At 30.2% G+C, this 1,061,628-nt stretch overlaps 39 protein-coding genes and 10 long non-coding RNA genes across 117 annotated transcripts; 26 read left to right on the forward strand and 23 right to left on the reverse strand.

Annotated features, from left to right (window-relative positions):
* Positions 1 to 869: 869 nt before the first annotated feature.
* LOC130899036 (uncharacterized) lies at positions 870 to 8,926 on the reverse strand. The gene is made up of 2 exons (XR_009059957.1): positions 8,550 to 8,926; positions 870 to 1,955 (listed from the first exon to the last, which is right to left on the reverse strand). It is a non-coding gene; the product is annotated as an uncharacterized LOC130899036 (long non-coding RNA).
* LOC130899029 (uncharacterized) lies at positions 2,855 to 3,601 on the forward strand. The gene is made up of 2 exons (XR_009059956.1): positions 2,855 to 3,075; positions 3,451 to 3,601. It is a non-coding gene; the product is annotated as an uncharacterized LOC130899029 (long non-coding RNA).
* LOC130899022 (uncharacterized) lies at positions 6,129 to 6,751 on the forward strand. Its single transcript, XR_009059955.1, has 2 exons — positions 6,129 to 6,236; positions 6,616 to 6,751. It is a non-coding gene; the product is annotated as an uncharacterized LOC130899022 (long non-coding RNA).
* A 666-nt stretch (positions 8,927 to 9,592) lies between the features above and the next one.
* On the forward strand, positions 9,593 to 12,006 carry LOC130899051 (uncharacterized). Its single transcript, XR_009059960.1, has 3 exons — positions 9,593 to 9,680; positions 11,210 to 11,367; positions 11,427 to 12,006. It is a non-coding gene; the product is annotated as an uncharacterized LOC130899051 (long non-coding RNA).
* On the forward strand, positions 10,441 to 10,951 carry LOC130899041 (cyclin-dependent kinases regulatory subunit-like). Its single transcript, XM_057808714.1, has one exon. The coding sequence runs from the start codon at positions 10,573 to 10,575 to the stop codon at positions 10,846 to 10,848; it is 276 nt and encodes a 91-aa protein (XP_057664697.1). The 5' UTR covers positions 10,441 to 10,572; the 3' UTR covers positions 10,849 to 10,951.
* On the reverse strand, positions 11,997 to 12,688 carry LOC130899045 (uncharacterized). The gene is made up of 2 exons (XR_009059959.1): positions 12,513 to 12,688; positions 11,997 to 12,142 (listed from the first exon to the last, which is right to left on the reverse strand). It is a non-coding gene; the product is annotated as an uncharacterized LOC130899045 (long non-coding RNA).
* Positions 12,689 to 14,485: 1,797 nt separating this feature from the next.
* LOC130899052 (cyclin-dependent kinases regulatory subunit-like) lies at positions 14,486 to 15,000 on the reverse strand. Its single transcript, XM_057808747.1, has one exon. It carries the CDS (start codon positions 14,855 to 14,857, stop codon positions 14,612 to 14,614), a length of 246 nt encoding a protein of 81 aa, XP_057664730.1. The 5' UTR covers positions 14,858 to 15,000; the 3' UTR covers positions 14,486 to 14,611.
* Positions 15,001 to 16,638: 1,638 nt separating this feature from the next.
* On the forward strand, positions 16,639 to 27,958 carry LOC130899063 (uncharacterized). Of its 5 annotated transcripts, none has more exons than XR_009059966.1 (5): positions 16,639 to 18,086; positions 18,153 to 18,511; positions 18,585 to 18,711; positions 18,775 to 18,941; positions 27,739 to 27,958. It is a non-coding gene; the product is annotated as an uncharacterized LOC130899063 (long non-coding RNA). The 5 variants fall into 5 exon arrangements; XR_009059962.1 differs by having other exon boundaries at positions 16,647 to 17,382; positions 17,969 to 18,086; positions 18,775 to 27,958; XR_009059964.1 differs by having other exon boundaries at positions 16,639 to 17,903; positions 17,969 to 18,511; positions 18,775 to 27,958.
* On the reverse strand, positions 23,942 to 277,392 carry LOC130899053 (suppressor of lurcher protein 1). 2 transcript variants are annotated; one of them, XM_057808763.1, is made up of 14 exons: positions 277,166 to 277,392; positions 147,968 to 148,057; positions 114,859 to 114,922; positions 96,984 to 97,164; positions 84,828 to 85,042; positions 81,609 to 81,765; positions 72,073 to 72,132; positions 65,089 to 65,294; positions 56,795 to 56,866; positions 31,186 to 31,372; positions 29,617 to 29,807; positions 26,542 to 26,749; positions 25,987 to 26,240; positions 23,942 to 24,170 (listed from the first exon to the last, which is right to left on the reverse strand). In XM_057808763.1, exons 2-14 carry the CDS (start codon positions 147,989 to 147,991, stop codon positions 24,115 to 24,117), a joined length of 1,875 nt encoding a protein of 624 aa, XP_057664746.1. In that variant the 5' UTR covers positions 147,992 to 148,057; positions 277,166 to 277,392; the 3' UTR covers positions 23,942 to 24,114. The 2 variants fall into 2 exon arrangements, with proteins under 2 accessions (XP_057664746.1, XP_057664757.1); XM_057808774.1 differs by lacking the exon at positions 72,073 to 72,132 and having other exon boundaries at positions 277,166 to 277,380.
* LOC130899056 (uncharacterized) lies at positions 58,760 to 60,296 on the forward strand. The gene is made up of 2 exons (XM_057808788.1): positions 58,760 to 59,254; positions 60,142 to 60,296. The coding sequence occupies exons 1-2, from the start codon at positions 58,871 to 58,873 to the stop codon at positions 60,166 to 60,168; spliced, it is 411 nt and encodes a 136-aa protein (XP_057664771.1). The 5' UTR covers positions 58,760 to 58,870; the 3' UTR covers positions 60,169 to 60,296.
* On the forward strand, positions 179,458 to 216,932 carry LOC130894961 (uncharacterized). The gene is made up of 3 exons (XM_057802033.1): positions 179,458 to 179,587; positions 208,976 to 209,085; positions 216,530 to 216,932. Exons 1-3 carry the CDS (start codon positions 179,458 to 179,460, stop codon positions 216,917 to 216,919), a joined length of 630 nt encoding a protein of 209 aa, XP_057658016.1. The 3' UTR covers positions 216,920 to 216,932.
* A 33,350-nt stretch (positions 277,393 to 310,742) lies between the features above and the next one.
* LOC130899077 (PI-PLC X domain-containing protein 3-like) lies at positions 310,743 to 321,863 on the forward strand. The gene is made up of 5 exons (XM_057808823.1): positions 310,743 to 311,069; positions 317,475 to 317,776; positions 319,353 to 319,511; positions 320,296 to 320,494; positions 321,660 to 321,863. Exons 1-5 carry the CDS (start codon positions 310,967 to 310,969, stop codon positions 321,842 to 321,844), a joined length of 948 nt encoding a protein of 315 aa, XP_057664806.1. The 5' UTR covers positions 310,743 to 310,966; the 3' UTR covers positions 321,845 to 321,863.
* A 6,617-nt stretch (positions 321,864 to 328,480) lies between these two features.
* Positions 328,481 to 331,757, reverse strand: LOC130899087 (uncharacterized). Its single transcript, XR_009059967.1, has 3 exons — positions 331,586 to 331,757; positions 331,293 to 331,530; positions 328,481 to 331,237 (listed from the first exon to the last, which is right to left on the reverse strand). It is a non-coding gene; the product is annotated as an uncharacterized LOC130899087 (long non-coding RNA).
* A 241-nt stretch (positions 331,758 to 331,998) lies between these two features.
* Positions 331,999 to 338,397, forward strand: LOC130899091 (uncharacterized). Of its 2 annotated transcripts, XR_009059969.1 has the most exons (3): positions 331,999 to 332,344; positions 332,404 to 335,962; positions 337,923 to 338,397. It is a non-coding gene; the product is annotated as an uncharacterized LOC130899091 (long non-coding RNA). The 2 variants fall into 2 exon arrangements; XR_009059968.1 differs by having other exon boundaries at positions 332,404 to 338,397.
* Positions 338,398 to 358,991: 20,594 nt separating this feature from the next.
* Positions 358,992 to 408,446, forward strand: LOC130899101 (scavenger receptor class B member 1). 3 transcript variants are annotated; one of them, XM_057808863.1, is made up of 11 exons: positions 358,992 to 359,343; positions 371,813 to 371,987; positions 391,805 to 391,896; positions 392,802 to 392,962; positions 395,414 to 395,555; positions 400,085 to 400,291; positions 402,287 to 402,513; positions 403,011 to 403,180; positions 403,335 to 403,456; positions 404,028 to 404,153; positions 404,906 to 408,446. In XM_057808863.1, exons 2-11 carry the CDS (start codon positions 371,930 to 371,932, stop codon positions 405,146 to 405,148), a joined length of 1,548 nt encoding a protein of 515 aa, XP_057664846.1. In that variant the 5' UTR covers positions 358,992 to 359,343; positions 371,813 to 371,929; the 3' UTR covers positions 405,149 to 408,446. The 3 variants fall into 3 exon arrangements, with proteins under 3 accessions (XP_057664846.1, XP_057664836.1, XP_057664857.1); XM_057808853.1 differs by having other exon boundaries at positions 358,992 to 359,229; XM_057808874.1 differs by lacking the exons at positions 358,992 to 359,343; positions 371,813 to 371,987 and adding an exon at positions 376,714 to 376,865.
* A 2,166-nt stretch (positions 408,447 to 410,612) lies between these two features.
* Positions 410,613 to 450,663, reverse strand: LOC130899111 (uncharacterized). The gene is made up of 8 exons (XM_057808886.1): positions 450,501 to 450,663; positions 450,225 to 450,352; positions 420,021 to 420,243; positions 418,792 to 419,001; positions 418,343 to 418,578; positions 418,013 to 418,260; positions 416,979 to 417,092; positions 410,613 to 415,475 (listed from the first exon to the last, which is right to left on the reverse strand). The coding sequence occupies exons 1-8, from the start codon at positions 450,580 to 450,582 to the stop codon at positions 414,338 to 414,340; spliced, it is 2,379 nt and encodes a 792-aa protein (XP_057664869.1). The 5' UTR covers positions 450,583 to 450,663; the 3' UTR covers positions 410,613 to 414,337.
* LOC130899118 (uncharacterized protein MAL13P1.304-like) lies at positions 431,638 to 449,262 on the forward strand. Its single transcript, XM_057808897.1, has 8 exons — positions 431,638 to 431,968; positions 435,665 to 435,988; positions 440,642 to 440,815; positions 441,399 to 441,605; positions 444,696 to 444,843; positions 447,191 to 447,359; positions 447,622 to 447,868; positions 448,418 to 449,262. The coding sequence occupies exons 1-8, from the start codon at positions 431,828 to 431,830 to the stop codon at positions 449,015 to 449,017; spliced, it is 2,010 nt and encodes a 669-aa protein (XP_057664880.1). The 5' UTR covers positions 431,638 to 431,827; the 3' UTR covers positions 449,018 to 449,262.
* Positions 450,664 to 450,889: 226 nt separating the features above from the next.
* LOC130899128 (geranylgeranyl transferase type-2 subunit beta) lies at positions 450,890 to 455,746 on the forward strand. The gene is made up of 3 exons (XM_057808909.1): positions 450,890 to 451,200; positions 451,273 to 451,682; positions 452,592 to 455,746. Exons 1-3 carry the CDS (start codon positions 450,991 to 450,993, stop codon positions 452,965 to 452,967), a joined length of 996 nt encoding a protein of 331 aa, XP_057664892.1. The 5' UTR covers positions 450,890 to 450,990; the 3' UTR covers positions 452,968 to 455,746.
* A 3,367-nt stretch (positions 455,747 to 459,113) lies between these two features.
* On the forward strand, positions 459,114 to 472,286 carry LOC130899409 (cysteine protease ATG4A-like). The gene is made up of 8 exons (XM_057809337.1): positions 459,114 to 459,468; positions 466,685 to 466,774; positions 467,005 to 467,350; positions 468,251 to 468,330; positions 468,679 to 468,812; positions 469,348 to 469,581; positions 469,772 to 469,940; positions 471,998 to 472,286. Exons 1-8 carry the CDS (start codon positions 459,300 to 459,302, stop codon positions 472,054 to 472,056), a joined length of 1,281 nt encoding a protein of 426 aa, XP_057665320.1. The 5' UTR covers positions 459,114 to 459,299; the 3' UTR covers positions 472,057 to 472,286.
* Positions 472,283 to 477,568, reverse strand: LOC130899403 (protein phosphatase 1L). The gene is made up of 2 exons (XM_057809326.1): positions 477,286 to 477,568; positions 472,283 to 477,029 (listed from the first exon to the last, which is right to left on the reverse strand). Exon 2 carries the CDS (start codon positions 476,960 to 476,962, stop codon positions 475,538 to 475,540), a length of 1,425 nt encoding a protein of 474 aa, XP_057665309.1. The 5' UTR covers positions 476,963 to 477,029; positions 477,286 to 477,568; the 3' UTR covers positions 472,283 to 475,537.
* A 2-nt stretch (positions 477,569 to 477,570) lies between these two features.
* LOC130899135 (dedicator of cytokinesis protein 9) lies at positions 477,571 to 509,573 on the forward strand. 2 transcript variants are annotated; one of them, XM_057808922.1, is made up of 20 exons: positions 477,571 to 477,995; positions 479,458 to 479,574; positions 480,565 to 481,035; positions 481,328 to 481,499; positions 482,443 to 482,710; positions 482,894 to 483,349; positions 483,762 to 483,952; positions 484,720 to 484,973; positions 485,135 to 485,464; positions 486,642 to 487,208; positions 488,279 to 488,425; positions 489,031 to 489,673; positions 492,205 to 492,702; positions 492,915 to 493,184; positions 494,596 to 494,877; positions 495,308 to 495,516; positions 495,655 to 496,206; positions 498,403 to 498,613; positions 499,255 to 499,546; positions 500,125 to 509,573. In XM_057808922.1, the coding sequence occupies exons 1-20, from the start codon at positions 477,897 to 477,899 to the stop codon at positions 500,357 to 500,359; spliced, it is 6,264 nt and encodes a 2,087-aa protein (XP_057664905.1). In that variant the 5' UTR covers positions 477,571 to 477,896; the 3' UTR covers positions 500,360 to 509,573. The 2 variants fall into 2 exon arrangements, with proteins under 2 accessions (XP_057664905.1, XP_057664915.1); XM_057808932.1 differs by lacking the exons at positions 498,403 to 498,613; positions 499,255 to 499,546; positions 500,125 to 509,573 and adding an exon at positions 496,399 to 496,527.
* A 652-nt stretch (positions 509,574 to 510,225) lies between these two features.
* LOC130899357 (H/ACA ribonucleoprotein complex subunit 4) lies at positions 510,226 to 514,374 on the reverse strand. Its single transcript, XM_057809266.1, has 3 exons — positions 513,377 to 514,374; positions 512,953 to 513,323; positions 510,226 to 511,402 (listed from the first exon to the last, which is right to left on the reverse strand). Exons 1-3 carry the CDS (start codon positions 513,732 to 513,734, stop codon positions 510,674 to 510,676), a joined length of 1,458 nt encoding a protein of 485 aa, XP_057665249.1. The 5' UTR covers positions 513,735 to 514,374; the 3' UTR covers positions 510,226 to 510,673.
* Positions 514,333 to 517,024, forward strand: LOC130899435 (protein CWC15 homolog). The gene is made up of 2 exons (XM_057809371.1): positions 514,333 to 514,833; positions 514,900 to 517,024. The coding sequence occupies exons 1-2, from the start codon at positions 514,703 to 514,705 to the stop codon at positions 515,423 to 515,425; spliced, it is 657 nt and encodes a 218-aa protein (XP_057665354.1). The 5' UTR covers positions 514,333 to 514,702; the 3' UTR covers positions 515,426 to 517,024.
* Positions 517,025 to 520,372: 3,348 nt separating this feature from the next.
* Positions 520,373 to 535,493, forward strand: LOC130899418 (protein 60A). The gene is made up of 6 exons (XM_057809349.1): positions 520,373 to 520,830; positions 527,750 to 527,936; positions 528,654 to 528,808; positions 531,048 to 531,221; positions 532,490 to 532,572; positions 534,856 to 535,493. The coding sequence occupies exons 1-6, from the start codon at positions 520,461 to 520,463 to the stop codon at positions 535,114 to 535,116; spliced, it is 1,230 nt and encodes a 409-aa protein (XP_057665332.1). The 5' UTR covers positions 520,373 to 520,460; the 3' UTR covers positions 535,117 to 535,493.
* A 2,472-nt stretch (positions 535,494 to 537,965) lies between these two features.
* Positions 537,966 to 628,731, forward strand: LOC130899146 (patronin). 38 transcript variants are annotated; one of them, XM_057808946.1, is made up of 27 exons: positions 537,975 to 538,374; positions 582,202 to 582,297; positions 584,754 to 584,963; positions 585,587 to 585,814; positions 585,874 to 586,124; positions 587,845 to 587,951; positions 598,021 to 598,146; positions 605,603 to 605,790; positions 606,290 to 606,505; positions 606,986 to 607,379; positions 607,517 to 607,776; positions 610,218 to 610,346; positions 612,567 to 612,691; positions 612,867 to 613,084; positions 613,292 to 613,565; positions 615,091 to 615,482; positions 615,562 to 615,857; positions 615,928 to 616,134; positions 616,479 to 616,715; positions 617,053 to 617,091; positions 620,204 to 620,375; positions 620,800 to 620,892; positions 621,271 to 621,357; positions 622,644 to 622,736; positions 625,240 to 625,470; positions 625,916 to 626,198; positions 626,952 to 628,731. In XM_057808946.1, the coding sequence occupies exons 1-27, from the start codon at positions 538,237 to 538,239 to the stop codon at positions 627,094 to 627,096; spliced, it is 5,235 nt and encodes a 1,744-aa protein (XP_057664929.1). In that variant the 5' UTR covers positions 537,975 to 538,236; the 3' UTR covers positions 627,097 to 628,731. The 38 variants fall into 38 exon arrangements, with proteins under 38 accessions (XP_057664987.1, XP_057664929.1, XP_057664928.1 ...); XM_057808945.1 differs by having other exon boundaries at positions 587,845 to 587,950; positions 598,008 to 598,146; XM_057808950.1 differs by lacking the exon at positions 537,975 to 538,374 and adding an exon at positions 544,193 to 544,488.
* Positions 628,732 to 632,005: 3,274 nt separating this feature from the next.
* On the reverse strand, positions 632,006 to 639,444 carry LOC130899443 (uncharacterized). The gene is made up of 4 exons (XM_057809382.1): positions 636,661 to 639,444; positions 635,196 to 635,383; positions 632,749 to 632,930; positions 632,006 to 632,368 (listed from the first exon to the last, which is right to left on the reverse strand). The coding sequence occupies exons 1-4, from the start codon at positions 636,820 to 636,822 to the stop codon at positions 632,271 to 632,273; spliced, it is 630 nt and encodes a 209-aa protein (XP_057665365.1). The 5' UTR covers positions 636,823 to 639,444; the 3' UTR covers positions 632,006 to 632,270.
* A 69-nt stretch (positions 639,445 to 639,513) lies between these two features.
* On the reverse strand, positions 639,514 to 641,884 carry LOC130899427 (protein pelota). The gene is made up of 7 exons (XM_057809360.1): positions 641,686 to 641,884; positions 641,160 to 641,403; positions 640,825 to 641,079; positions 640,448 to 640,670; positions 640,197 to 640,389; positions 640,037 to 640,143; positions 639,514 to 639,900 (listed from the first exon to the last, which is right to left on the reverse strand). Exons 1-7 carry the CDS (start codon positions 641,724 to 641,726, stop codon positions 639,815 to 639,817), a joined length of 1,149 nt encoding a protein of 382 aa, XP_057665343.1. The 5' UTR covers positions 641,727 to 641,884; the 3' UTR covers positions 639,514 to 639,814.
* Positions 641,885 to 645,230: 3,346 nt separating this feature from the next.
* LOC130899367 (uncharacterized) lies at positions 645,231 to 654,904 on the forward strand. 4 transcript variants are annotated; one of them, XM_057809277.1, is made up of 8 exons: positions 645,231 to 645,362; positions 648,703 to 648,879; positions 649,233 to 649,376; positions 649,628 to 649,951; positions 650,478 to 650,897; positions 652,188 to 652,337; positions 652,391 to 652,563; positions 654,805 to 654,904. In XM_057809277.1, exons 1-7 carry the CDS (start codon positions 645,308 to 645,310, stop codon positions 652,552 to 652,554), a joined length of 1,434 nt encoding a protein of 477 aa, XP_057665260.1. In that variant the 5' UTR covers positions 645,231 to 645,307; the 3' UTR covers positions 652,555 to 652,563; positions 654,805 to 654,904. The 4 variants fall into 4 exon arrangements, with proteins under 4 accessions (XP_057665260.1, XP_057665276.1, XP_057665268.1 ...); XM_057809293.1 differs by having other exon boundaries at positions 652,391 to 652,495; XM_057809285.1 differs by having other exon boundaries at positions 652,394 to 652,563.
* A 2,968-nt stretch (positions 654,905 to 657,872) lies between these two features.
* Positions 657,873 to 849,582, reverse strand: LOC130899344 (5-hydroxytryptamine receptor-like). Of its 3 annotated transcripts, XM_057809246.1 has the most exons (7): positions 849,215 to 849,582; positions 841,999 to 842,203; positions 823,001 to 823,599; positions 688,823 to 689,066; positions 669,848 to 670,224; positions 660,796 to 661,357; positions 657,873 to 660,114 (listed from the first exon to the last, which is right to left on the reverse strand). In XM_057809246.1, the coding sequence occupies exons 3-6, from the start codon at positions 823,368 to 823,370 to the stop codon at positions 660,849 to 660,851; spliced, it is 1,500 nt and encodes a 499-aa protein (XP_057665229.1). In that variant the 5' UTR covers positions 823,371 to 823,599; positions 841,999 to 842,203; positions 849,215 to 849,582; the 3' UTR covers positions 657,873 to 660,114; positions 660,796 to 660,848. The 3 variants fall into 3 exon arrangements, with proteins under 3 accessions (XP_057665229.1, XP_057665236.1, XP_057665218.1); XM_057809253.1 differs by lacking the exon at positions 841,999 to 842,203 and having other exon boundaries at positions 669,854 to 670,224; XM_057809235.1 differs by lacking the exon at positions 841,999 to 842,203.
* LOC130899456 (uncharacterized) lies at positions 828,366 to 833,522 on the forward strand. The gene is made up of 3 exons (XR_009060032.1): positions 828,366 to 828,541; positions 829,826 to 829,944; positions 833,291 to 833,522. It is a non-coding gene; the product is annotated as an uncharacterized LOC130899456 (long non-coding RNA).
* A 4,978-nt stretch (positions 849,583 to 854,560) lies between the features above and the next one.
* On the reverse strand, positions 854,561 to 861,478 carry LOC130899392 (facilitated trehalose transporter Tret1-like). The gene is made up of 2 exons (XM_057809314.1): positions 861,289 to 861,478; positions 854,561 to 857,773 (listed from the first exon to the last, which is right to left on the reverse strand). Exons 1-2 carry the CDS (start codon positions 861,356 to 861,358, stop codon positions 856,413 to 856,415), a joined length of 1,431 nt encoding a protein of 476 aa, XP_057665297.1. The 5' UTR covers positions 861,359 to 861,478; the 3' UTR covers positions 854,561 to 856,412.
* A 5,637-nt stretch (positions 861,479 to 867,115) lies between these two features.
* Positions 867,116 to 884,448, reverse strand: LOC130892527 (facilitated trehalose transporter Tret1-like). Of its 6 annotated transcripts, none has more exons than XM_057797993.1 (5): positions 880,186 to 884,120; positions 878,986 to 879,169; positions 878,464 to 878,545; positions 870,431 to 870,710; positions 867,295 to 868,916 (listed from the first exon to the last, which is right to left on the reverse strand). In XM_057797993.1, the coding sequence occupies exons 3-5, from the start codon at positions 878,510 to 878,512 to the stop codon at positions 867,842 to 867,844; spliced, it is 1,404 nt and encodes a 467-aa protein (XP_057653976.1). In that variant the 5' UTR covers positions 878,513 to 878,545; positions 878,986 to 879,169; positions 880,186 to 884,120; the 3' UTR covers positions 867,295 to 867,841. The 6 variants fall into 6 exon arrangements, with proteins under 6 accessions (XP_057653968.1, XP_057654000.1, XP_057653976.1 ...); XM_057798001.1 differs by lacking the exon at positions 880,186 to 884,120 and adding an exon at positions 879,679 to 879,904; XM_057798008.1 differs by lacking the exon at positions 880,186 to 884,120 and adding an exon at positions 879,344 to 879,904.
* An 8,873-nt stretch (positions 884,449 to 893,321) lies between these two features.
* On the forward strand, positions 893,322 to 905,907 carry LOC130895533 (facilitated trehalose transporter Tret1-like). 2 transcript variants are annotated; one of them, XM_057802888.1, is made up of 2 exons: positions 893,322 to 893,719; positions 904,452 to 905,907. In XM_057802888.1, the coding sequence occupies exons 1-2, from the start codon at positions 893,653 to 893,655 to the stop codon at positions 905,807 to 905,809; spliced, it is 1,425 nt and encodes a 474-aa protein (XP_057658871.1). In that variant the 5' UTR covers positions 893,322 to 893,652; the 3' UTR covers positions 905,810 to 905,907. The 2 variants fall into 2 exon arrangements, with proteins under 2 accessions (XP_057658871.1, XP_057658878.1); XM_057802895.1 differs by having other exon boundaries at positions 893,693 to 893,796.
* A 2,595-nt stretch (positions 905,908 to 908,502) lies between these two features.
* Positions 908,503 to 912,273, reverse strand: LOC130895550 (uncharacterized). 2 transcript variants are annotated; one of them, XM_057802916.1, is made up of 3 exons: positions 912,067 to 912,098; positions 909,697 to 910,504; positions 908,503 to 909,588 (listed from the first exon to the last, which is right to left on the reverse strand). In XM_057802916.1, the coding sequence occupies exons 2-3, from the start codon at positions 910,005 to 910,007 to the stop codon at positions 908,844 to 908,846; spliced, it is 1,056 nt and encodes a 351-aa protein (XP_057658899.1). In that variant the 5' UTR covers positions 910,008 to 910,504; positions 912,067 to 912,098; the 3' UTR covers positions 908,503 to 908,843. The 2 variants fall into 2 exon arrangements, with proteins under 2 accessions (XP_057658899.1, XP_057658890.1); XM_057802907.1 differs by having other exon boundaries at positions 909,697 to 912,273.
* A 1,374-nt stretch (positions 912,274 to 913,647) lies between these two features.
* Positions 913,648 to 918,308, reverse strand: LOC130895561 (uncharacterized). Of its 2 annotated transcripts, XM_057802929.1 has the most exons (3): positions 917,853 to 918,308; positions 914,618 to 917,734; positions 913,648 to 914,509 (listed from the first exon to the last, which is right to left on the reverse strand). In XM_057802929.1, exons 2-3 carry the CDS (start codon positions 914,926 to 914,928, stop codon positions 913,765 to 913,767), a joined length of 1,056 nt encoding a protein of 351 aa, XP_057658912.1. In that variant the 5' UTR covers positions 914,929 to 917,734; positions 917,853 to 918,308; the 3' UTR covers positions 913,648 to 913,764. The 2 variants fall into 2 exon arrangements, with proteins under 2 accessions (XP_057658912.1, XP_057658922.1); XM_057802939.1 differs by lacking the exon at positions 913,648 to 914,509 and having other exon boundaries at positions 916,934 to 917,734.
* Positions 918,309 to 920,000: 1,692 nt separating this feature from the next.
* Positions 920,001 to 926,927, reverse strand: LOC130895165 (facilitated trehalose transporter Tret1-like). Of its 7 annotated transcripts, XM_057802367.1 has the most exons (5): positions 926,900 to 926,927; positions 926,711 to 926,840; positions 925,877 to 926,078; positions 925,703 to 925,801; positions 920,001 to 922,935 (listed from the first exon to the last, which is right to left on the reverse strand). In XM_057802367.1, exons 4-5 carry the CDS (start codon positions 925,764 to 925,766, stop codon positions 921,560 to 921,562), a joined length of 1,440 nt encoding a protein of 479 aa, XP_057658350.1. In that variant the 5' UTR covers positions 925,767 to 925,801; positions 925,877 to 926,078; positions 926,711 to 926,840; positions 926,900 to 926,927; the 3' UTR covers positions 920,001 to 921,559. The 7 variants fall into 7 exon arrangements, with proteins under 7 accessions (XP_057658350.1, XP_057658356.1, XP_057658333.1 ...); XM_057802373.1 differs by lacking the exon at positions 926,900 to 926,927 and having other exon boundaries at positions 926,660 to 926,731; XM_057802350.1 differs by having other exon boundaries at positions 925,703 to 926,078; positions 926,711 to 926,918.
* A 2,387-nt stretch (positions 926,928 to 929,314) lies between these two features.
* LOC130904068 (uncharacterized) lies at positions 929,315 to 932,141 on the reverse strand. The gene is made up of 3 exons (XM_057816612.1): positions 932,046 to 932,141; positions 931,034 to 931,090; positions 929,315 to 929,915 (listed from the first exon to the last, which is right to left on the reverse strand). The coding sequence occupies exons 1-3, from the start codon at positions 932,074 to 932,076 to the stop codon at positions 929,371 to 929,373; spliced, it is 633 nt and encodes a 210-aa protein (XP_057672595.1). The 5' UTR covers positions 932,077 to 932,141; the 3' UTR covers positions 929,315 to 929,370.
* A 2,031-nt stretch (positions 932,142 to 934,172) lies between these two features.
* On the forward strand, positions 934,173 to 935,996 carry LOC130904070 (uncharacterized). The gene is made up of 3 exons (XM_057816627.1): positions 934,173 to 934,231; positions 935,300 to 935,335; positions 935,696 to 935,996. Exons 1-3 carry the CDS (start codon positions 934,201 to 934,203, stop codon positions 935,935 to 935,937), a joined length of 309 nt encoding a protein of 102 aa, XP_057672610.1. The 5' UTR covers positions 934,173 to 934,200; the 3' UTR covers positions 935,938 to 935,996.
* A 1,348-nt stretch (positions 935,997 to 937,344) lies between these two features.
* Positions 937,345 to 947,110, reverse strand: LOC130899766 (facilitated trehalose transporter Tret1-like). The gene is made up of 3 exons (XM_057809957.1): positions 946,681 to 947,110; positions 940,522 to 940,616; positions 937,345 to 939,862 (listed from the first exon to the last, which is right to left on the reverse strand). The coding sequence occupies exons 2-3, from the start codon at positions 940,586 to 940,588 to the stop codon at positions 938,520 to 938,522; spliced, it is 1,410 nt and encodes a 469-aa protein (XP_057665940.1). The 5' UTR covers positions 940,589 to 940,616; positions 946,681 to 947,110; the 3' UTR covers positions 937,345 to 938,519.
* A 5,375-nt stretch (positions 947,111 to 952,485) lies between these two features.
* On the reverse strand, positions 952,486 to 973,339 carry LOC130899782 (uncharacterized). The gene is made up of 6 exons (XM_057809958.1): positions 973,110 to 973,339; positions 970,268 to 971,648; positions 962,724 to 962,827; positions 961,128 to 961,232; positions 954,281 to 954,682; positions 952,486 to 953,593 (listed from the first exon to the last, which is right to left on the reverse strand). Exons 1-6 carry the CDS (start codon positions 973,177 to 973,179, stop codon positions 952,593 to 952,595), a joined length of 3,063 nt encoding a protein of 1,020 aa, XP_057665941.1. The 5' UTR covers positions 973,180 to 973,339; the 3' UTR covers positions 952,486 to 952,592.
* Positions 973,340 to 973,889: 550 nt separating this feature from the next.
* LOC130899799 (endoplasmin) lies at positions 973,890 to 980,201 on the reverse strand. Its single transcript, XM_057809959.1, has 11 exons — positions 979,985 to 980,201; positions 979,842 to 979,928; positions 978,900 to 979,060; positions 977,311 to 977,743; positions 976,894 to 977,210; positions 976,680 to 976,831; positions 976,423 to 976,594; positions 976,039 to 976,342; positions 975,136 to 975,367; positions 974,752 to 975,006; positions 973,890 to 974,208 (listed from the first exon to the last, which is right to left on the reverse strand). Exons 1-11 carry the CDS (start codon positions 980,028 to 980,030, stop codon positions 974,019 to 974,021), a joined length of 2,349 nt encoding a protein of 782 aa, XP_057665942.1. The 5' UTR covers positions 980,031 to 980,201; the 3' UTR covers positions 973,890 to 974,018.
* Positions 980,202 to 980,647: 446 nt separating this feature from the next.
* On the forward strand, positions 980,648 to 985,122 carry LOC130899815 (ruvB-like helicase 1). The gene is made up of 6 exons (XM_057809960.1): positions 980,648 to 980,899; positions 981,159 to 981,462; positions 981,572 to 981,834; positions 982,596 to 982,887; positions 984,491 to 984,637; positions 984,718 to 985,122. Exons 1-6 carry the CDS (start codon positions 980,759 to 980,761, stop codon positions 984,939 to 984,941), a joined length of 1,371 nt encoding a protein of 456 aa, XP_057665943.1. The 5' UTR covers positions 980,648 to 980,758; the 3' UTR covers positions 984,942 to 985,122.
* Positions 985,123 to 989,521: 4,399 nt separating this feature from the next.
* LOC130899827 (calreticulin) lies at positions 989,522 to 992,445 on the reverse strand. The gene is made up of 7 exons (XM_057809972.1): positions 992,087 to 992,445; positions 991,480 to 991,584; positions 990,996 to 991,294; positions 990,731 to 990,903; positions 990,252 to 990,445; positions 989,855 to 990,183; positions 989,522 to 989,681 (listed from the first exon to the last, which is right to left on the reverse strand). The coding sequence occupies exons 1-7, from the start codon at positions 992,169 to 992,171 to the stop codon at positions 989,658 to 989,660; spliced, it is 1,209 nt and encodes a 402-aa protein (XP_057665955.1). The 5' UTR covers positions 992,172 to 992,445; the 3' UTR covers positions 989,522 to 989,657.
* A 1,208-nt stretch (positions 992,446 to 993,653) lies between these two features.
* On the forward strand, positions 993,654 to 1,001,929 carry LOC130899832 (uncharacterized). Of its 4 annotated transcripts, none has more exons than XM_057809993.1 (2): positions 993,654 to 993,665; positions 1,001,371 to 1,001,929. In XM_057809993.1, the coding sequence occupies exon 2, from the start codon at positions 1,001,386 to 1,001,388 to the stop codon at positions 1,001,722 to 1,001,724; it is 339 nt and encodes a 112-aa protein (XP_057665976.1). In that variant the 5' UTR covers positions 993,654 to 993,665; positions 1,001,371 to 1,001,385; the 3' UTR covers positions 1,001,725 to 1,001,929. The 4 variants fall into 4 exon arrangements, 3 of the variants coding, with proteins under 3 accessions (XP_057665976.1, XP_057665969.1, XP_057665981.1); XM_057809986.1 differs by lacking the exon at positions 993,654 to 993,665 and adding an exon at positions 993,756 to 993,899; XM_057809998.1 differs by lacking the exon at positions 993,654 to 993,665 and adding an exon at positions 993,916 to 993,936.
* Positions 1,001,930 to 1,008,961: 7,032 nt separating this feature from the next.
* Positions 1,008,962 to 1,018,754, reverse strand: LOC130899852 (ATP-binding cassette sub-family D member 3). The gene is made up of 6 exons (XM_057810005.1): positions 1,018,343 to 1,018,754; positions 1,016,315 to 1,016,554; positions 1,014,178 to 1,014,600; positions 1,012,992 to 1,013,288; positions 1,012,198 to 1,012,860; positions 1,008,962 to 1,011,590 (listed from the first exon to the last, which is right to left on the reverse strand). Exons 1-6 carry the CDS (start codon positions 1,018,459 to 1,018,461, stop codon positions 1,011,359 to 1,011,361), a joined length of 1,974 nt encoding a protein of 657 aa, XP_057665988.1. The 5' UTR covers positions 1,018,462 to 1,018,754; the 3' UTR covers positions 1,008,962 to 1,011,358.
* Positions 1,018,755 to 1,018,872: 118 nt separating this feature from the next.
* On the forward strand, positions 1,018,873 to 1,020,605 carry LOC130899860 (uncharacterized). Its single transcript, XR_009060112.1, has 4 exons — positions 1,018,873 to 1,019,102; positions 1,019,279 to 1,019,463; positions 1,019,844 to 1,019,969; positions 1,020,097 to 1,020,605. It is a non-coding gene; the product is annotated as an uncharacterized LOC130899860 (long non-coding RNA).
* Positions 1,020,606 to 1,020,978: 373 nt separating this feature from the next.
* On the forward strand, positions 1,020,979 to 1,028,452 carry LOC130899866 (vesicle-fusing ATPase 1-like). The gene is made up of 15 exons (XM_057810026.1): positions 1,020,979 to 1,021,303; positions 1,021,390 to 1,021,478; positions 1,022,173 to 1,022,382; positions 1,023,023 to 1,023,168; positions 1,023,588 to 1,023,726; positions 1,023,934 to 1,024,094; positions 1,024,212 to 1,024,393; positions 1,024,455 to 1,024,620; positions 1,024,690 to 1,024,859; positions 1,025,012 to 1,025,200; positions 1,025,259 to 1,025,391; positions 1,026,010 to 1,026,167; positions 1,026,227 to 1,026,411; positions 1,026,668 to 1,026,826; positions 1,026,881 to 1,028,452. The coding sequence occupies exons 1-15, from the start codon at positions 1,021,301 to 1,021,303 to the stop codon at positions 1,027,011 to 1,027,013; spliced, it is 2,223 nt and encodes a 740-aa protein (XP_057666009.1). The 5' UTR covers positions 1,020,979 to 1,021,300; the 3' UTR covers positions 1,027,014 to 1,028,452.
* Positions 1,028,453 to 1,031,057: 2,605 nt separating this feature from the next.
* Positions 1,031,058 to 1,040,978, forward strand: LOC130899872 (uncharacterized). The gene is made up of 7 exons (XM_057810039.1): positions 1,031,058 to 1,031,251; positions 1,031,615 to 1,032,413; positions 1,032,824 to 1,033,079; positions 1,035,850 to 1,035,962; positions 1,038,986 to 1,039,169; positions 1,039,246 to 1,039,517; positions 1,040,144 to 1,040,978. Exons 2-7 carry the CDS (start codon positions 1,031,616 to 1,031,618, stop codon positions 1,040,288 to 1,040,290), a joined length of 1,770 nt encoding a protein of 589 aa, XP_057666022.1. The 5' UTR covers positions 1,031,058 to 1,031,251; position 1,031,615; the 3' UTR covers positions 1,040,291 to 1,040,978.
* A 6,397-nt stretch (positions 1,040,979 to 1,047,375) lies between these two features.
* Positions 1,047,376 to 1,049,636, reverse strand: LOC130899877 (cytokine-like nuclear factor N-PAC). Its single transcript, XM_057810048.1, has 3 exons — positions 1,049,500 to 1,049,636; positions 1,048,752 to 1,048,977; positions 1,047,376 to 1,048,222 (listed from the first exon to the last, which is right to left on the reverse strand). Exons 1-3 carry the CDS (start codon positions 1,049,630 to 1,049,632, stop codon positions 1,047,847 to 1,047,849), a joined length of 735 nt encoding a protein of 244 aa, XP_057666031.1. The 5' UTR covers positions 1,049,633 to 1,049,636; the 3' UTR covers positions 1,047,376 to 1,047,846.
* Between the last annotated feature and the right edge of the window lie 11,992 nt (positions 1,049,637 to 1,061,628).

Genomic DNA, 1,061,628 nt, shown 5'->3' on the forward strand with positions numbered 1-1,061,628 from the left:
GTAAATGATAGTGAGTCGAAATAAATAAATGTAATTATATTTTTTTGAGATTGTAGTGTGTGCATAAAAGTTTAACGGGTATAACTTGAAGCAATACCCATAATAGAAGCTTAGATACAGATACAGATATGGATACTTTTTTATAGATTATCTGAAGCATATGCAATGAAAAAAATGCTATTTCTCCATTAGTACCAGAAGAACTCAAAACAATTGACTTATTGTTCATAATTCACTTGTTACACAGAAAACTTTCAAAATTTTGTTTGAATGATCCTTACTAACTATATGTTATAACCTATTGACCTTAGTCTTTGAATACTCACTACAAAGCATATTTAGAGGCACATGTCTGAATTTTTCCACTTTTTTGTGATTATTTTGCATTATTGTCTGTTATATAGCATGTGTGATGGCTAATCAGAAATGTTTTATATTTTATTTCACTTAAATATCAACCTCTTGCAAATGTACATTATAACTGAAGATTCGCATTGATATTTATATTAGTTTGTTAATTTCGCATGGCATATATGTATTTTTATTTAACATTCACAACTGTTTTTTCCATAAAACTTGCTATTAGGTATAATAATTACATTTTATTTGTGCTATTAAGGTTGGGACAATGTTAAAAAGTACATTTTACCTTCTTTCAAATCTTGTACTTTTATTTATTTTCTTTCAATCTTTAAAAATTTCAAAATAAAAAATAAGAGAAACCTACTTCTTGTTTTATTTCCTAATAATTTTTCTACTGACATCTATGTACTCAGTAGTTATGAATATACCAGTACATTAGACATCAGATCACCACATTAATGAGGTTGCCTTGGGTGGTTTACATGGGTTCTCCATAAAATGTAGTGTGAGAAAGAAAATGCTTTATTGCCATAAAAAAATTACAATTTTATAGACTAAGCAAGTAACAATGAAGTATATAAATAAATATACAAGTCAAGTACATAAAAAGATGTACAATATAAAATATGATAAAATAAAATAAAAATTTATATGTCATTACATAAAATCTTTTAATTTGAACCTAAAACTATTTTTTTATTGCTGCTTGTGAAACTCAAAACTACTATCTTGGAACAGTATAGAAATGTACTACTACATAATACAGTGTGTATATTGGGGTACCATATATACTGTGACCCAAAGGATCTATTGTGTCCCTCTTTCTTGCTGGGTTACTATACTGGGGATACCAATGTTTACAGCTGATCTATTAATTTCACTCCTCTTGAAAAAGTCCAAAATGTGGGATGGCTGTACCTGCCAGTGATCATCGTCTTCTATTTCATATGCTCCCAGGTATATTGCTCTGGATTTTCGTAGTGTCTCACGCTTTAAGAGAATGTGGATAGAGGTTTCATCCTCTGCACAACAGAATATGCATGTTGTATTCTCTGCTAAGCCTAGCGTTTTCAGGTGTCCATTGATAGGACTCTTGTTATTATGAAGCCTTAGAAAAGAACTATTGAAAGATATCTAAAATAACAATTTCTCTATTCATATTATTAAATATTACACTCTTGTAGCTTAAAATGATGCAGATCAATTTCTTCCCAATTAATCCTGTGGCCCATATGTAGCATAAAAAATCTTTGAGAAGTGCCTTTAGTCAAGTAGGGACTATCTTTTGTTCCTCTTGCTTGAAATCCTAACCAAATACCAGCAGTGTGGTATTTGGCTTCAGAATCAGAATTTCCTGATAGATAAATATATTAATTCCTGACATTTTCACTTAAAGTCCTTTTCTTTTCAAATTAGTATATTGTTAATATGTGCTTTTCCAAGATAGAGCTCTGGATATATTCGATACACATGGTTTTTAAAGTATAACTCAATTTTCATTATTGTAAATTTATTTTTTCAATCCATTGATAAAAGATAATGGTGTCATATGCAGAATTATCTTAATTTTCAGTTTCGTCAAGCGTTTCTTCCTGAAAATAAAACAAGATTTTTAACATTTATGCCCAAATATTTAACAAAAAGATAATTGCTATAGAAAATATTATATATAGCAACAGTGTTAGTCTTTGTTTAGAAAAGATATTTAACGTTTCATCTTTACAAAAGCATCAGAAACATTAAATAAGGTATTATTATTATTTCCAGCTTTTGTCAATTCCATAAAAATGGTAAAGATACTACTTTAAAACTTTGTACTAGTTGTTCTTATCAAAAAGGCTGTAAACATATTATTTCAATTATGAAGAAACAGTTATGATTTGTTGTAAATGCAAATTACGAGTTTATATTATTTCATAAGAAGGAGGTTGAAACAGAATTATATAATGAACATTCTTAGAGAAGTAACAAGCAATGTTAATGGTATTCTAACTTGCTGCATTATAACTGGTCAAATTTTGTTACCAATACTAGGAAAAATTAAAAATCATATGACTATGCTTGTCTGGAACATTAGGATGGGTTAGTTTGATGAAAGTAAACAATTTTTGGATCTAAATAAAATCCTTCAGCGTCAGAATTAGCAAAAAGAAAATATTGTATACCACTAATAGACTCTCTTATTAACAAAACACCAGATCTTAGATGTGGATATTCTGTATAATATAAAATTAATGATTATATGCAAAAAATAGATTTACACTATAAAACAGAAAAAATCTAACTATTCTCATTTTTTTGTGAATTCTGGGCATACATTGTGACAATAAAGAAATACTATTATTAATTGTATTTTGAAATAATAACATTTTTGGAATATATATTACTTAACTATAACAAAAACTATTTGTTCAAGATTCATAATAGAAATCAAGGAGTCTAAGATAAAGAAGAAGAAAATAATTTCATTTGTCATATTATTATTGTCATATCAGAAGTAGAAAAAAAATTAATTTGTCACATTACTATTGTCATATTATTACAGTAATAAATTTCATTCAACCAGAACACTTAAGGCGTTCATGATGAAAGGTGATACCAAAGAAGGTTCTGAACAAGGTTCTGAAGCTAAAAACAACAATAAAGGGGAAAAAAATCCAGTATTAATGAAGTTTATTCTATTCGGATCAATTGTGGCAGTTCTAAGAGCAAGTGAGTGAATTTTAAAAAGTTTAAAACGTTGTTTCTCAATTCATTTTGCACCATTTCAGTTATATTATCTTTTGAAATTACAATTTTTGTATAACAATTATTACTTACTGTACTTTATTTTCTATTGAAATTAAAATCTCACCATCTAAACAGATCTAGATCTATGCTATAAAGCATATTACTTTTCAGCATTATACATTTGTATAATTAAGAATGATTGAATTAGCTTGCTATTACTTGAACATTAATTTTTGAGGCATAAAAAATACTGTGTAAATTTAGAGTGCTTTTCAAGTTTATTTCTCTTAATTCTTCTTAACATTGAAGGAGTACTTTTGCATTATTATGAAATTGTATAATTTATTTCTTTTTTAGTGCCACTGGTAATCCAACTTTGCAAGGATATGAATCAGTAGTGTTGCTGATTACATTGTGTGTTTTGTATTGTGAACATTTTTATATAATATACACAACTTTATCATGTAATATCACAGTGAATAAAGTTTGAATAAAAAATCACTAAATATGAATTTTTTTATTTATCAAACATATAAAAGCAGGAGTGGATCATGTGGAAACAGTGGGTCAATTATATATTTAACATAAAGAGTAGGGCCCTAACTACCCCTCTTGTACAGCAGATTATATTTGTGCTCCCTCTTTGCCAGGGCATAGCTTGAGAGTGCAATGAAATTAATTAAAAAAAAATAAGTTTTAGTTTTTTCCCCATGATATTGAATTATTATATTTACATAATAAGATAATATATGAGTTGAAATGGGTGGTTTCAGTGAGTCATTCACACTTGTGTCTGGTTTAGAAGATCTATTGGTGCTAATAAGAAAGTCTCTGAATATCATCTAAAGTCGATATTTTCCATAGTTATTTTGCTCAGAATGACAATAAAGTTAGTTATGTAGGAAAATAGACAATCTAACTGAAGAGAGTACAAAAGAAGCTAAGAAATTTTAATTGGTGGATAAGAACAAGTATTTACAAAATATTATAAAAATTGCTCTCTTATATTTTACAGTTCAACGACAGTGTCATAATGACCATTCATTACATTTTGATTAGAAAAATGTGTTCAACAAGGAAACTATGTAAATATGTATTTCAATAATCTGGAAGATTATCAAAGGGAGTTTACACTTGTTGATGACATTAGAGAATACAGAATGTAATTGAAAATATAACAGTTCAAAAAAATAAAAAAAGAATTGATATCTCTGTAGTAATTTGCTGTATTATCACTATCATAAAATGGTGAAACTTTATAGTTGATACTGATTGTTCACTGAAAATCATCACAGTATCATCAACTGGTTGCATTAATATTTATGTACTTGAAACAATTCATTAAATAAACAAACACATTCGAGCTACAAAGAAAACTGTTTATAATAAATTGATTATGGGCAACAATGAGTCATATTCACCAACCAAAGCCTTGGATTTAGCAAATACCAATACTATTCCTAGATAATGTCAGTAAAGCATTCATTGTTAAAAAATTCAGACAAATTTGTAACCCTCTATTAAAGGAACAAATATTTACTTAAGGCCATGATTCAACATAGCTATTAATTTTTTTAATTATATCTTCATGATACAAATGCTTAAATATATTGTCTCAATTCTAAAACATCCAAAATCCACTTGATGTATTATTGCGAGATATCAGTGAGGAGGAGCAAAATAATCTCTAAATTGTCGCAGTAGAATATGATACACTTAATGTACTTGTCAATAGAAAATTGTTCATATGCTGCTATAAAAATTGTTCTAATTCTGATCAGAATTATGGTTCTATGGAATAAGGGGATAGATAAATCTACACATTGAATTTTTTGTAGGAAAACTGGATTTGCTGAGCACTAACTCACCATATACTTAAATAGTTACTGTTTCATGCATTTACTTGTGCTTAGTGAAAATTATTAGTGGTTCACGTCTGTAAATTTGTTTTAAAATAAAATCTCACGATTATTCAAATTAACCAATTATAGGTCTATCATACATCACCCAGATTTATAACGCCAATCTTTTAACTAGTTATTTTTCTATACTGTGGGAGGCGGTTGTAACTATTTCAATGACTTGGCAGGTCTTTCAACATAACTGTTGATGAGCCTGTAAGTAATAATTTATCATTATTATCCCATAGGATTCTCGCTTAATTAGTAATTTCATCATTTATAAGGTATATTTCGTTTCACAATACTGAATGATAGTTGTTGATCATGAAATAAACTATTATAGCTACTACTGCTTAAATTAGGAACCACTAAAGTAATTTGAAAAATACTCTTATCCAAATATTTAACTTTAAGGTTTAGTTTATATTCACCCGAAGGAAATTTTTTTATATGATCTCTCAGGTTGCGAGAGGCAATGATTAATAATTTTAATTTAATATTTTGGCAATGGAACCTAAATAATTGATTTTTATAAGAGAGTCGTTAGAAACATATGAAATAGATGCATTTTTATAAATTCACCGAATCTTGATCTAAATTGAATTAACAAAAAATTTAACTTTTCAACAAATAAAACAGATTCAAAAATTAGTATTAGATAATTAGATCACACAACTATTTATATCTACTCGTCTTTCTTTCATACAGCCACTACAAGTAGAATATAACTATAAATTTATAATATAGTGATGTTAGATATATAACTGTATTTTTTCTTCATTATATAACTAAGGATCAATCGTAATAACCATTACAGAAAGATCAAATTAATTCAATAATGGAATGTTTGTGACCTATTAATGGAAACTGACTAAATTGAATGAAAATGTAATATTCTATAAGCCAACAAATAATAATATACTATAGAATTTCCATTAAATAATAGTCATCCAATATAACGAGATGATATCAAATACAAATAATTTGAGATAAAAAAAAACCAATTGGTGGGCCAATTTATAATAAATGAAATAAAATTAAAATCAATCCGTGGTAAAAAAGAAGAAAATAATTCAATCTGTCACATTATTACAGTAATAAAGTTAATTAAATATTATAATTTCATAATGAAAGGTGACATCAAAGATGATTCGGAAGCTGAAAACAGCAAAAAAGGTGGCAGCAATCCTGTATTAATGAAATTTATTCTATTTGGGTCGATTGTGGCAGTCCTAAGAGCAAGTGGGTAACTTTTAGTATGACCAAATCCTTGTCTTTTCAATGTATTTCACCTCATTTTAGTTATGTTATGTGTCTACTTTTTAAAATAGGAGTATATGTAAATATGTTGCTACATACTATATTTTATTATCTGTATCTGAATAGATATAGGTACTTATATTATATTATACATTTTATTTATATGATGGTGAATTCTGAATGTTAATAACATTAATTATTTTTGTAGTTTCTTTGTTGCTTCATTACAATATTATTTTCTCTTTGAGTATATTTATAACATTTAGCATGGCATTACACAAACATTCTATTTAGAGGAATATAAAAAAGTGTGATAGTTTAGCTTATTTCTTACATTAGTATAATTTGATTTTTTTTTCAGTGCCACTTGTAATCCAACTTTGCAAGGATGTGAATCTGTAGTGTTACTTATGACATTGTTCTTTTTATTTTATGAAAATTCTTATAAACTACACCCCTTGATCATGGATTAAATCAATAAAAACATTCTAACTACACTTTGGTTTTTATTATTATTACCAATATTTTTATGATCTGGGATCATTATACTATTTGGGCTATGTCAGTGCCACTTTGCAGACAAGATTAGATTTGTACTCGGCTCCCTTATAATCCTCATCAACATATACAATGTATCATTAGAAAGTGTAATATCAATAAGCATTAAAGTTAATTTGTCCTAAAGTAAATTTTTTTCCAAGTTTCATTCTTTTCAACCATATTAATTTTATTTATAAAGATATAATATATATATATGAATTAGTAGTTTTAAATATTTCGAACTGTTTGTACTGGTAAGTGAATGTGTTTTAATACATTTTTATTACTGCATTTGTCTGTAGCTGAAACGTAGATTTCCAAAACTGGTAAATGTGATAAAATTTCTCATTTTTGTTCTAAAGCTTAACAGAACAGAAAGTTGCCTATGATGTGCCACAGTAATGAACTATAACCAAATGGCAGATGCTGCCTGATTAAAATATTAAGAAAATGCCATTATGACCTTTAATTATGCCTAGTCAAGGGTTTGCAATATAGTGATAGAAATTGTGTTCAACAAAGAAAAATATTCCGATGGTGATTGTACCAAACAATGCTAAAGGAACATCAAGAAAAGTATAAAATATCAAAGAAGAATTGGTCCCAAGTGTAAAATTATTGGAAAACTAACATGGAATAAGAAGGTAATTACAAGCAGTCAAAAAGGTACTTCAGTAACAACTTGCTGCATTATCAATGAGGATGAATGAAATACTTTAGAAAATGAATGGGATTTATTACATTATAAGATTGTTTACACATATAAAGAATTTTTATTAAAAATAGTGATATATTGTCCCAATACTAATGTCCACCAAAATTCACTTCTATTATGTATTATTGAAAGACATTAGCAAGGAAGAGAGAAATAATCCCTCAGTTTCAGAAAACGAAATACCCTTAAAGAAATAGTGCATTATTTAAATGAGTTGAAATACATTGAAGCTCTATGTAAAAAAGTACATAGAAGGTTTCAGTTGCATTGGCACTATTTATTGTAAGCCCCAATAAAGCATGTATAATGAGAAGAAAACCTGCCATTAGACAGTCTCGGGACAGCTCTTCCATAATTTGATATAACAACAATACAAAATTCTTTCACAATAAAACCAGCAAATGAAATTAAATGTTTGGGAATAATGTTCCTATGGAAAACTCATGTGGAATACTAAGTATTAAATATCTGTCAAATATATTATTTACAGATCAATTTAAGACAATAGTTAAACAGAGATAAATTAACCCTTTATGAGCAGGATCATGGGACAGAGAAGTTATTTGTGCTTATGGATTGTACTATATAACAACCTATCAGATGATATGCAGAAAGAAAATACACTAAAAAGATTCAGGACTGCACTAAAGTTATTTAAGGAATAGACTAAGAAAAGATATATGAATTAATCGATAGTTCTTGACCTAAAAGAAACTGAAAATGTACATTGATTGTTATGCCATATTTATACAATATTAATTTTATGTTATATGAAAAAACTTTTTTACTTCACATTATTATTTTGTTTCGTTTCTTATATGAAACAGTTAGCTTAGATAAGTTTATGAATAAGAAGATTGCCTTTTAATATTTATTTAGTTTTTATTTAATGAAATGTCCCACCATGTACAAATTATAATTCAAAGTTTCTGTGGTTATTTATGTGTTCATTATTTATTTTAATGTCAATAAACAGTATATATTTATATATTATGCAAGTGAGTCTCTTACTACATAGATTTAAATCACCACATAATTACCATTGACACACTGGAATTTCCAAATATTGGTCTGCACCATCAAAATTTCATTGCCATTTTACCAACTGCTTATACTAGTGGGCGGTGGCTTTCATTATTTTAATACAGAAAAATGTAAGTCCTCTGTATTCTTTAGAGTTGTTATGTTGATTCTCTCGATTCTCTTCATCATCAGTCTTGAATCATCTACTTGTATACAACAATAGCTCTCTCACAGTCACAATAAAACAAAATTTATTAAAATGTTGAATATTGGTATTACATACCAATATTCTATACTTCTAAAGAATTACTAATTGAGTCTTTATTCTACGAATTAAAAATGAACGAATACATTTAAGCACACAGCAACTATCTACACAATATACTATTAAATCGATTCTGAAATCCAAATAAACGTTCATGGATCGAAATATGTAGGGGGAAGTGAAGCAAATAAATTGAGAAAATTTGTTTTTTTTACTCAAACAAGCAATGAAATGGCAGTATATTGATATATGATGCAATGAATTTAGCATTAAATAAGAGGATTATTCAATTCGAATAACCAGAATGCATCGAACGGGATAATTACACATAATGAATCATTGGCTATTAATTTAGTATTTATTTCCCAGACTGATGGACATTTTTAGACAATAATGTTTACTGGAAGTGTAACACATCTTATTCTACTGTTCTACTCTAGTAACATATCAATTTAATTGAACATGCGAATATATTCAATAGTATTGTGGTTCTAGAGAGAAAGACTTTTCTTTAGACTTTAGCATTTTTTGAAACACGTCCCAATTTTTTCTATTCTATTTCTTACATCAAAACAAAATATTGTTAGTTGCTTTCCAACTAATATATCGGTCTTTTCCTCCCTATAAGAAATATTGCGATTTGTTTTATACCTAAATTTATATTTTCAACCAACAATATTCCAATCACAATAAATTTTTTGTCCCACGTCTCCCCATATTGTCTCATAATTCGGAATTGATCCACTGTCTTTAGTCTACTAACAATTCGACAACATTTCTGTTGCATCGATTATAATCGTAATGGTAATGAAGTAACTGTTTCAAAGTAGAAATATAATCTTAATATGGTATTGATATAAATATATCAATGTTTTATACCACAGTAAGTAGAACGAATATTGGAACTAGGTTTCACAAAATTGAGATGGCTGAAAAAGTCCCAAAACTGCTATCACTACTAAAAATGACAAGTAATAGAAATATTTGAGAATGTTTACACATATTTGGTTGTAGATGGATTTAATTTGAAAGGCAGTTCATTTTTTCTTGTTAGGTTAGTGGGCGGTCGGAGAAACTTCCCATCATAGGCCTTTGTCTCCACCTTTTTAACGCCATGAGGCTAATCTGTAAGGATTTACCAATAGTTCGAATATCGCACATGTGAGTGCTGGGCACTCTCCGATGACGTGGTTTTCAATTTCTTCCTCCTCCATGTACTAGCTGCATTACGATATAGAGAGGGCGTCTTAGACATAGTCTTACATGTAGGACCGTGGTCCTAGATGAACGCGTTCAGTGACCAGTCGAATTTTGCTCCTGCTTTATGGTGCAGTTGGTTGGTATAAGAGGCAGAAGGACCATTTTGCTTCTCTCATTCCCACCAAGAATTTGCTCTGGCCCCTTGGAGGTTTTGCTGACTCTAGTCTGGCGTGCGAATCAGTCTCTTTGTTGCCTCTGGTGCCTGGGTACAGAACTGAGCATTTAATAGGCGAACTTTACAATTTTTTGGGCTGTAAAACGTATTACTTCATGTTCTATTTTGTGAGATAACTTCGAACTTATGATCAGTCCGTTAACGGTTTACTTGCTATCATGCTGATCTTAAATATATGGCTGTTTAATGAAAGTGACAGTTGTACTATCCACAACTGACAAACTGTCACGTATCGTAAGTTCTCATAAGGTTATGTTGATGATGTGAAAACAAATTTCATAATTATAATACACAGATAATCAATATCAATATACTTCTAAATTCCGCGAAAAATATTAAAATGTTCAAAATATGTGATAATGAGAGAAAATTGCCCTCAAAATCCATTAAATACTCTCAAAGATATACCGACGAAAAGTATGAGTATAGGCATGTAATTCTGCCTCCACATTTAGCAAAATTAGTGCCTCGACCACAAATGATGACTGAAACTGAATGGAGAAATTTAGGGGTTCAGCAAAGTTCAAATTGGGTTCATTATATGAAGCATACTCCAGAACCACACATCTTACTGTTTCGACGACCATTGAAAACCAATAATTCAAATGAGTTTTGAAAAATACGGTTGCGGGTTATATTTATTGACTAAATGTGAACATTGACTTCTCCAGTTATTACAAATTTGTGGATAAATATGTAGAAATATATAATCCATATTTTTGGTTACATTTTATTGGCAAAGGCATAGAAAATTACATAATAATTTTGAGGTAGTTTAAACATAATTTACAGAGTGGTCTGATGAATAATATTTTTGAATGTCACACTTTAAAGTACTATTCATCTTCAAATTTCCATGTTGTAAGATGGCTTTTAGTATAGGTAAAAGAGAAAAAAAATATCTAAATAAAAAAGTGGGAAACAACTTTCATATTGAACAATACAACAAAATTCTCCAGAATTTTTGTAATTTTTAGAAATTAGTCATTAAGTGGTGTCATCCAAGTTCTATCCTGTGAAAAGAATAAAAAGAACCAACAAATCTATTGTTCAAAATTAATTCATTACAAACATTTCAAATAATGTAGAAAACAGTAGGAGTAACATCTCTATTTTACATATGCTAAAAAAGCAGGTAATTCAATAATTAGATGCATTGAAGTTAGGAATTGTAATTTATGAATGTTTTTTCAGCATTTACAACAGGTCTGAAACTCAAATTATCATTATTAAGACTTGGTGGTAACCTCAGGAGAGCATGAAAAAATTCTCATTTAAAACCTAATTTTTTGATATATTTTTTGGCTTCAAAATTAAGTTGATGAATACTTGCAAAAACTGTTATAACAAGATGATATAATGTCCATACTGGATATGATAAATCTGAGGCTTTACCAGGTTTCCATAAATTCATGTTAAACTTCACCTAGAGAATAGTTTGGTGTTATAAGAATTCGAAAAGACTTATTGGAAGTTCGAAATGAGGTATTAATCACTTGCATCATAAAGGATCTTTTTAGGAATAGAGGAGTTGGTTTTTAACAGGATACTCGGATGTATAAAAGAGTTGAGTGACTAACATTCACAAGTTAATAAAGACCTGCAATAAAGTAGACCACCGATACTTTTTTACTTGTTCAAGAACTGGTGAATAAATGTGAAAATTAATTTTATTTCTAGTCTCATGAAAAAAAAATTAATTACTCCACTGCATAGTTTGTAGAATCTAAACATATCTTACTGTTTGATTAAATAAAAAAAATGTATTTTGTGACTTTTTATTGAAATTTAAATAATTCTAATATATGACCAAAATTGTGTAAATTATATGAAAGTATCACAATAGAGTCCATAATGCTACATATTGAACTATTGATACACATTCTTATACAGTTGGATCACCAGTGGCACTAGAAAAGAAAAATATGATAAACGGTAACACAAAAATAATAAATTTTAAACATTGAATTGAAAGAATAACAGAACTAATTATTTGAAAAATGAAATAAATTAATCCAGCTTGTAATTTCAATGTAACAAAGAAAGTACAAACATATCATTTTCAATTAATACAAAGATTTTTTAATTAGATGTGAATAAAATATAGAATGTGTCAATAACACTGCACTTGAAAGTTGAATTTTAAAAGTACATTATAAAATATAGCCAGTAAGAAGCATTTATACATAAAGAGTCAAAGTTTTATAGAACACCATATGTAGTGAAATCTTATAAAATGAATTGAAAACACAAGGCTTCAGTCAACTAAAATTTACTTACTTGTTCTTATCACCGCTACAAATGACCCAAATATAAGAAAATTTATGAATACCGACTCGCGACTTTTCCTTTTTTCGTTTTCAGTATCGGAGCCTCCTTGGTTAATTCTTCTCATTGTAAATTTCTAATTCTTGTTGATAAAAAAAAATCCTGTCATAAGGTAAATTATTACTGTAATAATATGACATACAAAATCATCTTCTTTACTTTCAATGGCTTGCGTACGAGTATGTTTGCCAGCACATTTTTTGTTTTACATATTGCAATGCTGTAACACGAAGATGTAATGGAATTTTGGCCTACATAATGAAAGTAAATATTTTTTTACTGATCCTATATTAATTTTGCAGAAAATATAAAAGATACTATTATGATTTAGATTTTTTTTTCAAATGTGAGTTATTTTATTCCTACACATTTTCATTTAGTTATAATTACAAACTATCCGGCGAAAACAAACAAAATGAATAATAAAAAAGTAAGTTGGATGGAAGTCTCTGAAGAGACAAGAATAAAGTTGCAGAAGAAGAAGTTTTCTATATTCTGTCATTATTTTTAATTTTCAACCGCATTAATGTCATGAAGTACTATTATTGCGTTAACATTAATTTGTATTATAATGATAGTTGTTTTTTTTTTTGGGTACCTCAATGTAATTTCTGAATATTTTCGATGCTACGAACTAACAAGATTTAAACTTTTCCTCCTCATTTATTCCATCAGATAAGTTGCCTTTGTGGTTTATTGAAGTTTTATTGCTTGATATTAGATATCAATTATTATTTTAACTTAGTTTATTCCTTTGAATACGTAGAGAGATATAGTAAACATCAAATTATAGGAGATTTCAATTACTTCTTCAACATAATAGAATGAATGCAAAAATTGAAGATAGAAGAAAATACTCTAGTAGTTTTGAATGAAAATCCCATTTCAATCACTAGTTGATGTTTTGAGCATTGAAATAGTTCTTGAAGAATGTATATTTTAATTTCATTATCAACTTACTCTGAGGTATAAGCCTTTTTCCTTATCTAAGACTAATTTTGCATATATATGTTTGTCCTCAAAGTATAAAGAACTATTTTTAGAAAATTAGGATTTAACTGTTAATATTATGTTTAATCATATATTTGAGTTACAATATCATTATCAAGAATATTGTGTTTTTAAATTTAGAACTTAAACTATTGAGAAAAGCTGGTAAAGATGAAATAAATTGGAGTGCAATAATATTTATTTAAAATTTTTGAATATTTTGAAAAAATTAAATTAAAAATTTCATCTCCTGTTAAATTGTGAAACCAATGATATTGGTGTCTTCAAAACTTAATTAAAATAATCATTCGAAAATGGTTTTCATAATATTTGGTATTTTCAATTAATTTGAGTACAGATATTTATTGTGCAAAGTTTCATACAAAATTATTTTTTCTATTCTGGCTTTGATATCACTTCAAAAATCTTGAATTTACCCCCGCTCTTCAATATTTTTTGATATACGTAATCAAACTGCTTCTAATTGTTTCAAATTTCTCTTAGTTCCAGAAATGTTGATTTTTTTTATTCATGTATTTTTTAATATTATAACAACAATGAGCAACAAATTTCTCAATGTTTCAGTTTCAAAGTTAGTACTATTTAGTCAAACAGTTATGCATTGTAATGTCCATTTTCCCAGATGGAAAATTGATTACTTTGAGTATTTGCAATGCTGGAACTTCAAAGAAAATGGCTAAGTTCGAATCAAAAAGGTTTTGTATTATTATGGAAACCAAGTTAACAGTATATTATATTTTATATAACTAAAATATCCTTAAAATGATACACACACAATAAGAAACATTTTTAAATCACATTTAAATTAGTATATAGTTAGTTCTTACTTAACATTCATATTATCAAAAGAAATATGAACTTTTAATTATCACCATAATTGAAACTGTAATTAGTCACTTAGAGAAATACACCACTTTAACTGGACTAGGAAATATATTTAAAGAGAATAGTCAAATGAGGTATACATTGAGTATACATTTAAAGTATCAATCAATTATTTCAATTACATAATAATTTAATTATTAATAAATAGCAATTTTTCAAAATTCACGATAAGTATTGGTAATTAGTGGTCGTCGAAACAATAAGACATGTGGCTCTGGAGTATGTAACATATAATGAACCCAATTAGGACTTTGTTGAACTCCTAAATTTCTCCATTCGGTTTCAGTCATTAAATGTGGTCGAGGCACTAATTTTGCTAAATCTGGAGGCAGAATTACATGCCTATATTCATACTTTTCGTCAGCATACTTTTCAGAATATTGAATGTTCTCTGCGGGCATTTTTCTTTCATTTGTCACATATGTTGAGCAGAAAACTCTTGTATTCTACATAGATATATATATATATATATTACCAAGATTTTGATTTAATACTTATTCAATAACGTAACCTTTTGACCATGATAAGTGACACTTAAAAGTTTTTCGGACCTTGAATCAAATAGATCACTTATCAGCTGATTGCTGATTTTAACTCATAACGAAGTTTAAATCTCCGAACATCGTTTTCAGTTTTGAGCGGAAATATCACATTTAAAATTGAATAATAGTTACTAAAACATCTAAAATCTATTTATTACTTAACTGAATTAAGGTCTATAAAAACAACCAACGTTCTTAAAGTCTGATAAAATCTTGTTTGCATACACAATCAGCTGATAGGTGATCTAATTGATCATAGTTTCCGAAAAGTCTTATAAATAAGGGTCAACGACAAAGAGGTGTCGTCGGTGCTGCTGGTTTTCAGCGGTTTTCCTGTAACCTGATGAACCGGTTCACCAGCCAAATTGCCGACGATAGGGAATAATGTAGCCGCAGCTATACCGTTCCGCCTCCTATTTAAATTTTCAAAAAACAAAATATATCCCTAAACCGAGAAGAACCCATATTACTTTGATTAAAGCCCTCTTTTCGTCTTCTTCTGGCCATTGGTCGTCCGTTTTTCCTCCTTTCCAGCTAGAAGCACAACCTGAATGCAATCACCACAACTCCAGCCTTGCAGAGGAGCAGCTCCTATATCAGGGCCAACTCCAACAAACCTTCCTCCTATAAAAAAATTTCCCTTATTCTACCTAAAAATCATTAATAGAATCTTTCTTTTTTTTTAAAGAAGGGGTTTGAAATATAACCGATGGTCACGGTCATACATACAGATCTGGAAACGAGGGTAGCGGGGTGGGTTCATTTCACGGGCGCTAAATTATCCCACTCTATGGTCGCTAGGTCGGACTTCTAATCGAGAGATGGTGCCAAAATTTGTTAACATAGTGTTAATCTAATAATAATTGTTATTACTTCTATATGTAATGAATTGTTATGAATAATAATGGTGTTTTATCAAATGGAATGAGGAAAAATTCATAGCTCAATTTCTTTTAACTTAAGAAACAGCCTAATTTATTATTGTAGAAATAGGGAAAGTTATAAAAATAAATGAAAGATGAGTAAGTGTATTGAGAACATTTCGCCTTTCTAGAAAAGTTCCCGTAGAATAGAAATTGCCAATACCATAGCTCTATTGAAAAGTATATATTATGAAATGTATTTATTACCATTGATTTCTGCATTGTGTTTTTAATTGACAGGCATAGTTAATTCGAAATACAGATGTTTATTGGTAGTTATTACTGAGACTGATATTATTGACAATCTCGGTGCCGCTTCATCATTATTTTAGGTCTAATATAAATTGTATTATCATTTAATAAAAAAAAAATAATGAAATTTAAAGTTTGATGGACTAATTAGAGTGGTAATTGAACAAACACTATTGGCAATTTTGTAGATTCCTGATTGGTAAAATCGTAGTGGCTTTACACAGCACTATGGAGGGTAAACCTCTACCCTCCATACACAGCTCTTTTGACATACTCAAATGATGTATTAGAGACGAAGGTGAACGCCATTATGTTTCAAATTGTCGAAAATAGCACTAGAAATTACCTAATTACTTTGATTAAACCTGGCTAATTGAAGGTCACACTCTTAAGGAATAATGTTTAATGACCAAAGTAGTTAGCTTAATGTGTTAGATGCTAGTTAAAAAAGAAGAAGAAAATGACATAATAATTTGAGAATAATGAAGGGATCCACTGTGTACTACTCTTTATTAATAAAAGAATAAATACAAAGCATAAAAAACTAAAACAAAAAAATTCCAAAACATGGATAGATACATCTATTTGAGATAAAAGAGTTGCTTTTTTTAAAGAATTGTGTACAGGTTTGAAAAATCCATCTGGATAAGACAAACATTTAATAATCCTTCATGCCGGATCTGAATATGGATTTGTTATGCATTGCTAATAATTGAAAGTAAAAAACACTCGGTGCTGTAATTGTAATGAATAATGCATCTTACCACAGCCATAGGGTAGAAATATTTCAACATCTTCATTGAAAATATATAAGCAATAATGGTTATAATTCAAGAATATACATTTTTATATGAATATGGTTCGATCTGAACTTATATTATAAAACAGCATAAAAATAAGTTTAATTCATGTGTTACTGATGAAATGACACAGAAAATGACAAAATTGTACTTAGGCTGCCACCATATCATTGTGAATTGAACACTATAGAATTGACTTGGACTCAAGTCCAAAACAAAGTGGCAGCCAAAAATACTACTTTTAAACAGAAAGATGTAAAAGATCTTCTAATGCAAGCTTTATTAAATGTGACATTTACTGGCAAAATTGTATTACACATGTCATAAAAGAAGATGATGAAGTTCAAGTTAGATAGGATTGTGGATGATCTTATAAGACTGATAATCATTTCTTTTTCTAGTGATGACAGTGAGGCAGTTTCTCAGTTAATTATTATTTGTATAAATTTATTTAGTGTTTCTTGAGTTAACAAATAATAGGCAATGTCATTAATAGTTCTGATATACTGTAAGTTGTCTATGTTCTAAGCTCCTAATAATCTTCATAATACCGAATTTTTGGTCCTCAATTTGAAAATTAAAAAATCATTCATTCACGGAATCAAGTTATCCAGTATAAATAACCCTATATTTCATATATTATTGAAGGTGACGACATATTTGAGTATTTTCTCTTTATTTCCATTGAACATAGATTGAGCTTTAAAACAAGTACAGAGTAAAAATCCACCCCAATCTATTATTTAAAACCTACAATAAAAGTAGTTACCAACAATACCTAACTAAACAAAGGTAAAAATGAATCCTGATATGCATTCGAAATCACAAAACAATAGTGTAGAACAAACTAAATAGAGAAGTAGATTATGCATGTCAAAGGAAAACAAATTACCCAATGGAAATGAAAATCTATTAAAACATATAATCGAAGTAATTATGAAAGTATTTGTCATCATTATTTTTGCACATGATTGATTTTGTTTTCATTCTTTTAGGATATTTATACCAGTACTCCTCAAAAATGAAATGCAAAAGTTGCAGACAGTATTCATATATGAACGACAATGGGGAATGCCTTTCTCGGTTCATTGTTAAACTTAGTTCAAATGGCAAGTAGGAATTAGTAAAATGTTAAAGAAATATTTTTTATTTATTATTTTATACCTAATTATTAATTAGGGTCAGTTAAGGTGACAATTAATGGAACACATGTGGAACATAAAAATAAATTGAGGAGAAGGGTTTTCCAAATTAGACTAGGAAATCAATCAATGCTGAAAATTTTATGATAGATACTACTACAATGCATGAACCAAGATTATGTGTGAGAAAGAAGAGCCCAGAAGATTACTTTGTACGTGGCATATTATTAAGAATTGTAATATACAGAGAAGGTACGTGAACACAAAAAATAATATAAGATTTGAATGAGATGAGAAGCATATTAAAGGAGACGAATATTAACAAATTTATGGAACTGAAGAATGATTATTTTAAATGGGTGTTTAGGAGAGCAAGATGAGCTCATATTTACAAAAGTAAGTATATATGTATTGAAGTTTTTATCTACCTCTTTTAGGGATACATTTTTTTAGTATTTATTATTTTCAGAGTGAAGGAAGAAATAAAATGTGGGCCCATTGATACAGAAATCATATAGGAATGAATACCAATATCACAATAGAAAGATTGAATAAGTTTTTAATGTATTATACATTAAGTGGAAACTTAATTTTAGGTATTTAGCTTATTATAACATACACCAAAAAATAATATATTTTAATTTCTTCTGTTTTTATAGGGTTGTTATATGTATTAGAAGAAATTATAGATGAAAAAATGTGGAATATTATTGATATCGAAAGACCACATACCAATAATTACCACAGAAAAGTTACTATGGAAATACAGAACAAAGCAGAAGATATTTAGGACTGCATAGAAATGATTGAGATGATGAAATTTGAGGTAGAATCTAATTTGGCTAGTGGTAAATTTTATAAGGTTTCTTGCAACTAATTTGGTAACTTGTGTTTAACAGGGTATTTAACAGAGTGTTTAACAGAGTATTGTAATGTATCGACAAAGAAGATTTAATAGATAATATTAGATATTTCGAGAAGAACGACTTTTATAAATGAAAAGAAATGGGAAGTAATCATGAACAAAATTGTTTTATGAAGCATATTAAAAATTCTGACTGATGCTCTTGGGACTGACCATAAATTACGTAACGCGGAAATTTCAAAATTTCATGGCCTGTCTGCAGGGCCGTATTAAGCTAGGGGCTTGGGGGGGCTATAGCCCCGGGCCCCAGGTCCAAGAGGGCCCCATCATTTGGAAATCATTCTGTATTTTTTGATGTGTTGATACCACAAATCTAACGTATTGATATTATTTTGTGAATTTTTCCGGGTTTTCAAATTCCCTAAGGGAGCCCCGTCATTATTTTAGCCCCGGGCCTTATAAATCTTAATCCGGCCCTGCCTGTCTGTCTGTCTGTAATGCTACCGTAACCGTGCTCTACCCTGTCTGTCTGTCTAGGATAACGTAACAACCTGTCGAAAAAGAAAAACGAGTTACATAGACCATAAAAAAGCTATTGAAAAACGATGTTTTGCTTATGTATGTTTATTCAACTTAAATATTGCAAGCTAACTAATCTAATGTCATATTATATGACTGCTAAGATTATATTTGCTCTGATACATTTTTTGTCTTAAAAATAAATAAATTTTGGAATTTGGGTTTTTAAACATGTCTTGGGCGTATCTTAAGTTATACACTCATTTTAGATTAATCAGTACAATTATAAAAATAATTTCGTGTCCTCGGTAAAAGGATTTTCCAACCACTCTTCAAGATTATGAATTTCTGGAACAGAATTTTTCCCAAGTTCATAATAATTGATTATATTCAGATTCTCTATATCAACGTTCTCTTCGTCCACCCACTCGACGTGTTCTGATTCTGCATTTTTCTTTATTAAGATTTCTTTGCCTCGTCTTGCAATAACTTTAAATGGCTTGACTCTTTCTGATAACGACACAGATGAACCATATATGCTTTGCTTATGAATTTTGAGATTTTTTTTTGTAGTGAAATACAAGCCACACGAGTTGCAAGCTCTTCCCAACAAGTCTTTTTGCACGCTTGGGCAAAAATAGTCATACGCCATGCTAGTGAATCTTTGTATCTACATCAGGCTGAGGAACTTCGACTTTTGTCGAAGTTTGTTTTAGTGAGTACGGCGGGGGCAAAAACCCATCTTCCAAAACTTGTTTCAGTCCACTTCTAGCAGATTTACAGCAATTTTCCTCAGAGCATTTTGAGATCTAAAATGATTATAAAGTGATTATTTGCACATGAATTCATATTACAATTTTGTAAATCTTGTGGTATTTCAACGTTTACCTGAAGAAAATATTGACTTTCTCTCACATGCTTTGAATACCGCACTTGATGTGATGGTAAATTAGGGATCGGTATATCTTCCTGTGGTTCTACATATTCTGCCATCACTTTATAACCATTAACTACGCATTTACTTAAAATGTCCCCACAAACTTTTGCAGCAAAAGCAAAATTTTTTAGCTTCAAGTCATTGTCGATGGTGGATGATTTAGCATCTAAATTATTTTCAAAGTGGTCATGTTCGAGTACAACGCCTGCCAGTTCTCTGCTGAGGGGTACCATTTTTCTTTCTACTGGATTGAAAGCACTTCTTCCCGGTGCATTGGTAAAAATTAATATTGCATCCAAATCGTACTTTTCATCTGGCCCGCCATCAACAGAGAAAAAAACAACTGGTTTCACAAAACCATTTTCATGTAGCATATTTTGCTTGAAAGACTCAATTTCTAATAATTTTTCAAAATCAACAGCGTGAGTAGAAGCAGTTGATTTTGAGTGCTTTCCGCTTCTAATCGCAACGTAAGTCGGTCCCGAGTACGTTACAGCTTTTGCAGAGCCCATCATATCAGGCAAAACAACTAATAAAGCGTAGACAGACGGTATAAGTTTGTGCCTTTCAGCTACCACCCAATCGTGGTCTGGAAGTTTGACCTAGAAAAATTCGTTAATGAACTGATTGCATACAATATCTTTCTTTGCTATCAATATTTATTTAATTGGGAAATTGATACCAGTTTGAAATTTTACCGAAGAAACGTATTACCTGATAATGCAAGTGCATAAAAATAGGCGCTTGTTTATTTGCTGCTGTGATTCTCAATGGCACTCTTGCGTTATCATCCTGAGGTAGAAAAATGACTTGTCCAAGAATTGATGCCAAAACTTGAGTTTGCCTAATACTAGCAGTACAGAAATATTGATCGGGGTTACTCTTGTGCAAGTTTGTTTGAGCTTTCTTGTGCTTTACAGGAACAATGTTTATGTGTCGCCTGCCTTCAATCGTATTCGATTTTCGTGGAATCAGACATAAGTAAAGTGCACTTCGCGAGATAGAATAATCCATATTTTGTAATTCCCTATGCAGATCATCTAGTGTTTTACAGCTGCTCAAAATTTCAGTTCGCCTTCTTGCATCAGTGGAAGCACCATGACTCACTAATTTCACAATTGCCTTGAGTATTTTTGACTGATTTGTCTCTATTCTACCCCGCCCAGGTTTATCACATACGTTCAACTCATTTGAAATCTCTGGGTGCTTTTCGCATAAATTTTTCAAAGCAGAAGCTCCTTTGTCTCTATGTTTTTTATGTCTACTTGCATTACCTTGTAATCTCTTTAAGTCCTGTTTCTTTTCTTTCAATTTTTTCTGCACGTTTGGTACACTTTTGCAGCCTCACCATTATCTAAACCATTATCTTTCGTAATAATAGCACTTTGTAACTGAGCTTTTAAGATTTCTTGAGTGCATAAATCTTGTGCTGGCGTGTTGTAGACTTTATCCAAAACATTTTCAAACGATGAATTTTCGACGTTCAAAGACGTACTTCAAGAAGGTTGTACTGGTTTATTGTAGGTTTTATTTGAAGCATTCTTTGTTGACCAGTGTTCCACGTTTGAAGACGTTTTTGGAACGTCTAAATTTAAATCGAATTAATATTTTTATTTTTGATTATTTAAACCAGTACTAAAATAACACAAACTAGTTCATTTTGCAAAAAAGTCATTACTGCCGATAAAGAAAAAATTAAAAACGTGCAAAAATGAATATTTTATTTTAAAAAATATCTCAGTTCCCACCTGCTAGGAAACTATTCGATGACAGGCCATCATCATTTGTTTTGTGAGAACTATCGGGCGCGACTGTGGATCGAGTATCTGATATTTTTACCGAGGATAATTTCTAAATAACATTAAACAAAGTTACGATGAGCCATTGAACATGCGAATATTTATAATCTAATAAAACTATTAAAAAAGTAGTTTCAAAAATGATCGGGATTTGACGTAAATATTTTAATTACCGTAGTATATATTAGTATACTTTGAGCTTTCTTTTGTGTCAATTTTTCGTTACACTCCTTTGCAGCTTTTATTTTTTCCTCTCTATCCACTATCTTGCCAACTCTATCTTTCCAAGCATCCAAAAATTTAGCGTCAACCTTGGCTTTTGGTTGATACTGATAACACAGCTTGTACTTTTGTTTTGCACTATTGAATAAATCGGTTATGTCTGACCTCATTTTATCGAATAACTCTTTTTCTTAATCAAAAACGGAATCACTGAATTTTCAAGACTGAGAACTTCACATTTTTGAGAACAGATGCAGGCTGGATTCACTATATTTTCATTTCACTATAATAATAGGCAGAACTTTTTCGAACATGTTGAGAAATTATCAATATATATTAAAAAGCTGATTGGACCTAATTTATTTTGTATTTTATTTGAGACAATTCATAAGCCTCTTGATTTTGTATTTCAATTTGTCATAATTAGGATTTACTAAATTGTTAGGTTTCACAATGAATGAAATGAAATGAAATGAAATAAAAAGTGGAGAAATTTATGAAAAAGGATTCCATTTAAGAGTAATGCAATTTATTTCTTTTATAATACATGGATGTAAGTGAAAATTATGCATTTCGTTCAACATTCATTTTGAATGATTATTTTCAGGTCCTGTGTCACTACAACTATTTTTAAATTGGTGCAAATTATCTACTTACATAAGAATTTTGTTGAATTATATTGGCCTATAATAGAGTTTTTTATTATTTGTAGAATGTAGTATGAGTAATGAGCTATAAGAGTCATTTCATGTCTAATTCGTTCCATCAGGTCTTCAAAATTGTATGGTCGGTTAACTTGGTATTTTTTAATGTTACAACAAAAAAAATCATCCAGGAGAGTGAGATCAAATAACCTAGGTTCCTCCATTGATCCACGTCTTGTAATCTACATTCTTTCAAACTGGTTATCCAGAAACCTTCGAATACAATAACCATAATATGATGGACAACTTTCTTGTTGGAACCATATAGTGGGCCAAGTTTTCCTATTATTTAGATTAAAAAATCCGCAATTAGGTCTAGCAGCACTGCCATACAAAGAAGGTCCAAATATTGGTAAGCTGTTAATTCACGTGAAAGAAATAAGGACCAATAAATCTTCCACTTGCGAATTCCTACCAAAACGAAAACTTATTGATTTACTGTGTCAATTAAACAGAACGTAGCCTCGTTTGAAAATACTACAAAATAAAGAAAATTTGGATTCTCATCACTGTACTTCATAAAGATTTCACAAAATTCCAAATATCTGCTGAGAGAGAGAGAGAGAGAGAGAGAGAGAGAGAGAGAGAGAGAGTTCATGAACAAGGTAAACTTTGTAAATATGGGTACAGATTTTCTTTACTCAAAAAATTACTACAAACGACTGACTAATATTTTGATGTGAGGCAATTTCTGTTGTTGTTGTTGTTTTAGCACGATTTAGGCCTCTATCAATCTTTTGATTACAATAAAATTTATTGAAAAAATACTCATTAAAAAAGTTTTATATGAAATACTATATTACGGTATTTACAAATTTGAACAGACAAACATAACATAAAATATTCATATTTACAGTCTTATATATTTCGCAGGTGAATTCAATGGAAATTTAATTGTTCAATTTACGAAAAAAATATTGCTTGAATGTTCCCTGTTTTACTATATTAGATGATTATGTTGTGATCTTAGTCGATAAAAACATGCTTGATAGAATCCAGAACCAAACACCTAAAAAAACAACTAGGTATAGAACATTTTGGAATAAGTGAAATATCAAAATTATAATATAAATATTTTTATTCTAATCCGAATAATTCTATAGCAGATAGTAAAAAGTACTATTTGTTCTAAATAAAATATTAAGCAAATTTTCAATCTGTTATTATTATGATTATTATAAAGAATAGGAAGGGCTATCGGTTCGAACTGCTTGGGTAATCCCATTGTAGTCCTCTTGTTTTCTTCGCGTTAGCTTACGGAGACTCTCCAGAATTGGGTTTCGCTGACTTTGTAGGAATATTCTTCCATTAGGTCAAATCTCAGAATTTTTCTTCTTTTATTAATAAGAGCTTGACAATTGCATAAGCTGTATTCCATAGTTTCTTCCTCTGATTCTCTACTGTCTGGATGCCAAACTGGGATTTTTGGCTTAACCTGGAAGTGAAGTACGGCGAAAGTTTTTTGACGGTTTTTAGTTCGTCTACTTTCAATAATAACGAGTCGTACATCGATTTATATGTTTTTATGAATAAGAATCTCGAATTTCAGATCAAAATAGGTACTAAATCAGAACATTGCTTTCTAAATAAAATTAGACTGGCAATACCAGGCGATGACAAAATAAGTATCTGTTCTCCATAATATTCTTCGAGCTTATTCAGAAGGGATTTTCTGCTTAACTCTCCTCCGTACAAAACATACAAATTATGTAAATTAGTACTATTCCAAGATTGAAAAATGTTCTGAGACATAGTCTCAGTTAGCTTTTGAAAAGGAAAATCTTCATTATCTTGAAAAGTGGTGCTTGAACGATCCTAGAACTCACTTCTTCTGCCCATTTGTCTTGGCGTTTTTCACAGGCATTTTTGGGCGCCATCTTGAATTTATCAAAATGCTCAAGGGTGACAGAGTGGCATCAATCGGATTCTTAAAATAGACCTACTAAGTGACCTAAAACCGCAAAAAAATTTTCAATGTATTTTACTTCCAGCTTTTTCGTTTGGCGTCCTGACTATCAGCTTACAACAACAATATTTCCGCTGTCCAGTCTTAGTGGTTCATCCCACCTATGAAGGTTTCTGTCTGTTACCATATGATTGAAGCCACGATTCTTGATTTTTTCTTTCTCATAACTCGAGATGTTTCTTAATCAGTGAGTATGGGATTTCCACTGGAGGTTTGAATCCTGTCAGCATTTGCTTGACTCCAAGCTTGACCAAGTCCCATGAATCCTGCGTTTCAGAACAGCTTTACCTTTCAAAAGCGAGCTCATTGAGTTCCTTATAGTTCCTTATATATATCCTTATATATATACTCATAGAGATAATGTGTGCTCTTAAAATTCTCCATATCTTTTTTTATACATGTATCTCATTTTTTTGATTGCTTCTAAGTGTATGGTAGTAATTGAATAATATAAAAATTAAGAAAGAAAACAGCTTGATTTTTGAAAATGTAGAATGATTTTTAAGGGATGGTCATCAATTTATTCATGTTCAATAAACAATTCAATGAACTATTTACTGAGTCAGGTCATGAAACTCAGTTCTTCTTGTATCAATTTTGCTTTTAAATGCAGAGAAGCAGATCGTTAGTAAATATTGTCTGGATATTGTAATTTGTAAAGCCGAGTAAGTTCCACGACTATCCTAACATTTTCTTATTATCACAAACCAAATGACGAAGCGGTAGCAAAACTAGATGAAATCAGTTGTTAAATTTGATTTGGTTTAGTAATATTCATACTAAGGGATAAATTGGCAGCATATTTGGGATCTATGTATTATGTCAGCTAACCCTTTAATTCATTCATAAATATACAAACCTTTATTCCAAGTACTTGAATTCGTGTTGGCATTTGTTTTCTTCTCGGGATTTTTTTTTCCGACAACAAAACGATAAGTGGCGTTGAATCCCGTTCCGTCCAACCTATCATTTGATCGAAAAGTTACTCTGAAGAATTTTTTGTCTGATTCTACATCAAATTCTTTTAGTTGGCCACAGTACCTAGAAAATTTCCTATCTCTCGTCAAGAAATTTGAAAATTCTACGTAGTCGCTGGCGGATACTGCTTCACAACTATAAAAAATAAATTGATATGAATATGTTGACAAAAAACAGCAACTTTTTTTTTAATTGTCAATACTATTTTGTTCCACCATGTCTTCGACTACTACTTTCATAGAGGTTAAAATGAAGCAAAAATGTGGATTTTGCCAAAAGAAATCATCTAATGAAGGGAAAAACCTTATAAACTTGTAAAAATATATGTTCAGATCAGCATGGGAATAATTATAATAGGTAGATGTGAAAAATATTTGGCATTTGGAAAATAAGAAAAAACATTGTAATTTCTTATATATTTTACAAATGTACTTACGGTAAAACTCCCTCAACATCAAAGTAGCTAAAATGTAATTGCACACGTTCAGACATATTACCATTAAAAAAGTAATGACATTCGGTATCCCTTGGATATAAGCCAGGATAGTTTGGGCTATGAAAATATCCTTCTTTCGATTCGTTACTATTAAATTCAAAGGCACATGGGTAAGTAGACAATTGGGTACCAGTTTTAACACCAAAGTCTGTGAAAAAAAAATTAAATGTAAAATGATGATTGAACATTGGGCCAAATTCTTATTGAGTATCTGGACTTCAATGTTCCTGATGTCAATAAGTATGGTAAATACAATTTCAATTATTTAACAACGAAATTTGGTTGAAACGTTACTTTGAATTCGAATTTACCAGGATCGTAAAGAAAAGAAAGACTACTGCTGTAATGATCATGGTGGCTAAGATACCAGGGGACGAGGGTTATAAGAGCAACGAAGAGGTAAATGAAATGGCTAAATAAGTTGTATTAGCACCATTTGATGAACCACAACCCTTCGGCGGCATTGTTAAAACAAGAAATCTCCCACTAAAAAATGTACAAAAGTACAACCGAAATTCATAGCAGAATTGATAAGTAGACGGGAAAACGATCAAGACTGAATAGACATCTTGACAGAGGAAATAATGTGGATATTGTAAGCTAGAGTCCACACTATGTTGCTCGGATAGTTTAATTAAAATGAGATTTGCGTTGCTAAGTTCAGGAAAGATAACTATGAGAGGTATTCAAATGCCCTTGAGCTTATAAAAATCATTGACAGTCACGTGTATCGAGAAATAATGTATAGCCTAAGCAAACAGCCTTGACTGCTTACAGAAGGATGGAAGTGCTGTTATTCTTGAATAACTGAAGGCCATAGTGAAGGACTGGCTTATGTCACAGCAGTTCTGGGGAAAATAGGATCCTTTGGCTAGATAAACAGTTAGTTAGTTATGATCAGACCTCTGGTGATTATCGTACTTTTCCATCCCTTTCTATTTCTCATAAATGAAGGATGCAAGTTGATAAGCTGTATAAGAAGAAAGAAGTTGGAGAAATTAATTTGTTGAAGATGACCTCAATAGATTTGACGTTAGAGACCTGGTAAAGTGGATACTATCGAGACAGTCACGAATTAGATTTTTCAGATACAACAGGGTTTCTGTTAATATTAATATTCTGTTATTTAAATTTCAGAAGTACTGGCCTTACTCTTGAATTTCTCTCCATAAACATGGTTTATTTTTATTTGATGCTCTGATGATATTTTATACTGGGAGTTTGGGATCGTCTAGTAGAGATATAAAGTTAAAACCACATTCCTCAAGCTCACAAACTTCAAGATATATTCAGTCGTCTTTTAGTTAGTTTAGTAACTATTTATTTCAGTAGCTTTTAAATAAAGTTTTTAAAATAAGCATTGAACTTATAATTTCAAGAACAGCACGAAACACTTCCATTTCAAAGCTATAGGATAATTATCATTATTACAAACATGTTTATTGTATATCCTAAAAGATCAACTAAAAATTCGGCAACGTAAGACATAGCGAATAAATCTCTTCAGCGGTGAAATTTAATTAACGATATCTCGGTGAAAAAAAGAACGTTTCATAAACTTTGGAAAATTGTAAATAGCAAAAAATTGTGCTTTTGAGCTTTCATGTTTTTTTGTATAAATATTTGACGTTGTAAATAAATTCGGGGACCAGCTTTCAGTTTTTCAAGAACAAGTACTTTGAGAGTTTTGTCATTATTTTTATGTACATAATATAAACTGTGTTTTTCCTGAAAGAGATCTATTTTGTGTTAACCTTATTGAATAGTTATTTCTTTTCATAATATGTTGACATTTATATCTCAGCCTCTAAATTATTTGTATATCACTATTTGTATGAAATAAGACATGATTAATAAACAAATAAAAATATGCGTATATTGGTAATTGATATAAGGCAGGTCATTTTATCTGCTTGAAATTAACAGTAACATTTGTAAAAAACAGCTAAATTGTTTTGTTTACTTCCTCATGTAGGAGATATGTTTATTCAGCATCAAACCAAATTATTTGTTCCGTAAGTATCTATAAGTAGTTTTAATTCTTCACCATATTAGTGGAAAGTTTGCTAAACGCACATATCTAGGCTGATCCCTTTGCTTCACCCCTGACCCATTTATAAACTAAAACAATTATTGATCATCACGTTATATTGCAACCTATCACATATAGACTTACTTAGAAATATAAACTTGTTGAAGCCTACCTACAGTAGAAGCCCGAGCCACTATCATGCAGTTGAACCACCAATAACCGTTACCACACACGAAAATTCCATGTTATTGTGTTGAGAGATAGACTTGTGACTAGTAGACGAATAGTTGAATATACCATTCTACATGGTACATAATACTGCCGAAATGAACATTAAAATTGTTTGCACGATTGGTACCACAAACGTTAACAGATGCACACAAACAAATTCGAAAAGTCGTCTTTTAATGCACTATAGACAAGAAAAAAAATTTCTTGCATCTTGAAAACAATCGATGAGACAAGAATTCATTACTATTATGTAGAGACCAAAAAACAAAGTAAGGAGTGAAAATATCGAGTTTAACACCACCGAAAAAAATAAGATAAGTTTTACCAAGGAAGGTCGTATGCTAACCGTATTTTGGGATACTAAGAGCATAATTTAGTAGATTACCTGTAATAACGAACTAAAATTAAAGCTGCTTAGTATGCAATTTAGTTCCAAAATTAGTGGATCCTTCGCTGTATTCTCCAGATTTGTCCCCAGCTCTTTCTAAATCTTAAAACGCACTTGCGTGGTAAACGTAAAATTCAGTCGTTTGCCAAGTTTCGTTTCGAGACACATTAGACAAGCCAAAACATTGAAAGAATAAATGTGTTAACATTAATAAAAACTATATTTAAAAATGAAAATGATATAGTATTTGCCAATATTTTTCGTAAGTAGGTCAAAGGCGGAGCAAACAGATCAGCCCTTGTATTTATTATTGGTATCTCGAGACTTAATGTATAAAGTTCTTAGGAACTAACATTTAACTTACTTTCTATAAAGGCATACGTAGATTTGAATCCTCTGGAGTACCTAGATGTGTAGAAACTTTGAAATTCCAGTTTCAGTCGGGGTCCGTTCGACATCACTGGTTTTGGTAAAGTTGTACCACAGAATTTGTCAATTTTTTCTATTCGTCCGTCAATATGTATAAAGACGGTAAGTGAGTCTGAATTATCACAACTATAACAAAATGAACATAGTTAAAACTGAAATGATTTTTAAAATTCTGGAAAAATTCAAAGATAAAAATTCATACGTCATCTTAATTTGGAATTTATGGATTTTCTCTTAAAATTCAGGTTTATATCAGGAAATTCGATATAAACTTGAGTATGTTTTTTCGAATGCCAACGCTACTTGTAGTGGGTTATTTTAATATAATTCTGTTCATTTTACAATCTTATCATTCCCATGAATTGGAGCTTTATAATGAAATAAATATCAGTCACTATTAGCGTTTACATGCGATTGAAATTGAATTATTATATATTAATATTTATCGAAATATCGACAAATAATGGGGGTTATTGAGTTGCAGCAAAATTTCGTCTCTTGCATTTAAACGCTCAATTGTAAGATTGATACTGTACTGAGTTTTTACTACTACCATAAACTTCAATCGCAGTAGCGTAGTTTTAGATCATCATGATTTGAGTCTTCTAGTTGTTGGGATGTTTCACGGAAATGGTTCTCAACAGTTTTGTTGAGTATTTTTATCACTTTTCACTTGATGAAAGATTGAACAAAATGCGACAAAGAATTCAAAGGATATTCAATTGCAAACATGTAGTTGGTTACAACGTATCTCTTTAGAATATTCTGCTTGCAATATAAGTAACATATATGGCAGTATCATCTTCTATCATCAAACTTAAATATAGACAAAACAATCTTTATATGTTCCAAGTGGTTTTTGGTAGATATATGGTGTTGGAGCATTTCTTATTCCAATTAGTGACCCGGGCCTTGTTCGAACTTTTCCTAATCAGCGGTTTTGACGTAAAATTCATATCTGTTACTGAAACAATAGACGTTTTAATGGGTTCAATTCTATTCAATTTTCACTGTCGATTTTTTACTCTCAGTTAAATTTTATAGTCTTTTCTCAAAGTTATTGTGCAATAATTTCAATATGTTTAATATGAAAGTTTAAATTCCAAATATTCAAATCAAACAAAACTCAATAATCTAATAACATTTGATTTTATGAAAGCAGTTTAGAAATTATATATTTTTCATTTTGACCAAGATAGAAGAAACGGGGGGTGGTATGATGGAGCAAATGATAGTTATTCGTATTCAAGTTCATCTGCCAAGCTACACAATTCTAATGGTTAATTGTTTCTATCATTGCAGTGGCGATTGAATGTTTTTTGTTTACTCTGTTAATCGGCTTTACTGATATTTTAACAAACGATGTCTGTCTACTGTCTTTTTGTATAAAATGTCGTTTGTAGAAATCTATTGTTTAGTTTTGGTATACATATTATGTATTTTTTCACATATTTAGTATCCCGTAATTTTAATAGTTTTGATAGAATAATATTTGTAAACTTACTTTTTTGCGTTGCCATTAGGAAGATATAGACTAAAATCGTGGAAGACGATTTGCACTCTTTCTTTACCTCGTCCTTGAAATTCGTACGAGCAAGTTGTTTTAGCGGGATATGGTGAAGGATAAGACGGACTAATAATTGTTCCATTTCTACTTGTATCACTACTTATATTTACATCACAATTTGATCCTGGAACAAAACATGATTGTATTGATTATGATATAATTTATTGAGAATGTAGTCCTTGTGGAACAGCGGAATGGTGCTTTGTCTGCCAACTATCAACCAGGATTATCATATCCCTACGAAGATAACGGTCTGAAAAGGAATATTATTATGAATACTATAGGCGATAAAGTATCAGACACATTTTTAGAAGCACTACAAGTATTATTAATCTAACAAATAGATGAATAGGTTCAATTATAATCAAGCAATGTTATTACATTGTTGACGGTAGGGTTCTATAGGATTCTGTTGCCAAATGTACCTCTTTGAAGCTGGTTAATTTGGAGTTCAAAGCTACACATTAGTATTTGGTACTTCAATAGTATTCGACGTGATATTCCTAGCAGACGATTATAATTAGCCAATAGTCATTTGAAATCCGCTTTTATTGATTATAATTAACTTTAAATTCGTCCTATGGAAATTATTCCCATTTCTCTGTTTTACAAACTGATACGTGAAAAATTGGTTCATACCTATGTGGTTGTACTAAGGGGTTCTCCAGAAAGTTTGAAAAAGTAAATTGGGTATACTATTCAAAAAATGACAAGTTTTCATCAATATGTAAGTTTTATAGTAAAAATACTTTACAAATTTAAAATCGTTTGATATAAGTCAAGTAATAATTTACTTGAAGCAGTTAGGAAATCTAATGCTTTAGAAATCGAAGAAAGTTAATGATATCAACTCATTTGTATATAGATCTTGAGTCTAAGTTGATAATTATAATCTATTAATAAACATAATGTTTTCTACAATTATTCACATTTTTTAGGGTATTCTGCTCTAAGACTCTTGGAATTGTTTCTTATTCCCTTTATTTACACAGAAATATAAAAAGTTCACTGTGTAATACGTTTATTTTGTCTGGGTACTACTAAGTTGATAATTATAATCTATTAATAAACATAATGCTTACTGCAATTACTATTCTGAATTTGAGTTATCAACAATTGTTAACTAGCCATTAAATATTGTGATTACTACAATATACTTACCTGGTAAACATTGGCAGGTGTTTGAAAAAATAAGGGAGTGCGAAGTGAAGTAACCTATAAACGTTTGTATGTTTGTAGGTAGTTTTTTTCGTTTTGTTTGATACATCGTGATTTATTCACATTTTTTTAGGGTATTCTGCTCTAAGACTCTTGGAATTGTTTCTTATTCCATTTATTTACACAGGTATATAAAAAAAGTCCCCGTCTGTTACGTTTATTTAGTCTGGGTACTCCGATTTTAAGTTTTTCTATAGTTTTCAATATATCTTAAATCTATGGTCATCTCTCCATTAATATCACGATGTCCACTGTACCCATTGTAATCGTATATATAATCGGTAATAGAGTCGATTCATTGTCAAATGCTGCTTCAAACTGGACCGACCCTTGCCTCTGGCCATACTTTCATCTATTTACTGGTAAAGTGGATCTGTTCTAGTTCTTTGTATGCTTGGAACAATCCACAAACTTAATATAATATATCTGATTACTGCCTTTATTAGATTATATTAGATTTGATAGGATAGGGTATAAATGTTGTGAATTGACCTCGATAACAGTTTGACCTATTAATCTATTTTGTACCCTGGACTGTTTACCAGACAGGTAGCAATGACTTTGTAAAAGTAGATCATTGACCGCCTTGATTATGTTACATAGTAAAAAAAATCTGCCTTTGGTCGTATCGTTTCGTTAGTGTTGCAATTATTAAAGCTTTTTAGTTATTTTTTAAAAAAGTACGTGTTTCAATTTTCCATAATTATGAGAGGTTATTCGCTATCAAAATGCTGGCTATTTCGAGAAGTGACTGTGAAATAATATATCCGAAAACATGTCATAATGACTATAATTTCGTTTTTACCGTATTGCGACGATTGAGTTCACGGAACTGTTTCATCAGTTTTTGTAGTTTTATGCCTACTATAAAATTGTAAACTCAACATTTTTCTAATATGTAGTTAAGTGTTCGTGATGTTCAACAATTCTGTTGGTCAAATTCATTTCTGTAGAATACTGGAGGCGATAGAACAGAACACAAATCTATTTCTTTTAATATTAGATATTTCTGTTGGAAAGTATCAGAAATTTGTTGTCTACTTTTATTACCGGTTATTGCTTTGTCGCCTTATATAAAATGGGCGTAATTTATTTAAAAGTGTTACTGTTAAACTTGGCCTATATAGATATTACATCAAGTTTAAAAACAAAACTTCTTAATAAACAGTCCACCTATTTGCGAAACGGAAGTATTATATGTATCTGACGTTCAACTGAATATGAAGTTGTCTCTTAATAAATGATTAGGACTAGTTCGAATGGAAAATAATGATACCGCCTAAATGCTTACGTTCCTGTTATAGCTATACTGTTGCCACAAGCAAAACAATAGACTTTAAAAAAGAGTTCGTCGCAGTACGAAGACTAAGTGTATTGATCCAATTTAGTTAACTAGAGAAAATAAAAATAATTGAATTTGAAATTTTACGCTTTATATTAGGAAAAAATGTGTTTTTAAATCTTGCTTTTTAGTGTAAGAGGATTATAACACATGTTCGATTTTGTCAAAAGGAATGTTAAACTGATGATTACGTTAAATAGTCACGTGTACGAGATTATTTGGTGATTAATATCATGATAACTGCTGTCATAATTAAAATATAATTTTTTCCCCTTTCAAGACCTTTTTTGTATATCAAAGAAATATCATAATGTTGTAAATAATTTCTTACAAAAACTATTAAAAAATATTGTACAAATTCTCTTATTATTAAGACTATTCTCGACCAAGACGTGCGAAGAAGCAGTTTAAAATTTCAAAATGTATGAAATAAAAACCAATTTAAACTTAGAAAGGCAGCTAATCTGAACAAATTGAGTTGATCACTGAAATAGTTTAGAGAAGAAGGATTTTGATTTTTGTAAAGGTTTGTTTATTTAGTTTTTCAAAAGATTATCATTAAAAATTGACCTTCTCAAGAGATTTGGAAAAATTATTCTCATGAAAGTACATTTCCAACAATCACGGAAATAATGAAGGATTAAGTAACTACGATGGAACTTAAAAAATTGTGAAGAATGGAGTAATTGGTCATTCTAGAGGTTTTCAGGGCGCAGAAAATTAAATTTTGCTTAATCGGAATCAAGAGAAGTTTTTGGCGACGAAATATGACAATAGATTGAATATGGATTTATTAGCCTTTAATCAAAGACATCATCAGCACAGTGAACTATAGTTTGTGAAACCCACCCAAAGCAACAAAAAACTCAAACATCAGCTGGTAAGCGTATGTTTTCGTTATTTTGAGATGCGCATGGTGTTTTGTTCATTGACTATTTTGACAAACTATCAACAGTGTATAGGGTCCAGAAATAAAAAATTATGTATATGAAAAAGTATTAAAAAGTGTCTATTATTTGAAACATGTCTCTATGCATGGTATTTTGAAATCAAAATAATAATTATTCTCTAATGTCTAATTCTCCAGGTTGCTCAGTTAATGGTATCCTTGATGCATTTTTTTATTTCAAACATATAACTGTTTAGTCAGTGTTTGGCCAACAGATACAATCACATTCACGGTGAACAAAGCCGTGGATATCCAATAAAAAACGATCATGATTGTCTTAAGTTGCGACTTGGAGATATTCGCTTTTGTTGGACGTTCCCTACCTCTTTTTACCAATCTAGCCTCCGACTTTGTTTACGGATGTCAAAGTAATACTCGAATACCTCGGTCTCATCTCCAGTGACTACTTGACTCATCCAGATTCTGTCGCTGCTCTGAATGCAGCACAACAAATTCTTGCTAAGTGAATTTGTTTTAGTTCATAGGTGAGAACTTTTGATACCATCTTTACGCAAATCTTTTGCATATTTAAATCCTTGTCTAGGATTGCCGGGTGTTTCCTTTGTTAGTATTAAATTCATCAGACAACAAACGAATGGATGGGTGCAAGTCGGATGAAAATCAATGTACACAGATGGTCGAAATTCACGGCAGTATGGCTAGTAGAGCTCTTTCAGGTGGATCGTTTTTTACTGGTTCACGTCCCATTTGAACTTCTTCACCCATCAAAAAGGCGTATTTTTGACTTGTTCCCATGCACTGAGAGCAGTTTGAGAAGGACCGAGTATGACACCACTAAAAACAGTTTCTTCAGAATAATACGCACAAAATACAAACCACACATGCAATCGACTTCAAGTTTGAAATAAAACTGGAAGGAAGAGCCCCTTTGCTAAACAGATGTAAATGAAATGACGTAGAACTGCTACTTTCGACTAATACCCTCCGAAACTTAATTGCTACACCTTGTTACCAATTGTTATTGATATTGATCAGTTAATATGATTCGTGTTGATACTTTCCGATACATAAATTGTGTAATTTCGCTATGCCTGTTCCTATATACCCGTATTGGACCCAATAAACATTATTTTCAATGATCATTTACAGTTTTCAGTTATTTGGTCATTATACTGTCTATTATACCCTAAGCGTCGATAAATATAATTTCTGTGGGACATTATTTGTTTTAAAATTCCAGCAAAAAAGACAAAAAATATAATAATACATATCCGCTATTGTACTCGTAGTTGTTAGATAAATAACTTTGTTTAAGCATACTATAAATTTTTAAAGTAATGGGAAACAGGAGATATGAACTTGTTGCCATAGTTTTATTTTACACAAAAAATTTTATATAAATCGATAGAATAGTGAGAAAATTGGTTTTACAGGAAAGGTGGTATTAACAAAAATATGCAAAAAACTATAATATATGTATATTTCGAATCGAATGAGATTACGATTTATACACTGACACATAAATTACAAATGGTATTCTTATCTTCTGAAACGAATTCTTTGTGTGTGATACTTTTGGAGAATAGTTACATATTAAAATTTTCGTGATTCTTCACTTTATAGTTTTTCAATTCTTCTAATTGTCAGTTTCAGAATTATTTTCAAAGAATTAATAACAATGATCGAATGAATGAAATATCGGAACCTTTTTCAGTTGTTGAAATGTTTTTGCAATACTCTTCATGTAATTGAATTCGAACGAAGGTACCTATAATTGTATGGGAATAGGCTAGCCGAAATTATTGAATTACTTAGTGCTAGTAATAATTACTACCAAATGCTAAGAATTATTTAATGGGAAATTGAAATATAAGGAAATTGTTACATTCAGTACAGATAAGTTTTATGAAATTCTGGAGAATCTATTCTGGATGATTTGTAAAATGTGATGGAAGTTTGGAAGAGTTCCAATTTTTTTTTTTGAAAATTTGACTTTTAATACGATTCAGATCATTATCATTATTAATAATAATCTCAATCTTAGAAAAATAACAGGTATGCATTTTTAACACCAACTTAAATATTAGACCTTTATAAAATCTCGTTATAAATAAGATTACGATGTCATTTAAATTCGCTAGATCTCATCTCTCCAGACATAGAAATTTCTGCCGTTCGGCAGGACAAATTTGAAGCTTTGTAATGAACTTAGATTCAAATAATAAATTCCAAATTATGTTGATATACAAAGTGTTCCAGGACTTAATACAAAAAATTCGGGAGTGAGTAGATGACGTGAAAATAATGCTGTGACATAAAAAATTTTTCTGTGAAACCAGCTTCAGGACTGTTCCAGCAAATGTATTATTAACTCAGTTGTTTATCTGTTAACCAACGAGCGTAGGCCAGTCTTGTTGGATAATCTTCTACTTCCATGGCATGCACTTTCTGGATGTGAGAGAGGTAAAGAAGCTGCTCCTGGAGAATCCTTTGAATAGTTGTCAATGTAACGTTAAATTTTAGTGAAATTTTGCGTACGCTAGTTATGGGATCATCAACTGAATCTAATGCATTTTGCTCTAAAGCTGGTGTTCGTATAGTTCGTTATTCATTTTCGCCACCTTTTTTTGGTAGGAAAATTCCTAAAATATCATTTTATAAAAAAAAAATGAAAACTAGTTTATTTAATTTATGTAGAAAAACCTGTTTCCAGTAAGCTGCTATTAACCCTAACAAAATACAAAATTCTGGCTTCTGCCGAGTTACCAGAAGTCAAACCATACATCAAATGCATGCCGGCATATTCACTAAAGGTAAATTCTACCATATTGAAACTGTAAATACGATGTGATAATTATTGATGAGAGATTTTGAAAAGATGCCAATAATATGATCATGGATAGTATATAGTACAAATGTACAATAAATAATTTTTACAATTTATGATAAGTTTCTTCAGAATATCTCCTTATGACGAACGGCTTCCTTGGCATGTACAACAATATAAAAAAGTTTTTTCTATGTAACGCCATTATTTTCACGTCATCTAGTCATTCCCGAATTTTTTTTATCGAGTCCCGGAACACTCCGTATAAGACGTTAATTATTTTGTTATTGCTACAGCTTTTAAACTGAAGGATCTAAATACATATATCAAAGTACATAAATTATAAATGCGTAGGATTTTATTAAGATCACAACTTCGAGAAACAATGCAATCATTTATCCCATATGAATAATCATCAAAGTTTGTTCATCTTCCATATGCTTCACAATTAACAACAAACCTACCTTTTAGTGATAAATGTTTTGCGGTGTATTCCAAACTATTAATCTTAATATATTCCTGTCTTGAAAGTTATCATTAAGCATTCAATTTTCATATTAGAATTCCACATACCTCGAAGTGAAATGATGTCATAGTTTCTTGGAATTCGGCATAGTTATTTTAAACTTGCATTTAATACCAGGCAATCATTTCATTTATTATCTAGGCTGCAAGAATAAAACTAATAATCGTAATAACGTCAAATCTCATGTTATTGAACAGTACGGTGCAGAGTAGGTTCCATATTGTCCTTCGTAAGTTTATCTGTCGCACTGATTAAGGTAAGGTAAAATTGTACTGTTTCAATCTACCAAATTAAAAAATGTGTCCGCTATATATGGCAATCAAATTGGGCATCTAATCGGAGCTATATTAACTGAGCCACTAATTCCTAATTTGAGAATAATAATCTGCCTGGTTGTATAGTAAAAAAACATGATTTCAATGACATGAAAGAGATATTATTTAATATACTCTTATTGAACACGTTTGTTCAAGTTCAAGTTCTAATTTATGGAATCCTTCTCACCTAAGTAAAGTCTGGGGAATAGGGCAGATGTTCTCTTCGTACTTAAGTTTACTGATGTTCTTTTGAACTGTGTGAGAGTGTATTTTTGAATAAAATTGGAGGTAATTTACTGGCAAAATTTGCCTTTTTCTCTTACATCCCAAAAGATTGATGCTAACACCTTGTTGCCAGATTTTTGAACTCTTATCTACTTTATATTCGTAGTGTTGAGTTCTTCGTAGCCTCTTGTTTTGTTTTGATTTTCAAAAGTTTTCCAAATGTATTCTGGTTTGTTCTAGAAATGCGACACCCTTTTTACACACATCTTTCTGTAGCACAAGATGTCATCCACCGCAAAGAAAACTATATTAAAAAATCCCTTGTAGTTAAAATATTCAGTACCACTATTAATTGATGATGACAAAACGACTAAGATCAAGAAGTTAGGAAAATGCATCTGGAAGCGGATAAAATCAGAATCAAAGGTGTTCATAATCCCTCTGCTACTCTCCCAAAAGAAAGAAAAGATACAGAAAAAGTTCTTTCCACTATGAAAGATTCAATGGTGTAATACATCAGTGACATGCCAATACAAATCTTGTGGATATCAAGCTGGATTGCCTATTAAAGAACTTCTATCGTCAAATGTCACTACTTCTCAGACGAAAAAAATTTATTAAACCACATCCAGATCTGTACTTGAGATTCAATTTGTCTAATTCATCCAATAAAATCTTTACTTAAATTATTAGTTTCGTATTGTGCTCTACTTTGGAGGTTTAGACGTACCCAAAACTTCATTTACGCTGTTCGCATATTTTTTCATATTTTTAATGATTATGATAACAACCGAAGCGACAAGTGAACACAAAATAAATTAATCTGTTATTCTAGGAGGCTCTAAAAGCTACCACATAAACATAACTAATTAACGGATTACATTCCTCTGTATTTTCGATTCAGCACATTTCATAAGATTGGTGGTACTTTGTTATTAGGCGATTATCGTCGGTTCTTGTTAAATTTAATCCCTTACTGACTTACGTATTAGAGTTTGAAGTTACATTATGAAATTTTATAGGTTTATGTATGTATACTGTATACAGTATAAATATGGTGAATTTAAACTACTATATAGCTCCTACGTGTATACCAACATTATTAAAGCAAACAGAAAGAAAATGCGCAAGCTGTTATTAATAATTTCATTTATAGTTTGTAGGCATATGCATAGAAAATTAACGTTGTATTATATTATAAAATCTTATTATACAATATTTACGTGATGCTTGAAATTTTTTTAGAGTTTGATGTCGTTTTTATATGTGGGCACTAGGCATTGGTATTATATCGTGAAAGATTTTTCGGTGGAGTTATGTAAAATTTGTTGGTGATGTGAATTTTATAAAAATTTATCAACGAAACGATTTGTGTGATTAGACTTTGAGTACGGTAATATGTATTAAAGGTGAAATTCGAAAAAAATAAATATGGAAGCGATTAGGCAACTTTCTATATTTTATGTTACGCTCAGCTATTTGGGCTTTGTATTTCGTACATTACTCGTATATTTTTAATCTTAAATGTAAATTTTTTTTGACCATTTCGATAGTGTTCATCAATTACCTTTTCCAACCTAATATTTAATCTTTGTAGAGTACTGCAGATTCTGTGAGTTCCATATACTTGCTGAATGCAAGACACTACAGAATTTTAGGCTTGACAGTTGCGGAGAATAAGGAAACTTGCCTAATCTGAATCCAGCAAATGATTCAACAATTATTGAAGGATCAGGAATAAAAGAACTACTAGTTAGGAGATAGGGCTCTGAAAGTGAGTCGAAGTAATTATTCAGGATTTAGTGAATCATCCCCCTATCAAGCATTAGGCTAAATGTGTCTCTGAAAATTCTTCAGTACAAAAAAACTAGTGCTCGAGATCTGAAAAATTGAGCAGTTGCATGGAGGGGTTTTCTTTATTTAAAATACATTTTTTATTTTCAAAATACTACATTAAAATTTTAATTTTGTACAGAATCGATATCTTATGTTTTTCCCAAATTCAATAGAAGTGAAAGTAAAAAAAAATATTTTTTAACACGTTTATATTAGCTTAATTTGTATGTGGGTTTGTTTGTTTGTAACTATCCTTTGGACTAAGAGCAACTAGCTTATTAGATAAAAAATCACTTCGACAACCTTACCAATTACAGCGTTATGTTTAGCTACAAGTTTCGACGAGATGTAACAGCGGAGCCATTATACGAGGGTGAAAAAAAATGTGCGACACTTTGCTCCATATTTCTAATACCGCCCGACGCTTTTTCCATAATAATACTAGTTTATTATTTTCAAGTTTTTATTCTCATGTGCTTTAAAAGCGCGTCTTTTCGTTTTTTTCAAATATATTTATTTTATAATAATACTAGTATTTTTCATTTATTATTTTTTATGCTTATTTTAAAAATTATTCACAGAAATAATTTTATTTTGACTTCAATTTAACCTAATCAAAACAGAGTTCAAGTAGTTTTATCAAAAATACTGACTTTTTCTTATATTGACACACAAAATTTTGATAGTTTGATATACATACTATCTGTAACTACTATATGGGAACTGTTTTTTATTATTTCCTACAATACTGATTAAAAAGTACAGGGCATCGAAAATCGCTCTATCTAAGACCTCGTTTGATCACAAATTCTTTGGATATTTGAATTTTCCTGTTTGTAGCTTTTTCGAATTTTATAAGTTTGATATTCCTAGGTTACCCATGACTTGATTCGTATTCCCGCTGTGTAATATCTGGTTTGAGTTTTTTTTAAACAAAAATTGACCAGTGTATCACGTAATAATATATATTGTTAAACCAAAAAAAGAACCTTCCTTGTATGGTATGACCGGTCGAACACGTAGGTGCATATACATCGTAATAAATGAGATATGATATCGATTGATCGACAAAGTAAATGGAATTCTCAGAAGATCAAGAGCGACAATGATTTAATTTACAAGACTTTGAGATTGAATTGTTTACATTTTTTGCTATCAATTGAAGGTTTTTATCAAACTCCATTGCTATAGTTTCTTTACACATTAAGGATCCTTGGAAGCGGGAATAATTTTATTTTGGGATGGCAACACGATCGATGTAAATTGGTTTTTCGAAATTCAAGATATTGAACGAAATGCCCTCTCCAATTAAAGAAAGTTAGTAACATATTTTTCATTGTCTTCGAACAATACCTGCCCAATAGTAAAGAAATGTTTGGCTAACTATGCTGAAATTTCAGTTGGTGTATTACTTTACTATTCTCATATTATAATAAATTAGTTCTTCTCTCTTAATTCGTTTGTAGTGTTTTTCTTCTCTTCAGTGTTTGTTACAGTGAAACCTTTTTTTGTGTATATGTTACAGACCGTTTATGAAAAATAGACAAGTATATATTGACAAATTCTTAGCTTACTATAGAACCAAATAAAATTTAAATGTAAAAATATTTTATTATTCAACATATTCTCCTCTTAATTGGATACATTTATTACAGCGAACCTGCAACATCTCTAGACCTTTCAAAAAAAATGTTTCTTCTTGTTCTGCAAACCAGACCTCCACAGCTTCTATTACCTCCTCGTTGGAAGAAAATTTACGACTTTTTAAACTTTTTTTCAGTTAAGGAAAGAGATGATAGTCGAACGGAGCCAAATCTGGTGAATAAGGAGTGTGTTCTGGTCATTCAAACCTTAAATCACAAATTTTTTGCACGGCAACATGAGATTTGTGTGCAGGGACGTTGTCCTGCAAAAACACCTTTGGATAGCTTACGACCTAGGCCATATACATACGGTCTGATTTTATATATGGTCTGCAACATATAATAATATCAAGTAAAGCTTCGACCTTTTATATGTCAATTTCATAACTCTTCGAATCCATACGCTTGAATTCATCTGCTTGTGAGTACAGGTCGCTTTTAAATCCATGCAACATAATTCATAAAAAATTATGATGAGTATTTCCTATAATAAAATTTCTTCATCGGAAATATAAACTTACCACTATACAAGGTGACGCATAAAATATTTTTTATTTTTTTTGTATCAAATTTAAGTGAACGTAGGAACATAATTATTATGATTTTCAGTCTTTATTGAACGATAAACTATATATTGAGATAAGAAAACAGTAAAGATAATGTATTTTATTTTTTTTTGTTATAGGAAAGATCCACCATAATTTTAAACGGGAAATGACCTTCTGCATTTTGTCGTATAAAATTAGAAACATTTTGGATATACATTTCTGAATCTTTTTTATTTCCACTTTAATGTCGAAGCGTGAAAAATTGATCTGATATTGTGACTTATATTTCAGTCGTCGTTATTTTTTAAATTACACTCTCTGAAAATGTATCTTAGAAGAATCTTCTCTCTTGCAGGACATTCAATCTGTTTGAGAGTATTCTTGGTATATTTTCATTAATTTTTAAATCAGTGTGCGTATCCTTCTTCTGTAAATAATCCAATTGAATTGTAAATCGATGGATTGTCTCCAGATGAAAAACATTAGGGTGGATGTATAGTTTTTTGGTAGCTCATAACCCGCTACTTTATCCATTATAAATGAACAATATTATTAAAAATTTTTGGTTGTGGTAGATTTCTAATAGATAAAATCAAATCGGATTCTCTTAAATTGAGCAGATTGCTTACATTTATGTCATAAGTTGATTTGGAGAAGTAGTCAGAAATTGCTAGTGTTTTGAAGGATAACGGTGTTCCTTTATGATAGCATGAATCGTATTCATGATAAAAAGCTAAATAAAAAATGTCTGCAAATTATATCATTATTATTGTTTGAATTTAGCGACTATCATTGGAAAGAATAATGAATAATGCAGTTCAAAGAAAAACCCACAAAAATACTATTTTTTCGTCCATTATCTCAAAGAATTACTTCAAAGTAACTTTCCACTTTCCAAGAACTGTTATGATTCCTCTTTCTGCAGACCAGTGTAATAGTAGAAGCATATTTTATTTTTTTACTAACATGTTTTGAATTCATACATTTGTAACCTAAACTCCTAACCTTTTAAATTTTAAGCACCATAACTTATAGATTTATAATTAACCATCAATTAATGGTTAGATGGAATCAAAATCGATTTTTAATATCGTCATCCGGTTTTAACGTGGAAAGGCGACTAATACGTGAAATATTAAGAACGCGAACGTCTCCTCAGTCATTTAGAACTTCTAAACTACCTAAACACGTGCATGCATTTTTAAAACATTTAAATTTATACAGAGGTTTTTCCACAGTTCCATAAAAAATTTTGAAACAACTAGTTTTTCTACTAATACACTTCCGAATAGGGGCAAAGGTTGAACTGACTTTAATACAGAAGCAATATTTAGGTCAGTTACGTTATATAGGTATGTTACGTGGTATAGATCGACTGTCATTGTTTTGGTCTTCAACTGTTTCAAATAATATTACCTCACATTCAAATGCGTAAATCGATATACTACAATTGCTTAAAGTAGTGTTTTATTTTATTATTCTTAACACCTTATATCTCGTTAAACCACAACCATATTTAAAACTACCAACAGATACGTTGTTACTTACGTGCTTACGAGGACGGTTTGACGGAGAGTGAATTTTCAGAGGTTGATAGCTTTCAATTCATGTAAAATTTTTAAAAATTGCATTAGTAACATGTGGTAAATTGATAGTATAATCACCATATAGAAGGGCTCACTGTTCCGACAAACTGCCCTCGCATATTACCTGCTCTATAGAATGTTGTTTTTGATAACTAAGTTTGCTCCGATATAGAAGTTATTATATTTGTTTCCAATTTATTTTTCGCTTTGAAATAACCTTTTAGATAGAATCAGATAATGAACATTTGCGTTTTGAAGGTTTTCCGATGAAACCTCATTTCAGTAGAAATTGCCGTTTAAAGGCAATTAAGAGCCAAACCGAAAGATTATTGAATACTAAGAGTACAATGAAATTACGTTAGGAAATTGAGAGTGTTCTGAAAATATTATAGATAAGTCTGATTTATTCGTGAATAAATTTTTTTTTAATTTTCAATAGTTTTCTGACTCTAATATAATATAAAAAACAAAATGGTGTTAAAAATAAACTATATCATCATAATCAGCCATACTCTTTACTACCACTATGCAAACACACTATCAGTCGCGCATTTCGATAACATGTTATCGTCCTCAGACACCGAAGGTAAACTATTTTCTATAACCTTTTAACAGCGGTTATATTTCACAAATTTACTCATTCAACAAATATTTACTTAATAAAATTTTCTAATCCGACAAAATTTCTTAATAGAAGTACTTCGGAATTCTTGCCTGAAGTTAACGCTTAGATGTATTTTTTTGTATGGAGAAATTTGTATTGTTGTATTTGAAAAACTGACTTCCAATAGTTATATCACTTTATTTTTAATCTATTCGATGAAAACTGAGTTGAAGTTGAAAACATGAGCATTATAAGAGTTCTTGATAGCTTGCAGAAAATCCTATAATTCTATCTATCTATGTTGATTGGATTACTAGGTATTTTTTTATTTGAAATTGATTTAATTGGTTCAATAGCTTTGGACTTTAGTGAAAATTCACCATAAGGCTCAATGTTTTTTAATTGTTTTATTATATTTTTTTTTTATTTCAAACCAAATCTGACAAAGCTGTTATGTATCCAAAATAAAATATTTTCATGTTTTTTTTCAACTATGAATAGTGTTCATAGATTAATCATGAAACATATGTAAAAACATAACAAAATACATGAAGCAGTTTACATCAAACTTTTTTGACTCTTTTTTAAAGTATAGTAAAATACATTATTCCAGGTTTTTTTCAGAACATTTCAAATACGCTAGACTGAAAAACTGCGCTTCAAAATAATAGAATAGAAAATGAGTTTACAAAATAGTTCAAAAATAAATTTTCGATTTCAAAATACCGTCTCCATCAGTTTTTAATTATTCGAAAACGTATAAAAAATATCTTACTACTTACTAAAAAGTTTGGAAAGTGTGTTTTTTTTTAAATAAAATATCTATATCTTGTTGCTGCTGTTCAATTTTGTGAATAATTTATATTCTGAGGTATAACTTTAATCCTGTTTGGAAGATCTTCGCATTTCTTATTATTACATTTTTTAACGAGCAATATCTATCTTCGACTAATGATTACAGCAATCGATTTCGTCTTGCAGTTTGATAATTTCATACTGTAATAACTGAAGCATATTTGTGAATTTACATATTTTCTTTAAATATTATAATGACCGAAGAGCTAATAGTTTTGAATCTAGATTGAGATTGTTTGAGCAGTTGAAGTTTTCCGCCCTTGTTATAAAGTGCTAGGATATAAAGAATAATAAACAAATAATATAAGACAATAAAAACACCATTCCAATCAGAAATAAACGGAGAAAAGTCACACTACCATACAATATATGTAGATTGTTTGGGGAGTGGCATTCCAGCCACCATTCACCTAAGCCTAGAAGATATTTAGTACAGGAATCTAAATCTAATTCTTCTGCTTTCAGAAGGAGGCTATTTATTTGTTTTTTGTTCTATTTCCCAAGGTATTAGTACAACTCCTCGGTGTTCTTAAGCCTTTTGATAAAATGGGTAGAACATTCGCAGAGTAGATGCTCTGCTAGTTCCATAGCTTGCTCGCAGAATGTCCATGCCCATCCTCTTAAGGTGGTATTTGATGTGGCTGTGACTCGCCAGAAGACCGACAACCAGTTTATTGTTATTTCTGATCATCCGGAGCTTGGAGCGTTTCTCCAGCGACACTCCATCTGATTCTTTATTCATCCATTTAGTTCGTTATTGACGTGGCATTTCATGAGGTCACAGCAAGACTCTGGTTCCAAAAATGGAGTCGTTACCTCCTTTTTGGCAATTCTGTCTGTTTCCTCATTACCTGGTATACCTTTGTGGCCTGGTAGCTGCATTAGGGTTACTTTGTTTCTGTTAGCTCATGATTTTATAGTTTGTTTGCACTCCCATATTAGCTTGGACGTGAACTCAATAGTTTTCAGGACCTTCAAGGCCATTTGGCAATCGGATATAATGTGAATAGTAAATGATTTTCCTTGTGGTATGGAGAGCTTGCATTTTGTCGCAAAAGTACCCAATCCGGCTCCTAGCGTTAGTCTAAAACCATCTGAATACCGGAGCTTGTAGAAGATCTCATTGACCCATAATTGGCGGCCATTCTACAATTCGTTAGTTACCTGATATATTACCTGACTTATGTACAAAATCCACAGTTGAAGATATATGCAATAAACTGGAGTGAAAGCAGCATATAAGAAAAAACAAGAAAAACGTAGACAATAATGTTCGATAACTACTGAGGTTGATGGAAAGAATATCACCAGTGTACTTTGGACAGATATTGGAAAATGGAAATAACTAAAAATTATGAAGTGTATCAAGCTTCCTATCATTACTACAAGTAATTAATCACCTTCTAGGTTATTGTGGACAGTATGTTTCACTAATTATACTTAATACAATGTTTACTACAAATACACCAACATTCACATTTGTACAATTGTATTTTCGCTTTCAGAAACCGAAGTAGTTCAGTATGAAAATCACTAACGGTTCCAGAAATTCCACCTTAGTTATTTCATTGATTTTTGATTGAAATTATAATAACAAAAAATTTTATCTTAATTACAAATATTCTATGAGGTTAAAATTCGTTGCATTTTTATTTTGTAATTATGACAGTGATTGGGTAAGATGATCCAAATTTGGGGCGATAGAACAATATTCTTTTGGTATGTTTTTGGATACACTTATGTCAATTATAAATACTCTATTAAAAGTTGAAAAACATTATTTGAGATCAAAATTCGTTGCATTTTGTTTTGTAATTATAACAGTGATTGGCTAGGATGATCACAATTTGGAATGATAAAACAATATTGTTTTAGTCTGCTCTTGGATAGACAACTTCATATTTTTGAGATAGATTAACTCATATTCTTTAACCACATCTGTGATCATTATAATATTCTTTTTAAACTGACTTGTTTAATTGAGTTTTCTTGGTTTTTATTTTGAAATTTTGTTCAAACTTCAAATTCATCAAATGCAAATAATCCATGAAATATTTCAATTTTTAAGAATTTTATATTTTGAATGAATGGTTATTATTCGTTATAAATATTATGTTTGAAACTCTCGTACATCCATGACAATAATAAAAAATTATGTGAGACAACAAGTAACTTTTATTCGACATATTTTAAACATTATCATAACCGCGTTCAACGTTTCAAACACGTTATAAGCTTATCGAAATATTACTTTATGAATACTAATCAAGAAAATCAACAAACCGTTAAACACTATATTTAACGTCCGAGTGAACCATCGTTAAAAAGTTTCAATTAAAATGTGAACGAATACTATTTAAAGTCGATACTAATTACAAACTAATTAAACAAGTTACCTTTTCCTCTCCTCAAATCGTTTGCCAAAGTTTTGTCAAGCATAATAATTGTAATTAGCACCAATTTTCGCATCATCATTTGATTTTTGATTCTGCTCCGAATAAGTTAGTTCAAACCCGGAAAACTTCGGGATAGAGTCAAACCCGCATAAATGACATTAAAATGTGATAGTAACAGGTTACGTATTCCTGAACTCACTAGGAACGTGTACGGCGACCTGGTTGTGGTAAATCTGGATGTGGATGGGAGAAATGGAAAGAGAGATGAAAATGCAAGAGCCTGAAGAGCATAGAAGCATGCGCTATCATGAATGAGATTTATGGAATATACATCAAAACTACCATTATGTTTTATACCCATTAACAAGCATGTAACAGAAACTCTCTTTAAACTTGTAAAGGGTATCGAATATAAATAATATTTTTTTTTAATTTATTATTTCTTAGACCTTTTATATATGTTTATGTTTCTAGTTCGTCTCGACCGAAAGTTTTTAAAAATATTAAAAAAAATCTAATTTGAAAACAGAAGAGACCTAAAATCAAGACGATTTAAAAACATAAACATATAAACAATATGTATACATTTTGAAAATACTACATATTGGTATGTTAATGATTACATTCCAAGTACAACTTCCATATTAGTATAGAAGGTGCAAGACGTTCTTTTTTGATTTTTTAAGAAGGGACAAAAATTTGGGAATAATTCAACAATAAGGAGGGGTGTTGAAATATAAAGAGGATGAAATCAAGAGATAAACCTCAGATTTTGTGGCCTTGATTATGTTGATAGAATTAAATTAACACGCGAAAATTTATATTATTTCAATGCTACAAAATCGAAATTGATTCCTTTAAATTTTCTGTGTATAAACTATTATAAAGAAAATTTGGAGAGACCTATCAAGATAGATAGATTTTACTGAGGTGGTTTGTCCTTTTTCACTGATATCTTTCAGATCGATTGGGGTCCTCTAAATCTTAATTACGTTCTCCAGTATCATTCTTCTAATGAAATTTATTAGCTTGAAGACTAAATCATTCATGTGGTTTTTTGCCAGTGGCTTTCCTAAGCCTAATACCGTGAACCGCATGCTTATTTAACTATCACAGTGAAATAGTGTGCACTCTATAGCTTTTTCATTTGTCGACACCATCAATTTTAGATGTCTATTCAGCTTACAACAGACTCAGAACAGTTTTGACCGTTTTTAATCAATTCTGCCCTGATTATAGGCGATTATTATAATATGAACTGTTTCGCTTGTCTTTACCATAGTGAGTCTTGCCACCATAGCCTAGAGATGTATTTCAACCGTTTCAACGAAGTGTATTGGCACAGCTTTATTGTCCAATTCATCTACCTTTTCGTTGCCTCAGAACCCGGTCCATACTGACTTTACTATGGTTACTCAGCATGAACCGTCTTACCTGCAAAATTCGACAGATCCTACCTATGAAGGAATAAATAGGATATATTTCTAGTTTAGGAAAAACTTCATTTTATACTACATTCGGTTTGTAATCACTGCATTGAAATTTTGATTATACTATTTTGTTATATTATATATTTTTGAGGTAAATAGGTATGTGAAAGATTTGTAATAAATGTCTTGTCAGTTTTCTCGAATGATTCCAGCTCTTTTCATATATTTCTCAAGTTAAAAACTAGCAGAGTCGTTTTGTCTTCATTAAAATACCCTTCCGCTGAGAATATAATTAGCTATCTACTCTGAAAAACGTGAACCGTTTTAGTCTTTACTTTCCTTCTATCATGATAATTTATAAACTCGCATCCGTTAACCATGAGAAAATGTATTTAATGAATTTAGATGTTTGGAATTAATTGAGAGGCAGAAAGGGATGAGATTTAGTCTAGACAAAAAACCGGAACATGGGAAAAATGTTTGTATTCACTTCAATTTAGTGCCTGATGAGACAAACAAAATAAGAAATTTATATGGAAGACGTTAAAAATTCAGAAGCCACACCAATAATTCGATTTAATATCCACCATGAATGATTTAGTATGTGAACCGAAGCACATTAGTTTTAAAATAAAATGAATATTGAGTTATAAACTAAAGAGAACGTAAGAAAATATACTAGACTAGGGACATTTACAATTTCAAGAAATACGATTTTTTTTGCACTTTGCAAATTCCTTGGTAAGATTATTCGTCTAATCCGTATACAAATGTTTCAATTAGAGATATCCACTGTCGATTCATAATACTTCCTGAAACTATCTTTAGGAAGTATTCATATCGTGAAACTGATACCTAAAAGAGAATTCTTGCACACACTACGAATAATATGACAGCTAACAACTCAGACACCAAAGTCTTTTTCTTTGATCAGTTTACATATAAAAATACAATAAAAACTCTATATTGCTGTTTTTATTACTTTGAATTTCATATATGGACCAAATAAACGACCAAATGAAATATCTTTTAAATGATAAATCACTAATATTGCTTTTAATTTTAAAAATGCTATTCTTTTGTAATACGATATATGAGTCAACAACAAAAATGCTGCTTATCATAAATGGCGATCCAATCCTAGTATTGAAAATAATATATATATATATATATATATATATATATATATATACATATATATATATATATATATATATATATATATATATATATATATATATATATATATATATATATATATGTGTGTGTGTGTTCGAGATATATACCTTAAAAAACCCAATATTTAAAATTGATATTGATTGATTTAAGTATACTACAATGTTTTTTGCCAATTACTTGGAGCAAACAGCGACGTTTCAGAGGTTGATAACACTTTCCTTATGGTGATTATATTGTTATTTCCGCCATGTTTCTGATGTTATTTGTCAGAATTTTGAATTTAACTGATAAATTAGTACTCATATGAAGGAAACTGTTTTTGTGATTGAGTAAATATGGAGAAACAACTTCATGAGTGTTAATAACATTACATTATTTCTAACGTGGAAAGACAATTGAAGAAACCGAGAAAAAGTTACGTAAATATTATCCTGAAAGTGTTCCATCTCATGGAATGATTTGTGAGAGGTTTTCTGATGTTAAAAGTGGCCGTATGAACACGGATAATGATGAACGTGTCCAAACATCATTTTAATGTAACTACTCCGTAAATGATTGATAAAATAGATGTCTTTGTACTTAGTGATGGTTGAAGAAAGTAAGTAAAATATTTAAGAAATTTTAGCCGAAAGAGTATACAATGTTCTGCATAAAAAGATTAAATTCAATAAACATCCCAAATTTTATTTGCATTTAGCCGAAAGGGTATACAATGTTCTGCATAAAAAGATTAAATTCAATAAACATCCAAAATATCATTTGAATATCTTCAACCAAAAATGCAGTCAAAACAAAGGACTTTTTTTGGCCAGCAATCACGGAGTAATATTTACTGAAATAGGGAAAACGATAATTGGCCAATATCTGCTGACACATTTTCATGCCAAATTTGAAAAAAAATGAAAACGACAAGGTCAAATCATCCGTTATTATTGTGGAAGAATTAGCCGAACTTGGTTACGATTTATTGCCACAAGTGTTGGTTTTGTTTTGTGGATGGTTTGAAAAATGTGGAAACCGGTTGGAAGATTACAATTCAGATGTTTTATCTTTTTTCATTAAATATTTGTTTGACTACATCACCTTTTTTTCTTTTGTATTGTATCCTCACGACACAGTACTATAAATGATGTTACAGATACACCCTATATAATATATTTTATTTACTGCATTTGCGATTTTTTGCGAGTTTTTCAAATGCAGATTATTCAAAATATCATTTCTAAGGAACCAACTGGAAGAATTTAGAAATTTATAAACGCGCTTTATTCGAATTGAACATATACCGAGTTTCAATAGTGTTGTTGATAAGATTTTGAAAAGCAATTTTCTTTTTTCTCTTTCCATTGTTCTGACGCTATTGTGTCTGAAAATGGATATTTTTAATCTCAGCTCTGCGTAACTGCTAGCTGTAGAGAATATAATTTTTATGTTTTCTTTAATGAGTTTATAATTGAATAGAACTGATGCTAATATGTTTATTGGTCATTTATGGAAATACATGCGGAAATTTAATCACAATAAGCTTCAACATCTATGATAAATCAATCCCTCTCCTGGCCACCATAGCCGTAGTCACATTTAAGAACAATTTATTATTTTATTTTATCAAACCTTAGCAAATCTTAGCAGACAGGTTAATTTGAAAACGATTTGTAAAATGTTTTCTGGGAAAAATTATAATTATATACATTTTGCAAGAGGGTATTAAAAGATTAAAATTTTCAGCGCAGTGTTTGTCACAGAAACGTTTACAAAACTTTAGTGAATATTCAATATGTCGACCTTTAAAAACTATACTCCAATACATAAAGTGAAGACGCATGCAGTCTCTGTTAACGAGAAAGCCATGGCTTTAAATGTATATGGTGTATTAAAATATCAGTACCCTTCAGTGAGTGTGGATGATTTAACAAGTATATTTTATGAATGCAGATATGTTCGAGGAATACTTTATACAAATGCTAAATCTTATTCCATCCGGATCTGTAATTGTTCTTGACAACGCCAGTTACCACTCGAGACAAGTTGAAAGTCTACCTACGACGTCATGGAGAAAACAAGACATTATTAACTGGTTAATACAAAAAAATATTACATTCAACAATGACTTGAAAAACGAACTTATGTCAATTGTCAAAATAAATAAAAATCCCCACAAGAATTATAATATTGATGAAGTGACAAGAAATCGCCAAATTTCTATTATTCGTCTTCCTCCCTATCACTGCGAACTCAATCCTATCGAATTGATATGGGCCCAAGTTAAAGGCTTAAATATGTTACGAGAAATATTTGTAGACTATTGTATATAATATAGTAATGTGTAGTATATAAGTATGTATATAGTGTATATATAATAGTAATGTAAAGTTTAGTATATTTTGTATTTTTATTTTTCATATTTACATGTATATACTCGTATTTGTAAATAATTGAACAAAAATAACTGTATATATTGAAAAGCAATAATAATATTTTACTTATTACGAAAAACCCATTGCAACGGCTCTGATGGTAAGGGTCTTCTTTCTTTTTGAGAGATTCAGAAGTTGGTGTGAAAGTATTAAAATAGAGAGAGAAATTAAGATATCCTTCAATTTTGGAAAAAAAAACGATGGCAATTCGGATTATATGTGACCGCTTACATTTTAGTACAGTTAATTATGAGGAAATTATATCTCTATCCAGTTATTTATTTATCATTGGGATATTTAAATATTCCAAATTTTGGACGTAAAGTACCGTACTAAAATTTTCAGGATTTTGCATTTATAATAAGCATTTATTACTCTTCGCGCTTTCCAAATAGAGTATAATGATATTTTCTTTTGGTAGAGACCTTAACTCCACTTAAGCCTCATTTTAAACCAGTCGTAACTTGTTTGGACTAGTATCTAATTATATTAGGAAAACAATTGATTTACTTTGTTTTAATCATCCTCTCTTAATGATGACACACTACGTTTTTATAATAAATAGTATGTAGTGCGATAAATATGAAATTCGTGTATTGTAAAGACATGTTTTGGAAGCAAAAGTAGCCGTGGCAGCAGCTAAACCCTAGAAGGTAATTGGAACGACCTAGATCAGGTGAATGAGGCGGTCGTTTTTTCTGAACCAACATAGCGAGTTAGCAAATCAGGACAATATTGACCAGTTATCGGTTTTGCCTGTTTTTCAATAATCAATAAAAATCACTATATTAGAATGCTAAAACACTGCCCATGATCATATTGGCCGAATAAAATGGTTTTTGCTTTTTGGGAGCACATTCCTCGGTTAAAGTCCATTGTTTCAACTATGTTTTTGTTTGTGTGATATGATGAGCTCAAATTTGATATCTTTGACACATCGACAATAAATTCAATTAGATTAGTCTCAAAGATATTCAAACAATCGTTTGAATGTTTAAAGTAAGTTAACTTTTGGTCTATATAAAACAATTGCCGCACCCACTGTGCAGATATACTTATTTTTGGAGTAGTTACAGTAAATGACCTGCTTATATGACCACTTTTAAAAACAGAGCATCACTTACAAATTATTCAGTTGGACGTAACACTTTCGGGATAATATGTACGTAACTTTTTCTTGCTTTTTTTCACGCAAAGAATAATGTTCAATGAATACTCAAAATTCTTTATTCCCCATATTCACCCAACAAAGAAAACAGTTTTTTTTTATATAGGTATCTGTTGGTTTTATGTAAAATTTTAATAGATGACATGATGGAAACTAACAATAATGTTGTCACCCTCTCAATAGTACCTGCTCTATCAAATTGTCTTAGTACTTCACATCTCATTATCATTATGCGCTTGGTATTCTTAATAAATATATTATAGAAACTATTCAACTCTACCATAGTTAATTAAAACCAATATTAAAAATGTTACATGGTACAACTAGCCATTGATGAAAGAAAATTTTGCACTTGTATTGAAACTTTTTCGAATTTATTCATTCTCTAGATGAATATTTTTAATATCTGAAAAGTATATCTCTTAATATATTGTGTGTTTTTTATTTTTATTATATCTCTCCATTGCTTCTTGCACTACTTTCCATACGTCCATTCATGTAATTGCATACTTATCACCTGATATTTAGTTTGGAATGGAGATTAGTACCTTGAATAGTAATACAGAATCATCAATTTTAAATGTAAAAAGCGAATTCAATTTATCTAAGTAAAGTATTAGAAGAAAAAAATGCTTAAAAATTATTTTTTATATTTATTATTATTATTAATAGACAAAGTTCTGAGCAATTTTCGCCCCAAACTCTAAACTAAATTGGAGATTTAGTTATTTATAATTTCTTTTTTTCCTTCTTCTATCATAGATAAAACGTAATTCCTTTGTAAACTTTGTTACTACTGTATTTGTGTCAGTGGCCCGATATGCCCAAAACATATTAATTCCAAAGAAGAGTCCTTTCCTCATAATTTTCGGAACACTTTGTATAAGCAATTATTTGAAAAAATTTTGGGTTGAATGATAGTTGGTTTAAGTATTGACAAATATAACTACTTCACAATCATACATTTAAAATAATAAAATGAGGCTCACGTTTGCTTAGGAAGCCGAGTATACAAAACAAAAAGTACAGCCTGGTAGTTTTACGTGTGATCTGTATTGGTCCAACATTTTGAATAATGTAAAGAACGAGTTTCATGAAATATGCAAACTTGATTTACACAAGCATACTACACTGTTGCAATTTACACCATTGTTGGGCCTTGTTGTAATGTCCTCCAGATCCGGGGTTTGAGAGATATTATGAAAAATTCACGCGTTAATTAATGCACAAACTTACTAATTTGAGTGATACGGGCTACATGATGTGATAGCACTAGGCATAGCTTTTCCGTGTACGAAATGTGGAATAAACGCAACGATGGTAAGAGTATAATTAAGTCGGCTTTGGAGTAATGATATTATAATTAAAACATTGCGAGTTAAACTCAAATTCAGTTTAACATATAAGGTTTCCAAATATTTTATTTTCAAGAATGTCGTGAAACAACTTATTAAGTTAATAATACATTTCAATATATTTGTAATTATTCCGAACAGTCGAAAATATGTTTTGAGCCTTGACTACGTAGTTGTCTTCAAAATGTTTAAACATGGAAAATTTATCCAAATAATGTGATTCACAAACTTATTTCATATATTGCAACAATCTGACAGGCGTGTTTAACAACAGTATCCAATTTGTCAAGTTTCCCGTTATTTTAGCATAATGGATAGCAATTATTTATTTTTATAGTGTTGTATACACTGACTAAAACCAATCTAAACTTACAGAGGTGGCTAAATTGTTGGACTTAAAGTAAAGTATCAAAAATATTTGGTGATGATTCCATGGGGCGTGCACAAGTGTTTCGTTATTATGAGGGAGAATATAGTATTAATTCTGCATTTTTTACTTAAAAACTCAAATTGATGGGTAGTAAGTATTTTATCTTTAAACAGAAATGATAAAAGCCTCTTTCTGGATAAGATCTTAGATAACTGGGAAGGAGTGCAATTGGGCGATTATTCGATGCTTGATTTTTACCTCCTCCTTTAGGCAGAGGTATAATTATAACCGTCTTAAGACAATTGGGATAAGTGGCATTTTGAAATGAAACGTTAATTAAAGTGGTAAGGTGATTCAATGTGCAATCGGGAAGACTAGAAATCATTTTTAATGTAAGTCCATCAGTTCCGGCTGTGGATGGGTCCATATGTAGTTCGTTCCCCCCGGGCAGACAATGAATGAATGAATACAAGTTTTTAGAAAGATTCTAGTGCTACAATAGCCTCTCCATTTGCCGAATTTATCGCCTTGTGACTTTCTTCTCTTCCTCAAAACAATTCTCACCTTCAACTTTGATCCTATATCATTTAATTTCCGCAGATATAAAATAAAAAGTAATAAATAAGGTCAGCCAAGAGCTGGAAATGGTGAAAATATAGGTACAATCTATTTGAAGTAACTGACAGAAATATAGCAAAAATCAACAATTTTAGATTATTCCCCTATCTTCTGCCAGAAACTTAGATATAAAGTAAACCTATTAATAGGCCAAAAATACGTAAAATGCTACTTACTTGTCTCCCTAACGTTAGGTTCAGTCTCTATTGATTGTGAATGCGCTCCTTGCTGACTAGTACTCCGATTATCTGAAATAATAGCTAATGTTAATGTTATTCAACTATTCAGAATTAAGAATCATTCTCTTTATTATAGTAAATTTGTCAATGCTCGCACTTGATTAAATATCATAAACACTTAGTCAGCAATTATTTTATTATAAATACGAATGATTGTAAACAACTTTAGAATGAATATATGTATCGTTCTTGGATATATAATTCATTCAATAAATTATAGTTAATTCGCCTGTGAAGTTAATAGTAATTTTGAGTTAAATAAATTTTTAAAAAACAAATTTTCGGCCATTGAAAATATAATTAGCAATGTAGGTTATCATTACCATATTATTATGGTAATTTTTTACGTGACAGTATAAAAAATGGTACTGGATTTTAATATCTGTACCGATTCGAATAAGCAGAACAAAGAAATGAGATAGGAAGAGAAAATAAAAAAAAGAGTTAGGATTTCAATTGATATAACGGAGCATTCAATGGAAAATAATATAGATTAACTTGAGAATGTTCGGTAGAGAACAATCGGTGACAGTTAAGTGAGTATATCCAAAAATCAAAGAACGGAACTGAAGTAACCAATAAACATTAGAAAATACATTGATTTAAATGGGAGAACGGGAATAAAGGGAAATGGTTGTGATGGCTCCATCAATTTGGTTAGGTTAGCACTAGGTAACAAGAGGTTTTAGTGGTACAATGCTCATTCACCCGCTTACTCCGTAAATTATAAACCACGTTTTTTCAATTTTAACCCTTCTGCCAGGGGATAGGGAAGATGTGAAAATTGAAAAGGAGGACAAGGGAAGCCAAATAGAGAGAATGAAGGAAAAAGGCAGGTTGAAGAGACCAGTGAAACGTTGGGGATATTCTACAAAGAGATCCCGCTCACCCACACGGAGTTAGGTTATTATTATTATTGTTATTATCACAACCTGATGAGCCCATATTCATGTCAATAAGAACTTAATATAATAGCTTGGAATTATTATAGTTATGTCAAAAATATGTACAATCCCATTATATCTGAATTAAAATTTAATCGATATCATCTTTTCCCACCTTCCGCAATAATTTGAGGGCATATTTACTGGAAAGTGCCTTCTACTCTGTAAATGACTTCTATTCTAATAAAAATATTTAATTCTGGACATGCTGCATACTGCTTTAATTTTTGCTATGGACTTATTTACTAATTATTACCTATTACTATTACCTATAATTTAGTTACTCATTATGGTTTTATTCTGTAGATTGAAATTTTAATTTATTTGTTTTATCTTTATTCACACCACACTTGTATTATTAGTGTGGTTATAAACATGAAATGTGAACTGTCTCAATTCATTACATACAGCTCTAGGATACACAAAGATTTAAAGAAGATAATCGGTATTTTCCATCACACACATTGATTTTAACGAAACAGTCAGCTAAATTGTTCTCTATATTGAGAAGTCATGTGTAATCGCATAACATGCATGTCTGGAATCAATGAAGATTGAAAATAATTTAATGGGTACTATCCGACAGAGCGTAGAACGTTTTCATTATTATTAAGAATCCTTATTACTGAATGAAAAAAAGAAGGAACTATAACTAATCTTAGGGCACATAACCTCATTTCTGATATAATTAAAAATACTCTTAATGATGGCTCAATATAATTATATTTACGTTTTTAATCACGATTCTCTCCACCTATTGATAGTGGTTCTGACGAACCCAGGTATCTAATAGATAATATACATTTCTAATATTCTTTTTCATGTTAGAAGAAGATAGCATTCTGCATTCCACGATAACATTCAATCTGAATATGTCAAAATGTCAGATATCAATATTTGTTGTTTTTTTTTGAAATTGACAGTTAATTATTTACACTTCTTAATCAAATATATTCAATTTCAATTTCATTCATTTGAACGTTCAGCATGGCATTTCAAAATTAGATGTGTTAGATTGTTTCAAAGGTGAATCATTAGATTCAAGACATACATAAATATTCAGTACTATATGATGAAAAAGAGAACAAATTGCCGTGCAAGTTGCTCCTCTAATTGTGAAAAAAATCATATTTGTAGCAAAAGCAAAAACGGAAATCCTCTTAATCATGGACCTGGTCCTTCAACTACCAAATATAAAAAATCGGAATCTAAGTGCGAAGCCTTCAAACCAAAAATATCCACTCCTAACAAGTGCAAGCATTCACACGTTGGCAAGTCTGAAAATGATGGAGTCCCTTCACTCGAAGTTCTATTGAAAATGACACCTGAAGAATTGATGCGATTATGTAAATGTACTCCTACTTGTGATTGCAGGGTATGCACTTGTAAATTGATCAAACACTCCGATTTACTTCCAACAAAAATGAAGAAAAGCAAGCAAAGAAAGAAAAAAGTAAGTTTCGTATATTTCTAAAATCTATGAGTTGTTAGTATGGTTGGTATGGTTGAGAAAAAATAGAGTAATAATGACCAATGTAGGATAAGTAAAAACAAAACCCTGAAATATTGTGATTTTCTTTTTATTATACAGGTAATTTAGTATGTGCGTTTAGTATCCAGCTGACTGAAATACAAGACGTGGAAATGCTGGAATATCAGTTTAAAATATATTTTTAGTAAGGAGCGTTAGGAAGCAGCTCACCACAACAGCATCTGAATTGGCTAGAGACAAGGCGCGAACGGTGTAGCATAGACAGATAGTATATGAAACGTTTACAGAAAGCCAATCTTCATAGTCAAAGACCACAATATGTTCACCGCTTTACAATTTTATTTACGGGTACAGTTTGGAGACGGACATACAGATATGGTGCGGTAATTGTGTGGGGTGAAATAATAATTGACCTTGTCTTTCCACACAGCTCCTTAATGCTCCTTAATGGCTCAGCAATACACTGACAACATTCTTTGACGTATAGTGTATCTATTTTCTTACGTTGTCGGCAAAAGTCCCATGCTATTACATGATAAAACTTGTCCATATATTGCGTTTATTATTAAAAATTGTATGATCTATTAAGAAATTGATGTGTGGGATATGCTTCTATGTAGAATTACATAATGCCAACATTCACACTGAATAATAAAGACCTCAAATGGAAATTAATATTGATTTTTACGTGTACATACCAACGCGAGAATGCTTTGCCTTTAATTGTTGAAATTTGAGTTATGTAACTAGAACAGGTGTTATTTTGATATTCCTATATTTATATATTAGAGTTGTCGATGTTAAATAATATTTTGATATATATCTAAATTGAATTATTCTTATTACAGGCACTTGAAAACAGAAAGACTATTTAAAAGGTTCTAGAAGCTACAATTCACAGATCCGTGCATGGAGTCTAGCTATATTATCAAAACATTTATATGTAATCAATATAATATCTAAATCTGATGTATAGAAATTCAAATAAATCCTCTTTCTTCGATTATTGCAACTCAGTTAAAATAACGATTTTTCAAATGAAGTTTGGAATAAACAACAGAAGTAATCGCAAGCACATTCCAACAAATGGGAATGAAAATTTTTATGTACGATGTGCATTAAATAAATAATTAAAGAAAAACGTGGTAAACGATGAGATATGGGAAAGCTTATGCGAAGCATTGGAAAAACTGTAGAGCTCTAGACAGAAGACTGCTAAACGGGGAAGAAGGAGAAGAGAGACATATAGTGGCCTCTTTGTAGATAGCAAAGAAGTGAGAGAAATAAAAAAATAAGAGGAATGGAATGGGAAAGAAACGTAAAAAATGAGCGGCATAGGAAAAATATTGAACTAAACAAGGATTTTGATCATTTCAATGGATAAACAAACTTTAGAGGAAGTATGGATCTACAGAAAATATGCAACCAAAACATGAAATTTTACTGTACATAACCATATTACATAGAAAAATTGATTAAAAAAACAAAGACAAAAGAATATTAGAAAATAAAACAAATATAGATAAACTGAAAAATAATTTAGTGTAGAGGCGAGGGCACAGGGGAATGAATTAAAGAAGAAGAATCAAATATTCAATTAAAGATTCCACGAAGATAAGAGATAAATAGAAGTCAAAGGAATACCCTCAAATTTAAGAATTTCTCATAGTTTATGGTAGAATAGTTCAGGATTCAAGATACATGGAGGTATAGAATGAGGTATACATCAAAATAACTCTATAATTCTTATTCAGTGCTATTATCTTTAGGCGAGAAAAGTCATTCCTGGCTGCCGTTAGATATTTGATTTGTCGTCGATAACACTGAATACGTTGGTATTCGATCTGTTTGATAGATGCCTACTTATAGTGAGATAAAATCCATTTGTTCAAATGGGTAACCTTCATAAGTTGTATGGTATATTTTGAATATTTTTCTTTTCTTATAACTTTTTCTAAAATTATTCATAAAATTTGATATTGTGTCTAATTTGGAATTATAATAATCCAGAAGGTGAAAGGCAGAAGACAATACATGGATAAAGATTAGATTTACGAAGAGTGGAGATGATCGAATGTAAAATTATATGAACCTTTCATAAGAAAAGAAATATTTGAAAACCATAAGCAATATTGTCTGTTTCACATTCTAACTGTGTTGTTTACTTCAAGACAATCTAATAGATAGTACCAAAAAACCCAATCAAATTGGTAACATACCTGTGAAGTCTAAATTAATGAATATATTATCATTCAAAATAAGGCTGGCATATTTAAGAGTTTTTTTTTAACAAATTTGGGCGTCTATATCTCAAATGAAATAAATAAAGGATACCCCCAGATAATTTCCTCATAAAAATAGAAAAGTTTATGGTAAAGTGATAATTTACTAACCTTAATAGTATTAAAAATAAATTGTATCATTTCTAGTTCAACTAGTGTTATAATCTAGCAACTGATTGGAATTGAATTGCATACCAATGTCTGTCAAAAAGATAATTGTAATTACCAATTAGTACTTAAAGACCATTATCTTATTCCAAAATAATTTATAACTCCATAGTACATTCTGATGAGATAATGTATAGGCAAGGAAGCTAATGCTTGATATTCCAAAAAAATCTGCAGGAGCTTAAATATTGTAGGAGCAACGATGTTACCTTCTTGTAGTTAGTCGACGTACAAGAGTTCATTAGGACTATAGACCTGAAAAGCTAACTACATGGTCTACTATGCAAAATATTGTTTGAGCTATTTGGTTAGTCAGAGATTATATCATTCTTTGCTCCAATTTTTTCAAAGAACTAAATTTAAACAAGTTGAGTATTTGATAAATTATGAAAAGTAATTATGACCCAATGTCACCTAATAGAAGAACCGCAATACTCTCTGTTTTTGTCTACTATTTCCAAGTAATGTTTGTTTACTGTTTATTCATGATTTTTATTGATTGTTCACGTTTTTTCGATTCAGAAGATTGTACTTTATTAAATTATAATACTAGTTGATTATTGTATTTACAGCATTACATAAAATGTAAATACAAAAAAATACAACTGATTGGGAAAAATCCTCAATTATATTTCTTTAAATATTTATATTTTAATCATCATATAACAATTTACACATTAATATTGGAAAAAATCGATTGATGTTTTATTAAACCTAACATATTTTCGAAATTTTGTATTACACAGCTTTTATATCAAGTATGTACATGAAGTTATAATCTATTAAAATATGTTTTCAAATATATAATTATAAGTTATCGAAAAATATAATCTATGGAAACATTTTTCTTACATAGATAAGAAAAGGATCAGTACAAATCTCAATTATTAATTCTATTTGATCAGGAATTCAAATTGTCTTCCTAATTCCATTTACGTTGTGCCGTCCAAGAGTTCTCACCTAATATAAAAAAAAGTCATAAATAAAAAAAGATGTAATTATTTTTCCATGCATTCTTCCTATATTCCCATGTAGCGATCACTTTTTTCGAGCTTTTTGTGACCTTTGTTCTCTTTTAGATACCTTTCCATGGGATCTCTTCTGGATATTGGATTATAGTAAAAGGCCATATTTTCATCAAACGATATAATTGATCGGATTATACTTTCTTGGTACTTGCGACAAACATTCTACTCGACCCACCCACCGTGCACTAATTTTTGTCACATTCAAATGCTCATGTCATAATGTAGGATCCTCAAAACCGTCACAGGGCATCCCGCAATCCAGCGAAACAACTTAGACTAATTTTTAATTGTTGAAAATGATGAACACCCTACTCCGTAACAGCCTGCATTCTATTTCTATTTTTGTTAGTGTTAATCCTTTTTTGGTCAAGAATTTTATACACAACAGAGCTACACTTAATATGAAACATTTTTCAAAATAACCTGATTGAGTGGTCGTTCGAGCTCTACTATAATAAACTGGATCAGAACAGTAATTTGAAACTTTGTGTAAAGCTTGATGAGACTTTTCACTGACGTGTGCATAAAGATTTTTGTGAACGTACATTTACTATATGAGGCCAAGAACTCGTGGATCGCACCAAGTATAAGACTATTATGAAAAGTTGATATGTAATTGATAAATTGGTATTTGACGGAATTCTATAAGAATGTACTCGGTAGTTCATGACGATTGTCTGGTTTTGTCTTGTATAATAGATTTTTCTTTGAGATCCCCGGAGAAATTAGTTCAAAGGCTATAAATCGGGAGATTTAGCTTGCTGCTATTGTGATCCTCCATCCATTTGTCTTGGAATACTCATGAAATTTCGAACAGCAGAAGTTTAGTGATGAATCATTCTGCTGAAATTAAATGTCATTAAAATTTTCTTTTTGTAGGAATTAGTTTAAAATACTTTGGTGTGTTAGATTGTCGTCTATACAAAATGGTGTATTTAGAGTGACGCCAATAATATCTTTACCTACATTAACTTCCAAAGGTCTTTTAGTTCTAAGCTTCCGCTAGTATCCAACATTATTATCACTCCAATATCTGCAATTGTGATAATACATACATTTAACATAGTAAAATGAGGGTTTGCATTTACCTTTAGCATTATGGTTTCACAAAATTACATTCTGCTGTCATGATGTCTAGCGTTACTTCATAAAGATAAAACTTATTCTTTTTGATGATTTTACAGGTTTTTCATAACATGTTATAGTTTTAGAGACTTTCACAAAATGTTTCATAATCCTTCCAACTGCAGTTTTGGTAATTTTGTTACGATTTATATACATTATATTTGTAACTGACCTTTTAACGGCCACCAACCTGAACACAAAAAAGGGTTTCTTGCATTGGTCGTTTCTCTAACAATTGTATCATCACCCAGTAATAACAATAATTATATTTGTCTAAATGTTTGTCAGCATAAACTTACATTTGAAAAATATATAATGGGTGTTTCTTTTTTCCTACGTGAATTGCATGAGATTTTCGACAACTTTAGTTGATTGAAATTTATTTGTTCAATTTAGATATATTGTGAAAATTTGGATAAAACATTAAAATACAATTGATTAAGTTGTTTTTGCAAATTAAATTCTCAATTGTATAGCTGTTAATCTGTATATAATACATATCACAGTTTGAAACGAATGGAAAACACTTTCATAGACTAGACTTTTCTAGACATGCTTCTAGAGTTACTTATACCAAGGAGTAAAAAAACCTAACTTTGAGTTTTGTAACCAATAGGAGTCTGATTCCCAGTCCGGGGACTGTCCGATGTTCTCATGCCCAGAATTATTTTCTAGTAAGATTATTGCTAAAAGCTCATTTTTACGGTTTATAATATAATTTATTAACACGAATCATTGACTAATAATTTGAATTTAAAACGACTGTAACTTTGGCACCATTGAGTGTGAAATTATGGGGTCTTGATGGTTGTATCTGTAATTTAATAGTTATTTCCTCCCTCCCGATTAACGGTGAACCCTGCATACTTACTACTACCTGCTAATCAACTTATGAATACATAACTGTAAGATTGGCTCTTATAACTTATACCGTGTTACCCATATAATATTTTTGTCTGAAATGAGCACACTCCCTTTGTAAAACTTCTACGGTATGTGATCTTTATTAAATTGTGAGAATGGAATTATTCATGAATCCAATTAAGTTGTGAAGTGAAAAGTGATAATTAGCTGAAATCGACTCCAAGAGCTGAGTTCACATTAATTTGATTTACGGTAATTGGACAAATAGAAAATTTTCTAATCTTTTTTTGTGAAAAGAGAAGTGTTTCTTCGATCTCCGGATATTTACCTAAAGAATTATCACTGGTTTGAAATTGAAATTTCCCTTTAAACCCCCTTCCTGGATTATCTGAATTCGCAACAAACTCTATAAATAAATTTGGACCAGTGGAAAAAATTTCTATTTGTGTTTCTTCATTGCACAGAAGAATAATGGATGGATCCGAAGACGTGCTGCCATCGAAGACTCTAATTATGTCTGCTCGATTTAAGCAACTGAAAAAAAGTATTGATAATTAGTTTTGTGAATTCAGTTTTATGTTTGGCAAATAAATGCCTAGTAAATCATAACTATCATTATTTTAAGATTATATAAATGTATAGGTCGAGTACATATATAAAAATAACGTTCAACAATTTGTTGTCGGAGTCCATTATATTTTTGATTCTGGGTATAAAGGTGTACAAAAAATTTATCTGAAATTCTGAAATCGGTGGAAAACTTAACTTGAATTACGTTTGTAGATATCCTAACATTCGTTTGAATTTTTTATGCGAGAGAACTTTTGCATTAAGCAACTGTGGCAATCACGCTGCAGCTTTTCCATATGTAACTTTCCGTGCAAAATATTGCATACCCGTTCAGATATAATATTCATTTCATTAGCGATTTCAGGGAATATGACAGTTCTGGATTGGTTCACATCATCCGTGTTCAAATGAAAGCTAAGAACAACTTAAAAATCATTTTTCGTGTTGGAACACATTCAAGATAATATTTACGTGACTTTTACTCGGTTTTCTCAATTTTTTGTTTATGTAAAATATAATGTTTGACTTTTTTCCCTATATATATATATATATATATATATATATATATATATTCAAAAAAAATTACAGTTTTCTTTATATGCGTTTTAAAAATAATGTTTCAGAGAGATTTATGCAAGAATTTGACAGATGACATTAGAAATATGCAGTATTGTTAACATCTGAAAAATCTCACTTTAGTTGAGCCGCTCTTGTATAAGTTGAAAACATTCAATATTATATATCATGAAAGAATAAAATATGACCAATTTAAAAAAAATTCGAAAAAATCCTTTCGTTTATAGCAGAAATGCACTTTACTACGTTCTCTGATTCTATGTGAAGTAATAAATTTTCTATAGTAGTCCTGGAAAACAAAACTGTCACGTAGACAGACATAATATTTGCTGAGTTGGATTGTTTTTTCGTGATTCAATTTGCTGTCAAATGTTCTATTTTTTCACAAATCTATTGGAACATTGAACATTTAGCTTTGGAACGTGATTATAAATCATTTAGTATTGGATGATATACATTTTTTTTATTAATTTTCTTATCATTCTATTTTAACTACGCATAATTAAAATGAAAATACCAACGGTTCTCTTAAGTGAGTAGTTTAACGCTTGGTTAACACAGGATTGTTCTGCACAAATATACGTCTCAGCGACATAATCACTGGCACACACATTGCATTCCGTTTATAGAGGTAAAAGAATAATCACTGGCAAATCGAATGATGATGAATGAATCGATTACGAAATTCGGTTTCCAGTGTTGTCTGTAGTCAGTAGAAGGTTTTCGCGGTCAGGATTATGAACAAAAGAACTATGTTCACGGGTTGAGCTGCGTTGGATATTTAGTTAAATATACTGAATATCTGGAAATGCATTGGCAAAATCAGGTGTAAAGCAGATTTTTCAAAACGGAAAACTGGGAATATAATATTGAAAAGTTGGGTTCTTCGACTATCTAAGAGTGTTGATAATAAGTACGGATGATGGGAGACATTTGAGATAGTAAATCGGATAGCAATAGGTTGTAGATGTAGATGTAATTAAAAATAATAGACAAGGATTATTTGATATTGAGAGATCTTGATGAACATTGAGATGTCTGTTGTATATAAATATCGTCACAATCATTACAAGGTACTGGATACACAATATTACTTCTTTTGTTTTTGGATGTTTTAGATTTTAGTTTAGTGAAATATTTCGATACGGTATTATATTCTTTATGACTCACTATAATATTTATTATAATAATTTGCTAATTGTTGTGAAAGTTGTCAATACGATAAAGAATGATCCTGCATTAACAAACAATTCAATATCAGGAAAGCACATTCAATTATCTAAATTAGAAAATTAGATCAGGTCTCTTTAGATTAAAAATTAGTTTCTATAAGGCATTTAGAAATTTGACGTTTCGACTACTTTCAGTCTTTATCAATAATTTGATATCATATATATGTCATGTCAAATTATATATATATATATATATATATATATATATATATATATATATATATATATATATATATATATATAGCACTATTTACTCTATGAAAGCAGCGACTCAACTACAGTCACATTTTACTAGATAATAATGTTTCCAGTGAGTTCACAAATTTTTAAGGAAATTATTGTATACGATTCTAATACGAGTAATATGTAGAGTAAATGTACTTCTGCTTGAAAAAATATGACTCTTCTTGTATCTATTTACACAAATAACTTCGTTTGAGATGAGTAGTTATTTATCCATGAATATCAGACAAGCAAGCATCCATCGTAATTCATTTAGTAATTTTATTTCCGGTGAATCGACTTAAAGCTTTATTTTGGTTTGATGAATAAGAAAATTCAATTTGATTAATCCATATTTTTGTATTTCGTTGGCGTAAAGTAATTATCAGTTCAAAACCAAATTTATGGACAAATCATATTAAGCAATTTTCAGAAGCGAATATTGGACGTTCAAAAATAAATAGAATTTTTTCTGACGATATTTTTATGAGAAAACTCGATGGTAGCTTTCAAAAAATGTAAATTACATTTTGAAAAGAAATTTCGTCAATGAACTCAATATACATAGAATTTAAGTTGAAAATACTGATATTGGTGTAATATTGAATTGGCCTATTTTATAAAACAGCATGTAACAAAGTTCTCAAAAGAGAGTCTAATACAGTGGAAAGGAACTTTTAAGATGATGGAAGAAGATAGCCGCAATTAAAGTATTTTTTTTAAATTGTATGCTGTGTATAAAATTATCGGAAATTACTTGCCCATACCTTAAGCTTACGAATGGTACTTATGTTGGAATTCGATAAAATAAGCCATCATTGAAACCTTTTGTACCATTTCTAGAAGGGTAGCTTACTTAATGAGTTAAATGTAATTTATTGATACCATATCTAATATCTATCCTACTTTAAAAAATCAATAACTGAGCAATAGTGAATGATAAAAATATTAACAAACTTTTAATGAGACATTTTTTCAGGAACCAAAAAATGGTTTGTAAAGTACTTGTATGTATTTCAACTGACAATAAGATTAGTTATTGAGGGTTTTTTTGTTACGTTAACTGTCAGCATTTAACAATAATTAATATTCAAGTATTCTAAAACCTACAATGAAATGTTTAACTGAGTTTTCCAAACAGTGCACTGTCATACAAATAAATGTTTGAGCACATTGATGTGAGGGTAGTACAGGTATGGACGTAAAATATTAATTTACATAAAAGACTCTCACCAAGAACAAGTAGGGAAGATCGAGTTCCATCAAGAGTAAGCTTGACCTTTTCTTTATGCATACATTAGTAATATATTGAAAATTTCGCAAAGATCGAATAAATAGCAAGAGCATTGAAAATAAAAAACAAATTTGACATTACTTTTTAGAGTCATATAATTTGAAAACGAGGGCCTGTATTGCCAAATAATGTGTTGACATTCTTTTGGCTCATAAGTTCCATTTTTCCATTAGTCTCGAGACACTCTATTTATGCAAATATGTGTCATATATATTCCATTAATTCCCGTGAATGATTATCTGAATTTTATGTCAGAAAAATATCAGAAAATATTTTTGTTTCGACTTAATTTCGGTCTATGTCAACTCCGATAATTATATCAATCCATAGATCAATAGAATATCAGAACAAAATCTGTTTTAGAAGCTAAAAAATTTTTCATTGTTAGTTATTACATTACGATATACAAAACAGGAGCAATCCTCACTCCAAAAAACGAACTTGGTTGTCAAGATATTTTAAATTTCAGTTCATATCATTTTATCTCAACAAAAAGATTTTTGATTATTAGTTTGAATGATCTTGAAAAAATTATAAATACTATATTCAAAGGAAGGAATAACTAATTGATGATCAATTGAATAACAAAACAAATAATAATAGATCCTTGAACCGTGGTGTACATACTACTTGATATATACATACACATCTAGGACTGACATATCAAGAGTATAGATTACGAAGTCATCAATTCGATAAAAGTAATAAAACTGCATTAACAAGCCGAAAATTTACATTTGATTATAAATATTTCGAAACATTGAATTACATCATCTTCAAAGATCTTGACAAATAACAGAGCTGGCGAGAGGGCGTTACAATGCTCTGATAGGAAAAAAATCGAAACCGGTAAAAGTACATTACGCTTGCAATCGTGAGCGACCAGCAAAAATATAGATGGACGTCACAAGTTTTTCGAAACAGATGTAGTACAATATATGTCGTGATATTAGCCAGGAAAGTTATTGTTTTCTCCTTCCATGAACCGCAGAACACATTTTTGATTTATTAAAATTCGAAATACGTTATGATGTAACGATAAAACTGCATCCGATCCAAAAAGACGACCTTCGGAACAACCATGAATACCGTCATATTATAGGCCCATTGTTGGTTTTATGATACTATGATACTATGTCGTGCACATATCGTTTGACTTTTGAAAAGGACAATAGAATGATACCCTTTATGCATCGACTTTATTTTTCACGATTATATTTGTGTTGTTCAATTTCAATTTTTTAATATCTCATTATACGATTTCTCTAGTGGAAATGTGATATAGTCATGTAGTGTTAGTAAAATTTGAAATTTGAACTAATAATATGTTTAAGCATTTTGTTATACAAATTGTTATTTAAGATATTAATTTCAATATTTTCTACATTGTTACAGGTTGGAAAGAAATTGTTGGATTATTTAAAAGTAAAACATTTTCCGAATACTTACTACAAAATGTATATGAGTCCGGTATTCATAAAGTTCACACACTTTCTTATTATGAGAAATAAATCTTTTTGAACAACGAGAACAACGCGTTCGACGTTGAAAAAAATGGAGTTTCCTATTATTAAACTGCGTTCTTTTCGATATTTTTTTTAACAGTATCTAATAACAGTCTTTATGACAGGTTAATTATGATTGTTCCAAAAATTAATTATCTGAGTAGATACTTGTATAATGGAGTTTCTTAAGAATGACTATAAACGTCTATAACCGAAACTAACACCATAAAGTTTTTATCGCGTATCGTAAATTTAACGATTTTGTTTGATTAACTGATATTGTTAACACTTCAGCTCAGGCTATTGATCATTGGTTTAATACATTAATAATAAGAAGATTGAAGTACATTAATTCGAAAATTTTATAGGTTTATCGTGATAATTAATTTTTGAAGAATCATGAATCGATACAAAGTTAAAATACGTTGTTTATTGAAAGTGGGCAGTTGAACTAAATTAACTAAAGAAAATTATCTGTTTAATTTCGTCGAATAAGTATCGATATATCACTTCTATCAACAATAAAATCGAATCCTGATTGCTTACTAATCCTCGAGCTTATCGGAAACGGTATTTCCTTTATAAAATGTTTATGAAATTAGTTTTAGGTAGTTTTCAATTAATTGTGGTGTACGATGTATGATCGACAATATGATATAATATATTACTACTTTTTATACGGAACAACAATAACTATGAATAATACTGATATAGTAGACAGGTAAATCATATAGAAAACACGTTCCATCTTAATTATGAAGAGGTTATACCAAGAGTTAAGCACTATCAGTATAATTGAGACATAAGGCCGGTCAGATGAAACGCTCTTGGATTGAAATTTATTAAAGAAGACATTTTAAAACAATTATAACGAAAAGTATCGATAAAATTACTTCTGTTTTCTAAATTAGATATTAAATATGTCGGTATGACCTTCGACCCAACTCTGACCTGGAGTTGTGCGACGTATAATAAGTATGCAGCTTTTTTACGGTGGCCAAGAACATAAATTAAAATCGATGTTCTATAGGAGTACTACACGTTAGCCAATACTCGTTTACTTTGAAGGTGTTAAGAGGAAAAAAGTATTTTTCATAATTTCGTACAAAGAAAAAGTGGAAACAGAAGAGTGTGTTAGATTTAGTCTTACAGTTATTATTTGCGTGCAAGGTATACCAGTAAAATACATCAACACATGTTAATCAGACTACATAATCCTCAGATATCTGTTAGATAGATAATCACTAAGGTTGCCAAGAGTCATTAATCTTATATCGTTACATCTTGTTAATTATGATGCCATCCAGCTCCTTCATAGAAGTAATCAAGCTAACAGTCTCAAGAGAATGCAGTAATTTGAGTTAGCTGATTGAATGTTAGTGTACATAAAAGTATAGAGCTGTATCAAGATCTCAGAACCTACTGTTAAGTTAATAAAGACAGGCCTGTTTGTTATGCTTCACAGTGTTTACCAGAAAATGGAATTTAATGGAAAAATTTCAACTGACAAGGGAGCGTTTCAATCATTAATAATATTGCGAAAATTAGATTCTTTTGTGAATCTCAATTCACTAATAAGTATAATAAGAAAAGAGAAAAACATTCATTATCCAGATGTTTTGGAATAATGGAATGTAGTAGAAGAGAGAGAGAGAAGGAAATATGTATTCAGAAATATTATAAATTCTGGTTTATCAGTATATATTAAATACATGCTAGTGATTTTAATGAATTGTCTAAAACATAAGATAAATAGGATGGATAAGTCAACAGCTATGATTCAAACTCTTACCATCGGTAATTGTAGAAATTTGAATATTTCAAAGAAGCTTACCCTAACGTTCAGAAGTTATTGAATTTATTATTGAAAAATCATCATATTTATGAGTTTGATTTGTTCCGGCATATCTCACCTGATATCTCCTTTCTGCAATGCAACTTCCTCAAATATTATTCGTACTCGTTCTTTGTGCCTAGAAAAAGAATGTATCAATTAAACAGTATATTTCATAATTTGAAATATTTTCTTAAGACCCAAGTCGGATGTGTATGAGGTAGGTTTAATATGTTGAAATTTAGTTACTACTTTTGACCGTTAATATCTTTGAATTTCATGTAATTTAATATTCGTCGCAGTATTAACCAAAACTAGTTGAATTATTTTCAGAGAAATGGCAGAGCACGTTTTCCAATTGAAAATTTTGTACCTACTCATCATTTTGATGAGACACAACAACATCGAAACCGGTCAGTGCATTACACCTCTCTATTTGCAATGGTGAGGTATTAGTGTTGTCAGGCATCGGAGATATAATTCACGCGGAATTATCCGAGAAAGAAGTTGTTTTCTCCTTAAGGGAGTGGCAGATTCCATTTTTAGAATAGTGAAAACGCGAATCAACAGAGGTGAATGTAGGATATATTTTTCAATATCTCTTACACACCTCGTATAAATGAAATATCAATAATTTTGTATTCTAAGCTATTATATTCAATTATTAAGTGTGCTGAAAATAATTTTAATTTTGATATTCATGTTGTAGGTGATCTATTGATTGATATAAATGTCAATATCAAATTATATTTCCATAAAGACCGCAATAGGTCGGAACGTCAAGATTTTATCTGTTTTTAGACGAGGTTTCAATTAAAACGTGGCAATGAAACACCAAAGTGGACTAACTTTAATATATTTTCCGAGTTTTCGAATACTTATGTATTCATCGTCTGGGAAATAATAAAATAAGATTTTTGGTGGTTTTAAATTGTATTAATTCTTTGAAAACATTTTCAAATTCATAAGATTCAAAATTCAATATTCAAATTGACGTTGACAGAAATATTGATTAAATGAAATATGCATGTCAAATTCCATAAAATCAGATATGTACCTTAATAACCCACTTTATAATCGGAATTGAAATTATTTTCTCTTTGAAAACAGAGAAATTGTTCCAAAGTATTTTCCTGTAATTATTCCATCAACTTCCTCTAGACTGTGAAACAATAACCACCTTTATATTTGTGAATAGTGGGTACCAAGACTATTAGTATAAAGTCTTTCTTTCAAATTTCCAGGTAAATGATATTAATCGAATTTGATTTGAATTTAATTCAGTTGTAGTGGTTGACCAGACTATTAAAATATGAATTCTTGGTTTAACTGATAGGGTCTTAATTGAGATAACTTTTGTTAGAATGTTGATTTTCAATTGTTATATTCAGTTTTGTGAAATTTTTCTGTTCAATCATTCTTCTTCTAATTATCAATTTACCATTTTGTTGAAAAGATCTGAATTAATTTAGGCATGGATTGAAAATTTAATTAAAAAATAGCATTCAATTAATTATCAGTTCAAAAGTTTTCTGTCCATTTTCGTTGTGGCTTAAAATGTAATGAAAATAAAATCGATAGGACTTCCAAAAAAAGCACTAGTTTGCAACTATAATTTCATAGCCACCATCAGATTTGTATATAAAATTTCGCAATGACATTCAAAATTTCCAAAATACTATAAAATATTATAAATACTGCACTAACAGGAATATGTATTCCATATTGATGGAAATTCTTAGACTATTAATGTATGTAAAATTAGGATAAGGTTGATGGTGCTCACGTAAGATGAATACTAGGTACTCCCAAAACCATTTTAAATATATGCCTTTTGTACAGTGTAATTTAGTACCAATTGTTAATAATTTAACAGTCTATTCAATATAATCATCAGAAAATATCAGAATTCATTATTTCTATGCGATTTTTCATTGATTTTCATAACCCAAGCATCCATAATATGAAATGAGCCACACAATAACACCAATTGTAAATGACACTTCATAATATGAGTATTATTTATATAAACCAACTTATATAGATTTTTCACGTAAGGATAATTTATAGCTTTTCTCACAGTTATCCATCATCAGTATAACTTGAAAGAGCGAGTGAAAAAGATATTTTCCGACTGTTCGACCCTTATGAAATAATAGATCTACAAGAAAATAAAAGCTACATTATTCTTAATTTTTGAGTAAAAAAGCCAACAAAATTTATTTACTCTATGTCAGGAAAATAAATTATTTCCCTCTGATATCTATTAAACTTTGTACCAAAAAGCAACTAAAAATATGATTATTTTAGAAAATTTGGTCTTTTCAATTAGCAGACTACTGGTTGGAGCATCTAAAAGCAGTGTCGAGACATTCCATCATCGGGAACAGTATCGGTTTTAGCGACAAAGGCGCGAGAAATACGACATTCTTTATTTATTATCAGTATTTTACGTTAAGACATGAATGCAGGTTTTTATATATAAAAGTTTGAGCTGGAAACTGTTATGGAAGTCTGTGTTGAGTTTTTGCGTTTTCATGTTCTGATTAAATCTGAGATTAGTTCATTCAATTTCAAAATACTTGAAAAAAGTTGTTTTCCCTTTATAAATGAAATTTAAAAATCAAAATCTAGAAGTCTATATAGGAATTGTGTGATGACATTCCCCTTCAACCGATTATTTCAAGTATTCAAACTCCTCTCACCCCATTATCTAATTATTTGAAAAATATTTTGAAAAAAATTTTATATCAAAACAAATACTATATCAAAAACATATGGGATTTCAAAGAAAAAATTGAAAATATAAAAATTCCTAAGGAATATGTATTTATTTCATTAGATGTGGTTCCTTCATATACAAATATGATGATGAAAATATATAATGAAAAAAGGGGACAAAATTAAAGAATATACAGAAATATCTCAAAATGAATTTATAAAAGCTATAGAACTTTGTTCTAATAAGAAAAATTAATTTTCTTCTAGTCCTTACATATCAAATATATAGCAGTAGTCAATTGAATTATTTCCAGTTTTATTGGAATTTACTTAATTTTACTTAAATTATTTAGGTCTTTTTTATCATTTATAACTTTTTCGTTCTTGTGAATGTAAACCATTTCTAAAAATTCTTTTTTTCGTGTATTAGATTTCGTTTCCAGATTTTTGAATGTTATATATATATATATATATATATATATATATATATATATATATATATATATATATATACATACATATATATTTTCGGAAACGTCAAATATTCATAGCGTTGGAATTACAGCTGGGACAAAACTCGAAAAGAGGCTTGCACGTGGCGACCCCGGAATTAATCCTTTGGATGCCGCATGTAAACAGCACGATATAGCTTATTCTTCGAATAAATCACTTGATAAACGGCACATAGCAGATCGGATACTGGTAGAGGAAGTGTGGAAAATGGAATGAAGGAAAAAGAAAACTGGGAATGGGTTGTCGTCGTCGTCGTCACTCAAAGAATCGCGGAATGGGATCGATTGCTTTAAGAGCAGCTAAAGCACTTATTAAAGAATTTGGAGGATCCAAGAAAGTTGATGTTCCTCGAGTAATACCTGTAGCAAAATCTGGAGGTTTCTTACCCCCCATACCCCCGTTTGCAGGATTTTCGGCACTTGGAGCACTGTCAGGTGGAGCTGCTGGGATAGCGAAGACTGTAATTGACGCTAAACACGCTCAAAAAAAGTTGGAGGAAGATGTACGGCATAATAAAGCAATGGAGAGTGTTGGTAAAGGATTGTACCTGAAAATGTTACCAAACGTGGATTTGAATTATATTTGAAAAAATAAAAACATCCAATGAAGCTACTCAATCGACCAGTGTACGATACTGATATCAGGAATTATGCAAAATTACTTAAAATACGATACTTTCGAGGAATTTTTATGCGGGACACTTCACCTAAAGACGGTCCTCGAAAACAAGAATGCGCAGTGGTTAATTTAGATACCTCTAAAAATAGCGGAACGCATTGGGTACCATACAGAAAGATTAAAAACAACGTAGAGTACTTTGATTCATTGGGTAACCTGAAACCGCCGAAAGAACTTGTTAAATACTTTGGAAAAACTGTTCGAATTTCCTACAATAACGGACAATATCAGATCAACTGTCCTACAAAAAAAAATGACGACAAGTATTGCTTATTTATAATCAAAATGTTTTACAGCTGTAGAGTTCCAGCACTTTCCCACCGATTCAAATCTATTTGATAATATTGATATTCCAAGAATCAGGCTTACGCTTAAAGGTGAATATTGGCCCAACGAACGAACGCAGTTGGATTTCAATAAAACTGCCTACAATGAAGCATATTCCAACTACCCCGAATTTCAGCCTAGTTATGTGAATTCATCACAAAAACGCATTCTGTTAGATTATACAGCATTCAAGAAACATGCTCTTCTTGTTATCGTTTGTTCGAAACAGGAAGAACACATGAGGGCTTCAACAGACGTCAAACTCGACATTGAAGCAAACGCTGGATTAGCACCAGAGGTTATTGCATCATCATTCATCATCCTCTCACAGAAATTATCAAAAATTTAAATTAAACCACACACACATTTTACATGTTTCGCGTCAGTGTGTGATCAGACGTCATCATGAGAGTAGCATAGATAAGCAAGGATTTGTAGTAGATGATCAATTGTTTCCTAAATAAGTAACCATCGAAATTGGGTTTTAATCATGCCACTTTATGTTTAGCCCTCCGCAGCCTTTTGCTACATTAAGTAATAAAGAGAAGTAGACAGTGGCATACTTGGAAAAGAATGTACATGGCATTCGATACTCTTTAGGAGAAGTTGAATATTTTAGACTAAATTAAATATTAGAAACTAAGCTCATATATGCTGCTGATTACATTTACGTTCGTGGACAACAGAAAGCTGATTTTTTGACAATAAAATGCCATGTTATTATGATTAATGAATTAATGGAGAAAAATTAAAAATTTTGTAAATTTCAAGCATGAATCAATATATTAATTTGGATAGTGGTAAAAAATGTTATTAATAATAATCAAATTTTTATTTTTAACATAATTTTTTTTCTTTTTATTCATTCATTTCGTACGAAATGTGAATGAGCACAGTAAAATCTGAACCTTTTTCAATTACATAGTTAGTATCGTTTTTACATTAAGATACGCTTTTAATAGGTTCAGTAAGAATTTCTCTTGGGATCGTCCTTAAACAAACCTACAATAAAAATAATCTTACCATTTTAAATTGCTCAGAATTTATATTTTCAGATAGTGCAGAACGGCAAAGAAAAAGGTAATTTTTGGATCTTTCCTTTTTTTTCAATTTATGATGAATTTATAATTTTATTCTTATTGGTAGTAGAGTATTGTGAGAAATTATTGAGTTATATTCACCAGATATGATATCACAGTTTTTCGCTTTATTTTGACATTTTTGTTATCTGAAAATATGGAATAAAAAACTTCATTACACCAACTAGTACGTTTAGTAGTAGAGTGCCAATTTGGAGGGATATATAGAAAAGAGACAATGTCAGTGGTTAAAGATCACGGGAAAAGCTTTTGAAACAATATAGTTTTCCCGTTAAGTAAGTGTTCTATTCTTATAACTGTTTAAGATTGATAATCGCTTAAAAAATTCAAGTGAGTTACTATCGTTTTAAATCTAAAGTCTAAAATATCTTGCCAGTAAACCATTAGCCATAGGAAATTACACAAAATATTGGCCGAACAATATATTTATTTTTTTCATTTTAAGAAGTATATTCATCAGATATATTCGTAATCTTTAATAATTATATACTAATTACCTTATAATTTCGTGGTTTATTATCCTTCTATTGTACAGAAAGTAATTAGAGTAATACATTCCAATTCTCATATGAAAATGATTTACCAGTTTTAAAGACTAAGTATATGACAATTCACTCTACTTATCTTTTCCGTATTCTGTTCAACATTTTTTAAAGCTTAGAAATGTAAGAAACTCGAAGTAATCTCGTTTTTAAAGATATTGTAAGTTCATGACGGGTATCAACAGATAAGTATTGAAGATTGAGAGACTTAGTGGAAAGTTATTTGAAATGATTACGTATGTGCATAGCGCATGACGATTTATTTTATTTTTTATGATATAATAGGACTGGAATAACGAAATTATTGTATATTTATTCTAGAGATTATACAGAATGAGTTGCATTTTACAACTCAATTTATTGATAATCTTTTCTTTATTCGTTATAGAGAGTAAATAATGTCAATTAAGCTTAAGAGAGATAGAAACTGAAATTTTGTGCCCCAGAATTGAATCATATTAATTCCAATAAAAGCTCACTATTTTACAGGGCTGTTATAGTGGTGGTTCATAGATTGTCTACAGCGGAGACTGGAATTTAGCGTACAGCCTACAAGATTTGACAAAGGTGAGACAAGGCCTGACCTTGGAGGCTTGGAGGCAGCAGAATAAATAAATCAGTTCTCATTGATTGCATAAAACTTACTAACTATATCAAGTAGTGTAACGGACTAACAACTAATACTTACAGCAGTTATAATATTTGAATATTATATAGCCCACATCTGTTAAATAAAAATATGTTAGATAAGGGTTAGGTTTTCTTAGCTTGTCACATTTTGTTGTCTCTTGGGTCAGGCCTTTTCTCACTCTCGTCAAACATCAGTCTGGCGGGTTGTCGAATCGAATATTTAACGTCATTATGACTTTCAATTTATAATAAAACTAATCGATATAAAATATTGGCAATTTTGTTCGAATTTTTTGTTGTTGTAGAGTATTATAGTGACTATTTTTTGATATAATAATATTGAGTAAGTAAATATTTTTTGTGTTATCCCTCACCTATATCTCACACCAAAATCTTGAATCTAGGTTGTTGCTTAGAATTTAGTATATGATCGTTCAATGGATTCGTCAGTGTCGAGAAAAATTTTTGCTGCTAGAAGTCAGTAACGCGACACGACGACTACACAATTAGAGAGTTTGAAGAGTTAGCTTGCTAAACAATTTGTGATTTAGGGTCTCCAGTGCTGCGAATAAAATAATTGAATAAGGATGCCACTAGTGTTAGTTATCACTTTTAATGAACATGATTTCTGTAAATATGTAATCAAGGATTTATATCTATACGCGTTTGATTGAAATACATATGATTGATATGAGTCCGTAGAAATAAGTTACTGATCAAACAGGCAATCAAAAATTTCACTCCAGTGTTTCCAATGCTGAACATTACTCATGATAGTGTACTCCTTTAATAGAACAAAAATTGATAAAAAGAATAATTGTATCAAAATAGTGATCTTTTTTTTATATATGATTGCCATGACGGATAAAAAATAGATTTGATTTATTTTGAAATCAATTAAGTAACCACGATTCTTATGTAAATTATACTGCCATATACATATTTAAAGATCTAATATCCGCCATTAAATATTCACTAAATAGGTTATTATCCAATAGTAAGCATAAAATTATGACTATGATTAAAAACCTAGAATAACGGACTATTACGGTTGCCTCCAGTTGTATTCCATGTCAACTTTTTGTGTTCCCTTATCATTCAAACATTCCCAAAATTAACACCACTGTGATATTCCCTTCATTACCTACAGATTGTGGTCGCCTGGATTAATAATAGTTTGGTTATCCGAAATTATTCAAAACATGTCAGTTTTAGTAGGAGGGTACACAAGCTAGTTTCAACCGTAGTAATCAGTATGAAGTGTTTTTTAACAGTTTGACGACTGATTAAATTCCTGTAGTGCACGTAAACTTTCTTGATTCTCATTACGAAAATTGTGCTTTGCTTTTTGGTTCTGATCCTAATATTGCGATTAATTACAGTTAACTTGTCAAAACTATGTTGGTAACGGGTTCCAAGTTAGAATAATCAATAGGTGAGTGAGAAGCAATAATAAATTTTTTATCATTTGCTCAAAGATATTTCAAATATAAAATACTAACATATTTTACATTTTACATTTTTAATAATCGATTGATTTAGGAAGTGAAAGTTGGGAACAATGAGTATAGAGGACTTATGAACTATGAAATTAAGAATATATTAGAAAATGAAGATAGAGTAAATACAATTAAAGTAAAAAGATTATGATGGTACGAGCATATTAATACAATGAAAAACGACTGTAAATAAGTAGTGATAAAATGTTCTTAGACCTCTTTTATGAGGTTTTCTTGATAAATAATCTATAATATAATGTGCTTAGATATGATAGGTTACGGAGAAAGTTCTGCTGCAGTTATTCTATTCTGTGGTTTGGTTGTTTCATTTTGGCTTTTTTCGACAGACAGTATCCCCTTTTTTCGATGTAATTAGCTACTTGATAATTCAAGGTTTGTGGTTCGGGAAACTATTTGAGTATTTGATTAATCCTGTTAATTATGCGAAATATTGTTTGGTACTTCCTTGAGTTGAATTTTCTGGTGACATTAAGGTTTTTGGGTTGGAGTGCGTTGAAGTAATTAATATTTTGGAAATTTTTTGTAGTATGAGTTGATAGTTTGTACTGTAAGCATTTTTGATTATTAATGGGAAAAATATTCTATAAGAGTTTTTTTCGTTTGTGATTAAGAATGAATCAGAAAGAGATTGGTTGTTAAAGCGAGATATAAATATTTGTCTTCTAAAACTAACAATATGCTGAAAGGGTAACAGGGTATTAATTAGTTTTTTTTAGTTCAGATTCAAAAACTGAGGAGGGGAGGTAGATGGGCGAACATTGGATAAGATTAATCTTTGACTTAAAGTGACTAGTCGACGTGTAGTAGTTGCTGGTCAATTTTGATTTTACCGGAATCTTAGATGGATGAATTCAATTTTATTTGCCAAATATATACATAATTTGTTACTGAATAGCTTTGAGCAAAAAATAATATTTTTTAGTTGTATTGTTTGGCTTAGAGTCAAGGTAATTTTTCAGCCTACTGTTTTTGATGACATTAAATAGGATAGCTTGATTCCTAAATAGAAAGTAGCTTGTTTTAGTTAATTGGTTTGCTACTGAAGAGTATGTTTTTGGTTGTTAAGTTTTATTTTGTACTGGGAGTGTACTCATTTTGTGGCGTATTGTCATCCATTTTTAGTTTTAGTTGATTTCCCAATCATCTATTTATTGATATTTAATAAAACAGAAAAATGGAATTCCTACTGTTAGTTTTAGTACACTTCGAAATTTTTATTAATTGGTTTCAACTACTTATCTCATTTATCCTATCGGCAAACAGGACTATACACTACATTGGTTCGATACGGAATTCTTAGTGGAATGTCACTAATTTAGGCTATCTTCGATATAAAACTCACGCATTGAAGATTGGACAAGACAGTTGTCTTTAGAATAGATAATTCTATTCGATTGGAAATAATATCTACCGTAAATTAGAATATAGAAATGTTTTGCTTTAAAAATATAATTATAGAATTATAATTATTATTATATATAAAAATAATAAAGTTATAATTTGAGCAATCACATACAATAAGTGCAATAAGTATAAAAAATTCTAGATTCCATTTTTCTAAATAAAGCTGATGGAATAACATACCTTCCTTGAAATTTGTAAGTACATCTAATATTCTTGGGATAACTAGATGGAAATCTGGGAGAGTAGAATTTTCCATAAAGTTGTGGGTGATCCGAAGTGTAAAACTCGTAGTCACAGGCGGTACTCGGTAATTTCCAGCCATCTGTTCTAAATAATCCTGCAAATGGAATTTATACTTACAATTTTGCTACACACATTTCGCTTCGACAGATTACAGAGAAAGCTCTAGAATATAATCGACCGGCGTTCATTTGCTTAATTGACTTGACAAAAGCTTTTGACAGAGTTAAAAGACGTGGTTCACCTTTTATACAATAGACAAATACCATTAGACATCATCAAAACAATCGAAGACAAATATAAGGACAACAAAATACAGGCCAGAATAGACGGATAACTTACAGAGGAAATAAACATAGGCACGGGTATAAGACAGGGAGATTCCTTAAGTCCCCCACTTTTTAATCTCATATTGGATGAAATAATAAAGGCAGTGAAAAGGAGTAAAGGTTATAAGATGGGAAATAGAGAAATAAAAATTCTCTGCTATGCATATGATGCTATCCTCATAGCAGAAAATGAAGACGACCTACAAAGATTGGTCCACAAGTTTAACATATTAGCAAAGAAGCTGAACATGGTAATTTCATCTCAAAAAACTAAAGCACTGGTCATTAGCAAAGAACCAATTAGATGTACCAGCATTGAACAGATTATGGAAACTAACTACTTAGTCATCACACCATCAAGCTATGGAGATGCAGAATCGGAAGTAAAAAAAAAACAAATACAGAAAGCCAATAGAGCAGCAGGATGCCTCAATAATATAATATGGAGAAACAAACATATAAGAAGGAAAACTAAGACATACACAGCAGAAACGCGGCCGGACACGTCCAAAACACAAAGAATGCTGGAAACAGTTGAGATGAGAATACTGAGGAGAATCACGACGAACACACTGAGAGATCGAGTAGGTAGCGACTACATTAGAACAACATGTAATGTGGAGAAGATTAACGAATGGTTATTGAACAGGAAAAAAGAATGGAACAACCATATAAGTAGAATGACAGATGATAGGGTAGTAAAGATCGCAAGAGACAAATCGCCGGCCGGGAGAAGTGTCGGTCAACTCCGGAAAAGATGGAGGGATAATATAACTTTAACGCACAACAAAAGAAAGAAATAGGCAGAATTGCCTATAGAAAAGATAGAAGAAGAAGAAGAAATTTCGCTTCGCCGCCAATTAGTAGAACGCATTCACCAAATAATCGACAATATCAATAACAGTATTTGTGTAATTTTCTTTGTTAGTAAGGCTTCAGATTTTGATGGAAAAAACCAAAAACGCTCAAGATTATCATTTCATAATAGATTTCATGCAGACAAGAAAATTACATAGATGGTTTTTCGATATACTTTGGGATTTCTATTTTAATTATGCTTTTGGTTTGAATTTTGGGAACACAACTTCATATAACTCTGCTTCTCATGATAACCGAATTATAATCTGTTATGCTGTTCTCAGAGAAAAAGTGTATTTGGAATTTATTCACCCTTATAGCCAGAATGTGTAATCCCTCAACAAAGTATTGGATATGTAACCACATACCTCCGAAAATAATAATTTCACTTTTTAGCGTTCCCTGTATGCAGATGTTTTTCGATGATTTCTGTTACAATAGGTTTTAAAACTTTAGTACCTATATTCATCAACATCCTGTACAAAATAAATAATTATTGACTTCCTAGTAATTCATATACAGAAAATTGGCCATATATTTTAATACCTTACATAATTAAATAAAATTGCATATTTCCAAAGAAACACAGTCACTGTTATAATATCAGAATCGATTGTTTACTAGAACATAGCGAAATGTGGAAAATATTTTAAAAATTGTATATCATACTTCCTCAAATGAGAAGTTCGATCTGATAAACTTTTTCAAATCGTAGTTCGACACTCTGCTGAAAATGGCAACAAAATTTTGATTCTCATATAGCTCTAAAATTAATAAATATTCACTACACAAACGTTCAAAGTTATAGGCTACTAATATGAAACCTATGATACGTATTTTGAAATTATTCAGATATCAGGTAACGTCACATAATATCCTAGTAATAACCAAAGACATTTGCAAATTTTTGTGAATTTTCGCGAAATAAGGGTAATTATAGTCTTAATTTTATATCAGTCATTGAAAAACATATTCTGAGGTCAAAAATAACTCGATGGAATATAACTTACCTCAATACAAAGGTACAAATAAAAAAATTATATTCCTTGAAAAGTAAATAATTAAAATCTATTTAATATTTTGTAACAAAAATGTATACATGGCTACCTTATACCTAAAGCATTTTTTATATGAAACCACTAAGCAAACAATAGACTGAAAATATGGATATCCTTTTTAAAACGGTGGATGTTAATGAAAAAGAAGCCGCTTCTCTATGAAAATCGTTTTTGTGAATGTGGTAGCAGGCGAAAGAAGTTCAAGAATGATATATTGAACTAATGGATTTAATTTCAATGCATCGAAAAGCATGTACTAATTCTTATTAAAAAATATTAAACAGTTTTAAATGTGGATTTTGTACTTAACAAAAGTCGTAAGTTAGTAAGAAGTAGCTGTATGAAGTTGTCCAAATATTTCTTTTTCACATTACTAAATTTTGTATTAACGTAGACTTTGAAGTCAGAACCTAAATATTAATTTACAAACATTATCAGTTTTCATAGCTTATTGAAAGCAATAGAATTTATTTATAACATAATTTTTGTACTTAAGTATTTTTGAAGTAGGATAAAATATCTGAAAAGATATATAAAAGTATCTAGATAAAATCCAGTATTAAGCAAAAAGTTAGAAAAGTTCCCAAACCCTATTTGGTAATCTAAGAGTTAATCACTTCTTGATAGTGATAGTCAATGTAATAAAATGTTTTCATAGACAATATTAAACTTTATATACACTTTTTGTGATATATCTATGAAATTATTCTACTCATTCATAAATTTGTTCATAATTCACTGCTACTGTTGCAGAAATGTGACTGGATATTATTCCATACATAAACATAAACTTCATTCGGACACTGAGGGAGTCTCCACGATCCAATATAGATCGTTAGATAACCATGAATTTCATTTTTATATTTAATCAAGATAAAATCAAACAACTGTAGCGTACAAAAGTATATACTCACGTTTATCCAAAAATTTAAACGTTCCCAAAAATCCCGTAGAATTCGATGTATATGAGCTGGAATGGAACTCCAGAACTAACACAGATCCCGAAGAATATAGTGTATTCGGTATATCTGCAAATCCTCCACACATTAGAATTTCCCATGGCGTGTACTCATTCACGCTAACTTCTTCCAAGTGCATGAATACTTTCAAGTAGTCACCAAGAATGCAACTAAAAAATTTGTGTTGATTTAAGCAATTAATTTAAAATAGAGCTTATCTAGTGCTACGAATTGATTTAGTATTTAAAATCCACTTTTTAAAATTGGAAGCAAACATATAGTTGTAGAACAAAGGATTATTTTGAATAAAGAAATTGAGATTACGTAATGATATTCTTTGGCTTATATAGTTAATCAATTGCAATAGCATGGATTAATGAATTTTTTGTCACATTAAAACTCAAATTTTGAATAAACCAGGACGACCAAACAATAATATATGAATGAAAAATAAATTGTCAAGTCAGATTTCCTTGTGACATTAAAACATATTTTCGTAAGAAGTACGAATTTAGCTACAATTAGAGATATTATTTCTTAATAAGTTGATAACAATTATCTGCTATCAATCCTGTACTCCATTCTCCTTGATACCGCTTCTCCACTAACGAAATAACCTGATGGAACCTCTCGCATTGTTCGTTATCCAGAGCACTAATTAGTAGAAATACTCAAATAGGCACTGGTAAGTGACGGATTTGATCCAGACACTTATCTTTTCCAAGATGAATCTTCCACCGTGATCTCGTCACTTTCTCCTAAGATGGACATTGGGAAACGATATTTCGATTAATATGGATGCCAAGATTTTGACTATGAAGAACGATATTTCGGCTAATATAGACGAGAGCATCTTGACCTTGAAGTGTGGTATGTCGAATCAGAGGAACGATATTTCTGTGGATATTTTGTCATTGAAAACTGACAAAGCCGAAAATATTGAAAATAAAATTTCCTCCCTTAAATCAGATATCGAGAATAAGATGACAAAGATGAATGAGAAGATGTAATCGGATATCGATAAAAAGATGAAAACGATGAATGAGAAGATATAATCGGAAATGAAAATAAAATTAAAACGATAGATTTTAGAATCAAGAAGTTAGAAAGAAAAATTTCAAATTCGAGAACAGAACATATTTTAATAGAAGAAAAGAAGATCGAACAAATGAAATTCTGTAATCCACAAGCACTACTCAAACCGAAAACAATGGCAGTTTTTTTCGAGTAAAGGCCCCAACGTTTAACAATAAGACGTCTTGGACGAACTACGTTAAACAATTTGAGGCAGCCGCTAGAGTGAATAAATGGTCTGATGAAGAAAAGGCAGTGTACTTAACCCTTGCACTTCGAGGAGACACTTTAGATGTACTCCAGACGATACCTATTGAAGAAACTGACGACATCGAACAGCGGAAGAAAAGGCTGTACACGCGAAAGGAAAGATAGAGGAAGCTGAAAAAAATATTCGAGATGGAAGAGGAGGAAGTATTGAATCATCTACTAGTCCATGGGTGTCTCCAGTGGGGCTATTCAAGATAAAAGATGAGATTATGCGCCAGTTAAAAAGACAGCTATGCTCTACCCCGAATTGACGATACACTGGACACTTTAGCCGACAGCAAGCTGTTTTGTACCTACTCAGAAGATAAGAAGGAGACTGCTTTTACTACCGATTCTGGACTAAGGCAGAACGTCCTGTTATTTGAAAGACTTGTGGAAAACGTCTTGAGAGGGTTATCTTGAAAAACATGCCTGGTTTATTTGGAGGACATCGTGGTATTTGGAAGGAAATTTCAAGAATTCAGAAGACGTATTCAAGCGACTGCAAGATGCCCGGCTCATGCTAAATCCAAGGAAGTGCCAGTTATTCCAAAACCGTATCAACTATCTAGGTCATATAATGAGCAATTGAGGGGTGGCAGTGTATCCAGAGAACATTGCCAAGAGTATAATTTTGATATCCAGCATTGAGGCGGTGTTAGCCATCCAAAATCCGACCGTGCCCAGCAGACTGCACCCACTGTAACAAAGCCGAATTGAAGGAAGTCGTAGTTTTTTATGAGAATTCCTATTTTGTGATATGTAATAAGAATTAGAAATCTCTGCTCTATTTAACAATCCTTTCAAATGAAGTTGCTCCTATAAAATGGTACTGAATACAGTTACAGGAACAAATTACTTCTTGTTGAAATGTTGTTTTTGACTTTTTGGAAGGTTTCAGGAGCCTCTTCTCAAACACATAGCCAGGCACACTATTCAAAGTACCCACTTTCAATATTAAAAACTGTATTTGGATTGTCCTTCGCAAACAACCTAGAGGCGAGATATACTGTTGTGAAATATTGATAACATCCAAGCTTATATAGTCAAGTATAGGCTCCTTTATCTACAGATTACTCTACATTCCAAAACATTAGGTAATAATGTGCAGTATCGACGACATCCAGGCTACCTTAGTAAAGTTTTTTTATCTGATAATGAATAACGTGGTAATTGTGATAGTTTCCATAGTCAAGAACGAGTCGTAGCATTGGAATTCAAAAAGCCTCTTGCTTTTAAAGAGTATCCAAATTATGATGATTTATATTTAACAGTTGCTTCTGAATTTCTATCAGTATATATGTATGATTTGACTAGAAGTCCTAATAAGATGTTTCATTTTACTAGTGAAAGTGAGTTAATTTGCTCTAACATTAAAAATATGAGCACTAGCTCTAATTTGGATTGCCTTTTTAGCAATTAATGCCATTTAATTTTTTGAAATATCAAATTAGATATAATCTTCCTAAATATTCGACCCCTGAAAATATATGGAAAGAAGGGAAAAAGAAGAAGGAGAAAGAGGACAAGATTAAGATATTGCTCATATTTCAGTTGAAATTTTGTTGATATTATTCAAATGTTTAAATATCGATAGATAGGCTTTATTTAAATGTTTAAAGGCTACTGTATTTCTTGAGTTCTATTATTTTCAAATGCGCCTGTATAGGATAACCACATTGCAATTTTAAATGCAAATCAATAAACTTAAAATGCTTTTTCAAAGTTTTCCACCTTAGTTAAAGATTGGGAAATTTTCGAATACAATGTATCCAATTTCGGAAAGGTAATGCTATCCAAATGCAGACCATCAGGCGATATTCTTCTAATCTGGAACGAAGTTTGAATTTTTGATTATCGGGATCAATTTTTTATTATTATTGTTAACTGTTCCGTTGCATGTACGATACAAAAGTTGAGCACTCACTACTGAACCACCGCACCGTTACGATAATACATTCGTAGACAAATAGCGCGATGCGCCTCCGGGTACTGCTCATTTTCGCATAAAGCTTCGCAAAATTGCAGACTGTACTATTTCTGGCTATATTCCACCACTTAGAATCAATTTCACCGTTTAAACCAATACTCAATAATCTTTTAGACTAATTGTATTTTAATTATTATTATTTATTATATTATATTATTTCGATTAACAATTCAAAAATGTTTCTATTGGTACCGAAGCTGCTATCCCTAAAAAATTAACTATTTTATAGTTTTTTCAAGAAAAAAATTATTTTTGTTGGTGATTAGAGGTTTAGATGTGTTTATAATTAACATAATCGTGAGAGATATAAATGAGATATCTTTGATTCCAGTTTGGTTTGAAAATATCATATTATTCCTATAGGAATACATTGATGAAATATTTTGTTTGTGGGATACTAGATTTCTTTGTAGATAATTTTGCAATGGACTTATCATTTCGGATAATTCATTTAGTATAAACAAACTTAAAAATCATATGTGGGAGGCAACATTCAAGTGGTTGTTGTTAATTGTTTCTATTAACGAAGTTTGAAGTGCTTTTTAAACTGCATATTAATAATCTCAGCGCCCATTTTCAAGATAAGTACCTAAAATGTCATATTAAATGAAATTGTTATTGTTATATCATGGGTTGAAAAAATTTTATGAGACATATTGAATCCTATTATAAAATCGGAGAGTTGTTTTATTTATATTGAGAAGATTCGAAAAATTTTTATGAAACTAAGGAATACCCTGATTTTGAGGAAACCTAGAATCATGTAGCCTGCTTATTCGAGTTATATTAAGATATAGTGTTTTAGTGTCACTGAAGTTTTTTAGTGAGAGTTTATCAAAAACAGTGTTGAAGGTTATATAATTTAGCCTTCAACTATCCTACTGAAAATGCTGTTCATAAAATAACTTTATTATTCTGAACTACAAATTTTTAATTCATTCACATGAGCCATCTTCTTTCAATATTAGCTTTTATGGAGTCTCATATTTTGTTTAGATTTTTTCCAAGTAATTTAATGAATTGACGTGATGATAGTTATTTTCATTGATTTATTCATCCACACTTTTGTTTCACCTCCAAGCAGATTAATATTGGAAAATATAACTAATGGCACCTTTTATGATCCAAATGTAACCGTATTGCTTCAGAAAATGTTTGCTTAATAAATGACAATTGTTAATCTTTTACAGGTATGAGAAGCACAAAAACCAAATTAGAAATCGATAATAAATATATCTACCTTCAGTGAAATGTGTGTATACGCCAACCATATGGTTCGCTAAAATATTAGACACCCTCGTGTTTCCTGAGAGGTTCAATAAATAAACGTCACGAATGCTTTTCTCACATCTTAGATAAAAGAATTCATTACGTGGATTGAATGTGCGTCGGAGAAATATTTTTCTAACGATAATGGCCAGGAAAATTTTACCAAGAAGAACGATACTATCGATCAATTAACAGAAATATATGTAAGGAGTTCGGAATTTAAGTTTTCTAATGAGTAGATAAAATATTATAGTGAGCAATATATGTATGTATTTGTTTTGTTTATTTTTTTATTTTTATAGAGATGCGAAAATACGTTTCACGTATCTTCAGGACAAGATGTTATGCCTGGTTAAGATTGTTCTGACCATCGCTTTATCGCTTAATTGTTTTTTGAAATTAAACCGAGCGCCAATCATTACACCTAGATAGCGAATATAAAGCTTAGATATTTTTCATGCGCCCCGACTTGCAGTGTGATCGTTTCCAGCTGCTTTGTATTAGTAATGAGCACTTCCTCAGTATTGAGTTCTTCCAATTTTAAGCCAATCTTTTTCCTGAGGTACGTCCCATGTTGCCGTTTTTTAGTACGGTTGTTCCTTCATTTTGTTGCTCATTTTTTCCAAGGCTTATATCAACCAGGAATCGTTCACATTTTCGTTGCGCTGATTGAATAATTAAATTAACATATTTTCGATAACAAATGAATAGGATAAGAGGTAGCAGGATATATGAATCAAATCAGTTTATGTGTGAAACTACTTTGAACTGAAATTTCTGAGCAAAAATTTCAATACAATATGTCATTTGCTGCATCATTGTAGCACCTTACCATCTTCCACACAAATTAAGCTTTCGATAATTATAGCCGACATACTTTTAAATCAAGAAAATTATTAAGCAGTTCAATATTCTGAATTTTTGTTTTAAAAGAAAGAAGCTTGATATCCCAAGAATTGGGATAGAATATTCTACATAGCAGGTATCCCAAGTTATCGTATACAGGCATTATCCTGCTCAATTAACAAGATAATTTGAAACTACTTAGAATGGCACTTACGTATGAGAAAATTTCTTGTGTTCCATAAATTTTTATTTTAAAAAACGCCTCCCTGCTTATATATACTGTGCTTTTCAGATAAAAGTATCCACCTTTAATAACTTTTGTAATACTGGTATTTAGAAAAAATCCAAAAACACGTCAATTTATGTTGGAAGGGGCAAGCATTATGGCTTATTTAAACTTACTGGAAAAGCCACCCCCTCACCCGTAGCAGCATCCCCTTTATTTTTTTAAATTACTTTTCATATTTTTTATGTAAAATTTGGATACTCCTCTTTGAGCTGATTTCAAAAATGTATAATACTTGTAGGTTAAAGTGGTTAGTTTATGAGATAAACAATTTTTCTTTTAAGAGCACAAATTTTACTTATTATTTACTTTCACCTTATTTGCCTGTACTAAAATGGGTTGTACAACAGTTCAAACTCTTTAATCTTTTTAACTGTGCTATTTATTATGAAGTTACAATAAGTGTTCAAAATGAGTACCATTCACTTCCATACAATGGTATAATCTATTTTGAAATGCCTCTCTGACATTGCTTAATACGGCTGGATTTAATTGTCGACATTCATTTTCTATCCTCTCTCGTAAATCATCCAGAGATTCTGGTTGGGTAGCATAAACTTTTGTTTTTAAATACCCCCATAAAAAGAAGTCTAGGGGTGTTAAATCCGGTGACCTAGGTGGCCACTCCATCATCTGCCCCCTTCTACCTATCCAACGAGCGGGGAATGTTTCGTTTAAAAATTGTCGGACAGGCATAGCATAGTGTGGGGGAGCTCCGTCTTGTTGAAATACCAGTAAATCTTCGGAAAGGTTATCATCATTTTCTATTATTGTTGTAATACGTGGGTCAACCCCTTCCCTGAGTAACTCAAGATATGATTCACCATTTAAATTTCCGTTGATGAAGAAAGGTCCGACAATGTGGTCACCTAGGATACCACACCAAACGTTTAACTTTTGGGGATGTTGTGTATGGAATTCACGCATAATATGTGGATCACTTTCAGCCCAATATCTATAATTATGCCTACTTACTAAACCATTTAATGACCATGAGCATTCATCAGAAAAGCAAATATTGTTTAACAATTGTGGATTGTTATTGATAGTTTGCGTCATTGATTCGCAAAACTCTAGACGACGATCAAAATCATCTTCATTCAACTCGTGCACCAACTTAACTTTGTATGGGTGGTACTTGAATTTATGTAGAACTCGGAAAACTGTAGAAGATGAAACACCGATCGCTCTACTTATTGTTGACAACGATTGGGGTTGTTGAGCCTCTAAGCTGATAAGGTGAAAGTAAATAATAAGTAAAATTTGTGCTCTTAAAAGAAAAATTGTTTATCTCATAAACTAACCACTTTAACCTACAAGTATTATACATTTTTGAAATCAGCTCAAAGAGGAGTATCCAAATTTTACATAAAAAATATGAAAAGTAATTTAAAAAAATAAAGGGGATGCTGCTACGGGTGAGGGGGTGGCTTTTCCAGTAAGTTTAAATAAGCCATAATGCTTGCCCCTTCCAACATAAATTGACGTGTTTTTGGATTTTTTCTAAATACCAGTATTACAAAAGTTATTAAAAGTGGATACTTTTATCTGAAAAGCACTGTATATATATATATATATATATATATATATATATATATATATATATATATATATATATATATATATATATATATATATATATATGGGTATATATTGCCAAAAATATCATGGTATTCCATTAAAAATGCAAAGCTAGTGCATGCTAGGTATTTTTCAATCAATAACGACAAAAACATTCTCATTTCCTCAAGTATAAATTTCAATTATAGTTTGAAAACCGAACATAAAGTTACTACAGAATTCATAAAAGCTGCAAAATCGGTTGACGATACAAAATATAGGTAAATTTAAATTATGAAATAATAATTAATTAAAACAAAACAGAAAGCTATGTTAATAGTACGATATAAAATAAATTTTCTGTTAAAAACAAATGAGTTATGACTTTCACACATATGTCAAAAATTATAGTTAGTTATTGACTCTGTTTGAAAAAAAAAATATGATTTTTACAAACGAAGAAGCGTTTAATATGTTTATTTGAATGTATGAAACGCAACTGTTTCGTTGCTAACACAAGAATAATATGTGACTTGACAATTTTCAAGAACAGTAACCTACCTAACCTAATCTCATATTTTCGAAGTCTTATTCGTTTGATAACAAGGAAAGACTGTCTTCTGCCGTTACTTTTATACTATACTAATTCTACTATTTTAAATTGCACTCATATCAAATAGTCCTACACCAGAGTCTGTTCGATATTTTGATATCAGGATCAATGTTGATTATACAGTTCGTAATGAAAAGTATAAAGTGTCAATATTTTTTTTGATGAATTGACTTGTTATTTTACTTACGAAAGCAATCAAAATCCCTTAATATTTCAAATCAATCACAAATATTTTTTACTGGATGTCTCCCATTCAGTTCACAATTTCCAAAAGTTTAGTAGTTTCTAATATTTCCTTCCATACCCTTTTATTTTGTGTAGCCCGGAGTGTTCAGATATTAGTTTTCGTTCTGGGATACGTGATTGAAATACTAATGCAAATATTTTTTTTCGTCTTTACGATGGAAGTTAAAATTGTCTTTTATCAAATTATGTGGAAATTTTCGTGTACAATGTAACGTGTTCGGATAAACAACTAGTTCGCCCAGACATTACGTATAATTTCCCGAAGGTGAAATAGTGTTGTTTCCAATATGACTTCAAGTGAGGATTCTAAACAGAACTGCTATTTATTTTACAATATTTTTTTACAATATTTAACAATATTATAATGACTGTGATCTTAGTCTTGCAAATGCAGAAGTAACAATAACATTTGCAATGTTGCTGCATTATACATAACATTGACCAATATATTTTTATATTTCTTGTAATGTTGTTTTTGTTAATATTTCATATTTGGATTATTAATAATAATCGTGATATGATACAGTAGTCTCGGACAGAAATTTGAGCTTAGTGTATTAGATATGAATCGAAAATTAATATCAGCTTAAACCAAATCGGTACGATGAATATGAATAATCGATGAACAATTTCTGAGCTCAAGGAGTTGATATAACAATTTAAACCAAAATAATTGAAAAATAAAGCACATGAAAATGTGATAGAGTGATACAAGTATACATCAAAAAGAAATAGGAACAAATTACAAACTAATATAGTGATTTAGATAGCAATTAACCGCAACTCAAAAAGAAGTGGAAAAGGCGGAAAGCATATTTAAAAAAAATATTGGTTGTGAGATAGTAGTTTGATAAGTACGAAAAATTGAAGGTGAGTTAAGAATACCATGACATCTACTAGCAAAAATTATTCATCACTACATACTTCAGTAGTTCTATAGAGAAAGCAAAATACAAGACAAGAACAAATCATCAACTAACGAGTTTAAATAAGTATAACAATAGAAAAATAATTATCAATAGAAGACAGAAGTGAGATATAGTTCTTCCAATATCAATTGCAGAAGAAAGTTATGCGAGGATCAATGAATATTTCATAAATACGCACGGCACTGATACCAAATTAAGAAATGAAAACTAATGTTTACTCCCCGTATAAAATTTACTAATGAAAACATCGAATCTTAAACATAAATGTATTTCTATTGGCCGAAGCTGTATGTACACAATTTCTTCGAAATATTCTTGCTAGACATTTGCGTCATAAATTTCTTTAAATAAATAGAAATATGGCGTTCTTTGGACCATGCGCGAATGTTTGCACAGTGTATTGAGAATAAAGACATATATGAATTCAATGATAAGGATTCAGATATACAGCAAGTTAATTTAAATATATTCGAATGTTTAAAAAAGGAGAATATTCAGCAATCTGATAAAACAATCATAATAAGAATTGCTGAATTAACTGGAGTAAATAAATTTTATATTTATCGAGAAGTCACGAAAGGGGTTGCTGAGGATCATTCACAGAACAGAAAAACATGTAAAGAAAAACTGACAAAGCTACTCAAGATTTTAGTAGGACAATTTATAGTTTATATAAGGAGAAAATGTGGTTTTAAATACAACAAACTGAATAAACGGATGGCAATAATTGAATTGTCAAGGATGGTTCGATGGCGACAAGAATATTTGCGTCAGATAAAAGACTATCGAAGTTCTAATAGATAATTTATCTAAATGAAACATTGTTCGACAGTCACGATGTAGTAAATTTCGGTTGGGTTGATAATAGTAAAAATTGCTGTTTGAATAGGCCATGTTGTAAAGGGAATCGCAATATAATCATTAATATCTGTTAAAAAAATTTAAAACTGTGCAGCTGATGAAGATATCATGAAGATATGACAGTAGAATTATTTGGAAAGGTCTAAAGTTAGAGGCAATTTATTATATTTAAAAACTGAAAAAAAAACGAATGGGGTACAAAAAGGGCTCAGTTCACTTCTGGTACCTTGTTTAACCCAAACTCCCTTTCAGGCAGGTACATTTTACTTGTCCATTTACATTTTATAATTTAATAGTTGTAGCAAGTTAACAGGGTATAATAATGATTTTTTCCAAGTTCCAAGTAGGACTAAATTTAAGTGCTTCTCTCTAAATAATGGCGTATAATGCCGTCCAATTAATAATGATTTGATTGCCTTCTAACGAAATCTTTCTCGCATAAGATATACATACATATTTTTAAAAGTATTTATAAAAATAATAAATTTATAAAATTAGGTATCTCCGCCCATGGTAGGTCAAACAAAATAAATTGTCGGTAAGGGTTATTATGAAAGTTTTTATAATCTACAACTGATATTGGAAGAACTATAAAGTGAAATTGATAACAATAGTAGATGTGAGTTCAATAGCATATATTTTGGAAAGGTTTAAAAATAACTAAACAGATATTTTATGATGTTTAGGTAAAGAACAATAAGTTTCGATTTTATTGGAAGCAGCTAACTTTGCTTAATTACTATTCTCATTTTTTATCAAAATTGACTGATTAACAATACCCTTATTAAGCATTCAGTGTAACTAAAAACTTATGATAATTTAAAACTACAAACTTTTTCTCTTGTTTTGTATTCAATAATATTGTACTTCTGTAGAATAAATGCATGTTGTTTGTGACAACTAAATATTGACCTAAAGGAATATGGATACATAGAAGCATGCTAAAATTAACTTGAACTGCATGCATAACGAATCAACAGGTGATAAGTAGAAACAATTGGGATAGGGATAGGGGACTACGAAATACTCTTGAAGACAGGATATTATCTGTTGAGAGGCAAAATTGGAGGTGATCGTCAATGTTAGATAATAACAAGGCACATGAAGAAACAGGAATAAAAAATCATAGATTATTTTACAGTGAACCTTTTTGATAAATATAGAGCTCAACTATGTATAAAACGAGAGAAATGCACTTAAGAAATATACAGTGTATAGATGTAGGAATTGAGTTCTAGAGAACTGGAAAAACTGCGTCACTTCGTCTACATCTGCCTACCAAAGGAGCTCCAGTAGTGGATGGTAAAGTGAAGATAATCAAATCGAGCCTGAAGACAATGTTGATAATTTTTGATGATATCTTTGGCATCATTTATTGAGAATATGTTATGTCGGTCAAACAGTGACAGTGTGCGACGCGAATTCGCAAGGTGGACTAGTCACCCTGATAACGCATTGGGGCTCATTCTTTATTCATTGTATTCCTCAATATGAAGTGAAGACTCAAGGGAACTCATCATGGTTGTGGTTTTAAGCGGTTCAACTTCAGATGAGTACCAATCTTGCTTTAAGCAATAGCGCAAAAGGTATGGTGTTGGGGCTTACACCGTGCTTATGAGCTTTTCTTTATTGTTTGGGATAATGATTGCATGCTTCTTAACTTAATTGCCATGTATCGTATAGCCGAATTTGAAAGAAACAGTTTTTGTAGGCGACAAAAATGGCGTACAATGTAACATGCTATTCGGCTTGTTACGTTTTTCTTCAAAAACTCGAATGTTAGAAGCAAAATAGTGACTATTGAACAAAGGAATAATCAAAATGTTTGAAGGAAAACGTTACAAGCTGAATGGCATGTTACAGTAAAGATGATCTAGCTATTCAGTCAATAAAGAAAATTCTTAAAAACACTTTCCGTTCATCATCCCATCAAAAGAGTGTATGGTTGTTAGAACAGTAAGTTAAATGTCCTACGGATAGAGTTAAAGAAGTTTTCATGTAACTTCAAGTAAATTTATCAACTTCATTTTTATGTAAAGTTTTTAAGTTTTAATTATATTTATTTATTCTACACTCTCTCGTGGGATTTCGATCTCTCCATCTATTTTACAATGAAAAGTTCTCCCTATAATCTTTCATGACAGAAAGTGTATATGCAGGATAAAATAAATTAGAAGCGATTACTCACTCGGCTTGCGTCTTGTGTAAATCGAAATCCGAAAAACTGAGTTCGACAATCTCATCAGTACTTCCGATGAAGGTGTAAAGGAGGCAATCGATATTAGGCGAATAAGGTTTCGGAAAATCAGGACTTTTGAAAAAACCGTTTTCCTTGCCGTACATTTTAGAGAAGATGATGCATTCACAACCTGAAACAAAATATTAGAGTATATCTAAGAAATGTGGAATATTCATTAATGTCTTGAAAAAGTAACAAAAAGTTTATTCATGCATATTCCAGTACCTAGCTTCTAGAATTTATTCATTCAGTTTAAAATATGACGGTTTTTTGTTTCTGTTGAATGGAACATTCATTATCTTTTTATTATACATTTTTTATCTATTTATTAATGATAAACTCATAATTAGGTTGATAAAGAATATTATTTGCGATATCATATAAGACCATCCAGTTCTACTGAGAGTTATTGAAAATTCTCTATAGTGTATGTTCATTTGTTGGAAATTCTCATATTAACATCGTTAGAAAGTCAAATAATATACTACAAAAGATTTTACTTACTGTATTTAGAATAACTGTGTTGTAGTGCTCTTAAGGGGGTCCTCTAGTTTCTCGGGTCGAACAAATCGAATTTTTTCCAACAATCACATCTACAACATGTGTAGAAAATGTGTGCTAAAGAATTTTTCGATATTCGTATTGGTGTACAAGTTACGGCCCTTATATTTAGCGCGCGCTAAATATAAATGCTACCTGAACCTTATGTGAATTAGGCCTAAGTAAAGAGGAGCAAGACCATTGGCAGACGCTTTCGAATATTGACTAAGACATCGTGAAGAGTCGGTTAGCTCAGTTTTGCTGTGGCACTTACGAAGCGTAATATATGATGAAAGTTTTAGAACAGTATAGTTTTTCTCGAAACACCATTTTTTAAAACGGTGACCACGATATGTTATAAACCATATGTTATAAACCAGTGATTGAACTAGGATCATTATGATTGTTTCTATAGTTCTACAAGCGAAAAACTTTGAAAATAAATGAGCAATAAATACAATACTATTCTCAAAAATGCATATGAAGATTAAAATGCCGTTTGGTTTTTTGATTTCGGATAAGCAGAACAGCCGTAATCTTGGTCATTGAAAAGAACCTCTTTTACTTGATGTCTTCCTGTCGGCCACTATAACTGTAATTCTATTATATATTTTGACAAAAAAATTTGTAAAGCTTATTTGAATGTTAACATAGATTATACAGAAACAATAAGATTGATTATTTTAATAGTTTGTCCGTAAAAAATTATCGAAAAAGCCGTAAAAAATAGCCGAGAAACTAGAGGACCTCCTTAAAATAAATGTTGTTTTTCAGTGTAGTAAGAATATATATACATTTATTGAGAAGGGTATAACGACAAATTGTCACTCTGAAGAGTTGGATAGTAAACTATGACAAGATTATTAGAAATTATTCTATATTTAATTGTTCCAAATTCTTTCAAATTAAAATTATCAAAACAGTTTATGTAATAGAAGAAGTAGGTTTTTACTGTTATTAATTGTGTTCAAATGAAATATGTCTCATTGTCATAAGTGAAAAGTGTGTGAACTTTGGACTCGCCGTCTTCGTCTTCGCTTCCTATACAGACCTCCTAGCGCTATCTGCTACAGGCAGTTATTCTCAAACCTTGCCCATTAAATCGATTACCTGCAATCAAACCATCCAAACGCATCACTGGTAACTTTAATGTTCAACACGTCAGCTGGATGAATTTTTTCGACAGAACTGATGATCAAGGGCGGTAAGGTGAAGATTTTGCCAACAGTCATGGGCTGACCCAAATTATCAATTAACTAACCAGAGTCCCTGATCGAGATGGTGACTTTGCTAGCCTCTTAGACCTACCTGTTTCTCACACATGAACTAGTCTGTACAACGCGAATGTACATGCACCACCACTTGGAGCATCAGATCACAAACTAATTATAGCAAAATGTGAACTAGAACTCCAAAGTCAGTATTCGCCTAGACGACGTAAAATTTAGCATTACAGATTGGTCAAACGGAGACATCAAAAGGATTTTCATTTTATGTTTCCTTAAAATAATGTTCAATTCAGGGCGTGCAAACGAGATTTTGGAAGTAATGTTGACAGGTATGAAAGCCTATATTCCTTATTTCTTTAAGGGCTTTGCAGACATCCATAGTTCGATAAAAACCGCTCTAGAGCATTCAACAACAGGAACGGTGCCTAAATTCTAGTGCTGAAAATCGTATATACTTTGTTGTTTCGAGAAATACCTGCAAGCGGATCATAGATGCTTGCAAGGAACTATATAATGAGAGAGTGGAAAACAAACTTCTAAATTGCCCAAATACATCAATGTCTTTCTGGTCTATAACAAAAGCGGTCAGCCAAGGTTTTGTCAAAAATTCTACCGTTGACTGGAAAAGATGAGTCAAGCGCAGTAACCTTAGGGTACGGTGGTCTTGTTGGGTCGCTTGTTTGCATAAAATTAAACTCTTGACTCGCGAGAAAAATTATCATAGAGCCTGCCTAGGGTTGGTTGAGCGATGCCAGAAATAGACTTTCGGCACCGGGAAGTGCCAGCTTTTTATAGGCTGGGATATGAATAATGTCACTGGCACGGATGAAATACCACTAACCGTATTAAAAAGATGCGCAGCTGAACTAACAATCATATAAAAGAGGTCTCTTACCTGCAGATTGGAAACTTGCTTAGCCCATAACAAAAAAAAAAAGAAAAAAGACCATCTTTACGGTTTTCATACACATAGATCAATTGTGGATCTCCTGACCTATGACATCAATATATAGACTGAAGCTATAGAGAAATATGGGGAATCCAGAAAAATCGCACTGGATGTACCTATCGAAGGCTTTTGTCAGAGTTTGGCATGCCTAGCTTTGAGTCCACTCGAACTACTCGAGCGTAATAGGTTTTACATTCTTCAATGAATAACACAGCTCTGCTAATGATACAATGGTTTGATAATTGCTTTAAAATATATCCAATTTTAATCAGATAAAACAATAATGCTGAGAAAATGGCGGCTTCATACCAAACCTAATTCATCTGACGCAACATTCAATTATAGTCTCTAACAATTAATTAATGCCACATTTCACAATACGATGTTGTTGGGTATTTTAGTGTGACTGACAAGACTAATACTTATTTTTGGATAACGCAAACAACTTGGTATGTGTCTAATATGAATGTATTCGATAATAGGTAGACATATTAGCTATCCTCATAAAATTAGATCACTTTCAATATTAAGCCCACGTATAACTTTGGGAAACTGCAAGTCACTCCAATATTAGCATTATGTATGTGTTCCGAAACAAAGTTCACAGTATTACGAAACAAATTGAGAAATTCGTCAAACACCCCCGATGTTTTTTATCTATCGTTACGTACATCTCTATTTTTTATGAATGCTCATTTAATCGGCACACATTATACTAAATAACCAATTCAAGTTCATAAGTAGGGTAGGCTAAGGGAATTAGTTTATTTGGGTAAGCTCAGGAAAGTTTCAGTATCCAATGAGAGAAGCGAGATGTTAACTTACGTATGGGATTTCAAAGGAATACATTGTACATTATACATTTAAACAAGAATTAGTAAGTTAAACCTGAGCTGCTTTACCTCAAAAACTTTGTGAGAATATGTTGAATATAATAGAATAGTATATCATAGGTTGAGAGCTTCCAATACAGTCTTTACATGTAAATTATTAATAACCAACCATAATATTGTCAATAAGATAATAATTTGCAAATAAGGTGATTGCCCCCTAAGAAGAGATTATTCATTTAATTTCTAAATTGAATCAATTGATTAACCCAATTTTTGTTTTTTCTTAATAATCTTCAGTTTGAGTTGAAACTTTTAACGCCACAGTATAGTAATTTTAGTTCCGATTTAACATTTACATTAGGGCTTATTTTTATCCCACATTATCTCACACTGCTTCTATCATTTATTATTTATACAAAACGACACAAATCGGATGGCATGGATCCTGTATCGAGATATTTTAGGGCACGACTAATTTGATCTTTGAATATCATATTATTTAGCACGCCGGGTTAAACTTTCTCAAATAGTTTAACGACGTTTTGATGTGTTCTGTTTGCTCTACTCTCAATACCAATAGTCCAATTTTTATTTTAAATTTCATAATTCGAAGTTGTTGAATAATGTATTACTTACATTTTCGCTTCTCGCTAAATCATTTGTTAAACTTCAAACTCAAAGTGACAAGAGAAGCCTCATTTAGCTTGGAAATGTAATAACGTTACATATTATCACGCAAATGACATATTCATAGGAATATTTCATCCACTATGCTGAAAAAAACGTCATTTTACGGCATGGGAAATGTGGAATTTATTCATTTCAAATCTTTTAGAACGCAAACAAAAATATGTCATACTCAGTGCAAGAACAGCTGGAATGTTTCGAAGTTTAAATCACATCAATTTGTTATACTTCGAAGTTCTCTTAATCTGAATAGCTTCTAATGTCAAGTAACTTTACAAATAACATAATTTGTTATTTTTTCGTCAATTCGAGTTTTCTATCAATCATGATTTACATTCAGTGCTGTAGATATTTTTCAAATATATGAATATATGTGAAATATTAAGAAAAACTATATTTAAACTTGAAATTATAATCGGTTATATCTTCATCTTAGTGCACATTAGTGCAGTTTTATCATCACAGAAGAACAATCAGTCTTAATCTTAATCTGGGTTATTCTGAGTGTACCAATAAAATGACTTTCGATCGTGTATAGAATGTGATTACATTGTACACTCTGGAAAGAATTTTCATCATAAATATCTGCTCTTGAGGTACTCTGTTTTGAGTTAGTATCCTCATTATCATCAAGAAATCTTTGATTATCCATTAAGGTATATCAAGCTATGCAAAATGATGGAAGATCGATTAAGAAGTTGAGAATAGATTGTTGGATACCTTAAAAATGTCATAAACTTTATTCACTCAAAAAAATTTCTGTACGCATATATCATGAATAAATATTAATGATATATTGTTAAAAAATTGATTAAAGAATTTTGCAAAATGTTAACATTGTAGCTAATTTGATTTCATCTACGCTAATGGAAAAAATATTTGAGAATTCTATAAACAACTTCAAACAAAACGCCAAATTATGGCAAATCAATAGAAGCCAATTTTCATATTTTTCAGAGTTTGCTTTGAATTACAAATTCATCCTTAGTTTGTTCTATTAAATTTGTAATAAGGACACAATTTTTTCTTCTGATGAAATAGGATGAGATAATTTTAAATTTGTTTCAAACTGTCTCATTAAAAAGGAATAGAAAATCAAGTTTTTTACGAAGTTTTTTAGGGTGGAATCATTTGCGTATTTACAGTTCACGGTTAATTTAATGGGACCGAACATTGTGTAGAATTTTACCAATATCTCTTTTTCTACTTGTGCTAGATCTTTAATCGCACTTCTGTTTTTCTTGTGAAGATTCCATTGAAGAAGAACTACAATTGAACGTCGATTCTGAACGTCTATTTTGTGAGGCACTATACTATTGGTAATTCACTATTTTTTCCAACAGGTGACACGCTGAATTTTCAATTTTAGTTGTTGTGAGGATTCGATTTGGAACTCAGTTGGCAGGCAGAGCACCATCTCTCTTCGTCAACTCAACTACAATATGTGAATTTGGTAGGATCCATAATATCTATGAAAATATACCGAAATGTATTAAAAACTCTTTAATAACTACGATCCTTTGAATATATTTCAAAGACATTAAGTTAATAATTCAATCATACATGATAAACATTAGCAAAAGAAGGAGGGTCAATATACTCACGTCGCAGGCGCATTTAATCATAGTACCGTTGAGTATTCAAGGAACAACATGACGGAAAGAACCATGGTACGAGCTCCTGCGAAGAACCATTGAAGGATATTCCAGACTCATGTTCTTGTCATACTCAAGGTAAGAATGTAACACTGCGTAATTTGTGTTTTGTCCATCACAAAATATTGCTAAATTTTTTACATATGTGGCTAAATAATTACTTACTTAATCCCATAACACAGAACAAATTTAATGAGCATCCTTTTTTCCTAATGTTTCTGGATACGTGGGAAATATTCTTAATCCGCTTGTTGATGAATATTAAACATGAGTAATGAAAGTTTTCTATTGTATCATGGTATATATGTTTGAAACATTTACATTCTTTTGATAATCCATTGCAATAGCAACCTTGGTGTTGTATTTCTGAAATTCCAATTTATCTAATCATTTTCGATTGTAAAGAATTTCACTTTTACCTAAATGATACCCTTTTTCGATGTTTATTTTCACCAAATCTGAATTTAAGTGAAGTTTCGTTCCCTCGTCGTTGCTGGGATTTGACAATTGAATGCAGAGGAGTGGAGAGAAGAGTATCAGATCTCGGATACACCAACCCTTTATTAAATTTTGTGTTGAACTTTCCTTCTAGGAAACCTTCACTCTTGGAAATTTTTTTTTCAAACATTTCCTTAATGCAAAGTTTCTTTTTTTCAGCTTACATTCACTAACACTCACATCCTCCTTCCTCTGCGTAGATATATTTTAAATGCTGATAACTCTCTCTCTTTTATATATATATATATATATATATATATATATATATATATATATATATATATATATATATATGTATATGTATGTATGTATATATCTTATCTGTGAAATACAATGTTCCTGATCACAGTACATGACGTACGTGATGTCGATAATATCGTCAGTGATCTATCAATAGAAAATAAAAGTTTTGTCAATAAATTGTATTTTGATAGTTGATCTAATTGAACCAAATGATTTATGATGATGAATATTAATAGTAGATAAAGTAGAAAATAGAGAGGTATGTGTCTATTTTCGCAGTAAAATAAAGAAATCTCTTTTGTTAGCGAGCAAGCGAGTATCCTAGTTATCTTAGAAAGCCGTAATATTCAAATTATAGCCCATCATAATCTATTGTTTCAACCCAATGTCCAGCATATCATAGAGCCCTTGGTAAACCATTCTTCAGGGTTGAATGCGAAAAATTGTCGCACTGCATTTTCAGCAATTGCTTCGGATTAAAATTTATCTCCTAGGAAAAAATTTTGCCGTGGATCTGGATCATATGTTGAGAGAGCCTTATGTTTATTTGATTGTACTTTGCTTCAGTTCTCAAAAGATTTGAGTTGAGCTTTAAAAAATTTAATGGAATATTATTTCACTTCTTCCGCAGAAAATATAGGAAATGATCAAAAAACAATTACAAGCCGTAGCAATTTGAAACTGCATATTGCAAATAAATCTTCTACCCAGAGTGAAGACTAATGCCACTTTGTTATAAAGCAGATATGCGGATAGGTACTGGAAAGTCCCAGAGATTTTAGGGCAGTTGAAATTGGAGATTGTTAAAAAAATTGGTTTTGTAACTCGTTATTTTATTTTTATAGAGAAAGATTATTTCCACAGCTGATATAGCTGACATTCACAGAAGAATCTTAGTAAGTTATGAGCAGGTAACACGTTGTGCAATGATATCACTCACTATTTTTAAACACAGGAATCAACTTCTGTTGAAGAAAATATTGACAATAATGGATGGGTAATTCTGCGCACAATAATTTCTGTTCTGATTTACTGCGATATTCCAAAGTATGCGTGAGTGGTCCTCATGTGCATCATATAAAGCAATCCGAATGATTTGCTGTCTCACAGCACTTCAACAAAGGCAAAAATGCAGAAACAGATCATATACGATAGAGAAATTTGAGGTAACATCCTATGCTAATAAAGTTATGACAACTATATTTTAGTATTCAAGTGGTGTTACCCTGATCGGTTCTCTCAAGATAGTAATGTGTAAACTCAGTGTAAACTTAGCTCAATGGATTTCTACTAAGACAATTTGAACAAGTTGTTTGTGACTTCTAATGAATGCGTAAAATAGATGATTATGTCACAAAGTGATGATAGTATGTTTCTTGATTGAATGTTGTTCTTTTTGTCTATAGATGTTACTGTAGAATAATGCTGTGGACATTCCTTATGAACGAATTGGATCACAGTTATCGAAGTGAATATAGTTACATCGTGCAAGTTCTACAAGGATGATGAACGTATGATATATCGCTAGATTGGAGAGATATAAAACTCTTAATACATGTACATTATCGTTTGTCTTTTTCAATGACACGGTATTTATACCCTAACAGCAACCATTTCCAGTATTGATAAATTATTTATTTCACTATCATATGGTCCCAATATTGGTCTTAGCTATTTCCTCACGTTTTAGAAAATAGGGACGATTGTATCACGTCACAACTCTAGTCTCATTATTATCCTAAGGCCTTCGGAGAATAGAACATTAACATATTCTTTATTTTTTTCTCTTTCATACTTAGAAACTCTTTTGTTCTAATAAGGCTCCCTTTTCCGTAAGTACTGTATCTATTGAGAACAAATTGATTCATAATAAAATATGAGAGTTATTATTCTATGCAATGCAATTTTTGAAAATTTTTAACCAAAATAAAATCGTTCTCAATGAAATCACTTAAAAGTTTACTTCCATTTATTTTCAACCAGCTATTGCAATATTTTTAATGATTGTAAAAGAATTTCCCTAAAGCATAAAAGGTGAAAGCTGCCCGTAGTTTATTCTTTATGAATAAAATCCGACTATCAGAAGAATTTTATTTAAGAGCTCTCACATTTTTTACATATCATAAAAGGTTCACAAAGCTTCACAATAGAACCAAACGAAAGTCCGTATTTAAATTATACAGAAAAAAGTTCACTGTTGGTGATTTCCATGATCTATACTTGTTATAAATATATATTTTTGGTTTTCCTATCCATATTTCATTCAACAGTATTATGTGGAATCAGCAAAGTATTCTGTACCTTAGATTATAAATATTCAGCATAACTATAAAAATGTAAACTGTTTCACCTTCAATTTCTGAAGACGATAACTTGGTCATCTAAACGCGCATCAGACAGTGTAATTGTGAGTGTTGGTATAGTGGTAGTGTAAACAGTGCGTTCAGTATGAATAACGCCAACGGTTCCAGAAATTCCAACTTAGACACCAACTTGACGTAAAGTAAGTGGCGCGTTTTTCTATCGTGGTATCCCCTATGTAAAATAGAGTTTTTTTCTTAACACCAAACATAGATTTAGGTGTTGTGAAATTTATTTATGGTTTATGATTTGGAGAAACGTAACAATCGGTATCATCACTTTTTACATAAAACTTATGGACTTATGGATTTATACTGTAGTAAGCACTAACCTGCCTCATCCTGAACTGTATACTCATAGGCTCATTGTTGAATCCTAAACTTGCATCACCCTGATCTTGCCTCAACAAAGAAGAGTGCTTCAGCCATATAGATATCTCTATGAGTAATGAGAAAAACGCGTGTTGGAAAACACTTTATGGCGTTCGTATGTCAAAACTATTTATTGACATTATGAAATGAAAAGGTTGATATATAAATTGTACGTAATCGTCTCTAGCTTAATTCTGTATATAACTGTTTCATCGTAAAATGAGTCATAAAGGAGATAATGCCAAAAACTGCTTTTTTCCTAATATGGCGGCGAGAGCGGCAAAAATATGTGGTGGAAAAGATGATGTTCAATAACTACCAAATGATTGTATTAATATAACAATTGACGGTTTAACAATAATACAATCTAAGTCCATACCATCCATTATATTTGTTATATATTGTGGCGTGAATTCATTGTGATTTATTTCATTTATCTCCATTTTTCATCTTTTATTATAAACCAAATAGACCAAAATTGGTGTCTTATTTTGGAGTTATATTTATCACAATACCAACATTCCAATAAATTTATTCGGTAAGTAACTAAAAAGAGGGAAATATATTGTGTTCGTACTACATGAACTTGTTTGTCTCCACACAATTGGTTCATGAATAGAATGAAAAAGTGCTTGAAACGTAAACATCTTTATATATAGGGAAATACATTCTGCTACATAATAATTGATAATTAGTATTTATTATATAATATAGATAATTGTCAGATGAAATTGGATCATATTGATATCTTTCATCAGTGGAAAATGGTTTGGAAATGAACGCTTTACATCAACAGATTTGACTGAAACATTTTTAGGACCGAAGAATGAAGCTGACTCTATTTGTGGAGAACTATCCCCATGTCACTATTTTCCTGGCTAATACCGCCATGAATATTGAATTACATCTTTTTTTAAGTGTGTGATAAGACCGTTGACTTTTTGGATATGGAAATCCCAATAGTTCGTATAGGAACTTAATAACAATATTTGTAGATGTCAACTGTCAAGTTAACAAATAAAAAATTTGTAAACCAGGAATACTGAATGAAAAATTAGCAATAAATATTACAAACATATTGAGCAATAACATAGAATATTTGAAATTGTAATTTTTTGAGAATAAGGTACATGAAAATAGGTTATAAACATGGTTTGTAATCTAATAGTTTGTTTACAATAATTAAGAAAAGTGAAGAGAAAAGATTTAAACAATTGAAAAGTGGAAAGTATTATGAAAATGAATAAAAAGAATATAAAAAAGGCCTCATCTCTGATTTAGTTCAATGGTGTATAGTATAGTATAGTATAGTATCTACTGTTCTATATATAAATTAATCATGTAAAACTGTCAATGTATTCCAGATAATCAATAATTCATTTTATAATTGAATTTATGCATTTTCTTTAGATAATTAGAACTCCATATATAATTATTCATTAGTACTTGTTCTTCATAATCAAGTAAAATTACTCCTTAGATACACACAGTTGATGGGGATTTGGTCAACATGTTGACTAATGATAAAATGAATTCACACATGTGATGAAAATATTATATCAAGTATCAAAATCTTGACAAAATCAAACCAGTAATTTTATACCTTTATATTTTTCGCTCCAACTTGACAACTTCACAATTTATGGGAAAGGAAAGATAGGGCTAGATGCAGAATTTTACGCTAAATTTATATATTTATATATATAAAACATATTATTATTCTTCAATTATCAGGACTTATACAGAAGCTACAAATTTTTAAGTTCATGATATCCACAAACTATCTATCTATCAGGGAATTTATTTCATTATAATGTAATGTCTCAAGCTTGTAACTGAGAAACTTTTATAGTTAGGGATGGACGCAGGGGTCAATTTTCTGAAAAGGAGGGGAACAAATTTGAATAAACCTTCGTATCTTCCCACTACTTAAAAAAAGTATAAGAAAAAATAGATCAAAATTCGAAAAACACAAAAATTGTGGCTTTTTAAATACTAAACAAAATGTAGTAAAAGGCTCTAGTCAACATATCTACTATTTGTAATGCTTAAAAATTCCTCACATTTTATACAGAGAAGAAAATATGTAAAAAACGTATGAAAAACATGGAAAATCTTCGAAACTAGGCAACTTGCGGTATTTTTTGTTTTCTCCCACCTTGACATATCGAGTTCATATCTATACGTTAAAATAAAATATTTGACCTCTACTACTCGAATATCGTATTGCAAATTTGATCCTGAAAAATGTATTCGTTTTATTGAAGAAAAACCGCAATTTTGACGTATTTTGGGGAAATTTTCAATTTGAAATTTGTGGCACTTCTCGAGGTCAGATCTTGAAACTAATGACATATTGATGTTCAGAAGGGTTAAAATATGTAAAATCGTCAAAATTGCTCACCCCACTTTTTCCCAAAAATAGACGCCCTGCCCCTCCTATGGCGAATTTCGAGGAGCTCCCGATCTTTAAAATTTTCTTTCGGCATCACTGCCCTACATACCAATTTTCATGCTTCTATCATTAATTGCCACTTCTTTGCAGTTTGCCACTACACTATATGGATTATGCTGTCGTTGGGGTTATATAATGGATACCACTCAACTGTTTATTGCCCACCTCAACTTTTATTAATATCTGTGCTGACAACAACCTATTAGAGTACGTGATATCAATTAGTTGAATATGGCGCATTGGCAAAATCAATCAATAAAATTTCTCTTACTATTTTTTTGAAAGGAAAATTATATTTCATGGCTGGAGAGAGGAAATATTGATTAATATTTCATTTTTCAATTCAATATATAATGGTATTTTCAATTAAATTCCATTTTAAGTTGTTAAAATAATAAACAGACATACTAATATTCCGTTACTGGTAATGCTGAGTAATCAATAGTTATAAAAAAAGTACACAATAATAGAAAATCTCAATTCTCAACTAGCTTGCGGCTTGCAGTTATACTTGATAAGCTGTAGCAGGAAAATGGATTTTACTCATTCGCTCAATTCTATTAAACATTATAACTTTTATTTACAATGTGTATACATGGGTAACCAAAACGTATTTTGTTTTCGTGCTCGATTGATATTCGACCTGGAAATGTGGTTAAATGAGTCGATGGTGGTGCTTATATACAAATTAAATACGCCTCTAAGTTTTTTCACCATTCAGTGAATTTGTTATCTTTTTATAAATGTAGATTTTTTTATTTTATTGAAAAAACATCCATTTTTTTGGCTATCTGTCATATTTAGAAGCTATTTTATAATTAGATTAATTTTTTCTTCTTATAAAATATTTATTTTTTGGACATATTCGAAACGGCTGTCCAATTTGTACCTGTGATAACAAATCATTAAAGCAGTAGCTCCCTTTACTAGTAACTTTTAGTGAACACATAGTTAACTGTTCTAAAAAAACAACGTTCGAATTTTTCAGTAGGTACTGTATTGTAATAACTTCAGTATGGTGTCAATAGAATCCTGAGAATTATTGAAGAAAATGATGAAGGTAGAAATAATGATGTACAGCTTGAAACATTTTACTCATTTTGCTATTGGACACTTTAGCATATTTTTTATTCCATGTCCAATATTTAAGGGAATTGCTTCTGGAACAATGATTCGCTACCATAAACACCATGTTACATTACTGCCATTGAAGCTAACAGTAGATTTATGAAAATAACTAGCAAGTGCTTTTACCGCAAGAGAAGAAATCATCTATTGGAGAAGACATTATTTAGAAAATGTAAAATAGTATCAAATGGTGAGTGAAGTATAGGGTGTTTCATTAAAAATAATTCCTGTGTATGAAATGAAATTTATCGAATATTTTATGTTATGGACAACATTTCTATGTGTACTTATTATTTTAGTGGTGAGATATTTCTCTTACTGTATGACGGAAAGCCTGTGATATTTGTCTGTGGATTTTCTTCTCTAAATTTCGAATTTTAGAGTTATTTTTTCATTAATAGATTCAGTTCATAAGCATATATATAAATTTTCAAAATATTTTGATAAACGATAGCTCAAAGGTTAGACAACTATTTGGCTACGTCTAAATAAAGTTTATCAAACATCGGCTGAATAAATGTACTTCAAATGATACAAGTGAAAAATCAGATAATTATTCAATCTGAACAAATCGTTTGAGCCTAGAGATTTTGTTGCATCAGTTGTATGCGTAGATCTGGAATTAATAGTGGTCGAGCATGAAAAACATCCTCCGCAATCCATGATTTCATGTGAATATTTGAGTTATGGAAATTATGGAAAAGCAGAATTTTTAAACTCCGACTCTAAAAAATTATTGAGTGTGTAGGAAACGCTTAAATTTATTTTATAAATAAATAATTCGTAATTTGAGAGGCATTCAGCGATTTATATCGAGCTTGGTAAATAGGCATTGGAACTTCATAATTTTTGTTTCAAAAGCAATTTTCTCTCTCTAATGGTATTTGTGATGACCAATTTCTTTCAATAAGTTTTTCAAGTTTCGATATTTTTTCTAATATATCACTGTTGCAATTGTCTAGAACATATAATGCTATAATTAAATAACTCAATTCACCAACTTGCTTTTTTAAAAACAATTTATTTAGCAGACTGAGGATTTAATGATTTAAAGTTACAAATAGTTACACTAATCTGACTAACGAACTAGACTAATATCAGTTGAATGAACCAAATATTAGTTTCACAGGTTTCTTTATATATTAGTTCTTATCTTATACCATAATAATTATAAAGTTAGATTAATATATGTATGGTTCATTATTGTCACATTAATAATAATTAACTGAAGATGATACTTCAATGGGGTTGAAGTGGAATCTATAAAACTCACAGACAGACTAAACATATTCAAAATTTATAGCAAGATAAGTTAAAGAGGTTAGAGTTCATAATAATAAATAAGTAATTGATGATGATGCACCGCTGTGAAGAGGGTTGTTTTTGATAACTTAACTCTATCGTTTTATCAGTGACAGTGAACAAGATACTGTACAGGGTGGCTAGAAAATAATTGTGCTTTATAATTATTCGTCGTAGAAACTTGGGAATTTGAATGATACATTGGATATATTGGAAAATATATCCAGATTACCAAAATGGTCTATTGCCAGAATTACATATTACTTTACATATTTGCTAACTTTATCTTGTTTCAGTCAATTCATTTTGTTTATCAATAATTTCTGTGAATAAATCTTCCCTTCTACTTTAAACCATATTGGTATGAATTATTCTTGTGTCTCATTTTGTTATAGCAGTGCTGAATACACTGTTTACACCAATACTCACAATTACACTGTCTGACGCGCTTTTAGATAACCAAATTATCGTCTTCAGAGACTGAAGGCAAACTAACATCTAATAACTTGACTTACGTGTTTTATACTAAATTTTCCCACCAATAAACCCTCTCACGCGAAAATGAATTCCAGTGGGAAAAAACTCCTTCGCGGAAATATTCATGTTCATTTTTTGACTACTAAACTATAGAGTGGGATGTACGGAATTGGCCCTTCGCCCCTATTTAAGCTACTCTTACATCTAGCAATTTCAATACTATAGGGTTGGAAGGAATATTTAGCAGAGTGGATTTCAAATTGGTTTATAAATCAACAATACATTAAAACAATTGTTGGGCAATCCTAAGGATAAAATACCAAATTTGGTATGGTAAGTCAAGTTATTAGATTACCTTCAGTCTCTGAAGGTAATCTAATAACGCGCGTCAGACAGTGTAATTGTGAGTGTTGGTGTAGTGGTGGTGTAAACAGTGTATTCAATATGAATATCGCCAACGGTTCCAGAAATTCCAACTTAGATATAGCAGTGAGTTGCGTTTCTGTTTCATTTGAAGTGGATTAGTTCTATTTGGTTTCTTAGAAGTAGAACTGGATCAGTCTTTCACAAATCTTTTATAATCAAAAATGGAAAATATGCGAGAAAAGAAAAATATTTATTTGAAAATTGGTCAATGGCCTCTTTGCTCTTAATACTTTTAACTGATGGACAATAAAGATTCAATTGGTATTTTGCTCATATGATGATTGTTTCAATGATACGATATTTTCAGTGAATGAGTAAATCGTTGAGAAAATAATGTTACAAAAAAGTCCATGTCATAGCTTGTGAAGCAGGTCCTGTCCGGCTATGATAGAATTTGGCGAAATCGCGGCCCGTTTGATATACGGAGGAAATCGTTTGATGTTTTTTTTGTATATGTTTTTATCATAGAAGTTGGTTCGTTTACATGGTTTCTTGTTAACTTATTTGTAGGAAGGTCTTGTTATTTATTTGTTTTCGTATGTTTACTTTTTAGAATTCTAGAAATGTCGTTTCTGCTATATATATCGAGTATGTTTAGCGGAGTAGAAAAGTAACCGAAGAATTCAGATTAGTTAAGTATTAGAGATAAGTTAATTATTATATAAGTTAGTTAAGTGATAGTGCTTGAATAAATTGAGTTATTAAATGACAGTGTTTATAAATTAACCCCATCAGTATAAATAAATAAGAAAAACATTACAATAACATATATTAGGTATGATACCAATATCTCACTTACAAATACAACCAGAACTAACTAAATCCACGCAGAATTAGCGAACTTCATTTACATGCAAATATTTAATACCTTCGGACAACTTCTTGGAACTTAGCTGAGGTATATATTTCAAATCTAACTAAACTAAATCTGAAACTTAAATGAACAAACGCATAGTTTGTCTCCATACTTGGCCGGCGGTGCTAATTATTATCTTTGTTTGAGATAAGGTATGTTGAACGTTGTGAATAAAAAAGGATAAACCTGTATTTTTGGAGAAATGAAGAATTGTAATGAATGAGTTTAATTTGGAATTTCCCAAACCGAACAAAGATCAGTGTAAAAATATTGGGTATACCGAAGCTTGTTGGATGATGAAAAAATATGCAGGATGCCAGTTCCAATATGCACATTGAATAGAAAACTGCTGCACGACTAACTCGAGATGAATATAAATAAGTAGCTCAATAGGATCCCACAACTATGTCATTCAATTTTAATTTTAGAGCGGTTTTAAATATCGCTAAGGGCTACTACTTTAGAGGTTATTTTCCTACCTTGGCACATTAGCAGTTTACAATTTGACAATTTAGGTAATTAAGATGTGAAGTGCTACGTATTGAATGGAACGCATGTCAAAAGAGGACGACATAGCGGTGAGGAAACTATTGTAGCTACAAAACGCTTATAATCAGGAATTGTCTATTACAGAAATATCAAAATTTAAAAGTAATGTGTATTTCTTAGCAATACCAAAGGAGTACCACGCATTCTATAACTTCACAAAATCAACCCAAAATGTCAGAGACATGCTGCCTGAGTCGAAGGCCGGAGATGTTTCAGAATGTGAATAAATGAAGTAATATATGCGCCTTATTTTTATTCTCAATTTTTTTGGCAAATTATTGTTTTTTTTTCTCAATTATTTTTATTTTATAAAAAATACCTACATTGTAAAAATTTGCTGCTGTAAATGAGTAGATAAACATGGAAATTCATTCAAGGATATCTAGTTAATAATGTGTGTGTTCTCAACAAGTATATATTATCGAGAAAATTCTCAATGCCAAGTTGCGAGTGTCAAATATCTCTGGAGCACATTTATAATTGAAATTTCTACAACACAATCCTAACAAGCATTAAAAAAGTAGAATGTATTGACCTAACACAAAAATAAGAAATATTAATTACCATTTTTAATTGATCATGAAACTTTCAAATGCCTTTTTCTCTAAATAATGTACATAGCTACAGTTTGTTCAAATAATTGTTAAAATCACGGATGCTTATCAAATCAATCTAAATATCCTACCGATAACAACTTTCGAAGGACGTGGATCATGTGACTTTGGATATTATGAGCTTCCAAAAATAGCTCCGATTTAATCTTAGAAGCGATAAGTTAAATGAGCTAGTCAAAAACAATGAAATTAGAGAATTCCACACTTGGGAATAGATGGAGTGGAAAATGATTCAGAGATATGTTCCTACATGCTTTACTGACGGTTGTAATGAGTTGCGTTTCTTGTATAAGTGATGATGACTCTTTTTATATTGAAATAGGTTGATTTCTACAACCCTCTCTCAAAATTCGCAATATCTAAATGATCGCATTTTGCTGTTGAGGATTTCCAATTTTTAGTGATTGTTTGGCTTTAAATGCAATTTTTGAAAGTTTCCTTAAGCAAATTTTCTTTTTTTTCACGATATAGGACCGAATTTAATTTTTATCAGTCTTCAAGTTCAATCGGTCCAGAATCCTAATACTCCCTTACTATTATTTTTTCACCCTTCTCAAAATTATTTTTCATTACATGTAACTAAATTTAGAAGCAACTTCCAAACTTTTAACTTCATAAAATGGTGCTAAAACTTTATTAGTTCATTCCTACCTGGATGAACTGCGACACCTGCTGCAATTAGAGTTGATTCTATTAACAGCACATACAGGGGCACCTGAAACAATCAAGAAAGTGATTATTTTATCCAGAAAATACCGTTTTTTTACAATTTATATCCATTCAATGCATGCTACAATATTGGATAATATAGAATTACCAAGAGATAAAAAATTTCGTACGAATAGTTATAACTTGAATAAAATTGATTCATTTGTAACGCTTTTATTCTATTGTACATTTTTGCAATTTTTTAGCTGTGTAAGTTTACTCGACCTTTGTTGCCATGTTTACTAATAACAAGTTTAACTATTAACCCTTTGAGTCCCGCCATCTTCCACTTCGGCAATAATAGCAGCCTTCTGAATTGTCCGTTACTGACAAAACTGAAGTGTATATACTATGAAAAGTCTTGGACACCCTGTGTTTAGTTAAAAAATTGGTCTCATAAAATTTAAAAAAAAAAAGATAAAAGTATTTCATTAGTTTATTATTTATAAACAATAGTTTTCTACTAAGTAGAAAACATGAATCTTTGGCTGAGAGTCGATTTAACCTCCTCCACGTTACAATAATATGCTGGAACCCCAACCACACTACTATTCAAATTAGGTTGTCCAACTCAATATCATGATATTTTCTGCTTACCGTATATGCTGAACCTCTCTTGCGCAATGTTGTCGGGCACAAGAATTTTCACATGAATCAATTGGTTAGAAGATAAATGTAAAAATTTGTTAGCTGTAATTTTGACTTGTCATATTGTATGGAAGAAAAACATTATTTCCTTAGAAAATTACGGTACCCCCTTGATAGGGAGTAGTATAGTGGGATATATGTGTATATGTCGGTTGTCGATTCTCATCACTAATCAGCCCATTTCTTGTATCATCTGGAAGTAACACTTATCTCAGTTGGGAAAAAAGTCTACCGCATCCTCTATGTCTAGGGCGTCTAACGAAACTTTCTGTCTTCAGACATTCCAGGACGTACACTACATGATCTGTTTTTCATTATCACTTCCACTATCGCTGGTGCTAGTCATTTTATTAATATTTTGATTACAATGTTAAAATAGATAAAATCGGGTGTGGATATCAAATAACTGAATAATTATATACTTATAGAAAGAAATTAAAATGGAGAAGAAACTTTTGTAATTAACGTTAGTCTCAGTCAAAATTGTATCAAGATCTGCATTGATCTTTGCTTCCGCAATTATTTATAAAAAATATATAAAATAGGGAGAACCAATTAACAAAAAACTTCTAATTGATGATAAATAGTATTTGCATTACTTATGTCGTTCGTGGTATCAACAATCTTCTTCGTAAATTACTATTCTAATTCTAATGGAAATTATCTCTTGGAGTGCCATTCAGTTCTATTGACTTTAATAACAATATGCATAAGATTACACAGATGCATTATTCTCTGATTTACACATAACTAGACTGAACTAACTCCCAAGGAATTAATCATTTTCAGCCATTTGTGTATCTGTATAGTTCGTTCCAGAATTTGTAATTTTCTTAGATTCGGTTACATTTTATTCTTTTGAGATATATTATTATAATGATTCCCAAATATGATAATTATGAATAGTAAAGAGTTAAATAATATTTAATTTGAGTAACAATAAATAAATGAATATTGATATCCTCTATAAATAAAGGAGTAAAGAAATCGAAACTGAAAAGGTGACATTTCGAATGGATAATTTGCTTATACGTATTGAATTAACCGAATACAATACATTTCTTGTTTTCAGTTTAGATATAAAAAACATCGTATTTGTTTGTCAGTCATTGTCATTAAAGCATTTTCTGTCCTAATTCTCCAGTTATCATTATGTTAATTAAATTGTTGCGACACAATATGATAGTAGAGATTAACATAGGGCTGCAGCTGGCCTCCATAGTAGATATACTGGCTCTTTTTTTAGCGTGTAAGGCTCCAAAACTAATGAGCAAGCCAATATCTTCCCAGTGATTTATTATACAAAATAAGAGACATCCTTTTTATAATATAAATCGAAATCTTGAACAACACAAGATGTGCAATATGAGTAGTTCGCTGGCAGTCGAGCTGATTGCAGCTTCTGAAGATATCAACCTCTCGTGTTGGCGAAACGTAATGACTCGAGAGCTTTTGTTTGAATATGAAGTAGTTGCAATATAAAATAAATAATCAGTATCGCTTGTGACTCATAATGAGTCTGTTCACAACTATTAATAGAATATAAAATCAAAGAAGAATGAATTCGTGCCTGCAGCCTCTTCTTTAGCAAAAATAAGATTATCTGTATCCACACATTTTTTAACGAGATAAAAATAAAAACCACTAACGCAGTTATTATAGTCTACAAATGAAATCATATTACGGGGCGGTTGAACAGCGTTTAGAAATGTGGTATGGAGCTATTTACGAGAACATCAAATTGAGAATGCTTCAAGCAAATATATAAATATAGATTTGTAAAAAGAGTAATTCATCATTATTGAATATTTGTTTCTACAGACCGTGAAATTCCCTGGATCGTATCTTTCTTAAATATATTTATGTTACCGTCACATTTCCGCTTAAAGTAAGATGTAATCGATAGGTTATCAAAATATAAATTTTCGCAGATGATATTAGTAAAAATTAGTTGCTCGAAGCATTTAATAATAATTTTCATACCTGTGAACTGGATAAGTTATGGAAAACATTATTCGAAATTAAACTTTTTTTGGCATATATAAAGTGTTAACAATATCAGTTCTAAAATCTTGATTTTCCTAGATCTCTCTTTTTCTTCGTTATTCTCTTCTTAAAGCCACCATCCATTTGCTTGGGATATGGTTATAAAATGGAAATAATTGATTTCTCGATTGAATCACAAGACTAAATAATTATCATTATATGAGAATGGAAACATATTTATAATTATCACTTAAAAATATAAAATAATTCTGAATATGCAAAAGTAATATTATATGGTATTTTAATTACTTGTAAGTTTCTCTCTTGACTTAATTCTCTTAAATTTATCATGAAATTAAAGATTGGTAAATATCAACACAGTGAATTAATTATGTTCAAATATCCTTACACAAAAATAATAATTTAAAGTTGTACTTACCTAGTAAACATACGTGAGAAAATCGGTATCAATGCAATGTTCTTCGAATAGTAGGAAAATAAAGTCATATTGTACAATATGAACATTATAAACCATGCACGTTCTATTCCACATTAGCAGAATAGAAATAAAAAAATTGGTTGTGTGAGTTATAAAAGAAACCACTGAAACGATCTAGATATTCTGGATCCGACAATAGCTGGGGATAAAATATGATGTTCAACAATTCACAAAGTTCAAATCGGTTTCTAATGCATTATATAATGTACGACTTCACAGCACCAAAAAAGTATAAACCCTGGAGAAAATATATTTATGTCATCGACTATCCTGTATATTTGTTACGATCCCCATTCCTTTCTTCCAAAAATCAAAAATTAACTGAATGTTAACATCCTTGATACAGATTTTGAACAGAACTTTCAGTCTATTGTACAGATGGTAAATGTGAAGTAAAAGTATACAAGAGATTAATATTGATAACAATAATGTTCTATTTCTTCTATATTTTACATTTTTTCTATCCATCCAATATTCTTTATACAATATTACCAACCAAGAAATACTTTAACTTTGTGAATATTCAATTGAACAAATGCCAGGAACGATTAGAAAACATTGTAGGCAATATTAAACAAGTTTTATCTCAATTATAAGGGTTAATAATCTAATGAAATTTAGTAAGGAAATTTAGGGTTACTTTGGGGTATGGTGATTCCCCATAGGTTCTTTGAATCTATCCTATATGTCATCTAGCACGTGAATATTTCAAAAAATAAGATAATGTAATGTTTTTCTTATTTATTTATACTATTTACTATCGGTGTGGTGTATTTATAAACACTGTCTTTCACTTACTTTGATTTAAACACTTACACTAGACTTAACTATCTTATACAATAATTAATCATTCACTAATACTTAACTACCCAATATAACTCAAGTTTAAATAAATAGAATAAATAACTTATTTGAATTATTCGGTTACTTTTCTATTTCGTTCCGTTCATTATGGATATTACTTATATCCCAAAAAAGTTCTAGAAAATAAACAAATAAAACAAATAAATAAAATGACCTTCCTAGAAATTAGTTCTAAAAAATATAGACAACTCGCCGCTTAGAAAAAGGCTTTTCAAAGGAACCGCGAATTCCCCAAATATTAGAATTCAATTATAACCGGATAGGCCGGCCGCACGGCTCATGTCATGGACTTGTTTGTAACAATAACAATATATTGAATTATTACTTTAGTATTATTTAGTTTTCACCAAGATGTGATTGGATTTTTGGTTAAAAAGGATTGTAAAAATTTTAATAATATAATAAATGATTTCTCTTTCAGAGAATCTATACTGTGCACGGAATATTCTTTAATTTGTAGGATATTGTGGACTGCAATGTTAGTAGAATGCTCTTCACAGTTTCAATGTCATTAATCATGGAATTGAGAATTGAAATACGACTGCTTGAAATATCTGCTTTCGTTTTAGCGTGATCAAAAATAGTACCCCATGACGATTCAAATTGAATTCCATTGACGCTCTCAATTTTTTCTAGTTTTCCTATTTTTGATGTTTAATTTTTTCCATTATTTCCTGTATCCTTTACAGAATAAGAATAAGGTTATATTAATGTGCAATTTAAGTCAAATTCTCAATGAAATATTCTTATTTCTATTTGCTTTTTCAATGATCTAATATTAAACAAGCAATAAACAACATAATTTAGAGAATTATTCGTGGATAAAATGCTATTACGAGTAGTTTTGATAAATTAAAAATAATTTCGTTTATTATTGACGAACTTATAGCATAGATGTTACGTTTTATTGCCGAAAGCTATAACTGGCAAGATTCATTTGGAAGGGACTTTTGAATTCACTCAACCCTTTACAAACAAACTTATATAATATACAATGCTGATTTGTGGCTTTCTCTAATTTGGGTTAATTAACGCATTCCGCTAATATTGATCTACTTTCAGTATCTCTTGATTCCACTGTTATTTTCCAAACAATGATTTTTGAGAATCAACAAGTTTTCTCTTCAGTTTTGTGTTGAAAAATTTAGCTGCTAGTACGACATTTAAATTTGGAAATGAAGAAATATAGATAAGATTTATAATATTTCGAATAGGTAGAAAGTACTAGCTTTGTTTCATTAGATAATAATTGAAACTACCAGGAAAAGTTTATATAATTTGAATATATATATATATATATATATATATATATATATATATATATATATATATATATATATATGTATCTATAACGTAGATGGTACGTGAGAGGGGAAGATGATACTTCTTATGAGGTTTCTACTAAAAATTTTCAGTTTGAAAATTTCATTACTCAATGTTTTTTAAAAAAAAACAGGAGACTCTTAAATAAATCCGGTCTCAGTCTAATTATACAGCTGATAAACAGAAAACAATTCCTGCTCAATTCCTACAAAATACATTTACTGCAAAATCTCACTCCTGCAGATTGAGAAACGAGATACGCCGATATTAGTAAAATATCAATAAATATTGTTTTCAAATAAAATATTGTAAAGTGGCGTTTTGACAATAACAGTATAGTTAATAGACTACTAATATTTGGGAATAAATGTTTGGTGTTATTTGATCAATGACCGTTTGATTGAGTCTTGAGTATTTTTATGACGGGAATTTGATAAGCAAAAGGTACTTCGATTTGATAAAGAATATTATTCACATCAACTTGATGATATTCTACTAAATTTTAAAACGACTATGTTGTATCACCATCACATCTGAATGTGTATTTCCAAGACTGATGGAATAGCTAACTCGTTCTCCAAATATAACAATGATTTGTTTTTTGGTGATGTTTGAAAGTATTAGTATGTGATACAGCTTCTACGGAGGTAGATGATTGAGAAAATCAAAGGAGCTTGCCAATCTGTTACTCGTCCATAATGATTGAACGAAGCAGTGAAGATTGACATCAATTTGTGCGTAAACTGTAGTGATAATGTTACTGTAGTACAAATCTCTCAGCTCTCTTTGTTTTCCATATAAAAACCCTTGTTTATAATTTCCAAGTACCTATCGCAATAATATAGGTATCTATCAATAAAATTATATTACGTAACCAAAACTGTGACGTTGTAAAAAACAGCTGCTTACATAAAATGTGTAATAATACTCATGGTTTATAACTTCAATATCGCACTTCGAATAGTTTTGAAGACATATTAGATATATACTAGCCACAACTTTGTAGGACGACACTATGTATATATACCCTACAACAAAAAATTTTGAGAAATGAGTAAAAATAATCAATCATGGAAGGCATAAGAGTGAAAAACGTCTGCTATCGGCCTTTCAATTTTTTCAGTGAACGATGTTTTCGTTTTTGCTATTTCAAGTCGCATCTAGGGGAGCAAGTTACCCTAACATACATGGCAATGTGTGTCGAGCCGGATCTCAATACTCTTTCCAATCAGTTTTGGATTATGTGAACATTTTCAGACATTGCTGTTTTTTGTGGGGCGCTACTACTCAAGATTTGATTGTACAAGTCTCTCGAACTATCCAAATCTTTCACTCATAGTCGATCAGCACTTTTGAACAGTATATGTGTTCGAGAAGTATTTTAATTTTATCTTTTCTTTGTTCAATTTCCGTTTCAAATATTTTCAGAATAGTTTTTTTGGTGTGACTTCTATACAGAGTTGAGCGAAAAAATTTAGTTGCAAGCCTAGTCAACGTTTTTTATAAAAGGTATGTCATTTAGGATCATTGAAAAAATCGATTATGGATCTTTCTGCAGAGATAATGCCAATCTTCTATTTCCGTCTAATATATGTGATTTCGCTAAAAGCACCCTGTGAAATTTGATTTTCGGGATATCTTGTATTAATTCGCATTCTAACCCTATACTATCAAATTTTAACGAATGTTAATGTTAAACTGGTATTCTGACTGCCTAGCTCTTTTTTTTTCTAATACAAATTCATTCAAAATAAACGATAGCCTCCATGACAGTCTTAAAGAAGGAGAGAGAGAGAGAGAGAGAGAGAGAGAGAGAGAGAGAGAGAGCACATACATTTGCCAAGAGAAGGTTTCGGTTGTTACAAATTCGTGATATTCGTGATACTCGTTTCAATTTCCGTATCTCCAATATTATTAGTATTACATTTAAGTTTAAGTAACTCTATTTTCAGATCCCTTATTACACCTAAAAGGCGAATATCTATCTAGCACACGCGTGGTTGCCTTAAATTATCAATATATAATATGGATTTGATATTTCATCATATACAAAAAGATTTTAAGTCCACTGACTAAATCGTAATCAGAATTTGTCGGAGTAATTTAGAAAAGTTGGTAGCCGAAAGCCAAATGTTGCGAATATTGAAAATTTATTTTTTTTAATTTGAAAGGAGAGACGTCGATAATATTCTATAAGTGTATAAGTGTACTACTCTTGAGGTTTATTTTATGGATTCAAGTTCATTAAATTTTATATTGTAGGCGAATAATCTCTAGCATCTAATATAAACGCAACACAAAGCTTCTAAGCTTGATACATTATTAAAGTCCTAGCGATAACGTGTGATGAATATATACAGAGATCTTGTAATATAAGTATAATATGACAAAGAAGGATAAAACACTACAAATGAAAAAGTTTTTAGTGAACTCATTTCATTATCACTTCAAAATATATAACATATAAAATGTTGTATTCAGAAAAAAACAGGAATAAAGGAGAAACCTGAATAAGAAAGTTATAACATTATAAATGTAGTTGCATTTATTGTCGCTATCGTTCAATGGAATTGAATATACTATGGAATATAAGTATTCGAAGTATGCAGTTGCATTGAAGTGTACATTTCCCTTTACCTGTCGTTTCATGATCCACCATACGTGACATATACTTTATCTTATACATATTTGCAACAAAAGGGAAAACATTGCAATGTCCATGCATTTGTTTCTTATATATTCGATTGAAATAATTATCTTATTAGTCTGAAATCAAATGCTCTTGATTTAAGTAATTACACAGCCTCGTAACATATTAAAATGAAGTTCTTGGAAGTTTTATCCAGTTAATCACTTTGAAACAGATTCCCAAGTTTCAGTTATTACCATAATATTCTATATTTCCATGAAATCCCTACACAGTCCTTTAATGTAATTTTATCATTAGTAGAACAGACCCTTCCGACTTCAAAATTAAATTACTGCGAAACCCTTGATTTTATCTAGATTATATAATCAGGCTACCTATTTCATAGAGGCAATCATCCCAGGAAATGAAAGCTATAGGTGCCCGTATATAGTAAGCTATACATTCAATTCCGATTAAGAGCAATTCTGATAATACAATATTTTTTTACAAATAATATTATCTCCCTAAACGACGCCGTTTAAGCATAGAGGTGTATCGGAAAGAAGAGCAAAGCTCAAACAAAAATTTCATAGCATGATTCATTTCTTTACTCATTACAGTACGTTTTAATCATAATTAGTCCACAAAAATGATAACAATTATGATGGCACTAACAATAATTATCATTTAGTTCTTGATTATCACTTTGAATTGTGTACAATTGCAAAGCGCTCAAAAAATAATCTGGAAGACATTCCAAGCATAATTCACACAATGATGATGAATAAAAGATATGGAGTTCTAGGATTCTCTTGCCAATAAAGAGAATGGCAGGTACCAATTTAGTTGATCTACAAAGCAAATAAGTTTCACTTAATTTGAACGTAGATAATGATAATCTTTTTATGTTCTATATCATAATTTCTTATTCAAACCAACAAATTATGGAAAAGCATTGAATGATGGACAGTTCTTTGAGAGTTTATTTTTAGTTGTAAATATGGGTAATGAGTACGATTATTGTATTCGCAATGTCAGGTTTTATTTGTTTCTTTTGACGCGAAGTTTGCGATGAACATTTTTTCCGTCAAGATCTACAATAAAATACAGTTATTGACATGGAAAATAATCGGGTATTTTGATAATAAATTCAATATATATATATATATATATATATATATATATATATATATATATATATATATATATATATATATTGAAAGTTCATAAATTTCATAAATTTTGTAGCTGTAGAAAAGCAGAATCGTTCAAAATATTCCTATCAAAATGTTTCAAAACTAAGTTGGGAAAGTTTATATTAGTAGGATTTGTTCGCAAAGCTATATTAAATCAAGTGCAAGAGTTAATAAAGACAATTTATTCAGTTAGAAATCCGATTGGTTACTCCAAAGTTACTGAATTAATTAATAGTCTTCTGAAAGCCTCGCTTTATAATAGCAAATTTGTGAGGATATATGAATGTTTTCTCAAGCTTACAATTCGAGAGTATATCTATTCATGAAATTGTATTATAAGTGACTCATATAGTAAAGTTATATTACTCCAACTTCAAATAAAAAAAATGAAAAAAAATAAGTGAAACGTATTATCTTCAAACGTCCTTAACATAAATATACTAGGTTTTGCTCCAAAAAGTTCTAATTTTCACACTACCTATGTATATAAACAGGTATTATGTAACCGAAAACTGAGATTCTCCAGCAGAAATTTGAAATCAGAAGAATTCATTTCCTAGAATAATATGTAATCTTGGTCCACTATAAATAAAAGCGATTCAAATAATTCACATGGCTGCATATGAAAAGATGTTTAATATATGGAGATCAACAGAATAGTACATTCATAGGAAGCAGAGAGCAGCGCAGTTGGAAAAAAACTTTCATTTTTAGCTTGTTATGAGAAGGCAAGTAGTGTTACGATACGAATAGAGTAACGAGAAAACGAGACAGGGAGAAATGAAATTGAACTGGAACAGATGTGGATATTAGATATACAAGTGTTTCAATTGGTACTCCTTCCAAAATGGAAATCCTAATGATAAATATATTAATTTATGTAATTCACAATCAGACATTTTGCCAACAACTAGTATTTATTTAACGGAACTTCACCATAACGTCCTATCGCTTTTTGCTTTGAACATAGCATGAATTCTCGAGAACGTTGTATTTTCAAATTCTTGAAAATTTTATGCCCTCGCTCATATCACTTTTGTACAATCACTGATCTTGCAGTTGTTTTCATGCCCTATTTATATGCAATAGCGCAGGGCTGTTGGATACCCATTCTAATAAATGCATTTTATTGACCTTGAACTCAATACTTTTTTTGAGTTGACAGTCTCGCTGGACGTCTAGGTTCTAAGTTTCTTTTATTTGTGTAAGAAATACTCTTTGATAATGATTGAATATTCATCGATATTGACAATACCCACACCATAATGGATACCTGAAATTTTACTTTTTGTTTCGGACAATTTGGATATAATTTTCACAAAATACGGCAGTAACAGTTGGTTTGTTATAAACTCAAACATAAATTATAATCATTTGGCAAAAGCGGATCTTATGTGTGATATTGTGCTATCTAGAGAATTAGCACTACCGAATTGCAACTACAAAGGGCCCAACACATATACATGCTGCATCAGTTTTTAAAAGCAGTTTATGTTTATCCGTTTACTTTTTTCATGCGATTCACTTTCTGTGGTAAAATTATTTTCTAACGCAAAGAAAATGGGAAAACAATCACAAGCCATGCTGCTAGTTTTATATTTTTAATATTCGAACTAAAAATCTGTACTTTATATTTTTTTGAGATAAATTATAACGCTTTTTTAAGATCGGAAATTGATAGCTATGTCTAGTCAAACCTCTTATCTTTGAAGTATGGGCGGATCTAGGTCAAAATTTTTGAGGGTGCCAGCTATCCTGAAGAATCCTATTTAAATGGTCCGTTTTAATGCCTATCCCAAGTAGGCCTTAGTTATTCCATTTATTATAACAAAAATAAAGCCCCCAACATTTTATTAATATAGCTCATTTCAGTTGAAAAAACTGTTTATCTACTTCGGAATTTTATTATGAAAACCGCCCTAGAATATTGCTTTTATTCGTTGCTAGAAAAGCTTTATGAGAATATTCAAAAAGGATTTATTTTTTTTGAAGAAAATAGTTTGTTTACCGGTATTTAGCGTCAATTTTTAGTCTTTTTATTCTTCATAGTTATTAATGTCTCTTTACGAATTAGGCTTTCTTTATATTTGTCGACCTTTCGAAAGATACAAGTCTGCAAGTTTATCATAGTGCATGTCCTTTACTATGTCACTTTCTGAGCACAGGTCATTAGGTCCGCCAGACGTTCTTCGCTCATTGTCAAACGCAGCCAATTGTTTATTCTCCGCATTGCTGAGAATGTCCTTTCGTATGTCGCACTGTTGAAAGGCAAGGTAAAAGCAACGCACATCATTTGGTGTGTTAGGGTACGTTGAAGCACTGATGGTTTCGATTAAAGCAGGAACAACCTTTTTCAATTGTGATGTTTTCAAATTTATCAAAATATTGTCAGCATCCTTCTTTTCTTGCACAACAGGATTAGCTAGTTTCATTTCTGCTTTTAAACTTCTTATATTGACATTTGCCATATCGTAAGTGTCTATGAAGAACATACTTTTTTCTATGTTCAATCGCACAAACTGTTGACATTGCCAGTTTCAAGCACTCTTCTGAAAATCTTCTTTTCATCTCATTCAATAGCAAGTCCATAACAGGATAGTAGAAATTTGTCCTGAAGCTTGATGCTTTAGCTGATGCCGCCGACCCTTTTCCATTGGAGTTTGTGCTTTCAATGTTGTCAGCGATTATGTGCCCAACAGGTGTGATAAAGACATAGCTGCCAAGCCTGCTAGACAGTACCCTACGCCGCTTACTGCCTTCGGGCAGCCTAACATCAGTGGCTGTGGATGTACTACCACCACTGCCTCAGATGAGGCTGGTACGTCGTTTGCTTTTGCAAACTGAATTACCTTCTTCCAAATCTGGGTCCATTTCTCCTCGGTTCTCCAGCATTCTATAATCTTTATTGCTCCTTTAATGGTTGACGAGCAAGAAGCGATGCTGCTGCTCTCTTTCTGTAAGGCCTTGCTCAGCACATTCACATGGGTCAAAATTTCGGCGAAAACCAAAAGGCAGACAATAAAATCTAAACTTAAGATTGAAGCAATTATGCCTTTTGCTTCAGGCGCCCTCGCATGCCGCAAATCAGAGGCAAAATTTTTCAAAACCTCTACTATAGGCTTGAAAAAGTCTTCAACAACAGAAGCAGCTGTTGCCCTACATGATCACCTCGTATCACATTGTTTGACAACAGTTCGAATATATTTTTTATGTCATTGGTTTCAACTTTCAATTTCTTTTGTAAATATATAAACGTTGCATTTGAATCAGGACTAGAAAAAAATTTTAATAGAGCTTGCATTGTACAAAAAAAGCTACAAGACAGATCGTTACTGTTGCATGCAGCTACTAAAACTAAGTTTAGTTTGTGCGCCATACAGGGTACATAATTGGCGTATGGATGAGACCTTTTAACGATTTCTTGGACATCATTGTTGACCCTTGACATTACTGATGCTCCATCATAGGACTTATTGTTTCGATTACGCGACTTGCCTACTTACGTCTTACTTGTTAAAAAAGTTTATTGCACTAAAAAATTTTTGATCCAAAACAAACACTTATATTGCCTAATGCCTGTTACGTTATTGAGCTGTTAGTGCTAAGATATGAATAATATCCTTCTTTGGGTTTTTAAGTAACAAATGCACAAATGATGCTATATTCTTCCTCCTAAATAATGTCTACACTAGCTTAAGCAGCCATTACTCCATTGCAACAACATTTTGTGATTTTTGTAAGGCTTTCGATTGTGTTAATCATAATATTTTAATCAACAAATTGCAGTACTACGGTTTCGGGGGAGCACCTCTCGCATGGTCCAAATCTACCTCACCAACAGAAGTTAGGTTCTAAGGGTTGATACAACGATGTCTTCTTGCAAGCCAATAGAATGTGTAGTGTCCCAAAGAACAGTATTAGGCCCTATTTTGGTTCTTCTGTTTATAAACAACATCGCCTATGTAGAAATCATTGGTAAAATATGTCTATTTGTAGACGACCCTAGTTTTTCCTGGAGCCTTAAATCATGGTGCGCTTCTAATTTATGTCTCAACGTTTCTAAAACCAAAGTTATCATATAAAATTATATTGCAGCCTTTTTCATTAAATAACACCACCATTGACGTCGTTGAATCTGTAAAATTCTTAAGGCTTGTTGTGAACAATTCCTTGAAATGGGAATTACATATTGCCGATCAGTTTCCAAAGAACTGAATTTATCCATTTTCTTAACAGTCTATTATGCCCTTATTGATCGCATCTCCGATATGCCCTTCCCTTCTGGGGTACGTGTGGTGCGTCTCAATTTGGGCGAATCTTCAAACTACAAAAGAGCTGTTAGATATTTAGTCGGACTAAACAGCAGGGCTCACGACCTTTACCTACCCACTCTACGTTCAGCTAAGGGCTCATTGTAATTTTGCATTGTAAAATGCATTGTAAAATAAAGAGCATACAATGTGGTTTTCTTCTGTATATTGAAATTTTATTTTGTTTGTTTTTTCTTCATTTAGTTATTTTTATTTCTGTATCTTAGTTTTTACAAGCGTTTTTCTATAAATTGTATGAATTTTTGATAATAAAGTATTTCTCTGTCTTTCTCTCTCTCTCTGATAATAGACAGTTATTTTCTCACGTTTGAAAAAATTTAGCACTACTTTCCTAACAAGCTGAAAGTACCTATACCCAATTAAAATAAAAATTCGCCTGAACGAGACAAATTCATGATAACTTCTATGTATTGCAATTGTTCATGAAAGTTAATGTATAATTACTGCCTCAAATACTATATCAAAATCAAATGACGCATGTAGTATAGTCTTGTTGTTTATATAAGTCCCATTCTATGTCTGAATGTTTTTGGTGTGGTTTCATGGGGCAATTAACCTGAAGTAATGATATGTTATCTTGAATAGTCCTGGTAATATTATTGTTCATATAGTAGTTTTGGAGTGATGACAACAGAGTCCTGTGAGACTTCATTGTATGAACTTGAGAAATACGTCATAAGTGCATTTATTCTGAAGAAGAAAAAGACAAATATACATTTATCGGAGTTCATAAATGTAGACAAGTTCCTAAGTTGTATGATTGAAATACTTCGAAATCCATTTGTTGGTTTTTAAGGGTCTCTCTTCAAACATATAATATTCAATAAACATAGAACAAACGGAACATCTGTCACAAAAATATGACTAACTGTTGCAAGACCCTTTATATGGATGGTTAGGGATACAGGCCGGTTAGTAAAACAAATTTATTCAACCGCTGCTGTTTAATGAAATTTCAGCCCAAGCGTGGAAGTTATACAGTAAACAATTGAAACATTCAAATCTACGTCAATTTGTTCATTCGTGGTCAGTCATAACGAGAGAAGGACGAAAACACAATGGACAAACTCAATAGTTTGTCCCAAATTGGGTGAATTACAACTCTCATTCATGAATTTCCCTTTGCTATCGCAGGCGTTTGATTAAAAGCTATAAATATTCTAGACACGATAAATTTACTATGCACAGATCATATATTTTGCAGCCAATATAAAAATTACTAAGGATGAATAGAAAAAAGCTCTTATGAATTTTATTGAGAGACATTGTAGTAAATGGAAAACAAATGTTAATAAAGAGTTCAGTGGTGTGTGAAAAATATTTTAAATGCATTTTTATATCAATCAATTAATTGAATGCAAACCTGTCTGAATAGCCAACGAGTGAACATCGTTAATTGCTACACTAACAACTTTTTACGTTTTTAACGTATTTACATTGATAAAATCAATAGTTCCTTGTGATAATACAGTGTAAATAATAATCAACATGTGATCATTAACAATCAATTAGTGTTATGGTTTTATAAACTGCAAACTCTCACTATTAGTCAGTTGGACAATCAAATTCTCTAGTAGAGTAGCATTACAATCATCAGGTAACTGTTATATTCCTTTTATATTATCCACAGAGTCTTTCCGGGACGTCTGTCGCATCAATAAAATTATTGTGAAGTGGTTTTGGCAACCAAGACCATTCACATAAATGAACTCCAATAACAACCAAAATCAAATGTCTTCATCACAACTAACCTATGTTGCTGCAATCCTAACTAAACCTCCTCCTCCTACTTTTCCAAATAGGGATCAAGCCATTATCTTTCATGTTATTCCCAACACCGTTCTCATTGAGTATGTTAAAGCTGTAGGAGATATTGTTACCCCCAAAAATATTACCTTTGCGTCACGAATCTCAAATAACCGTAAATACGGTAAATATGTCCCCCGAGAGTGCTCCTAGACAACTCACATTACCAAATGCTCCGAAAGAAACTGAGATAACACAATTACCAACCCCTCTAACTTATGGACAAAAAAGAGCCATATCAACTGATAGCAATGTTGATACCCTTCTCCTTCTCACACCGGAAATCACACCTGAATCAATAATAAATCAAATGCTTCCCCCTCCACTTATTAATCCTAATACTTCTTCTAAACATTTGAAAAAAAAAGTCCAAAACAATCTCTGATCTTTATAAATTAACACCCAGCACTCAAAAGGCAATACACGCTATTTACGAAAAAAATCCCTCAGATCTCACTCTTACAGAAACCCAGTTCACAGCATTCTTAGAAAATACACATGGAAATATAGACCCTCTCAAGGAAGCTCTAGTGTTCACCTAAAACACCCAAGGGTTACTAAATGACTTATCGCTTCTTTATTCCGCAACGAAGGAAAGGTCCCTCAAAAACCGCCTTACAAGAATTAGGATAAAAATTCAACTACAAATAAATCCTGAAGACTCTGATAATATAAGCGTTTCCTCCAAATACCAAACTGACGAAGAATACAATATGCCACAATCCGAATACCTGCAAAAATCCTCACAGCCATCCTTATCACCTCTTAGTCAAGAGCCACCTTCGAATTAATTCAATGGAACTGCGATGGATTCTTTCCTCGATTAGAAAGAATCCAGCAATTATTTGTTGATGAAAAGCCTGAAATAATATGCCTTCAAGAAACCAACACCAAAATATCCAAGCTCCCCAAATTAAACTTTGAAGGGTACCACTTTATCCACACCAACTGTATTCGTGCCAATGGCGGCACATCAATCTTTATTTGAAGCGAACTATTTTCGTCGCACCTCCTACTCACAACAGATCTTGAAGCTATTGCCATAACCATTTGGTGCCCTAATAAACTCACTATTTGCAGCATATATATTCCACCTAACCACCCACTTAAAGATACAGAGCTATTAAACCTTATCTACCAACTTTTCACCCCATATATTCTAGTAAGTGATTTCAATGCCCACAACACCATGTGGGGATCCAACTATACATTTGGTAAAAGTAAAACTATGGAAAGAGTAATTAATTGCATAGGTTCCTGTCTATTGAATACAGGCTTCAGTACACATTTCAATTTCTCATCCGGTACTCTCTCCTTAATAGATTTGAGGTTCAGTGACCCTAAATCGGCTACTCTACTAACTTGGCAAATTGCCGATGACGTTTACGACAGTAACCACTATCCTATCTTCTTATCACCCAATAAATATTCAAATACTCAAATATTCAAATAAATATTCAAATGAACAAAGTTCAGCCAGGACCTACAGGCGCCAAAACAATGCTGACTGCACCAGTCATACAACTGAAACAGATATCACTTTATCCACCCTCTCACTCTTCGACAATACAAATAATAACTTGTCGTTAATTACAAACGCCTTACTTTCAGCTGCTAATACGCACATTGGCAAAGTGCAAACAGTTCTCTGGTGGAATATCTCATGTCAAATTACTGTAGATGAACAAAACTTGGCACTTAAAAATTACCGAATAAACAAGAGCCAAGACAATCTTTTAAAACTTAAAAAAGCCAGAGCCAAGACTCGATATACCATAAAACAAAGTGAAAAATCTTATTAGAGAAACTATGTGTCCTCAATCAACGAAATTCAGAAGCAAAATCAACCCCAACCTACACGAACCATTGATTACCATACCTCCTATATCCTCTACTATAACAACTCAAGATATCACTTATCTAAACACTCCTTTCTCTCACACAGAATCACAAATCAACAAAAGTTGTTTGATTGAAAATAACTAATACTAATAGTATAAAAGCTGTTTTTATATACAAGTCTTTTGGAGGTTAGTGCTAACTAATATGGATTTAATGCTAGAAGCTCTATCTATGTGTCAGCATAAGAAGTTTCAGGCCTACCTAATATTTCACTATGGAATAGTGATAGTGATAATCCACGTGAGAGAAATGATATTTCAGTAGAATCGTGAAAAATATTACAATATTAACTACCTTATAGTAGACGGTTTGAATACATCGTGTGAATAATTACGGCTCATTACGCACTATTACTTATCATTGATGTTATCCTGAAAATGATAATTGAGATCTAATAAAATATTTCAAATACATACGTATTAGCTTATTTGATACACAAGAAGTTCGGTTTTGAAATATTGTTTCGGTAAGATTATGTGTCATGTTTTTTAAGAAGCTCGGTCATATCTCAGGAATCTTTATAGTGCAACTTTAAAAGGAAGATCTAGAACGGAAGCTTCCTTCAAAAAATCTTGGAAGACATTGGAATGGAATTTTCTAAGCTATGTTATGGCACATTTCACATTGAATTTTTGTGATTAAATCAAAACTTACGAGTAACTTCTATTACTACGAAATAACATCTTTATAAAGCCTTAAATTCAGGTAAATCTGAAGTTTAACTAAAGATAAACAAAAAATGGTAAATAATATTTTATCATAGTTTTTTTCCATTACTCAATAAAATATGAAGATTAACCGTAATAATTCAGAATTACTAAATAAAAACAGTTTCCGACTTCCTGCTGCGAGGGCAAATAACTCAAAATGAATCACTCTCTGACCACACATTATAATATAACTTCCTGTGAGGAAATATATAATGATATATTATGATTGAAGCATTGTTTGTGTGGCTTCATGGAATAAAACTTGTTGTTTGTTTTACTGTAGTTTTAACAAGTTGTTTATGCAAACTTTCTTGAAATGTTTCTCTGCCTAGAAGTGAAAGATGGTATTGAAATTTCTTAATGATGTTCATATATGCAAAATAATTTTTGCAAAACATCCATATCAAAAGTCAAGTTTGCCGGAGTGATGCAACAGGTAATTTGTAGAGATTTCATCAGTCAGGAAGTCATTGAAAATGTATTAATAAAAGATTTTTTTATTCAAGTCATAGTTTCTGGAGGACAGTCTCGAATAGCAGAATGAGTACTCGACCGACGTTTTATGTTGTCTCTATAAGTAATTTCTTCCTGGAAATCAGATTGGTTCTAGTCCGGTGAAATGGCAAGTCTATAGACTTGCGTCACCATCAGAGAAGTCTGCTTAGGGCAGACTTCTCAGTATTCAGAAAATACACTGAAAGGTCATCAAAAAAAAAAATAAAACTGCGTTAGCGAACCACTAAAAATCGAAAAAATATACATCCAATTATAAAGATTCATAAACTCTTGAAATTGAATCAAATATATGGAAAAGAAAATTTTTAGGAATGGTTTACATACATAAAAACGAGAAAGCTATCAATGATAGAAAAGAACAAAAAAATTTTTTAAATTTTAATACAACTACAAATAATATAATTGATAGCTGCTACATACTTTTGAGATGTAAAAACTAAGGAAAAATTAATTTTTCTGGTTTAAACTGATTTCTATTTTGATTTTAATATGTAGCAGCCTTTGATAATTAATTCATGGTTTATTAATGCAATTTTATTTTTTTATTGTATTAGTGACTTTTTAATATATTTTATAAATAGTGAGGGTGTCTGTCCTATGTGAGTAACGTCACAACCATTACAAGGTACTCCTTTTGTATGGGAGTCTTAGATTTTACTTTAGGGAAATATTGTATTATCTCTTTTATGAATTATACTAATTCGATAGTTCTTGTACATATGGTAACTGAAGATGTTTAATTATTTATAAAATTCTAAATTTCAAAAAACCATTATTTTCATGTATTTCACTTTCACACTGTTTGACCAGATATATTCACTAGATCAATATCTTGAAATTAGTTAAATAAAATGGAGTGACGTTTCATCAAAAATATTGATTTTATTCTTATTAATCGATGATCACCTGACCAGAATGATCACAAAAATCTCCAATCCACAGAGAACATTAAACCCACGAGACACAATACTCTTCAACTGCAATGTTGCAAACCTTGAATTTGATAATTCGGCCTATTACGGGAATTATTATTCTTTCACTTTTCTCAAGCTTGATTTATCCAAACTTTCAATTGGTACTTGCTTAACAGATATTGGTTAAAGAGCATTTAACTAGGTTGTTTACCTTTTTTCTAAAAAGAATATCTATTAAAATAGAATGAAAATTAAAAAGAAGTCAAGAATGTAGTAATGAAATTTCAAACTGCGAAAAATACTTTTAAGGCCAATGTCCGAACAATTATTAGAATACATACGTCTCCACTTAAGAATGAGACAGCGATAGAACCTTGTCAACATTAACATTTCTGGTGGCTCGCAATTACAAGAAGACAGGTATTATCCAAGTTCGCTTTTTCTGAATATCTTGTGATCTAATGCTTTTTCGTTCAGAGGCTCTACCAAAGACAATATCAGCCATCGCTGCTTGAAACATTTTTATATGAAATTTTTACATCGAGAGTCAACATGCAGCCTCGATCTTGGGAGACTGGTCTGATAAGAAGTTGAAATTTGCATACTCTCTAAATGTTGAAGGGATTGATAGTAGGTGGTACCGTGTACTCTGTTTAGTATGTCTTTCGGATATTGGTTACTTTCGACGAGATGGATTCGTTATGGTATTTAGAACTGTTTCATTATGAGTGACAATAGGCAGAAGCGGTTTCCAGTTTTAATTTTCAGCTGTCATCTCTAAAATGTGTAATTTTTTTCTGATTTACTTGTGAGCCTGGAGTTTTGTGAACATAGTTTTCACTCAAGAAAAATTTGAGATTCGAGAACGATTGAGATAACCGGATGAAGCAAGATATCAGTACATATACTACGAATCGTGTTGGGAAGGGTGATTATGTGATTTTTCGTTGAGGTACCGTTTTGTATGAGTGGGTTTTCTATGTACAGTAACGAACATACCTAGTTGGAAGAAACTAAATCTTCTTTCATCGACTTATGTTTTCCAGCAAAATTTTCACAAAATATTAATAATTCTATCATTCTAACAAAACATAGTGCCGACATTTTTACAATGATCAAATCTATAAAGTATTTCTTATAATCCGTTCATTAACGAGAGATTAAATTTTTTATCAAACTCAGAATTTTCCTACAATTTTCGTATATTCAAAGAATTTGTATCATTATCTTCTCTCATTTTGTTCTAGTCATGTAATTGAAATTTCATATGACACATTAAAAAAAATTTGGAGAGAAATGATGTTTCAGCAAACAACGCCGTTAGAAAATATGTGGGATTGTACTGCTACATATTATACGATGAGGGAGACATTTTCTGATTACTCAGAGATTTAAAACTATTTCAGCTTTGTAAACTGAATTTCTTTGTAATAACGCTCCAAGAGAGATTTATAGCATACAATCTCATGTGTATGTACCCTACGAATTTTACATAAAAGTATTGATTTATAAAAATATTCAGGACATAATAATTATTGATATAGATTCACGAATAACTGGTGTTGTTGATATTTTTATCATGTTTCTATTTTATAAAGCTGACAATTAAATAAATGGAAATTTATATTAATATATCAAAGTTTTTGTTTCAACATATGACGAACAAGTGGAATAACAAGTCAAGACCACTGTTTAAGGAATCAGAGAACAAATCCCCTACATTTCCTTAAGGCTTATGACAAAAAAAATGTCACATCACATCCACCACGTAAGGGGCACCTTACCATCTTACATCTTACCTCTTTTCGATTTTAAAAAATAGTTTTTATATTTCTGCAATTTTGTATGCATATTACACTAAAAAACAGTTTGTTATACCCATACGTGTCTGTGTTTTATTTTAATTAGCAAAATGTGGGGTATATCTACCATCTATAAACTTTGCCCTATAAAATACGAACTATGCAAGGTTTAATTTTCAATTCAAATATTTCTCATACTATTTGGATCAGAGGAACAAAAATATTAAGTTGCACATTCGTGATATGGATTTAAATAAAAAAGAAACAGCATTGTATTACCGTCATATATAGCAATCGGTTGGAAAAACGGTGTGATATTTTTGAAAGAATTATTGTTCACATAAAATTGAATCCACATTTTCCATTAAAATATTTGCTTACCTCATAATATATGTATGTAAACAAAAAATGCTGAGGTAGTGATCAAACTTGGAACTAAAATATTTACACATAAAAATACGAGGTGTTGCTGTTGGGTTCACGATTCAAAATTGTTCTCTCGATTCAAAGCATCCTTGGTAATTGTTTTGAAGTTAAGCCGTTTGGAATTACAGTTACAGCTACTTTGACCTCCTCTGCGCTATCATGATGAGTTTTATTTAGGTTTGATGTTTGATGATTTAGGTCGATGTTTTTCACCTATTTTTACTAACTGCTAACTTTGTTGACAGGTTTCGGAGTCATACTCTTAAATCCATATCTCATTTCCAGCAATTACCTGACTTCTCCGGCGACGCTCTGAATGCGGCACTACTTGCAGATCGCTTAGACAACGCACGAATGGTTACGCGCTTATCAGATATGTTCAGCGTTCGCAAACGGTTGACGTATTCATCGGTTTGAGTGGTAACTGGAGCTTCTTACTGGATGGTTTTCTTTTGATTCATACCTTTCTTCAAACCGCATCGGATATCCATATACGCGTGGTTTGCATAAACACTTCTTTTAGTTCTATTGCAATTTACGGAATGTTTTTGAGGATTTTTAACCCGATTTGACTAAAAATCACATTACGACAAATTACTTTTAATGTGAGTCACTCATTTTCAACAGTTTCTTTTGAAAAATATACACAAAATACAAACCGATCGTAAATATAGCAGTATTGCCAGCTCCCAAGTTATGACTATATACCTGGAACTTAATTGTCACATCTCGTGAAACTTGCTATCGTTCACATAATTCCACAACGAATACACACTGAGCATGTCTTATGCTCCTTTATATGGATTATTAGACTTTATGAGAGCATTGCGTGTATAAATCTCTCCGTGGACCGGCTAAATTTTAAAGAAAAAGTAATTGTAAAAAAATTATGGAGGATCTTTTCGAATCCAAATTTTTTTCAGCCCGCCCTTACAAACTTGGTTTTTATTTTTTATTTTTCAAATAAATAAAAGTTACTTGTATTACTGTTCATTTTAAAATCGGAGAAAAATCCATCTCCACGGTTTGCAACTTTCAATACGTAGTTTATTATTTGATAAAGAATAAAAATCATGATGTTGTAGGTATTTCATTTTCAGAAATATCATTATTTTATATACTTAAATCTGTAAGAAATTGATAAATGAATGAGGTATGGATTGCTAATTTCCATTCCTTATGACGTAACGGGAATATTACTGCTAGTTAAGCACGGAATTTACAAAAGCACGTTTATAATTTTTACTTAAAATTGAGAAAAAAAATTAATACTCAGTTTTACTGATCAATTTGTATGGATTATATCTCCGAGGATGGTAAGCTGAGGATTGTGCAATTAAGTTTTATGTGATTGCATGCTTATTACCTGATATTTCAGTTTGGATAGACTATTAATTCGTTAAACAGTAATTTTGTTTGCACTATGATCAGAAAGGTGAATTCAATTTATTTAACTTACGTACTGAAAGGAAAAAATGTCTAAAAACTTTATTTTTATATGTTGTAATGATCGTTAGTTATTCCATTGTTGATAATTCGTTCATAATTCATATAAATAGGTGATTTAAATATGTCTCTTTATAATTGTCTTTTGTATATGATTTGGAAAGTCACATGAAGTACCTTCTAGTAGTATATATTTCTTAGTTCAATAACCACTGAGTACGGCTACCTATATACATGACCTAATACTGGATTACGTCTCTCTTGAATAACGGTAGGGTGATGTGCTTATCAGTCTCGCCTCGCCAACATAGAGCCATTCTCTACAGTAGTGAGGATTCAATGTGAATCAATTATCATTCTTCATCATATATTATAGAGCTTTCAACCTAAAACCAGGTTTTCAGTGTTGATAAAAACGAATTTGTCATCATTATTATAATTTATAAAATGGGAAGAGATAGAGCGGATTGAAGAATGTAAATAAATTATTGCGGTAATAACTTTCGTCGTTCCGAAAGGTCAAAGTAATTAAGATTTTATATCCAGTTTATAACTCACGTCACTTGATAATCGGTAAAAGGAAGTGATATTTAGGAGTTCTAGAAGCATAACAAAAATTTATTAAAAAAGGAAAATGTTTCTACAGAAAATATCTGCAAATATTAATAACTACAACGCTGCTTTCAAAAATATAAGCAGCAGTGGTAATTCAATAATATAAAAATATAAAAGGTAGTCCCTTTTCGATTAATTAATGAGATATATTTTTATCACTATCAATTTAAAACCATAGAGTAAAAATAGAGAGACCGAGATATGGGAGCTTGCACAAATGGGCTAGAACTGCTGATAGAGACATAAAGACTATCGGTATACTACTACCCTATATATCTCTCTACTCTATTCTTATTGGATATTCAATATTAATTCTATTCATAAAACACTAATCATGTGAAGCGACTAAAGAGATAGTAGAAAAGAGTGCTTTCTTATTGGGTTCAGAATAAGAAATTAATTTCTATATACAAATATGTAGATTCAATTTTTCAATGTTGATTTTGGAAACAGAACAAATATTTTTAATATTTCCCAAACATTGGAAGATGTGTAGAATTTTAAAGAATCGTAAAAAATCATTATGTCGTCTGTAATATAACATAACAAAAAAAACGAAGCGTATTCAGGAGTTTTTCAAAGTACGCCTTTCATTCTGTATTAAATATCAAGTTTTTTTATAGTGAAAGTTAATAGTCATGTATTACGTAAGACAACTTTCGGGCGATCAACCGGTAAGTATTACAAGTTGTCCTAAGACGATTTAAAACTATCTGTATATGGCAAAATACTTATAGTAAAATCATGAAAACTTTTAAGTTTGGGTTTTCGGATACGATCTTTTTAACTAAAATTTTTTCAAAGATGGCCGACTAGAGTGAACAATCAATATTAAATTGAACACCACAAGCTTTACACTTACAATTATACAATTGCTGTAAATATTAAAAAAGTCTTAGCAATAATATATTTATCGGAAAAGTAATAAATTATGCATTAGTTGCATATTCATGATAGTGCAAAGAATACAAACCATTTAAAAAATTAGAAACTTACACTTATACGTGCCAGAGATAATAACTGGAACTTGTCTGAGAAAAGCTGGGATGGTAGCGGTACTGAAATCGGGTCCAAGTTGTGGAGATGATAGTGTAGCTGCTTTTTTCTTCTTCAACCTGACAGCTGCAGATCAGCGAGCAAAAACAATAATAATACCACCAATGTTAGTCGAAGAGGACCTTTTCAAATAATGCCTCATCAATTTTGACAGAATTTCAATAAATTTTGAAAAACACTCTAATATGATTAATTTTTTCGGGCATCAAAGACTAGCCTGGTTTTCTGGAAATCTTTCTTACCGGTACATCCATACATCTTTGTTCAGAAATGGCAGTTATATAATACCTATTCTCTTTTATCTCCTGCAACACAGTGACCTAGTCCCCAGTTTCTGAGGATAAAGTGCTTCACACAGGTTTAGGATGATACGTACTCTCATCCCGAACTATCATCCCGAAGGTGGATTCTGACAATCAAATAACCTGAATCAATTGAGAAAGATATATGATCAGGATAAAATACACTCAAATAAAAATAAATATAATAAATATATCAATTCATAGAATTATAGTCGTTACCTTCAATGTTGCCCGGACACAATCAACCTGTGAAGTGTGATTTATCAATCATGTAGCCTGATGCTATTTTTAACCATGTGCTGTGTATGTAATACAAATAGTTCCAGTGAACATAGCATCTTAACACTTTCTCTCTCTGTTGATTGAAATCCCAGTCTCCGATACTAAACCATCAATTTCCAGGCCATGATTTTGTGTTTCTGATTCAACGCATAATGTTTTTTTCAATTTGTTTGGTTCACAGTTGATTCCGTCTCCAAATTGAGTGATAATGTTGATGGGTACTGATTCTGTTTATAATAGTTGTATTAACTTTGTGCATAAAACAGACAGAATACCCATTTTATATCAATGCCCAATAATCTACTGGCAGATAAAATAAACAAAAAAAATATATAAAAGCCATGAGTACAATAAGAAACAAGATAATATGAGATGGGGGGATAGAAAAAGTATTGAAGATAAACCAAAGAAAAGATATGAATGTTTGAAAATTGTCGATTAGCATGAAATTGGAAAATAAAAGCTGATTTTTTTATTCTCTTTGCACTCAACACAATTTGAGATTGAGTTTTGACCTGAGCTCACATGCTAAGCAATATCTCAATTAAAGAGTTTTATTCGAAACATTATTCATTATAGGCAAAATGTCCAACAATACATCGAGTTTGAAACCTCAATTTGAAACCATGGCAGAAACTTCCACTTCTGATTAGGTTCATCAAACTGTTTCACTCGGAAAACTAAGGTAAAATATGACAAGTTGGTAAAATTAATTTCTTTTGATAAATTAATCATGATAAACATCAGAAGCTTGGGGTTAAAACTATAATCCTTTCCTGCTGACGTAAATTAATAGTTATATCAATTAGACTAATGGGATGTTTAATTGGACGTTCGAAGCGAACTGAATTTACACACTTTCCTACTATTCTATATTGTTCGGAACGATGTATATATTAAGTATGGATACTGATTCATCTGTATAATGATTCCATAATCGAAATAGTATATTCTAGTAATACACCACATAATAACATTAAAAGCTATGCCTAATTAATTTAGTGGTATGTATAGAATTTCTTTCCTTCCTGCAAAAAATATCATGAACACTATTTTTAACTGTTTCTTGTATTATGTATTAGAAACTTGTAGAAACAAGGAGTGTTATACATTTCCCCTTACAGGAATAAACATAAACATAATTATGGAATTTTTTTAATTAATTCTACTTTTTCCTTCTAGGAATTCTTATTTTTTTTCAATCCCCCAATCAGTGCAAATACAAAGTATGAATTGAAGCAATTATACGTATTTATTAATTCTTGTTATTTTATTTACAGTTTTAACAAATAAAAATTATTATGACTAGATAGGTAATTCCAGAACAAGCAGCTCAGCAAATTTACAGATGTTCTGGAAGAACAATAAACAGATTTGAAAAGTGCTCTAGAATCTGCGGACAAAATAACAGAAAAGTCATAACTTTGATAAAATCCGTGTCTTTCATCAATTCCCGTATTTAGGAACCATCAAATATTCCAAGTTTTCTGCAAATGTAATTGAAACAATCCGTCCTTGTTCAACGCTTTTACAAATTGCTTTATCAAATACCTAACTCAATATGTAATGGTGGAAATATGATTTTGTCTGTGCTCACCAGCGGCTAATTTTTTACAGGCTAAACATCTTGTTTCCAAGATGATACCGTAAAGACTCAATACAGAACTTACAAACTTTATTAGGAACCCATGTTTCACCTACTTTGTCTTTTTATATATTTTCAAAAATGAAGCATGATCATACCACATTAATCGAAATATTGTGCCAAATTCGTTTTCTCAATTCAAGTCAGAAAATTTTCACAACCAGAATGTATTCCCTGATTTGTTCAAGCTTCTGTAACTGTTTTTGACTATTCATGTGTCCACTGCAAAGGCAGAAAGATCTTTTAGAGTATTGAAATGCATCAAAAACTATTTGAGGAGTTCTATGTTTCAACAACGTTTATCGCATTTAGCTTTACTAACCTAAAACTAAAACATGTAAAACTAGATTACTATGTACTATCTATTATTTTTATTTATATTTTCTTCGTTAGTTTTGTTTATACTTATTTCTTTGTATGTTATTGTATTTTTCTTAATGATTTAATGAAACAACCACTGACAATAAGAATTTTTTCAGTTTCCCTCGCAAATTCTAGTAAAGGCTTCAAGTTCAAAAATTAGGCTCAACATCAACAGAAATCCAATGAAGATAATTCTGGAAACTTATTTGAATAAATGAACACTAGAATTTGTTTGAAAAATCATTCTAAGAGAATCGGTGTTATAAAAAATTCAGTTTTCGAAGTAAGCTATACAAAAACTTCATAAAATGAACAATACTTTCTGTAATTCCATTTCTAACTCAGCAAATCAGTCGACTCCGTTCGATAGTCAAACAAAGTTCGGAATTCAATTAGATTCTTTTAAATTCGCTAGAAGATTCTTTGTGAAGAATTATTGTATACAGGCATATAACCGTGAAACTGTATTTCTTAGCTGAAAAAGTTTGTTTGTTCAGTATCCGAAAAATTCTCACTATGATCAATTTAGCTTGTTTTGAACCAACTGACTATACTAAAGTTTTTGTGCACATAAGAGCTTTTTGATTTCAGATTCTTGATTGTGTCTTTTTATATAAAGAATTAAGCTTATTTAAATTGACTTAGTATGGTAGTGAAAAGAATATCGATTTCAAATAATGAGTGAAAAAATTTGGAATACCAACATTTTCCAACAAAGCAAGAAAATAAAATAAAATATACAGAAAACCTTTATTTATTTGGAGATAACAGTTCAGAAGCTGAAATTGAATACATAATATACAAAGATAATGAAAAAACTAACTAACTAAAGAAGGCATTTCATAAATTTAGCACGATAAACTTCAGTTGAATTTTGTTTATTATATTATCAACTATATTGTGTGTTGGGCAAGTGCTTATCATGAAAGATGAACATGGGCACCTGAAATAAAAATGTAGGATTTCATTGATAAATAGTAGAATGTCCACAGACAGACAACTCTTGAATCCTATGTACATTTTTAAACGTTCAATGCTATTCAATGCTAAGTTATTAACTAAATTATTTTCCTTTATGCATCTTATTTTATAGTCATATGTTGAACAACGAATTCTAAGTTATCCTGAAAAATATATATATTCATGATATGGATTTTTCAGTACAACCAGTTACTAGCTTTGAAAGCAACCGAATTCAATTATTTCACTTACAGTCTTCCGAATTTGTTAAAAATGGAGGCTTGAATCACAATCTACAATACGCCCCCTTACATTATTTAATATTATGTTAATACACTTAATTCCAAATCACTGAAAGTTAGGAACTAACAGAATAACAAACTTTTGACAAGATGAACTAGAACTACTTAATTTTATTCCTTATCTTTCAATTCTCTCGCACCCTCATCCTCAATATAGAGTCAAAAACTCTAATTTATAATTCACAAGGACAAGAAACAAAAAAATAATATGAACGTGCCGAGGTTTCGGCGTGGAGTCATGAATAATGTACAGGACCGGCTTTGGGTCAAGGACTTTTGTGAATGTTGAGAGGGTGTGTTTTCATTTAATTTTACATTACACATTAATAAATTTATTATCATAATAATCATAACGGATATACACGCTCATAAAATATTCTGAATACTAAGGTATTTTGCAACCAAGTTGTGCAGAGATATTTTCATTGAAGCATGATTATGGAAATTTTAAAAAAACACTCCGATTCATAGAGTTTGAGAATTGGAATTAACGTACATCGCCTATAATTCGTGCTGCTTGCTATTGGCAATTACATTTCAAGCTGAACAATAGTAGGTTGGTATGACGTCTTTATGTTCTAACAAATTTAAGAGGCTCATATTAAATTGTGTTATTGATCGTTGCCAATCCAAGTATGTTCATTTCATTGAATTCTCATGCTCAAATTTTTAATACATATCATAAATTCATAGTAGGGCCTTGAAAATTGGGCTTTTCATAATAAATCAATCACGACGTGGAAAGTTTATTTATAAAGATGTCGCCAATTCATCTGTTCCTTTTATCTATAAGAAAGAATTGATTTGGAAGGAATTACCTAAATTATGGCTACAGTATCAGAGAAATATGGTGAATATTGTCTCTAGGACTTCCAAGTTCAGTTATTATCTCATGGGGCAAAATGAATAAACATTAATTATGTTTCGATGGAAAAAATTCATTCTGAGACTAAACTAACATGTACATCGATGGATAGCAATACATACTGACGGCAGGTTCGATGATTAATTGACAAAAGGTTCTTCATTTTACTATAGTTATTATAAAAAAAGCTGCGACGGACATTCCAACATATGTTTTGTTCACGAGACATTTATGGCTGGCTAGAGCAAGGCAAATATTCCACCTCATTTTGATATCTTTTTATTGCAGAGGATCACTTGTGTGTACTTAGTTTTGATGGAATTGATTCACTGTAGAGCTTTTAATTGATTACTGTTCTCCAATAATATTTAAAAAGTGTATTAAATGCTGCAGATTATGCAAATAGAGTTATTATATTATAAGGAATAGAGAATTGGTGAAAGTGATGGATTGTATGATAGTAGTTTAAGATCACCTTCTTTTTGGTCGAGTTATGTTCAAATGACTTACTACGTGAATGCCTACTTGACTATCCACTGTATATATTGTCACTTTAAATTTATTCTCATTACTTCACAGTCACAGTAAAAGTAATAATGTTTTTGACAAAAATATATTGAGGTAAGCCTCAAGATTCTTAACGTTATAGCACATACTAATTTGAAATGTTTCTTACTTTGTATAAAGCGTTATTTGTCATTATAGCAAATTAGAAGTATTCTTTTAATTTTTGCTTATTTTGGTAAAGATTTGCCTTAATTCTCAACTGTTATACTAATGTCAGTAAAAATCCATCAGGTTGGTTTGTGAAGTTGAACAAATATTTTCAACAAATTCAATATGGGCGGAACAAAATGTTTATATTGAAAAATTGCTATAATTGAGGTGAGTAAAATACACTTATTGTAAAAATTAATTTTATCACTTCATGGTGTCCAAATACCACAAAGTACATTTTTCAAATATTCGTCGACAGATAATCTTCTTCAGAGGTGAACTAATTGCAGCAGTGTGTGGTTAATAACTTTTATGACTTAGAATATAGAAGAAATGAGAGTTGAAATTTACGATGACACGGGTAAGTTAACTTTAATATGCTGTGTATTCTATTGAATTATAGGGCATAGATTGTTTGGAGTCGTTATGTCTTCTCAGTCACTCTGCACTTATATGTAGATGTTCTGTTCAAATTGAGCCTCACTTGTCACGCACTTTGGATTCTGTAGTGAAATGTAGTAAAATGTTTAAGCTCATTTCGTCGATAATATTAACGTTTGGCTGTCTGGGCTACGTTGTTACTAAAAATTTATCGTCGTTATTATATATAAAAACGACGATACATTTTTAATTCATGGGTAAAAAGTATGCAGAAACAAATAAGAATACAGAGCAAGTGAATAGCGTATGATTAGTTTAGATATGAGAAACTGAGTGAAATTTGTTTTGATTCTGTAAACATCATAAAAGAGGAGCGAAGTGACATATGTGCATTTATTATGCATGAAGTTGTCGCTATCTTCTTTTCCAAATCAGCTTTGCACACCAACATATCTTAGGCTAACATGTGTGTGTGTGTGTGTGTGTGTGTATACACTGTGAATCACCTTTATTTATAAGGTGTCTATAAAGAAATTGGTGATATTTTTCAAATTTCTACTATTTAAAATTATTTCTTGGATGTATTAAAAGTGGTAAATCAAATCAAACTTACGATTATTCAAATGCTTTATATAATTTATACATTCTTAAATTCTACTTTGATAATTGAGTCAACTCTCATTTACTTAGGATTCACAAAAATGAAGAGTTAGCATAGAAGTTTTATCACGATAACTCCATTTAATTTAGACAAGTAAAGCTCACGACAGTAATTTTAGGTACCTTCATCTATCCATCGTTATATTTGTTACTCTCTCATTTTATAATAGGTTGCTCAAATATTGAATGCTGTTCTAACGAAATTCGAACACCAATTGCTTTATACTTTAAACAAACAAGTATATTTTCAATGCATTTAATAGCACTGAAATAAAAATTATTAAAACAGTTAAACGAATAACGAATAAGAGGCGCGAGATGAGGGGAAAATAGTGGGAATGGGTTCGGGAAATGGCAAGGCAAATGCCTTTGCTCTAACAGGAGAACAAGCGACAGGAATAGCTAAGAATGAGACTACGTCCATGAATAAGGACATTGTATTAGTAGTAGGGCGAAAAACATAATAAATCAAAAAAAAAACTTTAAATAGAAGGATAAATATATTTTGGTGTAGTAATAGTACTCAATTTGAATATCGCCAACGGTTCTAAAAATTACAGTTCGATCGACGGTCCATAAGCAGAAGCATATTTTGTGGTAAAAGTCATCGCCGATACATACTGATGCATTTGGATCTAATACTGATTTCATTTATTCTTTCCAAGAATCCAAAAACACTGGATTAACTTATACTTATGTATGTCTGGCAATTTTTGTGGTGCCTATGCTCGTATCCGCAGCTACCGATCCTAAAACGAAGAATTCATCGCCTTCGTCGGTGGTAACTGCCATCTTCTTTTGCTTCGTGTAAGCAACACTACCACTTAACTCTTACGGATGGTCTCGTTTATTTATTGGAAACACTTACAGGAAGTATTGAAACACAATCAAACATTTCTTTATCCATGCAAATCTGTTTTGGTCTCTATGAAGGTTTAAATTATACTTGTCGTATTTAAAAGAGACTCAATTTAAAAACAATTCACCATTATATTTTATTCGAGAAATGAGTGAACTCTGAATAATTTCATTAAAAGATGACATAACTAATATTTCTCAACATCTATTTACGTTTATAATTGTATGAATTGGACTGGAAAACATATTAATGCATAATAGATATAAATGTTTCTGCTACCGTGCACACTTGACATACATAGAGGGAATATTTCCCAAGTCACTTCCATCAAAGTTTCTACTTTTGAGATAGTGAAACATATTTCTATTGGAAAATTTGTACTTACAACCTATGTACATTCGAAGATATAAATATACAATGAGCTTATGAAAAGTAAAAGAATACTGGAGTATGGCGCATGCAAATTCAATCCCATGACCATTTTTATTGATATATTTTCTCTCCATATTCTAGAAAACAAACTAAGTAATTGGTATCTACGTGAGTTTGTTTAGTAAACCAAGCTTTGGTTCTTCTCTGATAAAATTGAGATGCGAGTTATAGGGCTATTTTACGATTCATACAGAACTCATTCATTCTAATAATTAATTGTGGTTTTATGTACATAAAAACCACAATCAAATATATGAGAGAGTAATAATAAATTTCTATATCAAATTCACTTCCACTATTTAATATATTTCCTTGCTTCCGTTTTAAATACCCGTCATTACATGTCATGTAGCAGCATTCGTATATGTCCACTTCAAATACTACATAAAATATTCACACTCATTTGTTAAATATATGAAAATTTGGTTCCTTTATAGAGTACTTTCTTTATCTATTGTTAGAATGGCAAATTTGTGAAGTGAAAAACAACTATTAATTTTGATTAAATTCTTTATTATGTTATCTTTATTTGATTCAAGTTTTACTGTTAAGGCGAGAAAAATGGTCAATGCTTGTACGTAAATTGTTTTAAAATGGCGTGGAATATGAACTCACCTTCATAGCATTACTGTTATTCATCACAAAGCTTCATCATGAGCTGTGCCGTTCCTTCAAATTTTGTTTGCGATGAAATGTTAAGGTCACCTGTAACAAATTAGTTTTTGTTGAATAATAGAAGCTCAGTAATGAATCAGTGTGAACTATCTGTAAACTATCTCAGTGGTTTTAACCTAAGTAATAATCAATAAAAAATATATAAGGAATAATAAAAATCGACAGCAACACTCTTCCAGGAAAGTTTCCTCGAAAAACAGTCGAAATTTGGTTTGAAAATCTGTTATTTGCAAAACTAGTATAAGATATTGAGGAAATTCTCATACCTTCATCTATACCTAAGTATAGATGAAACAATAGAAATAATTTATCTGCTTATGTCTATTTCTCAGATTTATACTACGTGCTTTATTTTGTTGACAAAAGCATAACACTAATTGAGATTAGATACCATTTCCAACTTTATTAAAAAAAATAGATGTTAAAATAAAGAATGATTGCTGGAGGTATGTTTTTGCATTAAAAAATACATTTTATCACAGACTAAATATGTAAGATTAACATTAATGTATGAATGATATTGTTGACTTGTGTTTCACGTATTACATGTATAGAAATTTAATATTTCAAGTTTTTCCAGATTCCAAAGTGGCTAGAAGCACTATACATCCATTTGTGACGGAGTAGCAATATCGTCTTTTTTGGAGAGACTGTCAGTGTTCCTAATGTAAAGTGAAAATACTTCTTGTTAAACAACTGATCAGGAGATTAATTATACAGCCTTTGAAATGACCTTACTGGAAGTCCAAGGAGAATAATTTATTTTTTCAGTTAACTCAAATCATATTAGCATAAAACTAGAAAGCATAGAGAGAGAGAGAGTTTCTATTCAAATTTTTTCGATGGTTTTCAATCTACATAAAGTGAAGCACCTGTCTGTAATATGATTGGATATTCATTAATTTCTAACATTATGTATTTATTAATAATATAGCATTAATAGGAAATAAGTCATAACAATATATACGGAGATGCAAGTCCACAATAAAATTACTTCTACTTTGAACGTATTTGTTGCTTATAGGATATTGATATATATATTTTTTTAAACCTTTTAAATGAACCCTACACAACTTTTATATCAAATGGAAAGGTATTTCATGTGAAGAGTCATTGAAAAGCTCGTGAAATATAGAGTTTCGATACCTTTTTTTATTTGTGTGGCCTTTGAGAAATGAGAAAAAATTATTTCGAAAACATAAAATATCTTTTTAGTACTAACAACAAATGAATTTTTACAGTAGATATTGAAAATGTCTTCCACTCTCCGATTGATAGACTTCCAGGAAAAGTTAAAACCCAACATTCTGAATGAGGTTTTATTAAAAACAGGCAAGTCTGGGAGTCTTGAATACCAAAATTCATTGATTTATCTTAAAATTTTTCCTTAAAAAAACATAAAATGATCCTAACCAGTTGTTGAGTACTGTACATGTATGTTATTTGGCTTAATAAATATTCCTAGTGTTTTGGTAATTGACACATTAAGTCTATTAATCTGCATATTGGAAGTGTTCCCTTTCAATTTATAATCGGAAAATAGTACTATCAGAGTCATAGCATATCGAAATCTTGATATTGTTGGGGTAAGGGCATAGCATCAAAGTCATAGTGTTGTGGGTACTTAATGAAACAAGTGTAAAAAATCACATTTGCAGCTCACTGTTAGTAAGATAATACCATCAATATAAGTTCGGCGTTTCTGGAGTCAAGAGAAGCTACAATATTTGGAGAAAATCATTAAGCTTTACTTATCATTATTATTAGTACACTGTTTTCTACTACTACATTAACACTCCCAATTACACCGGCTGACGCGCGTTTCAATAACCTAATCATCGTTTTGATTAAAGAAACGCGCGTCGAATAGTGCGTGCGAGTGGTGTGTAGTGGTAGCTTAATACCTAATCTAGCATTATCTGTCTCAATGAAGTAGATATAGATATACTAAGTTTGTATAGTTTAAACAGAATGGCGATTCTCAAAATTTTGGAATTATTATTAAAAAATATTTTGACAAAATACTAACAAGATACTCATTTGGACGAAATGGCACAATATAATGAGTTCCAATATAGGCATACTTAATGCAGTTTACTTTCTTTGGTAATATCTGGAAGACAAGGTTCGTCATAGACCAGTTGATATTTTCTATCCAATGACCGTATAGGTAAAATGTATTCATATCGATAAGCGTGTTTTTTAATTTCAATAGTAATAATTTAATTATAAATTAATAAAGAACAAACCATGGAACTCTCAATTATTTATTTGTCCATAGCTCTTAATATATTCCTAAAATATCAAATATTCAGTTTTGGTTTTGTGAATCTACATGAATATCAATAATCATCTTAATAATGCGTATTAACTGTTTTTGTTGACATAACACATTTTCCAATTGAAGTGAAAATATCAAAAAAATTAATCTAAACTTGGTTAAAGCAACAAAAAATGTATTTTTGATTAAAATTTATTTAATTGTTATAAAATGAGTCCTTTTGATTAAAACGTCAACTACGTCAACAAATGATCTATTGATCAATTCATTCATCAATCATCTTCTAAACGTATTTTAGTAATCGAATTTAGTGCTTGATAGTCTTCTCTCCAACTTTTCACTAGAAAGTGCCCGAAGTAGAGAAAGAGAAGAATGTCACACGGAGGACAAGAAAATCAGACTTCTCACTGCGATATTCATCAAAATTCGATTCATTCCGTACTTTTTTTAATGGAAAGTAATGTGAAGTAACCATTAATTTATAAACGCGATTAATAAAAACTTCTTACGTTAAAACAAAGTGATTCATTTAGAGCCATAGTAGAATATTTTCATTTAATTTTTATCCTCATTCTAATAAGACCGGACAAGTATCCTGAAAATGTAGAGCAGGATAAATTTAAGCAGAAGGATTTAACTTAAATTAACTCCTTTATTAATATACTAATAAATAAGCAGTAGTTAGAGACTTTTCTCCTTAAAACTATTTGTCTTCATTTACCTTTTCACTTACACACAACTGCATTCATTGAGTATCTTATGAAACGATTGATAACATGGAATCGATGTAAGGCAAACACATTTTTGGTCCTTATTGAGCAGATAGGTCAGTCAAAAAAGAATTATTTCATACATGAACAACATCCACAAAGCATTGCAATGCGATTCTTTGAAATACCATTTCTTGTACCCCAGCCTCTTGTCTCATATAATTCATTTTGTTGTGACATGAATGTCGGTCGTTCAGTGAAAATTTAAACCCACGATTGATCAAGGCATAATTTTTCATTCTTTTCAATTCTTCACTATTCACCCATACTTCACTTTGTGATGTTTAATTATCAATTCTTATTTCCAGTATAAGTAGTCGTCTAATATCACCATACTTACCATCACCATATTTATTAGATGATGAAAAATATGCTTGTGTATACTACAAATCAAAAAGATTTTTTCTAGACTATTTTATTTAGTTATATACAGCTTCATCGATCACTTATTTTGAATCGGAAAATTAGGGTAGCTGAAATATTGAAATCAAGGGTGGATTTAGACAAGACAATTATAGTAGATGATGAATCGAAAGTTGAGATAGCCTCGTTTATTTTGTCAAGTTGTCTAAAATAAGGAATGTTTTTAGAAAGTTGTTTCTGAACAATTGAACTGTCAACAATCGACTGAAATATATAAATTAAACGTCAGAAATTTTTCGAGTAGATCTCTAAAATATATAATTTGTGGTCTGCCATAGTCTACTTACAGACCCCTAATTTTCATTTGGTAATTTTTTCATAACTGCACAAGAATCTAATCTTCATCACATTTGAACTGTTTAAAGGGAACACTGGAAACTGCAGTTTGGCTTATATTTTAATGAGAAATATTTTAGCGAAAAATATTTTTCAAGTGGCTCTTCCTGTTTTAAAACTTTTTCTCGATTATAACTACGAATTCTGGCCGAGGAATGAGGGATTGGTGTATTTAGTAGCTCACTTACATCTGCCGGCCCCAATCCGTTATTTGCTCACTGACTTAGCAGAAAAGTCTCGCAAACCAGAAAGTTTCCGCAAAGAAGAATTCGTCAACAAACTATGGATTACGATTAGGTTGTTAGAATATAACCATAACATAATGAGGATCAAAAAGTTTCTTTAGACAAGAATAAACAAAAAAGTAACAAATATAAAAAAATAAAGTAGAAAGAATTAAATGTTTTGGAAGCATATCAGATATACCAGGTGAGGCAATAAATTTTCACACCAATTTTTTTATCGAGTTACACAATAGTTTCCAGTCAACTTTACATAAATTCAACGTTACTTCTACGATCCCAATCATTCCTGGTAAACATCTAGAGTTGGCCCGTTTAAAAAAACGATTATAGCTTCTTTAAACTCCTCCACGCCACAATAATGAGTTTCTCTGAGGTGTGACTTTGTCTTGAGAAATAGAAAAAATTGTAATTGGCATTATATGATAAGCTGGAAAACCTATTATAGCCAATTATTTTCTCAGGATCGATCAAAAATAGACCTCTGCAAGATTTAACCTGTATTGACGTGTTCTAATATGACCGCTAATATGGAACTGCCCAGTCACTTTCTGGCTAGAAATATTATTTTCACACTGATAAAACGATCAATTTTGCTTAGCCGCCAATTGGGCACATTCACTTATGTTAGACGTTCTTCGCCCATTTCTACCTACTGCTGACTGAATGGATTTCAGGGTCATTCTCAAATATTCAGGACTCATGTCCAGTGATTACTTGACTCATTCAGCTTCTATCGTTGTTTTGAATACGACACAACAAATTCTTTCGCTTTACGTAATTTATTCATAGGTGAGAACTCTCGATACTATCTTTGCATGAATCTTTCTTAGGTTAAATCCTCATGTCATACATGCCGAAAAGTTTATTTGAACATATTTATTTCACCTTACAACGCATGAATGATTAGATACCAATCACATGATCAGAGTACATAGATGTTCGAAGAAGGAGTCGGCATCAGTGGTAACAGGAGTTTCTTCATGTCGATAGTCTTCTACCTGATTGCCACACATCAGTGAACAATTTTGCTCATTCCATACGCTTTTTCTTGACACTGATCTTCGTGCAACGGCCGCTTGTTTGTGAGATGTAACGCCACTAAAAGGGTTTTTAAAAAATACATAACACAAACATAACGTGTTATCGATTTCAAATTTAATTGAAGTTAAACTGATAAAGACAACCCCTTTGTTAGCCAGATGTGGAGGAAATGACGCAATATTGCTAGCTCCCGAGTTATGACTAAATCCTCGGAAATCAATTGCCTCATCTCGTAACCTAGAAAAACATGTTTTCGAAAATAAAAAATGAGTCTTATATGTGTAATTATCTTAATGCGAAGGATCAATATATATCTCTTCATTTTTATCTATCTTCAATAACAACATTAAGTATTCCTCAATCAGAGACAATCATTTAAAATTTAACGTCACCCACAAAACCTCAGCAAAAGCAAGGAATACGGAACAAAGTTTATTGTATGTAGTATTTGCAGATTTGTTGAGATGAAAATTATTCTAACATCCAATAGTACACATATAGATGCGTAAATATTCAATGTTAACTAGCATTCAGTGCCTTTGTCACGCGTTACAAAAGCGGCTGTTCAAACAATTTACCAGACACCTTGAATATTGCAAAACCAGTTTTCCTTTAGTAAAACAGAGAAATGAGAATAGTATAGCACTGATTGTTGAACTCCATCGGGATTTGCGAGAGTAGGTGGTTTCTGATTTTAGCGGGCACAGAAGGCGAATATGTATTCATATTAATACCAGTTATTTTGATATTCATTTATAAATGTTCATAATTCTTGAATAAATTATTAAATATCTAAATTAGGAATTTGTATAGTAATTCATTAGAAATACCAAACTTTTCAGATTTTCCTACTACCTAATTCAGTTTTTTGGCACTTGCTTCTAGATTATTTCCCTTCTATTTCAATAATGATTTTCTTAGGATAATAAATTCTTAGTGCAATTTTGGTCTCTTAACTAGCGGTGTATTTAAGTATAGGATCTAGAAGTTAGTTTTATCAGTCAAGCTAGCAATAACCAAGTTTTTTGAAAAAGACGACACATTTTGAAGATTTGGTATAATGTTAAATTTTGATTGTGAAATGAGTTTAAATGATTGAAAATGAATATTTGGTCAATTTTTCTAATTAAGTCTTTCAGTGCAGTAGTAATGAAATTATCTACATAACAAAAAAATATATTATACAATAATACTTGATATAGATATTGTCATAGTACAAATATCCACTTGTTTAAGTAGATAATACTCGAAGGCATTACAATTATATAGTATTAGTCGTCTTATGAGTGATATTGTACTTAGTTCTTTTCTTTATGAAATTTCTCTCTCTGTTTACTACCACTACTATACCAACAATTACAATTGCACTGTTTGTAACGCGTTATGATTCCTAAGTTATAGATATATACGGCACTATTGTTCATAGTATAGCATTACTTATGGAATATATTGTACTTCCCTCCATTCTCGAAATGAATTATCCTCGTTAATATTTTGACAATAAATATGTGAATTACCAACACGCTACCCAAATCATAATACCATGGAAACTAAAATTTGGTATCTCGTTTCCTTCATAAAATATTGTTAACCGTATATTGTCCATAACTAAAATGCCACGATATTCCCAATAAATGTTAACAAAGCTACGTCTTATGAATCAGTAATTAGAGAGAATCGCATATAAATTTTAATCTCATGGAATTGAATACGTTTCGCCAATGTAACGGTGACTCAGAAAAACAGACATTAGTACAATTATTTTGTCCACATACTTTGTTATCTCATTCCTAGAACTACTATATATATATATATATATATATATATATATATATATATATATATATATATATATATATATATATATATATATATATATATATATATAGTGTAGATTGGTTACAATATTGACATTTCTCTATTTCATGTTCACATATTTCGGGATGTGTTGCATATTTGATATCCAAGCTTGTACTATCATGGTGATGGTGCATGGCTATTTGGTTTTAGGTCATTAACAGCGCTGGTCCCATATGTTTTCGGCTTATGTCGGGATAATTAAATTGTATGGAAAAAGTTAGTCGTGTCTATGTGATCAATAACGGCCGGAGTACGCTAAAATGGAATCCTCATGAGACTCAAATATCAAAGGGTGAAAAAACAATTTCATAATAAAGGAAATAATAAACAGTTTGTGTTTCAGTCCAAATGACGCTGTTAACGGAGAAATTGGAAAAATTAATTAAATTAGGCCACTGGTACACATTTATGTTATACTGTGTGTCCATTCAGTATATTTTTTCTTTAGTTTATTTTTCAGTTAGTGTTCTTACAAGTATAGTATATGGAAATTTATAGAAAGCATAGGAAATTTTAGTACAGCATATAATGGGATGATATCACATTACAAGCTGTAAAACTAGACATCATTGTACGCGAGCTTTATAAAAGAAAAGTATTTATTAATGTACGTTAAGAAATAGTAATAATTCATGGAAATAAATGTACAAATGACTATTTTGTGTTTGTAGTAGGATCGTATGATATTTGAATATTTTTTTAAATGATTACAATTTACAATAAATTTAGTTATGAAACATACACTGTTAACGTGAAATGTCTTGCATTAAAAAATGTGTGAAGTGAAATAATTAATTAAAATAAATTATTAAAATAAATAAAAATCACATGGGTTTTCATCTTTTTCCTCATTATTGCTTTCTATACATTTCGTGAGAATTAATTACGTTACAATTTATTACCAGATCTAACATATTCACCTGATCTGCCTCCCTCTTATTACTATCAGATCCAAAACTTAAAAAATGGCTAGCTGGAACGCTATTTTTATGAAGAGGTGATGGTAGAGGTGAGCGCGTATCTGGTGAAGGTTTCTGAAGAATATATTAAAAAAAATGGAAAGATTATGCAGAAAAATAATATATTATTTTTTAATGATAAAGTTTTTACATTGAAAAGTTACTCTCCCATAAAACTTTTTTCGTAATTCTTTATTTCTTGAATTTAAAACCTTTTCTTATAAGCAATTCTGGGGAGAAATATTTCACTAATTTATATTAGTTGTTCAGTATAAGATGGCATTCATATAATATCTTTGCTTTTCGATCACATATTGTTTTTTGTATCATTATTTAGAAATAACAGTTTGCTTAGGTTATTTGATGTGACTACTAGTCACACATAACTACTTTTTAACATATTAAATTCAGTACATCCAATTCTGTTACCAGCTAATTAAAAGGAAATATACATTGAATATTCCCACAACAAATATGTTATTTTCAGTTCCAGCTCAACGTAATTGTCGTGCTACAATTAAAATATAATTCCAAATTAGCATCGCAAGAACGAACAATTATCTCATTTGCACACGTCTTCAATTCAAGGAGCATGTTCAATAGAGTTCTAAACTCCGAAAACTCACAATGGAAATTTGATCAAAGTTTATGAGTTAGCTTCAAATCAATTCAACTCTGTACTTCTTCGGTATGGACAACAAAGTTCAACTCTATTTAATTCCGTACGTTAAACATTTGTTGCTTTGGAAACATGCTGGAAACAAAACTGATATACAGGTATAGTTTGAAATGTAAAATTATATTATAAGCAGTTTATATGAATAGGTTAGTGTAACGTCACGGAAATATATTATTCTCAGCCGAAGTAATTTCAATTCACATATCATTGAATAGATAATATGAACTAATAAATTTAAGAAGAATACATTCAATAATGATTGTACCCAAATTGGTTCTTTACCGGATCATCCTGATGCCATTAACACAGTTCTATTCTTCACAGGTTGCAAGTTGAATCAAAGGAGTGAATACCAATTATTCTCCAGCAATATTTTATTGTGAATTTCAATATTTGTAGCTCAGTTTCGGTATTATGAAGTTCCGTTGGAGAAAGTCATTCAAAATTTCTCACATTCCTGGTGCATTCTCCATTCTTTCATTTAATTAAATTTTTATCTGACTGTTGTAAGGAAAATTTCTCGGTAAAATATATCATTGACTTGGAAGAACGTAGTAAAGAAGTCCTTTGAGAAAATATGAAGTTTTAATATATTCAGCACATTGCACCGCACTGTGCCCTCAGCATTGTATGATTATTGAAAGATATTAAAATAGAGCGTCTTTTGTGGGATTCCATATTTTTGGGAGTGATATCTTTCTTTCTAATCTGAGTTAAACAATTGGATAATGAATTTAGAGTATGTAATCAGTATGAATAATTTCATTAGTTCATTAGCCAAATTTTCATGGTTCCCTTAGAAATTTATAATTGTAGCACATATAATTTCATTCGTCTAGTTTGAATATGACTGAATGATATAATGAATGGTGGAAAAATTATGTTTCTCTATAAACTATTTTCAATAACAATAATGCACTTTTTTGAGGGTCGGAGTAGACTCTTCTAGTGATCTTAATCTTTACAGACATTTTTTCACATGGTAGAAATGAGTTTTTCATGTTGATTAGAAATTCAATTCTCTTCACATATATATATGTATGTTTTTGTTTGATTTCCCAGAGAATCTAATGGAATCGCCTGCTTTTGTACATTTACAGTAAAAAACTAAAACAGCAACATTTATTTCTATCATCAATACAAAGGGATTAGGAATGAATGTTAATGATATAATAATGGCGATATTTTTGGGTTTACTTTTTGTGTTGCCATTTATTGATCACTCATTATTTTGATAAATTTTCACCCTATTTAGACAATTATAATTGCAGAGTGATTTTCTAAATACAATCTATTCTGGTTTTTAATACTGTATACTTTTGAGTTAAAGAAGCGGCAAATGTTATTAAACAATCAATGCTGCGGTTATAGTGGATGTACGTTCTAACGAAAACGTTCCATAATTAAAAAAATACGAAGGTAATTATTCCGTTCATTACGAATGCGATTCGATCGTCAGGTTACACATCGGTATATCCATGTTAAAATTTCAAATTACTCGAAAATTTGTTTGGTTTCTCTAATAGATTTTGAAAAAGGTATATCAACGCGTTACATTTTGCACATCAAAACTAGTATTTTGGAAAACATTTCTCTCTAAAAACTGCAATGCAAAATTCGACTATGATCATCGTCACATATCAACTACCCCCGTGAACTCGTGACAGCCAAGATTAGCAATAACACAATAGCAGATGCATCCCCCTTCTATAGATTCGCTTGATTAAGTTTTTGGCGAGGTATTTTTACCAAACACAAAACGAAACGTACCCCCATACAAGCACACATGGAAAAACCCCATTTAAAATATTCAAATCTTATAGGCTTCTACATTAGGACCCTTCAACCATGTCACATGTCAATAATTAAAAACATCCTTACTTAATTGAAACAAAACAAGCATTTCTCTCACCCCTTATTCATACTAATGGTTTTGGAATTTGTTTTAAGAAACATATTGGTCAATATATAATATTCATATCAGTCAGTTTATCACTATTGTCAAACTAATTCATAATAGTTAATTTTATCAATACACCAAAAAATATGCATGAAATACTGAACTATCAGCAAATTCCAAGATTAATAAAACTTATTATTTGGATAAAATATGTGGACAATTTATGTTTGCTCAACAATTAGAATTGTAGTGGAAAAATGAGGCTGACGACATTCCAAGATGGTGCTTATATCCACAGGATTAGTCGTAATACTTCAGATCAGTTAGTAGCATCTCACCAAATTTCCGTATTCTCATTTGACTCATAATTTCGTGTATTATACAGGGTTTGGATACAGGATTACTTGAATTTCATTTTAATATCTGACCGAGTATCAGTTAACTATAACAATTATTTGCTGTTAATAATTTTATAAGGCTTAGTTTAGCGATAAATATCGATATCGCATATCAATACAAATTTTACGAGGCAACAATATCCCTCAGACTTCCATTGTAATAACTGTGAAGTCAGAAAAATGAAACCTTATAAGATTTATTACTATCAAGAACTCACAGAAGATGACCAGACCACAAATTGCAGTGAATAAAAGTGATTAAAAAGAAAGGAAAAAATCTAGTTTTTTATAGAGAGAGAGAGAGAGAGAGAGAGAGAGAGAGAGAGAAATGCTTTATTGTCAAAAAATTGTTACAATTTGTAGACAAACGCTTGTAAAAACTAAGAAACAAAAATAAAAATAACTAAATAAAGATACAAATAAAATAAAATTTTAATATACAGAATAAAACCACAATGAGTAACAAAATTATAGGCAATAGTGATAGGTAATAATTAGTATATAAGTAGCAAAAACTAAACCACTATGCAGCATGTCTGGAATTGAATAGAGTAGAAGTCACTTTCCAGTAAAATGTCCTCAAATTATTGCGGAATGCGGGAAAGTGGATAGCCCTGCAACGACCTTTCTGAAATTGGAGAAGCATGCTTACGAATTAGGCAAACAGATCCAAAGATAAATAAAGAAGGAAGAGTCAGAATTTTTAATCTTTTAAAGAAGTCCTTGCAGTGATCCTTGCTCTTTAGTCCGACTAAATATCTAACAGCTCTCTTTTGTAGTTAGAAGATTCGCTCGAATTGAGTCGCACCACACGTACCCCCGAAGTGAAGGGTATATCAGAGTTGCGACTCAATAAGGGTATAATAATATGTTAGGGAGGTGGATAAGTTCAATTCTTTGGAAACTGAAACTGTAGCACTGCAATTTTTTGATTAAAATATTAAAATTAACACAATCGAAAGCCTTAGAAACATCACCAAAAGTTGTTGTAGTGGAGTGATGGCTGTTTAGGCAAGAGTAGACATTATTAAGAAGGAAGAATATAGCATCACTTGTGCATTTGTTACTCAAAAACCCAAATTGATAAAAGCCTGTTTTTGACAAATCTTTCTATGATCTTAGATAACGTGGGAATGAGTGGATTTGGGCCATAATTCGATGTTTTATTTTTATCTCCTCCTTTATACAAAAGTATAATTATAGCCGTCTTAAGGCAATTGGGGGAAGTGCCATTCTGAAATGAATTGTTAATTGAAGGGGTAAGTTGATTTAATGTGCAATCGGGCAGACTCGAAAAATATTTTTATGTAAGTTCCAAATGAGTATTTATTTTTGATGTCATAAATTGTACTACGAAGCTCTGCTAAAAATACGTACATAAAGAAGAAACTGTGTAAGTTAGCATTAGCGTCAGGGAGATATGAAAACGGATCATGAGAAGGAATTATAGAATTCGATAAATTTTTGGCTACATTCACAAAGTATTTATTGATGAGGTTATCATGTGAAGTAGAGCTCGATGAAGAAGGCTTATTTCTTAGATCATTCACAATAAACCATGGTTTTTTAGAAACATTACGGGAATGGGGCGAGTCTCCTATTATAATAAATAATTTTTGGCAGCTTTTATTGTCTTATGATAAATATTTCTGTATAGTTTCACGTAATTTTTGAGGAAGACACTATACGAGAATTTCCTCAGTATATTGTTAAACACAGTTTCATGATGTTAATATGTATGATACCTACAATCTTCAAGAATCCTAAGTTGAATTATAATAATCTAAAGTAGGTATTCAAAAATGAGGGCTGATAATTATTCATGTTGAATATCTGATTACATATTTGTATTTTTTGACTCATTGAAATAGTTAATGGAAAACGTTGAGACAAATTTGTCTTCAACTATGTGGAAATAAACCAAATGTGAACAATGTCATCCCGTTTAATTAATAATTATAATGGATGAGGAAACCTTGCGCAAATTATATTCATGCGACAAAATATAGGAAGATTAATTTGTTCGCAAACACCTATGAAATTGTCCAATTTTGTCCTCTATATTTCTATTAGAAGAGAATATTAATTTCGAAACAATATAATTTCTCTTTAGCTATTCATCTCCCCAATAAATGACAATTACCTCTGAAGCTTACGGGATAGCAAATTGGACAACTTAACCAAGATAAGTACTCTCATTAAACACTATTTGAATGAGGTCATAGTTATCAACTAAATTACAAAACCTCAAGGATCCTCGTCATGCTTGACGTATTAAATAGTTGGGCGTGCTAGAATAATTGGAAGCTTTTAATAAGGGGTATATGAATATTCATTAAAATGATAAAAAATAACAGTTATATATTGGAAAATTGAAAAGGCTCTTGACAAAAGATGGGTTTCAGAATTAATATTCGGAAAATATCAGTTTAACCTTATTACTGAACATAGTTTAACTTCACTGTATTTTTGATCTATTCATTCAAAAATTATGTTGACTACTTAGAGGGTTATTGAAGATGGATGTAGAGAGCTCAATAAATATTCGTAAGCTATGAAATTATTTGAAACATATTTTAGTCGTGATATTTTAATCTATATATTTCAGTTTTGTCTCTGTGAAACATCTGATATTTTCAATCTCATTACCACATTTATCAGTTGTTTAATTATTTCTCCAAAATTTACACATATCGCACATTTTGTGCATCCTAACTTGAAGAAACTAATGAGGTGTTATTGTCGGCTTGGAGAACGAATATACATGTGATTCGGTGTCGTAATTTTGAACAAGTATAGCATGTATATTCGAGTTGCATATGTTCTCTAATAATTGTTGTGTACTATCGAGATAGATCACTCTCATGTTGTACAAAAAATTTTAATTTAAGATGAAATAATTATTTGTTTTTTGGATTAAATATATCACTCCTGGTTTGGTGTTTTCTATACGTATGAAAATTTTCATCATTCTGTATGGGCTGATGCATTTGAAGCTAGTCTCTCTGTAAAAAAATATATAAAGGTACTCTGATTTATCAATATCATTAATATGATTGTTCACACCATGAGATTCGCTGAAATCAGTGAATAGATTTCATACTAGAGCTCTAAATTAAACAATAATCAATATAATGTTCAAAATAATGCATAACCTTATTATTTGAACACCACCATCAATTTAAAAATGGGAGAATATGGCTAAGAAATTCATCTCTCAAATAAGCTTCAACAGGCATTGAATTGATTCAATTTGCAACATTAATTATTACCTGCTGCCTCAGATACTATTGTTTAAATTTGATTCTCATGCTTTCATACAATCAAAAACAAAAATTATTTAGTTGGATGATCGTATCTATCCACCATTAATCTTTTCGTCAGTAAAATCGTATTTAATGAAGCACTGCCAAGATCAGAATCCGTTTTATATATTTGCTTAGAAAAGAGCTCCAAGAAGAAGAAATTTAAGTATTTCAAAATTTTCCATCATAATTAAACGTATGAATAAAAACTATGATTTAAGTCCTCTTTTATAAATGTTTTATTCACGTCCTTTTTTCGATAATACTTAATACATTTATTTACATAAAAAATTAGAAATTTCGAAGCTACAAGAAAAATCCAATTAAGGGATCATTTAGATTAATAATTTGACATACATCCAATTTACATTATAGTTTTTTGTTTTAGTCAAGTTATAGTGGGGACAACTGAATTTATCACAGTGCTCGATGTGATCAAACTTTTACGTGTCAAAAGTTTAAATACCTACGTACAAAGTAGCCTAAATTTTATTAAAAAATAAAAATTGAAAGCTGTAAGTAACTAGGTAACTCAGTTACGAATAATAATCTAAGTATTATTAATCTTTATATTTCATTTTAGATAACTATCTTAGTAATCAACTTTTATAGCAATTTATATCATTAGAGTTGTCATATACTACATTTCTTCACATTTCACAAGTTTACCTCGCAGAATTCTGAAAACATTCATTTAGATATTTATGAAAATTTTTTATGTTCACTGCTTTAGTTACTTTTTCAACTCAAAAAACACGATCGCGGTGTTTTGTAATGTATATCAATTTTTGAATTATTTTTCCAAAATATTTATTATTTTTTTACGATTTTATAAAACCATCAGATGTCGTTTATTTTTGCCAATATCAGATGTGTTTATATCTGTATAAAGTGCTGACTTTTAATGTTCAATTCAAAAGAGTGTATATTATTCCATGTCCTCTTTAGAGATAATTAACATTGCCGCGAAGTTTTAACGCTAAGTATTAACCTCTCAATGAGTGTACGTAAATGGTTGTATAATAGTACAAGGAAAATAATTAGGAAAGATAATGAAGTCTGTTTTCGACAGGAAAGGGGAAAATCTCAGTAGCAGCTTTAAAGAGTTTGTTACTAGCAACTAAGATATCAGAAACACCATAGACTGGAATCTCTTTGTGGATAATTGTGCAATATAGTTGGTTTTATTAATTGCATCCATGGATCTAAATTTAATCAACATATTAATAAAAATTAATATTTAGACATCTTTAGACACTAAAGAATTCCGTAAAATGGAATATTTGCAAAATTTCTGGTAAAATTTTCATATTCAACATGCTATTCAAAATCATAAATTTCACCTCAGACCCTGTGAAGGTGGAGAATTTTGTTGATGATTTTCAAATTGATTTTGAGGCAACATTTGTGATATAAATTTTTATAGTGACATCTGGTAGATACAAAACTCATCTTTATTGTTTAAACTAGCAATATATATTTGTTTGGAACATTCACAGTTTACCACTAAAATGATGTTTTTGTCATTTCAAAAACATTTTTGTTATAGAAATGGTTGATAATTTATTGCGAAACACAACTTATCTATATCAATAAAAGAGGATGTCCTGATTGACTGACTGACTGACTGACAGACTGATTCATTCACTCATCAATGCCCAGCCAAGGCTATTAAAGATAGAGACATGAAATTTTGAGGATATATTTGTATCGGTGCGCTAAGAAAGGATTTTACAAAATTTCGATTTTAAAGGGGTAAAACTGGGTATGTTTGCAAATTCGATTTGTTGGATTTTCTCGGCCGCTAATTGAGATATCGACTTCGTTTTTGCACTAAAACATTCTCCGTACAAATACCTAAAAATAAATTTCTGCGATTTTCAAAATTCGACTTGGAAAAGGTTCAAAGAGTTGAGCAAAAATTTTTATTACGGAACCATATATTTAACAATTCTTCAAGACGAAATGAGATATCAAAGCGATTCTTTTTTAGAAATGGGTCCTGGGAAATTTCTTTTTGATTTGGTTTGTTGTCAAATCAAATCTGAAAGGCCGCTTAACATGATGCAATACAACGTGCAAGAAATTGCATAAAATTACTTGAAAGATCAAAATATTGCATAAACGAATATTGCACGTCACTTGACATACAAAAAATAGTTTATATTTACATAATTTTTGCAGAATATTTCATCCATCCTGAATCACAATAATAAAGAACGAATAAAGATCTTAGAAACAAATAACAGCAATAACAAAATCGAAATAAGATTAGATGTTTCTAAATCGTCTTGATGTTAGGTCTCTTCTGTTTTAAAATTAGTTTTTTTTTCTCATAATTTTTAAAAGACAGATAAAAGTTTGACTTTTCGACTACTTTCAGTCTTTATCAAAATATATTTCAAAAATTATAAAAAAAATTTTTAAAACAGAATAGACCTAAAATCCAGACGATTCAGAAGCATACAACAAATATAAAAGATCTAAGAAATAAGAAATTGAAGAAATAAGGTTAAATTTACCAGGAGTTTTACGAATGTCAACTGATCTGAAAATGACATTTGGTTGGTCATTAGGCAAAAAGTAACTAGATTTCTTCTTAGAATTGCAACTTGCACGTCATATACAAAATTTTAATATAGAAGGTCTGAAATTTGCACCATTTTTAGAACCAAATATTAAACTAAACCTGAACATATAAGACATTGAATATTTCTGATATTTTATAGTTAGCCAACTTTTTTCTAACACAATTTGGGAATATTTTGTAGAGCTAAAAGATACACTGAACATTGAAAGCAGCAATACAATTCTCTTCATTTTTTGTTTTTGTTTCAAATAAACGTTTTTGAGTTTATCGAAATTATAATGGAAACCCTATTACTAGACGTTTTAGATTTATATTTTTTACCGAGATATCGTCTTTTTTGATAAACTCCTTACTCCTCTCTCGACAAGTCCTTTCAATCTCGGATCTCGAAAAGAACACTTCAGTTGATGACTAGAAAATTCTGACAGTTAATTGAATCACATATTTACTGAATATCCATTTTCTAAATTCGAGGTTGTCACAGTGGCCTCTTTACAACTAAGATAGTTTACTAAAATAGATATGCTAAGTGATCCTTCACGAGATGATAATCTATCTAACCATTTCTATGGAGAAAACTGACATAAATGGAATAATATGGAACCAGTAAGGAACGTGAAAGCACCTGCCCGTGTTCTGATATGAGATAAAGCTAACCCTATGAAATAAATCAATAAGAAAAGAAAATATACGAGTTGATTGTTCATTCATATCATTGAACTGCAGGCTTGGATGAGATATTTGTAAGGTTAAAAAGCAGATGCTGATTTAAAATTTATTTTCCATTCAAGCCAGAAAAATACGGCATAAAAATTGTGGCTCTTACAGATGCCATGCCGCAATATTTGTACGGTGCGTATATTTTCACAGGAAGAGATACCGATGGTGTAGGTCTAACCCAGGATGAAAGAAAATTCGTTAAGCCAACGCAATCAGTTAACAGACTAGCCAAAACTTTATACAATTCCGATGAGAACATAATAGCAGGTTTTCATCAAACGAGTTAACAGACGATCTGTTGAAATGAAATTGTAAAGTAAAGTAAAAAAAGAGCAATAATGATAACTGAAAAAATGGTATATTTCATGTAGTGCACGATTTGTGATTTGTGATCTGTAATCCAATTTTTCATTTTGTTATCTATGTTTATATTTTACAGATTTTGTGAAAAAATACTAACCTAACTAACCTAACCTAACCTAATCAAAAAAAACATATCTTTCTTTTAAAAATTATCAAAACAGTTTAAAACAGAAGAGACCTAAAGTCAAGAACATTTAGATGCATTATATATATATATATATATATATATATATATATATATATATATATATATATATATTTTTTTTCTTGGGTATTCACTAACTGAGTTAACCCCAATGACGCCTCTTTATCTTTGAATTTATTTGAATGTTACCTGTTCGGATATCCACTATCTGATAATAATGAGTAATCATTAATTCCAATAGAATTTTTTTACTCATTCAAAACCCATGTATTTTATTTATTAATTTTTTTTTATCTCAGTTTAACGTGCCTCGACAGCGCAGGTCATTGGCACACAAAAACCATCACATGATACATAATAACTGATATAAATACTATTACAACACAAATTAATTATATTTTCTCATACAGCTTGGTGGCTTTAAGGAACTGCACGATTTTCCTTATTTTCGTCGGGCAGTTAAGTATTTCCTTGAGGTTGGTTTTCATATCAAACTGTTGATATGTGGTGAGGAAGTGCTTAACAGTCACAGGAACTTGACAAGTTTGGCAGACAGGACGACTTTCTGACGACATCAAATAGCCGTGAGTAAGTTTCGTGTGGTTGATGTGAAGTCTTCTTATTGTCACAGCTTTTCTCCTATTCAAAAAGTTTAGGATAATGTGAGAAGTAGTTGGGTGGATTTGATGTAGTGCTGTAGTACTCTTGCTCCATGTATCGTGCCAAGATTTTTAGTGAGGTGTTTGAAGTTAATCTTCAGATCATTGGCCAGCTGTACTGCGATTTCAGCACATTCGTTTCCATCAATTCCAGTGTGCGATGGAAGCCAGATGAGAGAGACTGTTATATCAAGAGCAATGAGAGTTTGGTAGGTGTCATGAATGTTTTGGACTATTGGATGGTCGGTGAATATGGTTATTTATTAATTATCTAGGTAAATAAGGTATTATTTGAGCTGTATATGATACTAACATGTGCGATTCAACCTATAAATGTGTAAGCAGCTTGTAATGGAATACCAACAAAAAATTCTTCCATTTTTATAATTATTTTATACCCCAATTAGAGTTTCATTAAATGAGAAATATGATGGGATTAATTCCAAATGTTGATTAAAGTTCTTATGTATGAGTAATTAAAATATCGATTAAAACTTGTTCCTTGTAATAGAATGTAGTGTCAGTTTTTTAGCATTATTCCAAACGGTCAAAAAATCAATTACATCAAAACTTAAGTATCTTATCTCTAGAGAGTATATTAGATAACATCAACTGATAAAGGCACTACTGCCAATAAAAATTAATTAACAAGGGCTTTAGCGCGAAACAGAGTTCTGGAGCGTCGAGATAATTAGCACCCTCGCTATAATAAAACAAGTGTTAGAATAAATTCAAACGTGTGCCTCGACACTTTTGTACCAAAAATGACGTTTGTAGTAGACGTAATTTTTTTATTCAAATTTCCGTATAAAATTTTGTAGAAAGCAATTATGATGTATTGGAATTTTAGATTTATATAACACGCGAATTGAAGTAGTGGTGATAATTTTTCAAAATTATTATTGGGAAATCAAATTTCCTGGAAAATTATAATTTACAAAAACTCATGTTATCTGTTCAGTTATACCAGAGCCTGTGTGTGTGATTATCTTGAACTATTGACTCAATTAAATTCTGTTAGAAACGTCCAATTTTTGACCAAATTAAATAATTAACAAATTATGCAAGCACAGACTACTACCACTAGGGAATTACTATAATTCCTAATACAAGTGAGCATTTTGAATATTCTTCTTATGAGTTGTCCAAACGACCTCTCATAAACAAATTTTTAATATTTTGATTTATTTCGTTTCATTTCATTTTATTTTCCTCTCCTCTTCCAATATGAGCTACAAATTGAACGTTTTGGATGAAATTCCACGGAGAATAGATAATAGGAAAGGAAATCCTCTCACACACAAACATCACTAGTTATAATGCGATTTAGAAACAAATCGTATTTAAAATAAGTTCTGAATAAGTAATAAACTTTATTCATGATTATGACTTTTTTTTTGGATTTTTTAACAATTATATTCATCTTTGTATTTCAGCTGTACGACTGAATAAAGCTTACACTTACTATGATTGTGTAATTATGGGTATTGGTGTAGTGGTAGTAGTGCATAGTGTATTCAGAAGAAACACTCAAATAGGAACAGACTATTTATTAAACTGTGGAGATATCACAAAATGAGGTATTTCAAAAAAAAGCTTCTAATATTTTAACAATTTCATCCAACATAATGTGCAAAAGAATGTGGTAAATAAATTAGAATGATATCCAATTTAAACTAAAACGTATACTTTCCAGAATTGGCTAGAAATATACGCGTAGAAATCAGTTTTGGATGTTTTAAATTATGAGAGTAAGGACTAAAGTAAATTTAAGTAACAGAAAACACCATTCAATATGAAGGCGCTAAAAAGTAAAACAGTTGAAGATACAAAAATGTTTGAGAAAAAGAATATTTTCGTCCACTGTAACAGCCTTTCACTTTTTTGACAAATTACATTCTTTTAGTGATATTTCTTGTTCTTCACAAATCAAATTGGAACTGAAAAAAATAAATATCTCATGGTTATATATATATATATATATATATATATATATATATATATATATATATATATATATATATATATATAAATTATTTTCGTTGCTGTTCGATAAATATGGAGAAAAAAGAATTTCTGATACTGATTGAAGATTATATTTTACGTAGTAACTCAACTGTAGAAACCCTGGAAAAGTTATATGAATATTATCCTGAGAGTGTCTGTCCCGTGGTTCTCTCTTTTAAATGTACCGTATGAACACGTTCGGGACCGTTATTCACTGTAACTACTCAAGAATTGGTGTCCTCTTAATCAGCTATCGTAGAATACAAGTACATGAGATAATTGATTAAGTGAATATTTCAACCCAATACAATATTCTGCGAAGATGATGTGAAAAAGCTATCTGCAAGGTGGGTGCTGCGATACCTAAATAGTGAACAAAACATTGCTCGAAATTTAAAATTCGAATCAATGAGTTAAGTTTCTATATTTTCAAATTAAATCATTCGTTTTTCCATGGATATTCTACAGTAGCTTGCGAACAGCAATATACCCCGGACGCAAAAATATAGTTAAAGAACTTTATCCTAGAAAAGCGACGCTATCAAAAAAACTTTTTTTTCCATAAAATCACGGTGTTTTGTAATTCCCAAAGTGTTATCTTTATTGATCATATATATACATATATATTGAGGAAAAATGGTCAATATTGTAATGATTCAGATCAGTTGAACAAGCAAAAAATGTTCAATTTATGACAAAATTAGCTTAGTATAATCCATATAACACTAGTCTAGTGTGTTCTCATTTCTTACTATCTGTATATCAATTGCGAATTTAAGATAATTACACAGATTACACAGAAGGAATTATCTTTCAAAAATTTCCTCACTCCAATATAGCTTAAATTGAACTATTACGACAGTTTCATAATTTTCATCAATAAATATGACTCATTAAGAGCTTAGAGTCACTTTCCACTATTCATTGGATTAAGTACTGGCGAACTTCCATGACTTGATTCATTCGCAAAGACTAGAATAGGAAAACGGTAGATGTCGAATCCAACAAAAATTGACGGGCTGAAATCTATCACTTGAAAGGATACGGGTATAATGTTGAAATAAGATAGGTGGTCTAACGTTGCAAAAACATACACCGAATAATAACATTATGTCTGCTTTATATATGGGCACGTCCAACGAGATAATTTAAGTTTAATCTGATTACTTTGAATTTAACGGAAATATAACCTTCCAAATGTATTTTCATTTATTACAATGAGCTTTCAAATGATTGAAGTTGAACCATGTTGCAATGAACAAAAGATGTAAACTGAATTCTATAGTCGATAAAGCACCTGATGTTTCATTATTCTTGCTCCAAGAGACGCTTATTAGAAATAATGAGTAAGAAGGGTCAAGCAGTCTGCCCTTTAATAAACAGCCTCAAATAATGTGAATAGTGAGCGTGATATCTTTCATGTTTATAATATATTATCAACATTTTACGTTATATCACTCCTTCTAGACATTATAGATTATTTCGAAAACCGCTTTCGACACAATGGAGGACTTGAAAATATGCTTTTCATATCTTTTGCGATAAAGCTCTCTAGGTCTGTATAAAAAACCTTTTAAAGTAAAATACGTTCTTCTTAATAGAGCCATTTGTTTCATATGACAATATCAGAGTTCACGAAAACGTACGCTTTAGATTATTAACTTTTTAATATACATTTTTTGCTTCTTTTGATATTTATTTTTTGAATAAATATCTCTGATTTTTGGTCAGTTTTAATGAATAGCCCACTTTATTTTAGAAATAGGATGTTTCTCCCAGCTTTTATTTTAAAATATCATGTCACGTATCTGGGAATCAACCCGAATGGCACATGTATGAATGACTACATCAATGATATTGGAAAAAGAATAGACGTAAAGTTTAGGGATGTAGACCTCGCATTCAGCGATGGCTTAGTATACAAAAAACAAAAAATTTCGAAAAGAGCTACCCTGTATTGCGAGGTCAATGAATACCAAGACATGGAATACCGATGTTTGTAAAACAAATACTTTGAATCAATAAGAACCCAGCCTAGCACCAATTAGGTCCTAAATATAGAACTTTACTCTCTATAATTGGATTTCAATTCCAGTTAAATTTTAACTTTTCTATAAATTTCTAATGTATTCTATTTGTAACTATTTAAAAGTTTTTTGTTTCAGTATTAGGTTTTAAGTCCTTTCATATATTTTTCTTTGAATCTTAGTGAAATATTGCTTGAAATTCGATAATTCAATTTTTTTTCTATAATCCAGGTAGGATAATCGTTTTCAACGTGTTGCGTTTTTTTGTAAAATATTCTCGAACATAATATATAATAAGCTTGTATAAAACAAGGATAGAAATATCAGAAATAGAAATTTAGCTTAGTCTGAAAACAATGATGAAATCTGATGACAGGTATTCATCCTCTATATTGTTCGAAGTGTTTTTAACCGACAATCACTATCAGATGTATTTTGTATGTATTTGTATTTAAGGTAATCATCAGCTCTGTTTGTAATTTCTCATAGTAATAGACACAAAGACATATATTACAGAGCCAAGTTTACAATTGCATCTCAAACACCATTACAAAACTTCATAATTTTGAAGAAGGCTGAGGAAATTCTTTGACTAGTTGAAAAGAGATATGTGAAAAAACGATATATATGCAAAAACGTAAAGGGGGAATCATAAATCTTATAGAGAAATAAGAAATGAGATTTCAGAAAATACTTTGAATTCTTTAAAACTATTGTGTTCCTCTTGCTCAAGTATTAACTAACTTATTAATAAGTATTTTCTACAAATTTTGTATCTGAAATTTTGCACAATAACTCAAATGAAACTAAACTTGTATAGCAGGTATAGCTATTTCCCTATGTTATCTATTTGTTATATCTGGTGAATGAAACTGTGTATGATACCACTCTATTAAAAAAAATATGAATAATTTAATAAATTACATACAGTTATGAATATTCAATTGTCGCATTTTAGCCAAATTTGTCACTGTATTGGTTGATGATATAGTTGATAATGATAGAGTAATGTTTATAGCATTATTAATTTGAGTGTACTCAATGGAATTCAAAATTTGATTGGATACGTTGATTTTATTTTGGAATGATTCGTTAATGTAGCTTTCGGTTACTATCGTGGATTTTCATCTGCCGTGATGCTTTAGTGAAGTTATGTCAGAATCTGCATCAATTATGATTGTGGCAGAACAAATTTTCATTCCTATATTTCCAAATTTGTTTATTCCTACGTTTTGTTTGGTGCATTTGCTGTTCACGTGATTTATAAAAAAAAGAGTTCTACAGTTTTTACTTCTCGCAGATTTCATAATATTTTTCCATGACTGTGGATTTATAGAGCTGCTTTTATTTTTGTATATTTTATTGTTACTAGAGGGTCGTTTCAAAATAATTTTTATCGCCAAGTTCTAACTTGTCCAGCTCTTGCCTCCCTACAAGTTTCCATAATACCAAAAATATAAGCTACCTACAAAAAAAATTCTTTATTACATTTACATCACATTTAAACCCAAGATTCACTTACTTTGGAATATAAATATTCAACATCTAAAGCTTCTCCAATAAATTGCTTTGTTTAATTAGTAGAAAACGCTTAAGCTTTTTTTAGGCTGACATCCTTCAGATTTTTTTTCAAACCAAGGATGTAATTTTGGATATTCGGATATTTCCACTTTATGGTTTATATATATATATATATATATATATATATATATTGAAGATTTTTAATCGAATGTTGCATTTCAATTGGATATTATATCTGAATGATTATCGTTAAAGTGGTTGTAGTACATATTTAAAAAAATAATATAAGTATAGGACTTAAAAAAATTTGTTAATACAATCAGTACATTGAAGATCATCTTATTCTATTCCAATTTTTTATTCATTTCAGTAACTGGTCTACGATAAGCAACAATAAATCTTTTTTATCAGCGGTCACTTATAAGAAGTGAAAGGATGGCATTTTTAAATTGCTTCGACCTTATCGAGACACATATCAATTTCCTTTAGGAGCTACAAATATCCGTCTCTGAAAACAAGAATCTCGCTTCTCGTGGCTACGTAAGTCACTTATTCTGTTCCCTTGACTCAATTTATCAAGGCAAGGACTAATCAAAAATATTGTCTCTCTCATTACTTTTTCCAGTGATATAATTCTTTGAAGTTTTATTATAGTTGTTCTAGATGTTAAGTTATTATGAATAAATACATTCATTAGAAGAAATAATATTAACTATACGATAAATGTCAATGAATAAATTTTTAATTTATATTATTGCCATGACAAGATCACAATTACAGAAAAATATAATTGTTAATGGAAGGATTAAATTAAACAATTGTTTTGCAAAACACCATTGAAAATTTTGAAACAGATCTTGGATTCTAGTTGGTAAGAATGCAAGTAATATCTTCTAGATTAGTAAATGGGTAGATATGGGATGACTAAAACTTTCAAAATTGATGAGTTGTGAATAGGGTCGATTGTGGATTCATTTCCATTCTGTTCAATATTTTAAGTAAAATCTAGTAAAATGATGTTGTATGTGGTGAAATTATGTATTTAATGATTATATAATATTCCTTTGAATATTTTAAATTGAGATTGCTATGAAGGAGATTATGTATTCTTTCATAGAGAAAAAGCGGAGCGAAGGGCTCAATACTTCGCTTACCCGTGAAATACATTGAAATATCTCATCACTTTATCACTTGGGAGTCTGTTTGTTCTTCGTGCTTTAGTTTTGTGATCAAATATAATAGCATATTATTGTTAAATATGATTTTTTCCAGTATTTCCCACGAAGACACGAAGATAGATAAAATTTTCTTTTTATGAAATAATATATAATCAATTTCCACACAAAGAAGTAAGGAAGAAAATATTGGAATAGGTGGATAGATCTGAATATGAGAATATTTGGAAAGTCGTACAATTTTCAACGTAACATTCATATATTCTATTTCTGGTAGATAAGAACATTACTTTTATCTCTCTGATACGGACAGTTATTTGTTCCTGATAGTTAATTCTGGTTTTAGGATTAACTATGATTTTCGTGTCAGTAATTAATGAGGTTTCTTTGCATTGCGTATTTTTTTGATTATATTCGATTAAAATGCTTCTGTACACTAATAAAAAGAGGTTAATTTTATCAGAATCTTAATATTGCCTAATATTGTTTTTCGATTTCAAGAAAATAACTTGAAATAAGCTTTCTATAAGTTACATTGTAATAATTTAAGTATGTTTATGTCATATCGAATTTATATATATTTATATATGTTTTTTTTAGAACGCATACGAATATGAACATGTATGAGAAAGTTCAAGTAATTTTACACTTCACATAAGTTTGTTTTTTAAAAAATAAACTTCCAAAAACCAAAAATATAATTATAGGAGAAAATAACTTTATGTGTTACATTTCGAAAAGATTCACCATGAAGTGAGTGAATTTTGACTTGTTTTCAACGTGATAGAGCTACGTATATTTTTCGATTCAATACATAAAAATAAATTTTATATTTCATTTAGTAAAAGTCAGAAGTTTAAATTTACCTTCCACTGTGCTCCTCAATGTGAATTTTCTTTGAATATTCTATACAATTCAAAAAAACTTTATATTGCTGAACAGAGAACAAGAATCCCTTTCCAACAAGGTGCCACACGACCCCTTTTCTTATATTATAATTCAGGAAGGGGGCTGAAGGGAAATAATATTGTCTGTGAATACTATGAATTGTCAATTTAAGAATAAAAATCGGCCTGTTTCAGGTTTTTTTCACATAGTACGTAATAACGGTAAAATTTAATTTATTCCATACGATTGGACCACATTGTATAACTAAATTTAAGAACAATAATGTAGATCAAGTCAAAGGAGGGTTGAAAGAGAAATTTATTATCAATATATCAATAAATTTTTTCTTGTGTTACCAATAATTGAACCTAATAAATCGATTATACTGGAATTTCTTGGAATTGTTGTCATGCTGAAATATAAGCAATATTGATAATCAAACTTTTTGTCGTACGTTTAAATAACTGATAATTATAACATTAGTTGATTTTCCTATTGTGACTAGTTTCTTTCAAATTTCATTTGGTTGTAGCTTTTTTTAGTTTTTTTTTCTACTTTCCTCTGGGCAGTTGTCGTTTTAGTATCATTCAGTTTGTTCGAAGAGCTAATTGTTCTTCTTTTTTCCTAATTCTTTTCGTCATTCCTTTCTCTTTTTTCCTTTTTTCTATATGTCCTATATGAACTTTTGATCGCCTCATTGAGATACATCTTATTTTCTATTCTGTTTTTTCTCTCTCAAAGTTTTCAGTAGTTCGAAAACCCTAAGTGCAATATTAGTGGGCAATTTTATAATAATTATCGAAATAAACAAACTGACTCGACATTATACATAATGTCGCATCACCTTTTGGGTGCAATTATAAAATCAGATTAAATTACTATTTTTCTATTATTGTTATTTGACTTAGAATAAGCTGAATAATTTGTAGAAAACGTAACCCTTCCGACCATTTATTCTTAGTGTTGTTATCTTCCAACCACGCACACATTATATTCTCTATATCCTGGTTTGCTCTCTCTACTGACCCTTGACTTTGAGAGTGTCTGGATTTAGCATGTACAATTTTCAATTCGGACCACATTTTACAAGTTTTCTGAACAGCTTTATTAGCAAACTCTCTGCCATTATCGCTTTGAAAAATATTTTGTGGTAGGTTTCGAGACTATTTTACGATTTATGTACATCATCTTAATTTAATATGGAAAAAATCTAGCTTATATATATAATATGAATGATAACCACTAATCTCATGAAAGTACTTATAACGGTCGCAGTTGACATTTAAAAAAGTGAGGATGGAAGTTTTTCTATATTAGTATGGAAATCGAGGACTCTTATGGTTTCTTTCTTTAAGAAGATTTGAGAATGTCGAATAATTTAGAGTTTGTTAGCCATTTATCTGATAAGTACTGAGCATTAACGTGCAAAAGAAAAAAATTTGATATTAGTCCAATATTTCAAAAGATATTTCAGTTTCTTTCTCTCTCTTTCTTTCGGTAGTTATATAAAGTCAAAAAATATTTGATTTTTAGTTTTTCCCACAATTCAAAATATTTGGATCACAGTATTGTCTATGTCTATGTCTACCCGTCTATACGTACATGATGTAATAGTGGAATATAGTCTCCACCACTTGTAATAGCTACATTTGAAAATAATGTTCAAATGTTTTCCATAAATAATGGAGAGGTTATCAACTGTAAAATTGTATAACCAGCATTGATGAAGAAATTCATGGATTTCTTTCAATTAACTCACTCATACTAAGCTTATCTTACAAAAGTACAATGCGTTCGATGTAAACAAAATTATCGCCTTTAAATCAAGCAGCGAAGGTTTGTTAACAACAAAATTCTTATATTTAGATAACGGGTATACCCTCGGCAAGTTCAAGTATTTTCGCAGTTGTGTCAAAGCAATTCTTTCTTTTCTTTCCAACTTATAAATTGAATTCACTGAATATTTCCTCAATGATTGATCGTTGTGTTCCAAAAATATATACTATAATAAAATACAATATATATTGTTATATTTTTACTTGAAATTTAGAGCTCAATAACAATACTACTGAAATTTAAACAGCAAATAAGTATATAAAACCATATCAAATTTTTTTAGGATTGTTCATCGATAATGTTTTGTAATGATAAAATCACCTCCTCGAAATGTTCCTTTTTGTGTACTTCCACTCTCTCCTTTTCATCATTTCCATTTACTTCCGATTTCTCCTTTTCCTCATTTTGTTGCTTGCCAGAAATTACAACTTCTACATGAAAATCTCCGTTTTCGACTACATGCGCTTCCTCCCTTTTTTTATTTGGTTGTAAGATGGATCTTGCGAATTCTGCGTATAAATCGCCCTTTTCATCAATTTCTATCTTCTCCTTTTTCTGGTTCCGCTGCAGGCAAGAGCTTAAAAATTCTGCATGCGAATCGTCCTTTTCCCCTGCTTCCGTTCTGTTCTCCTCTTTGTGCTGAACGTTAGAAGTAGCAAGCTCTGCTATTGCTTTTAATGATTTATGTTCATAAAAATCTGCAAAGTTCGCTATACGGTCAACTACTATTGGATTTCCGAATTTTTCCTTGATGTTGCTGATACTTTTCCTGAGAGTTTCTCTGTGCATCTCATTCATGTCTCTGCTATGCAGAGCCCTGTTAAGTGAATATGTCAACGAATCAACGAAAGGCTTCAGTGCAGCTTCTTTTCTTTTTCGTTCTTTGTATTTACTTGTATACTGGCTGGGTGTAATAGACAAGAGATAGTCCACTGTATCATTGTAAGTAGGACAAAATGACGAATATCTCTTTCCAGGTATCACATACTCAATGTTCAATTCGGTTTTTGCAGTTGATTTCTCACATGATGGAATGAAACAGCATTTTTTCGTAGATGCTTCAATTCTCTGAGGATTTAACTGAATTCTTGATAGAGTATGATATGAGCTGCAGTTAGTTTCATTTGAATGGTGTTGCTTAAGTGTGAGTTGATTATGTGGATCAGCATTTCTTCTTCGAAATACTCTTTTCATTCCAAATATAAGGAAAATTTGGCTTACAAATAACAGCAAGGCCAGAAATATTTCCATGGAGGACGGCTGATATATGTAATTCATGATTGTCTTCGAGATTAACTTTCCAAAATAACTTAATATGTCACCCATATTAGACAAAAATAGTTCTCATAACAGAATAATAATGTGAAGTTTTTGACAACAAACATAAATATCACTTAATTTTGTCAACTGTGATAACCATAGAATACTTTATGACATAGCTGTCACTTTTTCTTCGTTGATAATTGATTAACAAAAAGGTTTAACTTTATTTTATCATATAATTTAAATCCTTTTTCAATTTCTAATAAGAAAATTTGAGAAGAGTAAACGAGCAAAAAAGGATATGCATATGAGCTATATATTGATGATCAATTTCAGTAACTGTCACCTGTCATTAAACCGCTTACATTTCTGGTCCTTCACCTAAGAAAATAGTGGATTTTTTAGTCAGCATGTGTAAGAAATTCATTAACTATGATTAATTCTTTGATCTTCAATCAGGAAATGCAATGTTTTAAAGAATTCCACACTCATTGTTAAACTTCAGAGGAAAAACGTATGGATAAATGCTCCTTTCTGTTTCATTAACTAATATTCAGTATTTCTTTGACACAATTATACGTAGATTAAACTAGTCTAAATCTAGAAAAGGAGAATAGTGCTCATTCAAATTTAGTAAATCTAGGCTGAAAATTATCCATGTTTTGAGGATTCTGACGATGTGACAAGCCGACAGAAATTGATAGAAAACCAGAACATTATAAATACAGTTCGCAAATACGTACGTTTTTTGTCAACATCATCCTGACTAAAAAGTTTACTATAGATACTATAGACCATAGATGTGAGCTGATAAATGACAGGTGACCGATCCTGGAATTCATCATCAATATATATCCAACATGCACATCCTTTTTTGCTTTCGACTCTTTCTCAAGTTTCACTAGCAATATTAAGAACGTTAAAAAGCATTCAAATTACGTAATAAGATGGATCAACTTTTTAAAGTTACTAAGTGAAAAAGTGACAGCTACATCGTATAAGTATTTTATGGTTATTGTTGCCAAAATGACATATTTTTTTGTTGTCAAGAAGTTTATATATTATTATTTTGTTATGAGATTTTTTTCTAATATGGGTAATGTATTAAGCTACTTTGAAAAGTTAATATCGAAGTCAATAATGAATTACATATATTCATATCAAACGTTCTCTATGGAAATTTTTCTGGTTTTCATGTTATGTGTAAGTCAAGTTCTCCTTATATTTGGAATTAGAACTATATTTCGAAGAAAAAATGATCAACTCAAACTAAAACAACACCATTCAAATGAAACTGATTACAGCTCGTATCATTGTATATCAAGAGTTCATGTAATTCCCCAGAGAATTGAAGCGACCACGAGAAAATGCTGTTTGGTCGCATCATGTGGAAAATCAATTGGAAAAGACGAATTGAACATTGAACATGTGATACCTAGAAAGAGATTTTCCTCGCTTCACCCCACTTACAATGATAAAGTGGACTATCTGTTGTCTATTACACCAAGCCAGTATATAAGCCAATACAAAGAAAGAAAAAGAAAAGAAGCTGCACTCAATCCCTATGTTGATTCGTTGACTTCTTCCCTTGAAAGTGCTCTGAATGGTAAAAACATAAACGAGACGTACAAGGAAACTCTTAGAAGAAGTATTAATAGCATCAAAAAAAAATTAGAATATCCAATTATCGTTGATCCTGTAACGAAATTTGTAGATTTACATGAACCTGGATCGTTAAAAACAATAGCAGACTTCACTAATTCAAGCGTCCAACTTAACAAAGAGAAGAATGTGGCAGTAAACGAAAAGGGAGGTTTACATATGGGTTATGCAAATTCCGGCACGCAAAAAAATGAGAAAAGGGAGAGAGCGGAAGTAAACGAAGAAGGAGATTTACCTGTAGGAGATGCAAGTTCTTGGGAGGAACAAAAAGTGGAAAATAAGAAAGCGTTGAAAGTGGGAAATGGAGGCTTACATACAGATTATTGCGTGCAATAAGCGGAATAAGAAAGCAGAATTAGACGAAAAGGAAAATAAACATGCAGCCTTTACAAGTTCCAGCTTACAAAAAAAATGAGGAAAAAGAGAGTACGAAAGTAGACGAAAAGGGAGATTTACGTGCAGAATTTACAAGCTACAGCTCGCAACAAACTAAAGAAAAGAAGAAAGGTGAAAGGAAGATTTATATGAGGCGATTTTATCATTTCAAGATATTAGCGATGAACAATTTCAAAGCTTATTTGAGGGTACCTTTACTTTCTAAATTTTATTAGTACTATGAATAAATTGTGCCTTTTGTGTATTTGTGCAATCGAAAATTCAAAGTAACAGAATAAAAATGTATACTGTATATTAATTAATTGTTTATGATATTTGTCAAAGCTAGCGATCAATCCGTATAAGCGGCGAAAATGATGATAAGAGAGTCAGTCAAACTGCGAAGATAACTAGGCGATATGGAGGATATTGGAAACGTGGACTAAGACACAATCATGTTTGATCAGTATCTTACTAATATCAGTTGATTGATCACTAATGAAGACACTAACAAAACAAATTATTAAGAAATATGAACGAAAGAGTAATATACAAAAACTTGTGGTTTTACTCGAATACTGCTTGGCAGAGATAAATGAAAAATGAATTAATATGAAAGAAAAAACAGCGCGGATGCTTCACTTAGACATTTTAGAAGAATATAAACCTAGCATTAAATAGAGATAAATGGAAGGCGCTGAGAAGTCTTATGTTCATGGTTTAATCCATGAAGCCAAATAAGTGAAAGATGTCATCTTGAGAATACAAAGTGAAGTTTTCCATTTCTAAGACAGATTAGTATATCATACAAATTTTGTATAAAGTATCAAGCACGAAGCAATCACCAAAATGAGGCCGTTTTATTTTTGTCAAAAAATAGCATATCATTTTTTTACATGTTGCATAACTCTTATTTCTTTCAAAATGTCACCAACATTTTTTTGCGTAATATAAAAAGTGCGGAGAATGCATATTATGTCCGGATCTAAACTACCTTTGAGGAAACTACCTTCTTGTTTGGCTTGCTATCGCTACGAGGTCAAGCGCACTCTTGTTCCTGCAGTATTTGTAAATATAATTATTTTTTAAAGTTAATTTTTCATATTCAATTCAGAAGACGTTTTGTTCACAACATTTAGATATCATTGGATTTGATATATACTTTCCTCATCTTTATTGTTACTAACGATCTAAGAAGGAGGAATACAGGAATTGATTCATTTGAGATCCGTAACTACCGAAACAAGTTATATATCCTGTAGCTAAGCTACACACAATAAGCTGAAACTAAAACGATAAATTAATTTTTAAAGCAGAACTTTCTGAAAGTTTTTGTAAAGCTGCAGGGCGTAACAACTTAAAATTTCTTTTCTCTTACGAAAACCCATCAAAACTAAAAATATTTCTGACTAGCGCGTAATAAAATGAATTCTACCAAACTTTGAACAGCTGAAAAATCGTACTAATGGAAGCTGTAATTGAAAACCTCTAAAACAGTTTGTACGATGATAAGGCATCTTTCCGTTATTTTTTATACCGTGAAAAGAACTATTATTCTCCAATAATATCTTCTATAAAGTTTAAAGTGAATTCCAAATAATTCACTCTAACAACTGAGAACGACTTTTAGGTGAAAAAACTTCCTTGCATACTGGGGTTACTTTTACAAATCTAGTTTGATAATTGAGTTCATTGCCTAATTTATGAATAATAAAGAAGCAAGTTTTTCCACGTCACTGACAGACAATGAGTCACGTGAAAGTTAATGTTGCTGGATTATATTGGATGAGTCGATGAAGATGTAGTGTTTCTGAACACTTATTATACTTAGACGTAAGTAATAACATCACTGTCATACAAAAATCAAAAAAGTACCTACATATGTAATTCCCAATAGGAAGTACCAACCAAATTTTTCGCACAACTCTTCTGAGGTCTTCTCTTTATGTCGTCCCTATTTTTCAGTGATTTCTATCACAAATTGGTTTTCAATTTCAAGTTTTTTAACCTTATTGGGCTATTTGATCTGAGTTTGAATACGATATTACTTATCTAATGGTTATTTTCTTAGCTATGATTGTCAATACATTCCATTTTTTTATTATGTCGATGTGATTATGGATGTTTTTAGAGACAAATGAAGGTAAGCAATCACTGAAGCGAGACAATAATATTCAAACACAAATATAATAAAGGTGTGATCGTAGCACTTCTCGACTCGGATTAGTAAGATTTGCGTTGAGAAGAGCCATATCAATATTTTTATGTGAAACATAAGTTTTAACCATTACCTATGTCATATAAACATTTTTTCAATTATTTGCATTCTTACATTGAACTTGATATGTCTTTTTTTTCTCAATTCTGTTTGGACAATTTGATCTAAATTTATTCCGAAATACTTTGAAGAAAATACTTATTTTCTAGTGGTAGTTTTCTGTATTTTCATTCTTGACACATTTCATATTGCATTTTACACTTACATTTGATATTTGAAAACCAGAATGAATTGATAATGTGATATTGTTAGTCGCTTTTCACTTTTACAGAATGGTATTTATTTATAATTTATTATTCCACTAATCACTTTTATGTACTTTATTGATTACAATTGCAATTTTTCTAACTATATATTTGATAAATTACATAACTAATAAAATTTTACATATTTCAATGAACAAAGCAATATTGTCTTCAGTTTTCACATATGAAATACATTGTTTCCAAATTAAATTTATTAAATTATCTCTGGACCATTTACCATTCCGGTTGTATATCTATTATCTAAACGCTAGTTCGATAAAATGAATATATGAATAAGTGTTGATAGGTTAATTTAGGCTAATTGTGTTTGACAAAATCACATAATTCTAGAGAATTCTATCGTTTGACTTATTGTTCAATTACTCGAAAAAATATTTGTGAAATTAAAAAGGGGAACGACAAATTTTATCCTAGAAGTTTAACTTTGTTTTGTATTTCTCACTCTTCTGCTTTTAGAATATGATTGAAGAAAATATAATATATATATATATATATATATATATATATATATATATATATATATTTCTTTAATTTCTTAGACCTTTTGATATATTAATGCGTCTAAATGTTCTTAATTTTCTTCTGTTTTAAAATTAGTTTTTTTTGCTAGTTCTTAAAAAGAGAAGAAACCTAAAATCAAGAACATTTAGATTATTATATGTAATATATATTATATTATATATATATATATATATATATATATATATATATTCCATTGTCATAGGATTTTTTAACGGAATTCATACAGGTTTAAGAGGAAGTATTGTCATAAAATTATCAAGAAGGAGGCAAAACCTTTGGAAATAATAAAATCCTTTATTGAAAGAAAGATTTTTGAATGAAATGTAGGCAAAGCGCTTTTAGAAAGTTAGCTACTACAGCAAGAATAGGGTTATTTCATTGAATTTTATTGCCTCCACCTTTTAATCGAATTTGTATGAATAAAATTTGATTTTACTTATGTTTAATATCAAAGAAATAATATTTCAAATAGGTAAATAAACAGTTTACATTTATTTTACCTGCATAACTTACACATTTTTTAAAACTACTGTCGTTTCTATAATTATCTTTATTGCATGAATACAAGTATGAATTCAAAGCAAGACTGCAGATAAGTATAATACAACCTATACAATTAAAATAAACTGGAACAAAAAACACTGGTATTGCGGCATCTGAAGTTCCAGAGAAAATCTCAGCGCAGCGATATGTTTTAAGATATAACGAGGAATGTTATGTCTTTGAACAGTGACGGTGTTACAAATCTTCTATGCTAGAGAGAAAAAAAGTTCACTTTTTCCTATTTCAAAACAAGGAAACGTTATAATTAAGCTTGTCGAGTTGATGATAAGGTAACACACACATCCGAAAACGCATAACTATTTTAGGTTAGTTTTAGTAATGCCATGTATTGAATGAAAATTGAATGTAATTCCTGGAACCGTTGGTTATGTTCATATTGAACACACTTTTTACACCACTACTAAATCAATAGCCATAATTACACTGGCGATAACTTATCGTCTTCGGATATTGAAGGTAAAAATCATACAGTGCGATTGTTAGTGTTGGTGCGCTATATATATATTTGTTATTATTTGTATTGAATGTTGGTAGATAGTTATAGATTTTTTAAGACTATAACCCTCTACCGTTTCTATTGGTACAACAAATTTTACCCACGATAAGTTTGAAAATAAGTTACTATTATTATTACAGAAAAATATAACAATAACACCTTTAACCCTTGAAATATATATGCTAAATATGTACATTGTATGAGATATATTTTATGATTTTCTTCTTAATACATGAAAATAGATTAAAATCGGTGGTTCTGGAAAATATGCTTAAAATCCCAAATTTTTTGTTAGTCCATATTGAATATTATTATCATTAAACAACATAAGCCGGTGGACAGATTCACATGTCACAGAGAAGCTAAGAAACTTGAACCATAGAACCGTGATGTTTTTGAAATACTAATGTAAATATCACTTTTTCCAGGCTGAAGAAAAACATTAATTAATATCAAGACACAAAAATGAATTGCTATGGGCAAGTGTTCATAGAAATTGAGTATTGGAAGAGTGAAATAAATTATATAGGATGACTATTGTCGGTTTGAAGCGTGTATAGGTAACAGTCCTTTGTCTGAAGCGAAAAATTAAATTTCTGGAATCCTTTAAATTATGGAGGTCAATGTTAGGCAAATATGTCGAGTGGTTATACTTTGTAGATGGAATTGTCAATACCGGTAAATAGTTAACCATTCTAGAGGAATGTTTGTCACCCACGATGGGAGAAAGTGTGATTTCGGGGAAGGAGTCTACGAGTATATAGGGCTGCGTGTCATACGTCAAAAATAACATTAAAATGGATCATACAACAATATTCTATTGTTAAAATCATTATTAAGTAGCCCCGATCCATTACTTACGGAGACAAATTGAAAGACAGGTTTCGATAATATTTATGGCCTAGACTCACGGTGCAATATTGCGAAACATTTGTGAATACAGTACCGAATGTTGTTTTTTTGGAGTTTTTTGATATAATACTATCGTTATTGATTTTGATTTCGAAATAAGTTGTAAACTAGTATTTAATTGCTGGAAAAATGCTTGAGGCATGATAATAAAACGATTTGATTTCACCTTTAATCTAATAGATTGAGATTGAGACGCTTACGACTTATGACTTACTTCAAGTAGTGATTCAATATAAAAAAATTTCCAGTTATATAAATGTATGAATGTACATATGTGTACAAGTGATCTCCAGAGATACATCCTAAGTACATTTTCTTCATTCAATTTATTTTTCTTATCGTGTTTAATCAACTAAACCAAAATTTCACCTTACTTTATCCATTATATGAAATATATCATTAAATTTAAGACGAAAAACAAATATAATTTCTTCATATATTACTTTAGACAGTCGCCTTTCACAATCAAAACCACACTCGCTATTGTTGTCATTTCACTTAAAGTAATTATTTTCTCATTTCCGTGAACGTCTCGAAGTTTTTGAAAAAGTTAGAATCTTGACAAGCTTTCGTTCCTCTCAAACTTCATTATATGGAAATATACACAATTTTGATACCATCAACTGAATATTGTCTTCACAGGAATTTAATGTATCGAATCACATCAATCATCAACTAAAAAATATTCACATAAGTGAATCTATGAATGATGGAAATTTTATTACCTTATTATTATTATTGTTCTTATTATCTTTTCTGTTTCGAATTAATGTCTAAATAAGTAAGTAGAAAAAAAAGGTGTAAACTTAAATGAATTTTAATTACTTGCCGATCCCAGTTGCTTTGGTAATACTTTTGAAGTTCCTCTTGTTGTCTTCATCCTAGCCCATGGAATCCAAAACTGTAGAATACTCCGAGTGTCGCTGACTTTAGAACCTTGGCTCTACCACTTCAATGATTTTCCTCTTTTCATGAGAACATGTCAATTGCTGAGGATGTGTATGGTGATTTCTTCCACACAACCAGTAGTTCGAATCAACAGTCATGTCTCTATTGTTTCAAGCTTAACTACATCGTTTAGAAAGGTTACATGTTTTTAATGGTCGCTGGAATGTACGTATAGCAGTAAATATCGGTAAATGCTAAAATCTCACGATATAATACCCTAGAGTATTTATGCAAGTAGACCCTGTTCCTTGGGTTACAAATATACTTGATTTTAATACTTGCGTCTCCATTTGTGAGCAATTGTAAAGCGAAATTCTTCTTCAATGACAATAATCTGACAACTAAAAGTTACCTAGATAACGATAAGTAATATTTTATGCAATATTAGAAAGTAATTTTGACTGTGAAAATTAGTTGTTTCTATATCTAGTGAAAGATACGTGACGATGTCACATTTTATAAAACCTAGGTTGCCTTAAAGCTGTGTGATTGTGTCGATTTTCGAAAACAAAATTACGTTGGTAGAAGGTTTTGGGGTAGGATATTTGATTACATACATGCATGTGAACATATAGCTTATTAGTAATAACTCTTATTGTTTACTAATTAAAATTTTTCTTTTATTGTTACTCAAATGTTTATTCTCAATTGCTGATTCCGTATATGCCTTAACATTGAAGTCATGATATTTATCGTATCTGACTTCAACTGCAAAATTCTTATTCACCTATCTTCTTCTCAGTAAGCTCCATAATCTCTTAACGCCTTTCTGAACGTCTAAAAATTTGTTCGCCGACAAGGAATATTCTGGTAATATTTCAGCATAACTACATTAACATTTCGTGCTGCCACAAGATTTCTTCGGCACTTAACATATATGGAGATGATAAATATTTTTATTTAAATAATTTGAAAACCATAGATATGCTTTGAAGTAGGTACACATAATGATGAAAAATTTAGTCATTATATCTTTATTGAAAATCTATTGATGGTTAAACTAAAATGCCAAAATATGATTCATGTCAGTATAAATTTAGATTAAAAACATTGAAAAAATTCATTAGTTTTTCCAAATGAATGGAAAAGTTGGTGAAATCTAGGTAGAACTTTTGTACTGGTGTTTAGCTCTTCATTTATCTCCAGAGAGTACATTTAATTTATCAATAATTTGAAGAGTATTGTGGTTATATTTACATATAAAGTCAATTTAACTACTAGCCAGGAAATTTTCTAAATGTTTCAGATTGTTTCAAAGCTTACTCGCTAGAATCTATTCATCACACACACTAACATTTTTTAGATATTTCTATTCCTAGTGGTATATCTAGAGTATATCTAGAGAAATATTATTTTTCCTTCACCTCAAATATAAACTCTGAAAATTGCTAGTTCGAATACGTTTTCGATTTCGCAATAACAATATTTGAGAACGATTTTATTTTATATCTAATACATTCCATTTTCACAACCATCCATTTTCCTGCTTCCAAGCTAAAATGCTTCTCGCTGACACTTTCGCCCTCCCTCAAGTTAAACCGCTGCTAGAGCAATAAAAAAATTTTGGTTTTCTGTAGTTACATTGAACTATCATATATAATCATAAATATAAAATTCATTTAAATGTTTCAAAAATGTAGCATTTCTTCTTATAATAAATGTACAAAAGGGTGACAATGTTTTAAATATGTCGAAGTTAAAAATTATGCAGAAATGTGGAGCATTTAATTTTAATTTGTACTATTAACTGCACATAAATCTATAAAGTCTATTAGCACACAAGTAAGCCAATTCTGGTAGAAATAATTACCTTCGTTGAAGCAGTATGGTTTGAACATACTCGTGTTCTATCTGACTTGACTATAATCTACGATCACGTACCCAACTATTGGAAAACAATATTAAACACAGGTAGGAAAAACAAGAAAAATCATTTTTGTCTTTATACAGTTCTTACACTGAACCATCCACTTTCATATCCACTACGGAATAAATATTATATCTCTATCTAAAGACTATTCATATTTAAAAGCTTCAATTTTATTTCATTATTCAAAATAAAATTGAAACTATGAATTTGATATTACACCTATTCACTTTTTTCACACTATTTGTGTAAGATCAGCATAGATTTTTTTATAAAACTTCTGCACAGCTACCTATATATGTTACAGGTGTCTACCGATTTTGTGTGTTCTGCAGGAATGAAACAAAATGTATTCAATGACACATTTTTTAATCTCTCAAGTTTATTTATACGTTTTTAAGAGATATAATAAATATGAATACGTCGAGCTGAAATTTAAAAATGACACAGCTTTCAACAAATGCTTGCTAATTGAGGGTCATAACATCGTTGGAAAAGAAATAGCTGGTGTTTTAAATTGAAAAACTCGACGGACCTGTATGCTCCCAATGAGTAACAAGAAGAAAAACCAAAAAAAATTATGCAGAGACTCAGGAAAGTATAATAAGGTTATATATAGGAGTATTATATAGATTGTTCAAAAGATGTTAATTTAATCATGGAACGTGAATATGGATCAACCGTAATATATAGTATGGAATCATCGAACTTTCATAAAAAATTAACAAATAAAAACAGGCAAAATAGAAACAACAATTGAAAACAAGGAAAATCTCTTATTCAATAACCTCATATATTCTATAAAATTGACGTTATTAATATTTCATTTTTTCAGATATCGGTTTGTATTATTAAAATCAGCAATAATCTGTGTTTGTATGTATTTGTACATTCTCTCATAAAGAGAACTCGTATTTGCTATTGTATAAATCGACAATTATCATTCTTGAATAAACAAAATTTGTTTGATAAATTTAAAAATGTATAAGGTGAGTAGGAAACACATTGTGTGGCCGAAAGTTATGTAAAATGCTCCACATAAATTGCAAACTTTATAAATAATGTGCTTGTGACTAACCACATACATCACTTGATTTATGAGAGACTTTTTAAAATTCGAGTAACAATAAATTTTTGGAGTTTAAAAAGTTATTGCGTCTATTGATTATTTCATTATAGCGAAATACGAAACGGAACTCAAATTCCAAATAGTTTTGTAGACACTTTTAGAACTATTTCTATCCAAAAAACATATTTTTTCTCGGTCTAGAATTGCATAGATATTATACCTAAACACGTACATAAGAGTTAGCAAGAATAAAATCTGTCAATGCGTTTTTACACAACATTTTTCAGGGTTGTTAAGAGAACTTGAAATAACAAAATTAAAAATGAAATTTCAAGTTAAAACAACATATTGTCATCAAGAACGCAATGAATATTTCTTAATATGCATAATATGTTTAAAAAATAATTAAGGTCGATGGATGGTCCCTTCTTCCTTCAATATTGATAAAGAGTTGAATTTATCCGATTTGGAAAACACAGAGATATCTTTCTTGAAAGGCATAAATTTTGATCTGTTAATTTTTACGATAGAGCTGAATCCTTGAACCACTATTTCATCTTCAATATTCAAATTGACGTTAATAGAAATTTTATTTAATCGAAATATTTATTCTGGTTACTATTGTACTATACATAAGTTTTCGAAAGCTCGGAAAATTTATTGAAGTTAGTCCACTTTGGTGTTTCCTTGCCACGTTTCCTTTAAAAAACCGGATATATTCCTTCTTTTAACAATCCATCTTCTTTCAATAATACCGTTGCGGTTTCCTAATTTTTTCATCAGAATAGACCTATTGTACTTCTTGCTGAACGTTCTCGTCATGTGGACCGGGCATTTCTTTCTGGGCGTCGTTCTCTTCTGCATCTCTCATTTCGAAAGATGACTGTTCCATACAACTTTGCGCAGTAATACCCTCTTCTAGTTTTACTTGCAACCTCTGTTTTTCTAGGTGAGGTCATTGGCAGCCCAGCTTCTCATTTTGATCGGAAGAGGTTAGTTTATGTGTCGCAGAAAATTGTTCTACTTTTTCAGGATTGTCATTGGGAAATTATCGCAAAACCTTATGGGTATTTAGAGGATAAGCTAAGTTGAAATTTTTGGAACCATTAGTGATATTCATACTTAACACTTTATTTACACTACCACTACACAAACATTCACAATTACACTGTCTAACGCACGTTTCGATAACCAAGTTATCGTCTTCAGAGACAGAAGGTAAATTGAAACCTATTGATATACCTGTTTTACACTAAGTTTTCCCACCAAACTGCTCCTAATTCCATATATTTCATACAAATTTGGTATTTTATCCTTATGATTACCCACCAATTGTTTTAATATATAGTTGGATTTCTAAGCCAAGTTAAAACCAATTTTTTAGAAGACGCGGAAAGCTATCCAAAGGTGTTTTATTTTTTTAGGACAACGCCCCTGAACACATCTCATGTTGCTATGCAAAAAATTCGTGATTTAAGGTTTGAAGTACTGGAACACCCCTCTTATTCACCAGATTTGGCTCCGTTCGACTATCATCTCTTTTTTCAAATGGAAAAAAGTTTAAAGGGTCGTAAATTTTCTTCCAACGAGGAGGTAATAAAAGCTGTGGAGGTCTGGTTATTATATATTTTGTTTAGGCGTCTTTACGCTTCCATCAGTTCCATGCAAATACAAACGATAATGTCTCCTATTTCACTTAATCCAATAACTCTGTGCTAAATCTAAATAGTTGAATAGATATATTCACTTTCAGTGTCTATGAAATGCTGAAAAATTTACAAATATTCTATGTTGAGAACGTAAATCTATGTTGCTAGTTACGGCAATAAATGTTTGTATCGCGGATCTCTGAATAATCATGTTTGTCTAGGATGCAGATTCTGGTAATTCGCATATTCATTGTTTTGATTGAATTGTTAATTGAATACATTGAATTATATTTTGATTCTTGTATAATTATCAATATTAAAGTTTTTGATATCCACATTTTGCGTTTAGAAATATAGCTTGTTAAAAAATTTTTGCGAATGCGTAAGTCGCGTTAGCAGCAAAGTTGTAAAAACAAATAGTTTTTGAATATCTATCCTATTTCGTAATAGTTACTCAATCGTATTAAAATTAGAATTTTCTCTATTTACGTGAAAACATTCATTCTCAAAATTATTGCTATTCAAATACTAATATCTAAAATTATTCTAATATTTGTAGAAATTCAGAATGAATAATATATTTCCAGTCTATCGTTGTGAACCAATTTTTTCTTTTGTATTGAAATTTGATTTTTAGCGAATAAACTAAAATAAAATAAAAGTGGTGAAACCCACTTAATATATTCAAAAGGGACAATACTTCTTCATACATTTTTTCTTTACCTTCCTTTGTGCTATTATAAATTTCCATAAACTTTCGACTTTTTGATAAGAAAGTTCTATATGAGGCAAGTTGTAATGTAAAACTAAGGCCAGAACATCACATTTTTGCTCCGATTAGTCGGATTACACAATTACGTTGGGTTTATTGTAAGTTATTGTACTAGGTTGTCTTTTTACGTTCACATTGGGGATATGGGAGCAATATTAATCAATTAAACTTCCATATCAGTTTACCTAATTGAACTACAACAGGATATAGTTTTAAAAGTTTTAAAAATACTTTTTGAACATGAATTTTATACAAGTTCATTTATTTGTTAGCCACATAAGTCAAGGAATTATTGTTGTACAATTTCATCAATCTCATCAACGAAGACAGTTAAGTTTGAATTACCTTAAACTTCATCGTCAGCTATGGTAATTTGAACAAACTCTTGTGATTACAATATACCTATCAACAGCGAAGAACAATTTTGAAAAGGAAAACATATCGAGAAATCGGTTTTGGATTTGTTGTTATTCAAATCAGAGAACCAAGATCAAAATCACTGATAAATGTATGTCATGTATATTTTTAATTTTTCGGTAATTATTCTATCGTAACATTATACAGACATACCTATACTCATATATATAAAAAAAATACTGATTTCGCGTTTCGATAATCAAATTATCATCTTCAGACACTGAAGGTAAACTTTACATATTATTCGGTATTGTTAGGTATTTTTTTCTCAATTTTCATTAAAAAATCCTAATATGCTCTTCCATGCATAAAACAAGTCAATATATCACTCTTACGATTATGTAATTATCCGAAGACCATATGATAAGAAGTTTGCTAATGTGTCACAGTATAAACATAAAACCAATGTCCTCTCAGAGGGGTTCATTTATTTGAATTATGGGACAAATTTGGATTTATTTCGAGTAACATATACATTGTTTGAAGTGATTTTTCTCATTTTAAAAAATATTGTTTGAATTTAATTGTCAGTTTGTGAGTTATATTCCCAGACTAACAATATTTTCCTATTATTGTCTCTAACTGCTGCATGGTTGGTGAATATATCATATAGCTTAATAACTCACGTTGATAATCACTATATTTTTTCATGATTCTATTTTCAAATAAAAAGGTTAAAAAACAGACCACAATAAATAACAAGTGACCGACAGGAGACTCACAGATCAGCATGCAGTACATTAGGCCATTGATCATCATTGATTTACACATAACTATTTTAAGAATAACAATAATATGAATTTCCTAGTAGTAATTTCATTTTAATAGCATTCATTGTTCATAGTTTCCACTGAAAAGGAACTGATTTCTATGAGAAGCATAGGTGCATCTGTTGACAACAGAGTGTTAAGAGCTACCGTGCCAACTGTGTTTTCATTACATAGTACTATTAGCCCCTTCAAGCCCATGTTGCCACATTTGGCAGCAAGCTCAAATTGATCTATATCCCAGATTGCCACTTGTGGCAACAAATGATTTATTTAAAATAAACATTGGAATACTATCGTAGTTGAATAGTATACCCTGGAATGGAATACTTATGTAGGGGGGATTAAATTTGATTGGCTGATTCAAGGTCAAACGCATGTATAGTCCGCATCCATATTTTTGCCGGTCTGCAGTGTAAAATGTTATTTGCAATGGTGCACTGCTGCAGTATTAGATAGTTTTTTTTGCGTTTTACGTGAAAGGATGTCCGACGTTAATGATGATCAATCATTTGAGGATTCGGGATCCGAATATTTACCTAGTGGTCCTGATAAAGATAGCGAAAGCGGCGACAGTTTATAGAGTATTTCAGAAGACGAAGATCATGTAGCTACAATCATGGGAAATTTTACTGTTGTACAAGATCGATTTTTGCTATATTGATCTTTTCTATGTATATTTTTCAATTTTATCTTTTATCTAATATTATTTTAGGATAAAAGAGCTACAGCAACAGTGCCTTTTTCTTTCATGATGAAGTCTTTCCCCCTGCAATCGGAGTAGAGAACATGAAAGACCCTGTAAATTATTTGGGGGCATTTCTGTCTAGAAATATAATTCAGCATATATGTAAATGAAGGAATGAACGTGCAGGAAGGTACCTCATAGAGATTGGTACTCAAAAAGTCTACGGTATAATTTGGAAGGATGTCACAGTTCCGGAGATGTATACTTTTCTTCCGTTGAATTTATATATGGGTCTAGTACGATATCCGAGTATACGAGACTATTGGAACAAAACCTTTTTGTTTTCTAGTCCAAATATATTTGATTCACAAATAATGAGTAGAAACAGGTTTTCCGCTATTTTTAAGATTTAGCAATCCTCAAGCTTTTATACCAGGGAAACCCATGACCCGTTTGGTTATGTTTTTTGCTTGGGTCAAAGAAAATTGTATGAATCTTGTTGATCCTGGGGAAACTGTAGCACTAGACGAGTGTTTGGTATTATACAAAGGGCGGCTACATTTTAAACAATTTCTTAAATCAAAACGAGCACGCTTGGGAATTAAAATGTTTTGACTTTGTCCTAGCCATCCTGATATGCGGGGATACACATATAATTTTGCCATGTATTTTGGAAAGTACGTATATAATATTGAGGATATTCACGGTCAATCGGGGAGTTCCTAAAAAACTAATCGAAATAAGTCTCAACAAATTCCAAACTTGTTTTTTACGAAAACATGATGTTTTGATTATTAGATATAGAGATAAAAGAGATGTTTACCTGTTGTCCACCAAGCTCGCTGCAGGATTTGTTGAAAAATATCGTTACCAGGCATCAGTGTCTACTAATATACCACTTCAAAAACCATCTGCCATTGAACACTATAATACCAATATGGGAGGGGTAGATGCAGTGGACCAAGGTATCCAACCGTATAACAACGCCAGGAAAAATTACAACTGGTTTAAGAAAATTGGCTTACATGTTGTACAGCGTATGGTTTTAAATGCCAAGGTTAAATGCCAAGGTGTTATATATACATGCTAACGGCAAGGATATAAGTGTTTTGGAGTTTCATAAGTGTTTGATTGACGGCTTACTTGCAAAATATTCTCCAGCATATACAACTAACTCATGAAGCAGGAGTTCCAAGAAAAAAAAGGGACAAAGACATGTTTTTGCTTCTTCTGTAAAGAACATGGATCTCGCCGCAAACGAGGAGCTTCTAGAGTTTGTACACAGCTAGTATGTGTGGTATTTGCCCTAACGCACCAATTTATTTATGTTCAGAGGCACATTTTGAAGAATATCTTGGCTAAAATTAAGTTCGATAGACTCCGTTTTTTGTTTTGCACGCCACTGTGTTTTTGTTTGCACATTTTTTCCATAGTGTTCAGAGAAATCTATTTAGTGTTCAAATTACTTCCATGCTGGTACCCTTTATCTATCATTTATTTATTACACACAAGATATGTCAAAAGAATAAATCATATTTTAATTTCACTTGCCACGCCACTTTTTTTATAAATCTTTACACTGTATAGTAGAAAAAAATGTTTAATTTTCTATTTCAACATCATTTCATTCAGAAGAATATACCTAGGATCAAAAGAATGTAATATCATATTTTATATTCACCTACGCCACTGCTTGTTTTGTATGATTTATTTTTCTGTTCAGTAGAAAAAAATGTGTGCTTTTTTTATTTCGATTGCATATCATTTATAAGAATAAACTATTTTTTTACATAGTCTGTTTTTTTTTCACTAATTTAGGTCCCAATAGTAACACCACTGGATAAAATCACTAAATGCACTTTTAAGATAACTAGAAATTCTTTCCTAATATACCATCAGTGGATTACAAAAAAAAATTGAAAAAAGCCATTTTTCACGTTATCTGGTATATAGGGAGCGACTTAAAAAATTAACCTGGGTTTGAAGGGGTTAGTGATGAAAAACTAATGGTAACTGACATGTAGAACAAAGAGCAATAGAATTTCATCTAATAGTTGATAAAAGATTAAAAGAACAAATAACAAGTTCTACGTTTGTCGTTAGGGGGTTGATAGAACAGATTTCTCTACTCTGTCATTTGAATGCTTGTCATGATTATCCAAATTAATATTTTTTGCTAAGAACAATATAAAAAAGTATCAGTAACAAATAAATTTATTGAAAAAATAATAAAATCGCATTAACTGTGTATCCAAAAGAGTAAAACGAACAAAAGCAGTTATCCGGGATGGTTGCAGCTCTCAACTGGATTCCCAGATGTTAGAGTTGAGGTTGAGTTTGTAGTCTGGTGGTTATTTTGGAAACTCCCAACCTGGCAGCTATAAAACAGTGAATATAAAGAATATAATCACCGAAGATTTATTAAAATTTACTTTTGCTTGAAGTGTAGATAGGTAGAGGAAAAATTCAAATCAATTTCGAGGTTTTATTGAATTTTTCGAATGGAGTGAGAGGACGATAACAAATAAATTTCTTCAAAAACTCGAAAGTTAGAATAAATAAATCGGAAGTGACTACTGTGGCACAATACGTGAACAAAGGAATATTCAAAATGTTTGAAGAAAAACGTAACAAGCCGAATGGCACACAGTCTATAATCTTGTGTGATGTTAATGAGTTGTGATTTAAATGAATGAGTTTTGATTGATGATGAAATTCTTTGCTAAAACTTAGAATAGGTATATTTCTTCTCTGGGATATTCAATCCCAGGATTCAATACACCAAGTACACGACACACTGTATGAAATCCTGAATGGAAATAGTTTTGTAGATTATATTAGATAAGACTATATTTTCACAAAAAACTATAAATGTTCCTAGTAAATAAATATTTGAAATCCTCTCGTCGCTTTCAAAATTAGATTAATTCCGTTTTAACAAATAACAGAGAGCTTGTTAATGAAAACTAAACATTGCCGTGAAAACAAGAACATCGACAGTTGAACTTCTCATGGCAACGTCGCCAAGAGTTCTGCAAGTACGTCCAACCTGAGTATAAAATAACACTGAAATGAATACCACAGTTAAAAGTAAATTGACGCGTTCGCATTCAATACCATAGAATTTGTTTAGATAATGTAAGTTACTTAATATTGTTTGCTTGAACGAAGTTCTTGTAATTTTTTTGTGAGTGATCGTGGATTATTGAATTTTAAAATGAAGTGCAGTATTAAGGTAGCTGTATTCGATTAAGTCATTTCAAATGTATATGAAGTTTCTGGAAAAGTTGTAGCTGTTTTTCCACAAACCGATCAAAATATTATTGACAGCTTTAGTTACAAATAATTGTAACAGAATTAAGAGACAATCAACAATCCTATTATCAATTGTTCCAATTTAATTTTTGCATTTAAGGTCTTATTCAGAATTACTTAACGCTAAAGACTCGACGGTCAATTCGTCAACATATCCAAACTTCATTAAAACTTCATTAAAATTCTAAATTTTCTGAAGTGTATTGAAAACAATTTAATTCTACTTTTGAATTTCTCAAAAAATAATGCTGGACGATAGCGTATTCCACAAGAGGTAAATTTAATTGTCTGAATTTGCAAATCGATGTTTGTTAGATTTTGTGTCTAAAGGGTTTGTAAATCAAGCTTCAATTCAATTATAACAGTCCTCATGAATACTCGAGACTGGCGCCGCTTTTTGTTAGGATTTTGATATCTGGTTACAACAAAACTGCAACATATATTGTCAATTTTGGAAAATATAAAGGTGCTTCAGGGAAATTGTTTGTCATAGCTGATGTCCATAAACATACGTGTTTTAAAACAATTTCTATTTATAATATCTATATTTAGTGTTTCTTTATATAATGTTTCAAAATTGAAATACCCAGTTTGGTAAAAGGAACTAGAGAATATTACAATTTATTTGATTGGAAGGAACAAATATATTTTCCAATTAACGTTTCTCATTTGATGATTATCGTTGATAAAATTTGTTTTAAGCATGTTTAAAATATGCCCATGAAGGCATAATGACATCAAAGCTTCTCTTCAATGTAACATAACTTTTTGGTAGTTTATGTGAAATAAATTTTTCTGGCCATTAAATAAATTGTAACTCAACATCCAGTGGTAATTAATTCTCCCAACTTCCGATTAATACAAGTATATATAATGAATGGATGTTTCCAACAAATAATTTTAAAAAGTTGTTTAAAATACTGACAGAAATAAAATTCATGAAATTGACTTGATCCAATAAAGTTCGTTTATTGGGATATAATCTAAAATCACTAGACTAGTGAAAATGATATATTTATGTAAGATATTTACCAAAGAATACAACATTAGGAAAATAGCATAATTTATATAATATTTTGTCAACAGACTTGAAAAATACATTTTCAAAATAGACTTAGAATCAAGATTATTCATTCAAGAATATATGTATAAAAAGGTTGAGTTGAGAAATTTATAATATATACACACCGAATATTCAAGACATTGCTCATTTTTTATGCAATATGAAGAGAAAACAAACATATCTAAGACGTGATTTACTAACAGTTACACCATCTTCACTTAAATTATTACGTCTTTGTTTTTAATACGAAATTAGGAATCTGTTGCTGAAATTTGAATGAATAACCAATAAGGAATAAACAAGAACAAAATAAGAGAAAGAAAATGTTATATACGAGGAAAAAAAAAATTGGAAGAAATCCAGGTTTATTTTGACGGCAAAATTATATGCTTAGAAAAATATTTTGACTTCTATTCATAAGAAAATAATTTCCAAATAGAGATCTCGCTATAAGCAATATATTATGGACCAAATGAGAGAAATCCTCAAAAATTATAGAAAAAAGAGTGTACTCTGACATATATTTGGTTATAAAACAAATAGTCAATGCTTGAAAGTGCTTCAACTAACATAGACCTTTTTGTGGTGTAGCAAACACACTACTATAAACTTGCAGTAGTGTACTAAGGTACTTAAAAAAAATATTTTGATGAATTAATTGAGAAGTTGAAAATGATACAAACCAAAAATATTATCTCAACCCTATCACCAAAGTAGTGGAAGAGCTTATCTAACCAAAACTATGAATGATATCTTAAAGAAGCAATGTATATCGGAGTAGTAATCAAATTGTGGAATTCGCCAAAAGGACGGGGAAATCTGCACAAGGACTCCTTCTAACTTCTTAGTTATTGCTCACGAAATCTTGTACAAAACAAGTATAAGTAATACAACAAACAATATGAACATAAATATGTCAACAGCTAAATAGCAGAAGCTTCTAATCTCCATAAATTATATGATTGGAGAGAATCTGCAGAACAATATCTGATACTCATTACGCAATAAACCTAAAACATGTTCTTCTGATGAATTTTTGAAGTTGAATGTTTTGAGAATTGCATCGTATGCCTCCAAAATTAGTCCAAATAACCAATCCCAGTATTTAAATATTTATTCTAACAAAACTGTGTAAACTATATGATGTTTTTCCAAATATATCAATAAATAGTAAAAATGTAAATAATGACTTCAATTAATTCTGATCTAAACAAATCAGAAATGCTTTCTACAATTAGTAATAAAATGTACTAATCTCAAACTATTATTGATAATCAATCTATTTAATTTATTTTCTTAAAGTTACAACATAACCAGGATTCTAATTCTTCACTTTTAATAACATTTCTCACTCCTAAGCACTTTTCATTGAGATTTTCGACAATATAGTAACTGTCTAAACCCACATAGGTAGATAATGCATATTGAAGCAAAAACAGGATATGTTCCGCAGGCATATGCATGTAATTTGAATGAGATTCAAGGATTTTGGGCACTAGGGCTGATATATTCATTCTATCATTGATTCTATCATTGACTGTCATCTCTAGTATATCCAATCACACACACATATTTCTGGAATAAAAAGATTATTGAAATTTCGTGATTGTATTACCATTATCACCATTCTCTGTATAAACTGAAAACACATAACATGGGACAATTCTTCATATTCAATGTTGATATAGCGTTGTTATTTTTGTTTGTTCTCATTTTTAATAATATACCTCCTCAATTTTCTAGCTGTTCCAAGCTCCCGAAAATGTACCTTTTATTATACACACAAATTACTAGCTCGTCTATTGAACAACTGATTTCTGTGCTGTATAGTTCGAAATTATTAAGGATCCTTTTCATATCTTTTCCTCTATATGGATATTTGGATCCTGTTAAGTTATCGTCAATGCATAGGAATGTATGTAATTGCATAATTATTAAATATTTCTCGTAACTTGTACAAATATTTGTTTTTATTTTATCATGAAATTAGTTTCCGATTTTCATCTTTTGACGGTCATATATCTGACGCTAGTACGGATCTCGAATCTCATTAGTAGATGTTCGTGAACTCATTCTCAAATACCATACCGCATTGTATCAAAAATATCTAGTTAACCTTGTTTCTACTGCAATATACCGTACAAGGTCGGCGAATAATGAATACTATCCTTTTGGTAAATGACAGTTGTTTTAGCATTTCCTGGGCCACACCCTCATTGTAACCCATAGAAGTTTTATTATTTCAACTACTATTTTTAAAAGTACTTACCAGGTATATCTCGATCACAATGCATAATCTGTGTATTAATCTATTCGATAGTTACCTAACTTTGTTAGCAGAAGTGAAAAATTATATTTCAACATAATATTAAGACACCAATTCTACTTCTCTTCCTATTGATCACGAAATTTTTTATTCCAATTACAGTGGCACCGAACTTATATCATGCTGCCGTTATCAAAAACGCTTTTCTTTCAGTGGTTAATCACTAATTTGGATTTTTTTCAATTTTGGTTACTATGATTTGTTTTGAAGATTATTGATGAATTTTGGCTTTGATATTATAGTTTTTATAATATTAAATTATGTGACTTTTATACCACAACTTTATTCATTTAAATAAAAATCAAATAAAACTAACTGGGACTTTGTTGATTTTTTCTTATAAATTACTAAGCTCGCAAACATCTGGACAATTTACTTCTCTCAGCATTTTTTAATTATTCACAAGTTGTAAAAAAATGCTGTCTTGATATATTTAGACACATATACTGGTTCATTTTTCCTATAAAATGTATATCCCTTATTCCAGCATGATTCAGCAACTCTAGTTCTTAGTTGAATTTTCTTCAGATTAGGAATAGGCCAGATAGGTCTGTTCTATGTTCATATATTGATAACGTTCAATGATCTATTCAATGATCTCATTATTGTAGTAATTGAATTTATTTCAGTAATTATTGTTCGACATTTTTGTTTTACTGATCTACAGATCTTTTTTTTTTAACAATTTAATAAGATTATGATATATATTTTTACTCTAGTAACAATATTTTCACGTGTTAAGAGGACCAGCTGTACAACTATCTAGAATGTAGTCAAATTGGAGATCAGCTACTTTCACAACTATCAGAACTTTATTAAAATTAGAATCAAGATTGATATGTACAGGAAGACATGTTACAAGCTTTTTTTCTTTTCATGATGCAACGGAATTAATTTTCATTGTTTCATTTCTTGACAGTATTGAATGTCTATGTCTTTAAAAGAACTTTATTTAAATTCGAATCAAGATTAATAGCTACCAAGAACAATTTTACAATCTTGTTTATATTCTGAAGCAATACATTGAATTTTTCATTTTTGTTCTTGGAGGGTACTCCATTTTGTCTTTGTCATGTCATGTTAAATTTTTTTATAGCTTTACCTATTATAATCTATGCAATTTAACTGCATAATATGTCTTTTACAAGATAGTTTAGTACTCTACTATTCGACTGTTCATCTCAAAGTATTTTAATAAGCCGCATATTTGCAAGTTTCAAAAATGATAAGACTATGTTACAAACAAATAGCCCAACTTCATTAGTTGATCATTATTCACCCGAACCATAGTGTCTGTCGGTCATAAAGTTGTAAATAAAATTCGTACTACAATTTTTTTCACACAACCCACTATTTCTATTGTAATATTAACAAATCTAGAGTATTATGTTTATATTTACATGTTTATACTTTATGTTTACTATGTTTCTAATTTCTTGATTAAATTGTGAAACTGTAAGTCATTACTACTGACATTCAAGCGGTTCTTCTTCTGGCACGTTTAGATACAATCAAGTGTTTACAAAATGTTAATGATTTCCTGTGAAATCGAAACTGTTATGACAGTTACTTAATCGATATTCTTATTTAGTAATCAAGAGATATAACCAAGCGTATCTTAGAATGGATTCTACTTTATTAACAAATAATGATATTTTCATTGATGATATTATTTGTTGAATATACTTTCCAAAATGAAAACATTAAATTTAGTACATTAAATTCGTTTCAAATAGCTACGAGTAATTCAAATTTCAAACCATTAGATTGGGTAGTTTGTGCGTACTATACTACAAATATTCCATGTGATTAATTGATACCATAAAGTATTAAAGTAAAGTATTAAAGAGATAGTAGAAATCATATAATAGGGTATTCCATGACGCAATGCAAGTATAAAGTTTTTTTATTCTCACTCTATGTTTTCAAATTTATAATACGTTTCAGTGAATTTTATCAGGACATTTTTATATGAAAATTCAATTAGCTCAACTATCTGGATATGAGAGGGCCACAAAACCATGCAAACGTATTCTCATAATACACCAGGGTCGATAATTTTTTAAACAAAAAAAAAATAAAAAATAGGATTACACCCATTGGAAAAAAAGAATATAACAACAATTGAAGAATATATAAATTACTAATAACGATGTACCTGGATTTGCCATAAAACTACAAGTCCTATAGAAAAAATTGAATAGATTTAGGTTATGAAAAATTCCACAACTTTTGCTGTCACACTTTTTCACTTTACCTTAAAATTAAAGTAAAAAATCAAATAACCAAGCTCCTGCTCTTTATTTTATTTTTTTTTTTTTCATTTTATTCCAAGAAATTTTTATAAAAACTTAGCCATACCAACCAAACATATTGTAATTTTTTTCGGAATATTTCTTTTTTTACCTTATCTTTTGACATGCCATCAAAAAAGTACCCTAATTTTCAATCGAAAATTCAATTCAATAAAAATATCGGCGTTTCTGAAAAAATTGCTGCAGATCGGTAATCACATTCATCAGCTGCGCCCGCTCCACCAGAATAAAGAACGTGAATAAGCAATAACGTAACAGTAGTATGTAACACACTATTTATTCTATCACATTTTCTCATGCAAAACATATGTTTACAGTAAGAAGGTGAATATCTCATTGTTATTGAGGAATACTAAGTTAAAAATCGAAAATAGTATTACTTGGTTATTTCTCTGACGGTAAATAATAATAAATAAACATACCTAGTATTCGGTACTGAAATTATTTATGATGAAAAGGTAATATTTTGCATTACTTAAAATAAAATATATAATCATACTTTCATGACACCAATATTATTTTAACAGCAGTGTGCAAATCACCTGAAATTTGATAAACTCTGTTTGTATGCTTCATAAATATTTATAATTAATAAATTATATTTAGAAAATGCAACTAATCACAACGCAAGCTTTGATTAATAATGCTATTTGCGATTATTTCATTGAATGTGAATGATAATAAATAATTAAAGGTATTTAATCGTGATTATATTAAATGAGTATGGAGTGATTTGTTGACAAATAATGTCTAATATGTTTATTATTATTGTTCAAATCCGTATATTGCCCATATTTACCCATTATAAATGAAACAAAGTTCTCATATAACATCAATATATTTTGACGTTATTAAAAAAATTCCATTTGTCCCAATAGGAATATTAGTCACATCAATGAATATGTAAATGTCGCAAGTCCTCAAAAACAACTTTGTATTAGACTATTTTTCTGTCAGTATAAATTTTCTGTATGTTTTTGTTTTTGTTATCAATTTCCTGTAGTTGATTTTTATCATTAAACTATGGCAAAAAGTTCTTTATTTGGCATCCAAAACATAATTTATATTGAAACTTTTTCGTTGTTCAGTGTAATGTAATTAGATAATTCAGAAAAAATTTTACAGTACTTACTTTTATACAATTCGACATATCGCATACCATATATTCTGAAAAAGATTGATAGCTCCTTGTTATCAAGTGGTGGAATGTTATCACTCATTATTGAAAAAACAAGCTTAGTAAATATGTTTTGATTTTGATATGTATAAAGGATGTACTTCTATGATTGAATATTTTGCATATAGTCTATTTTGTCAGGAAAATTGACAAAATTGAATTTCTTTCATTAAAAAATACGCGTAGTTTAGACGGAATCTGAATTCAATGATAACATAAAAACATCATAAATATCTCTCTTTATTGTTATCCATGGATGAGGTAGAAAAAATAATTTCTACCTACATATAGAAAAATAATTTAAAAGAGTCATTATTATCAACTTTTGAAAAAAACTACATTTGTTATTTGTCTCAATATTATTAGAAGTTTAAATCACACCATGAAAAATATACAATGATTTCTAGTTTCCCTTCTAGATTCCCTTCTATTTTCTATTTTATCTTCTCCTACAAAGATATTGAAATCTTTCAGTCCGAAGGTAATATAAATTGCCCAATCGTCATATTTACAGCACTCTCTAATTACAGTAATCAGTTTCTGAGGACATTTTTATCGATGATATATTTACTTATGAACTTCAACAAATAGTATTGAAATTTGAAATTTATTTACGGCAATTAATGACAAAACAGCAAAAGAAAAATATTATTCACTTATTATAAATTTCTTGGCTTCTCATTGAATAAACAAATATTGTTTTCATTTGTTATTTATGTAATTTGAAAATCACTTTGTATTTAAAAAATTTGTATATATATATATATATATATATATATATATATGTTGATTGGAGAAATAACCCTCCGATAGAGCGAAGGAAAGTAGTATGTAATAGTACATGTACTATGACAAGTTGAGTAATAAAATGCAAAGATCTGAGCTTATTGGCCTAGAAGCCTTATTTAAATATATCAAATATCTTTGGAAAGAGTAAATTTGAAAAGAAATAAGAGGAGATACCATGATTACATTTTAATTGAATGAATATTTTTCCACGCAGTATATTTCAACTACAAATTCTTCAGAGACTGCTCTGAAGGCAGAATAGCAACTTAGTGTGTAAAATCACACTATATTTAGCTTCATAAGCGAAGATTATCGGACTATTATTCTGGTGTATAAGTTAATATATCTTGATATATTTATTGGAAATCTCTTTCAATATCAACACTCTAGATTACCACTACACTGTTACCAATACTTATATAATAATTATAGAATGTCGCAAACGAGTATCCAAGAACTTAATGTTACCAAGAGAAAATAATCAAATGGAACCAAATGAAAAATTGATGGGATTAAATTGAATATACCAAAATCCAACTTTTCATAAGTTTGGTTTCAGAACATGATAATCTGTAACTGTTCACGATCAATCTTGATTGTTAGATGTATCCAATTTTAAGTTATATGTTTTTATGAAATATTGTAAAGCAACCGTTTCAAAATTATTTTCTTATTAATTTTGAGTCAACCTCGTACGTCATTTTGTCATTATTTCTATTGTAAATCGTGGAATGTTTGACCTTTTGTATTAAAAATTTAGCACAGGTAATATTACGAAATTATGTCCACAGTGAAAGGTACCTCATTACAAGAGATGAAGTTACAAATAATAAACGTAGAAATAAAATAACATCACTTAGAAACAGCCTTGAATTGAAAACAGTGGTGTGTAAATATGATAATGGTGGTACTAAATAGGCTATCATCCATTGTATGTACAAAAAGGTCATTGTTTTCAAATTTTATTTCTAGTGGTGTATTGACATACAAACTTTTTTCTGACTAGATTTTCAGAAGGTAATATTTTGGCATTTGATCCATTAATAATGGTATTGGATTAGAAACAAGATGTTTTATAGATAATCGAATATGTATCCCATCACAATGGAGACTTGCGTTGGCGTTGTTAACAGACTATCCTGATATGAAAATATACCATGTCCGATCGATTTTCTTATTCAGAATATCAGTATCTTTAGTAGTGCTAATAATTAGGGTCTTGTTAGAATTTCATTGATACAAGTTGACATTTGATAATTCTCCTAATGAAATTCTTCCTTAGTGGGAGCTTTAGTTGAACAAACGAGATGAAGCGCAGATATGAATTGTAGAGGGGCATTCTCTCGGGTTAAGCGAAACGCTTACTGCGTTTATAATACAAAACAAACACAAACAACATTTTTGGTTAGTGTTTGGAAACGTTTATCTTATAAACCAATTTTAATAAATTTTGTGTACCGTTGTCGTAACAGAGTGAATTGGTGTTACTTTTATATATCTAATATCTTCTTCCGTCTTATGAAAACAGCCAGAACTTGCTTAAATTATAATACATTATAACCTCTATGAAGTTGGATTATCAATCTATCTGTACCAATTGCTGGAGTGTTATTGGAATATGTTCATTTTGTATTGCCATTTTCTTTTCTTTTCTTTTAATATTGTCATTGTGAAACTTTTACTTGAATCACTTTCAGAACATCCTTCTATTATTGTTTTATCACTTCGTTTTTGTTGTTTAGCAAATATTGCAGTCACTATTCAAAATCCTGAATTTACTGTTTAAAAATGCCAATAATAATATCCAACTAACAAATTCTTTGAATGTTACTGTCAACTTTTATGGACAATTTGGAGTATTGATATTTTTAAGAATGCGAATATTTTATTCCATTATCAATAAGTTTTTTTCACTTTTCCCTCATTCTAACAGAAGTATTTCATTGCTCCGCTCCTTCTAGTTTTGCTTGAACTCTTTGCCTCTGCTATTTTTATGACAATTATAGAGATGGATTGATCAATTTTTTCCTTTTCCTCTTATCGTAATGGATGGATTCTATGGAATCGCTTGATTTTCATCTTATCTTTCTTTTTGAACTAAATTTTATGGCTTCTAGTCGAATCTCTAGCAACTGGTTTGTGATCATTAAAAACAAATGACATAGTAATCTACAAATCTACAAATATAAATTCTGCTACACCTTTTTCATTGTGAAATTGTTTTTGGTGTAGTTAATGTATGAATGCTTTTTTTTTGGATACTCTACAAATTTTGTTCTAGTTTTCACTCAAATTAATTGAACGATTTCGTTTGTTGTTAAGTGGACAGTTTCTAGAATAATAAATGATCAACCTAAACGTGTCATAATTCCACAATCTGTTCATTTATCACGTCAAACCTTATTTTCCCCACTTGTCTTTGAAAACGCAAATTTATGAAGGAAAAATGTGAGATAAATTTAAAACTCAACTTCCGTTTTTACCGGGTAATCACGTTAAATTTCATGAACTACCAGATATTATGAGATTTTTTTATTTTTTTAGAAATTTTTGTGGCTGCGAAAAGATATTTAAAAAACTTCGTGCTTTTGAAATGATTTTCGGTTGAGAGCATATCATCATACATAGTGCAGAGGGTGGTCAGTAATAAAGCAGCTGCTTCTAAAATTTATAATTTACGTCACATTTTCACATGATACCTGAACACTACGTATAATGAAAACCTGTAAAATGAGTTACTATGTAACTTTTAGTTACATAAAAACAGTGAGAAATTCTTAATACCAATTGTTATTTATTGACAACAGAACAAATTAAATCAGCATTAAAATCGTTCCTGATAATTTATTGATGTTTTTGCATCTTAATCTTGATTCGATATTTTCTTCCACTTTGAATAAGGACAATACGAATAAATTTTCTGGTTTAGGACTCGGTAGTATAGTGATTCATTCCAGAAAACTATGGAAAAGATACAGCAAAATATGGTGAATAATAGGCTTCTTAAATATCAGAAATGTGAATAATTAGAGTAGGAATCAATTTATCTTAGATGAACTAGGTACAATTTTCATATCAACTTTTCAGTAACAATATGAAATGGATTCCACAGGAATAGGTTGTTTCGAAATTATATTTTTACATTGATAGAAAAACAGCAATTTGTTGTTTACATTATTTCTGATTCTGAAATTTGGATACTTTGTGCTGTTCGAATATAAATCATTTTTAGAGGTGCGTCTTTCATACATATAATCTGGTACAGTTTAGCAAAGTCATGATAATGTAAACGGTATAACTATGAATTCACTGTTGTACAAGTTGATTTTGATTCAGACCTAGGTCTTGTTTGACTCGAGTAAATTATGTAAATTATACTTTTTCTGGTATTTCTCCAATCACATCTTCAATAAATAGGTTTCTATTATTTTCTAAGACTTCTATAACTCGATACATATATTATAAGACCAAGGTGATAACATAATTGTAGAAAAAGGAACAAAATTTACTAGTTCATTAACATGAGTAATAAGATATGTTTATTTCATTTTCTCGTGTATATACGTGATTCATATACGGTCAAGAGTATTGACGGCTACATTTCTAAAAAAAAAAAGACAAGACAGATATTAAAATAAGCTAATGGAATAAATTTATTATAATCTTCAGAAAATCAATGAATTTACTAAAAAATAAATACGTTGCACGATGAAGAATGAATCTCCTGTAGTGCTAAGAAAAGCCTGGAGAAACTGCCCCTCTCTCCACCTCCTAAACTCGCAAGCCCTATTGTCCTTTACACAAGACTCTACACTTGTTTTAGTGGCAAGGAGCAGGACCGTTAAATTATTATCCTTTTCGCTGTCAGAAATGGCCCGTAGTTGGACTGAATGGACTGACGTTTTTCTGGCAACAAAAGCAATTGCTGTTTTGTTTCACCTTAATCATCCTGGTTAAATCCTATGATTGCGGCTTAAGTTGCCTGAACCTTTTTTTGCGTTTATATTTATCCGTTGTTTTTGTTACGGTAGTTGGTCCAATGTTGTATGTTTGTTAGGCCCCGATCTTTTTTTCTTAGTAATAAATAAAAACAAACTACAACGGAATTTGGCAATTGGGTACTTAACCACATCCAAAGGTCTGTGATGAGAAAGAGAATATTTTTTGATATAAACGAAATCATTTGAAAATTGAGTTAGTAGTATTAATATTTTCATTGACACGATATACCTAGTATGACCCACATAGTAATACAGTTTTTATGATGTTAATTCGTAAATATGTACCTAATATTAACGCAACTCAAATATGATTGTAGTTATAAATTTTTCTAATACATTCTAATACATTTCTAATACATTTTTGACGCAATCTCTCACTACTTGAATTTTAGAAATTAAAGGATCAGTCAGTCATTGATATCCTTTTCTTAGCATACCGAGTATACCGAACCAATTTTTGTTGAAAAATTAGAAACTTATACTGCTACCTCAACGGCAAATATTGAACCAATAACAGTATAGTTTTTCAAATATCAATTGCAATTGCCGACAATTTTGTTTTATCTACCATTGGTGTAGATATCTCATTTAATAAATTCATTATTTTTATAAATACTTTTAAATATATATATATATATATATATATATATATATATATATATATATATATATATATATATATATATATATTGTAACCTAAAAGGTCAAATTTTGGGCTCCGACTAAGCTCATCATGTTAATGTGTGAATGTGTGTTGTCAGGGTTCGTTGCAAGATTTTGCTGTGTTTAATATGCACAGAAATTTTCTATGCTTTCAATTTCCAAATGGGGCGCCACTCAGTTTTTTAACCTAAACTGAGAAAACTATAGAAATAGGTTGAGGTATCTTTAGGAATAAAGCTACGTATCGAAAATAAGATACAATGATTTATATCTGAAATTATAAAAAAACAGGTTAAAAAAAGTTATCCGCAAAAATAATGAGTTTCAGTTTACAGGAAATAATGAAATAAATTTTACAAAAAACTAATAAGAGTTGATCTGACTTTTAACAATACATGAGACTCCCTACTTTTCAGGAAAATACAAACAGGACCACATCCGTGGAATGCGGTCAGGAACCAAAGAAGTTCATTCAGGCAATCGTCCCGGACAAGGTAGTTCCACAAGTCAAAGTTTGACGTTAAATCCAAATTAAGATCGTCTAATTTTTAAACCCCAATAAAGGCTCTATGTCCAAAACTAGGTCCCTTCCTTTTTAACGAGGGGAACTTATATTTACTTCTTCTTGGAAGTTAATTAACAATTTAATATTCCAGAATTTTTGAAATCGGTGGAAGGCTCCTTTAGGCCGGATAAATCCCGCTTTTCAAAAATCTCTGGAGAAATTGATCTTAACGCTACCACGGACGCTGACCAAAAGAACAAGGTAACTACCTCTCCAATCGTCAAATTCTCAGTTGGAAATATCACGACGAAATATAAAATTTGGAGCCAAATTTAAAAATTTACAATCAAATCCATAATGAAAAATTCCACATCGGTTGACATTCAAAAAGAAAATATGAATGAAATTAGCAGCAGATTTCTTGAGCAAAATCGGGTCACACGTCATGACGACAATCTAGCCAGGTGAAACAATAGCTCAATATCGAAAACACCAGCTAACAAATCACTCCTCAAAACAACCTTTCAACGGCCTGAACAACCAAAAATCAATATCCGTAAAATTTACAAAATACTGCACGAATAACTTAATTCGTGAACAGCTAATTAGATGTGTCACTAACCTTCTAAGGGAAAGCAGCTTGGCTTTTACAAGCAACATAATTCTGCAACCACGTCTGGCAAATTTCGAATAATGCTTGTCTCCTTTAGACCAAGACTTAACCTCAAAAGAAAATAAAGCAAACATTCAATTTGTTTATATAAAAATAGTTCAACGAAAGGACAAATTAAACTGTGCTAAATAACTTAAATTCCAGGAACCCAGTATGTCACCAACAAGTACATACAAAACTAGAAAAATGGTATGAAATATTATATGTAAATATTTCTACTCAAAGATAATATGACAAAATATCTTATAAAGAAAATTATTTAAAAAAGATGTTGGTAGATTTGTATATATATCATGCGAGAAAGTATTCGTTAAAAGGCAATCGAATTAATTAATTGTAATCCTACTTGGAACATAGAAAAACATAGAAAAAAATCATTATTATACTTTTTTAACTTGCTACAACTGATTGTACTAATTCAGTAATTCTTATATTGATTGTATTATTGGATTGCTGAATATTTTCCTTTTTTAAACATTTGAATATTTTTAAAATAACTAACTGTGTTTGTAAATCTGAATCTTTATTATTAAATTCATACCTATCTTTATTCTCATTTCACGCCCATGCTTATCGCAAGCTGTCTGGTAGAAATATTTTTGAAGAAATTGTGTACATACAGCTCTGACCTATAGAAATGCATTTATGTTTACGTTTCCATGTTTTCATTGGTAAATAGTGGAGATGATGAGTCCACGTGGACTCACGGTTTTTACATGCTTACCGAATTTTATACGGGGAGTAAATATTAGTTATCATTTCTTAATTTGGTATGAATACCGTGCGTATTTATAAAATATTGATTCATCTTCTGCTATTGATATCAGAAGAACTATTCTCTCGAAGTTCTACCAATCTTAACTTTCTGGAATAAAAAACTCGTAGAAACAGCAGAGGTGTTCCATGTTTATTTTTGCTCTGCAAACCAGACCTCCACAGTTTTTATTACCTCTTCGTTGGAAGAAAATTTACGACCTAAACTTTTTTTCATTTGAGAAAAGAGATGATAGTTGAAAGGAGCCAAATCTGGTGAATAAGAGGGGTGTTCTAGTACTTCAAACCCTGAATCACGAATTTTTTGCATAGCAACATGAGAGGGCGTTGTCCTGCAAAAACAAAACACCTTTGGATAGCTTTCCGCGTCTTTTCTCTTCAATTTTTTCCCATAGACTGGTCAGTAATGTCGAATAGTAATCTTCAGCTATTGTTCTATCCTTATCCAAAAAATCATTCATAATTACCCCATGTAAATCCCAAAAAACTGAAGCAAGATCTTTTCCAGCAGATTTTTGGAAACGAAACTTCTTAGGTCTTGGAAAACCAGAGTGTCGCCATTCCATCGATTGTTGCTTTGTTTCTGGATCGTAGAAATGTACTCATCCATAGTAACAATTCGGTTTAAGAAGGCTACATCATTTTAAAATCGAGCATAGATCGAACGCGATGATTCTACCCTTGCACGCTTTGGTCAACATTCAAACATTTGGGGATCCATTTTGCAGCAATTTTTCTCATGTCCAAATTGACGTGAATTATATGATGGAAGCGTTCGTATGAAATATTCAGTGCTTCAGATATCCGTTTTAGCCCAATTCGACGGTCTGATAAAATTATGTCATGAACTGCATCGATATTTTCGGGGACTGACACAGAAACTGACTTTCCCGATCGGTCATCAAAGGTCAACAATAAGTTATTGTTCGTTCTTATGGTAACGCAATATTTTGTCCATGCATGGAACTGGTCTAGGCTAACTTGATATCAACTCATCATCGTATATGGTTAACATTAATATATTTAGCAAAACTCGTAGAAATATCGATATACTTTATGCATTAGTTACAAAAAAAAGGATTTTATGTAAGTAGGTATATATTTATATAGTTCACAAAAGAAACTGGTGTCCTCTTAACTGAATTGAAATTACACTTTATAAACTGATTTATATTAGGAAGGTTAATGTTACTTTGATAACAAAATATTTGACGAAGATAGTGGAGTTTCAGCAGAAAATCTTGTTTTCGAATTCATTTGAATCGGAATATGAGCTGTTTTCACCAGTATTAATTATTACTGGTTCAATATCTGTATTAACAAAATGTCGGGGTATCAAATAAATTAGTTTAAGTGTCTAACTCAATTATCCAAAACTTTTAAACTCTATTTTTCCAATGCTTCTTTCCACATACTGAAGACCCTTTCATCGCCGTTTCTTCCAATATATTTAAAATATGTCTTGAAGTTGTCCCAAATAAGTTCAATAACATTAAATTCACAATAGGATGGTAGCCTTAAAACTTCATGACCATGCAGTCAGAACAATTTATCAATTACATTACATTTTCTTTTCTGTTCATTTTAGCAATTTGTAATAGTTCAGGTCTTGCGAGGTTTTCATTAAACTCAACAACAACACACAAAAGTTATAATTTCATATTTTTTGACGAAGTAGAAGGTTGCTATTGTCGCGCATTGTCCATTACTTTTAACGACGGCTCTTCTAAATTAGAGATTAACTGTTTTACAATCCACTCTGTAATTATTTCGCCGTTCATTTCACCATGTAATCTGACGACGATAATTCAGATGAACTAAACTGGCATTTTCTACGAATCCTTTTGATGCACCAACGTGAACAATAATAAAACGTTTTTCGTCGAAACCTCTTGGTTTACGTACGCTTTTAACCTTAATGTTCCACCAGGAACTTATTTGTTTCTTTTGGTATAAAAATACAACTTTACTTCAGAATACACTATCGCGATTTTCTCTATTTTTTCGAAAAAACATGCTGTTTGGCTAGCAATATTTATTTCCCTAAATAGTAAAAATTTCAAAACTATCCAATCTATATACTTACACTTACATTAAATTACCAGTTTTCTAAGAATTTCAGGTCGCAACTGGTGAAAAATCACACTGTATAGATAATACTACACGCACTATGATGTCTTATTCTAATTTTCCACAAGATTATTTAAAGTGTAAGCTGTCTTTGATCTTATGGTTGAGAGCGTGGGACACTATTGTATTCCTTTATATCTACTATATATAATTATAAACACTATTTACCACTAACATAAGCATTGTAATGTTTCCGTCGTACCGCATTTTAAGTATCATAAAATGTCAAAAGTTGATGTATTATATTTGTAATTACCGATGTGAAATTACATAAAAGAATTAGTTCTTTGAAGAACTGATTTTAACGATAAATACACATTAAATCTAAAAACTCGCTAAAAACAAGACAGGAAACAAAAGACCCGTTAATTTCAATACGACCAGTTATTCATGTTACATCTATTATATCGTTGTCTGTTTTCGATATTACTACTGTCAATTTAAATAAACTATTATATATGTCTTGTATCTGGTCTTGTGTCAATCGATCTTAAATTATTATTTTTTTTCTATTGATAGTAGAATATATGTAAAAAATATTTGTTTGATAAATCCTAGATTGAGTCACGTGATGAAAGACTTCGTATATTCATAGTACATACCAATATCACTTCATATTAGTTTAAATGACCTCCATCGTTATAAATCAATATAAGTAATGCCTAAAAACATTGAAGTATCATATGTTCTCACATTCCTCCATCTAAGCTCCTACTAATTGGAAGGTATTATCCATTCAGACGATGTTCTATTACTCTACTTTACTTCGTCTTTCGCTATTTTAGATTAGTGATAGATTCAAAAAGCATTTAAGAAGGCGTGTTACGTTAATCACGAGAACATTCTATAATTTCTAGAAATACTAAGTATTTGTACTTGTTTGAAGTGAAAATTCACATATTTATATACTCATTCTTAAAATACTTATATGTACATATTATTTATTGTATTAATATATTGCTGCAGCAATAACTGATGAAATCACAAATAAATCAATGGTGAGATTTGGGAAGAAATTTGTTCCTTTTTTAGTATATACATTTATATTGTCTGACGAATAAATTCGTAATGTAAGAGCTCCTCAAAATGCCACTTTCTAACTTCAACCGGTCACAACAAATAAAGAATAATGATCAACTTCCTTCGGCACTTAACACAGATCATACACTAATATGTACGGACCTATTTCAATGTTGTGTTGAATATTCAATAACTTAAGTGGTATTCACATTCTATGAATATTTAATTACAAATAAAAGAGCTTTTCTCTTAACATCTTTAGTATCTACGTAATCATTAACGAGTTTGTGCGACACGAAAGTATTGATTGTTTTGCAACAATAATTTTATTCGACTCCTAATATGTAATTTTTTTGTTCTTTTATCAAATTTTTTATGGATATATACTTATACATGTACAGAACAGTACATGGATGGATGAGTTTAAATGCCACGATTAGCTGGATAACAAATGTCTACGTTATAAAAAAATTCATTGAAACTAAGTTAACACTGTAAAGTAGAATTTTATATTTAAGGAAACAATGATCCCTGAATATAATCTAATGTTTGTGGATTATCTTCGAAAAAATAACTGAAATCATAGAAGTTTAATTTCTAGAGATTTTTTCAGAATGACTTGAGAGAAACTCCTATTCATAGTGCATAGTTGCATATATGCAACTGAACTAAGAATCTGAGAAATCATAAATGAAATTGTAAATCAGATGAAAATTTGAAATTATTTTATAGATTGAGTTGCCTTAGTATGAAGAAATTATCTAAAAATGTTCATTACTCCAGTGTTGTTGTCAAAAGCTTCAACGTCAAAGTCAACTCAAAAAACAAATGATTCGAAATTATATAATAACATTTGTTTAGTTCTAAAAGTGTCGTAGTCAATATCATTTTTTGATTTCTTTTTTTTGCTTGTAAGTCTATAATTTGTTTCCAGTGACCAAGTTAGTGGAATTCCACTTCTTTTGATAACTAATCTTGAAAAGCTGAAGTTATAATGATAATAATCTCATCAATTTATATTATGCTAAGAGCTTAGATCATAGTATACTTATTACTTGATCAATCTATGGATATGGAAGTGATCAGTTTGAATCTGTATAATTATTGAAAATGAAGAGGTGCCATATATTCTAAAAGCCAAAAATACCGCATTTAAAATTTTTTCTCTTGAAACTAACTCGTCCTAAATCGTGTAATTTGGTTTTTTATCACCGTACCCGACATGTACCTAAGGTAGATAATATGAAGCGTATCCATTTATAACCTGGAAACTCTTTTTATGTGTGTTATTTTGCATGATTTATATTTGGTTCATTCCATTTTCCTACATTTGAGAATTAGTGAATTACATCGAGCAATCAGAAACGACAACATTATTCGTTCTGTACACCTTGTTAACTGCTACTACTTTACCAATTCCCATAATTAAACTCTCAGACGCGCGTTGCGATAATCAAATATTTAAGACAATGTAGTTGCGTTGCGAGTGTAGCAGAAAACAGTATGCTTAGTATGGATATTAACGAGAGTTCCAGTAATTCAAGCTCAGTAACATTATTCTTTGCAAGTCAAGTTCGATAAAAATTTGTTTTTTAATAGCTTCATTCTAAAATAATTTTATTTTAGAATATTTCTCATGGATAATTTTGACATCCTATATCGTTGTAATGCAATTGCAAATCTCAAAATATTATCATTATAATCGTAAAGATCATCTATGTTTCAGTTCTTTAGTGGATCATTTCCAGTATATTTTAATTGATATGAGTGTTTCTGCAGAAAATACCTTTGTTAACTTCCTAATGTAATTCTTATTTTCTCGGGATAAAAATGATAAAAATTCACATTTTGTCCTTAACTCAAACTTATAACGAGATTATATCCTATGAGTATGATAAAAATTAATAGTATACGTCTATTTTTGTAGTGTTGAAAGATCACAAGAAGTATCCATTTACGCGAAAAATATTGCTACTGATTCTGACTTTTAACTCCACGCGTGTTTCTCTAAGGGGATTCATATTTATATCAATTGATTACCGTACAGACGAAAAAGCAAATGAATGACATTGAAGAATAACCAGCAGCAGTGAGTCTAGTAGCTGTCAAATTAGATCATTCTTATATGAAATTTTTGATATTAGATGCAGCTTTTTCCCTTCCATTTTACATATAAGATACCGTTTGGAAATTAATTTCATCAATCACAATTTATTTGTAGATTGTAGATAATGCCAAATTTCCTGTTTTCTCTCAACTAGTGGCTTCTTGCGTTCTCCGGTCTCTATTACTCAATGATTTGGAATACTGAAGTTGATTCATTTTATTCGCCCCTAATCTATTGATAAATAAAAGAATTTTTCATCATCATGTCATATTGTAATGTTCGAAACTGAAGTATGGATATGTTGAAGCATGCCTACCGTAGAAGCCCGAGTTCAAGCCACTCGTGACAAGTTGGCTCTATAAAATAAAGGGCAATGTAGTGTGGTTTACCTTCGCTCTGTCTCTAACTCATTCATAAATTGAAATAATTCGAGAGTCATAGAGGGGTTAAAAAACGCAAATTGATAAAGATTTGGTAGATACATAAGGGGAAAAAGCAGTATCGTATAATATAGTGACAAGGTTGTATTGCGAGTTTAAATGTGGTAAACAGTTGCTTATGGACGGTCATGCAAGTGGAACATTTTTTTATTGAAATAGGTCAGAACACCACACAATCGTGACCTACATAATTCCTACAAAGAATTTCACTAGTTTCTGTATGAACATGTGAAAATCCTAGTCCTATACTCCAAAGAATATATCAAGCAAGAATGTGATGACGACATATTATGCGACTTTGGGAAAAGTGAATTCTGAAATCGTGTATGCCATCCAGAAGTAATGTACATACACTTATAATTTAGTGACATCCATGAGGCATTTCAAATATTTTTTATACACAAATTAAACAATAGACTTTTATCTATTTCATTTCAAAGTATTGTATAGTTATCATTCACTTCGTTTATAGCTAAATTACGTTTATATTAATTTCATACACTCTTATCCTCCAAATTTGTATAAAATATCAATTCTAATGTATTTAATTTCTTTTTCCAGAAAACAATGAAAAAACAAGTGTACCTTGTACTCGCCGCATTCGCTTATTTAACACCATTTGTTAAATGCGCTCAACTTCTTGGCAACTTTAACCTTGTTTCGCCACCCTTTGTCCCACAAACATACAGTACTCATACGAATTTTCCAGGAGTAGTTCCAGCCTTAACCCAACATCAAGACATCGCCCATCCTGCAGTGGTGGAAAACTCCAAGGCAGAGTCACAGCTTCCTCCAGGGCTACTTAATCCTTTTTACAAAAACCCTGTTATTGCGTCTGCATTAGCGAGTGAATCCTGGTTCGCGAATAAGGAATTTCCAGTACATCACAGAGAGGCTGACAATATATCCAGAGAAGAGATTTATAAAATTATTTCTAGATTAAGAAATTAAATAATTGATCCGATTCGGCGTATTTTCTTTTATCACTTCATCCAATTGATGTTTTAATTTTTTAATAATTTCAAAATTGAGAATTTCAATTAGAAACTGCGATATTTTGTATAAACTTAGCAGCGTTTGATAATTTGATATGAATGAAACTATCATTTCTTCAATGTTTTCCAAATAATATTTGTTATCCATCTAAATTGTATTTATAACTAAAATCGTCCGAATATTTGAGTTAGAAACTGAATATTATTATCAAGCCATTTCATTATTTCTATGAGAAATTATTTCGGTATTTCATGAAACATTATTACAAATGATAAATATCAAGAAAAAAGTCTATAAAATAATACAAACAATATAAAAATTATTCAGTGACACACAGAACCAGATTAATATTATTGAGGTGATCACTTTTAAAATGATGTACATTTTAAACGAGTTCAACAAATCAAGTACAACTTCGAAATGAATTTTTTTTTTCCGCTTTTAACTCCACTTTGCCAAGAGCCTAGTCAAATGAAATATTCTAAGAAACGATCAAAATAGAATATATTCCTTTGGAAAATGACTCTTTAGTTTTCTAATCACTTATGAAATCCCACACTGCTTTTTTAAAAACACAATCACATTTGTCTTTTACATCTCACATCTCTTATAGCAATCCACTATATCTGTTTCGATGTTCATAAAAAATTTGGAAAATTTCTGATGTAGAATTTACCTAGTGAATTACTGTCAAGTAAATATAGCTAAGAATTTTGGAATCTCCCTAAAAGTACGTAAGTTCTGCAATAAAGTGTCCAAGAAGTACAGTTTCTTTCAATACGCTCGCTACAGGAAATGGCCATAATATATAGAGGATGTTTTCAAAATCTCTGCAACTGTGGTGTAAAATATCTGGTTAAAAAACGATTTTGTGGCGATTTGTTGAGGTAGACACCGAAAATAGAACGCAATTTGTGTCTGTTGAAATAAATAATGGAAAATTTTTGTGGGCTATGACCATGATCAGATATACAGAATTCGACAAGTGGTATTTCTGGGTGCAGCAGTTGCATTTTTGAAGCATAAAAGATACAGGGCTGGAGTTTGAAAAATCGAATTTATATTCAAAATATTAGTATTCCAATTATTGAGGTCAAATGTTTTATATGGCGATTATTCACCAAATTTTAGTAGATGGAAAGTTGAGATTGGATAATGTGAGAATAGTGAGAATATTCACATTCCTACAGCAAAGGAGGAATTTAAGAATTTGACGATATTAAATTTCGAAGGGATATTTGAAGCTTCGTATAATCAAAATCCATTCTGAGTATGTGCTTATTTTCTGATATCTATGATAGAATATGATAGAGGGTATAAATTCTATACTGCCTAGGATACAACATTTCTGAAACTCAGATATTCAATTGAAGCTATAAATAGTTCGATAAACTAATTGATCTTCAAAACTTTCCGGAACTTTTAACAAATAATGGAAACGAAGCAAAGAAAGTAACCCAAAGACGTTAGAAAAGGGTCATTTGGGACTAAAGATCCTGTAATTATACAACGATTGATGTTTATATACGTTGTGTGCCTCATTGACTCTTATTTATTGTGAGTTTTGGTAATTTAGAGATAAAAAGCACACGAACCAATTGAAAATTCCTCAGCTGGGGAACAGAAAAATAGCATGACCGGTCCATTACTTTGCTGAAAAATAGAATAGGTGATTCAATTTATATTGTGTGTCGTTCACATATTGAAAATATAGATATTAGGTGAAAAATAGACTCTTATATTGATATACTTTGATTGCCATGAGAATAATTGAGCTAAGGGGCATAACGTTGGTTTAATCGTTTGGATTGTTCAGATTTGTTGGGTTTCTGGTGGAACAATGAAGTTTTAGTGTACCAAGGTATAATGCTGGACATCTGATGCGTATGTATCACGTTTTATCGAAGAAATATCTAACCGGAAGCGGGTTCTCTTATAACAAGACAATACTAAACTATATACTGCGAATATTACGCGAAATAAGATCGAAGAACTTGATGGCATCTTACCATATCTAGTATTTAGTTAGGAATTTGCACCTGCAGATCACTATTTATTCAGTCCAAGTCGAAATTCGTTTGGTTGAAACTATGGAATACGATATGTTATACTTCGAATATGGAGACTTTGATTAAATAAAAACAACAATAGTCTAACAAATCTGCTAGCCGGTTCAACAGTGTATATGATTCAAAAAACACATGTATTGAAAAAAAAATGTGATAATCATATATAATTAAACTGTCACATTCTTGGATAAATTTTTCTTTGCGCACAATAAAATTGAAAATGTGTGATCATAATTCATTGTCCTATGATTGTTGCCGATTTAGGTTACTTATGTGAAAAATATTGTTCTTATTCTGAATATATTGAATCAGTGATTTATGTTAATAGAATAGTTTGAAACTCTCTTTAAAAACTGATCGAAACCGTGGTATTTAAAGTAATGAGATGCCTTGATTGATTTCCCCTGCTCAATATCACATTGAATGAAATGCAAATACTGCTGATATTTTCTTTCATAGATGGATGGTTTTCAGTATTAGTATTAGTTTGATTTAACAGACTATATAGAAGTATACCATATACCAAGCCAAATTTGGTTCCTGACTCATTATTTCATCTATATATGCGAATTTTCCAGTAAACAAAGATGACATTCAAAATTGTAAAAACACAAATGAAATTTTAGAAAGTCATCCATCAAAACAACCCAAGCAACCTAGAATAATAATAGAGTTAATTTCCTTTCGAAAAGGTCAAAAGCGGACATTAATATATTAACGACAAAAATAAACTCCCTACAAAAATAAATGTTCAACAATTGAGAACAAAAGACTGCAATATATATATATATATATATATATATATATATATATATATATATATATATATATATGCTCAGTCTGCTGAGCAAAACTGGAATAACTGGGATTTTTCATAACAAAGTTCCCACTTCCTCCTCTCCTCTTATTTAAAGACATAGATTTAATCTTGTGAAACGAAAAATGCACAGAATTAGCTGGAGAATTCGATTATCGTATATAAAGTGCCACTTAATCGGGTAAATTTTAAATTTTTATTCATGTTACAGGAAAAGTAGATTGTTAGGGAGAGTTGACTCTGCCTAGGAAGAGTTAACACTTACTAAAAGTTTCAGTAAAAGTTGGATGAGAATAAACAGATCAACTTTACCTAGGAAGAGTTAACTATACCTACTGTGGTTTAGTAAAAGTTTATTTCGAGATGTTGCTCTTCTCATATAACTGCACGCGCATATCTTTGTTTTGTTTATGTTTATTCCAGCTCTAGTTGTTTACTGTCTTTACCGTTGTCTTCCCGTTCACGTGTCTATTTGATGCTATTAACAACAGCGACCAAGGATTCAGTAAGTGTTTAAATTTCAATAATTAGTTGCAGTTTGTTATAAAACTTCATTAATAGCCCAGTAAACGAAGTAGTTTACTGTTGTAAAGTTATCTACCTAATGTGTGTCGTGATTCTCCGAATTTGAGGTTAGGTTAGGTTAGTTTAGGTTAAGCTGGGTTAGGTTAGCTTAGGTTAGTTTAGGTTAGGAGTTTCTGCTTTTTTATTTGTTTTTTATTTATTTATTTTTTATTTTATTTTTTTATTTATTTGTTTATTAGGAAGACTGTTTTTCCTTAAGGAAAGTCAACCTTCACTAATTCAAGGTAGTAAGAGTATAATTTCATTAGATATAGTCAACTCTGACTTTCTTGTTGATTCAAATATCACTGTTTCCATTTAATCAACTTTTCCTGAAAATATCAGTAAGAGTCGACTTTACCAAAGCCAAATCGGTTTTCCCCTTGCAAAAAGTCAACTTCTACTAACTCAAGGCAGTAAGAGTATACTTTCCCTAGGTCTAGTTAACCCTGTCTAGTAAAGTTGTTCAAAATTTATCACTTTTCTCTTTTAATCAACTTTTACTAAAAAGTCCAGTAAGAGTCGACTTTACCTAGGAAGAGTCAACTCTTACTGGAGAATCCAGTTTTCCTATAACATTTATATTTTCAAATACCCTCTCTAGTGTTGGATCACACATTCTGAGAAAAATTTCCACGTATATTTCTGGGCACACTAATATTTTCTTCTCTCTGAAGCAGTAATATAATCAGTTCCTCGCATTATATGACTATTACCAATGAATTCTTCCTGATATTTTTATAATGAATATTAGTAAAAGTTGGATAAAATATCTAAATGTTATAGTTTGAGATGAATTTTTTGTCAAATTTATATATATATATATATATATATATATATATATATATATATATATATATATGATATACTGAGTGAATAAATATATTTGAATTTAGAAACATATAAAAAATATTAAAAATGGTTAACAACGTATTTTCATTCCGCTGTGTTTTATATATTTGTTTTCAATTGAAAACTTTTCTAAAAATGTTTTATTTATGGGGAAAAGTTAGATTGCTTCTGAAAAATTATTTCCTTATGTGGTGCACACAAAAGCCTACAAATGCAGAAAGTACGTGAACCGAATTCCCTGTTCCAGAAGAGACGGAAATACATTTTTCGATGACTTTCAAATTGCAAATATTAAAGTTATGAATCAAGGATTTTGACAAATGAAAGAAATTAATATACATTATAACGATGAAAAACAAATGATGGTTAAAAATAATTATTACTGGAATTCAGACATGTCCATAATAATAATTATTATTATTATATTACTTCTCGAATGTATTTGTGAATATATTTATGCTAAAAGAATTTAGTCTCTATTATAAAATTTTTTCTTGGGCAGAAATCCAGCATTCTTGTCACATTATTATTCCTTTCTCTGTAATTTCGAACTGTTCTTCTTCATATTTTATGTCTACTTTGCTATTAATTTGCTATTAAATACAATCTCCCTCCTGATTTTTCTATTGCATCTGTTAGTTTATTCCAAAATAAGTTTTTGTTGTCTGCTTTAGTATCTTATTTCTTCTTCTTCCAATCATAAGAATTTCTGCAATTGAGATATGCTTTATCCTTCTCGAAGAAAAATATGGAACTACGTTCAGTGCAGTAAATGAATTTGGAATGCAAATATAGATTCTTCTTCATTTCACTCTCTCAAACTATCATCCAAAAACTTTTAGGGCTTAATAAAATTCTGGTTACAGATTTTTCACCCTTTTAGTTGTAATTAATGCTCGAGATATCAGCTATTGCCTTTGTTATTTGTTCTGCTTCATATTAAACGAAAATTTGATTGGGAGTTGTTTTAAACTGATAATTATGATATCCAATTTGCACTCTAAAAATGTTTGTTTTTTCAGAACCGAAAACACCGTGGAATCACATGTTTAGAAATATACCAATCCTAGAATGAAATCTGCAGTTTTATAGATACTCTTCTCATGAATAATTATATCTCTTTTCATGTGTTTTTTTCATAATCCTGACCAATTTGAAATTGCATCATAGACATCTTTAGTAGCTTGAGCTGATTTTTCTTAACTGTACTTGTAGTTCAGTATATTTTAAGAGAAATATGATAAATTGATCAATGAAACAGTTATTTACGCAAAAAAAGTTAGAAGTATATAACGTAACAAGCAATTAGATTTTAAAATTTAATCGATATTTCGATTAATTTATACTAATCAATCATTGCTTAGAATGAGATATCAGTTTCTTGTTTTATACTTTTAATGTATTCTTTCACTTTTCCAGTAATTTTTGTGTGACTGCTTACAAAAATAAGTGACCTAAGGAGTTTGAAAATAAAAAACATTGGGAGATACTGAAACTATATATAAAACAATCAACAACGTTTGTACATTTGTGTGAATATTAGATTCACTTCTTCCAATATATTGATTCTCACAAATCATAATCTTAAATTATCTTCCATCTATTTGTCAGTATTATTACAAAACATTGGAAAAAAGATTTTTGTTAAAAATATATGCATTTGTATCTTATTTGTATTTATTACATTTTTAAAAAGGCATTTATGTGATGTGTTCTAGAAAATGAGCAAAGCCTCAATAATGAGATTTGATTTCCATCGATATCATAAAAAAAGAAGTAGTTAATATTGTTCTCAACGGGGACTTAATCTTAGAGAAAAAGTGAATTCTCTAGTCTCATTATTTCACTTCTTTATATTCAGGTGCATTGGGGACGGCAGTAAACCGATAAAAAAGAGTTCTTAATGGTGACCCAAAATAACTTTTTTTTAAAAGAATTCAGGCGATGTGCGGAATACAGGTTGTTTAGAATGTTGAAGTAATGATTGGTAATTAAATTTGATAAGAATTGAAAAATACTCTACCTTGAATGTTTAAACTACTTATCATACTATTTACTGCTACAACTACACACTCACAATTAGCCTGTCTGATGCCCGTTTCGATAATCAAGTTTCCGTCTTCAGTGAATATCCATGAATCCAACTTAGCTGCAAATAGATCTATAGAGTAGAAATTGGAAATTCTAGACTAAATCCCAAAGTCGAGAATAATTCGGGAACACTTTTTCTGTCGGAACCATTTATTCCAAATTTAGAGAACCGCTACCACTGATTAAGATAAAGTACTTCATAAAATAACAGCTCATTCAAACAATATTTTTGTAAATAAGTACAGGAACAGATAGATGATCCTAAATATTTAGCATAAGGAAAAGACTGAACCCATTATTATGCCACCAACTGAAATTAAAAATATATTAAACAACCCACTCACCTATTGTAGGTATATTATTCTTCTCCCAGCTAGCAATTGCAGGGTGAATTTTTCTTGAAAGATTTAGATACCCAACCAGAATATTTATAATTATTATAAAATCTAAAAGACGCTGTATTTATGGGATGTGACTGATGATAACATGAAATTAATCAAATCAATGTCTTATAACTGCTCTAAAAATTTGAATTCCGTGATGGAAATCATTTGGCATATATTTAGATAAATAAGGTACTGACCTCAGCTCAACAAGAAAGTACCCTGAAAATAAATGTACATAAATTTGAACCACCTTATTTATTATATACATATTCTATTATTCTGTTTATAGAGATAGAGCTGATCATTGGTAATCAGTATATGCATACATTTCAGTTTTTAAAAATCCTTTCCCACACATTCGAATACTATGGACTCAAAATATACTCATGTTTACGCATTAATCTGTGTTTTCAATACAAGTAGAAAACTTCAATAAACGAACTAAAAATGAATATAAAAAAATACTTCTAAGTCTCCTGTCAAGAAGTGAGACCAACTTAAGATGTCTAGATTACCTACAAAATTATAATTATTTTCATGGCTTTGTCAGGGATCCATTTGTAATATTATGGTCTCACCATACCACCAAAGGAACACTGTAATTGGTATTCTATGTAGTCCGTGTTAATCAAATTTATTTAATCATTATGGTTAAATACATATATACCTTCATGAAATATAATAGAGAGATGTGTGGATATTTGGAATCGTAGTAGTTGCTCCCAGAAAACTGAAACTTGTTTTTGCAGTTGTTCCTTTCGTAAACTTTAAATGATGCAAATTTCTATTGGAAATGTTATTTTGACTCGCATCTTCTCCATTCCTTCAAAGCAAGGGCACATTTACAAGATTTCTAGAAAATATTACTTAGTAGGTTCGCTGAGTAAATTCAACAATACTTTAAAGCAAATAAACCATATCACTTGTATCAAAGTATGATGATTTATAGTTTTGTATGTGATATTTCTATTGTGCCCCACTTGAAACTACCAAAGACTTTTGAAAATACCCTAGCGTGCACCTTTCAATGTCACTAGACAAACTGTAATGCTGTCCAAGTGTTTGAACCTCATAAGTGTTTTGTATTTGTTGGTTGCAACAGTGATATTTCTTAGACTGCTGCATTCTCGTTCAATATTGGTGGATTCTGCGGGATCTGTAATCATTCAGTAGCTCTCCAGGGAAACAAAATACTTCATCAACTAGTTTTTTTACCTATGAATAGTCTTTATCTCACATATATCTCGCATACATATTTTTCCTGGTTTGTTGCATAGTTTTGTTATTGATTTTTGAGGTCAATTCAAAAGCTTATCCATTCAGTCTTTGATTAACTAATCTTCCCATCTCATCACCTTATAGTATTTGTAGGAGTTATCTTATGATAAAGATTATAACACAATAGTAATCCTGTAAATGTATTGTGAATGACTTTTGTGTACACAGTGCGTATATAGTTTAAAGCCTATTCAATTTGAAGTAAGGTTGTTACTAAGCAAAACAATGCGTTTGGATGAGACTATTAATTATGTATATCAAAATGAGTTTTCCGTAATGACAGAACGTAAATTCGTAGACGAATTACATTATCCATAATACAAAGTTGTTTATTTACTAAAGGGAACTTGTAATTATTCGTATCCTTCGTGAGTAGTTCGTGCATGTGCATATGACAAATTAATAATCGGTGCTCATTAACCTGTGCACAAATTGCAGCCTAAATGATGTAGGGGTAAGCTTGTTATTTTCTAGTTAGTTAAATTTCTGAATTTTTGAAATTAATAACACGAACAAAGATTAATTTACTCCTCCAAAACTAATTAAGTTTCTTCAGCTCAAGAGAACTGAGTTTGATTGAAAATATTCAAAAAAGTTTTAGCACTTAGGTTTTAATATATGCAACTAAAAAACCCTATAATTCATATTATATGATCTAGCAATGCTTCTTAACTTTTTCTCAATTTTTTAACAGCAATAATGGATGAAGAGTTAATTCAACACAACATGAAATGAATTATAACTTAGAAGGATGGCATTTCCGTACTATTATTGCTATTTTTTAGCAGAAACCGATTCCACAAATTCCTTGATCCTATTATCTGAATAATCGTCAAATGTCAGGCAATCCACCAGTTGCTCACATATTACAGCTCACGGACTTATGTGTTTGGTTTGTGATTGTAATTATTTTGTGTACATTACATTTATTTATAGGATCCCGGAAGATAATGTGCTCGTATAAAAACAAAATTTAACTTTAACTCTATTGTTAAGCATGAATTATATATTTTCAACCGGAATAACTATTTTTAAAAAAACCTTTATTCACATAAACATTAGAATTTCACAACTATTGAATGAATTAAATTAATTACAATGATTGGATTATTAAAATTCATTGAATTCATTTTGAAATTGTGTGAAAAAAGTTTTTAAGTTAGTATTGGCGACTCGGTATTTTAATACCTAGTGCGAACTCCTAGACCTACCAAACAAGAAGAAATAAGGACTCAACCTTCAAATTGCTGTAAGTACCAAGATCCTTATATTTTTCTATTTTTGTACTTTTCCTTTTATGTTACTAGAGTAAGGACGACGTAATTTATTAATTTTATATGAAGGTAATGGAAAAGATTAAATAAATTCAATAAATTGAATACTGAAGAACAGTAAGAATTCAAATTTATTTGACAAAATGACAACGGCAAACAAAAAAGCAGTTAATTAGAATTTATTCAAATTAAAATTAGGAAATATCAAACCTTACGATAATAATAGCAATATTGATCGGTCAAAAAGCTGTAGAAAATGCGACGAAACAGGACATTACGCAATGATTGTAAAAACGAGGCAACCTGCTCTTTGTGCGCTGAGGCCGAGCATGGCGACGCGGCGCATATCGCAGGTTCTGGAAGGTGTGCGTTTTTTCGAGCTGCGCTGGATGAGCGCAAGAGACAGGCGGGACAATGATACACATAATTCAAGGAAACTTGAACCGAACTAGGACAGCAGCCATGCTACTACCACAGATAGCTGACGAACATGACGCATATATTCTGATCTTATGTGAACCAAACAAAAAAAAAATAACATGAACGTAGTTACGAATGAGACAGAAACAACAGCTATCTGGATAAGGGGCGCCGCCAAATCTGACCGCTAGCGGTGTCGGTGACGATCATGTCTGGGCTACGGTGGGCACTGTCACTTACGTTAGTGTCTACCTGACACCCAACTGCTCCGCAGCTGACTTCGAAAAGAAGGTGGAGCTTCTCGAGAACAGAATTAGAGATATACCGGGAGATGTCGTAATCACGGGAGACTGCAAGAGCAATAGAATGGGAAATAACGCAAACTAACAGACGTGGTCGGCTGATTCTGGAAATAGCCACAAGACTTGACCTTGTAGTCGCATATACGGGAAATACTCCAACGTACAGGAGACCGGGGCTAGGATTATCAATTACTGATTTCGCATGAAATACTACCGTAAATAGAGGGATGGCGAGTTTCCGATGAATATACTGCCATTGACCACCAGTACATCAATTTCGCTGTCACAGAGCACAGTACAATGACAAAGAGACCCTCGTTCATCTCTTGTACCAACTGCCTGTACCAACAGGCACCGCGATGGAACCTAAAAAAATTAGACCTACAGAAATTCTCTGATTAGCTATCGGCCATTATCCCGGCTAAGATGACTAGTCGGCGAATGGCAGAAAAACTAGCAAATGACACAGCTAGACTAACAGAGTGGTTGTGCGAAAACACAATGCCAAAAACCCGAAAGACAAGTAAAAGACGACCACATTACTGGAGGACATTATCTACTAGCCATACTGAGACTACAACTGCCCCCACCTTACTCATGAGGGTGTCAAACGCAATAAAGACTGATAAGGCACCGGGCCCACACGAGATACCGGCGAAAATTCTTCGACTAATGGTCGAACTGAGAGATCTTTCTCGCCTTGTACAACACGTTTTTGCCAACAGACCGAGACTTACAAACGGGATACAAACAGGAGGCGGGGTTTAGACCTGCGATTCGGCTTCACAAAGGGCAGATCAATAACCGGAATAATCCAGAAGGTTGTCGACACCATTTTGGAACTAGATAAACACTGCCACGCAGCGCGTTCATCAAATAGCAACACTAGACATAAGAAATGCCTTCAACTCGACCAGGTGAGTAGACATCCGCTTCGGGATCTCAGACTATTTAACCCAAGTTGTGCAGGATTATCTGAGAAACACCAAGAGACCACAGAATTACAGACCTATCACATGCCTCAACTCAATATATTAAAATCTGACAAGTATACTGAAAATTCTACTAATACGTAGAAGGGTTGCTAGAGGATCAAGAGGATGCAAAGATCACGTTATCCTATCAAAATTAATTATTGTGGACGCCAAAAAATAAAAGAAATATCTTACAGACACTGCAGACAAAACAATCACTAAAAAGGAAATTAAGATCAATAAAGGAATTTACCAAATAGATTCTCTGTCCCCATTAATTTTTTGCATTGCCACTATTCCCTTGACAAAACTCCTTAAAGAAACAAATACTGGCTACAAAATTAGAAGAGCCTCCGATCCCATCAACCATTTCCTAAATATGGATACCAGCCAACCATATCATAAAGAAAGAGGTAGAAAAAAACATATACACATAGCAACAGTCATCGCATCCACGGGGTATGTTTTCAAAGAATTTCGCGACTTTGTTGAGAGATTACTTGGCAAACATCGAGTTGAGAAGATCCAACAGGTAGCAGTCTTCGGTACAGCGCATATACTACGGAAGGTGTCGTAAAAATGTAAAAGTACCTTAAAACCTTAATTGAGAATTTAAATTCCCGAACATAAACATAATACCAGTGCTTAGATATGTGGTTCACATTCGTGTAGTGTATTATCATTTACCATTTCTGTCTCACTTTAACGTCCAAAGTTGAGGTTCCTAGCAACTGCTGATGAAGTGTGATAAGTCGAAATAATAATAACGATCTCCCCCAAGTCAAGATTTATATAAAACCTTCACCACCACAACGTAACTATCCTTCTGACTGCGCCAATTATATATTCCGAATCGGAAAAACTATTAATAAAAACATTACAATTTTACAACTATTGAATGAGTTTTGTCAATTCAATCATTGAAATGAATTTATTTCATTTAATAGTTGTAAACTTGTGATGTTTTTGTGATTAAAGTTTCTAAAAATAGCTTTTCGATACCGATGTATATAATTCATGTAATCTTCTATATTATGATTGAAGTCCTTCTAATTTATTATTCAACGGAAGCAGGCTCGAACTGTAAAATCCTGTAGCATAAAAAGCGGAAGATTATATGAGATAAAATACTACAAAATGCAGTTTAAACCAAAGTTAGTTTGAAACTTTTCCCTTTATTAGAATTTTATCATATTGTGAACAACAAGATTATTGATGTGTTAAGTATTCACGTTCTCCCTGAATATACATTAATTTCAATTCCGTATGAGTGCGTTTTGACGGAAGAATCACTTTTCGTTGACAACACTTTCAATACGGTGAAAAAATTGTTGTTTCTGCCCTATTTCTGATTTTATCTGATACAATTCACATAAATCTGATATATTGATAATTTTTAATATTCATATGATGAGAACTGTTTTCATTGTTAGGTAAACATGGAAGAAAACATAATTTCCAGTGTTGATCAAACATTATATCTTATGGTAAAAAAACGAAAAAAGAAACTGAGGAAAACTTACTTAAATATTGCTCCATCCCATGAAATATTTTATAAGTAGTTCAAAGTAAAAATGAGATTTGTTGAAAAATAATATATTTTTTGTAGAGTCAAACTACTTTTTATTGAAAAATCGATGAATTTACATTTCACAAACTTTTAATATCCATAAATCTTCAAAACTCGTGAGAAGACTGTTATGAGTTTTCTTGTTTGTGAATTTTATTAGAGTTATAAAATAGAAAAAATAAGAAAATGAAATGATTTACTTCATTAACTATAACTCTTGAATTCAGTAGTCGAAATATTTATATATATGTATATATATTAGAAAAAAAAATGACATTTATTTAAAACTTATAAAAAGTGTTATCCGGATAAAAAATCAATGATCGTTCAAGAAAATGTTAACAAGATTTGGAATGAAGTGAAACAAGAATACAAAAGTGATGGCAAGCAATTTGAAGTGAATATTCAAAATATCATTGAATCTTTGAATCAAAAGATAACTCAAAACAAAGCAAGAAATTTAACGTTTTTCACAAGTTTTAATGTGAGTCAAAAACTTTTTTATTGTACCTAGTTTATATATTTACTATTATCGGAGTTATATCAATATTATTCGCGGTATATATTATTTCATTATCCTGAATAATTTCTATATATGTAGATTTATAGTGTAAAATAGCCTGTATAAGCCTCTATTTTATTGAATCAATTTTATTAATCCATATTTATAATAAATTTTTTTGATTATTTAGCCACAAACTCAAAGATGGGCCTCAAGCGTCAACGAGTAAAGAAGATCTTCCATAAAAAAAAACAGTCTCTACTGAAAATATCTTGCCTTGTCAAGAACAAATGTGCAGTTCAAAAACAGCTACACCCGCCCAAGATGAGAGCAAAAAAATTTCAGTTATGGAATCAAGTTTAAATTCATTACTTTTGCAAAGAGATTCTGGATTGTCTACAGCTGCACTTGATAAAGAAATAAAAAACTAAAAGACAAAATAGAAACTAAAAAAAAATCTCTCAAGCGTAAACAATTAGCTCAACAAAGATCATCGAAATCCTGTGCAATAAAAAAAGGAAGCTTGAGGATGTTTGTCTTGAGCATCCGGATGTAGCAGAAAAATTAAAAATAAGAAGCAATCCAGTTCGGCCGAGCTTAGAAGAGGATCAACCAGCTTTATTGCAAACGATCATGAAAATTGCCATCTTTGGTAGCTCTGCTAACGAAAGACGTAGAGCTGAGGCAGTAAGAAGCTGTAAAAATTTAGATCAGTTACACGAGCAATTTAGGTTTTCAATTGAGTAGAAGTGCTACGTACTTACGACTTTTACCACGAAATTCAATTTCTCGTGAAGGAAAGAGACATGTCTCTACGGTTCCAGTGAAATTAATTCGTGCTCAAAATGACTTGAAGAAAAAACATATTGACACCGAGTTTGCCACAGCTTCAATTAGATATTTAGAGAGTCTTGCTTCTTTTCTTGGACCTAATGAAGTATTTTTTTGTTCAGGATGATAAAGCCCGAGTTCCGATCGGACTTACAGCAGCTTCAAAACAAGCGCCATTATTGATGCATATGCAATATAGGGTTTCTCTTCCAGATCATGACTGGGTAGTGGCTGCTGGACATAAATTGATACCATCTGTATACCCGGGTATTGTTATTGAACCGAATGGTTTTGGAAATCCTTCAAAAGTAACTTATTCAGGACCAACTTCAAAATTTCAAAAAAAATTTTGAACTGGAGTCATTTAAAAGTTTGGCCTACAACATTGGATCGCCAAAACCTGTAGTGATCATTTCTGCTGATGGGGGTCCTGACGAAAATCCTCGCTATGAAAAAGTAATATTCTATGCTATCCAGCATTTTCATGATTTTAATTCAGATGCTTTATTTGTTGTTACAAATGCACCAGGCAGGAGTGCTTACAATCGTGTGGAAAGGAGAATGGCTCCATTAAGCCATGAGTTTGCTGGCTTGATATTGCCTTACGAGCATTATGGGTCGCATTTATATTCTTACGGTAAAATTGTAGATGAAGATTTGGAGAAAAAAAACTTTGAATACGCAGGGACAACTTTAGCTAGTGTTTGGAAGTCATTAAAAGTCGATGGTTATGATGTAGATGCAGAGTATATTGCACCAAATATTAATTAATGATTGTTACTGTAAACATGTTAGTAAATCACAATACTTATTACAAATTTTTAAATGCTCAGACAAAGACTGCTGTGGCCAAACTAGAAGAAGTTTGAGAAGTTTACTTCCAAACGAATTTTTGCCTCCACCAATTAAATTACAACAAACTCATAACGGATTAAAGGTATCTCAAGTGAAATCTGAAGATGGTAAATAACTTAATCTATTTGCTCGTCTTGCATTGAAACTTCAGCGTGAAGCTGAAGATTTTCAACAAATTCCTTACGATTGGTTTTGTCCGTCAATTCACGATAAATTAGCAAGCAAAACATGAAAGAATGTAGTCTATATCACACATCTAATAAAACTCTACTACATCATTTAAAAAATTTACATCCAAAACGAAAAAGAAAAGATGAAGTAGTTCGACGCATATTAGGAGATGAAAAAGATGACACAGAAAATGCAGAATGGATAGATGACGATAATGTGGAGGGTAGTTTTGAAATAAATGAAGAAGAAGAAGAAGATGCTGCAATACCGATTATAGATATTTCGGTGCATTTACAGAATCCTTGGACTTCTGATTAATAAAAATATTATTTATTTATTTGTTATGAAAGATATTTATTATATTTTATTATAAAAACTAAATATATATTTAAATTTTCAAAATTTGTGTACTATCAATTGAAATTTACCAGGGGGGGGGTTAGTTAGTTTGTGACGATATTTATAGGTTCTAAAGAAGTTCTACATTAATATTCTCATATTAAAATAAGTTTTTGAAAAAGGGGTACTTAAAAAAAAATTCAAAATTTTTCAATTTTGTAAATGATTCTTTGATGTCGAAATAAGTGTTGTTCAATTTCCAAATTTCCCTAGTTCTTCTACTTTCTTATTCCATTGTACATGACTGTTTGATTTTTTATTAATTTGATCCTATTTTTCGAGAGTTTTTTCAATACATAAAGATTCCCTGTAACATTATTTAATTCCAGAATCCATATAGACGTTTGAGAACAATATAATCACAACCAAACCCGTCGACACTTCTAGTAACTCTCAATTTCCTACTAATTTAAATTATGTTTGTACTATAAACAGAACTTGAATAATTCTATAATATTTGAGAAGGTATACTGTAAATATTTATTATAATCTGAACATAATTTCATCTGCTTACTTTCCGATTATAAATGAATACAAAATGTATCCTTCGCTTCGACAAAGTAACCGAACATCCTACATAAACATGTAATCAGATTACCTCATAATGGCATTGCTCGTGATAAATAGAACGTAACTGATATTCATATATACACTGTATATGTTAATATGTACGCTGACCTTCTAAAATATTCCTTAGTAGTATAAAATTATGAAACTGATAGTTATAGACATTATGTTGTTATGACAAAAAAAATATACTCGTGTTTCTGAAATCAAGTTTCTCAACATCAAAAAGTTAGAATAAATAATATAATACATAGAGTAGTTCCTTTCGATCAATAATTCAAAATTTAGAACCGTGATTCCGAAAGTGGTCCAGACCACCAGGGGTCCACGGGAGGTCTACGTTGGGTGTGACAAAAAATGGGGGTCCATATTCGTAAGCGGGGGTCAATGAACATTTATTTGGTTTCTATTGTGAAGAGCTCAAATGTTGGCTCGACTTCTATCAATATAGGCAGATAATATTTTAAGAAGCTCAGCGATTGTTACTTGTAAGAACTTGCATATTCCATGTTTAGTACAACGCGTCAAGACTTGCCGTTGCCGCGCCAGCTGTCGTCTCGTCAGCAACGCTTGTTCAGACGTGCAAATTAATACGACTTGTGGTGCAATCTTTGATGAACTTGTTCTTCACCAATATAAATACGAAAATCAAGGATAAATTTTACTCATTTATTTCCGGAATGTAATAAGTATGCATATAATATTGAACTCACTTACATACTTCAATAAAAGAACGGAGAGTCGAGAAAGGTTGAATTTATTGTCCCTACTTTCCCTGACTATCTAATTTATTTAATTATTGTTTTGACATCAAAATATTGTTTGAAAGTTTTCATAGAATTCATGGACATATATTAAAATATAATTGATGAAATAATAATTTTATATCACAAAAGTTCACCCGTATAAAACTCTATTATGGATTTTAGTGATTCATTGCTTGTAATAATTTGAAACAGTTTTCCATCGGAACCTTGTTTCATAATATATATATATATATATATATATATATATATATATATATATATATATATATATATATATATATATGATGATTCTATTACTTTCTCCTCTCCTATTTCCTGGATTATTCTTATAGCCTCCTCTCTCTTGGCTCTTTGTAGTCTGGGAGCTGATTGTCTTATTGGTTTGGCATCACCAGTCTTTCCTTCTCTTAGTACGAATTCTCCTTTTCTCTACTCGATTTAACGATTGACCAGCCACTGATAAGATCTGTTCGAATCGGTCATGTGAATTGTCAGTTGACGTCGATTGGTGGACTATAGACGTTGCTGGTAAGCAGGATGCAATCCTGGCTTCCTTTTTGATGGTAATAGGGTAATCTTTCACGTTTATTAGTGCAGCGATCTCCTTCGCCGACGTAACTAAACCTCTAATCAGTTCTACTTTGACAACCTCTCCGTCGTGGCTCCATGACTCCATCATAACCGTACTACCTTGGCCTCTTAGCTATTTTTATTACACTATTCGTTCAACGGAGAGGAAAATTTATACACACAAATTTTTTTACTTACTTAATTTATTCATACAATGAAACTAAGTATACTAAACCATTCACTATTCACTAAACCATGCCCTAAGACTTATTACTGAACACTTATCTAATTCTTAACATATTAATTCATTTTAGCACACTGTTTACGTGACTATCCCGATGTGTTCGGGATGATATCAAATTATTTACTGATTTAATCGCTGATCAACAAGCGCCTATGTATATAAAACGTATTCTTGATCACTCGGTTGTGGAGAGTAAATAAACAAGAAGGCCTTCCTAGAAATTGCTTCTATAAAAATGGACATAACTTACTGTAAATAAGTTTGCCGCTTTATTTCTTGGAATTTTGTACCCGGCGTATTCAATCAAATTTTTGATTCTATTAACATAATCAAACAGGACCTGCTTCACGGTCCATTTCGTGGACGAGTTCGTAACAATTTTGATGCTTCTATAAGCTTTTGTTTTATTAAGATTTAAAAAGAAGTGGTTTAGATTCAGAAGATGTAGACTTCAAAATAATCAACCTACACAGTCCAATAATCAGAAATATTGAAAAAACTAAAAAGGTCGGTTCTTTTTGCAGAATTTTTGAAATTGTTAAAATATAAAAGGTGTACTTCTCAAAAGGGCATTGATAAAACTGATACGATATCTTATGTATAATGATATGGCCATATGAATATATAAAATATATTATTTGGTGAAATATACGAGTAATAATGTACTCAATTGATTCCTATTTTAACATCGAATCTAAGATGACACCACCATTTCATCCATATACTCGGTAACTCAAAAACCGTTGCAAAAAAAACTACAAAATTTCAGAAATCGACAACCAGCAAAATTTACAGTGGAGAAGATCCATAAAACATATAATACTAGGTGTTTCAATAAGCACGGTTCTCGGCCATATATCAGAAATATTTATAGTACATCTCCGGAAGATATTATTTTTAGTTTGTGAAACTACAGATGACGTAATTGAATATGACAAATTTAAAAGATGAGTTTCAGAAAATCCACCCAATTTATCAATCATCGCAATCTTCAGAACATTCTGCGTTTAATCAATATAACAAGTTTTATAGTCTGTATTTAATGCCTCAATACGGTTAACTGTGGTTCTGGTTGTTCCCAAATTTCTAGCTACTGTTCTGATCCTTAAATTGTACATATATTAAAACATTTATTATGCATTCCTTTTAGTCACCTCTGTCGCTTTTTCCATTAACAAGAAGGTTTATATTTCCCGTCCTTCTTAATTAGTGTATAAATCCACGAAAAACCTGCTATCGGCTAACATATTATATTCATGTTTGTTGGGTTCAAAATTGTACGTGGTTCGTGCTTCGTAGAAATAATTGTAAATATAATTTACAAGCAACATTAATAGATCTCATATCTGGTTTCTAAATTAATGTTAAATGAAAACCTAAAAAATATACTCGAAGTTTAGCTTTTGAACATTACTTCTTTTTCAATATTGCTCCTAATGCCAAAAATATATAGGATGTTTCTAAAATAATCTGAAGAATTGGTATGGAAATTTCACTATTCAAGTTCAGGATAACACATCATTATAACTATTTATTTCTCAATATTCTTCTCAATATTATTAACCAAAATCTTTTGGAACAATAATCTCTACAACATTTTTGCTAAAGTGACCTGTAGACAGTTTAGTGATATTTAGAAGATCTTACTCTAATAACCATAATAGCCAACCAACAATTAGAAAGTAGAAATCAGCCGAAAAAAGGTTCAAGAAAATATATAATATATGCTGATCACAAGATCTCAACATCTTCTTATTTCACAATGTTTCATGATGAGTGAAAAAGCAAAGAATAACAACTAAAATTCAATTTTTGATCAAATGGGTTTGGTTTTTCCTACATTGTGTAATCTGTATTCATAATGTAAATTCATAGAGGTTTTAGTGCAAACCATGTACTAATATATATTTTATAAAACTAATTCCGTAATTCTTGCATTTCTATTATATTCAATCAAGAAAAGATTGAGTTAATTGTTTAAAATCTTTCTTTGAGCAAGTTTGTCACGTTGTAAGCCCACAATATATATCGAGTAGGTAATTAGTACATAATGAAGTTCGCTATAATAAATACCATAAATCAACTGGAATATAACATGAAGCTCTAATTTGTATAATAAATTATCTTATTCTTATCAATTTCAGAAAGTATAATATATGCTCAAAAGCGTGTTAGGAGAATGGATTCGGAATAAAATATGGTACAAATTATATAGCACATAAGTAGAAATATTACGTTAAAATAAAACGCGTAGATGCATGTCGTATCAAAGAAATATTTGGTTGCCATGTCACTAGTACGTGTAATTCTTTTGTTATACAACAAGCACGTGGATATAAATAAGATTGTACAATACATAATTTCCCGTGGCATAAATGTGTACAATATAAAATGTTCACCGGAAATCCGCATTGACGGAACTGTTTCAAATCCCTATCAGTTAAGATACGCCGATTTTTAGGAAAAAGAGAATAATTTTAAAATGAATATCCAAAAAACTAAATTTTCTAATTTTCCCATTTTTTTTTCATTCAGCATATTCCCCGAATAAAAATATAGATCATCTCTAGGTATAACAAAATCAGTAAAAGCGTATTTCTGATCACTTCAAAATATGAAAATCATACTAAATCAGTCGTTATAATTAAACCATCTAATTTTCAGAATATGTTTTTCCTAGGATATATTAAAAAATTCTTAGCCTACTATAGAACCAAACAAAATTTCATTGTCAAAATATTTTATTACTCAACATATTCTCCTCTTAATTGGATACATTTATTACAGCGAACCTGCAGTGTCTCTAGATCTTTAAAAAAAATGTTTCTTCTTGCTCTGCAAACCAGACCTCCACAGCTTTTATGACCTCGTTGGAAGAAAAGTTACGACTATTTAAACTTTTTCATTTGAGGAAAGAGATGATAGTCGGACGGAGCCTAATCTGGTGAATAAGGGGGTTGTTCTAGTAATTCAAACCCTAAATCACGAATTTTTTGCATGGCAACATGAGATTTATGTACAGGGGCGTTGTCCTGCGTCTTCTCTGTTTAATTTTTTCCCGTAGAATGGTCAGTAATTTATTGCGTAACTCTGGTTTACTTTTTTGACGTCAAATTTTACACTGATACTTCTAATTGTTTATTGCTATGGTAACGCAATATTTTGTTTATGGATGGAACTGGTCTAGGCTAACTAGATATCAATACATCCTCGTACATGTTTTTCTTTAAAAGGAGCCAACTGTGTTTTACCTGGTGAGCCTTGGGTCCACAATTTAAAATGACATTGTCGTGATTCAAAAATTCCCCTTGGAAATTGATTCTGACCATGTTCAGGGCTTCTCTTTTGTAGTAACATCAAAATGGATTTCTTTTCTACGCCCATGGCTTAAGGATTTAGGCACGTTGTACCTTCCCTTGTTAAGCTACTAAGAAGACAGCTACTTTAGATTCAAATTCAAATTTTTTCGCATTCGTTATGAAAATCTAGGACTAACGCTAGGAAGTAAACATATTTTTACTCACTTCGCCTACATATAAATTAGAAATGTAATGTAGTGGAAGAGAGAAGGTATTTCGGTAGTAAAACTTGCTAAAGATAGGATAATCTAAATTATACGGACAGTTTTGGAATTTATCTGGTTGTAAGTGGATTTAAGAATAATGGGTGGTAGCGAACAATTTTATTCGCTGTAACATCCTCCTAATAATCCAACGATAGAATCTGCTAATGACGAAATAGAACTGAAGTAGAAGTTAGGGGATATATTTCAAAGTATGAAAATTATATTTTCTCATATTAATTTGATAAATCAACTTTTATACAAAATGTTTCGTTCATTTATGACATTTCACTCATTTTTACATTGGTGATGGCAAACCAGCAATTTCAATTAGTTGTTTATAAAACCGAACGAATATATTTGTTCTGTAATTACGTTATTTCTAACATTATAATAATCTTCAATACAAATAGTATTTGATATGATTATTGGAATAATTGATGAATACGAAAGAATGTACAAAAGAAACAGTTAACATGGGAACATTGGAGTTATTTTTCGACATATTCGACATATCATGAAAAGTGGAATTTTTTGTTTCAGGAAATTTGAGAAAATCCCAAACATAATGCAATATGGACATATATACGTAACCAGGGATTGATTATGATTGCAAATAGAGTTTTCGGTACGGAAATGTTGAAAAAGTGACGAGAGTAGAATCCACTTTATTCAGAACAAATGCAAAATTAAATTACGTTCCTCAACAATCAAATTGTACAATTTTAAACGATTGTTTGGTTCCTCGATAACTCCCAGTAAAAACTCAACGAACCCCATAAAATAACCCTGACTATAGTTCCGAATGACATTCTCCTGTTTCTCACTAAAACGATTTTTTGTTTGATTGAAAAATTCTCAATAAATTCTATTATCAACTAACTGTTATAATTAGTAAGTTGTAGAAAAGAAAATTATATATATATATATATATATATATATATATATATATATATATATATATATATAACAAATAAAGGAACTAAGACTGAAGTCAGACTGAGTTGTATAATTTCGGTTTGGTTAACCCTTAAACTGGCATGGTATCATATGTGATACCATATGTTCAATAATTATATTATAGAAGAGAATTACTCCTCTATAACTTCTTTCTACGCCTCTTTTCTGTGTCGGTTTTTATGCGGGACATATTATAATATTTTGATAGAGAAAGGTTACTTTTTCTTCTACAAATTGTAAAAACTACCATGTAGTCACTGCAGATTCATGTTCATATCAATATAAAAATGATGAATATGATGAATAATTGTAAGCGGAATCTAGTAGTATAATTTGGCATCTACTCAAGGACCCATAGGATCCTAGGACCCATAGGTTTATCCTATGGGTCCTTCTACTCTTCCGTCAGTGAGTGTGTGAAGAAATAAGTGTCAAAATTTTTCAGCGCTACTTTTTCTACTGTTTCAACAACACTGTAAGTAATTGATAACCAGAGCTTCTTACAACGATTTTGATATTTCGTGAAAACTTCTGTCCAGCCCAGTATTTACATAATCAAATAAATTGAATGGGGCTCTGTTAAAGTTAAATAACGAAAAAACTAATTATACTTCACATTCATTCGAGAAAAATACGAACCCCTTGTCTTGCATGTCGCGGTCCACATCGTAAAAACTCTCTTTAATTTAAATTCAACGAAACGCTTACAACCCCGTTTTATATTTCACATTGCAGTATTTCTGTGTTCGCGAGTTTTGCTTTTTTCTCACATTTTATTATAAAGGAACTTGAACCGATTAAAGGACACACGCAGTGTAAAACGTATAGCGTGAAGTTTTCTAGGAGGTTAAATCACCCTATTTTATGCAATATCTTCAATACCCTACCACTTCATGGAATTTGATTTGAAATAATTATTGTGAATAATCTATCTTGAATCCTGTGAATAGGTTGTCTGAAATTTGTAAGTATTCATTAGAATTTTTCTCTTTTTAACTACAAAATGATTGATAGGTAAATAACAGTGAGCTGCTCAGTTAATTCGAAGGTGCCATTAAAATGATCAAGTAATATCAGAGAACAAGAACTTCTTACTTATTTTTTACATAAAAAGCAAGCACAACAGGTTAAACTCTCTTACACTCGAGTAATTTCCTGTGCCAGCCTTGATCTTACTTTCACAAATAATGGATGATTTATGTTTATTCGGTTCTCTATCTATGCCCATCTAAAGTGACGGATACATTATCTCAATTTAAAATTTCATTTCTGTGCTTTCCTATTTTTCCATCGTTCAGAAAGTTTTTAAAGGGTTGCTTATAATATTCACTTCCTTAATACTTGATATCCTTGGGGATTTCCGATAAAAAGCACCAAAACTTCCAACGAATTCGCAATTTTGCAGCATAGTAAAGTGTTCCTCAAAGGTCAAGAAGAAACGTTAACAAGCAAAACTGAAACTATATTAAAAGTTGATTGTGGAGTTTCGGAAAGTTTTCTAACAAAAACAATGAACAAGTTTAGGAAGGTGTATTTTTGTGTCTGGACTGACCAATTGAGATTAATCAGAAATCTGAAGTGCTACCAAAAAAATAGAAATTGTTTTCAGATATAGCACTTCAATACAGACCTCGAGATAATTCTAACAAGAAAAAATTTATTTATTTGTTACATAAATTCCAATTATTTCCGAGTTATTAATAAAATAAAACATTTATTTCCATCCACATGATGAAACTGAAAAAAATGCTATTCAATCTGTGGTATACAAAAGCCTGAAGACACTCTCCTGATACTCTCTGTTATCATCCTATGTTTTAATTCAGATCATAAATACTAAAAAGAAAATGATATTTTGTATTAGAATACAACAAAAACGCCGAAATCAGTCTTATCCCCTTCGTGTAAGGAAATAAGGGCGCGGAGAGGAAAAAATATCATCCAATATCTGTCGAGGGCTAAAACCAGAACCAGAAAAGAACCAGAAGTAATCGTTTTCTTTCACACATAATGAATTTCTTATTTGAAGAAATATTTTATTAAAATGGAAAAAACTGTAAGGAAAACATCATTTTTGAAATGTCGTTTGAAATTGGAGCAGTGTTTTTAAAGAAGGAATTTAGTGAATGAGCTAGCTAGACGATATTTTTATATTCGATGAAAGCAACCTTTCAATTTTGATAGCTTCTTTCAAATTAGTTCAGCTTTAATTAAATATCCCACATCTTTCAAAGTTCTATCAACTTCAAAGCTGTATACTGCCAACTTTCACTCTAAAAAGTGATTCAATTTACATTTTCATTACAACTAAGTTTTCATTGTCCCCTTATAGGGACTAACTTTTTTCACTTTGCTGCTACGTAGTTAACTATTGAATAAGATGATGTAATGATGTAAAGAAAAAATTAGAGAATTGAAAATAAAATTCACCTTCTCCGAAGATACTTTTGAATAGGGAGTTCTAATTAGTAGTAAAAAGTTTACCATTGTTACGCATTAGTTGTTTCTTATGTGAAAAGTTAAACTTTAATGTAAATTGAATATTGTTCACTAATTATTGCTTTGTCCAGTTATATACCTCTTGTGTTGGATTAGTAATCTTTTTTTTTTGAAATTTCTCTCATTCATCATTTTTACAAATTTAACAAAAACGTTTTCAGAATTACAATAAATAATAAAGCTATTGTTATTGGTTCTTTTGTTGAAAAAATTAGATATCTCCAATATCTGAGTTTATTTATCCACTAACAGATCAGCAAATAATCTTTGATTTATTTGATTGTGGTCATTTTAGATAATATGATATTACAGAAAATAATTATAATCAAATGATTTTTCTTGCTTGTTTTACCACAATACTAGTGTAAAGTAAATTTTGTATTTGGATATACATTTTGCCAGAAATTACTAATTTTTCATAATAGCTTGTGTATCAATAATATATATATATATATATATATATATATATATATATATATATATATATATATACAATATTTATATCAAAATATTATAAACTACAAGTTCTAAAATAGATAAGTGATATCCAATAATAATTATTTATCTAATCCTGCTATCAAATGTGACACTTTGAGTCACTTCTTGATTATTATTATTATTATTATTATTATTATTATTATTATTATTAACTCATTATTTTAATTCAATAGTATTTTAATATTCACAAACATTGAAAACAGCATTATTAAAGAAACAGTTATTTAAAGTAAGTCCATTTTCTGGGTGAATATGACCTCCATGTCTAAGTTAATTTCATTTGAAGCTGTGATATTTTCATGTATGTCAGGAGCTTGGCTCAGAATTTTTTCCTAAATTCTTCTCTTATTTTCTTATGAACTCTCCTGAGTCTGCTAGGAGAGACGCTGACGAGCGTCTGAAACAATGTCCAGCAGTGACCATAAATTCGCGTATAACGTATGTTTTACTTTCCTGAATTGTGAAATGAAAAAGTTGTCAGCTTTCCTGTAGGCTCTCGTAATCACTATTATCATTGCGACCTAAGGAACAGATTTCTTCAATAATAAATTATAAACATATAGTAAATTGAGTTGTACTTTTGCAAATAGAAATATTTCGTATTCTGCCTCTTTTGTAAATCTTTCTACATTCTCCTTCGTCAAAATTTGTTGCATGGTATCCTGCTGACCATGTTTTCAGTCAAGCTAAAAGAATTCTTGATACTGACATTTTTGCGCACGGTGAGTTCAGCTCTCAACATTGAATATGTAGTCCACAAAGTCGATGTTTTTAAACTCTCAAAATAAGTAGGTAGTACCTTTTCGTTGATGTTCTTTATATTTTCCAGATCGCACCATTTTTCAAATTTCTGGGAAGCCTAAACTACTCCATGATTTTTCAGGTATTAAACTACCCACTGCAGCATTTGCAGATACTGTTACTTCAATTGGAATGTCTGATTCTATTAAATATTATAAAATTTCCGTGTGTATGACTGTTCTGCATTATTCCGTAGTCTGTGTTCATCACGCATTCTTCCTAAGCCCTGTTTGTGACTATCTGGACCTATTTTGTTTATTAGCTTATTATAATCTACAGCCGTATAACGATATATTTTGATGGTACACGAACCACACACTAATGCGCGGAACCTACTATGGCACTACTTGTTTCATGTAGAAATGACTACCCGCTTGCCTGATTTTGACCGCATTTGAAGTCATGATACTTCGCTTGATTAATATTTTTTATTCAATGGTACATAGAACCTGTCTCAACAATTATCTCATTTTATGGAAAATTGTCACTTAGATTTAGTTACTCCTGCTCCTCAATTGTCAGTATTGGTTTAGTAGTAGTGTAAACAGTGTGTTCAGTAACTATGAAATAATAAATTTTTGTAATATGTAGGTATAGAACTTTTTGTTCTTTTTTCAAAATTAATCTGATAGTTCATAGAGTTTTCAAGAAAGTATATAGCAGTATTCTGGAATTTTAAAAATATTTTGACGATGAATTTTTTCCATAAAAACACTATATTTTCTTATTACTATTGGATAATAGAGCAATTTTATTTCTAGCAAATAAGGAAAATTACATCAGGTGTTTCATTTTCTTCAGCTTTATTGGATAGTTTTATTGAATCAATGTTTCAAATGACGTGAATATCTGTTATTTAACGGAACGTTTATGTTCGCAATAGAAACGTTCCTCCAATGTATTCATGGATTATAATGAATCATAGAACGAAATGATTTATTATCAGAACAGAATCGCATCTGCCAAAATCGAATTCTTCGAGGGACTGTGAATTTTTTGATAAATTGGATATAGCTAGGAAATTATCATTCCCACTACAATGCAGAATATAATTCATGAACGACCAAATTTATATATCCTATTGTGAGAATAGTATAAAAGTATTTAATAATTGTTTCACTATGTACTATTTCCACAAATTGAGGGGAAGAAGTTTTTCGACTAGTTCAATGACATATGTTAATGAATGAACTCGAAAAAAATTAGTCCAATATTTTGAAAACTACAAGTATATTGCTCTTCGCTGATATGGTATAATGTAGATTGATTGATGTAGGCATTATAATCATCCGTATAGTCTGTCAATAAGTCTCACATGATTAGGTTGTAGATTCTCTGCTAAAGCATGAAATAAATAATCTATAATTATGAAATCAAATCCACAAACTCTGCACAACTAAGATCATTGGTTTTTCCTGGTAATTCTGAGTATACTTTATTCTAGAATCTACTTTATCTTTGGGGATAAATGAAAACCATTGTGAAAATTATGAGTTTGTAGCAACTTCGTAAGCAAAGCTAAGTCACGCATCTGATCACTAGTTGCCTTTAAAAGATATTGGATTAAAATTATAAAGCATAAATGTCAAAAGTGGATTATTGTTATTCTATTCTCATCAAATAATGTTTTAAGCCATTATCAACTATTGCATTGGTCCTGAAGCCAATAATTTGAAGGAAGTAGAGATTTATTGGCTTCAAAATTGGTATAATTGTTTCTTTCAGAAAAAAATTCTGTTCTCACAAATCATGTTAGACTTGTGAGTCTATATATGGAATATCAAATTATTCATTTATTTTTAACTAGTTTTAACTATAACTTTAATTCCAGAAACTTTGGAAGAGTAGGTACTATTAGTTTAGGAAACCTCACTGTTAGTATGAAATATTTCAATTCTGTAAAAAACGAGCTCGTCTAAATCCTTAAAATACTTTTTCATAAAACATGCTAACACTACTTTCCTATCTCGGTTTTGTCGTAACTTTTTGTTCTCTTATGAATGAGACCATGTCCGCTTAAAAAATTCACTTCCGAGAAACATTTTCCTCGTCACTAAAAAATTTAATAAATCTATCATAAAAAGCTGCGAACTATTTTTGCTATATATCTGTTTTTCTCAATTTAAGAACAAAAATTTTATAGACCCTTATAAGCGTTTGCAGTCGGAAACATTAGCACCAAACTGAAACATCAGTACAACTTATTTGAAAATTGCCGATTGGAAATATCTCAAAATAATCACAAATATTTTGATATATTGATTTCGAATTTGAAGTTCAAGAAATTGTTGTCAAGTATTATTAAAGGCAAAAACAAAAGTGAAGAAAAGTTGTTAAAAATTGTTTTATTTATGTCCATATAAATAAGAAAACATAGTAATTATAGAGATCGATGTGAAGATATTTAATTGTTATATAATATTTATTACTAAGAAAATAATTTGAAAGAAAAGAGTTCCGATTGCAAAAAAAAATAACCAGAAGAAGTGAATTATTATTATCATTATGCGAAACACTTATGTATTACATCACATAATAAACTTGAGCACTCTGTGACAAGTATTCTGGATGTCTACGAAGGTAATCCCAGTTTGGTAATTATTATGCAAGATCTTAGGCACCTCGCTAATTGCTGACATAATAACTGACATATTTTCACCTGCCTTCAGTAATAATGCACGTATTGTAATAGTGTAGTAGTCTACAATTGTTATTTTCGAGCACCTTCAGTGGCTTCTCTGGTACTTCTAGTATTAGCTAACCCACTACAAGCATATGTGGAATGGTGTCTGATGTTTCTACATTTGTCTGCTTAAAAATTTAGGTTTCTTCACCATCGTGGTTGAAAGAAAGCTGACAACAGTTGGGTGGACTTTGTAAATCTGCAAAACTTCCACAAGGCGAGAATTCTATTTTTTATCAATAACCCTATTAGCAATAATACAAGTGTCCAATAACACTGATTTTCCAATCGAATTGTATAAGTATCTTTCAATATCAATTTTTCTTTGAGATTACCTTAAATTTTTTGGGTATTCCACCTAAGGTTCCTATTGCAATAATTGGTACGATTGGTACGGGGTCCATGTGCCGCTTCTCTGTTATTTCATCCTGGACTAAGTGTTTGTTCATTTTTCCGTGTGTTTTCTTCATATTTGTCATATTTTTCTCCTACTTAAACGTCAGTGCTAAGTTAGGTTAAAAATTTTGTCATTCATTTGTATTTTCCTCTACCAATAGATCGTATGTCATTGTTTTCGGAGACGGCTTGAGGTTCCTATTTGAGGATTATTTTGCCTATTCTATCATGACGATTCAGATAAGTTTAAGGGAAAAGTAGTGTGTATCCAGCATTAATATGACTCAGGTTTGCTTCCATGACTCCAATGGAATTATTTTCACTTCATTTGACTAGATTTTCAGATTCATTCGTATAATCACTATAATTATTATTGAATGGAATAAAAGTGTTTTGTTTAAGTTGATTATAATAGAGAAAAATGGAATGTCTCAAACGTATAACAATGGCACCGCAATACGTTCAAATATAAACCGTCAAAGTTCAAACCATAATGTTCGAATTCAACGTGAGAAACTCAATAATCTCCTCCCGTAACATCTAGAAAACAACTATGTTTTTTTTGCGTCTGAAATAGAGTCTGGGAATTTTAGTAATAGTTGATGCACGGAAATGAAATTTCCTTAAAATGAAGTCCTGTTTAGATAAAATTGAGAAATTTACCTGGAAAGTCTAAAATCCCGTAAAACCAAAGCGATTTAGGAGTCGTCTGGACCCTCTTTTAATGCAAATTTCCAGTACTGCCAAAATGACAGCTTAATCGAACGGTTTGTATTGCTGTCACTACTTACTTTATATTTAAGTTGCATCCCACAACCTCACTCAATGCGGTCGTGGTTCGTTAAATGAATCTCTTCGTTGACGATTAAATAGAATTGGATGGGACATTCATCAAATCTATTTGTGGAATGAACTAAATTATTTTCATTAACAAATAATAGATTCAAGTCAGTTGCATTGATTGTTAATAAAGCTTGATTCAATAGTAAAATCTCAAAACAATACTGATAACTGTAAAGTCAAATCCGAATTCACTGTATTACATTCGATCAGGCCTCTTTCAACATAATTCACTCAAATAAAAAGAAATAATTCATTTATAGAAACATTGTTGTATCATTAATAGTGTATCCCTGTTACCCTTAATTTTATGAAACTACATGGGTGTATAGGAAGTATATTGAATACCCAATAACAAGGTCATGACTTAGAAATTCCATATACTTTTACAACACCGTGTATCAAATGATCTACAGCAAACACTCAAATTGCGGAGAAGACTTACATGATAGTGAGTTCTCTCCATATCAGTATGACATCAAGATGGTTCATATAGTATATCATTTGGTACTCGTGACTTGCCAAGCAACGTGAATTATATTGAACCTGTTCCACTCTAAAACCGTACCTTACAGCTGTTGTTCAGTGGGAACAGTCAAAAGTTCTCGAGAGCAACTAAATTTAAAGGACAAGCTGTTGTAAACCATCAACAGAATAGATATTTTGGCGACAATTAGCTACAATTATTGATTTAGCTCCCCATATTATACATTAATGGAAAATGTATTTTGGATCTTTGGATTAGAAATACTAGTCTGAAGGCGTATCAGTGAGATAGGATCTTTTACCCTCAAAGTTCTTCAAATCTGTATTAAGCTTTTTTCAACATATTTTTAAGAAATTATATATATATATATATATATATATATATATATATATATATATATATATTATATATATATATATATATATATATATATATATATATATATATATATATATATATATATATGGTTTCGAAATATGTCTTATAGAATGTTCATGAATGAACATGTATTATGTTCAAATTTTGGCGAATGTGAAGAGTAGAGACGGAAACCTCACCTGAAATTTTTCGATGATTAGAGAGTTGAAAGTTGTATAATCATGGAATTACAATCATCATGAGCATAGGGAGCTCGAGTCGAGGCGGTGTAAATGAATTATTTAAATATAAACACGGTAAATAGTACGTGAGATATCCATTTGGTGATTTTGTTGGTTAAGTGGTTTGTATAAATAAATTACGTAGTGACCGTGTATTTTGAATTCATCCTGTACTTTAGGATAGATAAGTAAGAACATATATTTTATATAGCTTAGAAACAAAAAAAACAACATTATTCATAACAGAAGAGGGAGAGAGCAAAGGATAGATGTATTTGAATATAACAGAAAAAATAAAATTATTTAGGAATTATATCAAGAAATGAGAAAGGGAATATATAGTTAATCTTATTGAAGCAGAGTTTCAACTGAGTAGCACATATAAACATAAAAAGAACAACAGATATTCCAAAAATAACACAGTGAATTTTGTCATTGCCAAGTGTTGTTCGGAAAAGACCCCGAGACTCAACCAAATAGCCTAATACACTCGATATGGTGTACAAGAAACAAGAATACTGGAACTAAAACAAAATATACAGAAGCAGCTACAGAAGGAGTATCAGTCCGTCCCAAATAAATTATTTGGGCGACGAAAAACTTTGGTTTTTAATTGGATTCCAAGATTCATTTATGATAATATTGTTAACTTTCAAGTATTCTGAATGACATGTTACGCATCTTACCTATGTATTTATGTGAATCGTTACTTTATTCCAGCTAGTTACATATAATAATTTGGTAATCAAGAATTTGTTTCATAAACTCATTATCAAAAACTACAGTATAAGTATTTTCAAAACTTGATTGAGCAAGCGATTAGAGTGCCCACAAAAAATGCAAACAATAAAGCTTGTTTTTCTGTAGAAAATCACAATTATTCTTCACACCCATCTTTTTGTGAAAGCAGAATTAATTTATGGAATATATTACCCACGTTTTATAGCCAATCCTGGATTTTCCACCTAATTTCCGCAACTTTTATTTAGACAGATTGGCTAGGGAACTGTATTTTTGTTCTTAAAGTGAGAGGTAACTTCTGAAGTTTAGCAATCGATCGCAAAAAACATTCCCTGACGCTATTAAAACGAATAACAAAAATTGCGGTTCGAAATTCAGAGCTGCAATTAGATGAGCTTTGAAGCTTTGGGAATTGCATTGAACAATTTTATTAATAATCGATTATTTCCTGAATTTTTCATATAACACCATTTGTTGTAAACGTAACCCATCACTCAATAAGTCATGTGACTAACTAAGAAAAACACATTTTTTGCGAAAAATCAATTTTATGCATTAATGTAATCTCCTTCAAAAGCAACAAAATCATTCTAACGCTTCTCTAATTTCTCGATGCCGTGCTTATAGGAAGATTTGTCTTCTGCCTCAAAATAGGCTTCAGTTTCAGCAATAACTTCTTCATTTAAGCTGAATTTCTTACCGGCGAGCATTTTTTGAGATCAGCGAATATCCTGGAATTATAGGGTTATAGGATTATAGGGTGGATGAGGAAGCAATTTGACATGTGATTCGTACAATTTAACTGATTTGTGAATTGTCTTAGAGAAACAGTGGTTTTTTCTTCAACATATGAGGCCGTTGGATGCATGTTTAATCCAATATCATATATCGACTAGAAAAATCTGATTTATTACGTGTAAATATGGTCGAACACTGCTCTGAAACATCAAAACGTTGTTGTTTTTGATCGACTGTGAGCTAACGCGATACTCACATTGAAAAAAGCTTTCTTTCAGTCAAATGTTGATGCATATTTGTGAACACATTGCCTACAGATATTTTTACGGCCTCATATATCTCACGCAATTTCAATTTACAATTTGTGGAATGTTTGAATGTTTTTCAGAGTAACCACCTCAAATGAACGACCAGAATGTTCACAATCATCGGAGTCTTTATGACCACACCTAAATTGAGCATACCAATAACAAATGGTTCTTTTCGATGGAGCAGAGTCCGTATAACACTTTTCAAACTTTTCCTGAACTTCTACAATATCCTTTTTCATCAAGAAGCAATTATAAATTAACACACGAAATTATTTTGAATCCATTGTTTTAAAAATATCAGGAATAGCTTCAATTAAATGGCTGTCACTTTTTTATGATAGATCGAAATGTCATGAAATTTTACACATAGTCAGTCAATTTTATTTGCATCAATTATCTCTTCAATTTGATTCGTTTAACTTCTACTGAAGAATATGAATATTTCTCAGATCATATTAGTTGCTTTTGTGATGTTGAGAGTAGATTTCTGTCAATATGAGTGGAATGTTCAAGCTAAAAGAACTTATTATGGTTCCTATATTATTAGGCAAGAAACTCCGATTTAGACAACGATAATAATGTGTCTGATGATGAATTGTCTAAAATAGAATTCTAAATAGCCTATGAAACTGAAATATCGATCCAGCGTACCAACGTGTATATCTGTCTTAAAGTGAGGTAAATAATAACTAATTGATGACGCCATCATTTATAGTTAAGATAGAGAGTTCAATGTCACTTGAATGGAATATGAACTAATAACTGGAGAAAGGAAAGATAATTGTCTTACTCCATTTCCAGAATTTGATGGATGTTTTGTTGATAGTTGGAATGCAAGATATATTCACATACCTTCTTCGGACTTTTATTCTCTAGTTTACAGAGTTATTGTTCATAGAATAATAATTTATCTTATTGCAAATGGATATGAAGGTATGCTTTGCTATTATGAACAGAGAAATTCTCTTCAAAGAGATAATTTATTAATAGTGTGTATATATAGATATTTGTATACACATTATATACTATTGGGAGACCTATTATAAGAGATTATTTCGTTTAACATTCAAGTTTGTCCTGTCGAGTGTAAGATGAAATTGAAATCAGGAATATCTCTTCAATAAATCGTTATGAAAACAGACTTAAAAATTAAGTTTTTTGGTAACAAACGAAGGAATTTAATTTTTTTCTTCATGCATCTAGGAACAGTTATTAAAGTGAATTAATCTTTTTCTGTTCATCACAGACTGGACTTCTCAGCTTCACTATTCAAATGCATGAATCAACTTGACTTATTACATTTATTCATTATTTCCTGCTCTTTTATTCTAAATCTAATTTTCTCTCTATTTCCACTTTAAATGTTAAAAGGTTTGAGTACACATATGTGACACGAAAATCAAGTATCGGGATTTCATAAACAAAATATGAACAAATAGTTTCGCAAAAATATTTTTTTACCAACTTACATGATGCAAGCTTCACACATTTCGATTGTGGTTCCCAAGATTGAAAGAATCATTTGATCATTTGAAACTAAGCCGTGTAGTACTATAGCTATAGCTTTTTCGACTACTTTGGGGCCACAAATATAATTTTCGTAGAGATGTGATTTGGGAAATAAAAACAGAAGGCAATGTAGGGACTATAAGGTGAATGCAGCATCGTAAGAATGCCTCTTGGTTGAAAACTCTTGCACCATTAATGGTGAACGGGCCATTGCGTTGTCATGGTGCAAGATCCAATACGTCTTGGCGAGCTCGGCTCACATACCTCCAGTAACTATTGGTCAGAATCATGAATAACGCAGTCCATATGGATACAAATTAATCAACATTGCCTTCAGTCTCAAATTAAGCACCTTCGCTTTTGCTGAATGTTCCTTGCCGAATTCTACTGATTTTGTTCACGGGCTGCCATGTCATTATCAAATAACCAGGTTTTATCTGCAAATATTACCTGACTCATCCAGCTTCTGCTGTCGTTCTGAATGTGGTCCAACAAAATCTTGTAGATCATTCCCCACATTTGTTTTTGTTCATGGGCTAGAACATTTAGCAGCGTCTTTATACTTCTTATGTTTTAATCCTTTTGTAACATTTTCGGACGGTTTCTTTCTCGATATTCAACTCATCAGGCCACCCACGAATGATTACGTGCTGGTCAATTTCATAAAAAAAAAGATAGCACAAGATACGGAATGGTGTGCGGGTAAATCTCGAATGTTTGGTAAGTAATGTGATGTTTTTATGCTTCAATACCAAGAAATAAAAAAAAAAGTATTGAATTATATTATTATTTTTAAAATTATATAGTCCTTTGTTTTTGAATATGTTCATTTCAATACCTAGATCACAGTCATATTTTGATCAAATGTTGAGTTAGACGGTTGAAGTAAGGAACCCGAAACTTTCACACTTGAAGATGTCGGTTCTAATATTTGTTAATTGTGTAACTGTACTATCTTCACAGTATTTCTTTGGAAATTTGTGAGAAATAATTGTTATTACTCTCTACACTTCATTGGAACTATTTGCTGGTATTGACAATTTTTTACTATATATATTTTTTCTGTAACTATCAGACACAAAAAGAAAAATTTTACATTATATAGTAACGTTTCTTTTTAACGGTTGTAATATCAGAGACGTTCTAACATTTCGGAAAATTTAATTTGAGTATGTTGAAATTTGTGGAAAAAAATATATAATTTGGTCGACGAATTTCTGTCAAGGTTTAAATCTGTTTCATGTCTAACTATTTGTGATGCACTCTCAATTGGCTAAAAATGTCTATTAATTCTATTATTGCCAACAGTATCAGATAATATATTACACATATATATTTGTAGAAATGTACAATCAATTGATTGATAAAATTGAGTATTTTATAGGTTCTAATATATAAACATAGCTAGCAGAAAATTTAATTTCAATCGTTAGTTCACAAACTCGAGAAATGAATGTTTATTTTTGAAATTTTATACAATAAAATGAATTTAATGGATTTCGCTTTTTATTCAATTCAAAAACAACAAAAGGATTATTTAACTCTATTATTTCATTCAACCAATGATTTCGTTGGTTTTATAATTCATAATGAAGTTGGCGAAAATGGATTTATTATGTCCTATGCAATGACTAAATATAATTTGAAGTTAATTCGTTTACTCGCGAATGCTGAAAGGAACCAGGATGTTTTCAAATAAAATGGACCAACAAGAGAAAATTAAGTGGAATAAATTTTAGTACTTAAAGCTCTCCACTCAATGAAAATCCCAATACGGTAAAGTGTATTTTCATTATGGAAAATGGATATTTTTATATAGATGCAAAAGCATCTATATAAATGGATCACCAAGGGATCGTTTTTGTAATTATTACCAAGTATCGACTGTATGCTTAAATAATAAGATTAAGAGTATTATTAGAATTTTATTCCTCACAATTCAATTTTCACACTTTGATTATATACATCTGCATGTTAGGAGGTAGTACAAAACTCACTTGAGAGGGGTATACTGTAACTGTATATTCTAACCTAATAAGAAAACGAAAATATAGTCCTATATATTTAGTTCAAGAAACTCATCCATTATAAATTATTCAAGATAACTATTCACTTCTTTTTCTCTAGATCTAAATATACTTGGTCGACCTTTGCAAATAACTTTTCTCAAACTGCCTTTAAATCTCCATATCCATTTCAGATTGGTAGAATTTTAGCTTATTCATAAAAATCAGAGGTAGGTATCAGAAATAACGTTGTTCTTTTCTATATTAACTTGTTTGTTTGGTTTTATGTAATAAACTGACTTTCTAGAGATACCCAATCAGCAACAATGAGATAAATACTAGATTTAGGCAGCACTTAGCATCTCTGTGTTTGCAAATCAAAAGGAGTTTTTAACTTCATATTTTATTTTTTGAGCCTATAGTTTCTGTTCAGATACAAATTCACTACAGATATAATTTATGCGTTATTTAATCCCTAATTAATTGTCTTTAACCGTCTCTGTAAATATAATAGTTCACTAAAAAGAAATATTGGAGACTATTAGGTATACTATCTCTTGTGTACCTAGATTACATATCCCACTCCTCATCGCCCTTTTTGAGTATTTTTTGACTTATGGACTTTAGCATCAATCAAACTGGTTTTATCCAATGTACTAAAACAGTAATTTTGTTCTTGATAATTGCCTATTCCATCTGTATTTTGGTCAAAACCCAATAAAACCTTGACGGAAAATTAATTTTTATCATGCAAACCAGTTGATTTTCCTTTAATGTTCCGATAAACAGAAATTGTCGACGTTTAGTATACTTATAGATTCGTTTTTGTTCAAGGTTTTTCTTGCTGAATACTACACAATTTTTTTCACTTCAACGTAACAGCCTTTTTGGATTCTGTGGACAATTTTATTCGAGTAGGTCCATTTTTCCAGTAGTCAAGTGTTCACATCCAAGCAATAAATTTCATTGAAATATCTACGCATTCATCTAAAAGAGCTCGTAAAATGGCTAATTTTTACTTTTTTCGGTAACTATTGAACTACAACGAAAAATTGGTTAACATTCAGTTTTAATGCAGCCGAATGCAGATGACAATGTGGCACATCAGGTATTTCGGTGTACAGCGAGGAGATTCCACGGTTATATGAAATATTATTTTGGGCTATTCATCACTCAAATCCGAAAAATTCTCAAGAGCATGTTTTACAAAGATATAGGGTGATGGAATATTTTATTTCAAAATGTAGAGTTCTAGCCTAAAATTGATTTATTATGTTTGATTTGTTATCTCTAAAATAAACACAATACGATGCGTTAAATATCAATTTCACACTCCTATGCATGTCTAATAAATTGACAAATACGTTTAGAAAAGCTAACAATGTTGAGAAAACCAATACAGCTCTAAGTATTTGATTTTTAATGTCCTGTAACAAATCCAGAGTATTGTGTTCAGATGATCTTGATAGCCATGGATACGCAAACTCTCGCTCTATTCAATGATGTTGCAAAACATATTTACAGTACAATTACTGTGAAAGGACTTCATAAATACCACCACATACTATTTTTTCGGAATATAGAATCTCCTGAATAAATTGATCAAAAACAAAATATTTTAATCATGTTACATTTATCGGTAGGTGGTTATGTTAATATAACGTAAATAAATGACATGAAATAAATTGATATGTTTTTAACTATTTATGGTATCAAGAAATTGATTTCTAGTGTCAAGTTCAAATTAAGCGTTCATTATTCTTTTGTTAGTTATACAAAATTCTATATTGTATAACTAATATAAAATTTAAAATATCTTGAACATTTTGGGCTCATTTCTTATAAATGTTTATCTATATCTGGTTAATGTATGAGTGAACTAAACTCAATATGTTCGATATGATACCGAGGTTAAAAATGGCCTGGAAACTATTAAGGTTTTTGGTAAATACTTGGCGAGGATCGACAATATTTGTTGCAAAATAAACTAGTGGTGGGCAATGTCTCCTCAAAATTAATTGAATCGAATAAAAAGGAAGGTTGAAAAGAAGAAGAAGTATAGTGAAATTTAGGTAGTAACGAACAATATTTGTTGATTGGAAAATTTATGTGATTTCATGCTAGATTTTTTATACACATACATTATAAAATTCCATTTTGATAAGCTATTCGTTCGTATTTTAGTTTCAGTAATCAAAAGTGATCTAACAAAACGTGTTAGAAATGTGAACGATTTTGTTTATCGCCTATAAAAGCTTACCGAATTTTTTTCACTTTTCAATAGAAAATATTCATAATGCTGGTATTTGTTTATAACTACCTAAAATATGATAAATTTATATGAAAATTAGCAAGACGTTGCAGGATATGATGATTATTGCTAAATTCAACCTGAATCATCAAAATATTTCAATCCACTTCGGATTAATAAACGTTAGAATTCGCGGACTATGTTACTAAACTTCTAGGTCTGAAGTTATTTATTTTCTCAAGTGGTATTTTATTCATATATACGAATTGTGATTGTCAAATATTTTTCATAGGTCAGTCACCCTTTTGTGAGATAATATGGAGTTTACAGATTTTTGTTCTATTCTTTTAACGAATATTTTTACGTGGTGGTCGATAGATTTCATTCATTTTTTATGGAATGTTACAGTTTAATAACTTCATTTCATTCAATTTTTTACATGATTAAGAGTAGAAAAGAAAAGGAAATTGTCTCAATAAACGTCTTCCGTGGCATAATGTGAACTTTTCTGATCACCTTGTTTTATATATGTATATTATTCCACTGGATAATTTTCTATGGGGCTGGAAATAAATATCAGAGGTTAATTTGGCGGAAAACCATCTATCTAATGAAAAAGTTACTTTGCTGTAAACAATATTCTATTATTCTTTTCTATTTTATTGTCTATTATTATCTATATTAATATATATATATATATATATATATATATATATATATATATATATATATATATATATGTATATATATATATATATATATATATATATATATATATATATATATATGTATATATATATATATATATATATATATATATATATATATGTATATATATATATATATATATATATATATATATATATATTGGTTCTAAAGAAATCTAGAAAAAATCTAGAATCTAGAGAAACTCTATAGCGAGGAGCTACTATTTAATTTGTTGTACACTAGCTTGTCATAGAATTGCCAAACCACCGGGTTAGGATACAAGCTAAAAATATATTTTTTCAAAATTTATATAATTCAACTACAGAACTTGATAAGTCTAGTGAAAAAATTGCGACCAAAGTTATTTTGATTTAAATTAATTTTACGAGTATTCGCAAATTTCTGTTGACTTAACTGTTGAAAACTTGTTGCGGAATATACATTCTCTCTACACTTGACACGCACTTTGTTATAAACTATTACTAACAGCAAGTTCACTTATTCGTTATCCTTGATACCAATATGTGAAACAATTTTCACAAATCATGTTGGAACACACACAAAATAGTAGTTATAGAGGAATAAAAAAAAAGTATACCCAGTTTCTCCATACATAGGAATTAATCTGTTTGAGAATTTTGTTAGTTGCAGGATTACGTCTAAAATGAGTTGATACGAATGTTTGTCCAGTATCTGGATGTATTTGGAAAATTTGTTTTTTCATCATCAAATGACATAGCAATGACTTTTCTTACAATGTTAGTACAGTAAAATATTATTATCAATCATGTATGGAATGAAAAAGTTTATGTGCGCAGTATTCCTATTTTTACAGAAGTTATGGGTAATTACGGAGGTTTCAATATATAAACGAACACTTATAGTACACAAAAAGTTACTTCAGAAACTTCCATTATATGGGATACTAAAGGTTTGCAATAAAGTTACCGTACATATTGAATTATTATATGAAAAAGTTTATGGAAAGTCATAAAACTGAAGTTATGGTACGTAAAAACATCACACATAAAATCTTATAACTTTTTGGACACATTAAATGTTTATTTTTTCTGGGATTTTGGAGGTTTAAATATTGTGTCTGCAAATCTGGATTAAAACATTCTTGCAGTAGTTTGAATAAAATAACAAATAAGAGCCTTAGGTTATTAATCGAGTTTTCTACATCCATTGAAGCTTTGATATAGTTACATATTCTCATCGTTAGAGGGTAGACATTTGACTTTAAATACACTGGAACCTAAGATTACTAACCAAAGAGATATTTACAAACTACTATATTTTGACAGGAGTTATTTTACTTACCGAGGTGGGTGTAGGATTGTACAGAATGAACTTTTGAAAAGAGGTTTAAAATTGGAGGGAAATTGAACATAAGAAGAAATAAAAATTCTAAGTTTATTATGAGAGCACCATATTAAATAGCAAAAAGTACGAATAAAACATAAGAGTAGAATAGTGGTACAACGCAATACGATTTTATATAAGCAAGTGAACCTTCTAAAAATTGCTTATCCAATATACACTTAACGCTCATTCCGTCAAAATTAGACTATAATGTTGTATTCATAAAGTAATGTATAGTGCAATTATACTAATCCTAGATGGATGCGGAACAAAAGGGCCTTTAAAAGTAAAATTCCGATATCACTGTTATCGGACCATTCATTGTAAATGGCTATTTGAACGGACAAAAGTTCTGCAATAAGAAATGCAGTTGGTAACAAATTCAATAAAACTTGCTTTAAGTGGGATGTTGTATCAACACACTTTAATGTTACCATTCGAAATTACTTAAATAAAGTTTTCCAAGATTAATTATTAGAAGGAACACAAGAGAGCTAAGGGTCAGATATCTGAAAAAATTGTGTACAAGACAAAACCTGAAAATCGGTATAAATTACAAAATAGAATAATAATAGGAATTGACGAATCAGCTACACGTTCCTTTAATTTCCGTTTACAATCATTGCTAACAGATAGCTGGGTCATATTATCAATTTCATCCACCATATGCACTCCACTGTAACCTATAACGAGCATCAACCTAACAAAATTGAGCGAGTCACACTATAAAAACGGTAAAACATCGAAAATTCCAGCATCAACAAATACTGGGGCGTACATAAATTAGGGATGTTCATCTAAAAAATATCAATACTTTTCTCTGTATAATATATCGTATTGTTCTATTTTACGATTTATCGTAGAAACGTGTCGATATATTCGATATATCGTGAAAAATGTATTTCTCATATTTGGCTAAACTATAATATTAAATATTTGACAGGGGTCATGTTGATATAAGTGAAAACAACAAGGGCGAAGTAAACAAATCAAATTTAATTATTCATAATACCAAATGTTCCATATAACTCTTGAAAAAACAAAATTTGATTCATCTTTTACCTTGCAGTCTGCTTCTCTGCTGAGTTTGAATGCTACATTGCAGAATAATTTTCAAATATCAATATTGAAAGTGCAATATGTGTGCAGTAGTTCATAATCGGTTACCACTGTCAAATTATATAGAGAGTTAATTCGAGAGAGAATAATAGCGTTGAATTTTTAAAGAATTTATAGATTTTTTCAAAATCTAAAATATATGCATAAATTATTTAAATCGGTTTTCTTATTAATACATTGATCCTTTTGGGCAATATATGTTGTTTCTAAAAATAAACGTTTTTGGTAGTTTTTTTCAGTTGTCAAAACTTTGGCAGATTCATAATTCATATTGTGTCCTCACATGAGCCGCTAATGAACATCTATCAGAATATAATCTGCTATCATTCTTGTGAGAAGTTATCCGACTGATCAGCGACCTTTTCGACTGACCAATGTACTTTTTGTCACAATTTAAACAAGGTATTTCATATACTTTGTTAGGTCTATGTTAGGACATAACATTCACTAGTACGTGGGAGTAAATTCATGTGTAATTAATGTGAGAGACGAAACGATTGAAAGCTCTTTAATCATCAGAATAATAAAATTACAAATCAAAATTTTTAAAACAAAAAATCTACATCTATGAGTATGGACGGCAAATTTTAACGATTGAATTACTCAGGAGATAAGGAATAACATAATTATAAAGAGTACTGTGAATCTATGGAATTTTCGCATATCATTTTTTGATGTTTAACAATTACTTCTTAAGCTTAACTATTCTTAAGTTCCCGAATAGTCTAATTTTGTTCATCAATATTTATTACTCATTCTATAATATAATTATATGAATATAGGTACTCGACAGATAAATTTTCTAGCGGAAATAAGCTACAGAAGAAAAAGCTCTCAACAAAATAAAAGAGCATAAAGAAATGAGGACGACAAAAGCAACAATGTAACATTCATAAAAGGGTGAATTATTTTTTGACCTTATTTTCAATAGTACAACTAACAGCGCACTCGCTTTAAAAACCAACGGTATGAAAGCAAATTTTTTTTTCCATAAAAAGGAAGTTTTTCATGCATTGACGAATCCAGTGTTTATTCTGTTGAAAGCATTCGCAAGATTAAAAACAGTTTCAAAAATGTTTTGAAAGGAATAGTTTGCGTTAAATGTGCGAATCGTGAAATAAATGAAGGTTCAGCAAGAGTGAAGATTTTTATAATAATTATTTTGAATGAGAAAAATTCATTCGATTACTGATAAATTTTGATTCTGATTTGATAGATATTGTCAGGTCATTGTTATAGGAAAATGGAACATTTAATAGATTAGTTATGTATAATTTTTATTTACTTGCAATATATATTTAAATTTTCTATTGAAAATTTCTCGATTAGGAGCTCTTTGACGACTGTGATAGATATGAAACTCTTCTGATTGTAGCAGGCATCCGATTTATAGCTAAGCTTCATCCCATCTGGATGGTCTGTTTTTAGAATTGATAATAGTGACATTAGTCAGGAAGATTGTTGATTTGTGTTCAGGTATGATAATAACCTCTAAAACTCCATACATTTTCAATTGATACTTCAATTAGAAGGCAATATCTATCAGATGTATTAGTTAAGGATTCTACAGGCTCCTTCTATATTTCAGGGGTTATTCAGAAGCTGAGATATATATATATATATATATATATATATATATATATATATATATATATATATACTATTATCAAGAATCGTGATGTGTATGTATGATAATTATTTATGCCCCAGATTAATAATTATACGCCCTCGTTCTCACCCTCATTTGATGCAATTTATTATCTAGTGTTAACAAGTCAACTTTTTGTTCAGTTGTTCAATGATTTTCATCGGAACCCTCTAGATTATTTGGAAATAAACTGCTATAACGCTTATCCCATGAAGCTTTATAGGTTGCTGCATCGCTTTCATTCATTGATAGCATCATGTACCCTATCTATACTACCCACTTTATGCAGAAAATTTTTCATCCACTACAGTTTCCTTGTTTATAATTGAACTAATAATATTGGAGTGAATTTCATCATTGAATCTGTTCCTTTATTCTTGTCATTCGATCATTATTTTCATTCCTTAACTCTTTATTATTTTCATTCCATAACATCTGTTATATTGAACAATGCAAACGGATAAACTAGTCCCCCATCAATTATTATTATGAATTTTCATCCCTAATACAGGAATAGCTCAAATGTCCTCAAAAGTGAACATTCGGCCTAAGTGATTATAAAAACTAATGTTGGGGCAATATGTAAATAAATAATAGTTGATCATTTTATAACTTTCTGTTACAGAAAATATAAAAAAAATTTACAAAATTATATTCCACTTCAAAACAAAAAATAAATCTTCTAAAACAATGAAAACCGTAATAAATCTTCTAAAGAAAATAAATAATAAACTGTAGGAACTATTTGTTCATCGACACACGGTTCTTCTCTAACGGTAGTTTTAAGCAACGGCTTCGAGTTGAATCGTAGATTGGTCGTATTTTATAAAATACATCTTAGCAATTTGGAGGTTTTTTCAAATTATCTACTAAATGTATATTGTTACGGAGCTCGAAAAATCTATCTCTTGACATATTGTTTATAAAAAGAGGAATATTTATGTTATTTTCCCTGTACATTTTCAGAATTGGATAATTGAATTCTCCGGTTGCCATGAGTAAGCCAAATAATATCTCTATTTCATTGCTGGATGTGGGCTTTTACTTGGCTTTTCCTGACTTCACCGTATATAAATTTGTCATTACAGCCATCTGTATAAAAAATTGCTTAAGAACATATTTATAATAATAATCAAGATGGTCTTGAACAAATGCTATTGATGGCAGGAAATTCGTCGGTATAGTGTTATTTATTTTTCTGTGCCTCCATTTGATATTTGATTTTGGTGTAAAATAATCGAAATTCTCACCATTCAATGCAGCTAGCTCTTGCCAGCCCTCTTCAATAGCTAGTTCCTCTGACTTATCGATATATATTTATTTCAGTACATACCTTACTAAATAACTTGAAAATTATAAAGGAAATAAATCACTTACCTACACATTTCAATCCTTCGCCGGCGACTGATCGAAACAGACTAATTATTTCATACACGTAATAATAGATGGCATTAGGGATATGTTTTTTAGAGATTTATAATGTTCGCAAACAATAACAACAGTTTTTTGTTAGGTAAATTTTATTTCATTAGAACAGTTTTACAAAAATGTTATATCCTCAATTGCGCACGGTAAGTCTGAAAGGGTTAAGAATATAAAAATTCCGCCAACCTAGATACAATTCTGTTATACAAGTGCTAGAGCAATCTCTCAAATTGTTGAGTTGATAGCGATACAGCCAAATAAAATCATTTATACGAAGATGTTGCTCGCCTACAATGGTAATAAATTTTACTCATTTCTAATTTTAGGGCTTTACATTTCAATAAAATATAGTAGTGCAAATGAAAACTTATTTTTTACTACTATGAAAAAGAGAAGTGATCGGAGTAATTTATCATTTTTTTATTAAAAAATCGTTCTCTATTCCACCCTTCAATCTTCTGTCGAGTGATTCATTCCTAAATATTTGAGCAGATGAAGATCGAGCATAATTTTATTATGAAGTTGTGATGAGAGAAAGTTGAAACACAAATTAATCAAACCCAAAGGGGGCTGGAAATTCGTCTCAGTTACAGTTTTGTAGATAATATATAGGTATAAGCTTGAATGTATAGTTTTTATATTATAGAAAATTTACTGTTTAATGAAGTATGATATCTCACTCCAAATAACCCTTTCAAGCTAAGACATAAACATTTAAAAATTGATTAACTACCATGCATCATTAACTGTCAGTCCTTTAATAAAGTTTGATTTGGAGTATTCACTATTTTTTATCGCTGTCCTGTTAATCGATGACGATTCATTCAAATATCATCCATTCAAACTCTCGGTTATCATTTTCGACTCAAATGTTCAATCTTTGATAAGTAGATTAGCATTTAGTATTAATTTTCAGAACCATATTGTTTTGTAACTAAGTATATATTATTTATAGGTATGTCTGCATAACCCATTGTATCTTACAATATAACCTTACGCACAAATATTATTCATTGCAAAGCAATATTCTATTTATCATGCAGAATGAGTACCTACTTCCACCTTTACAATAGATAATATAACGCCTTCTCTCAAAATGCGTTTTAAAGAGCCTTTGCCATAGAACGTAATTAATCATTTACAGTGATAAGAAGTTATCAAAACATGCTCAAACTGAGATTAATACTTTTCTAAAACAAGAACACAATTTTTTGTTCTTATTCGATATGTTTCATGTTTCATCTAGAATTCTGAGTTATACGATAGATTTTTAATAATCACAGCGTAAATATTCTATTAGTATATTGTATAATGTTTTTATTCCAAATTCTAATCAATAATTACGATAATAATCATTTAGTTTCCTTAAAAATCGAATTTCATGGGTGATATTCCTCAAAAGATATTGCATTGTTATTATCAATAGTAATAACACAAAAATTTCTTCCGAAATACAACATATAAATGAGATGGCAAAATACTTCTAATATTTTGTATGCATTAGTGTTTTCACAACCACTCTGAATCATGATATCTAGGAATTAAAATAAATGTACTCAAATGTCAAATCTTCATCACTTTTCTATCAACTATCAATAAATCAAAAAGTTCTGGATGGGTGAATGGAAAATGTATAACTAGTCTAAGTGCGGGATTATTATTATTATTTATGAAAACGGCCATAACAGACTGTAAATATAATATAAAAAACAATATCAAGATATTGCAGCAGTATAAAAAAACCGCATCCGCCAAACCTTAGAATCTATTAACAAAATAAAACATAAATAGCATAAAACAACAGGACCGGCTTCATAATCTACGTCAGTAGACGAGTTCGTAACAATATGGGAACATATATCAGGATTTCTGTTTTGTTTTCATGATGAAGTACGCGTAGAAAATTGCTTATTCCAAAATCTTATTAGCAATTTATGGACTTGATCATTGCTTAGTGAAATTTGATTATTAGTTACGTTATTCAGGGTCAGTTTACTAGAAAGATTGAATTTCTGAATTATACATCATCTAAATTTGTGAATTTATTGCTTGATGCCCTAATGATAAGACGATTTTGTAATTTTATTGTGGAAACTTTCATCGATATAACTCTCCTTTTTGTAGTCATTTGTTGATGTTTTGCAGCCTATACCTAGCGGGTTGGTTATTTGAATATTTTCGTGCTTATCTGGAAGTGAGACGATCACATTCAGTTTTACTTTCATATTTACAAATTTATCGATACAACCTCTCATTTCAAATTTGACTCCAACTACACCTCTTGCTCCTTCGAAAGAGCTGTATTGTAGAAATACCCTCGTGTTAAGACAGCGGAATAATAGACAAAGAACGCAGTACAGTACATAAACTAATTCTACGGGTTGTTTCAAAATAAAACGGGAAAAAAATGTATAAACACTATATGAATTGCTTCTTTATACATAGATATTTTTGCCAAATATGAATCCTGGACCTCAATTGTTATTGATACTTCCACCATCAGGTATTTCCAAATTAATAACTCATTTTGACTCATAATTTCATGTTAAACGCTATATCACGCTTGATAACTTATCGAGATATATTTTATAACTAATAGAAAATTGAAAACAAGGAACTTCATTCGAGCATTATTTTCATATAATGGCTCAAAATAGAATCTCATACTTTATGTCAAAGATTTAGAAAAAATAAAGTGACTCTACGACGAATAGATAAGAACTTTTTGTTTATAACATTTAGTTGTATGCTATTAAAAAAAATAATTTTTCTGCTCAATCTAGACTTTATTTTCAATGGAAACTTTTGCAAACGGTGCAAATTTTTTTGAACAAATTCAAAAAATCATGACTAATTTCTATTGTTCCATTTGCATTCGCCTGAACTCTGTATAGATGCATTTTTGCATAGGTTAAATTACCAGAAGTTACTAATCCAAATATTCATATTCATCTTTTGTTATTTCATGGAGACGGTTTTTACTGGACCTAGCAAATATAAATAAATAGAAGGAATGTAATGGTATTTTAAGAAATAACCCTAACAACTAATGGTAAAAAATGAGTAAAATGGACGTGAAATCGATTAGCGAAGTACAAAGTAAAACACTAATACTAAAATTCTAGAGTTGCTTTGGGAAATACAACAGAAATTGAAGGGAATTCTATATATTCAGAACAAATGTTTTCTATGAAGAAACAACTTGCGTCAAGTGAAAGATTTATATTTCCTTATTTTGTAACGATATATTTGGCAAACCTTTATGCTACGTCCATTGGACTATATGCATTTTTTCCCACAATTCTTTCAATTGTTGTTTATACGTATAGAATATAACGGACATTATCTCATCTACGTTCTCATATGATAGATATGGTCAGCTTTATATTTTTCGAATGAAACACGCTCTGTGTTGAAATTTTTTTTATCGTGACTACTAATCCTACAAACAATTGATGTTGATTGATTAAATACAAAAGCCGATGGAGGAATAGAACGAAAAAGACATTTTTAAGAATCGAAAGGAAAATAACCGATTAATATAACATTATCCTCTTTCGATTCGGCCATTTCTGAGAATAATTTCATGGAATTCACAATCTACAACATTTGCAAACAAGTTAATAGTAGATTTCACAAATTGTGACATGTAGGAGATATGTTCATTATAATATATCGTTTCTAAAATTATTTTTTATAATGTTTTTCTTATTTATTTTAACTGGTTTTATAATTACTCACTTAATTTATTTATACAGTTACTACTACTAATATTTACAACTACAATACACTAGGAATTATTATTAAACAATTATATAATTCTTAACATATTAATTCATTTGAACACACTGTTTACTTATATATCCCGATGTGTTCCAGATGACATCATTTAATTTACTGAGTCGCTCTTAATCCAGCGCGTATATATAGAAATTAAATAGAATTTAAAATGGATTCTTTGAAAACGGCTATAGCATCTTGTAAATAAGTTATAAAAAAAATTAGGATCGGCTCCACAATCTACGTCAGTAGACGAGTTACATTATTATTCTGTTTTGACTACATGGAAAAATACTTGGTTGAACCTTGTCGAAAGGTCTGTCCGATTGAATCATTTTAGACTGTGCACTACACACCTGTCGTCTCAAGTAACGTATTTGCAACCACATTTAACTGTGATTCTATCCTGCCTCTAAAGATCTCACAGCAGCGTTGTACTACAATTTTAATGCTTGGTAGCCGTAGGTCCCTTTCTTTGATGGAATTAAGTACGTACCTTGAAGCACCAACTAATATTATTAGAACCTTATTTTCGAATCTTTGTAAGATGATGTAAGATTTCTAGATTAGTATGGGTGGTTAATCCCATAACTGTATGCCATATGTCCAAATAGACTTTATAATAGTTTCATGTACTAGAATATTATTTGATAATGGTGCTTTGATTGTCTACAAAATTTCCAGTGAATCTCTTGGAGACTAGGTTTGTCTTTTGTCAAGATATATACCCAGTTATTTCAATTCCTCTACTCTTGTGAGCTGCCATCGGCTTTCATTTTCCAACAACAGGTACACTACCGGTCCCAATACGCTTTCTTGAGGTAATTCGGACTATAATATCCCATAAAAGCGATATGGTAATACTGTTTCTATTTCATACAAAAAACTCTTTCTAAAGCTTGACTAATATTTATAAAGGCTGCAAGTCAGTATCTGAAGACTAAAACTTGATTATCGAAACGCGCGTTAGACAGTGTACTTGCGAGTGTTGATTTACTGGCAGTGTAAACAATGATTCCAGTAATTCCAGTTAAGTTTATCCTAGGAATGTAAAATCAAGAAAGCAAAAATGATTATGTCCTATTACGCTGAATTCCGGACTTTTGCGCCAAACTAGAGAAAAATTAACCGAATTACGATTCATTTCCTCATCCGCTATATTATAACTTTCTTTCTGTTCACAAACTTAAAAATGTCTTGGTGGATAGCGATTACCGAAAATTAAAGAGTTGATGTCAATGACAAACGCGTATTTTGAGGAGCTTTCCGAAGTTTATTTTTTGGAGGGTTTGAATACATTGAAAATTGGCTGTACTAAGTGTGAAGAAAAAAAAGGAGAGCATAGAAGAATGTGTGGCAGCAATGTAACTTTCTGATTGAAAAGTTACTCTTTCGTGAAACCGCCGTTGTTTCTATACAAATTCAACCATGAATGCGAATTGAAGTTTTGACCTATCACATAGAACTGATTTTGACAATAACAATCAATTAATTTGTCATAAAAAATATCACAAATATCGTCATTGTCTGAATTTTGTGTGTAGTTGTTAGATACTATTGGCCCATATGGTGGAAAATAATTTTTATCATTGTCGAAACTGTAGCATATTTAATATTCGGTGAATCATTTCTCAAATCTCATAGTCATAATCAACCTTAACCTCTACCATGTTTTGATTCAGATTATCTTATTAGCACCTTGTAAACCAAGAATTTCTAGTAAAAAAAAAACCAACAAAATAAACTGACCTGATTTCTAAGTATTTTGATTTGTTTCTCAAAGCATATGCCACACTTGTTTTAATACAAAGCTCATTATTAGAACAGCAAGTGGGTGTAAAAATCAATATGCTCGTAAAACTTGGATTCGGTTTAGTAAGATAGAACACGCAACTTCTGAGTATATTCCAGAACCCTGCTTTGAAATCGTATTAAAATAAAAATAATCTCTGGAAAACAATGCAATAATAATCTTTAGTTTCCCTCAAATTATGAAGGTAAAGCAATTATTAATAGTAAAGAAGATTGTTCTTCATTATATCTATTATATTTCCTCAATTTGCTGGTTAAAACTGTTACATTATTATTACAATTAACGAATAAGAATAACTATACCTTTTCTATACGGTATTCAATACTAATATGTTCTTTGACTATGCAATGTTGGGCTTTCTAACAATCGTGCTATTTACAATATATATACGGAAGTGATCATTCTCCTATTATGAGCAAAAATTGTACCTTTCTAGGTACATATTCAATAAGATATCAGTTAAGTAAAAATACCATTAAATATATAAACAGAGGAAACTCTCCAAAAGCTTGCGAAGCTGAAACAATATAAAGCAAAACAAAAATATACTAGAGAAGTAGTAGGAAAATGCTTTCAGCCAAAAAGAAGATTAGATTTAGCTCAAAAAGCATTTTTAGCTAAAGCCAAGATTTTATGACGAACTATGAAAAACATTCACAAACACTATCTTCACCAAATGGCATTAATTTGAAATTTTTAATAAAAAATCCAAAGAAAAATTTTAATTTACAGTTCCATCTACTATAAATAATACATTCTGTGCTTCACGATGCTGCTCTGTCATTATCGCTCTTGGATGTGATATAAATTATTCTATAAGTATCACAAAAATTAAAAAGAGCCCTGTATATAAATTAAAATGATTTTACATAGAGCTTTTAATCCACCAGCTGGAGTTGATGCCACGGTCTTGACGACCCAACTTACACAGTTTCCCTCTGCAAGCTCTATTTTATGCTTCCAAATTAATTAATTCCTCTTTCATTCTCAAAACCAGAATTTTAACTTATTTTGAAGTGGTATTATTACTTCAAACAATTTTATCTTATAATACCAATAAAAACAAATATCGCCATAGCCATAACAATGGCAATGAAGAAGCGAATAATCATGTGAGTATTATCGTTGTGATCACTTATTCAGAAAGCAGCAGCAATCACAACGCGCAAAGTGCAAATGATTCAGACTAGACTTGAGTCTAGTCATAGTCTTTTACGGTTAACAATTAACCATGTTATAGGTTAAAAATTTGATATTCTATACCTTACAGGTAAAGAATTTCATTAATTAACTGAAAAAAATAAATTATTGTAGCACTATTACGCCTACCATAATCATATTTTATAAAAGAGTTTTAGTTTCTATAAATAAGAGCTCAAGTATTCTTAAATTATCGTCAAAAGTATTTCGTAATTTTCCGCGAATTGTCAACTCAAAGTTCCTGAAAAACTTTTTAAACTTTGAAGTTCTAAAGCCCAATATTAATTATTTAGTCTCCCACTATTCATGTTATGTGAACTGAAAAATCTCCCTGCTAAACTCTTATGAGTGTACTTGGCGATAGGTAAAATTTATGTCCAAAGAATATTAAAAAACAACCTAGTATTGATATGTTTTCGGAATAATTTGAGAATATCTATGAATTCTTTTATTATCGATGATATGAACAACCAGTTTGTTGAAAGATATTTTATCACATCGGCTTTTAAAGCAAATCTCACACATGCTTATAACGGCTTTTGATATTCAATTAAGCTAAAATAATGGATTAATATGATAAAAAGTATTGTTTTATATATCTAATGATGAATTGTTTATCAAATCTGTGATCAAAATGCTGCTATAAATTAAACTTTTCTATTAAAATTTAAATGTTGTTTTCGATCAAAACCAAGAACAAAATATCTTTCAACAAAAGAAATTCCATAATTCTAACTAACATAATGTGTAACTCTCGCATTTTACTTTTAATATTTTTTCTATAGATTGAATTGAATAAATGGAATGAATTGTCGATAATGCTGATAAGATTGGGTATATCAATGTATCGGATATGGAGACATCCTTTAATTAGTAACAGATACACTTGTTATATTTAACTAAAATTTTTTTGCCACGTTGAGGGAAATTTTCTAAGGAGAAAAACCAAATGTGGTGTGGAATGTGAGAAATAATTAGAGCTTAAGGAAACTTTCATATAGAATCTGTGATAAGGTGTAACAGGAATGCAGAGAAAAATAGGGAGAAAGAGGAAGAAATGACCAAAGGATGTTATGTTTGTATTGTGATGCTCTTCTTATTTATCTAAACAGTTTTAAATCACATAACGGTGAGGTAAATTTATACACACTTACATAATTTACCTATATCATAATTATTCACTAACAGTTATACTGAACAATTCACTAACACTTATCACTGAACTATTCACTAATACTTATCACTAAACTATTTACTAAGACCTATCATCTCATTTATTTCAATATACCATATGGTTTACTTTTCACCATTCCAATGTATTCACCATGACATCAATTTGTTCTGCTGTTAGAGACTCGTTTTTATATACTATCAACACATAATAGAATCTTCGATTTTCTGGAAAAGTCAATTTTACTGAAATGAAAACAAATAAAAAGACCTTCACAAACAGTCACAAAAACAATGTGAATAGAACACGCAAAATCATAATGTAAATACAAATAGCCAAAACAGTCCACTAAACTTTACTAAAGCAACGTATTGAACGGTTCATATCAGTGATCCAATTTATAACTTCACCTCCTCCTTAGAAAGAAGTTCCTTCTGAATAACTCCTGTTGACCTAGACTGGATAATTCAATAGACAACTAGACCCATTTCTGCACTTTCCCGTATTATGAAATTAACAAGGCTAGTATAAAGCTACAAATTAATATGCAGTATGTTTGATTATCTCTTCCACCATGCTCCTGACGACTCGTCAATCGAACTGGTTACTCGCTATCTTAGCCATAGCCATGTTCTTCACCTTGAATTCTAACACATGGTCTTGGAGGCTTTGAACGGCTTTCCATACATTGCAGTAGATTGATAGATCTTGAAATTCGTTTTTGGTTACGAAGTAGAAGATGTACGCAAATTGTGTTTGAGTCTTAGTGTCTTGTCTTGTCTTGTAAACAAATCTTGTCGTTGTTCTACGGTGACTACATATCTAGATTTACGAGTACCCTCCATACAAAACCATAAAATCTACGTAGGAAAGGTCCAGCTCTGTCCTGGTCTTCTCATTCCCAGCTTGTCATGGCTCTCTAAAGTTCTTCATTGATCGCTATGGACTACCATGGGTACATCATATCGGCTGATGACTTCTTTCGCTAATACCTCCGCGACTGTTGTGTCCTTTTGATGTGGGATCCCGTGAATTTTCACTCACTTTGTAAAATAATGCATTACGATCATACTTTTAGCTCATGCTTTCGTTTTTATAAGCTTATGAACTTTTGAAGTTCTACTTTGTTGGTTAGATTTTGCTACAGAATTTGATTAATAGGTCACGATATACTCAACATTTAGAACAATTATGAGAGTAAAGAAGTGTATCAAAGATAACAGTAAGCGCCATTAAATTTTAATTTCAATGAAAATGAATAATGTTTGATAAGCTCCAGAACTAAAACTCATTTCCGTTAAAGCATGAAGATAGAACTTGTTAATGCACAAGTTGCGTGATAGAAGGCTATTGGTATAGAATAAGTAGGAAATAATTGATCAAAAGAAACAAATTAGAGGAATAAAATACTCTGGGGAAGTTAAAACCTTAATGTGTAAAGTTAGCCTACTAGGTATTATTTATGAACTCCACTAGTGTCTATTGTCGAATAGTATCCTTGTAAGTTTATTAATTAGATTGTATTTCTTGGCAAATGAAATATAGGCCCAACTGAAAATTATTTATATCAGTGAAAATACAGAATTATTAATTATGAATGCCATATAATTCAACCCAATTCAACTGTAAAATTTATGTATGAAAAAAGTTGAACAATGACCACATATTAGCCAAACCTATAAAAATATTTACGTAACTAGTTGTGCAGAGAGCGATATTGTTTAACAAGCGTCATATTTACCAAAACGAGCGCCAGAAGTATTGTTACTAAGGAAGCAAACAATGAACAAGTCAAAACTAGTCAGAAGTAATTACTTAAAATGTCTTCAAATAGCAAATCTGACATTCCATTTGAAGTAAAAGAATTTGCAAATACTGCAGTGGGTAGTCAAATACCTAAAAAATCAAGAAGTAGATACGCCCTGGCCTACCAGAAATTTGATTTGGAAAATATAAAATCAACGAAAAAGTACTTGCTTATTTTGAGAATTAAAAAAACAATAAAGGCGTCGAATTTGTGGACTTATATTTATTATTAAATAAATCAGTTCCTTAGGTCGCAATGATAATAGGGATTGCGGCTGAACTAACATTCCTACGAGAAAGAGACGTATTTGATGGAGGCACCTTTATTAAAATTACAATACCAGGAACCGAAACAAACGTTATTCAAGAATTTGTGGTCACTGCTAGAAATATTTTTGATGTCAATTTTGTTGTCCTCAAAATATATAGAGCATTAGACCTCCAGCTGTAAAGCATGACACATTTTTAAGCAATATTTTAATGGAAAATTTAGCATACAACTCGTGGGCATAAATACAACTGGAAAATTACCAGCAAAGATTGCTCAGTACCTGGTTCTACCTAATGCTAAATGATACACATGACGTTGTTTCAGACGTTCGTCAGGGTCTCTCCTGACAGACTCACGAGCGGACATTATGAAAATAAGGCAACACGGAGAATGGAAATCCAACAGTGTAGCCAAAGGCTATGTTAAGAGAAGAATTTCTGAAAAAAACTGAGGCACAGCTTCAAATGAAATTAACATTAGACAAGAAGTTCATGAAAATATTCACCCAGGAAATTGACTTACTTCAAATAACTGTCTTTAATAATGTTGTTTTCAACATGTATAGATCTTAAATTACTATTGAAATAAAATAATAAGTTAATTGTCAGTCAAGGAGTGACTTAGAGTGTCACATTTGATTGCGGAATTAGATAAATGTATTTTTGGTTCTGGTTTCTGGTACCTTCAGACGACTCATCATAAAAAATGGTTAGATTGCCATGTTTAGAGATAAATGTCTTCAGTGTCGGATTCTTTTGCCCGTATGGTATACAAGGTGCATTTCCTGTACAAACTCTAAAAACTGTATTATTTTATGCAGGTAACATGTAAATGCAAATATTACAGACTCGACGTTGCTTGACATATATCATGGACTTAACGCTATCAAAGAATGTTAGCACTTACATAAAAAGTTTGTCATCGAGCACATTAATAGCATACCCTGAGAGCAATTCCATTCTCACGCCAAAATTACAACGGAGTATATGAGCCCAGATTTGGATGTAAACCGTGAAGCATTTATACAGAAATATCCTCACAGTTCGGTCACTTGAGTTTTACAGAAAATTATTCAGAGAAAATTTTTCAAATGTTTCATTTAGAGCACCTAGAAGTTACACCTGTCGTAAAAGTTACTCGTTAAATTGCGATAAATGCAAAGACTTAAAAAAGTCAGACAGCGAACACTTAAATCAATTATATCTTACCTACAAGATCGATAACACCAAGCATTTTATGCTAAATGAACCCAATGATGTTTTGGCACTTAGCTCGTTTCCTTTTTTTGTTTATTATTTTTATTCTTGTGTTATTTCTGTTTCTTCATAGTAGCATATTTAGGCGTAAGACAAATAATGTATTTTATATCTAGTTGCGAATAAAGAGTCTATTAATATGCTACGTGGAGGTTATCTTCAAATTCCTCTGTTCAATAATGTTTCAGCTTAGCCCTTTTCTTACTTCTGATCCTCACATATACTGACTGGTGCGCTTTTCGAAACCAAGTTATCGTCTGTGATGTGAAGGTAAACATTTTTTGCATTTTATACAACAGACTTCATTAAAAGTAGACATTATTATTGTGAATGTTGGTATACTGGTAGTGTGAACAGTCTGTTAAGTATAAATATCATCATCGGTTACAGAAATTGCAGCTTAGTTATATCATAACTGGTCGTACTTCGAACTATATAATAAGCATGAAAAGCACAATCAATTGAAATCGCATAGATGGTTGCATGGTATCGTACTTGTATCCATATAAGACAAACTGAAAATTATCATTTGTTAATGATAGTTTTGTTATATGGAATAGTCAAATTCAATAAAATATAACTGTAGCTTTTCGAAAAACGTTGTATAATTCAGGGGGATATTCACATATCTTGCGATAATACTACTTTTCTATTATTTCGGGGCAGGAATGAAACAGAAAAATGATTTTGTGCTGATGTATTCTATTAATAAGAGTGAACTATGAAACCAAATATCATTTAATAATTTAGGATATTATTATTCTGCATAATTCATTCATATTAAACAGTAAATTGTAAGCTTGATTAATGACCAGCAATTTCTTGTCCTCTATAAATACAGATATGTAATCTTGGGGATTAGTTTTCCAAGAATAATTGCATAATACCTCGTCTTGATTAAGTTACTACGGTATAATAGAGCCCTATTGGAGAACAAGACCTAATTTCTCATACAACACTTTTTCGGAAAAAAATACAGACTATGGAAGCAGTTAAAGCTATAATTTAATATCTGATCTGATCCTGAATTTAGATGCTTAGCTATTCAATAAGAATAAACTGCATTGAAAGAAAATATTAAAAAAATTATAAACAACATATTCAAGAAAAGAATGAATAGATACTTTAATCGAATACAAAACCAAACAAAAACAAACTGAACATCCATACGCTATCCACTATACAAACTAAAAGATCATCAATACAAAAAAACTGCATTAGCGAACCACGAAATATCAAAGGGCATACATTCAATTCTAAAGATTCAAGAATTCTTGAAAGGGAATCTTATATACGAAAAAGAGAATTTTTAGAAATGGTTAACATACGAGGTCTGACTATTAAATAACAAGACTGGTTACGAAAATGGGTTTTATTATAAAAATTATTCTCAATACGAATGCTCCCCTCTCCTCGCCACACATCTTTCCATACGTTTTTTCCATTGATCAAAGCAGTTCTGGAAGTCTTCTTTGGTGAGTGCCTTTAGGAGCTCTGCCGTTTTTTGCTTTACCGCTTCCAGCTACTCAAATCGAGTCCCTTTTAAAGCAGATCTTTTTCTAACCCGTTGACGCAAGAGCTTTTGGTCAGGAGTCAGATTTTTTGGCTTCAACTTCGAACAGACTTTTGTAATGTGTAATTCCTCGTGTAAAATTTTTCTAACCGTTTCTTTATCGGCGCTTACAGCCTCGCCAATCATCCGGATACTCATTTGACGATCTGCACGCACAATTTGATTGGTTTTGGTCACTGTTTCCGGAGTTGAAACAGTCATAGGGCGACTTGGGCGCTGGTCATCTTCAGTACTCTCTCTGCCCTCACTAAAACGCTTACACCACTCAAAAACACACGCACGAGATAGAGAATTTTCCCCATAGGCCTCTTTCAACAATTTATAGCACTCAGTCGAAGTTTTTCTCAATTTAACGAGAAATTTGAGATTGATACGTTGCTCCTGTTATTCGTCACACATGGTTTTCGGCACGAGAAAAAAACACGTTCATTTTAAATCGCTACTGCACAAATACTATATTAGTGACGGAAATGTGGGATATACATAGACATAGATACTAAACGCACTACTCGTTTTTTTAGCCCACCCGTCTAGTGCGCCCTCTAGTCGCGCAGTTTCGTTATTTAATATCCAGACCTCATATATAGGAACAAGAAAGCTATCAATATTAAAAAATACCTAAATAATTTAAGTAAATTTTGATATTCATGATGTAGTGATCTATTGAATAAAATAATTAGGCAAATTGTCAGTGTCAAGTCATATTTTGATAAAGACTGAAGTAGGTGGAAACGTCAAATTTTTACACTCTTTTCTCTTTTCTTAAGACTTGGTCTTATTTTTTTGACTGTTCTGCTTCTTGAGAAGTAGATGTCCGGCTTTCGTGCTATCTCTTGAGAGGTCAGCCGGGAGGTCTCCTTAAAGTCCATTTAGCCTATTATCATATTGTCGACGTGGTCTCTCCAATATTGTCTTCTTGATCTCGTGAATCGTACTATATCCTGAATTTTCAGGTCTCCTATAGCTTTGCTTGCTTATTTGATCTCTGAGGCTCCACTCCTTTAATAGGTCTCGATGTTTTCATCTCTGCTACTCTCATCATGTTCTTCGTTTTTGTTGTGTCCGCTCGAATTTGCCCTGCATATGTAAGTATAGGTCTCACGATTGTTTTGTATATGCGGATCTCACTATCGGTGGACATATGTTTTCCATATGAGGTCCCGCAGATAGCCAGAGATTCTTGGGGCTACTTTACTTGGGTTCTGTTGATTTCTACAGATATCGGCATATTAAGATTTTCGGCTGTTGTTTGGAACCGATATAGCAAGCGAACGCTGTAGGTCAGTCATCCTCGTTATCAGCTATCAATATTGCTTCATCGACATAGCATAATAACTTTATCTTGTATCCTTCAGGAACTTCTTTTACTCTATTAATTATTTTATCCATGATTAAATTAGACAAGAATGGGTACAGACTGTCACCTTCATCAAAAACAAATCAGAAATTATTTTTTCCCAGAAAAATCTGACCAAGTATGTTAAAAAAAAGCAACTGTTCTGCATTAATGCATATAACCAAGACTTAGGGTATATTGTTTTTGTATTTCGAATATAGCTAAATAGAATAATCACAGCCCGCAAAAAACTTTCGCAAGGCTTGCAAAATTGAGAATTATACCAAAGTCTAAGAATCAAAATAAATAGTAGGACAGGTAGATACAGACAATATTTTCTAGGATCCAAAAACGACTTTCCGTGAACTGAAAATTATTGTGTGAGCTTAGTGTTTCCTCAACTTTATGCTGATAGGTACGTTAACATAATTTACAAACGAAGATTATTGTTCGGTTAAACATGAAGATAAAAGGGACTGCTACTGTTTCACAAAATTTTAACCTGAAACTGGGCGATTCTTATCATTCAATTACTAAACTTGGAACAATAATTTTTAGACTTAGCGAGTATAATTTTTCACCAGATCTAACTTTTTGAACAAAAATTTAAGAAATATGACTGCTCAATCGAATTAATAACGACTAACTAGATATTAATACAGGTATTTGCACCATCATGAATTTATCTTGCTTAGGACTCTTATAATGCAAGCTATACTCCTGCACCTGGCTATTGACTTTTTTCCGGTTTGGTTATAGCTTTTCTATATTCAATATACTTTTTATTCTAAATTTGTTCATTGGGCTATTTGCTACTTCTGTGTTATTTTTAATTTGCTCTAAACTTACTAGTACAGTTAAAGAGAGATATAAATATATATCCACTTCTTGAGATTGAGTTAATAAGAGTAAAGCTCACCTGTTATTACACACGTACTAATACGGATTCATGTTATTATCAATTTTTGTATGTATCCATATATTAATTCAAGGTAATATTTGAATGCAATAGAGAAACTATTCTAATCATTGTTACCAGTGTATTTTTCTCACAATTTCATATTCTCAAACCAAAGATTAAAAATTGATATAAGGTTTTTTTTCACAAATACCTAAACATGTTCCCTAAATCACCGAAGCCAATTTTATTTCTAATAAAAAAAATAGTACTGCTTCATATCGTAACCACATTGACCTCACAGGTGCAAATTAGTTTATTAAAATTCGGTGCATTATATTCATTACCACGTTTCTATTATTGACAGCATATCTAAAGTGACTTCTTTAGAACTAATAACATGTCTTTCTACCGATGAAAACATGAAAAAAACTGGATAAAAACTCACCTTGAAATTCTGTTTAACACAACGTATATATCAAATTTCACAAAATTTCTTCACATGGAAAAAACAACAAAAAATGTTCTGCAAACTTTCTAAAACTTACGACACGTGTTATTTTTTTCAACCGGAGTAAAATCAGACACTTATACTCTTGCCGGTACTGGAAAACTGACCCTCAGCGAGATTTTCCTTGTGGTTGAAACTCACTTCTACCGAATTCCGCGCACAACAATGTTGCCAATGCTTTCTATAGGAGTTGAAACTTTTCAAAAATAGATGTGAATATGGGAACTTAACGGTTGATATTCGCCTTCTTATTTAAAAACATACTTTGGGGAATACTTTGAAACAAAATATGTTTACTGAAACTGTATTGTAATGTTTTAAATTGGAGCATTTGCAATAATAAACAGCTAACAAAAATGTTTTAACCTTTTTGATTTTTTAATAGAAGTTTGAATTATGCTTGTGTTTCGAATGGTAGCTTGATTGATTTTAAAACAATCAACTAACTTTGTTAGGAGATTGGTTTTACAAAATACTGCAACGTCACTATACTCATCAAACAAGAGCAATTAGACCCATTAAAAACTACATACGAAATAACAAGAGATGTATCCTGGATTCGGAATTTCTTGGAAAAAAGTCTTGGAAAAAATCTGGAGAATGGAGAAAAAGCGCCAGAAAAACTTAATAGGTATATACAGAGAAGAAACAAAAACCATGATAATAAGATAGAAACTAAAAGAGCATATAATACATAGAAAATAAAAAGCTAATATGGGACGATATCAAGAGAATTAAAAAAGGGGGCATTGGGCAATTGTTGATTTACAGTGTGAATCAACAACAATAAAATCATTAAGAAATGGAACAGAAGCTACATGTTTAACATGTGTATTCATATTAGTTTCATAATCTCTTGTTCAGAAATACGTTCATCAATATATTTTAATCCAACTTTCCTATTATTAGCATTGGTTAATTCTTACAGTAACTCTCACAATAGATATCTTGCGTCCCCGGTAATAGTGGATTACTTAATAATTCCAAGCCATCTGAGGTCTTTGATGACTCAAGAGAATTATCCGCCTAAGCTTTTTAAGTATTATTTTATCAGTTGAGCACATACTATAATTTACTAATTGTGTAGATGGAATACCCAAGAAAGAAAGCAATATAATTTTATCACAACTCACCTCATGTAATAATAAATTGTAAATTAGAGGAATTTTTTCAATACATTTTAAAAAGGTATGATATTTCAAGTGACATTACTATGTAATGGAATAACAACCCACCTTTGATAAATGTTTTTCAATTTGTTCCTTTTTTCAGTAAGGGGATGTTTCGAATAATTCAACAAACCAATCTTGAATGACAAATATTGAGAAATGTCTGCGAGGTGCACTTCAATATTCAATGAAATAATTTAATTAGTTAGGACCTGATTACAACACGCATGAATAAAAATGAGCATTAGGGCCTAAAATTAGGATTTTACTTTCAGTAGCAGAAAAGTTAAAGTGGAGCTTAAGAAAAGAAATTAGTGGCGCCTTGACTTTAGCAGTAACTAAATATTTCAAATATTCAGACATAACTGAAATCATACATTTAAACGAAGAATTCACAGCTTATACCTCTCTACCTTATGATTGAAAGTTCAATTTTATGTAGTAACTGGAGGAAAACTTTAGAATGACAGGATGTCACACTGAAATATTATTGTCTGATGGAGGTAATATACGTTTACAACTAATGGAATCATTATACAGTACAATAAAAGTATATGTTTATTTGCTGCACAATTCTCTATCCAAATTGGATTATCTTCATTTTCAGCCTGATCACCTGATTTAACTGATCTATTGTCATTTCAACATCATCAAAACTTATTTTACTTTTAAGGCAGAAAAGAGTATGATAGACTTTCAAGATTACGTTAAGGGAAAACTTATTTAACTAGCTAAACACCCTCCTACCTTGTTACTATTTATAGTTGATTTTTTAGCTTTAAATCCTAGAATCAAGTTTTTCACTTTTTCTATTTCTACAAGACAGGGCACAGGCAAAGCAGATACTCTTTGTCTCCGTTACACTATTTGCGATAGTTGTCCGTTATCACTCTTCATTTTCTGGAGTCTTCTGCCAACAGTACAATATCCCTTGAATCTTAATATCTTTTTTGTATTCTCGTCATTCATCTGTGGCCAAATCACAATGAATATTGTACAATTACTATATTGTATAATTACTTCTGTTTGACCATATATCCTGATGTTTTAGTCTGATTCCATCGTCTGTTGCACTGTTATCGTCTCTTTGGTATTCTCTCCCCCTCCATCCAATACTGATATAAAAATTCTAAATAATAAGTTTAAAAAAGTAGCATATATACATAATAATAATACTATCTAATAATAATATAACGGGCCCTTGATGTGCCTCAATTGCAGTAGCTATTACCGTTCTTGTCCATACCTAATAATATATTTGGATGTGATAAAAACTTTTTTTTGAAGATACGTAGCATACACGTAAGTAGATTGTTATAAAATTACACGAAATTAGCTAAGCATTGTTTCTTCAATGAACTTTTTATTTTATTTACCAAATTTTGATTTCATACTTTTTTGGTAAATAAATATGCTCTCTAGTGGTGAACATAAAAATTGAGACATATGAGCCATAAGAAATAATCTAGGTATGAAAGTAGTGATAACTACTATAACTATAATAACTATAATTAGACGAAAGTATTTAACAACTGCGAATCACACATAAAACCGAGAATAAAAGAATTATGGAGATAAAAATATATGGAGGCAAAACTAGAATATTAAGTCTAGTTAGTAGGATGAACTAATACATAAATGAGGGAAGCATATGCTTATTCGAACATGCCTCATCAAATAAAAGCACAAAGAAAAAAATGGAAGTATTAGCAGTAGAAAGACATGGTGGTCAAATTCTTTATCAATAGAGTCGGGGTAGAAGGTAGGAAAATAGTGCGAAAAAGAAATGGCTAGATAGGAGCAAAACGGATTTGGAAAAGAATAGAGTGAAGAAATGGAGTTAGATAGCTCGTTATAGACAAAGATAAAAGACACTAGTGAAACGTATAGAGAAAAAAATAAATTGAAATTCTATATCTCAGTTGGGTATGAGTCTTCAAAGCATATTTAAACATATAAAATCAATTCTAAAAACTGTAGTTTATAGAAAGGAGATTGAATTCATGTGTGATTGGACCATGTCCAAACAAATTGAAGATGACTTATCGGAAGTGATTATGATAGCGGAAAACAGTGCTTAATTTAATACTACGAACTTAAGTGGGGCTCTGGGAAAGGATGTACTACGATTATTTATTTCATTTATATTTCGTCAATGCATATGCCCAACAACGGAAATTTATCCCATACTCTTTACCTACTGGTCATACAAATACTAAAATTGTCTATAGTTTTTACGAAGGAAATAATAATCGTTGGTTAACAAACTAGTGGTTAAGTTGTATCTAATGGGAACTATATTTTCAATCCGAACTGATATGAACATGCCGTGATTATGAAAAATTCAGTTTTTTGGGTCACAGTCATAAATACTCCGCTGTAGAAAAGATGAGAAAAATCCGTGACGTTATCAGAAATCAAAAGTAATCCCGCATATAAAGTCAGGGATATGAATAGGGAAGGGAGCAGATACAAAAAAGTATACCGTCGACTCGAACTCTCTCATGATTTTGTAAACAATTTTATTACTAAAAATGAAATTGAATTAATTTGAAAGTGATTGAATATAACAGTTTTCATTCACAGATTCAAAGAAACCTGTATGTATACGTTAAGATTTATCGTGATTATAATTACTGTTTATTTTTTAGGCTTTTAAAACGAGTGTTGTTCAACCAGGAAATTCATAATACGACACAATATTGAAAGTTTTTTTATAACATAGACAAATATGTCTGGTTCATTTAACAATTTTTCTAGCGGAGAGCTTTTCAAGTATATTAATTGGTAACTCTCCAATTTTGAAAAATTATCGTTTATTTCAGAAAGGTATAGAGTAATAAAATCCCATTAGGTATGCAAAGGGATCATAGAGTGACCCAACGAATATTTGAGCCACTTTCATAGTTTGGCATTGATTTCATTGTAAAGTTCTTTCTTTTTATCAAGTGCAGTTATCACCACCCGGGTTGGGGTCAATATATGGGTTTAGCTTATTGTTATCCACTCACAAACACTGAAAATAGTGTGCCGGTAAGATACTAGTAAAAAAGAAAGAATTTTATTTTAACAGAATAAAAATTAGGCATTATTTACATAGTATTAGGTACACTTATTTTTTATTGAACATTATACAAAAAATATATTATACAGAAATTAAATTATCAAAAATTATAATATTCTTCTTTGTCATCTGAGGAACTAGTCAAGATCCCACATTTTCTCCTCTTCTTTAATGACATGATGGACTGCTTTTCGCCAGTTCTCTGGTGTCACCTCCTTAATGGCTTGATCAAACAGTAGCTTAACGTCTTTCATTTTGAATGTTGTGTTGTGTCTTGCTACAAACCATTTCACTTGCGCCCATATAAGTTTTTCTGCTATATCTTCCACGGTGTATTTCATAAAACGATGTTTGTGTAAATTCGCCATAGCTAATAGTTCTTTTTTTATCAAACTATCTTCAAATTCAATACTTTTTGTGGTTAACCAGTCAATAATTTCTTGTTTTCTCCAAGATAAAGTTGGAGTCTTTTCTATGCGTGGAGAATGATAACTTGCGTTTTCCATAACTACTACTGAATCAGCCGGAAGATATTTTATTATTTTACCAAAAAAGTCTTCAAAAACATCCGAATCCATGTCCTCGTGGTATTCTCCCTTATGACACGACTGAAAGGTTAGCAAACCCTGTTTTAAAAATCTCTCTTCGCTTCCAATATGGACGATTATTAGTCTTTTCCCTTTACCTGAAGGCACCTTAATACCCATTGACAGGCTTTCTATGAAAGCTTGGCGAGCACTGGTTATATTTTTGTCGTGCCACATTTTTGGTACTGTATAACCTTCATTAATTCACGTCTCATCAAGATAAAAGATTTTCTTTTACTCTGTTCTTCACTGCTTTATACTTCTTAAGTATTTTCGTCGCCATCAAGCAATTTCATCGCTTTCCAGTAAAACTGCTTTACGCTTATGCTTTTCCTAGGCAAAATCCATAAAGTGGTCCATGAAAGTATTTTAGTTGTCCAGTCATTCGGGAACATCGGTCGACAGTTTCTTATACAGTAAATTATGGGTAATCATATTTTATACAATAGTGTACATTTCAAATAATAAGTTTTTCATTCACTGATAGTGGAGAATTATTGGATCATCTTTTTGTTGGTGCAAATGTCGCCATTTTATTACTAATCTTATAATACTGTGAACACTATTTACGGCTTAACAGCAAATACTGATGCGTTAAACTAAACAAATATACTTATAAAAGTCCAAAAATTTTGGGTAAGGTCTCATTGCCCTTATGGCGCATGGTTAAGTCGAATCTGAAATAGGGTTGGAATTAGACAGAGGTACTAATAGAAGGTTAAACGGTACCTGTTAAACGCAAAACGTAACTGTATGATTTACTACCTAAGTAATCCCTACACAATATTTCGATATTGACACTTCAGGCCAGAAAATATACCTTTCCTAATTATCTTGCGCAATTACTTGAAATTTTAATAATACAAACCATACTATTTCAAGACCTACACGTATGGCCGACACCGAAATTAAGCCGAACTGAACGGAATTCTCTATTTTATTACTCTACACCTCTCTGAAATAGACTATAACAGAATACTTAAGTTTCTCATATATCATTGAAAACAATTGTTATTCTATTTACATGTATTTCTAAGATGTTTTATCTTTTTATAAGAATGCATCAACTAGATTGAAGATTTAAGTAGCTGAAAAATCTACCTATCGATGCTGCAAATCCGGCAACCGTGTGTTAAGTCTGCACCTCAACGTCCAAAACTTCTACTGTTGCAAGCTGCCATTCAATTACGACTTGAGATAGTTTTTCTACAGTTACTTGATTACTATCTCGGTGGATTTAGAAGGAAAAACGGTGAGATGTCGGGATTGTAGTAATGGTACACTCTGAAATAAGGTTTGGTGTAATCAGGTATAAGTTTGGAATTTTCTCGGCATTGAAAGACTTCGTATTAAATAAATATAATTTGAAACAGCGAACGAACTACGTTTTTGGTTTATTCAAATAAGAAACAGTCGACTTTCATCAAAAGATTCTCAGGTACAGAATATTATTCAAGCAAATTGTACTATTAGATCGCAACGCATCTCCTTAACAAAATTTCCAGGTATTGTTTTATTCTTAAAATCGGTAATATCAATATTATTTTTTCATTAACTTGTTTCCAATAATTCTTATATTATATTATAATATCTTTCAAACAGTTTTAATGAGAGCTTTGTTTCCTCTTCCACATCTATTATAAGGAATTTTGGTATTAAACATATTCGAATTTTTTGAATTGGAAGCTCTAATGAAGCAATTATTCATTTAGAACACGTACCTGTCACCTGATTCCATTCCATGTATTTTTCCATTCCATTTATCACTTTTCAGTATCATTATTCTTGAAATGAATCTAAATTAATCTATCTCCATCTTACATTAAAAATGTCTGACTGATCCTTGATACTTAATGAGTAATACTTCGACTGTATATTTCGCCATAATGAAATGATGTGATATTCGGTAGATATATACATGATATGAAAAGTATTTAGATAACAATAATTTAGAACTTACGATAACTCAGTTATAAAGTCTATATTTCATTAGTTAATTAGCAGCCTTTTCGATTTTTTATGAGTTTCACTCTCCCTCTCCCTCTATATCTCTTTCTCTGTCGGTCTGTTGGTCTCCTTGTAGTGATTGTAGGACGTTGATTAAGGTTCGTCTTTTTGAGTCATTTAGGTTATTGGAACAATTATCCAGGCATATTATATTAGTTTGGGTGTCTTATTTCAATCAAGTATACGGTATATAGACAATTATCGTGGGTTTATGGAGATAAAATACTAACGTTTCTTCTTGAAATATTATAATTATATAAACATAGCTCTAAACTTTTTGATCCTCAAATGATAGTTGCCGAAATAGGCGTTTACGTTTTCGAAAACCTCCTCATTTTATGAAAATCGCTGTCCCACAAGCAAAGCTTTAAGGTTATGAAACAGGACAAGTCGCTATGGACAATATTACGGTGAGTAGTCAACCAATCGGGAATTTGAACAATGGCGATCACCGAAGTGTGAGAATGTGCTTTGCCCTGAAAAAATACCATTTTATTTTTCTTCAAATGTGTGTCGCGTTTTGCAATTTATCTCTTTAAGTTTCTAAGCAATGCTTTGTAAAACTCTCCTGTTATCGTTCTACCTATTTGAAGATATTCGATAAACACAATTCTATAACTATTCCAAAAAATGGTCAGCAATACTTTTCCGCCCAATGAAATAAGTTTTGCAGCAGATTCGCAATCCACTGTCTTGGTTGTTTTTTCCTTTCAGGATTGTCCTACTACGTGCTGGTTTTTTCTACAGATATGAATCAATGCAAAAAATCTAATTAATTTTGCTTAAGCCGCAAAGCAATCGCGGCAACCGCGGATAGCTTAAGTTTACATTATTTCTTAGTTAGAATATGGTAGATTCGTTCTTTTGATATGCCAATAGCCTTTTGTCTCTCAAACCGTAATCATCATTATTTGTTACAGGTTTTGGCCGTCACTAAACACGTGGCGTCATTTAAGCTGATACAGCAACATTTGATTTTAGATGCTAAAAAATTTACGGTTGTAAATGATAGTGCAAGGTCTCTGTACACAACTCTTGCTCCTCTTTTATTTGCATCGACGTATTGCCTTTCAAAAACAAATATTTGATGACAGCTCGATACTCAATTATTTCCATTTTCAGAAAAATCTTGACAATGACTCACCTAGGTATACGATTGCTGTTTTACAAACATCATATATTACCTAAGATGATAGTGTATTCATAAAACAATAAATTAAAATCACCTTATGTGCATATGCTATTTCATTGATGAGAATATTTAATAAAACAATTTTCATATTTCCAAAGCAAAAGAAATAAACAAAATATATGAAAATCTATAACTATGGTTGGGGTTAGGGTAAGAGTAGGGTAGGGCCCTTTTTATAATATTACAGGGTTTCTTAGAATATAACGGTTGCTATACCTTTTAGATTGCACATTGAGTTAATCTAATTTTGAATTCATTTATTCACATTAATTTGAAGAAAAACCAAAGAAACTCAATGTTACTCACTACATTGTAGAGGTAATTTATGGCCGATTTGGGTAGGCCAATTAATTTTGTTATGGGAAAACCCACCATAATTTCATATAGGGAATCACTTACTGAATTTGGTTGAACGATTTTAAAAACACCCTATATGATTGAACATTATCTTATAGGTACAACTAGTGTCACATTTTGTCATTTTCTATCTTAACTATTCACTATGTACCTTAAAATACAAATAATAAATTTTTCCTCTGATATTTACCATAATCAATAAAATTATCTGGTTACTTATTTCATGTATAAATAACAGTCCTTGACAAATGTGCAATAGTGCTTGAATAGCTATTTGGAATAAAATATCACTGGAAATTCATGAAATATTTTATATTTCCATGAAAATGACTTGCAAATATTGAATATAAACGTAGCCACTATCCACTAACATAAACTAATTATTAGATTGACAAACAATCCGATATTTTCAGAACTGTGTCCAACTTTTGATTAGGGAAATGTCACTCGTATAAAAAAATCAATCATGAGAATTTTACGCAATAAAACTAACTCAAATAACCTTTTTAAGTAGTACACAAACGAAATGATACAAATTCAAAATAGATAAAGGAATACATTTCTTTTCTTAAATTTTCTTAAATTTTTATGGAACATCTGCTTTGATATTTGGTTTGTATTTTTTTGTTCTCTCAGATCAAGAATGTTTCTTGGTTTCTTAATATAAACTTTGAATTCGAAATATTCCCTTAAGCATAAGTTTTTTTTGGAAAATATCGGTTTTTCTCCTCCTCCCATATATAATTCTTTCCTTTCGTTTATCTGGAAATTGTTCATTGGTTGGATCGATTATTTTGTTTCTAGCAAATTGCTAAATTGTTTCATGTCATTATCACTAATTTGTCTATTTCATTTAAAAAGTAATTCAAATTACTTTCGAGTGCATCTATAAGCAATTGAATTACATAAATATTGCTCATGGATACAATAATGAAATTCCGATTTGGTAATCTACTTTTTGTCTAAGTTCATTTCATTTCATTATGTTGAAACCAGCATTGTTTCCATCAAAACTAAGTTGTTTCTAATTTATTCCCAAATTTCCTCAAAGACGAGCAAAGTAAACGTTCCAATATAGTATCAAATGAACTCATCCAAGATGATTAAGAGACCTGTCAATGAGGCTTTCACAAAAGTTAAGTGCTTCGAAATTTTCTTTTACAGATGTATGGGAATGATTTACATCTTCTAGTTATGGCCTGTTACTTTATCGGTTTTACGGTACCAGTAATTATTACAAATCGTGAGCTCGCTCTGGAACACGTCGACATTTACAAATGAATTTTGCTCATTTATACTGGAACATCAATCTCCATGATCATTAATAACGTTTAACAGATGTAACGTACAAAGACGTGAAGGTGTTTTGTTTGAGAAAGGGTTTTACACTAATGTGTAATATGAACAATAATAATGGCAATGACATGAGCACTTAAGCGCTTTATCGGTTTTTTCACATAAATACAATTTTTGTTCTAATAACGATAATAATAACCATTCTTCTCGTGTAAATAGACAATTATTTACGAACTACTAGAATTTCGAAATATTTTTTGAAAAAGAAGAAAAATTCTAAGAGTGATGAACAGAATCTCAACATGAAAAGTATTTTCTAACCAAAATATAACAACGTTGTACTCAATATATTTTTGTTTTATCCAGATAACAATATAAATACGCCAAAGACTAATTCAACTGAACAATTTTTGATTGCCTTTCCAGGAATCGGTTCTACGACTTTAATATCCAGTGAATTTCAAAAATAACTTCAAAGAGCCTTTCATCTTCGAATTAACTCAATAATAATATGATTATCTCTTTTCTATACAGTAATTTTTTGGCCAAGATTGATTCATGATTGAATTGCGATTTTTGCTACATTTATAAAAAAAGTTCGTTGGTATTTTTCCCTTTTCTACGTCATTGCTTATAGTATAGAGGTATCGTTCAAAAGATATATGCATCTGTTTCAACCCATTGTTTCGAAATGTAGCAGAAAATTGAAAAATTCAATTTCGGTTTTCCTTGGTTACTAATGATGTTTGTGGCCAGTGTTTTCAAATAATGATGAATTTCTAATGGTTTTGTATTGCAATAAATTAAGCTTTGTTAGAAGTTGAAAATCAAATTAATGGTGAGCTTGAGTTAATGTCAATACATTAATTAACTTTTGTTTGTATAAGATATAAGATTGATTGCAAATAATATAATTATCTTAATTCATTCTTCCACCGTTATTTTTTAAGAAGAATATTATCTCAAAGTAGGGCAATAATGCAGAAATTTTAATGTGAAAGAGGTTGGGGATTTGAAAAATATTTCTAGTACGCTGGTGAGCCCAAAACTCATACAATTTTATTTCTATGTCTACATCTACACACTTAGCGAGTCCAAAATATTGAACCAGTAAGCTAAGTTTCGTGTGAGCTATGTTCGAACTACCTGCTTGATTACAACTGATCTTTTTTTGATTTTACCTGAATTTGTTTCATACTCTTGTCATCATCATCATCAGAACTAACTGACTTTCCGTGTCTACGTATTAAGTAGTGGAAAGCTTTTGCTGAATTATTGACATAAAGGTGTTATTGATGAAAACTATTGGATGAAGTCGTAAACGCGCGTACTTGAGATAATACAGTTCAGTATATGATGACAGATGTTCTTATTTTGTAGAATTCGAGAGAAGAAATTTAATTTTGTAAAGCGTCTTCTTGTAAAGTATGGAATGTGTCAATACGCGCGGAGGTCCTTTGTTGATGTATTAAAAGTTATTTATTAACTTTTTTGTTTTCATAGATCTGTGAATGATGTATCTCATATTCATTAAAGTATAACCTATTAAAAATATAAAAGAGACCTGCAAGTAAATATTCCTAATACAACTTAATCACATTACTGATTAATATAGACACGATGTTGCATCATACCTAATAGGGAAACTTACTTGACGCACCGCCGTCAGTCCTCAGAATCAAAATTTTAATAAATAATAGTAAATATCGGTGGTTGTATTTTATTTTTGTGTTTTGATAAACAATAGGTCAAATTTCACCGGAATAAGATTAATGAAAAGGATATAATGGAGTCTTGTGATAATAAGAAAAATGAAAAAGTTTTCATAGAATATTTCTCAAATCTCTTCAGTTTGTGTATGCCACTGTTCTTTCACATTGAAGATAATAATTTATTAATACATTTACTCTCTCCCTTTTGAACATACCTTAGAGAATATACAAGTATAACCCTTAACGGATGGATGTGTTTTCGTGCTTCCCTCGTCTCATTAACTTTATCATTAAGATGATAGTAAGTCCAGTTCGGCAAGATGTATACAAGATTTCCCGAGAAGACCTTAAACTCAGTTAAGTATCAGGAAATAAATGTAGACTGATTCAAATAGATCGTTATATAAAGAATGAAGGATTTTAACATTGATTTAGGTAATAGAACTTCATTTTCATTAAATAAAGAACATTTATTTCAAATTTTGATAATAATATTTACTTGACAATATAACGAATGAAAATCTTACGCACCCTAACTTTGGTTACAATCGGAGAAAGAATTCGTTAAACCCCAATCACAATCACAATTTCTTTAATATTTATTCCAAAATGATTTGTTGTCAGCAATACGCTTCTCACAAGATCAAATTCTCGGACAATTAGATAAGGCAAGATTCGTTAGATCCAAGTTTTGAGGAGTCGTCTGTTTTCTTTTTTTTTCTTCTTCCCAATTGTCCTAACGAGTTCATTGCTCTTATCCTCCAAACCTCCCTTACTCCACTCAGGTCTCTATCCATCATCGTATATCCAATATATGTTTCCCATGTTTATTTGTCCTCTACGTGACATCTCTGGAGGCTCCCATCCCAGGATTCGTTTGGCCATATATGTTCTGACTTTTTTGATGTGACCATTCCATTGCAAAGTTCCTTGTTAATGAGTATCCTACTCCCATTCGTTGCTTTATTTTTGCAGCTTATTTTGTTGGTTCTAATTTTCTCATATAACTTTAATCGTTCTTATTTGTTTCTTATTGTTGTTGCCATTGTCCATACCAAATTATATTTTTGAAAATTATTATTTTATTTTCTTAAGTCAGAGTATTGATCCATAGTAGTTCATTGAGTGCTTTTGTGATTTTTTCCCTCGTGTTCTTTCTATCTTATACACATATCATCTGGATATAATATCAATTCTAAATACTTTAATGTTAGACAGAGATTGGTAGTTTCCTTCTCCAGAACTGGATCTGCACTAGTTGCCGTAGTGAACCAATTCTTTTTTAAATTAAACTAATCATTCACTCAGTGTGTTGATGGATGTTCTACCCGAGCAGGAACATATCACTATTTCATTATCCGAAAGATGAAATGAGGTAAGTAATTGGATTAATTTTTTGTTAAATGCGAATATTAAATAATTAACTATGATTATAAAGATTTATGTTATCTGTTGATTTTCGTGTAATATTCTTGTTTTTATAACCATCTAAAGGTAAAGTAGCTAATATTTTTAGATGTCAACTTTGGAAGCAGGCCTTGAAATTAAAAGCGATTAAAGATGATTTGATGTCGACAGCAAGTTGCTCAATAAAGCTTGGAACAGGCGTATATTATCAAAAAGTCAATTAAATCTACTTAATAAATCATCTAAGGGATCAAGGTACATAGACAAATTAAAGCAATTAGCATTGACCATATATTTTCTGAAACCTAATGCATACAATTCCCACCATATACAGGTTACCATCAAAGCGCACTTTGAACCGTTTTACCAGAAAATCTATTTGGTATTTGCAACATTCTTATTGTTAATTTTTATAACTATGAATCTCACAGTCTCACACATTATGACTTTTTCATTGAACTTTTTGTTAAGGTCCACGAAATAAACAACTTAATCACAGTAAGTGAATATGTATTCGTTTCAATCGTCAACGCTCAGCAACAACCTCGTACAAACACTAATAATTGCAAAACTAGGTCGTGTCGGCATGCTTTTGTAAGCCTGATTTCCGACGAGAGTGGATCTTCTTGTCTTGTTAATATTCAGTGGTTCAAATCAAGTATGTTTTTAAGCAAGTGGTCATTTGATTTTGTTGATTTGTATATAAATTGTGATGAAATGCTTAATATTTTAGGGAGAAATGAATTTTATCAACTTTTATGAAAAGCATATTGAAGTAAAAACATCCAAACCCCACTCTTATGTGAAGATAACATCCACCACCTTCTAGTACGTCTTTAACGCTTCCATTTTTAGGTTATAACTTAGTACAAGGCAGCAGCATCAAACTAAGTTGATAAATTGATATTCATCACAAAGTAGGTAGTAATCTATCACAATACTATTCACGTTTTCCCTACTACCTCATTAACACTCATAATTATCCTTGAGCAATATAATAATTGTGTATTTAGGTTAAAGTATTTTCATATAAGGAGATTATTTCTGCAAAAGCTGTAAAAACTAACCCTGTTGTCTCTTAGTAGCAAAGCAAACAGAAAAGTTAATTAAAAATCCCAATGGAGATTTAACTAGCGGACGTAATATCAAGATATTACGAAAAAACTGTAGAGCTTTCAAAAGGTTTTTATATGAGTTTTGATAAAACGTATATGAATCATATTTTTATTTTCAGAAAATACGAGAGAAATAACTTGATTCGAAGAAAATATGAGTTGAATTATTCCTAAGTGTTTTGAAATTTTTAGATGATTCAATCAATATCACATCACCCACTTCGAACGCGTAATCAATAATTTTTCAATATAAAAATTAGTAACTACTTTTACGCGAAAAAATAACATAAGTCTGAAATCACTTTTTCATTTTTTTAAGTTTGGGAATAGAAAGTGATTGGAGTCAGCAACTAACGTAAAAAAACCATCGTTCCTTGGATGAAGGCCATCACTGACTGTATTTTTTTCTTGTTCAAGTTCCATCTACCATGATATATCGACTGATAACGTACTTTAAAGACATTTGAAGATATCCAACCATTATTTTTAATGCGAATGAGCTTTTGATCAGCTTCTTGTACCCGCGGCACACACCTTGAAGATAGCTTTTTCATATATAACCCTGTCCCCCGGCCTGTCCGGTTATATCGAAATTCTAGTTCGGCGAAGGCACGGCACGTTTGATATACATTTAATATATCGCGGAATTCATGTGATGCTTGTTTTTATATATGTTTTATGTATATATATACGGAACAAAATAAAAAAGTATCCGAAGAATTTAAATAAATCAAATAAGAAAAAGACAGTGTTCATAAAAACCCTAGTATAAATAAATAGGAAAACCATTATACTGGTGTCAGGTGTGGGGTATTTTAAATAAATAGTGACATAAACATGGCTAAAAAACTTAGTAATCTGAAAGTGGCAGAGCTGAAAGCCGAACTGGAGTTGGAAACGTCCGGAATTGTAGTAAGCCAGGGCATCCACGCAGATCGTAAAAGCGTCCCGTGACTTCTACAAACAACAAAGTCCACTCAGAGGGAAAACAGGAACGGGTTGCTGGACGGAAGAGAATCGTCGACTACTTGGCAAGAAGTGTCAAGATTTCACGGGCACTAAAAGCGTATTGGGCTCAGTGGGACTCCTTTGTGTTAGAAGAGATCCTTTTAAAAAGAATCCTTGAAAACGATTATGGTTCCGAGAAGAGAAGACAGCTAGTGGTTCCGAGAACGAGAGTAGCCGAGGTACTGAAAAAATTTCCCGACAGTCCATCGGGAGCTCGTTTGAGAGTGAAGAAAGCACTTCAGCGAGTCCCTGAAAGGTTATATTGGATTAACAGCTTCGAGAATATGAAGGACTGGTGTAAGAAATATATGACTCGTGTTACGTACCACATCGTAAGAGAAAGGCACCCATGAAACCGTATAATTTGGAAATTTATGCGATCCCGAATCAAGAGGCTACAACTGTCGCGGAAGTATTGGTGAAAGAATTCATCTGCCGATATGGTTAGGTGCCCTTGGAAGTCCGCAGCGATCGAGGAAGAAATTTCAAGAGCCATGTGCTCTAAGAAATTTGTGACCAGGATGACCGCATCACATCCACAATCAGATGGAATGATCGATAGAATGAACAGAACCGTTAACAGATATCTATCCAAAGTAGTTTCCAGCCACTAGAGCAATTGGGATCAGTATCTATCTCTATTTGCAATGGCTTATCGATCCGTTATTAATGAGTTCACCGGTGAAACACGAAAATTCTGTTTGGACGTGAAATGAGGCTTCCTTGTGACTTAGATTTTCTCCAAAATCACAATCGTAGAAAAGTCCATATTTAATCAAAAAAAAAATCAATAATGTCATCTATCGCATAAGCAATATCCCAAATGGAAAAACGAAAGTAATCCACTAAAATCGACTAGCGTCGTTCGAAGAATACCATGACATACAGGAAGGAGTGAACCATTTGCGAAAAGAGCTTGATTCTGCCTTCGTAGAATTCATGGGTGCATACGGAGATACCGGAGAAGCTAGATATGGAGTCACTACAGAACAACAACGAGATTTGTTCACTTTGTCGGAAAATAATTCGCTAGTCTGCAACATCCCTGTCCGTATCAAGAACGCACGAGGATTAGCAACCGTCTTCCAGTAGAAGTTTGGTCAGTTAGATAAACTTGAAGAGCAGATCCCAACCCCTGGTAAGACGCTAAGAATCTAAAGTTTGTTTATCGCTGTTAAGCTTAATTTATAAATAGTCAAAATGAATGGAACGACATAGAAAAGTAACGGAAGAATTTAGATAAATTATATAAGTAATTTAAGTATTAGTGATAAGTTAATTATCATATAAGTTGGTTAAGTGTAGTGTAAAGTGTTTAAATAAATTAAGTGACTAAATGACAGTGCTTATAAATTCACCCCACCTGTATAATAAATAAAAAAACATTACTTTCAGAATAAAATTTACATAACTTTTAGTTGATTTTTTCAATTGTTTTTTCCATGTAAAAAATATTGTTTGATTATCAATCGAAATTCTTTTTTCTCTATATTTACTTAACGACGAAAACAGTTTCCTTTATATGAGTATTGAAATTAATCAATATATTACGTTTATATATAATTTTGAAAGGATGACATCAGAAACATGGCGGAAACTCACTTGTGTAATCACTGTATTGTCAACCTCTATGTTTATGTTTCCAAAAATATATTGTATTTATCTGACATATTTGGATATATGGATATATTGTTATAGACTACTAGACCCCGGTTCCTTTTGCTTATACTCTATAATTTTAAAACACAATGGCGAGCTCACATAGTTATGTGAATTGCACTAGAAAATGTATATTTTGAACAAAATCATGGACTACGATTATGTGGGGTTCTTTACATTTTGTTTTTATTTGTAATATCGTATGAACAAGATAATACGTGCGAAATGATTCCTTTTTAACTCTCTGTTACCAAAACAAGGTTTCCATTAGAAAATGTACTACTCTCTATATTCTCGACCCACTAGAAAATTCAAAAATATGCATGGTGATGAAACTCTCACTTTTGAGGACAGTTAGTAAGCTGGTTCTTAGATTACATTATATCATCCCTCTAGCGAGAGCAGACAATACCCCTAAAATCTTTAGAGAGATTTACTGATGCTACAGTTTAAAAGTTGCTTAACTATCTATTGAAAAGAATGCACTTTCATTAAACATTTCAAGATAAATTTTGGGTACCAGAAACTATTGATATTGAAGGATTAAAATGAAGAAAAGGACGAAACTGAAGTCGAATTACATGAAGGTAAATTTTAAAAGTGTTATAATTCTTAAACCTAACGAAGCGATCAATAATTGCAATGTTGATAACTTGCATTTAAAGGTTATGTTCGTGACATCACTAGTTATACTCTACCTACATTTTGTTTGAAGACAGTTTATCAATATAAGAGAGAAGCTTTTATAGGTATATTTCAGATTTTTCGTAATAAATTTAAGATATCTGTTAAATAAAGTATCACTCATACCCTACTACTGTATAAGAATTTTAGAGCAACCGGCTTTAGAGCTAGTGTAATTTATTTGAAAGCCAGCCTATAATACTAAAAAATAAATGTGACGTATTTCCAAATATAGGAGCCAAAATTTATATGCTATATATTATGTTAGATAAAACCAAAAATAGTTATAGAATATTATAGTGTTATAATTTGATATAATTTGTTAAAATTTTCAATGATAGCGTAATTGTTTATTCATATGGTTATTTTTTTATGCGTCACTTTAGATCCTTAGGATTAAATAGCAATCATTTTTTTGTTACGATAATTCTACATGTTTCGTATTATGAAACTGATTTCAAAAATTTAATAGACTGTTCGTTTGGTAATTGAACTGTATTTGTTACAACTATGGGTTTTACTCAATGTTAATTATAGATATTTAAGTATTTATTGAAGAGTAAAGTAGAAGACAAAAAGGATGGATAATGGAGAACGATAAAACATTCATTGGGCTTCTTCACTGCGTAGCTTTCCCAGTCGTAACGGTTGTTATTATTTGAGAAAAGTACAACTTCTGGTTAATCCAGTATTACAAATTATCAACTATCTCACTATCTCAGAATGCGCAAAGAAAAATATCAAAACAGGCTATTTGTTCACCTCAAAGATCTGGTATCCAATACACCGTTAAACTATTTTAATGCCAGTTTAAGGCAAAAGACCAAAAGTTTTATTTTTCGCTAGATTTCTTAAATTTGATAACAAACGTATTAAATACAATTATTAACACTATTGACATGAGTTGATTACAATAAAATTATTCTTGATTCTTTTATAGAATTGGAAGAATACTGACTGTTGCTTTTACGAATAAATTGGAGTTTATGGAACCGATATTCATATTGAACACACTATTCACACTTCCAATACACCAACACTTACTGTGAACAGAAGGTTCCGTATGTTTTTTTTACTTTTACGGGTGATCACGGAAAATGGTAAAAAATATACCATGCGATCAATTATTTCTTGCCAATCCTTGTCGTCGTAAGGTGTTGGTACTATTAGATGTCCATTCCTATAATTTATTGATAATTTAAAGGTACTGAATCAAAGTTTGAGATTTATTTTCAGCGAAAAATATGTGAAATGTGAATATCAATGATCATATTATGCTTATTAATAAAGAGTTCTTCAATAGCAATTGCATCACGATTAGAAAGATTGGATAAACGTCGGTTAAACCTTTGATAATATGAAATTAATCTGAAGATTTAATTCTCATCATTTTTTAACACCAAATATTTGAAAAGGTAACAAATTGAATTTGAGATTATATCTTAAGTAAACGGTAGTTCAATTTAGATAATTTACAGCCAATACTGTGTGACATGAAAATTTTGTTAAGGTAAGTAATCAATGTAATGACTAACATTTATACGTGACTGGGCGAGAATGCCTAAAGAACGTAAACCCCTGAACTGTGTGCAGTCGTATATTCATTTTTCACATAAAAGACTGACATGACATAAATTATTCACGTTTTGAGGCGCTAGTTTTCGGCATTTAAAACACACAATTTTTGCAAGCCGATATACAGAACACTGAATTTAGAGGTGGGAATGAAGGGAAAACATTCGTTTACCCAACTACGATTTCATTTCAGAGCAACGCTGGCAGGTAGAGATTTACGGACTTCTAAATTAACGTCAAAATAGTCAGTTCGGCATTGAATTCCCATTTAATTGAATTTTGTTACCCAATAACAATAACAATACATCAGAAAACGAGAGAATACCTTATGTAATGGAAGGATATAAATAAAAGAAAATAATTAATTGATTGGTCCTAGAACTGATCAATACAAAAAATGATAATTTATATTGAGAATATATTTATGAAATCTTCGAGTCAACAATTTATATCAAACAATTTATGTTATTATTTATTGTTATTACCCATATATTTTCACAGGTGTCAACATAGTGTTATTATATTTAGTGACCCTTGTTAATAGTTTGCTTTTCAGTAGATTTTTACTGACATGGAACACTGCTGCTATTATATCAGACATTCGTTCTCCATTACTGCTAATCGTTAGTCAACACATAATAATGAGAATATATCACGTAATTTAACGAATTGCATAGACACAAATTTACAAAAAATAACTTACGACTTTTGAGGGCCAACTTGCCCACCTTTATTTCAAGACTCGTCTCTAGCTGTCTGCTACGACAGGAAATGAATTTACACCCGTGAAGTCCGAGCTCCAATCAATTTCGAATGAAATGGCAAAATGGAGCCCTAGGCGCTTCACTTAAATATCAGAGAAGGCCTTGTGAAGTTCGTTTTATTCAATTTGCAAAAGCATCCTATTTCTGTTCTGCTACTCACTAGATAAATTAGAAAGAAATTTTCTCTTGATCTTTTTGTGCCATTTCCATGGACGGAAATGGGGGATTTCAGAGAAAACAACTTCAAGAATAATAATTCATATTGTAGGTTTTCGACACATCATTGACATATACTTATTCCTAACCTCAATAAGTAGAAATTAATGAAAATTTAATTCCAAGAAGCAAATTCCACACTGCACAGCTATGAATTTTGTACTCACGTATTTATTGAAATATCCTATAATACCATTATTCGATACAATTGTATTAAGAACGATAACTGAGAAATTGAATGGTTTTAAGAGAAAATTTGATGCGTTTATGAGTTTCTCTTGGATGTTTAAGGAAATAGAAAAACGATTGATCCATATTCTTAACGTGAGTAGTAGTTCAATATATAATAGAGCGGACATCCTACATAATTGTTATTTTGCTGGCAACATTGTTTTTACCCTGCCATTATTATTGCAATCAGTCTCAATTTTTTATCTTCATATTTTTATAAAGAGTCAATTTAATCAATCTGACTTTATTTTTGTCCTGAACTGATGAATCTCACTAATTAGCTGTTTTTAGTGTCTCTTCCACTCCCTTTCAATATGTGATTTCATTTTCGACACGTTTTAGAAATAAAAAAAAGTAATATTTGAAGGAAATTCATCCTGCAATGAATGTACTGTATTTTATAGTACAATTTTTGACCTACATATAGCATTTATATATCTCAATTTATGGATGCTCAAGGCACCGTTCAATATCTTGTTTTCATTTGTATTTTGCTTTGCCTTTTCTTGGATGGTCAACGATAGGGTGAAACTTATTATATTTGTATTGAATAATGCATCCAACATCTCCAACGGTGATATTATGACCATTTTTGAAAATCATAGACCTATGATGCAATGAATCTCAAGGGACTCTTGTTCACAAAATAATTTGGAGCATCGTGTGAGTTTATGCCTAACAAAATACTAACTTGGCAATTAGCTGTGCGCGTTGTTATTACACTCCTTTATCGGGCCTCCAGTTATAGAAACGAAAGTAGATCATACTCAAAATTAAATCGAACATATTTCTGAAAACCACTTCAAATAAAACAATGCAATAGTATCAACAACCGCAACTTAATCATGTTTATTAAGAATATCCTCAATTAACCCCGTTTATTATAATAAACACAATTATTAGAATAAACACAACGTGATCGAGGTCGAGTTTAATTCAGAACAATCAACGTAATTCGAATACCATTTCATTGAAAAGGATATTGAACTAAAAAGTGTTGTAAATCATTGATTAAAATTTTTAGGGAGTGCTTTACACGTTTGTAGTTATTGATTCAGTTTTATGAAGAAAATTTTTTTTTCACTTTTCAAGTTCTATCAAAATTTATTCAATCAACAAAATAGCACCAATCAATATCATATGAGCTCATCTAATCCAATGTTTGATATCACCTAATACTTAATTCAAAAGTCCACTACAACTGAAAAATAAATTCACCTTTGGGTCCTATAATTATTATCGCAATCGCAATTTCGTGACAAACTTTTTGTGATGTAATCCGAAGCCTTCATCTCAGTAATTTTTATTGTGGTTGAACTAATCAAAGTATTTCAGCTGTGCAATGATACATTTATAAAATGGAGTGGCCAGAAAAATTTACTATTTTCAGAATATTTCCACAAGAATTGTAAACCACATTCTCAGCGACAAGATTGTGAAAAATTCTTATTGCATGTAAATTTCTTCACACACCATCCTTATTTTACAACCAAAATAACTATTCACCTTTCTGGAAATTCAATTCTCAACAATGAGCAAGTTCAAAATTTTAAATTCGTGGAACATAATTACACTGATCAGCACAAAGTTAAATTTATCACAATGTAAATAATCTTATTACGAACAATTCAATAAGTCGGAGGAAAAATCGCCGTTAATTTGAGAGGAATGTATTTATAAAAGAAAAGTTTTATTCGGTCTTTTTTTGACTTTTTTAGCGGAGATTACGACAGTGGAATTCTTATGTACAATGTAAAAGTTGTAGCTTATTAAGCTCTTAAAACAAGAGGATATAAAATTGTTCATGCAGTTGTTTCAATGATACGGCAAGAACCAATCAAGAAATGTTGAGATTGGAATTGTACAAGTGAGACTGAAAGTTACGCTTCTTCTGCAGTTCGAAAGCTATTTGATAACGTGATGGAAATTTAAAGCGTCTATATATGTTGACTAACTGGAACGGAAAGAAACATTTGACAATGTAGACTTAAAATATTTGAGACAAGAGATGCGAGAGCTCTAAATTTCTTCGACTATCGAGTAATTTATCACCCAACGACAAAAAGAACTGGTTTATATATGAAGAGTTCAAAGTGAATTTAGTGGGTATTTGAGAAAGAACATTCATAACGTTCCTATAATGAAGAATATATCTACACGCACGCATTTAAACTCACGTTCCATGTTTTATATATTTATAATTTAAACTTACACCCACTCATTTATAATACCTCGTCTAGTAAATTAATATATTCGGATCGGATAAAATTGGAAGTTTTAGCTAAGAAACATGTATTATAGTTCTTCCAATATCAATTGCAAATTATAAAAACCGACAATTTTGTTTAATAGATAGCGTAGATACCTCATTTTATAAATTTATTTTTTTTATACTTTTAAAAATATGTATATCTTATGTGAGAAAGTATTCGTTAAAAGACAATCGATTCATTATAAATTGGATAGCATTATACGCCGTTATTTAGACAGATACACTTAATTGTAGTCCTACTTGGAAAATGTTATACCTCGTTAACTTGCTACAACTGAATATTAAATTACAAATCGTAAATAGGCGAGTAAAATGTACCTGCTTGTAAGGGAGTTTGGTTTAAACAGGGTACCAGACGTGAACTGAGCCCTTTTTGTACCCTATTGGTCTATAGAACTTCGGTAGTCTTTTATATGACGCAAATAATCTTGTCGCCATCGAAGTATCTTTGGTGATTCGGTTATTGCCATCCGCTTATTAAAATTTTTGTATTTGAAACAACATGCTGACAAAACAAAAAACGCAATGTTTCTGGTATAATTGTATTCTGGATAATTTACTACATTTTGCTGTATTACTTCTAATGTCGCTACCTTGATCTCCTTATATGAACTATAAATTCTTATTATTATTTCATTATCAGATTGCTGAATATTTTTCTTTTTTAAACATTCTCGAATATATTTGAAATAACTTGCTGGGTTTGTATATCTAAATGATTAAGTTCATACCTATCTTTGTTCTCACTACACTGTGCAATTTCATTATATTTATTCGCCCATGGTCTAAAGAATGCCATATTTCTATTTATTTAAAGAAAGTTAAGAATTAAATAAATCTCACCAAGCCACGCCACTGCTAATCGCCGACTGTTTAGCAGGAATATTTCTAAGAAATTCTGTACACGCCTTCCGACAGCTTTGACCAATAGAAATGCATTTATGTTTACGATTCGATGTTTTCATTAGTAAACAGTCGACGTGGACTGACGGTTTGTTATATGTTTTCCGAATTTTATACGGGGAGTAAACATTATTTTTCATTCTTTTTTATTATGAAATATTTATTGTTCCTCGTATAACTTTGTGCAATTGATATTGGAAGAAATATACGAGTAGATCAGTTTATAATGTTCCAAATTGTATTTTATTGCTGTTCCTTCAGTACTTTTTTTCAATAAATTCCAAATAAAAGTATAAAGAATTCATTAAAAAATTAGGTATAGTGGAAAGCAAAATTGATCCGTCTCAGATGAATTTGTAACATGTACGTACTTCAATATCTGATAAAATATATTCAATTGGCACTATTCGTATTATACTTGATGCGTCAATATTACTATCAAATGTTTTTGATGATTTTTTCAAGAACCACGAGTTTTCTATTTATATTTTTCAAGAACCCTTTCAGTTTGAAATCTGTGCAAATTAAAAAAAAAAGTGTTGATAGCAATATATAATTAACTTGCCCAGTGAATTATATCAGTTAGTTCCCTTTAGTTTCTTTGTTTACAAGTGAATTTATTGATTAATATATAGAAATAAATGTTAAAACACTAATTAATGAATTTATAACACTCAATGGAGCCTATGAAACCAAGGTACGTCTCTGCCTTTCTCAGTTTACGTAAATAATACATCTTGTAAAAACAATAAATTGTTGTGAACATTTTTCTCTTTCAAGTTTTTTACATAATTTCCGATTTGGGTATTAGTCAACTGATATAACTTTGATGAATTGATGATATGTGATTGTCTGGAGTGTCGCAAATCTAAAACTTATGGCTTAGTTGGTTACGATTATCCTTGTAACAGACGGTTTCATATGACCTGTTTAGGATTTGCTGAGTTGAAAACACTGGATAAGCATAAAAAATTACTATATGTATGTGGTTATTGTCACAAAAAATATAAAGTGACACAAGCAGCCTCCTTCAGAAGAACTATCCAGCATTGATAGTCCTAAAGAGTAGTTTTAATAGAGATATTTTGGTGAATACAGTCAAGAATCAAAAGGAGGAATTTTACCAAAAAAAAGAAAAAGAAAAAACTGTAATTGAACTTCTTACTTAGCGGTCTTAAAGAATTCTTGTTCGAATGTTATGATTAAATTATGATCAAACCCGAAGATTAAGTGTAGACCAACTCCAAAACTCGATGGGATATGTTGCTACAAATGAATGCTTTTTATCAAGTCCCCACTTCGCAAAAATTAAGAACTTAGGAGATGCTGGCGTGGTCGTTGGGTGCACGACTAATAAAGAAATTAAAAAGCAGCTTGCAAATGAGAAATTATCTTGCCAGTATGATATTAAGGAGCTTGGCTCACTGAATCCTCGAATAAGGATCACTGGACTGACAGAGAAGCTTAATTAGTTTTCTAATGAAGCAAGAAAACGGTTCATCATCTACTATCAAAATGTTCGAGGCATGAATACTAAACTTCCTGATATTCGAAACGCTTCTATAGACTGCTACTTTGATTTCGTAATATTCAGGTCAAATCGTAAATTTGAATTAACCAATACCAAATGTGGTGGTGGAGTTTTGTTTTTATTAAGAAAGCACTACAATACCAATTCTTTCGACTTTTCGGATATAACTAACGTACTTCTTATGGTTGATGTTATTGAAATCAGGACTGTTTGTTTTATTGGGAAAGGTTTGATATTTTGTGTTAATTTATTGTCCCCCAAATTTGTGATATATATGATACATTCTATAATACTCTCACAAACTGTGTTCACTTATTGAATGATGATGATTTTGTTATTATTGGGCTTTAGGGTGGTGTAAATAAATAAATGAATAATTAACTTGTCCAGGGAAAATTCCCTGGACAAGTTAATTTAAAAATAATTGATTGGGATTACTACACAACACATACATTGTGAAAATTTATCAGTCAGCTCACACGAAAGATGTCTAAGCCTTTGTTGAGTGGTAGGTCTCATTAGCATAATCTAGAAGAAGTGGGATATTTCTTCTTTAACTAACTTCGTTTAAGGATCACAAATAATAACGTTATTGGGTACATACCATGGAGCGTTTATAATATTTCTCACTACTTTTGACAAAACCTTTTCTAGAATTGGTATATTTGAAATGGATGCAATGCTCTATAGTTGAATACAATAATTCAGATGCAGAAGCAAGGCATTACATGTGAACTGGTTACCATAAGTACAAAGATATGCTCTTTTGTTCACATTGTTTCACCACGTGATCTCCACGCAAACTGTATGATATGAAAATATTCTCACTATTATTCGTATTTTCCTAATAAAATACTTATAAAAAACTTACTTTACAGGTCTGCTCATCTAAAATTCCAGTAGATACTTTATTTATTATGAATTAAAACTTTATGAATCTTGAGGATATTTCACTTTTATGCAGTAAAGAGATCATTCAGAACAATTTTAAATCTGTAAATGCAATCATCGAAACTTCATTGTCTACGAATTTTTTCAATCAAGAACTCACTGATCACATCTATTTGAAAGTTCTCTTAATATCTTTTCAATCACTAGTCTTGCATTAAATCCTTAGTGATACAGAGAGGTTGTGACGTTATCTATGACCAATAAATCACCTGTTATTAATGTTATTAATAATGGACATGTTTAAAAATGTTATTACTTTAACAATTTGACTTTAAACATCGCGATTTTTCGATGAGAAGAATATGTATGAATACTCTTTGTATGACATGACGAACCGATAAAAATTAATGGGCTTTTTAATAAAATGTGCCGAGAAGCTTTTTGGACATAATACAAATGTTTTACCACTAAGAAAATGTTGTCCAAGGTTCGTCTCACACCTGCTCTGGTTATTTTTTCAATTTGCTGCAAATATTCTTAGTTGTTTAAAGGTATTTGAGACCTTGATTGTCTGATTTAGATCTGTTCCTATTTGTGCCCTTCATATTATGGATATATATTGTTGTTGATCTTCCTTACCCAGAGTAACTAAAAAGTCAGAGAAATCAAAATTACTAAACTTAAAAGAACCATATTTGGTATTTACAAATATCTAATGCACTTGGATAAATGTCACAAATGTTTTTGGTCGCAACTGATGCGTTACTACTCCTGCGAAACTCAAAAAGCATATAATGCCTTATGGTATTTGGCTGGCCATTTTACCCGCAAAAAAGTCTAATATTCAATGATTTAGAAGTGAATAAGTTGCAATGTCAATAAAATATCGACATGCGCGACTACATTACTTTCCGGTCCTCCAATTATAATGAGAAAAAATTTAATAACTTTTCATAAAGTATAAATGCATAAATTTTTTTCTAATGAAGTTGAAAATTACCTACTGGGTTGCTCTAGATATATAAATCTAGACTAATCAATAGTTCTATAAACTTTTGAGTAAGCTGGGTTACACAAAGAAGAAAACTATTTTTTGATTATCTTGGAACTAGTTTCTGAATAAAGTTCGTAATGATTACTTTCCGGTTGTTATCAGAACATTTTAAGGTCTTTATGTGAAAGCAATTAGATAACAAAGTACATGCAAATAAGAGGAGATTCTCACGAAACATTTTGTAGAAGTATACATTGAAAAACTGTTTTTTTATTTAGTAAAATTTCATTCGATTTGTGTCAGTATAATACGATATTCTATATTTCATAATTTAATAATAAATCATCAGAGTCTTTCTGGCACCATATTAACCTAATCATCATATTTTAAACCCTTTTCAATAGGAAAATGTTCATCTACCTATAATTTAAGGAAAGAGCTTGGAATTGTCAGCTTGAATTTATTTTTTTCTGGAGGAGGAAATGCATTTTCGCACAGAGTGTTTGTCTCAGTATTGCATAACTTTCCCTGTCAAATGAAACCTCCACCTCTTTTCTCGAACACTAACTGGAACTGTTTGACACATTACTTCGGTTTGGGTTCCCTCTTTTCTCCTTTCTTTTTATCGCTTGAATCAGTGTCCAGTTTGGGTCAGCTTTTTTGGCGTGCAAAACTCCTTGAATGTATTGAAAAAACAAATTTAAGTGATTCTCTTCTCTTATCATCTCCACCAACTTCCTGTCTGCTGAAATTTCGCCTATGTGCGATTCCAATTCTGCTCTGTTGACCGTTCATCGTTCACAGTAGAAAAGCGAGAGCAGATCATCATCCTGCACTTATGTCCGGATAGAAATTGTGTGAGGTAATACCAAACTTTGCCGTGGTTTTCGCTATCGAAGGTTACACGTATGATACTAATCGCTTCGTCCACCTTCCTCTTTGATCCTCCCTGAAGCATTTTGCCATTCTTCTATCATGCGAGTCCTTTCCTCCTATGCTATTCTCACTCCGTATATCTCTACTTTTTTCAGGTATATTTCCCTTTTTCCCGAAGCAAGAAGTTTCACCGGAACAACTGCGCAATTACTATTATGGCTAGCTCCGATAAGCTGAAGCGACTCTCAATGCCGCAATAGATCGTCATTTGCGATGTTCCAATGGTCCTGTCCAAGCATCGAACCCTGAGCCGCTCATGCTGATACTTTTAATCTGTGCTGTCCGTCCGTGGTATCATACACTAGAGTTTGGCTGTGTCCAAAATCCTCAGAAAATACATTGCCGTGTGGAATTTGTACTCAATACATGGAGCATGTCGCATTATATTGCCGAATTGAACGCGTTCGCACATGCTTCAATGATAATAAATCAACACACAAATCATTGAAAGGTAAATAGTGCAATGGCAATTCGGCTTAGATATAGGAAGGGCTCAAACAAAGCAGTTTAAGTCTTCTCCAAATGTCCGTTTAATGGAATAGTTATTAACGAACACTATTTTATAACAAAAGTAGTCATATCTCGAACAAACATGACACAATATGTAAAATTAGAACCTTCTATTGATTAGTTCAAATTAGGATATATGAGTGTGAGAAAGTGAATTTGTAAATAAATCCACTTATTTATGCTGAAAGGTTGTTGAAGTAAATTCGGAGCAAAAAACCGAAGCACGCTCTTTCACACAGAACACATTCTAATATTTGTTATTACGTTTTTAAAAATGATCAAGCCGAAGGTAAATTTCAATACAGAAGTGGAGCTTAAAATTGCAAATACAAAGAAATCATACGAGAAAACAAAGATGGTTTACAAATTGTTAGGTTTTAATGATATTATTTAATTAGTTTCATAGAATTATATGAAGCAGTTTCAATGAGACGCTTATTGACTTGAACTTCATTACCAAAAACAGAAAATTACATCTCCTTAAAGTTACATAATCAAAATGTATGCAAATATCTCCCGAATAGTCGTACAACAATTCCATTACTCATATTTTGATGACTGATACAGCTACGTTCATTGGAAATGGCATAGCTAACCTAAATAACGAATTTATCTGGGCATGTTTCACACAAAAAATTATCGAATTATTCATGATAAAGAAAAAACTCACTTCCATAGTAGGAATTATTGATAATAAATGAATTTTTCCAATCAATTCGAAAGGTAAACATTTTTACGATGTTCAAGTATCTTAAGAATACGTAAATCTTTCAAATAAAAAACATATGTAATTTCTACATGAGATGAAAAGCTGGAAATAGCACTGACGGAACTACATTGTCAATTGGAAATGCAATGTCCATTGTTTTTTGAACTTATCCCCCTACTATTACCATTTTGATAGACAAATTTGGGTGAATATGTATCAAAAAGACTTTTTTATCCGAACGGTCTTGTCCTCTTTGATACAATGCGAAACCTACAGTTACATTCTATTAGACTGACTCGCCATGATCTTACTCTATACGATTTCTATAAGTTTGATTAAAAACATTACTGGAGAACGGTTTTCCAACTTAATATGTGTGCAATTAAGTTCAAAAACTGCTTGGTCTAAAAGAAAAATGCATTGATTGATATAAAGTGTGTTGTGTGCAAATTTTGGTTATTTTTTCGCAAAAAATCATTTATACTTTAGAAGTATACATTACGTAAAGAAATAAGCTTGTCATAATGATGTTTATAATATCATTAGTGCTCTAGTGATTATTATAACAATTTCATCCAGAAAGGGGACACAAGTTCCTCTCTATCTCTCTTTCTTATGTCAAACTTGAACTTGTAACATGAAAACTTGTACTTGATTCTAACAAAATCAACAACGGAGATTTTGATCATGGATTGTATATACAATTAGAAAATTCCTAAAGGGCAATTTATTATTTCGTTCATAAAAGCTTGACCTCGTTCGACTCAGATCGTTAAGTTAATTTCTACCATAAAATCTTCGTTTTTTGTCATAATTGAAATGTGATACCAAAAATTTTTGAAGAAGTTTTTTTACCACAAAATTTGGTAAATATACTTGGAACTTATTAACTTATTTGGAAATAAATAGGCCAATCACTAAGACACAGATTGTTTTCTTCAGCTGATATTTACTCATATATGCTACCTCAGCAAATTCTCCGCTACACCTTGTACCCTCACGAGATAAGGTTATGATTATGCCTTCTATCCCCAACACTGTACTATTTGACTACATTAAAGCAATAGGTAGCATAGCCTCCCCTAAAAATGTAATTTTCGCATCCAGTATTTCACACGATCGCATATGTATTTATTTATCATCAACGACCCTCTAAAAACCAACCAAAAGATCCTAGTTCATTCCAATAAAATTCATATACGTCGGCTTATCTCAAAAAATACATATTTCCAATATTTGTCTATTCATTCCCCATTCAGTCATAGAGAAAGCACCTCTCCTATACCATACATTAAATATGGCTCTCCTGATGATGAATCGTATATGATCTCAGCTTTCGCCGTGTAACTTACATTTTACCAGCCAACAATGATTTTTCTCTTCAAACTTCGACTGTCATTAGTCATGAAAATACAACAGAGAGAATGTTCATTTCTACTGATAAACTCAAATGTTTTCTATGCGAACAGACTATGATCCCCAAATAAAATGATTCGGTCAATCTCAACCCCTCCTCTTTTGCTGAACATAACACTAATAATACTTCAGTTATTCCCGTAGTATCCTCGGAGGACACCCCTTTTTTCTCTTCCCTATAATTCCCTTATCAAAATCTAGTGAAAAACGTCCACACGTTCGAATGACTTACCACAGTGTATATCTCCTACTGATACTCCTCCAAATTCAATGCCTCCCCAGAATTTTCAACATCCATTTCCAGAAATCTAGAAAAAAAATTCTATTACCTAATTTATTTATAAGGTAGTCACCACATAAGAATGATTTCAAAGATTAATTATTTTTGTGTCTATTCTAATACTTTCGAGAAATGCACATGTAGATTCACTTAATCGGTGTACTACTACAAAATAATTTTTATAGCATTTTTCTTTAATTTGTCAATCAGGTGTTAAAAAGAGACAATTAATACTAATATTTGATAAGCTTTTGCTCATTATTTCTACTAAGAGACGTGCTGAGCACTGATGTACAGACTATTATTTAATCATTTCTTAGGAAAGACCACTTGCAGGTAATTTCTCTTAGGTTTCTTCAATTGTTTGTCTTTGTAAGAAATAATGTTTTATTAACACTCAAAATTATTTCTCCTACATACACACCCAAAAGCATAAGCTGTTTTCTTTGTATGATATTACAACTAATCAATTTATCACTTTTGAAAGATTTCAGCAGGTGTCCAGAGAAAGATTTTGCGTCCAATGCCTAGATGTTTTTCGCATTTTCATAGGTGCGAGGGTCGATGAGAGATAAACCATGCCAAGAAAGGCATTCGAATATAAGAATCGTGAAAATGTCGATAGAATCCGAGAACTTGTCTACCAGATCGTTGGATGACGATCAAAATAATTGGGGAATAGTTGAGATCTTGAGTAACGCAATTTCAATAAACAAGTTTTTTGCCAATAAAAATATTTATGAGACTCATTAACCTCCTTACTCACAGAGTTCCAGTTCCAGTAGCTGACTATTCTCTCATATTAAACAACTTGAATTTTTCCAAATTATTATTGATATTTATTAAGTGGAAAGTTGAAAATATATTGAGCTTTCATTATCAACTGCATAATCTCAATCCTTCATATTTTATATACAATCAATTTAACATCTAGTTACTCAATCAACACGACCTAAAGAGATGACTGACAAGAACGAAATCTTCAAAGCCTGCTGTAAATACTAAATGAAAGTGTGAAAGCAGAGCACAGATAAGTGAAACTGCACAGATAAGAACTGGGTGACACTAATGTGTGATAACTTTGTGCCATTATCTTATCTGTATGCTGAAAGGGTACTGCTCTGGATAAAAGCATATTTTTTGGTTACTACTGTTCAATTTAAAACTGACATGTACTGACTGGAATATTTTTTTTATATACATGCCTATGAAAGCCAACTTTTGTGTAGTAGTTTTCAACCTTTTATGTGTCTTTTTTCCATTTTGCTAGTTTTGATTCATTATAGAAGGAAAATGAGCACTTTTAGGTTCGCAGATGTTATTATGCATTTTCTGCAAATATCAGAATCAGCCTAGGTGCTAAAGCATTGGCTGGTGGGGTGTTGGGATTATTTATAATTTTTTATCCTTGTTATACATAGCCATATAGATTTGTAGTACTTTGGAATTATGTCGGTTCTCTAGAATGTAGTACGTCTTATGATTGTTGAAGTGTTTAAACTTGTGATTATATACATCATAAAAATGACTATCATTTCTATTGTTGCTTATTAAATATTTCAAACTCATCTATTATTGTTAACAATGTCGCGTTACCTAAGATGCTGTGAAACTATAACGTCGTTTCATAGGTACATCTTGTTGGTCAAAAATAACTTTCCATGAATTAATAATTTATTCCCTGAATATTTTTTATAACTTTATAAAATCCTTGTTTATATATAACACTTCGGTTAGTTATATATAAACAAGGTTTGATAAGAATAAATCAACCGACTTTAATCAGCAACGCTATGTTGCCACTTTATCATAATTTCGAGATGTAGTAATTATTCTTATTATAACTTCACAGTTTCCCTAAAAGAATTTTGATTTTTTATTTATTGATAAGATATGAGAAAATATACAGGTAAATGGATTGCTAGATTCATAAATACAACTCTATATTACACACATAGGTTGATTACATTCACCCGTAATATGAACAATTTCGATTTCTTAAAAGACTTTTTTTAATTTCGTCTAAAAAACGAAAATCTATTAGAAAACGTCTATGACGATATGGCAACATAGCAAAGAACGTATATAATATAATATTAATAAATTATATTCTCATAGTTAACAAACTAAACGATGCCGATGATAACAAAATTAGAGAGGTAAGGCCGTCTCCCTTTAAAACTCCAACTGACTTGGTAAATTGTTTTATTTAGAACAGGGGTGGTGAACGTAAATGACCTTACGGGCCATTTTGGAAATACGTATTCTTTAGTAAATACGATAGTTTCTTATTGTTTTGTTAACTAAATAAATTAACAAATAAATCATAGCCAACAATTAATTGTTCAATGATTAGATATAGGTCATAATCACTGTTTGCACAGAAAAATCAAAATAGCTCAAGAACTTATAATTTCAGGTATAGGTAATGCTTGATAAAAAATAAGTATGTTGGTAGTACTTTTTGATACCTACATAAAATACAGGTTGATTCATTTGAGAAATGTATTAGTATTTTAATTCACCCTGTATGAATAATATTCAAATGTTCACTACTTTTGTAATGCTTTAGCCGCAACAGATGTCCATTCTTGAATTTCTCTTAGATTGTATAGAGTATCGAACATTGCTGATAACTTTTAAATACACATCACAGCCGTATATTATTGTAACGGAGAAGTCAAGCTGATACCAGATACGCAATAAATTATAGAGTGTTTCATTTAAATAAAGTAATTTTGATATAGCACAGCCTGTAAAATTGTAAATAATCATGGTGGAAACTAATTATAGCTATAATCCCTCAAATTTTCAAATTGATATCTCAAAGAACAGAAAAGGTACTGAACTTTATCACACTAATCAATCACCCTTTATATTAATTGAGCTAGATCAACAACTTTTCGTGATACCCTATTTATAATCGTACTGCACTCAACTACTTTTATTATTCACTATACGATCTGTTGAATTTCACTGACAAAGCATAACGTTACTGGTAATTAGTTAATGAATAACTTGTTCATCTCTATAGAATGTAAATTTGTTTAAACGTTAAACATTCGATCATAACGCAGTGTGTTTCGTGGCGTGACAACTCAAATTACACATTATCTTTTTTCATGTTTCCGATAAACATTTATCATTAGATGTATCAATTTGAATAATAGTATATTAGACAATGCGAGAAATACATTATACTCTTTGTTTCCGTTACTAAGTGCCATGTAGCCATAACCTATAAATTCCAGCCATGAATAACAGTGTTAAAGACTTAGCGACCGATTTGGAGAATTGGATGTCGCTGATACCACAAGAGCTCAGAAGAATGCCGATTATAAATATAGCGATACCAGGTAAGAAAAAATGTTTGGAATGTTTTATGAATTTTAATTTGAGAATAGTTCTTTTATACTGTGTAAATAAAGGATATTACTAGATATATTTTCCTCTCTTCATTTATGAAAGGTAATTATTATCATTATTATTTTAAAACAAACAGTTTTGTATCCCGTGTTACTTGAATGACAATGATGAAGAATAATTACCTGAACACTGCAATAAAAATTTCAAAATTGAAACGATCGTTTTAGTGCAGTGGCAAATAGTGAATTTTAAAGAAAAAGTGGCAATTAATGATAGAAGCATGAAAATTGGTATGTAGGGCAGTGAGGCCGAAAGAAAATTTTAGAGATCGGGAACCCCTCGAAATTCGCCATAGGAGAGGCAGGGCGTCGATTTTTTAGGTTCCACCCCCCGTGAAAAAGTGAAGTGAGCAATTTTGACGTTCTTAGGGTCGATTTCACATATTTTTATCCTTCTGAACATGAATATGTCATTACTTTCAAGATCCGACCTCGAGGAGTGCCCCAAATTTCAAATTGAAAATTTCCCTATTTTTGTGAAAAGTTTTTCTTCAACAGATTTTCTTCTCTGTACAAAATGTGATGAATTTTGAAGCATTACAAATAGTAGATATGGCCATGCCATGCAAATTGCAGCAATTCTGGTTGTATATAAAAAATAAAGTATGTTTCAAAATTATATTCTTATACTTAAAAGGATTTTCATTTGAAGAAGGAATAATGGGGAAAGGGGGGGCAACTCCTAAACCTCATGATAAGCATTGTTTCTTCGGTATTTACACGAAAAATATTACCTACATATATCTTATTTATATTCAGAGAATTTATTTTATTCCAATGCAATGTCTCAAGCTTGTAAGTGTGAAGCTTTTAAAATTGGGGATGGACGCAGGGGTCAATTTTTCTGAAATGGGGAGAGAATACATTTGATTAAACGTTCGTATTTCTCAACAACCCAAAAAAAGTATAAGAAAAAATAGATCAAATTTCGAAAGAAAGAAGTTAAGTTCTTTTCTACTAGAAAAAATTCAAATTTTATTCCCAAATACTGAAGATTCTTCCAGTATGCTCTGAAAAAAAAAACAAAAATTGTGGCTCCTTAGGTGCTAAACAAAATGTAGTAAAAGGCTCAATAACGAATAGGCTTATTGTTCGAGGTGTCACCGTATCTATTATTTGTAATGCTTCAAAATTTCTCACATTTTGTACAGAGTAAAATATTCAAAAAACGTATAAAACAACATGAAAAATCTTTAAAAATAGGCAACTTGCGGTACATCCTGTTTCCCCCCACCTCGACATATCGAGCTCATATATACGTTAATACTTCATATTTGACCTCTACTACTCGAATATCGTATTGAAGATTTGATCCTGAAAAATGTGTACGGTCTATTGAAGAAAAACTTTTCACAAAAATCGGAAAATGGGGAAATTTTCAATTTGAAATTTGGGGCATTTCTCGAGGTCGGTTCAGGGGGGTCAAAATATGTGAAATCGACCCTAAGAACGTCAAAATTGCTCACTTCACTTTTTCACGGTGGGTGGAACCTCAAAAATCGACGCCCTGCCCCTCCTATGGCGAATTTCGAGGGGCTCCCGATCTCTAAAATTTTCTTTTGGCATCATTGCCCAACATACTAATTTTCATGCTTCTATCATTAATTGCCACTTTTTTGCAGTTTGCCACTGCACTATTTATGTGAAAGCCGAGCAAACAGCTAATACATTTTATTTATTTTCGAAAGATTCTAGGTATAAATAAAAATTGAAATTAAACATTGATTCAATATTACTTTCAATAAACATAATAGTATTCAGGAAAAGGTGAAGGACAGTAGAAATATCGAATAGTTCAAGGTCCAAAATCCAAATCAATAAATTTACGTTTGTGAATTAAAACAGTTCTTTCAAAATTGAAATATGTTAATTACTTATTGAAAATTAAACAAAAACATTTTTAGCATCCAATTATAAAAAAAATTGGAAATAAAAAAATCATAACGTATACTGGTATAATTATACAATATTATAATATACTAGAACGGTTTTTCGGAAGCGTAAAAGTTTAAAAGTTTACGACACTTTCACTACTGTGATTAAATTGTTAGTTTCTGAAGTCATAATATGTCAAAATTTTACATAAATCTTATATACAGATTATTTTAATACTTATATGAAGAAATTTGTTTTCGTTGTTGAATAAATATAGAGCATACTATTTTATTACGTTAAACATACAATTGAAAAAAACGAGAAAAGTTATGTAGATATTATTCTGAAAGTGCTTCATCGCATAGAATGATACTATGTAAGTGATTCTCTTCTTTTAAAAGTTACCTTATGAACATGGATATTGTTGAACATCCAGTACCATCATTTACTGTGACTCCTCCCGAAATGGTCGATACAATCCATGCATCTGTACGCATATTTCAAGCGCATGCAATGTTTTGGGATTCCAAACAAGAATATTATATTTATTTGCTAATATGTTTTAATAAAAAACAAAAAAAAAACGAATTTGTTGCATAAAAGAGTTTTCTTCCATTACAACAATGCTTCAGATCGTTTTCGATATTTCTGCGGAAAATTAGCCGAAAGGCGTTACGATTTATTGCCTCAGACGCCATATTCACCTAATCTGGCTTCCCAAGTTTTAGAGAGGTGATGATTAAAACAAACAAACATTTGGCAAAGTGTTATTACTGCTTAATCAGTCGAATGAATAATACGGAACGTCCATACTTCAATATTGACTAAATGAATATTTACCAACATATAAATTTTATTTTGCAAGAGACACAATCATTCGTTGTTGTGCTTCATGTTGGTCATCTTGTATTTATAAATAGAGAAAAAGTGGCAATATCCTAGTTTCGACGGCTTAAGCTCTCAAACTTTCCTTGCTTATTTACATAATCATTAATCTTCCGAATAACAGATGCTGATGATCCCAGTCTCATTCACAACTTGCGAAGGCATCTCATTTCAGAGAGTCTGAAGTTAAATCATAAATGCATAGAATTCTGCTTACTAAATAAAATACTTGCCCAAAAGACTATCCAGTTATTTATCGAGTCTAACTGCTGGCCAAACTTTGAACTGTTTTGCTAAAAGGTCACTCTTTCCACAGAGGCTGCTTCAGTGAAGTAATGACAGGACTTCACTACATCACGTTGGTTATTCAACATAACATAAGGTACAATATTTTGAGACCTTCAGATCTTTTGAAAAAATCCACTACACGCATTGTTGCAACTGCTTGTTAAGAGTACATTCCTAACAACCATCTAATAACACAAAATTCTTCCGACAACACAAATCCACATATATATGGAACAATCAAAGTGTTTTTGAAAAATTATGTCAATTCCAAAGGGAATTCTCATATTCAAGGCTATTCTGTGTGAGATACCGGACTAATTGTTCTTTTCTTCATCAAAATCATGTGTTCTAAGTTGAAGTAGCTCGATTATTCAATATAATACAATATGTTCAATATAATGCAATCAATAATCGAATTATACACAGAATTCCCAAAAAGTTCTGTTTAGCGATTATCCAGAATGTTTCTTCAAGATTATTATCAAGTTAAATCTCGAAATTTTGTACCAGGCATTGGAAGAGGGTGTATTACTGCAGTATCCATCTCTTCATTCTTTTGGATTATCTACTATGCCCTATCTAGATTCAGTATCTACTTCTGTTAAAATGCATCACCTTTTTAATTTTCATTTGGACTTAAAATTTCCAAAATATAATTCTGAATACAAATATGAAGGGTTAGTATAGGAAAATCCCAGAAATAAGAAAAATAGAATTTAGGGTATTGTTGCCGTGTGAACATATTTTAGATTTGAAACAAAACATCTAGGGCGGTCTTAAAAAGCATAGAAACTATTACATACCCTACTCATTATATCAGTTTATTAATTGTACAGACTTTGTGATAAGGTATCCCGTGCCCAAATTCTACTCTACGCATGTATCGGCACTTTAATTATTATTGCAAACCGAAGAACGTATAAAAGAGTTACACACATATTTAATGAATTTAATCATCAACACGTCAATATAATAGATAGAGCGTTTTTCAAACTGTCAAGAGATATATAAATATTACAAAATATTTTCAATCTAGCGTGCTACAAATGTTGCCACAAAACTACTTTAAGTTGAAGAAATCCTTAAATATCTGGAAATCAGTTAGCGCTAGACAACTATATATCTCAGACGCCTGTGGTGAGATTCATAAATTCACAAAAATAGAAATCATAGAAAATTCCCTACTATCAAAAATTACAATAGATAACAAAGATAATCCACAAATCTAGAGAATTTATATAATATTTTTCGGTACCACTCTGTATATTAGGTTTAACGCGAAACGATGCTTCTCTTACAATCTGCAACATCTGTTAAAATCTTTTTCCTATACTTTTTTGTTTGTGAGCTATTCAGATGTTTCCATCTTTGAAATTATCCAATAAGTGACCATTTCCACCTGGTTTATCATATTTTTCGCTAGTCAATTTTCTCATTTCCTCCAGGAAAAGCCGGTAAATTGATATTTTCTCATGGTTTGTCATAATTGTTAGGTTCTTACTCTTACTGTCATCAGTATTCTACAATTCTAGAAACTCATTAATATTATTCTGTCCCTTATGTATGCTAAAACCATATTGTTATTTCTCAACCCCTTTCTCTTTGATTCTGAGATTTCAGATTTCATTTCACCTGGATGGATTCTTTTTTGGAATGTTTCCAGTTAAATGGCCAATTTGGTTTGCGACTGCGTTGGATTACCATCTAGAAAATAATGCATCTTCTGTAATTCAGGATATGTTCACTTGTAAACAATCATGACAAGTGAAAGTTGCTGATAGTACTTCGCCTGGTTAACCACTAACGATTATTACACTTTGTATACGAATAATAGATTTGTAATGAGGGCTTGCTTGAATATTATTCGTCAAAAATGATGAATAATTCAACAATTGAATAACGTAAAATTTGATTATTTGTAATCATGATTAGGCGAAATAACTGCAGTAATGTCAATACATTTTACTAATAAAACCAAATATTGACTGACAGTAATAAAAAAGGTAGTTTAATCTACGGCGCATGAATTCGTTTTGATGAACGCATACAAAATTAATGAATTATGAATAAATGAATATTATTCATGTTATTTAATCATTAAAAAATATTAATAGGATGGTATATAACAAAGAAAAGAATTTACTTTTCCATTATTTCCTTGGAAATATAACGGATATGAGATTGTGATTTAAATTTTAAAAAGTTGATACATCTAGAACTGTTGCTGGAGGCTTTCAAGAACCAGCTAAAAATGATTAAGAGCAATTTTAGCGCTCTTGCCAGTTGGGTCATCACAATCTTGTGAAATTGGTAGACAGTTTGCGATGTCAGGGCCGGAGTTTCATGATGCGTCGTTTTTTTCAAACCTTTGATTATATCGCGTAAAATTGATCCATTTGCGTTAGACATTATCTATTTCAATCATTTTATTAAGAAACAATACCCATTAAAATATATTTGTTCAATTAACATTATGTTAATATTATATGATCTTAATATCAATAAACAACTTACAGTCTTCTCTTGCTTTGTCAGAGTTGCATTGGTATGATGATGAATGAAGTTTTAGTTCTTGACTACAGTTTTGTCAAAGTATCCATCTGAAGATCCTTTCATTTGTGCCACGATGTTCCTCGACACTTTCCTTTGAAATTTTTGAATGCTTTGTAGACTACTTTGATTAGCAGAGACCTATAGTTGAAATTTTTCTTTTCCATATGAGCTGTAAATGGAAGCTCACGTCTATTAATTTGAATTTATTTAATGGCTTTATTTGTTAAAAAAGCATTGATAAAAATATACATAAAATATTTACCTGTATACTCAATAAGAATATAATAACTGATAAGTAAGGTGAATAAAATTATTTATTTGATAATCTTGAAATAATAAAAATAATTTTCAAAGTCAAATGTCAATAAATATAACCTAAAAACAGGAATTGATATTTTCCTATCTTTAACCATCTATCAGGAATTTGACAGGATTGAATTATCTGTAATGTTTTGAAAAACACTACTTATAACAATTTAAAACCCATACTTAAGAATGATTATAGCAAATATAAGATAGGGACGCCATTCTTAGGTTGATCCCAGCGTTATTAGCAAATGAGATTGAGCTCATTTAGAAATGAGAGAGACGATCATTTAGTATTGTTAAGAAATTTAAATATCATTCTAAAATTGTATTATAATGGTTTTATATGAACGTTAATTCTTTAATATTATTGAATATTTATTTTTTTGCATAATTTTATGACATAATTTCTATTGTCGTTTGTTCCAGGGTCTCATGATAGTTTCACTGCAAACATAACTAGTAACTCCGATATTTCACCTGATGCTGAGGAAATTGTTAAGGAATTGTCCGTTTTGGGACCTATATTCAAAGAAGTTATTGCCAGATGGTCAAAAACACAGTGTTATTTAGCTAATGATCAACTTATTCGAGGAATAAGATACTTCGACTTACGGACTTCTACTAAAGAGGGAACAGATGATCTTTACATAGTACACACTTTATACTCAGTGCCTATCCAAACTTGTCTAGATGAAATTAACAGTTTTTTGGATTTGCATCCGAAAGAGGTGAAGATGTATTAAATTTATAAGTGTGTTTCATGCCGTAACTTGTTGAGATTATTCTCTAGTTCTATGAAGAGCACTATTGTTTCACTTTATTTTAATCATTCTCCCTTTGCGAACGGCACAGCGTTGATTTAATCGATTAGTGGAGAATATTGGAGATTTGACGATTGAAGATCGTTCGCGCTTAGGTCGTCCACCTGCAAGGAATATTGAAGTTACAAGGGAAGCATTAGAAAACTAACCTAATACCAACACTGATCGATTATCGAACTTGGACTTTCTAAAGATACAATACATCATTTGAAAACATTTAGTGTGATATATGGAAGTTGTCGAATAGTGCCACATGAACTAACCAAAATTCAAGCGAGCCTTCAATACAGAGGTATATAGTAGTCAGCTGATACGAATGTATGAGGTTTTATTGAAGAAATATCCAGGTATAATCAACCGAAAGCGGATTCTCTTACAACAGGACAATGCTGTTAATTTTAATACATAAGATTTCAAATGGAAAGAAACTATAAAAATATAAACTTCGATCATTTTAGCAGGAATGCTTTATTGTGTTTAACTTCGGATTCTGGGGTTACTTTGATTTCTTACTGGGCAGTGTGAACGAAGCGTATCCGACATGAGTTGAAACCTCATAAAAAATAATGAATGTTTGAAGTAATATGTTAATTTCTCAAATTCATAAAATGGCAAAAATATATACAAATTTCTACATTCAAACATTACTCGAAAAAGAAAGAAATTCATTATATTGTGTATAACAGACTAACAGGAGAAAAAGTTTTCTGTTATGCTTCTCTGTCATTGAGTGAACTTTTAATCAATATCAATCATTAAACGATAGATTTTCTGAGTATTATTTGCATGGCAGCAATGTATTCTCCTCAATAATCTCTGCAAAATCTAATACTATGGAAAAAATGTAGAGGACATTCTCGAAGTATCATTTGAAGCTATAGTACGATAGTAAACGTTGATATGATAATTTTACTTTTATAATTCGACCATATATTTGAAAGCTGGAGACTTGGAACTTCCAACTTATGGTGACACTTGCCGAGGACGAAACAAAAAAATATAGGATGGCAATTGTAATAAAAGTTGTATGAAATTTATTTCATTTTGAACACAGCGTTGAGAGTCAATTTAAACTAGTCTTGTGACTGGATGAAATAGTTACGTACAACCTGATATGAAAAATAGTATAATATTCCATTTCTATGCAATATCAATTAACAATATTAATATTATATATTGTAATTATATACAAAATCTGAATTATTTACAAACTGAGGAAAAATCAGGCCTACACTATGTGTGACTCTAACCAGTAAATGTCATTTGTTAGTATAAGCATCATCCTTCCATTTATTTATAAAATAGTATTTCACAATTTATTATTTTTATAATCAATTTTCATACTCTCTCCTCAATGAACTCAATAAAATTCCAATATGATTTAATTTTATCAAAAAATATTATTGGTGTATCAAGTCTGACCGAGAATTCACTAAATATGATATAATATATATATATCTAAATATATAATTTATGTTTTCAGGTAGTTATTATGGACTTCCAGCATTTTTTTGGTTTCGATGAAACTCTTCATAAAAAATTCATGCAAGATATATCTACTACATTTGGTTCTAAAATATTGCCGTACGATGGTAAAATGAATAATATAACTTTGGATTCTATGGCACAAAATAAATATCAGGTAATTCGTTCTTTTATCATTGGCTTTAAATATGCGGGTAGACCCGAAAAATCAGAAACCAATCGGTACGAGTGAAGTTATTTAGTTCAAGCTTGTGATTCATTCGAATACGGATAATATTGAACAATAGAAACCGATATTTTCATCCAGAAAACTTATTACAGTTTACTAATAATTAAGATTTTGATATTATAGCCTTCTTTCAACTTTATTAAAAATCATTCAGAAACAGGCATACTCATACGAAACCTTATAAGTGTAGATATGTATTGGCTGCTATAACAAATTAAATCAAATAAGCTGACTGAATATCGGTTGTAAACTCTGGGGAAAGAAGCCATTTCTAGTGAGGATACATACAATAGAACCGAAATCTTCTGCACAAAAAAGTTGGGAATAAATACCCTACTGAACTGAATAAGTTAAGTTATGAAGTAATACTCATTAGCTAAAAACTGATATGGAGTAACATAAACTAACCCTAAAATTATTCAGAGAAGTATTCGGAAATAAATACACATTTTTTGTTGCAGTTTTATAGGAACTCGTATACGTCCAATAGAAAAGATTGTTAATACAGAGGTGACAAATTCATTTTCAGGATATCTCATGACTTACATTAATCATGAATAAACTCCTACCTATACTTACAATAGAACCTTAGTCATACATTTAAATATGTATGCATCAATACTTTATACAAACATATTTTTGCAGAAAGTTATCTAAATAATTATTATTTATTTTGTTTTTTAATTATAGAACACTTATTATTACTTTTTAGGTGATCATTATTTATAGAATTGATGGAACTACCTTCTGGCCTTCGGCATGCTTTCCTAATCCTTGGCCTAATACTGTATCCATACCAACACTCATACAATCTTTGAATGATAATCTCAAAAAAAGACAAAAAGATATTGCATTCATCTCTCAATGCGTTTTAACGCCAGATGCTAAATTTATTTTAGAACACGTTTTGAGTAAGTTGATTACTAAGTTAATCGTTTAGAAGAATACCAATTCTAGTAGCTTAATTTGACAAACACGGTATGGTGAATGTTTTTCCAGTTGTTGAAATTCTCGTTTTTCCCAATACTAACCCTTTCCTTATCGCCTCCACGCTGCAAATCCTCTATATATTATTTTATATTATAAATATTTTTCAATATCCCATCATCCAGCTTTTGTATTTGGATAGTGCCATTCCAAGACCTCATTTATTTCATATCTATGTATTTATTGTACTCTTCTCAATGTAGTTCCTTACTTCTTATATATATTAATTTGTTCCTTTTCATCTATACTCCGAAGTATATTCAAATTTCATTTGTTTACTCAACATTCTGCAGTTGAATGAAAATAGGCAGTTCTCAAGCGTGTTTAAGGACATTAGGAAATAAGTTTTTTCTTATGCTTTTATGTGAATCCAGTAGCTACTCGTCTTCACTTTTATTAGAGAAACTTTTCTACATCTTGACTGACACATTTTTGCATTTTCATTATTGTTTTTACATTTTGAATGTAGAATATAGAAAGTGTTTATTGCACGTATCAATTTTGTATTGACTTTGATCCCAAACTTCACAAAGATCGTAATTGTTAGTTAAAAATATGATTGTTGGGGAAAAATAATTCTGTTTCTTCCTTATAGATGTATATTTTTGTTAATTCTTATTCAGTGAAGTCATGCTGTAGAACGTTTAGTAGTTTTTATAGTCTATTCTATAGTACAGTATGATAATGATTATTTCGCTCGCTCACTGTTGAGACGAAAGAAACTCGGATCATATTCCAAACAAATTACTACGAGATGAGAAGTGAATCATATAAGGTAAGTGGAAGAGATCGGGGTTACCAGTTGCGAAGCCCGTATTAACGCGGAGGAAGGTGATACTTGATTGGAAGGTTATTGTATATTTACTGCTGCTCAAACCTCCAAACTATTTATTTAACTATATACTGTCAACAATTGATACGATTGAAATGTGTATTAAAAAATTTACGTTGAAAAACTTGACAAATATGAAATTACTTTTCCCCAACTCAATGTATTAATAAAATAAAATCAGTTAAAAAATACCCCAATTATTAGAAAACACTACGGATTCTTCAAGAATTTTTATTGCTGTGTGTTTTTCATTTTAGGCAGCTTAGAAGAAGAATGTGCAAAGAAATTAGAAAATTATCGATCAAAATGGATAGAAGCACAAGTTGCAGGAGAATGTGGACTAAACATAATTATTGCTGATTTTATTGATTTGTCTGATTGTAAATATGTTAGAGATGTTATTAATGTAAATCAAAGTTTGTTGAAGGTATTGAACAAATAAATTGGATTTTATACAAAAATGTTTTCGGTGCATTACCCCGGTATTTCCTGTTGGTATTTCGTCAAGAATTTTGCTTTTTGTAAACTGAGTTTATTGATATTGATAGCGCTGATTGAAAACAAACAAAAAATGGAAATAGAAATATATGGAATGGATGAATATCTGTTCCTAGTCGTTGAACAGTTATAAAAGTATAAATAAAGAATACAAATAAGAAAATCATTGAGCGAAATAACTACTGTTGTGAGTTATTTCAATTAATGTTAGTTGTAGTTCTTATGAGGAGCATATTTTCTGTAACAACTAACCAGTAGATATTATCAAGTGAAACCCAATTTACACCTTTTACTGAGAGCCTGTTATTCTTCAAAATTTAATTAGCTAATTAATTTTTTTAATCTATGGTATCTAACTAAAGCAATAAATAACATATATGATGTATACATTATGTAAAGGTTATTTGAAAAACAACCTTCAAAGATAACACATGAATAATATTCATCTGCAAAGACCAATTCATTATTCTCATCTGATTCATATTATTATTAAAAGGACCTCTTTTTCAGTACATACTCGAGCCAATTCTAAATCATATATCTTTTACCAGAATAATAGAAGTTTGTCAATATTTTTACGGTAATGTATGGTCTCTTTCAGAGATTAATCTCTTGTGCTATTATTTAGAGAAAGTCCTTTTGTTTTGTGTCCATAAAAAGTAATATAATTATCTATCTAATCATGCAAACTTAACTGACTTTTGAAATGTACTATTTAACTTTACATCCATTCTTCCTCAAATATCTTTTTGGTTTCACGGTTGTCAAACTGTACTTTCCTTGTTTGAGTATTAGTTATGAGTCATCCACTTTTGTTGAATTGCTTGATAAGGGTAACCATACACGTCGATTATCAGATACATAAATCACACTAAATACACGAAATATGTTGTGCGCTCCGTAAGTTCTTAGCCCAACATACAAAAAAAGGTCATAAATAAAAAAGTGTGATTATTATTCAATATATTCTCCCTTTATTTCCATACACTTCAGAACGTCTGACTAAAGCTTCTATGCCACTGTAAAAATATGATGCATATTTTTATTCAAAATACTCGTACAACGCCTGTTAAATTTCATCGCCACTGTTGAATCTTTCACCGCTTAACTCAGTCTTAAGCTTTCCCAACAAAAAATAGTCAGACGAGACCAGATCAGGGGTATATGGTGGTTATTCCATCTCTGTGAACCCACATTCATGTACAGAAGCATTGGAAAACGAAGCAATGTGGACTGGAGCAATGCCATGAAACAAGCACACACCCCATAAACTCATTCATCAATTCATAATGGTAGGGTGGTATTCGTAAAATGGTTTTATTTTTTGGCCATTTTTGATCAAAATCGATATTTTTAGAATTACGCCATCCTTGAATACCTGTTTTCCTTGTTGACATTTTGTGAAATTTGCCCTTTTAATGTTTGGTAGTCCATTACGATCTCTGGTAAAGGATGTCAAAATTTAAGTATTTATTAAAAATTTCCAAGCTTTTATCAAAGCAATAAATTGTTTCCGAAGCTGTTCTAAGGGTGGATTGTATGAAATAACCATGAGCTATTCGTTATGGGACACCTAGTACACAATAACTAGCATACACAGAGGACTTAGTAGTGGCCATACAACAATTTCAAATATCTAAGCGTTTTCAATAGTCAAAACTCAAACTTTTTAAAGTTTATCATTATTGGTACTCGAAGTTTGTTTAGCAAATAGAACTCGAATACCATTTATTTTTTTGGTATCTTGAATGTATTGAATTTCCGCAGTATCAATTTCAAAGTGATACAATTTATGGGATCTTTTGTTCCATTTTATTGTGAAATAAAAACATTACTATTTCTCACATTTTATTGGAATTGGAAACATACTTGCCTCAAAAATTGTCATTTAGTTTCGAAGGAATTAGAAGTTTGTTTCAAGAGAAAATAGATAGAGTAATTGGCTACTATATATTGCTCAAACAAAACAGAGCTGATTACAGGACAGCTTTATCTTTAGGAAATAACAGGTTTTCGTGGATAGAAAAAAAACAGCACTTTAACTAAATTGGTAGCTAGTTTCAATTGTTGTTTTGTGCGCTGTTGGGGATTTTATTGGGATAATCGAGGTGTTACTTTGGAAATTCTTTGTTAGCTATTATAAGAGTTTGAAATGAAATGGTATTTCCACATTAAAATCAGTTAAGCATGAACCAACAAAGGTTATATATAGAGTGCGTAGAAATAAATTCTTTAGAAGTAATATATAAGCAAATAGTAGATAAGTGATAAATAGCGATACGAGGACAACCGAAAAATTAGTCTAGCTACTGACTTATAAATTTCAAGAGAAAATTGAAACTATCGCGGAGAACAAAAATTTATTCATAGAATAATGTTTGAACAAAACACACCTATAGATTTGAAACTAGCACTTTTAATAACCAAGAGGAAACCAAAACTACAACAAATAAGGAACAAATCAATAAGTAACACATAGAGAGAAACTTGAATATAGAGCTAACTCTGGAATAGGATAAAAATAAAATAATTTGGAGCAATACAGTAACAAAGTATTTGAAGAAGAAAAGAAATACAAAGAATAAAGCAGAATATATGGAATTAAATATGATTATTGACTATAAATTCACTTACAATCACTTGCTGTAGTTGTATATATATATATATATATATATATATATATATATATATATATATATATATATATATATATATATATATATATATATATATATACTATAGTCTATTTCAGAAAGATATAGAGCAATAAAATGGGGAATTCCGTCCAGTTCGGGTCAATTTCGTTGTCGGCCATAGGTGTAGGTCTTGAAATATTATGTAGGGATTACTTAGGTAGTAAATTATACAGTTACGTTTTGCGTTTAACCTTCTATTAGTGCCTCTGCCTAATTCCAACCCTATTTTAGATTCGGCTGAACCATGCGCAGTAAGTGCAATGGTGCCTTAACCAAAATTTTCAGTCGTGTCATACGGGAGAATACCACGAGGACATGGATTCGGATGTTTTTGAAGACTTTTTTGGTGAAATAATAAAATATCTTCCGGCTGATTCAGTAGTAATTATGGATAACGCAAGTTATCATTCTCGACGCATAGAGAAGACTCCAACTTCATCTTGGAGGAAACAAGAAATTATTGACTGGTTAACCGATAAAAGTATTGAATTTGAAGATAATTTGATAGTGAAAGGATTTGTAGCAAGACACAACACGACACTCAAAATGAAAGACGTTAATAAGCTACTGTTTGATCAAGCCATTAAGGAGGTGAGACCAGAGAACTGGCGAAAAGCAGTCCATCATGTCATTAAAGAAGAAGAGAAAATGTGGGATCTTGATTACTTGATCAATCGGAACGTCGACCCGTTAATTATAACGTCAAGAGGAGATGACAGTTCTTCAGATGACGAAGAATATGATTTTTTATAATTTAATTTCTGTATAATGTTCAATAAAAAATAAGTGTACCTAATACTATTTACATAATGCCTAATTTTTATTCTGTTACAATAAAATTCTTTCCTTTAACGAGTATCCTACCGACACGCCTTTGGCACCTATTTACAGTGTTTGTGAATGGATAACAATAGGCTTAACCCATATATTGACCCCAACCAAACTATGAAAGTGGCTTAAATATTCGTTGGGTCACTCTGTGGTCCCTTTACATACCTGATGATGTTTTATTACTCTATACCTTTCTGAAATAAACTATAGATGACATAAAAACAGAACAGTTACTATCAATGATTTTGCAAGAAAAAATTTATAGTAATTTATAATAAGTCAGAATAAGAAATTATCAGTTTTTCAACCATATCTACAGAATGATATTTGTGTTATTGTAAATGAATAAATACACAATAATTGTACTTTTTAGCTTTAGTTTGCATTTGGTTTTTAAAAACAGCACAATGGTATTGATTTTTACTCAATATGAAATCAAGAAGGTCGTAAACGAATAGCTAGATCGAGACCACGCTGCATTAGGCGTTTGACTCCACGGGACCGCTTCATGCCTACAAGGTTAATCGTGGATCAAAGATTTATCGAGCACGGCACAATTACAATGCGATATATATTTATCGCCAAACTAGAGTATTGGACTTACTTTAACATCATAAGTCTATCCTACCTCCATTCCTAGGTAAGTAAGTAATCTACCAGTTTAGTCCACAGAACGGCTTAAGTGGGACATTAATGTGATCTTTAGTGATTAATTAGACTTATGTTTATTCATGCAGGGTGAGAAGGCTGCATGATGAATGACCAAATATTCATTTTTTTGTGTTGAGAGCCCTGAACACCGCAATGTTAAAATCACGGTATGGAAGGCTGTTGTCACCTTTGAGATAAATTCATTTATATTGAGTGTTTCATTTTATATGTTACTTAGTACAGTCGAACTCCAATAATTCGAACTGCAAGGGACCGTAGCAAAAGTTCGAATTATCGAGGTGTTCGAATTATCGGAGTTGTGCACATTTACATACATATATGTATGCATTTCGATGCATCTTTCCATTTTATAAATAAATAAATATGTTATGGGTATATAACATGTTTATTTATTTATTTATTTATTTAAAATAATAATTTGTATACGTTTGAAGAATTTTTGGTCCTAAAAAGGACCGATTATTTATCTTAAAATAAAAAAAAATACATATATTTATTTTTTTGTAAAGAAATCAGCTATGCTAGATTGCTTCATGCTGACGATTTTTTCCTTTGAAGCAAATCGAGTGATTCGACAAAATATCGTCGTCTTACCTAGAATCTGAAGATTCGAATTTTTCAATTTTTTTCAACACTAACAGTTCGAATTTTTTAATACCTTTGTACATACATAATTTATACAAGAAAAATTCGAATTTTTCAATTATTCGAACATCAAAAATTCGAACTTTTCAATTATTTAAACGCCAAAAATTCGAATTTTTCGGTAATTAACACAGAAATTACGAATTTTTTTGATAATTCGAACTTCAAAAGTTCGAATTATCGAGGTTTTTTTACATGTGTTAGTAATAGGAATGTCAAGGGACTGACGCAAAAGTTCGAATTAACGAGGAATTCGAATTATCGGTGTTCGAATTATCGGAGTTCGACTGTATACAATTGTATAAGTTACTCAATGTAATTTCATCAGTACTTTCTAAGACCTGATTATTATTATTATTATTATTCATGAATCTCAAACAAATGATCTGGTTAATGTTGCTAAAAATCTGTCTTTTACTAAGGTCAGAACAGCATTTTTATTAGATTATTCGAAAAATATATTATATCTCGAATTATAATGATGAAATACATAATGCAAGAGCGTAGACAGGGGGATTGCTAGAGTTGTTTCACCATGATCCAAAATTCTCATGAAATTATGGTTTTTAACAATTACTAAAAAATGCTCCACCAAACTTCTTGACAAACCTCGGTATTACTGCATTTTTAGTTAGTTTATCGAACGAGTGAGCGAGGTTAGTTAGCGCAGACAACTTTTCTGTTGCTATTATTTTCTTTTCTGTTTGTTTCCGATAAATTTTATTTCAGTTACTATCTTTTACATCCTTATAAATCTTTCACTCTAGTTCGTTACCCCCAAAATAAAATTTTCACATGTCCTTGCCTCGTGCAGAAGAATTTAGGATATATCTAGAAAAATTGTCATAGACAAAGTGTAAACTACTTAATCTACAGTATTATGGTGTAATAATAATAATTAACTATTTTTCTATATATGAACAGAAAATGACCTAGATACATTTTGTTATTAGTTACTACTGATACAAAGGAGTTGGATGTCCAACAACCAACGTAGTTCGATATTCGTTTTACTATAGACCATACATTATCGTATAAAAAATTATTTCCTTAATGATAAGATTAGTACAATTCCATTTTCATAATTTAGGAAAGTGTTTCACATTACCCTTCCATCTGATACCTAACCTTTTCAGGCCTTAAAACGTTAAGAGAGAGGTACGTTTTTAAACTTCGTAACTACTTGAAGGAATCCATGCATATCACGGCTCAAATTACCCTTTACAAAGGGTAAGTTTGTTTTATGTAACAGCCATAAAATGTTTTCTTTCTATATGCATATAAATTAGTCTATTTTCTTTCTTATACGTCTTTTAGAGACATAAAATATCTACCTATCAGAGAATTCTCCTCTTTCCAAATCCAATTGAAAACGTCTATTTATAATAATACCTACATTTTTAAAGAAAATGTCTTCAAGAATGCAAACGAAACTGTGAAACTAGTTTTCCATCTTGAATCTGAGAAATCTGTAGAAAAAAAAACTCCGGGAACTATATCTTTGATATGCCTTAAGTGAGTGAAGCCAAGATCGTAGACTAATCAAACAAAACTAACCATCTTGGTTCAGAGGATGATATAGAATGAAAACTTAAACAAAAATACGAATGCTAGAAATGGCACCAAAAATAATATAAGATGGAATTGCATTAATATAAATAATATTGATTGTCGATTCAAAATAGCAAGTATTTTAATTACTCGAGAGTACGATTTAGCATAGTCAAACTATATTATTTTTTTATTCTATTCTTGTTCGCTCTGTATTTAGTTGTATAATCGAGTTTGTCTCTTATTCTCATTCGGTAAATATAAGAGCCATAATTTGTATCGAAATCTCAGATTTCTATTCAAGCTTTAATATATCGAGTATTGCTTATGATTATCAATGTGTGCATTTTCCATATATTACTGAACTTCCTTTTTGAGTGCATTCCACTAAGCACTCACGACAATCACGTTCACAACCACGATATTTCCCGTTCCATTTAGTCGAGACTGTTATAATCGTAAACCCAAGTGAAATGGGTTGCGAGGCGTTTTGACTATTGAGATAAATATTAACGAATGTCAAAACAGAAAAAATAAAGAAAAAGCTTTAAGGAGTTATGAATTTTTTAACTGTGATAAACTAATTTACATTGAAGTAAAATCAAAATATCTTCTGCGGCGATAGTAAAATATTTGCTCCTGCGACACAACAATGCTTCAAAAGTACATAACGGCATCAAATAATAAGATAGATTCTCATCGTTGCAATCTGTGTTGTTTGAGCTTAGAACATTATTTTAATGCTCATTTCGACCCACCTCATTACAAGGGTCGTCGTGAACGTTAGTCAAGACGTCATGAGTAACGTTCTCGCCGCGACCACAACGATCGTAGTCACTATGTGGAACGCCCAAAAGAGTATTTTTGGCGCCGTGAACGCTTCGTGGAATGCACCATTTGTCATATTTTAGCAACTGTGATAACTATCTGATAATGTTGATAATTACCTAAAAAAAACATAATTTTAAACATTTATAAAATAATAGAATTCATTAGAATCCATCATGCTTCTATTTCTCAATCTCAGAACACAGAAATAGAAAGGAAGTAGCCAAAGCATAGAATGTGGGTCCGATTCTATATTTATGTTTTCAGCTTCTAAGATATAATTCCATACTGCTAACGTCAGACACAACGACCTCGTTCAGAAACTAGCACATTGTCATTGTACTTTGTAATTGTGCACTTCTCATGATATAGAGTATACATTCTTTATTGTCATTGTGCACTATGTACCTATGACACAGAATTAATACTAATACAGAAGCGACAGCTTTTGTCTGAACCTTTGATCTATGAGTAACAGAGTTGCAGATTATTACACAGAAAAAAAAGTTGTTTATTTTACACCGAGAAAAGTAGAGATTCATGTTAAAAATTAAGATAATTATAATATTTATATAAAAAACATTTATTTGAAATTGAAGGGTAATTTAATATTAATTCAGTTCAAATTCATATACTTATTAGATATAAAAATGTAGGTTTTGACATGTGGTGTATTGATTGTTTTCTTAATCGATAAAACAACTACGTTGAAGTCTTATCATGTATCTAAATAATTATATTATTGTTTTGAACTGAACCCATAATCTAATACCAATATTAGTTTCTAACATATATAAATTTTAAAGGTAATTGTGGTTACCATCATTTTTATAATATATAAATTGTTATCAATAAAACTATTTAATATGTAATGTAATGTTTAATATAAGTTTATGATAATTATGAATGATTAAATTTTTTCTCCTAATGTCAGCGTTTCGTATTTATATGTTTTTATGGATGTAACTCGTGTCTTGGAATTTCAGTTATATAAGAACAAATAATAATGGTTATCAAAATATAAACCAACAAGAATTTCAACTGTTTTCCAAGGGTTCACGAAAATCATTTTTTAAATGGAATGAGGATGAATTCATAGCTCCATTTCGATGGAGAAATAGGGAAAGGTATAAAGAACATGAGAGATGAGTAAGTGCACTAAGAACATTTTACCTTTCTAGAAAATTTAAATCTTTTTATCTTTGCAGTATTCATGCAATTACTAATGAGGAAAAGGTATTAATAACTTTTAAGATATGTAGCTACAGGATCAACACTACAGACAATAGGAGATTTCACCCTACATACTTATGTTGTTATAGGTATTGATAAGTTCATTTCAAAATGAATAATCGAGAAAAAGTTAACTTGTATAGTAAGACTTCGTCCTGAAATGATTAAAAAAAATTAGCCGTTTTCTTAGGTGTGTAGGTGCGATAGATTGAGCTCATCGACAAAATATTATCTCTTGGAGGAAATGATGATGAAATTTTTGATATGATCCTGATATATCTATAGATAAAACTATAGCAATAATTATTAAAGAAGTTAACAACCATATTGTTTTAGTAATACCAGATATACCTTGATTTCATAGGCTTGATCTAGTTAGATATAATTCAATATTACAAAATTTTAAAAGCTTATTGTAAACATTTCTGTGTTGTATTCCACATATGGAATAATTTGTTGGAATTATTAGTAATATATGAAAAATTCGCCCTTTAATTATTATATTTATAACATTTTCTTTACTTCATCTCACCAAAGTTAATAAATTAATACAATATTGTCAAAATAAATCATTTATTTACTAAAGGAATATTTGGATATAAACTGTGGGATATTTAATTTTTTGTTCTTTCATACGCTACAGTAGTTGAAATAATAACTTTTTTCAATAAAATATTCTTCTTAAAATCTAATTTAGTGAATACAATTAATGGACCAAGTTATTAGAATGTAGCAAATACTCATAATATAGGTAAATTACTTTATGAAAAGGATAAATCTTGAGAAAATTCAATGAAAGTGTTTGATTAATTTTTTCACCTCTTTCCCTTACTGTTCAGAGTTCTCAAGTTTTCAACACATTGTTTTCCAATCTCTTCGTCCTAAAAACTATAAATTTTAGCAATTTAAATTATTATGCAACTTTCCTATGACTACCTGGGTTGCATTTGCAGTTTGATTGACTCAAATGTTCCTCTTTTTCAACTATGAATGTTAACTCATTATCGCATACATCTAAAAATGTACATTTTTACACTAACTTACTACTATTGGTTTACATGAAACAACTTTATAATCCTTGTTTTTACAGACGTCGTTTCCTTGGAAATTGCAATCAAATTTTGATATCATCTTTCATAAATACCTCGTCCTCCTCGCTTTTATAAAACAAAAACTGAAAATTCAGTTATTTTAGATTATCTTAATAAAATATTATTTAATATTCTTACCTTTCATGTGTAAAAAAATTAACTGGTGTATTTATTGATTTCTCAAGCACAAATACCTTTCACTCTCACTAAGATTACATAGAATGAAACAAATAATAATTATTAATAAGTACAATATGCCAAACAAAAACATTTGTTTACAATCGATTTAGTTGACGGACTTACCGGTTATAAAATGAGTGCCTGGAACATTCACAATTTCGGTTACTGAAAAACTCATCTGTTTCTTTTCTGTAATAGTATCATAGACCAACCATATGATTGGTATTATTTCTGTGCCTATAGTGTATATTTTGGTATTCCTCAATGAGTAAAAAAATTATTCAGATTTTCTCATATTTCACACTACATACATAAATGTATTTCACTGTATAGATGTTCTGTGATTCCATATAAATTTATTCTTGACTTTCGAGTTCTATGATTTAGACAAATGTCATAAACTAGCACAACAAAGTTACTAATTTAAATAATAAATAATGGTTGAAAAAATATTGCTATTGTTATTAATGAATGAATAATAATTATTCTTTGGAAAAGCTTACTTCTTAAAGATGTTGAAAGAAGGTAACTTATTTATCATGTTTTTTTTCATAATTTCTAGTCACTACAGGCCCTAAGAACGAATTTCTTAGAAAGTAGTCCTTATTTGAAAAACATGCTAAAATATGGAAGAAATATGAAGCGAAGTTAAATATCGAAAAAAACTTCATTTATCATATTACATTACTGATCAGTTGTGACCAATAACATTAGAAGGTATTGTATCATACTAAGTAAAATTGAGTTAATATATCACCTAACAAATATATTTTCAGTTAAGTGACGCGGACTTTTAAGATTAAATTCCTACATAAAGATTTTCCTCCAACCAAACGTTATATTAAGCAATTTGGACATTGCCGAAGAAGATAAGATCTTGAAATATCTTTTCACAAGCAATATGGAGATTGAAGATGAGTATTTGAAACTCTAGTATCGTTCAAGAACTTTACCATTATTTTTATTCTACACATTGTTAAAAGTTAACTTGTAATCAAATATCAGCTGAAAATATTTTGAAAGAATAGGAAAAATAGAGTGAGGAAATTCATATAAATGCAGATAATTATATTCAGAATCTAAGATACTTACAAAATAGACTACTTGAAAAGGGCAATAAAAAATCTACAATTTATACTAGCTACTATAGAAGTTACTCGAAACTGTTTCATAAGTAGAAAGTACAAAAGCACCACAAAACAAGAACAGGGCACATAATGAGATCTAATGAGAAGAATCACTAATTGTTTTGCTTCATGGCCAAGGAATGTTCAGAAATACCAGTAGAATAACAATTTACATTTAGGAAACAATAACCAGAAGTTACAATACAATCTTATAAAAAATTAAATTCATTTCAAGAAATTCCATTGCATTTAACGAAATTCTCAATCCATATCAATTGAATGGAAACTTATAGGGAAGTATGGTTTCTTGTTCAAATAATGAAAATTCAATAGACTGGGAATTTTTAAGGAAATTATTTATTCAGTTAAAAATAAATTTTACATTTTACATAATAAATAGATAGGTATATTTTTGTAAAGTTAACTTTATGGAAACTACAGTAAACAAATCTATGAGGCTGAGAATTTAGTACTACCTAACAAGCTGAGACATTGAGTATATGGTTAATAGAAATAAAGAAAATGATTAATTGGATATAGAAATAACACATCTTATTGAAAATATTTGGTAAAATTTCAAATATGATGTTGAATTATTTGTAGAATATTAAGTGGATAAACAAGCAATAGTAATGACAACTTTTTATTCTCAACTAAGTTACTCACTAGAACAAATATAAGTATTCATTCTAATTTATCATCACTATTAAGTTGAATAATATGAAGATATACATTTAACATCCAGAGATCTTTGGATACCTATTATACTACCAAGAGTACATTTACATAGAGAAATTTAGGGATTACAAGCTGATATCAAAGCATTCAATTAGTAACTTTTGTTTACAGAAATATGTATGCTATTATTGTTAATTGTTTTCAATTTTTGTATAATTTCATTATCATATACATATAGATTTGTTCTTGGATTTTCTATAGGTTTGTTTTTTTCGACAGTAAATTCTTGTTTTCCCAAATATACTGCAAGTGGAAGGTCTTTCCATCTAATATTTAGTTGGTAAAAAATATGTACATGATCCTGATATTTGTAATTATTGTAGGCTCTAGTATTTTGATTTTAAATTGTTTCCCATGTAAATAATCTGGTTAATTTTAGTAGTGGATCAACAATTTCACTCAAAATAACTTCTACTGGATTGGATCTCTTTTATTTTCAATTACCTTTGAATCTAGGTTGCATGAAGAGTACCTTTATAATCAATTATAAATTTGGCTTATTGGGTAATAAGCAAGAATAAGTTCAATCAAAACCTTCGAGTTAATTGTAAGGAATCAATAGAAGTTCCTTGCTTAGTATAATAACACAACTAACAACTAATGTTTTGTATGGATATACGATATTGTCTAAAATTATATTCTCTACATAAATGCAATGATAAATACGTTGTCGATATTCCTGAAGTGAATTGTAACATCAATGTTCCCGGGTATCTGAGTAAATTTTATGAGAGTTATACACAACAAAGTCATCTGCATATAAGATTAAATTACAGTTAATATCCTCATATAGTTATGAATAAAGCACAGTTCGCAGAAATAATTTTGTAATGATATCCTGATGTGTTGCAAGTGATTAGTTTATAAGAAAATTTACTATGAATGGATTACAAATCCATGATAGCATCAAAGACTTCCTGTGATAATATATCTGCAAGTTATATGCCTAAGTAATATCAAATAAGTATGCTCGCAGATAATTTAAAAAAAATATTTGTTTTACATAATTTTAAGACTTCGTTTGTTCAAATGTTTTAATATGAACAATAATTGCAATGTTACAGGAAGGTATAAATGGATTCTCATTAAACTTTTTATTATTATTAATATCGATCTTCCTAAACATCAATCATCATATAATTCTTGTAAATGTTAGGTACCGTTTTTGCATGTATAATTTGTTTGCAACTAATGATTCATCAAATTGTTTATTAAATAAACCGTCTTTATATTGGGACACACTAGAAATAATGAAGTTTAATTGGGATCATAAAATATCCCAGTATAGTGTCAACTACAAATCATCTTAGGTTCATGAAAATATTATTTGTTTTAAATAAATTAACGCTCTCTTGGCGAGATGGATCTTAAATACTAAATTGACATGATTCATAAAATAATAATGGCAAGTTTACATTTTACACAGGTACTTGATAAGGTTTGAATATTATCTTTTTTGATGAAAATAGTATAAATGTTTAAGGTATAAGGCCACAAAAACGTGGTGTTTTGAAAAGAATATAAATTTGTAATATGATAGTGGAACTTAGATAAATGGTTTTTAGAAAAGAAGAAAATAAAATATTCAATTTCAAAAATAAACATATTGAGACATAATTCCGAATTGTTTATTGCCAGCATATATAAGGATATGAAAGGCACCCGATATAGGTGGTTTGTCGGTACCGGACACTATTTGATTTTTAAGTGTTTTATTTGAAATGTAACTTTTTCATATTAAAATTAGTAGGAAGAAGTTGGAACACTAAGAATTTGTTTTGAAAGTTCATAAAATCAAAATTGATTCGCGAAAAATACGATTCGTTTTCTTAACCGCTGACACTGTTTTCATCATTTGAATAAATTTTATCACACAAGTGTTGTTTTTTGAAAACAGTTTGTAATTGCTGGGGGCAAAATCTAGAGAATGTAGCGGATACTAAACTAATTTTAAAGTCTGTCTGAGCTTTTCTGAATTGTGGTCTCTAAAATATAGTTATGGAACCATGACTCATCTATTGTTACTAAGCATCTGAGAAAAATATGACCGCAAATATATGTTGGAATTTGCTTTTGTGCATCTGATAATATTAGTGATACCCAGCTTAAAGGCAATTTTATCTTTTTCAGTTCGGCAGTATTTGTATTATTTGCCACATTAAAAGAGAAGCCTACAGTCTCCAATAATCTCTTGATCTTGCAACACAAATTCATACTCTTTTTTTAACACTTTCATGTGCGAGTGCTCCACTTACATGTTCGTCGATCTACTAGATTTAAAATAATGCCGTCATCTTCTCATTATGCAGATCTCTTTGTATCCAACAAATCTTTGTAAATTTGCAGTGGGGTCAACTCTTATGGTTACAATCGATTTCGATACCAAGATGTGACTCTCAAATTTTAACTTCTACGAGGCATGTTTCAACTATCAAGTTCTAGAGTTTAGACAAAAGAGGTTACATACGAGGTATGATCAAAATAAATTTGACCCATATCTTGTTTATTATTCGTTGAAAATATTGTTGGTGTTTAGGATTAATTTGAGCTTATTAACAAATTATTAATTGACGTTGATATTTCCTGATATACAAATAGCTCATAGTCAAAATACAGTCTGCTTTAGCTATAAGAAGACTGTTTTTAATTTTTAATACATAAAAAAACAAACAAGTAAAAATTCAAATTATTCATAGTTTAATAGTTTCCAATAATTGTAAATCAAAACATTTATTGTCATATAAACTATTTTTCAACTAATTTGAAAAACTTTAAGTGACAAAGAAATTTAAAGTGCCAAATTAAAAAATTATCGTTAATTTGTTTTTGCCTTCGTCAAAAAATAAAATAACAGCCATTCATTATTGTTAATTATATTATAATTGTTATGAATAATAAATATTGACAAAAACCTGTTCATTCAACAACAGAAGGTCATTTAGTAATATTTGCACTTTACATGTTCAAAACTGGAAATTAACCCGTACAATGTTATTTTTGACGTAGATGAATAATTTATATACTATTCTACTAATTAGAATAACTCATTGTCAATATAGCAGCTACAGTCTAGGCCACTAAAAATGTTAGAAACAATCATTCAAATTATTTTCAACAAAAATAAATCTGCAGACAAAATTAGTAAGTATATCAAGAAATAACTTTCAACGAACGTTTTTGACGTCAAATTCAATACATATTACTGTGGTGAATTTTTACAGACACTTTAGCACGCGCTTATAATATTTAGATGTAAGTTTTTTCAGTTTTGGTATAAAGTGGCCATAACTTCGCCCCCAAGAATCAAAAATATTTTAGTTTATAAATTGTTTCTTCTAGGATTGTTTAACAATGGTGAGAAACTATAAGCGCAATATGCTTGGTCGGAAGAAAGCATGACAGCGGCCATACAGGATGTCAGAAATAATATTTTGAGTAGAAAAAAAGCTACAACTCAATATGGAGTTCCTTTGACAACACTTCGGAGAAGAATCAATTCAAATAAGGATCCCCACGAAGCTTCAAAAAAGATATTTGGCCGATTTAAGCCAGTTTTCTCTAATGCATAAGAGAAGGAACTTGTCGATTTTATCTTACTCAACTTGCATTCCAGTTTGCCAAAAAAAAATAAAATCCCTCATAATTTTAACCAGGAAAAAGGTCTTGCTGGGCGTGACTGGATCCACAGCTTTTTAAAAAGAAATCAAAATATTTCTGTGAGGTTGCCAGAATACACTTCAATAGCAAAAGCCTCGTCTTTTAATAAATATATCAACATTCGTTTTTTAACCTATAGGGGAAATTACTTATGAAACATAAATTTCCACACAGTAAGAAAATTTAACTGCGACGAAATAGAGGTTTCAAAGGTTCCCAATAGGTCCTTCCGAATTTTTTCATGTAAAGGGAAAAAACAAGCTTATCTTCGGCTGAAAGAGGAACATTAACCACTGCAGAAATTTGCTTTAATGATTCCGGATATTATATTACCCCTCTATTAATATTTCCACGAGTAAGGAAATGTCAAGCTCTTGAGCAGAATCTATTGTTAAATATCATCCATCAGGATGAATGCAAAGTAGCATATTTATTGATATTTGGTTTGATCATTTCATAGAGTATGTTAAGCCAACGAAGGAAGATTCTGTACTACTGATATTTGACAGGCATGCAACCCAAACTAAAAATTTAACATTGGTTGAAAAAGCATGGGAGAATAATGTCCATCTACTCGTAATACTACAACATATATCTCACCGAATACAACCTTTGGATGTAGCCTTTATGTTTCCACTCAATTACGAACAAGAATTTTTCAAGGTTATGACGTCATACATATATTATTGAAATTAATAAAAACCGAAATAAACTTTATTAATAACTTTTAAATTACAGTAAATAGTCTATTAAACCAAATCTATTTCTTACAGGAATTTTTCAAACTGTGACCCATTCACTGCCAGACAAAGGTCAAGACGATGGTACACCTGGTTTACTTAGCATTAGATCGTCTTCGGAGTTGTATGAGTCATTTGATGTCTAAATTTTCTGGTTTGTAAACGTAGTCAATTCTATTCAAATGTCCTCATAGAAAAAAATCAAAAGGGGTGAGGTCAGGTTATCTAGGAGGTATCTCGAGAAACTTTCGAACATTAAGAGCATAATGTGGGGGTTCTCCATCTTGCTGGAACCAAATACTGAAGTACAAGTTTTCCCTATTATTTGGATATGGACATGCCGCAATTAGATCCAGAAGTACTGCTATACTGTTTTAGTTGCGTGAAAGGTGTCTTCTAATACAGCAAAATATCCAACTTCTCATCGTCTCCTTATTTCTGGTCCTTCAGATTTTGAAGCATCCGTCATTCAAAATTTGTTACGTTAAATAAAGCACATGTTTCTTCATGATGTTGAAATCTATCGCCTTAACCTACCATCATTAAAATTTCCGTCCTTCATCTTTCAGTTAAAGGAGCCATAATGATAAAATTGGTATGATGCTAATTTTGAGACTGATACTAGTGAACAAGTAACATGTATTTGCATGTTTTTTTTTTCAAAAATCAACGTTGTACGTTTTATGAATTTTGTGCATTATTTTATCATGTATTAATCACTACAGATAATTGTTATATGCTTATAAAAATTATTTCCGAAACATGATTTAGATCAAACTTTTATCGTGTGAAGTTATTGTTCCATTTTTTAAAAACGCACTTTTCAATCTCTTCTTAGAAAAAACACTCCATGTGCATTGACATATTGATATCGACTCATTCATTCCAGTTTACAATGAAAACGAGTAATGAAGAGGACAGAATAATTAAAAACATTTTTGAACAGATAAAAAAGATGGTAACCTATCGAAAAATGTGACTTATATATTATATATGTATACTTTGCATTATAATTTATGTACTAAGTCTCCACGGCCTATTTAACCAGAAAGAACTGGGTTGCACAGAAAAAAATATTTTTATGAAAAGGTAAATGCAGTAGCTGTGTGTAGAGCTTTCCATTTAAAATTCAAGCGACAAGATATGAATCTGCACTGCTCCGTATGGATCAATTAATAAAATTAAGTAATATATATATATATATATATATATATATATATATATATATATATATATATATAAATATAAACATTATTACGTCCGTACAAAAGTCATACACTGTTGCGTCCTCAAGAAAACCAAGAGTTAACCATGATCTTATTGTGTATACTGGTTTACCAATGAAGTAGATGGATAGGACTATATGTAGATAATTGATATTCACAATTTTCAAATATACAAATTTTCATTCATTCTACAACAATGCTGCTTCCTTATAACAAGTAACTTTGTCAGCTCCATATAATGACTACACCATACATTGCTGCATCCGTGCGGTGTTGTCAAACCGCCAGGACGCAATAATATACTATCATTAAATATCACATGAAATGTATATAATCTTAAAAGAGTTTCCTTGTAGAAATATATCTCTGATTTTAAGAATATGGAAAAGACAATGTAAAATACGCAATAACTCTAATAATTAGCTACTGGTATACACTTTTTCCGACTCAAAAAAATGGAAAGCATGTGGGGATTGATCAGGTATGCCTCTAAAATATACCTCCAGAGGAAAGTGATAACTATACTTGTGAAACATCGCAATCCAACAATAACCATAAATCGTGCAAAGTCAATTGTTACTAACTTTTTAATCGTATTTTAAAGAGAATAGCCAGGAGGAAATGGATTGACCAAATCGAAAATATGGATATTGATAAAGAGAAAACAGAAATTGAGACAATAGCTAGGGACAGAAAGGGAACAGTACAAATAAATCATGAAGCTAAATTTATACCAGTTTTATTGATTTTTTAAAATATAATAGAAATCCTTTATATGCACTATCAACTCTATTTTCTACTTTTAGTATAATAATTTTGAACAAATACTTTGATTTTTAGCCAATCTTTGTTTAGAATTTTTTCATATTTTGTTTTCAGATCTTCACATTCGAATCTTTTAGGGGGCTTCTTAGTTTTAATATGATCTTTAAAATAGTTTAGTGTGACTTTTTTTTGGTCATCTGTCCAAGGAACCAGTTTACGAGTTTTTTTCTTTTTAGTCCCTGCAACAGGTTTCCCATCAACGTTGTTTGTTGGAACAAAATCTTGAGCAGATGGCTTTGACGTATCTAACAGTTCCCTTATTATTGGATTTTCATCCTCGTCACTATCATTATCAGAGTCTCGGTCACTTAGAAGATTTTTTTCCATATCAATGTTTATTTCATCAATAGATTTTCCTTTATATTGATCTGCTCCGCCTTTTTCCATTACCATCAACAGTTTAGATATCTTCGCCGTTTGATAAACATCATCGGGTAGTCGATAGGAATTTCTGTGAACACCACTTGTGTGTCCCATAAATGTCGCCAACTGTTCTATTTCCCCATCTGATAAGTTGAATAATTGCGATAAAGTTGCAAGATGTTTGCGCAGTCGGGTTGACGTAATTGATGATGGGTTTTGTGCTCCACATAATTTAGCATGTTTGGCTAACACTTTATAACCTATCAAATGTGAATTTGAATTCGCCATTGCGAAAAGATATGGGTTATTTATGGTCACAAAATGGTGTCTAACTTCTAACATTTTTTTGATATTGTCTTGTATGTCAGATTATTAAATGCTTGAATTGTATCAGACTTTTTTTGATATTGCTGATGGTCGATATCATCTTCTATGATATATTTCATATCCTCAGCTCCTTTAATTAGGACTCTTAAAGATTCTCCAGATAAGTCGATGAGATGATTCCTTAATAAACGCAAATCACTGGCAAGAGGTACAATGGTTACTTTGTTCCATTTGTTAAGATTAAGGTTGTAACTGGCATGTGAAGAAATCTCACAACTCCAATTAGTTTCAAAAAGACGAATCAACGTTTTCAAGTCCGCCTCTATTTCCGCAGTAGATAAAGTGGTACCTTTATTTTTAGTGTAAATATCGCAACACTGTTTCAAAGACGTAACAATATTCATGGCGAAAGTTGGAGACAGATAAACATCTCGTTCCGAATCATATTTAGCAATTCGTTTTGTGGCTTCCACGAAAATGTCGAAATACTTTGGCTTCAAAGCTGAAATGAATGTGGTTATGGATGGATCCAACTTTCTTATTTCCAAAAGGATTTTAGAAAGTTCTCTCATTTTGCGTGATGTTACGTAAATAAAATGTTTTTCACGGTGCGTTTTTAAGTACTTAGCTCCGAACTCGCAAATAAGTGGATCTTTTTGAGCTTCCAAAGACAACTTGTCCGCTCTCATATGCGGGAATTCCTCTTTCAGTCGTTGATCTACTTTGGCATTATGGAATAGTTTTAACTGTTTGCTATTTTGAGAGCTACCAGAATCTCTCTTTACACATTTTTTCTTATGTCTGTATAAAAGTTTCGAGGAAAAATACCCTAAACAGTTGTTACAAGGTACTTTATCTCTCTCTGGTACATAACCCTCCCTAACAGGCTTAAAACAAGTGCCACCGTCGGCCAAATAATTTCCCTTTCTTCTAAGGTCATTGAATAGCTCTTTTCTTTCTTTACTTTTAACGGGCTTTGCTAAAATTCTTGCTACATCTCTTTCGTTTGAATTGTTTCCGTATCACATGGCGGCCGAAATTTAGAACCTTAGTTTCGCAATAATAACAATGATCCGGTTTTCTCTTATATGGTGTTTTAATTGGTTTTGTACAACTTAAAGTACTCGGTTACCTTGAATTGTTACATAAATCTTGGTCTTTATCCATCGTTTTAATAGTAATCAACTGTCTACTGCTTGAAGTATTCGGTACATTTAAATCGTATTCGTTATCTTTAGCTGTATCATACACTCCAATAGAGGGCGAATTAACATAATCAGTAGTAATCTTCATCTGGGTTGAGCTTTTGTTTATATTAGGTTTCTTAGTCTTCTTCGGTGCTGGATTCTCATCAACATCTGAGCAGCTATCCTGCGAAAAAAATGTAACGTGAATTATCTCGTGAACCAATTAGGTGATAAATGTATAAGAATTTCTAAAACTAGAAAGAATTTAGTGAATAGCTATTTAAGTTCTTAGTGACTATTTCTGCAATTTTTTATAATCACTAAGAACAAAAGTAATACTAGTTTTTCTAAAACCCCTTAACAAAGTAGAATTCGACGCTTTCAAATCCCAACACAAAGTAAACGTTTTCCGGGAAATCAGTATGGGCCTGGATATTTATCTACTCACAGGCAAGGTCCAAAACCTATATTCACAATTTAATGAAAATGGAAAAAAAATTTTACTTACTTCGTCACTACTAGGACAATATAGAGAATCTTCACTTGACGAAGCATTAAAAGGATCTTCCGGTGTACATGGAGATGACTCTGTATTCATTTGAATTTTATCATATTCAAATATTTTGTTTGAGGTAATATTCAGTTCTGACTAAAATATAAAAAGCAAAAAAACGTTTGGATAATGGAGAAATTATTAGTTTTGTTTGGGAATACAAAATACAAAATGAAGGAGAAGGCGTTTTACCTATTTTGAATTTGAAAAATATTTGTAGAAAAATTAACACATGACAACATGTTTTTCAGTAGCTACAAAATTAAATTAAATTGCAAAATTTCAAAACTATCACTTTTACTCACTAAAAGACAATGAGTGACAATACCAATAATTATTAGTAATTGGAGGTAACTGAAAATTTTTATAAAGACAAAAGTCATAAGAAAATCACGAATGTAATAATTTCATATATATTATAAAAATACTTACCTTCTTCAGTATCAAAACTCAAGTTACTGAATATTTTATCAATGCGCCTTGTCATATTAGCACACTGGAAGCAACAATGTCTTAGAATAACACGATCTCACAAGCACAAGAAACGTTAAAACACAATATTTTGGGTCTAAAAATAGAGAGCAGTGTTGCCATATCTCGGACGCAACAACATATTACGTTTCTAAAATATATACTTAAGTGTGTATACAATATTTGGTACTCTGCCGGAAAATCAATGAACTAACAATATACATTTTCATCCATATTAGTAATATTATTGCGTCCAATTCCAAATAGAAAATCCAATAAAATCATAGAGAGATCACTAGATGACGTTGAGTTTTATAAAGAAATAGAAATGTAGGAACCTTTGTTGACTGTTCTTGTTAATATTTTTCACAAACGTTGGCAAAAATCCACAAAAACATGGATTGACATTGTTGCGTCCGATATTCGGACGCAATAATTCGAAGGAAGCAATAGTGTATGTGTTTGGGATGTTTATGGACGCAACAATGATAGAAGTTTATATATATATATATATATATATATATATATATATATATATATGATATCAAATGGTTTTGAAACATATACAGGGTCATATATTACAATACATATTTTGTTTCACTATTTTAATTCCTATGACCTATGACTATTAATTATGAAAGTCTTTGCTTATTTATATCATGGTCTTCTGGTCGAACAGCTTCTAAGATATCAGTGAATTCAGATCGTTAATTTTGTTGATTTATTTTGGGAAGTTGACTTTTGCATTAATTTTATGATAGAGTCTCTTTTATAATGATCCTAGATGACAATAAAAATTTATCATACGATGAAAATGAGCCAGTCACTTTGTTCTTAGATTCTGATTTGATCCTGGTTACAATAAACTATATAAGATATTTGATACGCCAAAGTTGCTGCAAGATCCAAAGAAAAAAAGAATACCTAACTGTGGATGAACAGATAATTTCAACAACAGCCCCTTCGAAAATTAAACAATATGACCTTAACAAATTAGTGGATATTTGTTTGTTGTCTCTGCTCCCAATATAATAAGTATATGGAAGGGATTTAAACTACTCGAAAGACGATTGTTTACATGGAAAAGACCGGGAGATAACCCACCTCAAATAATTGGATACCAGATTGACTATATACTAGTAAACAAGAGATTAGAAAATAGTGTCAGGAAACTAACAACATATCCTGACGCACAATCCTCTGATAACTGATATTAAAATCAAGTTCAAAAAAGTCAAAAAGAGTCCAATAAAATTAAAACTGGATATCACAGAGAACAATAAAACACAAATTGAAAAAGATAATAACAGCCCATTGAAACAAATAAAACATGACGTTGACAGTACAGGAATCTGGAACACTTTTAAAGATTACATTTCCAAAATAATAGAAAAACACATTAAAACGAGTCCAAGACATAAGAAACAACAATGACGAAATCATGACAACTGCCGAAATCCTAGATTTGAGGGAGCAAAAAAAACGACAGAAAAATATTGGGGAAAAATATAAAAAGATACAATAAATAATTAAACAAAAAATAAGAGTGGCCAAAGAAAATTTGGATGAAAGATAATTGCATTGAAATTGAAGAGTTACAAGACAAACATCACACGTTCAATTGTTTAAAAAAGTCAGAGAAATAGCTGGCCTATACAAAAAGAAGAAATTCGAACAACTTGGTATGTGTATTTCAAAAAACTGTATAATGACTCTAAATCCAAAGAAAAAATGGCATTTGATGAAGACCAGAAATACTAAAATCAAAAGTGATGCATGCTACAAAGTTGGCGAAAAACAAGTAAGCTATTGGACCTGACAACATTCCAACAGAGTTACTAAAGCTTATAAATGAAGAAAACAGGAATATTAGTCAAACGCTTCAATCATGTTTATTCAACCACCGAAATTCCTGAAGACTGATCAAAATCCGAATTCATAACTTTGCCAAAAAACGTCCAAAGCACTGTAGATAACTCATGAGTCACACTATAAAAATATTCTTAAGAATCAGAATCAGAAATAAGTGCGAAGAAGATTAAGACGAAACTCAATTCGGGTTCAGAAATGGGCTGGGAACAGGAGAAGCACTTTTGCACTGAATATATTATTAAAAAAATACCGGGACCAACGGAAAGATGTATTTGCAGTCTTTATCGATTACGAATAGGCTTTCGATCGGGTACAACACGACAAGTTAATAAATATATTAAGGGAAAAAGAAGTTGATAGCTCCGACGTAAGAATCATCGAAAACTTATATTGGCGCTAAAGAGGGGGCGTTCGAATCAACGGAAAATCGACAGAAGAAAGCAAAATCTTAAGAGGAGTCAGACAAGGTTGCATACTCCCACCACTTCTGTTTAATTTGTATTGAGATAAGATCTTTAAGCAAGCTAGACACAACTTATCATATGGAGTAAAGATTAACGGTAGACTCATAAATACAATCAGATTCGCAGATGATACAGTTGTACTGTGTGACGACTTGAATGGACTGCAATGCCTTTTAATAACCATTGACAGAGTGGGAAGAGAGATGGGTCTAAACATTAACTGTTCTAAAACGAAATATATGGTATTCACTCGCTGGCCGTACCACGACACATGGCTACAGGTAAACGAACTAACGATTCAAGAAGTATCCAGTTTCAAATATCTAGAATAAAATGTAGAATTGAGTTAGCTCCAACAAAATTTTTTAAAATGAGATTACTCTTCTCTAATGATAATTTAAAATTTCAACCCCGGAAACGGATGATGAAATGTTACATTTGGTCAATTCTCTTATATGGTGTCGAAGCATGGACTTTAAAAATATCTACCATTAATCGCTTAGAGTCTTTTGAAATGTGGTTATATAGACGCATGCTCAATATACCGTAGACAGCTATGCAAACAATTATACTATAATATAAATAGAAAATAATCTCATTGCTTTGGTAGTATATTATGAGGGTCTCATATACACTTTGTTTTCTGAAGAATTTAAAAGAATCGTTGACAAATAGACCATTAAATCAGAAATTTGCCAATACATGCTATTCTGTGGATCTTGTTCCGTTATCTCCAAAATAATAGAAAGAAGACTCCATAGAAATACACTATCATCAATATCGATACCATTATCTTTGGTTTGGAGATTGATGGTAGCATTTTAGTCCAAACTCAACACAGTATCAATATCAGGAAATGGTACTGAAACATAAATTACAGGTTCTCTTTTCATCGAAGGCTTTTGCTAAGGACTCTTTACAACTATTTTTTTCTTGAATTTTGTTATGGATATAACAGTGTTTAAACGAAGGCAATCTCTTGAAAATCATTGATGTGGTATCGAAGGACCACTTCGTACCAGCCCAGGTGGCTAGAGAATGCTTGGTTAGCGGAAAAAACCATTTAGCTTTCCGGTAATTACGAAAATGTAAGTAAGTGTTTTTATTCTGTGTGTGTTAGTGCTGGTGAATATTTGCTGTCGATGTGGTCGACTTTTCAGAAATCAATGTGACAAGGGTATGATTGTTCTAATTTGTCTTAAATAGAGATAAGAAGGCATTATTTTTGCAAGTATTCTATTGAAAGGCTTTGTATTGGTAATACCAATTTCGAGAATTTTGAAGCTCTCTTATGAAGAGATATTAGGAAAATTCGATATTAAGTTGTTCGGATAAAATATAATGGTGACTATAGTTCTATACCACATAAGCCATCAAGGTTTTGACCATTACCACTAAAGTAGAAGTTCCTGACTAATGAAATGTGGAATGGCAAGACAATCTACCGTATGTTATTTCAAGAAATTAGTGAAATAATTTCTTCGATACTAATCATAAAATATTTAAAATGTAACTTATCTGGAACTAAAAGCTATTAAAAGTTAACGAAATAAATTTATCTTTGTAAAAATTATAATAAACGTCATTCTTTTTAATCCATTCCGTGATCAAAATCAATTATTTCCCGCAGTTTAGCAAACCTCATGATACCTATTTTACATAAAAAAAAATTGATGAATTTTAAATAATTAGGTTCAATTATAAATAGAAAAACAAGAAATTGTGTAGCAAACTTCATGGTTATAATAGTAGAGATCATTATATACATACGTTTCCACTTAACTCGTTTAATAAACAGACATCAAAAAACTGATGTTTTAGTCATTGTAAATTGTTATCTTTGCGTGTATTCAACGTTTAATTTTTGATTGACTTACTGGTTTAGAAAAAAGATTTGGAAACTATTTTAACGCTGGAATATTTCTATTTTAAACGTTATAGGAAAATATTTACTTTCAATTAGTTACTGTTCAATTCAGGGCCGGATTAAGATTTATAAGGCCCGGGGCTAAAATAATGACGGGACCCCCTTAAGGAATTCGAAAACCCGGAAAAATTCACAAAATAATATCAATACGTTAGATTTGTGGTATCAACACATCAAAAAATACAGAATGATTTCCAAATGATGGGACCCTCTTGGACCTTGGGCCCCCCAAGCCTCCAGCTTAATCCGGCCCTGGTTCAATTGAATAGTGCACCTCTATACTCTACAAAGTAATACATGATGTTCTCTCTTACTATCCATATATGCGTTACACAATAATTATACACCTTCTCAGTTTTGTTTTATTTCTAAGATTCTGAATTATTTTCGTCTCTCCACTCGCTATAATAATCGTCTTCACTTTTATTTCCGTTGTCTACAGTTATTTCTAATATACCTTTTAATAACTTCTCCATTGCTTACTCTAATGTAGGGTCTCCCAGTTTTACTATTTTTGCTATCGTGTTACGCTAATTCTTTTTTACTCAGAGCACACATAGTTCATTCATGCCATTCTCGCATATTTTTCCGATTTTTAATGATTGTTGAATGCTATTTCAGTGAACACTAAATCACACATCATGTAATTTTTATATACGAGGGCTGATATCTTTACCCTAACAGTGACGTATTTCTATCATCAAGTCACATTGTAACCTATTATGTCTAGAGACACGCTACAAACTGAAAAATCTGACCATGTTGAAGATGCCTACAGTAGAAGCCCTAATTCAGAAGACTCACATCTCAAATCAAAATTTATCTTCTCGAGCAGTATGCAGTGATTAAATTGTTGCGTTTAAGAGTCGATCCCAAATTCACAAATATGTGGTGGATACATTAGGAGATTCAGAAGAATTATATAATGTATAGTGCGTTCACAGCGCCTGAAATATTTTTTTGGGCGTTGTAAATGTAAATGTAAATTAGTTGAACACTCCATCAAAAAATGTAACACTACAAATTGTAACATAACGTCTTGAAGGACCGTGGTAGTGATCGTGATTATCGTGAGTGCTTAGGGTGCATACCACTAAACACTCACGACCACGATCTTTCCCGTTCCACTTAGTTATAATTGTAAACTCAAGTGGAATGGGTTACGAGGCGTTTTGAGTGCTGAAATAAATATTAAGGAATGGCAAAACAGAAAAAAATGCGAAAGCTATAAGTGATTATGTCATATTTGCTTAACTGATTTACATTAAAGTGAAATCATCTTCGGCGATAGTAAAATATTTGGTGGTGCGTCATAAGAAAACTTCAAAAGTACTTATAATATCCCATTCCGCATCAAATAAAGAGATAGATATTCATTATTGCAATCTGCGTTGCTTGAGTTTTGAAAATTCCGCTAATTCTTTCAACGCTCACTTCGAGTCATGATGTCATGAGTGACTTTCACGCCGCGACCACAATGATCGAATCGCTATGTGGAACGCCTAAAAGAGTATTTCAGGCGCCGTAACGTTTAGTGGAATGCACCAATAGTGCACAGGTAGTGTAGCGTACAGACGAACATACGGGTAGAGCACACAACTGCTATTCCACACGAAAATGTTGAAAAAACTCATGACCTCGTGTTGCATATCGACTTGTCACTATTATATAAATAGTTGAAGATACATAATATACTTACTACCCAGCTGAATATGAAAAATTGTCTGCCGATAGGTACCACGAAGTTTAACAAATGCCAGATGCAACTTTTAGCAGATCATGCTAACCGTATTATGGGAGATACAATTACAGTTGCTTATTTTGCTAATTTAGTTCCAAAATTACTTGTGGCAATAAAAGAAAAAAGCAAGGGGAAGTTACGCAGTAGAAGAATTGATGAGAATAATGTGTTAACTATATTAGGAAGGAAACTATATTGAAGAATAAAAATGATATATCAACTAATTTTTATTGTATGCTCAATCGATCTAAAAATTTTATTTTATTACATATTATAATACGTGATCTCATAATGTCACTTTCATAAAATATTCTGATTAAACGTTGTTATTATTGTCATAAAATATTTCTTAGAATCATCGATAAAAAAAATCAAAATTCCCCATGGTGTTTATTCAAAATATTTGTTTGCCATATTACCAATTTTATGATATCTATTCAATATATAGTTTTAAGATTTTATTTTGTGAATACTAAATTATGAGCTCTATTGCAATTTTAGTCTATGCTAAAAAGATATAAAAAGTAAATTAATAAAATTTATTACTCATCCATTGGTAAAATAATCATACATTATGTAACTCACAGGTCTGTATTTGAAATAGGAATGATTATATAACTTGAGAGCACTGCTCCGAGGGATTGACTAAATTACTAAATGTTATTGGTCGTACAATATCAAGACAAGTGTATTAGGGGCAATTTAAAATATAAATTCACAAAAGCATATTCTTAGAATATGTCTTTATTTCTTATGGAAAGATACTAATTTGTTGAAATAGAAACATCCTAAATCAGTTTTTCAAGTAAGTCATCATGTGTGTTCAAAATACCTAATGCTTATACATAACTTCTCATTCACGTCAACAGTATGAATTATCATATCAAAGTTTTCGAATCAGTAAATAAACTTGTGGTTATAATAATTTATAAAGTCACGTACTGCTTTGTAAATAATTGTTGTTATTTTTATTTTGAAGTTGAGGTCACAAATAATGTGAGACTTGATTCACCAATATATTTTCAGTACATCAGTAATTATACAGATTGTTACGCGATTGATCTAATTCATAATATGTTATAGTAATATCTCCCCGATCTAGTTTCTTTAAAACATCTTGTTTTTCCACGAGTGAAAAGTGAGTCTTTGCGCTTCGACATATTGCTTCACAAACTGAATATCAAACACACAAAAAACAGCAATAAAACAACACTACTGTAACAAATAATACCGATTATAATGCTTCGAGGAACGGAGAAATAAGCATAAACTAAGAAAGGGGATTGCTTACGTCTATCGGCGTATCATGCAAGACCCATCCTTTCAAAAAATAGTTGGATTACTGGCTCCTGAGTAGCGCAGGGCCGGAGCGAAAAATCTGAAATACAAATAGTCATACTTCAAACAACTGAAAAAAAGTCATAATTCTGGAACCCAAATTTCCCCATAGCTGAACTTTTTTTTGTAAAAAACAAGCACAAGGGGGTCTACCCTATTACACTTGAGTAGTTCGAATGGAATGGTACCAGCCGTCTGGAGGTGCTTGTCATATTGATCTTAAACTTCTGTAGGCTGTAGTATTTTAAAAATACGTGTCTTGGTAGCAGATTTGACAGGCCTGCGCTTCTCCAAAGGAAGGAGTCCCGATTTATTGACGTTCTGGGCGTCTGCAGGCGAACTCTGTTTTCATGAGCTACGTCGGCGTGCCTTCTAACAAATACTGCTCTAGGTAGAATTATGTTGGATAGCTCGGAAGAGCATCTGCCGTGATAGTATTTGTAAAAGAGAGTCTGGTTAGCGACCTTTCTTCTATGCTCTAAGCTGTGCAATTTATGGTCAACTCACTTTTGTATTTAGTCCAGCATCGTAAGGGTATGTTTGGGAGCCGAGTTCCAAATGTGTGAGCAATACTGTGAATATGGACGAATCTAGGCCTTATAGAGGATTAGAAGCTATTGCGTAGTATATAGCTTTTTGGTCTTAAAGAGTTGCCATATTGATGGTCGCTAATGTTAATTCAAGATCTGTTGGTTAACGACTTTCTCAATTACCTAGACGGTAGTTGTTGGGAACTGTCTTTTATTCTTTTGTTTGGAATGGGTTGAACCTAACAACTTCCCAATCTGCAAGAAATGGACCTCTTTTATATGATAAAGAGAAGAGTTTGCATAGAGGACTTGATGGTATTCCATCGGGGCCAGTGGCTTTATTTATGTCCCAGCCTTTGAGAAGTTTTGCCATATCTCTGTGTCGAAATTCTATTTCGTGCATCGATTAACCAACTCTAGGCAGGTTCGGTGGTAGTTTTAACCTCAAACCAAGAGTTGAATCCGAAATAAACATGTAACCCAATAAGTCCGCCCTCTCTTTTGCGGTCATTGCGATTGACCCATATTATCCAGTCAACGGTGGAATTTTTGACTGACCGCTTTTGTTACAAACCAGAAAAACCTTGGTTCATTTACAGGTATTTCTCGAGTCAACAAATTTTATACGAGTTTCGGCACATTAGAATTTGAACTCCATTAGCGATAAGCAGCGTTTCTGTAGTTGACTGCTCTAGTGTAGTTTTTATCAAACCATGAATTGTTGTCTGCAAAACCCATGAAGGAGTAAGGAATATAGGCTTTCATACGTGCCAAAACTACTTCCTAAATCATGTTTGCACACCTTGAGGGATCACTGAAATTGAATCAAAATAATTCCAAGGAAACAAAAAGTCCTTTAGATGCCGACCTAGAATACCAAACATTACGTGATCTAGATTGACGCTGAGTTAGGATTTCTAGTTCACATCTTAGTAATTAATTTGTGATGATGTTCCAAGTGGTGCATGTGAAATAGCGTTGTACAGATCAGGGTCTGTTATTAGCAATAGAGGTCTAAGAGGCTAGCAAAGTCACCATCTGGACTGTAGGCAAAATCTTCAACTTCTCGCCTTTTATCAGTCAGTTATGTTGTAAAAATTCAACCAGCTGACGTGATGAACATTTAAATCACCAGCTATAACAATAACTGCGTTAGGATGGTTTGATTGAAGGCAATCAATTTTATTGGAAAGGTATGAGAATAACTACTTGTAACGGGTATCGCTAGGAGGTCTGTATAGGAAGAAAAGAATTTTGTTAGTCTTTAAGGTGTTGTTTTAAACCACCTAACATCGATTTCTCAATGCTCAAGATTCTCTTCCAGCGTGTAAGATATATCGTTCCTAACGAAGACGGAGAGTTCAAAGCTATACCTGAATCGTGTGTATAAGTCGTACCCAGACTATAGAAGGTGAACCTTGGATGTTATTGAGTTACGAACGGAAAACTATTATAAATCCGAAATATTTTGGTCTAGAAGGTGCCATCAAGCTATCATGGATTTTTTATTTGTTTCTCACCCTGGAATGCTTAGGGCCAATTCACGTCGCCTAGATCTGATGCGGTGGTATATCAGCGGGCCATGCGAGTGGGCCACATTTACTGTTTATCAGGTTTGGATGTACTCTGAAGCTTTTCAACTGGGTCTTGTTTCGATTTTAATCAGGTTCGGTGTGCTAAAAATTATTCAGTTTCTGTGTAAAATGTGATTTTTTGTTTTCTTCTGAAATCTTGATATTCTAAATTTGGTACTCTCAGTTTTTTTCGCCCATTGCGATGGCCTTGGGCAAGTCAATAAGCCAGACTTATTTGAATGTATAATTAATAGTAGTTCATAATATAAACGGATTTATCATGATTTTTTTATTCTATTTTTTTAAATTTTTTTGAAACTTAATACCCATTATAATTGCTTAAAATTGAATATTCGCCGATAGGGATATTACGTACAATGATTAATTATCTATTTATAATTTATTCATATTCACTATTTATGGTGCGTAGATAAATAAATTCTAATGTATTAACATTTTTATTTGTTTAGTTGAAATTCGTATGCTTACATTATGGTTATTCTATTTCACTGAAATGAGTGTTATTTCTTGTCTTGAGTTGCTTCCAATTGATTATCAAATTTGTTCGATGATAGCATCAAAGTCTGCCGTAGATATTTATGCTCGTTGATATCGTTTCAACTTTATTCTATTTCAAAATTTCGTTCAATCCAACAGATGAACAGTTTTATCCATACGCCCAATGCTTTTCTACTATCAGAAAAGTATATTTTGTTCAAAATTGTCATTATTTCTAGTATTTCTATTCAATATAATTAACACTACCAAAAAGAACACTAACATTTTTGCTGAGCTTATTTTTTCGTCAAGATTTAGCTATTGAATGTTGTGTACACATATTGTCATAGTTATGCAAAGAATTTAGTACAATATTTTTCATTAATGTTAATTCAAATTATCGAGTTTTTCTAATAGTTAATTTTTCAATTATAATCCTAATTATGGCATATTGGGGATCTTTTGGAAAAATGGAATTTTAAATGAGGAGACCTAAAATCAAGGAGATTTAGAAACATAAACATATCAACTAAGAATTAAGAAAATAAAGAATTAAAGAGCTATTATGTAGCCACGTTCTCAATAAAAAACCGCTCATTATATATATATATATATATATATATATATATATATATATATATATATATATATATATGTGTGTTCTTATTGGTGCCGGATGTTGCTGAATTTGCCATCCTAGATGGTCCCAGACATGCTTTATTGAGTTAAGGTCCGCGTTACGTGCAAGCCAATTCAAGCTTTTAGTTTGACAAAAAACTAGCGCCCTTTGATAATAACCATGTTTAGTCGGTATTTAAAATATATTGTAAAAAAGCCTCTATCTATAAACTTGGTACGTTTTGTTAACACTTGATAAATTGTTTATCATATGTTCGTCCTGTTTATTGCTGTCACAAGGGATGGTCGTGGCATGAACAACGAATTAATTCAATAATAATATCAATATAAAGATGAAATAATTATATTGAATGACAAAAACACAAATAATTAATATGGATTTCTCCTGAAACTAAGAGCACAATTCTGGAAAGTACCACCTAATACTTAATTTACTGTACCATTTTCACTCGTCATCTCTCCCACACGCTTATGGTGGTAATAGAAAACGAGGGTTTGATGGTAGTTTGATTTCCGCAACAGTATATTGTTAGTTTCCGCCATATTTCTTATGTCCTCTGTTTAATGATAATAATAATTTGATTCATACCTCTGAAAGTATTATGAAAATATTACTTAAATTTATGTGGAGGAGGAAGTGGTTTTTCTCGTATTAGAAACTAAATAATTTTAAGTAATGGTAAATAATAAATTTATCCTAATATATCTATATATGCTGTTAATTTGTTTAACACATTAGCATTAAATTGCTCACTAGTTGAGTAAATAATATCGGATTTTAATATACAAACTTTTTTCGTTACTTTCTTGTGATTTTTATTTATGACTCACACATCAATGGAATCCTTCAATGATTGTGAAATGGGATGTATTACACACATTCTAGTTCACCTTCTTAAGCTTTCAAAGTTTTTATGTACCTATTGCCCAGACTCGCCAAACGTTCCGATGACTCGACCGGAATTGTTTAGAATTGCATAGAAACCCCCATTGTTGAGTATGCCTTATGCTTACCTGGGACATCAGAATCAATTGTGTGAACTAAATATTAACCAGTAATAATAGTTCAAATTTATATGCTTATGCTCATTACCCTGGGTTGGATTCATCATCAGTAACCATTTACGCAAAAATTCACAAAGGATGTGTACTTATGATTATTCGGAGGGAATCTGACAAGCCTGATATTATTGTTAATAGTCATGATATTCGTAAATGATTCGATGTTACATGTCTTAAAATTTCCTTCAATAATGAAAGGTTTTGGTATATTTTCGAAAAATGGATCCACTTCTGTAATCTGACCTTAATTTCAAGTTTTATACATAGATATATTATGTTAATTGATTTTGAATTGTTATAATTGGGTTTTAATGAACTTATGAGTAAGTGGTAATGTTCCATTAAAAATAAATTCACTGATATTAGCTCCAATAAGCGTGGCAATAACCGAACTTTTTAGATCTTATCTATTAGAAACCACTTAGAAAATGCTTATGACACTTATATTCCTTGATTGTTCCACGAATTTCATGACACATCAAATTATTTACCGAATAATGCTAGACTTTGATATATCAAAGTTTTTGTGTTTGTGTTTGTGTTTTGCGTCCACAATAATGAGAGAACTCTAAATTCAAATTAATTGAATTCGAAAGTGGGTCTCTAAATTGAAAATATTTGTTGATTTGAAATAATAAGAGTTATTCAATATTTTTTTATAAATTTATTTTGTGTGGCTTGTAAAGATCGCTTAGAATTTGTCCTAGAACATTGTGACCAATTAATTTGAGAAAGATTGGTATTATCAGAAGCTACTCCTCTTTAAACTTTTCACACGGGTGTTTTTGGAACCTCGTTTCTCAACTTTCAAATGATTTTTATCTTGGGAATTAGGAATACAAAGAATTTTTGGTAAAATGATTGCCTTAACAATTAGGATATTGTGGGATAAGGTTTATATCCTATAATAATACTTTTATTCTCAATAAATGTTTCGGAAAAAACTTTTAAGTTGTCTCTTATAATACTTGTTTTTGATGGAGAAATGGTGGATATAATGTTATACCTTCTTCAGTGTTTGTACATTCGTCAATTTGTCCCTATTCATGAAAAAATTGCGCTTTCTTGATCATTGAAAACCGTAGGAATTCTATTTAAATCAATGGAAATATCTCTCAATTTTCAAATATGGAAAATTGGATAAAATATATTTGTCCTGTTCAATTTAACATTGAATCCTATAAAATTATTTTAAATAAAAGTATGATCCGGTACTCAATCGGAATAGGAGCTCTTTAATTTTAATGCTACTTCTACAACTGCGCTATTAAGTTAGGCACGGAATTATACTTGAACGTTTCCAATTTCCATTGATATACTGAAATGTCTATAAATAAAAATGTGATAATTAAATTTCAATAACGATTCATGTAGGCGATAGGATGAGGAGTCAATAAGAGGTAAACAGAATATTCCATGAAACGAAACGATATTGTGAACGTATTTTCTTCAATCGATTTAAAGCAAAGAAGGCAGAAGTTCCTTTTTAGAAGATGATTGAAGAAGTTGAGATTGTGGGTGCTGTGAGTCACCCTCTAACTTCGTCAACAATTCAAGAATTGCGTTAGGAGATTTTGGGATAGGATATTGAGTAAGGGAATGTCGGAGGCGGAGTGATGAGTGCTGTCACATCCACTTATAATGGATTTGAAAACGATGTCGGGCTCATATTTTAAATGATTGGGCATACCTTAACATAAATTTTGCAATTTATCTCACGTCTCTAGCACTCATAATAGCGATGATATGAATTTTTAAATGTAAAGTATTTTTACTCCGCCCTCATTTCTTCTTCCAACACCAACGCGCCAATCGCACGCCACGTTGTTTTCTTTTACCATACTATCGCGTCGTATTAGTTGTATTTTTTGTTAGAATGTCAAAGCCTGGAGCGACAAAAGTTCGTTATAAATATTGTACCAAAATGTACAAACAACACAGTTACCGCACCAAATAAAGTATTTTCAGGTAAGTTTTGAGAAAAATTATCGAAAAAATGGTGTGATGCGAAGAAAAGTGGCAGTGAAAGGAATACCGTTTTATCAAGTACAAGTAATCAGTTTTGTTGTGAAGATCAATTCTAGGTCAGTAGGTACTTAAATAGCATATTCAAAACTTAGAACTTAGGTGTTACTTTGATTCCTTTGTTTTTTGCATTAGCGTGGCTTCTTACTGGATCTTACTTGAATATTGTTAAAGACTGGTTGTTCCGAACTAAGAATTTTGAAAATTCACATTGACACTTTGACAAAATAAAAACGGTTAATTTTCATGATAACATCGTCAAAATGGGGTATAGACATATTTTTTATACAAAGTGTTGTAAAACATTTTGTATGTAAGTCGGTCAATACCTTTCACTACTTATCAAGCATTGACTAAATTAAATAAATTAAATCTAGAGGTGCTATAACTTTTTTAAAACTTTGGTATTTCCCTATAGCATTTTAACTATTTTTTGATGAAAATCATACACTTTTTTACTTTAACACCATAAACAGAAATCGAATTTCCTCCAAATTGAACGTAACATAATTGTTTAAACTTTAACACTTAGCATCTCAAAATTAAGAGGTTTCATGCACATAGAATCTTCTTGTTTTACCCCATGAATATGTCATTCTATCGATCTGTCTGTTCATCTGGTTCATGCCGCGGATTTTAACAGTCATAAAATCGTTATTGGTGGCAATGGCAATGCAATTCCATTGCAATGGAACCTTTTTGGAGCATTTTTATCAACAAATAAAATTTTTGTCGTCAAAATAGATACAAGTCACTCTAGCCAGTAGCACTTTGTGAACATTGTAAACATTTTGAGAACATACACAAACGGCGCTGATCTATATCCAAACTTTGTAAGTTTGTTGATACTAATCCTATCGACTTGAAATAAACACCATTTTTCTTGTAAAATTGAATGGTATTTATTTTCGTTAAAAAAGAATATACTTTTTTCAAATTTTCCAAGCCCATTGGACTGTTTCTATGAGGTGTCGCGGCGCTGACGTATCATACGAATAAATGAGAAAGGAGGGTAATGTAGAGCCTTATATAACGCCAGTCAAGGAAACTATATTTTTCATATAGAAATGGTTCATTCAATTAATACGTTCTGTATTTATATAAATAGTTATTTTCGTAGTGTGATATTTTTGAATACGACTAAATCACTAAATCATTTTCCGGAGTGTTACAAAACAACATTTTGATTCTCTCTTGGAACTATATCGTTGTTTTCAATAATATTTTCTCCAAAATAACTACTTTATGTTTATCCTAAATATTGCTTGTTCATATATAGTCAGGCTCTAGTGTGTGAATTAAGTCAGCAATTCCAGGGCGAGAATCAGTTAACATATCTGATCACAACACATAGTTTATCCGTCTGTGAAAAAACGAGGAAGGTTAAATTATTTGGAAACTTGTTCCCATAAAAATATCACTTATTGTAATTATGGTGGGCCGCTAAAAATTCTTTTTATTCAAAAATATTATATAGTGAAAAATGACTGGATCTAGCTGTTGAAACCTTTAAATATTATTTTGTTCTGCAATGTTAACCTGGTTTAAAATGATCTTGATATAAAATTTCCAGCTCTTGTTCAGTATAATCTACTTTTTAGAGAGTGACAGATTGGACAAATGCTCTCGAAATTGGAGAATCTGTGTTAAAATATTATTTATTAGTATATTTCTTTATTTTGAAAATACACTTACTTCAACATTGAATTCAAACGATAATTTCCTACCACAAAACCACCCAAAAATATTTTTTTGTATTAGATCATGACATTTTTGACAATCTCTCAACACTACAAAAAAAATATGTATTAATTGAAAATATTTAATGATAAAAACGTGAAATACCTACAACTTCAAATTTAACCTATAATCAACAACGTATATGTGAAGTTTTAACTTCCGCCTCTCTGGTGCTGGACTTCTGATCTAGAATTGCCAAAAGAAAATTACCCAATATTGAGAAGAAATAATAAATATGTTTGGTAAAAGATTTGCTAGCCTGCCAAAGGAAGAGGTTTTTGTGTTACAAGATAATCAGTAGAGAGTACATATGATGGAATGACATATATCTTGGAAACTTAACATTTAAACAATGTAATTACCTTTTTAAGTAAAAATGGGACTTTGTCAAGAATGGAGCTTTCTCTTTGACCGCCAAAGATTGTTCGATAATTTCAAAATGATTTCTGTCAAAAAAATGTCAGTTTAAATCAAAACTTTTCCATTATCATGGATAGTAGCGAAAGTGTGAATTTTTGTTTGCACGAAATATGTACACTATTAAAAGATTGTAAAATAAAGAAACAGAATTTCCTCTAACAAAATTGGCGAAATCCGCAATAGCGGCATTAATTTGTAACTGTAAATTTACAATACTGATGAATAAGTGGTAAAGAAGAAGAATTGCAATATATAATTTGTCAACTTTCTTTTTTGTATCTGCTCTACAATATAGGAAATATACCAGCCCTATATTAATTATCTAGTAACTAAACTTTAAAGTAATTACTCTACGTGAGTAAAATAGATAGAGTGGGGCGTCGTACTTCGATCAGGTGTAACATTCGTTCTCCAATCCTTCAGAAACATAGTTAGCGTTGTACCGGAAGGGGACGGTAGTAGTGTGCGATTTTAGTCGTAAGCTCTGAAGGTACTATCTTGGAAAAAGTGGCTCGCCATTTGCGAGAGTGAAGTGCAAAGACATTTATTAACATCGAAGTAAGTTTTGGCGACGGGGAGTGGAATTACATTTGTTAAAGTAGTTATATCACGTTTATATGAAAAGGAAATTTAATTGAATAAGTTATCACTAGTGGACATATATCGGTGAAGGTAAAATAAAAATAGAAAGTTTTGGAATTTCATACTGTTCGTTTCTTGTAACCTAATATTTTATTTAATATTGAAAACAAGGATGAGTTCATTATTCTATTACCAATTCAAAAAACAAATTCCTGGTATAATAAAAATAAAAGAGTAGTACTTTCATTGTAATTAAAAAGTAAACAGTGACAGCCTTAACTTATATAATAACAATAAAAACCCATTTACCCCATACCTCCTATCTTAGGACTACATTTTAAGGTTTAAAGTATTGTGAACGTATATAACAAATGTCCTTATTATTGGCCAATAATGTTAACATCATCTGGTTAATGAAAAAATTGATGTCCTATTTTAATTTTTTTAAACTCCGTGCATTAATCAGTATTTAATTTAAGCGAAAATCGAGATCCCACAAATAGCACGCTCCAAGTCATTATTTAAGGTTTTTTGAATTCTCTTGACAGTAGAAAAAAATTAAGAGCTAGAGTATTTTTTAAAAGGGCAAAAAGATAAGGGAAAAAAGGTTCAAGCTTCAAAAGGGGGGGCGTATAATTGTATTGTGAGTTGAGAATAAATAATGGTCGCGGACGTAATGCTTAGCGCTACTGCTACCTACCACTAGCGGTAATGATAGGGAACGTGTTAAACTTTCGCTGAAAAGCCGTTTTTAGTTTCTGTAAATAGTTAGTTTTGACATAAAGGGTATTTTTGTTGTTTTTTTGTTTATTTTATCCAAACGAAATTATTTTTATTAAATTTAATGAGTGTATATGATGGTACTTTGTCTAGTTTTTTTTAAGAATAATGATGTGTGTGGAGCTCCAATTCTTTTTCCTCATCCTCATGACCAAATTCAATCATTTTTCGTCTAAGAAGGCTACAACCTCACGTTTCATCACAGAACATAATTGATTTAACAAATTTTTGGTCTGATTCTCTCTTAGTATTTGTTCACTTTTCTCACGATTCAGTTCCTAACGATTCCGCTAGGATTTCACAACAGCTTCATCCGCTGAATGCGACCAATTTAAAAGTCCTATATTCTAAAAATGTTACGCCGCTGTAAACTAAGTTTTATGAGATTTTCCCAATAAATAATGTCTACCTGTTGAGTTATTGTGAGATGAATTTGTCTTGGGATATCTGAAATCAAAGATAGAAAGGTTATGTACTTTTTCTCTTTTCAAAAGCTGAACAAAATTATTTACTTTTACTAATTTTTAATGTGTTCACCATTAACTTGAATAAATTATTTGCTCAGTTTCTGGAATAATATCAAAATATGGAATGGAATTGTAATAGATAGTTTTAATGCTTTTGAGGGGTAAGTATTTATGTGTCCGACAAAATATATTTAACTAATATAAATCCATATAAACTCAAGAGAACTCCAATCTGCTTAAAGAGATTGTGACATAATTCTGTCATACTAAGTATGGCATTAGAATGGTTTGCAGAATTATCAGAATTACTTGTTCACAATATAAAATTCATTCAATTTTCATTTTCTAGTTACTAAAATTTTCTACACACCCATACAGATTTAGAATAAAAAATAATTAAGAATATAAGATACTGATATTAAATAATAAATAACTTGATTATATAAATAATAAAATAAGAGCTTATATTGTTAAGCATATGCTACGAAATGAATAAAATATGTAGTAATAATAAAGTTACTACATCACCATTCATAATTTCACATCAAAAATTACACTGCAACTCTTGATTAAAATCATGAAAAACTCAGTATCTTATACACTTCAACAAATTAAAAATAAAATAAACCTGAATGCTTACAACAAATTACGTAAATTGGTGAGCGAACGCAAGTAAATGTGGACGCAACATCTATGTAGTGACTCATTTTGGTTTCTTTTATTAGTATTGACATGAAATTAAAAAAAAAACAATAATAGAACGGTTATATCCATCACAACAAATGCCAATTATTAAAGTATCAAGGATATAAGTCCATTCATCAATTAGAAAATAATTATTTTCTTTTAACTAATATATCGGTGAGATCGTTCGTAGACAAAGTTGAAGAAACCACACAATTTATCTTATAGAATTTAGAAATTGTCCTATGCCATTGAGGCTATTATTAACTCAAAATCACTGAGAGTTGTTGTAAATATAAAAAATCACAATTCCGTTTTATATACAATATAATCACCTTTCTCTGTACACGTTAAAACTATGTTCAATACAAATTCATTTGCAGAAACAATGTTAATATCAATGAATTTCAATTTTTATTATTATTTTCTTGACAATATAGTTGTCGTAGAAAAATATTGGTATCGGAGAAAACAAAATACAAATACATTTCAATGAAAAACTTCTATTCTTTGGAATATATATATATATATATATATATATATATATATATATATATATATTTTGAAGTAATAGACTTCACGTTAATTAAGAAATATATATGGACGATTTTTCAAAAGGATACGACTCATTGTATATGTACTAGTTTTATATGAAATATCGTGGAATTTTATTATTGAATTATTACATAAATTAAACATTTGCGTTCTCGTACTTCGAGGCAGCCAGTTCAACTTTCTAGACTGTTACGCAAATTCAATGATACCAACAACAGATTATTATTCAACATCAGACTGAAAAACAAATTGTTTCATACGAGGGTCCGTGAAAATATTTGATTATACATTTCACTTAACGCACTGTTTAAAGTATTCTTTATTACAACAAATTTTGTGGAAAAAATACATGGAGTGTATGAGTACATAAATTTTTCATTCTCATTTATAAGTGAGGCAAAAAAATAGGTTTTTTTAATCTTACAGCAGACAACAATTCTACTAATTTCCAAAGAGCAACAGAATAAATTATTACAATAATTACAGAAAGAACTCCTAGACAGAAAATTTTATTGACAATGGTTGTAAACAATAAGTTCATACATCTGCTCTTTCGTATTCGTTCAATGAAAAGAGATTGGGTGTTAATAAAAAGTTAGTTGAAAAAATCAAATTCCAAATTCAAGTAGAGAACTTATTGACAACATATTGGGTCCATTCTATAAAACATGTTGCTATTCTAGGGAGGATGGTTATGTTGTTTAGAACCTGCAATCAATAATATGGGCAAATTTTCCTCTGATTAGGCCTGATGACATGTAACCAGATTGTTAAAAAATGGTGCTCTAAATACACCCACTTTGTGTACTTTTAATATTTTCAGGCAGTTTTAAAGAGTTTTCGATAAATTCATTAAATGAGTACTTGATATATATTAAAAAAATACTAATTGTAACAAATAAATGATAATAGCTTTTCATGTGTTTAAAAAGAAAGATGAAATAAAACTATTACCGATTGAATATAGTGTGTACAATATACGTGCTATTTCAAATATTTGATCAGAATACATTATTCCATCAATTTTATTCATAATAATATGTAATTTTAATGTTGTTACAAAATATAGGTAATATTTCTTAGAATGATGGAAATTAGAAATATTGCGTTTTATTTAAAACAAAAGTTATGGCTGTGTAACATAACAAGGATAAAAGCATCATTACTTTTAAAAACAAAATTGAATAGAAATTTGGCCCATTCAACGATTTTTTGATAAATATGTCCATTTACCTACTACTTAACGCATGTTACTTTATGAACGTTATTTGGCGTTTACGATTTATTCAACGTAATTAATTGATCTAGAAGATGAACTTTGACAAATATTCTTTCACATACTTACAATCTCTTAGTTTCACTTAAAAAAACTATTCCATACACGTAATTCTTCAACGTCAATAAATTATACGATCTACTGTCTCCTTTTACCTGCTTGAACATCTTAACAGTTTTCCTGACCTTTTTGCAGATATAATATATAGGTCGTTAACTCAGGGTAATACACACACGGTATAAATACAAGAATTTCTTCCTCAGTCCCCAGAATATTTCAAATTTATAAAGCCTTTCCATAATTGAAAAGTCATGTTAAAACGTTGTTTAAATATCATTATAATTCCCAAACAATTGCTCAAATAGTTATAGTTATAGCTCCTTTAGAATTATTTCACTTCAAGATGTATTCGACACTAGTAGTGGTGCTCTGGTTAGCAATCTCATTTCCATTACCACTTTCTTTGGCTCTTTTACGCAGTCCCAATTTATTTCAGAACTTACTGAATTAGAACACTTCATACGTCTCTTTACAGATATTTATATCTGTATTTACAGTAAATAATATATCAATTGTTTCTCTTGTCTTCTTATTTGCAGAATAATAACAGAACTTTTATGTTATGTCTTATTTTTCTATGTGAAATTTCTATCCGTCGAGATACTCCTATTGATTGATGAGCATCATTTTTGTACTTCAAATTTGATATAATTTTCAACTGAAATTATCGTTTATAAATACTAAAAATATAGCAATGTTGCTATTTAATAGATATTTGCTAGCTGATATATTACAAAAAATAATGATTAAATTTAATTATATTTGTATAGGTCTTTCTTGTGACTATCATTTCTGACTAACTAGTATCTGAGTTAATAGTGACCACTCTGTGACTCAGGAGAGGCTTGTTATCTGCTGTTAGAGCTTGATTGGCAGATGTCCAAGCTACAGAATCTTACAGAGACATATTAATTTTCTTATTATCACAATGATATAATATTATAATAACATGTTAAATAATATTAGTCAATTATTATAGTGAACGAAATGGTTTCATTATTCAAAAATGGCTGGGAAACAATCTGGAATTTCATTGTAGTTTTTAGCGAAAGTGGTAGAGAAAAATGTAATAAGTACGAATATATGAAATTCATCAGTGTGATAATTTCAACCTAAACTTGGAAATGGTATTTATGTCATAATTAACAATATGAAATAAAACTTTAATCGCCAATTAAGTACGTAATAAACATCGCTATTAAATATGTAATAAACACCTCAAGCATTCAAAAAATACAAAAAAAATTAAAGCAGTAGTACACCATATCATTCCATCAATACATTTTTAATTTTAATATCAACTAACAACTTTTTAGACACACTTTAATGTTGAGAAACATAATAACGCTTTCTACTTTCAATTTCTTGCAATTTAGATCTCTGTAACCAAAAATGGTACACTTTAGTAAGTTACGAGTATGTTGGTTACTTTAACTTGGTACCAACTACCTAACTGAATGATTTTTTAAATCATATTATGTCGTTATATCATCATATATTGAATCCGCCTATACTAAAACTACACTTTGAGAAAAACTCTCAGAGTTGAATTATAAAGATTCTTAAGAATAGTACACATCAATACAAAATGAAATTTATAATTGTGAAGTCATCCTAAAAAAATTTTAAAGAAAAACATTACAATTAAAAATTAATAAAAGTTCAAAAAACCAACTAAATCATATCAGAAGTGAATTAATAGTGTTTTCCCTCTACATCTAATTAATGTGATGACTCACAAGTTATTGATAATTTCTTGAGAGATGCTCCTCCAATGTCCAATAGCTACATTCGAAAGATCTGGTTGGGCTGGTGGATTGTTTCGCCTTAAAAATTACCCTAATCATATAATTTGGTACATGTTCAATTTCAATTTTGTGACTTCTGGGCTCATAGGTTAGTTAGTTTTTGCTCAATTTTTATTTTCTCTGCACTATTTTATGGTATGTTGGTTATATTTGGAATTTAGCCCATGTATCCTTTTGATTATGCTTCCAGTGAGGAGATACCAACCTATCCACAATATATAAAACTGGGCCAATATCTCAATAGCAACATGAGCTACGTATATGTACTCTTTGTTCAACTCGATCAAATTTATGGTTTAGGAGTTATATAGATTTTTAGATTGTTTTAAAAGCCAAGTAAACCGTTTGCCATAAAGTTGGCGAAGGTCAATAACAAAATATAGGAAAACCAGCTTCAGAGAAAAATGCATTCATCTCATCCAGAAAGTGTATGCCATGGAAGTACAGGATTATCCAGCAAGACGAGTTGATAATACTTTTGTTAGAAAAGTACTGTTTACGAGACGGTTTTATTAATTCCCATAATTTACACTTATAAGCAGATGAAAATCCTCATCGTACAATTCTAACAAAGAATCAACACCGATTTTGTAATAATGTGTGGACAGGAATAGTGGGTGATAATTTAGTGGGTCAATATTTTTTTGATAATAATCTGAATGGTCGGCGAAACCTAGAATCTCTCCAAAATGATTTCCCACCCATGTTATGGGAAATTTCTCTAAACATTCGCATAGACATGTAGTTTATGCACGATAGAGCCTCTCCTTAATTCCTAAATGAATATATGTTGAAAGCTTGGTATATGCAATACCGGTAAACATAGGGAAGGAAAGTTCAACGAAATATCCTCCCGTAGACTCCGGAAGTGTGTAGAAGTGTAAGGTGCCCACCTCGACCACTTATTATAGTTTTTTTTTTGTTTTTATTTGATTTGTAGTGTAACCAACTGAATTTTCCTACATTTAAATTTTTTCCTTAATATAAGCAACACAATGTTCGACAGTATGCGGCTCGATTAGAAATATTTGCTTGTCTTTTAATACCTCGTGTAAGTATTTTCTATCTTTAGATTGTATATGTTGTCTCTGTAAAAGTTACGAAATATAAGTTCTAATTTTTCAATTTTAAAGGCCTATATCTATGAGAATTTATTTTTATCTCCATGCATTATTTTCACTTCATCTAACCATTTTCGAATTTTTTGCATCAAGTGACGGAGCACCTTGTATGCAGCATAAATTTCAAACGATCACATGACAATAATAGAATTCACTTGTGAACCCAGGTTTTTTCTACTAATGATAAACAATAAATACATCAACTGACTAGTTGTAAATAACAGTACCGTCCGATAAAAAGAACCAAATATAAATTTTTGAAAACCTGGAGATTGTAGAATAGACATAAATGTCTGAAAGTTATTTATTAATATACTGGGGGTCTTTTAACGATTTATGGTGATGAGAATTTGGGAAAAAGCCTACCTTGTCAAAGAGCAAGAGAAAACTCACTGAGTAAATTGAATAATTATGCAGCAATATACTGAGTGTCCAATCAAGTATAGTTTTTGAAGAAAGCATCATTTCATTCAAATGACAATTGTAAATACATGAATAAGTCATGGAAAAGTAGGAGTCAATATGTTATATTGAAAAAAAAAATTAAATTTGTTAAGATATAATTAAAACCATTTTTTATTTGAAATTACTTATAGCGTAGTTCTAGATTATTAGATTTGGAAGTCGATGGCATGCATTTTTGTTGTGTATTTTTAAATTACATGCATTTTTTCAATGACGCATCAAACTTGTGACCTATAATTAGTAATCGACAGTCATTGTTGTTGCTTGTTTGTATACAACATAATAATCCAATATGGATGAATGAAAATGGCATATAAATTTGGAATGAGAAAATTGATTAAAGGCTGGAGTTCCGAAAACAGAAACCCACCGATTGGCTTCAAATTTTTACCTCTATCACACATTAGATGATCTAAAAGAATTTTTGCGTCTCGCAAGGAAAAGTGAAATTATTAGAAAGTATTTTCTGAAATTCTGAGTTAATCTTCTCTCTCACTTTCTATTTCCTCCAAGACAATTCCAGTCATTAGTTAATAGTTAGTTTTGTTTTTCACAAACCATAAGCATGGAATAATAATTACACTTTTTAACTTTTTATCTAAAGTATTCTCAACTCACCGTAAAAACCACCCATCAGTATTACTTATAACGAATTCGTTGTTTTGAATGTAGAATGCACACTATTTTAAACTCGGATCTTTTGAATATTATTATTTAGAAAATATTACCAAATAGTAAATTATCGTCGAATACGAAAAAATATAATCACAATAGACTCATGATAAATGAAAGATATATTAAATATATAAATATATTAAATCAAGAAATCTGTCCACATTTTAATTTCTATTTTCCTAATAATTACATTTGGTCATAATTTGTATATAATCTGATTAATATAACTGAAATATCCGCATTCCAAACAAAGTCCCAAAACTGGTACACCTGTGACTACTCATTTTCCCATGTAAATTCAGTTTGAATCATTTAACCGCAACAACAATTATTATACCATTGCAAGATGCATATTTTTTATATTGTTCAGTTCTTATTGAGAAATACGTACTTAAATAGAATTTCAATTTCTCAATATATGATGAAAGAATTAAAAACAATGGTTAAGCTCATACGTAACATAATATAACTACCAAACTCTTTTTGTGTTATTTAGGGCTCAAATGCATTAAATAAATAGAAAAAGCTTCTATATAAAACAAAGAGAAGTTGTCACCTATCACAAATTCCATGGAAAATAATCGTGTGTCTATAGTTTTTTAATTAGAAGTTTCAAATACTACAAGCAGCTAAAGTATAGTCAGAGGTTTTATCGTATATAAATACTAAATTATATTGAATGAAACTATTGATGCATGCGTGATCCATGTTACTGGTAAATATATAAAATCATGCCTAAACGCTTTAAAATCGATTGGAATCTGATGTTTTCTATCAAACGCTTAATCTATGAAACACTCCATTCATCCATCAGACGAAATCAACAGTAAGCGCAGTCTCATGAACAGTAGCATCTATCCAACATTCACTAGCAGAATCACCGCTGGCTGAAGAAATATTCTTAGAAAATATATTTGAAAGAAGATCAGTTTTAAAATTTATAATAAATATAATAAATAAAAATAAAATAATTTTTTAGAACATTTTTTCTTCCAATACTTTAATTAAATAAATTAAATTCGCCGCAAAATAAATTTAGTCCTAATATTATTAAGTGTCAAATGTTGGAGGATCAATATCAAGCCTTAAAGATATGTATTTGTTCAAAAGACATTCATATTTTTTCAAGTTTGAAGAGTTTAGATACTTCAAAATTCAAATCAAAATTGTGTGACAAGATTCACACACAAATAAACAAGCAATGAAGCAAAATGAATAAAATAATGTAAAACAGCCCAGTGCCAGAAACAGAAAATGAGTTGTCAGAAGTAGTCAGAATTTAGAAGAATAATATTTCAAAAAAAGTTATAGATCTTTATTTCTGTGAAATACGAAACCGTCAGTTAAGTTAAATTATTTTGTCTAAAAGATGCTTCCTTCCTATTATATTTTCAATAGTGGTAAGAAAGCTGATGGATCAAAATTTAAGAAATCGATATATATTTATTGAATTATGTATTGATTATACTGGACAACGAATATTTCGCTTTAGTTATTAATTAATATTATGATAATATATCCAAAACATGTCAGTCTGTGTGTGCCGAAATAATCAGTTTCAAAATGTCTACCATAAATAGTTGAAATAGGCAAATTTTTATATTCATAGAAACGTTAAATGGTAATTTATATCTAATATAAGCATAAAGAACGCTTATTCTTGAATATTACGTGACTGTTACGTTTATGGAAGGAGGTCAATAACGGTTATAAACTTACTTAACTACACCCATGAATTTTCAGATTTTTTTATTTACGATTGATTTTGGTGGAATGAAATGTAAATGAAAATTTTTATATTTGTCATTATTTTCTATTGAATTTATGATGAGAATTTAGTTTTATAAAAAAACTCAATTTAATTCAATATACTTTGAAAATGATAGTTTTTTGTACTAAAAATTATCTGATTCTCTGGTTTAGTTTTTAAGTGTTATCTTCAATATAAAGTGAACTTCTATTGAAATACCTTTATTCCTTTGGAACGTTGTTAAATGAGGCACCGAATATTAACAAAACCAGAAGACTCATTCTCGTCGAAAGGATAAAAGTCGGGCTACAAATGCGTAGCGACACGATCCCACGTTCTCAGTTATCAGTGCTTATACGAGATTGTTCACACACATGTTCTCTTTCCGGGGTTATCTAAAATTTTTAGTGCATTAAAAGATCGAAAGGGAAAAAGTTAAGTTGTTCATTTATGGGATATCGGAACAAAAAGTCATTAAAAAAGTAACCTTTTTTTCGTGATAATTTGTCTTGATTTTAAGTCTCTTTCCTATGGAAATCAGCTTACAATAGCAAGTAAAAATTGACGTTTCGACCTACTTTGTTCTCCTTCAAAGTAATAATATGTAATATGTGAGATTTATAGAAATAACAAAGTTGTAAATACCAACTTAAGAAGGATTCTAATTATCGAATCATTAAATACATAATATATACCTTTACAAAATTTATATAGGTTGTTCCAAATTATAAGTCTATAAAGAGTTCTCACAATAGTGAAATACAGATTACGTAAACAAATAAATTCAATACCGTATTAAAAATTTCTCTCATCAAAACTAACAGATTTTGGAAGATGTTGCAAATTATTTAATTTGAAGTTGGGTGTTATCAATTTTTGAAAGAATAACTATGTGTTGTATTTCAGTTCGCAAATTTAAGTGTTAAATTAATGAGCACCCAGGTATTACAAAGGGAGGAGCCTAGAATGACTCTTCTGATTTAAAATTAGTTTTTGTATTTTTCTGAAGACAAACATTTCGTGCTGTTGCTATCTTTATCAGAATTTGCCTTGACACCAACAATATGCATATTTATATAGATCAATAGATCACCTACATCATGTTATCCTTTCTTGATTACCTTTATTATTGAAATTCAAATCTGTTAAATTGAATGTTTTTTTTTATTTTATAAATATAAATATACGCGTTGATTATGTTAAGGTTATTTAGATCCGATTCATTTATTGGAATAATCATCATCTTAATGTTCCTGAAAACACACGTTTTTAGTTTCATATCCTCACAAAAATCACCTTTATTACCAAATTAGCAAAGAAAAGTGTTTTGACCTCTTCGTCGATATCGACATTTACAAGGAGACTGATGTAATCAGCTAACCGGTTTCTATGCATCTCATCAAAGCGTCCCAATTTCTAATCCAAAATAGCTGCTTTTTGATTCGTGCAAATAAACACTTCTCAACAGATGCTCTAAGGTACTAACGTCCCTTCCAACCAGTCAGCGGATTACGCGTCTTTCTTTGCAAGCTATTAAAAATGTCGAATTTGATGTCTTGTTCTTCGGTGGTGCTATATAATTCATTATTCGACTAAAAATTAGCCAGGAAAGTTGTCGTTCTTTCCTACGAAAAACGACAAACTCCGTTTTTGATTCATGATAACTTGACATTCCGTACAATTCTGGAAATTGTATATGTTCACAATGTACATGGACATGATAAATGCAGAGTATGTAAAAATTTAAACATGGTACATTCTGTGCATGCCACATTGTCCATCCACATCCACATCCACAAGTGAATATGTAATATATATTATTACTTTATCCTACTAAGGAAGAATTGTGATGTGTATAGTATATTTATAATTATCTGTTAAATAACTATTCACTTAATAAGTTCTGAATATATTTTCAAATCCCTGCTAATTCCTGCGAGATCCCGTACCGTTAAGTATTAACCTGGAGAGAACTAACGCAAATTGACATTTCGAATTATAAATTGAAGAGTGAGATATCTCAAGAGAAAGCGAAGTTTCTCCTGTACCTAACCTAAAAAGTAGTCAAAGCTCTATTGTATGAGTATATTAATTACTGGATTACTTCCAAGAAGATCTGTAACTTTCCCAGAATAAAATAATGTTTTCAATGGTTTACACAATAATGCTTATGCGCTAAATAACTAACGCTAACACACGAGAAAATAATTTGTGAAATTACTAAATATAGAATAAATAGCTTTATAAATGACTGAAACACAAGTACATGATAAGATTTCTGAATTTGTAGACATTCAAATTTTTGTTGTAGGTATATGCCGCTGTATATAACATTTAAATAACTAATAATTTTAATAGTTTAAAGATATTATATATAGTATAGGTAGAAAAGTGAAAACCAATAAGAACTATTAATGAGTCAAGGTTAACTTCTTGAAACACGTGACAAAAAATTATACACACATACATGAATGCTACAAGCTGCAAGTACGCAGTCTCAAAGGTTGCTAATAAAATAACTTAGGAAACCTATTGTGAGTAAGGGACGAATGTAGAAATTCGCTAATCGCTAAACCTTTTGAGTCTCAATAATTTCAAATTATTCCTTATGGTTCACGATAACGAACAAATTTCTAAATATATCATAATATTGATCGGATATTGTTCCTCCAGTCACCTACTCTTCTCAAAACTCGAATTACTACATCGTAGCGCACGTTTTATTTAAATAGAAGAGACTTTGCGAACCGAATTCTGAAAATACCATTAAAAGATGTTTGCTGAATAGAATATTTGTTGTACAATAAATTTTGATGAATAAAACATATTGCGTATTTCATTGACTGATTCCTGGTAATTTTCTGACACGCTTATTTCTTCATAATTCCATTAATTTTTGATAAGTATCATTGTTGCAGGACAGAACAACTCGAGACCACTTCGGACATCGTTTAAGTTAGATTAGAAACCAATTTTGCAGCAAGTGTTAGTGTAATAGTTCCGTTTATCACATAAACATTTTAAAGAATAGCAAAATGAAAGGAAGAGAGAAATTATGTGCGAAGTTATCAAGTGCCTTCTTAAGAAAGTGGTGTAAGTATGAATTATCGATATACGTTTCTTCGAAAAAAAATCAATGCTAGAACAATTATTATTTGGAATATCATGTTTTTAGTTTAGAAATTTTTGTGTATTATGATCGATAATATATCAATACATATTTTTCTATTAAATCTGTATCTATTTTTTGACAAATTCTAGTTCTGGAAATGGTAATTAGGCAACTTGTACAAATAAGAATGTGGATCTGAAAATTAAGCTATCAAGCTATATCGTTAAGCTCTAAAAAATAAATCCAACAAATTTACCGCTAGCACCATAATGTTATAATATAAATTATACAATTTTTTTTTGTTAATATTTGATAGTTGAATTATTCATCTTGATCAAAAAATGAAACTAAATCGCAAACGTTTTCGTGCCATGATTTTCTATGAATTTCGACGTGAATGAAACCAACAGCCAGCCGTATGCCGATCACCTCGCTTCAACTTTTGGTGATGAAGCACCCTCTCGAGTTACAGTTTTGCTGGTTTTCCGAATTATCAATCGTGATCGCACTTCGCTACAGGATGAATTAAGTGAAGGTCGTCCAAAAGCAGCTGTTATGAGAACATTGATGCATGAGCATTTGGCTGTCAAAAAGATTTGTTTGCGTTGGATACCGCATTATTTGATAATGGCTCAATAAGCTCTTGTCGATTTATGCAAAAAATTGCTGAGAAAATTCAATCGCATTACTTCAAAAGACGTCTATAAGATCGTGATAGGCGACGAATCATGGATCTATGCATATGAACCTGAAACTTAACAACAATGGGCTGTATGGGTTTTTCAAGATGAGCCAAATCCAACAAAAGTTGTTAGCTCACGAAGTTTTCGAAATAACTGGACATGTCGCCACCATTCTATTAGAACAACGTAATATGGCCTATTCTGAATGGTACACTAATTTATTTGCCAGAAGTTTTCGAAAAAATCAGGAAAACCAATCGCAGAAGACGAATCATTCTCCACCACGACAAATACAAGTAAAATGTGAGCTTCCACAAAACGTATGAAAATTATAATTAAAACTATTGACGTATTTGATTCTTATTCAACCGTAGAAGATGCTCAATTTAAAATCCTTTCGTGTCAATATCACATACACAATAGCTCTTCTGAGTTTACGCTCAGACCATTTTTATTTTTTCATTTTGCATTCATTTCATAATAAAAATCACATTCTTCTGTCCAAACTTTTACTAGAGACATGTATTTTTTGAACAATTATTTTATATATATAATCTAAATATGAATGCAGATTGTAGAATAGTGTCCCTTTTTATCACAGTTATAACACGTCAAAAATATTAAGAATTTTTAATAATCCACAGTGATAGTCCGTCCAAATTTAATTGTTTGGATATTCTAGATTGTACAACGAATTCAACAGAAATTTTAATTTAAATAGTAAAGAAAAGGGAGAGCAATAAAGACAAATATTGTAAAGACACGTCCATAGTTGAGGTCTTCTTTGTCCAAAACTCTTCATAAACTGGATGTGAAAAAAATGATTTTTTTTCACATTCATGATATTTATTGGGAATATATTTCATAAAAGGCATTTAATATTCTCTTTAAAAGAATCGCAACTTATTGATCAAGAGCGAAAGGATCAAGGATATTTAACATATGATATTAAGTTCAATCCATCTTTTAACATGAGTAGAATCTGTGAAGCCACGAATAAATCAAATAGCTCTCTCTCTTTCTTTTCAAAGGGGTTTATTGAAACAATAAATAAATAGGTTTCTGGCTAAATTTCAATTATCTGATTAAAAATTATTCTTACAAAGCAGTGATTAATCCTACAGAGAGCATACAGTAGGAACTGAACTTCTCTATTTCTATGAATAACTCCCATCTTCAGCTTTTAGATTGTTTCTACTATCATTCAGCATTTTCTATATTAGAAATATTTGTTTGGACATTTGTGCAGATTATTTATTGGAGATTTAGACATTCAAGCTTTTATATTTACCTTTAATTAAAAATCAACATACATTTTGTTTGGGAATTTTCTGTTTTATCTTATTCATGATTGATGGATATTTACAATGGGTATTGTTTATTCATTGTAACTTTTTAGACAAAAATATGAAAATCATTACAAGGCCAAAATAAGAATACTTGTGCATGTTATTTTACAGAATGACTGGAAAGTGTCAGACACTATTTTCTTCTTCAATTCGATATCTGATAACGACAATGCCGTAATTTATTATTGACACAAATTAAAGGTTGTTTTAAACCAGGGCAAATGACTGAAATTGAATGAATATATTTTTACGAAAATCATTAGCGTAACCGTCAATACCGAAACACAAAATTGATTATCACACTGGACTGAATTTAAAATTATGTCAATAAGATGAATTTCTATTTTACTTTCTACTTATTTGGAATGCCAGATGTTGTTTTTACCTTGTTCTTCTTACAGTTAGTCTGTGACGAGAAATAATAACAATCAGAATTTTGAATATTTTCTGCTTTAATGCATTTATTATTATTTATGGAAGGATAAAGTATATGGTAATCGGACTATATTTATATTATAATGAATTAATATATATATATATATATATATATATATATATATATATATATATATATATATATTAGTTTGTTTTTTATTGGGAACGTGACAAGGAAACACCAAAGTGGACTAACTTCAATATACTTTCGGAGCTTTTGAATACTTATGTATTTATCGCCTGAAAAAATATATTGAAGTTAGTCCACTTTGGTGTTTCCTTTCCACGTTCCCAATAAAAAACCGCTCATAATATAGCTGGCAAAAACTTAAATTCTTTACAATTCATATATATATATATATATATATATATATATATATATATATGTTCTTGATTTTAAGTCTCTTCTGTTCTAAAATTAGTTATTTTTTTTGATAATTTTTAAAAAAAAGATAAATTTTGTCGTTTCGACTTTCAAAATATGACACTGACAATTTCTTTATTTATATTGATTTATAGATCATTTATTTCGCAGACGCAAAAAAATTGAAAATTCACAATGCCTTACCCCCCAAAATATATGGTTTACCAAAAAGAGCAATAAAATGAATCCCTATTTTGTTGTGCTGCTTCATGAAATATTTTAAGCTATAAAGGACAGTTTTCATGGTATCTATTTCTCATAGCGGTATTCCTTATTTTGATTTTATCTGAAATTGGTCCTTACAATGTCTAATCTATTTACACCACTTTCTGTATCTATAAATGATGTATTTGATCAACATCAATTCAATTTTCTTTGATAACATTTATAGCATCAAAATTTTTTGCGTAAAACACTATCATTTTTTGACCTCCAAATATGGAAATATAATTTATAACTAAAACAAGTGATGATTAAATATAAGCAGAATTTCGATTATAAGAATATTAATTTAAATATAACAAATATGAAGTACATAATTTATTTAATTATGCTGCATTCAACTTGTATCCTAGTTGATTTCAATTCTGAGAACAAACTTTTTTTTTGTAATTTTAAGCTGCTATACAGGTTCTCGTGTACCTTGATAATTGATGTATTATTAATTGTGGTCGTAGCCTTTGTCAAGAACGTTCAAATATTTTTTATGAATATCATTTTGAAAGGTCATAATTGATTTGGTTAAAGTCCAAGTAAATCAAGATCAAATACCCATTCCTACTTAAATCAGAAATATTTATTCATATCACTCACAGCATATATACTGAGTGAAATATTTAAACCGTTTTATCGCAATATTTGGCTGAGATTCGGACATTTCAAACGTTGGAGTATGGCAGTTTTTTAGTTAAGAATAACTTGAATAGCTGACAAATTAAGTTTGACATTGCTATAGCAACATTACTGCAAATTGAATGCACTGAACTAGCTCCTATTATTTTACAATAATATTTGGAACAAATACAATAAAAAAAATATATAGCTTTCTATAAGAAATGTAGGATACAACAACTCAATCAATTAGATATAATATCAAGTTAATCTCAAATCTATGATAAAATTTTATACTTTAGTAGTGAAACTTTTGCAAATCATCATTAAAAAATTTCATACATAAAGAGAAGTGATACAACTAATTGACTTTGTCTAACCTTTCGTCTTAAAGTGGATTTTGTGATTATCTTGTCACGGCAGTTAAGATGCTACACTGAATGTTGTTATGCCGACCAGTCAAACTGCGTCTCATAATCTATTGTTTTTACTTGTGGATATTCTTGTTTCTCTCATAATTTTTTTATTCATATCTTTGGAAGTATTTTGCTATAACCCAAACCTTTTAGGAAATAATTTAAATTATCCTTTTAGTTAAATAGGATTTAATACTTTTATCTTTTTAAAAACCTAGTTTTTTTGAAATATCACACATTTTTGGAGTACGTACTAATTATTACGTTATTGTGTTTTGATATTAGTTAGTATATTTTTATTATTTGTAATACATACATACATACATACATACACACACACACACACACACACACACATAAATATATATATATATATATATATATATATATATATATATATATATATATATATATATATATATGTAGTATATATAAATTCTCCAAGTTGAAATGGTCATATTCATAACATTACCATGCCATAACATTTACGTCATACGGTTTATGAGAACCAGAAACAGGTTAACCTCAATGAATCTTTTAATTAGAAAATATAGTGGCCAACCTAATTTATTACCAACTGTACGTTTTCAGTTGATCAACAAATTGTCATTTCTATAATTATTATTATTATTTGAATGTGACGTTTAATGACAATAAGGTGCGGTTGTTTGCTTTGTTAGTTTTGAAATGGCCCTCCCTAAGAAGATGAAATTAATTTGGGGTAAGTGACACCCTTAAGTAATTGATAGATTTTTTCTGTAAAAAAAGGGAAATACTGATACCTATGCTTTTATGCGTATTTATTTATTTTGATACTTAACCTTGAATTATTTTATTGAAGTTGTCAATTTGTCAATGTCGTTGTAATTAGCTCGAAAGAAAACATTTTGGCATCTACATTAAATTTCGGGTATCCAAAAGCGTAGTTTACAATAATATATATTTTACTAAATTACTAGTTTTTCATAGAAATAATTTTTCACCTACCCGCGATCCTCATTCAAAATATTTTTGCAATTATCTAATTTAGTTAAATTTCTATAAAAAAAACGTTCTACCAATCATTGGGTACATTTGCAGAAGAATATAACTAATAATAATAATAATAATAATAATAAATCATTATTATTATTATTATATATAAAAAGTTTTTCATACGTCAATAAATAATATTGAAATCAGTAGAATTTCAAACAATATTCACGAGGTATGATAGAAATTAATCAACTTGAATCAACATTTAATGAGAACGTAATTTTTATATAAATCATTTATTTTATCTTTGGATAATGCGTATCTTGAGTACAGAGTTTTGTGTTTTTTGAGTAAAATTGATAATCTTCTTGTTTTTATGTTCTTGTAATACTGCTGATTTTTTTTGGCTATATTTCTGGTTATTTTATTCTGTTTTTAAATATTAGTTTCAGATAATTTAACTAAAGTATGAAGTATAAAACAGTATTTAGTATTTGCAGCCATGTTTTTTAACTTATAATAATGGTGATAACATGTTTATTGATTTATAGCAGACACTAATATGTTTAAATAGAATGTATTTCAGTTTTTTCGATAATTGAATTGAATAAGGTATGTATTTTTGAAGTTCGTTTAAATTGTTACTACAAAAATGAAACACACTTCCAATTAACTCTAGTAATTTGCTGTGACGCTGAAAAAATACACACTAATTCAGTTTTACTTATAGTTTCAATGAAGATAGTAAGCATTACATCTAGAATTGCAGCTAAGCACTAGAAAGATAATATATATATCAAATTTTATATTTTATGATACTTTTTCTTCCATATACTCAATGCAGAAATTGTGCTCGACAGAAAGTTATTAGAGATTCCATTATTCAACCATTAATTGTTGAAAGAAATCATCAATGTAATGGAATTAACTAGTAGTTCGAAGGAGCATAATACCTTCCAGAAATTCAGTATGGAAATGTGGCTTGTATAATTGAACACATTTTACTTAGTAATTTTGAAATATTTGTATATATTGAGATTCTATAATTATTAGGTTTATGTATGGTATCTAAAAATTGTGAGGCATAAATTTTTTATATAAAAATAATATTTATTTACTTAGATCATATGTTTGTTAGATATCTCGATATTATTTGCATATTTTGTTTGAGCAATATTGGTAGTCCATTAGTTTAGGTGGAATTAACTTCGACGTTTAATATGAACGTATTATTTTTATTCTGAAATATTTTCGCTGCATCTTACTTAATTTTTTTATAAACCGTCAGTAACTCATCACAATATAACAATGTCCAAACATTCTTCTTCCTAGTTAACCAGAAATTTTATATGAATTCAATTTTTCTAATTTGAATATTTTATTTTATTTCCCAAACATTCATATATCACTCAAAATATTTATACAAAATTATATGTATAATCAATTATCAAATTAGCTGTTAATCACATGTGTATTGGTTGGAATATGATATGAACAAAATCAGTTTATTTCTTAATATTCAATTTCGCTTATGTATAATTATGGTCACGCCATTAAAACCAAATAATATATCGTCAAAAGATATATAAGGTTATCTAAAAAGTGTTTCATGCTTTGTTCTTTTTTGAATAAAACCTAATTGAAAATTGAATAATCGAAGATGTGTCTATACTTGAGTGGTTCTGGTTCTGGTACACAACGCTTCTTCTATCGACCAACTTCTTTTGATTTCACTCAAATAATCTGGTCCTTATAGATCGTTCAACCAGGCTTCAAAATTTCATAGTAGATCATCCCCGTCTAGTCAAACCTTAAGGATCGTTAATCCAGCCATTGCAGTCAATTATGTTACTTCACCACGCTCCAACTATGATCTTTTGCGTATAAAGTTAACATATTTTATTCTTTTTCAATATATACCAGTTATCAATGCCTTTTGACACAGTTAATTAAATTTTGTGCAGTCATGCGGCACCCGAACATTCAAATAATTATGAACTGTTTGATGGGAAACTGAACATCAGAGATGATTTGATATGCCGATATATCTTGATCAGTATCAAAATTTCATTCCCTATTTTAGTTTAGTTTAGTTAGACGTCGATCGGATTGAGTCAACTCTCTAATAACTAAATTTTCACAACGGAAATCAATAACGCAATTTTTTCTGTATATTTGTAGTCGTTTGTAAAGTAAAAATATATCACATAGATTTTCTCTATTTTAAAATTTTTAACATTGACTAACAAAACTCCCTTTGTATTCATATTTAAATAGCACTTATGAAATGTGCATAAAGTTCGCTCAATCGGACTAATGTTTCACGATATACCTACTTTGAGCTTACAGAAAACTTTTCTAAATGTTGTACGCTTTAATTGCCACTAAATTTGTCTATTCTACCTATTTCCCATTGTTTCACTCATCTTTATTCTATACTTCATCCAAAGAGTAGTCGATAATACATGATAAATAGATAATACATGATAAATAGAAATCACACGCAAAAATAGTGATATGACGATTTTGGATAACATAAAGTATCAGAAACAGAAGAAACGCACTAATAGAGGATATTAGATCATTCTCAAGTATCATCTTTTTAACTATCAACTAATAACGCATGATAAAGTGGTCCTAATTTGACTTGAATTATTAATTAATTGTACTTTTACTTTATATTCATATTATATATATATATATATATATATATATATATATATATATATATATATATATATATATATATAATCATACCAGCAAAACAGTTTTTACATAACATAATATACATCGTTAAAACAAATTCTTTCCATTAATTCATACTAACAATGCCTAACAAAATATTTTTCAATGATAAGCCAGCTCATTAAAAACATTAATTGCCTATGACTAAAATACGAGGGTTACAGTGGAAATAATTATTCTTTCTTTTTTGGTAGAAAACGAAAAACACACACTATACCAAATCCATTTCACAAAGTCGCTTCATGTAAACAAAAGCGTTGATGACTTATGGAGAGCTTATCAACCCACTTAAATTCACTCAATCGTAAACAAAGCCATGATCATTTTTTCTTTAATTAATTTTGTTTCTATTTTTCCATTTATGAAGAGAATAAAATGTAAAAGTTTTTTGTAGACTTTTGGGTATCACTCAAATTTACTAATAAATAATAATGCACACAGAGAAAAGTGTTTAACCAAAATACTTGGATAAAATATCGTTTTGTCCTGATATCAGTGTGAAAATATAGAAAGTTGTTTCGCTTTTTTCTTAAAGACTATTAGACATTTTATTTATAATACTTGACCATATGAAAATACATCGTCACGACGTTGTATCCACCCCATACCTAAGGTGTATAAAAGAATCAAAGGGTTTTTTTCTTTTCTACATTCTATTTTCTACATTTTTTTTATCCTATTTATATGATTAACATATTCTCGCATCGTCCTGATTTAGATAAAATTTTGCGAGATATTTACAATTAAATATAGGACTACAATTCTTTGTTCCATTCTCAAAGTTCCATTCTCTTTCATAGTAGGATTCATTTGTCATCATGATATTGCATTTAATGAATGCATAAACATTGCAGCTTATTATTTAAGGTTAAATATCAATAAATACACTTTTGAACCTAACAATTTTAACAATAAAATCAATGTAATATACCCCATGCTGCATAACATCTATACGTATATATAACAAATCGTTTTGGCACACTAATATTGGCTATGGTCTGGTTTCCTCGTCACTCCTCAAATACGAGGTATCTCAAAATATACCAAGAAATGTTCATAAAAAATATTCAATGTAGTTAGCTTTTGACTCGATTACTTGATTTTTGAAAAATATTTAACTAATCAGAGATATCTCATATGTCCTCAAAAATAAAAATCTAAAAAATTAGACTCTGTGGAAATTAATCTTTTAGGTATTTACCTACCCATCAAAAACGGTATTGTTAATATTTTCTTAATCGACCAAAACGGTTTTTAATTTGTATGCTATGCGATGTATGTCACACTACATTGATTATATTATTTTAAATTGTATTTATTGATATTAAAGTTTTAACATCAAGGTACAATTTTCTATTTATTTATTAAATGCAGTCTTATATTAACAAGTATATCCTACTGTGAAACCCACTTTCAAATTTGAGCACACGCCAAGAGAACAATCCATCTTAGTCCTTTCGTATGGATAGGGAGCAAATATTAAATCTTCACAAATTTTTGATGTATTTTCATATGCTTATAACCAAGTATAATAGAAAAATATTCAATTGTCTCAGGAAAACGATCAAAACAATTTTTGAATTTTGACTTTGATCTCTGAACAGAGCGATATTTCATTGTAGTGTTTTAGATTGATTTCAGACTCAAGATGTTCTATGTATAACGATGAAGCTTGAGAAAAGATCTAATATATCATTTCAGAGGTGTATGGATGTTGAAAATTCAGTTCGACTGCGTGGTGATTGCCCATGAACACCGATCAGTAGGTGCGGAAAATGCTTGTGATTACACTTTAATAATCGTTAGGACTTCATCATATAAATTCCAATATCTATAACTAAATAGTTATATAAAATTATATGAATATTTCTAGTAGATACTAGTAATAGAGTTAAGCTAGCAGTCGATCCATGGTAACGCACCTAATCAAAGTGAATTGATTGATGCGAAGCTAGAATAAAAATATGAATTTATTTGCATCGTTCTGCGTAGGAATTAAAGGGTGCATATTTAGGATTTTTCTGTCGATAGTTCTATTCATATAAGTGAATTTTACGCAAAAGTTTTGTTTTCCCACTTATTTCAACGAACTGTATATGTAGTGGAGGCTTGTACATCCTTGAATGGTTTTCCTTCTATTAATACATCAATATTCAGAAGGAATTCACATTCTAAGTTAATAAAAACGTGAAAGAAATTAAAAGAAACCCGTTTCAATGTCCCGCAGCCAGTACATTACGTTACTTGCTTCGTTTTCATGCATATGATGACATCATTTTAAAACTTGCATTTTCAATCGTGTCAAATGTAACATTGGAAACAAGACCTTAAGTACTGAGTCATTGAATATGTGAATTAATTCTGTCTTCTAAGTATCTTTATTTATAAAAATTAAACTTCAAATAAGGTCATTTGACGTTGAGCAATGATACGCTAAACTTAGGTGAAAAAAATATCTGTTCTAAATTATTATCCAATCCCAAATTTTCACAACAACCTGTATCATTTTTGAACAGCAACCCTTTTCGAAAATTAAGTAGGATATGAAAGTATCAGATTCCGATACAAATATTATACTTGAAGTGAAAGAATAAGTAATCATTTCAAAGTGACAAAATATCAAGTTCTTCGGAAAAATGCATTATTGACTTGCGTTGAATGAAGTACTGTTTGAAAACGAGCGACGAGCTACGGACTGGAAAATATTATGAAGGTATTTCTAAGGAATACTTCCAATAGTTCTAGTCGCAAAAAATGATGATGATCTCCAAAGGCTGTGTTTAACTGCACAGCTAAATCTTTCAATATGATAATATATGCGTCCAAAACAAAGTGTATGACCACATCCAAAACTCCGATAAGATGTGAGTTAGTCGTAGACGACTAGATAATTCACCAAGTGACAAAATTTAAATACCTAGGAATCGAGATTTCAGGATTTGGAGACGTAGAAAACGAAGTAAGAGATCAAACAACTAAAGCCTTAAGAATCGCAGCATGTTTGAACGAAATAATATGGCGAATTAAACATATCGGAATAGAAGTCAAATCGAGAATATACAAGGCCACGGTAAGACCCATAATGACCTACACCGCAGAGACACGGCCAGAAAAGGCGAAAACCAAAAGAATGATAGAAATAGCAGAGATGAAAGTGCTACGCAGGATAGCCGGAAAAACCCTACTGGACAGGGAAAGAAATGAGAACATCAGAAGATTGTGCAAAATAGATGACGTCAACGAATGGGTATTATCAAGAAAAAAAAGATGGATAAGTCGATCGATAAGTCGTATGGATAACAATAGACTGGTCAAGATAGCGCGCGATAAATCCCCATTGGGCCGAAGGAGTACTAGCCGACCCAGAAAAAGGTGGAGCGACAACCTTGAAACAGGATAGGAGACAAGGATGCCGAAGATAAAACAGGCGACTACGCCTAATACACGGATGAAGAAGAAGAAGACTTCCAATAATTGATAGAACTTCTTCCTTGATTCTGTCATAGCCATTATTCATTGTTTTACGTTGGATGAAAAAGCATTTTACAAAAGTTCAGTTTGAAAAAGACTGCAAGAAGATTTGCATGAAACTGTTATAGTTCTGCCAATATCAATTGCAGAAGCCAGTTATGCGAGGATCAATCAATATTTCATAAATACGCACAGCACTCATACCAAATTAAGAAATGAATTGTTTACTCCCCTTATAAAATTCAGTAAATATTTATAAAACCGTCAGTCCACGTGGAGTCTGTCAACCAATGAAACATCGAATCGTAAACATAAATGCATTTCTATTGGCCCAAGCTGTATGTACACAATTTCTTCGAAATATTTCTGCTAGACATTTATGTCGCTTGGTAAAATTTATTTAATTCATAAATTTCTTTAAATAAATAGAAATATGGCGTTCTTTACACCATGGGCGAATGAAGACAATGAAGTTGCACAGTGTAGTGAGAATAACGACAGGTATGAATTTAATAATAAAGATTTGGATATACAAACACAGCAAGTTATTTTAGATATATTCGAATGTTTAAGAAAGGAAAATATTCAGCAATCCGATAATGTAATCATAATAAGAATTACTGAATTAACTAGAGTGAATAAATTTTCCTTTTATCGTGTAGTCACGAAAAGGGTTTCTGTGGATCATTTACAGAATTGGAAAACATGTAAATAAAAACTGAAATCATTTAACAAAGCTACATAAGATTTCATACGTAGGACAATTTATAGTTTATATAAGGAAAGCAGAGTTGCGACATTAGAAGTAATACAACAAAATGTAGCAGATTATCCAGAATATACCAGTTTATAAACATTGCGTCAAGTTTTGTCAGCATGTGGTTTTAAACACAAAAAACTGAATAAACGTATGGCAATAACCGAACCGTCAAGGATTGTTCGATGGCGAAGATTATTTGCGTCGGATAAAAGACTACCGAATTTCTAATAGACACATGATTTATCTAGGTGGAACATAGTTTGACAGTCGCAATGTTCGGTTGGGTTGGCAATAGTGAAAATTGCTGTTTGAATGGGCCATGTTCTAAAGGGTAACGCATTATAATTATTAATATCTGCTAAAAGAATTTAAAACTGTGCAGCAATATGGACAAACGTAAAATCAGAATTACGAAAATGTAATCAGCCTCCAAAACTGAGTAAAGAGGTTGTAGAACTCGCAAAGAAAGTTCTAGCAGCAGATCGCCAAGAGCTTTGGAAAAACTGTGTTGAACAAAGAAGAAGATGAGTATGTTGTAATGTGGTATCACCCTCTTTACAACCCATCATAATTCAATCAAATGATTACTCTAGTTCAGACGATTCTGACTACCATTATTATTTATGAAGCTACTTTGGAATTGAAATGTTTTTTTTTCTTTTGTTTTATTTGCAAAGAATTAATTTTCCTTTATTGTTTTTGCTTTGAACTTTCGTTTTCCAGGAAATAAAACGAATGGGGTACAAAAAGGGCTCTGTTCACGTCTGGTACCCTGTTTAAACGAAATTCCCTTACAGGCAGGTACATTTTACTCGTCTATTTACGTTTTATAATTTAATATTCAGCTGTAGCAAGTTGACGAGGTATAATAATGATTTTTTTCAAAGTTCCAAGTAGAACTAAATTTAAGTGCATCTGTCTAAATAACGGCTTATAATGCCGTCCAATTAATAATGATTCGATTGCTATTTAACGAATACTTTCTCGCATAAGATATACATATTTTTTAAAGTATTTATAAAAATGATAAATTTATAAAATGAGGTATCTACGCCCATGGTAGGTCAAAAAAATTGTCGGCAATGGGTTTTTCTATAAGTTTTTATAACCTGCAACTGATATTGGAAGAACTATAGCTCTTCATATACTGTCATATAATTGAATTGACCACCATAATATGAATTCAAATAAACGACAAATTGGTTGATTTGAAACGAAAGACGTGTGAAAAATATTGCGGGTAAAATAAGAAGCGAATAGAAGAAAGTATAGGTTCACACAATGCTTCATAACATGAGATTTTCTTTTGATAACGCTACATTTATTTTATAAATATCGATTATATATTCTTTTTTATCTACTCAATAACTAGTCTCTCTCTATAATTTTAATCATGTATAATTATTATAGTATATATTAATCTACTCAACTACCTATAAGAACGTTGCTATTACCTTACTTTCATTTACCAAATTTGTCTTTACGTTTTGTTATTAACGCAGATATTTTAAAAAACTACTATCGCAAGTTTGCAATACATACAACCTTCGAGTTGTTTATCCTATTTAATGGATAGTGATATTGCAAATTAAAATTTCATAATTTTCTAACATAATAAAGAATGCTATTTCATTAATTATAAATAAAAACAATATCTCTAGTTGGCAGCATGATTGGATGGTCATTTGTAGAGAATAATTTCATGCAAAATGAATTGACCTCATCGAAATAATAATAACGTACACGTCAAATTCATACATTACTAAGATTTGCGGACGTTGACTAAAAAAAGTGATGACGGCTGCTCTAGATATATCTGAAAATCAGTGTTGGCAAATGATTTTTGTTCCTAATTATGTGAATCAATAAAAATATTACCGGTAAAATTCATTATTACGAAGAAACAAAATAAAGTCTGGTGCAACGAAATATTTATAAAAATGTATAAATTACCAACAGAACTGTATTTCAGAGAACCAGTTTTGTCATTAAACACCTTTGTAAGAGGCTCTTTAAGGCACGACCTTCATATAAATTTCCTCAACCCACCCTCTTCATATGTATCACCCTAACAAGGTGGAGAATAAATTTGTGTTTTAATTTTTTTTTCCAATTTGGAACAGAACTTGAATTTTGTAAATTCCATGGAATCACTCAAATCGCCCAACCACTGGTATTTTTGCAACATTCATGTTACATTATAAGAGGCTGAACTTATCGACCCTTAACTTACTTATTATCAAATCTTTTTTCCAAGGTTTATTCTCACAAAATGAAAATATTAATTGTAATGCATTTTTATTTAATTTTTATTTATTTATTTAAAAAAACATAATGGAATGTCCAATTACAACCCAATAGTAGGTTGGTGTAACTTTGTTTTCATTCAAATTTTGGAAGCAAATTGTTGTAAATTGTTAATTTGTAGTTTGCTATTTTTCTACTTTTACTACTAGATTTCTTTATTTCTGTTTATATACAAACGCTGAAATTCGGTAACACTCCAGTAAGCTGAACGCGTTACTGGAGCAAGTATACGACGTCTGCACATCTTTTGACCTGTTTTTAAAAATGGTTAGTAAGATTTATACCTGAGCGGACCAGTCCATTTTGTAAAATCAATATTTTCAAGGTACTCTGTTATCTTGCATTAGCAGAAAACCGTTTCCAATAAACACGGCATATGATAGCACATAATCTTCTAGAATGTAATATATCGCCGTGTTGTTAGCGCGATTGTGTTACGACGACATCTGTGTACGCCAAACATCCCACCTCTGAACAACTCGTAGTAATGTAGCACAGGCAGCATACACAACTAATTCCTTCAATATTTACAATGAAGGCAGATTCTAGAATCATCCATGAACAATATCTTTTTCCAATATAAAATAAGTACAAGTTGATAATTTCACGTATAAATATACATAAATATAGGCAGATAGAAAAATTAACTACAGAATTCACCAAATATGTTTCAATATTTTGTTTTACACATAATGACTTACGTGAGTGTTGCAGAAAATTATTAATTTTTTGTGATGCATACGATAGCAATGTACTGAAAGATTCATTTTCCATCTAACACTCGAACAAACACAATCAGGTCGTTCACCTACCTTGTATAACTTAATAAAATGTGTATAAGGTATGAAGAGGAATTAGATCTGTCCCACCAATGGTCAGTTTTAAGATGATTCTTATGATATATTTCTATTCATAGTGAACAGTTTGTTTATTCTAAGAATTTTCCCATAACAAACAGTGGTATAGTATATAATTTATTCTCAATATATCATTAATTTGTCATTTATACGAAATCATAATTTCTATACATAGGAACAAAACACATAAAAAGTAATAAATATGCAAAAAGGAATGTTCTAAATAATGAAAATTCGAATCCTCTATATCAATGTTATATTTAACATTGATAGTATTCATTTGATTTCATTAAGAATTCATTATGAAAAAAATCAAATATTCAATGAGTGTAGACCATTGAGAAAAAAATAAAGCATATTGAATCCATATAATATGACTTTCGACTATCAAATAACGGTTGAAGTATGATTTTTTTAAAACCGAGTGTTTCCCGTAAGCAAACACGTATTCAGTAGTCATTTTATTATTTGATTGGAATCAATTGCATTGGATTACGGAATAACATATGATTTGATTTGCATATTTTTTTTCTTCACAATATCCAATTGAAAAAAGTCACAAAACCGGAATATCAAAAATGTGCCTGATCCAAGTAACCACTGGCGGAAAACTACATCGTATTTATACACAATGGAGGTCTACCGATTATTCTGTTGTGGAGAAATCTTCGACCTAGATTAATATGGATAATGACTGTATTGTGTTTCATTTCTTTTTTTTTTGACGTGTCTTGTTTTTTTTCGTAATCCATAGGTTTAGAATCCTTTTTTGTAATATAAACGTTATATATAATATATATTATATATATGTATATATATGTATATATATATATATATATACATATATATCTTGCAAATCGTTTTGATTGTAGTCTTTAGAAACAGTTGTTAGACCTTTTTATAATTTTTATTGAAGAATCTTGATTTTGATTTTAGTTCTACTCTGATTGAAAATTGGTTTTCAAAAGAGGTAAAAGTATTGACGTTTCCATCTATTTCAGTCTTTATCACAATACGACTTGACATTGACAACTCGCACACTTATATCAATAAGTAGATCACCTACAACATGGATATCTAATGAAATTCCGGTTTTAACCATAATAAATAATTTTTCCTTAATAATCATAATTTAAATTATTCATAGATGCATTGTAATTTATAAAAAATATTAATTAATTTTACTCAAGTTTTTTAGGTCTTTTCTATTATTGACAGCTTTCTTGTTCCTATGTATGTCAACCATTTCTAAAAATAGAGTTTTTCATTTATTTGATTCCGCTTTTTATCATACTTATGACATTTTTTATTTTCCAAACAATCGTTACAAGGATTTGATACTGACAATTTACGAGGATATATTGAAAAATTCTTAGCCTACTATAGTATTAAACAAAATTTCAATGTCAAAATATTTTATTACTCAACAATTTATTTATACTTGCCTTCCCGATCGGTCATCCTCTTCAATGGAAAATTTACCTCTTTTGAAGCTTGCAGTCCAATTTTTCACGGTCGCATACGAAGGACATGGATCATCAAGGATATTAAGCATATCTTCCTAAATCCTTTTCTTTTAATTTATTATGTAACTCTGGTTTACTTTTTTGACATCAAACTTAACACTGATACTTCTAATAAGTTATTGTTCGGTGCTACATAACGCAATATTTTGTTTAAGTATGGAACTGGTCTAGGCTAACTAGATATCAATACATCCTCGTACGTGTTTATATTAATTAATAGATCAAATACATCATGAATATCAAAATAAAAATATAAATCTATTTTGACATAAAAAATACTTTTCCCTTAGTTCCTACATATCAAAAATATATAGCGGTCTATCTATCAAATAGTAGTAATTGTATTGTAATCTACAAAACGGAGCTGTAAATTTTACTTAAATTATTTAGATCTTTTTTATCATATATATCATTCCTACGTGTGTTTCCATTTCAAGAATTTTTTGTCATTATAATTGTTTTTATATGTTTTTATCTTTTGTGGTTCGTTGATGCATTTTTTTATCATATTGACAATACGATAAAAAAATAAAACTGCCTTAACGAAACATGAAATATCAAAAAAACATAAATTCAATTACGATTTGAAAATTCTTGGACTGGAATCTAATATACGAAAAAGAGACTTTTTAGAAATGGTCCATATTCATGAAAACGAAAAAGCTATAAATGATAAAAAAGACCTAAATAATTTAAGTAAAGTAAATTCTAATAAAACTACAAATAATTTGACTGATTACTGCTATATATTTGAGATGTAGGAACCAAGGAAAAATTGATTTTTCTTATTAGAACAAAGTTCTAAGTTGATTTTATCCTTATTTTGATATTCATGATGAAGGTGATCTATTGATTAATATAAATATGCAAATTGTCAGTGTCAATATCATATTTTGATAAAGACTGAAGTTAAGTCGAAACGTCAATTTATTTCTACCTTCAAAAAATTATTAGAAAAAACTGATTTTAAAACAGAAAAGACCTAAAATCAATAACATTTAGAAGCTTATATACATTCTCTTTGTTTCCTTCTTGAATTGCTTGCCATATCTCATTTATTCTTTTCATTTCTAACCCCACTTCTTCTTCATATGTCGTCAATTTCATTAATATAGTTTCCATTATGTTACTCATCTTTTTAATTGGGATTAATATTAACCTTGCATGAAACTATTTTGATTTTCCCCTTCTATAGTCGACATTATTTTATGCTACATTTAAAACATTAATACTTTTGTTAATTTTAACCAGGGCATATTTTCTTCCCTTCATATCAATTTTTGAGGGTTGCCACTTAACGTTGGAGATATGGCAAGATTGATGTGGATATGCAAATCTGACATTGCTATCATAAAGTTTGGCATTTTTTAATGTTGATCGTATTCAGAACGTGTTGTTATACAAGTGCTATTGAGTTGTTTACATATTCTTGAAACATTCATCTTGTTCAAAAAATGGAATTAAATCGCGAACAAACTGATATTGGAAGATCATCATATGACATACCGTGAGATTCAGGTATACTTGGGTATTAGTTTCACTCGCATACATTCAATATTGTATGAACATTTGGCTGTCAAACAATTTGTTCACGTTGGATACCGTATAACTTGACAATCGCTCAAAAAAAAGCTCGTGTCTATTGGTGTAACGAAATGATGAAAAGACTCAATCGCGGTATTCCAAAGACGTCTGTAAGGTCGTGACAGGCGACGAATCATGGATTTATACATATGAACCCAAAACTAAACAACAACCGACTATGTGAGTCTTTCAAAACAAGCCATATCCAACTTAACTTGTTCACGCACGAAACACTTCGAAGCAAATGGAATAACTGGACATGTCGCCACCGTTTCATTAGAGCACCGTAGAACGGTCAATTCAGAATAGTACACTAATTTTTTTGCCAATGTCAGGGTAACAAATCGCAGAAGACGAATCATTCTTCACCATCACAATGCGAGCTCTCACACATCAGTTTACACAAAAACGTTTTTGAACAGTCAAAACATGGAATGGAGGGGTCATACAGTACTTGTTTGGCTTCTTATTCCCGCAGATTAAAAATAAATTGCGACAACGTTTTTCCACACAAGCAATTGATGCCTTCAAATCATCTCAATGGAGAGTATTTTAAAAAACAATAATGCCATATCCAATTTAAATATTTGTTTTCATTTGTTTATACCGAAAGTTTAGAAGCAGACCTCTTGTATTGTCATTCAAATAGCAGTTTCTCATTTTCATATTTATTCCATTTTTTCCCTTATTATTTTCCTCCGTTTATTCTACTCTGATTTATCTATACATTCTATATTTTCAGTTAAAAATGGTTCATATTGCTTCTATCAGATCTCTTTGAACTGGCTTTCACCTTCTACCACTTCTCCAATTTTATATGTCTTGTTTTACTCATTTATTTCGTACAAAATACTTCCATTATTTAGTCTTCTCCTATTTTTATCTTTAATGCTGTTTGTTTTTATCTTTAACTTGCATTGCATTTCCCTTCTTCTTTACTTATTGCTGGCACTTCTCATTATACCACTCCTCTCTTGGCTCCATATTTTCTTTTCTCAATTTTTTCTTCGCTGCTTCCAGTAGATATTTTTTAATATTCTAGCAGTTTTTCTCATTGTTATCTTTGTCATATTAATTGAAGAGAACTTCTACTCGTTACACGTATTTTTCCCTCTTACTTTCATTTGATTACTTTCCCAAATTAGTTTATATTTGATTTGTTCCCTTTTTTTCAATTTTTGTTTAATTCAACTCTACTAAAGTGATATATATGGTCTACTGACAATTGTTCGAATTTATGGAGCGAATCAAGAAGAATAATCTGTAGATCAAGTTTACGCTACACAATAAAAACATTTTCATTATGGTATAAATCAAATCCTGCAAAGCGTGAAAAAATCATCATTGGCGAAAGAGAAAGTAGTATAACTTAATCAATAAAAAATAAAACATAGGTTTATTAGAGAAATCATCTATAAATTTTCTTTTGTTTCAGGGTTCGTCATAGCAATATCTCTAGGATGTCTACTTTTTGGCATAATTGTAGCTGTTTTCTTCAATAGTTGGGTTAATCTAGTTATAAATTCAGTAAGTGCATTCAATTAGATTTTTATTATTGCTACTATTGCTCACATTACTTTATGTAAGGCATAAATGTAAGTAGTGTATTAAAAATGGCTCAACATAATGAATTTTACTAATAACAAAATACCCATCACTCTAAATTACTTAATAAGTACTTATAAGTAACTGAGTTTTCGAAAATAATTTTTTATTTTTTGAGGAGTGGATAATCGGAAGAAGTACACCTTTTTCCAATATCAATGAACGTGAACATACAGAGAGATGTAGAGATGTAAAAAAAGTTTAATTAGATCTAGCTTATCTAGGCCCTCCCTGTCATAGTTCACAAAATCCAACCTCTTTATAAAGGTATCTCAAAGCTAATATGTAGATGTTCAATAGGAGAATTTAACAGAAGCTCTGAGAATTAGAATAATATACATATATAATTGAATGAAAACCATGAAAAGTGAATCAGAATACGCAATATTTATTTAATGTTTTCTACTCCGTAAATTTTATTATCCTTGCCGTTCTTCACCTTCTCTCCCCTCATCTTTCTTCTTTTTTATACTTTTTTCTTTCCAAATTCTCATTTTCATAATTTGATATATCTATTTTAGAACAGATCTACATCATTTTCTCTCATTCATACGTACTACTCCGAATTGTTTGTAGTTTTTGCCCCAATTATCTGCCTAGATTTATTATTCGCCCCCTATTTTGTTATTTTTAGTATCTTTTATTTTCTGCACCGAATTTATTTTGTATTCTTGAATATAATTAGCTTATGATACCAGAATCTGAATCTAGAAGAGTCAAATTATGCAAACTTAATTTTTAAATCATTATCTTTCCAAATTCTTAATTTTCAACTACTTATTTCTATAAGATAATTAGAAATCACTTTTATATAATATTTGTTACAGCAAATAAAATTAAAAGAAGGATCTCAGACATTCAAATGGTGGTCGAAACCCCCAGTAGAACCCAAGATCAAGGTATATATTTATAACGTTACCAATGCTGACGAGTTCCTTAATAATGGATCGAAACCAATTGTTGACGAATTGGGACCATATGTATACATGTAAGTACAATTTAAATAAATATATCAAATGAATAAGAATTAAAGTCGAAATATTGTCAATAGATATAAATTTGTGGTGGTATTATGGTAATGGTAGGTAGATGTGTCCTATGAGTAATACAAAAATAAAATACAACCCAGGCAAAAAAACTTTCGCTCCTAATTACCTCACAATTTAATCTAATTCACCTGATAAGTCGCCGTCAAATTCAGATAATGCTACTTATTTAGGCAAACTGCATATTAATTGTTGAGTCGAATTGAAACTAACCGTGTCAAGTTTTAATGTACCAGTAACGGTACTGGTTCTTCTCTCGATTATATAAGAGCGGAATGTCGCGAATAACACACTTACGAGCATTATACTATAGAATGGGTTGAATGATTCAATTTCAGTTTACCTCCATAAAACTTGTGCTACATTTTTTGTACATGTATTATAAAGAATACTTTCTAAATCTGATTATAAGTATAGCTTATATTATATCGGTTGCAAAATGTCAATTTTGTTTATACGCAACTTATGGTATGTATGTTTTAGTGAAAACATTTAACTAATTTTATCCAATGAAACTAAAGATATACATACATAGGTAAGATTATTATAGGACATGTATTCAAATATAATTTTAAATGTTAGATGTAGTTATATAGTAAGATTGTTATGCTATTTAGGTCTTAATTTCCTTCGATTGCACATTTTTTTAAACTTGATTGATTTAATAATTATTATTAGAAAGACAGTAAGGCTATTAGAAATGAGAGTTGAAGTGAGAAGCCGCGACTCTGTCAACACTTCATAAAAATCACCTACCTTACTCAACGTTAATGATATTCCACTGATTCTACAGCTGGTTTCCTATCCTTTGTTTGGTAGGATTCCAATGTCAATTATTTTTCCCTCATTTTAATATGTGACGTTATGTGTTAAAATAATTTATCGCGACTATAAAATTAAATCCCTAATCTGTAAGAATATCCATCGATGTAACAATTCGAGTTGTGTATCAATATGATGATTGTGCATTAATTTTACTGTAAAAGAAATTAATAAGCTCACATAATTTCATTACCTTTACAAAAATAGGTAAGTTTTATTGGCGTCTTATAGAGCAAAAGTTGGTGAGTGATTTTTGATTGAGGAAGTTTATCATTAAGTACCTACATTATTCTTATAGAGAATTCGGATATAGTCGTATCTGTATATAGGTTTAGAAAATTACTACCATATGCGATAGAACGATTACTGCTAATAACGTTTTTTGTGATTTGTGTTTCGTTTATTGCCGACTTCGTTGTTAGTTTAAACATTGCACTACTTATTTATGAGAGAATACATTCATTTAGTGTCTGATCTATGATTGCGTTGTGTCTATTTTATCTTTATCATTATCTTTATAACCATGATCTACAATTACCTCGAAAATTGAATGTTGTTTAATTGCATGGTTGTTTGACGAAGTTTCGTACGTTTCGCAAAATGTTGGCAGTCCCATATCTTGATAATTTGGTTGTAAATTTCTGGCGTTTCAGTTTGGAAAACTTAACATGCTTTTGCGTTTCTAAGCACACTGCCAGAATGGTACCGTATAAAACGAAAAAGGCAGTATTCAAGGACGTTCCCAAAAGTGATTCGTGACCAACTTATTAAAAGCTAACTCTATAAAACCAATGATTATAGGATAGTTTTAAATATCTTTATTAGAATTTTCTATAAAATTCCTTGAATAATCACTTTCTTGTGAATATATTGAGAAACAAAGTAAAATCTATGCCATGAAATTGCCAATTAGTAATATTAAATAAGAAGAAATACGTTGAGTCAACAACACACCATCTGAGATCTTTTTAATAAGTCGTAGAATTCAAAGTATTGTTTTTCAAGGAATTAGTCGTGTTTCTAGTTAATATATATATATATATATATATATATATATATATAACGCAAAGTGGCAGCAGCTAAATTCTTTTATGGCTCTCTCGACCGCTCGATAGGGAGGAACTTAAACGTTCCACAAGCTTTGATTGGCTAAACCTTATTGTTAATTTACGATTAATCTAAGCGTTATAGACATGTGATTGTTTGGTGATTTTTAATCGATTTTTTTCACTTAATGCAGTGATATAACTTGCATGTGAATGTTTTGAAAGACCCTGTATATATATATATATATATATATATATATATATATATATATATATATATGTATTGCTTTTAATAATTTTCAAATAATAAGAACTTCTTTATTATAAGCACTGACATATATTTAGCAATGGAAATCTTACATAAATAATTAAGATAAAACTCACTTTTAATTGGTGAATATTGAAACTAGAGTCAGTATACAACAAAATTGAATGCGGTCTTTTTTTAATATTTGAAGTTTATGAACAATCATATGATATTATCAAATTTGATTTTGATAAAAGAGTAGCTTTTTTCGGTTTCAGAGAAAAATGGGAGAGAAAAAATGTTACTTTCCACGACAATGGAACCCTCACTTTTAACTTACAAAAAATGTATCGGTTTGACGCGACCACATCAAATGGTAGTCAAGAAGATTTAGTGGTTGTGCCAAATATACCTATGCTGGTGAGTAAATATACATAAATGTTATATACATATATACACATATACAAAATAAGATTTTTTCAAATTCTAGTAATCTGTATAAATAGCTTTTTTTCAAATTACATTCAATTATACAAAAAAATCGATTAAATATTCAGTACAAAATTATTTCGAATTCAATGATATACAAATATTGATAAAACTGGTAATTTGTTCAAAAAATAATGTTGTTGTTCAAAAAACTTCTGCAAATAATCAAATTAATTAGGTATAGTATAGAAGAGAGTTATTCAACACATTAGGAATTTTACTGAAATCTACAAAAAAAAACATTAGGGTGTGACTAAACAGAAACAAGATATACAACTTTTTCAAAGATAAATTATCAATATTCCTGTTTTGTTACTACCTATTATCAATTTAATGATCAGTTTTTCTAACGCTTTCACCTTTAACCTGTTATAATTGGATCTAGTAGTAATAATTAAAGCCCAAAGTTTAATTATTGTGCTCTTTACAATATTTCTATACTACTATTACTGTAAAGAGTTTCTGTTATCAAACAAATTCCACAATTTGACAGTATGGTATAAGTATATTTATTCATTATTGGATACCTTATTGACTGAAACATAATTATTAACATATTATTAACATATTATTAAAAAAACATTTTTGAAACAGAAGAGGTCTAAAATAAGAACATTTAGAAGCATTAATGTATCAAAAGGTTGAACCGCGTTGGAATTTGAAAAATTCTCGACCTTTTGGCTCCCACTTTGGAGCCATTATCAAGAGAAGAATGTGGATAGGGTGGTTATTCGTTCATTGGTAAGAAGCGATCCTATTCAACCCTTTTTCTTAGTTGATTCCAAGGCCTCAATCCGCCTACTCCTTGGAATTTTACTGAGGAAATGAAAAGCTGAAACAAAAAAATGTAAAATGATTGAAATAGAAAATAAAAATAATATGCTTACCATAAAGAACACTGTTTACACTAACACACTCACTGCTGGTCTTGAACTAACTAGTTAGCGGTCATTTTAATAATTGGATCGTCAAGAACACTAAATTTTTGTTATATAAAATTTGATTGGCTTGTATCTAAATACTGATTCTATGAATATGTGGCTAATCAGTAGCAACAAATACCAAAATAATTTCGTGGGTCTTTGTAAAACACTTCTTCGAAAATACGAACTTGTCTACAAGCATATAATTTTAAATGAATCATGAGATTTATCTACAGTAATAACAATACATATTGTCCTCAATGTTCACCGGAAGCTTTTAGCCCTATCAGTAGAAATGATAGTTCATTCGGAATATTTGAATGGAATTATACTTGACAATTAAAATGAATGCGATTAATCATAATTTGCAGAATGCAGCCCTTATCAATTTATTGTTAGTAGTTATCTATTTATAGAGAACGATAATTGAAGAATTGCAAGCTTAATGACGTAGATACACATTTGTTTTTATTATTATGTATTCTTATCGTGAATCATATACCTTTAAAGAATTTCACAAATCAATTCACGTCACACCTTTATCGCTAAAAAGAGTTTTGGTCGCAGTTATATTTCAAGAGTGTAAAGCTAAATGTTAATTCTCGTCGTTTGTTTTTTTCTAACAAAAACAAAAAAAGTATCTCAAATTTCATTTTTCTCATATAAGATTTATTCAATAAACGTGTATATTTACAATTTCCGAGTGTATTGCCTTTCTATGCGATTTTGAACAGTACCTTTTACTGCCTCTTGCAACCAAAAGAGAGGATTAAACTCTAAATATAAAATAATTAGCTCACCAATTCCCATCATGATATAATTACGAATAATTTGCTTTGTTTTTTAATTAATACATTACATTTAATAATATTCTCATTTATCTAATTTATGAGATTTGGCAATAAATTCGCGACTGAAAGCAATGATGATCGTTCATGTCGATATCTTCGGCATCGTGAATATGTTCGTATCAATCAAACAATACCTGGGAAATTTTTTGTTAGCATCCTGAAGTTGCAGACGTCACTCATTTTCCAAGTCGAATTTGTGTCGCGAAGCCTCATTCCTCGTTGATTGTACAAGAGTTTCAGGCGAAAAAAAAACGCCTCCCTATAGTAACAATATTGCCCCATTATGTGCCTTTTTTAGTCACATCTCAAAAACACTCATTATTGTGGCGTATAGGAGATTAGTTGAATTTAACTAAGAAAGTTTGCATCGTAAAAGATTTCCTTAAGATAATGAAGAAAATCAGTGGTTTGTAAATGTTGAACAATCTCTCTTTCGAGACGAATTAGAAACGCTAAAACATTGATGGGAGAAATTGTTAACGTTAATGGGGACTATATTCATAAAAAATTATATATTTGCAAATTTTTCAATGTAAGCGGGTCAAGATGTAACACTCGCATAGACGGTATTAAAAAAATTGATAATATCATTAAATACAATTTAACGATGGATAAACAATTCAAATTATTGTTGTTGAATATGTTATTATACCTTCGTGGAAAAGAATTAAATGAAATGAATTTATCCACTGATTCCTTAATATTAGAAAAAAATTGCAAATATATTTTATTTATAATGGTATTTTCCCAAAACGTGTATAATAATTATTCAACACATGCTTGAGAAAAATATTTTGTTATTCAAATAATAAAAAAACTTGTATAAACCTTGGTACTTAATGGACAAAGAAGGTTTTAAAAAAATATCTCAGCAAAAGAAGGTCAATATAATTTGTTCATACATTAGTTTGCGGTGTAGACAGTAATAAACAATCCCGTAAGTTTGGATGTGAGTCACTTATATCAACTTTTTGATATGTATGTTTAAATATCATACTTTAGAGATACTTTATTAAGGACTATTGAAATAAAAGTAGAAAAAAAGGATCAGTTAGCGCTTTACTACGAGTACCACTTGCAAAAAGTTTTGAAAAGTGCCTTTTTCAGACTGATATAAAAATACAGTTAGTTCGATTGAGTAAGGACACATGTAATATGTGAAAAAGGTGGAGGTAATATGGATAGTATCATCTAAACATGTTCAAAATTTGGATAAAGGACGATGTCTTGTTATTTACTGGAGAAATCATAAATCATTGAAAAATGGTAAGAAGTCTTAGCAAAGGAACGTTATACGTTAAGGTTTTTATACAAGTTGAACGTAACTATCAATATTTATACTTCATATAACACAATGCAATAAAGTAAATTTTTTTGACTATATTTGGCACCATAGAACTATTTGAAATATCTAAATAAAATTATTATATCACGTCAAGTTAAGTAGTGAAACACATTTATTGATTTCATTCGCAATTTTTCAAAATTCGACATGAACAAACAATAATTTTTTTGGAACGATTAGCTTTGGAGGCTCCAACAGTAATATGCAAGCATGACTGGCTCCCAACTACCCTGATAACGCTTCTCATACTTTGGAATGTCTTGATAAAATCTTTCTCCGTGTTCATTACTTAGTTACAGAACCAATCTTATTTGCAAAAAACTTAAATAAGAGTGTAAGAAATGAATCTTCTTCTACATGTTGGACTATAATTTGTAATATACATTTTTCATGGTAATTTGGTGATTTTTAATTGCTGAGGAATTTTTTTGTGGTGTCGACAAAGCTCAACCGTGAATTTTTTCGGTAGGACTTGGGCTCCATAAAAAAGCAGGATCTTTGGCTAATGTTCTCATATTAGGACTGATGAAAATGCCTTCATTCATTCTTGCTGAGCATAGAAAATATTTTTTTAAAAAACAAATATCCAGGTCTCTTTTCGGAAAGTGCTTTTACAAAGTTCTTTATCAAACCAAAGTTTCATGTGTAATGACGGTAAAATGATTTTCTTAGATAGTACTAATTGTTCATTTCTTCCATTTTTCTGGCCCACTAGAAAACCAGATTTGAAAGCCAAGGTGTGCTACATGATACAGAGGTTGGCATAAGTCAGGCAATGCTCTCGAAAAATCCGCAGGTAACCATGCGGGAGGTATCGTGGGTCCGTACTTTTTGAGGGTCACGTGACGAGTCAAAGTTATCTGGAAATGCTCGAAGATTTACGTGGGCAAACGGACAACTATCCAACGCTCGCGAACATCCGTCATTTCATGCTGCACTACCCGTTATGTGTGCGGTACTACCTTAATGTTCATTTTGGAGAATGAATAGGATTCGTTGAGCGGGCCGCACGGTCATGTGAGCGTTATTATGAATACAAGAGACGTGCGGTAAATTCCAAAATTCATATTACGGTGTACCGAATCATTTAAAAATATAAACCTGACATCGTTTTCAGACCCATTGGGAACTTTTGCAAGCAGTGTCATAGTGGTAACTACTCACTTCAGTTACGAGCGGTTTCCTATTAAACGAATCAACCCGTCAACAATCTATCGAACATTCAGATCATGGATAGGAATTACTCGCTCAAGCTTTTCTGGCTCGAATTTGAAGATCTTGTTAATTAATAATAATGTCATTTTACTGTTCCATCACTTAATCAAGAATTTTTTGTTACAGAGTGCAACCTCACAATCGAAACATGCAGCAAGATTTTTGAGGTTGGCAATGGCAAGTATAATGGATATTTTGAAGATAAAACCTTTTGTAGAAGTATCAGTTGGTCAATTGCTATGGGGTTACGAAGATCCTTTATTAAAACTAGCCAAAGATGTTGTTCCTAAAGAACAAAAATTGCCATATGAAGAATTCGGTCTGTTATACAAGGTACAATTATATGAATATTTGTATTCAATAGTATGATTATGTAGACTGATTATGTTTCACGATTGATATATAAAATTTCATCATTTAATATACATGCTAATTTTGCAGCTTCAAAGGTTTGCTCTTTTAAATGGAGATTTCACCTTGGAAAATAGATAGAAATCGCCCGAAGCAAGATCTGGCGAATAAGACAGATGTTCTAACAATAGGACGAAATATTGCGCATTGTCTTGATGGACAACTTATTCTTGTTCTTCCCTTCTTATCCTTTCACAAAGTTTAACAAAAACGTGGAGGTTATTATGTTGATTAATAGTTTGACCTTCAGGAATCCAGTGAATGTACACAATCCCAAAAAAATAATCATCATTGCTTTGAACTTTGATCTAGTCATTCAAGCTTTTTTTCCTCTCGATAAAGATGGGATCTTCCATTGCTTCGTTTCAAGATCATAAATAATAAACCAGGATAGATCATATCTTATTATCCATTCTTATAAGTTTGTGTTATTTCCAATGAAATTCAAAGAATCGGTACAAAAATTATTGCGAGCTTCTTATTATATTATATACTCAATCAGATTACCGATTTTTCCAAGTTTCATATGAAATATCACAACAATTTGTCGCTCTACTATTACATTTAACATTCTTCCGGTTAAACAACAAAAAAATTGACTACGGCTATACTGATTCGTCTATACTGATACGAATGCATTCGTAATCGAAGTTTCCTTGGTAACAACTGTCCATTACTGACAATTGGCGCATATGCACTTGTATTGCACCGTCAGTCTCGTTAATTGATAGTAATAGCTTGTAGTATCAGGACCCTAAGAAATACATGTTGTGACAAACGTCTGATTACACATCACAGGAAGAAGATCAGTATATTACTTTAATTTGCAATCAGAACACAGTAGGTAAAGTATCCCTTCTCCAAATTCGGAATACTTGGGTACCTCAACGTCATTCAGAATATTCATAGTAAGATCAACTCAAAAAATAGTCAAATCTGGGATATGCCTCAGGATGAAATACTCAAAAAGTTTGCCATAAAATGTTATAAGGATGGCTTTAAAACAGCAGACACAATTGGAAAAGGAGTGTGCGGGCTTAGAACCAAACAGTCTGTAAGCCAAGGCAATACTCCAAATAATCAAGCAGAAATATATGCATTTGGGAAAAAACAGGAGAGCATCATCTTGTCCGATTGCAAAGCAGTGATTAGAGCTCTCCAATATTATAGAATCAAAACTGGATTGGGAATGCCTGGACAAGCTATGAGCTAGGTAAGAAGAATTAAGTTACTCTCAAATTGATTCTGTCATACAACGGAGTGAATGGAAACCAAATAGTTGACAGACTCGCTAAAATAGGGGCGGACAAACCCTTCACAACACCCAACTCTTTTGTGGTATCAGCTGCAGAATCATGGAACAAACACTGGAAAAGTAGCTAGCTAGGTGTTAAACAGGTTACAGAGACAATATATATGGATTGAGATAGGCAAAGAAACTTCTGGGAAACTATAACCAGGGAAAATCTGTTGAAGAACCTATGAATACTAACAAGACTCGGATCATTGTCGCGTCAATGGATACCTGAAGACGATAGTTTTAGCAGAGAGTGTAACGTGTAGACTCTGTGACGTAGAGGACGAGGCCTCTAACAACATCTCACGAAAGGTTTGAGACTACGGAACACCACAGCAGTATACCGTATACCTGGCAGCGTATGAAATAGAAGACGAAGATCTTTGCATCTAGAGCTATCCCACATTTTGAGGTCAGTTTTTGGTCACTGTTGAGTGTTGAAGTATATAAAACTCATAGTAATAAATCCCTGAAATAGCACATATAATTCCCTCGATACATTGATAAAACTGATTTTGCGTTAAAATTCTTCTAATAAGAAATGCTAATTTGAACGTATAGTTGATTAGCTATCATACATCTTATTATGATATTATTTCAAATATTTGTCATTATTTCAGAAAAATGGTACTTCGGAAGATAATATAACGGTGAATACTGGAGTAGAAGATATTACAAAATATGGTTTAATTGACAATGTAAATGGAATCAAAAAACTTCCGCATTACGCTACAGATCAATGTAACAGTTTAGAAGCTTCAGATGGTTCAATATTCCCACCACACATGACCAAAAATACGACAGTGTACATTTTTGATAAAGATTTATGCCGCAGATTGCCATTAGTGTAAGTAATATCAAATCTAACAATTTTTCGTAAACCTATATTAATTAGTGCTCTGCTCTCTTAAACAAACATACATGCCCTGAAGATGAAGATCAATGTAACAATAAGATACACATCACGATTCTTTTTTTATATATCACAACTGATATAAGTTAGTTTCTTATTTATCTTACTAATGCCTTGATAACATGCGTATAGGCAAAGATATTGCAATAATTATGCGTTCATAAAGTAACTAGCAGTATGGAATTGTCTCTAGCTTTTACAAACTAAAATTAAAAATAGAATAACATAAAACAATTCGATTTTAGATGTTTCCATTTTATTACTTGGGTCTTGGTTAATATAAACCAAAGGCTTTGAATCAAGCATATAATACAATTACCTTAATCACATTAACAAGTTTCCAATGTATTGACAAAGTATTCAGCTGTCATTATCAACCTGTTCTCATATACACGACATTGTAGATATGAGTGATTATATTCATTTTACAGATTTCAAAAAGAAGTTCTTTCAAGCAGTAACGAAGTACCAGCATTCAGATTTAGTCCACCCAAAAATGTTTTCGCAAGCGTAGAGGAAAATCCAGACAATGCCTGCTTCTGTCCCCAAGGACCTCCTTGCACACCATCTGGATTCTTCAATGTTTCTTTATGTCAATACGGTTCGTATTTATCTGCCTTTAATATGCACAATATTTCCTTAAAATATTATACGAAGTATTTATATTTCGATTCATGTCATACTATTTCAATAATCAAATTATTGCAGTTGGAAAGTCGTTTTATGTAAGAACATATTTTTGTTTTTGTTTCTAGATTCTCCTATATTACTATCATTCCCACATTTCTACCTCGCTGATGATAAATACAGAACTGCAGTAGAAGGAATTTCCCCACCTGATCCAGAAAAACATACATTCTATATGGATATTCAACCGGTAAGTTTATAACGGAGCAAAAAAAATTTAATCTATTCATTTTCAGTTATAACCACATTCCATATATCTTCATATTCATATATCTACATATCTTCCCTCTATCCTTATAACTCTCCATAAAGATTTTCCATTTTTCAAGTTATCTTATACGTTGTCTATGAGAAGGTACGTAGGCCTTTGCTTCTCTAAAAATTTATTATTATTTAATGCAGATTCGAGAAACTGTGAAAAGTCAGATTAAGAACAAGGCAAAGGGCTCAAACCAGAAATATTTTCATTCAGAACTTTTCTTTCATAATTCTTATCCTTTGAACCATTATCAGATCTGAGTTTCTTACTTTGCTCATTAGAACATTTCACGTGTATTTCAATGTTCCAATAATATTCCTTTCATCAACTTCCATTGTTGAATAAACCATTTTTACATTTGATAAGCCCCACAAGTAAATTTGCAAACTATCCGGTATCCGGTAGACAAATAAATATTTTATTTTTGCTTGTATATAATTTGAATAGACTTTTCATGTTCGTAGTGATACGTATTTGTAATATATTTTCCATGTAATTACAGGAAATGGGCTCTGCTATGTCAGCAAGGGCACGTATACAAATCAATTTGGCTGTTTCTCAAGTAGTGGATATTAAACAAGTAGCCACTTTTCCAGACATTGTTTTTCCTATAATGTGGTTCGAAGAAGTAAGTATTAAACAATTTATATGATAGTGCCTATTTTAATTTGCTGAATCTGAAGGAGCAGAGACATACAGTTCAGAATTAAAAATATCTATCTGAACATTAAACTTAAGACTAGAGATGTTGTCTTCGGTGGAATTTCGAGCATTACGAGTACACCATCCTGAAAGGGTATAAATAGATCGAAATCGGTTGTCATTTTTCTCATACTTCATGTAATTCATCAGTTTTCGTGGAATTAGCTAGGAAAGTGGATTTTTTACCTTCGAAGAACGTTGAGACCTTTCGATGCTATTATTTCTAACAAAACCGAGATGACATGAGAAACTTTCTCCAAAAATGAATTGTCTTCATGATATTTGAATATATGAACTATCTTCACGGATTGAACTGCGTTAGTTTGAAACTTCTAAACGTTTTTGCTTCCATTGAAGCCATTAACAAAAGAGGAGAGATTAGAGAGATTATACGTTCATTGGTTTAAGAGGTGATCCGTAGTCTCAGTCTATATTTTCCACACATGAGTTCCCTCACTATTTACAAATAAATATAATGTAGAAAAGTGACTAAAAAAATATTGATAGATGAAAATAATAGTTATAATAACCCTCGGCTAGGGTATATCTAAATAACGCAATATTTCATCTATAAACTATACAACCTATAAACTTAAAAGTAGTTTAGATCGAGGTTTTATTATCTGTTTTACCAGTCACGCTATATGTACTTTTAACACTATTTGGTTATTCTTTCAGGGTTTGGAATCGTTACCTCCAGAGATGACAGGCTTAATGAAATTAGCAACTACAGTTCCACCAATCGCAAGAATAGTCATAACAATTGTGTTGTTTTTCATAGGAGCTATTCTCCTCATAATCGCCATTTGGAGGTTGGTAAGAGGAGCTAACAGACTTAGTTCACTCCACTTGGCACCTGGACACGTTGGACCTCCCAATAAAACAAAGGACTTGCCAATGGCTAATGTTCCAAAATATTAGACTAGTAAAAGACAAATTCAGGTGGTTGAAAATGATCCGGTAAAATTATTGAGTAATTTTTCCTGAGAATATCTTTATATGAAAATAAATTGCTTTGAATAAAATAAGAATTGATTAAAAAATTGTTATTCAAACCTACTAGTGAAAATTAAATACATTGATTCCATTTTTGAGAAATTAATTTCTTAGTTTTCAGTAATATACACATGTTTTGAACCACTCGTAAATATTTTTTATATTTTATGGGGGCATAAATTATGTCTGTTATTTTAACGGGTTACGATCCGCTACAAAACAGTGATTGGCGAATATGATTTAGTTCCAAAGCCCCGGAAATTCTGCTCAAAATAAATTGTCAAAAATAGATTGAATACTAAATTTACAATCATGTTACTACCAATTTCTGTACTCTAAAACAGTTGTAATTGTTAGCAATATAGATTTTTCAACCCTAGAGTATAAAAATGAGAAAAACTACCAATTACAATAGATTTGATCACTAAGAAATACATATTCACGTATCATTGATACAAGTCTACAATAATTTTATGGTTAAAATCTTGATCAAATTGTGTTAGTGTATGTTAAAAGTGAAAAAATCATATGTTGGCCGATAACTTACCTCGAGCATTATTCCACCATTTTAATAATACAACTACAATATACAATGTAATGAAAAAATATTTTTCCAAATCCGTGGAAACAGTCGATTGATAAGAATAATGTAAAAATAGAGTACGCATGATTAACGTCGTTATAGGATAATTTATAAAATAAAATACATATATGTCTATCTGAAGAAATATTTCAAACAAATAAGAAATACTACCAATAATTATCTACGTATCTTCATTAAGTCTTACTAATACAAAATAATTTTAGGCGATCATTATTTAAAGCTGACTTCGATTTCAGATAAGCTCTAATGTTTATCAATAGCTACATATAAAACAATTGACGTGGATTGACATTTCCTTTTTCATAACTATCGACCCTTTGTGAGACTACTACTCAGAATAAGATGGATGCAACAATAAATCACAACTTCAGATATTGTTTTCATAATCTGTATTTATAGTTTTGGTCCATCCTAATTTTCGACTGTAAATTGAAATACTTAAGATAAATTATTGCCTTACAGTTAGCGACTTACTTTATGATTTCTGGAAAAACATTTTTGCTAGTAAAAATAGATAAGATATGTAGTGTTTATATTTCCTGTGATTATTTCGGCCTCTTATAAATAGTTGTAAATTAATTTATTTATAAATTTAATAATCTATAATCCATCTTTAATCATAAATTTGTTCAGCAACGAAGAGATAATAATTCCATACGGGCAGACCTTTGATTTGAACTAGGTACGTATTTCTCAGGAAAAATTACTTTTATTTCTTGAAAGAGAAATTCAAGTGTCGATACTATTAATATAGAATTTTTGCAACTTTTACATATATAATTTCTCGAAAATTATAATGAATAATTCTGGGTATATTATCAGATCGATTCTTGTACAAAATGACCAATACTTCTTAGACTCGAAACAAACTGTGTCTCAAGTTTTCGCAAATTTAGGCGTTGAGATCATTTCCTAATGGATATTCTTGGAATACTTTTTGAATTCAACACAAACAGTTTTTCCGGTATCTTTAAATTCTTAGGTAAGTATTATTAATAGGAATCTGGGGTTAAAATACTTAGAATTTCTTTGTCTCCATATCCTTGTAATTAAATTATTAGTCAATTTGTACAAAGTAACTTGTTTGCATAAACAGGAATGGTATATCATTTTATGATCCTATGAATAGGATCTACACTATTTTTGACCACTTGGCAATTTTTAAACAACGAATAAAAGAATTTGTTTACAAGTGTGATAATTATTTTTGTTAATTAGAAACTAAAATTGCCTTCTTTCCGTGTGAACTTTTATGTAGATATGAAAATATTGAACAAGATATTTGCTCAAAAAAGAAAATAAATTTTATTTTAAGTAGTTTTTTTATATCGATAGGTTAAGATGATGGTTTGTAAGTAATTAGAAAATATATTATTAAAAGATTCAAGACCAACTTAGTTGGAATATTCCATTTTTTGGTTATTATTGGTTTAATGTCCACAACAAGATTTATATTTATTTTACCGCTTCATTTCTATTTTAAAACTTCAAGGCAATATCTGTAAAGAACATAATTAATGGGCATAATCTATAACAACCATTAATTTTATTGGAGAAAATATAGGGTATATCACGATATTGGTTCTATTTATTTAATAGGGTGAGTACCTTGAATCAATGAAATTATCTTAGTTTAGATTTACCGTAGAAATGAAGTTTCCACTTGTTTATACCAAAAATTGAAATATGTATATGTTAAATGTAAACTACCAATGTCAATTTATATCTAACGATCTGAAACTTTTAATAAATGGAAGAAATAAATCTTATATTTTCTCAAATGATTACCGGTCGTTATGGATTATACCTATAATTCTGTTATTCATAGATATTATTTTGAATTTTGAAATTGTCTAAGAAAGGAAGACAAAACATTGATACTAAATATTTCTTACATTTAATCATAAGCCCATAAATAGGAAAATCCAAAAATGTGTTACTGTATTCAGTTACGATAGTTTAAGAGAAATGAATCGGTTCACTTCAAAAATTTCATTTGAAAACGGAGTTTCTATTTCTACAAGAGTAACAAGCTTAGAACAAATAATGGTGAAGATTCCCTGGCTAAGATTACTGATAATAAACTTAATGAATATGAATATTGAAATTTGTCTTGTATATAAGTTTCCTTCATATTTATGTTTATTTTTAATAATGGAAACAAATACGATTAGAAAACGGGAACTTACTCTCTCTAGTTGGACTGATTTGAAACTACTTACACGAGAAAATATTTGTAAAAATGTAAACTAAAGTTCTTCCTATATCCTTATATATTGTCAAAATTTATAAATGATTCATTAAATATAAAAATCGGGTAGGAACAATCTATAAACACCAATATAATTTATGATAGACCGGGTAATGCATGAAACGTTCTTCAACTTATATTCTTTCTAAGTTTTATGATATATTTTATGATATAAAATTGGGTACTGTGGTGTTATTATTGAATAATTAGTACAAAAATATGTTTTTATTTTCTTTTTATTATATAATATACCATATTTGACAAAATCTATGTGTTTTCCAAATTGCAAAATTTCATATAGATTTTTATTTTCAGTTTGCAATAAAATTTTATGTATTCAATTAGAAAATAAAATTTTCCAATTTTTACTTTTCCATTTTATTTAAAATCCATGCCAATATCGTAACAACTACTGAAAAATTTCACTGGAATTTCAAGTTACCTCAGAGGTCACTACAAATGGAGAATAATAATAAAAAACATGCATTATAATAACAAGACGAAAATGTCATCAAAAAGCATTCATTCTTAAGACCACATTGTTAAAAAAAGATAGACAGTGGTCCTTAAATTTGTAGAACAAAGAACTAGTAATCTATCGAAACAGGACACATTAGAACAATTGCTAAAATTCAGTGTAGACCTGATAAGTAAAGGTATCAGTTAATGGAACATTTTAAGCTCAATAAACATTTGAAATTGATTGGGTTGTAAAAGAAGCCCTGATATAATTCAACAGTGGTATGGTTCGCGGCACTTGGTAAAGAGCTACAGGAAGAATTCAGTTTTCAAGCTGATTGATAAGTATAAAGCAGCAGAAATGCAGACCATAATATAACTGAAAAGATCTCAATAGAATAAGCCACAAGCCCCCTCATTATAATATATCTATCTACCAAACAAGCAGACACGCTGAAGTTTTCTCTAGTTAATATATAACATTTAATTAATAGGATTCTGGAAAACATGATTTACTAATAATGTTTTGTGCGTTGTTCTTTCGTCATATTTATTTAGTTGGACAATAGATTATAGATATTTAATAATTGTTATGGAGCAGTTATCAACGATTCACCCACTCATAAGGATTTTACACAAAAGTTTAATACTAAGCTGTTTTTATGCTAAAATGCCGAAAACCGCAAACCTCAGTAACTTATCAATGACGCTGCTGGTGAAAATTAAAAATAGGCAGCAATTTAAGAGGATTAAGGGTGCATTCCACTAAGCGTTCACGGCGCCTGAAATACTTTTTTGGGCGTTTCACATAGCGACTACTATCGTTGTGGTCACGGCAAGAACATCACTCATAACGACATCGACATGACTAACGTTCACGACAACCCTTGTCATGAGGTGGGTGAGTGAGCGTTGAAATAATTAGTGGAATTTTCAAAACTCAAGCAATGATTAATAATGAGATTGCAACCATGAGAATCCTTCTCATTATAAGTACTTTTGATGCATTCTTGTGATGCACCACCGAATATTTTACTATCGCCTCAGAAGATATTTTGATTTCACTTGTAATGTAATGTAAATCAGTTAAGCAAATATGACATAATCTCTTAAAGCTTTTGCATTATTTTTTCTGTTTTGCCATTCCTTAATATTTATTCCAACGCTCGAAATGCCTCGTAATCCATTCCACTGGACCCTGGCAGAACAGTGATTTATACTATAGAAAAATCGCATAGGGTTATCTTGGTTTTTATTTGAACTAACAGAAAATTGCTATTAAATAATTTGCACCCCTCATAAAAGTGAAGAAAATAAAAAAATACCGTGCTCTTAGAAAACGTTCCCTCTTTGCCAACAACTTATTCGCAAATACAGACTGAAACCTGAGCTCCAATAACCTTCTGCATTTACTTATTTTTATAAAAAGGTTCTCATTTCCCTATATTCTTATTTGCAAATATAGACTAAATCCTAACCTCTTATTTTAACTTTTTTCATAAAAAAGTTTCCACTATCCTAAACTCTTGCTGGTGAATATTTACAAAACTTATGTAATCAAATATCATCAAAAATTTTTGACCGTATTTAGGGACAACTTTTCTGAATAAATTTGGAAAACTGTGGTCTTTGAAGAAGATAACTTGGCAGTGTAAATATTTTATAGTGTAGTGGTAGTAAAAATATGTTTAGGATCAATTTTATCAAAGATTCTGGAAATTCCAACTTACTCATATCACTTCAATATTTACTTTCTTAAACCCAAGTTAATCGATTGATTTGATGAAGAATTGATAATTTCTGTAATTGGTATTCCTTATTGATACCTGATCCTTTTATTTTTATTTTTCCGACCATCTTCAAACTTCTAATACAAGCAGCATAGGTTTTGTTTGATTGAACCTTTTCTCATTTTTCTAACCACTTTTAAATTACAGCACAAAAGGTTAGCATTTACATTTGGATGTACTGCCACTAACTCACTAGAACTAGCACTAGATGACTGCTTACTATTTCAGAACAAAAACGTCATTTTTAGCTGAAAAGTAGAAAATTGGTTAAAAAAACTAGAAAACAAAAATGCATAATCTTTTATTTAGACAGATATGTTTTAAAAGATTTCACAAATTCATTTTTCTGGCATTTAACGAAACTAACAATATGGTTTATTAATAGACCTTAGCAGGATATATAATATGTAAAAAGCTTGAGGTTAAGATTAGCATAAGGGAGCGCCTATTTAAAAAAAGCGTAAATAAAATACATACACCAAATATAATTTAAACTGTCAATCATGGATATTTAATACTATCAAACAAGAAAACAGATGCAACAAGCTACAAATAGAAATCAAGAAGTAGTAAACAAATTGATCATAACATTTTTGTCAATAAAATGGTAAAATGTATAGTCTATACGAAGGCGGTTCGATGGAAGAGTAGATTGACTTTCACAACGCTGATCATATTATTACTTTACGCCATGTTTCTGATGTCATCTATTAAAATGTTCATAAATTTTATTTTTAACTTCATATGAAGAAAACAGCTTTCGTTGTTCGGTAAATGTGGAGAAAAAGAAATTTCGAGCGGTGATTAAACATTATTTTTTACGTGGAAAAACAATTAAAGAAACCGAGAAAAAAATAAATAAATATTATACTAAAAGAGCTCGGTCCCACAAAATTATTTATACTGGTTCTCTACTTTTAAAAAGTGGTCATATGGTTACTGAACATTCGAGACCGTCATTTAGTAAAACTATTGCAGAAAATCTCAATAAAATCAATCCCCTGGTACTAAGAAATCGTCAAATAAAATAACATAAAATAGTTAATGGAGTATGTTTCAACTAAACGAGTATGTAATATTTTGTATGAGAGGTTACATGTGAAAAAGCTATCTGCGAGAGATGAGTGCCACGATTGCTTAATGGTGATCAAAAGCTCGCCCGCAATAAAAATGTAAACAAATGTTTGGATATTTTTAACCGCAATTCAAGTGAATTATTCCGTCGATATGACATTAGTTGAAAATTGGGTATATCTTAGAAACAATAATACAACCAAAGCTATGCACATCATTCGAAGAACGTGTCCCAAAGAAAGTAACTAACCCGTACAATAACTTTCTAACTGAAAAGTTACTCTTTTGTTAAACCACCCTCGCACAAAACATTGATAAGGCTGAGAGAACCATTTGTCCATACGCATAACTATATTTTGGTTTATACAAATTGCCAAATTTCTACATAGGCAGTAAAATTCTTATTGTACAGTTTGGTGGATGGTATTATTTACGCTAGATGAAAATAATGTAGGGATAAATGATATGGTGATGCAGATAGCGCAAGCCAGGAAACCAACGAAGTATGTGTTTTCCATAAAAACTCTCACATTTATAAAAAACTGGAATAATTGAAACACAATAATAAATTTTTGGGGTTATGACTTTTAATACTTCATTTATTTTTGAGCAATTAATTGATAAATTCCAACCATATTTTCGAATTTACAAAATTTCAGCAATCAGTGTAAAACATATGTTGAAATGAACTTCATAGAAATTTATTAGTATAAGTGTAAAAATTTTGACATTTACGTTTGACAACTATTAAATTTCGAATTATTTATAATACACTTTTAGATCGGTGGTTGGTCGATTGAAGAAGTATACCCTCCTAATGTTCTATGCTACTTTTTACTATTACCTAACGATTTTAATATAAATTATTATGGCTTAGGAGGGTAACGACCAGTGAATATAAACTGATTTCAAAACGCAACTATATACTAAACTCCGAATCCTCAAAAAAAACCTTTAATGAATGTTTTATGTAAGTACCATTTCTAATGCATCAAAATACCATGATTGATAACTGAGTTTATAGGATTCTAGCTTATTTATAGTATAAGAGAAAGTTTATTTGGTTTCTTAGTTCTGTTGATGTGTAGAAAATAGTTTATGTTTATAATGGCTTACGACAACCACTGGATACAAATTTAGCAGACACTAAGTATAATAATATATGAAATGCTAATTTTTCAGTACCAACTATAGTACCGATTCAGTTGAAATCTATATTGATAATCATTAGGAGAATACCCAAAATATGAACGCGTAAAAGTCTAGAAATATTACTATACATATTTAGTTAGTTAGAACAGTAGTTTAGTTATACAATATAGGCACCAAATATTGAAAAAAGTACAATTTCTTTATTCTATTGAATTTTCTGATAATTTTTATACTGCAATGCAACAAATTTAATGTATCTTTTCTATGCAAAAAATATTCAATAAATATCACTATTTTTGATTTAAGAAATATTTTACAATAAATGAAAATGTAACCCTCACTTAATGATAATAATATGAAATCAAAGATCCTAATGCCTTCTAATCACTCCCAAAATATGACTAACTAGAATTTTGACACAAAATAAGGTTATCTACTCACTCTTTAAAGAGTTTAATATTTTTTAAAAATCCGTTAAAGAAAGTGTACCTAAAAAATACCCGTGTTTATTTATATTGTAGAATACCTCGTATAATTATAGATAAGTTTTTCCATCAATATACCTCAGCTGGTAAGAAACTAATGACTGATTATTCTTCATCGGATGTCACATATATTGTTACTGATTTGTCAGCCAGCAATAAACCAAAATATTGAAAACATAATCTTGTTTATTTTGCAAGAATAGTATCAGTTGACTTATCCACAGAAACTCTTACTGAATTACAATGTATTGACTATGTACAGATAAATGTGATAAGAGTTACATGAGTTATTAATACTTTTTGAAACATTCTATCTGAGATAGAGTATGTTTTTGACTGTTGTTGAATGACAGTAAACAGAAAAGGCAAACAAAAATAAAAAATGTGATTTTTAAAAAACTACAATACCTTTACTGAAGTAATACCAGCTGATAAACCAAAAAGACACTATTTTTTACAATACACTTACAAGTTATCAAACCTAAATATTTTGGGGCAGATTCAAAAAATTTTAAATCCTAAACTTCCATTAAAAATTAGTTTAAAATCCTTACCATTGTTTATAAGGTTCCTCATCGTCACAAATATATGCAATCGATATGTTGTGGTAAGTATACTGTATTATGTAAGATATTTTGTGTATGTCTACTTGTCAGAATGCTAATTTTGATTATTATTTTCTACTCCCATTAACGTATTGAAGGTTTCAATTGGTCCTATTCTGCATTTAGGTTTCAAGATTCTAAATTTTAAAAGAATATATAATGGCAAGATGTAAACTTCAACATTTGAGAATTAACTTCAATGATATAAAATAAATCATCATCACATGTCGATTTCAGCATTCATCATTTCATCTGACATGTATCAATAGGTTTTATTAGAAGTATCCAGCAATATTAAAAATTCAGCTCTGATCTAGTAGATTTTTTGTTTGATTTTGTCATTCATACATTAGATATTATTGACCTTTTAAATTCAGTAAAAGACGAGAATCTAATCACAAAACAAAAAAGTTGATTGATCATAACTATTAAATAAAAGTGAAAGTGTAAATATTACATATCTGGTAAATATTCACATCGAAACTGATTTTGACACATTAATTTCTCTATCTAGGAATGCATAAAATCAATCTATTTCATAAGTATGAATAGAAATAATTTTCGGAGTAATCATCATTAGAAAAAGTAACTGTCAGATGTACAGTAGTATGTTAATAAATGTTCAAGAAGCCATGAAGATATTGTTGTTTATATATGATATTATCAAGAAATCGAATACCTAAGATATCCTATTTCAAACGGGTGTCCCAAAGTCTGGATCACCAATACCTTCAGCACTTAAAGAATTTGCATTATAAACATATCTAGCCAAAAGTTTCTCCTTTTTTTGATCACTGTCATTATCTGTAAATTCATCATTAGGACACAATTTTAGCGCTTTACCTACTCTCAAGTTCTGGCCGTGTAAAGAAAAATATTTTTTTGTACCGACAGTTCTATTCAAATTTATACTTGCATTCTGTTCTGAACTTACTACCGGAAAATGTTTTACAAAAATATCAGATAACAAACTATGAATATTCTCCTCAAATTGGGGACTGATATCTGCATACTTATTGGAGTCAGTTTCGACAATTTCCATTTCTTTTATTACATTTCTTGGTGGATCGTCTCCAAACTCGGAAGCAGTTGTGTCAATATCAGAATATCCGTCATATTTACTAAATATGCTCTGCAAAGTTTTAACTCCAAAGTATTTCTTTTTGTACTTCTTTTGTTTTTTATATTCTCTAGTAAGTTTGTATACAGGAGAGCTTCGGTAGCTGTCCTCTGAATTTAGCAGACTTTGATCACTTTTTGGATTGGAAAGTGATTCATTAGAAGTATAAAGTTTCAATTCACTTTCTGGTTTGACATTCCCAGTGCCGTAATTAAACTTTACTTTAAAGGGTTCTTGTAAATTTTTAGGAGATTGAGAATCATTAGATGCAACATCAGTTGAAATAATTTCAGAATCTAAATAAATGTCTGTACTTGTTTGCATAGGCGAGGATAAATTTTCAGAATTAAGAGAGTTTGTTGATGTGTTACAGTTATTTTCTATTGTTGACATAACGTCTACTTTTTTGAAGTTCTCTAATTTGATAATATTGTTTGTTACATTATCGAGCAGAATTAAATCATTTGTATCTACATTATAATCATTGTCGGTAGTAATATTTTTAGTAATGTTCTCAGGGGAATCATTATTATTTGATTTACTTTTCGATACGTCTTCATTAGTTGATTGTCTTAAATCATTGTATTCCTGCAAATTTCCGTTATCACCAGTTATGTTGTCGAAAATATTTTGAAAATGTTCTATTTGTTTCTTATCAATACCTATACTTGAAAATATTTCATCGGCACTGCTAATATTTTGTTTGGGGGACCTAAAATATTAAATTTTATGAATATTAATGAACTTTAGTCATTAAAGTGATTCAAGGCATGCAATTTTGTGTTTGATAAAACATGCGGCAATTGTAAACTAAATCAAAATTGAAATAAAAACCAAACAGTCATACTGCTATGGCATTCCTTCAAGAGAAACCTTGAATATATTTTTGTTTCAAAACCATATTGGTGGCAAAAATTATCAAGCTTATCACTTTAACTGCTTAATTTTTTACTGTTTCCATAGCAAAGTTGAAAATTCTATCCAAAATTTGTTATTGTGTTATAATTGTTGTATCCATATGCTAACCATTCATTGCCGATTTAACAAAACGCTGTTAGAATTTTACTCTAGCACTCAATTTCGGCTATATCTGTTACCTCATTTTCTTTATTCTACAGCAGCTTGCTTTTAACTTGTTTGTCTCTTTATTTTAAGGAAGAAATAAAATGAAAATCTAGTCAAATCATAAAATAAAATATATTAGAAAAACATATAACAGCAAATTTACAAAATAAAAGGCTAAATAGAAAATAAAAGATTTATCATATTATTATACACATAAAGAGATGGCAGTTATACTGCCTTAAAAATACTATATAAATATATAACATTAATAGTGAAAAAAATAATGCTAAGTATGTGAATTATAAGGCAAGAGGTTTATTTACTCAATGTCAAACTGAGGTAATCACTAAGAATTAATGTGTATACATTTTGTAAATCAATTTTATAATTTATACTAGGAAATATTTATAATAAATACCTTCGACAAATTAAATATGGCTATTATCAATAAATACGGCTCGTATTAAATTTTGTATGGTTAAAAAATATCTATGAAGTTAAATAAATGAAAAAATAATTTAAGTCATTATAGTAACCCTAGTACAAAATTTAAATAGTTTTTTACGTAAATATGACTATTGTACCACAATTTTATGTGGAGAAACTTAATAGAGATATTTAAATAAAAACAATAATATCTCCAAGACACAATAAACGAAACACAGCATTATGAAAATAAGAGATTTGTGTAAAAGTACTATTAGCCAAGAACTGAGGGTCACTTAATATATTTAAGAAAGTTTATAGTACATCAATGTGACGAAAGTTAATAATCATTATTTCTTTAATATAATAAACATTTATGTAGAGATCATTTAATTACCTAAATTAAAAGCTATATTAATTCATATCAAACATCTCTTGAACTGTTAAAAGTACTATTAGCCAAGAACTGAGGGTCAATTTATTTTATTTAAGAAAGTTTATAGTACATCAATGTGACGAAAGTTAATAATCACTATTTCTTTAATATAATAAACATTTATGTAGAGATTATTTAGTTACCTAAATTAAAAGCTATATTAATTGTCAGAAAAAATTAAATTTCAACTAATTCTCTCAGTTTGACATCAAGGATATCTTTATGTAGAATGGAATACCAATAATACTATATACAAACATTTATTTGATAGTTGCAATTTACACTCACCTACTCCCGGAACTAGAATCTGGCGTTCGAGGAGCTGTAGGTGTATTTATTATATCTTCAGTCGATTTATAATTAGTTGCACTGTTAGTATCACAAACACTTTCATCAAAAAATCTAAAACAAGCATACAGAAAAGTTGAAGATTAGAATGGTGGTAATATTTAGACCATGAGAAATTCTTATGAAAATAAGTAAGAAACATGTGAACTGCTAATATAAGAAGAAATTTATCAAGACACTCTATTTTTTAATCATATAATTTCTCTCCAATTATGTTTAGAGATTATCATTTTCACTAGAAATGCTCGACATATATTATGGTCGGAAAATCGATCATTCTCATTCTTTGGAAAAACACCAAGTCTTCTTTGTATTTTTTCAGTTCCACTTACAAGTTTATGACGAATGTTTATTTTATTTCTATACAGTAAAAGTGTATTTTAACCAATTGGATACACCAATGTGCTTGTTTCACAGTTTATTTAAACTCAGGTTAACTTGATTTATACTTTCTATCATAGCATTTCTACAATTTCATTGTGAATACAATAATCTAAATGACTTACTGGCTTCATTGGAACTAAGTTTTTTTTAGTATTTTTAAATAATATAATATCAGACATATCAAAGGCATCAAACCAGAAACAAACAATTCAATTTCTAATAAATCAAAACTATTTGTCATTTTTGACACAAAACCAAAGTTTGTGCAGCAGTTTATATTAACATGTACTTGAACAAAAATAATTTTCTAATGTTTTAGAAATAGTAAGTTTGTAGACACAAGCTTGTAAAAAGTAAAAAAGAAACATAAAAATAACTAAATAAAGATACAAATAAAATAAAATTTCAATATACAGAAGAAAACCACAGTGAGTAACAAAATTAAACGTAATAGTAATAGGTAATAATTAGTATATTAGTCCCTAGCAAAATTAAACTAGGCCAATATGCTTTAATTTGTTTTTTAAATAAAAATTTTGAATTGTATGTTTTAGAGTTCTAAATAATTCAATTCAAGAAGTATTTCCTACCTAAAATTGAATCCATCTTCTTCTAAAGAATTATCACTATCATCTGCCGCTACATATTGAACCTGTAAAGTAGAGTCCCCTTGCTGCTGCTGAAGAATACTAACTGCTTCTCTGTGACAAGTATTCCTCAAATCTATGTCATTTACAAACAGAATTGCATCGCCAATGTAGAGTTGTTCAGATAAGGCAGCTGGCCCATTAGGTTCCAATTCTGATATTAAAATAGGAACTCCATGTTCTCTACCACCCTAAAAAAACATTGATTTTCATGTAGTGTGAAAACAAGAGTATTGTTAGTTTTTGAGTTTCTCCAATAAAATAAATGCTTACTGTGATACTAATACCCAATCCTTGATCAGGTTTTCTTCTAACTAATACTGTGCGGATATCCCCAAAGTGCTCTGTCGTATCGGCATTTGAATCAGCATCGGGCTTCAATTTTGAAGTTCCATTTAATGCACTATTTCTTCTGCAGGCACGAACCACGGTTTTGTGTCTTTGTAAAAGAATTTCTGACTCTAATTGTCTCCATAATTTGTCCCTTATATCACCTCTCATTTCTCTACCTACAAAAATGTTTTTGATTAATAACAATTGGATAATTTCTGTTTATCATCAAATTTATCAAATTATCTTTGATTCATTTTTAGGAATCAACTTCTATCTTGTTTCAAAGTTTCAGTTTTTGGAAATGAAAAATGTATGCAAGGGTCATATAAAAAGTATATAAATATATATAAAATAGTGTAGATCCGTTCATGATATATTATGATTTTTACCTAATAACTGTAGCTGTTGAATTCTTCCCGCTAATTCTTTGTCCAAATATTTCGCAGCTAACTTAGCACCATAAACTTCACTAGTAAGTGATAAAACTTCATTCCTCAAAGACGCATTCTCTGATTCTAACTGCATAATATTGGCTTTGTACTGAGCAGGTTCTAACAGCATTGGGTTAATTTTTAATTCATCTTGATCCTTAGTTGAAACTGAAAAATATGACAGGGCACCAATATTAAAGAAATTTGATAGCATGAGTAATAATGCAAAATATATAATATGGAAAGTACGGATGTTTTTGCACCAACAAAAATCAACAAAAGTATGTTTTATAATGATTTATTTAACAGGAATTTTAGATTCAATATGCTATTTTTGGCTAGTTATCAGGAATTTTAGATTCAATATGCTATTTTTAACTAGTTATCATCGCTTTTCTCTATTTTAGGGGCATTCTCCATTGTGAAGGTCTCGAACTTAAAACATGTATTGAAAATAAGATACAGCAACATAAGATATCACAAAAAAATAGAAATAGACTTATACTCGTACGTAATGTTAGTGGTTCAAAGTAAGCATTAACAAAACTGTCGTTGGAATATTGAAACTTTCCTCTTCAAATTCATTCGTTAATAATTTTAATTAAATTAATTTGTATAAAGAATTCATTTTGGTATTTTAGATGATAATCAAGATATTCCTCTAGGCCTTTTCAATAACTCTGATGGATAATTATATTAGTGATAACTGCCCACCATAAAATACTATCTGCATTGTGTACATTGTTAGTCGTTTTATGTGCATAAAATAAATCACTGTAATCTACACCTGTGCTAGGCCTAAACTATGACCCTTGCATGGTTTTTTAAGATTCCAAGCAAATTGATTATTAAATTTCTCTGAAGGTATTACGTATCATTTCATAATAAAATAATGTTTGTATCTACACAATATAAAAAACTTCTTTTGTTATCCTTATGCCATTCATAAGTCCGATCATAATATAAAAACATAATTTGTTAATGGTAAAGTTGTTGCAGTAATTATTATAACTCGTACGTAAATTATAAATTATTATGGACAATCTTTACATTCATAAGTTTCAAACTTTACCATTTGCGCACCACAGTTTTTGGTTAAAGGAAAGTAACAGTAGTTTGAGGCGGGCTATAACTACCACAACTGCAGTCATTCACGAAGACATTGAAAAGACCTATAGGTATTATACCTGTATGAATTGGACTTTGCCTAATTTCGGCCTCAAATTTTTGTTTTATCATGTTGACATCCGGTTTAATGTATTGGTCTTGTTTTTTGTTGCCTAAACTATCTGGAAGTCTAGAAAGTTGCGAGGAATGTAACTGGAGTAACAAATGATGCAATTCATTTTCCAGAACCTCTCGTTTTGATTTGGATTCTATTAATTCCGCTCGCATGTGTATTAACTCAGCCTGAAACAAAATGTAATATGAAAAAATTAACAATTAACTATATTCATTAGCTAAAAACCTATATATTTTTCATAAATGAAAGTTAGTAGAAAATGGTGTTTGGAAAGTTGAAAATATATACGGAAAAGGATAAGTATCAAATGCCTAAACCAAACCTAACCTTCACGGATATAACAGAAAAAAAAAGAAAAAGAAAAAAGGAAATGTATGGTTCCAAGAAAAGTCTGTTGTATTTATTTGTCAGGAGTAGATCAAAAGAATATTGCAAAAACAGGAGTTGACGTGGAGATGGAAGAACATAAAATAAAAATAATAACACCACTTAACAGAGGACTAATACATAATAGTAAGCTAAATTAGAATGCAACAAGATTAAAATAACTAAGTAAGATTGAATAGTAACAAGCTAAATAAATAAAAAAGAAACGAAAAGAATATTGTAAAACTTAGTGGAAAAACGTTTGAATGGCTGTAGAAAACGTTTGGTGAGAAAACAGAGCCGTGAGAATGACAAAAAGAACAATAGAGGTCAGAAAAGTTATGTCATTCTAATAAAGAGTATTTCCTCTTTGCTTCGGCTCCAATCCTGTCAGGCATCGAAGAAATTAAATTTTGGACATGCTTCACCGGCATAGCATCCCATGAAAGAATTGGTCGCCATTAAATGGAGTAAATGGGATCACAACCTCTAGGAGCACTTCGAAGCAGTCAGACCTCGTTATCAATGAAAATCAGTTCAGTCCAAGCGTGGAAAATAATTCCACCCTAAACCATAACTGATTTCCTTTCCAAAGGTCGTGATTCGCGAAGAGTACATTAAGCAAATCGCTCTCCTGATCGTCTCCACACTCTATCTCGATAGTCTGTGTGGAAAAGCAAAATCGAGACTTATCCATGAATAAAACAGTTTCCCATTGCTCTACAGTTCAATGAGAATGCTGGTCGGTAAATAATCGCCTTTCTCTACGATACCTTTCCAAGAATTTGAACCCCGTCACGGTTCGCCTTAATATAATTCCATGCAGACGTGTGTTTCGCGTCACTTCAAATCTATCCCGAACCTCAAGAGTTGTTAATTGTCGGTCCCTTAATACCAACAGCGTGATAAATCTATCGTCGAGTGCCGTTGTTGTCCTTGGTCGCCCACTGCCAGCCCTCCGATCGTAGCTACTAGTTTCTCGCAAACGCCGGAGTGCATCGTGAATGGTAGACTTCGCTACCCCAAGCGTTTCTGCAATAAACCGTAAGCTCCGGCATTCTTTTGCCAAGGCATCAGCTCGGGCTATGTCTACATTCGAAAGAACCATTATTCTGGATCAAAATTGAAAAACACGTCTATTAATGACAGAAAAGGCTTATTTAATAAATTGAAGATGTTTACATGTGCGAATATATTCTTACGGTTTAGAATAGTTCCAAGACAAATAAATGAAATCTGCGCCTTATCTAATAGTTCACAGATATTGAAGGACTTAGTTCAATCGACTTAGACCCTACATTTTTTGTAGGTAATAACCAGATTACCCACAAAAATACATTACTGACAATTAGCCTTTAATACCAAATATAAAAGGTGTCGTTTTTTTGTGCTGTTAAGTTTATAATCAAAGAGGTAAAGTAGAAATTGAGATGAAACTCCGAGAGAAAAAAAAAACAAATAACTTCAAGTTCAATATATAAGAAAGTCTATAAGCAGTTATACTTATTATACAAAACAATTAGTCGCCTTAACAATTAAATTCGAAATATACACACATCCTGGAAATAAAAATGACACAGAAATTCAAAGAAACTCTTGAGGATACGCAATTATTAGGTTTGGAGAACCTGAAGAAACTGAAACAGTTGATATAGAGAATGTTATTTTATGACGACGTACATACAGTGAACTAAAAATAATTTCTTATACAGGAGTATAATAGTGCCATGAGAACTAAACAAATAATCAAATTGAATTCTGATGATGGTGATAAAATTATATTCTAGACAAAAATAGGAAAACTAGAAATATCGGAATGTCTCACAAGAGCAGAAAATAGTTAAGCTTCAAGCATTATTTTAAATATTTTTAGTCATATATTAAAGTCGATTTCAATGCTCCTTAAAAAAGACTGGGTTGTGAGAAACTTGAAGCAAGAAATAATTATTGGATATTTATTGTCAAAACAACACTGGTTTTGTATTTTGTACTATCACACAATTTTGAACAAGATGTAAATAATTTTGTGAAATAGGTCATATTTATGTTGAACATCCCACATGGAAAAAATTAGTACTGTTCTACTCAAGAATTCAAAGGGTATGCTGCGTTAGGGTGACGTAAAATGTGTTTGGGTTCTAAACAAATGAATTTTAATAATAATAAGTGTATAATTATTATAGAATGATACATTTACTAAGCTGAAAACATCCAAATTCAAAACAACTTAATTTCAAAATATTTTTATGGAATCGATTTACATTTAAAGCAGGGTCCACACCATGCCGGGGTAGGCCGAGCGGGATGACCCGGGCGGCCTAAGCCGCGTTGATGTAGACGCCCCGGGCGGCTTTGCCGGGTTAGAAAATGCCGACTTGGGCCGTGCCGATCCCAACCCGCATAAAGTAGGTACAGATCAAAGGAAGCCGAATCGAGCCGAACAAAAATATAGAGTGGGGACGTGCCGAGCGGCCCCGAGCGGCTTCAGTTACAATTAAACCTCCGATCGAACTAGACGAATTATTTTATTTTCGACTCAGTTTGTTTAAGTAGGGTTTTTTATTGTTCATTTTAAGTGATGGAGTGGAATGACGAACAAGTTTTAGTGTTAATAGACTTATATAGAGAACGTCGTCTTCTATGGGATAGTTCAGATTCCCAACTTCTAAAAAGTACTCTTCAACGAAGTCACCAGTCTTGGTGTTGAAACTATAATGTAGGTAGAAATAATCCGGTCGGCTTCGTTTTCGGTGTGGACGTCGTGCCGGCCCGAACGTACCCGCCCTGGTACCCTGCTTAATAATCGTCTACAGGACCATCTATTTAGAAAGATAATTTGATACACTCACGTTTTTCTCAAAACGATGTAACAACAAGAGATACTTTTGTCTAACAAAAAATCTTATATACCAAATAATAAAATATCATCGAATTTCCATTCATAATTATTGAGTATGCTAACAATCAAAGGCTATACCAAATTATCAAAAATTATCATTAGTAATATTCAAATTAAAAATTAGATCATCTTCATGAAAAATAATGAATGCAGTAATTTTTTTCATTGGATCCTCCTTTACGTATTTAAATGGCAGCACAAGTTGTAATTAATTGAGCGTATTGATAAAATAATACTTGCATTTCTCTACAAATCTTATTGATATTCATTGGATCATAAAGTATTTTTATAAGAACAACAGATGAAAATCTTAATCAATTCGAAAGTTTTTAAAAAAGGACATAATCACAAATCCAGAATTTTGTTGCAACAAATACATGTTTATATATGAGTTTATATATGATTTTTTTGCATTGCAGCGCAAGCTTAGAGAACACTATTTCGGCAGGTAAGGCTTTTGTAGCAGCTCTGCCGTCTAAGCAGATTGAGATTACTGTTTCTATGGCCAAGCGAGAAAATTTCGCCTATTTTGAGGTGTCCTCCGTAGAAGCCTGCTCCGGCCAAGCCATTGACCCTAGAGATATCCTTATACCAATTGGCCGAATTATTTTGTATTGTTCTTTGTGAGTAATATGTGCCTTAATGTCCAATTTAATCCTTATTGCCTAGTTATTTAAGTTTCCAAAAAAATATTCATCATAATATAGATATTGCAATAGTTTCTTGTAGACTTCGGAGTTTACACAAACGTTGGATTACACTGGTGGAAAAAATTAATGTTCTTGCTGTAACATAAGCTGAATAGCATATTATAGTAGAATGAGTCTATCTAAATACAAAAATGGTCAGAAAAAAGCTGTAGCACGTAAGGTTCTTTTGTTGTATTGAAAAAACCAAATACAGAATAGTTACAGGTTTGTAATGTTGTGTATCGACTATATCTGTATAATTGATATTAAGCATTTAACAAAACAAAAATATTTGTTTTCAACACTATTTATTTTTTCCTTCTATACTTTGTTACAAAATTCCAATGCTCTGATATCTTTGTGCAGCCTTTCACTCTGCTCGTCGCTTACAGCTCCCAAGAAAAAATGATAATGGAAATGAAGAAAATGAATTTTTAATGCTATTCTGAGATTTATAGGAATCTAAAAGTTCATTAACTACGAACCTATGAACTCAAGATACTTTTACGAATGAGTTCCTATAAGTTCTTCTATGGTAACCGGGGCTGCAAGAGACATATACTTAACATTTTGAGATCCCGCTTGAAATTCGGACCTTTCTAGCCCTACAGAGTATTTGTTCACTACTGTCCTACAAAGAATACAGCAATATTTCGTAAACTTTCCCTTGTAGTGGTTGTTGATTTTTTTTTAAAGAATGCGCATCTTTTCGTATGTTCCTTTCATTGTCACTATATGGAGTATAGTGGTATAGATGTTTTTAAATTTTCGTTATGTAATATCACAACTATATTTTGATGAACAAACACCATTTTAAAAAAGAATGCATGATTTTGAGTTCCTGCATTAAACAATCAATATCAGTACAGGCACATAACGAATTTTCTTCATTGTAAAATGTCGAAAACGTGGTATTTCCTTTTCCAAAAATTGTAATTTTCGTTTCTTTGGTTCCACTCTTACGTTTTTATATTAGAATAACTTTCATTTTTATAAGAATAGCAATTATCAAAATGGTTGGTGGGTTCTCACTAGACAACTGGAGCTGCAATACACATACTTCTTTTCTCTTCTTAAATCACATCTTTGTTAAATAGTCTTGCTTGTGACTTAATCATTAATTCTCCACAAATATAACAAGTATTGTCAATATAAATTTTGCAACTGCGAAGCGTATGTATGATTATTGTCGTTTAAAAATAATCTTAACTACACACAACCACTTTAAACTTAAATGAAAACTAAATAAGAGAATACATAAGCCATTCATAAAATCGTTTTGCTCATAGATCCAGGCAAATTTAACAAACCCTCATTAAATTTACTACCTGTGAACTAAAAAGTATCTAAAGAACATAATGATAAGAGACATGTATTACGGCTTTGTAGATATATTTTAAAAACAGTACGAACAACTTATTGCATAAGTTAAATATTTCACAAAGTGGTTATTTTTCTCAGTGTAAATCCCGTTTGCCGTATACGTCTCTATAATCGCCTGAATTAATTACGGCGAATTGAAAAAAAACAAATTTAAATGTATTGTGGACCTTGAATATGGACCAGATCTCTCATTTTAAAGTGGTTTTTAAATCAATTTATCTGTGCAACATCATGTTTTATTGAACGGCTGTTTTTTTAATGTGCGAATTTCAAAAGTACCGCTTTCGTGTTTGTGAGAACTTCTCTTATTTAAGCCAGTTACGTCAAATCAGTATTAAACTTTTTTCTTATAAACATAACAAACAAAAAACAAATGTTCATCGGAAAACCTTTTAATTAAACTTAATAGATTTTTAATTAGATATAAAAAATAAAAATATGAACTGTTAAAAATGACCAATAGTTAGAAAACTGAAATTCTTGTAGGGATCTAGCACTTTGATGGAAAAGAAAACAGAAAACTCAATAACACCGTGCAGATCCGTTTCGGCATTATACCGTCGTCCTTACTGGAAAAAACATTACATATGTATACAGAATTGAAAAAAACTTCCATGTAAAAACTCCAAAAAAACTTCCAATCTTCTAGTTTCAATTTCAATAGAACATGGGTTACTATTAATTACAATGAACTTGACTGTTCCACCAAACTCGCCCTCCATTTTTTGATTACTCTATTTATTAAAATCGAAATTGATCAATATCAAAACAGAAACAGAAAGGTGTACGTCGAAAACTGCTCTGAATATTTAGAAAACGGGATTGTTGCCGGTGATTTAAAGTACAAAAAAATGGGGAGATAATTTAAAGACAATATCATATTTATTGAATTTCGTGAAAACTCAAAACAGAATTGATTCTATATTTTCGATACATTTTTAAAATAATTATAAAATAAATAATAATAAATGATAATAAAGTCTCATTCTAGGGAAGGAAATTTAGAAGCAAATAATTCCTACAGGTTCATACCTTCTAATTTTATTTTGGTTTCGAAGAAATAGTACACAATTAAATAATATTCAAAATTATTTGGAAAATAGTTCTATCAATAATGGTAATTTTCACAAAATTCTTTTGCTTCATGTAAATTCAAAACAAATTTTTCATCAACATAACTAAAATGCTACAAAGATTAAAGAATTAAAAAAATAGCTCTACAGTAAAATTACAGCTAAGCAGCTAAGAGATATGAGTATAATAATAGATTTCGATATTGTCCAGCTGAAAGAAATTGATTATTTCGATCCTTCATTATCACATGAATTTGTTTAATATTGTTTTCCAAGTTTATTTTACTTTTTTCAAATTATCAATAAATCTATTTTTTTTTTCGATTTACATTTTTTAGAATCTACTTTATTTCTCTATTACGGTAAATAATCTTTTAACTTCAATAAATTGTTTACAAAATTTCATTTATGTGGATAGATGTTTCCTGCCCGATGTAATTATAATAATGATCGAATTCCATTACGATTTATTGCCTCATCGACCATATTCACCTGGTCTGGCTTCTTTCAAGTACTTTCTGTTGCCAAACTTAAGAAAGTGGCTTGGTGGAAAGCGATTTCAGAGAAGTAGGGAGGTGATATTAGAGACAAACTTGTATTTGGAAATTCCGGAAGATGAATTTTGTTATTATGTTAAGAGATCACTAAAATTTCAGCCATTTCGGACACTTAGTTCCTGTTTGATAATCATATAATTGATTCGTTATGAAGATTTTTCAGAAAATAGAAGAAATTGAGTATAGAGCTGCCATTAAATAATAAAGGCAGTATGCCTACGCAAATAAAAAAGGAGTTAAACACTATCTACAGAAACTCTGCACCACCATTTACGATCGTGAAATTTTGAGTAGCTGAATTCAAACGGGGCCGTAACAGGTTGACTAACGTCGGAATGGACAAAAACTGCGAGAACCAGGGACATTATCGAAAAAGTATCCCAAATGGTATTGGACGATCGTCGGATCAAGGTTGGAGAGATAGAGGAGGCTACTGTCACATCGAAAGATTGTATTTGCAATATGCTGATTGAACAATTATGCATGCGTAAGCTTTATCCACCTTGGTACCGCACCGCGTTTGCTCGGTTTGGACCAAAAGCGTATTCAAATAAACTTTGTAAACGATATAAGTGCAAACGAATTTCGTTTTGTTTGGAACTGGACATTTACAAATAACGATACAATGTAACCACTAATGCGGTATATTACAAAAAAGATGGTTTTCATATTAATCATTGCCGAATAATGTTATAAATTTGCGCCTTTATCAATTATTAACATCCTATTTTTCGAGAGACTTCTATAAATTCATTTCTTAACTTTGTCAACAATATAATATTAGATATTATAATATCAATTATCAAAGAGCAATTGCCGCAAAGACAAAATTAGATTCGACGCTCAGATTTTTCGCAAACTAGCGATTCATATCATTCACTTAGGTGATGAGTGAAGTGTTTATTCGAATGCGGGATGACAAAGGAATTGCAAAGGGATTACCCAAGCAATTAGGACCGACAAGGTATCCCCATTCTTAGGAGTAAAATACTTCTACAGTATTTTCGACTTCCATAGCACAACTTTCATAGAATAACTAAATTAACCTTGACGAGTAGTTACACTCGCGAAAAACAAGATCAAATCGATATATAACCACAAATTATATTCAAATCGAAACAAATTCACTCATTCATTTTAAGGAATTTTATTAAAAAACCGATCTTGAAAAAGTTGCTATAAAAATTTAAATACAGTCATATCATCAAAATGGAATAGAACAAAATGACATATTGATATATGTTACATTGTTTACAAATGTAGAGAAGGTAATCCATTACTATACCCATTTATCTTAGCATTCCTTTTTTAATTATTGAGGGTCATTTTTGTCTTACTCATAATTTATACTTAATAAAAAGAAACTTACTACCTTAACTAGAAATAAAATCTATTTATGTAGTTCTGAATATCAAAAAATACGTTAAGTGAAGGTGAAGTATTCAATTAATAAAATGAAAATTTTATGAAAATTGTCTTTGTACTCCGGTCCTTCTTTAGCATTTTCTCCTGTCGACGCTGCATGGAGAATATTAGAGAGGTCTTTCGACTTTAGCGTTAGCAATTCAAATTACATATATCATTATCGGTATACGTGTTTTTAAAGGCATTTTACCAAGGGAAGCATTTTAAAATGATTCATTTAAGTTTGCCTCTATTGTTGATTTTTTTGGCCAAATTCCGAAATTTAAACTTACCACTTTCCTGTTATCAAATTGATCTAAAAGTTGGTACACAACTTTTATTCCCACAACAATCCAACTCCATATGAAGGGGTTAGATTCAAAAGGGTACAACAATAAAAAGAAACGAAGAAAATCGAGATCAAAGTTTTTACGTTTTTAGAAAATCTGGGAATGCTACTTGGATCGTATCTTACAGTGATGTTAGAGAATCTGTTTTTATTTTCCAAGTTGGGGATTACTCAATTAAATAAATGTATGATTTTCATTTTAAAATCACTTTTTTTGCTCACAAATGTTTGTGAATAAAATTTTGTAAGCTTAAAATAACTATTAGAAAACACAAAAAATGCTACAAAAAGACCAAATAAACATTAGTAAAAGCAAAAAATATTCCATATTCTAATCATCATTTGAATTTGAATCTTGTATTTCTTCAACCTTCAAAATGTAACTGGGGTGTGTTATTTTTTTCTTCGTGTGGCAAGTTCTTAAAGAAATCATGATTTGACGGCTAAATGAACTCAAATAATGAGAATAAATTTTCCCATTTTAAATAATTTTTGTTTCGTTAAGGACTTTGTATGTAATTTTGTCTATGTTGTTAAACATTGGCAATTTTCAGAGGTTATAAATTGATAATTCTCCCTTTCAGTACGTTTAAAAGAAAAAGTCAATAATTGCTCTTTTTTGTAAGCCATACAATTTCCTGTCATTTTGAAGTGATTTTAGCAGTATCTCTTTTTGGATCCTTCATCTTTCATACTACGTATTTTTCTTAATCAGACCGAATAAACTTTAGCATTCCACGTAGGACTGGCCAGATTCAAAAAATTTATGGTCAATTTTATTGACGTGTGTGGCATGGACAGTAAACGTAAAATTTGGCAATATTTTTGTTTTTATTATTTTATTAAATGATTTAGGCAAATTTTGAACATACTGAAAAATAAAAAAACAAACAGTCATACGTTATCATTGTTTAAAAAAACACCATCAATAAGCAAGATCAGAAAAGCTGTTGTTTCACTCAAAATATACATAAACGACTATGCATAAGTTGTGAATACTTTAAACAGCATACCTTTGTGATAAACAACAGAATTGCAAGTAGAAAAAACGATACGTACAATAACAATATTTAATTTGCAATATTCTATGTCGGCTTTTTTAGAAGCAATCACATTTTCATAACTGCTGTGATGTCTCTCCAGTTCTACTTTACTTGTTTTAATTATATTGTCACTTTTTCAAACGATTTATTCAGTAGTATTGGAAATACAAGATGGTCGACGCTACAAAAATGAAGTACATATTTTTTGATAATCCTAATCAAATAATAGCTTTGGAAATACAACATACACACAATATTGCATAACGTCGGAATGTTTCTTCAGCGTGAACTCAAACATAATAAGTTCTTAACCATGTTAATAAATTAAATTTGGAATCAGCCAAAAAACCTACATACCGTATTATGCGTACGTACCAGACAATTGAAACTACTAGATTAGAGCATTTTTAAAATGCTATTATTTGAGAATCCAGTAAGATGGGCTGGGACAGAAAAGCTGACACTTAGATGTTACAATGTTATGAATAAGTGCTAGTGAAAGATCGACAAGAGACTTTTGGAATTTACGAAGAACGAAAATGGCAACGTGTATTGCATGATTCATCGATCTTATTACTAAAAAGCTGCAGTAGAGTCATAAAAATATTTACGAAAAAGAAGATACTTGCCGTACCGTACGGAAACTATATGTATGAATGTCTGGAGTACGTACTTTGACAAATGTAACTCAGAGGGGGCAAACGCCTAGGGAGAAACCAACTTAAACGATTATGGCGCCCCATACCGATTTGTAAGTTAACAGTTGATGTTATAAATAATTGAAATTCTGTTAGTTCATAATAATAAAATTGAAACGGTTGCTATCCTCATCCCACGGAATACCGGTGTCTTAACCTCTATAATACGAACTCCGCATGTTAAGATAATCGTTTCTCCAATTTCAAGCGGTGAATAGGGAATCTGGGCGATTCCTGTTTGTTAACGCTGTGCTGTGGTATAGTTATAGGCAATTACTTATTAAAAGTTTTATGAACACTCACTTTGCACTCTTAGGCTCAAGACATCATTCTGTGAACGTACACCTGCTTGTTTTCACTCAGTATACGTGAAAAAACTATACTATGAAAAAAGTAATATTTGAATATTTCAATAAAAAGAATAGATCGCATTGAAGCACGAAATTATCATACTTAAACTTACGTGCTTTGTAGTTTGACCTATTATATATTGAATAAATAATAAATAAAAATAGAATCCGATAGACATAGACACAAAGAAATATGAGATAAGGCCCTAATCTTATCAAATTTGTTGAATCTCTTATTTAGAAATACCGAAGTGATAGCAACGGTCGTTATTTCTTTTTATTAAAACATTCTTATTTTATTCTTATTATTCAGAAATAGATACTAACTAAATATAAAATTTATAGAAGCACAATTAAATAATACACGACAAGTTATTCTGTTATATTAAATTTCCGTATTCACAATCCAGGGAGATATTTACCATATTTACAAACCCATGAGAAATGGAAATTGGTATAATATAAAATTGACAATAATGTCATTATTATCAATTTGGGTACAAAATCAATGGAATTAAAGTTGGTAAAAAATTTTTGAAATCAGTTCAACATATTAAAGCGGTTATAGCATTATAATTTTTGGTATAATTGAATTTCGAAGGATCTATCTGAAACCTACATCCTATAATCGGCGGTGCATGACGGCTAGACGACCTGAAGACGGACACCGAAATGGTGTCGTGTGTGTCATATCTTAAAAACGACACTGTATCTGACTTCTGAACCTACCACAATCAAGAATCTACAATCAAATCGCGTTGCGTTCTACTCGCGTGCGGTACATACAATTTATTCTCTCCAGCTTAAGTTGTTCGGAAATTGGACCTTCAAGAAAAATTCTTGCCTCTAGGCATAGGTCTTCCAATAAAAAATTCAAAACTGAAATTTATTATTTGTATAGTTGTTTTTATTGCGGGTAATTTTTAATATTGTTAATAATATGAAGCGTAAGAAAATTCTGAATTGGTTCTTGTGGTTTTTGTGTTTTAATGAAATAGCAATTTACTGTTCGTGTTGGGCCTCTGATAATTCTGAAAGTTCCACACATATTAATAAATTTCAGAGTGCGCTGCAGCAACAGGTAAGTGGTCGACGATTCCAAGACCATTTTCAATACCCCAAATCTTTAGAATTGTTTTAATTTACTATCATCTAAAATAATTTGTTTTCCGTTTATAGAAAATTGCTTCACTTACAAATAGTTATAATAATTATAAATATGTTCCAATGAAGGAATACAGTTTCCGAATATTAAATTTAAATTTGATTATCAAATTCAACGATAAATTCCAAAGTTTTGGCTATTTTAGATTCAAAATTGGGAATTATTTGCACGAGGTTTCCGAATTTATAGGTATTCTAATTTATCATTACTAGTGGAGGGCATATGCATATTTTTCTTGACTCTTATTAAAATGATAATAAAATGTGTATGATTCTGCATAAAAAGTCCGAGTAACTCAATTCATTTGAATATTTAATATGAAAAAATTTTCTGTTATACATATTGTAGAATGCCAAATTTGATTATTATCACTACATCTTTATCAGTTAGTATTCCTTTTAAAAGAGTTCTATTACTAATAATGCGAATATATATTCAAAATAACTCGTCCGATCAAGAATATGTTAAATTTAATAACGTACCGAGCTATCCTTATCGAAAATATATAAAGAAAACTCAATTCTGCTCTAATAGTCCAATAAAATGAAGCGGTAAGCCTGTTAAAATTCAGTTTAGAGTAGAATGATACGTTATATAAGCAGAGCAGAATGTACTCACGTTTACTGCCGAGGCATTGTAATCTGAGCGAAACACATAATGAAGTCTTTACTCCTATTTTTTTCTCAAGGTGTAAACATAATTCATTATCAAAATTAAAATCATTGTATATGGTTTAACTATTCAATAATTTATTTTAAAAACATCGTATAATTTGTGAGACTTTGTAGTATAAGTGTTTTCATACTGGAAGTAACTAGTTCGACTAATATGTAAGTGTGGAGGCATATATTGGAATTCTCTATACATTTTTGCAATTAAATATTCAAAACTGACAAACATCGAATTGAATATGTATCAAAATGGCAGTTCCTACCTACTCGATAACGGCGCTCATGATAAAGCGTTTATAACGTTGTAGTTATGAATAAATATAATATTATATTTATAATATAATATTTTTAGAAAGTATAATTATGAAGATTTGGAAAAAAGTTTCCTCTAAAATGTAGGTATTAAAATTTCCTATAAAATTGTCTTTAATTACTCTTGACGTTTTTTAAATAGAAGCCGAGATATTTGCAATAAACAATTCTTTATGGCTAACAGCTTGGAATTTTAAACTATTGGAATATTTCAACGTTTTTGTTTTGAATCATATCTATCTATCTAACAAGTAATATCAGAGAATTAGTTTTATTATATTATGTTGTTTATAATTTACTATAGATTAATTTTGCAATATTTCAGGCGGATAAGCTATAAAATTGAATTGTTTATTGCAAATATCTTGGTTTCTATTGGAAAAACGTTAAAAGTGATATGGGGCAATTTTTGTAGGAAACATTTTAAATATTTTTTGTCTTTTATATTTTACATCAAAAAAATTCAACATTTTACAACAATAAACCTTTTAAACATTTCTTAAAATGAACCATTCGTATGATAATTTGAGAAATAATTTATTTATAAACTTCTCAAAATAATCTTCAGTTTCATTCATTTTCTAATATAAGGATAGTTTGAGATTAACATTTTCGCTACGGTGATTAAATTGTTACTTTTCGCCATATCTATGTTGTTAACTGTCAATATTTTACCCAAATCTGTTAGATAGAGTAGTTTTTTTTACTCATAAAAAAACTGTTTTCGGTATTGGGTAAAAATGGAGAATAAATAATTTTTACGTGGAAAAACAATTAAAGAAACAGGAAAAGTAACTATATGAGAGTGCTCCGTTCCATGGAATGATTTATAAGTAGTCCTCTGTTATTAAAGTGACCATATGAACAAGGATGATGCTACTGATCCCAGACTGTCAGTTACTCTAAGGAGTTCATAAATAGTAAATAAAAGGCGTACCCTTATACGTAGCTATTGTCGAATAAATGTCCGCGAGATAGCTAATGAAGTTAATATTACAAGGGAATACAAGGGAACAGATATTTTGCATTACTTATGAAAAAGTTATCTGCAAGGATGCTGACGCGATTGCTTGATGCTGAACAAAAGCTCGCTCGCATTAAAAGTTACTTTAGATGAATCACACCATTATACCCCAGAAACAAAAATACAGTCGAAGCAATGGATTTTATCCGAGGGAGATGCTTCCAAGAAAAAAACAGTTTTTTTGACCAATAAGGTCGTGTCCACAGTGTATTGAGATTCCAAAGATACAATCTTTATTAATTATTTAGCAAAAAACATTTGTTGGAAATAAGAGTTTTATTCAATCACTACAATGTGTTGTACTTACGTTACGAAAATTCAGCCGCACTGCATTTACTTTCTGTTTTGAACCTTGAAAAAGCGATTTCAGACAAATAAAGAATTTATGGCAGAGACAAACAAGGAACTTGTATAATAATAAATAAAATATTTTTTAAAGTAAACTATTATTTCCATTGAAAAATCATTCTTTCTAGATAACTTGTTACAAAGATGTTCAACAGGAGGAAGATCAGGTTATCCTCAAAAGATTTTCGGGATTCCTGCTAAAACTCCAGTAGGCTTTTTTGGACCGACAAATAATCATATAAGAATAGGATGGGCCATTTCGACATGAGATTTTTATTTATTCTCATATGCGGCATTGGAAATTTAACGGTTTGAATTGAATATAGAAAAATCCAATCACACGAATATTAATGCAAATAATATATGTATTTCCTATTACTCAAAATAAAAATCTAAAAAGAATTTGTTCATTCAGGTTAAAGAATAAAAACATTACAACGATAAAAATCTGTAAAAACTGGATTTTATAAAATTCCCAACAAAGCCTTAAGCCTAATTTACACAGATATTACAGAATGACATTAAATAACGGAAATAACGTATTTATTCAGCACCAAATAATGAAATATAGGCGATAGAGGGGTGTTGTTTTTGTTGCAGGAACAGCTTTTTAGAGGGAGGATAAACCATATCTGTTAGACGGCCGATTAAAGAGTCTAAAAAGCGAGATTTCCTGTGAAGCTATGGGATACCTTGTGGGTATATGAAGAGTTTGGATTAGGTATTTACTTTTCGGTCCACTAACCAGATACAACACAGAGAAAAAAGAGAAAAGTGAATACGTTCGGCTTTGGAAAATAATTTAATTGAGTGCAATGAATGCCGTAATCAGGGACTCTTGGGAGAGTTCATTCGGTGAGGAAGTTCATTCGAAAGGACACATTTGTAATGACTTCAGGATTCATCCATTTAGGAAGGTTGTTTATGATGGAAGAATAAGTACATTTGCGAGCTTAAAGGGCGAGTGAAATAGGAGAAGGGCTCAATGAGTCCAGAGATTTTTTGTCGCCGGTTATTTACTAAATTTATAAGGCGGCGTTGAATTTCTTTCATGCTTTATCTTTAAGTTCATTGCTGTTTTTTATAACTTGAATGGTATTATGAGTTGCAGTTCCCAGTTCAAAAGATGATATAGACATTCCTTTGGGATCTAGTACCACGGAGATGAGTGTCTAGATTTGAATAAAATAATTCTTATTTCTTATTTTTAAAAGGGTTATCGCGCTAAATTATATTTAAACATAACTTTTTTTTCAGAACATTGTCACAATTTTGGGTTCCATAGAAGAAAGATTGCGAAATCTAGATAATGTATACTCCATGCAACTATCACAAAATCTAGAAACTAAACTAGATCAATATAACAGAAAACTGGAAAGTTTAGATACGAAAATTATTAGATTGGAGGCATTGATGATGCTTAACTTGGGAAAAATATCTGAGAATATTAGTACTAAAAATTTCAAAGACGATTTGACCAAGACTGATGTTTTCAGAAAATTAGACTCGATATATGAAGGAATAAATCATAGGTTGAACTATATTGAGAGGAAGATTGATACCAGTTCTGTAAAACTTCAGGTATTTTATGTGTAATTAGTTTATACAAAGTCCTTTCGACTATAGGAGATTCATACATTTTTTTTTCACATTGTACCGGGTGTCCCAATAAGAATGGCTCTCGGCCATATCTCGGGAACCGTTTATAGTGTACAGCTTCGGGAAAAAAATTATAACAAAAATGACCTTGAGAAAAACCTGGAAATTATTTACAGAGTTGTAAGTCCACCGCTAGAGGGCGTAATTAAATACCAAAAATTATAAAATGAATAATTTACGAATTTTGCCTTATTAAGATGCATTTAAACCATGATTATCGTATTATAATTCCGTGATAAATTAATCATTTTATAGTTCCATATTCAAGAATTTTTACTGTTATAATAATAAATATAAAATAATGAAAATTTTATTAATACTCAGAACTTTTACAATCTTCTCCTTTAAGTCTCTAAAGTAACTCAGGAACCATCTATTGACGGTACTCTGAGAGTAGTTATTGTCCCCCAATAAGTAGAATGTTCAGATCGTTATGAATTATGTAATTAGAAACACACCAAGGGGATGTACTTAACATACGGAGTGTTTTAGATTGAAATGTTTGGAGTATGTTCGTACTTGAAGGTTTACTGTAGCCCTACCTCTATTCCATACGACCAAATTGGTATGAATATAATTTTGTAGATTAGCAATTTATCTTCGAGACTTAGTTGAGACCTGTTGTTAAGAAGTCAGTGCATATTTTTTAATTTCAGATCGAAATGTTTTCTCTTGTTTTTGATATGTATTTTCCATGTGAATTTTCCATCTAGATGCAACCTTAAGTACTTAACAACTGGATTTATTAGAATAGGAATATTATACGAGGATATATTGAAAAATATTTTATTACTCAACATATTCTCTTAATTGGATACATTTATTACAGCGAATCTGCAACGTTTTTAGACCTTCCAAATAAAATGTTTCTTGCTCTACAAACCAGACTTCCACAGCTTTTATTACCTCCTCGTTGAAAAAAATTTATGACCTTTTAAACTTTTTTTCAGTAGAGGAAAGAGATGATAGTCAGGCGGTGCCAAAGCTGGTGAATAAGGAGGGTGTTCTGGTCATTCAAATCTTAAATCACAAATTTTTTGCATGGCCACATGAGATTTGTGTGCAGGGGCGTTGTCAATAAACACCTTTGGATAGCTTCCCGCGTCAGTTCTTCAGTTATTGTTCTACCCTATTCCAGATTTTTGGACAAGAAACTTCTTAGGTCTTAGAGAACCATAGTGGCGCCATTCCATCGATTGTTGCTTTGTTTCTAGATCGTAGAAATATACCCAAGTCTCACCCATAGTAACAATTCGATTTAAGAAGTCTACATCGTTTTCAAATCGAGCACAGATCGAACGCGATGCTTCTACCCTCGCAAGCTTTTGGTCAACATTCAAACTTTTGGGGATCCGTTTTGCAGCAATTTTTCTCATGTCCAAATTGACGTGAACTATATGATGAACGCGTTCGTATGAAATATTCAGTGCTTCAGATATCCGGTTTAGTCCAATTCGACGGTCTGATAAAATCATGTCATGAACTGCATCGATATTTTCGGGGAGTGACACAGAAACTGGCTTTCCCGATCGGTTATCATCTTCAATGAAAAATTTACTTCTTTTGAAGCTTGCAGTCCAATTTTTCACGGCCGCATACGAAGGACATTGATCACCAAGGGTATTAAGCATATCTTCGTAAATCTTAAAACACCTTACCTCTTAACACTTTTAAATACAGGTACTTGATGATGGCTCGACACTCCGATTTCCACAATTTTGGTGGACATCTTTTTTCTTTTAATTTATTGCGTAACTCTGGTTTACTTTTTTGACGTTAAACTTAACACTGAAACTTCTAATAAGTTATTGTTCGTTGCTATGGTAACGCAATACATCCTAGTAGATGAAAATTTGCGGACAAGCAGATTCTCTTGTTGTAAGTGATATTTGTAGTGATTTATGGCATTGGCGTTAATTTTCCACTGATGGAACCAGTTTTGTAACAAATATAAATGATTTTGTACTTTTTCTGCAGCTATAGATGGGTCTATATCTGTTGCCATGATTGCCGTGTCGTCTGCAAAGGTTGCTATGTATCGTCTGTGGTTGGAATGTCTACTGTAAATTTCTGATACAGAAATGTGCCGAGAGCGCTACCCTGAGCTACTCCAGATTCTATGGTATGGTCATTTCAGTAGGTACCTTCAATTTTAACTTAAAACTAGCAGTCGATATAAGATTTTAAAATAAAGTATAGTTGTTTTTTTATTATGGTTCATTATGCTGTGGCATTGTTGAATTGTGGAATTGTCCGCCTCTGAACCCCAATTGGTACTGTGGTATGACTTTATGAGAACAACTGGATAGTATCGGAGAGGTAATATAGTCGGAGGCGTATTGAAGATTACTATTAATAGAACCACTGTTTTACTTGGTAGCTTCTGTAGTAGTTCTTCGATTATAAGATCATACCCAGGAGCTTTCTTGGGAAAATTTTATTTGTTGTCAAACTTCTGACGGAGTAAATGTCAACAAAGGTAGAGATAATTTCATTGTTGTTATTATTATCCGGGACAGAGAATACATTTGCAAGGTGTTCTGCAAAAACTGTCGTTTATAGCAACCAAGGTCAAATGTGATTATCAGAAAGTTGAGTTAGTTACTGTCGATCGTTTATGTTTTTTTGTAGCTTTCTTCACGAGAAAGATTCGAAACATGAGTCTGGAGGGACTCATTATTTGCTTCAGGTAGTCTGTTTGGTCTGTGGCTTATTCTGTTTAAGTATGTTTTGTTTAAAGGATTTCTGGTGTGTTGCCATATACGTCGCACTCGACTACAAGTTCTCTTTGGTGGGGGAATGTTATGGTTTTCTTGTGCACTTTTTTGTCGCAGTGGTGATGCTTCATACCCTGCTTTTTGTATGACTGTTGTTATATAGTCTACAGCTTGGTCAATATCTTGATTTTCTTTTATCTTGATATCTAGTCTAATGTTAGTTTTTATTAGATTTTGAAAACGATACGAGTTTGTTACATGCGTACTTATAGTTATTATTATTGAGCTATGGTCTGATGATTGATCAAAATTTGACTCTATTAAACTCTGGTGGGCACCTATTCCTTTTATTACCACAAAGAATACCAGATCTGGTATCTTGTTGACGTCCGTAAGAGAATCCGTAAGAGAGTCCGTAAGTTGACTCACACGTTGATAGATAGTTCATGTTATTTTATTGCATAATAGTCATTAGTCTCATCCTTTAGATAAGATTAGTCTGGGACCCCATGTTGTGTGTTTGGCGTTTCAATCTCCTTCAAATAGTCCTCCTAGAAATGTTGGACCAAAAGTCTGTAGGAAATCACGATACTCTTCATTGGATAAAGAATGTCTTGGATTGCTGTAAATTATTGCTAAGGTGAGAGAAGTATTTGTTTCTAGTTTAATGGTTGCTGCTTGAATTTTATTTGTGATATAAGGTTTCATTGTATAATGTTCGTATTAATAACAGCAGATTGAGCATTCAAAATCGATCGAGATGGTGTTTAAATTTTAACTCGCTTCAACTTCTTCAACTGAATTTACAACTGAAAAAATGTTATCGACTTACCACCGCATTTCTGTCAGTGGAAAATATACTCGTAAAAGATCATATGCAATGATGATTTCTGATACTACAACGATAAAATGTTTTGATGGATAGAGTATCAGTTGGTATTAGCTAACGAGCCTCTTTCAATAGTGATACATTGCATTTCGATTATAAGTACTTATTTTGTATTTCATTCCGTTATTGATGATAACATGATTATATACGCCAAAGATGCGCAGGAAACGGTCAATTATTAATAGTATCCAATGTATTCAAACATTTGAAGACAAATTTACATCTTTTAGAAATTTTAAATGTCTTCTCATAGAATAGATTTGAACTACCTTTGCATGAATCCACTTTCTATTATTTTTCTACAGTTTAATAAACTTTTCAGGTACCGATTCCAACATTTAAATTCATTTGTTCCGTGAGATCCTGAGAATAATGTCCCCTTTTGCGCTTTCCCGCTTTCAAAATCATTTTGACGGATGAATTATAGGACATTGAGATCACTTATATATGACCTTTCTTACACTTTTTGTGTCTGTAATATTTATTGTTCTTGTTTTTGAACGTATCAAATATTAACTTGAGTTCTAAATTAAAAAAGAAAAGGGAGGAACTAGAGAATATTATATATACGAATAGATAATGATGAAGATAATACATTGATAAGTCGGATAAGCCAGTTTATTAACGTTAAAAATGTTTTTTTTTTGCATTTTGCTTGTATAAAAATGAATAATTTTCAAATTATTTGGAAAGAATGCAAAATGTTCAAATGGACAATACAATAATTTTCAAGTGTTGTGTGGGAAACTCGGGCCACCAATAAAATTTATTCATTTTATAAAATTACTGGCGACGCTGATCAGGATAATGGCACGAATTTTATTGTCATCAGCTCATAATAAGTGTGCGAAATTTCAAATAAATCCGATGTTTTGAAGTGTTCAAAAATCGACATTCATTAACCATAAACGTTTGTTCGTCAAGCAATGAAACGTCTTTTATTTTAAAAATAATAACGTTTTGTTCTAGGAAACGGTAGAAACTACTGGCATACGTTTGGAAAAAATGGAAAGAGAAGCGATGAAACGCGATTCTAACTTTGAAAATGAGTTATCCATCACCATTTCTGGTATAAAGAATCTAACAACAAATTATAATAATTTAGAAAAAAAAATAGCAAATGTAACAGAAGACAATATGAATGTAAGTTATGAATATTAATACTAGTTTACAGTACATCTGTTGCCAAAGAAGTTTTAGCTGATGCTGACTGCATATGATATGCTTTTTTTTCACAAGTATAATTAGAATATTTCAATGTATTTACTAAAAACAACTTTAATAAAAAAATCAATCATTTTTAATGAATCGGGTCTTTCTGGAAAAAATCTGTGTATCCAGTAATCGAGGAGTTCCTATAACAATCTGGCGCTGCAAAACATTTTGTTTTGAATTTATGTACATTTTTACTTATTATCACTTAACGCTCCATTGTATGAAATACTGCTCGAAGCATTATTCTGTCAGCTCGAATCAGATTACTGATTTTTTCGAAATTTCACAATAATTATTTGCCCAACTGTTATACTTTTTTGGTGAAACAACTTTGATACGGATTAAGACTACAGCTATACTGATTTGTCTACAGTAGCGATAATCACTGCATTCTTAACATAATGTTTCTTGGTAATAGCTGTCGGTTGCTTGTTTGCTCAAGCCCAATCAGTCCATTACTTAATAGCGATACTTCGTACGGTTTCCATTATCAAGTTTATTGATTTTTCAGGTATGTAAACACACTTACACTTTATTAACGAAATATAATATTGAAAACAGAAAATCTATGAATAAATTACACGACAATATTATTGGAAATCTTCAATATGTCGATAACAAAACTAGTCAACATGTCAAAATATCTGAAGATACGAACACGTTACTCAAGCAAATAAGGGTGGATTTAAAAGAAGATTTTAACAATTATGCAAATAAAGTAAGTAATGAGTGTAAAATATTTATAACCAAAACAGCTAAAAATTAATCTACTCAATAATAAACGGAAATTTCTTCCTCAAAATAGGCGTTGACGTATATAATAACGTCATCATCTAATCAAAATATCTCTTCTGAAGTGACACTTTAAAGATTAGAAAATAGGAAAAAGTCACTTGGGTCAAGATCTGGTTAATACGGTGGATAGTCAAACAATTTGAAGTACAATTTTTCAATTTTAGCCATGGCGGTTACAGAAGTGTGATGCGTTATCCTGATGAAAGAGCACTTTCTTTTTCACAAAATACGGTCACTTTTTTGCAATTATTTTTTTTTGGCTTTCTAAACAAGGATGCGTTATACTCTCTTGTTATTCTTCCACCTGTATGAAGATAGTTGATGAGCACAATCCCATGAGTAAAAAAGGTCTGTCAAGCTGATACGGTCACTTCACAATCGTAAATGATGGTGCAGAATCTCCGTACAAACTTTTATTTGCGTAGGCGTAGGCTGTCTTTCAAAAACAAATATTTCATATCTTCATATCTTCACTCACACAACGAGTTATTCATACGACTGTCAACCACAAACGAAGCGTCCAAAGTGACTAAATTTTAATGATAATCTCACAACTCTAACGCTAACATATTTCTCTAATTATATTGTTAAGTGTTGAAATATTGTGGTTGAGGTCGGAAACTTTTCAGAAAACCTTCGTATGTAATTGTCTGTGAGGATTATACAAAACTGAGCGAGCAATAGCTATTTTTGTATAAATCCTTCAAGTTTTGTGAAATACCCATTTGAATTCAACAGGTCTAAAAATCCCCTTTCTTGCTCTACCATTTACAAATAATTATTTATTCTTAGACTAAAATACGTCGTTAAAAAAAATTTAACTACTCTCTTCAATCATGATCAAAGGTTCATTTAAGTTAAAATTATAATAACTTTGGGAAAAGAAATTCAATCAAATTTGTTGTGTTTCAAGCCGACACAAAACTCGTTGGTTTCTTAGGTTTATAAACGAATATCACGTGGAAAAGTTGAATTGAAAATATCTGGCTATTTGTTGGAAAATTGTATCGAAAGAAAAGTCGAGAAATAATTAGCTTCGCTCGCGGTCTGTTACATTTCCATCACTATCTGTACATTTATGGATACCTGTCAGGGTCTGAAAGTGACAGTAATAATTAAATGGCTTAATGAGATTTTTTGTTGTTTCCAAGTGCAACGAAATTGTCTCAACTCGTGTTAGCGAGGTCGATAGCGAGTAGCGGCATGACAACTAAAATTACTCGAGAATCCGCCTGCTTGAAAAAAAGTCACGGACGTGCTACCTACAAACATCTTATCCGTTGTTTAGTTATCGAATTGATAAATATGTACTATTTATTAAGTGGTGTACAAGGCATTACTTTATTGTAATGACGATAATTTGTTTTATCGAACTTATTTACTCAAAGATCAAATATTTACTTGTTATATACAAAATATGAAAAGTAAAAATTCTACAAAATATCAAAATTCCTAAGATAGATGATAACATCTTATAAAGTCCAAGAGGACTGATCGAAAAAAACGATGAATTATTTCATTAACAACATATGAAGAGGTCAAATAAAATTGGAATTATTCTCCTACGAAATACAGCCCTGGGCCAGTAATGCACTTATCCAATGTTAAATCAACGATTAGAGTAATTTCAGGAAGGCCTCTTTCGGTATGGCTTTCATCTGCGCTGTCGTCGTCTCTGTAGCACGGCGCGTGAAATAAGAAAGCCTTTGGTTGAGTTTTATCCGCATATTATTTCACAAATGTTCCAGTACTTCCTATAAAATTCGGAATTTTAAATTGTTCTCCTCGGAACAAACTCTGATCGCTCTATGTCTACACATCGAAGAAAATAGTGACCATGATGTTAGACTTTGATTGACGGGTCTTTTTATAACATCACAGGTTCTCTACTGATAAGGGATGTCAATTTCTCCATAAAGCTATCAAATACTTAAAAGTTTGCTTGAACGAATAAGTTTGACCATTTTTTGCAGAGTTCCATCTTTTTTGAGGTCGAAAGACATACTTACCTTCCACTTTTAAATTGTTCATACCACTCGAAAACAATCTTGAAAGTTACTGTATTATCACCATAGATAGATTTCAACATTTCGTGAACTTCTTCGGCACATTTAATATTGATGCGTCCTTCAAGATCCATGTTTCATGACATACAAACACTATTTCACTAAAGCGGCTATAGTTACAGACTCACAAGCTAGAAAGGCTCCAAACTTGTCATTGCTTACATCTATACATGGGGGTATGAGACATACCTAGTTGAAATGGATGCAGCGTGCGTAATTGCTATTACAGAAATTCATTCAACTTATTTGACCCGTACAAGGTTCAACAGAGTCATGGTGTTTGCTAACACATAAATCAAATCAAGTGTACATGATTAAGGGTTATACTTCAAGTAAATAACATATTCTATAGAAAGAAAAGTATTTTCCGGAAACTAAAATTTATATAATTTGGATTTTGGATGAATAATGTAACGTGGCAATAGTTAAACTATTAAATGGCCACCTATCCAGACCAGGATTTGTAGCTTTACTTCAAAATGGATATCAGTTTTGTCTAATATATTTTAGCTATATTATTGTACTAATATTATGGGAAGAGATGATGTGGAATTCACCATGATGACAGCCAAATTGCAAAAATTATGTCTAATAGTTGTCGATATAGTTAATCATTTTAGTGTAGTGAAGTTGATCATCTTAAGAAAATGAATCGATATTATATTGTCAAAACTGTTCGGATATCAACTTTTATACATTTTATAGGCTGGGCTTGTCTAGGACGTAAAATATAGATACTCCAAGTAACTAAATATAACAATTTCGTTAGGCAAGTCATAAAGAAGAATTGTTTTCGTCATTTTTAATCATTGTAAACCATTGCAAAATGAGTATGTGGTATGTTCAATTCCAAATTTACGAAACGATGTTTTTTAATAATTAGTGTCCAACTTTTTAGATCGACATATTCAGAGGTTATTTAAACAATGTATAATTCCAATTTTTAGGTTGCTGATATGAATTACGATACTGAAGATGGTATAAAAGGCATAACATCAGTGGTCAACGCTACAAAAATAGAATTACAAAACGGTTTGCGATCTTTAATGATACAAGTTGGAAAAATAACTCCTAAAATCAATGAATTCAATACAGGTGAGTATCATAAATATCAAAATTACGAAAGCTTTCCGAACCTTTGAGATGGGATTTTTTTTACACGCAATCGGAATATTGGTCCTATTATCGTCATAGACCTAGTGTCATTTGTTGAATATTTTTACAATTCTATCATAGTAGAACTTCTGTGGTTCACGAAAATTAGGGCGAAAATTAGGCAACATTATTTTCGACGTCTTATTTGTCCAAATGATAGTCAGATGATGCAATATCCAGGCTATTCAGTGGGTGTATTGAAACTTCTCAAACAAGTTGTGGTCTTTAATCTGGTTAAGTACTGTCAGTATTTTACTGAATCAACCGTTTGACAAAGTTCCAGAATTTCATAGTGTATAATTCCTTCCTTACGGCCCATCAAACCGAATTTTTTCGTGTGTCCAACTTTATCCAACTGATTGCAAACTGCTTGTTTGAGGTTCAGTTCACCAAGTGCACCAACGATATTTTGACAGATTACCAATCTATCTCGATCAGTTGCAAAATTTTATCGGCTTTTTCAGTTTAGAAGCCGATCAGTACAAGACAAATCGCAAATCACAACCAAATTTATACCACGGAAACATTCAAACCAATCACACATCTTCACCGTATCAGCACGAATTTATGACGTGTATAACTTTTTCTATAGCGTATTTCCTCAGAAATTTCACTCATCTTCAAACATTTATGATTTTTAACAGAAACGATGGCTAATAAAAGTTTCCTCACATAAATATCAACTTATGCTACCTGTGAATCGGAGAATACGCAAAATATTCATAGAAATAAATTAACAACTGAGGCTCATGGATGCCAAACTAGAACTTTTGTTGATGGATAACAAATAGAAAATAAAAAAAGTAAATAAAACCAAGAAGTACAAGTTTATTAAATAGAAATAGAAAAGAGAAATAACATGACAAATATTGTAAGTAGAGGATCAGCAAACATCACAAAATGAAAGTAGAAAAGAAACAATGCACATTATAGTTATTATGATATATAAACTTAAGTAACCAAGTTGTAACTAGGACGAAATCAATGAAGTTAGAAGAATTGGAAATCAAGCGATTAAAAGGAAACTAACACAAGAAAACGGAAAAAAAAATGGAAATATCCAGAAGAACCAAGAGATTAAAAGAAACAAGTACCAGATAGACAAGAATAACACCAAGATAAATACCAAAGATAATGAGATCCTATTAACAAAAATTAAAGAAGCAAAAAAGTACAGGACAGACAAACATAATAAGTTTATAGTGGACAATGAAGTACTCGGAGTTGAAGATAGATACGCTAACAACAAGATAAAGGGAGGAAAACCAGAAATAAAAAATTAGCTAGCTACATGGTTACATGGTACAAGGGCAATTAACATAAATAAATAGAAAACAAAAAACTAAAACAGACTGAAGGTATTGACACAACACATGAAAATCCTCAACAACGCAATTGACTCAATAATTCAGAAGAAATAAACATATATATATATATATATATATATATATATATATATATATATATATATATATATATATATATATATTTCCATCTTGAGCTTAAGATTCGACAGTTGAAGTCTCGAATTATTAATAAAATACCCTGTTTAAACTGAAATATGTAAATTACCTCATAACTTTCTAGTAAAAATGCGTAGGTATATATTGTAAAATGAAAAGGTTATATATTTACTGTTCCTCATAAGTTAAATAATTACTAAAGGGAAAGCATCATGCATCTTAAAATTTTTTGCATGTTTGGCTGTTTAGCATAATTCCTTTTTAATCATATTTCAATAACTAGTAGATATGTTTTATTCAAGTGTGTATAGGGTCCTTCACAAAGAGCTGAATCGATATGCATATGGGAAAGTACTGGGACTAGTGTTCTGAAAATTTGCTTGCATGGGTTTTCCGAAATGCTCGTTTTAGGTAAAATAATTTCAGTTTTCTGAAACTTCCGGTTATACCGGAAGAGCACCCAAAATTCATTATTTTAAACGGAATGCTATGATTTTTATTAAATTTTTAGAATCTACGCGAAATTTCAATGTAACTTTATATTAGACATCGTATCCCTTAAGTATATCATTTTTTAATGATTTCACATTTTCGAAATTTTTGGGCACATGCAGCCCTTCACTATAAAAATTATATTTCTAAGTTTAAGTGAGTCAGGTCTAATATTTTTGGTCGCAGTACTTTCCCATATACATATCGAATCAGCTCGTCGTGAAGGACCCTGTATATATATAAATATTAAAACATACAAACAGTATTTAAAATAAAAGCACTCCTTCTTTATTATTATTTTGAGACGTAATCAACTAAAATTTTATGTTAAGGTACTGATTATCAAGAATTGGAAAAAAAACTATCAGCAAACTTTGAAAAGATTCTAACAAATCAAGATGTATTTTTGGAAAGCTGTCACAGGCTACAAATGGACGAGTCTCAAATAGAATCAGAAATCAGCGTCATGTTGAATAAACTCATTGACATGTTAGAAAAGAAGTAAGAGATTTCTATGAACCCATACCTACCAAAAAATCCTTTGATCAATTCATCAATTCAGCTAATAAACACAATAAATATATCGAGAAAAATTTTATACATGAGTCCTGTAAGTTTGATATTGAATTCACCAACAATAATATTTTTCTATGTATACTTTTTTTGGCACCAATGACATAGTTGTTTGTTTGCTTACATACATATATATATATATATATATATATATATATATATATATATATATATCATATATTTTTTTTAGGTTAGCTACTGAAACGAAGGATATTAAAAATTTTGAAAAGAATCTGAAAAACCATGATAGCAGAATAAACAGGAACTTATTGCAAGCAAATGAGAATATAATATCTCTTTTTGAGAAATCCACAGCCAACAGTCAAATGCTGCTGAAAGATATAAGAAAAATTGGGAATGATTTAAATATATTATCTACTTTAGTTCAAAGTACTGTTAATGATGGCTCAGCAACTGTATCTGCAACAACAACTAAGGTATGAACTATAACAATAAAAATATGACAAAGTACTTTTAAATTAAATAAGATTAAGCATATATTTTGATGTTAATGAAATATTTAACATATGCCACTATAGAAAAGTGTGATTATAGCAGAGCCAACCTCTAAACTTAATACCAATTCCTCCTCTTGTGACAAAAAAAAATATTTGGTTGTTTCTAAATTATAATCTGTCCAACCTATCAATATGCTTCCAATTTAAGATGTACAATGTGACTCAATAAAAGCATATTTAAAGATGTAACTATCACAAAAAACCTGCAAACTTTACCCTCTTACGTGGAGTTGGTACCTTTCTTAATGGGAATAGAGGGTTCAAGTGATACTTATTGAGAAAATCTTCTGATTCCATGCACATTACTTCTTTATATTTGTCAAAAAAAAATTTGAAATTATCAAACTCATTAATAATTGAGATTGTTACATATGCATACATTTATATATACATTACATATAACCTGTTGATTTCATCAATTTAGAATTGAAATACATTACTATTTGAAATTAAAATTTTGTGTTTCAGATAATACTAGATAAACTAATATTTTTGGAAAAATCAACAAAAGAGATACAGTACAGTGTTTCTAATAAAAGGGCAGAAAATGTATCCAATCACCAAATATATAAAGAGTTACAGAAATCATTCAAATCAATAATAACTACTATTCAAAAACTTGAAAATTATACAATAGGGTCATGTGTACATCAAAATAATTTACATGATATGTTTGGAAACAATTCACAAAAAAATGTTGAACCATTAAACTCTTTTGTGCCTGAACATCCAACTGATCTTCAAAATAATGAAACAGTACGTGAGCTAATTGCAAGTATATTTGGTGAAAATCCAAATAGAACCAATCAAAAACAGAAAAAGAACTGTAATCAAAATATCAAAAATTTAATAGATATTAGAGCACATATAGAAGACTGTTCCGAAAACTCACAAGATTCTACAAAAGAGAAGAAAAAGAAATATGACATTGATATAAGAGGAGATATAACTGACAATGGCAAAGATGCAACTACAACTGAAGAAGGAATAATTTCCACGACCGAGAAAAGTATTACTGCAACTATAGAAGAAACAACACAACTGAATAATATTGAAACAACTACCTAAGATTAAGAAGGTGATAGGATTAGTTATATAGCTTAGTTTATAACAAATCTGAAATTGTTTTAAGCATTATATTACTTATTAATTTACAGCAAAAATTGAATACTTTAATATATAGTGAAATTATAGCTTCTCCTAAAAAGTTAATTCATCTTACCTGCAAGTGTATATAACTATTATTATATTCTCTTACTATTATTTTTGTTAAGTTTACACTAACAGATATTTATAATAAACAGTATTATGGAGATGATTTATTCAATTACATACAATATAAAAATAATATAAATCTAACAAAATAAAATAACTTCAATTATCAGTTTTATCAGTTCAATTTCAAACTATTTGTGAAAATATTAAAAAAACTACAGCGATTTTGTTGCCAAATTACATTCAAGCACTTTTCGTTTGGTCAAACAGAATTTACAATAATTTACTGATGTAAATTAGTCAGAATGGTTGACACCCTAAAATAAAAAAATTGCATAGGGTGAATAGTGACACAAAAAGCATCAATATAGTTTGGAATAAACATGAATGAATCATGGAAGTTTTAGCAATTGCTTTTAATATTTCCAATATAAAATTTCATAATGAAATTCCTAACTGACCATTTTTCTGTCTGGAACTTTTACCTATTTCATTTTACTGTGAAAAAATATACATCCTATGGTATCAAAACAAGTGCCACAGTTCATCAGTCTCGATAAGAATTTTTAGGTATTGACTTAACACACATGATAATTTTAATAAAGATTAAAAATTACATGTTTAATTTACATTTACAACAATTAATCCATTAAGTGAGTTTATTATTTTAAAACAGTTTTACATTGTCTGTGACTGAAAAAACATATGAAGTTTTTTCAATATTACTTAGTATAGTTATATTCTTCTTTTATTTCGATTTTTATAACTTCAAATTTATAACATAGTTGGCAAATATTTGAATTTTTCCAAAAAAGAAAAATTACGTTTGCCTTATTTGATACCAAAGCATTTGGAGTATTTTAAGTGTAATTCGTAAAAATTATTCCTTGGTAATTAAAAGAAAAATATTAATTTTGTAGTTTCTCGATTTGAATAAGATAATATGGATTTACTAAAAATTATATATGGTTCATGATGCATATGAAGTATGTTGTTCATACATTTTTTTTTAATTCTTGGATTGTTACCAAATAGTATAAAAGTTATAGAATTTACTTACTTCTAACTTGGCGCTGTTTTGAAAAATTGTTTGTGCTTTGTGTGTAAGTTGTGCAAAGCAAGAACTTAAAGTGCATAGCTTTTGACGAACGTTGAATACCAAACTAGCTTCTTCAGATTCCAACTCACCTTAAAAAAAATAATATTTAATACATAACAAACGTTGTTTTTTTCAGTAATGTGTAAAAACATTCAATATTTTTACATCGATAATTACAACGTCGAATAAATTAAGAAAAAAAACACGTAAAGCATTTTTCAAAGGCAGAAAACTTACTAATGTTCAAATCTAAGTCTACGAAGGCCTTATCAAATTCTTTTTCTAAAATATCTAACCACCTAAATCCGACACTAGCCATTTTACACAATATACAGTATCCAAGAAAATTGCCACCATTTATAAATTATCAGAAACGTCAATTGTAGACGTTGACAACGTTAATAACTCTTCTCTATAATGTCAGTTGATTCTAGTAATGATAAGTAAGCAGTTTATCTCAACTTTTATCACATGAAAATCATCAATTATTTCCTATAATAAGAAACTTAGTGGACACTATGTTATTAGAAGATGATGAAAATAAATAACATAAAATTAATGGTAACATACTGGTAGCTTTACACAAACAGTGTAAAAGGTTATAGTTCAAATACACAGTAGACGATAATGACATTTCCTAAAACGTCACAACTTACAAATGTCATATTAATCAATAAATTTTAAAATATATTTTGAGTAGTATATACACACTTTTTATCTAAATAAAATGTCGGATTTCTTTGTCAAAGATGTAACCCTCCAAGAAAATATTCCAACTACAATACTTTTTGATAAACATATAGATTTTATTAAAGAATATGGTCAAAAAGAAAGTAGCTATGACTATGGTATGACCGATTATTTAAGAGTTTCGGGTATGTATTGGGGTCTAACAGCTTTGGAATTTATGCATGCTCGACCCCCTAATAAAAAAGAGGTAAGGAATATCATTTGTCATGCCTGGTACAGATATATTTTGATTTATATTGAAATGTGTTTTGTTTTATAGATTTCGGAATATATAAAAAAATGTCAAGACCCAGAAAGTGGTGGAATAAGCGCTTGTATTAATCATGATCCCCACATACTACACACTCTTAGTGCAGTGCAGATACTTTGCATTTATAATAATCTTAAAGCTATTGATGTAGATGGTGTAGTAAAATATATAGCAAGTCTCCAATTACGGGATGGTAGTTTTTCAGGAGACAAGTGGGGGGAAGTAGATACTCGGTTCTCATTTTGTGCAGTTGCTACTTTATCACTACTAAATAGAATGGATGCAATTGATATTGACAAAGCAGTTGAGTTTGTGTTATCTTGTAAAAATTTTGATGGTGGTTTTGGATCTAGACCACTCTCAGAAAGTCATGCAGGTCTTATTTACTGTTGTATTGGATTTTTATCAATAACTAACAGGTAATTCTTTTAAAATTTGTAACTTGTTTTGGATACATTATGTGTTAAAAAACAATAAGACCAGTTTGAATTATGTAGTTGACACACATTTTGATTTTTTTCTGTTTTTATAGTGGTTCACTTAAACCTGACATATGTTCACAGGTTCAGCCATTTTTCATTGTTCATTTGTTATTAAAAAAAATTAAGATGGATCAAATAATCTCTGTTACATTTTATATGAAAAAAATCAGAAGTATCATTAATTGAAGGAATTTGCAATGAGATACTGCACTAAGTGAAATAATCGCTTGTTTGTAATTCTACTAAAAACAATGCTGTAATCATACCTAAACTACAGTTTAATTGAACTAGACCCACAGTGGACATTTTCTATTCACAAAATTAACATATGAAAGAACATTGGAAGAAAGTACTCAAGACTCAAAAGCACCTACCAAAAGTACTTGAGAATAAAAAAAGTACTTGTACAAACATATTTGAAGGGAGAAAGTAGCTATTGATAAATTAATAAATATTTTTAGAGACAAACAAAATTCACCTTTTGATCTTTATTTACTTTTGTGTAATGGCTGTGAGTTTTAACCTAATTGTAGGAATGTTTGTAAGTTGTAAAATAAATATTAGATAACAATTAGATAGAAAAGCAATATTTTTTATAATTGTATTCACATCTACTCATTTTTCATATCCTTATCTATTTATTCCATTTAAAACCTCTTCTCTTCTTCAATAAACACCAAAAAATATTTAGTTTTAAATGAGAAAAAGCTTTCACCATGTCAATTCACTTTACACATTATGTAACATGGAATTAAATGATACTGGACTATAAAATAAATGATTACTATACATTTATTTTGAATCATCACATTGAAAAAAAATGTTGATATGGGTATTTTTATTCAGGTTGGATGCTGTAGATAGAGATACCCTGGCATGGTGGTTGTGTGAAAGGCAATTACCATCTGGTGGTTTGAATGGAAGACCTGAGAAATTACCAGATGTTTGTTATTCATGGTGGGTATTATCATCACTAACTATTCTAGGAAGGCTTTGTTGGATAAATGCATCTTCATTGAAAAATTTTATTCTGGCTTGTCAAGATACTGAAACTGGAGGATTTGCAGATAGACCTGGGGATGTTCCAGATCCTTTCCATACAATATTTGGATTAGCTGCATTATCACTTTTAGGACATGATTCTGTGAAACAAGTTAATCCTACTTATTGTATGCCACAAGAAGTTATTGATAGATTACAGTTGAAACCTCAAAAATTATGAGTTTCACAGCACACAGTATTGTTTAAAAGTAAATTTCAAGCATTGCTTATGTTATGATAAGATCAAAATCGTATTTTTATTAATTTTTAAAGGACATACCAAAAATAAGTTTAATACTACAAAATTACATGGAACTGAATGTTTTCTGACATTTTAACTACTAAACCATATATGTATATATTTTTGAAAATGCCTATTATAGATTTCAATTACAATAATAAAGTTAAAAAAAAAATAGAAGAAAAAATATTTTGAATAAATTCTGTATAAAATATCTAAACATTAGAAAATTGTTGGATGAAACCTTCCCAGATTGCTCGTGTTGAAGAAGTGAGGATAGAGGAAAGTGAATTGCTTCATGTTCAGAAAGATAATCAAGAATGATTGATGCCTCGATATATTATGTGTGTTGAAAATTGATAGTGAATAGCTTGTAGAGATTCTGTGATTTTGGTTGCAAAATCAACGTTTAATTCAATTCCGATAACGTTAATAAAAATACAATGTGATTTTGGTTAACTACAAAAATAGCTCAGTCATAGATTAGAGACCTCCTAGATACACAACTTCAATGAGTATTTGATTAACACTATATGATGAAAAAAGAAATTGATTTATGATAATAGAGTAATTTCCACCACGAGTACAACGTGATGAGAACATTAAAATTTCAAACCAGTTTATTAATTGGATAACTATAGTCTGTGTTCAGTTTCGCCTTACAGTGTTGCCTATAAAGGTCACCTATATCTGTGTTGTTTCAAAACCAATACAATATTTTTTTTAATATAATTTTCTTAATCTATTGATCGTCGTCTTATTCAAATTGAATTGGCAATTGTGAGACCAATCATCACATATGAGACGGAATCATTAAAGAAAACCCCCTCCTTAATAATGACCAACATTGAGACATACCTCAGGACGATGCATCGAAAAAGTTAAACTTTTACAAAAACTTCATCTCAATAATAAGTGGGATCAAAACATCATATAAGAAATGCAATTAAATGGTATATGGATGGATCAAAAACAGCAGACGGACCTTGAATAGGAGAACCAAGCACTTTGAAAGCCTGGGCAGCACACCAAGCATTTTTCAAGCAAAAATTTATGCAATCGAAGAATGTGTTCAGTTCAATTTAGAGACGCAAATAGGAGATCATCATCCTTTCCGATAGTCAAGCAGCCATTAGAGCTTTAAGCTCATAAAATCCAAACTCGTTTGGGATTGCCTAGCAATACTGAACAAGCTAGGCATGAAAATTAAAATTACTCTACAATGGACTCTGGAACACACTGATGTGAAGGGAATTGAATTAGCTGAGAATCTCGCTAAAGCAGGGGCTAATAAGTCCTTCTTGGGACCCGAACCCTTCTGTGGTATCAGCTACAGAACAATGGAAAAAGCACTCGAAAAGAAAGTAGGAGGATAGGAGCAAAACCAATGACACTAACCAACCCCAGAGCACTACACCTAGATGCGTATGAAATAGGAGACGAAGATCTCTGACAACTAAAGCCATCCCACATTCTAGACGTTTTAAAAGGAGTGGGATTGATGGATAAGTTGTAAACACTGGGTTCTCCAGTATCGCAGCATGAAAGGGGAACACAATAGATCCTTTGAGTCGCAGTGTATACGAATTCCAAATCCATACATACAAGCTCTATTGAAATTCATATTGGTCTAACCATTTCAACTCTCTAGAGTAGCACAGCTTATTTTTGGGTACTGGCTATTTAGGTACCTTTTTTCCTAGAGGTAAAAGCAACCTTTTCCAGGGGTTCAAAAATTTTATGACCAATGTTACCTCAGAAATCGATGTATTGACTAAGCAGCTTGTTTTAAAGATTTGTTATAATTGATATTTTCTAAGTAATTAAACGATTGAAACTTTGCATTGTTCAGTTAAAAAATGCATTTTAATCTTTTTTCAAGAATAACTATAATATTTCAACTATCGAATAAAAACATATAGAACACAAATATAGCTATTAAAAAACGAAGAGATTTATTGTTCAATGACATCAATAGCACTGTTTCATTGGCCGATGAATGATTGTTATTTTTTACGATCACCGAAAATGAAAACCTTCAAGGTTAATAACTCCAAAAAGAATGAAATTTTTGGAAAAAATTTGAGATACTGAAAATGGAAAGCTCTTAAATATGAGCACTGGTATGATATCTCTATAAAAATTTTGATTGACATACAAAAAAATTGAAATTAATCATATCAAATGTGCATTTAACTTGAACAGTTCTAATTCAACTGTTTGGAATGCTTATTTTATAAAAAATTATTAATTAAATTAAAAATTTCATTTTCGTAATTCTGAAGGAAATGCATTTTTCTTATATAAACAAAAAAATAAATTTCTTATTTCTTAGACCTTTTTATATGTTTATGTTTCTAAATGTTTTCGATTTTAGGTCTCTTCTGTTTCAAAATTAGTTTTTTCAATAATTTTTGGAGTCTTTATCAAAATATTATATTGACACTGACAACTTGCTTATTTATATTCTTCATCATGAATATCAAAAAAAGAATAAAATCAAACTAGACCTTTTGTTCTAATAAGAAAAATCCTTGGTCCTTACATCTTAAATATATAGCAGTAATCAATTAAATTACTTGTAGTTTTATTGGAATTTACAAAATAGAACTATAAATATAAATTGATAGTTATATATATATATATATGTATATATGTAATTTGATCCAACTTTATTATTCAAATAATTAATGGTCTCAATAAACTGATCATCAACGTTGATTGTTGTTATTAATCGTAGTTTCCATTAGTCTGGAACAAATGGCGCCTTAAGCGAATTTCTTTACAGAGAACTGTAAAATTTTGTCATTTGCACCTCAAATAATTCTTCATTGTGTCTTCCTTGCGTGAATTACTTCGAATATTGATTTTTACTTCTAACACAGTTATTCAGAGAACAGTGAAATTCAATCACTATTTTTAGTAAAATGCCGCCCAAAAATCCAACCTTAATGCCCGTAGCCAGAAGACTCGATGTGCACGTGTTGAAAGAGCTCATGAATCAGTCGAACAGAGAGCAGAAAGAAATGCATCTCAAAGAATTCGCACACGAGAACAGCGTGATAATCGCTGACAAGAAAATACGATGGACAAAAGATGCAATTATTGTCAGGCGTTAAAATTTCGCAATGAAACACCCGGCATGTGTTGCGTATCAGGAAAAGTTGTATTGTCACCACTCCCTACTCCACCTGAACCTTTGAAATCCCTTCATTCTGGCGTTTCAAATGAATAAAAATTCTTTTTGCGTAAGACACGAAAATTTAATTCTTGCTTCCAAATGACGTCGTTTGGAGCATCCAAAGTTGTGATTTGTCATCTAATGGTCGAATTTTGAGACAACATTCAAAATTCAAGGTCAGGTATATCATATAATTGGATCATTGATGCCAATGCCAAATGAAGATCCAAAATTTCTTCAAATCTATTTTATGGGCAATTGTGAAGAACGTGTAACAACTCGATGCCATTATAATTTCATTGAACAAGCAGTAGAGGGAGCAATTGTATTGTCATTAGAATTATTTCAAATCAAATCACTCAACCACAGCAACGCGTGGCCGGGTCTGCTAATATATATATATATATATATATATATATATATATATATATATATATATATATATATATATATATATATATATATATATATATATTCCCCAGAATTCCTCTTTTTAAAGTCAACTTCAGGTAAAAGAACATCATTATCATTAGAATATTGTATAATAATGTATTCTTTCATTTTTGACTATATTGGAAATTATTATAAATAAAATTGTGTAAAATTGAAAATAACTACTCAATATGAAATATGCTTCTTGCAGTTCGATATGTATAAACATTATTAAAATACCTAGCAAAGTGTTTATATATCGTGCCACATTTTAAAATATGATTCCGGATATTTTACTGGATTTGCAATGTTATCAAAGCTTAATTCGAATAAGTATCACTATATAAAAAAACGCCATCGAATTCTATATTAATTATGAATTAATATGAGAACTTAAATTTAAAAATTTTTCACAGAAGAAAATATTTGTTTAATGGAATTAAACTATGTGAAATATTTTAAAGTTATTTTCAACTTTAAACATTTTACTCTTGACCAAAAATCACTTTTTTTGATAAACCTCGTATATGATTGCTAAATTTTGATATGTGATGTTTGCATTTTGGATTTTGGACCAATGCAAACTTTTTGTAAAGAATAACTTAGTGTCCCATATGTAGCCAACTTACGTACACATTGTGTGTGAAAATGGTATGCATAAATCAATCAATTTGATAGTTTTAATGAACAAAATCTAACATATTTTCTACAAATAATTATGATCTCTTTCTTTCCTTCAATAATGCTAACAATGACTATTGATCATAATATTATTCGTGTTAGTATAATCAATGTGTGTGTTTATAGCTATCAAACTCAAACTTTATTGTTCCACACAAGCATTACAAAAATCACAATAATATCTTCAGGAGCTAAAAGGTAAAATATTTATTGGATATTTAATACGTAAACTTTTGTTGAATTAGGATTTCTGTAAATTGATATTGAAAGAATTTATTAAACACAATCGAGCGTATACCTATAACTCTTTATGTACATACTATAAAAACATCTATAGATAGCTGATTCCATCAGATATTTCATTAATACCTGATAAACTAAATAAATAGAAATAATCAGAAATGGGTTAGGATACTTTAATTTTTATTTGATTTTTTATAGAATAAAAAATATCAAATGAAATAGACCCGTTGGATGAAAGAATTTTTTTATTCATAATTGAACGATTTATTATTGCGGGTGCTATTATTGGTATTTTATTATTTGACTGATGACCTGAAGGTTCACGTAGGTTATAAGAGAGCTTTTCGAAAACTGTCATCCTGGATCGGGTAGATAACGAAATTTTGATCAGTTTCCGAGCATCGCGTTCCGTTTTTAGTAAAAATTTACAGCCCAACCTACAAAAACGTTTTCGCGCGTTATAACTTAATACGTTTATTATGTGTATACACACTAATTCAGTTTGTGTAATGGGTTTCAGGTATTTTAATAATTTTATTACTGAGCAGTTATTAGCAGCTTACCAACACGTAAAAAAATCGCAACCTTCTGTAATCTGTCGATTACGCTGCAAATAAGAATTTATGATAGATAACCATATTCGAAGGTTTAATAACTTTTTAATATTCACGAAAACAAAAACAAACAACCTACTACAGTAGAATTGTAGGAAGGATCCTAGCATGTCTGTAACCCGATTAATTTCCTTACAACAGTGAACGGAATACGGGTTAATTTGTATGAATGGATAAAACTCAGAGAGCTCAGAGAAGCCCTTGCGTGTTCATATTGATACTTAGCTTCTTCTAAAATGTAAACGTTTGGACAAGATTTCTTCAATTCTTCGATGGAATACGGTGGGCAGTGCAACCTCCGCTAGGAAATTGATTTCAGAAATTACAATCTCGTTAGTCAGTGGTGTTAGTTTTTAATAGAATGAAGAATCATAAATTACAGACGACTCACTGGCAAAAGGAGTTACCTACCTGCTTGAAAGATATCAGACAAACGAAAGTCATTGCTCTGGCTTGGCTTCCCTGCTGGTGAATCGTGCTATATCCATTTCAAAATGGAAAGTAGGATGGTTTTTGTACCCGATATGAATGAAGTAAAGAGACATTTATTAATAAGATAGTATCTAATGTTTCAATTAAAATTCGCCTACCACAACTATCTAAGATAATTCTTAGAAAATATTATGCCTTATAAACGCAACGAGGGAAGCAACAGACAGTTCAGTAAAGCTCAAAAAAGTAGAGGAAAAAATGCTTGTCAAAAATGATAAGTAGGTATTATTGCCTATCTAGTTTTTACGATATATGATATCCAATTTTATTTATGTATCGCTTCTCCTTCGAAGATTCGTTTCTCATTATTATTCAATTAATATTACAGATTCAATGATAAAATTCAATTACATTTATTCCTTACAACCATTTGCCAGTCCGGCTCTGGCAAATGAGTATAACATTCTTTCGCGTACGTATATTTGCTGGTCATATAAACCAATATTTTTTATAATATACAATAGTGACAGTGTAGACATAGGTACTGAGTGTAAATTGATTAAATTCATTAGCATTCATTCGCTTTTGTTTAGTAAACAATTATGAAAACATTACCGCATAACTCGTGATATTTTTTCGGACGCTTCAGTACTAGTGTCGAGTTCAAACCATTATCAATCCTTGTCTGTATGATAATTTTGCAATGTTTTAATTTTCAAATAACATTTTATTCTTACTGGATTTATTCTAAACTACAAAAAATGAGTCCTGATGATAGTAAAACATATAGAACATTGGGACGGAAACTTAGTAATTTTTTTACAAAGAAACAATCATTTAAGAAAAAATTCAAAGCAGGTAGGTTCATTTATATTATTATCGGCTATGTACTTACCTAGTGAAAACGCGTTAAGGGGTTTACGATTGCATTCAACTCTATAATCGGGTTATTTTATATTATTAAGATACACTAGAATGTACAATTTTAGCACGTTTATATTATCTTTATATGTACAGTTTGTCCCACATAAGAATCGACACAGAGCAAAGGCTTATAAGGGAGCCCAAAATTCACCTTAATACCAAATGTGGTACACTGTATGAGACTGTTAAGGACATTAAGTAATGGTAAGTAGAATGCGATCGAACCATTCTGGAGGGTTATTTAGGGGTGACCTAACCTTAAAATTTCACAGAAGTTTCTTATTTTTATACATACCATATTTATTTGATTCTGAAACTTTTTTGCTCTTGGAATTCCTCATTAAACTTTTCAAAGTAAGGTCACCTCCAATTGATACTCCAGGATGGTGCGATTGCCTTCTACTTACTATTACTTCATGCCCTCAGCAGTCTCATACAGTGTACCAAATTTTATATTTTTATGTTGAAATTATTTTTTTTTTTTCGAAATTTTAATGCCTATTTTAAATCCTTATAACTCCTCAGGGATGCAACTAGATATAGAGGTAAACTGCCTGCTCTATGTCGATTCTTATGCGGAATTTACTGGTCAGGAAGATCACCTATTAGCTGATTGCAAGTTCTAACCTAGAATAAGATTTTGATCAGATTATCCAAACATCGCATTCCGTTTGTGGTAAAAATTTTACATTTAAATCTCAACCTATAAAAAATTACTTTAGTTTCATGCGTTAATTTTTCATATTTTCTTCTTTATAGTCTTTCTATGATATTACAGTGATACATTTTACAAGTTTGATAATTATTATTGAGCAACAAACGAATCGACCCGTTAATCCTCTATCATATACAAGGATTTTAATACTAAAAAACTATTATTTCTATTGGAAATCCAAAAACTACAAAGAACGCAAACCACAACGGCCAAAGTACCTAATCGTAAAAAACCATATACTCAGAATTAATAATTTTTTTAAAAGAAACAAACGAAAGAACCGTTCAGCTGATCAATTTTACCCATTGGTATATTAGAAGGGATCCTATCATATGGCTATGACCCGTTACCTTCTTTCAGTTTCCGAACATTATTCGGATTAATTTTCTACATTCAGGTCGTAATGTTTACTTGTTCTTAGTTTCCGAAAAGGCATTATGTCACCTCATACGATGACGGAAGACCGTGATTACGGTCTCATCGCTATCTTTAAAACGTCTGCGTTCCAAATAAAACAAATATCTTAGATTAACTTCACGAATAGTCTAGGGATAGATCTGTTTACAGATAATTGGAACCATATACGAGTTCTGTCTATTAAATAACGAGACTGGTTACGAAAAAGGGTTTTATTATATTCTACATTCGAATGCTTCCCTTCAATATATTCTCATACCCTCCTCTCGCCACGCACCTTTTCATACGTTTTTTCTATTGATCGAAGCAGTGCTAGAAGTCATCTTTGGCGAGGGCCTTTAGGAGCTCTGCTGTTTTTTGCTTTACCGGTTCCATCGACTTGAATCGGGTCCCTTTCAAAGCAGATCTTTTTCTAACCTTTCAAAGAAATCTGAGCAGAGCTGTTGACGTAAGAGCATCAGGAGTCAGATTTTTTAGCACCAACTAGGCACAGACTTTTTTCATGTGTAATTCCTCGTGTGAAATTTCTCTAACCGTTTCTTTATCGGCGCTCACAGCCTCAGCAATCATCCGGATGCTCATTCGACGATCTTCACGCACAATTTGGTTGATTTTGGTCACTGTTTCCGGAGTTGAAACAGTCGCAAGGCTACCTGGACGCTGGTCATCTTCAGTGCTCTCTCGGCCTTCACTAAAGCGGCTACACCATTCAAAAACACGCGCACGAGAGTGAGAATTGTCCCCATAGGCCTCTTGCAACAATTTATAGTACTCAGTAGGAGTACATGGTTTTTGGTAAGAGAAAAAAACATTCGCTTCAAACCGCTACTGCCCAAATACTATAATAGGGACGGAAACGTGCTTTGGGACGTGCATAGACAAGATATCTAGATACCCACCGCACTACTCGTTTTTTACCCCACCCATCTAGGGCGTCCTCTAATAGCCAGACCTCGTATTTATATTGGCTTATCTTCGTTATTTGCACATTATAGCATACATGAATAAAAAATGTATCTAATAGTTATAGGTACGCCCTACCTCAACCAGTAAGATTAATATATTTTAGGAAGACCTGATAAAAATCTTTTTTAAAAATGTATAAAAATCAGCCTCTTACCAAACATGGTTATTAATCACTAATAATTTCATTGTGTGTACAAGGTAGTCAATAATATCGTTGCAATAAATTGTAAATAATTCTGAATAGATACATTACAATAATGCTTATATGATTTTTGAATGGTTCTTATCATTATTACCACTATTGCTACCAGGACCGATAAAATGACCGTTTTTAAATTTTAAATTGGAATTTCCTACTTTTAACATAAGTGATTCGTATTTAAACTTTACGACTTTTCCTCATATATAATATGTACTCGTATGTTAAATTTTTCAATATTCACTTATTTTTTTATTGTTGTTTCTGAGAAAAATTTGTAGTGTCTTACTTACCAAACCCTGTCATTTGACCGGTAGTACGAATTATACATTTTTTAATAGTTTGTTTGATAAGTGCCTTCCAGAAAATGGTTTACGGCACTTGCAAGTGTTCACAGTTTTCGCTCGACTATCCGTTTAGTGTTGTTTATTCATATTTTTATAGTTAGGACGGCATCTGTGATAATTGATAAGAATATAATCGAACTCATAAGAAAATGCACAGGAGAGGCATTTAGAGTGTTGGGATATGAATGGGAACTGTATAGATACTGCAGTTATATACATTTTTTGCAATTCTGTATGCACGCGGCCCATATGAGGCTAAGAATATAGATAAATTTCTTTAATATCTTATTTCTTAGACCTTTTCATATATTAATGCTATAAATGTCTCTTCTGTTTTAAAATTAGTTTTTTTAATAATTTTTGAAGAAAGATATAATTTGACGTTTCGAAGTCTTTATCAAAATCAAGAACATTTAGATGCATTAGAATATAGATATAGCACTTCTTTGTAATAAAAATTAAGATTATGATATTCATTCTATTTGACGACAGAAATCAACTAAGACAACGGTTACAAACCGATAAATTCGCAATAATTTCCGAAGTTTGGTACAAGTTTAATGAAAACAGTCAAATTGTTATAAACCAGGACTAAATATTACTATTGACGAACAATTGTTTCCTACGAAAGCAAGGTGTAGATTCACTCAATACATGCCCAATAAACTGAACAAATTTAGTATAAAATTTTGGTTAGCATCCGATGTATGACTTTCCATATTTAAAAGAAGATGAAAGTAGAGAAACCTCAGTTCATCTTGGAGAGTTTGTTACTATGAAATTAGTAGAACTGTTTGTAGGATATGGAACAAATATAACCACGGATAACTTTTTTACAAGCCTAACTTTAGCAAAAAAACTAAGATGAGAGTAAATTGAAAAGACTGGCCAAACTGAAAAACGACGACAAGGCACTTTTCTCAACCAAACTCTATCGCTCAAATAATTGTATGTTGACAGTTTACAAAGCCAAACCAAGAAAGTTATAATTCTCAGTTGAATAAATTGACACCCGAACACCGGAGACAATTCATTTGTAATGACAACAAATTTGGCGTAGACGTGACCGATCAAATGGTCAGAAATTAATCGGTAAAATTTAACTCTCGGAGTTGCCTTTGCAAGTATTTTTCAATATCTTGGATTGAGCCGGGATAAATACATGGGTGTTATATAAAGAAACTACGGAAGGTATTTCTATTCCAATTGGCAGAAGAACTTGCCATCGAATACCAACAAAAGCTCGACAAAGAAAATCAACCAATTCCCAGCGCAAATACAAGTACAGGCTTCCGTGAACGGAAGCATTCAATATTGAAAAATATAATTGTTAAAGACCGGTCATTTGACAACAAAAATTATACATACGGACCCTAAGTGGCTAATCTTACATCATCATCCAGATGCAGAAGGTAGTTGTAAAAATTATGTGTGATTCACAAACTAAAAATTGTATTTGTTTTTCATATATTACATATAAAATAATAACATAAAAGGTTAATATGCAATATCTCCACAGTCACAGTTGTACGACAATGTAAGTATATTTAAAATGAAAAATCTCGTATACCACACTCATAAATCTAAGACCACTTAAGCCACAGATCAACCATATACCTAAACCACATACTCCCTCTACATGTGCAACTTAAAGGTATTGCAGATTAAAGCAAAACATCGCATCCCACAGTGACAGGTGTAGTTTACGAGATTTTGACATTTGTCATAACCAAAAGTAACACACACTGTGTTTGTTTTGTGTTGTTAATGTTTTAAAATTTTTTGAAATTAGTAACAAAATCAAATATAATGTACGTAAACGAAGTAGATTACTTGATGAAATGTGTTTACCGTCTGCAAGTGAGTGCCCAATTAGTTTTAGTATATTAACTAGTAATTTGAAAAGTGACAGGTGTGATTCTTGAAATGTACCTAGGAGACTAAGAAAATAGTGTATGCTCCGTTTACAACTCATAAAACCTTTGGGAGTGATTGATAGAAGTCTGCTGTAATGATATGGAGCTAATGGCTAAAGCCGTATATGAACTGTTTGAAGTTATGTTGCTTTTGTATGTATTTTGGTTTGTGTAGGAGAAAAATGTCTAGTAGTTCAAAAGAAAATCAACCGATTGTGCTAGAAACTGTGCCTCCAGATGAACTCGTTGGCCAACCCTGAGCCTCAAATCTTTCACAATTATTTGCAAAGTTTTGAAGACATTTTGGAAAATATTAATAATAATGAGATAATAGCTACTCTACTTACTGTCGATTCCGTCGAAGAATTCTTTTTAGACGCAATCAGTACGAGAAAAATTATGCACCACAGAAAGTGAAACGTACAATATTTCTCAAGCTTTGGCTCATAGTGTAACCAACATGCAATTTAATGAAGTACCAAATAATACAAATTTGGAGATTATGGAGGACGAAACAGATGATAATAAAAGAATAAACATCCCCAGGTTAGGAGACACGCGGACTAAGGAAAAAGCCTCAGCCATGATATCATGTAGGAACAGTGAATTAGATTTGGAAATCGATTCAAGAAAATGAACAACATGAAGACGGTGGATCATATAGCAGCAATGAAGAAAATGTGACTTATAAACGTAAAATGAAATCTTGTAAACAACTGTGAAAGGGAAAAAATAAAATTCTTCGCTAGAGAGAACATAAATATACCCGATTTAAAAAAGACGGCAAGGCAAGAAGATACAAACAAATTGCCCCTAAACCCGAAAGAAAAATGGACCCACCTTGTAATAACAATCTTTGTAAAAATAGTAAACAACGTTCCTGTTCAAATATTTCCGAAAAAAGGCAGCTTTCCGAAAGTTTATGTAGCCAAAGAAGATACACAAAAAATGAAAATTTATCAAAAAACTTTTCGATATTTTATAGTTTAACAATAGATAACTAGAAAACGAATGTCTTCTCTTCGTCTAGGAGAATTTCAAGTCAGCTCACGGATTAAGACGGCTGAACATGCTATAGGGCGGCTCACTTACGCGAAAAGAAAAATAGCTGTGAGGAATTTTTAAATCAGTTTTTTGATGAATTGTCTTTGTTGCCATCCCATTATTGTCGCCAAACATCGTCAAGTTGTACTTGTATCAAAATGTGTCCTCAAAAACGGCTTTGTTTAGGGAGTATCTTTCCAGATGTGAAACTGAAAATAAAAAATCTATGAGTCGAAAAACCTTCGATGGCCCGTTTCAAGAAAAAATCTTGCCATTCATTAACCGAAAAAAGATAGGTGCAATCTTTGTTGTCAGTATGAAGTAGGAAATTTGGAAGAAGGATTTTGCTATACAAATTGCTAAAAAAGATAGAGCAAGGCAAGAAAAGGCGAGTGATATGAAATTGGCCTATGATGAAGAGGCAGTAGTGTTGATGATGGAATTGCAAGTTGTGAAAGTTTCAAGTTTCAAGCTCTTTGTACTTTAAAACCAAATTATGCTGCCACAATTTTACAATTATGAACATAAAAACTAATCATGTATTGTGTTATTGGCTTAGTGAAGTTGAAAGTCTTTCTGTTTCCATGTTTGCGTCTTTGGTCGTTGATTACATTTCGAGATTCACTGAAAATGGTAAGTAAATTATAATTTACGCTAATGGGTGTGCCTACCAAAATAGGGACAAGATCATGACCAATGTTCTTTTTTTATCGGAGTGGGCATGCGCAAATGTGATTTTTTCAAATTAGAATTGAGACTAAAATCAAAGAAACTAAAAAAATTTACCTGCCTTCGACTTATTTGTCAATTACACGAGATACTCGCAGGAATTCATTTCCTTATTGTGCAAAAAGGGTCAATTATGGCTTATACCGTGACTTTTCTGTAAAAAACTATCAAATATATAGTAGTATAAGACCAGGAAGCAAAAATGTTACGGATATCCGAACGATAAAATACACCTCCGAATGAATAATTTTGTATAAACTTAATTTTGATTATCCATGGACTGAGGTTCCCCAAATTATATTATTGTAATTTAATAGGTTATGTTAACCCACATATGGACGATATTTGATTCCAGCAATAGCTCATAACCCAATCATAAACATCAAAATCTTAATTAAATCATATTTTTTCTTTTGAGAATCATATAGTTATTTTTTTAGTTAAATATCCAGGATTTATAGGTTTAAGGTACACCCAAGTGTAGTTGTTTTTTCCTTTCCCTTTAAAAAAAGCTTCATGGGAGTTGCGAGCTATCGAATTGTAACCGATAATAAATATTTTAAAAACAATTCTATCTAAATAACCGGTTTAGAAATGATGTATCTTTAAAAATCCTGCTCTCCCAACTCATCAGCTGATTTTTGACAGTGTCAAATACGTCAATTTATAAATATGGCGTATATTATTTAACTGTGAAAAAATAACAATGAAATTAAAGTGATGTTTCCAAAATAAATGTATTCTATAGAATTTAAAAAAATATATATCATTTAAATGTGTGTGGCAACTAGAGATATAATGGACTGTATGTTTGAAGCTTGTTTGGAAGCAACTTTGGAACCAAATGATATTCCTAAAACTACAGAGCCAGTTTGGATCTTAGGAAAGAGATATAGCGCAGTCCAAGGTATTTAACAATTCTTTCATACCTACACCAAATAAATAAAGTTCCACCTTCTCATTTCTCAAGAATACAATTGATATTAATTAACATAAATATATTTTTATTTCCTCCAGTTTTTATTTATAGAAAAATTTTAATTCAATTGTTAACAAGAAATGGCTATAGCTTAATATTTTATATTCCACAAATATTTTTTAATACAATAGATATGTGTACAATGTTCTTGATTTCAGATATAAATAAAATAAGACAAGACATAGTTTCAAAAATATGGATAACATACAGGAAAAATTTTATACCAATAGGTGGAAATGAAGGTCTTACATCAGATAAAGGATGGGGTTGTATGTTAAGATGTGGTCAGATGGTTCTGGCACAAGCTCTGGTATCTCTACATTTGGGAAGAGACTGGTTGTGGGATCCACAATGCAAAGATAATACCTATTTGAGAATATTAAAAAAATTCCAAGAAAGAAGACAAGCCCCCTATTCTATTCACCAAATAGCCTTAATGGGAGCCTCCCTTGGAAAACAAGTTGGACAGTGGTTTGGGCCCAATACTGTTGCACAAGTTCTCAAGTAATTTACTGCTTTTTATGTACCTTAGTATTGGTAGTATTCGGTTGGAATTAACTTACTCTTGTTTAAGTATAGAAAATTCCACCTGAAAATAATATGAAAACAAAAGAGTATGCTATTCTTTGATAGCAACAATCATCTACTTTTCTGGCTATGTGCTGTAGTGAACATCTTTCATATGATTCTTCTTTTGAGCATTTATTGAGTGAGTGTGTGCAACAACTGAAAAAGTAATGGAAGTTACAATATTTTTAATCAGAAATTTAACAAGAGCAAATTTTTTTTATTGACATACATTGATACTTATCATATTAATGTGTAAATTTGCTTCAGTATCATGATTTATCTTGCAAGGATTTTTTATTTTCACTTAATGCACAAAAATCTTTTCTGCTATAAAAACCAACTTTGGATGACCTTCACAGAATTGAACCTGGAGTAATGTTCTACATGGTGTTTACAAAGTTATTACAGATTTCTTGTAACCAGTTCAGAACAAAGGGCTACCAGATCAATGGTATTTTCATTCTTGTTAATATTCATTAAATTTATTAGAGACTGGAACTGAGAATATGGCAATGATAGAAACCATGGTCTTTCTCCTTGTAATTGTGAGAGATGGTATGTATTAGCAATAAAGCTGACCATTATCACATCCTCAATGTTCTTTGTGGCATTAGCCAGGAAATTATCTGTTCCTTCTCCATAAAAAATGTTGCTTCATTTGGTGTTTTTAAAAATATAGATGTGTTGGTAGTATTCTTCCATCTACAATTACTCCATTCTACTCACCATATAGTCTATTTACTTTTGTAGGTGTGAGGGTAGAAATCATTAACCAACTAGGAATAACTACTCGCAAGAAATGTCAACTCATATTTAAACCGATATATGTTGTAGGAAATTGGTGAAGTATGATGATTGGAGTAGATTAGCAATCCATGTAGCTCTAGACAATACTGTAGTGATATCAGATATAAGTAAGTCAATTTATTGAGTATAATAACAGTAATAAAATATAAAGTATGTTCAATAATCAAGAACTAACTACAAAATTTGTTCTGTTATTGAGGAAACAATAAGTAGTAACAAAAATGTATTCATTTTAGTTTGCTCATTCTAATTTATTTTGTCACTCTCATTAGTAACAAATGTGATCTTAGAGAAATAGACATATAAGGTGACACCTAGTAAGTAGGCAAAAAGCCAAACCGATTTACAAGTAATACTTTTCTGTACTTACTGTGACTTTGTCCTGTCGCTAAGCAATAATGTTAAGACATTTCATTGATTGAGTATGAAGTTTTAAATGTTGCTTTTTATTTCAGAGGAATTATGCTTATCAAAAACAAAACTTGATGGTACAAATTTAACAAATTCTGAGTGGAAACCTTTATTACTTATAGTGCCTTTACGGTTAGGACTTACTGAAATCAATCCTTTATACATTAGTGGAATACAGGTAAGATATTTCCTATTTAACAGTACAAACTGTCAGGCATAAAAGTAAGGTCACCAATAATTTGAAGTTATTTCCAAAATGTGTTATTTGGCTATTGCCAACAGTCATATATATATATATATATATATATATATATATATATATATATATATATATATATATATATATATATATGATGATTCTGCTCAACATGCCTTATGCAAATATTGCTAGTTTCCGAGATACGGGGTGTTCAAAGTTTAAATTTAAATTTTGGTTTTTGCAATAATTTTTTATGTTTTCACAATTTCTCTTTGAAAATTGGCAATTTTACGTTTTTTGGCATGAGGAATCATAATTTGCACTCCACTCTAATTTAACATTACTAATAGAGGGCGCTAGTTACACTTGTTTGTGTTAATTAAATCAGAGTAAACTTTTTTTGGGCTAAACTTGCAACTAAAATAATATACTATATATATATATATATATATAGTTATTCATTCATTGGTAAGAAGTGAGAATTTCAGTAAAAAATTCTCTATTTATTTTTTAGAAATGTTTCCAGTTTAAACAAAGTCTGGGCGTGATTGGCGGTAAGCCAAACGTTGCTCTATATTTCATAGGTTGTGTGGGCAAAGAAGTAATATATTTAGATCCTCATCATACCCAAAAAACTTGCTTTGTAGAAAACAAGGAAACAGAGGAACAAATAGAAGCAGACACAACTTATCATTGTAAATATGCATCTAGAATAAATATAGTCAAAATGGATCCATCAATAGCTATGGTAATTATATCATTTATTTTTTATCGTTACTTCTGTATATTATAATAGCACATTGAATTTTACAATCTTCATAGGCACAAAACTTTTAATTAGCGTTTGAAAGTGAGTGAGAGAACACTGAAAAATGTAGTGCATGTAAAAGATAAAGTTTACTTCTTTTTATGAGGTTGTGAATGTTATAATTTTTTAGTGCTTCTTTTGTAAAACGGAATCGGATTTCAACGATTTTTGTCTAAAAGTAGAAACAGATTTATTAAATCCACAAACAGAACCAATGTTTGAAATTAGTTACAATAAGCCAACAGAATGGTCTCCTGTATTAGAAAACGCCGTGGACGCTGGAGCTGCCTCTTTTGCAGGTAATACCTTCAGTTAGTGACATTAATAGAATTATCCCACCATGAAAGAAACGTTTATTGAATATTTCACAATTATAAGATTAATTTGACTATTACTGATATTACATGGAAATTCTCCTCCCATAGGGTTAAAAGTGATCATTTACCAATCAATTTGTCATAGAAATCTGACTCATTGAATATATAGTATGCATAAAGCATATTTCAAAATTCTGTTCTAACGGTACCAACGAGAATATAAATTGAAGTAACTCAATTCTTACTGAACTAAATGTAGAAAGTTTGTTCCTATCCCGAGATATAGTTTAATTTGGCCACAGATTAAAGACTACCTAGATGCACCCATTTAATGAGAATTTGGTCAACACATCATCTAGTAAAAATCCATAGATATTTAGACTAACACTCATGATAAAAATATTTGAGTTTCAAACTAGTTTGTTGTTTATTTGTGGTGTTTTGCGATCTACCATTTGATTTCACTTTCCAGTGTTGTTCCTCTATATAGCTAAAACCTCTCTATCAAAATTATTTAAAAAATAGTAATAATAAACTGAAAAATTTCGAATTCAATATTAAAAAAAAAGTCGATATAAATAGATGTTTTACTAGGAGCACGTGATAATTCACATGCAAGCCCTGTCGACACTTTAAAAGCTTTACAAATACATAAGTCCCTTACAATTTTTTTCGTAAAAGCTATAGTTTCTTTGAAAAAAAAATTCGTAAATCTATCAAGTCGTTTTTCCAAGGCAATCAAGCTTATAAAAACCTCATATAGACGCCAAAATTATCAATTTTCATTGAATCATTCATAAAATTACTTTCAAAGAAATGAATATTTTGGAAAAATTTTCAAATATTTTTTTTTAATTATTTGAAAAAAATCAGTTCTTATTGAAATTTTTTATTATATAATATTTTATTGAAAATATAGAAAAATCATCCAGAATCTACATCTTCATTAATGTCGATATCGGAATCTGATTTTTCGCTCGCAGATTCATCGTCATCAGTCTCAAGCCCGAACGAGGGTTGTTAAACCACTCTGATGAGACGTAATAACGTCGAAACTAGTCAGTGGTTTGAAACCCCTCCTTACAACATAAAAGAATTGAATTTACGAACATCGGTAGCAGATGGCCAAAATTCATGGTCCCAAACAGTCGTTGCAAAAAATACGTATCTAGGAAGTCTTAATCATTACATTGGCTCACATATCTGATAATAACTTTCTACCTATATCAATAAGATACTATTACATTACAATGTATGGACGTTAGATGACAGCTGTTAAATTATTAATAATTGTAATGAGTTTATAAATTAATTACTAATTTAGGTTGTCAAGCATACTAGAAAAAAGTTGAAATGTCGGAGGTTTTATATTTCTGGATAATACAAAATTCTCCACCCAAAGTTAATTAAAACTGTAGTTGCATAAAGATTAATTGAAAAACACCAGTGACAGAATCTTCGATCCATTATTAAAGTCGCAAAACACTCTTGAGATGAACTGACAAATTGAAGCTCTGTAAACAAACCATATGATAGATGATTCTCCCTTCCCCCAATCTTCGCGTAAGTATAGATGATAGTTGTACCAAATTTCGAATCTTAGTTTTCTGCATAAATGGCATTTAGAAATTTCAATTTCTCGATTTTTCAACGTCTCCATTGGGGTCAATTCACAGAAATAGGTTAGGAAGAATAGGGTTTTTGTAAGATATCAATCTTGCTATTCCACTATTCGTTGCGCATCGGAAGTTGTCACTAGTCAATTTTCTTATTTCCTGATAATGGATGAGAGGGAGATATTGTTAGGAAATTTAAAGGCAGTGAAAACATTTGTGGGAATGATAATACTGGCAGTCATTTTTTATGACAGTTTTTAAATTTACTTCTTTATTTAGATTTTGTTAGTTATTACGACAGGGTAAACATTTCAACTTGAGGCCATATTAATGACCAAACACCAAAGATATTTTTCACACCAAGTTCCTTAAAACCAGTCTGCAATTTCATCAAGTAAAGATTATAAATTTTATTTTTTTCAGATTTTCAAGAACCCACCGACAGATTTTTTGATTCCGACCACGAGTTTGAGATTCTTTAATGATTCCCACGTTTGAAGCTCGCCATTGTAAATGATTTTAATATATTTATTAATTATACTTACCACATAAAAGTGCTTATTGAATGAAAATGATCTGCATTTATTTGTTGTACATACATTCACTATCCTTTATTAATAATTTTTGTATGTATATGATTATTGGTTTTTTTTATTTATACCAAAAATTATATTCATTTGTTACCATTTCTGAATGAATAAAACAATAAAAATAACCACAACATTTATTTCACAGCGATTTACAAAGAAATAACTATTTAAAATCACAATAATCTTTGGCACAGCACAAATATGTGAAAATCAAAATTAACACGATCTTGAAAAGAAAAATAGAAATGTGTATATATACTCTCTGGCTTACCTTAAAAGGATAACACAGTTCCAGCGACAATTAACGAGAGAATTGTCACAACTACAATACATATAAAGGGTGTTTCGGGATTTGATGCAAAAAATTCGGAAATGAGTAGATGATGTAAAAATAATGCTGTGACATTAAAAAAATTTTTTAACACGACCCTTCGTGTCTGAGTTATGGGCCTTTAAAGTTCGAAATAAGAACTCATTCAAATGTACTTTCTAAACTATACATTCGAACGTTATGAATTTTTAATGGATATCCGTGTTTGACGGAATAAATAGTTCTACACTACTATCTGAAGGCCTAATGATTAACAATCCGTAACTTTTACAGGGACAACCTGTACAATCTAAAGATAGCAAAAATTAATTGTTCAATCGATTTTTCAAAAAAGATACTCTTTGTTTGACTCGATAAAATTTATGGTTTCGGAGTTATATAGATTTATAGGTCGTTATACATGCCAAGGAAATCGATCGCTATAAAGACATTCCGAAGAAATTATCATAAATAGTGATTATTTATTGAAAATACTTGCCATTAGAACACAATCAAACATTTCTAATTGCATACTATCGAGTATCGTGTTACTTACATAAGGAAAAAATTGAAATATAGAAAAATTTAGTTGGATAGCCTAAAACTTATTAAATAAAAAAAAACTATAATGAATGTTAGAAGTGGACAACTTGCACTTCTACACATTTCCGGAGTCCACGGAGGATAATTCTTTAAAATTGGAAGAACATTCCAAGATTCTGCCTTATATCATCACAGTGGAAGTTTATTCTATCGTTCCTTGTGTTTACCGGTGTTGCATATACCCAGCTTTCTAGATATCCCAAAAACTAAATTGTATTTAATTGAAGGAAACGTGGTGACCATGCAAATTGACCTCCCTGACCAATCCACCTATTAAATGATGATGAAGATGAATTTTGACAATTTTAGAAGTGGGGAGGGGCTCCATTGTGAATGTTTAGAGGAATATCATGTAACATGGAAGGAAAATCATTTTGGAGAAACTTTTAAGTAGCGCTGACCATTCAGGTTATTATCAAACACATATGGACCTGATAAATTATTACCCATTACACACATTAACGCAAAATCGATGTTGATTTTTGATTATGTTTTGATACCTCCTGTAGGTATTTTTAATTACAATTACATAATTACAATTTATGATAATTTTCTTCAAAATGTCTCTAGTGCGAACAGTTTCCTTGGCATGTATAATGGTCTACATATCTCCTAAGCCATAAATTTTATCCAATTAAACAAAGAGTACCTTTTTGTTAAAAAATAGATTCATTTTTCCTATTTTTAGATTTTACAGGTTGTCCCTGTAAAAGTTGCAAATTGTTAACCATTGGGCATGAACCGCCCCTGGCCCTCAGATAGTAGTGTAGAATTATTTATTTCATCAAACACACTACATGGACATTTGTAATCATCCATTAAACATTCATAATGTTCTGATATATAAATTAGAAAATATAAGTTCTGATTTCGCAACTTTAAATGTCTATAACTCAGAAACGAGGGGCCATATGAGAAAAATTTTTTGGATGTCACAGCATTATTTTCACGTCATCTACTCAATCCCCCAATTTTTTGCATCAAGTCCCAAAACACTGTATATTTCGAATCCGGAAGATTTTTAACTCGACATAAACTATCATCATATATCGAGTAAGCTTCCAGATTTCTAAGGTAAGTGAAATCTTAAATTGCCCAAAGCATTTAGCTTCTATAAAGAATGTATAACTATATTAAAAAAAAACAATTGCAAGAAAAAATACACTCCATCAAAACTTAATGCTTAGTTTCCTATCACACTTGGCTTTTTATATTGTTTTTTTTGTAATTATCACAAAAATGCATTAGATCTATATACAAGGTGATCCGGAATTATAAAAATTCATTTCTAGAGCTGAGTGTATGTCCAAAAATAATGGTAGTTTTATGTACACTTTTAGATAAAACTGAAGACTAAGATAGATAGAACTCTGTAAATGGTTGAATTGGAAAGTTTATTTTTCAAAATATTTTTGGAATTGAACATTTAATTTAAGATATTAATGTAATGTCACCACTTAGTGCATCCCATATAAATAGGTTTTGGAAGGTATCATTAATTCTTGTTAGTTTTAAGAAATTATTTTCTTTTCTAAGAGTAATTTGATAAATATAACTGTTTTCAATTTATTTAAAATAGGAGGTATACATGCATTTTATTGTTAATCGAATCTAACCTTCCAAAATTACCTTATATTTACATGGGATTAGGTAGGTGATAACATAAAATTAATCAACTCAATATCCCATAATTTAAACTCAGTAATCAAAACTTTGATATTTATTAGAAAAATTATGTTTCAATTCAACCTTTTTAAGGTTTTTACTTCCCTTATCATCAATTTTCAGAAAAAGTATACCTGAAATAGTACTCTTGTTTTTGAACATATTATCAACTCTAGAAATTAAAGTACATAATTCTGAACCATTTGTATATATAAAAGGCTCATTGACATCACAAAAATTTTAATAATCGCCACTGAAAATATCTGTAAGCAGTTCAGTCGAAATTTGGTAAAGATACAATATACATATATAGCAAGATTTTATCTTGCTGCTCAAGTGAGCACAATCTCGTAAGAATATTTAGTCACAGATCATAATTTGTAAATGTGAAAACATTTTTTGTACTATAAATAATTCGATTATGTTTTATATATAAAAGTTAATCCAACTGTATGTCATATCTTCAAACTGAGTTGAAAATTTAGAAATAAATTATTAATACAACAAAGTTATCAAGTAGTGTTAGATGATCTAACAATCATTTATCAAGTTGACAGATTAACTTTCAAATAAATTTTGTAATGACACATAATGGCAGATTCATAAAGTTACCAAAAAAATAGATTTTTCTAACATTCATAATAATTTCAAAATAAAACTTATGCTTATTCAAAAATGTATATAAATGAAACAAACCAGAAACATTTTCAAAACTATATTCAAGAGTATTGAAGTATTATTATTTAGGTGTTAATTTATTCATTCTCCAATAAAATGGTTTCTTCAGTTTTATGATCATGCTGTAGCTGTATACTTGCTAAAAATATTATCTTTGAAATTGATGATTACGACAGTTATGTTATCTAATGAGCCCCTATAGTATGATTGTAAAGTTAAACTTTTAGCACCATAATCAGGTTCATTTAATCTTTCTTTAACAAAATTGATCGCTTCTTCATTTGTAAATGTGTCCCATAATCCATCAGATGCCAATACTATAAAAGAGGGCTTGTGATCTTTCAAATCAAAAGTTAGAATATCTGGATCGGCAATAACCAATTTTTTATCTTTTAGTGGATAATCTCCTAGAGCTCTACTGGTAGCTAATATTCCAGCTACTCGCCAAACTCCATTGAAGGTAACAAAACCCCCAGCAGCTTTGATTCTTTTACGTTCTCTCATCTGCTGAGGTTTGTGATCAAATGATAATGGAATAGCATTGCCTTTTGCATCACACATTACTCCTCTCGAGTCCCCAACATTTGCTACAATTAGTCTAGTCCCTTCAAGAATAGCTATTAAAGCTGTGGTTCCTGCAACATCAAAACTTTTTTTTGCAATTTCTACTAAAGTTTCATCTGCTGCTAAAACTTCATCAGTTAATAACTTTTCATAATTCACAGTACCAAATTTATCAAAATAATTGGTAACAGGAACTTTTTTGAAGCTGGGGGTTGTTTTCAACGGTTTTGAGCTTTTACTAATTGGCTGAATACTATCTATTTTTGATAGTAGCTGAACATCAGTTATTTCCTTGACTCCTTTACATTCATCAGTAGTTGAACTGATTCTGCGAAAACTTTTTCTACGTTGGATAGGAGTGATAGGTTTTTCAGGATCCATTTTCTCTTCTTCCTCAATTTCTTTTGATTCCTTTTTTATTGGCTGACCTGATATTATATCTTTTATTTCAATAACTTTGTCAAGTAAATTTTGAGTAAGTTTTTCTTTGGCATAGTTAGCAGCAAATTCTCCCCCATGACCATCAAATACAGCAAATAAAGCAACCCCTGTATTATTTATATTATCATTTATAACAAACCTATCTTCCATTTTTGGTCTCCTTCCCTGTACAGCATAAGCAGCAACTGCACCTACTTTCATTTGCCAGCTGGACTTTTCCACATCTGTGTTGCTGAAGAAATTGAGCCGTTCAATTTTGGATCTGGTTGCTGATCTTCCAATATTAGACTGGAATCTACCTAATAAATTACGACTCCATTCATCTACAGCTTGGATATAAATTAACACAAATAACACCAAAGCTCCAAAAATGATGAATTCCGGTTTCATTACATATATTTTCAACAATTTCCAAATGTGGGATGTGAATGTGATATGAGATAATTTTAAAGGGATACTCCATGCTATTCGAGACATTATTTTCATGTGGGAAACATATGTTTGGTAAAATATTTTGTCATCTATTTCGTCTTCCATCTTACAAACCTGGGAGATTTTGTAATATAGGTCGTTATTTAGAACATCATTTCGTTCGCCAGTTACTCTAAAATCATCCACAATAAATTACAATTAGATTGGATTATATGAATTAATTTTTGTAAACAAGCAAAGAGAAGAGAAAAAAAGCATAATCGTGAACTTTTATCATAAATATGTTTTAAAAACTGATAAGAAATAAAAAATTTAACCTTGACTTAGATATTACAGATAAAACCTCAAATATTAGTCATTCGCATATTTTAATTAGTTGAAAAGTTACACTTTAAATATAAATAATAATAAATCTAGTTAAATAATACCTTATTTGACAAATACTCCAAATTTGATTGAATCGTTTATATTGTAAAAATATCTTTGAGGTTAGGAATATCTATTTCTATTTATAATGGAAGTGCACTGTTTAATTTGAATTTTGATCACAGGATAGCCAACGACGACCAATCAATAGAAACTGGTTTCAATATTGGTTTACTGTTTCATTTGATATTTTATAAGATTTAGGTGGAATTAATAATTTATTTAACTATTTTCATATAAATACTGCTACTAGAAATCGGCTATCTGAAATTTATGAGGTTTGACATATTTTGACAATTGACGTTAGTGAAACGGTCCGATATAGGAAGGATATGTATATAATTTATTTAAATAAACCTTGAAATACATTTAAATTTTATTTTGTTGGCTGTACATCATCATCTTATAACGCATAAAGTATTGATGCAAACATTATAAAGTTGTGTGTATTTTTAATGACCGATGTAAACGACGTGGTGTTCCCATCTTTTGATTTTTGAGTACTGCAATGATTTTTACATGTTTGGTCGATTGGGTGGAAATTAAACGAAATGGGTTTAAATAACGTCAAATATATATTATTTGTTTACAACACGATTGGTTAGTCTCAAAAATGAGTGAAAGGAAGTTTGCCCGTGGTTTAACAAAACCTGGGACTGCAGCTCAACTAAGGGAAACTGTCTCACAAGTTGTTAGAGAAAGCGCTGTGCAAGTAAGTAGTCTGAAAAGTTTACATACATTTGTGATTGACGAAAACCATCCAACTGCGGTTGAAGTTTTAACCAATCTATTTTAAAGTAATTTTTTATTTTTAAATGTTACACCCACCTACAGTGGTTCACTAGTTTGTTATTAAACTATAGTGCTCATATATAAAAACTGGTCACAATTTAGGTTGTGTATATAAGAACTATATTTTTACATCAAAACAATGTTTTGGCCAATTCATAATCATTGTGCTTGACCAATATTATATAAAATGAATATACAATGCATACAAAATTTTGTGTTTATCTTCATATTTCAATAATTTCCAATTATAGTTATATAGGTTTTTAATAATTTTTATATTTGGCTTATAATTAAATTCATCACAAATTTTTTGGACGCCCCAAATTTTGAAACAAGTGACTACATATATCATGCTATATTTATATAGAAACTAATTGAACATAATAAATATATATATATATATATATATATATATATATATATATATATATATATATATATATATTGCAGTATTTTTGTAATAACATTTTTTTTTATTTTTCACTGTTAATAATTAATAATTATGTAAATATTTTATTTAAGTTTTGAATTATCTTTTCATCTAGCAATTCAAATATTTCATCACTAGTTATTGTCTCTCTATGAAAGTATTTAGTTGATGAACAATACACTGAGGTTTTACAAAATATGCTAACTATTTATATATATTTTTTAGTGGAAATTTAAATTTGTGGGTCTTATGTCTAAGTATGTGTAATTAGATGGCACACTCTATATAACACAAAAGTTTTTATTAGTATACAGCAATGGTTGGTGTATAATTAATTCCTAGCCAAGTAAAAGTTGGTGTCAAGTTCATTAATATCTCTCATATATTCATTGAATATTGAGCATTTTTTATCACAACAGGAATAATGTTGATATTTTAACACTAATGATTCACATTTTATCACAGTGTTATTGATAAGAAGAACCATGCACTTTTACATTAATAAATTTAAATGTATACTAGAAATTAGTTCCATACAATTTTAAAAAATATTTTTAATTAATTATTAATTTAATATATATTTCACTATTTACTTATTCCTAGGTATATTTTGGTAGTTATCTATGTTTCTATAAACTTATTTTAACTGTAATTTAGCATAAATTATAGTACAAAACTTATGATGCTTCATCATAAAACATAATACTAGTAATTTTTGTGAACATAATAAAAATAGAGTGACTACATTGTTCAAATAAAAAGGTTCTACAAATTGTAACTTATGATATGAGTACTAGAGGTTGTGAATTTAGAAATGAGTAAAAATTAGTGGACTAAAATATTTTCTTGTTTAAATTAATTCTGTGTGAAGTTGAAATTTTTGTTAAACATAATTGGGAATACACTTTTTATGTATTTTATTATTTTTTTTATTAGATTCATCCTTTTTCAGAACAAACCACTCAGAGTAGAGCCACTAGATTTTGAAAAATTTGTCATCAAAAATAAAACAGTTCTCCAAAATGATCCTGAGAGAGAATTGTTATTGTATCCACCAGATGACATATCTGTGAGTAAAAAAATAAAAATTCTGAAATTTTTTTCCAAATTACATCTAATTTATCATTTCTTAATATAGCTTTAACCAATATTATCAGAAACTTCTATTTTAAACAATTATAACAAATATATTATGTGATTTCTTATATAAATCATTATAACCAGCTTTATTTACACTCTAAATTGATCAGTTGGCTAGTTATTTCATTAAATTTGTCAATAATGGGATTGTTTTGGACAGTAAATGAGCTAAACTACCAATTAGATCTCCTTAGATAAAGTGGCATCATGATGTCTTCATGAAACTAAGATTTTAGATGTTGACACACTGTGGACTGCCAAAATGTTCTATAACTAACTCAAAATGATGCAGCCTGAATGTAAAAGCTTCTGTACTCATACACATAGTTGATATTTCTGCTTGACTACACCTATAGTATGTATTTTCAATGATAAAAAGGGAAACGGTACAACCTTTCTACTATTTGATATATTTATCTTGCATATCAACACTACTCCACTCAGTAGAAATCATGAACTTGAAGATGGTGACTAAGAGCATACAAAAAACATCTGCTTCTTTGTTTAATTTGGAGATAAATTTTGTCAAAGGTATAAACTAACCTTCAGATATTAAAAAATGAGTCTTGTTACTATTAACTTGAATGTCACATCACCCCAACATCTTTCTAGAGCTTCCTTACTAGTTACGGAGTAGCCAATAATGAATAATGAGAAAAATTCAGTTGGAATGAATATCTAATAGAACTACAAATGAAGCTGTACTTAAAAATTACGATAGTCCTGTATATCAGATTCAACCTTTCTATCAGATTCAACCCAGAGTTTAACTGCCATTTAAAAAATGCAAATGAAATTCTTTATTTTCTGATTTCAACGTTATAGCTTTTCAATGATTTTTTAATATTAAAACTTTGCTCGTTTGCCATACTAAAGACATGAGATGTTTGAATCTAACAAAGTGTTTGTATATTTTTAGCAAGTCGTGTTATCTAGAAGATTTCGCACTTTATCACCAACCTTTCCTCCATCGGAAGAAATTGAAAATTGTAATTTACTTACAAAACAATGCATTAAAAATTATTCTTGTAATTGGAACTTAATTCATTACAAATATAGTGCCTATTCTGGTAGTTACGCCGATCTTCCAATAAAACCTCAAGAAAAAAAATTTCAAGAAGAAATTTATGAGATTGATATTGACACAGATGCTGTAGATGATCTAAAACCTAGATTAGATAATATTACAAAAGAGGGATTCTTATTGAAGGGACCAGAAATTGGATCTGAAAGATCTTTTGTTAACATTGGCTCAAAAAGTTTCAAAAGGAGGTACTGTTATCTGCGACAAGAAGTAGATGGCACATACATTTTAGAAATGTATAAAGATGAAAAGAAAGGTGAAGCAAAAGTTACTATAGTAATGGATTTTTGTACAGACGTAGTTAAGGTAATATTTTATATATGATATAAATAAGGTGATACCAATCTTGGCCATTTGCTATTTTTACTTTAGTATACAGCTTACTTTCTGTTAGTTGCAATTGTAATTTACAAGATGCATCTCTATTCTTAACATGAAATACATTTTTTGAGAAAACAATGGCATATGTGGATAATTTCACTCAAAGTAAATCAATATCTTGTACTTAATAATTCTTTTTTATAAATAAAAATTATAATTGTAATCTGGTATTAAATGAAAATAGTAATTATTGAACATTTGTATAACCTCATTTTAGAATTCAAAACGTGGCCGATTTTGCTTTGAATTAAGAATGACTTCTGGTCACAAATCATATTTATTAGCATCGGAAAATGAAGCAGATTTCAAAGATTGGTTGACAAAATTAAGTTCAGTCTTACACCAAAACAAAATTCAAGAAGAAAAACGTGCGGCTAGTTTGGAGCGAGGTAAGAACATTAACTATTCGAGGTATACATCAACAACTAACTTATACTGTAACTAAGTGATTTTGAAGAATCAACTTGTTTTGTTGTGAGCAAAATGGGATTTTATATTTTCCAAAACCTTCAATTGCTATTAAAAACTACAAATATGATACTAGGTGTTATTTCTCTGTCCTTTCGCCTTATTGCTGTGCTTTCATTGTTTCCTATCCTTTGCAAGGTTTTTCCAGTTTCTGATCCTCTACTTATCTAGATCTTTCTTCACTGTTTCCTACCAACTTTCACAAAACCTGGTTTTCTTTTTTCACATAGGTGTTTTCTTTCAATATATTGAATTTCTTGTTGATAATTATAATTGATCTTTATATTATATTGAGAGATATTATCTTGAAATTATGGGTTTCATGTGGATTTCATATTTCAATGTTCTTATCTTATAAGGATTGGTCTTTTTGGTACTTCTTCATACTTTCAATTACACTGATGTGTGTTTCTTATTCATTATTTACTCATATGCATTACAGCACCTGCTTCATTTGTAGTTTTCTGTTTCTTTTGTTTTCAGTCTATTTTCTTCATGGTTATGTTTTCTTCTAATTTTTTGCTCTAGAAGCTATACCCTTCTGCTTTCTTATGTAATTGTATGTGTTCATCTATTAACAATTTAATCTTGTCATGATTTGGTTCAAGTTGCCTCCTTCATTCGATTCAGCCTCTCACAGGATCAACCCTTCAATGTATCTGAAGTATCACCATCGCCTATAAGCTTGCTAATTACTGTATACTTTTGCAGTTGTCCTCCCTATTTTGATGCAGGCACTGAAGATTTTCGCATAACTATCACTGTAAATAATTTTTCATTATTAGACATGATATTCAAGTTATTTATATATAATTATCTACATTATTGCTCCTTATTCCTCCTTCTTTTAATGATTTTTTTCAGAACGCAGTACTCCTCCGCCTTCACCTCAAATTCAGTCCTTTGGTACACTTAAAGGACTTGAACAGAGTATGAATCCTCAATTAATGAAATATGCCAGAGAGACTGACCATAGTATAGCAAATTTAAGGAAAGAAAATCGTCATAAAATATTTGAACTTCATCCGAATTTAGCTATGAATATAAAATCTCAAAATTCTAGTCAAGAACAAATAGAACCATACAAAGAGATATTCGGGCATAGAGTATTTCTGAAGTTTGAAAATATTAGGTTAGTATTTGGTTCATTTCATTAGCATTAATTTAAATATACTAAATGTTAGTACTTAGCACAGTAATGATCATATTGAATGGTGTGGAAAATTTACGTATAATATGATTTAAATTTTAAACAAATCTCAAAATTAAAAAAACTTTTTTTTTTATTTAATTCAATTTGAATTTTGTATTTTAGGTTAAAATTACAAGTTGTTGATGATAAAGAAAATCTTTGCCAAGTAGAACCATACCATACAACATTGTGCCTCTTTGATGCCAAAAATGGTAGAAAATTAACTGAAAATTTCCACTTTGACGTCAACAGCAGTAACATTAGAAGTACTTTTAATAATGGTATCACCCATGACTCCAGTAATGTAAAATTGGGGCTTCCTGCTAACTTGCATTCCGAATGGCTGTTGTACCCTCAGCAGGCATTACTTAGCATTACAAATCCTCATCCAGATATTTTTCTAGTCATTAGGATAGAAAAAGTTTTGCAAGGTGGAATAGGACAAACATCAGAACCATATGTCAAAGCTAATAAAGATTCTAGAGTTAGTCAAAAAGTTTATAAAAATATCGCTATGTGTTGTCAACGACTAGGAAAATACAGAATGCCTTTTGCTTGGGCCACTAGACCTGTTTTTAGGTAAGGACTAAGCTCTAATTTTTTGGGTAAACCTCAAATCTTCTGAATTCTGGAAATACTATTGATAATAACAATTACTTCATACAGTGTGTTATCAGCTTTACTAATTTGTTTTTGAATATGACCATTGTTAGTTATCCTTGCTGGGGTGTAGATAAATTCAGTAAGTACTATAGAATCACATGTTACACAATAAAAATACAATGAATATCTCTAGTCAACCACTCTAGCAATGCTCAATCAGTCAACAACAGACTAAATTTAAAATTTTTTCATTATTATTACTTGATTTGGACTACACTGTGACAATCTTAATTCTAAATCATTTTTCTCAATTGGGAATCCATAACTTTATACCATACATTCTAAAATTATAGCATGTTTCAATGTATCATTATTATATTATTTTTAGGTTATATAGTAATGAACTAGATACTACTTCAGATTTTCATGCCATCTATAGACAAGAGCCAAATAAAATGACTGATGAAGAATTGTTGAAGTTACTTTCAGATTATAGAAAACCTGACAAATTCAATAAGTTTACTGTGATTCCTGGTTCTTTGGAAATTAAGATGTCTGCCATAAACGATCTTCCACCAAGTAAGCTTTTCTGTTATTTGATTTAACCAATACCATCATAAATGGAAAAAAAGGTTAATATAAATGTGGTTGAAGGTGAATTTAGTTCTTATGCTATTAAAAGTAGAAGCTATAAGTCTCTTCAATTACCAGAACTGATAAATGCGATAGTGTAATGAGAGCCTGTTATAAACTACCGTCTGAGTATGCATTTTTATCATATTTTAGTTTAACTAACAGCTACGGCACTCAAATGGTTTGTTTGTTTGGGTAAATAACTGCCACAATTTAGCTCGACACAGGTCTAGACTGAAATGATGACTACATATCTTAAAACAAAGTCCTCCACTATGACTGTCTATTATTACCACTTCTAAATGGATCAAATGCTTTTTACAGATAGATAAAATGATTCAGGGGAGAGGTTTATGTATATAATTTGTCAATGTTTTTTTGAAATATGACCATAATTATTAGTCAGCAAAAGTCAAGTCGCTTGAGACCTTTCATGGAAAATGCTTCCTAATTCCTTTCAAATATAACAAAATAATATATGATACTTCTAAAGGTAACTTACTATATCCATTATATCTTAAATAATGCCGTAATTAATTGGTTGTATTATTTATCAACATATTTTAACAGAACTCGGGATAAATAACACAAAATTTTTGTTTTTTGTGGGCAATAGTAATAAGAGACAGACATGTGATCTATAATGAATAACACAGTGTACCAATTAGTTTCTTATATATGAAATATGGACTATGATTTTTTTTATATTTTAGATACATTATCTACTTCCTTAGCACCATTAAAACCGTTTCCACTACCTCCAACTAATGAACCAACCATAGAAGTCGCTGAATTAGAAGGATTATCTGATAAGGATATTAATCCATATACAACTGTTATCAATCATCTTTATGTATACCCCTTAAGTCTCAATTTTGATATGCAAAAAACGTTTGCTAGAGCTCGAAATATTGCCTGTGTTATAGAACTTAGAGATTCTGATCATGAAGAAGCTAAAGCTTTACAGGTAAATACTTTTTCCACCAGTTAAACAATAATTATATCTGTAAAAGTCTCGCTGCTATTTATAGTGTTGTAGTATATTTCATATATTCTTTATTGTTACATAAAATAATTCAACTTCTCATTATATACAGAACATTAAATCTGCCTGTCTTTTAATTTTAGTGTATTTATGGTCGACCTGGACAACCTTTATTGGTATCACAAACATCTTGTGCCGTTCTGCACCATAACACTTATCCTACATGGTACGAAGAAATTAAAATCAGACTTCCAACAAATATACTTTTCTCTCATCATTTATTATTTACTTTTTACCATATTTCCTGTGATATTACAAAGAAAAGAGAAAATGGAATAGAAACTTGTGTGGGTTATGCATGGATACCATTATTACAAAAAGGAAGACTTTCGGTGGAAACACAAATCATACCTGTAGCAGCCAATTTGTTGCCAGGATATTTAACAATACATCCTTTTGGATTAGGTAAAGGTGTAAGTATATTTGAGTAATAATTAAATACACATTTATAGTGAGAATTTTATCCACATTTCATTTATTAAAAAAAAATCCTCAGACATATGTAACCTCCATAATGGAAATATTTAATTGAAGCCTCAAACCAGTTTGTAGTTTATTGGTATTAATTTTCAGTTTCCAGTTCGCTTTAGAAAAAATCTATCTACTCTATATTAAAATAGCTCAGGAGCATTTGTTTTCTGTTGTAAGCAGAAATCAGTATTAATAATTTCAATTATTTGGTTACAGAAATTAGGCGAAACCACTATTTCATACGTATTTTTCATTCAGTGTGAAATTTAAAAAAAATTGTTGCTTTTCCATGAAATCTCATTACATTTTTACAATTGTTATTAGTGTTATGGCTCATTGAGTTTACTCGATTTAATGTTGTCAAATGTAAAGTGTAGTAAATTTTATAGTAAATTATAGACAAGAAATACAGTTGCTTCTTCTTTATATTCATCTACCGTTTTAAACAAATTATGACTGTCCAGTTCACCTTCTTGCCTACAAAATTCTTTCAAGACTTTTTGTAAGGCAACTAGTTTATAGTTTGTGGTAAGATATACAATCCGGTATGTCAGAACAATGTGTAATTTCTTTCATTTCTTGTATAATATGAATCGCTGTCTTTCAACGACTTCTTGTCTAGATCCATTTGTTCTACTGAAGAACATTATACTCTGATAAAATTAGTTTTATTTAACCCTGTATACTATTTCAGAATTATTTTTTACTATTATAAAATTTAAAAAATACGATTCTCTTAGTTCTGATTGAAACCTCAGATCTCTCAGCATTATACTATTTATGAGTTATTTGAAATTTATTACCTGCATCTCATAAGAACGGTTTGTTTGACAGAAATACATCGACACAAAAGAAATTGCTGGTTTCTTTCATTTACAATTTCCAATTTTGCAGTCTATATCACAGTTATTGGAAGAATTTATATTATTGTATTTCAATTAGACGATTGAAGTGGATAAAAATGTTTTGACAAATTTGTCATGGTTTCTATAGCAATGAGGTTAGAAAAAAATATTCTTATTTTAGCTTCTTTTTTCTTATTGCAACGTGAAGACTTATGCCTATATTTCATAATTAACTGAGAATAAAAAATAATGAATAAAATTTCTTTAATTTTAGAATGCTGGACCAGAAATCAATTGGATCGATGGACAAAAACCAATCTTTACTGTAGCTTTTAACTTAGTGTCAACTATAAATACAAAAGATCAACACCTATTCAATCTTTTTAATCTCGCTGAACGGTTGTTGGATTCTAAACCAACATCTATACCATCCGAAGGGGAGACATGCAAGATTTTAAAAGCTTTACATGCTATTCATTTAACAACGCTCATAACTTTTTTGCCAACACTTTTTAACCAACTTTTTACACTTTTAGTTGTAACAAATAGTGAAGAAATAGGTATAAATATTATTAGAGTTTTGATAAATCTAGTGACAATGATATATGATGTCAAACGTAAAGAAATATTACAAGCTTATGTAAAATATGTATTCGTTTCTCCTGAAAGCAGGAAGAATACCACTGTACACGAAGAAATGTGCCGTCATCTTCCAGTAATTCTACATCCAAATAATACTGACTTTTTAGTGGTTAATAAGTTCATGCATCATTCTGATTTTTTTTTTGAAATCATCAACAAGAGTTTAGCCCAGCATTTGCTTACTTCTGGAAGAATAAAGGTATTTATATATTTGTAAAAACATGTTTTAGTTTAAATTTTGTGGAGGTTATTTGCATTCAATTATTTTTGTATCATTATGTCCGAGGGTTGCTACTTTTTTGAGATACGGTAACACTGATGTGAATATATCAAATCTGACATTGCCATCATAAAGTTTGACATTTTTAATGGTAAAGTATTCAAGTGTCATACGAGTGATATTTGAGTTGTTTACAAATACTCGAAACATTAATCTTGGTCAGGATGGGATTAAATCGCGAACATTTTCATGTCATGATTTTCTATGACTTTCGACGTGTATTATACCAACTGCAGTGTCAATCAACTCGTTTCGACTTTTGGGCATGAAGCACCATCTCGAGCCACCTTATTGCTTCCTCGTTCCTTGTAATACGTCTAGATAATAACTAATCACTCTGACTTGAACTATGAAAATGTCAAATTCACAGGTTACTTGATAAAACTAAGGATATTTTCATTTCATTTGTTGCTTAGGTGATGTTTGCTTAATTCAGTTTTGTAGATACCCTATTTAGTTTATTAAAGTTTTTAAAGGTATAAAATTGCTGGTTTGATCTTATATATATATATATATATATATATATATATATATATATATATATATATATATATATATATAGATTCTTTAATTTCTTATTTCTTAGACCTTTTGATATATTAATGCATCTAAATGTTCTTGATTTTAGGTCTCTTCTGTTTTAAAATTTTTTTGATAATTTTTAAAAGAAAGATAAATTTTGACGTTTTGACTTTTCTTTAAGCCTTTATCAAATTATGATATTGACACTGACAATTTGCTTATTTATATTGATTTATAGATCACCTTCATCATGAATATCAAAATAAGGATGAAATCAACTTAGAACTTTGTTCTAATAAGAAAAATTAATTTTTTTCTTGCTCCCTAAAAAAAGACTTAAAGAAAAGTCGAAGAACAGCTATGACATATTGCATTTTTTTAAAGCTGATCATAGCCAGAATTTTAGTTTTGATACAATGTGATTTGAATAGTAAAATTTGAGCAAAACAGTCAATTTTTATTTGCAGATGCATCGACATGAGAGATTTTCTGCAGATTTTTTGGAAAGAATAGAACATTTAATGCAAGTACTCATTCCTTATGTTCACAATAAGTATAAAGAGATGCCGTTAGAAACAAAAGAACTAAACAAAAATATGGCATTTTTTCTGAAGGTAAGTTGTCGTGATTTATCTTTTAGCAAATCCAAATTTTTAATTTACTTTTTTTTGAAACTTGATTGAAAATAATTGATGAAATATATAGTTGATTATTTTTTATATTTGAGGAAATACTTTTGATAATTGATTCTGTTGCTGAGGTAGTTTTTTTAAGGCAACTATATTTTTTATTATAAGATGTACAATCGACATTGGCAGAAATATGTGCCATTTATTTCATATCATGGATAATGTGCTTTACTTTTGATCCATGAATTCTTCTCTAAATCCACTATACTTACAATTCTAGCAGTGAAAAACCTCATCCAATATTGTGGTTCATTATTTTGAAAATTATATTTTTGGGCATATTTTAGCACAAAATAAAAAAATTACTCGAGGATTAAAATTTAGAAAGCATATAGTAACATATTGAAAACAATTGAAATCTTCATTTCAAACTTCAGTGAAATATACCTCTAAAATATGCTACCCTGCTTATTCACAAACATTCACACTATGTCTCGGAAATAACGTTGTTTGAATATTTATTCCTAAAATCAATATGCATTGTTATAAATTTCCCTAAACTATGTATTTAATGTTATATTAAATTTCAGAAATGCCTTTCGCTTGTTGACAGAGGGTTTATCTTCAAACTAATCAAGTCTTACATCGATAAATTCAATCCTGGCGATTCAAGAATACTTCAAGAGTACAAATTCAACTTCTTGGAGATAATATGTAACCACGAACATTACATATCATTCAATTTACCAATACAGTATAGCAAATTAAGCCCAAGGAATAGATCTCCAGACAATATTCAAGATTTTACATTATCAGAAGAATTCTGTAAGCACCATTTCCTAGTTGGATTACTCTTACAAGAAGTAAAAGCTTCTTTAAACGAAGTAACGCACATAAGAAAAATTGCTCTTACTACACTTAAAAATCTCATAGCTAAACACGAATTAGATGAAAGATATAAAAATAAAAGACAAATGAGTAGGATAGCATTGATTTACTTGCCATGGTTAGCTGCAGTTTTGGAAAATCTGAATAGGTTAGATGTAAAAGGTGAATCAGATGAAGAAGGAGATTATAGTGTAGTGAATAGGATGTCATCAAGTAGCTCTTTTCTATTTGGAAAGAGTGGTAGTGAATGTACACCAAGAAGTCACAGATTTACTCTACATATAGATAAAGATAGCCCTTTACACATAAGAAATTCTGTGTTTTTTGATGCTATTGCTGGACAATGTAAGTGCTTTCTATGTATAAGAATGTTTATCTAAATTTTTTTTATCATTATAATTCATATATGAGCCGCTCAGTGCACACATCGATTAACTCCATAAAACGAAAAGTTGAGAAACGTGATGATGTAATGTATGTGTAATGTGATGTATTGTTTTCAAAAATTTCTCTGATAATATGAATTCAAATATATAATGTAGAATGCATAATTGCATTCATCTAACCGTATATAAAATTAATAAGAAAGAATAGCCAACAAACAATCATCAGTAATGTTACAGTTTTTATGTGACTGGTGGAGTTAATCGATTTGGCAACTGAAAAAAGTAATAAAGTTAAATTTAGTCTTTACATGTTCAAGTTTTTTATTACAGAATAAGTTAGTTATTATACATTTTTATCACAGCTTTTCCATAAAAATGAATGTTGGCAGTTCGGTTATAATATAATTTTTGTAATTAATTCATAGCAGCTTATGTTTGCGGCATTATTCTTTGAGATGATTCAGCAACATTATAAATAATGTCTTCTTCATCAACTGTATCCGAGGATTCGTCATTTCCATTTGTTGACACGTTCTTATAGTATTCGTGTTTAACAGGAGGAATGAATTTTAGCAGGTCCATCATGTCTCTCCATTTTTCCTTTGTCACAGCTCTACCTTCTACCTGCTATAATAAAAGCTGATCTATATTTTTCAAACTTTGAGGTCTACCCACTAAAGATTTTCTTATATTAATGGCTTGAAATTCTGTATCTTCATTCTAGTCATATTTGAATTGTATTAAATAGGGTTTGGACCTTTCTAACTTTATCCAGCATATTTTAAGCCAATTTACTGGAAGTCCTGTGACGGTTAACTTTGATATAATCTCTTAAGAAAATATTTTGGTCAAGTTGACTATGTAAACTATAAAATTCTTTCTTAGCAGCCTCTCTCTCATCCAAAATAATTTTTTGATTGCAATTTTCACGGCATCTGCATTGTATATCGACAAATGTTTTTGCAGGTATTAATTTTCCTCCCCTATTCCTGTATGCAAAACCTTTTATTCTATTATGCTTTTGTAAATTTCGTATCCATTTAACAGGATTATGACTTCTTTTCCTCCCAATTAATGTGTTTGTTGGGTTTGTCCTGTTGCAATCCGATGAATCCGAGGAAAACGATTAACGTCTTCTTGGACCAGACATTCTGTTGATAAATCGTATCAAAGAATCATCACTGCTTTCCGCACTCAAATTATTAGTTACACTTATCTTGATTATAACGGTATAATATTTATTTCTTTAAAAACAATCTGGGACTAATGTTGAAAACACTAAGAAGTACACAGTAACATTCAGCGTACGAGATCACTGCTATACTAACTACCGTTTGCATTGTGCTTCTTTTTATCTGTTTACCGATGCGATTTTGTTACCAATATTATTGAGAGGGAGAGAACATCTTCGTCTGTTTAAAAACAAATAAGCGTCGATGCACGGCCAGAACAGATACAACGTTACTGAAACGATTTACATTAGAGTATGGAGTTAATCGAAATGGCTTCTAAAATAAATTACTTATTATTCAATTATTCTTTATTATTCAGGAAAGTTATTATAAATATAAAAAGTTATGACTACACCTAGGGCTTTGACACTTAAATTTAAGATTTAAGTGGAGTTAATCGATGTGTGCATTGAGCGGCTCATATAACTTCAGAACCATTTCTAATGTCTAGGTGGCTGTGCTTTTGAAATTCACTTCACTTTATTTCTTTTCATTCAACTTCATAATTTATAAATTTCATCACCATTCTATCAGTGATTGAAGTGTATAATAGACTTCGGTTCGGGAGGTGGAGCCGGAGCGATCCAAACCAGCTGGGCTCCTAATACACACTTGTATTCTATAGTAGTTCTAACAATATACTAAATTGAAATATTATTACCTTGCATTTATCATTCGATGTTTGTAAGTAATAGTTTACCATATATTGATATATATTCTATTCACCAGAACAACTTGATGAATAACCTAAAAAACTGAAATTTTATTTAAACTCAAATATTAAGGACTGAGAGTGGTGATCTCCAATGGCTCACAATTTAGTTATTGAGGTTACTCTTTGCCAGGAGGAGCGGTTCCTTTGGAGTCAATTGGTTTTGTAAACTTTGTATCACAATAATTTCAAACTTCCATTTGTCTATGTTCAAGGTACTTTAGTTTTTCACTTGAGCCATACTGAAATTTGTCATCTAAAATATTTTATTAGAAGACATCAAAAGGCAAGACAGTTAGCTTCAGCATTTTTTGATGATTTGCACTTTAATATACTCTCACATGTTAAGAAGTTAAAGTCGTCTAACAAGTTTCTCATTGTTAGAAATTTGTTTTTTGGGAATTCAAAAAATATATTTTTTGTACAAATCCAGTTACAGTAAATAGATATTATTTTTTGTAATACCAAGCTCTTAAATAAAATACATCTATTTTTATAAAGTATTTTTTTTATTAAATACCTATTTAAATTATTTATTATTTTTAGCTTTGGTTAATGGAAACTCTCTGAGTGTTGATTCTGATATATCTGCAATATCAGGTGATGCCCAATCGACACTTTCTCAAGAAACCACCATAGTTAAAGATGAGAGTCTCAAAAACGGAGAAATAAAAAGTCACACTCGAACTACATCTCATATACTAAGATATGATAAATTACAACCACATGAAGTAAAGGATATTTTGTTGATATTTGTATTTATCGTTAAGTATCTTAATGAAGATCAACTTACATTTTGGTGGGAAAATTATTCTGATCACGATGTAGTGAACTTTTTTACTGTAATGGAACTGAGTTTATATTGCTTCAGATATGTAGGAAAGAGAAATATTAATGTTATAAAAGTTAGTGAATCTGAAGTTATAAAGCCTAAAACAAAAAAGGCTCATACTTTACCTGCAAGAATGAATCCATCAGAATTGAATCACGAGAATACTGGAACGTTGGTTATTCACACACCTAGAGAAAATTTGGTGGATTCAGGTAATACTGTGTTTGGTATATAGAAGTCACAAATCCTAAAAATATGTCCTTCTTTCATAGCAAATCAAATTGCTAAATACATAGTGCATGGTCCCATATTTTTTTAGTCGCATTGAATATCTTATTTGTTTGTTTCTTAGACTCTACCACTGAGTTAAGTCACAAAAATATACGAGTCTAAGGTCAATGACTGTATCTATTTTATTTTTTAGAAAATGAAATTCTAAGACGACAACAACAAGCAATCCTTGAACAGTATTTAGCCACGGAAATTGGACTAATAACTTTAGATTGTATGGGCTTGTATTGTATGCATTTCAAAAAAAAATTGTTGAAGTCTGACGTTGATAATGAAGTACTGAAGAAAATTATCGATATATATCTAAGTTTCATTCAAATTGGACAAAGTGAAAATCTGTTGAAGCACGTTTTTGCTGCATTACGAGCGTTCATTAATAATTACTCAGTAATTCTGTTCCAAGGCAAGTATTTACTTTTTATAGGTGTTTCAAATCTTTAGAAGTTGGTACTATGTTTCATTTCTAATTGTAAAATCTAAATCTGTGTTGAAACTTTACGGTTCAATTAATTCTATGTCATTGGACATTCTACAAATATAGAGCAGTATATTCTGCATAGAATAACTTGGATAAAAAGGGCCATATTGTTCAAATTATACTGAGTTTAATAGATGTAAGTGATGCCATCTCAATATCACATGTTCAATTCTAGCAAGTCGAAATACATAGACCTTTCCAAATATCAGTACTTGTACAAACCTCTCAGATTTTTTAAATATTGATTTCGATATAACTCGATAATCACTGAAATTACTTCAGAAGAATTCCCAAATTTTTTAATATCAAGTCTTTGATATATACTTTTATTGCAGAAAGACTGAATTAGTGCACAGCAAATCACTGTCAAAATATTCAAAAAATGAGGTAATAAAGGTTTTTATGTTTTGTTAATTTCAGTTGAGTGAAATAACTGTTTCAATGTTCCTTTACCCATATTAAAAAACAATTTCTTCTAAAACCTACAGTGTGTAAATTCTAGCCAAAATAGGAACAAAAATGGCAGTATCTTTGGAATTGTTGGAGATCTATTTTCAAATAAATAAATTGGGCTTTACTTTTAACCTGGTTACAATTATTGCTATGCATTTGAAATTGCTCTATCTACCTACATGATGTCCTTTAGCTCCACTTGAGAGATTTAATGTGTTGTTAAATTAAACTATAGCTCTGGTATATGAAAGCTGCAATCGGTTTTGTGTTAGCTAATATATATTTTCCTCGTCTTTTGATAATATTATGTAATAAATTATTTAATTACTCTTTTCATTAAAAATCAATGGCACATCAACACACACGCAATAAAAGTAAAATCAGTAAATTTAGAATAACAGATACATTAACAACTAACTTTTGAAAACATTCTGTAGCTATAGCAATTTATGTCTTACTAGAAAATCTATTAAATTTAATTACATGGTTCATAATTGGGTATCACATTCAAATTAGTTATATTTAATGTCATGTTATTTGTTTATCTTAGTGATTTTTTCAACCATTAATAAGTTGACTTTCTGAAAATGTTTGTGATATTCATACTGAACACACTGTTTGCCACTATCACACTAACACTTGCAGTTACAATGTTTTACACACATTTCGTTAACCAAATTATTGTTTTTTGAGACTGAAGCTCGTTCTAAATAGTTATCTTTCACTTGAAAACGATAACTTAGTTATCAAAAAGTGTGTTATACAGTGTAGTCGTGAGAGCTGTTGTAGTGGTAATAAAGTGTCTTCAGTATGTTACTACCATTGTTTTATGTTTCATTCATGACATATCACACAATATGTGAATAGATTTTTTTTTTTTCAGGAAATGCTATTCTTTGTGGCAAATTATGTTATGAGCTTCTCAAGTGTTGTAATAGTCGCTTATCATCTGTAAGACAAGAGTCTTGTGCCATATTATATTTGTTAATGAGAAGCAACTTTGAATTCACGGGTCGTAAAGGTCTTACAAGAGTCCATTTGCAAGTAATCATATCAGTTTCACAGATGTTGGGTAATATCGTGGGGTTGAACAATGCTCGTTTTCAAGAAAGTTTGTCTTTGATTAACAGTTATGCTACAAGTGACAAGGCGATGAAAGGAACAGGTAAGTTTTCAATAAAGTATGTGATACATTTATACATTTGGTTCACACTAAGTCGCGCAATCCTTATAGGTTCTAGGATACGTAATTTCTAATTTTTGAGTGTACACTTTCCAATAAAAAAATCTCATCTCCATCATATCTGAAAAAAAATCGAGCAAATGTTTTTAGAGCCTATTATATAGAATAAAACTTTTAGATACATTTCCAGTTTTATTCTGTAAGGTTAAACTTTTTTTTACGTCTGAAATTTCTAAAAACATATTTGCTTAATTTAAATTAGTAAGTAAGTGTGTACATTGACACAAGTACTGTAACTTTGTGGGAATCATAATAAATTATGTTGATGTATAAAACATTTTTTCAAATATAGTATAACGTATAAAAAGTGATTATAATTTAATAATGGGCTAAAATAATTTAATTTTTCAAGGCTTTCCTGTTGAAGTGAAGGATTTAACTAAAAGAGTAAGAACAGTGTTAATGGCAACAGTTCAAATGAGAGAACATCACCATGATCCTGAAATGCTTGTCGATTTGCAACACAGCCTAGCCAGCTCTTATGCATCCACTCCAGAATTAAGACATACATGGCTAGAGACTATGACAAGACACCATATCAGAGATGGAAATTATTCGGAGGTAGTTGATCAAATTTCACATTAATAGTAATACTCATTTAAAAATTTTTTTCTTAAAATCAAGTTTAATTTATATACCATGTTCGTTACAGATAGGTACGGATGTGTTGAGTAATACAAATAATCTAACAATTTTCAGGCTGCCTCTTGTCAACTACACATTGCTGCTTTAATGGCTGAATATTTAAAACTGAAAAATATTCAAAACTGGGGTGCCGAAAAATTCGAATTAATATCATCCAATATATCAAAAGATGAAAAAGGTTTAAAATTAGATTCCGGCGTTCAAGATATTCAGTATACAGAATTCATCTTACAAGAGCAACTTGAACGGTGTGCTGAATATATTGACAAAGCAGAGCGTTACGAAATATTAGGTGAATTATACAAATTGATAATACCCATCCATGAGAAAAAGAGAGACTATGACATGTTGAGAAAATGTTATAGTGCTCTAGCAGATAACTATGAAAAAATTATTGAAACAAATAGAAGTGGTAGAAGACTTTTAGGTAGATATTATAGAGTTGGGTTTTATGGTCAAGCATATTTTGAAGAAGATAGTGGAACAGAATACATATACAAAGAACCTAAAGTTACCTCCTTGAGTGAGATTTCTGAAAGGTTGTATAAGCAATATTGTGATAAATTTGGATCTGATGTTGTTAAAATGATCCAGGATTCAACACCGGTAAGTTATTCTATAATAAAAATATACATATTCAATATACATAATATATCGATATTAAAAATATACATTTAATACTAAATGAGTAATTTTTCATTGAATACCATATATATATACATATCCAAATATGCGTCAGATAGTAGTGCAATTGTGAGTGGTGTGTGTGTTCAGAATTAATATCACCAACCATTACAGGGACTCCAACTTAACAAAGAAAATACTAATGAGTAGTTACAACAATGACTGGATATGGTTGTGAACAACTAAGCAAGTTTGATTACTTAAGCATAACAAGAAAGAATAATAGTTGTTGAAATACAAGAGGTAATAGCATTTGCTTATATAGGAGAAATATCACGAAGTTTTTATAGAACAATATTTAAGCTTTTGACAATCAAAAACTGGTGATGTAGAACAACTCTCGATAAACCCCAGTAAAACAACACTAGTCCCATTTACAAGAAGGAAGACTAATATATTCTTTAATGGAACTAAATTGATAATTTCCAAAGAAGCCACTGCCGCTATATGGACTTGACACAAGCTAATTTGCAAGAGATAAAAGCTTAAGCCTAAGATGGTATAACAAACAATAGCTTAGAAAAAACTGAACAAGATTCGAAGGCTAATCTGTCTAGGTATTACAGGGGCAATGTCAACTGTCTTTGCCTTATAAATGAGGAAAAAGGCATTAGGCGACGCCCACTGGCTAATCTAGACAGTAAAAATGAAGCTAGGAAATTTGACAGCTCACCTAAGAATTCTAGAACTAATAAAGCTAGAAAACAGTGACCAATAAATGTACAGCATGATAGACAAAAATATCCCATTCAAAGTGGTAATTAACGAGTGCCAATCATGGGTCAATAAAAATCTTCCGCGAGCTCGATATGCATCTCTTTGGTCCATAGACGGTTTGAAGCTAGCGCTAGGAACATGACTCACGATTTTCCAGGTAGAGTTGTTAGAAATAAACAAATGTACTCAGGAGTGTTCGGATGGAAATCTCTATAAAAAGCATATTCAAATTCTCTCAGATAAAGAAGCGGAATTTAGGGTCCTGAAAGCTATTGAATGAACGTCCACACTAATGTGGGAGTGTAAACAAACTCTAAAAGCACTAGCTAACAAAAACAATACCTAGAACCAGAGCCCTACTGTAGCCTTATGAGATGCCACATCAATAACGAATTGAAAGGATGGCTAAAGAATCAGATGGAGTCTTACTGGAGAATCACTCCAGGCCTAAGATAATCCAAAAGATTCATAACTCTATGGGCTTAGTAGTCTGAAGAACTTCTCCTGATAACCAAAAACGATATCAAACTGGTGTTCGGAGGTGACTGCTTGGTCAAACATCTCCCTAAGATAATAAGTCTGTCAAAGGACGACAACTGCAGATTCTGCGAGTAAGCCATAGTAACAGCAGAGTATCTACTCTGTGAATGTTCTGCTTATTTCGCTAATAGGCTTAAGTACCTCGAAGGAGTAGTATTAACACCTTGGGAAGAGGGACACAAAAACCCTCCAAAAATAGCCTCCTTTGGGAGGAATATTTTGGAAGCAGACCAATGAGATGTAGAGTCTTGTACAAAATATTTTCTAGGTATAGGTGCAGAGTGGCTGTAAAGCCAAACCGACTCCCCAAACAATCTACAATCTAGGTCTTTAATTATCTATAGTTCAGAATCATGACAATGAAAAATGAAAATATCAGTATCTCAAATAATGATGAAAAATATATAGAGAAGCTAAATAGTGTTTTTTGCTTGCCTCCCTGATTTTATTTATAATTTAACATACAGCATGCCTAAAATAATATTTTAACGAAATTTCAAATTTTATTATGTATTTGTAAAGCTTACGTAGTAATGACTGAATTTATTTTTGCTCTGTTTTACTATAAACGTTTTTACCAAAAGTTACCCTTTATATGTTATCAAATAATTAGGAGTTAACTGACCCGTCTTTGTTACACATTTTAGGCTCTTACTAAAAATATAGGGTATGGGAACAATTTTCTGTACCTATTGTTTTGGTTACCTTACCTTTCATAATCTGTGTAACCATTATATTTTTGCTCCACATTAAGACGCCATATTCTCAACGCCTTTATTACAAATATGTACTGAATGAAGTAGATTTTTATTTGATCTATTTTATATTTATAAATGAACAAATAATTTCCTTGTGTTAAAGGTGAATAAATCCGAGTTGGATCCGAAGTTAGCATATATACAAGTTACCCACGTTACACCGTATTTCGAAAAGCATGAACTCGAAAATAGACTTACAGAATTTGAGCATAACCATGATATTAACTGTTTTATGTTTGAAACTCCTTTTACAAAAGAGGGCAAGGCTAGAGGAAATCCTGAAGATCAGTGGAAACGAAGAACAATATTAACTAGTAAGTAAATCTATGAATAAAATTGGTTAAACACTTTCAAAATTGCTTCTTAATTACAATTTATAATTAATTTGCTTCCAATATCACTATAACAAATCGTTTTGATGTTTTGGAGGTTTGGATTTAAGACACACTTTACCAATAATAAATCAACTAATAGCAGTATGATTTCACATTTAATGATGAGAAGCAACAACTGAAAGGTGATTTTAAAGAAGGATCCTTTGTAATTTCATTTTATTTTAAAAAAAGCATTCACGGATAATTTCTTTTGGTCCACACAGTGTTTATCGTGAAATTAGGATAGCTTGTAATAAACAAATATATTGATTACTTGTTTTGTGGGCCATCGTCTTTAATATATTTGATGTGTATCAATGGCTAGATGATGTGGCCCTTGGTTGTTAAAGAATTATCTAAGTTGAAAAATCTATAATGAAATGATCCCAGCTACGGTACCCTGGAAATTTCAACTTTACTATTCACGAGAAGCTGCTGAAAATAGAGTTTAAAAAACTGATTATAGTAAATTCAGTTAAATTACCCTCAAAGCTTTAATTTTCTCTGAAAGATACTACCTATTGTTTCACGTTGTTTTAAATAATAATTTACTAGTGGTTTTGATAACATTTTATTTTCAGCTTTGTATTCATTCCCTTATGTTAAAAAGAGAATTGTGGTAAAGGGGGTGAGACAAACGGAGTTAACTCCCATCGAAGTGGCTATAGATGAAATGCAAAGTCGAGTTGCGGAATTAGAAGATGTAGTTTTTACACAACCAACTGATGCCAAGAAATTACAGTTAAGACTTCAAGGTAGTGTTTGTGTCCAAGTAAACGCTGGTCCCTTGGCATATGCTAGTGTTTTTTTGGATCCAGCTCTTAGTAACATGTATCAAGATGAAAAAGTTGAAGAATTGAAAGATATCTTTAGGTAACGTATTTATTTTTTATTGAATTCAGATCACTGGAAGATCGGCAATCACTTTTGCATAATTTTATTATAGTCTATTTTGAATTATGCATTTTTTGATAATCGTGAAAACTAAAATTCAGGATTTTATAGAAATGGAAAATTGGATAAAACTTTAATAACAATTGTGATTCATTCAATAATAATAATTGTGATTTATTCAATACCTGGCCTTGTTCAAAACGTTTCCAATAATTGCTGGTAATTTTTTTTAAGGTCATACGATATATATATATATATACAATGTGAGAGAAGAATATGCTTTAATTTATGCTTTTTAATCCTAACTTTAAAATTAAGTGAATATATTTCATTTATTTCCTACTTATAAATTTGTAGAAAATTAAGGAGTGACTACTTTCAATTTTGAAATCCTTTTAATGAATTCAAAACATTTTTTGATTTCATTATATATATATATATATATATATATATATATATATATATATATATATATATATATATATATATATATATATATATATATATATATATATATATATATATATATATATATATATGTATAATAATATTTGCAGAGAGTTCCTGAAAATATGCTATTCAGCGCTTCAAATAAACAGCAAACTTATAAACTCGGAACAGGTGGAATATCAAGAGGTTCTACGTCAAAATTATAAAAAGTTATGTTCTTCTTTATCAATTTTATTTGGAGAGACGCTTTGGCCTCACGACGATATGGGCAGTTTTAAAAGAAACAGTATGGCGCTATTTAGCGCCGTGACTGGTGCCTCACAAAATTCTAGTACAGCCTGAAAGTATTAAAAGTATATTAAGTGAATCAAATTCGCCTTCAGTATGTTATTTAGTTGATAAAGATCATTGATACTTGAACGATTTTATCCAACAATCAACAAATAGTTTTAGTTTAAATATAATCCTAGCTATTCCAGTTTTTTTCTGGCATATTACATATATTCCGTTAACATAAATAGGTATTCTCTTTATAATTTCAAATGTGTGGTTATCTTGTTTTTCTGTATTATGCATATATTTTATAAAAGAATTTTTATTTAATAATTTAATAAAGCACTTGAATTTAATAATCTCTGGTTATATCAATATTTAAATTCTTTTTATAATACATGTTCCATGTATTAATGATCTTTATTATAGAAAAAATTAGTTATTTGACAAGTTTTACTTGTTTTCAAACTTTGACTAGATAATTTAACCTATTTTTGTTTTGATATTTTAGAAATATGTTATTAACTGAATATTATTATTAAAATTATTATTTCCCTTTTAATATTTTATATTTCCAAAACTAATATTTTATCTTTGGTTGTAAATTAAGTAGTTAACAGTAGAGAACAGTTTAGCTTTTTGGATTATATTGTCTTATTGTGGTCATTTAGTAAGAACTCTGCAGTAAAATATAAATTCTAAATCAATAATTAATGGAAAGCCTTAAATATATGGTACGTGACACTTTTATACTTTTATAAAAAACTCCAAGACTGGCAGAGCTAGATTTGTAATTTTATCAGTAGAATTGCATCTAGCAGTTTAATGCCCTTTGTTTCTTCGAAATTATAGAAAATAGTAAAGTAATACGTAGTAAACAATTACTCAATTTATGCTACCTAACACTAGGTAGAACTAAATATTCAATTATCTAACCTAACTTAAAAAATACGATATCCGTAATAATTGTGATTACCTAATTAATATATTTTGTTCGTGTCAATGCAAAATCATTCTTTCAGTAGACAGTATGTAGCTGTCAGCTCTTCAAAATTATCTTGAGTAAGTAATGTACGCAAATTTGTTTTCATTTTTCTAGCATTATTGCTAACATAATATATTTATAAAGTATTTCTTTAAATATTTATAAACTAGTACGTCTCGAATTAATAGTGAAAAGGAAAACTATTGTATAGTGAGCTTTGGAATGACAACCTTTTTATGTCTTCAAAATGTATTTAGAAATACTATATATAGCTTATATATATATATGGTCCATTACTCGCCAACATAAATTAGTAATTTATTATTTCTTCATAGTTTCACATTATTAAACACAGTTTAATTACTAACAAAATAGCATTTATGTATAATATCCAAACAAAACTTATTTATATATTCTACATTTCTGAAAATTTCGGAACTACAAAGGGCATCGACTTAGTAGTTAGACTTTCTGGATATTCCTAGCATATTTAATATATTGAATGAGACAAAATATTGGAAAAAATATATGTCAATATTGTCCATTGCTTGATTTCAGTAGAAAGAGTATATCTTCGTAATTATTGAATACATACAATGTGTATATCTAATCGTATCTATTGAAACGTTTGATTTCTTTCCCTTCGAAATTATGTTCTCGTGAATTCTTTTGAACACCATTCTACACATTGACCTATGAATCCCAGATATTCCTAATATGTGCTTGTCATTATAAATAGAAAAATTTAATGAGTTAATTTTATTAAATGTATTAAACACCAATAATTTTTATCTTTTATTAACAAAGTTGAGGAAATCTAGAAAGTCCGTTAACCAATTCCATAGACATAAAAAATACAGTAATTCAACACGTTATATCTAAATTTTAGTATAAGATTAGTCCTTGATGTTAATTTTTATTTCATAAATAAATGTGACCTTTAATAGTTCACACAACAGTTAGGAATTCACAAAATATTTAGCATTGTATTTCTCATTTCTAACCAGTATTCCAGTTGGAATGAATTTTATATACCAACTATTAAGTTTATCATTCTATGAACATATGAAAGTTTTAAATTATATACTAGGATCACTTGATAATGATTACAAGATAAATCAAAATCTCATTAGAACTACTCTTTTTCTTAATCCTTAAAGGTACTCATTCGAATACGCACATATTTGACTGAAGAAAAACCGTTCTAGTTAACATATATAAATTGCTTGGTCAGTTTTTGATTCCATCAATACCTACTCAGTGTCTATATAGTTATAAAGTTCAAGTCATAGTAGATTTAACAGTGAATATGTTGGGAGAATCCCTCTACATCGTTTATTTGAGAGCCTTTAAATTCAATAGAAATTATTCTGCATGTAGCTAACTAAAGGCTTAATGATCCTTTGCTTATGATTATGTACAGAATTCTAAACATATTCTACAGAAATCATTTTTTTTTAATTATTCTTAACCAATACTTACAATTTTGAACAACACACACGTTATTGTATGTTTCCACTGGAGAAATATGGAACAACTTAAACTATTTATTTTGATTTTCCATAAAGTTGCAAAATGTTACTTTGATTTTGGAAACTAATTACAGTTGTAGATTCGTATTGCTATGTCTAGTTTGGATGATAAACTTAACAAAAACATTAACATGAAACAAATACAATTTACTACCTGTAACTGTTGTGATGGAAACAGATAAGTAACTAGAAACAGCATTTTGTTGCAAAGTCTGTAGTGGTGCTTCTAATATGTGAAAAATTTGATTTTCGAATTCCCAGTTTCCAACTGGTCCAGTGAAAATAATGAGTTTCACTTAAATTGAGAACGGGAACCACAAATGACAACTACCAATTCTGGTTGATTCAGTGGACAAAATTTTCTTACATAATCAGAAAAGATTCAATTTCACGGTTGTGCATAAATATTTGAGTACTTTGCACTTGTATTGAAAGAGAAGAGAAATTACAGAATAAATAAAACAAACAGTATTGATACGGAGTACGTATTCATATATCAATTTCAAGCTAAATTTCATACAACTGGGTGTTGATTTTTGTATGTAGTCATTATACTTTTCCACATATATTTTGTAAGATACTTTTTGGTTCCTAATTTCAACTAATTTTGTGCAAAATTAATTACAAATATTTAGAAAATAAGCGTAATTCATCAGACTTCGTAGAAAAAATAGCGTACATAGCTTGATAGGAAATAAATTTCTTACATTGGAGTGTTGTCTCACTTGTACGTTCATACTCGTGAAATTTATCCCTCATAATCTAAAAATACTATTACGTGTTTATATTTAGAGTGATAGGAAGAAATGTAAAAGTTATTATATATTCATCCAGTGGAAACGAAGGTTTACCATATACCTGACGAAGTAATTATCAAGTCCTTAAAGTACCTAGTATATTATAGATTGAAATTGAACATTATATTTATTTGTGAATATTATGACATTTTGAACAGAAAATAGTGAAATATTTTTAGTTAGTGTAAGTTATATACTCCATATAAACGCCTAAATATGCACAAGATATTAATATGTAAATAATTAAACATTTAGATATTTACCCAACATACGTTTAAAAAATTCGGCTACTTAGAAAATTTTTTTATATATTCATATTAACGCCCAAAGACATTACAATTAATATTGAAATGTCTTTATTATACTCTTGTTTTGAAAAATAATTATATTATAAATACGTGAATGTCTTTAATATTGTGTGGGCTGTGAGCTATCATTAAATTAATTCATAATGGTCAGCCTAGTGTTAAGTTGATTTGTCAGTTACAGAGACGCGTGACTTTGAATTAGGAAATTCTATTTCAATTTTAATTTATTACAGATATATTTCCGAAATATTATTTGTCAACCTCAATGTATTTCACCATTGGATTTTGTTTATCCCTACATCTCTACAAAAAGAATAAAAAGTAGATTTGACAACTTCTCTTTAGAAGTGGAAATGCAGTGTAATTCCTATAGTACTTTCCTTAATAGCATCATCATTTTATTGCGTCGACATTATATCTGAACGTAGGTAATGAAAAATTTGCTATTCTATAACTTGTCTCAATACAAATGCACTAGAAGCACTTTAAATATTGCTTAATTCTAGAATATAGATTATATTTGTCGGAGCACTATTATTGGAAGAAAAAGAGTCTTTCTGATTTCTGCAGTTTGATATATTTATATTAGTTTATTTTTTGAAAATTATTCACTAGTAAATTATGCATGCTGATGTTTCTGTAACTGACTATATTTACTCTAATTTGATTTAGCCAAAAAAAAATTACTGTTATTAATTTTTGTTTATACCATGACATGTTACATAATTTGTTCCATTATTTTTGTAAATTCAATTTGTAATTTATGTAAATTTTTGTAATTAATTGTTTTTTCGTTAATTAACATATTGATGATAAGTGTCAAATTCATAGTATTCAATTTATATGAAATTCTCCATCACATTATGTCATTAAGCACAGTCATAATAGATAATGAGAAAGTTAATTACTTAGTATACGAATTGTGGACTTTTTACAAAAGGAAAGATTCTGAAATCAGGTATCTAGCAAATTTTTTGACACATTTTTAATATTTGATTTCTAAATATGGTATTTTATTTAGCTCACTTTATTAAATATTATTATATGCAATATTTGTTTTTAATGATAAATATTTAAATTTAGTTAATTACATTGAAAAATAAAATTATTAGATCTAGGCAACAGGCTGAAACCTGATTCATAAAATATTTATTATATCGTCAATTCATGGAATACTCATATCTATTGTTTTAATTTCTATATCCTATGTATTTATCAGCAAATGAATAACCTCAAATACTATTATAATTAGTAATGTTTTTATTGGACTAATTATGCAGTAGTAGCAAAAAATGTTTCCATTAGTATCAGTCAATTTCTTGGTTAATGTTTTATGAGAATATCATTAGTCTTAATTTTTTAAGGTGATACACTAAAGTAATTGAAAGGTTTTGAAGTAGGCTAAGGAGCATTCATTAATTACGTGAGCTCATTGAACATAGGGAAGCATGTCCAGTACAAAAAATATGAATGACTGTCTTTCTTTACCACCGAAAATCATGACCGACATGTATTAAATGTCGCTAAAGAAATGGACCTAGTGTGTTGAAATCTGACTTTTTACTTACAGTTTTGAATAATTTGAACTGTGTAGAATAACGAGAAAATAATGAAATTTGTCGTTTATTCATACCGTAAAAATGTGCTTGAAAATGTTTGAAAAATCTAGAAAAAAGTGTAATAAAATAATTACAAGCCGATGATTCAAATTTAAGATTTTTTGTACTAATTAACTCTTCCTACAAAATTTCCATATTTTTGTTTTTTTAGTATTCAGATGTTCAAAAATGTTTTCTCGCATTGGAGAAAATTTGTCCAGCTGGATACGATAAATAAGAGTTTAAAAACCTTCCAGAATGGCGCTGGTGTGAACGTATCAATTGTAATTGAACTGAAGCATACCTTGTACAAAAGTGTGAAAAGTTGTCCAGGACGTAAATAATATTTGGAGTTTGCTCTAAAATTCACCATGATGTTGCTATTGTGGCGTCACCTTTATGTAACTTATTTCGACGGACACTTTTTCATGTACACAGATTGTTCTCCTCCTCTCTACCCTAACCTAATCGTTTTCTCTATTTTGGCCAACGCTGGTTTTCGCTTTGATTTATTATAAACTAAAGATTCTATTTTTTCTGTTTCTTCATTTTTGATGACTTTGGTTTTTTTTCCTTCTTTTTTTCACCAATTCTTCTGTTCTTGTGAGCTTGACATGTTAAAAAAAGGACGATCACAACAAAGGTTAAAACTCTTCTCGCTCAGGGGCAACGGCCAAGCATTTCACACATTTGTGTTGTTGCCTCGGTTAGGAAAATTAGGACCAGGGTCTTGATAGAAAGGATTCTTTTTTGACTTATTTTCATATTTAGTTTTAAATGTATATGTGTATTATAATTATTATTTTTGTTTATATCTCAATTTTGTATATTTTGATAAATTTTATGATTAGCTTTATAATGTTGTAGTTTTCTCTGTTTAAAATGTTGAATAATGTAATTGGTATAGGTATTTTTAGTTCAATCAGCTTGTTATATAAATCATAATTGGAGGTTCGATTAATGGGGCATCCGAAAAAAATGTGGTTTAGGTCTTCCGTTTGTCCACAGATACAGTATGGATCAGTAGCACATCCTATTCTAAATAAATGTTTTTTGTTGCGGCAATGGCCCGTTCTGAGTCTGCTTATTATTGTTAGATGCCTTTTATCTATAATTGGAATTTTGTAGAAGAAAGGTGTTTTCGGGAATTCGTGTTGGATCGAATTGTACCATTTTCCTTTGTTTGCAAATGAGCTTTTCCGTTCGTTGTGTTCTGTTTTAATTTGTTCTTTAAAATGTATATAAATGTCTTCTTTATCTATTTTAAAATTTTCGGCTGGTACATTAAGGTTTCTTGCGATTTGTGCAAGTTGGTCAGCAATTTCGTTCCATATGACTCCAGCGTGTTCCGGAATCCATGCTAGAACAATATTGTGATTTTCCTTTATCAAGTCCACTATTAACTTTTTCCCCATTAACGCGGTGTATTTAAATTTGCCTGTTATTTGATTACTAAGACTTTTGATGGCGCTTTGCGAGTCGGAAAAAATTATGATTTTATTAATTTTTTTATTTTTCGCTATTTCGATCGCTTTAATTATTCTAATTATTCCCACTGTGCATATTTGAATGAGATTATGTAGTCTTAAAAAAAATTGGTAATTTAGGGAAGGAATATAGACGCTGCATCCCACCTTGTTGTCTTCCGGATTCAAGGATCCATCTGTGAAAATCCATGTATATTCACTGTATTTCGGTGCAAATTAGTTGATGAATTTTTGTTGTGAATATATTTCGTCTTTTTTTGTTTCAGCAAATACCGTATTAATTCTTTATGTTTGATATTTTATTTCTTCTTTGAAACACGGGTCTATTTCGTTTAGGTGAATATTTTGATTTGTTTCTTCGATTTGATTTTTTGCTTCTTTGTTTTTCCAGAACCCTGCTTTTTCTCTAAACTTTTTACCCTTTTTTTTCAAAACGCGCGTCAGTCTAATCATATTACATGCTAAGCCAGAATAACAGTTTTGATCAAGTGTTAAATTATGGAATGGAACAATCCAAAATTATTTATTAAGTGTTTCATATAATCTTCAAACTATTCCTTAAACATAAACTTATCAACAAGCTCTAATCCACTGCTATATATACGCCAAATGTAATATAATTTTTTTTTGACCTTAATGGTTCATTTTTTTTAAATTTTGTATAAAGAGGTCCATCTACAGGGTGTCAAACATAAGGTGACCTATGTACTTTTCTCAAAACCTGTAAGAGTTATCGAAAAACTTTCTTTGTATTCTAAGGAATTTTTAGATTATTGACTTTTGGATTATACCAATTCTTCAGTACCGACATCAACTTTAGAATTTCAAATGAAACACCTTATTATTATGCATTACATTATAACTGTAGAAATGTGACATGTGCGTGTCCTCCTAGGAGTCCTGATTTAACGCCGATGGACTTTTTTTGAGGAGCACTTTAAAAAATATCGTATACAAAAATAGAAATAATTATACAGTGGTAGAACCGAAAGAAAAAAATCGAGAGGAAATGAATTATCTCAATCAAACTGGTGCAGTACGAGAGACAATCCAAAGCATGAAGGCAAGTATACTACATGCATTGCAGGAATTGTTGGATACATAAAAAATAAATTGTAAAATCCCGGTCTTTAAATATGATTCGGATATTTTAAATGAGTATATTTCATTAATTTGTTGCATATTCATACTTTAAATCTCTTCAGATGTAAATAAAATGTTTCTTTGAATTATTCCTAATAAAAATATTTGTTTAAGGGTACGATATTATTATAGCTTTTTGTTTTTGATAAACATTTTCTATTTACTTTCTTTAAAAACTGCAATACTCATTGTTACATTAGTCAAATACTCCCACAACCATTATATATAGGTATAGGACAAGTATGTATGAAATGATTGATATTTTATGCGCGTTCTATTATAGGTATAATATACAGGGTGTGTCATTAAAAAAATGAGATTTTGTTATTCACAAAATTTGGAACTCGTACAGTAAAAAAAGACACCCAGTATGAATCTCAACTCGAAAACTCAATAAACCTAAGTTTTGTGTTTAAAAATTAATTTTGCAAATGTTGCCAGTTAGCCTCATTTTTATTTTGCAGAATTGTCAAAATATGATGATTTTTCAGTAAAAATTCAAATAACCTTAAATATTTCCTAAACCGTGCGGAAATCAAATCGGTGGGTAATATGAAAGTTCCATTCAAAATTCCAAAGTTGATGTCGATACTGAAGAATTGGGACACCCTGTATAATCCAAAAGCCAATAATCTAAAAATTCTTTTAGATACAAACAACTTATGTAATTAAAGTTTTTTGATAACTCTTACAGGTTTGGAGAAAAGTATATGGGTCACCTTATGTTTGACACCCTGTACATTAATTTCTATATAGTACATCCAAGCAAGAAGTCTTCTTCATATACACTTTTAAATGTGTGATATGTCAAAAGGTTGCGGAGTTCATATTTTGGGGTAATTGACTATTAATTAAGTACATCTGTATCTGCAGTAAAACATATTTTAGCTTGTCAGTTTGTATAATTTATGCAACCTGTATGTATAACATACCATAGCTACTACGTTCAGAGAAAGTATATTCGTTTAGCTGATTAAAAGTATAAAATATCTTTTCATTATATATTGTCTTTAGAATTGTAACGCTTCATTTCCATAACCTTATCACGGATAAATCTGTGCACTGGATTTGCCTATTACAATATATGAATTTAACTTTGTGAGCTTTGAATCACCCAAATATTTGATGATTATATCAGATAATCCGAGAAATAATTGTTTATACTAACACTTCCTATTAAATGTAACGATTCTTTGGGGCGAGTGGTACACTTGTACATGAAAAAATATTAATTAAAAATGTGTCTTTGTATAACAATAAAGAAAATATATTCAAGCTTATTCTATAGTGCCATAATTTCCCCTATTGTAAAATTTACACTTGTGACAGTGTGTTATGGTATTACATATATCTATTTTTATTTGTTAATATGTGAACTTTGTCAATGTGTTAATAATTTTCGTTATTTAAGAAATAAATATTGTTTAGGAATAGTAGTTTTATTTTTTAAAATAATAAATTGATAATAAGTCTACAGGTGTTAATCTCATCCGAAAAACGATTAGTCTGAGAGTTTACATCTTAAAAACAAAGTTATAACTGTGCCTCAAGGTAAGGTGGTAGCTGGAAAAAATTCCAAGGATTTAGTGTAAGAATATAAAAACGTAGCTGTTTTAATTTAAAAAAAAATAGTGTTTCTTATCGTCATAGTATAGTCTCATTAAAAACTACTGAAATAAAAATCCTTTTATATTTGGATAAGATATCAATCTCTCTAAATTCGATTTTGCGTCAAGATGGGCCATTTCCCATAACAGGTTAATTGATACTAAAATTTTGATGTTAAAGTTACCATTCAATTAATTTTAGAAATAAGTGCCACCAAATGAATGTAGTATCAGTGGGTAATAAGTTTTTTCTATCTGCACAAGCTAGTAGCTTAACAATACTATAGAGAATTGAATTTAAATCCTAGTCCAAAAAAGGGGAAAAAGTAATTATTTAAAATATAGTATTGTCGACTAGGTATCAGATGAAAATTTAATACCGCGGTTTCATATTTTTTTTGGAAGTTATGATCTTAAAGAACTTTTAAAACTAATATCTAAAAACCTAGAAAGGAAAGATGTGAATAAATAGACAACATTTGGGAAACAACAGTTTATTATCTAAAATTATACATAAACAAGTTATATAAGTTCTTACAGTATCTTTAAAAAATATTTACAGATTTCCACTAGTCCAAATTGTGTTGAACCCTACCTGATTAAAAATAAAGATTTAGTGTTAACTTATTAATTAAAAAAAATGTTTCTTTTCATCAAAACCAAAACTTTTAGTATTAAGACATGAAGTAATCTAAATATTAAGTAGGGGAGAAGAATATTCTAAAATGTTCAAGGAATGTATTGATGAAAATTCATCTTAACTGAAATTTAAAAAATTAAGACACTGAAAATAAAAACTTTTGGAAAGAAAAATATTTTTATATCTTGTCACTTCTCCATGTTCTTCAGCTTTAGTAGTAGTTGGCTTGACAAATATTGAAAAAAAAATGCAAGTTGATATTGAGTTTATTAGAAATCACTTGTATTTATTGGGATGCAATACTTTCATCTCCTTTCTTTTTCTTCTTTTTTAGTGCGTCTTCTGACTCAGGTTCAGCCACTGGTTCTGATGTCTCTTCTTTATCTTTTTTCTTCTTCTTTTTCTTTTTTTCGGTTTTTTCTTCAACATTCTCCAACGATGTATTGATTGATGAAATACTTAATTTGCGTTTTTTCTGCTCTTCAGTATTTGCTTCATCATGGACTTCTTTAGGTACAGAATAATCTACAAAACTATTCAACCACTCTTTTGGTGTATTTTCATTAGGCTTTCCATGTTTATCCAATTGACCTTTTGCAATAAGAATTTTCTTTTGGCTAGCTCTTGGTCCTAAACCCCATTTTCTTGGATATAAGTCTCTTTCCATAATTACCCTTTTTATTTTGGCAGCCACACCATGAGAACAACTGGCTATTGTTGATGTGGTCATTAAAGCTATAGCTAATGCTACAGCTTCACCTTTAGTTGTCACTATAACTATTTCTTCATTCAATTCAATCCCATCTTCAAATCGAAGTATACCAGGAATTAAAATTTTAGCACCATAACACACTGCATTTACAGAACTATCTTTCATGATTATTCTTTTGTGTTGCACTAATAAACCTTCTAATGGTTTAATAACTCTTCTAAGGTAAGATTCATCTTTGTGATTATCTAATAACCACTGTGCATCTAAGATATCATGTAATGTAGCTGTGTCATCCATTTCTCCCTGTAAATAACATTACAGTTTAATTCAAAAACAATGTAACAAAAAACATGGATTACTGATTTTTATATTAATGCCTATGTATAGTCAAGAAAACATGGGGAATTAAAAATGAAAAATCTATTCATTTGAGTGATCATGTTGTGTGATATACTGCCATACTATTCAAAGAGAAGAAGAGCTAGACAGTAATGGAAGAACAGAGCAGGGAAGTATCTAAATTATGATATATATGGCCAGTTTGAACCCAGGATTTGAAATGCAGCTGTGTATTTTGTAGTGTGTCTGAAAGTTTATAAAATATTAACACTAGTATTCAACATTGGGTGCATTCCAATCAATGCCACAATTGTAACAGTAACATTACATCGCCCCCATTTCGCACATGAAATATGAATATGTTGGAGAGGGCTTTGACAAAACAAGCTTTTTCATACAATTTAGAAACATATATAAGCAAAAATGAAGACGATTTTGACAAAAATTAATGGGATGTTAAATCTCAAACCATGCTTCATTTATTATAAACTACAGGCGCCCAATAAGCTGTCATATCATAAAACTACATTGCTTAAGATGTGTGTTCCATCTATAATTGTCGCCTACTAAGCCCACAGCTTTGTACAGAAGTGGAATGGGAATTTAGACGATCATGGACGTTAGCGTTGTCAGCTTCCATTAGAATGTAGCCATTGTCAGCGCAAAGACAACTGGAACTAATACAATGCTCTTGAAAAACATTTTCCTTAAATTTAACCAAAAGGAATGAAAAAGTGATGGAAGAGTAAATCTTCTGATTGAAACAAAACCCAAGGAATAGTATGTGTTAGTAGCGTTTAATACAATATCTTATGAGCTGTTTTGTCATGAATGATTAAGGAAATGTTGTACGATATACATCTACAAACTTTTTCAAGGACCACTGTGAAAAATTCAATCTTCAACTACATTATGATTTGGTTCCTTTTTATTAGAATACTCAGATATAGGCTACAAACTAGTAAATTTGGTAGAATAAGAGATTCTGTGGTGAGGAAGTTCTTAATATGTTCTAGCTCCAACAATTCAATAGGAATAGGATGTTTGTTGGCCACAATATCTAATTGGTGACATAACATATGTCAATATAATTGTTTTCTAATATTCATGAATTTCATTTAAACATTTGAATATTACTAAAATTCGATTGATAAAGGCAAACAAGAAAAAAAATAACAAGCTATAAAGAATTTCTGATTGAAAAAAAACTAAACTTTTCCACTGGACTTGTACAAAAATTTATAATTATTTTTCTCAATTTAAATATTTTGGGGTGAAAATGTGAGATTTTTTGAAACTTTCTAGTAGATTATCACTGCTTACAATTAAAAAAAAAAATTGTTGAAACCTAAGATCTGAAAAATATTGAAACTTTAGATACTGTAGAAATAACTACTGGGTAATCTTTCTATAAATTGAAATCCTGATGTAAAATTTTTACAAGATTTACATTATAGAATGTATTCATTTTTTGCTTCTATTGAATATATTTTCAAATAATAATGACATATTACCTGTATTCCTGATCTTACTCGTCTTAATTCCAACATTTGTCCTCCTGCACCAGATAATAATCCTAAATGAACACACATAGTACGGATATAAGAGCCTGCTTCACATTTTACCCAGAAAACGCCCATATTTCTAGTTTCATCATAATCCAGTAATTTACTATCATACACAGTTCTAACTCTTAACTGTCTTTTAACAGCAGATATTAAAGGTGGCCTTTGAAACAATGCACCTTTGAGCTTTTCAAGAGATTGAACCACTTTCTTGAACTCTACTGCTGAATGAAGCTTGAAAACTGATACATACTCTTTACCTGCGGCTTGTTGGGATTTAACCAAACGGGTTGCTCTTTCAATACAAACAATAAGACAACCTGTTGAAAAATACAATAGTCAGTGAATTTCTAATATTAGGCAATCAACTTACCCGTGGTTTTTGGATCAAGGGTTCCAGAGTGTCCAGTTTTTTCTACTCGTAAAATTCTTTTGATCCAAGCAACTACTTCATGACTGCTGGGATTACTTGGTTTATCAAGATTAATAAATCCAGATTTTACATATTCTGAAATGTCTCTCTTCAATGGAGATGATCCAGATGTTATTGGAACGTAATGATTAGTCCTTACATTTAAACGATCAAAATGCTTCAATAAAAGAGGCCAATTTGAAGCATCAAGCTTAGGTAATTTATCCGATGACTTGAGTGAGAAATGGTTTTCTGTTTGTACTTTGCTTACATCCAATTCTTTAGATTTTTTCTTTTTAGTTTTAAGAGTATCTTCCATGCTTTCTCAAGCTTATTGCCGGAACACGTGTTGTTATTTAAGGTTAACCAAAATCAGACAAATATTATGCTGTTGATTTTCAACTATTTGAAATTTAGTATCCAAAGTAGAAAGCTGTTAATTCAACTTCACTCAGATTAATAACAATGAACTATATTTATCAATACATTAACAAATCTTAATAAACGATGTTTGATAAATTAACTGCACAATACTAGAGCATATAACAAACCGCACATACAAAGTTGTTCCAGCTTGGCGCTAGTGTCGCCTTTTTTGTGTTCTGTGTAACGACATTAAAAACGGTAATTACTTAATCTTGACTAAATTTTCCAATTTTCACAGATTATCTCTTTAATTGTAGTATAGTTAACAGGCTTGATGCATGTAACAATTATCAAAATTCAAGTATTGCCGGGCTCTATAGGTTCTGATTTGTGCAAAGTACCACAATATAAATTGCATATAGGCCATAGATTTCTTGGCATTCCAGCACAGAACATAACCTAAGGGTATGGATATGTTCTGTGTGAAGCGACTGCGTTCGAAATTAGAGTTAAAAATACACTGTATTAGTTCTTTAGAGGAAAAAAGATTTATAAAAAAACATCATACTAATTAGGTGAAAATTGTAAACTTACTAAAAATAAAAAAAAACAGAACATTTAATAAAATATAATATATAAACAGTTTTGTGTATAGTTATTTGATAAACCATATCCAGGGACATCATGAAATGCCGCTGAAAAACGCCACTAATGACATGACAATCTATCTGCTGAAAATCACTATAGTCTATAGTGTGAATGTAAATAATACGTACATCCATTTAAAGTTATTCAATCTAGTGTAGTTTTTAATTTAATTAACAGTAACAAGGGTACATTCACTTACCATTAATTTATTATACTTCGAACATTTCAGTTCCAAAATTAAGTAAGAAACGGTAGTTAATCCATTATAGCCAAATGACTACAGCAGCACGTCCAACTTTTGAACCAGCAAGAGGTGGTCAAGGAAGAAATGAAAAAGATCTTAGTGCTATTTCTAGACAATATTCAAGTAGAGATTTACCAGGACATACTAAATTAAAATATAGGTATGTATGCCTACATATAAGTTAATTACTCCTTTGGTAACACAAATAGTAACTATGAAATTTTAGGGAACATGGACAAGGAACAATTGATGAAACCAGGGCTAGAGATTTTAGAAAAGAACTTGAGGAACGTGAGAGAGAAAAAAGACCAGGAGTTAGGGTAGTTGAGCACAGCAAAAGATTAAAATTGGACCAAGTCCCAGCTGCTAGCTTAGATGCAGATGACCCCCTTGATGAAGGAGATTCAGATTCAAGTGATGGTGATGATGCTGATGATGATACTGAAGCTTTACTTGCAGAATTGAGTAAAATTAAAAAGGAAAGAGCTCTAGATACTGCAAAAAAAGAAATAGAAAGAAGACAAGAGGAAGAAAGAATAAGAATGGAAAATATTTTAAGTGGAAATCCTCTATTGACACATTATTCAGCAGGATCAAATAAAACAGATCACAAAGTGAAGAGGAGATGGGATGATGATGTGGTATTTAAAAACTGTGCCAAGTCTGAACCAGAAAAAAAGACAAATGTATTTATAAATGACTCTTTAAGATCAGAATTTCATAAAAAATTTATGGAAAAATATGTTAAATAATTTAATTTTATTAATATTCTGTCATATTCATGAATTTAAACATTTTACATATCACAGTTAAATGATATGTTTACAAGAAATAACATGTTTGAAATCTGGAGCAAAATAATATACTTCATTGTGTAAGTTATTTGAGTTTGAATTATAAATTTATATTGGTGATTTCGAGAATTAGTTTGCGCACTTAAAAGATGTGACATCAAATAATTGTGGTGTTTGGGCTTAATAATAATTCAAACCTCTCATACTATTTTCACGTAAGGTATTTAGATCCTATTTGTACTTTCAACTTCTCATTACTCTTTCCAATTTATTTTATTGCTATAGTAAATTTTTCTTTCCTTTTGATTTTCCATTTGGCAGACCTTATCGTCAACTTCTTTAGTATGTTTTATTGAAATGTGCCATGTATTTGTCGGATTAAACTTTAGATTCACTCCTTTTCTTTCTATCCAAACAAAATTGTGTTAGATAGTTAGACTGGAGGGTTTTCAGTGGAGAGCATTAATTATCTTTCATTTTATATGTTTGAACTTCTTGAATTTTTCAAATTTGATAGATAAACAATGTCATCCAAAGTGAAAAAATTAGTAATTGTGGATATGAATAGTAGAGAAATATCCACAGAATAGAAGAATTTAAGTATATAGTAAGAATGAATAATTTGCTACATATATTTTTTCTTCCATATATCAGTAATTGGTTTCTTACCCCCCATTCGTCAAAATGCATGTCCTAATCCAAATTCGCAAATGAAATCCTTTCAATATTTGTAGAGAAGACTTCATTATAATTGATATCACTGTACAAGCTTTTGTAAATCAAAACTCATATTACTATTGTAGTTTTAAGGGAAGAGCTGTTCAATAGAATTTAAACTACTACGACGTTTTGCTTGTAGTTTTAAATGTAAACTATAGCCAATCTCTTAGTACTGTGCAAATATATATGATATTAAGAGTAATAAAGCTGGGAAGTTTCAAACAGATTTGATGTTTCTCTTTAATAATTGGCTGCTATTCTTTTGTTATTTCCAAAAATTGACTTTTTATTTCCATTGATAAGTTATGGGCATACTATATATTGCTTAGAAGATATATTTTTGGCTGAATTCTTACAATGAAGGTGTTCAAAAAAATAGGTATTTTCAAGTTAAAGTATGAAGACTGACGTTTATTCAAATTACAATTTTATTACAGCATTTGAAAAACAAAGTCAAAGTGAAGATTTAATATCATTTATCTCAAAATTTTTCACCAGCCAGTAAATCATAGTCTGTTCAAAAAAATAATCACTCTTTAACTTGTTCAAAATATCAAATAAAACGAAAAATGATTTGTTATTTTATTTATCTTACATTATATTTTATTTTTGTTGTAAGTATTATTTACCATTGAAAGGTTTTTGGGAGATGTTTCGGGTAATTCCTATGACAGATATTTAATTTAAGCTATGTAAAGATTTAATAGAGGTATAATTAATTTCATTATAAATTAATTCGCAAAAAATTATTGGAATATTATACTTTTTAATTTTGATCATGATAAATAAACAAAAGGTTTTGCTACGATACATAATTCAAATAAATTTTTAAAAATATATAATCATTGTTTTATTTTTCAAATGAAACTTCTTTTGTTTTGGTGAAGTGGAAGAATAGTAAGTTGTTCTAGCTCATAATCATCAAGTTATAAGTTTTTCATTTCACCTTTTTTGTCTTCTGATGAGGGCAAGGATGTAAGGTTGTATCATATTTATTAACTTCCGAAATTACCAAATCACACTTCAATTAAGCACTTGAAACAATTGTTGAATGGTTGTCTACCCAATAGGTTCAGTTCTTAAGAAAGATTGTAATTCTGTACTAAGTATGTATTGGTAAAAACTGAAAAAATATATACCTTCATTAAAAAATTTACCTAACCAAATCCTCATATTCTTCATCATTAGTTACGATTTGCCATTGATATCATGAAAAAAGCTGCAATATCTGAAATGAAAGTAGTAATTATTTTTTATCATATCGCGCTTCATAGCAATAATCTGTGAATAATAAATTGAATTATTTTCAAACCACACGAATGAAACTAATGGTTCCCAGGGATTTTTTGTATGAATGAGAGTACTATTCTTTTTCTACGTGGCACGTATATATGTATATACATTTCTTTAATTTCTTAGACCTTTTGATATATGAATTCATCTAAATGTTGATTTTAGTTCTCTTCTGTTTTAAAATTAGTTTTTTCAATAATTTTTGGAAGAAACATGAAATTTGACGTTTCCACTTTTCTTTAAGTCTTTATCAAAATCTGATAATGACACTGGAAAATTGCAGATTTATATTAATCAATACATCATGAACATCAAAATAAGAATAAAATCAAAATAGAAAATGTTCTTACAAGAAAAATTAATTTTTCCTTAATCCTTACATTTCAAATATGTAGCAGTACTTAATCAATCAAATTATTTGTAGTTTTATTAGAATTTACAAAATAGAGCTAAAAATTGTATTTAAATTTTTTAGGTCTTTTTTATCATTTATAGCTTTTGCGTTCTTATGAATTTGAACCATTTCTAAAAATTCCTTTTTTCGTATATTAGATTCAGTTTCAAGAATTTTTGAATCTTTATCATTTAATTTTTGTTTTTTTTTATATTTCATGGTTCGTTAACGCAGTTTTATTTTTTTTATTGTATTGATGACCTTTTAGTCTATTTTCCAAATACTGAGATGTTTGCCCTATGTACACAGCGTCACCATTAGTACAAGACACTTGATATATAATATTACTTTTTTTGTTTTTTGTTGTTTTAGATTTCAATTTAGTGAAATATTTGGATAACGTATTATGTCCTTTATGACTGATACTAATATAATATTTATTAAAATAATTTGATAGTTGTTGGGAAAGTCCTTGTACATATGATAATGGAAAAGGTTTTATGTTTTGATGTTTCGTTTCTGTTCTATTTTTTAATTGGTTGCAGTGTCTGTTTATTCTTTTCTTGAATATGTTGTTCATCGTTTTTTCTGAATAATTATTTTCTTTCAATGCAGTTTTTGCTTTTTGAATAGCTAAGCATCTAAATTCAGGATCTGATAGTTGGATAAATCTATCAGCTAAACTTATTATGACTGATCTTTTTTGTGACATAGGATGACATGAATTGAAGTTCAAATATCTTGATGACCAAGTTGGTTTCGTATACCATTCTGTTTTTATGTTATTGTTAATTTTATATAATGTGACATCAAGAAAATTGATTTTATTTTTTTATTCGATTTCGATTGTGAATTGGAGTTTTTTGTTATAAGAATTGAATTTTTTATTTATGTTTTTAATTTGATTCTTTAGTACGGAAGTAATGCAATCATCTACATATCGGAAAAGAATGGAATATTTATATCAAGTTTTCTTAGGACAGTTTCCCCAAGATCTTCCATTACCAATTGTGCTATAATACTTGAAAAGGAAGCTCCAATAGCACAACCATCAATTTGTTTGTATATTTCATTTTCATATTTGTACGTTGTTGTTAGTGCGAGTTCTATAGCTTTTATAAATTCGTTTCGAGGCATTTCTGTATATTCTTCAATTTTTTATCAATATATTTTTCATAATGGTAATATTTGATTGTAAGGACTAAGGAAAAATTAATTTTTCTCATTAGAACATTTCTCTTAGACCTTTTGATATGTTTATAATTAATTAAGTCTTTCAAAAATTATTGAAAGAAAGTTATTAAAAAAACTAATTTTATAACAGAAGAGACCTAAAATCGAGACGATTTAAAAACATGAACATATATAAAAGGTCTAAGAAATTAAAGAAATTTATATTTAATACCTGATACATGGTCAATTATCCGGATTATTAGAGTAATCGAAATACAAACAACGTGTTTTTCGACACTATTTATTTTTATTATGATCAATAAAGTGATAATTGATGATAAACAAAGGTTTTCTCGTCCAAAAACTGTTCTCCATAGCGAAGATCTAATCACTAGGGGTGTATGCGATGAAATAAATTACTTTTCTTTAAAATATTAATCTGATTACATTAAATTACATTTTCAATGGATATGTGAGGAGAGATAAGGAGAGATAAGGATGCTAGAATTAAATAACTCGATTCACCAACTTGCTTTTTTAAAAACAATTTATTTAGCAAACTGAGAATTTAATAATTTAAAGACACTAATCTTACACCAATCTGACTAGCGGACTAGACGAATATCAGTTGAATGAACAAAATATTAGTTTCATAGGCTTCTTTATATATTAGTTTTTATCTTATATCATAATAATTATAAAATTAAATAAATATAGGTATTTATGGTTCATTATTGTCACATTAATAATAATTAACTGAAGATGATACTTCAATGGGGTTTAAGTGGAATCTATAAAACTTACAGACAGACTAAACATATTCAAAATTTATAGCAAGATAACTTAAAGAGGTTAGAGTTCATAATAATAAATAAGTAATTGATGATGATGCGCTGCTGTGAAAAGGGTTGTTTTTGATAACTTAACTCTAGGAGGCAAAGTGGTTTATAGAACTGTTACGGGTCACTATGCGAAATAGAAGCTTATAAGATTAAAAACCGATACACATTCTATATAAAGCCGATTTGTGAGAAAGTAACACTAAAATAAAAATTACTTATCTAAAATATCGAAATTGAAACTCTAAATATTTAATTGCTATAACGGAGTAATATCGGTAGTCATAAAAAGTTTCCCTATAAAACAATTTTATTATTGATGATGTGATTTGTTTCTAACATATAAAAATAATTGTTTTCAGATTGTTCAGTTAAACCTTTATTTAATATTTTAATATTAAACAAGTCCGCTCCTGTACGAACAACGTCGTTTTCAACAACCTGTTTAATATCTACCTGCCCACACTACTTTGCTTAAGCATGCTTTAGTTCAATCTTGCGAGACTTAATTTACAGACGCTCACTCTTACGTCTAAACAATCGCGTAGGAAGGCGTGTTAAGTTGGTAAATAACATGCAGCCTGTGTTGGTTTTTTGTTTATTTGTTACATTCTGGAATTTATCTTCGTGTTCACGTTCAGGAATTTATATCGATAATGGGCTCGATCAAACTGCAATGGAACGAGCTATGACTAGAGATGAAAAGAAAGAAATGGAATTAGAAATTTTAAGTCTCTTAGGATTGCCTAAGAGACCTAGAAAGATCAGTAAAAGTCCTTTAAAAAGGTCAGCGCCGAGGTTCCTTCTTGATATTTATAAAACTTTGATGGAACAAGATAATGATGAAAATAATAGGGCAAAAAGAAATACCGAAGTTTATCTTAGTGGTGAGGAACAGCATCAGATCCACGAAAGTGATGTTATTATGACTTTTGAAAGTTCTAGTAAGTATAATGTTATGTAGAAAATATAAAACACGAAAGTAAAAATACGCACTATCTTATATTAATTCAAGTTAGGTATTAGTTACTTAATTCGTTGCACTTTAGATTTATTATGAAAAATTCAAGTTTGAAAATTTTTATAACTGCCTACAATAACAAATAGAAAATCTACTAATAACATAATATACTTTAATAAACAAATGTAGTATCAATAAACCAATACGTATGAGCGAGCTGTATAATTTTAGCTAAACTACTTTTTGCGAGGTTTGTTTATACTATTTTGCGCATTTTTCAAGTACTTATATGGAAGTATCCGTTTTTTATAATAAAAATACAAAATTAGTACACATACGATAGTTCAGATAATTTTCAACATTATGTAGGAGCATTAATTTCTAAATAAATGTATATGTAATTCAGGGTGTAATACACTGCGACCCAAAGAATTTATTGTGTCCTAACCCGTAGCATTTACACTATTGGTTATTCTTGCTCTTTTTTCAATAAAAACTGATTCGTATTTTAAATACATAATTATACATTTGATTAAAGCATAAAGCATTTGATAATTATAACTTAAAAACTTTTGTTAAATATTGTTTTTTGTTTAATATCAGTTTTAAAATAAGTGCTGGAAGTCCATCAAATTCATTTGAAAAAAGAAATAGGGTTATGTACTTGCCGCCTTTCTGCCAAGTCTTTTATAAACGATTGAAAGCGGTGGTAATTCGAATGTTCCAAACATAACACTAATGGAGTCATATAGGGTGTTTGAGCCAGGAACTTGATAGCCTTGTACCCTAACGTTGGTACGTGATACAAAATCCACGAGTTTGTTTTTCATAAATCTAATCTTTTCCGATTAATTTATCATCTCATATGCAGCTTAACGGTAAATAATCTCACTCTTTACTGCCACTGGAAGTCGTCATTCCTAAGTTTGTCGTCTGCTATCCATGTCAAATTAGAATTAGTAGAAGTAGAAATTTCTGATAACTAACTTTCCGTATATATATATATATATATATATATATATATATATATATATATATATATATATATATATATATATATATATATATATATATATATATATATATATATATATATAACCTCTTCTATAGATTATTACCCCTCCTTCTATTGGGTGGCTTCCTAGCATTCTTTTTCTGGCAAAGATAATTTGTGAAGTAACTGTAAACAATTTTTTAACAATAAAGAATTTTTCTCTCTCTTCCTCAACTTTTTTCCTATTGACTAATTTGTATTCTGTATATTTCGTTTAATCGTGATTGTTGAACTGGATTGGTCGACCCTCTTTTTCAGTTTTTTGCCCATATCGTCATTTGTCTGTGGAAAATCGTCAAACGTTGAAGTTTACGCAAAAGTATGTGGTTATAATTGCCCACTTATAAGCTTGACTGTTCCGGTCTCTCTCACACAGACTCCTGCGATAGGCACGGAAGAGAAAAATATCGTATCTTCGAATTGATGGATTGCTAATGAATTGGAATTAACTCTTAGAAAATCAACTTTTTTTGTTAAAGTACACACTGTAATGTAATAAAATAAAAGTGAAATTTGTTATCCTTAATCGTGCACTGAAGATAGTTACTTAATAGCCTAGACATATGTCATTGGTTAATGGTTTTTTAAATATCTACTGTGCGCTGTACCAATGTAAGTGACTTCCCTAATTGAACATTTTGATAGGCTGGATGCACATCATGTTCTAAGGATTCGTCATCATGTTCGGCACTGCACCGTGTACGTGCGAACTTCTTTAAGGTCGATTAATAAACTTTTGTTCCGCTCGCCGTTGCCGATTGCGTTCATCGTTCTTCTCAAATTAAATGATTGAAATGCGTAAGAGCTTTCAAAAATAACGTTGCCACAACGTCTCCTGTTGAAGGTATTGGTCGCATTTATCGAATGTAGCGCATGTAGCTACTGCTACCTATCGCGATCAGAATCGTGTAGAACGTTCGATGTCAAGCCGTTTTTGTTTTCTGTTAGTTGTTCATATTTGATAGGTGTATTTTTTACAAGTGCTCTGGCTCTATATCAGTTTTTGTTCACATTTCAGCTGCGCTATCGCTACCTAACACTAATTAATAGCGTACGGAAACATGGAGTCCGCTCCAAAACGTCTTGATTTTGTATCGTATGAGCTAAAAAACAATACCGCTAGGGTTTTACGACAATTGCTCAACGTTTTCGTTCGCTAGTTCTACTTGAATCAATTTTGTTTTGTGTCGTAAGTAGTTCATAGACACTTCGTAGCAAATAAAAAAAAAACACATTTGTTTTCACTAATCATAATATGTTAATTTTCTTTACCTCCTATGGATATATAGAGTTGAGATAGACTAAAATATTATTTATCCTCATTAAAATTTAAATAGACAATTCTCATAAAAATCTATAAATAAATATCAATTTGATAAGAAATTTTTGGGTTAAGGTGATTGCAATACCCAGTTACAGCGCACGACGCGGCATTAAGTTTATTAAAAGTAGAGTAGTAACCTATCTACGAACAGCGAACGAAAGTCCGCGAGCCCAAAAATGGGCAGACGGCGTTTAGAAATCGACCTTAATGCTTTGAACGGAATAGCAGTTATCAGTATAGATTCACCAAATCATGAAATGCTAATGTATACCGATGTGCGTAGATCGCAATCGGTTCATTTAAAAGATCATCACGACATATACATACTATTTTTTTAAAATTATTATTACCGAACTTACACAGATATTAGTACTGGTGCATTCCACTTAGCGTTCCGGCGTCAAAAATAATCTTTTGGGCGTTCCACATAGCGACTACGATCATTGAGGTCGCGGGGAAAACGTCACTCATAACGTCATGACTAACATTCACGACGACCCTTGTCATGAGGTGGATCGAAGTGAGCGTTGAAAAAATTAGCGGAATTAACAACGCAGATTGCATCCATGGGAATCAATCTCATTATTTGATACATTCTTGTGACGTACCACTAAATATTTTACTTTCGTCGTAGAAGATGTGAATTAGTTATACATTTCACTAAAAAAATCAATGACTTACAGATTGTAGAATAACTTCTTAAAGCTTTTGCTTTATTGTTTCTGCTTTGCCATTCTAAACATCAAAACGCCTCGTAAGCCATTCCACTTGAGTTTACGATTATAACGCTCTGGACTAAGTGGAACGGGAAAGATCGTGGTTGTGAGTGCTTAGTGGAATGCACCCTACATATTTAAAAAATGTGAATCAAACATAACAGTTTGTATCGGAACAGTATCAGTTATTACTGTAAATTAAATTTGGTATCTAGATATTCACCGTCATCATGGCCATTTTTCTTTCGAGTTCTCACTTTAAAACTATCTAAGTAACCCATAATTCTGATTTACCATGATGGTTTCATTAAAAATATTGTATGTATGTTTGGCAGGAAGGATAAAATCCGCTTTAAATTATTTATTCTATATGTACCAAAACCAACTGTATACATATATATCATTCAACATAGTTAAAAATTTAGAATCACGGTACTATTTTAAGCAATGTTTGCTTACACTATAAAGAAAATTGATTATACATTTTGATTACCTTAAATTCTGTTTTCAATTAGTAACACAGCGCATGCTGATGGCTTATTTTTTCTATACACTTTTGAAAAATATTATTTGACACAAGTAAATTAGTAGTAATGACTCCGACGCATGACTTTATTAGTGATAATTGTCCTCCATAAAGCAGTGTTCGCATTGTTAGATTCCAAATTAATTTTCTGTTACATTTATCTTCTACCTATATGTAAGATTAAAATGTTTTAACAGGCCAACGACTTAAATTGCAGCTTTTCTCCATTAAAAAGTTGTCATTTTGTGATTAGTTTTTGAATTTGTTTTGTGAAAACATAAGAAGTCGGTCAAATATAGTCTTAACATAATCTTGGTTTATCGCATCGGATCCAAGCAAATTCCTTCTTAGGAAGAAGATTTCAGAGTCAGTAACAAAAGAAAACTAGGTATTGCAATTTTCAAATTTTCCCCTTACTTTCGCTAGAACACTTATGTTCGTATACATCTTTCAAAGAACAGAACGTTTACCAATCATTAATAGTCCAGTTCTGACATATTCTGACAAAATTCAATCATTGAATTTTATGTTCGCTGGTAAGTGAAGTAAGTAAGAAAGTGAAGGCCGGTCTGATGCTGAATCCTTCTTTATTTAAACTTATTTGATATTCTGCTAATTCATTTTATAGCAGATTGCTGATGAATTCGATATTATTACGTTCCTCCTCTTGCCTTAGATGCAGATTGTATAATCTCGTTTCATCAATGACGCTGGAATGAAGTCTCCATAACCTAAGAACAACATGTCGCATTTAATATCCTTCATTTGATGACAAAGATTTTTGACGATTTATTTTTTCACTTCCAAATGAACTTTCAAACACACATTACAATTTACTATTACTATGAATTATTGTTAAACATTTTTTAAGGCGGTGAAATAACAATTGCTACTGTTATATAAGATTTAAGTCTTTAGTAATATAAATTATCGTTATATGAAGATTATAGACACATATATGCATAGTGCGTTTATTTTGTGCAGATTTTATTTGCGGTTGATTTCACTGAAACTGCCTGCATATATTATTAATATTATGGACTAATCGCTCATATTTACATACACTTTTCTTTAACTACACTCTGTGTTGGTCGTAGAAATAAACTTATCCATTCTTTAAAAAACAAAGTAGACATACTTAGAAATGGGAATTATGAGACTCAAGATAATGGTATATGTTTATATAGATTTGGACGGTTAGTATTGATGGGACAATAAGCAATGGATGTCAGGAAAAAAAAATAGTAATCGAAACTGATCTTTAATTGGCTTTTGTGACCAATTACCCATCTAGATAGAATAGAAAAAAAATCTCGTTTGCAAACAGATATTATGTATATAAGTGATTACAGGAATTCCAATTAAGGAAGAAAAGCTGTACAACGTTTTGAGGAATTTTCCAAAGATTGACAACCAAAATTTAATTGAAGGTTTTCAATAAAAGCATATATTGTATTCGCGTTTTTTTCTACGACATATTAATAGATTGTCCTTCAAACTTTTTCTTTGGATCCGCTACTGCTTTGTATGTCGTTTCATATTTTTAGGGATTGTACGTAGAATCGGTTAGAAAAAAATAATATCAACATATAAGAAGTTCAATAAAAACATTTGTTGTGAAATTTTATTTTTATTAACCACATATCGATTGTGTTTAAATAGTTGATATATTGGTTATAACTCTATAACTATACTTTGAAATCTCAATATACGTCAACTTTTAGACTAAACATATTGTGTTACAATCTTTGAATTAGTAATTCCTATTTATAAATTTCATTATGATTACTATAATTTATATATATTTTCAATAAAATATTGTTTTGTTTGTTTCTATCATAAAACTTTTATAATGCCGTTTACGAATAAACTTGAAAAATTATTTATTGAAAGACATGATTTCAGTACGTGATTATAATTATTCATGTATATTATACTCATGAAATGATAATTTCTGACCATAAGTTGGAGATATTCTATTAATCTTTATATAATGATGATACGAGGCGCACGGGAGAAATCATTATGTATTATCTTTTATAATTTAAATTTACATATAAATTTTTCTGTCCAAAATCAATTTATAATTATGGGAATTTGGGAGATAGAATATTGACTAAATAATAATGTTTGCTATTTAAAAAGAAGATTTTTATATAGAAGATATATGATGTCCATTGCCTCCTTTCAAATTACATATTTTTTTAATGTCAATAATAATAAATAATTTATGAGTTGAATCGTGTTTAAGAATTTGTTGAATAGTAATGGATTTTCATAAACGACCATTGGTGATAAATAATACTTGAAAAAGAAATGAAAAATATATTTGCACAATAATCGCTGGGCATTATAAGCAGATATTACCACAATGACTGTTCATAATTGCTCATGTATAATGCAATTGTGACTTACCAGACAATAATTAAAGCATGTATAAGGAATAGCAGTGAAAACAAGTAGAGCAGGGTAAGGAAGGTAGAAATCATTATTGAAATAGAGAAAAATACAGAAAACTGGTATAGACATTTCACAATGATAAATACGTAAAGCCTAGCCGAAAGTACGTACCAAGTATTAAAAACAAAATTAAATCAGTAGAAGAATTTAAAATTCTAGCATCTAGGGAGATAATAATATATTTTGTGGAAATACATATTCGATTTCCCTTGGAAAAAAGATATTGTCATTTGATATAAATACAACCCTCAAAGCAGAATCTATGCTCAAACTGAGAAACTCACAATTTTTTTAAAAATTTATTAAAGAAACACAAAGTTGCATCTTTTCAGCCTAAAATGACACGGAGTAAGTAACAAAATTTGAAATTATAATTGAACAGTTTCCTAATTTCTTAGAAACCAGGTACCTACACAAACAAAGAATATTTGTACACCTCAAAGAACACGAATTTAAGTACAAAATAGAACCAACCTGAATTGCTCTGCCGTGTATTCATCATCTGAAATGAGATGCAAGAATGATAAGAACAATAGGTATTTCTGGAAAGTATTAGATCCAGAATTATCTTTATCATTTTTGAATTATTCTGTTTATACCATTTTATATATTGTTACTTGTTTCGGTACAATTTCGAATCAACCAACAGCTCTCAAATTTTCTAATACACAATTGATTTAAACTTTTATTGATTAGTTCTTCTATTTTTCAAAAGCCGCAGTTTCACAGAGCCTATAATTTATTATTAAGTTACTCTACAGATTATCACAATTTATTTGGAGAGAGCATTAAAGCATATAATCAGTATTCGTCTTCTTTCAGATGATCACGTACCAAGTGTGAGACACGAAAGAGGGAAAAGGCTGTGGTTTAATGTAAGTGATGTGCCCGTAGCAGAGGATGTAGTTGGAGCTGAATTACGAATATTTAAAAGTTCTGGCAAAGGCAATAAAAATCCTGGTATAATATACACTGTAACTGCTTATCAACTTATTAGAACAGTGAATGGGTGAGTTCTATCATATTGATATACAATACAGATTTATAGTAATACATTCAGTAACTAGTATCCGAGAAAAGAACATGAAATCAATATAACGACTAAACACCATCGCATCGAAAATTGAAGATTGAATAATTATTTATTGCTTCACTTAAAAAAGAACTGGAACCATGAAAGCGACAGAAGTTTCAAATTTGATCTGTCTTCTTTCAGTCAGTGTCGTGCGATCATTGATTTGTATGGGTACTTTTGTATTTTCTGGATTTTTTCGGTATTCAACTGTTTTCCACATAAGGTATTATCGTTTGTTGCAGTTCTGGTTTTATGTAAACACACATTCCGCCTACAATAAATATTTTCTTCAATTGGTAATTAGCTATTGAAATTTTGTTGAGCAGATTAGAAAACCGAGATCTTTTGAGGAGTAGTATATTTTAATCTTATATTTACTTTCTCCTGATGGTATATTATTTTGTACGTCCAAACAATTTTAGATGTATTTACTTTTTCATACATAGGACAAGCCACGACTATATATTTGCATGAATAATGATACGCAATTTATTTCGCTTTCAAAATTAATTTGACTTTTTTGAAATTAATATTTAAATAATTAAAGATGTAGAAATTTGTATGGAATTGTTATGTGCATGTGAGGACGAGTACGATATAATTTATTTCTTATCTATGGGCGCCAGTGCTAATAGTAATCTAATATTTTAGCGAGAAAGAATTAGAGTATATATCCGCAGCTAATATAACAGCAGGTTTCGTTGGTTGGATGAGTTTAAACCTGACACAATGTTTAGCTACATGGGTGGCATTTCCGAATTCCAATAAAGGAATCTACCTGTCAGTACATCCTTTAGATAAACCAGGTAACGAAATATTTTGTTTTATAATAGATATTCTGTGATTGCAGTTACTCAGTATGAATACATTTCCTTTTAAACAATTTATTTTAAACAGGGCTGGACGAGGCCATAATTTCAAGCCCAGATATTTCGGTATGAAAAGAAATATTTTAATAAGAATGCTACAGAAATATAATAGATAAGTTATGTTATTAAAATCTCAATATTATATAATGCTTTTTTGAATATTTTTCTTAGACTACCTTGACATGAGCCACGTTAGTTCATTATTAACATGAAAATATTAGAAAAACATATATACTAATATATATATATATATATATATATATATATATATATGTATATATATATATATATATATATATATATATATATATATATATATATATATATATATATATATATAACTTGACCTAGCCAGGAACCTTTTCAGCTAATTTCACACTTGTCGGTTCGACGTGAATAATGGTGAATAATTATTCGAAGACAATATTATGAAATCAACCAAATATTGACCGTAAAGGTTTGTTGGAGTGTTACTTATGTGGCAAGCAGAATTTATATTATCAAATGTTGACATATTCAAATATAGACACAACTTATTTTCATTTAAAACTGTTCCACATAGTAGCAGTAACATAGAGAGTGCATTAAACTGTCTTCCTCGCCCAATCAAACTCAACGCCTTATGAGATTATCATATGAAAAAAAAAATGATCTCTTTCATTAGAATAATTCTGATTCGACATTTTAAGGTTACATCTATCGGAAAAATGTCCAATACTCTCATACAAGAAAATGGTCTACCTCAGGCATCGATTCATAATTCAACCTCCTATACTTTTGCTCTTTACACTGGTGACATAATGTATTTATTTTATGCATCGGTGGAATATTTCCACTTCTGAGCTAAGAAGTCTAAAGCATACTTAATGATACTCAACACAATACAAAATGCTAATATACATATTAGGCTTCTCTTCGGTTAAGAACATAGCACTTACTCTTGCTACACTGCAAACCTGCTTAATCCAACTTATATATTTATACATAAGAGAAACCTTGACTTTAATAGACCCAAGAAAATCCAGCCAGTTACCCATACCCTCCAATCCACTCTTTTTCTCGTCAAAAACCAACCTATCGTTAACTAAATATATAAATACCTTAAACTCCATACCCAAAAATTATAAAAAAGATAAGCTTATAAAATCCATCCAAAACATTTTCAGCCCTCACCCTTTAATACATGCTGTTTGCAACTCCCTTATGTAGGAGTAACTGTAACTTTGCTCTGGGTCCCCATACATATTGGTATTACTGACGATAAAATTGCAGATTCATTAGCAAAATGAGAATCAACGTCAAACCTCTGGACAGATATCGAATGATATGAGAAAATTCTTCAAATTATATACTGGACCAGAATTTTTATACCCACTTATTATGTGCAACAGCGCTTTATCCGTCAAACATCTGCTTATCGATTGTCAGCAGTACTATCTAAAAGGAAAGTTCTGGACTTTCATCCCTCGTGGCAAAAATACTAGTCGTTGGAACAAATAGACAAATCTATTATATTTTAGACGTTATAAAATTTGAATTTAAGATTTGCTTTTACATTCTTCCGTTAACTTATAACATTTGTAATCCAAAATACTTTTGACATCTGTGTCGATGGCCTTTGATATTATAAGACGCATTAATTCCAATAAAAAATAGTTTTGTTCATAATATATGATTATTGAGCAATTCTTATCTATTCTTTCTGGATGTTCGTTAAATTTCTTGTTTTTTGCATTAGTTTTTAGTTCGAAAAAATATAAAAGATTTAGATATGGATAATAAAAATTCTACCACAATTATTCTCATATTAAATTCAATTTTTGGGCCCATTCTTAGAAGATTTATTTATAAATTATAAGAAAAAAATGGTAAATTTTTATTCAGTTCGATTGAGAATATTTGAAAAATATTTCCTATTTTAATACATTTTATTTATCTAAATTTTTATGTTAAAATATGCTCAGTTTTTCTCTTCATTTTATCAAGAATATGACCATTAGGCACTATTTTTTCTCCTTGATTTTAACATATAAAACATAAATAACTTAGTCCAAACTAAGTTTCATGACGACTGCACAAAGTAACATCAAATTGGAATGATTCAACCTGTTGTGAATCGGCTATGCTCATAAGAAAATTATAGTGAAGTTTTCAAAATAAGTATTTTTATTTCTAGGTCATGAAATTAGACCTGAAGATATTGGACTTATCACGGTTAAGGCAGAAGATGAGCAACAACCCTTTATGGTAGCTTTCCTTAAGGCTGTTAATAGTGTGAAACCAAGGGTGACCAGGGAAGCCAGAACCAAAAAAGATACATTTAATGGCGTTATGACCGGATATTCGAAAAGTAAGTATATATTTTTCATTTAAAACGTGTTACTACGTACACGCTAATGTTATTAACAAAGTTATTCAACTGACAACAAACTTGTTATAATTGAGTATCAATTTTTCTCATTTCATCAATTTTAAGTTTTTATCTACTGCTCATCCTTTGGATAAAAGTACAAATTTTCAGATATCTTGGTACCTAGTTAAGTTTCGGGTGCACCATCCGAAATGGCCCTCAGATTATGTCTATCAGATTTATGTTTTGGCATGTGTATATATTTCAAATTATAATGTTTACTACTAGTTATCTCACGTGGATTTCATTATTATTAACAAAAGCACATGGCTGTAAGAATTTATTTCAAAATTTGCATACATTTGTTACTTATGGTTTTAGTGTACTTTCGCTGAAGGCTCTAACAGTAGCCGGATATAATATAGATATATCATCATCTTTGATATTAACCTTATGAAGTTCTAATGTCCTTATCGAATCATTTCGCCTGATCTTCACTACAATCACCCACATTTTCTGGATCATCTTTCAACCCAGAATATAAAAATTTGAAAGCATAGCTTCCATTAACTCTCAACTTCATGGATTCCAACAATATTTTCTAGAACTTTAACAAATCAAAATTCAACTTTGCATTCGTTAAGGTGAGAAGTTGATCTTTAACAAGTTACCGTTTATGAGGACCATCAAATATAACGGCATCAAGTTTTCCTATCCCTAATCCCAGGAAATGATAAGTTGCATATCTACTTTGTACTTCAAGGAGAAAGTTTACATTTTTTAAATCAATAGAAATTTCTCATCGATGTTGCCTCATATTCCTCCTTGATGTTAGAAGAAAGTAGAAAGATCAATACAAATTGAAGCATATTTGTTACTATGATGGAAAAGAACTCATTTTAAACTATGTTTTATTTTTGGCTAGTATCAAGACTAATAGTAATTAATCTGTATGTTCATAACTAGATCTAAAATTTTTGAAACCGGCACATCGGAAAAATCAAAAATCAGTTGTTGGATTCACGACACAAAATTGTTTTCATTATGATTGTCTATGAACTACAGTCTTAGATGATTTGTAAAAAATTTGGAAATTGATTTGGATATTGCAATATTATAATGAACCGAATCAATAATACTATAATGCACTAAAATATGATTGTTGAACTCATTCACTATCGCATTTGTCATGTAGTATCGGTATTGTTTTTGTAACTTTTTGTAACATTTACCTTCAGATTATTTTAGTTATTATTTTTGATTTTTAGTTGATATGGATAATAGACAAGATTTGAGAAGAAGTTGTAGGATCGAAACTTTGTACATAAATTTCAAAGACTTATCATGGACAGTAAGTAAAACATCAATGTGAAAGCAACAAAAGTGAGAGATCTTCAAGTGCTTTAATTTTATTTCATTCATATTCATTATCATTAGTCATTATTGTGGTTTTGTCAACTTTGTATACAGAAAAGATCTATAACATCATTCAATATGTTGTGTTATTGACACATAGATGGCGCTGTTATTGTCAAATCCATATAACGTTGATGAAATACCAACTTTCAAAAGACTATATGTAAAATTTCATGACATTTTGATTTGTCAGAAAAAAGTGACAGCCATTTAAGTGAAACTACTTTTGTTATTTTCAAAACAATTTCGTGTGTTAATTTATCATTGCTTCTTGATGAAAAACAAATTCTGTACAAGCTCAGTAATGGCTTTAAAAGTGTTATTCGGACTCAGCTTCATCGAAAAAAACCATTTGTTATTGGTTTGCTGATTTAAACGTGATCGTACAGATACTGATGATGGTGAACATACTGGTCGTCCCATGGAGGTGGTTACTCAAGAAAACATCACAAAAGGTCCACAAATTGGTTATAACTAATCGTAAATTGAAATTGCGTGAGATATATGAGGCCGTAAAAATATCAGAAAGCATTGTGTTTACAATTATACATGAACATTTGACCATGAAAAATTTTTCAAAGTGAGCGCTGGTTTACTCACAGTTGATCAAAAACAACAATGTGTAGATGGTTCAGAGCAGTGTTTGGTCATGTTTACACGTAATAATCAGATTTTTTGCGTCGATATGTGACAATGGATGAAACATGAATCCATCACTTTACTTCGGAATCAAAACGATCATCATCTCAGTGGACTGCAGCTGCTGAACCACGTCCGAAGTGTCCAGTCAGCTGGGAAGGTATTTTGGGATGCGCATGGAATATTGTTCATCGACTATCTCCAAAAGGCAGAGACAATCAATAGCGAATCCTACATAGAGTTGTTGAATCGTTTGAATGAAAAATCAAGGAAAAACGACCTCATATGTCGAAGAAAAAAAAACACTGTTCCACCAAGACAAGGCACCGATTCACAAGATGATGGTAACAATTACTAAATTGAATGAATTAGTCCAGGTCTGGTCTCCCAGTGACTACTGACTATTCGCTGTTCTCGAAAAAATGTATGAAATTCAGCTCAAAGTAATTTCTACAACTGAAGCCTATTTTGGAGCAAAAAACAAATCCTTTTACAAGCACGGCATCGAGAAGTTAGAGAAGCGTCGGAATGATTGTATCGCTTTTGAAGGAGATTACATTAATGAATAAAATTGATTTTTGGCAAAAAATGTGGTTTTCTCAGCCGCACGACTTATTGAGTGATAGTTTATCTATCTTTTTTTTATGTTTTTAAAATATAGTCAACCTGAAACCAAAGTTATATTCTTAATATTAACTACAAAACATACAATACGTTAAAGATATAGTTTAAGGAAAGAAACACAATTTCTACAAACCACAAAAGTAGGTAATCCTGAATAATAATCTTTATTAACTTATCACAAGTTCTCAGTGATTGCCCACACCAACAAGTAATATTAAAAAACAAAAAATGAGTCCAAAAAACTCACAAACTTCCTCCAATACTCGTTGACGGAATTGGGATTAGTTGAACAAGTCTATAGAATATCGATGATTGATGGTTAAGATTGGGATAACTCGCTTACATCAATTTCAGCATAAACGAAGAATTATAGTATGTCGACAACAAAAACTGACTGATTATAGATGAGTGAATAGTTAGGTATATTTGTAATCATAGATATAGTTGGTATTAAGATAATGATTATGCCAATACAAAAATTGAGGCCAGCACATTATTAGAGGAATATTCACTGTTTGGAATCGCGTATCGCTAAGTACCGTGTATATGTATGGTTGCATGGGATATAAATTATTAGTTTTCTTCAATAATCCCAAGGAAACTAACAGTAAGTTAAATGAAGAGAAGACAAAGGTAACGTTCCAAAATATAACATATACTCAAGTAGTGAATCGAAAATTGGGAGAACATTACAACAAAAATTAGACAGATTGAATTCAACATTTGAATATACTCTCCACAAAATACATAAGTTATTGGAATATCAATGGAGTGTGACATAAAAGATATTTATATTGCTGAGTCTCAAATACAATGATATCTTAATTTGCATATTGTATCACCGATAAATCAATTTAGTTTGAATGAATCATGAATTTGTTTCTACCCATACCTTTTTATAAATGTTCATTGATTTTATTAGTACCTCTTTTACACTATAAATTTGCTCTTTTAGGATTGGATAATAGCACCAGAAGGTTATCCAGCTTTTTATTGTGCAGGAGAGTGCAATTTTCCACTAAATGCACATATGAATGCCACCAACCATGCCATAGTACAAACTTTAGTACACTTGATGAATCCTCAAAGGTTTCCAAAACCATGCTGTGCGCCAACAAAACTAAATCCTATTTCTGTTTTGTATTACCTTGATGACCAGAATGTCATATTAAAGAAATATAAAAAAATGGTTGTGAAAAGCTGTGGATGCCATTAAGTTAATAATTTTGGAATTATTGTACAAATGTAAATATTTTTTATATCTAGGACATCATATTGTGTTTATATATTTGTACCTCTCAAACTAATTTATTTTCTTATTGAAATTAGTACTGAAATTGTAATCATTAACAGTAGTTCTTAAATTATTGTATCAATTGATACATTCTCAGTTCAGAGAAAGATTCACTATATGGATGACTTGCAAAGAATAAATAGAAAGGTTTCAAATAGATTAAAACGAAAGCATAAGAATAAAACACCTGCAAAGAAATGATAGTTAAAATAGGGCACATGTGGATATACCAATAGTGATAAGATAAGATTAATATATGAATAAGAATTAAAGTATCTTTCACTCTCAACTATACAAAATTAAGAATAGAAAATGTTTCTATATGTTCTGATGATACTGAATATTTCAAATGATTACTGTTCTCAATATTGCCCAAATATTAAATGGCGACAATCATGAGTTTATAGCATTTATTGTCAATTCTACAACGGTTGTTACCTTATCTATAAATTTAATGAAGCACTCAATCTTTCGATTTAAGCCGTGGATTTCCACTAATACAGATTCTAGACACAATCTCCAATATCCGAGAGTCGAATTTTAATATATATATATATATATATATATATATATATATATATATATATATATATATATATATATATATATATTATATATTTTATATATATATATATATATAAAATATATAATATATATATATATATATATATTATATATTTTATATATATATATATATATATATATATATATATATAAAAATTGTACCTTAGAATGGAAATCAAAGGAGGGGAAGGGTTATTACATTTTTCAATATTTTACATGAAAGAATTCTAAACGGAGCAGATTGAAGCGAAAAGGACCATATTTGATGATCCTTATGTAATAGTGGTATTTAGTTAATACAATATATTCAAATTTGAATTTTTGATAAATGAAATTTGTATGTTTATGTTTTTGACACTTCAGTATCATTGGGAGCTTTAATTGAAATATTTCCATGATAGGAGCCTTTATTAACTTTATTCAATTTAAAATTAAAGAAAAGTGTATGGTACAGTAACAACAAATAAACATTACAATGGATTGAATTTTATTGTTCTCATACATGTGGTGAAGACGGAAATAATTTTAATTTAATAACCTACATATAGATTAAATAATTAGAGGAGAGTGATAAAATTGTGATTGGCAATATAAAACTGCTTTTTATCGTTTTTAGAACTTACTTCTATAGTAAATGATATAATGTAAAGTTGATAAATTATACGTAAATGTAAAGTTTAGAATGTTTCTATAGCCTTATAATAAAATGAATGTATTCTGTGTTTGCATTTTATATCTGCATTATACCAACCTACATATTAAAAAAAATTGGTAAATAGGTAACGTTATTCATTAGTGTGAGTACAGAGAACTACTAGCAACTATCGTGTTCATAACTAAATGGCGGTGAAAATTTTAGGTGTGGATGGCACAAAATAATACACTGGGAAAAGTTTTTTTCCGAATATACTGAAAAGTGTATGAAACGTAGAAAAGAGGAACTATGGAATAATTTATTTTCAATGCGATATTATAAAAGCCGACGCAAATTCTTGCACAAGCGATCTTTCATATTAAATAAAATAATACAGTAGAATCTGAAAGCGAAAAATAGTAATTTATAATAACTTTCCGCAATAGCGTTCAGAAACAATTCGGGGATCTCGTTTAAAACGAATACTTTATAGTATATTTTCAACTTTTTAGTTTGATGTGCTTTAAAAGTGTGGTGTTTTTCAGTTTTTTCAAACTATATTTATTTCACCTTCGCGTACTTCTCACAAAAAATGTAAAATATATGAATTCATCACTGAAATAGAAGAACTTGAGAATATGCAATATTGAACTATGAAGAAAATTTGTCTTTGATGAACAGCTAAGTAAGAAGTAAGATAACAAAAAGAATTAAACATGTCCCTTCTAACGAAAACATTGCAAGATTGTTATGTAACAGGATCTTTATTCTATTTATATTTAAAACCGACTATCATTTTCTCCAAATGGCTATGCTAGCGCCTGTACATTTACAGAGCATGATGACACCTAATGTTTACATTACAGAATTGTATAAAGAATTATTTATACAATGATTACTGTAATACATACCCGCCCATACCGTTGAACCTAACTAAGGGGTTGCAGGGTTTATTATTATGTAGCTCTAATCTTTTGTATCATATTGTTTCTGGAATTTTTACTATTTATTCGTTTCAACTGATTTCATTTAAGTGTATTGTGTTTTTAATTATACCACGTTAAATATTCTTATTTAAATTATCCCATATCTGACAAGATTTTCCGAAATCTGATAGAAAAAATGATCAAATATTCTATTAGTCTCCACTTGCTTTTGTGACGCGACTTGTATTTTGAGTTGCCTAATATATAGGTATAATGTGAATCATACAACATTTCCACTTTATTCATTCGTTTATGATAATCAAATTCTCATACCCCCAAATTTACACCGCAACATTAGAAAATAAAGTTCCGCCTATATCTGAACAATATATATTATCTCAAATATTGATAATATCAGCAACGATTATACTGTTATCTTGAATTATTTCGCCACTGTTTATCGATCAATTAGTATCTACAATAATTATATGATTGCTTTCAATAACATAGTCTCATTCATGGACACGTAATATAATAATACAATTTTTCAATAGATAAAGATTGGCTCACATTTTATTTATAGATGAGTTTAACTTTTTTAAACTTACCGCGGTTTAGAAATAGACTTCGATTTGTCAAAAGTTCGTAAATATTCCAGGATGTCGCTAGTATCGGTTTTGTAGTTTTCATTCATTATGACGAGACGGATAGAATTTTTGTCAAATTAACGAATTTATAAAAAATAAACTTCGAAAATGCGATACAAGTGATAATATGCGTTTATAAGTTAATAATCTGTATAGAACGAAGTACGAAATATTTTTAAATACATGAAACTACACGGTATAAGTAGTTGTGTAGGTTGGACGATGATATTCATCGAGGGGAAAATAATATTTATTTGCATAGGAAACTTAAATGTGGAGTGTCATATCAAAGTTTTTGTCAAAAAACTCTAGTGTCAATAACGTACAAAGTGGCGAGAATTTACCGGATGAAATGGACCGCGGAGAAAGAAGGAAAACCGACATGGATGATACATTCATCACAAGGCTGGTAAGTTTATGTATGTTTTATAACAGGATGATTTTTTACCTTGTATTAACTGATATAATTTATATTTTGGTTGTAAATAAGTACTATAGAATTTAATATCCTCGTACACTATATAATTTGAGATATCTTTCTCTGAATCAGCTGTCGTGTGCATGACGATTTTTTTCTGACTGTGAAGTTATTTTGCTATTTTGCCAAAATAGTAACAAGTGGTTGTTTAAAGGAATATCCAAAGAATTTAATTATATATTGATCAAAACCTTAACAGCATTGTGTCATTCATCTAGGTCAATCTAAACCATTAATACATTGTACTAAAGGAATCAAACTGCCCAATTTCTCTAATTATATTAAGTAATTGTACAATAATATTTTTTATGTGAAGGTTGTTTAGCTGCTTAGTTAACCAATATTTATATTTAGTTTTGTAACACACACAAGCTTGTACATTAAATTGTCCTTTGACATAATATCTATTTATAAAACTCTTCATTCATGAAACTTGACTTATTCAGACTGCTTTTTACAACATATTATTCAGGGTTAAATTATTTTTACTAGATTTATGGAAAAGGTTATCAATGTATTTGGTATAGGATAAATTATAGAAATATTTTGATGTTATTCCAGAACATTATTAATATTAAATAATTATAATGGAGAAGGGAATATACATTTTGATTAATTAATAATCAAGAAAGCCCATTTAAAATTTATTCAATATTGTTTTTTAATTTATTTACTAAAGATTATAATATTTCCAAAAATTTTAGAGTTAGTTACTCTAATAGCCTTATTTTTCTATCAATTTTTCTGAGCAAAAAATATTTGTATTTAAATTTAGTGGTTACTTTGTCACTCATTTCAAACACTTAGTTGCAATCAATGTATCATATAATTAACCTAAAATTTCTAGAAGTATAAAGGTTTGAAGGTTTGGTAAAAAATCCCTGAATATTACAATAAATTTACATGAAACAGAGGAATAGGATAAGCTGTAATTGCGAATCTTAGCCTTTTCTATTATCATTCCTGTTTGTAGTGAAAAAACATTTTAGTACAGAATGACAAATCTATGACTGCCAACAGTTCTGACTCTTTCTTAAAAACCTTATGTCAAATAGGGTTTCGAAGCTTGAAGGTAACATATTTTAATCAAATATAAAAATTTTAGAAACACTAATAGATAAATCAGTAACTCCGAGTTTAGATTATCTGTAAACACACAAACGAGTAACAAATAATTTTGAGTCCTTGTCCAGTACTTCATAAAATAAAAACTATTTTGTCTATCAAATTTTGTACTGAAATGTACAAACTGTACACATGACATGAATTTTCATATGATTTAGTATGGCACGGAATACATCAATAGTGTATTAAGAAAAGTACATGAATTTACAAATTTGTGAAAACATTATTAATATTGCTATACAGTAAGGAATTAGTTCATTTTGATTCTATAGCAATTCTATAGCTAAATATCAATAAAACAAATTATAATAATCTACAATCATGCTGAGATTTCAAATTGCAAAATAGATTTTTGTGAGAATCCTGTGTGTATTGTCAGTATAAAAATTACATATAGATGCAATTTCTCAATAACTTTTGTAGGAGCTATTTCATATATCTTAGATAGTACAAAACCTTTTGGTTAAGGTTCTAAAAATCTAAATAACTTTGTAAACATTTTTCTAAATTTAATGAAGGTTTCCCATCTCAAATAGTGAGATTTTTACTAACATACCAATAAATTTTACTTCTTAATGCATGACAATTTCATACAGTATATGTGAAGAAATGTTTATAAATCTAGGTTAAGGTTGAAAACATCTTTATTTACAATAATCCATTACAAACTGTTACAAGTAGCTTGAGAAATGAAAATGAATTAATATTTTATGTATTCAGGTTTTGGATGTGTATTAAATATGGTTCTTTGTATATTGTATATTAATCCTTTGTGAACAACTTTTATCCTCAAAAACTCTCTATTGGGTTATTCCTGAAAAGCATCTAAACATTAATTTGAGTTTTTGAGTTGGTTACATCCTAAAGTAATACAACTAGGAATATTTTGAGTTTCTAATTTTTATCTAGATGATCATTTGTCAATATTGAAATGTCTTTAAATTTAGAATCAATAAATGTTTCATATTTGAAAATGGTTCAACATCTATTTTATATTGCATTTAAATAATATGCACATCAAGATTTTTCAGTAGTACTTTGAAGTATGAAATTTGGTCTTCCGAGAAAAAGTTGTGGAGTTTCAAAATTATAATATGATATCTAACTCAATTTCATTACAATAAAATGATTCCTTCACAATTTATGTCAAAAAAACAAACCTCTGAAACAGAAGGGAAAAATAAATTTTTTTCACTGCTGAAAATCCTTAACCTACAAAAAAAGGAGCTTTTTCAAATGTGATATTAGTTACTATTGTGAATTTATAAAAACTAAATTCACTCTTATATCATCCAATTGCAGAATGATTCATTTGATGATAGTTTTAAAAAGAGACTAACATTTTTTTTGTGAATGAACCATATAAAAAATTGATAAACAAAGATACTTCTTGGACTATGTGTTGTTTGTAAATATATATAATATATATCATTGGGAACTAGATCACCTTCCAGGACAAGACATGTCATGAATGAAAATAGAAAGTGAATATTAGGATACAAATTTTTTATAACATAGGCATCTTCTCATATCTTTTGTAATTGGACGTATATTTTACCAAATGAATGATGATTTTGGAAGATTAATTTGTATATAGTGTATCTACTAGTTTCTTTGACCTCAGAACTAATACCTAATAAAAATTTGAAAATATTAGTTTCTGATAGTGATATATACATATCCAACATATTCAGACAAAACACATAAATATTATGTGTTTTGATTTTATAGGGTAATGTTGAATTCGATTTAAAACTGACTTGTTGGCATTACTTGTTGGCATTACATCATGCCATTTATAGTGAAATATTTGGGATATAATGCTAATTATTGGGTTATTAGAAGATAATTTGAATTTTTAAGAAAATATATTTAAAAAGCTCTTTGATTTCTAATTGGTGCAAATTACATTAATGAGTTTCTAGAGATACATTTTCTCTTTTTTTATGTAAAAAGCAGGCACAAGAAGGTAAACCCATTTACACTTAACACTTAAGTGCCTTGGTAGTTGATTCCTCAGGCTTGCACTTCCCCAAAGAAATGAGTCCCGATAAATTGGAGGGCGTCTGAAGGCGAACTGTGTTCATGAGCCACATCTGCCTGTCGAGTAGGTTGTGCAAAAACTGTTCTAGGCGGGTTATTTTAGACAGATCAGAAGAGCATTTGCCTTGGTGGTATCGGTAAAACAGAGCCAGGTCGGCGATTTTTCTTCTATGCTCTAAGCTGTCCAAGTTTCTGGATCGCCTAGAAGTCAAACAGCTCTCTTCTGTATTTAGTCGAGCACATTCAGGGTATGCTTGGGAACTGAGCTACAAATATGCAAGTAATATTGGGCCTTGTAAAGTATTAGAAGCTGTTGCGGAGTATATAGCTTTTTGATCTTAAAGAGAGCTACAAGTTTCTGCTGCGTAAGCTAAATCGGCTTCGTGGATTGTCGTACAACTTTAGTTAGATCAAACACTCGTTTCAATTCTCTACGCCAATGAAATAAGTCATGACCAATGTGCTGCCTCAAGTTTTCTGAATATAACATTATAAATTGTGAAGGAATCACTGTTCTTATACCAGTACGTCTGTGGCATAAATTTTGTATTGAACATCCAATTTTTTATTTAACATGAGGGATTTTAGTACTGTAATGTCAGAAGTTGCACTTGAGATACTATTAAAACAGTCTTGATATTTTATAAGATTTCCAGGAGTAAAAAAATATTATTTGCTATATAGAAATTATTTATTATATACAATAAAAGATTAGTCTATGAACTGATAAGTAATCGTTTTAAAAACAATATAATTAACAAAATATTTTATGTAACTTTTTTCCAATATATAATAATGGCCCACCAGGTTTTATACTATTTATTCATGAAAACAAGTATTTTCCAGAAATTAGGACTTAACTTTTCACTTTTAATTACGACGTTTTATAAAATTCATCTGATAACTTTTCTTAACTGCTCCCCTGTGATGCTCTGCTTTCACAGTCAACTCAAAGCCATAAAATATTCTCGTAAGATCTTTAGAAATATTTCTGATCACCACAACCAACCCAACCCAACCTAACCACAAATATTTCATCCACTGATTGACTCCAGCCGCATTTCATCGGGCTTACAGATCAACCCCAAGTCCATTACTGTAGCCTCACCTCACTATATTTACCTATACTAGAACCAATGCTTACTTTTTCCGTCATATGCTCCTATAACAGTCTCAGTATTATAATTCATAGTAATCGCTAATTTTCGTGAAACCAGTGCCCTGGTATCTACGGATCCGTCACCGGTTCTCCGTACTGGATCGATGCCATCATTATTCTTTGTTTTTCATACCTAAAGCTCTTCCTAGAAACGTTCTTACTACTTGCCAACTTTATATTCTTTCTGGGATTGTCCTCACTGTTGTCCTTGTTACAACGGTCTTTTATAGTGCTCAGCCCAAACGTCAAATCTCTCTAAATCGATCTACAGTAGCAAACCTGTCCAATAAATCTTGCATAGTGATCTCTTATCAATTCTGGAACTCAGTCTTCCAGCTCTCTTCTGAATTCCGCCATCTACAACTTATTTAATTTTTTGTTGGGCATCCTTGCTGCTTCTTAAAGAGGACCCCATATCTTACAATAATTTGTAACACATGAAATTTTACCTATTTAATCACTAATGTCTAGGATTTTACAGAAATCAAGTTTGTAACTTATATTTTCTTAGATTTATTCGACTAAATCTTTCAACTTCCCTTTTTGTGAATAATTTAGAATCTTCACAATTAATTAACATTTAAAAAAATATTTGAGTAACGATGTATAATTCAATTAACTAACTTCAGAAAAATCCAGAAGGTCTTGTTCTATCTTCAAAGATACCTCGTTCTACTCTACTTGCAGGTAAATAAGGCAAATAGCTATTTATGAATTCTAACAATAATTGTATAAAGATCGTTTTGGAATTTTTTTTCTACAATAAGTAAGAAATTAAGAAATGCTTTAATAACATCCACTACCAACTAAAAACTTGGAAGCATAAAGGTAGATTATAATAAAAGAAAACAAAGCCAATTAACTTGTGTGTCGATATAAAATTAACAAAATTTTCAATACAAATTACAAATTGAAGTGAATTTAGCGTAATCGAACTTATATTTTTTTTCAATTTCTTACATATTCTAAATATGTTATATGTTAAATTTCTTCAAATAATCTTCATCGGAATTTTCCCATTTGCTCTCCCATAGTCGCACCAATTATTTTTTTAAACAGTTTCCTTGTTAATAGTAAACTGATGTTTCATTAAGTTGCCCCAAACAAGCTTTTTCCACTATTTATGAGGTTGCCAAAGATCTCAAAGATCAGCAACGTGCAATACAACAGCTTTTTTATGTTCATTATCAAAAGGTCTTGTATCATATCATGTCAGATTACGAAAAGTTTTCCTGTTTATTGGAGTTTAAGCTTGTGAAAAAAGTATGCATTTAGCGCAAATGTAATTGCTGTACAAATTTTTAGATCACCACATATACCTATTGTATAGTTGTTGATTATGTACGTAATTATGAAAACGCTTGGCAACAAAGCACAATGCTTAAGTAAGCTCCCCTCTCTTTAGTAGTTCCATAGGAAACTGAGTTAATCTAGTATGAGTCCGTGAAGCTCAAGAAGCTTATGTATCGTATTTTTTAATCGGTTGTATTTGATGTATGTTTTTAAATAAAACGTAAATAATGAATCTTTTAAAAAGAGTATTAATATTACGTTACGTGTGACTTGGATTATTTACTTGGGTTTGTGCATTTATTTTTTAACATAGAATTGTGTGTGCCATGGTTTTGACAGTTGCGTCGGTTAGTGCTTTAAATGTATACGGGGGATATCTAAAAAGTGATCAAAATGTCATAGGAGTTTCACTTGTTACATACACAGTAAGACTTATTATTATAATGAAGCTTTGTAAAGCCGGTATCTTTTTTATAAAGTTGGCAATCGAAAATAAAATAAACAATTTCTAATTTTATGAGGATAGTAATTTGATCAATATTTTAATGGCTTTCAAAACAAAAAAAAATATTTTTTCGTAGTACTTTTAATTCCCTCTCTCTTGATAATCGTTTTTGAATTTAAAAATAGTTTAGTAATGGAGATAAGTTTTTAATTAAAAACAATTCAATCAAATGTGTATTTCTGTATAAAAGTATGTATTTGTTATTTATCAAATATTAGTATTATTATTTATATTAAATAAGGTTAGGAGGTCAGTTAATATTTCAAAAGTGGTTGAGTGTTTCAACTGTTTTTAACTTACGATTTTAAGAAAGTAAAGTGTACCCGCATTATAGTATCGGTTAAAATTCGGGCGCTTCCTCGATTTTTTAATTTTTCTAAAGTTTCTAGTTATTGTAGTTTCTAAGTAGGGCGAATTAATTAGTTTAGCTCGGAATATTTCATATTCATTCCATAAAATTCTTGTTTAATTTATAAAAAGATATAAAAAAATTTAGAAGTGTGCTCTTCTCGAAACTTACTTAAAAAATTTTTCCCGCATATAGGTTGTTTTTTGTTCTAAAATATTTTAAAGGTGGGGAGACACATATTTTCCGTCATACCACGCATTATCGTATGCATATTGAATGTCAATAATTATCCAATCATATCGGAATAGGCGGTCATCTACAGCAATAACACATGAGCATAGGTTAGGTTAGGTCAATCGTTGAAAGCTTATATATGTATCCATGAAAAATTTATGAACTTCTATTATTTAATATTATAGGTTTCAAGGCTTATAATTTCGTGGATCCTGATTCCGGTGCATACACCCAAAACGTGGAGCGAGTGTGGCGTGATGCACGTGATAATATGCCAAAATATGTCAGCCGTGATTTTTGGAGTTTGGGTTGGTCTAGTTTATAAGTAAATTTTGAACTCGTTTTTTAGTGATCTACCCCCTCTGGAACGAGATCGATTAAAATAACTTATACTGTTTTGTATTTCGGTTGAAATTTTTAATAATAAAAGTCAAATATTTCAAATATTGCTTTAGGAACTTATTTAATTGAATAACATGTTAAGTGTTATGATCCTGGATAAGATAGATCATCTATCGGCTGATCGCGGAACCTAATCCAAGACCAGATTTTTATCAGTTGCCAAACGTCGCCTGCCGTTGTCGGTGTAAATATCAACCCACAAAACCTATAGACCTTTTGGATAGGTTAGATGTGCAATTTAATTATTTGTTAGCAGTAATAAACGATTCACCAACATCCTATCACAAATAGCTATTTGCTTTTTCAATATTGCAATATGGGGATAATTTTAAAAAGTTGAACTATGGTGCTACAAAGATAATTTATTTGTAAAACATATAAACGGGATTTACAAAGTATCATAATGAAGGAGATTTTATAACAAGATATTTATTTTGTAGCTCTTAGGAGCTAAAACACTTATCTATAAGTGAATTGATTTATGAGGGTGGTTGAAATATAATCGAGACAGACGCTCTGACACATTTATTATCGAAAATATTCACAAAAATTTTTCTAGCTAATTCCCCTAGTTACACATTTTTTCCACTTCTCCGGAAGCTTTTGGATGTCGGTATCGAATAATTCTTTGGGCAACTAGGACAGCCATGTGCGTCAGCAAGCGGCCACAAACCTTCAATGGCATGAATTTTTGCTCGTTTAACAGTTTGGGAACATTAATCCTACGGTCCTCCAAAATGAGTGGTTCGACACGGCGAATGCTGTCTGGTGTGATTGTTCACGGTCAACGATCATCCGGCTCATTCTCGACGGTTTCGCGCCCATCTTTGAACGATTTGGCCCATTGAAATACAGCAGACCTATTTAGGTATTCAACAACGAACTGATTTGGTAATCGCAGAACTATGCCACACTGTTAAAAAGGGAACCAACATATAATCAAAGCGCGACCTTCAAAATATACAGGCACGCGCAACGGCGTTTGTCTCGATCATAATTGAACCGCCCTCGTATTATGTGGTTACTTTAATTTAGATACTTACCAAATTTTTTCTTTGGAAGTCGTAAATGAAGGACTGTACTAATTAGACAACTAAAATGTAAAAGAGAAAGCTGGGCTGGTTACTAAAAAAGGTAGTTTTCCAGTTTTTATTGCAAACAACATGAACAGATTTCTCGTAAGAATATTAGTGTAATTTCTTTTAAACTGTATTTAAAAAATACGAAAGTCGTTTATCGTTTCCAGAATAGTATCAGAATGTTGCAAGGTTAATCGAATTTTTCTTGTTATTGATTCTGCTTTGAGAAACGTCGCCCATTAAAAAGTGGGAACAACATAAAAAAGCACGAATTGTTTGTCGATAATTTTTCTTTTTCCGTAGTTTATTTTAACATACATGAGACGTACCAAATAATGATGTAGTCGACCAGTTTATAAAATTAACGAACCTTGAAAATATTAATAATATTACAGGACATTACGACAGCATGACGTAACTAAACATAATTCATTTGTCTTTGTAGGCAGACTAGCCCAGTCGATGTGGTTATTTGCAAATTGTTGTTATTTTCAGTTATTGGATTAATTTGTACATATATTGGTTCAATTTTTGTAAATAACGAAGCTGAGGAATTGTTTCTATCACAGATATTGAAATTATACGATCCCCATACTTTTCTTATCGGTTGAACAGTAACTATTTTACTCCGTACTTTAGTGGAACTCTGAATATACCGCCCCAATACTGAATGTTGATGAGAGAATGATTTGAAGTTTAATGAATTTTAGTATGTTTGCTGTTGCATGAATCCACCTGTAGTGGTAAAAAATCTATATCGTATTCTCGGTACCGTTAAGTGTATATTTAAGCGAGCTGCTTAGTTATGCTGATCGTCATTTATTACTCACTGGTTGAATACGTTTATGTTAGAGCTACGAGGGTATATTGAAAAATTCTTTGCCTACTATAGAACCAAACAAAATTTCAATGTCAAAATATTTTATTACTCAACACATTCTCCTCTTAATTGGATGCATTTATTACAGCGGACCTGCAACAGCTCTAGACCTTTCAAAAAAAAATATTTCTTCTTGCTCTGCAAACCACAGCTTTTATTTCCTCCTCGTTGGAAAAAAATTTAGGACCTTTTAAACTTTTTTCCACTTGAGGAAAGAGATGGGACGAGCCAGGAATCATCGAATATCTCTTAATTGAAGAAACGTTAAATCAGCATTCTTACATATGACGGTTGCCCTGTTCATTCTGTATAAATTTTTGCGAATTGGTTAAATAGTCATGTTGGTAAAAGATCATTTGAGAGAATAAATGTGATATGTTGGTCTTCTAGATCCCTAGGCGTTACGATAATAGATTTTTTTATAGTTAAAGTTAAATAGTTCGTCAATAATATATGTTAGTGAAAGATTAAAAAAAACATGAAAATTCGCCAAGTTAGATCAATTAATTACTAGAGAACAAATAAAACGTTTGGACAATTGCGAAAACGTATTAAACAATTTCAATTTAAAAATTTGCTGTATGTGCCTAGTTGTTGATTCCAAAGAACTTTTCTCAATTGCTTTTTTTATTTTTGCCTTTAGGAGGTATACTGGATTTTTCAAAACTTAAATGATGTTAGAAGTTAGTTTTTTGTCAAATAGGGTTAAACCTCGAAAAATTAAAATTGGAATTTCTTACCTCTCACCTATTCGGGCATTTTGTAGAATTCCATGAAGGCCAAGATCATTTTTGGTTTTGGTAATAACCTAAAATATAACGAATTATGATAGAGCAATAAAAATAATCACCCGCATTTCTATGTAACAATAATTGTTTTAATGATTTTATAAATCTTGAGTATCATCGTTTCCAATTTATTTTAATGTACCGCAACGGTCAGATAATGGTAAAGTCATGCTAGAAACAATGAAATCATCGATTCTAATATTGCGCTTTCTTAGTTTGGCTGTATAGTTAATTGCAATTTCAATTCGTCATTTGGAGGTAATAATAAAAATTTTAAATAACATTTGCTGAATAATCAGCGCTCAAGTTTCATAGTGGCCAATTTTTTTGGAGATCATCAAATAAAAAGCAGAAGCCATGTAAATTTATTGCTCGAATTGTCATTCCAATTGTTTTGCTGCAATTCAGGAACATTATAGTGTAATATAGATATGTTAAGAACAAGTCCGCGATATGGGTCCTGGAGCCGGTCCTGCCCTGTTGTAGTGGAATTCTAACATTCGGCGAAGGCGTGGCACGGTTGATGTACGTTTGGTATACCTGGAATTGTTTTTATCATAGCTGTTTTACAATATTTGTTTTGAACTAAAGGTCTATTTATTTATTTGCTTTGTTTCTTTATTTTCTAGAATTTTTTAGAACTTCGTTCGGATATATAAATGAGTTCGTTTAGCGCAGTTTGGTTAGTTTATAATGAATATTCAGAGTGAACGGAACGACTTAGAAAAGTGACCGAAGAATTTAAGTGAATTGTAAATTGTAAATGAAAGTTAGTTAATTGTTAGTGATAAATTAATTATTATGAGTTAGTTAAGTGTAGTGTAAATTGTTTGAATAAATTAAGAGAGTAAAAGAATTGTGTTTATAAATTCACCCTACGACTAGAAAGAAAGTAAATAAATAATAAAAACATTACAGATAAATAATACTGAATACATGTTTACGCGATATTTTACAACAAATTATTGTTCTTCGCTCTTTTAACTTTTCCAGATTTGGCTCCCAGCGATTACTGACTATTTCTAAAATCTAAAGAACAATTGCGTGGTGAACGATTATATTCGGATAATGTCATATGTGCGGTAAATCAGCATTTTGCAGAGGTTGAAGAGTCTCTTTCGAGACGCATTTGAAATGCTAGGACACGATGGAAAAAATCTTCTAACCTTGAAAGAGACTACATTAAAAAATAAAAATTATATCTTTGTCAATAGGCATAGTTTCCATTGAAATAAATTAGATATTTTGAAATTAAAGACACATTAGATATGCTAATACAGATCAAAAGTGAATACCTAAATTTTTCCAAAAACATATTCAGTCGTCCAGTTGATCTTTTACATTATCGATAGCTTCGATGCGTTCATATTCTAATATTTTAACATTGCTTTCTAATATAATGTCGTATGATTGCCATTGCCACTAAATATTATTGAACCCAACTAACAAAGGCGGTTCACGCTAGCAAATAATCTTTTAAAGTATTTGAAAAACTAGAACATCAGTGTGAAAAATGTTTTAACCTTAATGGAGACTAGATTGAAAAATAAAACTACATATGCCAATTATTCGCTGTAACTGTTCAGGGGCAAAACAAAGTAGCTATATCAAGGTAGCAGTGTCAAATTAGCAAAAATCAATAAAAAAAATATGAAAAATTTGTAGCTTCTTTGTTGCTATTTAGTTGCTGAAACCGCGATTATGTTGCTTAAGTCGTTCGCGAAAATCAAAATTAATACTAAATTCAAATAAAGCTAGCATAAAATTTCAATACAACAATAAATATCGTATCAACTAGTAAACCAAAATTTGTTGCTGCAAGTAAGTACTACCAAAAATTAAAAAAAAGACCGGACAATTTTTTTATACTAGCAGTATTTTTTTTGACACATGCTACCTTGAATTCGACTTGTTACACGAAAAATGGAGAGAAGATTCAGTTGCTACATTGAACAATTTTCAAATCAGCCTAAAGAATGAGCAACAAAATGGAAACTAAAAATCGGCCGATCCTTGCACTCAGCAAGAATTTTTCGAGTATATGCTACCTTGAACTTGACTTGTTGAATGGAAGGTGCTGAAGAAATTTAGTTGCTTCATTGAACAATATTCAAATGAGCCTAAAGAATAGGCAACCAAATGAAAACTGAAAATCGGCCGGAATAAGCAACAAAATGGAAATTGAAAATCGGCCGATCCTTCCGACCAGCAAAACACGTTTTTCGGTTTTTTTTTTCGACAACAATAACTCACGAACGAATGAACCAATTTTGACGAACTTGTCGGCGATAGATGTGGTTTTTTGATGTTGAGAGCTGATTAGTTTTTGGAATTGATAGGTAATGCCGTTTAAAAATTATTTCAAAAGGACCACATTTAAAAATCGGTTTCGTTGCTTATTCTCTAAGTTCATTTGAACATTTTTAAATGTAGCAACTAAATCTTCTCTCCATTTTTCGTGTAACTAGTCGAGTTCAAGCTAGTATGTGTCAAGAAAATTACTGCCAGTATAAAAAATTCGTCCGGTCTTTTTTTTCTCTAATTTTCGGTAGTACTTAGTTGCAGCAACGAATTAGCAAAAAATTTGGTTCACTAGTTGACTCGATATTTATTGATTTATGAAAATTTTATGCTACCTTTAAATGATTTTAGCAGTAATTGCGATTTTTCGCGAACGGCTTAAGCAACAAAATCGCGGTTTCAGCAACTAAATAGCAACAAAAAAGCTACATATCTTTTTATTGCTTTTGCTAATTTGACGCTGCTACCTTGATAGAGTTAAACAAAGGGATCAGCCTCGAAAATAGTTATGAATGTGTCAGAGCTGCGAATTTGCTAGAAGCTTGTTTTATTACTGGTTTGTTTATGTTTTTTTCTACAATTAATTGTATGCTTACAATAATTAGGGAAACGAAGTCTAAGCAGGCACAAAAGACAGTAAATCCTAATCAACGAGCGCTTTCTCTTCTATATATTTTCCAAATAAAAGAAGCTATTATTTCTATCTACCTGCTCAAGTTTATATTTGAAATCTATTTGGACCGACAGCATTTTTAAAGGTCATCATCTTCATATTAATCATATTAAGAAATCCAATAATTTTATTCGTCACATTAACTTATCGAACGGCAGAACAAATCGCTAAATAATATTATCGACCATATGTTCGTACGCGCCCACACGCGCTCCTTTTTATCGAACAAAGAAAGCCAAAATAAGCATTGCATGTGTTACGACACAAGACACCTTATTTCTTCTAATCTTATCGCCTCCGTAATATCGAACAATTGCTTCTAGTATCACCAAAGGCGTTTCTTATTGGTATTATATAATATCTATTAATTACTGATACTTTTATTTTGTTTTGATATTAAATCAACGTGTGGTTGATATTAATCGACATTATCACTTTGGCATAGTTCCGCAAGGAGACTAGCTTATCAAATATCGAAATGGAAAATATATGCAGTAGAGAAAGTTACAGTATATAACAAAAATATGGGCCATTAATGCGACTATAAATTTTTATACAAAATCTGTGTTACGTGAAGTCATAGTTAGGTTAGTTAGCGAACAGGGACCGTTGTTCTGATTGATCCATCGTGTCCCACTAACGTGGTATTGAGTTTAAAAGTATAAGGTAGATGTTTCGGCAAAATTCGCAATTCAATATAGAAAAAAAAACATCAAGAAATGTCTTCTGTACAGTACTACTATTGAACATGGTGATGGTATTGTCATGTACTGAGTATGTTTCGGCAGTGACTTGGGCAACTTTTACAAGAACTGGAAAAACTAAAAACTGGAATGTTTCGAAATTTTTTCATGCTCATCTTATAACTTTTAGATTCATTACCCAACAACATTATCAAAGCTATATTTTGTAAACGTAATAAATTCCTGGAAAGACTGTTTTAATCAATTATCAATATAATTACTAAGAACGAATGGCATAAGGACTTTTCGGAAACTATGATCGGTTTAACCCGATCATGATGTGATTGTTCGGAAACTAACGGGATTACGGTCGCAGTCATATTATAGAATCCTTTATATATTAGTAGACCGGTGGGTAAATGCGAGCAACTGATGGGTTGTTTCATTTATCAACAGTTTTTTGTTTCTTATTCCCCTTAAATGGATGTCTACTACGAATTCTCATGAATAGCGTCATTGATAGTTTACTGAGGTTTACGGTTTTTATACTTTTCGACATTTTAGCATAAAAATAGCTTATTAGATTCAAAGTTAAGTGCGAAAGTGAGTTAAGTGAGGGGGTGAATCGTTGATAACTGCTTAATAACAATTATTAAACATCTAGAATCTTTTATACAACTACAAGATATAACATTGAATAATTAACGTAAAAAAAGTAACAAAAATAAGAATTTCTTGTAGATCTTGTTTTAAAATTGAACGTGAGGTTCGGAAACTGTGATCTAAATCTCGTTCTGGGTTAGGATCCACAATCAGCTAATAGGTGATCTCCCTTAACACGGGTTGTACTTTCCGAGAAATCCTATATCAATAATTTCGATTAAGCTGAAATTTATCTTTTATGCCTCATGCTGTATTTTTATATTTATTTCAATTCGCTTCTATACAAATTGAATGAATAGAAATCAATTTAGATTGCATTTTATTAAATATTTTCCAAACTTTTGAATGAAGGTATATGTTTATTTCCACTTTATCTACCTGTTTCGAACTGAAAACAAAAGATTATAATTTTTTATATGACAGTCATTATCATTTATTAGAACACTAGTGTTTCCAGGTGAAAACTGTTATTGCTGTCTTAAAGTTGGACATTTTTGACAGTATAAGAACTCTTATAACTAATTAAGAACAGTGAGTCAACAACATTAATTTAATATTTGGCGACCCAACTCCACCTTTAGTCATTGTATATCGCTGAACTTTAATTTATCTAAATTAAATACGGTCGAAGGTGAACAAAGTCAACTAAGATATACAGTGCGAGAAACTATTGAAGAAGATCCTAATGCTACATATCGTGAACTTGCATTACTATAATTAGCACACATGACTTGGGCGCGTAAAATGATACCAACAGTCAAGTCGCAAATGACGAGTCATTGATTTATACATTAGACCCAGAAAGAAGATGCCAATGACAGTTTCACATCCATGCCATACATTACATTCGCGCTCCTAGATTACGTTATTTCAAAGCGGAAATATCGAATTTCATTTGAGCACACCTCATATTAATCAGTTTCTAGTTAAAAATAATGATTTAATCACGCCAACCTGACTTACCTATCAAATAATACCCAAATATGAATTTATTGTATAAAAATTTTGGCACAATAAATTTGAATTCTTAAAAACCTCATAGTTTCGGAAAAATATGTGTGTTTTATTTTATTGAAGTAGCTATCGAGCCATTACATTTCTGTCTTATTTCATAAACCATCGCGGTAATACCAAAAAGAAAATGAAGATGGTGGTAAGAGAATGCTCGAGATATTCGGAATGTTTTATTACCTTTTTATCTATTTTCGTACTCTTGACACATCGCACTCGGTATATCGAAATAATTTTCCGCAATAATTGACTTGAAACTTACATCAATAATTTATACTTATATACTTGATTTATAGTCCAGGATCCCTGGACTTAATTAATATTCATATAATTGAACGGTGACATTGTCCTACAAATTGCGTGGTACGCTACACTCAGAAATTATTAATACCACAAAACTAACTGTAGGACAAAAATACGAGTCGATAATAGAGTAGTGTGTTCTCTGCTCAAAGGAAATAATTACCTACAAATAAACAGGTATGGGTCCGTAGTCCGACAAGAATAGTCCTATTTGTAAGACAAACAACAGTGAAGACATCTTTTAAATAATTTTATTTTTTAGTGAGATGAGCATAGAAATTTGTTTATTCACTGAAAAAACTAATCCTCATCAGATTCATCTGATGAATCTTCACTGCTGACATCGCTTCTATCCTCATCCATTTCGTTGTCCTCATTTGTGATATCCGACTCTGTAATGACATAAAAAAATTAAGTAAATTATTTTATAATAAATAATGAATCAATAAACAACAATAGTATTAATAGGATACCTTGTATGTCAGAAGATAATTCTTCAAAAGATGGACTTTGGGGGCCATCAAACCAATAATATTGATATTTGCCGTCAATTATTGTCAATCCAAAATTTTCTGGCAATTTTTCGGTGGGGCATCGCATGTGTGCATTACACCATATATTGCTGATGAATGCAGTTTTTTGATTTGTTTCAACAATTCTTGTTTGTTTGGTGACAAACTCGAAGGATCATATCCTACGATTTTTAGTTTTAAAATTTCTTCATTTTCATTTTTTGATTTATATCCTTTTTCAAATAACTCATACCGTCCTTTATTGATATCATTTTTTATTTTTAATGAATACATTCTTCATACATACTCATCGATAGTTTGAGCTACCTCTTTCGTTGTTGTTAGTGATGTATTTTGAATTCGTGAGAGTTGAATGAAAGCCTCTTGAAAATGATTATTTTTCTTTAAAATACTGAAAGGTTTCTTTTTTCCTTTACGAAAGAAAGCAGGATTATAATCATTCCCTGTAAAAATATAGCATATGGTGACTGAGCAAGATAATTGTTCTCCAAGGTTGGCATGAATTTCATTTATGTTAAGTACATTTTTTTCTTACTCGCGCTTAAATTAATAATTATTTCAATTTGATCTTTCAAATACTTTAAATTTGCCAACATTATTATAGGTATATCAGAATCTATACAATGTATCTGCACACGATAGTTAGTATTAAATTGACAAATGTGGTATACAATTTTGGTATCAGCTTCTTCATGATAACAAGAGAGGTCATAGTCGATAACTCTTTTTATTTTATTTTCACTAGACACCTCATAAGTGTAACATTGATTATAATTAAGTTTAATCGTCTTTCCTATAATCAATGGTACAAATTCGTCCCTTGTCCAATCTTCAATTAAAAATTTAACGAATTTTTCTTTAAAGTTGTTGCTCCTCAATAATTTGCCGAAATTTGCGGAAAGTTTATTTTCTTTACGTATTACGTATTACTGTGTGTCCTCTTCACCTCTCAGTTCATGTTAAAAAATCTTTAATACTGGGTTTTTCATACTTGTCAAATATAATATGTACTTCTTTTCTACATATTTTTTCCTGCTGTCTCTGTTACCTACCACAATCGAAAGTAATCGCCGAGGATAAAGTTGGGCGTCTCATAGAAATGGAGCTATTCACGAAGATTCGGCTTGATAGTAATTATTTATATATCTTTTAATCTTTAATCTTACTTTAAAGTGTAGGACCGGGGTAGCGTACCATGCAATTTGTAGGACAATGTCACCATTAAATTATATGAATATTAATTAAGTTAGAAGAAAAAATTCCGCTGGTTAGTAATCGTTTTGACGACCTCACTATCAATACATGTTGGAAGGAGGGGGACTCTTTGATCAAATCTAAAATTTTGTCGGACAAAAATTTTTTCAGAAAATTGAGGTAATTATCTTTAGATTTAAAGCAAAAAAATCTGGCAAGGAATAATTTTTTTCAGAATCATCAAATCAACATATTTTATACCTGCTGTCTCTGTTACCAACCACATTCGAGAATTATAGCACAGAATAAAGTTGGGCGTCTCTTCAAAACGAAACTACGCACGAAAAATTAGCTTGTTAGTAATCATATGCAAAAATCAGCCAGGGATCCTGGACTATTATATCCACGTACTTGTAACGAAAAAGTGTTAAAAGAATATGTCACTATTCGGAACTAGTTCTCTAAATATAATTTCCACACTACTGCTTAGTTTTCATGTTAACTGAATGCATAATTTTCTAACCTATTTATTATTCTCGTTCTCATATACGATTTAACTTGTATGAAGACCATTTAAAATAACCAAGGAGGCTCTGCAATATAGAGGCTGTTTTATAAATAATATCGGTTTCCAACTTTCACTTCATTTATTAAATAATCATACAAAAAGAAAGCCTTTATATTCAAAGTATAACCCATCGTGGTCTATGGTTTTAAGCTAACGTTCAGAAAGCTCTTCTAGATCTTGGTAAAATTGTCGCATTGTATTTACAACATCTTTGGATTCAAATATTTTCCCGCGCAAGAATTTTGCCATGGATCTGAATAAATAGTAATCCGACGGAAGGCTGAATACGGTAGGAGCTCAATGCCACCAAAATCTTCGATCTTATTTCGCCTAAATTTATAGTATGTGTTTGAGCATTGTCTTATAAGAGAACCCGATCTTTTGGCAGGGCAAGAAGCTGTTTACACACCTCTACTCGACATTTCGCTCGAATCTCTGTTAATTCATGTGACACTATTTGACAACTTTTATAGATTTTATAATTTTAAATATATATGGTATCTCTAGAAGATACAAGGGAGTCCTATAATTGACGAGTGCTGGTACTAGATTGGTTTTCTACTGCATACTTTGAAACTTCAATATCCCACGCAAGTGGACGACCTGGGCACGAACGCATTGCTGTTTGTTTATTAACTGTGTCTTCCCTTTCAATTCCATATATTTTCCTTGTTGCCACGGCTGTTTTAAACTTTTGTTTGCAATAATGTCTGAACACTTTCATATTTATCGCACTCTATACTATTCATTATTAAAACGTACTACGTCATCAATAAACAAATAGACAATTATTAGAAGAAAGTAAAGCATTAACTGTATTTTCAATTGAATTAGAGACTAGTCTTCCAAGTTGTGTGGAAATCGACATTATTTATGAGATACCCTCTATATTTAGATTTAACCCCTTATTTTAACCTGTATGCTCCCATGTAATTGTTTTTTTTTCATTTTCTTTTGAAGGTAATTGAATTAAGGTAGATACTCAACCCCTAAAGGATCTAGCTGACAAAGATCTTCGTCTACTATTTCACAGGTTCCCAGGTGTAATGCTCTCAAGTCTCTCACTCTTCAAGAGAATGGATAAACGTGTTGTTCTACGTAGTAGAGTCTACACGGTGCTATCTGAAAATAAGCTAAGTTCCGTCCCCTGTAAAGATTTGCTTTAGGGAGGGCTGATCGTTATTATTCGCGAATCTTTGTGGTCATTGGATAGGGCATGTGAAGCAGTTGCTTCTTAGCTCCACCAATTATACTTTGTTCAATAGTGACATAAACTCCACAAGACATCTACTTTGTTTTGCAGGTGTCTTGATTAATGGTTAGAGTTTATTTTTCTTTCTTGGTTTGCACACCGGTCATAACTTATTTCTCGACTTTAACTCTTAATTACTTTTCTGCAAATGTTCGTATACCACAAATTAAATCTTGAAATTACCTAAAGAATACTTCTCAAAAGTTAAAAATAATGTTTTTCACTATACGACTAAATAAAATATTAAAATAGATCTGAATAAATAAATTTGACACTAAAACATAGTTTTACTGTAATGTAACGTAAATTTGTATGGATGTCAATCTTCAAATCGAATACAACATGAGGTAAAATCAAGAAACTGTCAGAATTAATAACACTAGTTTACTCATATTGACTTTTTTATGTACCCCGAAAAAAAGAAAATAAATGTGTCACCCTACCTTAATCCTAAAATTAGTAGATGAAATACTCTATCACATTACCTTTTTTTTAACTACTTAACTTGAAAATTCGTCAATTCTTACTCAACGTCCTATGCTTCTTTTCAAATTATTATTTAAATATATTTTCAAAGACGAGAAGACCCATCGTAGATTATTTAAATAGTGCTTATCTTCATTATTTTGTATTCCATGTGGGTACCACATGTGTTTCGTGAAAGCTGTAGAATGGTTTTACTGAAATGGTCAGCCAAGACAACATATATCTTCCATTTGTTTCACCATTGTTATTGGGAGAACCTAGCAATCATGAAAATGACTGATAGTTTTTTGTTACGAGAACAATGGGATACAGTACAAAAAATAAGGAAGGTATTATATATGACGATATTCTGTCTATTATCAAGCCAATTTTACATTCGAAAGATTTTCCATATCCAATTTATTCCAGTAAAAAATCTATTCTCATTCGGACGATTTATCTCTTAACGAAAATACTCCTTATATATAATACATTTAAAAACTCTCTCACATTTGCTTCCTAGACTAAATTAAGTTTGTAAACAGAAAGTCAACTGAGAGAGTCATATTAAGTAAATGTACCTGATGAGGAAATAAATTGTAACGCAGTTCGGCCAATTTTTTCTATAATAATAACGTACAAATGGACAGGGCATTGTCATGGCTAGTTTTGGTTATGTTAGGTTAGGTTAGGTTTTCCACAAAGATTATATGTATAGAATCTCAAGACATTGTGTCCTTGATCTTATTGGATTTTTGCTTTCCTAGGAGCACGTTCCTTGTGTTATTTAAGTGCATTATTTAAGAATACATTTTTTTACTATTAACTTTAAGAGATAGTCTTTTTAAATTTATAAAAAGAAAAACTCCGTCATACGTAGCCTATAACATTCCTCGGTAAATGGTCTAAAATAATTTTCCGATCGAATCAGTAGTTTCTAAGGTTAACGAGTACAACGAAACAAACTCTTAGGCTTCATATTAGTATAACCGAAACCCTTTCATCTATTTTAGTCATGCCGTTCAGAGAATTTGAGTCCAATCTAATGGTTTTGTAAACATTTCTTTATATTGCCGATTAGTAACTGATTTCAATATATGTTATGTTACATTGTTCACACTGTATAAGTCGTATAGAATATATTGTTTGTATTATATTGCCTCATACAATTATCCTTTAGAATTTATTAAATTAACGCATGACTGATTCCTAACTATTTATTTCAGTAATGTGTTTCTTTGAACTCTAATCGGTAGGATTGAAATATGAAACAGTCTTCTCCGATTTATATTTGATTAACGTTCCATACTTAAACTTATTATATCAATTATGGTTATGCCCCCTAAACTGTAACAAAACAAGCTCTAGGACTTTTTCTTTAGAATCGCTTTCTTAATGCGAAAGGCATGCAAAATGTTTCGATTTCAGCCAGTAGTTGACTGGACTATAATAGTGATAAAGAGTAATTTGTTAATTAATAAGATTTCTCGTATCAAAAAAGTACCAAAAGGACTGTGATTTCCTAAACCTTAAAGTCAAATTTATAAGAGGAATACACATTTTGTTTAAGTAGTAAAAAAATGGAAAATGCAGATGAGCCTGTACCAGATTAGACATTAGATGCATTCAGAATAGAGAAGACTTTGAATGGACCCAAAAATAAATTAGTCCAATCGGTTACAGGACAATGCCCTGCACGGAAGTTGAAATATGGTTAACTTGTCTTGAATAAAGGATATCATGATATCATTCAAATACCATATCCAACAAATATAACAGATATTACAATGAAATGGAATCTTCTATTATGAATATAGTGTCTGTGTACAAATCAGTATAACCGTAGTCTTCATTCGCATCAGAGTAGTTTCAACATCATAAACGGTTGACAATATCGAAAATAGGTAATCTAATTCGATCTGTCGGTTAGCTATAACTGTAGGTATTGAGAGAAGTTATGGGTTTTCCGCCAATACAATGCGTCGGCTCATTTCGCATAATCCTAAGATTATATACTCGATAGATCTGCCACTCTGTGTAAAAATTTGATGACAAAGTTCGATCCTAGCGACATCTCTCGAACTGGCTCTGTACCAAGAAAAAAGATTTCTTTAATCAAAGATTTGATCTAAGGTTCATATCCATGCTAATTTCGCGGGAAATTTAAAAATAACTCGAGTAATTCTAAATGCTCGAAGCTAGTTGTCGCATCAAAGTGTGAATGAAACAAAAGTATTATACAAAATAATTTCATTTTGCTAACGTTTCAAATTCAAATATTATTGTTTACAAGAAAATATAAATACCTGAAAATAAAATGCTGTTTAAATGAAGTATTTTGTAAAATATTTTGGTTTCATTTACAATTTATGTGACAACCACGTCCGACCATCTAAATTTCATAATTAAATGGTTTACATAAGATATAGATAGATGGAATATTGAAACACAGGATGATTATTATAATTTTTATTTTGTTTTTTGACATTTTATCTGTTATCTGTTTCCATATCAGTCGATATTGATGGTTCATACAGGATACTCGAGGAGCTACCTACAAATTATATAAATTCATGACTTCAAGTTCAATTTAAATTTATTATATGGACAGTATCAATAGTTGTGACTACAACTATTACAATTATATATAAAAATATTGCCATTTTGAATTCATACTTACGAGGTTTTTCAACAAGGGTTTGAAATAATCGCTTCCTTGTGTACACTTTAACAGGTTTTTTTGTTCCCTCTATTGGGCTGTTACCAGTAAAGGTGTTGATAGAGGAACTAGTTCTTGCAATTGATTCTAAAAAATGTCTCAATTAATCTCAATAGAAAAAGGAAATCAGTAAGCAAAAATAAACAATTGGACAACTACATTATAGAAAATATACAATGATATTTATCTTTCACCTAAATTATTATTGAATAATCCTTTTGGTTATTAATATGAAATAAAAACATTAATCCCGTTCCCCAGATGTTAAACACATCAATCCATTTCTACCTACTTATAACTGCCATAAATGGTTGAGTCATACCTATACCCAAAATGTACAATTTAGCATCTTGATTACATGACTAGAAGAATTAACAGGCAGATTTTTGTGGAAATAATACACTACAATTCATACCTACCTATCAGCCTTTTTGGAGTTGAAAATGAAGATGGTTGCTCCTGTATCCAAAAAAAAATCATTTTCACCGTTGTAAGGATTGAGAAGGTCAGGGCAACGAGACGTAAAAGAATATTTCCTGTATGTTGATATCGATGATATTTAAATCCTGATCGAATTTTTCTGGAGAGTTATCAGCAAATTGAAAAAATATTGTAGACGTAGGTTTTGATTTGTGGCGGAATGACATACAGACACCATTTTGATTGTTAGGGAGTCTAAATGTCGGAGATTGCGAATTTTACCGCTGTGATTAAAGTAATGAGGTATTGAATTTTTACAGTTTGTGGTTTTATATTTATGTTCATGGTTTTTATATTCATCTGGCTGCTGGAAATTAGTTTTTAATAATTAGTTGCACAAATTTTCATCGATAGTTCTATTGTAATTGTAAGTGCATTCTAGTCCTATTGAATTAAGTATCTGTATACAATTTATTAACATACCTCTTAGGTATGTTAATGGTATGTGTCGTGTTTTTGTATTCTTATCTATTCTAAAACAATTTAGTTTATTTTTTGGTTTACACCAAACAATTTTTTCACTTGAACTACTGTTTTATGTTTTTTCCTAAAAATAACATCAGCTGAAAGCTACTTCCCATCTTTATCTTTGATGGGACATGGTAGAATTTAATTGGATTTGATGACGTTGGAAGTTAGGAAGTATAGTAATTGAAAGATGTTAATGGATATAAAAGAGCCAGAGATATTTTTAAATTGTTTTGAGAGAGGGAATCATAGTATTTGGTTTTTATTATAGGAAGATAGATATATGGAACTTTATTTTGTTAACCCGAAATTGGTTCTATCCAAAATTTAGAATATCAAAAATTAAAAGAACTTTCCGACTAGGTTAGGTACATGTTTATACGATGGGTTTAGATACGAATTATTTCAGTGCTTGTATTTGTTAACATCATATTATTCATTTGATGACTTTTAGCTCTAGTTAATAATTAATGTGTGGAACCGTACATAATCTAATAGTGTTGGAAATCTTTATTGTGTCTAATTGAAATGAATTATTATGGATATTTTTAGAAGTACTAATCATAGATTCAACTATCGACGGTTGCAACATCCAAATACGTGATTCAGAAATTGTAAACAGTTTTCAAATATTTTTAGTCGTCCTTTCAGTAAATTTATTAAGGATGCACTAGTACCTAGTACTATCTAGTTAATGCAGAGAGCTCATTTTTATATTGCATTTCTTATCGCTGGTATAGTCTCAAACAAAAGTTGAAATTATTTTAGTTTGTATATTACTCAAAAGTGATTTTACCATATAAAAAAGTCAGGTGAAAAATAAAGTTTTCACAGGTCGAGAAACTATAAACCATGTATTTATTTTTTGAGCAAATAGTAGAAGATGGAACTCCTATAATATACATCTCTAGGATATGCTCAATTTCTCAATATAAAACATTTTAATAATATTGAGGCCTCACTTCTTCTGAGTAATTAAATATGAATGCAGAATGAACATTAATTTTCCAAAGTTTAAAGTTTATTAATAAAAAATATTGCACAAAATGGGCTACCAATGAAGTGAAGAGAAACTAACTACGGCAATCCAGTCGATATTGATTAATAAAATTTCTAACACAATTGCAGTTTAAATAGAGAAAAAAGGTGTCTTATTGAAGTCATGGAAAAAACTTAACATTCATTTTTCTCATACACAATTAAAAGGGTAGAATGATTCAACCAAATATGGACAAAAAACCTCTTTCCAAACGCGCTCCTTGTTGGTAGAAGTCAAGCTCTAACACTGGAGATTATCAGAATGATGAATTTTGATAGTTACTAAACATGGGTAAATGAAAAAGTAATACCCTATTTGCCAACTAAATATTGATAAACAAATTAAAATAGACATATCCAACCTACAAAACAAGAAAAACCATTACACGGGAATTGTTAAGGTCCCGAAACATTCCATTTAACGAAGAAATGTAAAAACCAGAATGTTACGCTGTACATTCCTTTGTTCAAGATTTATGAAAGTGATGATCTTTTTACCTATACGGACCTCGGCGTATTGAGATTGCTCCATTTCCATCCCGATTTGAAGTCAATTGAATGATGAATATTTATTGGTTATTGAAGAACTTTCTGACCAAAATAAACCATATACAAGTGAAGGAAGTAAAATTTGAATGAGGTTTCAATGAATTTGTAACGTTGGTTTGATCACATGTAGGTTTTGTTGGTAAATCAAACTTTTAAATATTTTAAAATTACCCAGCAATTAATAATTATTGTAAACAAGACAAGACTCTTTTTCCAATTCCAATCAATTCAAAATTTCAGTCTTCATTAAAATATGATTTGATAATGACAACTTACATAGTTATATTAATATGAGCACACGAGTATCAACATGAAAATCTGTTTTAACCAAAAATAATAATTTTTCCTTAGTTGTTATATTTCAAATATGCAATCAATTATATTATTGGTATTGAAATCTATAAAACTCTATTCAAATTATTTAGGTCTTTTTTATCATTTACATGTTTGATATCGTTTCAATAATTTTTTAATTTTTATGATTGAGTGTATGTTTTATTTATTTAATCATTTTTTTAAATCTACTTTTGCTTTTTGAATAGCTAAGCATCAAAATTCGGGATTAAAAGAAAATCATTATCCAGAAAAAAATGATAAATGACATAATGAATGAATGAAAATAATAAACAAATAGGGACAAAAACTAAACATCAGAAGTAATATTATATATTAAGTACCTTGTAATGATTGTAACGCTGTACATATAGGACAGACAGCTCAGTATTTAGAAAATAGATTGAAAGACCATCAATACGATAAGAAAATAAAAATGCATTAACAAACCATCAAATATAAAAAAACATATAATTAATTATAAAAATTCTAGCGACGGAATTAAGAAATACAAGAAAAAGATAGAAATGGATCACAAACGTAGGAACAAAAAATCTGCCAATGATAAAAAAGCCATATACAATTTTAGTAAAATTTATAATCCTATTTTACAAATTCCAATGCAACTATGAACTATTTAATTGATACTATATATACTACTAATAGAGCCGCTTTTATGAATTGACCTACCTACAATATATGTATGACAATGAACAAAATACCATATAAAACAAAAGAAATCAATACTTGTAGCAATTGGAATGAAAAAGATTTATTCCATTATTTCTGTCATTTGGTACGAGTATAAATTTAGGTAGATGTATGTTGTATAAATAGACGATGGCGTCTGGGAAACGGCTCACCTCATGTTTCGAAAATATTTTCTGCACTCTAATCGTGTCATTTCCTTGGTTTTTGTTTATTTAATACCGACTGCAATAAAATTGGGAACGCGTTTTATGATAATATTCTTAAATAAACCAATCAAATAATTTGAACTTATGATATCCCCAAATTAGAATTGTCTGATTTGCTTAAAGTGTTGATTAGAAATGAAAAATTTATAGTAATATAGTAACAATTACAGAAACTTTTTTGATCATTCAGATCAATATAAAGTAAATGGTTAGTAATAATATTTGTTGAAATTATAAAACAGATGTTGAAAACAACTAAAACGATTAGAGAATGCATTATAAGGAGGTAATACCTCGCGCTACTTTCCGAGTGCAATGAATCCTAATTGGTTTTCTGATTATTGTATAACATTTACTCACGCCACTATGGTCAGAATTTCTGTGCTTAACGAAGCTATGTCTAGCTAGACGATTTGTTTTATTTAATGTTAGTAATGCACCTGACGTACCGTAAACATCAGATGAGCAAAGTAGTTATTAGAATAATTTAAGAACAGTTTCCCGTAGATAGTAATGGTTAAAAATAACTCAACCGAGGGGTAGAAAATCTCACTGAGCAGAGGTAGCTGGTGCATAGAAACACTTTGTTATTTATTCAATTGGAAAGCTAATAAAGATTAGTCACGTGCGGGGATATTCTATTGTCTTTTCTTCGGTTTCCCATGTGTGCATAAGAACAATTTTATATTATTATACCGAATTCGGATTGGTCACATATTTTTGAAGGTTTGGATACAAGGTTTTGTTACGTTCAAGAGCTATAAACTCTTTTAAGCAAAATCATATGTAAATCAACGGTCTGCTGTACGTTAAAGAAAAAAATATATATTTTACATGACAGAGTTTCATAAATAATGCATCTCCGTTTTTTTATTACACTATAATTATTCCCATTCAAATTAATTTATTTATAGAAATTACCAAGGAAACCTTAAGTTCTAAAGTAAGAACAGAATATGGTGACAAAATGTCTCATAAATAAAGGGGTGAGACGAAGCGATGCACTATCAGCAAATTTATTTATCTTGCTTTCGATTATGTAACAAGGAATATCAATAAATAGAAGACAATAAGAAATAGAGGTGGTCAAGTCACAGCATACGTGATATAGCCATCGTAGCAAAGAATAAAATGTAATGAAAGAAGCTAAGAAAGTGTGACAATGTAAAAATTGGAATATTTGTACCTAGGTGTAATACTAATGAACAGAAGTCAGAGAAGATACAAGCATTGCATATAGAAGAATGCTGAAGAGCCAGGAAAAACAGCTATTCTTCTTTCTCGATATTGACATCTCTAATGGCTCGCAAAAAATGCAAGGCGAGAAGCGTAACCGCTGACTAGTTTTGATGTTATTGTATCTCATTAGAGTGGTGTGATAACCTCTCATTTGGTGTCCCTCAGAAATGTTCAACTACACGCTCGCTAGTGTTGGCTTTAGTTCGGGTTAAAGACTCCGAATGAGAGGATACTGAGATATAGAGTGTATAAGAATTTATAACCATGAACTTTAGATGCAAAATAACTATTTTTGTTAGGGAAAAGGTAATGAATTGATATGAATTATGATTTTCAACAAATATTATAAACTAAATTTGAACGAAGATTTTTTATATTTGCCATTGGTTTTATAATTGTCTGCCGATATTTTGTACTGCGTTTTTGAATAAAACCATAAAATTTAATGAACATATTTTAAATTGTTTCTGGGAGATGAGAAAATATTTTTTCGTAATTACTGTTTGATAAGAAGTAACATTCAGGTCATTACGAAATTAGAATTCTTAGTTTATATACGCTTTGTTGTATTTTGCCATTCTTCTCTTGTGTCAGCTGTTTTTCTCCTTACGTTTCAAAACAATTAATATAGCCGAATAGGGTGCATGAGGTAGTAATTGAAACTTCAATTCATTTCGTCCTTGCAATAATGGATGTGTGAGTTAGTGCATTGTCTTGATGAAACAACACTTTCTTCTTAGCCAAATGCTGCCGTTTTTGATCGATTTCTTCGCTCAAACGTTGAAATAATTTCGCATAATACAAAAAACCTGACCATGACCAAGCCTGCAGATAGAACAGTCTTTGTCGGTTCTTCATTTTCAGTCCATTGTTTTCATTTTTCTTCTGTTTCGGGTGTGAAGTGATGGACCTACGTTTCTTCTATGCTTATGAAACGACGCAAAAATTCGACTTTATTTCTGTGAAACATTGCCAAACACTCTATGGAAACATCTTCACGACGCTGTTTTTGTTCCATTGTGATCAAACACTGCACCCTTCTTGCACATAGCTTTCTCATGACAAAATTTTTAGTTAATATGCGATGCATCGCACTTTTTGAAATGCCTACTATGTCTACTAGCTCGCGCACTTTCAGTCGACAATTATCCAGTACTGCTTTGTGAATTTTCGTCAATATTTCTGGAGTAGTCGTCTCATTTGGTCGACCACTGCTATTCTGGTCTTCGCAGTTCGTACGGCCTTGTTTAAACTCTACTACCCAACACTTTACTGGAAACACTTGGAAGAGGAAAGTAAGCGTGTTGTTTACGAAAAAATTCTTGGCGGAAGTTGAATAAAATTCTTTCGATGTTCCAACCTTGTCAACTTATTGTATGATGCATCTGTTAACAAAAAACTAATATGTCCCTTTGTATATTTGATTCGCATGATAGAAGTGACTATTTCTTTACACATGATCGGTTATGCTTGACGAGGCGATTAAAATATCGTCCTTGCTAAGCTGTGCTTCTGTCACTTATTTGGTTGACTAATTAGATCGTTTATTGTCTTTTTTATTGTTATTGTATATACCATGTGTAAGAAAACAGTATGTTTGGAAATATTCCATTTTTATTTCACCCTCACACAAGTTTTATTGAACAAATGTAAGCCGTTGATTTTTTAAATTTGTTTAATAATTCAATCAACTGCTGTGAAAGTCCTTCAGCATTGATCTCAAAAAATTCTTAGAAAATTTGGAATTGCGTTTTATAATTGGCAAAACATTTGTGAATGACATTATTAAATGTTGTTTCACAATTATTCAAATGAATGCTGTAATGTTTTTAGTTTAAAACACATCCTACGTACCGACCTTCATATTGACATTGTATCATTACAGAAATATCTGTTCGACTGAGTAATTCCATGGTACTTATAAAAAAACTGCGATTGTTATGCAACACAGTTTGCTTGAAATATATTTCTAGGTGTATTCTTATTCTATAATAAATTAATGTAATAATTTATATGTATATATAATAAATTGAGTCTCAAATTTGTTTAATTCATAGACATGTTCGTACAAAAATTTTCTTATAGTCCGCTTGTATTAGGAGTTTTACGGAAAAAGGGATAATAAGCCGAAACTTCGTAAAGACCTCATTATGGCATGCAAAAAATTGTATCAAGTTTTGTTTTCTAGTCTAACATATACAAGACTAAAGATAATAATAGGTTTTTTGCAAATATCTCATTTCCTATGTCTTCAATGTTATCTACATTTATTACAAATATTGCAGTGAATAAGATTCTTGTCAACTTTTTTCTGAAACGTTTTTATGATCATCCCGTTTTTCTTAGCTCACTTTTGTATCTGCTTGTATGGTTTAGAATTTGATATTACATTTCGAAACACTTCCGATAATCGTATTTTGCTAAAAGTTTATACACAGCCTTCCACTATCCGAATTCAATTTTTGCTCACAGTTAATTTGTGTTAATACAATTACAAATTAATACAAATATTAAATGTTGAAAGTTGGCGTTTGAAAGTGTGATGTTTAAATTTGTTGGTCATTATTACATTGAAATTTTACAAAACCTTTATACTTAGTTCTGCAAATAAAAACATTGAACTGAAAAGTAAACAAAACAAAAAATTAATTAAAATAATTTTTTTTAATTTACAGAAATATCAATACTTTGTACTGTCACAATCCGATTGGAATTTGTTTTAAGTTTTATAACTTATAAAAAAAGTCGATTTTTCGAAACTGAATTCCAAAGTGTTGAAAATTCAAACGAAGACATTTTAAGTGACTGCATTTCGTTTCTGGTATATTTGCAGGTATCATATAATATTTCATATTTGTAATCGGATTATAATCGTACGAAGCATTGAATTCAAAATAAAATCTTATATTCCTCTTGTAAGGCGCCATTTATTTTATATAATTATATGAAAAAATTTTTGATAAATTGGTGTTAATATCAAAGATACAGAGAGAGGGAAGTAAGTGAAGTTGTACCATTGGAGGATAGAGAATGATCATCGGCTTACACACTCTATCTTTCGCTACCTGCTATTATAATTAAATTTTTTAATTTTTCTCCTTTGCTGTTCTCACTACTCGAACCTTCGACGTCATGGAGATACAATCAGAATAGAGTAGAGAGTGGTTTACCAATGTTCTTTCATTCTCTATCATCAGTGCGGATTTACTTAAATAAGCTCCCTTCCTCGCTCTCTCTATTTGTAATAATTACAATACAAATTAATAATACAAAGTCAAACGTTAAGTCTCGTTATAGAATAAGTCATATAAAGTTTCTCTCTAAACCAATAATTCATCCCGTAGAATCAATCTGGAGCTCTAGATAATTCTCTATTCAAGTTGAGGAGTCGTTAAGCTGCTGCACTTGAATAATTCTACAGGTTTACTTGGCCTTATTCATTTTTCATAAAATATTTCTAGTAGCTAGTTTTTTTCTTGAAATACGTTGATCATGATTTTTTTTCTTTTCTTTCAAAAGCACACACTAAATACGCACACAAATGTATTTTGTATAATTAAATAAAACTTTGGAAACAGTAGATTTGAGATTATTTTGCTAACTTATTTAAAGGACACAACTTCTCAATGTTTTTATTATACCCTAATTCCATTTAAAGAAATAAACAAATTTAAAGGTTCAAACATTTTAAAGGAAGTATACTCAATTTTCATTTTTTTTTCAAATGTAATAAAGCATATTAGAATATCATTAGAAAATACTTCACTGACTATATACGGCGTATAGTTTCTGACTTCCAACTATGTAGAGAAAAACTTTACTAAAAAAAATTCATCATTGCGTTGTAAAAAACTTCGTTTAAGCTCTTCTCTGACGTGCCGACTTTGGAAAATGACGTATAAGAGACCAACATTAGAGACATAATATTCGCATCCCAGAAATTAGCGCTCTTCCATGACACATACGCTCTCCTCACTCTTCGCTTATATCTTCTACATTTTAGGTTGTTTTGTACTGTCATTGAGTAAACGCCAATCGTTTGGTTCTTATTGTTCCAAGTCCAGTTTTTATCAACAAGTGTTTGATATTTGAACAAAAGATAATACCATGTTTTTTAGGAAAAATAACGTCGTAATTCTTTATCTCTTTTACTTATATTAGTGTCTGAGGAAAGCCAACTTGTTTCCTTCAGTTTTGATACTAAGAATTCTGAAGCTTCTTTAGAAATATTTAAATTTCTTACAAGATCAGTTTGGTATAAGTATTTTGGCTCATTTGACGTACCCTTAAAATTCAGCATAATTTTGTGATAAGATTCAATGTCTTGTTCTAAGGGTTCAGATATAATTATGGTCACTGAAAAGTTAGGTAAGCGCTGCACTGGATGTTGAACTAGTACTTATATACTATCATTTAGGTCTGATGTGAAGGATATTTTAGATCTCAGTTGTATATTTTCAATATTTACAAGGAATATAAATACATCAAAACCATAAAAGTGCAATTTTATATTGATGCTCGACGCTGGCTTAGAGCATCAAATCAGGTTACAACGTCCAATATAAAAGAGTCAAGCAAAGCGATGAAAAGAAAACGCTAAAATTTACCACCTCTGCCAATAAAGAATTTATTCAATAATTATTTGATAATGTTTAGCTTCATTGAGTGAATATTTACCACGTAGTTCATTGCACTTTTCAGAACACTAGTGAAAAGCAGATAATATAGGTTAAGGTTTTTTGCTATAATACCCGATTTAGAAAGCTAAACAATACTTAATTTTACTTATTTACAATACAAAATTGTACTCGTGACCTCAATGGACGCTCTAAGCCAGCGTCGAGCGTCAACATGAAATTGCACATTAAAAAACAAGATGTTGAAAAAAAAAATTATTACTTGAATACCTTGTATGAGACATCTTCGTAACTGTCGCCTATATATCATTAAAATAACTAACAAATTATTTTGATCCATTCATCTAAATCTGGCCTATGGGAATGAAAGCATTTGTAAAGTATGGGAACACGTTTATGTTGGGAGGCTTTACTGAACAGAATTATAACACATTACGAGTACACAACGATTATCACCAAACAATCCTGTATTTTTTCAATTTTCTGGACTTTAAAATCCATGCAAACCTTATTTGTATACTTTTGAACTTTTAATTTGCATAAAAAATGTGTGTACGTATTGAAAGACTTTTTAGATTGATAGCTCCTGGACTATGACTAACTTCATTTTTCATCATTTTTTAATTCCGAATTTGATTAACCTTATACAAGTGGAAATCATATATTTTATAAACTTATACCATTTGGTCGTAAAAATGATTTCATTCCACAGTGAATAATATTTTTTAGATAGCATAGAGATTCATCATTGAACGGTTATTCATTTTGATCTATTTTATTCGAAGAGCATAAATTAAACATTCAAAATAAAAAACTGCTTTGACATGTGGTGAATGTTTTGTTTCTTAAACTTACGTTCTAAAGGTAAACGTTTATAAAAAACTTACTATATTTTGAAACTTTGATCCGTTGATCTTCCATTGTACGTTACTTTCAACCGGTTAATATAAATATAATATTACAAACAATAAACTCTAGGAACTGTATTCTCATATTACTAAGTATGAGTATCTAACTACAGTAATGTCTCGAACTATTGATAACATGTAACAATTTTCAGTTTTCTTGGATCAGGTCATTAGATCAAAAGCGAAGTATATACTACGTTAATGCATCGATGTGTGTACTATAAATAGCATTGGAATAGTCTACACATGTTACAATTTGTAATTTATCTTGGTTTACAATAAACAACTGATACACCAATATTAATTTTATAGTACACAGTACCATTTTCGAGATGTTGTGAGTAATTAAAAAAATATAAACGAAATATTCGAGGCGTGGCAAATAAATAAAAGAAATCTAGTTATAAACTTTGTATTTACAAAAAGTGCTACATTTCAAGCAGTCATTCCTTCACCCGGGACTGCCACACATTTTTCTTCTCCTACTTCTAGTAGCAAGAAGAAGTCTTCCATTATTAATGTTTTTAAAACCGTCATTATCTGTTGGTTGATCGACTATTGACTCATAGCAATTACCTTTCGTTAACACTTCTATTTTGGGCAATAGCCAGAAGTTCTTTGGTGCTAGATCTGGGTTCTCCCATAATTTTGTCAAAAATTTAATCACTATTCTTTGTTAATTTTTTGCATCACTCATTTTGCTGACATGTTATCTACACACATTCCACACGAAAGTTCTGTAGCACGAACAATAACAGCGAACGGGTTCAAACATGTACTGTGAGTTGAACAACTGTAGTACCAGTACAAGCGAGGGAAAGATTCTCGTTATATAATTTCCACGCCTCGTAAAATACGTTGGTTGAAAATACAAAATCAGGGTAATATACCAAATCAAATTGGATGTATTACACTAAACAATGGTTTCTATATTATCCTTTATTCATATTTTCTAAGAGTATCCTTATGGTAACTATGATTCAGATAAAAAAAATTCCATACGAGGGAGGTTTAATCAATAATTCAATTTCTAAATTGAAAACTACGTTGATACAAGATCTGGGTATTTTTATGAAACATTGTTAGGATAAAGAATTTTCGGCGCATATAAGCGAATTGCCAAATGTACGAATTTGGCAGTTTCTAATATATTAAGTAGATCATTATGCTCCAACCAGCCGCCCGCTTGTTCCATTTTTGTTGACCATTGCTGTTCTTACTGAAAAAATTTTAATAAATAATAAAAAAATTAAAGTTTTCAAGTAACAACCATAGTGAGTCTTCCTTCTTCGATAGTTATTATCTGGGACGTGCGTATTTCAATGTTTACTTTCATTCAGTAATGCTACGAAACAGCCAGGTGGGAAAGCTTCGTTTCTGAATAAAAAGTTAATGAAACGCAAATTGCATTGAAATAATAATACGACAAACTTGAAGGAAGGAAAAAGTGACTAAGAGATTCCAGAATTCATATTCTTACGCATACGAACTTAATATTAAATACCGCAATTCTCCTTTATTTATTGTAAGTAGTTTTAATTTGTTTAATATCCTTATATGTTCATATTTTAACATTAGATTTCGACCATAATTTCAGTGATGAATACGTAATTATTCGAAAGCTTGAAATACATATCCAAAAACAATATCAAACTTCAAATAACATACATTTTAGTACATGTTTTTGATTAAAATGAATAATGCGATTTCTTTCTGAAATACCTATTGTTCTCAAATTTCGATCATTTATAGTTTATTTCAGAAAGGTATAGAGCGATGAAATCTCATTAGGTATGCAAAGGGATCACAGAGTGACCCAACGAATATTTAAGCCACTTTCATAGTTTGGCATTGATTTAATTGCAAAAAATTTTTTTATCAAGTGCAGGTAGTACCACCTGGGTTGAGGTCAATTAATAGGTTTAGCCTATTGTTATCCATTCACAAACACTGAAAATATTGTGCCAAAGGCGTGCCGGTAGGATACTCGTAAAAAGGAAAGAATTTTATTTTAACAGAATAAAAATTGTGCATTATGTACATAGTAATAGGTACACTTATTTTTTATTGATCATTATACAAAAAATACATTATACAGAAATTAAATTATAAAAAATTAAAATATTCTTCGTCATCTGAGGAATTTTCTAATCTTTAATTAATGACACGCTGGACTGCTTGCCGCTAGTTCTCTGGTGTCACCTCCTTAATGGCTTGATCAAACAGTAGCCTTACGTTTTTCATTTTGATGTCGTGTTGTGTCTTGCTACAAATCCTTTCACTTGCGTCCATATAAGTTCTATAGGATTTAGTTTGCAATGATACGGCGGTGTGCGCAGCACAGTTACACTATGTTTTTCTGCAATATCTTTATCAAATTATCTTCAAATTCCATCATTTCGTGGTTAACCACTCAATAATTTCTTATTTTCTCCAAGATGAAGTTGGAGTCTTCTCTATGCGTCGAGAATGATAACTTGCGTTATCCATAACTACTACTGAAACGGCCGGAAGATATGTTATCATTTCACCAAAATAATCTTCAAAAACATCCGAATCTATATCCTCGTGGTAATCTCCCGTATGGCACGACTGAAAGGTTAGCAAACCTTCTTTTAAAAATCCCTCTTCGCTTCCAATATGGACGATTATTAGTCTTTTCCCTTCACCTGAAGGCACCTTAATACCCGTTTACAGGCCTTCTATGAAAGCTTGGCGAGCACTGGTTATATTTTTGTTTTGTCACATTTTTTGTACTGTATAACCTTCATTAATCCACCTCTCATCAAAAGTGCCTTACGGTTATGCTTTTCCCAGGCAAAATCCATATTTCTCAAAGTGGTCCATAAAAGTTTTTCAGTTATCATCGGAATACTGTCATCCTGGCCAAGCTCCATTAAAAGCTTATCTAGGGTGGGTATTTCTTCTTTAAAATAAAAATACTGAACTTTTCTTCGAATTACAATTTTGGTGTCTTCATCAAGGACTTTTCCTGGTCTGCCTGGACTTTTCTTGGGAGGTTCCACTTGACTTGCTATCTTTCTTCCCCGCAATAATTTAAAAACGATGGACTTTCTCACTCCAGTCATTCGGGAACATCGACTTCAGTATATTTTTTATGACTTCTATAGAATGAAAAAAGGTACATTAAAGTGTGAGCCTAACACAAATTGATCCATTGAATATTTTAGCGCTCATATTTCAATGATATCGTGGCTTATTCTTTCACACCAGTTGTACAACATTAATTTCCTCCTTGATCCCAAGCAAATTGTTCACCCTTTTGAACTTAATCAATAATCACATATATTTAATAAACCTCATTTCAGTTGCAATGCATGTTTAGTATTCCATCTATTGTAAAACGTACTTCAGATGAACACTGTTCTATATTCAGCGGTTAAACAATCTCTTTAAGCATGTTTATTGACAATGTGCCATTGTTTTTAAGTAATTTGCGAGACCATTATTATTGTTGCAATAATTTTTGACATTATTTCATTCTGTTAATATGTTATCTATTTCATTAATCTTATTTCTTCTGGGCATTTACGTAATTTATTTTCGAAGTTATCATCTTTATGTTACTTTCTATTGTTAAATCGATTATTGTTCATTCATTAGTGTTCAAAGAATACGATTTCTTTTGAATAACACTTTAAGTTGAATTGTCAGTATTCTACATGTTGTCTATTTGTTTTCTAATTGTCAAACATCAATAAATTATCAGTCGATGAAACAACTGATTCAACACGTGCCATTAACTAAATCATTCATTTTTATTGAGTATGTATATACTGAGAGAATTTTTGCAAAACCACTTTCATGGCTTCGAGGTAATGGAATGTCGATGTCTAAAATACAGGTCCGTGTTCAACGTAAATCGTATTCGGCTTAAACATACGTGAAATGGAAACAATAACATGGAATCTATTCTCCTTTATTAAGCGATTAAAATGATAAGTACAATCGAAAAAAGAAAACAACGCCAAAAAAATAATTTGATAGGTAAGATAAGGGTAACATCTACCCCGAAAATCACAAAGGTTGCAAATTTTTATTCAATGTTTTCCCACCAAACCTAAAATCAATTTTTTTGGATTTCAGAGATATCAAAAAAAAGAAAAAACAATAAGGCCCAATACTATTTTGATTTTCTGACATACGATTTGATGTAGAATTTGTGAAAAAACTTTGCGTTTGTTTAAGAAAAAGTAGCCAAACGCGTTGTGGCTTATTGCCTGATCTGCCATATTCACCTGATCTCATACCTTCCGATTACTTTTAGTCTATAATTTAAAAAATGACTTTGTGGAACTGGAAGAGGTGATGACATCGACAAACGAATATTTTCTGAAACTTCGAAAAGATAATTTTTTGGGTGGTTTAGAAAAATTTTAAATTCCCTGAAATTCAAAATATTTTTCTCCCAGTACTTATAGTGTAACTTTCTCATTAAAAACGTGTACCGAAATTCCCTGGGCCCATCCTATTCGGAGCTATCACCCTTACAAGGTGGTGAATTATATTGATTTTTTTTTCTCAACTTAAAGTTGAGAACAGTATTTTTCCTGCTTATTTAAAAACATATCTTAATCTTTTTTCTAGAACCAGTTGATTTGAAAAACAAAAAATATGATATCATATGTGATACCTAATTACAATATAATCGTAGGTTGGTGTCACTTTTTATTCGTGTCTGCTAAAAGTTTATTTTAATGTTGGTAAACTAATATGACAAATTGAAGTTAACTTTTATCTTTGTAGTTATTATTCGTTAATTTGTTTGATTTATTATTACATATTTTATAATATGTATAAACGCTGAAATGGCTGATATGCATTGAGTGAATGGTCCGATAAAAGGTAATTATCTGCTGAAAAATATCCAAAACAGACGATCTATTATCATTCTGTATTTGTATATATTCTCCAACGCCTAACCTATACTGAAAGTCCACACATAAATTCAGTCAATACTCGTCATCTCAGGATAATTAGTAATGTGAGGACAAAACAAGATATTCTGATTGAAATTTTTCAATACCCAGAATTAAACACCTTAATAAACCTACTCTCACTACATCCAACGTGTTCAAGATGTTCTATTTCGAGATTTCCCTTAACGAATTACATTTTGTAGAAGGATTACAGTCGATATCAATTTCTGAATAACCTATTGTTCATGGATAAGGCACATTTTTACAGTATCCATCATAAATTTTCATAATCATTACGTATGGGTCGAAGACACCTCATACAATAATACAATATTATGAAGCACAGCGTTTTTAAAATGAGTTTTCACTTAGTTTATGAATTGGAATTGTGGAGGCAATCTTCATATAAGAGGCTTGATATATGGAGCAACAGTACATAACAATATCCATTCATCTACTTCTCACCTCCCCTTAATTTGTTAGTAAGCAAGAAGCTGTGGTAATAAGAAGACTCCGTATTAACCAAACATTCTATCAGAGCATCGTATTCCTAACTTGTCACGTTCCTGTATCCGTCAAGCACATCCTTACCGACTGCAGAAAATACTTACCTTAAGGAACCTCAAATAAATACTCAATTGTCCAACGAAAATCAAGTTTCTTATAGTTACAAAGCTGTATTAGAAAATATACGAGGATGGCCCCAGAAGTACCTGACCCAACAAAGAAAACACAAAAATTTTGATTAAAAATATATTTATTTTTCAACGTAATCTCCTTTTAGTTTCATACACTTTTCCTAGTGATAACCAATAAGTTCGATACTCTTTTTTTAATAAGAATCGTCCAGCTCTTCATAATAACCATTAACGCCGACATCACCTCTTCATTGTTGCAAAATCTTTGACCACTGAGCATTTTTTTTAAGTCTGAGAACAGAAAATAATCCAAGGAGGCTAAATCTAGCATGAGGGTGCATGAGGTAGCAAATCAAAAATTGAAATCATTAATTTTGGCCATTGCAATAACAGAGTTGGTGCATTGCCTTGATGAAACAACATTTTCTTCTTAGCCAAATGCGGCCGTTTTTATTTGATTTCTTCGCTCAAACGTTGCAATAAGTTCGCATAATACTCGCCGTTGATAGTTTTTTCTTTTCCAAAGTAGTCAATAAAAATTATCCCACGCGCATCCCAAAAACTCGACGCCATGACATTGCCTGCAGATAGAACGGTATTAGCCTTCTTTGGAGCCGGTTCTTCTTTTTCAGTCCATTGTTTTGATTGTTCATAATATCCAGTTCATCTTTTATATTGGTTGGGCTAAAACCTTTCAAATTAAAGTATTGTATCACATAACGATGATCAATTTTTTCCTCCTTCACAAATTTACTGAAAACGTTCACTATTGATGGGTGCCAATCAAATACTAAACAACGTGGCGTCTTCAAACTTGAAACATATGCTGTATAGATTGTGTACTTTCTAATACAGTGGTATTTTTCAAGTACTACCGCCATCTGTAGGAAAGGTACTTTTGGGACCATCCTCGTAATTCATATAATTTATGTATAATTTTTATATTTTTTGTTTATGTGCTGTCGAGGCACGTTAAACTGAAATTTAAAATCTTTGTATCAATGAACGATTAATTTGTCCACTAGAAGCATGAAAACCAAAAACAATAGTTGATTAATTATTACAACACATAAATGATGTGAATTATAATGAAATTGAACGGAAATTTAGATTCCTATTATGGCTAGAATACGTTATGAGCAATTGAACATTGTTAGTGGAGTTCACTACATACATAAAAATTACGCCAAAGTTCGTTGTCACTGTTTACTAAATCATAAATAAGACTAGTTTTCCATAAAAAGTTATTTATGAAAAAATATATATTTTTGATCAAATAACGATGAACTTAATCCTCTAAATTTGTACTCACTTAACATAATAATATATATATATATATATATATATATATATATATATATATATATATATATATATATATACTATCTATCAAGTACTTTTTTCGAAGCTAATTGTACATCAAAATAATAATAATTGTTAAATGCAATAGGTTAGTAACTTCTTTAAAATAGATTTTTTTTTGACCTTCTCCACCATGCCCGTCTATCTCGTTAGATAGAATGAATAAAACTAAGCTTTATTTTCATTTTTCTGGCTCTAGCTGTAGTTGTTTTCGCTTAGCATTTTTGGCATCTCGGCACGATTTGAACTGAAGTCACCAAATGGATTGAGAATAATATGGTAATCTCCGGGATACTCATTCATCAATGATTTAGTGTTAACATTTCACAGTGTTTTGACAAAACAATGTTAATATTGAACGCCCAGTCTTTCAAAATATCTATTGGTTTTAGAGCATCAGTCTTTTCACCAAGAACGTACATCCTTTCCTTGCAAAAAGGCACTACCTTCTATCAAATGTAGTCGTGATTTGATGCAGAATTCTTTGAAGTATGTTTTCTGTTATTTTCTACTTTATTTCAACATAAAACAAGAAATTTTTGTAATAAAATTTTTCTATGGAAAATGTCAATAGTGTTTTTTATAAAAATAAAAGAATTTACATAGTATGGATAAGCACATGGAGAGCACTAAAATAAAACTATTCCAAATAATAACCTGAAAACTTTCAACTTCTTAATATCTTATCACTCAATAACATTGAATGTCAGTTTTTGACATCTTTCATTATTTGACAAAAAAATCCGCTTTCGTTAACAATAAAAACAAACGCTACAATTTTCATACCGTTGCAATTTCTTTGGCACATGAGAGAAATCTTCATTGAAATCATTGATATTGAGCAAGAATTTCGGATTAACGTGTTGAATATAGAATCATAAGTATACCTGATAATTTGAATCGATAGTACCTCTACAAATATTAATTATTGAATAGCGTCTCGAAGCTTTCATATAACCATCCAACCGGCACTATCGTTTTAATATCATCATCAGGTTGTAAGTTAACAAACATACCGATAGGAAACACTGTATCAAAAGGTGTTGTAAGTCTAAAATTAGTAAATTTTTAGTCGATATACTAAGTATCATTGTAGAAAGATTTGGAATTGTTTTATCGCATTAAGTGTTATTCATAAACATAAACACCCAGCTGCGGAAATACTCTAAAATTTTAGTGAGAAGCTTTAACAAATAGGTGGAAGTAATTAGACGCTATCATATTTACAACGGAATAAATTATAATTTCAAATATCTAAAAAATACTTTTGTAGCCATAAAAAAAAATAATTTGTAGTATAAGAATGAAATTACATTTCATAGAAAGCATTTATAATGCATCAAACAACAGGCTGCAGTTGGACTTAACGTTCATCAAGGGAGTGCACAACAACAATTACGTAGACATCCCAGAGTTGGTTGCTTTCCTCTAGTATATAATGACCTTAAACTACATCGATTTTACTCAACCTTTGACTAGACCGTATGGTGATACCTTTGTTATAGAAAGGATCAACGCAAAAAACTCGTTATGTTGTCGATCTGGTACAATAATATGAAAAAATTGTAAATAAGTCTACTAAGAAGCTATATTTCTACTCGATGAATATCTCGCAAAATTCTTTTTGGTGTCAGTGTAAATCAAATAAACTGAAGTAGTAAAATAATATTTGACTACATTTATATTTTTTACTGAAGAAATAAATTTCTACTGAAGAACGTGAAGCAACTACACCCTAATGTTTTACATTTAATAATTCGGAAATAGTTTAGAAGATACATCTCTTTAAAATATCGAATACAGTACTGACTTTCTGTTAACTAAGCCTTTTACGATCAACAAAACGTGTTTTCTGTAATATCAGCACTACAGGCTTGGCTCAAATTAAAGATAAAATAAATTTCTAACCATTAAATCGATGGTTATTTTCAGCTTTCAACTTCAAGCCTAGTTAAAAACAGTTTTGTATAATTTCAATCTTTGTTTCGTTCATATGGTTTGTACACGATTTTAGTATGAAGTAGTCATCAAACTTTTAATATAGAATGGATAATCTCCGTGAATTTTCAATTTTATTTTATCTTTTATCGAGAACATATAATATTTCTAGGTTAATTACGGACGCGCCTCTTGATCGAAGTTCCAACGAGAGCTGTAAAATTTTAACGAATCCAACATTCATCGAATCGATATTTTGTCTAATCATTCTTTCATCTCTCTCACAAGATGACATAATTTGTTTCGTACTCATATGTAACTTTTTTTTATGTTTCAATGAAATACTATGAGACCTATTTTTATTTCAAGTTACATAGTATTATCACAATGATTTTATTCCTAACTACTTGTTATTAATGTTGTCACGTACTCATCTCTGTAATTTCAGTAAGCACTCGGAAAGAATTACAAATGCAACCTCATCAAAAACGTTCACATTACTTAGAACTAACTTATCCCTTTGTTGTACCAGTAACCCAATTGCAATAATAAATAGGCAGATATTTTATTTTTGAATATAATCTCCAGGTTAACACATTCTCATTCGTCAAAAGTTTTGAAAACAACATAAATCGTTAGGAGCAAAAGATGGATAGTATTGCAGATGCTTAACTGATGACTTGTGACTTGGTTCGTTATTCTAATGCAAGAAACACCTTTATGTACGTGGTCCCGGAGGCTTTCTTTTGTCGGTCATGTAATTTTTGAACTAAATTGGCATAAGAAGAACCTGTAATTGCACCTTTTTCCAAATAATCTACAAAAATTACGCTTTCAACATCTCAAAATACGTTTTCCTGCTGAAAGTTGAAACTTGAATTTTTTTGACGTTTGTGAACCACTGCTTACTCTGTGATTTGGTCTCTACATCATAGTGATGGATCCACGACTCATCCATTGTTCCTAATGAGAAAATATCATTTCTTGTTTTTTTTCTGCGTTAAAAGACGACTGTAAATGTTCTTTCGAAATAAACAGTGTAGATAATTTGTTCATGTTAACCTTGACAGTATATATATATATATATATATATATATATATATATATATATATATATATATATATAGAGAGAGAGAGAGAGAGAGAGAGAGAGAGAGAGAGAGAGTTTTTTTGTTTCTCTTGCAAAACTAAATCATCGATATATTCGTGGTTTTGGGTGCTTCTTATAAGAGTTACTGGAAACATAAAAAATTATTTAATCTGATGCGGAAAGGACTGAAAAGTACTTCATATCTACAGCATTATTTCTATTTTTGATTCGGTTAGGTTAGGTCAAACCCTAAGGTGTCATCCATATATTACGTCACATTTTAATAGGGAGCGAGGGTATCACTAAAAGGTGACAATGCGTGACAAGGGGCAGAGGGGTCAAATATTTTGTGCCATACTACTACTAATTAAATTACTTAGTCTTCTATTGTTTTTACACTAGTCGTTTGTTTTTTTGTTATCTGAAAAATAGGACTTAATGTTTAGTTTTTAGATTATTCAATAGAAATCTGAATGAAAAATGAATATAGCTGTTTTCTTTCAATTATTTTTAAATACGTGCATAAATTTAAAAAATCTGCCACGTCACATTAGGGTGGAGGATTATAAAAATGTGACAATCTATGACAACGACGGAGGGAGGAGTTCAAAAGTCCTAAAACTCGTGTGACGTAATTTATAGATGGCCCCTAATTCACAACTAAAACTTTATTGTTGTTTGGATACAGATTCGTATTAACCGAAGTCCATCTTGCATAAAAGTGGTAAGAGCGATTACTAATTATCTTCAAAGAATTCAGTCACGTTTAGTTTTTGCTGTAGTCTTGGATCCATTGCTATACTACCATCAGTAAGACACTGATCTATAGCGTGCTTCTAATATTTTCAAGATATCCGTGTTCGTTCATCTTCAACAATCAAATTAACATAACTGTTTGCTCATTCATTTGATAAATTAAAAATAGATCATTAATTATGATGTTACCTTATTTCACTAACTATTTTCCATTCATTTAATTATGTTTATTTTTTGTTACAGGCTAAGCAAAAGGCGTCCATGAAATGGCTTCTTTCCAAAGCTTTCAACAACAAAATTCCAGAAAATTTGAAGGACCCATTTTATCGGGATCACGAGGTGAGAAAAGTAAATTTGTGAACTCCAAGGCATTCAGTTTAATTAATTCAAAAATACTTCGTTTAATTTTCAAACTGATAGAAATCACGCGAAACTCAAATTTAAACCAAATATAGCCGCCATTATTGTGTACGGTAATATTTACTACTTACAGACAAGTTATCATGGTGTACAAGGTTTAAAGCGTGAGATAAATCATACGTAGGATGAACATAATTTTCGATCTTTACGTCATGGTGGAATTTTCCTGCGTCGGCGAATTTTTTTTTAATCCTTTTTCAATTATATCTTAAATCGTCATATTCTTTTGAATAACTCGCTTTTGATTTTATTAAGAAGATTCACTACAAATTTTGCGTATTCAGCCAAATCCTTTCAAATGTCATCTTCGGCTTCGCTTGAGTTCATTTTTAAATTTTCTTGTCATAATTCATAACAGATATTTGTTACCAAGATGACGTACAATCGATGCTATCACCCCTTGATTTTTTTATGTAAAATTAAAACAACTAAAAATAGGTAATGCGTCATTAATGTTACCAAGCATTGGAATTTCTGGAATCAATGGTGATACGCATACTGTTTAGACTACCACTACACCAACACGCACAATTACACTGTTATACACGCGTTTCGATAGCTAAGTTATTGTCTTCGGATATTGCACTAGCGACAGAAAATGTAATTGTAAGTACAGTGTAGTAAACTGTAAACATTGTGTTCGGTATAACCTTATTTGACAAGTAGGTCATCATTATGTTCGATCTACTTAACTACCACAGAAATTTCTTGTTAAGATGTAGTAGAAAAACTATATTTATACCTCACGATGACAATGCCTTTCCTCCCTCCAATTATATTATTTCCCTCCGCTTAGTTTAGTGTATCAAACTACCCATTTTCCTTCCTTGGTATGTACATAGCTATTTTTTCCATCCATTGGATGAAGACTAAGACCTTGACTTACCACATCAGTTAAAAAAACGAATAGTTACTTCACACCAGGAGTGTATTTAAACCTTATGTAAATACCCGAGTACACTTTTACATATTATTACTTATACATATCTTGTACTTAAGACAAATTATCAAATCCTTTTAAACCCTCGTTACTTAAGTCTAATAATATGAATTCAATACGTTACAATATTTGATTTGAAAACTTATTAATATACTTCGAATTCAATAATACTTGGGTGAAAATTTAATATAGTACAAAAGTAATGAATAATTATGAAATCTAGGGATGAAAATCTGTTCAAATTTTAATGAGATTTTTTTATAAAACTCAAAACTTATACATATAAGTGTTCATTACAAACTGTTTTATTTAACCCTTCACATTTTTTATAAACCCTCTGATAATAAATATAACATGTTCCTATTTCAATATTGAGGAGACCAACCGGACTAATTCGATGTTCATGCTCTGCTGGTAGAATTTGTTGTTTTCTTATAGGCATAAATCCAAGTAGTGAAATTTGTCATAATTCTTTATTTAATTGTTGCAAAACTAATCTGCGCTAATTCGTCTTTCTCTATCATTTTATTTTAATGATAAATTGAGTAACTGATATGACTGGCGACTCCAGTTCTCGTTTTATTATAATCATAAACAATTTCCTTTTTGTTTTTATGTATCTGAGTGCATCATATAAGATGATGATAGTATAACAGCTTTCTTTATTTAGAAACATAAGAACTAGACTAAATAATTCTTCACGATCTGAACATGTTCACAGAAATATTTTACTTTTTATAGTTTCTAGATTTGTTAGGTTTCATGATAATAAATTATTTGCTATAGGTTGAGTAGTAGAAAAATTCCTCCATTCTTTATATAGTGCGGCTAAATATTTTACTATTTCACGTTTATTTATTTCGCGGCCAGTTGATGTAAAGTTTACCTTTGAATATGAACTTTCTGCGTAACATAACCATCATAATTTAATTTCACACTTTACTTGCATGGATGGCTTATATTATATTATATACCCTCTGTATCGGTCACGTTACTTATCGACTGTCAAACACTGTTGGTTTATAAAGTGCAGATAAATTGACATTCAACATGTCCAGATTCCGCGGATGGGTGCTACTTTATCTTCTTTCTTAGGGTAGATACTTCATACTTCTCTTCTCTTTCCCTAAAGAAACAGGGTCTCGTAGTTAGTTAACTACTCTATTTTTAACCTCTAATGAGATTAGGTGAAAGTCACCTGGTATACAAATTTGTTTAATGAATGATTAACTCAACCCAAGTATCCCGGCTATTGAATAACGTTCGTTGGCTGGCTGGGTATGAACATACGGGATAAAAATATTCTTGTAATTGGTTTAAATGTCCCATCATGTAGTAAATGTATTAGCCAAATAATTCTAAAATGATTTATATGAAGTGAAATTAATATCAGATTGCTCTCGATTTATTTAATAAATAAGTATATGTTTTTCAGAATCAAGAACATTTAAAACCCCAAATTGCCGGGGGTCTAGCGAATGCCGATATTTACTGCTTGGCCCTCGGCAACATCTATTCGGATCCCAATTATCATAACCTTAATCATTTGGCCATTTTACAAACATTATCTAGGAAAGGAGTTTTTGGTAATGAAGATGGGCAGCTTACGGAGACGACGTTAATCCAGACAAATCCTCTTCGTATGGTAAGCAGAAATTGGTTGACTATCATATATTTAAATTTCATGTTAAGTAATACGAGATGTTTCTGTAATACCAAGAGATAACATGAAAGTGAATAAGATATTTTGTTGACTCATGTTAACAAATGGTAGACCCCGTTACTACCTAGAAATTTAACTCACATGATCCTTTTATATGTATAGAATTAGAATTGCAAATGTAAATAAACTGCATTACAGTGGAAATGAATCACTGGAAGCGGATCGGTCTAGCAAGTGTCCAAGATGTGTTGAAATGAAACAAAATATTATTATAGTTTTCTACAATCCAGCAAATTTGCGAATATTAGAACTTGCATAAGTCATAACATCATCAATAAAGTGAGTCGTAGTAACACTTATTTCCATTTTATTTACAATCATCCTCATTGCTGGTAGGAATCCATGAGGTTTTCAATAAGTTCATTTTCCAGTTGAGATCAGTATCGTTTTAAAGTATCAATTGCGTCAAATTGAAATGGTGGAAAACATGACTGTTTCTGGAAATGTAGTTGAGCGAGACAGATAAATCATATTTTAAATTGTGAGATATGCTTTTAAAAAATTTACCTAAAATTCAACATTTAACAAAATAAAATCTTTTTCAGTCTGCTCATATGGCTGTTATAGAAATGATAATGAGCCTATATACGAAAGAAGTAGTAACAGTGGATAGGATTATTTCTGCTGTCCACAGGTTTAATCACAGTAAAACTTCAGCTCCAACTATATCAGACAACGCTGTAGACCAATTACTACTCTGGGTATCCCACGCTTGTGATGCATTACGTATGAGAATAGAACAAGAAATTAGTACAATATCAAACGGGGGAGAAGTGAGTGTAAGTTTAAACGGCATCATTTCATTTTTAATTGTTATATTTTCCTTATGCAGGGAGAAAAATTGAAGGTGCCCGAATTTCCAAAATTGAGAGAGCTAAAAGACTTGTGTGACGGGGTAGGATTAGCGGCCCTCATTGCATATTACTGCCCTGATGAATTGAATTGGACCGATATTAGAATATCCCATGTTCCATCCGTTCAAGATAGCATCTACAATCTTCAACTAGTACAAGATTTCTGTTGCAGGTGTTTATCAGCTTCTATCTTCCATCTCATGCCAGAGGACGTAACTTATATGAGAGAGTGAGTCAATATAATATTTTATCAAATTTTCGTATTATATTTGTATTTTAAATAATATATTCGAGGAAAAAATCAGTTGACTTTTATGTTAAAAATCAACCAAATACCAAAATCGAAAACTATATAACATATCAGATTTAAATATGACGGATAAATATCCAATGAAACGGAGTGATGGGATTTGATAGGTTAATATTGGTACTGAAAAACCATTGCATTTTTTCAAAAATACTGAAAAGAGGTCTTTAAAACTAACTACTTGTATGTACACTTGGAGGAATTCTAGATTTTGTTTGAGATCATGATTTCGAATGAGATGTTCTGTTATTTGAAGACTGATACCAACAAGCGTTGATATGTTCATCCTTTCATAACATTTGTTGTTTCATCTTGTTACATCTTGTCTAAAGAAAAATCGTAAACTGGACGCGGTAGTGATGATGACCTACCACTAAAAACTAATGCAAACGGGTGAAGATAAACAAGGAAACACTTAAAGTAAATAATTGGAGACAGAAGAATAATATTTGAGAAAAAGTTTATCTAAAATAAATATCACTCTTTGACATTTTAATTATTATTGACCAATAACACTAAGTCTAAAGTCTAAATTTTAATTCAAAATAATGATTAATGAATAACAATTTTCTACGAGATGTGACCATTGAGTAACGTTGCTACAGAAAAAGTACGCATACGCCTACTCCTTCGGAATGTGATCTACCGTGTCTGCAGACAGACCAGTGTAGCCGTCCTTTCGTTTGTAGGGGCCCGTTTTTTTGTTTTGTCGTAAAAATGGCCGTCATAAAAATCTAGCAACGGATTCTTATGAAATTTCACATAAAACTGGGGAAAACTGCAACTGAAACAATTGTATGACAATAAATGTTGTCGCGTCTAGTTGTTCTTAAGTGGTTTAAGTGTTTTCACGATGGACAAGAAGATGTTGAAGATGATTCACGTTAGCGGCGCCCTTTCAAGTCGGCCAAGTATACTTGCGATTGCTGAATCTATGGGAATTAACAAAGATTGTGTGCGGCAAATTGTACATGAAAATTTTAACGTGCGAAAAGTGTGTACAGAACTGGTACCTAAAATCCTCACATTGGAACAACAAGATGCTCGAGAAAATATTTATTAACATTCTGAATACCATTGAAAATGACTCAAACTTATTAGAAAAGGTAATGTGTGACGAATCTTGGTTTTTTACCTATGACCCTAAAACAAATCGCCAATCTATACATTGGAATAGTACAATTTTGTCAAAAGCCAAAAAAGCGAAAATGAGCAAATCAAAATTCATAGCAATGATGATTGGTTTTGTCAATATAACTGTTGATCAATATTTTTACATTGACGTTTTTACTGAACTCGAAAACAACCCGAATTGTGGTAGGTGAAGACCTAACTTTTTCATCAGGACAACGCGCCAACTCATTTCGCACTGTTCGTCAAGAACTGAAATTGAAATATTTTAAATCACCAGTCTCGTTATTTAATAGTCTAACCTATTACAAAATTACGATAGTAATAGTAACAAATAATGTGTATCAATTTTTACACTCTGTAACAAATAAAGAAACTTTTTAATTATATCCCTCTCATTTCCATAAAAAACCGGGAGGGAACAAATGGAAGTTTTAATTTTTTGTTTTCCAATCAGAGTTATACAATAATAGGACAATTTAAATGACGTATTGGATTTTTCCTCTTTCAGATCTATGAAACAAAATCTTCTAGTCTTTATAGCCGATCTTTTCAATGTGATGGAAATAAATCCGGCCAAATGTGTCCGATATCCCGGGATGGACAAATATAGCACTGGTAAGTATTTTTATATATATAATCAACCCATTAATACATTGTGCTTTTTGTGTATTTTGTGTTAGCTTTGTTATTATGTTTTGCAAAACGCTTTCGTTTTTCTTCTTCTCGTTATTGTTGTTGTTTGTCGAAAGTATTATTTGTTTTGAATATTGGTCATTTCTCGTCTGAAGCATAACGATGCAGCTGAATTTTTATATTTGCATAGAAAGTGCATGTCTTCTAAAACACATTAATGGTTTACAAACATTAAATTTTTATGATGATTAATATGTGAAAGTTTTTATTAGAAAAATATCAATAAAAAATAAATGATTCGATAGATTCGACATCTACGAGAATCATGTCTCAAAATAATTGTGCGTATATTTAAATTTAAAATCAATCACCACAAACAACGTCCCTGATAAAAAATAGTCAGTTGTGATACCAAAGGATTTAAAGACATGCATCACTCCAGAAAGAAAGTTGTGTACCACGTTTGCTCACATCCTTTCAAAGAAGTGTGTTGATGGGTTGATGACTCTAAACCATACTTGGGAGTGTTGAGAAGCGAAATAAAAAGGATTTTCTCTATATGACATTGGATAAAACAATTATCTACTACCTTTTTCCTCAATCATCAACAATATCTTCAGCTAAGTCTACCAGAGCCGTTTGATGTAAAGTGACTTTTCAAAGGTTGACGGCACTTTCTTTACGGTGATTATACTGTTTCCAACATGTTTCTGATGAGATTCACCAAAATTTTACATAAATTTGGCGGATATATTAAAACTAATATGAGGAAACGTGTTTTTGTTGTTGGGTAAATAAAGAGAAAAAAATAGTTGTGAGTATTACTTAAACAATATTTCTAACGTGGAAATTGAATGGAGTAAACTGATGAAAAGGTACATAATTAATAACCTGGAAGTGCTCAGTCGCATGGAATAATTTGTGAGTGGTTATCAACTTTTAAAAGTAATCATATGGACACTGATGATGCTGAACATCCAAGAATGTTAGAATGTTTTTACATTATTTCAGAAATGATTTAAAAAATCGAGAGTTTTTCCGTCGATATGTCAATAAATGAAAATTGAGTAGCCGATTAGAGCCCATAACAAAAACACAGTCAAAACAGTGGATTTCATCGAGAAACTAGCTCGTTAGCAGCAGAAACAGTTTGTTCCAACAATAAATTAAAAACAACACTGTTTTGGAGTTACAAATGAGCAATCTTCATTGATCATTTAGAAAAATCGAAAATAATAACTAGCCAGTATTATAGTGATTTGCTGAGATTTTTTGATGCCAAATTTGAGATAAAACGGTCAAAAATATTCACCTGATCTGCCTCCTTCCGATTACTTTCTATTCCCAAAATTAAAAATCATGGCTTGGTAGAAAATAATTTCAGATACATGAAGAGATACTGACCAAAACAAATCGTATTTTGCAGAACTTCCGAAAGATTATTTTTCGATAATTTGACGAAATTGGAAACTTGCTGGGTTAAATTTTTTCAGTTAAAAGGAGTTTATGCTGAAAATTGAAATGTTTTTTCGTAGTAAAATAAGTTTTCCATTGAAAAGTCGCTCTTCCGTCAAACCGCCTTCATATAACTCCCGGTGAAAGCGACTAATAACTTGAAATAATGTCTAGTTTTGATATCTCGTGAAAAATATTTCTCTCGATACAATCGTTGTTCAAAAATTATATCCATTTTTTACCAACCTTCAAAATTTCCTGTATATTTCTCAAAAAGTTTTGGTTGACTGAGTTTTTTACTAAATGCCTGTGAATAAAATGAGGAAAATTGTTTATTCTTAGATATATAAGTCATCCAGGTTATTCATCATTTTTTTGTATGTGAAAAAAACTGAGAAACTCAATATATGCGAGATTTTTTTTATGGATTCAGGAAGCAAGTAGAACAAAACAACAAGATTTTTGTTTATAACACACGAGGTTGAAGTGTACAAAAATGGCTCTATATTAAACAAATGTGTCACGAATAAAATCCAATTCAAATTAATGTAATAAGGAAAATAGGGTATTTGACATTGGTGGAAAATAAATTTATATCGATTTTCATTCATCGCTAAAAGTATCAAAAATTCCTGAAACAAACATTTCTTTTCCTAATTATTCATTACAAACTATAATATTTAATAAAAGAAATTGATTAAATTTAAAAATTTTTTCACGTGATCAACTGCGAGAGTCGTCACTAAACAGTGAACGGCCAAATGTGGTCCGATTATAGCTATTTAATTCTCCTTGTTGTGGCTATCAGTGCACCAGTAATTTTATTTTTATGCAGTTACAAAATATGTAGCATAAATTTAGAAGAATATAAATAACAATTTATACTTACATCAAAGTGATCTTCACAAATATAAATTGAAGTCCCTGGATCTCTACTAGCAAGTTGTACCTACGTGAATAAATAGTTTTTCAGGTGATTTCGATGTACATACAAGTATTTGTACACTCAGGTACTATATACCGCTTATAAGTTTTTAAAGACATTTTATAACAGATAAAACTCTATACAATGTTGATAATTTAAAGATCTGGTTTCAAATTTTATGATGAAATTGTAAAATTATTATAATAATTATGAATGTCAATCTAGAGGTTGAACCAGATTTTCAAAATTTGTCGAATACCCTATTATAAACACAAATGTATGAATCTCATAAAAATATATAAAAATATTTTTCAAGTAGAGTGCTAATATTAAACTCTCATCATTACCACTTTACAACATTTTTATCCCAAAAACGCAGTTTAAAAGTCGGGGGGAATCATATTTCAAGAATACCTAGATTGATCCCTTAGCTCCGCCTCTGATGCATTTATAAATCAAAACAATTATTTATCATCACGTCACATTGTAACCGATTTTGTGACGACTCTCGCTATAAACTGACAAGACGTTGTATATAATATATTTACTGTCAATTTGAATATGAAAAATCTTTTAAACGATGGTTACCACAATTGACACACAGGTGCACACAAGCAAATTCGAAAAAACTTTCGCTGGCAGTTCCTAACTCAGTGTAGATAGAAAAAATCTTGAAATATTTCTACCAAAGTATAAATAATGAGTCCATAACTGTGAAGTAGAGACCAAAATGTAGAATAAGGAGTGGAAAAAAACCAAGATACAAACTACAATCGATTACTTGCAAAAGGGAACCACAATTTTAGGTGCTCAATGTTTCAATTTAATTTTAAAATTACGTGAAGCGGTACAAGAAAAACTTGGAGAAAAGTTTTGAAATGGTATTTTCTTGTACCTCAGAATAACGTACCTAGTCACGCACTTAACAACATCGACTGCGAGACAAAAGTAAAAAATATAAATGAGTTCTCAGCGCACATTTTTTATTGTAAGAGGATCAGGGGTGCAGCAAAGGGATCAGCCCTCTTCTTTCATATTGTCTTAGTATTCAATTTAGTATTTGGAGGAGTTAATATTGCGTTTTGACTAGACTATGGTAGTGACTCGGTTTTTTCAAACCTAAGCAAAATTATTTTTCTTTAGACTTTTTTTCCACTAGCCCCGTCTAGCCTAGCTACGCGTATGTCCATGTATCTTAGTAGAAATAAGTTATTGGGTCCTAAGTAGAGATGGTAAGGGGAAATATACATTATTTTTTTTTGTCCAAATACTGGGCACCTCAATAAATAATACTGCTGGCCAAAGCTAGATTTACAGGAATTACATTGGCTATATATGGAAACTATTAATTAATTATATGGTAGTAACCTTTTATACAAAAAATATTAACTAATTTCTCTCTCTTTCTTATTCTCTGGCGTTTCAAGTAATATTGGTTGTATTCTCGTGACCTTCATACATATACTTAATTAGTTATTATTGTTATATAGTTGCTAATTAGAACTTTTTTAAGATCATTAATAAATAAATGGGTATACACCAAATAGCACGAGCTGCTTTTTGGTGTAAAAAAGAATGCTTGAAAGTATTTTTAATTCAATTTTACTCACATTTAAATAACTTTCTTGGTTTGATATGTTGTATACAATTGTGTATTCCAATACATTTTTTAACTTAAAATCTGATATACCTAGATGCTTAGTTCGCGAGTGGTTCTGTGTTGAATCTAGTTCAACTGAAAAATTGCGTTGAATGAGTATGAGTTAAAAGTGATCTCATATTCTAAATGTAACTTTAGTGAACGATCATGATTGGACGAATTGATCAAGAGGTTTGTTATTATTTTTGACAACGAAATCAAAAAATTTATTTGAAATATAAAATAGAATATCAGCTTCATAGAAACTCTACTTCTTTTATCCTTTTTTCAGCTTTTCATAGCTTTATTTGGTGAAATAATCTTCCAATTATCCTATTTGGGTTTTTATTGTTGTGTCACAAATGTTCTCAGCCCGACGGTTCGCTTTCTCAACTTTCAAAACTTAGTACAAAATATTTCTTTCAAAGTTCTTCCAGAACATTAATATTTTCTTTTTGTTTCATTCTCTATTTTTACCATCACTTTTTATTTCCGCATTTCTTTCATAGTTTCTGTAATTATCAATAATCAATTCCGTTTAGAAATAAGTTATCCTGTTGGTAAGATCTTTTTAAAACTGCAATTCAAGCACTCTCCTATCTAATTGAAATTTAGATTTATCAGTTTTACTTTACCTAAAATGTAACATCCCAGATGGAGGCCTATTGGCTATAGTATTGTTTTTATTTATGTCTTTTGTCAGCATAGTGACAAAAAAGACGAGAATATTGTGAAGAATGTGTGACATATGCACAGGTGCACAGACTATTACGACCTTCATTATTGCCTATTGCTAAAACCCACAAAGGAAAATAAAAAAACAAAATTGGTATGCAACTGAAGTGGTTATCGAAATAAATATGGTAGTAATACTTTTTAATATAAGTCTGAGTTACACTACTAAATTGTGTACATTCATTTGCGTATTTTAATGACGGGCATTTGGATTGAATACTACGTGAGATTAATACGTTTCCATGAAATGACTAATTTTATACAACTTTACTAAAATGGAAAAAGTTAAATAATGTTCAAAAACATCTCACGTTTTTCGATAAAAATGACGCCTATTTATATCTTTTACACTGAAATATTCTCAGCTCTTATCATTTTTGTATCTCTAAAATAATACCACTTATCAAATATATACAGGGTGTTTATTCTTCAAACGAAAAAACAGTCAAAACAGTGGATTACAATGGACGAACCTGCTCCGATAGGGAAAAAGGCAGTAGCGACTGTTTTTTGTGAATATATATGGAAGTGTGTTTATCGACTATTGTTTATTAAATACGTCGGTATTTTGGAACAGCTATTACGGAAATTGATTGTTTAACATGTGATCAACATAATTGTGCAGCAAATATTACGATCAATAATGGCTTCAACGTTACGTCACTCATTTAAAGTCTTGGAAAAACGAAAAATTGTGTTAAAATTACAATTCCGTCAGTATCGTAGATTATGGCTATTAATATAATTTAGTAGAATGCATTGTACATAATCTGACAAGGATTTGTCAAATAATTTTAAAATAACGAAACTAAAAATAACTAAACACAAATAGTTTTACATATTGAAATAAATCAATCTGTAACTTAGTACAGAGCCACATTTTACAGGATTTAGAGAATATCTCGATATTTTAGTTGAAATATTTCCATCAATGAAACACCCAGAACATATGAAATTATTGTAATGTGGAAAAATTGTGAATTCTGACTACATAAATATTCAATTTATTCACCACACAACTCCTTTAGGTTTATCACATGTTGGAATATTGCTATTAAATATTCAATTAAGTTTATGCAGTTTGTTAATATTTCAATGACAAAATTTATAATTCAGTTGAAGCCTACACACAATTTTTAGAATATTATCCTCGATCGACAAGTTGAAATATTTTAATAACTACTACATTTTATTCCCAAATTTGTATTTAATATTGTTTAATATGGAGACATTTTGCATTAGGATCTCTATTATGCAAATGAAGGTTGTGTGTAAATAATAAATTCAAATTGTTAATAGTTGCGTTTTTGATTAAATGGCAAAATAAAGTCTGTCATTTTTATAACTGACACTCTGGTGACATTTCCAATTTTTGACTTCTTATCAATTAAAAAAAAGTAATTAAGGCATTATCAGACCAATAGTTGAAATTTCTTTCAATTAAATTTTCTTTGATAGGATGATAGAACTGTCCTGAATCCTTACACGGATTTTGAGTGCTACTTGCGATTTAGATAGTTTATAGTCAGTTCATCTTATGTAAACCTTAAAAACAATGATACAGGCTCTTTCCAAAACTTAAATTATCCCTTCGAGCTATATGTCTTCCATTCCAACCAAAGATTTTATTTTGGAACAAATACTTTTGTTTTCGAAACTCCCCGTCACCTCCTCGTCACATTAGGGTTCACCTCTTGTGATATAAAAATTATTTCAAAATAAACTACAACAATTAATACAACAATAAAGAAATAAAAAAAAAATCCACTAACTCCTTCTAAGAACTGTGATGTAACCATTTGTTCTTAATTATTGAACCACCATAAAATGTTTTGGAACGCGCAACGTTACACGAGTTATTACATTCAACTTCACTTCACAAATTACTTTTTTCAAAATTTCTTGTTCATATCAATTTTTTTATTTATTTGTATAAATGAGAATGATTTTTATGTTTACAACAAATTGACTAATTAAAACAAATTATATCAAGATTTCTCATACTTATAAAATGAGATGGGGATTACTGACACCTCTAAATAAATATATTTCCATTATCAATCACCTGACACTTTCAGTTTTTATTTATTGACTTATTTTATCCTTTTTTTAAGTGAGAATGAATCATTCTATATATTTCTCAACAAGATGTTATATCTTCATTAAAAAATTTGCTATGTAAACATCAGCATTTCGTTTATATCTAAAAATATGTATATATCTGAGGACTATATATTATATGGGGTATCAATTTGAGAAATTCTTTTCCTTAATGTCTTTTTCTAGTAAATAGTATAATCTGACAAACGGATCTTATGTTTATAAGTGGGATTTTTTAAATAAATATTTGTAGCACTCTGGGGGGTAGATGTTACTCTTAAAATGGAAAGGAAGGAAATTGCAAATCATTTTAATGGATATTTAAATACTTCTCCGATTGTATCCAGATTATTTTTTAATGAACAGTTTCTATTAAAATATCGTTATAAAATTACAGAAGTAAACTTGCCTACACCGAAATGAATTATTGTGTTGACTCTACTTTTAATAGGAAATGCTGAGAAGTGGCACCGTTCCAATATTTTGATAACAAGAATACATATATTATAATCGTGTTTAATTTTTTCCAAACAAACCTTCATTGGTTTGTTTGGAACCAGACAAACCAGAACAAAACATCTACTTACACCTGCATTATAGATTGTTCAAATGTTCCCTGTGTACCAACAGTCTGTTTTCAAACTTCTCTATAAGCAGGTTGTGTTTCATAAACAACAATTTTTATATGTTTTCATTGAAATAAATCGGGTGTCCTCGGTAACAGTGATCCATTACTTGAATCAATTTTAATTTCTAGCTTATGAGTTGTGAGGGGATTGGTAGCGTCTTCTAGCATATGTATCTGCAATTTGTATAGATAAAATATATGGATTTCAAGTTTTTATATATATATATATATATATATATATATATATATATATATATATATATATATATATATATGTTTAAATAACTATGTCGATACGATAAATTTGACGTTGTAGCCTTAATTTTATGTTTTCCTAATATTCAGCAAAATTTAGCCGAATCGAATGAAGCATATGAGACTTGAACTGTATTATTTTTGTTCTGATAACCTGATTGTGATAAGAACTATTGATCCACAACAACCTGAACTGACCTTTGTCAGAATATGACTAGCGGTCATTATTGAGTTTCTTATTTGAATAAATTACTCTACATTGAATACAGATTGCCATCATTAGATTTCAGTTAGTTACACTTTACCCATGCGTTAATGTAAAACGTTTCCCTGCTTTTACTGTTGATTTTTCGGCTTTTCGTTGTTGTTATTGTTGGTGTTTAGTTTTGCTTTTTATATTACTTTGCTTTATTGGTGATTGGACGATATAAACATAATATAATGTGGTGGTGGTATTACATTGGTAAGAGAAGTTTTTAGATGGCATGACAAATTATTATTTATTATTTTTTTGATGAAAATATATAACACCGACTTTATTTAAAAGAATTTTATATAGTGTTATTTAGACAACGGGAGATGGTTAATTTATTCTGTAATTAACAGATGAAAAAAATGTAGGGTTTCAAATAAATATGTATGTTATTAATTACAAAATTCAAACCTTTCGTAACTATATTTAAACAATCTTTGTTTTAAGAATCCCTCAATTTTTGGTGCTTTTGTATAGAGCACTTAATGAAATTTCTGTCAAAACATGCCGGTGCACTGATAAGAATGCTGTTTTTTGGTGGTTCCTATAAAACTATGAATGAAATTAAATGTATCAATAATTGCGATTCTGGGTGTTTCACAAGATTTAAATTTTTGTATCTAAAAATACAATTAAAAATAAATGTCGACACAAATTATCGTTCATTTTTGGCTGGATCGTTTCAGTGCAAAGTTTTTAATTACTGTTGATGAGTTTAAAAAATTAATTTCGGAAAGTTAAATCAGTGATCTTAGCAATTTCAATGCATATTGAATATATTTGAGCCTTAAATTGCCGAATTTTTATGCCATTTTTTTCACTTCCTTCCCAGATACCACAAATTTTAGGTCTTGCAAGCAGTATCTCAGAAATTCCAAAAATTGCCATTATTTTAATTGTTCAAACCTTCATTGGCCACATGCTTTACGTTTTAATTGTCACCGTTGTTCAGAAACCTCTTATATATCAATAAATATAAATAACGAAGTATGTATGTCAATTTATATGAATAAAGGTTTCGTCCTCTATGTAGCAAAATCTGCACGTTGCACCCTCTAAAAATAAATAACCATACTTGCAATAGATTGAAGCCATTTCTTTTTATATAATCTTGGAGCAATAACTAGTGAATATTACTCAATTAGAGGGAAATACAAAATCCGAAATAGCTCTCAGACCTCGTTTACCAGATATATTTTTTGAGATATGCTATCATGTGGGTATCCTTGCGTTTTTAAGAAACCTGAGTACTACAAATTGGATCATTAGGCTCCAATTAATATGCAGAGGCGAAAATACACATTTTCAAGTTTGGAACTGGATGGCTAATTTCTTTCAATCTGGATATACCGAATTATTTTGACAAATTCCTTTGAGATGGTCAGATCGTTCAGTTCTATTTTATTACGAAATTGTGAAATGTTCTTTAAATTCGCTACCCTCATCAAATTGAATTCTTCGAACTTTATCAGATATGTTTCTGTAACTTTTTTTTGGGAGATCAGAAAAACTGCTGACAATGTTTCCCAGCTCTTTCGTTTTCCAATTGTCTGTTGTCGCAAATGTACTACTTACAAAGAGTCGGGATAAAATAGTTAACGGGACAATACAATGAATATAATAAGTAATTTAGTATAAAAAGGTTGATTCGGTTATAATTCCAGATATATAATTAAGCACATTGTAAGTTGGAGTAAGAAACCTTGCCCGTAAAGAGCCATCATTTAACCTGTATCTTAAAAATTAACACTGATTGGAAAAATAATTTGGGGGCATTTTTATATCGCTTGACATTCTTTTTGCTGGTTAAAAAAATTTATAATAATTTTATTCTCAATGTCAACGAATCGTTTATATTTAAAATTGTTTTTATTCCCATTTTTTCAAGTATTCAGTAACTTTTAAAATAACCGAATTCTACATTCTTTCATAAAAAAATCTTTTATATGAAGTCTGTGTTATTAAAAACGTTGTTATATCGATATTAAGAGTAGTCGAAATGAATGAATTGCGTTTTAACTACAATTGAATTCCTTTTAAAACCTACCGATGTGGCCGTAGAGGGTTTGCCCCAGAGTAATGCCCACGGTGTGATGCATAAACGTAATCTCCTGCAGACGGTAATGGTACCTATTCCGGATCTGCGTAGCGGCATTGATGACCCCGCAGATCCTAGTGCTTTTCAAGGTAATCTATTTCTTCTATCCTCTTATCGACGATCGTATCTTCAGATCATATGTAGCTCTAGTGATCACATCTAATTTAACATTTATGTTTGCGCATGTACTAACACTCTTTAAATTAAGACGAATCAAACACTGGTTATACGAGAATTTGAATATTCATAAAATGTTTTACTTTTCCAAAATTATATATAATTTGATACTATTATTACCAAATTGGTTCGTTGAAATTTCCAGATAAATTTAAACTGAAAGAAAATCTCTCAGCGAAATCGTATAAAATGAAAAACTTATATTGTGTGGGAATTCAAATGTTACCACTATGTTGTGCAGAAAGCATTTGATGATTTAAGAAATATATACGAGTGACGCTCTCGACGTACGAGTATAACTACACGCAATAATTAATAATTCCCTTTTAGAAGCAATAACGACGGTAACATCTACAGTAGACCTTGTTTGTCATAATTTGTCTGAATTTGTACCTTCTTTGCCCCGAATATCATGTAAAAATTGAAATATAGTTTTTAATGAATTCTACCGAGTTTCAGGTGATAAACAAAATAGTTTTATTTATTCAAATCCTAGTAAAACCTGTGTTGTTTTAGTAATGAAATGTTGAATCATTTCCAAATCTGTACACCATAAAGTATCCAAAAACTTTCATTATTTTTATTATTTACTATTTTGAAATAATAATAGAGAAAAGTATACCTCTATAAATTACATACCTCAGGGGAAAGGAAATATATCATTAAAAAAGTTAGTACTTATAAAGGTGAAAACAATACCACTAGCAAGGTACTTTACTAGGTAACTAGTTTTTGAATTTTGTGTAATAGCTTCGATTATGGACAACATAAGTGTTTACTAAAACTTATTTCTCAAGATACATTATCAAATGTTATCTTTTAAGCTCTGAACATTCTAGGAGAGTGGTTTAACGGAAGAGTAACTTTGTAGTGGGAAATTACTTTACTGTAATATATTATCTCCTTTTAACCCCATGGGTTAACCCCAAAGCATGGAACAGTTGGGCTAATTTTTCTGCAACAATAACGGACGTTTAGCTCCCACCTTCCATATATAACTTTTTGTGAAAATATTGTATACCCGTTCGGTTGCAACATTTACTTCATTAGCTATGTCACATACGATGTTTTAAAAGTAAAGAACGACTCCCAAATCATTTTATGGAGCGGAGGTTTCATGATAATATTCATATAACTTAGGTTTCTTCTTTGTTCTTCCACGTAAAAAAAACATGTTGAATTTTTATTTCATTCTCACTTAAAAATATACAATATATAAACATCGCTATAGTGAAAATTAACTCTTCCGGTTAAACCGCTTCCATATTAATTTTTACTGAGATATTCGTAATATTCTATATTTTTTCTAAATAAATAACGACATAACTGGTGTCTGAAGCATTTTTTTCTATTTTCAAATATATATTAAATGAACCATAAACTCATTTTTATATAGTAAACGCATAAAATTTCACTTTTATTTATGCAAGGAAAGGTAACGTGCATCTTAGTCAACGGGTATGAGGATCAATTATTTCGTTTGCGAAATTTTTTAAAATAAGTAAATTATCTTAAGAAAAACTTTACAATTAAAACTTTCTGTTGTATCCAAGCTTTCATTTGCTGCTAAAATCAAGTTTTAACTAATGAGATAAATAATTACCAAAAACGTAGAAAGTAGTTCCCTAGTAAAGAGACTAAGGATCTGATGGCATCGTTTCCGGCTACTTAACATTTTTTTTTGTAGTAATAATTCTTCTCAATCTTTTACGTTCCATTTTCAGCTACCGGCTCTCGGACTATTCTAATTATAAGTAATATTATCCTTATTAGGAATTTCAGTGACTATTTTTATCAAACATAATAAATATATAATATCAATTCTTCGCCAATTCATTGCCTTTTCATGATTTTATTTTCCATTATTATCAGTTTAAGATAAATGTCTTATCAGAATATTGATTAAACTGCAATGAAAAAACTCCAATTTATGTGTTTTGTGAAGGTAATGTGTTATACAACTAATTTTTACAAACAAATCGAAAATGTTATAATATGATTTTTTTATAAAATGAAAACAGTATTTCAGGTATTTTTATTTTGACTATTTGATATATTTTTTCGTCAAAAATTCTAGTTATTGTTGTGGGACTGTTGCAAGCAAGCACCAACATCAAAGTACTCATTTTAATGTATGTTCTAAGCTTTCGAATAACTATATATTCATCATCAGGGAGTTAAATAAACGAGAATTGCACTATTCTACATTTTTCCTGAAATTTTTAATTCATTTGGTTTAGAAAACAATCTTCAAAATGAAAATAAAACAAAAATACGAAGTGGGAACAATATTCGTTTTTCAACATTTTAGGAGGATGAATCTTCTGTTATATTCTTTCGCCATATCGAGTTTGATTTTGGGAAATGATTTTAAATTTTTGACAGCTACTTAGCCAAAAGCTCTAGTGATGGTTTGAACGTATCCAGTATTTAGATGTAAATATTTGCCAACCATTTATGAATGTTATGATTTTTGGACTGTAGCAATCAATATTTATGTGTTATTGTCATTTTGAACGAAATGAAATGTAAAATTTCATGAAAAATGCATTATGCCGTAATAATTCCCTGATGAATACAGAGGTTTTCGCAAGCTTGATATATGTATTGAAAAGAGTTGGTATTGCATACAGACCCACGGTATATATATATATATATATATATATATATATATATATATATATATATTCAACATTTCATTGAACAGTTGGGAATAAGGCGGCTTGTTGGGTTTAGTTTGCAATTCGCATGTTATAAATCATAAGTTATTTTTAAACCACAGTTTAATACTTAGCATGATTTGTATGTATTAATTTTTTAAATGAACAGTGAATAGTGTTTGCGTGTCATTAAGAAAATCGATGTAAATAAATATGGATGAGACAAAAAATATAGTAATATACTTTTACTGTTTGTAACGTAGGTAATTGGCAAACATTCCTGACCCTGACATTGCGTAGGTATATGTTAGAAGTGTTTGCTCACTATAGACTTTGACTGACAGATGTGAGTCTAGCTTTGGAAATTTTTATTTAATTTAAAAATGTTACGTCAACCAAAAAGTTTTATGTAATGGTATATAGATCCACATTATTTGTAACCACTTATAGGAAAACAATTTCTAAAACATTGCTATAGCTACTGTCCAATATAATATTTATGCAAACTTGAGTGGAAATGAGATCTATCGCAAGTATTTCTGAATATGACTACAGACAATAATTGCATGCTCTTGATATTTTATCCACATAAGCCACGGCCGCTTTATCGTGAATTAAAAATATGTAAAAGTTGACAAAGTGACAGCGTTTAGTGTTAGTGTTGTGATAAGCATGTCTACCTTCAATCAATTTACTAATATTTGTAAAATTAGCAAAATGTAAAGCCAATTTTTTATACGATTCTTATGTAATATGTACCAGAGGCATCTTCAATTGGAAAATAATGATTCCTACCATGTTGAAAATTCACGTACTATAAAAGAAACCTACACGAGTAAACTTTTGGTGTAGTGTAATGTGTTCATTGAACTACCAAGCAATACAAACAGATCTCGAGTCAAAACTATAGATAATATACCACAACATTATCTGCAATGCGTCAATACTCAAGTATCATCAAATTTGTCCTCCTGGTATAAAATAAACCAACAATATCAAGTTCTTTGTAGCCTAAAATATAGAGTAGACAAATATTTCTCTGAGTCAATGTCAAATCCTGCACACACCTTTATCCAAAATCTACTGAATTTCTGTCATAAATTACAACAGGAACCTATATATGAGGATACAACAATTTATACAACAACCAATCTAGACTAATGACTTCCTTGCTCTAACAGAGGGAAAGGACAGCAAGCAATAAGAAGACTGAGAATGGGTTTCACTTTGCTCATAATATGCTTATCTTATATCCCTAGACGTGCAGGAAAGTGAAAAAGCAATAGCTTCTTCCTTAGTTATACTTTTAATCTTATTCCACGAGTGAACGCGAATGCGAGAATGAGGACAGTGTGCTCGTGTCCCTTCGCCCTCACCTTCCTGCCGCTCTGGTTCGTGTCGGTTTCTCGAACTCGAGCGAAAGGTCTTGAGAGTATAAGGCGAGACAATTAACTACACTGTCGCTCATTTTTTTTTTGGTGGAATGGAGTAAAGATTTGTGCACTATTGCTATAGAATTATGAAAATGAAACCAATCATTTGGCATCCTAATCACAACTACAAATAATATAGGTACTACTTTTTTTATTTCTTGTGGAGTACATCAATCACCTTCTCTGTTTTCGACTTTCATTTTTTAATTAGGTGATACGAGGATTGCCTTTTCAATTTTTACAAAAAGTGAAACAGAAGTGAACAAATTCGCAACAAAGTGTTTTATTGTTTTTCGAAATATTCGCCTTTAAGGTCTGTACATTTTTGCATGCGCTCAAACTAATTCTGGAAACATTTTTTCCACTTTGAAGCTGATATCGTACAAATATGATTTTGAAAGTCTTCTTTAGGAGAGGAAACAAATGAGAGGAAAATGAGAGGAAATGGGGAACAAACAAAAAATCATTAGGCGATAAATCTTGTGAATACGGACAATGAAGCATTAATTCGATGTTTATCTTTAAATATTTCGTTGTTCATGTTGCGCTTCATTGGAGCTGGCAAGCGGAATCCCTTTGGAACATATTTTTCTCAAGCCTAAATGCTCATGCAATGCATTGTATTGCAGTCTACGATATTATAAGAGACACCTCTATCTGTCTGAAAGTCACGTACCGATCTTTTTTAATCCTGTTGCACTTAGAAATGATGTTTCTCGGAATGACAACTAATTTTGGCCGACCTTCTCGACATTCACCACCGACGGACGCAAGACCATAACGAAATTCTGAAAACCCTTGTAGTCATCTCTGATGGTGCTTCTTTACCAAAATTATACGGAGCCGTTTATGCATTATTATTGAGTAAAGCTTAAAATTATTAAGTCATTCAACGTTAGCCTTCACGGGTGATTTCCTTCCCAGGCGAATTTTTTCGTTGCTTATTGATTCGTTTAAAAGGTATTTTTCATTTTTCTGGAGAATTAATTAAGTGCGAAAAATAACAAAAGTTTTCTATACAAAATTGAACCATTATTTCAATTTTCCTTGAAAGAAAAAATCATGTTTTGATTTGCCAAAGCAACACTATGTAACTAGCAACGCTAAATTAAAATCAGAATTTGGAATAAAAATGAAAACATAAATCCACTTATAGGGTCACAATTAATAGGGTTAACTGTAAGCATTTTCAGGTTTTTTTTTTCGTGGAACATAGCTATTCCAAATCAAAGTCTAATATACGGTTTCCTTTTTCTGTTCTTTAACACAATTTATGACACTTGATAGTACTAGGATTTATTAGATACGGATTAAAATTGTTTTAAAAATGCTATTGCAATGTATATATAATACATAGGATTTGCAGATTTTCACTTGTGATAGAGTATTCAATTACGATCGATTAAAGTTTTTGCCTTTAACAATTATTTCCGTAGAAAAAATGAAAAATTCTCTTAGACAGCCAGCAAACTATTGTGTTTTCAAAACAAAAAAATGCATATTAACAATTTATATAAACGTTTATTTTATAAAAATTTCCAAATTGTAGATAAATCAATATTATTAATTGGCAAATTCTTAAGTCTGAATTTCTTGAATTCCATTAAGTATATGTTCAAATGAATACACTAAATTCAAATAATTTTATTATATTCTGTGGCGCCACGTTCATTTCCTCTTAGCTATCACAAACATCAAAATACTTGGAACACACTTATCTAGTAAATACTATTTATCCTGTCCGTCAACCTGATTCATCAGTTCAATGAAAAATTTGTTAAATTTCTTTTTTTTCAATCTTCTTATTCTGAAGTTAAAATAATGAAAGGTATTTTTCTCGCGTATTGTATAAACGATTATACTGATCAGAGGTACTAAAAATTAATTAATTAATTAATTGTTATATTTTAGTCAACACAATCAAATATTACCGGAAACGTTATAATGTTTATAATTGATATTAACTATAACAATGGTGAGAACCACAATGTGATCCATTATTATTAATAATAGGTGAAATAGTTCAAATAACTAAAGATTAATCAGTAAATACTATTCTAAATCGGTTATCGCAAAGTAGATGATAAAGCTGATGTGCATCGTTATCAATCATTATATTGTTTAATTCGTACACTGAAAAGATATTTATAAATAAAGAAAATGTAATACTGACAACAATAATGAAAGTGCATTAAAAATTTGCCCACAAAAATCTTAAATGGATTTTTCTATTGTTATTGAAATGGTGAAATATATGTTTCTAAATTGGCTTGTTTTAAATGGTAAATTATTTATATGCTGCTGCCACTACTTGTACGTCTCCAAAAAAAAACAATTTTCTGCAAACCTTGAATTACACATTTCTTGCAACAAATATAACACCAGAAAATTTCGTAACATATCGCAGTAACGGTCACTATTCACATTGATTGTTTAGCCTCGTTGATCTTTATGAAAATAAGGACCAATAATTCCTTTAGCAGACATAGCAGCCCAAACAACGACCTTTGGGCTGTGCAGGGGTCGTTCATGCTTTCGTCTCGGATTCTCGACTGCCCACTACCGACAATTTTGCTTATTAACATGACCATTCAGGTGAAAATTTGCTTCGTCGCTGAACAGTATGTTTTCAAAGTTGTTAAATCCCTGCATCATTTCGTTCGCAAAATTCAGTCGATTAGTATAGTCCGTATCCTTCAATTCTTGAACCAATTGAATTTTATAGCGTGAATTAAATATTATATACTTGCCAAGGAGAGCACGCACCTATTTTATTATGAGAGAACCAACTTCAAATCCAATGAATGGACAAGAAATATTTAATGAACTCTGGCAAGTTCTTGAGAATAATCTATTGAAACTAACCATAAAAATTTTTTTATTTAGTATATAACAAATAATACGTGAACTATTTAAAAAAGAAAAGAAAACTAATAGCAAAATATTCAGTCGTTAAAAACCGTCTAAATAATTATTGAATCTCACATTAAAAAAATATAGAGCTTGGTCTGTATCATCACGAGTATGCATAACCACATTTTTTCAAATGAAACTGACTAAAACTCTTAACATTGTAATCAATTTCATATTTTTTTATTTTGAACGTTGTTTTTATTGTATTGGTCAAATACTTATTTTTTGCAAACTTGAAACTCTGAAAAGTACTTTTATTTAGTCAACATATACCATTCATAGATCAATCATCTCTGTGTTTTATGTGGTTTGTTATTATCAAATGAAATTTTATTAGAAAATTAATATAATTTTATTTTTAGTATCAAGATCGACACCTACTCATCAACCTCTTAGAAAAACAAATTCACTTCAACACAGCGTATCTGACATGACAGAAGATAGTTTGCGACGTGGGTCTGAAGAATCTTTTGTTGTACATAGAGGCAAAAATATACCAACACTTAGATCTGTCGTGCAAGACGAACCACTAATTCCTGTTCGCCTAAAGGTAAAAATAACTTATAATTTTGATTTCCAAAAAATAATTAAATTAACTCTAACGGTCCACATTAAATCTTATTGTAATGTTAAACAAACTCACTTTGTTGTTAACGTTCGGAATTATATATTTGTTGTATTCAACATGCTCTGTCTGTATTCTATAAATTGTTTTTTTTTCCATATTTTTCATATTTCAGAAGAAGCAAAAATATTATCAAACATAAACTTTTCAAAAGCTGGTGTCCAAAAAACTGCACAAGAAGCTTTCATTTCATTATGCCATCATTATACCTTTCAATTGTGTTTTTGCTTGAGGAATTCTTTATTGTTAAATACGGCATTCTATATAGTATGAAGCTTTCCGTTAGTATAAGGTCGTCCATAGTGATCCATAAAAGATAGACTATTTTGGGTATCATTTTTGAACTTCAGAACTCTGAAAATTTGGTCGCATTGTTGAACTAAAACACTACTAGAATTAAAATGTTTTGTTTTTCATTTTTTAGGTAAGCAAAGAAAAGCAGAACAACGATAGTAAAGCAGACGAACGAGGGGAAATTGCAGCAGGTAGACCTAGTAATTGGGAAGAGAATAGGAAGAGTACATATGCAGGACGAAGAAGTAGAAGAAATTCTACCTCAGAAGACTCACAATTAACAATAGAGAATTTTGGTGGTAGTCAGGATAATTTGAATTTTATTGGAAGAAATCCAGATAAAGAGGTTAGTTAGATCTAACTTGATATTATGCTTATTGTAATATATAGAGAATCATCTAAAATTCACCGCCCTGACCAATTCGCACTTATACGGAATAAAATGGTGGTCAACTGATCAAATGACAATAATATTAACCGAATATATCAATATATGCAAGGTGATTGGAAAATGATTTCGAACTTCTCTTAGACACACACATCCAATCCATTAGTCTCAGATTATTGCGTTATTGACAAGGGAGCCAAAAATCATATTTCTAAGAATAATTTTCATTCGTTCTTTCTTTCAACGACTCTAGTGGGAGCCATTGGTTTGATAGCGATGGTCATTCTTTTCCTTTATTTTATATTCACCAACATTATTTCAACCTCTGTAAACCAATGATGGTCACTTTTGACCCTTTTTGTGCGAACAGTATGTTGAAGTGTGACCACAGACGTGAAATAGTAAATAAATATATATAAAAAAAATTATTCATTGTAGGTGGCAGTGCATGTAGGTAGAAAAATTTCTGCTCCAACTTTTCCAACTGCCATAGAAAATGCCCCAGTTAGATCTACGTATCAAGACGCGAGAGGCTCTTTTCAATTAGGTTATGAAAATTGTTGTGACGAAAAACAAGATAACGGTACAGAAAAATATAAATTAAAAAGGCAACTTAGTAGTGATGATATAGCATTAAGAAATTTAAGCTCAAATGTAAACAAAGAAAATATTATTAGAGATTTGGTCGATGGTGACATAACCAAAAGGATGAGCTTTGCTGAACTTGGCAAGCAGAAACAATTGGGGGAGCATAAGGGTATACAACTAGTCTATATGAACGATAAGGAAGAATATCCACAGAAATCCAGTTTCTTGTCAAAAATGGGCAATGGTAAGTTGTATTGATTTAATGTTTTCCTATCCTGAAATAGATTAGATTTGTCTTCGACAATTTGCCAAACTTCAAATGTGAGAATTTTTCACTTTGGTAAGTTGTATGAGCTATCAAAAGGATTGTTTAAATTGTAGGTAGTGAAAAGAAAACAACTTTCGCAACTCTACCCAATACCACGACGTGGCAAGAACAAAGCTCACAAAATCAACAGGTGACAGCATCAAATGGTGACGAACATCCTCCCAACTCAATGAATATACAACTTAGTGATATCCGATTAAAATTGGAAGAAAAACGAAGACACATAGAAAGTGAAAAGCGGCGAATGGAAATAGCTATGAACAAACAACGTCAAAAGGTTGGAAAGGCAGCTTTTCTTCAAGCAGTAGCCAAAGTAAGTAAAATCATATACTTGAATATTATATCATTACATCGATGATTTGGATTTAATATGCATCAAAGTATTATGTTGTGTATTTAGACTTGTATATTATTTAAAAATTGTCATATCAGAAGTGGAACTAGTTATGTATCTATGTCTTTTATATAATTGTTTTTATTGTTTTATACATCAATAAGTGTTTATGTATTGGAATACTATAATTTGTTCCTCTTCAAGTATTGGCTGAGTAAAAACATAACGTAGAATATTTCAATGGTTATTTAGATACTATACACTATATTAGTGGATTATCCTATAAAAATGACATCAAATACATGTAATATTCTGATTCATGAAATTCAATTCAACAAACAAAACCTGATAAAAATAGCAGGACATGGATTAAAGATTTCCTTTAACACATCAAGTGACAAAGAAGTCTACAGACGTTTTTATTCAAGCACCTGTTATGAAAATATTTTGGTCGAGTTTTACATTCATTTAGTATTTCTTGGTAATGTTTTGAAGTCTTCCCTTCAGTTCCACTCTACAGTGTTGCCTATCTATCTAAGTAAAACCTCTTTATTCTTTGAAAACTAATATAATAATTCATTTTTTGTTAAATTTTCTCCTATAAATATGTTACGTTGTTGACTTATTCTAATAAAAAATCTAATATTAAACTGAAAAATGTAAGATTAAAGGTAAATTTTTCATTATATATAGGTATTACTTGGTGATATTTTTTCAAAGTTAGCTGAATTGATATTACCAGAAGCGTCTGATAAGTGTCCAAGTTCTACCGACACTAAGTCTAATTATTTCTATTAGCTAGAGTAGGATAGCTCCTTTATTGCTTGTCAACTAACTTATAGCTCCTCATGTATTAGATATTAATCTTCTATACATAAACACCAAGCTTTAAGATAAGAACACATGGAAATTGTGTGTCTAAGGGGTCTTTGTTCCTTTTTGAAGAGTAATTCAAAAAATCTTTTACATTTATTGAGAACATCAGGTTTACTAAACACACAGTATAGAATTTATTGATCAATTATACACTATTCCGGACATTATTTTTCAAGGTTTATACAGTGATACAAAATTACTGTGCAACTACATAAACCATTAAAATATTCGTTTGTAAGTGTATTGTATAAAATGTTGAATATTTTATTTAGTAAAGTTTTTTAATTTTATACAATACTCAAGCCTACTAGAGCTCCTCGGTAATGTGTATGTCTTTTTTAGCTAACTGAATTGGTAAGACTGCGTTTGACCTTTTTTTTGGAATTTCATTTGTTGTGCTTGTTTTATAAAATACCACTAATTCACAAATGATACCTGGCATTTGTATACACATAGTTCAATTCTAGTTTTATATTAATTGCATCATTATAATGTTATCTAACTATAGCCATTATATTTTTGCAATATACATATGTTAGGTATTATTTGTATGAATGATTAAAAAAAAGTAGTTTTCTTAAGATTTAGATAAATACATTTTGATCTAGTAGATTGAGTGCATGTCATTTAAATCCTGACCTAAAGTAATTATTCTATTTAAAATCTCTTTCATTAGTTACAGTATTTACAGTTACAAACTTGAAAGTTAAATGAATACCTCTGTAATTAGTTACGAACCTATAAATTTAAAAAGACACTTTTAAAGTAAAATTAAATTCTCTTAACTTAGTCTAGTTTGGAACATGACTTAACAAGTGCAAAGTAATGGTCTAAGGAAGTAGGTGTAGGTAAAAATTTATAAGAGGGCCTTTTTTCTCCACTGTAAATGCAGAAAACCACCTTGATAAAAATTTGCCCACATATTTTGAACTTAATTCGTTACTTATAAACAATAATTATATTCAGCAACTTGAATAAATTGATAATAATAGTTATGATAAAAGTTATGATATAACAGCTGTTTTTTCAATGTTTTACTTTTCCTTCTTATATTTCTAATAGTGCCATACCTTTTTGGAGTTATAGTAAAATGGGGAATAATTTTCACTATAACTCCGACATGCTGCAGAAGTGATATGGATTTAACAAATCTGTTTTAAAATTAGATTTCTGATCACTCATTTCCTGTACGTGATATGAATACAGAGTTTCATACCATCAATGCAACAGAGTTAAACAATACTGAATTAAATCAAATTATTAATTCAAGTGAAAAATTAATAGGACATATTCTCTATTATTTTCTAGCAGTTGTATGGATCTAATTAAACGCTAATGTTATGCCTAGATATAACCATGTACATACTTTTTTGCAACTTAAAGTTATTTTATTATGTCATACTATAAAATCTAAATCATCATTGTAACCTGAATATTCCTGTGCACTTATTAAGTTTAATTTTGCACCATCAGTGAGCTAAAACTTTCACATAGTATATTCAATGTGCACCGGTGAAGGTAATTTATTTGTAACTAACTTTCAGGGAAGAGGTAATTTACTTAAAACAAATGATGCCGGGTCTAATATCTCGGCAGAGGGTTCAGAAACTCAAAGTCCCCCATCCGAATCTACTTCTCCTTCACCAAAGCCTCAGAGGCCGTTTACCTTACAGGTATTTTTTGTTTTGGTTTTGATTTTTGCTTTTTGTAGTTATTTGCTGAATGCATATTCTGATTAGATGTGTTACCAAAAATGATTTGAGCTTGAACTTAGTTGTAATTATTCTCTTAATCTATCAATTTTTGTTCATTAATAGGAAGTTTATTACAAAATGTGCTCTTAGTGGATTATACTACAATAAGAATTGATTCGGGCAGCAAATAAAGCAAAACCCTCGTTAACATGATATTTTTATATTATTTATGTTTTCCTAGACAGTTAATCTCATTCAGTTCACTTTTTTGAACACTTGTTTGATGTTATTTAGTTCGCACCATCATACACAAATTTTTGTTACTCCATCCCATTGTTAACATATTTTTTGTTGTATTGGTGCAATCTGGATAAATAGACTCGCGTTAGTCCAATTGCAGATAATAGGAAAACTTTGTTCTCTTCAAAATCGAATGATTGTCTCCTAACAGAGTCTCTTAACATACATTTGAGAATCAATTCTTCCCAGGTAAGTTTTCTCTTCACAGAAATTTCATCGAATTTGTAAAACTGCCTATTTCAATTCATAATTTACGTGACGTCTAATGCAGCACTCATATATTTCTAACCAGTATTGTTAGATTAATTATTTTTTATAATTATAATCAAACTTTCCATTATTGAACAAAAACTATGTACATTACATTAATATGTAATTTTTGTAAACTTAAATTATTGTCTGAAATGCAAATTCATATTAAAAAAATTAGTTTCTTGTTTTGGACTGTTTCAGATTTATGATAGTATTTTTTTAGCACACTCTTAGTGGTTCAGAACATCAATTCAACCACGCTTTTGTACATTTTTTATATATTTTTTACTTTCGAATTTATAACTCAGCAGCATATATTATGAATTTGCGTTTGAAAAATTATATATATATATATATATATATATATATATATATATATATATATAGATATATATATATATATATATATATATATATATATATAAATGTATTATTTTCCCAATTCCATACATTTATTGAATAATTTTGTTGATTTTAGGTCTGTTATTATAAATAATTTCTTTTTAATAGAAATGATTTTTGACAATTTGGCCTTAGCTTTGACAAACAACCCCGATGAATATATTAACAGATGACCAATCTCAAGAATTCCAAAATACAATCTACTACAAAAATTGTAACAATGTGTTTTTCAAACAATACAAATAACTCTGATTTAAAAATATATCAACACCATAAAAACAGTTTCAATTAAGCATGTAATATCAAAAAACTTACATTATAAATAGTTCTTCACACAGAATCAAATATAAAAAAGAGAATTTTTGAAAATGTTTATGAGTAATATATAAATGATAAGAAAGTCCTTGTAATATCAAATTCAAGCAATTACTAATTTTTTTAATTCTATATATATATATATATATAATATATAAATATATATTATATATATATATATATATATATATATATATATATATATATATATATAATGTATAAAGAAATTGGTAATTGCTTATTTGTCCTATATTAAAACTTGAATTTTTACAATTGAGAATGGGAAAATAATTGAGGATAATAATTTCTTTAACAAAACACTTTCATTGTTAAAATAGACCTAAAATCAAAAAAGTTCATCTAAAAAAATATGAATTGTTTATTTTCCTTGAAACATATTTAATATTTTTTAGATTTTTCACGTTCAATTGAGCATCTGAATTGTACAAATCTAAGGAAATTTATGTATACATTGGCATCTTTATGATACTAATAAATTATCTGGGTTATTCACTATTCATGAATATTCAAATATACTTTTCATTTAATTTAGAATGTTAATATTGAAAACATCTCTAATTTAGAATACAATAACATTTTACAGTGAAATAATATTCATTTCTAACTTCAAAATGTCAGTCTAATAAAACATATTGCAATAACACCACACAGTAAATTTAATGCTTAACATTAAGGAAATATTTTGAATCAAGAAAAGTCTCAAAGATAATAGAAATACTTAAATTACGACTATTGTGACATCAGTCTATGTCAGTTTTTATTTACATTAGAATATGGAGATTTTAATAAGGTTTACATATCACTTTAATATATTTGCAGTGAATATAAAGAAGCTGCCATCATATCTCAACTTGATATTCACAAAAAAATTTTTAATATCAAGATCTTATAATTTACTTGTATTTTAAGGAAATCAATGAAGATGTTAGTAAAATCGATAGAAAGTGGTCGGATGAAACGCCTACCTTTGCAGAAACCAGAACTCCAGATTTGGAGAATATGGACCTGGAACAATATCAGCAGTCCATTGCTCAGTAAGTATAATTATTTATAGTTCAGACTTTTATATACATATATTTATATAAAAAAATGAAATTTGAATTAATACTAAGCTTAGATTTTTACACTTTGTATTTCATACATTATTTTATATTTTATAATAATATAATTTTTGAAAAAATGTACAAAAATCTTTTATTTATTTTTTAGAATGAACTCTAGTCTTCACGATATACAGTCAGATATGCAAAGATTAGCTTCTCAACAAAACCAGCTGCAACAACAAAATATAATTGCTCAACAACAGAGACAGATACATGCTCTTCAACAACAACAACAGTACCAGACTATACAGTCTCAACAACATATACCTCAGTACACTTCGCAACAATCTTACCAACCTCAAATATATCAGCCACCACCACCAGGTAAGAAATATCTGTATAGAGATTAAAGCTAAAGAAAATATCTACTTTTTGAGTGATCCTAAAAATATTATATTTTATTGTATGAAGTTGAATAATTAAGTGAGTGATCAAAATATTTGCATAATTGTTTTGTATGGTTGAAAGCTGTTTTTAAATTTTAAAGCTGTAATTTAAATATAATTTTGAAACGTCTTTGCTTTGTTCTAGTTTACGCGCCTCCATTACAAACATCCTCGAGCGCACCACATATACCTCAAACTTTATTTGGTCAACCCAGAGGGCAAGGTCAATTCTTTTTGCATGATCAGTCCTCAACCATTTCGCCAGCTCCCCAAATCACACCTCAGAGACGGACGTGGGCGCAACAAACTCAACCACCTCCAATACCAATTGAGTCATATCATCAACCGGAATTGAGAACTTGGAACAAGACTGGTGGTCATGGAGATAGTAGAGGTTTTTTGTTACATGATACAGATAGGTAAGTGTTTGCGAATGTTGTTTAAATGTACATTAATCACAATATTTGCAGTAAATCATTAAATAGGATTACTAATTTTTAATAACACCATTATCCAAAATAATTGTACTATTTATATAAAAATAAGTGAGGAAATGTTTTGGGAGAGGATGCAGTGAGTATATTGCTTGTCAATCATTAACTATACATAGTAACAATTCGGTTTAAGAAGTTTACATCGTTTTAAAATCGAGCACAGACCAAATGCGATGCTTCTACCCTTGCATGCTTTTGGTCAACATTCAAACATTTGTGGATCCATTTTGCAGCAATTTTTCTCATGTCCAAATTGACGTGAACTATGTGATGAACGCGTTCGTATGAAATATTTAGTGCTCCAGATATCCATTTTAGCCCAATTCGATGGTCTGACAAAATCATGTCATGAACTGCATCGATATTTTCGGGGACTGACACAGAAAATGGCCTTCCCGATCGGTCATCACCTTCAATGGAAAATTTACCTCTTTTGAACCTTGCAGTCCAATTTTTCACGGTCGCATACGAAGTACATTGATCACCAAAGGTATTAAGCATATCTTCGAAAATCTGCTTATCTCTTAAACCTTATAAATACAGGTACTTGATGATGGCTCGATACTCAAATTTTTCGATTTTCACAATTTCGGTGGACATCTTTTTTTTTAATTTATTGCATAACTCTGGTTTACTTTTTTGACGTCAAACTTTACACTAAAACTTCTAATAAGTAATTGTTCGTTGCTATGGTAACGCAGTATTTTGTTTAAGTATGGAACTGGTCTAGGCTAACTAGATATCAATATATCCTCGTATATAAAATTATCCCTTCGGGGGAAATTTTATTACAATTACGATCATCAAAATGAGTAATTTGATTCTAACTTAATGTACTACTTGAAAACTTAACTAACTGTCTCTTTAGCAATCATTTTGTTCTATAAATTATTCACTCTAATGTTATCGTGTACACTAACCAAGATATGCTTCGCTTTTTCACTGACACTATACACTAAACTAGCTCGAAAGGTTTGGTCCTCTTGAGTCTCCTGTTCAAGTTCACATTGTCCAGGAGCTGGATTGCCTCAACACTGAAAATCATTCATTGACATTTTCTGGATGTGAGGTAATAGAAAATTTTTTCTGTGTTTATAATAAGAAAGTTCTTCCAAATTGGCAATTGGAAATATTTTAAATGTGTTTATTGGTTTCTATGTGAGTATAAATTTTTTGATTAAAGAGACTCCTGCCTCAAAGAGTATTGAATAATGTATTAGAATTCTTTGTGCTTCTTGTCATATGTGATTTGTTTTAGAATAAGTGTAGGAATAGTTATTGTAGCAAATATTACTGCGTCTAGAATTTTTGCATAGGATAATTTTACATGGATAAGAGTTTACTTTAATAAAATGAATAATTCCATAGAAATTATAGTTAAGGTCTTTATACTGAGGTGCGATATATATTTTTCCGAAGCATTAAATGTGTGAATTATCTTTTATTACAGATATCAAGAGCAAACTAGGTATCAAGAAGGGACTCGCTATTCAGAAAGTCCACGTTTTTTTGACAGCAAGTACCAAAACGGAAGTGGTGACGGTGACCATATGCTTCACCACTCCAATAGCTTTACCTTGAGTCAACAACATCACACTAACTATGGCACATCGCATAGTACACCATCAGCTTCGCCGCAACACCGTAATATTCATCGACAAATTTCTCAGCTTTTAGATGAAAGTAAACGAGCACCAGTCAGCCTGCAACAAATTGAAGCAAAGGAACCTCAAAGAAAGAGTAGTATAACGCATGCACCTATTCCTGCACCATCAGCGGACGATATGGAACCACAAAATATATCATTTATTGGAAATTCTACGCCTGATAAACTTAGTGAAGGTATTTAATATCTATTCCATTCACTTTTTAAAACAAATATTCACAGTTGTGTAAGTAAAATGAAATATTACAATTTTAGGTCTTAATCGACTCAATATAACGTCAGGTAGTAGAACTTACAGAATACCGTCCCCTACGCGTCCCTCGATTACACGGAACTCATTCCAACCTACTCCTTCGCCGCCGACGATAGAATCTGTTCCTTTAACCGAAATTAGTAGTCTTGAAAATGACCCCACTAATCAAAAAGGTTTCTATATTAGTTTTGATAATGATCAACCGAAACGACCTAAACCTCCATTAAGAACGAAAAGGATGTCACCAAAGAAGGAAAGGAGTTTTGTTCAATCTACCGAAGATATATGTGATCGAAAGGTAAAAAAATCAAATATTTTCTTTTATAAAGAGTGTAATCTAAACTAAACATAATATAAACATTTTCCAGGAAGAAGAGAGGTTAGAAAAACAAAGGCATCTGGAAAAACAATTAGAAGAAGAAAGAGCAAAGAGAAGTGAAGAGGAGAGACGACAAATGCTGATTGAACAAGAGAGGGAGAAATTGAGGGCAAAACGAGAAGCTAGTCAAGAAAGGCAAAAAGTCAATGCCGCCAGTGCTATAATTATAGGAAACGACCTCAATAATCCCGATCCCGTAGGTTATTTTTATGAATTGCCACAATAGCTTAGTATCAACTTTATTCTCATTCTGTGACTACAAGATGTTGATAGAAGTTTTCAAATAACAATTTCCGTACATTTTAATTATTTATTCCGAAACTAATGATGCCAACATTCTGTATTATTTTTACGATATCATGTCTTCTCTGAGGCATCTCTGCTTGAATTTTTTACTGGCAATTAGAGAATTCACTTAACTGGTCATTCTAGTTTATTATTATTAATTTTTTGTAAATTCGCTGAGGATTAATTTTGTGCAGTTGAAGATTCATTGTTTATGATCCAATAAAGATAATTATTATTTGAAAATATTAATAGGATTTGGACTATGAACGAGAACGAAAGAAGGAGAAGATCATGCTGTTGTCGTTGCAAAGGAGACAGCAACAAGAGGAGGCAAAAGCTAGAAAGGAGGCAGAAGCTCAAGCTAAGAAAGAAATGGAGAAGTTGAAAGAGGAAGAAAAGGCAAGAAAAAAAGAAGAACAAGCTGCTAGACGCCAAGCTATTCTAGAACAGTACAAGCTTAAGAAGGCTCTCGAGGAGGCCGAAAGAGAGGTATGCTCATATTCTTTCTCTTTTTTAAACTTTTCAATTGTTCACATCATATCATTTATCTGGAAGTAGAAACAAACTTTTAAGAAATTTCTGAAAAAACCATAGCCATATTTTTAAAATAAGTTGAACGTTAGAAAGTACTTGTGCATTTAATTCTATGCATACTATATGTGGCTCTGATAATAGAAGAAACCATTTTAAGAAAAATATCTTTTTAAAATGTCATTTATAATGATTCATCTTACTCATATCATTTGAATGGAAACACCTCACTTATCCTTCATCTATAGGATTGATTTTCAATACTGGACTTGTATCTAATTTATTGAAATATTAGGTTCGACGTACTAAATCATGTGTTGCAGTATTTGTTAACGTAAGTAGTGTGCAGTGTGGCTTTTTGCTCTCTACTCTCGAATTGCAGTGTGTAATATTTCAATTAGTTGAGCTTTTTATACAAGGTTAAGTACCTTACCGCTTGAATTTCTAAGCTATTGTCTCAATTTTGAATTATTAATTGAGATCCTCGCAATATTATAACTTTTGTAATGAAATATTTCTTATATAATAACAGATTTAATTTTTTTCTCTCTATGATTATTCAAATAATAATGAAATGTGTGAACGACATCTGTGAATAGCAGTTTGTTATTCTCTACTATCAAAATAATCAGAATCTTACCTTAATGAACTATTTTTTAATAAAATTTCCAAAATTTGATATAGGTAATAAAAATTAGTTTGAATACAAAATATTGTCAACATTTGTTCACTAAAATGCAATCAATAATGCTGTATATATATATATATAATATATATATATATATATATATATATATATATATATATATATATATATATTTATATGTATATTTATCAGATTGATATTAAATTGATCAATTCCAATGAACAAGGCAAATAAATAAATAAGAAGAAAATAATTAGTGTTTTGTGCTCTTTATTGAAATTTGTTGAATAAATATGTACTAAATATTGACTCACTAGTAAGTTTTAGTTTATACTAAAAAAAAAGGAAAGTAGTAATTCATTTTCCATTTCACATGTACTATCATTACGTAAATAATGGAGTTGATTGCAGTCCATCCATGTATGTCAAAAGTTTTGAATAAAAATAAAATGTAGAAAAGTCATAATTAGATCTCTTATCATTTTACATATATCAGTAGAGAAACATTTTTTGCCATGCTTCAATCGATATATGGAATTGAATATCAGTGATCACTATCACTACATATTATAAAACAAAGTCATTTGCCACGTCTGTCTATCTATTTGCGATAAACTAAAAAACTATTGTAAGAATTTTCATGTGGTTATTATCAATAGATATAATGATTCCTGGGAAAAGTTGAGTGATATGATTTGTCAAGGTTTTTGTGTTAATTAGTTTAGATATGACTATATTGCCCTTTTATAGGCATAGAAAAAAGTCTTGTATGACATCTATGGATCTTTTAATGGTAGCTTACTATATTATCTAAGATTAAAAAAAATAGTCAAGTAATCGGAAAACTATTTAGACGGATATAGGATTACTCCTTATTCATTTAAATACTTTAATTTCCTTAAACATTTCATACGCATTATTATAATTTTCCCCGTATAATTTAAATAATTATCTTAGCTTTCGCAAAAACACGCTCTAAGATAAAATCAAGCGTATTCCTCACACTGATGAAGGTACTTGCTTTATGCAATGTTTAGTTTATGAAAAATATATGTTTGTATTTATACGTAATCCGAAACTAGTTATAGTGTTGTATAAAGCAGTTTATTCATGGAATTGTTAAAAGCTCGCAATTTTTTTCGGTTCGTTTCCTCTGCAGGCGTAGGTAAAATAATGAATATCCTAATTCAACTGATAAATGTTATTCGTTATTAGTAAGCAAATACACTCAATATTAAAGTTCAGGCAATTGATAAAATCATTAATGGAATTATTACAACTTATGCCATAATTTCAAGAAGAAAAATCATAATTGGGTATAATATTCTTATACCTATCACTTTGGAATGCAGTGGAATACTTTTACATTATTTGGTGACGTGCCTTTTCAAAGTTGATATGTAATAAAGTCAAACACGTTTTAAAGAGTTTCATACAGTTTACCTATTGCAGCTATTAAAAGATCTATTTGGTAACAAACATGGAATGCACGCATATGGAGAAATCTATTTTTACCCTTATGATATATAGTAGTGCATATGAAGTTTAGACCAGTTACGAAATATATTTCCGATAATTGTGGTCTATAACCTATCCATATACTAGAGGAGGCGAATACAAAGTAAATGCTGTATTTGATATTTTTATTGTAATGGATAATGGTAACACAAGAAATAATACTCAACCATAGAAGTATTGGTATACTTTGGTTAGCCTAGGTCTGAATGCTTAGCAATACAGTATTTTAGGGATTGAGTTTTTTGTATTTTTACCAGAGGAAATAAAATAGTACTTTATATTTATCTATATATAACCATTTCTAGAACGAATGATATTTTACACAATTTTAGAAACGTTCTTGCTTACTTTTTTATATATGCAGTTCAGGTTATATCATAGGGAATAGATTTCAATATATTAGTAAACGTAATCGATGTCTACTCTATTAGTACTTCTTCAAATTAACTGCTAAATACGCTAAATAATAAAGCAATTTCTGATTGACTGGCCTAATAGTTCCTTTTTAAAGTTTGCTCTTCATTTTATGATTTATTTTTGGATTGCACTTTAGGGATGCTTGGTTTCTAAACATTAGTCAGTGTTGTCATTCTTTACCTGGAGTATCTTGAATGATCGTGATTTAATTAAATCACATTTTTTTATTATTCAAATCTTTGATGTGAACCTTTCACGATGTCGTTCATATATTGGTCTCTGGTAATTATAAATTTTTGTACTAATAGGATAAAAAATAATGAAAAAATAAAAGTTACAGAAAAATACTGTTGTGAACACAAAAGAAATAATAAAATAGCTCTGCAATTAATAGTGATATTTATAAGTTGGTAAAAAGCATATGTATATAATATTTATTTTCGTGTGAATCTGGTATATATTGCCAACAATGGTAATTTGAGTTTTTGAATGTGAAACAATTGTGGCTTTTTATTTTAATTTAAATTTTGACTCCATATTAAATACATCATTTAATTGTTGTTAATCCGATTTGTAATAATCGATCTTGTGTAATTTACATACCTTATACACTTTGAACAAAAAACTTCACTATGAGAGTATAGATTATTCATTTGAAAGACGTACATATTGAAATATTATATAACTATTGTTATAATCAAGCGCGGCATTCATTTTTTATTTAGTTTCTGATAAATAGTGCTTTAGTCCTATACTCCTTTAGCTGTATTTTCACTAAAAAATTTTTTTGTGTACATAATTTGGCAAAACTTGAAGATTACTAAAATATTTTTACCAAGATTATATTTCACATTTATTTTTGTAGGGTAAGACTTTAGACAGGTCTGAACTCAATTCACTGAAGCCTACACCAAAAATGCGACCCAAAGCCAGTACTAGACCTCGACCAAAAACTATACATATTGATAGTGGCTCTGTTCAAATGGCTGAAGGTATGTCGAGTCGAGGAAAAAAAGGTTCAACTTCCAATCTCACAGGTACGTTTTTATTGTATTAAGTTTTATGAATGCCAATTCACTAACAAAGAATTGCATACATACGCAGCATCCGTTTTTTTATATGAAACATTTTCCAATGCTGCCAATATACAAGGTAGTTCAGAATTAGGTTTCTTAATTTTTAGTTGATTGTACGTCAAAAAATAAAGATATTTCTTCATGTACTTATTTTCTAGAACTGAATAATAAAAGAGATACAATTGTTTAGGGTACAGTTGAACTTTATTTATATCTTAGGAGTTATCATAAAACATAAAACAACTCTCTTAGGATACCTTGTTGATATATGATGGTACTTTCGTTTTTCTATTTGCTTTAGCTTTTTACATTTATTATTACTAAATTATGTTTTCAACATTATTTATGTTGCATATTTATTTACTATTTTAATTTAAATATTTAGCTTATACCTCTTCCACTATGAAACGAGACTATTACAGAGGTTCCCAAGATAGCTTAGCAGACAGAAGCATGAGCAGTGGCATGCTTTATAAAGGTGTGTTCTTTTGTTTTTTATTTTTTTTTTAAATGTGTGTTTGAATTTGAAATATTGATTTACCATATGATGAATTTGACTGACTACAGGTAAAATTGGAGATGAAATAGATTACCTTAATATTTTCTTTTTTTCTATTAATTATAATTTGAGACTTACCAATCATTTCTGCATATTGGCTATATCCTGAATAGTATCCGAATAAATGAGGATTTTAACATTAGTTAAGCCCACCGTTTTTTCACAGCATAGTTTGCGGGCGTATTTAAATAAATACATCGTCATTATAAAATAACCAAGAGGAGTTATATATATTTTCTATATGTATGTGTTTTTTATGAGAAAGCTTAGTGTGTCTTTTGTGATCGTTTATTTCAGATTCCCCGGATGATAGCAGAGGCGTTTCGCCATGCCATAGCGCCAACCAAACGCTAGGAAGAAGAAGTTCCTATAAGACTAGTCGTGGTAAGTATAGGATGTTGTGTTGCGTTTGCAGAATACTCTGCACAGACGCTTTCAGGTGTTGTACATGTGAACTGAAAGTAGATTTTTGGTACAAATAGCACGCTACTCTTAATGTACAATCTATTGTTTTCTTCATTTTATTCAATTTTATTTTTGGTTCTTCTGCATCTGTTGATTTTTTTGCTGGATCACTTCATTTTATTTTGGAAAAATTAGTGTTTGAAATGCAGGGTAGACGAGAAAATGCTGTACAATACAGATTTTGGTGCAGGTGAGTTTTTAGTTTCTATATTATAGAAAATCACTTCATATTTTTGTTTGACTTTTATTACCTTTCTTTGTAGACTCTTCATTATTGTTCGAATTCACATAGCTAAAATCTATATTGAAATATCCCTTTAAAATAATCAAAATCTCATTTTTAACCTACATCAAATGTTTTATAGTTTTATTTTGTACTAAAACATGAGAATAGTGTTGAAGATACAAATCGTTTTGCTCAAATAATAAAATAAAAGACAAAAAATATTTTGAATAGATTTCTTGCAACTATTTCCAAACCGATTAATTCTGTGGAGTTGATTCTGACTTAACCAGGAAAGTTAAGCAAAATGGGGTAGAATATGTAATGTATCACTTGTAAACTTGCAGTAGACAAAGAGCTTATCAATATGATGATCACGGAAAGAAGTACACAAAATATTGATGTATCGAAATTCTAAGTTCTAAATTTCATGTTAATATTGTTTTTTCGTCATATAATACACTCTTCACAGATTACCCAGAAGGTATACTGATATCCTTACAGTTACAGATTTTCTAAAAATTGACTTATTTGAATTGTTTTTGTACGTAATTTCTTGTCGATTTTTGCTGGTGTTCTACTTTGCTCTATTCATCTACATTTTCTATTGGATGATATAAGACCTCTGTAGTTTGCAAAAATGTACATTATTATTCATAATTCCGACACCCCTTTTTGTACCCATTATTCTAGGTATTACAGTATTAGCACTAAAACGAGTGTAAATGTATATGTCTTTTTCGAAATTCAATAAATAAATTGTAAAAACATTTTTTCAGTGAACTAACTTTACTCTAGTCATTCCGAAGGTGTATATACATATATAAACACCTTTTGTAAAATGATTACCAAAAATTGCTTCAAAATCTGTGTTGTCGCAGCGAAAGGGGAATGGTTGTAGTCAGAAATGGAGTCTTATCAAAATCACAAAGTACAAAACGAATTGGCGAGTAGTGTATGTATGTTAACGATATTTTTACAGACCCCTCTCCTGCTCAGGTACGCGGCAGACCTAAGTATTCGGCTTATCAAAACTTTAAAGGGCGCAAGTCTAGCTCTATGATGAATTTGTACGGTAAGACACGATCTTTTCCGCCTGGTTGTAGGTATTTTCTACGTTCATAATGCTAGATGTCTTGAGCTGTGGGGCATGATGTTCTTACATATTTTTAAATTTATTTCACACAGTTTCATTTTTTTGGTTGATTGGTTCCCTGCTGTACTTCTCCCGCAAAGGTGACATCACCTGTATAATAACTTTAGAAAATGAGCTTTATTCTATTATAACTACAAAGTGTGGGGATGAACTTATCACATTGTATTATCTTGAATTTTAAAAATATACTTGATATTGGAATTCGGAAATGATTGTCAATAAATCATACACACAATCAACAAAATGATTACTAAATATGATGTTACAAGATAATTATTAAGAAAAGTGCAGGAACAAATAGAGTCGAAGGTATAAAACATATTTGAAGCTACGGGGTGTGTAATAATTATATAACAAATTACATAAAAACTGCTATTAAGTTTCCCTATCTGCACTATGACTTATAAAAATTTTATTGGTGAATCATTGTGTGTACGAAAGCGATTTCTTGATATATTATTTAGACTTGAGTGGCCAGTTAAAGAATAGAAATACTTAGTTATTATACAAGTTGATGGTCTTCTTTGTAAATTATACATATTTTGTTCATTCTTAGCTGGTGATGGTGTTTTTATTTGGTTGTAAATATAAGAGCTGTTTGGTTATAGTTTATTTATATTCCCGCCTGTTGTAACGTGACTGTTACAGTTTTCAAATCTTTATGTATTGAAGTTACTGTTTAATGGATTTTTTATGTTCTAGTCATTAATAATAAGTTCCAGCGAATTTATGGTATCAAATCATGATATATTCACAAAGGATGATCTTTTTTAACCAAAATTTGGTCGAACTTATTTTTCAATGTTATTGTTAATTTTGTTGAAATAATTTTAATAAGAGTTATTCAGTTTAGTAAGTTATGATCATAGACATCATAAACAAAACACCTGGCTTACTGTTAAACCTGTGATACCTCCGATGTAGCCAACACATTTGGGGATCTTGTCTATATTATGTAGATTATACTAGAAGTTGTATTAGAAATTACATGTACAAACTTATTATATTCTAATAATATTACTAGATGTTGATTATATCTATTAAAACGGGTTGTCATCGTTACAGCGACTTTTATCATTTCGAATTAAAAATTAGTTTCTATCATTTCAATATAAATAAATCTTCAGAATGCTACATATGATTTGCCAATGTTCTTACTAGCTCACAGTATCACACGCAATGTATATGCGTTAATATGTAAGTTGGGGCTCTTGTTCTATGATTTTGGTGGTTACTACACTTTCTGTGCATTAATAAATAAATATAATTTTTTCGGTTCAAATTTTGCCAGTTTCTGCTTGCTATTTTTTTAAGTTTGAAATAGCTTTAATTTTCGAAATTATTTTGTCATATTTCAAATAATCGTCTTAACAAGAATAAACTATCCGATTAAGATTATTAAAATTGTATTTTTAGTTATGGTGATTTTCCAAAGGATTAAAAAATGTAATTAATATGTAATGTAATTGCTTCTCACTATTCTAAGTTACCTTTATCATATACACTAATCTTGAATGCATTGGGAAAAGGTACAATATCTATAACAAGATAATATAAAATAAATAAGACAACAAATTAAAATATAGGTAATAATCAATGTATCACAGAATGTTTTAATCGTTGATTTGCGTCATGTTTTTTAACTCTATTTCTATTAAAAATATGTGTAACTACCTTATACCAAATTCATGCATCTACCATTCTCTCTTATTCCTCGTCAGATACTGTAACTTCCTTTCTTCAAATATATATATATATATATATATATATATATATATATATATATCTTTCTGTGCTTCTTGTTTAAGTTGGATATCATCTCTTCTATCCTTACTTTAGTATAAGAGCAATTACGCTACCTAGTTTTTCATTATTATAAGTTGGGTAGTTCTTTAAATACTTCTTCACTCTAGAAAAGAAATTGAATATACCTCATCCATTTTGTATTTTCTTTTGTATCTTCATTATTTTTCATCTTAACGCAATTTTGTTTGTGCTTTATGACCATAACTTCGCAACCAAGTTTTATTTTCAAAATATAAAATCATAGAATTCTTTGTTTAGTAAGAAATCTCAGGTATGACGATTCATTATAATCAATATATATTTGGAATTATCTTTTATCAATTATAGATTTATAGACAAATTCCCAACTTCAAAGGAAATATTTAAGCTACTTGAGTGTGATTAACACTTTATAATCTTTTATTTCCGAAAATGTCTAATCAATTTCATCTTCTTATTTTTGTTGGTGGCTATATAAAACCTTTTAGAAATAATTGATAAACACTGAAATATATTTTCTTTTGTTGGTGGTATCTGTATACACCAACTATTAAAGGTATTGAAATAGTGCTAATATTTTGTGCGTTTCTTGAATCCTTTCTTTCTATAATATATAAATGTATTCAATTTTCTTCAGGATCAAGTACCGATCAAGATAGTCTAGCATACAGGTACGGTGACACTGATTCAGGTTTAGGTCGTGCAACACCTCCAAGAAGAGTGCCGTCTCCTGGTATGAGTATGAGACATCTTCCATCACCCTCTGGACCAGGTAGCTTACCAGGTTTGATGAGTAAAGGTAGAAGAATGTTCGACGACGGATCCAGTGATATCAGTTCAACACCTAGCAGTATGATGGATTATAATGGTAAATTTTAGAATGTATTTGTGATGGGGAACAATCTCAAAATATCCAGTTACTCATTTTATGTTAACTCAACTATTCATTCTTGCTTATAGTGAAGTTGTATATTAAAAACGCTACTTGCAGTAAAGAATGTGGCTGCACATCTTTTATGATTTGCATACAATTTAATGAAATAAGTTAAACAAGAGTATGATGTTTCTGGAAGGCATAAAGATTTGTAAAAATGATCGGGGTGTCGTAAACGAGAATAATTGTAGTCGAAGATTATGGAAATTGGAAAAGGCACATTTATATTGAAAATTTTGTTTTAATTTCTAATAACCAGTATTATTGATAAATGCTGCTGTTCCAAATTAAAGTCGATGTTGAGATTATGTTTTTTCAAGTAGTGCATATTTTCTAATTCAGAATTTATACGATGTTTAATGATTTTCGATGGTTTTAGGTCCAAGATTATACAAACAACCTGCCACCAAATCGAATAGAAGTATTATGTTAAATGCTGTGGAATATTGTGTTTTTCCTGGAGCAGTAAACAAAGAAGCGAAAAAACGAGTTCTCGAAGAAATTAATAGGTCCGAAAGTAAACACTTTTTAATACTGTTCCGTGACGCAGGATGTCAGTTTAGAGCTCTCTATTCTTATTGCCCCGAACGGGAGGAAATTAATAAATTATATGGAACGGGGCCTAAACAGGTTAACGACAAGATGTTTGATAAATTTTTCAAGTAAGTGGTTTTTCCTTGTTTAAATTACCATCGAATGTTAGAATTAAAGTCGTTGCCTGAATTGTATCTGATAAAACCCACATAATAAATTGTAATTTTAAGCTAACCTCACATAAGTATTACGGAAAAGTGCGCATGTAAAAATTATACTGTAAGTCAAATTCCAGGACGACTATTTACATATAATTATAGTTCACTATTGAAGTTTTTTTATAATAGTACTGAATGAGTTAGTCCACTTAACTAGAAGTTTTTACATAGTATATGTCTATATCCAATGATCTGCAGCCTTATAAATTCTGGAAAGGCTATTGAATTTATTATATTCATATGCTTCTTTACCCTGTAAATTCCTTTACCCTCTATATTGTAATTGTCTTTTAAGATTGGTGTGATAGACAACGTGTACAAATTTGTTTAATATACTCTTTGGGTTTCTATTTATGTCTACATGAATTTATCTCTTCTATGGTCTTTCAGTCTATTTCAATTTCTCACTTTGAGGCACATTAGTCCAATTTCCTTTTTGAATTCAAATTCAGAAGTACAAGAATAAAGATATTGTTATCAACGCACTTTATTCTTAGCATACGGTTATAGGTGTGCAAGTACATAAATCAGAACAGATGGTATTTGGCGATTTTTATATGTGATAATGCTTGTCTGAAATTATGTAATTGAATTAATAGAATAAAGTATTGTAAACGAAATATTTTCAATTAAAGTGTACTTGATGACTGTTTTTCTTTTCAGATACAATTCTGGTGGAAAATGTTTCTCCCAAGTTCATACTAAACATCTAACTGTAACGATAGATGCTTTTACGATTCACAATTCGTTGTGGCAAGGCAAGAAAGTAAATCTTCCAAATAAGAAAGATATGGCGTTAGTTATCTAAGTGAAGAAAAAATGAATTAAACAGAATTGTTAAAAAGTCATCTAATATATTTGTATTATTTTTGTTAACGCTTTATTAAAAGTTTTTACTTTTTTTGTTGTATGCATTTGTCGAACAAATTTTACTTAATTTGTACATTAATGATATTGTTCATTACAGAATAATCATATTTTTGGCTGAATAATATTTGCCACTTTTTTACAAAGAATTTTTGGTCGTTTTTTACCTTTTTTCATTTTAGATTATGTGCCTTTTCTATGTATATTTAAGTATTCATTGTGGTATTGTTTCCGTGAAATCATTTTTATATGTAAGTAAACTTTTTTATTTGTGCCAATAAATAAATCAACTTGAAGTATCATAAAAAAGGGGGATATGTACTTGCTTGCTGTACACTATTCTGTCCATGGAGAAAAACAATAAAAAGTTTCTTATTAGTGTCATTCCAGTTAAATGATTAGATTAGACAAATGCAGGGCTGTTTTTGGTAAAACTTAGTTTCGATGTTGATTTGCAGCTTGCCATTTGTAACAAAAAATAGATATTTTTAACAAAATAAAAGTGCCGCTGGAAACCTGCATCGACATTTTACCTGTTTTGTAAGTCTCTTTAAAAATTTTCGCTTAAAGATGTTTATATATAAATTTGGTTATTAAAAACGATGCACTAGCCTTAAGACACATTTGTTAGATGTAAGGTGGAATTGTGTGTCTTCAGAAAATAAATTTGAATTGTAAGGAATGATTTTCAGTCAAGATTGTTCAATTTGTGGTATTTGGTGTATAGAAAATAAAATTGTGAATCTGTTGTTACGAGTTGAGTAATATTTGTTTTTAATTTTCACTTGTTTTTGTCTATATCTTTTTCTATAATATCCAGGTATGCCATTGATACAATTTGCTTTCCGTTGTTATTTTTTTTTAATATCTCTAAAATTATTTATATGTGTTCTTACCATGATTTCAGCCACAAAAACTTCCCGACTTCTAAACATATGTAAGAGTTGGATGCAACTATCAACAAAACTGTAGAAATACTAGGTCTTACCTTCTCCTGAATAGCCAGTACTTTATTTATTATTATTCTTATAATATTGGAAAATTGTGTTTTTTGATAATTTGCACTCACGGTATTTTAATTGGTTTATTTGTTCATTATATCAAGTATTTATTAAGCTGAAACTCTATCCAGATCAATTTATCAGTGGGCGGTATACTATTTTCCAACTATAACGCAGATTACTTATGCCATTTGATGGTAAATTGCGAAGGCACATTACATTATCCTGATGGACTGATATTTTAGAGGTGATAATGAAACATGTAGTCTCTTGTTACAAAAGTTTTGTGTAATTAAAAATGAATCATACATTGGGTTTGTTATTTTTTTTCTAATATTTCAATATTTTGCATCTTGACTGGAATATCAAATTACGAAGTTTGTGATCCTAAGCTATATTCCAAGCCTTAATTTTTTTTACCTAATTATTGTGTAACATTTTTTTTATTAATACAGCATTACACTAATCGTTTCTTGTCTGTACATATTATGTTTTTATAATATATGAAATATTTATTAATTATACACTTGTATGAATCAAAACAATTAAAACGTCAAATAAAACTTCATAACCCATTATGCAGTTTTATTTTCTACCAACCACAAAATGTTATTTTCATGCTACTGTGGAAAATTTGTACAAGCAAGGTTGATATCAGTGTGGAGAGATGACACATTTTAAGAGAAATTGTCCTCAAAATAATTGGAGAGAAAGAGATGGAAAAATTATTTCAAATGAAAATAACCAGAGACAGAATATACAGAGTAATAATGAAGCATGGAGAGGTCGTACAAGAGGAGCTTATAAAAGAATTTATGAATCAGGGTTTGTTCTAGGATTTGGACAATTTAGAGGAGGTTACAGAGGTCAGGTCCGAGGTTTTTACAGAGGTCGAGGAAGAGGAGGTTACAGACAAGAAAATTATGCAGTAAATGAGCAAGGAGTACAGCAGAGCTTGGAGCAAAATACACAAGAAGATCAAGAATTTTGGTTGTTTGAGTTATATATAGCCACTTTCCAAAAGAGCGTCGAGGTAAATTAGATTCAAAGGTTAAAAAATGTATCAACGGGTGTTCTTAAGGGCACCGCAAATTTAGGCTTAGAGTATGTAAGAAAGCAAGAACCTACACACTTAACATGTTTTGTAGATGCTGATTAGGGCGGTGACTTGTGTGATCGAAAATCAGTGTCAGGTTTTATTTTTAAGATTTTTGACAATAGTTTTATGTGGATAAGTCGGAAACAAATTGTCTATCACTTTCGACAACAGAGGCAGAATTAATAGCACTTTGTTTGGCAATAAAAGAAGGTTTATGGCTGCAAAAGTTCTTTAAAGATTTTAACATCAATCTTAAATCAGTTACTTATTTCGAAGATAATCAAGGATGTATTGCAATAATTAAAAATCCCTTTAACAATAGAAGAGTCAAACATTTGGATTTAAAGTACAATTTTGTTTCTGAGCATTTTAAAAGAGGTTTCTGAATTTAATATGTATTAAAAGTAACAATCAACAAGCTGATTTGATGACTAAAGGATTACCTTTCAATTACCTTGAGCTAAATAAAAGATGAAAAAGACTCCATAGTCTAATTATTACCAGTGTCATCTGGATTATCTGTTACATATTTCATCGTAGTATCGAGAGACCTTTATACCTTACCTTATATTTTCTACAAAGATTTAAAAATTTTTTCTTTTCCTCGGAATTTAAATGCTGAGTTCTTATCATCGTTGGGTTTGCTGAAAAATGTGAAATCTCATAATTATCAAGACGTTAAACATGTATAGTATTAAGTTTCAATGGACATGATAAAATGATATTATCTACATAACCATTTTTATATTCGGGAGTAGTATGTCACCATGAAATATGTCGATTGGAATTTTATTGTGTAAAGTTGAAAAAGGAATTCTAATATTAGATTTTCTTAACGGTAAAGTTATATTTTTATAATGAATTAAAGCATTCGAACGTTCCAAATCAAAGTTTCCGAGTAAAATATCGAAACCTTTGCTCCACTCTGCTATTATAGCATCGATAGTTTGTTTTATCAATACATAGCTCGACAAATAAAGGTGTTTTAATGTTAGAGAAATACTTAGAGTTATTTTCATGGATGTTAATAGAAAAGGTTTTTCGTATTGATGTGACGGGTTGAAGGGTTGACGTACGTAGATGTCTTTGGAGAAATAATACTATTGGAGCCTCCAGAATCGATCAATATTAAACCCGTTTTTAGTAAAATAAAATTTGGAAATTGAGGAAATGTCCTATTATTTAGTTTTACGGAGGAGGTGATTCTGGAATCGGACTTATCTGAAAATCCTAACCATCTACCTCTTCATAATTTTCGTAATTGTTCTCAGAAAGTTCGGGTTCTTCATTAGTGGTATTAAAATTGAAATGATAGAAGAGATACTCATGGATTCATTTCGAGAATTGATAGTTTGTACGCTACTCATCGGGGCGTGATAGGTGTTATTATGAGTTTGTGGGGCTTCCATGAGGTGGAGAACGATTAAAAGATAATTATTTCTGGAATTATTAGATTAAAAGTTGTTTCTATGAAAATTTGTGTTATTGGGAGGAGCGTTTCTGAATAAATTGGAATGTGGTTGAGATTGATGATTGAAATTTTGAGTATTATTGCGCAGGAAATTAGGTCACACATTCGATTGTGGTGCAGAGGAATTGACCTTTTTTATAGACGAAAAGGTTTTCTTATTTTGTTGACCTTTTACAAAGTATTGCTGTTGGTTTTTGTAGTTATCGTAAGCAGTACATTTTTGGAAAGCTTCCTTTAAATAATTTATCTGAAAGTGCGATATTCGCAATAGGGATCGTTTATACCTGTGCAGAAATTTTTTAATGCAATATTTTTAAAATAAGGAGTTTCAAAATTTACAGCTTGTCCATTATCATTAAAAGTTATGTATTGTAATAAATTATTCAAGTTATTACAGACTCTTTGGTGGTATTCGTCAAGTTTTTGTATAGTCGTCGATAGTTGTATATCTAGTATATCTTTAAATCGTCGATCACCGTATTTAGATAATAAAGCTGGTCTTATGTCAATCCAAAGTGTTTTATTTGAATAATTCAAAAAATCTCTAGGTCCATTTTTAATGCGAGAGAAAATGTTTGCATTTAAAATAAATTGTTGAGATGCAGTTAGATTTTGATCAACTGAGAATGCAAGTAAATTATCAACAGACTTCATGAACGGGGAAATATTATCATATTCTTTAAAAAATTCAGGTAAAGTAACACAAAGGTTCGCCGTACCGCTGTTATTTACTGACATTTTCTTTTTACAATTAATGTTCGAGATTCTTCAGAAAAAGGTTTTTGGGTAAAATATAGAGAACTGTTTGTATAAGAAGAATTGTCAGAATTTAAATTTATTTCGACTAATAATAAATGTAAATTTTCGTTAAAAATACTCATAAATAAAATCTAAGGAAATATAGGTACTTATAATATGATTACGAATGATGTCCTCAGCATGTCAATATCCTCTGGAAGGGTCCGATGAATTTTCGTTAAACAACTGAAGTTGACCAGGAAACGTAGATGTTTCTGTTCGAATGATCCTGTTCGAGCAGCGCCAGAAATGTTTCACACAATTAAGAGTAACTTTTGAAAAAACTCTATTTTCTACACAATGACTTAACAAATGGAACTTTCTCACAATTTTTTGTTAATGATAGTTACAACTTTGCGTAAAATGAGTAAAAAAGAACAACAATGACAATTTGTTCGAGAATTTATAATTTAATTATGCTGATGTTTTTGGCGTGACGTTCACATTTCTATATATTCAACTACTAGTAGTCTTCCCTCTTTAAATAATCTGAAGCACATTGTAGTAGGAGTTAATAAAGAAATAGATGGAAGATTTAAAGTTCTCTTTATCTTTTTTTTATTTGCATGTAATACTTACATATCAAACACGAATATCTTAGACAATTAAATCTATGCAAAATTTATATTTAGATAAATAGATAAGACTATCTTTCAACTGGAATATAATTAATCCTAGGGCTATGTACCCCTATTGGCATTTAATCTGATCAAATCAACAAAATCTATTTGTTGGACTTGATAAAATTATGGAAGTATAGCGATGTCAGCACATGATCTAAAATGCTCTTGAGGTCCACATCCGATTCCTTGTGTACCATTTTCACAGATACCCCAATTATTACCTGTAATAATTTAGAAATATTATCGCTTATGGAGCTTTCACAATTATTAATTTGATGTTGGAATATAAGAGAACATTGAATTTGATACTTTAACAATTCAAGGAATATCATAATTGCAATTACATGTTTATTGGGTTTATAAAAACGAAAAAGTCTGAGAATAAAAATGAAATTATTCCAAATTATAGAACAATCAACTTCTTTTTGTCAAAAGTATAATTAATAATAATTAAATAATTTATTTGTTTAAAAAACACCAAGTAAAATGTTTCCAAATTAATAGTCTATTCTTGAATTTGCAGTCATCAAGAAAATTAGTAGTTCTGTTGAAAGTTGATTTATACCAATATAGTTACGGATACTGAGTAAACAAAATATACCTGTTCTGTACGTCCACCTTAAAACACATCGAGGGCAAGTTATATTTGGAAGTACAACTTGATTTTGTACAATATAATAATCACTTTTGATAGGAAAATTTTTGGAACCATCTTCAAGACGCAAATTGACGAAACATTCCTCACCTGGTTCAGGTAAATCTGGATCGGGTAACTCACATAAACTGCAATTTAGGCAAAAAATATTAATTTAATTACAATATTAGCCTGTCAATAATAAATACAGGATGAAAATAACGAAGAGAAATTAACTTACCAAAAGTGCATTGAAAAAAGAGATTAATGTTTTGAAAACTCACTAAAAGATATAACATAATGGACATATACTAACAAAATGGAAGAATTGGTAACAAAAAAGGGGCATAGAGGAAAACATTGGAAAAGAAGGAGAAAGAGTGAAAAATTACATCAGGAAAAAAATTATTGAATTATCGAAGAGAATGTAAGGCAAACAAAAAAATAGAATAATGGATGAAATACTTACAAGTGTAACTAGCGCCCTCTATTAGCAATGTTAAATTAGAGTGCAAATTATGATTCCTGATGTCAAAAAACGTAAAACTGCCAATTTTCAAAGAGAAATTGTGAAAACATAAAAAATTATTGCAAAAATCAAAATTTAAGCTTTGAACACCCTCTCCGAAACTAGCAATATATATATATATATATATATATATATATATATATATATATATATATATAATCAGGAGAAGCAGCTATCTGCAGATTGAGAATAGATAATATTAACGGGCAGATGAGATTAGTTATCATGAGTGGTTGAGAGAGAAACGTGTCCAAACCAACTAATATATAGGCATTTCCACCAACGTACAACCCTTTATTGGTTGAAAGACTAATCATAATAAAAATATCAAACCTAATCCAATAAATATAGCCAAATGCAGATTTAACCCAACATCGATAATCATCCCTAAGGCGTCCACAATGGTGCAGTCATGGGAAAAATGGTGTTGCGAATACCAAATATTTGTATATATTTTGTAAATAATTTCTGCATAACTACTACATAATTTATATATAAGCAGGTAATATCACTTTCGGAATTTAATGATAAATATGAACAAAAAAAGTTGTTCATACGACGGATGATAAAATCATGAGAAATATTTGACTATATGTAAGGAGAACAAATGTAGTATCACAGGTTTTGATTAAATTCTTGATCTTTAGTAATACCACACATACATTGAGATCCTCAAATATTTTTTACAGATGGGTTACGTGAATTACTGTACCATTTGAATGATGTAATGTGAAACATCACTTTCGCTTACCATTTCTTATGAAAGGGATACAGTTTTCTAACAATTTCTACATAGAGTCAAGAGTAACATAATAAAACGATTAACGAATAAGAAAATAGTTTCAATAATGTATATAACGAATCAAATTCGACTGTAAATACTCAGATATTGAAAATGTAGAGCAATTACATAACACATATTTACTTTAAAATTCTGAATTTACTTATGGTTTATCATATTTTTGACGAATGATTCATATTGGGCTGTTGTGATAATATATTTTTCCTTTATAAAACGGATGACTTTAAGTATCAAGTATTTAAATAAGGATGTTGTGTAAATATCTAAATTTTTATTACAACAAATATTTTGAATTGCATAGGTAAACTTAGATTTTAAATTTTTGGGTTATTTAAATATGTTTATTGGTAATTATTTAAAAAAAATGTAGTTACAAATATGAAAAACACTTTCAGCATTATCGCTTTAAAAGAAATTCGGATACAACGTACTTCGCTAATTCCATGAAGAAACGAAAAATTGATGTTAGAATAACCACTCATCTCGAATTTAAATAAAATACAAGATAGGGGTATAAAGAGCGTCTCACTCGAAGACCTGTTTAGGACGTTAAAACGATTGCTTTCTCGTGTCTAGTAATGTGAGAAACCAAATCAGTTCGCAATAATCTACAATAGGAAAGAAATATACTCTTAAGTAAGTAGAAAGGTAAGAGACGACTTCAAACTGCGGAATTATGGAATTTTGCACGAGAATTCTTGGCTGGACAATAGCATCTTTCAAAAATAAATAAGAAGTTGAAAATACTGAAACTTTACCTTTTATTCTGACCTTTTTTACGCATTATTTTATATATCTAGTAGAATAATGTTAAAAAAATATTCTGTAAAAATATGAGAAATTCTAGAAATTGAATAACAGCTTCTAGTCAGATTTTCCAAAAATCTATTTTTTCAATTTTAAAGATAATGATGATTCTAATTTCATGAACTCATTTATCAAAGTAGACTATCACATTTGCATGTTTGCAAGTATGAGAAACAAAGATCTATTTAAATACCCGTTTTTTGAAATAGCACAGAATAGATATAATTCAACAAGATATGCTGGCGTAATATGTAATTACATTTATTTATTGAATACCTGTACGTGAAATATCCTAAATGGTTAGCTGTGAGAGTAACTAAAACACCTAGAACATCTCCAGGTTGATAAGTTCCTACAATTATACCAAGACCATAAGTTCCTCCATTTTCATTGTCTTGAGGATGAGGAGCGTCATATCTGTCACCACAGACTCCACATTTTTGGTCATTTAACGTATTTTGAACCTAAAATTCAACGTTGAAGCAATTGAAAATCTATCTATAACTATCAGGTATAAAAGTTAATTTCGAGGTAGTTTAATTAGTATTTAGGATTCGCTAGAAGATCCGAAGATGCCAACAGCTAATAGTAATTTCAACACTGTTCGATTTAAATATTGAGAATTAATGTGCTGTTGGAATTTGAAAAATTATACTTGGTCTTTTTGAAAATCATTTGACATGTTCAGTCAATCAGAAAATAATTATCCGGAAAAAATGATAAACAACATATTCAGGAAAAAGATAAACAGATACTACAATCTATTAAAAAACAAAACATAAAGCTTTTTCCCTCGCCATATGTACAAGAACTTTCCCAACAATTATCGAATTATTTCATTAAATATGATATTAGTATGTCATGAAGGACAGTATTTGTTTTGATATAACATTTTTTTCAAAATATTTTTCAGATAATTAGATAATGGGATAAGAGATCTTTGAATACTTGAAACAATCGGTCGAAGGGAAATGTTAAGTTTGTGCAGTTTCGTTATAACGAAATCAAGTCATAAAGGAGATAGTACATTATCCAAATATTTCACTAAATTGAAATCTAAAACACCAAAAAACAAAACAAGTAATATTATATATCAAGTGCCTTATACTGATTGTGACGCTGTCTACATGGGGCAAACATCTCAATATTTAGAAAATAGACTAAAAGGTTAACGTTAACGAACCATGAAATATCAAAAAAACATAAATTGAATTATAAAGATTCAAAAATTTTTGGAACGGAATCTAATACACGAAAAAGAGAATTTTTAGCAATAGTTCACATTCATTAAAACGAAAAAGCTACAAAGGATAAAAAAGACCTAAATAATTTAAATAAAATTTGTAGCTCTATTTTGTAAATTCTAATAAAACTACAAATGATTGATTAAGTACTGCTACATATTTAAGATGTAAGGACTAAGGAAAAATTAATTTTTTCTTATTAGAACATTTTCTATTTCGATTTTATTCTTATTTTAATTTAGTGATTAGGTGATCAATTGATTAATTAATATAAATACGCAAATTGTCAGTGTCGAAACGTGAAAGTTTATCTTCCAACAATTATTAAAAAAACTGATTTTAAAACAGAAGAGATCTAAAATCAAGAACATATATATATATATATATATATATATATATATATATATATATATATATATATGTTCTTGATTTTAGATCTCTTTACTTGAATTATTTGACACGAGCTTAGAAGTAATGAAGTAAATTCTTTTACTTACATAAGCTCCTCCACAATAAACTTCATTATCATTATAATTAATAGGAGCTTCGGGGTGAGTTCTCCACAGTGAACTTCTGCCAGGCGGTATTAACATCATACCGTGACCTGAGATTGCAGCCACAAGAGAAGTTACAATAATAAAGCAAAGTTCTGAGACCATGTTAATCGGATTCTGAGAATGGTTTCTTCCAAAATTGACACGCTTTATTAACTGTATCCAAATATTTCATCCTTTATATATAATGATGGAATTTGATAAGATTACATCTTTTGTTTTCTGTTATTAATCACTATTTTATTTCGGAGTTAGTGTTTTGGTTATCAAATAATATATCATCTTATTAAGTAAAAATCTGTTATAAATATTTACCTCGAATTTTATTATCAGGTGAGTTCACTCCTACCGAATTTAATGAATTGGGGTCATATCTTGTTTTATTTGTTCAATTGATACATTGTATAATTTCGGATGAATGAAAAATTAATTCGTGAATAAATATTTTTTCAGTATATTTATCATCCCTAACACTTTATTGATATATTTTATAATTTATCAAATTTAATATTTTGGTCATATTTCTTATTTCATAATAAATAAAGTGAATTCCAAGAGTTTGCTTTTGTTTCTTTGCAGCTCTCTAACATGAAATCTTGTCCAAAGAAGACTAGGCTATCATCTTTATCCGACAGTGTAAACATTGAGACATGAACATAGGTAGTAAATAGCAAATTCTAGTATAATTTACATTTGTAGTTATTACAAAATAAACAAATTAAAATATTGTGTCTGATTCCCTTTCTCATATGTTCGTTTGATTTTTTTATTACTTTTCATGATTTTTAATTCCGTTGAGAAGATAGTGGTGAATAATTTGATGGATTCCATTTCATTCCTTGAACTTGATCAATTTTCTGTTATATCTTATAAATATCATGTCTGACAACAATACTCATTTTTCTCTTAAGACTTCGTTTCAAAATTCGTATTGTTATCAATTAATCTCTCAAAATATTTACCGTTTTCATCATTTCAATACTTAAATCCTGTTTATTTTCCCACTTTCCCGCATTAGGTTATTACTCTTTATTGTTGATTTATCACTTGAGAATTTAATCAATATGACATATATTATTTTAGTGGTTAACTGATACATTATAATAAAATGTTTTATATTGGATTATATGGCTTCGTAAATACTATTAATAATTTACTTTTAAATTTATCATAAAAAATTCGAATGACTAATCATAATATTATTCTTTTAGGAAAAGAGATATCAGTTTCTTATTTGAAACCCATTCAAGAACTAGAATATCAGTATTCTCTTACGACTATTTTATATAAAATCCTAGGCAAATCTCATCCATTACTGTCTCGAGACATAGTTGATTTTGGCGTTGTAAGAATGAACAGTTCTTTAATATTGTTATCAACCGTATAAGAAGTTAAATTCCTTAGTCGTGAGCTTTATAGATTACAATGCAAAATATTCTCAATTGGATACATGATTCAATCTTTCTATTTAACGATTCAAATCAAGAATTTCAACTACTTGATTATTGGAATGACCTCAAATAATTAATATAACTGGTGGTGTAGAATTATGTAGTACTGATAGTACTTCAAAAAATCAGAGTATTTATTTCTTGGTGTACTTTTTTTCTAAAACTGATAATCCAATGGAATTAGTTCAAAAATTGTATCCTTGACTTTTCGACATAAGAGTGCTCTTGTAATAATTCGACATCACAATCTTCTATCCATTAAACTTTGAGTTACATATGTACAAGTATGTATAGAATGGCGGTGAGATGAAATTAATTATCTTAATATCGCAATTTCAATATTATTCTAATATCTCACTCTTCAATTTATTTGACAGATGTCTACAAAAATATAAGGTTTTTATTTCAGCCAATCAAAGGGTTGTGTATCATTTTTAGATGAATTATCAGTCCTCGAAATCAATGCTATAATTTTGGATCATCTTGTATTTATATTCAATGGTGAGTAATTAGACGAATTGATTCAGTTATCATCTCCACCTTTTGACCATTATTTGAACAACTATATGAATATTAATTCATATCCTCTTCGAAAAACCGAATTGTAAGGAGAAAAATATAGTGTGCGTCAGCATAGCTCTAATTAGATTCGGCAGTCTTTTTCAGTTGGATTTGGGGTTATTATTATTTAAATTATGAATTTTTATATTTTCTTATATAAAACTAGTGGGCAATAAATTTTCTTTTAATACTATTGTTTATGGTTTACACTGTGTAAAGTAATTTATTGTACACTTTACAGATAAAAACACTCAACCATTCACACGTTTAGCACGATTTATACAAGGGTGAAGTCTTTCTTACTATTCAATGAATTTAATATCTTTCGGAGTTTAAATTCAGTGCTAATAAAATAAATAATAAAATAGAATAGGTACAATGTGTTGTGGCATGTTGCACAACCATAGTGGATAAACTATTTTAAACAGTGCATAATTGTAATAAATGCACTTTTGTCGTCAATTGGTTCCTCATGTTACTCAACTGCCAAGCTCTGATTATAAGTAAATAGTTGTCACGTTTCCGATTCATTCATTTTAACACATCTTTCAATGGAAACATATATTGTTAACTGAGAAGATTAATACAATATAAAAAAGCTGCATTTATATTGTAAAAAATGTAAGTGTAATCTTTCTATTTTTTTATTTGTAGATTAAAAAGAACTATTCATAACAATTTATAATAAAAATTATATAAATACAATTCACTGAAATCAATTAATAAATCTTTATAAAAAGAAGTTGTGAAATAGTTTTTTTCTTTGTGGTTTCAAATTACACTATTTCTGTGGATGTTATAAAGTTTATTATTCAAATTAGATTAAAATAGGATAGTTTTGGATTAACACATAAATTTTAACAATGCCTGCTTATTTTATTATTCAAATATCTTTTGTTGATAATTAATAAACGTATTCTATTTCTATCATTGCTTTTCAATTTTTATACAAAAAACAACAGAATATTTTAGGAGTCATATTGCAATTTGTATTTTGAAATTGTATTTCCTTTTGCTTTAAATAAAAATCTGGATATAAAAATTAAAATTCACGATGATCTATCTAGCCAGAGATAACAACTTGATTATTCATTTTCTTCATCAGTATCCTCCTCCAATTCAGGCATCGGAAATCTTAAAATGGCTGCAATACCTGTTAATTGCTCCAGTTCTAAAACAACGTCCATATATGACTCTATTACAAATGTATATCAACATTATCTACAAAAACTGTATAATGGAAATAGCAAAAACTTAAAGCCAGTTGTGATGGCCCCTAGATAAATTAAAAGAAAATTACTACATACGTTCTCCTGAAATGTGAAGACTTGAAAATATTCTCACTTCACCACCAGAATCTCTGACAGAATCAACTAAATCCACATATTCCTTGCGCAGCTTTACATCTTGGCATCTATAAAAAGTGTATAAAGATATGAAACAATATATAAGTTTGGAGCTACTCACCTAAATAAGTTGTCCGAAATAAGCAAAATTTCAACAGCTTGTTCAGCATTAGCAGCTTCTACATGTTTCTTACCATAGAAGGCTTTTGATGGTTCACATTGCAGCATAGTGTAAAAATTTTCCAAAATTTTCACTTCACCTGCAGCTTTAGTATCTGATATTTTATTAACTACCGATGGATCTTGGAGCACCTCTGCAACAACAAACAGCCTTAAATAATAAATTTTTGATAACAGTTTCAACATTGTTACCTTGTAAAGAGTGTTTAAATCCAGAAGAAGAATGAACTAACATGAACTTTGGTTTATTATCTAATAACACTTTATTGTCTGTTTTTACAGCTGTTTGAAACATGTATTCATAAAATTGATCCTTCACAAATCCTGGAGATGCTATCAGTACACATTTAACAACATCAAAGTTAACATGTCTGAGAATAGCCTGCATGACATTGTCATAGAATTTAGCTAAACCCTAAAATCCATAAATTTTTCTGAAACCCTGTCAACCAGTTTTATCTAAGGACACTGTTTGCATTTTTTTATTTATTGTATATAAAAACATAATGTTTGGGCCAAATCAGTATTAATTATTACAATTATATCTATTTGACTTCATCAGTTGATACCTTTTCATGTTGTTGGACAAAACCTTTTCTCTTTCTGGGAATATTAACATCAATCTTCGCTCTCACTAAAGTCATACTAGAAGTAATTAGACAGATATGTGCAAGACCTTCCTGCATAATGACAGCAGCCACATCTGCACTTTTTGTTGGATCACATGCCATGTCTATGCGTTCTAGAGATACAGAATCCCATTCATGTTTTTTGAGTGAAAATTTTCGGTTCAGTTCGAGATCTAATGTGTGATAAGCTCCCATCTGTAAAGTAATAAAATGAATTGGAGCAATCAATATATTTATCATATCATATCACTGATTAGGTATTTGATTGAACATACCTTTACATATTGATTTTCTTCAATATTTCTTCCTTTCAATCTTAACATACACGCTTGTGTATCAAAATCTATGTTCTCCACTGAAATGGTTAATGTTGTTCTTACTCTGTTGGAAGACGAAGAACCAGTTGAAGATTCAGTCTGTACCTTTCTAATGGTGGTGCTTCTTACAGAATCTCCTTCAGCAATGAGATTATAAGCATGCCACATATCTTCCGATTCTTCTGGGATGAGCACAACCGTACTATAATTTAGAGTACAATCATTACAGTAAACATATTTCTGGGATGGAAAGAAATATGTTAATAAAGCAAAGTGACTAATAAAAATTTGAACATACTGGAATGTTTCAATTTAAAATTGTTGTAAATGAAGATCTTAAACGCAATTTTAATATATTTAATTCTTATGAGCTAGTATATATAGTTCGTATTTGTTTTTAAACATAAGGATATACATTTTGAATATTTCAGCAGGTGTTTAAATACATGTGACATAACCTTTAATACTTCTGGGTTGTACTTACCCCTCTCCATTTTTATCGAGATCTTGACTTATTAGTTTCATATTGAATAAGTTTTTAGCATACTCATATTTACTAATACTTTAATAAATTTATTTATAGATAACATAATTTCCAAGCTGTTCATGACACACAAAAATTTGACATTATAGCTTACTTAAATATTGTCATTGTAGCCAACCTCAAATCTCTAAACATAACTAATATGAAAAATCATCTACTTTTCAATTGAGGTAGTTTAAAAGTGAAAGTCCTGAATAAGTCTTGCCTCGTAGTAAATATCAAAATTTATTTTTTCAAACTACGGACACCTAGGAAATCAAACATATTGCAATAATAAATGGATAAAAACATCCCTATAAAATATGTTGATGCTGCGTTTCTAAAACTAAATTGATATCAGGGTTGATGTTACACTAAGTTCTAATTTTAAAACGAATGTAAGTTGATTCTGTATTTGTTTTTGGTACGTACAAAAACAGCCAAAGTTTTGTCACGGTCACTGTCTTTAGTTGGATAATGAAAAATAATTCAGGAGCACGTCATAGCTCGGAGGTATTTAATCATTTAGTCTCAAACTTATGTTGGCAACACAAATACTGATTGCTGGATTTTCCTGAATACGCGGATTTCCTTAAAAATTCTACGTATGCGTAAAAAAATAACCGTTTTAACTGTCCGCATTATAGGATATATTCAATTTGACAATATTTTATGATTATTATGTTTCTGCATTAAATATTATACAATTATATAATTTACCCAAGTATGCCCACGACAGCTTATGGTTAATATAAAATATCAAATCGAATAATGCAAAGATAAAATAGAATGAAATTCAATCTTCATCCTTTTCAAGTTCTTCGCAAAATTCCCAGATAAATTTGTTTTATTTGAGGATTTCGCCACATCTTAAACTCTAAAAATGGAATGAAAAAGAAAGGCAAAGCACTTTTTATGTCGTCCTTATGGGTTATTTAAATTGATGGATTCTAGTGATTGAAATTGTTCCCTTTAAAGATGCACATTGTTAAAATAACATTGGTTTAATATATGTGATGGAGTGATAAACGACTTGTTTGAAAAGTCTAAGTCGAATTTGATGTAATAAAAAGTTACTTGCGTATAACAACAAGCGTATTATATCATCCTAGCTTCAGTTTTTGCCAATTAGGATAAGAATACCATTAATTTCGGCTCTAGAGTAAACAAATTATGACGTAAATATTGAAAATAATTGCTTCAGTTTAATTTTATCATTACTTCGTCTAGTTTATTTTGTTTATTGTTTCTATAATATTTCAAAATTGATAATTAGCTTTCACCAACTATTGTTAACTATTTACTGAGTAGGTAATTGCCAACAATTATATTTTCTTCCACTGAAGCGATCACTTGCTAATAAAGAAATTTAATTTCGTTATGATGTGGCGAAAAAAGGAATTTTAACCAATCCTCACACTTATCCTTAATTTATAATCTATTCTAAAACATCTGTTCAAGTTAGTTTTAGAGGAGAATTATCCTTTCCTAGTATACTTCAATATCAAGGTCGATAACGGATGGAGTACATCCAATCAGTGTTGCCACAATTTAAAGCTGAATGTAAAAATTGAACTAGAAAATGTACTAGATTGGACCAACTTCAAACAAATTTAATAAAATTATAGAAAGATGTATAAACATAAGTTTAAATTAAATTTTTTTTTTCCAAAAATGTTATAGACTGTGTCAATTATTATTTTAAGGAAAATTTATATAAAGTTTACCGATAAAATTAGCAACGCAGTACAAAAATCTCGCGATCTAAATATAAATCAACTTGGCTCTGTTTTCTAATTATTGTTACAATCTAGTACAATTTCTAGTTTATTTTATTAAACGAAAATATAAAAGTACTTTATATTTGCGAGCCCAGGGAAAATGTATTAGAAAAAAGGAAAAATGTACTAGCGTATAAAATACAGTAAAATGTACTAAAATTGTACAATTGTACTAGCTCTGGCAACACTCTTAATTAATTTTCAACAGGACTTTGAATAAATAAAAAAAATCAATAATTAAAAAACTAATAATTGAAAACTTAAAGCTCAGCGAGTTAAGTGGTTGGGGTATATATGGAGAGAAAGAACAAAATTTGCAGCATACAATATGATGCAATGGGATCCCGGTGAAAGAAAAAGAGAAAGCAGGTCTAGGACAAATTGGTTAAAAAGAGGTGGAAGATGCCTAAGCAGATTGGAGGTTATAAACTAACAGAAAAAAGACAGGAAATAGAAAGTTTTGGCGAGAAATAAGCTAGAAGGTGTAGACTATAAATTACGTAGACTGATCTACCAACAAGAGGACCTAGAGAGGATGTTCGCGGTGCAACCCCATTAGGAGTGTTGAGCCATTATTATGTATTATGCAAAGCTGTTGTTAGTATTTTGGATTACGTCAGTGATTTCTTGTAGTATGAAAGGCGTTTCGCTTATCGTTTCTGGAGGTTGACCATAATGAGGACCAATACTTTTCCAACGTCTTTTTTGATGGCATAGGATGGTTGATGTTGTTATTAGGCGTAGCTCCAATTTTTCTGTAAATTACTTTTTGGTTGCTATGAAATATATTGTTCTATTCCTTTTTTTTGTGCACTTAATGTGTCTCGCGCTGATGCAGATTAATATATTCATGCAAATGTTGTTGATGTTCTCGATATTGTGTGTAAGTACTTACTTTCTTGAGTACTTTTTTATGCGATTTCTTAAGCGTTTAGACTTTAGACGGTTTTGGAAATTTCTCATCATCCGTTCGGCGTCTGAGCTCGCTCATAATAGTATCGATGGAACGTTTTAGGCGCCGTTGCCACCAGGGTTGTTTATTGATGCTATTTGTACGGATCTTTATCACGTTCATTTGCTGATTGTGTAGATGGGTACTAAAACAGCTCCACAGTAAATGAATGAATTAAACTGTTCGTTGCAGAAGCTTCATATATGAGTCTACTCCTGCATTGATATTATTAAAGTATTTGTTGGTTCTCATTTTTTTTAATTAGGTGTCCATTTTGTCGAATATGTAAATCTGGATCCGGTTACTGTCAAAAATGTCCCACGGTTGATTACCACCATTTCTTGGTCCCATCGGTCATAATGCTCTTGATAGTAGTGACCCAATGTAATAAAATTAAGTCTTCTTGAGTTACGAGTACATGATCAACGAAAAGCAGTGTATGGAAAATACTATTAGAATACAAATTGCACTGGTAACTGAGAAAAGTAGAGATATGTGATGAATGAAGAACGGAGCAGAAATAAAGATATTGAGTAATTTCATTTGAGAAAAATAATATATACATTTTATTCATGAAAGTTGTAATGTTAATATTCGAACAAAAGAAACCTTGACTTTATCTTCAACTTTCAACATTTAATCATGTTGGAAAATTATGTTTTTGCCGTTGTGTTATTTATCTCATTATCTAGCGAATACACGTTTACAATTTTTTACTTATAATTGAGGTAATTAGTTTGAGTTTCCTTACCATTTATCTGTAACCAATAAAAAGCCAGGTACATATTTTCAACTATTTACATTAAAAAAACCCTCAAATGGCATTATAGTTTCGCGAAGGGACATCACAATGAAAAGTTATATAAAGTCAATATTATTTTCATACTTACTACATATAGCAACAGGTAACAGTAGTTCTTAACATTAATTGTATAATTTTTCTAGAATCTTTAAATTTAATATTTGAAAAATTGCATTGGAAAATATTTCCATACATATTCAACGTTGAGGCATCTGTATTTAGACTATATATACTATAGTAATATATGTATTAAATCACAATTTGACGATTGCTTCAGTTAACAAACATTCTTAGAAATATTTCCTTCATATCACAGAATTTTATATAAAAAAAGAGTTTGTACATATTTTTGGATTGATATTGGAACAACTATACAGAACACTAAATAGCCCTAATAGGAAAACATTAAAGAGTTCATTGTTTATGGAATATTGCATATTTGATTGTCATATAAAATTCAAGACATTTGCTGGTACTATAGTGATTAACAACATAATGTTTATTTTGTAACCGAAATGCATTTTAAATTACACAATCAGTACTCATTTTCTATACTTCTCCTTTTAGTATAATGAATCATGGATTTTCTTTTCTATGAATTCTCACTTACCAGTAGTGACTACGATCTTTTCTTTACTTATTGCGTGTCAATCTTTGTGATTGCACCGGTATTTGCTAAGCAATTTTCAGTCACACAATTCTTCTATAAATTGATACACTTTTGTGTAATATTTGGCTACTTAATCATCGAGTGCATGGTTCACTTGAAATAAGGACACAGGTAGTGTCTTACTTACTACTATTTATAATAGTGGTGGCACTATGGATATGATAATTTTTATGTGTTTTGACAAATATCAAATATTTCAAGAGGAGACTTTCCATTGGCCTTCTTGAAAAATCTGATTTCCAAGAAAATCTGGGGAAGATAAGAGGAAGAGTTTATATTCTCTTTTTGGTAGGTACATTGCATAACGAATATACTGGATAGAAATATGGAACTGTTATTTTTCTATATAGAAAGTTTTTCCATAAGTAACACGTAATTAATGAATATATACCTACAAATATATCTCAGTTTTTTTCGGGACATCTAGAATTTATTTAATAATATTTGGAATCATCAGAAGATCAGTGATATCGAGGATATAATAACAATGACAATAATTCTAGCATGTTATGATCCTAGAAATTCTAATATATTGTGAAAAACACACGAAGTGAACAAAAAATTAATATATCTAAGAAACGTTAAGAAAATATCTTACGAACTACTGTTTCTAGCGACTTACACTAGCTATATATACTATCAACACCAAAAACTATGAGAAATTTAATATTGGAGATTCAAATAATGTTAGTAGGTAACAGCAAATATCTATAGCGAAAGATAATCATTTAATATGATACATCAGAAAATAATTAATAAATAAATAAACAAGACTACCACGGTTCTTTCCCTGGATGTTGTGGAGACGATTAGCAATAATGTTTAAGACAAATACACTAAGAAGATAGCCAAGTAAATCTTGTTGTCGAATATCGAATATAATATATACCACCGAGTCTGTCGGATTGAGGAGGACACCAAACATCATATTTTTATATTTTGAAACAACAGCTTTGAAAGTCTGAACTCGTTGTCTCCAATAGTTTGCTATGATTTTTTTGATGTCACCAGTCTATGAGCTTTTTGAGCATTAATAGAATTTCCATGTGCTAATTTAGCGTTGTATTTTAATACTAAAAAATACCATTGGGGAATATGTTTGACTTATATAATATTTTTGACTGGAGTGTACAAGCCTCGATGATGTCCAACGACCAAGGCGCCCAAAAGAGGTGGTTATACCAGAAGTGTGTTCACACTATTTCACATGTATACTATTTGAATTTGAACAAACACTTTTAGGAAAAATAGAAAGGATTTTTTTGTCAAACAAATCCTGAATTCACTACTAGTCACTACACACCTGAATCACACAGGCAGTTATCTGCCTAGGTTAGACCCGCAACAGTAGACTAGAAGAGCTATGTATTCTGTGTCTTGAGATAAGTATACACGGAGTATTGCTTATCCACCACTACTTCAGAAATCGATAAAAATAATTATCAAATGCAATAAAATGGAACTTCGAATTGCTTCAGAGCCTACCACATTCTCCAGATATGGCCCCAGCGATTTTTAGTGTTTTTTTTATTCTTGTAAGAAAGATCCAATGATACAAATATCAATTAAATGAGGAAGTCGGCGCTAAAACAGAAGATTGATATTGAGACTGGAAAAGCATAATTATACCAGTCGCAAAGGAAACCATCTGGATGGATGGATTCAAATTTAACATTCATTTTTTGTTCACTAGATCGGAAAATTATCGATCAATGATTTATATACATGGAAAGAGAATACAGGTGATACTAATATCATTTAAAACTGAAACTGGACCTTGATTATTTATATCTATTTGTCTAATATGGTTTTAAAGCGATACAGAAACTAGTGGATAACTACATAAAAACCTTGAAAATGGACTACTTAAAAAATCAGTATGATAACAGACAATACAAACGCTGTACAATAAAGAACCACAATGTGTGCATTTCTGGACATATACGGAGCTTTTGATATCAAATTGTATTATAAAAATGGATGTATTAGTTGTTCTCGACGAGGCTATTGAGCAAGAGAAGAGTATCTCTTTAGTATAGATCCCAGTAGCAGATGAGCTGTTTCATAGGCTGAGAAACCTGTGACAGTGTCTTTATATAGGCAAAAACTCTCTTATTAACTGGTATACATATGGTTCAAAAACCATCACACGTTCAGGCGCCTCTAAAAGAAAGGGTTTCGGAAGAGGTAGGACATAGATAGAGGAAAGGTACCTGGTTGGATCACATATCTACTCTACTTTATCTACATTCGAACAAGTCTACAGGTTAGCCTTGGTCAGTTGGACCTCAATAAAAACATACTCACTTACAAAATGCGGCAAATCTGATTATATATAATTATTCTTGTTAAAACGTTTGATCTTATTAGATTACTATTTATTCTGAGGTTTTGAAAAGTTTTGTCCAGCTTCTTGTTTTTTGTCTCCAGGAACTTCAATGTTTTAACCGTATCAATTCAATTAATGAAGCCTTCAAATGAATACTGTTTAGTGAGTTAATTAATATGTTATATATATTTCATATAAACTGGTGAGAGAGGAAAGATCTTATTGTATGCAGCAAACAGTCGGTGTTCATTAAAATGTATCATTATCTGTGACCTTAACTTCTGAACCCACACTCATCAAAACATCAATAGGAATTCTTCAAGATTTCATTAGCATCTATTTTACGATACAAAACATACATGAAGAAGTATTTACGCAGTAACAGATGCAGATATATACAATATTTTTTGTAATTCGTTGGCAATTAATTCATATTCCATTTAGTATCAGTTCGGGCCAGATCGTCTGGTTTGGGGGAAGGATTACAGTCGTCAAACTCCTGGGATGTTTCACACAATGGGCTCAACTTTGGGTCAGGTGGAGTTGGTAGCTTTCTATCAGATATAATGGGTGGTAGTAGTGCAGGTTTAGGAAGAGGAGGAACAAATGGAGAAGAAGGAGGTAAATATCTACAAGTATTTGAAAAAAAATCAATGGGCTTAATAATTGATAGTTAATAATAATTAATTTATAATTGATTGAGAACGATAGCTCAATTTTCATAATAGATACTTCCTCAATTTCTATGAATTTTTTTTCTAAGTTGGGCTATCTATAGGTGTAGGAAAATCAATGCAAGAAATATAAATATTTGATGAATTCTGTATTCATTATGGTGAGTATAATATTAAAGAAGGTGTCTACTTTGGTGCTATATGCAATTTGGAAGAATAATTTTCATTTCCTTTTATTATTTACTGATTTCCGATAGTTTTCAATTTTTTGACATGATCATTTTCAAGACCTTTTTTAAGTACACAGGACAGGAAATGGACAAAAACAAGAATCACAAAGTTTCTCAGTAAGTTTATTACTTGGAAATATTGCTAACAGCATCTCGTCACTTGGAGACAACATGGAAAAAGCAATTGAAAAAGCAGTATCTATTATGGCAGGAGGTAAGGTGCCTTTTATAAAATTTATGATAGTATACATAATTCTTGGTCTATTTTAATAAAATGAATTGTTTTTCTCTCACATTTTACATGTCCCTGTTTTCCTCAATGATCCTCGTCTTCTTTTTAATTTAGCTATTTAGGATATTTGAAATTTTCCGTGTCCGACTTCTTATGTGATATATTTTCATACCAACCAAACTATTTGGCCTATATGAATAGTTATCCAATTTTTTTTCTCATTTTTTTTATAGGAAATAACAATTTAAGCGGAAATGGTAAATCAGGTTATTCCGTCGAAAGTTCAGTAAACATTGACATACCATCATTTTTGACAGAGGTCCTAGAGGCTCCAATTAAGTTTGTGCGAACGATGGTGCGTTTGGTCGTGAACTTGTCTTGGAACCTAATAACATTACAATTCAAAGCATTGAAAATTCCTTTCTCTATTATCAATAGAGTTGTTTCTATAGCTAGAACGGTCGTAGCAGCAGTCATCTCAAGATTATTGAATGCAGTTTTAAAAATAAATTCATTGAATGCTGAAATAGTTTCTGGAGCAATTGGAGCAGTGGAATGTGAGTATATAAGAATATTTTATTATATACCTATAGTGATTCTGTCTTTTGAAATCAAAATTTCTTAAAAATATCACAAGTGAATGTTTTCTAGTTTTGACACGATTTTGAATAATGATCTAGAGGATTGAATCTTAACAATGATTCGTTATACAAAAACTCAAAATTGAAAAGGTGATAAATAAAATAATAGTTTTACCACCAATGTCCCAAAAAACATAACTCTTTGAGTGGGACATAAAATCAAATATTTTTGTATATATCTTGAATTTAAGGAGGATAGGGATAATATTGAGGCGTAGTGAAAAGAGTAAACAGACAATGTTTTGTTTCTTTGATTCTATCAATGATTCCTATCATTACTCCGAATATAATTATCACTCGACCGTGTTTTCTTTTTGTTCTTAGTTTTTAATTTGTACCTATATATTTCATTAAATGAAAAATACTAAGTTGTGGAGAAACCATGTTAATTGGAACCAAACCCCAAGATATTATTGAATTATCGTATCTATTTATTTTTCAGCTACTTTAGGATATATAATTAGTACATTAGCTGACATGCTAATATCTGGATTACAGACAACTTCTAATATAATCGGCTTTAGTGGAGATCGTCTTATGACAATTACTAAAACTGTCTTTAAAACAGGCATAAATTTATCAACTAACTTGAGAAATTCAGTAGAAGATGGCGTGAAATTTTTAAACTTAAATAAAATACCCAATTTGCCTGGAATTAGAAACATCATTTCCATAATTTCCGATGGTGTTAACTTTGGATCAAGTTTTGTGTCCAAACAATTTAACGAATTATTACAATTCATAAATAAAATTATATATGAAAATCAAGATTTCTTTATACCGCTTTTCAAACGAATGGTCAACATCTTTTTCGCAGTACGCGATGCAATAAACAGAATTGTAGATGGCGGACAATATACAGGTAAATATTTTTCAGTCGTTGATATAACCTTAGAAACGTAGTAACACTACAACAATTAAACTACCTAATGATTGATTGAAAAACAGTTATATTTATAATAAACAAAATATATTTTTGTAATTTTTACCTCACGTCTACGGAGAATAGAGGTGAGGAGAGCCATCTCGGTGTATCGAAAAGTATTTGTTGAAAGGAAGCAAATTAAGGTTAGGTACCTGTTTCTATAATATACAACAAGTCTATATTTAAATGACAGTTGATAATATTAAAAAAAATGTTAGATTATTTGGCAGGAATATTCGAACCAAACTTCAAAATTAGAACGGGAAGAGACTGGAAAAATAACGTGTATCCAAGTTCGTATTTCATTGTAGTTTCGAAGAAGCGTGTGTCTGTATAGAAGGAAATGGCTCGGAGTCCATTGTGAAATATAGAATCCATTAAAATAGGTCAACTCAAGCACATTATTCAACTTTTGCATCTCTTAATGTAAACAATTTATCTCTTTGATATCTGAAAGCCTCTGTTCATCAGTTCATACCTCTTACCAAATTGAATCAAGTAATAAAGCGGAAAAAAAATTTCCCCAAATTGTCATAGAGTCCAGAAGAACTATCGGGTTTGCAAAAATCTTTTTCCAGTGAACTGCAGAGCCTATAGAAATATAATAAAAACGGTTATCATTTGGAAGTGACGGAATTTAATTCAATTAATTCAGCATTCAACTGAATAAGGATTCAGATGAAAATGTTCCATCAAGTTACTAACGTTGCTGTATGTACAAAATTGTTCTTTCTCTTGTAATTATAAGAATTCTTCTGTAACTGTTTGGATTTGAATAGCATGGCATTCCATTGGAGTGGGTCTCAAATGACATCTCTTGAGCCTATGGAGTATCATGGCAGAAGGAATATTCGATTACCTATTTGTTTCTTTTCGTTTTCTTCTTTGACTTTTCAAAGAGGAGCAAATAATGAGATGAATCATAAATAGAGGATATACATAGTTTATTGCCATTAAAAAAGCTGATAACAAAATTTATTCCTTATAATAATACAACAAACGTTAGGAAACTGTGATATTTATTTAATGTATGTGAAATTTATCCACCAAATATGATGCAGACGATATGTCAATTTTCACCATAAAATGGTTTTTTTTAAGAAAAAGTAGAAGCTGGAATAAATAAATACCATTTCCTGATAAATGGAACATTCTCAGTTAACAAACCATAAAACCACATTTTAAAACAAAATCTTATTCACTAATCAGCTTATTTCATTATTCTAGAAATAGGTGAAATGTTTGGAAAACTGCAGAATCTTATAACTCCTCTGATGAATAGAAATTGGCCGTTTATAGGCGGATTTAATGGAACAATGAAAAATATTTGTTCTATAGTACAGGATGAATGTACAAAATATGCAGACTATTCCGAAGGTATGTTTGTTCAATTGTTATCCTAAAATAATTTATATACATATTTATCGAAGTAGGAGATGATTGTTCAGGAGGACCTCTAGAAGAATCAGGATCCGATTTTGATGGAGAAACATTTAACAGCAATGAACGTTCAAGTAGTACACTATTAGATGGAGGTAATAATGGGGGAGTTGAGTTTGGTGGAGATGAAATATCTACTGCTAATAACGGGTAGACTAAACCTGTAAGTTGGAAGTAGCAGTTTCATGCTAATAGTTAAATAGTCTAATAGTAGTAAAATATGTATTGAAATAATAAATGGGACCACCACTGATCTGGAGCACTCTTTGAAATATCATATATTACACTTATACATTTGTCGTCTCATTACTTCTGATATCTTATTATTTATTCTATAAGTAAATTTCTTTACTTATGCATGTAGTTCTTTACTAGTACATGATCAGACCTAATACTATTGTCTGTAGTTCCGATCTTATACAAATTCTAATTTGAGCACTGTAGTACGGCACGATCACTTGTTTGAGAGCAATAATGTGGAAAAAATTATGATGTATATCCAATTCCTATTGGCTGCTTTAAATGTAAACCCCCCAATCAACACAATTATTAAAAATATTTAGTTGATAATTTCTGTAGAGAATATGAATCGTATGTCAATTATTTAATATAATAATCAGAATTGCGTACAAACTGCTATTATCATTTCTAATTACATTAACTTTTATGTGTTTCAATATTTTGGCGTCTCATTATAAAAATGATACCCAAATATTTTCAGATTGATACTTTGTTTACCTAAATCTGTCACTTTTTAGGCATTTTGTTACTTTTTCTTTTACTATCCTCTTGGATTGCCCTTTGAATTTATCATTGGTTAATACAATCATATTTATTTAATCCAATTAAATTCTTATATATTTTTAATATGTATACGTATATATTTTATTGTGGATCATTTCTTATGTTGATGCTTGAAATAAAAACCACACTGTATGATATTGCTTAGGCGGAATGAAAGTTATAAGAATATAAATTACAATAGATATGAATTATAATTATAACTTTCTCAATATTCTATGCAAATACATATTTTTAAGTTTATGAAAATTTAAAAGGCATAATACGTGTACACATTTCTCCCAACAACTTTCTCAATAAAACAATAATCTTTTGACCCCTGATTGACCGATACCTGACACAGGGAATTTCAAGCTACTTTCTCGGTAATTCCATGTCTTCTTCCTTTTATAACTTTCTTAATGTCCTAATAGCATCCAATTAACTTAATCCTCTCCGATATATATGATAAATGTTTTAAGAACAACCAACATAACTATATCTCTCTATCTTCTTATTGTTCCTTTCTTACACGAACTCAGGAGAAACGTTTTGTATTGAAGTGAATCTCATGTCTTGGGGCAGCGAAGTGATCAAATCTCGAACGCCTATATTTCTTGTATGGTACCTATGTATATATTGTAAGTTTCAGTAGTTATCGAACTTTTATTATTGTGCTACCTTTTCGCAATCCTCGACCCTAAGATTTGCGCCCATAGTTACAATGTTATTATTACTTTCATAATTTACAATTAATCGCTGACAAAGCAAGGAAGTTTCTATCTCCATCTAACCATATTTTAAGGAGCTCGGTGATAGGATTTGTCAAGTTTGACAACTCAAATCATCTACGATACTTAATTTAACTATGCCGATATTGAATCCATATGAGTAGCAATTTTTATTTCCAATAAATAGGGCAACATCATCCATTGCCCAATTTGATACTTCGCATTTGTTTGGTAAAATCACTTGGTCTGATTTGATCAGGTTCAGAAACCGATTGATCAATTAGTGGTGATTCATTTCGATAACATATATTCTAGAAAATTTGGTAATCATTTGCAATAACTATCAATTTCAAATTATTTTTAAAACTAAATATATTCTGATACGGATAAATAAATATTTTCAATTAATGTTTGGATTTTTCACCTTTATAATAATTTCAAATTTGCTACATCCTTATAATGGACCTTTTTCCCTCATTATGAATATTTGCAAATAGTGGTTATAGTTATTTTTCTATTTTTCTAAAGATATATAATAACCAAACCTACTGCGGCCGTGCTTAGCTATTACCCATTGCTTGTTTACTGGGTATAGTTTACTGGACGAAATATGTGTTGTCAGATTTAATCTGGTCTAAGGCTATATTATCGCAAATTGTAAACGAGAATGATATTTTTGGAGAGCACTCCACATCTAAGAAAGTTGCTTGCAGATTCTAGTGTAGTTTATGTTGAATCTTCCATTTTTTGTCATACATAAATATAGACTGATTGTGTATCATATATTCACCTCCGTTATATGTTTTGTTAAGATTTTGTGTTACATTCATAGTTTACATATCAAATTTAGACAGTAAGTGATTCATTGATGTATTTTTTTTTCATTATTTTAGCACAAACCATACTATAATGAAATTTCCTTCAATAAGCAAATGAAGATAATGCATTATTGGATCTAAATGCGTTGCTATTGAATATAGAATTTAATCTAAATTATTTGTGTTTTTTTCTTTTCTATTTTTTAAACTGAATTAGTTGGAAGTCTTTGTTATAACGTTTTATTAACATATAGTATCCCTACTGTACAGGAACCCATTCGAAAACTTACATCTCACTAGAGTTATAACAATAGAATAATGAGGACATAATATAATGTTAAAAATAATTTTATAATGATTACTCCTTATGTCACAATTGAATCACGAAAGTGCTGCTTAAATTTTGGAATCAGCCGGTAGTACCACATTTTCCATTCTCGAATTAATGATGCAATTTACCTTATGTACCCACCAAATTTACGTTGTGATCAACTCTTTTAGCTCAGTATTCAATTACGGCACCATGCTCGAAATGATACATTTTGATACTGAGATGTGAGTCGCGAACTCAGGTTTATACTGTAAGCACGCTTCACCGGTTAAAGCTTGTCAGTTTCTAAGCATAAGTCTATATACATTAGGTGACAATGGGACGTAATGGTCAGCTCTCATACCTCACTAATTATAACTAACCTATAAACTATATGTTTGATAAAAACCGTAAATTATCTGGCGAAAAAAGAAAATTGAATCTAACTGAAATAGAAAACTTTATACTCGCTTTACCTGTTACATATTATACTGCAAATTAACAATAAATTGATAAAAATAACTAGAATCTCATGAGATAAAATACCTTAATTATAATAAATTAATTATTATAGTTAGTAGATTATTGGCACATTCATGTGAGCGTTTTTGTTTATGACCTACTGGATCAATGCGATTTTGAAGTATAAAAAGGAGTAGAAAAAACTAAACGAGATATGATTATTGTATATTCATTTTTATTACATTTTTGGGATACTTAACATAAAAAACTAAATTCATGAATACATTTGATCAATGTATCTTTTATGTTTTTAATGAATTTAGTTCAATGAATAATTTAATCCTCGACAATCTTTGGGCTCAAAAGAATGTCGATGATATAATAAAAAAATTAACATAGTATTTACTATAACCTGCGTGCAGGACTACATTGAGAAGCACTTTCCATTAAAGGAATTCTTCTATCAATTTCATCAAATAGCTTCATTTGTTGATGTCACCAGAATAGATCGTTTTTATCTTTGTTTTGAAATGATTTACTTTTGACCCACAAGAGTGACGAACTAAGGTGAAATATATTGCGATTTCTATTTAAACAAAAGAGCAAATATCAATATGTATACACATGATGTGACAAACAAGGAGAACAAATATTCCTAATCAATAATACCTATGTCGATTAAACCATGATTTACGTGTGCATATAAAAAAGTTAAGAATTAATATCGGTTGTTTCCCATATTTTGTTAATTGTATGGAACCTTTAAATGGAAATTGACACTTTGTTTTCTCATATTAAGTAGGAAGTTTGATTATCTCGAATTTCAGGATATTCGTATAGAGCAATGAAATTATTATTATCATTACTTCAATACACCGTTTCTGAAACTTCCAGAACTTTTGTAAAAGCTAATTTTTATCAAGATAGGGCATTTTTTCATTAGAGTTAACAGATTTTGTAGGTAATATGTATTCAAATGTTTAATCGCCAAGTACTTCATACGTATAGTATGTAGTATGTAATTATGTAACTCTCCATTGCCTAGAAAACTGAGAAGTTGAAGATGTGACTAGATTATAGCAAATAAAAGATGAGGAATAACCGTACTAGTATATCAGGCGATAATATCGTGATTTTTCATTCAAAACAACGGTAAGAATCAAATGGTATCGCTGCAAGTTTTATTGGTTATTTCAGAGGATTTAGAAGACTTAGTGTAAATGGTGATTTCATTAAGCAGTTTTTCTTCAAATAGTTATTTGTGTGTAAGGAGTATTTGGATACTGATTGCATTAAATGTATACTGTTTTCAATTTTCTATATCTGTAAAATGTTTTCAAGATCAATATAGCTGAAAGTTTAATAAAATCGAATAATTGATGAACAAATAATTTTACTGCAATGCGGGTACATGAGGAATGGTCTTGGATGTATCACAGTTAACAGACATACAGTGCTAGTCAACAGTGCTAGTCATAAGTTCTCACAGCATCAGACATACATAAGCCAGTCTGAACTTATTTAATATGACAAGCGTCGTTACCTGGTTATCGTTGTTGATATTTTCCAACGAGATTCGATAATAAATGACACCTCTCTTATATATTGAAAAATCTTTTCAATGGTATCAATAATTGTCTAAAGTGTTTATGGTAGTTTCGCAGAATATAATCAGAGGACTGATTAAAATTAAATTTTTAATGCAAATATAACTAGATCACAACAGCTAACGTTCAGTTTCCACATTGTAAGCTAACATAGGTAGTGAAGTCACCAATTGATATAGTTTTTGATTAAATTATTGTGCATCCGATGAAAAAAGTACTTTGATAGTACGATTCAAAGCTTGTTTATGGAAAAAGAAACGTTATTTTGATCAACATTTTCCCCATGTAAATGATTGTACATCACAAATTTTAACTAGATATCGAGATAGATAAAACCACATATTATTTAATAGATATAGAGATTTTTTACATTTAACGTTTAATAACATTATTGCAGATAGTTGATGTTTTATACTTATTATTCACAATATATTCTAAAATAGATATATACAAAATATTTACATATATTTCTTATATAACATAGTTTATTTACAATAACCTGGTTCTTTCAAATATTGGATAGAGGTTACAAATATTTTGAATATATAAAAATATTTATATTTATTGTACATAGATAAATTGAGAGTTCAATATATCCCATAAATATATACATATATACAAGTTTTTACATCACAAATAAATGTATGAAGTAATGGACATGAAATTATTACATCGATAATCATTTCGGAAATATATATATATATATATATATATATATATATATATATATATATATATATATATTTTATATATTTTATGTTCAAACCTGAAGTATTGGCTAAAATATTCATTTCGTTCTAAAAATCGTTTATTTCTAGTGTTGTTTGTTATATAGGTATTGTTCAGAGAGTTTTCCAAAAGTTTCCGAATATCAAGTTTGCGATATGTAATTATTGAAATATACTGACCTATCTATTCTGGTGGACCATAGCTTTTTAGGTCACTTGAAACTTGTTTAACGCTCATTTATATAGTGGAATAAAACGGTGGATATCAAATATTCCCAATGAGCTCATTTGTTTGAAACTCAATAACTGTTGTTAGTTTATATTATGAGATTGTGTGTTCGATCGTGCATATTTGCGAGTCCAGTATTCGATATGGAAATCATTTAGGAAAACTTTGAACCCGTGTATAGATATTAGAAATCTTCGAATACCTAGAATGCTTTGAGTATAATACATTCTCATTAAAAGAATAAAGTTTACAGTTTTAGATGCTTTGCTTTTAATTTTTTGCATGAAAAATATATTGATTCCATTCAAAATATCCTTCAGCAAAACAAACACTTCTATTCGTTAGTAGTACTTCAATCGTAAATGAGTAGATAAACACTACCATTCCACAGAATGTTCCACATAAAATTACTTCAGACACTGCTTGTGAAATCCTTGCTGATAACAAGAGTTATTAACAGCTATTTTTGTGAAGTGAAAACCTTGTTTCGTGCAAAATTGAGCGTAAGAGAAAATTCACGTTTTAGTTGAAGCTAGAACTAGTAGTGAACAGCGGAGCAAACAAAATTCCTTTATTAGGGTGAAAGTGTTTTCACATGTTACGTATCGCGCCTTTCTGCTGTTAATGATCAAAACTACACTTCTCTGTTTATTGATACAAACAAGGTTAAAATCGATATGAGTAGAATGAAAATTTCATGAAGTAACATAGGACTATTTCAAACTATTAACAAAAATGTAAATGATTGATGATTTCTATTTAAATAAATATGTTGAAGTTAATCCTGAGTTATATGTAGTTACATTTTTACAAACTGTCAATTGAGCCAAACAGATATTGAAGCGTTTGAAGATAGTAATTAATTAGATATTGATATATTTATATAAATGTAATTAGTCATAAGGATACCCGCTTTCCCGTTTTGTGAGTCTAATATATTTTTTTTCTACGACCGTGCGTTTTAACCCACTTTCCCGCACGCATTTTAGTTTTGAAAGTGTCACTTTCCCGCACTAGTGCGGGAAAGTAAAATGATGCACATTTTGACCATATTAGATAGTTTTTCACTTTTGAGATTATAACTATTGTTACTACAGGTAAATAAATATTTACGAAATAGTCCATCAAACAAAATTTAAACCTTTTCTAGCTTTTTGTAGCATTTTTAATTTTTTGAAAATATAAAATAATACAGATATTTTTTATATAACCATGTAATTGTTACTAAAACGTCAAAGTTGTTCCAAACGTCTTGGAAGTGACCGAATAAGTGCAATCTTCTTCTAAATTAAACCACATTAAACCGAATCCGATACAATAATATTAATTCATCATCAACCGAGGAAGAACTTCCCGAAGCCATTTTGAAGGCTGCAAATGAAACTAATTCCGAGCTGTTACCTGCCAACTGACTTAAAACCGTTGCCGTCACCGTCATCGTCATCTTTATCGACCTGCAACCGATGCCATCCATCCTCATCGACGTTATCTACCCTCCAGTTGAAACCAAATAACTCCACTGGATCGGCAATTCTTACTAGTCTACAGAATGCAACAAATTGTGTTTTCAATATTAATATTTATAATAATTAGTAGTTTTTAGTTACAGTTTTTTATATTGTTATGTTTGTTGGATTAAAATAATTTTTGAAAAATGGTTTGGTATGCTTTTTTGTATATACGGTCGTAGAAAAAATAATGTTCCTAACACATGTGTAAAGTGTCTTTCCCGCACTTGACCGCATGCCCGAACTCCGCTCCGCGTCGTTCGGGACAACTGCAGTCGCGTGCGGGAAAGTATCACTTTCCGCACTTGTTAGGAAAATAACTATTTTATATTTTAAATTAAGACGAAACTAAAATATCGCAGTTTAAAAACTTTGCATTTCAAGTATAACTCTCCTGTTTTCGCTACTTGTACTGCTGTTATCCATGTCTATATTCGGTGAGATCGTGTTAAGTGATCTCCTACCTTCGGATCAGTCACATTTGAATGTAACATTTCTTGATCCGCTCGCAACTGCAGGTGCTGCAACTATTGCGGCTAATCTGAAACAAGCATAAAACTTATGCATCACTGCCTTCTGGAGTATAGCAAAGGTAGTATAAACAATGGACAATAGTACCTATACAATAGAATAATGTAAGTGCCAAAAATGCGTCAATAGATAATCATATTTATATGTATAGTATTCTGGTGACGTTGTAGTAGATATTATCGTAGTTATTAAGGTATTTAGGAATAAAATTATTGACAAAGTTGTTGACATGGAAGTGTTTAAACAAAAATTGAGGATAAGTGACAAAATTGACCAATTGTATCTTTAATATTTTCATTTATCTTTTGAAACAATCATAATATATTTATTTGGTAATATCTAAGACAAACAAAAGCTAAGAGAAAAGAATGAAGAATATTTTTTGTAGATGTAAAGAATTTTCTTTGCATTTGATAATCATTTAGGCGAAAGCATTATGGGTTTCAGTGACTAAAGAGTGACCCAGAGCCGCGCCATGTCAAACAACATAATTGATTCTGTTTCGGTAGACCTACTTCCAAGTATTGAAAAAAATTCGGCGTCTATTTTTATAGAATGCTTGCTCGAGTTGAGTGACATTTTGAACCGATCTAACACAGATACACATGACGGTCAGTGACGACTTTTATTTTGTTGTTTGTTGATGGATAATCAGTTGATTAAAACGCTATAAATGAATAATAGTACTCACCTCGCTGCTACTGGCGGATCTGCATCTGAAGGTAAGCGACCACTTGGCCTCCATCATTGAAAATTTCTTATACCAAAATGTCTATTTCGTCTGGCATAATTTCTACCGCACAGAATTTTTTTAAAAGCATGTCTGAATTCTGGACTGAAAATCGTGTAAATAATAGGATTAAGTGTTGAATTGAAATATCCCAACCAAAGACAAATTGATACTAAGTATTTATCAAATAGATTAGGATTGATTGGCAATAGAACAGCCATAATAAAAAATGGCAACCAGCACAGAACAAACGCTCCTGTGATAATTGCCAAGGTTTTCGCAGCTTTTCTTTCCCTCTTCGAGTCCATACCGTCCCTTGTTTTTCTTTTAATGGGATACTGATGCGGTTGATACGCGACACTACATTCTGCAGTTGTCGGCAGATCCGCCTCCAGTCCATTAGCAAATGAAGTTTTTTCAGGGCTACTATTATTCGAAGATATGTTTGTAAATGCAGTAGTTGTTTCAGATATTGTAGGTAGAGGGCGTCCGATAACAGTTACCACAGCTGCTGCTATGCCACCTGCAATAAAAAGAATTTTAAAACTTGAATAAAATCTGTTTATAAAATAGGTTACTATTTGACACTTCGTGATATTCTCTAGAACCGTAACAAACTTCATTTCATTGAATTGAGAAAATAAAGATGTATCAGAGATTATTTGCTATAATAGATAATTTAAAGCGGACGAGAAAAGTTTTGGAAGATAATTCTTCATTTTAAAATAAATCATATCGTTTGTTTAATTATTTTCCTTGATACTGCTACAATTTGTTGAGAGGAATTAAACCAAAATTTGAAGTTTGCAGAAATGGATGGCATTTATTTTTTGGAAACGTTCACATTTAAAATCGTACCAATTTCACTTCCAATAGTACCATGAATGGAGAAAAAGCAAAAGTTCATTCTTCTGAACATTTTTATTATGGGATTTAGACGTATCAGTTTTTCGTATAATTATGAATAGAACACTTTGAAAGTATTCACTTCATTAACCAATTCACCTTAAACGTTTGACGGAAGGCTCGAGTTCTTCATTACTTTGTATACCATGCTCGATTTAGTTTTATTTATAAAAGCGATGCCTTTGCCGATGGCCGTAATTCTGCTAGTCACAAAAATCTAATTCGGAGTTACATTCAGAGTGTATATGACATGAACTGTAAAGTCAGTCCTGTCCGATTATGATGGGAGAGTTTAAAGTTAGGTGAGTGCGCTAGTTCTAGGAAACCGTTTGAAATTGTTTTTTGACAATGGCGATTTGCTTATATTGTTTTCAAAAACCAATTTCTAGGAGGGCCTTTTAATTTTATTGTTTATTTGTTTACTTTCTAGAATTATTCAAGAAATTTTTATTCTATAAATACGTGCTTTTTTAGCATGGAGAAATCAGTATATAATTCAATGTCATAGTAGACGGATCGAAATATTGAAAAGTAACCGGTCAATTTAAAATGAATTATATAAGTAGTGAATAGTTAATTATTATAAATAATGAGTATATCTAGTGCAAGTGTGGAAATAAATTGAGTAAATATGATACAGTGTGTATAAATTCACCCTACCGCACACTGCGAAATACCAAAGTGTGGACATTGTAGTTATACGGTCAGACAGTTAGCCGTACGAAAAAAAGTTGAGCGTTAAACCCCATTATTTTTTCACGAGGAATCGATTTCTGTATTTAAATTTTAATTTTGAAGTTCACGGTGGCCCAGAAAAAACTTTTTTTCTAATTGTAACCCTATTATTTCGTAAAATGAATAAATTGATTCCACACCCTATTTCCAACAACTTTTACTTAGGTCACTTTTTTGATAGGAGCAGCCGTATAAAAGGGATACAGGGTTATTAGGCAAACCAAAACCCTCTTTTCCATGTAAGAGGAGTAAGTACCCTTCTATTTACAATAAATTTTTCTTAGGAATATTTCCGAGTCCAAGATCGTAAATCCCCGGTCATAATATTTGAACCTTATAAGGTTTGTTCTGAAAATTAGGAACGTTTCGATTTTTGTTCATAGTGCTATTAATGCTATCCCGATACTGAATTTTATTTCATTATTAACTTTCTGGTTTTTACAATTCATGAGTATCGAAGACAATAATACTTTCATAAAGTATAAACAAATATTTAAAAGAATGAAACTGAAAATTTTTTTTCTCGTAATCTGGCACGAGCCCGTAGGTAATTATTAATTGAATGTAAACTATAAACCTTTGAGCGATTTTGAGAGATTTCTTTATGAATTAATATATATATATATATATATATATATATATATATATATATATATATATATATATATATATATATATATATATATATATATATATAATGAATATAATTAAAATTTTTCTCGTGTTTTTCACAAAAAAACTTGAAAAGTCAATGTAAGTTCAAGCTGCATAAACGTAAATTATGATAATACAGTTAAATTATCGTAATAAAGATGGTTTATTAATTTTAGTTCATCAAAATACTTAAAGTAGTTTTTTTTGAAAAAGGATATTTTCCATGGACGGTCGTTTTAATAAGATATCTAAGGTATAAATTTTTAATTAAATAGAACAATAGAAGAACAGCTTAACCAAAAAAATATGGGAAATACTAAATTTCAGGTATATAAACCAAATGCATAGTTGCACTGTGCACTGTAATAAATAGTTCAAAAAAATAAAATAAGAAAAACATTACAATAGTTTTTCTTTCACAAATAGTTTCATTGCATCACTACAGAGGGAGAGAGAGAGAGAGAGAGAGAGAGAGAGAGAGAGAAAGAGAGAGAGAGAGAGAGGGAGAGAAAGAGCCATTGGACATTTCTAAACATACCTACATTTTGATGTATAACTTGGTCTAACTTGTGAATTCTGTCTATCAGTAATGTTATGTGAAACGCAATAGATGAATATTCAATAGTTAAGCCGATATGTATATGTGTTCCAGAGTATATCGAGGTGATTTATTACAATGGAATTCTGCAAAGTTTTGAATACTTCGAAAGATTTACGTTTATCACAGTTGACCCACGTCATTTGATGCCCTAATATAATATATTATAATAATAATAATAATAATAAATATAAAATTTGAATTATGCTTAGGCAGATGGGGTACGAGAATTAAATCAAAACTGGCATGGAAAACACTAGTAGAATAGCTATTTTAATCAAAATCTGAAATTATTACTTATACACAATCCTTAATTTTTTTTCTTAGTAGAAATTTAATTTAATTTAATATTCATCGACTATTATTAACTGATATGTGCACATTGAGGTGAGTAAAACAATATATTTCGTTCTGTAGCTAATAAATTAACTATTTGCAGAGAAAATATATTAGAAAATTTTATCAAGCAGCATTCAATTTTTGAAAGTTAATTGCCTCATAATGTGCCATTTTTAGATGAAATCTTTTGCACTTAATCTGATTGATTTTCATTTTGGTCTTTACGGTTAGGGGAACAAGATTGGAATTTATCGGATAAGAAAAGGACTTCGATTAACTTTTTGGCATTTAATCCAACAAATATTAGGCAAAAACGCCAATCCATTGAAAAGTATACTAGATTAAGTTATGAATTATATCACGAAATCAAATTTACAAAAACTAGTGCCATAGAAAAAATACAACATGGCGAAAAAAGATTGAGGAGACCTTTAAGTGGAAATATCTATTAAAAAAAGGATTAAGCACTGTTCACAATTTAACTATAAAGTAGAAAATATTGATATCAATATCTTATTGTAGAAACATCCTGAGCGTATTCAACACTTTTTAAATAGATTCGGATGGAGTGAGTGAAAATGACCCACAAAGAACAAAAACGGTAGTTTTTTTTGGATGCATGAATTGAACTGCTTAAAAATATAGAGTTTTTCATAACTAGTAACGTATGAATGATTTTCAATCATAATAAGGAAAAGTTCAAAGGTTAAAAACCTTCCGAGTGAATTTTGGTTATCGTGACGTACAAACAACAAATTTGAATTTTTTTCCGCAGCGGAAATGCATTTATGCGCAGCATTTTTGTGCTCGTAAGTTCATCAAACCTCCGCCAAACCATCGTGGATCTGTTTAATACATTACTTCGAGCTAGGTTCCATCTTTCACTCCTCGGGCTCTCTCCTTCCTTTGTCTTGTTGAAATCGCAGGTCCAGTTTAGGTCAGTCTATTTGATGCGCAGTACTCCTTTAATGTATTGATAAATCAGATAACAGTGATTCTCTCCTCTTAACATCTTCACCATGAGAATGTCTGCTGATAGTTCGCCGATTTGCAACTCCAATTCCTCTCTGTTCACCGTTCATAAGTAAAAAAACTTAAGCAGAGCATCATCCTGATCTTCTTCGCATTAGAGGCATTTGGAAGAACCCCTCTGTCCTGTCATTTGCAAATAGTGTGAAAACTGCGCCATTGTGCCTTTCTATCCAAGTTTGCACGTGTCAATCGCTTCGTCCATCTTCCTCTTTGATCTAGCTCAAAAGAATTTTTCCATTTTTCTATCATGCGAGTCCTTTTCTCCTGTGTTATTTTCACCCTGAAAACCTCTGCCTTTCTCAGGTATATTGCCTATTTTTCCAAAGCAAGAAGTTTCAACGGAATAACTGAATAATTATATATACATATATATATATATATATATATATATATATATATTCCTCAAGTAACTGTTCAAAATATGGTATGTGGAAATTGTACTCCAATGCGTAAAGCGTGTCACACTATATTGCCGAATTCATCTCTTTGTCCGTCTCTACTACTTCCTGTAACGCATCTATGGTAGACCACTCTTTTCTTTTTCTATATTATCTTGAAGCCATGCTTTAAACACTTCTATCAAGGACTGTAATCTAGACCTGATAAGCTACTCTCAACAACTTTCCGGTTGTATCTGTCATACACAGGTCGAGGTGATAATGACAGCGAAGGGCCGCTATTATACTTGCTGATGACATAGCACCCAACTTCCCTTCGTGAATAGAAAACTCCTATTAGCAAAAAAGAATCAAATATTTATAACAGCAAACTAAGGTTATATCAAACAACCACTTTCAACACATCGTTTGGTATGTCATCCGGTGTCGGGGCTTTCTTCTTGCGCAAAGATTTCATAGCGCCTTCATTGATATCTTGACATAACTTTTTTCAGCAGTAAATCTTTCTTTGAGCTTTGGTTTCACGCAGCTCTTGTCTCGCCGCCTTATATTCTTCCGATATAGCATTTTCCTTCGGTCGAGTCCTCTTGTTATCTCACGCACCTTCATCTAAGTATTCTATATTTATTTTTAAAATTATTGTATTAATACTACCCATTTTTGTAACTGTTCATAATTTAATTGACTTTCTATTATAGGACGATCATCATTTGGCCAACATAGTACACCACTGGCTTGAGTGAAGTTTGATAAGATCAGTGCGTAATTTTCTAAATAATCAACTTCTTTGAGATACTATTCAAATTAATTTCTTTTGTGTGTCACTCCCAAAATATTTATCGTGCGATTTTTCAATAATAGTCGTTACGACAAATAGTGGTATCTCATTAATTTCTCAGTGAGAAAAAAGCTTCCATTTCTCTAAGCATTATTTTGAAATTGTGGTGCGTTGAAAATGAGTTTTCTATTTCTATTAGATACAAAATACTTTTAGGAAAACTCCTCTTTCCAATCCATGCTGAACTAATTTTTCATCCCCGTAGTGATTAATTAGTTGATGTAACGAGTTTAATCAAGAACAGTTATTCTAATTGTATTTTGCATTTCTCCCACGAATTTAAAATTCACTTAGACGAGATTTTTATATATATAATATTTATATATAATATTTATTGAATTGTTAATATTACGCCTACTTGTGCCAGGTTTTGAAATTAAAATTTAATAGAATTTTCGGATGAAGAAGGATTGTGTACAGGTCTCACTAAGCATCAGGAAAAAATGAAATAGACGATCAATATAGATAGGTATACATATTTTGCATCCTTTAACTTCTTATAACTTTATGCTTTCGCTGATAAATCCATTTTCATGTAGATGAAACTATAGAAATCACCAGAAAACCTCAGTCCAATTTATTGAGAGAATCTTACTAATATTCGTTGGACCGAAAATGAATGTACCTTTCCAAGATTGTTTAAAGTTAAAATGATCATATTGAAGAATAGAGAACGCCCAAAGGGTGTTATGTGCCATACATGATTAATCTACACATTTTTCTATAACTTACCAAAGATTAATTGATATGTTTTTTGAATTCACTTTCTAGGCTAAAAGTTCCATTAACAAATCCTTATCCCATAAGGTATTTTGCTCTATAGAACAACTGGAATAGTGAAAACTGCTTCCTGCTGTCATTATTAGTTTCACAGCTATGAAATCATCGTAAAAAATAGTACCTACTAGTTCTAATGATTTCAGTTTCCATTAACTTATCAAGATTCAGTCTGCTTATTGAAATAATAAAAGTATTAGTGGCCTTTTTTTTGCAGGTTGGTGACACAGAACTTTGATAGTATGTTGAATGGACAGGAAAGAGTTAAAATATTAATGATGTAGGGTTAAACAAACGACAAAGAAGCTATTAATAAGTAATTCTTTTTCTTAATCGGAACTTTCAAGAAAAGTAAATCAGTGAATAAACATGTTTCTTGCATGTGTCAACATGCGCAGTATAGTGCCTTGAACGAGAGAAAATGAATATTGTCGGCACCGTAACGTAGGGACCTTTTTTCCCATACCAACTGTTTATATAAAAGTATTACATAAATGGTTCAGTACTCATCATCCATATTATTGACTAACTTGAATGGTGTCTAGTAGAGAAAATTCATATACATTATGAGTTTGTAATTAGGTTGAAATATCTCGGACTCGGAATATGATTGGGACTAATTGAATCGAAGTGTCAGTGTCAGTTAGCCAAGAAACGAGTTATTTATTGCATCAAAATAGGACAATTTCAAATTTGAAGTGGTATTAAAAGAATTATTTAGAAAATAGCTACAGTTTCTCAATGATATTCACTTATTAGATCTTGATAAATGGAGTATTGATACTTTATTTGGTTTTCAGTATTCGGTCGATCTGCAATCATTCATGGTGATTTATATCATGGATAAAAAGTACCAACGGCAAGTTAAATGTGCCATAAAGTTATCTAATTATGTGTTTTCATGGCTACATTTCGGTTCAATAGGTATAAAATTGTTTCGATGCTCTCACAACGTAGTATGTATTGACGTAAGCTCTGTCAGGTATATGAATATACCCTTGACCTTTCGTCAAAACATACACAGGCCCTCATTGATGATTTCACTTTTAATTTTTTTTCATATAAAAATAAACAAAAATACAATTGTGGAAAATTATTCTAGTTGAAAATATTGACAGTATTTCTGCTGATGCGAGTTTATTTAAGTCATTCATTGTAAGAATTAAATTAAAAGGAAATCGACCGAAGAATAAAGTCAAGTGAGGTGTGTATAGATAAAATTTCACTCTGTCGAAATACATTGTAATGTTTAACCTTAGTGATAAATTGCAATAATTTGAGATGTTGAAGTGACTGAAGCTTCACTGGATACGTGAAGACCTATAATCAAATTTGATATTTGGTCTGGTATGGTCTACCTTTCTCTAGGGCTATGACTTGTTACTCACGAAATGACATTTTTAGAAGCTGGGTTGTTAGGATATGTAGTTTTGAATGGTTCCTGGTTCAACAAAATCGAATCATATTTATTATTTTTTAAGAAAAACTTGAAAAATAGTGTATAAAATTCCACTAGCAAATGCTGCAGAATTGAAACAACGACGTTTAGTATTTCATATAGTTATATTTGGTTAATTATAAGGAATACATTTTGAAAGCAATATATCGAGACTATAAGGCGTACCAACAAATCTTTTATCTATATACAAACCACCAAGAATATGAGGTCAAACTCATATTGAATATGTATTATTTGAATATATATGAGTACTTAAAACTCAAAGAACCAAAATGGCCGAAATATCATGAGTATGGTGAATTATGTGGGTAGGATGGGAAGGATATATGGAATCCACTTCTGCTGAAATTGGCTTTTCCCCAATTTTCTATAATAAGGAACCTATTTTTATCTGTGGACTTTGAAGCTTCCTTAAAAGTTGTTAGCAATCATTCTAGTAAAATCGATTGATCCCACAATATGTTACTAGCTAAAGAGACGTTTTGTATGGTATTATATCTTGGAATAACGCTACAGTAAAAAAATATTTTCTATCTAATATTTAGAGGAAGCTTCACATAATATACAATATAAATTCAACGCGTTCATATTTCTTGAGCACGTTCTTAGTTTTTTGGATTTACTGAACAACGGATTTCAAACCAGAACACATTTAATTAAACAGATGTAGAAGTTAATCGTCACTGGCGATGTTGAATAGTATAAAAGATAACTGAAACATGCCACTGCATATTAAGAAGCTTGTATGTGTAAACACAATAAATTGAAAAATAAATCCAGCTCAGTTAATATTCTTGTAGGAAATTATTAAATGAGAAGTTTTTCTTTTCAAAAAATTACGACAATGGAGGAATGTAAAGAAAAACAATATTTTCTCTCATCTGTTGTTGATTGTTATAGACAGATGATATAAATAGAAAACTTTTTGTACGTGATCGATAATATATGTATTTTTTGCTGCTGACTGCTTTTTCCAGATGCTTATATGTTTATTTTCTCTTACTTCATATCTATTCAAGTGAATTTCAATAACTTAACGGAAATTGAGTTGATATTTTCAGTATCAGAAAGGTATATTCCTTGTAATAGCTATTTGTTTTAATATTAACATTCACATGTTTACTAAAATAAGGATAATAATAGACACTACAACAGAAAAAAGCTACAAGGCACCAAGTTTGCAATATCAAGTATATAAATGTAGGAAATATGTATGGAAAATATTTTGTATTAATAATGTAAATGAGATCCTACTTAACACAAAATTAGTAAGCTACCTGTACCGCTAGCTGCAGCTAGGCCTCCAGCAATTCCCCCTGCTGCGGGGTTCTTAGCTCCTTCTTCGTTGGATTTACTCAATGCCTGCCTTCTCCTGATCCGTTTCCGTGCTGTCTGGAATATTCTCCAATACAGTATAAGGATAACTAATAGAGGAAGATAAAAGGAAGATGCAGTCGCGAATATTTGGTAGTAGATGTCTTGACTAACTATACATTTTTTGTCTCTAAGTCGCACCTCCCAATTAGGATCTTTCCATCCAAGTAGTGGGGCTATGCAGACAAAGAAAGATACTAACCATATGATGAAGATCATTATACCTATGCGTTTAGAGGTTCTTTGGTGAATATAGTCGATGTTTGTTACAGCCCAATACCTGCAAATAATTAATATACAGGCATTTTTAACAGAATACATATGTATATAAAATAGTATTGAAGGATATCAGATATTTTGTTGAAGCAGATATCATAGCTTAAGATAGCTCTAGCGTACTTTGGTAGAAATCTATTTAATATTTGAACAGATAATTGAACTGTGCGTTCATTTGAATTTTCTCTATAGAAATTGTGAAAAATAACAATTCTCGAATTTGAAATTCGATTTAGTCGAAATTTCTAAATTTTAAAATTGTAACCGGCATTAATTGCACCTTTTTGATTGATCTAATGGGTAATGGAATGGATAATAACATTCTAACATTCTAATATGATAAAAGCATACTTAACATCATTAAAATTACACTTGTATTTTTGCAGAGAAAAGATAAAGATTAACTATAAAATTTGCAGGTTAATGAACATTTCCTCACGCAGCATTTACGCTATAGCTATCACAACAACAAACCTAATAAAAGAATTGTATATTTATAACCTTAACAAGCCTTTTTTAACCTAGCTAAGTTTATTTGTCAAATTCCACATAAATACAATGATGATTAAACTTGTATTTTTAAAACATTGATATATACTCATAGACCACTAGCATTTGGTAGCCAAAAAAACGCCAAATTATTTCACTATTTCAAGATTTTTGCTTGTATCTGGGAAACAGTGCGTCGGGCGGAAAATGTTATTCTATTTAAAAATGGAGGAAACTAATTCTGCGTTGACTGATATATGAAACTTTGAATTCGCTAAGGTGGAATAACCGATATCGAATGTTAAGAACCAAAAAATCTGTATTTCGGTGCAATCTAACATTTTGCGGCTTTCTACGAACACATATTTAAAAAACAGATACTCCTATTGAAAAAGCCTCGTTGGGTAAAAGTTGTAGAGTATAAAATTCTACGTAATATAACTGCCTTAGTTTTTTAATTCAGGCAATTTTGCTACACTACATTTGGATCAATTTAAAGTCCGTTTTTTTTTAATTTCAGAATGGTGCGAGTAAAAAGGAGATTACACTTGGAAGAAAGTTATAATGTCGTGTTCTGTTGTTCCAGAGATTATACGGTGTGATCAACATCTACAAATGACCTGAAGTGTTTGATCAACCATTACAGAGAGAGGCCTCAACTACAGTAAAAGAAAGAGGAATAGAAACATTCTTCATATAAAAAGAAGTATAGTAAGGCAGGATGAGAAACACATAAAACTTCAAGGTCTTGCTTCGATTAAGGTTAATGAAAGAGGCAGGAAAATATATAGTAGGAGGAGAAAAGATGTTAAGGAGAAAAACCCAAAAGGCATCACAGGAATTGGTGGTTAGAGAAAGCAAGAAGTCTCTAAGCAGGTGATTTACCGTGTCTACAGTTGTGTCAACAGTTGAATTCACAAATGCAGGGTGCAGAGGTACTTGAAAAAGATCTGGTTGATAGAGGTCAGGTACCATCGCTTCTGCAGTATCAAGTTCCTAAAAAAAGATGCAATAACTGTATTGTCAGCTGGCCAGCCTGAAGATGAAGATTTGTTCCTGGCATTCAACTATATTTGCAAATACATAGAATAAAATTAAAACCAATGCCAATTCACTTTGTCAGAAATGGATGACTTCGAAGGCTTTATCCCTACTCATAAATTCCTGATGAAAAAGTTGAAAACAAAATTGTAACTCGCATAGTGAAAGCCGCCGCCATTATAAAGTAGTTGTAGGGTTTATTGTAAACTCCAAAAAGGGAAAAAATGTTTAAATAGAATAACATCTTTCGTTCGACGCACTGTTTTCCAGCTACAAGCAAAAAACTTAAATAATTCAATAAATTGGCGGTTTTAAGGTTACTAAAAGTAAAGCTCATCACCTGGAATGGTGCAAACTCAGATTACACGCATTTAGGAGCAAATAAATGTTTTAAAACGATTTCCAGCTTGCTGGAACTTAATTCCTCAAAACGGATTTTTTCGACTTAATTTTACTGGCCTATCACATACATACTGATTACTCATATTCACCTATTGCACATGCACACACATCTTTATACCCAATTAGGATATAACGGAGTGCTGAAACTGTAATGTTAGAAACATTTATATGGTCAAACTTACAGTTAAATTGATACTTCAATTTATCTATTTATACAATTTAGTGGTTAAAGTTAGAATTTTTTTTGATATACATAATTGTATCATCATTATGATTATAAACCTCTTGATTATAAAAAAATTGAGTGTCTGGATAGGTTATATAAGTTTTTATTGATGATTTATCTTGTTTTTGGATTTCTTTTTATAGAAAATCAATACAAAATAACAGAGACATAAAATCAAGAGGAATCATCATGAAAAATATACAAAAGAGTCTAAGAAGTGAAAAGTAAAAGAATGTTATATAAGTCTTGTTTATGTTGATATATTAAGTCATAGTTTGTTTTTATTCCTTCTATAGATATGCTTCATTTGCCTTAAGTTTAAACAATGCTGTGATTTATTTTGATATTATTGTTCACTTGTAATATCTGATCAGGTTCATATATGTCATGTTACCTGTATGTTTCTACTGTTTCAACCTGAAATTATAATCTATGTGTTTTTGCTCTTACTAAAAAGTTATATCGAATTTCAAATTAAAAAAAAAGATTAATTTAGAGAAGATAACACTGATAATAAAAAAGGAAAATAAAACAAAGTAAAGGTCTATTGTTACTTACAAAGTTTGATACTCGTACTTGGTGATTTGTGTAGTGTGTAGTTTGAAAATTTGCTCAAATTGAGTCGCACCACACGTACTTCAGAAGGGAAGGGTATATCGGAGTGCGGCTCAATATGGGCATCATATATATAGAGGTGGATAGGGATAGGAACTCCCATTTCAACATTGTCTACAACTAGCCCAAAGAATTTTACTTTAGTTTTAGAAACGTGCCTTCTATACTATAAATGGCTTACATTTTAATACTATTTAATTCGGAGCATACCACGTATTGGCTTAATGTTGGTATTGATTTTTAATACAAATGATTACATATTTTATTATCTGGTTTAATTTTGACAATGTAATATATATTACACATAAAAATTTGTGCGTATACATTTTAAAAGATAATATCGTTATACTTTATATTTAGATTTTATTTAAGTTGTGTCTTTATTAGTTATTTGTGTGTTGATGTCTTAGTTTTTTACAAGCTTATTTAACAAGTTATAAACAATTTTTTGACAATAAAGCATATCTCCCTCTTAGAGAGTTTACTGAACGTTGGGTTTAAACCATAGAATGCGATGGGCTTCCTTTTGTGTGTTTCTTTAATAATTATAGTGAACATTGGAAGCTGATATTTATGAGACACCATTCATATTACAATGTAACTGAACGTATTCACTTTGTTGTTAAAAAGTTGATTGTAATGTCAGTTTGAGTTAAGTGAAAGAATAATGTAATGAAGATGCAATCGCAGCATCTTTAGGAGTCAAACATGGGTACTCATTATATAGTCATTACACAATAGTTTGATGAAAATTATACTAAATGAATAGGATAATTCGGTTGTTAACTCTCACAAACAACGAAGCACACAACGATTATTTCAAATGGTCACATCTTTGATTACTTAAATAGAAGGACAGAAAATTTGATGTTGACATTGACAGTATAGTTTGGAGAGATGTTATTCCAAAATATGTTGAAAAATCCCCAATCTCCTTGTGATGAGAATCTCAATAACTTTGATGGACAGTTTGAGCTCCTTACACTTTTTGAAAGAAATTTAAGTTGATAAGTTCAACGTTTAATAAAGTTTGTTTGGAAAATTATCAAAATAAAACTCAGTCCGAGGAGAAATCATCAAGAAATTTCACAAACGAACGGTGTTGACAAATCAAAACTTTTTGTTGGAATATTGTGATAATTTTTTAATGAGGACAAAGAAAAATAAATCATTTCTAATTCAACTGTCATAATTTACATATGACGTGAGATTATATAGAAATGAAAACTGTCTTAATTTTAACATGTCTATTCTATTTCTATATAAATAGATATTCAGTTCATAATCATTTAAATGAAGATACCAGAACAAAAACAAAATCGACTTTTTTATGTGAGGGCTTCATTTCAATACAAAGAGAAGTCAAGTTTACTTCGACCGCTTAAAATTAATTCAGATGAAAAAGTCGCGAAAGATTAATTGTTTTTTTTGTTTGGAATTTTACAATAGAAAAATAATCCATTAAATGTTTTAGAAATGAAAAATCCGCCATTCTATAAAATTTTATTTCCTGCAATATCTACAATGAGTACGACTCATTCGATTTTTTTTTCTAATGAAAACTGTATTGAAGCAGATACAACATTGGAAATGAAATTTTTACATGAAACTGAATAGTGATTGTCCAAAATATCGTGAATTTAATTGGAAAATACCGAATTGTCATATTTTTTTTTTTCATGAAAATCGATAGGTCACAATCAAAATCGAGTGAAAGTTCAACTTTCTACTGTATGATTTACCAAAGTGATCAGATTCCGTTATAATCAGTATGATCCCCATCTAATGGTCTATTAGTTACATTCTCATTGAAATTTTGTCATCCAATTAGACTGAATACTATGGTCTAGCGTGAACATTTTAAATTATTTGAAATAGATATTATCCTTTCATTAGACATGAAGCGTACTTTAGTACTGGTGGTGTTATTTACTACAAAATGCTGCAATGTATTTTTATATGATGAAAATTCAGTTTTTGAAACGTTGAGACACAGAAGACCTAGAAGGCGTATTTACCGGAAAGTGCCTTCTATACTATACTATAAACGGCTTACATTATACTATATAATTCGGAGCATACTACATATTCATATTGGTTTAATGTTGGTTTTAATTTTTAATACAAATTATTACATATTTTATTATCTGGTTCAATTTTATATGTATACATGTATATATATATATATATATATATATATATATATATATATATAAATTTGCACACGTACTTTTCACTACTTTATAAGGAAATATAACGACATAAACGACATAAACAAGAGGATCCTTCGTTTGATGAAAATGTTACCACTCTAAAATTAAGTGGTTTGTGTACTAATTCTAATATTATACCTATTTTATTGAGATGTTACCTTACCGTCGAGAATGAAATTTTGCTACGTATGCACTCTTTGGTTGATTTGAAAGAATCTAGAATTACTTTCTTGGCAGTGGAAATATTGTCAAAGTAATCTTGTTGTTGACTTCCACAAAGATGATACACTTTTGAATCTAATTCTATGTATGAAGAAACAATTACGCCAATGATATTTAATTGTACTTCGCCCACTAATTTTTACTTTAGCTAATAGGTTCGTTCATGTCTCGATGAATGCTTACATACAGATAAAATATCATTTGCATTTTTTATAGAAGGATTCTACTAGAAACTTAAAGTGTAGACAATTTATGATTTGACACAAATATTACGTTAAGTAATGTAAACGGGCTATCGTTGTAAAGGAAATATAGCCTGATTAGAATCCCAATTGTATTGTATATTAATATGAGACATTTGAAGAAGAAAGCTCAAAAGATCACATTTATATCTAGTTAACATCATTTAAGAACTACTGTGAATGTTTCGTATTTCTCTCGAAGAGAAGTGCTCATATTGGCTGCTACGCTATCTAATTTATAGCAATTATAATGGGAAGGTTTATTGCAAGAAGGAATTGTTACGCGGTTGAATGTTTCGTAAAGCGTCGTCAGTTGCGTATGAAATCGATTTATGGAAACTGGATTTGTTGAGTACACGCATAAAAGGGAGAGAATTATCCATGGCGCAAGTATATTTGTGAAAGTTATACTTGGTAGGATATGGACATAACTAGTGACAGCTATAAGATATGACAGTATCATAATAGTTATATTATCTATTGCTTCTATAGGAGATACACACGATGAAGTTTTCAAGCGATTGAATTTTCTTGAATATTTTTTTGAGCTCATAGTGGCTGCTTTATATAATATAGCGATTGGAAAATTGTAATGACTAAAGTCGAATTAAAGGTCTGTTTCAAGGACATTTTTTTTATTTCTCATTCGAGCTCATTTCATATTATCCACTTTTCTCCAACTTTATTTCCACGACTTCTAAAGTATAAAGTTTGATTCTGTATTAAAACATTCCTTGATTGATGTATTCAAACTGTCATCACTCTCGCAGAATTCACTATCATCCAGCTTAATTTTATTCACTTAACTTCCAATTATTGAGATTGCACAAAGATATCTCACAAATATTATGCTTACTTCACTTTTGCTATTATATTATTTTCTGAAAAAAGTCTGAAGATAGAAATGTAGTTCACGATATTGAAACTGATGTTTTGATTATTATCACAGAGCTATCACCATTCCAATTTGGAAGAATTTTCATTTACCTTTTTATACATAATTTTCAGACTCTATCAAAAACATTTAGGAGCATAAACATATCAAAAGGTCTAAGAAATTAAAGAAATTCCTATGTTTATATTGTAGGTAGTTACATTTATATGAATTGGTTTGTATGCAAAATTGATGAGCCTGGGAGAGGCTCGTTTAGAAATAGAGAGCAACATCTTTATAAAATTTTTATGTCTCATATATCACTAAAGTCGAGCAACCAACGTCATATTCGTTTATTCAGAAAAGTCCATAAAGCAGTAAACTGAAGGATTCAAATTGTGAGAAAAATAATTTATGATATCATTAAAGAAGTTCAACATTCAAGTTATACGTGTACTTCTAGATTTACCGAATATTGTTATAGAATCTGAGAACTTGCTTGGAAATATACTGTGAGGCTTATATTTATGTCCAAATTGCCAACGAGGTACATCTTTCGCTTCTCATTTTATTATACGGATATACGAATCGTTTAAAATTAGAATACAACAATAATATAGAAGGTAACTTCACTCAACTGAATTTATATGATATATAATGCTGTTAATATTATAAATTTTGTTATTTGATACATGATATTACACAATCTATTAAATTTGATATATAAGTGCATATCTTTATGAAAAAATACGATCCAATAATTTTTATTAATAATGTATTATTGTGAATGTACTGTAGATAGATAGATTTCACTAAGGTCACTTGTAACCTATTCCTGCGGAACATTCTCAGACCCATTGTGGTCAACTGAATCATTATTCTCTTTTATACTCATAAAGTTAATCAATTTGGAGCCAAAATTATTCATGCAATTCTTTGTCAGCGGCTTTTACATGTCTAGTACAGCGAACAGCAGCGAACGCATTGATAAAGAATGTGCTCTGCAGTTTCATTATCTGATCGACAAAATCCACTCTGTTAATGCCAAAAATTTTATGTGCTTATGAGCTCTCAATGCCTTTACAGAAAGTTTTGACCAAGGAGCACCACGTGTATTAATTAAGGCGTCTTTATACTTACGAAATGGTTTAATTCGTGCAAAGTGTACTTATTGAGGAAAAAAGTAGAATTTCCTCTTAAGAAAAGCGCTATAAGACTTTATAATTTTTCCAACATAAAATATATTCATTTGTTTTACCATACAGATAATTGCATATTCCGTAAAATATAAAAGTGTATGCTTTGACGATTTAGTAGGTACAGTAAAATCAGTAAGTATTTCACATTCGATTAAAATGAAAGAACTCTCAATAGAAGAATATATGTTTAATTTTATATAGTAGAATTATACTCTAGTAATTGATTAAAACTAACTGAAAATTTACATAACTAAGTGCGTAATGAACAGTATCTCACCATCTTTAAAAAAAGATATAGTTAATATAACACTAACAAATCCACAAATCTATAAACTCAATTTTCCAGTAAATTCCATTTTCTCTGTGTTTATAACGGATAACCATCGAATATTTCATTTTGACACGCTAGAAATTTTGAACAACACCAAAATATTCGATATAACACGTAGGTAGTTCAAAATTTATGTGATTTTTATCTGCAATGTATTCGTGTTGTGTAAAACAATGTTGACATAACATTAAATTAGCATTTATAACGTTAAGATAATTGATTCATCAGTTACCAAATCACGCGAATAATTTGTTTTGTGTGCCAAACAACGGATCGTTACAGTTTTTAAGCATTGTCAAATAAAAAAATTCCATCATTGTTCACCATATGCTGATATAACCTTATAAAGAAGCGGGTTTGGTGATTTTCGATTTTATATATCTTTAAGATACCGTTAAATTGTTTTAACTCTTGCAATACAAATATCATGAAGGGAAAAAGACATAATTATTATCTAATATAGATATTATGAAGGTGGGAATTGATAAACTGTTATTATTAATCGATTGTATCTTTCCTGCAAACATTTTAAGTAATAATCAGAGGTTATTTTGTTATTATTGTTTGTAATTTCAAGTCCTTGCGATTTTTTGGGTAGCCCTAACTCGTTTTATTCAAATTTTTCTATTTATTTGGATGCATTTTAGATCTTAGTTCCATAAAGGCTTATATTCGTACTTTTGTTTCATCGTCTACTATATACGAGTTTTAGTCTGGACTAACAATATGTTATCATAAGGATAATGTGGTGAAATATTTTTCTTAATAACATTTTAGTATTTACATAGGTATAAGTCAGGTGCTAGTTTTTTTATACAGAAACTCACAATTCTCGAGATTATATAATTATATATGTTTATGACATATGTTTTACGTGAAATATTAATATTGAGTTATAGATATTTGGATTGTTTAAATTGCATCTTATCAATTCTTTTAAAAACCAATAGATGTCTAGATATTTTCTCTAAATTTCTATAGTTTGTATATTTTTCAACTAGACATCATCTGTTTAACATTTCTAACGTTTTCCACGTGATAACTATTTTCTCTGCTTGTTGGAAATCGTTAAGTGTATGTGACAGCCAATATGAAGGTGGTCAGTTAATAATGAATTTACTGTTATAGATCCAACACTAAGAGCTGCCTCCATCGCTTGATGCAGGATGAATTTTTTTCGAACATACGTCTCATTCTCTTTTCAATAGTAATTGAAGAACAGGTCCTACCAGCACGTGCCTTATCTCCAATAGAAATCTGCCCCTCTAAATTCACTATACCAGCTAAGCACAATTACTCGTGAAATAATTTCATCACTAAATGCAATTTCAATATTTTATTGTTCACTTATATCGTTTTTGAAATCATGGTACTATAGCAGGCACATGTTCTCTCGAATGATTCAATTTGGCCGACAAATTGTGTATATCCCTCTTTATTGTGATAGCGACGACTCAACTGCAGTCAGAGCTTACAAGTTGAGGATAGTGGTATATCATTTTATCCGGGCCATCCTGGTAAAAATGATAATAGGAATCTATAAAAGAGTTGTATTGTCGTAGATCCTGTAAGTGTGAAAAACTTTTGTAATTAAAATAGAGGTCAAAGATTCCTATACATACATACATTTGATCACAATATGTGCACATCATAAAGTATCTTTAAGCTTTTTATCCCTCTAACCATATTTTTTTCTAAATAATGTGTAAGTCCATGAAATCATTGTGCGCCTGTTTCCTAAGGCACAAATAATGTAGAGGGATATGGGGGCGATTATGCTATCTCCAACAGAAAAATGCTATGCGTCACTTATAAATCTTTATTTAGGTTTTCATAAAAATATAAGTTATATCTTCAGAAATCAATAATTCAGCAATTCAGTTCTCTCTCTTTATGTTTTATTGTTCAAGAAATCGTTTTGAGTATTTCCATCAACAGTTTCTAGCTTAGCGGAAGAAAATAAAAAAGAAGTGTTGCGAGTTGTATTGGTTAAAATCTTAAGCTGATGAAACTAATCATTCACTGAATGTGAATAAATTTCCCTCAATAGCTCAATATAATTATTCCAAAATATATATATGTAGGAATTCATGAAAATAATATTTGCATAAAAACTTCAAAGGTTTATTTTACCCGTAATATCAATTCGGAACAATTTCGAAGTAGATCAAAACCCTCTAATAAATCTTGACGACAATAACAGTTTTTTGCTCAATATTTGTATGTGATAACTAAAATGTTGATGAATATTTACCCTCGTCACACATGGCCGTCCAAATTATAATGGTTACTTTGTAGCAGAATGGACGTCAGAATTTATTATGTATCAGCTGCAGAGTTTGCCATGGCTTTGGATGCTACTCGTAAAAGTTTTACAGTGAAACATCAAACAGGATTTTTATCGACCCATTTCATCACTGCCATTAGAAATTATTGTCATAAAGAGGCAATGATGTTTTATAAATGTTTTTTTTATTTTCACGAAATATATCTATATATTCTTAGCGAATCAACTACATTTAATCTAGATGTAGATTCTTTCTGTATACCTCGTCAGGTTCAGATCGTTAAGTTAAATCCCAACAATAATAAATTCTTCGCTTCTTATAATTAAAATGGGATACCACAAATTGTTAAAGCAGCGTTTTTATCATTAAATTTGGTAAATATACTTTAAAATTATTGTTATTTATTGTCAAGCAAAGTAATAAATCTGCTTGGCAAAGTTATACTTCATCCCTTACCCACAATACAGACCCCAGTCAAGTTTGGAAAAAAATTGCACAAATCGAAGACAAAAAAAAACTAATATCAAAATCTCTTCTTTATTATCTAAAGATCTGCTTATCACAGACAGCCAAAAAATCTCTAACACACTCGCACAACACTTTGAAGAAAATTTCAGCATCCATAATACGGCATCCGATTTTCATGACTCACATATTCACCCTCCTCCACACTAGAGCTAAATCCTCTCGATATTGCGTCTGTCAATGCTCCTATTAATTTAAATGAACTAAAATTCGCGCTATCGTCCTACAAAAATTCTGCTGCCGGTCCTGATGATGTCCTGTATATATTTCTCAAAAAACTATCTGACTCTTTCCTCTCCAAGCACCTTGACATCTATAACATTATTTGGAATACTTTCCAGTTCCCTGATGCATGGCGCAACAATTTCCTAACTGACAGAATTTTCAGGGTTTCCGCAAACGGTAAGCTCTCTCTTCCTCATCCACAAAATACTGGCATCCCTCAAGGTTTAGTATTAAGCTCTACTTTATTTATCCTCACAATAAATGAGCTATGAGACAACTTCCCATCTCCCGTAAAATATGTCCAATACGCTGATGACCTAATCATTTATTGCCATGGTAAATACGTCCTCTTTACATGCCAACTGCTCCAAAATCATTTTCCCGAAACAAATCCATTCTGATAAAATTCTTTCGAAGAAAATCTATTCATTCACCTCAAATTTTCTTTGATAACTCCCCTCTACCTATTGTGAATCAGTGCAAAATCCTTGGTATGACTTTTGATTCTCGACTCAACTGGAATCACTTTATTCATGATGTAAAAGGCATTTGCCTAAAGAGGCTGAACATAATTAAAGCCCTTAGTCACCTTCAATGGGGTTCCAACGAAACTATTGTAAGAGTTTACAGAGCTCTCATACGCTCAAAGAGAGCTCTCAAAAACTGACTTATTGAACTCTGTGCACAACACCGCTCTTCGCCTTTGCCTTGGTGCCTTTCGCTCAAGCCCCGCCGCTAGTGTCAATGTTGAAGCTAATGAGCTACCACTGTCCTTAAGACGACAATCTCTTCTCCTGCCATATGCTGCTAAAGTATCTCCAATCCTTCTAATCCTGTCCATTCGCTACTTACCACCACTTCCGTACCTATAAACTCAAGAACAACTGTAAATTCAATACCTCAATTGCTCGCACCTCTACTCCAAAATACCAACTTCTCGTTGACCTTTCCATATCAAAAGGTCTAAGAAATAAGGAATTGAAGAAATTTATATATATATATATATATATATATATATATATATATATATATATATATATATATATATATATATATATATATAAATTGTTTCTTGTTTCATAGATCGTAGCCATTTCAACCTAGCTTCTTTTTTCTTTTCAATTTTTATTGTACATTCCATCTCAAACCATGTATGTATTGTTGTAGAATTTTTGTGGATCAGGTGAAGTAAATAATAAACTCGTGAAAACTGAATACTTTAATTATTAATTAAATACTTTATTATTAATTAAAACTCGAACGTTTACAAGAAAAGCAAATACGATACACTTTTTAGACCTCTTTAAACAAGAACAGAGCGTCATTCTTATCGTTAGCAAAACATACACATAAACGAAAAACTAAACCAGTAGATATAAAAACGGTCAACAAATGTATCGATTACAAAAAACTCGTATTTCAGCCTAAAAATGCCGATACGGCTAGTCAGTGATGCTTTTAAACACTTCAATATGTATCTATATATAATATATTTTGTACCAATGACTTCCAGTGGTGTATTTATAATACTTTTCTTAATCTTTTCCTGTTGCACATCAATAGTATCTTTTTCTTTACTCTGTCGTAATTGCTTCACTATTTCTTTTCTGTATTTATTGTATCGTCCCTTTCATTTTCATCATTCATTTTGTTCTATTTCTATAACGCACGAGTTCCGTGTCCCGTTCAGTTTCGCTAGGCACCCTCTCAATTCAGCCCTCAACACTTACCCGGGCTGGCAAAACCCGACTTGCTACGTTATTCTGGTTTAATTATACTATTCTATTTGGATTCAGTCCGTGTTTGTATTTTTATCAGTTTTTATTGGTTTTTAAACGATATTTGTTTATTGCTTTTTTTGTTGTTGATATTAGTCAATATTTGGATGATCGGTATTAATAATCCTGATTTGTTTTATATCTAGTTTTTCTCTTACATTAATTATTGCAGAATTACTCACCAGTAATATGTGATAACTTGCACTTACACAAGATATTTCTGAATTTTCTGGTAATTATAGATTATTATTTTATTCACTATTTAATTTCGTCACTCTCACCTGTATACTTCTTACATTAGATGCAGGACCGTACTCGAATGTTCAATTGAATACAAAATCACGTTAGTGTTATATTTGGAAATCCTTGAGAATACTTATTTCTGGAAAGAAATGTTCCAAACTAAAAACTTCGATTATATTAAAACAAGAACATAGGAAACTTTTGAATTTTTTATGTATTTTTAATGCCCTCAACAACTTACGTCATGAGAAATACGCTTATGATCATACTTTCAACTTTTTTCTATTCGGATCTACCACAGTTTTCTCTCGGATAGGAAGCTGAAAGAAAATTTTAGAAATGTGGGAACATATTTGAAATTTAAATTGAGAAAGTGAAAGCTAGAACGATATTATAACACACCACATTACACTTAGAGTCGATGTAATTATGTATTTAATTATTAATAAAATAGCTGGCAAGAATTTCGGTACAATTGGGAAAGAGTAATGAAAATTTTCTTTTCGGTTAATATACTAGATTTGTTTTCCGATATTTAATTCATTCAGGAAACCACATAAGTTTAATTGAATTTGTTATAATATATTTGATTCATTTTATATAGGAAATGGAAAATGGAATCAGTTTAGACATGAAGAATGTTTCTGAAATACATAGTTGGTCGGAAAAAATGAAAAGCTCAATATTTTGAAATTTATCATGATGTATATAGTCAGGCATTCTTTATAAATCTCATAGGAATACTAATGAAGTCAGAGAGATATCATCATTATGCTTATACCGTATTATCTGCTTTGAATGGAAAAATTTGGGAGAATTTGAACTGCACTTTTCGTAATTCAGTTGCGATTTAAATACGCATGATCAAATAAATGACACAACTTTTCAAAGGTCATAAGTTCTTCTAGCGTAAATTCTCAACATTAGAATCGTTTTTTTTTGTTGGGTGAGCATAGATAAATTTTGAATGCAACTGATTACATATCAACATTTTATGTTGACAATATTTCAAGACATTCTAACCCAATCAATTTATTATTCATTCAAATTTAAACGGCTGTAACCTAATGTTTCTTTGTTGATTTAATAGATTATAGAAATATATAAAAATTGTATAATTGTATAATTAAAAGATTAACAAATTAAAAGAGTTATTCTAACCTAACGTCCACCCTGCATTCTTCAAATCGACCTAAGCAGATGAACCGAATGGTATAAAGCAATTTTATTTGTGAATAATAATATAAAAATATTTGCGTCGCCCTATATAATTTAATAATATGTATAATTCTATAAATAAGACTCTCTGTAGGAGTATATGAAAGTTTTTCAATTTATGTCTATTTTTGAGCAATTTCTGTAGATGCATCTTGAATTGAATATTTTCTGCCAAATACTATTTATGCACACGCAAAAATTATCTGAGAAGAGATCCTTCTAAAAATAAGCAAAATTTTGTATTCACAGAATGTGTGTGTATTGGCACTCGATTTCGAAGCATTAAACATTTCTCTTTTCAATTGCTGTAATAAGTTCTGAGCCGACAAGAAATAGATTCCATACATACAAAGTAATTTTTACTCAGAAACGAAAGTTTGATTAACAGTTTAATCATTTGAAAATTTTGTTTTCTGCTGTTATCTTATTATATATGTTTCAATTACATATGAAACCACAAATAGTAATTTATATCCAGTTTTCGTGAATGTAGGGCTTTATTTCCAAAAGGCAATTTTGATTGTTTATTGAATATTAATACATTAGACATAAATCGATAATGCTATAATTCCATTACATATAGCTCTAAACTTCCACGATGTATATAGCCCACATAGTACGGTTATAGGACTTGGAAGTATTTACAAAATAATCATACTTTTCCGACCATAATTATATTGTAATATATGGCGGAGGCACCGGGTCACCTCCTTGTCGTATTTTTGTTTCCTGATTAGGATTAGGATTAGCTCTGTCATTCAATTTTTGAAAGAATTGAATGAGGATGGTATCTTTTTATATCGAACACTATTCAAAATACAGACATTTTCATCAAAACTAAATCAGATGAATTTAGTTTATCTTGTATCAAAATGTTTCTGGTTTTTTTTATATTTTACTAGAGAATTTCCCTCCCCATTTCCAGTACTACTTCAAATAGCATTTTATTAATTTAATGATAAATAAGTGGGTTTCATTTTTTGTAACGCTATTTCTTGACTAACTGAAGGAGCAGATATTTAAGCAAATTTCGAGCCATAGTATTTACCTTCAATGAATACGAAAGAATGTATCATGTTAATTTCATCTTTTTTTCGGTATTACAAAAATCGAAAATTCTCCTGTTCAATTTTTTTAATCAAAGTAATAGATACTCCATTGGAGAGTATAGGTAGTAAAATATCATTATTTGGCGCAAAACTTTTGAATATAACACTCTTAGAAAATAGTACGGAATTTTATTAATAGGATACCCGTTCATTAATATTAACTTTAGCCAATATGTTCAAAATTATGTACCAATCGAGAAAAAAAAATTATTTAGAGAAAATCAAATAATATTGCCAACCAATATATAGTAATTCTGATACGAGAAATATGATTGAAGAACTTCAAGAAATTCTATGATTTCTCAGATTTATATTTCTCACAGATTCACATACTCTATCCTATGAAATCTCTGTCGGTCTAAATTTTTGAAATAATTATTATCTTCAACTAGATTCCAATGAAGACACTCGTCTAAGAATGTTAGCTTTTAGAAAGAGAGAGAAATTCTCAAAACAGGTTCACTTCATAGCTAGAATGTCGGAAAGTCTTTATTATCACACAATTCCTACAATTGATAAACGTTCTCGCGAAGTGATGAGGCTTTTCCCATACGTCTGATTCATCAGTTGTTGCTGTAAACTGGGCTAGTAATTTTTCAACATTTTTTATTTTTTACGGAATAGTGAAGTCGTATATAGAACAAAAAAAAATTATGAGTGGCTGTATTGACAATATCATTTCCGAAACTTCGGCAATACGGCAGCTTAGTTGTCAATATGTTGACTAAATAACTTCAGTCTAAACGTCAAATTTTATCTTTCTTCCAAAAATTATTAAAAAAACTAATCTGCCTGCAATGCTTCCGGGCGGACTGACTAGCCTAGTAGCACTCAGGTTTCAGGTCTCAGCACAAACAAAAGAGGAGGGTTGAGGGGCCATGTTAGCAGCCTACCCCCAAGAAAATAGATAACTAGCTCAAAGTATCGATAGAAGGCCCCGGATACGGACTGATTCAACGATGACGAGCTACGCAAGGAAAAGGATAAATACATGGAGAAACAAGCACATAATGAGAATAGCCAGATGGAACGTAACATCTCTCAATAATAAAGATCAAGAGGTGATCCAAGAATTGAACGAGAGGAATATTGAAATTTGCGGCATCCAAGAAACAAAAAGGAAAAGCAGAGATCACAGAGAATATGGCAACTACATACTTATATACAGCGGAGTGGGCAAAAACAAAAGAGCAAAAGAAGGAATAGGCATACTTATTCATAAAAAATATAAAAACAATATTACAGTTGTCAATATACATAGGAAAGGTTACTTTATGTAAAAATTCTAATCGGACATAAAAAACTGAGCATACTATATGTCTTTGGCCCAAACAATTGCAAACCCAAACACGATACGGAGGCTTTTCACACAGACCTATGAAACACCCTGGATTCTCCACCTATCAGTGAACACATAATACCCGGAGTTAAACGAAGCATTAACGAAAAATTAATCAATGTAAGCAGAGTCAACTTCTGTGCCTATAACGTACTAAGAATAAATAATATATTTTTCCACCACAAAGAAATATACAAATATATATTCAAAAGCACGAGAGGGCACAAATCAATGAGCGACCAAATAGTTACTAATCGAAAAATACACCCTACCCTAATAATACTAGTGGTGAGAAAATTGATATCCGCTAATACAGGAAATTATTACAGTCTAGTATTGGCGAAAATACGCATGCAAATGTCACAAAGGAAAGAACCAGAAAAAATAACGATAGAAAAAAGAACATCAACCAGGAATTTATATAAAAAAACTAGCGAAAAAAATTAAAGAAAGACCAATGAACGCAGAGGAAGGAAAATATAAACGAGAAGTGGGAGGAAATCAGAAAGAATATAGAAGATAGTGCAAGGGAGACGATAGGAACACACATAGTCGTTATCAACAACAAAAATATTGACATGGTTCCGTCGAGAAGATAAAGACAAAAGTAAGCAAAAACGAGAAGCTTTCTTAGAGTTTTAAACATCAGAAGTTTGGAACAGATACAAATTGATGAGGAACGAGACTGACTAGTTAGGCAAATGAAAAGCGAACATTGGGAACAATTATCCAAAAAAATTGGAAGGAGACTTCTGCAGCGCATAAAAGCAAATATGTAGGGTGATAAGACAGCAACGGGAAGAAATAACTGAATTTTGCGAATCAAGTCAAATATCAGAAGACAAATGGATAGACTAACTAACAGAGCTATTTAAAGGACAAGGTAAAATCAGGAAACTAACATTCCGCACTTAAGGAATAATGTGGAAGTCACAATTCAAGAAGACGACTAAGCCTTGAAGACCTTCAAAACAGAAAATATCGAAGACAGGATGTCCATAACGAACTACTTAACTACGGAGGCCAACATCTCAAACCGTTACAAATCTCACTCGAGAAATCCTGCGACGTTGTAAAATACTAGACAGAGGGCGATCCAGTATGTTTCATTGATCGCAAAAGCCATTGATCGTATTAAAGTGGAAGCTATTATGTATCTATTATACAATAGAAGCATACTTATATATCGAAAACATATACTTGAACAATCAAGTTCAGGCTCTCATTAATGACAAACAAACAAAATCCATACTATTCAACAGCCGTATTAGACGAGAAGACTTGGTTAGTCCTATGTCATTTTATGAAAAAGGTGCAGCTAGTCAAAGGTTACAGAATGGGTGAAAGAGAAATCAAAATTCTGTGCTATGTCGATGACGCCATGATATGTGCGAAAAATGATGATCTTCAAAGATTAATAAATATTTTTAATCTCACAGGAAAATAGTATAATATTACTATCTCAAGTGAAAAAACCATATGCATGAACACATTAAAACAGCCCATTAGATGTAAATTAGAACTAGAAGGTCAAATGTCAAATAATATTACGGAGAATGTGATACAAGTATCTTGGAATTGACATAACCAGTTATGGAGATGTAGAAGACGAGGTAAGAGGACAAGTAGGTATAGCAAATAATGTCGCGGGATCCTTCAGAACGTAGTATGACGGAACAAGTACCTAAGATAAGAAACAGAGGCTACAATGAGACCTATAATGACGTATACATCAGAAATAAGACCAAAAACACCAAAAACGAAACAGTTCTTGATGCATACCATAGAAATGAAAGTTCCACCACGAAAGATGTGGATTGATAGTCTACCTACAATGAGGTGATAATCTAGCTATAATCAAGAAAGACATCGAAGAAGGAACAGGCGTTAGACCTATTCTCGAAGAAAAAAGGAGAAGAAGATCAAATCATATCGAATTTTTAAAAGAGTTTAACAGTGGTTTGATGGAATATTTCAATTCTTTTCTACTTTCAATATACTTGGATGAAATTTGTTTTCTTACCTATCTAAGGCGATAGCTACAAGATGTAATATTGACGCTGTACAACACAAAACATCACTGGAAGTCCACATGTCACACAATTCTGGTCCCAATGTCCATTCCTGACTCACTTCGTAGACGGCTCCTAACGGCATAACAAGACACGCCACTAGAAGATCAGCCACGGCCAGAGATAGGATTAAGTAATTTGCTACGTTTTGTAGATTTCTTTCCAATAGTATAGCAGCTATTACGAACACGTTTCCTGAAAATAATTTAATTAATTAATGTATGCATTACTATAGTACTGGCTAAATAGGAAAAAATCTCATCTCTCACAGATAGTTATTTCACTCTAAGTATGATAATTTTACAAATAATAATCGTCGATATTTATTATTCACAACGAGCATAATTTATTATTTTGGTTGAGCTATTACTGCGTATATATCATCTATTTCTATCCACTTCTTTTCAATTAATATCAAGCACGTTTTATACGCTAAAACGATCCTTAAAGAATATAATCTGATTTCATTTTAGTCCCTCAAGATTTGGATGTCAAGGTCATCTATTTAATTAAAAATTATGAAAAAAATTAATAAAGTTGTAATAAATTTAATATTTCATAAAACCTTAAATTGAAGACAATTATTATCCAAGTTACGGTTCGGTGAACTAATCAGAATTACTAAGTTATTTACGTGCTATATATATTTTATTAAAGCCTCTTCAAGACTTCTTAATTGCACTTGGAAGTCTTACAGTGTTTTGCATTGGCACAAATTTCTGAGTTATACTAATAAGAGAAATACAAGCTTGCTAGCATTCTCAGGATGTTTATAGATTTTCTAGTTCTTCCATGTTTCTATGAAACTTATTGAAATTACTAAGAATACATAGATATTCTCCTCTCTAATTATATTGAATTGACGAAATTTAAATGGGACGCAGAAAAACAAAAAAAAAAGAAGAGACTAGGATAAAATATCAAGAAGAATATTCGAGGATCACAGAAAATCACTCAATAGACAAAAAAGACGTTAACGAAACAGGGAGGAAAATAAAAACCAATATTGCAAAAACGGCAGAAGAGACACTAAACAGGGAAAAAGGAAAAAATTAAAATAAAGAATGGTACGACCAAGAGTGTGAGGAAGCAAGAGAACAAAAAAACAAAGCGAGAACAAAATGGCTGAAAAAAAGATGAAAAAAGTAGGGACGAATACGAAAGGAAAAGGAATAGAGCAAATGCAATTTATAAAAGAAAAAAATAACGAAAAATATAAACCAATAATAAAAAGAGATAAAAGCGAGAGACGGTAAAACAGAACACCTCCCACAAGAGATAGGAAATATATGGAAAGAATACTATAGAGAGAATACTTAACGACAAAGAAAAAATCAAAGCAAATACAAAAATAATGTTAACAGAGGAAGAAGATGAAGAGGTAAAATGCCCCACAGAAAATGAGGTGCAAGACGAAATAAGAAACCGCAGTTTTCTTATTTCTTATTTATAATGACAAAGCCCCGGGAGATGATGGAACTTCTTAAATATGGTAAAGAAAAACTAAGTAAACATAATCATAAACTAATGGAGCAGATATGGAAACAAAAAATCCCAGACGAGTGGAGCACACCAATATTTAAGAAAGGTAACAAAGATATATGTGAGAACTATAGAGCCATCAATCTGCTAAATATCTCCTACAAAATACTGGAAAATTTAATAAATAAAATGTTGAAGGAATTAACAGAGAGAGAACTAGGGGATTATCATAACAGCTTTAGACCAGGAAGATCTATAAACGCAATCCATACTATAGAGGAGGAATTAGAAAGACAAGGATATTTGAAAAAATTGAGAAAACTCATAGAAATAATACTAAATAAAAGTGACATTAAAGTGATATTCCAAGGTACCCAATGTCACCAACTCTATTCATTACAATTCTGGAAGGCATTGTGAGAAACAAAATAAGAACATTATAATAGATGCAATACAGATAGTAGCTTAAGCAGATGATGTAACGAGGGAATCAATAAAACCGATCAACAAATTAGAAGAAGAAGTAAGACATTATGGACTGGAAATAAATGCAGAGAAAACAAAATATATGAAAATAGGAGGAAAACCAGAATATAGAGCAAACCAACTGACAACTAACAAATACAACTTTGATTCAGTATCGACCTTTAAATATTTAGGAATAACGTTGGGGTAAACAACCAGAGAGAGGACAAAGAATGGTATATAAAAGGGCTATCAAGCCTATGGAAGAAACAAAAACCTACTAAAAAACAAAAACATAACCAAACAACACAAAATAAAAATGTACAAAACCCTAATACGACCAGTAATCACATATGCGATGAAAACAACAGTAATAAACAAAAGAGAAGAAGAAGAATTTAAAAGAACCTAAAGAAAAATAATAAGAACAATAACAGTCCGAAACGTAACACAGGAAGGAGAGAGAAGAGCAAAGAAAAACGAAGAAATAGAGAGAGAGCTGGGGAAGGAGAATATAGTGAGATACATGAAAGCACAAACGCTCAAGTGAACCGGGCACATAATGAGAAGGAAACCAATTGAAATGATCAAAAGAATAACGCAATTTATGCCATTGTTGCCAAAGAGAAGGGGCAGGCCGAGAAAAACTTGGAGAAACGAAATAAAGGACTAAATATAGAAAACTGGAGAGCAAAATGCCGGAACTGAAAAGAATGGAAAATAATAACAAAAGCAGCCAAAACAAACGACAAACTGTGAAGAAAATAAAAATTAGAATACACCTCTAAAAAAAGGATTTAAAGTTCCAAAAGCGAATTTTGATAATACTGTACTTTTACTTCATAAACTGTTTGCTAACTACGATTAATGTCGAATCATGGAGTCTACGTACTTAAAGTCCAATTCACAATTTCTTCCTGAGACACACTGACGTTTGGCTTCGAGATTTACGATTTCCACACCATATTATTTAATATGGTTTTATTGTTCGATTTTCAACGTCTTTGAGATATTGCACAATGATTGAAACTTGATCAGAACGGTTTTCATATTTAAGATAAATTAAAATTCTAATAGTAGTAAGAGTATACTTATACAATCACACTCTGATAGTCTGAGAAGATAAAGATCACGTGATTTTGAGTTTAACGCTGGACAGTGGTAAACGTAAGCTGTAAAAGAAAAAATCTTCACATTTCTAAATACAAAATATATATTTGAATATTACTAAAAATAATGACAATTTCTTGATTCACAATGTTTTCAACACAATAACATGTCTCCCTTTTAGTGTTCAATTTCCAGAAAATTGAGTATTGATTTATACTTTCATGTACTATGAGAGTTTCACATTATTGAGAGCTATGATTCTAAAGAACAAATATTTACGTTACATTCTTCAATTATGTACTTAATCAATAAATTAATTCTGTTTTATTTGGCGTAAAACCGTTATTATTTGTGACAGTTTGGTTTATTAATAAGGCTATTGGATAATCACAATGAAATATAGGAACTATCTCTAACACCGTATACTAAAGACGTATAATGTTCAAGATAAATTCAATGCCATCTGCTTCAGGTATTATGAAACATCGATATATTACACAATCATTTGTTAGGGTTATAGAGGATTTTATATTATGATTCATCCAAATAGGTATATATGTACATATATATAAATTATAGTAGTTAACTCAAGACCAGAAGTGAGTGTGTTAGTGTCAATAGTGTTCTTAATGGTAAGCATATTCATTTTATTTTCTATTTTAATCATTCTATTTTTTTTCAGCTTTTCATTTCCTTGGTGATATTCCAAGGAGTAGGTAAATTGAGCACTTGGAATCAACCAAGAAAAAGGGGAGATTCGTTGCGTGGAGTAGGCAGATTGAGACCATAGAATCGGATCACTTCTTACCAATGAACGAGTAACCACCCTATCCCCACCCTTCTCTTGATAATGGATCCAATTGGGAGCCGAAACGTCGAGAAATTTTTGAAATTCCAGCGCGCTTCAGCTCGTGAACCTAGTTCTTTTGTTCAAATATATATATATATATATATATATATATATATATATATATATATATATATATATAAATTGGACAAGAGTTAGAACACACCTTGGAAAATAAAGAAAATATAAGGGCATGCATGGTAACTTGAAGTTTAAACTTCAGGCAGGCTAACTAAATGATGTTTCTTAAAGTAATATTTTATAGAATTTTACCAATTCAATAACTAAGAATTGGCAGCCTTATGTCATGAATATCCCTGTAATTTAAATCTAACGGGGATTAATATACTTAAAACTTCTTTCAGGCTGTATAGAACGAGGTACACGGGACCGAGTAATGGGTCAGTATTTTAAGACTATAAATCTTTCAACCTGAAACCGTTAGGTTACCACACTTAATCATCCGGCTTATTTTATACTATTCAGCAATAAATGTAATGTACTTTCTTTTTCTCGCCCTTCACAGATATACCATTATATTTCATAAAAATTGTATTATAACATTTACAATCTATAAAAAAATATTTGGAAAGCAATTTTTATAATGGTTTTACTGAGGCATTATCATAACGTAAATGGAAAGGTGAATTTTATTTGGAAGCATTAGACTTTTTGATTAAAACGTTTTTAATGGCTTCACTTTATTTAATTTTTCACTGAAAGGTTTCAATGTAAAGTAGTTCTTTATGAAAATATTAATTATGCATTGGAGATATGAGCGGTATCTTATTTCAAACTTAAAAAGAGAAACAACTAAATATACATGTTTAATTCAAAATATCAGCACAGATATAATTCAAATGTGGACAATACAAATAATATTATATCGTTATTTCGGCGTTCATGATTTTTCTTTAACCAATCATATCTTACGGTTGATTTTTTTATTTTATTATCTATTCCCATTCATCTATATACCCAAAAATGAATAAGTTTCTCGTATTTTGTGTTGAAGCCATTGATTAGTCGTAAAACTTGAGATTTATGTTTTGATATATTAAGTTATTTTTTCACTACTTTCAACACTCTCCGAATTCTTTTCTCTAAATTAAGATTTCATAAAATATTTCTCATAATCTAAATATGAAATATGTGTCAGATTTAGTTAGAGTTTGATTCTCTGCCTTGATTAATAGAAAATTTTCCCCCATCTAGTACAAACAGAAAGTCAGCTCAATTCTATTTTCACGAGGTGTACTTTGAATAAATGTTTGTAGCCCTAGTGGTTAAGTTCTCTGGGTGTGTTGAATGGTATGCTTAAATAGAAATAACGGTCAATTGACTAATAATTTTGATTCACGTCTTTACAATTGTGCCTAATTTTCATAAATAGAAGTAATAACAGCTTATCTGCATTGCAATATATTATTCTACTGAAAATCGTTTTAATAAAAATAGGGAGGCATCGTTTTATTCCTGGTATAACAAAAATAAATCAATTCTAAACAGATCATCAGATCCACCGGTCTTAAATATCATTCTAATCTAAATAGTCACAGAATTCATTAGTAACTTCACGCCAAGTAAGCCCCAAACCAAAAAAAGCTGTCACGATCATGTCAAAACAGGTAAGTTTCTTCTTTGTGCTCAATATTTGAATAAATACCTTATGGATTGTGAGTTAAGAAAAGATGATTCACTAAGGAACAGAGGCAAAACTCCATTTATAAATTATATGAATTTATTTACTGTTGATTGCTTACAGATGGGTTTTTGTTTAGTGAACAATGAATATTGAATAAACATTAACAATGATTCAGTAACTTTTGTGATAACACTTCTGCTACTTCTGTAAAACAATTCGTCCCATTTCTATTATAATAAAAACTGTTCTTTAAAGCAAAATGTAAATGGGACTTTACTTTAGCAGAAAAATTCAACGACTATCAAGGATATGAACGCTTGCTAAAAATGACAAAAAATATGTAATTAATAATGCATTGATATTTCTTGCGATATTCGCGACTCTACTGTAAAGTAGAGCAGCATGGAAGGTATTTTCCTTTGCCGTCACTTTTTCACCACCAATGGGACTTGTGGCGTATGTTAAAACTGAATATTGTTAACTCATTCACTTCTTTCGATAGATTCAGATTTCAAGATATTTAATGGCAAATAATGAAATTTATCTGTAGCAATCTTTGGTACTTTGGAGAATTGTGTGCATATGTGAATTCAAGTTTGAGCAGTAAAATATAGAGAGGAATTGTTATAATGGTAGTTACGATAGAATATCTACGTAAAGCACGGATGTAATCAGTTTACGGCTTCAGGTTGTAATTTGAAAAAATGGCGTGTATACTGAACTGCATGCATCAAATTTTCGAGTTGTCGGAGAATGGAATTGGAACTGTAAATTTTTAATTGGATTTCTGATTAAGGAAAAATAAAGATTTGAACTGAGGGTCACCAATTATATTTTCTGCTTTCTAACTACTATCTGTTAGGGAAAAATTAGTAGCTTTAACTGAAATATTTTGTTCTTCATGCGATTTGGAAAATCATCCCACAGTATTCAAATTTTTCAGACATTTCGTATTAAAGCATTAGATTCAGAAGATTGCCTATCAGGAGATTTAATTTCTCGCCATTATACTTTATGCGTTGTCTGATAAAGTGCTACTATAATAAATAATCGTGTTATATTTCCAGTGTAGATTCCAAAGTTATATTCTGAAACCGCGTTGCCTTGCACACCAGATTTAATAAATTCAGTTAATTTAGTTTGAGCCTAGTTCCTTCGTCCAATTCATCTTACATGTGTAAACAGATAATCAAGTTGGCCTCGCTAAAACGTTGACACAACCCCTGTTGGCTTCTCTTGGGATTAACTAATCATGATCCACTTGATATATGACGTCAGAGTGTAAATTAAGTGAGACTATATGAATATTCTCTGATTTCAAGTTGCGAAGATGACGTATATATCGAGGCATGCTGATTCCATTACGATTTTAATTTTTAATTCTTTGACTATTAGCACATTACAACATTCTATTAATTATATGAGTGGATTCCAGTCGAATATTTGTTAAAATTTCTGGAAATGTTGGGGATATTTCTATTGAGCAGACTACACTAACATTCAATGATGATGAATAACAATGATTCTTATGCAAGGACTAGATAACAGTTGAATCCATATTCATAGAATGTAACTAAACAATCTAATAGGGCAAAAAGAAGTGAAGAAGAAAGTCGAAGATTAGCCGAAATGTAGAGAAACATTTGCCACTCATTTATGTGATTTGTATGATTATATTTGACAAATGTTCTAAAACAGAAATTCATGTTGTCTACATAATGTTTTTCTGCAATAAGTTTCAGTTTCTGCGATTTGTACATATTCTGTGTATGTATGTCATTTCTACGCGTATTTAACAGTTGGAATCTGGGCTGGATTCTACTTTGCGGCGTAAATTTATCTCGAAAAAATTTGAACGATAGAGACTACACTGAAGAACTTGGGTACCGTTTAATTACTTAGTGTTGAATATTGTGATCCCATAATCAATGGGTTCAAGAATATCTGTCAATGATATTCATGATATTCAATATGACTGGCTGTTCTAAATTTGATGAAAACTATCTGCGTACCAGTTTGAAGAAAAGTTAACCTTTATGTGAAGTTGTGTGTATGTATTTTTTTATTAAAACGAATTAATTTCAATGTTAAGTAATAATTAACTGTATTGATAAACGAATAAATACCTTTGGGAGAAAAATATGATCAAACTAAAATATGTAAAAACTATTCCATTCACCGAAACTTTCAAGAAGATAAATTAGTTTCAGTTCACCCTAGATTATCGTGTAAACTATAAACTTCAGGGTTATAGAGACATGAAATGTGCTTATACACACATACAAATACACATAAATTTCTATTCAAAGAACGATACAGACAATATGGTTCATAATTATTTTTTAGTCGATAAGTTAATAAATAGAGCAAACATTGAAGTTGAAATGGAATTTTTTCATATACACAACTGTAATATGAGAATAATTAAGTTAAACTTATTTATAATTGAGATAATACTAATCAGTTTAAAGAGAGATTCAATATTTTCTATTGCTAGTCTTTCTTGATCGTAACGGAAGCTTCTTCATTCATAGAGAGCCTATTGTTAATCACTGCTTTGTTTGCTGATATATCGAGCCAGTATAGGGTTGTCGATTCTGAGCATAGGATTATTGTTTCCTGATTGGAAAGAGAAAGACTCTTCAGTGGAGGAAAATTATGAAAGATTAGTATTATCAATATGAACAATAGTGATCAATAAAATTCGATGTTTGAAGCAAATAAACTAATTAATGCTGGTATAATCTGAATATTACATTATTCTACATTGAAAAGACAGAAAAAGGAAACTTAGGAATATCACATCTCATTATATTGGACTCCACAGAAAACTTTGTTCACTCAGAATTTTTGAATTAGAAATTATTCCAAATATCCAAACAACGTTGTGTTGCAGTCTCCAATAAAACAGAAAATATTCATTTATTGAGAACAAAATATTTCGCTAGAGATATTAACGTGAGGTGATTTAAAAACATTTGTTTGACACATGTTTTTCATGAATATTTGTTAAGTTCGATGTCTTTATTATTAATTAAAAGTTTTGTATATGTGGCAACATTGTTGTATAGTTCTAGCGGTAGCAGTAGGGAAGCCAGTCTTCCATCAGCTCTGCACGTGGTAGCACGTAGTTGTTAATAAATACAGAAAAATACAGTCCTCGATTTTTATTATAAAAAATATAAAGTGCTCACGAAACCAGCCCAAATAAAACAATATTTCCCAAATATACATAAAGATAAAAGGTGGAAAATATGTTTAACTTTACTTTTTATGTTGGAAAAGCTCTAAAATTATGATTATCACAAATCTACAAATATTGGAAGAGTAGGAGTGGATTAAATGTACTATACATAGAGTATTTAATAATTTGATCTACTGTTTGGAATAGTAACTTCCTGATAATTGCTTCTTTATTTTCGGGGCCACACTGTACACCCTATTTTTTGAGATATCTTGAAGTTTCGAGAGAATATGTGAGTTTATCGTGAAATATCGGAATACTCGAAAGCTTAAAGTGTAGGGTTAAAATACTAGAGTGGACTTGTGACAATCTCAGAATTTATCTTTAACTCCATAGGGAACATATTTTGCTCTTACTTGGGGAATAATAGATAACAAAAGAAAAGGTAGAGCATAATTTCTCATTTTCTTCGTAGAATTTATGCCATTCCTAATGTTGTAGCTCTTAAATTCTGACTTTTGATAAAATTATAATGAGTCTATTCTATATAAATCAACTAAATTCAGATTATTTACGTGGCTTTCCATGAGAAGAATAATGAGAATCAAGTTTGCTTCAACCCTAATGGATTATTTATGTATATTTGTAATGAATGTAGTGGGAACATTTTCAGATGGTGTGTTGCTTTGTATAACATATTGAAACGAGAAAGGGAAATGAGTTAGGTAAAATATTTCAATCCCCGGTATGATATTGTTACAAAAATTTGGAATTTGTTGTGAAATTAGTGGAATAGATAATAGAAAATTACATAAAATGTTTAGCAATGCAAGAAAGTATTGTAGTTTTGGACTAAAAAATATTTTTATAACAAACATTACAAAACTTTTATTGGTCTATCGACATGTTGAATGGTAGAGGCTGTCCCAATGACAGAGGGATTGACTTTATTATATATGTACATAATTTTAAATACTTTGAAAAATGTGATAATGTAGTTGTAATAAAATTTAGATTGATTTCATTGATTGACATGAGAAAAGCAACAAATTCTAACAAAGTTGTTCGATCGGATCAAGTTTTCGTACACAACCTACTGATAATAGTCTTCATAGTTGATCATATACATCCTTACAGGATGATAATCAGGAAACTTCATGAGAATTTGTACTGACTAACCAATTGAAAAATATCATACTCAACATCGGAGTGACTTGAATGATCGATTTTTTACATAGAATAACCGAGTATATCATATGAGTATATTAGTTTTGTTTTCTTTTTTTTTTTCGTCTTCCCAAATGATGGTTATTTATATTAGGTTTCAGAAATAAAAAATATTGATATATCAAAAAATTTTGTGTTTTGGTTTCCTTGTCATAATCATTCCGAGTATTTTATTCTGTGTAACAATTCTGTAATAGGTGTGAATGATTTATTCATATTTGCTGCTCATTAGATCTGGGTAACCATGGAATTGGCTGGCGAAAGAACGGAAGAGCTATTCTGAATCCCTGGACCTAGGGGATTCAGGGGTTATGAAATTTTCGACAACTTGGCCCAGCTTGAAGAACACGTAGTGAGAATCCTACACTCTCTAGTTAGAGAAAACCTCAAGCTCTCGTCAATATACGGAGAAAAATCTTAGAATTTGACGATATCTGCAATATCATAAAATTAGTAATATGAAACAAAGCTGATCTAGTGGTAATATATATTAACAAATTGATAAAATATACATCGGGTCTCATTCGAAACATTATTGCAGCAACTACGTTTTTTAGGATAGCTCCTATGGCAACCATGCATTACCTGATAAAATCTTGTTACTATCTCAGTTTATGAGATAATTAGATGTTTCCTTATTTCAAATATATATATATATATATATATATATATATATATATATATATATAATAAATATATAATAAATTTAATTTTTTATCACAAAAATACCGACCAATTCACTTGCTGAGAATCCTTTTTTTCGATAGGTGTACTGTGAAGGGTAAAAATTATAAAACTTCATACAATTAGTGCTTTGTCATTCCCTTGTGTTTGCTACCAACTTGCGTGATTTCGTATTTACAACAAAAGTCACTTTGTTAAAGACAACTAGGGTGCCGTGGCCCAAAGGAATACAGTTCTACATGAGAAAATTGAGTAGGCCCCAATTGACCAAAACAACAAAAGGTCGGAACGCACACACTAGAGTTTTAGCAGCACGATATTTTATTTTTCAATTTCAACCTAACCAATTTGTGTTGATCGATCGATCTCATAAAAATCTTCTGTTCAGAATTTCGGGTATCGGAAGTCTATCCATTATTTAATTATTCTTCAGACAAATATCATTAGCGCTCAACTTGGAAACTCATAACTTTAGTTTCTATATTTTCTAGAGAGATGTTTCAAATTTTTTTTTTTAGGAAGGAACATATATAGTTCATTTATTTGCATAAAGCGTTTCAATTATTTCATTTGAGAACATCCAATTCATGCTTTGGCTTGCAGTTAGATTTTAGTATAAATACCTAATGGTATATTATTTTTTTGTGTTGGTCAACTGATTATGGAGAAAATTCATGGAAAAAAAAGTAGAAAAGTCTTAAAAACGTTGATTTTAAACATACCTGTTATTAACAATAGCTGAAGAAAGACAATATTTTGCCAGAAGAAATATTCTTTATTGGATATTCATAATGTCATGAGTGCAATTCTTCTTCTTGAAAAGTCATGAATACCGAATTCATTCAATTCGATTTGCTCTTGTCGGAAATTATTATAATCCATCCTGTTTATTCATGGATTATTTCAAGCAATAATTTATTATTAGTGATATAATTTTTATTTCAAACAAATATTCTCCTTAAACTTTTTACTGATATTTTTTCGATTTAGCTGACTGTGTATTGACACAATTCTAGATTTTTTCCATTTTTACGTTGATATAATATATATGTGAAATTGCCTCACGAAAATATATAATAAATCATAATGACCAAAATATCATTAAAATTAAGACATCTCGATGATTGTACAAATATATGAGCTCATCATTTTTTGTTGACCAGTCTTCACTTACTGAAGGTTAGATAATTTTTTCAAGTAATAAATCTTCTTAATCACTGAAATATTAACATGGAATAACGGAAGGACGTTTAACTTAATGAGAATAAGACAAAACCCAATAATAATTCCAAAATAAATGGAAAAGCAAATAAATTAGCAACTTTTACAGATTGTATTCACGGGTCACGCTCATGAATCTTTCTTCAATTATTTGATTCCCTTATTGCAAATTTATCACCGTTCTTTCTTTCAATAATTGAGCTGAGGATAATTGTGTTTAGATGGAAAATCGACTTCTTCATATAATTATTTTAGATTTAGTTTGTCACTAGATATGCTGTTTGGGTATTTGAGTCGACAATGATAAGAAATATGGATAGATTTTGTGGTGATTGGTGACAACTGAAACAAATTCTTTCGATTTCATTATTTTTTTTAAGAATAATTATGAAAATAATTGATATACGATAAGCATTTCTGAACAAATGAATATTGGACTGGGTTTGAATTGTGATTTGAAAATTTCTTATATTTTCATATGTTCGTTTGTCAACTGAATTGAAATTAAAGCTAAACAGTTTCATATTCAGTCCAACCATTTCGATTGACTGAAATTAGCATGAGAAAGATGTCTATAATGGTCATCGATATTCAAAATCTTTGGTATATGTCACGGTCTAAAAATTTGGAATGCATTCCAATTCTGCTTGTTCTATATATGCTGGAGTACTGTTAAATAATTCAGAGGTACTTAAAACGAACAGTTATACCCTACTTCAACGTTACAAATTCACCATCTGTTGTGACTGTAATGGTGAAAGCAGTATCATCGTGAAATTAGAACAGTAATAAGATGATACTGCGCCTACTACTGTCAATATAAAATCAGTGTTCATCCAATTTCACTGTTGTGTTTGTCTACACCTTAATACCATCAATGGTTCTTAATCCGAATCTAGTGCTATGAAGAGAGAATTTTGGAAATATTCAAGAATTTCCATGTAACAAAATGGAACCAAATGAAATATGTACTTTGTACCTACATACAAATATAAAATATGACCAACCCATTAATAATAATATTCAGAAGCCACAGAAACCATTATTTCAGTAACGAAAAATAGGAAATTACATTTCACAAATATTTGAACAATCCATTAAAATGTACATTGATCCAATATTACAAAAATATTTCTAGAAAGTTTATACAATTTAACATAACTTCATATTACATATTTTTTATACTACAAATTTTCATATTACACAATAATTATCTAATAATTTCATTAAATTTTCACAGCTTTTGTCATTTCGTGGCATCAAATACAGTGACATAATTTGACATTCGGCGTTATATTATTGGTCATTAGATGAAACTGTATCTGTCACACTTCTTCGATCGTCGATGTTGCAGGTTTTCTGAGGGTTTCTTATCCTGCTAAACCGTTTCACCAGCAAAATGGCCAACAATAGGGAATAGTGCAGCGATAGCTCTACCTGCCTCCTCAATTTACCCGTTTTTTATCAAATAATGAATAAAAAAAACAGAAAAGATAAAAAATTTAAAAAATATCAAAGCAACCAACAAAAAATAAATAAAAATAAAAAGCACAAAATACATCCCAAAACCTGAAAATAACCGTTCTGTTTTTTATGCTGGAGTTTTCCCTTCTTCCTTCAAACAGTGCAGTCTCAAACAAATAACCACAGCCCCAGCTCTGCAAAGGAGTAACTCCTATATCAGGGCCAATTCCAATGAACCCTCCTCACCATAAAAAAATTCCTGATCCCACCCAAAATATATCCAACGCATCTCTCTCTCTCTCTCTCCCTCTCTCTCTCCCCCTCTCTCTCTATCCCTCTATCTCTACCATTTCAAGTTCCATGGTGTTAATCTAGAGTATTTGACATGTCTTGTTTTGTGTTGGGCAGAAAGAATGAACAAGTATAGTTTTGGAATTTCCGTAAATCGTTTTTTGTTGTTTTTAATATATCTTAAACACGAAAAAGTTCTTAAAATTGTAAATATCTGCTCTAGTTCACATAATTTGATCAGTAAAACATCGTCAAATTATGGTATTAACACCTGACGAAGATAAAAAGCGCGCTAAAATTATTTTAGGATCATAGAGACCCTCAATTACTGGTAAAAATTGGAATTATATTCTGTCATATTAGAAATAAGTACAATAACGTTGAAATATGTATTCTTAGAAGTGTAAGCACTGCCCCGTACTTAGATAGACCGTCTTTCAAAACTACGTGAATGTATATATTAAACTTAGACTTTAATCTACCTCTCTACGATTTCATTGGTTACAGGCCTGTAAACAACTCAGTGAGTGAATTATACTAACAGTTCTCTAGAACTGCGCAAATGTATATTTCCCCTTTTGTCAACTGACTTCCTTCTTGTGAATTATATGACAGATATTTAACGTAGAATTTACATAAAATTCAATACTCATTGTTAGATGCATTGAATTTATAATACAGAAAGTCAGAGATTACATCATATTTAGTATAATCAGAATTATTTAAGCAGCTATAAACATGTAATAATAATACAGAGCTACATGATGTTATTCATAGAAAACATACGAGTACTATGAATACTAGAAACCGTTTCCGTTATAATTTGCAAGTAGAAGGTACAAATTTCATCAACTCATTTGTGAGTATTGAGTTTTTTTCGAGATAATCAGTGTGGCAGGGAAATAGTTGAAATTCATGTGACTGCTTCATTGGAAACAAGGAAAGAAAATTAAGGGATTGCGAAGATGTCTTAGTCTTCAATTTAATGTCGTTTGTCCTAATCAGAATCAGAAGTCACTGTTTTAATGCTCAAAAGTTTGGTTCTGGGTAACTCTCTAATAACTATTTTTTCACAGTTATGTTATATTTGTAACTGCATTATTATTTTAGTTCAGTACGTCAATCCAGTTTTGTTGATTTAGGTGATAACCTTATCGTATCTTGATCCGATTAAACTGATATTGTCCAATTATGTTTTGAAATTCATGTAAAGAAATCACTCATCTGATTAAAGACAAAACATTATTATGAGAATTTCCTTATGCATTCGAAACTGGAAGATGATTTGTAAAATGCAGATAATATACATGGGAAATTAAGGTACCCACAGGTAATTTTAGGAGAAGCTAGAATCTTCTACATATTCAAAGTCTTAGAAGTTCAATACTCGAGAAGAATTCAAGGTTACTGTTGTCCATGTACATGTAAAAATAGGCATGCTAATAAATCAATTAGAAGTCATGAAGAAAACAATGGATTTTCAAAAATACTTACTGTCAATTACATGTTAATTCTCTAGTTCATACAAGACTCAAATAATAAATCGAATTGATTATCAAGCAAAAAAAATGTCTCATGCAAATGGATAAAGTTTTTGTACTTATAATTTTGGGTATACTTGTAGCTGTACAGTTTTTGTCGTTGGATTTGTCTGTTAAAAATACAGTATCAGCTATATTAGGAGATTGAAGATTATTTCAAATTTCCATTATCGAAATGGATATCGCTTTTCTATGAATCACCTCTGTACGTAATCTTTTGATATTTAAAATAATAAAATGGTTATCTCAAATGTACCAAATATATTTGATTTTTATATTTTTATTAAGTTGAGATATATATATATGGAATGTAGCATTGAAAATGCTGTTCGAGTATGTATAGTGTATTATTTGATGTAACTGCATTTATGATATCCATTTAATATGGATATCATTCCATATCAGATTCTTTTAACTATATTTAGATAAAGCCGAATATTCTATTACATATAATTCAATTAATCATTCCACTTTTCACTTTTCTATGTGACATTGAGGCACCTGTGTTCTCAATATCAAATACATAAAATATTTTCTCCAAATTCTTATGTAGGGCATCTTTTTTATTTTAAGAGCTTTCGGGTAGCAGATGTACTCGGTTACTGGGAGAGTAGATAATTGAATTATGTTCGAAACTAGGGAACTCATGAAGAAAAAAGGAAATATAGGGAAAATATGATAAACATCATTTTTATTCTATATGTTGAAGTGATAATAATATTAGCCATAGATGAAGTGATACGTTATTGAGTATTTATTTTCAGTTTCATAAAATATAATGATGATATGACTAAATGAATAGAGTAGAGAATGCAGATGATTATTTAAAACTTCATCTCTCGAGACGGTAGTGAAGAGCTATAAAAATTGTTTTAGTGGCTACTATTCGGCAAGTATTCTGGATAGCGGTTTTCAGTTATAGCTAGCTGGGTTAGATTATTGCTTATTCCATTGAAAAATTTTCAATTACAATTACAAATTATTTAGATCTCCACGGAATAGTCGAGCACAAATCCAAAAACCAAGCAGAGCAATTTTCTAAGTGGTAAACACATGACAAAACAGAATTGAAGGTTCTCACATATTTAATTTCTATGAAAGGAATCATTAAATGGAATTATCATTTCAAAGCTTTGAGCGTGATGGACGTAATTTTCAGTAAAATATAAAACCGAGAATAACAAAAGATTTTTAGTTATCAAAGAACGTACGAAATGCAACACGGAATTAGGTGTTGTTCAAAGTGGATGTGATTTATTATTAACTCTAGACTGAATTGAATGATTCAGTTTTGAAATTCTAAGCCATGTACCATTGTTCCATCATTCTATCTAAGCTTTGAGAACATGTACGATTCAGTTGTTAATATGCGCTAAAGGTCAAATACCGTTTGCTGTATTCTGCTACATATTTAGCGAATCTAGTTAGAATCAGTAATTACTAAGTATGGCGGGTTGAATTTTGAATTAACATTATTGTTAATAGTATACCTGACCCAACAATTCGTTAACATTTACAACAAAGTTACACGAATTGCCTCAGATTATATTACGTCACAAGATAAGCAGAGTTAAATAGTTTCTGACAGAAAATGAACCGTGAAAATTTTGGATATAAGAATTGGTTATGTCGTTTAAAAATCGCTGACAGATACCCATTGTGGACAACCCGCAATTTTCAAGCCTTGAACAATTTGTGATTCTAGAATCTAGAACGATATGCGGGCTTCTACATAGCAAACAAAATGGGAATTTATGTTGTATTTCTACTTATCTCAGTATTCCAATCGTTGGAAATTATTTGTTCGAAAGTTCGAAATATAAAAATATAGGTTTTATTATTATCTATCAATGAAACTAATTGAATAAAAATAAAATGTTCGAGCTGCTATAGTTATATATAGGTATAGTTTTCTTCATCAATTGTGTTGATTGATTCTGTGATATAAAGTTGAGAGAACCGATAAAATATCCTGATCAATACTACTATTTGCAGTTTTTCGTCAACAAAGTTTTAGTAGATCCTTCAATGATGTTAAGAAAAAGATAAGTGAATCGAAACACAACATACCTGATCATTAAATTATTTTTTCAAAACATAGAAATCTACTTTTATCAGGAAATTAAATTACCACTAAGTTACCCATACTAAAATATTTAGTATTGAAATAATTGTCAATATTGTCAATTTTATGTTATGAGTCTTTTGTGAAAGCAGAATAACTTTGTATTCTCAATCCATTGGTGGGTGATAACGATTAGCAAGTAGATTTTATCATTGTATGGAGGTCATCGGTTATAATTCAGGATAGTCGTTTGGTGGTTAATAGTCTATGGTGGTACTATACACTATAGATAAAATAATAGGATATTACAAAGAGTTTGGTACCAATTGTTATTATTAACTAAAGATATAAATTTTATTAGAACTTCTAATCTTCTCTGAAGAATACATCTCTATTTTTTAGGAATATCTGCGAATGTATTGAAGCTGCATTAAATTTTATGTTCATTATAACTAATCCTTTTTTACCTCTTTAAGATATTTCATTATTCAATGAAAGTTCGTTCCGCCGATCCGACTAGAATAAAGACTATGTTTCTATTTGTAAAATCAACCATGCTGTGCACTTTCTGATAATTAAAGAAAAATATTATATAGATACATCATGGATATATTATAACAGTGAGCTCATTCATTCATTCACATTAATAAAAATGAAATAATGCTTTATCAATTAGTGCATTTCTGTGCTTTTAACCGGAGGCTACGGTATAGTATACATATGAAGGAAATTCAAATTCACATAGAACTTGCTAGGGTTAATGTAAATAATTTGAGATGAGCCTAACTTCTTAAAAAATAACTGTGAAAATTTCATAAGGAAAAAAGTGATGAACAGTATTTTTTCTGAAATGAAACTTTTTAATTAACAAACCTCATCAAATATTTTTGTGTGGAACTATCTTTTGTTTGTTCACACTTTATATAAAGTATTTCTGTTGATCCGGAAGAAAAAAGTTTTTCATGTATATTTTAAAGTGAAGGGTTTTTGCTTAGTTACAGTATACAATTCTTGAGACTGATCGTTGTTATTATTTTCACAAAGAAAAGGATGCGATTTTGAAATATGGCATCAAGATCTCAAATATCTAGATATTTGAGAAAAATAAGTGAAAAGTTGAACAAACTACTTGACATAAGTGGTTTGTTCAAGTAGATAAGAGTTCTCTATTTTTCCTTAGTTTTCACATCTCAAATACGTAGCAGTCATCAATGAAATTATTTGTTATTGTATTAGAATTTAAATTATAAATTTTACTTAAATTATTAAGGTCTTTTTTATCATTCATAGCTTTTTCCCTCTTATGGATATGAACCATTTTTTAAATTTCTCTTTTTCATGTATTAGATTCCCTTCCAAGAATTTTTGAATATAATCTAGAATATGCAACTTGTCAGTTCCAATATGATTCTATGATCAAGACTAAAAGAAGTCGAAACGTGTAATCTCCATCTGTTTTTGAAAAATTTTAAATCAGAGCAGACAAGTTATTTATAATAAATTATTTCATAAAATTAAAAACAAACAAAAGAATAAACTTAATAATCTCATTAAAAAATAAATCAATTTAGCTCTTAAAATCCAAGATAATTGGATTAAAATATTTCAAATACAGAGATACCTAAGGATTTTTACAGTTTCTATCGTATTTTGTTAGACAGTATTGATTGTAATCCTCTTTCATACAAAATGAACAAGAAAGCAATGTCGTTATAGCCAATGCGACATATATTTTAACTAACCATATTCATGAATCAAAACAATTATCTGTATGGTGTATCATCTGTATAATAAATCATACAAATAACTTAATAGTGATCTAACTCTAAACACAACTAATAACTTCAACAAATTGATAAAAAAAGTTTTTAGCAAAAAACAAATTGACAAAGGAACCTAGAAGAAATTAACAAACTATAACGGTAATTCTGCTAAATTCTACTGTTTACCAAAAATTCATAAACCTACTCTATCCGCTATTGTAGCATCAATTAACATTCCCATCGAACCGAATTTGGTTAACTAAAATTTTGACTAAATCTTATGATTATTATATAGAAGACACCTTTAAAATCAAAGAAACTTTTAATAATACGCTATAGAACTCACACTTACAACAACATATTTCAAATATGAAAATGAAATATACAAACAAATTGATGATTGTGCTATGGGAGCTTCCATTTCAAGTGTTATAGCACAATTAGCAATGGAAAATCTCTAGGAAACTGTCCTTAACAAACTTTTTCCAATATGTAGATGATTGCATTACTGCCGTACCATATAATCAAATTGAAAACATGACTAAAAAATTCAATTCTTATCATAAAAAACTTCAATTCACAATCGAGGTTGAGCAAAATAATAGAATCGATTTTCTTGATGTCATATTATATAAAATTAACAATAACATAAAAACAGAATAGTCCACGAAACCAACTTGGTCCTCAAGATATTTAAACTTCAATTGATGTGATTCTGTATCACAAAAAGATCAGTGATAATTTTGTACATCATATGTACAAAGACTTTCCCAACAATTATCGAATTATTTCAATAAATATCATATTAGTATAAGTCATGAAGGACATAATACATTATCCAAATATTTCACTAAATTAAAATCTAAAACACCAGAGAACAAAAGAAGTGAAATTATATGTCAAGTGCCCTGTACTGATTATGACGCTGTGTACATAGGGCAGACATTTCAGTATTTAGAAAATATACTGAGAGGTCATCAATACAATAAAAATTAGAACTGCATTGAACAGCCGTGAAATATCGAAAAAACATGAATTCCAATATAAAGATTCAAAAATTCATGAAATGAAATTTAATACACGAAAAAGAGGATTTTTAAAAATGGTTAACATCCTATTTTGTAAATTCTAATAAAACTACAAATAATTTAATTGATTAATGCTACATATTTGAGATGAAGGGACTAATGAAAAATATATTTTTTTTAATAGAACAAATTTCTATTTTGATTTTATTCTTATTTTGATATTCATGATGAAGGTGATTAATATAAATACTCAAATTGTCATTGTTAATATCATATTTTGATAAAGACTGAAGTTAAGTCGAAACGTCAATTTATCTCTATCTTTTCAAAATTATTAGAAAAAACTAATTTTGGAACAGAAGTATGTTTATGTTTCTAGGTGTTCATCCAATTTGGATTCATAACATATGAAATGGTCATAATCTATCAGTAGTATATATCATATAAATTGAATTCTTCCACGTTCTTTCATGTGAATAATGTTATGTATGGCTCAGGGCTTATATCGATTCCAGAATACTGCACATGGCAATTCGTAAGTTTATATGGTCCGAAAATATTGAAAAGAATATATCTTTCTGCAAAAAATTTACAGAGAGTTAGATTGATTTCTCCACTATTTACTTGTATAGTCATGAAAAATTTGTTTTTTGTAGACACATAAAGATTAAAGTATCAGTATATACATATATAATACTACACCGAAATTGATAAACCATTCAGATTTTTTTCACATGGCCGATAAGCAGGCTCTAGGAAAAGTAAGTTTTCTTTAATTTCTCTGCAATTTTAATGGAATTTGTATTCATTATATTAAGTTTATACTGAAGATATTGTTTATTATCACTACACCGGAGATAAACTCTTCGACAGATCTTGGTACAAATCTCTGAGAGACATCCGTTTAACTCCATCATGGTCTAACTATGGAAAGCTTTGAACAAGCTACAGTGAAATTTGTCACAAGTTATAAAATCAACAATATTAAGCTCTTAATATTGCGAGATTCCTTAGAAGATTCCATGGGTAAAGAGTTGTGAGCCATTTCTGTAATAACGTACAGTTAGGTGTGACCAATAGACAAGTGGAATGATTAAGTTGCAATTTCAATGAAATGTTTTTTGATTGCCGAAGGAGTTTTTGAATTATTTGTTTGAAAAATTCTTATATATAAAAACAATTCGTATATTACAACAATTTCAATTGAAAAATATCTGGAATACACCTAGTGACGATATAAATGATCAAAATACAATGTAATTAAAAAAAATTACAGTTACATATGATTGTTTATGTGAATTAAGTGAAAAACAGATTGAATTTCACAACTCGTAGAAGAATAAACATTTTGAAATGGCGGGATAATTTTTTGTAGAAAAATTGTTCTGCGAAAAAGATTTTTCATGTTTTTAACATTAATGTTAGCATTAAAAATTAGTCCGCAACAATCGTCTGGCTGGTTGATGGTTGATTTAAATCAGAATATACATACTTGCTTAGTTTATGAAACTGATAAAATAAGACGAATTTATTTCGATGTCAAATGAACATCAAGAAATTATTTACCATTATTTCATCATATTTCAATTGATTCATACTTGAATGTAGTGAATAGTAGACACTGATTTCATCTACTTCCATCATATTCGCTTCTTTGATTTAAATGGATCATTTCCATACAATACTCGTATATCATAAAGCATTTTATTAACAAAATCGAATCATTATGAAATCTCATTTCAGTTGTGTGCTGATAATATTGTTACGAATCTGTCCCCGATATGAAGCCGGCTCTGTAAGGTTATAATAGAATTCTAAAATTTAGTGAAATCGCGGCCCGTTTGATATATGTTTTTATCATAGCAGACGATTTGCGTACATTGTTTGTATTGAACTAATTTCAAGGAAGGTCTTGTTATTTATTCGTTTCTGTTTGTTTACTTTTTATAATTTTAGAAATATCATTTCTGCTATTTATATGTTTAGAGGAAAGCTATCCAAAGGTGTTTTGTTTTTGCAGGACAACGCCCCTGCACACAAATCTCATGTTGCCATGTCTCAAATTTGAGACGGCACTCACTCAAAATCTGGAACAGCCAAGGTGACCGTTCTCCCTCATTGATTCGCTTTGTCCTTTCCTCATACCACTTCACTCCTGACAAATTCTAATCATGCACATGGACTTCCCTCAGGAAAAACATTGCGAAATTAAATGGACAAAAAAGGTATTTCAATTCAAGGTGAGATTGGTTGCTATACTTAGAAATAGTTTTCTGTAAATGAATCAGTAAATGGCTTTGCGACTTTAACTAATTATGTAAACTGTACAACCTCCTTTACTTGATATGATATGCTGTTAGAGAAAATAAATTCTGAATATAGTATTTTCCTCTTAATGCTTGAGTATCAAACTATAGTTGAAAATCAATTAAATTACTGATGTTTCAGAGAAATATTCATTGTAATATAATAGTGGAAGAGGACTTTTATCAAAATAATTTCTTCAAATTTAATTCATGATGTATAAAACATATGAACAACAACGCTCAATTAGGTGAGGTATACAACAAAGTACTAGTTGCATGTCGATAAAAATAATAAAAATGGGAGACGAGAATGTTGAAACACACGTGCACTATTGTTGTGGTTGGTTACCGTTGGAAGTTCACCTGTGTAGGTAAGAAAGCGAAGCGGATGTTCAAAAAAAGCAAACAAATTTCATAAAAATGTAGATTTTTGTGCCATAGAACTTGCTAACAAACAGGAAAAAGTATTTCGCGAACTTGAAACAATCAAAACTATATGTGTGTATGTAGTAGTTTGAATGTAGAGAAATGTTTGTTAAGACATAGGATGTAGAGAAAGCTAAAAAACTTTATGTTTATTTACATAACTTGTAAATACCAACATATGTTTTGTCAGCAACACTAAAGTAATTTCACTCTTTGTTCTTGTACTCCCGCATTGCTGTACGAATCCAATAGATATTTCAGGCGAAAACTCAATCTATTTATATATTAATTTTGATAAATTATGATACTTCAATTGTGAATATCATATTCTTCAATAAGTACAAAAAGGACTGTTTGTTTATTCCTCCATAAAGCATATACGTTATTTATTAAGGATCAAAGGGAAACCGGCGAATCCAAGTATATCCCGGAAAAGAGCTTTACTTTCAACAGGATTTCCATTTCAGTTGTTTGTAATTTATTGATCCTGGTAAAGAGTTTTGAATAGCAAATGAAGTTTCTCATTATTGTTTTCTCAAAAATAATTGTTAAAATAGAATAAACGAAATAGACAACTGTTCTGAAAAAATATGACTGAAAGTGTAATTTTTTGCTTCTAGTGAATAGTGAATAAAAGCTTCAAATCCTTACCAAAAATAACAAATTAATGTTGTCTTGTGTATTTTCTAGCTTTTCGATTTTCGATTTCTATTAATTAACCTAGTATTTTGATAGAATAAAGTAGGTCAAAACGTCAAATTTCAACCTGTATAAGAATTAAAAAGATCATTAATTAACTACTATATATCTTATTAGAATCTCTACAAAGAATAAGGATGTATAGCTTAAAGACAAGTTTATATTAAATAATAAATTCATTACCAAAAATGTTATTGACTTAAGTTCAATTTCAACATAATCACCAAAAAACCTGGAGAGATCGTCACTGTGGACCAGTTTTCCAATGCTCTATTCAATAAAATTTATCGCCAATACATTTAAATGATCATTGAAGTTATTTAAAAATCTTTATTGGAAACTGTCCTCCTAGCCAAGTCTTCACTTATGGTAAATGATGAAGGTTACTAGGTGTCAAGTAAGTATGGGCACTAGTCTTAGGGTCGAGAATGGTAAAGAACAAAAAGGTAACGACTGCTTTAAAATTATAGTATGTAATATAAATGTATATATATATATATATATATATATATGTCTGGTCACTGAGAGATCAGTGATAAAGTAGGAAAATAAAATGGGGTTTCTTTATAAATCGATGATTAGATGTCTTTCTCATATATTTATCTTGTAACAGTTTCTAAATATACTAATATACTAAAAATAAGTCATTGCTAGTATATATATCTATATATAAATTTTGATAAAGACTTAAAGAAAAGTCGAAACGTCAAAATTGATCTTTCTTTTAAAAACTATAAAAAAACTAATTTTAAAACAGAAGAGACCTAAAATATAATATATAATATATATATATATATATATATATATATATATATATATATATATATAATATAATATATATGTGTTAACACTCTTCCAGAAGTTGGCAGTCCTGTCGCTTCATTTTGAATGGCTCTCCGAAAATATCGTAAAGTTTCCATAGAGATATTACCAATAGAGTAGGCTACAAGTGAGAGCGTCTTGTGAATGAAAAGTGAAAGAGAGTCATTTATGTATTTCTATCTCTTTTTTTTGTTGCGTACTGTACATGCGTGTCTCTGATACAACGGGCAATGGTAAAGTGCGTACGTAATCTATACGTCTGTAAATAATGTGATAAAGATTATTAAACATTTGTTGTCGCATATGCTCTACTACTGTGTTCTCTGCAATAAAGAGCCAATACCTGGAGATAAAAGTCACAGTTTTCATAACTAAGTGCGTATAAGTAATTCAAGAAGTAGAAGTAATTTATAATGATTGTAAAAAATGGCTAGTCGTCTGTTAATGATTGCTGACAAATATTTTATGAAGGAACTCACAGTTTTAAGTGTACACAAGCTTTTTGAAAACTTCAATATATTAAATTTTATTGAGTAACAAAAAATAGCATGACTTACGATTTGAAATATAATATAATCGAATGTATCATACGCAATTATTAGCTTAACCTATTTTTATTGAATATTACTTAGGAAATATACAATTGTTTCCATTGCACTAGATTTCGTTTATCAACAGTATTGCAGGAAAGATTTTATTCTGTTCTGACACGAAATCTAATCAACGCGCATGCGCCATTAGACAGAGATAGCTACAAATAAATTATTCTCTCTCTCTTGGGCGCCTATAGCATGCCTACTCTATCTGTAATATCTCTATGAAGGTTTCATAAGCAGCTGGCGGCAGCTATATTTGCGTTTCGGTAGACTGACGTCTTAATGTCAGCGTGTATTGATAGAGTGCTCAGTTTCAACAGTGCGTGACCGCTTCTAGCTTTTCGTATAACATCTGTACTATGCGATAGGAAGTTAAAATATGTATAACGTAAGAGTTGACTTATTCATTAACAAACTTTTTTATTATTCTGTAATCAGTCATCAAGAATATGCTAGCATTTGAACTGAAATTCCTGAGGAAATAATTTCTGCAAGAAAATATCTACGTAAAATACTCATTGCAAATAATCATAAAAATAATGAGACACATCTTTATTTTGACGTAGAAAGTAAGCTACTTGCAGCTCTCAAATTTGGGTACGAGAGGGTTATGAACAATATTACCAATAAACCAAGATAACTATTCGACCATTCAACTTTCACTGTCATTAGCTGAAAAGGATGATACTCTTTAGTGAGTTACATATCGTGGAAAGTTCACTGTGGGAAAGTACTTCCCGCAGCTAAGTTCACAAAGTGTTAACATACCTAAGTAAATTCTTACATAAACTTTGCACTATTACGAAAATGATATGTGTAATTGGAGGTGTGAAAGCGAGTATGAGTTACAGAAATTAAAGTGATCAAAGACTGTTCCAAGACGATGGTGTCAAAGTTCAAATGCTATATCTTATATATGGTGCATCCAAAAAAGAGGATTTGAATTTTGATAGAAGACTCGTGATTTTATGGATAGTATAAATAATTTTGAAATAGTTTAATGTAACCCGACATACAAGTATTTTTATGCAACACTTTTTATTGATTATACGTTATATGAAAGTTGTTTTTAAAAAATTTGTCGAGAGTTAGTTGGGGGACACGCTATGTAGTTATCCATTTTTGCCGCAATATGCTGATAAACATTATGAATCCAATGGTTTCTGTTTTATTTGAAAGAGACATCAAGGTCAACTTTTTGCCTTGTCCAATGAGAAACTAGCTATTAGAGATGATAAATTACAACCCGCTGTTCAGTTTATTGGGACAGGAATGTTATTAGTGGGTTTCGCTTGTTCCGGGAACTAATGAGTCGTGTAATAAATTTGTGATAAAATATTCTAAGATTATACAAACTGTTCCAAGGTAGGTGTAGTATATTGAAGAGTGGAAATACCAGAGAGTACACAATCATTCAATTATTTAATAGCTGTGTGTGAATTGAGATTTTTGAAAGGTAGTGAAATGAACAGTAAAATTACGTCGATTAAGACGTTTTCGAATAAACTTCCGAAAAAGGTAAAAATGATAGGGAATGGTCACAATTGAATAAGGACTAAGGAAATATACCTGGGATCGTGCGCAGGCGCGGAAAAGTGAATTAAAATTCTGTCAAAAAAGGCCTATTCATGCCACGAAAAAGAAAATGAGAATAGAAATACGATAGTAAACGCACCGGACCTAACATAACCTAACCTAACCTACCCCAACCTAACCTTACCTAACCTAACCGAATTGATAGCATCGATGTATTTCCCTATCCCGAAAGAGCAATAAAAACAATGAAAAGCGATTTTATTCCACAAAAATATAGTTACTTTCTTCACCCCCTTCCATTGGATGTCGATCATTTTTTCCAGGATCAAAAATTTTATATATTCAATGATTGCGTCGAATGGATCCACATTTTTTCGCCGGACTCGCCGTTTCCACAGAAATTCACGAAGATACAGGTCCAAGTTACTTCTCATTCCCCTCCTCGATATTCTTATTCTCTTTCACCTCCAGCTGGATTCAATATTTTGGGTGTAGGGTCCCATTTTTGGGTCAACAAAGTACTCTTGATGGTTGTTTATTTCTGCTCCTACTTACCTACGCACGAAATGACCGCGATTTTCGACCCTGCGAGGTCGCGGGTATTTTAAATATATCGACACGTCACCTGTAAAATTTCAGTGGCGTTTGTCGGAAGTTCAGCCGACTTTTTCATATAGGAGATTAAGAATTTATTCTTTTTGAAACATTATTATAAATAAAAGTATCTGTGAAAGAAACTAGTAAGTTTAATAAATATGAGTTTTCAAGAATTCAATTACATTTTTATGTAAAAATCTACCGATCGAATGCAATGAGATTAAATATACATATTTTCATTTCCTGTGAATACATATATTGAGAAAAATAACAATTATCGTCATTTTAAGATTTCTCATTATATTAAATTCAGTAAATTCAGTAAATTATATTCAGTAGAATTTCATTCAACTGAATCTTCTTAATTTTATAAAACCATGGACTCGAATCATAGTCTATGTAATTTAAATAAAACAAAAACAGCTTTGAAGAGCAGTTCCTATTCTCCCTATTCACAGAATGATGTTTCAAATGTGTCATATTTCTGACCAAATATATAATAAGAATTTCCAGTAGAATTCCCAAAATATAAGAAATTCAATTAGTTTGATCCTTTCTTGATGAGTTGTATATAGTGTGAAGTTGTTTTTGTAAACGGTGGGTCAACTTTTTCTCATTTTTATGAATTGCTTAAATTGAATGGATTCTATTTCATACGAAGACTCAAGATAAATAGCATATCGTTTCTGGAAAATAACTAACTTAGCATTTGATTGAAGTGTTTATATACAGGGTGACCGATTTTTACTAATAATTAAAATGAGAAACCCTTATTAATCAAATGAGTTATTTGTTGTATATACAGATATATTGTGCCTGTACAATTATTATGAATAAATAACGTTTTTTAGATATCCACCGTAGCGCTACTGGAATTTCGAAGACGATGATGTATCAAAAATTGCAAAATCGTCACGTTTCTGATACAATATTGTTCCTTGACATAATATGAATATGAGCAATTTTGATGCTTTTCATTGAAATTGAAGTTGAAGCTAGGAACTATGGAAATTGAATGAATAAATTTATGTGATAGTCTTCAGTAACTTTTAGTCTTTCATTTGTGATGATGTCATGTTATGCATGTAATGTTAACTCTTTTGTGCAGCAATGTATTAGGTCAGAACGTTTATACAATTATTATAATGGTATTCGATGCTTTCTACTGTAAAAGAAGACGTTCCATTTTTATAACTTCCTCGTATAGGATACAGAGGATAAATTCTGTTAATAGTACTGTGATGACCAATGATTTTCATTAAAATGTTCAGGGAAAAAGATACTCTTTGGTTTTGACTTCAATATTCCATCTAGACTTGTTTAACTCAAATGTTCACGGACTGTCTTAGAATACCTGGTATATAGAAAGATGGTAAATACATTACAATTTTCCCAGTAATTCTTTACTATTCCTAAAATGTAGTTACCTTCCAATAAAACCTGGCTATAATTTGTACTCTATCACTTTTGGACACAGATATTTTGTTAATCAATCATTATTACCATGTATTGCTGATTTATTTTTAATTTCTTTAAAGAGAGAAGAAAAAGAAGAATTCATAAAGAATCAATAGCAATACGGTTACTAACTCGTCTACGACATCGACCGTGAAGCCGGGCATGTTCAGTTATGATGGAAGAATATCAATTTTGGCGGCAGTTTTTGGAAGCTTTTGAAATTGTTTTTTTAACATGTTTTGATTTACAATGCCAATTTGCTTATATTGTTTTTATAGAACCAATTTCTAGAAAGGCTTTTTTATTTGTATGCTTACTTTTTAGAATCTAATTATGCGAGAAATTCTTCTTGGTATAAATACTCGCTAGTTTATCAACGAGGAAGTCAGTAAATAATTTAATATCGTAGTGAACGGATCGGAATAGTGAAAAGTAAATGGTGAATAGTTAATTATTAGTGGATAATTGTTATGAAAAGTGTGTAGTCTAGTGTGAGTATTTAAATAAATTAAGTTAGAAAGAGTGTGTATAAATACACCGCACCGCTAGATATAGTTTTAATTAAGAGAAGAGACAATACGCTCCAACAACTAATATACAGATTAATTATTTTGTTGTGATGTAAGGAATATTAGAATGTTCACATATATATCACTATTACAAAAGTTTTCAGAATAATACAGAAAAATTACACCATAAGATTTTATATATACGACTGACAATCCCGAAGAAAATAAATTCTGTGTGATTTGCGCACTTGAGTAAATTCGTGGTTGTTGAAGTTGTTTACTTATTATATAGAAAAACGCACAAGGGTTATCAGACAAGATTATGAATTCGCCTTATTTAGGATGAAAATAGATTTATGGATAGTATACAGATGGTGATTGAGTTTCTCATTACTTGTTTCAGTTGATAACATCAATATACCAAATTTATTATTGAAGTTAGTTTTCCTGAAATTGATTTCGTTGAAACGCTTAATAATTTTGATGCTGAAAATGTCACGAAAACTTTATTTTATTTTATTATATGATGTAAAGACATCTTATTCTAAAAAGTAAATATTCTATTGGTGAGCTCATATTAGACTTATTCTGCCAACAAAAAGGGGCTTTTTAGTCTGTGGTACCAATAAATACCCGTATATTTGATTAAACCATTTATTCTTGTATATTTTATCAAAAACACAATAGATAAAACATAGAATTTTATAAAAACAAATAATATTTATACAAAGTGCATCCGTTCCACACATTCCAGTATAGGCTGTAAACTGAGGTCTTGTTGAAAATTTAGATCGGGACACCATTATTTATCCACATTTTCTTACTCGTATATTAGCGATAGCGGGGATATGACGGCTGTATAGTTATTTTTTATTCCTGTCTATTTCATTGTTTCCATTTTTTTATTATTCTATATAAGATACATTACAAGGTGATTTCCACAAAGTTAACAATAGAAACATTTAAGCCCTTCTATATTTCCTTATTGCAGTTATTTTTTGTGGAAGTTTTTTAACTACTGCATCTAACTTCAAAAAAAAGTACAATCTCAATATATCCTCTATATATCAGAGTTAATTAATGGAATTTCAATGTAATCTATCATTATTTTACCCCGTTTATCCACTGAAACTCCTGTTACGCTTAACTGTATTTTATCAGCTTTCAATACTTCCAAATCAATTTGAACTAGAGACTCATTTTTCAACTTTAATGCATCAATCAATCGTTTGATTTCTAGAAGTTTGTCCGTTTTTCAATGCAAATAATATATACTAGAGTGGCCTGGTGTCTAACGACGATAAAAAAAATACCTCTAAATAAATTGAAGAAACCGAAATTGAATTATCATTATCATTCTCTGATATTTCAAAAAGTCCTTAGATTAAATAAGATTCTATTGGTTGTTGGATAATAGGAGTTACTTTTGAGTGAAACCATAGTAACAAAAACCATTTGAGCTAGGATAGAGCAAGTTGAAACGATCATAGTTCCATATCAAAAGAGTTATTTTCTTTCTTGAGATGATTAAGTAACAATAGTACCTTTATTTGTGCTTTTCATATATATATATATATATATATATATATATATATATATATATATATATATATATATATATATCCTATTATTACAATAATAGGAACGTTTAAAAAAAATTACTTAACAAGGTATAAAATACGCATAGTAGATACTCAAACAATATTGCATAAATATTTTTAACAATACATGAAAACACCAATGGTTTTTATAAAATATTCCAAATAGGATTATTTTCAGTATCTTGTGGTTGAATTTTCCTTGTTTTGTTGTCATCCGCTGAACGATGAGACCTTAACCAAGTTTTTACATAATCATCTGGTTTAAATAATTATTGTGGTGGACCATTCATTTTTATAAATAAAAGATTTGCTAGATTTCAATTAATATTATATTTCTTTGTTCATTTAATATAATATTCATATTACTGAATCCGCGCTCACACTCTGCCGAACTGTAACTTTATGTATCGAATTAAGGTTTTTACATCTTCAGGAATTACTTTGCCTCCAGTATTATTATAATCTCTAAACGCATTGATACATTGCATCGGTGATGTTAAATTAAATCTGGTGCATAATGACTGGATTTCATTTTCTCCATAGCCAATTTCAATATCTGCTGGCCACTCCGTTGGATCTAGTACTCGAAATTCACTTATCAAATCATTTTCTGTATGTAGTCTTCTAGTCATATTATTAATGAGACTTACAAGGAATTGATTTCTTTTAATAATAGTAATTTTTTCATTATCTGTTAAGTTAATGTTCCTAATTTCATCACTTGAACAGCCTCTGATACTTCTATGGGTTTGTTTCCTTTTTTAACGTCTTTAAGTGATTCCAAATAGCGAATAGTTCGACGGATTAGTTTGTCCGCATATATTATCGTTACACTTCTGTTCTGTAACGTTTCAGACAATATGGAAAGTTCATATAAAACGTCATACATTAATGCTAAGTTAATTATAAACTGGTTAGACATGATATATTTTTTTAGACCAATGTATACACTCTGATCAGTTTTTGAACGAGTTTCATCAGTTGCGGCTTGATGAAAATGTTCAGCAAGAGATTTTAAATTTTGCCAAACTGCATTAACAGTTCTGAATGAACTAGCTATCCACCTTATTCCTAAAAAACGTCCTATTTTTTTAATTTCTCCTCCCAAATTTTCCAAAATAATGATTTCTAGGAGATTGTTGATAAATGGTATATAATTTATCCATAAATATGTAAAAATAGTTAATACCATTTACTTCCGCGACAACATCGTTAACAGAGAGCTCCAGACGATGATCTAAACAGTGCCACGTGATTATTTTTGGAAATTTATTCAATAATTTTGTAGCCACTCCTGACCTTTTTCCTAACATTACACTTGCTCCGTTACTGGTAAATGCAATTAAATTTTGTTTTAAATAATTCTTGTCAAGCCATATTTTTCTAAATTATTAAACAACAATCGACTGTATGGGTCTTTCAAGACGAGCCAAATCCGACAAAATTTGTTCGCCCACGAAGCACTTTGAAGCAAATGGTCAACCTGTTTTTTCAACAACTAGACATGTCTCCACCGTTCCATTAGAATAACATTTAACGGTCAATTCTAAATTGTACACCAGCATTTGTTTGCCAAAAGTTTCGAAAAAATAAGTAAACCAATTCCTCACACATCAGTTCAAAACGAACCGTTTTTCAATAGTCACATTGAATGGATAGGTCAACCACCGTGCAATATTTTTTTGGCATCAAATTATTTCTTCTCATTTCCGCAGATCAAAAATAAATTTCGATGTTAACGTTTTTCTACCCAAGGAAGCGGTTAATGCGGTCAAATCGCATGATTTGGAAGTACTTCAATGGTAATGGATAAATGCTTCCACAATTGGTTAAAACATATGCAAAATATTTTGGAATCAAATAAAGCCATATCCAATTATAGATATTTATTTTTATTTGTCTATTTAAGAACTTAAATAGCAACCTCGTATATATTATATATCACAGATTTGATAAAGAAATTCCGAAAATTTGGTGTCTGTTGAAATGATCTTGTTCGTTAAATCCAATTTCATAAACTAGTGCTAAGATATACTGCTGTTGACATTGATGACTTGCAGACCTAAATTGTTGTGGACGTCTTCGGTTTACGAGCGAAAACGTCGAGGATAATCGAAAACTAGTTTTCTTTTCAATTAGAGTACATTATTCGAAACAGGAAATAACTCCACCATAATATGGAATTTATCTCTGCGGGAGTCGTCAAGTATTTTATCGCCATTGGTATAATGTTCTAGAGTTTAATCGCATGCCAGCTTGAAATTGGAATGTCTAGAGTGAAATAATATAATTTGTTCGATATTCATCCGAACAACTTCGTCAATAAAACAATAATCCATCGACCCCGGGATTTCCAAATTATCTTCGTTAGGGAATTCCAAGGCACCTTTCTTTTATAACCTCCTTTATGTCCTAATTGCATGCAATTGTACTAATCATCTCTGATACACCTGGTAGAGGTTTTACCATACTTTACCATACTTACTGGAACCCAGGAGAAATGTTTTGATTTGAGGGGAAGCTCACTCTATCTTGGAACAGCGACGCGAGCAGATCTCTAACGCTACATCTTAGCGGAGTAACGTTGCTCCTAGAGATATTTCACGCACAACTTAAGTTAATTTTTAGTTTTGTATATAATTTTGTGTATATTGTTTTGTTGATGTAAATATAGTAAATTTAAATATTTATAGAACTCAGTTTACTGTGGTAACTCTTCATTATCATCGACCCTAAGACTAGCTACTATATCTGTATTTCATAATGTAACGTTATGTACCAGCATCAACAAACATGATTTTGGAAAAGCTGTTGATGGCTTCCGTTCCGTTTTTTGTTTCTTTGATAATTATAGATATATTTCCGTTTGCTAAATCAGTTTAATATGTAAATGGGCTGTATCCTCAAAATTTGAACTCCGTTGAAATTCTGTTTCAAAGGCAAAATCCTAAAGCTTTGATTACAAAGATATTTGAGGTAGAGATAAAACATTTCATTCCTGAATATGTCGAAAGGAACAATGTATCATCCATTTGACATTTTGTGACGAGGAGAACAAAAGAAGCTTTTACCTTGTCTTACACGAAGTGACAAAATGGCAATGAAATCTCAGTGGTGTACTTATTCTTGACTTATCCTCAATTTCATTCCTTCGTATTAAATTTTCATTGAATTTGTTGACTAAGGTTAAATGTTAAATTTAAATAGTAAATAATCTTCAGAAATTCCCATAGATAAAATGTAATTATAATTATACTCACTTACTTGTTTCCTAGGCAAATCTGAGCACTCTAAGAAAAAATTTCAATCTAAATATGTTTCTCATATAAATATATTTTTCCCACATTATAATTAAGGTGGTATTGAAAGAAGAAGAAAGAAACTGATCCTATTACTATATTATTACTACTATATTACTATATTACCATTTATACAGCCTAATATTATTGTCAATATTGTATAGATAAGATAGAGAGCGTTTTTGATTGCATAGAGATATCAGGAACACTGACGGATTGCGCAGATAAAAAGTACGATATAATCAAATATGCATCAAAAACAGTAGTTGAGACTTTATATAAAATATTTCCGTTTTCCAAGTAAGGGTGAATTCCTTCTGGTAAAGTGCTAACTAATACGTTATTAGACAGACTATTATGCTCTAAATTCATGCTGCATATGAATAGTAGAAAGGATTTGTCGGAGGCGTCTAATGATATTCAAAAGAGCTTTCCGTAAAAAGACTAAAGATTTGCTAAAGCTAAGTAGTAGTCAATAAAATTTGAGCCTAGTAAAAATTTGCTGTTTAACGAAGAATGTGCAATAAAAATCCAGAAACAGCAACACACAATAAATGCTAGTCACAAAATTTGTTTGGTTTATTCATAGTAAAATATAGATATATTGCATCCATTCTACTAAGAAATTTTACAAGGTACATAACACTTTGATTGGATGGAATCAACACAAATTTGGGTTAAACGATAAGCCTATTTAATAGCTGTTTCTCAAATTTGAGCAAAACCAATGAATAAGAAATTTTTTGATGTTGAACAATGTATACCAAATTTTCACTTCAAACTTAACTAAGGACAAAAGATATCAAGATTAAAACCATAATTATAAAGTAATATTATTTGTATACTTTTCATCACAATTTTGGATGTACTATTCAATACGTTTTGAATGAATGCTTGGGAAATTGGTATTTATAAGCTTCAATTTATTTACGTATCGGTTCATATGAATCTAGACATAATAATTAACTCGTATCAATACATATTCTATATAAATATCCACTGTCATTCGTCCATAACCCACATCAAGTAAGCGATTACAGTTGGCATGCTGTTCTATAACTCTTCTGATTACATTTGATTAGCTTCCATAAATGTGGTCTTTATTCTATTATACCGGGTGTTTAAATAAAGAGCAAAACTATTTACAAATACAAAGCGTAGGATGAAAGCTATGAACGCTATTTTGAGAAATGCATTGGAATCATCAATATCACTATAAGGGATGAACTTTTTTTTCCAATATAAATAATCGAATATCGCTACAGGATGTGTGGACGATATCAGAAATAATGTGTGGTACGAGTTAATTCATTCTATAAACAATTCGTGTGCAAATTTTTTTCTGAATTTATTCTGCGGTCTCAAATTGATTAAAAAAACATACATTTGTAATAATGTTTTTAGGGATGAACGTTAAAATACAAATACGCCTATATGGATAACAGTGTTAACTAGTGTATGAACAAAGCCCAGGCAACAGTAATAGTAAATTTTATTGAACAAGATCGGAGCAAATTTTTATGAATAGCTACAGGAAATTTGTGATGAACCTCAGGCGTTAGGAACTTGAAATATATTTTCTGTTAAATTACATCGACTTAATCCGCAAATTCCACATTTGTACAGAATTGTGCTTTTCAAGTTTTCAGAGTTACAGATAGTAGAGATTGAAGTGAATTTCCAACGAACGTATTTATTCAATAAATAGTGAACTATTGAATCCACGATCACCGCATAATTGGAGTTTTATTCATACTTATCGTATAATTTATCACTGTATCTTAGAGAATGATGGAATCCACTATAAAGCATATATAATCCTCGGTATAACATTCTGCTACAACGAGATTAAAATCTCATTATTGATTAGATACGTTATGTTTTGCCAGGTAGATCAGTGTTTTATTTACATTCTTTTGGTTCTCAAAATATATGTTAGATTAGGCTTGATCCTAAGAAGTGAAATGAATTTATTCATGTCTAAAGTTATATTTGATTAGAATCTTGTGGTTGCAATAAGATGTAGGTGTACAACCAAGTAGATCAGTTGAGTGTGGCCAATTTTAATTTAAACCATTTCAAAGAAAATATATTGTATATATTGTATATACATTCGTTTGATTACTTTTAATTCAATATATCCACGGTTTCTGTTGCGCCGTGCAAACTTTGAATACAATTTTATATTTCCTATCTGCTGGATTCTCAGTGGTTACTTTCACTGCAGGGTGAGTGAGCATTTGACAATATCCTGGTATCTACACTCATACTCATAATTTGTTATCAAGTATTCAGTTCTAATATTTGTTGACATGTATTATCATCATAAAACTTTGTCGATTGAACTTAAGAAACACAACACAAGTTTGGTAGCTAGACATATAAAAGAAAAAATCTTGTCAGCTATAAAAATGGTTTAGAAACCAACCAATGGTATGAATCATTATTTATAAGTATTTTTATCCTGTTCTACATCCACATTTCGACCCGGTATACATGATAAGAATATTTTGGAAACGTTTTTTCGTTAGGTTTGAATATATTATAGTGATAAAATCATAGAATGTTCTATACATTGGCAATAAATTCTGAGGTCTAGTTCATGTTTCACATCCATTACGGATACTTTCCATTTCCAAAATCGAATTACGAAGAATACTATACGTTGTATAAGGGATTTTCCAATTTTGTGAATATTCTGTGGAGTAACTTATTGACGTATTCACCTCTGTAAAGGATTGACCCTATTAAAACCTCAAAGCTTAGATTTAAATCCATGTTACAACATTGTCTTGTTGCAAATTCAAATATTGAAATGAATCGTGAGGGCTTCCGAATAACAAATAAAAATACTGTGTATTTCAAGTGATACATTTTTTGTTATGTTATATTTTGTCTCAATATATATTCAATTCCATTGTGTAAGTGACATTCCATGAAATCCTAATCATAATTTTGATAATAATTGAGCACATTCTATTCTATGATCACCTTAATGGCTGGTTTATTTGTTTGAAATTACATCGATTTGTTCCTTAATCTGTAGCATAGTGTAATAATGGTAGAAAATGGGGCAGATAAAGAAGAAAACAATGTTCAAATTAATCTGCTGTCACAGACAAAAGTTTCACAAGGGGTTATACGTGATGAAGTACAAAAAATTAAGACGGTTCTTAAAGTTTGACGGGTTTGATGTTCTTTTATATATAAATTCCCTCAGTACAGCTGAATGAAAACAAAAAATGGATCATTCTTGAAATAAAATTACAGTTTTTGTTTGAGATGACATGTCTAGGTTAATAATGAAAATTTGAATATTAGGTATCAGATTTTCTATGGATAATTTCAATCTACTAGTGCAATTATTTTCTCTTATTGAAACAAACATCGAAGCAGCAATTAAAAAATTCTTCTCAAATGTAAGGAAATAATTAGAACAATTAAAATTAATAACCCAAAGTTATGATTATTTTGTATGTAACAGAAAAATTGAAATCTAGATTGAGGACAAACTTATAGAACAAGTAAATTCCAAGTCCTAGGCAACATGTTGGAAGAAGCAGAAAGATAGGATTTAGAACTAATAGGATATAGATGCTGAAGAAGGTGTATTATGTATTAAGCAAGGGTCTCATAAACAAAAAAGAATTCTTCAAGAAAAGAAAAAGTGTACAAAGCAATTTACAGGCCAATTCCAACATATGACTGTGAATCTTGGGTATTGACAGAGGGATGTAAGACTAAAATTGAAGCAACAGAGATAAAATACCTTAGAAAATGAAAGGAGTAACTACAAATGATAGACTTAGAAACTCATATATAGTAGAAGAATCAAAAGGTTAAAAAGAAACGGTCATGTGTCGAAGCGAGAAATTTGGCTCAAAACAGAAAGGACTAGAAACATTTTTTAAGAAATTTCTTAAAAAGTAAAATTAACAGATTAAAAGATTGTCATGCTGCATGACATGGAAACATTTAGATTAAAGATAGGTCACTCGATCTGATTAACAGTTTATCCAGGTTTCAGCATTTCATCACACAAATGCACTGTTTTGGGATGTAAATCCGGCTTCACTCTACTCCGTGATGATTCATTTGGCGGATGCCACTGCCTTTTGCGTTATGGATTATCATGTAGGACTTCTTTTAGATTCCAAAGATCTCGTGATCAACGGTTTTATATTTGCATATAAGTGTTCTTGTACGAATGTCCTCTTACACTTTCGTTGCCTAATGCTGGATCTAAATTTAAGGAACCATCTACGGCATTTACCAAGGTCTAATGCACTTGAATAATCTTCACAAATGTTTATGGTTGCAACTGTTGCATTAGTACCCTTTCGAAACTAAAAAAGCATACAACTCTAGATAAGTTTTTGTAATATTTAGCTAGGGTCATTTCACCTCAAATTGCAAAGAAATATGAAATTTGATTATATAGACGTGAATAACTCACAATTATCTGGAAATACCTGACATGAAGATCAAGTAGACAAGAAACTATGAGATAAATTGAATCAAATATCGACATACGCTGAAAAGACATTACTTTCTTGTGTCCCTAATAATTACAACTCAATATTACTTTTTTATTACAAGTAGCTCTCAACTTTCTTAGAAATGATCAAGAGGTCTAATCGACAAGTGCTTTGCAGGTTAGAAGTTATTTTAAATAAGATTTAAATTTCTTTTTTTTTTAGTTTTGTGATTTTAACATGAAGAATTATTTGTTCTGTAATAATAGGAGCTAAATACAATAAGATCATTCACGATTTGACAATGCCTATTATTACTATCATTTTCACGGGCTATCGGTTTACTCATGTTTATCTTTAATTAGTGAGGATAACGAATAGCTAATGGATGACCAATCAATTCCATCTATTGTGTATTTCAACTACTCGCTTGTTTCAAGACATGTAGTAGGTTGTAATGAATTATAGTTAAGACGTTCAAGACATTCACTATTGCAATAACACCAAAATATAATTTGGGGATAATGAGTCCTTGGAATATGGTTTGATTACAACTCACTTTATTTCTAATAGAAAAGCAAAAACAAAAAGTTTTATTTGTTAACACATCAATAGAACCTTTTGTTCTTACTGCTGTCTACAAATTGATTATCAAGCTTAATTCTACTGTCACTTACTCTTCTTCAGACTTTCATATAAATTAATTATAAATAGAGGTTATAAATATAATCACATCTAAGCTACAAAAATGATAAGCATAAATGGAACCTGAAAAAAGTAATCCCAACAATTATCCAATCTTCAATTGAGACTGATACAAAACAGGAATATATTTTTGAGTACTATCATATATTTGCTTGACATTTGGAAATAATTTGATAACTTAGATGGCATTTGATAAATAATGTTGTACTCTATTTCCGTTATAACATGATTCTTTATTTTGCACAGAATTATTCATATATATTATTGTCCACCATAGTTATGTGCCGCTCTAATTTCTATCATAAATTTTTTATATTGCTGCAGTTTTGAATCAAACTTTGTTTTGAATATTAGAATGACTCATTGGTTTTGAGATCAATAATTCTAACAATGAATCATTTATACTCGGCACGTGTGGATACTTAAAAGATTTTTGTTCTTTTTATATTGAGCCTTAACCTTCCATTTTCTTATTGATTACAAGCGATTAGGATTTCTCTCCAAATTTAGAAAGGAATTCATATCTAAAGAAGCATTAATAACAAAACTTCCAAACTGATATCGATTCCACTTTTTCTTCTAGTAGCCATAGATTAACTTTTTTATTATATTTTAATATATGTTGTTTTCGCTGTAATATCCTATGATCCTTGGTAGAGTTCAAATTGACGTTAGCAAGGAAATGACTTGTGAATAATGGCATTTTAACGATTTTCCATTATTTTTGAGGTCTATTGTTCTTTGATCCTAAGCTCCCATATTTTTTACAATGAGATAATAGGAAAGTGAGTGGATTCAAATCTCTAATAAGATGGTATGTACATTTAAAATCAGTGTTCCGAGCCATACAAAAAAGCGGTATTCTCGAAAAAACTTACTGGTGGTTGATCCGTACATAGATTTAGTATACAGATCAGTTACTGTTTTCAAGTTAATAACTAGATAATTTAATTGAATTGTACAGAACTCCACTACGATTTTTATATTTTTTGAATTTGAATTCATAAGGCTCTTCTGGCTTTATTATATTAATTGAATTAATTCTCATCGTTAAATGTTGGAAAAAGAACTTCATTTCTCCTATATCTCATGAAATTCACTGTCCACATGATCTAAGATAGAAATATTTCTAATCAATCATTTAAAGAAAATAGTAATAATTCATAAAATGTTCTATATGACCAGGAGTTTGGGTTACATATATCAGAAATCAAATATTTGAGAGGATTGCTTGAAAGATGATTTTTGTGTGAGATGTATATATCTAACAATTGATCAGATATGCATGACAACGCTTCGATATTATGTATGGTTTGTCCTCAAAATTGAACAGACGTGGCAATATTTCTATTCACTGAAGGAAAGATAAATTATATGAGTCGTGAAATACAACTTCGGAAAATGCTATAATTGTGTAAAATTTTGTAACGATTTTGATCACATACTTAATAAACTAAGAATATATTGATTTGTAGAAATATCTTTCTCGGAAGCCTTTATCTAGTTATCAAAATAAAACAATTTGTAAGAATCATCGTAACACATGTTCAACTAATATATTACAACATATATTGAAACTCGAGGTTATACAATATTATCCTGCGTATTCATATGCTCATGGAATGGGTTGGGAAAATTAGTGATAGGAAGTATTTTGCAACCTTCAATGCACGCAACAGGGAACATCTTAGTCCACAAGCGCCATAAAATGTTTATGAGTTGTGTAGATTCCTTTATTTTTTCTTAAGATACGAGAAATTTCTAATTGCAATTTGGATACTAGGTTATCTGGTTCAATTTATGATTCACATGTTTCACATCATAATATAAGGCCTATAATATTTTTAGCCCAAACACGGAATAAACTTCCACTTATCACTTATAAAACATATGAATGCTTCACGCCAACAGATTATTGCTCGAATCGTTACGATATTTTCATAAATTACATACCTATGAAAATTATAAGGCACTGTTTTATATTATAAACAGATATAAAATGTTTTCTATGTGTTTGAATCAACGAAATTGTTATGAAACTTTCCTCTTGCTATGAATCTGGGAAGACTCTATCATGCTAGTGCCCCTGAGGCCATGTCGATGCGATTTCAGTGTCAGAACTTTATGAAATTCTTCAAAAAAAATTATGACATAAATTACGTAATTATGTGAAGGATGGTCTGATTTAATATTAATTCAATCTATCCTAATTATTTATAGTATCCAATCCAATGTAATGTCTTGATAATTATTTATACTTAAAAGTATTCATTTCACTGAATCAACAATTGCACTGCTGCTGTTAATCGGCTGCATTCTTTGATTCAGAACTAGAACTAGATTTCAAGACTTTTTTCTTGCAAGTGATCTGCTGTTCGGCTATTTCCATGAATCTACTTTTATATTTGATTAATTACCACTGAAGGGAGAAAAATTACCTATTATTTGATTATTTCAAATTATTATAGTGCTTTCTATGTTATTCGTACTTTCAGTCTTTCTATGAAGAAATTGAGATGACTCTCTATTCCAAAAAGAGAAACAATACAAATTAAGCATAGACATTTATATTCATATCATATTATAAGTCTGTATGTATGAACATAATTTAAAACAATCTCTCTTCATCTGTATTTCATTCATAAAATATATTACTGGTGATAGATACAATACATGTATATTTTCCGGTCACAAGTTCCATTTTAATAAAAATTATTCAATTGCTTAATGTTGTTGAACATATGAATAAATAATTGATAATACATCCTATTTACACTTTGTTAATCATTTTTTTTGGTAATTCAGCTTGTGCGAATCAATTTTTTTCAATTTATTTTTTTAACTCCGAGGAAGTAAAGAATCTTTACCCGAATCGTTCATATCAATTTGCCAAGAAATTGCCAATCACATATACGATCAATTTTCTTGATTTATGTTTTATTTTGAGATATATTTTAGTCAAATTGCCATTAGTGTACTCAAAAATGATGGATGATGAATCTTATTTCCTCTTAAGCTCAGAATAATCTGATACAGTGGGCATAAAATCTTTTGATAATATTTAAAAGAGAATTTCTACTCTCGGAATTGCTTCTCGGCGTAACGAAAATCAAATTTAGGATATGAAAACCGTCGTCTAAATATGATTGATGATATAAATTTTCATATTATGATTAAACTTTTGAGAGAATTATAACTTGAAAACGCAAAAGTTATGTAATCCACTCGGTGATGAGAAGGAAAGTACAATTGACAACCACTGAATATTTTTCGCATTTATTTATGTACCGTATCTCCGAGCAATATCTATTAACTTCAGTATGAGGACTGAATGGAAGCATATCTATAATATTTGGGGAAAATTCAGATACCACATAAAAATAATTAAAATAACTTGAATGGGGTTTTCTGATTTAAATTAGAAAGGAAGTCCTATAAAGAGATCGGCCTTAATCTCATCAGCCGTGCTGATCTGGTTCAAGAAAAGTAAATCATGGATAATTCGCTTCGCTGCCGCAAGAGTTCTTATTGAGAGAGTACAGAATATACAGTAATACCTCAAAATAATAAAGCAATTTTCTTGATGTCACATTATATAAAATTAACAATAACACAAGAACAGAATGGTATACGAAACCAACTTGGTCCTCACGATATTTAAACTTCAATTCGTATCATTCTATGTCACAAAAAAGATCAGTGATAATAAGTTTGGCTGATAGATGTATCCACCAACTATCAGATCTTGAATTTAGATGCTTAGCTATTCAAAAAGCAAAAACTGCATTGAAAGAAAATAATTATCCGGAAATAATTATAAATTATCTATTATTATTATTATAAATTATAAATTAAATTTAAAAACAAAACAGAAACGAAACATCAAAGCATAAAACATTTTTCCTTACCTTACCTTACAAGGACTTTCCCAACAACTATAGAATTATTTCAATAAATATGATATTAGTATTAGTCATGAAGGACATAATACATTATCCAAATATTTCACTAAATTAAAATCTAAATCACTAAAAAACCAAAGAAGTAATATTATATATCAGATGCCTTGTACTAATTGTGACGCTGTCTACATAGGACATACATCTCAGTATTTAGAAAATAGACTAAGAGATCATCAATACGATAAAAAAATAGAACTGCATTAACGAACCATGAAATTTTAAAAAAGCTTAAATTCAATTATAAAGATTCAAAAATCTAATTCACGAAAAAAGGAATGTTTAGAAATGTTTCATATTCATAAGAATGAAAAACCTATAAATGATAAAATAGATCTAAATAATTTAAGTAAAATTTATAGCTCTATTTTGTAAATTCTAATAAATTTAATTGATTACCGCTATATACTTGAGATGTGGAAACCAAAGAAAAAATTAATTTTTCTTATTGGAACAAAGTTCTAAGTTGATTTTATCCTTATGATATTCTTGATGAAGGTGATCTAATTTTAAAACAGAAGAGACCTAAAATCAAGAACATTTAGATTTATCATATACTATATATTCCTTTTTTAAATAAACGGTTCAACAAATATTTGGGGTTGAACTAATTTCATGTTTTATTTTTTTCTGAAAAAAGTATTCTAGATGGATAATATTTTCAACAACTTTTCAATTACCCTATAGTTTACCTTCGAAAACCATAACTTGGTTATAACGCGTTTCGGTAATCGTAAGCGGTGTGTTCAAAAAGAGGTTGAAGAAATAAAAATATTCTATTGGTGATAAATAACCAACATCAATTGACGTGTTTCGGCGTTTTTTTTTAATTACTAGTTCAATAATATTTTATACTAGATTTTTGAGCAACTTTATTTCAAACGTAATTTTTTACAATAGGTTTCAACGGAAGATGTATTATGCACCCTGTAAACGCTTATTCTTAACAAGTACATTGGCCTCTTTTTGAAGCATCATTAACTTCGCAACCTACAGTACATGCCATGATATCCCATTTCTCTCGAAACCTAAAGACACTTTGGGTCAAAGCCCTATAAAATAGGGTAATTGTGCAATCGACTAATTAGGGAGTTATTGTAATCCCCTATAGATCACAATATATTAAGTGATATGACTTAGTTTCCGCAATTCACGTCTGAGTTTCAGTTCGAGTTAATTAATCACTGTGATAGAATCTTATGATATATGTACTATTTAGTTTAATTTTTAAGTGTGGTTATATTGATGAGCATCAGTAAGTGTTTTAACAGATTTTCTCAATATATTAAAATTAAAATTATTTTTCACATATAAGCGTTCATAGAAATTAGAAATCTTCTACGTCATTCTAGTAAGTTATGAGATATTAAAATACATTCAAAAGATTTAAGAGAAATTTCTTCGAAAAAATGCCCGGGAATTCTAACTTCAAGAGCTAATACTTTCTTCACCAGCAGTCTAACAAAAAGCAATTACAGCAAATAAATATTTGAAGCAAGAAACAGAAACATAAACAGAAATCGACAATTTCCAAATCCATTGAAACCGCAACTTGTTTCAAAGTAGAGGAAAGTAAAATTCCTAAACTGATATGATAAACTCTAACAACAATAACTGTGCAGGTTACAGGGCAAGCTGAAAAGATCAGGCAGAGCAGGAAATCCACTATTTTCTACTATACTACTTCTATTATAAAAAAAAGAAAACAAAAAACGATAGTATAGATTTTATTAGCAGATATTTATAGACATTACCGTTTTCTTAGCTGTTATAAGATTTTTCAATCGATTATACTGCTGCAAGGTTTCAAGTGAATACTCCAACTTGCATTTTTAGTTATTGTTTTTATAATAAAACTTTACTTACTCTAATGATGAGTTTGAGAGAAAATATATTTTTCTTTAGGCATATAATAATGACTATATCACTTTTGGCAATGCAGACTAAAGAAATATTGTATAATTTCACTTGTGCAATAATCTATTATTGTACTAGTATGTTTATAATAATCAAAAACAACTGCGGCTTATTAGGTGGTGTCCGTAGTAGTTAGTGTAGGTAGATACTGTCAATAATACCCATTCAATTCGATGTCTTTCAGTTTTAAATACAATAGTGCTACGGAAAATAATAATATTGAGATATCGCAAACTAAATTGTAACAAAAAATCTAATAAACGGTAACTGATTTGGTTTTAGAGATAGAGAATATACTTCATTATATGCTGATGCTGGAGATATATCGTTCTCTAAACGAAAACGTAATTATTGTATGGGTCTTTGCTTGGCACTGTGGCTTTGTTCTGAACAATTTGAGCTTAAGAGGTGTTCCACTAAAACTATAGCTATATTTGAACGACAGACTTCAACATATTAAAATTGGAAACTACATAAGTAAACCACAATACATTGAGTATGGAGTTTCTCTAGGTTGTCTATATATATATATATATATATATATATATATATATATATATATATATATATATATATATATATATATATATATATGAATAGGTTATTCTCTATAAGTTAAAATAATTAGATATGCGTATGATGTAGTTATTTTTTAAAGAGGCTCTTTGTGAAAAGTTGAGGAAATCAGTATTAGTATCTCTATCAAATATTTTATCAATTAATTAAAAAGTGCTATCAATAAATCACGATAAAACTGTTTTTCTGTCTTTTGCTGACACCCTACATTCGAGCAATGAACATATTTATGGTTCTAAATGTTCTTGATTTTAAGTCTCTTCTGTTTCAAAATTAGTTTTTTGTTATCTTTTAATAATTTTTAAAGTTGAGTCGAAACGTCAATTTTTCATCAATCTCTCAAAAATTATTAAAAACTACTTTTAAAACAGAAGAGACCTAAAATCAATAACATTTAGGAGCATTTATATATCAAAAGGTCTAAGAAATTAAGAATGAAATATTCTTCAAATCTGAAATTCATGATTTATTATACTTTTTATTAAATAACATTAAAATGAATAGTTCAAGTTGTCCTTTGATATGTTCTATAATTGCATAGTGAACAGGTGAATAATATCCAAACATTTCAAGTAGAACAGTTTTCATAAGAGTAAATTCTTATAACGGTAGTACGGCATTCTTGGATGTGACGAAATGAGATTTAATTTGATTGTGGATTTTCGTGGTTCAACTAACTTTCTGTGATTTAATCGCAGAGAAACCGCAGACAACTGTAGCATTGTTTGAAACCTTGGTGGATATCCACTTGGTTTAACAGGAATCTTAAAAACTTGAATTTCACTGATAACATTAGAAAATATTGTAGTGATGAATTCTTGGATTAACAGATTTTTGAGATGAAAATGTTTAATTCAACAGAGAGATACATTTTCAGATTCAATTATTTTTATTTCTCAATGATTGATTAAGGTGATAATGTCCGTTGATAACATTAAGATTTGCAATTTCTCCTTTTTGCTCTCAAATCCAAATAACTAGTAATATGATGGTACAAGATCCGGATTAAATGCTGGATGTAGTATGAGTTCAATACCACCAAGTTCTTCGATTTTATTCCTCTTAACCTCACAGTATGTGGCTTAGCATTGTTTTGTCGTAATAGAGCCAGTTTTCGCTTAAATAAACCTGAATAATTATTCGATAAAACCTCATACATCCACATTAGCTGTCACTATATACCTCCGCATTGATAGCTCGACCAACTGGAATTATTTACAAGGACACTGAACCTTCATAACTTCACCACACACACAATGATACATTCCGCTATGATCGAATTCTTTTTACGGGTTGTGGCTTTGTCTAACCACTGATTTTCCACTCGTATGTCTAAGTTGTTTAGATAAGTCCATTGTCCATCTCAATTAACAATGCGTCTAAAAAATCGATCGTATTTCGGAAGGGGAAGGAGCTGTTTATACACCTCTACTGACGTTTCGCTTGAATCTCTGTTAATTCGTGTGGCACTATTCGACAACTATATGGATCACACTTTATGATTTTAACTGGCGATGTAGAATATCTTAAGAAGGGCCAAGGAAGTCCGATAGTCGAAAAGTGCTAGCTCTAGGTCGATTTTCTGAATATACAATACAGGTGGACGATTATTTTCCTAGCTGCCACAGCTGCTCCTCAGCTTCTGTTTTCAATAAGTTCTTCAACGATTCATGAATTTCATATTAATCGCACTCCTTACTATTTATTATAAAAACGTTCTACGTCGTCAATATGCAAAGAGAGGAACATTGAAAGAAAGAAAAGCATTTGTAGAATTACTATATCCGGACTATAACTATATCTTAAGTTTGTCTTGATCATTATAATTGATAGTAATATTTCTTCAGTGAATAGAGATTATGTGCTGATATTCTTTTATCGTCATATTATTCTATATATAGAAATGTTCTTTGAGACACTTTTAACTTTTTTAAAAAGTATTTAATTTACAATACACGACTTATAATTTCTACAGAAAATAACTTTACGGACAAATCAATATTTTAACAATGAAAAGTAACAAAACAATGAATGAACTCGAATTTAATGCAATGAACTTATATTCATTTGATACGTATTTTGGAATCCGCTGACTATGTGAATATTGTTTATTGCACTTTGGAATCCGTTGGTCGTGTGGCAGTGTCGGGGACCTTTCACATTTCTATATACTATGGTAGTTATTTCTGTGATATTGTTAATACTTTGTATGATTTGTTTGTTGTTGGAATTTTTTCTAACATATTATTTATGTTGTTGTTAATACAAACTAAGACAACTAAGGTTGATTTTCACCATACTATTTTTTGTCACTCTTTCTCTAAATAAATTGTCGTAACTTTTGACATGACTATAGTGGAACAAAGGACACCCGTCGGTGTTTTAGCAGCTGTGACTTCTTTCCATGTTAAATGTATCTGTTCTTTCTCGATAGTTTTTCTCTATGTTCGTACAGGTCTGCCTCTTTTCTTTTGCCTGTTGTATTATAATTGAATGTTAAGAGCTGTTATTACTTGTCAATATTCTCTTAGTAATACAAGATTACTTTATAGTTGCAGATAGAATAATTTTTTTTGTCCAGAGAATCCACTAACCAGAAGGGTTTATAACGTTGCTGGCTTAGTTTTTGTTGATTATATAATATTGGGTCTTACCATTACTAATAATTAGAATATATCTATTTAGTTTCTCTGTAATTGAATTATACGAATACGAAAATAAGTCGAAATTATCAATGCCAAGATGATACACATTTGTTGGCATATTCGGAATCTTTTGAATAGTTTGATCTAGTGAAATTTTAGTTGGCTTTTTGTCGACGAAAATGATTAAATCATCAATGGAAGAAATGTTACACTTTTATTCCTATTTAAACATATTCAAATTAACGTACATATGTATCGAAGCTTATTATATTTTCCAGTCAGCCTTTTTCTATAGATTTGGATGCTTCAAGAGAGCACATGAGAGGTCTGAAGTTTATAACTTGAAATATCTTCTCCACTACCGATAACTTTACTTGTATAAGACGTATTTACTTCCTCGTACATGTGAAGGAGGAACTTTATATATAACCGTCTGAGTTTTTTTACGAAATTTTCATGGGTAATTATTTTGTCCATTATGGTACAGTAAAAGTAGTTTTTGAATTTTTATCCTTATGTTTCAGATCCAGAGTACGATTGAGTATGTATGAATAACATAATTTTCAGTTATTCCAGACTGACTTAATTTAGATAATTTTAATAATAATGATATTTTGTGCTGGACAATTCGTTATTTTTGAATCGGTTCTTACTGTTGGCAAATTAATATCTCTCAGTTCTTAATATTGAGTATAGATACTTTTCCAATTATTCAGGGCTAGAAAATGACATCACAAGATCATTATATAGGAAGTAATAATAAATATTCGGGGAATACTTGATAGTATAAAATATTGTGATTTTTTTCTTATTCTAATTTATTTAACCTATTTTTAACGGTGGGGTGAATTTACACACAATGTTTCTTGCTTACTTACTCAATTTATTCATAAACTAACACTATGTATACTAAACTATTCACTATTCACTGAACTATACGCTAAGACCTAATACTTACACCTATCTAATTGCCAGCATATCAATTTATTTAAACACACCGTTGACTTGTCTATCTCTATGTGTTCGAGATGACGATTATTTATCGACTCCCTCCTTGATAAGAGGCGAGTATTCGTATCAAAAAGAATATCTGGAATAAACAAACAAACAAAAAGGCTTTCCTAGAAATGGCTCTGGTTATGGTAAAAACATGTAAAAAACAAAACCAGAGGTTTCCGAAAACCGCGCATCCGCCAAAATTTAGACTTTCCCTTCATAAGCAAACTCGACCGGCTCCGCTGTCCTTGTCGTGGATAAGTTCATAACACAGCAGTTCAGTTCACGCAAATTTTTAATTTTTCACTTCAGATCTGTGAAACAGATATTTGGCGGTAAAGTATCATGCCGAAAATATACCAAAACGATTGAACAAAATAATTAACTGCCGAGTTGTCGATAAGTCTTGAGATAACCAGAAGTTCAATAACATTTTAATTTTGTCTAAAATTATCTTGCGTATTATAATTTTTTTCCTTGGTCGCTTCAAATATTACGATCATTAGTGACAGAAGAGATACATTACTGCGCAGTACATTCTATAATATAAATATAAGACCGTGTCCTTTAAATAACCAATTATATTTTCAATTTTTATGTTCTCATCTAGAGCCTCCACTACGTTAACTGAAATATTGCCCTTCTTCCTTCTGGCTTCATATTGTTTACACTAAGTTGGTATATATGTCATACTAAGATCTACATCGCAGGCTTCGCATCTTAATAACTCAGGTCGTGATGATTTTGATGGGATAAATTGCTTTGACCCAGTCGTAACCTCGATACTTTCACTTGGTGTAGTCTATTCGATGGTGCTTTGGGTCATGGATTCACTACTTGTTTTATTTCCTTTAGATTGTTTTTTGTTGCACTCCATATGTTTTGCCACGCATCAAAAGCTTAGATTGGATTTTATATTTCATGTCATGAAAATAAGATTTGTCTATTTGGATAGAATCCTGACTGTTTGTAGTTAATCGGGCAAGATGATCTACTCTCTCATATCCTCTTATACCAGAATGTACTGATACAAACAGAAATTCGATAGCGGCATCTTCATTTTTAGTACGCTATTTCTGCTTTGATCAGTAAGGCGATAAAAATTTTGGTGTATAGGTGTTGGATAGTTTAAAGTTCTCAATTTCTTTTAAAAAAGGCTGTTCAATCGGGTTAATAGAAGTTCCCAGTTTATTAATATATTAAGGATGGTATTAATTTTGGGTATGTGAATCAAACACGGTGAAGGGGTTTGTTGAATATTTATTAGGAAGATGCTGGGAAATTCAAGCTGTAGACCATTTCTTCTGACTATTAAGTAAAATGGTGGGTTCAATCTTGTTGTACTATATATTTTTTCGACGGGCTATGAAGTTATTTGTATGAGTTAGGTGTCCTTTATTACTAGAGATTTTGAAGGCATATAGAAGACACAGATATTTACGATCCCATTATAGAGCTGGTAACTTTGTTAGACATTGTAAGCTTTTAACAGGTACTGCTATTATTGATGTAGATTATTGTGGTAGACTGTCCTCTTAAATTTTTTTCCTGAAATTATATTGAAAGTTTAAAATGAATTCCAGCATATTACCTCTAATATTCTAGTTATGTGAATTCTTAAATTTGAAACATTGTCTAATTCGATATAGCTCATACTAACTAAATTTGTTAGATGTTCATAAAATTATATTTTGTGAAACTACCCATTAGAAAATAATCCAAACTGCTTATTTAACAAATTATATCTCAACATGAAAGTTTTGATGAATCGTAAATTGTGTTCAAAACATTATTTATTTCAATTAAGATTTCCCATCTAACAGAGTTTTGTGATATTGTTCTTTTTGTTTGCACAAATAATATGGCTGTAGAAATATAAGCAGAAAAGTTATAAAAGTGCATATGCTGGAAAACCCAGTAAGACGATTTTATTTTAGAACTCTCAAAATTATCGTATTCAAGTATAACCATAAAGTTTTAGTTGATTTATAAGAATACTTTTGTTAAGTTATGAAAATGTTAAAATTCATCTACATTAGAATAAAATATAATCTTGGAAGAACTTCTAAGAAATCGTATTATACTATAAAATTAATATTTATCAAAAAATATTACTTTCCATTGTATTTCGGAAAAACTTCGAGTGTTTCTGGAAAGTTTTCGACCCAACAAAGAAACGGCACAGTTTATTCCCATAGTCATTTTTATTTTTAACTTAGTAAACTTTATACACTTAGTCCATCGATGTTATAACATTTTTAACCACCCAAAAATAGACTTCTTCTTCAGAGTATATGATAATGTCCTCGTCTAATGAAAATCTCTCTTCTGCAAGTGCAGCTCTAAGATCAGGAAAGAGGGAAAAGCCGCGTTTTCGGAACAATTCACTCTCTTGAATGTTGGATGAAGACAAGAACTGATTCCTTTTCGTCGCTCCGTTTATATATCAAAATTATTTATTGACACGTCACATTGTGATGAATTATGTATAGATTCACGCTAGCAACTAAAATTATTGAAGTGTGAGTAGAAGTAGAAGAAGTAAAAGTCGGAGAATCACATCTCAATGTCTAAATGGAGCAAAAAGCGATGATTAAATACTTGCGCGACTATTAATGTGGTAGAAAATACATAAACGAACATGCAGGTGGAGCAACTAGAACCGATACCAAATAGTTGAAGTGATAACGATTCACAATACAAACTCTGGGTTATGCTCAAATTGTCAATGTCAAGTTATACTTGATAAAGACCGAAATAGGTCAACATATCATATTTTTACGTGATATTTTGAACTGATTTTCTACAAAAAAGACCTAAAATCGAGATAAATCATCACGTACCGGTAATTTTGATCTATCTGGCTCCTATCGATAAGGAAGACCAACAATAATAGATAACGACACGATAAGAAACGAAGTGTGAACAAATCTATGTAAATTTATGAGGACAGCAAAGCCAACCGATCCATCACGTGCATTGTATTGCTTAAACGGAACCATTTTTTCGTCGTTTGATCACTGGAGACGAAAAATGGGTCCCATATGTAATTCAAAACGAAAAAGGCAGTAGCTTTCTCCGATCACCACAATGTATTGAGAAGCCGAGTTTACATCCCGAAAAGGCGCTTCTGGTTGTTTGGTAAAGTATAAGCGGAATTGTTCAATTTTGAATGTTCAAACTTGGAGAAACTGCAATGCAGATTTTTATTGTGAACATTTGGATCAAGTTTATGAATATTTAATCGAAAAGTTTGCGGAAATTTTCAACAGAAAAGGCATTATTCTGCCACACGACAATGCCACATCGTACTGTGTAATATGAAAAAAATTATGAATGGGATGGGAGGTACTGGCTCACTCACCATACTCGCCTGATATTGCAACCTCAGATTTCCATAGATTCGTTTGCTACAACATTTTTTTAGTATCAAAAAATTTGTATATTGTCCAATCTTCCCCCTCGACATATGTTACAGAAAAACCAATTAATTTTTATTAGTTTGGCATTGAAAATTCTCACACTAGATGGCAAAATGTTGTTGATAACGAAGGCTTACATTATTAAGATGGAATTAAAAGCTTATCACAAATTTATTCGTTAGAGTTTAATTTAAGGAAGCGTTTTTAGCTTACAATTTAGTTCTAAAGCATTTTTTAATAGTTTTTAGATAGTCAACCTAAACCAATAAAGCTACAGAATTTCAAGCTCTAAAATATCATATGAAATTTACAGACGAATTCATAAAAAGGATATAAAATTACTCACTACCCTGTTGAGCTTAGCAATGGATTTAATAACTCAATATTTCTTTAGAAAGCTAGATCCGTACCATCAAGAATTAAATATGAATTCTTCTTCTTGCACCAAAATATAAAAAAATCTAAAAAAGTCCCAAGATGTTTTATTTGCTCATTATTTTATTATGCGTTAAAATATTTATTTTTCCAGATAAAACGAAACACAATTAACGCGTCATTGCTACTATCCTTGTATAAGTGAAACGTGACGTAGATATAAAGCGGAGGATCAACCCTTCAGGGCATTACTCTGACCTGATATAACAGTGATAAGGATGTTTGAAATTTGCTGTTAAGATGCAAGCTCTAATAATTGATGTTTAATACATAATGCTTCATTGATTTTTCATATACAGGATTATTTGTAAGTTATAACCTAATTTCATATTTCAAGATGTAGATACATATTTTCCCTTAGTGTTAGAGTGCAAGTATAAGAAAATGTTAAAATTTGCATGCTCATCATCAACAATCATTAAAAAATTTATTGTGACTCAAAAAATATTTCAAAATACTAACGATCTACACTACATTAACCAGTACAAATAATATATAAAGTCCTAAAAAGGAGTTTATCTGATCTTCAAAAATATATACACAACTATAAATCCTTTTCGTTCCAGTTTAAATAGAATTTAAATAGAACCAGTGAAAGTTGATAACTCTCAGACTAAATCCTATAATCTTGTTCTATTTTCATGCACATTTTTCAATAAAAACTTTTTTTCTCTTTTATTGCCTAGTTATTGGTGTGCAATTCTTTTGTATATATAATCTTGACTCTATTTTACTGTGTCCACAAGCAAACTCAATAATTTTTGAAGATTTATTCTTATAGAAAATAGTATTTCAAACAAAAATATTCAAATTCAATATATCTTACTCAAACCGACATTTTACCGTACTCATTTCTAAAATACGGAACCAAGTTGTGTATATCCAATGTCATAGATATTTGAGACGTTCGAACCGATATTGTATAACAGGATATGTGATCCATAAGTACTTCTCGTGGATTTACCACTGAAACACTTTGGAAGCTATCACACATCAATCATCAAACTCCTTTCTGGGATTTTTCTATAGAAAACCGTAGCATCGATGAAAGAAATTGATAACTATGTTAATAATCATACTATCTGTGATCATTCCATCAATTATAAATCCAATAAATCAATATAAATCAATAAAACTGATATTCCATAGAGTTAATAGATAGCGGTGTTCAGTATTTGTAAAGGAATGTGAATTGTATCTAATTCAGTTTTCAGTAGTTTTCTTAAAATAATTCTGCATGATATTTTATGGATTCATTGTAAATATCTTAAGAAAATAATTTATCACAGAATCTCTAAAAAAATATGATGTACATTTTTTATTTAAAAGAGCAACCAGAGTAAAATGGAACCAGAATTGGAATCATGTTGGTAGTTCCCCACACCAACACTCTTTAGTCATTCTCAACCAAGTAACTTCACAGGCCTCTTGACAACAGATTTAGCCATCGTAAGAAGATACTAATTGGCCATTCAATACTAACCCATTGTTGTCTAGTGTCATCTAACTGTCATTTCTTGTAGCCATAAACATAGAAAAATTGACAGTTGAAGATTTTATATCGTATTTCTTATTTATTTAAACTATTTCTAACGGTAGGGTGAATGTACACTGTCTTTTACTTACTCATTTTATTTACACACATACACTACACTTACTCACTATTTATTATAAGGAACTATTCAATACATAATGTAATTTATTTAAATTCACCGGTTACTTCTCACTATTTCAGTTAGTTTACTATAAGATTGAATTATATACCAACTTCTCGCAGGTAAACAAGCACATAATTATACCAAAAAGAATTTCTCAAATAATTCTAGAAAGTAAATAAATGAAAAAATAAGAAGCACTTCCTAGGAATTGGTTTTAAAAACAATATAAACAAATCACCGCTGTATATATAAAAAAATGTAGAAAAATAATATCAAACGGATTCTCCGACCTGGTGCATTCACCAAACTTTAGACTCTTCCATCATAACCGGCCGGCTATAGGATCCGTCGATAAGTCGTGGACGAGTTCGTAACAATACTTTAAACGTTGACCTTATTCTGACCGAAATTTTGAAAATAAAAGCCAATTTCATATAATTGTTTGAAAGAAGTGAAAAGTATAACATATTTTCACGAAAAAACGTGACAAGCGCCATAGTTGATTGCGAATTGAGGAGTGTTTCGGATTGTGCAGTAGTTGAGTGAGTGGTCTTGGTTTAACTATTTGGCGTTATGGATTGGATCGTAGTTTCAATTAGCTGCTAAGTGCCCCTTTACAAGCGTATCATATAAAGATCGTCTGCGAGCAATATTCTATAGAATGTGCTGACGTGTGCTAATAAGATCGATTCTGGTAGTGCGTTTGTTGGTGGGATTATAAATACCTGTCGTTCAAACCTATAGATTTGGCTGTATTCAGGAATATTGGAACTAGTTTATATGGTGTGAGTCAAGAAAGTGATGAATATTTTCTATACCGATTTTTTTTATCAAGAGACAATGTTAAATTGGGTTGACACAAATGCTGTTTACACATCAGTTGCCAAAGTCTAGACTAGTTACTATTCAATTTTGGAATCTTAAACGTCAAAATTTATGTAATTTGTTATAAGAAACGGAATCCGGATATTAATATTAATACTTCAAAATGAAGACGAATCATTTCTATATTTAGGAATAATTATTACCTAAAACCTCGTGTCCACTAAATTTTATTTATGGCATTATTATTAGGTAATACAATAAAACGCCAAAATTATTGTTTTGTCTGCAGTTCTTTCGATCACTCAATTAAATGTCTTCCTCTTATCTTATCGAAGTTTGTTGAATATTTTGCTCACAATAACACGCTTTTTTGTATATTTTGTTCTGGAAATTTGGAATATTTTTTTCCCTCATTAGTTTCTTGTAACTGAAAACAACTGAACTGAAAACGTTCCATGACCCTAGGGTCTACGTGAATTAGTGACGTAGGTAAATGGGAAAATCGCGATAACAATAAGTATAATCAAAAATCGCCTTCTCATAATAACCTGGTTGTGATACGCGAAAAATGAGAAAAACAACAAATACAGTAATTTCTTAGCATTATTTCATTAAATAGAGAATTTCCTGTAATTTATAATTATTATACTATTAGTACTGATGGTGGATTAAATTTAATTGGACTGCCATTCATCAAGTGATTTTTATTTTGAGTGTATACGAATCCTCATTCCGTGAAATATGTTGAGGGATTAATAAGTAGAAGCGAATGAATGTTTTGTGATGGATGTGTTCAATCTATAGAAATATACTAGCAAAAAGAACTATACACCAACTGAATAATAAGCTGGAAAAATTTCGATGATGATTTTGAGGTATAGTTTGATGTTGTCTATGTACTAAAAATGGAAAGAGAAGAAGTTTTCTCTCAAATTGAACTAAGCTAAGTTGAGCTATGCAAAAAGAAAAATTGGAAAACTATTTTGAAAGGACCAGAAATTTGAAACTAATAATCCAAAGAAATCAGCTTCAATTGATAAATGTATCCAGAAACCATGCAGAAAGACGTAGTGATATATAATAATTATTCAATATATTTGCTTCTAGTTGAGGTTGATTATCACACAGTAGGCAGAATATAAGGGGAAGCTTAAATTAGCTCTCAGAAAATTTAAGCAGCTCTAAGTGTGAACAAGTGGATAGAAATATTTGTAGGTGAGTTAATACTACGGACAACTCCATTTTCCCGAAAATCAAACTGTCAAAGTTTTTCTCCCATTATAACAATGTTTCATTGCTTTCAAATAATTTGGTATTGAACGGCATTGAGAATTTATTGTGTTTCACATCAAAAAAGTAGACTTAAGGTCATTTAACGGTTAATGATAAGCTTGGAAATTGTCACAACATGTTTTATTATAGAGAATGGACTTCCTATGGAATAGATAACTCTTCCAACATATAGTAAAATTAGGGTATAAAAGAAACTGACGTGACGTTGCTATTTCTCAGAGAACTATAAACGAGAAAGTTGTAACCATTTTAGAAATTATTGACAGAGTACTATCATGTGCATTCCATTTTACCACCGCTATATTTGACTGATATAGCGAAATTCCAAAATTATTTTCCGAAAATGGTACATGTGATATAGATATAATTGTTTGAATTGGAAGTTTCCAAAATATATGTTTTAAAAGTATAAATAGTTTTCTGAATAAAGTAATTAATTCTAACATTCCTGGAGTTTTATTAATTAAATAATTCGTTTATAAAAATTGTCAGGAGCAGTACCTCATTGACTGAGCTATAAGAAAATTATTAGTTAAAATCCATCTTCGCTACTACTCCCAATTCCCATTACAAATCGCGTTTCTAGAGCCGATTCCATGTGATGAAACTCCAACTCGAAATATTTCGCTGACCCATGCTCATTAGTCATCATGCCAGAACCGGACTAGATCTAGAAATCTATTCTTAGTGTTAAAAATCTACGAAGTATACATATACCTTCAGCTGTGATTGGAGAAATTTGTAAAGAGAGAATACGATATGATACGAGTACAAATTATTGTCATTGAAAAACCACTTTTACATTAATGCTTTTAAAGCAATTTTATAGTTTTCTTCTACGTCCGTTATAATATTCACGTTTTTTTCCATTCATTTGCATTCATAAAGAATGTAATTTCTGAATCCGTCAAAAAGCGTGAGAAAAAGTACCGTAGCGGTTCATTTTTCACGCTTTTGCGTAAAAAGAAGTGCCGTAACGTGTCATTTTTTAACGCAATTATGAAATTGTTTTATCAAAAAAGTGGGCTGTGAACGCTTTCTCTCTCATGTCACTTCGTTTCTCCGATAAACTGTCACACTTTTATTTCTTGATATTCTTTCAAGTAAATCCATTTGTGTCTGATTAAAAGGTGTTTAGTATTATTATTAGTGATGGAGAGTAATAGTGAAGAAAGTTTAAACTGCACACCAGAACATGTTGAATATGCAACTGCAGCTAGTATGAAGCTTCTCCCTGAGGGAATAATATTTAAAGGAATATAATTCTTTTATAAAGTTGCGTACTAAAAAAGGCATAAACAGCTTCACATGAAAAGTGTTACTAGCTTACTTTGAAACTAAATTCAAAATGTTGTCAAGTTTTGTTAACGTTTTGTAACGTAAAAAATATTGTATGAAACTCGTGAGTGGAGTAACTTTTTTTTCACTCGTAGGAATTGCCGTCAAACCGTCCTACTTGTGGAAAAAAGTTTCACTTTACTCACTTGTTGCATAAATAACTATTTTGAGACCCTACGAATTCATTTCAAGAAGAAAATAATAATCTCATTCTTTGTTGGTAAAAAACTTGCGTTATCAGATGCAAAGCAACTGAAAAATCATATTGTCATCCTCGATCCAATATAATACCAAAACAAATATTGTATAAAAACACATGGGATTTCAAAGAAAAAAAAATGAAAATTAAAATTCCTGATGAATATGTATTTATTTCGTTATATTATGTAGTTTCTGTATATACAAGTATTCCTATAATAAATGTAAAAGATACAGTTATCAACGATAAAAAAGACCTAAACGATTCTAGTGAAAGTTATAATTATATTTTATATATTTCAATATTACTATGAATAATTTAATTTGATGTTGCTACTTATTTCAAGATATAACAACTTAGAATCGAAAATTATTTGTAGTTGGAAATAAATTTTTCTCTTGATGATCATGTTGTTAGTAATGATTGGTAACAATAATAAAAATTACTACCATCAATTGGTTGAGAGTTGCGGTGTGGTAAATTTTGTAATAGCTTTATTATTAATTTGAAAATTCAATATTCAAATTGAGGTTGATAGAAATATTAAGAGTATTGATTCTGGTTATCATAGGAATCGTTATTAATCTTCATATTTTTTGAAACGAATTCAAAATAACATATGTCTACTATGAAGGACATTAGACGAATTAGGAATCTGCCAAAGTTTTGAAAACTGAGAAAAACTTCAAAAACATCTACTTTTAGAAATAACATATATTGCTCAAAATGATCAATGTATTAATAAGAAAACTGATTTAAATAAATAAAAAAAAACAAATTCAATGCCATCGACAACCAACTAACCTCACCTAACGTATTAAATTCAACTTCACTCATAACGACCTATCCTATAAAATTCAATGTCATTCATAATCGAGCCAATAAATATTTAGCTCCATTCATAACAACCTAACCTATAAAAATTTATTGTCATTCATAAATTAATCAATCAATATTCAATATCATTCATAATAATCTAACCTTATCTAACCTAAAAAGAATTCAACGTCATCCATAATCCAATCAATGAAAATTAATAAATAACGATTTCTATAGTAACCAGAATTAATACATTTAACATTTCTATCAACCGTCAATTTGGATATTGAATTTTGAACTTGATTAAACTAATGTTTTTTAAAAGATATTACAAAATTTGTCACACCGCAATTCTTAACTAATTGATGTAGTAATTTGAATTATTATTTTTATACTTTTATACATATTTTTATATTGTACTTGACCATATTTCAGTCTCTGACGATGAGTTCATGAGTATTCGAAAGCTCGGAATATATGTTACTACCAAAACGGGTAGTCTTTGCTGACAAATTATTATTATTATTATTACGATCCCAAACATATATGAAACAGATGGATTCTAAAATGAATTTTTAAAAATCTTCAGTTATGGAAATAAATGTCTTATGTTCAATTTGACAATGCTTGTAGTACTACGTTACAGCAGGAGTAGTGAACGGTGCACGAGATAAATACTACATTTTATTGTGAATCGTGATATGGCTTAATCAGTCGAATGTAGAAATTTTGAAAATATGTATCCCTTTCTCATCCAATCACACATTTAAGTCTTGTATTTTATCTGATTGTATCCAGATTACTTAAGTAATTACACAAAGCCTGAACACCAATTTCTGTTGTGTGAAGTTTCAAATGAAAGTAACGTATAATAATTATGTCCTTAACGTTTTCAATTGATAGATGAAAATGTAGAAAATGCTAAGTTTCTGTACAATTTATGCCTTGAAAATATCTCAAATATGACTCTTAAATGGAAACACTAGGAAACACTACATAAAAGTAACAGCTCTAATTAAAAATCACGGGTATGCTCTTGAACACAATAACAACGAAATCTCCTGGAGTAATAATATCTGAGAGGCTGAAACCTGAAAATATTTGAACATTGAAATCATTATCTTTAATATTTCTTCAGTTATTAAGGCAACGGTAGCGGTTAGGTAGAATGATTTTTTCGATTATAATTGCCTTCTGCATATGACTAGTAAATTTTAATTTATGAATTATTCGAATCCAAGAACATCTGGTGCGACTGTTTGATGTTGGCTATCATATTCCATGAAATGTGAACTTAATGTTTTATCTCGTTTCAGAAGAGCATTGTTATTTAGAAACAATTAATAATGGAAGATTTTAGCTAATCAGGTGAAGACAAACCTATTTCTAAAGTAGGTTATTGTATTAAACCTGTAACGTAGTAGCCCCATACTTACATATATATATATATATATATATATATATATATATATATATATATATATATATATATATATATACAGCTCTCTATTGATTTTTTATTATTCTTAACATAAAAGGATGAAGTGAGAATGTCTATCGAGGGAATCAATGAAATCTCTAGTAAAGGAAGAAGTTTGTCATATTTTTTAATAATATATCTCGAAAGAAACAAATCGAAGTTGAATTTCATCCATAATTTTTTAGTAAGATAATTGATCTTTGCATTGAATGGAATCAATATCATCAAAATAATCAGTCTTATGAGTATATTGCATTGATTGGATGTGTTATTATCGTTCAAATTAATCCCATTTTGTTAAGTAGCTTCAATCTGGTGAATTTTGAACAAAATTGTCAGCTAGTATCATTGAGTACGGTTGGTTAAACCATGAAAGATTATCATGTACTCCTAGCTTTCTTAACATTATATTATGATCAGTTTAGTTACATAAATGCCTTACGAAAAGTCATCGTACACTGTGTCAACTTGGGTTTGGTTAATTATATTTTCCAAATGTGTTCAGTACATTTAATTAAGTTTGTATCAACTGATCTTTTTGTTGTTAAGGATTTAAAGCAATTTATTACTTATCGAAGACATTGGATCAGAAATTCCCTTAATATAGGGAATTAGTTATAAGGGAACATATATTATAAAACGTCACTCAACAGATTGTGAATTAAGGAGTCTGAGTTACTCCCACATTTATGGGAGATCAATAGTTTATTTCGAATAACACAAACAAAAATAATCCAGACGCTGTCAAATCCGATAATACGATTTTTGAACAAATAACTGCATAAAATTTATTTGCATAAATATTTTCGAGCGAGTGCGAGTAAAATTCAAGTGACGATAAACGTCTGAAGCTTCTTTGACCTCGTTAGCACACGGTAAACGCTTGCCGTGGCTCAACCGAGACGCTAGAATAGAACTGTCCAGTCTCTGGACTGGTCGACAGGAATATATTAACAATGCCGTGGACATATTCCGTATGTTTAACTACCTGTGTAACATTTTGAGAAAGGTTTCTTAGTTAATATTAAACTTAGACAATGCACAAATAGTTAATCTCCAGTTAGTGGTAACGAGAGCTTTCTCATATAGATTGTCGTCTACTGATACACACTTTTGTTTATCCAAATACGCTAGTTTTTGTAATACACTCAACTTTAATAATTATTTTGATATTCCACCTGCAATTGAAAGGATCTTGATCTTGAAAGGATCTTGAAATGTCGAAATTGCCAGTTTTCCAGTAATTACTTGATTTCCACACCTAGTATAAAGGCAACCTTGCAGAGACAAAAAAAAAGGAATTCGAGAGAAAATTTTATTTCAGTCAACGAAATAAGAAGCTTATCTCTCATAATATATCAAATTAATTGTTTTCACATCGATAACTTTTCTAATAATTGTCTCGTAATACTATTTCTATTATTATTGTATCAATTTCATCATTCTTGGTACAAACATAAACATACCAATGACCTGAATATTAGTATATTAGTTGGGAGGTAAAAACCCCCCACTCTCAGCGAAATGAAATTTGCTTATAGTCTTTCGCATGTATATTTCAAACGTAGGTAAAGATAAAGTTTTGCCTTATCTTTTTATAGTTGTAAACATGATACTTTTCTGATGACGGTCAGAGATTATTTTGTTGAGTTGGATATTATTGCCTTATGTAACTGATGAACAGTGTGAGGTCCAATTAAAACTTTTAACGAGGGCTCTTCGAAATTATTGGAAAGTTACTTCAAACTGCTTAGTGGATTCTATATCATCACCTAACTAACAAGTTCAAACAGGTACAGCATTTATTATTTATATCCTGTTATATCCTCAAACAGTACTAATACAAATGACTTGTCTTAAACATTTCAATCCAAAAGCCTTTTATAAGTAAGATTTAATCATCTATCGAAGCAATAAGGTATCACTATCGCCCTCTGTTAGAAATGCTTCATTGAAATTCAATCTATAGGAACATACGTACAACATTAGAGACTGGAAAGATCATAATGCATATAAAATTTTCATTTGTGGCACACATTCAAGCAATACATTAGAAAATTAATATAAAATTGGGAAAGATGATTAAAACTGGACAAAATTGTGAACTTTGAGTTATTAAGAAATTGCTCAGACAGTTACATAATAAACTGGTGTAAATTGTTCAAAAAAAAAACAAATCAATTGAGCGAGCATAACGAAGCATTTTGCGACGTACAGGATAATTCCAGTGAAGCAGCTATGGAATAGATTTGAATTTTTAAGAAGTTTTTCATGATAACTCATATAAAGTTGGCGTAAGTTTCATTGTGAATGATGTTTCCTACTAAAAAGCTCATTCATTTGAATGGTATATCTCTTAAGTAGTATTTAGAATATGTTTAACATCGACGAAAACATCATTTTTTTGTGTAAATTGAATTATTGCATTGAGCATTTGAATTGAGCTGACCATTCTCACTATTGTAATCAATTATTACTAATGAACATCTCTAATTTGTTTTGATAATTACATTTCATCTATCATAGTATTGTAAATTATTTCAGAAATATATTAGAAAATTGTGAAAATGACAAATATTGTCATTTTTAAATTGTTTTCTTTAATATTCAGTGATTTAATTTCAACTTCAACCAATATCGTATGAGAAGCCGATAAGATAAGAATTATATTTAATATTTTAGTGAAATGGGCTGGCTAGAATTCCTCTAAAACTGTTATAAAAGTAGGATAAGCGAAATTCTCTCCTTGGGACATAAATTTTTAGACACTCAATAAAAAAAGTATTTTATCTTACGTCATAAGTTTTGATTCATACAATTTGTTTGCAAAGTTACTTCCATTATTCCTGTAAATTACGATAATTATTATTCAAAATGGAATAATAACCAAGAAATGTTGACAGAAATAAGAATTTATATACAAAGTAACAAAGAAAACACGAAAAATAAAACATCGTTCATTGGGTAGCACAAGAAATCCAAAGGTTATTGTATATTATTGTATATACAGGGTGAGTCGGGAGGAGCGCACTAAACTCTAGGAGTGTATTATACACGTGAAATAATGTAAAATAACTCACATATTCTTATCCGATTTTAATTTATTTTCAAATTATGGAGTAATTAAAAATATTCATCTAGCTTTCCACTTATATCGGAATTTTAACATTATCAAAGTATGCCATGTTTGAGGCTCAAAGACATTTGATAATTCTGACGTTTTAATGAACTGTCAGTGAGGAGTGAACAGAAACTGAACGTTTAATTTCGAATTTATGTGATTGTTAATGCTGCAAAATACCAGATACTTATTCAAATTAAGAATATGCAAATATGGTGTTTGTTTATGGTTTCTATAATGGAAATGCTACTAAAGAATATCGTCAACGTTTTTCACACCAAAGATATCCTTATAAAAACAGCATCCCCACTCCCCCACTCCTTCTGGTATCAAAAGAACGCGCTCACCCGACACTCTTCTATTCCAAATAGTGTTTGTCATATTACTCAACAAATTGAAAATACACTTCCCTCCACAACTGCTTCTTTCATAAAACCCAAAACTACCCCAAAAAATAAATCCAAAACTGATGCCAAAAACCTTTGCGGAATCAGTCCCACTTTCCGACTCAATATTGTAAAATTAATCACTCCTGCGCCAGAAAAGTTTTCAATATAAAGTTTGGATATGGTAGCTTTTTTGGACATTATCAAATCCATTATTCTACAATGGAATTGCGACAGATCCTTTCCGGGCTTAGAACAAATTCAGCCTCTAACTACAACTTACAGCCCAAATTTTTTATGTCTACAGGAGACTAACTTCACAACAGCTAATCTACCGCAACCCAAATGCTTTGAAGGTTATCATTATATCAGGACTAATTGTTCAAGAGCTAGTTGTGGTGCTTCAATATTGCTCCATGATTTTATATACCAACTACCCCAGCCATTTATCTTAACCGGTGGTTTCAATGCTCTTAACACAATGAGTGGTTCACAATCACATTCGAGAAGGGCAAAATTGTCGAAACTATACTAAACTGCAATAACTCTTACCTTCTTAATAATGGTTCTGACACACACTTCAGTCTTTCTTCTGGTACATTCTCTGCTGTCGATCTAAGCATATGCGATCTTAAATCTGCACCGTCCCTCTCTTGGCAGACCTCCGATGATCCCCACAACTACAACTACAACCACTATCCAATAATAAGTAACCACAAAAATTACCCAGCTTCAGTAAAAAACTATTGACTATTGACTAACTGATTTACTTCCTCCTAACAATATTAATAATTCCTTAAAAATAATAACAGATTCTATTTTCTCAGCAGCAAATACCCACATTGGTAAGATGCCATTCCCCCTAAACCATTGAGCAGTACTCTGGTGGAGCTCCTCCTGCAATATAACAATCCAAAATAGCATTAAGAACATATAAAAAAAACAAAAATCCTGAAAACTCAATCAATTACAAACGGCTCAGGGCAATAGCTCAATACGTAGTGAAACAAATCAAAAAAGCTTCTTGGCAACATTATGTAGCAAATATTAATGATAACTCCAATCATTCTCAGCTTTGGAGAAAAATTCGACAAATCCAAGGCCGAAAAATTAATTCCGACATAACTCGCCTAATCTCTAACGATACAGAATATCACTGACCAAAACTCACATGCAACACTCTTACAAGCTACTTTGAACAGAAGTTCAAGGGTAATGCTAATATCTATATTCCAACTCATATAAATTCCCCAAACTCTGATTTCAACCTACAATTAACAGAAGACAGCAAATATATCAACTCGTCCTTTACAATACACGAACTAATATCTACTTTAGCCAATTGCAAAAACACCGCTGCTGGCCCTGACGAAATCTCCTTTGCTTTTTTAAAACTCTTATCCAATTTCAGCCTCGATAAACTCTTAAGCATATACAACCACATCTGGACCTCATAAACTTTTCCTTCACAATGGCGTGAGTCTCTAGTAATACCCGTACTCAAGCCTAACTTACCCTCTACATTACCGGAATCTTTTAGGTCTATTTCAGTTACTTGTACTATGTGTAAATTATTAGAAAAGCAAAAGACTATGGTTCATTGAAAAACTCAACAAACTTTCAAAGGAACAGTCTGGCTTCCGTCGAAAGCGCTCAATTATTGACAATCTCGTACTACTGCAAACCCACATATCCAACGCTATGAACAACGAACAAGATGTAATAGCTGTCATATTCGATATCGAAGGCGCATTCGACAAATCTCCAGACGGCAATTCTTAACAGTCTGACTAAATGTAATCTTATGGCATTTATAAAGAATTTTTTAACAACTGGGACATTCAAGGTCCGTGCTAACAACTAATTCTCTTCTATTCGTACTCAATGTGATGGTGTTCCCCAGGGATCTGTTTTAAGTACTACCCCTTTTATCCTTGCTATAAACAAATTATGTTCCAATATACCCTCTCCAATAAAATATGCGGTACGAGTATATGCAGATGATCTTATAATGTTCTGTCATGGCAAACCCACTATCACCACCTGTAATATCCTTTAACGAGCAACTAATATCCTTCAAAACAAAGTCACCTCTCTTGGTCTCTTACTCTCCCACACTAAATCTAATGTTATGAAATTTAGCAGAAGATCGTACTCCTCCACCCCTAAAATATTAATCTACAACTCTCTACTATCAGTCATTGAAATTGTTTGCTGGCGATGAAAATACTTAAGAAGTATAAAGCAGTACAGAACAAAGCAGAAGAATATATTTTATCTTGATGAGACGTGGATTAATGAAGGTTATACAGTACCAAAAATGTGGCAAGACAAAAATATAACCTGTGCTCGCCAAGCTTTCATGGAAGGCCAGTCAACGGGTATTAAGGTGCCTTCAGGTAAAGGGAAAAGACTAATAATCGTCCATATTGGAAACGAAGAGAGATTTTTAAAAGAATGTTCGCTCACTTTTCAGTCGTGCCATACGGGAGATTACCACGAAGACATGGATTTTTAAGACTATGTTGGTGAAATGATAAAATATCTTCCGGCTGATTCAGTAGTAGTTATGGATAACGAAAGTTATCATTCTCGAGAAGACTTCAACTTCATCTTGGAGAAAACAAGAAATTATTGACTAGTTAACCACCAAAAGTATTGAATTTGAAGATAATTGGATAAAAAAAGAATTATTAGATATAGCAAATTTACACAAACATCGTTTTATGAAATACGCAGTGGAAGATATAGCAGAAAAACATAGTGTAACTGTGCTGCGCACACCGCCATATTATTGCGAACTAAATCCTATAGAACTTAAATGGGCGCAAGTAAAAGGATTAATTAATATTTTTATGATTTTTGGTATTTACATCTTTCTGTTTTTTCAGCGTCTATAAAACTTTTTCAGTTGATGATATATTTCAGATATTTGATAATTATCATTCAGCAACTATCGACGATTCACTTATACAAGCGACGGGCAAACCATATACACAGAATTAATAACTTCTGAAGAAACGAGATCCAAACATTATCTACAAAAGATCACTTAACGTTGTGGACTATTTATTGAGTTATGGGTGACATTTGGTAATAATATGTTCCCGTAACTACGCTATGAGCCTGGCTACTTGGCTACTTTATTTTACTTTCCAGATATCTCCATAAAAAGAGTTTAAAGGTATATGTTAGAAGATCGTGGAGTCATTTAACGAATCTTCCATTCAAGCATTGACGAGCTGCTACAGCAAAATGTACAGAAACTTTGTCTTGTGGAAGTATAATTGATCATCGACAGCACATTGACTGATTGCACCAAATTGTAATCAGCGAGTGAAATTCCACAGGAATGGAATTTTGTTGGCTTTGAAAATTCCTGTGTATCCGCAACAACTTGTGAAACAGTTTTATATTTTGTATAGAGATAGTTCTAAGAAAAATAGACAATGAATCAACATACATTATAAGGTGAAACTCTTTAATAGAAAATTTGCGCTTAGAATTAATCCAGAACAAATTAAGATTAAGTTGGAATTTTCGGAACCCTTGGTGATATTTATACTGAACACACTATTTTCACTACCACTACACCAACACTCTCAATTACACTGTCTGACGCGTATCGACAACCAAGTTATCGTGTTCAGAGATGAGTAAACTGTTTACCTTCACTCTAAGAAGACGATAACTTGGTTATCGAAACGCGCGTTAGGTAGTGCACTTGTGAGCGTTAGTGTAGTGATATAGTGTGAACAGTGTAGTCAGAAATTAAGATGGCAGGAACAAATCTAAAATAAGAAAGGCATGAAATAGAAAAAAAGACATAGAATTTCAACATTCTTCCTAAAAGACCTAGTAGTTACTGAAATTTATTTTCTTATTCTATGAAAACATTATTTCTAGTCCAAAACAATGCAAGAAATTGTTGAATATGATTTTCAAATGAATTCTCATTATTTGAGCTGCTACATAATGAAATTACTTATAAAATTATCTTCTTAATGATGTATCGCTCCAAGTACTTCCTTCAAAATATATTGGTAACAGTGAGAAGGTGTAGTTAAGGATATGGTCGAGAGTTGTTTACAAATAGATATTGACTTGTTTTTGTTCCTTCTCTAAAAACTTTTTTTTTTCAATCTATTCCCATTTTCTAGAATTTGAATAGAATGTGAAAAACACGTCTACATTGAATTAATTTAGTTTTTAATCATTTTAAGTTGATTCAACTTTTATGAACTTGCACGGTACAAAACTTTCCAAATTCATTATTCTCATTTTGCATTGGAGTGATTTGTTAAGGACCTTTAAAATGAAATATTATAATTGACAAGCGGAACGCTTGTTATTTCCGTAAGACCATGGCAAAACCAAAAGTTACATTGTCAAATTCGTTATAAAAACTTTTTAACGAAGTGTCACAGAGTAATTTTTGTATTTAAATTTTATTGACAATAGTAACGGTGAGAAAGAGGGAAAAGTTAGACACTTTTTCTCTAAAAAAGAGATTCCAACTTTGCTTTTAGATTCTATAGACTATATGAGAATTAGATGGAAATTTCAATCAAACATTTTCTAATTGGTAGAATATTTATCAATAGCGATAGGAGTTATAGTAATATATCTATCGCTGCACAAAATCGCCGAGCAATGGTTAGTTCTCAGTCATTTGAAAGAATGTGATGTTTTTAGATGGTCGGAATCAAAACGCAAAACATATGGGAACTATTTTCTGGAGAATCTATTGAGGAATATTTATAAAGTAAATAATTAAGATAGATACAGCGATGCATGAGAACTTGTTTAAGTAGTCCCGAACTGCTGAAAGTGTAGTAAAGAACTTTGATCTAAAACTCACTATCTCTCTCTACTCAGTTCTGATTGCTATGATATCGAAGTTTTGAGTGTTGGATGCGACAAAGAAGGAAAATAACATGTTTCAATTTTAATAGCGAGTAGAAAGATATGTTGTATATTTGACCACGCAACACACTGGTTTTATTTTGTTATACTCTATTTAGTTAACCAAACTATTTTTTGTGCTATTAACCGACTTAAAAGTACCATATGAAAGACGACTCAATATTACACAAAATTAAAATGAATCAGATTCTTTACAGTGTGAAGGTTGTTTAGTAAACGGGAATAAATGTTTTGATAAAAATGCTATGGTTTTAATGTTGTGCAACAACAACACAGTATTAAATAGTGTTAAAAGGAGAGAGCTGCATTTATATGAAACCTTTCTGTAGAAGTTGATCGACTTTCAAATAATCTCAACAATATTCGTAGTTGTCTACCTTAAATGTTAACGCAACTGGATTTTAAAAAACCATGCAGCAGCTACAAACAGCTTAGAAGACAACGGAAAAAAACAGTGGCAAATAGTTGTGGAAAGTAGAGCAAATTGAACATAAAGAGGATGGCCTGGAATGATTTCGTGGTATAAGTCTCCAACTTCATCCAAATTACTTAATATGCACAAGATTGGCTGGAATTCCGTGCGGTGCTTCGTTAGATGTAACGTTTGAACTTAAAATATATTCGGAAGTATGATTCTATAACTTTTTTTCATCGAAGAAGACTAACAGAAAATGATAGTAGTGAATAGCAAGAGGCAAATTTATACTGACTGACTATTTTTCACTCAACCATAGCTTCTCTCGATTAACGGATTATTAGGTGGAATTTTGTAGAAAAATACTTTTAGGTAATTGTAAATTCTTTTTCATATGAACCGAAGTTATATTATTTTGAGGCGGATAGAAGTGTAATGATCATAAGGCGACACATAGAATCAGTCTTGTCTAGTTTTTCTCCATTATTAAGAATGGTTTGTGAATGCAGGTTGTTAATTGCGCATTTGTGTCTTAGATATATCCTGTAGAACCATATAGTAACGATCATTATTAAATTATATTTATCGAAGAAAAATAGTAAACCAAAACAATGATCAGGGCGTGATGAGCATGTGAATACCCCGGGCTTCATAATATACCACAAATAAAAAATTGCGTAGTCGGAGCGAGCGCTGCATCACTGAAGAAGTTTTTAGATTAGGTGTATTACAGGGACGGCATTATATTATCGTACTACAGTAAGATTATTTATATTTATCTGTTTTGTAATATTTTTACATATGTCTAACACGGTGACAGATAATAAAGTTGTTGATATTATCTTAACTAGCGAAAAACAAATGATTGGGAATATTTATTCAAAAGGAAATGCAAGAAAAAGATGAGAAGACTGTTGATGACGTTATTTTCAAAATGGCAAATATTTCTGGAGTACCTTCTTCAAGTATTCAAGGTTGAAACCAAAATGTGCAATATGGACATTGTCATTGATGTGCAAGTTGAGCCCCTTATTATAAATATTGACGATAGTGGAAGATCAAAACCATCTGATGGGGAATAAGAAAATGTGTTTAGTAGAAAATTGAGATTTTATTTTAAAGTTTCATTATACATATTATTTTTAGATTTCGGTATTCGGTATTAGCATATTTTGGCCGTTCACTTTATATCTATTCCAAACGTCACATTAACATTGTATATGTTTGTAATAATAATTGTGCATAATTATTCATAATTTATATTATTAATCTGCTGTATGAAACCGCAGATAATTTGTTAAGTGCCGTCCTGTTACATGCTCAGCTTTGGTGTTTTCAAACCTGATCACGTGCACTTTGCGAGAATATGTTTTAGTTGACTATTTTTCTTCGGTAAATACATTTTAGTTACGAATGAGATCAAACCGTTAGGCATATTGATTCACGGCCCTTAATTGCTTGAATATTTACTGAATTTTTGATTAGACACCGAATTGTTTTACGAGATCGTTATGTAAATTTTCAACAATTCAAATATATATATATATATATATATATATATATATATATATATATATATATATTTCAGTATATATTCTCAGTGTATAGTAACTGCTTCAGTAGAATAATTGTTACTGAATTATTCAAACTATTGTAAAGATAAAGCAAAGAATTTTGGAATGGATATTTTTAACGGGACTAGAACTTACAACTTTTCGATCCTACCGATATCTTGTTCAAAGAACTATATCAAAGCACTTTCATATAAGCGTAAATACTGGTAATGAATCAAAATTACACATTTACCAAAGTTTCCGATCTAAATGGAGGAATAATTAGTTCTGACCTTATATTCTGTTTTTGTTTCCCTACATTCTGAGCGCAATCTTTCCAAGATCCCTTACCAATTCTCCATCCGTTTTGATGGCTGTACTAACTATAATATATTGAATTTATCATTTTTATATATGACTTGATGTTCAATTCAAGTTCAATTGAGACAATTTTGTTATCTACTAATGAATGAATTTTTCTTCAATCCTCGTGGTATATATAATCTGTTTAACCTGAGTTCGTGAGAAGGCAGAAATATGTAGTTTCACAATTTTTACAGGTTACAAATATATATTTAAACGTATCACAAAAATAAACAGAAAAATCAAATTGTTCAAAACTGAAAACATCATAAAATGAGTTACGCTGTAAAAAAAACTATAACGAATCAATTTGAAGCAAACAATGCAAGTTGAAAATTTTCAACTAATTTTTCGCCTATGCCAATATGACTCGAATTTCTATGTTATGCAAATGATTTGAAATATTCTCTTGATTAAATATCAGTTAAGTTGACTCTGTGTTTGGCCCTTATAGAGAGAGAGAGAGAAGCTAAATATGATCACAATAATTAAAAGGTTGTGTATGAACAACGGAAATTAAGTAAAGATGATCTAAGAGCCCAAGACACAGTTAATCATAAGAAATTCGAAAATCTCATACAAAAGCTATATTGAATATCTAAATGTATCCTCAAAAACTGAGAGCTCTGAGAAAGTGCACTGAAAATTGTAATCACTGATTCTGGAAATAAACAAAACTACCATATTAATAAAATGAAACAGAGCACTAGTATTAAAAAATATTTTAGATATATCCTTTCCTATATATTTTCCGGTTAAGCTTGCATTATACAAAATCGATATTTTCTTTTACCTACGATCATTCATAGAGTCTTCATATCACAAAAGAAAAGCCAATAAAATATTGTTTTCACACGATAGTTATCATCAAATTTGTAAAGCAAGATGGATGTTTGAGATACCCACCAATCACCAATCACGACAATACAAAAGTTGCGAGAAATATAAAACTGCGCGGGTAGAATAATAGAAAATAGTTTCTAAGACTCATTTTCTACTATTTTTCAGAAGTCACTCCTTTCCATTTCACATTCTGATTGTCCATTTCCTTGCCCATTGAGCTTCTTACTCATTTCATAGAACCCTTGTTGTGTAATATTCTTATTGCTGTTATCTGATACCACATATTTCGTTTATCCTTTCTTCTAAGCGCAACTCAACAAATGAAAACTTGTTGGAGTTTTAAGGGCTTATACACAAAATGGCAGTCCAGAACAATTACGAGTATAACTGCAAATACTTTGTCTGGAATGTAGGAAGTTGTAATTAAACGTAACGATTCATCAGAGTACGACGAATATCACTTATTGAAAATATCATTCCAATCTAATGAAAATACGGTATTGCAGAAAAATATACAAAATATGAAAATATCAATGTAAAATCTTCGACTAATTTACTTCCAGTGTAAGACAATAGAACAATAAATTATAACTACACTGGATAACTTTTAGTAGCAGCACAAAGTTTTATTTCTATATGCAACAAGCAATCAACTGAGCAAGTTAGTTATTTTTAGAGTTCGATGATATGACATGCGATTCAAATTTGTGTAGGTATATAGTTTGCTCGTTCTAGAACATCTGATCTCCACAATTTCCATAAATTCGATCAAAATTAAATCCACAGTTTGCAAATTCGCTAAACATTATTCAATTAAAGTTAAAATATGCGTAAAAAGTACGTAAGTTCCCAACAGTTAAATTTGAGTTTCAAATGAGGCAGCAGATGCGTAACTAAGACTGATGGACTGTTTAGTGATTGGTCGTAATTAGTTCCATTTCCATTAAGAATGCCGCCAAATAATGCAAAATCGATACAATATAAATAGGAGTAACTGAACTTTATGCGTAGAATTAAATTAAAGGAAGTGTTGAATAGGTGAAACCAGAGCTTATGTTGAAAGTTTTTCATTGAAATTATCAAGAAATTATTCAAATATGCAGTAACTGCAAACAAATTGATATCACGACGAGAAAAAAACAAACAAAAAAGCAGAATTTGTATTATTAGTATACTACAAATAGAACTAGACTTTTTTATTAGTTATCAACAGATATGGAACCACTTAAAACAGTACTAAGAGCGAGACGGTCAAAATAGGAACAACAATATACTAAAAGCATGAGTATATAGACTATTTGAATGATGGTCAAATTCTAAAAATTTTCTTAAGCACACTACTTGACTCACATTTTCCTGGTTTCTCAAGTACTGTCATCCAAATCTAAATAATCTACTAGTTTGGAAAAGTACTTTTGTCAACATAATATCATATATTATTACATATCAACATTATAGATGCCTATAATAGGCCTATTATAGGCATCTATAAAAAGTATAGTGAAAAGTTTAGCAAAAGATATTCCATCATTTGTCAATTTGAATTAAATTTTTTATATTCACTGAATTTGAAGTTTTTTTAGTACAATTGAAACAAATCCGTCTTTAAATCGTATGAGAAATTCTCTCCATTCTTGTCTCATGTCTTCCATAAGTAAACGGAGTTACCCAACCCGCAAACATTTAGTTTCACCCACTAAATCAGAATCTTGCGTATGTGTATTGTTTGTAAAATTTACCATATAGTTATGAATGGATAATATGTATTCTGTGGAAAATTGATTTATACCACTTTTTTATTATTGCATTTGAATGGTATATGGGCTATTATTTATGAGGACTTCATAGTTATTTCTCAATAAATAAGATAGACATCAGAAGTTTGAAAATGAATTATTTATTAACTTCTGTTCACAGTTGTCTGAAATTGTCAAGCTTAAATTCCATTCCATCCAAAACAGTGTACTTCAGCTTCTTTCTCATTAGAAAGGGAAGCTGTAAAATGAGAAAAACATATAGATGTAATGTGTAATGTTCGCGTACTAAAGAATAAAATTTAAATGTATATAGTGTATTTCCGCTGGATACGCTGTGATGGGTTAACAGTTCTTCATACAACAGTATTTCATGTACAATACATAATAATATATGTTCATATATATTCACATTTAAAAATACAAACAAAGCGAAGTATATTGATATTGATACTTGAAATTAGCCATTACATTCTTATTCATCCTATCTAGTGTCGTTCATTTCTACTTCAATTGCTGTTACTTTAATGAGTTTTTCATTAACATTAACATCCTTCTACCTTCTACTTTCTTGCATAGTCACGCTGCTGTCTGTCAACGAGGTTGAGATTAGATATAATTTGCCTGTAACCCAACATAAAGTTCAACATTCCACAAAACTACCTCCAAATTTCAACTCAAGTGCCAAAGGTTGTTCAGGATACTCTTTTGTGGCTAATGTGGATTGTAGAAAGTCGACTTCAAGCGATTATATTAAAACTGAAAATAAAGTAATCTTCATTATACTAGTTACACTAGGACAAAAAAAATTTTATACTCGTCACATTTTCCTTTAATCTAAATAACAGTATAGATTGTCAAAATAGACTTAATTCAACAATTCCTATATGAGAATTTATGTGTCAAATCTCTAGCTTCAAATTGAGTCGTTGTATTCCTCTGATATATAAAAAATTTCCTGAAGTCGCCCCTTTGTTGATATCAAAGTCCCATAAAATAATCTGAAAAACGAAATTCTTCTGTTTTTCCAATTTCCTGACACAGATTTATTTCCATTTTAGAAAGCACTTCTGGGATGTTTTTACTACTCACTGAATTGCAAAACGTGATGAAATGTATTCCGTTCTCTAAATCCAACTAATGGCGTGTTAGTTTGTTTTAGTTTCAGTTCAAACATATTATTATTCTTACGATTATAATTGTATAAAATAAAATTTAGTTCGCGACATCAATTACAGATATTTCTATCTGTCTAGTTTAGCAATAATATGAGAACTAGATTGAATCAAATTTGATCGTATTCCATTTCTAGTTAGGACATGAATAACCGAAACAAATTTTTCACTCTTCTGATTATTGGAGGAATTAGGGTCAAGTCAAATTTTAATAATGGTTGAATTAATCATATTTTCTAATAAAACATCGATTAAAATACTTTTTCAAATGTCCTATTTCCCCATAAATTTGAATGCAAGAATAATTCAAATCCTATAACTTCCATGTGAATTTACAATTTTGACTAGAAACTACTTATATGAATGCTTTGAATAAAAAGTTCTATTTGTTCTATAAGAGAGAAATGGAAGGCACTCCATAGAATTGCTTTGGAATATAAATGAGTCTTTTTTATTCGAAAAATTTCTAAGCTTAGTAACACGCATATTTCACATAATTTGAAATATTCGTTAATTTAAGCACGTTCTACTTCATCCTAAACCGGAAACAGTGGGTATAAAAAATATACACTTTTTGTGCCTTTGTTTTCATTATTGCGTAGAATTTAATATTATGTGAATATCCATTATCGCCATAAATTATTTTCTTCTGTAACTAGCTAATTCTTCAATTTTTTTTAGTGTTGATACGCTCAATTGACTTGCGGAGCTATTTTGGTTCATTAAATAGAATGGTATAAATTGTTTTGCTAATATATCAAATCCTTAATTACATATCGATCAGCTAATATGAATGTTTTTATTATGATATGAGATGATCCAACAAGGTTATCGTGATCACAGACACATTAAGAAATTGTATAAATTATTAAGAAATTTGATACTACACACTTGTGTAACATATTGTGTATCAAAATTACGTCAATAACTACACTATACATAGACAGCTCCACTAAATTCAATTCACCCCAATCTTTTGAAAAAGTTGTTGTTTTCAAGATTTTGTGAACAATTTGACAAAAGCTTTCATACACAAAGAGTTCCATATTTTACCTAGGTATGGATTTAGTTGAATATGCTAGAATACTGAAGATCTATTATACCGAAGATAAGTTCAGACATTTGACGAATATTCAACACTTCAAAGAAAATTTCAAATTCTCCTCACCAGCTTATATTGGAGAGGAAAATATTTCGAGAAAATCGTTTATTACATCTGATGCCTACAATAAAACAAAATAAACACAAATCTTTATAGGTATGTAACTCTTTGGGACAAATGGAAACAAGTGAATTAATGATCAAACACATAGTTAACTATATATCTCGATGAAAATCACAAATTCAAAACAAAAAAAAACAAGGAGCCATCAAAAATTGGTGAAATTGTAAATAAGGATAAACTTTGTAACATAGTAGGAATAAAGGAATAATATTAACTCTAGCCTCACAGTATATTCTAATTCCGTGGAAAAGGATCTCCACTCAATTTTTCAATACCAATAGCTTTCAGAAAGTCCTTGCCTTTAATCATATCGATTTTTATAGATAGAAATTCATTAAATCCTCTTATTCTCCTTTCCAGTTAACTTTCTCTTTACTTTACCATTTCCGATCCTAATAACTTACATGCCATCATCCTGTCCCGAAACCTCAAATGATAATTTGTCTTCTTTTTCTATTTCAAAAATTCATTTTGGCTTAACTGGTCACTTAGTTTACTATCCGAAAAAATATTTCTGTACAAACTGAAACTGAGAGATACATTCTCACATTTATTAATATTGCACCATAATAAATATAGGTTGGTTGTCCATCCAGTTTCTATAGGCTACATATGTCACGGCAACTAATGGCAATCAGAAAGAACGTATCACATAACATGTGAAAAAAATAATGTATTTCTGCTTTTATAATAAAGTACATCATTTATTGATTCTTAATTAATTGAGAATTTCGCACTACAAATTTATATAGATTGACAAACATTTTTCATTATTGTTCTGTTTTCCGGTTAAATATATTGCTATTTTTTTTCACTATGCAGTAGAACGTAAACGCCGCTTGGCATGATGCATGACAACGTGCAATGCAATGCAATGCAATGCGCAATATTTCTGGATAAGCAGGGCATACATAAGTAATGTATTGAACTATTTTTGATAATAAATATAATAAAAATGTAATTATGACCATCTGACGATAAATAGGTAAGAATATTATGATGTATATAAGAAGCACCGGATCAAGAACATTTTCTTAAGGTACTGTACAAAGATTAAGTGATATTATAAACTGAATAATGGTAGACTATTTCAATTAGTTTTGAGGGAAGACATCCAAAGATACGCTCATATTTAATATTCATCATCAACTAATATTTTATTGGAAAACACTGGTAGTCTTCATAATATATTGCTACTAGTTTTGTTGGAAAACCTGACGCAATATGAACAAACAAAATATTTTGAAAGAGGGCAAAATGCAAGTTTAGACTTAAATTGAATCAATTCCATTTTTCTTCTCAACTTTAACAGCTAATTAACAAAACTAAACCGTTAAAACTGTATTTAATAATTTATTGCTCCTCTTGAAACAACATATTTTTTCTAGACTTTATCTATAGCTAATTTTGAAAAAATTATATTGAAAAATATATCTTACCTTACCTTACTCACAAAATTGCACAAATATATTCAATAATTCATTACCTGAAAAAAAAAGGTAATTATTAGTGGAAATAAGTAAAACCATACTAAAAATATTGAAAACTATAAAAATAAAAAGTTGAGTTTGAAAACAAAGAGAAGGACTGAGTCTACCTACATTAAACATTTCTATAAATGAGATGATAGAATTCAACATAAAAAATTGAAAAGTTGGATAAAAAGATCTGAACATAATAAAAATAACAGCGAATACGTGCTTTTGCAGATGGCGTAATGATCCTAATTGAAATTGTTTCAACCCTTATATACTTCTTTAATTTCTAACTTCTTACACCTTTTTAGGTTTTTGTTGATAAACCGTTGATTGAATACTTGCGAAAAGTTCCAAAATAGTAGAAATTTCATAAAATTCAAATGATTTATTTCCCAAGAAAATAACATGTTCAAACCCAAAACTATTGTAACTTCATCTCCAAACAAGACTAAAAACATTTTATGGAAATACGATTATAATAGTATTATCAAATCTCCCACATATAATAAAAAAGCGTGGAATTTACGCCCATATAAAAGTCTTCAAAGCTTTTCAAAAAGATGTAAATATCAATATTATACGTATAATATGACGGATAAGCATGAGACAATTTTCATGTTTGAAAATGAATGATGTTCCCTTACCAGAGCATAAATTATAAAAAACGCGTTGTTGTTGAAGCTGATTTATCTTTACTATGCCTGGTTGAAAGAAAAAAGATTTATATATGCATTATTTATAATAACAATCCAAAACATTTTCTAGTTATGCTTATAAGTATTTGTCACATATATTCTACAAATTTCGTACTTACTGTTTTCAATTATTACAAAATTTCTGATGTTTGCATTAATGATATATTCCAATGATAAATATATTGTTTTTAGAGGTTGGTGAACTTCTAAGAGAATTTATGTGTTATATATACTTTATTTAAAAATTGGGATACGTGTTTTTCCCAGACCTCAGACTGTGAGTTGATTCTTTAGCTAATTAGGACGAATTGTAGAAGATATCAACACAAGAGTTGTAATTTCTAGATCCGTTATTGATATTCATACTCAACAAAGTGCTTTCTACCACAACACCCAAAATTTACAATTACACTGCCTGAAGCGCGTTTCGATAACCTACTTATTGTCTTCGGAGACCGAAGATAAACTTAAAAAAACCTAGTTTGTCCTATATATATATACTAAATTTTCCACGCCAACGTAACACCTCTCGACGGAAAGAATTCCTGCGGGAAAACTCATTTCAACGAAAACGAAAAAATTTCACATTTGTATGCTATCCGCACGGAATTTCAATACACCCAACAATTTTTTGTTGTTTTTGTAACAATTTCGCCTTTCCCAAACTAAGTTTATAATTATAATTGAAATTTATTTATCAACAGAAAATTTCATGTTTTTTTTATTACAAAAGCAGCCTGATCTATATCTGGAAACTCTTTTAAGCTTCTGAGCAAAGTTGTGTCTGATGATGCGTTATGATATGTTTATTAGAGCACCGTTGAGTACTCCTGTCACGATTCTATTTATGATACAAAGTTTGTGTGAAATGTTCTTTGTTTGATCTATTACGAAAATTATAAAACGTACTTGAGTTGAACTGATAATAGCGTGCACTGTCCAAAGACCAAACGAAACATACATGTGAAGAGAAGAATCACGAATTCAAATGAAGTTATCAAGTGGGTACTTGATGTTGTATAATCAATAAAATGTAGAGACTTGGAATTGGTAAATCGTGGCCAAGATCTTCTACGATTTAGTAGTTTAGTTTCATTATAATAAGAAGGTTGGAAAATAATGTATCTATCGGTCTTACAATACAATATTGATAAAAGTAGTCTTAGTGTTATAATGTTTATAAGAACACTTGCGTACTCTGTTCTGAAAGAATTGTTGTTAAGAATGCAATTTACACTAACATTTAATTCAAACGTCTCTCAACTAAAGCATATATACACAACATTTACAATTGAATTTGAAAAATTTGAATTTTTACGAAATGTGTTTCTTGTCTGTTAAAGTGTCACTAAAATAAATACTGAGTCGTTCATATTTTCGTTGTGATCCGTAACCGTATAAGTCAAATTAAATAATAGTAACTTTTATTAAATTGAGATTATTCACAGAATATCTGAAATATGTTTTATTTTAAAAATAAAGTCTGCTGAATCTTTACAGAATTATTACTACAGCAATATATTCAATCATACACAGTATATATTATGAATAATTGGAAATCAGTCAAATTTGAAAAAGTAAGCAGTTTTGTACTTACACACATTTGAGTATAAAATTCGAGAAGATTTTATCCTAGTATGAGAACCTGCATTCTAGTTCCAGATTTAGTAATTTTATACAAAAGAAAACTGCAGAATTTCTATCAATTAAATCGTGCACTTTGCAAGACTATTTCAAACAAACAATTTTTTGCTGATAAATTTTTTATGCGTTTATGTAATGAGTAAAACAACCTTATATCACAATTTGAGCGGATATATTTCAGATCAAAAGCGGGTGAAAAAATTTATTATACATATCCTTAATTTCTTAATTATTTCTTATAAATGAAGCATCCTTGTAAATGGTAGATGTGATGTACTAGCATCATCACGTTCATTCGACAGTCAGTTTAAATATTGAATATTGAATGAAGTGTGTGGTATGGAAACTATGACTTACTTCGATAAACTACTACATTAATACTTTCTTTGTTAGAATTGCAACAATGTAATTTTGAGCATTCTCACAACAATAGTAGCTTGTAATGCTAATATGCTTTGAAAGCTTGCTCAACAACGATATTTTCTAACGACCAATTCGCTGTACTATGGAGTCATGTTACTAAATAAACGCACGCAGGAATTCATATAAGACATAGTAATAGTAATTTGATATGTACCCACACCGCATTAAGCTCATGGTTGATTACAATTAAATTACGATTATGTCTTAGTCCATACAAGCAGAATAATAGAGAATTTTAGATTTCACATTAAATAAATAATCCTATATTAGGGTTCAACATCTCTTCTAAACATTTCAGCAACTTTATCAACTGCCACAATTTGAATTATATTAGGTCAACTATGTATCTGATAGAAAGAAGACCTACTATATGTCCTAACAATATCCATTTAAAATTTTTCAGTTTTGGAAGAACTTCTTTCTTGTTGAATGCAAAAGTGATAGAATATTGAAATGTACGGAATTTTTCTCTTATATTTTATAATTAAAATTTCACAACGTTCCGACCGCTAAAAGAAATTATTACTTTTCTCACAATGGAGTACATTTTCTTTCATATGCAGAACATGAATTTCTTAACTAAAAATAAGTAAACTTTTTAAGACGTTGAATAATTATTTTTTGATTTGATTTGATTTATAAAACTATCTCATTGAGTACATTCTGAAGCCTGTTGCCTCTGGTGGTATTATTACCTAGACGGAGAAAGTTTGGAAATATCATTCGCAAACACATTACTAGATGCTGGATAGCAATCAGACTAATCCAGACAGTAACTATTGATTTCCAATGAATCGTAATATTGTCGACAATAGTAACATATGAGTGACTTTGAGCACTGTTAACATTATAATGTATCTCCAGTGATGGTATTCTGAAAGAAGTATAGAAATACTATAGAAAGCTAGAATGGTGATTAATATTATGTGAATAACCTTTTTTAAGAGGTAGGATACATTGTTTAAAATATGACAAAGTGTCATCATACGATATCCCTAATTTTCTCACTTTCCCTGTTAATATTCAGCATATCAATATGAATGAAATGAAATCTATTAGACAAACAAAAAAACTATTTAGATACCAAAAATTTTGTGATAAATATGTGTATTTTGAAATAACGTTCCATTATTATGCTCAAATAAATAAAAATGTCTATGATGGTTATAAATTTTCAGAATCTACACGAGAGAAGAAACACGAGTCGAGCAAATTAGACTAGATCATTCATTATAACTACTGAAAATTTGAAACTACGCTTCAAAATTGAGCTCAGGAGAACATCTTATAAATTGCGCGATTACTTATACTCGTAAGAATAATAAAGTAATTTGATAGTTTCAGATCCTAGGATAAATAATATATTTATGTATAACAGATACCGCCTGTTACTCTGTACCTACTCGATATATTGCCAGTCGAAAAAAGTGAAGACTTGTTATTTCAGATATAGCTAGATTTTCTGATACATGACTTCACTCGACTTTAGAATAAAGAGGACATAACTCATATAACTATACCTGAACCTAAACAATTCAATTGTAACTTGGTTAATATTGTTCCATCAACCTAACGTACACATTTAACATCGGCATAAAATATTATTCAGTAAAATTCTACAAAAATTCTACCTTGGTAAAAATTAAGGCGACTTAAAATGAATACAATAAAATTTTCCGACGATGTTAATATTGCACAGAAAAATATGTCCTTGTGTACGTATTAACGACTAACGATTTTCCAAGTAAATGATGCTAAATATTTTGAAATGCGTTTGGTACAAGCTGGTTTTGATTTTAGTCAAACGTACTGGTTTGTAGGACATGTATGAAAGTAATTACTATATGACCGTGTCTTATTGTACTAAGCTATCTTAAGACTTAATAGTATTGAGCTGTAGTGGTATCATCAGCATTTCCAGAATAACCAGATGTATTAGATTCTTGAGACCTATCGCCTTCAAAGAGACTATGAATATAATGAAATAGTGATAGTGATTACTATATAATGGTTAATATGTGAATGATGAATGAAATTTTCAAAGAGCTTAGGTGAAACTGATGCCGCCGATTCATGTAATTCGATATGATTAATTTCTTGATATTGTCCATACTTCTCTTTCTTGTGAATAGATAGACTTTGTTTTGAAAATTCCAATATCTACCTACATGCAGATATACATTCAGAATACAATATCATAAAATTGAATAAAATGGTTATTTTCTAAATAATTTGTTTTCAGAGACTTAACGTGTTATTTGGTGGGTAGCTACCACATGAATATCAATTTTTGATTGGAAACTACATAACTACCAATAATTTGTATATTGATTTGTAAGATACCAGGTTTCGATTTACTAACAACAAATTCTAATGGAATGCTGTATAATAATCATGTAAGGAAGTAGGGAACCATGAACCATATCCCTCTACAACAATAAACTCCTTTCCATATAGTCAATCCCAAATATTACATATTGAAGTGAAGTATGTTTTCTTCGTAGAATCTTATGAAACTGGATCTGTATAAGAACGCAATGTTGATATTTCTGTCATTTAAATGGAAAAAATGTCTTCTTCAAGGTACGAGCATGAATTAAATTATACTTCTATCTTGCTATCATCCCACTTCCAATATCTAGTTTACTCGTAATTTATTTATTCACGAACCAATGCAGCTCAATATTTTCCATATCTAATGTTGAAATAAGTTAATTTCAATTCATTACAAGGGTATCAAATTTGTTAGTTCACTTGGTCTTTGTTCTCTCTGTATTCAATGTAGCCATCAATTCAATAGATAGGTCATAACAATGAAAATCTAATGAAAAAAAGCCATGTGGGTTATAAAAAAATAATAAAAATTGATGACTTTCTAATTAAAATAGGAGGCAATAATAGTAAACACCATAAAATTCATTGTTAAATGATGAGTTTGTTAGCAGTACTCATCCTTAATTTTAATTAAATCAATTTATCAAATATCTACTAAGTGATATTTTTATGTTTTGACCGGTTTTTGAGAGAAAAATAGAGATGGAATGTGAAGGAAATGGTATAAGAAATTAATTTCATGTATGTGAAGTATGGAGGGTCTGAATTATTCAATTAGTTATTCACAGAAAGCAGTCCATAAACCTCAAACTCACGTATGCTAAATTTAGAAATTCTGAGAGGCCCAATGTTTCAAGGCAAGATCCATCCACGTATAGTAAGGAAAGTCTACCTCCGGGAAATGATGCTACTTAGGAATAGCACAATTTATAGATAGAAGCAACTTCATTTATATCGTCATTCAATATCTAATATATTCAACTGAAGTTTAGATGAAGCCATATTCAGATTATATTTGAAAATACTTCAATTTATGAATTCCAGCTTTAACGAAGTGATTGACTCTCAATTTATTCAGACATATTGAGCTTAATATTTCTTTAAAGCGTCAATTTGAATATTGATTTTTGAGTTCGATGACTTAACTATTTTTAAAATTGATTTCCTAGTGACGAATACATAGATATTCTAAAGCTTGGAAATATATTAGATATAGTATACTTGGGTATTTAATTTTGCCACAACTCCACTACTAAGATGCTATATATATATATATATATATATATATATATATATATATATATATATATATATATATATATATATATATATATATATATATTCTGTTTCGAAATTAGTTTTCATTTTCATATTTGAAATATATTGTTGTATATTGTGAGTAGTATAGCTTTTATAAATTCGTTTCGAGGTATTTCTGTATATTCTTTATTTTTGTAACATTTTTTTATCAATATATTCTTCATAATGGTAATAGGAATATTTGTATATAAAGAAACCACGTCTAACCACTGTGGCTCATCCTCGCATCTACATAAGCAAGCAATTTCTATTACATCTGTTTTTGTCTACCGAAACAGAGTTGATTAGATGTTCTCAATCAGAACAAAGAAGTCAAATTTGTACGAGTTACTCTATGTATATTTCATTAGTAAAAATATTATATATTCTAGAGGATTTATATACATTTGAATACTTATATAAAATAGTCTTCGTATATTTCTGTTATTTGATTTTTCATTCTTTTTGAATATTTCTAAAAGTACATTTTCAATTACTGCAAAAGGCAAGCCAACCTATACATTTAATATATTTGTTCCCTTGAATTAGTCACTGGAAATATAATTTCAAGAGCCGTTCTGATTTCTCGGTTACCATTTTATTTAGAATCAGTTGTGCGTTTATTCTCATTCTATTATTATTCGGGATTTGTATTACACCGTAAATTGTAGAAATCTCTTCCACTTTTCTTGGTATATATTTGCAGAGACTACATAACCCACGAATTTTCAAAAATTGTAATTCTTGTGATTTTTGACAAAGAATTACATTTATAATTAAAATCATTTGAACTTTTTGCTGATTTTGAACTTCTGTCGAGAAACCATCATTACCAAATGTATATTAAATTGGCAATCTTGTTTAAGAGTATGATCCCAGAAGTACTCGGCCCTACCTAGAGATGGCGGTAGTTGCCTGAAAAATACCCCTGTATTAGAAAGTACACAATCTTTACAGCATATATTTCAAGTTTGAATATGCCATGCTGTTTAGTATTTGTGTGGCAACCATCATCAATATTCTGTGAATTTGTAAGAATGGAAAAAATTGATCATCGTTATGTGATACAATACTTTTATTTGAAAGGCCTTTGCCTAACCAATACAAAAGCTGAACTAGATTCTTTGCTGGGCAAGACTGCTCGTTCATTATCAACAGAAAAATATTGGGTAGCAGAGTTTAAGCGAGAGCGTACAATATGCGAAGACCAGCATCGCATTAGTCGACCAAGTGAGACTCCAGAAATGTTCAATAAAATCCAAAAAGCGGTACTTGATGATCATCAACTGAAAGTGCGCGAGCTAGCAGACATAGTAGGTATTTCAGAAAGTACGGTACATCATATATCAACATATCAAGAAATTTGGATATTAGAAAACTATAGCATCGTGAAAATGTTTCCATCGAGTGTTTAGCACTGTTTCACAGAAATAAATTCGAATTTTTGGGTATTTTCATAACCATTGATGCAACGTGGGTCCATCACCTCATTCCCTAAGCATAATAATAATCAAAACTGAAAACGGAGAACCGTCTCCAAAGAAGGCGAAGACCCTTCCAGAGTAAAAACCACAATGCGGTTTTGTTCAAATTAGGAAAGTACATTTTCCCCTCAAACGGACACGATTGCTTGAGTTGATCTTCTTGTAGGTCTATAGAATTATATTGTAGTACATGGTTAAATACACATAGAATATAATATATTGTTGGAATTTTTTAACTTAAAGCACCATTGAATATTCCAAAATATTCTACTTCATATATTTGACACATTGATAAAATTATTTTAAGCTTAAAATTCGGAACTAAATGAGAAAAAGTTAAGAGCATAGGGTTGTGATTTGCGAAACTGAAATAGCAGCTATCGGTAAAGAAAATAGCTATTACTTGGAAATTATTCTCAGTGTAAAGAAGTTTCATCTGTAAATGTCACAAAGTTTTTTTCTATCAATTGTAAAGAAGCTGAAGCCATTCAAATTAGAGACTAATTAATTTCCACCAGTAATTATCTCAGATCATTAGGATCTTTCTACAAAACTTACTTCATTTCAAATTTCTGAAAACCAATTGAATAGACTCAGAAAATGTTGAAGGTTGAAAGGAAGGTTTCTAAAAATGTTCTCCATGATCTCATTATATAAATAGCTATACAATTCAACGCATTAGTGTTAGAACAAACAAACATGTTTGAATAAAACTTAAAATCATTGAATGAAGTTTTCTCTATTAATTCATATTCACTTTTTTCAATCATTATCAAGATACGAACTTGAATAGGTAGTTTATTCAAGGTAATGTCCATGAATCTAAGAATCAAATAAAATTGATTAGCGAGTCGAATTAATAGTGTATTTAATTCAAATTGAATGACATACTATATAACATTATATTCGTAATAGCAATGTAAATGAAGAAAACAATCAAAGTGTAGTTTTGTCCATAATTATTTATATATTCGAAAAGAAAATTTCATGAGATAAAAGGTCAAAAATATTTATTCGTTTTCATCATAAAATTTTACCACCGCTTCGCAATTTTCCACATTTATCTTCTTCGAAGTTCATCTTTCTTCAAATTTGATAAAGCGGAATGCTTTGAAGTGGATAAAACTCAATAACAATTAAATTGAGGTGAACGATGATTTTCATAGGAAACCTCAACACGGTTGAATGGAATTAAGTTAAGCATAAAAGATAACCATGTACCTATAGAAAAATCCAAACAATATTATTTTTGTAATTTCCCATCAAAAAAACTTATTTATCGCTCTATCGCTATATATATATATATATATATATATATATATATATATATATATATAAACAAATGCAAATAAAAGACTGAAGGAAGATTGAAGGAAACTACACCGAAGTAAACAAAAAGAAAAAGAGAGTAAAGCGGAGAGGAAAACCTCTAAAGAACGAGATACGCGTATAAACATATCCAAGAAGAATTAGAAAAAATATGGAGAGATGTAGTGAAGAAACAGGCAAATCCGGAGAAAAGGCCACCTCCAATAATATTAAAGTCTCACTCAAGTGGACAGCAATACTGAAGCAGCTAGTGCAGACGAAAATCGATGCACAGTACAAAATGGATATCAATACAGGGAAATTAACTACTGCAATAGAAGAGATTTTAACAAAATAAAGATGCTCCTGAACGAGTACAAAGAGATTGAGTAGTATACGTACCTACTCAATTAAGAGAAAGAGAGGAAGCTAATCGTAAAAGGGCTGGCAGTAAACACCACCGTGTCGGAAGTCGAAATAGAAATGAGGGAAAATGGACTAAAATCAAAAAAAGTATGGCAACTGACGAGCCATATAAGGAAAAACGATGAAAAACAGCCTAAAATTATTACCAATACTTATGGTAGAAATAAACCCCGCAGAGGGGCAGTCCTACAAAAACTGAGATACCTATGCTACACAAAAATAAGTGTGGTTGACCAGAAAAAGCACAACGGACCTGTACAATGTTACAGATGCCAAGGTTTTCACTATGGGATAAGCACGTGCACGGCTACTTCGCACTTTTTTAGCAAGTGCTGCGTTATTCATCGGAGACAGGTGTAAAGAAAGCGAAGGATCACTCAGATTAGATATTTTATTCCATAGAACTTATGGAAGGAGTCTAAGCGCGAAATTGTGACGCGAATGAGGATGACGATCTGTTAAAATGACAGGGAGTGGTGGAGTGTTCTTCATCGCATCCATCCGCTGATTTATTAGGGGGTGGATGCTGAGAAGGAAGGAAATTTTCACACACACGTACGTGTGTGTTCCATATCTTTATTCATAAGAAGATTCATTTTAAAGGCTTAGTTTTGAATTCTAGAAACGATCATGTTCAAGCAATTTAGTCTTCACGTCTCCTTTAAATTTGACTACTGGTTTCACCAAACGACATTCAAATTATTAACTATATGAAGTCGAACTTTCTTTTTCTTTAAATATTTAAAAACTCAATTATAAGTTTTTGATATAATAGTTTTCATTAACAGAGATATTGAAACAAATTAGAAGAATGAATACCAAAATGATCAGAATTTTATGCATCAAGTACGATCTCGTGGTACAAAATGGATTAACGCATTCTGGATTAGAAGAAGGGTCAAGCGTTAAGCGCAGGAAAGTAAACAAAATCGAAGACACTCAATATGTCAATATATGCTCGTGAATTTATTATTTTGATCTTAGGTATCAATCATAACTCTGTTTTAAAAATTTAAATGTAACTATAAATAGTTTTCCATGAATCTCTTAGGAAATTACCTATCTGGATAATTTTTAATTTGATCATTTACACCGATTTACGTTATTAATAGTGGATAAAAAATAAACAATTTCAGCTCTACTTCTAGTCTTATTCATAAAATGTGCATTTGGAGCTTTAATCGAGCGCCGAGAATCCTGAAATTTATATTCACTCAATAACTTATTGTCCCTATAAAAATATGAGATATATGAATATAAATCTTCACTTTTACTAATTATCTTTTTCAGGTTTAAAGTTAAAACATATGCTTGAACCTAAACGAAAATTTATAAGTATATTTTGTCCCGATATGTACAATATAAGTTGAAGCTTGTGGCTTATAACTTAAATTTCCAATAGTGATAGTGTCATATTATTCTGGATAAGCATACAATCCTTAAGGAATGAAATTCATCGCTGATTTTCATTTATATCACCCAGTTTACGCCAGTTTCTTTTTTCATTTTTCACTGACAGTTTTCTTGTTTCCATGTTCCAAGTTGATTGGAAAACATAACTCCAGATTTTTCAGTCGCAACTCTATTACTGCCATCTTTTATGGTTGGAAATGGAACATTGTAGTTATTTCTAATGAACATATTTTATTAGAATGATACGCCATCCAAAATAGCATACAGTGAAGTACAAATTGATAAAGTAATATTATAAAATGTGGGCGTCTGAAGTGAACTTTTAATTCGTGATCAGTGAGATCAAATTAAAAACCCTCACACTTTATGATATTATTAAGTACATTTACTGTTTAATTATGTTTTCCAATATCTTAACAATTTTTTAATAATTTCAACTTTGAACTTACATTGTACATTTAGTGGATAGCGGATCTTTCAACTAATTATTCGAAAATAAATGTTCAAATATGATAGCTTTTTTTACATTTCAATAGCTATATGTTCACAATATACTTTTTCATTATCAGTATCTATTATTTAAGTTATTAACAAAACCAATTGTACTGAAGGATTTCGTATGGAACCGTTGTAGTGTAGATCGTGTTTTCCGATACGATAAATAAAATAAGTAGTTAAACCAATAAGTGTAAATTCCAAAGTGAATCAAAACAAACAGGGAGAATTCCAGTTTAACTTTTTATCAAATAGCAATTGATAGACAATTACGAATTCAACTAAAATCCTGATTTGATACCTGGTAGAAAGTATTCTGCCAGATCCGTACTGAAAAAATGAATGACATCCAAATATGGATAACAATATACCTCAAAATGAGTATACGTCTACTAAAAATATAACTCAACAACTGAAAACATACTCTTCAGTAGCAAACCAACCAACTAAAACAAATAACTTCCCATCTAGAAATCAAGCTATCCTATTTAATGTCATCGAAAACACTAAGCTAGAAGATTACCTTAAGGCTCTAAGCCAAACAATACCTAACCTAACCAAACAATATAATGTTTTGCCCAAAGCTATGCAATAACCGAACTTTAAAAGTAAAATCATAATCTGAAAAATTACAATTGTTTAGTGAAGGAGTAACGACCTATATCAAAAATACAATAGATGTCACACCAATCCACTTTTCAACAGGAATTGAAGCAGTTGCCGTAAAAGTGAAAGATACGATTATCTTTTCTATGTGTAACATATACATTCCCCCAAATAACGAACCTACGACAGGAGAGGTTTCTGAGCTATCAGAGCAAATTCCAGCTGCACAGTTTATAACAGGAGATGCCCACAATCATATCTGGGGCTCATCTAAGTAAACATCTTTTGGGTAAAAACTTGAAAAACTGTTGGAAACGTACAATCTCAACCTCCTGAATGACGGACAAAAAACTAGATATGACATAAGAACAGGCGACGACTCTAATATCGATCTAACGATATGTCATCCATCTTTCTCACAAGAAATGAATTGGCATGTATCAAAGTATTTATTTGGTAGTGACCACTATCCCATAATAATCACTAATGAAGAAAAAATTATACGGCATCCAACTACAAATTGGAAAATTAATTCAGCAGACATCGATCAAGTACACTTTTTACCGAACACACGCAGCAAACGAACATGTCACAAACACCACACAGTCCAAGAAACATAGACCAATATCACTTACATGTACTGAGGTCACTAACATTGAAAAACTGGGGTGCAGACTATTCAAGTAAACTGCACATACACAAATCATTGAGAAGATCTAAATTCTGCTAGAAAAACTATTCTAGTCACTGGAAGTCATTCAGAACACATCACTACGCATCTGTTTGGATGTTCATTGTACAAGTCCCATCCAAAGCTTATTTAAAGAAAGTGGAGAGATATAACTTTCTTACCGTACACAATATTCGAGCATCTCGTACGCGGTCTCTGTATTATCGTTGTCTGCCATTCTAGAAGCACTTAAAAAATTTCAGAAAATTGGATCTAGGAATATCCTTATAGTAAAAGATTCCCAAAGTTCCCTAACAGCAATCTGCCAACAATATTCCAACTAACCTATTGCCATTAATTTCAAGAAGGAGCTACTCACTCACAGAAAGAACAAGATAAATATTGCGGGATGTGCAATACTGAGTTAACTGTAAAAAATTAGTCGCTAATAACCCTGCTTGGTGGGTGCCACACCAAAAGTTTTATTTTTCTCCAATTCATTCAAAATAATCAATCTGAACATAGCACTTATTTTTGTCGTCTATGTAGTTTGACTGTAGCTGTTGACTGTGATATTTTTTACTGGCTCCATTGTTTTCATTTGTATCCATAATCATAATTTGTTGCATGCATTTTAGTTCTAGTAGTTTACTTTTGGTTATGGACGCTTCGCACTATAGGTTCGTATGACTTTCATTAGTAATACCTCATTATTTACTGAGAATTAAAAAGAGTTAATATCGAAGAAACTATGAAATTCACCATAATCTGTGATAGTAACAAATATCGATTATCATACAACATTCAATGTATATATCATACCCAGTCATCCAATCTTTTCGAAAACTATTATGAACATTCATAGTATTTATATTCCACTACCATGTACAATTATTAAGTTGAGAAATTCTTATTAAATATATCAATGATCCATACTACAGGCTTAATTTGTTGTTCCACCTCTAATGAAAGTTCGTAATAAGAAATTTGCAACTCCAACTATGCAAAACTTTCACAATGAGAACGCTGTAGCATGATTCAGAAATAAATGTTTAAACTTTGAAATGATAAAGCTCTGAAATAATTGGTGTCGAAAGTATATATCACTCAGTATTTGCTAGATAACACATTTGTGATGATATCATATTAGATGAACTTTCAACTCTTATTTGAATTTGAATATGTATTATATTCTCCTGGAGAAGCAAAAAAAAATTAGTCACAAGCTCAATATTTACTATACGTATTAGGGAATTAGACACAGACGAAACAGACGCAGAACGTTGAGGATAACGTGGACAATAACAAAACACACAGAGAATATCAAATTAAATGAAATAGAAACAAGGCGATAAAGAAAGGCACTATTAAACAACAAAATCAAAGAGATAAAATTGGATACATTTCACTTGGAAGCATTGTGTGGGCTATAACGACATTGTATGAGCGAGAAAACCACTTACAAGACTGAAAATACTGAACACAGTCTTTACAGTACCACAACACCAATACTCATAAGTACCCTGTCTGACGCGTGTTTCGATAACCAAGTTATCGTATTCAGAAACTCCTCGGTTTGATGGAGTGAATAATTCGTTAGAATTTATCCACAAAGTGAAAAGTACAAAAATTTAATAAGGAGAAATTTTAATCTTCTTTGATGTAAGCTCATTATTTCTCAGCGTGCCGACCCCACAGACCTAGGCGTACCTTGAGGACTTACTAGGTCTAATAATTTGGGGCCTGATATTAAAAGAATATTTATAATCAACAAAAATATGTATAGAGCAAAACTATTTCCAGTACAACAACGGATTCTACAAACAAAATGAAGGAACAGCAATGGGCAATTGCCTATCAATGTTTATAGTTGAGCTGTACATGGTTCCATGGTACAAGAATGTAGATAATATTTTCGCTAAATTCAATACAAAAAAGGCAAACGTAGAACTGAATTCAAAATAGCCATTTGTAAAGTTCGCTTATAAAATGGAAAATAATGGACAGGTACTATTTTCAGAACTTTCAGTAATTAAGAATAGTAATAGGCTGAAAGTTGATGAATTTAAAAGAAAACACCACTACATGCAGGTATATCCCGGCTAATTCTTTAAATTACATCCAACATAGGATGGCCAGTCTCCATTTCCTGGTACATCGTTTAATTCACTTTGCCCTTAACATCAAGAGATACAGTAAGGAAAAGACCTTTATTGAGGATGAAGCTGTTCTCAACGGTTATGATAAGAGAATTGTAATTAGTTCAATCAACAGTCATAAGTTTAAGAGGTATCTCTATGCGAAACCACCATTTTCCAAAATTAAAATGAAAAACAAGCAAAATTTGCTCTGGTACCTTATACAAATGAATTGGAAAGAATTTTTAACAGAGTGGGTTTTGAATTGGTTTATAAATCCAACAATACATAAATATTAATAATGTAAATACCAACCCAAGACAGAAAATAACAGGGAAAATCGGTCAATAAATCAGTATTTGATTTGAAGAAGTATCAGAGCAAATAATTACGGAACCACCTAAAAGCTACAAAATATTTACAAAGAAACGCCAACAAAAATTTGATAGGCAAATTAAAAGCTAATAAACTAGGTAAAAAAAAATAATAATAATGTAATAATGTAACAGCAGTTTCTAAGACTAAGGAATACAGATAGGAGAAGTACTTTCAACCATCCATTGATTTCCTATTTCGAATTGAATTACCATAATCTGATCAACTTTACTGACATTTTTCAGTTCTGAAAAAATTGGAAACGAAATGAGATAGTAAGTCCAATATTACCAAGGGTTTTTGGGTAATATTAAACATATATTCGTACATGTCCGTCCTTTTTTGCAAAGTTTGTCTCAAAGGGATGCACTAAATATCATTGTTTATATCAAATTATTAAATCCTAAGTAAAAAATTTTCTTATTCAATGAAATAAAAAAAAATAAAACTTATCTGGTATAATACAAGAAAAGATCTTAGGTTCAATTCGCTTTTCACCTCTTACTACGAAAAAATTTACTAAATTTTACTATTGAAAAAATTATAATTTTCAACTCATTCAAATCTCACTTTTAATTATTTAGAACTATCCGCAGTGTATAAGCCAATCAAGTTAGAATCATATTTATGTATATGAATACTGAATATACTAAATACATATTTGTTCTTCGAGTTGCAAAAAATAAACATCAAAGATTACGAACTCTTAAATGAAGAAATGATTTCGAGGATTAACACGAATATTTCTGGTTAGATGTTATTACTTTTCTTCTTTTCTCCTGGTTACTTTTCAGATTTTGAGGGATAATTCCGATTTCTTTTGCTCTTCTTTTGTATCATTTATTTTCTTCATCTAGTCTATCCACTTTCTTCTTTCTTTTCTTCATCTAAATTTTCGACACATTATCTTTCTTCTCTGTTTTTATTATTTTTTTTTTATAATTTTCCATTGGTTCAGTATAATTACCTCAATTCTCGTCTGTACTAAAATTTCTAATATTTTCTTTATCATCAATATTTAATTTATCACTAGAGATATTATTACTCACATCTCCATTTGTCCTTTACAATAAGAATATCTTTTTATACCAGAGCTCGAGTACAAAGGAAGATTTATACTCTATAAGATTCTGATTATAAAACATTCCTCAAGGAATCAAAAGAAATTCATTTCGATACACGATAATACTGTTGAATATCACACATAACTAGTTTTCCTTTTTATAAAGAGCAATTCTTATTGGAGTGCGCATACAATTTAACATCTTGCCTTTTTATTACTAAACCTTTTTTCGCAGGTCTGACCTTCACTGGACAGATCAAGCGTTAATAGAAATAGAAGTGAAGCATTAAGTACTATAGTTAAAGCGATTAGGACTCAATAATTCAAATTAATAACAAAGTTCACATACTCACAATGTTTTTTGAATTACGTTAACAAGAAAAACTCCACATATCCATAATTTATGTGAATACTGCAGTCAAAGTCATGAGATCTGTCATACCAGTTATATATGTCCAATTGCTAAATATTTATCCATTTGTTCTTGAGAATTTGAGTTACACAAAAAATTCTTATGTTATTAATCTTGTAGTCCATGCTCTATTTTAGTCACATATATAGGATAAATCTAATGAAGTAAATAATATTCTTAAGGCATTAATTGTATTTACATTTCATTTATCTAGATCTTAGTGAAAATACAAGTTGGCGTTTCCTTAAAAATTTATCAAAAGTATTAGAGTGTTCTTAGATATTGTCAAGAGCCAAAAAAAACCTGATAATACTTTCATTTCGACCAGAAAGTCGTTCACAAATATTTCTTTATCAAACGAATAGTCGGATACAAACAATCTATTCAAACTATATTTCTTTGTTACAATAACACTGAAGTGCAGAATACATTTCTCTGCAGAATGTTCTTTATAAATATAATTATTTTATAATTTGTATGTATTGTTCAACTAAGAAAATATTTATTCTATGGAAGCTTCTTCCGCTTCATCAATATTTTCACCAATTTTTATTAAGTCACTTTGCGCCTTCCTGCATATAACCTAAACAAGTTGAAATTTGCATAATCCAAGAGTATCCAGTCTAAGATATCACGAAGTACATATTATATGTTATTAATACACATAGGCATTCGTAGCTAGACATGGATATTGTATTTACTAAATACAGACATTTAAAGCTAGATGAATACAAACAAAGATTTACATCTTAATTGATCTGTTAGATCTAAGATGATAAGATGTAGATATTGCATAATTTATTTTATGTAGTTATCGCATGACAGACATTTGCAGCTATAATTCCTGAATTTGTAATCAATAGTTAATCACGTGAGAAGAGATAATTATTCAAGCTACACTGCTGGGTCGCATCAATATAATTCTACGGAATGCTAATTGTAAAAATTTTTGATATGTGGTTTGTATGAATATTTATAATCAGTACATCATATTAGTTACACGGATTTCATAATTGAGTATTCATTTGCTCAATGATCAACAATAATTAATATTCATTGAATTGAATTGAGAACAAAAATATGAAACCAAATGTTGAGTTAATGGATGAGATAGTTTTGTTTGTTCTTTTCTATGATTGTTTCAAGAGCAGATTTTGTTTTGATTTTTTTTCTTTATCCATTTTTTAAGTAATAATAAGAATAATTCTCTATATTTCATAAATATAGCTTGATCTTTACAAATGAGTATTCATTGGTGATGTCTGAAGTCTAGGCGCTGTAATTATGGGCATTGTGCACTATTTACCTTTAACAAATTCAATAATTTTACCAATTTATCGAAAAATACGATATCATTAAGTAATTATATTTTATATAACGTCACAATATTGTTAGAGGAAATTATAGTAGAATATTTCTTGGTATGTACACTGACAAACTTGTATAGAGTCAAATAAGTTAGACGAAAAATGTATTCTTCATAGCTGTGGCAAATCTGTTATCGTAACATTGCAGACACGCGTTACGAAGGGAAACGCAGAATACGTTTCCAGATGAAATAACTTTTTATAACTGCTTACAAAAGGGTGGACGTTAATAGACGTTTTCAATATTTCTCCAGTGAAATCCGGAGCTCAGGAAGAAAAATTTCTGTATACATCTTTAAAAATGGAGAAAATTACTGAAAACGGCACAGTATTCATTGAATAATTACATTTATTTCATGTTTTTTGAAAAAATAATTTCATTTACGTCCAGCTTGTGCCAAAAGATATAAATTAAAGTTAACCTCTTTTACTTCTAAGATGGTTGTACACCGCCATAGAAGTTGATTAAAATACTTATATAATAAGAGCAATGAAAACATATTCTGTAGCAACTATGAGAGTAATTTTGAACCTCACGTAACGATATATGGTAGTGCAAAGTATATCAGTAAGAATGATATTGCGTAGCGACGAAATTTTGGAGGAAAGATTCTGGAAATCCTGAAGCAGGTGACAGGAGGGAATAAGAGAATAATATAGCTTTTCAAAGAAATTCATTGTAAAGTAGGAAAAACAATGAGACCAGCCGATTTGAGAACCAAGAAAGGAACTGGGTTAAGAATGTATAGGCCTCAAACAAAAACCTCTGAGGGCTTGCAAAAAAGGCCTGAACACCTATCTGGAAACCAGAATTCTCCTAAAAATTGAGTACCGTTATAATATTTAGAGAAATTAATCAAAAATAATTGAATAACTGGGAAAAAAAGGACTATCAGAAGGAAAGACAATACTGGAAAAGTATGACTAGAAGACATCGGAAGAATGCTTCAGGCGAAAACAGAGAGTTTTAACAGAGGATCTAAAAGGACATTACAGTATCTCAAGACTCGACACATAGAAGCATAACCATACAAGAAGACATACCAAGACATATATCCTTAAATTTCTTAAAGGATCAGAGCTAAAAGAACTATCTTTTATGTAGAAAGCTTCTCTTGTTTTTGGAAAATATTTGTCTCAGATTCCCCTCTATTGCTTATTGTTGGCATTATTTCCGATTGAGAACTATCATACCAAGCTTCCACTTGTATGAAACTGTTGGTATATCCAATTTTCCAAGGAATATTTAATGAAGATCAGACCAATATATCAAGAAGGCACTAACAGAAATCAAAGAGAATAACCCCCACATATAGTAGGAATATAGGAATAAGAAAGATAATACAGTGTTGTTTCTAGCAATTAGTAGTTTAGAACAGGTAATATATGATTGATTTCATTACTGTCTATGTCACTTTTGAATAAAACAAATTTGCTCAAATACGTATGAGGCTAGTCATGATGGATAGTCGAATAATAAATAATGCACTGTTATTTTTGTTAAAATAGTTCCTATTTGGATATTCTTCATAAATAGTGTATGAGCGAAAATTATATGGAGAAAATTCTAGGGGACATTTATATAAAACGCAATTGTATTAAATATCATAAACACTTTATCAGCAATTATTTTATTATAAATACAAATGATTGTAAACAAATTGGTAATGAATATATGTATCGTTCTTGAATATATAGTTCATTCAATGAATATTAGTTAGTTCGCTTGTGAGATTAATTGTATTCATTCAACTTATTGTAATTTTGTGTAAAATCAATTTTTAAAAATAATTTTCGAAAACCGAAAATTATAATTCGAATAGACTTTTTATATTATTTTAATATACCAAATAATGAAATCCATTATAATACGTAATAGGAAATCACAGTCCTATGATGCTCCTATAACGTTCATTGAATTTTCCCTCTCTGCTTTTGATATATTTAGGTTAATTGTTGGTCAGTGTAAATTTATCAACATCTTAAGAGAAAATCTAATAGTATTATTAAATCTGAGCTACACTCCGCTTTCCAGTTTAATGAAAATTTTATTGATTACCAGAAATTTATTTTTAAGTACTCAGTGAAAAATTGATATATATGTATATATATATATATATATATATATATATATATATATATGCATCTAAATGTTCTTGATTTTAGATCAGAACAGAAGGACAGAAGAGAAATAAAATCAAAAACATTTAGATGCATTAATATATTTATATTCTAACCAATAAATATTCAGCTACATTCAACATTCATAGCGACCTATCTTATTGAAATTTAATGTTATCCATGTTAATGTTAACCAATCAATATTGAACATCATTCACCACAACTTATCCTTATCTAACCTATAAAAAATCAACATCAATCATAATCTAGCCAATTAAAAATTGATAAAAATTCCTATAGTAACCAGAGTCAAACATAGTTTTGAAACATATGAATTTAAAATTTTTACAATAATTAATACAATTCAAAACCATCGAATATCTTAATTGATTATTTTAAGTAAAAATTTTGTTATTTTTATACATTTATACATATCTCTTATATTGTATTTGACCATAATTTCAGTCCAAGACGATGAATACATAAGTATTCGAAAGCTCGGAAAATATATTATTCAGTTCACTTTGCTGTTTCATAGCCACGTTCCCAATCAGAAACCGCTCTTATATATTATATACATATATATATATATATATATATATATATATATATATATATATATATATATATATAAATGTTTGTGTGTGTGTACATATTAAACACGAAAATCCATGTTACCATAGAACTAGAAAACAATAACTATATAAATTTTCTAGATATGACAATTATTGAAACCAAAGATAATAAAACTAGAACTAAATTATATACAAAAATATTGCTCTGGACGATACAATTATAATGCACATCATCAAAAAATACAAAAACATAGTGTCATTATAGGATTAGCAGATAGAGCTATAGAACTAGGTTCAACCGAATAGCACTCTGAAGTAATTAAAAAACTTAAGTGTAAAACTACCTTTATAAATAAATAATATATTTCAAAATTCCTATTACAATAGTAAAAGATAAATTAATTACTAAACGGGACGATATTAAAGAATACACAGACATATCTCAACCGAATTTTTCAAAGCTATAGAACTAACAATCACAACATAGGTCAAATATGAAAGTGAAAAAAAAAATCGAATTATATGAAACCTAGAAAATATTATGAAGCATCTTAATATGAAATGTTAGATTTTTTAGATTATGTTGAAAATTGATCGATTGTGATGACTTAGCTCTTATATCAATATGCATTTATTGAGAAAAAATTGATAAATAATATAATTAATTGCAAAATATTCTTGATATTAGCCAAACAAGTCTAAACATCCAAACAAAAACTCCTCAGAATTGTGAATCAACTACTTAAATCTGATGCGTTTTCAATACGGAATCTTTCCTTCTCATAGTAATTCTAGTATTTCAGACGATATAATTTTGTATGACAATTTATCACAATGAATTGGTATATGTTTTTGGTAAATTTTCAACGTTTTTAGCTTGAATAGTATTTTTGAAATAAATTAATAGTATTTCACAATTTCATAACCTAATTACCAGGTTTCCCAAAGTTGCATGAGATTCTTTTCATGTAATGTTTCATATCATTCATAATAAGATATTCGAAATGTATGGAGATAGCCAGAATTTGTTAAGCAGAACTTATTTGTAGAAATTTAAATGAATACAGTGGAAATATCGCTTACTTTGAGCCTGATATCGAATTTAGGCGACTCCAATTTAATAAATCATGAAATTGTCAGACAAATTATTTTTTGCTTCGTTAATTTGGGTACGTAATTGGAAGTTGAATCAGGTGACTGGCTTGATAAAATACTCAAGACATGATTGATGAGATTACGGCTAGCTGATTTTCAGAAATTATATAGAATCTCTCTCCCCATTTCTCTAATTAGACATTGTTAGGTGTACAATTATTAAAAAGTGTCACATGTACAGAGAGCAGATACAATGGAAGTATTCGATCAATAGAATTTGATTTACGATAAACTGTATTCGTTTATTATAATAAACCATAGTATTGAAAGAGCCTCTTATTCACTTTACCGCAACAACAACCTGAATTTCCAGGAAAATTTTCATCTAGTGATTCAAGAAAGTGATTTTGTCTAGTAGAACCCCTCTCGTAATTGTATAATCGGAACAGAGAACATATTTTTTAGACAGATTTTAATATGTATGGCTTTAGTTCAACCAATTATTCTTTTATATTCACGGTAAATTTTGCAATGTCAAGTTTCTTCCAGCTTTGCCTAATATTATTTCAAGATCTCATTCCATATCATCCACGAAAGGCCGTCGTGTTTAGAGATAAAAATGTCAGTTTTATATGATCAGTTTCTAGTTCGCCAGGATAACCTGGTGCATTGTCCAAAACTGAAGCAGCTCCAAAGTCTAAATTATTTTTTAGCTGAGTCTCAGCTCCAAAAACAGAGCAATTCCATAATGAGTTACAAAAAATAGAGCTTCTAGCTCTCACAAGCCAAAACACTGACAAGTTGTCGTTGTTTCTATATCTCAAAGTACGAGGTTATAACGATCTGTGAAACATTTGTGGTTCAATGAAACAATCTTCAGATCCATTAAAACATAGCAGTAGTATAAATATATCCTTTGCTGCATTAAATCCGTTGCGTTTATAGAAATGGATTTTCCTTTTGCCATTCTCTTCCAAAACACTTTCTTTAGAATCTTCTGGATGTCATAACCTAGAAACATCTACATCTAGAAAAGATCTATATTATTCAAATTGATAATAAACGGCACTCGTTGACATTTGAGTAGTATCAAATAGAAGAGTGTCGAAATAACTGAATTAATTTCTTATGAATGTGCGATTAGTAATTCTGTCCATTCCCATGTTTTATAATATTCCTTAATTTTTCAATCATTGATACCAAATGTGCACTCAATTTTCGTAGAAATGTATAGAGCATTTGTTTGTATACAAAAGAATATTAGTATTCATGATAGCAATACCAATAGTTTTTCTCACTCCAGCCCCAAAATTATTTGCCTTGCAAATTTCATGAAGCAGAGGAATGATTTATATCTTTTTGGCAAAGTTTAATAATTCATTTCAAGTTATTTCGGATTTCCGTCTTGAACAAAGTAGGGATTACATATTTCATGAGGAGATACTCAGAGTTCATATGTGTCGTTCCATTTACTCGATGCATATATCATTATAAATATTTGACGAGTAAATGCATTAGTGTGGTAGATGCATATATACTAAATTAAAAGTTTGGTAGACACTAAAATATCCAGATATACGAATTTCCACAAAGTTTCTTCCAGAAAACAATCATGAACTCCGGCATATGAGAGCTCAATTTTTTATCATTATCCATGGCTTGTAATCAAAGAAATCCAGAAGTAGGGTAGAGCAAATCAAACTTCTTTGAAAGTTTTTTATCGGTAGTCATCACTACCACTCTGTTTCAAGATGCTGCAAGACATTGATGGTTTGTCACCTATAAGGCATAAAAAGAATAATCCATCTACAAATATTCCTTGATTATATGTATTTCGCATTATCTCTCTGTGGTTCCAGAAAAATTGGAAATAGTTGGTAAAGAAGATCACATTTCATATTTATTTTCCTCGTCATACCATATCAGTAAATTTAATGTGAATTTCTATTATTAAGAAAATGTTTTAAAGATATTTACGCCAGTCGAACTGACTCTATTTTAATATTATAATCCCAAAATACAAGTTCAGTGTACTGATTTGTATAGAAAAATTCCAAAGAAACTTCTGGGAAGGATGTGAGTACTAAAAACGCAATCAGCCAGAGCTCTAGGTTTCTATGGAATGAGAATTTTTTTATTATCCCATTCTAACTCCATCCAACTGTGGGCTCTGATTAATGTCTATTCAAGCAGATACTTTACTTACAAATAATGTAAATAATAGGATTGAATTTCTAATTAACTCCATAATTTCTCGATGCCATTAAATGAAATATTTTTCTCTGTTTTTCATTTATAAAAGCTATAGAACTTAAATAGGAAATAAATAAAATAACTAATAAGATTTCCGGTGATTTTGATATTATTGAAGCTTGTAAAAATTTTTAAACACATATATCAGCAGATTATGGAATGGATTATATTTTGTAATATCTGTTTCACCCTTCAAAGTTGTCTTCATAAAGTAGTATGTAGATGATATAAGTTTATCTCTCTCATAATAAAATTGATAATTTACTATTCCACTTCAATAGTTTCGTCCTCATATAAAATACGGCATGGAAAAAGAAAATACTGAAAATCGTTACCTATTGTTGATACTAAATTTATAAGAAACGAGGATAATAGAATTTTAGTTAACTTGTATGGGAAACCAATAAGTTTTGGAAGATAAATCATTTAACATTCATATCACCCACATAACACTGAGATTAATTTAATCAAACAAATGAAAAATAGAGTACACAAAATTTCTGATGCAATGCAATAACCTTAAAATACTTTACAAACTTTTTGATGAAAACTTATATCCTTCATATCTTTTGAAAAGAATTCTATATAGCACATCTGACACTGACTTTAATATTGAATCAATATCATTAAACGTCATTTCTGACATTTCTATCCCACCTATTTATACACCTTTGGCATATATAAAATCAGTTACTCCTAAACTTTCTGCAAGATTTAAGCAACACAATATTAAGGTAGCGTACAGACAAATCAATCAATAATCAATCTAATTTTACTAAAATAAAATCAAAAAATTCCCTACGACAGTATATTAAATAACTTGTTTAAATTGTAACAAAAAGTACATTCGTCAGTCGAAGAGGTTATTCATCAATCCGATAACCTCCCACAAGAGTTAAATTAGATTATGTATATCCTGATAGATATTTATTAGCGACTCACGGCTATCATGAAGGACACAATATGAATTATGAAGCCAAAGTTTTCACAACTGAAAAAAGCTACAAAAAACATCTATTTTTAGAAACAACATATATTGTTCAAAAGGATCAATCCGTCAATGAAAAAACTGATAAAATGATAAACAACATATTCGAAAAAAGGATAAACAGATACTATAATCAATTAAAAAGCAAAACAGAAACGAAACATCAGAACATAAAACATTTTTCCTTACCATATGTACAAGAACTTTCCCAACAACTTTCAAGTTATTACAATAAATATTTTATAGTATAATTCATAAAGGATATAATAAATCATCCAATTAATATTTCACAAAATTAGAATCTAAGACACCAAAAAAACAGTATATACAAAAGAAGTAATATTATATATCAAGTGCCTTGAACTAATTGTGATGCTGTCTACATAGGGCAGACATCTCAGTATTTAGAAAATAGACTAAGAGACCATCAATACGATGAAAATAATAGAACTGCATTAAAGAACCATGAAATACCAAAAAAACATAAATTCAATTATAAAGATTCAAAAATTCTTGGAACGGAACCTAATAGAAGTGAGAAGTGAATAGAAATGGTTCACATTCACAAGAACTAAAGAGCTGTGAATGATAAAAAAGACCTAAATAGTTTAAGTTAAATTTATAGCACTATTTTGTAAATTCAAATAAAACTACAAATAATTTATTTGATTACTGCTACATATTTGAGATGTAAGAACTAACAAATTGAAAAATATGATATTGACTGAAATAAGTCGAAACGTCAATTTTTTATCTTTGATTCAAAAATTATTAAACATTTATAGCATTTATATATTTGTATATATATATACAAGTCGAAACGTCAAATTTTCATCTGTCTTATATGAGAAATTTATAAATGATCCAAATGTGTTTTTGAAACTATAATTTTCTTCTTTCTTTCTTCTTTTTTCTTTCTTCTGATATTTCAGTTTCAAAGATATATATAAGAAATTTTTCAATAACTTAGTGTACGTCATGTTCAGTCATGTTCAGGAATACAATAGATAGATTGAGGAGAAAACATAGATCCATGATAGAATGAAAAGAACCGATAGAGCTTACTCGAATAAAACCAATAGAGAAGCTAACGATAAGGCAGCTGAGTCAAACATATTCAAACAATACTGGAATTTCTAAGAATGTATGGAGGAGAAAATTTCAAAAATTATTATGGATAAGAAGATATTGAGTACAGGCACATAGTAGCATATGAGGCATATAGTAACATACGAGGCATATTCAAGAGTTCAAAACGGCATACGAAGAATAACAAAAATTATATAAATGTAGAAGCTAGTCTCATTATTCTTTTTAAAATCTCACTTGAAGATAATTCGTAGCATTTACAATCCTAAATTGGATTGTACTTCAATAATCTCAATATTCCGCCAATCATTACTTATTTAGAAATACTGCTACGTTTTCTATTATGACTCTTTTCATACAATATACATAACATCTTCGCTAAATAGTTTTCCCAATAGAAAAGTAAAAATAGCAATATGCATTGACCTCTCTTCACCGTATCCTATGATTCCATAGGAACTGAAGAAATAGTATCCCATTGTCATATTTTCAGATCCACGCAAATTTTTTTCTATATATATATATATATATATATATATATATATATATACAACTTATCAATTATTGATCCCGACGGGGTCTTGTTAGGTAAGTTTTACATGAGAGTATATCGGGCTCAAACATCAATTGCTATCAAATTCCCTCCAATCCAATTATAATTCTATTCTATAGAAGAGGGTAAAAACATCACGGCATATCTAAATTTCGCGCCTTTGAACCGTGCTGTCAAGAGAAAAATTTTAAAATGGAAACATTTGCTCCTATATTCTTCTATAGCTTTTCATCGATTATTTTCGTGAAATGATTTTTGTGTTTCTGGATGGTTATGAATATGTTGTTAGGTAACTACATCATAATTTTCTGCAAGAGTATTAAATATACTTACTGCTTTAATTTGAATTCTGAATAAATTTGTATAGGAACTATTACGAAAATGAAACTAAATAGAGATTAAATTCACATACTTATAGTGGAGGTACAAAGATATTCACTTTGACATTTTGAAATAGAAAAAAGAAACAATTGCAATTGAGTGAATCCATCAGTTCTGATCCAATAAGATGTCCTCAGATCATATTATTTATTGGTATTACCCCCTCAGAAATCTTAGTTTACTAAATATACTAGATGTATAGAAATTAAAGTTTTCAGGTATAAATGAGTTCTAGGATCTCATTTTCAAAGAAAAAAAAAGAAAACAAAATTACTTCTACTGTTGAATTTAAGACAACTTCAGTCTTGAGCTCGTCAAAGCTCTTTCTTAGTATAACATGGGCATGATTTCCTGGTAAGTACTATTCTAATGTCACAATTCTATAGATTAATAAATGACAAAACACGCCTTGAACTAGAAAAAAATAGAAAGTATTTTTTCATTGATTGGTGAAAAATCTTTCATTCTGAGTTTTGACATATATTCCAAAATTTATAGTTATGATTTACTCTATAAATTTCAATTTGGTAGGTGAATTCTTAAATAACTTTCTTATTAATGCTACTACAATTTATTTTACTTGATAATCAAGTTTATTGGCTCAACTCACATCATATCTTAGGAATAGAACACAACTCTCGCTTTATTAGAACTTTGAATAATATATTTGAGGAACGGAGATGATGATATATCAATGGGTATAATTCTAATCCGCCCATTGAGTGAGTAATGAGAAGACATCATGAGAGTCTTTCTGTTGAATATTTACAAATGACTAATGATACTTTCCAAATCTAGATACACAAGTATAATTGTTACGACTTCGTCAGAGGAGAATGAAAAATGACATCTCACAAACGTCTTTTATCTTTCAATAAATTTAAGGTTTAAAAAATATTTTAATATTTATTTAAGAAAATTCCCTCTTGGTTTCCACAAACATATATTTTATTTATTTGAAATGTAAATTTCTTGTACAATAGTTGAGCGGCTGTTAATATGCTACAAATTATTTTTTATCCACTCCAACACATATTCCCTAACGTGTCATCATTATTCATAAAGTGTAGCGAAGTTTGAGGTCATAAATTGCAACAAAATTGTAGTTCACAAAAAATTGGTATGAGGTATACGTTGGAAGTTGGAAGATATTGGAATTTATTTGTCGCATTATCAATAATTTAGAACGTAGAAAAATTGTGTGCTGAACGATTACGGTTGCAGTAGAAAAAAATTTCTATCTATCCTTCGCATATTTTTTATATTGATGTGTTGAACAATGTTTTTCAGATGTGATAGAATTTCTCCTAATAAGTTGTATTTTTTCAATCCCAACTATTTCAAATAATTATCAAATGTATCTAAAAACTACATTCATTTGAATTCTATTTCATGATAATTTATGCTGCAGAATAATGAAACGCATCATTTGCATTCAATCTCTAGCTTATGGTATAAAAATATACAAACCGGTGACCTTCTAATTATGTATTACCTCGTGGAACCATCTGAGAAGTTTAAGAATTGGTACCGTTTCCCGAACCAAAGAATTTTTGACTTTGAACTTCCTTAAAAAGCTTCAAGTGATTAAAATATGTAGTTTTCATTCATTTTATGGTAAAAACAATAATTAGTGCGTGGATTTTTAGTCATTTAAATGGAGCAAAAGAAGACAAGGCTGTCCATATTCATTATAAGGCAATCCTGACTATAAAAGAAAATGTGGTGTCTACCAGATCTATCAGGTTACGGAAGATACAGACAATGTATATGTTGTTAATCCATTGAATTTCTATAAGAATTTTGAAGTCAATGATAACTAACGATTCCTGGGACTCTTTCCGATACTATAGAGATATACAGGTAGAAAAAATGGGCTGCGGAGTGTAAATATTTGCTATTTAGGCATAGCTCCTTTTTTTCACTGTGGTCAAATGAATCGCATGAATGACAAATTATCATGTCTCAGAAAGTACAGGATTCATTATTTGAGTACAATCTATAGAAGTCTTAAGCTGAAAATGGCTCTTCCTTAGAAGTGTTCTAAGTTCTAAATACATACATCCTGAATTAGTAAGTACGTTGCCATGCTTTGCATATAGGGAAATTAGTAACAAAATTTCTCCAGTTTTTATGTCAAATTAGTTTCAAAAAATTAATATGTCTATTTTTCGGTCAAGCGATGCTAATTTATAGAAGCCCGGAATGGAATTTGGGTATGGAAGTCGCCAAGTATTGATCGTAAAGTAGAAATTTGATATATCAAGTTAAATAGTTCTTCTGAAGTCGGTTTTCGGTCTAATGGAATATAAAGGTCACATAGAGAGAATTTTGTGAGGTATTCAGTTCCACTTGAAATTGCTTTTATCTTTGTTTAACATCAACATCATGTTTAACGTATAAATCTGCGCAGTTACATACAATGATGATCTTTCTATTTTCAAGATAAAAATCATACATTTTGGAATTATGATGTTTATTATCATAATTTCTCTTCTTGTAGAGACTTTTATTTGATAATGATGCGGTAGTCGACCAATTTTCAATTTGTTGAATATATACATAGATATACGTTTAAAAATCTATTAATATTTTTATATGTTCTTTTTGCTAATTTACTCGAAAGTTTAATGAAGTGTTGTTAATATTCCTAGAAAATGAGAGATACCCTATCCCAATTTCAGTTTAGAGTGTCACAAGCAAACATAATTTCTTCAGATTGCGAAAAATTATTACGGTTCACTCGAGAAAGTTTCTACAGTTACAATGCTAAATTCAACAACCAGAAGATTTAAATCGCGCCAACTTTTATTCAACGAGCAATGTTTATAATTCAGATTAAAACTTTTGCAACCATGTAGTTTTTTATTGATAAAACAATTAAACTTTATAATTTAAATAAAAAGTCAAATCTACGACAAATTTTGTTTTTATAAAAATTCTAGGTTCCAATTCAATGGAAGCTTCATATTTAACTGATAGTGACAAATATCTAGCAAATTTATACTCAAAATAATGAAATACCAGCTATCCAATTTTTACCTCTTATATTCGCGAAATTATACAGTGCTAGATTTAAGATTCAATGATGAACCTCTTCATATAAAGTCAATAGCACTCAAGAAGTGTTTTTATATTATTGTTTTCATATATTATGGAAAAATAATAGAAATATGAACAAAAAGGATTCCAATGGAAAGAAAAATTGAAGATAAGTGATGGAATAGAACACAAGATTAAGTGCAGTAGACATACGTATTCCAATGAGATTTAATGAAGATGTTACAGAAATATACATTTGTGAATAATTGGAGTTGAAATTTAGATTAACCTTTTGTTTTCAACAAAGGAGCTCCCCTGAAATCAGAAACATTAAATTAAATGATCATCAAAAAAATATCAGTTCAATTCAATACAGGTGGACAGAAACTTACTAGTAAATATTATGTATATATTTTGTCTCTTTGTTTTATCACCGTGAATATCAACGATAAAATGAAATAAGGTTTAAACAATTCGACATATTCATTTTCAACCATCTTACTTGATGAAAATTCTGATTAGGCAATTAGGTTTATAATAATCGTGGTTTTCCATTCACGATTCATTACAGATAGCTTTGTTTTAGAAATAATAATGATTAATACCACATCCTTTCATAGCTTTCCTTGCATCGAGGAATCAATTGAAAAATGTGCTTGTGATGTAGACATATTAATTTTCAGCATATTTCTCAAATCTCTAGTTATTTATGAATCCACCATTCGAACAAAAATCAATTCTTTTTCAAAAACGGTACTTCGCAATGTAGGTTCTAGAAATAATCCAATATATGATTAATTAATAATTTTTAAGTCTGACTCAAATAGACGGTTCCAATTTGATGAAAAATATATGCTTCCAGATAAGTTTTCAATAATAAGTGCATAATGGATATTGTACAACCTTAGCGTTATGTTTTTGCCATTTTTCTTGTAATTATTGCTTATAAATAAATGATTAGTAACAAAATCCACTACTTCAGGACACCTCAATTTTGTACCTGATAGGTTCAATGATACTTAATACAAATATAATAGAATAAGTACCTTATTCTCTCATTTATGCTATTCAAAATGGGTCACAGCTGTTATTACTGTTGGTTTTCATTGGAACTAAACATTTACAGATTCCAGTCCAGACTTCGCTGTTTGCTGTTGTCTACAATTCTGTCTAGTTATTATGTTGCTCTGTGTTTCTTGTTCTTAGTAAACTTTGTCAGCAGTTAACTTATTTCTCTTAGAAATGATTTTACGAATCATCTGTATTTTATGAACCATAACTTTGTATAGGACAAAGCACTATTGTTACTAAATTTTGTACCATACCTCGTATTACATACCCACCATATTTCAATTGTTTTGACTGAGTATAGACCTAAATGGGATTTATATATTTAGAATAGTAGCGTGACATTTCTAATATGGAAGGATTAAGTTTCAGAGAGAACCGGTGGAAGTTTGACAACCACTGAATACTCATACAACCTACAACGGAATTTCACGTCCCAGAATAATAAATATGTTTTATTGGCAGTTTAGTCCAGTAATATTTTCATGTTAGGATACAGAGCCCCTTGTCAAGGTCAAAAATATATTTCATTGGCATGTGACTATTTTTGTGAAATTTTATGGCCTATGTAACTACGTGACTTCATTACTATATGTAGAGACACGCCTTGTAATTTACTCTTAGTTTTGATAATAAACCAACTGATTTTACTGCTATTCTTATCGTAAGTGAATATTCAAATTCAACTAAAGGAGAATAATAATATACGTAGTAAATTTTAAAATCCAGAACGGCAATTTAAAAATTTAAATAATATATTTATCTAATGTACGGGTATATGAAACAAAGCAAAATTTCCACGGGAGCGGTTTGGTGTCTTTTCAGTGAAAGTTACTTAATTGTTAATAAATATTTTGGAATATAACCTCTTTCTTATTCCAGAGAGTTCCAATTCCCCCAAACTATCCAAATAATAATTTTTCGGAAATTCCGTAGATAAAAATTTGTATCTGCTATATTCTTCACCTATCTGATATCGCATAAAACCTAACCATTTTTTTTTAAATTTAGACAGAAACTAATCGACGTGAGCTAGATCAGGTGAATAAAGACAATAAATTGTAACGAAGTTTAGCGACTAGATGAGGACATTGTCAAGATGGAACAAAACACTTTTCTTTAACAAAAAAAGTCATTTATTTGTTAAATTGGCATCAAAAAGTGTTAGCAAATTAGCATACATACACAAAGTTATTATTGCTCATTCTTCTAAATAATCAGTAAGAATCCTATACCCCTGTCATTACCATATTGGCCAAAAAAATGGTTTCTGCTTTCTTTTGAGCACGGTGTTAAGATGAAGTTCACTGCTTCTACTGTATATTTAATTTGTTTTGATCAACTTCGCGTTACTAGCCTTGCAGAGCTTTGTAATATTTAACCTTCCATGGAAAATAGAGAATAACCGTTAGGGTTTAAATATTTACTTCATTACGTACTTTTATTCGATGACCTCTCAATACAGAGGAAAGCTATCCCTGAAGTTGTTATAGTACATTAAAGACGTTCAGCATCATACGTGTTCTTATTGCTACATTTAGAGAGAGAGAAGTGTTATCAACCTCTCAAAAAATCAATCTTTCGTCAAACCCCCCTCGTATACTTAATCGACTTTCTAATTTTTGTATAGCTAAGTTCCTATTTCCATAGAAAGTAGTTAAAACACGATGCAGTATACACCACATTAATCAATCAATTCAGAAACCGGTAATAAAAAATTATGTAATAAAAAGTAATAAAAAGTTTATATAAAGTGCACATACACAAAAAACAGTATTTCAGTTAATTTTCTAAGCACAGAATGTGAAGAACGAAAAAAAAAGGAGAGCAAAAAAGTTCACAGTTAATCAATAGTCAACATAAATTAGCAGGAAAATAATACAATATGCTGAAGTATCCTCGTGAAAATAGAACGGACAGTGAGTGTTCTCTATTTTTTGGTTTTGTTTATTTAATCTGAATATTTAGTGTATTTGATGATAATTGTTACTTGAATCTGTTGAAACTATGAATCATCTAGCATACTCTAGCATATTCATTCATAATATGTTCGTCATATTCCAAAAACATTTTGAAATTTAACTATAAACAATATATTCAAAAAAAGTATAAACACATACTATAATTGATAATATAGAGTGGTTTTTTATTAGGAATGTGACAAGGAAACTCCAGTGGACTAACTTTAATATATTTTCCGAGCTTTCGAATACTTATGTATTCATCGTCTGGGAGATAATTAATTGAGATTTCTGGTGATTTGTTTTTGATATTATTGATGCTTGTAAAAATGTTTAAACTCATAGAATCCAAAATTCAATATTCAAATTAACGTTGATAGAAATATCAATGATTAGTTACCTTTTCGGCGGACCAATGTACTTTTTGTCACAATGTAAACAAGTTATTTCATATACTATGCTAGGAAATTTATTGATTGGTGTTCCGTCTTTCACTATTAAAAATAGATTGAATATTAAGTGTTTGACTGTATGCTACTTTAATATTGTGTTGTTTAAAGATTCCAGGAAGTTTAGGAGTAACTGATTTTATATATGGTAAAGGTATATAAATTTATGGAATGGAAATGATAGAAATGACGTTTGAAAATGATGATTCAATGTTCATATGAATGAATTATACGGAATTCTTTTCAAAAGATATGGAAGAAATGAGTTTTCATAAAAAAGTTTGTGAAGTATTTTAATGTTTTTTTCATGAAAAATTGGATCAGAAAGTTTGAGGACACTATTTTTCATCTTCTTCTTTGATTGAACTGATGGTAAGATTATCACTCCATCTTTTCTGTGGCTTTCCCACACTTCTTCTTCCCAGTGGTGAGTTGTCTCGTTCTATCCTTACTACTCTTTCCTCGCTCATTCTACTTATGTGTTCGTCCCTTTCGCGCTACGTTCCCTGTCAGTTTTGTAAGCTTGACTTGGTCTTAATACTTATGTATTTGTTTTTCCATATAGTGTCGTTCAGACATCCGGCTGCTCTTGCTGCTTTTATTGTTTGCTATCTTATCTCTGTTTCATTATCACCATATCCGGATAGTTCTATAACCAGATATTTGAATTTAATTTCTTGCTGGATTATTTTGTCGTCTACGACCAGCTTGCATCTAAGAGGTATTTTTGATGTTATCAGGCTTTTTGTTTTGGAGGCAGAAACCATCACATTTGGTTTTGCTGTGCAATTAAAGCGATATAGCAGCCGTCTTCGTTTTCTGCAACCAGCACAACCTCGTCAGCATATCACAGGATTGTAATATTGCGATCACTATTTTTCATTTGTTTGATTAAATTAATTTTAGCGTTACGTGGGTGATATGAATGATAATTGATATATCTTCCAGAATTTATTGGTATACGAAACCAATTCAACTACATTCATAACGACCTAACTTATTGAAATTTAATGTTATCTATAAATTTACCAATCAATATTGAACATCATTCACTACAACTTATCCTTATCATTCTATAAAAATTCAATGTCATTCATAATCTAACCAATTAAAAATTAATGAAAATTCCAGTAACCAGAATCAATATTTCAATTAATCAATATTTCTATCAAAGTCAATTTGAATGTTGAATTTTGAATTCTATGAGTTTGAAAATTTATACAAGCATTGATCCAATGAAAAATCACTGGAAATCTTAATCAATTATTCTAAGTCAAATTTTATTATTGTTATACATTTATACATATTTCTTATATTATATTTGATCATAATTTCAGTCCTTGACGATGAATAAATATGTATTCCAAAGCTCGGAAAATTGAAGTTGGTCCCACTTTGGTGTTTCCTTGCCACGTTCCCAATAAGAAACAGCTCATAATATAAATATATATATATATATATATATATATATATATATATATATATATATATATATATATATATATGAGAGAGAGGTTTCTGATTGGTAACGTGGAATGAAACACTGAAACACCAAAGTGAACTAACTAATATATTTTCTGAGCTTTCGTATGTTTATGTATTCATCGTTTGGGACTGAAATTATGGTCAAGTACAATATAAGAAATATGTATAAATGTTTCACAATAATAAAATTCACTTACAATTACTAAATTTAAATTGTGTTAATTCCAATAAAAACTTGAAATTCATGGGATTCAAAATTCAATATCAAAATGACGTGTGATAGAAATATTGACTAATTGAAAAATTGATTTTGGTTACTATAGGAATTTTTGTTAATTTTTAATTGGTTGGATTATGTATGACGTTGAATTTTTATAGGTTAGATAATGATAAGTTATAGTGAATGATGTTTTATATTGATTGGTTAATTTATGGATGACATTGAAGTATATATATTTATGGCACATCTCAATTTTGGTCTTTATTAAAATATATCTGATATAAATATGAGTGTATTATATGGATATAAAGACAATTATATTATGAAAACTGAAATGGATAAGAAATTGATACCTTCACGCAAAATCATACGTAAATAATGAATTTAGTTCTCTTTCCTCGATTTTATATATACAAATATATTTTATTCGTCTGTTTATTTCAATAGAGATTGACAGATGGATTTAACGGTATTATGTGAATGTTCTAACAAATATTCCCTAATCTTTTAAAATTGATTTCAGTTCTTTTATTCACTGATGTGAAGCAACGAAATATATTCCATCTTTGATCGATCGAATATTATTAAACAGTTGATTTGGAATTGGATAACTCACTTCAGAAAATAAAATTATAGAATATAGAATTTCTTATATCCAAAATACTTTTAAAAAGAGGGATATGAAACATCTGAAAAATATTCTATCTAATTTTAAGAATTGGATTTAGTTCGCCATTGCATTTCTATAACATCTTTCCAAATAAATAAATTTAATTCTACTGGACCAGATTTATAAAATGATATAAGAAGGGAAATACTGGACACAGGTAGGTTTTATTAAAGAGATTGGTACCACTAAACGATTTAGCTGCCGTATAAGATATGTTCTTATTTTTTGTCAGTTAATCGATAGATAACAGAATATTTTGACAAAAAGATATTTGACGGCGCCGGTCATCAGTTAATATAGTGGAAACTATAGAAGAAATACTGAGTTGCACCATCTATTGTACCATGTATTGTTCCGTATGTTTCTGGAAGAAGTCAGGTATTGCTTTGGACACTTTGGATGATGTTTTAGAATATCGCAAATGTGAATATGAGGCAGGACCTCATAATTTTGAAGTAGAGTTGAATATTGGGGATACTTAGCAAACTATAGAAAACAATCCGCTATGAAGTGGAGTGATAGTAAATTGTTAGTAGTGTTATGATTGATATGATAATTGTGTTGTGATAAAGTTTGAAATGTTAAATATTTGGTAAAAATTTCTCACAGTAAAAACATGCTATATACCATTTATCTGTCTTGTTACAATGCTTATTTTAATAATACAGATAAAATTTGAATTATGGCCAAATTCGTTATTAAGTACTAAGGAACAACGACTTCACATCTGAATTCACAACCTAAAAACCAACCTTTATTTATTGCTCAAACACTTTTTGTATGTGCTTCTTCCAAGAATTAAAGAATCAATCAATCTCAGCTTCAAAAAGACACGATAGTAAAGGAGTTGACTACAGAATAAGTTATTGCAAAATTACATTTCTTCATCTTTCCAGTGAATAGATATTGCTTGATGGACTCAAATTTTTCTAAATTTTCAGATATACGGTCAATTTGATTTATTTTATTTTGTATTAAATAGGTTTAAGTATAATCTACCATTTATATATAACATTGCGAAACAACTTCTTACCAAGTAATTTAGTTTTAATAGAAAATATTTTTGGCTTAACTTGAGCCTTTTTCGAAGTGTATATTTCGTTTGATTGGATAAAGAATATATTTATGGATACAAAATCACTGGAAAACATGGAATTATGTATATGAAAACAGTTTTCCTTAGGTGAATCGGATGAATTAGATATTAATTCAAAGAATATGGGATCATATATCAGTTTCATTGTAATTCCTATTCATTGAATATCAAATTATTTCCAATGTACATTTTTCATAAAAAATATTTTTCTTAACTGTATAAAAACCAAGAAATTATAGCACGGCTTCAAAGTTCACAATCAAAGCTATCAAACTATATATAAAAAAGTTGTAATGTGGATATAGAATTTCTATAGAAGAAGTTAGCGAAAAAAATTTGGAAAATTTCAGTTGTTAATAAATTTCTCACAAACTCATCTAAGAAGCACTTATTAATTTGTCTTTCAAGCATTTCGCATCCTTGTTTTTATTAAATATTCGTAATTCGTATTAATCAACAAGCTTATAAATTAAAGTATTCTTTCAAGTTGATAAGTAAAAAATTGATATCTACGTTTTTTAGGCATATTCAAATTGATTGAAAGTTTATAAAAAAGGATGTTATGTAAGGATGTTATATGTTTATTGTTGGAACATATCAAGAGAAAAACCAGAAAAAAACTGTTATTATGGAAATAAATAAGCGACAAATATCTTATTCTCATACCTATAACAGTTACGGATAACAACGGGAAAATGGGAGTATTTAAGATGCATAAGCAGTAACAGCCCCGAACTAATTATATAGTTGCATTTATTTCTCAAATAATAGTCAAGTATGAATTTTAGGTGAAAAGAAAAGATCAATAGTATCAGTTCAGAATATCCTTTCTATTTGTTCCACAATTTCGCTAATTGTGGAAAGTTGGTTGCACCAGTTAAATAATAAATTCTCAAATTTATACAGAGAATGTAACATACTCCTTTACACTATTTCAAACTTAATAATACATGTATCTCTTTATTCATAGACGGTGTCTTAAATTGTTAAAACACTTAAACAAATAGCAGGTTTTTCTATTCCACAAACTCCCTAACTAACGACAAATTCGTATTTTTCACTCTCATTTCTCATATTTTATTTTGTTGTTGATATTCTGATATCATAAAATTCATACATTTTTACACAATCCAAAAAGAGATAAAATTAATAATACGTAATAATATTGCCCAATCCAAATGTTAATATTTCCTTACAATACTTCGTACTCAAATAGCTAATCTTCCTACTTTCTAAGTGAAAACACTAAAGTGGGAATATAAATATTTTTCTAATTAGATAAATGTTGTTGTTGATAGATCCTGATGATATTTATGAGTTTTCCAAATAAATTTGTGTTGTTTTCTACTTTGTATAATAAACCTACACCATTTTTATCATGAATCACCTACCTTTACAAAATATATTGTTATTTTGACCCGACATCAATTATCATCTAGAACCTTCTTTTTTTAGTTGGAAAGATAAGAATTGATTGATTGATATTCTAACAAATAATGAAATATATCAAATACAACGTATAACAATTTATTTTGACTCCCTTTTTTATTAACACTACGTTAAATATAGCTGAGTCATAACCATGACAAATATTACAATGTGGATGATGTTTTGCATTGAGATCAGTGATATGAGTGGTTTGATGACTGATATATATTAAAGGCAGATTTTTCTGTCAAAAAGAGTGCATAAAAGTGGAAATATAACAAGATCAATTAAATGAATCTATACACATTACATTATCCGGGGAATTAATATTAATAATATATTTATGTGCATACTTACACCGCTCACATTATTTCATATTATATGGGAAATTTACAAATTAGTTTCAAATTTGAATAAAAAATAACCTGGCTACAGCTTGTTCCTCGTAAACGAGTCAAAAGGTCGAAGAAGTCGACTTCCTGGCTTTAGTGAATATCAAATTTGACAAAGAATGTTTCCAATTTAAAACTTTTAACTAGACTATGATAGTTTCATATTTTCAACATGTAAAAATTAATTCTATATTCAATACATATTTTGTGGAGTACTTCAAATGTTTTCCATTTATTAGGGGGAATTGAATATTATATTTTTTTGCGATTTGGGGTGGAATGTCCAGTCAAATTCCAGAAGAGCGTATCAGGCAGTTCAAACATTTTTAGCTTCCCAAAGATGAAACGTAATAATTGCGACCAAAAACATTTCCATTGTTCATCCAAATGCATTAGACGTTCTCTATGTTCAGAACCAGTGAACGCAAATTCATATTAGACAATATAACAACTCTCAACCACTCTTTACCAACCTTTATCGATCACTGGAGATCATTTAACATTTGCAGCATAGTGGATAAATAAGCAGAGCAGGTGTCCCCCATAATCTGTATCAAATACAAAGCCAACCGATCCATCACGTGCATTTGCTTCTACACAAAACTGTTTTTTTTTTTTGGTTCCTTGATCACTGTTATTCTAAATGATAATCTGAAATGCAAAAAATAGTGACTCTCATCGAATGAATCACCACTGTGTAGCAGAAAATTTTGATAAAGACTTTAAGAAAAGTGGAAAAGTCAAAATTTATCTTTCTAAAACTAATTTTAAAACAGAAGAGACCTAAAATCAAGAATATTTAGATGCCTTAATATATCAAAGCCATTAAAAACCAACTAACCTCACCTAACCTATAAATTTCAACTTCACCTATAACGACCTAGCCTATAAAATTTATTGTCATTTATATTCTAGCCAATGAATATTCAACTACATTCATAACGACCTAACCTATTGAAATTTAATGTTATCCATAAATTTACCAATCAATATTAAACATCATTCACTAAAACTCATCTTTATCTAACCTATAAAAATTCAACGTCATTCAAAACCAAACCAATCAAAAATTAATAAAAAGTCCTATAATAACCAGAATAAATATTTCAATTAATCATTATTTCTATCAGTCAATTGTAATTGCATTTGATCATAATTTCAGTCCCAGACGATGAATACATGAGTATTCGAAAGCTCGGAAAATATATTGAAGTTAGTCCACTTTGGTGTTATATATATATATATATATATATATATATATATATATATATATATATATATATATATATATAACCAATTGAGTTGTATTTGTCCGACATTGAAAATTCTTACACTGGATGGCAAAATGATAAGAAAAGCGATTACATTATTGATTGATAATCAAAATTTACTCAAAATTCATTCATTGTGATACCTTCTAAAAAAAAATGAGTAAACAGTTTCGATATATTTTAAGATTTTTTGGGAAGTAGGTACCATTTAATGTTGTAATTAGTTGAGTCATTAGTCCTTATATTTTCTGTATTTATTGAGACCAAAAAAACTCAATGCTTTATGGAGAGAAGAAACTGATACCAAACAAGAATAATTATATGTATTGAACCCTCAAGTTCATTGAAACCATTACATAAATTAAAAAATATTTAATGTATTTTTTCTTTTATTCTTGTATCCTGCAATTTAACCTCCGAAGTACAAAACGTTCATGTCTGTCTCCACATTTTCATATACATAAAATTAGATGAGTCTGCATATTCTGTCCTAAATTCAATATAGTGAATCCATTAAGGTTTCTACTCAAAAATGCGAAAGATACGGAATACCGTTCGAACACATGAAAAGTCAATTTCACCTTTTCAGGGTGTTTGTTAAGGAAATTCGTGTTCAAGAGGAAACTCTCTTAAAACTAATGAACAGTATTTATATAAACCAGATGAAGTGAATTTTTTCAGACTTAAAAGCAGTTAGGTAAACTATATATTCAAAAAAGGCAAAACATTAACAATAAAAGTAGATACTTCTTCTTTTAAAAGACTTAATATTTTAATGTCAGTCATTGCTATAAAAAGAATTTTAATTCTTTTCTTCTTTCGAATTTTAATTAGATGATGAGTATATTTCTAATCTGTTTCTTCTTTGAGTGACCAAAAATATTATTTTAGGTTAATATTTGATGAATACATGAGAATTTATTCATGTATTCGTCAATATATACAGTAGGTTGATATCCTTTAAGCATTGAGCTTTGGCTATAAGCGAAGTAAATTACACTTATTTTTTTCTTAGTGACGTTACTTTCTTCAACTATGATGATGAAGAACACTTGATTCTGAGTGACCTTTGAAATACAGACTATTACTCCCTCAAACTTAGAAAATCAACAACAACAAAATCAACAATCAAATAAATGAACGAGCTTTGCGTTGGATACTGATGCAGAAATGGCCAATATATATTTTCAACATGAATTAGGCGTGTATTGAGCTACATCTGTTTACAAAGGTTTGAAGTTACTTTACGTTCGACGTGTTGAACATTTTTTTGCTGTATGTATAAATAAATAAATAAATAAATAAATAACATACACACAAACTTGTGAAAACAAGTAGTTTTGTGCAATCCCATTACCCATAAGCACTGCTGTAACTGTCTCAAAGCAAATATCAAACAACTTAGGAGTGATAATCGTCGATTTAAACATTCCAGACAAAGTCTAGAGTTAGATTTAATAATTTAGCTGATCAAGCTTTTTGAAGAAATTTGTTAACATAATTTTCTGCATTTTCCATTCAACTTGAATTTCTTGAAACAGCAAGATTTCAAATATTAAGATATTCATAAATATACTAAGAAGGAGAAAACAGAAAAAACAGATTATGATACGAGGATATATTGAAAAATTATTAGCCTACTATAAAACCAAACAAAATTGCAAAGTCAAAATATTCTATTACTGAACATATTCTCTTCTTAATTGGATACATTTATTACAGAGAACCTGCAACGTCTCTAGACCTTTAAAAAAAATGTTTCTTCTTGCTCTGCAAACCAGACCTCCACAGTTTTTATTACCTCCTCGTTGAAAAAAAATTTACAACCTATTAGACTTTTTTCAGTTCAGGAAAGAGATGATAGTAATTCAAACCTTAAATCACGAATTTTTTGCATGGCTAAATGAGATTTGTGTGCAGAGGCGTTGACCTGCAAAAAAAACACCTTAGGATAGCTTTCCGCGTCTTTTCTCTTTAATTTTTCCCGTAGAGTGGTCAGTTATGTCGAATAGTTATCTCCAGTTATTGTTCTACCCTTATCCAAAAAATCATTTACGATTACTTCATGGTAATCTCAAAAAACTGAAGCAAGAACTTTGCCAGCAGATTTTTGGACACGAACCTTCTTAGGTCTTGGAGAACTATAGTATGGCCATTTCATTGATTAGTGCTTTGTTAATGGATCGTAGAAATGTACCCAAGTCTCATCCATAGTAACAATTCGGTTTAAGAAGTCTACATCGTTTTCAAATCGAGCACAGATCGAACGCGATGCTTGCACGCTTTTGGTCAACATTCAAACATTTGAGGATCCATTTTGCAGCAATTTTCTGTCTGATCAAATCAAGTCATGAACTGCATCGATATTTTCGAGGACTGACACAGAAACTGGTCATCATCTTCAGTGGAAGCTTGCAGTTTAATTTTTCACGGTCACATACGAAGGACATATCCTCATAAATATGCTTACCTCTTAACCCTTTTAAGTACAGGTACTTGATGATGGCTCGATACTCGAAATTTTCGATTTTCACAATTTTGGTGGACATCTATTTTCTTTTCATTTATTGCCTAACTCTGGTTTACTTTTTTGACGTCAAACTTTACAATGGTACTTCTAATAAGTTATTGTTCGTTGCTATGGTAACGCAATATTTTGTTTATGCATGGAACTGGTCCAGGCTAACTAGATATCAACAAATCATCGTATATATACTGGAATATATTACAGAAAAATCAAATGAATCGGTAGAAAAAGCAGCGACATAAATATGGAGCTCAAGAGAATGAAAGAGGACGTCATAAATCAGGATACTAAGGATGTGTGGAATATGAAAAAAAATTGGTATCTAATGCGATCGAAAAGTGTATGCGATAAGTAGAATATTCGGAGACCAACAGCATGGTAATATCAGGACATAGTAAGACAAATGAAATGAAGGAAAAATTATCGTATACACTCTGCTCTAATAAAATGAGCTCCCTTCATTCCAAAAATATCAAAACAATAATCAAATCAATATTGGCTAACTGTTGTATAAGATATTTCGATAGAAAGTTGAGATCCAATACTTTCTCAAATTGTGTTGTTAACTTATAAAACTTTCAACCAGTACAAGTAGTCACAACCCCATCAATCATTGTCCTTAGGGTCATTACGGGCCGTCGAAATAGACAACTTTCTACAGGAAATTAAGATCAGCAATTTACATTTAATTATTTAGGAAAATGGGATTAGAGTGAGATTTTTGACATTTTCTGATATTAAATCTGACAATACCAACACAACAAGTGATTTTACTCAACTTTTAGACATTGAGGAGTGTTTTTAGTTTCTGTGTATCGAAACTAGATACTTTAACCAGAAATGGAATATTTCATACTACAAAACAAACAATAATTCATATCTATTATATTTCTACAAATACTTGTTATCCTTAATCTTCCTCTACATTCTTCAATGAAGCTAACCATTACCCACTATTTATTTATAAATACGAAAAACTACTTCTCAGTCTTCTATTTGAATTTTATATTGTATATTTAAATTGTATAGTTCTTGTTCTGGCCCGCAAAAGAGTAACAAAACACAGTTAGACATCGAACATTAATGCTCAGGAAATTGTGGAGTTATGAATCATAGAACATACATCGTCACTACCTTTGTGGCCAATAGTTTAGAGATATGTGTAAAATACACTTTTCCCATTAGACAATACGTGAACGTTAAATGCGTACACGGATAGTTGACGACGATAGTAAACATCGTTTGTCGAAATGTTTGGCACAGGTAGATTTTTTTGATACTCAAAATATATTGCTTCCTCAGATTCTCTCACTCTGTTTCGGATTTTAGCCCTCCTCTTTTATGCAACAAGTGTTCTGTTTTCAGTGATTTGAATTTCTTTTGTAGATCAGCGAACAAACCTGCGTCTGCGTCTGTAGGTGAGAGATGAGACAGTTCTACTTCTACGTTTTTCATTTTTATGACTAATTCATCACATATACTACATGTATTTTTTCGGATATATATATATATATATATATATATATATATATATATATATATATATATATATATATATATATATATATATATATATATATATATATATCCTTTTTGAAGGAATTCCAATTTTTCTTTTCCTATTCCGTAAATTGACATAAACGCTTTTCGGCAAATAGTTACCTCTTTTAAAAGGTTTTGGTCATTTGTATGAGTAACTTGCGTTATGGAAACAAGCATCACCCCCATATTTGCGTGGGCGGCGTATTTTAATTTCTTGAACACTTATCTGACCGCAAAGGTGAGCATTTTGTTCATCAACTGAGCCCAACTAACTATTTCAGCCTTACTACGTTCCGTGACATTTTCAAAGCAATGAAGCTTACTGCATCTACAATCTGGTCCTGATACATGACTTTGTAAATTCAGTTTTTTACTAACCTCAGATATTCTACCAAACTTCTCCCTATTTTTTGTCTCCGTATTCCTCACACTAATTGGCTCTTCTGGCTCTTCCACATAATCATCACTGTCACTGTCCATCATTTTTAATACACGAACTAAACTTAACAATGATAAACACACACCTAACCTCAAACTGAACACGAAATGGCGGTAGTGGCGACTCATCACATGACTCATAGTGGACTTGTCCCCTTCTTTCCGTGTAGAGCTGGGACTTAACCCTTTCTATCCCTGCACACTACTTTTTCTTTTGCTTATTTGAAGGGACTAGCCTCGTTTGTTCCCTGTCATGTTTTCATGAAAGTAAGTATTCATATCAAGCTACAACATGGCGCGCTTAACTTAATTTTAATTTTTTTGTGACTTAGCCCCTTTTTCCCTGTACCTCATATGTTACGATTTGTTATTGTTTTTCATACTTTTTATGAAGTATTTATAGAATATTTGATCTTTTGATTTATTGTACCTCCAAGAAGTTCCTTGATTCATTATTAAAACAATAGAGAATACCATCAACACATAATACAAAAAATAACAAGAATATACATGTTATGATTTTCCTTGTAGTAAGTTTTACTGTTGAGTTTATTCAAATTTTTATTAATTCAGCATGAATATTTGAAATTGATTTGAGAAATTGAATAAACAAAAAATTGATATTAAAAAAAATTTAAAAAGAGATGGAGAGTTTTTCTTTGTAATTGAAATGTTTAATGCTGTACAATACTTCTAGACAAACTTTTTATTTTTTATGTACGAAAAGTATACACGATTGATTCTTTGATTCTCGGATGTTCAGCTTAGAAAGTTCGAATCTGTGCTAAAAGAAGATAATCTTTTCATACCACTTCAATTTTTTCTGAAATGTCAAGGGACTCAATCCCGTCGATTTTAATCTTTGATACAACATGATGGTGGTTTATTGATGAAAATGGAAAGTCTTCGATATATTAATCTGCCATTAATACTTCTTACAGACGAGCAGTTTGGATTTTAAAAATGAAAATGTATACTATTTAAACAGAAATTAATAATACATCATATCACAAAATTAAACATTATATTGGAATTAGTAATTGATATTATAATAATCACTACTCACAACATTTTAAAGAAACATTTGGAAAACATAATAGCCGATAGAAAATTTTGAAAGTTTGATATGATCTCATAATATGAAATGATAATCATATCAATAGTAGTAACGGTCGGTTTTAAAAGGCTTTAAAATTTAGTTACTTTAATTTCATTTTAATTCAATTTTAATTTCATTATAAAACCGACCATAATAGATATATTGTTGAAATTCCAGGAAACCAATTTACCTAGCAGTATAAAAGATACCAGAAAGTAAAAACATGAAACACAATCTTATACAAATAATGATTAGAAAATATGAACTGAAAACATTCCATGCAATTTCAAATACTGCTCAAGAAATTGTTTGTATTCGTATACGCTTTAGTTGACGAAACAATGGTAGACTTTTGATCCATTATTCTTCGTTCAACGGTGAAGTGGTTTTCACTTACAATAAGTCACGGTGTATAATATTAAATATTGATTTGTGTTCTGATATTTAAGATGATGCACCTTTGTACACAATAGAAAACTCAATCTGTATAGGTCAAAAAAAATTTTCTCTCCATTCACTGAGAATTTATTGTTTAATGATTTGAAATTTTCATGAGAACTCCATATTATGAAAGCCTCTAGTAGAATGCGAGTACCTGTATTTGTGTCCAACTTTAATTATTGAGAATAAAACAAATTAATTATTTTTACCGCTAGTTAGAAGATTTCTGATGCCATTTGATACCCAGTTTTCGTTATACCAATAATATTATGACATGAATGACATCTATTTAATCGTGGACTCATTTAAGAGCACATTTTCAGCATGTTTATAACTTTTTCATAGAGCTATTTATAATGGAGCCACTTATATCTCCGATGTAATTTTTGATGTATGTGAATAGGTAGAAGTTGTCTAATTATAGATTTGTACTGTTGATGAATTAAGTCATCTTCTGATCACTATTATCGATCTCGCCTCTTACTATATTGTCAAGGCCGTGCCATTCCAGCTGATATTTACTTAGTAGATTGCGAAATTTATACATCGATTTGTTGAAAATTCAATGCGACACCTCGGTCCTAAGATATTTAGGAGGATTTGAGAGGGTACTTTGCCAATAGCTTTTGAAAGGTCGAGAAATACAGCTACGAGTTTATTATTATTCATCTCTTTAGCAACTTGGAGAGTGGAATCATACTAGTATACAAGGAGTAAATTATAAGCTTTTCAGAAATTTGTCAATCTTTATTTTTACACTCCTCAAAGATTTTCTTGGGGTTACTAATTAAACTAATAGGTCTGCAATAAGTTATTAGATTAGAATCACCTGTCTTATAAATAGAGGTTATAATACATCTTCTTGAAAAGTTGAGTCTATAATATTAATCAAGGATTTCAATAGATGAAGGTGTAATAATTACAAATGCTGGACTGTTATATCATCAAATCCAGTAGGACTATTATACTATTATTTTTCAAACTATTAATCTATTTGAATTCACCTAAAGTAATTTGTAAATTTCATCACAACCAGGAATTATTTGATGTACTCCAAACTGAAGAAAAAAGAGTATTGCAATAAATTCCTTAACATTCTGAAATTCGCTATATTCACCATTAACAATTTAATTCACTTTTGTTATAATTTTTTTTTTGATTGTTTCATTTTTTTACTACAAAGGCGATATAACATTTATTGCTGTGCTATTTCTGGAGTATCTTCACTGCATATAGTCTTCCAATTTTAATTTTCAAATCGGTGTGTTGATGATTGTTTCATATACACTATGGGATAATATTTTTTTCAAACATTTAAAATATGTTATGTCATAAGAAATCACATATAAGCTATTATTCAATTATCACTAATAATTGAAAATAATTATATTCTGGTTATAGATTCGAATGTTTACAATAGAATTTCACTGGAATTACAATTGGGTACAATCTAGATCAAGCGGGAAATAATTTGAACGTGAATGATCGGAATTCCGTTTGAGATTCTGGCCTAATATAATTCTTGATAACACTAATCCAAACGTTATGAATTGCGTTATTCATTAGTCACCTAAAATTAATAGAATGCTATTCAAATGATGGATGGTTTAGTAGAAGACATGAGATATTAATCTTTCTATTGGTCTATAGCATATATCATTATCATTTGGTAATAAATAAAAAAATCAGATAAAAACTCTACGTACTTGAGCTGAAATTTATTGAGCCCAGAAAAATTGGAACAGTATCTGAAAATATATGTAATTTTATTATATTATCAACAATCTAATGGTTCCGAATATCATACACGTAGAATGGGCTTTCAAATTGAAAAGGAAATGGCAGAAAAATATAAATTGGAATATATTTCCATTACCATTTCCAATTCTTCCATACTTCCACTACTAACAAAATATGGAAGTTTATAAGGCGGCAATAACAATAGTAGGGTGAAAATAACATATATAGAAATGCATATTTTTCGCATATCTTAGCCAGCACATGACTTTACGGGTTAAGCAAGTCCTTTGGCTGTGTGATACAAAAAAATTCAAAATCACTTCAATAAAGTGGATTGAGAAGACCTATGCAATGTATAAGAACACTTTCTTTGAAAAAGATGAAGATGATTGAAACAATTAGTATGTAGACCATACAAATCTCTACAATACAAACTAATACACAAATGTAATGCAACGATGCTTTTCGCGGTTGCAATAAAAATGAAGATGTTTCCAATTAATTGGATTTAAAAATAATTCGTTTCTTCGTTATCACATAATTTTGTATACAAATAAAAGGAGCAGAGAATTGATTTAAGGTTAACATTAAAATTATCCAGTAATTTGTTATATTGCAGAATCCCAAGTTCCTCTAACAATTGAAATGTAATTAGCACGGTCCTTTGTGTATAAATCGGAATTTGTATTTTTAATAATCTGTTTTCTACAAAAGTAACAATTGATAGAGACATACTTATACACTGGATGGAAGTTGTTCACTTAGTAATATAAATATACTACAATTTTTAACGTGTGGTATTTGAATATTAACAAATAAAAAGCAAATTCGTTCGTGATTCAGAACTATAATCTTTTTTTTTTCACCTTCAATTGTTGAGTTTATACTTCTAGTTTATATTATTTGATATATGCAATTTTAGACGTAAGTTACTACTCTGTATATAAATTATTGTGTGTTTTTCATGTATTGAAGGAATCTCACATACTAAATTTGATGGGGGCCACTACGGTTAATATAATTATAATACCGATTTTAATAATTCGTTAAAACAATTTATTATATTAGTAAAATTTGGAATTACCTTTAAACAATGAAACGAAAATAAAGTTTCTGGAGAAAATATGTGGATTTGTAATTAGTTTTAAATATAAGATATAAGCAAAGAAGTTATTTCTAATTTTGTGCTTAGAGTATTTGATTCATTGAATTTTATCTCGTGAAGCTATGCACGATTTAAGAGAAATATCCTGCACTTATTGTCGTCAGTTCTTGATTTGAACAACTATCTTCATACATAAATGATAGTATCATGACTTTTTATTGTATTGTGTGTGATAATTTAAACAAGTATGTAAATGAAAACTTGAAGCATAAATAAAAATGAATGTTCAAAATCAAGTTTTTGGTAAATATGTTCTTTATCCAAGACAGTTTGTTGAATTTTCAAGAGTTTGATCAGTTTCAAATATAAATATTCCACCACAACCAAAGAAGTATCCAAAACAGAAGCTTTTATACAAAAGCTGGATACACTTGCATACAAAGCTGATCTAAAGTAGTTTGTATCTAGAAATAGTACATCTTAATTATATACAAGCAAGGAGATAATCAAAAATTAATATGATCTTCTAATTTTTGGATTATTGTAAACTACCTATTTACCTTTGTTAACTTGTCTATCATTCAATCAATTATTTTTCTTAATCCAATTGTACTTGATGTTCCAAATAATATTCATATAATTTCATCAGAAATTCTAGGAATCAATAAAGAAACAGGAATATTTGAGGAAAATTCTACAATATCTAATTGTTTCATTTATATTTGTCGAGATGTATCACCAACCAATTGTATCTAGGCGCTAGAAATGCATCAATTTACTTTCCATCGAATAAAGGTATGGTGCACTTAGGGCGTTTGTGAAACAGCCGTTTCAAAAATGGCGTATGATAATTCTTCAGTATTTATCGCTTCTCATATATCGATACAAAAAATCTTATTTATTTCGCTTATATAGCCATTTTAAGTACAAGCTTCGCATTTATACATATGGGAGTAAAAAAGTAACCGCTCCTGTTCCAAAATTATTGAGGAATGTCCCTATATTCTATTGATTTGGTGGTGAAACTCAGGCAGATAAATATTTTGTTTAGCTATTAATTCTTTGAACTATTCAAGTGTCCTACCATGCTAAAATTAAATGATGAATAAAAATAGTATCATCAAACAGTTTTCAAAACAAAACTGCCAACAAAACGATTCATTGCATAAGTAACTTTGGAATGTAATTATTATCTACACTTCGCTCAAAAAGAAATTTCATGATACCAGTGAATTGAAATTGATTTAGGAGTTCAATATATTTTTGTATCGCACAAAATATCTAGTATTCATTACATAACTAGGAAAAATGATGACAACGCATAATTATAAATTATCGGGTAAACAATGAGACGTTTTAACGGTTACATAGCATAGCTTCATTCAAAGCATTGTGGCCATTATATTGGAAAATTATGTCTCAAATTCGAGAAGATTTTTGTATAGAAAGATAAACAATAAAAGTAATGGAAACATATTCCATGAGACTTGAATTTTGCTACAGCAACATAAGAATGATTTCAGTATAATGGAACAGTACTATTTATATTCATATGTATATATACACCTCGTTTTGATGGTTTTTCGAATTCCAAAATCGGCTTGTTGTGCTAGAAAACATTGATGCTGTGCGTAAACTGATATTACAACATCGCCATCCGACTTATCGTGAGAATGAGGCATACTTGGGCATTAGTTCCACACGCATACATTCAATTCGATATTCATTCGACAGACAACGAATCATGGATCTATGCATATAAACCCGACTCTAAACAACAATCGACTGTACGGATCCTTCAAGACAAGCCCAATCCAACAAAAGTTGCTTGCACAGAAGTGTTCGAAAAAATCAGGAAATCGCAGAAGACGAATCATTCTCTACCACGGCAATGCGAGCTCACACATCAGTTAAAACAAATACCTTTTTGAACACTCAAAACATCGTTGATAGGCCATCGACCGTACTGTCCTTGTTTGGCACCCAATGATTTCTTCTTATTGCCGCGGATCGAAAATGAATTGTAAGGTCAACGTTCTTATATACCTGAAGAATTGGTTGATGTGCTCCAAATATATATTCTAGAGGTACCTAATCGGAATGGAAAAATTCTTCGACAATTGATTCAAACGCATGCCAAAGTTTATTGATGTTAGTGGAGAATATTTTGAAAAATAAAAAGACATATCCAATTATAAATATTTGTTTTTATTTATCTATTTCAAAACTGAAGTATTGTATATATTCATGTCATTCTGTATCAACACAAAATTTTAATCAAACAATCATGAAATAAGTCATGATGAGCCGTTAAAGCCGTAAGAACATAAAAAATATCAACTAGATATATACTTTACCAATCATGCAGATAATTATAGAGAAGAATTCTATAGAACTGAAATCAACAACATGGATAGCAAAGAAAAGTATTTGAAGTTAGTATTATTATTAAAACATGTTGAACTGATGCTTTTGATTTCAAGAGTTAGGAGAAAATAATGAAAAGGTGATTTCTTGTTTAGGAGCTAATTTTTGTTTTCTGATCTCTTCCTTTAAAAGCGTTCTAAGGATTTTTTGCAATGATTACTTTCTCATTTTCTCATCGTTGCAAGCTAAATCTGTTAAAATCTGAATCTTTATAAAGACATTTATCATTATAGAGAGAAGAGTTGCAGCTAGAATGAATTTTTTAAAATTGCAGTTATATTGCAATAACAGAACTATAAGAAAATTTCTTCAATCAAAGTTATCCCATTTCTACAACCAGAGAAAGAATTGTGCTTTTTATTTCAATATAAGGCAATTCAATACAAGACAAAGACTGAATAGCACTTCAAAGATTCTTCAGGATACAACGCAACGATACACTATTCACACATTTATTTCATTTCCAAACTTCATTTGCCTCTCTACTGTCGCGTTGCGGCAGTATAAAGTTTTTTTAATGCATACTATGAAAATTATAGCATTTTCTCGTTATTTTTTAATACTGAAAAATAAAGAGAAGTTTTGCAATACTTATATCCTATTACTTCAACAAGCCGGATCTAAAAAAACCTACTTCGTGATCTTTTTGATTTTAATGCTTGTTTTAATCCATTAAAAATTTAATAGACCTGGATCAAGAATAATAGTCGCATGTTCAGTTTTCAATACCTATTGAAACCTAGTACGGAGACTCCATACTATAAAAACAAGTAATGTACATTTATATTCAAGAAGTTTTATTTTACGTACTCAATTAGAAAGCGAAATGAAAATATTTAGCAAAATTAAATATTTCCAAGTAATTACATCTTTAAAGCTGATTAATAAACTTTGTTTTTCAGGAGAATGGAATTCTTTCCAACAATACTCATTATTAATGTATTGAACAATTGTCTTTAGCATGAATTCGTAAGTTTATAGTATTAACATTGAAAGTATTACGTTGATGAGAGAGATATGTTTCAGAGTTAAAATCGATATATATTAACCTTCAACTGAATATAATTCACAAATTACTCCCACACAATTCCACTGGCATCAATTCGTAATTAACAGCCTTTAAACAATAAAAAATATATCGTATTCAACTTATCTAATTTTAAAAGATTTTAAGTATGGTAGTAGTAAATAAAAATAGGACTCTTCCATCGTATTATTTGACAAATATTCCTACATTTAACTCACTTATAATCTCAAAACCAGCTTACATTTGAAGAATTTCTTAGGTAACGAAATAACGATTTAGTGAAAAATAAAAATTGATACGCCTAATCTATATGTATCATTAAAACTATGGTGCTCAAAATCTGATATACTTCATAGAAATTAATAATCTACTTAGTTTATATAAGTCGAACGAGCTAAGTCGGATTTCTAATGCAAGCCTCCATCTATTATGAATTAGATGTATATAGATCAGATCCGCTCAACGTGGCTCGCTGATTTAACAAGGGAATTTTCAAAGAGGACAATTTAATAGAACGCATTTGCAATACTAACAGCGTTAAACGGTTTATGAAGATATTTTAAATGACTAAATAAATTTCAGTTACGAGATTATAACTGAATAATTTGATGCATTCTCAGAAATAACTACAACTATTCACATAGTAAATTTCTCAAAGCCGAATCAAATGTAGTCAACATTATCATTCATAGATCTCATAGAACATAAATATCTTATTTCACAGTTTATACCCTTAATTATGTAAAATGTGTGATTTCTTATTACAACGATCTATTAACTTCTTTTTTTGAAACTCATGGGAAAACGTGTAATTGGTAAAAACTATGAAGAAAATAAAAACTGAAGTACAAATTAATCGTTGCTGGAAATTAATTTTGTCTGAGTCTGATATATTAGAAATTTAGTTCTAACTAGAAATATAGCGATATCGAATGTGTATTCAATAAAACGCGTATAATTTTGATCGTTTGAGAACAATCATATGCAAGGAAATCACAAATATAACAGAAAATTGGTAGGACATTTTAAATAACATTAATATAGTTATGGTCACTTTTTTAGTTAAATAGAAATAACCTGAAAGTTATAAGTTTTACGAGTGAAACTTTTTTGAGAAAATAACTTTGATAAATCTTTTTTGATAATAAGAGAAGCAATACATTTTGCATAATAAATGGTTGTTATTTAATAATATATATTTATTACTACTATTTTTATTTGAGTCAAGTATATATGCTTGATGGGGAACAATTCACTTAGTTCAGAAGGATCTATTATGCGTTGGTTTTTTATTCCTGATAAATTAAAGGGCATTCACTAGCTCCAGTTTAGACTATTCTCCTGTTCTGTCCAGTATGTTCTTAGGAAATGAGTTCTAAAATTCTGTACCAGCTGCTATTCAGGATACATGTGAATAGATGATTTCTATTCTAACTCCCAGAATGTACAATCGTCTTCCACTAATTTAAGTTTCTTCAGGTGTTCATTCAGGCGAAAATGTCTCATTGAAAACTCGTTTCAAACTCTTAAAGTAGACTGATGCGGTCTTTTTATGTCTTCTGGTCGAAATTCCACGCTAGGATCAAATAAACGGTCTACAATTACTTTGGAAGATACTTCATTAATAAAATATATTTCTACTGTATTCATAAAGTCATGTTATTTGCAGATAATTCGATTTCTGGTACAGAAAATTCTTGATTAAAATTCTCTCAATTATTCAAACTATCTACAAAAGTATTTTTATTTGAACAGTATGCCCTGCATATATCTTCAGTTTTTTATAATATCTTAAATTGAAAATACAACCATCAAAATCGTATAATTCTTCGATATTATAACAATAGCTATTCTTATGATTAGAGATTACGGTTATTGTAGAAGAAATTTCAAAGAGGTATCTCACTTATTCAATGATATGTATCCAAATCATAGTTGAATTAGAAAATTATAGAATGGTGAATTGTGAAATTTCTCAAAAAAATAGTTTCAACTGAAAATCGCCCTAAAATTGACCGATCAAAGATCGTAAGCGGTTTCTTATTGGGAACGTGGCAACGAAACACCAAAGTGGACTAACTTCAATATATTTTCCGAGCTTTCATTTTCCATATTCATCGTATGGGAAATAATTAATTTAGATTTTTGGTTATTGATAGTATTAATGCTTGTATAAATTTTCAGACTTCAGATTCAAATTGACGTTGATAGAAATATTTCCCAGACGATGAATACATAACTATTCGAAAGCTCGGAAAATATATATATATATATATATATATATATATATATATATATATATATATATGCTTCTTCCACCAGATTAATTTCATCTGATCTCCCGATTACTTTCCGTACTTTAAAAAATGGCTTGGAGAAAAGCGATTTCATAATTATGAAAAGTTGTCTGTGGAGGAGTATTTTGCGGAACCTTTCAAATAAATTTTTTTTGGTGTCTTGAGAGCATTGTAAACTCTGGACTGATCGTGTGGAGCTGAAAGAAGATTATGAAAAATAGAATATATTTTCATGGTAAAATAACTTTTTCATTGGAAAACGCCCTCATATGTTTTGTCATACAGAAGAATGAAAAGGATAAGACAAAAAACGAACTCAATTGATGTGGGCAACAGAAACGTGTTATTTTGTTGCTTATCCATACTATGATTATTATATTCACTTACTTAATAAATCCTTAAATTTGTTAAACTTGTTACAAAAGTAACATTTTACGAACAAAATTTCGGAAGTTGAAAAAATGTGCCTAAGGTTATATATACCAACAGGACTTCTTACAAATATCTCAAGGAAAATCTTAGGTTTCCGTTATATTTTCTCTGTCCGAAATATTTCCAATCTTACAACATTTATTTATGCTGATAGACTGACACCTATTTAGTTTAGATCTTGTTGCTTGCTTTGCACCTTATTTGGTTGAGTACAAAAGATCTGTTAATTTATTGAAATTTGGGACAAGAATGCAGTGAATGCAGTTTAGCAAAATAATAAAATTCAGGCTATAAACGTTTGAACTAGACCTGAAGTTTCTCATATAAAATCAAATGTGAAAAGAAATAATAAGTTACACTAAGTTTCAATTAGAAATATATTGTTGAACATCAATCTTATACCTTTGAAATAAATATCCATTTTCGAATTAGAATGTCAGATTCTATTAGTGCTAAAGTAATAAACCAAACTGTTTTAAATTCATTCATTCATAAATTTGAGACTATTTGTTATTCGTGAACACTAATGCTATTGATAAAAAGTATTGCTGTTATAAATTTGGGATAATTAAGATTTCTTCAACTGGGAAAGAGCTGATAACCTCTATTCATTTTTGGTCAGCTCTTTAAAAATATATCTAGCAAATTGTAAAATGTGCTCGACATAGTTGCCATAAATCATAAAGGTATATACTTGAGATCCAGCGATTTCCGAAGAGAGTTTTATCCAAACCAGAATTAAATAGCAGAACTGCTCAGTAGCAAACACATTGAAACATTCAACTTATTTGTACACCAGTGACTCCTGATTTAGTGTGTTTTAGATTTAGATTCGTCAATCCTCCTCCTGCTTATTCATGTGAATTATGATACTAGTTATCAACGATAATTTTTATTCAGTGCATATTTTCCACTTACCTATTATTGTTGATAAAATGATAAATCCCAGAAAAAAGGCCGTAACAACCATAGAAACCAACTTCACTGTAGCATCATTCATTTCTATTGTCCTATTTTGTTTACTTGAACTGTTAAAACTTCCGTTTCCGATTTCGAACGACATAAGGTTATCAATATTCTCAAAATACAGACTAGAATTTTCGTTAAAAACTATCGGATGCCATAATTCATCTGAATCTATTGTTGAAATAGGTTTTAAGATTGTCGTGAGAGCCAGTTCTATGGGTCCTGAGAATGTCGAAGTAGTGTTTACCGATAAAGGTGATTCCGTGATCGCAAAAGAAATAGGAACCGTAGAAATAGGGGCTGTTTGATATTTGATTTGCATTTTTTCAAATTAATTTCATTGATCTAACTGAAAATCATTGGTTATATTTTTTACAGTATTTCTCATCTAAAATTGAATATTATAATAATCACTGCCCATTTGTTTAACATTATAATTATTGCGGTTATATTCGTTGGAGTATGATGATTATCGAAATCGAAAATTAGGTTTACTATTGATTTGGTCCTGTTGCGGCAGATGCAGCGGGTATTTTCTCTTTCATTTAGATCTGAAACAAATAAGGAAACAATTCAATTCCATTAATTGGAGTAGGTGATATACAATTGAGGTTAAACACTTGTTAAATAACAAATTTATTTGAATTATAGGATTTTCCATGATAAATATAGCCTCTTATGAGCGTTTTCTTATTGGGAACGTAGAAATGAAACACCAAAGTAGACGACTTCAATTTAGCGTCAATTTTGATTTTAGATCTCTTTTAATTAAAATTTCTTTTGAAAGCATGAAATATTGACGTTTCAACCTATTGCACTCTTAATATAATTTATCATTGACAATTTTCATAATTATATAAATCAATAGATCACCTGACACATGAATATCAAAATAAAAATCTATTTTCAATCACATTGAATATTTTTTTTATTCCAATTTGTTATATTTAAAACTAAGTAGCAATATTTGATGGTTCATAGTAACATTGACATTCATAAAATATAAATATTACTTAAATTTTCAATGTCGTTTTTACAGTTTTGTTTTCATGTATGCGAACCATTTCTAAAAATTCTCTTTTCTTATGTTTGACTCTGTTTCCAGAATTTTTATAATTAAAATATATATTTTTCTGATATTCCATGATTTGTTGATGGAGTTTTTAATTTTTTATCACATTGATGACTGTCCTAGATAAACAGCGTCTCAATAATTATAAGGTACTTGCGTCTGAAACATCCTTAAAGAGTTTTTATACTATACTATTGGATCTTCCTGCAGAAGCTTATTATTTAACAAATTTAACACGTCATCGTTTGAAGTCGAACTACTTGTTCTCCTTTGAATCCAGTTTGGAACATTATTGTATATCCAACTACTACCGCTGCACAGGCAGCCATTACGTTTAAGTCATAATAACAGAAAATCGAATAAAATCATTCCAACAAGGAATGAGTTATTGGGTTAGGCTAAACGCCAAACATAAACACGACACCGATAAGATACGAGGATGTATTGATATCTAGTTAGCTTTTCCTTTTGTTAGTTTTGAGTTTTTCAATAATTTCTGAATGATATTCGGGTAAACTTGATTTTATGTCTCTATTTGCTAATCCTATAATGACACGATTTTATGTGCTCAAGACTTTAATAAAGAGTTGTATAACTGTTAATCCGCTTAGGAAGTTTATAGTTTTTTATAATAATGTATAAGGTACCTATTATAAAAAAAGGTTGCTAGTGGCAATAGGAAAGTTGAAGTTTCCTGTTTCAATGAATAGTTTAATAGTTGAGCAAAAGGAGTTATTGGCTGGAAAATTAGCTACTCAGGTTGAAAACAGGATTCAACGGGTGACATAATATTGAATTGTGTATGCTAAAAGTAGAATTATGGTCGGTATTTATCATTTATTAACAATCACCATATATCTGTCTAATACATATATTTTTCATTTTGAGAACTTAAGCAGTCAAAGAGCAGGTAATCTTAGTAACCTCTTCATCGCAGTAAATAATTTGCCTCCTTTTTGAAATATGTGAAACGTATTATGTGAAAAAAACTTGATTTGACTGATTCAAAACATGTTAAGTCCAAATAAATGTTTATTTCAACATAGCGTTACTCAAACAACGTAAATGGTATCAACATTATGTAGAATTAATGAAATTACTTCAAAGAATTTCTAAATTATATACTTATATTCAATTTGCTAATGCGTTTAATTACAAATACATAATGGAGAAGTTAATTAGGGGAAAGATTTAAACAGAACGATGACGATCAAAATACTGACTAGACCAATTCGATTGAAACAAATTGAATTACTCATGGTTATCCAAAGAATGTAGCAAGTGTAGTGGAAGACTAACAGTTTGACATAGTTTTCTGAACTGTCCAGAATTTCAGTAAGAAAAAAATTGTCTAGAAGCTTTTAAAGCTATTATCATGTGTATCATTAATTTTTATTCAACATTCCATTCTTTTCAACATCGCTGTATAATTTGTGGAGACTCTAAAACTACATTTTAATTCATACCTAACAATTGAATTTTGAAAATATAAGCACTTACAGATATAATTTGGTGATAAAAATATCTCGTTGCAAATAAAATTTACATTTTATGTCTATTACAATCAACATAATTTGAAAGACAGTTAAAAATTATCGATTTCAATTCTGTTTCGAAATAGAACATTTGATGGATATTCTAAAATTAAATTTGATCACAATTTGTGAATAACACTCAGAATATTTGCATACAAACATATGCTTTAATAAACATTTGGAACTAAATTTGAACAGTAAGTAAAAAGTTCGTTCGAATTAGTAATTCACTCAATAGGCTCAAAATTTCTAAATATGTTGATAATAAATAATAAATCAAAATTTTCCTAAATTTTTATTCAATATATGCATTTTAAATCAATTAAAAAATATTGATTATCGAGCCGGAAAAATTTCTGTTACTTTGTTTTGCCATCTACATGCTTTTAATTACCTCTACATGGATAAAAAGAAGTTTAACATCACCATACATCCACCAATACGCAATAAGTAACTAGATAAAAAATGAAAAGAGGAAATTTTCCTTGAATCAGTAAATAGTGAGGTATTTCTCACAAAAATTACACAAAACAAAAAAAACAACCTAAAATAACAGTTGTGGGCGATTTCCTATCACCGTTTATACCTAAACTATTCTTGAGTCACTTTGAAAAGCAGATTAGCCAAGAGTTTTAGTATTTACCCAAGTTATGGTACAGATATGTGAACGATATTTTTACTATATTTGATACGAAAAAAGCATGTCATCTAAAAGCTCAATACAAAATGTCCACCTATAAAATTTTACCACTTTTCATTTCCTTAATTCGGGGGGGATTTTATTTAGAGTGTGGTTGAACTTAACGGTTGACTAACCGTCATAGACTTACAAGAAATATCTTTGTAAAACCACTTTTTTCTACCATCAAAGCAGAAAACTTTGCTCTGGTACCTTTCAATCCTATTTATACACATAATTAGAAAGCATCTTAAAAAGAGAAAGTTATAAATTAATCCATAAATCCTACAATATATTAAAACAATTTTTGGATAATATATTATGTTAATGTGCGATAAAAATAGCTCATATGGATAAACAGAAACATTAGATATTGCTAAGTACGCTGTCTATCATAATCAGGGAATAAATATAAATAATTTAAAGTTGGTATATAATTTTTTCAATAATAAATTGTTGGATGCATTTGAAAATGATAATTTTGCTTAATATAACAATCGGGATATTCCTTATTATCCACTCTATAGTTTATAGAAATGTGAATGAATGTGGAATTTCTCGTCGAAGTGGTTTATCCAACTTCAGTCTCTGAAGACGATAACTTGGTTCTCACAAAGCTCGTCAGACAATGTAATTGTGAATTTTGGTCTAGTGGTAGCGTAAATATCACCCGCGGTTCCAGAAATTCCAACTCAGTTATTAAACTATGAAAAGTTAAATTTCTATCAAACCCCCTTCATATAATTTGAATCTTCTTCTGATTACATTCTTTTCTTTACTATGCTCCGTTGTTAGCAATCTGACGACAATCTGAATTAACTTTTGAGGTATTCAAATGATTCATATTCTTTTTAAACTGAAAACACTCATTCATAAAGACTGTGTTTAAGCACTATAACTTGCATGTGAAAATGAATATTATTAGCACAAATACTTACTTTTGTGCCTTGATATTGAATCTTTTACTTGTTACATTATATGTTTAGGATTTGTTTTACTTAAGAACCTTTCTTTCTTGCTGAATTAGAAAGATTATCGTGTGAATATGACAAAACATTTCACAACAAATAATAATATCATACAATGAAGCTTTTTTATGCCTGCTTTCAAAAATGCTGTATTTTTTGTTGTCAATTCAAATATCCTCGGGTCTTCATTAGATATAAATTCAGTTTTTAGTGAACAACAATCGAAACGGTCTGGATATTTTCCCAAAAGTTGCATTGCTCATTTTTAAACGGAAAGTGATGTACATAAACATTCAGTTTATAGTCTTATCAATGAGTAGAGGTAAATACCGGTGTAGATTATTAAATGAGGATCATTAATACAGTTTGTAACAATAAAAAGAGAATTTAATTCATTTAACTGACATATTGAAAAACAAAAATTATTATTTAAACCTATGCTCTTCACGGACAGTCTTCCATTTTTGTATTATTATTATCATCACTTATATTTGTGTGAGTGAATAATCTGAATGTATTCAGATTATGTGATTTCTATAAAAGGCGGCTAGAGTACCAAATTTTTATCACTTTGCTGCATATTTGTATCGGCGAGTAAACTGCTATACTATTATTATTCAAAAATTTATAAGTAGATGAATTGGATGAACGCGACAGTCTCAATTGCAACTCTAGTTGATTAGGTAACAGATGAAAACGAAAAAATAGATAATGGAATGTCTCACTCAACTAAAAACCTAAAAGAGTTTCAAAATTATGCTCAATGTTAATGAAACGATATTAATGGAAGAAAAATCAAATTTTCATATGCGTATTGAGTGGAACAAACTTTATAGAGATAACCTAAGGATTCTACAAAAAAATCCTTGTGAAATATTAGCTAAAACTTGTGATTCCATTCGACATAAATGAATATCACTTGATTAAAACCAATTTAGAATCGAGTAGAAATTAGTCAATAAGAACTTTCAACTTGACTTTTTGCCCTTGGCTATAGCGGACAAAACAAATGACTCATTGAGTGAAAAAGTTGATTGCGATTCAATTTGTAAAATGATGTAGTGTCAAGATAGAATTTCACATTCATCATGTTCCTGCGTATCGTGGTAATACAAATGGCAACGGTCAATAAAAACACAATTAGTGCCGTATTCTACTACATATAAATAATTAACTCTAAGAAATGTTAGTGGAAATGATACATGATGTGATAAAGAAACAGAGAAATAATCAAATTTGGTAATATTTTCAGTAAACTTATTTTCATTATCACAATGTGGTTGATTCATCAATATAAATCACCAATAAAGTTTAGATTTTATTTTTTTGTGCATAATACCTTGGGCATTTATACTATTTCGCTACATAGCATTTATTATTGTTTTTGCTCAGTAACAGCACTATTAGGTATACTTCAATAAGAAATGGTGAGATTTTTTAGAAAGTGTTTTTAAGTGCACATTGATTAGGCTAGCCAGAAAGCAAATCGGTATAGCCTATAACAAAATTCATCTCTAATGGCTAAGTAATATAGCACCTCATTTCAGTTTATTATTGAAGAGGCTACCTTCTATATAGAGCTCATCCCCAATTCTTTCATTGCTATGTTCTAATTTACAAGTACGATGGTTATTTGTTGATGGTACAGTAAGATCTCAAAACAAGAGATCGATTTGGCAGTATACTAAGCACATTGCAAATCTGTTTAACGTATTTCGAACTATATTATTCTAGTCCACCAGAAATGTAACGTTAAGTAATCAATTTTAATTAATTCAGCAAGTGAAAGCAAGTAATGTGTCAACTTTCATTATCATATGATATGTGCTATTATCATTTTTTTGTAGAATTCAATACACCCTTGAAATTAATTGTAATTGATATTTACGTATCACCTATATAATTACACAAAAAGGGTTCCCAACTTAATCCAAATATATGTATTAAGCGCTTAGAAATCCAAACCAATGAATTAAGCACTATTTTTAAGCATTCACTTCACCGTATCGCTTGAATTGGAACACGTTCTGAAATTCCTAAGGTTACATATCAATGTTGATACAAATTGAGGTATTTGAATTATCAAATTCAATTCATAGACATGCTTGTGTGTGGTATAGTTATGAATCTGCTTGTGGATAATATTCATTTATGTCTGTGAATTCTCAATGAAACTCTCCAGTTGCGAGTTTACGTTCTTAGGTATTTTATTTGTTAGGTTCATCACCCTACTAGCACTAATCTTGCTCAGTTTAAAATATCAAGTTCACGTGCTATTTATCCATTTCGTTGTATACACGATATACATTTAAGTCGCACAATATCTAATGGTTGAATCTCTAAAAGTGTGTAATGGAAACGGAATTTTTTTCTCAAGATATCAAGAATTCTTAAGAAATCTCAAGATAAAGAATTGTTAGATTAACACTATTATATATATATATATATATATATATATATATATATATATATATATATATATATATATATATATATATATATATATAGTTTATTATTTTTCAGGTTAAAATATGAGACATGGAATTTAAAAATCTATATACATAATTTATGGGAAAACTAAAACTATAGGCGGAGATTTGTTTTTGTTATATACAATTTCAAACATTGCAATGTTCATTGGTGTAAGTATTTGCTTAGCGACATCTAAAAATATGGGGAAATTTTCTGTGTAAAATTGATAAATTATTACACGCTCCCTATTCTCAGTTAATATCTGCCACAACGATTTATGACTTCCCGTTGTTCGGTTGAAAGCAGCTAAATTTGATGGAATAGAATGTTTACAATGTAATGTATTAATAAATCAATGATTTGTGAATAAAGCGGATATTGAAGAGATATGCATATCACTCACTATATTAATGGACCATAGATTTTCTCCTAAAAACAAACTGTTATTGTTTCACCAAAACTTCCATGCAGATATATGATTAATATCTTAATTAGTTTGCAAGTGAAGAAATTCTATAGCTATTATTAGATTTTTTTTTCCATCATTTATATTCTAACTCTGCCTGTGATATCGCTGGGTGGACTGAGTAGCTCCGTGGTTTCATAGCCGTTTCCAAGCCCGGGTAAAAGAGGAGGGTTCCAAGTGAGTCTAACGAGCTGCTTGGGTAAAAAAAAACAAAGTGCTCAGAGATCCAACGGTTTAGCCTCGGATGTGACTGGATTAAATAATGACAACCTGGCGAGAAAAAGGATTAAGCGCAAAAGGAAAACGACTTTACTTAGAATTGAATGCTGGAATGTAACATCATTTAATAATAAAGACCAAGAAATTTTACTCAAAATAAAAAGACCCAAATTAGATATATGCGCCCTTTCGGAGACTAAAAAGAAGGGCAAAGGCAACAGCAAATATGGAAACTACATTCTAATATACAGCGGCAAGGATAAAAATGAAAGAGCAACATCAGGAGTTGCCTTACTGCTACACGAAAGCTACGAGAACCAAATCAGCAATATAATATACGTTGACGACAGAATACTTCAGGCGACGATCAACCTACAAAACTCGAGACCAACGCATATAATAAGTATCTACGCACCCGACAGCAGCAAAACACAAGCGGATATAGACATATTCTATCAAACAGTCTTAGACGGTATACCCAATCATGACGAAATAATAATCTTAGGGGATTTCAATGCAAGAATTGGCGATGAACTTATTCCCAGTTGAGAAAATCGATTCAACGAAGAAAAAATTAATGAGAATGGTGAAAAAATGATACAGCTATGCATACACAATGAACGAAGAATTAATAACACCTTCTACCCACATAAACCACAACATAAATATACATTCGAAAATACACGAGGACATAAATCAACTATAGATTACGTAATTACAAATAAAAATATCCATCCGACAAGAATACAAGACACTAGATCTCTAACTTCTGCAAATGCAGGAACAAACCACCAGCTTGTAATGGCAAAAATGCGAACAACCATTCAACGTTCTTGTAACAAACCTATCGAAGAAGTAAGCAAATTGAATATAGTAGTTTAGACAAGAAGTCAAGATCCTAGCCGAAGAGAAAAGAAAATCGTACCCGCAATACAGATCCAATGCAACAACGTATAATGACTATAAGACTGTAAGAAATAGAGTCAACGAAAATATTCGAAAAATTAAAAGAGATCACTAGGAAAAGTTTTCGAATGATATGGAGCATGACTTATATGGGGGACCGAAAAAAATATGGAATCATCTGGGGGATAGGAGAAAACCAATAAACGAATACATACAAAACACAAAAATCACGGCATACGAATGGGAAAGACATTTTGAAAAACTTTATAGTTCAACACAAGCTAACGTATCAGCACAGGAATTACCCTACGAAGATGAAAACATCAATGGAATACAAAATAGGATTTTCTTCCTGCATAAAAAACAACAAATGATAGCCAAGATAAAGAACAGAAAAGCCCCAGGCATCGACGAAATAAACGAAATGATAAAATACTAGAGGTCAAAAATGTACCATCTGAATGGAAAGAAAGTATTCTGATACCGATTTTCAAAAAGGGAGAAAAAACCGATCCCCAAAATTATCGAGGCATTAGCCTGATGAGTGCGGTTCTGAAACTATTCACTAAAATCTTAACAGAGGAAGTAATGTCTACCGGGATATGTGAAGAACAGCAAGGTTTCAGAAACAACAGATCTGCTGTAGATGCTATATTTATAATGCGCCAAATAACTGAAAAAGCCATAGAGTTTAATAAGGCAGCCCTTATGTGCTTCATTGATCTCCCCCAAGCGTTTGATAGGATACGCTTAACTGATGTTATAACTCTACTAAAAAAAGGAACATTTACCCCAATATAATAAGAGTTATCGAAAAACTTAACACCGATAATTATCCCTTTGTGAGAACGGCAAACAAATTAGGCAATAAAATACCTGTGGCAACTGGTATCAGACAAGGGGATAGCCTAAGCCCAACCCTGCTCAATATTATAATGGACGAAATCATCAATGAAGTATAGCAAGCCGGGAGAGGATACCGAATGGGAGACAAAGATATAAAAATAATATGCTATGCTGATGACGCAGTAATCATCTCAGAAGAGGAAGATAACCTACAGAAGCTATATAAATTCCAACAAATAGCGAACACGTACAATATGCAATTATCCACAAAAAAACAAAATCTCTCACAATACCTAAAGAACCGAGAAGATGAAAACTAGCGATCTACGATCAGAGGGTAGAACAAGTGATATCCTTCAAATATCTAGGGACAAACATAACAAGCGATAGAAATCTAAAGAAAAAAGTAGAAGCACAAACAACGATGGCAGCATTAATATCAGGATACTTTAGAGATTTAATTTGCCGAAATAAATACTTGAGCACAAAATGTAAAATTAGAATATATAAAACTTGCGTAAGGCCGGTCATGACATATACAATAGAAACTAGAGCGGAGAACACAACCACTAAACGGCTCCTAAAAACAACAGAAATGCGAACTCTGAGAACAATAACAGGACATACGTTACTCGATCGGAAGAGAAATGAAGAAATAAGGGACATGTGCGATATTCAGGATGTAGTAAGATGGGCAAGGAGCCGCAGAAAAGAATGGAGAGACCATGTTGACAGAATGCCAAATGAAAGGTTAGCAAAAATTGCAAAGGAAAAGAAACCAGACACAACTTGACCTCCTGGACGACCACCTATAAGGTGGTATGAAAGCTGGTCCTCAGCATCCCAACTACTCCTGACAAACCCTTGTTAAAATACAGGACCTAATTCTAACGTAAGAAGAAGAAGAAGATTTATATTCTGAACCATATATGTATTGTTTTTATTTCTACGTCATGAATATTGTGAATGAAAAAATATATTGAGTTCACGATATTTGTATGATGTAATTATAATTCAAATAATCTAACTAGTCAAAACAACGGTTATAAAATGCATCATATATTTCGTCTCTGTTTCAGATGCAAGTAGACCTCAATAATTTGACAAATAATCGAGTGTACCATATCAAAAAGTGCTAGTTCACCATATTATCAAAATTTCAAATTGATATAAGATTTTTCAATTATTTTTCTCAAGAGTTTTAATGAAAAAGGGACTTTTATGGATTTTGTTGTTCGCTTTGCTATAAAAGATTCGGTGCTACAATACATCCAAATAGCTATCAATTTATTTTATCTTGATAATAAAAACGGTTTTGCATATTATTTTGGTTTTGTTCTCCTCTTATTGCCTAACCACCAAAAAACTCCTTATTCAAAATACTATGTAATCATATTTGCTCTAATTAGTCTGAAAATGACCTGAAACGTTAAAAAATCCTACTATAAACGGTGAACGGAGTGAACGGCACAGAGTTGGTTTAATTAATAGTGGAGATTTTACTAGAAAACCAACTTAGTACCAGCACTCACCTAATATCGGACTAACTTGGACCTTGTAAAGATAGCATACATCGCCATTCAAAATCATTGGTATAATCTATCCAAGTTGTCGAATACTGCCACACGAATTAACCGAGATTCAAGTGAAAGACATTCCCAGATGTCGAGGTATATAGTGGACAGCTGATGTGAATGTATGAAGTTTTATCGAAGAAATATCCAGGTTTAGGTAATAGAAAGCAGGTTTTCTTACGACAACACAATGCCAAACTAAGATGAAAATTAAGTGACTCAAAGAGCTTGATGAACGTTCTGTTAAAACCATAGAATACTTCAAATATTAAGTTTTTCTATCTTTATGACTATTTTACAAAGTGACTGAAAACCGACTTTATTTATGATATATTACGATTTTAAACTTTCCAGTTGTTTACTCTACAGGGTGATTGATTAGTGTGATCAATTTATATATTGTTAATATAGAATTTACTTTGAATCTGGAATAATTAAAATGAAGTTTCATAGCATAAGTACCTAAGACATGGATAGATGCTGATGTCTATTTAGAAAGATGCATCATAGCTGGTTGAGGTCTCAACACTTATTGCAAGGTATAAATCATCCAGAATTGATTTTTATTCTGTCATCATTTGTGATATTCTGTCTGTTTTGAAGTATGGCTGTGCTTTTTTTATACTTCAACCTTTTTTATGAGTTACGAAAGACCGATTTAGAAATGTTGTGATTTGGATAGGTTTCAGAAATGCAAATGGAAACTTCTCTTCTTTTGAAGTAGCCCATGAAAATTTCACGTCTCAAGTTTCAGTTTACAATGATTAATCAACTTTGTCGAAAGTCATTGTTGTACAAATAAACAAAAAAAAATTATTAAACCCTCGAAATATATTAAAAGAGCATATTTGAGTCATCACCAACTCATTTTAATCTATTTTTTTCAAAGAAAATTAATTTTTCCATTATACTCCGTCGTTTATTTACTAAAATGAATGTTGAATTTTAACAGCTTGACTGTTTGAAATGTTGATAGGATAATAAAACGAGCGAGAAAAACATATGGCAGAAGTTTTCTTGGAATCAACGTTATAATAAATCTAGCATATTATTTGTTTATTTGAATATTTGGAATTAGTGTTAACAGAATGAAGTGATTATAAAGATGCTCTAAAAAGACAATCAGTTAATGATTTATGGGAATTTGTTTCTGACATAGAACAGTCGATATTTTTTTTGCCTAATGAATGTTTAGTTAGTCAACGCGTAAAAGTGATATGAGAAGACATTAAAAATTCTCTCTTACATTATTTTAATATATAGTTTTCAAGGAGGTAAGAGAATTTTCTATGTAAATATTTTATAAGAAAAAACAGAATTTCGAATCCTTCAAAGACCTCTAAAGTGCTAAGAATAAAGAATTAAGAAGAACAGAATCGATTTGGAATAAAACTCAAAAGCGGAAAATGAAGTGAAGGAACAACAGAAGCAAACAACTATTGTAGAAGTTATTGAAAAGAGAAATATTGGAGATAGTTTCCATTTGAGGATATGATACTATATAAAGCTTTTCCAATGATAGTTAAGCCGAAAATCACAATAATTCACTAGGTATGATATTTTTTCCTGTGTAGTGGAAAGTCATACCAAGAGTTATCAATAACTGTGACAATTTCAGCACTAGTATGGATAAGTGAAGAAGTATAATACTCAAAATATTAATTAATTCAATTCAAAGTACACCAAAACTTTAGGATCCTTGAATGACAAGAGATATATGGAGAAATATGACCTAACTAGGTCATTAGAAAAAATTATGATCAATCAAGAATCCATATCTTCAACTCGGTAGAAATAAAGATCCAGGAAAGCGACAAAAAGTCGGAAAAAATTACTCAGTGTTTATCAGAAAGATATGATGAATTGGATGATGAATAATTTGAAGCATACTCGAGAAAACTAGTGAGGATAGTGTGTCCCTAGATCAAATGTGAGAAGTTCCATAATTAACATGATCTTAAAGTATAATGGAACTCAACCACTTGTTTCATAGAAGTCATCCATCTCCTTCTGAGATGAATATTATTTGCACCTATTCCGTTTGATTGTGTTTGAACGAAATGTTTCCAACTAACAAAATCATTTATTTACAGTATATTGGTTCGTACGAAATACAATTATTTGTTTGTTGGTTATGAAAATTTAGTAAGTTCGATAAGGGTAAATTAGAAACCCTTCTAAACCTCATTATTATCATACATACTGTAGTTATTACCACAAAGTAGTGCATGGTCAAATAAATAGTTCCAATTACGATGGTCGTTTGATAGAGTGACTAATCTGATGTCATAGATCAAATATGAAGAAAGAAGACTTTCAAGTATTGATTAAACCAGATTTAAACCAGAACACAGATGATGCTGAACGTCTGGGACCGTCAATTGCTGCCACTACTACAGAAATAGATAATGAAAAATAAATGTCGTTGTAAACAGTCCATGTTTTTGAACTTTCGATCGTTCAGTATAGACGCTGCACAAACATTAGGAAAACAAATATTATGAAACTTGACATCGTTCGCGAGAAGCCATTCAAAACAAATGAAGAGAAATTATTATTTTTGGAAAAGTGCTAGTCCATGACAACGCTAGTACACACATGTGTCAGTTTCGTTCATCCGCCAGATGCGCACCTAGTGACTTTCACATTTTTCTAAAACTGAAAAAGAGCTGAAAAGCGCTCCTAAGTCAAAGAATATTTTTGAAACAACAGCCATGCACATATAATAAAAACCTTTATTGTTTTGTATGAACACGTCTTTTATTTATCTAATCAAAGGAGAAGGTGGTTATAAGTATGTTGTATAGAATTTCGGAATCGAATGAGTTCATTTTTCTTTTTATGAACTAAATTCTAAGCACTTGATATATCCAGAACAACGGATGGAGTACTTGAAATGTGTAATATTCTCTGAAGAATCAAATAACTGAGTAATGCACAGAAAAAATTATATAAAAAAGTATCCAATGAAAACCATTCACAGCAGAGAAAATTTCACATTCAAAACGAGTTTTATTTATCCTCAACAGTTACAATATGATTAAGTCGAAATTTCAATGAGAGGAATACATCTCTGCTCCATACATCTATTGGACCCTGTATATGCGAGAATTTTAAAATTAATCTAGTGTATCCCATACATTTAACAAACAATTTATCGATCAATACTTCGGGGCATTTCTAATTCCTTTGTCCATAACACTACAGAATTTCAATTTCAATTCTGTTACGTTTATTTAATCTGATACAAAAAAAAATAATGGAAATGGATCGATTACTAGAAGGATTTATTTGTTTTTATGATTTAAATTCGTTCATTGAAACAATTCAAAATATCTGGTATACATAAATTTGGAATAATTGGCATAATAATTAAACAAACTGTATCAAAGTATAAATAATGCGACTGAAGCCGTTTATTTATTAATGATGTGAAATTTCCAATTGAACAGAGAAATGCTAAATTTAGGAATGTTGATGAGAAAGTATTTTTTAAAAGCCTGCTAACAATGGAAGAAGGATAATTATAGCGTTGAAAGATTTATACGAGAACTTATTGATCTGTCAGACAATTATTGGCAAAAAAGTCAAACAATCAAAGTGAAAATTTATTCTAACTTTTCGAGACAAAATATTTGCTCCACTCTGTGAAAAAAGGTAGTCTCTTTCAATAAACGAATTGGATAATTGTAGTGAACTGTTAACAATTAGGCAATATGATAACAGTTTGGTAATGTGATGTCACCAAGCGAATACATTACGCTGAATAAATATTGTACTGTAAACAATATACTCGAACAAATAGAAATAAAAACTACCAGAAAATCCTTGGAAGCTCGGAAGTAATAAAAGGAAATATGGTATTGGAATTATACCAATAAGTTCCACAAGGTCTTGATAAATCAATTTATCGACATTTTGTTATTCATAATTATTGAGCTAGCCATATAGCACAAGTAGAAATAGTACAAATAAGTATGTAAGAAGATCTGCAATAGATAAGAAATCATATTAAAATTGGGAGGGGGAAAAATGGATGTTCCAGCAACAAAATCAATATTTACTATGAATTCACTATGAATATGATACCTAATTAAAAAATAAATTTGTTACTCGATGTATTATGTAGGAAGTTTTTGTTACTTAAAATGTATGATAGACGAATATATTCCCTGAAAAGTGAGTTTTTCACCTAGCAAATAGAATTAATGACACCATTTGAAGTTTCTCCGAGCTTAAAACCGATCATAAATCTCTTTTAGTTCTAATACCCTCCTGCATGAAACTGCCAATAAAATTTTGGTTAAATTACTTTGTATATACCCTGGTATTTTAAAACTCTTGTAATTTGAAATGCCATTGGGAATCTTAATTTTGTGGCTACCACGAATATAACTGATATCAATATTATACCTAGTGGGAAACGAACAATATATAGTTGAATCCAATAAATTATTATAAATATTAAATTAACATTCAGTTGATGCAAAACTTCCTACAGTTTTTTATCTTTAGTCAGTTGGTAAACTCCATGTTCTATTTCTTGTTTATTGTTATTCATTTTTAAGATGTATCTCAAATATCCCAATTTTATGTTTTTAATATTCCTTTGGTGTTTAGTCTCTTTTCTATACTTATATTTATTTATTACTTTATCTAAAGGCAGTTGAGATTTCATCTACTTCTACCCATGCTCCCGTATGAATATAACAATCATTAACCAAATAAATCGTTAATCGTTCTGTTTCTCAAATTCATTCAAAGGATTAAAAAAATATTACTACGCTAAAAAATATGTTCTTTAATATAGTTTTAAATAAACGTCAGTCTCAAGCAAATCATGGCTCCTCTAAAATTGTGTAACTAGAAATGTGAAATTGCTAGTCAACTTCAAATTCCCAACAGTGAATTTAGTTTATTTCACATACAACATAAATTGAAGACAAAACCTTCCGCTATTTATCTGCTGATAAAAAACTGAAGACAGTATTTTTTCTCAGAAAATTTCAATATGTTGAAACTGTAGTGATTCGTAAAATATTTCCAAGTTGCATTCCTAGTGAGTTTCCGTTACATATTACCTAACAACAATAATTAGAGAAAAATTAAAACGTTATCATAGTTTGACTTCTCAAACTTCAATCTTTATTTCTTATGTTTTATAACACACAGTACAGCAAACCATACAAATTCAAAGATTGCTAAGTGATTCTAAAACCCCTCAATACCTAGTTTTTAAATTTATTTCGTCCTCTTGTTAGTAGGTTTATGATACATGTATTTTATAATTTGTGTTATATATCTGAAAACTACTGCGAAACAAAATATTCTCTCATACACAAAATATAAAGTGGTGGTCTTAATATCCGAAATAAGTCTCTTTTTTAATGTATCATTAAGGAGAATAACCCCTAATCTGCGCAGTCTCCTTTATATTTTCTGGTATTGTGTGCTATTCTTTTCTCATTTTTCCATAATCTCAAGAAATAATCCAAAAAAAAGAAGAATTTCTGATAAGATAAGAGATTTATTTTCAAAAGTAAAGTCAGACTGCGAGAAAGTTATATCATTGATCGTATTAGTCTCACATACTATGAAGCTTGACCTAATCAATGAGAAAATAATTTAAATATGAGACTTAATATTTCTATAAAATTTGAATAATTATATTTACTGTAACATTTCACAGAATAAAGTCTAATGCAAAATTGTCCACAACTCGTCAATACTTGTTTATGTACATTTAAAGCAAGAGTTATGAAATTGCATCCGTTTGTTCACCGTTGCCTTGACAGAATGTAATATTGTCTTGACACTAAAAAAGACGATAGCTGGAGATTAGAATTCCCTAACGGTATATTTCAGGAAAGTATTATGAAAAAAAATCTTATAATATATTGCTTGCTGACAATAGTGATCAAACCTTGAGAATTTTGGGCTGAATAAGCTCTTGATAATTGAAAATTCCACAATGTATAATGGAATCACTAAAAGCATTTCAAATATGTAAGTCAAACAGCAAATGAATGTGTAGAAGAATGAATAAAATGAGAAAAGAAAATATGTGAACAACGAAAATATTGTTAATATCAAATTACTCCTGCAATTTTGAATTGTATCAATTTCAAGATGTACTGAATAGAATCATTAAGTGATAAGAATTAAATCAGATTATTGGATAAATACAGTTTTCAGTTTCCATTTAAAACTTCGTTTCATGCGTGAAAAAACTATCACTTATCTTCAGGTTTCACGAGGGGTTCAAAAAATATATTGATCACCTCAGTATTTACACGATAGTTGTTGAATCTACAATTAAAAGGTCAAAGTTGACAAGGTGTCCAAAGAAATTGAATATATAGTGTGTTCATAAAGTGGCTTAACCTGCTGATTTTTTGTTTTCTATTAGTTTTACAAAAAAAAGTTGAATGAAAGTTATTTCAATTAATTTACACAATATGCTTGACTTGATTAGAAGTATACAGGGTACACCAAAATAACCTATTAACACGTTTTCTGTAATCCATCAAATCACCAATGTAAAGTGATTTTATTCCCAAAATCCTACTCTGCTGCCATAATCATCTTATAACCTCTCTTTATACGGATGAAACTTTTTCTTCTCAATAATGTCACAGACGGATCCTACACTGATCATATGTTTTATATGAATTGATATAAGTACAAAAATTTTCTATAAAACTCTGCAGCGCGTACAAAGCGACTGTAACAATTGATGTAGAACTCTTGATGGATTTATGGCGAATTTTTGAGTTCCAACAAAAAAGTCACAGGGAGCCAAATTTGGTGAATACAGTGGCTTAGCGATGAATCTCAGTCCGTGTTTGGTCAAAAAATCAGTAACAATAATACTGAAACGTACGTGTGCATTTAAAATTATTCAAAAGTTATAAATTACAGTTTTTATTTTTTTCTTTGCAGCCATTGGTTTTTGCTAAAAGTTTTGATTTGAAATAAAGTGAGGATTGCTAATTCCCTGTATAATGTAATAGGAATATTAAAAAATACCCGTAGTTAGTCCTTTGTAAGTGGACGAAAATTACAGAATTTGAAATTTCTAGCTTCACAATAAATTAATAAATATTGAGTAAAAACTACGGTGATCAATATAATTTTTTCAATCACTTCATATTACATTGTATATACTGACATAATATAGGGTAATGTTTTTCTTATTTATTTACTCTTTCTATTCGAGGGATGTTAGCGCTGTCTCGCACGTTCTTAATTTATTTAAATACTTTATACTAAGCTCAACTAACTTAAAATAATTAAGTTATCACTAATAATTACTTAATTTTTTCGGTTACTTTCCTATTTCGTTCTGTTCACTATGACTATTCATTATAAACTAACTAACTCCGCTAAAAAATAGCTCGTTTATATACCCAAAAAAAATTACTCAAAAATTCTACAAAATAAACAAATAAATAAATAGACCTTTCTAGAAATGATCTCAAAACACACAATGTGAACAAATCGCCTGCTATTTTAAAAACTTATATTAAAAAAAAACATTAAACGGGCCACGACTTAGAATTCCATTATACCCGGACGGGGCCGGCTCATGTCTAGGACGAGATCGTGACAATAATAAAAAAATTTTAGCACAGCTAGTCATGAATATATTCTGATTTATACATTTGAAATATAATAATGTTGAATTCATTTTTCTGATGTAAAATATTAGACGAATCAATTTCGTTACTTTTTTACATTACTTGATAATACTTTACTTCTCCACTACTAAGCGAATATGAGGGTTGTACGACAAACTCATTTATAAAAAATAACAGATAGCGATAATGTGAAAAAATCTTTTTTATAGGTTATTTTTTGACAAAATCCAGAACAAATTGCTTATCCTACCAAATTGATAAAATAGAAGATATTACCAAAGCCGCTAACATGAAAGAAAATTTTTATCTATCATTTTTTTAAATACCGTAAGAGTGAAAATCCCACACCCACACAAAGTGTCCCAAATGTATTATTCAGTTATGACCTGAATAAACTTAAAATAATATTTGTTGTAGTTAACGAAAATACAAAAAATTTGTAGGTGTAACTATTATTTATATTGAGATTATAATTTGGATTGATTTTAGAATGGTAATAATTGTGAAAATCAGAAAATAATAAGTTGTCATTAGTACATATTCTTATAATGTTTTAAATTGATTCACTATTACCAGTATTCTGTGTCATTCATTTCGAACTGGAGTATCACAAGTTTTTCTACATCTAGAGATTCCACTAATGTTATTTAGTCATTGCTCCATGATTATTCTGTTATGCTGGATATCTAGGTATTGGTGTGAATTTTATTTTCTACATGTCTGCATTTTTCCTTTCCACTTCTTCAACTTTATTGACAATGATGGCTCCTGGCCTGATCTAAAAATATCTAGTTATCATACATCTATAAATTGTCTTATTTATTTGTCTGAAATCATATTTGATTCAGAATATACTGTATTGTCTTTATTATTTATTTATACTATTTCTATTCGTGGGGTGAATCAATGAACACTGTCTCACTAAACTAACATAAATAACTACGACTATTTATTGTAAACTTAGTCAACTGCGCTACACAAAGTTCTTATATAATATAAATATATATATATATATATATATATATATATATAAATATATATATATATAAATATATATATATATATAAATATATATATATATATATATATATATATATACAATGAGTGGTTATTGAATATTGGATCAATATGTCTATCAACATCAATTTGAATATTGAGTTTTGAATTCTATGATTTTAAAAATTTATACTATTAGTATAATAATATCAAAAATCACCGAAAATTTTAAGTAATTATTTCCAAGACAATGTATACAGAAGTATTCGAAAGCTCGGAAAATATATTAAAGTGAGTCCACTTTGGTGTTTCCTTGCTACGTTCCACGTTCCCAATAAGGAACCGCTCATAATATAGCTGGCAAAGACATGTTTACATTTAAATATATATATATATATATATATATATATATATATATATATATATGTAGCAAATATTGCTAGTTTCCGAGATATGGGCTGTTCAAAGTTTAATTTAAATTTTGATTTTCGCAATAATTTTTTACGTTTTCACAATTTCTCTTTGAAAATTGGAAATTTTACGTTTTTTGGTATGAGGAATCATAATTTGCACTCTAATTTAATATTTCTAATAGAGAGCGCTAGTTACACTTGTTTGTGTTAATTAAATCAAAGTAAACTTTTTTTAGGCTCAGCTTACAACTAAAATAATAAAAAAATATTAAAAAGCGTTAAATTCTACTAAAAAAGTTACCCTTCTTTGATTCGTGTAACTCAATCGGTTATCGAGTTATTTGCTTCTAAAAAGTTGAATAAATCTTTATTTTTTCATAAAAATTTTTTTTTATTCCCTAAATATGTAAATAAAAAAACTTCAAAGCAAATGTTCAAAATACCCACCATTTACTTCAATACAATTTATGATCCGCTTTCGTAAAGATCTCTTAATATCAAATAATCCTTGTCTATTATTTTTAATTACATCTGCGGCTTCTTCTATTTTCCGTCGCAGTTGTGGAAGAGAAGTAATTTTTTCTTTGTAAACTAATGCCTTCATTTGCGATAAAATTGAAAAATCCAAAGGATTTAAATCAAGGCCTCTTGGTGGCCAAGCAAACTCACTTCCACGACCAATCCATCAATGCGAAAACTGTTCGTTTTAGTATTGACGAACTTGTAAAGAATAAGGTGGTGGTGCTCCGTCGTGCAAAAACTACATAATTTGTCTTAAAGCGAGAAGTATATCCTCTAGTAATTCGTGTAAATGTTCTTGAAGAAAATCTAAATAAAGAGGTCCATTTAAATTGGTTGGCAGTTCAAATACATCACACCAAATGTTAACCTTAAACTCGTGCTGAAAATGTGTTTCCCTCATAGCATGTGGATTTTCAGAATCTCACAAATGATTATTTTTATAATTAAATATTCCTCGTCTGGTAAATGTTGCCTCATCAGTAAAAAGAATTGTATCCAGAAAATCTGGGTTAACATTTTGTTTATCTTGCAAAAAATGGACAAATTGTAGACGCTTAGATAAATCTTGAGATATTAAATTCTGAACAGGAGTGTAATGATATGGATGCAATTTTTCCCTCTTCAGTATTCTAAAAATAGATGATTGGCTTATATCTGGATTCTCCATAACACAAATTAAAATTTCATCTTCTTCATCGGCAGTGATTTTTTTTTGTAGCACCGTGCTCAATTTTAGAGCATAAAGACCCTGGGTTGTAAAAAGCGATTGTAAAGATTTCAGTACAGTTTGTAATTGGATTCGATTTGAGTATAATTGTGAATATCTTCGAGCCGCAGCTGGACCACTATAATTTGACTGAGCAAACACACAAATTATATAGCGCATCTCATTATTGGAAAAATCGTTATGCCTATGCATTACTTGATAAATAACTATTATACTTGTTAATTACTAAATTGTTAATAAATGGTATGTTAATGTATTACTTATTCTTATTATTATCCAATTTTTGCTTCTACACAAACTGTCTAATAGCGACACAAGCCTACTTGAAAATGAAACGAAAAATTAAACCACGGATCATAAAGTGTATTGAAGTAAATGGTGGGCATTTTGAGCATTTGCTTTGAAGTTTTTTATTTTTGCTTACAAATTTGTTATTGTTACATATTTAAGGAATGATTAGGGCTGATTATGATTCCTCATGCCAAAAAACGTAAAATTGCCAATTTTCAAAGAGAAATTGTGGAAACATGAAAAATTAATACGAAAATCAAAATTTAAATTTAAACTCTGAACACCCCGTATCTCGGAAACTAGCAATATTTGCATGTTGAGCAGAATCATCATATTTTGAGGTCTAGAATCCACAGTTCAGAGATTGGAAAATCTTAATGAATCACCCTATATATATATATATATATATATATATATATATATATATATATATATATATATATATTATTTATTATATAAAAACTGTAATCTGAAGGTATTATACCAAAATAATTCTCAAAACTTCTAGAAAATAAAGGAACAACACAATTAAATGAAAAGACCTTCGTAGAGTTTATTCAAGAGAAACAATGTAAATAATCCACCTGCTAAAATAACTTATATAAACAAACATCAAACGCGATTTATAAAAAGTATGTCAAAAGCTCCAGGGTGGAGACGCCGTTCGCAAAAATACTGTATCTTTCGAGTCAAAAATAATTTGATTATCATTTTTTTTATTCTTCATATCAACAGCTCTATCGAACAAGTCCTCAATAAAAATTCATTGAAAAATATTATGTCAAATACATAACATCAAACATTTGAAAATCCTGATGTGATGATATAATAGTGACCACAGATTTCGATTATTTGTAAAATCATATTAAGAACCTTTGAATATTTTTTAACGCCTTCTTCATGAAATTAATTGATCTTCTTTCTAATTCGTTCCTATTGTTTCCTAATAATTTGTTAGGTGTTCTTTTCTTGGTGCTTTTCATTCAAATTGAGTTTTAATTGCTAATTATACCAGTATATTTTCGATCTTCATTTTCCTACTATTTAAGTTCTTCTGTTTGACGTGTTAGAAGAAATATTAATTGCTAGAATCTATTTGTTCCCACATAATCATTTTAAAAGCATTTATTAAAATTAATGATTCCTCAAAATTTCTCACAAATTGTTTTTTCATAACAAAAAAAATATATTCCATTTGACATGTGACCTAGGTGAATTATTTGAGCGGCATAAATTGTAGAAGATTTTTTATTTTCATTTTTTAAAGTGTAATAATTGGTTGAATTCACGATTTTCTTTTAAACCCGTGAAACAAATTGAGAACTGTCTAAGAAAAGATTCTTGGAAATCAAAAAACATAAATGTATCTTCATGCCAGCTCATGGAGAGAATCTTAATTGATAATTGTTAGATAGTGGAAACTATGGTTTATGAAAGCTCATCTTACATAACCTTTTCCAATTATCCTTCTCTTTTTTAATTCCACCGTCTCCATGGATTTGCATGTTGCACAATTTTCCCTATTCTGAGTTCTAATCAAGTTTCCTATTGAGACTAAATACTTTTAACCGAATTATAGCAGTCAAATTAATTATGGTTAATTTTATGATAAATATCATAATTCAAGAATGGGAATTATTAGGCAAATTCACATAATTATACTAAAAATTTTGCAGCAACTTGGATTGAGAATATTTTGAAAAAATGTTTTGTCAGATACAAGATAGGTAACCTCTCACCCTCACTGAAATTATAATATAAAATACATGCAAAATCCTATGAATATTGATCCAGGAGTTTAATAAATTTTTGTGAATTGAGTAAACCTATATGGCCTAGTCGCCGATAATATTGATGTCTAGTTGACCAATGGTTCGCAGTAGGATGTGAGGATGGCGCCACTTAGCGTTAGCTGGGAAATGTTTAACTACATCTAACAAATGCAACACTTTTTTACATTGTTCTCAGTTGAATCTTAAGGTCGAACGAGGGGTGTTAAACTGCTTTGATGATATGTAATAACGTTTCTTACCTTTTAGACCCCTTTGTATGGTTTTGTTGTTGAATCATTTTGCTCTTAGGTCTATATTAATTAACATTTCGTGTCAAACTATGTACGGTTTGACACAATTTGCATATATATTAATCAATAGATCATGGATATCAAAATTAAAATACAATCAAAGTCTTTTGTAACAAGAAAATTTAATTTTTACTTAGTTTTCTCATCTTAAAAATATGTAGTAGCCATCTCTCCAATTATACGTACATAATTGTATTAAAATTTTTAAATCAGAACTATAAATTTTACATCAAAAATAAAAAGTGCACAAACCTGACATACCTCTTTAACGAATTTTATACCAAAACAAATATTATATCAAAAACACATGAGATTTCAAAGAAAAAATCAAAGATATAAAAATTCCTGATGAATATATATTTATTTAGTATATATTAATGAGAAAATGGGACAAAATTAAAGAATATACAGAAATACCTCAAAACTAATTCATCCAAGCTAAAGATCTAACACTTACAACATACTTCAGATATGAAAATGAAATATATAAACATATTGATGGTTGCGCTATAGGAGCTTCCACATCAAGTGTTATAACACAATTAGTAATGAGATCTTGATAAACTGCTGTACAAAAATATGAAATGGAAAATATAAATAAAAAATTCAATTCTTATCATAAATAACTTCAATTCATAATCGAACTCGAGCAAAACAATAAAATTGATTTTCTTCATATCACATTATTCAAATTGACAATAACATAAGAACCGAAATAAAACCAACTTGATCCTGAAGATAAATTGAATTTCAATTCATGTCATCCTTTGTCACAAAAAAGATCAGTGATAATAAGTTTGGCAGATACGAGTATATCAATACAACTATGTATCAAATCCTGAATGTAGATGCTTAGTTATTCGAAAAGCAAAATCCTCATCGCAAGAAAATAATTTTCCCTAGAAAATGACATATTTCATAATATTTCACTAAAGTAAAATGTAAAATACTTAATAACAAAAAATTAATATTATATATCAAGTACCTTGTAATGATTATGACGTTGTCTACATAGGGCAGATATCTAATTATCTAGAAAATAGACTAAAAGGTCATCAATACGATAAAAAAACTGCATTAATGAACCACAAAATATCATTCAATTATAAAGATTCACATATTCTTGAAACGGAATCAAATAAATAGAAAAAAGAATGTTTAGAAATAGATCACATGGAAAGGAACGAGCTATCAATTATAAAAAAAAACCTAAATAATTTAAGTGAAATTTATAGTTCTATTTTATAAATTTTTATATAACCACGAATAATTTGATAGACGGCTGCAACATATTTTTGAGATGCAGAAACTAAGGAAAAATTATTTTTTCTTGTTAAAACAGATTTCTATTTTTATTTTGTTATTCAATACGTAGGTGATCTATTGATAAATATACACAAATTGTCATTGACAAATCATATTTTGATAGAATCTGAAAGTATTCGAAACGTCAAATTTTTAACTGTTTAAAAAAAATCTAATTTTGAATCAGAAGAGACCTAATATATATATATATATATATATATATATATATATATCTCTTAAACACTGTTCAGCAGACACAGAGCTATTTTTCTGAACCAAACAGTATGATACGATATAATATGATATTCACAGGAAACAATGTTAGAACTCTTATCGATAAACATATGTTTTGATTTTTGACTCGAGAAACTAAAATCGTAACTAAGAATACTGATAGTTTGGTATGTTCCGCAGATACATTAAAATTACTCAAGATTACTTTGTAGCGTAGAATATTAGTGTTAACTCAAAAACCAGTTTTGCATGACTCTACGCGAGAATGCAATGAATGTTATGTAAAGAAGTACAATTTTGTTGACGCATGGAACAATCGCATTCACAAACGAGACTATTAGACAGAAATAACTGAATTTCATTAAGTTTTTTGATTGTAGTAAAATCTAATTTAAAGTTAAACTACGTTTTTTATCCCTTCATACATTTTTTTATATGTTTCCGAATACTACTTATATTTCATAGGTATTGAGAAATAGCTGGAAAACTTATTTGGATGTTTTTATGTCTACATGAAGCTATATGTCACGGGAATTATATAGAATATTGTGTTCATTCTTTTTGTCCTAAAAGTTTTGAGAGTCAAAATCTTCTTATTATCTTATCTTATTATTACGTATTAGAGAAAAAATATTTTATTGACGTAAATATGCGGTATGAATTTTTATACTCATATTCGTCAACCAAATTTGAATGTGAGAAAAACTCCGTAATATTTCTTTGTATGAATAGTCGACTTTATGGGCTAAAATTTCATAATAAAAGATTCGAACATATCAAGGCGTCTGCAAATAAATACTAGTTGTTAAACTGACCAAATACAATATTCTGCTGGTGATCGAATAATCATCTCTATTCCCGCCAAAAAAATATGAACTACAAAACAGTTGTGATACTGCTCACTAATTAGTGATTCCTAGAAAATTACTAGTGTATGATACCTCAGTTTAAATTAACGAAGATAATACTTTTCTTTAAATAGGTTAAAAAGATGAGATTGCCATTTGACCTAATTGGGAAATATTAGGGAATATCGAGATGGAGCTTAAATTCAGCTTAAAACTCTTCATCAACAATTTTTTCTCACTAGTATCACAAAATCAGATACAGAATTTCAAATCGTTTTTAATAGTATATGTCATTTCGGTATTACTAAATTCAAGTCATTTCATTTTCTTATTTTAAAAAAATTAGATTAATAGAAAATAACTTACATACCAACTAATAAATACGCTTCAAACTTTCACACATGACTTTAGACCACCCAAAAAAACGTAAACAAAAAACATCCTATCCATAAACAAATTAGAACAAATTCCGTACAATATTCGATAACCGCTGTAATTTAGTGATACCAGAAACGTTGCCGGTTTATCAAACGCCCGGTGTGCATCTACAAGTTCGTTGATTGTGTAGAAGCGTCACGACGTTGAACCGACGCAGGCGTCTCTCGTGGATCTGTCCGTACGCAACTTGTACCAGTTTAGAGGGATGTCATGTTTAACGAAGGTAGAAAAAAATATTGGCTAAGTTTTGTATTACCAATTTGTCTTATATTTATGTAACTACGAGTCGTGAAAATGATATTAATTTCAGTTTAACAAACTGAATTAATACTTAATTCGATTGATTAATTGAAATCATTATCAAACTACCGTTTATGGAATACTTAAGAATTAGATCAATAACAAAATGTTAACAGAATCATAGGTTTCTATAGGAATCAAATTTCATTTCTAATCAACAGGATTTAAAACTTGTGACGTATATTGAAATTGATCAATTTGTGAGATGAATGATTCAGAGGAGACATTTTCAAATGGTCCATTTGTACCAACTCCAAGCTATTTTCTCGAAGCTTGCAAAAGCAGAACGCTAATAAATTGCACATTTGTAAACTATGTTCAATGTCGCTAACAGGGTCTAATTTCCATAATATATAATTATATATTATAATATAAATGTTGGATAACTCCGTCAGTGTAGTGTTTCTATTATCACTAAGACAGAACCATGGTTAAAAATGATTGGTATTAGATTAACATGACGGCTTCGTTCTGATAAAACAATTCATTATTTCGATAGCTACAATTGCACAAATTACGAATTATGTTGATTCAGTAATTGTATGCAAAAAATTAACAGGAGTTTTACATAAGAAGTTGATTTAGTTCTTCCTATCAAACATATAGCTATTACTGTATAATGAAGAGTGATTGCTATTCTATCAATTTCTCTCACTGTATCTTGACGAATCACTCGATTGGTTGATTTTATTATTACAGAGATTATAATGTAGGTTTTCCAGTTATGCACATCGAAATCTTGACAAGATTCACTCAAATCGAGTCGCAGGCAAAACTTACCGATAATACATTCCATATTTAAAAATCATTATTTTCATTATTGAAGGTACAATTATTACAAATATATATTACATCAAGACATCGATGCCACATGCACCTTTCCACAGATGTCAACATCATTGTGTGGAAAGTTCTACATCTGATCCAATATTAACTTACAATACATTATGTTTGTCTATATGACATATTTTACTGAAAACGATTAGAATAGAATACCGTATAAAGTTGGACATATTTAATGGTGAATGTACTCAGAATGTGTTGTCATAGAGTGCTATTTGAGTTTTTTACACATACTTGAAACATTCATCTTTGTGAAAAAATCTGCAATCGGTTATGTGAGTCTTTCAAGACGAGTCAAATTCAACATAAGTTGTTCGCGCACAAAGTACTTCGAAGCAAATGGTCGCCTGTTTTTTCGAAATAACTGGATATGTCGCGACTGTTCCATAAGACCAACGTACAACGCTCAGTTCTGAATATTAACACTAGCATTTTCCACAGATAACAGATTTGAAATTGTCAACGTTCTCTTACACCTGAAGAAACGGTTGATGCGTTAAAATCACATGTTTTGAAGGTACCTTGAACGGAATAGAAAAAATGCTTCGACAACAATTGGTTCAAATGCATGCAAAAGTTTATTGAATTTTAAACTCAAACAGCGACCCTTGTAAATCTCTATCATTCAACTCTTAAGCAGTAGATAAATCGAAAAACCACATTATTACATACATATCTAGTATAAAAAGTATTATTCATTGAAAACTAGAAATGTGATCTATAAAAAACTATTTAAATTATGCGATAGAAGCTAAAAATTTTACAATCAATAATTTTCATTGGTTATATCTGTTCATTTGTTTTGGATATTTTATTTAAGTATTTTTTAGGATAATTATTATTAATTTGATTTAATGAACATGGTTAGTATATTTTGGGTACAAGATCCGTTTTATAAGCTATTTATACATATTGTTATTGGCTTTTTGCGAACCGTATAGAAATTCGTTCAAATTCAATTAGAAACATAGAAAATACACATACATAAACTAGAATTAACTAATAATTTCATCCGCAATGTGTGCTGAACGAGGTATGCGAAGTATAGTGGGAGTGTGAAAAGTGTGCAAGACGTGGAAGATTCCCATAAATATTATTGCTCTGAGGATTTCAAATCCGGTAAAAGATCTATATTAAAAGTGCTCTGGGAGTGAATAAGTTATTATGATTTAAGTTTTCATAGTCAACAATGTATGTTTAATCATAAAAGTTGTTTCAATTCTACTAGATGTTGCAATGTGTACCTATATCCTGTTGTTTATCATTAATTACAGATTACGTTATTGTTATATTTGTATTGTTAAGAATTTGATCGTTTGTAAGAAATATCCTTCAACTTACCATCGGTATACTTCTGATAACAACTGTTTGATTACTGTGACAAAATACAGGGCTAAAACAATCAGATACTCTATCTATTACCCATTCAAATTAATACTGGAATGGATAGTATTAAAAACTGGAATAAACATCACAGGGACACTAAAAACAAAAATAACACAGTTGCTATACCCTATTTTAAACCTAGGAGGACTGATTTGAATTTAAGTTGGCTATTCTCTAGATTCCTAATTGGTCAAATGGCAGCCTGTTTTACATAGCACTTTTGACATATTATGATTAACAAATGTAAAAATTTTAAACAAATATTGTCCATTTTTTTCATTCTTGTTATTCTTCTATTAAAATATAAAAACCGTTATTGTCATGACAAATTTGGAACTGGACTCAGATAATATTCCAAGTACTAGTAGACACCATTCGCTCCGCCGACCCCCACCCCCAAAAAAAACGAGCTCTGTAATTTTAGGCCACTTATCGTTTACAGACGAGCAAAGCATTGTGAATTGGTTTAAACAAATCTCAAATGATGAACCAGAAACAAAAGTGAATGGCCTACAAATATATTTCGCTAATTAAATAGTGTAATAAATGCTAAAGAAATAAAATAGGGAATTTAACTAGCTAATACTTCTGGTGAAACACATATATTAAACTGCAATCATTTGACAAAAGATTCAATATTAGTGAAAAAATTAAAAAATATTTTTTCATGAGGATAAACGTATATATTTGTTATGAACAATATTCAGACACCTAAATAGGACTGAACTTCACGTTCACTTTTCTTTGTATCCTCGTTCAATTAACTTATGACTATGCATTTTTTCTATAAATACTCCTAGAATCATAATAATAAGAAAAATAGTATCTACATAATTTCCTCAGAAAGCAGCTTGTATAAAATATCTTTGTACTTATTTAATTCTCCTGATGAAGTGCACTTACATATCAGGGTTTGTGTTGTACTGTGTGTTGTAGAAATCAAATGCTTACTTTGTTTATCATGAAAAAATCACCTAACTTGATGCTTTTTCGATTTTTATCGAGATCTGTGATTTGCTATTTAAAAAAAAATCGCTATTGGCATCGAATAAACGATAATTATAGATAGATAGTGCTGAAACGCGATTAAATAGAATTGTAATAAATAAATACAATCTGGATAAAACAACATTTTCAAATACATCTTTTAAAAACGAAAATAACCTATCTAATAACTGAATCTGTTTCTCAATTTAAATTTGCTTTTATGAGGAAATATTGACAATGAGAATGTTAAATATATATAGAGTCAAGGGTGGTTGAAAAATTGGGTGAGTTATTGAATAAATATTATACTTTCCAGGTTATTTAAGCATTCTGAAAATCATTGAAACTTCATTCTGTCTGTTATAGTTTGAAATGTTATGTGCTTGATAAGAGAACTACCACGCCAATGATACTACGAACATTTTCTTATGCATAAGTGAATAACAATTACTAGAGTCAATATCATTTTAATTGCCTTAATCTTATTTTCAATGTAAATATTTGTAGTTTCAAAAAGTAATGAAAATGACAGCGAATATTCTTCCACAATCTTCTATTGTATCATCTTGTTAAATCATAGCGAGTTATTATTATTTATACTGCCGAGAACAAAATTTCTTAATTTTTCAGTATAACCGTAATATTCACCAAATGTTCTATGTCTTGAAAATTCTGTAACAGTAATTATGATACATAATTTTAATTCTATATGCATATCAATAAAAGTGAAAAATGCTTTTGAGTCCGATATTAATGTTCTTAGTGACCTATTTCTTAATATCCAATTTCATATTTCTTTTATTTATATGTATCATGTGTATCTATAGTATTTCAATAGAAGAGAATTGCACAAATGACACTTTTTTAGGAGCGTGAGTGCTTTCTTTCACCTATTTTTAGAAAAAAACAAAAATTCAAGAGCGATTCGGATATTGATAATATTTTAGAGAATTTCAGACATATGGTTTTGAACGAAGCAGATAATAGAAACAAGAGTTTTCTTGAAACAAGATTAATAACAGTACCAATTTGCTTTGAATATATTTATAGCTAGATGTAATGAGATAATGGAAATTATGTATTTATATTAGCTTGGCACTTCTTAGAATTTCTCTTCACATCAAACTTCATACAAGGCTATTAAACTGGAATTATGGGATTAATATAAAAACGAAACATTTTTTAGACTTTCTTTCCGTTAATAAAATTATAGAAAGCTTATTGTATCGTCTATTGGTTATATTATTATAGAGGAATATTTTTCATTTTACATAAAAATATTTAGGCTCTCACATACTACGTGTTAATGTCTTTGGCCTACATATTCCCACTATTTACTGATTACAGTTTAGTAAATGTGTGATAATCCTTTAGAAATTCTTTCTTTTAGATTGTTATCTCATCTCCATCTAACGTGATTATGCTCAAGTAACAGACCACAGAAGTGTCAACTTATCTCAATGAGTTTCCACGAGACACGTAGCTATTTCATATTTATTTCAGAAATCATTTGAATATATGATAATATGTATTATGAATATCAAGTGCAACCGGCATCACAAAAATTTGTAAAAGAAAAATGGAAATTCAATTTGATGATGGGATTTCATTTGCACAACTCCCGAGAAAAGTCTCTCATAGTCTTTTAAATCACTCTGCGGAAGAGCTACCTGTCCAAAACGATTATATTAATTCTGTATTTATCATAATTTAGTATCAGAATTTGGTATTAGGATTGATTCTAACGATATAAATAATAACACAAAATATATGAGATTTATTGTGAACAGATACATAATAAATCTAATAGTGACATTGTGAAAAAGTTGAGAAATAGTAACATAATAGAAAACATGAGTTCATAATAATTTAAAAACATACTAGTCGACCCTTTTCAAAATTTAAACGGTGTAACCAATTAACAATTAACGTAAAATAACAAGGTCATCGGTTTTCTGGAATTTCTTAGCAATGATCAATGAAATCAAAAACATAAACATAATTATTCAATTAAATTTCATTTCAGTTGACAGTTTTTATTTTAGAATTTGAACTACTCATATACAAGATATTTTTTATTGGTGACAATAAATGAATGTAAAATACAGTTGAAATGGATACAAAATAAAAATCTCATACCACTGTCTTCTTTAATTATAGTTAATATAGTTAATTGGTAATAACAGCTTGTCTGATAAACTCTTCTTTCCATTTAGTTAATTGTAAAAATGGTTAGGTATTCAATTTCAGTTATTATATTATAACTCAATTGAAATAGATATAGAAGATTGATACACTAGAAAATCTGGAATCTATAATTAATCCTGAACACACTATTTACTCCTAACACTAAAATAACACTCACAGTTAAATTTTTTTCAAAATGTTTCTATGACCGCGGTATCGAAAGACCAGTACACAATGTACCTTTACTAATTATGACTGTTGGTCTAGTACTAGATAGTAGATAAGAGAATAGTAATTTGTCAGATATTTCACACCTTATTTAAGAAGAAGGTATAGTAGAGTTAAATAGAAACTTGTAGAAAAAAATATTTAGAATAATGAAGATAGTATCTTTGATATGATGAAATCAATTGGATCATTATTGACATAGAAATAAGCCCAAATATAAATGATCAGTGGAACACTTAGGTTTAAGAGAGATTAAGAGAAATTAAAAGCTTTTACTTATGTCACATGTTCATAAATTTGAGAATACTTATACACATACTACCCTTTGAGTATTGAATATATCGAAGTAAACTTATCCGCTTCTATCACCTCCATCAAATTTTTTCTATGGCATCTCATTGCAATTTACCATCGTTGACATTAATTTCTTTAAATAATATATCTAGGGACCCAAACACATGCAATCATTTCTGCTCTTTATTCAACTCTTATCAATCAATTTCTTATTTTGTGATTTTGTGAATATATTAACCTGTTTTCATCACGTATCAGTAACGTATATCTTGAACATTATACATAAAATACCACAGCCAGAGAAGGTTAAATAAAGATGTTTTCGTGTCATTTTAACTGAACCCTTTCTACTAAGCAACGTTCTCTTTACAAAATATCAACGCAAATTCTCCCTTCAGATCTTCATGATGTTTTATTTGACCATGAATTTTATTAGTCACTGGATATACATTCATTGTCTTATATTATTATATTAGACAAAACTATCAATTCCAGAAAACAATAAACCTTGTATATTGTTATTTAACTGGATATTGTGAATGTAGACACTTCAGTATTATCTAGTTATATCATGTGAAGTTATTTGAACATCCCATTCAATATCCACCTCTTTCAAAATACATTTCATGGCCCAACTGCATTTAGGTTAATTGATCACATATCAAGTTTCAAAAAATAGATTAATATTCTTCAGAACTCACACAATGCAAATTTTACTGTCTAATCCAGAAAAGATAGGAAGGTTAGCAGAATGTTCATATCCTCTCATCAATAATTCTTTGGTAAATTTTTTTGGAAATGGCTAAAAATTTAATTTCTCTATATATATATATGAATTGAAGTATACTGGTAGTAGAGCTAATGTCATTTGTATGTTCTAATTGTATTCTAACATACAAAATATTTTAGAAATTTACCGAGGCAGTATTTTCCAGAGTATAAGTTTTACTGTTTGGTTTCTCTCCTTTGAGAATTGATTGAATTTCATCTAAACTCTTTCCTTTCGTTTCGGGAACAAAAAATATAGTGAAGAATGTGATAAATATTGCAAATGCTCCAAAAATATAAAAAGGGATGAAAATACCAAAGTTATTTGCTATGCTTTGATACAAATTGATAGCAATCAACCCTCCAACTATAAACATAGCATCAGACAAAGTCATTCCAATAGCTTTAAGATTTGTTGGAAAAATCTCAGCTGTCACTACTATTGGTACTATGCCTACACCCACTTTGAAGACTAAAGCATATACCATTATTGAAACTATTGGTATCCAGCTAGCACTTAACACATCATAATCATACTCTTTCAAATTGAAATAGATCGCAATACTCAATAAACAAATTCCAGTTAATATACTGGAGAAAATCAGTAACGCTTTCCTCCCATAATTATCTATTTGAAGTGAAGCAAATATTACGGCTAGTAACATCAAAGCAGCAAATAATATAGCAGCATGATTATGATCCATATATATGCTACCAGCTGCTTCCAAAATTGAATGTAAATTCATGAGAATTACTGAATAGGCACATAAATGTTGACCGGCATTCAAGACAGTCATAATCACGATACCTTTTCTATTACTAGTAACTTTGAACAAATCCAAAAAGTTTCCTTTTTCATTTTGCTGTTTTTCCAAAACTGCCTTAATATCATCCAGTTCTTTCGTAGTCTCGCAGTAGGATTTAAAATACTTTATAGATTCTAAGGCCTCCTCGGGTCTATTTTTAGATAATAGGTACATAGCACTTTCAGGTACTCTAGAGAAAACCAGTAATTCAATTAAGCAAACTGTACCTCCAATTATAGAAGGTACATAGAAAGGTAGATAAGGACCCACGCAATAAACTATCAAACAACCTAATAGCATCATCACATAAATAATACTAGATAGAAACCCTCTAATTCTGGAGTCTGCTATTTCAGCTATGTAGCAAGGTGCCGCGACAAAAGCCATGTTTCCACACATTCCACAAAAAAATCTAGCTACGAAAATGTAAATCATATTGTTTCCTAGTGCTATAGCTATCCATGCTAACAACACAACTAATGAAGCTAGTAGTAATGATTTTTTTCTTCCTATTTTATCAACCAAGTAAATGGTGAGCGGTAAACCACAAAATGATCCTAATAGAAAAAATGTTTCCAGCAGTTCAGCCTCATGTTTAGAAGTTTTGATGTGACTTACGTCACTAATAAGGTATGGAATATAGGGAGCGCTCCATCCATACGTCATACCGTCTGAGATCGCAAATAGCGTGCCTGAAAAAAATAAAACAATCGTCTAGAAAATCATGCAACATTCTTTTTCAATGACGCCAAATACTAGTTCCGATCAAGTTAATTGGTAGTGCATACAAGTTGGTATGAAAGTCGAACTTTTTATCAAAAATCATTTTTTAAAATCTGTGACTATGAATTTACTTATTTAATAAATATCAAGTTGACATCCTAATAAACTATTAGGCATAAGAAAATATACGACTTGTAATATATACATACATCTACATACTTCGCGACCAACTATTTGCTCCAAGTGTATTGATTTTTTTAATCAGAGGACATGATAGGGATATTAGAACTTTCATAGCCTACGCTAAGGAGTTGATGATATAATGGGATCGAAACATATACTAATTCTATTACTAATAACTTTTAACTTTTTCGTACTGCTGTCCAGTTCTTCGGGTCCGTTTCTAGATAATAGGTACATAGCACTATCAGGTACTCGAGAAAAAACCAGTAATTCTACTAAGCAAACTGTACCTCCAATTATAGAAGGTACGTAGATATGTAATAAATAAGTACACACACAATATACTATCAAAACAACCTAATATCATCATCACATAAATAAAACTAGATAGTTCTGCAGTCTGTGTTTTGAATTATTACATGGTTGAGGGGCAATTCAAAGAAGATTATGTGAATCATCAGGAGGCCAAATATCGTTGATGAAAATATTATCAAATATTATTCGCGGCATAGAGAAAGTATATTTTTTCCCTTAAATAATGTTTTCTAAATATATTGCGAAATATATGAAGTTGTTCCTGTACTTATCTACAGAAGATTTTTAAATGTCATTTAAAATTCTTTTCATCTTTAGACTCGTACAATTGCTCTCTCTATTTGGATAACTGTTGTATTTTAAAGTATATACTAAGCAATTATAAATAAACACTTTGTGTTAACTATTGATACAATGAATGTACCACTACTACTGGATTATTAATGATTCCGTATTGGAAATATTCCTGTAGTAGTCAAAACTGAAGTATGATGGATTTCGTTTCCAGTGTTCTTTCTTGTTATTGAACTATTTTGAATGGTAGGATATTTGTTGATATGAATTGTCGTTCTTTCCAGACTAGCCGTGACTGGATCAACACGGCAACAGCGACTTTGTCTAGTATGATAATATACTACTTACAACGAGTAATATCAAAATTGACTGCCCCATTAGTTGAAAAAATGGATCGACTACACAAATGCTTCAAGCTGGAAAGGATACAGGAAAGGATCAGTGTGTGTCGAATGGTATATCAAAATGCTGCATTTGGTGGAATTTCCGATGAGATTCTCAGTGGGAGCAGCCTCTTGGGATAACACTATCAGCGTTTGTCTGGATTATTGGTTTGTCGATGTAGTATCTCTTTAGCGACAGCACAGTCTAACTATAATAGTGAAAGAACTGTGGCATTCATTTATGTGCTAGCTGAATTACCAATTTCCAAAAAAAAGCACAGACTACGTAATATAGTTAAAATAAAAGTTCCCACCTGGAGAAGAGCATAAGGAACTGTCATTCTAATCAACTAACTATTTGTAGCTTTTTCGCAAAAAAAAATCTGAAATCGACGGCTTTATATGGGAATGGCTTGTGTAATGATATATATTTCTCACCGAATAATTAAATTTAGTAAGCCGTCATGAATTTATGTTGCGATACAAGTGTTTCTAATTGGTATCTTTCGCATTATTTAACTAGATATTAATGAAATCATGTTCACAAAATATCGTTCAACTCATCAACCTTCGGAAGATCTTAAGTATGTTTGGTAAATGTGTGAAAGATTTGTATAAACAAAGCTAAGAAAATACCGGAATCTCAACTTCATTCTCAGTTCAGAAGAGAATATTAGTCTAGAATTATCATACAAAAAATGCTACTTCTGCTAAACAGGATTCTACGGAGAAACCTTAAGGTCGAATTCTAAATGGAACCAGAATAAAACAATAAAAATATATACAAGGTATTGGATTGGACGATGTATTGGAATTAGTATTAACAGGTAAGAATAGGTAATTAAAATGCTATTATAATATTCTGCAGACCCTATGTGAGTAACAGAAAGAAATGTTATGAGTACAACAACAATCTAAAGTAAATATCTGCTAACAATTATATCATATTTAATCAATAGGAATCATTATAGTGTTTACTTCGTGTATGCTGTTGAGCAACATAAGTTTGAAAAAAATTAATTGGAATGTTTTCCCAAATTTGTTTGTAAATATTTGTTGTTCAAATTAATCGCCTGAAGATATTTGGAAGTGATCAAAATGATAAAACAATAAAATGTGATTCATTCTCAACCGGTTTAAGTCACGGCCATTAACTTATAATATCTTAAAGGTCACGGTTGCTACACAATGTTTATTACAACATTGAATATTATTTTTACGTAGTTGTCAAAAAGTTAGTCAAGATCTGGTTATATATGTAATATTGATTCATAATTGCCAAATATCAAACCAATGTAATTGATAAACTGTGTTGTTGACTTTTTTGCATACATTTATCCAATTTCATCTTTTAAACATGAGTTTTGCATATTCATACATAAACGAATCATTTATATCGTAGTTGGTATACGTCTATGTACTTAGTTACTGTCCGAAAAAATATTAATTCAAAATTCCACGTTATTCAGTGATTTCAGAACATATGATTTTCAATTCAATTAATAGAAATGATCTTGTTCCAATAATAGAGAATCTACATCCCTACAGAGGTAGTTATTGAGAAGAGAAATTGTTAGCTAGAAACTCTGATTCAGACCATTTCCAACAAACGCATGTATAACCATACTACAATTATTTACATAATACTTTATATTAACTCCAAAACTCTGGGCTAGATGTAGGAATGGAATTGATCTGGAAATTCGCGGTACTTTATTGAATACAATCCACAATCCCAACATGAGCTCCATGAGCAATCTCAAATAGATACGTTACAGTTCATGCTAAGATGAAGTAGTGTGAAAAAAAATTTATACGTAACTTTGACTGTTACTTCCAACCAAAACAGCAATATATTGTGTATTTCACAAAAAAATTAATTCCTATCCAGTAATATGAGGGAAGAATAATAACCAATAAATTATCTACATATTTCCAATGAACTTTCTATTCACTTTACAAATCCAGGAGTTATTCTCTTTACTACTCATTTGTTAGAAAATAACTCATTATCACATTGGTTAGGTATAATTATTATTATCAATATTTATGAAAAAAGTTCCACATAAGTTGTCTAAAGAATTTCTATACAGTTTTGATTGGGGTTAATACTTATTTACAGATTTGTCAATTATTATACCATTTAGTTAGAAAAGTGTACAATAAGTTTTTCAAACTGTTTCCAATATTAGTTCATGCAAAAAATCTCACAATTGATTGACAATTATCTCAAATAAATCTCATCTGGTTCATTTGAGATACTATAAAAAAACCTATAAATTCATGATATTAAAAATGCCAAGAAATACCTGTAATTGCAGCAATCATTTGAGGATAAGTACATTTTACTAAATGTAGAAAACTATCTTCGTTTGACATGATTAGTTTATGTTTTAATAATATACGGTAATTAACGTGAAACCACTTTAGCAGTTTAAGATTAAAAATGATCTACTAGAGTTCGACATCGACTGTTTCTGTTCAGCAGAATCCATTTTTAAAAAGAATGGGTTGGTTTTGTTATAGACTAGGAACTTAACCGGTATTATGAACAAACTGATATCATGAAAAAATACAAAACATAACAAGGTCGTATTCCTTAAGTTCGATTTGTAGGTTTGTGAATGAGTAAATATAAACTTATTTCCAATATATTATATATATACAAAAGTAGTCGATTAATTGTAAGCATAATATAATATTCCCGAGCTTCTATACACGAAATTCTATTTCTAATATAGAATTTAGGTCGCATGTTCGAAAATGGAGAAAATTAGGAAAAATACTTGAAATAAATCGATGATGTTTAGAAATTTCATGTCTAATAACTCAATTCCGAGTGTGAGTAGACAAAATAGAATTCTCCAATTAGATTTTCAAAATAGTTAACTGACTATATGTACACTCCAGTGAATGATCTGTTAACAACAGATAGAAAAATGAAACCATTTTTATTTCCTCCTTATTTTGAGAGTGTAACTATTTGCTACGTCACCTATTTATTTTTATCACCCAGTAGGACTTAAATCAAATATTTATAAATAGTTATTTATTCTTCAATGAATCCTTGATACAGCATACATCAGTGCATCAAATATAAAAGAATCATATTTTGAACATTGAACAGATAGAAATTTTTGACCAATGTCGACAAAAAAACGTCCTATAACAATGTGTAGCAACAAAATAATATTTTAAATAGAAGAAAAAAACAAGAACAACTCCAGAACAATTCATAGTATGTAAATGGTAAGATTGTCAGCAACAATCTAAGAAAAACATCATTAAATCGAAACTTACCGATGAATATAAAAGTGAAGTTGTATAATATTATACCGCGAACATAGTCCAAATTTTTGGAAACAACCATGATACATCCAATATTTACATAGGTATAAACCGATTTAGAGAATAAGTTAAGTTGTACTATGAATCTTTTTTTTGTTAAAGAAAAGATAATTTGATCCTAATGATATGATATAATATAATTTTTTAACTTTCTAGACGTTGATAACAACTTCACTATGATTGTTATATCGTTAGTTCTCGAAATTTTTCTGATATCAGTCAATGAGCTGATCGGGTATACAAGATTTTATATGAAATGTTACATATGAAAAATCTATCTACAAGGTGGGCGATTACCTAATATGTAATAATAATGAGCTCGCTCGCATTAGAAATTCAAAAGAATGTTGGAGTATCTTCAAACTTAACCCGAGTGAATTTTTCCGTTGTGCCAAAGTAAAGAAAATTTAGGTATACAATTATATCGCAAAAACGACAAATCAGACGAAACAATGGGGTTTATCCAAAGAACATGCTCTCAAGAATGTCAAAAATAACTATTTCGGCTAATAAGTATCTTAGAATTGTATTTTCTTCATCGATTATGATAATGACAACATAATAACGATAAATAGCCAATATTATTCTGATATATATTGATGCCCAACTCAAGAAAAATCAACTGCATTTGTTGAATTGATTATTCTTCCATCAAGAAAATATGTCTGTCCATTTGTCCGCTATTGTTAAATAGATATTAGTTATAATCCGTTCAACTTTATTTACTCGTAGCCACATTTAACTGATCTTGTTCTCTAAGAACACTTTCGGCTCCTAAGCTTACGAAAATGTCTTGGTGTAAAACAATTTAAGATAAATGAAAAGGTGGTGGCCAAGACGAACGAGTGTTTTACGGAATTCTCGAAAGATTAGTTTTTGAAGATTAGAAAATTGTTCGACTGAGCGTGTAGAGTCAGAAGTGACTTTTTCTTTACAAAGTCACTCTTACGCCAATCTTCCAAATCAATATTCCAATATTTCTTCTTTGTCTGCATCACTGATTATTAATTCTACATAACAGCACAAATAATAGATGTAAAATAAATTTTTAGTGGATTTCTCAAATCATATATAGGTTAAATAAAAAATACCCAAATCATTTCTAAAATACAAGAGAGTTTTAGCCCCAATTTTCCTAATATTATTTCACTTTTCCATTTTTTGGTATCGTGAGCAAATAAATTTTCTTATTCTGACCATACCTACAATTTGAATATCAAATCAACAGTCAACAACAAATTGTAGTGCTTCCTGCAAAATATTCTCATCTTTTTATTTAATGTACTTAAACGTATTACAAGAACCACAAAAAAAAATCATCGAATTGAAAATCCTCTCAGACTATAATCGTTATCATGTTTTGTACTTACAAATTTAAAATTATTTTCTAATCTGAATATCATAATTTGTTCAACTTTCAAAATATTCAGGAAAATAATATTTACTTTTTCCACATCATATAGATTAAGCAAATATAGTTAACACTTCTATGATCAACATGGGGGATAATTAGATAAACTCGATTATGTTGAAATGTTATCAAAATTCTATTATTTTTATATTTTATTTTAATGAGTTTTATTGCGAGAAACCGTCTCGCAATAAATTTTCCTTAGAAACTGATGTTCTCAGATCCAGTTGCCAGGGTAACGTCATTATATTTTAAAGTTAATCTTTTTTCAAATAAATAGATGAAAAAGTTGTAACATAAGCCCAACTTGATGACCTTCTGGTGAATCTAACAAGATGGGAAATCAAGCAATCGTAAATGAAGCTTGCTGATTACAAATAAACCATGTTTGAAAAAAACTATAATTATCACTAGAAATTAAAGAGCTATTACATACAGTTTTTAGGAAAGATATTGAAATAGTGAATTTAATAAATTAAATTAGTTCTTTATCAGAAGTTATTCCTCTACACATTCGGATATATTTACATTAATCTTATACTAACATGGGAAATAATGATGTAATCGATAGTGACGATGATGGGGGTATTACCTTACCTACTATACCTAAATAGTTAATAAGAATTATTGAAAATAGCATTAATTTCAAGAGCGCTCTGATAATAAGAAAAATAATGCAACGGTTACCAAAAAATGCCATTATGAAAAACAGAAGCCTCATAAATGCGGTATTCAGGCTGCAATACGTGCAAATAACGTGGAAAACAAAAATTATGTTCAGCTGTTTTTTAAAACATTGCAAAAGTATTTCGTAAATTGTGATTACTTAAACATAGAATATATATATTTACTCATTATGTTATGATTAAAGCAGGGGTACCTTTTTTATACTTGTGACGGGAAATTTTAAACTGTAGATGATATCTACTACAATACTATTTGTGGAAAATCAATTGGAGAGGAGGTAAAGAATCTTCAGAATTCAATAAGCAAAATAGATGTCTGCTCATATCAACTTTACCTATATGAAGATAAATAATCTTCCAGTATTAAACAATATAATTATCTCATATAAAAACATGGTCAAATATCTATGACTACACCAGGATAGAGAGCAAACTAAAGTGGCAGGAACATACCAAAAAGAAAACAGATGAACTAAAGCTCTGATAAAAAAATATATTGATTACTAGGAAAAACCTCACAATTTACTATTAAAAAAAGGAGCTATTGGACAAACCAATACTAAAACAAGAATGTATTTCGAGTTTATAACTATGGAGCTATACTAGAGAAAATAATTATGCTAGCTGTCCAAAACCGAATACTAGGGATTTGGTTAACCGCATGGTATATCCCCAATAAAGATCTAGACTGGTTACTCATTATTCTTGAACTAGCATTGCAGTATATAATATGCACACTGCTATTTCCACATTTCCAGAAACATGATTGATGAAAACACAAAACATAGACATTGTAGTGGAGTGTCTAAAATTTGTATTTAATGGAGCTTTTAGCTATTAACAAGAATACACTGCTTTACTTCAGGATATCAAAAAGATCTAAAATTATTCTTAATATGATTACAGTGTGAATTATTATATTGGTTTATACAGGGCCAAATGTGAGTTTTTCATTCTCTCATTATTTCTATTTAGATCCATTCCACCGAGTCTTTCATCCGTATTTCTGACATTACTATAGTCCACCTTAATATAGCTGCCTCCAAAACTTGGGTTTAGTATTTTTATATTCTTATAATTCTCTTCTTCGGTCTTTTTCCACATTTTCAATATTTCTAGGTTTTTTCAATATTTTATTTCTGTTACCATAATTTCTTGTTTCTTTCCCAGTTTCTCTTTCCTTCTTAGTACTTCTGTTATATCTGAATTGATGGTTCTACGTGATCAATGAAATTATTGCACAGAAATCAGAAATAGAAAACAGTTGCACTAGTTTAAAATAAATCAATTACGAAGAACATCAATAAGCAATTTGTGTTACTTTTACAATGGTTAATTTCCTTGGACAGCAAAATGAATGATAATAAAACAGAGCTTAAAATGAACCGAACATAAACAGAAATTGGTATTAAAGAGATGCCATGATTTGGGAAAAAAAACTTAATTAACGAAACTACGAGAGAAATACATCAATGACTTTCGTATTTGCATATTAAGTTGGGTCTAGAGAAGTAGATATTTTTCCAAAACTAGAAGCCGGCATATTTGTATCAGAACTGAATCTAACCTTTCGTATTCATTCGTTTAAACATTGAAGTACAAGAAGAATTCATCAGGATTTTAAAATTATAGAATATTGTTATGAAGGATTCTGCATACCTCAAAAATAAATTCGACGAAATCTAAAAGCCTTTTTGGTATTCTGCACACAAATATTAATTTCAAAAAGCATAGGCACTATAATATCTGGTTGCATATATTATTAATATTAATAAAAACGTTTATTCACGTGAAAATGGTGATAGAAAATCTATTGAAAGTTTGAGAATTTCTGATTTGACTTTAACTACAAGTACTACTAATAGAAAATGACTACAAAAGTAAGCCTGTACGTGTACGTGGAAAGTAAACTTTCTGTCTTGTTAAAGGTTTTTCTGTTCTTATCATCAAATTTATCTTAATTGTTTTTGATATTTAGTACAGTGTCTTTATTAGGCGAATGAATATATTATTCCAATTACAATTATTTGTGATTATATCTTGCTAAAGAAGAGATGTGGAGTTGATCAATAGTCAAACGTTAATTTGGTGCTAGTAATCTGCCGTTGTTTTTAATTCTTGTTTATATATATATAAAATTGTCATTATTTGACTTCCGTTTTTGTGAAAATATAAGGATAGTTTCTGATGTATAATTTTCTAGGATCCATAATATTACATTCGTCAAACAGTAGTTTACTGAAGTACCTATAACTTGGGCTATCTATATATAAATTTGATAACATAGTTTGTAATGTTTCTAAATTCCTCAGATTACGATTAAGATGCCCCCCTCAAAAAAACCCTAAGAAGTTGTTGATTCAGGCAATACATTGGAATATGGAAATTGTCAATATTTTTACTATTTCGTTTCTATGATGTTCCCATCTCTAATGTCAATCAATAAAGACCCGTTATTTCACCTTATCTGTAGATGATATGTTAACATGTGGCCGTTGGAAGTTGCCTTTAAGTAAGTTCAGAGATTTTAGAAGCTAAAGAAAAGAAAACCGTTTCATTAAAATTTATTGATAGCTTTTTAAAACTGTAAGACAGATGATTTTTTACCGATTTCTGTATAAAAATCACTGTATTATGCACCTAGCTTATTATTTTGCCAACATTTCTAATAGAGAATAACTGTTCATATAGGTAATGGAAGATATGAGATCCAAGACAATACCTTGAGGAACTCTACCTTGTAATCGAATGTTGCCTGATGCGAACACTTAAAAATACGTCTGAAAAATGTCATTATTCTATTTTTTTATTACATCGAAACATACAGCTTAAGATTAAATGATAAATTTAAATAAAAATGCAAATTACTCAATTGATGTTTTTATTTCATAGATTTGTAGTTCATCTTTCGTTTCTAGTTGTTACATTCTATAAGTCAGAGATATAAAAATATTAAATACAATATAATCACACAAGTATCTCATAATCAACATAAGTTATTTCAGGTACATTATTTCTAATGACAGCATTGTTTTATCCAAAATTTAGTTAGAAATTCATATGAAAAGTATATAATAAGAATTTAAGATTTGGGGAAAAAGTAGTAAAATTTTATGTTTGAATAAACAATTAGGATGTAGAAAATGGGACATCGAATTCATAAAGTATTCAACATGAATTTTGATCGAAGCTTCATAGAACCATTGAAAATTGTGATGAATAAGATTGATGTGGCAGTGCCTGAGGATTAATAATATAGCTAAATTCATCTATCTTCGCCATCATTGCAATTTTAAAATATATATCGCAAGGAAAAAAACTCAATACAACAATCACTTTTGAACACTTATAATTACGTCGACTATAGAAAATTGAAATATCACTCAGAGTATCAGTACATTTGAAAAATTGATAATATTAGAGCACCGCTTCCTGTTGTTTGGTACCTTTGATCGCTTGCAACGGTTCTCCTTTCAGAATACTTTGAATTTCATCTAAAGATCTTCCTTTAGTTTCGGGTATGAAAAAGAATGTGAAAATGGCTACAAAGAAGCCAAATGCCCCAAAAAAATAAAACGGTAAAAATATATGGAACGTTCGAGAAAAAATCTGATAAATTTGAATAGCTAAAATACCTCCTAAAATGAACATAGCGTCTGCCATCGTCATTCCAATCGCCTTCATATTAGTGGGAAATATTTCAGCTGTAACTATGATAGGTACTATTCCTACCCCTAATTTAAATACACAGGCATAAACCATAACTGATACTATTGGTATCCAACTAACTGAGCCCAGATTGAAATTAAGATACTTGAGGTGGAAATATACAGCTAATGTTAATACACATAATCCTGATAATATGGAAGATATCATAAGTAATACTCTTCTTCCATATTTATCTACTTGTAAGGATGAGAATCCAGTTGCTACCAACATTATACTCGCGAATATTATAGCTGCATGAGAGGAATCCATATATTTGGAACCTGCTGATTCTAAAATTAAATGTAAATTCATTAAAATAACTGTGTATCCACATAAATGTTGGCCACTGTTCAATACGGCCATTATTGTTATTGCTTTTCTATTACTTTTTACAAATATCAAGTCTTGAAATCGTCCTTTTTGAGAGCTTTCCCTTTCCAGCATTTTAGTAATTTCTATAACTTCTTCGTCAACATTACTGTAAGGTTTGAAAAATTCCAAAGCTTTTCTAGCTTTTTTCTCTTTATTTTTGTATAATAAATAATACGGTGATTCTGGCATAAAGTAGAAAACTAAGACCTCTGTTATGACAAAGAAAGATCCTAATAATGGTGTCATGTAATACGGCGTGTACGGACCTAGACAATAAACCAAAAGTGTTCCAATATGAACCATAATATAAACCATTCCGGATAAAAAACCTCGTATTTTTTGATCAGAAATTTCTGCCATGTACATAGGACATGCTACGAACGCCATATCACCTGCCATCCCACATAGAAACCTGAAACCACGAAAAATCAATCAAACATATCTTTAAAGCTAACCGCTATTTAAAATATGAATGTAATAAAAGAGAGTAAGAATTAACCTGTGTATAACAGTTCGGAATGTTTAGTGCTTTACTTATTGTAGGAGGCCAGGTCTTGGTTAGGTCAGAAATACCTGGCCTGACCTAGAGATAGCGATAGTTGCTTGAAAAATGCCACTCTATAAGATAGTACAAAATCTATACAACAAATGTTTGACGTTTAGAGACGCCACGTTCTTTTCTTTATTATTTGTTTGGCAGCCATCAATAATGAAAGTTTTCAGTGAATTTGTAAACACGGAAAAATTTGGTCATCGTTATGTGATACAATACTTTTATTTGAAAAACCTTTTCCCAACCTATATAAAAGCCGTACGACCAGCATCACAGTGGTGGACCAAATGAGGTGACGACTACAGAATTTTTGAAGTAAATCCACAAAGCGGTACTGGATGATCGTCAACTCAAAGTGACCGAGCTAGCAGACATAGTAGGCATTTCAAAAAGTGCGGTACATCGTATATTAACTGAAAATTTGGATATGAGAAATCTGTAAGCAAGATTGAACGAATGGATCAAAATTAGTATCGTGAATATGTTTCCGTTGGGTGTTTGGCAATGTCTCACAGAAATAAAGCCAAATTTTTTCACCGTTTCATGACCATGGATATAACGTGAATCCATCACTTCACACTTATCATTATAAAATAACTATCAAAACAATGGACTGAAAAGGGAGAACCGGCTCCAAAGAAGACAAAGACGATTCTATCTGCATGGCGTCAGGTTTTTGGGATGCGCGTAGTATAATTTTTATTGACTATCTTGAAATAGCATCAACGGCGAGTATTATGTGACGTTTGAGCGAAAAAATCAAGCAAAACTGCCGCATTTGGTTAAAAAGAAAGTGTTGCATCAGCTCACACTGCAATAGCCAAAACTAATGAATTAAAGTTTGAATGAACCTTATTCATCAGATTTAGCCCCCTCGGATTATTTTCTGTTCTCAGACTTGAAACAATGGCTCGGTAGTTAAAGATTTTCCAACAATGAAGAGATGATTTTGGCAGTTAATGGCTATTTTGACGAGGTTAAAGATTCTTATTATAAAAAGGGGTATCGAACTTATTGAACACTACTGGGAAAAGTGTATGAAGCTAAAAGGAGATTACGTTGAAAAATAAATATATTATTTCCAAAATTTTTTTGTTTTCTATGTTGGGCCAGGTACTTCTGGGACCATCCTCGTATAATGCGATTTTTTTGCCAATAATCACTTTTTGTTCAGAATATTTACTTCCGAACAAAATATGGTTTTCAAATGTTTTCATTAAAAAATATTACATAGTTGTTCCGGTAATAAAAATAGATGCATTCATTTTAAGCATTATTGATTTTTTGATGTAGAAATGTGTGCTATAAGAACTGATTTTATAAATAAAAGATGAAAGTTGAGAAGAAATTTACTGATTGAACTGTCAACTCACCTTCCAATAAAAAGATAAATCATTTTGTCTCCGAGCGCTATAAGTAGCCAGCCTATTAGAATAGTAATTGAAGCGAATAATAACGATTTTTTGCGACCAAATTTATCCACTAAATATATTGTTAATGGTAAACCTCCTAACGATCCGCATAGCAAAGCCGTTTCTAACCATTCCGCTTCGTGTTTCGTTGTTTTTATATGACTATCTGGGCTAATCAAGTAAGGAATCATAGGAGAAGTCCATCCATATGTCATCCCATCGGAGATGGCAAATAGTGTACCTGTTAAGACAAGAATTATCCATTGAAATTCAAACTTCGCATATTAAAAAATCAATTTACATACAGAAAAAATTCACAAATGCTATAACAGAGAACACATATTAGAAAGATGGAACATTACTCGTATGATTATGGATATTTATGAAAACAGATATGTCAGTTACTTTATTGAACACAATTTAATCTTTTATAATTTTTTAAGTTACATTATAATCAGTACCTATTATTTTTTGTCATTTCAATATATATTCAAATTCGAATGAAGTGAAGCATTTATGGAGTAATTTGGATGGTTTTGTTTGCAACTTGTTACAATCTAAATATGATTATCATCCATAAAAATATTTTAACGAAAGACTCAATTTAGAATATAAATTCTATCCATTGACTGAAAATAATTGAAAAACATATTTGGAATAAATAAGCAACATAAAGTTATAATTTTACACTCCCTATATGTCCGTACTTCTACACACTTTATGATGTGTACCAATTTTTATTCTGTATGCAGCTTAAGTATCAACGTTAAAGGTAATTTAGAATACTGTATGTATAAAAAGAAGAAAGAACATACTTCTGTGAACCATAAGTTCTTACACGTAAATGTAGTGATGAACTGAACGAAATGTTACTTTGATAGAACGTCGGAGAGAAACTACATAGTTCCAAATCAATTTACAATATGCTGAAATTCCAAGATCAGAAGCTATATGGTGGAAGAAATATTGTTATCTACATGAATAATTATTTTGTTAAATTATTAATGCTAATTGTAGATCAAGCAATATTATTAAAAGAACAACCAATGAGTCAAAAAGATCTCTTTTTGAAGAAAAGATGCATTGCAAGAAAATTGATATTATCCTGTATTTGTTAATATTATGTCTATTCCAAATCACACCTACCCATCGTATCAATTCAGGAGGACAAGAATATTTTCAGATAACGTTACAGCTTTTCCAATCAAAAAATAACACATTAATACTTCCAATTTCTCAAATTTCTAATATGTTTATCACAATAAGTTTCCCCTCCAGTCACAAGGTTCTTTGTTACATAGGTATGTAGCTATTAGAACCCAATAGTTCAAAGGAAATTAAACTCCTAGGTTTTTAGAAAATAATTTCAAATTAAACAATAACAAATATCTCTGCTGTAGGGTGAGAATTAAACCAGGTATCTCTCGATCCAAACATATGATGTGACAATAATTGCGATAAAACTAAAAACAATACAAGACACGAAATGCGAGCAGATCTTTTTATTCACTCGTACGTAAACATAACTCAGTTGATATATTTGAAATAGATTATGTTAGTTTATTATAACTTGTAATTATATATGAAATTATACGTTTTTCAATACTAAGTTGGGTGGAAATATTTTAAATTGTTTCCATAATAATATTAAAGTTAAATTCTCAAATCCCTTATTATTTTTTAAAACTAATCCAGCTTGTCGTTGATTTATCTTTGCAAGATATTGCTAGAGCTTCGTATTAAAATTAACAGAATCTTATCACCATGTTTAGGTACGTGTTTCTGTTATTTTAACTAATTGCGGGTAATAAAACATTGGTTTTTATATAACAATATTTATATGCGACTTATTAAGTGACTTTAATGAAATCGTTCTGTCAAACAATATATAATTTTCAAGGCTCACGATTTCATTTGTTGGTAAGGAACATTTTGTCCCTGGAATAATACGGGATAGAATAAAATATTCAAAAGATGCAACTTGTTTGCTAAAAAACTGAGACGCAAACTCACCCAAAATAAAAATTTTAAAATATGGGAATATTCGTGAAAATTCAGGACATATACGAGGATATACTGAAAAATTCTTAGCATACTATAGAACCAAACAAAATTTCAATGTCAAAATATTTTATTACTGAACATATTCTCCTCTTAATTGGATACATTTATTACCGTGAACCTCAAAAAAAAATGTTTCTTCTTGCTCTGCAAAACAGACCTCCACAGCTTTTATTACCTCTTCGTTGGAAGAAAATTTACGATCTACTTTTTTTCAGTTGAGGAAAGAGATGATAGTCGGACGTAGCCAAACCTGGTGAATAAGGGGGGTGTTCTAATAATTCAAATCCTAAATCACGAATTTTTTGCAGTCAAAGACTTCATAAGAGAATAAAATGCTTCCTATAACAATTTCGAAAAGAGAACATTCTTCCCACTTTTCTACAAAATAATATCAAGCATATAACATCTGATTTCAGGGCCTTTGAGCTTAATCGAAAGTTTTTGATGCATTTTCTTCTTTGATATAGAATATGTCTGGAACTAAATGACGCTATAATTAATTATATCGTATTATCCTCATACATAGTCAAATAATTTTACAGAGAATTAAATATTTGCATTGTTGTGTAGTGGTAACAGCCTTGATACACCGGGATTGGTGATTCATATCAAAACAAGAAGAAGAATTAATATTCTTGTGTTCATGAGAAAAATGCGAGAACAAGTATTTCAAAATTTGGCCTTGAATCAAATTTTTGCTAAAGTTGAATCATTTTCAGTTATTTAACTATTGTTCATTTAAGATATATACCAATTTCCATATTGTGGATAATTTGAAATGTATGTTATTTTTTATTTAAATCAATCTACCAGAGTGTCCCTTACCTGTAATTGCCGCAATGATTTGTCTTGCATAAAATATAACTGGCTTTTTCACTTCACTTTGTGTGGAAGTCATTTTCTTAACTAAGAGTGCTATCTTATAATAAATATCCCTTAATGCTTGATATCAACGTATAATTTTATAAACAAGTGTGTATCAACACAAAATAGACAGGATTGAAGGAAAAATAAATTCCAATTTGCATAACATGTTATTATTATATAGATGCGTCATTACAATTAAAGCTATATTGTAATTTTATACCCGAGATTTAATTTTACAAGTTCGCCGAATTATTTATCTCTGAATTAATATTTTAGACCATATTCGATTGTCTCACTTTTATTAGTACATGCTCATTTCAGTAATTCTTACTTAGTTCGTGTTTGAGTAAAAACAAAATTATATTAAGTTGGATTTTATTTATTTAGGGAATTTGAAAAAAAACAATTCACTTTTAGACGTAAAACAAATTTTGTTATTTACAAATGACTCACATATATACTATTGAGAGACTTCTGAAAATATTTCATTATGCTTTACATTTTGAGAGCAGAGAATTTTAATATTCCAAACCAGTTTCTATTCTAAGAAATGAAATTATATTAATCTTGTCTTTGTTATAATGAGATTTTTCAACTCAGTTGAAATTGTACATTTGAAAGCGACAAAATCCTGTTCTGCATCTTACTGATGTTAAAAAAATGAATATATTTAGTTCAACTTGTATAAAAGTTCAATTTATTGGCATTCGAGGCTGGATTAATCCCAACCCAGGCTTCTACACATTAAAACCAGCAAACAGACATTTGATATCACATTTCCAAAACCCAACTCTAGTTGAGAGTCTCCAGTAGTAAAGTCAAACGTGGTAGCTCTCATTCTGATAGTATGGCCATAGATTGAATATTCCCTAGACACCAATAATGATGATTTGGTCATCTATTAAAAAAGACATATTTAGATGAGAGGAATACTCAAAGCATGATGGTAAAAAAAGGTACAAAATGTTTTACCTTCTTCAAAGTCCTAAGTACCTCATTTCGTTCTTGAACTCCCTTTTAGGTTATAGAGATCTATATGTTTTAATAGACCTATTATTTTGTGAATATAAAACATAATACCATTGAGAGGAGAAATTACTTCATCTGTTCCATATATTTGTATTAAAAACTTAGATACTGCTAGCGGAAATTTGGTCAGCACATTATTTGTTAAAAAATGAAAATGAATATCTTAACATGATATTATTTGCTATAGAATTCCTAATGCCTTTTTATTTTTAGTCAATATACTCCAAAGATATTAGAAACTCGACAAAAAGTCACGTTTGGTAACATTGCTTCAATACGCAAAATACCGAGTAAACAGTTTGAAATAGATGGACACATTGGTGAAATTCCGGGTCCCGACGGGGTCTCAGACAAGCGATACATTTTAGTTTCTAAACACATACTCGCTCGCACACACGTGGGCATACACAATTCTGAGATTTAAGACTCAAAACATTACATATTACCTCAAAATATACAGTCATCTCTATTAGCCAACGTAATGTCACTCTAAAAAAAACAAGCGTAGTGTAAAATTAGATAATGGAGGGTAGTCAGATCAAAACGTTAAGCATGCTACCAATGCTTCCAACGTTGGAGGCTGGAATGAATGGACGCATCAAGTGGTCGTAGTGTGCATGGTATTCGACAATGTTTTGCTTCCAACGTTGGCATTAGATCGTTGGCCATGGAAATTCGGTTTTTTACCGGCGTCAAAGGAGTATCCAACATTGGAATAAAGTTGAAACCAAGACTTGTTGTACAACGGCACACACTTCTTGTCCTCTTACACGTGAACTAAATGAACTTCGTCCAATGTTCACCTAATATTGGACGCTGCAGCAATGTTCAGCCGTAGGTTAAAATGCGAATGTTGGCGCAAACGTTGGACGCATCGTGTAGTACCCGCTTTATTATCAATATATGAGATCTGTTTTTCAGGGGAGACTTCACACGCAAGGATTTACTTAATTCATTGTAAAGTTTTATATGTGATATAGAAACTGTATTTTTTTGAATGAAGACATGTTTAAGTAAGCAAAATTGAGAAATTAAATGTTTATGATGTGTTAATATTAACGACGTACGATATATATTTTTTCACCGTACTATTCTTAATACTTATTTTTTTTAAAATTGCATACTGCATTTAGAAACAATTATATCAGTTGTTTACATCACAATATGTAATACTTAACGCAAAAAGGATAATTCAAGCTTGACCTCGTGGGGTTATTTATACATCAGGCGTTACAACATCATCCTTATCAAAAGTGTGAAAATACAAAACTTATCATGAGAGATAAATTTGATGTCTGGTATATCACCATCAAGGACCATCAAATGTATTATAATAATTAAATAATTTGTACACACGGAAACAGACTTCAAATGCTCAATTAATGAGTATCTTGTTAAGTTTGGAAAAATAAACCAATATTCTCTATTTTTTTGTAAGCTGTTCTCTTAAATGTTGTACCTGTCTCATTAAAGAAGCAAAGTTGAATAGGTACATTTTTCAATGGCATAAGTGGAAGAGCTACCATCGACTTACTACCATAGTAATTTGACTGACTAGATCAATTTTATTAAGTATAATCTAAATGACAAAAAGTTATCGACTTTCACTATGCTAAATCAATGGTTTACGAAATTTTTGGTCATAACAAATAAGCTGCAATATGTTTTTGTAATAATTCGTTGGTCTACTAAAATAATAATTATATAAGGTGAAAATAATAATAACTCATGAGTTACATATTATAAGGAAATCCTCAAAACTAAAAATATTTTTCGAGTCTATTTCTTACAAATTTCATGAAAAAATAGACTTTAAATATATTACTAGTACACAATGTACAATTAATTGGAATCAGAAACAAAATGAAATTTTCTTATTAACTATTTTTTTGTTTCAATAATAATCTCATGTACCTAGTCGAATAAATAGAACTCAATATGGTATCAATACTATAAATTATGGGCCAAAAGTGTGATCCGCCCCAAACAATCCTGCAAATAATGATATCGAAACTATTTAGCTGTAGCTGCAGCTAACAGCTGCCAAGAAGAAATAACTTATTCAGAGATTATGATGATAACTAGTAGTTTTATTTAGGTATGTAGAGATTAGGTTATATTGTTTATGAGCGATGATTACCTATTTTTTCACATCCTTTTATCCACTATTAAAATTTATATTTATATGAAATGGATAATAAATTATAAATCCTTTTCAAACTTAAGTCTCTTACTTAAAATGTTTGTAGTATTTGTTCCTAATTTACTATTTTGATTATAATTTTCTGGATAAAATGCACAACTATATACTTTTGTGGCTTGATATTTTACATTCGAAACCTAATAAATATCACATCTTGAGAATCAATTTCACTTCATTTATTCAATTTAATTAACTAACGTACTCAAGCAAATATGATTTTATTTTGATCTTCATTAAAATTTTTAGTCAACAATTCTGTTAAATTGACCATACTTATATTAGTTCGAATACAAATTAATGAATACAAAATTTTTTCTTCCCAATTAATTAGCCCTAGAATACTAACCATTCATAGAATATACGAATGCTGCAGTGCGTTTTAGGATATGGCAACTGTGTAAAAGTCACAGTATTCTGACGTTTCGTCTAGCTTCATTAGTCGGTACAACAAGCAGTTCTTGCCTAAGATTATATACTCGATAGATCTGCCACTCTGTATAAAAATTTGATGATAAAGTTCGATCCTAGTGACATTTCTCGAACTGGCTCCGTACCAAGAAAAAAGATTTCTATATTCAAAGATTTGATCTAAGGTTCATATCCATGCTAATTTCGCGGAAAATTTAAAAATAACTCGAGAATAACTTTTAAATGCTCAAAGCTAGTTGTCGCATCAAATTGTGAATGAAACAAAAGTATTATGCAAAATACTTCATTTAAGTAAGTACCGTTTTGCGATTCCGCCGTGGCAACCCCAAGGTCGGCGTTCCGCACATGCGCGCTGGTTACCTACATCTCTTGTCTACGCACTGACGCCATTACGTTGTTTACTGAGTGTTTAAGATTCCTCTGACAATCGTGAGTCCAGCCGATTGTGAAATACGGGCTGTTATACGATTTCTTGGTGCTAAAGGCGTAAAACCGATCGATATTCATCGTGAGATCTGTGAAGTTTACGGACAAAACATTATGAGTGATCATCACCCAAAAATGTGAAGTTTAAGCAAACAATTTCTGCACGGAAAATCATGTGCACAGTTTTTTGGGATAGAAAAGGAGTATTGCTGGTGGAGTTTGAGACATGTGTCGTGCAATCCAGAACAAAAGACGTGGCAAGTTGAGTAAGGGTATCGTTACCTGACAATGCCCATCCACATGTGGCTAATCGGACCAAAGATCTCATCAAATCTTTTCAATGGGAAACTCTAGATCATCCTCCCTACAGCCCTGATCTGGCGCCCAGCGACTACCATTTGTTCCTGCACTTGAAGAAACACCTGGGCGATCAGCGCCTTGAAGACAATAACAAAGTCAAAACAGTTGTGATACAAGTCAGGCGGCAGAATTTTATGAGGAGGGTATTCAAAAACTGGTGCCACGTTATGTCAAGTGCCTCAATATTCACGGAAATTATGTAGAAAAGTAGATTAAAGTACAGGCTTTCATGTAAAAATAAAATTCTTGCGATATCTGGGCACTTCTATTTTTAATTCCAAAACAGTACTTACTTAAAAAATATGCCTCGTATTTTGGTCCCATTCACAATTTATGTGACAACCAGGTCCGACCATCTAAATTTCACAATTAAATGGTTTATATAAGATATAGGTAGATGAAATATTGAAACACAGGATGATTATTATAATTTTTATTTTGTTTTTGACATTTTATTACTATATCCACAAACAAAAAATTTTCCTTCACAGTTTAGCAGACTTAGAACTGTCAACAGTGAGATGTTGGCATGTTCAAAAAATGTTTCTGTTTGTACATGGTACATACAATGGTATATAAAAAACTGATTTTATAACCATGGATAATTAATGCTTACCGTTGTCTTTTTTGCAGCTTTCCTTATATTTAACATATACCATATTCATCACATCATAGTCTGTATATCATTGATCTTTACCCTTCAAAATTTTATTAATTAAACCTATGTAATGGAAGATGCATATGTTAAAACTAATATTTATAAACATATTTACATAATCCTTATAATCTGAACAAAATATTGAGGAAATGTCTGTCAAATCCTCCAAAAGAAATATTTGTTTCTTTATGCCTAACGGATTGATTAACTGGGACAATCTTTCGAAAATTTTATCAGAAAAAATTTTAAAAATATCACAGAATTTTTCTGAAGGCGCATATAAAAAATTTTTTATGTTCCCTAGAATATATTAATGAATTTGCTTTAATCATATCATTTGATAATATTATATTTTTACACAAGTGGCATTTAAGACTTTTAAATAATTTCTTCACTACTAAATCTGCCACATAAGGAGTGACAAGACTTTTCACTATGATTCATAAGAGGTTTATTGTCACAGTAAATGTAAGTACTTACCAGGTAAATATAGAGTTAGTAGTGAAACTTTTTTAACCTGCCATTGGGGTTTCTATAAATTGGTTCAAAATCAATATCACATATTCTATGTGATGATAATACTGTATCTGCAAGCATTAACTTGGGGTTATTTATTCTTTACAACCAAATTCTGCAAATATCTTCATTTGTAGTAATGGAATGGCTATAAAAAAGTAAAATAAGGATAAAATCACTCAACATATTTAACCATTCAACAAAATGATTTCCTAAATACAAATTAATGAAGTTAGGAAGAATAGAGTTATTCTCGTTTAGATATGAACTTGATTTCAAATTAAATATTTTTATGTTGATACATAGTAGATATTACTCTCACCTTATCGCTGACTTATTCGTGCATCATGGTAGGTACACAGCATGCCTTTACTCGTTTTCTCATAATTTGTTTTTAATTTTTAAATACGAGATCGTAAAAATTTCGAATGGTTTAGTATTCACGGTATTGTAAAATAAGGTTAGTATTCTAGGATTAATATAGAGTATGAGTGAAACCAATATCACCAAAATTTGTTTGATTGATTTGTAAATAATGCTGCCAGGCCAGGCAATCCACTTTATTGCAGTGTATGGAGTATTGCCTATGTATTAGTGTTATGTAGAAATTTTTTGTCTTACAAAATGTGAAGAGTTTATAAATAAAATAATACTTACAGCACAGAGGTAAACAAAATGCGAAGTGATTTATGATTTTTGTTTAAATGTCCAATTAATCATAACAAGCCAAAGCGAGGAATATACCAGTTTTTACATTATACCGTGTGATTATTTTTACATCGAAACCAAATGAATAACATAGAAGTTTCTGTATGGATCATATAGCATCGACATTTTAATCGTTAATTATTGTAAAATTGTATATTATTTCGTTAATATAGTTCTGTAACCAAAGTATTATCAAATTATGTGGGCGACCGATAATTATGTATTATTTAATTAAAAAATATATTTTTTAGGCATTCAAAGTAATCTCAAATGTTGTGGGCGATTTATGGTATAATTTAAAGATAACTATTGTTGTTATTAAGTTATAACACATAGTAAATTTAATTACCAAACATTTATTGTGTTTGTTCATGTTAAATGACCTTTGGTACGTCAAACATAAAAACAACTGCAAACAAAAGCTTAGATAATAATGAATTTGTTGTAGCACCTTACCAGTACTAATTTGAATTTTATTTAGGCCCAAATCAGCTGCATTTACTCAATTCAAACTGGCTAGTAGGTATGGATTTTTTGTATAGATGAACGGCAATGAAGGCTATATTTATAAACACCTAACGTTACCCATATAATCTTTCACTTTGATCTGTAGCGTTATATTTTTGTTCTGAAGAATCTGCAACTTTCACTAATCAGAATATCATCGGAAAATCCATAAGTGTGATCAAGTCAAGACTGATTTAAAGGATCTCATTAGGAGTTTTCGAAAAATATAATCGCTTCGTGTTCATATGATAGTTTCTACACTGGTAGACACCGAAAAACCCTGGCAGAATGATTGATTTTATAGAAAATTCGCTCATGGTTAGCTTCTATTTTTACTACCAGAAAAATACTATTAAATAATTTGCTCTCTCCAAAAATGGAAAAAATAAGTCGTGCTCTCAGAAAACATATAGTTTTAGCAAAAATGGAGTATATAGCTCTATTTCAACTTGCACCATCTAAATATATTAATTTTCTATTTACACCACTTTAAAAATTCAATTGCTCCAATGATTTTACCTTCTACGCATGTGCGGAAGAAAATCCTTAATTTTAATGAGGATTATGAATTGAGGTTTTTCAAAGGGATGCAAATAGAAAATTTTACATATTTAGATAGTACAAATTATAATGAAGCTATTCACTTCTTAATCAAAAGGTTCCATTTTTCCAGACGTATACGTTTTCCGAGAGCAGGGTATTTTCGTCGCTTTTTTGAAGGGTCCAAATTATTTAACTCAATTTAATTTGCTAATACAAATAAAAACGAAGCCAAACACGTACGATTTTTTATATAAATTTTCTCAATATTCTGCCAAGGTCTTTGCGATTGGTTGACCAATGGGTAAATGCGACCAGCTGACGGGTTGTTTCATTTGTCCATGGTTTTTTTAATTGTAAAATTTATTTATTCCCCTTCTATGGTTGTTTAGTATTAATTCTTATGAGCAGGGTATTTAAAGGGTTACAGAGGATTGCAGTTTTTATACTTTTAAGTATTTCAGCATAAAAATGTTTTGTTGATATTAAACTTGTGCAAAATCTGTGTGAGTAGGTAAATCCTTAATAACTGCACAATAGTAGCAGAATTATGAAGTTCTGCTAAAAATCGGGATACTTCAACAAGAAGAGCCACAAATTTATTAGAAAGAATAGAAAAGAATAGGATAAAAATTTTGATACATTTCGGTGGTATAGAAGTATGGAAACAGAAATGTAAGCGAGAGAGAAACTAGGAAGAAATTCCGAGAAAGTAAACATGGAAAGAGGAGTTGAACAATCTTGTGCAAATATGAAGATAATACTTCGATACATTACTAACTACAGAACAAGCTAATCAATAACAAGAACAAAAGCTGAATGGAAGGTAGGAAAACCTCGAATATTTCCTTTCACAATGAAATATTTAAAAATAGTAGTTAACAGCTCAAGACAGAACAGCGGAACTATGAAATAATAACGTAATTGCTGGGTATCATCAAAATAATACAATCGCAAAATAAACGAAACTGCTAGATACAATAGCAAAAAATGTAATATCAGATTATAAGGAAAGTCTAGAGAAATTATCTCACAAATCAGAGTAATAGAAAATTTAAGTACGATGTGGTTTTATTTATAATTATTATTATAATTTATAATGGATCCCATTTTCACTTGGAAATGGAAATGGAAAAAATATGGCACAGCCTAAAAAAAAATCTGAATTGGGGGAAAAGAATGCCAGTTATATATTAAATTATAGCGTATAATGCAGTATCAAAAAAGATGACTTTAGAGGAACGATAAAACAGTATAGATTCAAAGTTATTAATACTAGAAACTATTTACTATTAATACTAGACGACGGTTAGTAATAAGAGAAAAAGATAATACAAGGGTTGATGCTTAAGTTTTGAGATAGACGTGCTTCGTGCGTGAACAATTTTTGTTGGATTTGACTGGTCTTGGAAGACAGTCGATTGCTGTTTAGTTTCAGGTTCATATGCATAGATCCATGATTCGTCACCTATCACGATCTAGAAGTCTTTTGAAGTACCACTACTAAATTTTTTCACCATTTCTTTGCACCAATAGATATGAGCTTTTTTGAGCTGGTGTCAAATTATACGGTATCCAACGCGAACCAATCTTCTTGACAGCCAAATGTTCATGCAATATTGAATGTATGCGAGTGGAACTAATGCCCAAAGGCTCAACCTCAATCTTGTAATATAAATTCACCCACCGCATCGATGTTTTCTGGCACAACAGCCGATTTATGACGAACCTCACGAAATTCCTCCTATAGCGAAGTGCGACCACGATTGAATTCGGAACACCAGTAAAATACTGTAGCTCGAGATGGTGGTGCTTCATCACCAAAAGTCGAAACAAGTTGATCGACACATTGCTGTAGATGTAATCCACGTCGAAAATCATCGAACGAAAATGTTCGCGATTTGATTCCATTTTTTAAGAGGGATGAATATTTCAAGTATCTGTAAAAAACTCAAATAGCACTCGTACGACAACACGTTTTGAGTACGTTTACCATTAAAAATGACAAACTTCATTGTGGCAGATTTGACATTTTCACAGTTGCCATCTCTCAAAACTTAAGTAGCGGATTAGCGGTTATAGGAAATATGGAGCCGGTGTATATAATAAAATTATGTACGATATATAAGGGAGGTTTCAAACCAAGTCCCTCAAACAACCATATAACTTAACAATAGTTGAATTGAATAGTTTCAGAGACATATTTATATATTAGAAGATAACTTCTCGTATTGTTAATATCCATGTACTGTGTTAAAGAATAAATTAGCCTGTATATTTCTGAACGCTTTCACAAGGGAAAACATTAACGGAAAACGCCTAGTAGCATTATCGATGTATAATTCTCTTAACCTCTTAAATAATAAACGTACTAAAACAACAATGTACCTAGAGTGAAGTATTAATTGTCTTACTCTTTGAGCACTGGCAACAAAGTTTTTAAGTGAAAGTGTTTGCTACTTCTTGGAATTAAGAATATATCAAATTTCCAATTCCAGTTTTACATTAAAATAAATTGTTTGGAGTTACATGTGTGCATCATACAGAGTTTGTTCAACACATAATTTGTTCAGATACAAAGATCAGTGAAATGTGTATGGTTTATGTGTATGTATTATTTTTTGTTGAGCATCACATGTAGTATTATTTATCTTTGCAATCTATTGAAATAAGTAGTGCCACATTCGAATGATTTAGACTTGTTGATATTAATGATATTTGTAAATTAAGTAACAGTTACTTACCGAGTTGATACAATTACGTAATTATAATCCCAATACTATGTAGAAAGGATTGTTTAAAATAGCATTTTGAAAATATGTAATAAAATTATTTGTCGTTAAATTATCCCTCTGACAAGTATCAATATGATATTCCATAGATGTAATTGTAATGGATAATTTAAAATTCAAAGAAATTACTTCACAATATGCTATATTACGGAATTTATGATTCAATATTTTTCCTAAGCTCCGCTAAATGTCATTATTGTTTCAAATGAATTTGTCAATCTAATATTTTTTACTAATAACAGTCTAAATCTATAGGAAAAATTTAGCTATCGAATTAATGGTTAATACACTGGATCTAAACAAGCCAACCTGGCAGACACGTATAATGATGTTTGAATTATACAAATTTACATTTTTTGACAATGAGATTTCTAGAACTAATTATTAAAAAAATGGTTCCAAAAGTATAACCTACTTTTTTCACAATAAATAGCAAAACGTACGGAAGTAGTTTATCTAAAAAAGATAATAAGATAATACATATACATTACAAACTGATGATATAATTGAAATTATTGGTTGTCTTGGTTTTTGTCCAGTATTAATAAATTTCGGGCTATAAATACACGTTACCTGATAGCGCAGCTCGTAGTTGTGAAATACGGCCATTTCTTTTACTCATCACTAAAATTTTTTTGACAAGAGAATTTAAAATATTTTCTACGAACACACACGCTTTACTTATTACATAAGGATGAACACGAAGTGAACAAACTAAGTTGTATCGCGACTTATAGGTAGCTTATTATTATTGGAATAGCCGCAGGTCCGCACTCATTGACGTTATCGATGCGGTGATAGCAGTGTAAAAATACCGATAAGGCTTTTTAAAATGTTGATATCCCAAGGTTACATTCAATAAGTATTTTCTAGTTGCACTAAATCTCATACTCTATAAAATGTTGTTTTATAAATATCTAATAAAATCAGTCAGTTGTTTAGGGATTATCCAATGAATAACAATACGTATGTTTGAGAGATAAAAGTTCACATGAGAAACTTAATTTATTACCAAAGCATCATAGTCCATAATTTGGAAGTTGTAAATACTATATTTTGTATCAGTTAATAACATCATGAAAAAATAGTATACACTCTAAGAAATGATTCATAAGTTTGTTCTGCTATGGATAAATATATGAAATAGAAGAAAAAGAGAACACAAAACAATGTTTTCGTTTAATCAGAAGTCAGTTTATGTAGTTGCATTGTCTTAATTTCAGAAATGTATTATGAAACGAAAACAAAAATTCACCATATATATGGACTTCTAAACTTATGAGAAATGTAGAAGTAAAGAGATATTAAAATACATACATTGACGTGACGAAAAGTGTTCAATTGTGTAAGAATCACAGCAAAGGTTTGGTAACAATAATAGTTTTCATAGTCAACAGAGGTATCAATCATAAAGATATGTAACTAACGACCCTTCAGCCGCCTAGATATTTATCACTTACTTCTAATTTTACTCAAACCGGCATAAATTGTATTTAATGAATTCTATAATACTACTACAAAGATATAACAGAGAAATGGAAATTGGTCTTGTTTGAATGAAAAACATTTATGTAAGCTGTATAATTTCATTGAAAAAATGATGTTCTGTAGTGACCCATAGAAGAAAAGAAGACCCAATTTTATTTCATTCCTTATTTTATTTGATAGATATCTATGAATAATATTAAATTGTAGCAGTATACCATACTTTTCACAGAATATCTTTTCGACGCTGATGTAATAGTTAATTGGCCATTCCTACTGCATGTTTATTCTAATTGTACATATTCATGTAATATATCTATAATTGAAACATTTCGTTAAGTTTCATTACCTCATCAATAAATCAAGTTCAAGGCGATTTTGAAGTTTCATTAATATCTATAAAATTCCAATTATTTGCCTCTTACAGCACTTAGCAAATATAGTAAGCAACTGAACTATTTTTAGTGTCAACGATCATTAAAAATTTTTAACTCGCTTCAGCCACCAATACCCAATGACGTGATTATTAAATTGACTGACAACACAAACAAATTTGTTTAGCACTATGTAATAAACAATTGATTGATATAAATTGAAACATATTTCAAGTGATTCAATTGTATCGCGTAACGTCAGCTGTTAAATTGATATACGGTAAATTTGAGCGAATATTTTTTTTTCATATTATTGAACCAACAAATTGAAATTTTCAATCGTTAAAGCTCTAAATATATGTTTATCATCTATTTCAAATATATTTTTTTCGTAAAGTATTACTAGCCAGTTAAAAATCAATAAAACAGGAAATAAGATACGCGAATTGAAAAAAAATCATACATAAACAGAGTTTTGGAAATTAAAAATTAATACAGATGTGTAAAAGATATTCAAATACAATTGAGTTTTAGTATAAATGCATTATGATCCTCCTGTCGTAATGTTATTATTTTTGTTATACCATACAAACATGCTAGTTCGGCTCTGATGCAGTACGTTCGGTTGATTTACCTTCACTTATATCGCCTGTAAATTCGATTGACAAGTAGGTTAGGTTCATTCACCATTCACAAAAAGAGTTTTTCTGTGATGAGTAGCAAATGGTAAGACAAGAAAAAAAAATGAATTACTGATTTACTTCAATTTAAATAAAGAATGTAAAGATTCTGTGTTATATGTTTTTAAACATAATAATAAATAAAAATAAATTGTACTTTATTTTGCTACTATGTATTTTTTTTTCGTACCCATAACAACTAATGTAATTTAATTGCAGAAAAAAGATGTTAACCCTAGTTTCAGTTTATTGTCATGTTTTCTGAATATAAGTCGATTGGAGCATACAGCTGGAATAGTTTTTGATTTGCTCAGTGATAGTATGTAGTCCTAGAATTTGCCCCTTCAATTTTGGTAGCCGAAAATGAGGTATTTTGTGTCTCCTAGTGGAAAAAATCAGTACTACGGTCTTTTCGGGGTTGACCATTGTAGACCATTGCAGACCAAGTCCATTGTATTCTGCCCAATCCATGATTTCCTTGAGAGATGCCTCCATCAAATCGCTTAGCGTCTGTGGGTGCTTGACCGTGACGAGTATCACGACATCATCGGCATGTGCTATTATCTTTACTCCTTTACTCAGAATTTTTCAATTACTATTAACCCCAATAATGGGGATATTACACCATCCTGTGGTGTGCCTCTGGTAGTCCTCTTTTTGGTTCTGATTTCTTCCATTTCCGAACTGATCTGCCTGCTCTCCGTTTTGACTTTGTTTAATGCTCCCTCTATGTCCAGGAATGCACCCATAGTGTATTCTTTTCTTTCAAGGGATTTTTCAACTGCTCTCACTACTTCATGCAGAGCACTCTATACGGATTTCCCTTTCAGGTATGCGTGTTGAGCTATGCACTGCTTTTCTTTTTTTGTATCTTCTTTGACAACTTGATCCAGTAGCCTTTCTAGTGTCTTTTGTAGAAACGATGATAGGCTTATGAGTCTGTAGTCCTTCGGTTTGGTGTTGCTTGGCTTACCCGATTTGGGTATGAAGACAACCCTTACTTCCTTCCACCTTCTCGGAACATGTCCGAGCCGTAGGCAATCTGAGAAGATCTCAATTAGCACTTCCAATATCTCCCCCAAAGCCTTTTGCAACATTATTGGCAGGAACTCATCCGATCCTCCAGACTTATATGGGCCGAACCAGCCCACCGCCCACGTTACCCTCTCCTTGGTGATTGTTCTTCCAATCAACTCCTCATTGTGCTCTGGAATCGTTTCCCTTTGCCTCTTTGGCATTTGGTTTTCGATATCCTGGCATCCCGGGTGAGTTTCCATGAGTAGCTCCAGTGTTTCACTGCAGGACTCAGTCCACGTACCGTTTGACCTCTCTATGCTCCCTAAGACCACAGGGTCCTTTAGGAGCATTTTTCTTGCGATTTCGCTGGTCTGGATTATGGATTCCATGAATTCCTGCCGTGACTTCATCTTATTTCTCATTATCTCTGTTTTATAGCCATTGAAGCTAGCTTCATAAACTTGACAATGGCTATTATCTTCTTTGTTTCACACTGCCATATTGTACAGCCTTCTAGTCTCTGCCCTTTTTTGCTTCAACTCCGCATTCCACCATGGTTTGGTTTCTTTGCGCGTTCGGCTTATCGGACAAAATTTCCTGAAGGCTTTTAATAATATGTCACTCAGTGTGCCGACCGTTTTTTCGAGCTTCTCAATCGAGGGCTGTACGGGTCTCGAGTCCCGTTTGGTTCTCGTCTTCCCGAGTTTCTTCCCCACGATCTCTACGAATCCCATCCAGTCGGATTTCTGAGGGGTTTCTCCGCCACTGGTACGCGGTTGATTTCGAACGATATTCTCCCATGATCCAAGAACGGGTATTCGGAAGTTACCCTCCAATTCTCAATCGTTAAAACCTCAGAGTTAGTGGCCAAAGTGTCCATTGGCATTACATCCTATCACCATGTGCTTTCTCTGAGCTCCAGCCCTTCGGACCATGTCTCTGACTGCTGCTGGTGGTGGTTCTTTCTCCTCATAGGGCTTGTCCATTTTTTGCTATTGTAAGATTTCGGTATTTCACAATTATGAAATTTATGGTACGGAATAATTATTTCGCCTTTTTGTATACACGTTTTTACCTAAAATAACTTGTTCGGATCTGCCGTTAACATTTATGAGGTTTAATCAGTTTGTGTTTTATGAAAAAGCAGTTTAATTTTTGTAAATGTTGTAGTTAAAATATCCTTTATGAAAATCAATAGTGACATGTAAGGATTTCAAACTATCTGGTTCAATCAATCCTCTGAAAACGAGAAATTTAAAAGAATAGAACTTTAACGTTTCATTTTCTGTCAATTTAAATAATTTTTAAACTGGAATGTGTAAGCGCTATATTTATGTGCTAATTTTGGTAACCCTGTGGACACAACAAATGGGTCATGCCTGATCAATTTAGGGAAAAATTTATTAGCTATTTCAGGGTCAATAAACGACTTTGTCGAACCAGAATTAAGTAAAATTTTTATATTATATTCATGTAAAATAACGTATGGTAATTCATTTGCATCTGCTGTATTGAATGGAATATTGATACTGACACAAAGGTCGTTTTATGTTGCGAGGCGTTTCTTTAAAATTTCTGTTTGTACCAGTAACATTTTTACCAACGAGTACGTGCTCTTGCAATTTATCATTTTCTATCATATAGTATTCTTTTATTTCTGTGTTATATAATGCTTCCGAAATAAAATTTTGTCTGGATTGCATAGATTGATGAAATACAGGTGTTTTTGAGTGATTTATATTATTTTGAAAGTTTATTATGCAAACGCTTAACCGTCTAGCTGTTTTCATTGCTTGTTTGTTTGTTGATATGCTAGCTTTTGTTTTTTTTTGGTCGCTCCAGACAATCGACAATAAAAAGGATTTCGGTTTTTTCAAGTTTCTACAAAACCTATTAATTTGAGATATATGAAATCACTAACGAAGTCCCCTTAATTTAAAGTTTAATCCAAAAATGGGGGTTTATATATATATATATATATATATATATATATATATATATATATATATATATATGCGTGGTTCTTCATAAGATAAAAGGGTCATAAAATTTGCGTCTTAGGGATGTACTATCACTTATAATAGCGCTTTACAGCTCAATTAACCTTTACATTCCAAGTTTATTCCGTCATTAGATGAAATTACAACATTTTTAAAATCACAACTCATTGCTTATGATAATTTGGTTGACAAATTCAGCGCATTGTATTAACGTTGCTGTCTGAACTTATAAGATATGAATAATCATTCAAATCGAGGTTAAGTTAATTTGGATGAGAGATATACAGGATAAAAGTTTACACTTCCAAAACTGGGAAGATGTAGAAAATTATTCTTATCTATTGAAATCTATCTGATTTCTCAATATGAAATGTATATTATAATATATAATTTTATATTTCAGTAAAATTCAATGATCATACAACACTACATCTTGAATAAGGGACCAGCACAAATAAAATACTAACTTTTAATTTTCATAGTTGAGAAAATAAATTAAATATAATAAATAAAAATTGGTACGTTAAGGAGTAATAAATAATTTTAAAATGAGACTGTTTGTATAAGATATAGTCTTTTAGCATCTAATTAATGTTGTGAAATGAATATTGCATGATTCTTATATTCATAGAATTTATTCTATATAAATGAATAAAACAAATTTACTTATCATATATTCATCATATGAAGAAATGTACATGAACTAAAATAAAACTGAAATAAATTATTTCACTATCTACATAAGACAAACACAGAAATGGTGGTGTAATAAATATACTATAGTATACTACAGTTACAATAGAAATCATTAATTTAATTTAATATAATGGATTTGAGCTTCATTGGTGTAAAAGTACTATGGACTGGGAAAAATATGATTGTTAAGTAGGTAGCAAATTCTGGTTAGGTTAGGTTATGATTGTCGTGAGTGCTTAAAGGAATGCACCAGTAGATTGACTATTGTGTCGACAGTTGAACATCCAATCATTAATATCACCAAAACATTATTACAATCGCTTACTTCAGTCACTTTTTAAAATTTTTTAGACGAGTGTACAGTGTTGCATAGCTTTTACTTGTTGAACAAGTGACATCAAACGTTGATAATATTCTTCTGATATAGAGAGAAATACGTTGAACAAAAAGCCACATTCAACCAAAAATGTGCTTGTATGTGTGCAGCTAAAACTAATTGTGTATCCTTGAATTATTTTCCTTTTCAATTAAGAAGATTAAATTCATTCTGTAAGCTTTTAATTCATTTTGTCTACAATTTCTACAGTGACATGGTATTCAGCTCAATTAAGACTGTTTTATTATCTTATAAGCTTATATGTCACCTTAGTGCTACCAGCTTTTGTTTACTTTGCGGTTTTTCGCCACTATTTTCAGAAGTGTTTTATTTTATATTCTGATGTAATCAAATTTTTTGCATTCCTGTTTGCTAAACATCATCGATACTTGTAGGGCCACGTTTAAACTTGGCATCAAAGATTTATGTTTTACTTGGAGAAGAGCCACTATAATAATTTACAAGCCAAGCCTTTGCCTCAACGGTATTGTTCATATTAAAAAACAATACTTAATAGACATTCAACTTGTTTTACATTGCTTAAAGGATCTCAAATATGTTCACTTCCAAATATTCTAACAAAGATACGATTGGAGAAAATGACCTTATAATTTCACAACTATTTTGATTTTCATTCAGATCAAAATTAGAGTTTTATAGATATGAAATGATTAGTGTTTTGATTTAGCATTACACTGACGATTACTTGAGTTTGTGAATGCCAGAATTATTTGACTGTTGATTTTCAGCAAATAAAACATCTCAATAATCATGTTAGCTGATTAAAAATCTGATATAAATACGTTCTGAATTAGAAAGAAGTATTAAATATGAATTGAGACATTTAATATTTTTGAAAAAAAATACAATGAAGTATAAGCATACTTGTACTTTCACTTTCACTGATTTAAAAATGCTGCTCTGCTTTTGCCCTTTCCACCTACACATTTGCTTATGTTTATAAATTTTGTTTTTAGAAACAGGTAAAATTGTTTTGCCCTATTCTGGTTTTTTTTCAGAATATGGCTTGGCATTGACAATTTGTATAATTATATTAATCAATAGATGACAATAACATGGATAACAAAATAAAAATCTGTTTCAGCTAAAAAAAATTTCTTAGTTGTTACATTTCAAAAATATGTAGCCTTTATTTATATTATTCGTAATTACATTTTAATTTACATTTACTTTATCATTGACAGCTTTCTCGTTCCTACGTATTCGAACCATTTCTAAAAATTTGTGTATTCAACTCCGACTCTAGATTTCCAATTTCTATGATTGAAAGTATGTTGATATTTCAAGGTTTGTTAATGCAGTCTGATTTTTCAATTGTACTGACGACCTTTTAATCTATATTCCTAATACACACACAATTATTAAAATGTACTTAATATGTTATAATATTACTTTTGTTTTTGGGCATTATAGATTTTTGTTTTCAATGATGACTTCAATATCATATTTATTTAGAATAAGAGTTGTTGGGAAAGTCCTTGTATATATGATAAGGAAAAATGTTTCAAGTTTTGATGATTAACTTCAGTCCTGTTCCTCAACTATTTATATCATAGTTTAAAATTAACAATTACATAAAAACAGAATGATATATGAAATCAACTAGTTCCACAAGATATATAAACATCAATTGATATCGTTCTATGTTTAGATAACTGGCAATTTAACAAAACTGAAAAATGGTAAACTACATATTCAAGAAGAGGTACACAGATACTATGATCAATTAAGGAATAAAATAAAAGCTAATCGTCAATAAAACTGTTTTTCTGACCCTATATTTTCCAGCAACTTGCGAATCATTCCAATAAATATGATATTGTAAACTTTCCACAAAATATTTCACCTCAACGAGGCTGGGACACTTCACTGTCCCTTATCACTCATCAAAATTGTTTATTTCAATGCGAATGTGATTATGAATACTGACAAATCTTTTATCATCGATTTTGAGGTATTAACGCTCTTTTTATATACAGGGTGATTCATTAAGAATGTCCAATCTCTGAACTGTAGATTCTAGACCTCAAAATATGATGATTCTGCTCAACATGCCTTATGCAAATATTGTTATTTTCCGAGATACGGGGTGTTCAAAGTTTAAATTTAAATTTTGCTTTTCGCAATAATTTTTTGTTTTCACAATTTCTCTTTAAAGCAATTTTACGTTTTTTGGCATGAGGAATCATAATTTGCACTCTAATTTAATATTGCTAATAGAGGGCGCTAGTTACACTTTTTTGTGTTAATTAAATCAAAGTAAACTTTTTTGGGCTAAACTTAAAACTTACAAAAGCGTTAAATTCGACAAAAAAAGTTACTCTTCTTTGATTCGTGTAACTCAATCGGTTATCGAGTTATTTGCTTCTAAAAAGTTCAATAAATTTTAATTTTTTTTTAAAAAAATTTTATTATTCCTTAAATATGTAACAATAACAAATTTGTAAACAAAAATAAAAACTTCAAAGCAAATGCTCAAAATGCCCACCATTTACTTCAATACACCTTATGATCCGATATGCGTAAAGATCTCTTAATATCAAATAATTCTTGTCTATTATTTTTAATTACATCCGCGGCTTCTTCTATTTTCCGTGGACTTTTGAGGTCTAGAATCTACAGTTCAGAGATTGGACATTCTTAATGAATCACCCTGTATACATCATTTAATAAATTTGAAAGTTGGATTTAGAAATTGGATTCAAAAATGTTAGGACCATTATTATAACAATTTGTAATATTTCTATTTGAAGAATTATAAAATTTTGGAAAAGTTGGAAGCTAATTTTCGATTTATACGTTGATAATTTTGCTTGCACTTGGCCTAGAGATAACCGTTTATATACATTATTTAGGAAGTATTCACCACTATCTCTTTTTAAATTTTTTCTCTCAAATTATATGCAGTATAATGTTTAATACTATCTTGACAGAGGCCTTTCCCAATAAATACATTGATGCAACAATATGTTTGGAGAAAACAATAAATCGATTTATTTAGAAAGCTTGTCATGTATATTATGTTTTATTCATGATAAATTGGACTTAAATTAATCATTTATTGGAGCACCCGGTAGTCCGTTCCTTAAAATGACATTGTATTATTTTTAGACTACCAATATGTAAGAAGCAAAAAATGAGTTATCTACACTTTCGCGTCGTCAGTAAAACGTTTTCCTTGCAAGTTTAACAATAGAATTAAACAAGAGGATGTATACTTAAACAGCCAATCAGACATTTATGTTGCATATGGTTATCGATAATTGTTTGAAATAGTGCACAATATTTTTTAAGTCGAACGAAGGATCGGATCGATATCTTCTAATTGCTTTCAATATTATATACATAACATATATGCGTGCGTCGGTAATTGTGAATTAAGTACAGTTTTAATCAAACTTTTATTAATATCGTAGCAAAACCACACTCTTAATCATGGAAAAACAGTGTGGCAAAAGCATTTTTTCCGGAACTTTTACCCAACTTCTAGCTTCAGTTAGTGGTAAATATTTACTTAGTTTTGTTTAAATCGTGGTTGTGTTTTTCAAGTTTGTTTTGAAATTGATTGGTGTTCTAGAGGTATATGTAATTTGAAGAACAATATCCATTCAGTAATTTATCCTAATATTTATTTTTAAATGTACAATAGAAGGGGGCTTCCATTCGGATTTATTATTTAACTATTTTTCATAGTTTTTTTTAAACATAAATGATAATAGTTGAATAATTCATTGCATTTCCCATTCATAACAATAAGTCTGCCGATCAGTTTCTATATACAGTGTTTTCACTTTTCCACTTATTAAAAGACTTTTTACATTTAATTATAATTTTCTCATAAATAAATGTACAAGTCAAAAATACAATCAGATACGTAGTAGTAGTTTTTAAGTACCTTTTTTCTTTCCGTGCATATAATTTTTTTTTATCTCAGATAATTTAGATAACATCAATTATGTGAATATCAGGTGTCTTTACTTTTCATATATCGTGAATTATATATATATATATATATATATATATATCTAAATGTTCTTGATTTTAAGTCTCTTCTGTTTTTTTTTGATAATTTTTAAAAGATAAATTTTGACGTTTCGACTTTTCTTTAAGTCTTTATCAAAATATGATATTGACACTGACAATTTGCTTATTTATATTGATCTATAAATCACCTTCATTATGAATATCAAAATAAGGATAAAATCAACTTAGAACTTCGTTCTAATAAGAAAAATTAATTTTTCATTGGTCCCTATATCTCAAATATATAGCAGTTATCAATTAAATTATTTGTAGTTTTATTAGAATTTACAAAATAGAACTATAAAGTTTACTTAAATTATTTAGATCTTTTCTATCATTTATAGCTTTTTCGTTCTTATGAATGTAAACCATTTCTAAAAATTCCCGTGTATCAGATTCCGTTTCAAGAATTTTTGAATCTTTATAAACGAATTTATGTTTTTTAATATTGCATAGTTGGTTAATGCAGTTCTATTTTTTTAATGTATGATGACCTTTTAGACTATTTTCTAAATACTGAATGAAGTATCAAATAAACATAAATTCAATTACAGAATCTAGTACACGAAAAAGGGAATTTTTAGAAATGAATCATAGATAGATAGATTAGATAGATAGATAGATAGATAGATTAGATAGATAGATAGATAGATAGATAGATAGATAGATAGATAGATAAATAGATAGATAGATAGATAGATAGATAGATAGATAGATAGATAGATAGATAGATAGATAGATAGATAGATAGATAGATAGATAGATATACACCACGTAAGAATTGGTAAATGTAAGAAAAATTTGGATGGTCTTCAATTCACTCTTGTAGTGAAAATTGCTTTAGAGGTTTCTTTCTGTCCACAATTAATTTTTTGTATATTTTGTTCCAAAAGTCTATTAATAAGCTCTGTATTTCAATAAAATTCCTCGTTTCAATTTTCTAAATGTGGTACTACGTCTTCATTCAAATCAATCAACACATTCGTACTTCATTCATTTTCATCCGTTCACAGTTGGCACGTTCCATTATTTTCCTTCAATTCCGGCAGAGAAAAGATGCATATACAAGTTATCATAAAAGTTTTAAAGACACCAAAAAACATCAAAAATGAAGAATATTATTATATAAGAGCGTGGAGTAACTAAGAGAGATTTAGTAGAAATCCTAGTGTTCTCAAGAGGCAATATGAGCAATATTTTGGGATACAGAACGATGTGTGCAAATTGAATGGAACATCCGCTAGTACTGGAAACAACAACGCACTGCTACTCACTTAAAAACATTTGTAGAGTTTCAAAAGTTAATAAGGATTTTGTGCATCCCAAAGGGAGTTGGAATTCAGAAAACGAGCAAGAAGATATTAGCATGATTTTTTTCAAATGTAAACAAAATTTGTCTGCTGGCACAATTATAAAACAATAATAGCAGATAGTAGTTGTTAAAATTCATTAAAGAAGACAGAAGATATGAATAAATAACTCAAATTCCTGTCAAATTTTTAGGATACGTTCAACTCCACCGTTCCTTTCTACATACATTTCTTATTTTCCTTCTAGTTCTGTACCCTCGAGTGTTCTAAATTCAATTCTTGAAAATAGGGCAGAAAATACGCTAAATTTCTCACTACAGCTTTCACGCATGAAATACACTTTTTCTGGAATCAATATTATATCTATGCAGCAGTAAATACTGCCTGTTCTATATATTTCTATCAATTGCTGTGTATACGAATTTTTAATCGTTTTTATGGGATTATTGAAATCCTGGGATGTACTGACGATTTGAGTTTACATTAAATTCAACATGTAACCGCTAACTTCCATAAAATATCTCTGACAATGACAATAATAAAAGTACGAGAAATTAAGATAAAAGCTTTGCAGTTAACTATATTAAAGAAAAAATACTCGCTTATAATTATTATCTATTGCGTCAGCTCAATATTCTCGTCAAATTATTTTGCCTTATGTACAAATATGTTTTTGTAGCTTAAACGATAGATTCCCTCAAAGATATTTTAGATTCTTGGAAAATTTTTCGATTCTCTTGCCATTGGTGCATGTTTCTTCAAGTACTGAATAATTTTACTTTGATAAAATTTAAAATTAAATAATATTTCTGTAACCTTGTGAATTCCACTTATCATGATAATTCATCGAAATAAAAGTTTTAGAATATCTGTTCGTCGATTGAATATGAATTTTATAGTAATTTTCCGTCAAAATCGCTGGTAATAATTCAATTGAGTTTCGGAGATCCTTTCAATACTTCTAAGGAAGTCTCATATTCAATTTATTCCAAATCTGTGGAATAGGTGAATATTGGATGCAGATGTCCATTTACAATACTTTGCTTAACAATTATTGATAAACGTAATTTTATATCTCACTTGTTCCAGACATAAAACTAATTTGATTTTGTCCTTATCCTTTTTCGTTTGTTTGTATCACCTTTAGGAAAAAGTTTTAAAACAAAACTCAGATGTTTCCCGTAACGTCAAGTTTCCCAACGCTTAATTTTTATAGAAATTGTACAAGTCGCACATGGAATGCGAATTATGCAACTTCGTTTGGTCACATTCGGCGGCAACAAGCTACCAAACTCAAGTTGATGACCGTTGCCAGCGTGTTACTGCAAAATGTCGACCTACTGTGCTTCTCGCATCAATAGGGCATTGCGTAACGCCAATGACACAATAATTTCAAACGAAACTGAAAAAAAGTCAGATATGACTGGTTTAAGGGCACTACATCCACAGTTGGTCTGCCCGGCCCCAGAAATGAACTGCAAAAAAATGTCTGGGCCGCAATGTCTATACAGACGAACACCTTACTCAACACACTGTTTATACTTACTACACCAATACTCATAATTACACTGTCTGACGCGTGTTTCGATAACCAAGTTATCGTCTTCAGAGACAGAACGTAAATATAGTGTAATTGTAACTGTTTACCGTGAAAGTGTAATTGTGATTGGAGCACCTTATAAGATACGATTGATGAGTTAACAGAAGATGTCATACAAAGATTGAACAAATTTACATCAAAATGTTTGTTAATTATTTGATTCAGAATATGTGTAACAGTTAGAAGCCTCATTCGTGCTAGGGGTGAATCGACGACGACGACGAATTTTGTTTATTAAATCATTATTATGCTTTCTCGATTATTAACGATTATTTATTCTATTTAAAAATTTTGTTTCATTAATTTATTGGTATTTGGTTTATTTAAATTACGATTGGCAGTGTATGATTGTACATTTTCTGTAAAAATAGATAATAGAATAGAAAAAAAGAAAGATATTTAGTTTTAAGAATACTTATAATCCTTAGCAATTGTTGATCACTCTATATAATTAAAAATATTATTGGAAACATGTATACTTTCTCATACAATTGAATTATGGAAACAAAATCAATTCATAACTAAACATCTTAAAAACACTTTTCATTTCAATCTGCATTTCACTTGGAAGGTAAGTGGGTATTAGTTTGGTTTATTTTTTCATTATCCCTTGTCAGGATTGGCTCATGTTGGTATATTTCGAGCAATAAAATTTGCAAAATAATTGGTTCATATTCCAACTGTACCTTTTGTTATATGTAGACCTTTCTAAGTCTATTCTATAGATATTATAAGGTTACAAAATAAATTCTTTATTTTGATACCTTTTCTTATTTTAAATTTTCAAAAAGCTTAACCTTCAACCCCCTTGAGCGTAAAAATTTTTGTTATTTGACTAGGTGTTCAATTTCTTATTGTAAGATAATACCAGTAGTCTAATATAAACTTTCATTGATGGAGTGATATAGTTTGAGAGTCGGGCTATTATTGGTTTCTTTTTTAGAAAACCATCAAGTATACCTATTCTAAGCCGAAAATCCTATATCATAAATTGCTATAGAAAGCCTTGAATAATCGAGATATCATTGTTGTTATTATCTATAAAATATTGTTTGCTATATTGTGATACATTTCATGCTAGCAAAATAAGTCATTAAAATATTTCTAGACCATTATTCAAATAATTGTTGTATAGAGAAACATCGCTTGAATATTATTCGTATGTGCTTATCTAACAAATATCTATTAGTATATGTTATACGTTCGTTTGTTTGGAAATTTGGAAATTAAATATTTTTTCTACATTACAGATACATTAAATTGCGGGTAAAACCGATCAGCATAGCAGAAAACAGAGAAACTACTTTCTTTGTTATAGTTTATTATAAATAAGACAGCTCAAAATATTTAGCTTCATCATAAATTAAATGTCTAAAATATTGTTAATTAACACAATATACAAAGTCAGCTATTCTTTCAATAGTTAATATTCTTGGAGAATATACAATTGTTCTTGAATACGATTAATGCGTATTGCGGTCCATGAGCTCTTGGCGTCACATAGTAAATAGAGTGCGTTTGCAAAAATATTTATGCCCTTTATGAGTCAGTGACAATTCTCACCTTGTATATCCTTACATACTCGATTCAGGTATAACTTCGTTAGGGACGACATATCTTGCCAGCGGGAAGAGAATCTTGAGCCTTCAGAATTCGATGTTATGTAGTTTAAAATAACTACTCAAAGAACAACAAAATTCTTAAACCTTGCCGATAAAATCGATTACCTGGAATTAAACCATCCAAACACAGATTTTGTTTTATTGACTAATGTTCGTTACGTCAGGCTAGTTGAATTGAACAAAACTGATGATGCGGGGCGGGAAGCTGAGGATTTTGCCAACAGTCGTGTGCTGTTCCAACTTATCATTGAACCAACTAGAGTCCCCGATCGAGATGGTAACTTTGCTATCCTCTTAGAGAGTTGTTTCTAACAACAGACCCTAATCTGTAGAACGCAACCGTACATGCACCACTCGGAACATTATATCAAAAACTAATTACAGCAACGTGTAAAATAGAAATCCAAACTCAGGATCCACCGAGACTACGTGAAGTTTGGCATTACAGATCGGCCAAATGGAAGCACCTAAAGAATTTCCTTGGAATGATGTTTGCTTCAATTCCAATAATCCTTCAGTGTGTGAAAAAAAGATTTCGGAAATGATCTTGGCAGGTATGCCTTCCAGGGCTTTGCAGACAACAATCCATGGTTTCATAAAAACTGCACTAGAGCAGATAACAACGTAAATTCTGCTTATCGCAAATGGCGAATACCTGCAAGCAGTCCATAGATGATTGTAAGGAACGACATAATGAAGTCAAAAATTCCACCGTTGACTGGAAAAGATGAGTCAATGGCAGTGACCGCAAAAGTGAAGGTGGATTTGTTGGGTCGCATATTTACTTCAAATTCAACACTTGATTGGCAGCTGAAGGTTGAGTTTAGGGGTGAAAAATTTGACAGCAACATTTAGTCAGATGATTTGAAAAGTGTTGGGAAATAAAAGGAGAAATAATCACATTTTTTCTTTCTATGTTAAGCTAAGAACACATAGATTGCACTGCGTACTACACAATTACCAAATTTCCTGTGACACTTCTGATATAAACGGCAGCAGTATGTAATTTCTCCTATCCGTTTTGAGGCTAACCACAAATTCTACTTACGTGACAGGCTTAACTTAGTTTATTAGAACAGGGACAATAAGAGTTGAAGTATTACCTATTAATCTTTCCAATTTTCACTCAATTCTCATGACCAATAAAAAAAACGCAGTTCTCTCTCAAAAATTTGATAAATGAATTGGAAATTCTTATTACTCAAATCATTTGTTATCACAAACATTTCAATTTAGAATTCGAAATTTCACATGTAGAAAATAAAATCACAAAAAAATAAATCTTTTAGAAGCCGTTAAAATATACACTCCGGGAACTTTTCAAATGATCCTAAAGATATTATCTACTTTGATTTCTTCAATATTTCATATAATTTGTTTGAATTTCAGTTTGTTTTTATCAGCAATATGTTTATGTTTACATTCCTTTTATAGCCATAAAGATACGCTACAGAATGTTAAGCTGACCTACGTAAGCAGTCCCAATGAGTGGTGTATCTCTATCTTACTATTGTGATCTATTATTTTTTCTACTGACCCCAAAGATATTGATGAAATCAATGTTGTCATGAGTAAAATCGCGAGTAAAAATATTGGAGCACTTTTATATATATTTAATAATATGCCTGTTAGTGAGTAAATCTTGTAGTATACATTATCAGTAATATATTTTCACTAAAAAGAATTATTATCCATTATTTTGTTATGAAGTGGTTAAACGGGAGATAATAGAATCGATAATGTTATGCCTAATACTTTGAATCATATGGATTAATTACCTATAGTATTAATTACTTTCCATTTTAGAAAAAAGACATTGTTGAATTAGTTATAAATGAATAAACGAATCTAACATATGAAATCGTCTAGATAACCGAGTATAAGAGGTTTCTTAAAACGGTCTTTGACACCATTTTTGTTATTAGGTTGCTCTCCTTTCACGTTTTGGTCGATCTCTTTTCCTTCTGGTGTAGCTTCATTGCTGCACTGAATTTATATTTTTAGCAGTATTATCATCTATATTATCGTCTGTATGTATTCATCAGTATGTTTTGTATGATTTTTTTCAGAATTATTACTGTTATTATTTGAATTCTGAACCAAAAAATCTAAAAAGTGGTGATAGAAACATGCATTTTGCACAACTGAGTAATAGAGTGGTTAACACATAACTAGCATGTTTTGCAAGGACAAACCGAATGAAATGCTCAAAGTTCAAACTAAGCACATTCACAAGTCTGATGTTGACGGAAATATTCTGATTCGCGGTTTATTTGTTGGCGGCCAGTATCCTCGGAAACCTTTACAGTCATTTCCAAAACGATACGATATATTTGAATCCATAATTCACATTTTGTTTTCCATTGATCAAACTTTGGTACTTTTACTGTATGAATATAGTGTTTTCTGTCAATGGTAAAAAAAACACGTACAAAGATTTAAAAATATCTATTATCATAAACATTTAATAACAAAATTTATTGATATTTTTTTCAAGAGACTAAGTCTCTATTACTAATAGAAACAAATTCCAAGATTTTACGAACATCTGTTTAGTGTTTTATTGTTAAGGAGTTTAATCGATATAGTCACATCCAAGAAAAAAAAACAAAGTAATTCATTAAATTCGGAAAGCTTGAGTGAACATGTTAAATTACGTATTCCTATTTTACCTGTTATTATACATAAGTATTACCTACAGTAATTTTATTTTTGCTTTTAATAACATCTTTGACAATATAATTTCTGCGATTAAACTAACTACCAGTTGCTTTTCTCGAGTTAGAGCTAAATTACGTTACGAATTATATTTTCCGAATTTAATGTAATTACATTATCTACTTGAAAAACTATGTTTTTGTTTTGCATGAAAAATGTTATATTGTATACGTTACGAATTCGGAGACAAATTGGGAATTTGCATTATTACTTAATAAAGAACATTATGAAAGTGCTTAAGAAGGATATATATAGTAAAAATTGTAGTTTCAAAGGAATGCTTCCATAGTATTCGTATTTTATATTTAGTTATTCAAGTATTTTGTATTTCGGACAAGGCAATGTTTTCAAATAGACAGTTGAAGCAAAACTTATCGAAATTTATTCCAATTAATTCTTGTGTAATAATCTCATGAGCGTAGAGCCCATGGGTTTCGAGCACAAATAATAGGAAATAAATTGGAAAGCAACATATATTTTACTATTACCAACCACGTAAGTGATTGCAGTTTCTTAATGTAGTGTTTTAATTATTATAGACTAGATTTTTGTCCACATATTAAATATATATCTTTAAACAATGCCTGTCTGAAAATATCTTTCATATTTTTCCACAAATGTTGTGAAATTCTATACCTTCTAAATAATACAAACTCTATTCAGAATGTTATGTTAACGCTCACTAGTATGGTGGAATGTTATTACTCTCATATAATTCCCAGAAACTATTTTTAATAAAAGAGTTATAAAATAAATATCAGACTGCAGTTTTATTCCGTGTTCTGTTGAAACAAAATCACTCAATTTAACCATACTTTGATTATTTAGGAAACCAGAATCATAAGCCATAAACCACCTATTTTATGGACGTTTCACAAAGATGGTCGAAGGTTAAATCAGATTTGTGATTAAAGTTTAGAGCCTTAAATGGATCTGGCAGCATAAGTATATTACAGTGGCTTGATAGAGATAGCGTTGCTACATAAGAGTTGCCGCCATGTTTAATCCAAACTCGGCTAATTTAGTATTTGTTCTTCTTATAACAACGCTTATGAAATCGTAATCTATATTATAGGATACTTAATTAAAAACTTTTCAAGTGCTCAATAATATTTTTTAACTAAAAAAAAATACGAAAATATTTTGTTTTGTAACGTATATGGGATTAACACGGCGGCCACTCTCATGTGACCGTACTGTCTATATCAAGCTACTATAATATAAAATAATTGACGAATTCAACACAAAACTGGATATACTGTTTCCACTTAATTCTAATATAGCTTTTTAATGTCTTACGACAATGTGCATATTTGGTCATTTATATAATAGATGATAAAATATTTAATTGCAAATAACATATGTGGGTAGAATATTCAGATGAATTAAGGATATGAAAGTATCCAATTCATGAATGAAAATTTAAAACATAACCATTTTTTGTCTTCGAGATTAGATCGTATAAACTTAATAACTTATGGCACGATCTTTAATAGAAATAACACTAGTATTTTTATAATAAATAATTAAATTAAAGTAGCCTATAGCTACATACTCAAACCACTTTTTGTCTAGTTTTTTTGAGGAGATAATATTTCCGCCAGTTTGTTTAGATATAAAGCTCTAGCTCTTTTGTGCTCAATTCTTAGTACACCAAGGAAGCTTTCTTACTTAGTATTATAGAGCATTCTACATTATTTTAATTTCTAGTCTTTCGTCGACGCCCTCCACTTCCGCGTCCCCGTGGCACCGCGGAGGAGTACTTTACGCCACTGCTTGAATGGTTTTTTAGAAACAATAGTGATGCAACAGACGCTAAATTGACATTTTTATATGTATTATAACTGTGCAAATTGTAAGAGGTGGAACAAAGAAAGCAAGGAGCCATAAAAACTGTGCTAATTTCCAAAATATTATCCAGCGAAAACTAGAGTTCATCAGTTAATCGCCTAACAGTGTTCTACTGCTCCAAACTATGGATAATGTCGGAAAAGGCTGCAAACAAACTGAAAATGCGGGGGATAAAAGAACTTCAAATATTATTACTAAGATTCATAGTAGTTACATGGAACAATGGTACTTAAAGTATGTCTTGCTGAAACCAATCTCTAAAAAATTTGTTAGAAGTGACTCCTAACCCGTTCAAATGTTAATTCATCTAGGTATATTAAGTTCTTGCATCATATCATAATTTAACGAAATTCCCTCCTTTTCATATTCTAATCGGTAAAAATTATCTGGGTTCTACATAAGGAAACGTGAATTATTTGGTTTAGAATTGTTTTTGAATTTTTAACCCTCGCTTCAGCCTCGACGTTGAACGATTTTTGTTTTATTTTTCGTTGTTCTGATACGACGACCAATCTAAAGTCAACGTTTGTATATTAAAAAAATAAAATAAAGTAGTGTTATCAAAACATCAAGTTTTCATTTCTATACAAGGTAAATATTAATTACTAACCACCCAACTTTAAGAGGGTATAGTATAACCCTGTTCACACACAAATATTCCGGTTAGTTCTCTCACTGAATTAAGTTAACTTGTCCGGCAGTTTGCTTACTTGAACAATGATCACCAGCAGCACATACAATTATTTCTTCATTTTGCAATTTCATTCATTTTTTGATATGAGCGACCCTAGAAATACTAATGAACAAGAAAAGGGAGTCAGAGACATATTTCACTGCTTCATTCCCACTGTGGTAAAATAGAAAAAATAGAGTAGGAATCAAGTGGAACAAGTTATCTTATAATTTATCGCGAAGTTATGTTTAAATGTACACTGGTAAATTGTCTGAAGTTAATTGAAAACTTTACATTGATTTTTCTGTTACGGAATTTTTTTCCAATATATTGTATTAGAAACAATACACTTCTTGAAATATATTGTTGAAACATAAATTTACATTTGATATTTACTTAATATTATTTCCTATTCACTATTTTTCTTTTATTTTTAGGTTCTTTGTTTGCGATATCAGATGGTATGACTTATGGGTGGACTGCTCCTATGCTACCATATCTAGTCAGTGAGGAAAGTCATATCAAAACAACGAAAGAGGAAGTAGAATGGCTGGAAACTATCCTTATGGTCGGATCTTTTTGTGGACTGCCAACAACTATATACTTGGTGGATAAAATAGGAAGAAGAAAATCATTACTCCTTGCTGCTTTGGCTTCTTTGGTCGGTTGGATAATAATAGGAATAGCAAATAATATGATATATTTATATGTCGTCAGATTCATGTTCGGTATGATTGGAAATATGTCTTTCGTCAGCATGCCGATGTATATTGCTGAAATAGCAGAAAGTAAAATTAGGGGTTTCCTTGCTTCGATAGTTTACCTGCAGATGTTAGTAGGATTTGTCATAGTATATAGTGTTGGACCTTATTTGCCATTCTACACAACTCCAGTAGTAGGAGCAGTGGTACTTATTTTTGAATTATTGATATTTTGGTGGGTGCCGGAGAGTCCTTATTATTTGTTATTTAAAAACAAACCTGATGAAGCAAGAACATCTTTACAATATTTCCGACCGGGAAAAGATGTTGAAATAGAATTGAAAGAAATTACGAGAGCGATAGAAAGACAAAAATCAGAAAAAGGAAGAATTCAGGATATCATTTTAGTAAAAAGTAACAGAAAAGCTATTTTAATAATGACTGTTTTGAACGGAGGGCAGCACATTGTTGCTATCAGTGTAATATTGATGAATCTACATGTAATACTCAATTCAGCTGGATCTATATACATGGATTCGGCGCATGCTGGCATTGTATTTTCTGTTATAATGCTTATATCTGCTAAAGTGGCATCTTTCCAAGTTGACAAATATGGAAGAAAAGCTCTGTTGTTGGTTTCAACAGTACTAACAGGTTTTTGTCTGCTTTCTATTGCTATCTACTTCAATTTAAAGTTGACATATTATGATGTTAGGAGCGTAAGTTGGATTCCTATTGTTTCAGTAATGATCTATGCTTGTACTTTTAAGCTGGGATTAGGAATAGTGCCCATTGTGATAACTGCGGAAATTTTTCCTGCCAAAATGAAGGCTATGGGAATGACTATTGCTGACGCTATGTACGTAATAGGAGCTATAATTAGCGTTCAATTATACATTTGGTTGGAATCGGCATATGGGATGCACGTACCATTTTACGTTTTTAGTATAGGAAGTTTTTCAATAGCTATATTTATCGTATATTATGTGCCTGAAACTAAAGGTAAAACTTTAGAGGAAATACAACTTCTTCTAAAAGGAGAAAAATATGTTCCTTCTCATAAAAGTGATCCTTTACTTACGGCCGATATATAAGCGTTTAGTGAAAATTTAAGTTTATTTATATGTAATTTCATAAAAGTACGTTTATTATTTGTAAAACACATTATTTATTAAAATAATATTGAAACTCACCTTGTTCTATTTTCATTGAGATTGAATAAAAAAAAATCAAAATTGGAGCAGTATATTTAGTTAACTCTAAATATTTTCTGTCTCGTTCCTCACAAATGAATATATGATGTGAAATTAGTGGAAGCATAATGAGAAAATATTTCATTAAAAGTGTATAATAAAGAATTAGCAAAAATAACTACAAAACATTACATGTTTACTGCCTAAAATATAGAATTAATTGTAGTACTGAGTATAGAAGGACTGTTCCACTAATTATTACATTAGTCAAATAACTATAAAATTAAAACAGGTCACTGTTATAACGACAGGATATGTCTCTTTTCTAACATAAAACAAAATAAAAAACTCGGTTGGTATATGTTATGTAAAACACAATATTTGGAAAATGGATTGGAAAATAAGAACATTTTTATAGGTGTTCTGGACATATAAAAAAGGAGTCTCACATGATAAAGAAAAACAGTATTAACTCATCTACTTTCCATATTCCTTGTATATATCTATAATAATAGTAATTCGAATTGATGTTTCTGTCATTTCAAATTAGAAAATTTATCAAGAATTTCAACAATTGAAGCAAAAAGCGTAAGCATATGAGAGTAATACCTATGTATAAACGTTGTCATTCTACACTACATTTTTAAAAAGCCATAACAGTGCGAAAACATCATTAAAAAAACGCTTTAATCCATATTCATAATAGTCTTTCTATTTTCACAGAGATAATTCCAAGCAAAAATACTTGTATTTTGTTATCTGATAGCCATATTACAGAATCAAGTCATAACCATATTATTCTTTGTGATTTATCTAATTACACTTATTTCTATAATCGTAGCCCAAAAAATTCAGTTAGTTGATTCTTTTCATCCATTCTCCATCAATCCTATTGCCCTTCTCATATAAATGTTTCTCTATCATACTTTTCATTTTTCAAACCTCACTGCACCTTTTTCTACATTATTAAGGGCTAGATTCTGATTTAAACTATATCAATCTCAGAGTACTATTCAATTTTTGCAAGATATCCACCTAAACACCTTTTTTCTATTCCTATACTCAATGGGAAGATGTTTATTTCTGACTATTAACCTGCTTTTTCAACAGTATGGTGGATATTTTCTATTTTTAGTTCAAAATAACAATAAGTGAGCGTCTTATGTTTAACCAAAAATCGCAGCACAAGCAAATATTTGATTTGAATTTCCTACAAAAATTCGATTGATGCAGCAATCAATGAATGTTAATGTTTTTCTGCAATTGACTGTAGTTAGTTAGGTTTCTATAATAAAATTTCATTACATGATGAGTGTATTATAGAAAAATCGTAGAGTAAATGTATAAGCAATGTGTAACGCAAAAGTATTTTTGAATAGTTTAATGTTTTCATACATTTATGAGTTTTAAGTTCTTGCCTACATTATTATGATTAACTGTTTTTGATTGAAATAAATCACTTGAAATTATCTATAGTAAACATTGATTTTAACTAAAGACTTATTCATTATTATCATTTCATTTTGTTACAAAAAATATTCAAAAGCTAAATTTTTCTACATAAAAAGATTACTTTTACATTTACACATATTCTCTCGATTTTTTCAAGAATTTTGGATAGAAGTGAGAATAATACTCTTCAGCCAATCAATCTGATAAAGTTACCACAAAGAATTATCTTTATGTTTTCACTATCCTCATCAAATACATAACAATTGAACTAATATTGAAATTTTTTTATTCTTAGATATTTCACAAATTCTGTAAAAGTAGAAAAATAATAGTTACTTTTGATACATAAAAACCAATTGATTTGTTCAATATTAAACAGCAGCATTGAAGCGGGACTGTATGATTTTCAAATGAACATTGAATTACCTATCCTGCATCTATTCAACAAAATAGCAGAAATTGTTCTTCAAATGTAAATTTAAAGTTCATTTGACGGTGTATCAATATTTTTTAAAGAATATTTTGAAAATAATATTTATCCAAAAGCAATATGTATGAAAAATCTTAAAATCGATGATGATTCTACAATAAGTGCTTTCTAGAATAAGGGATGGTTCAATTAATCTTGTTGTTTTTAATATTTTGATTTCAATTGAATAAATTATACTTATAAAGAAAAAATTAACAGACAATCATTACCTTGAACAAATTGTAAAAATAATCATTTAGTGTTAATGATAATAATAGATAACAATAAAAACTTGGCATATTGATAGTAATACATGTACTTATGTATACTGAGTATATTTTTTTGAACTTCAAAAGTTTAGTAAAATTGAAACTTGTTTCTTAATCTCATAGTCAACAGTGTTTTTGCTAAAACAAAAAAACCATTACAAAGTTATCAAAGAAAAAGTTTAAGTAACATCGAATCTATTGAAATTACAGCTTAATACACAAATCATATAAAATTTAAAAAATAATGCTATAAAAACCTACTTATATTAGTTTTCCAGTTTCTTCAATTTTATTATATGCCATAGATAAATAGCATTTCATAATCTGTGTACTTCTTCCAGTTATAATACAAATAACACAAGAAATCATAAAAAATTTGGTTTCTGAAATTTTAGTATGGAAAAAAATTGAATATGTGAATAAATAGTCATTATTTTACTCAAATTAAATTCAATACAACACTATATAAAATATAATGTTGGGATTAAGACTATTAGATAGGGGAAAAATTATTGAGGTATACACATTATATTTATTTGAAAACAGCAATTTCCTCAAATTTGTCTAAGTTTAAAAATTTATGTATACCAAGTGGTCTAAAAACTAAATAATATTTTTTAATGAAATTGAACCAAAAATTATAGACAAAAAAGAATATGTACCAAAATTTATTCTATTGATTCCACATCAAATACAATACTTGAATTTTTCTCCATTACTCAATGAATGGTATTTTCTCCATTACTCAATGAATGGTAATCGAGAGGTCCAGTTCAGGTCCATCTTCTAATAACGCAGCTACGGAAGTCTTACCTAACAACAAGCAATGCAATTTACTGGCAATGTCTTCAAACTCCAAATTTTGAGCAGAAGTGTGTACTTCACAGTAAGTAGAAAATGCCATGGTACCTGATTTTGAACTTAGTTCAATGGTAGTATGGTACGAATCCTGGCAAGGACAAAATAACCAAATGATAATCAAAGCATCATCTTCATCATCATAAGGTCCAATGAAACCAGTCACCAATAGCCAAAATGAATTCACAGGGATATACTGTTTGCAAGTATCAATGGCAGTAGTATTGGGTTCATACACAGTTATAATCCCCAAACAATGATGATTGTTATGTTTTATGTCGGTAACATTTAATGTTAAGCACAATTCTCTATCTCTTCTTATATCATGAGAGGGAATATCTGCATGATCATGTTTGAAGTGTGAGATCAACGTGGAAGTGGTTATCATTTTTTTGCAAGACCCATGTGGACATTTTATTGGTGTTTTGGATTGTTGTGAAATGCTCTGTGCAGAATTTGGTCTTGATGATAGTTCATGTAATAAACAATGGGCTTCATTTGGTGGTACTGCCTCAGAGGTTTTGGTCTTCCTACTTAACAATAGTTCCAGCTCTTTTGATGGAAGACCAAATAATCTTTCAAGGGTTATCTTCGGCTCGAATTGGTGTTTAGGTAGCTTTGAAGTCGACGGTCTGAAATTAACAAAATATTCAGTGTTTACTGTATCATTGAACTACGGGTCACAGTTAACTAAAAATGTTCATCTCAATATATCTATGGATATTAGAGAAAAAATTTACCTTGAATTTGCACACTCTTTATTGGCGATTTCATTGATATTATATCTGTAAGGTCTTCCAATGCCTGGTCTAGATTTTATTTTACCCAAATAATCCATGTTAATTTTACTATGAGTGAAGATTCCCGTAGCTTTACAAACTAGACAAGTGGTCTCGTTTTGAGCAGACCCATTGCAACTCGCTCGCAGTTTTAAATAACAATCCATGCAATATTGATGTTCAATAGGGCACTGATATAACGGGACCGTTTCGGGTATTTTACCGCACATACTACATCTCACCATGGTAGTCCAATGACTATCTTCTTCCATGACTGGATTGCAAGTTTTTATATTTTTTCACTCGATTTAACGTCAGTTACGATAATTTTGCCTGCCGAAAATAGCAGATAATAAGTGTATAATAACATTTATAGCGAAGTTGTACAATTTAATTGATTGACAATAATGTCAACTTGTTCATTCCATCCCCTACAAATACATTTCTACTTCTTTTTTCAATCTGCCTCTTATTATTCGTATTCCACAACCAGCTTGTATATTTTTTCTCAGCATTCCAGTATATTTATATACAATACTAATCACAAATATACCTAATCAAGTTTCCCTCCTATCATTTTCAAAATATGTTTTGTGAATAGTAGTTAATGCCACGACTGTGGTTTCTCTGTTGTAGGCCTACCTCATCCTGAACCAGATTTTTGAGGGAGCAGAGTATTACCTTCGTCCCCCTGCTTGATACTCATTGTTCAGGTTAGAGACATGATAGTTTCTTCTAGTTTTACACTGACCACTCTGTTCCCTAATCGCTACAATTCAAAAAGCAACAATTGTATTATATTAATTGCAATACATTTAATAATAACAATATAGACTTCTAATGAACAGATAAGACTACAGCTGATAATGGTTTGAGAATTTTCGTGAAAAGGTTTTTTGGTGTCGAAACTGTATTGAAACTTTAAATAACGAAGTATCGCCAATTTGTCGTCAGTAATGTAACATGCATGAGCTCTGATCTCTTGAAAATGCGTATGTTTTAATTTAAAAATCCGAAAATTTAGTATGTAAATGAAATATTAATAAATAAAAAAATTTAGTTCATACATTTTTCAAATTATGTTAAGTTGTACGGTATGGAAATAAAACTTTGCCTAACCTAAAATGAATTAATATAGACTATAGTAGTAGCCAGTAACAACCAATTTAGGAACATCTATGTATAATAAATTGAATGCACAAATAATTTTATAACGTACAGAAGGTTTCAAGTTTCTATTATATGTTTCTATTAAAATTTTATTTCAAGTTGGTTCGGAATCCTATATATTAATTTCTAGAGCTGCTAGTACGTTCAAAAACAACAAAGATATAATTTTTGAAAGGGTGAATAAAGAATCTGCCATACTTTGAAATAGAGTTTATATTGAAAGTAGTAATTGTAAGATATTAGAATTTCCATAAGAAAACATACACATTAGTGTACAGTAGCCTTGGAAAGCGAAGCAGTGTGGACTGGAGTCGAGGCGAATACCTCAGTTGATTTTTCCCTTCCAGGCAAAACTCGGAATAGAACAATCAATATATTTAACAAATTCACAAAAATTGCCATCAGAAGACACTACATTTATTTAATAGATTTAATATCAAGTTTAATAGAAAGGTTTTCAACAACATTGATGAAGTCTAATAAAATTGTTTAAGGCTGTGTTTTTTATCTAGTGTTTGAGGAAAAAGGATTGTTTATATTATTATATTTAAATGAATGAAATAAGATTGGATAACATTCGAAAAGAAAACTGAATTAAAATGAGACCTTATACAAACATTACAAAAAATCATTCAAATAAAAAGATTACAAGTGTAAAAAACCTAGCTAGGAATTGTAACAACTTCATCACCAGTCTACTTGAACATAAATTATATGTTGTAACTTAACAATATCAAAGTTTTATCGTCTCCATAAGATTCACAAGTCCAGAAAGCCAATGAGACTTATTTTTTCGGTAATTTACACATCTAGCTTTATTTTGAAATATGTATCAAAGGAACTTGAAAAACCAGGTAGTATTTCAATTTAAAATTCTTTAGAATTGATTAATAAAGAACATCATGTAAAAATGAAATAGGGAGAAAGTTCAATGCCCTTTGATATGTCAGAACTTACTGAATTCTAATAATTTGGTGCTTATATAACAAGTAATCTACTTTCAGCTAAATTGTAATTTTTTCATGAGTCATTTCAAGTAGTATTTATCCAAGAGATTCGGTATACGTACAGGTATGTGGATTATACTTTTGCTATATAAATTGTAAGATATATTCGAAGGTATTGAAATTTTTAGGAACAATATCAAAAAAAAGGACTCACTTTTCCTGACAGTCCACTTTCTAGTTTAATAGACATAAATTAAGTGGGAAATTTTTTTTCACAGAAATAAGTTTTCCCGAGAGAAGGTGCAATGGTGAGGAACTTTCAACATACATGTACGACAAATTAAGTAAATTTAGCTTCCGTCTCTAAACACAATAGCTCGTTACTAACATCAGGGTTTTGGAATACCAAAATATATTATATGATTCGAAAATAACTGAAAAATCGTTAACATATAGTCCCTTTGCTAACCACATAATACCACTAGAATTAAGAAAAATTATTAGTGTTTTAACAATAATGATTAAACAGTATAATCAATTCTAATGAAAAATGTTGAAAATTAGTGATAATTCTTAATAAGAAAGTACTAAATTTGATAATATGATGGTTGGCTATTTCCATCGTAATGATTTTATTGTACCTGTTATAGTTTCAAGAACTAATAACTCATATGTTGTAGAAAAGATCCAACAATGGAATAGTTTTCTGAAGTATTTTCGAAGATAAAGCTGGTTGATGATGTGCAATATAAGTTTTAGACATAATTAATGACATACTAGAATCACACAAATAGTCCAATGTTTGTAGTCACCATGTTCTGTTTCAATGAAAATCCCAAATAATGCAGCTTGTGTCACAGTTTTGTTAGTAATGACAAAATATCCAAAATCTCATAATTCATTTTTCGTACAAAGGGGACAGCAACTGAGAAGATCAAAATAATGTCTTTCATCAGTTTTCAAAAAGTTTGCACCGATCCACTAAATACCCTATCTCTAAATAATTATGATAGAAACAGATTAAGTAATCAACAAAGGTAAAGCCATTTGAACATGTTACATAGCTGCCCAGTCACCAAGTATACCAAATCTAAATTTACAAAAAAATTATACAAACTTAATACTGACTTCTCAAAGTAACTTTTCCAGTTAATTTCATTGTGTGCCATAGATAAAGGTCGTTTTTATTATGCTCGAAGTTTGGTAAGTTTTTCTTATTTTCCATATCATTTTCTATCTAGTATATGTTTCTGTAGTTTTCCAGCTATAGTAAAAGTAACAGAAAAAATTATGAAATTAATGTGATAGTTTGTAAATTATGGTACAAATACAAAATTAAAATGTCAATTGATATTATAATATACTCATAATTGGCTTGAATTATGTTGAAATAATAAAGCCAGACAACATAATTCTTAGGAATAATATTATATTACTTTTAAAGATACATATATATTCCTGAATTAATTTTTTATATGACTATCTAAAAATTCAGTGATTATTATTTTCTTTGAAGCCTTGTTTTAAAAATTACATCTGAACTTGATCTGTATAAATCCTTCTACATATATGGCGAATGAACAAAAGCACTAATAAAAAATAAAGGAAAATGTCGGAAGGTCATTAATAGAAAAATACTGTTATAAAAACTATCAAGTATAATTGTGAAATAAAAGAGCAAGAGTCAAAAATGAAAAATTATAATATTTCATTTATTAAAAGCATCAATTGTAAAAAAATTCTGTGTAGTTAAAAGGCAGTAGTCTAAATTAGCTAAACAGAAAGATTTGCAAATAGAATTTTTCAGAAAATTTCCACCTAAAATTACACATTAAATACTAATTATTAAAATTTTTAAATTTATTTTATTGATTTCACATCAAATATAATACTTCCAATTTTATTCCATTACTCAATGTATGATTATCATTAAATCCAGTTCAGGTCCATCTTCTAGTAAAGCAATTATTGAAGTCCTACTTAACAACAAGCAGTGCAGCTTACTGGCAATATCTTCAAATTCCAAATTTTGAGCAGAAGTGTGTACTTCGCAGTACGCAGAAAATGCCATCGTACCTGATTTTGAACTTAGTTCAATTGTAGTATGATAAGAATCCTTGCAAGGACAAAATAACCAAATGATAACTAAAGCATCATTATTAGGTCCAAGACAACCTGTCACCATTAGCCAAAATGAATCCACAGGGGTATACTGTTTGCAAGTATTTATGACAGTTTTATTGGGTTCATATACAGTTATCATTCCTAAACAATGATGCTTGTTATGTTTTATATCTGTAACATTTAATGTAAGGCACAATTCTCTCGCTCTTCTTATATCACGAGAGGGAATGTTTGTATGATCATGTTTGAAGTGTGAAATCAACGCAGAAGTGGTTATCATTTTTTTGCAAGACCCATGTGGACATTTTATTGGTATTTTGGATTGTTGTGAAATGCTGTGTGCAGAGTTTGGTCTTGGCAAAAGAGTTGTAGCTTCAAGTGATGAGCAATGTGGTTCATTTGATTGCACTGCTTCGGGGTTTCTGGTCTTCCTGTTCAACAATAATTCCAACTTTTCTGATGGACGACCAAATAAACTCTCAAGAGTTATACTTGGCTCAATTTCTTGTATATGCAGCTTTGAAGTCGATGGCCTACAAAATTAACAAATTTCTGATGTTTACTATCTGTTTTTTATCTCTCAGGTAGCCCACGGATCCCAATTAGCTGAATCATATCAATGTATGAAAAAATATATTTACCTTGAATGTTCAGAATCTTTATTGGCGATTTTTTTAACGTTATATCCATAAGGTCTTCCAATGCCTGGTCTAGATTTTATTTTATCCAAACAATCCGCATTAATCTTACTTTGAGTGAATATTCCCATAGCTTTACAAACAACACAAGTGGCCCCGTTTTGAAAGGACTCATTGCAACTTGCTCGCAATTTCAAATGACAATCCATGCAATATTGATGTTCTATAGGACACTGGTATAATGGGATAATTTCGGGTATTTTGGAGCACATATTACATTTCACTATGGTAGTCCAGTTATTATCTTCTTCCATTACTGAATTGCGGGAGTTTTCTATATTTTTTCAATTGATTCAACTCAAATACGATAATTTTGCCTGCCAAATTGAGGAAATAATAATAATAATATAATAACATGTATAGCGTGGTTTTAAAAATCTAATTGATTGACAAGGATGTCAACATGTTACTTTGATGTTATGATGATGATATATATTTTTACTTCTTTTTTAATCTGCCTCTCTCTGTTCACAATAAACAACCACTTCATATAATCTTTTTGAGAATTTCATATTATATATATGATTGGTTTAAATATTTAAGAAAAATCAGCTTTTATGGTTTATCAATTGTCAGGCATTTTTAGATGGAACATCTACCTTTTCCCGAAATTTTACATTAGAAGTAGTTCACATCAACTTAATTTGATGTGTATCTTACATTAAGTTTCCAACAAACAATTCACAACGAACTAACTTTTCGAATTCTACTTGATAAAAATCCCTGTTGATAAATCCTATGCTCTTGTTATGAGTACACACACATGAATTTCAACTTATCGCTGGTAAGGTTCATCAATAAAATTGTACACGTTTATTAATTAAAACTTAAAACTTTATAAAACCATAAATATCACATTAATTATAACGCTATTAACAATTGGGTGACTATCACTTTATTGTGCCCGGATTGTTTTCTATCGCGCACCACGTGTCTTCATTCCACCCATGTCTAATACTGTAAGCTCTTATCTATTATACTTATTAGATGTTCCAGAACATGGTGGAGGCAAATCTTCCAGAGTGTGTAGTAATAGCGAACTTCTTCAAGAAACATATAAACATAGACCTACCCGTAATTACCTTATTTTATAACACATAAAACCAAATTGAAAGGATTTAATATTATGATGCCATAACCCATTCACATTAATATCCATGAAAATCACTTATATTTATTAAACATGAAAGAAACTAGTGAAAATAGTAACGAATTTTGGTATAATTGTTCAAATTGCCAATTAAAAAATTTAATTGGAAACTTTGAACTAGGAAGATTTAATGCAGTATGAGACAATTTGAAAAAAAGATTGATAGATTGATAGTTTATTGCATTCGCATAAATCGTACTCAAGTAAAAAATTCTGAAACCCATGAGATGGCAAACCCTGCAACTTATTATTATTATTGGGAAATCAAATATCAAATATAATATAAATATAGAAATCATATACAATATTACAAAGTATTGTAATAATTAAGTAAGTGCTTAGTAACCTATAATTATACTAAATTTAAATTATAACAACCCACTTGTGTTATCTACTTCAAATACCTTTTGTAGTTCTTCAATTCTATTGTGTACCATACATAAATATTTTTTCCTAATTTGCATTTTGTGGAACTAGTTCAAAAAGTTCATCTTTTTTATTGTAACTTCCTATCAAGTACAAATTTCTGTACTTTTTCCAACTATAAGTAATCGAAAAAATATATATAAAAGTAATATCAATAGAATTTTGTGAAATATCGGTATAAATACAGATAAATGTGAGAGGATTCATATTTCTACTTAGATTGTAAATGATAGAATACTTACATAGATTCCGGTTTTACTATAATTAAGCAACAAAATATAGAACTTGGACATAAAAGTGATTAACTAGTAAGCAAAATGTATTTTTTCTTACAACTTTTTTCTAACTATTTATTCAACCAATGAGTAAATATTATTTTCTACTTCCATATGATGAATAAAAGGTCACTAACAAAAAGAGCACAAAAAAGCCAGAAAACAGAGAGTTATGGATAAAAAAATTGCTGATATTAAGAAAATCATCTACAAATACTAAAAATGAGATAGGGATGAAGCAAGAGTCACAAATCAAAAATTATTCTTTACATATTATCTTAAAAGAAATTTCTGTCAATTTGAAAAATGCCTTTATATTGGTAGTCTAAAAAATTAATCAGAATGGAAAATTGTCAATCAGAAATAGTTTTCAGTAAATTTCAACCAAAAATTACACACATAATCAAATTTATATTAAAATCAAATTTATTGATTTCACATCAAATACAATACTTCAAATTTTAGTCCATTCCTCAATGTATGATTATCATTAAATCCAGTTCAGGTCCATCTTCTAGTAAAGCAATTATTGAAGTCCTACTTAACAACAAGCAGTGCAGCTTACTAGCAATATCTTCAAATTCCAAATTTTGAGCGGAAGTGTGTACTTCGCAGTAAGTAGAAAATGCCATGGTGCCTGATTTTGAACTTAGTTCAATTGTAGTATGATAAGAATCCTTGCAAGGACAAAATAACCAAATGATAACCAAAGCATCATCAATATGAGGTCCAATGAAACCAGTCACCAATAGCCAAAATGAATCCACGGGGACATACTGTTTGCAAGTATCAATGGCAGTAGTATTGGGTTCATACACAGTTATTATACCCAAACAATGATGATTGTTATGTTTTATGTCTGTAACATTTAACTTCAGGCACAATTCTCTATCTCTTCTTATATTGTGAGAGGGAATGCCTGCATGATCATACTTGAAATGTGAGATCAAAGATGAGGTGGTTATCACTTTTTTGCAAGGCCCATGTGGACATTTTATTGGTATTTTAGACTGCTGTAAAATTATATGTTCAGGGTTTGGTCTAGGTGAACAACATGTGGATTTAAGTGGTTCATTTGATTGTAATGTTTCAGGGGTTCTGGTCTTCCTATTCAACAATTGTTTTAGCTCTTTTGATGGAAGACCAAATAAACTTTCAAGGGTTATGTTTCTCTCAGTTTGTTCTTTGGGTAGCTTTGAAGTGGATGGTCTAAAATATGAAGAAATTAACAGAATCTTAGATGTAGACTATTTGTTTTCCAACATTTCAGGAAACCTATAGATTACAAATTTCATATTTATGAATATTAATGAAAAAATATAGTTACCTTGAGTTTTCAGAATCTTTATTGGCAATTTCATTGATGTTATATCTGTAAGGTCTCCCGATGCCTGGTCTAGCTTTGATTCTATGCAAATAATCCGCATTAATTTTACTTTGGGTGAAGATTCCCGTAGCTTTACAAACAATACAGGTGGCCTCATTATGAATAGGTTTATTGCACCTATCTCGTAATTTGAAATAACAATCCATGCAATATTGATGTTCTAAAGGACACTGATATAATGGGACCTTTTCGGGTATTTTGCCGCACATATTACATCTCACAATGGTAGTCCAATTACTATCTTCGTCCATGACTGGATTGCGGAAGTTCTTCAAATTTTTTGGCTCGTTCAACGTCAGTTACAATAATTTGGTCTGCCAAAAAAGCAGGTAATGAGAGTATAAATAACATATATAACTCAGTTATACAATTCAATTGATTGACAAGAATGTCAACATGTTTGTTCGATGGCGGATGTGTATTTCTACTTCTTTTTGTACCTGCCTATAACTATTCGTTGTCAACAACCATATCGTTTCATTACGTAATTATAACTTATAAAAATATCTTTTATTATTTAATTTGCCAATTATATTTTGTAAATAGTGGTGTATCAATTATTTCTGAGGATAGATTCGATTAAGCATGTTTAGCTGGAATATGTACCATTTCTTGTAATTTTCACGTTATAGGTGATTCACATACAATTTGTTGAATATTTGATTAAATCTTTCTATAATATATAGCTGCATCAATATATCTTCCAATTTTGAGCAATTTGCCAATATTTGATAAATTCGACCGTATTTGCAAAGTACCTAGCGAAGCTCTAATAGACAAGTAATTTATCTAGATGAAACATGGTTTGATAGTCACGATGTAGTAAATTTCGGTTGCGTTGACAATAGTAAAAATTGCTGTTTGAATGGGCCATGTTCCAAAGGGAAACGCAATATAATAGTACACACTGGAAGCAAAGACGGTTCGGGCCTAAATCTTTATTAATATCTGCTAAAAAAATAAAAAACTTTACAGCTGATTATCATGAAGTTCCAAGTTGGACTACAATTAAATACATCTTTCTAAATAACGGCGTAAATGCCGTCCAATTTACAATGATACGATTGCCTTTTATCGTATACTTTTTCGCATAAGATATACATATTTTTAAAAGTATTTATGAAAATAATAAATTTATACAACGAGGTATCTACGCCTAAGGTATATCAAACAAAATTGTCGGCAAGGGTTTTTATATAAGTTTTTGGTATTTGGTAGAGGTATTGTAGTAAAACAGCTTTCGATGAAGTGATTAACTTACTTTGATTGTATTGATGTTAGTAATTCATAATCCCCATGCTCAATAAATGGAAAAGTTGAATTGAAGATATATCTCCTCTATTTAGAAAACTCATGTCGTAGCTGGATTTATGTTAAAGTGGTAAGGACGTTTCGATGTTTCATATGTTATTTTAAATTGCACAGAAAATATATTATGGTTAATTGGATTACTCCAATTAGCTATGACTGAAGCGTTATCTTTGATATAAGTCCATTTCGGCATGATTTTAAATTATGTTCCTAAAGATACATTGATAACTCGTTTTGTGTGACTGAGTGGTTTTGGAATACTTTTCTCGCGAAATTATATCCAATAGCACAATTACTAAATAATAATGAAGAATTTGATACCCAATTTTCGAAGACTAGTGACTTAAGTTTACCTTTCCAATTAATGCATGTAATTTGCATTCATATATATCTATAATATAATTCAGTCCAAATAGTAAATGAAAATCATATCGAAGCCTAGTATTGAGTGATTTTCTTTGGTTAATTTATAAATTATTTAGTCTATCTTTAAGAAAAGTGTTTCCTTTTTCAGAAGCTATTATCTGTAGTATAGATTTTTTAGGCCTATCACATACTTAACCAGATTTTTTAAATATATCTTCGTGCAGCTGCTCTGCGACCACTATATATTATCGGTTACTGTGCCTATCTTCCATAATCCTAATTCCTAATGCAGTAACAGGACAGATTCATTACAATGTATACAGAACTGCAATAACAACAGTTACATTACATGCATAACTCTATAGTATCTTGTGACGATGTGCATGAAATTTTAAGGAATGAAAAGCATCATCAATCGTTAACTTTTATTTTAATTTATACATTTTTCAAATTATGTTGACATACAGATTGCGAAAATATTTTTTTTAATTGTAAAATTGGTTGCCTAGCCTACAGTGACGAATTATACTAGATCGTGTAAAAATCATGGAGCCCTTTGTAGATAAGTCAGTCTAATTAGAAAACCATGGACCAAATATGACAATACCAATATAACATGTTTTTTCTATTGGGATTCATCAAGCTTCAAATTATATGCATTGAAATTCTATTTATTAATAAACTACTCTAGCAATACCAAATTTATTCAGCATGCCCTTTGAGAAAATTCTAATACAAATATCAAAATTCTTTGAAATTATCCATTAAGGAAAACTTTAAAAACACTCCATTTATTTGATTTATGTATGGTCTGTTCAGGTTATTGAGAATGTGTTAGTGTGTGTTAGTTATGATGTTTATTTCTTTAGTAATGTTATCACTTTGAGTACTAAGAAGGGGAAAGAAGTAGAGTTTTGAAAATTCAAAGTACCTACGGACTTATTGCCATTGAGTGTAAATTTATAAAAGTGAATTCTTAGGTTCTTATTCAAGTGATTAAGGAACTATGTTATCAATTCTACATAAGAACGATAGAACAAAAAGGATTATGGTTTAATCAAGACTATACACACTCAGAGATTTTTTGTTCTGTAGTTATAAAATAGAGAAGAAAATATATGATTAAAATTACTCTTTACAACTATTATACGAACGAAAATATATTACTGGAAAAAACTTGTACTTCTAAAAGAACTAGAACAAAAAAATGAATAATGAAATGTAGCATGGTGAACAAATAAGTAGAAATAGAATAAATGGGAGGAGATGAATAATAAATAGAGTGAAACTGTTAGTACTATGCCTCTTTTTTAAGAAAGAATCAGGTGAATATTGAAATTTCGAAAATAACTATTTGAAATTGTGAACATAGAGTAAGGTTGATTACAATCTAATTCGTATAAAATTGAAGAAATTCACGTAAAAAACTAAAGGTGATATTGACATTGTGATACAAATAGAGTTATGAATATGATTAACATATAAGGTAAATCTGAAATAATATAACACTGTTGACCAAAATCTATACCCTTGTAATTGTTATAGAAAAGTGAAAAAGGTGATAATAAAGTTTCAAAACATTAGTACTCAGTACCAAATAAATTCTCCAAATAACTAACTGCTGTACTAGACATAAAAATATGAATACTTATAAGAATAGATAAAAATCAAATCCTTAACGCGATTTTAACACCTATAATAACAGAAATAAAGGGACAAACAAAAATGTTTGAATGTTTGCACTGTATAATAGATAATTAGAAAACCCACGAAGAAGACTATATAATTCGTCAAACAACGCATTAGTTCAATAAGTGAGAATCAGCTGGTAATAGAAAATGATTTCTCATCAGCTTAGTACTTTTCAAATCATTATTTTCCTATTAAACAAAAGTTAAATATATTATTAGTATTACATACCCAAAATATAAAAAAAACTATGCATTATTTTCCTTGAAATCATTGCAAAGTTAAAACGTATTATAAGATTTTGAACTATTTGATACCAAACTCACTAAAGAGTTCGTAATTGGGATAGGTTCATCTTTTAATAAATACTGAATCTCTTCTAAAGTTTTTCCTTTAGTTTCAGGAATATAAAAATAAGTATACATACATATTACAATACTAGAGACTGCGAATAAATAAAAAGGTACATATAACCCGTATGAGTTATTTAACCACTGATACAACTGAAGACTGACTATTGATCCTATTACGTACATTAGATCGGAAATCGCCATACCAATTGCTTTGATGTTCGCAGGAAAAAGCTCTGCTGTAAGTACTATTGGAACAATCCCAATTCCCATCTTAAAGGAAGCAGCATAAAACATTACAGCTACGATTGGTAGCCAACTGGCTGCTCGGACATCATAACCTGATAATTTTAGATGGAAATAGATAGCTAGAGCACTTAAACACATAGCTGTTGTTATCAACGAAATCATGAGCATACATCTTCTACCATACTTGTCGACTTGCAATGAAGATATATATGCAGAGAAGAACATGATGACAGCAAAAATAATTGCCGCTATTGATGAATCTATGTATATTGATCCAGCAGCTTCCAAAATAACATGAAGATTCATTAGTATGACGCTTATAGCACAAAGATGTTGTCCGGCGTCTAGAATAGCCATTATAGTTATAGCTTTTCTGTTTCCTTTTGCAACAAATAAATCTACGAAATTTCCTTTTTCGGATTTTTGTCGTGTTACAGCTTTCACAATTTGAGTTAATTCTCGATCAATATTTTTACCAGGTCTGAAAAACCCCAACGATTTCTTTCCTTCTAGCCTTTTTCCTTTGTGAATTAAATAGTAAGGAGTTTCTGGCATGAAAGGAAATATTGAAAGTTCTAACGATAAAACTACTATGCCTATGACAGGTGACACATAAAATGGAAGATACGGACCTACACTATATACTAAAATTAGACCTGAGAGCATATTTAAATAAATAACACTAGATAAAAATCCTCTTATTTTGTGATCTGCCATCTCAGCTACATACATCGGAGCTGCCACGAAGGATGTATTAGCTGTTATCCCAAAAACAAATCTGGCTATAAATAACACTGGCATATTGGTAGCAAATGCCACAGCTATCCATGATAATAATGACAGAAAAGCAGCTAGCAGTAATGACTTTTTTCTCCCTATCTTGTCAACTAGGTATATGGTCAAAGGTAGTCCGAAAAATGAGCCTGCCATTAAGCAGGTTTCCAACCATTCGGCTTCATATTTTGTAGTTCTTATGTGGCTTTTCTCACTGATAAGATAGGGAATCATGGGTGCTGTCCATCCATATGACATTCCGTCAGATATGGCAAAAAGTGTTCCTGAAAAAAAAAGAATAATAAAGATAATTGAATGCTACTTCTCAATTTAATTTTTAATTGCTTAAAATTGGAGAATTCTATTTCATGAAAAATGGTTAACTTACTAAACGGCAAACCATATTTTCAATTGAAATGAAAATTCCTTCAACGATACAAGAATACTACGGATTGTTGAAACTATCAAATACTTTTTTGAGTATTTTTTATCGCCATTGTAGATATTTCAACAGTTAATTACCAGTAAAATGGATTTTATTTTACAGTACAATATTATTGTTTCCATTTGACATAAAAACATAAAACATTCAAAAACTACGTATGATTCAATAAAAAAAGACCAATAAATTTTACTATTTAAATTTGTTCTCAAAATATTAAAATAAATCGGTAGTTTCAGATTCAGATATGCATGATGTTATAGCTATATCAAACTGTAGAGAAGAAAAGCTTAAAATATTTTGGTGCAATAATTTTCTACTTCAATGAATGGTCTAATAAATTGATAATATCCCTTTGATATAAAACTGGCATTCGATAGAAATGTGTATTTAAGGTGTCGCTTATATAAAAGCAGTGGTAAAGTGCGCAATAAAACACTGATTGGATTAATCAGTTTATTAAACAATGGTATGAAATGAAAAAGTCAACAATTGTCAGCGTTTCATTGGGAAAACTTGAATAAAAATCAAGCCAAGGAAAGGCTCATAAAAAATATACATTCCCGAAATTACCTATTTCTGACTCACATTTATGGCATACTGACATTGTCAATATTTTAAACTTGTTAACTATATGTTTTTTTGTTCCAGTGGAATCGTAATTCTGATATCTGAACAATAATGTTAATCACAATGCAGTAGATAATAAACCTTTTTCTGTTTAACTATCTTCATCAAAATTGCACAATAATATTTATGTTGAAGTTTTTTCTCAAACAATGTAAAATAATAAATATTGCCAGAAATAATCAACTAGTGTTATTTATAATAAAAATATAAGATTGTGACAATTTATTTTTAAATATTTTGGGATGTAAATATATGTTATCAATTATTGAATTCTTGGCAAGCCATAAATCACTTATCTTCTATCGTTATTTATGCATTTCAACAACGGCCACTCACCTCAGAAATATTTAGTATTTATTTATAGAGCTGAGAATACTGCTAATATTTCTGTTACTTTAAATATTGAACCAATATTTCTATTACTTTCTTCTTCTATTTCTTAACCACTGATTTAGGCCTTTGCTTCTTTTTATTATTTTAACTATATTTTTCTTTATTTCATAATTCAAATGTTGCCCTGATCCATTTTAATCAATCTTGATTGGTCCTAATATTGTTCCTATTATCTCTCTTGTTCCTATTCTTAACTCCGTTTTTTCTTATTGTTATTGTTATAGTTTCTGCGCCGCACATTAGTATCGGTCTTATCATGCTAAGATTTTGTTTTTTTTTTAATCTTTTTTCGCCATTACTATTAATCATTATTCCTAGAAATTCCCAGAAATTTTTCAGTATTTTTCGGTTCTACTTCAACGTTTTGATTTAAAAAATCCTCTAAGTATTCTTCTCTTCTGTTTTCGTCGATCAACTTTCCCATTTTTTATTTTTTTGTTTTTACATTGATTCTTTTTATTTACTGTTTAATCGTGACCATCAACATAGTGAATCAACGTTAGCTTCTTTATACGTTCGTATATTTCTTATCGCTATTTTTTTCACTTGTTTATCAGTATTTGCTCGATTTGAGGAATATTTTTTTGATCTTACAAAGTCCAAGTTATGAACTCTCGGACGTGAAAATTTCGTGCTATTTATATATTATATATTCATTCTTGCTGACATTTCCTTTTCTATTATCCTATATTCTTTCTATCATTGGACTGGTCATTGATTTATCATTTTTCCTGGTATAGCATTGTCATAATATTCCACGTACATATTTTATGTTCATTTTTATTACTTTTTTCTTTTCCCTACTTATTTAAGGTTTTATTGTTGTTCCTATTTATATCTTCACTATTATTTTTTTAATTGTTTGTTAGTTTTCATATTTATCTTACATAACTATTCTATCATTTTACTTTATTTCAATCTTACACCCATCTTCATCTTCTATGAAACAAAACATATCTATAGGGTATGTTCTGTGGTATCATACTAAACCAAATTTCTACCACAGAAATGTTCAAAACAACGCACAATACTATCAGTTGTAGCATCATCCTCGTAAATAACACATATTTCTCTACAACATCTACACTACTTATATCCTTCTATAGTGAAAAAGTTTCAAGTAGCATATTTCTTCTGAAATTTCACTCAAGTACAAACGTTTATAACTATAACAGAAAAACTGACTAACAAAACTATACAAAAAATAACCCCTGCTCATATTATTTATTGTGAAAATACTTCTACATAATCTATTATTTTGAACTAATTTGTTATTCAAAGTAACACATTTGAAAAAGCCAATGTTATCACGTCACAAGGAACATAATTGTCAATCAAACCCAAACAGTGAACAAACAAACAGGAATTTTCGAATTCGTTGCTTATTTGGAAATTATATGATTTAAATTTATGTTTAATTCCTATCAATAGTCTAAATATAGATCAGCTTCAACAATTGTATGGTTAAATTATAATATGATCTCTCTACTTATTCGTCAAATCAAACACATTGTGTTCTAACCGTCATCATATTTTGGTATAGATAGTTTTTCACTTTATAGCACATAAACTTGTAATCAACTTACCGGAAATTGCTGCCAATAGTTGCGTTTTAGTTCCTATAAATAATCCATTTTCTGTGTCATCCATATTCAAACAATTCTATCGAACTAATAAAACACACGCTGAAATCTTAACGTAATTAAAACTGGAAGATAACGTCCATAACGTTAATCTTGAAGTAACAATGAACTACTTACTGAATACAATGAATATAGTTGATAAATATATGTATTTAATAAGTTCTAAATACACTTTGTTTGTGTTAATGGTCATCGAAAAGATAATTTAATATCTCTTGAAGAATCTATGTAACTAATGTCTTGCAGTTTACAATTTTTAATTGTTCGTGTATTTCTGATAACTCAATGTTTAAATTATTAGTCGAAAAGGTTCATACTCCTACGAATGAAATCAAGAAATCAGTATATCTATTTGTAAATTGTTTTTCAAGCAAGGTACGCAGATAAAGAAACTATTCCAAATTCCGACAGTTTTTTTTAAATCATCATTAAAAATCGGTAGGTAATTATTAATCATACTAGGAAGTGAGATTTTATGTCGAATTCTTCGATAATTTCTATATTAGCTAGGAGTCATATTAGTTATTTGGCTTTTTCATATTTTCAAACCAATTTCACAAAATTTTATTGGAAATTAGGTATATGTTATAAAGTAATTTTTTCAACAGATATATAGCAGTTTGTTGTTACAAAAAATATCGTGGAACTAAATTTTTTCAAATAAAATACTGTTTTCATGTTAGTAAATCTTTCAAAAAATTATGGGCTCAATAAAGTATAAATCGGTAAAAAAATGAAAACTCAATTTAAAAAAATAAAAAAAACATATGGCCATTTTAACTTATAAGAATACTAGGGTTGTATGAAAAGTGTTCGTTCTCAAACTTAAGATGTAAGCAATATAATATGATGTTCTTATCTATTTTATAACAATTTTACGGAATTAATTTATACACTAACGTTAAATACATTGAACTATTTAGTAATTACCAACTATCTACTAACACTTACTAATTCTCAACACACTCATTTATTCCAATACGCCGTTTACTTTTTACTATTCCGATGTGTTTACTAGATAATGAGGATTCTTAGATATCTAGAATGCCGTAAACAAATAAAAAGGCCTAAAAAATTGTCTCTACAAAAACAAACACAACATAATGTAATCACATTATAAAAACAATAGAAAGAGATTACCGCCGTAAAAAGACCTTCCAGAAAATGTACGCGGCGCATCCGTCAAATTTTAGATTCTATTAAGATAATAGAACAGGGCCGCCTTCACGACCTACATCAATGGGCTATCTCATAACAATAACGTGGAAATATATTTCCACTAAAATTTCAGCCGTTTTGGACGCTTATAACATTTTCTGTTTGACAATCGGATGAGTGAATCGTTGTAAAGATTTTGTTGAAAATGGAGAAAACTGATTATCGAGCTGTCATCAAATATTTCTTTTTAAAAGGCAATACGCTTACGCAAATGAATGAGGAGTTGACACTGTATACGGAGACTGCACCATCATTTACGACCGTAACATTTTAGGCAACTTATCAAACGTTGCCATATCAGCATGTTTGACGACAAGCGACAACCAGCGATATTATCATCCAGGCCTTATCAACGTGGTTTAATCAACGTGAGTCAGATTTTTTGCATCGATTCATAATTGTAGATGACACCTGAATTCACCACTACACTCATTACACTCAAAGGGTGCACCTGCCCTGGAAAAGACAAAGACGGTTTCATCGGCCCGAAAATTGATGGCACTGGAATAGTCATAGTATGTTCATCGGCTATCTTCAAAAAGGCGAAACAATAACATGAAAGTACCACTCATCATTGCTTCACAAGGTGAAAGGAGAAAGTTCAAAAAAGCGATCATGAGGATAACGCACCTTCTCACAATCACAGTATTCACCAGATCCAAACCCCAGCGCTTTTTCCTTTCTCCTAACCTTAAAGCTACACTCGCAGGAGAAAAATTTTGTTAAATGAAATGATCGCGGACGTAAAGGCTCTGACCTCCAACGAACATGGAATCTAATGGATCGCTATAGTTTATATGAGCTATTAAATGATCCATGAACCATGATTTGTAATCCATCGATGCATCAATAACTTAAATGTGCACGCTTTTTACTAATCGTATTTTTTTAGTAAGTATTTTCTTCTTCCTTTGCAATTAGCTAGAAAGGTTATAAAGAGAAATATATATCCGAGAAAATCCATTAATTTTTTTGTTGCCGAATTAGTCTTATCCATATTTCATCACGATATTAAATGACTACTTTTCAATGAAGATTAGTTTTTACTCTGATAGAAATGAATTTCATTTCGAAAACTTTTTGTGAAGCTAATTATAATTGCAAAGCCACTTCTGTCAAATTCTGCTATAGAAATCTCTGGTTACTGCATGTTGTATGAAATAAAAATAGACTTGACGAACAAAGATGAAAATATATTTACACCGCGAAGCATTATTTCACATCAGTACCGAGGGTTTTGTTAAGTTGGTCAAGATCTATATCTCTTTTCAATAGAAGAAACTAGAAACGTCGGTTTCTTTTGTCTAGGAAATTATTACACATCTCTATAGAAGCCTTCAAAATTTTTTCTGCTTTGTTTAACGAATAAAAAGCTCCATTCATCCATAATCTTGTACTTGGACCTACAAAAATACCTTACATTTTGCTTTAAGATATTGAAAACCATTACCATCTTTGATTATATCTTTGGCAGTTTTTTAGGAATCTCAACTTAATGTGAAGTAATGGTAGAAAAATTTGCTGCTTGTAACTAAAGATAAAGCATTTTTTGTTCTTGATATCTTGCGCGAATGTGACCCAGCCACATAAAAAACAGTCAACTTTTGAGTTTTTGAGCGGCTTTTAAAAACGGCTTTTAAACCGAGTAATTGAACCTTAGATTTTAATTTTTCTCTGTAACAAATTCAGTTCATATCATGAACTAAATTCAGATAAAATGTATGAAACTGAAAATTGTAGTTGTAAACTAAACATATTTTAATATTCCATCTTCTTAGTTTTTTTTATTTGGAGGTACTGGAGGTATTACTTATCAAAAATGTATAGAATGTCTATGCAGATAACGAATTTGAAAAACCTACATTCATATTATTTTCACGCGAGAAGGAAAATCGACGAATAGCATTAAAATCTTCAGGTTTATATAGCAATTTCTTGCAGGGGGAACTTGTTTTAGAGCGTTATAAATCTTTAACACTTGTTATTGAAACTTTTAGTTAAACATCCAACAATAACAGGACTAAGATTCCCGTATAGTGATATCCATATAGTGTATGTAATGAAATAAAAAAATAAAAGTACGAGTGCATTCAGATTGTTAGCTACTGCCATATTTGGTATCTGTCAAAATTTTACAGAAATTTGATAAATAGATTACTTTTAATTATCATCTTAAGAAATCTGCTTTCGTGTTGGTTAATTATGCAATAAAATAAACTGTGGGAAGTTCATGTAAATATTATCCTAGAAATACTTCAGTACTCCGTTATCGCCATAAACAATCCTCTGCTACATTTTCACTCCAGCTCTGTGAATTGTAATATAAAAACAAATCTATTTGCTTCTTGGAGTTTTTAATTGAATTTATTAGCATCAAGTATCTACTATGTAAATTATAAAGAACAAATTACAGTTTTAACTAGGTGTAAGCAAAAATTTATAAGTAAATAAGTGATATCTATCGCAGCTAAATTGTCTTGGGATAAAATTTTCTTTATAATACTAAAAGGTGATTGATCCTCGTCATAAATAGGGTTACAATCAATTTCGTTATCTTGGATATCCTTTAAAATGCATTTCTCCTCATGAAAATCGATAGTGTACGTAGTTAAGTTAGTTCCATGATTGGGCATAAGAGCATATAATATTTCTTTATAATGACTTGGTTCCATACTCTCTGAAAGAGGACATAGTACAAACTGGAGAATAACTACGTCAAATTCTATTGCTAAACTCAAAATTTCTTTAAAAGTTATTGGACGCAAAACTACCAATTTGGATAACGATAACGAAATAGGTTCGGTCAGTGCTGCAACATCCTGGCAATCAATTTCTTGGTTACAGACATCTTTAATTTTCTTTATTTGTTCATAAATATATTTCTGCGGCAAATTTGCAACTAGATATTTTAGTGAAGTTGATAGCTTCCCAGCCAAGCCTAAAATATTACAATAATTATTGTTTTCATAAGCGAATATTTACTTTTGTGAGTAGGAGGAAAAAAATGTTTATGATAGATTCACAAAAATAAATCAAAATAACTTATCAAACATTTAATATAGATTTGGCATTACCCAAAAATTACGAGTAATACGGTACAGATCTCAAGTAATGCCAAAAAAAGAAAAAAAAACAAAATTAGTTATTAATATGAACATAAATTGCAAATATTATTGCTTGGTGTTTGACACACACAGTTAACACAACGGTACTAAATTCCGTTTCGACCCATATCTGTGCACACGAGGTATTCTTCTTCTTCATATTGCTTTGTTTCCATATTTCCTATATACCTATCTCCCTACTCGTAATCATCATCAATTTGGATATATGTTTTTCAAACACCCTTTTTTATCTTTATTCTCGTATAATCTTTATTTTTCAGTTTCTCTTCTAATGCCAATTTCAACTTGGCATCGGTTCAACATCTCCAAAAACCGTTACCGATAGATAATTTTCATAAGAATCCGCAGCCGTCACTTTAGGTTCTCTTGTGATTGGTTTAGGTTGAATCGAGAGAACGAGATAATCCTTCTCAAGGAATACACTAGAATTAGAAGAATCCTTCAGCAATCATTTCTGAATTAGATACTGCAATGAAGACTTTGGTAAATATACCGTTAACATTCAAAGTCATCAAGATTTATTCATATATTTTGTCAAAACCTTTGTATTAGTAAAAGTCCTATCTAGTAGTTGAATACTACGAGATATGTGTGGTGGTGATATAACATGAGAATTCCATTATCCTAACAACATTCTTAAATTCGAACGTGTAACTAATCTAGAAATTTGCAACCTTACTATTTTGAAGGGGTAGCCTTTAACGAGCTATACCTTTAGGGAATAATATGAGAAAACTCCAATTCGACTAATAGATAGCGATTCCCTACAACCTAATTAACAGACGTTGGTTGTGTAACAGTAGAAGGCAACATCAATGTTTCATGATTATATAGGCAGTCGTTTCTGATCCCCATTTTTAAATCCAATAAATCCATGGTACATTAGTAACTTCAGACAATAAAAATAATATTGTGTTTATAATTAGCATACCTGGAAACTCTTCACTTTTCTGGCAGTCAAGTGATGATGGTGACAACACAAGTGTAGCTGTAAATTAATGTTTCATAACCTTAAATTTACCATGTATTATTTCTTAATATTAAATATCGATATCTTAGAGCACAAACCTGCTATGTCCATTTAATAATGAAATCGGAAACAAAGTTTTTTGTAATATATTACAGAGATTACAGACTACAAGACCCATAAATATCAAAAGACATTGAGCTTTCTTTACTTATGCACGTATCAAAAATTTACTTCGAGTTTTGCAAAAGTAGTCCGAAACGGACACATCTCATTTGTGCTCTAAGGTATCGATATGAGAAGTTTCAGTAAAGACTATACCACTATACCAAAACTAATTATTTCACGCTAACACGTGTTTCAATAACCATATTATAGTCTCTAAAAATGACCTTAAATCTTGAAGATTTATGTTTGTGATTGAAACGCACGTCAGTTATTGCTAGAGTGTTGATATGGTAGTGGTACGAAATGTGTTCGCAATAAGACATCTCCAACGGTTCCAGAGCTTGATAATAGGTTCTAGTTTGCAATTATCTCAAAGAATCTTCTCCTTAATTTTCGCTATATTGCAAATGTTCCTTTTATATTATTATTTAGTTACTTTTACTGATTCACTCATCTAAATAGTAGTGACAAGAAAGTTAGTTTGCTCAAACACAAAATTGTTTAAATCAAGTACGGTATTCAATTAAATTTTCAAATAACATCGATATTGGTATTATTTTTACTTCGCCCATTATAAATATTCACTGATAAATAGTTCTTATATATTATTATTTATAAAATGATACGTGTTTAATGAGATTTTAGATATTACCGAACCTATAATTTGTATTATTTCAGACGCTTATAACATAAATTGACTAAATAACGTTTTTTAATTTAGTTTTCTAACAAAAGCAATCCAAAGTAGGATCTACACAATATTTATCAATTTATTATTGATTTATGTGATAATTTCATATATTCTTACCAGCTAACAACAGTACCGCAGGGAATATCATCTTGAATTGAGCTAAATTCACAGTCACCCATGAATAGATGAAAAAATATATTAAACACGTACAATATAAAGTAAAAATTACTGGAGGGAAAACATACAAGTTTAATAGTTTAATAAAATAATTCCAATCAATCTCTAATACTATTAGAAATCTAGAGGTATTTTTTAGAACCCTGCCTAAGAAACTTTTCTCACAGAAATATATCACTTCAACGTTGCTTTATAAACAAAAAAATATAAATCGACTCAATAAATTTTTTCAGTGAAGTATACGACTTAGGTCGTATAGCTTACAAATCTGTTCAACTCCTTTTTTTCTTCTATGTACTTAAGCAGATTATGAGATCCATATAAAAAGGTGACGCCGAGAATGGTCACTGGACATTTTTTATTGATGGCGATCATATCACTAATGGATAGTTTATCAAAATAGGTTCTGCATATAAGTCAAGAGGTATGTTATTCATTTAATATATAATTCAAGGCCGCTTGACATGTTGCAATATGACGTGCAATGCAATGCAAGGCGCAATATTTATTGATAGAAAGTTTGCGTAGATGGAGTTCAGCTGATTGTTTCATGCAAGATTTCGCACTTGCAACATCATCGGTTTGGTGCCATTTTTATTGAGTGCAAGCTGCAATTCTAGGGAGAAATCTAGTTACTTTCATCATTTTCAAACCGGTCACAACATATTGAATCAAATTTTAGGTAAGGTGTTTGTTTAATTCACTTATTGAATTTTTGTTTAGTGGCGGCCATGATGCAATGGCAAGAGACTTATATAATGTCAAGCAACGTGCAATATTCATCTCCGCAATATTTTGACCTCGCAGAGAGCCTTTTTGTAAGTAGTGTTGTCGTATTGAAGTATTCCTCTTTTTAAATCAAAATTATTTGATGATACATGAGGATGAAGGGAAAAAAATATCAATTCCAATAAGTGGTTATGAGACTTGCTTATTGAAGATCGTTGGAACAATTTTAAAGAATTTATTTGTGGATATACGAATTTCAAATGAAGAAAATTATTATATCCATTTATCAAAACGAATCTATGAAGGCTAAGTGGGAATTGATGCTTTTCAATATGTGAATAGTTATCCATCAAAATAATAGGCCACCTGTCATACATGGAAATACTATATCTAATTTTCCAACAATATTAAAACTCTGCGTTATTCAATGTTACTAAAATTGCAACATATTGAGGATTTGAACAATTCAGCACTTGATACTAAATATTGATTTATTTATTTAGTGTATACAATTAATCTTCTATAGTAATAAATTTGAGATAATCTGTACTTATTTCATTTATTTCTATTATAGTTTCGAGTCAATTTTTCTTCACTACAATGTATTTTTTCTAGCTCTTGAATTATTTCTTCGATTACAGTTTTAAGTACTGCATTCGAAACCACAGCACACTCAACTGAACTCATTGAAAAATATTAATTCAAAATTTTGACTGTATGGAAAAAGACTTTTGTTCAAGAAAAAAAAATATCGAATTACTACAGGGATATACTTAAAACGACACCACACTGAAGAAACTAGCACGAAAATAATTACCAACAAGCAACAAGGCTTCATATCATGATGGCCATGCGTTGATTTTTTCTATAGAATTTACCAAACCAGCTAATCCATAGTATTGTTGTAGACCTGGCAAAGTTTTAGATGGGATAAAATAAAATGGTTTATGTTTAGAATGACCCACCCACTGCAGGTAATTTGGTGTCTAAGAGATCTAATTGTGGTATTTCACAGATAAAAAAGGTCAAATGAATTTTGAACAAAACATTTCTCACATAAACAGATAAATCGGGCCTATAACACTAACAAAACTCACAAAGGCATTTTCATCTGTCAACATATTTACAATTTTTATTAGTCTTATTTCATCATTTATACAAGAGAAGTTCCATTTTTGAATCTATTACTATTTATGAGATTTAAAGACGTTCAACTTCAGTGCTTTGAACATTTATCATTTTATTCTACTCACCTTATACTGAATGGTACGTGTATTATTCCTCATTTTTAATACGTGCTAATTATATTGTCTTATCATTTAATTAACAAAAGTAGCAGTTTGTTGTGAAATGAGCATAATTCAAAATGAAGGTCCCCTTAGTATTGTTGGTAGTTGGTAAGAATATTAATTTATTATTACTATGTATAAATCAAAAAATTCGCTGACAGAAAATTTGGATGCTTTGAGATAATGTGAGCACATGATTGATGAACTGAACTGGACTGAACTGAAAATCCTTATCGATATTTTTTTGAATTGTAACTTGAGCATTTTTATACTTATAAATTCATGCTATTTTTAACCCAGGAAATTATGCAAGGCAAATATTTTTTGTAAAAATCGTGATCATCCATTTCTAAACTATAGAACAAAGTTTTTCGTTGAATTTACGTTTTATGTATATCTTCTTTTAACATTTGGCCATGTAATATTGTTGACCACATAAATTTTCGATGTCATGTCAAACAACTTTTTCCTTGTATCTTCCGAAATTTGCAGGCACCGCCGTTACGGGGCTGGTATCTTTGGCTTTTGCCCATTTTTATATAATTTTCATCCGTCATCCTTTTTAAATCCAATATATGTCCCGGTCTTAGGATGTGCAAATCCTTTTTAGCAAATGTTTGGGTTACGATCTATTAGATCTCAACCGACGATATGTAATGAATTATTTTGATTTTTGGATAAAATTAGTCACTATATAAGAGATCTACTTTTTGTCATTAATTTTACCTTAAAAGTGATCGTGGAAATTTTATTGAGAATGGAAGGTGAAGCAACCTTCTGATTCATTTGGGCTAATCTATTTTTAATAGGAACAAATTGCAGAGAAAAATATTGACAAATGTTTTAAAAAAAAAAGTTTTTCAGCCAACAATGTTATGGCTAGTGTTTGGGGACTGTATATTATTTTTTTTAAATAGACAGAAAATGAATCTTGATGACCCTTACTTTTAACCAAAATGTTTCTTTAACCAATTTTCAAAATAGAAATTTCGATTTTTCCCTAGGTACAAGAACTTCACTAAAAATTATGTTTTACAATATATCAAGTTTATTATATCCAATTGATAATTAAGAATCTAAAAAATTTACATACATTATTCACAATAAAATTGTTATTATGGTATGGTGTCAATTTTTTTAGAACTGAACTATTTAAACTTTTTTTATTGATTCTAGGCATCTGTGCCGTGTGTCAAGGAGATTTGATGTCGGGTAAGTCATTTCAATGTAATTATTTTCTGTACACCCATATCAGGATTGGTACATTTGATATCCATTTCTACCTTAAGTAATACACAGAATTCAGAAGAAAAAGAACAATAAAATGAAATACCTCAAAAATTTATAGCTTCTTAAGATATTCGTGTCAAAAATCTTAATATTTGGTTGGAAGTATCTTGTCGAGTCTGAAGATGACATACATATCAACTGCTTCTTTTGGCGGTCCACACAGTTTGTCATTTCTGCTACATATTTAAAAATTGATCTGTTCAATTAAGCTGAAACGTTAAATTGATTAAATCATTTTCGCGAATTCTTAACAATTGTTAAACTCTAATTTATTATTTTTAGAAATTGGAAATATGGTAAATTCGACTCTCGGTGATATTATGCCAGGCCAATGTGTAACAAACTTGACTGAATGTCTAAATTCATCATTAACAAATTACCAATCAACAACGGTGCAGAATAGAGGATTGATCAGGGTGCTGTCAGAAGTTATAAGTTGCTTATTCTCAACATTGCATTGCTTATTTTTTGACTTCAGATCTCTGCTACTTCCAATTTTTGACATGACAGAAATATTACCATGATGAAATAAATTTGAAAAAATGATACATATTTCATATGGAAATATATATATGGGAAAACACTACAATCAATAAGTTATTTACCTTCCATATTAATAACTGATATGTAATTTTTATTCTTGATAACTGGCAAGTCATAAATTATGTCCAAAAAATCAGCTGTCTATTGTATTAACAGCGATAACTGAGCTTAATAAAATAATATTTCTTATATTAAATTATTAATAAACATAAAAAAGAATTCTTACAAAGAAGTAATCAAACATAATGGAAGAATGATGTATAATGAGTGAACAGAAGAGGTACTCATTAGTTTTAGCACAGTTTACACAAAAACTGAGTTATAACTAGCGTTTTGTTCGTCCGTCTATCTGTAGTGGCGATATCTCCTCACAGGAAGCATGTAGCGAGCTCTGTATAGCTGTAGATATGCCGAAAAAAAATTGGGCATTATTAGGAAAAATTAAATTAACCAAAATGTGATTTTTACTAGACAATTTGTTTCTCATCTCTTGTAAATCAAAATTTTTGTTAATATTTACTGATTGCTTACGGTACAAATGCGCTTTTATCTCTCACGCCGAGAGTGCGACGACTTTTTTACTTGTTTTTATACCTTAAGACTGAGTAGTATTACTGCAGTTATGCAAAAGTCAAAAAGGTTCCTGTGTAAGAATTCATTTGAAGCTTCTAGTAAAATGGATGTTTAAAGAACATCAACTGAAAACAAGGAGATTAATAGAATTAGTATGTGCACCGTCTGTTGAAATCAGAATCAGAGAGTGAAAAAATGTGGGAATATTCTTGTACTAGCCTAAAAATACAATACGCCGCATTTAAGGTCTGGGAATTAAATAATAGGAAATAAGTAAATAAATTTTCCTCCAATATTTATTATTGATTCTCACAATAGTCTGCATTAAACTCCACACAATGATTTCAACGTTGCTCCGGCAAAGCATCCTTCCCAACTTGCTTAGAACCGCGGTTACTTTTTCTATGACATTATATTCGGAAATAAATATAGTCGCAAGTGTTTCTAGATACATCTGTCTTCATACACCAGCTTGCGAACGATTTCTGAGGGTTTTCCCTCAGATTTCACTAAAAATTAAATCACAATACGTGGCTTGTAATGTGAGTCATTTTCACGACACTGAAACTGAAATACTGAAATAATTTATCTAGAAAAATACACAAAACACCGGCAAAAAGTAGGACTGTCAAAGAAAACCCCAGATGTCGACTAAGTGCTGCAGTGTGACTGGTTATGACCACTTGTCAGCTCTTTTCGAAAACAACCTTGATCTAGGTTTTTGCATTGCTGTTCGACGCGCGATTAACTTTCGTTTGCCACTAGACTGCCGTGAAGAAAAAGATGAAGGTAATAATGAAAAAAAAATACATTACTTCGCCAAAAACAATTTATTTAAAAACAATTTTGGGAACGTACTTACGCAGACAATCGATATTCGTTTTAAAAAAATCTCCTACTTATCTGGGCATAATTTTAATGAAATGACAGTATTTTTAATATATCTTTCCAGTAAAATAATGAAGGGAACATACATCATTTAATGATTTCAAACGAGCTTCCGATAGTTAAAAGAGAGTACCAACAATACTGATCAAATTAATCGCAGATGAAAAAAACAAATATTAGAAGCCCAGACACTAATTATAGAACAATAAAAATGAAATCAGAAGAACTATCTGACATATGCAGATGATACTCGTATATCACTAATATCAAGAAACCCAAGAGGATGTGACAGTCAGGATAATAGGAGAAACAAAGAAAGGCAAAGAAAGAGTATTGGAAATAAATGAAAGAAAGAACATAATCATGATAAGCACAAGAAGAGAAAGAATTGAGACCAACATAAAAATATGAAAGTATAGTTCTGAACAAATGAAGACTTTCAAATATTTAGGCATCATTATAAATGATAAAAAAAACAGATTAGAAGAGATAAAGAATCATATAGTATCTGTAAATGAAGCATACTGAAAATAAACAGATTTATAAGAGACAAATACTTGAGTACCAAAATAAAGTTTAACATTTTTCGGAGTAGCAATTAGATCTGTTGTCACATATGCCACATAAACAATGTGTCTCGCGAAGAAAAAGAAAACCTGAATATCTATCCTATCCTATCTTATTCGACAGGATAATGCTAAGACGAATATAAGGCCAACAAAAATAGGTCAGAACGAATAAAGAAATATAAGAGTTGAGGAATTAGAAGAAAATTTGAAAATAAAAGCCTTAGAGAGACGGCAGCCGGATTCTATAGAGAAAAAAATTGGAAGGTAGACCAAGACTATGACTAAGCATAAGATGGGAAGACATATAAAAATTAAATATTCAACTCGTTAGATACAATATCAGCAATAGGAGAAAATGGGAATACAATTATTACAATTTAGTGTAAACTAATGCATTAAAATTAATACTACAAGTAAATTATGTAATATTATGAATTAACGTATTCACTGAATGCCTATAAGTTTTCATTACAGATTATATAAACTATGTACAACAAATTATTTAATAACTTCCTAATTAATATCACTATATCTTACGCACAACCCTCAACTTTCTTTTCAATACTCTCTCCTTTCAGAACCATTTGTATCTCTTCTAATGTTTTCCCTTTAGTTTCTGGAATAACAAAATAACTAAATATTGCTGTGAAAAAGCAGCAAATGGAAAATACATAAAACGGATACTCTAATCCATAATTGTCACCCAATCTTTGATACAATTGAAGTGACAATAGAGAAGCTATCACGTATGTAGCATCAACTAACGTCATACCGTATCCTTTAACATTTGCAGGAAATAGCTCAGGGCCAAGTACTATAGGTACTAGACCTAAGCCTAGTTTAAATACACAAGCATATATCATGACACTGGCAATAGGTATCCAACTGACCGAAGCTGTGTCGTAACCAGAATGTTTTAAAGTGAAATAAATAGCAAGTACCAACAAACTTATACCAGTTAAAATACTTGATATTATTAGTAAACTCCGTCTACCAAATTTGTCCACAGAAACGGAAGCTATACATGCAGCAAAGAGTAATAGGAAGGCAAATAAAATGCCAGCAGATGAAGGCTCCATGTAAATAGAACCAGCTGCTCCCAAAATAATATGTAGATTCATAAGAAGAACACTTATACTACTAAAATGCTGCGCTCCATTCAGAATAAACATAATTATCACAGCTTTACGGTAGCTGGGAACTATAAATAAATCCCAAATTTTATCCTTGTCAGTCTTCTGTCTTTCTATTGCTACTTTAATTTCATTCAACTCTTGATCTATATCACATTTAGAGGATCTAAGTCTTTTCAACGATTTCTTAGCTTCTTCAGGTTTATTTATGAATACCAAATAGTAAGGACTTTCGGGCATAAATGGAAAAATAATCAATTCTAATATAGCTAAAATAGCTCCGATTGTGCAATGAGCCCAGTATGGAATAAAAGGTACGACAGCGTATATTACGAATATACCCAAAAGCATCATTAAATAAATTAAGCTACTGAGGAAACCTCTAATTTTCTGTTCTGCAATTTCGGCTATGTACATAGGAGTAGAAACATAAGCTGTGTTGCTAGCGGTTCCTGCTAGAAATCTAGCTAAGTAGAGAAACTCAATAGAAGGCGCAAAAGCAATTATTATCCAAACAATCAAAGTTAGGAATGCTGCAAGGAGAATAGAGTTCTTTCGGCCAATCCTATCAGCGAGATACATAGTAAGCGGGAGACATGATAAAGATCCAATCCATACAAAAGTTTCCAACCATTCGCCTTGAAATTCCGTTATAAGTAGAGGAGAATCTTCCCCCATGAGTATTGGTATAACTGGTGCTGTCCATCCATATTGCATACCATCACTTATTGCATTTAAGGTAGCTGAAAAATAAAATTTCAACATTATTTGTTTGACAACGTTGTTTGAAAAATAAAAATTTATTCAAATAGTTGGTTATAAAAGGAATCTATCAATTATCTATTTTTGACTTCTTACGTAAAATTTTATTTGGAATCTAAATAGTCTTGGCTAAAAAGGAGTGAAATACTTGCCCAATAACACTACCTTTCAAATTGGATTAATAAAACAGTATCAAAAAAACCTAAATTGCACTCAACAGAAAATTAAATAGATTTAGGAACATAAAAAATCACAAGTAAGACAAGCTAAGATAAGAAACAAATGAAAATTTTCTCGGGACTGGTCTCAATTCCTATTTTCAATGATCAAAAACATGTGGAGCTTGATTCAAAGAAAGGTTAAAAAAGGAAATCGTATATAATTCCTACCCAATTTACAAATAATTTTCATTAGTCATTGGAGAGAAATATGTCTTTAGTTTATAAGTGACTAAAAATTTTGAATAATCTACAAACTCAATCCGAAAAAAATATTCAGAAAATTCATGTTGATGAATATACCATTGTGTGTGTGTTTTCTTTTATAACACGTGTTACTAACAAGAATATGATTATTCATTTAACAGGCACATTACCAAATTATAATATCGTTGAAAACCGTAATATTCACACGTACATACCTGCTAAAACTGCAATTAACTGAGGTAACGTTCCTTGGAAAATATTTGTATAGGCAATAACAGTCATATTGAGTGCTTATGATTAATTTGTGCACCTGAAACAAATGAAATAAACATAAAGCAAATTATTTGCGCTATATCTCAGATGAATGGAATATTATGGGACCAAACAATATCAAAAGCAAAAAAACCACGAATATATTACAGGATCCTTGACAGAATTGTAACATTTGGTAGCGAAGTGTGGTAGAGAAAACGATTTACGGAAAAAATTCTAATGACTTATGGAAAATAGCAGTAAGAAATTCGAAAGAGATAACAGACAAGATAGATAAAAATTGACGTTTCGACTAATTTTAAGTCTTTATGAAAATATATATTTTTGAAAGATTGATAAAGACTGAAGTTAAGTCGAAACGTAATTTTTTTATCAATCTTTCAAAAATTGTTAAAAAAACTAATTTTAAAACAGAAGAGACCTGAAATGAAGAACATATAGAAGCATTAATATAACAAAAGAACTAATAAATAAGAAATTTATATATATTTTTTAAAGAGACAATAAATATTCAGCCCCATTCATAACGAACTAGCCTATAGAAATTTAATGTAATTCATAATCTAACCTATAAAAATTTTATGTCATTCATAATCCAACCAATGAAAATTAGCAACGATTTCTACAACGACCAGAATTGACAAGCTCAATATTTCTATCAAGTGTGAATTTGAATATTGATTTTTGAATTTAACAAATTCAATTTTTTTTTTGAGGAAATAACAAAATTTATGACACCGCAATTCTCAACTAATTAATGGAAGTAATTTTTATTATTGTTATACTTTTATAGACTTTTACTTTGTACTTTGGCCATAATTTCAGTTCATGATAATGAATACCTGGGTATGCGAACGCTAGGAAATATATTAGAAATAGTACACTTTGGTGTTTAACTTTTCCACAATCCCACTAGGAGAATGCTCATAAACTAGCTGACAAAGACTTCGTCCCAATTCATATACAAATATGGGATAATTCCAAACCACCTGAAGAATTCATGGTCAATTAGCTGTTCAAAATTAAATAGAAATACTCATACGCCAGGAACAAGAGACAAAATATTTTGATACAGACTTAAAGAAAAGTCGAAACGTAACGTCAAAATTTATCTTTCTTTTAAAAACTATCAAAAAAAAATAATTTTAAAACAGAAGAGACCTAAAATCAAGAACATTTAGATGCATTAATAATACATATTTATATATCCCTATCGATTTCTGTCTCTGAAATACGCAATTTATTGTTTTTGATTCTAAGATCCTTGTATGATTTTTATATTTGAGAGTAACAAAACCAACGCTAGTTTTAGTATGATTATTATGTTTATCCTTACAGGTTTCGTAATTTCAGTTTCTTTTCATACTTAGCATTAAAAGATTAAATAATCATTGTAGTTCATACTAATGCACTTATATACTATATTTATATATATATATATATATATATATATATATATATATATATATACTATATATATACTATTATTTCTAATATCATTAGGATTAATATAATCATATTGTTTCATTTTTTACTTCTATCTAAATCAATAATTGAATTCATAAATAGTGTATAGAAGGTGGGCCATAAAGTTTTGCTCTTTTGAAATTTTAATAGAAAAAAAGAAGCCGTAATGTATTTGAACAAATGTTTATTTAAACTGAAGAACATAAAATGGAAAATTATTTCTTAAAAATAATATCATCCAAGTTGCTGCCATCGCGTCGCTGGCATATAGCCCAGATATCTTTCCCATTTATTCACGAATTTTAATTGGACCATTTTTCTTGCTTTTTACACGTAGACTCGAATTTTAACAAAACCCCATAACAAAATAAAATATCTCCTCTTCGCGCAATAAATTTGTTTTCTAGCCTGGGGTGATTTTTGTTGGATATATGACAAGTTGTAACCCTTAGAATTTCGACGCCAAAATGTGGCAAAATTTCTCAAAGGCTTGGACATCAATTAAGCTACTGGGCCCGATGTAATACCACCAATCATATTTGAGAAATGCGCAACTGAACTAACAAGTCCGCGATGCAAACTCTTTTCCCTATCATATAATAAAGGTCTCTTCCCTGTAAATTAGAAACTTGCTCGGGTTCAACCCATAACAAAAAAAGGAAAAGGGCGATTTTCTACAACTACCGTTCGATTGCTTTAGTCCCAGCCATTGTCAAGGTTATGGAGAAAGTCGTTAACCAGTAAATTTTGGGATATATTAAGTCTGCTAACATTATCAACGACCTTTAATACGGTTTTCATAAATATAAATCAACCGGGGATTTCCTGACATATGTAACTAACGTATGAATTCAAGCTATAGAGAAATAGGGGGAGCCCCGAGCAATCGCACGAGACACATCGAAGGCTTTTGGCAGAGTTGGGCATACCGACCTACTGAATAAATACTAAATGGATCGTACAGTTTGTCGGCCTCACTTATCGATGACTTGTTAGCTTCCTCAAAGACCCATCTATCCAGGTCGCTATCGATTGATATATCTCCTCAGGTGTGCATCATGTCACCTGCTCTCTTTCCTCTTTACATCAACTATCTACTCGACAAAACTGCCAACTGCTCCGCCGACAAAAGCACACTGGTGTCTTCGTTCAAATCAACCGCCTCAATAAAGATCCAAATCCATAAGCATCAACAAATCTGTACCATCAATACCGATCCTGAAAACATTTTGGAGTAAGGTGGAAGCAATCTGATTGAGTTTAATGCTGTGAAGACTTTGTTCAAGGCTATAAACAGCTTCTAAACCTCTACAAGGTACAGATTAGTCCATCTTTGGAATATTGCTCGCTCGGACAGTATATAGCATAGAAAAAGGCAGACGACTTGACTTTGTTTCACCGATACTACCATGTCAAATGCTCTTCGGAGCTGTCCAACATAATACCACCTAGAGCAGTATTAGCAAGACCTACTCGACAGGCAGACGTGGCCCATGAGCATCGAGTTCGTCTACAGATGCCCAGAACTTCAATTTATCGGGACTCCTTTGTTTGGAGGAGTATAAGCTTGTGGAATCAGCTACAAAGTCACGTCTTTCCAGAACACTGCAGTCTACAGAAGTTAAAGATCAATACCCGTAAGCACCTCCGCACGGCAGACACCATTCGAACTACTCGGGTGTAATAGGATTTACCCTCTTTTGCTTACTTTTTACATAAAAAAATGTATTCATAATTGTATAAGATTATCCTTTACTATTGTTTTGTTTCTTTAGAAGTGTATATATTTCTGCACTAGTAGTTTCAATGATTCAACTGAATAAACTTCATAGGCAATCCCAATGCCCAACAAATGGGAATTAAAAACAATTAGGTGCGTGAATTATAATGTAACAATGCGTAAGAACTAATGCGCCACTATATAATAATCCAAAAAAGAGGTTTCAATTTGGAATTTTATTTTATATAAATAAATCGAATAAAAAATTCCAGAAAATGAAAGCTCCTTGTTTCAATGTTTTTCAAGTAATTGATTTGTTATTTTGAATTTAGATAATTTGAAAATATAGTATTAGGATTTAATTGGTTAAAAATTCAAGGTGTCAAAATTCAATAATTTCAATTTTATCACACACTGTTCAACTGTCATACTAAAATGACATTATTTGCGTAAAAAACTTTAATTAGGGTCCTTGTTAACATAGTTAACAAGGTTTGTCACATTTTGGTTTCAGTTTGATTCCCACAAATTAAAAACAAATGGTAATTTCACTTATAATATCTTCTTGGAATATACACCTTACGTCAAACCAAAAATTTTTATATCAAATTCTTTGTATCACTACAATCTCACTTCAGTAGTCAGCTTATTAAGGTGTGAATAGAGGAAATACCCAACAAAATATATTCGTACTTCATAGAATCAATAAGAAAACCACATATATACATATCGTGCATGATTAAAATCATTGGTTTTAAATGACAAAGTAGTTATTCAAGTAATTGCTATTTATTTCATATTCTAATAATTTCAGATGTTTTTTTTTTCTTCTAAGAATATAAAATTAAGTGCAATAAGCACATTTAATCCAGACCAAAAGAAATTTTAAAGATATATTGAATGGAACTAAAATGTTATAGGCTGTGTGAAGCTCAAATTTTAAGGTATTTGAAATAAATGGAATTTGGAATATACGCAAGAAGAGCATCAACAATCTTCGATGAAAGATATCTGAATAGTAAATTTCATAATTTTTTTGTAATTTCTTATATATCTTATATAAGTTCAGTGAAATTGGTTCCAAAGTAGGGATAGTAAGGAGAGAAGTACAGTTAAATAAAGTTCACCTATATAAAATGAAAATTTGTAGCAGTTTTGTAATGGTGATTTTGACAGAAGAATCGAATTCTATGGAACAACGAAGGCAAAACCAAAAATATTTTTGATCGACATGTGAACAAGCAAATTGGTCGCCACTGGAACGTTGGAAAACTACCTTTTTTTAAGAAATGTCAAATATAGTATCCAAATAAAGAGAATGTTTATGCTAATATACTTAAGAATTGTATTAATAGCTCTTCATTATTCATTGAGCAAAATGTAACTGGGATCTCTACTAAAATTTGCTTCAAGAAATAATAAACATCTTAACAACATAATGGTACAAAACTTATTCACTTTTCTTAGAAAATCAATTTCCCTCCTCAAGTTGTTGATAGGAAAATGAGAATAAATCTACAAATATACATACTACACAATTTCATATTTAAAACTGAAGATTTCCAAATGTCTTCCCTTTATTGTCAAAATCAATAATTGTACTTGAACATAGATTGAGGCCAGATCAAGGTGGGATATAAATATATTCACAACATTAGTTATCCAGATGGCCAGTAATTCTAAGTTAAGGTAGTTATAGTAAACTATGCTTGTATATTTCTTTTACGCCTTCGAACATATTTATCCTATAATTTAAATAATTAACTAATGGTGTATTGTATAATTTAATATTCAATTAAACTTCAAAATTAATTAAATTGTTTCAGTTATGATGTGTGAATATAAACGATTTTTTATACGAATAATGAATTTTGATTATCTTTTGGTTACTAATGAATTATATGATTCAACGAGTAATGTGATGAAAATAATAAGAAAACAATAATTCATCTGTCGTTATGCCGAGTGAATTGGTGTTACGTTTTAAGAACCTCTGAATTTTATATGATTGTAAATAACCTCTGCTGTTTCTACTGTAAACATTCGTTGGACTTATGGTTTTATTTTCTAAATAGAAAATCTCATCTGACTTTACCCAATATTCTCCATGTTCGTATTAACTTTGAAACAAATTGAGGTTAAAATACATTAATGCTAGAGGATTGTCTAAACAATTTTGGACTATTTATTGTTGGGAAATGAACAAGTATATACTACAGTACAACATAGTGCATGGAATAGTGTGAAAAGCACATCACTTATTTTTCTTAAATCTCAGATTACACATTATATCAGTCTGTAGACAAAATGAGATCTTGTTTACAGAAAAAACAAAAAAATAGATAATAGTGATATGAACAAGAGGAAGAGCCAGAAAAAGTTAAAAGGGAAAGAAAAGAACATGTCCATAGAAAAATGAAGAAAAAATTACAAAACTGAACAAGAAAATACATTATAGGAGCTCCTGACGCCAAGAAAACGAAAAGCCAAGTGAAAATGTAATAGTGAGAGAAGAATGAGAAGGCCTATATAACCTAGTGTGACAAATATAGAAATAAGAGAGATACCTGAATAATGAAGTTGAGCAATAATTGACAAATATCAAAATTGAGGGAATAATTAACAATTTTAGAGAAACCGCTCTTTTTTGATACCAAACATTTAAAAATAAAACAGAATTTGAACATCACTGTAGGCGCTGAGAAGAATTTTGTTAACAAAAAAAGTATAATGTGCTAAATTAATGGAAACATTAATAGAATTTACATGACTTCAGATAAAACCAATTAATCTATAAATAATGGTAACAAAGCAAGGAAATAGAAAAAGAGGCGTCCTCATATTATTAATATAATATTATCGGATCCAATAACATGTCAAATAATTGCGAAAAAATTTATTTCCAATTACTTACTCAAGAAAAAAAATTTAATTATCTATTCTCTATAATCCCATTTAACTTGAGGGTATTGACTTCAAAGGTCTAATTCTCTTCAATAGACGGAGATTAAACAAACAAAAAACACGCAGACTATCTAACTCCTGCTTTAACCAAACTGGTTTTTTTAATAAACACTGAAAGCACGTCTGATCACTGTGAATCTGCAGCCAACACTCTTCGACTTATTGTTGAAAATGGGTATAAATTTTTTCACTGGGGTTTTGGTTATTTACATCATAACAAGTTGATATATCTACAGAGTTCGACTGGGAAATCCAAGAAACGGTAATGGCATCGAAATATACCAAAAAAGTTGTTAGGCGCAAATTAATTAAGAGAATTGTTTTTTAACAGTTCATTGTTTTCGTATGCACAATTGTATCAGCTGTAAAATTATACATTCGTTCATAAAAAATATATTTCCATTTATATAGTCCCGTTCGTGATATTATGTAATTCGTTACTTTTTATGTCATCACACATAAAACGTGTCACAGAAATATAGATGTTATTAGTTTAGTTATGATTAATTGCGAAATAACTTTTGACAGTTCTTTTATACCGAGATTGAAAAGTCCATATAACTAATTGGTTTTTTTTCTTTTAATTTTTCTCAGTATGAATAAGTTTGGGAGATGATAAAATTATTAACATAGTACAAGTGAATTATCTAAGTAGTTTTTCCATTTATTGTTTGATTGACTAACATTAAGTTAGTCAATTTTTACTTAAAGATAGTGCACTTTCTAAACATGAATTTGAATATACATGAAAGTCGAAAATAATCCGCCTCTATATTTAATGAAGCACCCTGTACAATTTCATGTTTTTGAAAGCTTTTGAGAAACCTCATTAAAACGAACTATAACAGTCTAATTGTGGTTAATAAGTGAAATTTTGAATATAATTATGTACAAACTTTTAAATAATAGTATTCTTTTATTAGCATCATACAATCAATAACTTCCTAAACTAAGTCCCAGAATAATAAAGGAAATTTATGAGATGAATAACAATTAATACGATTTTGGTTTTGTGAAATTTTTTTTCATTAATAGCTAAAAACTAAGCCAATAATAAATATGGATTTTAAGAGACGCACTTTGTTGAAGATAATATAAATGTCGATATAATGTGTCAAAGAGAATTCAATACTAAGATTATGTCCAATTGCCTGTCAAAATAATGTAAATCATACAACTGCCCTGGAAACTTAATATATATATATATATATATATATATATATATATATATATATATATATATATATATATATATATAGAGAGAGAGAGAGAGAGAGAGAGAGAGAGAATTTTGTGCAGGAGATAACAGGAGACGATTCAGACTCTAGAATGAAATGAACGAAATTGTTGGAAAGGCATGGGTACAATTTGTTTTTCTTTCATAAATAATCATCCAAATTTAACGGTCAGGTATACCTACCTAATTGTAGATAAAAAAAAGAATGTTTGTGTGTTGGCCAACCTATATCTCTCCTACGTGGACACCTCAATATGATTTAAGGATGAGAACTCACTTTCCAGCCAAATAGATTGGAGTGGCTACCTGGATTGCCAAATGTTACGTCGTTAGATTTTTTCTATTGCGACATCTCAAGAAGAAAATCTGCAGTATGCAATATAGCCAACCAGCTATGCGGACCCCAAAAACTTAATTAATTAATTAATTTTTTCTTTTTATGCTGCGCTCTTGTATGGACGAATAATCCATCTATCAAAATATTTTTGAGGAAAATAGCAAATTTTTGCAGGTCAATTTGCGAAAAAATTTTGACACTGGACGAATGGAATGTTTCTATTCAAAGTGATTCTATTCTTTATTTAAAGGCTCTGATGGTCAGAATAGCAAAATAAATCTCCCGTCAGGTCTCTAACGTTTTAAATGCGTTAAATTTGATTGAGTTTAATACATTGTAACATTTCAAGGCTTTTTGGAAACTATGATCCGGGATCAGATAGATTTTCCATCAGGTTATTTGCGGATCATATCCCATAACGGCTGGCTACGTTTTCGTAACTGCAAACTTAAAACTCAATTTTTTATTACTTTGGTAATTCACAACTTTATAGTTTTTCTGTGTTTATAGACCCCAATTTAGCTGTTTAATAGGGGTTTTGAAAATTAATGCCTTCATTTTTCAATATAGACAGGACCTGTGTATAATATGATCATATTTATATAGTAATCAAAATCTAATTTAGTTAAGAATTTCATTAGTTCGTATACGTGCAATTCAAATATTCCCTGGATATAAGGTGGCATTGTACTTATTGCGTTTGCATTTAATAAAAAAATACAATATTCAATGACTAATAGGATATTTGGACAGAACATAAATTGTCTTCTCATTTCCTCAATTTTGCTGTTTTTGTATTATTCATTACCAGCGATACTATTAAACCAAATTTTCCACACGCTGTGTGAATCCGCTTGACGTATTTTACCGGTTATATCATCAATAAGTATTTCAATACCTACTGATTGAAATGTAATTGATTAAACTTCATTTACGAAAACTCTTTACGTTTTCTTGGCCATTATGATAGGTTGGAGTTGTAGCTATTTATTGAGTTTTTGTGTGTTTTTGATATTTTTTTTGTATTTAGCATCTATGATAGAGTTGACCTAACTGTTATTATTTTTTTTAATATTGTACTTTCTATTATAATATCATAATGCCGTCGCTACATGCGAAATTGATTCCATAAGAAAACTTGGTGAAGCAGTGGATAGGACCCTGTGATCGAGAAGATAAAATTAATTAAAAATATGGTAAATGGATGTCACAAAATAACACACACACAATTCTTATTTTTCTCCAATTATTATAATTATTCTACGTTATTGTCGGTTCACTTGTAGAATGTAGGCATATCGGTGTATGTGTATCGTAAGGAGATTTCAACTCCTCCTCCATACCTCCAAGAATATGATCAAAAGATTCTTTATCCATTTGATGTTATTTTTGTCGTAAAAAGCTCCAGTGTGGCTTGTTACCCTTTTCCTTCAGGCCCCTCAATTCATAAAATTTATTTTGAAGTGATTTCATTCTCTAAATTTCTGTTTTGTTAGGATTACTCCGTTTTCTCTTTGTAGGAAATACGAGAACAATGAGATAGGATTCTCAAGTTGTAGATAGTTGAAATTGGAGACTTATTACTTTGGAACCGTCATATATCCTCCATGTATAAATGTAAAGCGCACCAGAGTCGTTAACAATAACTTAATTTTGGCTGATATATCCCAATCTTTTATGAATTGTTAATAGTTTTGTTCATTAATCACTCCACATTTTGAAAAAATAGGAAAAAACCTATTTATTCTATGATATGATATGTACAATGAGATATGAAAACTTTAACCACATTTACCAAAAAATGTTAAAGAGACTATGAATATGTTAGAGGAAATGAATATTAAAATTAGAAAAGTTGTTTCTTTTATTAATTAGTGACCAACAGGCAAATATCGTTTTGTTTTCATACTTATCCAAAATTCTTCATTTGTGCTGCGAAGAAAAAATGTACAATCACATTTATTTATTATCAATATAATTTGTTCCAGTTATTTACTAATCACAATTTGGAAAATGGGCTTTACATCCTCTTAGCATTCTGTTCCCTTTCTAATAAACGACAGACAACTTGGGAATTGTATTAATATTATTAAACTCTAGTTACAGTGTCGGTGTGGATAGAAATCTGAAGAAAATTATCGGTGCGCGTAAGAATCAAATTTTATTGAATGTCACTTTAATATCCCACAGCTTTAGGTGTTAGCTTCGTATCTGATAATCCGGTAATTCCAATCAAGATTTATATAAAACTTAGTCACAATTCAAGATCTTCCGTACGTAAGCGTACAAAAAGTCTACGAGCTAATATAAACCGATATACATACGTGAAATTTCGAGGAAACATTTTGTAAAATGTATATCTCCAAAGTTTCTTACCAGTCAAAAGTTTTTGCTCACCCCATAAGCCATTCACTTAATTTCAAAATAATACACTTCAACAAAATTCACTTTCATATTGTCAATCGAAGATGGAAACGGTGTCGAACAAACCAAAAATAATAGTGTCCGGTTATTTGTTTACTTTATATGTTTATATTCTGTCGGTTAGTGCGACAACTTAAAACTTTCAAGTACCGAATGATATGTTTATTATTCTTTAAGTGTGAATTATTTCTTCCATGTTTATAATTATAGTTGTCCCAGTTAGCCCTGTGAGAGGTAATAATGTTAGCGTACCATTCTCGCCGAATTGAAAATACTTAACATACCATGGACTACAACGTGAAAAATATGCATCCACTAGGAGCGTTAACGATAGAAAACATTTAGTGTAGCCACGAAAAAACCCCAAACTCTGAAGATAAACGTATTGTATTGATCGGATTTATTTACTTTGGCTGGTGGAAATCGTCAGATTATATATTTTTCGTTATCCTCGAATTTTCCTTCAAAATAAAAAATAGGATATTTGCTTGTATTGCTACTATTAACTTCTTATTTGATTGTATGTTTTGAAGAAACTGTAGAGTTATTAATGGTGATTTTGTTGTTATGAAATAAGATAATTTCGAATCTTAAACTATACCATACAAATCTTAATCTGTTGTTTACCATTCTGGTAAATTGGAAATACCCAACTATATGAATTTAGACTGGAAATTTTTTATTTTGTTTTCCAGTAATCAACTTTTCCTATTATTTATAGAAATATGGAAATGTACGTTAGATTTATTCAGAAGACTGTAGAATAGGGTATAATACACAATGTTCAGAATAAATGCAGTTATAGAAGTATCTATTCAATATATATGAAGTCTGACAATTGAATAATGACACCGATGAATCTACTGTCCTCCAGGTTAATTTGGTGTAAAAAAAACGTAAATTTTTGTAATTATGGATGGAAGCTTTCTATATAACCGAGAGAGAACTTTTCTATTTTTTAATTTGTTGTGTTGTTGCACTCCCACATTATTAAATAAATTAATCGCCGTATTTTATTTAAGCTCCAATAAGTAATTTTTCCTGTTTTGTAGACTGCAATGAACACAATTTACATTTTTTGTATACTTGTTAAGTTTAGTGAAACGATAAGCTATTATAAAGATATATGACTATATATTATTTCCCAGTTTTAATAATATTTTTTTTTAATATTTTGTCTAAATATCTCGCTTTCGAGCGTCTTATTTTGAATATGAAATTTGCAGTTCTACTTCCATCAAATTCAGAATCAGAATATCCTCTGAATTACCCCCATTTTGATCATATTGAGTTTTTTATAAACTTATCATTGCATCACATCAAAAATACCACACTTCGTAATATCTTATTGAATTTATGTGAAACTAACCGACAACTATCCATCTATTAAACAATAAACTATCAATCTATGGAAGAATTCTCAGAATCACATTACAGAGGAATCATTAAATTTTTCACTAAAAAGAACACAAAAATAATCAGTTTGGTTCATTGAGTGTTTCTTTCTTCCAAATGATTGCAGTTTTTATAAAGATATATAAAATATTATCGAACCTAATACGAATGAAATACAATACAATTATGTAAATTGAAAAATATATTTCACGATTTCATTTGACAAAATAATTTTACGAGAAAATTTTAAGCAGGTTATCTGAGATTTATTGATTTATTCTACATATCTCATTTACTGACGTATTTAAAAAAACGTTCTTCAATCTAGCTCAGCTCTCTCGATCTTATACAAAACATGGTGGTTTTTCAAATGATAGAAGTTGACAAAAGCATTACAAAATAAAATAAATATATTTAAAGAATGAGAACAAATTGAAGAACGATGATCAACCAAAATATTTTTGTGTCATTATGGTACAAATGCTGTATTTTTATATCCACAGTTTATACTTTCTTCTGTAATTTTTTCAGTATTTGTATGATTGTTGGTATAAGACTGCTGTGACTTCCCTTTTAAAATCATTTGAATTTCTTCCAATGTCTTTCCTTTCGTTTCCGGTATATAAAATAGTGTAAAAATAACAGTGCAAAAGCAAGAACATGCAAAAATATAGAAAGGTACATGAATACCAAATTTATGTCGAAGAAAGTGATAAATCTGTAAAGTAATAACGGAGAATCCAACGTAACTCAGATCAGAAAGCGTCATACCAAAAGCTTTTACAGTGGCTGGAAATAGTTCAGCGGTTAAAACAACTGGAACCAAGCCGATTCCAAATTTGAAAGATGCCGCATAAAGTAATACCATTATTAGTGGCAATAAACTAGCTGAAGAGACGTCAACACTGGATTTTTTCAAAGTAAAATATATAGCCAAAACTAGAAGACTGCATCCAGCCATAATGCCTGATATACAGAGTAATACTTTACGACCAAAATTGTCTATGGCCAATGAAGCTGTCATAGCTGCTATGAACATTGTAGCTGAAAATATTATAGCTCCAGTATATGCAGGTATGTAGTAAGATCCAGCTTCTTCAAGAATCGATTGAAGATTCATCAACATAACACTAATACTACTCATGTGTTGAGAACTATTTAAAACAACCATTATTGTTAAAGCTTTCCTATTACTTGGAACTATGAATAAATCCTTAAATCTTCCTCTCTCTCCTTTTTGCCTTTCTATCGCTAACGATATATCTTTAAACTCTTCTTCAATATCATCCCTCTTCCGGAGTCTCTTTAAAGCCGCTCTGGCTTCTTCAGGTTTACTTCTATACAAAAGATAGTAGGGAGATTCTGGTTGGAAAAAAAATATCGACAAACCTATTAAATTGATCAAAAATCCTAAGAAACACGGAGTCCACATTGGTACAAAAGGCCCTACGCAGTAAACTAAGAGAATTCCTAAAACAAAAATTATAATTTAATTATATTTGATATCACACTAACACTAACGTGTACATACTGATCGTGCCAAACTTTTAACATGACGTCCAATAATTTATTATAATAAATATATATAATATAATAAATATATAATAATAATAATTAAAAATATTAGAAACATTATTACCAATTCCAGTATCCAAAACTAATCGAATATATAAACTACTGAGACTAAACTTGGGATTATTATAAACTGATTCGGCAGTGTTAAGGACACATAGATGTGAATCGGAATAACTTCTATAAATTCTAAATTTCGAAAAAAATACCCCTCACGATCGAATAACATTTGCATATATTTTGCGAAAAATTAACCACCAAATGTTTTCTATTGGATTCAAAATAGAAATTATTATTATTATTATTATTATCTTTTGAAAGTTTCACACAATTGATGACCAGATGCTATTAATATCCAATTTTCATCATTGAAAAATGTTATCAGTCATGAGCAATTTTATCATATCTGTTCCATTACATATCGTAAACTTTCCAATCACTAAGAAGTTACAAGCGAACTACGTGAAATGAATATTCATTCTCTAGCACTGAAGAAACATTCTTATAAGTTTCTAATGAAAGAACAAGAGAAAATCTGCAATGTATCTACGGAAAACAAGTTAATAATATTGTTAAAAATAATACCTGTCAACATCATAACGTATACAAAGCTTGCCAAAAATCCTCTAATTTTTTGATCAGCAATCTCAGCAATATACATAGGAGCTGCAACAAACGCCATATCGCCAGCCATACCAGCACAAAACCTTGCTAAATAAATTAACCATATTTTAGATAATGTAGCCATGACAATCCAAGCTATTGCAGTTACTATTGCCGAGGTCATTAGGGATTTTTTTCTTCCTATTTTATCAACTAAATACATAGTTCCAGGTAGACCACAACTAGCTCCAATCATAAGAATCGACTCCAACCATTCTGCTTGATAATCCGTTACTTCCAAAGGACTATCTTCCGAAAGGAGAAGAGGAACCGTTGGAGATGTCCAGCCGTATTGCATTCCATCAGAGATGGCAGATATTGTTCCTGGAAGTTGAAGTTTTACTTATTAGCGTTAATGCTTTAATATTTTATGCATAGTAATTAGGTTAATTTCCAAATAAACAAATTTCATCAGAATCAGAAAACAAAGGGTAATTTTAGGGTTTCCCCAGTGAGAACTATTCAAGTTTTATGAAAATAATATTAACATCGAGGTGTAGGTAAACATATTCATATATAGTCTTAGAATAAATCAAATCATTGTATAAATCTTAAGAAAGTTTAGGCTTTGAAGGCTCCGTCAGCTGTTGGTCAAATTGTCTCGGCTTAGCCAGGAATATAGTTTTTAAATTGTTTAGAGGTGTTTTGACCTTATTTCCAAATTTTTCATTGAGTTTTATACCTGTTTTCAGTCACAGTTATAGGTATAGTTTTGAAAGTAATTGAATCAAATTCTTTGATTCTAGCGAATAACATGTTACATTGCTTACAAAGTTGCCAAAAAACTTGAAAACATCAATTTTTAACCTCAACTTCCCTATGAGCAAACCAGGCCCGCCGCTGGCTGTTTAATTATTCGGAAGCTTCCAATTCCGATTATGTCACCCTACGACTACTTACTCTAAGTTTCTTTTTTTTTAATATAATCCATGTTTTCTTATTATAGTAGGAAAAAATACCAATTTAACAAAGATAAAATATAGAAATGTCGTTTACAACACTTTTTAAAAAATAATTTTATTTTCAAAAATACACTTATTACAAACTTTTTGGAATTTGATTAGTACTTAAATAGATTTTACTACAACAAAGGTTACAATAAAGATCTTACTATACAAAAGTCGTGAAACAACATTATCTCATTTGCTGATTAAGCATGTCGACCGGCAATCTTCTTCTGTTTCCTTATACTTACATTTCTCCTCCCTCCTTTGGCTCAGACTTCGTCCTCGAAGTTTTCGAAATGTCCTGTAATATTTCTTCTAATACTTAGACCTGGGCTAGTTGCAGCTTGGGTCCAAAAAGGAATTTTGAAATTCTTCTTTTTTTATTCAATAAAATTACTAAAAACGAGATTAATAAAGTAATAGATGCGGCACTGAGCCCTGTAGAAATCAGGGGTAGATTTTCCAACGGCTCTATTGGTTGGATTTGACCATGGGCTTCTGGAATTTTAATTTTCCTATCTTGATTTTATGATCTGGTATGAGTTTCATGGGTACGGCTTCTGGAACGAAAATTTCTTGGATGGTTTTCTTCGTGTAAAGAACACCTTCAATAACAATTGGTTCTTCGGTTTTATGATATAAATATATCCATTATTTCACCATAACTAAGCAGCATTGACATTACAAGAGTGTACATCACTTCTTAATATCAAAAGGTTCGTCTAGGGTGGTAAAGTTCAAGGTGGCATTCCTATCACATTATGTTGTTTCAATATCAATGTGAATATTTCTGATAATTGTATTAAGTGGAGGTACGCTTTAAAATTTTGATAAACATTGATTACTTTAATTAAAAAATAATATTCATGAATCTGGACTTCGCTTCAGTTTTGGTGGAATTAACTATGTACTACTATAATTATTTTATATCGTTGCGTTATGCAATTATGAAAGAATTCAAAATAACTGTGAATAGTAAGAATAACAACTGGGCAATACTAAATACCCTACTTTTTGACATTCCAACAGCAAACCAGTTCACTTTTTTGCTGTATTTAAATAATTTCATTTGATTATTCAATGTTTGTATTTTAGAGCCATCCAATAATGACGCCATATATTTTCCTGGAGATTTATCTCTTTTCCATATTTCCATTTTATTATCACCTTTTTAAGCCATCGTCCATGTTTCTAATATATATCGATATATATCTTCTAGGTTTGCAGATATTATGATTACTTCTATATAATCTAATTGAATAACTTTTTCGAAGTTATATTATTTTCCAGTCTTTATCCATTTCGTACTTTTGCTTTTATCTGTGAATTCAGAGCGCATCTGCATGTATTTTGTTTTGTCTTCGTTTATTTGTAAGCCAATTTTTATGCTTCATCAACAAATTTACTAAAAGCCCCTTCATTTCTCTCTTCGACTGTGTCATCAGTATGTGCAATGCATTGTGCTTTATGGCGAAAGATGGAACCTATTATTTGAATGTACCTTGTTCTAATACTATTTCTTATAATATCTATATTGCGTATCTTCATAGAGAGAAGATCGCATTTTATTATTCCGTTTCCTCTATAAAATCATACGATAAATGAACTTCCTTTAAAATTCTATTGCTTGTATTAATCATATATTTAATACTTGAGTATATAAGCCGTTAAAGAGTCAAGCGACTTTGGAAAAAGACGACTTTAGGCTATGCTGTAGGATGCGAGTCCACCTTACCAGAGGGGGTTTGGAATGCTACAGCTGTAGGTGATAAAAGTCTACATTGCTTCATTCATTTGACACCCGTAGTGATCACAGAATGTTAAAAGAAAAAATTGATATAAATAGAAGAATGAACATAATAAAAATACAAATAGACATGCAACATTATTAACAAAAGATCCTAGAATATTTGCCATCTTTCGAAAGAGTACAACGTACCTCAGATAATTAAAGTTTGGCAAATATATCAGTGAATGTCGAGAAACGTACGAAAGGCAAGTTAAAATGAGAAAGTATTCGGATGACAAAGAGGGTAATATGCCCTTGGTGAATTAGTACGGTAAATCGTCAAAGTGGTAAATTCTGTACCCCAGTATAAAATATATATTCTCCCTTAGTATCCAGTAAAAACAATGAAAATAGGTACCCACGAAATGCTCTTCACTATCTAACAGACACAATAGAGCTCACAATAGTAGTAAAGTATACCTGCTTGACCGTACTAATCCATACTACCATCATCTAGTAACGCGCATTGACAAGCGTGGTTATTTCACATTCATTTCTGTATTTGCCAAAGTGTACTCACAGTTATCACTCTTGTTTGAATAATTTCGTATGACCTATTTTCAATTTGTACTTATTCAGTATTTTAAATACAGATACTTTTCAAGTTATACAGTGAAACTTATTAAATGTGCTATATCAAAAGATTTTATGCGAGGAATTTTAAATGGACACGTGTGTTAGTTTTATATTTAAATTATCCATTAATTCCTAATTAGATATTATAATATATTCATATCTCATATTGTTATTGTCATTACAGAAAAAATTAACATTTTCTAATAAATGAAATCACAGTATAAACCAGTTCCGTTAATACGCCTACATTATTAAAATAGCTTGCATATCTGTACTGTTGAGGTCATTTAAGAAATACGAGACATAAAATTACTTACAACGCTCTACTGTATAAACTTCCAGTAGTATATGAAACCGTTTGTAATTAAAATTATATGGAATAAAAGTGCAAGGTGATTTAAAATTAAATGACAAAAATAGTAAACTGTTCACATTAGAGATAGTTTTTTGTGTTCAGTTTTTTCTAAAGCTGTAATATAAATGGTGTGCGAGATAATTAATAATGAACTTTTTCAATTAATCCTAAAAAATATATAATAATTATAAAAATAATGAATTACAGAAATCCAAAATGTTGTACCGTTTTCTTATTTAGTCTGTTTTATTAAAAAACCAAAGATTTTTTGGATTATCAAATATATCAATTACGTACCTTTTTCTCATCAAATGCATCATTATTAACAGTTGTGTTTTTGAAGAACTATAAAATGCCCTCTATAATGTAAAATAAATTTTGAAAAATGCTTTATTTAATTTAATCTTTTCTAAACCCATCAAGGAATTGAAGGTTCTTTCAATTTTTGTGATTTTAGGAAGAAACATTCAAAAAAGAGAGCGTATTTTCCATCATAATTATATTTTATTATTTGTTATTAAACATATTAGTACAAAACTTGCAGCAACTTACATTGTTTAATTCTTCTCCAGAAAAATATTAATTAAACAGCATAGTAAAACAGAAAAAAAATTAAATTATTTATTGCAGAGAGTTTTCTTAACTCCTATTTTTATGTTTTGTTCATATTTCTACAATTTATTGAAAAAAGAGCCAAATTTTTTCCGCATTCTCATTCTCTATCAGGAATATATTCCATTTTATGAATTTTTATCAATAAAAATGTGCCGCATTTCAGGAGGAAAAGTGAGAGAAATCAAGACTATTCTTTGTTTAAATCTTTGTTGACCAATACTCTTTTTCCTTTTTGAAAAGACTCACCTCAAACTCCCCAATGCAGAAGCATTTTAATTCACTTCTTGAAAAGTCACTAATGAAAGTCAGACACCACTAACTCAAATAATATTTTAATCTGAAATACAAACCTGAAACCGCTGCCAAAATTTGAGGGAAGGTCCCCTGGAATTTATTCGTGACACTACCCGGTAGTAACATTGCTTATGTGTATAATATCTACTTCTTGTAACTAAGTAAGTATTGTTTGCATACTGACCTTCAACGTATTCAACATATCCTATAATAAGATTCTAGAATCATTTTAACTAAGTTTAAAGTCATTAATTAAATGTATATATTTTATTATTTGAAATTATTAGGAGGAAAAAGTCTATAAAATGTATTAAGATGTACAATTTCCTTGTAATCGGTTATATATTTATTTGGTGATATCAAAATTCTGCATGCAGATAGATAATCTTTAAGATGTAGCTATAATTAATGAATCTTAAAATTAAAATGAATTGTGGAATGTGAGTTTTGGTCGTCGAAAACCCATTTTACTCTCAAAAAAATCGAATTTATATGAATATTTTTTTATCTTTATGTAAGTTTTTTATTTCTACGGAAAATGGCCGAAATAAATTACTAAATTTGTGGAAATGTAAAACTTGATTAGAAATGTGATTTTGTAACAAAGTAGCTGCTTACTTAAAATACGTAATACTACCAATGATTTATAAATGCCAAATTTCAATAACGTGACTCCAATAGTATTTGAGATATATACTGGGAAAAGCCTCGTGGAACACCGTGTATATATAAAAAGTGATACCTACAAAAAATATTTTTATAGTATTTTTTTTATTCGCTTTTTTTGTCACTAATTTTTTCTTTTTTTTTCCTACCACTGTCTGAAAATATTAGTTCGATTAATAAAGACCACATTTTATTTGTTACATCTTATATTCTTCCTATTTAAAAATTATTCTTTTTATTAGATACAATATCAATTTAGTCAAGAAAATAATGAGGCTTCTTCAGCTTTCTCATCAGTACATGGAATATCATCATTTTGAAACTCACCTTTTAATATCAACTGAATTTCCTCTAAAGTTTTTCCTTTAGTTTCAGGTATAAAAAAATAAGTGAAAACGGCAGCCACTACACAAGAAAAAGAAAACACGTAAAAAGGATACTGCATTCCAAATGAGTCTTTGAGCCTCTGATAAACTTGTAGAGATAATAGGGAAGAAATAACATAAAAACCATCGGCGATAGTCATACCGTATGCTTTCATTTTAGTTGGAAACAATTCAGCCGTGAGTACTATAGGAACCATACCCAAACCTAGCTTAAAGCATAATGCATACAGCATAACAGACACTATGGGAATCCAACTAACAGATGCCGTATCAAAACCCGAATTTTTTAAACTGAAATATATAGCAAGAGCTAATAAACATAACGATGAGGTAATACTAGAAAATATTAATAAAGTCTTTCTTCCAAACTTATCGATAGAAAAAGAAGCAATTGTCGCAGCTAATAACATTATCACAGAAAACATAATTGCTGCTATACGAGATTCAACGTAAATAGAACCAGCAGCTTCTAAAACAACATGTACGTTCATAAGCAGAACACTTATACTGCTAAAATGTTGTGCGGCATTTAAAATAGCCATTATCAACATTCCTCTCCGATTACTTGGTACTAAAAACAGATCTTGAATTTTTCCTCTTTCAGTTCTTTGACGTGTGACAGCTGCTTTGATATCTTCCAACTCTTTATCTATATTTACTTCTGCCGATCTTAATCTTCTTAAGGATCGCCTAGCATCTTCATGTTTATCTTTATAAAGTAAGTAATAAGGACTTTCTGGCATGAAAGGAAATATAATAAGTTGTATAAAGGCCAAAATAGCACCTAGTACACAATGAGCATAAAACGGAATGTAAGGTGCTACTGCATATATAATGAGTATACCAACAAGCATCATTAGATAAATGAGACTACTTAGAAAACCTCTTATTTTCTGTTCAGCTATTTCTGCAATGTACATTGGTGTTGCTACGAATGCCATATTTCCTGCTGATCCTGCGAAAGCTCTAGCTACAAAAATATATTCTACTCTAGGCGCTATCGCTGTTACGACCCATATCATTATTGTCACAAATGTAGCTAGAAGGATTGATCGTTTTCTTCCAATTTTATCGACCAAGTACATTGTGATGGAGAGCCCCGAAAAAGATCCCAGCATTAATAATGTTTCTAACCATTCACCTTGGTGTTTGGTGACTGTAACTGGAGAATTTGGTTCCATTAATAATGGCAATACTGGAGATGTCCAACCATATTGCATTCCATCACTGACTGCAGTTAAAGTACCTGTACAAACAAAACAATATTGGATAAGTTTTCATTCAAATACTAGTTTTTATAATGATCATAGTTTTTTAACTTATTTAATATTCAATTATTATCAAAGTTAAATATATATAGGGAAATAGGTTTTGTTATATCAACTGTACACTTCATCTGCAATTTTAAGCATGTGTAATATCAATTCTATTTTGTAGCATAGTGGCAATTACATTCGTCACCTAAGGCCGCTTGACACGAAGATTAGAGTGCAAGAAATCAAATGCAATCTCTTCCAATGGCACAATATTGCATACGACAAATCTTGCAAGCTGTTTAACATTATGCATCATAACTGTCACTAACTAACAATCTCTTCTGTGTGGCCGCCAAACAACGATAACAAGAAATTCTTACAAATGTGCTTTAATTGATTAGCTGATCTGCCACATTATTAGTTGGTTGCTAAATCAACTGGATTTTTTCTCTCTAGAATTGGATCTTGTTGGCAACAGAAATGATATCTAATCTGATAACGTTACTCATGCAATGATCAATACATATCGTGCCTTGCATGGTATTGCACGTTATCTTGCTCCTTAATCTTAATCTCTTAAGAGTTGTACAATAATCAAAAAATAAAATTATGTATCGTTTATAATGTGGACCCAGATTTGATCGAAAATTTATATTAGTATAAATGTTCAATTTCAATTACGAGTACATTTGTTTCAAATTGAATGACATATTCAAATCTATATGAATTGTCCCGATTCACAGTTCATCTATTCGATCCAAATAGTAGATAACAGAATATACTACTTCTCTATGTACTACTCACACTCATAATCTTAGGAAAATATTTTAACATTAATTATAAGTTACGAAAGCAAATTCAACACATTGCTTGCTAAGCATACAATTAAGTTATTGAATAAAATATTTATAAAAACAATATGTAAACAACAGATAACATCTGTGTACTTGCGAAATTGTGAAAAATAATATTGGTAACATAGTAAATCAGATACTGAAACAGTATTTTCTTTTATTGTCTTTTTTCCATAGTTTGAAATTAAATATTTCATATTTTTTCCCAGTGACACTCAGAATTCATTGAACGGCTAATTTCACTTTAAGCTTAATTCAAATTCCAATCAATTTGATCACCAAAAAATCATTGAAGCTAGTGTATTTAGGTCCGAGAAGAATTATTTGATTATCATTAAATACAAACAACCCTTAAAATCCTTGCTTCTCATATAAAGGAAAAACAAACGTTTTCGTCTACAAAAATATCTGTAACTTTTATAATTATCGTATAGTTTCATTTCAATCGACCTAATGAATTAAAATACATCAACGATGAACTATACTAGAAAACAAAAAGTATTCAAATTAAGTTCCTAAAGACTGTATTTGTAGTGCGGAAGGTCTCTAAGTCAATGTTTATATTGCAAAAAATTATTTTTTAATTCAGTGATTACAGTCAAATGACTGCACAATCTGTTCATTTACCTGCTAAAACAGCAACCAATTGGGGAAAAGTTCCTTTAAATATATTTTCAGAAGTTACAGCTACAGTCATCTTCTCAGCGGTGTTGGCTTGAGGTTGCCCAAACCTGTACAAATAAAAATGTAATTCTAACGGTGTATTATACTGTCAAAAACTACACCTAGAATTGAAATACAAAATACGTATAATTCAAAGAAATATACTATTCTTCATTGTCGATAAATTCCAAAATGATAGGCTCACGCCATTAAACAAATCATCTAATAAGAACGTTTAAATGCAGTTTCATATCAACTGAAAATAGCTACGTCACTAATTCGAGTTCTAGGAAAAGTCAGTTGAAAGTACTAGGGTAATAAGATGGCTATTCAATGTGGATTATTGTACTTATAGCCAGAAATTGAATCACAAGCGAGACACATTTTTAACAGCTTCTCAACTGCCTTTAGTGAACAGTCAACTTGCCATAAGACCTATATAACATATGCATAATTTCTTCACAGAAAATCAAATTCTAAATACAAAATATATTTCCGCTTTTTATCACGTTGTAAAAATTGCTGAGTAATACACTTGAAATGAATTGACAAAAACAAGCATTCTAAACACACAAATGATGCTGAAACTGTTCGTTGTATCAATCTAGCAAAAAAAAGAATTTCGGTGATCCTCTTAACATGGCTATTCAAATTGTCTAATATATTTTTTAACTTATTTTACAATTCCAATTATAATTTGAGTGAATAAATTATCATAATTTGAAGAAAAATCTTTTTTTTTAACAAAAGTATGTTTTTTAATGTGTTGCCATAATTTTAGCCTTGTAATTTTTTTACGCATATTCATCTCAAAACAAATATTCAAAATTCCATAACCATAACTTCAATAATTAGATCTCTAAGCAGAAAGATTAATAATACATAATTTGAATAACACAAATACTTTCAGTCTCTTCTTTTATAATTTTTTTCCTAGCTCCTCAAATATTTGTACTTTGTATTAATAGTCAATGATAATAAAGAACTGTGTAAATAAATAAAAGAAAAAACGAAAAATTTGACGTAAAAAACATTTAACACAAAAATAGCTCATTAGAAAATATTCTGCTCGAATACAAGAAAATAATTCAATTGACGTTCAATTTCCAAAAAAGTTTTTTCTTTCAATCATTGTTAAAAGTGCAGTAGAACAATACTGGAACTCCGTAATATCGACATTCATTCTCAACTTACCAAAAATTTTAGCTAGTATAACATTTTATAATCACTCAAGAGATACTAAGTTATACAGCACTTCAAACTCCAATTTTGGCACACAATATAAGTATCGAAATTATAAAACATTTTTAACCCCACCTTGTTCTCAATTTGTGATTATTAACAACAATCAAACATTCAATTGTTTGTATGTCTGTGGGAAATGTTTATTTATAGCTATTGACTTTCTTAAAAGTATAAATAGGTCCATTTTATCTCTCAATATATTTCATTTAAAATATTTCATATCAATTATACCTGATTTCATTAATGCTTATTATACAGGGTGCTCCGAGACTTGATGCAAATAATACGGAAGTCAGTAGATGACGTAAAAATAATGCTGTGACAAGGAAAAATTTTCTCATACGACCCCTCATTTATAAGTTATAAGCCTTGAAAGTTGCGAAATCAGAACTTCTATTTAAGTATATTTTCTAGATTATACATTCGAACATTATGCATCTACACCACCATCTGAAGGCCAGGGGCGGCTCATGCCCAATGGTTAACAAACGGTAACTATTACAGGGACGATTTCTTAACAAAAAATTACTCTTTGTTTAACTCGATAAAATTTATTGTTTACGAAATATGTAGGTTTTTATATCGTTGTACATGCCAAGGAAACCGTTAGCCATAAAGAGACATTCTGAAAAAAATTATCATGAATTGTAATTATTCATTACAAACACAGGAAATATTAAAACAAGTTCAAACATTTCTAACTGAGCTGAATACTGTCGAACATCGTGTTACTTACGTAGAGAAAAATATGAAATGTAGAAAAATTAGTTGATTAGCCCACAACTTATAAATAAAGACAAAAAAACTATAATAAATGTTCAAAGTGGGTACCTTGCACTTCAATACACTTCCAGAGTCTACGGAGGATATTTCTTTTAACTAAAGAATATTCCGAGATTCTGCCTGATAGCGTCACAATGGAAGTTTATTCTATCGATCATTTCGTTCCTTGTGTTTACCAGTGTTGCATATACCAAGCTTCTAAGATGTCTCCGAAAAAATGAATCCATTATATTTAATTCAGGGGAACGTTATGGACATGCAAATGGACCTCCCTGACCAATCCACCTACTAGGAAAAATGTTATTTTTTATATTTTAATTATTAATCTCTTTTAAGTTTTTCCTTATGCCAGTAATATGTTCTTCGATAGTAAGTAGTACAAATGTTTATTTATTGATTCATTAGTTATCCTAGAAATGCTTGATTTTGTTTTAATACCTCCTGTAAGTATTTTCAATAAATAATTGCAATTTATGATAATTTTCTTCAGAATGTCTCTTTAAGACGAACGGTTTCCTTGGCAATTACAACGATCTAAAAATCTACATATCTCCTGAACCATAAATTTTTTCAAGTTAAACAAAGAGTACCTTTTTGTTAGAAAATAGATTGAAAAATTCATTTTTGCTATCTTAGATTGTACAGGTTGTTCAAATAAAAGTTACGGATTGTTAACCATTGGACATGGGCCGCCCCTGGCCTTCGGATATTGCTGTAGAATTATTTATTCAGTCAAACACTCTATATAGACATACGTAATCATCCATTGAAAATTCATGATGTACGAATGTATAATTTAGAAAATATACTTAAGTAGAAGTTCTATTTCCACAACTTTAATAACTCAGAAATGAGGGGTCGTATGAGAAAGTTTTTTTTGTCACAGAATTATTTTCACGTCACCTACTCACTGCAGAATTTTTCGCATTAAGTCCCGTAACTCTTTTTAAATAAAATATCATTTGCTTTATAATTGGAAAAATTTGAAAATGACCGTGGATTTGCCATCATTCCTAATCTGCACAGGTGATAATATCTATAAAAAGGTCAGCACACACAGTTAGAACGAAACAGAGGTCTATTCATTAACATCAACTGTCGTACCAGAAATAAATATTCTTTTTCAATTTTGCTTAGTCTAGATATTGAATAATATCGAACCAATACGATGAATACATTTTTTTTGAAAAAAAAGAATGCGAAAAATGACAAGATAAGAAAATCACCATTTAAATGAAATCTCAACAAAGGCGGCAATGAGTATTTTGGAAAAAGAATTGTTTAATATATACTCAATTAAGATTAACACAATTATCCCATTGACGTTTTAGCATTTTCATTGAATTTCTAAAGAAATATTGTTGGATTGCCGGTAATTGCTGATGATCAAATCTGGAGAACATGGCAAAGCAATTCTAATTCGAATCCTATCCGAGCTATTGCAGCTATTGTAATGACGGTCTGTTACTGGATACGTTTCGCTGATGCTAAACAACACCTTTACGTAATCCCCCCTGCGTTTTTCATTTATCTCATGGCGTAATTTTGGAAGGAAATTAAAATAAAAGCACCTGTAATTGTAGCTTCGTTTTGCACGTAATTTACCAAAATTACGCCCTCAGCATCCAAAAATATCGTTAGCATGACGCACCCTGCTAAAAATTATATCTTGAATTTATTCGACAGTGATGTTTCCACTTCTTACTCTGCAATTTTTTTGTATACATCATATCGATTTATTCACGTTTCATTCATTGTTACATTTATTTATTTTGTCTATACTGCAAATGTATAGTTCAGTTCAAATTTTATAATTATTCCATTGCCTTACTCCAACTAAACTGGAAGTTAATTTCAGAATTTTCAAACTAAGTATTGTTAACTATAATTAATCTAAAAAATAACAAAATTTATACAAGATGTGGATCTCATCTCTATTGTCTATTGTCCATTTCTCCATAAGGAAACGTGATAATTATAACAATTCGGAACTCATGCCAAAATTGTATTCATGAACTCAATAAATTAAGGTAACGTGAATTAATAAACTCTAAACACATTAGAGTACATCTAAGTACTATATTTTAAGAAATTACGAATAAATGGATGAAACTAGTACCCTCCAAACAATATAATAGAAATCAAAGCTATCACTAAATATGTTGATTAAACTATCAAAGCCATGATTTCACTTCAAAATGATTTGCATAAATATGCAATATATACATACCGTAGTGTCTGTATAACAACATAGAAGATTCATAAAATTTGAATCTAAACTGTAATTTCACAATCCACTAACTGATTAATAGATATTTCGGTATACCCTAGAAGTCATAAATAAAAATTTTAAGACTAATGAAATTTTTCAAACTATACTTGGGATCAACTGAATGTATTTTTATCGCAAAACGTTGCCAAAATTATTTGTTTCGTAGCTTAATCACTAATAGAATTTATTTCAACGAAAATAATTGTTTTGTATCATAATTATTTGAATTTTGATTTAACTAATAATTACAAGAAATCTAGTAACATGAGCAATAATCAGTAAAGATAAAAAATCTCGTAAACAGGGATGTGTGTTTGTATGTTATTTAAGGAAGTAAGGTAACAGAAGATTTACATCCAAAAAAATTAAAATCAAATCATTTATTTCGTATATTGCTACATGAATTTGTGTAAGACCGTAGTTCTGATATAAACCGATGAAAGTTTTTCGCCTTTTTCACGTAATCGTTATTTTCTTTTTGTAGTTAAGATCTTTTTTATAATGTTTCAACTTTTTCAAGGATGTCTATTATTTATTCTCTAATATTGTTTGTCATTGGTACGAAAAATAATTATTTATGATACATGTGCATGACGTGATACTTTTGCGCACGAGTCGCGAAAGTACTTCACGCACGAGTATCATTCAATATTTTATCTTCGACCACATTAAAAAATACTTTCGTTGAAAACCGAATTATAATTTAAATTTATGATAGTTTTCAACATTGAATAATGGGAACATAACGTTGATGATTTCCATTGACATTGGCTTGACTTTACCGAGAAATATGCAATAAGAACATTTTCCGTGTATTTTTTTAGTGTTACACCAATCCAAAAAATCGGCATATGACTTCAAGTATATTTTTATCTTGATTTATCCAGAAGCAGATGTTGATTTAATTGCAATCAATTTTTGCAATTTCAGGAGGAGTGCAATCAGATTCTTCTTTGTTTGTTTATTTAGCTTAACAATCAGTATCTTATCAATAAAAATATTTTGCAAAATGACTATGACGTTTCATACTACTTAATGACAAAATTATTACAATTACAGAACCTTTGACAGAACACACAGCACAAAATTATCTAGGGTAAATTAATAAATATACAAATAAAAAAGAGTGTTATAATAATTATCCCATTTAAAAATAATTGTACTTTTTTGTACATTTTGCACTTTTTTGGGTATTATAATGAAACTTCCGTTTAAAAAGCATTGTTCTTTTTCGCGCGCTTTTAGATGTATATATAATCTGTAATTTTAATGGCCACTCATAAAACTGTTGCATCAATAAACATGATGTTAATAATCTTGTCAATGAAATAAACTGCCATGTAATACTTTCTGTTGCAAACAATCAAGTGCTTCTAAACTTAGATCAATTGAGCCAATATTTGAGAAACTATTAATAATCTAATATCTACGACATTTAAAAAAGAATAGAGGTTTCGTTCACATTGAACACGTGTTACTTCTATCTCTACTATTTTTATAATGGATTTATACATCGAGATACAATAGTGACAATTGCATCAATCTCAGTAATAGTACGGGATCGGCACGATCTATCTATTTACATAGGTGAACTGTGGGGATCGGGATGTAGGATTAGTACGTTCATCATTTTCACATACATTCATACATTTTTATTCTAATTAGATTAATTAATCTCCCGGTAAAAGTTTCACTTCTGCAACCATGTTTTCAAATAATATGAGAAATTGGGGTGATGTTGCCTATTTGGCGATAATTTTGGAATAAAATGTTTTTGTTTATATAATTGAAAGAGTTTGTTTTTAGCACAAAAGCTGCTTCCCCATCCCACGCCTATACTATTTTGAAGAATTAGTCGTACTTTGAAAAAAAGCTATTTTTTTTTCGACTCTTCGAGTCTTCATAGTACTCACCATTTCAATTTTTCATATTGAATGTCCAGTCTTTCAAGATATCTGCAAGTTTTGAAACAAAGGATAGGTTTCTTCGCCAAAACCGGCTATTTTGTAAGATTGCGTGTACGGAAATGTTTAACAGCGTTGTTAAAAAAAAAAGAAAAGTGTCTATGTTGCCAAGGGTTATCCCAATGCAAATAGATAGTAATTAATAATTCTTGACAGTTAAGGGCATTAAAATTGTAACAGATACTGAGTAGGAAACTTTTTTTATTTTTGGCAAAAATAAAAAGACTCTAATATTGTTGACATCTACAGTGCATTTGCCACTGCATTTTGTGGAATTTGTCCTCCTCCTTTATTATATGAGGAAAATATTCAACCAAATTAAAGCTAAATCTTTTATACACATGATGTTATAGCGTTGTCTATGAAAAAATATTTATAAATAAGGGTTTAAAATGATGCTATTGAAAATAAAATGGAATAGAGTTATCGCGCAACGCTACTTTTTTCAAAGCTATTGCGCACACCTTGATAAAAAGGGTTCTCGAATAACACCGCAATCAGTAACAGTAACAATTTTAATCATGTAATCCAAAGATATTTTTATTATATATATATATATATATATATATATATATATATATATATATATATATAAATCGTCTTGATTTTAGGTCTGATTTAAAATTAGTTTTTTTATCATTTTTTAGATTAAAGATTTGACGTTACTGAGGTCTTTATGACTTCACACTGACAATTGGAGTATTTATATTAATCAATATATAGATAACCTGCATTATGAATATCAAAATCAAAATAAAATCAAAATTGAAATCTAAAAAAAATTAATTCTTGATTGGTTTCTACATCTTAAAAATATATAGTAGCTATCAGTCAAATTATTCGTAGGGGTATTAAAATTTACAAAATAGAGCTGTAAATCTTTCTTAGATTATTTAGGTCTCATCATTGATAGCTTTCGCATTCTTATGAATGTAAACCATTTCTAAAAATTCTCGTTTTCGTGTATTTGATTCCATTTCAAGAATGTTTATTTCTTTATAATTTAATTCATGTTTTTTTATATTCCCTGGTTCATTAATGCATTTTTATTTTTTTTATCGTATTGATTACCTTTGCTCTATAATTCATAAAATTACTGACTTGCAGAGCTACTTCAAATTAAAGAGAGCTGTACTTGTTAAAAAACTCTTTTTCTGCTAACAAAATATAACAGACTTACTCAGAGGAACCAATAAACAAAAATATTTTACAATTGAACGCTTTCAACTGAATAAAATACTTACAATTCTATGCCTCCGTCGTCAAGACTACGATCCTCGTTCTGATTTGCAATCGTTTCATCGTTACCTCCGAACTGTCTCATCTCTCTTTTACTTATAGGAGATATGCAAAATTTAATAATTAATGAGCTGACCACATTATTAAATGCGAAAATATATATAACTAAGCTAAAGTCTAGTCTTTGAAATAATTCTACTGAGATCCAAGCTCCAAAAATCTGAATAAATGTGGCGAATATTAATCCACTGCTTTTAAATGCATTGGGATAGTACGTATCAACTATGTCAATGGGTAAATACCCTTTATCAAATGTGAACGCAGCTCCAAAAGCAATAAATGATATCACAGGAATCCATGTCATTTCTTGAAGACTAAATCCGTGGTTTTTCAAAGCTAAATAAGTAGCCAAAACTAATAGCGCTATTGTAGATATTATAGTAGCACCTATTTCTGAACGAGTATATTTTATAAACTTAAGTTTATGTGAATACTTTGTTATGGCAATAAGTAAAATAAAAATATTAGAGATCACCACACTGTAAGTCTGTGTAATATTACAGTGGTACAATATCTCATGAAAACTCATCAAAAATGCGGTTATTCCAGTAAATTGCTGTGCAGAAATTATCACAATTACCGCTATAGTAGCTTTTCTATTATCCATTGGATGAAATAGTCCCATATCTTTTCGTTCTCTTTTATTTCTAAATAAATTTGTTCCCATAATACTAATTTCTCCTATTTTGAACTTGCTTTTTCTCAATTTTTGTAATACTGTTTTAGCCTCCAAATTTCGATCCTTGGATATGAGAAAATATGGCGATTCAGACATAAAAAAGGACAGTATTAATTCTATAATAGTTATTGTAACACCTAACAATGGCATAGCCGATCTTTTTATTGTTGGACCCACCAAGTAAGCTACTAATACTCCTATAAGTATTGGATCATACACAAGACTATTCAATGATTTACTCATCTTTGGTGATGTAATTTCAGATAAATATTTCGGCATAACTATTAAAGTCAATGATACGCTTATTCCTGCTACCGTTCTTGCTATGTATAAACAAGTCCAAGAAGTAGTGGACACTATTATTAACCACGATATCAGAGAAATAGTAGATTTTATAGTGGAAACTCTTTTTGAACTAATTTTCTCACATAAAATAACAACTGGAACTCCTAATAAGGCACCCAAGTGATAAAAACTTTTAACCAACATTTCCTCTCCGATACTTTTTGGATATGATCGGTTCTGATAAAGTTTTGTTAGATTTTCGTCAAGAGCTAAATCTTTTTGAGATACTTCTCTACTTAATGAATAGAATAGAGGACTTGTGTAACCCACATGCATCCCATCTGATATTGCACCAATTATTCCTAAAACAAGAAGTGAAAAATTATATATACAGGTAGTATAGAATGTAATCAACATAAACTCTGCGCAAGTGTCTGTTTAAAATTATTTGGTTTTCATGAAAAAATCAATATAAACAAATTAAATGATGTATTGTTCAAGTCATCAGTTCACTTAGATCGCAGAAATTTCACATCCCACAGTACAATAGGAATTGAATTTACATGATAATTATGTTTGGCTGTATTGTTGAAAATACAATATATTTAAACTGCACTTGTGAGTGATTATATAAGCGAGAAAGTAGTAAGTGGGCCCATAATGTCGAACCTTTCTTGACTGCTGAGAAGGAATAGTATGCTCAGGAAAAAAGTCCAGAAAATAAATTATTAACCTTTTCAAATAGATCAATGTTGGCCTCAACTTCCTCTATAAAATAGTGTCATAATAAAAAAAGTTTTTCATTGGGAAACTGCAGATGCAAAAAAAATTATTGCTAAACACAATCTACACATCAGTATATACATATATTACATGACATTACAAAGCATGAAATTGTGCTTTTGTCCATTCACTGAGCCTGTGGATGATATATCCAGAATAAATGGCTTCATTTTAAAAATAATTCAAAATTCTCAGAAAAAACTCTAAGATATGAGGATGTCCATGTCTAAAACTCTACAGCAGGCTCTTCGATAGTGTGCATTACAACTTGCAACATTAGGCATTTATAATATCTCAAGTAAATTGTGGAGATAATTTTTGAGGTAAATTCGTAATCTGTATAGTTTCATTAAAAATATAATAAAAACGATGTCACTCAACGTACTTACAATAGCCAAATTCTTATGAACAACTATTTCACATCGTTTTCATTAATACATATTTCTTCGCTAGAGAGTACACATTAAAAAGAAACTTGAAGAGCTAAGTACAGAATATAAAAATATGTACTGGCTTCTTGGAAGTAGCTCACAATAAACTGCTACTCTACAAACAGATATTGAAACCCGTCTGGATGTATGGCATACATCTGTTGGGGCTGTGCCAGTAAAAGTAACATTCAAGTGATACTACGTTTCCAAAATAAAATATTGACGAACATCGTTAATGCACCTTGGTACTGCCATAACATTGATCTCCATAGGGACCTCAATGTAGAAACTGTTAATTAGACTATATCCAATTTCGGTAATAACCATCAATGGAAACATTGAGGTTATCCAAATTCTCCACAATGCCAATTTAATGAGAAGGCTTAATAGGATCAAGCCATTTGAGTTAGTTTAAATAACGGTAGTGTTGCTAAAATTATTAGACACTAAGCTATGCTAATGAGTATGGCCTTAGGATTTGATATGTTAGTTAAGTTAGGTTAGAAAAAATTGCTTATTGCTTTTCATGATCAGATTGAAATACAGAAAAATACCCCACTTGGGTGTTTTCTTCAACAAAAACAAGTAATACATATTTCAAACACTTACCTGATAAAACTGACACAAGTAAGAACATATTATCCCTGAATTCATACTTTGAATTTTTAGAGTCGGCCATAGTTGGAAAATGTAATTATTGAACTCACCATCTACCATTTATGAATACATTCCTATGACTAAAGACAAATGAACGAATATTATCGGTCAGCATATGTTCAAACAATACATCATTAATTGTGCAAAGCAATCAAATAACAAAGACAATAGTTTCATATCCTTTTGTAATTAAGTATGAGATTACATAATAATATATAGCAAAATAATTTAATTGCATTTTTTTCATTGCAAGCATTATTATTCATATAGGTAGAGATGGGAACTCTACTTACAAGTTTGGAAATAACTATCCAAACCAGATTTTGACCATTATCCAAAGAGAAGCAACTATTTTTTGTTGTATTATGTATATATTTATAGAACCTTTTTGAATATCAAAATATTTTCTCTTGACTTTTTGAAAATTAACTCTCTTTTTAGCAAAAATTTTTTAAAAGAAACTTTACTAGCCAAATGTTCCATAATATTCCTTTCTTAAAATTACAATTAAACAATATATGTTTTGAAAAAAACATAACAATGATCGAATCCATTATTGGTTCACAATTTCTCATTTAGTCCTCCAGTGGAAAGCAGAATTGCATAAGCTGAAGAAATATTTTGGCTGGTTCAATCTCTAGCCCCAGCATTAAAAATCAAATAGGTGTGATTAATTCGTTATACTTCCTTAACTTTATCGATTAACTATTGTGTTTAAAAAGAAAACAACAATTAAATAAATAACATTATCTAATCAAAAACAAAAAAAGATACAAAAGTGATATAGACAGTCTTGTACATTGTACAAACAAAAATTGTACACCACACTAAGCACAGAAACTCTCACAATGGAATGTCTATTTAAAGTTCATCATGTTCTTCATCGCGAGATTCGGAATCAGCATCTATATTGTCTTCATCTGAAGCGCTATCATCAGGTGCATCTTCTTCCTCTTCTACTACTTCATCTAAAGGAATGCCTAGAGTTTTTCGCATCATTGCTTCAATAGATTCTGCAAAATCTGCTGTTTCTCGTAACATATACCCAGACCTACAAAAAATATTATTTTCTAGTTAAATATAAGATCTCTTTATTTATAAAAAATATTTTTAAAATAAAAAAAATCCTATAACTTATAAATTAGATTAAAACTTATTTCATCCACTGCAAATAGATGGGTACGAGTACAAGATTTACTGTCAAATTTTGGTTAGAAAATAAATATGAGAATTATACCTTCCCATATTTATATACATATACAGAGTGTGTCGCACCAAACAGTACACCTTGATATATGGTAGATGGACACTTCCATTTTTATGATAAAAATATCTGTCATCTACCAAACCCCTTCTTCCTACTTCTTCAACCTCCTAATTTGAAGGCACTGTGAAGTTATTAATAAATGTCCAGTATATTTTTGTAGATCACCGACTTATTCAAGTTCCAGGACAGATATTTTCAATTGTTTTAAACTAACTTAAACGTTATTAAAACTGGAATAAACTTTTTTAGCTATTTTGGGTCTGATATAATTACCGAAAGATAATACTAACAAAAAATATGCTATTGAAGAAATATCTATTAGTTTACCTCAATGTAGCTGTCCTAAACATCATTTTAGCCATATCCCTTGCTGTAGGATCACTAGGATCATCAATTACTCGTTTAAGAAGTTCTTTCATTAATGGATGTCTAGGATTAATTTCTAAAGTTTTCTTTTGGCTAAGATAATAGGAACGTTGTGGATCATCAGATTTTTGGTGAGCGTTGGATACTGCTAGCCTTTCCATGTTTCCAGTCCAACCAAACAGGCTAGCTACTAGAGCGCAAGGAGAATCTGTTAGCCTAAAATGGACAAATATTAAAAACTATTTGAAATATATCAACCATACAGTAATTATTATTGAATCATCTGTTTACACTCTATTCAATTTTAGAGAAATATTACTTATAATAAATAATGAAGACACTTGCCTTTCAGAAATTGTAGCCTTAGCAATATCATCTTTTAAAGCATCATCACTTAACCATTTGGTTAGAGGCTCAAATGTTGACTTCAGTTGTTCTAGTTGTTCTTTGCCTCCTTCGGTTTCAATCAAACTGAAACCTTCTTTGGCTACATTTTGAAATTTCTTTCCTTCAAATTCAGGGATAGCAGAAATTGCATATTCATCAACAGCTTCTACCAGATATAAAACTTCATAGCCTAAAATATTTACAATGAATATAGAAATGACGAATTTTTAGAATTACACTGTTATAAAAGAAACAGAAGATACTCCACCCCATAATTGAAATCTATTGTATTTTTTGTCCTCTCGCCACATTTGTAATAGTATGATGTGTCAATTCAATATTTTTTCTAATATTATTACGATTTGTAAATTCTGTTTGCTCATATTATTTGCAATTACTTGGTTTTTCAAATATTTTTAACTTTAGTTTATTATTTGTTCATTCTACTGTATCATTATCTTTACTAGTATATCAGTAATTTCAAGATTTTTTCTTCACCTCTCCATCATTTTGAGTTGGTTGTTCATTTCTAAATTGATGTTTTTTTTTTCGAAGTACTATCTGTGTTTTATCTACGGTATTACTCAGTTAACCAATTCTATGTTACCTTTCTTTTGAGTTCACATCGAAACTGTGATTATAAATGTTATTATATACTGTTTTTCCCAATTTGATTTCTTAATGTTCACTGAAATTTACTGATTGACAATAACAATTATTCCTTTTGGTTTCAAGTTTGATGATGATTCATTTTAAAATCTTGCAAATGAAAAGTACTTCCCTAATATTAACTTGGTTATGATGATGTCTATTATATTTTCATTTGAACTGTATATACAAAGATAATAGTATAAATTTTACCTTTACGCAATAATCGTTCAACAAATGGTGATTTGGATACTTCATCTCTAGATGATCCAGCTATATAGAAGATTTTGTCTTGTTTTGGTCTCATTCTACTAACATAATCTGACAAGTTTGTCATTCCTTTGCCATTAGATGACAAAAATCTCAATAATTTTGCCAACCTTGTACGATTAGCTGGGTCCTCAATTGTTCCCAATTTAATATTAGTAGAGAATTCTTTCCAGAATTTGTCATAATCTTCTTCGGGAAGTTTTTTAAGCATATCCAAAACTTTACGTACCAACTTCTTTTTGATAACCTTGAAAAATAAATAGTGTCAGATTTGAAACAATTTGAGACGAGTATTATAAAACTGAATGCTTTATAAATAACCTATACCTTAATCAGTTTGTGTTGTTGCAAAGTTTCACGAGACACATTCAATGGCAAGTCATCTGAATCAACAATTCCCCTTATAAAGCTTAGATAGGAAGGCATCATATCATTGAATTCATCAGTGATGAAAACACGGCGGACATATAATTTTATATTATCAGTTTTAGTTCCATACCTGAAAGGGAATGTGTTTACTTCAAGAACAATATTATCATGATTAGATTGACTAAATTGAGCTATTTTTTTATAAAATTATCTACCTGTTAAAGCTTTCTGAGGGCTGAACTGTGGGAACATATAACAAGGCTTTAAAGGTAACTTCTCCTTCAGCAACAAAATGAATCTTGGTAAGTGGATCGTGGCTATCTTTGGTTAATGTTTTGTAGAAATCAGTATACTCAGAATCTTCAACCTAATAAAAAATAAGTTCAATGCATAATTGATTATTTATTTGTCTACATTGATAAAAAATACCTCTGTAGGTTTCCTTGTCCAAATAGGTTTACTATCATTCAACAATTCCCAATCCCAAACAGTTTTCTCAACTTTTTTAGTTTTTGCTTTGTCTTCTTCTTTTTCGTCTTCTACAGCTGCATCATCTTCATCTGTGCTGTCTGATTTGTCACCAGGAGCCTCATGATCTAGAGGTTCTTCAACTGTTTCAGTATGACTTGTCCAAAGATAAATTGGAAAATTAATAAATTGTGAATATTTCTTAACCAAAGTACGAATTGTGTCATGTTCCAAGAAGTCTTTTGCCTCAGGTTTTAATTCCAAACTGACAGTTGTTCCTAAACAGTAACCAATACATGAATCCATCATTAAATTCTAAATAGTAATCAAATAGAGAATCTAACAAAATAGTCTATACGATTATTATTCAATACCCACCTCTCTTCAAAGAGTTTCCTCTAGGATCTTCAACAATGCTGAAAGAAGAAGAATCAGATTCCCAAATGTACTGCTTATCATCATTATTTTTGGTTGTAACAATAACTCTATCAGCTACCAAAAAGGCGGAGTAGAATCCAACACCAAACTGGCCTATCATATCATTCATATCTTGTGCTGAATCTGCACTTTGCATTTTGCTCAAAAACTCAGCTGTACCAGATTTTGCTATAGTTCCCAGATTATTTACTAAATCTTGTTTGCTCATTCCTATACCAGTATCAGTTATATGAAGCATACCAGAATCTTTATCTGCTTTTATTCTAATATTCAATTCTGGTTGTGTATCAAGAACCCCTTTGTCAGTTAGTGAGAGTAATCTTATTTTATCTATAGCATCTGATGCATTTGAAATTAATTCTCTTAAGAAAATCTACAAGATCAAATAATTATTTTTATGATTGAGAAATAGGTAATATATATTTCAAATAAATTCATTGGAAGAAACAAGGAATACAAATGAGGGATTTTTATTTTTATTGAAGTTCTACCTGGCAGCATTTAACATATTTAAGTTAAAAAACACATTGAAAGAATCCTCTAAATTCTAATGCTGACAATTAGGTATTCTATATAAAACTTGTTTTCATATCATTGGACAATGCCATTAAACTGTTTATTTTATAAGTCTATATGTTTACTAATACTCCCATATATTTTTATGTTTGGCATATGGAATTTGGCCATCTGCTTGCAATGTTCTAAACATCTTCAATCCTTTGTGAATTCTATGCTGTCACTGATTTCTTTTGTTATTTGGCAAACAGAAGTGAAGTTGCTAAAAGTCAAGTTTCTAAAAATCAGTTTACTGACAGGCAATAAAAATGGTCTTAGCATTTTCAATATTAAATTATGCCACTAGAAATTGTTAGCCCCATATTGATATATTTGTAAAGTTTTTTAAATATAGGTAGGTCTGAGACATCAATTCTTGGTTGCTTCTGGTAAAATTATCTATTTAAAATTACTATATAATATAATATTGCATGTTCAGTTTACTTTTTAAAGTGATTTTGTGTTATTTTCTTTTAATTTGAATATTTTTATAACAGTGAATGTAATAAAATGTTAATGATTACATTCCTGACTAATAAATGAAATAAAAATATATAGTTAATGCTGTGAAGTAAAGCTGGAAAGGAGATCGCAAACAGTACAGATTAACAATAAACTGATACCAAAACTGAATAAACATCCATGCAAGAGGCATCTTTGAATTTTCCCAAATGTGATATTTGGTATTGGCCAAATTCCAGTTAACAGTGTATAATAATATTTACGAGATTCTTGAATTTATGACTAGTATAATGATTAAACTAATTTTTAACTCCTCAAATATAAAGTTCTTTAACAACTGTGGTGAGAAGAGCTTGATTCTTACAGGAACATTAACCAACTTGCTTCACAAATATTATTCAGCATCAATGATTCTATCTATTTGGAAGATTAATTAAGTATATATACTAGTGTTAATTATTAGGCATATATCATTTTTTTAACTTGTGATATAATATCCAAATTCAACATACCTCTTTGTTTCTATAAAGTGAATTGATAATAAGTTTCATCATTCTATTAACCTCAGTCTGGAAAGTGAACTTTTCTGACTTCTCTCTTAATTCCTTGAGCTGGGCAACATTGAGACCATCTAATTTAATAGCTTCTTCTTCTCGTTTAAGAGCTTCATCATCTGAAATGAAAAATTACAAATTTCAACTTTAAACTTGAAAGATCTTGTCCAGTTTCATTGTTATTTTTTCAATACTGTAACTATATTGTGTAAAAAAGGTTTTATTGATTAAACAAACCAAACAAAATGAATGAAGATATTGAATCGGATACAAACAAATTGATACCTTTTAATGTATGTTTTAAAGAAAAACACCTTCTGGGAAGATCTAATATTAAAATTGGGAAGCTTATAGGTTTAGGTAAGTCACATATAATATTTAAAACACTGTTAATAAAATTTCTGGAATTAAAACTTCAATCAAATGTGTTGAAAATATTTATAGTTGTTACTACTGTTCATTTCAATTTCTTTAGCACCAATTATTACTGAAAAATTTTATACAAACACTACTAAACAAGATGAGGAAAATCAAGACACTATAAAAAAATACTTTGATAAGTTAATTGCACTGGGACCTAGAGAAAAATATTATAAGCCTATGACTGAAAACCAAAAGTAAGTAGGTAGTTTGATTCATCCAAGACATCTAATTTTTTTTATAATAAACTGCTCTACATTTGTGATATTTGATTAAAATCAATGTTTCTCCATACTTCCCAGTCTCTTCTGAATATAATGTATTTTAACAATATTTTAGGTATGGATGGTACAATAATATCAAATTTACGGAAGGAAACTGTGAGTTGAATTTTCACAAGAATACCAACATTTTTATTCATGAACATCTTATGAATTACGCTAGGATTAGGGATTAATTATTGAAAAATGAAATTCGCACCTGTTCTGGATCCTTCTCTACTAGCACCTAAATCTGCATCCACTGTTTGTACAGATGGTTCTTCAATTTCATCGCCTCTTGAGACACCTGCAATTTTTAAGAAAAAACATTAAACTATTTAAAATAAATGATAAATTACTTACCAATCAAAATAATTAAACTAACAATTAAAAATATATACTGCTTCATTTTGCAGTTTTTCCTCTAATAATAGTACATTCAAATCATAGATTTGGACACCGGTATTCTAAGTTAATCTCAATATGACGTTGCTCAAAACTAAACAAGTCCAGAATAATAATAGTCAAATTATTGTAGTTATAGAAAACAATCAACCAATAAAAAACTACCACGCTAAATGTCGTATAGATCAACCAATAAAATGCGTACAAATAATTCCACATCCATTTGGCTCCTTATTATTGGTTAATAATACTTAGAAATGTGGTGGAAAATTTGAAAATGGAATAATAAAATAAAGGAAATGATAAAAATGAAAATAGTTTTTCACTTATATTACATTTCATAGCATCACATATTATTTTTACTTTGAAATAAATATAATTTAAATTCTATTGTTACAGATAATAACAAAATCTTAATATCAACTTAAGTTTAGAATATAACAAAATAATATTAAAAGACACCTTAATAAGAAATTACCATAAAAATAATCAGAACGAATGATAGTTAATTATTACTTCATTTGATTAGTGTTAAACTATTTTAATAACGTTAATATTTGACGTCATGGTTCGTCGATTTAACAATATTTGTTCGCTAGAAATTGGCTTAAACTTATGTTCAAATAACAATTGACATATTTGACATATTTCTGTTTCCATATGAACGTAACAAACGCGGTAACGATTAAACAATTGTGAATATTATAATAATTTTATTAAATCGACATAAAGATGAAGGTGGAAGAAGTGAAGAGTACAGTAAAAACTCAAAGAATCAGTGCCCATAGTCATATTAAAGGTTTGGGGTTAGATGAAGCAGGCATCGCAATTCAAGCAGCGGCCGGCTTGGTAGGACAAGAACAAGCTAGAGAGGTAACTTTTAAAAATATTTGCTAATTGATTCATGAGCACTACTATTATACTTCAGATATTGAGAAAAAGGACTAAATTGCTTAACAAACGGTTATATTTGTAAAATGACACATAGTTTTTATTTGCTCTTTTATTGCTCATTTGTTTTCATATTAATTGATAAATCGGCCTTACTGAGGTATAAATACTTTATTATTTATTATTAATCACATAATTCTATTGTTGTAATCTCCTGATTATTTAAAAACTATATTTCAAGGCTGCTGGTGTTGTAGTCGATATGATTAGAAGCAAAAAGATGGCAGGCAGAGCAGTTCTCTTAGCTGGACCTCCAGGTACTGGAAAAACGGCTATTGCACTAGCTATTGCTCAAGAACTGGGAAATAAAGTACCCTTTTGTCCAATGGTTGGTTCTGAAGTGTACAGCTCTGAAATAAAGAAAACAGAGGTACTTATGGAAAATTTTAGAAGAGCTATTGGTCTTAGAATCCGAGAAACAAAAGAGGTATATGAAGGTGAAGTTAGCGAATTGACTCCAGTTGAAACAGAAAACACTTCTGGAGGTAAGAACTCTTTCCAATTGAATTTAAAATATAAATTAGATAATTATATTATGAAGGTGTTGCAAGTTTACATGTCAGGTGTAAGTTAACAAAAATTTAATATTTATAGGTTACGGTAAAACTGTTAGCCAAGTTATTATCGGATTGAGAACTGCTAAGGGTAGTAAACAACTGAAACTTGATCCTAGTATATATGAAGCCCTTCAAAAAGAAAAAGTTGAAGTTGGAGATGTTATCTATATTGAAGCTACAAGTGGAGCAGTTAAAAGGCAAGGTAGATCTGATGCTTTTGCAACAGAATTTGATTTAGAAGCTGAAGAATATGTACCACTGCCAAAAGGGGAGGTACACAAAAAGAAAGAAGTTGTACAGGTATGGCTTTTTTAACTATTGAATTATAGATTTAACATTAATTAAAATCAAAATTCAATGCTTCTTAACCACATTTTAAGTTGTCCTTGGTACAGGATTTAAAAATTTGCTGACATACTTGTGTATTCTGATCTGTTCAGTGTCTCTCCTTTGTATTTTTGTCCTCCCTGGTTTTCTGAAATTTTCATCATGTCTATAATATTCATTGTTGTATTCTATGTTCGTCTTTCTGATTGGTATTATAAACTGTGAAATTACATTTTAGCTTTGCTACTTTCTTGTCGTTTTCTCATTTTTTAGGCCTATTTAAAGATTTCAAATTATCTCTAAGCCCCTTTTCATCTCCTTTCAACAATTTCATTTAATTCTAAAAGTTCTGTATATGTCTTTAGTTGTGTTCTCATTAGTTTTAATAGTTTTCATTACCCCACATTTTTGTTGTCATTTTTGATTCCCACTTATAAAAATTTCTCTCTTAATACCTTTTTATTAAATGTATTTTTGATTTCTTCCACTAATTTATACATATTATTTGGTCTTAAACTAATAAGTTTCTGTTAATATCCTTGTATCACTTTGCTTCCCACTTTGATATCCACTTATTAAAAGTTTTTATATATATTTTTTATTCTATTAAAGTTGTGTCAATATATTTCATCTTCCATTTCTTCATCTATATAAAAAATGTTTAAATGTAACACAAGTTATGACAGGGTATTTTTCCATTTTAAATTGAAACTAATCAGTGATTTTTTTTGTAGGATGTAACTTTACATGATTTGGATGCAGCAAATGCAAAACCACAAGGAGGTCAAGATGTTTTATCAATGATGGGACAACTCTTAAAACCAAAGAAAACAGAAATCACGGACAAATTAAGAAAGGAAATCAACAAAATAGTTGACAAATATATAGATCAAGGTATAGCTGAATTAGTACCTGGAGTTCTCTTCATAGATGAAGTTCACATGTTGGATATTGAAACATTCACTTATCTTCACAGAGCATTAGAGAGTGCCATAGCACCTATCGTAATATTTGCAACAAATAGAGGTAATTTGTCTAAAATTAATTTCTACTTTACTGAATAGTCTTTTGAGTTCTTCAGAATGCAGATGTAATTGTCACAAACTTGGATTATAACAAAAAAGATAAAGCAATAATAATCAATACACGCAAAAAGTCCTTCCATTACCAGTGTTGAAGAACTCTTATGATTTAATAGGGATGAATTAGTTATTACGAAAAAATCTTTGTAAAATCATGAAATCACAAAGATAAAAAATGACAATTCAAATGGAAACATCAGATAACAAAAAAGAAATTAAAGTAAAGTGTATAAACTCTAGAGCCTATCTGAATGTTTGACATCCATTTATGGTGTAGTAAAAGTGAATCAATTATGGCCATTACCTAATAATGTAGGTAATAATAATTAGAAACTGACTACTTGAGGATCCAAAAGATAGTTTATTCTAAAAAGTTGCCATAGGTCAAATAAGTAGGAAACACTACATTACCATATAATTTTTTTATTATCGAGATAGAATAAGACATTGTTAATTTATGTATGAATTGGCTAAAGCAACTTGTCATTAGAGAATACTTCATTAAGCTTACAAGGGATTATATGCTGTGAAACCATTCCATTAACTCATACCAAAAAAATTAAGAGAATATAGTCCCCAGCAAAATGAACACATAATTTGTTATTTGGCTAAAACTTGTTTTAAGAATATTAGATTTTTTTTGTTCCTTGATATACCATACTCTAATGATCTTCAAAATAATAATTTCACCTCAGAAGGATATGGTGTAGCTAATGCTTTGATTGTAGAAGGCTTCTCACATTTACAAGTAGCACGTATAGTCATTCTAGAGTTTTGAGAAGGTTCCAAGAAATAGAAAAAACGATCAGGTCTTGAAACAAAAGTTTGATAAATCTACTCCACATTATCAAGATTTTATGTGGCACTATCAACAAGAAATAAATACTTAAACGATGAGAAAATGGCATAGAGAACTTGAATTGAGGCCTCTACTGCTTGTATCTTGAGCTCTGTTAACCTCAGTACATCAAAGAGCACAACTGTTAGCTAGAGAGTGTTTGGTGCCAAAACCACCAGTGGTACCAATTTATCCAATGATTGATATATACCACTAAGCATAAAAGGGAATAAAAGGTTTGTATAATTCTGTAAACAACTGAACTATGACTATGATAGCGGATCAGAAGTAGTATGGGGTGGCATTAATATGAAGAGTCGTATTGGCATGGTGATCATTGAAGGAAGTCGTCTTAATGCTCACTGGTACATTATTTACATATGAAAACCACAAGTCATATCTCTCAGAGTTGGAGAAAATTTTCTCTCCGTGCATAAAATTCCAGCAAACAGTCCCCGACCTCAATCCCATAGAGCCTCTTTGGGATGTAAATGATGAACGCTTACAAGCTTCATAAAAAAATCTATCTCTCAAATATTTTCTGTCTCTTAGATTCATTAGAGTATGGAATTATCTTAATAAAAAAAATGAGATTTCAGCGTAATATAAATTCATATTTATCAAGTTTCAATCAATATAAAAATAAATTATTTGTTGATTTTACTGGGGAGTGTAGTTCTTCTATATATTGCAATAATTTGGATTTCAGGTCGTTGTTTAATTAGAGGAACTGATGATATTTACTCACCACATGGTATACCTTTGGATCTTTTAGACAGACTGTTAATTATTCGAACAATTCCATATAATCGAAGTGATATGGAACAAATTATTAAATTGAGGGCTACTACAGAAGGTACTTTTTATTATTTTTCATAAAGTTTTGGGTGGAATTGAACCAATTAATGTAGAGTAAAATTTATTTTTTCACTCTAGGTTTGGAAATTGAACCGGAAGCTATTACTAGTTTGGGAGAAATTGGTACAAAGACGACCTTAAGATATGCAGTTCAGTTGTTAACTCCCGCACATCTTACAGCTAAAATTAATGGGCGCAATAACATAATTCAAAGTGATATAGAAGAAGTTGGTTCATTGTTCTTGGACGCTAAAGCTTCAGCAAAAGTTTTGTCTGAAAATAAAGAGAAATTTATGACATAATTAGTGCATTTCTCATTGATTTTTGAGGAGTGAATTTCATGTTATGGTATTTTTTGCATCTCGCTTCATTAAATTTATGTTTGTTTAACTGAAGAATTTTGAGATATTTTCGTTGTTTATACAGTTGTATCAGTTATTAAATTGTATATTGATTTGTATAGAAATACATTTTTCAATTAGTTGGAGCTTCATTTGAACCCACATCTGATAACATACATCATACTATAATTTAATTTTTAATTTATTTCGTTATTAAATAAGACCAATAAGTATCTGAGGAAGCATCTCTATGATGAGAGAAAAAACAATGCAAAATAAAGAATGGAGCATTTTAAGTCAGTTATTGGTTGTCCAAGTAATTGATGAATCTCGTCGGTTTGGAAGAAGACTATTACATCTCAAAAATGTGACTTTTATGTTTTATCGATAGAATAACTCAAAATCGTGTGAGAAATTATGTGGAACACTGTTCTAACTTGTACTTTTATTCAAACCGCCAGGGCGCTCTGCTTGAAACTATGACATCTCCCCTCCCTTTTGACAAGTATTGAGAAAGACCATTACATTTCAGTTAGCATTGTGAAGTCGCTTCAGAAAGTTCAACAAAAAAACAATTCCCCTTGACGAAGCGAAGCAGATCAAAAACAGAAGCTTATCAAGCTCCTCGTCTTCTTCGTGCTCGACATGTTCATCTTGTAGTAGCTCAAGTAATTCTTCCCTAAGTTCTGTAGATGATACTAGCGAAGACCCAAATTATTCTTCAAATAGTAGTTCTTCATCCTCTAGCTCTGGCTCTCTAGATGAAGGTGTGAAACAGAACAACGCAGGTAACAAGAAGAAACATCGTTTTGTCAAAAACTTTCATCATCTACGAGAAAATGTTCGAAGAGTAAAACGTAATCCCGGTCAATGGATGAAAAACATTGCAAAAACAATGAGGAATAGTGGTCAATCTTATTCCTCAATAAAAACCACAACTCTTGCAGATGGTACAAAAGATCGAACATTGGTAACCAGAAAGGCCAAAACCATGCGCCCACCTTGTGATGTTGAAAAATGCCGTTTAATATGTGCGAATAAGATATCAGATGAACAACGACAGACACTCTTCAGAGAGTACTGGGCAATGGCAGAATTGCAACAACAAAGGATGTTCATAGTATGTTGCATAGATAGGATAAATCCAAAATATAGATACCCTACACAACAACAAAAAAGTCGTGGTCTAAACAATGCCTTTTATTTTACGTTTTCATCAGGAGAAAAAATTCGTGTTTGCAAATATTTTTTCATGGCAATATTGGGAATTAATTCGCAAGTGATTCAGACTGCTTTAAAGAAAAAGAGTTCATCAGTGGCTGGTGTAATTCAACCTGAAAAGCGAGGAAAACATAATAACCATCAGGCTCTTTCTGACACCATTAAAGATGAAGTTAGAAATCACATTCGCTCTATCCCCCGAATGGAAAGTCATTACTGCCGGTCTGAATCAAAGATGGAATATATAGAAGGAGGGAAAACTGTGAGAGACCTTCATCGAGATTATGTGGAGTTATGTGAAGAAGTGAAGAAGCCACCTGTCAATTACCTGATGTATTATAAGATTTTCAAGGAGGAGTTTAATATCTCCTTTTTCGTTCCCAAAAAAGACGCTTGTGACTATTGTGAAGGTTTTCGAAATTGCACAGAAGAAGAGAAACAAAACCTGCTGGAAGACTATAACAAACACATATAAGATAAAGATCTAGCAAGAATTGAGAAGTCAACTGACAAGGAATCACCCAATGCTGTCCATGCCTACAAGGTGATTCCTCTTCATTTTATTATGTATCAAAATTGAACGTTTACAATCTATCAATTTATGAATTGAAAACGACTGACGCTTTCTGCTACATGTGGCACCAAGGTCTTGCAAACAGGGGGGGCCATTGAAATAGGTTCCTGCGTTTGGTCCTATTTGCAAACTTGTCACGAAAAAGCGACTGGAAAAATAGATATTATTTTCTACTCAGATAATTGTGTGGGGCAAAACAAAGATCGGTATATTTTTGCTTTGTATATCAATGCTGTTTCAGTTTTGGAAAATATAAATTCCATCACGCACAAATTTCTTGTAACCGGGCACCCGCAAAATAAAGGGGATCACATTCATTCTGTAATTGAACGGTCAATCAGGCAGTTTAAAAAAAGAGCTCCCATCTACGTACCAGAGCAGTATTTAAGCTTGGTCAGGCAAGCTAAAAAGAATGGTAAGCCGTACATTGTCCATGAAATGGGTTTTGAAGATTTTTTCGATTTCAAAGAATTGTCAAAGGACATGGGAATAAAGGAAATTTTTAAAAACGAGAATAATGAAACAATTCGCATTGCTGATGTGAGCGTTGTTAAGGTAACCAAGGCAAACCCTGGACATCTTCTAGTTAAGACGTCGTATGCGCAATCGGAATTCATGTGCGTGGATGTTTTGCAGCAGAAAAAGCGTGGTGGCAAGCGTGTTTCTTCAATTCCTGAACAGGGTACATTTGGACCTTTGAAAAGGGCTTACAAGAAGAAGGTGAGAATAAGTGAGAGAAAAAAAAGGTTTGTTGGCTCTTTTTGCTAAGACTAAAAAATCTGTCGCTGTCATGCCTCAGTATTATAAAACGTTTTTTGATAACTTATAATTGCTTATATTTTTTATTTTTTTAAGTGAGGTTATGTTATTGTAGTTGTACTATTCATTTTTTTCTAAATGTCTGTTTTCATTATTTTTTAATTTGTTTAGAAGATTGTCAACAACTTACTAATCAATAATTCAAAAAATTATACAAGAATTTTGTGTTACGAATTTGAATTTAACTATTTCTAAGACTAACTTTGAGCTTTAACATCATCTTACCAAGGTTCTTACACTAGTCTATAATAACGTTATCATTAACATTTTAAAGTTGCAAAAATAAATTGTAATCTTATCTACAGGGAGAGAACAAAGAATGATTTTGTAATTCAATTTGGTTAAAAAAAAAAAATTGTAAACAATCATGTTATTATGAAACACAATGTTTTTCTGTGATTTAGATAATAAAAATTTTTTAATTCATTAGTTTTTTTTTATCAAACTCCTGTTGTAACAAAATATTATCTTCAAAAGTATTTGAATTTCTTTTTGGGGAATACTATCACATTTAAGAAGAGAGGATGAAAGAGGCAGATAAGGGGGAGGTTTTTAGACATGCAAGAATCCAAACACGGCAGACATTTCACATTGTTCCTCCTGATTATTGAATCATAGAAATATGAAATTACCTACTGAGCATTTTAACAAAAATCAATATGAAAACTTTAAATGGCTCTCCTGAAAAATGCCATTTTTTGAGATATTATAGTCTTCTTCCAAACCGACGATCTGTTAAAGATGCAAAAGGAAATATGAATAAAATAAATCTGAGTTAGAATGGTAATGTTCTACAAAATGATATGGTGCAATATTACAGAAATTGTAATGTATAAACCCTTGCCAAGGGGGGATAAGTGATTGGATAATCACAACATGCTATAAACCTAAATTTTTGGCGATATTTAATAGTTATGTATGTAACAATTGTGTAAAGTAGTCTTTTTTTTTAGACAAATGTGAATATTGTCGCATAAGCCGCAGCAAATGCGACAATTACATGAGTCAATAAAAGGTCTTTACATACATACGTACGTACATATATACATACGTTACGTAAAGTAAGTGTAATTTTTAAAACATTTTTATCACGATTAGAACAAAACAACAGATGAATTCAATTAGTAACAATACTAATATTAAAGGTGCACTTTGTGCAGTTATTAAATTTGTCAACTCTTCTCTTCAGCATGCATAAATGCCACATAAAAATAATGTGCCTAAAGTATGTACTTTACGCACGGTAGTAGAAAAAAGTGATTTCGTTTTGTCCTCTATGCAACTTAATGACGTTTCAACCATCTTATGTATAAAAAGAAGGTTGATAAAATACTTAGCATGAACTATATATATAAAAGTTAATGACAGCAAAATACACCAACCAAAATTTCTTTTTTTTCTCTATATAAATATCGTCTTAATTGTATTACTATCTCTTTCAAACACCATTTCCCAACGTTTTATCACCTCTGATATGGAGATCTTTCTATCCCTCTAAATCTAGTTAACAAATATTCTGTAAACTGACTTCTTTAAATACACTAAAATCAAATAATTTTGATACCCTCTACATATATCCAAGTTTGCTTAACCACTTTTTTAGTACAGCCATTGCATTCTAGTATATGGCATTTAGAAATGTCATGAATTATGGCTTTGCGCATATCCCACCAAACATTTTTTTACTAATTCCCTGAATAATAGTCTTTAAATGCAAATGGGTGGTTAAAGGTCTTTGTGAAAAAATAAGCCCATCTGTGAATGCCAATAACCTGAAATTAACTTTTAACCAAACTGGTCATTAGTGACTATCCAAACATTGTTAACTGCATAGGAAAATAAAACAGGAAAATTAAATAAATAATTTACAAAATATAATTTATTGTAATTTTGTACAAATAAAATGTGAAAACATGAAAACAACTAGTTGGATTTTGTGTTTTATTAGAAGTAATATGATCAAAAATTAACAAAAATCAGTCAAGAAACGGTACACACTATCGAACAAAACACTGCACACCTGAATATATAAAAAAAGTCTTTCAGCTCACTTTCCACTCTTTTTATAATTCATCATGCTCACTTTCCTGAAACAAAAAATAGAAACAATTAATGCTCAACTGGCACCTTATTATTTAGATATTTTCAATAAATAGATACTAATGCAGATACAAAATATCAGCAGAAAAAAAACTGACAATTGGCATTTTGTCCTGTGCTATTTAATGTCAAAAAAAGAAATCAAAGTAGGAATACATACATCAACTTGTGGTACTTTTTCTTCATTTGCATCATCATCATCCTCATCATCATCATCTTCATCATCTTTTTTATCATCTTCATTGGCAGCTTCTATTTCTGCTTTGTCTTGTTCTTCTTTTGCTTTCTTTTCACCCTCTTGTGTTTCTTTGAGTCCAGCCAAAGCGTTCTTAGCATATTCTACATCATCTGTGATGAGGACGTTATCAAAGATGGTACCAGATTTTACTTGCCATAAATCAAAACCTAATCCACAAATTTCTTTCTGTTTGTAGAGTTCAGGCTCAGGGCTGTATTCAGGATTATCAATTTCAGGATGTACCCAAGCACCTAAATATCAAATAATTGGGTTAATTGAAACGTAAATTCCATTTTATTAAGTAGACAGTGAAACATACCTTTATAAGCAGGGTTATCAATTTGTTTTGGTTTCCATTCTCCTTTGAATTCTGGGTTATCAATCATTGGTGGTTCCCATTCTCCATCCATTTCATCATCCCAATCATCAGGTTTGGTGGCATCTGGATCTGGAATATGTTCTGGCTTATCCCAATCTTCGGGTTTTGTGTCATCAGGATCAGGGATGGTAGCTCTGCAAGAGAGTATTACAGAAATATGAGCCTTGTTTATAAAAAATTCATAACATCTGTTTGAAATATTTTCATTTTGTTTTTGGTAATTACTCATTTTTGTACCAAGTTATGTCAATTTCCTGAAGCTTGTTCTAATTTAATAATCTATTCTCACAACTATTGTATTTTTATATTGACATTACTACTAGAAGAATCAAAGTGATTCATGAATTTTTTAGAACGTTACTTATTAATGTTCTAAAAGGATTAAAAACCTATAACTTTGGTTTTAAATTTTAGCATACCTATCATCCCAGTCTTCTGGTTTCTTAGCTTCAGGATCTTTGATTTTCTTGGGAGGAAGAAGGTCCCAATCAGCCTCTAATTCTCCTGATTCTACTTTTTCACCATCAATTTGTACTTCATAAGTATTGTCAGGGCGAATAATGAGGGTGTAGGCATGGGTGTAAACATCATCCTAAAATCATCACAGTAAAATAAATTTTAAAAGTGCACCTATATACTTTAGCACATTGATAATAGACTGAAACTTATTATCTGTTTTCTCACCTTACATCTGATGTCCTTGTTAATAAGGACGTTTTTATCCTTGTAGTTTAGAATGACATGAACTTTCTTAGTACCTGGTCCACATATATCGGGGCCAAACATAATTCTGTATGGAGAGTCACCGTGCATTTCCTCTGGATTCAAAGAGCAATCGAATACTTTTACATAACCACCTCCACAATCAATATTTTGTTCATGTTTCACAGTAAACTGGATGACAAGATCTTTGCCTTCAGTGGAAAATGGCTTGAATTTTCTACTCAATGCATAGAATCGGGCATCTTCAGATGTTTGAATACCTTAATAAAAATTCAATTTTATTTCTTGGTTCATTTAATTCGTAAACTCGACTTTATTTTCAAATTAACACTATTAATGAATTTTTATGGAGTGATTTAATAAAAAGTTTCTCAACTGAGCACATGTCTTGGTGTATTATTATTAATTTCATATTACAAATAATCACAAATTTATTTCAAGTTACCTTTGTCTGCCTCCTCATTATTAAAGAATTTTCCAGCTGTCCTAACGAACTTTCCAAATTCTTTTCCAGGGTGTTTGCTATAAATCCAGTTCTTTTCCCATGAATCTACATAAAAAATATAAAATTATCTTATGTGAAGATTTAATTATGAGACGTTAAGAACATACAATTAAGTCGATCTCTAATAATCTAAATTATACAATGGTACCTGAATACTACTGAAATTTGAGTTCCACAAATCGTTTAATTGAGAAGTACAAATATTATATAAAACTGTGTGACGATAGATCAGTGCAGATTGAAAATGTTTTGTTCTCAGTGGACAAAATTATAAACGTATTGAAAGCAAAGAAACAGTTATTAGTTTATAAATAAAATCCATAGTGAATCTACTTATAAAATAGTAACAGATATAAAATAGGTAGTTATCTCATGTAAGTAATTATTAAATTTTCATACTCTTTAAAGCAAATCTCTAACATGGACATTATTGCGAACCATCTGAATTTTAAACTCGCATTTCTAATGTCCTGTTGGCTATAATGAAAAACACCGGTCAAAGAACCCTCTCAAAAGTTGAAGTAAACAGAAAAAAGGTTATACCTACCATCGTTGAATTTTTCTTCTAAATACACACTAGCGTGGACTGCATATAGATATGCAATAATCACAAGAACTGTAAAATACTTCATTATTTTTTAATAGGACGTACCCCGACACGTCTAACCTTTGACAACTTTGTTCTAGAAATGCCAAAAAACAACGAGAGGTGTGTATAACTTACGTTGTAGACTAATATCACAGACAAATGTTTCTAATTGTATCTCTCTTTTATACACATGGCATTTATCCAATGTCCTCTAGAGTTGGTCTTTATAAAACAATCTAGCCGACAGATGGAATACTGGGATTGGTCGAAATGCTTGGAGAATCAAAAACGTGGCTTACGTTGTCTCGTTTTTACCCCGTACAATTTTACACCGCTGCCAATTCATAGAAGCTATATTGACTAATATAAAGGTGAGAATATAATTCATAGCAATTGAAATTAGTGTATGGAAGAAAACAATACTTATACATCTTCAGTCAGTTATACCTAACTTCTATATACTTATATTCAGCCTACTCGTTGTTGGATCGAGCTATTTTAATTTATTCTATACATTTTCGACATCTCTATAGGATACCAGGATCTCTATTCTACATATTTAGCTAGATACATATAACTATAATGGGTTTAAAGAGTTAGCTTCTTATACTGAAATAGATGGAGCTAATATTCAAATGATATTATTTTAAAATTTTATGGTTTTTTTAAACATTATTTCATATTTTCCAATTTGATTACACCAAAGGATAATTTTATATGTGTAATAGGTACGTTTCTATATTTATGTATCTTCTGTCGTGATTATTATTTTATTATCTAAATTTCCTAATGGTAATCTTCATCAAATTTTGTTTTTATTTTCTAATAATTTTTACCGTAATTACAGTAAGCTCGAGAATTCAATTTGGAAAAAACAAAAGTTACTGACAGTAACGGATATTTGGCAACACGACACGGCACTCTATCAGAGCTGACGTGAAGTAATTTTATTTTGATATGCTATACAGCTGTATAGCTCCTATTGGTTGAATGTAAAGTGAATTTTACAAGTGGCGCGTATTTACAAGTATTTAAATTTTATGCTTAAGTGATAAGCTGGTAACGAAAACCATGAAATTATATATAACATATTATGTTCAACGTGTATTTAATGGATTGACTAAAAATATCATGTATAAATAAAAACAATTTCAGATTATTAAGTTTAAAAAAGGATCGTATTTAAATATATTACAACATAAATTTAATATTTCGGATCCTATTGGTATTTAATAAAAGTTTTTAGTCTACCTTTGCTTTATATTAGATTCAAATTGCTTGGAATTTAAACTGAGCGCTCAATCAATAGATAGTGCAAAATAAACCGTTCCGTAAAGGTAGAATTGAAAAAAAAAATAAAAAAAAGTAAAAGTCATTGTTGTTTCAGTAACCAGAAAAAGATACACAGTTAAAACTTGCATTTATATATATATATATATATATATATATATATATATATATATATATATATATATATATATATATATATATATATATATAAATTCATAATGCAATTAAAAATTCAGTAAAAATAAGGGTGAGTTTCAATTAACACTATTTCAAAGAATATTACGTAATTGCGGAAAGTAAAGTAGAGGCTTACAAGACCCGAAGAACTAGTTTACCTTGAGCGCTCGGTTGGCAAAGACCATACACAAAGATGACTTATATTTACATAGACACATAAGTGTACTGTTACACAGGTATCTTTGTGTTATTGTGTTTTTGACTGTGCAACTGGTTTTATTCTAGAAGTAATAAATAATATGAGGTAAGCACGGTACACAGTACAATAAAAAATGTATCATGTAAGTTGTTTTCTTTTATTTTTCAATAAAAGCAATGCAACTGAGAATCACGTATTAACGGGGTTTATCTCATAAAAATATTATTACAATCACTTCCGTAAAGTTAATTTGAAGTCCATTATCAAAAAATAAAACAATTATAATTATCGAACATATTTTATTATAAGCAGCTTCATCGTATCATATTGAATAATACGTTTTTAGTTTAAATGTTAAATTAAGTTAAATGTATTGCCTTTATAATTCATATATATATAAATATATATATATATATATATATATATATATATATATATATATAATATACATATGTATATAAACGTATTGTTACTGTTGATGACTAAAAAATTTTGTGATGGAATATGATTCGGTTATATTTTTAGACCTTTGCAAACCTGTTTGTATTATTTCTTAAAGTGAGATTTTCAAAGTATGTTATGTAATTTCAGTTTGTAATTGGCAATAGCTCATTTTTTTATAAATAAATAATCTAAAATATTTACTATGCATTCTCAAATATCTAATATTATCCAAAAGACGTAAAAATATATAATACCTAATAAATTCAGTTTTGGGAACGATGAGAACCATATACGGGGGAATACGGTACATTTTTAATAACTTTTGTAACAAAAAATGTGTATAGTGCATTTGTTCAATGGTACTAATTATCCTAAGATCTCAACGAATTTAAGTATTTTCAGCGATTCCGATAAATAACTCTTTAGTGATAACTACCCGTCACAAATTTGTGTTTGCATTATGAGTCGTTTATATCCATATGAAATTTGTTCCAGATCTGTATCAGGTATTCCAAATATGTACCAGGCTAATATTTTGTCACTAAAAGATTTCAAATAATTATATTTATGTTTACTTTTCGGGCAAGGTATTAAGCGGGTATTAGCAGGTTTTCTTCTACATTCTGTCTATATGTGAGCTCATAACTCGGTCGGTAAGCGATGTGAATCCTCTTTTCAATTGTTGCTTTTCTCGTTTAGTTTAAATATTGTGATTGCTTTTTTAAATTTTATTTTACTATATTAACAATGGGAGAAATACAATCATAAAGTTTACGAAAAGGAAAATGAAAATAATAGAATTATGGAAAGAAGCAAAAATGAAATTGCAGTCAGATTACACTAGTTTACAATATATCGTTTGCGAAAAAATTTAGCTGTTGCTGACTACATATGCTCTTTTCAAAAATATAATTAGAAGATTTTTACTAACCCTAGATTTTGATTATCAGATGTGTGAACAAAAAAAAACAACAGCATTTGAAAACAACAAGGAAATAACACACAATATGAAAGGATATATATATATATATATATATATATACACACTCAGCGGAAATTAGAAAATTAGTAAAAAACGTCAGACAAACCTACTGAACAAAAAAGCACAAACACTTAAAAGAGTAAATCAAAAACTAAAGGACGATTTATTAAAATTCTACTCAGAAAATTCAACAGCATAAATAGATGCGTATTAGCAAAAATCAGATATGTTCGCAGAAAATTTTACTGAAATGTTCACTCCACACTTCTTATAAAAGAATATATTAGAAATAATAAAAATAAAGCATTAGAAGATATCCTACTTCTCGCACATAAAAAATTGCGGAGGAATTAATAATAAATATAAATCTCAAGTTACTGGGTTTGATATAATCACGGGAGAAATTCCAAAAAATTTCTTAGAAAATGGATAGTTATGCTGATACACTCAATTAGTGTAGCCTTAAGGTTGAATTATGATCATCCAGATGATATGGTTATGCTACTAAATCCAGGAAAAACTCAAGTAAGGTCTAGTCGTCCAGGGCAATTTCTCTGCTGCCAAAAATTTCAAAACTACAACTAAAAAGAATCACACCATTTATACAAAGAAATAAATGAATCCCGAATTACTAATTTGGATTCAGAGATTTCACAATCGAACAAGTACAGCGCATAAAAGATGTAAACATAAACATAAGAAAAACAGGTTTGCTCAGCTCTATTCCTGGGTAGCGCACAAGCATTTACTTATCTCGTATATGAAGTGTACGAAAATATTTCATTTCAATTAGGAACATCTTTCATATATTTGTCTAAAAAATATCAAGTTGAAAGAACGTATGAACAGTGCTCTATCTCAATGTATACCACTGGGATTTTAAGAACTCTTATTTTAAACAACCACATTAATGATTTTATCTTGAAGTGCAAGTTATGAGATCTAAAAAATATTTGTCTAAAACTATAATCATTTACTACATGTATCAACAAAGTCAATTTTCATAAAATGTTTCAAATTATTATAGTTATTTACTTAGTTCAACATAAGCATTACAATGTTTTTGTTTTACTTCCTTTCTACTAAGAAGATTTTTGAAATAACAATGAATTATTTTTTTTGCTGCGAGCCAGCATAAGGTTCATTGGTAATTTGTCAATTGCGTTGCTTACGAGCAGCTTTAATGTTACTTTAGTCATTTTTCTGAGAACGATCACTAATATTCGTTTAAATAAAACATATATTTAGATCAAACGAGTTTATTTCTAATTGGCCTGTATACGTATTTGTACTTCTGAACTCTTTTCACAATTGATTTACCAACTGTGATTCCATATCAATTATATACAATACATTTTCTATAGACAAAAAACGCATGCCAGTTGAATCTTCACAAATTCATGTTAGCATCATCTTTCATTTGTTGAGTAAATGTTTTATTGTAAATATGTGGTCTATGGTCGATCTGCATTATCCAAAACCTACATAAGGTTACTCCAAATATATTTACACCTGGTTTTTATTATCTAAATGGACAGTACAATATGACATTATTGTACGTCTCGTCAAATGCATTTCTATTTTTTCATTGTCAAATGTTTCCAAATATTCTTATTGGCAAATCGAGATACAAAATTATTTATAAATATTTTCTTACTTTGGTACCGAATAAAAAATTATTACTTAGTTGCAGTCAGTGATAATTAACTTTACTTTTTTACTTCTTTATTGAAAGCAGTGTAATCAAACGTTGACCTTTATTTGGTAACACAAAAAGTGTAATAGAATCGTTTGGTAACTTTCTAAATCATGCTGAATAATTTAGTGAAAAGGAAGCAAATATCATTTGGTAATTTGAATTTCCTTTAGTCGTGAACAAAAGAACATGTTGCTTATAGGCTACTCGGTTTTGTTTTCTTTTGTTATTGAATTTTTTATTGTATTCAACTTTCACGGTACCTTACCACCATTTAAAAGACATTATTTTTCTATGAAATTATCCAAATTTATTTCAAGACTTTTCACAAACTTATTTTTGATAACAGAAATATTTGTATAAAAATGTAGAAGCATAGCACTAACACAAATAACGTATTGCCTTCCAGCCATTTTAAAGGATATCTCAAATGTACAGTCAGGCTCATTTCTAAAAGGAAAGTGTTTTATATTCATTCTGTGAAATTAAAAGTATTACACCTGGCATAAATAATTTATAGATTTAATTTTTGATTATTTGATGGCATTAAATCAAGAATAAAATTATAACATTTTCAAACAAATTTATTAACATATTCTTAGAAAAAAATTTATAATACGTTTGGTGACCCCGTAGTTGAATACACTCCTGAACACTTCCAAGCATCGACGTAGGAGGATTTAAAGCAACTTTAACTTCGTGGATTATCTGCGCGAGAGTCTGCAAAGTGGTACAAATTGGAAAATCGCCTTCCTATCAGATCTCCACTTGTTAGATGAAATTTTCATTTCATGCAGCTGCAGAAATTATAAAAAAATGAAATATTACGTGGACTGAAGCAAATGCAAAAACTAGAAACTAAAAGTAATTAATCAAGCTTACTTCGGTCTGAAAATATATACTATTAAAAATATGTTAATAGGCCTGAATTAAAAAATTTAATTCGATTTTTTTTGTCAAGAAATCGAAATATTAGCAAGTTGCCTTATTATATGAACACACTGTATATAACTAACTCAATTAAACTGAACTAACGTAATTGGAAAGAGATTTTTGAGCTTGAATGTGGTTCAAGTCATCAACCTTGTAGGTATTTAGAGATCAGACTTTATTAGATAGACATTTATTACAAATTTGTATATAAGTCAGTTATTACTTGAAAACTAAATGACTTTCTAACAAGAAATGATTCTCTGTTCTATGATTTCTAAGAGTATTTTGTAATAAAATGAACACGAAACGTTTTGTTCATTGACGTGGTGGATTGTTCTCCAATCTATAATCTATAAGGAAGAAAACACTATTTTTTTTTCCCTGACGAATATTTTGTTAATTAGATTTTGTTTTCCTTGAATAATGAAATATTGAAAGTTTGTTACAGTTACGTAAAAGAACAAATTTTAAACTAGGTTTCAAATTTCAATTTCAAGTTCTTTAATATTGTTATCAAATACCAGCTATTTTCCGAATCAAGACAATAGATCCTTATCTCTCCTAAGATATAGTTTAATTTATCGGCATTGAGTAGTTTTTTGTCCTAAGCCGGATGAAAATTTTCCTGTAGACTCCTTTGAGAGGCTTAGGTCGCTTATGAGATAGTGCAGTTACTTTTAATCACAGTGTTATTACATGAGATCCAATTTGTGTTATTAGAGAATGGAACGAGCATTTTCCCTAAATGCACGGCAGGTCTTCTTGCAGAAGAGTATTCCAATTTATGTCTATTGTTTTTAATTGTGCTTTTAATATTACTGAGATAAAAATAGCAGTGGTCATGATAGTTTTACATTTCTCTCGAAACCATAGTTACACCATATGTTTTACACACGACATGTGGGAGCCATTATTTATCTTGATTTCCCAAATGTATGTCAAGATTGAAAAGTACATAGAAATAGTTTTCTTTGCTTTACGAAGGTATAAATTATAACACAACTTCATTCGCGAACATTCAATGATATACTACGACTACGACCAAGGAACGATGTTCCTGACATTAAAATTAGTTGGGATGGAGCAGGAATGGAGCACGGTTCCCCGATTTACCGGGACAATCCCGATTTCCATTCGCTGATCCCGTGGTTTGGAAGCGAAGCAGTAAAAATATAACAAGAGAATTGATGTTTTTCTACCCAGAAGACGAATTGTCCCAGTTTTGGGAATTGTACATTGTTTTTTGTACATATCGTACTCTGTGAATTGTAAATATCATTCGAATATAATATTCAACCGAATTTTGAAAATAGTTGACATTCCAACTCCCTTTTTGAAGTCATTATCAAAAGAGGGATGAGGGAAGAGTGGTTATTGATTCATTGGCAAGAAGTGATCCAATTCCGTAGTCTGAATGGCCTACTACTTGGAATTTCACCCCTGATATAGAGGGATGGATCATAGGCGATTCCAAGAATAAAATTTACAGCATAGGTATATAAACACAGAAAAATTATATATATATATATATATATATATATATATATATATATATATATATATATATATATTATAATTCACGCACTTAAGTCAAAAATTTCCAACGAAAACTAATATCACTTAAGTGAATCATAACTGTCCAGTAACATAATTTCCATATCAACTAAGATTAACATGGAAATATCAGGTCTTATTATTTACTTATCACTATAATTGTTAGCTTAGGAAATTTTTGAACTACAAATTGTTATAATTTATTTTATTCACAAATATTATTTATAAACGAATATTTGGATTATGAAAGTATTATTTTAAATGTATTGCTACCAAAATTAAATCTCCCATCTGTTAACAAGTATTTCAATCAGTTTTTTACATACGGCTCTGTAACAATCGATATAAAACAGGATGCAAAACACTGTGTATACGTCAATCCTGTTTTATTTGCCAACAGGTTGCATCTAACTCGGACAATTAGCGACAAGATTAATAATGGGTTAGTTTTCTAGGTTAATGTCATTTATAAATTTAAAAAGATTTTGGGTATTGCAAATTTTGCCAACTCGTTTTGACGTGAATTTTTCCACTCGTTTTGATGTGAACTTTTCCACTTTTCGTTTGAGTAATTGTTTTGAATTATTTTAACACTACTGTCTTCACTTTACTAGCGGTTTCATTAATTACTGCTCAGTTTCTTCGTTTCTTTTGAGACTCGTATAAGAACCCCACAGTAGAAACAATGATAATTCCACTTTAATTTGAAGTTTCATTGAGGGTGTGGGATAAAGTAAATTAATTAAATAGATTGCTGCTTTTGGATTAATATGTATATACGATGTGAAATTGTGGAAACTTGTCAAGTCTAGAAAAACATTTTACAATTAGGGTACTGAGGGATTCTAATTTGTTAAATTTGCAAGGTGGGGTATCGTATGAGGAATATTGATCGACCATGCAGAGACAGTTTTAATTTTGTCGGAATGGAGTTGGGTCGTTTGATTAGGAGTTCTTTGAAATTTTTAAATGCTTTTGCACAAAATGCTGGATCTGTTTTGGTTTTTGTCGAATTTAGAGCTTGTAGCTATTGTGCATTATGCTAGAGTAGACTGGATTTTAGTGGTTTGTGTTGATGGATAGTGCATATGAAGCGGGAAGGTTAGGACAATCCTCATTCATCCCAAAAAAAATTAGCTCAATAATACAACGTACTCTTATTGAAGTACTATTTAAGGCTGTTTGATATGGATTGGTATAACATGCTATATGACGAATCTTGCACATTATTTGACCTTATAGAAGGCGGTTACTTTTGCATTAAGACACTAATTACAACATTTGTGTTTCCGTGACTTACTTTCTTCAAGCTATTATATTCATCCAGGACTGTAGTAAAAGTAAACAAACCAAAAAACTTATTAATTGCCAGTAACAAAAATCATTAATATCAAAAATCTATAAGTTGCAATGGTGAGTTTTTACCTGAATCAGCTGAGTTTCATCTCCGCATTTTTGTCATCAAAAACTTTTCTTGCATTTCATTGCATGTTCTGGCTCCATTGTTAAGCAGTCTTCATATTTTTGCTTTCCCAGTACACATAGCTGCTTACACGTAGAAGATTTTGTTGCTGCTGAATAAGGATCTTTGCTTACTAAAATAACTATATAGTACCGTCCATCTAACTAAAATTTTGATGAATAGAATTGCACGTATTTGTATTTGTAGGTAGAATTAGATATTCTTCTATTTGCGTGCTGTCTGTTCCTAAAAATATTTTTATGAAAAAGTAGTCAACTTTGAAAGCTCTACAATGGGATTATTATTAATTTTTATATTTAATTGATCGATTATTATTGGAAGAGTACTTACTCAGAACATCTTTGATATATTTTTCAATTGCTGTTTTTAACAATTCATAATCGTTGCTTAACATACTCCTATATCTATTTTAGTGCTTGTTTTAACGGTTTTTCGTTCTATAAATATATTTCGTGTTGGATTAAGTTTTCTTTATCGTTTGCAGATACTATAATGAAAAATGTCTTCATTAAACGAAAGAAAAATAAAAGACGTTCGGGACATATGGAACGCCAGTCTAGGAGATTCCGACAAAGAAAATCCAAAAATACCAATCGAAAGCAACATAGACAATAGAACAAAACATAAATACAAAACACTAGAAAGACATTTGAGTATGAAAAAAACAATAAGAAGAAAAATGATGCGAGATCTCAGAGAAATAGGCGATGCTCAAGCTGAAGATAATACTCAAAGCGAGACTGGATTTTTAGAACAAATTAGAAATGATCAACCCCCTCCTGCTAATGTAGATAAACCCAGTTTATGGAAAAGACTGACCAAAGGATGGGGGCATTAGGATTTAGATGTATTAAATATGTTAAGAAGAAAAAGATGACTGTTTTATTGATTTTGAAAAAAATTTACATCACTGAGTTTTTTAAATTCGTATTTATGAAATAATAATTGTCTATGAAAACATTTTAAACCAGTAATTTATCTGCATCAACTTTGTTTTCAAATGTGTGGATGTAAAAAAGTCTGAACTAAATAAATAAACAAAATTGTGAAGAGGTCTATTTGATTCTTGTATTTTAAGATAACTGGCAAATTGTATGTTCATTAGGTCATTAATACTATCGACACAAATATCAGTGATTTCTATTTATCAATTGATAAAATTCACACTACAATATCAATTATTTTATATAGTTGTTGACACATCTTTAATTGGATCAAAGTTTTACTATTAATTCAGCGATCAGGCTATTTACGGCAGCATTATTAATGCAATTTATCAATGTTGAAATGTTACTTTTTTATCATTGTGTGGTTCAACCAACTCCCAGTCACGATTTCTGGGTATAACAGCTACTATAAAGTTACTGTTAATATTGTTTCATAACGTCTCTTTACTAATACAAATGATTTCGTTTTCGAGGTTCCTTCAACGATTCTCTTATAATGTCTTCACCATGTTCATTGAGTGATGTATAAACAATATTTATAATTCCCTTTTTCTATCAAAACAAACAGAATATGATATCAAGTAACCAGAACCTTATTTGATCACATTATTAAATACGAGTACGAATTTAACTTTCTCAATCTTTCCCTTTTTTATGTTTTATTATCTTCTCCTGTTTAGTGCCTACGTCTAATTTGTCCTTCAGAAGACATATTCTTGTTTATCAGGTGCGTTTGGGGTTATTTCTTCCTAACATATATCTTGTATTTGTCTTGATTTATCTCCAGGTCGAGTTTATTTGTACTAAATAAGATGATATTGAAAAGATTCTGAGTTGATATTATGTAAAACCGGAGGACTGATTGATACCACCATTTGGGATTGATACCATTTGGGAGTGCCTCCGCAAACGTTGGAGTCATATCAAAAGTTTCATTTTGAAATATATATATATATATATATATATATATATATATATATATATATATATATATATATCGCATTTTTTAACATTCAACAACTAGTTTTTGTCTTTGAAATCGAATATTTTATTGTTGCAAATATAACTTTATTTCTGTGCATTCACTTTTAATAATTAATTATTATGATTTCAAACGGCACAATACTCATAACTTTGAACAATAAATCAGTATTGCATCTAGAGGCTGTTTCAAAAAACATGTTGAAAAACGTATGTAAGAAACAGATATTCGTTACATTAATAATATTGTACACATATTTACTTATTTTCGAGTAGTTATTATTACTATTAGTAAAAATAGATAGGTCTTGTCGGTTATAATTTCCTGGGTAATCCTTTTGCAATTCTCTTTGTAGCCCTTATCTAGCTCTCTAGAATTGGATAATCTTCCAGGCGTCGCTGGCTTTAGCACAACATTCTTCCGCTAGGTCAAATCAAGCTTAAAATTGCATAAAAATGTGTTAGTTTCCTTCTCTATTCGATAAAACCGGCAATCCAGATCGGCGGCACTGTCAGTATTATATGTGATTTGGCCTACCAGTCTTCACCTTCCCTCTACTTAGCTGTAGTATTTTCGCCACCTAGCCTGAGGGTTGTGTCTCGTCTATGTAGGTTTTGGTTTGCTTGAAGTTACGCCTCTTTAATTTTCATTACAACTAAAGTTGCCCTTAATCCGTAGTAAGAGGTGCCCACTACAGGTTGGGGTACTGTCAGCGGCTGAGTGACTCCAATTATGGTTTCATTACCCCGAGTTTCCTAAGTCTCAGGATCCAATACAAATATACCGCCCTTTCGCTACCCAGTTTATAAAGTACACATATAATAGCACATTTTTATGCGCTATTCTCAAAAATATTTACAATTTCGGCATTTACCTTTGCACGAATTAAATAATTCTCCTTTATATTGTGTTCTGTAGAAGAACCACTATTCTAAATTGTTGAAGTAGTAGAAACTAGAAGTTAGGTATAGGCAAAAGAAGTCTTAATCTTAATGCGTCCATTTGTTCAATTTGTTGAATCCAAAAATTTGAATATTTGCAACAATAAAATTATAAAGTTTTCGTTTTTCGAATATTTTTTTATATTTATTAACAGTATTATATAGGAATTTTGTATAGAAAAGCTATATACCTTAGCATATTTAATATTTGATGTGTTACAGAGTTGTGAGAATGTCTGTAATTCCATTTAATTTCAATAAAAATGTACTATTGCACTTTTCATTTAATCTATACTGGTAAGATTCATTTATTTATTTACGTAAAAATGAAATTTCTCTTCGCGTATTGAAACATCAGTTTTTGAGTGAAAAAAGGCAAATAAAATTATATTAGATGCATATATCAGTGGTATTAAATTGGTGATATATTTTAAGCTTCCGAAATTAGCTTCAAAGACTTCGCTGTTCCTATAGTAGTTCGTAGAAGTTTCGATATATATTTCTGTATGCTTTAAAACATTTCTCTATAGATATATATTCTTGCCAACTCATTTAATTGTATTTTATATAAAGCGATTTACATACTAGAATATTTATTATTTTTATACTAGTAATTGTGGATTGTCTATTTATAAGTATATGTAGATAATTTATAATGTTAGAAACCAGTTACTGCACTTTTATGGAATGTTAATTTTTGTAAATCGTATGTGAAAAACCTGCTTATTTATTTTTTGTTATCAACAAAAATGAAAAATTTGCTTTGTATATAGATTGAAATGTATACATAAAGTCTTTTATTGATAATATCAATAGGATAGTCTATGAAACTTTACATTTCAAAAGTAGCAGTATAGTTCAAAATAAAGTTTTTTCTATTTTACAGTATTAATTTCTTTGCCTGGTTGTTCAGCAAGTTTTGTGGTTAGATAATAAAAACACGATTTTAGGGTTTCAAAAATATTTTATTATTCATTCATGATGAGTTTATGTTTGAAAAGTTGAAAACTGTTCAGCTGTAACAGTTAAAAAACCTTCCGGAATGGCTCTGGTGTAGACAAAAAGTATCAGGGCCGGATTAAGATTTATAAGGCCCGGGGTTAAAATAATGACGAGGCCCCCTTAAGGAATTCGAAAACCCGGAAAAATTCACAAAATAATATCAATACGTTAGATTTGTGGTATCAACACATCAAAAAATACAGAATGATTTCCAAATGATGGGGCCCTCTTGGACCTGGGGCCCGGGGCTATAGCCCCCCCAAGCCCCTAGCTTAATCCGGCCCTGAAAAGTATGGTATGAATGTAGCAATTGTAGATTAATTGGAGTATGCAGAGTTAAAATATTTAATATCATACTTCATTATTACAAATTTCAACAACTTACGCATGAATTTTTCTCTGTGCGCAGTTACTTAACAGAATTAAAAAAGAAACTAATTACAAACCATTAGCAAATGAAGTAAAAATATTTATAATTGACATAAATTTATGAATTAATAAAAGAAAATTAAACGTTACCAAGAAGAATGAACCATATAAAGGGGAAGAACTAAATTTTTTTCTTCACATCTCAATTGAGATACAGCTATTCCTACTTATTAGTAAGAAGAATAACTTCTTTCACGAATAAATATTGATACTCGGAGTATAAAACGGTAAAAATCATATTAAAGATGACTAAAAAATGTGATCTAAACTGATAGAAACGGGTGGTCAAGAGAATTAAGCTTTTATTGCATTCCCTCCATCAACATTCTTAATACTGAAATTTTGCCTATAGTCAAGTTCATTGATTTTGAAAATTATGATTTGTGCGGGAAAATCTATAGAAATATGGTTGGACATTTTCAAAAATAATGGATCGTTGTCTCATATGTACCTAATAATCACAATCCCTTCTAGCTTCATATCGACTATTTAAAATTAAACAAATTACAGAAGGGGAATTAAAAAGAGGCGAATTTAGTCAGAAAAATAAACGTTGTGTTTAACCTCGACAACGCCAGACCACACATATATTTGATAAAGAATTAAATGAAATTTGTTAAGAACTTTTAATTCACTTCACTAGAGAAGACAAAGGAACTCATGTCGATTTTTAGTAAAAATATGTATTCCGAAATAAGTTAAAGAGTGAAAAAATACTTTTTATAAAACTCTATAGGTATAATAAATACTACGTAAATATTCAAATAATCTATTTGCCCTACAAATTCAACGGAGTGGATTAATTGAAGTCGATTATGTCATATAAGAATTCATCTAAATTTGCATATACCATAACAAAATAGAATTGAAATAAGATATTTCACGGTAATTTAGTATTTTTAAATATGACCGAGTATCTAATTTAGTGTATGTTTTTTTTATTTAATTTAATGAAAACCTTTTTTTAAATATATATTTTCATATTTTGTTTTTAAGGCGACTTTGTAAAAGCTTGTTTACTTGTGTAAATTACTGCTCATTCTAAATGTCTCAACTACCTTTAGGCAAGACACAAATTGGGACACGTATAGCAGGTGTAATGTACATAGCGTAAACGAGTTACACGATTCGTACATGCCACACGTCAAGGCCTGTGCACTGGAATAGGAGAAGTTCAGGACGATTTTCAACGCTATCTATGTTAGCGGTTTACATCTAACTCTTACTTTTTGGTCTTTTATTTTTGAATGTTTGTCAATCTGGATTCTGAAACTAACTTGCAATTATGCATCGAGAAACAATCAAGATTATTGAATGAACAACGTTCATCTTGCAAACGTGTATAATCAATATATCAAAATCAAAATAAAAATTATAATAATCATCCTGTGTTTCAATCTTCCATCTACCTATATCTTATTTAAACCATTTAATTGTGAAATTTAGATGGTCGAATCTGGTTGTCACATAAATTGTAAATGAAATCAAAATATTTCATTTAAACAGCATTTTAATTTCAGGTATTTTATTATTATTCTTGTAAACAACAAAATTTGAAATGTTGAAATACTTTTGTTTCATTCTCAATTTGATGCGACAACTCGCTTCGAGCATTTAAAATTACTCGAATTATTTTTAAATTTCCTGTGGAATTAACATGAATATGAACCTTAGATCAAATCTTTGACTATAGAAATCTTTTTTCTTGGTACTAAGCCAATTTGAGAGATGTCATCAAATTTTTATACAAAGTGGCAGATCTATCGAGTATATAATATTAGCCACACTTGCTGCGTTGTGATCCGCATATTGAGAAACGCGTTTTCAAATAGGACACGGTGGAGTTTGAATTTAATTGGCAGTTCGCGACTATAAGATACATACAGTGCATTTATTTTTATTTAATGCTTGAAATCAGAAATTTTAGCAAAACGGTCATCTCCATTTTAAAGGTCTAACGGAGGCGGAATGGTTGCATTACTGTGGCTAAAAGAAATAGTTTTTGATTTATGTAGAAATGTTAATTTCTTAAATTGTCGGTGTAGATTGAACGCTCATAGTAAAATAACCTATTCAAACTGAACGTCTACGGGAATACTATAAACAAGTAACATCTTTAAAATATTTATTACCTACTTAACATACTAAATATAAAGAGTTTTAATCTTCCTTTGTCCGTTTAGTTTTTATTTATTGCAATTCTGTAAAATATTCAAGTCTTACTTAACAACCAGATCATTCAGGACCAGAATCAGAGGTACTAAAGGGCATCGTTTTGGGGCCATTATTTTATTTACTAAATACATTAGATCTCCTTCGACGGAGTTACAAAACTACTTAAACCTCTTAGATTTTTGACAAGGAAATGAAAATAAAAATAAATCTGCACAAATAACAAGACAACAACAAGATTTTAATTTATAAGACTGTGATAAACACATAAAGAATTATGGCATGGTTGTGCCATGCTGTGCAGTGAATGAAATATATCCTCCAGAGGTCACAAACTAAAATACTTGGTGCAATGGTGAATATACCTTGATATGTATTGAATAATACTCTCTACAAAGATCTTGGCATATCGTACATCACAGAAGAATTCCAGAAAATATCATCAATAACTAGAGGAACATGAGAGTTCTTTAATATAACCATTACCAAAACCTCAAATAGAAATACGATTCCCTATATATCTTAAATGAAACATTAAGGTCCCACACTGGAAGAGCCCTTATCGTGTCATTGATGAAGTTGGAGATACTGAGCCAGCCAATGAGCTTATAGAATATTTTTTATTCATTGCTGATTTATGTACAAATAAAAAAATATGATATATAAATAGATATGCAACACAACGCGTGAAACCGATCTAGAGACCGCAAAACACTAAAAATAAACAACAAACTAGTTTGAAACTCAAATAAAAACTTAGCATCGCGGGTGCTAGAGATATTTTTGGATTTCTTCATTACCAGTAGAACTACGACCCACCACATTCCTCCAATCACCATGGTCCAACGCTCGGCATCTCCACCTCCTCACACCTAGCTCCCGAGATTCTTTTCAATATCATTCAGCCATTGTTTGTGTGGTCGCCGGCCCTCGAGCTCCTGCCGGTACGCTCTGCGCCCTGTATCTCAGACATACGCTCCAAATAACCTAGCTATACCCAACCAGTCTGGCACTGTCACCAGGCTGGGGTCTTCATAGAGCCGGTAGAGCTCGTTGTTTGTACGGCTGCTCCAATCGCTCTGTTCACACGCTGGTCCATATATTCTGTCGCTCCCACGTGTTGAGCAGCCGCTCCGCTGTTTAACACCCAGGTCTCGATAGCATACATGACAACCAGGCAATTCAGTACAAGAGACTTTATTAGTCGTTAGAGGATGTAGGATGTAGCTGAGGAGTCGACAGTCTATGATAATGCCTACATATTTTCCATCTTTTCTTTTCATAACTCCCAGACACATAAAACTATTTTACTAGTTTAATCTATTTTTCCATCCATTAATTCTGTAGTCAGTTATGAACTTCTAATATATTATGTACATGTATATGATATAACAACTAGTTTTGTTTTGTTTGTTATAGTGTCAAACTATTTTTAACTCTATTGATGCCAAGTAAATATTTTCCTTCAGTCTTTCCTTTAAACTCTTCTGGTCCTACCTATATGAAAATTTTGCCCAAGACATCTAAAGATAGGATCGAGGATATTTCTTTCGTATTTGTAGATATAAATTATTATGGCAGAGTTCAAATTAAAACAAAGTATTTAAAACATATTTTAATTTTCACTAGGCAAGAATCAATCTAACACCGTAACCATTTGCATAAACAAATGATAACTTAAAAATATTCATATGATTAAAAAAACCAATATACATTTATCAAAAATATAATAGAGGTTATATTGTATAATGTATCATTGAATAACAAAAAATAAATAGATAATTTTATGTCAAAATCTTGGAAGACCTATCCCTGCTGCTTTTAAATCAATTTTATCACATATAAAAGAATATGCTCACTTATTTGTTGTTTAAAATCTACTAATCTAATATTTATAAAGCTCAAGTGTTCTTTTTCCAATTAAACACAATAATTATTTTATATCTTTTCTCCCTTAAAAATATATAAATGCAATCTTTTGTAAAATACCTCTTGTTTTGAATACAAGGAATATTTTCTTTTAAATTTCCTCAACTATGTTGGATGGGTTTTAAGATCATTTGTATTGATTATTATATAGAGAAGACATTGAAGAAGCTAGTTCAAAACGTCCTAAGTTACTGTTTTAGTATATGTGTAAGTACTCAAAAATTTCTTGAAACAAAATAACAAAAGCCTACGTTGTCCAACTACACATTACATTACAGAACAATTTTGAGAGGTAGATACAAAATCTAAATCTTATCAATATATTCCTGACAAACTTTATTTTATTACAGATAAATGATATTTTTGGAATTGCCCTTCAACATTTAACATTGAAAGATTCACAAAATCAATTTACTGTACTGTTTCAACAATTGTGAAATAATCCAAAAAACACTGAATGATAAAAAAAATACTTAACATAATCTATAAAAGTTTTAGCTAGTTTTCAAAAATTTAATATAGTGTAAGCCATGAAATAGTTTTGTTGACGTCAAATATTCTTTAGCTCTAAGTATCATTTTTAAATAAATACTATTTTATTCAGCAGTACATGGAATTGTTTTACTTGATAAAAAACGATTTTAAGATGCAGGAAAACCACATTACATTCCAGAAGTCGTAGTGTAAGCATAGAATCATGAATATGACATGCTTTTGCTATTGCAATAGCAAATTGCTAAGGAATATTTTGGAATCATTGTAAAATATTCAATTAGTTTTTATTCAAATAAAGAAGAGTCACTTGAAAATATTCAATGGTGTGCACAATGATATTTGATAATACACACAAAGCCATATAAGTGATATAAGAATGTTTTCTGTCAATACTAAACTATGCTCCAAATCTTCAGTAAGCATACAATAAGATATCGTGACTGCTACAATTCGTAAAGAATATAAAAGATAATCTGATATATATCAATGAATGCAAAATATAACCTGGAGAACATAGATTACAACCTTAACTAGACCACTAAATAATTCCAATAGTGTACTTGAGAATCTAATATGTATATTCAAATTCTGTATAGTAAAACATACAGTTTTTAGAATAAACGTTTTTTTACGACTTACAATGTAAACTAAAAATGCAATATTCGGATATATTCTAGCAACCTTCGCAAATGTGATGCTTATAAAAATAAATTTTCTAACTATCACTGAATTAATTTTTTGTTATTTCATAAAATCAAAGATTAAATACTTCCTAGTTACACTACCCAGGTACTTTTATGTAACACTTGTGTGAAACTCCAACAAGAACCGGAATTTTGCTTGTTTGTCACCGATGTTCTGAATATATTTGAATCGTCCAAAATTCGATTCTTTACAGATTTTACACCTTGGTATTCGACGTATAGAAGTGAAGTTACCAATTTTGACAGTTTGGTAGTATTACTACCTAGTGTTAATCTCACATTGTTATTTATTTTTTAGTGAAGCTGCTCTATTTTTTTTATAATATCAATAAGGTAAGGTGAGATTCAATAAATAGAAGATTATAATTATGTTAACTTAAAGTGTAAAGTGAAATCCCAAATCATTACTCATAAGCAACAAACAAGTTTGGAACTTGAATAAAATATTTTCATCGCAGGTGCTAGGAACACCTGTGGCTTCTTATTTATTAGATAACATATTGGTCAAATACCTATTACAATTGTGTGTATTTAGGGAGCTTTTAATATGATAAAATTAATTGATAAACGACAAAAATGATGACAATGCAGATCTTTGGAACAATATTAGATCACAATTGTTAAACATATGAAACATAATCTTAGAATCTGTTTTCTAGAAACAAGGACCTTCAACTTTTTCAGAAAAGTGTTAATAACTTCTATTAACCTTGAAAAGGAAATTTTTGAATATGGATTCTGAAGCATTGACAAAAAAATTGAATAATGACAATAGGATATTTCTAATATGTGCAATATCAAGTAATTGTGATTTCATATTGTTCAAATCAATATATTTCTCACTGTAGATTTCATAAGCATATAATTCAGATTATGATCCAAATTGTTCATCACAATTGTCAATTGGTTTAAAACTATAACCTCCACGGCCATCTAAATGTAGAACATACTCATGATGTTGCCAAAGTGATTTCCTATGAGATACCGTAAGTAGAGTGATACCCACTTCTCTACAATATCTGTACATACTTCCTTCTACATCTACAGAAACAGCACTGGTACATTCATCCAAAATAGCAAATTGCGGTTGATGATAGAATAATCTGAAAACAATATTTAGAGAATAAACATAGAGCAAGAAAAAAGCAATAATTAGAACTTATACAGTAAATATATTTGATGTTCTCTAACATAATTTTGTTTGTTATGTTCTAACATGAGTTATTAATTGAGGCTTTATTTATTTAATCCGAAAACGAAAATAAGTCATATATACAGATTACTTCAATTAAGTAGGTAAGTTAGTCAAATTAATTATAGTAATTTCATGTAAATTCATATCCCCAATAAAAATAAATTACCATCAAATACAATAATATGAAAGCATATTTTGATATATCTGACAATATTATGAATATTACCAACTTATATCAATATGTTAGAGACAATTTTTTATTTTAAGCTGCTTCTATTCAAAGTGAAATTATAAGTAAGCTTCGAATTTTATTTATACATAAATATTTCAGTTCGTGTGTGTATTGTACTTATTAATAGTTTTTGCGAATATTTCAATTTTGTGATTATAAAATCTTAAAGTGACCATATGTTTTGGTTAATAAGTTGTAACAAACCAAAAAAAGAATAGAATACTGCTTTTTAAAAATTATTTGGAAAGATAGTAAATATGAAGTTAATCATTGAATATCTTACCTAGCCATAGCTATCCTTTGTTTCTCTCCACCACTTAAAACATCCAACCAATCGGCAACAGCGTCTAAGCCACCTTCTCTTTCTAAAATGTAACCTAGTTGTACTCGTTGCAAATATTCTTCAAGTTTAGCGTCAGTTGTTCCTCTTCGATTCGCTTCAGCACCAGAATGAGGATAAGTTAATTGATCCCTGAGACATCCTAAAGTCATATAAGGCCTTTGGGGGATATAGAATAATTTTCCTCTAGGCGGTTTGGTAAGTTCACCACCAAAAATCGGCCATAATTCTCCTAAGATTCTAAACAAGGATGACTTACCGGCACCATTGGGGCCACACACTAAAACATTCATGCCAGAATTTATTTCAAATGTAATTTCATTTATAAGTACGTCTCCGTTTGGAGTTACCAAAGGAACTTTTTGAAATTTGATTATATTATTTCGGAATATTAATTTTCCAGCATTGGGTGTCAAGTTCTCTGCACCCCCTACCATTGTTCGTTGATATTTGCCTTGGTTCAATTCTTGGAGTACTGCTCGTAATTGAGTTACACGTGCAGTAAAGCCAGCTAGACGTGTTAAATCTCTTCCTGCAAGTACTAAACGACCAATGGCTTCTGCTAGTTTTACTAACATTCTACCATAAGTGTAGTAAACCCTAGACCTGTGTCAAATTGAAAATATTTTCATTAGAAATGAATTTACCTTGTCCATTACTTTTAGATGATTTAGTAAAATACCTAGTAAATCAAATAAGTAACTATTTTATAGTAATGATTATTATTAACAAATTACCTTTCATTTGTATCAAATGTAGTAAACTCGTGCCCTTTAGTCAGGAATGGTAAAGACACAGCAAAGAATCCAATTACACCAGCAAAATATTTTGCTACAATATTATCTATAATACCCATAAATACCCTGAATTTCAAAAATTTTCTCAAATGGTTCAATAGCTTATTATAACTAGCCATTAAGGTAGCTTTTTCTCTGGAGTTACCATTATAAAAAGCCACTTCTTCAGAATGAGTTATCAGTCTGGAATTAATATGTCTGAATTCTCCTTCTAACTTTTGTTCACCTGCAGTTAACCTAAAAATGAATATAATTAATGTGAAGTAAAATAAATATTGAATTATTGGAAAGAACATATTACTGTAACAATAAAATCTAAATTAATTAATTATTAACTGTAATCTTTGGGCACTTCTTTGTGACTTAAATTAAATTCATGAAACTGTTGCGAGATATTCATATTTACCCTGGAACTGTTGGTGATATTCATATTCACATTACTATCTAACACCCTTATATCAACAATTATACTGCCTGACATGCATTTCAATAACCAAGACTTTACCTTCGTTCTGTCAAGATGTTAACTTGGTTATCAAAACATGTATCAAACAGTGTAATTGTGTTGGTGTAGTGGTAATGAGAAGTGTGTTCAAGATGCTGGTTTACATAGTAAAAAATTTAAATGATTGCAAATCCACAATAACATTCAAGCAATTGTTTCTTTTCAATTGATAGCACTTACTTAAAATATTTTAACAATTGTTTCAAGTCGTTTTTGTAGATTTCAATCTGTTTTATTTAATTAGATTGTTTTCAAGTGGTTCTATGTATTTTCGTTAGTTTTTATTTGCTGATAATAGTTGTTTTCAAGTTTTATCAGTATCTCATTTTCACTTGTTTTTTAATATAGAAATTCAGTTAGTTCAGTGGGTGTTATCGAAACTAATCACTAAGAAGGAGGTTTAAAAGCTACTTAATGAAAAATTTGGTTCACCTGAAAACGGATTGTTAAAAATCATAAGAAAAAAAATGTATATGAAGATAGGTTAAATGATAACATAAAAGTAAGGGCTCAGTATAGACATTGTATTTTGTTAGAAAAAACTGTTAAGGAATGAATGGAAAAAGAAATCAGAAGAAGAATGAGGGAAAACAAAAGTTATATTAAATCTAAAAAAAATACCTTGCTGTTGGCTTTCTCAAGTTCGTCAGTAGAACTCCAGACACCAACAAGTATCCTAACATGATACTAGGAGTGCTTCCACCAAGTGTTGTTGATAATTTGTAAACATATATACCAATGTCCAGCAAAGGTTTAGCTGTATTACAATATAAATCAGTAATTCCTTCGCAAAATTTATCGATATCAGTTGTTAACAATTGATCAGCATTCGATATTCTGTTATCGAGATTCGTTATTCTATAATAAGTATAATTCTTCAAATATTCTTCATACAAGTGTCGAGTCATATTAGTTCTGAGTTGTATTTTAAGTGCTCCTATGGAATACTTCAATACATTGTTAACTACTGAAATTATTGGTATAGCAGTAAAATAATACAAAAGACGCTTTCGGAACAGTTCTGGATCCATTGCAATAATTGCACTAAAATAAATAAAATCAATGACATTTTTAAAATAAAGAACACATCCAAAGTGATAAATAAAACAAGTAGTATATTTAACTATGAACATAAGTCTTTTCTATACTAATACATATAAATATTATTAAGAACTAGATAAAAGTGGGGTTTTCCATAGAAGAAAAGTCTATTGTTCTCTTTCAGTTACATCAGTTATTCACCAAAACTGGATATCTGAAAACTGCAACTTTTTTATTTGATCTATTATTTTTTTCAGTTTCTGAGCTATTAGAGAGAAGAAGTTATTAGATGATATACATCTGATTATACTTCCCTCAGGTATGAACAAAATAAAATTTAGAAATTTGGAAAATGAACTAACAGAAACTTCTGCAATGTTCTAATTATGATACCTAATTATTGTTGGAATATTCATAACATTTTTCACTAACAAGCCTTTGCAAAATTTGTAAAAGTGGCACAGTAGGTAAAAAAACTTGATTCAATATTTTTTTAAGTTTTGGACAATAGATTTTCAGGAAGTCGCCACTGAGAAAATACTTTTATGTATTAGTTTTATGTGATAAGACCGATTATTTCAGTTAATGAAATGCAAATTCTAAATGCATCAAGATATATTACTTGATGTGATATAAAAAACTTCCTGGCCCATTTTAATAAAAACCATGCATAAAATTATCTGATACAAATTACATAATTATGAATATATTATTAAAAGTACATGACCTTACTGTATAAAAAGATCATTTCTTAAAAACATAGTATTACATTTTTTTTCAATGAATTTTTTTTCTGACAGCAGTGAGTGCCACAACACCATTACTCTAGAGCACTTCACCTGGGAAGTGAAATAGAAGACGAAGATCTCTGGCATTAAAGCCATCCCACATTCTAGACTTTTTAAAGTCTATACGAGACCCCAGATCTATACATATGTATATACGGGACCATTAGAAATATATTTGAAAATATTCAGATTTAGTATACAGTGTAATTCAAACGTCAAACAATCTGCACACTACAAATCTTTAGTTGCATTTCAACAAAAATTCAGCACTAACCACTTAAAATTTATACAAAATTTTTTTATAGGCAACATAAATGACGAAAAGTGGATGAACATAACTTGTAATAGAAGAACTTATACAATATTTTTTATATTGAAATTTAGATCAATGTATCTAATGAATATGAAAAAAATGTACAAGGTTGAACTGAAGAAATGGTGAAAACAGTAATTGAAAACAAACTACTGCAGAATATGTTCATTTAAATGAACAAATCATAAAAATTTCATTTTTAAGTAATGATATATATGTTTCAGAATAAATATTTCTATCACACGTCATTTTGGATATTGAATTTTGAAGTTTTAAGAAGAATTAATACAATTTGAAGCCACAGGAAATCTTAATTATTTCCCAGACTATGATTACATAAGTATTCAAAAGTTCAGAAAATATATTAAATTAAGTCTACTTTGGTGTTTCATTCCCACGTTTCTAATAAGAAAACGCTCATACTATAGCTGGCAGAGAATTCGTTACAATTCATGTTTCAGAAAATAGAGTTCTATTGAAAAACCTGCTACAAAACAATATCAGAAATTACATGAGGTTAATATCAGGTGATAATATACAGAAACAATATTCATCGAACCACATATATCAGATTGGACTATAAAAAGCAAATAAGTCACATTAATGACTTTCACACCTCTCAATTTTTGTTCCATGACTAATTAACCATAAATCACAGATAGATCTGGAAATTAAACTTGCGGCAATTAAAAAGAATAGTCCACTTTCATGACTCGTCCATCCTGGAACTGCAATTTTAAATAATTGCCCTAACTGTACAAAAAATTTTTTATCAATTTGTGCTTTTATTTTTGTTTCTAATTTATCTGAAATTAGATATTTTACTTCTTCTTCTGGAATCTGCTTCACTTTTTTCCTGAAATCAATAAAAATATTTTTAACCATATGTACAATATAATATAATGAACATATTTTAAATATACAAGTACAAGGTATTCAAGACTATAAACAAATATACTACAAACACATATTAATAGAATAGGGAGTAGATTTGAAAGTTTATGTGGTGTTGAAGAAATACAGTTAAATAGGCTTATGACTATTGGTCAAAGGAGGAAAGGTTATTTATCATTTTAGTAGAGAAATGAACAGGGATGGTAAGTATATGTAATTGAAAGCTGTTGAATACAGCAGAAGTAGGATTGGATAATAATATAGTAGGCAAGATACTATGGAATATAAAAGTTGTTCTTGTAAGTAAGGAATTAAAGCAAACCATTAATCTGGTTTCAATTATAATATATTTATAATTTTAGTGTAAGTATTGTTTAAAGAGTTTCTGTATTGTTATGCTCACTGAATGAACATTAAAGATTTATAGATTCCAGGTTAATATCAATTATTAATTTATTCATTCACATACTCATTAACATATTAAATTTCTGTTATATGAAGTATAGCTCATTATTATAAACAAAACTGAACAATGACGATTCACATTTGAAAACAATGACGATTCACATTTAAAAACAATTACTTTCACATTTAGACAACATTATTTTATTCAATTTAATGTTAAATTTTTATACCATAATATCAGAGTTCTATGTAGATGTATTGTACTGTATTTAGGAATCAAAAAACAATAAAAAATTTAGAGCCTGATTAGCTAATATGCAATAAATGAAAATGCCATGATTAAAACTACAAATATCTGTGATAATGACACAGTTTTCTTTTATGGACTAGTATTCTATATAAGGTTAGTTGCATTCTATTGTGTTCCCAGCCTATGCAATTATGATTTTCCATCAAAGAATTTCAGATGTATAAGAAATACAGAATGCTGAATCAAGAACATTGCTTTGTCTAATACTTTCAATGGTTTAAGTTTGGAATATGTCACATTCTAACAAAGATAGCTTGCTTGTATAAACATGAGAGTATTTGAAATGTGGCATAGGAAAAGTATTTTACTATTAAAATATCATAGATGATTAAAATCTGTAGTTTTCCTATGCAATTAAAGTTTAATAAAAATTATATATTACTTGGAATTTTCCCAATGCTATCAATGACAAAAGAAGGATTAAAAAATTTGAGTGAAATTTGTAGTTCTATTTTATAACTTTTAGTGTAACTAAATAGCCATAGAACCATAATACAATGATAAACATATTATAAAAATGCAAAATTTATTGTAAATAAACAAACTTAAATTTTGATTTTTAACAACCAAAACCTTTTATAAATTTAAATTAAAGATAGTGTCTATATGAATAAGAAATAATAATTGTAAATAAAATTTGTATATATGTAAGCTAATTGTTTAAACATCTCACTAATTGTAAGATGTTCATCATTCTTTTCCTTGACCTTTTATCACAGTAAATGATATATTCCAGTTTTATCTATATATCTGGTAGTGGAATGAATTAGAAGCATAACAAGTTTATAAAATCAGGATTTTGAATATGGCAATGAACTCAACGCTTTTTTACTTTTGTACCATAAATTTTACAAAAATAAAGATTTTTAGACTTAAAATAATAGAAACATATTTTTAATTACGTCAGCTAAAAATGTTTATAGCAAATATAATTAATGAATAGAAGATAGAAGGTAACACACATACATGCATATATATATAAAATATATTTAAATATTATGTAATACAACCATTCTACCATCAATCATTACAGACCTGTTTAATTTTCCATTTTTGTATTTATATTTTAAGGCTAGGAGTACAATTGCGCCTAAGGCTCCTGCTCCAGCAAGAGCCTTATTTTTATTCAACACCTTGCTATAATTAGGAGCCATCACTAATACATGATCATCTATAAATTATTGAATGACAACGCAAAAAACAACACTGACGTTTTGTAAAAGTAATCAATTACTACTCCTCAATAACATACTTCGTACATTTCCCACTTCAACCTACAAATGTCAAAGATTATATACACAAATGTTAAGGGAATTTTTGACAAAATCAAAATACTGATGACATCTGTCAATCGTACACAGATAACGTTAAAATTGGCACAAAATATTTTTACAAAAAAGAAAATTGTAGTATTGAATAGTACTTATCAGGGCCTGTGCACTGGAATAGAAGTTCAGGACAATTTTCAATGCCATCTATGTTACCGGCTCACATCTAAAAGCTTACTTTTTTGGTGTTTTATTTTTGAATGTTTGTCAATCCGGATTCTGAAACTAACTTGCAATTATGCATCGAGAAACAACCAAGATTATTGAATGAATAACGTCCATCTTGCAAACGTGTATAAAATCTTTCCAAAGGTGTTTGATATTGTTTGTTTATTAGCTATTTGCATTTTTGTGCATTTGAAAGTTATTATTTGTTGCGAATTGTGCTGTCGTGTTTACTTAATCAATATGAGTAAACGAGTAAAGGTCTGCTGTGTACCAGGATGCACGAATAAGCAAGCGATAAGGTGAGAGTAATATTTACTACCTATTTATCAACATAAAAATATTTAATTGAAATCAAGTTTATATCTATACGAGAATAACTCTTTTCTTCATAACTTCATTAATTTGTATTTAGGAAATCATTTTGTTGAATGGTTAAATATGTTGAATGATCTTATCCATATTTTACTTTTTATAGATATTCCATTCCTACGAATGAAGACGATTGCAGAATTTGGTTGCAAAGAATAAATAACCCCAAGTGAATAATAGCAGATACAGTATTAACAACACATAGAATACGTGATATTCTTTTTGAATCAATTTGTAGAAACCCCAATGGCAGGTTAAAAAAACTTTTACTGCCAACTCTATATTTACCTAGTAAGTACCTACTGAATTATAGTATATTATTTCCACAAAAATCTGCCTGTTAATTCTTTTAGTCATGTAATGTCATGTAAGATGCTAAATTGTTTGAATCATTGTACATTTTGGGTATAGGCATGACTCAACCACTTATGGCAGTTATAAGCAGGTAGTTCTATAAAACCAAAGAGAAATGGATTGATGTGTTTAACATCTGGAGAACAGGCGTGTTTTTATTTCATATTAAGAACCAAAAGAATTATTCAGTAATATTCAATCATAATTTAGGTGAAAGATAAATGTCATTGTATATTTTCTATAATGTAGTTGTCCAATTGTTTATTTTTGCTTACTGATTTCATTTTTCTATTGAGATTAATTGAGTCATTTTTTAGAATCTATTGCAAGGACTAGTTCCTCTATCAGCACCTTTACTGGTAACAGCCCAATAGAGGGAACAAAAAAACCTGTTAAGGTGTACACTAGGAAGCGATTATTTCAAGCCCTTGTTGAAGAACCTTGTAAGTATAAATTCAAAATGGCAATATTTTTATATATAATAGAAATAGTTGTAAGTCACAACTATTGACACTGTCCATATAATAAATTCAAATTGAACCTGAAGTCATGAATTTATATAATTTGTAGGTAGCTCCTTGAGTATCCTGTATGAACCATCAATATTGACTAATATGGCAACAGATAAACTTGAAGGAAAGGGAATCAATTCTTTACACATAAAAAAACAAATATTTTGTTTGGAGGATTTGACAGACATTTCCTCAATATTTTGTTCAGATCATAAGGATTATGTAAATATGCCTTTAAATATTAGTTTTAACATATGCATCTTTCATTACATAGGTATTATTAAAAAAATTTTTAAGGGCAAAGATCAACAATATAAAGACTATGATGTTGTGATGAATATGGCATATGTTAAATATAGGGAAAGCTGCAAGAAAGACAACGGTAATCATTAATTAACCATGGTTATAAAATCAGTCTTTTTATACCATGTACAAACAGAAACATTTTTTAAACACGCCAACATCTCACTGTTGACAGTCCTAAGCCTGCTAAAGTGTGAAAGAAAATTTTTTGTTTGGGAATATAGTTATAAAATGTCAAAAACAAAATAAAAACTATAATAATCATCCTGTGTTTCAATATTCCATCTACCTATATCTTATATAAACCATTTAATTGTGAAATTTAGATGGTCGAATCTGGTTGTTACATAAATTGTAAAAGAAATCAAAATATTTTCCAAATTTTTCATTTTAACAGCACTAATTTCAGGTATTTTACTATTATTCTTGTAAACAACATTTGAATTTGAAATGTTGGCAAAATGAAAGTATTTTTCATAGTACATTTGTTATAGAAATCTTTTTTCTTGGTACGGAGCCAGTTCAAAAGATGTCGCTAGGATCGAATTTTGTCATCAAATTATACAGAGTGGCAGATCTATCGAGTATATAATCTTATGTACTGATACTTGGCTTTTGAAAATGCTGATTTTAAATCAGATTGTGCTGTAGCACTTTTAAATAGTTCATTTGACCTACAGTAAAATGACAGTAAAGAATGATGATACTCACTTTCTGTTTAGTAACTAATATACTTGGGAAACGTAATGTATTGAAAATGCTGATTGTAAATCAGGTTGTGCAGTAGCACTTTTAAATAGTTCATTTGATCTACAGTAAAATGACAGTAGAGAATAATGATGGTTATGTTGTTCAAGTCAGAGCTGTCATTCTGCAGATAAAGCTAACAAAATATTTAAGTATTGATTTTCCAAATTGTTATCCACTCTGCATTGCACCAAATATTCTCTAATTCAGATATGGTATAAATTTAAATATATTTCATTGACTTAATTTCAAATTTATTCTCAAGTTCATTGATTTTAAACGATTTTTTTTTAATTTTCAGGTTGTATTCAAAGTAGCTAAGTGTCCAACAGACGAGTTGTCTTTATCAAACTGTGCTGTAGTAAACGATGCTGATTTTACTGGTGCAAAGTAAGTAGCTTGTTAATAATCAAAACATAAGTAATTTAAGAGTTTTTGAATATTTTTAAATTGTCTGGCCAGACTTCCATTTAATCAATTCATAATTGATATACTGATACTTTTAAAGCTAATTTTCCCATTACTCCTGATGGGAACCATTTAAGATCTGTTAACCATAAATTAAGTTATACAATATGTCTCTTATTTTATGCTCCATTTATCTAATTTCTGTCTAATATTACTGTGAAGAATCTTAAATCTACCTACTTACTATTGTATTCATTTTGTATTGTAAGATTTATTGTAGACTAACCATTCTCAATGCCTTAATAAGCTGTTCCATATGTGCCTTAGACACTTGAAGTTCCATTAACTTACCAAATTACTTATTTTCTTAATGTGACATGACAACCATAAATATAATTAATTATAACCTTTCTATACAATAGAATCAGTACTTAAGAGAGAATAAACTGGTATACAGGGCCAGATCTAATAGTAACATGTAACGAGAACAGTAGTCAAATTATTTGAAACCACTTAATTTATTTATATTTTATGTTAATAAACAGTTTTTCCAAAGTTGTGAATCAAGTTATTTAATTAACTAAACATTTTTGTAATATTTTATCTTTCAAATACATATATACATACTTGCATTTCTACTGAATACTGAATTATATAAATTCTTAATTCGTTTTAGGCATATCAAAGTTAATACAGGAGGAGGCCAAAATTTTGTATTCTCCATTAAAGGACATGCTAGTATTCCAAGATATCATATCGGCTTTAGTTTACCACAAAGGAAGTGGGCGGTTTTGTCTTTAAATCAAGAAATTAATGTTGAACCTTACACTCCTGATGAATATATTTCTTCAATTGTTTTGGAAGCAGATTTCATGCAGAAAAAAACGTAAGTAAAAATTGACTCCTTCAAAGTCACTATTATGTCCAACTTTTTTGTAAATTTGATCAAATTTGAGTCAAAACTATGACAAAATTTATTGTAAAAGCCAAATATAATATGCTATTAAAATATACATAATTATCTCCTGATTTTGTTTTATTTTGACAAATTTCAATTCTTCTACCAGTTTCTTTAATGATTTCCTAAATATCAGTAAAGCTTCTCATTTTATGCCTAAATAAAAAGAAAAAAACAACTATTACAATGTGTAGAATTCTTTGTAAAATTTTTCTGCAAAGAAAAATAGTCTGATATCAAAAACCAAAGATATATTGTGGCTTACTTTCCAGTATCTAACTACTTCCAAATATCTTTTGAAGATGATTATTTAATGTGGAACTACCATAGTTATTAAGTTGCAGATAAAAATATTGAGTTTTTTTTTAATTTTTTTTAATCCTATTTAATCTGAAAGAGCTTTTAATTCCTACTTCTAGATAAACCGAACTAGAATTGAAATTTGATTTAATTTGTACATCTTTAAGAAATTATTTAGAACCATTTAATCCCTTAATATGCAAATGTATTATTATAGACATTGAAACATGTCTATTTATGAAGAGTAATTTTTTAATTAAATTTCTAGGACATCAATGGAGCAATATGATACAGATGAAATGGCAAAAGAATTTTTATATTCTTTTCCAAATCAAATGTTTACAATTGGTCAACAACTGGTATTTGCATTCAAAGATAAAAAGCTGTTACTTTTAATGATCAAAGACATCGAAGGTACATTTTAATTATAATAATTTGTACATAAATTTGTATATAGACTACATCTATCGCTTGTTATAATTTTCAATAAAACATTTAATTCATTCAAATTGAATATCCAGAAAATGCATCAGCAAAAACTTGAAATCTTGTATTTGTTACAATCCAATTTTCATGTTTTAATAATCCCACAAATAAAATGAATTATATACTAATTATTAGTAGTTTTTGGAATGTTATATAAATAATTTTTTATTGCATCAAATGTGAATTTCCAATCTAAACAGATAATTCCTTTTCCAAAATGTTACATTTATTACAACTGAAGAACTAAATTAGATACAAATTGACAGTAGAAAAGGGTTAACCATATACAATTATTATGTTATACAGCCTCTCCCTAGCCTTTTCTGTTTCTAATTCTTCTCTTACAGTGGTTGATATTTCGAAAATAAAAGCTGGAGGAGATGTTAAACCCAGAAAATCTAAAATGGGCCAGTTAATACCAAATACAGTAATTCAGTTTGAAAAAGCAGAAAATTCGTCTTTGAATCTCACAGGGAAATCTAGAGGGTGAGTTGAGTCTAAAAATATATTACAATTAAAGAAATAGTTCATGAAAAATTAAATACTTCATCCAATTTGGACCGATAAAATTTTGGAATATTTTATTTTTATGCTCATTACTGTATTTTCTGAACTGTTTTTTGTTATTATATACATAATTGTATTTAGTAAGATATTTTCATCAGAGAACTTGAAAATAACATTGGTTTTTAGAAAAGTTGTTCGTGAGTCTATTATTAATCCTGACTGGGATTTTCAAAAAATGGGTATTGGTGGTTTAAGTAATGAATTTAACGCCATCTTCAGACGTGCTTTTGCTTCAAGAGTGTTTCCTCCGGAGTTAGTTGAACAACTTGGGTGTAAACACGTAAAAGGTAATATTTTTCAATTTTTATTTGTTCCAATACTTCTAGTAATTGATAGAAATATTTCAACGAATTAAAACTCAATAATAAATATATAAAATATTCATTTCAATATCATATCTCTAGGTATTTTGCTGTATGGCCCTCCAGGAACAGGTAAAACGCTCATGGCAAGACAGATTGGTAAAATGCTGAATGCTCGAGAACCAAAAATTGTAAATGGACCTCAGATATTAGATAAGTATGTAGGAGAATCTGAGGCCAACGTAAGAAGATTGTTTGCTGAGGCTGAAGAGGAAGAGAAAAGGGTATTTATTAATGACATCTTAATTTTAATGCAGTTTCTTTGTTACATTTTGTATGATCTAGGCTGGTCCAAATAGTGGTCTTCACATAATTATATTTGATGAAATTGATGCTATCTGTAAACAAAGAGGATCTGTAGCTGGAAATACTGGTGTTCACGATACTGTTGTCAATCAATTATTGTCAAAAATTGATGGTGTGGAGCAGTTGAATAATATTCTAGTAATTGGTAAGAATTTCATATTGTTATAAAACTAAAGTAATGTGTGTCCTGTGTTTGCAATATATTTTGTTTGAGGTATGACAAACAGACGGGATATGATAGATGAAGCTTTACTTAGACCTGGGAGATTGGAAGTACAAGTTGAAATTAGTTTACCAAATGAAGAGGGCAGAGTACAGATTCTCGAAATTCATACATCTAGAATGAAACAATATAAGAAAATTAGTTCTGATGTAGATCTACAGGTTAAACACATTTATTTTTACCAATAAATATATGTAGTGTTGGGATATTGTGATTTACACATCTTTCAGAGCACTTACATGGTTTAAATAAGATTTTTTTCTATGAAACTGAAACTTTCAATAATACAATTTTTTTTTAATCATATTTTTAGGAATTAGCAGGATTAACAAAAAATTTTTCTGGTGCTGAACTAGAAGGATTAGTGCGAGCTGCTCAATCAACTGCAATGAATCGATTGATTAAAGCTTCCAATAGAGTGGAAGTTGATCCTGAAGCTATGGAAAAACTGATGGTTAGCAGAGGAGACTTTTTTCATGCTCTAGAAAATGATATAAAACCAGTAAGATATAAATTGTGTTTTCTATTTGCTGCATATAGGTTTATTAAACATATTTTAGGCTTTTGGTACAGCACAAGAAATAATAAATCAATTTTTAATACGTGGAATTATCAATTGGGGACCTCCTGTTACTGGTATTATGGAAGATGGTATGCTATTCACCCAACAAGCAAGGGCTACAGACACATCAGGTTAGTGACGTCAACATTTTTGCAAGTATATTTTCACAACCAAAATATATTCTTTCACATTTGCTCCTGTTTCGGTGTCCAGTAGCACAAAATTTATAATATTTATAGATAATAAAAGACTTAATTATCTATTTCTGTAGAAAATATTTAACATGGTAGATCACATATCACCCCAATATGAACTAATTGGATCTATTAAGAAAAAGAAAAATAGGCTTGAGACACATTTTACTAGATAAGAATTGATTTGATATGTCAGACATTTCAAATTTAATATTTTGAAGAAATAATAAGTATTTTTAATTCTAAAAAAAGACATATGAATAAGATTATTAACATATGTCATGTAATATGTTTAAATGAATTCAAATTAGTCTGCATTCTAGTTGATACTAAAAAATGTATATGTTTAAATTACTAATGGTGCTCCACTAGAGAATTTTTAAAAAGGAATATTTTATCCACTGATAATTATAATTTTGGATGATCAACAATATCTGCCAAGGCACAATTTAAGTTTTTTTAAAAACAACTATTTTCAAAATGGTTCAAAATTTGTAATTTGTAATAATCTGTGTAATGAACATAGTTTAATTAATAATGATTCGCATTTTACAGGTCTTGTTTCCGTGCTCATTGAGGGTCCACCAAATGCGGGAAAAACAGCACTGGCAGCTCAGTTAGCAAAGAATTCTGATTTTCCTTTCATTAAAGTTTGTTCACCAGAAGAAATGGTTGGATTCACAGAGACTGCAAAATGTCTTATGATACGTAAGGTATTATCTTTTTATCATATTCTGTATTATTTAATTTATGTTATTGAATTTTTTTCCAGATATTTGATGATGCATACAGATCAACATTAAGTTGTATTTTAGTTGATAATATTGAAAGACTGTTAGATTATGGTCCTATTGGTCCTAGATATTCCAATTTGACATTACAAGCTTTGTTGGTTCTGCTAAAGAAACAACCACCACCAGGAAAGAAATTGTTAATATTATGCACAACAAGCAGAAGGTAACAGTTTAATTCTATTTTTGCAGTAATTAGTGGCACCGAATGGTATTTGCACAGATAATAATAACACCTCTATTCTGTTAGAACTAATCTCCATTTTCATTTACATTTATATATTGTTTTGCTGATATTTCTTTCAATTTTTTAGTTTGAATTAGTTTTCGTGCTTCTGTAAAATTAGCTATACTTAAGTTCAAATTCAGTTTTGTTTTTCTAAGCTCAATCATTACAGATGAACCTTACTGTATTTTTTTAGGCAAGTATTAGAAGAAATGGAAATGCTTTCTGCGTTTACCTCTGTACTACATGTGCCTAATTTGTCAAAAGCCGAGCATTTACTAAACGTTTTAGAAGCCTCTGATGTATTTTCTGGTCAAGAATTGAAACAAATAACTCATCAGATTCATGGAAAAAGGTGAATGAACATAAATAAAAGTGTATTTTCCAGAAAGTATTATATATGTTTCAGAATATTCATTGGTATAAAGAAATTATTGGCCCTGATAGACATGGCCAGACAAACTGATGATCGAATCCGTGTTATTAAATTCATAAGCAAACTGGAAGAAGATGGAGCTTTGGAAGATCCCGGAATGGCTTAATAAAAAGTCAAGAACATTCCAATCAATACACACTACGTGATATCTACATTTTGCAATATCATAATTAAGCAGTCTATAATTTCCATTTCAATAGTTGCCCAATAAGCAATGGTGTAATGTATCCGTGGATAAGAAATCATTTCATCAAAAACGATCTGCTTTAAATTAATGAGAAAAAACTTAACAACTACTCAACAGTACCAGTGCAATCATCTTTAGATTAACAGTATTAAGGAAAGCATTAATTAATTGCACACTTAGATGTGTCAAGACAAATGTAGTAAACTATTTTTAAACAATTTTTTAAATTATGGTATTTATATCTAAAAATGCTTATCAGACAGTTTGTGAGGGGGTGTAATACATGATTAATAATTTTGAGCAAATTGTTTAGTTCCCATGCGCCAATATATGAAATTTCTAAATATCTACTGATAAAAACACGCGTTAAAGATTACAATTGTGAATCTTCGTGTAGTGTAGTTATTCATATGGTCAAATTATAAGCATTTTAATATCATTAGTTGATAGTCTTGCTATGTGTGTAAATACCATAATTTGAATAATAATTATTTTACAGTTAAATTTATCGGATCACTATTAAAAATTGAATGTATACATACATATTAAGCACATTCGGAGAGGACAAGCCGCTCCAAAATAATTATGGGATAGATTTTAATATTGTTATAAAGTTGTATAGTACAATGTGTCACAGCATTAAGTATGTTAATTTTTATATTTAACACTTTTCCCCAAACCTGAATAAAAAATGATTATTTTAGAAACAAATTTCTTTACTTAAAATGAATTAGTTTTGAAAATTAAGGGAGAAAATGTTATATACATAATTCATATTAATTTGGTCAACAATTCTGATCTTTTTAGGGGTGTCTTGTCAGTGGTTTGAATGAATGTTATATTTAAGATATAAATGTCTTTCTTAGCTTTAAAAAAAGTTATTGGTTATGCTAACACTATAGTCGCCTCTATGAAAATAAAACAAATGAAATTTTATCTATATATTTTAACAATACTTTGTTCTATATAAATTTTTTTATAATTAATAAACTGGATTTATTTATATATTTTTATTTTTTTGCAATACGTTGTCAGCCAGAACAAATCTAAAGATTTATTAAAGTAGGTAGCACAAAATGTTCGTAATTCTAAATTTATTGTTAGTGGCATATACTTTTTCTGTATTGTGTCACAATTGTTCTTGTAAAGCTTATAATACTTCAATAAGTAGTAAATTTCATAGTAATTTCACTTGACTAAACACTTTTCCTTCAATATGCCCATATATAACCTACTTCTTGTATATAATTTGTATATTCTTTGTATTTACATGTGTACAGTGTTAAAGCTTTAAAAACATATTAATTGTTGATTGAAGTATTGTATTTAGAAAAAGGTTAGTAAAATATTGGAATCAGTATTATCGTATTATTATTACTACTATTCAGTAAGTTTCCCGCCACCTTCATTCCTACATATTATTCGGTCATTACTGTAATATGTTGATTTCAAAAATGCGTTATTGCTGAGTGTACTATCAAAAAACTCAAATACTTTAAATACACGATTTTAATGTTGTATTGTAGGATGATTTTTTATTCCGTTGATTGATACATTGAACAACCCCACAGTTTTATCAAGAATCCTGAGGTAATTTTTCATTGGCAATAAATTTTACTCCTGTATCAACTTTCTACATAAAACATCTCAAATATTAACTTCATTGTACACTGCTGAGTATAAGTAATTTTTGTTTCCATCAAATAAAGTTTACAATCTCTTGAAAAGAGATTTTGATGTAATGGAAATTAAACATATCAATTTGATAAGAGAAGTAATGAAAGCTTACAAAATTATGAGTTTAGGTACATTTGTCATTATTGCTTTGGTATAGGGTGTGTTCCTTTCTTAGTTTTTTACAAGCCATTGTCTATAAATTGTAACCAAATTTTTGACAATAATTATTAATATTTATAATACCACTCCTATAACAAGAAACCCAAATTCTTTGATACTTATATTGTTTATTTTTCATTAAACTAGATTCAACATCGAGATAGATAAAGATGGGATGAGTTACTGCTGTTGAAATTGTACTATAGAACCTATAGAAACTTTATAAATAATTTAATGGAATTATTGGAAAATCTACATCAATAAAAACGTAAAAGTAATCGTAAATATTTTTGCACCCCCCATTACTTCAATTTCTTGTGGATATGGGCCCAATTGCTGGTATAAGATATATTGCAAATGGGACAAATTAAGATAAATCACATTAGAGGAAAGTAAGGATGAGAACACTATAAGTACTAATCAAGTAATAGGTACATATTTTTTTAATTTTTGCTGCATACAAATCTATATAGTTATTTTGAATGTGTGCAATAGCTTCACAGTTTTTTGAAAGACTAAAAGTAATGACTCAATAATTTAATGCAAATATTTATCCAGTGTCATTGGTGACATCTTCTATGCAAGTTTTGTATATTTACGATCCCTATCCGATTATCTGTACACTCATTAATACAAATATTTTCTATAAAATGTGCAATTGTTGGAATACGTTGAACGTAAGATTGCTTCTTTCTCCCATATAGGAATTAATTACCTCTGTTCAACCCGTCGCGTTGTACCTACAATTTTTGTTCTAGCTGCAGCATAAACATAATACTTTTAACAAATCTCCATTAAAATATTAAAGTTCAATCTTTAAAAAGAATTACCATATAAAATTATCTTATTTATTAATGTTGACAGAATTAATAATAAAGTTCAAAGCCCACCGTAAGTCATTTTTTGTTAAGACTAAATAACACGTTATCCAAGTACAAAACGCAAAAATTTTATTCAATATGTTGTAATCGCCTGGTTTTTAATATTCGTAAAGACGGATATCAATATTGAGAGACAATCTATACATTCTTTTATAAAAGATGCCTATCCAAAACAAGGGGTTAGGATACACATCACAAATGACAAAAGAATAAAAAAAAATAATTTCCCAATGACAAATTTACTTTATAGGTATTGTAATTCATCACATAACACACATTTGATCCTAGCCACCATGCAATTGTGAGGGTTTCAGATTATAATTCTCCAGAGAAAATAAAGATTTATTTTAAAAAAATGTTATATCGAGGTAATAAAGTTGCATGACCTTCTGCAATATCGGTTAGGATAGCTTACGTTACTACATAAGGAATGTATTAAATATATGGTATAAAGTACTTGATTTTAATTTTGAAAGTTAGGATGTGTTTGTTTCTTAGTTTTTCACAAGTCATTGTCTACAAATTGTAACCAAATTTTTCACAATAAAGCATTTCTGTCTCTGTCTACCGAAACTTCGAATTTTATCCTATGTAAAAAACACTTGATCAATTATACAATTATTACCGTCTTTTAACTCATAGCATACCACACTGTGTACATGTTAAACTTTTATCGCATTTTTAATTGATCATATTTTTTAAATTTATATTTATGTATATTAAAAAAATTCTTTCTTCATTCTTAAAACAAAAACTTTATAATGTACAATCTGCGAAACATTTAACAAACATTTTGCATACCCAACCATTTAATACTCTCTAAATGCGACAGGTGTTACCTACTTGGGTGCGTCATAATAAAAGGCTGATAAAGACTGGGAAAGTGAAAAACTAATCATATATTTTACTAGTAGTGTTTATAAATTTTGTTTTGTTTTTGAAAGTGAATTATGTATAGTTTTTGAAAAGGCATTTTTAGGTTACATTACTTTTATCAACAATCAATTAAAATACACGTGAATAAATCTTTTCAATCTTTAGAGTTTAGGTAGAAAAGTGCGCGCGCAGTATAGCTGAATGCCTCAACAACCCTGTCGCAACTTGAACCTGTATCCCGTGTCGCACAGTTGCCAGCTCTAGAGACTTTTTATCAAATCTACATCGATTTACATTAGAAATTAGTTTATCGACAACAGCCCGAGACAATGCTTTGCTGCTACTTCGATTTTGTCGGCATCTATTTGGCAACATTGTTGTATTGGCCGCTGCGATATTGTTCTTGTAAGTTGCGTGTGCTGATGCGGTCCGGTTATCTTTTTGTTTTTCGATAAAATTGTGTGACGGACATTGTTAAAAACTAGTTCATATATTAATTTGAATATCTGTGCATGTGTGTGGTAACTACTTATCAAGTCTCAACGTAAATAACTGCAATAAAAGGTAGAAATATAACATGGTTATAGGTAGTTTTAGTTTTTGCATGCCTCCGCTGTGCGCGAAAAAGAACGTTTGTCCCATGAATAATTTTGTTTCCTTATTTGAAACTATTGATATGCTATTTATTTAGCTAATTTGTCATCCGTTAGATTTGTTTTTAGATATCTTTTGACCACTATTTCGAAAACTTTTTACTTTACATTGATAAGATTATTTCCGTGTTTTATTGTAGCGCAACGTATGTGTATGCTCATTTACATTCTTTGTGTTTTGTCTTTGAATGTGTGTAGGAGCGGGTCTCAATAGTTTTTATTCAAAATAATTGAAATTTCCCTTGTATTCTCAAGTTATGTTTATTATTATTAGGATGTCATCAATTAAGAGTAGAGATAGGATTTTGGAAGCGATTGACCAGTTGCGTCGACGAAAAGCACGTCCAGATATTCAAAGAATTTGTAATTATTTATTTCGCCGGTTTTCCGTTAATTCCGTAGAAGCAAGAAATGATCTAGATTGGTGTGTTGCTAATAATTATGTACTTAAAGTTGAATACAAAGGAAGCATAAGTTACCGTAATGCGGCGAAAAAAAATGCGCAACAACGACATAGAAGTGTGGATCAGAAAAAACCATCTGTTCAAAGTAATATTCATGATATCGCTTACAAAACAAATCGCCAGTTTAATGAATTATTAACAAATGCTTTTGGAGAATTGATAGTGGAAGAACCTGACTATTTGGAAATGGGTATACCAGGTACTGAAATAATAAACAATATATTAGCTAAGGATAGCGTTAGATATACCAAAAAGTATATTAGTATATTATTAGAAAAAGAAGTTGAGAGAGGTGGTTTGATAAAGACAGAAAATGGTGATTATCTCATGGGGCCCTCTAAGGACGAAGAAAGTGTGAAAGATAAGGCGAAATATTGGAAACGGGATAGCATAAATGTGATCCGAGCGAACGAAGTGACTAGGGAACATTCTCAATCAAATAATCGTGATGACAACCACTTATTTATTCAAACAAAAAATAAAAAATTTACTGAGAAGGAATCTAAGAAGCATTGTAAGAATGATCATTATGAAAATATGGATTCTTCGACGAATTCCGCAGATGAGAAGAAATCTGATGGCATATTAAGAACCGGGGGTAGACGCAAGGTCAGTGCACTTTTCTATTCGTCATTTTTCTGTCATCTGTCAAACATTGTTGGTTGATCTACTAAAACTATGTAAAAAACAATGTCCAAATATAAAGTAAAGTATTTTTTTATTCATTTTAATTATTTACTGATATCATTCTTTTAATTTTCATCAAATTTATTAGATTATAATTATTTGTACGAAATTGACCTAGTTTATTAGAAATAATTATTTAGTTACTCAACAGTAATATGTATTGTTCACATGTTTAATTAAGTTTACAGTATTTTAGTTTATTTTTGATACAAATAATATGTGAACCGAAAAAAATCGACCAATGAATAGTTAAAGCTTTTTAAAAATGACAAAGAGCTATTTCGATTTCTCAATTTGTGAAGTATGTATCTATCAATTCGTTTTTTTAATAGAGAGCAAAGAAAGTATTTGATCCCTCGGATAATCATGTCCCTAAAAAAAGAGGCCGTCCTGTTGGATCATTAAACCGATCAACTATAGAAAAGCAACTGGCCAGACGAATTAATGAAGATGGTCGAGAAAATCGCCCAGAATCAAGAACATCCAGTAATGGGAGAGATCAACATGGTGTTTGTTCCGTTTGTCATATACAAAATAGAAGGGGGCCAAATGATAGAATGATTGCATGTAGGGAATGTAGCAATAAAGGTAAATATCCTCAAATATTCTTATAGGTTAAATTTATTAAAATTTAAAATTAAAATTAACTATGGGTATAAAATATGAAGATCAACATACATATAAATTTTGGTAAAATAAATCCCTATCTGTTTTTAGATTTTTCCCATAACCTATCATTCGAAATTTAATTTTGTCTATGCATTATTTGTATCTTGTTTACTTCTAACCTACAATAAATATACATAGGTGAAAAGGAGGATAGTTGACCATAGTTTTAGTTTTTTAAATAATCATAATGAATTCTTATTTTATCTATATTTTTTTAGTTAGATAATATGTCTTTCAGTATTTTAAACACATTTTCAGCTATTTCATAAGTGAAAATGACATTTACAATTTTTGAAAATAAAATTTCACAAATATACCCCACAAAAGGGAATACTTGATCAGAAGGATAGGGATACTTGCTCTTTACAATGTACTAAAGTAGGGAAATGTTTAGGTCTGGTGTTATACCAAGTATTTGCTTGAGAATTACATAACTAATATCAAAATTCACCAATGAAAGTATTTTCTTCTTTTTATCGACACAGATGATTTTACATTCCTCATTTTCATCATCCACATTGTTATTAAGACACAGATATCTATAGAAAAATGACAGTCTTTTGAATTCAACAACAGTAAATTTGCCCACATTAACTGGTTCAAGCCGATTACCCGATTCAGCACCAAGCACCACTTCATCGTTAGATTCAGATGAGGACATTGTGAATACTTTGATTTTTCCACATTTTTTTCCTTACTTTAGCTTTGCCAAAGTCTTTATTTCAGAATTTTCACATTTCTCAAGGTTTCTTTCTTCTCATAAGTCAATAGATATTGAATTCAGTTTCAACTGGTGTGTCAATTAAAATAGCACCCTTTAATTTCTTCTGCCTTTTCTTTTTTTTTCCCTCCAATTGAGAAAGATAATAACTGCTCAGGAATAACAACAAAATTGGACGATGAGGACATTGTTCCACTTAGCTAGCAACTGGTGCCATAATTCTCCAATTGTTTCAGCAACTAACAAGGCTACTGGTCCCTCAGATTAGTGTTTCTGAAGGCTTTACAGATACTTTTGGGAAGATTTTGGACCTCATTTCTGGCTATGTTGGAAGCATCTAAAACTGATCCCAATGGGTGCATCACATTTTCTTCACTTTCAACAAGAGGCTCTGATAAGAGTTCTGGGCGGTGAAAAAGCAGAATGCGAAAAATCATCATCCTTAAAAATGTAGCGATTGAATGGGAATATTGGGTCTTCTTAAATCTGCTTATGATATTTGTGGACTTCTTAGTTATTGGAAAAGCTTTTCCAATGATGGAAGTAAGGTCATGAATTCTGATCACCATTCCTGGATGCTCTGCTATTCATTAATTTGAACCTTTATCACAAGCATCCTTCAATGAATAAAAAACAATGACATCAAGGGGTTGTAGCCTATAGTGGCTATAATAGATAGATAACGTTAACATAATAATTCCATTTGATTTAGCAAAGTTAATGATTTGATTGAGATATAACTTCGAGATTATCTAATATAAGAAATTTATTGCTTAAAGAACACCAGGAAATATTTCAAAGACAGATGGAATAAATCAACAGTCATCCACCGCGTGGATTTGCTGTACCAGCTGAGTTAGGTGGAGCTTCTATCAGCACAATAAGGTTTAAATTCACCCTGAGAGAAACCATAAATAGTGGAATAGTTCTTCCCCCAGCACTAATCACACGACAAATTGTCACTACCCTGTTCTCCAGATGTTAGTTGGCCAATCTGTTTTTAACCTTTGGGAGCAATAATCTTAGGTTTCTGAACAGTTGTGTTACCTGTGTGTTCAATCGCGATTCTAGATTACGGTTAAACGTAATTCTCATTAAAATTGATTGTAAATTTGCAACAAAGTTTGTAGCTTGATTCATGCTTGTAATTTCCGAAGTTCCAAGTGAAAGTGATGGATCCCTTTTCATGAATCCTATAAGCCAGTTAATCCAGGCAACCCTGCTATTTTCAGATATTCTGTAAGTACAGCTCCACATTCTGCAGTAGATATCAATTTTCAATTGTTAGGATTATTTTCATATTTCGTCATATAACGATTTAGGGTCAATCTATCCACATTATATTTTTTCGCCATTGTTAGTATTTTACTGTCTTTTTTCAGGATCTATTTTTTTTTATCTTCGCACCCTCAACCTTTATAAAAGAGAGGCATCTATAATAAAAAATATTGACATTATTTGATCCCACATTATAAATTGATTACATATCTGGACAAGGTAATATAGGTTAAATACAGAAAAAACGCACCTGTCTTTTTACATCTAAATTATCACATAAACACCTTCACATGCCTAAAGAACTACACCTTAAACTGGTATATTCAAACTTGTTTAAATAATTAATTTTCAATCAGATACTACTGGAAATTTTTTGCTTTTAGTTCTATTTGAAAATGGTTTCAGTTAAACAAAAGAAGTAATCTATTGTTATTGGTTTACATAAGAGATAATTTCTAAATTTAATAGGGATTTATCAAATTTCTTATGTGGATGCAGTGGTGAAAATAAAGTTTTCACTTCCAGTAAATTACTGATGACCAAGTAATAAAAATGATATTTGAAGTTCAGCTTCAAGTACTTGATTTTAAATATTTTTATTTGTAAGGCATCTTGAAATATGTACATTTTTCATATGTACATATTTTGAATTGATTTCCCCTTTTTTTTCAATCAGTAATATAATTTTAGCTCACTACAGTTGTTTAAATGGCGATGATATGATGTTGAAGATGTATCCAGATAATACCTGGCAGTGTCCACATTGCAAAACATGTGTGGTCTGTTTTGAAACATCAGATGCTGTAAGTGTAATTTTTGACAAAACCAATATATATAGTTAATTATGTCATGTTGGATGAAACTGTTTCAATAAAATACTAATATGTGGGAGAAAACTTGGTGATTGAATCTGGTTTTTCCTGTACTGGGTAAGTAACTAAGAACGGCCGTCGGCTATATCTCAGGAATGAATTGTATTACAGCTCCAGAGAAAATAAAATTACAGAAGTGATCCCAAAAAATACTTCAAAATTATATTCATAATTTCAGTTAAACCACTAGGCGGTATTTGAAAATATGAAATTTAAGTAGCAAATTTTTTTTATAATTTACCCGATTAAATGGCACTTTATATATGATAATCGAATTCTTCAACAATTTTTGCGCATTTTTCGTTTCACAAGTTTTAGTCTATCTCTTCAAATAAAAGGTGGAGGAAACTGGGAACTTTGTTATGAAAAACCTTTTGTGCCTTTTAGTCCGGATATGCTTAGTCGATTTTTATAAACTTGATGTTGTTTGATAGAACTTGTGTACAGCAATACAAAATATATAAATTCTGAGCAATTTAATTAGCAACGTGAATGCTAGAGGGCGTTGTTTCATATATTTTAGATAATGTGATTTCTCTTTACAAATTTAAATAGAAACATAAAAGTTTAAAAGCTTAAAACATATTAACATTAAAATAGCAGAAACCGCATGTCAATATTTTTTTCTGTTCTGAGATACCTAAAGAAATGTAAAATTTTTCTTCAAATGTCTAGTAGGCTGATGAAGTAGGTTGTGCTAAATTTTTTCATTATTTCTAAATGTTATATTTGCATAAAACATTAGTAAAAACCTATATATTTGTCAAACAACAGCAAGAAAAATTTTAAATGTAACTAATGGGAACAAAACAAAGCCATCTTCATAGTAATATAAAATAAATTGCCTGTTGACAACAAGTGAGCTATGACTTTCACACATATGTCAAAAATTACTCATTGTGTTTAAGTTATTAGTTAGTTATACTATGCTTGAAAAAAATATGATTCTTACAAATGAAAAAGCGTTGGAAATGTTAGCAGTTTATTTTGATTGTATGAGAAATGCAACTGTAGCTGCTAGAGTGTATGCAGTACAGCACGATACACAAACATTGATATACTGACTTTGTGCATCTTCTTGTGTATTGAAGAGAACGCATTCGAATGGAGGAAAAGATTGTTAATATGTTAGGGTATGTTAATGATTATCCTCATTTAAGTGCCAGAGCTGTAGCCAATTTTTTTCACTTGTCCATTTTTAAAGAACACTAACCTATATTTTTTCCACATTTTAGTCATACCTAAAAATGTCATTACATCAAAGTTGAGTGGTTAATGGTTATGGTTAATTTACTATACTGTCATTTTATGTCAAATTTTCATAAAAAACTAAATTTTCAAATGAAATTATCTTACGTTATTAAGTGGAATTGATATTTCTAACTACCTGCAGTCTAAATGATAACTAGGTTGATATGAGAATTTAAGATTAGTATATTTCAAATTGATTGGAAGTTATATAGTAATAATTAACTAATAAAAGATGAGGTTAAGCAAAAAACATTGTTTAAAACACTCCGATGGTTAAAAGGTTAAAGCATTTGAAGTCCTTATTCATTTGGTAATAAACAAGTACATCAATGTGACATTACTACTTACATACATAAGACGATCCTGAAATACTTTCACGATTTTTGTGAACAGATGAGGATACTTTTCATTGTAATAGTAGAGTGAATCTCCATAATTAGGGTCGTTGATCTGTAAATGTGTGTTGCAAGATTCTAGACGGACAAATAATTGTGTCGTTTTTTTAAAGAGACAGTTAATGGAGAAGGGTATTTAGACATTTTAAGAAACGAATTGCCACTTTTTTAGATATTCCCTTAGCCATTCGTCGTGACATGTTCGTACATGATTGTTGTCTGGGACATTATTCTATATGTTTGGCATTTTTTAGATCAAACATACCCTGAGAGTTGGAATGGACGTGGATTGATTGAATACGCCAGGCTATAAATAGTATTTCAATGGCAGGAATTGAAACTGCTGCCCTATCCATTCATCATCAAATTATTTCATCTATAGAAAATGATGATGAGAAATATCAAGGGCGACACTAATTACGTTAGCTCTTTGTTCTCATTGTCAGTCATATTATTTTACATTTATATATCGCCATATAGCGGCAATAATAAGATTGATATGAGAACAGTTTAAATTATTGCAGATAAGGCCAATGTAAGAACTTGCCACCCCGGAATAAAGGGATATTGAGTATATAAATTTACAGGCATTTTTCATAACAAGTTTCTTACTCTCCTTCTCATCTTATTTGAAGACATAGACTGAGACGAAATGAAATATACGCAGAATTTTGAAGAATGTTGAAGAATTCTCTCTATAACGTGGTTGAATTTAAAAAAAATTTCAATTTCATATTCTCAAATATGCCTCCTAGTAGTGGAACTAAAATTCTGAAAATAATTTTCACTTGTTTCTCGGGGCTACTTTTGTTATATCTGTCTTCCTAAAGCTGTAATATAATCCATTTGTGAGATATGGAGATATGGACGACGGCCATTCATAGTTGCCCTCCTGATACATGGTATGGCTCCTTTAACGAAAACTTAGTGTTGGATTAGGTTATATGCTCTTGTGTCTTTATTAAGTAATTTCTTATATTTTCCATAATACTATCTTTATTTGTAACGAGGCCACTATCATTTTCAATAGAATGTTTCCTAGTTGATCCTTTTGAAATTTGTTCATTGCTTCATACATTTTTCTGTTTTATCTTCTCGATGTAAATTTACCATTTCTTTAATGGTGGTAGTCACATTTTGTTCCTTTCTCAATTCTGATATTGTAAGGTTTTCTCATTTTCTATTATTCAGGTCCAATTAATTTAGTTTATTTCAACGCAACTTAACAATGGAGGTTCTTGACTAGCATTGAATTATCATAAATCTCTTGTTGACTTGAATTATTTATTACTATTTATTTTAATCTAGGGCAATTTAACAGTATGCTCAGTTTGTGCTGATGGTTACCACGCAAGCTGTCATCAACCAAGAATTATTGAGAAAATTAGAAATGGTCAGAAATGGTTATGTATTAACTGTCAGATGCCAGATGAATTAAAAATCAATCAAATCCAAGCTAATGTCAATTCTTTTAGTCGAAAAAGCAATTCAGGTGTGTTAAAATGTATTTTTTCTTTAAAAACCTTATAAAAATTCGAGTTGAGAATTTTTAAAAATTTAAATTACAGATAACAATGATATCTCGTCTTCTAATTCTGATGACTCATCACCATCCTACAACTCTTCTCTATCTCCAACTCCACCTCGACTAAGTCCTCAAACTGGAGGAAGAGATTCACCAGATGCTGATGCACAATCAGATTCTCAGAGTAATAAGGAGGATGACGAAGATGAAAACATTGATACTTCAATTCCAGATGCAACACATTGGTCTGCAGATGAAGTGTATGAATATTTTGCTCAGTATTTTCCAGAAGAAGCAAAAATATTTAAAGAACAGGTAATATTACTATATTTACATAATACTGTTAGGGTTCCATGTTTATAAATTATTAAAATCACTCCACCGTTCTTTTAGAGATTTATCACATATATTTTCTATTAACTTTCTACATTAATCTAACTTCATGAACTACAAAGTTACATCAATATACTTATACAATATCTATTCATTCACTGCACCCATTTTACTAAATCACATACAGTTACAAACTAAATAATGAGCATTTAGTAACACAAACAATCGAAAGCAAGAAAACAAACTAAGCTTCATAATAGTGGCTACAAAAACTGATAAGAACAAAAAATATATTTTCAAAAGCTATTATATCACATCCCTATAATATTAAAAGAAATAATAGGAGCGACGTTTTGTGAATTTTACATGTTAAATGTCTTTATAAAAGCATGGCATTGGTATCAAGTCTGGCCGATGTATTGGTATTTTTTTTACTAACTTCATGAAATAAAAAAAAAATTTCTCTCTCCTTAATATATTTAATGCAACTGTTAATCACTTTAATTGGCTTTATGTAGTTGTATTCAATATTATTAGAATATTGATAAGATGATATTGTAAAAGAGAAGTTCTTATATAAAGGTACATTCCTCATTTTATTTTTTCAGGAAATCGATGGCAGATCTCTTTTATTATTGAAAAGGATAGACGTATTGACAAATCTCAATTTAAAATTGGGTCCGGCATTGAAAATTTATAAGCATGTTGTAAAATTACAAGTAAGAAGGGACGATCCTAAATTATATTGGTTCTAAATTTTTTAAGTAGATTTAAGACTATATTTTGGGAGCAGCAATAAGTCTAAAACCACATATTTCTAAGATAGTAACATTTTTGTTATATATTTCTTTAATTACTCATAAAATTGTAGAATGTCATCTTTCTAAACACGGACGGTAGGAGCGGGTTGTCTAAACTTCATGACTTTCTACGTATATATCTTTCCATATGATTTTGATTAGATTTATGAAAACAAAACATATTGTTCTATTTGTCTAATTTTCTTTGCTTATTATTGACCAAACTTGTATGAAAAATTTGACTGTACTACTATATTATTTATTTGCAATATATGTATATAACTTGAGAATGGAATTATTGACATTTGGTAAATAGATAAATTATGTGAGGCTGCGAACAATTTTATTATAATCATTAGTAGTTTAATTATTCTCATAATTATTCACATTACAGATCAGATTTTACAAATAAAAAGAATTAGAATTATCCTTGATAATTGACATTTATGTTGAGAAAACCAGTTTTCAATTTTTAAATAATGTGAAAACACCATATACTTAATAAGTACCTGATTGTAATGAAAAGTCAGTCCTCACATAACGTTATACATTTGTTGATATATCAAATGACCTACGTAATTAAATAAGTAGAGAAGTAATTTGTAATTGAATTTTTATTTTAATAAAATTGTTATCTAATAAATTCGTTTTATTAAATTTCAGTGTCTTCTAAAACTGAAAGCAAATTTGTGAAAGTTGAAATTGAATATAATAACTTATTTCCAACATAAAATAGAAAAGGGCCAAATATAGAAATGGTAATGCAGACTCTCCTAAATGCATAATTTGTTGTTTTGCTAAAATTTATAATGAACTTTCTATTATTGACTTAATTTTATTACCATTCACTATTTACATCCTGATAAGTGCAGAACACGTCAATTTGATACAATTTGTGAAATAAAAGAAGACCAGGTGAGTGCTCTAGTATGTAACTGAAGTAAATTTTTTCGCTTTGTCTCACGGTACCAATAACAATGAGCAACGTGTTTAATTTGACAGGAGTACCTGCAACGACATTTGTAGAGATTAAATTTAGAGTGTGAAATACGCCAGTGGTCGAATTTAAAGCTTTGAGATAAGTACAGATTTTGTCTGTGGCAATGATCGTGGTGTCCCAGTATACGTGTATGTGGGTCAGAAATATTATGACAGCAAGAATATGGCAAGCCAAACCAACATGGTGAACATTGAAAGATATCTTTATGCTTATGTCGTCATGTAAGACAATACACGATCACATGATGTGATAGCTTTAAAAAGAGTGCACTGTAAAGTAGTAGCTGATTCATGAAACATAAATATCATTAAATAGATATTGATATTAATTGAAGGGAGTTGCACAGAGAAAGTGGTTGATACAACACTACATCATTGGAAGTGTAAAATGAAATTCATTCATTCAGAAATTAACGTGACATATTTTTGTGTATTAAAATACATTTTCAGATGTTTAAGATAGATATGAACATATAAAAAAAATATAAATAATAAAAAAAGTGGTGGTTCTTATTATTATTTAATACTGAATTTCAAATAATTAGAATAATTTTATTACAAAATTTATATTCAATTTCAATATTTGAAGTATAGTTTTTTGAGAGCAATAACTAAATTATATTGAGAGTCTTTTCTGTAGAATACAAAAAAATTGTCACCCATATAAAGCATTAATTGGTATAAAAATCAAAAGTAGGTATATAAGATTACTCTTTGTATTGAAGCATAATACATACCAAAAAGCTAGGTATATACTAGTTTCATTGAAATTGGAAACCAACCACAATTTTCATTCTAAAATACTTCTGTTTAAAATTCTCATTATGCATTGTATTACAGTTAATGTATTAAGACCTGAATTACAACAAACTAACATGTAAGTTATATGCTACCTACAACTGGTACATCATCCAAACATAATTATCAAAGTAAGTAAAAGCAAATAGTTGAAGCAGTTATAAATATTTTTTCTTGTACTATAAGAAGAACTTGGGAAAATCTAAACTATTCACTACTAAATACTTATTCTGATTAAAGGGATATTTACACATACAGTATAGAACTCTGAGTAGTGAAACATCTTTTGATTTTCACAATAGAATTCAACAGGTCTTCAATCTTCAAATTTCTCATTGGATACTTACTTTCAAAATTTTGCACTCAAGTATTGCTACACGGTTCAAATGAACCATTAAGTATATTAATAAGGACTAAGTATCCAGAACATTGGAATATTGCTATAAGTGCTGTTCTAAGCCAAGGAAAAATAAGCTCCGACCTACCTGTCGCCAGCAGAGTCCTAAATTATTCAAAATGTAATTATTCTGTAATTGATAAAGAACTTGCCATTGTCTGGGTAGTTTAATACTTCCGCCCTTATCTTTTTGGAAGGAATTTTACAATAATTGTTTTAATTTTGATTGTTTTAGAGTTGATAATGTGTGTTTTATTTGAAATTATATTTAAAACTCAACAATGACTTGATTCTCTTAAAATCTTCACAACTGCACTATTAGGTATAAAATAAAATTGCTCTCTTTAACTGCCGAAAAAAGGCTAGACTAGTTTTTGTATTCGAACGGCGATACCCTTGTCATCGATGTTGCTAGAATATGTGTTTTCAGTTTAACCGTACGATTTAAAAATATCGACTGTCTTGAAACAATTGCGTTTCAACAAACAAGTAAAATGCCACTGGTAAAACACAATTTTTTTTATCGACCATTCGGTGTTTACGGTTCTCACTAAAACGACATGAATTTGGCCACTGATACGGCCCGTCCTTTGTGGAGAAATCCATCATTCTTCTACAATACTAACTGACCAATCTAGAGATGATTCGATTTTATTGTTTTACATTTGGTTCATTGCTGTAGGTATGTATTTATTCTCTTGACCACCTGGACCAGAAATGTTGCAACTTGTTGATACTTATTTGAACTTTTTAAACTACTTTTTCAAACTATTTCCAACTATGTGCAAAAATATTATGAATTTTTTTAATTTTACCTATAGTATCGCTTACTTTTGCATTTTCAAAACATTTATTTACTGCAAGTTTTCAGCAGTATGATCTTCATCCATTTCATAAAAACCCAAACAAATGCTTACTAATTGATAATTGATAATAACTTTTTTGTTATGGTATAGCTTTTTATAGACGCTTGTTTGGAAGTTGAAGGGACTTGTATTAATGGAGGTATCTGTGATGAAGTAGTCGATTCTGTTGATACTACTGAGATTTCGTCTACATCAGTAGATCTTCCATTTCCTCTTTATAACTCGACATTCTAAAAACCAAATCATTTATTAGTGATTTTTTTTATACCGGTTTATACCTGATTTATTATCCATAATTAGTTAGAGTAGCTCATATATCAAATAATATAGATATTTCGTTTATACGCAGAATTATTTGTTGGGCCCAATTTTGCCTTTTCCTTATATAGATGGTTCAAACATCTCCTTTTTAATGTAAGTATTCTTTGTTTTTATGTTCAACAATTATTTTCTAATTTTACCTGTTAGAAATAATTTATTGGCCAAAAAATCAAAATTATCCCTTATTTTTGTTTTCCTTCCCCTGAGGGATATTGCTCAAAATCAATTTGAACTGACCATTTGTCCAAACTTTCCAATGGATTGTTCAACTGATTGCAAAAGTGTAGGTTTCGGGTGCCGGCCAACACCTTTTGGCCTAGCTCCTATTTGTAAATGCCTAGAGTGTAACGAGCGATGAGGATCTTCGTTCCAAAAAACTCACTATATCCTTGTACCATTAATACATACAATAATAAGATGTATTATTGTATGCGAATTTCACTATTCGCAGATTTATCTGTTCGATGAATATTTTTTATCTCAGCGTAAAGAAGTGGATGCTTTGCCTTCAAGTGATTTCTTAAATTGGTAGTGTTACCACATGATTTAATGTTTTTTTCACATTTTCTACAAACTGAGGTGTCTCCAGTTCCAGATTGAAATAATACCAAAGTAAGCTTCTTCCTCTATTTTCTTCCATATTCCTAAAAAAGCATAATTCAGACAAAAAATGCTGCATCTGTACCTCATTCACATTATTTTTATTACCGACTACAAGAATAAATTTTGAACTAGCCGCCCTCAAAAAATTTGACAGCACTTAATATACAGAGTTCGGCAAAGTCCGGTGCCGGTAATTGTTAAAAAAATAGGGTGACAAAAATTTCAAGTAAAACTGTTTTTATAAATGATCATCTGTAACAAAAACTAGAAAATACTTGGCACACAAACCTGGGTTCTCTTCAATGGAATTAGTAATAATCATAATCATAAAAATTAGCAATAGTCATAATCATAATAACAAATTAGTAATTTGGTTATACTTAGAAACTTACCTTGATTTTTTCTTAGCACACTTTAAACAATCAATCGGAAAGCACAGTGATAGGATAGGTCGAATTAAAAAAACAAACGTTATGTGAAATATTAAAACTCTTTTATGATGTACACTGCCGAAAGTGCCAAAGCGACATATCACAACGGTTCTAATAAAGCAAATGATCCAATATTTTCTGTCCTGTGATCCAAAAAAAATGCAGCAGCAAAACTATCTATGCGGCACTAGGCCGCAAAGGTTTCATCTTTCGCAGACACCTATATTCAATAAAATAAAAAACTTAGAAAGACGCGGGCCGCTGGAACCTATTTAGCATCAAAGAAAATATTTTCTATTTTTTTTAAGGTAAATGCCATTTGTAAAGAGCTTTTTATGAATAATTTTTGTTAACTAAATAAGTTTAAATGTTATATATCTAATTATCAATATGTAGTTATTTGTATTTGGTTAAAGCGATTAATTAAAAGGGAGTGTGCTCTTACTTAAATTTATGTAATTGATTAATATAATCAATAATTGTGATCCATTTAATACAATGTGGGCAAAACAGATCGTAAATTCAAAACAAATAATTCTTGATTACGGCAGCTATAAAGTTGAAAAATAACATTGTGATTTGATTCCCACCAAAATAAAACTAAACAATAGAAATATTTCTTATTATTCATTTCTCAGAGAGAGGATTTTATTCTTAATAGGTAAGTTTCTGCCAAGAAAAAAAAAAGAAGTTGACGATGTCAAGTTTTGGATCCAGTATACCTACAGAACAGAGTATTGAGTTACAGGTTACAGGACTACAAAAAAGTACAAGTACAAGTACAAAATTATGAAAAAGAATCAATCTTCGATAAATTGATTATTTTCGATTAATCGAGTATTTCCGATTAAGCGATTATTTCCGAATATTCGATTTTTTCAATTAATCGATTATTTTGCCCAGCCCTATTTGATATATTCTGTGTAGCCTTGTTCCCTTATCTGTTTCAATAGTGGTAGTAGGTGTTATCTCCTTTGTTGTATCTCTTTGGAGTAATTTTTAGAGATCCATATCTGTGTTCCTTTCAAGTTTCTAGCTTCTTCGAAGATTTCCCTTCTTTTTATCATGCCTTCAATTCAATCCATAGGGGCCTGTTTTTCTTTTCTCCTGACTTCTCCTTCCAATTCTATGTGCCTGCATCACATCATTCTCTGGTTCTATCTTGATATAAATTTTTTTCAATGTTTGTTTAATCTTGTTATTCAAGGATTGCTGTGTCTAGTTTTCTGATTCCTATATTTTGTATATTACAATACTTTTTTGTCTCAACTGTCTTTTTAATGTGTCAATTCTCGTGTTTTGTGCTATGAGGTTTTCTTCGTACTACCTAAGTGTTATTTTGTTTACAATATCTCACTGCATTTTGCATTTTATCCGTTTTCATTTCTAGACGTTCATTGGATTTTTCGGTGCTGTTTAGTTTTCCCAGTATTTCTTGAAAAGTATTTTCCATTTTCGTACTCTTTTAGTTTTATTTTATTTAAATACAGTTCTAGCCGCTCTTGCCTAGATGTAGTGCCTAGATATAAAGGTCAGCTTTTCACAAATTGGCTATTAAAAAAGGAATTTAAAATTTTTATTTGTTTGTATTTTATTTATATGGTTAACATCGACATATTTAGCAGAACTCTTTTGATAAAATATCTTTGTATATTGTCAGTTTTTTGTTTAGGTTAATTTTTTCTCACAAAATTATGCTTCGTGAGAAACATCTACATAATCCAGTCCTATTTATTTGCAGTGTGGGGTCTCCATGTGTGCTTCCTATCGGCAGATATTCTGTTTTTGACATATTCATATTCAAACCATATGTTGCATATTCGTGGTCGAATTGTCTCAACATATAATCCGCATTGTTCTCGTCGCAAGCTATAACAACTGTGTCAATAACGAAAAATAGAATTGTTAGGCACTTATGCTGTATCTCAATTCCCATTTTCGCAAGTTTAGATCTCCAACTACTCGGAGCTTCTTGAATGAATGTTGGTGATAAACTGCAACCTCGTTTCAACCTTCGAACATAAACATTGCTGAGGTATATCAAACAGCCTTTTCAACGGTATCGTAGGTTTTTTCGTAATCGACAAATACGAGTTGAGTGGCTACTTTTTCTCTGGTGATTGAAGGAGTTAAATGAGTCGCTTTATTCAAAATTTCAATATTGACGTATTCCAAAGTATTTTAGTAAATTAAATTCGAATGGTATTGAGTATTTACTTGATAAACTGATTAAATAAATAAAAAAACTTGAAATTAAATTTCTATTTATTCACTCAGGGTATATTCTTCTAAAAAAATGTGAGAACTTGAAGCAAAAAAAAATAAGAAAAAAAAATACAAATTTTATATATATATATATATATATATATATATATATATATATATATATATATAATATTAAAAATATTAAGAAGAATACAATTTAGACAAATTACAAGCGATATTATAATTCTTAAATTAATAATATCAAATAAACATGCTACAATTTATGAATGAGGTAAAAATGAATGGTTAATTAAAATATTACGCATAGATACTAAGATCAGCATTGTTTATAAACAGCAGCCATTGTATAAAACGTTTATGAGATAAAGGGAATAGATGAATCACATTCATAGACATCCATTGTAAAACAATATTTATTCAAAAGCGTTCGCAACACATCAAATAAAACAAATTATGAATAAATCGGTACAACTAACAAAAAGGCACTATTGATAATGGTTGCAAACCCATCTAGTGTCTAAACGGAAAATAAAATAGCTTATCAAAAGTTGGGCGAAATTAACAAATTTTTTTCTACATTGGTTTGTTATGTAGAGTATTATACATATTATTTGAAATTAATTGCATTTTATCATAACTACTCGTATGTGAAAATATTTTCATGGTACTGAATCTTAAATGCAGCTGTCTTTGTTAAAATTATGAAACAGTTAATAGACTAAAATCCATTTTTCACTACAGATGCAGTCATTAACATTAAAATCAAAACAATAAAAATTCGACAAAATATTAGTAATTATTCCTAAAACGGTTTATCTTATTTTATTTCCAAGTATTCTGGTTTTTTTTCGGGAAATAATTGTTGAATGATTAATAATTTTTATACTTTAAATATATAGCTGATACATCAGAGCTTCCATACTGTAGTCGTTTACAGTCTTTAAATACTTCATGTGCCATATTTGTTAAAGGAATTGATTGGTCAAGTTGAAAAGATATATCTAATACATCTCTTAATTCTGCTTGCATTTTTTGTAGAGGTTGTTCCACTGATACAAAAGTTTCTTTTATAATTGCCGTGGCTTTGTTTTTTAAAAAACTACTATTAATTTCAGTTCCAGCAAAAATTTCTAAAAATATTTCGAATGGAATTCCAAGTTTCTGGGTTAAAGACATTCCTTCCGCAAGAGCTCCCAAGTTAACTGCTTTCATCATCTGTAGAATAAGGTTCATTTTAAGACCAGTCCTAAAAACAGGTATAATGTTATTGAGTATCAAGTTGATGAATCACATGAAAGATTTTCTTTCAATATATACTACATAATGTGAAGAATTGCGGATCTGAGCAGATTTAGAGAAAGCTGAAGAAAAAACATGAACAAAACTAAATGAACTAAGAAAGTTAGAGCCTATAATCCTAAAATAGAATAGATGCTGTTGACGTGGAAAATAAATCAAATTTCTCATACCACTTGAATCTTTTTAATTAGATCAGCATACTCAGTTAATTACTTTCAAAGCTCTGGAGGATTGATTGGCGGTACAAGCTAATAGTAATGAGTATATAGAGTATAAATAATGCTTTATCAAAAATACTCCCAGCATAAAACAATCACAAAGTGGATGGTGCCCCGTTCTGCAGATAAACTGTCCATAATATATAAGAAGGAGAAGAAATACCTTACATTTTACGTGAATCATTATATTATTAAAGAAAATAAAGCTTTTTCAATACCTATAACTTTTACCTCTAGTTTTTTATATACTATACTCACCCAGCTGTATTGAAGAAATATGAAGCTTTACTTATAGCTTTAAAGTAAGGTTGACATAGATTGAATAGACTCTCGTCTCCAGCCGTAAATAAAGTGATAGACCTTTCTGTGATGTCCCTTATGTTACCTTGAAATGCTAACTCCAAGTATTTTCCTTTTTGAGATGTAATTTTTTCACTGAATATTACAGACGTTTCTGGTTTAATTCTAGACATAACTAGAATCACTAAAAAAAGTATGGTAGGTTAGGTTAAATCGTGCAAGAATTTATATAAAAATCATTATGGGAATACTAAAATATCTAAAAAAATTATAAGTTACAATAGGTGCTCCAGAAATCTCAGAAACTGAAAATCGTAATTGAATACACACATACATATAATATAAAAAGCTAGCAATCGAGAAATAAAGCTGCAACTTTTGATATCTGCGTCGAAACATGAAAATCAATCTTAAATTATTAAATTATATAATTATAAATATAAAGGACTAGGTACTAATCCAAAAATTTTAATAATAAATATTGGTCTCTGAGTCATCAAGTTATGTTTGTATATTTGTATAACTCAAGTCAATTTATTGGATCTTTTAAAATATAACAGATAATGCAGTTAATATTCTTCAAATTTTAATAAATGGACTGGATGTAGAAGTAAAGGGTTGTGGAATTATTTCTTCTTTTTAGGCGTACAAAATTCGTAGTAATATGACTTTTAGAAATGAAATTAATAAGAGCTTCTTCACTTACTCTTATCCTGCAGAATATTTTCAGTTTCACTAAAGGCATGAAACTCTGATTCTATTATCCTTCGAGTAACTTCATTATCTGATAGACATATGAATATAATATCAGAATTCAATAAAACATCTCTCGCAGTCATGCATAATTTTAAACGTTTACAATTGTTTAGATATTTCTTAAGTTTTTCACATTTTGCATATGTTCGGTTCCATATGTTAATCATGTGAACTGATCTTATTAAATGTTTAGTAATTCCTTCTCCCACTAGTCCTACAAAATACATATTTCATAATTGTTAACAACGATAAAATAACTGATTTTAATCTCTTTAATGACGAAAATAATTTATTAATAATACTTATGAAGTTAAAATGTTATAATTTCGAACCACGACAAATACAAGAAATCTTTGCCGCTGGAAATAGAAATGGTTAGTTACAAACAACATTTGTACAAAAATTTACTTAGAGCAGAGGCTCCCATACCACTTTCAGAATTTTGCTGGTTTCGGTGGACGCCTGCAGCTACATTCATACTATATTTTCAAAATACGAAAAAAATTGAAGATTAGATCTATCTATAGAAGTTTGCCTTGTGGCTGAGGTTCAACCACGAATTTACAGGTTTCGAAAAAAAAGGTGGGAATTTATTGCTTGATAGGGTTAATTAATATACGTTCACTTTACTTTAATGGAATTTACATTGACTCACAGCACAAGAAACTAATCAATTCTCACAAATTTTATTTAGAAAACGTTCCTTCCAGTGTCCTAAAAAGAAAAGAAAAATGATAATTTTTTTGTGTTGAAAGTATTTTTTGAAATATATAATTATTTACTATTAATTAATATTGTTGTACAAGTTGTAATATAGTCACAACAAAGTCATAATTTTAATGGGACGGATGTACTTGATACAGAAAATTATCATTATTAGTTTGATTTTGTTAAAATAATCGGAAATATCCCCGTTCTGTGATATTCAATCTGCTTCTTGCTCAGTTAATAAGTTTGTAACGATATGAAAACTTTTTTCGACAAGATATGACGAGGAAAACGCTATCAGAAGTTTTTTCGCAATTCCCCACAGTCCAGGATATTTTTCGGGTATTTCTGTTTGCAGCCACAGTATTTGATATCCTTGTTTAAATGTCACTACTCATTAGCGCTGTTGAGTAGCTCCTCTTGTAATATCACTTCCGTTTCATTATATGTATTGATGATTTATGGAGGTATTTCCATCGAAAAGAATATCTTCAAATGCTGAATGTATGTCTGAATATCCTCATCAAGTTTCAAAACAGAAAATTCGCGCCGTCTAATATTTTGCGTCATAAATTTCAATTTAATAAGAAAAGTTGAAATTCAAATCTTTTTTTTTAAGAAATTAAGGATGTCTCCTAGTAATTGTGAGTTGAGATCATTCAATTTTATGAGCAAATCTGTCAAAACCGCCATGTCTGCTTTGAAATTGATCAGATTTTCTTTTGAACTAGGATATTTACATTCCGTAAACTCTAAAACTGAGTGAAAAAAACATTAAATGTTGGTAAATATGCATCTTTCAACAATCAGCAAGTAATAAAAATAAACTTATATAAAACAAATAGGCAGGTAGATACTTACTTTTCCGAAACTGGCAAACACTAATATTGATTCACTTTTCGTTTTAAAATTCCCGAAACAAATGAGTAACGTTTATATAAGGCATAAGTATCTATTTTGATAAGGAATCAAATAAGTTCATAAAAGACCGCAGGCACATACACCAGAAGTCGTATTAATTCAGGACGGTGGCGCGGCTACAAGTTGTACTGAATATAGAATATGCAAGAAACTCGAAACCAAATAAATTTTGTATGGACCCCCATTTTTTTATAATGTCAACGTGGACCTCTAGGGGTTCACCGGGACCACTTTGGCAATCACTGACTGAGAGGACTGTTTTGCGATGTATAAAATTTTTAAAAATGTATCGTATGTCGACCAATCAATTACCCTAATTTTTTTATGTAGGTCCAATGAAATTTAAACAGGTAGGTAACATAAGAAGATAAGAGTTCACACCAAGAAAAATTAGAAAAATGAGAATAATTATCTTACCTATTCCAACTACGCCAATCTTATATGTAGTATTCAATTCACAAGCCACATCGGCATCGTAAACAGGGATACTGACTTCAGTTTTTTTCCCAGACGAGGTTTTTTTTTTAGATGAGAGTTTTTTCCTAGGTGAAGATTTTTTCTCAGTTGAACGTTTACGTTTTTCACATAGGTTGAAACGGATTTCGTATTCGCTGTCTTCTTTTTGTTTTTGCAGATGATAATCTGCTTCAGTGATAGCTTTCAAGAATGTGCGACTTTTTGAAAGATTGCAGTATTTTGACTTATTTTTTTCATAATCATATATATTTCTCTGTTTTAACAATCCAGTTGTATAATCTCCAAAAAAGCGGACAGGGATAAATACTGCATCTGAATTTTTAGGTTTTATAATATTTACTTCCATTTCATCAACAATAACTGCTGGCCAACAGGTGAAATTCTCCATTTTAGCCCAAACAATCTGTTGTAATTTATATTCCATTAGGCTAAGCTATGGTTTTTTTTTCTGAAAATAAAATGATGTTGAGTAACTCTCTAGGTACATGCAAGGGTGATCCAAATTCAATGTTCATTAAAAATATATGTCCCTAGATAGCTGCTACAACGTCTCGCAACCCCTTAAAGAACGGACTTGCAACGAAAAATGATACCTGTCATTTATTTATGTGAGTAAAACAAGGATAGTGTTAGCAGAGAGATGTCCTCTATGATGTTGAAGAGTAACTCGTGGTTCATTGCAGTACTCAATCTAACTAACGCTTGTAATAATGAAATAGATCAAGAAGCAGATCAGATAGTTGAAGAAATCTTATTGATTATAGTTATGGCTCTTTGATAAAGAAATGAGTCAGAAATAGTCTACAACAAATAGTAACCCTAAATGTTGAAAAAACAAAAAAATGCTCAAGATTTATAGAACTGCAGATTTTTTCAAGTACTTGAGGACCATTTCTTTTGATTACATTGTATTCGAGTACAGGAAACCGCTTATATATATATATATATATATATATATATATATATATATGTATATATACATATATATATATATATAATTTTTAAACTAATAGAATTCAATATTCAAATTGCCGTTGATAGAAATATTGATTCTGGTTACTAAAGGAATTTTCATTAATTTTTAATTGTTTAGATTATGAATGATGTTGAATTTTTATAGGTTGGATAAGGATAAGTTATAGTGACTGATGTTCAATATTGATTGATAAATTTAATGTTATCTATAAATTTATCAATAGGTTAGGTGGTTATGAATGTAGTTGAATATTCATTGGCTAGAATATAAATGACAATAAATTTTATAGGTTAGGTCGTTATAAGTAACGTTGAAATTTATAGGTGAGGTTAATTGGTTGTTAATGGCGTTGAATTTTTATGGAATTTGTTTTTTCAAAATTTAAAAGACATGCATAAATTACACTAATGTTATTTAAATCAGTTTTCTTATTAATCCATTGATCATTTTGAGCAATATATGTTGTTTCTAAAAATCTCAATAATTGAATTTATGAAGTCAGGGTCTTTAATCAGCTGTCTTATTTGTGGGCCATCAAATATTCCTACTTTAATTTTTTAATTACTCAGCTGAGGCATTTTTTCTCTATATATATGCAAAGCATGATCCATTCTTATCAAGAGTCTTCACAAACTGCTTCATTAGACCTGCTTGATATGCAGTGGTGGAAAGATGACTTTCTCTCGTGTAACTAAAGGATCATTGATGATATTCTTTTCCCCAACATCCATGTTTTTTCTCCTAGGGCACTATTTTCTAACCCAGTGTTGCGTTTTGTCTCTGCTATCCTAGAGTCACAAAAACCATGGATACTTGGTGTGGCCACTTTGCTGTCCAAGGAGAAAGTTTACCATTTTTAAGTCTACACAAATCACCCATTGGTGTTCATGATACTTTATTTTTTCCAAAGCCAAAGCTATGATGTCATATTGCTCTTTCATTTTCGTTGAGTGAGCAATTGGTATTGAGCCATATTTGTTCCCATTATGTAAAAGAATATCCGGAAAATATTCAGGAAGACCCACTTTTACCAGGAGTTCTCTAATAGCATGGCAAAATACAAAATTTTGTTCTTCAGAGAAAAAAGGTAGCAGATCTTTGTCCCTTGTGCGATAAAATGTAATGTAATATAATTTTTTCCTGGTTCAAGTAAATTTTTCTCCTTCAACCGGGAAGCCAGTAATTCAGAAGCTTCTTTCGACAGGTTGAGATCTCTAGTGAGGTCATTCAACTCATCTTGGTTGAAACGTTTCAATATCACTGTCACCTTCAGTAGTGTCAGAATTCTGATCACAGAGACAATATGTATCCTCACAGAGTTCTGGTAGCTGGTGAAAAGTTGGAATTGGCATTTTTTCTGAGTGAGGGATAGGGCGTCATGCAAAGACTAAATCTGGATAAGTCCACTTGTTACGGTTCTTTCGATTGATTCCAGTAATATTTACTAGGCAGAAATAACAGTCATCAAAGTGATTTTTTGGCATCACCAAGCTTAACACCAAAATATCCAAGATACATATATGATGGAATTTCTCCAGACGAAAGCATCATGACAGGAGCCTGGATATCTGGCATTTATATTTAAGATTTTCAAATCATAATCACATACAAGTATCTAAAAACAGTAATTGTTAATTATGATATTCAGAATTATGACAAACTCCTACTAGGAAATGAATATATTTTGAGAGGAATCCTTTCCGATTAAAATAATTCAGTGCTCTCTCGACCCTCCCAAAAGCGCTTACACCACTCAAAAGCACGCGCACGAAATAAAGAATTATCCCCATAGGCCTCTTGCAACAATTTATAGCAGTCAGTCGGAGTTTTTTCAATTTGACGAGAAATTTGAAATTGATACGTTGGCTCTTGTTTTTCGTCACACATGGTTTTCGACACGAAAAAAAACACATTCGTTTCAAACCGCTATTGCACAAATACTATAATAGTGACGGAAACGTGTTTAGGGACGTGCATAGACAAGATATCAAGATACCCAACGTACTACTCGTTTTTTATCCCACCCGTCTAGGGCGCCCTCCATGCGCGCAGTATTGTTATTTAATATGTATTGCTTGTGAGTTACATTGTGTTTTCATGCAATGAGAAAATCAATCTATTTTGTTTAAGCATAATAGATTTTTAATATTAATTATTAATAATAATTACGTTATAACTTAAGACAGAAGGTTCCTTAAATAGGGACTGAATAAACCAACCGACTTCTTAAATACCAACAACGAATTTTTTTAAAGTCCACTCTCTGTCTTATGAGTTTTTCTTATTTTTGTAGTACTCCTCTTTTTCTTTTCCGGTACTACTTCTTGAACTCCATCTCTAGTTTTTCGCAAAGCCCACTCCCTGCCTCTTAGTTTTTGTCGGAGGCATTGATGTTAGTATTATTGACAAGTCTGGACAGTAAATGCTTCTTAGTCTATTGTATGTTATATCTGATAACATAAAATAAAGCACAATAATAAAGTTACACAGTTCAATTAAGTTGTATCATTGTTCGATTATCTAATCATAGTTTTTTTTTCATACCATAATGATAGTCAAATGATTAGAAAGAACAAAAACAGTCTGGTACACAAGCTCTACTTAGTAAGTAAGAAATGTTTTGAGTTTGCTAATTAAGCATGTATGTGGGCTATCGTCTTTTGGCTCCTTATTTGAGGATAAAAATTTTGCTTTTTATAAATAATGTTATAATGATTATCTTATTTCAGAGTGCGGTCCTGCATCTAATGTAAAAAGTATACAGTTAACTCATGCTAGTGACAAAATAAAATTGTATATAAAGTAGTAATCTAAATTATCAGAAATATCTTGTATAAGTGCAAGCTATCATATATTACTGATAAGTAATTCCCTAACATTAATATAAGGGAAAAACTATATATAAAACAAATCAGAATTATTAATATCAATAACCCAAATAGTGATCAATATTAACAAAAAAAAAAAACGATAAACAAATATCGATTAACAAGACAAAAGAAACTAATAAGAATAGAATCCGAAACGGATAAAAATACAGATCCGGACTCAATCCAAATAGAATAGAAAAATTAAGGCGCAATAACGTAGCTAGAAAGTTTTGTCAGCCCGAGTAAGTGTTGGGTGAGTAGGTGCCTAGTGAAACTGAACAAGACGCGGAATTAGTTAGAGTGCGTTGAGTAAAGAAATGAATGATAAAATAGAGAAGGATAATATGGAAACAATAAAAGAAATGTACTTACAGTTAAAAGAAAGTCTCAAGAGCATGGAATAAAAAATAAACAGAAATGCATATATTATAGATGAATTAAAACAAGAAAATGGAAGGCTTAATAATACTAGCCGAATAAGAAGAAAGACGGGAAAATGTAAATAGAATAATAATTCAAGGAATCGAAGAAGGGGAAAATGAAAGTCAATCAAAAGTAAAGGAAAGGGTCCAAATAAAAATAGTGGTAGACCTAGACCTGGAAGCTGATTTAGTAGAATGCAGTAGAATAGGAGCATTTAAAACAAACCAAAAGAGTAAATATATAGTTAAAACCAAAAAAAAAGAAAAAAAATTGTAAGTTATAAAACATGCTGAGAAACTGAAACCAATTTATGTATTAATGAAAACTACTCGAGAAAACTGCAAATAGAAAGAAAAAAGTTGTTACCTCAGGTGAAATTAATCAGAAAACAAAAACACAACTTAGCACTCAAATATTAGAAATCAATTGTAAATAACAAAATTTATGGAGCAGATGCATATATGGAGGAAAAGTTAAGAGAAATGTGTAGCAAGCGATCTTTACCCAGAAAATGGAGGAGGGAATAGAGAGAAGAATTTAAAAAAATAATAATGGAAGGAAAGTACATAGATATAGTGAAAGTCCACAAAGAAATGAAATGGGAGAATATCAAAGCTAAGAATAAAATATAGTATAGCTAATATAACAATAATTAATATCTACGCATCGACAGAGGAAGCAAAAGACGAAAACAAAAAATAAATTTTATGAAAAACTGGTTAAGGTACGCGAGGACGTCACAAAACATGATTAATTTATAATTATTGGAGATATAGACGTAATAATAGGAAAAGAAGGCTACTTAAGTAAGTGGTGTGACAGGAAAATATATTTTAAAAGAAACAAATAGATCTTTATAAGTATATTTGTTTAGTTTAACGCAAATAGTTGTTCACAGTACTATAAGATTAGTAATAAAATGGCGACATTTACACCAACGAAAAGATGTTACAATAATTTTCCACTATCAGTGAATGAAAAACTTATTATTTTAAATGTACACGATTTAACTGTAATTCCAATCATTTGTTAACAAATCAAAAATAATGATGTTATCATGATATATCTGTCCTTGAATAATTTGATTGGTATTGAACGCCCTTTTCTAATGCATAAGGTATAAAGAATAACTTATACTCGTAAATCATTCTCGACGGTTCAGGTAGATCTGATAGCATAAAATAAATCACAGTAATAAAGTGAGACTGTTCAATTCAATTGTATCATTGTCCCATTATCTAATCATAATTTATTTATTTATTCATACCATAGATTAACATTCATACCAGGGGTGATAATAAAAGCCATGGATTTGTTTCTGTCGCGTCTAAATTGCTAGTCAAATAATTAGAAAAGAAAAAACAGAATGGTACACAAGCTTTACTTAATATTTCATTTCAGTTTTACTAGCTTTGGTTAATAATTTACTAATATAGTATATCTAGAATCCGTGGATGTTGTTCTAATAGCAAACTATGTTCTTACCATAGACAAATTTCTCTTTAAATTTTTTTAAATGTTTGACTTATTTTTATTATTGTTTGTGCTATAATTTAAAATAGGAATTCATTTGGATAATCAATAATCTGATTTGTCTTATTAAATGTGCATAAAGAAGCAGAGAATCTATTTTCACGATAATTATAAAAAAATTGATTTTCTTTTTAAATATTCATTATAAACATTCTTCTTTTAATATACTTTATTCAGAAAACAAAATATAACTTACTTACCGAAAGAAATAAAAATTAAACTTAAAAAGTTATAATAATAAATTATCAAACAATACGGAGTAGATAGATAACTCGAGAACGTCTAATATATACTAAAAATATTTGAGATCTTATTCTCTTTTGTTTTTTCCCTTACTCATAACAAGAAGGTGGTTGATCTGGGATTGACACTATCTGAAGTATGTATCGGTGTTGCCAAACATGTTTAAAAATCACTGGAATACCCAAGCAAATTGAGTAGTTAATCGTAAGATGCTCCATAATAAACCAATATCTTCTCACGCAGGCGAAAGTCGATTATCACAGATACAAAACAGGCAGGGTTGCTGATCCGAATTGTCGGTTATCTAGAATAGAGAAGAAAACTACGTAACACATTTGTAACTGTCATGCTCTTATGAACACATGGAGAAAATTCCTAGGATTTGATCTGGCTTTCAAGCCAGCGATTCCTGGAGGATTCTCCACTTCTGAAAACGGATTGCAAAAGGATTACCGGGACAATAAGTGAAGAGATTACTATTTTGTTATACATCCTTTTTTCTCGGCTCCAACATAAACTATCAAGTCAGGGTAGTAGCAAATAATCAGATTTCATGAGTCCAAGTCAAGTAACTGTAAAAGCTATCTTAAATTCCAAGTAAATTTACAACTAGCTTATATATTTCATGAGAATTGTATGTATTATAAAATTAAATTTAATATACAAATTAACCATAATATAATTTATCTTCAATTTCTAAGGGTTTTATGAATTTTATTTCATTTCATAACAAAATTTTGAGAAATCACGCGTAAATTTGTTTAAACAATTCAATGTCAGTATTACCGTTTATAAGAAGAAAAGTTTCCTAATACTGTAAGCCCATCATTAAAAAATTTGTGAAAATGGAAAATTATTCGTTAGAAATACCGGGTCGTACATAACAAACTGGTGAATTACTTGTTAATTCTGAAAACCTTTATAAGTAGTAGAACACGTTGCGATTTCTATTTTAAAAAACACAAAATTCTAACTCTCCCCGCTCTCTTCATTTTAGAATTTGTTTATTTGGTTCGCAAACACTTCCACAACTCATCTGAGAGACCCTACTAGAAGAAAGGAGTTGGACATTTACTTGACTATATCTACTTCTGATCTGGTGAAAAATTCCATTATCATCAATGCGAAAATATTATTCAATCAGCTACCTTCTGAAATAAAAATTGCAAAAACTTTTAATAAGTTTTGAGGTTTGACAAAGGTATTTCTGCTTGACAGATCTTATTATTCTGTGGCTGAGTTCTACAATTTATCATAAACTCGAAAGACTAATAGCATAATTCAATTTGTGATGTAAGATATTATATACATTATAATTACTACTATTGAAGTCAATCATTAATTTGTATTTTTATATTATATGATATAAAATAATGTAGCTTTGTCCGTTAAATTGGAAAATTTTTCTAGTGACAATAAAGCTTATCTTTCTCTTTATTATGACTAGTTAAATGAGAATATAACAAAAGCCAAAAAGTTTTTTTAAATATAGTTGAAGTAGTATCGTTAAAACTAAAATAATCAATACTAATAAAAATCAACTTAAAATTGATATTAATGAATTCAAAGTCAAATACAGAAATTAAAGTGAAGATTCACCATAGATTAAGAGACTCCCTTGATACAGACCGTTTATGAGGATATACATTATTCATTAAAAAAATCCAAAGATTTTCGTCTTTAGCATCCATGAATCCATTGGTCATTGTCAACAAATAATATAAGCTAAAAAATATTGAAGATTTTTCAAATTCGGAATTCAAAATAATTATTGAATATTCAAAAAAGATATTATAATTATAGTCTTTTTAAAGTCATTTTAAACAGATGATTTCACAGTAGTACCTGTGCACTTTAACAACTATGATAATAATAAATGTACTTACTATAAATATACTCTCATATCCGCCCGTTTCTAATATATAGAGTAGCACGGCTCAATAAAAAGTGAGTAAACAACCATTCCTACTTCATGAGACCTTCCAAGGGGAGAAGATATATACAGAGAGAGTATGTGATTTTGAACTAATTCAATAATTCAAATATTATTTTTTTCTTAAATCTGCAAACTCGCCTACTAGTATTTGGAATCGCGATTATTGTATATATACATTGCGGTGAAATACATTTTTTATGAAATGTTAAAATCATAAAATGAAAATAAGGCAAAATTATGACGAAAAACATATAAAAAGGCGCAAAAAGTTGAAGAGTTGATCTTTTTAATATATTGATTAAATTTGTTTTCTAATACACATTGGTCGCATTCAGTGATACCTGTACGTGTTGAACGCCGTGAAGCCGTTTTTGATATCAATCTAAATTTGATTTCTGTCAAGTGTTTTGGATAGGTGTACTTGTACTTTCTCTAATTTCTCTCAAAAGAATTCGAGGCGTATCCATCATTCACCTATTGCTATAAGTATATATAAATGGACAGTATAAATAAAAACAAAATTATGGAGAATAGTTTATGATGCTCAAGTTTATTTTCATTATGGTCATAAACGAATTCAATCATTGTTCTCCCAAGAAAGACTGTAACTTAACTTTTGATCACAGAACATAGTTAATTTAACAAGTTACTGGTCTGACCTGTCTCAGTTTTTGTTCACTTTTCGCACGATTCACTTTCACAATCACTACCTAGCATACATTAAAAGCGCTTCAAAACATGACAACCTCTCCAGGACGTTTTGAGTTTGTATAGTATGTGCCAGCAAACGATTCCGCTAGGGTTTTACAACCGTTGCACAACGGTTTCTTCAGCTGAATGTGGCCATTATGTTTTTGTTTCATTTTGTTCTTTAAGTGGTATATCCTTTGATTCGAAATAAGTATTAAATGATAGATATCCCGTATTGTAGCCACATATTTATTTATCTTGAAGTAAAATTTGTTTCTGTAGAACCTAAATCTTGTGTATGCTTTTTGTTCAGGTGAATAACCTTACTGATACTCATGAAAACCAATCTTCCAGTAAGTTCGAAAATTGTAAACAAATATTACTGACAGATTAAGTATAATAATATAATATAACAATAAAACAAAAGAGAATTGATTTAAAAAAACATTTAATCTTTAAAGTGATTCTATTCGACGATGATGATCTAATCAATTTTGGCATAATAATTTATAATAATTTTATGTGTAGTTTTACAAGATGCACTAATTTCAAACTAACTAATAAAAATATAATGCTTATACCTCACACTATTTAAACTTCAAAACAATCTTCACCTAAAGAGACATTACCGTCGATAAGAGATCATTTTAAAGTATTAGTTTTATAAGCAATAGCAAAAACAGCTCATCAGTATGATATACAAAATTGAAATTTCCAAACCTCAAACAAACAGACAGCAAAATGAACATACCACGAACAATACTGACTAAAGAATCAGCAGAATTCCAGAGTATTAGTTTCGTTTTTGTCAACAATAATTCACAACTCAACAGTCTTATAAAATAGTAACGGTTTTTAAATGCTAGCCGAGTATTTGACAATGTCTGGAATTATGATTTGTTAGATAAAATTAAGATTAGTCTTTTTCTGCATAGTACAAACAAGAATAAATAATTATGATATATTACAATACCAGACCACAAAATCTGCCCCGCAGGGTAATATTTCAGGATCAATGCTGAATATGATATTTGCAGCAAGTTGAATGACATTGCTTAACGTATTTACAGATTTTGCAAAACCAGGAAAATTACATAAAATCGCAGGATGTAACGAATACCTACATTAAATAACAGTCAAAACACTCCTTGACATAGAGGTAGCGGCTTATAAAATATAAGTAATAATAAAATGTATGGTTAGAGTTATTGATTTGAGAAAAGTGAATTACTAATTGAAATTTTTTACAACAATTATTTAAATTGATAAAATGATGAGACTGATTTTTTAAATGAGTTATAT

This window comes from Diorhabda carinulata, chromosome 1 (genome assembly GCF_026250575.1).
Source record: "Diorhabda carinulata isolate Delta chromosome 1, icDioCari1.1, whole genome shotgun sequence".
Taxonomy (NCBI): Eukaryota; Metazoa; Arthropoda; class Insecta; order Coleoptera; family Chrysomelidae; genus Diorhabda; species Diorhabda carinulata.

Bases quoted from the DNA above. Each gene is read 5' to 3' on its own strand.
- LOC130899052 (XM_057808747.1), bottom strand. From the start codon at position 14,857: ATGCCCGCAGAGAACATTCAATATTCTGAAAAGTATGCTGACGAAAAG.
- LOC130895533 (XM_057802888.1), top strand. From the start codon at position 893,653: ATGGAAAAACAGTGTGGCAAAAGCATTTTTTCCGGAACTTTTACCCAA. The intron at 893,720-904,451 runs GTAAATATTTAC...TTTTATTTTTAG, and splicing joins ACTTCTAGCTTCAGTTAGTG to GTTCTTTGTTTGCGATATCA.
- LOC130899392 (XM_057809314.1), bottom strand. From the start codon at position 861,358: ATGTCAAACGAAGATAGTTTTCTACATTTAGTAAAATGTACTTATCCT. The intron at 857,774-861,288 runs GTATTTCTTGGC...TATTTTTTTCAG, and splicing joins AATGATTGCTGCAATTACAG to GCACGCTATTTGCGATCTCA.
- LOC130899118 (XM_057808897.1), top strand. From the start codon at position 431,828: ATGAAGCGTAAGAAAATTCTGAATTGGTTCTTGTGGTTTTTGTGTTTT. The intron at 431,969-435,664 runs GTAAGTGGTCGA...CTTTTTTTTCAG, and splicing joins AGAGTGCGCTGCAGCAACAG to AACATTGTCACAATTTTGGG. The intron at 447,360-447,621 runs GTAAGAGATTTC...TATTTTTTTTAG, and splicing joins ATTGACATGTTAGAAAAGAA to GTTAGCTACTGAAACGAAGG.
- LOC130899041 (XM_057808714.1), top strand. From the start codon at position 10,573: ATGTTCAAAATATGTGATAATGAGAGAAAATTGCCCTCAAAATCCATT.
- LOC130899877 (XM_057810048.1), bottom strand. From the start codon at position 1,049,632: ATGACTGCGAGAGATGTTTTATTGAATTCTGATATTATATTCATATGT. The intron at 1,048,978-1,049,499 runs GTAAGTGAAGAA...TACTTTTTTTAG, and splicing joins AAATATTCTGCAGGATAAGA to TGATTCTAGTTATGTCTAGA. The intron at 1,048,223-1,048,751 runs GTGAGTATAGTA...ACCTGTTTTTAG, and splicing joins TATTTCTTCAATACAGCTGG to GACTGGTCTTAAAATGAACC.
- LOC130899866 (XM_057810026.1), top strand. The intron at 1,023,727-1,023,933 runs GTGAGTTGAGTC...ATTGGTTTTTAG, and splicing joins CTCACAGGGAAATCTAGAGG to AAAAGTTGTTCGTGAGTCTA. The intron at 1,024,394-1,024,454 runs GTATTTATTAAT...TGTATGATCTAG, and splicing joins CTGAAGAGGAAGAGAAAAGG to GCTGGTCCAAATAGTGGTCT.
- LOC130899409 (XM_057809337.1), top strand. From the start codon at position 459,300: ATGATAATTTTGCAATGTTTTAATTTTCAAATAACATTTTATTCTTAC. The intron at 468,331-468,678 runs GTAAGTCAATTT...TTTTTATTTCAG, and splicing joins TGTAGTGATATCAGATATAA to AGGAATTATGCTTATCAAAA. The intron at 468,813-469,347 runs GTAAGATATTTC...TTTATTTTTTAG, and splicing joins TATACATTAGTGGAATACAG to AAATGTTTCCAGTTTAAACA.
- LOC130899782 (XM_057809958.1), bottom strand. From the start codon at position 973,179: ATGGCCGACTCTAAAAATTCAAAGTATGAATTCAGGGATAATATGTTC. The intron at 971,649-973,109 runs GTAAGTGTTTGA...TTCTTGTTTTAG, and splicing joins ACTTGTGTCAGTTTTATCAG to GAATAATTGGTGCAATATCA. The intron at 961,233-962,723 runs GTAAATGAACAG...TTGTTTGTACAG, and splicing joins ATTGGTTGCTGTTTTAGCAG to GTACTTTAACTGCAGTCAGT.
- LOC130899427 (XM_057809360.1), bottom strand. From the start codon at position 641,726: ATGAAACTAATAAGTCAAGATCTCGATAAAAATGGAGAGGG. The intron at 641,080-641,159 runs GTATGTTCAATC...ATTACTTTACAG, and splicing joins AAGAAAATCAATATGTAAAG to ATGGGAGCTTATCACACATT. The intron at 639,901-640,036 runs GTATGTAGTAAT...ACGTTGTTTTAG, and splicing joins TCTTCACATTTCAGGAGAAC to AACTGGAGCAATTAACAGGT.
- LOC130899815 (XM_057809960.1), top strand. From the start codon at position 980,759: ATGAAGGTGGAAGAAGTGAAGAGTACAGTAAAAACTCAAAGAATCAGT. The intron at 981,835-982,595 runs GTATGGCTTTTT...TTTTTTTTGTAG, and splicing joins AAAAGAAAGAAGTTGTACAG to GATGTAACTTTACATGATTT. The intron at 984,638-984,717 runs GTACTTTTTATT...TTTTCACTCTAG, and splicing joins ATTGAGGGCTACTACAGAAG to GTTTGGAAATTGAACCGGAA.
- LOC130899357 (XM_057809266.1), bottom strand. From the start codon at position 513,734: ATGGAAGATACTCTTAAAACTAAAAAGAAAAAATCTAAAGAATTGGAT. The intron at 513,324-513,376 runs GTAAGTTGATTG...ATTTTTCAACAG, and splicing joins CCTTGATCCAAAAACCACGG to GTTGTCTTATTGTTTGTATT. The intron at 511,403-512,952 runs GTAATATGTCAT...TGTTATTTACAG, and splicing joins GAGTAAGATCAGGAATACAG to GGAGAAATGGATGACACAGC.
- LOC130899135 (XM_057808922.1), top strand. From the start codon at position 477,897: ATGAGTGAAAGGAAGTTTGCCCGTGGTTTAACAAAACCTGGGACTGCA. The intron at 483,953-484,719 runs GTAAGCTTTTCT...TTTATATTTTAG, and splicing joins CATAAACGATCTTCCACCAA to ATACATTATCTACTTCCTTA. The intron at 488,426-489,030 runs GTAAGTTGTCGT...ATTAAATTTCAG, and splicing joins ATATGGCATTTTTTCTGAAG to AAATGCCTTTCGCTTGTTGA.
- LOC130895550 (XM_057802907.1), bottom strand. From the start codon at position 910,007: ATGGAAGAAGATAGTCATTGGACTACCATGGTGAGATGTAGTATGTGC. The intron at 909,589-909,696 runs GTAAATTTTTTC...TGTTAATTTCAG, and splicing joins AAAGAGTGTGCAAATTCAAG to ACCGTCGACTTCAAAGCTAC.
- LOC130899832 (XM_057809993.1), top strand. From the start codon at position 1,001,386: ATGTCTTCATTAAACGAAAGAAAAATAAAAGACGTTCGGGACATATGG.
- LOC130899435 (XM_057809371.1), top strand. From the start codon at position 514,703: ATGACTACAGCAGCACGTCCAACTTTTGAACCAGCAAGAGGTGGTCAA. The intron at 514,834-514,899 runs GTATGTATGCCT...ATGAAATTTTAG, and splicing joins CATACTAAATTAAAATATAG to GGAACATGGACAAGGAACAA.
- LOC130899766 (XM_057809957.1), bottom strand. From the start codon at position 940,588: ATGACTGTTATTGCCTATACAAATATTTTCCAAGGAACGTTACCTCAG. The intron at 939,863-940,521 runs GTATGTACGTGT...TTTATTTTTCAG, and splicing joins GTTAATTGCAGTTTTAGCAG to CTACCTTAAATGCAATAAGT.
- LOC130899344 (XM_057809235.1), bottom strand. From the start codon at position 823,370: ATGCAAATCAAATATCAAACAGCCCCTATTTCTACGGTTCCTATTTCT. The intron at 670,225-688,822 runs GTAAGAAAACAA...AATTATTTGCAG, and splicing joins GTAGCTATCGCCTTAGATAG to GTATTGGGCTGTAACAAACA. The intron at 661,358-669,847 runs GTAGCTTACTAA...TTTTTATTGCAG, and splicing joins AGCTGCAGCTAGCGGTACAG to GTGGCATAGCAGCAGCTGTG.
- LOC130899128 (XM_057808909.1), top strand. From the start codon at position 450,991: ATGTCGGATTTCTTTGTCAAAGATGTAACCCTCCAAGAAAATATTCCA. The intron at 451,201-451,272 runs GTAAGGAATATC...TTTGTTTTATAG, and splicing joins GACCCCCTAATAAAAAAGAG to ATTTCGGAATATATAAAAAA. The intron at 451,683-452,591 runs GTAATTCTTTTA...ATTTTTATTCAG, and splicing joins TTTTTATCAATAACTAACAG to GTTGGATGCTGTAGATAGAG.
- LOC130894961 (XM_057802033.1), top strand. From the start codon at position 179,458: ATGCAGCCTTTACAAGTTCCAGCTTACAAAAAAAATGAGGAAAAAGAG. The intron at 179,588-208,975 runs GTGAAAGGAAGA...TTAATATTCCAG, and splicing joins AACTAAAGAAAAGAAGAAAG to AATTTTTGAAATCGGTGGAA. The intron at 209,086-216,529 runs GTAACTACCTCT...TTCTTTTTCCAG, and splicing joins ACGCTGACCAAAAGAACAAG to AAAACAATGAAAAAACAAGT.
- LOC130899111 (XM_057808886.1), bottom strand. From the start codon at position 450,582: ATGGCTAGTGTCGGATTTAGGTGGTTAGATATTTTAGAAAAAGAATTT. The intron at 450,353-450,500 runs GTAAGTTTTCTG...ATTTTTTTTAAG, and splicing joins AGACTTAGATTTGAACATTA to GTGAGTTGGAATCTGAAGAA. The intron at 417,093-418,012 runs GTAGGAAATACT...TGCTTGTTTTAG, and splicing joins GAAGATGGATTCAATTTTAG to ATTTTTTGATGAAAGTGTTT.
- LOC130895165 (XM_057802367.1), bottom strand. From the start codon at position 925,766: ATGGATGACACAGAAAATGGATTATTTATAGGAACTAAAACGCAACTA. The intron at 922,936-925,702 runs GTAAGTTGATTA...TTTTTTTTTCAG, and splicing joins ACTATTGGCAGCAATTTCCG to GAACACTTTTTGCCATATCT.
- LOC130899418 (XM_057809349.1), top strand. From the start codon at position 520,461: ATGCAGCCTGTGTTGGTTTTTTGTTTATTTGTTACATTCTGGAATTTA. The intron at 527,937-528,653 runs GTGAGTTCTATC...CTAATATTTTAG, and splicing joins CTTATTAGAACAGTGAATGG to CGAGAAAGAATTAGAGTATA. The intron at 532,573-534,855 runs GTAAGTAAAACA...TTGCTCTTTTAG, and splicing joins TCAAAGACTTATCATGGACA to GATTGGATAATAGCACCAGA.
- LOC130899146 (XM_057808945.1), top strand. From the start codon at position 538,237: ATGTGGAGTGTCATATCAAAGTTTTTGTCAAAAAACTCTAGTGTCAAT. The intron at 607,777-610,217 runs GTAAGTAAAATC...ACTAACTTTCAG, and splicing joins TTCTTCAAGCAGTAGCCAAA to GGAAGAGGTAATTTACTTAA. The intron at 613,085-613,291 runs GTAAGAAATATC...GCTTTGTTCTAG, and splicing joins ATATCAGCCACCACCACCAG to TTTACGCGCCTCCATTACAA.
- LOC130899053 (XM_057808763.1), bottom strand. From the start codon at position 147,991: ATGAATAACAGTAATGCTATGAAG. The intron at 85,043-96,983 runs GTGAGTAATCGC...CAAATTTTTTAG, and splicing joins TTACACAAGACGCAAGCCGA to TTGCATTCTTGGTGACTACT. The intron at 26,241-26,541 runs GTAAGTACATTT...TATTTTTTATAG, and splicing joins GATGTTGAGGGAGTTTTACC to TTGTGAAGCAGTATCCGCCA.
- LOC130899443 (XM_057809382.1), bottom strand. From the start codon at position 636,822: ATGGTCTCAGAACTTTGCTTTATTATTGTAACTTCTCTTGTGGCTGCA. The intron at 635,384-636,660 runs GTAAGTAAAAGA...GTTGAATTTTAG, and splicing joins TTTATTGTGGAGGAGCTTAT to GTTCAAAATACGTTAAATGA. The intron at 632,369-632,748 runs GTATATTTTGTT...AAATTATTACAG, and splicing joins AAGGTGGACGTACAGAACAG to GTAATAATTGGGGTATCTGT.
- LOC130899367 (XM_057809277.1), top strand. From the start codon at position 645,308: ATGAAAAGTTATATAAAGTCAATATTATTTTCATACTTACTACATATA. The intron at 645,363-648,702 runs GTAACAGTAGTT...TATTCCATTTAG, and splicing joins CTTACTACATATAGCAACAG to TATCAGTTCGGGCCAGATCG. The intron at 650,898-652,187 runs GTAAATATTTTT...TCATTATTCTAG, and splicing joins AGATGGCGGACAATATACAG to AAATAGGTGAAATGTTTGGA.
- LOC130899872 (XM_057810039.1), top strand. From the start codon at position 1,031,616: ATGTCATCAATTAAGAGTAGAGATAGGATTTTGGAAGCGATTGACCAG. The intron at 1,039,170-1,039,245 runs GTGTGTTAAAAT...TTTAAATTACAG, and splicing joins TAGTCGAAAAAGCAATTCAG to ATAACAATGATATCTCGTCT. The intron at 1,039,518-1,040,143 runs GTAATATTACTA...TTATTTTTTCAG, and splicing joins CAAAAATATTTAAAGAACAG to GAAATCGATGGCAGATCTCT.
- LOC130904070 (XM_057816627.1), top strand. From the start codon at position 934,201: ATGAAGGTCCCCTTAGTATTGTTGGTAGTTG. The intron at 934,232-935,299 runs GTAAGAATATTA...TATTGATTCTAG, and splicing joins CTTAGTATTGTTGGTAGTTG to GCATCTGTGCCGTGTGTCAA. The intron at 935,336-935,695 runs GTAAGTCATTTC...TATTATTTTTAG, and splicing joins TCAAGGAGATTTGATGTCGG to AAATTGGAAATATGGTAAAT.
- LOC130899852 (XM_057810005.1), bottom strand. From the start codon at position 1,018,461: ATGGCTCCTAATTATAGCAAGGTGTTGAATAAAAATAAGGCTCTTGCT. The intron at 1,016,555-1,018,342 runs GTCTGTAATGAT...TATTGATTTCAG, and splicing joins AAAAATGGAAAATTAAACAG to GAAAAAAGTGAAGCAGATTC. The intron at 1,012,861-1,012,991 runs GTAATTTGTTAA...AATTTGACACAG, and splicing joins ACATTTGATACAAATGAAAG to GTCTAGGGTTTACTACACTT.
- LOC130899403 (XM_057809326.1), bottom strand. From the start codon at position 476,962: ATGGAAGACGAAATAGATGACAAAATATTTTACCAAACATATGTTTCC.
- LOC130899827 (XM_057809972.1), bottom strand. From the start codon at position 992,171: ATGAAGTATTTTACAGTTCTTGTGATTATTGCATATCTATATGCAGTC. The intron at 991,585-992,086 runs GTAGGTATAACC...TTTTTTATGTAG, and splicing joins AGAAGAAAAATTCAACGATG to ATTCATGGGAAAAGAACTGG. The intron at 989,682-989,854 runs GTATGTATTCCT...TTTTTGTTTCAG, and splicing joins AAAAAGTACCACAAGTTGAT to GAAAGTGAGCATGATGAATT.
- LOC130895561 (XM_057802929.1), bottom strand. From the start codon at position 914,928: ATGGAAGAAGATAATAACTGGACTACCATAGTGAAATGTAATATGTGC. The intron at 914,510-914,617 runs GTAAATATATTT...TTAATTTTGTAG, and splicing joins AAAGATTCTGAACATTCAAG to GCCATCGACTTCAAAGCTGC.
- LOC130892527 (XM_057797985.1), bottom strand. From the start codon at position 873,431: ATGACTTCCACACAAAGTGAAGTGAAAAAGCCAGTTATATTTTATGCA. The intron at 870,711-873,358 runs GTAAGGGACACT...TTGTCTTAACAG, and splicing joins AATCATTGCGGCAATTACAG to GTACACTATTTGCCATCTCC. The intron at 868,917-870,430 runs GTGAGTTGACAG...TCGTGGTTTCAG, and splicing joins ATTTATCTTTTTATTGGAAG to GTTTCTATGTGGGATGGCAG.
- LOC130899799 (XM_057809959.1), bottom strand. From the start codon at position 980,030: ATGAAGCAGTATATATTTTTAATTGTTAGTTTAATTATTTTGATTG. The intron at 975,368-976,038 runs GTAAAATTTATA...TAAATATTTTAG, and splicing joins TGAACGATTATTGCGTAAAG to GCTATGAAGTTTTATATCTG. The intron at 975,007-975,135 runs GCAAGTGTCTTC...TGTCCATTTTAG, and splicing joins AAGGCTACAATTTCTGAAAG to GCTAACAGATTCTCCTTGCG.
- LOC130899101 (XM_057808863.1), top strand. From the start codon at position 371,930: ATGAAAGGAAGAGAGAAATTATGTGCGAAGTTATCAAGTGCCTTCTTA. The intron at 400,292-402,286 runs GTACAATTATAT...TCATTATTTCAG, and splicing joins AATTCGGTCTGTTATACAAG to AAAAATGGTACTTCGGAAGA. The intron at 403,181-403,334 runs GTTCGTATTTAT...TTTTGTTTCTAG, and splicing joins TGTTTCTTTATGTCAATACG to ATTCTCCTATATTACTATCA.
- LOC130899056 (XM_057808788.1), top strand. From the start codon at position 58,871: ATGATGAAAAAGAGAACAAATTGCCGTGCAAGTTGCTCCTCTAATTGT. The intron at 59,255-60,141 runs GTAAGTTTCGTA...TTCTTATTACAG, and splicing joins GCAAGCAAAGAAAGAAAAAA to GCACTTGAAAACAGAAAGAC.
- LOC130904068 (XM_057816612.1), bottom strand. From the start codon at position 932,076: ATGATATTCCCTGCGGTACTGTTGTTAGCTG. The intron at 931,091-932,045 runs GTAAGAATATAT...ATTAATTTACAG, and splicing joins TGCGGTACTGTTGTTAGCTG to CTACACTTGTGTTGTCACCA. The intron at 929,916-931,033 runs GTATGCTAATTA...GTAATATTTTAG, and splicing joins GAAAAGTGAAGAGTTTCCAG to GCTTGGCTGGGAAGCTATCA.
- LOC130899077 (XM_057808823.1), top strand. From the start codon at position 310,967: ATGAATAACAGTGTTAAAGACTTAGCGACCGATTTGGAGAATTGGATG. The intron at 311,070-317,474 runs GTAAGAAAAAAT...CGTTTGTTCCAG, and splicing joins TATAAATATAGCGATACCAG to GGTCTCATGATAGTTTCACT. The intron at 319,512-320,295 runs GTAATTCGTTCT...ATTACTTTTTAG, and splicing joins TGGCACAAAATAAATATCAG to GTGATCATTATTTATAGAAT.